This window comes from Colletes gigas, unplaced genomic scaffold (genome assembly GCF_013123115.1).
Source record: "Colletes gigas isolate AHSC1104 unplaced genomic scaffold, ASM1312311v1 Colletes_gigas_Sc00010, whole genome shotgun sequence".
Taxonomy (NCBI): Eukaryota; Metazoa; Arthropoda; class Insecta; order Hymenoptera; family Colletidae; genus Colletes; species Colletes gigas.
The window spans coordinates 3,667,008-4,657,955 of NW_025106639.1; the positions used below are offsets into that span (position 1 = coordinate 3,667,008).

A 990,948-nucleotide genomic window follows, 5' to 3' on the forward strand; every position below is an offset into this window, starting at 1 on the left:
AATGAACTGATTTTGCCTTGCTTGTCTAACTGACGTTGCTATAATATGAATATTTTCTTACTTTACAGCCGGCCTACTGGTAACTACCCTATGTACTGACAACAAGTAGTAAGTCCACTCCACTTATTAATATTTTATTATTTTTATTTGTTTGGTTGATCTGAATTCAACTTCATTTATCTATCTGATTTTATTTGGTTATTATGAATGTTCCTTTTCTCTGTTTCCACTTTTACATTGTTCTTCGAATTTATGTGATTGCTTCGATATGTATAATATTGCAGGATATCATGAATTTTTATTTTTAAGCTAGGTGATAGGTTGATAGGTAATTTTTAAGTGTTTAAAAACCTCCTTTTTAACCTCTTAGCTTAATGATGTTTCAGAGAAGCGATGAGTCTACCGGGCCAAACATGAACAAGACGTCTCAGAGAAGTGATAAGTCTACCGGGCCAAACCTTGGTGACGCTTTTGACACGCACAGTTGGAAATTAAATCGTAAGGCAAAGGGGTAAAACAACTGGTTGTATACGTACTTTCTTGGGCAAGTGTAGTTAGTATCTTTTGCTTAAAATTATAATCTTCTTGCACACCGCGATTTTTAAGATGACAAATGTCATAGTAGATTCATTTTTAATTTGACACTGATTTTAAAATGAATATATAATGAGTACATATACATATATGAATAGTTCACTTTCTCTCGTCCGCTTGTTCTCTGGTTCTCGCTTTCTGAGATTATGTCTTGACTGAAAGGTCCGGAGAGTTTTGCTCGATCACCTCTGTTTGATAGTATGAAACATGTGACACCTGTGTAGTAGGTGTGATAGCTCTTACCGCTTCAACCCTGGTGCAGCTTGGTTCAGCTTAAGTGGGGCCTCACCGAGCGCATATATTCTCCTCTTTATACGGAAAAGAGAATGACCTCCGGTGAGAGTTCTTGACCCATATCCGTTCTCGAGTACTAAGCGGGTCCTGTTGTGATCATGTGTCCTCCAGGGCCCGGCGGTTGTACGTAGAGAGGTCCGATCGACGTGGGTCAGGGGCGCGACTTGCTTTTCTGATAATCAAGGCCGGGGGGGATCAATCTGATACCCACACTCACTGCACGCTATGAGCACGTGTCGCGTCGCGTTTTATTTAAGCGTGCGATGTTTTTACACGCTGCAATTGTCAATATGACAAATATCGTAATATCGATCGAAAGTAGAGTCATGATTTTAATATCTTTTATAATACTTATAATTATATTAATTTTAGAATGAGTGTCAAATTAGTAGCTTCTGATTGTTCTTTACATTCTTCAATAATTAAATTCACTTTTATAATTGAGTTGACAACTTTGGGTATCTTCGATATCGAGGATACCCAAAGTCTTTCTTTACTTATTAAAATATATCATTAGATTGACGTGCAAGAAGATATTTTGTGACGAATACATTTTAGAGTCAAACTAACCTCGTATATTATGTACTATTTTTACTTTCTCACTGCACTTGCCTGTAGTTGTAGTATTTGTAGTTTTACTTGTTTTGTTTTGTTTGTTCTCTTACTAATCTATTAGACAAGTTTCTGTTACAGAGCAAATTCCTACGGAAGTGTCAGGTTTATAGAGGTAATAATTAAGAATTGTTACAATTTTCATTGATATTGCTTCATTTGTGTTTCAGGAAATCTTCGTGGGATAAATAGAAGAAAGAAGAAAGAAGAATGTATTTCATGTATTTTGTTTCAGATTGTTTAGTTTATGTTTTAATAATTTAGATTTATACTTAGGTAAAATGTTACAGTATGTTTCAAGAAATCTTCGTCGAAGGATCAACAAGTAAGAACATATTTTCTAGGTATTTTGTTAGATGATTAGATAGGTAGGATGTAAACGAATTTAGATTTATAGTTAGGCAGGAATTTGGTTCTCTATATTAATCATTATATCGGGCAGGCAATATTTTGGTCCATTTCTCTGTTTTGTCGATGAGAATTTAGAAACAAATTCTTTCTCAAAAACTCTTTCGTTGGTTGTTTCTCTTCGTTGGTTGCACTTTCGTTTATTGCTTCTATGAGCAACGATAAAAGATCTTTATTAATGGAGGGTGGTTGGGAATCGGTTAGGGCGGGTCTCCATTCGCAGCAACCTCCTCGTGGTGAGACCTGGGTAATGTTATTTAGCGTTCAATTAATAATCGTATCACTCTTAGCTGGGTAATGCAATTATTAATTAAAAACTGAATAATATTAGCAAATTGGCTGCGATCCGCTTTGCATAGGTCATCATAAATATAGAGCTTCTTCACTAGGTTAGTTTTGATTCAAATTAATTCATCAAAGATTCTAGAGTATTGTCACAGATGTGGTATAGAAGTAGATCCTTCATACAATGTATTTTTTCGGCCTATTTTTATGGGGTCTCGAAACCCCATTACCATTTTCGTGTCATTCGCAACGTTACCGACAGATTTAGAAATGAATTTTAATCTCTTCCATAGTCAACTCGCGTGTTTCTCAACTGACCGCCATCCATGTGAAGAGGACGCTAAAATCACCTCCGAATTTTCAGCAACATGCGTTGTGTGTTAAAAATTATGATTTGCTGAGATGCGATGAAGCTTATAATTTATAGAAGACATAGTGACGAGTCCCGGATATTGAATCGTAAGATTTATTTTAGTCTAATAGTTATTATTATGTCAAAGCATCGAAAAGATAAAGTTCGTATGTTTAGGCATAATGTATGCAACGAAAATAAGTATTTCAAATTTACGGGTGCAATTTTACGGACTCCTAGAAAAAACTATGCATTGGATAGACCCGATATCATGGAAATTAGCGTCACCACGGATAAGGTGCAGAGTATACATACAAAATGGTACGGAAATCGGAATTTGATGTCGTACGAACTGAAATACCGACCTGGTAGAAAACATGTGGTTTTAGAGCGACCTCCATATTTGAAAAACGGTGACCTGAGGAATTATACTCAACTGACCCATCGAAATCGGTAATTTTTTAAAAATCATTTCATTTATTTAAGGTAATACAGATCCATATGTCAATTAGTTTTCTAAATCACTACTTTTGTTAATCATGCACATATATATTTTCCATTAAGCGTTATCGACGATGTTCCATTCAGAGGCACAGTTTCCTCGCAATTCCATTGCGCGATTTTCTGTAGCTACAAGGACAATATTCGGGCAACAGAACTGAATTTATTTCGTGAACTACTCCAGCGCTATTCAAAATGTCGGACTTAACAAAAATTGATGAATTGCAAACTGCGTACGGTTCGATCGTTTGTATCAAAATATCAGGGGACGACTTACTAGCATTTTGTCATTTTTATAAGAAGAGAATAGGAAGAACCTATTTGGCACTTCCACGCAATACACATTTAATAAACGGATCATGTTTTCTACACGTGCTTCGTTGCAGAGGAAGCAAGTAACCAGTCTTCTCTATTAAGAGTAACGATGATCGTTTATGATTGTACCGGTACGATTTAAGAAACGTTGCGATGATTGAATCACGGTCACTTTTCAACAAATACTTTAATCTTTCCAGTAATTGTGCGTATAAAATAAACGCGAAGCATTGCAAAATTAATTTTTTTTTTGTTCGACGTTTCGATCAATCTCCTAGTCGCCGCGTCGTCTCTATTGATCAGCGGTTCCACTGGATGCTGGACAATAATTTGATTTCGAAATCGCGACCACGGAGACGCGTAAAAATAGTAACAAGATCGCGTGCACCTCCTGTGCATCCGGAATGCCCGGGGACTCTGTAATAACCCAGCAGCCGTATCTTACGAATCTGCAAAGCAAATGAAACCACCGAAGTATTCAAACGAGCACGGTACTTTCATGTAATTTGCTTTCAAGCAACGCGAAATTATGCTCACGTCTGTTTGCCGCAAATGTTTCGCGGATTCCACTGTCTGCTTTCCGCGTAGTAGGTGTAATTTATGTCGTCGTTCGGTCTTAAGCGAAGAACAGTCGTACATAATCATTAGATGGTCCCACTGATGGTGGATTTATGGAAAATGTCGGGCATTTTTGTCCCTTTGCTTTTTAGTTATCTCTAAAGTGGGATCTATCATTTGACAAACTGAAGCTTTCGAGTGTACAGTATTTTCTAGCTCCATCCACCCCTTCGATAGCGTCAATATTCTCCAATTTCGTCGAGCATGTTTATAAAAATTCGAACGCGTAAAAGATGGAAAATTCGAGCGAAACTCTGGTCCGATCCGCGACGATTCTTATTTTAAGGGCTGCGTGCTCTTCTACCCCATCTTGATCTCGCGCGTCTGTTGAAATGCATCGATGTTATCTGTTTAAAACCATAACGTGAAGTCTAGTTTCCTTTATCATTTTTCTCAAATCGCTTCCACTCAAATCGTTTCGCATTTATTGGAAATAGGCGGTGGACTAAAAAACATTCTTCTCGAAATTCCTTTCAACCAAGCTTTAATATTATTTGAAACGCTTGGGAAGCACGTCTGCACAGTTTGAAAGAAACATTCAGAATAAAAAGCTCAGTGACGAAAAAATCGGTCCTATTCTTTGTCTAAACAAGCCAAGCTTGTACCCTCACACAGCTGTACCCTCTTGACTTGTATCTCGAAACGCGAAACGCAACACACATGGTTTCTGTCAAGGAAAGAAAACTTTTTCTTTTGGAAGAGACAAACCAACAGCATCTGTGCAAAATTGCTCAGCTGCACCTTGCTTCGGGTTCTGTGAAAAAGTTTCGTGGCCTTCGAACGTGTCATATTTTACACGTCGACATTTCCCTGGAAAACATGCATTTGATCGAACATTAATACTTTTCAGCTACGCCTTTTGGTCGAATCGAAACATGAGCGACAGAATGGTCGCTAGTATTCTCGTATTGGCCAAGTGCGCGATCCACCGTGATCCCGATATTAGTCCGCGCGTAGTCATCGCTCATAGCCATCATTACTGGAGGAATTAGGTTGCCTCACAACGGATATACAAAGGGGCCCAACAGATTGGCCCGAATCCTACACGCTTTCAAAATAATCCGCCGCGGACGCATCGAATGCGATCTGCGTTCGTGACAAATGCGTCGGGAACGATGCCAATGAGATTACGATCGCTGTCGGTTACGGCGAGGGGATTTCGAGTCAGCCGCGCGAAGTGAATTGGACTAATTTAATAAGCAGATTTCGCGTGCACGGCGGTCTGTTCGCCATCGACGGACGCGACTTTCGTATGTTGGCCAAGGCTGGGGACGTTGGTTTCCCGTTAAAATCGTCGTTTAACAAGGGAGACCGACGGCGAGTCGCCCACCTTGTTCCGCGTAATCGTAACTCATCTTTCAAGCCAGTAATGGCGCGCAAATTACGATGTTGTCTTTTATTCGACCGAACGGACCTTCCAGCGTGGCACGTGCACGTATCACCTACGTACAGTTTACGCCCACAACCGGGCCTTTCTCTCGGGTGTACTTTAAGTTGGGAAGCTTAACTCGTTAGCACGTAACGATTTCTTTCCACCGACATCTGGAAACGCGGTTCGACCGTGTTTTACAAACGAGTTTATCGGTTTACGATTAGCGAAACGGCAGCCGTCCAAGAGGGCGGAGGTTATTGTTTCTGGTCCGTTCAATTGCTATTAATGGCCTTCTACGTGCCAATATTCGTCAGGGATTACAATTCCATATTACAAGAAACCCTGTCCACGATTGATCGTAGCATCACGAAATTGTAGCATTCTCAATTGGCAAAGCGTTAAATGTCGTTCAAGAAACGTTTCGAGCGGTGTCCCCCTCAAATCGACCGTGTCACAGTTCTCACGTACCGAAAGGGGGGAGCCGGTCGGGCGAAATAAATAAATAAAGAACGCCGCGGCGCTAATCGTTCCGAGGGAGTGCGCGCGCCAAGGGATGAACCGTTCCGAGTTCTCGATTCGGAGCAATTTAAACGCCGGGTCTATTTCTACGAAACGGACTCGCGTGGTGCAGATTTTTCTCCCTTCTGCTTATTCAGTGCCGTGCGACCCGTTGTGATGAGTGACCTCTTCCTGTGGCCGGTCGTCTCTCTCGCTCCACGTACGGTCTCCCTTTTCTCTTTCGGTGGTCGCCCGCCGGCCCCCCCTCTCGGCGTCTAATCAGCTTCCTGGATGGGGCACATTATCTACGTGATGGCAGATCGTAACTACGCGATACCCAGCCAGGTCCCGATCATACGGTAGTCGCTCGACAGTCCATCGCGCGTTAAAGACCAGCCAGGATCCGCGGTTACGAATGCAACTTGGTTTCTCACACGATTACACGGTTATCGGTGCAGCGGTCCTGGAACGACGCGTCTCCCATCGGGGACTCAGGTGTGACCTCTTTCTCGGGATTCCTCCTATCCCTAGCTCACAGGGGGAACGTCGCGAGTGCCTTGATTTCGTGATCGAATACGTTGGAACTGGTATCTTAACGAATTTTTATAACAACACTGTACGTCGGATCGAAACGAATGTTCATCGCTAGAAAACGCGTAATCAGCGGGATTTTTCCTTGCGTTAGACGCGAGCAGACAAAATGGCGCTCGCCTCGTTATCAAATTTAAGTGTTTTGTACGGCGTACGGTAGTTGTTAAAATTTTGTCGCCGATACCAGCGTAAAGAATAAATCTTTTCTCAACGGGATTATATCGAACGATATTTCAGTTTGCGTCCTTGCTCGTCGAACGTCCCTCGTTTAACGGGCCCTCGATCTGCTTGAAACTCAACGATCGTCCTTGGGTTTGCGAAACGCAGATGTCACGGCGGTGAGGACCGCGGGATGATAGAAAACGTGTTCGCCACGATCTTCCTCGTGCCCAGAGGGAGGCTATCCGAGAGCTCTTAAAGCGACGTGTTAGCGGGACCAGCCACGATGTCGCTGATGCAACGTATTTCCGGTGTCGTCGCGGTCCTCAGGGGCACCGCGGAGATTAAGGAAACTCACACGTGAGAAACGAACGAGTCGTAGGGGGCTCGACAGTGTTTTGGTTTGGCTTCGGTAACGGTGAACAATTGTGTAACCAGTGGGCAGACTTTGGCGATACTCCGTTCAACGAGAACCGGCAGGAAATATAAACTTTGCTTTGACTTAGGCTCTTTAGAAACAGTTTTTTAACGCTGCCTCTTCTCGTCGAACGAAACACGCTCGTTACATAATTCCTCGCGCGCGAGATTTACACGAGTTCGTTCCGGAGCTATCTTCTTCTTTTACCTGGAATAATTTTCAGATCATGTTCGGACGAGATCGAGAAGATTACGTCCGAGGACGAAGTCAAAGTGCACGACCACGTCACGCCGCTCGACAGATTGCAATCGGTTAGTAGGAATCGCATAATTTCCACAAAGATTCGATTCTATCTTGGAGCACGAACTCGATTTCAGGTGGTAGATTGGATCGGGGAAAATATGCTCCTGGTGTTCACGATCCTTGGCATTTTGGTGGGTCTCGTCCTCGGATTTCTTGGTCGATTAGCCAGCCCCTCGCCACAGTTCATTACTCTCGTCAGTTTTCCCGGGGAGCTCCTCATGCGGCTACTGAAAATGTTCATTCTACCGTTGATTGTCTCGTCGCTTATCACCGGTGATTATTCAACGTTTCGCGTCGCTATCGGTTTCTGAGCTATCCGTTTTCTAGGAATGGCGCAGCTGAACGCCAAAAGTTCAGGGAGAATGGGACTCAGAGCGCTAACGTATTACACAGTTACGACTATTCTGGCGGCTATAGTCGGTATATTAATGGTTTCGATTATCCACCCGGGCGATCCTAGGATTAAATCGACGATCAGCGCGCCTAGATCGGACGATACGAAGGTCACTACGCTGGACGCCTTTCTGGACATAATTAGGTACCGTTCTGGTCCTCGTGTTTGACGAACCACCAAGTAAAACTCACAAATTTCCACGCTTCTTCCATGCATATTCTCTCCTCGCTTTACTCAGTTACTCCCTTGGGTCCTACCTGAACGACTAAACTAATTTTAGAAACATGGTGCCGGAGAACTTGGTGCAGGCGTGCTTCCAGCAAGAGCAAACCACTTACGTAAAGAAGAAAGTGATAACGATAGGGAACACGAGTCAAAGTAATTACGTCCTAGAGCCGACGTTAATATATAAGGACGGGATGAACGTGATGGGAATGATTATGTTCTGCATCACGTTCGGTCTTATCGCGGGGCAGATAGGTACGCGCGGAAAATTGATGGTCGACTTCTTCGTGGAGCTGAACGAAATAACCATGAGACTCGTCACTATCGTTGTGATGTGGTGAGCGATCGTGTCACAACTTAATTTCACGCTTGGTAGTTCCCTCGCTACGTCCGTATACGTGATTTAGACGACGAAATGTGGGCTCGAGTCTTAATGTCACGCAGGTACTCTCCGTTCGGAATCATGTGTCTGATAGCTGGCAAGATAATGTCGATCAACAATTTGGCGGGGACCGCTCAGATGCTGGGTTTGTACATGGTGACGGTTATCGTCGGTCTATTGATTCACGCTGTGATCACTCTGCCGTTGATATTTTGGCTGATGACCCGGCAGAATCCAGCCGTGTTCTTCAAGGGTATGATGCAGGCTTGGATCACAGCCTTGGGAACGGCGTCGAGGTAGAAATCGATCCGCAAGTATCCCTGATCCTTACGTCGATAACCGAGTACCCCAAATAAGTTTCCGCGTTTCTTATAAATTGGTAGTATTCTGGTTATTGACACGAGGATTGAACCAGTAGAGACCGTAACGTGTACGTTCCTGATGGTTTTCAGTGCTGCAACTTTGCCCATAACGTTCCGTTGTCTCGAAGAAAATAATAAAATCGATTCGCGAGTGACTCGATTCGTAGTGGCGGTCGGGGCCACGGTGAACATGGACGGAACGGCTCTTTACGAGGCCGTGGCTGCCATTTTTATCGCGCAGATGAATGGAATTTTGTTGGGGATAGACGAAGTGATAACAGTCAGGTTTGTACGGTCGACCAGAGTCGGGTGAATTTTACTTAAGAATAAAATCCCCTTTGATCCACGTAGCTTGACGGCCACCTTGGCGAGCATAGGGGCGGCTAGCATTCCCAATGCTGCCTTGATCACGATGTTAATAGTACTCACGGCATTGGGTTTACCCACGAACGACATTACCTTGCTCTTCGCCGTGGACTGGCTATTGTAAGTTCTCGTCGCGATTCACCGTCTAACGGTCGTTAACGTTTTATTTCGCGTTTGAAGAGATCGACTGAGGACCTCGATAAACGTTCTGGGCGATGGATACGGGGCCGGGATAATTTATCACTTGTGCAAAGACGAACTGGATAAGATGGATCAGGAACGGAAATTAGAAGATCTCGAAACGGGGACGCCTCTCGAGGACATCCCGGAAAGTTGTCAGCGGGAGAGTGCACCTGTTCCCGAGCAAAGCTCCGAAACGAAGATCTGATTCGCAGGGATATCGACCGTTTTTCCAACATCTCGAACGGCGGCATAAAAGAAAACAAAATTGAATTACCGCGACTGTATCCGATAGAATCGATAATCGATACAAAGCGATATCGATGACCGCCAGTTCGCAATTTGAATAAAAATTGCATGGTTTTAAGTACCAGTAGGAAAATCAAATGTAAAATGTTCTATTTTTGGAATTTAAACGTTTCATTTGTTACAAGATGAATAAAGGTATCGTTCGTCGATTTGTCCAGTCAAACGAAGATAGGGCTAAAGCGTTTCATTACGATAGCAATTTAAGCATTTTTAAAACGTGTTCACTAATTCGTTGCACGTTAGATGATTTATCATTAGGGAGAATGTAGGATTTTGTAATATTTTGTTTACAATGTTTGTGTATTGCATATTATGTGAACATAGGAATAAATATAGATCCAAGTACAATGATCGTATTATAATTTTTCTGCTTACATTACGGGAAAGGTGAAATAACGAACGAGATTGAGCGGGTGGAACGGTGGAATAGATGTATTTTTGAAAGAGTATTCTATGTACATACATATATAATACATCACGCAGTGCTTCTTCAACAATATTATTACTCTGGCTAGTAACTTGCAATTGTTTGTGATATATTTAATTAATTAACGACATACCTATTTAATTAAAAAATATAAATTCTTAAGTCTAAATATCCTTTAGGTCAATAGACATGTACCATACCATACAAAAATCTGAATTCTAATTAAGGAAAATAGAGAAATATAAATATTATGTTGATTAATACAGGCGTCCCTTGAGTCACGCGATTAATTGGTTCCGCGTAAGTCGAAACTTAGAATTAGTCTCTGAAATATATACAAACTATTGTGAAATACCTATTATCTTTTCTTTTTAAATAAAATTGCTACAAAACCGCATAACTCAAGGGATACCTGTATAGCATGCATGTAATATACTATATTTGCAATTAAATGCAAATACTTTGTTTAGAAGGATACGTCCAAAACAACACGTATGTCTGTGGTTGTAGCAACGGTTTCTATTAAGGAAAATACTTTGACACCCATAAATATTTGATATTTGATAAAAGCATCTTTTCACAATGCTATAAAGGATACAAAAAGTCCTCCAAAAAATCCACTTGTTAAAAGATTTCGCCTGCTTATAAAATATTTCTTCCACTGGCCCCCAGCTTTTAATAATAACATTACCTGCAGAAAATATTAGTCAAGGATTTGCAAACATATAAAATGGTCGATTCTTCTTACCCATAATCCGAATACTGCAAAAATGTAGAAACCAAAACCGTATAAACCTGTCAGCCCCAATAAACCAGCTGTTCCACCGGATAAAGCTGCCATTGATATCCTACAATATTCAACTACAGCAGCATTATTTACAACAGCCGCCTCGCTGTATGCAATAACCTCTGAAAAACATTATATAAATTCAATTTAATTATTAACGAAATAATTAACAAATAAATAACAAATTATTTCTACTTCAAACTAATGAAGTAGAAATTCTACAAAGAACAAAGTATATTTATATATCGCTCTAGTATGAAAAGACAGGCAGTAATTACACAGCATACTATTAAACACATACATAACCTATAACGAGAACTATCGAAAGAATTCCGTGATACAAACTATCGAGCACAGCGGATGTACCAAATTGATTCATATTTTCCTACGTACCTCCTTTCTCTTGTTTTGTTTTAATCTTCCCCAACATTATTGTACTTTTAACGGTATCGATGCACAATTTGTATAATTTAACCTAGCAAAACATTCGTTAATGATTATTTATATACAATGACTGTGTTTTGAAATGGTTACGTGGACGTGAACGTATATTCTTTTTTATTGCGAAACATTCAGTGGTGTGTATTAAATTATAAATTATGTGCGTTTTATAAAATTGCAAAGTTCAATTTGAAGGTCGTTTCTGTTGGCAGTGGTTTTACAGTACGAACTACGTACCAGTTGTAATGGTCTCCGGAACATAAGGTAGGTCATAGATAGCAGACTTGAGTAGACTACGTTAGTCGAGTTACAACCGATTGCGTAAGTATTGTTGGATCAAATTTATTCAGAATCGGAGACCAATCTATCTTTTTGCATGACTGCAGCCGATCCATGTAAAAAATTTGCATGCAAATTGCAGCAATGTTTAAAGGGTTTGTGTTTCGTATAGTATTTTACACGACGCAGTGACATTCGCCTCATCTAACCTTGTTGGTGTATTTGAGGTTAAAACATTAATTCGATTTCAGATAACGTTTATCAACCGTCGCGTTGTGAATCTGTTATAGAGGAACTAAGGCAGTGTTGCATCTTACACAAGGCTAAGTCGACGGTTTGCGAGGGTATCGATATTTCTAAGCCGTACGAGCATAATACAGTGAATTATGTAAGTTTGCAACAGTGTCGTGTTGTGTCTTCAATTTGTTATCTACATTCTTTGTGAATACATTATTTGTTTGCTTTCTTCCAGAAAAACGCTCAAAACTAAATCATGACCGCGGATAAGATCGTGAGACTTAGGATACTTACGGGACTAGTGGCAGCCGATGTAATGTTTCAATTTTACCTTGCAAGAAGAGTTCCTCCTAAAAAATAGATGAAACTTAATGTTTTGTTATAGCAAGTAACATATTAATATATGATAAATATGTCTTAACATGTAATAAACATGTGTATTGGTATGTAGTAAATAACATCATAGATTTATATAGTTAAACATGGAAGCAGTGAAGAAGGCGAAGGAGCGAATTAGAAACTATCCAATTCTTATTGCACAGTGTCACGAATCTGGTGCCAAGTATGCCGCGTGTGTATTGACAAAACCTAATTTAAAAAAAGGCGATTGTGAAAGCGAGTTTAAAGAATTCAAAATGTGTTTAACGAAAGCTGCTGCAAAAAGTAATGTACGGTTATAGGGAATAGAATTAAGTAGGTTCTCTCTTGCTTTTTACTGCTTGTTTGGTATCTATTTTTTGCAAAAAATACGTTATACGATTTGAAAATGGATACATTGTCGTTTAAGGGGCACTGTTCATTGGCCTTCCTACTTAGAGTGGTTTTAGTGGTTTATTCAAATTATCACGATAAAACCTTTTATGTTCCATACACTGATGTGGATTATAAAGTATTTACCGATGCCGCGAGGTACATGGTGGAAGGAAAATCTCCGTTCGAACGCGATACATATCGCTATACACCACTGTTAGCCTTGCTTCTAACACCAAATATTTTGCTGCACCAAAATTTCGGAAAGATTTTATTTTCTTTCGTCGATGTTCTGGTAGCAATTTTGATAAAAAAGATTCTAACGTTGCAAAATTGCAGCGAGAAACTGAAATGTATTTGTGCCATGCTATGGTTGTATAACCCTTTCACGATTATAATTTCAACCAGAGGGAATGCAGATTCCATGGCAGTTCTTTTAGTTATGTTGACCTTGTTTTCATTTCTACGACATAAATTCATTCTAACAGGGTTATTGCATGCTATATCTGTTCATTTTAGATTATACCCTATCGTGTTCAGTTTGCCCATGTATATTTCTCTTAACAAGAGAAATTTGGTGCCAAACAAAAACCAGTTAAAATTGGTACTTAGTTGCGTATCTTTGGTAATTCTTTTGACCATCGTAAATTATTATTTTTACGGATTCGAGTATCTTTACAATAGCCTTATTTATCACGTGATACGTAAAGACACGAAACACAACTTTTCTGTTTACTTTTACATGCTATATTTATCCGTGAATTATCCACCAAGCATAATTGAAAAAATTTTCACGTTTCTACCACAGTTAATGCTGTTGCTGATGCTGTCGTACAAATACTCGAGTAAATCCGAATTGCCATTTGCAATGTTTACACAATCCATGGTAATGGTGACGTACAATCCCGTGTTAACATCCCAATATTTCTTCTGGTTTTTATCTCTTTTACCATTGTGCCTTCCACATTTTCGTTTAAGCGCTAAGAGATCAGTATCTTTATGTTTTGCGTGGATCGTGAGTCAAGGCCTCTGGCTACTGGCAGCTTATTTCTTAGAATTTCGAGGGTCAAACACTTTCATGTTCATTTGGATCTCTAGTTTACTATTCTTCGTTGTCAACGTGAAGATTTTTAACGATATCATTGCATATTACAAGCAGTAGATAAAAATTCGTTCAACGATTGATATGTAAGCGACTGATCCATACGCAATATTTTATTCAAAGAAATGTACGCGTTATTAGCATAGATTTCTACGTGTAATCATTTATAGTTTTAAAACACGAAATATATGATCGTTTCATTGTAATCATTACCAGGAAGAATCATTGAATAAAGCTTTGCGAAAACTACATAGGTATGCATTTGTATTAGGTCATCGAAAAAAAAATTCGACAACATCGATCATATTTAAAAATTGCCTCCAAGAGCTTTTTGGATGACCTAATAATGTACATAAAAGTGGTAGGAATATAAAACAATCGATAATGATTCTTAATTTTATTCTTGCAGGAATACAAAATACTTATTTACAGATGGTTTCGTAAAGTAATAGTGGTAGATTCTTAAAAGGAATGTAGATATAGTAATAATGATACAATAATAGTAAATCTTAATGTAGTAATCTAGATCAATTGTGAGCAAGAGCATCCTTTGGATCATCTTCAGAAATATTTCCCGTCGTTTACTTCTAAGCTGCTAATTGTTGATGATATTAATTATTATTGGGGACATTCCTCGTCAAATTATACGAGAATGCTTCTCACAATTTTTATTTTTTTTTTTACGACACCACTCGGAACGTATAGTAACTTGTTTTTTTAAAGAGTATAAAAAAATACCGCGTCGATATCTTTCGTTGAACGACTCGAATATTGATCGGACCGAGAGAAACCGTTTTCTCGATCAATTCTCAAACGATCCGCGCGTACGTGCGCGTCGAAACAATTCGAAAGAAACCAACACGACCGTGACACGAAATGGCCCAATCGATTAACACCGGGGACGAACGGAAAAAACGAAAAAAAAAAAAGTAACACAAGCACGGTTCGTATAACTATAGATCACCACGGCAGACGATGCAACATATAAAAATAGCATTATTTTCTTTCATTGCTTTTGTTACAGTTTATCCGACTGTGTGCTATGTGAAATAATCTATTTTATCTCCATCGAGGTGAATAGAGGCGGTCGATTTTTGCCCGGAAACCAGCTCCCCTCCGGTTAGGACCAAACTCACCGACGATAAGAAGTAACGGAAGAAGTGACGTTCTTAGGCCTTGCAACGGTATCGCGCGAAACGGGGTCCTAAAATAGAGCTAAACCTCGTTTCGGGGTGGCTGCAAGGTCCAGAATAGCTGCCTCGGATGAGTTTACGCGTATACTATATTAGAGAAACCGATCGTCGCCGCGCCAAGATCATCCGAGATTGATCGCGTCGCCTTGAACGGAAAGTAGTTGCATCTTCGAAAGAGGAAAATAAAAGGAAAAAAAAGAGGGAAATTAACGCCCAGCCTTTCCCCCGTTCGGGGCTCGTGCGACTAAAAATCTCTTTGTTCGGAATTACTCCCGGAGGATTTGCTCTAGCGCGAAAAGCGCGCGTCGTTGCTCGTTAGTTTTGTTTCGTATGGAAACATCACGGATAGACTCGAGTGCGTTCACCGGGTAGCAAGGAAACGACAACACGATTTACTTACGAGGCTTTGAAACGACGCCAAGTGACTCGATATTGCACGCGGCCACGTTTTCTGAAAACGATGCAAAACGTCTTTGCCGCGACCGAACCCGCTTGTTCTTCTTTTCATCGCGCGCGTCGAAAGGCGTTTCCTTCGATGCTGTGTCGTTCCGTTCCCTTTCATGTTTCGTAGGTCCTTCGCTTTAAAATGAAAACAAATCGCTGGTTGCAACGCAAAGCTCCTCGGGGGCGCAATTCAAACGGCGACTTTGTCGTCGCGCGACTGGGAAGCGGGAAGAAGCGACTGGGAATGTGTGTGGACGCAAAATGTTCCAGAACGAATGTCGAGATATTAATAAACGTATGTAAAATATTATGTGACATATTGCATAGGAATGGAGACCGTTTCGTGCAAGGATCGTTTATTGTTTTCAAAAAGGAAACTGTGAAACAATTTTTAGTACCGTGAACCTTAATATTAGCCCCTAAATAAAATGACAAATTGGCAGATTGGCAATGCGTTAAAGTATTTGTTATGGAACATTTTGTGGATAGTAAGCGCGATCGCTTGGCACGCATGAATGGAGATGAGAACGTGAGACCACGGGGGGGCTATTATATGGCAAAGATTTAATAAAATATGATAACAGCGGTGATACACATTACACTGTACGAGAAGTATAAAATAAACGGCACTGGCTGCTTAATAATTAGCACGTAAACCAATTAACTATAAATAATAATAGTAATAATCGTTAATATTATAAATGGATGCTTGATGGATGATTAATCGTGTAAACGAAATGTACAGCTTAAGTATAAAAGATTGCGCCGATCGTTCGCGATGATTACACAATAGAAACTTATATAAATGAAAAAAACGTATGTCGTATAGATATATGTTTATAATAATATAATAATAATAATAATAGATGACAAAAAAAAAAAAAAAAATTGAGAAGATAATTAAAGCACTCGTTGTAACGCACGGATAAATCGACTTACACGACATAAACTCAATTAATATACACAACATTAAAATAAACATCTCTTTGGTCTCGTCGTTTCGTTTCTTTCTTTTCCTTTTTTTTTCTGTCCGCGGTTCCCGTCGCAAAAAAAAAAAAATGACAGAAAGAAACGCGTGTCTCGTCTCGCGAAATTTCGTCCTTCCGGGCGCGGAGAGACAAAGCTCGATCGTCGAGAGAAAAAAAAAGAAGAAGTAGAAACGCAACGAAATTCGATGAGAGGGGCAGTAGAGGGTGGCGGGGGGAGAGGGTCGTATAAAAGCGAAAAATAAAAAAAAAAAAAACGAGAAAGCGGACTTTATCGCGCGTGCACGATACACGTAAACGTTGACAAGGACACGCGTTAATATCTATCGACTGCCGCGACGCGGGAAAGATTGAAAAATTGAAAGCGACGGGGCGTCGCGATATTTTATCATCTTTGTTCTTCTTTTGTACTTACATTCTCACGGTGGTAAAACCAAACAAACGCCCGACTATCCGTAGAACGAGTTTGTCCATCGAAACGCGGGGCTTGTTTAATTTTATCATCGAACGAGTTCTGGCGACAGAAATTTACTTGTTTATGCTTACGGGTAATATTTATTGCGCGCGTGTTGCAACGTGTTCGAAACCTCGAATGGCTCGGAGACGTCGAAGGGAATGAATAAACGCGATAGACGATAAAAGGGAAATTGTTGGCACACTATCGATATCGAAGGGTGGATTTTGCGTCGCGTTCGATTTTCGTGGAAATCTCGCGCACACTTTCTGGTATCTCTTTTGCTTCTCTTTCTCTAAACTTGACTCGCTAACGGAAGATCTTGCGCGAACGAGATACGTGGCCATTTAACCGATCTTTAACGCTACAGGTACATGCGAGGGATTTAGGATCGAGTCGCGATCGAGCCGATACGGACACCCACGAATCTCCCTCGATGCGCAAAACATTTAATTACATTTTTTTGAAACAAGGAGGACAAAGTGTTTGGAACAACGAACCGATTATTTTTATTCGGTTATCGTCGTTCGAGATAGAAACTGTATTTCCGACAAATTGACACGTTTCGCGTTAGATTGGAGAGAAGGGGTGTTCGCTGCGTGTTTCCTTTGTGCATCGTGGTTCTTCGTGCTCGAGTATCAAAACCAATTCGGAACGCGGGAGCGCTAAATTCTCCGCGGTGGAATCGTCGATTTCCGGTATCGCGTTCGTCGCGATTCGATTCTTGTCGGGGCAGCACGATAGAAAGGTTCGATCGTCAACGAAAAAATCCCACCCCCTCGAAAAAAAAAGGAAAAAAAAAACCCGGCGACACGTCTTACTTCCCCTTGCCTTTCCGTACGGAGATCTCGAATGTGTCTAGCTAAACGATTCGTAGGCTATGATACAAAGTAATGTACACTAAAAAGGATGATTCGCTGTTCGTAGTCAAATCTCTAGAGTGAAATATTTACACGGGCTCTGTTACTTCCCCCATCTTTAGCTACGCGAACTCTATAAAATCCGTGTGCTTCTGTCGCTTCGCCGAAGGACGCGATACGAAATTCCGACCGACAGTGGGAAAATATTTATCAAAATTCTTTTCCCTTTCATTTCGAATATTGCCAATTCGATACGTACGATCTTGTATATTTTATAGGAATACTTGTTACGCGTTTGATCGCTAAAAATACGGGTGGATTTCGGTACAGAGACGAGCGAAACTTTTATGTTGTTAATTCGTTGAAAAATGAAATTCCGAATCACAAAGTAAAAGTAAATTTCGCGTTGCGCGAACTCGAAAAGCTGATTCCAATATCTGGCCGTACGAGTGCAGAGAACCGTTGTATTTATACTTTTTATAATATTATACGAATAAAATTTCGCCCATCTCTGTCGACGTACGGTCGCGTTTTTCCGCGTTCAGCCATGTCGCGCGATAATTAACGCTCGCGTAATCGCGGCAATTACGCGGTCTCGAAACGAATTTCACCCCTTTCCAAAAAGTTTCGTCAGACTTCTCGTCGATTGGTCGGCCAGCGTCACGGGAAACCTTGCCGCGCCTCGTGCGTAAATTGAAGTTCCGTTGTGCGCTGTTTCATTATGTAGCGATTTTTTTACGTCGAAGAGCTCGGGGCCACGTACGCGTGAAAAATAAAAAATAACGAAACAGAGAATTTTTCTCCCGCCTCTTCGTACGCAAAATCAGTTGAGTGATCGCGATAGGACGCGCGTATAGAGAAACACCACGCTTCGTTTGCCTTTGGGAGATTTTGAATTTCTTTTTTTTGTGACAAATGTTGGGAATCGAGTGTATCTGTAATTTTTATCCAAACGAAATGTGCTGTATCGCTGAACGCGCCATTCTGTATCGTGCAATTCCAACAGTCGATTTTCACGCGGTTCCAGTCTTTTGTTCTATGATCTCGCGACGGTGGATCGGTCTACCGTACGGATCGATGCTCCAATCGCGGGAAGAGAGTTCGCGACGGTTGGCGAGAAATGTCTGTGTTCGTTAGTTGTTCCCAAGAGAATCGGATGAACTCGCGGCGCGAATTATCAGGATTTATTGGTCGAGATTACTACACACGGTGTACGTTGGAGAGTTTCAGTAAAAACGTAACAGCGTTACCGGATGCTAAATCATCGTCTCCGTTCAAACAACGGCCGCCAAAGCTTAAAATCGCGGTACCGATAGAAAAAACGTCTCGTCGAAATCTCGATCGGGGACGGTCATTGCGAAACGACCATCCGGTTCCACCCCGTCCCTCGCGAAACTCGTGCAATAAACGCGGCTCTCGGATCCTCCCCCGCTATACGCCGATAATTTTTTTTATTTTTTTTTTTTTTCGAAGAATTCGCTACGACTCGCTCGTATTTTTTTTTTTTTTTTTTGTTCGTCTCGCGGCCAGTTACACGCCGTACGCGTTCTGAGAAAAAAGCTTAACATCGAGAAAAATATGGGGGTATATATTATATGTATATATATCTCCTACATGTCGCTCAGTCGAGTTCGAAATAGTTTTTATACTCAGTATCGATGCGACCTGCTTCGACGCGGTCTCGCGACAGCTCGCGAGACGTCGTTCATTTCCTAAAAAGTCACTTTCCGTTTTATAATTTGGGGGATCTGGATAGGGGGTGGGGGGTGGGAATGGCGACTCGATCGTTTTTCAATACGCACACGTGTCGTCGGATTCGCGCGGTGTGATTTTTACGGTTCTTCTTCGGCGATCGGATAAGTTTTTACTGCTACTTTTTTGGTTTTTTTTTTTTATTTTCGTTTTCTTTCGTTGCCTCTTTTCTTTCGTACGCGTTTTACGATCGGACCCGAGCGGCGAAACGTTATTTACACGGCGGACAATATTATGGCACGTCCCATCGAATCGAAACTACAACCCTTCCCCTTGCTTTTCCACCCCTCGATCTGGGGGAATACCCCGATTAAATCGCGAGAAACGTGCCCGGTACGCGGGAGGGATAAAAAACGACCGAGTCGATAAACTTTGCGAAATAGTTAGTAATAGGCCATAATCCCTAGTCGTAAAGTATGAAATGTATCAACAAATTTGAAAAACTTCCCTCGCTCACCCGATTAGGCAATACTTTCTCTCTCGTCTTCTACTCTCGTTTCGCGTACAGTTACAGAACGCCTCATCGTTCGCTCGGAGGGCTCCCTTTGATCAGGGCTGGGACTATTCCAAGATTTTCTACGTACTCGAATACTACCATTCAAGCATCTTGCTATTCCGACTGTAAACTGTGGAAATTAAATATTTTTTAAATTTATATCAAGTTTCAGAATGTCTGTACACCTTGTATACTCTCGTATATTAAAATCAACACGTTTTTACACTGACGTGGCATTCATAAAGCAAGTCCACTCTCTTCTGTTAAGGATTATATCATAAATGAATGTGAAACAGGCGACGCAATTCGAACATTACGAAGCGTACGAATGTTCGAGTATTCGAATAGGGAAAAATTGCAGGATTAGTCCCAGCCTTTATCGTAGATTGCCTAAGAATTTCGCGTTTTACGACACAGCGCGACGGAGCCGGGCGCCGCGTGTTCTCGCCGAGGCGCGCGCGAGCACGTCGATCGCGAGCCGCGCGGATAAACTTTCAATGAAAACAACGATCTCGGGAATTGCACGAAAGGAAATGATTGCACTATAGAAAAATAAACTATTCGAAGATATACATTATATATATATACTTCTTCCCGGCGAGCTCCCTCGGGCAAGGCGAGGAGAGGCGTCGCGTGGAAGCGGAATCGCGCGACGCTCGACGCGCTCGAGGAGTGAACGACGCGCTGGCTCCCGTTCCTTTCCTTGACTAAAGGCGAAGAAATCGATATAATTTAATTAATAATTGACAGATAACCAATTAATACGTATAGGATGGCCCGAACGGCAAGAAGGCGTAAATTCCTAAGATTCAAACGACATAAACTTTTCTAATTTTAACATCGCCGCGGACCATCCAGTACATTGATTGTAATTACTTCCCGCAGAATACTTCGTTAACCTACGTTCTTTATAATAGAAATCATGTGTCTGTATGTAGAAGATCTCTGTCGGCGTGACATGGCGCCGTTCGTGAACGTTCGCGTACGCAAACCGTTTTCCTGCAACAATTCCAGGCGAACGGGACATTCCCATCGGTACGTGTACGCATATGTGTGTGTATGTACGTATGTGTATATATATATATATATATGTGTATATGTTCGTGTATGTTCCGTTTCTTGAATCTGTACAGTTCGGAATTCCACCAAGCAATTACACATTTACATGTTACGCGCGTGTGTCTGCGCGCGCATCAGAATTTTAGTTTTTTTTTGCGCGCCCTTCGAATGAAAATCTGGAAAATCTTTCTCACTCTCTCGCTTTTAAATAGTTAACATCAGCATGAACATTGTACAGAGTGATTTGATGTACAATAAGCTGGACTTCCGGCGGACGGTTAACCGGGTCGGTCACGGCGACCCCGTCGACGGGGCTGGTCGACGTCGCGACGACGAGAACTCTTACGAAGCTTTCGAACAGGATTACAGCGCGAACCAGGGCGAAGCTAATCGTTATTTTTTCTTTTCTAGGTATGCCAACGGTTGGAGTATTCCAGAATACGTGTTCGAAGATTTATTTCGAAGATCGAGAAAGTGATAAATTAACGCGTTATTGGTAAGTTCTGTTTATCAGACGGATAGAGTTGGCGAACGGTATACAACAGGGGTGACTTGCTCTTAGTGTTCTGTTCTGCTCATGCGCACAAGATCTTCCAACTCTATGGCTGCCACGCGGAGCTGGGACCAGGGAGGTCAGGTAGAGGTTCTCGGTATTTCTCATTTGGTTTCGGGCAGCTGTTCAGAACTGTGTTTTGCAGGAATATCGAGGATTTGGGAAAAGTATGATTTTCTACGTTGGACCTGGACTAATCGATGTTGTTTGAAAGTGGGACTCCTATGGCTATCGTCAAAGTTCGTCACCCCTGGCATACAACGTATGTGAGTACTTATGATTTCCTATTTTCCATCTTTACTCGTATTTTGTATCTGGATAAAGTGTATTCAACTCTCGTGAATGGTGTGCTCGAAAGTATTCTACTTCATCACTGTTTCGATTTTCGAAACAAACCTTCAGACATGTATTCTTGAATAGAAATTTTCTGATTACTCGACAAGAATTAGTCTGCCGTCTAATTTCCATTTCCTCGTCCGCCTCGACGCGACGTTGCGATCGCGAGCAAAGGAACTGATCGTTTCTAGACGATCGTACCGCGTATTTTTTTTGTGCGCGGGTGGATCGCGGAATGTGAGAACGAGTCCTCAATAGGAAGGAAGTATCGTTACGAATACTGTTTTTTCCGATCTCCGACGACGTTACCCGAATCACCCACGCGGGCAACCGTCCGCCTGGAAGCGCCTCGCGTAAAGTCGGATATGCACAATAATGTTTTTTGTTCTTTTCTTTTCTCTTCACAGTTATAAAACTAACTAAATCTTACGAGATACGGTGAGCAATAATTCCAGTTATTTACAGAAATTATGTTACAGACGTCATAATATAAAGATATCATCTGACAATACAAACGTAGATTCGTTCGTCTGGCGCCGGAACGCCGAACGCGCGACGCGCGACGTCGTCGTTCGATGCTCGAGCCCCGCCATTGACGCGTTCGCCTCGAGCTTTCCTCGTTTTTCTTCGTTTCCGTTCCGCCGTACACCGACGCGCCACGCGAGTATGGGGGTCAGTCCGTGCTGTGCAGCCTTCTTTTTTATCGGAATCGTTTTTTTTTAATAATTGATAGGCTACCCTGTTTCGTTATCGTAATCAATGGTATTTTATCCTCGCTGTACATTGTCGCGATGTATCTCTTCGTTTTCATTTCTCTTTGCCGCGTTACTTGGAACTCGAGGCCGTTCCCCGTAGATCATTGCCGAGGAAAACCTGCTACCCTCCCCCCCCCCCCGGATCCATGAACTACGAAGACGTTGCAAAACGAACGGAGAAACGAACCGATATATAAATACACTTCCAAGGTAAAACCAGAATAACTTAATTAACGAGCGTAATCAAGCGGAGACTTCCCGACTCTTCTTTCTTCTAATAACTTGCGCCCATTCGGTAGTTTTTTTCCCTTTGAAACGAGACGCGCGCGACGCCTTTCGTCCAAGAGACGCCGCCTCCCTTCCCTTCGACAGTTCAATTTCATTTTGTTTTATTTATTAATATCGTTACGTATTATTTACAGGAAGCCGTTCCACTCGCGAACGAGCTTATTTCAATAGAGTTTTGCTCTCGTAGCGCCACCAAACTATAGGCCCTATGTTCATATTGACAACAGGTGTATAATATATATACATATACATATACATATGCATATACACGTACGGGGCTTAGAGAGAATCGTGGCACGGCCGACGAGCAAATGATTTTTCGTTCGAAAATAGAAGCTCGAATAAAATTCTACTCCGCGCTCGTTAGACAACGATCCAGGCAGTTTATATTCAATACTTTTTTCTCGAAATACTACGAATTCCCGGTTTATCTTCGCAACGAGGAACCGTTTCCGGTCGTACCGCGATCTCCCCCTCGCTCTGCACATACATATACATATATATACATATACTTACATATATATACATATGTATGTATACCTAATCACTTTAGCTATCTATTTTACAAATCGTCGGCCTGCGTCGAACCGCGTCGATCGCGATCACCGAATTCTCAGGCCGGAAGGGGACGCTGGATCGCCCACGGATCTTGTCGTACAAGACCGCGCGATCGCCACAGAATGTCCCTCGATCTCGTGTCAGCGCGCTCACGCGCTACTTCTATTAACGTTTTTTTTTTCTTTATCTTTTCATTTCCTACAAATAAAAAAAGGCAGCGCGACACAGTGACGTCGTAGTGGCAGCCGAGACGCCGCCCCCGCCGGACGTCCGTCTGCATATCACATAATCGAAAAAGCGAATCGCCCCGCTAAGTCTTTTTTTCATCGTCGCCCGCGCGCCAGAGACGCTCGATCCCCAAAAACGTTACGGGACAATTCTATATCGTTCGTGTAAAAATAGCAAATCTTGCTTTCGAAAGTAAGCTTTCCGCTGGAACTGGAAATACAATACTGGAAATCGTGCTTAACTTAATTCTTTGATATCTGTTTGAGTGAAGCTCCAGGAAAGATACTTTTAAAAAGAATCAAAAACGAGGGATCCTTCGCTCGATGTTAGGATCGAGCGTTCCCGGGGCTCACGATCGGCCGGCGCCCAAAAAATCGTTCGTTCGGGCGCCGGGCCCGTGCTTTTCCCGCAAGTAGACTGCTACTACGACCACGGCGATCCGCGACGAGACTTCGATTCCCGTGTGTTCTCGTTACGTCGAACGAACGTTAAATGCTTATCGAGATCTAAATTATGCGAATAAAAAGATTGTCGATACCGAGTGGTCTGTTCTCGTTCCGAAGTTGCCCCTTCGATCTACGAGCCTAACCACCGTCCTTCGTTACCCCGCGAACCTTCGTAAACCCACCACTGTTCCGCTCCCCGCGTCCAACGGCGATCGTTTTTCGCGTCGAGTCGATTAATTCGTATTGCTTTGACTTTCATGATGGGGTACCCGTGCAGCCTCTCCCTGGTACCGGAGAAAAAAGGATTCACCGTTTCCCCGCTCACGTAGGGAACCGAGACAGTCTCTTCTTGCTCCCGGCTCGGTGTTCGTAAATGGAGTTACCCGACCCGGCGAAGACCGTTCCTCGAAGTCGATCCACGACGCGTATCTATTCTTCCCGGTCGCGTCAATTCCGTTTCGCCAGCAGCTTCGTCGCGACGTCGAAATCCGAGTGGCGTGCCAGCTCTCGCGGTTTCCCGTCCGTTGACATTCTCCGCAGCTTGTACGCCGCTCGAGGCTGCCAGGCGTCGTCGGCTCGTTCCTCGCGCGAGATCGCGAAGCTCCAGGACGACTCGGCGTCGACGCGATGACGTTGCTCCAGCAGCTGTCGATGGTCCCTGCTGGCCCTACGCAGCTGACGGAGCACCAGCTCGATGTACTTGAGCGTCTCGCCGTTCTCCGTCGTCCGCGGCGAGCGTCCCTTCGCGCGTACCTTCCTCCCGGCGATCTCGTCCGGCTGCGTCCTCGTTTCCCCGAGCAATCGTTCGACCTCCGGTGCGATCGCCCGCTGGGCGGCGTCGCGACGCTCCGTGACGACGTTGCCGCGGCTCCGATAGCGACAGCTCCTGCCCAGCGTGTCCGCGAAGCATGCGTCGCGCGGCCTCCACGTGTTCGAGCGCGAGCTCGCGCAGTGAGTCTCCTCGAGGGTCCTGCGATGTCCGAAGGCGGTGCTAATTAGGCCCGAACGTCGACGGTTCTAGTTCGGATAGACCCCCTGGCCTCATACGTGCGTCGCTAACGTCCCTACCGCCGACGTGCGCTTCACCGTCGCGACGCCGCCGTTCGGGCCGCCTGTGATGTAATGCGCTGACAGGGGAGCCTGGAAATCATAGAATTTCGCGTGAAATTAACAATCGTGGCGCGTCGAGGGCACGCCGCAGGCAAGTCTGGGGGACGTCGCGCGACCTAATCGAGCGTCGTGCAGATCATCGTAAAAGATATTGCAGAATACACGGATGGTAAATAACGAAAACATTCTTATTTTTACGATTGATCGATCAATCGGTCGAACGAGCTGCACGACGCTAGTTAGGGCGCCGCGTAAGGGAACCGGGGCCAATATGGGCATAGTTACATATACATTATTCTACAGAATAAGAAAAAGGAACTGAACTACCAACAATTTATGTACATATTTTACGGACAACTGTTGTTGCGTTTGAATTTCGCTCGCAGACGTAGCGAGAATAAATATACGGTCATCTACGATAATACGGATGTGGAATATTATGCTCGAACGTAGTGGGGGTGATACAGACACCTATGCGGGGGATATGAGCGGTTGTAAATTTAATTGCATTTCAAAATATCGTATAGAATTCAATGAATAATGCACCATCGGAAACTGTTGCTCCCCAAATGAATACAAAATTAAGTAATTAACGGCTACGGGGAGTATGATACAGGGTATATTACAGTTTACGCGTTCCTTGGGCTTTTCTCTAGATACGTCCCCTTTCCGATTATCGCATTCTCGTAATCTGCAAATCGTACTATACTGAATCACTAACTTAGACTTCCGAATCTGAACACTAATTCAAGCAGAAAAGTTAAATGGAAAAAGGGCATTTCTCGAGAAACGTGAGCTTAGTTATAAGTGAGTTACTTAACTGTAACATTTTTAAATAATGGGTGAAACTTTACTAGCATCGATTAGTATCTATCCTATTTGCAAGTAGAAACCGGATCATCAAATATGGTCGTCGATATATCAAATTGCATTCCTCGTATCTAGCCTAGTTTTCATACAAAAATGCTATATTGGAGAGCTGTACAGTCTTTAGAATTCAAATACAGGGATCTGGCTTACGGAAGATTACTTTGCTATCGATCAGGATTTTGTATGATACAAACTACCGACTAGTAACATTACTGGTGCGAAAACGCAATTTTACGGGCGAAAGAATGGATTTACCTTATACCATGAACATCACTCAGGGTCATTCTTTATAGCTTTTTACTACCGTTCAAAAGCTTGGAAGTAGTCGAGTATTAAATGATGATTTATCGCAACTGGTAAAAATATGGAGATTTCCAAACTTTTGGACGATAGAATGCTCGTTCCGGGTATCACAAAAAATCGTACACACAAAAATCACGTACGCTAGAAAAACGTGACACATGCCATGCTCGTCGGTTAAAATATTGAGCACCTTCATGCACGCTACAAAAATACCATACGAACCACCAAAATATACATGTGTCAAGCATACTCCACACACCATACGCTAAGTATATAAGTGAAAAAAGATAGAACATACACACTACCGTATACACATCGCACTAATGCTACCTGTATCACATACACACTGCCCCCCCACCCTACGTAAAATATTGTTTTATACGTCTTGGAAGACTATAGAACCGTGATTAGAAAGTTTCAAAAATGAACCCCATTGAAAACCATCAAATATTGATCAATATATAGAAAATTAGTTTTACTATGTGACTCGATTTATCAAGTTTACCACAATTCTAAATAATATCTGAACAAAACTAACTAGTGCTACCTTAGGAGCAAAGAAAGTAACGAATGCATACTTTAACCCTCGTCCAACGGACTTCCGGTTCGTTTGTACGTTAGTAAACAAAGAATTTAGAAACACGAGAGTGCAAAAATTTCGATTGGAAATATAAAGATCGCCATTCGAGGGTTAAATGTCCGGCATTCGAAAACGTAGGAACAAGAAAAGGGTTTGTTCGCCGTCAGAGTACTGTAAACAATATTCGAACAACAGTGCCCATATTACCCGAATTCCCTTATTATCGTAGCCTAGCCGTGTTTTGCTATATTCTTTTTATCGAAGGGTCGCTTCCATGGAAGCGACGAGCAAATAAATAAATAAAAGGATACGACTTACGCCTGGAAGCCCAAAGCAGTGTCAACGGTAAGATCCGCGTCCAATTTACGGAAAAACACCAATAGGAGGAAATCAATGTTAAGGGTGTACTTACGCTACGCAGCGAGAACACACTCCATCACAAGCGAGAACACATCAATCAGTCAACAGAACACATTTAACAAGGGGCACATCAAAGGGACTCTCGTCAACCATTAGACAGAACACTAGCCCAGTCAACCGTTCGCGGACACACGCTCTCACGCTTACGTAGGTTAGCGATGGAGGCAATCGTACCACGACTCGTGCAGTTAAACTTACCATCATTCGCAAAGCCCAGTCACGCAATATTATTTTTACCAAGTTGCAACGAAACGAAAATGACAATTTTATTATCAACAATATATTCGACTTGGAAAGTACAGTTGGTCGCGAACGATCCCCGCAGGATTACCATGACTATTAAGCCCGGCCTTAGATGGCCAATTTAGATTATATTATGTTTTGTCGGCGCTTCCGAGAACAGATTACTGAATTTACAGTCGTTATAAAAGCATTATCCTCTCGCATTATCCTCCATTCGCTATTCGTTATTCACGATCGGCACGATAAAGCGATATTAAAACGACTCGTATCGGACGAGCGATTCGACTCGGGGCACGATTAGATCGGCTCCTTGGTGCAACTATCTCCGACGAGAGATTTATCGTAACTAGTTCAGGTGAGCGTCGGAATGCGCGACGAGATGTCGCAACTATGTCTTGGAATTTGACACACATTCGTTGTCATTGTACTAACCTGCGGTCCAGCGCCGTTCAAGGTATTCAAGCTATTCATTCTCATTGCTTGCGTGTAGGGTGGTGGTGCTGGCGTCACTCCCGGCACAGCCGCGTGCGGCGCGTGTCTCAGCTGCTCCGCCGCTGACATTCTATTGTTCGAAAAGTAAAAGAAACGGTCAGGGTATCTCGCGGGGTCCAACGGGGATCTGTTTGCACGGCAAACGTTGCGCCACGGCCACCGGCGGCCCGCCAGATCTCCTCGATTAATATTAAAATCGGCCCGCGCCCGTTCCAAATCGCCGTTATAAATATTCAAGACAAACGATTCATAATTCACGCGGAATATGATTAATCCGCAGGAACGATTGCACGGGGCCGCGGCAAATCCGCTGACCAATATGTTACAAGCGTTCGAAACGTTAATGTACCGGCACAACCGCCGACAACGTGGAACAATGTTTTTCAAAGCGAAAAAAAACGTTTGATACTTCTATTTTTCTCCGTTCTGTTTACTATATTTTTACTTTTAGTATAGTTCTAATAGAAGACCTGGTATACGATCATAGAATAGGTGTACGAGTAGACCTTAGATATTATATTTTTGGAAAAGAATTTTTTTCTCGAATGTGCGTAGGATTTCGGGGGTATGTGTATTCACCAAAAATGATTGCAATTGATCCCTGAAATCGAAAATAATTTTTTTAGAACAATTTGAAATTTTCTTTTTCGGCGATAGGCACCTACCCCCTGTCGATTTTTCTTAGAAACTCGTTTTTCGCTCTACAGAAAAGTTGTTTACTACTTTTTTGTAGGTATCTATGAACTCTAGTTCCTCCCAAAATTTCAATTAAATATATTTCCTATTGTAGGAGTTATAGTCGTTTGAAAATTGGACCACTTTTATGGGGTTTTTCTTAGTTTACGGGGTCAGGGAACAACTTTTTCAATATTGTTAGAATTTCTACATATTCTGTGTCAAAATACGCGTCAATTGCATTTTTTAAAATTGAAATCGTCCAATCCGTTCAGAAGTTATGGCGTTTTAAAGATACGCACGAAATTTAAGGGAAAAATTCGATATATGGTCAGACATTTTCGGTAATTAATATTTTTCTCGAAAATGCGTAGGATTTCGGGGGTATGTCTATTCAGCAAAAATGATCGTAATTGACCCCCGCAACTGAGAATATTTTTTTTAGAATGATTTGAAATATTTTAATTTTGCCGAAAAATTCCTGTACCAACTGAATTTTTTTCTCGAAACTGCGTAGGATTTCGAGGGTATGTCTATTCACCAGAGATGATTGAAATTGGCCCACGCAACAAAAAATAATTTTTTTAGAATGATTTGAAATATTTTAATTTTGCCGAAAAATTCCTGTACATACTGAATTTTTTTCTCGAAAATGGTTAGGATTTTGGGGGTATGTCTATTCAGCAAAAATGATCGTAATTGACCCCCGCAACCGAGAATATTTTTTTTAGTACGATTTGAAATATTTATTTTCGTCGAAAAATTTAGGCGTCTCGGAGAAATATTTTATCACAGTAAGAAAATGGTCCAGGTGTCTCTATTTGAAATATATCTTGGGAATCGTAATAACGCGTTTAAATTTGGAAGAGGAATCCCTTCGAACGGATCAATAGCGAAGTACCGAAACCATCGACGATGCTTTTAGGACAACCAAAATAATCCCGGAGTTTAATATTTAATCGTCAGGGTAGGAAGCGTCGCTCACCGGGTCGTTAGCTATCAGAGGGTGCATTTACCCCGGGTTCGATACCGTACTTTCGTACGGTCCTAGTTTCGTCGTCGATTCACGGACCGCGTCTCTTTCCCGACTATAACTCGATCGTCTTTGCTGCAGTCCCCCTCCCTCCCTTCACCCCCGGTTCCTCTGTAGGATTACCGTCGTCGAAACACAATTACAATTGGTCAAAGCTTCCTCTATTATACCGTGTCGAACTAGATTGCGGGACTCGATGACACAGAGGCGCGGCAATCTCCATTGATATCCGAGGAAGTGGTGAAACTTTACCTGAGGTAGGGGTTTCCGTACGTCGCGGAGAAACGAGGATCGATCGCCGGTGTCGTTTGCGGGGTCGGAGTGCCCAAATTCGCGGAACTCAGACCGATCTTCTTCGAGGCGAGTATCCCGCCCGACGGTATCCTGCTTAAGGATTCCCGCGACGCTCCCACGCCTTGCGTCGTGGGCGGCATGTAGTCGCGGGTGTAGTCGACGTACGGCACGTAACCGTTATTGTTACTGCCGTCCTACAACAGAGAACAGAAAGGAAAATGTTAGCGACAAATGCCGGGGCGACCTCGACGGCCGCGAAAGCCGGTCGTTTTTATAAACAGCTCGTTCCCTGGCAAACGGCCCGGAAGAATTGAATACGCTTCACGGTGTCGTTTCGTTAAGATTCTTTCCTCCGGTCTTTTCATCGCTGAGCGTCGACCGTAACGCGGAAATTGAAATATGTAAACTGCACGGAAGGGAAATTAATCCTCGCGCGTCGGTGAGCTGCGCACGTTTGGCGTCGGTGCACCACAATGATCCGTGAATTTCCCTGCTCGGGTCCGAAATCATTATTCATCGAGATTTAAACGCCGACAGGGGCCTCCAAAGACACGCGAAATCAAACAAAAGTCACCGAAATTCCGCGAGTTCTATATTTGCTTTACCGGTTAGAATGTGGTTGATATTTATTCTCGTATCGAGGGACGCGATTAACCCGAATATATTTTTAACCGTATTATCGCGTCGCGTAAAAATCGATGGACATCGATTTAAAAGTGTTTTCGACGAGCCGTTCGTCATTTAACGCAATTTGTAAAGCTCGAAAAAGGTCAATGGGACCGAGATCCGGTGAATAGGATGAACGCGATAAAATTGGCTATTCAAGCTTTACAATTTCTTGCTGCGCGAGTACTGTCACACGTGGTTTTGCGTTCTTGCGCAACAGGGTTAGTAATCCGCGATTGACAAGCTCGATCGAGCAAACGTCGTGAATACTATATGGCCTCCGTCCGATCGACCAGCTAATTTCGAGCTTGTTTTCTACTTACGTTTGTTTTTGGCGGGAACGAAGGTTCCGTGTAGTCGGCGCTGTAACGATAACCCAGAGGATTCGGTACGGGACCAGCGAGCGCCAGCGCGTTGACGCCTCTCGTGCTTCCTTCGCCCTCGCTGTCAAGTGCTGTCACGCTTTCTGCGTTGCTGACACTCGATCCCGCTCGTATGTCCGCTTTGACATCCGAGAGGTTGCTGCTTCTGTCACTCTCTCGATATCGATCCGCGTTCGAATCTGTTTCTTCTGTCGGCCGACCAACGAGACAAAAACAGCGGTCAGGGCGCGCGATTTTGTTGCTCGAAATTCGAAAAAATTATATTTCCATCGTACTGTTGCTCTCTGGACGATCATCGTAGGTTCGTCTTGCTATAATCAGCCAGATACCGCGTCGCGTTCGCGAATCAAGCTCGATGCATCGGTCTCGTTTGCATTCGATAACCTTTTTTCCGCGTCGTTAGCGACACACGTCTAACGATAACTGTCTGCCACGCGGTTCGAGGAACGTTACACGAAGAAATTACGAAACGACGAGAGCCACGAGGGCAAAAACAATGGAATGCAACGTCGCGGCGACTAATAGCGATATAATTCATTCGAACATGATATTCCACTCACGCATATCAGTCTCCTGGGTCTGGGCAGTCCTCGGCCGCGGCTGTTTGATGCGGTCACGGCACTGCAGAATGAGTATAATGATCACGCCGATCAGGATCACACAGACGGCCAATCCGCCGATGATGAGGATCAGTTGCCAATCGACTGGAATCAACGCTAAGCGTCACGGTTGGTTAAAATCTCGGGTCTTTAGCTCAACGCGCGCGGCGTCGTTTTTTTGAAAACGATCGCCCGCCGCCGCGTAGGGGGGGAGCGAAAATAAAAAAAAATTAAAAAACGGTCGCGCGTGCGACCGACTGTTTAACGAGGCGGGCTAAATTTTGCAAAACGCGCACGCACGATGCGCTCGCGCGTCGCTTAATTGAAACCCGTCGAATTTACGACGCGACGCCGAGCATCGGTTGGTAAAACTTTATAAAATCGGTACTGGAATTATTTACAATAACGGTTCGATCCGTCGATGGTCCGCTAATGACTCGGAATGAAAATGGCTCTGATTTTTTAGAAGTGGACATTTTGCAATAGCTGAGAAAGGAGTGTTTTTGCAGAGTTGTACGTTTCGTATCCGACAATCCGATGTGCAATTTTAGCAGGCTTAAATATACGCGAACGAGGTATTTCCAGTTTTATAATCCAAGATGGGTAACAAAGACATCAAAATCCACGTAGCTTCATTAGCTCGAATGGCATGGAAACTCCACGTAACGAATAACACGCGCATTTTAATCCGTCGCGTTGTATTTTTAAAACCGGAGTCGAATAATTGTTTTCCTGTCTCAGTGTACGTAAACGAATAGCAAGATGGCGTAATCGTAAAGAATATTATTGATTGCAAAGAATTTCCTATCGCGTATGCAGCTTTAACCGATTCGAACAATTTATTCAGTAATAATAGTATACGAGTCGGTTAACACAATTGACGCTCCAATGATACCGATAATATGGATTCACGTTTAAACCGACAGTCGGTTCGAATATATGATTTAAGGGTCATATAACACGGTTCTAACGTTTGTCAAACGATGAAAATTGGTTTCCATTTAGGAAACGTTGGAAATTCTCTTGATATTTTAAAAATAATCGTAGTAATCGCTCCATTCATCTACACAAATTTCAGCTAGAATTAATATTTACGGGTCTGCGGGAAGCAATTACTATGACGAGATTATTCTATATTTTATTGGAAAAGCTGCGACTATATCGTTTCCCGTTCCATTTGTAAACACAGATCCTCGCTTTCGGTGCGATCCGTTTGATAAATAGCCGGGCTGACGGTGCAAAAATTGAAACAACGATCGTATTAGTATTTTTTTTATCAGGTTCCGAGAAACCGTGTATATCGTTATTACAATTTTTGAAACAATTCGCCGTGGAAAATAAAATTGAAAACATCGCCGTGTTTTCGAGAGTCGCGATCGGGTTTCCGTGGTTTGCGTTTTCGTTTCCACCGGCGTGGAAAAAAGATTCGTCGCGTAACGGGAGACGCCGAGAATCCGTTCGTTCCGCGCGACGACGGTCGCGAGTCGAAAAACGCCGGGCAATTTCGGAGCGTGACGCGGAATCGCGGCGTAGCGGAAAAAGGAGAGAAAGAAAGGAAAAAAAAGAAACAAAAATACACAGAGGCAGGAAGAGTGAGAGTCGGGGATAAAAAGGTCGGTCATAATGGATATGAACTTACTGTGTGCCGTCAGCTTGATTATGACGGAATCCGTGCCGAAGCTATTCGTGACCGTGCAGTTGTAATCCCCGAAGTACGCGGATATGGGATCGAGCAGCGTGACAGTGCTGACGACCCTCTCGCCGGTGTATTCCTCCTGCACGTAGAAAGGCGTATTGTTCGACGAGAAATTGAGCTCGCGACCGGCGAAGCTCCATACCACCGAGTCCGCTTTTGGCACAGATATCGCGGTACACTTCACCTGCGAAATCGAGGAGGAAACAGTCGAATGAAAAAGGCCTGTCGCGGTTCGTCGCTTGCCCCCTGTGCCCCGGGATCGACCGATACAGACGCGGCCGACGGCTTTTAAAAACCGTCCATCGACGGGGAAAACACGCCGAGGGTAAAAAAAAAGAAAAAAAATACGCCAAGTCCCTCGGTCGATCTGTTCGTCGGGTGTTCGCCGAAATGGACGCCGGGAATCCCGTCCGGAAAATATTCGTTCGCCCGGTTGGATTTCGGAGACGTCTCGCGGTCGTTTTCGCGGTATTTGCCATAAATGTCCTGTCGCGGATCCCGCGGTGGAAGTTACGGTGGCATAAATCGGGACCCGTGCTATTTTCGACGGATTTCACGGGAACGTAACGCGAATCCCCCGCAGATCGACGGACTACGGACTTTGGAAGCCCGCGAACGACGGGGGGAGGGAGGTGGAGGATCGTGGAAATCCGCGGGCTTCGGGGGCTTAAAAAGATGGAAACGCAGATGGACGAAAGCGTGTCGAGGATACCTTGACGACCCCCTCGTCGGGCACGTATTGAACCCTCTGCGACACGATGCTGGGCGCCGCCCGGATGTAGATGTTCGCGTAGCCGGTCAATTCTGGAAATCCTGGCACGTGACCTTTGCAGAAGTACCGTCCGGCTGTCTCGTGATTCACCACCACGCTTATGTTCGCCGTAGTGGCAACCTGTCGCTCCGAGTCCTCGTGGTACCAGCGCACTTCCGGCGTCGGGTTACCGTCGACGTCGCACTGCAAGATCTCCGTCGCGCCGTATTGCGTCTCCACGGAGACTGGCGGGTGACGAAACTGCGGCCCGTCTGCGGAATTCAATTTTCACCCTCGATCAAACATTCGGAAAGAAAACTGTTATAGGGTTGGTGGAGGCGTTGAAACGGAAATCAGTCGACTGTCGACAATTTCTTTATTTAGTCTACCCATTTGATTCACCTTGGATCTTAGAAAAAGGAACTTTCTCAACGTCACTTTCGCGTAATTAATTAGATACGAATCGATCGGATTCGTGAATCCACGTATCCGGGAATCCGTTCCGGGGCGCGCGGCTGGAAATTGTTTCAGCCATCCCCAATTTTCTAGGACGTTACGCGGGCTCACGTTCGCCGCTCTCGCCCCGAAAAGGCAACCATAAATCGACTGTCAGCCGCGGAAGATGCTCCGAAAATACGCCGACAAACGTTCCCCTAAGAGGTTCAATTTATCCTTCTCCCCTTGTGACAAGCGTGATCTCGAATTTCGCTGATGCACCGCGCGAAATTCGCGATCCTGGGATCCCCGCTAAGTAGCGCGACGAAATGATATCGGGAGCGTCCCCGCTGGTCGAGCACACCGGGATATAGAAAGAAAGCACGACTCAGCGTATAATAACGGGCGCATATTCGGGCCCGCGACTTCGTAAAATTGCTAAACTGCTTCCTGGAGATTCGCGATACTCGAATCGCCGAAAATTATTCCTGGCCATCCACCCTCGAGTTTAAAAATTTATTCTGCTCCATATCTGGGAATTAATGTTACTTAGAATATTCTTCTATTAATTAAAATTTTAGTTAACTCACACGTTATGTCCAGGGTCTCTGTTTCCTCGCTCTTCCCGACGTCGTTGTGGACCTCGCACTTTACGATCGCGTCGTGAAGATCGCGGGTCGCGTTATGGATGATCATCTCCGTGGTGTAGTCCCCGATGACCTTCTTCTCATTGATGAACCACCTAGAGAATAGGTTAGCGTGTAATTCACGGCGAACAAAGCTCCGGCATAATTATACATTTTCTCGAATTCTCTCTTTGCTTCTGTGTCTCCCCTGTTCTCCTTTCGTCGATCTCTCGCAAGGAAACGCTTAACTAGTTAGGACTTTGGAGGGTAGTTTCAACCCTTAAAACTTTCCATACGTTATTCTTTGGTTAAAAAAGAAGGGAACTTATGCTGTTAATTTTATAGGGACTCGTAAATAAATACAAGTGAGAATAATCGAATTAAAAAAATTCTTTAACGGGTGATTATAATCACAGGTTGATCTCAAGTTACTGCAGAAGAACTACAGATCTGCCATTTTTGACTGCTAAAAGGCCTTCATTGAAATCGAATTTCCTCGTTGGATCAGAGGCACGTGAAGGCGGAAGCGGTAACCTCCGGGTGAATTAGTTCCGGGAATCACGCGTCCTTCATTCAACGATCTTCCTCGGGATCGTGGTTCGTGTCTGTTCTCGGAACCCGCCGACGCGTAGTCGCGAGATTTATCTCGCTCGAGCCGTACAATCGATGAAAAGAGCGTCGAGGATCGTTTAGGATAGCAATAAAGGAGAGAGGCGCCTCTTTTCAACGGTCGAATCGCGCTCACATACGTTCTCAGAAAGGAAGAAGAGGGAAACTGAATGGAACGAGCACGAAAGTTGGCGAGCTCGTGTATCTTGGAAAGGATCCCGACGCCCTTTCCTAGCACCCGCACACGCTACCCCTCGTAATTATTTGCTAAAACTTCGCCTCTATTCATAAATATGTGCTCGTAGAAAAATGTTGCGACACCGCGATTCGCTATTCCATTCACGTGTGTTTCGAGTACGCTCAGCTTGCAAAGATCAAATTTATGCAATCGAGAGAAAAGAGTTCGTTTTTTTTATACGTCACGTTCAAGTTTCATCAAAGACGCGCCCTGCTATAATAGCCTCCGAATGACTATGCCCGATACCCTATTTTATTATGTCCGTCAGATTAGATGGCAGGGAAGTTTGGTCGTAAACGCGGGTTCGGGTCGCTCGGAGACGCGTGCTCCGGGCTTTTACGATTTCGATTCGAGACCTGTCGAAAGTTGTAACACTTAATCAAGCCGTATTTACAGGTTCCTCGTCTACGGTGGACCTTCGCCGGTTGTGTTTTGTACGCTCGAGCCAGCGACGCAAACTCAAAGGGCCATTCACGCGCGGCGGTCCTCTTTCGCTTTCGTTTTGCGATCCCTCTTTTATCGGACTCGCGAGAACAAACGGCACGGTGGTGTTACCACCCACCCACGCACACAGAGAGGCTCGCGAAGCTATCGAAGCGGGCAACAAGACAACCAGTAATGGAACGCATGACCGCCTAACATTGTCCTAAACTTTGCATTGTCCTCTCTTTGTAACGAGTATCAATTATTCGCTTGCTCCGTGGCGCAACCGATTGCTTGCTAATTCTCCTTTTGTCCCGTGTATGCCGGCGCACGGCTCCCGTTGTTCGACGAAACAACGCCTCTGTGTCCGTTAAAAACGTACGAAATAAGCACCCTCTGATCCCGGGTAAATCTGTGATCTCGTCCTTCTCTACGTGCTCTCCATTTTATCCGATAGCCGGTCTACTCCGCTGCGTGGTACGCGTCGGGCGGAAACACAAGAGGCTATGATTACTCTCTAAAAACCGTACTAATTGACAGATTAAAGGGTTTTGAGCAGCTACTCAATGGATTGCCTCGGTTGCCTTTGACGATGCAATAAAATAAAGAAGACTTCTCTCGCGTGCGTGGGGCAACGTTACCGATGTTAAATTTTCTCCGTGCAATTTAATTCTATTAATGGATCGTTCTATAGTTACTCTTGCGAAATTTGCGATTTAAAATCTCGAAACACTCACGCTAGTATCTAGATTACTGTTTCGATCGTAGAGAAAAAGAAAATTCTACTGTAATTGGTTGTGCAAGAGCATTCTTCGTTTCTCCCAGCGAAAACGTACACATAATCAATATCGTTTCTCTTTTCGTTATTAGACATCAATTAGAGCCATTATTACGCTTATCCGCCGTCGAAAGATCGCAATTAAGGGACACATTGTACCCGAGGAGGAAAATATTGGTCGCTCAAGGTCATCGATCGACCATCCCCCCACCCCAAAATCCTTTCAACGTTCCGTCGTTCCATTATTCGTCCCTTCGCTCCGCCCCGTTCTCGCGTTTTAAAGACAAACACGCGAGCCAGCCGAGCTCACGCTTCCCATCTCCCAGAGAAAAAGGCTGACACGGCGTAAAAAACGCGAACCGCGTCTAAGGGCGCAGTCGAGCTTCGAAATCTTCAAAAAATTTTTACATATTCAAGCGGCTAGGCTACCGCGTGCCTCGGGCACGCAAACTCTCTGTAAATTTTAAACGATTACGGGTTTCCCCCAAGTTGAGCCTTCAAATATTAAATTTGCTTTTATCGTAAAATGTGCCAAAATTACGGAACCTTCCCTTGCGTTGGTTCTTATTCCATAGTAGTCCTCCGACTACTTCGTGGAATTTTTTAACGAAATTTAATGCACTCCTGAAAGTATACGCTATGGATAGGATACAAGAGGGGAGGTGATGCGTATGGTATGGAATTACAGTGATTGGCGAATGTCTATGACATGTTTATAGATTCTAAGAAAAGGTCTGAGTCGTCAGATCCGATCTCGACACTTGCATCAATTTAAAAAAAAAAGGGGGGAATTGTGATGGTCTTCACGGAAACCATGAATTCGTGGGTATCGATAGTCACTGAGGCGATCAGAGCGTCAGGTGTTCGCGTTATTAGTTTGTTGTTGCTCACCTGTACTCGACGTTGCGCGGATTGGCCTCCGCGCGGCATTTGAACCGCAGTTCCGTACCCTCGACGATGCGTCCGTTCTTGACCTGTCCCGAGTGGATTATCAGAGACACTTTGGGCGCGTAGCGAACCTGAAAACCGAGATGCGAGCGTTCGATAAGACGGTTGCACACGTGATGCACGCGGGACGTCACGCGAGCCGATGCTCAAACTTTCATGACCATCGCCCCCGCCGCGATCGATCGCAGGGAACCCGTCGACTCGCGTGACTCCCCACACAGCACGCCCGGCGTACTTTATTTTCCGTCGGACGTAATTTCTCAGCAATTAATATCGCGCGGTGACAACTCGGTAAACGATGTCCCCGCGTACGAAGTACGATACTAAACTGTCGCTTCGGTCGCGCGTGCCCTCGGGGGGGGGTTACGACATCGCGATCCTGTACCATTAACCTTTGGAACACTGACGAGACACCCGTGAACCGTCGCGTTGGAGACCACGGGTGCTGGCAGCCATCGTTTTCTTCGAGCAATGGCAGTTTCTTGCGTTGCGGAGGAAACAAAAGCAACCGGTAGCTTTATTTACCATTATATTTACTCTGTTTCAGATACGATGGAGATGGAGCAAGAAACTGCTGCTTTCCACTTCGAAGGCTGTTGCAACGTTTAGCCAATCGTGATAGTAGATTCGTTACGAGAAAGTTCCACGCATAATTTCAACGCGACCTAATAGTAAGTGCAAGCAACAATTGCAGTAGGATTTACAGTCGCTGAAGAACCGTAGCTCTGAATAGCGGGCTAGAGAATCTTATTCTTAACGTGGACGTTTGAAAGGGAAAATTCACGAGCGGACAGCAAGCGCGAGAAAAGAAAGCAGAGGGGGGGAAACTAGCCCCCCTGACGATTACACGGACCAGTTTTCGGAACACGGCGTTAATTATTCTTCAACCTCGTTACCGCGTTTCTGGCCGGGTTCGCGTGGCCCGGTGTGTTAATCTCGTTTCGCGTTTGAAAAAAATGGGTTGGAGAGAAAAAAATGCGCAAAAGCCCAGAATCCCTTTTTAGCCGCGATGGCCCAGTTCCACCCGGGTCCTCTGTTCCGTCTCGTTCCGACTCACCTCGACGCGCAGCTTGGCGTTCTGCGGCGTGCGGTCGGCCGCGTTCTGACTTTGGCACGTGAACGTCGTGTTGTCGTGTTTCTTCTGCGGCTTCACCCTCAGGACGGATTTCACGGTGTACAGGGGCCCGCCGTCGAACAGCTCCTTTATCGTCTTGATACCCGTGTGCAGCACCTTGCCCAGCCCGTCGATCCACGTGATCTGCAACAAAGCAACGATTATTCGCACTAAATTCCACGGGGAACCTCCATTGATCGTTAATAGCAGGGGTGGCAAAGTGGCGTGCCCACAGCTAGCGTTTAACCCTTTTGCTTCTACTTATTCCGGCCCCCTTCTGTAATCGTTTGACTTCTAAAACCTCTCTGCAAGCATTAACTCACTACCTCACAGGAAAGTCGACACGTTGCTTACGAGAGGAAAACTTTGATCTTAGGCCATTGTAACCTCGCTAAAGTTCATCGATCCTATTGAAATTTATTTCCTTTAACAATTTAATTTGAAAAGTCTCATCAGCCATATTGGATCGGGTGGATCAAATGCTCAAATTTGCCGGAAAGTCTGTTAGATTTTGGAAAGAATTTTCCACGGTATTTCATTACAACGGACGGCGTCATATTTTATTAAATCATTCGGCCACGATCGATCACCGCGATCGGGTTTCGGGACGGCTTTGTAAAGTTGCGGGTCCCCGGGTCATCTCTGGTCGCGAGGAGCTCGTTCCCCGAACTTTCAAATTTTCTCGGGAATTAATTCGACCACTTCCCCTCCGCCCCCGCCTCACCCTGGGGTCTCTGATTGAAAATCTACCCTCGTTGCGAGTTCGGATCGGGTCGAGGCAGCGTGTCGCCTTTTCTGGTTCGGCTCGTTTCCGAAACAGCGACTGTTTAAACGATTCCGCGCTCAGTTTCGGTCGGATGCTCGCGCAAATCGATCTAATCGGCGCTAATTAGGAATTTCGCGACGCTAGCTCGACACGGTTCGCCATCGACACCGGTGCATTCCAGTTAGAAACGCTGCGGATCGCTCTTGCGTCGCGTTAATCCGGGATTTTGATGCGTGGCCGTTCGCAGACGCTTCCGAAATTATTGTACGCCTCGTCGTCGCCGGTGCACGCGCGCTTCCGGTTCAAATCCGTTCGTTCGACGCTTATTCGCGGCGAGCAACGACCGTAAAATTTAAAGTAAATTCTTTAAAACGTTAAAGCGTTCTGCTCGAGTTATTTAATTATATCGCGAGAAGCGGCGGATTTTCGAAAAGCTTTCGACTGCTTCGCTTTATTACGCGGACTATAAGCTGTCGGAATCGCCGGTTATTCTCCCGGTTGTCTAGCTCCCCCGACGGAATACAGGCAATAAAGTTTAATAATATGTGCCCTTTAAATATTAACGTTCGTTCTGGAATCCTACGAGGATCTCATCTCGAGATCCAACGATTCAATTTATTTATAAATGATGCTCCCTGACGTCTTATTATTATGTTTCCTCGATATTAAAATAAATTATACCGTGGGTATAATAATATTTTCTCGTAAACGTCGATGAAATTTACTTTTAGAATCGTTTCCACGACGATGGAGGACGTAGCGCGATATTTTTGTTTCGAGCGTTATTGGGGAGAATTGAAACGGTACGAATCGCGAAGAAAACTGATCGACATCGTTTCCAGATGAGGCCATGGGAAATCGAACGCGGTACGTGCTCCGCAATCGGGCACTTGTGTCCGGCTATCCGGATAATGAAAGTGTGCTCGTTCGGGGAACGGACCCGGCCGAAAAAAATCTCGCTGTAGGCTGTTCGACGAGCGTCGATATACACTTTTCCGCGGCTCCCTGTATTATTCGTCCAGGCGATCCGAACGAGCACACGTTTCACGGGGGGATGCGTGCCAGTATGCACGTGCACGGGAAAGAGACGGACAGACGGGCGAAGGTACATAGTGGACAGAGAGGGTCGGAGCGAGAGATTGGCTGCTCCGACGTAGCTGCACCGACGGGAATCGATCGTATCGTCTATAATTAGGCATGCTGCATCAGTGCTTCTGCACTCCCATATCACTGCATAGTCCCGACTCGGTTCGTTCGAGCACTATTTACGATGCTCGCCGCGTTAAGGCGCGTTGTAATTTTAATAAACGCGGCGCAATTACGAACGGGGAGAGGCAGCGCGACGACGACGCGGAAAACGGGGCCAAGAAAAGAAAGAGACGATCTTCGGGTCCGGATGGACGGTCTTTGGAATTTCTTTTCCCTTCCCCCCCTGGCTCCACCACGGTCGATGAATATTCGATGAGCGGGCGCGACCGCCTCCCCTTGGCACGAAACTTCCCTTGGCATCTTGACTCGGGGAAAACGTAGCTACTCCCTTCGCGCCCTTGCCCATCCGCGACTTCATTTTAGCTACGTCGGCGACTGCCGGGGCTTGGCAATCGCGCTGATGGATCTCTCCAGCTTCGTTTGGGCAACGCGAGAAATGATACAAACGCCCGTTCGAAACAATGTATTAACCAAATGCTTCCGAGAGAATGGGCTTTTGTGGCGCGATCTCTCGTTTTCTAACGAGCAGGGTGCAAGATATTTGAATCTGAAAAATATGTAACGTCACGGAGTCGCATGGAATATTTTTCGAGGGAAAGAAATCGGTGTAGGCTTCGTTTTCGAGAAAATTGGATCCAAATATCGTATGGATGTAGTTGATTAATAATCGATTATTACAGGCCGCTGTTGCGACCGTTTGTGCATACGATAGAACGTCAGGACTCATTGAAATGCGATTGAAGGATACATTAAACATAGGATAGTAAAATGCATAAATCATATCGTCATGCTCTTCGTTTGTGTATCGTACCCGTGTCGCTTGTTTGATAGACTATTAGCTCGAGCATGTGCGTTTCAATTCGATGTACCGGGAATAAACGTATTCTGTTGGACCGCGTGGATTTTGTAATGCATGTTTAGATATCGTGCACTCATGAAATTGTACTAATAACAGGTAGAAAAGTCCTCGGTACACATTGCGTGTATTTCTAAAACTGAAATTTGAAAATTTAAACAAACATCCTCGTCCTTTGCGCTACAGATAACGTTGCCAACCCGCCTTCCCTTTATTATTTTATCTCCCTCTTCCGCTGTGTATCATTCGATGCCATAGAGCCCTATTATTATTATTATTCATTCTCTGTCACGGCTCAACAATGTTCGGAATCGTGTATCATCGCTGGCCGGGTGAAAAAAAACTCTTTCCAATTGTGGTTCGCGACACAACGGGCTCCGCTTAGCGTCGCTTTCCTCGTCGACGCCGTATCCGCGGGAAATCGATCTCATCCGCTCTAATTACAAGTTCTGCGGATTTCCAACACAATACCGTTTGTCATTGCACCGAGCTTGGAACCAGACTCGAATTACCGCGCGCGTTTTGTCCGTCACGGCGACCGCGGGAAAGCCTCGCGACGTCGGAGCTCGTTCGAAAAATCTATGGTCGAAATGTTGATCAAAGTATTGGAATTTTTAAATTACAATACGTATCGCCGGTGGGACCATTTCCCGATCGAATAAAAGAAAACGTACAGGTTCGAACGTCAGGCTGCCTGGCTTTTCGTCTTGGCCTCCCGACGTAACGTCGATCGTCGTCGACGTCTCGAATATCTCGTCAGGAGCCGAGAGTGACACCCCCATTTCCCGAGGACGCATTCTGGGTCGCGTGGAAAATGCTCCCTCGCCGGAGGATCGTGTTTACGGAATCTTATTTTTTTACGAAGAACGAAAAGAATTACGAGAAACGAGTAATCCGTTCGAATTTATCGGTAAACGCGGTAATGGCGATTACGAGCACCGGCTGGTCGCCGGGATCGATCTGTTCCACCCTAAATAAATGCACCGTGAACGTTCGCCGCGCGGCGTTCACCGATTCTTCCGTCGAGCGGCTTTTTACGACCTAAATATCGTTGCGAACGTCAGCCGCGATCGTTCCACGCGTCGCGCAGAATCCCTTTTTGCGAAACGGTGTCTCCGTAACCTTGGCTCTGTCCATTTATTTCCAGCCGAGCTTCCCCCAACGCTCTTATATTTTTATAATTCCACGTAAGCGTAAGGTAATCTCGTTTAATGTTTCCGCGCCGGTTCGTTAACGGGTGCTTTATAGTCCTTTATGGAATTAATTAAGAACCGGGAAAGAGAAGCGACGCTGAACAGAGGTAGGAAGAGAGGAGCCGTGGTAAGATCGTCGCTTTTACCCCACGCATTTTTATACGACGTTCCCCGGTTATCTGCAACCAATTTCTCCCCGCTCACCGAGTCCTCCGGGTCAGAAACAGAAGATTCATATCCACGTTCGCTCTTCTTGGTTCGACCTTGGTTTCGAGATAAAAAACAGGTCGATTTCTATAGAAAGTGGCGGTCAAGCGCAATATCGCCAATTTCGCGACATCATCCAGATTCGGTCCACGCCTTCGTCGAAATTACCTAAGCTCGACTGTCGTGGGTCGGGCTTTATCGACATTAATTGGGAAACCAAAAGGGGGACGCGATTCCATTGGTGATTCAGGCTCCTCTTTATTCGGATTCCTTTCGTTCCGTGGCGGTTTCCACCCCCTCCGGGGTTGGTAATTAAACAAGCCCGACAAGTAAAAGGAGCATTCGCCAGGACGATTTTGTCTCTTCAATCGGGTACGGCTTCGCTCGTCGGGCACACGAGACGTTTGTTCCTGGGGGGGGGTTGCCCACGGGAAATTATTAGTCGCGGGTCCAATCGCCGGCCCCGGCTGCTACATAATTCGCGATACGATCCGCAGATACGTTTCGACGTACGTGAATTATTCGTGCGCCGCCGCTACCTATTAATAAATACGATCGACCAGGTTCGGTCGAATCGACGGTGTTTCAGCGTCGCGACGCAGGAGACGGGTGCAGGGACGATCTTTTCCCGCCCCCCGATCCCGACGGTTCTTGCGTTTAATTGCGCTCCGTCGGATAATTCGATCGAACAAATTGGCCCCGCGCCGATTCCCTAACGAGCAGGCATTCCACACGCTTCAGCAGTTCGTGACTGCTACGGATTTCGGAATGGCTTTTGGACGCGACGTCCCTCAGACGCCGAGCAAGACTGGCGGAAAGGGGGATGTTTAAAGAAACATCTTTCGATTCTTCGAAAAGTCTTTTGTCATTTTTGATACTGTGATACGGTGATTTTCTTGGCAAGAATATAATTGCAGAAGTAAAGATGTCAAAGATGGGGACTCAAAGTCTACCGAAGAACAAAGATTGAAAGCAGATCTCTGAAAGCCATAATAACGAGGGGCAAACGTAAAAGGGAAGTTGTCGATGCAGGAAGTCTTAGACTTAGATTAATAAAGGAAATTGAAGATACAAAGATGTTTGCTATTCGTGGCTTTTGTAAAGAATATATTTTCCTGAGAGAAACAAACGTTCTAAAGAGGAGTTTTGCAGAATAGAATCTCTTCCAGCGAGGTTCACTTTGACCCACCATTCTGTTTCGTCTGTCATTGTTATCGAATTCGATAATTAGATTAGTAGCATTTGAAAAAAATAAAACGTTCTCTGTATAAATACTTCGGTGCTATCTTATTCAAGATTGATACCAGCAGCATTGCCACTTTAATGATACGACCGACAGCGGTTGTCGTGAGAGGGAAAACTGAAATCGCGATTTCCCGCGGGGTGCGTCGCGACAGGTTCTTTTTTTTTGTTTCATCGGCGTCGAGTCCCCGCCCGGAGCCGTAATGCATTTTTACAATAATCCAAAGAAGTCTCGAGCCGGTGAGTGGTTCGCGGGACGAGCCGGAGGTTCGACGAGCTCTCTCTTGTAAGTCGAGCAGCGGTTTTACACACGGCGGGGTACGTACGCGCGCGAGAACCGCGAGGAAATCCGCGGCGGTGTCGCTCCGTCGAAAGAGTTCTTACGCGGCTTTTACGCGACACGGCGAAAGGACTTTCTGGATTTACCGTGGAAAACCTTTTGCTTCTTTTCATTCGCGCTCGCGGATGTCAAGTGCACGGCTACGATCTCGTTTCGCGGCTTGGGAACGCTTCCACGCGGCGCCCCCGCCTCCGCAACGAAAACCCGCGATGGTAATTATAACGGTATAACGCGTGTCGCTCGATAACGCGCGACCGCGGCGGATAATTAATTTCATTAACAGGGGGAACGGCCGTTTTTGCCGGACCGGCTGTTTCTCGCCTTTGTCGTCCGCTTCTTGATCCCTATCTAATGAAAGACTATGGGATTCGTTGTTACGCGAGTTCTGTTACATCCACGATGGAACAGGAACAATGAGATTGCCTCGAATCATTCGATAGCACGCCAAACGTGGACTTCGTATGGTAATCTTAATATCTTCAAGATCTAAAATTTTTTATCTGAACCGGAGTGATGCAATTTCAATTGAAAGCGGTAGATCGTGCAATAAATAAATAACAACGAAATAGACGGGATTAACAGAGCGTGGATTGTTCGTACCTTTTTTTAGCATCGGTTTTTACCTTTATGGCGGAATGGTTGGGAAAATAGAATTCAATTCACTACCCGGTGTTTATTCGCTATAACGAAATAATATGGGTACAATTTTTCTATCGAATCTACCTCGCGGGCATGGACGAAAGGAGGGGGGGAAATAACTATGTTCGACGAAAATTTTGTTTCCATCAATTCCGCGAGTCACTGTGCCTGGTGGCTTTTTCGATAACTGTTTACCGTTCCTAGCGGATTTTTTTCCTCGTTTATTCGCGTTTATGCGGACAGAGCGTGACTCTATCAAGCTAGAACTCTGTTCTAAACTATGCACAAAAGTCTCTAGTATCTCATTAAACAATTCTCATCCCAAACGAAATTTATTTTCCACCATGGGTATAATACCTAATATACCCATACCACCTAACCCAGACCTAAGGTCTGGTATCATCGCTAATCTCGACACGTTTTTTCACGAAAATATCGTTGGAACAGGAATCGTCGAAATGTTTCTGACCTGAACTATCGAAACTACCCCCTCGCGATGATTGGTTTCCATTAGGGTAATTTTCAAGTTAGCTCGTGGCCAGTTTTCGTCGTCATCTGGCGCCGAACTCGACCGCGGAAACATTCTAACGTCCGCGTTCGTTGGAAATTCAGCCAGATGGGCGTCGTAATAATTCGAGCACGATGTCCTGGCCGCAGAGCGTGACGCGTAATACGATCGTTGGAACAGTGACGGACAAACATCGCGTTAATTTCTGCAGCCGCGATTGGCCCGTATCCAGGGGTCGAATCGCGTTTAACCCGTATCGGTCTCGTTCGTCCCTAATTTTTATCGGGGGCCTCGCTAGCCGGGGGGATCCTTTTAATAAAACGTTCGCGACGTCGCCTCTTATGAATGCATGCAGCAGCTTCCCGGGCGAGGGAACGTCGGGGGCGGTGGGCTGTTTCTCATTCCTTAAATTCGTACTATTTGCATGGCCTGCTGCCGGAGGCCAACCCGGCAGAAAACGTTTCCTTTGATCCCCGGTAATAGAATTAAGAGCGCGACAGCGATATTAAAATTTTGTCTCGAGGAAAACTTGGCAATCCTTCGCGGCAACTTTCTGCAACAATATGAAAGAAACTTCCGGGAACTACGAAGTTACGAGAAAACGTCGGAGAGAGAGAGAGAGAAAAGGGGCTGGAGAGAAAGAAGAATGGTCGAGGGCGGGGATGGATCGAGGAGAAGGGTTGGAAAAGTCGTGCGAGGCGCGCAATAATTGAAACAGCCCCGGAAACCGCGATAAGTCGATTCACCGGCTAAAATACGACTCCTGAGGGCTGTTTAATATTAATTTTCGACTCGTACGGGGAGGCGGAGCTCGACCTTTCGAGAGAATCCTTTTTATTTATGCGCCTCGGGGCTAATGAATTATACAGCCGGCGTGACCATCTAAATACCGTGCAGGATCGAAAAGATCGAGCAATCGATGTTGAAAGTCTTGCAACTAATTACTTTATTCCCATATTTTAATTTGCCCGGAAATTAGTACGAAATAGAAAGCACGCGTAGGATAAAGCACGATTTTTTCGTCTCCTCCCCTAATGGGTAGGATGGGATAAATTTTCATCCCCGTCGCGTCGGAGTTCTCGACGAGTTCGACGTGGAAAAAAAATGTCAGGAGTCGCGTAACCCCCGGGCGAAATTCGCGGAACTTCTAACGATCGATTCCCGCCGTCACAGCCAACCTAATGAAACGTTTGTCGAAGAACTCGTGTCACTCGTTTAACCTGAAAAACACGGGGGACGGTCGCTAAGTTGCAACGTAAATTACGAACGAAGAATTCCGGTAGAATTTCTGGAAAACGTGTGATAAAATATTTCCTAATTTTACTAACGCGATTCCCCCTTTTAAAATATTGGTTCAGCGTTCGACGAGTTGGAGAATCGTAAATCTGAGCGTTGGAGTATTTTCGTTAGCCATTGTTGCCCTCGAGAACGCCTCACAGCTGCGTTTGGGGTAGTTTCTTAGTGCAGGGAATGGCTTCGTCAGGAACTAATATCGCGAGGGTTAGTTTCGACGTGGCGCGTTCCTCGTGGAAACGTTTACCAAGAGAGTAGTTCAACAAGATTCGTATATTTACAAATAACAGAGAATGCATATGCTGCGCTATGCTCCGACAATGAGTGCGTTTCGAATGCTCTCGACCGATTGTGTTTTCGGTAATGGCTGTGTTATGCTTGAGGCGTGTATTCTTGCCAACGGTTAACAATGTCTCCTTTAACGTTTCGTGTTTGGACGCTGGCATTCGAAACCCATTTAGCTTTTTTCTAGTTTCAATTCACGCTTTGGAGTCGAGTGGCAGAATGATTTGCCATTGAAATCAATTTGGAGCTTTCGGCATTTATTTACACTTACTAAGCACTCCATTCTCTACAGTTTAATATCCATTCAGCAATGTTCTTGGTACAATTGTACATATACTATAAATTTCTCCATTTCTCTTGTGGACATCTATTATATCTTGCTCTTTTCCTCGAGATCCCTTTTACAGCATCCCTTTCTCGCCCAAATTCCCCAAACCCTGTTGACCGAACGCATTTCTTAGCAAACGATTCCTTTTATCTTCGCTACTCGTCTTAATTAGATTGTTTTCTTTTTCCATCCGGCAGTGTTTCATTAAGATCCTATCTTCCATTCTTTTAGCACCTTTTCCACACTCAGTGCCCTTTTTTACTGCTTCTGATTCTTTTAATATCAAATATTCCGATCTACATATTTCTATAGCCCAATGTATCTCCGTCCCCACACAATAGAACTTCTCAGGTTAGTTAAACACAAATATACATTTTTCGAAACAGTCCCTAAGTTTACTTGCTCCATCGTTACATTTCTTCTATCTCTTATACGACTTATTCTCCATCTCTTTTAAAAACTATCGCCAGATAAGAAAACTCTTTCTCCCGCTTTTAATTTCTTTTACTTTCACCCCTAGTTTACTTTCTTTCCTCGCCCCTCCTGTAGCCATAAACTCCATTACCTTGGATCTATCTGTCTTTAACATCAACGCATTTTCGTTAAAAGGCTTCTCTAATCTTTTTATCATTTTTCTCCTTCTCCGTTTCTTGCTGATACAAGGTCCTTTGTTTAAGCTTTCCAAGACAAATTGGATACGTTCGTTCCAACGATAGCTAATAAGCGTATTCGGCGCGTCGAGGATTTTTATCGTCGATTCCAGCGGAATTTCCATTCTTGGAGCTCGTTTGGTTTTCCTTTTTTTCCCCCCTACGGACGATCGACGAAGTTTCGGGCGTTTAAAGCGTGTATCGCGGGACAACGGCGGAAGCGAGATACAGGGCGTAGAATACACGGGGCGAATAAAGCGGCGGCTCGATGAAAAGTCGAGGGGTTTCCGATCGGACCGCGAAAAAACTGCGGGAATTTTCGAGGGAAATCGCTCGCGGTGCATTGAAACGCGTGAATACGACGGTGCCCGACCGATGGAAACGGCGTCGCGTTTGCCCCGGGAATATATGTGCTCATTTAAATGAAACGCACAAATGCCCGTATAACGATCGTCCCTGTCGGTTCGACGCTTTGCCGGGCACGGAATGTTTAAAACAAGGAACGAGGAAACCGCGGCCTTTCGACCGTATTCTTCCAATTTTGTATCCCCGTTTAATAAATTATGCATTCTCGAAAACGCCGGTTTATTTTATTCGTCCGCGGCGCGACGTTTATAGAGCCGGTATTTTATTGTCCCGCGGTCGCGGGAAACGGCTTAATCGACCGTGAAACGGGCATTCTGATTTTCAAAATCAATTCGAGAAGGTAATGATCCAAAGCATCCGCGCGTCTGGACCGGTGTTTATTCGCCGCGCGATTCGTTACGCGCGGAATCGATCGGTTCGAGGAGCTTTTCGCCTGCGCGTATCGGCAAATTAATTTCATTTCTTTTCGCGAAATTCCACGTCGATCGCGATACGGCGACCACGGACGCCCCGTACGCAATAACTTTACGCCGGCGGTTTGAAACGACCGGTTCCGTGCGTGTCCCCGTCATTATGCACCGCCGGTTTTAATTACCGTAATGATCTTCGACGCAGGAAACTGGTCTTCTTCTGCCAATCTCCGTTTCCTCTGGCAGTTTGTCGTTCCTTCGCGGCTCCCTCTCTCAGGAATTCCTCCGCAATCTCGGGTTGGAACCCATCACGCCAACGTGCCAGAAGCATGAAATAATTCATGAGGTCTCCGGAGGCTCCCGGGGGCCGGCTGCGAAATTATTCGCCAGATACGTATCCGTTAACCGTGCGTGCTTCTGTAATCGATGCGAGAGCGTCGTTGATTGCGCGGCTGTTATTTGCAATCGCGATTGTCCGGCCACGAACAAACAAACCCCAGCCGTCTTCTTTCCTCCGACGGTTTCTCCACCCCGGTGGTCGTTCATTTTTTATCATTCGCACGGTTCGCGAGGCAGAGTGCTCGACGCGCTTCGCGAGCAGCACGATAATTGCCGTTCGCGGTTCAGCAGGTTTCGCCCGTTATTGATAACCGGGAGCCCCCCCGCGGCCTTGGCTTCGCGATTCCATTCCCAGCGGCTCCGTCGTAGGGGGTTTCGTGCCTCGTTACCCTTCGAACATTTTCTATCGGGGCTCCCGTGGCCCTTGCAGCACGTTACCACGCTCTATTCCTAGCGATGCTACCCTTGTCTCTAACGGATCGCCTTGAAATCACCGTCAAACATGGCGTCGACTCACGGGTTCGACGCAAGGTCCCATCCTTGGCCCGACGATACCGCTTAATTTATTCATCAACGACTCCTCGAAACCACGCGACACCAACGCGCCACTTTACGCAGATGACGCTGCAATTTATGCATCCTCGTGCAAGTTGCACACAGACTCCAATCTGGGTCCAATCGTTCATACGTAGGCATTAACACCTCTATCCAATGATCATATCAGCCACTACAATTTTTGCTATTTTCTATGTTTATCTTCACATTTACTTTGACGCTACATACCCCAAGTAGTCTCAGCACTTCTTATTGATCATACGACTGATATGGGATAAAACTAGACTATAAATTGTTTATAGTTATTACAGGGTATTTGCACAATTACTGTGCCATTTTTTCGTAAATAATCGCTTTCTCCGGAATTAACTACGGTATCGATTTGAAAGAAAATCTGTTTCCAAGAGCATTCTATCTTCTGTTCGATGAAAATTACTAATTCACTAATACTATTAAAGTACTAATGCATGTAAAAGAGATGGATATCTTATCTAGATCTCTCTAACGCACTCGAGAAGATCGAGAATCCCCCCGTTGGTCTCCAACGTTATTTTTAATTATTTATCACGCAGTAGCGAAAGAAGCAACGAACAGGGCGTTCGAGAGGCTGGAGACGGAAGCAGATTTTCGAAAAAAAAGATTGAAAGTAGGCACGCGCGCGTTATCGCGCGGATCAATCCAAGAGCGTTTGCGCTCCCACCGCGAAAGCTTTCAACGGACGAACAATGGCCGGAGTTTTGCGACGGTTTTTCGCGATTATTTCCCAGCCGTACGGCCGAGGACCGGGGAACGCGCGTAATCGACGAATTACAACGGATCGGGACGCTGCTCGCCCGGCGATTACGCTCTCCCCGTGTTCCTCTTTGTTCCGGGGCCGGAGGTATTTTTTTGTTATTTTTTTTCTTTTTTTTTTTTATGTTTTGTTTCGAGCGCAGAGACGGACAGGGAAAGGAGCCTTTTTTCGGTCCGACGTGAACCGGAGAGTAACTATATTTCGGGCGACGATATTTTTTTTTGTCGGCTCGCGGTTTTGGGGGATTTCGTGTAGGGCCGCGCGCGGTGAATAAGCTCGCTCGGTCACGGTTTGCGCGATGTCGCCCCGCGTTTCGCTGTAATGGACCGTGCGCGAAACGATCTACCTTCTGGCGTTGATTACCGCGGTTTTTGCTCCGTTTCTGGACGCAACGAAATAATTCCCGAGCCGCGAAACGTTTGCTGGAAACTCGGACAAAGAAACCCCGCCCGTGCCCTTTGCCGCTTTCATTCCCGCTACGATGGTCGGGGCACCTTTGACCCCGTGATCGAACTTTGGAACGGCGCAAAGTACCCGTTTTCACAGAGTCCTTTGGCTAACCCAGCATTAAAAATTGTTGGAAGCTGGCCCTCTGAATAAATTTACGACGTAATTAGTTAGAGTGTAAAATTTAAACCGGGGACATATTCCATTTCACCACTTGTTCTATATTGCCCCTTGTCTCGTATCCACTGCTGTTGCTTTAAGTGGATTATTTGAAAATTTATGTAATCCTCCATTAGTTCATTACTTTTTAAACGCTTTAAAGGAGAGTTGATTTCCATTTACCAATTTGGTAAAAATAATTCGGTCGAGATTGAGAGCCCCACTTGAGGGTTAAAAATAATTTTATAAAACGTGCGGTAACAGAATTTTCAGTTCTCCAGCCAGCTATTGCGTCAAGTAGCCCGTCGGTGGATTATTTACCCGTCTTGTTTAATTTATAAACCGGTTGGAAGTTAGCCCGGACCACGGGGTTGAAATTCCGACGGTCGTTCGTGCTCGAGGTGGTTTCGAGGTACGGTGGTACCGTGGTTCATCGCGTAGAAGCTCGTTCAAACCTGATACTCGTACGATCGTTTTCACGCTTTCGTCGTCGGACGGACGATAATGTTTATGAAACCGGAGAAGCGTCGATCGGATGGCCGAGCAAACGATAGCATAGTGGGCGGTGATAATTGAATCCCGCGCGGCAGACCGTTCGATCGCCGAATACGGTACGTATCGCGCACGACTCGCGAAAGAAACTCGCCCCCTCGATCGAACCGAGGATCGGTTCTCGTTCACCCCTTTGCTCGAGCGTGAAACGTTCGCCGCCGTTTCGAGCGTGGGTTTCCACCGTGCCCGAGCGACCAACGGTTCCCGGGTTGTAACGGTATTAATCAGCGGGATTCGCGCGTAATTTTAATTAAAAACCGCGCGCGACCGCGGCGCGTCGAACGGCCGCGAAACAAATTTAATTAATTTTTCGACGGGTTTCCCGCGTCGTCAACCATCCCCGCGACTCGTTATTTATCTAGGCCGAAAGGCACCCCCCTGCGCGCGCGACGCGATCGAAAACGGATTTCTGTATTAACGAATGCAATCGCGACCGCAACGCGATCCGAACGAATGGTGAATTAGCGGCCGGAGCCCGCTCGCCGCGAAATTGTTCGCGGTGTCGCGAATCGGCCCGCGCATTAACGACGCATCATCGATATCCCCGCGCACCGCTGTTTATTACGTCATCGATTCAATAAGCCCCCTCCTTTCCTCCCCGGGATGAAATTAGAATCCCGTCGGATTTCAGGGATCGCGTCGCCAAATGGAATTTCCAACGCACCGATAACGACGATGCTATCGTCCAAGATCTTTCTCCAAACTGTTTTCGTGCACACTGAACAGTCTCATCATCCACCTCTTTCTATTTAACCCTTAATCAACAGCTTTTTTTCGGTATAGGGAAAGTTTTTATTTTATATTACGAATTTATACATTAGATCCTGTTATACAGGGTATTGGGCCACCTCTGGGAAAAATAGGAGATTCTAGAGGCCAAAATAAGACGAAAATCAAGAATACCAATTTGATGGTTGAGGCTTCGTTAAAAAGTTATTATCGTCTAAAGTTCCATATCGATCGGAAAATTTTTCGTTGAAAAAAAAAATTTCAAATCATTGTAGAAAAATTATTTTCGATTGAGGGGTTCAATTTTAATCATATTTTGTGAATAGACATACCCCCGAAATCCTAACCATTTTTGAGAAAAAAATTCAGTTGGTACAGTAATTTTTCGGCATAATTAAAATATTTCAAATCATTCTAAAAAAATTATTTTTGATTGCAAGGGGCAATTTCAATCATTTTTGGTGAATAGACATAGCTTCGAAATCCTACGCACTTTCGAGATAAAAATTCGTGTAGGTATTGGAATTTTTCGACAAAATTAAAATATTTCAAATCATTCTAAAAAATTATTTTTGGTTGCGGGGGTCAATTTCAATCATTTCTGGTGAATAGACATAGCCTCGAAATCCTACGCACTTTCGAGATAAAAATTCGTGTAGGTATTGGAATTTTTCGACAAAATTAAAATATTTCAAATCATTCTAAAAAATTATTTTTGGTTGCGGGGGTCAATTTCAATCATTTCTGGTGAATAGACATAGCCTCGAAATCCTACGCACTTTCGAGATAAAAATTCGTGTAGGTATTGGAATTTTTCGACAAAATTAAAATATTTCAAATCGTTCTAAAAAAATTATTTTTGGTTGCGGGGGTCAATTTCAATCATTTTTGGTAAATAGACATACCCTCGAAATCCTACACAGTTTCGAGAAAAAAATTCAATAGGTACAGGAATTTTTCGACAAAATTAAAGTATTTCAAATCATTCTAAAAAAATTATTTTTGGTTCCAGGGGTCAATTTCAATCATTTTTGGTGAATAGACATACCCCCGAATTTCTACGCAGTTTCGAGAAAAAAATTAATTACCGAAAATGCCTGACCATATATCGAATTTTTCCCTTAAATTTCGTGCGTACCTTTAGAACGCCATAACTTCCGAACGGATTGGACGATTTCAATTTTTCAAAATGCAATTGACGCGTATTTTGACGCAGAATATGTAGAAATTCTAACAATATTGAAAATGTTGTTCCTTGACCCCGTAAACTAAGAAAAACCCCATAAAAGTGGTCCAACTTTCAAACGACTATAACTCCTATAATAGTGAATATATCTCATTGAAATTTTAGGAGGAACTAGAGTTCATAGATACCTACAAAAAAGTAGAAAACAACTTTTCTGTAGAGCGAAAAACGAGTTTCTAAGAAAAATCGACATGAGGTAGGTGCCTAAATTTGTCGCCGAAAAAAAAAATTTCAAATTGTTCTGAAAAAATTATTTTTGATTGCAGGGGTCAATTTCAATCATTTTTGGTGAATAGACATACCCTCGAATTCCTACACACTTTCGAGATAAAAATTCGCGTAGGTAGACAAATTGAACAAATTTAAAAAAGTTATTAATTTTTCAACGAAGCTTCAATCAACAAATTGGTATTCTTGATTTTCGTCTTATTTTGGCCTCTAGAATCTCTCATTCAAATGTTTCTCAAGGGTGAAGCTAGACTATTCTCTAGGAAGAAGCGAATAGTCGAATAGTCACACACGATTCCTTAGACTCGATTTTCCCGAAAACAAAAATCTTTTCTCCACATTAGAGTAGCATAAAATAATATTCTGAATTTCTAACAACGTAAGACAGTAGTTACGATAGCAAAGATCAAAATCTCAGTCGATCGATCTAGAAATCTTCACTCCCGGCTCATAGTTCGTACAATATTTTTACATTTGTGAATCCCATTTTATAGGGGCATTCTTTAGAGATAAAAATTAAAAACCGCATCTCAGCGTAGGGTTCTACGTGCCAAAATTCTGGAGCGCAGCGGTTAATCGAGCATCTTTCGGAAACGTCGCGTTCGATAATTCGATCGCCGGTACGCCGTCGCGATAACGCATCACCGGTCCATCAAGTACGCAGAGCACTTCGTTGCTAAGGGATTAACGATACCATTATTCAAATGGCATCGTGCCTGGACGGGATTGAAAGGGACTCGCAGCGTTCGCTGGCTGTCGTTTCATCGCGTCGTGTACGTGCGTGGAAAAACATCTCTGGTCGCAAAAGTAAATAGACAAAGACGGGCAGAATCGAAGCTCGACGTTGGTCGTTGCAACGGACTTTTTTCACCCCCCTCCAGCACGGTCCTTTTATCCGCGTTTTTTCCCCGCGATGCAACGCGGAGTCCGCGGCGATCCTCAAAGATCCGTGGTTTTTCCCTTTTTCCAGCGTCGCGGTCGTTCGGGGCCTCGAGGCGTATCCGAACTCGGTCAAGCTGCCATTTCGTCGACTACGCTTCTGCCTGGTTTTAAAAGCGTTTTTCGTCGTCACGTCGCCGCCCGGAGACGAATGCCAAAACATCGACCAAAAAGCATCGCCGTGGCTCTCGTCGCGTAGCGTACACCGCAGCCGGCGCTACGTCGTACGCGAGGCGTTTGAAGAATATTTCCCGGAGCCACCGCGAGGGAAACAAACGCGGCCCTTTGTCAACGCCGCGCGTAGAGGACAGAGCTTTCGCGCGGTAACTCTGTGTCCGACGTAATACGGTTTAACGCGTTATTGCGGCCCTCGGGCGCTACATCGTTTACGTTGCCAACCACGACCTTTCCGTTTTTAAATTAGTTCTCGTTTCATGGACGGACTATTCGGCCCTTAGCTCCCCGTTAATGACTCGTTGGCGTTCGCGGCTTTAAATTACGCTTGAATTTCTTTGTAACGTTCATGAACCAGATATTCGTTGGCAAACAGGTTCGCTCCGTCCATCCTTCCAACAGTTTTTTTTTTTTAGAAACCGTCGAGCCTCCTCGGTCGATATCCGTCAAAATATTCCCTCCCGTTGGATGGCAGATTTTTTCGAACGTTATTAAAGCATCAAATAATTCCAAAATCACCGGTCTCAACCTGTACTTTTCTCGCAAGTACAAACGTCAGATAAATATTCCTGCAAGATATTGCAGCCTGGAGACTGTTTGGACAGAGGGTATGCGCGACAATTTGTAAATGCATTTTCCCCGGGGGGGAGTTGTTTCCCTTATCCGGGTCGATGAATAAGATTTTCGTAGGTCGTAGCCATCGTAGATAAGGCATGGCCAAATCGACGCGGGCCAGCTGGAACGAAACACAAAATATCTCGAATCCGCGAAGGGATCTCGAAACCACTCGGATATTCAAAGCCCTCCCCTCCTCCTCGTAAGATGAATAGAGAATCTTACCTCCGCAGGCGGTTTGCCAGCGACGCTGACGCACTCGATCACCAGTTCCCGGTCCTCGGTGGTGATGGAGAAGTCGCCCTGAAGGATCTTCGGTTTCTGAGGCGGCACAAGGACGCTCAGCTTGGCGAATCTCGAGCGTAACGCTGGCTGGCCGTCGTTCGTGGGCGAGGCCTGGCACTGGTACGTGCCGTCGTCCTCCAGTTCCACCGGGTATATGTGCAACGAGAAGTCACCTGGAACAGTAGAAAAAAGTCGCAGGTGCTTTTCAATCGTATCGACCTACGTGACCGCTCACGCATCCCGTTCTCGTTCACCTTGATCGGAACAGAAGGCACGAGCGGCGGATTGCATTCCTCTAAACAGAGCTTGGAACCTAATCCTTTCATTCTCACCCGTTCCCTGCATGCTTAGAATTTCTCTCGAGAAACCGATATCACCGAGGTTTTACGGTAAACGTTGCTAAACTCTGACCCGTCGATCTTCGGGGAACCTTTTCCCTCGAAAATATATTCAATTTCGTGGGTGAAATAATACTTTATTCAAACATTATTACACAGCAACATACTGATCTCGAAGGAACATTTTTCGATATAAGAGCACGTTTAGACGGCCATGAAAATCTTCGTATTCCGGACCATTTTGAGGACTTCTGATCCAGAGTTTCGGGCGGTCTGAGTATTTTTCGACGTAGTCGCGCCGCGAGCGGAATTCCTAAGCTCCTGGAGGTCCGGGAAGGTTTTTCCCCACTTGATACGCGGCCCGTGTATCGGCAAGAGTACGAGAATTGGAGCAGGCAGGGGTTCGGATAGAAAACCGTTTACCCCGTTGATTGAAACTAACGGTTTACGAGCGTCTGCTCGATCGTATCGCGTCGGTCCGTACGCAGGAAATTCCTCCGACTGACGGTTTTATTTTGAAATCTCCGCGTATACGTGTAAGCTGTCAGGAACAACGCGGCGGCTGTGCAGCGCGAATCGACGCGAATTAGAACGGCCCGTTGCCGACGCGCGTCAGCAAACTCGTATTTTTCACGCCGTTTCCATCTCGACCTCTGCCTCCCTTCGTCCCGTTCTCGCTCGTCAAAATCACGAGGATACACCTCGAGCAAACGTTCGAGCTTCTCCAGCGAAGTATCACGAACGTCGATTATCGCCACCGGCAACGACCAATCGCGCGTTCAAGTAAATTCCTCTGCCGCGCGTGATTTATTTCCACCGACACCTCCGCCTCTCTCTTTCTCTCTCCGTACCGATCCATCCATCTATCTATCTGGACATCTATCATTCTGTCTGCCCCCCTCCCCCTCGACCGCCTCTCTTTCTCCGCGATATATCTACCCAATTCCCTCTTCCATTCCGTTTCTTTCATTCCATTCATGCAACTTTCACGAACCACCTGCACTGGGCGCGCGCGACCAGGCAATTGTGCCTTCGAACGTACCGGGCTGGACCGTCGGGAAACGTGGCAGGGGTTAGGCGTCGAAAGAAACGGGGGGCTGCAAATGGAAAAATGGAGTCGTATCGGTCGCGCGCGGACGCTGATTATTCCCCGCGACGGATCGACTCGCGACAGGGACTTTCGCTCTCGTTTTTCCGGACTCTTTGTTACGCCATTCTCCCTTCGAACGCGATCGATCGACGTCGAGCCTACCAATTTTTTTTTAACATTCACGTACGAACGCTTATTGTTTTTTCATACGGTTCAAACACCGCTGCTTTCTCGTATTTGGACAAGAATCTCTCGAGTCGTTCCCCGACCACCAAACTACTTTCGCGTTAAAGATAGAGCGGATGTAAACAGCGCTGTTTTAAACGCGGCAGCTGGTAGAAATTTTTATTCGGTGCTCGATACCAGCTTCGTGTCGAACGACGCTGCGCTCTTATTTTTGGACCAACTTTCATGTTGGGGGAGTACAGGAGCGCAGTGGGAACGACACGATTACGTAAAATCGCATCGTAATTGACCCGTAATCGCGCGGTAATTGCAAGACAATGAACCAGATATTACACGCTCCGAAGAACTACGATTACGATCGCACCGCGACGATAATTACCGTGCGATTACAATGTAATTACAACGCGATTACGCGTAACCGTATCGTGGAAAATTAGATCGCGTCTCGTCCGACTTCGATCGTAAGCAGCGCGTGGCCAAATCGGGTCACGCTTCACGCTGAAACGCGGATCTTTGATCTCTCGCCCGACCAATTTTATTCCGATTCATTCGCGAGATCCCAACGTTGTTTTCCGCGAAATTTTCCATCCACGTCCAAGTATCCGCGTACCGGGAACAATCGTGCCAAAAAGTTTCCGTAAACTGCTTTTACTTAGCGTTCCGGGCGCCCGTGGAGACCGTGGCTCGGTGGGAAAGTGTCCGCACGAAAAGTGCATCATCCGCGGGTACACTTCGCCCGGCGAAACGCAAATAGTCGCGGGGTTACACGGCTTACGAGAAGACCTCTTCACCATTTTTGCGTTTCGCCCGGCAACAATCTCCGAGGAGGCAATAAACGCCGGGGATCCCCGTTCCTTTTACGCGCGACGAGCTCCGCTGAAAGCCAGCGGGACCGGATACGTGTATTAGCGTATCGCGGGAACAAAAAGGATTTTCTCGAGTGCGGTCCCGCCCGTTTCGCCGCGCAATATCGCGGAAAATTGAGGACGAAACGTATCGCCGCGGCGATAAAGGCGCGCCTTATCCGCGACGCGGACGAAGACGTCGCCGCGAACCGAATGGAAACTGGAGCACGGTTTCTCATTTTCGTTCGTTTTCGTCGAACAGGAACTCGCTCTAACGACGTCCAACTTTCCATCACCCTTTAAAAAATATTTTTGTCCTCCCAAACTGTATTTCCACGAATCGAGACAAACGATTCTTTTCTTTAAATTCGAATCGCAAGAATCGCGATAATTTCCGCCCAGATCCGGGTGCCCTCGACCGCGAAGGGCTGGCGTAATCGAAAATGCGAGGTCTTTTCGTCGTCGCGGAACTTGGGCGTCTAGGAAAAGTACGGAATCCGGAGACGCGGAATATCGCCTAACGACGCCGCGATGTTACCGAACAAAGTTCAGGCATTCTCCGGCGCGGAATTCGCTTTTATTCGTCACCCTTTCAAAAATAATTCACAGTCGCGCGAAACTCGAAGGGATTTGGCCGCATTATGGGGAACAATAATTAGCGCTCCTCCCGGAGCCCATTCAGGGAACTTTTGCGAACTACCGCCGGCCAGGAAGCCGCTCGCGCCATCCACGACGCGCGTTTCTCCGTCGCTTCGGTAATTACTTCTGCGCCGTACACGCTTCCTCGCTCGCAATTCGTCGCGAACGACGACGCCGTGCAAGGCCAATGACACGGGGGAACTCGACTGAACTTGCACCGCGAGCGTAACTTTACCGTAAACAAAGCTGCTCGACCGCCCAACCAGTCTCGCCGCGAGACGTCTTGCATCGAGGAATTCCGACGACGGGGAACGGGTCCGTTTAATATTAATTTGTTTATTTAAAACTAGCCCCGTGAGCCATAAACACTTCCACGTACTTCCTATGCGTTCGTATATCGCTTCAAGCTTCCTTTTCGCGAAAATGTACTGTGCATGGATCTAAAGTTGTCGACGAGTCGAATTAGATGTGTTAACTCTATCCAAGAGGATTTTTATTATCGAGTGGTAGAGTGAATATCGAGGCAGTGTGATTGCAAGAACCCAAATCTGTGTCTACTTGCCAACTTATGATCTTTACACAGTACACTGGCTCTCCTCTTCTACGTATTTTTTATGCGTCTGTATATGGCATCAAGCTTCCTTTTCGCGAAGATGTATTGTGCACGGATCGAAAGTTGTCGACGAGTCGAATCAGATGTGTTAACTCTATCCAAGAGGATTTTTATTATCGAGTGGTAGAGTGAATATCGAGGCAGTGGGATTGCAAGAAGCCAAATTTGTGACCTCTTGGCAACTCACGATCTTTGCACAGTTCAACGTTGCAAGGGGTCAATATGCCCAAGTTTTGACAGGAAATGAAATAGAACAAATAGTAAAAATGTTGCCTAACTGGTAGTAAACAACGTTTGGCGCGCAGCGTTTCCCTGTGGCACCAAAAGTGGTAGCGCACGGTGAAGTTTGACGTTTGCGCGGTGCAGGGTTGGCGCGTAGGCGTGACGCAATCCCGGGCAAACTTCACGGGAGGAGAAATCCTGCTTCTCGAGATACAATTCCAGAAATTTCCGACCAAGTGTTCGGACAAAGGGTGGCGAGACGCCCAGGGAGACAGGAGCGACCGACCGTCTGAAAGGGACGCACAGAGAAACGGGCCAACCCTTTACGACGAAGGCACTAGAAGAGCTTTAACGACTAACTGGATGCAGCGAAACAATGCATCACGAACAATTAGTTAGTCGGAGCGCAGTCGGTGATATTACAAACGGCCATTATTAATTTTAATTACACGGAACAAGTAACGAACACTTTGCTACAGACAACTATGATTAATTGCGCATCGCCGGACCGAAAAGCATAGATCGCCGCTCGGAATCGTAGCTCGATGTGTTAAGCGTTTCGGCCGGAGTGGCATTCGATCCGTTCAGGGCACGCGAACACTAATTTTTTCAAACGTTTAGACTGTTGTCACCAACGAAATCAATCAAATTTAATTTTTATTCAAACTTTGAATTCAACTGTGAATCTTTGTATCGTGGGCTTAGTGAAGTTTTGCACTCGTACTATTTTCTCTTGCCTGGCACTTGTAACTCTGCGCTTTCGTACCCGAACTCGCGACCTTCGTGAACGAGTTTACGTCGAAATCCAGTTGCTGAATTGTTTAGTCTCGTTAAAGTCTGGAACTTGATGCCCTTAACGAGTTACTCGGTGTACGAGAATAGCAAGGTGATATCAATTACAGTCGGTACCGAGCCCGGCCAAAGCGGGGAACGAAGTTGGTTAAAAGAATCAAGAAAATCGCAGACACGGTTAGTCCGGATAGCAAACGGCAGAAGCTTCGAATTAAGAATGATAAATCGAGGGAATCGAATTTGTTGCCGGCCTTAAATAGAACCGATCAAACATTAATCCCTTCTGATCCGTTCGAGCTCTATCTCGACTTTCAGGAAATCGACGAAATCATCTTCTCGAGATTAAAGAAACGTTAACCTTATCTTGAAGTCACATTATATATTTTGTTACATTATCCTCGACTCCAGGTTTCACAAAATTTGCTAAACCAACATGGCGTACGGTACGGTTTCTCGCAAGATGGCGTCCACGTTTCATCCCGTGCTTCCAGTTCGCTTCTCGGAATAAGAATCTTCCCCGCAGCGTACGCGAATTCAAATCAAATTTCCGTTCGCGGAGAAAGGTCATCGGGTCCTTTATCCAGGGCGGGGAACGAGCGCAGCGTAGGCGGAACGGCGCGCAATATCCGGGGAATTTCGAATTCAAAATCGGGCCACTTTTCCGGCCAGATTTCGACGGTGTGGGGGGCGGAGCGGCGAGGGGCGTGTGTTGGCCGGGAGAATAATCGGAAAACGAAAAATTTGAATAAACGCCGAAAATGGCCGGGTAGCGTAGCGCGGGCGTTTTCTCCCGCGACCGCGAATATAGGTTAACCATTCGCGCGGACCGTTTTACACACGAGAATACTAATAATCCAGATTTACCGTGGCGGTGTGTCAATCAGCCGAGGCTATTACCGGCATTATTATTTCGGTTAATTGGATCGCAATTTCCCGTTACATTCGCGTACACCGGGAATTATACGGCATTATCATTTCGAATCTCGCTACGCACGGCTAAACCGCGGTGACGCGACGCGGCGTTATCTGCGCTCTTCGTTTTTTTTTCCCGCCCCCCGTAATACTGTTTTCGTCGTTGCAACAGCGGTTATAAAACTTCCCGGGGAAGGAAAAGCTCGAGATAAAACAGCGGACGAGGTAATTCTATTTCACTAATTTTTTTCCAATCTCTCGACGCTCGAAACTAAGAGCAAAACGTTTCGACCTTTCAACCCCCCTTTCAAGCCCCCATCGTAGAAAATTCAGAAATATTCTAGTCTCGAGGAGGTTAATGACGGACGAGGATCGAGTAGGCGAAAACGTGTGACGTGGGACGACAGGTTGAACGGAACGACGAGAATTTCTGCGGCTCCGTTTCGGTAAGGTCGCGTGTCCGTTTTCTTCCGGAGTTTCCCCCGAGCGATCGGCAATTAACGGGTTATGAAATGCTAATATTCTCGCGGCGCTATCGCGATATCGGGTTACGAGAAACGGGGGGGTCGAGATCGACGGAAACGATCCGTTAACCGGCGGCGACGTTTTACAACCCGACGTAATAATCGCTCGCGGGCGTTTTTTATCGGCGAAAATGGGTCGCGTCGTCTCGCGAGCGTCACACGGCCGTTTTCCGAACCGGTATCGGCGAATTACCGATATCACGGCGCGCAATCGGGAATCCCTTGGCGCGAGCCCACTAATCCTTTAATCAGGAGCGTAGTTCTGGCCGGTCCGGCTGAATCGTAGACCGTTCGGTGCCGCAACTGAGCAAACAACGTTCTATAGCAACGGCACCAGCGCCGGGCTACGCGTAGCCTTTATTGCTACGGTAAATCAAACGGATCTCGATAATGCAGAGTTGACCTTAGCTATAAGGGAAGGCCAGGTTTGCGCAGTAAATTTCGAAACTGGGTGCAACGGCGGTAATTTCTTAGCGACGAGCCATCCTACGATCGATAACACCCTCTATCGCCCTCGCGACCACATTACACATCGTAGACTTTTTCATTGATCCCGTTTTATGTTTTCAAACGTACAAATTAACCTACCAGGTTCAGAATATTGGACACTGCTTGACTTGTGGTCGACGCGGTTACGGGACGAGCAATTTTCAGCGTTTGACAAGTGGCAAGAGTACCAATTACCTTTCGTTTATAATTTTCGACTCGTCGATGGGAGTCCAGTTTCGCTTATCACCGGGGCGGGATAACAAACAAGGCACGGACAGTATTACTTTTAATAATCCCCCTATGAGAAATTGATTGCCGTCAATTTATCTAATAACCGATCGTGTCGCGATTTGGCCGATTAGAAGCCAGCCCTAACTGTTTCATTGGAAACGCCATCAAACCGCCATCGAATGTAACGGAGGTGCAGCCACCGATAATTACAACGCTCGTCGGTCGGCGCATCGTGGCTGACGTTTATGGCAAGAACAAATCAGCGAGCCGTGGATAATGCATCGCGAAAGATCCGCAAGGCAGTTGCGTGTTGATAGGCAACGTTACAGGCTGTTTCAGCAGCTGAGTTGAAATAAAATCAAAACTGCGGAAGATCGAGTGGCTATTACGATTTAAACCCCATATCTGAGTGACTGTGTATTTCGAGGATCGATGACGATTATTAGCCTGACGTTATTCAACTACTTGATGATCTAAGACAGTGTGAGGATTTTCGTTTATTTCATTTCGACAATTTCGAGCCCCCTCGTGGGGCGACTTCAATATTTTTATCGAATTTAATAACGCTCGAACCTGTTCATAACGAGCATAGACGTAACGAGGTACGCTTGTATCGATCAAAAGACCATCATGATTTTAATTGATACGTTTCTCCACACAACTGTTTGCTTTTATAACGAACTGATTTTTAGAAAGCTGTGTTTGAACGTCGATTTAAAAATTCAATATTATCTTGATTTTTAACGAGGCTGTAAAAATAAGTTCCAATTGCCTCAGATCTGTCAGTTGACGCGATAATGCAATCCTCAGCCATGCATCGTATCGGTTCTATAATATGATTTGCGCGTAAACAAACCCAGACTCAAAAGCTCCAAGTGTTTTTAATAGCTTTTGGGGTTTGAGAGACAGGGTTGTCGAGTTTCCAGCGCATCGATGGTCAGCGTTAGGTCAAAGATTCGCGACGGAGGCGATGTAGTGGCCTGCAGGGGTACGCAGGGCCACAGTAGCCATAACTCGACGGCGAAATTAGTAACGGTTAGGCCTACAAACGGCTGGTAGGCGAGCGAGCGACCGCCGGACGAGCTAGCCGTGACATTAATCGTGTCTGTAAATTTCAGGAAAGCACGGTCTGGGCATAGTTGTGTAGTTGGAGCGCGACGAGGTTCGCTGGTAGAAGGGTAGTTGGACGTCGACGCGACGACCCCTCTTGTCCCGTCGTAACGCCGCTGTCGATCCCCGATCATCGACGAGCATCGAACCCTGAAAATCGGGAATTGGAAACGGTGCAGCGGAGCCGGCGATTAGAGCTACCCCGGGCTCTCTGCCCCATTTCTTCCGGTAACATCACGGGGGGACGAACGTTAGATAAAGACGCTCGTCGTCCCAACCCGTTAAGCTATCCTCCCGTTACACCGATCCACGGCAATGGTTTTTTAATCCCGTCGAACGCCGTCGGGATAACTCACTCCCGGGGTAATGGATTCAAATTCAGATAGCGTTCGATTCGATCCCCCTGTAAAACACCGCTCGTTACCGTCGTATCGTTCGTTTCGCGGTTTCCCCCCAAGATACTCGCGACCATAAATCGAAACCCTCGTTAATTCCATCGTTGCTCCGAAAGAACTCCTCTTGGCAGTGCAAACGATTTCGATGTCAAAGAAAACTATTTAGAGTGTTCCACGCTCGAGCTCGAGCGAAATAAAAATATACGCTTTAATAATTTCGAGAAATCGGAGGATGCGTTTCGAGAAACTGCAGGAAACGAGATTATTTCCCTTTAAATAAAACTTGCTCCGGTATTCGCTCGTGTAAATCCGTTAAAGAAACAGCATCCAAGAATGTGGAGCACGCGGTGCTTATTAGATCCAGAAAAAAATATCGCTCGAGCGTAGATCGCGGGTTTAATTGTCAAACAAGATGGCTGTCGTTGGAGACTCATTAAAACCGTTTCTTGGGATATTTAGTCTTGATGAGCAGTAGTTTAGTAATTCTCAGGTTTCAATGCTTTGATAAATTTTCATATTTCAGTGTAACTCAAAAGAAGACATTCTTGCGATCATATTTACCACGAAAAGATAAGTGTACACGAGAGACAGAAAATATGTAGGCCATAAATCTGATATGAAATTCACAGCGACAGCTCCTCGCTAGCTAGTGGATTCTTTGTTCCAATACGACGTCTTCCGCTTCCGGAAGAGCCTCTTTATAGATTCCCCTCGATTATCCGTCGTCGACGGCGCGAAGATTTCCAAGCTGCGACTGCTCGATCGCGTTCGCTGTCGTTAGACCCGACAAAGAGATAGCGTTACAAGAGGAATACTTTCCCGGAAGCGATTCGATATTCCCCGGGTTTCCGTTCCGCGTAGGATTACGTAACCGGTAGCGAATCGACCCCGTTGACCCGGTCGTTCTCGGACAATTTGTCTTCGGCAGCCGTTGCATCCGCGCGACGCTCGTACTTATTCCCGCGTCACGGATCATCCCCCTGCCGATCCATGGCGTACGGTTCGATCGCGAACGTGACACGTGTCGGGCTGCCGGCAATTATACCATGTCCCTTGTACCCCGATATCTATCGGGTGTCCAAATATTGTTGCCACCAGCGGACACGTGCCATATTCGAGAACGCGATATTAATCAGATATCTGCACGGATGTGCGCCACGTCGCCGGAATATTGCCGACGCGGTGTATCTAATAACGGATGCCTTCTGAAGATCGTGGCTTCGTCGCTCCACGGACATTGTGCGCTGATTTATGGCCACCGCGATAACGGATAATTAGACCCGAACTCGCGGCACCGCGCGATACCGATCGACGACCGGTTATCGCTTCGAATTTATACGCGAATCCCTATATTTGTATTCTCTCGCGAGTCCTCATATAAATTCCTTCCAACATGGCCTTCGTTATTCTCGGAAAAACAAGGAAAAATCGCCCGTCGAAACGAGCCAGGCGATCGTACAAAGAAATCTTTCAATCCTCCACCAGTGTCACTGTATTAATCGAAGTTTCGATGTCCGTAGAAATGTACAATCCCGTGATACCACGTTGCTGAAATTGATTCGATTTGTTTGCAAAATAACGGTGTATGGGGGGGAAAAGAATACGATAAAAGCACCGGTACACGGTGGCGTTCGTCGCAAAAAGTACTCCGAATTGCACGTACCTTTCGGAACAAAATCAGCGAATACTCCTGCGGAACGAAACATCGGAGTTATACGACTGATTACAGAGGCATTAGAACCACTGCGATACCATTATAACCAGTTTAAGCGGAGGAAACAATTTCCAGCAATTACGTTTTTATCAAAGATTCCCGCAAAAGGATCTTCCACGGATTCCCCAGCTAGTTAATGAACGAGGCTCGTCCGAAGTGAATGATCCTTCCTACGATTAAAACGCAATAAATACCTTAAAGTGGTTCTCCATTAAAATAATATTAATTGTACTCTATATTCTAAGGATAAATTTGATCATTTACAGTATGTAATAGAAATAAAAAAAAGGTTCTGTCGCGAGATTTCGAATAACCGAAGGGAGCGTTGAAGTTTCCAGCGAAAACGATAGAAACGACGATAACCGTCCGACATCCGGCACTGTTATCGCGGCAAATCTGCGACAACGGGAGCCACGGACCCATTGTCGGGGGCCAATTGTTGCCACTCGCAATTCCTTGTTTTTCGGCTTATTCTTCGTCCACCCCCGTCCTCGTCTCGCGGAGAGATTTCACCATTAATCGCGCCGCGCCGTGTCTCCGGCGCGCAACGCGCGTAACTCCCCCCGCGTTTCCGCGTATCCCGTTGAAACCTCGAAAGCTGCCGAGCTTTTGTCTCATTCCCCGCTTTCTTCTTCACTTCGTTCGAGTGTCCCCGGCCTGGGTGCTCTTTGAAATTCATAAAATTACGCCGAAACGCTTAAGTGACACTTTCGTTCGGACAGAAAAGTGTCCACGATCGCGTCCAACGATCCACATCCACGAGAAGCGATCGTTATTAAATTTATTATATTGGATATTATGGGATTTATTCAAAGCGATATTGTTGTTAGGACGCTGTCTGTTGTTTCTAAACATATACGTATCTAGAATTCTTTTATACATCCACAGGTACAATAACGCCTATTTTACATCAGTAATTCCAGTTTTGTATTGTATTCATAGGATTTCCAATATATTATAACTGAGAAACGTAAATATATTTACATTTCCTCTTCTCCCGCTCGAAATCATAGAAATATATCGTCACGATTAGACTGCGGATGTTTACGCATTTATGGGAAATTTTAATTTTCAAGAAACTACAGAATTCAGTTAATATGCAAGAATATAAGAAATACTTAAAATAAGGTACAAATTATTATATCTAGAAAGCTCCAATTTCATTAATTTTATTAATAAAAATATGAATTTGCATGAAGATCCGCAGTCTAGTCACGATCAACAGTCGTATCCGCGTAATTTCAAAGAAATTATTAAATTGAATCGAAGTTATTAAATTTCTGTTGAGAAACGTGTGGTAAATATATTTAGATTTCCTTTCCACTGCTTTGAAATCATAAAAGTATGTCGTCACGATCAGACTGCGGATGTTTACGCATTTATGGGAAATTTTAATTTTCAAGAAACTACAGAATTCAGTTAATATGCAAGAATATAAGAAATACTTAAAATAAGGTACAAATTATTATATCTAGAAAGCTCCAATTTCATTAATTTTATTAATAAAAATATGAATTTGCATTAAGATCCGCAGTCTAGTCACGATCAACAGTCGTATCCGCGTAATTTCAAAGAAATTATTAAATTGAATCGAAGTTATTAAATTTCTGTTGAGAAACGTGTGGTAAATATATTTAGATTTCCTTTCCACTGCTTTGAAATCATAAAAGTATGTCGTCACGATCAGACTACGGATGTTTATGCATTTATGGGAAATTTTAATTTTCAAGAAACTACAGAATTCAGTTAATATGCAAGAATATAAGAAATACTTAAAATAAGGTACAAATTATTATATCTAGAAAGCTCCAATTTCATTAATTTTATTAATAAAAATATGAATTTGCATGAAGATCCGCAGTTTACTCTCGATGAACAGTCGTATTCGCGTAATTTCAAAGAAATTATTCAATTGAATCGCAGAAGTTATTAAATTTCCGTTGAGAAATGTGTGGTTAATATATTTAGATTTCCTTTTCTTCGTTTTGAAATCATAAAAATATGACGTCACGATCAGACTGCGGATGTTTACGCATTTATGGGAAATTTTAATATTCAAGAAACTACGGAATTCAGTTAATATGCAAGAATATAAGAAATACTTAAAATAAGGTACAAATTATTATATCTAGAAAGTTCCAATTTCATTAATTTTATTAATAAAAATATGAACTCACGATAAACAGTCGTATCCGCGTAATTTCAGAGAAATTATTAAATTGAATCGCAGAAGTTATTAAATTTCCGTTGAGAAATGTGTGGTTAATATATTTAGATTTCCTTTCCACCGCTTTGAAATCATAAAAATATGTCGTTTCGATCGTTAGTCTCTTGTGACCGTGTAATTTCATCGAAAATGGGAGCCAAGTGTAAGCGTTCAATCGTACCGAAAAGGACGTCGGGGCGACGGTGTCGGGAACGCCGGGATCGAGAAAAAGTTAAGAGGCGTATAAAAGTGTGTACTCGCTTCCGGCTGAACGAATTGTTGACCCTCGACGCGGGTCGCGTGAAACGCAAACTTAAGCGAGTTCGCTTAGCAGTTGCCTCCTCTCTTCGCAGTCAGCGAGTGAGAATTGGAAACTAGCAACGCGTCGGTCGTGTTTACTGTCAGATTCAATATTGAACGATATCGAGAGGAAGTAGAATGGCCAACGTTGCGTTTCGACCGCGCTCATTTTCGATATAATTTCGTCGTTATAACCGCGCAGATTCGTATCGTGGTAATTCCGCGCCATGGCCGCAGTCGTTCCCATTAAATTAAACCCCCAACCCACGGCAAATAACGAATTCGTTTAAGCCGCTGAACGCCCGCGGTCGCGCGGCCTCGAATTTTCCGATTAATCGCGGTCGATTCTTCTACTAGTCTTGGAATTTGTGCAAACACATCCTTATTAATTTAATTATTCATTCGACCTATCTTAAATGACATCATACATTTTGGAGTGTGTAAATACACAGAGTAACGATAAATAAAGAATTTGTGAATAGAGTAATGGACAAATTCAGTCGAGAACTTCGTACTGAAGTAATAAAACTTAGACAAAATGGACCCAGATTCCGCCGTTCAAGGGTCGAGAAATCAAAGAAGGAGATTGATTTTCTTTTCTTGAAAGAATTGGTAAAAATCGGTCGAAAAGCTAACTTTTCATTTATATGAAGACCATAAAAACGGAGAGTCGCGAGAGCTCGCCTAGATTTCGGATCCACATTTTTCTTTCCATTGTCCGAACCATGCTCGCCGAGTATTATGATAGACAGTATTTATATAAGAACCGGAACGCAGATATTTGAAAATGTTTCATTCGTAAATTAATATCTGTTCCCGCGAACCGACGCCCACGCTCGACCGGCTGCGCAAATTTAAACAAGACGGGGAGTCTATATGTATTCCCCAGACTTATTTGCACGTAATTTAATTTAACCACTTCTGTTGCAAACACGAGGCTGGCTTCAGGGTTAACGAGTCGATCTCGAAGAGTTGCAAAAACGCATAAACTCGATACGCGCGTTTGGTCCATAAACGCGAATCGAGAGGAAAATTATGCAGAAAGGGCAACAACAAGCCTGGCGTAACGATACTAAGTACACGTTCGAGGATCGAGGAACCCGTGGAACACGCCAGAGATTTTCAAACGGTGCACGAAACGCGAGGTGTTCGCGAGACGTCTGGACCGATGATTCAATAATTCGTGCTCGTGGTAGAGATCATGTACGGATGTTTCGTTCTTCCGGATGGGCCCGTTGGCTGGGTATCGTGATCGAATACGTTCGATTCTCCGCTGGACTTTGGTATTATTCAGAAAATAACAGGCTCCGCGTACGGGTCGATTCTCAGCGTGTGGGTGGATCGCGATTTACACGCTCGGGAACGCACCGGTTGCAGAGAGCCGCTGGCGAACGAGAAAGACGCGCGTTGAAAACCGGTAAGGCCGATTAATCGGGTAGGTTGCGGGCTGGAAACGGGCGTAGCCGGTTGCGCAGGTTGCTCGGAACCTGCCATCGCCTCTCCTACCGATGTTGCTGACGACGGTTGCTGCTGTTTCTGCACCCGTTGCTGCCGGTCCCGTCCGCTAAGCCCTCGCGACGCACGATAATTGATACTCCTGCGCGGACGATCGGGCCGTCCGGCTGGAAAAATCGCGGAATTACGGAACGACGTTATCGCCGCGGCAATTAATACGCGCCGCTCACGGAATTTACGAGCGAGCGACGTTTCGCGACGCAGCTCGCCCGTTTCGACCACAAATTTCGCTGTTAACCGACCGACTACGCAGCGGACTCGTGTTAATTAAACGTATTTACGCGACGATCGATAACGAGTCGAACGGATAAGGCGCAAACCAGGAGCAGGGGCGTCCACGGGTTTCTGGGACATTAAATAGCAATAAGAGGTTTATTTATAGGAAATTACTGTTTAGACGTGTTCTTGTTTTTCCCGTTGTTTCGGTGATCTCCTCTTCCCGTGCCGCGTCCAATAAATCGACGATCGCGACGTTAAGTGGAGGGAAAATTGCGCCTCCGCGTTCGCACGGACCGAGGGATCTTTGTTCGCCGGCGCGGTCGGTCATTTTTCTCGTCAATCCCCGCGGAAACCGACGAATCCGGTCGTGCAGGTTTCGCATCCTGTTGCGAGAGGCCGCGGCCAGATCCACTTTACGCGAAACGAGACGGCGAGCCGCGCCTTAGTGGGGTTTAGAACGATCGTGAAATCGCAGCTGAAACCCGACGGATCGTCCTGGATAATTAAGGCGCGAATAAGACGTCAAAGGGCCCCTGTTAATTTAATGGCGAGCACCACGCGATCAAAATCGCCGGGCTTGAGGACGGTCGCGTTCCGATGATTTTCTAATTAAAATACTTCGAAAATATCTATCCGGGCTGGCGATCTCTCTATAGTCGGCTACACGTACGACGTAAACATCGAGTGGTCGCGTTTTATACATTTATTTTCCTTTCTACTGCCTCCGATCGTTTATTTCGTTTGGATTTTTCTTCATCTGGAACAGTACATTGGTAGAATAATGGTTGCTCCTGGTATCCGGTTGTCAATATAACGGTTAATGCGCCATTCTGCAAATTTCGATCGTTATTATTAAAACTCCAAAGAGAGCCGGGAAGAGATTAAAAAAGTTTTCAACCGGGGAACTCGTCGGGCTATGTAGCAGACTCTGCCGCGGGCGACGAAACATTCGATGATCGCTCGTGGAATGTATATACATATACAAATCAATAGCTGATCAGGAACCTGCAAGGAGGGATCGGGTCATGGACCCTCTAGTGCCGCGTACGGAAGGTACCGTTATGCTCGTCTTCTCCTCTTTAATAAAATATCGCTGAGCATATAGCTTCGCCTCTCTATTTAACGATTTTGTTGCTCACTAAATTAGACTATAAAATCGAATAAAAGTATTTTATGGTCAACGAGATACAAATTGCAGGAAGAAAAAATTTGCCTTGTTTGCTAGTATTTCCACGTTTCTACATATTCACAAGAATTAAATTAAACAAAATCATACGCGAGAATTTTTTTTAAAATTTGGAATAAAAATTCCAAACCTACTATTTTCTTATTCTTCGCTTCTTTATCCACCAAACGAGTTCAGAAGATAGGAATTATTTCACGATCTAACCCAATGCTGTACAAATTTTTCTACTCATAATTTCGCGTATATGTATATGTACGTATATACACAGTGTTTACAAATTAGTAAGACGAGGATTGCCCAGCATCCTCATCCCTTAATGAACGAGACTCGTCCAAAGTGGATGATCCTTCCGACGATTAAAACGCAATAAATACCTTAAAGAGATCCTCAATTAAAATAATATTAATTGTACTCTATATTCTCAGGATCTAATATAAATTCGATAATTTAGTGTGTGTAATAAAAATATAGAAGGTTCTGCACAGGTGATCTAACCCAATACCGTAAAAATTTTTCTACCCATAATTTCGTATATGTATGTACGTGAATAGACAGTGTGTACAAATTAGTGGGACGAGGATCGTTGGAATGGTTTCTGAAATACAATTTGCCCAACCCCGGGCGTCGTCGATCGCGGTAATCCACGTCTCGATCGCCTCTCCCGGATAATCCCCGCACAGCTTAGAGACATCCGGTCGGTCGACCGGTTGCGGATCGACGCGGTATCCAGCCGATTAACGCGTCTTCCCCCGATCTCGTATAACGCGGTGATTTCTCTCGCGGTCGATCCTCGTCCATCGATCCGCGGCGTTAACCGACCAGGCGCGCGCCAAACGTTACGGAACTAATTTAAAGTTGTACGATGCGTCTCGCGACGTCGTTTTAAAGACTTCGCCGGGTCGATGTCGTCCAACGGATACGCGAGGATCCGTCGATTAAAATCGCGGACACGTACACGACACCGGCTGCGACCAGCCTTCGTCGATACATCGATATCCGCGACTCCGTCCACGGCTCGTTCAACTTCCGAGCAAGTTTCCACCCTCTTGGTCCCCTTGTCGGATAGTTCGCGCACCCAGGGGCTGTTTATGTTAAACAGTTTCCATTTCAGACACGAAAATTAGCCCTCTTACGCTTCCTCCTTAACCGGAAGACTAAGTTATCCGTGGTTAAACGAAGACGGAGTTGGATGCTGGTTCCTACCAGTCTTTAAACAGTCCTGGACGATGACAGATAGTTGGACAGGATGCTCAAGCAATAGTCGATGTAGGATATACGGTGGCCCAATTGCTCGTGCTCGTCTCTATCACTCGCTTATGCATACTAGGCCACTACCTAAGGGATCTTATTAATCTTGTTGGGCTATACCTAATGAGCCTTTGAGCATACAGGCGAGTCACGCAATTGGGACAGGCTGTATCTAGAATACGCTAGCAGATGGAAATGGTCGACATTCTTCGACAAAATGCAAAAGTGACTAACTCGAGACGAGATCAAACGTTAGAGTGGAAATTAAATTTCAGTGCAGGGTTTTTTTCGAAACGCAGGACAATATACCCATATTTCTATTAGATTTTCACTCCTTTCGTGTCTCATATGCTACGACAACATCCTCTGTATCATTTAAAATCGAAGGCACGTACGTAACACCGGCTGCTCCATCAGCCCTCTTTCGATATATCGATAACGCGACTCCGTCGACAGCTCGTTCGACTTTCGAGCAAGTTTCTGGCCCCGTTCCCTTGTCGGATATTTCACACGGGTAATGAGTGTTTACGTTGCACACTTTCTATTTAAGATCCCGAAATTACTCCTCCAATACTGCTTCCTTAAGTAGTTGACGGAAGACAAAGTACAGCTTATCAAGTTAAATAAGATCCCCTTACTCGATTCGACGATCTTGGCTTCCATTGTCGTGTCTCTGTCGAACGATATCGGATGGCTCTGGTTACCTAGATCACGTAGGCCCGAGCAATACTCCAATTGCTTAATCTCGCTCCTTCGAACCAGGCAATCATTCGGAGTAAATCGAAACGAGTTGTATCCATTTTAACGGCGGATCGAATCAGTGACAAAAGACTGTGACAGATCGATACAAACTAGTCCAATAGGCCACATACGAAAATTGTTTCTTTGCACGCTGTCTGCACGCTATCGTGCATTAACCACATGTAATACCCTCTAATGGAACGTTTAATCGGAAGATTGATCTCTTAATCCCCCATTAAGGAAAACAACGAGTTATCAAACATTACGTACGAACAGTTTAGTAAAGTCGATTATACTCGTGGAGGTTCTAACGTGCGTGATATAGACCCGTCTTTTCAAATTGCTCTAACTTCCCCGAAACACGACGGATTTCAATTTACCAGAGCTAGTTTCTGCAACCTTCCAGCTTAATAAATAGCACCAGAAAGGTGTAAAGGACAAATCATTTTTCCCATCCCCTGTTCCAGTCTCGAGCGTATTTAAAATGGAGGACACACCGACACCAGGCTGCGGGATACCGAACGAGGATCTCGACGTTCCCCGTCAGCCTCCTTTCGATACATCGATATCGCGAGTCTGTCGACAGCTCGTTCAACTTCCTCGGCAAGTTTCCGCCCTGGTCCCCCCTGTCGGATGGCTCGTACGAGCATGGGCTGTTTACCAATCTGTACGGTCGCGCGAATTGAGAGTAACTCGAGCGCGAGGACGCTTCGAACTCCATTGTTCGCGAAGTTGTCGCGACACGAACGACAGAGTTGCGACGGGAGGGCCGGCGACCGACGCGGAACTGCAGTTACCGCCGGTTCCAAGACGGTGTTTGCATCTTTAAGCGCGTCTCTGATTGCGATTGCTCGGTCTCGATATCGCCGCCGCGAACAGGTTGTATCGACAATCTTCGCTGGCCCCCCGTTCTTCGCGTCGCGGATTTCATCGCCAAACTGAAACGCTCCACTATTTTACATCGTTCGTTGTTTCGTTGAAACTTGACGCCTCTTCGTTGGATGGCCACTATGTCTTTGGTAAGGCTCTGAGTAAGAAGTTATTTTAATTATCATTGCATCAGAAGCAACCCCTTCTTAGAATAAATTTGAGAATGGCCACTGACCCCTATTGGCCATAAGACTATGTCTCTGATAAGGCTTTATGAGTAAGAAATTATTTTAATTATCATTGCATCAGAAGCAACTCCTTTCTAGAATAAATTTGAGAATGACCACTGATCCCTATTGGCCATAAGACTATGTCTCTGATAAGGCTTTGTGAGTAAGAAATTATTCTAATTATCATTGCATTAGAAGCAACCCCTTCCTAGAATAAATTTGAGAATGGCCACTGACCACTGTTTTCCATAAGACTATGTCTCTGATAAGACTTTGTGAGTAAGAAGTTATTTTAATTATCATTGCATCAGAAGCAACCCCTTCTAGAATAAATTTGAGAATGGCCACTGATCACTGTTGGCCATAAGACTATGTCTCTGATAAGGCTTTGTGAGTAAGAAATTATTTTAATTATCATTGCACCAAAAACAACCCCCCCTAGAATAAATTTAAGAAAAGTAAGTATTCAGAAAGTTGTGAGTGAAATAACTCGTATAAAATCAAAAAAATGTACCTGTTTTGTAACCCCAAAGATTCCAGTCCATCTCTTCCAGCCCGTTTGCTAGTAAATCGCGTTTCAGCCGCGCTAAAGCGAACCGACTTTTCGAGCGACAGTGACAAGCACGTATTATATATCACGCAGCCTTCAACGGAACTATTTTTCGCATAAATTTATCGGGTCGCGGGTGGAATCTATCACGGCGTCGCGGCAATCTTATTGTCCCGTAGAAACAAAATTGCATCGAGTCCGGGGCTGGGCGCTGGCTGCACCCACAATTTACGATCCGTTTGATTCCCGGCGGAACTCGGCGCCCGCCGAAACTCGACGATTCTTTCCTCGTCGCTACGGAAGAGTTTCGAAATTAATTAGTCCCGTCGGAATTAAAGCGAGACCGGGCTGCAGGAAAATTGGCGGAAGCGTGTTCCTCGTCGGCTACCGATCGAACCGCCGACGCCTTGGAGCTACCCTGGGCTGGAACGTTCGCGTGGGCGGTTCTCTCGTGTGTGTTTCGTTTATCGGCGAGCGACTCGCGAAATACGTAGACCTCCGCTGATGTTGCAATAATTTTATGGAAATCGAGCGTAGCGCCGTTTGCATCGTCGTAGACGAAGCCCGCCGCAGAGGGAACGAAACATCACAGGGTGTCGGGCATTTTTTAACAAATTTTAATTACTCGACGAGGGTTCAAAAATTTTATATTCCTTAACGACGGGTCTAAGAATTTCTTCAATATGATTTTCGAACGAACGTGGCTGGAATAATTGTCGAAAAGAAAATGGAACGCGGAGAAAAGTAGTTCAACGACAGACTTCGCGCAGCGAGCGTTTCCTCGGAGAAAAGTAAAGGAAATGGCGCCGGGTAGCGGAATTAGGCGGTACACCCTGTATATTAAGGAACCGTTGGCTGAAATTGCCTCTCGCTCGAATCTTATCGTTTCGAGCTGCCTTGATTGTCAGGAAAGCGCGCGGCGGTATGGCGTGCCGTGCACGTTGGCCCTCGGTGCATTTCTATGTACACGTAGCGAACTGCAGCCGCGTACACACGGCAACGTTCGGCAAATTTTAATCAAGGTAACGAGTGACGATTACTATTAAAGTGGATAATCGTCGATCCACCCGTGACTATTGACGATTAAACGAAACGTTAATTGCCTACGACGGTCGAAGATTAAATTAATCGTTAATCGGGTTCGACCATCGTCGATTAAATCAAACGTTTCTCCATGCTGCTGTGAAAATTTACTTCTCATGAAGTTTACTCAATACAAGTTGTATCAAGATTTCTGTCAGTATAATATTGTTCTCCAAAATTTTCCTTACGGTTCTTCCATGTTTTAATAAAATTATAACTCGATCCAGTTTTCAGGGACGATAACTTGTGCAACATCGTCCTAATCCATGACTATTGACGATAAAACGAAACGTTAATCGTTGCTCCCTACTGCTGTGAAAATTTACTTCCCATGAAGTTTACTCAATACAAGTTGTATCAAGATTTCTGTCAGCATAATATTGTTCTCCAAAATTTCCTTTAGGTTCTTCGATCTTCGAATAAAATCATAACTCGACCCAGTTTCCAGGCAGCCCGTGCACCATCGAGCGGACAATGTATCGCGGAATCGGGCTAATCCTTGTCGCGAGCAAACAGATGGAAAGGAAGGAGCGAGTCGATACGGCGCGTAGCGGCGATGTTTTATCGCTGGAGGTGGGTGGAACGCGGGAATTTTTCACCGGATGAACCCCGAAACGGCGGGAACCGTTTTTCGCGTGTTTCTTTTTCCCCCGGCCGAGCGTCGGTTTTTGCGGGATTAGACGCACGAGGGCGAAAAGAGTCCTCTGGACGGCAGGGGTGGCTCGTTAAATCGCGCGACGCGGCGAGCAACGGTACGCGTATTATGATATTACGTATCAGCGGCGATGGACGCGCGGTGGCACACATTCGCGGCCGCACGTCGGCCACGGAGAAATTGCTAAATCTGTTGGTCGGCACGAGGCACGCCGCGCAAAATAGCCTGCGGCCGCGAATCGATTAGATTGCCTGTTCCGCGTTGCCAAAGGAATTCTTTGCGGTGCGCGCGGCGGTTAATTGGCAAGTAATCGAATAAACGGCCAGTCTATCCTTTCCGGGCCGAGCGACGCGCTCTCGTCCCAGCTGCGACCGAAAAAGATCGTTCGATTTTACCGATTTTCCCCTTTTTTTTTCCGAAACAACGAAACGCTCGCTATTTTCGAGGAGACGTCTCGTTCCTTCTGCGGCTTCGCGACCATTTGCACCATCGAACGTCCTTTTACTCTGTTTGCACATTTCATTGGTCGTGTATCGATGGTGATAACTGATCTAGGAGAAGCTTGGCCCCTCGCGAATAGTTTGAACGATTACGTAATTCATGAGATTCTAATATTTAACGCAAAGATCGATCCTTATTACTGCCTGGAAGTTCTGTACGTTTTATAAAATTATTTTTGACCCTTAAATGGACTCTCAATGTCAACTGAATTATTCTACTTAATGATTCTTACCCAATTAGTAAATGGAAATCAACTTTCCTTTAAGGCATTTAAAAAATAATGAACTAACGGAGGATTACATTTATTTTACACAATAATCCATTTAAGGGTTAAGGAACAATTTATCCTGCGTTAAAAAATATTTCATATTAAAACGTACAGAGGGGAAAATCTATAGATATTATGCAAAGTTATCAAAGTGGTCTTCCTTCACATGAGTCCACCGTCCGCCTAAAGTCCCCCGCGCTGCTACTGAATACAGAACGCCTACTTTTCGAGAAACATCTGGATGTGCACGTGTATTATCAACCTTCCGCGGGGCGATTAGCATACGAGACCCGCCACTCGCTCGGAGAGTAGAAAGTATAGATAACCGTTTTGAATTGTTGCCATTCTAATCTGAATTATCGAGACACGCGCTATCTGGTCGGAATCCAAACGGTCAAGAGGAATGCGGACCGATTTGCGTGTCGGTAACGTATCCCTCTAACGATTCTTGCGACATGGAATTGCAACACTATCCAAGGGTCGACGGTAATCGACGCCGTACGCCGGTTACCAAATAATTAAGTACCGATTTCTCGGCGAGTTGAAAGCCAGATTCGAAACGGGAGTTACGCGCGAGCTGCGAATGAACTATTACCGGAGCTCGAGTGCAGTTTTCATATAGAGCGCGGTATACGTGTCGGAGGATTTAGTGGAGAGAGGATAAGGAACTCGGTTGCTGGTAGAGCAAGGCTGAATTCGTATGAATGCAGAATTTGAAATAGCAGACAGGAATGGAGATGAATAATGCTATGAGAATGCGTTAAGGCGAAGTTATCGGTCGGTTCCTTGGACCATTTTCTCTTTGACGGGAAATACTGTCGATTTCTCATAATTTTTGCGTTAAGAACTCGAATGCAATTCAGGATGGGTATATTAAACTTGGACGAGTCGCCACTGCGAGTCCTCTCAAGGCGAACTGGTAAAATCGAGTTTTAAGAGCTCGCCGAACACCTGTGATTGGTTGAACGGGACTGTGACATTCTACTTTATTATCGCAGGTGCATGGGAACCTATGCGTTTTCTACTTTTATATTCTCGTTCTCTCGTTTAATTTCTATCGTTTCCACGTTTCTATAGCTTTTATTTATCCTCATCTCCATTTTGCTCTTTGTATTCTTGGAATCATCCGGGGGCTTGTTGGCTGCTTTCGCGGAGCTATTTTCTGTTTCTCCTGGTGGAAAGAAGGCCGATGCTTGGAAGGAATTGCAAGTCGTATCGGGTAACACGAGGAATACTATATTACTCTCAAAATGGGTGGACCAAGTTCTTTAATAGATCGAAAACTTCAAACGTTCTTTGAAAATTAACTTAAAATCACCTAGTCAAGTGAGCGGATAATCCAAGCCTCAAAACCCGTGTTTTATCGTCGATTTTTTCACTTTTCTAAACACAGTGCGTTCACAGTCTTCTTCTTCCTTTCACCTAAGAATCGCAGGAACAGCGAGTCGAATATCCCAACGAAATAAACAGGGCACCGACGCGAGCCGCTCATCGAGACATTTTTCGGAACTCGTTAGAAAGGCAATTTAACTTTCCACACGAGCGTTTAATGCAACGACGTTATTGACTTTACGCGACTTTCTCCGCGCGCACTTCGAACGCAACGTTGGCCCAAACAATGGCCGCTCGATTTGAATTTTTCCACGCGTCCCCCGTTTCTCGATACACGGGAGTCGCGTCACGAGCACGCTCGCGGGGAATCGTGAATACCAAGACAGCTGGATCCTGGACCGGTATGAATTTCACATGGCCCTTCGAATCCCTTTTCGAACGTTTCCCGTTCGTGGGAAAGGTAACCGCGAGTGCGTCACGTCGCTGCGTAAAATATCACCGGAAGGTCGCGTCTCTTCTCTCCTTTTCCCCGTATCTCTCGATCTTTTTTTTTTCTGGCGTGCAAAAAAAAAAATCAATAGACAGCCGCAGGAAATTGAATTTGGCCCGCGCGGACCGTGGGGTCGTCCGCGTGTATCGTTGCGTCAGAGATGCTAGACGGTGCCCTGGATGCACCGGGGACACCTCATTCCACTTGCTCACACTATCGCCAGATCACTCATACGTGAGCTCGCTGAGTTTCGACAAAGGAAAACTGACACATGTCCTGAATTTTCCTAAAGGTCTCTGCTGACCATTGCTAAGACTTCTGACAATGTATAACGATTACTACTGACTGTTGACAGTCTCTGCTGGCCTCTTCTGATCATTGCTGACCACTGGTAATACCTCTGACAATGTATAAAGATATACTATTGACTGCTGTCAGCCTCAGCCAGCTTCTACTGGCCTACTGACCACTTCTGATATATCTGGCAACATATAACGATTACTACTGGCTACTGTTTGTCTCTGTTGGCCTTTGTTGGCCACTAATGGCCACTGATGACCACTGATGACCACTCCTGATACTTCTGACAACGTATAACAATTACTACTGGCTAGTACCAGCCTCTCCCAGCCTCTGCTGACCTCTGCTGACCACTGCTGACCACTTCTGATATATCTGACATTATATAACGATTAGTACTGGCTACTGTTTGTCTCTGCTGGCCTTTGCTGGCCACTGATGACCACTGATGACCATTTCTGATACTTCTGACAACGTATAACAATTACTACAGGCTAGTATCAGCCTCTCCCAGCCTCTGCTGACCACTGTTGGTCTCTAGATGCCTCTACTGGTGGCTAACTCGAGTTAGCAGGTAGTCATAAAACTGTTTTACCCAGTTACACCCCTTTTTACCTGAAGCAGAAGACAGCAGAGACAAACAGTAACAAGTAGTAATCTTTATACCAGAAGTATTAGCAGTGGTCAGCAGAGGCCTGTAGGAAAATTCAGGTCGTTTGCCTTTGTCGACTGTCCGAAACTCTGCGAGCTCACGTATGAGTGATCTGGCACAGTGTGAGAACGTGGAATGAGGTGTCCCCGGTGCACCCGTGGCTCCGTCTGGCATCTCTGCGTTGCGTGCCAGCCGACGAGGAAAAAAGGTGAACCCGGCGCGAAGGAAATAGCGCTGTCGGTCGGACACGAACCGAGCCGCCTCCATCGAGATTCATTCGATTTCTAGCCCGTGTGAAAAATATGCTCAACCCTTTGCACTCGTTCGTCTGTTCCCAGTCATCCAGCTGGATATCCATTCCACTCGCACGTCCGTTCACCGTCGCTGGAAACTCGATGTGTATTGCGATCCTTTGTGCCGCGTGTACACCTGCTGACACCGAATGTGATGGATGGAGAACGGTAATCGTTCTAACTTCTGCGCGTCTGAATGTTTTTATCGTCATCGATTGCCGATAGTTCCGCCCAACGTACAGGGCTCCAGGGAATTTAGGCTCTAATCTTCTTCGAAATTATCGCTAACAGACGGTTCGATTTTTATTAGATCTCTCGTTCTATTCTGGAGCGCGGTTATCGAAATATTTTAAATGTTTTGGCGAGAGTGGCTGGTCGGGATCGAGTTGGTGCGAATTATTATCGACTTTATTAATTGTTATCGAGTTGAGAGGGAAGTTGGAAAATACTGATTGATCACGCGAAAAAAGGTCACGTGAAAAATTGATACACCTTTTGCAGACAACGTGGCACGTTGCTAGGCGTCGCGATATCAGCGTTCCGTTTCCATTACTTCGTTTGTTCGCTTTTAATAAATTAAAGGGGGAATTTATCGAATTTCTCTTTTACAACTGTAATCAAGGGACTCGGGGAAGTAAAGTAATTGGCAAATGTCCCCAATCATCGTCACGGAAATTAATCAATTATCGACGCCCATTTTCCAGCGACAATAAGAGCAAGAAACCGTTTGAAAAAGTTGCATGTCGATTGCTGGTCTCTCGCTTCCAAGTGTTTTAGACCGTCGACTCTCGATCTGAACTTTCGTTTTAGCAACCACGATCTCTGCAACACGGTACCTTTGATTCGCTTATATGTGCGACGACAGAAATGCCGGTAAATCTTTCCCAGAGTTCGAAAGCGCGTCGCCAATCTGCGATCTGAATAGATCGTCTGACGAAAGGCTAACGGGACAAATTGCATAAGAAAGAATTTCCCAGAACGAATGGTATCTTTTGTTCCTTTTGCAACGTGTGACCGTACGTTTGTCTCGCTACGAGATGACTCGTCCCGTTCCCCGGCCAGCAAACTGTTTTTTCCCTACAACTTCGGGCGCTAATACGACGAGATTATATCGTCTGCTTTAACGAGTTACCGCGAAGGTACCTCGAAGTAACAAGTTGTGGGAAAAATAATTCAAACCAGACGTAAGACGTAAGGGTACCGAATTAATCTCTCCTAATGGAACACTTATGTATGTACGTACGTACGTAATTTACGATTTTCGTCGTTCACTTCGTCGATTTACAATTCCTAATAGTCGGCAGCGTTGTTATTCGCGTTCCCTGCAATATCGCGAGCGACTCGACGGAACCCTGGAGGAAAGTTTCGTAGGAGCGTGTGCGAAAACAATTCCAGCGCCGTCTACGAATGCACCTTAAGGATACGGTGTAATCTAAACGCGCTGGGAAAGCCTCGCGACGGAATATTGAAAAACAGGAATGGCGTGGCCCCTCTTTGGCCCGCGTCGTGCAGCAGACAACTCGCGAAAATGAATTCCGGAGTCGACTGAGGCTCCGGGATAGATTGAAAGGCGTCGCGGGGAAAGGAGGTCGTTCTTAAAAACGGAGCAACCTTTCGTTCGATTTCGTAGATAAAACATTAACGGAGTTGACCAAGCTTTTTATGGATAAACGAGTTTGAAAAGATTTTTTATGGTAACTCACCTTCCTCGTCGCTGCCGATCATGGCGTAACGCTCGTATCCAGTGAGATTCCTGACGGCGCCCAGCCCGAAGTCGTCCTTCGTCCACTGAATGGGTCCCTTCTGATCGAGTACGCGGCAAGGAAGCGTCACACGGCTACCGATCACCGCGGTCTGATCCATCGGCTCGATCGCGAATCGCTGATAAACTCCTTCCGTGGTCGTGATCGGCGTCATCGTGGAAGCCAAGGGTGACACGTTCGTCATGTTCGTGGCGGACGTCGTCCTCGTTCCCAGTGTCAGCAGCAACGAGAGCCAGATTATGGACGACGTCGATCTCGACGCGATCCTCGTTCTCCTGCTGGAAACGATAGAGACGGAATTGTTAGCGAGAACGATCGCTATAGAGGCGAGTTTACGTGAACGTGTACGTCGTTTGACTCGCGTGCGCTATATCGAAATGGCGAAATTAAGTGGTTACGATTAATTATTACGGATATAACATAAAAAAATTTTCAATTCGTCCTGAAAAAATTATTTTCAGTTGTGGGGGTCGATTGCAATCACTTTTGGTCAATAGACATGCCCTCGAAATCCTAAGCACTTTCCAGAAAAAAATTCATTTCCGAAAATTGCATGTCTGACCATATCTCTGGTCGTTTCCCTTAAATTTCATGCGTATCTTTAAAACGCCATAACTTTTGAACGAATTGGACGATTTTAATGTTTCAAAACGCAAACTACGCGTATTTTGGTGCAGAATATGTAGACATTCCAAGAATATTCGAAAAGTTGTTCCTTAACCCCTGTAAACTGAGAAAATCCCCCACAAAAGTGCTCCAATTTTCAAACAACCATAACTTCTACAGTAGTGAATATATTTTCATGAAACTTTTTTCTGAAGTAGAGCTCATGGGTGCCTACAAAAAAGTATTAAACAACGTTTCTGTAGAGCGTCAAACAAAATCACTAAAAATTTCTAAGAAAAATCGACAGGGGTAGGGGCCTAAATTTTTCGGTGAAAAAAAAAAATTTCAAATCATTTTGAAAAAATTGTTTTCGGTTGCGGGGGTCAATTACAATCGTTTTTGGTCAATAGACATACCCTCGAAATCCTACTCACTTTCGAGAAAAAAATTCAGAAAGGTGGACAAATTTTTCGGTGAAATTAAAATTTTCAAATCATTCTAGAAAAATTATTTTTGGTTGCAGGGGTTAATTGCAATAATTTTTGGTGAATACACATACCCTCGAATTCTTAACCATTTTCCAGGAAAAAATTCGAGTAGGCGGACAAATTTTTCGGTGAAAAAGAAATTTCAAATCATTCTAGAAAAATTATTTTTGGTTGCAGGGGTCAATTACAATCATTTTTGGTGAATACACATACCCTCGAAATCCTACGCACTTTCGAGAAAAAAATTCAGGAAGGTGGACAAATTTTTCGGCGAAATTAAAAATTTTCAAATCATTCTAGAAAAATTATTTTTGGTTGCAGGGGTTAATTACAATCATTTTTGGTGATTAGACATACCCCCGTAATCCTACGTACTTTCGAGAAAAAAATTCTTTACCGGAAATATACTTTGTGGTCAGAAATGTTGCCTTTCTACAGGCGAAACTTTAATAACTTTTTAACGAATTCTTGATTCTCGTCTAATTTTGGTCTCTAGAATCTCCCATTAAAATTTTTCCCAAGGGTGGTCGAATACCCTGTATCTTAAGGCAACGAGTGATGCGTGGGATTAAATCCACGAGAAAATAATTCTCCCAATTATTTAACGAACGAGTTTGCAATATTGGGCGGGAATCTTTCGTAGGAAAACGTGAAATTATTGAAAACGATCGCGTGTCCGGTGCAGCGAGCATTCATCTTGGATCGTCATAACTTCCGCGTAGCCGTGGATCCCAGGCGCGCGCGTAACAATTTTCTCGTGCTTCGCGCTGTAGATTTATCCCTTGAAGCATGGACGCACAATTAAGGATCACCATGAATCCTGAAAGTGTACAAATCTCTGGGTAACGACGCGGTGTTTATGGGCGTGTGCGCGGGCGCGCGACCCAACGCCGTGAATTATTGCGGCGAAGCGTGTCGATCGAAACCGAAGGCGAGGCGCGAGGTCGACGATCGAATTATAGAATTTAAACGCGAAATAAAGGCGACGCTAACGTCCCGGGAGGTCGTAACGCATTTAACGACGGGCGTAATAATATTTCTGAAGTGGTCGCTATTAAGGGTGTCGGGTTCGTTACTCGAGGGACCACGTACGAGCACGCAAAAACCGGGTCATTATTTCGACATTTTTTCCAGAGAATACTGTATCGTTCACACAGAGCAAATCACGATATTTCATATGCTATCTAGCAATGCACAAACTGTATCACTCGAAGATCAGTAAAATTGAAATGGCCATCGTTATCCTGTCGAAAGAGCCACCGAGGTTTCACATAATTCCTTATCTCGTTATATTTATCGAAACATCAGGGAACGATCTAATTTTTGGTTGTATTTTCTACTAAATACTACTAATTCACAAACTGTATCACTGAAAGATCAGTAAACTTAAAATGGCCATCGTTATCCTGTCGAAAGAGCCACCGAGGTTTCACATAATTCCTTATCTCGTTATATTTATCGAAACATCAGGGAACGATCTAATTTTTGGTTGTATTTTCTACTAAATACTACTAATTCACAAACTGTATCACTGAAAGATCAGTAAACTTAAAATGGCCATCGTTATCCTGTCGAAAGAGCCACCGAGGTTTCACTTAATTCCTTCTCTCGTTATATTTATCGAAACATCGGGGAACGATCTAATTTTTGGTTATATTTTCTACTAAATACTACTAATTCATAAACTGTATCACTGAAAGATCAGTAAACTTAAAATGGCCATCGTTATCCTGTCGAAAGAGCCACCGAGGTTTCACATAATTCTTTATCTCGTTATTCTCATCGAACCATCAAGGAACGATCTAATTTTTCGTTATATTATCCCCATGGTGGTCGGTCCAGAGTCCGTTTTAACGATCTTGCGGACAGTGACGTGGCGTCTCCGCGTTCGTTTTACCTTCGAGGCGTCCTTATTTATCTTTACGGTCCCATCGGATTCGGAACCGAGCACGGCCAAGAAGTCGTCGCCGTAAATGGGGCAATAAAACTATGGCCGGCGTGGCGGCAATTTGTTATTGCGCTGCAGAAGCGTACAGCCAGTAGCGTTTCGGAAAGTCGACAAAGGCAAACTGACGCATGCCCTCTTTCTCGAAGGCTCACATTTGCCTTCTCGATCTTGGACAATTGAAATTCGACCTCACGTCAATGGCATACGATTCCAAGTCTCGACTTCCCAGGTATTTCTTACTTTCCGACCTATGTATGTAGACGAACATAAGCAAGGTACTATAACGAAAAAAAATTTTGTGAAATTTTTCTTACGGAAATACACGTTTTAAGACCCCCTGATCATAGTTGAATTATCGAACAAAAATAAATTCTTTTTTATTATTCCTATGTATGAGCGTACATATGTATATCATTTCAGGTATCACTTCTGATACATCTGGCAACGTATAACCATTACTGCTAGCTACTGCCAGCCTCTCACAGCCTTTGCTGACCACCGATTATATTTCTGACAGCTTATATATTTTTTTTCAATAATTCAATTATGATCAGGGGATCTTAAAACGTGTATTTCCGTAAGAAAAATTTCACAAAATTTTTTTTCATTATAGTACCTTGCTTATGTTCGTCTACATACATAGGTGGGAAAGTAAAAAATACCTGGGCAGTCGAGACTTGGAATCGTATGCCGTTGACGCGAGGTCGAATTTCAGTTGTCCAAGATCGAGAAGACAAATGTGAGCCTTCCTCTCTCGACTCCCACGAGGCGGTCCGAAATTACTTCGGGCATCTTCGGAGGATCGAGAAAGAGGGCACGCGTTGGTTTGTCTTTGTCGACTTTCCGTAACTTCACGAGCTCACGTACGCGTGATCTGGCATGTGTGACTGGGGCACCGTCGGTGCTTTTCTGGCACCTCTGACCATATCACGAGCGAACCGAGAAGACCGGTTTTTCTTTTTACGATGCAGTTTCGTCGTCGCAGCGAAAAATACACTCGTCGCCGGGCAATTATTACGTCGGGACGCTTCAACCGGGAACAAAGGGAGGGACGCGTCGTCGGGAAGCACCGAACCGATCGAGAAATACTTTAATAAAACTCGATCGTTCCCCCGTCGTCGAACGGGGGCCGATAATTACATTCGTGGCCGGGGGCGGCGTGATCGATACAAGAATATTATTCGTCGCGTCTCCGTTGGCTTCCTGCGCGCGTAATCGAAGAAACCGACTCGCGAAGTTTGCACTCCGATTCAATACCCATCCATCAGTGTCTTCGTTTCAATCAACATCGATTCACCGGGTCGTGTTTGCGCAACAATTTCTCGTACCCGCAGCGAAACGCGTCTCGCGATCGTCGAACAAGATGCCAAACAGTCGAACGGGGGCCCCACCATCTTAATCGTTCCATCGACCTCTCAATTAACTTTCATTCGCTCGACCCTCCGCAATCGGCCCACGAACGCGCCTCGCCTTCGTCCACCCATCAAATGTTCCAATTGTTTCATTTATTAGACAATTTTTATTATCGTTCGAATTTAAATCGTTTAAAATCTTTTAGAGATCCCGAGAAATCACCAAATCTATGATCACGCGCGTTGTATAAATTCCAAGTTCAGTATCGAGCTTTTCATCATGTAACTAATTTACGTATCAGCAAACGATGGAAATCAGCGAATGATCGATAAATTCTGGCGTTACGAAACAGACAAACGATTCGCATTCGTGAATCAAGCTTATTGCACCGCCATTGTTGTCTAACGTCACGTTTATTGAATACAGTTAGGGATAAAAAGAACCATCGATCAATGTTACTGGAATTAACGTTTCCTTTTCGTTTCTGTAGCGCAATGTACACGCTTCTCTCGATCGAGACGTTGGTATAAATTGTCGTGGTCCGACTCGGCGGCGTCGAATCGGTGGCTTTCTTGTCGCGGCGTGTCAGGCGTTTTCTTGTCGCGGTCGTGTTCCGTTGCACGACAAAGGGAGGATGTCGTAAGACGCCTCGTACCACATCGCGGCCGGCCGCTTCTTACGAGCTCAATAGGATAATAACCCCGGGGGCCGGTCGCGCTACCGACCGAACGAACCGTTTCAATGGTGTACACGGGTAATGGCCGTAATAATAATTGCGCCTGTGCCCGGTTCCATACGATCGTTTCCTACGTCCAATGCGTCTCGGAAGCCTCGAAACGCGTCCGGGTCGACGCGTCGTGCAACGTCCTATGTGGGCCACGTTTCCTGTCGTCGTTGACAAATGCCTGGATCGGCTGCGGCTTTGCGGCTCGAATCGATAGCTGCACTTTAACGCGCTCGTCTGGGCTTCGCGCTTTAGGAGCCCGTTTCGCCCAGTCGATACAGGAAACGCGGAGCAACGCGGCCCGTTTCTATACGCCCGCCAACAATACGCGCAGGAGCGATCGAAACACAGGTAAACCGACCGGCGATATTTTTCGGGGCCCCCCTGAGCGTTCTTCCGCGAGTTAAGTAATGCTTGGGCTTTTCGAGAGCGGTCTCGAGGAGTTCTTCAGACTTCCAGCCGGTGGTTTTCAAACTTGTCGAGGAGACGGCGTTCCCACCCGGTTTGGCAAAAAATAAAAGTTTCCGGGATCGAGATAAACGGTAGATTCTAAACGATAGAAGAAATATGTAGTATTCGCATTTTCTATGTCGGGGAAAACGTTCCTTTCGAGCCCCGTGGATCGCAAGACGAACTCTTTCGCCGAGGATTTACGATACTTGCTTTGGGGGAACGCTTCGGTAGTTCAACAACGATGGGTGGAATGACGGTGTTTGTTTCTTGCGACTTATCGTTCGGAAAGTTGTAGTAGAAAATCACCGTTCGATTTCCTATCGTATTTTGCGCCCGATCTGCCCCCGTAAAGCCGATTAGCTCTCGTTGACTGTATATTCAAATTTCGACAGCTCATTTAACCGGCTTAATTGAAATCGTGTTAGTCTTGTTAAATAGAGGCCAACGGGCTATCAAAGCAAACGAAATTCCGTGAAATAAACATAGCCGATAGTGTCAGAAACATTTAATATTGTTATTACGATCGAAATTGTTCGTAATATTTTAATAAACAGCCCTGTGACGCGTGTAGAAAATGCTAAAACTTTACGCGTGGGCAGCTCCGAAGATACTCGAACTTTATCCATTACTATACCTCTATTGGAAGTGGCAAGGCCTCCCCTTTAAAATGGCTTTTGGTTTTTGTCGATCCGACTTCCCGTTCCGAAGATATCGTAATTTATGTAAAAGCTAATTTTTAAAATTCCGCTCTCCGCCTTAGAAGAAGCTATTAACGCGCATTAAAAATACTAAAACTTTAGACGCGTGCAGTTCCGAAACTACTAGTGTTTTACTAATAATTAGACCACTGTTGGCAGCGGTGAAGCTTCCTCTTTAAAATGGCGTTTGGTTTTTGTCGATCCGATTACCCGTTTCGGAGATATCGTAATTTATGTAAAAGGTAATTTTTTCAATTCGACTATCTCTGTCTTCGTCTGACGCGTCGGAGCTCCTTGTCGCACGTTGACCCACTAACCGAGTGACCGAGTGACGTCACGTTTACTATTTACTACGAGCACGTGCGGTCAACGACCTTGCAAGGCCGTAGTAAGAAAGTTCATTGATCTCGCGACGTAAACAAGCGCTTCGGTCTCATCCGATCGACTTGAAATTAAAATCCTCATATCTCCGGAACTAATAAAGCTATCGACTCGCACAAACGCTCATTTTAAAGGGCATTTTATCCTCTATCCAATGAACATAATAACTATTATTAATTATGCTGTTTTCTACCTTTATTTTCACATTTACTTTGACACTATATACCCAAAGATGTTTTATTAATTCCAGTTGATAGTAAGTCTATCATTAAATAGTATTAAGAGTGTGTATTTCTAGATAGTAGCCGCAGGGCGTTTCTCCCGTTATCAGCAAATAATAGTGATTATTTGGCAAAAAAGTAATGCTAGCAAACGTTTTCCTAACCCATACGCGAACAAAGGAAACTCCTCTTCTGCTTTGTAACAGCGAAAAACAACATGAAACGACGAATTAAAGCTATCGAGGAATGATTCATTAAAAACCATCCGCGCTATAAATGAACAAAATGGCCGGCTCGCGATGCGTTAATATCGTAAATGGCGGACCTATTCACGTGGTTCTCGTTGTACCGGGCTGTGATTTCGAATGAATTTAATTTTCGCTCCACGGAATAGCTGCGACAGAGAGAAAATCGAGTAACCGAGCATCGATCAGATTCCTGACCCAAATGACTATCCAGACCGTAGATAAATTCTTCCTCCCTTATGTCCGATGTCCGAAATAGATTGCAGTCTCGCGAGTCACGTCCCGGCGAGTATTCTGTCGCAGTCGTGTAATAATTTCCCCGTTCCTGTTTCTGTTTTTTCGCTCGAAAATAAGCTCGCCGCGTACCGCCTGCCGGAATCAGTCCGCAGGCGAAGTGTGAAACAGTCCGTTAACGGAGAACGATGAAATTCAGAGTTTCGTTGTTATTGAAATCGATGAAAACCGAATCGAACGGACTCGACGCGAGCGTTTTCCGATATTAAATTTAGAAGACCATTAGTCCCCGCCGAGTCTTTCTTCCCCTACCAGCGTAGCCGTCGAAGTTTCGAATATTCTAAATCAAACACACCAAACGCGCTTTCCAGTTTCGTTCCCGTCCACGGTTGATACGCTTAATCAACTCACGTCCCCGAGGCTCCCAAGAACGTTCGCCGTTCAACCGGGTTCGAACATTATAATTCAGGGATCACGTCGTATCCCGGCCGTGCGGTAAATATTCGCCGGCGTAACGGGCCGGGGTCAAAAATTTGGAAAATTTATCGCCCGACCGGCAGTATTTTTCATCGTCGCGCGTGTACCATCGATGTCCCAATCTGCGGAACGACGGCTCGCAAATCAACGATTTTTAACCATTACGGCCCCCGGCCGCCGGCGATCCCGCGTCTCGATACGATTCCCGTTCGCTCGTTACAGTTCCCGAATTCCCCGGGCATAATCGCGACGATGTTACAAGCGAACAGTCGTTAAAAAAAAATAACAAAATAGAAAACGTTCGTTACGCCCTTGCGTAACGCGGCAATTAAAAGTTGGGAACCGCGACGCCGTAACGAAGATAATTCGACGGGGCCCGGTGACAAAAAGTCCGTGAATTTCCGCGTCGAAACGCGCGTCGTCGTATCGTTGACGGGCTCGCCAGACGATCTCCAGTATCAATTGATTCGATCACACGCCCTCTTGCTTTTTATCGCCGACCAGCGTCGAAATTTCGCGCGGTTTCGCGGCGCGCGCTTCCGTTGTCACGTTCCCCCCCCCTGTTCTGGCACGTCCCAGCCGTTGTAACCGTGCGCCCGTAGATCATGCTCCACCGATAAAACGACGCGGCTCGACGGAGGCTCGCGATAATTAATTGCCGGCCGCTCGTACGAACAATTACACCCGAATGCCGCGGCAATTATCAGCGCGCGCCGCAGAGACTACGCTCGCTTTCGAACAAACGCACTCGTTTGTCGCGTGGCTGCTTACGCGCGTCATCGAAATTCTCGCGAGGAACGCGAAAAACATCGAACGGACAAATCTGCGACTCGCAGACGGACTCCTGGGAACCCCTGAACTTCGATATCGAATATTTTCGAATTGCTCGATTAAAACGAGACCGAAGTTCACTATTATTTCGATAATGAAGTTGGGAAACTTGCGTTGCACCTTTAATAAGGTATTCTAGAGATATAATGCTCTCCCCTGTTGGCTCTGGAAAGTTCACTGCTGGGCTGGTACAATAGTTCTCGTTCGGTTATTCGAGTTCCTTTTCCAAGACTTTGCTATCGATCCTCAGCGACGTTTGGAGCATTAGTATCAATAATTAGAATTTAAACACCCACCAAACAAGCTCTCGTTATTGTATTCATAATATCCGCGTTGGTAACGCTCGATATGAATACATTTTCATACGCGGGACGAATAGTTTCTACGACGAGAATATTAAAAGCTGTTTCGCGGCAGTATTCCGCAAATGCGCCACTTGCCTCGGCTTTCCCCCACTCACGACTGCTGAAAGCTTCTGGAGAATCATTCTCGTACCTCCTTTCGATCGAACGTTCATGCGAATACGTTTCTGATGTTCGACTAAAAGATATACGAACCAAACTTCTCGAAGCTGTAAATAAGTAACAGTAACAGTAACATTATATAATTACTGCTCAAGTAGTGAGTAGTGGGTAACAGTAGCAGTGAGTGAGTGAGTGAGTAATAGTCGTTTGTTTCGATTGTTTTGGTCCATAGAGATCGAAGTGAAATTCGGTTTGGACAGTCTCGTAGCACCGTTTAAAATGAATTTGCCTCAAAATGTACCGCGTCGATCCACGGAGAAAGATTTAGTTCGACCCCTTAACCCTCTTTCTCGCCGGTTTCTCGACGGAAATTATGTAATGTGTTTTTCCAGGCGGGATAGTGCACCGTTAGGACACGACTGTATCTGACAGGGGTGAAAATCGAACGCGCGATGCCCGGCGAGGTCGTCGGGCGTACAAGTCCCCTATCGTCGAAGAGTCGCGTCGAGACACAGCGTCTCTGATCAATTTGTCATCGCGTGACCCAGTATCGAAGATACGAGTCCCCTGGGTGGTGGCTTCAGGAAACGTCCAGCTTACGTGGACGAGCGCGACTAGGCGAATGCTGCTCGATACTGTCAATTAGCGTAGAGTTAATAGGGACCGTCGACAGCATGGAAAACGACGAAAAGCTGGGCTTTAGGAACTTTGGGTCACGGATGACCCGCAAATTACTCTATCCCTTTTTTTATCGTTCTCGTACGTCATTTCAGTCACTCACATTCTTCTCTATAATTCGTTTTTCTCCCGCCAAGTTGTTTTAGCGTCCAAGAAGGTCGAACACCGCGAACTCATGGGTTGACCTAATAAAAGATATCTTTACGCGACACTTAGAGTTCTGTACATCGAAAAGGGTTCGGTTAATAAAATATTGTTCCGCGAACGCTCCCTAAATCGACAAACACACCTGTTCGCGCGGTAAGATTTTCTGCCTCTAATTATTGCGCTCTAAAAACGTCCACCGAAGTACCGCGGATCCTGCAGGAGCAAGGGAAACGCATTACATAAAAATACACTCAAGACGTCGAGCGTACTTGGAAACGTTCGCTACAGTCGTGCACAAGTGGAAATAAAATACATTCGATTCCATCGGTCATAAATGGCCCGATGGTCTGCAGCGAGGTCGCGGCAAGAACTGCTCTTACGGGATCCAAACTGGATATCCTCCTGTTTTTAGACAAACGTCTTCGTTCATTTATCCCTGACATTTACGATTTAAATCCGTAACGCGAAAATTCTGGTCGATTTATCGAAAGTAAATACATCAGGGAATGGTTCGTTCGTGCTTTTTCGACTATCGCCATTTTGAAGTTTGCACACGACGGAAGCGGGCAGCTGACGCGCGAAAAACCGGCCAAGTAGGTTGAACCACTTCGAATATATCATTTTTATCGAGCCGTCGACTCCTCCTCCGGCCAATAATCCATAATCGACTCGACGGATTTCGATTAAATATCTATTAACCCACGGCGGAGTTTTTCAAGGGTGCACGGGAATAAGCTGGACGGAAACTGGGTCGACCGGGGCTGTTTTGCTTCCTGCACCGTTCCGAATCCCGCAGACCCTCGACAAATTTCGCGACGTCTTGAGTTTCTTCATCTATTTATCCGCTTAAGCGCGGAAATCGGTACCCTTCCTCGGTAAGAAGAAAAAAACACGAGAAAGAAAGGGAACATAAATCCGTGTAAATCTCGCGTATCAGATTCTAATTCCTCGAGCAACCGATCGATCTTCGCAGATTGTTTAAAAAGCACAGGGTTTGGGATTGGATGTTAATCGGCATGTTGATACGATCCTTTTACAATTTAACGAGAAGTCCTCCGGTGACACGTTAATTGCGCCACGTTAATATGCAACGCCATTGGTCGCATGCACCCAAAATATCTCGCTCAGACAGTCTGCGAAAATAATTAAATACCGCGGAAGGCTATTACATTTAGACGGGAATAAAGCTCGTCTTCTTTGGCGCGTTGATTTATTTTTCACGCCGGCCGAAAATAACAAAGGGACGTCAAGGCAAAGGCGTTGCTCGAGTTAGAGCGACACGCGGCTGTAATTAGGGAAGAAAGAAACAATGACAGGCGACGATAATAACCTGTGAGAGGACTAAAACGTCGACGCTTCGAAAAGTCGACGAGGAGGAGATTTAAGATGCTGGCAAACGAGGCGTTGATGCGCTGTAGAATCACAGACGAGGTGTTTTTTCGTGTCAACAAATTTAGAAATGAATTTCAATTACAGTCTGTCCATCGATACTAATTCAGTGAATAGTCACGAGAAAGTGAAACAAGAAAGAAGAGGAAGCTAAAATCACCTTGGAATTTTCAGATATGGGAGTCAAATTGGGCCACGAAAGCCCATAAGGTGCAAGGTTTACTCTCGTGTACCTCGTATGTGGCAGAATCACGCTTCGAGGCTAGAAACGAGTCGTTGATTTAAATATTCGATTCTTACCGGTGAGAGGTGGACTCGTTTTGTTTTTGATCAGAGCGCCGCGGCGTGGCCCGGAAAATTGATTTATTATCGCGTAACAGTTTTCCCGGAGCGTGTTTGTCCGTATCAGTATTCATGGCGCGACGAAAACTGTCAGGCCTGTCTACTCCGGCCTGACTGGATGCGGCGGTTGGCTGTTGCAACGCGGACGCATTGTGTGCTCACACAACAATCAACATTGGCGTGTGTGGTCCTCCTGGCCGTTGCGTACGGGCCCCACAATGACAAACTGACGTGTGCGTTGCGTCAGACACACCGATGCCACCGGGCTTAGCGCGCGCGAGAGGGCTCGAGATGTCTCGAGCCAGGATCAGGGCTTCGAAACATCGTTCCAAGTGTGGCGTGATTAAAAGGTCTGTTAGAGAACTCGTTTATTAGCTAAATATTTTAGCTGAAATGGAGCCTCTGCTACCAATCATAGGGGTCATTGTTTATTTCAAAGAGGGAAGATGAAAGTAGCAAGAAACATTTATAACACACATTTTTTAAGGGAATTTCAAGGGGAGACAATTTGACAAATTTTTTACAGGAGAAGAATTTGATGAAATTTTTAGTAACGTTCTTCAACATTTCAAGATACAAATAGTTCTTTTTCGTTAGGTTGGATGAAGTAATAAATGCTATTCATAGCATGCTTTTCCTTTGATCTATATCCTTGACATCGACTAACATCCTTCGTAATAATGATTATTTAAACTATGTTTATCGTATAATTAAATTAGAAATTTAGTGCAAGAATCATTTTTTTTGTGGTCAGTGGTCGCGTCTTCGACCATATGTAACTCCTTGCAAAGATTCACAATAACGAGATTAATCTGTTTTGTGAGACAATTATTTTTGAAAGACAATTATCTACGACCCATCATTCACGAATCTTCGAGTTCCTCCATCTTCTCCAAATATGTCTAACAATGGAGTTTCGAAAAGGACGCGTCGTTTCCTCTGTTTCGTTTCGTCGGTAGCCCCGTTTTAATTACCATCGCGGCCTGTGGTCCATCGTCCTCGCGTTGCAACTGCACCGGAAGCGTCGCGATACTTACGCCGGGGCGGTCGGTTCCGCCCGTTCCCCGGCGAAACGCTTGTTTATTTAAGTGGCGACTGTTGTCGAAACGTCCGTGAGACCCGACACCGGTTTCCACCGGCCGCGAACTATTTTTATGGAATCTATAAACAAGCCGAACGAAGGAGCAACCGAACCGTCGGATCGCCCACGGACTCGCGCTTTGTTTCCGGTGCAGTTGATACGCTCCCGTTTACACGCGTTCGGGCACAAAGCGGCGGACCGGGATGTTTGTTCGATCTCCCCGGGCGAAATTGTTCCTCCAGCGATGAATCGATATCAGAAAAAGAACGAGACGCGACGTTCCGCGATCGAGGTTAAAGCGCACGGGCGCGTTATGAAATATTCAGACGCGGCTGTGCTTCGCGCGTGTTTGAACGCGTTTTTGTCCAATGCGGATGCATTTTCTGTTTGACTTCCACGACAGGGACGTACTCGGGTAGCTCTAGCGCCAAGGGCGATCCTGGATCGCGAACTTTTCCCACCGAAAATCACTTGCGATCGCGTCGATCGTTGAGCTAATTTTTATGATATTAGCAATTCCCCTTTCTCTTTCTTTATTTTATATCTTTTCCATCGAAATGGAATTCTAGATTCTACACACGAAAACATTAAAAAGAGTTTATGTAAACATACGTTCTATTCGATCTTGATTTCGAGCTTTGGCGAGTTTCTTCTTTGAATGAGCTCTTTGCATCTGAACCCAGACCTGGAGACGTTTTATCATCGACTGTCTTACCCCTTTCTATTTGTCCAGGAATTATTCGAATTTCACAATTCTTTCGCGTAGCATTCCCACGTTATTAACCCCTTGACGTACGATTTAATGTCATTTTTCAAGGGTATACTATTTACTTTTGTTTAAATTTGTTCGTGCAAGGAATGACCACGAAAAAGAATACATTTGTTTTACGAACACATGGAGAAAGCCTCATGATTGTGAAACTTGACATCAAGAATTTCTAACGACTCAGACTCGTTATTCTACAGCAAGGGGTTAATAAGAACTTTGCACAGAATGGATTGCAAATATAAGACTCTTTATAGCTCGAAAACAAGATCGAATAGAACCTATGTGTATATGAACTCTTTTTATTGCTTTCGTGTGTGGAATCTAGTCCTGAAATGAGTCTCACAGGACACTCTAGCAAATGGATTACGTTCGAGGAGTTAAGGTGGATACCAAGGTAGAAATTACTTTGCGTACATCCACGATTCGTTCGATCGACGAGGAAGGAACGTGGAAGGGATTAAATCCGGACGCAGGACCGCGACTCGTATTTTATTCAGATGGTCGGTCTAAGACCCTTTTTCGCGGGAGACGGGGTTACCGGTTGAATTCTGCGGTTCGTTCTTTGCGATGGCGCGGGGGCTTAAGCGCGTTACGTGTCCCTTTCGAGGGGGAAACATATCCTGCTTACCAACCGCGTCCTATATTCTTTCCTTTCGTCGTGTCCGGGCACGAAATCGGGCCAAACCACCCCGCCGGACACGGCCGACATCGAAGTTATGCGCCGTGACAGTATGTTAGCTGTCCACCGACGACAAGAACCCATGCATCCAACCGCGTGATTTAACTCTGATCCATTTTACTTTGGGCCACGTACCTACCAGACTTTCCTGTCGCGCCCGTAACCATCGAGGCTTAAGAAAAAAAATAATATTCGAAACTCGTCCGCTACTCGCGCTGGTCACTCGAAGCTTATCGCGGATCACTTGCAATTTCTAGTTTACCGTGGGTCACTCGAAACTTACGAACTAATAGTAGGTCGCTCGAAACTTGTCGCGGGCTACTCGAAACTTGCACGAAACTTATTCGACAGATTACGAATGTAATTAAGTATCCGCTGGATCCCAGCCAGAGCGAGAATGGCGAATGTTTCTCTGCAGACACGAGCATCGAGCGAGAAAGTCATTTTTCGACCCTTTCTCGGGGGTTCGCAAAGCGCAGAGGATAAAAGGAAACGGGAGGGGAAACGGGCGAAAGAAAGCAGTAGAGTTATTCAAGATTTTCCGTTCTGATAATTGGGGCGGGTGCATAGAGACGGCTAGGAACTACTGCCTCCGATACTCTTTGTCGTCTTCCACGCGATAAGGAGAGGAGCCAGGTCGATCGACGCTTAATTTCCTGAGCAGGGATTCGAATCTCGATCTTTCGTTTGCCAGACGATTGCTCTAACCAATCGAGTTACCCCCGCGCTGCCAGAGGATACCCCCTCGCCCCCGCCCCTCTAACTCTCTTACGTGTTATTGCAAGAGATATTTACGAATACGAGACGCGCGGAAGATGAAATATTTTCGACGGTGTGGCTCAAAAGGAGACGAAACATTCGTATTCGAGTCGCGGAGCGTCAATCTCGACCGTGTTTCTATTTCTGGCGCGTATAAAGTTTTCGAAATACGAAATACTACCTCGCCGCTGGGGGGATCTTTTAATTTGGTGTCGTGAACGGCATGTTAAACATTTCTTACGATAAAACTGTCGCGATTGGTCAAGATTTAAAGCAGAAACATTCTTCGATAATAAAAAATTCTAAATCCGTGATTTTATTGGTGTTGTTAGATAGTAAAAAATAGTTTGGAAATCCTTGGAGAGAGAAGGGTGGCGGTTTAAAAATACTAAAACTTTAGACGCGTGCAGTTGCGAAACTACTAGTGTTGTTACGAAATTGTTCGTAATACTTTAATAAACAGCCCCGTGACGCGTGGAGAAAATGCTAAAACTTTACGCGTTGACAGCTCCGAAGATACTCGAACTTTATCCATTACTATACCTCTATTGGAAGTGGCAAGGCCTCCCCTTTAAAATGGCTTTTGGTTTTTGTCGATCCGACTTCCCGTTCCGAAGATATCGTAATTTATGTAAAAGCTAATTTTTAAAATTCCGCTCTCCGCCTTAGAAGAGGCTATTAACGCGCATTAAAAATACTAAAACTTTAGACGCGTGCAGTTCTGAAACTACTAGTGTTTTATTAATAATTGGACCACTGTTAGCGACGGTGAAGCTTCCTCTTTAAAATGGCGTTTGGTTTTTGTCGATCCGATTACCCGTTTCGGAGATATCGTAATTTATGTAAAAGGTAATTTTTTCAATTCGACTATCTCTGTCTTCGTCTGACGCGTCGGACCTCCTTGTCGCACGTTGACCCACTAACCGAGTGACCGAGTGACGTCACGTTTACTATTTACTACGAGCACGTGCGGTCAACGACCTTGCAAGGCCGTAGTAAGAAAGTTCATTGATCTCGCGACGTAAACAAGCGCTTCGGTCTCATCCGATCGACTTGAAATTAAAATCCTCATATCTCCGGAACTAATAAAGCTATCGACTCGCACAAACGCTCATTTTAAAGGGCATTTTATCCTCTATCCAATGAACATAATAACTATTATTAATTATGCTGTTTTCTACCTTTATTTTCACATTTACTTTGACACTATATACCCAAAGATGTTTTATTAATTCCAGTTGATAGTAAGTCTATTATTAAATAGTATTAAGAGTGTGTATTTCTAGATAGTAGCCGCAGGGCGTTTCTTCCGTTATCAGCAATTAATATTGATTATTTGACAAAAAAGTAATACGAGTAAACTTTTTCCTAACCCATACGCGAACGAAGGAAACTCCTCTTCTGCTTTGTAACAGCGAAAAACAACATGAAATGACGAATTAAAGCTATCGAGGAATATCACTAAATCCGTGATTTTATTGGTGTTGTTAGGTAGTAAAAAATAGTTTGGAAATCCTTGGAGAGAGAAGGGTGGCGGTTCGTTTGCGGAGTTTTCCAGCCAGGCATTTAGCGTGACTTTTTAAACAAGACAGGAGGCTGGTAAAGGTCCGCGTTTCAATTTGACAAAAGTCCCGGGCATCGAGCGTGAAACCTGATCGATTTGGCGCGGAATGACCCCGCGGTTCCGATTAGATCCGTTCGATGGTGCAATTCTGGCGTGCATATAACAGCTAGGGCCGCTCGAGGAGCGGTTGTCGTTGGCTCGTCGAGGGCGCTTTGCAACGGAATTAAATCGTACAACGGCGGTGAATTCGTTCCGCGAATCAGATTTCATTGGACACAAGTTGATACAACGGGACCGCGGTCTCGTCGCGAGGAGGCAATAAACGCTCGACGGTGTTCGCTAACATCGCCAGCCCGCGTACGTCTTTACATACGAATGGCGTGCGCCTACATACGCGTTTACATATGTACATCGCGCCGTTCACATCCCTCCCTCCCCCCTCCCCCTTACACACCCCCTTGGAGCACATACATCTGCAATGCAGAAACGAGACGACCATGTAAATTCAATATTTGAGCCGCGATGGAATGATCGTTCCGAGGAGAGGACGCTGGTCGGCCACTTAAAGGCGTGTGTGCGGAGACGGTCCACATTCGGCCACGATCGACCGTTTCCACCGCTGTTTGATTGTCCTCCACGCGTCGATGACTCGCGTATGTCCCTGAAATTCCGCCCCGTAAATAACACGCGAATTGTTGAAATCTCCGCGCACCAGAAAGTATTGCCAATTTCAAAGCTTCGAATGTGTTCGTTACCACATAAAAAAATCTCGGTTATTGCAGACGATCGAGGCTGATAGTTATTGCAATTTAACGAAAAGCAGCCTCAAACAGTCCCTAATTTATAGCATAGCACGAGTTCACCGACATCATGTAAATCATGCAAAGATTTTCATGCAATAATCGAGGTTCTATTCTAACTTTGAGCACACAATACTATTTACTATTTATTTCCTTATACTTTTAAACTTGACACTCTGTGAAACTTACTGGGTACCAGAAAATATTGAAAAATTTAAAGCTTCAAATGTGTTCGTTACTATAAAAAAAAAACCTCAATTATTGCTGACGATTGAGGCTGATAATTATTGCAATTTATCACCATACGATGAATTAGATTTTTCATGCAATAATCGAGTTTCTATTCTAACTTCGAGCACACCATTTGCAATGTATCTACTTGTTCTTTTAAATGTTTCATAATTTCAACATTTTGTGCAACTTCCTGCATACCACTCTCTTCTTGCAATCAAATTAGGATCGCCAGATTTCACGGCGGTGAGATTTGGGCGAGAGTTTTACCCCGCAACTCGCTGCTACGATTCCCCTGCAGACATTAGAAATCTGACTTTGCATGCTGCATATCCCTCTTCCCTACCTCTAATTACTATATACAACATTTATGAAACTGCCTATTACCGTGCTGCTGTTCTCGTACTATCGCCGCTACTTTCATTCCAGTTTAGTTTAATTTCGTTCGGTTTAATCTCGTATTTAATTTCAGTTGTTTCATACTGTCCGGAGTTAGATTTAACCCCTTGCCGTACAATGACGCGTCTGGCTCGTCACAAGTTTCACAATTATGAGGTCACTCGCTCAACGTCGAATCTTCTATATTAAAATCAACACATTTTTATATCGACGATCTATCTTTTTCGTTCCCCATTCCTTGTACGAGCAAATTTAAACAAAATCAAATAGTATATGTTTGAAAAATCACTTGAAATTAATCCCTTAACGCTCATATTTTTCGGGTTAAGAATGATCAGTTTTCTTTATTGGATTTGTTTCTAAAAATGCGGTTTTTGTTAATTACAATGTTGTATCCAACGTATAATTTGGCAGAAAACAAATATTATCATCCCTTAAACCATTAGATCAAACAAATATCGTTTTTCAAAGCAGTCAGACTCGGGCATGGACGTTAAGGGGTTAAATCGTAAATCAAGTCAAAAATATGTAAATATTATTACTAGACTGCGGATCTTCATGCAAATTCATATTTTTATTAATAAAATTAATGAGATTGAAGCTTTGTAGAGGGTTGTCTCAACCCCTAGATATAATTATTTGTACCTTTAAGTATTTCTTATATTCTTGCATATTAACTGAATTCTGTAGTTTTTTGAAGATTAAAATTTCCCATACATGCATAAACATCCGCAGTCTAATTATTACTAATTAAATATCCATCGAGACTGTAGATAAGCGACATTAAAAAGTCAAAGCTCGTACATGAATTTCACAAGCACGTCAGTTTGAAATTCTGAAAAATTGGACGAGTATAATGGGTCGAGGATGACCCATACCGGTGGTCGAAACGTTGGACATATCGAGGCGCGAACGCGAATTTTTCGCGAATTTCTTTCCGCGGAACAGGTTCGCGGGAGCGGTGCAATCGATCGGTTAATTTATATTTAAACGTCGGCGACGTCTGGCGCGAAACGCGCGGGGAAAAAGCGTCGAAGAGTGGCAAGCTCGACGCCCTCCGGAGCGGAATACTCGAGCTTTCGCGTTAATCACTGAGCCTGTCTCATTACGAGAATCAAAATATCCGTGACAGACGGCGACACCCTCGCGCCACACCACATCTACGTGTGTATCCGTGTGTGTGTGTGTGTGTGTGTGTGTGCGCGCGTGTGGATGAGTGCGTGCGCGCCCGCGGAGGGTTTGTCAGCCGACAACCCCTTCTAGAGGGTTGACCTTTCGCCGCGCGGATCGATATCGTGAACTCGCGGGGTATAAATTTCCTCGCCGAAAAGAGTCGGACACGTTCCGCCTAGCCACCCCCCCTCTGGCTCGAAAAAAAAGGGAGAAAAAAAATCCGGGAATTGTCTATTAGCGACGGCGCGACGCGTCGTTCGCAGGGGGGGAAATGATTCCTGGCGCATTACCGCGCCCCCTGAACGCCTGTACAGGGTGCAACGCAATCTGTGGGAACGAGGATCACATCCCCTAATCTTACAACGACACACTGAACTTTTGCACGATCGAGGAACGTAGTAATTGTTCACGAGATACTGTTTAAATTATTGGTTTTTGTACGAGACACTTTTCAAATATATAATCTTTGTAATCATTCTCAGTCCAAGCATAGTATAAGCGAATATCGTATCAAAGGTTCACCGTTCTTAGAAGCAACTAAAGAAGCGAAACTTTATAATTGTACGCGGGAGTAGAGCACGCGAATACGAACCAGATTTTTGTAAAGCAACGGCCATCCTATCGCTACTAGAGAGGACATAAGTGCAAAACGATGGAAGTTTAGTCGGGAGTACGACTGTGCACACATGGTTCCGTGTATGTGTGCACGTCTGACCCAATCTACGCTGGTCGGTCGAGCCATACTGCAGAACTTGTGCAAAAGCTCATCAAAAAGTTGGCGTCACCACTTCGAGACAGTGGGTCGATCGGAATTTGTTTGAAGAAATAACAGTATCGAGAAAGTTTTACGTTTTTACGGATTCGGATCTTCGAATTACTCGAAATCTGGATGTACAGTCGGGAAAATCGTGGGTTGTCGTTACGTTATGTAATTGTAAATTTCCAGCATTGCGCTGTTCTTATCGAGAGAACAAACTGAAATGATTCATAGAACGCTGCGAGGTATATATTTAGAGAACGGTCAACAAGGCCGTACACGAGATATCGAGCGTACGTTCCGTGAACGCCCACAAAAATGCATTATCGGGCCCCCGAAGCTCTCCCACTCCGAATTCGAATAGCCCTGAAATATTATTCGAATGCACGGATAGAAAGTCTTTGATTCAAGGGATCGGTTTATAGGATCGAAACAATGATGAAAGTTATAACTCCCTCGCGTATATGAGATCGCTTTCAAGTGTTGTAAAACTCGTTGAAATTGATACAAATCCCGGCACGTGTACTTTTAACGACGTAGCATCTCATTACTGTAAATTATGACGTCTATGGGCATTAAAACCGGGCGTAGAAAGTTATAAATACTGCGGGAACCGAGTTTCCCCACCGCGTGCATGTCGGATGTGAGTGCACATCCAGCAATTCGATAGACAAAATGCATAAATCTTGTTTTGATTCCACACACGCGATAGACGACTATGGGCGAGTCGCAGAATCACGCGTATTTTCGAACATATCCGCAGCTAACGTTTCTTTCAAAATCGCGAATTATTCATGGAAAAACGTTCATATTTTTCCAAGCTTGCGGAACAATTACGTACTCGTGCAATTTGTCCCGTATGAAATATTAAACTTCTAATTTGGGAAACATGTTCGTACAAACAACGCCTGTTACCAACAATCTCTTTACCAAATTTGCATAATTGAACAAAAACTGAAATTTTCGGGTCGTTGAACTTTGCGTGTAAGTCTTGCGTGAAAGTTTAAAATACGAAAATTTAATCGATATAGGTATGTCGCGTCGTGACAGCGAATCTGCAATGGTTTTTTTGTTCAAGCTTTGCTCGTTAGACGGAAACGTTCTCGCGTGGCACTGCTTATTTTGGGCGACGCTTATAATTGTCAGAACGGCTTGAAATTTGGAAGACACGGACAGAACTCACGGGCCCCTGGAGACGTCTCATCAAACGTAAACTAGATAAGAGAGCGTGCATGCAACTATTCATAGCGCAGACAGTGAATAGAGACGAGACTAGACGCGTAAAACAGTCTTTTTAACGATCCAGGGAGCCTCTAAAGCAGCGATATACGAATCTTTTTAAAGACATACTTTTTTGACGAAGAATGTTTTTTAAAAAAGACTCTAGTCAAATTAAAAGATCACGAGAGAGTTGACACGTTCACTGCCAGGGGAAAATTGTGTAATTTTCTGCAAGACTACTACTAATTTTGATTTCAAATCATCGTAAACTGCATAGCATAAAAGTTGACTCGGTACTTATTTTTGTAAGTTTGCTGAAATTCATAGATTCTATTCAAATTTGTTTCCCTCCACATCCGAACTTGAGAATGAATTTTTAGACGAAGAATGTTTGTCACGCTCGAACCATATAGAATTTTTTGACCGATTGGGATATCGAAGACTGTTTTAAAAAAGACTCTAGTTAAATTAAAAGATCGCGAGGTGAAAATTGTGTAATTTTCTGAAAGACTACTACTAATTTTGATTTCAAATCATCGTAAACTGCATAGCATAAAATTTGACTCGGTACTTATTCTTGTAAATTTGCTAAAATTCATCCGAACTTGAGACTGAATTTTTCTAGTTTCACAGTGGAAAATCCTGTCGCCCGAATATGGGTGATGCCGGTAGTCAAAGTGTTAAATGGTCCACGCGAAGATCCCGACGAACTGTAATTCGAACGCGAACAATACGAATAGAAAACTGGCGAGTGGCTCGATTAATAATTCGAATTATGCCGTTTCACATTTCCGGGACAGAAAGGATGACAAGCTTTGTCTTCTTCGTAGCCTCCGTAGCAGTCGTAATCCCCTTAAGTACTGGAATCTATCCCTGGAGCGGTTTCCGCGTATCACACCCTCCACGTACGTGTCCAGAAACACAGGGAAACGGGGAAGAGCCGTAGACGTATCCCACGGGCCCGTTTTTGCTCAGCCCGGAGGAAGCTGTCTCGAGATAATTACACCGTCTTTCCGTGATTTTAATAAACGCGCGGTGGCTGAATAGAAACAAAGCAACGTCTCGTCGACGAGTAATTCTTTTAGCGGGATGAAAATTTAACGCGCCGCCCCTGCGAAACAAGATAGAGGACCGTGTTGTAGCCCGTTGGATACGCTCTCTTCCTTATCCTCGCTCTCTCTCATCCCCCTCTCCCCCTCTTTATCCCGCGAGAGGAAATATGAAATACTTCTGCGCGAAATAAAATTATCGCTCGTCCCGGGGTTATTTCGCCACGCGTGCGCCCCCGCTCGTTACAACGACCCCCGCTCTGGCCATTTGTATTAACGCGTGCACACGTACGCTCCATTACCATACCGTGAGCATCGTTATTCCATTACGATCCAGACCGCCCATTTATGCTCGCGAAAGTAGTCGAACGCGTTACGGATTTTCGAAATACTTTCGTTACAACGAAAACCGTTCTTATTTGTGGACGTTGCGAAGCGCTTTAAAATTATTTTATGTGATCGTTTTTCCGATTTGTCCACTCTAGAGTGCAAATGGGGCTGATGAGATTCGAAAGCGTATTTTTTAACCCCTTGACTCGTCACAAGTTTCACAATTATGAGGCCAAATTTAAACAAAATTAAATAGTATACTTTTGAAAGATCATTTGGAGTTAAATCGTAAGTCAAAGGGTTGAAGGATCGAGACTTCGAGAACGAATTGTAACCGTTGCTCCGGAGGGGGTAAGTCCGCGTCGTCGTCGAGGCGTCGTAAGCGACGCGTATCGATATACAAAGCGGACCGATTAACAGCGATCTGGGCAGCTCGATGTCCTTTCTGCAATTGACGTTTCGATCGCGTGACCGAGCCAAGCCACCGACGCCGCAGGCAATACGCGGTAATTCGATTAATCTTCGATTAATTACACGTCCAGGGTTGAAGGGAAAGCCATAGGACGTCCCGTATCCTGCGTTTCGACCCGCAACGTCGCTACAATCTCCTCGCTACAACAACGCGACGTCTGCCCACAATGCAACCCCCTTCCTCTGCCACCCGCGCTCGCGTAAGCTTCTTACGTCGAATCATAATAATCGGAAGTTGATGGAAACTGGCGGAACGATGCCACTCGAACGCGGAGATTCTTCTTTGTCTCGAGTGCCGTCGAGTGGATCTGAGTTTGAAAGTTCGCTGTCTGAGCCTACGTTTAATCTTCGCCCTTTATGGTCCGAGTGTTGCTACGATCGATCACAGGGGGGAAGGGGGGCCCACGAATTATTTACGTTTTTGTAATAAACGGTCCTAAAAGGAAACCATTTAACTTGCAATCACTCTCTCTTGAAACTCCTGTTTCTCTATCCGGACATCTTCGTTGGAGACATCAATTTTTAACAACCACTTTGTTGCGTTTCGAATCCTTCCCGGTTTTAGACGGGGACAAAAGTTCCAGCAATTTGTTCACGTTTACGTTTATTCGTACAATCAATAGGAGGTTTCGAGTTTCGAAGCCGTGTCGTTATTCCCGATGAAAATGAATTTAGCACGCGGGGTCGCGTGGGTGTAATCCAATTTGGAAAGAAGTTAATACAGAGATACATAATTAAAATTTACGTTGGACGTCGGTGGCGCGAGGCTGATTCGACGGAACAATGAAAACGCGAATAAATGTTATGTGTTTTTCGTAATCAGCGCAAACAGGGCACTGAAAACAGAATGTTTTACTTGCTTTTGATAAACGGGATCCCATAAATATCAAGAAGCGGGGGTAATTAAATGCCCCGAACGAAACAAAAATTATTAAATAGAATAACGTGCACACGTGTTCGAACAATTTTGTATCTTCGCGCGAGCTCCGCGAGAACTATGCGTAATTACAACGCGATAATGAGCATCGTAGTCCTGTTAAGCGCTATGTAACGAGACCTTGGAAACTTCTAAACGTTACAGCGTGTAACGTACGAGGCCTTCGAGTATCCGATTCGTTTCTGTATTCCCCGTTACAAATACCGTGTTTTTTATCCGCCATCGTCGGCTGTAAAGTTTATACAGGGACGTAAAAAAATCTTCCACTTCTTGAAATCTGTACTTTTCATTACTTTCATTTCCCCGCGAGTACGCGTCCGCTGTATGCATAATATATTATTACAGAGAGCGTAATACGAGTTTTTACGATGTGCATTTCACGACCACGCTTCTCCGACGTTATTCAACGGCCATGGAAGAATGGGTCACCAGTCGATGTTATCGCGTTTTACAAAACGCGTTTGTTACAGATTTTACATCCAATCGCGATCTTTCGAATCTCAGAAACACACTGTCTGTACAAATGCAGCTATTCGTAAAACTTGGACCCTCGAAGGGTGGAAGATAGGAAGGAATTTGTTCAAACTTGAACGATTCCACGCGAAAAACAAACAAATCCTACATACTTGTTTCGCGTGATTTTCCCAGCGTCGCGAACACTCGCGATACAATCGATCGCGGGCGGTTTAGAGGTTTTCGAGATTATTTAACGAGCTCGATAACGAACCGCGCTGTGGACGAAGTAGGTGAAGGACGAAGGATCACGAACGCTGCCCGCGAACGACCGATTTCAGGGTGGCGTCGTCGCTGTTCAAACAACGATTGATCAAACAATAACATCGTTAAATCGGTAAGTGGAATAATCGGAGTATCGATAATCAGGTTCGCACGGACGAGTGGACCGTGAAAACACGGTTTGTTGGCTCGACGGAGACTCTCGAACAGCCGACGAACGGAGGCGGTTGCTCGTCGAGGACGGCGTCTCCACGGGAACACGGTTTATCCGTGACAGGAGTTGAGCATTGCTCGAATAACTTGGAATAAATCTTTATCTAGGTATTTTCTCGGGATAAAACTGCTTTCCACGGGTGAATTATTCGGATAATCCCTGTTCGTTACTCCCACGGTACCTCGAATCAAAGTTCAGGCGAAACTGCTTCTTGGGCGACACGCGCGATATCTGAACAGAAGTTTTAATTCAGGTTCAACTTGAGTCACATTTCGCTTTGTTGTACTTTTTAGCTATAATAAAGTTTTAGGTAGTACACTTCGCCACCCCATATATGAACGACAGGATTCTGCACAATGTGAACTAGAGAAATTAATTCCCAAGTTGAGGGAAGTAAATACGGATGGAAACAAATGAAAGAAATGTGAGGTTACGTAGTCTAGAACTGTCTAAAAATGGAGCGTAAAAATATAAAAAAAATGGGGGGGTGATTGTTTCGTGTACAAAGTCGGGGGAAAAAATCAGCGCGTGACGCTGGATGGGGTCTCGTTGGGGTGGATGAAAGAATCGACGTCTCGACGGGTTTACAAGGCGAGCGACGGGTCGTAGTTCGATCTTAATTTGCGGTTTCCGGACGGGGCACGGCTCGATTGTTTTTCCCGGCGATTGAAAAAGACAGGATAACATGAAGCGAATGGATGGCGCGTCTAATCCTGCCGCGGCGTAATAGATTAACACGTCCCCTCGAGCCGTAGCGGCTGGCAAAAAGGGCGGAAGAACAAAAACTGGTGGGCACCGGTGAAAGGACCGGCCCTATGACAAGAAGTTCGAGTAGACGCGAGATAAAGAGCTTCCATTATCGAAGATGGCTAGGCACTTCTATTGTACGCTATTTATTTATGCGAAACAAGCCCGGCCACTTCTATTATATCCATACGGTATTTATTTATGAGAACAATGGCGTCGTTCGCGAGCACTCAACGGCATTGTCGCGACTTTGTTTTTTTCCGGCGGAGGCCTGCGGCCGGATATTATGACGCCCGTGGTCCCGTAAAACGACGAGGCGCGACGGAAACCGCCAAAGAAAACTGATCGAAAGGTGCAACGCGAATCCAACTTTCGAACGACCACTCATCGCCGTGTTTCAATTTCACGATTATTTTATTCCCCCCCCGGAGGAGGCTAAATAGGTCGAGGACGTTCTTGGTCGGACCACTCCTCTTTAAAGAAGCTAATACCGCGAGCAATTTTGCTTACCAGTTACTATTAATTTCTTGTTCCGTTCAGAGGGGGTTGAACGCCTTCATAGGAACGCTGACGCTCGTAACGCGTCAACGAATGCGACAGCGCTTAATCCGATACGGATTCCGGCGTTCATTATTTCGCCAACTTTCGTTAGCATTGCTAATTGGACTACTCGGCGACTGCGAGAAATCCAAGTTTTCGCGAGGCTCCCGTCCGGCACGGATGGTAATAAGAACGGTCATTATTATACTGTTTACAATCTCCGAGAGGGGGCTGGGACATTTTCATGTAGATTTATCAAACATCCCCCCCGGGTATCATCGACAGGTATTCGTTTGCGAAGTTTGCTCCATTCGGCAGAGATTGGACTCCCGACAACGTCAATTGTAACAATTTCGCTCGGGGTTATTTCATTTTTATTCAATCAGAACCTTTGTGCATCTTGTAGAAAGAGAAACATGAGTATAAGTACCGATTTATGTGAAATAATATCGTACAAAGCTTGGGAGACAATTCTTGTATAATAGTCCCTCGTTATATGACGAAAAATCGAGTCTGAGTACTTAATTACGACCTTTGTGCACCTTATAGACAGAGAAACACGAGTATGAGGGCTGATGTATATGAAATAATTTTGTACAGAGCTTGGGGGACAATTCTTGTACAGTAGTCCCTCGTTATATGACGAAAAATCGGGTCCGAGTTCAGTTTTTACTCAATTACGACCTTTCTACACCTTATAAAGAGACAAACTCAAGTATGAGAACTGATGTATATGAAATAATTTTATGCAGAGCTTGGGAGACAATTCTTGTACACTAGTCCCTCGTTATATGACGAAAAATTGGGTCCAAGTTCAGTTTTCCGTCGAAACGAGAGTGTCTCTTGCTTCTACACGTTGTTATACATTTTGCATCGAGTTCTAAAGACGGCAAGTTATAGCAATAGGTATACTAATATGTTGCTTGCATTACAAGCTTTCGACGGTAGTGCTTCTACCAGAAGTAAATATTACAGTGAACGATTTCCTAAACGTCTCCACCCCGATAGAAGGTACGTACAAGTTGTACTTGACAAGCTTCCATAATCGATTTCCTCCATAAACGAAGTCCCCTACGAGAAGAATTTATTCTATATTCCCGATTAAACTTCAGTGGCGAAGAGAGCAAAATAAAAATTGATAAATCTCCATCATATTTACTAATTTTCATTCGATACATAACACGTAAATAATAAACCATGATAGGTAAGGTAGATCGCGTATCGAACGGAATAATACAACGAAGAGGCGCGGGTCAAAGGGCGCTCTCAATCCTAATCCAGGCGATATTACTCGCGTCTGAATCGTTTCAACGTAGCGTATCATGGCGTCGGGGTCGTTGCGCAATTTCAAACAGAAGTAATAGACGGTAATCAGCGGCGGAATGTAAAATAATTTACCGGAGAGCGTCGCGCCGGGAAAGAAAGCACAACGTTTTCAAGAGGTGGATTTGCTCGAGTCGCAGCCGTAGCGCGAAACACGCATTTTTCTTCAACTTTTCATAATTCACGGAATAAAGTCCCAGGCATTGCGCGCCCGTGCAACATTTTTTCCCCCCTCTCCCCCTTTTGTGCTCCAGATTTCCGCTTTGAAGTGCCCCGTCGCGCAATTCCGAACCGTCGTTCGCGCCGAAAAAAAGACGAAAAGCAACGGAGGAGGACTGGCCATGAAATAATGCTTGTTTTCGCGAGCACGTTGAGAGGAGGAATGCCCGGGAAACGCGAATAAAAATTAAAGCAGATACGCTCGACAGTATCTCCCGACGTAATCGGACGGGAGACTGCGGGAATTAAAATACGTAACTCGCGAACTTTCGGAAGATTACGTCACGGCGTCTCTCACGTCCGTTTTTCTCACCCCCTGTTCCGGCAGATGCCTTTCTCGTCGTCCCCTCGTTGCGCATTTCTTCGCGTCGTCGCGAGGGGTAATTAAAAAATAGGCCTGGTCGCCGCGGGGCAACGATTTCGCGAGAAAAAGAAGCTTTAAAGCCGCTCTACGCTGCGGCTACCGGCGACTGGGTTACCCGGTGTGTCTCGGGTTTTAAGAGGAAACCACAATAAGTTGTTCCACGGTATCCGGTCGCGCCGCAGCTACGTCAATTGCACGTTTCTGGGTCGCGAGACTCGAGTACGATGTCGTTGAATATTTAATTGATCCTCGTAGACGTCTCTCTCGTCCCACGAATCCCCACCCTTCTCGTGCTTTGAGGCGACTTTGATGTTCCCCGGGGAAACAGAGGCAGGGATAATTTGCGTTTATGAATGGCTGCGTAACAAACGCGAACCGGATGCTCCGTGCCCCGCCACGGAGAAAGAGAGAGAAAGAGGAAAAAAAAGGAAACCTCCCAACCCCCCCGACAACCGTTACGACGAATATTTGCAAATATTTAACGTATCGCGTAACCTCCCGAGATGTTCGGGAGCGTTTATGAATAAATCATGAGGGCGAGACGTCGAAACGCTGCGCGGAGCGTCGAATCCCGGAAAAAAGTTCCCCTAACGAACGGGAACAGGGGACGGAGGGGAAGAAAGGCGGGCGAAACAAAACTCCGGAGAAGCGATGTAAAATACAGGGCAAATAAAAAAACCTAGTAATCTAGTCCGCGCGCCTGTTGTATATTTTCGTGGATAGGAAATCCATAAATGTTTCCGTTTTTTTTTTAGCGCTGGTGCAAAGGGCGATCTCGAATCTCTCGTGTATTCTTGCTTTAAGGGCACCAGGCATAATTAAGCCTTTTTCCAAGGGTTTGTTAAAAAGATACACGTTCTACACGACGTTTTGGTAGCTCAAAATACAAATTTTTTACTGCAACATCTTGTCAAACAACGAGTGAATGTAGCGAGCACTTAAACAAATATAAATTATTTTTATCTCTATTTTTTACTCTTCTCTGTCATTTCATTTCTGAATAGTATTATTTTCGAAAAAATCGACTTTTTGGCTGCCTGGTCCCCTTGAGAATTAGGAGGATGACGAACAAGTATATATTTCGAATTAAAAATGTAACATGGCTCGAATAATATCGGTGTATGAAAATGCATCATTTCGGAGACAGATGTAAATTTCTTTGCAGCGTTGCTACCAGCGATTCTGGAAACTGGGACAAGGTACGAAAAATTCATAGAGGGAAATGTAGAATCCTGCACGCGGGGTCGTTTTCTGGCGACGCGATATTTTGGCGAAACAGTGTAGAATATGAATATAATACACGAGTATGATGGGGGGAAAAATGGCAAACATGCTTGGAATACCATCTTTTCGATAAATTCGTAATAACTTTAATCTTAATCTTAAATAAACTTAGATAAACAGTTGGAGCACTCTGACACGCGTTCAGTGTAACCTCGAAGGCCGAAGAAAATCTTTTAGAAACCCGTGTGACAAAGAGAAAGAAAGAACAGTTTCAGATTAAGGTGAACGTGGCACTAGGCGGAGAGTAGAATGTGGACAGCGTCGAGTAATTTTGCTTTACAAAGGCTGACTATAACGCGTGACCCAGAACGACTCTAATGGGAGATCTCTTCTTCTCCGGCGGAATACACAACGCGACTATACGTAAAAAAAAAAGAAGCAGCGATGTTCCATCGATAGGGGAAAAATATCGCGGTCTCGAGGAACGAAAACGCTAATTAATTCGCGTTGTAATGGTTCCGTCGACTTCGACGGACACTCGTTTCGCGCAAAATGGCGGGGGAGAGGCAGAAACAGAGCGTGAAACTACTGTAGGCGTTTTAATGAATATTTATCACGCGATTCGAAGCCGGCGTTGTCGTTGGAGCGAATTATTAATCGCGGTGACCCTTTTCGAGCGACACGAAAATGTTTGTATTGCCTGACCTAGGATCTTAATTACGTCCGACAAAATTGGACAAAAGGGGGATAATCGTGGCATGGAATCGTAGATCCCGCGTGCACGTGAACGTGATCATCTTCGTCGGGCAACGTTACGAAACGTGATGCAAAGTAGGGTGCGTGAGCGTGCGTCTGACAGTTCCTCGACCGATTCCACTGCGTCCTTTTTCCACTTGGCGCTAATTCAACCGACGCGCGAGTGCCATTCGCTACAAATGGCCGTTTAACTCGGGGAAATCATTTTAATAACACCCTTTCGAGAAAATAAGCGCCGCTGAAGCTTTTGAAAACAACGACAAAAGCAGCGACGGCTTCAAGGAGCTTGTCCAGCCCAAACATGGGAAAAAGAGCAATTTCATTTTGGTTGTTTACGTTTTCTGGAGGGTTCAAGAAACAGCAAGACGGTGTAATTGGACGAATCTTGTCTGAAATATTTTTTGGAGGTTATTTATATCTCGGACTGTATTGCATGGATTTTTAACTATGAAACTAAAGCAATTAATTCTCAGGTTGAAATGTTAAAGAATCTAAATATGAATAGGATTCATGAATTTTAGCTATGTTACGAAAATGAGTGCTAAGACAAATTTTAATTTGTGTGGTTTAGGATTGTATAAAGTCAAAGTTTTGGTCACCCAAAAAATTGCATGGTTTTGGTGTGCCAGTCAACTAAAGATTTAATTGTCGGATTAGTTTGTACATTAAAGATACTCGTCAAAAAGTAAAAGATAAAATAAAACATATTCGCAGGAATTTCATTCTCTTCAAAAAATCTTTTTATTGATGAGAGATAAAAGGGGTTTTATCACATGAATGTAAAAAGGTCATGAGTTGTATTTCATGGAATAAAATATGCTGAAACGACTCGTTGCAAAAACTATAATTAGTAGAAATGAAAGTAAGACCCCACAACTGGGTCTCATCGGACCCACTTTTAAGGTTGTATCTTAGACTTTCAACAGTTTGACAAGAACCAAGGCTACTATGTCGTGGAATAGCTGCTAGAATCCCTTGAACTTTTTCTGACCCCCTAACCCTTGCCTTGTGGGTGTATCTTCGAAGGCCTCAGACCCAGTCGTGTGCTCGAGGGTTAGGATCTGACCTGACCCAGACCGCGAAATTCCGCTCCGTTTTCGAATTTGGAGCGGGCGTACGAGGGTCGCGTGCCGCCGTGTAACATTTTTACACCGTTCGATGATTAATGGCCTCGTTTCGTCCCTGGCGTTCGTCTATGATTTCTCCGGCGCGCGAACGAAATTGTTTAATGATTGATAATCAATCCCCCGGTACGAAATTAAGCGAGCCGTGAGTACGGGCACGCGCGTATCGACGCCTGGAAAGAAACCACGAGCGAGAGACCGGGAAGCAAGAGAAAAGAGAAACGAAATGAGATTTGCTGTGTCGACCATAAATCATACAAGCTGGACTTAACTACTTTATAACCGTCCGACGGTGCGGGCTATGTTATCGATGAAAGTTCCAACTCGCGGCGGCGGCTACTATTAAAATAAACCTAACCACCCCCCCTCACTACGGTCGGTTCTGCGCACCGTCGCCGTTACGTAACCGCGTGAGAAAGAAAAGTTTGCATGAAGATCGTATATTTAAGATTACCATTAAAACCGGGAGATCGGGGATCCAATATATTTCGAGGAACCCCGGAGCGCGGCTGCTCACGCTAACCCCATCGAACACGGACCTTGTCTGCCCGTTTATTGAAATCGTACGGTCCGCTCCGCTAATTGCTCGCCGTCTTTCCAACGGATACCGTTCCATTCATCCGCTGGAAGATCGCCCCCGTTCCACCCGTTATACGACAAACGCCAATTACCACGGTCCGGGGTGGGATTTCCGTTACGATAAATCGAAAGACAAGTTTCACGATCGCCCATAAATTCTCTGGATATTAATAAGTTATACACCCGTGGTATTTATTCGACGCGTACGGGGGAGGGTGGAAAAATTCATTTCTCGGTCGGTCGAACGATTAACGGCGACACGGCCGACCCTGGATCATTTACGACCTGGATAATGCCACCGTATACTTCAAAAGTAATTTCTCCACCTAAATTCTATGTTATTATACCGCGATGACAAATTGCTAACGAACGTGACACTGAAGCAGGCGCCTCGGAACGGGGAAAGAAGCTTAATCATTATTTGCATAATTGATCCAGAAAATAATCTGTCACAGAGTGAAGTTTTTGCATGAAAGTACAAATGTGTATCATAAGTGTAATCGCTATCTGTGCAGAGTCGTACGAAAAATGGATCAAAAGTGACCCGGAGTCAGTATCACGGATACATCGAAATTAAAATAGTTATTCTTTCTGCGTTGGGTGTAAGGTATTAGAAATAAGGTAGCCCCGAGAGAACGAACTTTCTCTTTGATCGGACCATAAATCAGCAGAGCATATCATAATTTTTTCTTTATTGGGTATTAAAAATTATTACTCGCGTACTGTCTTGTTATTTGTAATTAAGAACGCAGGTCGACGATAGGGCGCGGGAGTAACTAAAATAATTGTATCATTCGAGAGCAAACCATAAAAAAAAATATAAACCAGAATATATATGCATTGCATATTATTAACGAGCCTCGCGCTATTGTAAGAGTAACGTTTTAATCAGCGTTACGACTTTCCAGAAAAGAAGAAGAATTTTATTTTCACATACTCGATCATCAATCTTTCCCGCATATTTTAAAAGTTCCCTGTCTTATAACTTTAATATACATTAATTATGAACTTCCACTTTTAAACTTTTCTTATACTAAGGAACCTGGATACATCCATTACTTATACTTTCATATTTATATTAACTGGTTCTCCTCGCTCCACTCTATTCCCTTGTTACGGGGTTTTAAACCGTTAAACCGTCCCGAGAGGCCACTGAATTTAAACGTTTAAATCACTGTTTAAAGCAGCAGTGTTTCTATCGACCATCTCCTATCGACTGGCCACTGCGCCAGGGAACTTTCCCGCGAATAATTGACCAGATAACAGAGAAGAAACGGTTCTTTTATAATTAATCTCCAGCTATTTACCGAGACCCCGTAAAAACAGGCACATCCTATAGTTGGAATCGAATTTAATCCTTAAGCGGATTTTTTGAAGAACAAAGACTCATCGCAACAAGTTCTTGATGAGGCTACTCGTCATCGAGTCTTGTACATTAAAATCAACATATTTTTAAAACGAATCTATTCTTTTTCGTGGCCATTGCTTCCACGAGCAAGTTCGATCAATATTAAATGGTATAAATTTAATAAATGATATGTCAAGGGGTTAAGGGTAAAATTTGTATCTATTTATTGCAAGATACTCAATTTCATAACTGAGAGATGTTTCGCTATCTAAACTTTGCCCACCTGTGAGACCTGTGCGTTGAATTGTTTCCTAAAATATCAGTCGAACGGTAGTTTCCAGGCATGGTGGACAATAATTTAAAGTCCTGACCGTCCCCGTTGCTCTTGCACGCGAGGAACGTCGGGTCGACGGTAGGACGGAGCGCGGGGCGTATTGTCTCTCGTGGAGTTTCGAAAAGTCGGGGCCAAAGAATTTGTAAATATTTCAAGGCGCACCGCGAGGGCAGTCTTTGAGGTATCCGGGATACGAGATACAGCGAAGAATACCGCGTCCGGCCAGTGCACGGAGGTATTTTGGTCCAACGGCGCAACGTGCTTTCCCGGAGTCACGGCACGTACTTCGCGAGACTTTGGCGCGAAATAATTGTTTCCGGCCGGGGCGTGCCGGTATTTTCTAATTTCGGATACCTATTGGCCGGTCGGAATCAGTCTGCCTCCGTACATACACGTGCACCACGCTTCTGAGGGGGCGAGGGAAAGGGTGGGTGGGAGGGTAGACGATCTTCTGGCGCAGGAAATAGTTCCCGAAGGAAGGAAGACTGTACAAACAGGACAAGAGTCTTTGTGTACAGTGCTATAGAAACCGACGGAACGTAAGCTCATCGTGGCTTTCGCGAATAAAGCCGGCGTATGGATTCTCTCGAGAAGTCCTCCCCCCGCGCGTCCTCCTTTTCAGGTTTTGTCTTTTAACGTGCCTCCGAGCTAGACGGGGCACGGTAACGTATTTTTATCTTCGTCCGCGACATCTGTGCCCCGACGTGGATTCCCTGGATTACGAACACGACTTCGGTTTTCGAACCCGAAATCCTTCGACCCCAACAATTTCTGTCCGACGAGATTCCCGACGTCCCGAGGTGCGAAAGTATCTAAATTTAGCCCCAACGGGCAGTGGAACGATCGATGTTTCGATTCAATCTCTCGCTGTCGGTTTAAAAAAATTAATAGATCGATGGACGCGAGCATTACGGGATTACTTCAGAGAACAGATAAATTCTGGTGCTCGTTGGTTAAATCGTACTGAAACAACAGTCGTTTATCTCCTTAGTTATCGAATGACCCACGTAATAATCCGATAAGATCCGGAGTGGATCGTTCTTCCCCGACCGTAACAATTTTTTCCAGCGTTCTGGCCTCGACGGGGAAAAGAGCCTGTCTGCTGTTAAATAAATACGTTATTTTTTTCGACGCTGATTCGTTTCTGTTTCTGACAATATATCACCGTATTAATCGATTCGTGGGGATTGCAATTTCCTCCGTATCTCTTCGAACGGACAGCCAAATCTGATCGTTCATTTGCAAAAATTAGAACCTTTTTCTATAATAATTTTAGGTGAAATCCCATCTCGGACAAAATGAAATCCAGAGCCCCAATTTTCGATCGCCCTGACGAATTACACCGCTCGAAAATTTCAATTGCTCCGGAATTACAACCCGGGGATCGTTCGAAGCTTATCGAGACGAAAAATTCCGGACGATCCATTAAACCTGGCCGCGCGATCGAATAATGTATCCTCCCTGCGAAGGGTTTCGCGGCCTCGAGGATCCCGGATTAATTCGCCGAAAGTCGAACTCCCCTCGAAAATATCGTTTTCCCCCCCAAAGTTACGACGAATCCGCTCGCGAACACGCCGCCGCGGCTCCATGGTCCAAAGTATTCCGCACCGCTGGAGGCACCGTGATTTCCACGATCCTTCACCGACCTCGGAGACCACGGTGACCTCTGTGCATTCGATATCTTCCATCGATTCCCAGATTTTTCGGCCCCGGACCACCGCGTTTTTCGACTTATCCACGGGCTTCGTAATTCCTCGGGAAGAATTGCGGTCCGCCTCGACGAAACTTCATCCTCCCCGTGCTCGAGATACTATTATTAACCGTCGTCCAACCGGAAGGCAAACGGGACCAGGAAATTCGTTCATGGTCGCTCAGGAAAATTTGTTAACACGTTACTTTGCTCCCAGCAAAATTATTTTCAGTACATCATAGATCGAGGTACGAATTAATTAGAAGCTTTTTAAAACTGTAATCTTCATTATGTAAGAAAAATAATTTAAATTTAAATCACAGTAACTCTCAAGACTCACTCATAATTCGCTAAAGCTTCTCTCGACTCGCTCAACTTGCAGCTTATATTCTTTTTTCTCATTCATTTTCTTTCACCTTAACACTAGATTTAAGGAGGCCATCAATTTGACGGATGTTTGATTCCATATTTAAAATTGCAGAAATCGTAAATACTATTTTTTAACAACTTACGTTGAATTTTGCATGAATACATATTCTAATTAAAAGAAAAATCGTATTTTAAGGTAATCGTCAACATGAAAGGTATCAATAAATATACGTGCGATCAATGCCCGTAAATCTAGTGTTAAACACTAATCTTTCCAAAACACGCTGCTTTTCAAATGATTAAAAATATTCCTAAGAAGTCGGTTAGAAGACAGTTCTAATAAATTCTAGAATGAATAAAAAATTTGTATTTGTCGAATAAAAGCTTGACTCCGCGTTAGATCTAGGATCTCTCGGCGGTTTTAATAAACACGCGAACGAATTTTAATTAACGCAGGAATCGGCGACGCGGAGCTAATTTACGAATCTGAAATATGTATCGAGCGTATGCGGGGCGTCGTGTCGGCGTGTATCGACGGGGATCTTCCGAACACGGAAATTATGCAGCCCGCGCGCACGCATGCACGTCGTTTACGTGTGCATGCAAATCGGGGCGGGGATCTGCGACTTAATTACGAGACGGCGTAACTCGCGTTCCCTTACGAATCGGTTACCAATCACCGATCTCGTCGCGAGCGGGTTTCTTTGACGAGAATCAGGGCCCGCGTCTGGCTAGCTCAGACGAACCGATGATGATCCATACCTTTGCGGGGCTCCGTGTAACCGGCTGCGACGGATGAATACGAAATTGGGGCTGTAATTTAAACTTGTAATTTGCGGCGAAACGCGTCTGACGAGTTTGAATCGCGACATTGGACAATTCTTCTATGAAAATTCTTATATCGTTTAAAAAAAACATTGTTTCATATTTTCATAGCGTTCGACGAAGCGAAATTTACTTTGGTACAGTGGAAAAACTCCATTTCGAAAGCAAAAACATCGGTTTGTATTTTTACAACAGTCGACCATGGCGAACTTTCCTATTGTCGAACAACTCGATTTCAAAAGCAAATCGTACGGATAACTTCTAGACAACTAATAGAAGTTGTTCGGTATTTTGAAACGAATGAACATCGATCAAACTAATTCGCCCCGTTCCAACGCGTGTGGTAACCTCTCTTCCGCAGAACGCAATTCCAAGCTGCTTCAGTAATTTATAAACGTTCGTTTTTATCCCGGGTTTTGTATTCATAAAATACCCGTGCAATTGCGTAATAATTGCAGGTTTTTCATTTTAGAGACCGCACAGCCCGGAAGGGAGTGCACGAGCCCCGTAAACACGTAATGGAATAAAAAGTGTTGCGCCGGGTAAAAAAGTTTCGGGAACGGTGCTTCCTACGACGTTGAATAATATTTTCGAGAATGTTTTAATCGCTTAAACGAAACTCTGGTTACGCGCCCGAAGCGAAATTCAAATACAAATCCTTGTAATAGAAGACACCGTTTCGAGGTTGCAACATGCAAATTATTATATTAGGGGGTTGATACGACTCTCTGCAAAGTCTAGTTTTTCCAATTTCATTGCTTCTATCGATAAAGATATAAATTTGCACAAAGATCTAGTCACGCATTGTTAGTCAGAAAATGTAAAGAACTACAAAGCTTCTTCAATCGAAGTCAACTTCTCTAGTCACTTTTCAACTTCTAGTCAGGCTATTCTCCACAAAAGGCCTTTCTTGCTCGTAACAGTCAGCAAAATTACACTGTCCACATTCTACTTACAGATAATACCGCGTTCCCCTTAATCCAAGGAGGGGGATTCTTTTTTTCTGTCGTCAATACATCGGGGGCAGGTACGATTGCCCAGGATAGTATCGATTTCCGAATACGTGGCGCGGGGAGAAAATCGTGCGAACGGTGTCCGATTGGTAGTACATCGTCGCGTTAGCGAGGGGACAGCCCATTTTGTCGAACGAAATGGAAACAATGCGTCCAGGTATAGGTTCCGCGCGTAGGATTACCCTCCTGGCTGACGATAGCCCCTATCGCGCACGGGATTTCGAGAAACAAGAGGGTCGGTCGGTTCTGGAAAGGAACATCGACCCTCCGCGACCGCTTTTTGCTAATTAAATATATATCTCCCGGTAAGCCACGCCGCGCGGTTTTATCCCGGCGATATTTTCCACGGCCTAACGATAATACCCGCCGCGCTACCATTTATCACCGCCGTGGGAAACGATTAACTCGCTATCAGTCGACGATTAATTTATCGTAACTTTCTGGTTGAGCATTCGAACGCGTCCCTTTTCTTCGATTCATAAATTGGGAGACCCAGGGTCCCCGTTGTCTTGGCTCGGTGGACTTCGTTTATCGTTTCGCGGATGCAAAATGCTTTTCGAATCGATGTAAAAAGGGTTCTTGTCGGTGTGTTTATACGTAGAAAATTTCTGGGGAAACGCGGGGAAAAGCACTCGCCCGGGGTCCAGACGTATGCAACAACGTGTCACGAACACGCGCGGGGCTAAAATCGCGTCGAAACGTGTGCAGTGCTTGCCGAAAACCGCACTCGAGACTCTTCGAAAAGGGCAGTCGTTTGAGGTTCGTCGATACCGCTATGGCGGGACGCGACGGGCGCTCTCGAAAGCATCAGGAAATAATTTCGTCCGAAAATCAATCGGTGCTCGCGTCCGTGTCTGCAGTTTTCGATCGGCGTGCTATTTAAAAAAATATATCTCTCTACTCTGGCGGGAGAGAGGATCGTTCTCGCGATAGCGACTTCCAAGGCAGAAACTCTCGAGTAGACACCAGACGCGAGGTCAACCAGCACTGTCCATTGTGCGGTTATTTCCAAACGACGAGCTAACTCGTCCGATTAACGCTCGCCGATGTACTTTTCGCGAACCGCTAAATAGCTCAGCTTAAACTTTTACAACTCCAGTAACACGGGGATTAAAAACATGGAACTTTTATATAATACTAGCCGTGTCTCCGCGGAACCATTCAAAGGCAAAGTTTCGAGAAATTTTCACCCCGTAATTAGTTCCCGATGGGTACGAAAAATATTCAGCAACGACAACGGTTCGAGGACGTTTTTAACACTAAACCTACCACGACTGGTCAAATGACGAAAGACGAAAGACGAAAGGAGAGAATCTTCAGCTTTCACTGTCTTACAACAGTCTAATAAATCGTATTAAAAATACTAAAACTTTAGACGCGTGCAGTTCCGAAACTACTAGTGTTTTATTAATAACTAGACAACTGTTGGCAGCGGTGAAGCTTCCCCTTTAAAATGGTTTTTGGTTTTTGTCGATCCGACTTACCGTTTCGGAGATATCGTAATTTATGTAAAAGGTAATTTTTTCAATTCGACTATCTCTGTCTTCGTCTGACGCGTCGGAGCTCCTTGTCGCACGTTGACCCACTAACCGAGTGACCGAGTGACGTCACGTTTACTATTTACTACGAGCACGTGCGGTCAACGACCTTGCAAGGCCGTAGTAAGAAAGTTCATTGATCCCGCGACGTAAACAAGGGCTTCGGTCTCATCCGATCGACTTGAAATTAAAATCCCCATATCTCCGGAACTAATAAAGCTATCGACTCGCACAAACGCTCATTTTAAAGGGCATTTTATCCCCTATCCGACGAACGTATGAACTACTAATAATTATGCTATCTTCTATGTTTATTTTGACATTTACTTTGACGCTACATACCCAAAGAAGTTTCAGCACTTCCTATGGATCATACTACTGATGTGGGATAAAACTGGACTACAAATTGTTTATTTAATTGAACACGAATTTAAATTTATATACAGGGTGTTTGCATAATTACTATGCCATTCGTTCGTAAATAATTGTTTCCTCTGGTATTAACTACGGTATCGACTTCAAAGAAAATTTGTTTTCAAAAGCGTTTTATCTGCTATCCGATGTTTAGAGTAAAAGTATCGAATATTTTTGTACTGGTTCTTAGAATTCAATGCTTCAAGAAAATACATATGCGACATAATAGGGGATATTGAACAAAAATTAGAAGTACGTTGCCTCGTAAAAGAAAGACTGCTCGCGATGGATCATCTTTCCCCCTCGACCCCTCCGTGGCGCAGAAAAATATCGATCTTGGAGCGTCGAGGGACCGACTGATCCGAGCCGGGGGCCGCTGTCCTCGCAATTAAAAGATTGAATCCGCGAAAGGATACGATGAGTCGGTTAATTGGCAGCTGCCGGTTTCGGCTGTCGATTCCCCAGTCAGCCGCGATTTATTTTCATTTCCTTCGGCCAGAGATAGAAACGCCGGGCCAGAAACAACCACTCGACGTCTCGCGTTTCTCCCCGCGCTTACCAACGGCGATAATTCTTTTCCTTTCGCCCGCGCGCTTCGTCGTTCGCTCGGCGGCGGTTCTACGTCCGCGCGCTTTTTCATCGCGCTCATTCGCATTCAAATTTATTCGAACACATAACGCACACGCGCGCGGTATGCTTGACAGGAATGCATTCGCGTGCAACGAACAAAAAGGGCTGGCAGCTCGCGGAGCGTGACATTCGCTCTTCTTCCCCTTTCTCCTCTCGTTCCTCCTCATCGGTGCATTATTCGACGCATTGCGGCTGCCTACGCTTTTTACGGGATGAAACGCGACCGTCGTTCCCCGTTCGACGTTCCCACCCACCGTTCGATCCCCCTCCCCCCTCGACCCCGAAATTTTTCCACCGATTTTCGACGGTCAATTAGCGCGAGACCTCGATGGGGTCAAAGGCCTTTGTTCCACGAGAGGGAATTTATGGAAAGGACGGCAAAACACGGGGAGGTGGAACGAACCAACAATAAGGAAGAAGGATTTAGAGGGATTTAGCCTTGGTATCGCACTGGGGTTCGCCCGGGGCTCGCTCTATTTCCTCGAGTTTATGTTTTTCGCGAAGAATGACGCTCGGGGGCTCTCACCACCGCCCGGGGAAAAATATTTATGACGTCGTTATGGTTCCTGCCGTATCAGAGTCCCAATATGCTTCGGGAATTGAAACAGTGATCGCGCTAAGTCTCTGTTTTCGCCGCTGGATCCCCGTGTGTGGGGTCAATGGCGATTCCGTGGATCATAAGAACACCTGAAATCTCTAACCCCATCTTGGGTCCAGATATTCTGGATAATACAAACATTTTGAGACTTAATTTAAAAAATACCATCAAAGAACGTAACTGCCTTAGATTTCCATTTAGTGGTAACAATTATCTAACTCAAATTTTGCGTTTGCAAGTGAATAATCACCTCCAGTCATTTTGCAACCATTTAGAAGAAACTCTCGAGTGCAGAGACTAATTTAAAGAATGCCATCAAGAACGTAACTGCTTCAGATTTCCATTTAGTGGTAACAATCGGTTAAAAATGAGGGCCTGAAGCGTGAAACGTGGAGGCACGACAGCTATTACGCGTACGCGGCGCAGTAGGGGAGCCACGAAATCCTTGGCACCGACGTCACACGTCCAAGGAGATTCCGAAACTGCGAATAGTTGACTGAAGTGCAGACGGGCGCAGCCACGTCGGGATCCCGGCCCCAAACCCCCGTGCAAACTATGACGATTACGTCGACACAGTCTCAGCCCTGTCAACAATGATCCGGAGGAGCCGATTCGAATGCGCGGCAGCCAGCGCCGGCTTCGAAACTTGCTTGATTGCTTCCACGAAATCGAAGGAGCCGGCCCGTAGCTCGCATCCGCTCCGGGGCGCGCGGATGGAATAAAACAGAAATTGTCAGCGCCGTATCGGGGGGCGAATCTCGCGACAGTCGGGCCACGGATTGCTGGCTGAGATCGTTTAACGATCCGAGTTTACGTCGAGACACCGGAATTTAGCGCCCCCCCACGCGCGATCGAAGCCGCAATTTCGAAAGAAGATTTCTGATTTTGTGGCTAAACGCGATACGTTTCGTTCGAAGTAAAGATTCGCGAAGTAATTTGATCGAGGTTTCTAGGGGAAAGGATCCTGAAAGGAGTCGCGACTCGTATCGGATCAGACGTTTCAGTCCTTTATGAGACCCGCGACCGTGCAAAGGCACTCAACCCTGTCGACGTTATGCTTACTCATGCTCACCGTATTCAGCTTAACTCGCGACTGATCCTTTTTTTCTCGCCGCGAGAAGGATCGCTGCATCGCGAGATTGGAAAGAGAAATACGAGCTAGGCGAACACCCCACGCCTCAGACCTTATTATTTTATCCTTGGTGGTTCGTGATATAGAATCGTGAGCCAGAAGATTAGAAATAGAATATGACAAATTTTAACTCACGACCCACGAAAATATCGTAGCGACTTTGAGCCAAAAGTGGTCTTCATTTTGCCATGAATCGTGAATTTTCGGTGTAAAGTGTTCCTCAAACAACGGAGGCGCTTTGCGTCGAAAATATTATGACTTTAAACGGTTAATAATTGCCTTTTTGAAAAAATCTCGTCTGTGTTAATAATTCTCGTTAAAAATTCCTTGCGCTAAATGCTTCTTTGATAACGTGCGTAGCTGGCTTCAAAGGAACCGCGATGATAATAGGTGAAAATACACGATAACGATGGAAATGCCGAGCTCCAAAAGAAATTACGACCGCAGGATTAAAATTCACAACGCTCGCGATAGAAATCGTCAAGGGGCTGGCTTTTCATAAAAAAATACAAATTACGGGTTTCAATGGTGGACTTTTACGTCTAAATTATATGAAAATCACCTCAAAATATTGTCAGGGTTTACAGAAATGAGTAGAAATAGCTGGTAATAGACATCAAGTAGAAATAACGGATATTTGTCGGACGAGCAAGTAGAAATAACTGAAACATAGTCAGACGTATTGGTTAAATCGTGCTTAATTGCTCGTGAATCGAATGAATTTTCAAAATTCCTTTGTAAAACGATACCTTGGACAAAAATACGACACAAAAATAATTGGAAATATTGGAATTGCAATTAACATAGCGTGTATCGAATGTAATTCGACTTGGAGAAAGTTACTATAATTTACAGATAGCCTAAGAGTATTCCTTAAGACCTGACACTAATTTTCAAGATTCTCCTATCGATTCGAGACTTTCTGCGAAGATAACCAAAGACCGTGCACGAGATATTGAAACTCTTAGAGCAAATATTCATCATGCACTCAACAATACACCCCGAGAACACACATATATTGCTCCGTTCAATGCATACGCCGGGGACACGAAAAATGGAGTACGAACGGAGGTTATTCGCGCGATGTCATCTTCGAAACATAAATGACAAATTGCGTTCCCCGGTGCACGAATACCACGCGATATATATTTTTATTAAAACCGTCCGAAATTTGTATAAATCGAAAACGATCGAACAACATCGGAGCTTCCGCTGTATTAACAAAATTACGACGTCATGACGATAAAATAAAACGATATTCATGCACTCAAGGTTCATTTGCGCGGCGCGCTGATCAACGTCGATCTCCGATCAGCCCATTGAATAAATTTCACAAACGACGACCCCGCACGGTTCGTTGTTCCAGTGATTAATGAGCATCGAATAGTTAATAACTGTCAATTTATAATCGCCCGTATCTTTCATTGGGTATATTGGCAGCTTTCTTTTAAATTAACCCCTTCCCGTGGCATTTAGCTCGACGAAATTCGAGTTAAATTCTAAATTTAAAAGAAAAGGTGGTCAAAATCGTTGGCCAGGATGGCTCTGTCCGATCGAAAGATTTTTGTAAGATTATAGATCGAATCGGGGATGGAAAGATAAAATATCTGATGGGGCGAAGGAGCGTTTGGGGGTTGAGTTTTCGAGCTGCCCAGAAATCCAGGCTGTCGCGTTTGACTCTCGATATGTCGCACGTTCGCGGATCTATACCGCATTGCGACGCAACCGTAGCCTTTCTCGGGGGGTTGCGATTCCCGGTGACATCGAATATTTCGTTCGCGACGCACCCGGCTACCAAAAATCCCGCGGACTATGGCTGCTCCAGCGGCGATCCAAAGTTGCGCGGAGGTAATCCCTCGGACGTCGAGACGCGCGTCGAAACCTCTCCTTTTTCGCGATCCATCGCGAGGAAGCTAACCGGGGCTCGGTATACGCCGGGAACTCCCGCAGGGGTTGACGCCGGGCAAAGGGTGGAAAAGGGAATTCCGGATTGCCGCGCTCGTGCATCGTCTCGAACCCCCATTACCGTCGATTCGAGAACGATACGGACGGGCTGTGTAACGCGAACAAACACTGCACCCTCCGCGTCGGGACGCCTCTCCGACGCGGAGTTCAGCCCCGGCAAATTCGCGAACCCCGTCCGGCATCTTCGATCATCTACGATGATTACTATGCCGCGACACGATCCGTTTCATCGAGCCTGAATTAGAAGCTCGTTAACAATCGTGTTTGTTACTCGTAGAGTTCCCCATACTCGAAGAACACAGTATTTTCAGGGGTTGAAGAAAAGTACAAGATATTAAATGCATTTAATTTTGATCGACAAAAATGTAGTATATACAGATTACAGGTTTATGCAAGAAAAAAATATTCATTCAGAATATAATAGGAATGAATGAAGTAAAAAAACCAGTGTAATACCCAACGTATTTTAGTAAAAAAAACCTCTAGCAATAAATACAGTTACTCATCTATGAAATATCTTTTTAACAAGAATAAATATTTCTCTAGATAGTTTGTGGTACAAATACAAACAGAGCTTTTCTCTTTGCTATGATATGATTGATATTGAATCGAGAGGCTCCTGATAATATATCTTTTAAAAATCATAAACCTCTGTAGTTCGTGACATGAATATAAACAAGGCCCCTTCCCTTTAGCCATCTTCTTCAGAAGTTATCACATAACGTAGACCTTGTCTATTAATTAGTCCACGCCAGTGGTTCGAGGAAGATCGCGACGGAAAGTGGTAGGTTGTTTTTTCGTAATGGAAATCCCCCGTTAAAAAATGGAGGAGGAGAACGCGATACCTCGGCTGGCTGATTCCCGAAGAAGTCGATCGATCGGAACGATAGGAAGCCGTGGGAGGAACTCGGAGTCGAATTTGCATTCCATCCGAGGCGGGTTACGACGATCGTCGCTCTCTGGAGTGACCGACCGACGTTTCAACCGCGCTCTCGCCACTCAGTCGCAGTCTGAAAGCTCGGGCCGACTGAATTCGTTCCCCGGGACCTCTCTCTCTCTCTCTCCCGCCCCCTCAACAAGCTCTTTCTTTCTTTCTCGTCTGGCCCCTCGTCTCGCCTCTCTTTTCGCGCCATTTCCCACTCGACGATGAATCTTTCAGCGACGCGCACTTTCGAATCGACCCTCGTCGTCGTCGTCGTCGTCGACGGGTCTCCAGGACCGGTGAAAACGGTGACGGGATGGTTAACGACCCCGGGGCGAGAAATTGTTCCGTTGCCAATACGCTTCAGCCCCGCGGAACTCGTCATTCAGGGGAAGTACGCCGCCAAAAGATAATTCGCGCGAATAACGAGTGTCTATTCTGTCGCGGTTGCGACGCGGTCCCATTCCGCTTTGCTCCCCGACCGCTCGCAATTACCCGTTTTAACGTTAAACGCCAGCCAAATGCCGCCAATAAATTCATCCGACCGCGCGTTTTCTGTCTCCCTTCGTCTTCCAACGACCGAACCATCCGTCCTCGGTTTCCCGCGCCGCGGAACTTGTTCCTTTCCAACCCCTCAAGACACCGACTTTTATCACCGAACCTACCTCTCCTCTGCTTTATATCGCTTGGAAAAATGCCACGTCTCGTTCGTCACGCTAAGAAAATTTCCCTCGTCCTCCCCTAACGCGGTTAACTCCTTCCGTATCGAATTTAAAAAATAATATACAGGGTGTTCGGCCACCCCTGGGAAAGATCTAAATGGAAGATTCCAGGGGCCAAAATAAGACGAAAATCAAGGATACTGATTCGTTGATTGAGGCTTCGTTAAAAAGTTATAGAAATATTTTTGGTAAAGAATTTTTTTCTCGAAAGTGGGTAGGATTTCGGGGATACGTCTATTGACCAAAAATGATTGAAATTGACCCCTGTAACCAAAAATAATTTTTTTAGAACGATTTGAAATTTTTAATTTTGTCGAAAAATTTGTCCCCCTTCCTGAATTTTTTTCTCGAAAGTGCGTAGGATTTTGAGAATATGTCTATTGACCAAAAATGATTGCAATTGGCCTCTGTAACCAGAAATAATTTTTCCAGAACGATTTGAAATTTTTTAATTTTGTCGAATTTGTCCACCTTCCTGAATTTTTTTCTCAAAAATGCGAAGAAATTTGGGGGTATGCCTATTGACCAAAAATGAATGTAATTGACCCTTGTAACCAAAAATAATTTTTTTAGAACGATTTGAAACTTTTCAATTTTGGCAGATTTCAGGGGGATCATCATTCATGATTAGACATCGTATTTTCGGTATGGAATTTTTTTCTCGAAATTGCGAAGGATTTCGAGGGTATGTTTATTCACCAAAAATGATTGTAATTGACCCCCGCAATCCAAAATAATTTTTCCAGAATGATTAGAAATTTTTTAATAACTTTTTAACGAAGCCTCAATCAACAGATTGATATTATTTTGATCTGTAGAATCTCCTATTTTAATTTTTTCCATTCGTGGACGAACATCCTGTATATTAGAGGCGTTTCGTGCTCTATCGAAGTGGCGTTGTACGATGTCAAATAAAATCCCAAGCGTCCTCGATAATTTTAAGATCTTGACGGACGGGATGAACCGTGATCGATTCAGGGCCGTGCCTAGGCATTTGACGTTGGGGCCAACAATGATATACGGCGCCCTTTGCCCGCTCGCTACGAGCTACACAGGGCGTTCGATCCTAACCGACCATAAATCAGAAAGCACACTGACGACCGTAAACTCCCGTCTCTATCAGTTTCTTCGTCGTTTTCTTCGACCTTACGACTTTCACTCTCTTCCCAGCACTTTCCCCTCTCGAGGACTCGTGCAATTTCTCCAAACCTTATCCCTACTTTTAAGCCCTAACTGAATTTTACACTCAAACTATTATCACAGAAAGGAATAGGCTCCAAAAACAATTACAAAAAGTCATAGTTTCTAGCTTCGTTATCAATTCGAAGCGTATCCTTTGTTTAGAATTGTTGCTCAGAGCGGGGACGTCTTTATCCTTGTTTTTTAGCTCGAAATCACGTTTCCTGTGTTTCGTCACTGTTGTATGGACTGCGAGGTACAAAAGTGTCGTAACGCCATTGGACGTTATTCAAGATTCGTCTCTTTGCTTTTCATACTGTTCCCGTAAATTGAATCGCATTACTCTTGTGTTCCAAAGTTCTGGCTGGCTGAGTATGCGACAGAGATGGATTTTTCGTCTCTGTTTGCCTTGTTTACATAGTTCCTGGCTCAAAGACTACCCCACTCGTTTGTTTCATTTACTCCTGTACAATTTGTTTTCGCATACCGTGAACGCCCCAATCCAAGTCTCTGTTCTCTCCGGCGCGCTAATTCTCAAGCCTCCTTTCCTTATAAAATCCGTTTACTATTTCGACTCTATACTCGACTATCCACTCGTTTAAACGGGTAGGAAGCCAACAAAAGTTTCCACAAACAAAACACAGACGAGTTACACCGGCTGGATAAATACCTGGGATGAGACATTTCTTTGACAATTAGCTCTGCGTTCGAGTGCGCTGCATTTTCGTCACTCACCTGGAACAAAATGGAACAACGAGTTAGCGACACGAAACAACACATTTCACTTTAAATCTATTCCTGTTAACATGAATTCTCCAAAAGTCCAAGTTGTTCTATTCGACCCAATCACTATATCTGAATGCATTCTTAATTTAAATTTAAATTGACAAGATATATCATAAAGAAGGGGCTTTAAAGATAACGACACTGATGATTAGAACAGCTCCTCATTACGAAACGATCGAATAAAGACTAAAATCGTGCTCAGAAAAATATTTTACAAGGCTGGAACAACTATGTTTGTCTCTAGAAATCTCTCAAAAATAATTCCCGCGGACTTTGGACGTAGTTTTCGGGGGGCGAATGGTCTCCGATCGGGTCGCTTGGCTATGAAATTCGACGGTCGCGTCGTCTACTAATTCTTAATCCGTTTCAAGCGGTTTCCACAATTAACGCGTAACTACGTTATAGGGCTGAACGGACAAGCTGGCCACCTTTTGACGCCTCCACGCCGACGAAAACTCGTTTGCCAACCGCACGACACGCCGTTAATTGGGCCTCGAAACGCCTGCAGCCCCTGTACAACGAGACAGCCGCAGCCGCGCAGCACATTCTGCGGCCGTCTTTTGCATAAACAATGATCGCAGCCTGGGGAAATCTTCCATCGTGTTAATAAACGAACGCGATATAAATGTCCCGTTCTTTCGCCGTTCGTTAAAAATTCCGCGGAACAACGACCTCCGCAACCCCGTTCGATGATCGTTGTTATTAAAAGCTTCGCGTCTCGTCTGGCCGTTAAAAGCCTCGAGATACCAACTTTTCCACCTTCTTGATATTTGTTCTCCCTCCCTGCGTAGCGCGGAGTGGAAACTTGGAAAAATTAATCGCGAGAAAAATGTTGTTTCGAACACGTTACGGCGCAAAGTAGTTGCGGAATGAAAATTGGCGGGCGAACCAGCCGAACGGGAATTCGACGGGACTACGAAATTAATCATTTTGCAACATTTAATTTCCCCTTTACGGTTTTAATATCGAGGGAACATGTTTGCTTTCCTGTTTGCACAAGATGGATACAGGTTTTAAGATCGAAACGACAAAAGTTAATTGAATTTGTTTGCCCCGGCACTCGATAAACCTAATCCTTTGACGGAATCGAGTTCGAGTTGCCACGCACACGCGATAAAAAAAACTTACGATAGCGTACGCGACAGGCGAGCGGTCGTTTTTTTTGAATAATTGATCGCGCGGGGCTTCAAAGTCGTCGTTCCCTGAATTCATCGACTCCCGCGAAGTAATCAACGACTCGTATAATAGGCACTTTTGATCGAATATTCGCGAAACGCCGCCGTGGACGTTGGGCGATAAATTAGTCATCGCTTTCAAGCTTATACCAGTGATTGTCAATCGTTGTTCGGCGACATGCTGGCGTTTCGTGTCACGCCGGCCGTTCCGCGGGACAATGCGTGACAATCATTGTTCCCGGGTGAAAGCGGTGACCAATTTATCGCCAATATTCGCGACAATATCTCATAAAGAGCCGTCGAAGAATGTGCGCCATTTAGCTCGTCGAATTCGTCTTCGAACGAGGCCCTCGCGATAAAAATGTATTGTTGCGTTTTCGGGGGAGGAGATCTGGGTCGCCTTGTAATTCGAACAAATGGCAATCGCGTATTTGCTGGATCCGGGAGACTGGTACGACGCGATGAAAAATAAATCTGAAATTCTACTCGACCTTTAACGTTTACCTGAATGACCTCAAAAAACGAAGACGGCCGGATCTGGGTTAGGTTTAGATTGGATCTAAAATTCTGTTCAACCTTCAACGGTACCATTTAAGTGCCTTTCAAACGACCCTAAAAAATGGAAACGAGAGAATAGGAAACTTGACTCCGGGTTGCATCATAAATTCAATTCCCCGGCCTTCTACGGTACCATTAACGTGCCTTGTTTTAAATGGCCCCCGAGAAAATGGAGATATCGGGCCAACAGGTTTGCCATAATGGCTATTTACGTCTTATATTATCGAGTCGTCCTTCATATCGCGGGACAAGCGTAATGCCATTTTGAGAAAAAAAAATATTTTAGAATCGTAGAGTTATGATTCCCGCTAACGTTGAGAAATATAAATCAGCGCCGTGTCACTGGCGCTATATTCGGAATATTCCAGTTGTACCCTTTATTTCGTATCATTTGTACGTAATTATAATCATCCACTACGTTGAATAAAATCGCTACAAACGTAGCGTGGCCTGTGGTGGACGTTTTCCCGGTTGACCGGAGCCAGAGAACCTGTTAAATTCGATCTCGCCTTTCATGGCACCGGTGCCATTACAGCGCGCTCGAAACGGCCACGCAAGAAAAATGCAGACATCAGGCTAACAGGTTTGTATTGGATATCAAGCTCTACGACACCATTAAATAGTCTCTCAGACGTATCCCGGGGAACGAAGACGCGTGGAAAGCAGATTTAACTCGGACCTGGATCGAGCTCAACGTTCACCACGATCTACGAAACTGAAATCTTTCGAAAACAAACTGGTCTCGGTTGAATATTAAATTTTACTGGATCAGATTTCGAGTACAACATTCTGCTCCAATTTTTACCACCGACGAGGCGTCTTGTAAACGTCAACAAATTAATACAAATTTTATCTCGATGAAGAAGACGCGAAGTCAACAGGTTTGCGCTTGCAAAATGGAGCCTGAGACTACAGCTCGCATTCTGCTCGATAATAAAGAAACTCTAAAGACTCAATAATTTACTGAATCAGATTTAGAGTACAACATTCTGTTCAATTTTTACCACCGATGAAGCGTCTTGTAAACGTCAACAAATTAATACAAATTTTATCTCGATGAAGTCAACAGGTTTGCGTTTGCAAAATGGAGCCTGAGACTACAGCTCGCATTCTGCTCGATAATAAAGGAACTCTAAAGACTAAATAATTTACTGGATCAGATTTAGAGTACAACATTCTGTTCAATTTTTACCATCGATGAAGCGTCTTGTAAACGTCAACAAATTAACCCTTTGCACTCCAAATTATATTTCAATTTTGTTACCAGCAGCTCCCAACGCTTTTAAGTGTTTTATTTGAAATTTACGTTAACTAAAAAGTAAAGCAATTTAAACAAATAGAGGAACAAACAAATTCAATTAAATATCTGCTTAATTTACACTGATGTTGTATTTTGTAATTTTCAAGTGTATGATATCTCTTGAAACTTGTTTCGCGAAGAAAGATTGATTTCCTTTCTTCCTTCAGGTATTTCTCTGTTTGAGCAAACTGCACAAACTTTATGCTTTCTTTCGGAATGTACGAAAACGAAATTGAATTCTATTGATTCGAACTTGAAAAAATGTCAAGTGGGACTCGACAAAGGAGCTCAAAGGGTTGATACAAATTTTATCTAGATAAAGAAGACGCGAAGTCAATAGGTTTGCGCTTGCAAAATGGAGCCTGAGACTACATCTCACATTCTGTTCGATAATAAAGGAACTCTAAAGACTAAATAATTTACTGGATCAGATTTAAAGTACAACATTCTGTTCAAATTTTATCTCGATAAAGAAGATACGAGGTTAACAGGTTTGCGCTTGCAAAATGGAGCCTGAGACTAGATCTTGCATTCTGCTCGATAATAAAGAAACTCTAAAGGTTAAATAAATTCTGCTCGATCTGTAGTCCCCTCACAATGGAATAAGATAACAAATTTCTGTCCCTAGAAACGTGTAATTTTCGATTCTGCGGGTGAAAGTAAGTATGAAAAGTGGAGCGTTTTACAAAATTTGAGAGCCTGACTTAAATCGTCTTTCGAGCTAAAAAAAAAGAGACGGGGGATGTCGGACCAACAGGTCGCGATGCATTTCACGTTTCTACGGTGGCCGTTAAAACGCTCCCTAAGTGTCGCAGAAATATCGACTGCTGAGCCAACAAGTCTCCTCGGTCACGACGCTTCCGCTGACACGCGATCGTATTCGTGTCGCTGAAACCGCCGGGTGACTCGAAAACGGATCGTTCGTCGGGGATCGTAAACGAGCTAAGAAAGTCGTCGACCGCCGCCGGGGACCGTAAAACTACACCGCGGCGATCGTGATTTTTACGGGTCGTATATCGCCGCGGTTTCGCTTTTTAATTCGACGCGGTCCAGCCACGGAGACGCGCGGAAATCGCGAACGTTTCGCGGCGATCCGTAGAAAAACGCCGGTGCCGCGACCGTCCCGTTACGCGGATCGAACGACCGCCGTGATCGTGGCACGAATTCAATTAACGCGTTAGCTGTTTCGCGGCCTGATAAGTCGGGGATGTTAATTATTTGTCGGGATTCGCCGTCCAATCAAAACCGTACGCCGACGATACCCAGCTGCGCGAGCCTTTAGACACCAATTTATCGTCCGTGGTACCGTTTTTCAACGACGCGTCCCGGTTTTATGGTGAAAAATAACGCTCGAGAAATTATCGCGGCTTTATGGCTGGATGCGGAACGCTCCCGCGGCCAGAGGCTGTTTAGTTAACGAAGGAATAAGGGTACCCGTCGGCCGGGAAAATTATGAATTTTTTATCAAAGTAAAACGGTTGGCGAAAGATCGACCGACGGTCGGGAAGTTTGTTAAATGTTTGTGTCCTCCGTCTTAAGAACGGTCGCGACGCGGTACGAGCGATAGAAAAACGTTGATTATCGTCCATGTTCACCCCGGGCTAACGTGATTTTCACGCGCGAAACGATGCGTTTCTATTTGCCGTGCTGGAAACCGTCCCACGTCGAGCGTAAATATAATATTAAAACGAATATGCCGCCCGTCGAACGTGTAAGCGGCCTTCGTCGATGCGTTTGAATTTAACCTGTTAAATATACTTTAATATCCGATATTCAGTGATTGACTCTGCGCGATTGGGAATTATAATAATAATAATATGTTTCGATTACGCGCGGTAACAATCTATAGAGCGAAGAGGAAATAAGTAGAACCGTACAATATATTCTATCGAATCCATAATCCCGAATAACATTATGTCCTTTCCGCTGTCTGTGTAGGATAAAGTTATGAGCGTTTGAATTTGGTTAAAGAACGTCGACGTAATCGACTTTGAAATTCCCACCGCTTCGGGCTAAAAGGATGAACCTGCACGATATGTCCTTCGAGTATCGAGTGACTCTTACTTGAAACTTACTCGAACCATCTTTCTATCTCGAGTGATGTATCTTATCACCTTCGCTCGCAGCCTTTCGCGGGATTTATGTGCTCGCCCAATCCAGTTTAGCGTTAAAACCTCGTAAAAGTGTATATTACGCGCGACCCTCCGTAGATCAACGACTAAATTTCCAGAAGAAACATCGATCTTGATCGAAACAGGATTGAGAAAATTTTTACGTGATTTCCATTAGTTTGATTGGGATTTTCCATGTTCAGAGGATTATATTTACTTCGGTGTAAATTCTAGCTAAAATTATTATGACTGTCTTTTATTATGTTTTATTACCGTGTGAAGTAAGATTCGCTGCAGAGGACTGTTGGATTTGGCTCAAAGACGAGCGGAATCGGTCTCGTGAGATCGAATCGTGTCTCTCCGAGAATATATACGGGAGTCTCGAACCGATTGTGATACGACTGGGCGATTATGTAACAAGACAACCTTAGAAAACGCACAATTAACTGTCCCCGTCGACGGTACGGCGCGGCTGGCTTCAGAGGAAGACTCGAACTACGACGTACAACTTGCAGCACCGACTCCGGGGCAACGTGTTTCTCCTCCGGTTTGCAACTTTGATTAAACAGGCTGCGTAGCACGGAGGGAACATTCACGGAGATTCGGGTCCGCAGCACCCCGGGCATCGAGCTAGGCGGCGTCTAACAATGATGGAAAACAGTCGACTCCGAACGGGCGGGTAGAAACGTCGCCGAAGGTCTGAATATCGTTCGTTACGATACGGTAAATTGTTATTTATCTGGTAACCGGGCACGGCCGTCGTTCATACGCTTGTAACCCGTGTCATTAATTGGACATAAGACAAACCGATTTCCGTATCGTAACTGCCGCGCGTAAACGGAATTTACGAGCTAGCGAAATTCGTCTGAATTTACGATTTACGTGTCGCTGCCGAACAATTCCTCTCTCGAACGCCCGAACGTTCGCGACAGGAGCAAATCCCGGGGCAAGAATTATTCACGCGGGCGTTAATGAAGGTTCAATTAAGATCCCACCCCCCTCGGTACCAGTCGCGGGGAACGAAATATTACGGATGCCGAAAATACGAGGAATATATATTTAATAATCCTCCCGGGGAGAATTTACGAGGTTCGGCGCAGCCAGTGGAATGAAACGCGTTCGCCGTGGAATGTTACGTAGTTCGGATAAGCCGTGCCTGGATTGTCAAATAACATCGTCTATAGTTGCGTCAGGTTATCAGGATGGAAGCCCTTCTCTCGCTAAAATCGCGCAACTTCGGTGGAATCGGGAAATAATTCGTTGGATGGTATCGTTGGAAGAGTTTACCAATTCGACGTGTGAAAAATGAGTTCATAGTTCGATACACTGATCGCAAATATCATTGGATTAAGTGGAAGAATAGCTTGATGGTTTGGCGTGCTGCTGTCTGTCAAATGAAGCAATTTCTGCGTTATGGTTGCGTAATTTAAAATGTGGGAGACTGATGCTTCGATGCGTAGATGACGGTAATTTTCACGATCACGTTCTAGCCACAGTAGGACAACGGGTTAAATCACAGACGAGGTACACGAGACATTAGATCCAATGTATTTCTCACTTTACGGGGATAAGGAACAACTTTTCGAATATTCATAGAATTTCTACATATTCTGCACTAAAATACGCGTCGTTTGCCTGTTGAAACATCAAAATCCTTCAATCCGTTCAAAAGTTATGACATTTTAAACGTACGCATGAAATTCAAGGGAAACGGCCAGAGATATGGTCAGGCATGCAATTTTCTGAAACTAATTTTTTTTTCGAAAGTGCTTAGGATTTCGAGGGTATGTCTATTGATAAAAAATGATCGTAATTGACTCCCGCAACTGAAAATAATTTTTCCAGTTCGATTTGAAAATTTTTGTTCCGCCGAAAAATTTGTCCACCTACTCGAATTTTTTCCTGGAAAATGGTTAGCATTTCGGGGATATGTCTATTGACCAAAAGTGATTGTAATTGACCCTCGCAACTGAAAATAATTTTTCTAGAATGATTTGAAAATTTTTGTTTCGACGAAAAATTTGTCCACCTACTCGAATTTTTTCCTGGAAAATGGTTAGGAATTCGGGGATATGTTTATTGACCAAAAGTGACTGTAATTGACTCCCATAACTGACAATAATTTTTCTAGAATGATTTGAAATTCTCTTTTTCGCCGAAAAAATTGTCCACCTACTCGATTTTTTTCCTGGAAAATGGTTAGGATTTCGGGGGTATGTCTATTGACCAAAAGTGATTGTAATCGACCCTCGCAACTGAAAATAATTTTTCCAGATTAATTTGAACATTTTTTTTTCGCCGAAAAATTTGTCCACCTACTCGAATTTTTTCCTGGAAAATGGTTAGGAATGCGAGGGTATGTCTATTGACAAAAAATGATTGCAATCGACCCCTGCGGCTGACAATAATTTTTTCAGAATGATTTGAAACTTTTCAATTTCGCGATTGCCAGTAGAGGGCTATTCTCAATATGCCTTTCTCACAACCACTTGACTGTGCACTCATTTCTATATGTATACTTCTCAACTAACATCCACTAGCAGGCACAGGTCGAAACTTTCTTTCTTTCGTCTAACTTTCACCACAGACTCAATAGCATAATATACTAACAATCTTCTTCGATTCTAAGATCTTCGAACAAATTAATCTATCGATCGTACAGTTTAGGAGAGCAGCGCGTTAATCGTTGAACGCGTCACGGTCGTGTGTTCGGTTTATCCTACGGATTTTCCATTCTCGCCCGGAGACGCCCGGCGTCACGTCCGCGACGGGGACGTGTCGCAATTTTCCCTTTCGCGGAACGCCGTCGGCTCCGGGCGGACGTTGAAACGTCACGTTACGCGTCACCGGCCCCTAATGGCTAAAATATGCTCCCAGGTTATCAGGCTTGACACGGTCCCCAGCCACACTCCGCAGAAAAACCGTCCCCCCCGTAGCACACATTTCCGATTGGTCTCGCTGAGCGGGCCCTGGCGTGGCGGTTAATGGCTCGCGGGGACGTACGTGGTCGATGGACGAGTGGACCCGGGGAATTCCTGGCGTGTCGCGTGCAGGGGAACGACATCCGTCCGGCGTTATCGGGGAGACAGTCGATATCAGGAGAGAAGAAACGTTTAGTGTAACAGGCCCTCTCGGGACACACAACGTACCCGGAATAAAGAAACGACAGGGTTACGCAGCGAAGATCGTGCCTCGAAGTCGTAAAGAGAATTGTCTCGGGGCGCGCGGGGGCGTTGGACCCCGGGGTTTGGCGCGTCACGTTTTCGCCCCGGACACGTCGCAATTTTCCTCTTCGAAAAAGGACGCGCCACCCGGTGGCGGAAACGCCGGCAGAAGGGGAGAGAGAGTTGGCCACCCTGGCGATTGTTACAACGTCACGTTTCGCGGAACGACCCTCTAACGGCCGTATCCTTTGAGCCTGAAAGCGCAAGCCTCTCTCTAGCCCCGCTACGGAGGAGTAATGTTTTTTTTCTAATGACCGCCTTTAAGCAGGGTGTCCGGAGAAGTAAATGAAACCTAGCTACGGGATTCCTCGATCGATAATCTCCTTCCCCCTTCGAAAAGGCGACAACCCAGAGGAACGGTCATCCGGAGTACAAGACTTACAATTTTTCAGCGTAATTTACAACTATGTGATGTTTGGATTTTAAGCACGGTAGAATAATGTTATCCTTCCGTTCGGTTTGTGTTCTCGGAATAACGCTGTTGTGGAACGCAAACAATGTTGAAATTACAACGTTGGTTTCCTCTGGACGTCCGTGAATTCTGTAAGAAGCTCTCTATCGTGCAGCTTTTCTATTCTTCGAGCTGTACAATTTTGTAAAGTTTAAATTTAATCGCTGACTTTGCATCCCAGACTAAGTTTTCAAAGGGTCGTCGCGAATCGACGTAAAATGTTCCAGTTATCGAGTACAGACGTGGTTCGGGTAGGGCCTCGTTCCAAATTAGCGTTTCTGCAACCGTCGACGGCGGACGGATAGCAGGTTTTGGCCGGCGGTCAAAGGCACGCGCGGGTTCTCGATAATTCGGGGTAGGAAACAAGTCCGAACTACTTGGTCCGCGAATCCGATTCCGGTCGGGGCCAAAGCCGATTTCCAGCGATCGCGAGTGCCCAACGGACGGCGCGTTAGGGAAGTTAAGGTCCTCGATCCCTCGATTAACGAGCCCCTGCGCACGGTGAAACGAGATCGAGAGTGGAGGAAGCCCGCGGCAGACGGGTCAGGGGGAGGCGCGCTGGAATTTTGTTGCAAGATTCCAGACGCCCGGCGTCGCGAAAGCAGCGAAATGAATGGGCGACGAGGACTACTCGACGAGACACTCGCTTAGGGGATTAGAGGGGGGCGAAAGGGAACGACGCCGGTTCTCGTCGAGGGACGTATCTGGTTTCCCTATCGAAGAACCGCGGGTGCAGTTGGGGTGATTACGGCGATTGTTACAGCGTCACGTTCTTCGCGACGAGCCTGTAACCGTCAGGATACGTCCGACCGTGTAAAAACACACGTGCCAGCCCGGGGGATGCCTTAACACGACGCCCACGAACTACCCCAGGCGACTCGACACCCCCTGTGTAACAGGCCACTCGAGCCACCCCCGGCCCGAAACTACGATCGATAGAAATTTCCTTTCTCGCGCGAAAACACGTGACACCGATGCAAACGATCCTCCGGAAAGCTCTTTTATTGTTGACGACGTCGGTTCGAGGCAGTATACTCCGCGATATAAAATACTTTTATCGTTCGAAAACTAAAAGCAACGGTTTACGGCCCCGTTATAATTCGAATTTGTCGTAAACAGGACTACGACTCGGGAATTTTCATTCGATCGGTCTTAATTCTTCCCCCCAACGGTACTTTAAATTCAACTGTGAGAACGGGATGCAACGAATAATCGGTAGATAGAAAATTCGAGAACACCAGGCTATCACAAGGCCTCAGGAATATTTGATAAATCGTTAAAAAAATTAAACCTCTCGTTTACAATGGGAGACGAATAATGCTTTGGATTAACGAAAGCTTTCGGCTTAAAGAGGTTCAACCTGCGTAGATCCCGCTGTGTTTCAGCGCCTGGGCGAGTTTTACGAACGTAATAGAGTACTTATTTCCACGAGTGTTTATTAACTCTTTCGGCTATATGTTGGTACTCTGTGAATTAACCGCTTGTTTCGATGTTAACGTATGGATACCCGCGAATAAAGTCACGCGACGTCTCCGTTGTTCCGTTTAGTTCCGGTATTCCGTTAAGGCAGACGAAACTCTGGTAATGGATTTAATACTTCGACTGGAGCTCCATCTTTCTGTTCTCGATATCCTTCGTAATGTTTAAGACAAGTTAACTAATAAAGATTGACCGCTGACCTCGTATCGTTCTCGCAGAATTAAATAAAGCGTAACCACATAAAAGTATAGCCCATAGTTCGATCAGAACGTCTGGACGCCCTAATGAAACGACTGTGAAAGCGACATTGCATTTAATTAATTTCCCAGGCTCGATCTGAATTTGGCCCGATTATAGTTAAGCTTAGATTACGTTTGAGACCGTGTCAAGGATGACATTACACCTGGGACCGGTCCAAACTATGCTCGGTTAGGCTCAGATTAGATACGAGTTCGGTCCAGGTAAAATTTGAATTAGACTCAGCTTGGAATTTAATTACATCCGAGTTAGATCAAATCTGGGTCGAACGAAACCCGGATTATTCAGAGTTGCGTCCCTCGGGAGGGCCATTCTGCCCAAAACTTTTCAACCTGCATAGCGATTTTTTCCAATACCTTGAACACTATTTCGAATGCTTCAGAAACAGTGTGTTATTTCGAGCAATAACTTTCAAGGAACACTGTACGTCAATTTCGGTTATTATTTTTTCCGTTAGGATGTAAGATATCTTGTTAGAGAATGTCATGGTCCATTACCGTTCGCGAAGCGTTCATCCTGACGTTCATCGGATCGTTTCGCGTCGTCAAAGAGCGGCTCGCAATTGAAGCTCCACGGGGGCGGAACGATTCTAAATATGAACGAGATATTTACGAGCGGTGCTTTCACTTTGTCCACTTAGAACGTTTTCCACGTAGTCGGTGAACGCGAGGCGGAGATTACAGTTCTTCTTAATTTGTAATCCGTGGCAGTCGTTTGCGCCGACGATACGATCCCGCGAGCGGGTAAATCCCCGGGTGCTTTTCCACGCTACTCGCGTTTAAACGCCCCCTGGTCGTTCCTCGCTGCTCTTCGAGCGATTCCGGGGCGTCTTTGATATCGACGCCGAGGACATCGAATTTCTAGCACTCGGAAGTTCGCGAAGGTGCTTGGAGATTTGCTCGGCAATTTCCGCGGCGACGACGACGAGAGGATCCCCGGGACAAATTGTTTAGACGCGAGACGTTGGTCGTTACAAATTTCGCGCGACCTATTTCCACGTTTTGGTAAAACAAGGACGACGTAAACGGGACGCCCGACCTACCCGCCCGGCCTCCTTCCGACATTTTTACGCCGAAAATTGCCAGAATTCCGGGTCGATGGAGCGTTCGAAAAAGCCTGACTTTACTCGAGCAATAATTTTTCAACAGCGTGGAGATCGAAAGGGTATTATTTTTTTTAGCGGGGTAATTGCAATCGGGATGCGCTGTATTTATAAACTTTCGGTGGTTGGTTCGCGTACCCTCGATCAGCGTATCTTGACAACGCGATAGGTTTGCAGAGACTGATAAACCGATAGTATACAAGATAACAGAACTGATAGAAAGCAAATCATGACATTGGCCGTGTTTACAAGTACAAACAGTAACGGAAATAGTGGACTGTGGGCGAGATCCGTCGGGGTCGAGATTTATAACTATACCTACACGCGCGACCTATAAATTTTCGTGTTCCATTCGTATTGCTCAATATTGGGAAGTCATATCATTATAAATTTTCTTAGTATCTCGATAGTTTTTAGAGAAATAAAGTATTATATGCTTGACTCTGTTCGCTGAACAACCATCGCAGAAAATAAAAATTTAACGAATACCATAAACAAGACGCATACTGCGATTATGGAGCAGTTCGAATGCCCGTCGGAGCACAGTAATTTCATCGCATAAAGTGCATCTCGTATCGCGTTTTTAATGATCGTACCTTCCCATGAGCGGAATGAAACGACACGCGTAAAAATCAAGCTACGAAGAAGAAAATTATATATCGTCGGAAGATGGTTCCCCCCACTGGGCGATTCGACTCCTTTCCCCCATCAATTTTTTGCACCTAGCTCGTCCCAGTTTTTGCAGAATCGCCCTCTAACGAAGACGCGCAATAAGAATAATATTAATAGAAGAAACGGATCGGCTGCGACCGGAAGCGACCGTCGATTCGTCGCGCGAAATTGCCAGGTGACGCATGGCTCGAAAGAAAACCGCGTTGCTTCCTCTTGGCGGCCGGTGGACGGCGATAATGCGCGACGCGGGGGAGCGCCGTGACGGCGTGGAAGAAAGGAAGAGGTGCGGACTGAGCGTCGGGAGTCGCGAGGTCGGACAAAAGACGCGCGTCAGCGTCGAGTGAGTAATATCCCGCGGATCGCGCTATAAATCAAACGCACTCGCCGTCCGCACTCAATTTTATCCGCGACGCCTAAGTTGATCCATTTTCTTAACACCTGGCACGTCCGATGGATATTTATTGCGCCGTGGCGCTCGAGGCGCGACGCCTGAATTTCCAGCCGAGTAAGAAATTCCGCTCGACGAGCGTGTTTCAGGGAGACGAGGGGGGAGGAAGGGCCGCGCGAACAGTCCAGCGCGCACACGTCCATCGTATTTTTATATCGACTCCTCGCACACCCACGCACGCACACCGGGTGTTTGCCAAACCAATAGCGATGTATTTCTCGCGATAAAGTAAACCCGTCGAACGGCGAGAAGTATCGAGCTCGACGAGGCGCGGTTTAAGTATATTTTATCGAAGAGAAAAGGAGCCGAGCGGGGCAGAAACGCGCCTCGATCCCTCCTCGAACCGTGGAGATCCGCTCGCGACGGGTGTCTCTGCCCCCATAAACCGGAAACGATTTATTTCCTCTGTGTATATGGCGTATACACTGGATGAACCGCCTTAAATACCTCTTAAACCACCGATGGACGATCCTCGGGGAAGATACTCGCCGATATTTATGGATCGATCCGGTGAATTTTTCCATATATCGCCTGGCTTTGTACGTTAAATTGAGCAACCAGTGCTTGTATTTATGGGCAAACTATAAGAGATTTGAATCGTCGATGAAGCACCTTCGAAAATTTACGTAAATTTTACGAGATTTAATAATTTTCGAGGAAACGACTTTTATGGGGGTTTTTTCTCATTTTACGGGGTTAAGGAACAACTTTTGGAACATCGTTAGAATTTCTACATATTCTTCATCGAAATACGCGTTGTTTGCCTTTTTAAACATTAAAATCCTTCAATCCGTTCAAAAGTTATGATAGTTTAAACGTACGCATGAAATTTAAGGGAAATATGTCAATGTATGGTCAGACATGAAATTTTTGGTAATGAATTTTTTTTCTCGCAAACGCGTAGGATTTCGAGGGTACGTATATTGACCAAAAATGATTGAATTTGCCTCCTCCAACGGGGAATAATTTTTTTAAAACGATTTGAAATTTTTTAATTTTGTCGAAAATTTTAGCACATACTCGAATTTTTCCCTCGAAAATGCGTACGATTTCGGGAGTATGTCTATTGACCAAAATTGATTATAATTGACCCCTGCAATTGAAAATAATTGTTTTAGAACGATCTGAAATTGTTTTTTTTAACCGAAAAATTTAAGCACCTACTCGAATTTTTTCCTCGAAAATGCGTACGATTTCGGGGGTATGTCTATTGAACAAAATTGATTCTAATTGACCCCCGCAACTGAAAATAATTTTTCCAGAATGATTTGAAATTATTTTTGTTCGCCGAAAAATTCAGACCTGCCCCCTGTCGATTTTTCTTAAAAATTCCATGAGCTCTGCTACATTGCTTTTGAAACGATGGTAGAAACATCCCAGATCGCCATTTTTAAAATTTCCTAACGATTCCAGACTATCTCCATAGAATAATATTAAAAATCGTCCAATTTGTAATGAAATCTCGCTACGTGGACCCAGATGGAGGCGCACACGTTTTCGATTTCCGTTCGCCGGATTCGCCTATCGCGTTTCTGAGGGTGCACAGTGTCCCGGGCCGGCGGACTATAATTAACGACGCGGCGAAAACAAAAGGACCGACCCGAAAGGAGCATCGGCGGAGCCCGGTTCGGAATTTAACTCGTAAAAATTCCAGCTGGCGACGGGACAAAAGGAACATCGCGCCCCTTACACGGGTGTATTCTAAACAGAGGGGATGACCCCCGGGGTCTCTTTCCCTTTCCGTTCGACGGCGAACGGAACGTCGCGGCACGCGATTTCATTTACGGTCACAAAAGGAGGCAATTAAGGGCGGTGGATCGCGAGCGACGCGAAAAGCTACGGACGACGGAACGAGAAAACGAACGCGAGACGCGTCCTCGGCGACGTCCCGCGAAAAGAATGCATCGGGGGAATCGGCCGAGCGCGGCTGCCCCGAATTCCGTGGAATCTCGCGAAACGTAGAAAATCAACGGCGAATTCCTCGACTGCGTCGCGACGCCGCGTACCACCAAGTATAGCTTATTTCCTCGGGGAATCGTGCCTCCAGCGTCGCGAACAGACGGTTTTCGGGGATGCTGAATCGTCGTCGATCGAAATTTATCAGTAATCCGTTAACATAGAAATACTCCGTAGACTCTTCGTTAAGATTTCACGTGTACCAAGAGCTAACGTTCGTTAATTAATCAGATTAAAAATGGGTGGAAGGTGAACGGACACCGGGGAACACCGATAGTTCGAAGTGAGCCCAACTCGCGTAACGGGGACGAGACGGTTCGTAGCCCCTGGTGGCTCGGTTTTCGGGGGGCCAAGACAAAGCATCACGTAACGCAATTTCAGCCCCGTAGTTTTCATTACCTAGTAAAACGAATTAGAGAAACACAGTGGAGGGTTAATGAAGGAAGGGGCGGCCGGGAGGCCGGGGTAAACGGGATGGCAACGAATTCTGTTAATTTCACAGCGGCGGTTCGCGCAAGCCACGGAAACGCTTCGGTCGTCGCGTGGGCTTATCCCGCTGGATTCCTGGGAAGTGGATGTTCGGTAGGAGCCGTCTCTGAACGCTTAGACACGCGTACGCGTCGCTCTAACCCACATACGCGAGCGCGGGAGTTCGACGAGCTCATTACGAGCGAGTATCAACACGGATACGAGAGTCGACCCGGATCAGTCGCAGTTTTGCACTTTCCGTCCCGGTGCACTTTTCTCGTTTCGAGCCCCCTCTCCTCCCCCCGCGATATTAAACCGCGTAGGCAGCCTTTGCGCGGTAAACATTCCCCGAAACGCTATATTCCAACTCCTGAACGCCATCTTGCACGCTCCCTCTTCGTCCCTTTTAATCTTTTTCCCTCTGAAACTCCATCTCGTTTTCTCAAAAACGTCGAGCCTTTTTTCCTCCTTTCCGATCCACCGTCTCTCGCTTCTTTCGACCTCGCCGCCCCCTCCCCGCGGACCCTTTGTCTCGCCCCTCTCGCGGACACACCCTCCTCTTCGTCGAAAGAGGTGTACACAGCTTTTAACCCGGATTCAGGACTCGCGTGTACCGTGCGCACACAACCGCGCCTCGGCCCGGTGTTTTCAACACCGAAAAACGGCTGAAAGCCCCGGATCCGAAACGCGAAAATTCGGTCTCGAGGGTCGCGGCGCGGTTAATACACCGTTGTCGAGACCGGCGACCGTGCAAGAGGGTTCTAGAGACCGCGAGATCGCACGAATCTATTTCTGTAATAAAAAAAATTCACCGCCATGTCTGCACTCGCTGACGCGTTTCACGTCTCTTTTTCCTTTTAAGCGTGACACCATTAATCTTAAACCTGTATTCCGCCGGAAGAATTGCTTTCACAGCTGTATTAATTTCAACGAAATCCACTGTCGAATCTAACACGACGCGAATGCTGGGGGCTCGCGGCGCCATTTTGGTGCACCAGCGCGGCGTAAATGGAGTTTAAACTCGGTTAGCTCGGCGCTTAACGCGTTATCCACGCTTGAATGTAATTGGTTAGCCGGGGACGAGAAACCCCGTAGACTCGGTTGGATTTTGAATTTTTCAGAACCGTAGGACTTCATAACATTTGAAAAGCAACGGGAGGGGAGGCGGGAGGGTGTCGTTCCATTTTCCTTTGTGCCCGGTCTCGCAAAGGAGCAAGAGGAAGTATTGTTCACCGAGCGTCGAGGAACTAGCGCCCAGCCCCCTCCCCCCCCCCCGCCACGGTTGTCGCGGCATTTTTTCTCGCGGAATGTATAGCCGCGGGTAATCCGGACCGCGGTGGTCGATGAATTATGCAAATCGCGGCAATCTTCGCCGCTGCCCTCGGCGCCTCGATCAACGAATCCACCCGGCGACGCTGGCTAAGCGGCGTCTATTATCAAACCGCCCTCCCACGCAGGGAAACAGGATCCATTATACGCGTTTAAATGATCAAGGATCCTTTCTACACAGGGGAGTAATCCGTGTCGTGAGAATTTCAGTTACCATTCCTGTTTACGTCGTATCTCGTTTCGGATTTTGGTGTTCGTAATTAGAATGGATCTCTCAAGACATTGGGACTAGGTCAAGCGCAGAGCGGAAGAAAGGGCGACTTTCTGGGGAGGGGGGCGGGAAAAAAGATTCGAACAAAGAATATTCTCTCCATGGAAATCGTTCTTTCGAATGTTTCTAAGAAATCCTGAAGTTTTCGAACTGGGTCAGCAACGCGTTCGAGGAGGGGGAGGGAACGAAAATTAATTTTTCAGCAATTTATCAGGTTTCCGTGCTGTTGAGGATACGTAATAATATAGGGGATTAAGTCGTTCTCGTTTGAGTCGGTAAATTATTCAGAATCCAGGCCTTGATTTACGATGGTTAAGGTATTGGAAAGAATTCGATGGACAATGGTTTGAAAGATTCGTGTTGCGAAGTAAAATGTATGTAACACAGGTCTGGGAAATTTTGTCCATAAGCTGAAAGTAATTTGGCTTACACAGGATTAAATGAGTGCATAATTGTCTTTTGAGAAGATTAAAACATGTTCTTTTAATAGAAACAGGTGGTTTCCCAGAGAGTGAGTCTCGTTGTGGGCTAGTGGAGAGGCCATTTACCGAGTCTTGCCAATTAACTTTCGCCCTGTACAGGATGCCCTAACTCGTTTGACTGCCTTAAATGCCTCATTCGTTCCTGATGGTAAGTAAACATTGTTCGAAATGGTGAATCATACTAAAAGCACAATATCTAATGATATTTGATAACGCTGTCTTTATGCAAAAGAGATTCAATTCATGAAACAACCACCAAACTGGCCTCGATGTATTGTTAAAAATAGAAAAAAAAGAATTCTAACGTTATTCCTGATACCCTCTGAGAAATTGTCTCGTAACATTGTGTGTGGCCCTTAGTATTATACAAGTTAAGCTGACAAATTGTGCCGGGGTTGTTGATGGTTCGAGTTCGAGGTCTGTGTACTTTGAGATGTCAAAAAGAAAAATGGTATTTATCCTCTCACGACCTGCCAAAAGGTTTAAAGTTCGAGCGGGATTATTTAAACGTCACTCAAACGTCCGTGCACGGAGACTAGGGAGTGGTTATTTTGAAAAAGCTTTCAAATTTTCAGAGGAATTTTATGAAAAAGTTTCCTTTATCATTGAGTTTATCAAACATCGAACATTGCAGTATTTAAAATCGTATTCTTCAATGTATAGAACAGCGATGGTTTCATTGAAGTACGTAACAAATTAATTCGTACATATTGTTTTAACAATAACAGACGTTCCCCTGAATTCGAGTCATTCTCGTACAATCCTGTATTATGTTTGGTAGATATTAATTACAAGTTACGTAGATTGGAGGAAGACCCGAAACCAGCGGTTGAAACAATTATGCTATCATAGCAGGACTTAGGTTACTCGAAACGATTGGTAGCGACGAATTACATATTTCTTACAAGCTTACAAAGGCTCAGCATATGTGGTATCATCGTTCCCAGAAATATAATCGCCAAGAAAAATAAGTCTTTTCCCAATTTACTATTTTACGTGTCTCAGGAAAGATAAGTCGAAAATGTGGGATAACACGAAATTGTGGAATATGAGGCTGGCGCGCCTGACCATAACTGATTACTTCTACTCGCGCCCGACCCAGCGATGACTGCTTCTACTCGCGCTGGCTCCACCCGACGAATTTCCAAATGGATTTCCCCAAAGCACAGAGCACTATAATTAGACTTTCCACTCTGCATTATGGATTCAAAATAATAATAAATAACCGCCTCAGTTCGTAATCGTTTCCGTTTACTTTAGCTGGATCGTTCGAAGGCGATCGGTCGGAACGTCAATCCCGAGACGCTCGAACAAAACGACGCTCCGTTGTCGGGGCGATAAAACGTAGACGGGGAAAAATCGTCGTGAAACGGAAAAGCCCCGAACAGAAGCGTGGGCCCATCGACAAAAATTTCCCTCGCTCCCGTTTCGTGGATCGACGATATTTTTTCCGTCGTTCTGGTCGAGTTTCCCTGAAACTTTCATCGCGAAACTTATCGTCCCCCGCCACCCCCGCGCCGATCCCGGTGTTCTTTTTCCTTTTCGTCGCCGCGGGCGACCGAAAGTCCACCGAACTCGAACCGCGGCAATCAGCAAGGAGAATTTATGCCGGGGGCATGAGGAGCACGAAAATCGTTACGCTAATTAACCGGGCCAGCAGTCGCGCTGCTGTGCGTTTCAATCGACCAATCATCGCATTATCGAGCGAACAGCCTGCGACGATACATTGTCGCGACGCCACCCACGCCACCCCGGAACAGTTTCTTTTCTTCTTTAACCCCTTTTCAGACCTGTCTAGACTGTCTGGACATCGCTGTTTGTTCGCGAAGAAATTCTTAACAATGGTTTCAAAAGCTCCAGACGAATATTTCTCGCGATGTGAAGAATTTATGTAAGTTTATGGAGAAACCCTTATTTATTCAGTTGATTTTGAAACGTATAAAAATGTCGAACTCGAAACGATCGGAGATCGTATTAAACGTCGACGGTTGCTCGAGAAAATCAATTTTTATGTCCCGAAACGACCCCCGGGGGTTAGGCTGTTATTTACGCCTGCTTTTTACAGGGCCAAACTAGATCATCTAGATACGCTCGTGACCCACGCTTTAGAATCTCTGAATCTCTTCTCAGGCTCGGTATTTCAAAACATCAGGGTACGAAATATTTTGCACACTCCGACTATGAAAGCTCTTTTCTGTCTTGTTAGTTCAATATTCAATATTTCGCTATAACCACAGTTTTTTAACGCGACTCATCGCGGGGCTAATTAAGCACACTTTTATTTTTATTTTTATCCAGTCTCTGTCAGCCATAAATTAACAAACATTACGAAATTGTGAATTTATCGATAAATATAAAAATATGTACTCGATGAAATCATTGGAAATTGTAGAGATATTCGTGACTCCCGATTTGGGATTTATTTCAATCAGTTGTTTCAATGAATCGATGAATGGAGAATTTCTTTAATTAATTTCTCTGGAGATTTCAATGCCGCGTGTCGCCAGCGTTGAAAGTCGTGTAAAATCGGCGCGTAAAAACGTAACCAGAGTGAGCGAAGCTGGAGAAATCCAGCCCTTCGAGAGACTCGAGAATTCGACATTTCGTCCCCATTCCCCCCCCGAACGTGTCCTTTCTTTTCACGTTTCTTCTCGCGTCCTAACTAACGTCCGAGTGCCCGACGTTATTAAATCGAGCGGAATAGCTATCGGCTTGCCGTCGATCCGAGGAATTCCACGACTGAATCGGAAAATACGCTGCTACGTTCACGCTTATTGGCACGGATAGATTCCGTGAATCTTGTCGAGGATCCACGAAAGTACGAAACGAACGATAATTGATTAATTTATCAGCAATCAACCTCGAAACGCAGTTCGTTCCGGAAAACTGACTCGATACATGCAAAGAGAGTGAAAAATATTTCTCTCGGAGTAGTTTTGATACCAGATGAGCTTCCAAAGTTATCAACATTCCCGAGTAAAGAATTTCCAGATCCGATAACGCAAAGATTCGATCAGAAACGTTGTATCGAAACAGGAGACGATAAAATCTAGTTTCGAGTAAAAGATTCAAAGGTTAACAGAGAGAAAGGTATCTCGTGACCTTAAGATTCTATATATATATATTCGTAGTAAGAAATCTATTCCGGATATTAACCTTAAATCGGCGATCGTGTGATCGATACGTGATGGGGGAACGACGCACGGGGGAATCGACGCGGAAAAATCGTTAGTCGGTTCGCGGAGGATCAATTTTCTAGGGAATCGATTCGGAATAAAGTATTCCTGCTTCGAATTCCGCGAGCATCGCGCGATAGCGAAAGCCTCGATACCTGGAAACAACACCGCGGAACATTGAAAAATGGAAAGGAACGAGGCGACGTGTACGTACGATTCGTTCCCGTCGGCTCCCGACCGCCGACGTGAAATCACTAGCTCGCATTTCGTTTGAAAAACGATCGCGGTTTGTTACTGCTACGTTCGACACCGCGGCGAGAGAAAAAGAACCACGATGATCGTTGTATCGAGCCGTTCTATCTTTGTAGGCTGATAGGTTCGACGAATGGCATTGTAGACAGCTACCACTTGGAATACCATACTTAGAGAGAAGGAATCTGATGGCCTGGATAGCTCCATTGATTAGACCAGACGTTCGATAAACGAATACCTCGAATGGAATCTTGAATCAGTACACCGTCGGCACGACAATGGGGACTTTTACTCCGCCTCCGCCTCCGCTGGCCAAAACCAACCGTTCGATTCTCATTTTACCAAGAACAAACTCCGAAAACTGATTAAATTGTTCGGAACTATCGACCCGTGGTCCGCTAAAATTCGAAATACTCTTTATTTGTATAAAAAGAATAGACATTCCAAACCTATCTTTCGTATTAAAAAAAGAATGGTATAATATAGAACCAGACTGCGTAAAAAGTTTAGTGTTGTCAATGCCTAATAGATTACAAGAAGTAATTCGCCAGAAGGGCTACCCTACAAAATATTAATTTAAAAAATTAAATGTATGAATACTTTTGTCCCAGCGATTTCTGACCGTCGTGTGAATTTCAATCCATATTAAGTTACTAAATGATATTATTGCCTTTATTTTTTTACTCATATGTTGTTATAAGTGTTATGTATGATATACAGCAACATATGTTTGAATATAATTAATAATATAGAAAATATTGTTGCTTTTATTTCTATATTCCAAGTGTACGAATACTTTTGTCCCCCACTGTACGTATTATCACGGTGTGATGTTTTCGAAACTGGAACTCTCTGTTCATTAAATTTCCTTTCTTTTCATTACTTATACTTACGTAATTGCGATCCCCGTTAATTCCCGTAAGTGTCGATTCGTTGATTGCGTACGATACTTGGATTTAATAAATTGTATTAGTCTGCGGGAGCCGTAGTAATGGTCTAGAGAGAGCCACACGCAGCACGCGATTCGCAGTTTGACCACCATCGGTATACGGCCTATACCGTGGTTACATTGTGTGGGTATACACATGTGACCTGAATTATTCCGGGAGAGCAGCCTTCGACGATAAATTTATAATAACGCTTCGAAAATACCAGAAACACCAATTCCATAAAATTAATACGAAACTTCAGAGCTATAAATTATCAGATTTCCTCCTTAGAAACGCGAATAAAACGGAGGAACTCCGTCGTGGGACAATTACGTAGAAAAAATACGCGCGAGATTTCTCGGGAACGATTGTCGTCGCGCCGCATGGGAACTGGCTGGAGAAAATATTATCGAAAGCGGTAGCTATGACGCAAACAGCTTTACTCGCAAATACCTGGAACTCGTTTATAAAGAATGCGCATCAGTCGTAGCGCGGCGAACCCTTCCGCACGGCAATGTGGGACGTAGGCTCGCGAAAGAGACACCTAGAACGCGTTCTCCGCAGAGACATGTTTACATTACAGTTTCCTCTAGCGTAAAGTGTCTGCGGCCTTACTTTCGCGGGACTCTATTTAGTTTTATGGACATGTGTTACGCGCTCTCGCCGGAGGATGCTACCGAAGTATGCATCTAGATAACAGAGAAGCCGAGAAAATCGACCGGCGTTTCGTAAATATATCTCTGTCGGCTTATTTAAATATTTGCCAATATTTTACTGCCTCCATACGTTCCATCCGCCATCGCCGCGCGCCCTGTCTCGCCCACGCGAATGTTCACGCGTCAGCAACCCTTGTTTACGGTGACTGAAGCGTTCCACGACCCTCGTGTCTTTTCAAATTCCTCGAAAGGGGCGATAAGATGCACTCATACAGCGATGATTACGAAGGTTTCGTGATTTACGAATAATTCTAAAAATCTGTATTCCTTGTTCGCGAATAGAATTGACCGCAGCGAAGTTGGACGTAGCGTGTCGATTAATAACGTATCGAGAAATCGCTTCGGGGAATCTAACAAAGAATTCTGAGGGTATCAGAAATTTATCGGAAACCCGAGGCTTACCTACGTGCATAATTGACGAGTTAAACTAAGACGACGGGGCTCTAGAGCTGTACAGTATGTGTGAACTAAAAGTCAGACCGATTGAAAACAAGATTGAATTATTGAGGATCGGGTGAAAATCGATGAGCCTAGTTCACCGCTCTTATCTAGACTCGCCCTCACAGGATGCTTCAGAATATCCTGGAATATGACTAAGTTCTAAACTCTGTCTGACGATCAAAGTGTCCGTATCGAAACCTCGGGGACTCTTCCGTAGGCGTTTTTCGCGCGAAAAGTGGTTTCGCACGGGCTGACACGCAAAGTTGCGGAACGAGGCGACCGTCGACGCACTGTCCAACGTAATGGAACACGTCGCTCGTGGGTGCACGTGACGGTTTAGGCCGAAACGTCATACAAACGCCTCGATAAACGTCGCTAACAAGGCGCGCGTGTACGTGGGAAAACAGGTGACCCGTGATGCGCGTGACACCGCATTGATTTCGCGACGACTTCATATTTGTCGCGGCTTGCATATTTCGAAGCGTTCCCCGAACCGTGATCGATCGGCTAACCCGCCGCTGAATCCGTCGAGAACCGTGATTTACTCCGTGACGCGGTCGTTCCATCATCTTCTGCCCGAATGCTTCGCTAAAAAAAAAAAAACAAAAGAAAAAGGAAAAAGAGGGGAGGAAAAAAGTTGGGGAGCCACGGAGGAGAAAAAGAAAATTTCCGCGAAGCTTTCGAAAGGACGCGATGGATCGATCGCGAGTCGCTGGAGGAAAATGAAACCGGTAAACACTGTTTTCCAGAACTGTAAAGAGTAATTGTACTTAATTGGTGGCGCTTGGGGGCCGGGGGGAGGGGAATACTTTGCGAACTCGAACAAGTTGCGGTGCGCGTAGATTGTTGTTCGAGAACTTTTCGGGACACCTGCTGTCTTTGACAATGATAGCATTTTGGCTTGCGTGGAGGATTTTTCGAATGCATTCGTTGCTCGATGTGATCGAGAGGAGCTGTTTTAATCATTTTTGTCTATCATGAAAGTATTCCAACGCTTCCAATTTTCATCGTTGTATAAAATACACACGTTAGGTTTGAGTTTTTAAAATAAGATCGTAAGTAAAGTCACATTTTGAAACACACCAAGCACACAATCTTTTTACACAAGTTGATACCACCCTGTTGTCTTGCTGTCTCTGGAACAAAACACTTTCAACCCTTTTGAACACAAATTAACATTCAACAAAACTACTTAACATTCACAGTCAAATAACGTCTGCTCGAGTGAAAACAATAACGCTATCAAATACAGCGAGTTTTCCACTGGACGATCAATATTTTTAACGAAAGTTTCCCCTTTGGAAGACGAGGGAATATCGCGATGCAGAACCGCGCGTCGCTTTTGATGAAGACTGAGAGTTTCGAAGGAAGTCAACGAACGGAACGGGGGGGGGGGTGGTTTTAACGAGTAATAGATTCCCCAAGATTCTTCGGTGCACTCTGGCCGAGCGCAACGTCTCTCTTTGGAGGGTGGTTTTCTCGCCGCGGCTTCGACTCGACGTTATCTCCCTTTGAGATCTGCTGGCACGAGCGAGGCGCTATGAAAAAATTATTAATCGTTATCGAGCCCTTGTATGGCCACGGGGTGGCTCTCGTCGAGGCGCGCGAGCCGTGCCGTATAAAGTGGCTGGAAATATAACGAGCAAGAAAACAACGCTGCCCCGTCGTTTCACCCCTTTACCTTTGCCGGCAAAATGCTAGTCGCTTTTGTTTCCCACGCTTTGTCCCGACGAGTGGAGCACACCGACGAAAAAAATGAAAAAAAAAGAAAAAAAAACAACCCCCCCCTCCCCTTTCCCTGACCGTCCGGGTTGCGTGCAACGATTCTGTCGCGGCGCGGAAATAAATCGCGCGATACGCGACCGAACGACGTTGCTCGAATCTGTTCGCGGCCCGTTGCTCCAGTGATCCCGTATCGCAACGTTTCGCCGTCCCATCGATCAGAATCGCGGTGAAAAAACAAATGCATAGTTCCATCCAGCGGGCCTGTGCGGCTCGAGGAACGCTCGCGTTTCCGGAATTAAATCCGTCCGCGATGTTTATTTACGGCACGGACTCGTTTCAGGACTTTGGTAATCGTCGAAGAAAAAATAAAGAAAGAATTCCGCGCGATCGACGCTCGACTTTAATGGCGGCAAGGGAGGCTAACCGCTCCTCGACCCGATATTTTTTAATTGAACGTTTTATAAATATTCAAATATTAGCACGGCGTGGTTCTTTGTTAAGCAAACGTAGGGATATCAATTTTATTAGTCGTGAATATCGAAGCCAAACTATCTCTGAATCTAAGTCCAAACGTTGATTAACTCTCGACCCGAATAACACCGAGTCCTTCCGAGGGCGTTCGAAGCGGGGCTAACAAGACGTCACGCTCGAGTCCTGGTAAAAGTTTACGAGCGTAAAAAATTCCCAGCTACCCTGTCACGTGTTGACGAGGCTCGACGAATCGTGGATATTGTTTCGAAACTTAATTACGTGGAAACGGTTCGCGGTGGATTCACGCTGACTCTGAACTCTCGCGTGTTCCCGTAGAATCGCCCTGAAAAGCGCATCGAGCGCGTTCGGGGTGCTCGACGGGGGGGTTCATGCGATCGCCGTGGGTGAGGCTGCGGGCTGTTTGAACTCTGCGTCCGCTTCATTGCAGGCGTCATGGCCCGGCTTGGCTCATTTACGAATCGAATTAACCGGCAGCCGAGAATCGCCGTGTAATTTGTAAGGCACCCACCGTCGCTGCAACCCTCTCTGCCGCCCCCGGGGGCACGGAGGGTGAAAGAAAATCACAGGGCCGAGGAATCGCCGGGAACAAAGAAAACGGGGGAACGGTTTCGCGTCCGGGGAGACGAGGGTCCAGGGGACGGACGATGGTTTTCGAACCTTTTGACGCTACTATCAGAAATAACGGGACGGGGGCGAGTGACAGAACGTGAAAGGGAACGAAGGAGAGTGAAAGGCAAAGGGTGATCAAGGGCAGGGTTCGAGAGAGGCCAGAAAGGGTGGGTCGAACGTGTGCGCGAGGCAGCTGGCAAGAACGCGTGAAACACGGGGAAACGAGAGAGACCGAGTCGAAAACAAAGGGACGTTTGTTACGCAAATATCGCTACGCTAAATTCCAAGGAGGAAGGGACTTTACCGCGACGATTGTGCCCCGTTAAATGCATTCGTTAAAACGTTGTATTAGATACACCGAATTTATACCCACCAGGCGATTTACAGGTTAACCTTCGGACGGCGTCGCGGGGTCATAGCGATTACATCGATCCCGATACCCCCATTGCCATTGCGAACGCTACGTCTTGGCGCTCTATGCAATTTTCAAACAATGAGATGGTTAATTAGAACACGAACATATTGGACGATTCGAAGCAAACGCGATCGTGAAAGAAACTGTGTCTTTGGGGTCATTGATCTATTAAGGGTTGCGAAATTTAACCATCTTTATTAACTGTTTTAAAGTAAATGTTACATCCTGCGCTATAATTCATTTTTGCAAGTTACTTGACTATCCTTTGGGAATACTAAATAAATTTTTCAATCATTTTTATCGACCTCTCATCTCAGCTCACAAGGTTGACTGAATCCAAAAATTGTCGAGGTCTCACTCGTAAATGGTTCGAGAGGCTAAACATGGTTACTATCAGCCAATATAAAACTAAAGTGACAAATCAGCGGATAAATTCGCCGAGTTCGCGAAATTCGACGCCCTGTGTTTTTTAAACAACGTGGAACTGGACACAGAGACTGCTCGAACACCCCCTAACGTCGATCGTGCTACATGATATTTCAATTTCGCTGAAATCCCCGACACCGAGCGCGAAATGTGATCGATTCAAGGGGGATATTTCGGTATTCGCGTCGCGAAAATTCGGCTAATTTCTGCCCGTCGAGCGCGGAAGTCGAGGACGACGACGCGGGTGGATTTAAGAACCGGAAGGGAACGCGTGTCCGTGAAAAATACAAGCGTCGGCGGGGCGATCCTCGAGGAAGAAAAATCGAACACCTGACGCTGGTATAATTCACGTTCCGCAAATATAAATTCCCGATAAATTCTGCGACCCGCGGAGGGGGCGCGCGAAGGGCGGTCGGTCGAGGGGGGCGATGATTAATACGTTCGATTTCATAGCGTCGCCGGCCTTGTAAATATGTTTAATTTATACGAAAACGCGGCGCGCGGCGAAATTATTGATCGTCGTCGGATAAACAGCCGTCTCCAAACAAACGAGTCCGCGTAAATACCGGACGGTCCCGATAATTCGGTCCCGGTTAGACGCTTTCGTCCCTTCGAAACGTTTACCGCCGCCATTAAACGATTAACGACTTCGCACTGGTGCCCGAAAAGCTGGTGAAACATAGCATTTTTCTATCTGGAGACCCCAAGACTCTTTTCTTACGATTTAATTTTATAAATTTCGGTTTATCCGTATCTTCGATTGGATTCGATGCAAAATACGCGAGTAGATACGAGCTAAAGTTGTGTATGCACGTTTTGTAGGGTCGAATAAATTACGAGTGACGAGGCTAGCGTTTCAGGAGGCTTTTAGGGTCACTCAGAGGCTTGTAAACAGGTTTATTGCTCGACAGATCACTAGAAACTGACTTAACACGTTGACTGTCCGCTGACCCGCATGTGGGTGGACGCTCTTGACTGAGGAGTACGCTGAATACACATCAAATATCGCCTGTTCCGATGGTCCGGAAGATTATCCGAAGCTAGACTGAGCTATATCTGCGACGAATATTAATTTATTTATTTATTCAGTGGATTAAAACCCGTTAATACAGAAAGAGACACGAGTATAGAAAATTGAATGATACGACGTATGAGATTCACTGTGAATAATTACAAGATGTCAAGAAAGGAACATTTAAATAGTTAAAAACATCGATCGTGTGCAGTACTCGTGTGAATGAACAAATGATTACAAGGGTTACAGAATAATTCAGAATGACGTAATATTCTGGAAGGATCATTAAACTTAAATACTTGAACGACATTCCAACACGAGATCAGACCATTAAGTACCTTGTTAACAAAGAGTAAGTCAGCTATACTTTTCTGCGGTGCTCGAGCGTGGTGAAATTTAATTTGGACGTAATCGTAATTGTAAGAATACCTAGGCATGGGATCACCACTATGATAAGCAGTCAAGTGTGAAAATTTATGTTCTGAATATTGTTCCAATATTTTTGTACGAAAAGAACGTATGTATCCTTGCATGCGAAATTCTTTGGGAAGCATGCGAAGATCAGCGAAGAATTTGACGAGGGAATTTCGAAAATAGAAAAATGTTGAAATCCCCGGTCCTATTGTCACAGGGGCTGTAATATATTTCAATTTGTAGGAAATCCCTGACACCGGTGAAAAGAGTTCCTTTATGACTGGGATAACGATGAAAGGGCTAGTTATTCCGAGTCCAATACCCTCCGGGTGGCTGCGGGGGGTTAGATCGCGCTCGTGATCTTCGGATCAAGGAGGTTATATAGGCTCGATAGCCTAGATACTCCTGGGCGGGTAAGGCGTGGAACAGATACTCGGTGTCCCTTTCGAGCGTGGCTTAAAACCGGGGTACGCTATGTCAGCGAAATCCTAAACAGGCGTTCCCCGGTCGGTATAATTACAGCGTTGGAAAAGCGGAATAATAACAGCGTCGTTCTAACGTCGCGATTACGCTCGGAGCCAGTGATTACCGTTTGCTGAGTCGCGTCCCGACGAATCCTGTCACACAACAAAGGGGGGCCACGGGAAGACGGGCGACGGGACGCGTTGCGTCGGCTCGCGCGGCGATGGTCTTTTTCGGAATTATAGAGATCGATCCCGAAGGTAGACTGGAAAGGTCAGGTCGTAGAGATCGCGAGGGAATAAAGGACAGAGGCGGACGGAGGCGACGAGAGCCACACACAGAGAGAGGGTGAAGGTGAAAGAGAAAGAGAGAGAGAGAGAACGGGACGATCGAAGAACCGGAGGGTCGTACACGGAGACGCGAACGCTGGGCTGTGTGCAAGTTACCCGGAAGACGAGGCAGATCGGGCCTCTTCCGGGCGAGAATTGAGACGTAGTCGAGGGAAAGGTGTCTCGTTGTTTAAAGAGCGCAGTCGGTGGATCCCCTCGAGGGATTCCGAGGGGATGAGAACGAAGCGCGGGAAGGGAGGGGGGGTGGGGGGCGTTGGCGAGGGGGCGACGGTGGGTAGATTTCGGGGGTAGATACCGGGCAAAGGCTGTAGGCCGTTTACTATAGCGCCTCGTACGTACGAGGAAAGGCGAGAGCCGGGGAGAAAGAGAAACGAAAAGGTAAATATACACAGCGTGGCCGAGACGGGGATGGAGGAGAGGGTCGGCGAGACGGGGACAGAGAAACGTAGCGGTATAGCTTCAACTTTGGCTGTGCCGCAGTGGTATCGAGCGGCAAACCCCACCCTTCGCTCCGACCGTGCCCCTCCTGCACCCGCCGTGCTCGACCCACCCTGCCTACATCATCCACCCGCACCACGAACCTCCTCTGGGGAATGTTATAGCGCTCTGCTCGCTGCTACGTTCACTCGAACGAGTCCAACTTCTCTCTCGCTCTCGCTCACTTCCTTACTCTCTCTTGCTTTCTCCTTCCCCTTCAACGTCTACTTTCTCTGACCAGTTTCTCCTTCTAGCCCGTTCCGGACGGCGCGTCTCCACCGACCTCGTCTTCTCTCGTTTACCCTAGCCGTAGTCTTCGCTCTCCGACCCCGTCCTCTTCCTCTAGACCAGCAACCCGCACCACGTGCCAGTACTAGCGCTAACGCCACTCCATTTAGCCAGCTGTACGGCGCCAGGAATGCCGAGATCGTGTACACGACGACCGTTCCTGCGTCGGTGCTTTGAGTGCCGTTCGCGAAAACGCATCGGCCAGTCCCTTTGAACCCATTCGCTGCTCCATCCGTACTCCCTTGATGTATATGTATATATATGTGTGTGCAGTAAGACGATTATGCGGCTGGATCGCGGATACGTCGAGATCCGTGTACGCCAGGTCGACGGATAATGATGCTGAAAGACACACCGGATTAAGTGTGTCGACAACCTTCCGATCGTGTAAGCGCAAAGACGCCTGTGGTCGCCAAGTTTGCTCTTCCCATCTACGATCGACCATCCCCCATCCATCTCCATCGCAAATCCTCCCAATGGATCCCACCCGTCGACCGAGAACGACGTTCGCGAATGTTTTGGATAGAGAAACGATTATAGCGGGCGTGGAGTTTAGTAGAATTACAGTTTTATGCGATAACGTTCGTTTTCGGTGGTACGAATACCCTGCCAGATGAAATATGGGAACAGCTGTTCGAACGTTCCGCTGCCATGTTGGAATTGCCTCGACCGCGTCGATTCTCTCGCGAGTATCGAGAACCATAAATCGCTCGAATACCTTCTTTCGTAAAGCACGCGAGATATTTCACGAAATATAGATTTTTTTAAACGTTCGACTCCGGGACACGGAGACTAGGGGAAAAGAACACGCGATTCCATTAGAAGACAAAGTGCATTTTCTCCGGGGGGAAACAGGCGTTAACTGTATCTGCAAAGATGTTTATTTAAATCCTTCTTGTTGGAAGCTTATATCTTCTCGATCGTACCCATTGCGTGTGTGCGTAGGCCATTATGTTTTATACAGGCTGTATAACATAACTTTATAGCCCGAAATGCCCTTCTTTTTACGATAGCGAAAAACGTTTCGCGTAAAAGTCGAATGGTTTTCGGGGGGGACATAATTTGATTCGCCTCCCCGTAGGGCACGAGGTCACATTTTCTCCCCCCCAAAATAGAAAATTTCCTCCGAGCGTACTCGATAAAACGAACACTGTCCCGGGTTATCCTATCCTTCCACTCTTTAATTCAATACCGACCTACGGTTCGCTCTTTATTGGACAGTTTAAGGCACTAACGTGCATCGTTGCTTCAAACTCGCAGTCTGGGCGGTTGGAATGGGGCCAAACAATTATCGTTACGCGACGGCATCGAGTCCCCGCGTTTAATCATGGCCCCGCGACTTTCTATCCCGGGCGAGCCGCCCCGGGCCAATTTTTATATTCCATTATCCCCCGGTTTCCCCGGTCGAGGAACTTCCCGTTCTCGTGGAGAACCCGCGGCGGCCAGACCGCGACCCGTGCCGTTATTAATCGCGACAACGGGTACGTCGTGTTTGCACGTAACCGGCGACACCATCTACGCGGCGATACAAATCGGTTCCGCCGTGTTTGCTCGATCTTCGACGAGCAGGCGTAAAATAAATCGCGACGCCGCGGATAGACTCGGCAAACGTACGCTTCCGCCAATACCACCTCTCGTTTCCCTCGTTTCGGCTCCAATCACGCTCGCCGGACCACCCTGAATTTAAATCCAACGATATCGATTTCATTTATCGAAGAATCTTATTCAAATTTTTTTATATATAATTTCAGATACCAAGTGGTAGTTTGCATAGTTTCGAGATCGATCACAGTGTTTGGAACGCCCATGAATTAGAAATTTCGAATAAAATATAATCGTTCGAGTGAACATTTTATTTGAAAGCTTCGAAAGGGAATCTGCCTAAGCTCGGGGCCAGAAGTCGATGAAAATTGATTCATTGAATAAAAGAATCTTCTTCAAATTTTTTTAAATACAATTTCAGGTACCAAGTGGAATTTGAACATTTTTAGTACCCGCAATGACTGTATTGTTTCCTAGTTTGCATAGTTTCGAGATCGATCACAGTGTTTAGAACGCCCATGAATTAGAAATTTCGAATAAAATATAATCGTTCGAGTGAACATTTTATTTGGAAGCTTCGAAAGGGAATCTGCCTAAGCTTGGGGCCAAAAGTCGATGAAAATTGATTCATTGAATAAAAGAAGAATCTTTTTCAAATTTTTTTAAATACAATTTCAGATACCAAGTGGAATTTGAACATTTTTATTACCCGCAGTGACTGTATTGTTTCCTAGTTTGCATAGTTTCGAGATCGATAACAGTGTTTAGAACGCCCATGAATTAGAAATTTCGAATAAAATATAATCGTTCGAGTGAACATTTTATTTGGAAGCTTCGAAAGGGAATCTGCCTAAGCTTGGGGCCAAAAGTCGATGAAAATTGATTCATTGAATAAAAGAAGAATCTTTTTCAAATTTTTTTAAATACAATTTCAGGTACCAAGTGGAATGGAACATTTTTACTGCTCGCAATGACTGTATTGTTTCCTAGTTTGCATAGTTTCGAGATCGATCACAGTGTTTGGAACGTCTATGAATTAGAAATTTCGAATAAAATATAATCGTACGAGTGAACGTTTTATTTGGAAGCTTCGAAAGAGAATCGATTTATCGAATAAAGTAATTTTTGGCTGCATGTTATTTCCCCGAGTGTTTCGTCTTGTACTGTTCCGTATTGAAAATATTCTTTTGTGTTTCCTTGGACCGTAAGACGCCTCCCTGGGGTTTCTCCTTTCGGTTTGGAAAACATTGCTGAGGAACGAAACTCTCGAGCGAATACCAGCAATTAAGAGCGGGACAAGGTAAGCAATCGGGCGGAAGAGTACACAACGGGCGAAAGCACAAGGGGATAAAAGCCCCAAAACGTGGCCAAAATGTGTGTTGACACGCTGACTGCCACGTCACCCTGATATGGGCGACACGTAGAATCCACAGGGGGGTACGTCATCCGGATACGCTCACATTTTACCATGTCATGAATGATATTAGTCTCCATATCTGTCAGAGTGTTACGGGTCTAATAAGCTGATAATTATTACGAAAATAATAACGATTCTTCTAATTTCGTTCCGAATTTCACCTCCGCGTAAAGGCATTATCGACTCGACCATTCTGTGAAACCATAAATCCTGTTTTAATTAATAGAATCTGTATAACGTAACGTTGAAACGATTATCGAGTGTAAACATCACGGGAGTCGTCAGGTATTGAAATGTAAGAATTTTCTACAATATCCGGTTCGATAATGGAATAAAAAAATATTCATTTACAAAATCGAGTCTTGATATTGGAAGATTTATTAGAAATATATCACTCGATAAAAAAATCTAATGAAATTTTGGAGAAAATTAAATATTGAATTTCGTCTGTTTGAATATTCGACCCAGCTTTTTTCAAATTGCAGTTCACGAGCTTATCGTTTAGGCTACACGCGTTAAAAGAGACCGAGATTAGATTACCCAGGCATTGAGGACACGTGGGGTAGCATGATCGAATGCAGTCAATCGCGTCATTAACCCCTTGTAATCCGGCGCAACTTCGAAGCCGGAATATCCATATTTTTGGAAGATCGATCCAACTGTATCAGTTGTGGTATTAAAGCGTGGCAAACGATCAGTCTAAAGCAACTACTTTTCAATATCTCGCGCCAGGATCGAACTCTTGAACCCACTCGACCAATTTAACAACGCTACGTGCTGTAATCTCCTACGAGATTTATTTACGAATAATATCGCGTCACATTGGCTCCCGAATCTTCGGTGCACGATTGTGATTTATTTGATCCCGGTAGTCGAAACGAACGAGTCTCTTTCCCCGGCTGGAAAGTTGTCATTTCTTCAGTGAGATACATTATACATTGTTTCTGTTTGCGCAATAAATTATAACGGAATAACGAATGGGGGACAGACGCGTCTGCTCTTCGCAGAGATATCTCCCCGACTCCTTCAGCCCCTCGCATAAATTCAACCTTCAACCTAAATTCCGCCCGCTCGCGTTGGCTACGATTTTCGAACAACATGGAACAGTTATCACCACTTTTGATAATATTTTTACGGATACAATTTGGTCAGCAAATCCCAGTCCATTCTCCGCGATGGTAACCGTGTTGGGAATATCTCTAAACAGTTTAAATTTCGACCACGTTTCGCGATACGGGAGCAGAAACGAGGCCACGGATTAGGTCGCGTACCTCGAAATTTTTTACCCTCTCGCCGGTTTTGCTCCCCCGAGCGAGTTAATACCGCCCTTTATACCCGGGCGCAATTATAGAAATTAGTTCTGCCGTTGAAAAGCGTTTCAGCGGTTCGAGACACCGGTTGCCCGTGAATCCACGCGTCGTTCCTTTCGGATATATCGATCGGCGGTCCGCAGTGCGGGGGCAGGAACAAGGCGTCGCGACGGTTCCGGGCGCAGGAAATTATTCTTTCGAACGTTGAAGCGTAAACAACCGGGAAGAAACAACAGAAGCCCCCTAGCAAAATGCTCTTATCGTCGGAATAATATCTATCTCTTTCCTCGCGATCGTTCGCGGTCGATTTAATTCCCCGCTGGAAATATTTTTCACCGGGGGGTGGTAAACGAGCCGACGTAGGAGGGGCGTAAAAAGCCCCCCTCGGAACCAGGACAAGAAATTTCCGCCCCCGTTTCGGAGGTAATCGGATCGTCGTAATTCCGGCACGAAGCCCCCTGCGAGCTTTTGCGAACGGTACGGGATCTACTGTCGGCCCTCCCCTTTCGAACCGTGCCTTAATAACGATTTAATGTATTTGGGAACGCGCGCGAAAAACACACCTGCGACCATCGACGCTCCGGTCATCCGGGGACGGACCACTCTCGTCGGAATTTATTTCGGGCCGGGAGCGGACTACCGTCGAAAAACACGGTAATGCGCGTTCGCGTAGAATTTTAAGCAGCCGGCGGAATTTTTCGAACGGCCGCGCCCCCGGGGCTAATTTATTACGCGACGCGATAGAACCGACCAGCGACGGACCGACCCGTGTGCAATTCCTTTCGCTGTTCGAAATTTTGTTCACGCTCCTGTAATAAATTACCATTTTTAACCGTTTAGCCCCGGCCACCGTGGCCAGAATCGGGGGCAGGGGGTTGTTATTCCACTTCCTTTTCATCGACTTTTTCCCTCCGCGTAATTACAGTCCTACAGCGATCGCGACGACCGCCGCGCGCAGTTTCAATGGCTTTGCGAGCGGTTTTTCGAAAATTCCCGGAGATCGTCGCACGTTCGACGATGAACAGTCACGGTAATTGGGAAGAAAATGGGTTAGGTAACATCGTCGTTAACGTTTTATTGTGGAAACCGAATACAAGCACTCGCGGAGCATCCAGTTTCTTCTGGGAGCACGTGCAGGGTTGATGATACGGATCGAATGGTTGGATTATATTTTTTTTACGTTGTGTAACGTGTAAGAAGTGTATATATGTCTAAAACGTAGGAGCATTGACACTAGAGAGAAACGGTATCGTTGGCCTCGATGATGGAAGTGTTTAGGCTAAGATCAAATATCGGTGAGAGAAGTAACTTGGGATTTTTACCTTTATGTCTTTTATGTACTTTGTGCCAAATAATTTATCGTAATATTAAATAATATAGTTTATATTGTAAAGTTTAAAGTGTCCGGAATCGTTGAATCTGACCACACGTCTGTAACCATTCTTGATATCCTTACAACGAGATTAAGGAACAAGTTTTTCAATAGTCTTAGAATGCCTACATATTCTACACTAAAATACGCGTCGTTTGCCGTTTGAAACATTAAAATCCTCTAATCCGTTCAAGAGTTATGACATTTTAAACGTACGCATGAAATTTAAGGGAAACATGTCAATGTATGGTCAGACATGAAATTTTCGGTAATGATTTTTTTTTCTCGCAAATGCGTAGGATTTCGAGGATACGTCTATTGACCAAAAATGATTGAAATTGACCCCTCCATCTGCAAATAATTTTTTTAGAACGATTTGAAATTTTTTAATTTCGTCGAAAATTTTCGCACCTACTCGAATTTTTTCCTCGAAAGTGCGTAGGAATTCGGGGGTATGTCTATTCACCAAAAATGGTTGTACTCAACCCCAGGACCTAAAAATAATTTTTTCAATACGATTTGAAATTTTTTTTTTCGTCGAAAATTTTAGCACTTTCTCGAATTTTTTTCTCGAAAGTGCGTCGGAATTCGGGGGTATGTCTATTGACCAAAAATGATTGAAATTTACCCCTCCAACTGCAAATAATTTTTTCAGAACGATTTGAAATTTTTTAATTTCGCCGAAAATTTTCGCACCTACTCGAATTTTTTCCTGGAAAGTGCGTAGAAATTCGGGGGTATGTCTATTCACCAAAAATGGTTGTACTCAACCCCAGGACCTAAAAATAATTTTTTCAATACGATTTGAAATTTTTTTTTTTCGTCGAAAATTTTAGCACTTTCTCGAATTTTTTTCTCGAAAGTACGTAGAAATTCAGGGGTATGTTTATTCACCAAAAATGATTGTACCTAACCCCAGAACGTAAAAATAATTTTTTCAAAACGATTTGAAATTTTTTTTTTCGTCTAAAAGTTTGGTCCGAATCATTGAATCTGGTTACTCGCCTGCAGTCATCCCTGACATACTTACAAACGTAATGGGAATATTTCTGTGGGCTCTGTTGGAATTTGTTTCGAGAAAGAACGTATTCTGTGGAGATTGCTTCTGGAAGGAGATTCGAGTCGTACTGGGTCAGACATTTTATTAGCGAGCCTCCCGACAATGTCATCGTTCCACTTACCCGCGGTACCATCCAGACCAGCGGACGGTGAACTGCGACAATGATTTTTAAACGAATGGTACGGCAGAGTCATGAAATTGCTGTTTCAGTATTCATAGAGCTGCGCTAATGTGACGCGGCCGCGTCCATTCGTTTGCATATTATTACCAGCGTGCATACTTGAATTACTTTTAATATTCGACGTCACCCGTCGTGGAAAGACATTCTTTAAGACGACGTACGACAGCTAGTCTTCGAATATTCCCACTTGATATGAAACATTCTACAGAATCGAAGTATCTCCATCTTGATTTTCACCGTAACAAATCGTGTAAAATTGACTCGTTTGTTTCGTTAAAAGAAAAATTTCAAAAAACAAGGTCAGGACGTTCGAATATATGAACTGTGCCTGGCACATTAAACTTTTCATATTTAAAAATTTCAAGCGGCATTTGATGCTCTGATATGTATACAACAAATACCTCGTACAGGTAAGAATTTACTTGAAAGATTGTATTTCGGCAAAATGGGTCACTGTGCGCCGTTCGTTCGTCGCGTTATTGTCAACTTCCGGTCGCGGGACGCGTCGTTGGCGCGATATCGTATTATCGACGGACGGGGGCAAAGCAGCGTTCAGCCAACCGAGCGAAACAGAACGGGGGTGGGGGGTGGGAGGGTAAAAAAAAAGGAAAAGCACGATGAGGGATCCGTTATTAGAAAGAGCAAACTGCGTCTAAGTCGGGCGTTGCGGTAGCTCGAGTGCCCCGGGAGCTTTAATTTAACGCTTTTCCTCCGCTGATTTTAGCCGTCGCGGCTCGAGTTTCCTTAAAAGATTTTCTGCCACGGGGAACTCGGTTTTACGGCACGTTGCTTCTGCGCGAGGCACAATATTACAGTGGCGTACAAATTAAAAAAGGAAGGGGAAAAAAAAAAAAAGTACGGAGAAGGAAACCGACACGACGGGCGAGCGTGGAGAAAAAACATAAAGGGGAGGAACGAGAGCACCCGGAGTCGGAGGTAATCCCGTCGACCAGCTATTTCGCTTCGCGGGAGTCGACCGTCCCGCATTAAAATTGCTAATACAAGTTTAGTGAAACGGAGTGTTTCTTCGACCGGCGAAACTTATTTCACGGTCGTTTCTGTTTGCCTCCCGACGACGAACGGAAATTCAAATTGCCGCTCGGTGCACGCGTCGTCGTCTCTTCCATTGGTCGAGGACCGTGACAATTAAAATTCGACGAGACAACGCTGGAAATTAGCGTCGAGAATTTCGCGGAGGCGGACGCGGCCTCGGAGAAACAAACACGGGGGAGGGAACGAAACGAGCCTTCGAACGAATTTCCAGCCATGCAGGGAGCCCTGCTGCCACGTCGTCCGAAGGATTTACTGCGAGCCCGTCTCGCCGCGCGCTTCTTAAAACGACGTTAATAAATTCTTCCACGGCGGGCGTACGCGAGACACGCGACCACGGGTCTCCGCAGACCAGTGGTTTGGCAACCCTTCAGGCAAAAACTGCCCAAGTTTCACGTTAAGGAAAAGAAACAACGTTTAAGAGACCCCGTATACACGTGACGCGACGTATAGGTGCTTGGCTGTCGCGCGTTAACCGCGAGAAGTTTTCATAAAATCCTCTTGGGGTTCTTGGGGTTCTTGGGGTTCGCGAGACAGAAGATCGACGTGGATGTAAATTGGACGAACCAGTGTCAAATTAATATCGGACGTTTCGAGATAGATAGTAGAAAAGTGGTAAGAACGTTTAATCAACCCTTAAGTGGAACTCTCAATCTCAACAGAATTATTTTAATTAATGGGAGGTCAACTTTCCTTTACGGTATTTAAAAAACAATGAATTAATGGAGAATTACGTAAATTATTATTTTAAACTTGTGGGGGGCCCAATAATCCACTTGACCCTTTGCACTTCTGTGTCGAGCTGGACATCAGTGTTTATCTCCAGAGCTCCTTTGTCGAGTCCAAATCAAAGAGATATCATACACTTGAAAATTATAAAATACAGCAATAGTGTAAATAAAGCAGATATTTGATTGAATTTGTTTGTTTCTCTGTTTAAATTGCCCTATTTTTAAATAGAGAGAAACACTTAAAAGCGTTGGGAGCTGCTGGTGATAGAATTGAAATATAATTCGGAGTGCAAGGGATTAAGGGGTTAAGGATAGCGTCTGATCATTAATCGCTGTTTCTACTTGTGCTGGAGCCCAGTATTCTATTGCAGTTCCTTGAAAATAGATACTTATGCATGTGAAATCATCCCCTAGTTGTAGCAAGTTCTCTTTAGCGAATATGAATTTTAATTAATAGCTGTTGCAATATTATAAAGCTATCTGAAGAATTAGTGTGTTATTTTCATTTAAAACTGGGGAGTAGTGTCTAGTTTTCCCCTGAATATCAAATGCATTTCTCTGAATCATTGTGTTAACCCTTTGCACTCTGCTGTCCCTTCCAAAGGGACATCCAGCAAAGAATCGGGACCTTCTAAGGAAACTTATTATGTTTGCTTACAGTATTTACTATCTACTTCGCAAGAAAGTGTGCTCGAGCACAAAGGGTTAAAATTGAACTTTAGGTCTAAATATGACCCCCAGTCACCAGGTTTCTTGACCACTCACTTTATTCCAAGAATCTTATTAAAGTAGTCGATAACTCGTCCCTGAGAGTCCAAACAGTGGAAAGTCGGAGGAAATTTATTATTTCGAATCGGGATCGGATCGACTCGCCATCGGGAACAAAAGGGCTCTAGCGATCCGGACGCGATCCGTCCGCGCCGTTTCCGTAAAGAATCGATGCCCCCCCCCCCCGGAAGTCCTCGCCCCGAGACAATGGTCGAGCCCAGGGACGCGTTCGATCATTCCTACGTCCGTCCATTTTCGGCGCTCGACTATTCTCGTTCCCCTCGGTCCTACGAGTCGAAGAAACGCGAACGAGAGAACCACGCTGGACAAACTTCCCCGGAACTTTCATTAATCTTTCACGCGGTCGCTCGTTGGCCGGGACATTGACTTTCCCGGTCGTTTTCGTAGCCGAAATTCCGAGTGAAAGACCGACGAGGGTAAACGCAGCCCAAGGAACAATCTCGGTTAATTGCCTTTCAAACTGAATTCGAGTCGCCCTACGGCGGCCATTATGACCGCTCGGAAAGAACAACCGACGATCAACTATTTATCAGGGTCTGATTAGCGGCCGCCAAGTCGAGATCGACGGAAAGTGCTATCGCAGGAGTCTCTCGATTCTCGTGCTCCGGCGAGCGTGTCGTCAGGCGACGAGTCGTAAATTCGTCTAACACCGCGCGTGGCGTATCCTCAGAGTGACGCGGATGGACTGTCTCTGCAACGAATTAATGCGGTACGCGTTGACCACGAATTACACCGGTATGCAGAAAATGGCGACCATCTTTGTCGCGTTCATAAAACGCAACTAATATTAAATGCTATTGGAGAGCCATCTTGGGGTCGTTGGTACTTATTCTGAGTACCTAACGATATTTATATAGAGAGTGTCCTGTAGCATGCTTTTTTAACTCACCTTTGCAACAAATGTTCGAAGCTCCTTGCATCTTAACACAGGCTTGAAGACGTTTTATCATTGATAAATACTGAAATACTGAGCTCTATTTGTAAACAATGAGATAAGTATATTCATCAATATTTTTCGAAATAGTTATACCAATAGACAGCTCGAAAACAAGATGAAACATCAAGTTTTACAATCAGGAGGCTTGCCATGAAAAATCAAAACATTTTTAACAAATTTATTCTATTTCGTGATCATTCCTAGTACGAACCAATTTAAATAAAATTAAACAGTATACGCTTGAAAAATTACATTAAATCGTACGTCAGGGGGTTAATAATGTCGGAATAAATCGCAAGGAGCTCGTTTCGAATATTTGTTGCGAAGGTGAGTTAAAGAAGAAACTCGCCATAGCCCGAAAACAAGATGAATTGGGCCCCACGAGCTACGTGCCACACCTGTATTTACGAAAAATGTGAGATCAAAAAGTGAAATAGTTGAGAGAATTCGAAAGGCGTAAGCAAAGTTTGGCCAGTCGTCGGAGAGTTAAGCAGGCGATTCGAGAATGCGAGAACGTCCCTCCCCCTCCCGGAAGCTGGGGCCCGCGTTCCTCGAGCCCGCGATATATCTCCGTCGAAATTCCAAGCGTGATCCGTTGGTCCATGAACCGTCCAAGCGTTGGCCAAGAGTACACGACGCACACGCCGCCGGAGGGGAGTTGCAGTATATGAAATTTACGATCGGATCGCTCGTAAAAGAACCGTTCCGCGAGGAATCCGTAAAACGCGCAAACACCGGCTACCGCTTAACGCTGACGTATAACGCGTTCCATCCACGAGCAGCTAATTATATTATTCCGTGTTATAACGCGACCGACGAATCCTGTCGAATGTTTACCCGTGGACAGTGTCACGCGTATGATTACGACATTTTCCAGGCCGTGACGCGCCATAAATTTGTTATCGACGCGACGTTGCTATCGCGCGCCCCCGGAACCAAGCGGGGGCGGGTAATACGAATCGCGCTAATCAGGCTCACGGCTAACAAGTTCCACGCGATCCGCAGACCGCTGAATTTCCAGACCTTTTCTCCTCTTCTTCGTAACCTATCGGCTTACCTGTCCCCGTAACGCGGAATCAGGTTCGCGCCGATCTTCGTTAGCCTCGTTTCTCCGCCTCCCTCCGCGATCCCCATTTTCTCAACCCTTTTTTCCCCCCCGAGCTCTCGAATTCCCCGTGTAATCAGTTTACATCCAATAACTCCCGTTAATTCTCCCGCTATTATGTCGGGGCGTAAGTCGATTCCGCGTTGCGAGGGCCGCGACGTTTCAAACATAAACCGGAGCGACCGGAGGCGGGACAGAAGCGGACGGAGGAGCGTTTTGCAAGCGCAGCGAGTCGCCGGATGAAAAGTGCACGATTATTAGCTTTCTCTGCTCCAGCTAACCCGGACCTAACCCGGTCGCCACCCACCAGTAAACGGATTATGGACGAGCTTTGCCTCCAGGCCCGTTTCCTTCCAAGGGAACCGTCGTCGTCGTCGTCGCGATCGCGTCGCGGCAGAAAATAAACCAGTCGATCGCTACGCGCGACGCGCCCCCACCGAGCCAATTCGGGCCAATTTAATCCTGATTCGAGATCCGCTGTTCCCGGAACGGAAAATGAAACGCGAAGGTCGATCCAGCCCTCCGTCTTTCTATTCGATCACGAGAGACTCTCAAAAACCGGCTGAAAATGGGCTGACGTTGTTCCATAAACTGTGTTACGTATACGCGAAAATATCTTGCAAATTTAACGCGAATTGTCTTTCGTTTCTCGGTCGTGGGACATCGAAAAAGTCGCTGAGTATTTTAATATCGGGAAGTCTGTAGTATCGTGATCTGTCGTGACACTCCGCACGAAAACGGATCGAGTAAGATCGGGTGCCTTAATATGGAATACGTTCCTAATTTGGAACACTGCAATGTTAACCTTTTGCACTCCTACGTCGAGTGTGACTCGTAACATTATTCGGGAAGGTGAATAGAACCACGAGGCTGAATTTATCGCTTGGCTTCCGATTTATTTTGCGCGTGTCTCCGTTCGAGACAGAACGATCGTAGGATGGTCAGTTTTTATCTCAGGAGCTCCTTTGTCGAATTCAAAGCAAAGAGATAGGACTTGAAAATTACCAAATATGGTAGTAGTGTAAATAGAACAGATATTTAATCGAATATGTTTGCTTAAATTGCCCTATTTTTTAGTTAACGTTGATTGAAAAGATTCCAGATAAATTTTGATATTACAAAAACACATCTAAAAGCGTTAAAAAATATCTATCACAGTATGTGTATGAAAATGATTGAAGGATGTTTAAATTCTGGAGTGAATTTTTGGAAACATATTGGTTAGTGAAAATTTTAAAATTAATAAATTTTTAACGAATAATGACGTACAATGTAACGTATAATATAATATGTTTGTTAATTTGTATGTAAAAGTATTAATAATAAAGTAAAAGGTAATAAGGTGGATTTGCACCATTATGGTCCGAAATGCTTTGCTAACTTTGTTCAGTGACATACAAAAGTTTCGCCATTTCCCGGCAAAGTAGCAAGTGAATCTATTCCGATGATAAATAAAAAACAGCTAGAAGGTTTCAAATCCATCGTGAACTCAAATTTGAAGAATTTGAACCCACACCATTGTGGCTCCCCAACCCGCCAAATATGTCACATGAAAAAAAAACACCTCCGCGCCGCTGGATGGTTTTGTTTTCGAGAATGCTCGTTTTGTGTCGAAATTCTCTCGATTCAAAGGGTCGATTCGGAGCGTTGGAAAGTCAAAGAATTCGTCAGCGTCGATTGCTGGCAAACACCGGTCCGCCGGGGCTAAAAAGCTAAAGACTGGAATCCCCCACGGGGCAGATTTCGCCAATTATCGCGTACGCGAGCCCCGCCCCCTCGACCCTTGAACGTAATTTCGCCGAAGGGCCCTAGAAAATCTCGAATGTCGCCCCGTCCGGGCAGCAGCGGAGCCCGTAGACTCGTCTGCGGCTCGGGTCGAGAGATTACGCGCGATCTTCGCGTCTCGTAGGATCAACAACCCTGGACCGCGATATTTTTGGCCAGACGAGACGGCCAGAAATCGCGTTGCATAGGCGTAGGTACGGCTCGCGGCAGTATCGATTCACCGTAGGTCGGGTCTCGCTGGCGAAACGCGACGTGCACACGCTCGTCTCTCTGCCCCCTCGTGGCTGTGTTGTCCCGGTAGCGTGGAACGACGATAAAATAACTCGGAGTAAACCGCGAGAGAACAAGCCTGCCGCGCGCGCCCGCGGGGCCCCTCCATTGTTCGGAATTTTTTAATTACTCGGCGAATAAAAATCGCGCAAAGAATACGCGACGGGGGCTCCGGAGATGGTCGGCTCCTCTGTGGAAGAAAGGAGCAGGAAACGCGAAACGCGATGCTTTTCCACGGTCGCGAACCTTTTTAATCCGGCGGACAAAACCGTCGGCAGTTTCTAACGTTCGCGCGTCGCGAAACATTTTTCGAAAGATAACCGCCCCCTCTTCCCGTCCTTTTCACCGACAAGCAATTCCTGCCTTCCCGTTGTCTTTGTCAGGGATTTTTTTTTTTCGACCACGAGGCTCCGACGTTTCGGGTCGAAAAAGTGATCCTCCGTTCGCGTCGACGCCGATGCTCAAAGAGCTCCCAGCCCGTCCGCTCGGTCTAAATAGAAATCCTCGCGTCGTCCCTCTTTCTTCGTCGACACGCTCGTAGGGATTATTTCCTTTCAATTAAAACATTCCCGGGTGTTAATTGTTCGACTTCTCGCGCGAACACACGTCAAAGCGCGGGCTCCTATTCAGAAACCTCGCCCCTTTCGAATTCCGTTTATTTATTTATTTATTCGCGGGATTAATACGGAGAGAGACGCGTAGAAAATGGTTGCGTAACAAAGATAAACGGAAATAAAAAAACGAATAAAGTATGAGACTGACTGTAAAGAACATTTGAATGGTTAAAAGCATCGATACCATGTGCAATATTCGCGCGAATGAACAAACGATTACAAGGGTTGTAGAAGTCAACAAGTGTACGATGTTACTCTATGTGAAATAATTCAGAACAAAGTAGTATTTCAATATTAGAACGTAATCGTAATTATGAGAATGTCTAGATAAAATAAACGATTAAACGATTTTGTACGCGTTTGTAAGAATCCTCCGGAGTGCAAGGGGTTAATAAAATCTATATGAAACGCGAAAACTGCGATTCAATGCACGGTATGCACGGTGCAAAGTGTGCTGCTCGAGGCTCACGCTGAGCTGCGTCACCCTGGCTCGCCTTTCGCTCAATGTACGACTACCCCAGGAATGGCACGCGGTCTTTTGAACCGTTTGGCGCAGTCATTTCTCATATTTTCTCAATTATGTATCCTCTTTCCCTCGAAAACTGTGCATTCTTCACGAGCAGCTTAATTAATTCGAATTAAATTTATTTTTAAAGCACCGCGCCGCAGAACTTGTTTTTTTTCGATCAGTAAAAAGATAGATCAGGTCTTCGAATAAACTGTGACCTTACGAATTTGGAAAATTATATGTTTCACTCTAGTTTTATTTTTTGCAGCGACAGATAGGGCTTTCCTAGGGTCAGGTCGACGTTTTGGATGGAGAAGTTTGCGGGTGGAACGATAGCTCATTATTAAGTAAGAATCCATTACCCCCGTCACTGCCACGCCAATAACGAAGGCCGACAGCCGCCACGCTGAATTATTCTGCTAATATCGGCCAGAACAGACACGAAAATACTTTCTCTCTCTCTTTCTCTCAACTTTTGTCCTCATTATCCGCCGGATTAACCTGTCAAGTGCGCGAGATTATTCCGTTAGCTACGGGTTAGGCCGTTCGAACGCGGAAACGGCTCTTCGGACTCGAGCGCGACACTTACGGGTTTCCGGCACCTCCACTTACCGGAAAGTTATTCCAACGGGCCGGAAAATTTAACCCTGGGGGCAATCAACCTCTACCGTACAACGCGATACTCATTTCGAAAATAAAAGTATAATAACCGTTGCTCAGCTACTATGTGTGGAAAAATAAAATATCATCGAGTCGAGTGTAGTTCGGAGTATTTTTCAAAAATACACGCGTTACAATTACGGACAAATATCGACTCGTTAAATCGAAGAAAAACCCGCCCCGTCGAGGCGCAAATATTTTCGATTAGCAGCCAGACAATTTGGGGGAGAAACGTCGAACGTGGACCAATTTAGGCAACTTTGCCCTCGCGTCCTCGAGGCGTCCTACTTTCCCGGCAATTTTTCCCGATTGCTCGTGAAAATTACGTACCTGGCTGTCGCGAAGAAAAACGTCGCCCAGGATCTCGACGCGACCGAAAAATCTCCACGCTCGTTAAATCGGGGGCTCGAGAGGTCGCGGACCCCAGTATCGTCGAGCTCGACTCCCCGGATAGCGTTTTCCAGCGGGAACTTCGACGATCCCCGTGTTCCCTTCGCCGCGATTATTTGCATATATGCAATTCTTATCGCGGTACCTGTTATTCCGAATGCACTGTTCCAGCTTTCCGTGTATCGGCGGCGGCCTCGCCCGCGCGATCGGACGCGATGGAAACCAACAGGGTACGGCGCGGCCCGAATTAGATATTCACCGACAATGTTATCAGACGACGTACGTACGCGGCGCAAACACTGAATAAATCGGTGCCCGTGTATTATTAAAGGACGCGCGTGTATCGATCGCATCGAACCACCACCGGGCGTCGCTCTCTTTCGCGATCTACCAGAACGCTAGTTCCCAACCTCCACATCCAATGTCTATACAGAATTTTGAGGAGACTTTTACCAATTATTTGACACTCCAACAAGATTACAGGACACTGATCTTTGCTTCGACTATCCTTATATTGACAGAAATTAGATAGATTGCATTCTTCATTGAGGGAGAAAAATTTTGAGGGGGGGGCAATTTTTAAGAATTTTTTGGCCACAACTGTGAAACTTCTTTGGATAAATGTTTATTGTTCTCGATAGTATATTTCATAAGCTACTTCTTGTAAAAATTTTGTATAAAAATATTAATTATTATAGCCATGATAAGGGTCAGCGTGAGAGGCCTTCAAGAATTTGTTAGAAATGGATGGACGTGTCTTTGATGACAATTTTCTTAAACTATAAGACAGTTGGTTCAGTTGCATGTACCGAATTTGTAAAAATAATTATTTATTATAAAATGGTGGAATTTTGAAGGAAAAATCTTGAAAAACTGTGACAAAATTAATATTTCTTTTAACACCACGTCGAAACTAATTATTACGATTCTGATATTGACAAAGATGGTAGACTGCATTCTAGATTAAGTACACCTCGAATTCTGTTCAAAAGGTTTTATTTTAGAACGACTTCCTGCGTCGTACGAAGTCGTTCTCGCGGACACGGTTGGAAAGTAGAATGGTTCTCGCAAAAGAGTTCAAGGTCGAGGATGTATCAAGTATTGCAAGATGAACTTGCAAAATCGCTAGGGCAGATGGTCGACGGAACATATTTCATTGTCAGTCTTGGAAAACGGATGATTCTTGCATTATCGGTCGCGACAGGCGGACAAATCGCCAACAACCGAGTACGCGAACAGTACGCTTCCCGGAAGTCGAAATGTTCCTTCGTGAAAATAATATCAGAATGGGACGGGAGGGGCTGTCGATCAAACGGGAGAATCGATACTGTTTAATCCACTGTCTGTCGGGCCGATTTTACAAAAATTTCCCCGAGGAATACTACCCGGTTGTTCATAATTTACTCGCCGCCTATCGACCTGCATTATGGACGTGGGTTTCGGCGAGATTTCGCTGATTGGGAGTTCCTTTTCAATTTTCTGCAAAATACACTTTCGTAACTATGCATGTAGACACTTGTGAATACAAAATTGGTAATATATATTTCTGAGTATATAAAATCTGAAGTACCAGAATACAGGAAAGCTATTAGCAAAGAAGCTTGCTAGACTGGATAGGATTAATTTCAAAAAGTTTTCAGAAACGAACGTTAAGGAGGAACAACGCGAGCGCTCGCGGGAACGAAAATTTCGACGTTTGGAAATGAATGGTACACGGAATCAAGGAGGTAAAGACTACTTAGTTCTAAAGATCCTCGAGAAGTACTAAGTCTATGCAGTTTCCGAGAGCGTGCGATCCAAAGAGTATCTTGCGTTTCATTACGCTCTCTAGAAACCAACATCCCACCGTCCCTGCCTCTTCCAACGAGTCGAGGCTCCCGTCCTCAGACTCCCGTCGGTTCAGCGCGAACGACGACGGATTTTCAACCCGATGCAACGTCGTTTTACGCGCAGTCAGCGCGATTTGCCTCTCCCTTTGCGTTGTTTCGAACGCAGCGAGAGGTACCGCCAACACCTGTCGGCGGAAATAACGACTACGCGCGCGACAAAGAACCCAGACGCGCGAAAATCTCCCTGGAAATTCGATGGATCTTTCCGTGGAACATCTTTAGAATTCTGCACGAAATAATACCAATGACTCGAAGTCGCTTCGCGAGGTAAATTTGGACGAAAAACACGACCGTTCCGGGGGTTGTTGGAACTCGTATAGTTTGCAGCGCGGAAGTTGCTAAGCCGGCCAGTTGGCAACTTCGATAAATCGAACGCTAGCAAAGGGTCGGTGAGTCGTTCGCGTTTCGTCTTTTTTCGATGCGGTAAGGGCAGCCAATTACGGGTGGGCGGAGTAGGTGGGAATTTTCGCGAGATTCGTAGGAAGTAAGGCATCGTTCCTCGAACGACATCGGAAGTATCGATTTCCAAATACCGGCTCTTCCGTCCGCTGCCTGGCGCTCCTTTCCTCCGTCGATCGTATCTCATCGAGGAAACGATCTTGCTTTTATTTCGCCCTCGGGACCTGGATATTTCGTTACGCTGGACCGACTCCGATGGCTCCGTTCCGCTCACTACGCGTCCTCTCTATCCATCCTATATATCTCTCTTTCTCTCGCTGCGTTTCCACTCCATATTCGAGCTTTTCACGAGCGTGACGCGCAACGCGATGAATTATCATCATTACCGCGCCATTCATGACAACCGCCTGTCTTCGGCCATGTTCTCGATATTCGACACTCTCGTAAACGTGCCACAATAGCCGGAGCTAGTTCCAATGAATTACCGGTCGGATCGACATAATTGTAACCGCGTTACTGCCGCTAACACGGTTTCGCGAAACGCTCGCGCGTCCGTTTCCATTTTTACGCTTTTCTTTCGATCAGGATTGAACGAAGCTCGTCGTTCAGGGCTCGAACTTCCACCAAACGTCCCCGATCGACGAACTTCGCCTCTGCTTCGTCGAATTATTCATAAACTATCCGCGAACATATGCTCTTTGTTCCACTTATACGCGAATAAAATCACACGCCCGTAAATATCTTTGACATCCTTACAACGGGATTAAGGAATACCTTTACGAATATTCTTGCAAATTCTACATATTCCTCGCTAAAATACGCGTTGTTTGCCGTTTTAAACATTGAAATCCGTCAATCCGTTCAGAAGTTATGAGATTTTAAACGTACGCATGAAATTTAAGGGAAACATGTCGATGTATGGTCAGACATGAAATTTTTGGTAATGAATTTTTTTTCTCGCAAACGCGTAGGATTTCGAGGGTACATCTATTGACTAAAAATGATTGAAATTGACTCCTGCAAAGGGATATAATTTTTTTAGAACGATTTGAAATTTTTTAATTTCGCCGAAAATGTTAGCACCTCCACGAATTTTTTTCTCGAAAGCGCGTAGGAAATTGGTGGTATTTCTATTGACCAAAAATGATTAAAATTGACCCATCCAACGGGAAATAATTTTTTTAGAACGATTTGAAATTTTTTAATTTCACCGAAAATTCTAGCACCTACTCGAATTTTTTTCTAGAAACTGCGTAGGAATTCGGGGGTATGTCTATTGACCAAAAATGATTGAAATTGACTCCTGCAAAGGGATATAATTTTTTTAGAACGATTTGAAATTTTTTAATTTCGCCGAAAATGTTAGCACCTCCACGAATTTTTTTCTCGAAAGCGCGTAGGAAATTGGTGGTATTTCTATTGACCAAAAATGATTAAAATTGACCCCTCCAACGGGAAATAATTTTTTTAGAACGATTTGAAATTTTTTAATTTCGCCGAAAATGTTAGCACCTCCACGAATTTTTTTCTCGAAAGCGTGTAGGAAATTGGTGGTATTTCTATTGACCAAAAATGATTAAAATTGACCCCTCCAACGGGAAATAATTTTTTTAGAACGATTTGAAATTTTTTAATTTCACCGAAAATTCTAGCACCTACTCGAATTTTTTTCTCGAAAGTGCGTAGGAATTCGGGGGTATGTCTATTGACCAAAAATATTTGTAATTGACCCCTGCAACGGAACATAATTTTTTTAAAACGATTTGAAATTTTTTAATTTCGCCGAAAATTCTAGCACCTACTCGAATTTATTTCTCGAAAGTGCGTAGGAATTCGGGGGTATGTCTATTGACCAAAAATGATTGTAATTGACCCCAGGGCCTAAAAATAATTTTTTCAGGACGATTTGAAATTTTCGAAATTTCGGAAACACTGAGTCCCGACCTCACGCCTATAACCATCCCTGAGATCCTTACAAGTAGAAATCACGTTGTATATCTGATGTTTTAAGTTAGTTTAACAATGCCGCAGGGTACGATCCCTTTAAAAACGTAATGAATAAGTGAATGCGTCGAAAAGAAGCGAGGTTGATTCCCCGTCGACGGTTCAAAGGATGCCGACCTGTCGTTCCATTCCGCCCGAGCTCGTAAGTCGCTCTATAATTCAAACGCGAGTGTGTTCGATGAGTCGTTGGAAGCTTCTTCGTATGCATCGGTCTTCGACCGTTCGAAACCGCCGACGATATTTGTTCCCGCGCTCCCCGACGGGCCGTGTCGGCTATCACGCGACGAATCGATGCGTCCCACCGACCGCTGGCTAAGATCGACCGTGTCGAGTGCAATCGTCAGTTAAGGGGATTAAGACGACACAGGAGCCACCGAGAGATCCTGCAAAGACGCCATCCGCGCGCGTCAAGCCTCCGATCGAACGTTCTCGGTGGTCGATCGAGAACAAAGGCGGGCGAAATTTAATTCGAATAATGGACGACCGATAAAGCCAACGAACAGCAATTTACCCGCGTATTAATTCGATCGAATCATGAGATTTTTATATCGTATATATCGGTTCTGTCTTCGGAATGTTAACCCCTTTTGTGGATCTTCGTTAATCAATAATCATTGTAAAATCATTACGAGTGATTGTAACAGATAAAATACATTACGAAATTGTTCGAAGGGGTTAATTTCTATTCTATTTATCGAGTGGGGGATAAAATGCAATCGATGATCGATGTAACGATAATAGAATCGCGTTCGAAGGAAAATAATTCCCGACGGAACGCTTCGCTAAAACCTCTGCTTTCATGAGGGCACGTCGAAAAACAAATCGCATGGGTTCGGGATAATATTGACCGCGACCGGAACGTTTTCATGGGTGTCTTCTTTCCAGGCATTATTTCCTATATGGAAATATTGATATTCCCGCAAAAGAGCAGGAGATCCAGCGAATCATGCTTCCCGATAAAACTTCCATGTTCGGGATTGTTTCGATTCTCGCGACTCCATCGCCGTTTTAAGTGCACCGCGAGTGATAAAATTATGCGAAAGAGGTCTCGAGAGAGACGAGTACATCAAAATTACTGTACACTCTGCTGTAAGGAACCATAGAATAAAATAAATAACGATATAAACGGATCGTTCGCTGCGATATTGCTTTAAACCCACAATTAATACACACCGATAGTAGGTGTTCAAATCCGATTAAATCAGATTTTCCGAAATGTAAATAACGAGCACGCGACTTCGGAGTCGCGTTGGATTATAGGGGTTAATGCGACTTTTTGAACGATAATTACAGTCGATAATGTCGATTATCCCGGGCGCTGATTATTCGAACGATTTTCCGAACACAAAACGAAACATATGCGACGATGATACTGTTTGCAGTTTGATACCTGACCTCCTCGCGGGCAAATAATTTATCCGCGCTCGCGATAAATTGTTTCACCGTGCGCCGGGGAAACAATGACAGGTAACGAGTTCATTCGCGCACCTTTCTACAATAGTTGTATTATTTCAACGACCCTTGGGGGTTGGGAAAAAAGCCACGAAAAAAAATTGTGACATAAAGTTATCGATCGTCAAGGGTTGGAAATGGCTCCGTCATGCTCGCTGTTATAGTGCGTGGGGGGGTTGCACGATACGAACTATCGTTGCAACACGGCGGAATCGAACAAATCCATAACGTCTGCGGCCTCTATTAGGCGGTAATATAAAAACGATAGCCATTTGGGATATTAGGTTATGGATTAAAAGAGTCGATTGGATTGCCGCGGCAGGGGATGTTCCGAGCTTCCGTATAACGCGTAACGGTGTACCAATTGAGCTATTCGTGCCAGGAACGGGTCAGCGGAGAGGATGCGTTCGATTCTTTGATCACGTTGGATGAAATGCGGCTGCTCTGTGCAACAACGCGCGCTTACGGCCAAAATAAAATAACGTTGAATAACCATAGGCTTTCGGATGAACCGGGGGAATTACACGACGATTCCGTTCGAGTTACACGGTGTTCCGGTACACACGGTCGATTGAAAAATTAATGCCAGCACGGAATTGAATTTTCAGAGCCCGCCAGGCTTATCCACCGCCGATCAATCGTTCCTGCGATCGCCGAACGCACTAATTGGACGTCTGACCCGTCCATCTCGCGTACAGCGAAACGAAACGTTCGAAAACGCGAAGGAAACCAATGTCGATCGCTTTTCAAGCGAAAGGGTTAAACCGCCACGGCGGTGTCAACGATATCGAACCGCGTCGAATCGACTCGCGAGACCTTGCGCCAGTTACCCCATCGAGGGGAATTTTTTACACCCTCTTGCTGCTTTGGCTAACGATGAAAATAGTGTCAGGACGGAGAGTGTCTATATTAGGCTACTTTTTCTCGACGATAGATTCACGATTCTTTTCCAACAGGCAGGAGTGACTCTAGTTCTTCTAATATTTTACCTCGAATCACCCATCATTATCCGGAATTAAATTATGCATTGCCAAGTTTAACAAAATAAAATGCAATTTATTTCCAAGTAACTTCCTCTGCAAGTAAAGTTCGGTCACTTCTGGCACGAAGTTTCTTTTCAACGCGCTCCAAACTAATATCCCTCGGCGGGGGTTTCTTTTTCATTATACGGGGTGTATCGTAACGCGCGAAATTAATGAAGAAGGTACCATTTTTGAAAGTAATATTTTTCGCTGCTAAAAGGAGAAATGAAATTCGAAAAGGGAGCGTGCTCTGATTAGAAAAAAGGAGTGCAATTTCCAGCGATAAAAAGGGCGAGAATAAATAAATTACCGAGTTGTTTCGCTGGTCAGCGGCAACTCCGGTGCTAAATTACCGATGTAGGATTGGCATAATTCCGCGTTCATTAACCGCGTGCAACTCGATTTCATCGTCGACGGTGCGCGTCCGTGGCATTCACCGATGCGTCTGACGTATCTCCCGCTGCCGAACGAATTAAAACTGTTGCCGGTTTTATTTAGCAGCCGCGATGTCGGGCGAATTAACCGCCCGCCTTCACCGTAATCGCGTTACCCGGGCAGACGTGGGGGACACCGCCGTCCTCGACGACGATGTATTTCCCCATTGAAACGCGGAACACCGGGAGAAAGACCGTCCACGGGCCGGCGATGAAAGCACGCGTCGATTCGTAGGAAAAGAATCGTCGAACCGTGACGTTCATTTCTGTCAGATGAACGACAGCCAATATCCCGCAGGAAGCCAATGCCCCCAGAGAATACACGCGTTTACGGACCAATTAGAGAAAAGATAATGAACTTTGTCTAAATAAATCTCCTTTGTGCGCACGCTCGACCGCCAAACTTCGCTTTTCATCGAATTCTCGCAATTCCAAATTCGTACAAACGTAAATACGCGCTCTGTCAGGGGGCATTGATGGTTGTAAAATTAACCCATAAGTGGACACTCAATTCCAACTGAATTATTTTAGTTAATCCAAACAGGAGGTGTCAACACGTGGCAAACAGACCAGATTAATGCTTAACTATAAGAATCGTGATCGATAGGGACTAAAACTCAATGACGAACGTGATTTGCTATTCACGAGTTTGGCTCGTGATATTCATGTTTAAGTCAAAATCTTCATCACGTGTCAAACTCGTTAAAGCACCGAAAAGGGTTAATATTGACTTCCATTTACCAATTTGATCTATGAATCATCTTTCCTTTAAAGAATTTAATATACTTTTATGGCCCCAATAATTCACTCGAGGGTTAAAAATCGCTCAAAAGTTAAAACTACCAAAATTTAAGTATAAAATGCAAGAAATTCAAGGTCTTTGAACTTGAATGTGTTACTGGTCGAGCGACCGTCGCAAGCAATCAAGACGTTTAACCCATCAACGGGTCCCCCGCGTCCCAAGGTCCCGCACCCATGGCTGCTGCCCACATGCAGCGATCTAAATCGTTTCAAACGGACTTATTATATTATAAAAGAATTCCTCGCGTTCGACCCGTCAGCGCCCACACCGACTCGCCCCAGGGACGCTCACATTATTAGATCCAAGGTAGAAAAAGACGATCGAGACCCTCTGATAACGCTTTATTCATACGTTCCTGGACAAGTTTTCTTTGCATCGGAGACATTCTTCTCGGGTTATTTTTCCGGGGAATAAGCCCTTTGCGTTCCTTATGAATTTTATACGACGGGGCAGAATCGACTTCTTTGAACGGAACGAGAACGCGATACTATGCTCGAACGTGCAAGATAAATACAATGCAACGCGACTTCGTCTTTAATTTGATCAAACTCGCGAGAATATTTTCTTGGAGGCCTTGTCTGGTCACTGTAGAATGTTTCACGACAATCAAGCGTTCCCAAAGGTCGTAACATTTTCACAAGCGACCCTCGAATCGACGGATACGTTACTCTCGATGGATCCTTGTCGTTTAAACGCGCGTTCCCCTTTGACCCCCCCGGGGGCCTCTTCGTTCAGTTTCAGCCGCGGACGGTCGCGTAAAGGACAGACGCGGCGAAAAGACGAAACCAAAAGCGAGACGTTCGCCGGACAAACGGAATTCGCGATAAAAAGCTAAAAGGGAAGTTGCAGGAGTGGCCTTGGTCGAACGGGACGCTTTGAGGGACGAGCTTTTGAAAATTCGTCGGCCAAGAGAGACGAAACACGGAACCGGCGGAGCTTTTTCCCCCTCCCAGCCTCCCCCCGCGTTCGAGTACCGAGACAAGTTCCGCGACATACTCGGGGAATCGAAGAACCGCGTGGTCTCGCGAATCCTTCTCTTTGAATCCCGAGAACGCAGTATCCTCGCTTCGTTTGCTCCGATGAGACAGAGAATGGCCGAAACTCGCCATGCGTTCTGATTTCGATAACGGTGGATACTTCGTTATCGGCACGAAAGTGTGCACGAACGCTGGAAATCACGAGAATCGAGAAGTAAAAGTTTAAGATCGTTCCTCCGAGATCCGGCTGTTGCCTCGCGTTCGCGCAATTAACGCCTTGTGTAATCAGCCTCCCGTCGTGCTTGATCGACCAAGCCTGAACACGAAATTCCACGACTTCATTAATACCTGGGATAACGAAACACCGTTGGACAACTTTCGATTCGCTGGAAAACGGAAAATCCTCTCGCCTGATCGACAACTTGTTAGGCAACTGAGCTACCGGATTGCATTGGTCACATTGAGCAACGATAAAATCGTAGACTGTAATATTTTACTCTCCAGACCTACGTCTGAGATAATGTAAAGATTTAAGAAAAGAGTTCACCTTTAAACTGTTTGTTTAGCAAGCATACGAACGTTTATAATTTTTATTGTATTATGTGAAGTATTATAATGTATTGAAACGTTTGTACAGCAAAATAATCTCTTTCTTGAGATTCAAATTGCATTAATAATAAAAAAAATCGTAGACCGATCGAGTCTGTATTAAACTTGATATCAAGACGTTTCAATTATATTTCGAACCACCTGAATCGACAGAATTTGTGAAATATCGTCCTCTGACCAACGTTGCTTGGAAAAATGGTGTTTTGGAGGCAGATTCGTGCCTTTCGAATGCACGAACGATAGGGTATTATTCTCCGTGGATATCACCGAGTGCAGTTTCCGGTCCTTCTGGCCGTCTCCCTTCCGGCGTGCAGGAGAACGAGACAGAGTTACGGAGTAACGAGGCCGAGACGACTCGAGGCGGAATTTTCGCGTAACATACCCCGAAACAGGGACCGTATTTTTTAACATTCCGCCGCGCTATTAGAAGGGACAAAAATTTTCCAAGTACCGGATAAAGGCTGGGGACGGACGGGAGAGAGGTAAACGAACGGAGAGTACGGGTTTCTTTTCAGGGTTGGAACGAGGCCCGGGATAGTCGAGCTGAAATAAAAGTCGCCGACCGCGACATAAAACGTTTGACGCCGGTGATTCCGTGGATCTTGTCATCGACAACGACCGCGAGAGCACGGTAATAGCGGCGAGAACAACAACCGTCTGCCACGGGTGAGGGGGGGTGGTAGAAAGGGAATGAAGAACGAGGCAGACGACGCGAGAGGGCGGGACAAAGAGGGAGAAAACGGGGCGCAGTCGGTCTTTTTCCGACGCGAGTGCCCAGAGGGTCGTAGAAATAACGCAAGCTGGAGAAATTACATTCTCCTTTTGTCCCCGGCTCGGACAAAGGCACGGCAAGAAAAAAGGGACCATCGGAGCGAGAAAGAATACCTCGTTGAAAAGATGGACACGGAATAAAAAGCAGCAGAAAAATGAGGGTAGGACATTGCTAATTTCACCGCGAAACGATTCAATGAGAAAGAGAAGAATAGGACCCGAGGGGGGAGAAAACGGGTAGAGAAGTGTACACCTAGCGGCAAATATCGCGACGGACCCGTCGCCGATCCTACGCGACCTGTGAATGAAACCAGGCTGACTGGGACCTTCCGATTCTACTAGAGAACCTTTTTTTTTTTTTTGTATAGTACGGGGGAACAAAAGAACGGCTCCTGCAAGGAATTACCGGACGCACTGGGTCAGACGTTACGCTCGTTCGCCTGGCCGTCCAGCGAAAATTACTCGACCTGTTCTCCTTCCTGCTCGGACAGATACGTGGAATATTTATTTTTATCGACAGATACTCCGTGTGGAATTTTTTGTTAGATTCTTTGCAAAATTATTTGGAAAATTATTCGGTGTTTTACCTTTAAATGGACTCTCAATCTCGAGTGAATTATTTTACGTAATTGATATTGCAAATCAACTTTCTTAACTAATGAATTAAAATTTGACGGATGTCTGGTTCCATATTTAAAATTGCAGAACGTGTAAATATTATTTTTTAACAACTTATGTTGAATTCGATTGATGCAATGGCATGAATACATATTCTAATTAAAAGAAAAATCGTATTTTAAGGTAACCGTCAACATGAAAGGTATCAATAAATATACGTGCGATCAGTGCCCGTAAATCTAGTGTTAAGGGTTAAGCAACAGGTGAAACAAAATTAATAAAACTGAATATCTAACCTTACACAATTAGTGTAAAGAGAGAATACGATGTGCAGGATCGAGAAGAATATTTCGAACTTTCTGAAGACAGTTTAAACTAACGTCACGATTTTTTTATTTTTCTTGTCGAGAGGAAGTCGCGTTATCGAATGCTCGCGAGGCAGCTTCCCCATTTCTGATAGCGTCGCGTGACGTGATGTATATCGTACAAAATTTCGAGTCCGATGCACGTCGCGCGCTAGGCGTTGACTGACTGATCGATGCGTCACGTTGGACAGTTTGGTAATATTCTCCGATCGTGTGACCGATGATATTCTCGACTCAAACCGTAGGATTTTAGGCGATTACCGGTGCTAAGCGATTGGCTGATGCCCGAGATCCGGTCCACGCGACAAGGTAAGTGGCGTACGTATGGTGTCCGTGGATAAGGGAAGGTTTCCGATTGATATTGTCGCGGATGACATTGTTCTGGAACTCCTGACACGCGTTCGGAGCGGTCCACGACCCGGATAAATAAGGCGCCAGACGGTCTCGTGACAGGTCGACAACTTTATTCAGAAAAATTCCAAACAATGGAATTACGCCGGACGCGCGACGTCGTTCTTAATTTGCGTCGTAACGGCAGAATTCATCCGGAGGTCTGTCCGGCAACAAATTCCGTGCCTCGTCTCGATTTATCGAACACCGAAACCAGGTTGGCCGAGGCCAAAAGGAAAAGCCCGATATCTCGCCTTAATTAAAAGCTCCGCTCGCGAAAAGCGCCGCAAAAGCCTCGACAAAGCGTCCACTCCTCTTTGACCGTCGTCCAACGATGCAACACGTATACGGGGTGTCCCGCCGGTAACAGCCTACCTTAATCTCGTTATTTTAAATAAAAGGAAGAGCCACGCGTCCCATTGTTTCGCAGACAATACGCTGATACTTTCTACCCCCCCCCAAAAACTGTGAAAGATAATGTTCGAGAGTTACAGAAAATGTAAATTAAATTTCATACGTGAGCGAAAATATATTATAGGATGATCACGTTATGAAACAAGTAAAAATAAATTCATGTATCGCCGTTAGTGACATCCGTATTGAAAGTTGGCCATCGATCTTTGTAAAAGGAACACCGTTTACATATAAAATTTCTAAAATGCACAAAATTGAACAGCTACGATCACTCGTTGTACTTCTGGGCCATTCGTGACATGTTAATCGAGCTAGCCTTTTATTAACTCGAATAATAAAATTCAACACCTTTCAATCGATCCTTTGACACGAATTTCTCGATAAGTAAAAGACTTAGAAGCTTGTAACATTTTGATCAATAAAAATGAGTGAGACTGTTTTTGGCGAATGAATGGAACGTTTAGGCGGTGGAAAATAGAACTTGCGAATGGAATAATATTTTGGTAAGCGAGTGGAGGCGGTTCTGGTTCGTAAGGGACACCCTGTGGAGGAGCATCGCGGGGCCAATCGACCGAAATTCTTCGGCTACCTCAAGGTCAACGACATTGCGCCCCTTTTAATCAGGCACGCGTGCGCCTGGGCGAGTCAATGGCCCGCTTCGGTTGCGAGAGACCAGTCACGCGTACTTCGCACGACGACCGAATAGCCTCTTGAATTAAGCAGCCTGGATGCGCCCAGAACGAGTTTACCGGGGTCTCCTGCATACATTTCGCCCGACTGTTCTCTGATTTGCGAGCGACCCGTTGCTCCCTACTCGTTTCGCGGGAAACCGTGCGCCCCCCCTGAGCCGCTCGATCCGCCTTAGCTCGGTTTTCCCGCTGAACAAGCGAGATCGCGTCGCCGTGGCTACGAAACTGGCAATTTCGCAACACCCCCGCGACGGAATTTGAGCGACAAGGTGTCCGTGGAACGAACACCCGGCTCGAAACAACGCGACAACGTCCCGTTTCGAACGTCACGTAAGCCAGCAACCCTTAAGGGGACGTCCGACATCGAGGGTTGTTTAGGATTTCGTTCCACCCCAAGACGAATACCTCCCGGGCAGTTTGTTACATTTTCTTAAACGTAGAATTTGTACTACTTATTTTCGTGGATATAACATTTCTGAATTTTATACAAAAATTCTAGGTCGAAGCGTTAGTGGGTAACGGTGGATAATTTTTGTGGAATAGGACGTTGTTCACACGATCAGAGAGCGCAATGAAAGAGAAGTAATCTCAATTTAAACTACGTGATCTACAATTTGTCTTGGTGCCTATTTTTGTGGTCATAAAATTTCTGAATCCTATAAAAAATTTCCTTCGACACGTCAAAGCGTTAGTTCGAAACGGTGGATAATTTTTCAAGTTTTGTTGTTGTCGAAGGATGCAGGGGTTCGAATAGCGCAATGAAAGAGAAATAAATCTCAGCACCTAATAGAAACAACCCCTTCGGTATTAAACAACGTCAGGTGCCAAAACTCTGATATCGTTATCCAAACTTTCATTGTAGACTCGAATTAAGTAATCTAGAATTTGTCTTGCTACTTATTTTTGTGATCATAAAATTTCTGAATCCTATAAAAAATTACCATCGACGATAATTTTTCAAGTTTTGTTGTTGTCGAAGGATGCAGGGGTTCGAAGAGCGCAATGAAAGAGAAATAAATTTCAGCGAGGCTCCTAATGGAAACAGCCCCTTCTGTATTAAGCAGCGACAGGTGGCAAGTCTCTGGCGTCGGTCGAGTTTCTTTTTTTTTTTCAATTTTTTTTCCACAGTTCGCAGGATTCTCGCGGTCTGCTGTTCCCACCCGCCACGGTGAACGATCGGACCGCCGACAACGTGGCATCCAGCGGGCGTATAAATTCTTAACTGCCACTAACTTCGCGAAATTTATGGCTCGGCCGGCGGTGCAGCTTGCCTCGCCCCGACATTGTCTATTATCGTATTTACCGCGGTTGCCACGTATCGGTTCTAAGCCCTATCGTTCAACGCGCCCGTGAACAGACCATACGGCTTGCTCGACAAAATTAAATTTTACTCGTAGATGGATCTGAATATCCCCGAAGATGCTCCCACGCGTCTGGAGCACTCATCAACTGCGCGTTGATGGTTCCCATCCGTCTTTTTCACGATTCTCAGACCCCTCTTTTTCCCCATGTTCCATATGCTCCGCCATATTGACCAGAGTGTTCGAGACCCAACAGACTTTTTACAGTGCTCGAGCACATCAATCTGCCTTGTAATTCCTGTTATTAAATGACCAGGATATCTTTCGTTGTCATTAAATTCTGCACCGCCTTTTACTAATCGATCAAATTCGTTGGTATAATTCTGGACCGTGTTTGCAGCAACTTCGAAACGCAGGATCGATCCTCGTTCATTGATATCGCCGTTGCAATCTAACTTTCCGTTCAGTTTTTAAGGCTCTGTCCGGCAATTTGGAACTCCTGACCCAAAGATAGCGGGAGAGCCGGCTTCCGGCTGACTTTTAATTGCGTTGCGTGTCTATACGTTCTCGCAACTTCTCGAGCTTTCGCACTTTCCAAGTCGAGGGCGCGGTACAGATAATGATACGGCTCCTGATAATCTTCCTTAACGCTCAGTGGATTTCTACTTTAAGAGTACGTAACGCAATTCGCGCCGTAATTAAAATTAACCGCCGCGCCACGAGCCCCGAACATACGTTTGCTTGGATCTCTTTGATATTCTCTGCCAAAAAATTACACCAATCATATTTCTGCAGATACGAGATGCTCGTAACGGTCGATATTAAATAAATTCGACTCGTTTAAAATGGCGACGGGCGAAAAGAACCACAGGTTATTGATTTATCGTTCGAAAACGCGTTTCAGCCGCGGCTGTCCGTAGTGTTTGCGTACACCGTTTTCGAATTACCCTGTATTCAGGTAAATCCAAACGGAACGTAATTTCACGCGGACGTTGGCGCGCTGGCAGCGATGGGAATCGCGTCGCGGTAACTGCACTAAATTTTTATTATCGAAAGCAACGAGTCGATGTCGCGAGTCGCGCGGGACAGCGGACGAGAAAAATTGCCGCGGTTTTTTAGTTGTTAAATTTGACGGAGAGGGGAAAAAAAATAAATTCCACGGCGTGGGAACGGACACGCCGGACGTTGGATTTATCGATCCTGTTTTAAGTGCTTCCGCCACGCGTCGCGATTGCGACCGGTTTCGCGGATCCTCGTTACGCTCGATCGATTTCCAGCGACGGTTCTTTACTTTTGAGGAGATTTTCTACTGTTAAACACAATTTTTTATGATTCACGTATGTATTTATTAGTGTTTCAGTAATATTCACAAATTTTTACAACAGAAAACGGTCGAAAGTCGCGATAAATTCGCAAAAAGGTCGTTTCCTACAATTTGATATTTAAGGAGAGTCGATGGAAGGCTAAATGTAATATAAAATATAAAAAATTTCATTAGAGACGGGGTTTTGTTGGATAGAATTTGTGGATCTTTATAAAATCGGTGGAGAAGTATGTATTCTTTTGAGAGTCTCGTCTAAATTGCGTTTTCCGAGAGTGTATCGTTTCGTTTTTCGTGTTTACCGCATAGGTGGCTCCTAATCTTTCTTATTTTTCCCCCGACTCAGCAAAGCCGTTTGAAAATTGCGTCGATAATGCGACTGCACCGGACGCGAGGCGGAAACGAGCACGCGGTTAGATTCGCGGATTTTCCGAACGTATCCCCGGATAGCCTTGCACCTCCGTCGGCGCATTTCGCGTCGGGTCCGCCGTCAGCTTTTTTCCGATAAACACGTAATTGAATTTAGTATCTCCCGAAGCCGATACGGAGTTCGGACTTCAATGGGGTATGAGCTCCAACGGCCGTGCAATCGATATGCATGTATATGCAGGCAGCTGCAACCGCAACGAGCAGCCCCCGCGAAGGTTCTTATTCGCAGACCCGAATTGCCGAACCCCCCAAAACCTCGCTTCCACCCTTGTTTCGACCACGACGCGACTACGTTTCCGCAATAAGCACGCGTTCCAGTGCGTATTGCATACCAGCGTGGTCCAAGGCACCACCGACCATCGTCGAAATACTCCCGGAAAACGGGAACGCCAACATCGTTTCATAATTCAAGCTTTCGCGGAAAATAACGTCGGGAATCTAATTTCACGAAAACGTTTAGATTACTATCTATCATTACAAATTTTTTTCATCTCTTGGCGATATAAAAATTTCAATAAATTCGCGAACACTGTGAATGCAAGTTATATAAAAAATACAAAAAATCAAATATTATTATTTAAGATGAACCTAATGTCACGAAAACGTTTAGATTATCATCTATCATTACAAATTTTATGTCATCTCTTGCATTAGTAATGTAAAAATTTTATTAAATTCACGAGCATTGTAAATGGAAGGAATATAAAAAATGCGAAAGATCGAGTATTATTATTTAAGTTGAAATGCTAAATTCTTCGAGGATCGCACTGTATATGAGACGAGGTAGCTAATGGGATATTGTATCCAACGAATCGTGCATCCGCTTTATGAATTTAAGAACCGAGTGTTCTTAATGCTCCGAGCGAGAAAACTGAATTAGTTATCCGAAGTCTTAAAGTATTCTCTCTGATTAGAGCTCGTTGCTCTAAGATCCATTCCCCGGAAAGCCACTGTTTCCTTGACTCGACCCCGTTGCTCTTGTCGCGCTTGATGAAGTTCAACTCTCTCGCTCTGGTCACAGAGCCCCGGCGTCCCGACTAATTGTTGCAGACTTGCTCCGGACTAAATGAAGACCTAATGAAGACTTCGTGAATACTAACTAACTCTAAAAACCTTCGAGTCGAGCCCGCTTTTGCGAATTTCTCGAAACGTGGTTCGAAACAGGGAGATTTGGCGATCGATCGGACTAACAGAGTTCGAAATGTCAAGAGTAACTGAAAATCACGCCGTCTGGAGACAAATGCACTTGCCAAGTATGCATGATTATAAACATGAATAGAAAAGTGTGAGCCATTCTCCAAGTGATGAATTAGTTAGCCATTCAAAATAAAACACCTGATATGAAATTAACAAGAAATTCTCGCTCGTTCTGCAGCACGGGCCATTATACGTGCCTTAACTGGAATGTGACTCACGAATACTCGTGTTTCTGAGGTTTGACCCGGAACACGGACCCGCCGGGGGACTCGATATTCCAGAGGAAGAGGTTACATAAAGTGGCAAGAAAAAAAACGTCGAGGGCGTTCGCGTTATAAATCCGGTTGTTTCGCCGATTCCTAGCGGCCATTGTTTATGAAATTCCAATGGCTTTTGTTCGCGCCGGGGTCGCCAGCCGTGAACTACCCGCGAAACTATTTATTCGCGTACGCTGGCCCGACTGAATAAATCATAGCAGACGCGACCGCAGTACCCAGAAACCCAAGCGGCATCGTGGCGTTGCCAAGACGGGCCTCTTCCTCGGGGGAGGGCATTAAAAATTAGTTCCAACTTACGAGCCTCCCGGAACTCCTCCTCTCCCCTCTCCCTTCGTCCGTCTCGTCGTGATTTTTATTTCGTTCGACGGGAAACGGAAGCGCGCGCGCGGAAAAGGTTGTTCCGTTAAAAATAAATCGTTCAACTTTTTTGTTCGCTCGGTCGAAACGCGTCACGGCGCGGGAAAGAAAAATCCGATAACCGTCGGGGGGACGGGAAAGGATGGGCTTATAAGTTCGACTAATTACGCCGCGAAATATCCTACGGCGTCCATCGAAAATTAGACACGCTAACAAAATTCACTCGAAAACGAATTAGCCTCGAACACGGGGGACTCGTGCTCGACGAGCCCTCTTCAGACCTCGGCGATGGTTTCGAGTGCGTTCGCGGGGAAAGCAAAAAAGTGAACGCAGCTTTCCCGAGGACCACGGATCCGCTTCTCTCTCCGGGCGTTAATTTGAAGGGAACACGGAGCACCGTCGCTGGCGCGAGTTAATAACGTATCGTCGGCAAAATGAGGAATTAAAGGCTGATTCACACCCGCGCGAACCTGGATTCTTCGATGGATATTTGGTATTGAACCAAACACGATTCGAAGATTGTTTGACACTTTGACTTTCTTTTCTTGGATTTTCCACTGTGAAACTAGGAAAATTAATTCTCAAGTTGGAGACGTCGAGGGAAATTAATTTGGACAGGATTAGTGAATTTCAGCAAACTTACAAAAATAAGTAAAATCAATATCTTGCAGAAAATTGCATGGTTTTCGTCTGGCGGTGGACGTGTTTAGAAAGGTCGAGGACCGAGAAATATTCTGATCATCTGAGAGAAAATTTCTTTTAGCGTATCGAGTTCCAGCAGAAATAATGAATGCAGAGTAAAATATCAAAGTTGATAATATCTACGACAAGCGCATCCCGAGAAGACATTGGAGAATTCATCGAATAGAATAAAAGAAAACTGAAACTGATATTGCAATTTCCAATCCGTAGCAGCGGAGTGTAATCCGGTCGCAAATAGGACGACAGGTACGCAAACATTGTCGAAAGATAAATGCTGAGAATCACTCCCATGTTTCCTAACGAACTCTAACGAGGTCGAGAAGATTGTACGAGATAAACATTAATCCTCGTACAAGAGTTTCGTAGGAGCCTCGAACAAGACACGCACACCCTGCTGATTTATTTTTCTTCCCGTCGCGACGAACGAGGGGTAATTCGAGGGCGGTTTTCTTTCCCGCCGAGGGACGGGGGAATGTACAACCGTGGGAGACACTGATTTGGACATTGATTCCCGGCAGCTGGCTCAATCAAAACACTTCGAGGCAGCCCCTTTCGCGAGCCGAAATTCGTCGGGTTTAACAAGCTGAAAACGAGGATACGTTTAATCGAATGGAACTTGCCGGCTTTCAGTCTGGTGAATTAGGTCTCGCTCAGTTAATGCTCGCGACTGCTGTACTCATCGGCTCCTCTTTGTAATTTTAATTGGCCCTCAGCCGCCGCGCGCCACCGCCGACGCCGCCGCGGCGTATCTTGATTATGGAGGCGCGCGCCCGCGCGCCAGTTCTTGCACAGGCCGGTGAACTTTGACGCGATGCGATCGGAATACGATTAACTCGTGGAACCGTGGCTACAACTGCAATAAAGATATACATCCTCGACACCTAGCGTTTCCCCTGTCGGTGCCACCAGTTCGCCCCGAACGCTTCGAATCGCGACGATAACGAGCGGACCGCCCACGAACCGCGTTTAACTCGTTAAGCGTCAATCTTTCATCGGGCGTCTCTTAAAATCATCTATTTTTACTGCTTCTTCATGGATCCGAACTATTTTTTACAATAAACCCAGCGACACTTCGTGCGTAATGAAGTTAAGCTCGATTTTTAATTAAACAAATAATCTATGATCCAACGTTTATTGCGTACCGAATGTATAATCAAAAGAAATTGCAGAAACTTCTTTGGGTATGCAGCGTCAAAGTAAATGTCAAAATAAACATAGAAGACAGCATAATTAATAGTAGTTCATACGTTAATAGTTCTATACAAAGTTAAATTCATTGTCAATTAAATAAACAATTTATAATCCAGTCGTATAATCAGTAGGAGTTGCTGAAACTTTTTTGGATGCATCGAGTCAAAGTAAATTTGAAAATAAATATAGAAGAGAGCATAAATAATAATAGTTATTACGTTCATTTGATAGAGGATAAAATGCCCTTTAAAATGAGCGTTTATACGAGTCGATAGCTTTATTAGTTCCGGAGATATGAGGATTTTAATTTCAAGTCGATCGGATGAGACCGAAGCCCTTGTTTACGTCGCGAGATCAATGAACTTTCTTACTACGTCCTTGCAAGGTCGTTGACCGCACGTGCTCGTAGTAAATAGTAAACGTGACGTCACTCGGTCACTCGGTCAGTGGGTCAACGTGCGACAAGGAGCACCGACGCGTCAGACGAAGACAGAGACAGTCGAATTAAAAAAATTAACTTTTACATAAATTACGATATCTCCGAAACGGGAAGTCGGATCGTCAAAAACCAAAAACCATTTTAAAGGGGAAGCTTCACCGCTGCCAACAGTGGTCCGATTATTAATAAAACACTAGTAGTTTCGGAGCTGCACGCGTCTAAAGTTTTAGTATTTTTAATGCGCGTTAATAGCCTTTTCTAAGGCGAAGAACGGAATTTAAAAAATTAGCTTTTACATAAATTACGATATCTCCGAAACGGGAAGTCGGATCGACAAAAACCAAACGCCATTTTAAAGAGGAAGCTTCACCGCTGCCAACAGTGGTCCAATAATTAATAAAACACTAGTAATTTCGGAACTGCACGTATCTAAAGTTTTACTACTTTTAATAAGCATTGTTAGACTTCTAAACCAGTGAAAACTGAATGTGAACATTGTATGTTTTAACAATATCCTTGGTAAATGCTTACCTTAAATGTCTATACATCAGAAAATAATTTAGATAACGTCAGATGTCTATGGAAATTAGTTGTGGCTTCGTACATGTTGAGATTTTGTGACGTACCTGAAACAAAAATGGAAAATCGAGTTAGCGACATGCAAACGTCGGAATAACGAGTCATAAAGAGACGCGTGGGAGGTAAGAAAGGGTACTCGACAAATATTCAACGTTCGAGTTTCTGGAAGCTCCGAACCAGAAGAATCGTGGCGCGAATTCTTCTAGGACCTCATTATAGGATTCTTTTTGTTTAGTTTGTCGAGTGCTCTGTTAGAACAAACGGAAGACAAGATTCTGTCTTACCGTGCTAATTAAATATACCGATTGTTAACAACCGTCTCTGTCTGTAAAACTGAGATGTTTAAAAAAACATTGCGTATCTTTTTGAATTATACCAAAATTGCAATGTAGGTATAGTTGTAATTAGTTACTGCTAAGAGTGGCTAGTAATTACAGTGTATGCTAATAAAGACGGAATTGTAATTATCGTATTTGCCATTCAAGATAAGACATAAATAATCTCGAATTAATAGGTGTAATATAGCCAAGGTGTATTTTAATTGGAACCTGATACAAAGGACCATTATAGTGGATGATCCATCACAAACAGAATACCTAATTATCCCATTTGCCGCTAAATGGTGGTTTATGTGTAAAGGGGCTTCTATCTCGTCTTCATCTATTCATTGTATTTCTGCATCGACAAACTCTTGTACTTCTGCTTTAACAAAGTCCGTGTTCTGTATCGCAGGTTAATTCTCTCAGAGGATACCGTTCAACTATTTGTAATGAATGATCTTCCTATATACCCATCCACCCTATCTACCTACCTATCTACAGGCACGAAATTACGTTTTGGACGAAAGTTTCGTGGCAAAAGTAAATTTTACCCCGTTCTGCCTTTGTGCGAGCCCCCCTACGAACAAATACTCTAACTTTATAACCTGCCAGGTATTCCGAGTTACTGTACGAAAATTTTCTTCGACGCCAGCTATGCATTTGACTCGACATCGTTTCGATCTATCCACCTGGGCCGTTTCAAATTAAAAAAGATACGTTTCCAACGTCCAAAAAAAATAAAGCTTACGATCATTTTGTCCCGAAATAGGTTTCCAAACTACCAGAGCCGCGGAAACGAAGAAAAAGATCCGCAATTACAGGGGGAGCCACGATTAAGACGTCCGTCGAGGCAGAAGGCAAGTTGCAACTTTCGACCAGGCGTGCCACGAGAATTATCAGCTGCTGGAAATCAATTATTTCGTCTGGTACTCGAGGATGGGGGGGTGCTGATTCGATTATCGAGACGGGGTTTTCCCCCCGGTAACGTTTACTGAAAAATTTCCCCGGGTCGTTCGGAAGCTCGACGCGACGATAAGGAACGAGGTCGTAATTAAAAAGCGGGCCAGCCGGAATTGCGGCTCGCTCGAACGAGGCTTCCAGGTTCATCCGGCCGAACTGCCGCATCCAGACTGCAACGGAACGATCCAATTCCGTCGAAAGGAGCGTCGATATAGCCCCGTGGATCGCGTTTCCGGCGCCCGAAGGAGCCCGCCGGCTGTCCCCGTCGTGCCGCGTCACAATTCCTGCCTGATAATGCCAATAATATCGGACCCCTCTTTGCGCGGTAATAGCCAATCGCGGATCTTGATTAAGGTAAACCACTTCTCTAACTATTTGGCCGGGTTTCCGGTTCGATCGGATACCGGCTAAATTGCGTCGATTGTTCGCGCGGGGATCGATGACGACGGAACGAGTTTAACGCGAAAAATCTGACCCCCCCATTCATCGTTTCGTGGATCATCGAAAATGCCCACATTTCCATTTTGACGCTACAAGACGCCTGGCCACTGTTGAATATTTATTTGCTAGAGTTTCGACCTAAGCATGTATTTAATTAATGTAGTTTTCTGCCGGTTCTCAAGGGGTGCAATAAACGAGTGTCCCCCTCAGGTAGTACTGACCTTTGCAAGGAAGGGGACTACACCAATGGATACAAATTTTCATTAAAAATGAAGGAAAGAAGTTAAATGCCCAAGTCGAGTCCTTTCAAAGACATCAACGTTGCTTTAAAAGACATTTCGAATCAAAATTGTAGTTCTTTATCCACAAATGAGATTTGTTAAGTCGAAGGGTTTGGCGTTTAGAAAATCTAGCTCCTCCATCAGCCTCTCGGATCACCGAAAGCCCTCGAAGCAGGCTTGTCCACGAAATCCCCTTTATCCAGCGCGATCGCGAAGGGACAGATACGTCGGTAAATTTTTCTAGAAACAATCGTCGGGGATCATCTAGCTCTGACGTTTAGCTCTTCCACAGACGTCGATATTTTTGGACAGAACCGGGGGGGAAACGATTTAGAGCGAGCAGTGGATAGGCCTGGATTTCGTAATCTAGGTGTCAAGAATGGCTTCAGATTCTGCGCCACGGAGAAGTTGAGTCGTTCGACGGTTGCAGAGACACGAGATTTCAACGTTATTCTCGTACAAAACGCAGGAACACTGTTATTGTTGGAGCGATACCCGATGAGTGAATGTTTTGTGTGTGTGAGTGACGTAATTATCGATCTGCGACATTGCGTTGCACAGGTTTTTGTTTTTTCGTCCAGTTCGTCGAGTCAAAGTTTATATATTGCTGTATACGCGAGAACCCACTGTATATTTTAATATAAATAAAGAAAGTTCAACAGTTATGGGCACTGTACTATCTTGCACTATCCTTTTCCTAGCCTCGTTTGGAAGAAACAATTTATTATTAAATTAACCGCGAGAAGAAGTTTCGTTCGAAACGAGGCGATTTCGCGATCAGTTTCGTAGTGGACGAGCGTAGTTTGTCGCGAGATTACGTCGTTCGAAGTTTGCAAAAAAAAATGAAAAAGGTCGGAAGGGGAAACCGCGATGAAACTGGGACGGGTGCAACGTGTACGCGTGGGCGGCACGAAATAAGAGTAAAAATAGCCCCGAAGTGCAAGGTCCTGCGCGACTAATTATCGGATTAACTCGTAATTTCTGCAACAAGTGCCAACATCCGGCGTCACGGAAGGAAGCGGTCCGCCGGAACGGGAACACAGGAATGCCAGAGGAGAAACGAACGAAAAGACGTGGGAGTTTACCGCCCTCCATTCGCGAAACTTCTTCGAAGGAATTAGCTGCTAGTCGCTACGTGGCGGTCGTCCGTGGAGTTTAAGGGCTGCGTACGCTTTCAGATCACGTGCCACTGCGGAAACACAGCTTGCACCATTGTTGTACGCGTGAAAAGTCACGTTCGCGGCGCCAAGAAATAGCATCGAACGCGGCCCTTTCGTCGCCCAGCGCCCCGCGAGCGATTAGAAACGCAACCGATGGACTCTGACCCCGTCTTGACCCGCGAAGAATTTTGTTTCAGAGTCGTTTTTTCAAAGAATATTATCGTATTTTGTGCAGTGGTTGAAAATTCAATCAGAAACCTTACGCCGGGATCGCGAAATATCGAGATTTTCAGTCGGTTAAAAATGGCGAGGAATGCGCTGTTAGTCGGGAAAATCGTCCGGCTATTCCATTGATAGAAGTTCGGCCATTATGGGGAGGGCATAGAAAACTCGATGAAAAATCGAGGCGGTTAATCAATAAATTTTTTCGCGACACGTCCGATCAAAGCACCGACCTGATACCTTAATCGCTGAATGGTCGCGTTAGAGTTGACCCAGTCACCACATAAACGAACGAAACTAATTTTAATTCGATTGCTAGCTTACGTTCCTCATGAATAAATTAATAATAGAAGGACCAAGCGTGTGGAATCGTAAATTACACGAAGAGTAGGCGTTCGATCGAGCTATCGGATCACGAGTGCTGCCTCGTTTCGTGCATCGATCTGCGTTAGGGATACTTGCGAGGGAATTACGGCCCGGAAAAGAAACGCCGCCCCCTTTCGAACAAAGTTCCCGCGAACGGAGTTCAGAAAGGTATAGTCGTCCGTTAATCAGGAAAATCGTCCGGCCGTTTCACTGATAGGAGTCGGCCATCAAGGGAAGGACACGTAGAACGCGGTGAAAAATCGTGACGGTTAGTCAACGGAGGAAACCCGTCGTCCTCGAACGTCGAGTGGACTGCTTTCGTCTTGCCTCTGGCAATAATGTCCCCGCCTTCCAGTCGAGGACTCATAATGAAGAGCAAAAAAGCCACTTCCCCCCATGAATTCTACGGGGACCAACTTTCCGTAATACTCTCGCTCAGAAGGCGATTCGAACGCTTGCGACTCTTGGAATACCCTCGAGTATTATATCGAGACTATCGTAATATTAAATAATATAGTTATAATTAAGTGTCACGCCTGTAACCATCACTGATATCCTTACAAAGGGATTAAGGAACAAGTTTTCCAATAGTCTTAGAATGTCTACATATTCTACACTAAAATACGCGTCGTTTGCCGTTTGAAACATTAAAATCCTTCAATCCGTTCAAAAGTTATGATAGTTTAAACGTACGCATGAAATTTAAGGGAAACATGTCAATGTATGGTCAGACATGCAATTTTCGGTAATGAATTTTTTTCTCAAAAGTGCGCAGGAATTCAAGGGTATGTCTATTGACCAAAAATGATTGTATTTGACCCCTGCAACGGGCAATAATTTTTTTAGAACGATTTGAAATTTTTTAATTTCGACGAAAATTTCAGCACCTACTCGAATTTTTTTCTCGAAAGTGTGTAGAAATTCGGGGGTATGTCTATCCACCAAAAATGATTGTAATCAACCCCTGCAACGGAAAATAATTTTTTTAGAACGATTTGAAATTTTTTAATTTCGCCGAAAATTTCAGCATCTGCTTGAATTTTTTTCTCGAAAGTGTGTAGGAATTCGGGGGTATGTCTATCCACCAAAAATGATTGTAATCGACCCCTGTAACGGGAAATAATTTTTTTAGAGCGATATGAAATTTTTTAATTTCGCCGAAAATGTCAGCATCTACTCGAATTATTTTCTTGAAAGTGCGTAGGAATTCGGGGGTATGTCTATTGACCAAAAATGATTATAATTGACCCCTGCAGTCAAAAATATTTTTTCCAGAGCGATTAAAAAATGTTTATTTCGCCGTAAAATTTTCCAGTCGATATGGAACTTTGAACGTTAATAACTTTTTAACGAAGCCCCAATCAACAAATTGGCATTTTTGATTTTCGTCTTATTTTGGCCCCCAGAATCTCCCATTCAAATTTTTCCACAGAACATATAACCAGAGTACTCGAGTTGTTTGTTCAGTACAGATTTTAAATTGGACGGAAATACGGGCGGAAAAAGCAACGTTAATTAAAAGGGTTGGAAAATTAAATCGTTAACAGTAAAGAATGCAATGTCTCTGAATACTTTCAATATCGTAACGAGACAACGTAAGTTGCACACGATACTCGTGCACACGGTGAATTACACCGCGCGGAAAAAAAGAAAGATGAAAGGCTTTCTTTGAACGTATTTACATCGCTCCCGGTAGAAGGTTTCCAGTTTGTCGATGTACATAATCAGGGCACTCGAGTTGCTTGTTCTTTGCAAATTTAAATTGGACGGAAATACAGGCGGAAAAATAAACGAGCAATGTTTCAAGAATGTTACGTTGACGCGATCAATATTTTAACTTAAATCAAGTGTACGCGAAAAATCCGTATACATTATTAAACGTTGATTTTCCTGCAAATCCTACAATAATCTCCGATGAATCTTTGGTCCCACTCATTGAATTATTTACTCTTTATTAAGGTGTTTCTAAGCATGCAACGAACGATGCTGCAATTAATTTTCTTTACCAAATATAGAGATCTCTTCTCACGTCGGTTACTTCAGTTCGACGTTACTTCCGCGTACACGTAAAAATTAAATTGTTACTGGTTTGCAAGGCCTATTTAATAACGTTGATATCTCGAATCTCGATGGCCGTGCGTGCTCGGTCCGAACGTGGCTCGACGCGAGCTCGTATTTTTCGCGAAACGTGATCGCGAGTAATATATTTGAATCGGGAGCAAAGCTTCGCGATACAATAATGAGCCCGGGGAAGAGCAGTTTCGAGCGGAGCAGTTCGTTCGCGAGTAGTTTTCGCCGGATCTCGACGAACCGCGGCCAGAAAGCGGGAAGAAAACGCTCCCCCCCGATTGATTTCGCCCGTGCTGGCGTTCGCTTGTCTACCGCCGGTGAATTTTGTCGAATCGGGAACACGTACGAAATCGAAGGCTTTAATTACGCGGAATTGCGCTCGCTCGTTCGCCACGAAGAAAAGGTCGAGCGCCCGGATACGTTATGGAGCGTACGTGCAGGTGACTCGTTTATCTCGTGGTTTTAATTCCCTTGTAACGAGCCGCGATAACAGTGCCGTGCTACGCTGTAAACTTCGTTAACACGCCATCGTCTCGCTTCGCCTTTCGAATTGCGAAAATACTCGTGTGGCCCTGCTCCGCACCCTACAGGTTGTTCCTTCCGTCGCCCGGATAGAACCTCCCACGCTTACGGGGCCTCCCAAAACAAAATACTCCGGAACCTCCGTTATTAGAACCGTTTCGCGAAACGATCGAATTTCACCGAAACACTTTGCACGATAAATTCGTTTCTTAAAAGTCTGTCGCGTTCCACGAACCCTCCCTCTCGATTATTATTCGTGCTGACGCGAAAATGGCCGACGCACGGTAGAGTATTCGGCCCGAAAAGCGAGACGATTTCGTTAATATTCGTTGAAGAAAAAAAGCATTTTAAAGTTTGAGCTCTCAGAAGATAAAATCAGCCCTTCAAACTTTTCTTGATATTTATCGAGCACAGGTAAGTGTAAATATATTTTGCAATTTTTACGAATGCATACTGTCAAAAGATATAATCATTCGTTTTTAGTCCAAGCTTGTCGAAAAAAGCATGATTTTTTTAGCGTTTTTCTAATGTTTCAATCAACGAATCCTAATTCCAGTGAAGTTAATAACGTAGTAAAATTTGTTTATCTATGATATTTCTTGTTCCTAACATATATGAACTTACTATCACTAATCAATTTATTACTAATATATATATTGTTACATAAAAGAGAAATAACACTTAAGCTTAATAAAATGAAGGAAAAATTAAATTATATCGTATAAGAATGTAAAAAACGCTGTGACCATCCTAATTCCAGTGAAGTTAATAACGTAGTAAAATTTGTTTATCTATGATATTTCTTGTTCTTAATATATATGAACTTACTATCACTAATCAATTTATTACTAATATATATATTGTTATATAAAAGCGAAATAACACTTAAGCTTAATAAAATGAAGGAAAAATTAAATCATATCGTATAAGAATGTAAAAACGCTATGATCATCCTAATTCCAGTGAAGTTAATAACGTAGTAAAATTTGTTTATCTATGATATTTCTTGTTCTTAATATATATGAACTTACTATCACTAATCAATTTATTACTAATATATATTGTTATATAAAAGCGAAATAACATTTAAGCTGAATAAAATGAAGGAAAAATTAAATTATATCGTATAAGAATGTAAAAAACGCTATGACCATTGGGGTTCCAATTCAAAAAATTGCAGAGAAGTCGGTGTTCCTGTTGTTGGAGAATAAACCTGGTCCGCGGGCGAAATATCGCGTTCTCCTCGACGAATTAAACGGGTACGAGGAGTTAAACGCGATCCGTCGCGATCCCTGTATTCTTAGCGGATAAAAGCTCGACGTAGCACTGTTCCCCGAGAGTAATTACACGCTCAAAGGGTTAAACGTAGACGGAGACGCGGCTGTCTACGGGACGGGAAGAAAGGGGATGAAAAATTCGACAGGGCGACGACGAGGAGGACTGGTGAAACCGGGATTGTGTTGCAGTTGCAACGAGCTCGACGCATGAATGCACCAGGCCTGGCAGACCGAATGAAGAACGGGGGGGGCCCGGGGAGAAGTGACGGGGTGGAAAGGTGGTTACGGGAAACGCGCGGGCTCATAATTTTCGAGTACCCGTTCCCGTAGCCGTGTCCCGTCCACCCCCTCTTTGTCCATCTCAATGTCGGGAGCGTCGACTCGATTTTACAGGAATAATACAATTGTAATTATATTTACCTTTGGCCCGTTTGCTCGCGTCCCGCATAACTAGATCGGTCCGCCTATTAATTGCCGCGGCAGGTAATTGCGACCGGACGTTCCCGTCTCCGTGACGCCGCTCGATAATTGTTTTTAACCCATTGTTACGCCATGGCGTCTTCGCGAACGATATTTGCCTAATTGGCTCGGAACTCTCGGCGCAAGGACTCGTCGATCTTCGTTTGCGCGCCATTTTTCTTTTTGTTGCCCGGAAACTACGACCCCGATCGTTGCACTCGTTGAAAAGCAATCACTGAATCTTCTTTTAATTGTTTAAATAAAATTCGAGTATTCAACGTAAGATCAAATTTATGCCACGATAATTTCTCGAGACTCGAATATAATTGAAATTTTTTTGTGATTCTCGCGAATGAAAATCGCGTCAGCGTCCCGCGAGCGATCCTTCGAGAAGTCCACTTAAACGGTAAAACCTCCAGCATCTGAACCGTTGATACGAAACAAAGAAATCCGATTTATTCTGAAAGGGCACCAAATTTCCCAGGAGACGAACCTCCTGAAAGAGAATACAGAAAAGATATTTGTTGGTGCCGCGGGTAGCGCTCCAAACTTCGAATTCATATTTCTCTCCCATTAAAAAAATAGGAAAATTCGATCCAAACGAGAATTTTTCTATTTTAATAAATATTTCATCGGGAACAATCGATATCGGAACTTCGTAACGTTTCGACTCTTTTCGTTCGCGTTCGCGTCTATTTTGTTATATTTAAAATAAACATTGCAAAGCGCGCAAATACGGTTTTATTTGCTAAATAATGGCCACGACAGGCGGCCAGCGGGTTGTTTGTCCGAAAACAAATTTTAACGGTCTTCGGGGAGGGCTCGATAATGTAACCCGTCGGGAATACCGAATTATAGGAAACGGGATGCTCTGCTAATTTTAAGAATAGCCCTGTATGCTCCGGAACGAGTTAATCGGCTTATAGACCGCGGAAGTTTAATCAAGCTTTAATCAGCAGTTTTTAGAACTTTTCCTGTGTTCGAGTTCGAGAGACGGGGGCCCGTTTACAAGCACGAACGTAACGGATTCTGGAATTAACCGACTGGCTTCCTTTAATTAAGATCCTTTGCCATGACTTCGCACACGTAAACCAAGCGCCTCAGCGATATACTGCAAACAGGCCCGGAAAGCGTTCGAAAACGTTTAAAGCGTATCTATAGAATTATGCTGTCGCTGCTTACGGTCGCGAAACGAATACGATTAATTCGTCTTCAAAGTTGTCCGCGAGAATTTGTAATCCGTAATCGTTTTAATTGCTCGTATCAAGCGGAATATCAAAACGTTCTCGTTAAACGTCTCAAACTTTACGACGCCATTAATCTAATACTGTCAATCTATTTTCGCGCGCCGTGCTTGTTGTTCGACCTTTTCAGGCGAAATCGTTCCGATCGTAGTTAAACGGAACATCGAATTGACGTTAACCCGCGAGATCTGTCGATTTTCATTGGACAATTTATCTCTATATAAATTCTTAACGATTAAACGATAGCTTCCGTATCGCGTTCAATTAAAAAATCTTTCGACGGTTGAAATATTCCCGGCGAAGAGATTCAAATATTCATGCCCCCCGTCGTTGCGATAGCGTTCTAAACAGTGTTAGTGACTCGAGCTATTTGAATTGGTGATTCTCTAATTGTTCCAAACACTGCATTTGCGTCATAGCAACTTCGTTGGGTGGTACAGTAAACGTGGAAGACAAACGTCGGGAGCAGCTTTCACTTTCTCGCGCGTATCATTGTAATTATTAAACACGTGTTATTATATAATTAATAAATTGCATAATGGCCGTGGCGCGGCCTGAAGGTATTTATAAACACAGCCTGAGAGTGATCGTTCGAAATTTAGAGAGACGGATACGTCATAATGTTGACATATAATACACACACGCGTGAACGTTGCATTGTCAAATTTATGTTATTGTGTGGAGTTGATTTGTTACTTCCGACAGTCGGTTTATTCGATAATAGATCTTGTTATAATCAACATTTCTGTTAATTGACGTTTCGCTGATCGATGTCAAAGATTAACTATACAATAGCTCCTCGATTATGGCAGGAAATCGAAACTGAAAATTTCTGGAATAATTGGAGCAACCTACCTAATTAATTATACACTACGTACTACCACTAGTTTTAACCTTTCCCTGGTCTACTTGTCGACCCCGTACAACGAGAATCGAGGTTCCACTGTCTATAGAGTTTAACACGGGGCTGTAATGATTTATGGAAAATAATGACTCGACGAAATTTTCCAGGGCACACGTGCTAGAATAAATAATCGATGAATAAACGATGACTTGAAACATACTCGACGTTTCGTACCATATTTGGAAACCCTTTAAAAATTTCATATATCCCATTCCATCTATCGTAATTGTGTGCCAAGCGTAAATATTTCATTTTTCAAATATATTAAATATCTATATATATATAATTCCATCTGTCATTATCAAGCAACGCGTGGCGAGGGTAAATATTTTATTTCGAAATTTTAGACCGCCGAAGAGGTATCGGAATATCGGACGAAACGTCCAGTTTATTTAAAGTCATTTTTTATGCGCGTGACAATTTATACCGTCCACGTGTGCTCTGCAATGTCTCGCCCGATAACTCATTCCCTCCAGAATTAAATTGTTTCTATTGATTTCGATACGTTCTCATCGCGAGCTCATCGCACTCGCCAAAAATTAAACCCTTCCTTCGAACACCGAGACGCTCACGAATTTTCGACGAAGAATTCGATTAAAGCCCAGATTCGACGGATTAAACGACGAACGATCCGACGAAACGCGAAATTGTTTCCTCGATTTTATAATTAATTTACCATTACAAGCGCCGCTTCGTTCGATGCATAAACATAAAACTAATTATTTCCGTTAAATGCGTACCTTTTTACGGCACGCCTGTTTTAGTTTGTAATTAATATTCGATAACTGATCGATCCAACGTGCAACACAACCCGTTCGAATAATTCACCGGCCGTACGCACGCGGAAGACTACACGATAAATTCGAGAACCGCTGAACCGATTTAGATAAAACTTTCGCTGTTAAATAGCTTACTCTTCCAGTTTGAACACAAGCTATGCAGCATTGCTCCGCGATAACGAGGTCCGGGAGTATTAAACGGAAATGCAAATCAAGTCTGCTCCACTTCGGGGGCCAAATAATGGCTAAACTGTAAGAGCCGCGCCGTAATAATGGCGGGTAGTTTCGTTGTTTCCCGAAACGAAGGATCGAATAAAATTTCGGACCCTGGACCCTCGAAATTAAACTTGACTCGTGACCCGGAGTCGCGTCCGGACGGGATTAGTGTTAAACAGAGCGCGCCTCGTAATTTCACGCAATCGGGGACGCGTTCGCGGACGAATCAACCGCGACCCGATAACGAAGCATCGATCGATCGGCAACTCGATGGTCTCTTTGACCGATCCCGCGCGGTCCAGCAGCGTTTCGACAAGGCGAATAATACGGCGAAACGGACCGACGGAATTAGGCGAGACAGAAAGAGAAAGAGGATTGGACGGGGCTCGTTCGTAAATTTATGGCAGCCGGTCGCGTCTGGAATAAGGCGAACGATATCTCGCGTTGCATCCCCTGCCCCCGCGGTGCATCCGGCGCGGCGAATAGAATCGGATATAGGAGGAGGAAACGCGCGGATAGAGAGGAGAACGGTGCACGGAACGGGAACGATGTGAAAATTTCACGCGTTCGCTCGTACGCCGGGTGACTGCCTCGAATGCCCTGCTATGAATAATAAGAACGCGTTCGAACACGTTCGACAGCGTCCCGTGGCGCATTCGCATCGGTTGGGACCGCCCACGTAAACAGACCATCGGGCCCCGTCGAAAGGAAACGAATTCAAAAATATTTTCGTAAACAACATCGACGGAATATCGTCATCGACCAACAAAGCTCTGAGCTTCCTTATGAGACCAACAGATTTAAAAATTCTTCTTCTTCTTCTTCTACTTTTTTCCGGTGCGATACTGGCACTATCGGCTTCCTAGTAACACCATTTATCTTCTATTTTTAATTTTTAAATTCTCTATTTTCTTCTTCTACTCGTCTTCTACCTGTTTCCTGTTTTAAAAATTCTAAAACACTTCGCTGTCTCTTTCATTCACTGGTCTTACCTCGTTTAGAATATCCGTTATGTGGTTTCTCTACTCGATCAAGTATAAGCAACAATTAGAAAGGACTGATCATGATTATGGCCCGATGATGGAATTTAGAAGAAAAATCCACGATTTATGCTTCTTACATAAAGCCATTAATGGTTCAGAGTTTAATTCTGATGTCATGGCTTTAGTGAATTTGAACGTTCCCGCTAGAAATTCGAAATTTGTCTAATTACGATCTTACTGATCCGTTTAGCAGAATTTGTAATTTAGTCAACTTACATTTGTTATGTGTATCCTCTGATAGTTTTAAGGCTTAGGCAATAGGATTGATAGAGTCTTTGAATCTTTGACTATTTAGTTACAAGCACTATTGTAAGTTCGTAGGTAGTGATCCCCGTAAAATAAATAAATTATCCATTTACTCCGTAAACGTTAGAATATCCAGAAGCAGAATATGTGGAGCAATTTTCCCCGACGTAGGATCTTATTTTCTCCGGCAGAATGCACGCCGTGGCCTTACGAGAAGCCCTTGGAAGGACCATGTAGCCTTCCAATGCCAAAAGGTTCCCCGTTCCGGAGTCTCGGTCCAATCAATCCCACCCATGAAACGATACGCGCGAAATACACGGCGGGTTTCGTCGAAAACGTTCGAGTATTCGAAAAATTCTACCGCGCGCGATTAATATTGCTCGTCGCGTCGGTAATGAGGATGCACTCAACTAACACACGCGCTTGCATTCCCTCGTGTTCGCCAGGAGTGTGAGAGCGCGACGATTGGACGCGATAAAAATGCATGCGATGCATCCTCCGACGGCGGCTGCAGCGGAAACGCATCCCATTTTACGGCGAGTTACCGTAAAAGACTTCCGACCGGATCAAAGGAAACACCAACCCGATAGAGGATCTCGTTCGACGAGATTTTATCGGACAAGTCCCGACAAAGGGGCGAAAATGGATCGGCGACAGAGGAGGGCTTCCCGTCTAATTTCGGGATCCTGGTCGTGCACAGGACGCCAAACGCTCTCCACACTCCGTGCGTGTTCGACGGAACGAAAACGTTCGTTAACCCTTCCCACTCCCACGAGTCTTTATCAATATGAACAGCTATGCAATTTTCTAATTCGATTTTTAAGAATAAAGAAATAATCCTTCTTCCAGGAAAATATATAAATAAAATTCCTGTTATGATATATTGAAATTTGGAATTTTAAAATAGCTCGTCTTGGCGGTATTATCAAATAACTATTTTCAGATTGTCGACGGTAGAAAGTCGATCTCCGTGATAGAAATATTTCGTGAATTCGTAATTGGATTCTCAATATGAACATTTATACGATTTATACATCTTATAATACGTTTATATAAGATGTATAAAAATATAAGAATATATTTACATGTATCGATAACACATTTATACGAAGAGAATTTTCTGAGAAATCAATCTCCAGTTTTTTATTTTCGTTGCGTTGCCACTGGTTAATGAACTTGAAATACAAAAAACGAAAGATCGAGAATAATCACGTCGACGAGAGGCGTTGAAAGAGTATTAGGTGCATTCGTGTAAACATGTGAGATTGAAAGATCAGTCTCCAGTTAAGGGTAACGCGATAGTTTGATTAAAGGGAACGCGAACTGTTGCGGCACGGATCGCGAACACTCGAATAATTACTTTAGAAGCAGAGTACCAAGAATCCGAGAACAATACTTGTTTCTTGGAACAGTGAATCGGAAACTTTCACTCTCCTTAATTAATTGCATCTGCCTATGTATTAACTTCGTCGAGGCGGACTGAGGGATTTCGTTCCCAGAGTACGCCAAGGAACGACGTTCGTTTTCAAACTTTTTTACGGGTTCAAAAGTTTGCTACATTTCCTGGATATTCGCATCCAAATATGTATCTTCTTCTATTTGGATGCCAAAGCCACAGTCAAACGACGGAACTACAAACTGCAGAGAGAACGAATCCACAATGCTGCAGTCAATTTTAAACCTTTGCGTCTCGACGTTTCCGTGCGACAGACCGACTCCAACTTGTTTCCGCCCTAATTCTAATATACGAAAATACCTTTTACTTCTCACAAAACACAGGAAAGGAATATTTGTATGAATTCTAAGAACTCAGAGAACGCTGTGAATGGTTCGAATCGAAGATCAGTTTGTATATCCAGTCACTCCCATTCGTAAGGAGTGATTTTTTCGACAGGCAAGTTCTTCTCGCTGTCCATATCGCGAATACTCTGTTTCGAGTGCTCATTAACGACGGATAACGAGTGTTACAAGGAAATGCATCGTCGTCCCCGCCACGGACCAAACGTAGACGTCCCCGGGGAACCGTCGTGGCGTTTTTACGGTCGGTTTCGTCGCGATCGGTGCTCACCGACCACGCGAGTTTTCACTTTTCCCAACGAGGAACGAGACTCGCCTGGACTCCGTCTAGCGGACGCCTTCCCACGGGATCGTAGAAGAAAATCATGATTCGAGGGGTACGCGTAACGACTACGAGAATATCTTATCGATATCGAACAGCCACGGACTTTCTCATTAGGGATCGGAACCGATGGCGGCGCAGACCCGACCCTGGAAAAACTGGTTTCGCCTATCGGGGACGAGAAGAATGCGCGTGGCATAACTAAATATGGCTGGCAGATGGAACGCTGTTACTTTCGCCCTAATAAACGTCGTCGTTAGTTACACCGCTAATTACCTCGTTTCTTCTCCCGGGGGCTCTCGTTTTTCCCGTTTTCACGGACGACCGAGTCGCGTGGGATCCTCCCCTGGATCTTCGGACCCAAAACGCTCCTTTCTCCTTTCCCCCAACACTTTCTTCGCGAGGTCTACCCTCTCACGCTTCTTTGTGCACCCATTGACCATTGCACAATTACTCGAACAGTTATCAACCAGAATTTTTCAAATTTTACTGGGGGTTTTTAGCAAAATATATTCTTTGTGGATATTCGACAAGAAGTTTAGGTTGATGCACGGCGCGATTAATTCACTTTTATTGCGTTAGATGTACGAACTCCATCAGTCGTTACATAGTACTTCGTTTCTTAGGTGGTCGTTATGCGAATGGCCGACCTCTCCCGATCCTTGCTGGGAGGCCACCCAACAGGTGCCTTCGAGTCGCGTCATTGATACCAGCAAGTTTTGAATTATGCATGTAACAGCTACAAAACCAGGATCGTCTACATCCACATAATTTAGTACGATATAGTTATGCCCAATTAAAGTTTTAACTCCTTCCATTTCTTGCACCATATTATTCAACCCTAATTATTACGTTTCGTGGTCGCGAGGATCATAGGTACTCGTGATTGGGAAAGGAGGAAAAATAAATTTTCTTGTCTCTTAAACGCGTTGACTGCCAGTCTAAAACCGTAAAATTGTTCGTGAGATTGAAACTTTGATTTTAAACAATCGTGAACTAAACTTAAAACTCGTTAGTAAAATTTGAACTTGAGAATTAATTGTTTTAATTCCACTGTGACGTGACAGTCAAAGTGTTAACCTTTCATACTATACTAAAATATATAATAAAAATTTACGATGACCCCATGACCCCAAACGATGCACCAATTTTTTTCGAACGAAATTCCCTTCCTTCCATCGTTTTCCAGCTGTTGGGCACTATTATGGACTAGAGAGAACGCGTAGGAATAATAATTTTGTACCGATCGGTTCCACTTTTCTCGATTTCGAGCGACTGTACATTTCCTGGAAGATGTTCCGCGAGCATTGCCGCGGCGCGGACGTGCTCGCTATTTGTTCCGCGTCCCGTACCACCCCCACAATCGGACTATCGAGTATCCTCGGGGTATGTCCGATGGACCTGACGTTCGCTTAGTTTCTCTACGTCCTGCTCCATTTCTACGCGAGATGGATGATGCGCCGTGCTCGCCCCAACGCGCACCGGGCCGAATAGCGAAACGAGTTTGGGGAAACGCGGAACACGAACACGAACACGAACACGAACACGGACACGAGGAGCATCGCGTAAACGTACCACCCGCGTTCGACAACATTCCTATCGCGAACGAGCATGGAACGAGCTCCAACGGAATTTTCACGAGCGAACGACGCCGTTTTTAGCAACGAACGGGACAGAAAAATAAGATAGCATCCGTTACCGTCTTACCTTTACACGTACATAATCTATAATACATAATCGATCGCGTTGAATAAATTATGGGATCTTGGGAGAACAGTTTCGATACGAAAATGGAAAGAGGACGAGTATATTATAGATTCGAGTAATACTATTGCTATAGAATAGTAATTTCAGAATCAACCGATTGCTCTTCTAAGCAAGGAAATAAGAATTCAGGAGCAAACGATTAGAAGCCTGTCTCGTAGGTCTTTAGCTTAATACCGTTTTAGAGGAGAAACTGGTAATCGTAAGTTACTACATTCTGGCCTCCGTTCATCCACGTCGCGGAGATTGTTACGTGCTCGCCTCCCGGGCAGATCAAACAATCTAAAATATACAATATATCCTCGAGGCATCTCACGGTGGGCTGACGTGCAGCCAAGTTTCAACCGGTTGCCCCTTTCCGTCCGTGACACGTAATCTGCCGCGGCAAATAACGACTTCGCATCCTCCAAGACCGAGGCAGTCGCGTAGAATCGTACCACTTAGGATACTTTGTCTCGTATTTCGTGTTTCAAACTAATTTCTACCTGAATTAATATTGGAAATTACAGCCTCGTGCCCGAGACGCTGAAAACCATTTACCGCGAACAAATTAATTCCAATTATCCCGACGCGAACAGTCATAAATCCTCCCTAGCCAGGTGCAATTTATAAAATGTTGCTATTTACTCGCGACAATTATTTTTACTCGTAATTAATACACGATGCGTATCGAGCTCGTGGTTTCTACGCGATAAACTGTTGCTGCGACAAAGAAACGACTGGATCGAGGGGACTGGTGGTAATTTCGCCTTATAGGCCCAATGCAATTTAAAAAAAAAAATTTGCAAATTTCCCATTAGCATCTTCGAACGATAAAACTATTTGCGCGATATCCATCGAGCGTAATTAAATCTCATAAAACGTTTTCGAGCATCATCGACAACGAACCGCGGTAAAACAACACGGTGGCCCCGCACAAAAGCACTCCGTTCGTTTTATTCGGTCCGGTAACGAACGAAATTGCGCGACGGTCGATCTATACATTTTATTACACAGTCGTTTCGCGTATTAAACGGGTGCTCGTGCTCGGTAGTAACAGAAAAATTGAAGGCATCCTTCGGATCGTTCCCGCTGCACGCTCGAGCGACCGCGATCCAAGCGGTATCGCGGATATCTGAGCAATTAACGTCGCGCAATTAACAACTCCTCCGATTTTGATTCGTATTTTCCGGTATTAATTGGCCCCCCAGTACCTGCGAAAGCGTCACTTCTCGAAACGATCGAACGGGGTAAACCGGTTCCGCGCACTTGACGGCCAATTTGGGCTCCGGTTCCTCTTTTTTTTTGGTTTTTTCTCGCTCAACCGCGCGTTTCCCGTTGTTGCGAGGAGATCCGCGAAAATCGAACGGAGTCGAGGGTTGCCAGAATTGCCGCGACTGTCAAATACAGCCATGGCTACTTTTCTCTACGCTGCACCAGGATAAATTAACAATCGCAACGCGTTGTATTTAATAACCGTATTGGGAAGCAATTAAAAGTAGCGGGGAAGGGTTGTAAAGCAGGGTTAAATCTGCAAACGAATATTTACGTTTATCGAGTTTCGCGTTACTTTGCATCCACGTGTGCCTGATAGTTATGTTTCTCGATTTCAACCCTTAAGTGGACTCTAGATCTCGACTGAATTATTTTACACGATGTTAATTCTTATCAAACTGGAAATTGGAAATCAACTTTTCTTTCCCAACCTCTACTTGCAACCATGTCTATACAGAATTTTATTGAGACTTTTAACAATTACTGGAGACTTCAACAGAGCACTGATCTTTATTTCGACTATTCTGGTATTGACAAAAATGGTAGACTGCTTTCTTGATTAAGTACACCATTCTCTTCAGAAGATTTTATTTTAGAACGACTTGGAAAGTAGTAAAACTGTTCTTGCCATGGTTGGAAAGTAGTAAAATGGTTCTTGCAAAGGAGTTCAAGATCGAGGATGTATCGAGTATTGTAAGATTATTAAATAATGAACTAATGGAGTATCAAATAATTATTAAATTAACAATTATAAAAGAGATGACTCAAACAAGAGTTTGCACAAGAAGCGACGAGCAAAAGTATAAATTAAAACCGGTGTAATTTGCGAACGAGGAGTGAATCTTCGTTTAATCTGTCTGTGTTTTTACGCGAAGGTGCATCGTTTGGTTTCCGACCGGCGATGGTTCGATGGGCGTACAATGGTCCGAAGTTTGGGATCCGTGCGTTCTATCAGCGTTCTAGAGAAACTTTTAATTTTACCCCTCGAGAATAATCCCCAGATTTCTGGTCCAGGAAGAAGAAAGGCCAGTCGATCCGTACCGCCAGACCGGAATTGAAACCCGGTTCCTTCTCCTGCCAAACTACCGACGTCGAGTTCTTCCTTAAGCCTTATATCTAAAATGGCCGCTACCTACATTGGAATCGATCACGGTGCAACTAACCCGTGCTCGATTCCAGATAAACACGTCTACGCGAACGTTTGGTACTCGAGTAATTCCAGAATAAACCCCCGAGAAACTTACTAATTAGCCACAACTATCTATACACATGCTAGCTATCCAGGAGTGGCGGGAGCTCTGACAAATCATATTTCTCAATTATCAGGACACTGTCGAATGCTTCCATACAAAAATATGACGATTCCTTGTTTCGACAAGCACTCACGAAATTGAAATCGCGACACTCTCCCGCCTCGATTCACCAAACGTCGAATATCGAGCTTACAAAAACCGCTGGAAGTTTCGGGGAAAGCTTACGCAACCTCTTTCCACTAATTTTTCCCGCTCAGCTTCGAATTATCCGCGGGATTTTCACTCGACGAGCGTTCGATGGTCGCGCGACGCTGATTGCGGATTGGCCGTGGCTATAAAGCTGCGTTTCCCTCGCACTTAATTCGCGAACGGGTCGCGCTAGCTTAATCGTCGCGACTGCGTCGATTATCGTTCGTCTCGATGGTAGATAGCGATCGCGACGAGGAATTTTCAGCGAGATGTTAGCGACGCTCGAACGACCGTAGGCGTCTCTCTCCGTCCCCGTGTCCTCTCTATCGATTCCGTCCGAGGCAGAACCCACTTTCTGGCCAACTTGTTCTTTCTTTTGCAGATACGACGCATAGATACGTCGCGTAATGGCCCGGCCAGACTGTTAAAGCGGGCTAAGGAATCGATCGTACGACAGTTCTTGGCTATCGGCGCCTTGGTGTGCGCCTTGCGCCTACCGTACCCGGGGTTCTTCCTAGCCCGAGCTTAATTCGATTGCCGGGCCAATAAAATCCCGCCTCTCGCGGGCTTGTTAATTATACGTTGCCCGGACGATATGCATATTGGCCGAGCATGCAACGCCGCAATACTTTCCGCCGATCCGCGCTATAAAATACGGAACACGTCGGATGCAATCTGCCCGGATAACGGCCAGTTATATTTCCTCGAGGTCGGGGCGAAGAAGGAACGACAAAAAAACGGGGTTCGACCTGTTAACACTTGGACGACGGTCGTTAATATGCGCTCGTTTCGACTTACGGCGAACGAAATATGCTTCGGCGCGGACAACCAGGTCGAAGGTGGTTATAAACAGCTGGTATAGCCAATTATTTCGCAATTATACGCCGGAATATTAATTGGAGATATTCGCTTTTCCCACGAGGCGTCTATCGCGATGATAAAAAATTCTGTATTCCTCCGATGGGGTCGACGACCTCGCTCTCCATTCGGTTAAATTGCTAATTCGAGGTTTACCCTTTGATTATGGACGATTTTGATGCAAGCACACGTTGTGCTTTTGATAGTTGAAGAGTTGATTCGCAGAAATCATTGGCGACGAATTATTTAAGGGGGCCAGGCAGTCAGAAAATCGATTTCTTTTTTATTTTTTCTCGATTCTCTGTTCGTATTTGTTTAAGTGCTACAGGGTTGTTTGGCAACATTTTGCAATGCAAAAAGTTTGTATACATATACATTTTTAAGCTGCCAAAACATCGTGTAAAAGGGAAATTATTTACATCTAACCGTTCTTTTCTAAATAAGCCCTTACAAAAAGGCTTGATCTGACTGCCTGGTACCCTTAAATCTCCCCTTTAAATATATTTGGAGTAATAAAATTATGCAACGCCCTTTGCAATAGCGATAAGAACCTACGCTGTAACCCTGTAAGTCGTTAAACGATAATTATTAAATTTGATCAAATTAAATTTCTTGAGTCCCTCTGATGATTTATTAACCCGGACACGATTGAATTTTCGGTTTTCCCGGCCCCTCGTCGTAAAAGGATCAATGATTAGGCTATCCAGGAGCTCGAATTAATTGAATATAAATGAATTCTATCGATCGAGGAACGCGAGGAGCTTGTACGAAACAGGAATTTGTAGTACGACTTGGAGCGTGAATCGTTCGCGGATTACGGGCGGAAAAGGCGTCGCGAAGAATCGGATCAGGACGAAGGATTCGCGCCGCCGGGCGTTCATAGATCCTCGCACATGTTCCTCTTAGACGATCCTGATAAATCGACGCTCGCTACCTCCGGGGAGAAGGATCTTCGTTTCGCTTATCGGCGGACATTATCTAAGGAACGCTCGACTCGCCTTTCGTCGAACCCGAAGGACGTGACGACGATTATCGTTCGCGAACAGAGATCCGATTATCGTCGGGGGACGCCGCTGGCCCCTCGGGGGGCGTAAGAAAACGGGGACTCCGAAGTCGCACGAAAAGAATTTAATGATTAAAATGAACTTATGTTGGTAACAATCTTTGGTTCGTGGATCTTCAATAATCAATTAAAAATACAAGAAATGTTGGGCAAAAACTATTTACGTTGGTAATATCCGTAATTACAATTTAAATAACGAGTTGTTCCATTCGCGGTTATGCGCCTAACGCAGGCTTTTCAGTACTCGTTTTCTTTACGAGTACCAATTACAATAACGAGCAAATGAATATTTAATTGCAAGTAAATGTTATCTGTGGGCAAAAACAATTCAGATCGTTAATTTGGTCATCCTCGGATCTCCACTGCAGTATGAATTTTATTTATTTAGAAACAGCTAAAATAATTCTGCTCTATTAAAATTTCATAAAATGGAAGCTTTGTGATCTGGAAGCGCCATTGACGATACAGAGCCTCCATTGCAGAAGGACTCGTTGACCCGTAGAATCCAAAACCGCGATGGTTACTGTGTTTCCATGGTCCGTTCGTGGAAACTTTCGATCGAAATTTCCCGTAGCAACGTTTCGTGGAACGATCCACGGGACTCGATTACGCCTAAGTCCGGGACGGCGTCAAATCCCTTAAAATTTGCAACGCGGGGCGCGCGAGATTAGAGGGGATTAAAATTTCGTTTGGGAACCGAGGTGGTGAATTTACGAGTCTCCGGGGGCGATAAAAGCGAGGATAGAACAGAGACAACTTCGTACAGAGATTACGACGGAAAATTCGAGCATCGATAAGCCCGGTAGAGCGTTAATACGCTGACGTTTATGAAATAGAAATGTCCAAGCTACTCTGCGGTAATTTGATTCATCCGTCTCCCTCTCTCTCTCCCCGTGGGTTTCTCTCTTTCACCCTCGAGCAGGGAATGCTTCCCGGGAACATCCCCGTGAATTATCGTCCGCGCGTACCAATAATTATCGCCGCATGCGGCGATTGTAATAGCGTATTGATCTGTTGCGACCACTTCGTGGAACCTGTTTCCGTGTATTGACGGCCAATATCGAGGGGTGCACGACCGCTGAAGACGCGAAACGAAACACGAAATGGCCAAATGGACGTCGGAGAATCGCGGAAAAGGAACGAATTGCTTCCTGGTACGTCAGCAAATTATTACCGCGGCAATAACCGATTCGATCGGATCATTAACACCGGGAATATTGCAGATAATGAAGCTAAGTGGTTCTGCCTGTACAGGGTGTCCCGTTCGACACGACCACCCTCGACGTTTCTTCAAAATTCGTCCTAACTGAATAATTTCTGCGTTACGCTCGCGTCGCATGGTCGGAGAAAAAAACTTGACACGTTTCTAAGTGTTGCGGGGGACATCATGGCAAAATTGCTCGTTTCCTTATTCGGTCTTAAAGAGGACGCACGGGATTAGCGATTGGAATTGCTTTTAATCCAACGTTAACGACCTTGGCTCTTTTCAGGAAATTGCGAATTGTTAAAAAGCCACTGAGAGACGTAACAATTTTGCAATTACAAAATAAAGGTAATCGAATCTCGAACGAGGATCCCACCACTTTTGAAACAGTTGATTTTCACAGTATTCCGTATTTCAAATTCTCCGTCGACGTTTCCACGTCTACTTTGGAAGACATTGTTCTAAATGCTCATGTTTCAGCCCTTAAAAGCATCGTGTTGTCGTTTGGCAACATTCCAATACTTCCTAATGTAGTAGAAAGATAACACTTATCGCGCGGTGTGTTCATATCTACTCCTACTAAATGGGCTATGTAGAATGTTTATTCGTAACACGAAAACATCTGTTCCATAACCTGTCACTATAATAAAATATAAAAACCGTACAACCAATGATAACATGTAATTTACTATAATCACCTAGACTTTCATTCATTTTTATCCGACGTTCGATCGATATAATTTGTCCCTGATTCGAAGCACATCAGCTTCATAATCTGTCACTATAATAAAATATAAAAATTATGCGCAATTTATTATAATCTAGACTTTCATTTGTTTAGATCCATCATTCGATACAATTCTTCCCCGATTCGGAGCACACGAATCGTAAATTTAAAAATGTTTCATTAAATTTCGCGTAATAATGGGCTGGGCGCTTAATGAAACACCCAGTATACATCGTTGGCGAGCAGCGCTCGTTGCGATCGGATGTCGTTGCCGACAATAATGGCGTAGAATTGCCCGAAGCAATCGAATATCACGAAACGCATGAGAATATCAGGCCAGTCGTTGTTGCCGCGTCGCGTTCCCTTTGGACAGCGTTCGGCGAGCTTATTGTTAGTTACCAGGCCATCGCGGCCAAATGGTTTAATATCCCTGTTGTCGGGGATTCCGGGGGTTGAAAAATAATCGCGGCTCGTTCGCCACTTGGAAAACGTACGGTCGTCGTCGTTCGGCCCCGTCGGAATTACCGGGTGCCAGGCGCGTGGGTGGCAGTTGCCAGCTGATTAACGACCTTCCTACGATATTACAACGAAAGGGGCCAATTCACGGCAATTGATCGATTTACCCCGAACGTGTCTGAGCACGCGAGCGCGATAAGCCCGACTTTATAAGGCGTCGCTGGTTGATATATCGTCGCCGCGAACGGCGTAGAAAATTCCCTCGAAACGGAAAGTGAGAAAGCCGATGCAAAATGAAACGACGAAAGGGAAAGCGCACAACGTCTACCTATTTTTCTCACAGGGCGAAAATTTCACGCGCGATATCCCGATACGGACGATTTTTAGCGATCTTACGCGAGCTTAAGAAATATTTGCTCGATCAACCCCTGAACGAATACCTTTATCGATGTAATTCTATAAATGTTGTACAGTTTTGATTTGAACTACTACAAAAGCAACCTGTTGGAAGAAGCATCTGTCTGATCGACGCCTTATCTGTAATTAATATATTTTCTAAAATCTCAACCAGCTTAGTCGTTAATTGACAATCCAAAAGTGTCTATAGGTTCCCAGTCAGTTGACCATGTCAAGGGGTTAAATACGAGTCCTTTGATTCTCAGATATTAATTTTTTTGTATTCGTCTCGTTACCAGACAAATTATTTTATAGCGAAACTCTGGTAGCAGCGGTAGAAGCGAACGCGATTCGGTATCGCGGATTAAACGAGATCCTGACAGGATTTATCATCGAATGGGATGAGGCTGAGCGAGGAAGGAATGCAACCGATGGCGGAGTTTCGCGATCCTAAGCTTCCCAAGACGGAAACGCGAACCGATGGTAAGACGCTTGAACAGTATCATTTATCGTTGCAGCCGGAAGGAAATAAAAAAAAAACCCCCCGTACGCTTAAACGGTCGCCATTTATCGTCCCGCAAAAGGGGAACGGTTACTTTGCCCAGGCATACTTTAAACAATCCAGCCACGGCTCGCCAACCCCGCGCGCGGCCGCTTTTTCTGGCCGACTTTCTGGTAATTGCGGACCAGCCCTGAGCAACTTTCGCGCGACGTCGTTATTTTCCTCGAACGCCTCGGCACGGTTCATGGTCTTATCGATGATTACGATTGAGTCACGGGAGAGAAACGGTGCCGCCGCGCGACCAACTTCGAAACAATTTATACAAGGAAAACTTCTTCCAGAGGAGCACGGGCAAACGGCGGACACGCTTTCCTGAGAATTTAATCGCCCGGCCTTTTATGGCCAGTTACCTTGCACGCGTTGCGAATCGCCTTTATTTTTACTCTTGCGTCCCTTCGACTGAGCCGTATCTGGGCTCGACGTGGCCTGTCGCCTTATTCGGTGCCATTTTCTAAATAACGAGCCTTTACGAAAACCAAATTAAAAGGATCGTTTAATTCCGTACGAAGCTCTGTTAAAAAAATTCTCCGACAATTTTGATATTTTTTAAGTATAATATTTATCATACGGTACATCTTATTAAAAATAATGGCTAATGATGATTCTACAGAATTGTATTTTTCCTGCCTGACAAAAATAGGTTAATTACTTTGCTAATTACCAGCTAATAAGTGTAGACCACAGGACCGTCATTCAACTTCCACGCAGTTATATCATCGGTGGATACCATGTGTTACGCGTATTCGATTAGTTAATATTTTTGAGAGTGATTGATAATAACTATACAGAGGACGGGAATCTATTTTGTGCCGATTGACGTTTCACAAGTTATATGTACCATTAATTTATCATGTTAACTAGGAACAGAGTCAAAGTTTCATGGCAACGCGAAACAGTAACGAAATACACGTTGAAGGAAAGTAAACTGTTCAAAGGGCTGGAAGTGTCCCTTCATTAATACACGGAGAAACTTGTTCGATCGACTTTGGTAAAGGAATACGAAACGTATGTACATTGCCATGCAGCATCTCCATTTTAATGAAAAAGGAGTTTAAATTCTAATCGGAGCATCGAAGGTTAAGGTTATCGATCGATAAGAAATTAATATTCTTCATCTAAAGAAACAAAAGTATCGATTTATTTTTTTAAATTTTATACAGTTTAACTCGCTCCTCGTTTATTACATTTCTCTAAAAAGTTCACTGAAAAAGGCGATAATTGGTTCAATAAATTTAATGAATTCAACAAATAACGTTGATCAAAACACTCGTTTCGTTTCGCTTTTATTTGAAAAAAGGTAATTTAAATGGGCCATAGATTCGCAACGATATTTATTAGGAACATAAGAGGATATTTGCGTTTTATGTCCTCGATTTACTTCCCGGGACGCATCAAAATGGCCACGGGAATTTTATTTCCGCCGATAGTTTCGCGTTGGACGGTTCGGTAACGCCCTTTTTCGAGCATCGATGAATACTCGCGGCGGAATAATAAATTTCGATCGGGCCGACGGTCCCAACGATGTCGCGAATAGATGGACGCCAATTAGAGGGACGCCGTACGATTAAAACGAATCGATTTTTAAGCACCCGTCAAGGCCGCCATATTGATTCGATAAAGACGTCCGAGATATGCCGGAAATGCGTCGTATTAGCGGATTTCGATTACGTACACAATCTCCGTTTCAGCATGGACGGGGACCGAGCGTCCAGCGGACAGTGAACGGCAAGTCAATAATCTAATTCGCTGTTAATGGCTAATTGCGAATAGGTCAGTCCACGCGAGAGTCGCGTCGCGATTACGACATTCACTGCGTTCCGGTTTAACACGTTTACTGATACGATAAATTCACGCGTGAATCCCGCTGGGCCACGGATTCTCCGGACACCTGGGATTTTCTTTTCATCGAAATATTCAAATACGCCATTTTTACGGAGGATATCGCCCTAAATATTTCCTTGGAATCCCAACAGGAAACTCGTACCGTATCTTTGCGTTCGAAGCATGAAAGTCAGATGAGAGTCCACGTAATATCAAAGTCAGACAAAATGTAAGCTCGAAACAATTTTAAGCAGTCGTGGAGCACTGGTGATCGATGAAGATTGCGTCCCCGTCGCGATACGAATTGAAACAAAGCAAAAGTCCTGAATTCAGTACGTATGTAATTTCCATAAGTGGCTGGTGTCAGGGATGATTCATGTTGCACGTGTTTCTAATTGATTGAACCGCGCAACGACCGGCTGTCTTGCGTACGTAATGTTCCAGCGACTTAAAATTGTTGACCAGCGCATAAAATTAATCGGTTTCTTCCTTGATTCGTCCCTCCTCCTGGAATAGGGGTCCCGTTACGTTTTGTTTCCCTTTCGATCGGGTCAAGAAACCAAGACGCGGGGGCGTAAAAACCGTTTGTTCTTCGGTTTACGATTAATTCAGCCCCGGCGGCCCCGCCCACCGACGGATGGAAACTACTGCAAGAGGAAACTATATAGGGGCTACTTTACATTCCGTATTTCCAGGTTCGTTATTTATGCAAGCCGACGGAATATACGATGAGAAAATGTATGCTTATGCAAATAGCCCCATACAAACATTTATTTATGTTTCGAGGGTACCCTTAACCTTTAACCACCTTGTTATTCGCTCCTATCCGTGTCCCGACCTCGTTCTCGCTGACACCAAAGACGAATCACGGGAACGGGGTTAAACTCTTCTTCCACCGGGCAGCTCGTCCGTTGTTACGGATTAATTTTATGCATTCATTGCGCGTTACCGATTACGCGTCGCCCACCGTACCGAGTTGAAACGATTATCGGCGTTAAATACTAATGACGAGAAATACGAAACAACGCGGAAAATTGAACGTACCCCCCGTCCCTTCCAATGTATATTGACGCAAATGCACACAGTCGCAACGACACCGACGGTGAAAATCACTAGCCCGGGCACATTGTAATAACATTATTGTTATCGAACATTGTAATTATACGGGGTGATTCCGCGCGAAGTGATTCGATTTTACGCGTTTCAGAGTTACCATCGAAAAAGAACGAACGTTCGTACCGAGAACCGTGACCCTCGAAGACAGAAGCCAATTATTTCACGACGTCTTATAAATTTGTTTGAATTTTTGTTTTACGACTTTCGGTCACTAAATAAAACCATAAAGTGTACGGGAAAGAACCGTGTATTAAAGAGGGTGGAAGAGCGAGGTCAGCGACGAGGCTGGTTTACAACCTAACGGATGCTGCTGGGGTACAAATAGAAGACGAAAATGTTGCATTATGGGAAATGAGAAAGAACAAAACAACGAGCTGCATGCTTAAAGCTCGACGGAATTTATGAACGGTGCATTAAGGAAATCTTTAGATTAACTTCGTTTCTCGAAGTTGAAAATATTAAATTCGTTCCTGACGAACGATCATAAAAATTTCATAGGATAGAATTTCGGGCTTCTCGTTCGAATAATAATTAGCAAATAATGCACGGAATAATGCAATCGAAACAACATTGTATTTTAGCGAGCCGAACGATTCGTCTAAAACAACTAATTATTCATGTTGCAAATAATTAAAGACTAAATAATCCGCACTTTGTTAGTAATAAACCGTGATTATCGTAGTGCTGCTTATAACTTCGCTAATTAATAACTGTTTTCGATGTGCATAAATAAATATACCGACAGTTACTAATCATTCCACGACCATAATTCAACTTATGTAAGCCGCGTACAGGATTCAACGGATTTTCAAACAATTAAACCTCGTAATTGTTTTCCAATACGAGAGTAATTTGCAAAAAATATATAAAGTTCATCAGAGGTGAAAATAAAATTGCGTGGCACGTAGATTTAATATACGAAGAGAATTGCGAAAAATGCAATGCATCGAATATTGGATAAACGAAAGGAAAATGGAAGAAAAGAATATATGAGCCCAAAATCAATAAATTTAATCCATTTACGCAGCACACGGCACTGGAAAACCGCAACGCAGATTTCGAGCATGAATTTCATTTTGATTATGTCACAGAAGGTTGTCCTTTGAATAATCAAGGGTAACACGTTTAATGACGTGGCAAATTAAAGCAACGTAGGCATAATTTACCACCCTTCACTGATGGCTATTACACGATTTTTATTAAATTTAAAAGCGGTTAAACACGGGCTATAATCTAAAATTTTCTTCGATCGATGACAACCGTTCTCGAAACTATCGCTCAACTTATCCGAATCGTATAAAATAAAATTAACATTTGACTGTCTCTGAAACCTCCGCGTTTTTCCCCATTTTGCGTGCGAATGATTGTTGTATCGAAAATCGTTCGGGCCACTTCCCGTTGATCGCACTGTATCCGTGTACATTGAAATCGATAAACCTGCGGCATCGAATTCTGCGAAATACAATTAACCTGTTTCATTTTTCATCGTTCGGCGCAATAAAGTTGTCACTGGAGAGTAATTGATCGAGCGAGATTCAGCAATTTGTTTGCCCGCGATTTTCGCCCTTAAGTACGTTTTCGCGAACCACCGCGTCGCAATCGCAGCGGGCCGCAGCGGTTCCGCGTAGCTTTGCTCGCGCCAACGGGTTTCTCCAACGACAAAGTGAGTTTCTCGTGGATGGAGCATCCTCGTGTCTAACTCGCAATTAGCGTCTTCTAATGACGACGGCTCACGGAGAGGCCACTGCGCGCGTAACCGTTTCTCCCCGGCATTTACTGCTTCGTGAAAAAACGGAAAGGCCACCGTACACGTACGCCGGCCATTTCGTTTCATTTCATTTAATTATTACCGTACCCTTCTGCCGGGCGGACAAGAAACCCATAACGACAACCCCTGTTCGTTTCGAACTGGCATTCATTCTGTCAAAAAATGCGACGAAAGAAAGCGTTCGATCGGAACGAAAAATTGTAAAAAGGAAACACAGGATCGCGAAAAACCGACAGCTTATCCGTAAAACGATAAACGTTCGATCATTCCTTAAGTTTATTACTCGCGCTTTTTGTTTGGCGCTGTCTTAAACGCGCTTCCTCTCGTTATGCAATTTCAATTTAATTATTTCATTTTTACATATTACCGTGATTAGCTTTTTTCGGTGTGCACGACCCGAAGCTAAGAAGCGTTTGTTTTTCGAAACCGATAGAAGGGTGAATTAAAGCGACGCTTACGAGATAATTAATTTGTGGCCGGTGATGGATGAGAATACGGGCTTCAGTGGAAATGCAACGATAGGGGCCGACCGTGGATATTTCGCGTTTGTAAATTAATCGATTACAATTAATTGTTCGGACGCTGAAACGCGGTAGCGCGTGACCCGCGTGGAAAAAGCTTTTTCCATCCGGCGTCAAAAGAAATCCACGGTGTCCCGTCGACGAAGAATGAGATTCGTTCGACCGTGTAATAACTATAAAAACAACCGAATGCACACAGAATTAATGAACATCAACGCGGTGACATTAAAACGATATCAAACCGAGGGGGCGGGAATAGGGACGATATCGTCTAATTAAACCCACGCTAGTCTTAACTAGGAAATTAATTAATTCAATTTTATTCCCCATGAATCGTCTACAGCTAACCGAGTTTATTACAGTTGCTATTTTACCTCTCTCTGACTTCATAGAATCATCTTTCCTCGGAGAAAAATAAGATTATAGTCTAATGGAGACACTGCACTTGGACTGACCTGGTAAAGGTACGACTAAATTATTTGGAACCGTGAAAAATGATTCCACTGGATCCAGAGTCTGTACTTCGTATTCGTGCAAAAATAGTTTGGTATTATGGATAGTATTTGCGTTTGATGGGGCATGAAACGCACTGGGGTGTATCTGAGCTCACGCTGGGCTGCGTCACTCTGCCCTGGCTTCGATATGTGCTCAAGTTAACGCATTGGAATTGCAGTCGACGTGGGCTGTTAGCGGGTACCCGGGTGACCCGTTGCCCCGCGAATCCGTCGGTCGTCGATTGCATTTCGACTAAATCAAACCGTCCGCAGGAAAGTTTTCCTCTTCGGGACGAAATCGAGTTACCCTCAGGCACACGGGGCCAGCGTTCAATGATTTTCACCGGCGACGACGCCGGGACCTCGATTTATAAGTTCATGCCGGGATATTTGCATTTAGTTCCGAGGCGGAGAGCACGACCGGGCGCTGAATTTTCCTCAATTTATGCAAATCCTGCCCCGACCGGTTGCGTAAGGAGAAAAGGCGAAAACGCCACCCTCCGTCGCGACGCCTCCCCTTTGACCGACCCGATCGTCCGAAAGTTGCGGATGCCGGCCCCCCTTTTGAAACTCGCTCGCGAGGAATCGATTAAGTATGAACGAACTCGCGGGAGGGACGATCGCTCGAAGGAAATTAATTTTTCTACGTTTGAACCGATTATTCGCTTTTCTCGTGCCGCGACCCATAAGTTTAATTTCACTTATTGGTCGATAGTAATATAAAACGCAATTGAATACATATTATATTCTTCTTAATATTTATAAAATCTTTTGCAATTTTTTGACACTGGGTCCCGTTTTCGTGAAAATCGGCGTTAAAAATTCACGACACGGTCATTGGACCGAGAAGAAACACGAGCAAAGTGCACAACTCTATTGCGATGAAACTTAGCAAGTTTGTAGAGCAAAACTAAGCGATACGTATTGTTTTTTAGTGGCGGTAACTCCAGTTTAAGAGGTGAAACTGCCCTTCAAAGTTTTCCCCCATAATGCTATCTAGCAAACTATTAAAGATAAAAGCAACTTTTTAAAGCGGATTCTTTATGGCTACAAACGAAATACATGTCATACATGCAGGAGAAAATTAATGAAGTATTGGACAAGTCACATTTATCATCTTTATTCTTGGTGTTGAAAAGATATAATACCTACTCGACCTATAGATTATATTATTGTTCGTTCAAAATCGTGAATAGCTTTAAAAGAATTAAAATACTGTAATTACAGAGGGTAGTTCCACCCTCTCATATTTTTGTCACCTTAAATATGTAGTTTTTTACTGTTACTGCTCGACAAACATGCATAGTTTCGTTAAAATCGTAATGAAGATGATCTTTAGAAGTACACTTTGTCTATCGCGTCTGACCATTCCCCTAGACATTTCTGCTTATATATGTACTTCTTTAAATAGTTTATAAGCTGGCAGTTGTATGGTTTTGCCAAAGAGGATTCCATCAATCTTCTCAATCATACAAATGGGTATTAAAAGTAATAAAACTTTAGATGCGTGCAGTTCCGAAATTACTAGTGTTTTATTAATAATTGGAACACTGTTGGCAGCGGTGAAGCTTCCCCATTAAAATGGCTTTTGGTTTTTGACGATCCGACTTTCCGTTTTCGAGATATCGTAATTCATGTAAAAACTAATTTTTAAAATTTCGCTTTCCGCCTTAGAAGAGGCTATTAACGCGCATTAAAAATACTAAAACTTTAGACGCGTGCAGCTCCGAAACTACTAGTGTTTTACTAATAATCGGACCACTGTTGGCAGCGGTGAAGCTTCCTCTTTAAAATGGCGTTTGGTTTTTGTCGATCGGACTACCCGTTTTCGAGATATCGTAATTTATGTAAAAGGTAATTTTTTCAATTCGACTGTCTCTGTCTTCGTCTGACGCGTCGGACCTCCTTGTCGCACGTTGACCCACTGACCGAGTGACCGAGTGACGTCACGTTTACTATTTACTACGAGCACGTGCGGTCAACGACCTTGCAAGGCCGTAGTAAAAAAATTCATTGTTCTCGCGACGTAAACAAGGGCTTCGGTCTCATCCGATCGACTTGAAATTAAAATCCTCATATCTCCGGAACTAATAACGCTATTGACTCGTACAAACGCTCATTTTAAAGGGCATTTTATCCTCTATCAAGTGAACGCAATAACTATTATTATTTATGCTATCTTCTATGTTTATTTTCACATTTACTTTGACTCGATGCATCCAAAAAAGTTTCAACCATTCCTACTGATTATACGACTGAATTATAAATTGTTTATTTAATTGACAATGAATTTAACTTTGTATAGAAGATATTTACCTACTTTATGGGTGTTTTATCCTCTATTGGATGAAAATGAAATGAAAATGGAGAAAATCGGTAGGTTGACTGTTCAATAGTTGAAATGTTAAAATTTATAGAAGTCACGCGTGAAACAAAATGATTCCCGTCCGGCACGGCCCGTCTTATCGCACGAACGAGCATCGGCCACAGCTATCGATCTCAATATCCTTCTGAGCGACATTTTTTTCCACGTACAACCATCAATCTTTTATTGCAATTTATCCGTATTGTGGGAAACTAATTCCAGCAGCCTCCGGTATCGCCCACGAAACTGTCCCCAGTCCCCGAAAAGGAATCGACTGCCGTCGATGGGCGGCAATCCTGGCCCCTAATTCCATTAAAACCGACAGTGACGAACTGCTGTACCCCAGGCGACCCGCGACCAAACCAAAAATTAAACTTTATTTCATTCCGCGAGGAACCACCTGTTACGCGACCACGTCTGACGTGCCTGGGACTTCTAATGCAGGCGCAAAATAACTTGTTTCTGGTGGGTGAGCGAGAGCCGCGCGTTTAAACTCGCCTAAAATGTCTAAATTAACGTTCCTCGCCGCCGCGGCTACGTTTTCACCCCTCGCGAACTTCCGATTCAATTTCGCAGCCGCCGGGACGCGTCGAAGGCGCGATTAAATTGCGATCGGGGGGGCGTAAAAACGAACGAGTTGACGACCCTTCTGTTCCGTGGTCGAGCACGTCTCCCCGTCTCACCGACTTCTGATTTATTTGGACGGAATTAACTTTTATATTAATTACATTTTCCAAGGGAACTCAAGATGTTACGTTCTCGATTTCATTCTTCCTTTTATCCGTCTCTACTAATTTCTATATTGTTTGTTATATATTTTAATGAACCGCATGCTTCGCTATGATTGATATCGATTCCCCTAGATTAAAACAAATATTTACGTTTCCATAGAATATTTGATTATCCAATATTATATATCGTTTCCAAAATGGATTAAAATTAATCGATTAAAACGTGAATCGAAATGCTCGAAAAGACTTTCTACCTTTATAGTACCCGATTTCCAAAATACATATTCAAGAAGGGGGGTTATTTTATCGTGAAACGAGGGGGCCGCGTTAATGTAGCTGCAGTCACGACACCCACGACCCTTCCGCGACCACTTTTTATTCCCTCTTTCGCGCGAGATATAACCGTGCGCCGCAAAGGACTCCTATCGACGACTCTCGACTTTCCGTTCGCGGGTTGATTTATCGACGGAAATTCCGCGGTTTCCACGGCGCTGGTTGTCGTCGCGGAAGAATAACAGCTCGAAGAATTGGAAGAAACAACCGCTTCTGTTCTCGCTTGCCGCGCGAAATATATCTCGAACGGAGCAGGTTCTCTGTCATCCAACACGTCGACGGGATCCGAAAATCGAGCGCAGTCTCGATCGCGAAACACGAGAATATTAAAAGAGCCTTGCAAACCGAATGAGCCTGACGCGACGTTGACAAACAAAACGGCTGATAAAATCTATCCTAAAGTTTGTTCGACAAAACAGTGCAATTCTAAAGATAATAAAAAGATTATTGAGATATTTCAACCTTCTCCCAATACTCGATTCTTCGACTTGACTACCGGCTCTGCACACACAGCTACAAATCTTGATTGCCTCTCCGTAAGTCATACTGCTCCCGATCGATGTTTACACAGTCTCGAACTACCCTAAGTTTGTTAACTAGGAAGCACGCGTGTTCCTTCCGCCTTCAAAGAGTCGAACGGTGTCTTCGTGTCATAGACGAGGTGGTGAACGATAATAAACACAGTTCGGGAGCAGACATCTTTATTAACATCGAGGGCGAACGAAGCGATCGATTTCTGTGACCTTATGGGCGACTCTATATTTAACACGATGGCACTCGTGACATTTTCCACGAGACCACGGTTCTAAAATATTTCATATTCGTAATCTCTATTTTCTTTAACTATTCACGTCGAGAATTAATTTCCTCAGGCTTTAGTGGAAAGTCCTGTCGTAGGGTAGTTCCATAATTAAAAGATGCAATGCAATAACTCATAAATAAATTCTGTCAATGGTGCAAAAGTCTCGATGCTCGAGTCAACTATTACCAATTAAATTTCTCGTTGCAGAGGGACCTTAAGAATATAATTTTCCCTTTTTGACGGCAGAAACAGCCCGCTGTGCGACCCGAGGTGGAACACGGAGTCCATCTCGAGGTGGGGCCGCAAGGGTTAACTAATAACGTAACACGTGCGACTAATAATTTAGCCGGCCGCCGTACAGACGTTTGGCCGGTTCAGCGAGCCACGAAGCGAGACGTGGAATTATGTGGGCCGACTTTGCTCGATGACTTTTGGCTCTCCATCGACGCCTTGATTTATTGCATTACACCCAACACTGACACTTACACTGGCGCGGTCTGCTACCCGAGCCAGCCAGGGGCGAATTTTATTTACTTTTAGCGAATCGATCGACCTCGGGAGACGGAGAAGCGGCACGCCGGGCCAACGGTGGAAGGCAGAGGGTGGAAAGCAGGCAACCGGAGTTACGTGGCCTCCGCTGCCCGCCCCGAACCGGCCTTTCGTTTCTCTCCCGCGCTATATCATCGTCTACCTCCTTCAAGGTCGTGAATTTACGCCGACAAATCGGCCCGAAAGATCAGCGCGATTCCCTCTCGCTACGCGGCGTTTCACGGTTCGCCGCCCGTTCGGCTCTACGTCCGAATTACTATAACATAATGTTCGCTCGAACGCGCCCGTCTTTGTCAATGTTTTCGACGGTCGCGTCGATCCGCCCCCACAGCCTCCACCCTCGCCTTGTTTCAGCTCCTTTCCAGGACGGAAATACCCGACAACCGGGTCTCTTTTCACTCGTTATCTACATTATTTATATCCGACACTCGTGCTCGGTCTGACGTATCGACAGAAGACGGAGGCGGAGCTAAAAATACCCAATTTTAATTATTGTTGGAATATCTAGCGATACATCTGTTGGGATCTAGCGATACATGTTTTTACAATCTGCAAGATTACTCTGATATCTGTTGGTGAAATAATAATTGAGGAAATCACAATTGTATATTCACAAAGACTTCATATACAAAGACGTGTTCGCTTTAGTTGTCGATACAAGGCTGTGAAGAGAGGTACGCAGCAGTTTTATAAAGCCTAGATGGCACCAATACAATGTCTATTGTACTATAACATTTCTCGAAACCCTACAATTATGAAACAGTAGCTATTTTCTAAAATTTCATCGAACAGCGAAAGAGTAAACACGTACGCGATTGTAATTTGAAAAAAATCCCACCGTGGGAGGTCGACGTAATTTCCATTCGTCTCCGGTGGCGGGACGCGCGAAAATTAGGCGACGGGGGTCGCGGAAAAACTTTCGTTCCCGTTCCCGGCCTGTCGAGAACTGATTCGGGCCGCGCGCCGACCGAAAATAATTCAGAAGCATTTTCTTTCGCTCCATCGACTTCCTCGATGGAATTCGAGAGCGTTCCGGTGAGATTGTTTCCAGAGCGTATCGTTGGGAACAGTGCATAATTCGCGCGAGCCCCGGGGATGCGTTTCGGTTACATTTCGTTTATCCGATCGGACGCGAAGCTTCTCCGACTGGGCACACACGTAGTTTCCGCGATTCCATCGACACCGAGCGCGGAAACACGCAACGCGTAAAGGCGAATTAAAGCCGCGTTAATAACGCTCCACGGCGTAGCGCTTAGCTTCGAGTTTCGACTATCGACTATCACTCTCTCTCTCTCTCTCTCTCTTTCCGCATAGTCGAATAGGAAAACTTCCTACGTCGAATCGCGTACCTCTCTTTTTCTACTTTTTCACGGTTCGCCGCGCGCCAGGGGCGCAATAAAAACCAGGCCACGAAATACGAAGACAATGGGAACGTCGCGACGAGTCGGAACCAAAAATTGCCACGGCATCGTATTACCGTTAGCTTTACGACAACGTATGCCTCTTTACGATTTCATCTCCCCGGCCGACGGAACGCAACCCATACCCCCGCGTAGACGACGAGCGGTTTTCCTTCTTTCCGCGGGCTTTTACGGCGAAACGGAGCTCCGCTGCCAAATGGGAGGATAATTTCGCGGAACCGGGTCAAACTTCCAACGTTGTAAAACACCGCGAGGTGTTTTCCTTTTTTCCCCTCTCTCTCTCTCTCTCTCTCTCTCTCTCTACCTCTCTCGACCGCCTTCTATTAGCAGGTCGACTCAGACGTCGAAAAAGTTCAAATCAGAACGAATTCCCCGCTCAAATTTTATCCCGTTAAACCATCGATCCACTCCAATAGGACAACAGATGCATAATAAAACTTTGAAAAATGAGACTGGTTCACAAAGAGTGTGTTGGAGGGCAATGATACTCGAATGACCGAATATTTTGTCTGTGTGTGATTTTCCTTCATTTTTTCTTTTTTTCCAGTTCGTTCAAGTTAAATTTTATATATTGTTGTATACATGAGAACCCCACTGTATATTTTATTATAAAGAAAATTCAACAAAGTGTCTAATTGGTAAAGGAATTTTCAAGACTCGTGGATTCTTACGAATTAAAAATTCTGGCTTACAATTCGTTAAAGCGTGTATTCCACTTGCGTGAAATTTGTACCTTCGTTCGAGGAGCAACGAGGGAAGCAGTTGCGTACCATTTATTCGTTATTCGAAATTTGTACCCGGATAAGAATTTCGCCCGTTTCCGGGACGCGAGAGAGCCCCGGTTCGAAAAGCCTTCGTCGGATCCGCCGCGAAGGGGAAAATAAAAGGATTATTTTCGATTTGAAATTGGTACGGTGCCCGGGCTCGGTCTGGTATAGTAATTCAAGCCCCGCGGTATCGTTCCTCGCGATCGTATTCGGGGAGAACGCGGTCGGCACTTTCGCGAAACGAGAGGATATCCAAGTTCGAATTTTCCAACCCCGAGACGGGTCGTTGTTGGCCGTTAAAATGTCGCGGTAATATCCCCATTCCCCTCGCGTTTCCCGTGTATTCGTTCCAATTTTTTCCCCTACCGATTCCCCGGCTTTTTCTATTTTTCCTTCACTCTCTCCGTTTTTTTATTTTTGTAATTCCATTCGGAATAGAAAACAATTCGCTGCGGCGAGTCGTACAGACTCGTTTGTAAATGAAAATATTGACGCGGCGGCATCGCGGGACCGATTGGTATCGTTGCGATGTATCCATTGTCGCGTTAATTTTCGCGCAAAACACGACGCAATTCATTATTTTCGGATAAAAGCGAATAATAGACCGGTACGGCGCGCGCCGCTCGAAAGACTCGGCATCGAAAATACGATCAACGTTTTTTTTATCGTGTTTTTTTTTTTTTTCGAAACGTTAATGAGTGGACAATGCGCGCCTGATGCGCGCTGTTATTGTACGAAACTGAACGAAACTTCGTTAATTAACGCCAACACGGCCGTCGAAAACGAACTTACGTACGCGAATCGTACTCGCGTATTGGTATTTTCGTAGCTACGTGCTGTTACGTAATATCTTTAGAAAAATACTTGCTCTCATTGTCAGAATTTAAGAATAGCAAAATCAAACTCGTTAATCCCATTTAAGTTTTCATCACAATTCGTATACAATTTGAAAAGAAAGTTAATTCTAGAGTCTAACCATCGAGTTTCAACCTAATCTAACCACGTACTGTGCAGAGCTCTTAAGTTGACAGCTGTCGCTATTCTCTGAAACCTCCACATTTAGACCATCGACCAATAAAACGAACACGTATGAGGGCTCGTAGAATCAATCGCGTGTTTTTCCTCCCGGGTGTCAACTATCCAGCCTGGCGCAGTAGAACGCGAATTAATCTGGCCCGGCTGCGTGGCGAGCAAAACGACTTTCAACGACGCTCGCGAAACGACTAGAAAAGCCGGTGATCCGGGTGGAAGTTGGAAAAATGTGGTCCTTTTTCCCCGCTGTCGTCGGAACGGGAAAACAATACGCGCGGGCCAAGATAGAGCAGAGAAGCGCGACTAATGCGACGGGGCGAGCGGTAGTCGATAAAACCGGCGGTCGCGAAAATTGGGTTATCTTCGTTCAGTTCGTTCGTTTTCGCGTTCGGGTCGAGGATGAGGGAGGCTGGTATCGGTAGCGTCGAGAATCTTCTTCGCAACGGCGCGATTAAAACCGTGGGATTATGAAACGCGAACGCCGAGAGAGCTTCGACCGTGTTCGAGTGTGTAGACATGCATGCATGCACGTTCGTACGAAAGGTAAAAAGACAGAATAAAAAGGAAAAAAAGAAAAAAAAAAACGGGATACACACATTCACGGTGCTGGAAGGGAAACACGGGGGGAGAGAGAGAACTGGAGGTCGCGTAACGAAGGAGTTAAAACCGCGGTTACATCTTCTCTGACGTTATTTCACGTCGCGTCATGGAAAATGTAGCCGCGGCGAGCCAATTAAAATACACGCTCGGATTACGAGACACGAGGTCACGAGGATTTCGAGCATTAGGGAAATGCACCACGCAGAGGACGCATTGACATTCGTGGCCCCGCGTAAAAACGGCGTACCATGCCGACGAGACACCCGAGGAACACCGGCTGCCTCGTGTTGCTTTTGTTCCGAAATTATTCCAGGCTTCCAACGGCTTTTTCAACGCTTTTCTCTAATCCTGTATCTTTAAGGCGAGATTACAGAGAGCCCTCATTGAAGCGTCGTTTAATATTACGCGGAATTAAAATTTGACCCATCCCGGAGAACCCTGTATAGCCAACGTTCCTCAGCGTGGGCGGTGACGCCCCTCCGGAGGCAGCTACGGTTCTCCTGGAGGACATTAAGGACGGGTTAGCGTGTTCCAATTCGCCGGTGTGCTCTTGAAAATACTTCTCTACCCTCGAATACACGGTACACTTGGTGTGAAAAAAATTTGTTAAAAATTGCAAATTGATTCTCGAGCCGGAATAAATAGAGTCTGGTACGAAAGTAAACAGCTATACGTGCATTGCCGGGGCACGAAACTAATTATAACTCTGAAACAAGGCCAAATAGGGCACATGTTTGTCCGAACTTTTTTCATTGTTTTCGCGATCGCTGTCCATCACCGAAGTAGGTTACGCGTGTCACGAAACGCGCTGCTTCATGATGTCTCGAGGATACGGAGAGATACTTGCGGCTACGCGGTGCCGCGAAAAAAGACCGCAGTCCCGAAACGAAACTTCCAGAGTCTCGCAGGATTCGTTATCGAGGCAACGAAACGGTCCAGATACCAGCTTCCCTACGCCATTAGGTCGAATTAACTCTCCGTCGAGAATCGCTGGATTTCGATTGCCCCTAACTCGCGCGCGATCCCTGCCTCGGATATCGTAGACCACCCTCGAGATTTCGTTTCGGTGAAGTTGCCGGAGAATTATCAAGTTCCCCGCTGCTACGGTCTTCAAGACTCGTATTGTCACCCGAACACCTCGAGGAGGATGCAAATTTCTGGCGACGCGATATTGACATTTTAATCACAGGGACGTTTAAAGTTCCCCGTGACGCACAAAAGATGCAAAGAAAATTATATCAGCACGGGGAAATGCATAAATTACGAAGGGATGACAAAAACATGTGACAGCAAAGCTGTTGTCCGGGGGTAATGTGTGCTCTGCTCGCTGTAATAGTTACAGGGCACAAAAGATGCAAAGAAAATTAAATCAGCACGGTGAAATGCATAAATTACGAAGGGATGACAAAAACATCTGATAACGAAGCAGTTGTCCGGGGGTAAAGTGTGCCCTGCTTACTATAATAGTTACAGGGGATTAGTGAGACGTACACCATGTTTGAAGAGGACCAGAGGAGACGGTCGAAACGTCACATCGTGGTGTAAACGCTTTTGATGAAGACGCATCATCGTGAAGCGAGTCACCGAGCTAAGCTAAATTAATTGTAGCTTCTTCAAATTTTAAAAATAAATTGCAAATCGATTTCTGACTAAACGATAACTCGAAAGTGCAAGATCGCGATGAGAAACGATCGGGAAACATTGCATATTCCTCGGTAACTTCGAACCTCGGCTGCCTACGCCCAAAGTCCCACCAAACACTCGGTTAAGTATTCCAATGTATGCAAATACTTGAATAGTTATCGGATAGGACAAACGTTTACAGCGAATCTTCGCGCAAACGGCGAGTCGGGGATTCAACGATAACCCTTTGCACTTCGCTGGCGACGTTATTCAATTAGTACCCGAGAAGTTTTCCAGATTTGTAGAGGTACCGTGAAAACATACGCCATCGATTCGTACATTCCGTGCAAAATTCTAAAACGAGAGATTCCAGTATTTCTTCCAAAAACTGCTTGAATGGGTAACTTCATATAATTCCAGTATCTTCTAGGAGATAGTAAAAGCTAAGTATAACATTGGCTCGAATAAGCCAAGAGTTTCAGCGAATATCGTGTCACGGAGGATTTCAGGATTTAAATTTCAATGATTTCATTTCCTGACAATCACGATCACGACTTTCGCGTCTTCCACGTTACATACAATTTAGCGTATCACGGTGCATTATGTACTAGTAAAAAATAAATTTTACGACGTTCGACGTTTCTAAACATCTGGCGGAACGTCGTCGAATCGTTTTTGACAAATCTTTTTCCTCGTTAATTATATGGCGCGCATTAACGTGGCCATTAATCACCCAGCGACGATCTAAAGCACGTCTCGTCGTCGACGTATCTAACGCGGTGCTACGTTTTCATATCGACCGCGTAAATTTCTTCGCGTAGCTAATGGCATTAAATTCCCTTGCGCGCCATTTAATTCACGCCTATGCAGGCGCTGCCTATTCGAGAGATCGATACTTTAACGATGCGTGCCTTACATTCATCTCGGCCGCTGTCTCCGTACCGGAATCACCGAAAACCGAATCCCTCCGCGTTGTGTGCGTACTCTGGTCGAAGTCACGTATCGCGACGACCGTGGAATATCGATCCTAGTCGTGAATAATTTAAGACGCGCGCCACGGACACGCGTAACATCGCCGGGGCGAACGCGTTCGCGCGTATTTTCACCATCGAAACGACGATGGTTTTAAACGTCGCACCTAGACGGTCCAACTTTTTAGATTTTTTTTTTTCCCCCCCACCCAACGCTTCGCGTGCTGGTACGCTCTTTTCTCTGCCACGTCGAGCGTTAACACGTGCATGTAAACACGCGGACCGCCGGTGGTTTGTTGCTCCGGACTTTTCTACGCCCACATGCTCCCCGAGTCGCGGGAATCGTCCGCCGAGGTTGCTACACCCATCGAACAGAAACTTTTTTAGAAACTAAAACGTTCTCTGAGAGAGACTCGTTGGCTGCTCGTCTGCTCCCGCGTAAAACTATTCACCGGACGCCAGCATCGCTTTAAACGCTTTTTAAAAAGCTACCGACTAACCTGATCGTTTCGCGTAGGTTGAACTGGCTCCTCGCTGGAGGATCCGTGTTATCCCTGACGGACGAGCGCCGCGTAGAGACCGCGTCGAAAATAGAGAAATCCATGGTGTCCGCCACAAGGAATCCGTGCATCGTCACTTACAATCAACCGAACGCACTATATCAACATTGCACAGGTAGCCACGATCGGGCGGTAACAGGCACCAGGTTCACCAGGACACTGCGATATAATCCCGCGACAAGCCACCGTCTTCGTTGGCCCGATTACCCCGTCGCACGTGCGTAATATTCAGTCGCCACTATCCGTTATATCACTCACTCTCTGGCTAGACGCGAACGACGGTCGCGTGAACGTCGAGTGCCACTTCTCCAGGAGGTAATCCCGCGTTCCATCCGCCGGTACCCGAGGGCAGGTCTCCGTATCCACTATCACTGCGACGACATCGTCCCGAGATCACCACTATCTCATCGGCGAGGACGACGCACGAGGCTCACAACTGTCAGGAGGAAGCGATCGAGAGGATGGCGAGCAGCCTCGACGATCTTCGTCCGGCAGCGTGCAGCATCACGGCATTCGCGTATCGTAGCACACGGCTTACACGGCACTCGCGCGTGTTCCGGCGTCACGGGAACACGATCGGGCAACCACGATCGTACGATACGCGCGATATTTGGTTCGTTCGCGAGGAAATTGGCTCTCGCCTGATCCGGTGCCACCGAGATTCGATCGTTTTCAGAGCGGGTATGTCGACGAGCGAGCGAGCGAGCCTAACGCGGATCACCCAACATCCGACTCGCGCGAGAGTTGATACGAAACTAGTGGCGAGTTCTCTGTCGAGCGTACTTGCATCCCCACCACCGACCGCGCAGCCCGCCCCCACCATCTCTCTCGTAGGGCACACGCGCCCCTTACCCCCTCCTTCTAATAGGCACGCACCGAGCTACCCGGAGCGTGACACACGCTCACGCTCCTGGTGGGGGCTACGGTCGCGTGGCGGGCTGCACCTGGGGTGGGGGAAGAGACGGCAAGGGGTACGACGATACGAACCGAACGGGGAGCGCGATCCTAGGAGGGGAGGGAGAGCAAGTCTCTGTGCGTTGGCGCATGCGCCCTGTACTCCTGCAGAGAATGCATCCTCGTGAAACGTTCGGTAAGTACGTATAATACGAAAGGACGTAAGTGCGGGTTAACGAAGGCCGTGGGTGCAGAGACCTCTACGACGTGCGCCCTCCAAGACGCAGAAACGGCGACCCGCTGCTCGGATTAACGCTTCCGCGGGGGATGAACGGACCCGGAACGACGGTCTCGATGAATTTTCGAACGACCCGCGACGTATCGAGCACGAGTATCGAGTTCGATCGACAGGTGCCCTGTGGCGCGTCTTTCGACGACACGAAATGCGAGATGCTGAGATGCGATCTTTCTAGAAAATTGATGGGAATTATTACGAAAGAATTTAAGAACAATGGTAGTTTCAGACTACTTTTGTGCTTGAAATGAAAAACATCGATTCCAGAAACTACGCCAGATGACGCACAGATGTGTCACTGGAAAACAATTTCCACAACTTCGAAGCCATATTTATCAAGACTTTTCTGCTAATCTCGCATCTTTCGGAATTAATTCCTCCGTTTTTCGGGATTCGGGTAAGATGAGGATTAACGAGCCCCGAAGACGCCGAACTAAGAAGGCGAGCGTCTTCTCGGACGTCGGGGAATATCAAACAGACCCGGGCAGACGTTTGCTCGTATAATAGCGCTGCCTTAAGCGCGATATGTCTTCGGAGCTTAGGTTTTGCTCTGCCGAAGGGTAAACGTTTGCCATTAGCAAATATTTGGCCCGCGTTCGCGGCGGGGATGCTTGTCCTTTACCTTCGGTCCGGGACGCGTCCTGGCCGCGGCGGCGAGGCCTCGTCGTGAAATTTTGAACGCGTTCGGAACCGTTTCGGCGGGCGTGGAGCGCGCGAGGGACAACCCCGGAGCGCAAGCGCGGCTCGATGCTTGCGGCATGCGTCCTCGGAGGTGACACGCAGCCAACCTGGTTGCATGTGGAGGAACGTCGACGACGTCGCTGACGAGGGCCCCGCCGGTGGGAAACTCTCCAACGTTAGCGGCGACGACGATAACGAGAGTTACGCCGACGTTACACGCTGTCTGGAGGGAATACTGCCCCGTCACCGGGAACTAGACGACGCTGAATATTTTACATTCATACGCGACAGCGAGGACGGACCGTGGCAGGATGGAGGGAAAACGTTTCGCTAGGTACCGCTGCCTTCCGGGGAGGGAGATTCTTCCCTTCGTTTTATTTAACGATCTTATTCGATTTATTAACGCGCTCGCCGTACGTTCCTGGGAATCGCGAATGCGACTCGAGCGTCCTGGGACGACGACAAATTTTCAGGGCAACGAATATTCTACCATCGCCTTTAACACCTTGAGTCTGACTCGTTACAAGTTCTTAATGTCAGGTTTCACAGTTTTTACATTCACGAGTTATTCATAAAACAAATCTATTCTTTTTCGTAACCATTCCTTGTACGAACAAATTTAAAATTGAATAGTACACGTTTGAAAAATTGCATTAAATCGTACGACAAGGGGGGGGGGCGCAGCTGTACGTTTCAGTCTTTAAAAATAGAATTTATGTACAGTATGCGTTTACGTAAGCTAGAAAATGAAGGATGAATGTTACGATGCGTCGATATGGGGGCGCAGCTACACGTTTCCCCCCCTAAAAAGATAAGCTCTGGTGTATGAGAGTCTCTACCGACTCGGTTGCGAGGAAAGATAAACCCTCTTGCGTTCGTGATTGATTGGCCATAGAAGGGCTCTCGTCGGCTGTCAGTTATCAGTCATTTTTCAACTTTCGAAGTCGCGAACCTCAAGAACGTCGACCGGATTACTTGTTGCTTGGTTCGACAATTTTCGAGACGGGAAAGAGAGCAAGACGTCGCTCGTGAAGAAGACTTTGTCAAGCATCTCGAGGCAACTCGCTGGATTGATCGACGAATCAGAACGAGACCTCCGATCCATCGAGGACACATGATAGACATTGGCTTGGAAGTTGCTTTAAATTACAAGTTCAATTTGTGGCACGATCGAGTTGGTTGAGCGATGCAAAATATACTGTGTCGTTTTCTCCTGACTTGACTTTGAACAGAGTTATAGCTCGTCCCAATTACTAGATGCATCGTTTATACTTGACAGTTATTGCAAACACGTGGCGTGGCGCTTACGTAAGTATCAAAAGAGGTCCAAGGACAGATTGTTGGGAACGACGGGCGTAGTATACTATTACAGAAAGAGTGAAGACAACCTGCTGAGTGTGTCGAGCGAAATAGCATAGCAGAAAAGTTATACCGCTCGGTAAGGGGGCCAAAGTTGCGTAATGTAGCAATCAACAGATACGATTATACGTCTTCTATGTGTGTTTCTGGTCGAGTCGTTCTCCGTTTATGCGATTACGTCGTTCGATATAAGCTCCGGCCGCGTGATAACTCAATATTCAAATCTTTATCCTTCTACGAACACTTTCTACGTTACATTACTGCTGGAAGTTTGGAACGAGTGTTGATTCCTCGATTCTCGTTCTGATTTAATCGCTTCACGTTTCATTTATACTTTCATACTCGTACTTTAAATCCGTTAATGTTCCAGCCAGTATAGGAGACCCGTAGAGAATGAAAAAGTTGAAAATGCGAGGAGACGAGCGGAAAAAAGTAAAGCAGAATGAAAGCATGAGACCAGAAACATCTCCCCGTACGAGCATCCGGTGCGTTCAACGAAGTTTCTTTTTTAATTCAGATTTTCGCTCTGCCGTAGTTTTTAAACTTCCCAACCGACGAGATATTAAGTCCGGCAGCCGATCCCGGAAGTTCTGACAGAGTCTATCAAGGAAGTTGATCGAAGTATCCGAACTATTCGTTCGACGACAGAATATACGCGGCACCGATCGCTTCTTCGGTGGAAAATATCCACCGGGAACGTTTCGAAAAATTACGCGTCCATGTTGAAACCGACGCCCGCGGCTATGGTACCGAATAACGGGGGAGGCAATACGGATCGTTTCCGTTTAATTCGGGCTGAAAAGTGACCGAGATCGAACCGACGGAAACCGCACGGTGACATTTCGTTCGGCGTAACCAACGGTGATAACGAGGAACGGTAGCGCGAGGTTACGTGCTTCCTCGGCGGGGATATTAATCCGTAATGATGCACTCAGCCCGTTGGATCTTCCAAGTTTGAGCGCCGCGATGTAGACGGAGAGATATCGGGACCAAGGACTACGCAGAGCGACAGGGGAACTGAACTTGCGACGCTGCACCGATGGCCTCCGCGGTTCACGGCGCCAGCTAGCCTTAATTGAAATTAATCCTTATGAATATCGTCGATATTTTCGAACCGGCTCCCCCATCGATCCTGTGCGTCGTTTTCAATTAAAACGCTTCGGTCTTCTACGAAAAATTACACCGTAGGAAAGAAAATATTCCGCGACACGACGTGACGAAGACACGAGTTGCAAATTTTTGTAAAACGTGGCCTCGAGTATTTTTATATTCTTCGTTTTGGCCAGGGAAGACGGAATCGATGAATTTTTAAACATTAGACAAAATTTCATTTTGGAGGAGTAAGGAATTTTTTTCTCGAAACTGCGTAGGATTTCGGGGGTATGTCTATTGACCAAAATTGATTCTAATTGATCCCTGCAACTGAAAATAATTTTTTTAGAACGATCTGAAATTTTTTCTTTAACCGAAAAATTTAAGCACCTACTCGAATTTTTTCCTCGAAAATGCGTACGATTTCGGGATAAAGTCTATTGACCAAAATTGATTGTAATTGACCCCTGCAACTGAAAATAATTTTTTTAGAACGATCTGAAATTTTTTCTTTAACCGAAAAATTTAAGCACCTACTCGAATTTTTTCCTCGAAAATGCGTCGGATTTCGAGGGTATGTCTATTGACCAAAATTGATTCTAATTGACCCCTGCAACTGAAAATAATTTTTTTAGAACGATCTGAAATTTTTTCTTTAACCGAAAAATTTAAGCACCTACTCGAATTTTTTCCTCGAAAATGCGTCGGATTTCGAGGGTATGTCTATTGACCAAAATTGATTCTAATTGACCCCTGCAACTGAAAATAATTTTTTTAGAACGATCTGAAATTTTTTCTTTAACCGAAAAATTTAAGCACCTATTCGAATTTTTTCCTTGTAAGTGCGTAGGATTTCGGGGGTATGCCTATTCACCAAAAATGATTGCAACTGACCCTTGCAACTAAAAATAATTTTTCCAGAACGATTTGAAAATTTTTTTTTCACGTAAAAACTTGGGCGATTTTTCTTAAGAATACGTCTTTCATTTTTAATAAATTTCTTTGACGCCGTGCGGTAATGTTGTGTAATACTTTTTTATAGGTATCCATGAGCTTGTGTTTTTCATGTGTGAAATAATATTACAAAAAATGCAATTGTTAATGCCTATTTTCCCTGACGTAAGTAGCAAGGGGGGAAACGATTTGTTCTTTTTGGTAAGAGCGTAACGACGCCTGCGCGGCCGCTGGCAGATCGTAAAAATGTATAGGATAATGGAAGAAGGGAGGTTAAGTCCCCGGACCACCCATCGCGCTCCTGTTTTTCGCCCGAATGGGTGAGAACCGTCAGCTCTCGGCGACAAGAGCCTCTCCTACGTTGGAAGGTTACAGGGGAAATCCTCGGACACGAGATTAAGCGAGACTGCGGCATAATTGATTTTCTAATGTACCGTATTAATGGATCGATGCTTGACGGAGGCCTCCGAAGTTTGTTGCTGTCGCGCTCCCTGAATATCGAGCACGGTCCTCGGATGAAATCGTCCGGCTATCGGTTTCAACGGGCCCCGGAGTCGATGAACCGCGTCGAAACGTCGAGTAATTACCCGAAAGTAACGACCCCGGGTAACGACATCGCGCCACGATCACTGTTAGCTTAATAGAGACGCGCCTCTTTCTAATCTCGCTTAATGTCTTCGCCGCAAGAACCCACCCCCGCGCCCTTCGATGGAAAAACCGAGCACTCCGGAGCTAAAAACCGTGGATTCTATAAGGAAAACGTTATCCGAATCTTAAAGATAGTCTTTAAGGTAACGCGGGGAAAAGGAAAAATCGATCCTACCGTTGAAATTAACACGACTGGCCACTTAAGCCCGGGAGAAAATTCAAGTTAACGCTGCTTGTTAGGTAGCTGGCACGGGCTCCGAGGGGTCCTGACGACTTTCCGCCGCGAATATCGAGAGAAAAATACTTCCACGGCGACATTTCATCCCTCCGTACTTTCGAGTCCACGGCGGAGCCCGCCTCGCGACCGAGAATTTTCCCAGGGAACTTCTCTGCTTTCCTCGAGAAATCATGTTGTCTCTGGGAAAAATATCGCGGATTCAGCCGAGCCCGGCTTCCTCTTAAATATTACAGAAACTTCAAGCGACAACGTTTCCCCGGCTTAATGTTAGCTTCGCGACACTCGAAGGTTTCGTACAGTTTAAATTTTCAAACTGCTTATTGTCCACGACGACTTCCTCTTGTTCCCGATGTTTTCTTTGAAAACAGTTTCTCCGTCTCCTTTAACCCCTTCCCCGCTCCGCGTTGTTTTTACCCGTTTCCCAAAGTCGACGGCGCCGCGAAGAAATGGTCCCGGCGCGGTGCCATTAAAAACGATCGTTCCGGAAATGTTGCTAGATAAATCCACGAACGAACATTTACTCGAACGCGATAATAGAAACGTACGCTCGCGATGACACATAGTAAGTCGCCGTACTCGGAAAAACAGCTGACTAATCGTTTTCCAAAGATCGATCGTCCACTGATTCACTAGAACAGATTTTTCTGACCGAACGTTCTACTTCGAGATCGTATAATCCAGACTTTGTGGTATTTTGATACTTCGAGTATTAATTAATACGCGAACGAACAAATAACCGTGGAAATTTAAAGATAACGTTACTAAAAGTAGTTTACTTGGCCTTTTCGTCCAAGTAAACTAGAATTTTGCCACGAAAGTGTACAGCAATTTGCTTATCGTCGATGGTCGAACTCAAACGAGCCGACGCGAACAGGATGGCGAACGGGATTCGTAATCGAGAATAAACGAGATAAAGAGGTAGCCGAATACTTCAAAGCAATGCCGAGCGTGCATTAGGCTATCAACATAATATAAATTTAAATTTGTCACGGTTCTTATTGCGTTCGATTAGACACGGTTTTACCAGCGATAGTCCAAAGTCAATCTCGTTCTAATTTATATTATAATTTATACCGATCGTCTCCCGTCTATTTCAACCACAAAAGTTCCATCGACGTCTGTTTCGATTATGAGAATTTATTTCTAACGAGGTTCGCGGAAGCTCGAGGTCTACCCAGAAAATTGGCAAGAATCTAATATTAATGACCGTCCATTGGGTCGTGCTGGCGATATCATCGATGCATCGTTGGCTGTTGTATTCGACGTGGACGCGTTTAAGATCGATTCGCGATTATGGTCGACCGTCGTGCGTACAACGCCGCGAAAAAATAAAGGTTCCATCGACGTGCGCTACTCGCGCTCAATTTTCCCGTCGATAACGTATCCGAGAAGCATCGTGATTGATGAACGCCGCGCTCGTACGTGGCCACGCAACAGCGCGGGCACCGATCCATGGATCGTTTTTAACTGGATAACTTAATATACGCGCGAGAGCCTCCGCTCGACGGACCGACGCTTGCTCTTTTAATTAACGGCCTTGCTCGTGGACGATAACGATTTCTTTCCCGAGTCTGTCGAGAGTCGTTTCGGGGAGCCATTAATTCGTCCGATACACACCGTGGCTGCCGATGACACGAATACGCTATCTCCGCCACAAATTAACGCGATAAAGCCTCGTTTGTTCCCCGTTCACGCAACGGGAATTACTTGACAAATTTTTACTCCGCTCCTAACGACTAAGACTTCTGTTCCCGCTTCCGAGAAACTGATTATAGATCGCTCGAGCTGCGGTAAACGCGTGATCAAAGATTCGAACACGTTTCAGGATATTTTAAAGGAACAAGCTCTCGACCACAGAGCACGAGTAGGCAATTTAAGTTTTAAGTAAATGGTCTTGAAAAGTATTTTCACTGCTAACACGACTGTGCACTCGGACTTCTATTTTAAAACTTCCGGAAGCTCGATCTACGATAAATTGAACGACTCGTTCTGGGGTTGGAATTTGAAAACAGTGGGGTAGGAACTCTGGAATTTTTTCCCGCAGTTATTTAAATACCCCCGTCAGACGCCATTAGCCTTTTCTTCCGCGCCTCAAAACTGACTTCCGGTTCGCGTTCTCATGCTCGCTGATCTTTTATTCAGCTTCCTCAGCGGCAACGTGGCCCCCATAAATTAATCGTCGGACCGTTGTTTACAACGCGAAACATCGCGTGGCTGTTAAAACGGGGGAATTTATGACAACGCGTCGCGAGAGCCAGATTTAAAACTACTTATCAGGGGGATCTCTCTTTCCAAAGTCGGACAAATTCCAGGTCACGCCTCTGGATCGCTTTATTCGCAGACGGGCCGCGCGAGAGGGTCGAAAACGGCGAGGGTTGAACGTGGTCAGGGCGCCCTCGTCTCCACGGGAGTGGATTTTTGCAGCTCGCGTCCCCGAGATAAGCCTCGGCCGTATTTGCCTAGGACGGAAGGACTGACACTGGAGAGGACGAGGGGGCGGAAAAAAGGGCCGGACATATTGCCATTGTGGCAGCACGCCAGACGGAACTTCTGCGAGGCAACCGAACCGTAAATTGAATCGAGGAACGGGATAACTTCGAAGTATGTTTATGACTCGTCCGATGCCAAGTCCGTTGGCCTTTCTCTCGCATCTAATTTCGACGGCGCCTGGGTGTCGTTATGGGCGCATACCGGGTGATCCATACTCCTTCTCCACCCCCCTCGAGTTTCACCCTCGAGAAACTACTTTTTATTGCAAACAACATCGTTCACGGTGGGACTATCGCATAGAAATTTTTGGTAAATATACTTTCAGGATAAATGAATTTTTCAAGGGGCGTGAGGCCAAACTCTGGTAATTTATTTCGACGTGATTGGAATGTAATATAATTAGAAATATCAGTCACTGGTATAAATGGATAAATGAATTTTTCAAGGGACGCGAGGCCAAACTCTGCTAATTTATTTCGACGTGATTGAAATGTAATATAATTAAAAGTATCAGTCATCGGTATAAATGGATACATGAATTTTTCAAGGGTCGTGAGGCCATGCTCTGGTAATTTATTTCGTCGATCTGTGATCGAAGTGGAGAATAATTATAAAATTGTTGCGTCGATAGTTCTGTGGCTCGCTGTGCTCGGTTGTACGTATGTTTCGGCGTCCGAGAGGGCATCCCTCGGAGCAATACATTCTCGCGATAAGAGGCGCAAGGATTTCCGGGTAAGTCGGAGTGTTTTCCGATAATATTATAAATTCGAGCCTGATAATTCGAGATCTCCGTCGCGGGGGCTGCCCGTAACGTGGGGAAACGAATGTGACCGTTGAATTCGATTGCTCGTTCGATCGCGATATCGACCGGAATGCGCGCGTTGCCAGCGAAATAATAAAGTACCCGGAGGAACGATACCAGGAACAAGACGCGATCTCAGGCTTTTGCGTTAACTCGACGTATCGATTAATCGGAGGGTAACAGTGTTGATAAATTTCATAATAAAAAACCACGAAACAAGAACGTAGGGACTCTATCGAGAATTTTCGCGTTTCTGAGGCTCGACAGGACGATTGCCAATAACGTCGTTCCGCCAGGGGGAGGGAAACATATATTTTTCCGCGTAGTGTTATAGCCTCTTAATCGAGCTATTTTGTCGTCGCTGGGTATACTAGGCGCGCCAGTATTCTCCAACTATTAGTATTTCCACTTGCGTCGCGCTCGACTGCCTATTGCCAGTCCGAGATAAATTTCATGGGGCATTCTGACGTTCGAATAATTCTCGGGGATACGATTCCCCAGCAGCCTGTTCTGGACTGCCGATGATCGTTCAGCGCGACACGTTCCCTCGTCGTGTAATCGCGATAATCGTTCTCTGGCGTTTCGTTTCCGCTCCGATCCTCCTTTTCCACGGGATCGAGCGTTCGATTCCCCCCCGGAACGGGTTCTCCCCGTTAAACAAACCACTATTTTAGTATTTTTATCGAAACGTATATGTTTACGCAAAAAATTATATTTTTTACGACGTTCGACGGTGTTTTATTTCAGCATCGTTTCTTTTTCCCTTGCCCCCCCGAGAGACGTTCGATTCATCGAGAGCGGCCAGTGTGGCGTTCTTCGTTGCGTTTCGCGGTCGAGGTCTGTAATTAACCGACGACTTTCGCAATTTCACCGAGTCAATATTATTTCTCTGCGTTCAAACGTATCCAATGATTCCGCCTCCGACGTATATTTTGCGAACGAATATACCCGCACCCCGCGCCCGTCCTCGACCGCCATCGCGTATTGATATAAGCTTTATTAATGCCGATGTACTTACACGCCGCGTTACACCCACGGATTATTAACAAGTAGATATAGCTCTTTCACCGACCACGCGAAAATGTATTCGAGCAGAAATTAAGCCGCGCCGCAGACACGAAGAAACGTCCGTGCTCTCCTGCCCGTAGCCGGCGACCAAACATCGCCATCGATCCGTGGGAAATCAACTTCGACGTTCCAACTACGCGAAGAAGAACGGGAACGTCTACTTCCCGAAGAGGGACCGTTATTGTCTCGCCCCGAGAAACACGCCCCGGGAAAATCCTTTCCACGCCTTGACCCTATATTGCATAATGCGACCGATCGAGCACCCAATAAAAACAAACTTTACAAAGTTCCCTGAGAACAATTTACGACACTTGCACGCGATGCTTTTTTACGGAGATATACGATAGCTACGGGAGCCTCGATCGCGTGGAATTTGAAAATTTCTAATAAATAAATAGGTAAATAAAATTGCAATCGTAAGTCTAAATTGGTATCACGTGCTGTAAATGTTGACGCTGGGACACGCGTAGCTAGGAAGACCTAAGTCCGCGTAACTGTACAATATCTAAAGGGGCAGGGTCTAATTGAGGGCTGAGTGGTTCGATAACTCGCGCAGAAATTGTTCCGCGACATCTGAAATTTCCTAATCGTATAATATTCACTGAATATTACGCAGTACGTTCGAAGCGTTCGTGCGAATTACAGAGTAGCGCTGCCTGTGATTCTGGTTAAGTTAGTTGTTTCCAAACTATATTAGTCGAACTTAGAATTCGGTTTTAAAATTCGAACCATTGTTAAATACCTGAACTGATTTTTTAAAGCTATTACCAAGGGGCATATTCTATTTTTAAGAAAATGCTTCTCTTTAACAACGAAATGCATATCGAGCAGAAAACCGTCTGATCCCGTTAAATAAAAGATGTTCCAAGTGCAAATACATTCGAGAGAAACGTAATTGATTTTGCACATGATTATGGAATATTCATTAATGCACTTTTTCCAGCGCCACCATCGTCTCTCGAATTTAATTTAGGTTCGCGATGTAATCAAACTAATTCGCTGGCGAATATTTCCACGGTCGCATGATTCCTCCTCCCCGAATAATTTTCTATAAAACATTTTTTTCGTAGAACGCATAATTTAGGAGCCCCATTCGGGATGGCCAAGTTATGCGAAACGCCTTGTATAATGTACAGTTGCGATCCGGAGCCGTCGCGTGTCACTGTGCCCGGCTTTAATGCACTTTTTTCTAAAAACTACTTTTTCCTAGCTCCTCTAAAAAGTCCCGAGACTAATGAACCTCGCGCCGAACTTCATGGAATTTGGCACACGCATAAAGTAAACGTGTCTTTGTGCCCCGAGACTGCTACCAACATATCCACCCTTTTTCCCCCGTTTAAAAAAATGTTTCTCTTTGCCTGTAAATTCTCATTATATTTCGTCCAACGCGTGGTCGTTTCAACAATTTTTAATATCTCTTTTTATTCCCTGCACGCTACAGCTATACTTTCCGGTAGATAGACGCGACTAATTGATCACGACGCGATCGAACTTATTTTCCTAGATAAGAGATTAACGAGTGAGTCTTACGTCAATTTCTTGGGCAATCAATTGCATGAATTATTGGAAGAAATTCCATTAGGCGCTGTACGTCGCATGTGATTTATGCATGACGGTGCACCGTCCCATTTCAGTCGAGTAGCCCAGACAGTTCTTGAACTAACGATTTTCTAGCAAATGGATAGGTCGTGCAGGATCTTCTCCCAGCTTCGTCGTACCCCCATATTTAAATTCCTCAGACTTCTATTTTCGGGGGTGCTTGAAAACACCACGTTCGTTCGATGATTAAACCGATTTAAATCGTTTTCAAAAACTTCGAGATAAATTAAACGATCGTCCACTCTAACTTTTATTATTTTACATTGCCTTTCTTACGGTTTCCGTACCCTCGGTCTAAAATGGCCGCCGAAGGTTCGATCAGACCCTCGTATTTTTGTCTGCCAACCCGTTCCACCGATCGTACGCCGTAATAACGGTCAGGATTCTTATTGAAAACGGTATCACCGATGGTCGATAAACGATCCCGGAGAATGATTCGTCCCGTTTTCATTTTCACGATCCCGCGACGACGTTACGACGTGAAACTTCCCGGCTTCCCGTTTCTTTGCTTTTGCAAGAATGATGCGCTCTCAAAGGAACACCAATTTGTCGAATTATTGGGTACAAAAGGGCAGTCGTCGGGCCCTCGACGTTATTGTTGCATCTCGCGGACGCTTTACCGCTGCGATTAAGTCGTCGTCCATTCGAAATTAATATCGCGTCTCGGAAGCAGTCCCGATAACGCCGACATTAAAGTCGCTTGGGAAACATTCCGCCAGCTTTTACTGTCTCCTTGTATCACAGAATTTATCGTAGATTTTGGACCATTCTACAACACCTACTATTTAAACCAATCACTTGCTGACAATAACGAGAGACACTATATATATTATTTCATATGTTGTATAAATTCAAAATGAAACGCGCGCAGCGGCAAACGCAATAGACGTCGAATAAGATAATTTACGCAGCTGTCGACAGGCGTGATTAGTAAACGAGTGGATAACCAATTATTACACGGTCAATAATCGCGAATGAATCTGCTTCGTGACAGATCCACGATCGGATCTACGTGTCTGGTTGCGAGTAATTACCAACCGGAATCGCCTCGTAAGATTTTATTTCGTTTCTATCGTGCCGGATAAATCTCTTCCCGCCGCGATAAAACGCGGATATTCGGAAAAAGTCGGCTCGGATCGCGAATAATCAAAATCGCGAAACGTCGTTAAACCGCGGAATGACCCAATGTTCTTTGCCAGCGATTTAATCTGTCGCTCGTAGCGTGCATAATTGCCATTGTTCTCGAAGGAACGTACCGCGGCGCGACATATAAAATTGCAAAAAAACGGACGTTCTGATCGCATGAATTTTTAATGCACCGACGAAGGAGGATCCGGTTTCATGAATGCCCTCTCCGCGGTCATAATTTGTTCGACGATTGATTTTAAAGTCCGTCTGGCGGGCTTTCAATGAAACTATTGTACGAGGAGATTTATGGACGTGGATTTTATTTATGCGTGCGAATAATTCCGACGTAATAAGGCAACCGTGCCGATGCATCGATGAAATGAAAATTACGACAACGTTGGGCTCCCGTTCCCCCGCGGTGAACGTCACCGATTACCTTGCATTAATGTTACATACGTTCAGAATATGATCGACCATTCGATCGCTTCCCCGTCACTTTTTCCCCCTATAATTATCAATCTAGACTTTGAAAGCTCGAGTAGGAAATTAGCTTGGAAAATAAAATATTAAAGAGCCAATGGAGTCTGAACAAATGATAGATTAATTATCGTCGCTTTGGACGTCGAGAGGTGAAAGTTTCGTTGTATGTAGAAGTCACGTAGCCGTAAAATGTCCCCTGATATTGGAGCTTGTGAAATTTCGAGGGGCACGGGACAGTAATACAGGAGGTTCCGTGTTCGGTTAGGCGGTCGCAATAAATTCGCCCTGGAATCGGGAAGATGCTGGGCTGGGCAATTGGGTTAGGGTCTGACTAGTCTATATCACGAGTTAGTGGATGGCTCTTCCCGCGCGGAATTCCACGGGAACGATTCGATCAGAGGATTTTCTAGAGCGCGAGCGGAAGACGTCGCGAACGATGATTCGTGTCCCTTATATTCTTGATTCGACGGCGTTCGATATCGTTCGTCGAATATGGAAACTGTGATTGGGTGCCCGAGGACTCGTACGGACTCGACGGACCTACGTACCTTGGAAATTCTAAAAGTTTCGAGGGTATCGTTCCGGAGGAGAATAGGTCGATCTATGGTCGGACCCGTTCGGTGAACTAGCAGTCGCGATCGTTGGCTCCCGTTTTGTCCAGAAGCGTTTACGTCGATAGTGATATTGTTTTTTGGACGAGGAAAGACGAAAACGACGGTAACCGGTCCATCGAGCGATTGGTGGAGCAAACGAAAGTTGCTTATACCGTGTGACATGCTACATAACCGGTCGAAGCAATGCTTTTCGTTTTGGGAGAACGAATATTACGATCAAGGACAGCTTTCAAGGCCAATTTCATCGAGATCTCAAGGTCGTTGGCTGGGGATTGCTCGTAAGATCAAAATGATTCTCAAAATAAAAGAACTCTTTTTCAACCTCTTTTAACCTGTAGAGAATGTTAATAATATTATCACAGTGAAGCTGTTTTACAATGAGCTGTAGAAGGTCGTTAAAGTATGCTTGTTATAATCATTGTTCGCTGCATGAATGCCGAGTTAAATCGTTCTATTTTGTTAAATTGAAAGACTTGCATGAAAATGCAGATGTAAAGTAATATAATACGATCCTAGTAATATTCATTTTAATTAGTCTTTTTAATTGCGGGGTCTTGAACTCGGTATGCGTTATAACAATTTCGCTTTGATATTTCTTAAATTTCGCAAAATTAGTGGATCCGTTAGTGTAGCACGCTCGTTATGAAAATGACCAGTTATACGAGAGCACGTGTTAATAAACATCATTATACCTTTCTTCCTCGTTAGAGTAGAGATCTCGCATTGCCCGCGGCTCGTTATAACTAAATTCGACCGTATTAGGAAATATAAACGCGAATACCATAACGAGTATACGGAGAAGAGACGCCAAAATAGTACCACTTACGACGTTCTATGCTACATCATAATAATTACCATTACTATCTAACGTACTAAAGGTGAACATTTACACAGTCCATGGTCCTCGTATGCAAATTGATATTAGAAACTGTAACTCCATCTTTTAATTTAATTAATTTGAAATGTCCAGAATATTACTGGAAATGATCGAAAAATGTGCTTGCGTTAATTTTGTGTCGCTGTTCGGACGATGGATGATCGTACTTTCTCCTCCATAATTGTGATCGATAAACTCTGGCTGGAAATGTCACGCGTACGCGGCGTTTCGAAATTCCGATTAATCGCGAAACAAGCGACGAATACGGAATCACGAGCGGATAGAAACAAAAGAAAACGATTGTCCGACAGCGGTAGAATTGGCCTTATCGTTAAGGACTGCGATAGGGTAGCTGGAAAGACGGAGGGAAGCCCCTGGACTTGTTCTCATCGGGGCAGTTACGGTCGGGGAGGTTCGAGCGAGGCTCGGGGAGTGGATTTGATAAATGCCGTGACATCACGAGAGCAATTATCCCTGCTACACTCTATTTGCAGTTCCTTTGCTCTTTTGCCTCCCCTCCTGCTGGGACCCAGCCTCGCCCCCTCTCCATCAATGTCCACCGAATTGAACGTTTTCTTTCACGGTGGCTAAGATCGCTGCACAAAACCTCCGATTTACCTGAATCGCTGCTTTCCAAACTCTTTCTCCACCCCTTTGCAACCATTTGTTTCTCAATAACTATAGAAGTTTTCCTGAAACCTCCATCAATTTGAAAAATATTGCTTCGAGGGGAAAAAGATACTTTTGAATTTGAAACTTCATGGAGATATAATAAAATGTAAACACGATATATCAAGCTTGCATCAGCGTTCCTCAAGTTTTTATTCCGTGTCCCCTCTGTTGGGTTTTATTTACCCTCGTGAAACAGTAAAAATCGAGGAGGGTTGATCCGCGGAATTACCGAGATTCGTTACCGTACGAAAAAAAAACCTCGATAGGTTAATACGCCAGGGGCGGTAAAAACGAAATTTGGCAAAAATAATTTTGCAAACACCGACGTCCAACGTTTATTAAATTGCGCGTTTAAAGCCTCCTGTATTCGAGTTCTTTGATCGAGACCGGCGCGCCGGTTTCTCTCGATCCTTTTGCAGAGGCAACGTCCATATTTCCCTCTGTTCCGATATGTTCGCCGATTAATAAGCGTGCCGGATTCCCTTTTGCAACAGCGTCGAAAAATGAAAGACGACCGCGGAGGATCAAAGCCCCGAAGGGATCCCGGAATTCGACACCCGGTAATGCCGAAAAAAATTCCAACGGGAAATATCGAAAACTTCGCTTTTGTTAAGGATCACCGTTATTCCCCGCGAACGCGCAGAGAACGACCACGGTTCCCTAAAAATTCCAGCCACCCTCGTTGCGTGTGCAACGGGTCGCGTGACCGTCGGCCGTTATCGAAATTCCAAGGAACCGTTTCGACCCGAAAAACGAATCGAGCTCGCCCAAGTGCCGCCGATTTCACGTGACCGCGTGCGCCGGAAGTGCGTTCCGCGAAAAGTAATTCGCTTAAAACGTGTCCCGCGAACCACGTGAACTCGAAAATGGCTCAGGCAGGAAATTAACTAACGAAGAACGAAACGACGTGCGCGTTTCGAAAGTCTCGGAAACGCTAATTGACCGCTCGCGAGTCTCGCGCGGTTAACGATGAGTGGGGGACTCGTCGGTGATGTACTTCTATTTTTACAACGATAGGGTAGAATGGGACGAAATTTCACTGTAGGATTTAAACACACGATGCTATATATTCAAACAAAAATACGTAAAATAATTTAATACCTCGCGGTGACTCTTTCGTTCTGGGTACGTCTCTTCGAAGAACGAAAGAACAAACAATATTAGTGATACAGATATCACTGTTAAGTTGACTGGGTTTTGCGTACGAGCTTGCCCCGAACCTTGGAAAGAAAATATCTCTACGCGCGGAGAACGGTTGTTCAAAACGATGTCAAATTCGAGCCCCAGCCGCAGAAAATTGCTCAAAGTAGAGGAATTAGTCTGAAAACGTTTGGGAAAGCCGTCCGCGAACATTTCCCAGCGAACGACCCGTAAAATTGCGGCGGAATGATATATTCGGCGACCGACCGAAATCCCGTTTTGATGAACGTAATTGTTAAGTCGGAAATACGGCCACGAACGGAAAAATTATCGGGCCGGTTTTGATCCTCCCAGGTGTACACGCATCCTTAACAAATCCCTTGCACACCGGTGCACCGATGCGCGCGGATTATCGCTCGATTCGAATCCATAAACACCGCTCTTAACCGCTTTATCTCCCGCGCTGGTAAACGAATAAAGCCCCCTGGGCACGCGAATCGCCAGTGATCGTAAATGTCTACGTAAAAACTACGGTATTTCTCGTCCTCCTCTCCCCCCGGTGACCCCCGCCCTCTTCCTCTCGCGGGGCCGTAAGTACTCTGGTGGCATGTTTTTTTTTCTTCCTCGCCAACCCCCCCCCCGGTCCGCTTCGCCATCGACGATGGCGGCAACGAAGCGGTTCCGGTACGAGCCATTTCCACTCGTTCGAAATGGGAGGGCCGCCTTTCGAATATTATCATTCGAATATAGCCCCAACTCCATTATCTGCTGCGGTACAACTACTCGAAACTCAGCGCACCATTAAACTATGGGGTCAATTTGTCGGGAACGCGTACAGCCACGGAACTACGTCCACCTCCGGAGGGCCGGCGGGTGGTTGGGAGGGACCCGAAGAGACGCGGAGACCGCCGCCGTTGGTTTCATGCACGAGATTACGCTTGTTCCCCATTAATTTGATGCGAGATCGATAATGCGCTCCGCGCTGTTTCGTGTCCAGGCTGCCACGCGTGAAAGAAAGGACGAACGAAGAAGGAAAGACTGCTCGAGGAACGATCCGAATCCCTTTTACGGATCGAGCGTATGTAATGCACGCTTCTCGGAAGAAGAGATCCACAAGGAACGAGACGCTTGTTTATATTTTAAGTCGATACGAATTACTCCCGGAGTCGCTTTATCGTATCGGCAATATCGACTTCAAACAATCAAATTTCCTCCCTCGTTGAAACGGAAATATGTTTATTTCCGTTCATCAACTTTTTATTCCGTCGATCTAGATTTGCATATACATTGTGATTTTCGTTGAAAAACGAAACATTGTTAAACGTTTTTCAATTCTCCAGCGAAGCGTGATAGTCAAACCATCCTCGAGCGGTCACTAAATGGGTTAGTACGGGACATTCCGCGCGAAATCGATCAATTTTTTTCTCCGATATCAGAGATTTTTTTCAAATTGAAACATGTTGTAGTCCGTGACAGGGAAGCTTCGTGTCACTGTTTAATAAAATACAGATTTTTACTAATTCCTATCTACGCGATCGTTAAACGTACGAACTCCGGAGGGAGCGAAACCCCTTTTATCCCCGAACTAAAGGTATAATTATTTATTATCGAGAAACGACGGGAAGCTTAATTGGATACGGTAGATTTTTAAACGTGCCACGACACATAATCCAACAATAAAACTACGGTCGAACCGTCTGAATTTTTTGCTCCTCCATTTTTCTTTCCTATCTTTCCTGCTGTAATGGACAACGTAATTTCTACGCGGAACTTTTTTTCCTGTGGGCGGAATAAAGCCGGAGGAATGCCACTCAGTCAGTCTTAGATAACAACAACCTCAACATTCTTACAGAAAGAAACTAACATTATTCTACGTACACCGTTATCGATCAAGTATAATTCAAGTTCTCTTATGCAAACACGACGTACATTCATCATAAACTCGAAAAGAACAACGCCTGCAATAATCAATTTATCTGTTAAATGACGGTTAAAATAAGGCATCAGAAACTGCCATTAATCATCAAATTCATGCTTTGGAGCAGTGTCAACAAAAAATACGAGAGGAAAAAGGGAAGGGAACACAGATTTTAATTTTTGAGAGATGCGAAGAACAGGGTTGGAGTATAATTTGAGGCATTCTGGCGACCGACGTTCTTGATCTTCTCAGATCGTAAAAGGTTTAAGAGCTCCGATGCACGCAGAAATGTTGCAAGATTTCGCGGTTCCCGCGAAGTTAGATGTAATCCCGTGACCTCCGACGCTCGTCTAACTTCTGACGGTTTTACAGGTACGCTAGTTTTGCAGTTTCGCCGCGCTGTTTCTTTGGCCCTTTTTTTCGAGCTGTTAGTATGTAGCGCAGTAACGAACAAAGTTGCCTGACAAGTACAAATCGCGCGAATCCGAGACACGCCGGAGAGCTCTGCACGAATCTACCCATCAAATGTAAAGTAAAATAAATTCACGCGTTTGCAGTGGCCGTCCAGCTCGACGATGTAAAACCAGCGCAATCCGAGACACGTTTTACAATTACCCGTTTGAAATTTATACTCTGATATCGAATTAATCCATAAATAAAATTTCAAGACGCGACGAATACCAAAATGATAATTTTTCCTGGTGCTTTGAATTATCGCCATAATACATCGTTATCCCTGGCAATATTTGGCAATAAATACCAGCGACAACTTACTTCGATATCTGTTTGAGACACTGAATGTAATGCCGGGGAACTGAAACGCTATGAATGACTATCTATGCCATTGAATTGGTCGCATTACTACTCGTGTGTAATATAGCGACCCTTATCTGCGCTCAGTTTCCCATCTACACTGTGTAATCCGGGCTCTGCGTCACCCAGACTTGTAAACATCGAAATCATCGGAATCCTGCGAACCCAGCGTCGCCCAACCCTCCGCATCTTCCACCGAAACCATCCCTAAACTTCGCCATACGCTGCTACATCCGCTTCTATTTCAAAACCTTTAATATTCGTGCAATAGATTCTGTAGAAAATATGAATTCAACGTGATCCACGTCGTTGACTTCGTCTCTGGAGCGGTAAGATCTAAAAAATATATTTGTTGGTCTCTGGCACTTCGAACTTTGCTAAACACGTACGATAAATGAACTTTGATACTTGTAAATTTTTTTATAACTACCGAATATATTTCTATTTAACCTTTAAGTGAAAATTTATGCAATCCTCCGTTAGTTCATTATGTTTTAAATGCTTCGAAAAGGAAGTTGATTTCTATTTACCAATTTGGTAGAAATCAACGTTAAGTAAATTCAGTTGAGATTGAGAGTCCACTTAAGGGTGAAATGTTGAGAACGCGTTAAATTAATTACGAGTTGAAAGAGGGTGTAACACCGTGGTAAAAATCTAGGACACCAGTTGCTAAACGAAGGGTATCGAGCATCGATCACCGATCCCAGGCGAGGAGGGAACACGATGTCGCCGGATTCCTGGGACGCGACTATGACTTCCGTCTAATTATGGGGTCGGTTCGTCGGGCATTTTTCGCCGGTGGAGGACGGGGGGCAGTCGGGCAGGGGACCAAGGAATCGTATCAAGCACTCGTTAAGGGGAGCCCGTTGAAAACGTCGTCGGTAAAACGACGATCAATCACGATTTTACCCCGGTGCTCGTCAGTCGTCGCGTGCATGTACGTCACCGGTTCAGGGACGAACGAGGTCGTTGAACCGTTTCTTCGGGTCCGTCGTCCAAAAATACACGGGGAATCGGGGAGGAACGACAGAGTCGTAACGAGAAACGTAACGCAGACTCGTGAAGGGGTGGCGGGCGAGGGTTGGGCGGCCGGAGGAAGACGAAGACGGGGGAAAAAGCGAGCACAATGCTTAGGCTCGGAGAAGCTGCGGTGACAAACAGTGGACTGCAGTCGGTCGGAGAGACGGAGATGAACGTTTGGTGGGAGTGAGAAAGTTGGGGGTGATGGAGAGGGGAGGAAAAAGCGAGAGAGTCGAGGATGAATATACATCGCGATGCGACTCTTCTCAGAGCAGGAATTACTCTCCTCTCATCTATTCTTTCCACGCGGTTATTATGGTAGCCGAGCTATTCTTGGATAAAGAGAAAGATGGAGGAGAAGGGTGCACCGACTGATGCCCGGGGAGGGGAGGGTGGAAGTTTCAAACAAAAAGAACGCCGATCGAAAGCGAACGGAAGCTTTCACAGTCGGCCGGGTTCGCTCGACTTCTCTATTCGGAACGAATCGATTTGCCTCTTCTGGGACGATAACGTCGATGCTCGCGTCTACGGGATCAGCTGCAGCGTCTCGCGGCTACGAAATTTCCCGTTAATTTACGCCCGCTGTACCGCTGAACCGACGCCTGCGCGCCGCGAACCCACACGCGTTGCCAAACTATCGAAAAATTTTATTTTATATTTTACACGCTGTATTAAAATAGTAGGTTCCAAACAGTAGCTCGAAATCGATACAGTTGTTCCATGCGTGTATCGAAACGGAACATAATATTCGGTACGATACGAAAATTGAAATCTCGTTCCGCGGCGAAATTTTTAGCCCCCTAAACGCGAACGGCGTAGACGGTGTTAATTCTCTTCGTATTTAGTGGACGAGCGGGGGAGAAACGCGTCCCCCGGAGGGCAGAACTCTTTCGTCGCGATGCAGTTTCCGGAACTTATTGCCTCGGTCGCGTCGCTCGTTTTGCGAGCGTCGAATCTAGGAACAGCTCGCCGGCAACTTTTGATTTCTTCCATTTCAGACTTGTCGCGTTCTCGAACGGGTCTTCTACCTCACCCCCCACGGCCCTGTTTCCCCGCGAATTATTAAAATCCTCCCGGAGCTCCGAGCGGGACGCAACTTTTTCAATTCTCGCCGCTTCAAACTTCCGCAAACGAAGCCTGGACCGAGCGCCGCCGCGTAACCGGCGAATCTCCCGAAACATTCGAAAACGAAATTTCCCACTGCGTGGATTTCCCGTGAAAATCGCGCGAAATTATCTCGACCGGGGATCTGGCCCCGAAACGAAACACGCGAGCAACTTGCTAATTGTGTCGACGAAAAAGCGTGGCTGGAAGGTAAGTACATATATTCGCTGGGTAATTCGTTGTTCGAACGATGGAAAATTAGAAAAGTATCACAGGAAGGTATACGCGATAGTTGTATATGAAACAACATTGGTATATTAATTTACTTACAGAGACGGTGTATGGACCAAAGTCACATCCCAGAGGATTAAAGTTAAACGGTTATTCCTTGGAATTGCAGTCTCCTAAGTTAGCTACGACTGCGTTTGTATCTAATTGGTTAACATTTAGTAATGAAATTTTGTTACAATTTTCTATTATATGTACATTTGCTACGGTGTAGCTTGATCGTACGGGATTATGTTTTGATCTGTCTAAAATAATTTTTAGTAATTTGTTAAGTTTCATGGAAGTCTCGTATAAATATACAAATATTAATTAAGAAGAAACCTAATATGGCTGCTCGCGGAACTTCTGCAAACGCTCTGATGTTTCTGTAACAATTTTGATAATTCGCGTGGGGTTACTATAACTTCCAAGTTTAATGTCACCGTACCATACGAAGGAAGCTTTTGTCAAAACACGAAATGCAATTAAATTTTGAAGTACCTGTAACTACCTTCTGACAACGAATTAAGAATGTTATCTAGAACGGGCGAAAAAAGTTTTTGTCGATGATAAACTGTAATTATAAAATAAGGGTGGAAGCAAAGGCAGAGGACGGTGGAAAATTAAAAAAAAATAAAGGGTTTGCTACCGCTGCATCGCGAGTTAACGAGTTTCGCGGCACGTAGGTCCCAGTTCTAGTAATTTAAAAAAAAGTATGCTGGAAAGGTAGAGCAAGTTATTCGAGCTACGACGAGTCCTACGCCCATGCTAAATCCATGATTTACTCCCAACGAGCGAGTTCAAAGGGAAGAAGGGTCTCCTCGGAGCCAAGAGAAACTTTAGCCTCTACCTTGGAGACGTCTCGAGTGCATCTCGTCCCTGGCTTCCACCTCTGAATTTAACATCGAAACTGCACCGATACACTCCGTCGCTGTCTCCCTCGTGATAAAAGTTGATCGTTCGACCCTACAAGGGCGCGGATACCCGAAATCATGGATATTCCACGCGAGAAAAAAGACGTGTACCGGATTAACCGTGCCCTGAAAAAGCTGCAAGCGATTTTTGTTTCTGTTGTAATTTATTACTCGAGGATTTTTAATGAAAAAAAATCTCATTTGATACTTGAGCAAAAATGTATTTCACGGCTTTGGAACACGGATTTTCTCGCGACGCGAACATCAAAAAGTACACGAACCGAAAAAAACTGCTCGTTGCCATAACTTTGAATCAGCGTAGATATAAACCATTTCGTTAAACCAAATTCATGGACCAACGGAGATAGGATGTAGCTGATACATCTAACATGGAATTTAGTGTAAAAATATTATGTTCAAGTTGTTTTATTTTTAAAATGTTAGGAACCGTGTTATATTCGAGCCAATACGATTATTCCGTAGGACGATTCAGTTATCTCTAGCTCGTGGAAACGGTGACTAAACTTACAACCAGCGCTGCTGATAATATCTGCCGAATTTATGAATCTCGTTCGTTGCTTTTTATAACGTAAAATTATAGAGTCGTAATAACCATAGATAGTTCCGTGGAAAATGATGAAAGCTACGGGAAAATCCTTGCTGGGAATAATTTTTGGAAAGGCTTCGAGCGCCTCTCGCGGAAACAATCGGTCTCGAAGGGTCGTAGAAAAATGACCGTGTAACAAAACCGGGCCTTAAACTGCACTTAAAGTTCAGGGCTCGAAAGGTTTAACACGAAGATATTGTATACTTTGCGAGGTAATATAGGCTAGGTACTCGAAACAGACTCATCGAACGGCGTGTAAAGCGATACCCTCCGGGTGGGGTACAAACCACCAAATGTATTTTTCGCGGCTCTTAACCACGCAAATCCGTATCACCTACCCCTTGGCGCGCTTCGACCCTCCACCCTAGAAACACCAAAGGGGTTCGAGCCGGCTAGAAATTCCTCAAAGTGCATTATTCATCACGCGTGAAATATTTCCAAAAACTTAATCAACGCCCCAAAAATATCTCCGCGAAAACCCGACCACGTTTAAGCAATTTGTATCGGTGGTCGAGTCTTCCATCTACATTGCAGATTCTCATCTGGCGCGGTCTCCGATGCAAATAAATTTCATGTTTAATTTTAACTCCGCGAGTCAAAGGTCACGGTTATGTCGGAATACGCCGTTGCATATGCAAAAACAATATCGATGAGCTCGAAGAAACCCCTCGCAAAAATAAGCTCGACGCAACGCGTTTTGTAAAATATTTGGGAAGATTCTTTGACGTACGCTGCAGGCGAGCGTCTCGATTAGTAATTCCGTGGATCGTTGTATGTACTTGGGTACTCGTCGATGATCGACACACGATCGGGAGGGCTTGTGCGTTGTTGTCGCGAAATTAGCCCGCGATAAATTCAGCGGTTCCGCCAGGCTTGCTAAATCCAACGTCGGTTCGCTGCGGGTGCGGGTAGGGGTGGCACTGCCACGGCAAACTTCTTAACTGCGCCACTGGTAACTAACTTGCTACCGGTCTCGTCTCGCGAACTTAACCGATGAATAACTACAAAATAATCGGCTTGAATATTCATGGCTGATTCTCGCGTTCCCGCGCCCCGTTGTCGCTGGATTATTTGTCTCTTCTCCTTGTCCCCGACTCGGGCGGGCATTCATTAAGACGTAGACTTCCGTCCCCGGAGATCTCTGTCGGAGCATTATCCGCCGCGGAATACGCACGACGTTCCTTGTAATCCGAAAGAATACTAATGGGCCGACTAACCGCGTTGCTTCATGGCGCGATATCTCTCGAAATAATAAAATCTGCGCGGAGATCGTGCAACTTTTTGCTCAGATCGAACAGACAATAAAGGAAAATATTTGTTAAATCGGAATTTAATTGAGACGCGTGTGAAAATGTTCTGATTTGAATAGACATTGTACGAAGCATAGAAAAAAATATAGAGCATCCGAATGTTTGGAATTTTGCACAATATTTTTCGTCCGGTTTCCACCGGTTTTACAAGGTTTCTGATTTCGATGTACGCTTCGAAATAATAAAAAATAGAGTATCGTACCGTTTAAACAATGTTCCGCAACATCGTCGAATTTTAACCGTACCCGGTGCGCAATAAAGATGCAATTCCGGAATTCGGTCTCGCCAATTGCAAGATAATAATTTCTGTACCGGTACGAGTTTTATTGGTATAATGAAGCACTCATTACCATGAACGTATTTATTAACTCTACGTTTCGGTTCATATGCCGGACCCCCGGATCGATAGCGTAACTTATTCGATTCCAGAAACCCGAGTGCACAATTCGCAATTGGAATCGAAGTACAAGATGCATTACAGTTTTCGGATTGCGTTAGACGGAAATTACGAGTAATCGTATCGTAACTAGGTGTCTAGGATTACACCTGGTATAATACGGAATTAACTGGTGCGCTGATTTTATCTAGAAAATTGAAACTTGATAGAAATAACGAGATCCTTTTTCACTTTGCTTGAAGTAGAGTTATATCTCGTTCTGGGTTATCGAGTGTACGAAAATTGCATTCAGAAGCAAATATACACGCAACGCTATGTTATAAGGGGATAATAATTTCCATAAATCGAAATTATAGAACGTACGATTGTCTTTGATGATACAACGTTGCACATTCGGTGCGAAGGGACCAATATTCTCGTATCTCACGGTATACGGTTCTGGTTTGATAAGAGGGAATTTTCGTAATGTCCTCGAGGGTGCACTTAGATATAGTTGGCTCAAGAAAGGGCGAGCTATCTGACCGTTGAGAATTTGATACACACCGGGTCCTCAATTTACGCAGTTAACTCGTTCTAGGGCTTTCCACGTAAGTCGAATACCGCCTAAGCCAAATTACGTGAATGTATACAAATATATTCCACACCGAAACGATACTCAAGCCCTATTAATATAAAAAATGCAAAAATGTAAAATATCCTACGGTCGAACTGGAAGAACAAACAATCTGGGAATGGAAGTTTTACCCAAATTGATTCTAAACATAAACATATCGTATGATATCTGTTAGAATCGCAACAGATAAAAATCTACGCTGAAACGTTTGTATGATTCTTACCAAGACTTTGACGACCAAAAAACTGTCGACCTCACGATTCATATAATTCAACTTCTATAATGACGAATAACCTGACCGTGTAAAAAATGAAAGAAGGCACGATGAAGTATTCCGTGGCGATAGTAAACATTCAATCACCATCGTTGCAATGATCGTGCGAGGTCCGGACGAGCAAAAAATGTTCACCGTAACCGGGTACGTTTTTATTCCCCGGTCTAATTGGCCCCCCACCCCCCATCCGCGGGTCTAATTACGAATTTACCGGTGCTGGAAAGGGTAATTTGTAGACTGGATTAGCCGACGTCTTTTCTCACGCCTTGGAAGACTCTCGGTTAAAGGTCGCGGCCCGACGTGGAGAAACGTAATTCACCCGAACTCTCGTCGTACTTTACAAGGGTTAACGAAGGAGGCCCGGGGTAATTGCAAAAATCACGAAAAGATTTACCTCGACGGTTCAACCCCAGGCCTTAAATTATTTCGTTCATAGAGTCGGTTCGAACACTTTGCCACTGCGTACATATGTAATCGAAACGTTAAAAGATTGAGCGTGTTTTACAGCCTCGAAGTAAAGAAAAAAACATGGGTAGAAGAACTGTATCAAGCAGAGTGTAACATAAGGCGATTACAGCCTAACTCGACTTAATACTTGGCTCAAACGCCAACCGAAACGCAAGTCGAACGGAAGGATGTCGCGATGTCTGAGAATAAGAGTAAAATGCAGTATTATGCGAAAACGGGAAAGGATAAAATTACTGCGCGATTACATTATCTGATAAATAACCGGACCGACTGCAGGAAAAATGAAACGGGACAAGTGGAATGAACCGTCACGAAGATCTGATACGGTCGACATCACACCCATGTAATATTCATTAATTATTTTTTAACAAACCTCCATTTCTGTTTCTCGAAAAAACGTTTCTCGGTATCTGGAGAAGTCTAGAAACATTTGTGACATAATTCGAGCAATTAATTATACGCGTCCATAATTTCTACTTCGACGATGTTATTCTGTTCGAAAATATCTCTTCGTCGAGAATTTTCGAACAGATTTTCCTTGGAATCCGGAGTCGCGCGATTTTACGTCGAACGTGGACGAAGAAATTCGATATAAAATGATACTTAATTCGCGTTCGTTTGATAATCGATCGATACCGGGGGGGGGGGTAATTTCGGGGCAGCCCAGTTCAGCTGGAAAATATCTTTATTTGAACGGCCGCAGACTATTCAAGCGAGCACCGATTACATTTCCACAGCTCAAATATTTTAAGCAAATAGACCCTATTTGTGATTCAGCTGGCTGTACTTGTCGGAACCTCTGTGTAAATATCGCCGGGAGGGTGTGCAATAATAATACAAATGCGACCCACGAAACGCAGTATGGTCGATTACCGATAAAAACCGGATTAAAAGTGCCGAAGTACAGAGCCCTCATAAAGGGATGGACCGAACCAAAGATCTGGCTTCTAGGATTTTCAAGTTTTAGGGCTCGAGAAATTTTTAAATTTAATACCACTGTAATTCGAAATTCAGGAAATATTTTCTCACCGTTTATATTATTAATTTTTTGTAACGACCTTACTTTTTTAGCGCGCATGTACTGGTTTCAGATTCGACTTCTGCTCTGTTTGAACAGCCCACATCCGACAGAGATTGTACGAAATTTTTGTTTGCTCGATAAAATCAAACAGTACAAAATTCCCTTATCAAGTTTACCGTGCATGCTCTCCAAAGTGAAAGAAAGAAAGAAACTTGCGGTATATTTCACGCACGTGACTCGAAATGGAAAAGAATCTATTCTGAATTTTTTCGTTCGAGGCAAACTTTGTAAATCACAGAATCGATCCTAGAATCCGGAAGCAGAGATTCATTTTGTATACGTTTCGTGCAGTAATTATGTCTCGTTCGATCGTGTCCCCGAACGGAGGATTACTCATTTGCGAAAAATGTAAATAATATCGCTGCAAAATGATCTCGAAGCTCGCTGCAATTTGCATATTCAGTCGGATCGAGGTTGACGAGAAGAATCTTACCTGAGAGGGAAATGCTCGCATGTCGATGATTGGATCCAGGGATTTCTTACGATTTCCGAAAGCTCCTCGCGTATCTCCTCGTTCCTGGTGGTTTCATCTCTGTAACAAAGAACTCCGTCTAGAAATCCGATCGGAAAGCACGGCGATAAATAAGAAATAAAACGAAATATGAACCGTTTGAAAAGAATTGTGAAAAAACGCGAAACACGAAAGTTCGACATTGATTTTACATTTTGTGTCGGGATCTACGTTAAACTAATTAAAATAAATTATAAAGAAAATTAAAATAAATAAAGGAACGACGTTTGGTGGTGAACCTGTGCCTCCCTAAAAATTCTCACATGAATATAGTTTTTCGTAACGAGGAAGAAACTGAACGAGAGGGGTCGATGATTTCGTTAGCGTCGAAATGAAATATAAATAAGTTTGGAAGATAAAGGAAACTGGGCTCGCGGAATAGATCAACGGGAGGACCCGGTTTTCCTCTTTCCTTCTCCAGTGCTGCCAAACGACTATAAATATTGAACCGGTAACGTCGGCTATCTACCTTAATTAGCCGTCGCGGTATCGATCTTCCTCGCCCCCGGGGACGCAGTGTTTTACGATCGTTCGAACCCAAGTCAAACAGAGAGACCGTTTCACAGGCTTGCAAACGGTCTGTTCGTTATTCGCGAATCTCAGATTACCGTCAGTTCTCATCCCGAACCTCCAAGAGTTCCCTACAGCCAAATTCGTATCGCAACCAGGATCCGTTGCACTGGATCAGGCGTGTCGAACACACGAGCTCCTCGATCCATTATGCCTCGAAGCCTCTTTGAACTCTCTATTTTCTCAATTTTTATCCTCGTATCGATACAATTTTAAAGCTTGGAAATCTCTCAGATCGCGACAGACAACGTCAAACCGAGATACGAGGGTTTATAACGATTCTTATAATTTAGAGTCCACTTTTGAAACTTCCAGGCAATTTGTCGAACGATAAGGGAATATAAAGTGGAAAAGGACTGTTTAAAGCTACGACGTAACAGTCTATGGACACCCCACGCCCATTATATTTACCCTAACGACTTCGGAAACCATAAAAACAGTCACTTCGCGAAACTGGTGATTCACCCCTTACTCACCGCCAAATGACAAATCCCATTGCACGAACAGGGTGCGACGTTCGGAAAAAACGATGAAGCGATCATGGTATCGTAGACCAGCGCGTATTCAAGCTTCACACCGATTATTCTTCGTTCTAGTTTTTTATCGTGGAATGTTTTATTTATATTGTGTTCTCGGGGGGCGAGGGGAACTCGAGGAAGATTCAGATTCAAAATTAAAATACAGCTCGTACGTAAGGATATGGCCGTCACTATGGGTATGAATAAACAATACCAACGACACACAGACACTCCGCCCCGAACGCCTGTATATTTGATCCTAAGACCCGCAAGGGAACGTCGAGACTTGCCCTCCCCATTCCCTAAACTTAGAATTTCGTGAAACTGTACAGTGAAATATTTTTGGGCAAAGACATCAACTTCAGCGATACATATTACTCCCCTTGTTCCCATTTAAGATTCAAAGCAGGACGGTGCTTCGATGTGCCTTGGGACCCTTACTTTTTTACATTATTTTCTCTATGTAAAGCGTTTCTGAAACAGTATTTTAAAAACATTTTTAAATCGCTAAGTTTCGCGACAGCGTTATAATTTTTACTTTTCGATTGATTCCTAGATTTACTTCTATTCGTATGCACCCTCGAACATGGAAGAATCTGACACACTTTTTCTCCGCGACATTACACATTACCATATCAGTTGCTCCGATTTATTACACCTAATCGATTTCAATATCCGCTCCAGAACACCTCGTAGCGTGCCGCTTTTTCGGACTCGTAAATTTAATACGAATCTTCGGTTTATCGATCCCTATCTACGGAATATGCAATTTTGCGAACATCCTACGCGACTATATCGACCTGTTTTTGCACATTGGAGACCTTCGTCGAGGACGCAATTGTATTTCGATAACTGTAATGTTTTACATAAAATTATTTTCTTCTGTATTTGGCTACATTAACCACTAGTTTATATAATAATATCTTGTCTGCCAAGAATAGTTTCAGCCAGGTTGAATAATCACCCGACGAAAAGTATCAGAAACATTTACAGAAAATTACTTTGGAACAATGTTGAACGATGTTTGAAGAAACGTATACTTTAGAAACACTTTATGCAGGAGGAATAACGTAAAAACTAAAATTGGTCCCTGGAGTGGGTGTCTCCGCCTAAAAATAGCCCCGTATGCAAAGTTTGAAGCAATTTTGAGGGTCCGAGTCTCGACGTTCCCTTGCCAGTCATTCATTACGTTACACCCGCTTGTTATCATTACAACAACCATATGTCGAATGTAACTTTGCCTCGTTTGCCAGTTTGGTGAATGCTGGAGAATGTTAAATTGACGCATCGACTGCTAGAACAGTTTCCATTTTACTTTAAATAATTTTTCAGGGTAGATATATTAAAATTTGATAACCGAGGTATTTCTACAATTCCTAAATAGATCACGAGAGATCACGGAAAAATCACCGAATGCCCAATTACCGAAGACTGATTATTTTGGTCGAAACAAGGGTCGAAGGGCGCCCTTTCTGCGTCGGTGTGGCCACGGGCCTGGACACGGCAGTGCTCGGAAGGAACAGGTAAGGAAATGGAAACAGATCGTCGGCCATCATCGATTAATTCGCGCGGGGGCTGCGCCGGCGGGTCCGAAATGGCGAGTAGCCATTCCTTCGAGCTTGACCCAAATCACGGCAGAACGAGGCGCGGCGTCCCGTCGAGAGGAAAACAAACCCGGTCGCGAATAGAGAAGCGAACAGGTCGAGCGTATCGGTGGACAGGGCGCAGCGATTTATCGCGGATCATGACCGATTAGCGATCCTAATCCGTTTCGCCGTTTCGGATCGCGGAAGCGGCGCGGAGTGCAGTCGGATCGTTAATCAACCGGTCGTCCGGATCAGTGGCTCTCATCCCAGACCCAGGTTCGTCTTCCGCTCGTTCGCGGCGGCGGAAGGCTACCAGAGGAACCTCTCCGGCTGCAGGTTAACCGTTTATCAAGCGGTCGACCGACGATGCGCCGCCGGCGGAAGCATTTGCGGGACTTCTTAAGACGCTATCGACCATAAACTCCGACCTCCGCCCTCCGCGTACCGGAAACACGAATCGTGACCGACCTAAAAGGTACCCCGCGCGTATCACTTCGCGCTGATTAGCGACATTCGACGATGATTTACCTGGGACGTGCCCGTTTTTACTCGCGAGGGCAACCTGTTGAGGAGGATGTAACGCAGCGATGGAATTAAAAGGTCACCATAGGAGGCAATGATTAAAATTACGAAAGAGAGGCTATCGATCGGCTAACTTCGATCGAGATTAGTCACTTATGGTTTTTTACGCTCACGTTTCTATATTCTTTTAAGTTAAACAGTTATCGTAATATTAAATAATATTATGTTCGAGGTTTTCATGAATTTTTTTCTCGAAAGTGCGTAGGATTTCAAGGATACGTCTATTCACCAAAAATGATTGTAATCGACCCCTGCAACTGAAAATAATTTTTTCAGAATGGTTTGAAATTTTTTTTTTCCATCGAAAAATTTAGACATCCCCCGTCGATTTTTCTTAGAAATTCGTTTCTGATTTTTAATAAATTTGTTTAACGCTGTAAGGAAATGTACTTTGATGTATTTTGCGTTGAATAGTTTATATCGTCAAGCTTGAAGTGTCCAAATATTTGAATCTGATCACACGCCAGTTAACCATCCCCGACATCCTTACGCGAGCGAATTCGTAACGGGGGTGGGTATCCAAAACGTGTGTGCTTTGGCGAAATTCGTCTTGCACGGCGTCTCCGGGGCTCCCTTCGGAGTAATTGTTACGGAGAATTCGGATAACCGCGGGAATTCGTGTGTCTGATCTCTCCTTCGAAAACGCGGACGTCGAGGCGTCGGCCCCATCCCACCCTTCGTTTACCGGGGAACCACGTTCGGTTAGATACGCAGGAAGATCTTGGCAATGATAGAACGCAGGTAAGCGGAGAAGTTACGGCTGCGTCTGGGATCCTAATTATCGAGCAACTTGGCCGGGCGCTCGTCGATCACCGGCGGAATTACGTTTGCGGCCGCAGCTACGCGCGAGTGGCCGAAAACCCGGCATCAGGACCACTCGGGACCTTTATTTCTGGATATGTTCCAATTACGCCCCGGCGAACGGAACCCCGAAAAACCGTGGATCGCGTTTGGATCCGAATTCGAGGAACCGGATCGAATATAGGGATGAACTTTGCCCACGAGTACGAAAAAATTCACGATTTTATTTTTCCCGGACATTCTTACGCGCTAGAAGCTCGATTTAATGGACCACTTGAGAGGAGAAACAGTGTCCGGAAAATTCGAAGTAGAATTACGTCTATATCAGAGCACGTTGGGAAATTTTCAGATTATTTTTAGAGAGAATTTTAAAATTCCCGGACTGCTGTATTTGTCTTTTTTATTTATTCGTCACTACGTATTGATCTTTGCACCTATAATACCAAATTATGAAGTCATGAGTAAAAGTTTCTTAACCCTGTCTTATGTAAATTTGGTCCTTTTAATAGGGCCCAGAATGGATATCACGTCCTGAAGAATAGGGAAAGAAAAGTTCCCCGAACTGAGGAATGCCCCTATCTCTTTCTCCCGACAATTGAGCCATTCAGCCACTGGATTCTCCCTAAGCCAAGCATCCCATACATCTAGCACCTACAGGAACATGAAAGAGTCTGTATACGTCCTGTGATTCTAATAAATCGAATGGAGTCATAGTTGGTTGGCTCTGGATAAACGGCATTCCCCAACGTCGCGTCTCAGCGCATCTTTACGATCCCAGCGCGCATTAAGGGAGAATAATTGTCCTCGAGCTGACACACTGGTACCATAATGGACGAATAAATAGCTACTCCCTGCCTTGTTCTTCTCGTTATCAAATATGGTCAACGGAACGGAAAGAATTTTCCGAATAAAATAAAATGCAAATTACTTACGTTAATTTAAGATATTTTTCTCCGTACAAAGTTACGACGTGAACTTACGAACGTTCAATTTACGTTACAAGTTTGACAGAAGGAGACATACTATAGAGAGTACATAAGTGCACCCGAGACTCTTCTTTCGATTTAGCTGGTTCGAAACGAATTCCTTTGGACTCTGATTTCGCGACGCCTCGTTGATCCAAAGGCTCCCCCTTCGCGTTCCACGCGCGAAAAATGTCGTAGTTCTGAAAACACGTCGTCGCCTCTTCCCCCCGTTGAAAATTCCAAGGAGAGGACGATCGACGCAGGAATACTCGCGATCTCGTAAATACCAGACACTCCCTCGTTACGAGGCGCTCGTCGCCTTTTAGGGTGGTTCATCGCCGGCTGCTGGAATCTGTCTTTTGTCGCCGCGTCTTTCCCCTCGGTGAAACGAGAATAGAATCGAAACGCGTCTCGAGGAAACGCGCGAAACAAAAGCTAGACTCGATGACGCTTTTGGGGGATGAACACGTGCGCACGAGCCCCCACCAGCGACCAGTTGGACAAATAGTCGTCAACTACGGTACACTAAGCAGCTTAGTTTATAAAAATCACGAATTATGGACGAAGAATACAAATTTTACGAGAGGAGATTGAAGAGGAATAAATTAGGATTCATAAATTAGAATCCATTTATGGACTTTTAAAACCAACATCCAGAGCAGCGCACGAAAGCTAACTTACCAATGAATCTAAAATTTTGATTCGTTATTCTTGAATTAATTCTCCTAGGCTGGCAATTTTTCCAAGGATGAACGAAAGGTACAAATTTTAATTTATGCGAGCAGGTTCCATAATTATTTATAAGACGAAATTTCTATTCTCGATCGTCCTGACCGGTCTAGAAATTTGCATACTTTATATCGACGCGTTAAAATGCAGCTTTTAACGAGACGTTCCGCGGATTTCGCCAGGCTCTACGGTTTCCGCGACACAAAAGAGGTTAATAACTTCTGGTGCGGAGTATTAAGAATTAATGCGTCCCGAAAGTTTTAATAAATCTTGCGTGCTTAAGATTCTCGAAACGTTAAAATTTTACAACCGGCGGTGAAAGTTACGCAAACGTTTAGGACAGTAGTAAAGGTTACGCTGAGTCTTGTAGCTAATAATTTCAGTTTGCGTTCGCGATTCCACGGTTTTCTAAATTCCTAAGAAATATTTTAAAAGCAGATGGTTTTTGGTGTCTTTAGAGTCTTAACAACTCTAGGTTTATTGCGACCGGATGAGAATGGGAAGATTTACCCACATCAAAGGTCGCGACGTTCAAACGGCCAGTTTCATGCTGTAACGTTACAACGTGGACAAAGTTTGTTGAATACTTCATTCTGGTCTGCGGCGGATACGCCATGAAACTAATCAAGCTTCAGCTTCCAACTTCCCACGTAGACATTCTCTATTTTCTAATTTTTTAACACGGTATTCCGATACTAGTTTCGTTTATAATTGTTTATCGATTCGGTAGTTCACGTGCAAGTTCCTTGAACTTCTCGCGAAAAGAATTCCCCGACGATAGTCTAAATAATCGCATTCCTGGCGGGTTGTTTCCTCTTAAAGCTCCTCGAACCTTTTTCCTACGAATTGTTTCGAAAGCACGCAACGGTTAGAGCGAAATGGTCGCGTACGCGTGAGAGCACGCACGAGGGCTCGCACCGGATGCGAAGATCGGAAAAAAGAAACCCGAGGGGGAAACGCGGAAAGGAAGGGTGGTCTAAAATTATTTAGTCGTCGCCACAATTCACGCCGGGTCCCTCCAAATATCTCCGTTTCGCCACCAGTCACGTTCCACCGAACGATTCCTTTCTACTTTCCGAGAAACATTTTTAGTACTTCCTAATTTCGTTTCAAGTGCATAGAAAACAGTTGTAGACCCACCAGAAGAATTAAAACAGTTTATTGAGGGTTTTCAAACCTTTTACACTGATCTTAGAGAGAGAGTTGTCTGTTAAAATACTAAAATGTTATTCGATAAATGTTTGCACCGGGCCATCGCGTTTCGAATTTCCCCACACGAGCGCCCGTTAGATTCCCCCGTAATTCGAGCGTTTGGGCCGCGAATGCAAGGAGGGTTAAATTCGGCGCTCGATAGCGCGAGAATTCCACGCTGCTCGTCGACGAGTTACCCAGGAATTCCTTCGATCGACGAAATTCCCTGGCATCCGCCATCGAGCCTCGGTTTCCCGACACGTGCGGGGCGGCCGCTCGATCAAGAATATTCTACGCGAAGTCACGAGCACGTGGTGCGTGTAAACATCCGCTTTGACGGATCGGTCCTCCTTATTGGGCTTTCGTGCTCGCGTGAAATCTGGGTCTCGTTGGAAGTGTGCTCTCTTCTTTGTTCGAGACGCGGGCGTCGTGAATTTAAACGAAACCCGCGACGACGCTTCCCTCCCCCTAACACATCCAGCGTTTCCGCGTCGCCTCCAGTTCCTTCGAACCGACGAATTTGCATAGTTTGGCGCCGGTTCCTTTTTTTATTCCCGCACGTTCGTCGGGGTGACTGCCCTGGCAACGAGACGCCCAGCGAAAAATAAAATTGTTAAGCGTATAATGCGTTGAATAAAATCCTGCTTGTTCGAGACGAATTCGTATGTTTTTATTCAAAACTCTGTAACATACATTGTGATTGTCGATTTTTCAATTTTGGTGGAACTTTATTTTGAATGGAAAGGATCGACCTGGATCTGTGTACTTGGGTGTATTTTACAATTGGAATATTGCAAATATTATTCATGTTGTTTAGTTATACGATTGCAAAGTACGGTTCCTATCTGAACGAGTTGAAATCTCAAACATAGATCGTGCCTCAATTTTGCGAAGAATTAAAGACCAATGTCGTGATATTAAGAGTCTCTAGGAATTAAGATGCTGTGCAATAATACTGTGCAATAACCTTTTGGGGTACATTAATGTTGCAGCATACATCACCCAAAGATCTATCATTACGTCCTACGCAAGCAGTAATCACTCATTACAGCCGTAAGAAAGACAGTGTAAAAACGCCCATTCATTAGGTTCAGCCTTCTACGAATACCTGGCACAAACTGTTAATGGTATACGTATTGTAAATGGTGCTATAGTATAATTTTATTTCGTTACACCAGTTTTTAGGTTATTATTATAAATCATTGCGAAGCCTGTGATCAAGGTTTTATACTTCCCATTAGTCTGAAGCATATATTTTACCTGATATTATACTGGATGGTTAGGTAACACAGGAATCTGAATTTTACAGCTAGATTCAGATTAAGATATAAATCTTGAGAATTGTACGGATGCGACCCAATAACAGATTAAAGAAGCTTAATTTCAGGATACCGAGTTTATATTCATCCTGTAACGTGTAATCTCTCGTTTGTTGGGAAATTTATTTCGTAATTTCATGTACTGTTAGACTCTGACAATAACCCCGAGAGAGATTAGACTATTTTATTCTATTTTGTCCTCTCTTCCATTCTTGGTTAATAAATATTTTATATCTGTTCACATTCATATACCGTAAATTATGAATGTTGTGAACAGCAGTGTGCAATAAAAATGAATATCGAATACATAGGAATGTAAATTAATAAAGATATTGCAATAAACGGTACGGAAAAGCATTCTTTCCGCTTTGAAATTGGGCACTTTTATATTGGAATCTTTTAATGAAAAATATAGAATCTAATTTAACGAAAATGAAACGAGTGCCCATTGTCACAAACAAAAAGGTTGAACATTTTAGATGTATTATCGATCACTTTCTCCAGCCATTTCTTAACCACAATAATATATTTTACACCATTTATTACTATTCTACTCACACTGTAATTTCCATCAAAGTTAACAACTTCCCATCTCGACGAAAGAGGAAAAGGAATACTTCGTAAATCACTTTTCCCCGCGCCCAAAAGTAATTATATAATAGCCAGAACTTTCTAGCAGACTTAATAGCAGAATTTCAATTAATCGTAGCCTAGATTTCAGGCTACGTCCTGTTCCTCTTACCAAGGTAACTCGGCGTGAACGTCGAACTCGCCGATTATCCCCGATCCACGGTTACTATTTTTGCCAAACGCAACGAACGCGTATAATTAACGGGCCCCGGGGTAGAAAAAGCACGGTTGAGCCGGGCGGGTGTACCGGAAAACGTGCATCAAAGGGATCGCCCGAAGGGTCGCTTAAAATCGCGCGAAACCGCCGCGACAGCCGCCACACACAGAGGAAGAAAACGGAGAGCGGTGGCCCCCGCGGTAACGAATTCCTTCGCTCGGAGATATTTTCGTCGGCACGGAGTCGGTGTCGTTTGTCGGACGATAAACTTTCACCCTCCTCTGCGGCCCGACTCCATTCTTTTTCTTCCCGGAGACGCGACGGGCTTGGTATTCCACCCCCGCCCGCCACTCTCGCAAACGGATAGGCGTTTTAACGCGTCCCCGGAAAATTTCAGGACCCGGGAAGAAAGGCAATGAATCGCGATTAGAAGAGAGAAGATCGGGATAATCGTCCAACGGCGACACGCGGGCTCGCGGAGTCTCCGAAATCATCGCCGATAAATCCCTGGATCCGTCCAATTTTATGAAAATTCCACCCCACGCGCTTCATCCACGCGAATTTATTACGCTATTTTCCGTCGACTCGGTGTCGTTTCGAGATCGATACCTCGGATTTTCTGGAAATTGAAACGCGACGTCGCTGTTTGCATTTTCTTGGCTCGATCATCGACCGAGACGCTCTATAATGTTTCAAAATTTTCAAGCCGCAATGGAGGGAAGTATGTTTCGTCTCGAAGACCGTGCGTTTGGAGAATTTGACAATTCGCGCGACCGGATAGCGAGAACAAAGCCGAGCGTTAAATCGTTGCTAGGTAGATAAAGGAGTTCGATACTTTTCGAGACGTTGCTTTCCCAACAACTGACCAAGCGCCGTAAACTTCGAACTATACAATCATTTCGCGAGTTTTACGAGTTCGGGCAAGTTAGAGCAACGTGCTTTGGGAATTTGTCACGTACGGCCAATAAAACGTTTCGTTTCGCCTCGCGACGCGTTTCTCAAATTGTAATTGCGAGGGCGGCGTTCCGGCATGATACCGGAGCCCGGCGAAAATTTCTTGAGAATCTGTTCATTTACACAACAAGAAAATATTGCGTCGCCGAGAGAAACTTGCGTTCTACTCGACGAACGTCGTTACGACTGGCAGGACGAAACCCTTTTTACAGCCCCGGCAATTTTCGCGGAAAAGTCGCGGAAATTATTATCTCCGGCGTAACCATCGGCCGTGTTTAACCGCCGAAAGATAGAAAGATAACTGGCACAGTTTATCGTCCGGACGTAATTTTCTTCTGTTTTAAAATTTGTTTAATTTCAATGCTCGCGAGTCGTTAAGGCCATTGTAAATCTGTTGTATGCGTACCGTAAATGTCAGCATTAATATAAAAACGATAACAATTTGTTTTTTCCAAATACCGAGAATCGTTTGGCCCGATTTTTAGTATTTACACGATCTCTATATTGCTTGCGTAACATTTTTCGTAATAAGTGATATAATTGGAAAACGTACTGTTTGTTCGTTGAATTTATTTGAACAATTGTACGTAAATGTCGTTGCAATCGTTATTTCACCGCGCAACGTTTACGTCTATTACGAGCACAAATTTATTTTACGTTTTAATGTGCTCATTAAGGATAAATCGATCTCCTGCAATCGGGATTACTTTTCTTCCGTGAAAAGAGACAGCCAGAGTTAAGCGTTTATCCGTCAAGGTATTAATTCGGAAAATGTATCGAATTTAAATTTCATAGTTTGGTACAGTATCAGGTCAACGGGCGCTTCGAGTTGTCGAAACGAATATGAACGTCGATACGACTGACATTCCGAGCAAACAGGATTAACGTATCGGTTCGCGCGCTCGAGTTTTTGGTATCAATTTGTAATTAAACGTCCGTTTCTTGGCCCGTGCATTATAAAAAGATAAATTTAATCGCACAGAAAAGAAAGTTCTCGCGTGTTACTACGCTCCAATTACGCTCAACATCCGAATAAAGTACCGTCGCGGTCTCGTGGATTAGGGATTTCAACGAGTTCGAGTGTATAGCCGATAAATTCAATTTGTATAAAATCGAGCAGTCTGCGGTTACGATTTAATCGTCTCCCGTCGAGGATTTCGCGTCCCTAATTAATTAGGACTGGCCACTTTTCAGCCTCTCGAAGGCGAGCCACAACGAGGGATGAAAATTTGTAGACTAAACTGTAGAATAACGAATAAAAAACGATACTGCTATACAGAGTTACGTTTTGTGCATAAACGTTATATGAAAGATTTTAATTATGGAAGCAACGAATAGAGCGGTACATTCCGGTCTTGTAAATTATATATTATAGTTGAAGATTGCACGATCGCGTTACAAAGTCCGATCGTAAGTCGCTTGTTCGTGGAACGCGATGGATAAACGTCGAGGCACGCGTGTCATTTAATTACGAGTCGAGCGATCGGGACGAGAGCTGTCAGCGACAGAATTTCATGGAAGAGCGTTCTGGCTAGTGCCAGCGATCCAGATGAACGGAGATAAACAAATAGAGAGAAGAGTATCGCAAGAGGGCAATCGACAGAGAGGAAACCAGCTCGAACGGGAACGCCCACAGTTATTACAGTGGACGATACGTTATCGTGACAATTGCAAGCAGCGCCCGGGATCGACTGTCCTGTTTGTTGATTACGTTAAACGGCAATTGAGATTTCAAAAGGCTACGGTTAATGCCGGATCGAAGCTACGCGGCCCGATGTTCCATCGAATAAATCCCGTAGACTTATTATGCCGGCGCGTCGATTCGTTTATTCCTTGAATTTCGTTTCGTCCCAGCGGCGCTGATGTTTGTAATATTCATTGGACGACCGATCGAAACGTTCCCGGTGCTCGTCGACGATTCGTAATCCCACTTGTTCGTCGAGTTAAATGACGATCGACGCGCTCGAATGCACCGGTTATTACGAATTCGAACTACCCGGGACTACATGTTGACAAAGTCTCGTTAAACAAGCGACAAATACGTCCAATCGGTTCGATATCCAGCGACTATGCGCGCCGGATGGCATCATAATGACCTCCATCAATAGAGTAATGCGATAGAGAAGAGAAGATGGAAATATCGTAGAGTTCAGTCACTGACTCGCGATGAAAAATAGATCCATAACCATTTAGTATGGAGACAATCACACGGTGGATCGCAAGTGCTCGTGATCGTCGCTAAGGGTCGCTTAACACTCGCTGTTTGCTTAAATATTTCAAACGAGAGACGTGTCTCGAAACTGTCGCCCCGGAATTCCGTTTCCCCAGACTTCGGGACACTTAAACCGAGCGACAAAACTCAATTCTACGAAGCTCGCTCGATCTCATGATCCTCGTCGCTACTCCGAAACCCCCTTAAAAGCCCGAGGACACTCGGATGGGGTATTCAAATTTTCTTTTGTAGTATTCAAGACTCCCTGCCATATCTGATCGTCGAAAGTCGTACAGAAACGTCTGCTCTCTTGTAACTACCTGTTGACGTTGAATTCCTGCGGGACGTCCTCGTAATAGTCGAATTTCGGAGAATACGTCTGGATTAAGGGGATATGCGCCTTTCTCGCCGCGAAAAGAAAGAAGTTCATAGTACTCGACGACGTGATTTGATTTTCTCTCGGAAAGGGAACGCGTTCCAATTATTATACCGCTGTAAAGACATTATTTCCAAGCAACCTTTGACGACCAATTACAATGTTTAATCGCTCATCGAAGCTGGTCGATGAACCTGGAAGCTCCGAACCCATTTAGCCGCAAGGACGCTCACGTTGTCGCGGCGTATATGTTTCTTCTTCGACGTGGGTCGGACGAGTTTAACGAGCTCTGATTGCACAAATGCTTGTACGCGTAGGGAGAGAAAGAATCGATTGATCATGTTGCTGGACCGACGTTCGAACCCGTATCTTTCGTTAGCCGGATCGTTGCTGCAACCAGCCCAACGATCCATCTCGAGGATAATGTTATTCGAATAATAAATCACGATCTCTCGAAATTCGAAAGTTTCGATACAACGATGGACGTTGAATGGGGTCAGGAATCGCAGTTCTAACCAGACGAAAATTAATTCGCGAGCCAAATCTGGCCCAAGTATACCCGGTGGCGAGAGTTAACGAAAGCTCGAACGATAATAAATGCGGCCACGAGCGCGAGAGCAAAGCAAAACGCGCATACGGAGCGTGGCTTTTTCTAGTTGCGGCTCACGTAGACGACATCACGTACATCCCGTACCCTCGGTTTTATTTCCGTCGCGGGTTAGAAACGAACGCCCCGCTGTCCGGAAATCCGTGAGACATTCGGCTTGCGTCCGTCTTGCGCCAGCTCCCCCGCCCGCCCCTCGGCGTCCATCCGTTCGCGTTCTCGGTTTCCTCTCCGGTGCGGTCTTCGCGGCGAGAGCCCCAAAAATAACCAGGACAGACACCCCGACCCCTACGAGTTCAAATTGATCAGCTGCTTCCACGGAATCCCTCCGCTTAACCCCTCCCACGGTGCTTCGTAATTCCAGCGGACGCGTTAACCCTTTCCGCCAGACGTCGCGTTTACTACGAGGCAAAAACCGGGTGCAGGGGACCAATTGCATCCCCCCCCCAGCGCCACGAATATCCATTTCCTCGACGTTCAATTTCTGTATACGCTACGCGACCACATTACAAGACAATTGCTTCTTGATCCGGGGTCATGATTTTATCCGAGGGTCGACGAACTTGCACGTGGAAATTTTAAATAATTATTCCCCGGTGCATACATCGCGCCTAAAAATATCAGCCTCGGATTTTCGAAGCTCCGAGATAATCGAGTAATTAAATTTTCAAGTCGACGTCCTGAACTCGCCATTATACCTCGGCTATTAAACGATCTATAATTAATACCACGTACATTTTTCATCGCCTCTTGCAAAAATTCGTACGACGGATAGGTGGGTTCGTACGCGAACTGGAAATTTATTTGCGGGTTTTCGAATCTCGCCGGGGCCGGATGAAACGATGTCTGAAAATACATCCGCGAAAGAGTGCTCGGGATCGATGAAAGGTAACCTTGAGCATTCTTTTTATTTCCGAGCGAATTTATACGGACGTTGACGTGTTCAATGCGTGAACCGCGACGCGAGGTGCCCAACTTTGTAATCCGAAACGTACGATAAAACACCTAAAAGTGAAATTTTTTTCAACGGAAGGAGCGAACGTTATAATTGGAAAACTATTTTCGTTCCGAGGTCGATCCTTGGAATATTTCGCGCGACGCACAGTCGACATTCAAAAAGACGTGCACGACTATTCTCGTTTTTCAAATAGCCTTAAAAATTCATGAAATTATCTGATTATCAATATTATTTTTTAAATGAACAACATGAGACGGAAACATTCATCTGCAAAAATACGCTCCATCAATAGCCGCAACAAAATTGATAATATTTCGCTGCATAATCGTCGTACTTATTTTTAGAGAAAAGTTGAAAATGAAATATCCCTACACTATTCATACGCGCCCCCCTGTCTCCGTTAAAAAATCATGATCCGAAAATGTATTTTTGTCCAAAATAACTGTTCTTGGATACATCGAGGATTTTCGAACCCCACGATTAATTAATTCGCGCGACAGTTTGAAACGCGAATTAAAGAAATACAGAAATAAAACTTGATCCCATTGGTGAATCTTAACACAGCACATATTTTCGTATGTATTGCATTGAAAGCCTTAATCACCTTCTCGATAAATACGAACCGCCAATGGTATCCTTCATTCCTTCCATTAAAGAAATTTCTTCCCCCGAAAGCGTCGTAAATATGTTTACGAATAAACGTCGCCCGTTCGTTTCAAGCTCCATCCACCCACGTTCGCGTTCAACGGTTACAAATGGACCTCGTCGAGCTCCTTTATTTTCCCAAGAAGGATTCAAAAAGCGATCGGAACGAGCGACGTGGCCCAGAAGCGACCGAAAATGGTGTCGCCCTGGTTTCAGCGGAAATCCCACGAATTCCGGAGCGATTCGGCTCCCCAGTTGCCCGCAAGAAGTCGTCGACGATCGACGAAAAGTTTTGGAAGTTAAAGGGTTCCGCGATTCGAAAACTTCTCTCTGGCTGTAGGTAAAGGTACACCGGATGGCGAGCCCTGCAATTTGAGGGAAACCAAGGGCCCCCTCGGAATCGCTTTACTTCCCAGAGCAAATATTCCATTACGAAAAGTAAACATTCATTACGCGCAGTTGAGAGAAAACACGTCGACGTTAATTAATGCTATTACAATATTTTAATACTTTCCCGTGTACATAATATACACCGTTTCTTGAACAGGTATTTTTTATTAGTCGAGAATTACTAGAGAAAAATCTGTGGAAACCAAACCATATCGCACAAACGTTTTCCTCGTGTTTCCAGAAATTTCAGTTAAAACCTGTGCAACAGCTGAGAACATATGTGCATGTATATGGTTGCGCATTCAGAATGAAAAATGCTATCTCTGTTTGTTATGCAAACATTTTCTGAATCCAGTCGACGAGAGTGTTTGGTGAATTCCTCGATAGTAGAAGAATAAATTAAATATTTTCCATCTAAATTAAAACGCTCCTCGTCTGAGAATATAATTTTTCCGTTTGTTCCCGTAAAATAGAACCAAGCTTTTTGTGTTTGTCCAACAATTTACGTCTCTTTGAATATTGACATAATTTTTTTAGAACGATCTGAAACTTTTCAATTTCATCGAATTTCAGGGGAATCATCATTCATGGTCAGACATTGTATTTTCGGTGAAGAATTTTTTTCTCGAAAATGCGTAGGAATTTGGGGGTATGTCTACTCACAAAAAATGATTCTAATTGACCCCTGCAACTGAAAATAATTTTTTCAGAATGGTTTGAAATTTTTCAATTTTGTCGAAAAATTCCTGTACCTACTGAATTTTTTTCTCGAAAATGGTTAGGATTTCGGGCGTATGTCTGTTGATAAAAAATGATTGAAATTGACCCCTGCAACCAGAAATAATTTTTTTAGAATGGTTTGAAATTTTTTAATTTTGTCGAAAAATTCCTGTACCTACTGAATTTTTTTCTCGAAAATGATTAGGAATTCGGGCGTATGTCTGTTGATCAAAAATGATTGGAATTGACCCCTGCAACCAGAAATAATTTTTTTAGAATGATTTGAAATATTTTAATTTTGTCGAAAAATTCCTGTACCTACTGAATTTTTTTCTCGAAAATGGTTAGGAATTCGAGGGTATGTTTATTCACCAGAAATGATTAAAATTGACCCCCGCAGCCAAAAATAATTTTTTTAAAATGATTTGAAATATTTTAATTTTGTCGAAAAATTTGCCTACCGATTCGATTTTTTTTCTCGAAACTGCGTAGGATTTCGAGGGTATGTCTATTCACTAAAAATGATTGAAATTGACCCCCTCGATCGAAAATAATTTTTCTAAAACGATTTGAAATTTTCTTTTTCACCGAAAAATTTTTCGATCGGTATGGAACTTTAAACGTTAATAACTTTATAACGAAGTCTCAATCAACAAATTGGTATTCTTGATTTTTATCTTATTTTAGCCTCTGGAATCTTCCATTAAAATTTTTCCCAGGTATGGCTGAAGACCCTGTATATCAACAGCAACTTCTTTTGCAATTTGCATTGAAGATCGAATAGAAAGCCTTGAAATGCTCCCAGTCTTTCTCCTTACTTCGTAAACAATCACGACCAACCTCCGGTGTTTTCCACGCACGCTACTAGATCGTTTCGTCGACGATTATATAAAAAGAAAAGACGGGACAAAGGATCCGTGAATCCGGAAGCTCGCGTCGTAATATCTCCCCGCCGAGCAATTACTCGTCGAAACAGCGCGAGTTTCCGCGCTACCGACGGGCGTGTGTGTATTTTCGCCCCCGACGTCGGGCGTCGACCGCCCCTTAGGAAGAAAGTAAATTCTAATTAACCGCGGACACCGGTCGTAATTAGTGTTACGGCAGAGTGAGTAATATCGGGCTTAAACACGACCAGGATTTACCTCTTAAGCGGTCCCGGAAAACGTTTACGGACCTTGTAATCCGCTGAGCGTTAAACGCCGCGAGGGAACGGGTTTCTGGACGTTCGACGTCGTAAAAGCGTGAAACGGTCGCGGAGCAGGGGGGCGGGAAATTTCTGGACGAGCTGGGAGGAGGGGGTTTCAACGGGGCTGGTACGCGTCCTTTGTTTCGCGAGGATAAGAGAGGATTTACGCGACCGGGGCTGGACGAACGCTATAACGGAGGCTGCCTGCGTCGACGGTTAACGACCAAGGATTCGATTATTGGTCGTCGAGGTAAACGAAACTTCGTTATGGACTGTTAGAAAAAGCGACGGCTGGGGCAACGTTCCCCGGGATACCGGACGACTCGTAAACACGCGACGCGAATTTCCAGGGGACGAAGATCGGTAAAGCCCAAAGCGGTACGCGCGTGACTCGGAGGAAAAGACCTCAAATACTCAAAAACGAGTCTGATATGTGTATACGCGACGGTCCAGAGACGTAAACGGAAGCGTTATGCCGTTAATAAATTTATTCGGCGAGTCTCCGAGTACCTGGCACGCGTAAACGCGTTGTTATACAGCGCGTTAAAGGCCCTCCCCGCTGGGAACACGATTATTCAAGCGGGTATTAGAATTTATTTCCGCCAAGAGCGCGAGGCCAACTTTGTCGCGCTCGGTTTTTCCCGTGGAGGATTAATTTGTAATTCGCGGGGGGAAATAACATTCGACGTTTGAAAAATTCTGTAATGCGTTTTCAGACGGAGAAGGTTTCGAACGACGAATGGCGAATCTATGGAAATTTTAAACGATCGCGGTTATTAATTTCCAATAAACGTCAAGTCGAAGCAAGGGCGGGTATTTAACATTACGAGTCTCGACCGCGCCACTATAGTAATAGCATTATGGCGCGTTGCTTTCGATGGATTTAATTACCGCGATGCGCTTGCACCGCTCGTAGCAATATTTTACGCGATCACCGTTTTTGCGCAGGTTTTCGAGGAGAAATTTCTTTCTCGTCTGGCGTTGGACGCTCGCCAAGAAAACGAACGCAAACGATTCATCCCGGTGTACGAAAGTGTTTAAAAATAGCTGGAAAGATTATGCACGAGACACGAAGCTTTCGTCGTAAACAACCGAGAACAGTCGGATAATAGTTTCATTTATGGGCTTTGACTCGACCGCAAAATTATATCCACGGTATTACGGAACGTTTCGATATTATGTATCATTTAAACAATTACGCGATCGTTTGCTCGAATGGTTTAGCTACTCAGCGAGCCATCCGATATTTCGAAATACGATCGTAATGCGAAAGCTAAACGTTCGGCATCGTAACGTTAAACACGTAGTATATTCCCTTTTATCGTCGACGTCCATAAGGTGTGAAAAGTCTGCTCGTGTACCTCGTCTGTGGTCCGAGTATGGCTGCGAATATTGGAGGAGAACTTAACTCGGTTTCTTCTTTTCCAACTGTCGGACACAGCGGCAAAAGCCGCGAACAATTGACATTAGCCTACTAGCATCGGTGCGCTTCAAAGGGGATTACATCACCGAGTATTTCCATTTCCAAGGGCGTACTTGGCTCGTACTATTGGCCGAAAATCTCTTGGGGGACTTAGGCAACTCGATAGCATTGCACGATATTTGAGAGAATCGAGGAACGTATAGAACGGTGTCGGATGTTTCCTAGAGACTGCAGATTTTATTAAATAATATAGTTTTCGATAAAACTACTGACTTAGAATCTAGCGCTGGATAAAGTTGCTCCTACCGATACGGTATTCCCTCGCTCGTTGCAGGGATCTGGGTTCCTCGGAGCATTTGGTGTCCGCAATCCGTGTCGAAGGACTGTCCCGTTACCTCGATACGGATCGAAAAATATTTGCAGTGTCGCGAGTCGTCGGAAATTCACTTTGGTCGGACGTCAAATCGTAAATGGATCAATTAACAACGCCGACGGGGGGGACGCGAAATCGAATTCCAGGCCGCGCGAGGACAATCAACGTCTATCCGTCGGTTTTTCTGGCCGACGCGGGACCGTCGGGCGGGAAAAGTACGAGCCAAAAAAAAGAAAAACATAGAAGAAAATCCCCCGCGATCGGGAAATTTTCGCGCCCGAAGTAGGAGAGTAAGCAGACCGACCCATCCATCGCGAAACTCGAGCCACTACTGAAAAGGAAACTTTCCGGCGGAACCGTTCGATGCTAATGGCGGAACAATGGCCGCAAAAACAATCGGATAAGTTTAACGAGACGAACGTCGACGGGTGAACCCTCGATTTGTCTATTTGCGTACGCAACGGCGAGTTCTATCGAGGATATGATAAAAATAACTCCTTCGTTGATTAAACCGTCGCGATCACGCGTCGATATCGTATTTTATTCGACCTCAATATAGAATTTTATCACCATCTATATATCTATCTTCGCACAGTGACGGGACCATACGAAATTAATGCTCGAATGCGGATACTGCGAATAAACATTCATGACGTTTATTTATTTAGACGATTCTATTCGTTAATCGAAAAAGCAAGGAGTTTCCCGCGCATTTGGCAGCGCCATTAATATACATGATCACGTGTTCCGAATATTCGTAAATTATATCGAATTAAAAAATCTCTTTTTCTATGAATATTAAATCTGGCGATATTCTGCATCGTCGAAGCCGATTAAACAAACACGGTCGAAAACATTTTGAATAAATATTGGACTAAACGATTCTATCGGCTCGAAAAGTGTGTGCAAGTTTGTTTGCGTTTCCTTCGTCGTCTACGTACAACTAGACCGATCTTTCGCGCGTTTTTGCGATTAATTTACGCCAGAAATAGATTTCCACCCGAGAACCTATTCATGCCTGTCGCATCCTGCCAATAAATCAGTCGCTTCCGCGTCGATATCGTTTACCTGCCAAGAGAATAAAAACTTGCAACCCAATACGACCCGACAGCGAAACGTCAATCTTGACGGCAGTGAAACGTCACTGTAACCTATATTTTTGTTACCGATAACTTAGGCTATAACTTTGTATAAAACGACTCTATAAAACTGTTTTATTCAACAAACGATCGAAAATGTACAAGTTGTATTTACGAACTTCTGAATTATAGATTTGTTGAAAAGTTATTCGGAACGATTGCCTGCACAGCGTATTGAATCGGGTGAAGTGTTACGGATACCGAATAATAAATTTTTTTTTTGTAAGCGCAAGGTCGAAAGGAATGAAATTATTTTATTATTCGCTCGTCAGAAGGGAATGGCGTTTGTTGGAAATTGGCAGAGTTATTGCAGTATAATGAGACAGGTTTGGGAGTTCTTCGAGCGTAATTTGAACGTTTGGAGCAGATAACCGGCTTTGGACTAAATGACAGGTGTATACCCAACTCCTCGGTTTCCTGGGATCTTATCATTATCCGAAATTCTACTCTAACCATGTTACGCGTTACAATGGGCTATATGTTTCCTAGCACAATGCGATTATACAGTCTATTATAAGAAAAATAGGTTTCTATAAGTAGATCGTGGTGTATCCATTAACGGAAGTTGAGATTCGATGAAGGAGATGAATAGGACTGAATGTAACTGCTTATAATTGCTATTTCGTTCAATCATTGTTACAGAATGCTAGTTATATTTAGACTGCTGTAGGAGGCTAATGGGCCTCTTTAGCTTGGAGAGGACAGGGTACAGTGGTTTTCCCATGACGTAGGCCGCTTTGTTCCTTACGGGAAAAGGGATGGCAAGGCCAAGCAGGCCAGGTCATCGGACAGTTACAGCAAAGACTTTGACGAGGATTGTCATATACACTCGCGCGCGCCCGATTAATATACATATATCATTTATTTAAAATATATATCATCGTTATTAAGACTGGGAGGGTTTATTTCGGGCTCCTGACAACGTCCTGTTTCCCTCCATACCCTCCCACACTGCTAAAAATTTAATGGTCAATTTTCCTAAGTTTCGCTGCGTAACAGCGATCGTCGTGTTGTTCGACGGGCGTTTCGATTCCTCGAACGAGTGAACTATTATCGACGAGAGCGCGCGAGGAGCTTTCCGCTCGTTTGGCGAACGGGAAAGAAACGCGAGAGTAGAAAATATTGGTTCCCTGTCTGGAGCTGTCAATTCGCCGATCGCGGATGCACGCATGATTGGAGAATTTCCGAGTGTGCTCGCGAATTTCTCAATGTCCGCGAAATTGATCGCAACGCGGCGCCGGGTAAAAACCGAGCACGGTGTAATTTCAACAACCAGGACAGAATGTTGGTAATCAGTCAAACTTGCAAAATTACACAGTTCCTCGGTTGTTTCTTTATCATTTCTTTTAAAATGAATTAACATTTATTCGTGGAAATTTATAAATTTTTCAGCGTGAAACTTGCTTGGAAAGCTAATAAATATTTCATTGTCGTTCTGGTGAAGTTGCAGTAATTTCAATCGAAGTTTCGACTATACGGAGGGCGTAATTGGTGATTTAACATTTTTGGGGTTTTTTCTCAGATCGGGAGCAGCGTGTACGGCGTCGCCAGACCGCTCGTCACGACGCTGCAATTAGTTCACGTCGAATCGCGTCTGAGGGGGTGGGCCGCGACGGAATACTGCCAACGGCAGCTTAATAATGGAAACGACAGAACGTCGCGCTTTCAAATCTATTAGTAACTCCGTCGAAACGTCCGCAGGCGTGCCACCGATAAACTCGTCAAACGGCGCCGGGGACACGGCTCGAATCGGTGAAAAGTTATCGGCGAAACCGTGCCGCTTGTCAAGCGATCGGATTCAATTTTTCCCCGGTGCCTCGTTGACGCTCCAACGAGGGACTCGAGAGGAACGCGCGGACAGCTTCATTGTTTTCGTTAGCGGAATTTCTGTGAAGACTTTGATGCCCCCGCGAATTAATTTCGTACGAGCTAACGAGAATATCAGTGTCGATATCGAGAGTTGCTTCGTTCCCTGACAACGATGTACAACGGAATTTTTTTTATACCGAATTTGACAGAGGGCCATTAATTGTTCGACCCTCTCGAGATCGATCCTCAAGAACCTCCGGATTATTTGCCCGGTTCCAAACACAGTATCAGAGAAAATTTTAAATACTATGTTTAAATTAAAATTAAATACTAGAATATTTTCAAATTAAAGTTGAAAGGGAGCCCCGGTAAGGATTTCATTTAATTACAGAACGGCCATTATATAATACAGCGTGTCTTGAAAACTCCTCCGCAATTTTCCGATACTCGTCCAATAAAGCAACATATATACGGCAGGAATTAAAACGCCGTGTTTGAAAATATCCAATTTCAAACAAAAGCGATTTAAAAAATACGTCAGCCGAAGAATGGAGAAAAATTGGTAAAAATATAAAAAAATAATTGAAATCCATCGATGCGCCGGTGATTACAAATCGCCGCGGGCAACGTAGGATATTCTACGAAATATTAATTTGTACGTTACTTCGTTCGTTCGTCGAGGAAAGAAAATGTTAGCGCGAGTGCTACGTTAATTTTCCGGCGACGTCGTCCCGGCGATTTTTTACGCTCGCGTTCGAGGGCATCGACGAAAACTCCGTGGCCACGTATTCGGTATTCTTATCGTTGCTAATATCGTTGGTATTACGGTCGCGGAGACTGTGCGCGAATCTTGTTAGCGAACAATCATAAAACTATCATCATTCTTCCCGAATCATCTCACGGCGATATTAATTTCACGTAAGAGCACCGGGCGTCCAGAGGGAAGATTGAACGGCGGTCTACTCGAAAAGTTCGTGGCCGAAGAAACTTTTACGGTGACGCGGGAAGTACTGGGTCCGGGTACGTGGAGACCGACTGAGCGTCCCGCAGTCGCGCCGGAAACTACGCTACGTCCAATTTTTTCCGAATTTTATCGCGAACGACGCGGCCCGGAGACGTAAGAGCATAATCCTCCGGCGAGACACACTCGACTTTTCTTGGATTTCGCGGCGAGAGTCCCGGTTGCAGCTGGCGGCGCGAATGATTTGCACCTACGGCCGCGCGAAAGAAAGCCGGGAGAAAACGGGAAAAGGGGAATAAAAAGGTTCGCGGATATTTCCCGATGCACGGAGACACGCCGGAGCCGTAGCCAATGCCGCGCGTTTTCATTTTCCTGGAATATGCCGTGGAATGCGAGCACATACGCGGGAATACGTTGTTCCTACGGACGAAACGAAGAAGAGATTGAGGTCCTACCTTGGGATCGACAAATCCCCGCAAAAGCCGTGCAAAATTCTTTCCCACACTCCCCCCCGGTTCGCAATATCGACGCCAGAATTCGAAATATCGTCGAGCAGGTTATTATCGTGGTATGTGGTAACCTCGCGATCCGATTTTTTGAAACATCTTCGTTAATTCGTCGTTTTTTAACATTGTTGAGACTGAGCTGCAAATCACCTTAATTATTTGCTATTCACCTCAAGACCAACTCAGATCCACCCTCGTAACACAACCGACCAACCAGAAAATTCATACATTTCACCATTCAACAAAATAACCCCAATCAATCACAACCCTAACCGAATCAACAAGGGTGCAAACACACATCCTTCAAACAGAACTCACTCAATCAGCACACGAAGATCGCTTAACAGCATACAGTAAAAACCATCAGCGAATCCAACCTTTGTACAATCAGTTCATTGCTTCATTAAAGTTTAAATAGTGTTCAAGTGAAACTGTGTCAAAAACCACCCTTCACATCCTAAAACACAGTAACTCTTCGCGCATTAATTTGTACGCAGAATTAGCGAACGATCCATTGAACAACTGACAGATCGCAATAAACATCTCATAAAATTCTTTGCTCCTTCGAGGAAGTAGGATAAGTCTAGCGAAACGATCATCGAACTATCATGGCAGATATTTGAAACGAAAGACCCGCGGGCAAGATGCAACAACTCGAGCAGGAATAGAGCTAATTGCTTGAAAATTACAGGACGTCGCCTTGATGGGCGACTAAACGCGTAAGTTTGAAAACCGCGGGGTCTGTTATTGCACGGTTATTTGAAAAATGGACGCCCCCGGGTGGGAATTCGCCGTTAAGGGAAGAATTACCGTGGGCAGCGGTTCGTGTCGAGCGCTACCAGGGCGACTTATCGACGACGGCTGGGTTTCCAGAACGGGCGGTTAACCAATTTCCAAGATCGAGCGCGATTCGGTGCGCCACGTGGATGCTGATTTACGGCCCCGGCGGCTCCTCTTGAATATTGATTGAAACGCGCCGATTGACAGCCGTAACCGCCCGCCGGCCGGAAGAGAAAAAAATATATATATTCTGGACGAACGTGCGCGCAATTAAACGGCCACTGTTCACCCCTTTCTGTCTTGGTTTTCCGGTTTCGCGCTTCTCTTTTTTCGTTTTCATTACCCGCTGTACGCGCGTGTGTGTGTGTGTGTTTTTTTCGCCCGAAAAATAGATCACGAGGAAAGTAATTGCGAGCGCCGCAGGGACCATCATGCTACGAGATAATTCGACCAATTTGGATTTCATAACGTTTTCATACGAACGTAGAACTCGGTTTATTTAATAAACGCGCGACAAATTGATTCGATCAACGCTACGAAAACGAAACGGTCGCGTTCAGCGATGGAAACGAACAACTTGCTTCGTGGCACTAACTTTGGGCCGTCCTGTATATAGTTGGAGCACGATGGCAGATTTATGGATCTAATATAGTAAGATGAAATAAATAATAACGCGGCCTTGGACGGTTCCGTGGGACCGCTCTCCGATATCCAGCGATGTTCGAGGAGCTTTTACACGCCGATCGAGCCGCGATATCGTTGTAACTTGGCGTTCGCGGCTTTGATAAATCTACGGGGGACTGTGCTCCTGAGATCGCGAAACTGATCTCGAAAAACACGGTGACACGAGGATTACGGGATACAGAAGTTCTGCGGGCCATCGATCGCGGCGATTCGATCGGTAAAACGTCCTCTGACAAGCCAGCGAGCCAGACGGTTACGCACGCCTAACAGCGTTAACTCGAATATAACGATCGCTAAATATACTACGGTCTCTTCGTGCACACCGTTGCAGCAGACTAATAGTTCCGAAGTTTACCTGCCTCTGTGCGATATTAATATTTACACAGCATCTCCTGCCAGAGGTGCATCGATGCGGTTTGGGATTAACAGGCGCAAAGAATCCAGAGGGGATGAAAAAGCACCAGGATGCTTGACCGCGATGGAGCTTCTTTCCTCGTTACAGGGATCGATTTAAATTCGATTCCACGCTAACGAACCGTATTACCAGATCGTTACCTTCGAATATCTATTTTCAATCTTTCGTCCCGCGTTTCTCCATTTTTGTTACGTTACCATTCCCCTTTGGGTTTCCGCGCTGCTCATTACGCGAACTCTTCCGGTTGCCAAGAGAATTAACGTTTTTGAATCCCTCGAACGAGTTTGGTATCGCTTCCTGCCATCTACCGGAATCGAATTTTTAAAATACACTAATTTTTCAACCATCTTGTTTCCTAGTAAACGTTACTAGGCGTCACGCGTGTTACCCAATGGCTTTGATCGAAACCTTTGTAGAACTTCGATATTCGAATTACCGTACCCCCGTGACCGTACACGAGCGGCGAAGTAAATATGGACGTTATCGAATTGATAAATCCACGCCACGGTTCGATGCTCCCGCAACGATTCGAACCGGAACCACAAAACGCTCACGGGCCAACGAGCAGGGGAAAGACCGTCTGGTTCCCGCCACCCGCGCGCACACGTGCCATCTAATTACACCCCCTCCGACACCTCAGAGTCCTTTATCTTCTAGCTCTCTTCAGCCCGTTTCTTTCCAACCTGCCCTCTTCCTCGACCTTCGAAAACGTGTCGCGTGTCCGTTCCCGTGGAGCACCGCGAGGTTTCGCCTATGATAATCGCGCAACGCGTCACGTGCGTGACAACACGACCGGCTCTGACTCACCCCTCCACACCCCATTCTGTCTCGGTGCCACCACCCCTGCCAACGACGGAGGCGTAAGTGATTACACCAGGTCGCGTTCGTTCGACGAGACTCGACTCCTTCTGTCGGGACGCCAACGCAGCGTCTCTCAAACCGATTCACACACCCCCGCGACGCCTATCCGTAGGGGTAGGTTCGCGAAATGTTCGAGAAAAAAAATTTGTGTAGCTTTATTTTTGAATTATATAGAGCATACCTGCAAATTTCGTATCGTACTTTCGATCCTCGTGGCTATTAATTTCTGTACAACCCCTTCAAACAGCCGAGGAAAATGATCGATGATTATTTGCCAGCTTAGAAAATATGAGAGTGCTTATATCTCTCTAAAATTTCACCCTCCTTCAACGTGTAATTACTACGGTAATGGAATATTATAATACGGTATTTCAATATTATTATAGCTAATTGTATACCGGGAAGGGAATAATAATTTCGACCGAAAACATTGGACTAACAAACCATCGTCCCAACTATCGTATTAAATACGAGACTGAAACAATATCTGATACATGTACCGTCACGTTATGGCTCGTTGTTTACGTACGTTTTACCATAAAAGTTGGTAGAAGTAAAAATGGAATTTAATTCGTGGCAAAGTTTGAGAAACACTGGATCAATCGACGCGTACGGGCAGAAGTGATGAATCATAACAGGGATGCGTGCGATCCGGACGTCGTTGGTCACGAATACATACCAATATCGTCCTACGAGAATCACAGTAATGCGCCATTCGGAGCCACGAATAAATGGACCGCCACAGTTTCGAGGCCTATCGCATCCGAGGATTGCTAAGAGCTTCAAGCGGATTTGAAGGGATCGCTAACTGATTCAGGGAATAGTACCTTGATGTATTGGATTATGTTACGATTGCCTATGACGTGGTTGGGTCAAAGGACTCTGCGCCATGAATGCTTAATTCCAAGAAAGCAAACATGGCCGCGAAACAACTCACCCTTTTTGATACCTAACAACCCCCTCGCGTTCAGTTTAATGTATCTGAATAATTACTTTAATTTAGTATCAATCCCCATTACCGGATACCAGAGTCGAGGTCCACGAATGCAAATCGAGAAAGATTTATTTACATTACTGTAGTCGACTTACACACGATTCTGATAAACGACTAAAATGGAACTGTTAGGATCGTATGTTCCCGAGCAAGAAAGAAACGGGGGTTATCCGACTCGGGGATATGAACCGATGATCCTCGATTCCTGCCGCGGAAGAAAAAGAATCGGTCGATCGGATCTCCAGACCGGAATTCAAACCCGGATCTTTCGTTTCCCGGTGCTATGCCCCTCTAACTGCTCCAACCATTAAGCTTTCCAGGCCGTCGACGATCCCTTCCCTCCTTAAGCTTCATAACGTCCAATATGGTTGCTGTCTACGCTGCCGAGATTTCTCCAGGGCTGACGAGAGACTTAATTTAACTAACTTGTACACCGAGCGTTTTAAGGGCTCGACCAAGGACGAGGGAGTTAACGACCGTAGGTACAGAGCCTAAGAAATGTTTTCAACGCTCTACAAACGGTTTCTGAATAGAAAATCATTTCACAAAATTCCAGCCACCGAAATATCGACCACCTATCGAAGGTACTTGATGGTAAAACACGAACGGTGGATCGAACGTTTGGCAAAGTTCGCCATTAATTAACGAGCATGCAGGCAGGAGAAAAATCTGTGCCAAAGTTTGAAAAATAAGTTAACAAGGAACCGAGCACGCGGCGTAGGTTCGACGTACTTCCGTCGGTTTTATTCTTGTTCTCTCTTATCCGGTTTAAAGCAGCGAGAGTAACGCACTCGTTTCGCGGTCTTTTTATCGAAACTCGTCCGGCCTCTCTGACGGATTAACGGGCGTAACGGAATCATGACTCACGACGAGGGCTAAGCGTTTCACGTCGAACATCGTGTTTTCGTCTGTGTCGGTTATGGCGATATCCTATCCGTGGTTGACTCACAGGCCCGCCCGTCGATTTGGCATTTTATCGATAAAACGCTCCGCAGCGCTGCGAAGACGGGGGAAAAACACGCGTTTCGAAAGTGTGATTTTGATGCACGTTGCCGTAAAAGTGCAAGTTAGCGAATGTACAGGTCGCGTAAAAATTTATTTCTCAACAAAATTGTATAACGTAGTCTATGACTTTTCATATCTGAAAAATGGTCTGCAGAGTATTGTTTACCATTACAAAATAGCAAAGTGCACATTGACTCTCCGGTAAAAATGTGCTTGTCACACCTGTCTTAACCAGAGGCGAAAGTTTGTACGAGAACGGAGTCTCGAAAATTTTTAAAACGCACTGTAACACAAACACGGTATGCGTTTGGGAATTATAAACTTTAAAATAAGCGTACGAGTGCGGCAGAAAACGAAACAGATGGTGAACAGCGGACAAGAAGTAAACGCATGTGACGCGAGATATACCGTTTCTTTTAAAAGCATTTTTGTATCGTGGCCGGGGCACGATTACTCGAGTCGACCTTCGGTAGAACACCGATGGACTGCGGATGCAAATAAAAACTCGTTCGATCACGGGATTTAAAATAAATATAAAGAACAGTTTTCTCGCGATTAGGAGTTTCAATTTGGAGAAAAAGACGTCGTGACATGCGACCCAGCTGCGCGGCGAATAACCGACGTATAATTACGGTCCTGGACCGTGTTCCGCGGACGAACCGTGGCTCGCTGTTTGAATCGAACAAAGCTGGAATGGATAATGAGGGTAATTAAACGAATTTAACCGGTCCCTTCTGCTGTCGTCCCTTAGACGAACCGCGAGGATTCCCCGATGCTCCAGAAACCAGTGAATGGCGAACAGTCTGGACTTCTCGTTTTCCACGATCTTCCATCCTCCTCGGCCTTCGTGCTCTTCCCCGTGTTTCTTTGTTCCACCGAGCAGCCCTCCTCCTTTCGTCCGACTCGAATTCTTCGTCGTTTTTTTGTCAGCGCTTCTTCGTTCCCGGCGCTCGTCCCTCTTGCAATTCGGCCAGACTCATTACACAGCATCTTTGGTAATTAATCCGTCTTATTACTATAAACGCGGACCCGTTCCCACGTTTATACCAGACGAAGAGAAACCGTCGGCGAAAAAAGGGAAAAGTAAACGATTCGGACGGGGGTTAGGTACGAAGCAATTTAACTTCGTAATTGACGCGACTCGGGGGCGTTAAGTGCAAACGCATTGTATCAAAGTCGAAGCGCGGCCCACGAACGCGACTCGATTTCTTTTATTTCGCTTTATCGCGACGAGTTTGTCGGATTACGCGGCGCCCTTTAAACAGATTTTCCTTTCCACATCGCGACGAGAGGTCTATAAATCCCGTCCGATGGGTTTCACCCGGAGTTCGTTTACCTTCCCGTTGCAATACCAATTTTCTTCTTCCGCCTCGATCGGTACTTTTCACAACGACGTCGAAATTACGTGGCCGTGGCCTGGCTCGACGCGTCCCTGACCGTCGAATGTTAATAATTATCGGAGATTCGGAGGGTCAGGGGGCCCGTATTCGCAATTATTTCCTCCTCGCGTGGAAGGATGGGCATAAAGTATCGCCGATTTAATTGCACGGCGCCAGGAGCATCCATCGTTACGCGAAACGGTCAGTCAACAGCGTCACGGCGATATTTAATTTATGTTAAATCGCGAAGAAAAAGGTCGGATCTATAGTTAAAGGCTCGTTTGTCCTTTTCTAAAGAGCACGATCAGATAGAAAGCAGTTACGATCTAGCACGCAACGCCTGCTACTTGCGAATGCAACAATCTTGTTCGCCGAGCAAACTGGTCCTCATAATATTAATTTATTATATCACCCGCGGGGTATATCGCGAAAGAGGATCGAACAACATTCCATGATAATTCCACGTCTCGACAACGCGGCGCATTTATACGCCACTTAGCGGCTTAAAAGTTCATCGGGGTCGACGGCAATTACCCCGCCAGCGGCGTTAACCGACAATCGTTATTTTTCCTTTCGTCTCCTCTGGTTCCAGCGCTGGGTAGACGGTCGCGTGGAATCCGCGATTCGGTGCGAGGCGTTATTTATGGCAGTTAATTTTATTCCTCGCGGACGCCACCGCGTTAATTAGAGCAACGATGATTTATCGCCGCGCGGCCAATGGCGGCGCACAAAAGCGAGCACCACTCGGACGATCAGAAATAGGTTTCCGGTTCTACGGCGAGTTCTCGCGCCCGCGCGCGGCCATTGGCAATTCCACCGCCGTGATTCCATTGTTGATCAGCCCCGATGAATAATTCCGTTGCCTTGTCGCGTGCGAGCACGAACTTCCACGGATCAGAAAATTAACAATTATCCGGGACTCTGCGATATCCAAGGCCACGGAACGTTTCAAACGATTAGAAACGATCGAAAGGCTTGTTTCGAGCGACAAATCTATATGTTATCCAAAGGTTCAGAATGTTCAAGAACGTTTTTCCCGTTCCAATCGATACCGTTCACAGGGAGGGGAAAGAAGTGGTTGAGACAAATAGGTTTCCAGTTGTCAGCGAGTTCTCCTAGTCGGCCATTGGCTATTCCAGCGCCACGGTTCTATTGTTGATCAGCCTCGATTAATAATTCCTGGTCTGCTTCGACGCGCGGTGATCCGCTATACATGGATAGATACAAATTTCTGGGTATACCTAGGGTTCTCAAGTTTCCTCCTACCGTTGTTCACTTTCCATTAGCATTCCTTGGCGAAATGGAGCAAATAATGCTCGCGTTATTCGATAACGTCCTTCGAGTTGCTATTAAATCGAAACTAGGGTACTAATAGGTGCGGGAAGTTTGATCGCTGATTCTTTCGAGAAGTAAGAATTTGCGAAAGCACACTGGACAAAGTTAACGTTTGCTCTTAGTAATCTGACTATACCGTAATGGATTCCTGTGGAAATAATAGAGTAACTCCTAGCAGGTTCGATCGGAAGCTATCGCAACCTGAGAGTGAGAGATACGAAACGTAAGGGATTATTCAACTTCGACTACCGCTGTTGACATTGGGGACTACGGCGAGATAGGAGGCAGCGAGGGGCAGCTAAACACAATTATTCAGTGCCCCATTGGTAACCAGAGTCATCGTTCATCGAGACCAAACTCCTCGTCGAGTCAACTGACCAAATTAAGGACTTTGGGGGCCGTACCTCCGCGTCCTACGTTAGTTTCGTGTTTTTGCTGTACCGTTTTACCCTTTCTCGAAATGGAAGACAGACGCTCGTAACGGAATCCTCTAACAAGCGTCCACCGTGTTTTATAATCTCTTAGCTATCGCTGTAAGTAGATTCCCGGTTCGCGAGAACAGCCATTGGCGATTCCGGCGCCGTAGTTCTATTGCTGATCAGCCCCGATGAATAATTCCGACGCGGGGGTGTCGCGCGAACAGACGCGGTTTGCAGATCCAGCTGCATCCAGAGCCTTATCAGATGGCCGAGTTTGCTGGAACTGGACGCTCGGCCGCGACGTGCTCCCCGTGGAAACCGAGTTATCGTTAGGTCGTTACACCTGAGACGTAAGTTAGCTCGTTGCCGGTGCGCCGCGAGAATTAAGCCGATTATATTGCGACCGGGAGTGCCGGCTAGTTTCGAGTATGACCGATACAACTTCTCCGGAACCGAGGAAATCCGCCGCGGGATTTTCTGATCGATAATTGCAACCTTCGAAACGTCCCCGACCGCTCGGTACCCGTTGATTCCGAGCAAACGCTCGCGCGGCATTTCAGGAATCGGTGCACGGAACTTCCGGGGACGACGAAAAGAAGGCCGTGCAAACGTTCGCGGTACGACAGAACTCGATAATCGCGCGTAAACTGGACTGGAAATTCCTGCAAACATCGAGACTCGAGCAACGATCGGGGCGATCGATCGCGGTCGTTGCTTCGTAGCAGTTACTCGATTCAACGCTGTTTCTCATTCGTTACCACGGATAACAATATATTTGTACCGGATCGTAAAAGCCAGATGTTTTGTAAGTGATTTTTAGCGATTTATTTGTGCTTCGCGTTGCGAGTAGCACGCGCGCGTTAAAAGCCGCGAAGTGAAAAACGGCATGTACGTTTGTTTAGGTTTTCGCAAATTCCGAAAAACAGTCGCGCTCTACAATGTACCGCTGTAACAGTCGTGTATCAAAAATGATTTTTTTTTTATAGTCAAAGCGTGATTGGGCATTTCACAAGTTTCTGCGGCAGTAAAAATTCGTTTGAAACTTTTCTATGCCTGCGATATTTTCCATTCCGGGAAATTGTAATCGACGTGGCAGCAAATTCCGAACGTATATACGACTACGGGTTAAAAACCAGGTTTTGAAACGTCGAAACAACTTCCGTTTGAGGATGTTTGAGAATAATATGATGATATAGATACACAAATAAAAATTTTAAGTTACTATTTTTCATCAACGTCCATCGATAGATACTTAACGTTCAATTTCTCTGCAAAGGGAAGGGGTGAACCCGAATCAATAGTAATTAGGGTCACAAAATTCCCCTGTTAACACTAATTATTCTCTATGTTGGGATGATGATTACATTTCATGGTCTGTGCAGAACTGGAAAAATGATCCAGCCACCAAAATTCCACCCTTGGTAGCATGGTCTGATAAATACGTTTGCAATCGGTATAATCGTTTCGATCAATAATAAAACAAAGGGTTAAGAACGTTTGTTTGGAGAGGAATGGATCGGTCTACCGACAGGGATCCGTGATCGTAGACGTCGCGACGATAAAGCAGCGAAATCGCGAGACAGCAAATAGCGTTTAAACGCTTGCGTCGCGTTTCAGCAACCACGTAGCCCGGCCGTTTCGATTCGAATGCCCGACAACAATGGCGGGACGATGAACGTCGCGGAGCAGTCGAAGCAACGGGCTCGTTTCTCGAGCGGCGGATCTCTCGACTCTTTCGAGACACGGCCAGACCTGGCGTGCATTCGCCGTTTGTTCTACGGGATGTATTCACAGTGCCTGGCATCCGTCTTCCCTTTCTCCGCGGCCGATCCACAGACGTCTTTCGAGGCGTTGCAACGCGGAACGCAAGGACAATAAAACGCGGGGCTGCAGTCGGCGTCTGGGGAACGGAGAAGGGCGGATAAATATACAGAGTATAAAATAGGCCGCGCGGGTAATACCGCCTAGAATGGGAGGGGAGGGGAGGGAGGGCATTAAAATGGGGAAAAGGTTCGGAGGGAGAGAAGAAAAAAAAAAGAAGAAGAAGAAGGAAACGAACAGAGGGAAGGGTGGCTGGATTACAACCGACAGGGCCGAGACTCGCCCTGTTGGACCATTACCCCTTTTTATTATTTTCCGACTAAAACAAAGGGAGCCCTTTTGCCCGGCCCGGTTAGTTGACCGACTTGCACCAGAAAACTTCAGCCTCGAGATTAATTGCGCCCTCTCCCTTCTTCCTTCCATCGGGCCTTCATCCTTCGCGCGCCCCTGCTTCTTCCCCATTCTGTCAGTCCTTCGCCCCCTTTTATCATCCTATTTCCCTCGATCTCTCCTCCAGGAAGGTCCTTAAGAGAGTTCGTAAATGGCGAGCCAGGCCTGGGGGGATAAGGAAGGAAAAGGGAGTCCCCTCTGTCGTTCAACGGAGAAGAGAATAGCTTCGGTTTCATCAACGGGCTCCGCCGGGCGAATCTACCCCGCGGTTTATCGCACTCGGGCCTTCGGCCATTCAACGGACGTGTCACCGTTACCTATTTATGAAAGTGCCAGTGATCCTCGCGACCGGCTTAAAAAAAACCGTGGCTCAACAGCTGGGCGACACGCCCGGACGAGGATCCGGGGCAAATGTTTGCACTTCGCCGGATTTAATTGCGCGGTGTTTAAGATCGCCCAGCCCCGGGCGAATTGCCTGTTTGCGCAGACCGTTAAAGAAGACGCTGTAGCGGTGCAATCGATTCTTTGCTCTCCGCGAGCTGAAAGAGGTTCCATGAAAGGGAAAAGGGTGCCTTCCAGGGCCTGCTGGATAAGTGGCTCAACATTTCGGACGCGCCGGATCACTTTCACCCATGACCAGATCAACCATCAACGTTGAGGGTCTCGAAAGGGGTGGCTTCATACTTGTTGACTTTTCAATTTATCTATTACTCGGAATCGTAAATAACTTAATCATTTTTTTCTAACTATTTGAAGCTCGATATCCGTGAATTTATTATTATATTATAAACTTTTTCTATTGGGATATTTATTGAGAACACATCTGTGTTATAGAAGGATCGCAGTGACCAACATTCTCATGACCAGAACTACAGCTACACATCACGTGCAAATTATTTTAATAACCACAATAGTTAATTCCAAAGAAAATAATTATTTATGAAAAAATGGCATAGTAATTATGTGAACACCCTGTATACAAATTTAAATCCATTTTCAATTAAATGAACAATTTGTGATCCAGTTTTATCGCACACCAGTCGTATGATCAATAGGAAGTGCTGAAACCTCTTTCGGTATGTAGCGTCAAAGTAAATTTTAAAATAAACATAGAAGACAGCATAAATTATAATAGTTGATATGCTCATCGGATGGGGGATGAAATGCCCTTTAAAATGAGCGTTCGAACAAGCCGATAGCTTTATTAGTTCCGGAGATATAGCGATTTTAGTTTCAAGTCGATGCGGTGGCTAGTTACGGAGATACGAGGGACCGAAGCGTTCATTGAGATCAATGAACTCGCGCGCGCGACAATAGTAAACAACGCGTAGTAAATTCTTGGAAATACTACGCCCGAAACTAGGTCACGACAGTCACGTACGCGAAGTAGGTCAGCACCAGTCACGTGCGACAAGGAGGTCCGACTCCGCTAGACAAAGACAGAGATAATCGAATTAGAAAAATTACCTTTTACATAAATTACGATATCTCCGAAACGGAAAGTCGGATCGACAAAAACCAAAAGCCATTTTAAAGGGGAAGGTTTACCGCTTCCAACAATGGCACGATAATGCATAAAACACTGATAGTTTCGGAACTGCGCGTGTCTAAAGTTTCAGTATTTTTAATACGCGTTGTTAGACTGTTTTAAGACAGTGGAAACAGAAGATTCACTCCTTTCGTCTTTGCTATGCATATATTTTCTATTTACATCGCAAGCTAACCAGAATTTGGTATCAAATTTTGTCCAGTTTTTTACAAAGAAATGTAAATCATTAAACAAGAAAAGTCGTGAAGTGAAATGGAGCTAAAATAGCATTGTGCGTTAGAAATTCTAAACGAAATTTTAAAAACGGTCATTTCACCGGTCGCGGTAGGTTTAGTGTTAAGACGAAGGGTTCGTCGACGCGTCAGGGCGAGAATTTAGGGGAACAGGCGCCGACTAAACGCCCTCCGACGAGGAACGCGGGTGGCTTAACTGAAAATTCGTTTATTTTCGTTCGAAGAACGGAGGAATCGTTGACCGTGCGACGAAACGCGCACCGAAAAGTCTGGTTTTTATTTCGTTCGAGCAAACGACCCCCTCGCGCCAAGATCAATAGTCACGCCGAGTGCGGTGCAGCAATTTGTTTCACTTTGTATTCAAAATGTAATAAACAGCCGGCCGGCGAACGCTGAATAAAGTCGTTTCGAAATGCTTTATTTTCGACGGCGTTCCGCGTTCCCATTTCGCACTGAACCACCACGTTTGATACGTTCAAGTTGACGGCTCTATTATTGCGCTCGGAAGTTCCTTTTTTTCTTCTCTCTCTCTCTCTCTCTCCTCTCTCCATCGCGGCGAGGAATACCTTCTGCGCATCGTTTAATGGCAATAACGACAACAATACGGGAAAAGAATCCTTTCAGATCGCGCAACGGGCTGCTTTATCGATTCCCCGTCGGCGTTTTTATGCGCTTCTTCGATCGCGAATCGAGCCCTATTCGTGTTTCCAAAGGAAGACGCGTGCCTCGAATCTCGCTGCAATAATTTAGAATAGAAAAATACTCTTTTGCTCCAACGAAAAAGAAAAATTGCTGCACCGTACAGATACTGATATCTTTTTACCTAAAATGTATTTCAAGCATCTACTCTAACATTTTCCCTAATTTTTTATCGTTCTCAGAACGCAGAAATTATGGTACATCGGTGTAATGATGCCTAATTATTTGGCCATAAGAGCAAATGTGCCGAATCGAGTTATTTATTCAATTTCAATTAGTTTGCCGTAATTACACTCATGGTTAAATAATTACATATCATTACTCATATCTATGGAAGAGTAAAAAGAAGCTAGACACTAATTAATTCCTTGTCGATGATACCTGTTCTTTCTCTCTTTCTACGTGTAATAAAGTTTTCTTGGGAATATCAGATTTCATCCCCAAGAAAAGATTAAAACCATAATTTCCGTAAGCGGATATCATTGTCGTAAGGTTACTGTTATAAATGGCCCCGACAGTAGACTGCGCATAGATGAAATTTCAAACTCGATAAACAAATTAATAAGCCGACAGTTTGAAGTCCATAAAAGTCTGCTTTATTTTTGGCCGGTTCAAAAATTGTAAAAATTATAAAGGTTTAAAACATACAGGGCATAAAAGGAGTAACTATAACCAGCACGGTTCGAGTAAATATCAGACCTTTGAACGCGTTTTCGTCGAAATTACATTTTTTCGGAACGGTGGAGGGAATAACTCGGATATTAACAATCCTATTCGTTTCACTTTTGTAGGGATCCTTCCTTTATGGACCGTGTCTATTCCCGTAACTAAAATAATATAATACTTTTATCTTTTGTTCATTTTTGTGCTTCAGCGAAGAGCGAATTTTTCCCCTGAAACCAATTTAAAAAATTTGAAACATAGATGCGTAAAGGATTACTAAGAATCAATGCCCTGAAAATATTCCCTCGCGGCTGGGAAATTTTCTTAGAAAAGGGAATGGAGAAAATTCCACGATAGGCACGCAGAAGCTCATCCTGGCCGTAGAAAAGAGTTCCTGGAGAGTTTCTTCGCGAAACCGTCGCGCGGGAAGATTCATTTCCTGCGGTTGTCGTTCGATGGTTCCACGAAACCGTCTCGAATAGGTCCCCGCGACGTTATTTTTGTGCTCGAGGAACGTCGAGGGTACAGTGCAAAGGGGAGCCTCGCGGAATCGAAAGCAACGAGCTTCCTCGGCAAATTTTTACGTCGAATGTGTCGCAGGAAACGTCGACTCCGCGATTTCGGGGGCGAATTCTCCCTATTTTTTTTTATCCGGCGAGTTTCCTTCGATATTCGAGCAATTACTTCGCGTTAAAGCGATTCTCCCCTCTGTTTGCGCAACTCGATTCTGGTAACGAGTTTCAGTCTCGATGAAAAAGGAACACGACTGCTGGGAAGTGCGTCACGGATATGAGATTACTGCACCGGAAACTGGATCTTTTGTACATCCGTCGGCGGGGGGAGAGCTACTTTATTTTATTTGTGTTACGGTTATAAAGCGAAACCAAAATATACGAACGCTTCGAATCTGATAAAACATCTTTAAATCGTCGAACGAAACCTCCCCCAACACTCTTACCGGTGGCGTATAAAAATTTCCACAAATATTTATCCGTCGGGGGACAAAATCACCCCTCGTACGAGAACTCATCTATATCATCGATAGCCATTTTTGCAAATGGATATTTAAGTGCACGTATTTTATGAACGATAGCAGTTTCGTGTGTTAGTCTTCCTAGGTTTAAAGATTGCTAAATATAGTACGGTGATTCGAAGACTTGAATCGTGGCTTCAGTTCCTGACCCAATTCGGCGCCGATGAATCAAATCCGAACAACGAATAAAAAACTTCGGTATTCAGAATGATAAACTTTGCCGGGGTGCTCTGAATCGGAATAAAAAACGATGGAAATCTCGTCCACAATAGCGAAGTATGAACCGGGCGAAACAGAGCTGTACACAGACGTAATTCTAGTGTTGGTGGGATATTGAAGACGAGACGCATTATAAACTGTTAAAACCCCCGATAAACCATTTATTCCGAAAAGCATTGTCAACCGTTTAAACGAACTGTTTCGTGCAAATCCGGGATCAACGAATAGAAAGAAGCAGCTTTTCGTTAAGAACTCGCGTCGCGATGAATGCGCAAAATAAATTTGAAAAAAAAACGCGAGGGAATTCTGGGCCATATCGGATTATTATTCCTCTAAATATACCGGCTCGTAAATGTGTACTTAAAAGAAGACTTATCGGTAGAATAACCGCGTGGCCGGGCTTTCTGATTTATGAAATTATGGAAAACGAAGATACAAAAATTGTCCGTATCTAAAGGCAAGTTATCGTCGGTTTTTTCGACGCGAAAATGTTGCACGGAGTGTGTGGGAGAAGACCAGATAATGTTTTATCGGTAAAGTAATAATAAAAGTGACGATGAAGACGGTAACATGATATTGTGCCGTGGTGTAGCGAGCTTCGCGACAATTTGGTAACAACCTCGGTGTCTTAGTTGGTCGAAGGAAGCCTCGGATGGGACACGATGCACGTTGCAAAAAGCTATGAACTGGCACGAAACAGCGTGCTCTTCATGGTACAACACTCGGTGGCAGGGCCGCGCATCCATTCTCGTGTGGTCGGACGTCTACTTGGTGTTCTGTTAAAATGTCAAGCGGTTGCCGGCTGCAATATTGCGTCGTTATTTGATTTCGCGGGAGCGCAATGTTTCGTCGACATCTTTTTCCAGCGTCTTGGTAGGAAACGTTATCTCGTGCTTTTTATGAAGCCTACCCGGTGGTAACGTTGAATTACTACAGGGGTAGCCTTCACCCTGAGTTATAGTAACACGCGGAACCGCGGAAGAACGGACCACGGCATTTCGACGTACAATAAATAAGAAAGGATAAATCGTCGATATCGATATCGAGGTTGAAAACAATTTCGAGCGACATCGGTCGGGATGCCCGGTAAAATATCGGTTCTATGCATAATTGCTTTTCGAACATATCGAAAAGCCAATGAGAAGGTATTCTTAGGATCAAAAATATGGGACGAATTCATTACAATGAAATGTTTTCCATCGAATTGACGTAAAAATTTAACCGTTCGATGGAGTTGACGTCAGGAATAAATTGCTATTCGATGGTTTTATATTGTTCGAATAAAATTTTTCTTGTAAAAGGAGATATTATACAATTTATCAGAATGCCTCTGCCTGCTTTCGAGTCTCGAGAGGAACTCCTAGTCGACAACCAACAAGTGCCCGTTTCTATTTATTAACGTATAAAGCGGTGCATTCGTTTCCCATAGTAGCATATTCAATTATTAACATAATTCTACGTTATTCGGAAGAGTAAACGTACATAGAAACAAATCGGTAATGGAGCGAGAAATTATGGGAACGGAGGATCGTACGAGACCTGCGACGGCGAGTACGCGAGCTATCTCGACAATTAATTTCGCTTGGTCGTTGTAAATTATATCGAAACTGTTTTCCTTTGGTTACTCGTGTTATTCACGAGAGTAAATATTTATTTAAAGAAAACTTCAAACGTTCGCCGGTAGGGAAACTACCGGCTGCGCAACGGTTTCTTTTGCACGAGCGTCGAAGAAGGGGATCGAAAGCGTTAAAGTAAGTCCAACGTTAAATTACCTGGGGCATACAGGAAGCGCGTCACACAGGAAACAAACTAAGGCACTCGCCGAGGTACGTGTAAATGAAAAATCGGTATCAAAGGCACCCTCTGACCGACTCCTCTTTCCATCCGTTCGTCCGACCTTTATTTTTTTTTTTTTCCACCTCCCCCCGCCCCCAAACTCCATTCTGCTCGGCAGCTCAAACGAAATAAAACCGTGGAGCATCGGGGAAGAGGAGGATTGAAATTTAAACCGATGTTCGGGATCGCGGCGAGAGGCCGACGAATTCATTTGCACGGAACGAGACGTCTACTAGTTGCATCGTTGAATTATTAAACCGACCTAGCGTCGAAAGGGAAATAATATCGCGCTTGTGTTTCCGCGTCGCGTGTTTCGTTAATGTCCGTGCGTTCGTCATTTACGGGACGGACGGGAAATGGACGAACCCAAAAAACGGGGGGGAAAAAAACAAAAAAAAATAAAACCCACCCGTGAAAAACGTAAAACAAACACGGAACGGAAATAAACGAACAACGAAAAACGACAAAATTTATGTGCACGGCGAGCTTTAATGTAAATAAATCGAATGAAGCCCGAAAGTTCGAGGCCGGTCGCGTTCGCGGCGAATGGACGCCGCGTATTCATTTTCATGAAAGCAGATGTCTGCCGGCCCGTTAAAATTTCTGCCCGCGCGGGCTTCCTACGCCCCCGTTCTCGCGTTAACTTACTTTCAGAGGCACGAGAGTAACCGTGTCATCTAACTTTCGTGCTTTTTCATCTCGCCCGGCCATCCCCACCCTCGCCAGTCCACCCTTATTTATCGCGGTCGCTTGAAACTTCGCCCCCCCTGCCCCACCCCAATGAAATATTTGCTTCGGGAACAAAGAGTAATTGCTAGATAAAGTCACCGGCGGTAAAAAAAAAAATTCCTAATCAACAGGGGACGAATGCAACCGACAGCATTAAGCTTCCTCTCAATTTCCGTCGCTTTTCGACGGTTTCACGTACTAAATAAATTTAACGAACCGTTAGAGAGAAACGGTAAACGTAGACATTATATTTATAATATATTCGATACGCAAGCTTTCGTTGCCCGCCTCGTATAATATCGGCAATAATTGTATTCTGAAAAAGGAAACTAATAACCGCCGTACATTTGGACGACAACCAGGCATAGGCATTAACGAGATTTACGGGGCAAATATATTTTTAATTGGAAGTTAATCGTTGTTATTGGCCAAATATAACAAACTTTCGCCTAATGGGGCTTGCTAATTTCAAACGAAGTGTTGAGATTTAAATAATTCCGAGAATTCCGATCGCATACCGGCCGAGAATATTTCCGACGGGCCCGCGCGATAGCAGAACGTTTGTTACTATCCGATATATCAATTTTTCCGTGGCTTCTAAAAATCATAAACGCCCCGTGGAAGTTTAAAAAGAAATTAGTACGACGAGATCGGGTGAGTTCTGTCGCGATATATCCGCGAAAGTTTTCATTATCTTCGCCGTGGATCCTACGCGTAGGAGGTACGAAAAAAAACCACCCCTCCTGCGTAATAAATCTTTCAATGCGAATGCGGGTGGATTCAATGCGCATCCGCCGGTAATTAACCCGTCACGATTCCGAGGGAGAAAAAAGATGGACGGCGGGGGAGGAAGGAAGGGGTATGGGCGAAAAATTGCACGGGCAAACGCGCGTAAATATTAACGGAAAAACGACTGTGGGGTTGGAGAGGCAACAGCGAACAGGGGGTGTCGGTTGGTGGCTGAAAGAGAGAACCTGAATCCCCCATTGAGTCGGCATTATTGCAGGTGCAACGCGAGCGAGCCCGGGTCGTCGTCCACAAAAAGCATTAGCGGCCGCGAGGGCGCGAGTAAGGGCTCGCAGAAAGGAGTTCTTTCACCTTTATTGGCAGGTTCTTTCAATCTCGAGTGGCGACGTGTCTCTTTTGTGCGGCCCTGTACCGCGTTTGGGGCACGCTACGACGCCGTGTGACTTAGGCGAGGGCGTCATGTGGCCGTAAGTGGGTGGGGTGCGAGACAAGGGGAAGAGACCCCGAAAAAAAGAACCCAAGAACCGTGAATAGCGATGCACAGATGCGACGGATGTGACGATGCTCCCGAAGATGGACTCCGTGTCCGACTGTTGGGCGCACACGTGTGCGACGAGCGTGTTACTTCGACCGAGGGAGCCTTACAAGTCAAGATTCGTGGCTCCGAGAGCCCCGACGTCGATATACTTTGCGTAGAGATAGGTCTGGGGCGTAGACTCGACCCTGAACTTGAAGGCTGCCTCGTAATTTAACCGAGTGACGAGTGATTCAGTTACTCGCTATATACGGACGGTAAAATTCAGTCGAGTAATTTAGTATAACGATTTAATCGAGTAGTATTCCCCCACTATCTAGTTAACCACACCTACCCGGACGCATTTCTTTGGTCGAGTTCGTTGGTATTAAAGGCGCGGCGTACGATTCGAGTTTTAATTTTGTTCGACGATAGATCGAAAGAATTTGCTGACGTTCCAAACGCCTGGATACTAAGTACGATCTTCTTTAAAATTTGCAAAAAAATGGTATAATATAATATCACGGACGGCTTTTGGGATGCTTCGAAAATGGAGCAAAATTGCGAGAAGAAGGAACGAGTGTTCGAGGATATTAATTGGCACAGATCCACGCGAATCTGACAGGAAACTTGCAGGACATCTGGGCACAAGTGCCGTGACAATTCCTAGACGTTTGAACAAAATTGGCAAAGTTAAGATGCTCGAGGAGCTGATCCCACGTGAGCCGAACGAGGATCAGGGAATTTGTCGGGGTGAAATCGGCGTTACGGAAGTATGACGAATAAGGTGCGATGAAAATCGGATCGTTTGCGATAATCGACGACCTTCTCGGTGGCCGGATCGCTAACGAACCGCTTAAATCAAATCCAAAGTTAAATTTGCGTTCCGAATAGGCGATAGTGGCGATTTGATATCTCGTGGCGGGTTTTAGGTGCAATAATTTGTCCAAAATTGAGAAAAAAATAACGCTAGCAATTTAACAATTCAGCAAAACTAATAATTTTCCACAAAATATGGCCATTAAATGAAATCAATTTATACGATAGAATTAGGACTGCTTTCTTTCTGGATCGTGAAGCTGCGACAGCGACCGTGACATCAGAGTTAAAAAAATTGCGAAAGATATTCGACGATCGAGAAGATTGAATCGAAACGTTAACATCTGCACGCATTATGTGTGGAATGACCCGATTCTTCGCATAGGGATAGGTCTGGGCGTAGTCGATTCGACCGTGAACTTAGCCGACTGCTATTTCTGTCTACCAGCATGGAAGTCGGGAAATTATGGCCTCGGGCGCGCCATCGTCGAGGCCAGCGGTCAAATTCATCCTTTTCGACAGCGGCTCGACAGCCGTTCTGGTTTGTTAACGACACTATTCGCGTACCCGTTTGTTGATTCAATTTGGACCACCGTAGTTCCATGCACGAAAGACACGCAACTGGTAAATTGGAGTCGCGGGGTCATCGAAAGTAATATTAATCCGTATTGATAAAATTTGACTTCGACAGAACTTCAGTGATTATTTTCTTTATGTTTTCTAACAAAAAAAAATATTTAAGAAAATATTATCCCGTTCGGACGATTAATATTTTCGAAGAATTATTTATTCGCGCCATTTTACGGAGTCGTGAAGCTCGAAGGTGTCGATGATACGTTTCATTACGCGTGAAATAATAATTTTCCGCTCGTCAGGATCACGACAGGGTTCTCGTTCGAACGGAACCACGATGATCTGTCGGTCAATGTTTGATCGCACGATGTTTAATTGCGATGGTCCGTTAATGGCGTAATTAAACCGGTGTACGAACACGCGACGATGGACCGCGGGGGCAAGGAGCGCGACATTAATTAACGGAAACCCGTGTAGCCTGTGTAAAAACAAACGGGAACGGGGTGTGATCGTTCATTTTTGTAATGATACGAGCAGAGAGAAAGAGAGACAGACCCGGCGTAATTGGCCGGCGTTAATGGAAATTCGATGGAAGCCACGGCGAAGGGTGGCCCGAAGACGAAAGCACGAGGGACAAAGTCGCGACAAATCTGCACCGATAAGATAACCTTTTTTCCTGCTCGCCCCCTCGATTATCTCGGGTCAACGATAAACCTCCTAATTGGTTCGACCTTATCTCGTCGAACGATCAAAGTGAATTACGGTCGTCGGATAAAATCCACGAGCCGCGATGAAAATTCGACGATGAAATCTTTCGGGAATCGGGCCACGCGAGTGAATCGAACCTTTCGGACATTGTCAACCATTTACTACCTAATAAAACAGGATACCCCTCGTCCGTTTTACTCGACGGTGGCTCGTGGACACGGTGACCATAGATTTTTAGACAAAATAAATAAACATGGCAGCTATTGAAAAGATCGATGTTGACCAGAGACCCGAGTATGCTTTACTTTATCGAAAGAATCTTGATAGGAAGCACGTGTTTGCCGGAGGGGTTTAAGTGCATACTAATGTGCATTATTCATCGTGACAAAATTAAGACTTCAAATTAATGTAAATAAATGGCGATTCAACACGCGACGTCCAGGGTGAATAATGGTGTGTTCGAACTATCCTTCAACGATATTTAAAAAATCACAATAAAATATATGTACACATTACATTGCTCCGTACGATGCTATGAGAGTTTTTACGTATGCTACAAAATTTGTACGATACTAACTACCTCGATAACTATTGCACAAAGTAACGCGGCGACCATTACTCGATGACTGTTTCAAACCGAGCACTCGCGAAGACTCGAGCAAAGGGTTCTTATGCCTTTAGTAAATTAGCAAACGCTGACCTTTGGAAAGTGGTTACTAACAAGGGAAGGACTCAACCTACCCTTCCCCCGAGCTTAACCTACTTTTGCAGGATGGTAGATTACGGATCCCTATTACTACGTGTAAAATACCAGGAATAATAACTCGATGATCATAGAGATATAAATAATTTAGGTGCAATAACTCGATAATTACAGGAGTGTAAATACTGTAAGTACCGTATTTTGTTACATACACCATTAATATCAATCTGTGTCATCGAAATGGCCGCGGTGCAGATGCTATAAGCTGGCGATTCGTGTACTCGAGGTCGTGGATTCACAAAATATATTTCGTCCAATTAGGTTCCAATGGGTATAATTTCGAATCGTAATCGTGCACGTGTAAAAATGTGTATTCGTCCTGCGAAAGATCGTTACGATCAAAGGGTTACAGTCGAATACACCGCGATCCATTGATGAATATCAAAGATCGTTCTGCAGAGTTAGGTGTAATTAACCCAATTTCTATCGCGATCCATTCAAACGATCCCCCCCCACATTTCCAAAAATCGGTAAAACGCTTTGGCCTGGCCTCGTTAAGGTCGCGCGACGACTGTTGCCTTTTATTGCGCCACACCCACCGCTTCATTACGCCGTGTAATTAAACACGAACTAAAGTAGCTAACGCGTCGCTTCCTCAATCATGATAATAACCCGGTAACAAAAGGTTGCATTATTTCGCCATTAAACAGCCCGTGCGCAATATTCTGTCTCGACGGGCTAAACGTCCGCGAATTCTTTCCGCCTCGGCGATAATGTTTCTCGATAATTAATCCTGGCGCGCTACCAAATACTCTTTTGGGCGCCTCTAATTTTTCGAATAACTCCCGACTATCGCGACGCGACCTTCCTCTTTACGACGGCCATTCGCCTAGAAACGCGCGACGCGTGTAACGCGGGGCCAGTTTTCAGCTCGGTCGGATTCACGAACACCCTCGTCGTAACGTCACCGAACAGCTGCCGTAAAAGCTACCAGGCTCGTCCTCCTTGGCAGATCGAGCCCTCCCCCCTCCCACGCCCCCAGGGAATACTTCAATGTTTAGGAAACTTACCCCACTAAAACTCGGATTTCAACCCCCGCGTACTATTCGGGTCAAGTTGACCCCAAATCGAACTTTAACATTAAATAACTTTGCAACAGATCGCTAGATACGTAAGAAATTTAGTGATTTTCAGCGGGAATATTGGAAACAAGCATGGTAGAACGTCGCTATCTTCGTCTGCGACAAGGAATGCTTGAAATAACTTGCTAGGAAAAATGTGGCTCGAGGAGGAAATATTTTCTTGGAAAATCGGTCTCCGGTTCGCTATTTGCAGTCTTTCGAAGGATACGCGGGGGCAAAGATTCGGATAGTGTATTATCTGATACGTTTAAGGGGATCAAATTAAAAAATTAAACGTAGACATTGGGTCAGGGAATAAAAAACGAGCGTACGAGAACGTGGAAGGACGCTTGTATAATATTTTAAGAGCGTGACGCACGCTATTACGACCACGACGCGACATAATTAAACTGGGTTTATAAGGGAAGGTGCACGATAAATAATAACACATTTATCTCAATTGAAGTCTCGAGAGCAACTGTCAAAACGTATCGTTAGTCGTCTAGACGACAACCAACGTCTGGCCATCTCCATTTATTCGAACAAGGAGTGGCACGTTTCGAACATAATTACACGCATGCCAACATCGCGACATATTTCACCTGGATTTATAAGGGAAGTTGCTCGATAAATAATAACACGTTTATCTCAATCGAAGCCTCGAAAGCGACTTACAAAACGGACAGTCGATACTCTAAACCAACTCTGACCAACAAGTGCTCGTTTCCAATTTCTACATACAAATTGAGAGGTTCGATTCGAACATAATTATATACTATTCGATATACAATGGCATGTATATACGAATATTATGTAATTGTGATACACGATCGAGGAATATTTCAATAATAATAATCGTAAGCCGGATTCGGATCGCGTTACGATAACGAATTTCGATAGTAATTATAAAGAAAGACTCTAAAGCCATCGTATTAAGTTACACGAAGAAGGGATTATCCTATCATACTTATTCCACGTTCGATTACCGAAAAACAGACAACTCTACACGATTCCATTCCCAAAATAATGTTCGGATACGTGATTATATCGTGCCATCTGCTCTAAAACGGGTTTACGTTTGAATAATGAATGATGCGTACACGGAATTACTTCGCGAATTTTCGCTTGTCAATTAAGACCGTGGTTTTCCGCGACTCGAAACAGCAACAATTTCTCGCTACAATTATAATAAGGGTCCAACGAAGAGGAATTATAAATGTCCTCCGCGAATATGCTACCCCGACGTTAATTGGCAGATGAGATCCAATAAAAACGAACGGCATAATTCGCGGGAACACAGGAGGTCGCCGGTTCGCGGATAAATCGCCCGTCCTGAATAAATCAATTTTTCCCGGCCACGTCCGTGCGATTGGAAGCGGCGTTTGCATTGTTAAACAACGAGTCCCTCGATACGAGCGTAAACTGCGCGAGCTATGGCCGGTTCCTTCACGGGTTTGTGCTCGTTTCCAATATCGTGTGAAACCGCAGTTGCGTGAGAACCATTGGTTACCGCCGCGGAGCCAATATCCGGCCATAGTTTCGCCCTCCGTGGAAGCTGCCCAGAGATTAAAAGTAGTTAGCATTTAGATAAGAGCATTAAACGAGCCGACCGCGCGTGGAAAGGAACGGGTCTCTTTTTCTACGTGTCCCTTCGATATCGTTCGGCGACGAAGGGCCGTAAAACAGACAGGATAAGACCCTCGAAAGATTTTCGAGCAACTCGACACCGCGGCAGCTGTGTCCTGGCTGGGCCCTGCACGCACCTAGAAGCCCCTATGTGTTTATCCTGACACGCAGCGCTCGAAAATATATCGCTCGAAGCATCGATACGGAAATCGGACCGAACGACAACGAGGGGATGACTGAAGAAAAATTTAGAAATAAGTCAAAGCTTCGGGAGTAACATTCGTCGTGTTAAGATCGACTTTATGAGATCTTTTGTAATATTTATCATTCATCGTATACACTGCCCATGCAACCTAATCCCCTTTCGATTATTCGTAAAACTAGGACTGTTTCGCAACGATCGCCCTCGATCCTTAGAATTGCACGATCGAGAAAAGAGAAACTCGTGTCTGCGTGTATTTTATAAGGAATCTTGCTCGAATACGGAAGGCAAACCGAGTGACACGACGACGCCAGACGCATATCTAACGATTCGTTGAAATCGACAGTACGCTGAAACGAGAGCAAATTTCATTAAGAGACTCTTATGGTAGAAGAGGTCCTCCATTATTGCATGCCCCAACTTGTCCACGAGTCAATAGACGCTAGTTTTTCCCGAATATCCTAAATAATCGTTTTTTTGGAACGCGATATCGTATTTAAGTCGTCGTCCATTCGTTAAATAACATCGAGAAAGATCTGTGGAAGAATCGCGAAAGAAGCGGAGCGAAATCAAAGCGAGCATCGAGGCTTGACGCGTCTGCGAGAAACTTTTAACGAGTATCGGTAGTATCGATGAAAAATCGTCGGGACGCCAGGAAAGTTCGTCGGGCGTCGGGGCTGGCCGGCAAGAAAATTATGCAAACAGCGCGATCGACGCCCGGGACCAGTCGAAAATCCGGTTGAAAATCGTCGCGCGGCGTCGTGAATGTTCGACTGACGAGATCTTATGGCGACGAAATTAATGCAGCTCGCTATTACAGCGCGTTAACCGAACACCGTAGAGCGTAATCAAATTGCATCGGCACAAATTAATATTGACGTTGCTAACTGCGTTACATTGTCTGTGCGTGTTAACTACGACTCGATAATGCGCTGTATAGTGAGAAACGGAATGCGAAGCTGTCACGTGGATGGCATTACCTGTTAAGAGTCTCATCGTCGAATACGTAATGCACCGATGTTGAATTGGAAACAATCTTCCAGCGACGAATCACCCGTTTCGCGTCGCGAGGCTCCATTTTCTTATTTCACCGGTCTTCGATTCGTTCAAATATTCATCGAATCGCGAATAAATTGAAATCGATCCCTACAGACAGTAAATTATCGATGGTTTGTCCGCGTCTTGTAAGAAACATGTATTGTGGGAAGATCGAAAGTCACCACTGGGTCAAAAGTCGATGTAATTTCATAGGAAGTGTTATTTGCACTAAGGATCATCATGCTTCGATTATTCTACGAACTCTGGATCACCTTAGCTTTCATGCATTCCATCGAAACCTCTCTAATCGTTAATCCTGCGTTATTACCCCCATTTCTATTTAAGTTACAGCTCATTCAACCCTGTACCAATGTCTGCGTTGAAACTCTGTACAAATTCAAATTCAAACATTATCTACGTTGAACATCCAAGTTTAATTCCACAGTGGTAACGATGGGTTTGTCAGACCCAATGCTATTCCTACGTGTAAAATTGTAATATAGGAAGGAGTTACGCGAACTTCTATTACGGTAATTACCTCGTATAGAATAAAAATATCTGATAGATTTCAGGGTGAATTATCTGAGTAACGGGCTGGGTCTGGAAAATCTTAAGTTGCTCGTAAAATAGTGTCATCTTCTCGACAACGATAAGGTACACGCTTAAGATAAGATTTGAAGTTTTTACAAAAATGAAAATTATTATAAATCTAAATTGCTTTCAAATTGCTCGGTAAGCACAGATTTCAATCGCGTTGCCTAACAGGATCTTTCTATTAAATCTGATTAAATATTCTTGACGCCAAGAATGAGAAATACTGTTATGTTATCGCATTCTTTCGGAGCAAGTTTCAAGAACCAAGGGGAACGTAGCGTCTCGAATTATTCCAGAACTATCGTTTCAATCAGAACCTTCGTTTCACGCTGTGCGAGGGACCTTCGGTTCACGGTGTCTAGTATTTCGAAAGACCACGAGTCCGGCTCGAGGGTCGGGGAATGGGAAGATGGCGTTAAAAGAATTATCGGCTAGATTTATGACGAAACACGTGGTGTCCCCAAAACGGTTTCTAGAAAATGTCATTCGAGACGCTGTTACGCACGCCGTACGCGTAATAGGAGAAACCTGTGGATGCAAATCATCTATCCGGGCGCCAAGAAGCACTATAAAACTTGCAATAAAACGGGAACCTTTCTCGTTTGCGTCGGATCGTCGACGGGCCAACCACGAACCGGAATTGTGCAAATTTTATTCGCGAATACGGCTTTTCGCGTCTTCTATCGCCGCTGGTGATTCACAATAAACCCTGTTCTCTATTCTATTTGGAACCATAGAAATACCACGGCGTAGCTCTTACGCGAGGATACGTAATGTTTGGATTTAAATTCGGAAACACGCGGCGAGGCAGAACGAATCAAACGATATGCAATTAGGAATTGCAACAACGCGTAGAGCGTTATCATTGATACCGTATTATTGTCGAAAACCCGGGTCATTATCGTTATCAGGCAGGCTTTAGTGGCTGTAGGACAAGATGTAAGGGCATGCCGAATGTTGTTTCCGAAATTAACACTCGACGAAGGGGACACGTAGCCGCGGCCGTTTGCCATAGACACCGATTAGCGCTATTCACGTGCATTCTGCGCGGGGTACACGTGTCTGGCTCGAACGTCATTTCCATTCAATCGAGATTCCATTTCCCAGCGGGGGAGGCAGCCGTGTCAGTCGAGCTTTCGAAACAAATCTCCTCTCTCGAGCACGCACCGTTACGCCTATGCGTCGCGCGGAAACACACGCCCTTAACCCTTTCGGGACGAACGTGGGAAGGCTCTCACTAGCCGTGCGGTCAAGCACCGAAATTACATAAACCTGCCAACGCGAGCACTTTAACGCGTGTTGTGACTTCAAACGCTGACACAGAAGCGCTGTTCTTCGCAGAGTACGCTTAAAATAAATTGTACAATCATCGATCCAACTTTGCGCGAAATATTGTTTCGAAATACAACACAGAATATCACTAATTTATTCGTCTAAAAAAGAAACCGTTTGGTTTTAAGATAAATGGACTCGCGGACAGGAGAGTCCTTGTCTCGACAAAAAGTAACTTTTTTTTTTTTGCTTATAAAAAAATCATTGAATATTTTCTATTCTCCGCAGTGTACTCGCGCAGAGTGCTCTTCTATGTATGCTTATAAAATTTGAAGTCGATTGGTGCATTACTTTCAGAGATGTCTTGCTGTTCCGAGAAAAAACAGCTTTAAAGTTTCAAGTTAGGTTATCGGGTATATAAAAAGGATCTCCTGGTTGCAATTTTTCGAATTCTAACGTCGAGCTTTACGAACGCATTCTTGATGCTCGCGATTCCTGTAATTCGAGAAAATGTGGAACACAAACATCGACTTTTGGTACCCGACAAAGTGGAAAGTCCCCTAAAAATTTACAGAGAAATTCCAAGGTACATGTCTCGTGAAATATTTTCGCGAATTACACCTTAAAATAGTAGGAGTCTATTTTCTGACCGTAGTTTTGATTTACGATGAAACGAAAAATCGATTTCCCGTACCCGTTCTCGGAAATACTCTTATAACGAACATCGACCGTCCAGAAAACGTCGTGAATTATACCGGGAAGTTGCCAGAACGGGCGCGCAACAATGGCGAAAGCTCCGTTTCGCTCTTTTCGTACAGGTAACCGACCTCGATTCGTCCCGCGAAGCTCGAGGGTCGAAACTCGCCGCCTCCGGCTCGCGACGGATTAAACATGAGCACGATACGGCGAAATTTTGCGAACGCGATCCCTTCTCGCGAGAATTCCGTCGTTAAAGCGACAACAAACTTTCGAGTTTGAATCGAATTCACCTGGTCCCCTCCCCCGGTGGGAGCGTGGTCCTGAAACTTTCCCGAGCTTCTTTCAGTGGATAACTTCCGTGACTCGGGCCGCTCGTGTACCACCCTCTCCCTTCGAATTTATTGGATGACAGAGGGAAACGTGTTTAGACCGGTGACCTTTACAACCCGACCGGGGAAAATAGAAAATTGACTTTGATTAATTGACCACGTGATTAATCGAAGATAGAGAGGTCAGCAAGCTACTTTTTAATAATTAATTTCCTCGACACGTGAATCGTAATCAGACGAGTAAATGGAGTGCTCGATCTATCCGGGTGCTAATATCTCCTAAACATTCCTCTCCAGATTCAATTCGTGTCTCCAATTGTTTCCAAGACAGCGTCGGTGGGACGAAACTTCGTCGTGTAGTCTCGCCCTTAAACTCAACGAGCCATAGCTGGAATAGCTTAAATTTTGGGTCCTTCTAAATGGGACTCCAAATTGAATATGTTGGTAGTCGCCCATTGGCGACGCCTTTCAAACGTGTCTTACAATTTTCTACCAACTTAGTTCTTGACTTAAACTTCGCGAATATTACTTCTGTAACATTTAGAGAACCTACGACTGCTTGAGCATTTCATCTACCCTCCGACCGTTCCAAAACCCAAAAGTTATTACACCAAGGACCATCGAGGAAAGGTAATTGTTAAACGACCCGGTCCACTCCGTGGCGATGGGAAAATCTCGAGTAGCGGTACCAGAAGTCGTGGTTTTTGGTTGATCGAAAAATGGCGTGCGTGACGTGTCCGGCGGCATCAGGTATTCCCACAAATTTTCATCCCATTGCCGCGGCAGGATCAATAATAGAGGGGCAAGCGTCTAGACAGTGCCGCGGGGGATGGACTTCCGCGATGACTGTACACCCCCGTCGGCTGACACTGTAAGTCAAAGGTCTTTCGCAGCGGATTTATCGAGGGGACTCTTGCTCTCTTTCGCAGGAAAAGGGGCTGACCTCGGCGAGAGTTAGCCAACCTCTGTTTCTCTCGCCAGCCATCTCGGTTCTCGGAACGAGAGGGGTGAAAGCCGTCCACGGGTTCTCCGACGTCGTCCAGGACGTCGTTTACGTCCGACAAACAGCTGTTTCGAATTTTCTTCGTTGCTATATTTATCCGCATACGGTCCTCGTGATTCGCCCGTTTCGAAAATCGTAACGCGTTTCCTATATCCCCGTCACCCGCAAACCACCCCGATAAACGCTTGTTTTTAAACAAATCGATGCAATATAATTTTTTACTTGGAACGAACGTCAGATCGATGACCAGAATTTTATTTTGGCGATGAATTTCGTTTCCAACGTACTGGTTCTTGAAAATGATTAATTTTATCGCCGAGTAGACCTTAAATAGGTGGGCAAGGGAAGCCTTAATGTATAAATTTTTGTACCGCGGCGTTAAGCGAGAGAAATTGCATATTCCGGCTAATGGTATCTTTACCAGACAAGTTAGTGCTAGAATGCTTGGCGTAAAAGAGAACGGAACGAGGAGACAAGCGACAGATTATTAATTCTAACAAGCTCCGAAACGACAGAGCAAGTATTAAGACCGTTGACAGTTTTGCGAAGAAAAACGACGCCGGCAATACGTCTGCGATCTTTCAAAGGTAGGGTATTAAGTCTTTTCAGAACACCATCGTATTCAGGTGACGCTCCACCCATACGAGAGTTCATCCGATGAGAAACGACCCGCATGGATTTATGTCGGACGCTTTCGAACGACGTTTGATATTACGCTGGATTCAGAGATAATATGATTTCAGCGTACTTAAAATAAAGACGAATTAGCTACTAGTATGCAATTTTAATATCGCTACGATATGGCTAAAAGCATACGACTAATGAATATTCAGAAAATTCTTTAATGAATCTAATTATACCAGTATTATTTTAGGGATTCTTCTCTGTCACCGGAGGAAATTAATATTACTAGATGATTTTTTAATTTCGACGGATTTATTTCTGGAAAAGAAATCGATTGAAATCAATTTAATTTCGAACCGATCGAGAGGAACGTAACAAACATTTTTTGTACATAAATCTTGAACGAATGAATCCCCGATTTTAGGGGAAGATTTGGAAGCCGCTGGAATAGAGGGTTCTTCGCAGAAAAATAATTCACTCAGAGTCCGGACAGCTCAATTGCTCGAAACATTCATCGATTATTCCTTTTCCAAATGGACCTACGATCGTACTCCCAAATCACTTAAAGAGACATTCTCGTTTTCAAGAAAAAAAAATATTCTTGGAACTTTTTATTAAAAGCTACACGTAGATTGTATTTTTTACAGTTTGGCGAGTTTTAAATCCATGATTTTGAAGGCGAATCATTTATTCTGGAACCATGTAACGAAGCTTCAATATGGTCGCAAATATTTCTTACATTTTCCGCTTTTATTCGCCTCTTTTGTCGCTGGTAAAGTTCAACGTATGTTTGTATTCGGTCCCTTCTGTTTATTACCGGTAAATATTTGCAACTGCAGCTACCATCTTTTTCCATTATTTTCGCCGGCAGAATAAATCCATCATTAAACGCACAAGCAGTCAGAAATGCGCGATTTCAATGACTTTCATACTGCAAAAGGTATGTTTTCATGCGAATTATTATTATTCCCAATATACCTCCGAAAGGGTTTCTCACTGCTAAAAGGTCTATCAAAGGATGCACGCATATTTTGGTTCTTTTATACGACGAATATAACCAAAAACGACCGAGCAGCCATTCACCTTTTATGTTTTAACCGTGTATCGATTTATCGAGTGCGTCGTATCTTTGGCAAATACGCAAATTTTTCGCATATCCTTTCACGAACATATTTTCGATGCTTAAAACGTCAAATTACCAAAGTAATGCTAATAAAAAATTCAAAATTATTCCTACCACTTTGGCCGAATTCAAATGGAATGTTGTCTAGTTGATTTGCATGTTACCGCGGAAAGTATAAGCTATTCAGTTTGCGGAAATATTAGCTATAAAGCAGGCTATAAAGCTTTAAACGAGTGAAGTTATCTATCAAACGACACCTGTGCTTGTGCATACTACGCGCAATAAAGCTCTAATCTATACATATAATAAAACCCCTGAATTATCCGTCTGTTCGTGCTTTCATAGTTCCTTTTTTCTACTTCGCGATAAGCTAGACAGTTTAAATTTGCCTTCAACAATGGTGGAAACGATTCTAAAACTAAAACTTAACAGATGGACCAAATACGCGATCCGATCACGTCTATTGGATTGATTTGAAATTGTATATCTGGGAGTTTTCGACGCAAGTATCGTTTGACATCCGTCAATCTTCCCTAAAAAATCAAACCGACCTGTTTTTACGTCGTACCTTTCAATTCAGCCGCTTCGACTATGACAGAATATAGTAAATACCCGCTTAAAATAAAAAAAAAAGGTGCACAGCGGTTAATTCATGATTATCGTTCCCGAGACTTCTCTTTTAATTTTGAGTGCATCGATGCGCTCTCCGAGTCTATTGAAGTAGAAAACAATAAGTGGCCCGTATCGGACTAGTCAATAATATCTCTCGTACATCGAGTATCGGGGAAGAAAGCACGAAGAGTCGGTTGCACGTTTCCATGCATATCGAAAACGAGAATCGATTCACCCCTGCACCGTTCGTCGTGGTAAACAAAGGCTGATTTTATCGTGGCTGCTTATACATCCGCGTGTCTGTCGGTGACTTCGTTGCAATTTCTGTTCATGGCTGTTATTTCCTGGCAGACAAGCGGTCGCAGAAGGTGTCCCGCTCGAAGCAAATTGAATAACAGCGACTTAAAGAACGGACGCAACTGGTGCAACCGCCGCGAGAAAATGCACCCGACTTGCAACGTCAACGACCTTCGATCGCCTGTTCGTACCCATTGATTCACAATGCCCCGAAAACAGAACGGAAAACTATGCAATACCGATATTAAAATGATAGGATCGGGGCTCGCCTTTTGCCAGAAAATGTAGCGCTCGAATGGAAGCTAGGAAGTATCGAATAAAACACGAAGACAATAACGTGCTCGTCCGAGCAATAAACTACGAATCCGCTAGTATTGGCCGAACAAAACGACTTTCCCGAGGAAAAACGATATCATGTTTCCTCGCTCGATTGTTGCGAAACATTAGAGCGTCGTCGTCGAGGGGAAGTGGATCACCCGGATGTAGAATACGACAGAAAAAGTGATAGAGGCCAATCTTCGTTTACCCCGTCCGTGCAACTGTAGCGAACGCTACTTTGGAAGAAGTCAAACAACGATAAACGTCCACTTCCCCGGTTCCCACAACATTGAGTAATAGCAATTCCGAAGTGTTACTGTTCTGGATCCCCTCGAGAAAGACATCGGTCTTAAACGCAACTCGCTGTTCCCCGTAATGGCTTCGAATCAACGAAGACACAAAAATTACTTTTCATTCTAGCTACGACTTAATAAAGCAAAGGCTTCTGGAATATGGCGCGGGACACGATGGAACAACCGGGAGGATCGTTTCTGGGGATCAAAAAGTCGGAACAAACACGTGAAAGGGTATATTGTCGGGATCGCGAACAACTGGACGTTTTACGACCATTTCCATCCTGTTTACGAGCGGCGCCGTCATAAATACGGCTGAATATAGACACGCGAGAATACATCCATTCCGTGGGCGAAATCAGGATGATCTTTATCCGGCTTGGTAAGCGTGTAGGTCAACAAGATGCCAGAGAGTTTGTCGCAAGCGACGTCTTGGTTACGCCGGGTCGGTGTAGAGAAAATCTAGATCGATGGAAATTTATTTACACCGCGTTAACTCAGCGTCGATCGTTAAAATATAATTTGGGTTGCAGGGGGTTAATTACACCGCGTGTCTCGAAAGTGTCGCGAAACATGGCGTCGCGAGGAAAGGATTTGGACACCAGGAATGCTCACAATGAGATTAGCGAAATCCCGGAGTCAAACTGTACAACGATTTTCGGCTCTTACCGGGCGCCGGTAATCTACGGGAAGTCTGCAGAAGAGAGGAAGAGAGAAGGAGTCTTTGCACTCGGGGAAGTCCAACTAAGTTCCAAACTAAGTTAGTAACGTAGATCCTATTAACTAGTAGGGTAATACGGGCCAAGAGTCTTATCGCAGAAATTATCTTCGCTTTATACGATTCTTTTTTAAACTCCTCCTTGGAGCGTTTCTCTTCACCACCTCCTCGCCTTTTGCTTCTTCGAAAATGTAAGTTTCCCGGAGCCAACCCCGAGACACGTTTCTCCTTTGAGCTCGCTTTCGCGCGTAAATTGAATAGACGATTTATCGCGAGCGTGTACGACGCCTGGCAATTTCGAACAAAGGGACGCGACCGTAATTCTGTCGCTTCAAAAATGCGCGCGTAGGAGGATCGAAAGAGCGCTCGTTTTCTTCGAAAACGTCGTTCCCGAGATCTCCGCCTTAACTAACTTCGTTTCGAATCTTAAAAGCGCGCGATTGTTCGACAGTTAAGATTTAACAAGAAAATAAAATCGACCGTTCTTCGGAGCAGTCAGACCAGAATCGCACTTGTCGTAATTTAATTTCAATTCGACCTTATTCCCAGAATTATACCGCGTTCTTCTTTAAACGGTCCCCCTCGTCCGCGAGCTTCCGGATCCAGGAAGAACTTTATTCCCCCGGTTTCAGCCCCGAGAATAAGACCAGCATCAAATTCGCTTCTCGCGCTAGAATTGAATAAGCAATTTGTCGTAGACCGGGTCGCCCCTGGTCCCCGACACCTCCGACAGATTTTTACTTCGCATTTGAATGCACGCGAAATTAGAAAATCCAGCTCGTGGAAGTTCGCGAGCGTGGCGGCGGTCTCCGGTGTTCCCGTAACTTAACCAACGGCTGGCTCTCTCCGCCGGGCCGCGATTAATTAAAAGTAGACTTGGAGGGTTTCCCCCGGATAGAGTTTCATCGAATATTTCATCGATCGGTGTAATCCGGCCGAAAGGATCCAAGAAAAACACCCCTGTACCAGTTACGGTCCCGGAGATACGCCGATTTCCCAATCTTCGGCCAATTAAAGGCTCGATTGCGCCGCGGTTTAGCTTCGAATTTCACCCCTTTCTGGACGATTTCAACTCCTGAAAGACGTTTCCCGATCGAGCGCGATAATAGAATGCTGCCAGCGATGGTGCAGCATTTCTTATCCGGTTTAAGTGGATATTTTATCAATTCCGAGTGTTCTCGTTAGTTCCGCGCCGAGTGAATTTTTAATTTGTTCATTCCGGATCGTGGCACCGTGGCTAAAAATCGTCGCGACAAAGTTTCTAGATTAATTCGAGGTTCGAGGGATTCGCGAGGGTCTCGACGCTAAAGGCAAGTTTTTTAGGACCGCGGCGACCGATGATAAATTCCGGCCGTTCTTCGGCTCCGTACTTTTGTGCACGCTGGCTGCCGGGGTCAGGACGATTCCGGTTGTCAGGTAGGATTCATGGTGACGCAGGTGGCGGGCGAAAAAAGTGAATTTTCGGCGTGACATCGGTTATTCCGGCGGTGGCTGCGACGACATAAATCGTAAGCCACCGACTGCCGAGCAATCAATACCGTGTGTGCGTCCTCGTTTGTGTGTTCACGTGCATGCGCATCTGCGTGACGCGTACGTGTGTATACCGTTTGACAATGGGACCAGCGAATCATCCGTAGATACTGTCAAGTCCATCATCTTCCGACATCTCGCCATAGGTGTTCGATAACCGATCCAACGATCGCGAAGGGAAGTAGATTATCGTAAGGGAAGATAGAGTAAAAATACTATACTAACGTCTGTTTCGAAAGAGCAGATTCGTCAAACCTGTAAACATTTTGGCGATCGACTTCTCGAAACGTATCACCGAACAAAGTTCGTACGTGTAACGCTAGACAATGTAACCGCGAGTACACGACCGAAATTTCGAGCTGAGTCGAATAAACAGTTCGTGAGAAAAGTTGCGGACCAGTTTGGAAAACCTTGTTTCGAGAAAAGCGCGTTTAAAGTTTAAGGACACACTCCACCTGAAATATAATACGCGCGAGCTCGTTAATGTTTCGAGTCTCGTGGAACGTTTGATTGTCCGTGCTCTCAGTTTTTTACATTTCAAGTGGCCCGAATCCAAAAATCCAGAAAACAGGTTACAGAATTTTGCGTTCGATGGCCTCTGATTTGCTTTAAATCCCTGGAGTGGTTCATTAGAAAAACATGAAATTTCATATGGTAACTTTCTGCGCGTGGGTCATTGATGGCATTACAGTTTAGAAAAAAATTCCGCCGTTACGATTCGCTTTAAATCACGGGAGTGGTTTGTTAAAAAAATTATGAAATTTATTTACGCTAGATAAATCGAAACGCGCCGCTGTTTCTAAGGCACGAAAAGCTAGCGAATTTGGGCCACCTAAATGGTACTAAAAAATCTATCGAATTACCGATACAGGCTCGTTTCGTATGCAACGGGGCTCCTCGATCGAAATCGTGCCAACCCGACATGTGGGTCAGCGGACAGCGAACGCGATAACGATCTGGATCGATAACGGGGGTCGTGACAACGTAATCGGCCGGCTAATTACTCGGGACAGGCGTCTAGGGTCCGGTGGTCGTCCATAATCGAAACGTTCCTCTTTTCATTAATCTCCTCGAAACATTTCGAGGAAATCGTCAGAAGTTCACCCCGTCCCTTTGGCTTTTCTTTCGCTCGTTCCGTCGCGGATCCCGGCGTCTCCGTTTCCTCGACACTCGAGCAGAAACGCTGCCGCGGCACTCGTCGCCCCTGCTCGCCACTCTTTCGAGCCCTTCAGCACCCTCTGGCAGCCCTCGTAGGCCCTTCACATCCACCGTTGCACGCGCACCACCATCGCCGGCAGCATCAACGTCCGTTGCCACGGTCGACACCCTTCCTCCGTCCGCGTTCCAGGCACCACTAGTCGTTTCAGGGGCCAGCACTCGCCATCGAGCACGGTCGAGGCGCGTCTGAAACCTCGCCGACGTCTGCGTGGTTTTTTGCGATTGCATCGAAAAAGTAGAAACCCTACCCCGTCGTTTCGCGGCCGTTCAGCTCTCAGCCACCCTCTCTCGCGTGCTCCCAAGCACGCTGCTAAACGCGACGGTAAGCGTCTCGGGGGCAACCGGTTAGGGGACGAAGCACGCCCGAGACGGTTTTGTAATTGGAAGATTATTAAGCTGCACGCTCGTCGGACACAATGCGCTCGTCTCTCTTCGTCGAGGTCTCGCCACCGCCGTTTCGTTCAACGAACACGCGCCCAGGACGCTATCAATCGAGAGAATGGAAACCACGGTGCAAGAAAGTACGCTCGGCTTCTCTGTTCGTTAAGTCGAGATCGCGGACGTTTCCCGTTCCCCGTTTCCCGCCGTGGACTTTCCGCGGATCGTGGAATTTCGTTTCGCGGAATTGCATTCGACGCGTCGCACCGCCGCCGAAAAAACAGGGGAATGCTGTTTCTACGGCGTTGCTCGTCGCGGAACGCTCGGTAACTTTTATCAAACCGGTCGTGAAGCTCTGCCCGCCGGTCCGACCGTTCCCCCGTTCCCAGTTTATTCTCGCTAAAAGCACTTCCGGTTAATCCCGGCGCTCCTAAGCTTTCTCGTTTCGCGGCTGCTGCCCCTCGAACGAAAACCCCTCGACCTTTTAATGTCGCTTTACTTCGTAGCGGGGTTAAATCGTCGCCGAATCCGCTTGTCGTTCAAATCCCGTTTCCAGAGTGTTCTTCACGGGTTCAGTTCCGTTCGATGGCTCGTCGAGAATCGTACAGATTATCGGCGCAATTTTTGCTCGCGTCGACGATCGATCGGGGTCCGAGCGCGATCCCGCGCGCCCACCGTACAGTATTTTTTCAATCGACGCGGAAGAAGGGGAATCCGCCAGGGTGAAAAGGTTCCGGGAAGGAAGGAAACGCTGTCGGTTTTCGAGATCCTCTTGTCGACCTCTTCGCCGACCCTTTTGTACCCACTCATCTTCGGCGCAGTCTTTGCCAGTCGTTTGAGAGACGACCGACGCTCGAAACGGCTCGTGCGATCGCCTCTGCCATCCCTCGATGCACAGCGATACAAAAACCACGCGAGTGTGGCTTTTAGACTCAAAAATCCAAAAGATATCAAGCTTCGCGGAACGAACGTCAACTTTGATCGAACGTCGAAAAATTCACGGTGTGAAACTTTGCAAACTATCGCGATCAAATTTTCAGGTACTCAACAGCAACGAATAAACCGAATACACTAATCAGGTATTTCTACTAAGCTTGTAGACAAAAATTCCAAGATCAACACTATTTCTACCGAAAGACAGCTTTTAAAATTTTCACTGGAAATTATTCAGCTCTTATTTCCAGTGTTAAGAGTCAATTTCTCTCACTCAATGTGTTATCTGATTACTCTACTAAAGCCAATCGTACTTGCATTCTTTCTACCCCTGATCTTCCAACCCTGCACAATGCAAGAATCTTGAGGGACCTTTCGTTGCAGCACTGGAAGGCAGTGGCATCTAGCGAAGGGTCCTCGAACGTTCCAGGGCGCAACAGTTTCCATTTTGTATAAATTCTCATATTCTCTTCGTATCACAAATATATACAAAACAATCGATGCTCGCTGATAACCCGTTTAATTTTACAACGAAAAAGTTCGCGACCCCTGAACTCTTACCGATAACTTGACGCTGTCTCGTACGTCGGGACTCGAAGTTTAAATGGACACTTCTGGGCAGCTTTTTGAGGGATTTCCGGCGACTGTTCGTCGCGGCGGAAAAGTTGGCGCGATAGTTTCGTTGCTGCTCGGAGGATTTAATGGCGCGAACGTGCAACGCGCGGGGGGGGGGGAGGGTTACAGGGCTTCGTGGCGAACTCGTTCCAGTCGCGGAGCGTCAGTTTAAAAGGTCATTCGAAAGTTCGCGACGCGCGTAATCCTGCGGGCGTTCATTGAATGGCGTAATCGGGACTCGTTTGAATTTAAAACGCGTCCGCGGTGAACGCTTTTTCTCCGTTCAAAGCGCGTTAAAAGGGGACCCGTCGACCTATTTGCCGGGATCTCCAGGACGTGGAAACCTCGGGGTACTTCCTTGGTTCCGTTCCGAGCAACTCCAGCCCCCGGGTTCGCTATCTCTCCTCATCGCTATTAAAGTAACCACCGGTTACAGCGGCCGTGATTTGAATACTAGGATACATTCGAAAGTTTACGCTCGGAAAGTAGGCCCTTTGTCGAGGGATACGAGGGACGAGAAAGCACGGACAGCCAACGGAGAACGTGGAGGAAACAGTTACGGGAGTGAAACAACGTCGATCGGTTTCGAAGGTCCGCAGGACCGAGATCGAAGCCTCGATATGATTGCAATTTGCATCTAAATTGCGTCCCTTTTTTCTTTGCGCCGCTTTCGTGGAGCAAACCACAGACGAGTTTTCCACGCAACCGTTGCCTCGCTCGGGAAACTCCTGTCCGTTGGTTAATAGAAGACTGCGAGCACCGTTTTTACAGACACCTTCTGTTCGGCGTTAAATTGCGACGGGGGCGTCGCGGAGGAGGAATTCCGTCCACCGGAAGAGGAGCCAACGAAACGAGAGCAAAGCGAATGGCCCATTTATACGCGTGTCCCGATTTCTACTCGCTTCGTTCCTTTCTTGTTATTAGAAACGCGTGGTTTATACGATGTCAAAAATTTATTTACAATTGCTTCCACGAAATGTTAAATTTCTGTTGCCTGATCGTGAGATACTTTGATGCAATGCGTACTCGCGAAGGTCTCTTTCGACTTTGACCGTAAAATATGGACGATGACACGCCATCTCGAAAGACTTTCCGTCGAAGCACCGGCACGGATCGTCCCCATCGATCTCCGAAATCCCTTGCACGGTGTTTCGCTTCTACGACCGCCATATTCCACGCCTAATTCCCCCCAGCATCTTCTCCCGGGCGAAATTCTTCAAACAGACATTGTTTTATTACGAAACATTCCTCCCTCGTTCGGAGGTGCTTGCCTGGGAGCGTATAATTCCCCGCGGAATACGAGCTCCGGGCCAACAAGAAAACACATTTCCCGGGAAGGCACGTCGAACGGGATCGTTTCGTAAAGATTAAACTTTTTAAATTCCCATAAATTTTCGCGACGATAACGAGTTGTCGGACCGGGAGACGTAACGCGGGGAGAAGCGTTTTAAGCGGGTCGCGAGCTTTGATTCGTGTTTTACGGGTGTTGTGAAAGTACGACAATAAGTCTGCCCGGCCGTAGAAAGGGTAATATAACGGCGGTCGAAATCTCACGGTATTTTGTCGCCCGGCCGTGGAAACGGAAACAATGGAATCGCGAGCAAATTGCCCCGGTCATCGTGGGCGGACGAGGAAATTACCGCGTTGCGTTTAGAAGGATCCTCGTGACAAACGGGAATAACAACAGTCTGCACAGACCGTGTACGCGTCGTCTGTGAAATTCTCGGCGGTCGCACGATCACGCGACAAATCGTGTGTACATGGCGCGGCCACCTTTGTCCCGGTGTCGCGCGACATTCGCGCCAACCTTTCGCACTCCAAGACAGTCCCTCTTTCTCGTTACTTTGTGCCGTTGCATCCCGATGCGCTTCGTTACCCCGGCTGCACACGACAGAAACACCGCTCGCTTTTACGCCCGGCTTACCCTGACCCGAGATACACCTCTGCGCTTTCCCGCCCAACACTCAATTATTTTTAAGACAATTGGTCACCGAGTTTTGCACACCTAACGACGACGCCTCCAAAAGTTCCGTAACAAATAACGCAAGATTTTCACGTAAACGTATCCTCATAAGCCGATGGAAAGAGAATTAATTGATAAACCGAGCGCCCTGTAATCGACAGAGCGAGATATAATTGAGCTAAAGAAGCGCGGTACGTTTCGAAGCCCCGAAAGTCCACGGTGGACAGTCGAACGCGTTCGCGTGGGAGGATCAATCGGATGACAAAGCATCCGTCGAAGCGATTAGTCTGTCAGCGAAGCTTCGAGCGAAGAATCCTCAAAGTACACGGAATTATTGCTTTCGATTCCTCTCGAGAGTGGAATCGATAGCCGTCGCTAGACGTCCTTGAAACCCTCCCCTAAAGATTTGTTGCTCTCGAAGAGAATATAAAATCCCTCTAAGTCAATTTGATCGTTCCCCCCCTCCGTTTGCTCGTCGTAATGGTCTCGGTCGATGGCTTCTTCGTTCGTTTATTGTCAAACGCGCGGTTCGTCGATTGGATTATGCATCGAACGGGAAGCGATAACGGCGCGTAATTCGAATAAGCTCGACGTAACGTCGATCCGCTTAAGCGAATCGATGGCTACCGCGCAGTTATTACGCAAAGTTTCCGGCAAACTCGGGTAAAATAACGAACGCGCAAATTAATATGCATTCGGGGGATAGATTGACCGTGGAATCCGCCGATGAATTTATCGCCGCGTCGTCGATCGAAGATATGCAAATCGGGTGGTCGACAACTTTCCAAGGCGCGAAAGAAACTAGGACGGGTCGTTTAAATCGAGCCCCTCGAACAACCTCCAAACTGTTGATTGCCTCGAAAAGTCTTTCGGATGGAAGTTCTATGGTTTCTTTATTGTAATTAGACGTTTCAGTCTTTGTCTTCGAAATGTTACCAACTTTTCTTACGACAGAGACTATCCGGAATACCAAAATCAAACGTACCGTTGCTACACCGCCTTGATCTAGATATTATTCCCTGCGTCGTCGATCCTCGGGCCGATTGCGGTCCCGTTCGTTCTCCCGCTTTCGCTCGAGTGAGACGTCGATCGGACGATTTCTCGCTCGCAAATCCCCGAAACAACGGCACGGTCGATCGCGCGAAAATCGAACCAGCCGTAACGTTGATTGAAGCAGAAACGCCGAAACGAATTGAAACTCCAAAATAAACAGAATGGCGCGGCGTGTTTACGGTGATTGCGGCACGATTGGCGGTGTACTTTGGCAACAAGCTGCTCTGTTAATTCAATTAATTGCCACCAAGCCGCGTAACACGCCTCTTAATAACGCTTCTGTGATCCGGCGCCTCCTCGTTCCCATCGCGTTTTGATTCTTCCAATTCTACACCATCCTAAACCAAAACTGCCTGTCTCGAGTGCTTTTTTCCTCGAACATTATTTCTCTTTTCTCTTTCTTTGCGGAGTTACCAGATTTTACGAAAGGAAAGGTTCGAGTAATCAAGATTCGATCGATGTAACGATATCGTCGATGGTCAACTGCCGTTCGACAGAAATTATTGCGTTTGAAGCATAGCTGGAGCGCGAAACATAGATCAGACGGGTTTGGTCTATCGCAAAGGAAGCCGCGCGTGCAAACCGGAAGCCGTCTCCGTTCTCTTGCGAACTTCCGTTCGCGCGAACTTCCAGGTCAACGCTCCGTTCTGCCGTCGTTCGCGGAATAAATAAGTCACAGTTTGTAACTTGTTGGAATGAAAGCCGCGAAAACGTGTGTCTCTCGCGTTTTCAACAGAAAACTCGTCGTCGGCAAAAAGGACGCTGCGGCGTCTCTCGCGTCGTAAACGCCGACCGACGAGTTACCGCAAATGAGGTAATTGAAAACGCGAAAGACGGGGGTCCCTTTGACGTATCTAATTACGTTCAACGTGAAATATAATAAATTCTATACGTTCTTACTTTCGTACCCCGGCTATTTAATTTCAGTCCTCGAGCGACGGTAATAAGGAGTCTAAACGACACACGACGTTTTTTCAAAACATTGCGAGTAATTGGTCACAGCAATTTCCACCCCCGACCTTTGTACCGTGCACGTTTAACGTTTTGAATTTCGCTTCAGGTTCAATTACCAACAAACACGAGTTGAATTAACTGCAATCGTTAATTGCGAGCATTGTCGTGAGTTTGGTTGCACGATGTGTGTTCAAAGTTCTCTAAACAGCTATGATCCGCGAGGGTCAATTTTGAAACAATTTCTATATGAATTTGAGCGAACGTTACAATTTAGTTGCTTCTTAATCGTGTAAAAGTTTGGACGTACAATCGTTTCCGCGGAATTAATTTGGGGGGAATTTGACTGCCCGGGGAAGAACCGTTCGCTCCCTTATATTGTACATAAATACGTCTTAGTTGAATGACAACTTAATCGACGACAATCTCGCGGTGATCGTCGAGGCTATGTCTTCGACACCCTTCGACCACGAACGTTTCAATAAAGCTGATAGTACCCTCTTTGCACGCGGCAATTTTCGTAAGCGAACATTCCAATCAGCAGATAAATCGATACGAGCCCCGTTCGCATAAATCTATCTTAACTGCCGTCATTGCGTCCTCGGTAATGAATTCCTCGTCTGCCGGTTGCCGATGATCGACGAGTAACGTTTCTTCCCGGGCAACAAATTGGTTAACGAAGTGCACGGTTTTTACTCCTGGACGTCTGTCGGTTCTTTCAGCCTGTATTTGCATTTTTAAACTCGTTCGACCCTTATACGCGGTGCACGGAGCTGATCGTTTAAACTCCGAATAACTTCGAAGTTGTTTATTACGATTCAACAAAGATGAATTTTCTGTGTGCAACTTCTGCACAATCCCGGTTACGACTGCATTTGTCCTTGCGAAGTTTATTCGCGGAACAAAATCGAGCGGCTTTACGTCCGATAAATCAAAAGTTCGTGATCAAGCCTGCTTCGATCCTATGTCAATTTCTTGCGTGGAATCGTTTGCATAAGTTATTGGAAGAAGTTCCATTAGACGTTATAGGTCACATGTGTTTTATGCATGAGGGTGTCACGCTTCAGCCGAGTGGCCGGACAGTTGTTGAACGAACGACTTTCCAGCGGGTGGATGAATCAGGTCTAACCTGTCTGCTACCCACCCGGATTTAAATCCGTTGGATTTCTATTTTTGAGGATTACTTAAAAGCGTTTCTTTATTCATCGTCAATCGTCGGTGCTGAAATATTTCACCAAAGCGAACAGCAAAGCTATCACTGAACGCTACAAGTGCTTTTAATCACTTAAAGACTCTACGACAGTAAATTATACAATTGGTTTGCATTTATTTTTTTTCGTCTTCAAGTTTCACGAAAGTGAACCTTGAGAAAAAGTAGTCTATCGCCCCATAGAGATTTTTTTCTCCACACGACCATAAATAACGAAGACGTTTACGCGCTCTCATTTAAATCCTTTACTCTGTCCGCAATTTGCAGCCTCTGAAACGGGAAAACAGGCTCGCGAGGACTCGACCTGGCGTGATTCACGATCGGGTAAATATCCTTGAGCGTCCACTATTTTCTACTCCGGACGTAGACATGTTCTATCGCGGCAAAACGTATACGGCGTCTCGCGTGGCATCGAACCGCTTCGACCTGTTGGCAACCGGCTTTACAGCCCCGTCGCGACGCAACAGATGCCACGATCGAGTCAAAAGCGTCTGTCGCGGGTCAGGGTTGAAACGTTCTTAGTACATAAAATTCCGCCGAGCGTCGAGCGTTCGAGATGATCTATCCCGAAACGACGCGACGGTTCCTACGGTTCGACGTGCGTGCGTTTCGCCCTTAAAATACGAGGTGCCTCTGTCCCGTTGGCTCGCGCCCCATCGACGAACGGGTCGTGATTTCCTCCCCCGATACGAGCACACGAACGCACACGTACGTAGACAGAACCGAACGAAACGGCAAACACGTCACGAAGCAATTTTGCACGCGGACGCCTGACGGCTGATATCCAGCGCTTACGAGATCTGCCTATGTAAACACGTCCGCCCAATACTTTAGCGGTGTAACAACGCCCGCGCATTGTCACGCTGACAAACTGCCGTCAGGATCCGCAAGGCCAGTTTGTTCCCACTTGCGTCAGCCCGCGGGACTATTCCGAGGGAGAAAAAACCTGTGACGAAACAACGAAATCGATTCGCTTTTACCTGTGCTACGCTACTGCGGTCCCTTGCAACTATTTTGCGGATTAATTGCAGTCTATGATAGTTCTGACGGGATAAAATAGTCGAAGACCGAAACAGCTGTGCACTTGATGTAAAATTAGTGGATAGAAATGCTCCCTTTGAGATTATGCGGTTCACTGAGTACAGGTTGAATATTTTTTAGAAGTACAGGCTCGAAGGAGAGTTTAGCGTTGGAATAAGCTTCACGTCCATTCTACGAGCGCGGATGAAGATTTCTCAGAAGCTACTGTTGAGAAAATCCAATCGGAACCGTCGACGAATTAGCTCGGAAGGTGAACTTATCTCGCGATCCATCGTCGTTCGTTATATTCATCAAATACTGCCTCGTCAGATCGCTTTCTTTAGAGCTTAGGAAGTCGGTTCGACGGGGAAGAGATTAAAACGGCAGATGGTGTCAAAAGCATAATGGGGCAAGCCTTTTTATTGGAGAACGGGAAGCACTTTATAAAAAACCGATAGGAAATGTACTTATTAGAAGAGTCACGGAAGACACACAGGCGTTTTATACGGAGCAATAAGAATATAGTTAATTATTGACTCGTCGATTAACAGTTTTAAACGCAACAAAACCAAGAGAAAAGTATATCGAGCTGGATGAAAGGGTAAGGTTCTGCTGTAGAACCCGACTCGAGCATCGCGCGTACGCGTCAAATAGGAATTCAATTCTGAGATCCAGAAGCGTTAATGAATAATTGACGGAAAGAAGATGCATTGCTTCCAGGATGTCTCGAGATTTCACAGCGAGAGTCCGTGAGAATCAAACGAATGACACTTCCCGGAGTCTGACGATCGCCCGGAGGGATCGGTTCGATGAGAAGCGACCTAAGTAGGAATACAAGTTTTTCGTAGACGCAGCTTGTTAAAGCGGGAAATTTCTGCGCGAAGTTCGCGCCGCGGGAACCGAGAACAAGCGAATTTTCCAAAACGGGTGTACGAAGGAGCTCGCGAGCATTAAACATAGATTTCCTTGAATCAGGGATTTATTTCCTCTTTAAAACAGAAGATTTAGAAGTTCTAGGCTGTATTTTAATCAGCAAGAAAATGAAAAACAGAAAAGATGGATTGAAGCCCCTTTAAACGCATCGCTCGAGCCGATCGAAACATGTTTCCAGCGCCTGTAGGCCTCTTTAAAATTAATGTCGAAGATCCTTGAGACCGCAGTGTCGTGGGCGTTCGCGTTCTTCGTTAAGGAATTCGAGCCATTTGCGGATCAAACCACTTTTAAAAGGTAAGGATAAACGATACGTCGATTTCGCGCGTCATTAATGCTAAGGGGGACAACGAGTTCTAAGGGGACGAAAGAAAAAAATTCCAACCGGTCAATTAGAGTTGCCATTGAAGTCTGGTGTTTACTGTACGAGCAGTATTTACAGTTAATTAGAACTTTCCGTCGAAGGAATAAATATCGCTTGAAAGATCGTCGCCTGGATGCAACGCGTGTCGCATAGCGTAAATATTTTACGCCTCCGACCTGCCGTAACCCCTCGAATCGACGAGAAACACAAGGTGAGGTCTCGTAAGGAGTACGTGCTCGTTGCAATGTCGCTTTGGTGATTCCCCGCGCGTTTAGGAATCGCGAGATCCGCGAGCTTAGCCCTCGCCGAGCGGAAGAAGTGGCCTGAACAGTCACGAGTAGGCCGCCTCATCCAATTAACTCGACGTACATTATACCAGGAAAGGTGAGCACTAAGGCGTGGCGGAGAAAACGTTAAGAAAAAGAGAGGAACGGGAATTCTAGCCGGCGGTGCCTCGGGCCAGATTACCCTGACGCGAGATGAAAAACTGAGCAGCGGATGTGACGGTTGATCAGAGAAAGCGTGGCCTCGAACGCTGACGTCTACGTTCCGAAAAACCAGTAAATACGTACTATTTTTAGACGATCGCGATCGTACGACGGTTCTCAATTATTTACAAATCAATTGCAAAGAATTTCAGTTTTGTTACGAACCCTGTACAACTTACCAGGAGGAGTTGGAAAATATTAAAGTACAGTCAGAACTATCTGCGCCTAGAATTAAATGTCCTGGGATTCAGCGTTTCAGGGAACAAAAGCGTATTAAAAAAGTGAATCCGGGGGGGTGTGTCTCCTTGCGAGAAACGAACGAACGTCGCGAATAATGACGCGACCTCTCCCTCTTCCACTCTGACACCCTTAATCAGGGGTTGGGGACACGCTCGGGATTATCAAAGATTATCAAATATGAGGCGGAGCCCGCGCAAATATCTCGCGGGACGCATTCAGCTGGAAAACATTGTTCGAGGAACGGAAAGCGTCGCAACGCCCGGGAAAAGAAGAGGGCGGCGAGAAACGGAAATGTTGGGTGTCAGTGGCCGCAGGGGTTGGAAGGGTAGCAGACAGATTACAGAAACGAGATGAAATGGCGTTACTTCGTTGACTCGAAGACATCGACCAGGACACGATCCCTGTCAACGGTCCGATGAGATAATAATTTCGACGTTAACGCGATTCGTCGTCCCTCTCGAGCAGCTCGAAAAGAACCCCTATCGAAACTATTGGCTGAACGTTAATTTGTTGCAGGAACAACATCGAAAGGGAAATTGTTGCAGCATCCGTGATTCACAGCAGGAAATGCATTACGGAGTATCCTGTTTCGCAAAAAGAAAAGCGTTCTTGATAAAATTTCCTGCGAGGATACACGCAACCGCTTGACATTTTAATTTCAAGTTGAAACGTACTTTCGATATTTTTAATGTTCGAGAAAGCACGAATTCAGTTTTCAAGACTCGCTAAAATATGAGACGCGAAAAAAAGAACCATCGCCGGGCTGTCGGGACAGATATCTCGCCTCCGCGTACCAGGAAACAACAATTTCTAGCAAATTTCTGTTTAGTACGAGCACGGTGAGTGCTGCTACAGGAGTAAACATTGTCAAAATTACGTCCTTCAAGAGGCAAAAAATTTGTTAAAACGTATCGGTACACTTTCGTTAATGAAAAAAGAAACGCGTGCTTCAGAAGTCATTCTAATTTCCGAGTAATATCTTTGTGTCTTTTGAACGTATCCGTCCCGATAGCTCAAGAAATCTTCTGAAAAATTCCTCCTCTACTTTGCAAATAATTTTTAGCACTCACGGTAAATCAGCTATTCTCTGCTTCTCCGCAAAACTCGTCTTTCCCAGCTTCCTTGTGCTTTCTGGTCCTCCTTGCCTCTGTCTTCGCCTGCAAGGATTAACGCAAGGATTATTATAAAATATTTCAGCCTGTTCGTCGTTCGAACAATTTTCAGGGAAGGTACAACATTGCTCAAAGTAGCAATTCGTTAACAGATAATAAATAGTTAATTACGTGACCTAAGACTGTTGTTACTTACGTTGCCGGTGTACGAAGAAAACAAATTTTCGGTCGATTCGTGGCACTTATTAGGCAATTTTCCGACGCGAGTCGAGAAGCGTGAAAGTATGTTGTCTGGTGTATCCAGCCACCGTCCACAAAGGGTTAGTAATAGGAAGATGTGCTCGTTTCACTGACGTAACCGGAGGAAACGCGTGGAAATGTGCCAGAAGGAACATCGTCCTCGTTACGAGCGCTCTCACGGTGCACGACGATCGCGTAACAGGAAACATTTGAAAGAGGAAAGTCGTGTCGAAAGGGAAATAGAACGACTTCGCTGAACACGACGAGCAAGCGGCCGCGGAGGAACTGCCGGTCGTGTTTTGGTTTTTCGACCCGAGCGTCGACGAAGACGAGCGAATACCTGAGAGTTATCGAGCAGAGGGCAGCCTCGAAAGTCGAATAAACAAAATATTGTACCTCTGAGATTTCCCGAAGGGACCCAGCTATACCGAGAGAATTTCAATGATCGACACGAGTCGAGTTTTAAAAATCACGCAAGCATTTGTTGGACTAAAAATATTGTCGTATTTCGATGGTGATGCTTCTTATATTAAGAAAGAAACCTTTTATTGGTGCACTTCTAAGTCATAAAAGACATCTCCTGGCGTAACCTCTTAAGTGTTTCTGGTCGAATTTCACCGGATTTTGTGGGATTCTACGCGTGCATCGACTAAGTTTCAAGGATTTTTAAAGATTATACGAGAACGTATCTGTTAAAGTTAAACGTTAGAAATTGGAACATGTAGAAAGTGACACACATTTAGTATTCGCTGCGAGCGCTATGGTCGATAGACGAATAAAAAGTTGATCGAAAAAAGTACCGAAGTCACGAAAGGGTTAATACGCGTACGGTCTCGGGTATATTCAGCTCGACTTAAAACTGCTGTAAAAAGATCCTGCCATCAGTTTTACCGACTCAATTATGGTCAGGTAAGAAATACCGCGGACTAGTTAAATATCTCGTATACTGTTAACTGTCTGCTCGAAAAACCGGGTACCGTTAGTTTCGGTGCTTCAAGCTTCGTCATTGTCTACAAAAAATAAGTTCCAATAGCCTTCTGTTAGCTAAATTGGTATTGACGATGAATTGAGCAACCAATGAATCGTTGGCAAACTCCCCACCGATCTTCGAACATAGAATACGAAGACGAATAAGCGATCGACGAATGAAATTTCATTCGTTATTCGTTCGAACGATGGATAAACAGAATATGGACCATACGGGGATCCCAGATGAATAAGATATTCGAGAAGATTGCGTAACCCGACCGGGACACGTCACTGAATCACGGAACTGTTGCGGATGAATTACGGACGAAAAGAATATAATCCGGTCGCGCGGAAACGATTCAATGACGGAACGACCGTACTACGGGTTACCTAACGGTTTCAATAAATTGAGTTCTGCGGCTGTATGAATAGGTCGAGTATCGATTCCCTCTATTTATAGTCTTCCAGCCAGGAATAATGTCAATGACACGGAAATTGCGGGCGCACGCCGCGCGAGGTCTATGCACGCCGGCTGACTTCATCATGCAACTCTCGCGCGATCATCGGTTTGCGTTCCATTGAATAATGTGACCCGGGGGTGTGAAAGAGATCGAAAATCTTACACGAATTTCTAGTAGCGAAAGATAAACGCGTCGACGCGTTGGCTGCCACGATAATAGTTTGGCAAATTTTCGCGAACCAGCTTTTACAGATAATAAAATTTGTATTCGTTGTTCGCGAATGAAATTCGCTCGACTCTGCAGGTGTCTCGTTGCGTGACAAAGTTTAGCAACCGCGTTGCTTGCAATACATTTTTCAACACGGTGCACAAAGTCCCGCGCTACACTGTTCACAATATTTAGTTTCCTTTCTAATCCTTTTTGCGAACAAATTTTTTGGAGCCTCGCACCGCGCGCTGCAACGTTGGTTTATCTTTATTTGCTGGCGGAATAAAATCAATGGTATGTTTTTCAGATAGCTGTAACGGAGTCGCGGATGCAGAAGAACGACGCAATCGAGAAAGCATCGTCGCTGGCTACTAAATACTAATAACTTTTCTGTTTATTAAATGCGAATGTACTATTTATTTACTGGTGCACGGATATCCGGAAAGCTTTCGAAAGCCGTGGATGAAATACCCGTTCAATTAAATGTTTCAGTTTTCAATTCTATCTATCACTCTAGCGAATCGCGCCAATTTTTGTAAAACGTTGCGCACACAACATTGACGAATATTACAGACGTATTTTTTTTTTTTTATCCAATTCATGGACCCTTGAAGTCGCGAAGTACCTATTCAGTTACATTTTTCAAAAACTACGAATTCACCGAAAAAATATTTTGTTATTTTATTCGACAGCGAAAGGATCGATCTGAATGCCTCGGATACTCGATTGATAGTCACGATTGCATCAACTGTAAAAATAATTCTAACAAATTTCTGTACAAATCTGGTCCACTCTGGCCTCGAGCCCGGGGCAACTCGAAAATTTCGCTGTGGTTTAAACAAAAAGACAAAATAAAGAGACGCGAATGACTAGAGCAACGGATGTACGCAGCCGGCGTGGAAATAAAAAGGCCAGCCAGGTAACCCGCTAATAAAAATATTATTTTATATTATAAAGTTTCCCCGTTGTAAACTTGCCCGCGCACACGCGAGCAGTTGTTGCAGCGAGCACGAAAACTGGAAAATCCGAAACATTTGGTCCGGCCCCGGAACGGCTGGCTGAAATTTAAAGCCAGAAACTTTCGGGTTTCCGACAGGAAATCGTCCAACAAAACCCATCTCGGTATCCGGGGCTTTCCGGTTCCCGGCCACCTTCGCCACACGAAATGATAAATCCTGTTTCGTTGAATGGACGACCGATGTAAACGCGTCGCGTTAAACGACTGATTTCCATCGAATCTTGAAACGTTATTTTTTTTATACAGGGTGTTCGACACCCCTGAGAAAATTCTAGAGGCCAAAGTAAAACGAAAATCAAGGATACTAATTTGTTGATTGAAGCTTCGTTAAAAAGTTATAAAAACATTTCCGGCCGCACAGTATATTTTCGATGAAGAATTTTTTTTCTCTAAAAATTTTTTAATTTAATTTTTTAATAACTTTTAAACTGGCCACCGAAACAAACACGCCCAGCGATAAATATCGGTCCTCTAACAACGTAGATTTAAGGGGTAAGATGAGGAAGCCTTGGAACAGGGGATGCGATTCTCGAGTATTTCTGAAAGGCGACAAATGGCTCCTATTGTGACAAGGTTTGACCAGAGCTGTTCTCCATCCTCGATACACGGTTTCGTGCACGGTGTCTATACGGTGTGTTATCTAAGAACGTGAGAGGCCGCGTGTCTGAAGGATCCCGCGAGAAAATCATAGCTTAAAGTTTAAGGGAGCACTCGTTACCCCATAAAGTTCTGTTTTCCGTTCCATGCAAAAGCTCTCGCGGCGCATCTTTCTACGGTTCCCGGGGACGGGACCAACCTTCGAGAAACAAACAATGCACTTTACAGTAACGCGTTTCAGGCAGATATAGCTTTCATCGGGGCCGCGCCTCGTGATACGTTTTGTTCGAAAGTGCAATGTTTGTTCCTCGCAAGTCGTCTTTGTTCCGCGCTACCAACTGCTTCTTGAGAAATATCTTATAAATCTCGTCCCTGGAAAAGTCGGGCTAGACGCCTGGAAAATCAATGTCTCGAAAAACGACCGATCTGGCGCGTAACGATGATTTTATTTTTTATTTAAGATCGCGAATCGTCGTTGGAATGGACGATCAATGTAATCGTTAGTTATTCGCGTAATTAGACGGCCCCGATTGGTTAAGGGCCAAAGGCAACCTTCCGTAAATGAGAACCAGTCGAAGCATATAGGATTCACGGCACGCGGCACCTGATTCCATTACCTCTGTGCCATTCCTGGTCGTCCTATGACGGCGACCGCTCCACCCCCGCGTCGTACCCTTTGCAGGTCCTCCGCCCTCTCCGACTTTCGCAGCCCCCATCCGCCCTTCCGCCGTTATACGGTACACGTCCCACCGACCTACAGGTACTACCTTGTGTCTACAATCTTCCTGTATTATGTTAGCTGTATGCGCCTCGCAAATCCCATGCGAACCGAGACACTGATGTCGGTGTTGCACAAAGGGTTATATTCCATTTCCTCATCCCCCCGAAGACTCATTCACGGTGACCTGAAGATTCGGAGCTTTGTGACAGGGACTCTCTTCTGGCCGTCTCCGCCCGCCCCCCGCTTCTCCACCCACGTTCGTTTCATCCCCTTCCGGGGGGCGGCTCCGTCTCTATATTCTACTTTCCCTCGTCTCTGTTTCGTTTTTTCTCCCTTTTACCTACCCTTTCGTTCTCGTTAATCGCTCATCCGCGAGATACAGGAATTCAAATCCCGCCAGTTCCGCGAGCACACGCTTTGCTTTCTTGCCATTCTTTCGCGTCGCGTCCTTGAAAGCTTTGTGGCGCGATCCGGGGGCTCGTACACAGGGCCAATCTCGTTTCCGCTCGCGATCCTCGAAAAACTGACGAACGAGACAGGGTTTCTTCCTTTTTAATAACGAGTATCGCTGATCCGCGAATATATCGTGAACAGCTGCACGGAACTTGACAAAAATTTATGAGGTCTACGCGAGTGGCAAATTTCAACACGATTTGGACCGTACCTCTCTACATGACGTCTGACGAATACTATTTAATTACAAGAAGGGAGGTACTCCGCGATAAACGAACAAATCCAACGAACCGCCGATATATTTATCTGGTACGAGCTTCGCCGACGTTCCTGGGGATTTTTACTTTTGATATACGTCGAAATAACGTCTGATGAAAGTTTCCTAGCGTCCGTTTTCCCAGCGGGGAGCGATATTATCGGGCGTGAGCTCGACGCCAGCAACTTCATTACGCCTCGTTACTTGCCCATTAAATCCGAATTGGAAGAATTGTCAGTTTCCCGCGAGGTAAACGTTAAAAACGGCTCCTCCGGCGCCCGGGACGGCCATATAATATGCTGACGCGTTTATTCTCTTCGAAATTTATGGTGCCGGGGAACGGACCGGGTCCATGCTGTATCGACTGACAGACATCTCGGAACAAACGGACTAATCAACCGTGATTAACTGACGCGGCTTTTACGGTGGCCCTGGGACGCGTCCAATTCGAAACAATAAAAAAAAAACCGTTGCCTTTTCGTTCTACATTTTGACACATTGATCTGCAACGACGCGCGGGTCACGCGCAAAGAAACGACAGATCAACCGGAATAACGAATCCGATGCGATTCGAACGCGATAGAACTCGAAACAACGACTCGTCGACAAGTTCGCCCGATCGATCCTTTTTTAATTCGTTCCCTTTCCGTACATACGTCAACATTCAACTATTCTCTATGTATCATATCAACGATATTGTCGACTTAAGCCCGTTCGGTGCTCGCCATTATCTTCAACAACTTCGAAATTACCCGGATCTCTCAAACGTATTAAATTCATATATACTGTCGCAAAGTAATGCTTGTAAATCCTCCTCTAATTGCTTCTCAGCGTCATTCTACGAGCGCCTCCGCAAAATATGCACTGCTCTCGTTACGTTTACCCAATTTATTAACTGACAAAAAGACTCAGTAATTGTTTAAACATAAGACAATGTTGCAATTCAATTTTTCGTGAACTCGTGACGTTCACAAAAATGTGTACAAATTATTCGTACCAAGAGGGTCTGGTAATTTTTTCGGAATTACTCGCCGTACTTCGCCGTATCAAAAATAGAAAAAAAAATGGTAAAAAACGAGTGTCAACTGTTCCACACGCGACTAAACGCGTTACCGGAGAAAATTTTTGCCCAGACCAATATTTTCCGGCCTCGAATTACTTTGGAAAACGTTGGCGCGCGGCGAGAACTTAGCGCGATTCGAAACAAGGGCGCGCCGATTCGTTCATGCGAGCGCTGTTTGTTGGGAATCCGCGATGCGTTTGAAATAACCGGTTAAATTACGTGTCGTACATTCGAATTCACGATGTGTCCACCTGACAACGACGGGGCAAGCGAACCGGTAAAATTCTCCGCGTGCAAACGGCGGCCGGCGAGCACGATTTATCGAACCACGGAGCATTAGTTATCAAATTAAGCGACACGGAAAAATAAGCAAGCGAGCCGAGTTAAACGATGCTGGTAAATGTCGCGGCCGAAAGCGTACAGTCGGTCGCGATAATTTTATGGGGAACGCGTCTTCGCTGCCAACGAATGGAATTGCCGTCGCGTAATTACCTTCTGTTCGTTTCCGGTCCGCGAGCTGCCTTAATGAACGCCCGTCGCGATTAATAAACGACGAATCCTATAAACAACGCTTTATTTCTCGAACCTACCAGTCGTGCACAGATTGTTCGTTCCAGTATAAGTTTTATACAGTGCATAAAGGTATCATTTGTTCACCTTCACGGCCAATTAAAACGTAAGTTCATTCTTTATAAAACGATGTCGCGTACTTTTCTTTGTTACTGTGCAAAGGGAACGAACCGTTTAAAACTATAGCACCGAATCAATATTGACTGTCAATGTTCCGACCACTTGTCATTTCCCACTCGGTTTCTGATGTTTAGCGTGCAATATTTCGGCATCTAAAAACATATAAAATATTCAAAGAAACACAGAGAATGGCGACCATCTTGTTGTGTCGATTACAAATCTACCGTAACCAAAGTGTTTCTTCGGTTGTCCAGAGAGTCTTGAAAACAAATGGCCCCGAAGAAGAAGCGCGGTCAATCATGCTACGTGTCCCCAAAAAAAGAACGTCTCCATCCTCGCACGGTTGTTAAAAGCAACGGAGACGTCCCGGGTGGCGAAGATAAGTGGAAACAGCCTGTAGACCAGTGGTTCTTAACCTTCCCTTCCGTGGATCCCCCTTTGGCAGCCTGATAGAGTTCATAAACTCTTTTCTCGGGGCAACGAACTCGAATGTTACTTGGTATTAGTTAAATCAATGTTGAAAGTCGCGCCCAAACAGAATTAAAGTTTGCATAGATCGGTCCGCGAGGCGAGGGAGAATGTCCGGCAAAGAAATCTCCCGAGACTTCTTCGATCAAAATCCAATTTTCGCAAGTTTTTGGTCCCGAAATCGAGTTTACTCTTGGCTAAATTTGCATCTACGCGAGACTTTACGCCGGGCAGAAAAAAATCTTGTATCGTGGTCTCGGGATATCGACCAAAATTGTGTCCTCGTGTTCGAGATTGCAGAGACCCAGGAATCCGTGGAGGTTAAGAACCACTGTCGCGGACCGGGTCACGATTTATTCGCGGGGATACAAAGATCGGGGCGAAATTATCGAGAACGCGCTCGCGGAGGATATATCGAATAAGCGGGGATAAATTCTCGGATGGGAATACATTAGGGCCATTTTTAGAAAGAGCGTCACCATCAATTCGCGCGCGATAGCTGGCCACGGCACGGCCTGCTGCGAAGATGAAGGGGTTGAAAATCTCGCCGCCGCGGAGCGTGGCACGGATAGATCATACATCATTCCTTTGCGAACGAAGCCTCCATATCCTCTCTCGCCTAACCCTCTCCGCGCCTTTCATACTGCCCCTGGTCTCTTTGGCACCCCTGCTGCTTCTACTTCTACCGCTGCTTCGCTGAGCTCCCGACGCCGTCCATTTACCCTTTCGAGCATCCCCCAGCTCCCGGCTCTGTAACACGCCATTCTTCAACTTACCCCACCTCCGTTTCGGACGTGCGTGCTTTCTCGTTGGTCTGCGGCTCGCCCAAAAGCCTGCCGTTTACGAGATTCTCGCGAAAACTCTGTTAAGAAGCTTGCTTCCGGCTAGATCGCGTCAGCATCGAAACACGGACGAGACCGCGTTTCGTCGTCGCGTAAGTGGTCGGGGATTTTAGGGACGCGCTCCGCTGGATTGGATAAAAGGGACTACCGAACGGGATTCCGGGGTGAAATAAGGACGAGGGAAGCGACAATGATCGTAACGGCGGCGATAATCGGACGAAAAGTTTGCTCGCGATGCTCCGCGTGGTCGTTGCCACGTTGTTTCGCGAATTCCAGCGCGATAACGAAGCAAATTCGCGCGGAATCGAGTATCGAATTTGTTTCACTCACCAAGGCGGACAAACAGCCACCATTTGCGCGGAACTTCCGGCGGTATACGGGCGAGAGCGCTAGAGGGTGGAAACACCACAGACTGGGAGAGTACTCCTATTCCAATCAAATTTTATAGTCGATCTATATAGTCTTCGTGGAAAAAGCGATCGTTAATGTATATTATTAAATTTATTGTAACGCAATGGCGAGTCTGGAGCTGCATTTCTACATTAGACCGCAACGTTTTCACTACCACCCTCGTACATTTCGTCGACTCGATATTCTCACAATAGGAATTTCGCAATTGGTCCCCTCTGTTGGCTGCTTGTTCTGACCATCGACTCCGTAATGGCGCAGGGACGCGATTATTTCCGGCGCGATTCGAATGAAAATGTTTCCTGGTCTCGAAACGACGACCACGACCGAGCTCGCGCAACACGCAGTGCTCCGTCTTCGGACGAAATTATTCTCGAATATACGCGATGAAAATTTATATCTTAAAACGTCCGTTCGAGCCTCATTTACAATCGTAATAACAGGACTTTAGAATTCATGTTACTCTTGGACGTTTTTTTTAGTAATTATCTTGTCCTACGAAAAATATTCTGGCCCGATATTAACATTATCGAGAAGAAATAAATCAATTTTGCGGAATATTTTTATGGATACGAAATAATATACGAGTGTTCTGCGATTATGTAACGGATTACAGGCGCATGAATGGACGTTTCTATGGAGAAGGACTTCGTACGAGCGAAGCACGAGGGAAGGCGATGAACGAAGCTCGATTTCGCGCAAAGCTCGGACTCGTGCGTCGATTGCAATCAGCCAATCAACGAGCAACGGTGTTAGGTGATTAACGGTATTACGACTCGTAAAGGAAACGCCGAGGCGGCCTACGATCGTCCTTCGTAATTGTTAGCATTTCCCTGCGTACAGCTTGTTTCATAACACGATGCATCTACTTCGATGGAGAACAAACGTTAATAAAAATCGTACGGACTAGAAAATTGCTCTCAGTTAGATATTATTTGTCTAGTCTAGCGCTAAACGCTTGATCGATCACACAAATCGAATATAGTGTGCATTACTCCGACTCACCCTGTGGAAGCAGAGAAATATATCCTTGGAACAAGTTCAGATAGAGTGCACGTTGATGTGAATTATTTTTTATCTGTCCTGGCTACCAGAAAAGTGGTACCTGTTATGGAACAGCCTGTATCTGTACGTGTGTACACCAGACGTATATCCCAGTTCGCTCGAACAATGGAATTAATTATAAAGCCTGTTCGGATAACCGCAGAGAGCCAGCTACTTGCGGGAACTCCGACCTGTTCCCTCCCCCTCCCACACACTCATTCCCACTCACTACGTTGGTTTCCATCCTCGTTCAGCTTTATCGGCCGACCCGTTTCGATCATCGGAACTCGACTGTTTACAGCGGCGAAAAGAGAAACACCGGTGCAGGTGTAACCTGACGTGAGAAAGCCCCGGCTCCGGCGTTGAAATAATTAGCGTCCCCGTAACCGTGTTCCTCGTGGGAGGTATCTTTTTACTCCGCGTTCCTCAAGGAGCCAACACTCGATGCACCTGGCCCGCGAAAGTTGATTACCGCGCGGTACGATGTCGTTAAAATGCTCGGTGACAGTGTTACTATGCTGTCGGTGTTCCTTGCGTGTAAAACGCGATCGGTCAAATTAGAGTCGCACTCGTTAACCCTTTGGGCTATACATAATGGGATAATCGTGGAATTTTTTAACTCTAAACGCTATTATTTGTTTGGTGGATATAGTTCTTCAAACTGCCTCTCTGGCAAAGTTTAGTTGAGATCTAATAAATCGTACGAATTTTCCCTGGACTTCATACAAAATTGTTACTGTAATTATCTTTTCGTAACGAGAAACGAGGAACGGTTAAGGTTCGCGTTGTACAGGCGAGGTATTAATCCATCGACTAACCGGTGGCGACGAAGGTCAGTACATAATTAAACGCTGGTAAATAGTTTTAATTCGTTAACTATTCTATCATTTTCTCGTTGCGCGTTGTCGAGAAATTCGTTTTGCGGCGCACTTGGTGTTACCGAACTTCCGCGTCGCGCATTATGAAAATTAAATTACCACTTAATATGCACTGCAGCTTGTTATTTCGCATTCCCCGAGCCGAAATCGCAAAATTCATTACCGGTGAATTCGCCGGGATTTAAATGACCCAGGGGCTCGTAAAAATTAATCACGCGGTTGTTGAAAGATTTTCTTTTGCGCCGGCAACGGGGTTCGTCTTCAATTAACTCTGGGAGTCTTTAAAGGAATCGCATAATGGGGGATATAAAATTGGAACGTCGCGAAGTAAACGCGAATAGGAAGTCGACGGATTCGCCATCGACGTCGGTGTATCGGCTTGAATATGTTAAATGGGCACGGTAATTTTCTATAACGTTCAACGGTGGTGCAAAGATTACGCTTTTGAATTTCGATAAATGTTCGTAGAAGAAGATGCCCGTGAAAAAAAATAATCTGCTTTCTTTCACTCGATATCGTTACTTGCTACGATTGCAGCTTATTGCGGAGTAAATGGTATCCGTTCCGACATCGCCGAATTAGATGGTATCTCCGGTAAACCACGACTCAATGCCGTCAATGCCATCAGTTTACGGCATCAAATCCTTTTTACCGCCGTTGTATAGCTTTCAAAGAGCTCACTTTAGTAAATTAGTTGGCGGACATTTAATTTCAGATACCGGCGGACGGTATCAAAAATATCATTCGATACAGTCACCGTCGTCGACCTAATACTTTTCGTTCGTAATTAGTATCGAGCCGGATGCGAGGCTCTGCTCGCGATATCGACTTTCCGGCGTCTGAACTGTTAAATCAGTTAGACGTTTTTTATGATTTCTCCTCCGGGGAATAGTTTAGCCAGGTGGGGAATCGGTCGCTGCCTTCCTCTGCGCCAAGATACCGAATGTGTCATCCGAAGACCACGCTACAGGTCGTTGAACTCTCGACATTTGTAAAAATATGTGCGCGAGCTTCACCGAAGACCGAGCCGTTCTCGTTTAAAATATTTTTTCGTTAAATCGTCAGAGTGATTCTACGCGAAAAAACTGGTTGAATATAAAAAAGAAATTTTTTTCATTCGAGGCTGAGTTTTCGAGAAAAACGTGTCTGAATATTCAGAGTGCGCGTGCGATGGAATACGGCTTGAACGTCGACAGAAGTAGAAACAGTGATTAATGGTCAGACGCGCCAGGTAAATCGTATTCAATCGCGCGCGTACCCAACAATTTTTCAAATTCAATTATCTCGAAAACGAAGCATTACACGAACAAATTACACTCTGCATTTTCGATATATTTTTACCAATTTACACCTAACCCAGGCTTCTAGGTTGACGATCGACTTCCTATACCTTGTTCTAAACAAATACCAAGGAGCTTCGACTATTTCATCGACCAAATATGGATCCCTTATGGACCCTTGGGTTCCCAGCCCCTCGACTGAAATCTCGAGCGACAAAAAGTCGATAGCACGAGCTCGGCCCAAGTTTTTCGTAGCTTGTAAATGGAATTCCACGTGTCGAGAACACGCCTTTTTCACCGAATTCATTTTCCCGCGTATCCATCGCGCGAACGCTTTTCACAACGCTGTAGCCACGCGAGCGTACAGGTTTTCGCGCGTATATATATGTATTTTTTTTATTTTTCGCCACCGCCAGAAGAAATACGGGAAACGGAATAGAGTACGTAAATATTTACGGTTTGTTGGTTACAGTGGCGAGCGTTGCGGTAACTTGCGAACGAGAACGCAGTTTCCATTACACCCTCGACGCGTATCGGATACGAAATCTTGTAAACGCGTTGCAATTATCGACGCGCAAAGACTCGGGTGATAAATTCTTTTTCGTTCCATTCATAATCATACTCATCAACGTGTTTTTCATCCGGCTATTTTCCATACCTTTCTCTACCATCCTCTCTCGCGTTGAAATTCATGCCGCGTAACGTTCATTTGGCTGTAATGCAACGTAAACGATATTCTTTACAGTAACTGACTGTCTTTGTCCCCCTCGACGAACGGGGATGAAAAGTTAATGACGAACGAATGGTCCGGCGTTTCCAACGATCCTCCAACTCGACTAATTAGGGAACGTTACACGGTCGAAAAATATTAAAATTTATTACAGAAAGATGGTATTCGCTTTGACGATATCGAATAGTGGGATTTGCTTCCGTTTGTTTATTATATTCTGGATTTCCGACGGCGAAAAATGCAACGCGTACTTGTTTAAAATTTGTTAGATATTTCGACCGTTGGTAGCGAGAAAATTTAATACGCTCTAAACTAATATCGTGAAAATTCTGCAATAACGTTGCCGAGCGGATTTCGCTTTCGCTTTATTTCAAAAAACGTTGCAAATTCGGACCACGCTCATTTCATCGCGACCGATCGTTACGATAATATATCGGATTAGCGCGCATGAAATTGACATTTCCCAACGAATTCTATTTTACGGAATTATTAACATACTGCAAGGCTCTGCATTAGTTTTCGAAAATGATTTCCAGATTGTTATTGAACGTTCCGTATTTTAGATCATGAATATTCAGGATATTAATGCTGTCAGTACCGTTGTCAGACCGATAGAAAGGATAAATTTAAACGCACAGAGATTACATTAACGCGAGAAACATTTGGCGTTGATTTTCAAAATTCAGAGATATGTTATCGGAAACCGAACCTAGAAGTACGAGAACCGTTAGCTTCCCGATATTTTACTTTCGCGAACCTGGAATAACGAAACTATCGTTCCGCTAGAAATGGAAATGGTAAAATATAATGTATAGTACGATATAATGGTTAATAATACTTCGTTATATCGCATAATTAAATAATAACTCGAAATGACTCGGGTTACATATCAGGGGTTTAAATCGTCAATCGAATTAAAATGATATTCAATGAACGATACCGACTATATTTACGATATACTTGGACATCGGAAAACGACCGAAATAATGCACTTCCAGGACACATAATATTGTTCTATTCCCCATTTACCAAATACCAGATACAATGGCCACTGTAAACCTCTCATCGTTTATTTCCTTTGTTTGAAAATGATATCGAGGTATTAATTTATCCCGTGGGACGTTACATCGACCAACGAGATTCAACACCGGTCATGCTTATAATTAAATATTCATCAACGAATTCGTTTAATTAATTGAACCGCCGCGCGGGCATAAAAGGCGAAACGAATAAGATTATCGTTGAATTACGAAAGCCGTTCGCGATTATTTCATATCTAAAATTATGAAATACACGACAGGCATTTACGAATTTATATTGTACGCCAAAAGATTATTGGCTTTAATACATCATTCGATAGCTCTTATTAAGCCAAAGCTGCTGATGCTGCACGGAATATTTTTGCCGTCTACGAAGGTGGCCACCTTGCTGACAGAACCGTGCAGAAATGGTTTCCACGATTCCAGCGGGGCAATTTTGCCATAAACGATGAGTCACGTTCTGATCGATCATCTCGGTCGGACGAGGAACGTTTGGAAGCTCCTGCATTGTAATAATTCGTGACAATCAACTCGCGAGTTACTCGAGAAGATGCATCGGCCCCATCAAACAGTGCTTCTCCATTTAAAAACAATGGAAAACGCGCAAAAAACTTGGAATATGGATTCCGCCAGACCAACCGAACCGTGGAAACAAAAATCAGTGAACAGTGAAATCAAAGATTATAAATTAAATAAGGACGTGTTTGCTCTGGAGATTTTAATGAAAATTTCCGTCGACATTCATAAATGCAACGAAGTTGCTGAATTAGCGAAATATATTCGAACCGATCCAGAAATTATTGTTAATGGATTATTAAGTTATTACTGAAAAGTAATCCATCGAAACTCTTCGTCGAATCGATAGAATTAAACGTGAAGGAAGAGAGATGGGTGGAGAATGTGCATTACAATTATTCCTTTCGGGTTTGAAACATACATTCAAAGGTTACAAAAATAAGTGGCGTTTCGTCCAGTTTATGCTAGTGGATTCGTTAGCAAGGCTGACCCAGCAAACCTTGCCTCGCGAGGCTTTGCGCTTGACCAACTGTGGTACTAAAGCTCTTACAACCGTGTCCGAGGCAAGGTTAGTTAGGTCAGCCTTAGTGGTTATTTTACTAACCTTTTTCGAATTTACGCTCCGAACTCGGAGAACGAATAATTTTAAAGAATGTTTACACACGTCTCCATATATTTAATCATCGAATATACTTGTAATGCGATAAGTGGTGAATTGGCCAATATGCAACATTTTTTGGACGTCGACCGCGTAACTTTCAGGTCTAATTTTCTCGTCGGTGTACAATAGCGGCGACTCTCGTTCCTGAAGCCCCTGGCACGAACCGATTCTTTCATTCGTCGAACCATAACTCCTGTCCGCGGTCCTTTTGTCGCGACGTAATTCCCGTGGCGTGTATATTATTTATACCATTCGTTCCGGCGTGTAATATCGCGAAATAATCGCAAAGTATTTGTTATTAATGACGCCGGGCGGGCGTAAAATATTATTATTGCGCCATAAATATCGTCGTTCCGCGGGTCGCGAGCACCCGCGTACAAAAGCCCCATTTCCGATTTGCCCGACGAATCACCGACGGCCGTCAAAGTCGCGATAAAAAAAAAAAAGGGGGAAATATTCAAGACCCGCGCGGTGGTCCGATATGGAATCCTATTAGACGGTCCGTGGCCGCTGTTTCCATTCATAGAGTCGCCTTGAATGATATTTCTTTCGTTGCCGGGGTCGAGAATACACGGGTCCGCGGCGGTATTTTCTTCTATCGAATAAACGGATTCTCGGCGTTGGCCCAGTTTTTCTCCGGGAAAAAGCTCCCGCTGCCGTCACAAAGGCCGTGATTGCGAAAACGTTTGTTTTGCTTTCAGAAGGCTGCCGCCGGAGACGAGACACGGGTCTGACTCTCGCCCGCCGACGTCGTCGTTCGGCACAAAAGCGGCTCCCCCGCTGTGTTCCCCGGTGAAGAAATGCATATCGCGTATTTCGCGTTGAAAATAGAGAGAGAGAGAGAAAAAAAAGGAAGAAAAAACGAGTAAGAAGGAACGAGAGGAAAAAAGGTCCGCGAGCGCGACTTACGGGCACGGCCTCGAGCACACGTACGCGCTTGATTGTGCGACAGAAAAGAATCTTCCACGGGCGGTTCCCTGCGCGACGAGCTCTCGCGGCCGTGCACCCCCGCCGGAATTGAATTTGGACCAACGAAATTCCCGTCATCTCGCGAGAAGTGGTGGGGCAAACTACGAGGAGCGTAACGAAGGCGACCCAATTATTTCTACTAACTAAAATTGCCCTTGTCGCGGTCGAGACCGGGCATCCGTGCTCGCTTTGGAAATTATATTGTTTTACATACGAAGCTTAACGATCTCGCGAGGATCGATAATTAAAATCTACGGTCAAACGGATTTCGGAAGGGATCGTCGGAAACGTTTGCAGACAAATTTTAACGTTAACAGAGCGAATTCTTGCCAAGATTTGACCCGCTGTATTGTTAACGCCCTTTTCGTCTAAGCAGGGAAACCCAAAGCTAGCCTATCAAGGATGGAATTACCTCGGGTCTTAAACTGTCGCATAAAAGTTTCATTTGCAAGATAAGTTGTAGACACAGGTAAGAAACGCGTTCGGGAAGCTCGCGGCGTCGCGGGAAACGGTTCTTCTCGAAAGGAAGGAAAGGCACGCCGCGAATTATGTTTACCCTCAAAGCGAAAAAGACCGCAAGCCCTCGCAAACCGCGTTCGCGTCCTTCTGTATGCACAAGACGGGGGATCCCTCTCATTTGCGTTCCCGGGGCACAGACGTGGATCGCAAAAACCCTCCTCTCCGTGAATTTCTAGCCAATGAATTTAGACGCTACCCGCCGCGACGGCGAGCTTGAAAAACTACGGACGAACTCCATAATTAACGCGTTCACTGTTTCCATCTATATAAATAAAATTCTGACATCGCGATTGTACAATTTCTAGCCAAATTCGAGTCAGAGTCAAATAAACAATATTTCATCGAAATTGTACGAAGATAATAAGAGTTAGAGGGAAATCACAGACACACAGACAATGAATTATTCTGTTCGAGGAACACTGTGAACACTCGTGAAATAACAAGCGCGCCAATGAACCGTAGAGAAAATCGCTAAAAACGGAGCTAACGATAAGTTCCTGGGCGCATCGCGAACTCTACCGAGCGAGCTTTATTCAATTAAGGAGGCATAATAATAATTCAGAACCCTCGGTGTTGCTTGCGGAGCACGGCGATTCCTCGGCGCGTACAAGCGTGCAATTTTTATCCGTCGACGTCCCTTTGCGAATATTTGAACTGGCCACGCTATAAAATACTCAGCGAAATCCGCTCGCCTCACTTTCCTTTTGCCCCTTTCCCCATTTTAATCCACGTTTCCTGTCTGCCACGACAGATTAACGCGGCGACGAAGGAACCAGAATCCGGTTGATTGTGGCGACGTTTGAAATAGGAAGAACCTATAAATTTTCTAATCCGATTACCAACAGGACGTCCGAGCGATGCGGTCTTCCAGACTACCGAATGAAACCGAAAATGGCGTCGTGGCGGGGAGCCTTTGCGAAATAATGAAGAAATTTTTTATAATTCAGCGAAGAAAATTATGAAGTTTCATTTCCCTCGAATAATTCCAAGCGTTGCTCGGGACAAATAATTGAAGAAGAATTAATGGCTATTTTAATGGTACGAATAAACGATGAGTATAGATGACGTTTACCGCAGTATTGATTTTCGTCTGACGTAGAAAGTTAAATACAAAGGTTTACTTTTCGACAATAATGCTGAATTAATTGTTTAACGCATTAGCTGCAATGAGACCTGCCGTGTCAAGCCTGTTTACCCTAGAGATTCACGCCAGTGTGCCGATCACTTCTCGGCACGCGCTCCAAATAAATTAACAAAATTTGTAAATACGCCTGAGCGAGAGTTGCTGGAATGGGCAACGATCCCCTAAATTGTACCTCTTCAATTTCTTTATTGCTGGTAAATGTAAACTAAACTCCGTGTTGATAATAATTATAATTCTCGATCACAAATTTAGCTAGTGCAACTGGTTCTACGAAACTGTTTATACAGTTAACAGGATTAATTGCATAAACTATCAAAAGAGGTTTCATTAGATGCACATATATAAACGATTCAGTATCAGATAAGATCTGAAAGAACTCAGTCTCGTTCCGCGAAGTCAGCGTAAAATTTTCATATTTTCTGGATGTATCACAAAATATGATACCAAAAATTCATGGAACCCGGTGTATAGTAGCCAATTATCCCTCTTAATCCCTGGTTCGTGGTTGCTTCGGTATTATATATACACATTACCTTTTTTTGTGGAGTAATACTTCCGGCTGGAACGGCTGACATTCCTCAAAACCGTGGATAGTAATCCGCCTAAGTACATGAGCCGATTGAGCAGGGTGCAGGGTAGGAAGAAAATCAGGATCCAGTCTGTCACGGCTGAAACAGCAAGAAGATGTTTCGAAAATGGTCGATACGGGCTTCGGGGAAGTTTTAATGTCAGGTTGCGAACAAGACTGGGGCGTCGCGGCAAGAGGGAGCGAGCTCGGAGACCCTCCGGGATCGTTTACCCTAATCGCTGACGCCTTTAACCCTGATCCGACCACCACTCAAAGCCCACCTCCCAGCCGCCGCAGATTTCTTAGTTTGCGCAGCGCCTTAAGAAGGTCGCTGCGTTTGTGGATCTTCCAGTCAGTATCGTAAGAGGGAAGAAACTCGCCCAAGGCGAAAGTTCAAAAGGGGGAAGCGTTCGATCGATTTACGTAAGACTATTATGAAGCTGCTACGTGTATCGTCGCGCTGCTTTATTTATTCAATGGATCTTTTAATATGTCCAAAGCACTCTTGGAAGACGCTTGGTTTATTAACTGACCTTCAATCTCGATCCCTTAGATATTTCGAGCCTCCAGCGAACGTCGATAGAGGAAAGAGGGTCAAAATAATTTTTAAAAAATAATAATTTAGTCCATCTCTAGGAGAATTTAATAAGAATTAAAACACGAAAGACTTCGCAACCGAGGAAAAATTCAATTATTACTGCACCCTTTCGAAACAGCAAACATTTTCTGTTTTCAGACGTATCGAAATTTCCTACCGCCTCAAAGACAACTCGAAAATAGATGATTTTTCGATACACGGGAGAAAGGCTCGCAGAAATTCCGGCGGAAATCGAGGAAGGAAAGCGTAGAGAAGCGTTCAAAGCAACCCTTTAATTAATACCGCGCGAACCGAGGCTGTACGCGCGCGATCATGTTATTCGATCGTTTGCCCGGATCGTAAATACCGCGGCGTCCAGTTCGCGTTGGAAAATAAAATTTTCCAACTTGCAACGCGTCACTATGCCGCTGCCCGCAAGAACTTTACGACCTATGCCCTAATTACACCCTTTCGTTGCACTCTATCGAATCATTTTCTCGTACAGGTTAACGACTTCCTCGAAACTTCCATTTTTTCTCTATCGGCGGCTATTTAACGTTAATTGAACGAATAATAGTAACGTCGTTCGAGTTGTTACAAGCTGTATGTCGATTCGAGAGAGTACGAATCTGGAGATCCCTGAATTTACACTGTACACGAATTTGTACAAATTTTAATATTCCACTTTGGTACGTAGTATAGTAATAACCCAAGTTATCGCGGGACGTAACCAAGGACGAGCTCCATACGAGTAGTTGGACGAAATGGTAGGGATAACTTTGTAATAACCCGAGGAACGTTAGTTTGCCTCGAATCGACTTTAAATTGCCGGTGCACTATGTCGTCGAATCGAACATAATATTTCGATCTTCGAAGTAGTCTCGTTATCGGATGCGCCAACGCCCGTGCGATCTAGTTATTAAAAGTTTTCTTCCTTTTTCCTCCGCATCCGACTTTACTGCCAATAAAACGCAGACAGTTCCCTGCGTCTCGTATATCCTTATGAAGCTGTTAACGTTTAAGGTGTATGCACGTCAGCCAGAAACGCGTTTCACGGTTTATGCGTACTCTTATGGACCCGTTAACGACCGGAAAGTGCACGAAGACTCTCCTCGGTTACTTCGGTCTTTTCTTCACCGTGCTGGCAACAACTAAACTCGTTCCTAATGTTTCTTAACGCGGACGCGCCCGGCGGACAGATCTCCTCGCCTTCTATTGTTTCTTTAGCAATACAAATGATTCGCGCGAGCAAAGTTACCCAGAAGTTAAATTACAGTCGAACCTCGATCAGTCGAACTTGAAGGAAATGAAAAATGTTCCCAAGCCGCTGAAGTTTCGTCCGATCGAAGTCCCGAGATGCAGACTTTGGATAAAATTTCTATTTATGGGAACACTTAAGAGAAATTATTGCGGTCAGAACCGTAAGATTAATCTTTCTTTTTCTACTGTTACGTATATTTCTAAAAAAAAAAAGGGATGCTCGTTATAATACAAGTTTCGGTTGTTTGTAATGCATTAACGGCGACCCGTGGAGTATCCTGCTGCTAATATTACTTCTCAAGAAAACTATCCCGTTCGGTAGGAACGTCTAGTGTTTCCGAGCTTCCAAAGCCGGAAATCCGAGACGAATTCTGAACGCAGGGATGAACTTCGTGGCATGGTCGAACGTCTAAGAAAGAGGCGGCCGTTTAATGGACGTAAGATGTAAACTGTCCAACGGCGATCAAGATGTCCGTCCACCAAACTTCCCTACGCCGCTGAACAATGTTCGACCCGTAACTTTGTTCCAACAATTATTGCGGACAACATTTTCCATCGCCACCACGTTTGTAACGAACACAGAATATCCCATCCTGCGGCAGAACTCGGGTCAGTTACACCTACGGTCTCGAGATTTTGGAGCGAGCCTGCGAGGGCCGAATGTAAAAATGATTCGCCGCAGCTGGTGCACGGCTGTTGATTATCCCAGCTTACTGGCGATGGAGTGATTTCCAAGGGCACGAGGGTTCTTGAATGCTTAATTTCGGGCCGCAATGGCGTCGAACGGCGGTGGTCCGGCGAAAGAATGGACGGGTAAGTCCGAACGAAAGCAGGGGCGAGATTACGACGCGTAATTCGACCACATTGTGACACAAGGAAACGGAAGAAAGCCAGGGTTAAGTGAAAATTTAATGGTCCCGAGCGTCAAACCGTGTTACGTTATACCGCGTCTATTCCCAGCCGTAAATTTAAAGCGTTTAAGGCATTCCGAATCGTGAAAATAGCCCCGATTTGCATATATACAGCCTTGGAATTCATGAAAAATTCATGGGGCCGAGTGCCGGTATACTGGGAATTATGCCTCCTTTACTATCAATTTCTTATTATTGCCCGGACCTCCGTCGACGGCTTGGCGTCTCTAAGATGCTGACTACGACGACTGCGAATAGGTAAATACGAATCGCATTATACCAGGGCGAGAATGGCCCGCCAGCTGCAAGCAGCGTCTTCGTGTGCATAGCTTTTCGCTTAAAAGGTCTATCTGCACCCGTTTCTACGAGCTTGATAACAAATTGCATTGTTTCCTGGCAAACAATACCATCCTCGCATAGGAACAAATTAAATTATTGAGGGGGGAAAAAGTATCTCGTTGAATTTCAGACGCTTCTGTTAATAACGGCTCCAGGAGCGCTGTTTAGAATAGAGTTCGAGAGTAATTAAGGGAGAAACGAGTCAGTTATCGACATCGCTGAACTCTTTTATTACTAGACGTATTTACATGCCGTCAAATTATACGCGACTCGACTCTCGTCGCCTAAAAAACTGTTTACTCGTAGTTAAAACGTTGCGTTTGCAGCGTTCAAAGTTCCTCGGTGTGCATTGGTGCTTCGAATTGTACCCTCGTTAGTTTTTCACTCAAACTTATAATCGTCTTATGACCTCATAATATAATTTATTTCTCTTACATAACACTAAACCTACCACGACCAGTCTCCTGACCGGTTGAACGATTCATTTAATGCGTATTAAAAATACTAAAACTTTAGACGCGTGCAGTCCCGAAACTACTAGTGTTTTACTTATAATTGGACCACTGTTGGCAGCGGTGAAGCTTCCTCTTTAAAATGGCTTTCGGTTTTTGTCGATCCGACTTTTCGTTTTCGAGATATCATAATTTATGTAAAAGGTAATTTTTTTTTATCCGACTCCCTCACTGTCCGTCGCGTGTACAATAGCCTATTCACGCGTATTAAAAATACTAAAACTTCAGACGCGTGCAGTTCCGAAACTACTAGTGTTTTACTTATAATTGGAACACTGTTGGCAGCGGTGAAGCTTCCTCTTTAAAATGGCTGTTGGTTTTTGTCGATCCGACTTTCCGTTTCGGAGATATCGCAATTTATGTAGAAGGTAATTTTTCTAATTTGAACTATCTCTGTCTCCGTCTGGCGCGTCGCGTCGGGCCTCTCTCTCGCGCGTGAGTCGAGACAGTCACGTGACGCGGAAGCGTAGTATTTCCAAGAATTTACTACGCATTGTTTACTACTGACGCGCGCGCGAGTTCATTGTTCCCAATGAAACGTAAACAAACGCTCGGACCCTCGTATCTCCGAAACTAGCCACCGCATCGACTTGAAACTAAAATCCTCATATCTCCGGAACTAATAACGCTATCGACTCGTACAAACTCTCATTTTAAAGGGCATTTTATCCTCTATCCAATGACTATACCAGCTACAATAATTTTTGCTATCTTCTATGTTTATTTTGTAATTTACTTTGACTCTATGCACCCAAAGAACTGGTATGCGTTAAAAGTGAATTATAAATTGTTTATTTAATTAAAAATGAATTTAAATTTGTATATAGAACGTCTGTTAATAATAGTTTTCTCTGGAACGAACTACGGTATCTTTATATAATTAGTGTTAAATCCGTGAGAATGGATTTGAGTTTATTTCTTTCTCCCTGGCAGAAAATTAATTGCATTTAGGCATTCTTACATGGCAAGTACGGTCGAGTATTTCTGCGCCCGCAATTACGTTTCTGACAATAGTGAATAGTCTCTCATTAGCGAACTTCGCCAACACCTTAATTTTCATACTACTTTTTATAACTTCCTATCGCGATGCCTGGGGCGCATAATTATGAGTCTAAGAATCGCGACTGTGAATAATATGTTCTCCATTTGCGTACACTGCTTTTGCCATGCCTGTACAATTATCATTTTCGTTATTTTTCTTACGCGCCCAATCATATGTACCATTTCGATCATTAGGCTCTTTTACGTCCAAAACTATCGCCAGATATTATAGTTTGCTACACTTTAACAGGGTATACATTTTATAAGATCGTCAATTTTCCAAATTTTCCGCTAACATTTCCAGGATAAATTGTCGAAGCAATGCACTTTCCAGCGAAAGGAAAAAGTTGAATTCTTTTTTGCGTGAAATTTAGCAGACCGTCCTCTTGGTATGCGGTCGAGGGACGAGCACGAACCGAAGGATGGTCGTCGCGGCCGTGTTTGCGGTCCAGACCGCCATTGTGCGATTGTCCGGTACTTCTGACAGCAGGCCTTTCAAATTCATAACGCTTTTCCAATATTCGTCGAACGACGCGCCATCACGGGAACAGCTCCCCGTCGACGGTCCCCTTTCTCGTACGTCCGACCACCGGGCCGAACGCGAGCTGCTTTCCAAAGGGACGACAAATTAGACGGCAATTTGCACCTTCACGATTCTTGCTCGCGGTCGAACGCCGCAGTCCGAGGATTCCCAAATGGAGCCGGCATTGAACGCTCTGATTGTAGGATTCCGTCTTTCGATACCGGGACCCTCCTCGAACCGTTTCGCATCGCCAATCAGTTCAAACCATTATCGATACTTTTCGCACCACGTACCCACGCCGTTTACACGAATCGACGGAAATTTATATGGAAATACCGTGAATTTCTGCTTCACCCACGGCTCCTATCGATATTTAAATTTATTAATTCACAAACCACCCCCTCCCCCTACGTTCTCGTTTCTCCATAGAAAATTGTTGGGATTTATAAAGCTCGTTCGACGCAAGCTGCCCTCCGGGGGATCGAGGAATGTTATTCTGATAGGAGATTCCTCGTTTACGAGGGAAGTCCCTATTTGCGTGGGTCGAAGGTCGAAGCCCCATGAACGACGAACCTGCGGTGAAAAATGAGACTTCGCGTGCGTGGACGGTACCCATATACCGATGGCTCGCTGCTTGCACGCGTTTCTATTCTATTTCCCTCCATCGCGATCCTTTGGATACAGGCTGTCGTCGAGATTGACGCGGTCATCCACGAAATATGTATCCTTCCGGAGGGTGGAATATCTGACAAGTACATTTTACTAGCCCCCTCAAACCTGACGGCAACATACATAATTCTCCTATATATTTAAAGAATAATCCGAGACCCATATTAAAAATTGTTTGAACCCAGGCAAACGCAAATCGTGGGTGGCACGACACCAACGCGAGCAACGTAGATCGCCAACCTAATTGGTAGGCGTAAATTTCAACCGGTGTACAGCCACGCACGAGCCACCCTGTCCTTTGCATCGTTCCGCCAATTAAACTTTCCATCTTCCCGAGCGATCTCGATAGCGACCCGGGCACTCTCTGTATCGACGTTGCCCCGTCCGTTTTCTCGTTTTTGTCCCGCGGCTTCAATTTATCGAGACAATTAATTAACAACGACCGCGGGAACAACCGGTCCCGGCAAAGAAATAATATTCGATCGGGAAGTTCCGAAAGTTTAACCAGATGAAAACCCGGGTGCCTTCCCGCCGCGGCGGGAGTCTGAAAGTTCTCGCGGCGCGGCACGACGGCGACGAGAGCTGAGAATAAACGAGAAAATACGACGTCGGAACAGCGAGGGCCGGCGATCGTCGAGGAAAAAGTTGCCGGGGATTAATTTACGGGCCGAGATGGGTTTGCACCGATATCACCGACGATCAATTAACGGAATGAAGCTCCGGCTTGGCTCGCGAACCAAGACCGTATCCGTTTTTTCCTCGACTATTCTCCTCGGGCTTCTCCTCGCCAGCTGTTGCGAATAAAAGGGAGAAGGGTAAACTGGCCGCGTTACGCTCGACTTTTTTTTTCGCGGTATCGCGATCGATGACACGACGATAAGAAAAATAAGGCCAACCGGGGGAGACGACGACGATTCTTTCGCCGTGTAAAACAGAAGAGAAATCGGAGCGTGGAAGTAACCAAGTGAATCCAACCTACCGTGCGATATCCGATCGTACTGATTCAGTGTTTCCATCGGTCGGAGGCGGAAAAAGGTTATCGCGACGATAAAGTTCGCGGGGTCAGAGGGATCCCCGGCCCACTTGTCCTCCGATCGTCTTACGCCCGGAAAAGATGGTGCGCGTCGAAAAAATATTCCGCTCGGGGTGAGAGAGAGGATTCCGGAAAACGGCGCTCGCCGGCAAGTCCCTGATTTATACCCGGGTAGAACCTCTCGCCGTAGCGCGGCTGATGCATACGCTCGTCGTTTAAATTATGACCGGCCCCCGGGAACTTTCGAACCCTTAAAAAGGATCGAGTTGTAATTTCGAACGGTGCACGGCTCGCTTCGCGTCAAATCGAACAAGAAACGGCTACGTAGCGGGCATTTGTTTTCGATCGACTGTCGATAGCGCGTGGAGGCTAATTCGTCACGGTCCCGAGGTACGTAATCGACCGAAATGCATTTCGGAACCGAGAAAAATACGTGACAAATTCGAACTATCCCTAACGAGCTCGACGCTGGACGGATTATTCGACGCTCGTAAACGAGGAATTACATGCCGATTTTTGCGAAACTTTTTATATTAATATACGATTTTCCCGACACTGTATAGATTAAAATATTGGGTTTGAGTCAGGGTTAGGTTGCAGGTTAGTTCCAGCGTGGACGACCGCATTTTTATCTAACCTGATCGATACTAATCTAGGTTAAGTTAGGTGCTATATGCTATAACAATTTTATTTATCTCGCTATTCCTGTTCCTCTGCTCTTAAAACTTTCTGAAGGCTAATTAGGAGGGTGTTGACATAAAAATTGTGTACGATGCTAGTCTGAGAACAGCGTTCATTCACGTTTAAACAAGGAATGGCTCGTTGCTCGGCCATTTTCCGGGCATTGAAAAGATTGCGATAAAATAAGATTATCCGGGAGGTGAATGTATAGATAATCTCGATGGATGACAATCGTGCTGAACCCGGAGGAGAGTGACTATGCGTTCGCCCCGTACGTTCTGGTTAAACAGATTTTAATTAGAAAGCCCGGGCCAGGCGTTTTAGTGCGTTTTTGCCTTGCATTTTAAACCGGTCGGCTAGAAAATGCATTTCGCGTAATTAAACGCGCAGCTCCGCGCTGTCGCTTTCGTTTTTAGCGAAAACCGCACGGAATACAAGTAGAAAGCATTTCGTCCCCCGTATCTGGCCAGCGTGCTTTCTCATTTTTACATTATCGCTCGGGAGTTCGGCCTCTTCCCATTTCCTTTTTCTCGATCCTCCGCGTACGAAGAGGTTGGACCTAGTACAGCCTTTTGCAACGGGCAAGTCCCCAGGAGGGGAGGGAGTCGCGAAAAAAACATTTTAAACGTGGAAAGATGTAGACAAAAAAATGTTCTTTTGTCGCACAGCGAGTACTGTCACCCGTATATGGAATGGATAATTACGAAGATCTTCGTTAAAAGTGTTTGTAAGAAAAAAGTAAGTACGTCAAATCAATTACTCCTGATGATGAGACGTAGTGTTTTCTGTACGGTCCGGAAACAAAGCGAGGGAACCATGAAAGGAAGTCGTTGTAACGACATTCCGGACGTCCAAATGGGCATGACGAGTCTCCTTAAAGACAGTTTGCAAAAAAAGAACAGAATAGTCACTTAATGCATTAGTTCACCGTGCAGGATCGCCGAAGAGGAAATGTATTTTGAACCGAATAAAATTCTCTTTACCAAAGTTGCCCGCGTCCTGTCATTTTTACCGACCATTGAATTAAAATTGTTTCCTTCCCAATTGAATTCAGAAATAATAATGCGCTCGCTACGACTACGATACAGCGGTTGGCTCGGCGTGAAAGGCTTTTTGTCAACCTGTGGAGGTTTCCGTTGTCCCGACACATCAAATATGACCTCCCATTTATTATTTTTATTATCACCGTGGAAGGAACTCTGTTTCCACGACACATACGGTCTACGCCTCTACGTGTATCGCGTATTCGCTGGTTCTCGAGCCCTCGTCGTTCGATTTATGCTAGTGAATCAGCCGAGGATATAGGTTTTCCTTGACGCGCATCGGACGGTGCATCGTGTTGCCCGTTCCGCTGAAAGCTCGTAAAACGAAGGGGTTACATCAACCCGGGGAAACCACCTATACGCCTTCGACGTCACCGTAAACTCGTTTTCTGCCGCGGCAGCTAGTGCCAACATATCGGAATCAAGGTATTACGACGCGCAGCTGCGAGCTGTCCTTTTCACTAACCCCGAACTCTATGCTAGTTCATCCCCCCTCTCGCTCCACCCGAAAAGAGTTCGTAATAACTCGTTGGAACAGTTTCAAAAACTGGGTCAACCTTTACGACGAATCACGGCCGAAGAGTTTGCACAATAGGCGAACGTAAAACTTCCGAGCGAACGCTTCGACCGGGAGCCGTGCTTTCTCTTCGGATGAACAATTTAATTTCCTTCGACCAGGAGGGGAATCCGACTCGGAATATAATCTACGTTTACGCTCGAGATCGCGAGGCTGCGTTATGTACCGATCCCTTATACGTAAATATTTTTCTACCGACAGAACCTTTCCCCGCATCGTCCAAATTCCACGTCGTCCGTCCCTGTTCGTACACCAAAACACAATCTGCTGCCCTACGACTACAAGGTCCCGAGTTTCTATTTACCTACGAGATCAGGATCATTTTCCTCGTAGTCCACATTGCTTCTTAAAGATTTCGTTTGTTCATACATTCTGAGCATGTAAAGAATCGAAAGAAATAATATACTTGCATGAAACGTGTTACAATCGGGAAAACGATGATTCTACAGTGAAAAAGTGGAATAAAAATTCTTCGTAGAACGCTCGGTTTTCGAGATAATTGAATTTGAAAATTTATCGAACACGCGTGAGATTGAATACGATTTGCCTGGCGCGTCTGGCCATTACTCGCTATTTCTACTTGCGCTAATGTCCAAGTCGTATTCTACCGCACGCGTGTCTGATGCATCGCCAAAGTCGGTTTTCTCGAAAAGTATAGAACAGCTGATTCTTTTTCAAGTAATATCAAAAATACCGGTTCTTAATTGGCCGTGCTTTGAGAAAATTTGAGCAGTAGAGAGGATCCTACGTACATTAATATGGCGAAGAAAAGGTGCCTGGGACTGCGACGTTAGATATAATACGATTCGACCTTTACAATTTCGAAACCGTTCGTCGTCTCTACGATCGAAGAGCAATCGCTTTTTCAACCGGATATAACGAGACATTCAAGAACAATTTACGGTCGGTAATCTGAGCGGAAATTCGATTCGCGACTAATGGTGAACAACGGTCGGGCACTGAAATATTGTTACAACGGAGCCGCGCTATGGGTCTCGTGTATCAGCGTTGCTCAATGGAGGTGTATCGTGATACTTGAGGCTGTTTCGGCTCGTAAAATCATGTTCGTGTAATGCCGGGGACCGTGTTATGCTCGTTTGAGGTCAAGCTCTTAAGCTCGCGGCAGCTTAAATCGTTTGCGCGGGACTGCGTTAAGAAGAGATTGCGAGCGACAACGAGACCGCTGGGTCCCACTTGTTTCGCCTGCAATTTACAACAGTTCGCGTCGCCTGTGAACACCGTTATCCTAATTATGAAAACGTTCGGGATTAGGGCAGTAAGTGGTCCGTTTCAAAGGAAAAGAATAACAGAAAAGGCGGTCGGTCGAGCAAGCGAACGTGAAACGACAAATTATTTTCGCAGATCGATCGCTTGTCGTCCAATACGCAGATAAATACCTCTGGCTGAGATTTTCTAATAATATGCGAGCAGAAGGGTTAAATTGCGGAACCGACGAGATTTCCGGAGGCAGGAAAGTTACGAGGGCGAAAAACCAGTTAAAACAGACACTCCGTGGAAATGTTTGCGCTTCTCTTGACCCGTTCCTGCATCCGAGGCAGCTGCGATTCGCGCTGAATATCCGCGGTTGTTCTTAGGCCGAAGCTTTGTTTTTCAGAAACGCGCGAACGAAAGTGGGCCAGCTCGTGGTCGAGCAGACACCGAAACCGCGCCCAGTCTGTGTGAATATCATTGTTCCCACTTCCCGGATGATAGCTACGCCCAGGGAATTATTCGTTTTTCCCCTGTAGAACATTATTCCGTTATAAACAAATAACCGACCGCCGTGCTATTCGTTGGTCGTCGGTCGTAAGACAAAATCACGTAAGTCGCGACTCCGGAAACTTTCAGTTCGTGGATTAATTTTGAGCTCTGGAATATAGAATCTACGTTTCTGTTTTGGAAAGAAGAATGCGATCTGACCAAACGTCCAATGTCTAATCTTAATCCTAGACCAGTTGCAGATAGATGACAATTAGAGAGGCAAGTTCGTTTTTAATAATCACGGCTGGGAGTAATAAAGCGTTCGTTCTGGCACGTATCCATTACGGTGCACGTATCGAGGCTAACGAAAGAGGCGTCCCGCGTCTCTGGTCTGAAACGACGCTGCTCGTGGGATGGGCCCGACGCTTTGTAGTCCCTCATAATTGATTTCCAGTCACGTGCCTGAAAAACACGTTCGCGCGCAACACGACTCCCGACAACAGCGAGTCCGTATTCGCGTATTCTTGCAAAGGCGATTTCACCGTTCGTCCCCCCGTATTGCCTTCCACCCCCCACCCCTATATTTATTTCATTGTTCGCCAGCCTTTCCAGTACACAACGAATCCGACTGCTACCCTATTTCCGGTCGGCTTTGTACGGTGCTCCGCTGCAAATATCATTGACAAATCCCGTCGATGCAATGCCGTTTCATGAATCCAAATTCGCGGCCCCTCGTTCGCCGAGGAAAATTTTGCCTTTCTCTTTTTTCTTTTTTTTTTTTTTTATCGACTTTTTCACTTCGGGTGCCAATGTTGTCGCAACAACCGCCAATGTGGTTGCGCAGCAGCAGGTAAAGATCGTTTAAATTCACGCGCCGAGTCGCGTAAAGGATAGAATTAAATTTACCGTGCAACGTGCGAGGTGGTTTCGGATATAACAAAGCATGTTGTCATGGACTTCCAACGGAAATATAGAATTTAAATGCAGCCCCCATTGTCCGAAATAATGGGCAAACACGAACGTTCGGCTAAGGAAATTTTCGGCCGGCGGAATGCTAACTTTTCTGCTATTCAAATTTCATGAATTTAGTCTTTGCAAACGCGACGCGACGCTTTAACGAGGGAAGAGTACACGGACTTGTTAATTGAATTTAAAAGGAAAAATGTAATCCCATGGTCGGTGGTAATATTATAATATAAACTATTTGCAGAGTAAGATATTGTTGTTGGATTAAAATCTGCGATGTGCACCGTGTTACCAATAATTAACTCGTATGCTTTTGTTTCATTTCGAAGCCAATAAATATAAGTCTTGATGTCTTGTTCTGCCAACGAAGGGTTGAAAAAAATGACCAAAAATCGGTATCGAAGAGACGCGCTCTCTGGTCTTTATCGAGCGAACGATTAATTCGCGGCTTCGTACATCGCCGCTTAATCGTGAGTGGCCTTTTTACGCGCAGTATCGCGACCGGTGTCGCGAAGCAGTAATTGCTCGCGAACTATACGATAAAACGCGATACAGATAATTTACGAGGCAGTAAAACGCGCCCCCGCAACGAATCGCGACACGGGGTAAAAATGCCGGGAGAGATGTTACGGGCAACGCGCCGACAGATTAGAATATAAATATCTCCGCGCGCGCCGCGAAAGATTTAGGAACGTATTTGCGCGTTAATTAAGATCGCTGGCGAATTGTCGCGAAACACCGACGCGATGAACCAGACAAAGACCGATGTTGAACGCCGCGTCGGGCCAGCGAGTCATAAATTCGCTCGACGCTACGTATTGTGCCGTACGATGACACGAATACACTATCTCTGCCACAAATTAATGCGATACAGCCGTATTGAAATATGAATTACGCTCCCAGAGATGGTTTACACTTTGGACCACGGTGCATCGAGAACTATAGTGCCCAGTTTTAATGCAGAACCCGGTGCCGTGTTCCCTAACAGTCGATATACAATTTTTGACTGCTGCTATACCTGTCCTCTCGTAATATTATACTTCGATGCAATCTAATACGCACGTCATAGATTGGAATTGGAAATCAAAGCTCGATCGACAATACGGTAGAACCTAGATAATTGCATGATGTCAACGAGTGCAGGAAACGGTAAGCAACAAGTAAGATACGAGACATGATTGGCAAGGATACTTCGAGCTAGTCTAATATTCGTCCGATCGGTTGTTGATTATCGCTGGAATTTTCATCCTCGATTTCCCCGCAATGATCGAACTTCTGTCGTAACACAAAGCCCTAAAGCGTTTCCTAGTCGTCGGTTCTGCGTAGCGCGAACAGGTAATTGTACGTTTCCTCGTACGCGAAATGATCGCGATACGGTGGCGCGTAGATACTCATTATATTTCAAAGTCTCCATTTTCAGATTACGGTCCGGTGTACGCGTACTCGTGGACCCGTTGTTTCTCGATAATGCGAACCGAGACGATTCGCGAAGTCGAGCACTCAAGGAAATGAACTTGCTCGAACGATCGTGGAAGAGAAACGTTGAAACGAAGTTACGATTGTACCGTCGTCGAGGGCTCGTCGATTGGTCAATCGATCTTAATTGTACCGCTTGAATTTCCACCTGCTTTCGTTGTTTGATTCGAGCGCGTTCTCCCCATCGGACATCAATAATCAGAGACGCTGGCGCGAAGGGAAAAGTGCTCGACTCCCGCCGATTTCAAATCAAACGGACGTCAAGTGCTATCCAACGACCAACCTATCATTCGAATCGACCGTTCCAGAAAACCGACAAATTCCACTTTCTTACTGATTTGACAGGGAAACTGAACGTGAGCTGCATCAACTCGAACTGAACCACCGTATTTGCTGACAGAAAATCCCACTATAATAACTCTGGATTTTTTAATATCGAAAATTTCATAAGAGATTCACAGCATCGTTTCGAGTAGCAGTGTACCGTCGAAATTTTATTCACGAACGAATAAAAATATTAAATTCGTTCGCGAATTAACGTTTGCCCGCGGCCACGCACGCATGGATATCGGTTTAACAAGCCCATCGATGGATTCTAATTTACGAATGGGATACAAACGGAAGATAGTTTATCGAATTACATTTGCCCAACGAATTTACAAATGTTCCGTTTTAAGCGAATTCGCGAACTGATTATATCCGTAAAAATTCGCATCGCCGATCAAAGGGTAATATTTACAGCGTGACTTCTCCTCGCACGGAAAAGTAACTGCCAGCTTTATAATAGTTACGAGTCAGACTCGGCAACAGCGTTCTGATTCATCTCCGGCGAGAGTTTCTCTTTTTCTTCAAATTCATCCTCGTCATCCCCTTTGCCCGGTGTGATTGCGACGCAGCCTCGGCTACGACACTTCAATTAATCTGCATAGAGTCCTCGATGCAGAAAGACGATCGCGGCGCAATGAGTGCAGGTCTATTTGTCTCTCAGACAGGAATTAATCCGCCAAAGTGACGCGAAGCAACGCAAGAAACTCGAAAGTCTGCTTCTTCTGACTGCCACCCCTGAAAGATAGTTTCCTCCTACTTTTTCATTCTGTATTTTTCCCCAGGAACGACCCAGCGTTCATCGAGCTCTTTGCAGATCGGAGATTGTCCGTACTCCGTCGAACTGTTGTAATATTCCAACAATAACTGATTTTCTGCTCGAATTAAAATCTCGAAAAATCGTGGAGCCGCTTTGACATATTTAACGTTACGATATCACGTTCCCGTATCGTGCAATTCAATCGTCAAAGCTGTGTCGCTAATTTCACGAAAGGTATTTTTAATGCTGCTAATCATGGCTCTCACGACACTGTACATTCCGGTTAATCGTACAATGTGCTCACCGGTTCGCGATTTAACATTTTCGTGTCTCGCGTCTCCTCTTTGATGTCACTACTCTGTGCGAGGGATCGTAATTAGTTTTGAACGGAATAATAGAATGTTTTAATAAGGGATAACAAAAGCATTCGGAGAATAGAGTGGCTGAATAATAGAGACTCTACTGCATTGTAAAAGCACTGTTATCAACGGCTGAATTATCAACAACAACCCTATCAACGTTCATCGTAACGTAAATGCGGGCCAAAAATCGGGTATTTGGGATAAATCCCGGTTGCGTAAGTCGCTTGGCCTAAATACAATATTGACTTTCCTTTGGGTTGTCTCGTTACGATTGGGCGATGCCGGAGGATGCACGATTCAGGAACGAAGGGATGACAGGATTAACCGACCTCGCCGCGTATTCCCACGCGTCCGTGTTCCCATTAGTCCCTGCCCATCTGTAATACTCATCAGGAACGACCCTTGTTTTCGTTCCTTAAGTGGACTCCCGACAGAAAAAAATGTATTCCTTGCCCGTAGGCCCTGCGGACGGTACGGGTTCCTCGTAGACCTGACGCAAACAATGCTTCCAGAGGACAAGGAACATATATTCTCGGATCATTATCGTCCACAGAGAAAAACAGAGATGAAATCGCTCGGTCAAGTACGAACCTACCGATTTCTAGGCAACAAAAAGAGGAAAACTCTTGAAGATGTCCCATTTTAATATGCAGCGCTTGATTAAACTCTTTGGAGATTGTTCGTCAGAAGATTCTATTTATACGATCACTACAAACCAGTTTAATTCTGTTCGTTGATCCGAATGAATTAGTAAGCTTGAAATTTTAAAGGTTTGACTGCTCCTCTCCGCTCAAGTATATTGATTCCCAATTTCACCGCGATGGGATCACGGCTGTGATCATAGTAATGCAAATACCTATGCTGCACACTTTCCAGCAAACCGAATTGATTTTTATATTCTGGTGCTCGGACCGTAGACGCATACTCCGAATAGGATAAAACCGACTCCATATAAAAAGTCTTGAGTGTGTACTTGGGGATTCCTCGAGTCAACAGTTGCTCTCTGAATAAAACCTTGAGTTTTAAGGGCCTTCTGCAGAATGTGTTTTCCAGTCTCCTTGACGTTAAGCGTGGAATTGAAAATAACATCCAAATCTCGCGTTGTACGTACTATGAATGTACCATTTCGCGTACCTCGTTACATCGCATTTATTTTTACTAAATTCAAGCTCAGGTTCTCGATGCTAAATAACCATCAAAGAAATTTTTGTCCTGCTATAAAATAACATCACTAAACAATGGAAGGACATATCTGATATTCCAAAGAAACGATCGTTTACTTCTCACCGACCTAACAGAACACAGGCAACGGCGAGGTTTAACGTGTGCCGTGTGAATCGTATCAATTAAGCAATATCTCGAGGCGTCGCGACCTCGAAGTTTCGGCGTCGAGTGTTTCGAGGACCAGGGAAGTTCGTCTGAACTTGTAACGCCGAAAAGAAGAAACGGGAAAAGCGTAGGCGGCGCGAGGAGCCGAGTGACTTACGCGGCTGGTGCAGTCACCGGTTTCTGGGGTGGTAGGCGTCGTTGTTTACCCTTTATTTATGACGAAAGTTTGCCCAGATTTCGCGAATGCGCGGTCCCGGGGTCGGTTAAGCCGCGAAGGCTCGGTAGCAAAGGTTGAAGTGAGAACGATGCTGACTGGGCTGGTAGCTGCAGGTAGGAGAATGGTGGCAGAAGCTCTGGCTTGCAGTCGTTTGTTAACGTCATTCCTAGAGTCCCCCCCTGCGCCCTGAGACCCTCCCCTACGCCGTTGGCAAGCTAGGCGCAGTCCTAAGACCGATCTTAAACGTCTCGTACGCGATAATAAGCAGGCTAGTTAGTGCAGGCAGTGGGGTCGCGCCCTCGCCGGCCCTAACGATCCTTTTATTTCTTTCTTTTGCGCCACTCGTCTTGTAGGAAGCGCGTCCGCGTAATGTTCGAGGGCTACGTAAACCGAGGAAACGACCAGCCAATTCTAACGTCTTAACAGCAGTTCCCCATCCAGGCCACTGAAACTCGTGCTACCAGAAACCGTCGACCATGGCGAAATTCCCATGGGAACGCTATGTTAAATTCTATTTGACGCGACAGGTTTGGACGGCGCATTTATCAGTGGAACTGCGGAGAAGATAGTGACCCTCGGTCTCGAGAAAAATGATAACGTGACACGTTCGATAGTGTTTTAGTAGAATTCCAGGGCCATTTCGAAGACCATGCACACTTCTCAAGCAGAAAATTATTCGATTCTATTTCAAACAACCACCTCCACCGGAAAGTCATAACCGAGGACGACGTCTTGTCAGAATAGAGTATAGATTGTGAAAGCTAGTAGGAGACTTTCGCGCCTTGGAGACTTTGGGAAATTTAGCGAGATAGGAAGCGAACTTAGCGATACGTAGAACATAATTATTGATGAATTATTCAGCCTCACAAAGCCCACGGATATGAGGTTATTTTAGCTGCTTAAGAAGTTACGATACGGCTTTCTAAGACGATCTAATATCTAATCTTGTATCCAACTTGGACGGTAATAATGTTTCTCCCTGCACGATTATGTCTTGGGACATGAGAACGGTCCAATATTTGTAATTGGGATTTTCTGAAGGGATCTGCAGCCATGCGTGGACACGTATGGGCAGAGAATTCTGATCAAAGGACACCAATCGAATCAACATAGTTTATATCAGCTTTCCTCCGATCGAGATCCGTAGTCTAGCGTAAAACCCTCGAGTTACATTCTGTTATTCTTCGAAGAATATTCGAAATAGTTGCGACGATGGTTTTAATTAAGCTGAAACGCAATCGTGCGGTTGGTGCAGTTAGAATAATATCTTTAATAACGCAGCGTCTCGGTAAATTCAGACGTTAATAAAATACCGCGTTAATATCAAGTAATACCAATGAAATATTTCAGGTTACAACAAATTCACCTCCCCTCGAGACCAACGAATTTCTGCTCGAACTATATCTTTATATAGTGGATAATCTACGAGTGCCTTGAACGCGTGGATTAAAACTGCGTTCTTGCGGGTTTTACCGTGTCGCGACTGGAATCGCCGGAGAAGGCGTAGACTTTGGATGCAAGTATTCGCTGGTCGGCAGCTGGCGCGCGTTTCGAGGCCCAAGAACCTGCTGAATTATCCCGGTATATTACAAACGGCGCGAATAAAACTTAAAATTCATGCCCTCGCGTGAGATATTGTTACGTACGGCCGGCCATTACGTCGTATATTTAAATGGCGAAAGGTCTAGTTAGCGTGCTCGCGAAATTTATGAAACGCTGCCATCCCCGTGAACCCATCGATTGCTCGTTGCAACAGAACGGGGTCCCTTTCCGTGAGTGTTCCTCGGGGCTCCCACGGAGTTACAATTCTCCCTCGTAGCGAGAACCCGTTGTTGCTGGCGCGCACGCTGCATGGACACATCCTACGCGAGGGAAATTTATGAACTACAGGGAATGTCGGCGAAATAAAATTTAATATTAAAGCGCTCAGCATCTGGACCGATCCATTTAATCCTACGCGAGAATCTCTAACGGTCGTAAACAATCCGCGCAGCACGAACACCGGCGGGGAAACTTTCCAGAGAAAGTTGTTGCAGCCAGACGAAACCGTTCGAGAAGAAAAATCTGTTTTAATATTTGCACCGACGTCGACCAAACACGTACGAAGGACGATACGCGTATAATGTATCGTTAACCTGGTCTAACCCCTTACGGGGACAAAAGAAGTCGAGGACCCCGCGAAGAACAATTAAACCGGGCAGGGTTGGATTAGCAACCGAGATCGTCTTCCTTCGAAAATGCAATTACCGTTGATCAAACAGCGCGTAAGTGGTTCCGAGTGGATTTCGCCAAAGAGGGAATAACGAGAAATCGTGGAGCCAAGCTAGAGAAAAAAAAAATCTAAAAAATTTCGCGGATTTCGCGTCGCTGACAAAGGGAGGCGAAGGAGTCGGAAGCGGAGACATCCTTGGACCCGGGGGTCGCTGGAAGGAGTCCCATGAACGACGCGACCTAGACTAAAAAACCCATTCGGTGATCGGGGGGTTGGGGTTCGCGAGAGTTGATAATTGGACACGTGTTTCGTCGGTACCGCAGGTGAAGTACTTCTTGATCGGGCGCGTGCACTAATTGGGGGCGCAATTAAAAAGTACGCCGTGTGTCCCGAGGGAAGTCGACAATCCTCCGCGTCCTGGCGGTGTGACGTGATCAAAACAAAGTGCTGGGCTCGTACAAGTCGCGACAAGGGGGCGGCCATGGGGGGGGGGGGGCGGTGATAGTACGACCGGGTGCAAAACAAAACCCGACGGGGAATAAAATAGAAAGACGGAGCACGTTAATTGACTGGGCTGACACGGGACCAGAAAACAAAACGTGTCGACGCGCCCCCGAATGCGTCGATGCCGACACCCCGCGTGTCTCTCGCACTCGAGTACGCGTCGCTGTCGGAACACTGATTTTCATTTTTTTTTTTTTCCCTCCCCCGTTCGGTATGCATATGCGGCCAGTTTCGGGGGGAGAAAAAACCCGGGGACCGAAAAGGCAAAAAAAAAACAAAACGCAGAAAGGGAAAACAATGTGTTTTGCCGCGAGTGAAACACTCGAATCAGCGGTTGAAACTGGAATTAAAATAGTCGGTCGTTGGACACTTGGATACGTTTAACGAATTTCAATCGGAATCGCGAGCGAAGAATTTGTAAATTCTGATGAAATTTCCCATCCGACGCGTCGAATTGCATCAAACTACAGAACGGTGGATAGCGGTAGACCCGATGGGATTCGTATCGACGATATTCAAGCTATTCGATACCAAAATACTTACCCCAAGGCATCGATTTTTGATACTATTGCTTTTACAACGGATACGTATGAACGATGTGTATTTATTAATAGGATTCGTTTATCTTTCGCATCCTGTAACAATAAGGAAGTCTCCATGAGGTATCGAAATTGGTATCGAGTACTTGTGCTGTTGGAATTGATATCGAACGATATATTGTCGGGAAAGAGGACGTACTTAGTGTATTAATTAGAAACATGTTTTCTGTTCTAAAAAAGGCTCGAGAAAGATTGGTAACGTTTGTTAGAAAACAGTTACACAAAGCACCCGATAAATAAACACGCAGCTCGGTAGATCAAACTCGCTTCGCGACTTGGAAATTGAAAAATCGATTGTTTCAATTAATTAAGGTTGCCGTTGCATTATTTAACATCGCTTTATTAATTTAAACGTTAATTAACGGTTAAAGTATCGTCGACACAGAGCGGTGATAATAAATTCTTATTACTGACCTCGAAGACCGTGGAGAACGGCGTCGAATTAGCCGTCAATTATTTTCCGCGCGCGTACTGCTAAACGATTGCTCGTTACACGTTGAAAAGTGAATAAAGGGTCGTCGTAATTGTCGATAATTTATTTTCACCCGCGGCGCTTTCCGTTCGATGGAACTTGAGTGAATGGAAAATTTTGACAGTCCGTTAACTTTGCGTTTCAGTCAGTGAAATCTGTCGATACGTTAATGTTTGATGTATTATTTGCGAAACGATGGGAGGGTAGCAGATGAACGTGCGATGCAACAATTTGCTGAAAAAAAGCCATTAAGCATTCAACGTAAATCTAATATTTCTGCTCTATCGAGCGAATGAAAACGTTTATAAACCAAGTCGGATGAAAGGAAAACATTTGCACGGAAAGTAATTGGGGCCCGTGGATTCGCGATACTATTTCGAGTTTGCCGAAAAATCGATGGCCGTCAATGAGCGAGCAGTTTTATCTCGTTTTCCATACGTTCGCACGCAACGACGTCCACTTGTCATTTGATTCTCGATCGGGTCATCGCGGTATAATGCACTCACCCTTATCTGCGCGTAGTTTCTCATCTGCACTCTATCGTGCAGATTCCGCGTCAGCCATATTTCCAAACAGAGATGAGCAACGTTTCTGTCTGGATAACGATCTTGAATAATGAATAGACACGTTACTTTTTGTTCGCTACTAGTTGGGATCTTTGTTAGCAATTGTATCGAATAAACACCGTGTCATCCATATTTTACAAAGATGATTCTCGTCGATAAATAAACGTAGCTTAATGACACGACGATGGCGGAGCGAATAGAATGGCCAACCAGCAATTCAAAGACCGTGGCACCGAATCTCCGGTAGCCTTTTCCCCCCTCGATTCCTGCAGTATTGCAGTTGCAGCTAATTCAGATTTATACCAGGCTCTGTGCCAGCCGAAACTCTGTACAAATTCAAATTCAATACCAGCCACGTTGAACATCCAACGCGAGTTTCATAAACTTTGTTACCGAATTCGTAATTCATTAACTGTTTTGTGTGCATTAAAGCAGAGAGTTCCATGAGAACGCGTTTCCGCGCAAAAAAAAATGTTACCGTATATTTTTCACGGACAACCCCTAATAATCGTTTGTACTTGCTGCCTGTATATCTACGAATAAATCGCCACTTTGTTTTTGTTCCACGAGTTCGTCGACGGTGAATTACACGCGTTTCACCGTGGATATTAGAATAGCGATACATCGTTGTTTGTAATATTTGGTAAAAGTAAGATGATTAACGCGCGGAAACGTACAATTCATTCGAAAGCGACGCGTACAAATGAAAAGAGTTCGCGGCAGTGTTAAACTGACTGAATGAAATTATCGTCGGTAAATTGTAGCTATCGGGTGCTCTCGATGGAACTCGTTCCCGGTCGTTCAGAAACGCATTTATCCCGACAGAAGAACACCCGCGTATCCTCCGTCCTCGCGGTGCGTCGGTACCTCGGGGGAATCCCGGGTAGGCAATCGATCGTTCGATAATACAGATTTATACATAATAAACAATTTGTAAATGCGCAACCATCGAGCGTACCGCGTCGTCGGGCGATTATTCGCGCGTAATTGATTTCGCCCGCGACGCCGGCGAACGAATCGTTCCAACTCGGTTTATTCTCGGTTACAGACTTTAATGCGACACTGACAAAACCCGCTGTGTTTTACATAATTGCTGTGAAAATTACGCGCACAATCCTCCCCCCCCCCCTCCCCCTACTATTTCTGCCCTTTATTAATTCGCCGCCGCTAACTGAATCCGCTTCGGAGGCCGCCGCAGCCTGCGTACGCGGCATATTAATATTTAAACAGCTCAATAACGTCCAACGTTATCTGATGGACGGGAAACTAATATGATCGTGATTATGAGAATGCTGATTAGAGCATTAGAGTCGCATTCTTCGCGTAACCGCTGAACGTTCGTTGCGTTTTGCGTGGATGACACGGCTCGTAACAATCTTTGTACGTTGAGAATCGATTTACATGGTAATCTTATTTAAAACACAGTTCTAGGTGTACAACATTCGATGAAATTTCTTCCAATAACTCTCCAATAATTAAAATTCCGGGTAGATCCAACTTCGTCGATAGATGAAATAACGTATCGACAGTGTTAATCGGTAAAGGCATGTTTTATTCACGAATCGGTTTAAAAATTTCTTGAATGGATTCCAATTTACGAACAAGACGCGAACTTATATAGGTTACGAACGAATCTAAATTGGTATTGCAAAAATATTAGTACTATTCTTTACTGCTGGTATTATTTTCTTCGACGTAGTTCAGAATCCACTGTTTGAGATTGACGTTTCTGATATTGACTGGTCTATCGCCGTCTGACATTCAGGTTTTTAAACGAACCTGCATTTGAGAGGCGTTCGTGTAATATTCGAAATGTTTTCTTATTCGGCAGACGTCTATTGAGAAAACGATCTGTACATAGACGTCTTGCTTCGGCTGAATTATGTTCGGTGAATTCGTACACCGAACGCATGTCTGCCACTTCCAGGTTTGAATACTTATTCATTGTCGCTTCTGACACACAACAAGTTGCAGAAATATCAAGTGCTCGTATAGCGAGAACTAGACTGACTTTCCGTACAGACTAGTCGAGAATGTTGACACATACTACAGACTTATCGAGCATTGCATACAAACTATTCAACAGTTTTTAAAAAATTTCTAATTTGATGGGTGAAAATGCCCATGTACGTTTTATCGAGGTATCGCTTTAACGTGCATTTCTCCGATCTTTCCTCCGTCCTACTGCAGTAAACTTTAGTAAACAGTTCACCATCGATTTTCACTATTCCTCCGGCGAGTAATAATTGACCGTGGGTCTAATCGCGTACCGTTCGATCGTAATCAATTCGAAACGACGCTTATAATCGGCTGAAGGTATCGCCAGTAGATAATTGAATCCGTGACGAGGCTGAGACATTGACGGGAAGCTCTCCGTCTCTGAGGCTCGTGAATCGTTAACCAGTGAATCGTTAAAAACGAAACTCCGGCGACGGAAATGGTTCGAAGCAGTCGGCGAAATTGTGGAGCAGGAAGTATTCACGGGGAATCGGAGAACAAAGAACGGCATAACGTATGCTAGCAGTTAATGAAGTTGTCCGAAGGAGTTTAGGGAACCACTCGATAGTTAAGACCCCTAAGAGGAGCAACTATTATGTTGAAGTTTGCACATTAATTCGGCCGTTGACCTAAGCTCCCCGAAGTTGCTCTGCTCGGGAGATATCCCTCAAAGTAACCGTTCGAATTTCCTGGCCCGGGAACTTCGTAGTGTCACGCCACCATCTAAAAGGCTTTCATTACGCAAGCACTTTAACCGAAGTTCTGCCGGATCGGCGTCGGGACAACGGCGAAGAAAACGCTTGTACGGATTTCGGTGACCTGGCGGTTTTCGAAATAATCTTAAGCCACCGGCGACTGCTAGATCATTATGAAGAGAGACGCTACCGGCTGACGTTGAAGGATCGTCCCCGCTGATTGCTCGATTCGCGGATAACGCTTTTCCAGAATGAAACTTTCTGATTCTGACGCGTATTGATTAGAAGTATTACTTTTAGGACGCAACGCACGCTGCGGAGATCCTTTTCTGCGATGTACCGTTCCTATTGCGAGAAATTAATATTGCTGGGGGTTCACCCCGCTGATATCGCGATCATCAAAATTCCTTAACTCTCGAACGAACGGTAAATTGATAAAACTGGGACGTACGAATTATTTAACGCGTTACGAAAGACTGAGATCAAATCAACAACTACTAGTTGAAATGTTTTAAAATTATGATGAAAACAAGTATAAAAGTATCTGTTATGAAATTTGAGGACAGCAGCCTAAATTATTGGAACGAATTTCGTATCCTATTAGCGTGGATGGAGGAGTACTTAGCGAGGTATAGTTTGCTTGGAGAGATTAATAAATCGCAAGGTTATTGCTCTAATGGAAATGAGTTATCGGAAAAAGATATCAAGTAGTTAACCTAGATTCGAGCGGGGCGAGTCAAATTTTCCCAACCTTGTAACTGACTTGAGTCAGCTTAATTAGAATAACGATCAATTGGTTATATTTATTCGGTATTTTGATTTGCAACAAACTTATCAAACATAATTAATAATTCACCAAATGTTACCTAATCGACGATGCTTATATTATGTGTACAATCAGTATACTGAAATGACTAAAAACTGACTTCAAACAGAATAACAGACATCGTAGGAGGATTGCTTGAGTAACCAAGTATCGCGAACTTCTCTCGTGAGTCATGTGAGCCTGTAATATTTGGAAACGACTGGCATGTACAAACACGGCACAATAACGGCGCAATACTAGCGCAAATAACAACATAATTACTAACACACGTCTGTGTATCAAATCGACCGCGTTAAATTTTATGTAACATTTTGCTAGTACTCGCATTAGTCGCGCTAATGGCAACACGCATGACGCTGTTGCTCGTTAAGATCCATTATCACGTGACACGCAGTCATAAGTTTTAATACCGTGGCATAAATCATGACTTCCTAAAGACAACAAACAATTATTAAACCGGAGATACAACTTCTGCTACAACTGTTTTTCGATGCCTCTGAATCGTGACCAATCTAGACAATGACTATTTTTATTTTTACAACCCGATCAGAATGCGGTTCTAGCATGCGTAACTCGAATCAATAAAAACTTATGCGAAATAACAATCTGGTAGGAAATTTTATTCTCAAATATAGGAATGACATTGTATCACGAGTTAGAAATTACCTAGCCCTTTCTCGTGCCCGACTGTCAGACCTTTCGCCATTTCTGGAATAAAATAGCATCCCTCGTCTTTTTCCATCGTAACGTTTAATCCGGTTTCAATGGAGCACGTGCAGTTCGATTAAATTTCCGGGTAACAGTTAACCAGCCAACAAACCGGACAACGTTTCTTTCTCCTCTTTTTCCCCCTGAATGCCAGTGACACGGGTAATACTGTTCCTATTGTCATTACAATAATCGTTATCGCTAACAGTCGTTAAGTTGTCGCGCTATATCACGGTTACCGCCACGTCGAATGCTCGCTGGACTTTTATTCCATCGAACCGCCCCGTTCGACCGCCATTTTACCTATTTTCACGAATACTTCAAGCCGAATTGCCGTCGACGGTGTAACAGTAAAATCGTCGATGTTCTCGGCAGCCTTACAAGAAGCTTTTAGCTGTTTCCTATGGAATTAAACATTTTACACCCTTACTTAATCGCGTGACTGGTATAAAAGTTCAGTGTCGGGTCTCTATAAATCGATGGTAAAGGGAAACTTTGTAAGCTATCGACAGCCATAGTTGCTTTCAAATAAAAATAGACGAAAATGTGTTTCTGTTGTTCAGAAATAAATTTCCAAATACGCGGTTTGGCTACTGTGATTCCTGCAATAAATCCTGCAATAAGCGTGACCCCTTTTATAAAGAACATCGATCATCCCATTTTGGAACGCCAATGGTTAAATGGTACGAAATGCGGCAATCCCGGCAAGGATTTGCCAGGCAAAGCTAGCAAAAAGCCGAAACCAGGATCGGAGGATCCCCGATTGACGGCAAGGATCGCGAATCCCTGCAAAGACAAGAGAAGCCAGTCTTCAAGCTAGCTTACTAGCTTGTCCTTTGCCGATACTACGGTGAGATTTCATTTATACGGTGTTCACCGTTGTTCTCCCTTATCCAGCGGGACTCTCTGTGCTTTCGGTCGATTTGCTTTCATACCCACTCGTTCGCTATCGCGACAGGTGGTGACTTCTACGGGACCAGGATCCTCTGCGGTTCGAGCAGACCACGCGAAACCCTCTTCCCTCATTATTTCTCTGTCGTCTCCTCGATCGAGTTTCCTCCTCTCTTCCCGGGTGTTCCCGACGCCGCGATACGACCCGGGACCACGTTATATCGCAGCATCGCTCGAGACATCGGTTGATTCGCGTGTTATTTCCTGACTCGCGGAAAAACCCATTTTCCATCCAAGCGGACCACTCGATACTCGGAAATATTCCTTTTTCCCTGGCGTTTCGTATCCCTGTCTGTTGACACACCGCCGATCCGCTGATCGAGTCGATCAACGCGACACGATCTTCTTAATCGTTGTTTTTTTTTTTAATTCCTCAAACAGAGCAGGAATTTAATTGTCAGAGATGCGCATTCTTATCAAAGAGTAAAATTTTTGTTTGGATTTAAATGCACTGAGGAATGTAGTTATACAATTATATGCTCAACGAACATTAAAAATACCGTACGAAACTTGATAAAAATGATTGCAGCACTATTTTTACGTCGTGACCCATATTCGTGTCAAATTCGTTATCGCGGGCATAAAACGCGGCACGAATTAAAAGTTTTATACCGTAAACTATAAATTACCCAAACATCCCACTTATGCAACTCGGAAAAACATTGAGCAAAACATAATTGGAGCAATTTAAAAAAAAAAAATCGGATGATATGCTGTTGCTATAACGAAGAATATGAATTTTTATACGGTCGGAAAAATAAAAAAGTATATAAATCACGTACAACAACGATAAATCGTGGAAACAGTATATCACCTAAAAGCAGCGATTCTTTACTATTTTGTATATCACCTTTATGTATTTACGCCAAATTTAGTGGGCCAAAGGTTACGCTACAAAGCTGTCGACCTTCCTAACATTAATTGACACTCTGAGTCTCGTATTAATCATCTTCGCGTTGTATCGACAGTATTCGTCGATAATTCGACATCAGAAGCAAACGGTAATAATACTTAACTTCTTGGCTGCTTCCCGCGGCGCCTTTTTAATCATTAGACCAATCTCCGACAAACTTCATGTTTCCAACGATCTCCTCAATAAATGAACATTTTTAGCGAATCCCCCAGACCAGAATTAAATTCTTATATTTTTCAATATAATTGGAAGTTGATTTTTAAAAAGTTAAAAAAAAAAAATGTTTAAAAGTTTCATCGCGAACCAAGCCACCATAATACTTGACGCTTAATTCCGTTCTGAAACGATAAATATTCAGGAAACGAATAAAGCTGAACGACAAAAAGTAAGTGGTTGCAATATACCCCGATTTCACTACACAAGAAACCACTGTGCCAGGCAAAGTTGATCCTGACCAATAACCGAGCGAGTCGATTGCATTTGGCGAAAAACAAAAATAATTTAATCGTGCGAAACGTCACGGTCGTGCTGTTAAAAATGCCTGTCGGATAGTAAACATTTCCATCGCGACTGCGTAAGTGCATCGTCTTTGCTCGGCCAGTTTTAACGAGAAACTCATTGATTAAACGTCATGTTAAAAACGCAATAATGATTCATAAAGTCTTGTTTCTTAAGAAGACAGTTATTACATATGCAGCTACGTGGCTGACCACACTTAACGAGAATAGAGATGGTTTTTGTTTGTGATGCAGCAAATAGATTACCTCGTCCCGGTCGTCGGAACAAAATGAGTTCTGCGTATCACGGAATGTTAACACTAAAAAAAAATCCATGACTTTTCATCAGGAGATTGTAACTAAACTTCGTGTGATCATCAATCATGCATCTTGCTGCGCGGTGTTGCATATCTGCAACATTCTATTTAAACTGCTATAATTTTCCATTTCCTACATATGATGAGATACAACCCACTGTGTTTGCATCTTCAAGCACTACAGAAAATAAAAATAAATACGATAAATGTAACTAAATGTTTTGATTTATCTACCTAGGACCGGCTCGTATTGGATAGATAATTTGGTAAAAATAACAAGACTTCTGCATTAGAATGCTAATGAAAAATACGCACCAAGAGATCATCTAGAACAGGATCGTATATGTATATAAAATTGAGATATCTTTATAACGATCTCGATAATAATTTTGCCAAGGTTCCATTAGAACGGTACTTACGGGTATATGAACAGTCGTGTTCCATGAAAGCACGACATTAACTAAAACAGTACTTGCGCTACCTATCAAAAGTTTAGAGCACCCTTTATAAAACTCTGCTTTTAAGAGAAATAAAGATTTTTCTAAGAAGTAAGTAGAATACAATTATAATTTTTATCTTAAATCACACCCAAGTAATATTCTTTTAATATGCAAGAGCAAGATATTTAATAAAACGTTTGCGTACATAAAGAAAAGATTCCTTTATCCGAAGATCGAAGAATGCTCGAAAACTTTCGAGCAGTAGCGTGCCTCCGGAGTTGTACAAGTGGGGATTCAAACTTTTCGTTTCATCGTCTGAAATCGTCAGTACCGAGAAGTCCATGATTTTTCATAGACAGATGGCAATTAAGCCTGATGCAATTTATTAGACGCTTGCAAATTTCGTACGGTAATTATTCAGGTGTATTTCCAATAATGAGCAACGGCGATTACAGTAGTTCCCGTGGTTTCGTTCCTTCGTTCCCCCGTTGAGATTTCTCGATGACGAAAGAACGATAACCTTTGAACCCCGTGATTACGTTCATTAAGCAAATCTAGAGCTCGAGGATTCTGCACCCTCGGTGTGTATCGTGGCAGTAAAATTGGGAACTGTACGGGGAAGGCGAAATAAAATTATGCCTCGTAAACCCCAGTGTGACGCTATTGAATCGTTCGAATAGCAAATTGATTTCGAGCCGTGCCACCCTCTAATTTGTACCGTGTTTTTGATGCGGGGGTGGTCGACGACTTCCGCGATAAAACGTCGATTAAACCGGTTTTATAAGCAAGTCGGCCTTCCCGTGCGTGGCAGTCAAAGGCAACGTTATCGTTCGCGTTAATTTTCCCTCCGAATCCAGGAAACGAAACCTTAAATAGGTGGTTCTTAAACAAAGATCCTGGTGATCCGTGATCTTCGTTCAGTTTTTTAATTCCCCAGTTGCAAACTTTGAACGGAGACTCAAAGAATAAGTCGTACAATTTTGCCATCAGGCTATTGGACACGCACGAAGCACAACTATCATCGGTCGTTCCTCTATTTAAATAACGCAATTCTCGCGAGCACTGAGCACGACCAATGAATAATTTGTCATCGACGTGCAGGGTAATCGAGTTTTTCGAGAAAGAGAGCAACGACAGAAAATTGTGTATCAATCGAGATACCATTTCGAGGCGTACGTCGATAAACGCATTCGAATTCATAAGATCCGCCAATATCGTACGATAAAACAACGTCGAGGAGTGTTTGCGTTTATCGTAAATGTTCCCCTTGTTCGAGAGCATCCGATCGATTAAACATACCGCCGATGGGGTTTCGTTAAAGTTCAACGAGACGCATTGAATGCGTTTGAACGGACGAGGATCTTCATTCAGGCTATAATAGAAAAGCATAATTCGATGAAACGAGTGAATACCATTTGCTGCCAGAAAAGTTGTTTTAAACCGTTTGTAATAAATTGCTCGATTGAAACGATGTATTGCGATTGTAATTACTTTCGCTACCGACCGCAGCAATAATCGTCCGCGCCTCCCGTTTCGTTTAAGCAAAAAATTAGTTCCATGCACTCGATAATACGATGGTCGGAGATAAAAATATTGCGCTAATAAACGGCTTTTGTACCGTATTTTACTATAACAAATATTTTTAACGATTAAAAACTGTGGCGTTTCCGAGGCACTGTATCGCCAATTAATTTCATTTAATTTTGCAGCTCGCACTGAATTAGAAATCGTAAACACTTCTTTCTAATAAAATATTTGCTAACGACGATGATGATGGAATACACAATTTACGGTAAAATTGAAATGCCCCTTAAAACGTGCTTCGTTGTGAAAAATAATTAATTAGTCTGTCGAAATATTTTCCGTACGGATCAAAATAGATATTAAGTATTCTATTAGGAACGGTCTCGTATATATATTTGATAAAATTGGCGTATTGCGCTTAAGCGATGTCTCTTGCGAGGGAAATGGCTCACGGTTCGCGTCCATTATTCGCGCCAATTAACGCAGGCCCGTGACAAGCACGGTTATAACAGTAAATTCGTAATCAATCGCGTATGTGCATTATCGACGACAAGGTATTCGAAATCCGATAAACGTGGACGCGTGGATCATCGCAGAAACGCGGTACGTTGATACAGCTGCTAATTCGATCATTACCATCAATCGCGTTAACGGTAGCGCGATATGACGTTGATGAAAAGTTCCCGTCGACGAACTCCACCCCCCGCTCGTTTCTGATACAGAGCACGGACTCGAGAGCATCCGAGGGGTAACGGGAACCGTGAGAGGGTGGAAGAAACTTTTTCCCAAGTTCATCGGGGTTCCTCCGAACCGCCTTAAAAAGGCTCCATAAAATATTCAATCGAAGATGGATATGAAAGAGAGAATGCTTAATGACACGCTCGAAATGGAGCTCGTTCTAAGTAGGGTCCTCGGGGTTTGGTCGTTGGCCCTTGAATAGACGATTTCATCGATCGCGGCCGAATCGGCGAGCTAAACATAATTAATCTTGGCAATTATTGCCGCATAAAACTCGGCCCCCTGGCGCCGGTGGGGAACTAATTCCATCAAGCCCGCAGACTTAAGCGAGCCGAACTATCTTAAAGCGGGGCTCGTTAACAGCCGATAACGGGTCCGCTTTTCGGAACTAGGGGCGAAATTTTGCATTCGCGACGTCGACCGCGGAAGATCAATCTCGGTCTGTTCGCGATAGGGTGTACTAGATTTTCGGTTGGCCGCGGAGTTTCACAAAGGGCCGCGTCGGGGTCCATTCAAACCAGTCGATAAATCTTCATCCCGTCCGGATGGCAGGTTGGAGTCTTCCGGAGGCAAATGAAATTAGGAGGGTGACTTACGAGTTTAGCCGGGCTACTCTAGGATAGGTCCTTCTCTTCCCGTACGACGCCGTAAGCGGCACGGGTCTCGAACGCGCATAGTTGGGAACCAGGGAATCGTTTGTTTCACTTTACACGCGTTTCCGTCCGGGCAATAGGAGCCTGGGCCAAGATAATGGCGGAGCAAACTCGCCACGCGAACGAGCACAGAGCTTCTCCTCGTCCTGTAACGGCGAGGCGAGAGCGCGAGAAAAAGGAAGCATGACGCCGGGGAAAAGCGAGAAAACAGGGGAAAAAGAACGAGCGTAGAAAGGGTACGAAACAAGGGAGGCAGGCCATAAAGTGAAAAATCCTGAAGGTGCGCCGTGACTAGTACAAATTTCATTCTCGTAGCCGGAATACCGGAGCCGGCTGTCCCGGAAATCAATATCGCGACCCGTCGCTGAAAAATCTGATGGACCCTTTTTATTTTTTTACCTCCTTCGCTGTTCACCGGAACGCCACGGTCACGTACGCCACCCGGGTTCCTCGGTGAACCCAATTAAACATCCTGGAAGCCAACCGTTTCGCTTCGGGGTACTCATCTTGGACCGCCTATTCGTGATTCTTTTTCCTAACTTTTTCTCATCATGCTCGGACGCAACCAACGATAGAGTCTGTCGCGAAAATATTAGACCTCGATAGACGATCGGAAACAATAAAATAAAATTAAATAAACGCGAATGGAAACGTATCGCGAAGCGAGCCGTGCAATCATAAAGAATATTTTTGCTTTCGAATCCCCGCGGGTAAGCATTTATTGGTAAGAATACACAGCGATCGCTATAAGTTTGTTTAGTCGTGACCGGAGCGGAAAGAAATTTCAACGACAAGGAGATCCGTCAGAAGTCTCTGGGTATACGGGGAACGAGAGGAAAGAACGTAATCTTATTCGAGATTCAACCGAACAATTTTCTTGCCGGACAAAGAGCACCGAGCTACTTGAAAAGATAACGTAAGAAGCTTCATCCCCCGGACAACAAAAAGGATGAAAGAGCGAATAATTTGCTTTCGCTTTCTTCGCAGCCGGCGAATAAAGAGGAATTTTCAGGGGAATGTTCTCGCGAGCCTCGACCAGCCCGTGGTAATACATTTAAATATCCTTTCTAGAAAAGGATCTACGTGAAACGACTGCTACGGAATTTTTAGAAAGATTAAGTATTACCATTCCTCGTTCGAGGCGGAACAAATGACCGGCGTTAAACCGATAAAAATTCATTGCCCGCGCCTTAAAGTCCGTCTTCGGCAACGAAATTGGCACCGCGGACGCGTGAGATGTTTGCTAATCTGACAAAGTTGCCCTGGCACCGGAATGTTAAATGTCCCGGAACCGCGGTAAACGAGAGAATTGTAAAACGGGAAATAGACGCAACGATGACCCCGGGTTGGTTCTATAAACGTAGCTCCGAACAGTGTTCGAATTATCCTGAATAACACGAATCTCCATCGATCAGAAACACGCGCATGAGTGTAACGTAGAAATAGTTATTTCGCGACGGCAGTTCGAGTCGCAGTTCAGCGGTTGTTTTTTACATCGATTCTGTAATCATATCCGCTTGTACTACCGATGCAAAAGTCGAAGTAGATTACATCGTACGCGTTTAACGATCTTTCAATTTAAAAAAAATTGTGGCGTTTATTGGAAGAATTAGTAATCACGTTATGTTTACAAAAAAGCCTCGAGCAATCGCGAGTCTAATATAATATTTTTGTAATTTTGTCGTGAGTTTTCTTTTACGTATTAACGAGCATTTTTATGGCATCGTTTTCAAGCGGTGACTCTAAAGTATATTTGAAGCAAACTGTTCCCCGTAACAGCAGATTCTACCCATTACTTTCACATCAGCACGTATGCCGAAGCTTTTTCACCAGGAGCGTATTTCTTTTGGCCAGAGCTAAGCTTATCCCAGCCTCGCAGACGAGGTTTAATTTTCGTTTACCGTGTCGGCCTGATAGATTGTAAGGCGACAAACGTAACGGTGCAATTTCGACGAAATTTTTGGGACCCTCGATCCCGAAACATTCAATTATCTTTTAGGTGGAATCATTGCGTCATTTCTTTTGATCGCGACGCGGCACGAACGTCCGTTTCTCGTACTTCTGACGAAAACCAGCAAAACGGAACGCGTAATTTAAGCCAGATACGATCGACCTGTCAATCAAGAGGGAAATAAACGCCTTACGAAGCCGAATCAGAGTGTGCACGACGAGCCGTGTAAATTACAAGTTATTTTCGTCGGTACCATTTGTGATACCGAAAATATTTTTCTTTTTATCATTACGAGACTCTTTTATACGATATGTGGAATACGCAAGGAATTATATTGCGAATAGAATGTTATAATTTTGTCAGCATCCTTCGAAAATGGACACTTATCAACTGCTTATTAATATTATCTTTGCCTCTAGGTTGCATACGATTAGTATAAACACGCTTATTGTGTACGCAAAGAAGAATATCTCCCTGATTGGTTGTCAGTGTGTTAACATTGTTAATACTACCTATTCACACAGTATTGACTGAATGGTGTGTCAAAGGCCATGATATGAAACGATGTGGGAAACTGCACTATGCGCTTGTACGAGGCGGTTAGCGTGACATCGCGTAGATCCATGCTGGTATTATGATAGTGCGGGTATTTCCGGAGGTGACGTGAATCACGTGTAAGTATTATGGTACACGATAATGACAGACGTGACTTTTCATGTCACGCGTCTATTTACGCGAGACACTTATATCGTCGCAACGTTATTGCGTTTACGAAATCGTTGAAGTTTTCGAACAAGAATATCTTTCTTAGAGAGCGATACGAATGCGATTTTAAAGTTGGAAGAGAGAACATAGTAAATTGACTTTACACAGAGTCCATTATGTGTAGAGATAGAACGTTGGAAATCTAATAAATTTAAGAAGTATCGCTGTTGAACACCGAGAAAACAGCTTGTAACAATTTACGCGACTCGCCCTGCGCAGTGCTCGGAGAAAGAGAGAAAGAGAATAAGCAGACGACCTTCGTATCGCAGAAACAGCAATGGTGAATGCTTTCCATTGATTCGTACTTAATTACAAGGGGATCGCCTCTAGAATAAGGAGCGCTGAGATAAAATCATAAATCTTAATGCGAGGCTGCCGTGGAGTCATGCCAGCAACACGGCAAGAACAGGAGGAGAGGCAATTTGCAGAGAAGGTGTCTCCCCACGACCCGTCGGCCATCCTTATTCTCATTTTCTTAGAAGTTACTGCCCTTGCCGTGGAAATTAAGAAATATTTCCCCGGATCGTCTCGCGGAGTTCATTGTGCCACTCTGAATTAGCCCGGGCGCTCGTAATCCCGCGAAAATGCCGGTTTCACGAGTGCTCGGTAGAAACTGCACCGGGTTTTGAATTAAAAGGCGGTCGAATAACAAGTTTCGAAGCTACTTAGCCTTAGGATCTAAGAGAATAAGACGAGCCCCGGCAGGTGCGTCTGAATTGCGACGAGGATAAAACGCAAACTACGGCTCATCCTATCGCCGCCACTTTCGAAACCTTTAAACACCCACTACTAAATTCTTTTGTATCGTCCCTCGATTCTCGACAACAAATAAAACCGTCGAAGTTGAAATTGAAGATCAAAGGGAGGCATTCTGAAACTTCAGACAACCTTCAAAAGGATTTTATCGACGCTGCGAAGAGAGCCTCGCGGAAAACGACTTCCGATCCTCCCTCGAAGAATGAAAAACTCGCTCGTATGCACCGGTGTCTGAGGGACGTTACTTTGTAAGCGATCGTATCGTTCATAATTAATCGGATACACGACCTTAAAAGTATTTTATGTTATACTTGTTCGAAATATTACATTGCCGGGGCGCGCAAAACACTCGAAGGCTTTAATTAAATTCTGCTGTTTTCGGAGCGTAGATTTCGGATTCGCGGTCGTTCGAGACGATAATTTATTTCGCGGCGTTACAATGCCGTGCCGAAGATTCCGTGGAAAGTTACGTTTCGGTGGGAATGAATGGAGGCGATGCGCCGCGACGCCCGGAACTCCGAGACCAAGAAGACTCCGGGACTTCGACGGCGACGCGGAATTTCGCGCGAGGAAACTTTTCGCGGGTAAATAAGACGGGGTACGCACCGAAACAAAAGTTCGACGGATTCATGGAATCGCGGAAAATTATTTTGAACTCTGCTGGATCGATCGAGCTTGAAACGTCGCGTAGGAATGAGTTTCATCGATGAAAGCATCGATGATTTTATGATTACAAAAGGACCATCGGAAGCGATAAGAACCGTTTTACATTCCATAACATAACTTTGTACTATTAAAACATAGTCGTTCGTACCTTCTCAGATGCTTACTCTTCGTAGTTTACTTTAAATTAAAGTCAACTGTAAATACAGCGGACCAGTCTACTCTGCTGATAGCAGCTATTGTTTAACCCATTATAGCGTGCATCCGCAAGAAGATGGCCTAGCGGGACGGCAGTCAGTCTCCAACTAATAGCGACAGTATGCGTCATGGAAGTGGAGTTATTAGGATCTAAACCGGAGTAGGGACTCAGCCACCAATCAGACTTGATATTCCTTTGTCAAGTTCTCGCTGTCGTACGGTACCTACGGTTTCCCACCATTCGCGTACTCGTTCTCGTTGCGATTGTTTCCACGACTCGTCGCGTACACCGGTATATTTTAAAACGCGTAGAAGATCGAGGCTCCAGGCATGGAATAACGGAAAGGGAATCATCGAGCTTCCTTTGTATTATTAAACAAGACGTCTCGTAATAACTTCTCGTTACGCCCCCTTTGTCGAAACGACTCGCTTCTCGGGCGATTAAATCGGCCTGGAAATGATTAATCGAACGCAAAACGGCGAAGTGAATCGAGCGAAAAAATTTCATCCCCGATCTCGCCTAGCACGCATTTTTCGCATTCTGATAAAATCGCGGTTAATTGGCGCGCGATTTCAATCAGCCCCGATATTATGCTTCTAACGGGGTCAAGCAGCAAGAGGAGTTCAGTAAGCGTAATCAAAGGCGAAAAGGAAATCCAACGAAACATCGGAGAAACGTTAAACCGTACACGGTGGAAACTAGTTTGCGGAACTGCTGCTTTTCCTACGAATCGTGCAAAGTCGGCGATTACGACGTTCGATTAATTCTGCGAGTGTAGACGTTACAGAAATTACTAATCGCTACCCATCGAAAGACCATGATTTCGCTCGGATCTAGTGATTTATACCGCAAGCGGAGCCGTCTAATACCGCTTATTAGCTCATCTCGAAGCGATACGCACTGGATCAACCCGCTCCGATGATTGCCAAGTTCCGTGTCTTCCTTCAATTTTTTCGCTACCAATGCACGCGGCGTAGCACTCTACCGCACTAGCCAATTTATCGATATTTTTTGCTCGCGACATTGACTACGATCGGACGTGTCAACATTTACGCGAGAAAATTCTGGTAGAAACGAAAAATCTTCGTGTCGTGTACGGCGGTAATTGCAGCCAGGGGAGAACCGCCGCGTCATTTCCTATTAACGTTGAAAGAAACTATATAAGCCGAGGCAATTATGTTCCCAATACAGGCCGCTCCGTCAGACAACCAAAAAACCGACGATACATTGACCGAAAATAAATTGAAACGTAGAATCAAATTTTTTGTACGAGCTCTCCAACCATCTGTCGGCGAAATGTCAAATAACGAAGATGACTTTTCAATTTTCTTTGACCCGTTACATCGATCTTTAACGAAGGCAAAAGAATCTGCCCTGACTCGATAGTAAATCTATAAACCGTATAATTACTCTATGATTCTCGTGTAATTAAACTTCAATTACATGCTAGAAGTAATCGCGGCTAATGTATTCGCAGTGCATTTTGCCCGACAGTGATACGCGTTTTCGCTTCCTTTTTAAACGGGACCATGAATTTTGATTAAGCAAATCGACCTTCTCATCATACCGCATATAAAGGTATTAAGCTATACCCACTGAAAACGTAATACTTTTACTGTACGAGATATTCCACATTTTATGTCAGGGAATTATATTATTCAGCCGACGTTCAGACGTTCCGCCGTTTAAACATTTTATTACACGATTCTTTACATTTTCCATTCCATTGTTTAATTGTGTAGCATTCGTGTTTCCGGGCGTAGTTTCAATTTTAACCTTCGTATCATCGGTCGAGATAAAAGGGTGCGAATACGCTTTGTGTTTTTAAAAAATGCTTTGGAAAATCAATGCTCTACCCAAACGAACATTCTCTATAAATAGCAAAGGCGGACAGTAATACTTAACGAACGATGGATAAACGTGACTGAAAATGCAGAACCATTTTAAAACGATATGTACATAATCGATTTTCTAAAAAAAAAACCACGATCCCCCTTGCCCCGGGCAATCTCCTCGCTTTGGGTCCGCCGTACGAGCCCAAATTAAGCCCCTGGACTCGAAATTACCAATCTAAACTTTCGCCAAAGGAGGAACGTTCGTTTTAAGCGTAAATTGCCGCAGAAAATGGTCGCGTTCGAGGCTTCGAAGCAGCCATCATCGGGCATTCCGCGCGCCCACAATCTATACGACTACCTACCTACTGTTTTAATCTTCCATAAAAGCGCGCAGCTACAGTTTGTACTACACCGTGCTAATACCTTAGACAACATCACCGTGACGCATCGCCGGGGTTCCGAGCTCTCGACCCTGCCAGGTTGTATCCTGCGTAACCAGATCACGACAAAGGAAAGAGTGTACCTGGTCGATCGGAGAAGAGTCGACCTCACTGGATGAACAAGGACAGTGGTAAGGAGCAAGAATAGCTTAGACAAGAAGTACCGCGCCGCCTCGAGGTAAGCAGGTGCACAACATCCTATCGCCTCCTCTGGACCTCCGTTCTCCGAACTACTGTTCTCTCTCTGGCCTCTCCTCTCCTCTACCGGGGCTCTCTTTCCCCCCCATCTTTCCCGATCTCTGCGTAGAGCTCCACCGTTGCCCGTTCGGTTCTCTGCTCGTGTTTACGCAAGACGGCACGTAGACAGATAAATAACCGGTCTGAATTTTACCTATACTATTCCACCATCTTTCCAAGACTATTTATTTTCCATGGTCTACCGTTTCGGCTGGTAACTGCTCAAATTTCGACGGAGATGAACGCGTACGAATGTTATTGAACATATTGGTGACAGTGTTTTGATGGCACTCGAACATTGACGGCATTTTCTTTCAAATTTACATGTTTGCTACAAACAGCTCTTGGTTGTTTTCTTAGGCAACGTAAATACAGCTACGTATACTGTACAAGAAAAATCTTCTCGTATTATCTTGTATTATTTTCTAAAGCAGACTTCCAAACTATTTCCGGTTAAAAAATTTTGCGAATATTGGGACGTAATTATTACGTTGATCTCTTTTCCGCTTGAGAAAAATTGAGAATTGTTTAGGATACACTTCCAATATTACGAAAGAGTTTCAGATCGTTTGTACGAAGAAGAAACCTAATATGGGGGAATACGCAATATCATTGATGAACAAGTTAAACAGTCGGGGTCCAAAGCTAGATCCCTGAAGTGCACCAGACCGAACTGGGAAACTAGTGGAGTAGCAGTTTTCAAACTTGACAATTTGGCTTCTGTTAGAAATGAAACTGGAAACCCATGACAAAATGCACCCGTGAATACCAAAGGCATTTAATTTAGCTGATAGGGTAGAGTGACAGGATCGAAAGCTTTGCAAAAGTTAACGTAAATAGCATCACCCTGAAAGCATTCCGCGATAAAATTAGATGCAAAGTAGCGATAGCTCGATAATTTCGTACTGGTAAGTGTGCCGGTATTGGTATATCGATAATTCCGTCGGGAAAAGAAAGTTCGACCCAGCTGGCACTTTCACCGAGTTCGACTTACGAACAAAATTAAAAGTCGTGCATTTGTACGAAAGGAATAAGGATTGCCTTTATAATCTACACAGCAAAATAGTTTTCGTTGCAATTGGAGAAAACTTTAGTTACTCGATATCTTATTCTGGCTAGTACTGTTCTGGAAACAGCTAAATTGTTATGTACACTTCTGAAATGACCGACATGCATTTCACGTATGGCCGTGCCAACGGAAATGAGCAGGTTTGTACCAAGAACACTTCCCGCAACGTAGAATTCCGGGTCGTAAAATGTTTTCTTCCATTCATAAGCGGCTTCGAGGAAGTCTATCCAGGGCACACGCTCGCGCGACATTTTTCACTCGTTTTAGTATGTACGAATTACGAACATAAAATAAAAACGAAACCGCGAACCGATTTAATCGACTCATAGACGAGTGAAACTAGATTCGAAATAAAATTTGTTCCACTCTGAAGACCCGTTGGGTTACCGGTTAATCCTATTACCGGATTTAGGATGCCATAATTTGATTGCATTTTTGTTTGCTTGTACAAAGGCATGAAATATTTTTACCGACCCCAAAAAAGATTTATATCGATCGTTTCCATTTTTCACAGCGTCGGTTCTGTCGTCTGGCAGACACAGTGCATAACTGATCGCGATCGGTGGTCCCGGCACGGAGCAAGATAGAAAAGAGCGTAAATTACGGTCGTGCACGGGGAAAATAACCGGCCTTCTTAATACACACCCTAGGACTCCTCGTAATTTCGCACGCCAGGTAATTTCTGCTCGGTCGTCCTCGCGTTATTATGCGCACGGGCGTCGTGCTGCCGCCGTCGAAACGCTCGCGAACACGTGGTAAGCGTAGCGGCGGGGTCATCGGTAACGTTATCGCGATTATGCCGCGTAAACGTGGCGTTTCCTCGACCAGGCTATGCGATTCGATGTTTTTCTTTCCACCGATACGCGTTAAGGTCGCCCGTTACCCAGCGAAGTTTATTAAACGCGCGATATTTAGAATTTCTACGCGTTGCACGCCACGTAGTCCAATTACAAGGATATGCAGATATATAAATGTTAATGCACGTGCAATTACGCCTTCGCGAGTATAGCTATGAAATTGATTTACGAGGTAGCGCAGGTGTCTTGCAATTATTACCGTTTAATAGCTGGATATCGCGGTTAATTTAAACCGGATAAATTTAAAGCTAACAATCGCCGGTATTATGGAAATAAAACGCGAGCTTCGAGATATTGCGCTCCTCTGAAAAAGAGTCGCGAAACGACGTACGATTAGTGCTTTGGACCCTCCACTTAACGTTCGAAATTACTTCGAGCGTTAGTCGGACAGAAACGTTTTCATAAATTAAGATAATCTGGATAGCTTTCGTGATGGCATTCATAAATAAAAATACACCACTCTATAGATAGATCGTGGAGACTCAATCTGGGTGCTACCAAGATTTGCTACAGTAGGTTAAACAGTGAAAGAACCAGAAATAAATTTTACTTCGAGGCTAAATGTAGACTGACATGCGGACGTAAACTATTTCGATCCATCGTTATTTATTCTCACCCGGGGCTCTTCAAACTATTACAGATTGCAGTGTTCTTACTAAGTTGTAATCAAGGTTACAATTTAAACGAGAATATTTTTGAACGATTATCTCTTCCTTCGACGATTACTTTCCGAAGTAAAAACTTTGTTAAGTGAATCGTATAGGTGCTTATAATCGCCTGCCAGTACCACGAAAGCGGCATTCTTTCTCAAGGATACGCCTCCGAGGAACTTTAAACACAGCTCTCGATCCAACGATCCGTCTAGACGCGTCGCTGTCATTTTTAAGATCCCGTAACGGCCTTCGAAATCGAGTTTCTGCAAACTTTCAACGGGTTCTCGTAAAACAATCGTCGTAAAAGCGTGAGGGGCATTATAGTTGTTTCTAATAATCCAGAAAGAACCCGGCGGATGACGACGCGGGGAAGCGTAAAATCGGACAAATGACCGTCGCGGGTAGGTAAAAAATTATTGCAAAAAGAAGGAAACTAAATCGAATCACCGCGAGGGGCTGTAACTACGAGATTCGTAATAATTGGCCATTTGAGGTTCGCGAATTAAGAAAGATCAAAGGCACTATGCGATTCGCGAAGCAGGTATCGATTCGTGCTCGTTAACGATCCGTTAACGTGTGTGCACCGCGCAAATACGAGATCGAGAAACATCGCGTCGACACGTTCGCTTCCCCGACGGTTGAAAAGTTACGATAATGAGAGAACCGTGAAATTAAAGTAGCCGTAATGTCGCGACCGACCAATAGACGCATCTATCGAGAGATCGCAGAGAACAGAGTACGGTCGCGCGACGCGGGCTGTTATCTATTAAATTTACGTTCGGTCGTAAAGATATCGGAATTTATTATTCCTGAAATCACAAGCCCCTGTTGCCCGCGTCCAATATTCGTGCTATCCTAATTTATTTCTTCGTGATTTCGCCGGCTACATTAATTTTCCCGCTCCGTTTACTCTCTCGCGTCTCTCCTTATTCTATTTCCTTACGGCTTACTAAATCCCCCGGGCGAATTCCTTAATCAAAGCAGCGTTGTTCGTTGGCGCGTAATTTACAGTCGTGCAACTTCATCACGTGTAGTCCTTGGCACAGTGACAAAGAAGAAGAAAAAAAGAGACGAGGTACCACTCCGCAAACGAATCGAAATTAATCAATCACGGATCCCTGTTTAATTCCCTACCGCAGCTATCCTTCCAGGAAATAAAGCTTCGCGAAATTCGTGCGTCAATTATTCAAACTTTCGAATTCATTATCGATTCACAATTAGCAAATTGGGATTGAAACGAACCGCATTAGTAATTCAAAACGTTGTGTTGTATTAGTCGAATCTACCCTGTACTTGGTAGTTCGTCCACTCTATTTTCGATATGTCGCGAAACGTCAGACGAATTTCGTGACATCTGTTTCCATCAATTTTGCAGTTTACTATTTCAGAATACGTTAAATCTCTCTTTAACGCATATGTGATCGACAAGCATGGCAGTGATGAAAGTAAAAATAATTGGAAAACGATGTTAAGCTAAGGCCGTTTGTTGGAATCTTATATTTGGTTGGATAAAATTCACAAATCCGCTTCTATTCGAAGAAGCTTTGTTTTTAGAAATTGATAATAGTTATCTTGAAAGTTTTCGTTGATCCTATTTTCCTCTGATCACTTAGTACCCCAATCACTTAGTTGGAAGAAATAGAGTAGAACTTCATTCATTGAAACAAAATTCTACCGAGTGCCCTATTATCAGATCCTTCCTATGATCGAACCCACTTATCCGAATGGAAAATCAATAAATTATGAGAAAAATAGTTTGTAAACTGTTTGTTCCTTGATGGGTTCAGATAAATGGAGTTCTACCGTCAATATTAATGCTTAATGGACAAAGACATTACTCAATCGTACGCACATCTGATGAATGTCCAACGTCAATTATGTAGAAAACATAGACTCGTACGAAACAATTTTATCGTATTTTCGATTCATTTTCTCGTGCAAAATAATCATACTGCCACTTGCGTAATAGTTACCTGTATAATAGGAGAACTAATTAATTCTTTCGAGCGATAGTTCCTAGCCAATATCGTGTGCTTCGCCCTACTAAACAGCGGACTTAACGCAACCCTTTTCCTCGTACACGAGGCGAACGAAGAAAATTGACCGTCGAGACAATTTCGCTGGCAGATCGCGTTGTACAAGGAACTTTTCGTTCCGTGCACGCCCGCCATAAAAGATACGCGCCTACGCAAATATGTGTGCCAGCGAATCGTGCTCTCGTTTCCGTGTAAACGGAGGCCAGTAGCATGTATCGTTAAGTTTGCGCCCACCTTGTCGGCAACGAAACAGAGGGAAACGTACACCAATCTTTTATAACCATACCGTACTACAAAAACGTAATGAAAATTTCTCAACCAAAGCTGGGGGACAGAAATTGTAACGACGAATCTTTAGAGACACGGTCAATATAAAGATCATTTCGAGATCACAGTCGGCCAGGTTCCCCGTGCCAGTTGAAAAACGTACGGGAGTCGATAAGCGGGCGAACGAGTTCCTACAGTTTCCCCGAGTCTTCTTCTTTGCTGTCGTTATACTTGCGAAACATGCTTCGCGTAAGATCACTGGCACGGGAGGAAAACTTCGTCCGAAGAATTTTCTCCCTCGCCGCGGCGTCTCCTCCACCCCGGGTCGTCAGACAGCAATGTTTATCGTTCCCTGGGCTCGATACGTATACCCCGTTTCCGCGTATCTACACGCTCGACCTATCCGCAATTTGCATTCCAATGTCTCGCATCGACGTTTCCGATTGCCGTCTAACGTTTTTCGATTTTCTCCGCGTCCCGCGATCCCGCGACGCGCTGACATCCCTGTCGGATACGCGCAATTTGAGGCTGTTATACTTGCCTTGCCATCGGAGCAACGCGACTCTTCAGATTTCCGGAATTAACGATTTACAACGATGCGTCGCGAAACAGAAACTCCCTTCGTGTTATAGCAGTAGGGTTAAAGCGATCAATCGAGGGATACTCTTAAGCTTGACGAGATTCGAATATTTGGGCTTCAAACGCAGAAGTTTGAATAGTGTATGAACTGGAGGGAAGAAATTCAATTTATAGAATCGCTTTCATATCAAAATTGTCCCGAAAAATATATAGGGACGAAGGACAATTTATATCGTAATATCATGCCTTAAGTGTTTCAGGACTGAAGTCACAATTAAAGTAAACGCAGTTAGCATCGTTTTCCGATGTTTGAGCGATCGCTCTCGCGGATAGAGTATTATGGATTGGTAGGTTAACACAAATAAATTAAAGTGGGTCAGTATTGACAGCAATTAGAGAAATTAAACGTGGCGTTGCGTTTAAAAAGACCAACCTTATTAGGTAAAAACAATGGGATATTTCATGAAAATAATGCTAAAAGTTACACTGGCACGTGCACTCAGAGCAAATTGGAAACTTGTAAGTAAGATATTTTTGTTGTATATCGTTGACAGCGTAAACTAACAGCGCCATGAGCGAACGGGAATTATATAATTGATCGATCGAAGCGGGAACATTTTTAATAATTTCATCTGCCGTTGCCTCGATATATATATAAACGCCGGAGTCGCTATCTTCTGATGGACAGTATGTTTATAAAACGACGCGTCATCGTTCCACGAGCTCTCTGTAAACAAACTGATTGACAACAAATATGAACGTTTCGGTATATTTCGCGCGACGGGTTGACGTTCGCGGAAATTCTCGCAACGCGCGGCGTGATAAAATTCCCGAAACGTGATCGAAATATATAACTAAGGAATTTTAAAAATAAACACAATTATGACCGTCGAATGATGACGAAACTAGATATCGGGGCTCATATTTATACTCGTTTAAAATGCAGTGACCTGGAATAATTCCCGACGAAACGAAATTTGTATTTTGGGTAAATTCGCTAAATTGAGAATTTAATAAGATCTGATTAGATTTTGAGCAAAATCGGTCCACGGACAACGACGTGGTCCTTTTATTTTGGTCCGCAGAATCATCCCCTAAAGGAATTACCATTAGTAACTGAATTTTCCCCGAGCAATGCGTTACTTTTCTCGGCAATTATGTTCGTGTTCGGGGCATTGATAAATGCATCGTTCGAATTTTGCGTTCTGTTTTCGTAATATCCCGTAACTTCGCGTCCCGTCGGGATATAATTTCGCGCGCGGAAACAACGCGCCACGATGCTCTCTTGGAATTAGTTTCTGCTTGAACGGCGAACAAAGAAAGGCAGAAATCCAACGGGGGGAAAAAAAACGATTTTATCTGCTGCCTCGCCAAATTCGGCAGAATTATTACGTAATCCACAACGTGTTCGGTAACCGCGCGTATCGCAATTACTCCTCGGCCGATTGCATCGTTGCGGTGCTTCCACACACCGCGAAGCAAACCGATCGAGCATCGCGGAGATGTATCGTTTCTCGTTCGCCGAGTTAACAAGTGCGTGATTCGAAAGAACGAACAAGCACAGAAAACCATGAACGTATTATACAGGGTGTTCGGCCACCCCTGGGAAAAATTTTAATGGGAGATTCTATAGGCCAAAACAAGTTAGCTCCCATTTTGAAGGAGATTATCATATTTAAATTTAATACCGACGAAATTAAATTATACTTGCGTAGCTAGTTATCGAATTATATATTAATAATTCCATTCGCGCGTCCACTTGCGTGGACGAAAAGAGATTCGCTGATGAAACCGTGGACGTTGTCAAGCGTGTGTTGATACGTTCCGCGTTTCCGTTCTCCGTGACGAACCAAAGGCGAGGCGATCCGCAACACCGAGCACGGAATGTCTGATTGTTAATAAGATCACCGTAATGCAGTTTAGAACGCGCGACGTTGTTGCACCGAAAGACAAATTAGAGGCGAAAGAGCTCGACACGCCGCGGGAGCGTAGACGCGGAGGGTGATTCGTTGTCGCTGCTCGTCTCGCCCGTTGCCATCGGTAATTCTCATTCGAGCAAATACCATTACAGGGATATCGTGTTCCTCGTGCATATCGCACGGTCGTGCAAAATTTCGGAATATGGAATGCAGTTGTATCGAATGTTGGCTCGAAATATCGGTAGAACGTGGTCGTATGAATAATATCTACGCGAGGCATGTCAAACTCGTTTTTACCGAAGGGCCAATTTACATTTTGCTACTCTATTGCGGGCAGCGGATGTCCAATTATTTCATAATTGTCGAAAAAATGTTCTGAGAGCCGTTCATTTCGCGATACCGGTACCGGTTGTTACACCATCGCGTTAGAAGCGAACGTGTTCGAATAAGAAGAATCGAACGACTGTCTCTGTCTCTTTTTTTCTAATATTAGAGAAATGGAGTGAAGCAGGATTACAATGTAAAAATAGATAACTGCTACGAAGCTTCCTGTTTGATTCTACTGTATCGGATAACGGGGATAGCTTGCATCCATCATTCATACACTGTGAATTTCAGGTATCCAATTACTGGGGACACGTTGGTGCTTTTTTAGCTGAATATTAATCAATCGAATATGAAAATGAAATGTTGCGGAAATGACAGAGAAAAGATATTTTTGAACGCCCGTGTGTATAGCAGACGCATTAGAATGGCAGTGATTATATTTCACGATTTGAATTCTGTCGGTTATAAAAGTAGATAGCCACGCGAGGAGGATGCCATGAATCCCAAGGGCTTGAAGTTTAGATAAAAGAATGGGATGATTCACAGAGTAAAACGCTTTACGGAAATCAGTATAAACGACATTGACCTGAGAGCTTTTCTCTATACCGTTAGATATGAACTGATGGCAAACTAGCAGATTCGTCATAGCTATCCGTGGAAATACGAATTTATATCATTCGTGAATTATTATGTGACTTGTTGCCACGTTTAAATATCGAGTTTTAAATCAATTTTCATCGAAAATAATAAAAGTGGATATGCAAGGAAAAACCTAAAAGTGTTAAGCTCCCAAGGGCCTTTACGGCCGAATAATGAATCAAACAAGTGTAAAACAGAAATATAACCACGTGTTGATCCCGCATATAGGTTAAGTCATCTTGACTAATGATTTATATTAAGTAGAATGAAGATTAATACGTGGAGCTTATCAAGACTACCTAACCTATTTACCGGATCAACACGTGGTTATATTTCTGTTCTACAACGCTTCGTTCCATCGTTTGTCTGCACATTTGGATAAAATCAATTTCACTAACACCTTCTTCCGGAAAATCTCAAATAAACGATGGAATGTTAAAACGAACACGTCCGTTCTAGCGGAAGACGCGTAATGAAGAAATACTGCGACGAAGGCGATTTTCCGTGCGCCTCGACGCGATCGCATTATTGAATTATTGGCGCTATTTGTTTAAGAAAAGCGAATATGCGGTCGCTATTAATAATCGTCAGTAATGGTCCATCCGGCGAGTCATTATGGAGAAATGGAGCGACGTCGTTGAAAAGATAAGAGAAACAACGACGCGCCCTTACGCCTTGTGGCACCAAGAATATATTGCTATTCGCGGTACAAATTGCATTTACGGTGTTCTTCGACGTTCAACGCAGCGTTTCTCAATGATCGTAGACTAGTAGATTCTAGAGCCGCCTGATAGCGTTGCATAATTACATGTCTTCGCGTGCAGATCGACGAAATTGCTTATCGCCTTAATGAAAATTCCTCGATAAACGCTGAGCGTGCCACAGAGGATGAACTGTAATAAACCCGGTAGGAACGACGCCGAGTCGTAGTTCTGTTTAACGACAAATGTTGCAATGGGAAAGTTTAATACTTCCGTTGAACGTTACTCGACTATATTATCGCCGTACGGTTCTAAATGTTCCGCGAACTACGAAGGGGAGTCCTTGTTCCACTCGTAACAATCCGTGAATCATACTTACACGGTGGTCCGAGTTGGGTGACACTGGTTGCATGTTGAACCACAACAGACATCAACTTTCCCTTCACCTGTGTTTTCGTTAATGACACTGCCAAGGTCATTAATATACCGAGACTCGTAAGTGGAAACGGTAGAAAGAGCGTGGCGTAATAAGACGTCAGCGTGGCGGAGCTCTAATGATCGCGTGAACAACGAAACACAGCGAGGCTCGCATTAGTAGCTAGAGTGTTGTTAGTACAGGGTGTCCCGTAACTCGAGGTACAGTCAACAACAGCTAGATTCTTCTTTAAGGGTTACTCTGATATTTTTACCAACCTTTTATAATACAGAGGGTCAAATTTTGAAAACTTCGTACGGTGCTCAATAAAATAACACTTTGCCAAACTGGACCTTTTTTTTAATCTAGTAAGGACGACTGCAGCACGTTTCCTTGATATTTCAGCAAAAGTTCGAGTAAATCGGTTCAGTGGTTCATGAGAAATCAGTGTAGCCAGTTTCAGAAACATAGTTTGGAGAAAAACGGGTTTAAAGTTTTGCATGGAGTCGGCGACCATCGGGACGCTGCGTCCTTCGAGCCTGTATAACTCGAGCAACTCGACTTTCGCCTTTATATTTCATTCAAATATTCTTGAACCTCCAAACTTTCAGACCCGTAAAAAGGATCGATTTTTTCTACCTCGAAAAGCGGAAAAACCTCTTTAACCTTTTGAATCTTTAAAACAGATTCTTCTCTCGAAGTCCCGATGAAATTTTACTGACCATTTTTCCCCAACTTTGGCACAAGGTATAGGTATTTCTATTGATCAACGATATGCGGGACACCCAGTGTAGAAGCTTAGAAGAACGCGATCGCGTGAACGAGCAAGAGAAAAAGGTCGTCAGTCCAGTGGACAGCTTTGACGCGTTAACCCCCGACGTGTCTGGATAACAGCTATCGTATTCTAATTGCCGCATTAATGACCGTGTTAATCGACCCCATGGATAACGCACTACGGGCAAAGCAGAGATGATTTATACCAGAAGCGGATACGTCGATAGTAATCAGACTAACGCGCGTAATTTTACCGGAATCATTACTGTCCGCGAAAGAATAGTTCCCCACGTGCGAGACACGCCTTTGATGAGGAAAGCGACTCGAATTGGATTCATAGCGACGACGCGGCATAATTTACTTTGACGTTTACAATTTGCTGATTTATTGCCAGGGAAACGTCAAATTATAATCAGGATGCCGGGGGTTTTAATGAACAACGAGAGAAAACAAAAGTAGCACCGATAACAGGTGCAAGAACAATGAAAATAAGATTAACAGAACCAATATATTATGAAATTTTCCTCTTTCCTCCTCTCTGTACAAAGGAGGTCTGATTCCCGCAAATAAATAAATACAAAACGAGACTCGCGCAGCTTCGTTGGCTGTTCTAAGGCAGAAGAACGCGGCTTAACGGCCCCTGTGGCTCGAACGAGCAGAATAAAATTCAAGTTCTATAGAGCAGAGACGCGCTATCGATTTTCCCCGAACGATTTTATTCCACGGTAAGCAGGGAACTCAAGTGAATTTCCGGGAGTGTTCGAGAAGCTGTTAAAAATATTTAGAGTCCCGTCGTAAACGTGGAATAAGATCGTGAAACGAGAATTCGGGGCGGAGAGGTTCGCGGACTCGATCGCACGGAGGATATTCTCGCGAACATTCAACGATCGTCGTCTACTTCGCGCGGCGGCGAGTGTTTCGTCGTCGTTCCGTGTAATTCGAACGATCGTTATAATTAACGACGCGAACATCCGAACTAAATCGAGAACAAGAGGTCGTCGCGATTCCTGTTTTCCACCGAGGCGAGGACGACGTGACGCGCGGACGAGAATGCTCGTTACTCCGGTTAGAACTCTATCGTTTTACGGGTCCACCAGCGTCGAATCGAATTACCGTCTGCGCTCGATGTCAAGAATTTCATGGCGGAACGTTTAAGTCCTCGAGAATTGCCAACTTCGAGGGTTTGCATTTTTTACACAAATTTCCAAAGTGGAAAAGCGATCGTTGCCCGGAAGATTTCAGAGTCGACGTTGCCTGTAAATTACGCAACCGACGAAGGTCCTCCAGGATGCGAGTTGGAGGGAAACTTTGTGCCCTTCGGAAAAATACGATAAGTTGCCACGAGCGAGCGAAACTTTCACGGTAGAAGAATTTCTCCTCGTGTTGCAGACAAGCTTGCCGGCGAGTCTCGCGTAACAATGACGCGAAGTTTCTCGACGGGAATAACAAGGGCGTAAAAAAGAAAGGCGTCGAGCATCGATGAAAAAGCGTGTCCTATCGGAAGGAACAGCGTACGTACGTAAAAACGAAGTCGACGCTCGAATCCTGCCATATTTCCCGGCTGGGAATCGACGCGTTGCCTGCGGAAGACGCAACAAGTAAGAGACACACGGATTTTAAACGCGTCTCATACGTATCGCTGGTCACGTAACAGAAGAAACCCGGAGAAAACCGTCGTTAATTACGTTTGGTCCCAGCGAAAGGTAACATGGCGATACATCGGTCGATTGTTAAGCGGTTACACCGGTGTAGAAAGCTGAGGAATCTAAACAAAATCAAGAGCGAGTTTTATTTTTGCTTCTTGCTCAAAATACGATCGCGCGAGTTGTTAATAAAATCACACGATGGTCGTTTGAGCAGCAGAAAACGTGCTAAGCTGCCACGTGGATTTAACGAATAAACGAACTAACATTGTAAGCAAAAGGGCAGGAAACATTCCTGAGCACAGAGCACGAAACGCAATCGAAGGAAAGATTTATCGCCGTTAGAAGGGGTTGTTGGTATTTCGCACGATTCAGAATATGGGCTGGAAATAACTGATCAGCAGCGAGGTAAATAAATCACGAGGGTTTCCGAATATATCGATATTCGAAATTTTAATCCTGTTTTTCTCGAAAGCAGATTTTTCAAACTCGTTGACAGCGTAATTCGGTAAATAATTATTCCAGCCCTTTCAATTTTAGCCTGAATATTCCAGATAACATTGTTTATGGTTGGATGAGCCATACTTTTTTCATTTCTATACACTTTTTATCGCGAATGGAAAACAGTCAAATTTTACTATCGCGTCTATTATTAAATACGACAATGGGGGAATATCACTGTCGGTCAAAATTGTACAACTCGACCCACTTCCGCGATGTTTTTAAATGGTCTAGGAACAGAATTTCCGAAAGCTACCTTACTTGTCAGGCCGTCACACCGTCGCGCCCTTTAATTGAGAGCTCGTCCTAAGATGGTAACACGTTCGCATGACGAAGGAGAGAAAGAAGAAGCGCCCGAATAGGCTGACTTGAAGCAGAGACCCACCCGACATCATGGTCTCGAGACGAACGATTTATCACGAAGTCTCCTGGGAACGCTATAGCGGGATAAAAACAGATCCGTCAAAAGTTTGACGTGACGAGCGCCGGCAGGGCAGACAGTGTCTGAAGCGACTGGTATCGACAAAGGAGACGAGAGGTAAGAACGTGAGTCGCGGAGCTGACGAGAGAAGGTCGCATCGAAGGGACAAAAGCGCTGCCGGGTAAGAGAGAATAAAACCTGGAGTGATACGTCGAGATCGCGGTTGGTGGAAGCTAGATCGACAGCCGAAGACGCGAGGGGGGATAGTCTATCGCGGGATCTTCCCACCGTGCAAGTTTCCAGTTTCTCGTATTGAAAGTAAGCTGATTAAGCGCGCTTCCCCGGATCTTGGCTCGAAAATCGAGATCCCTTTTAGCAACAAATTGAATAGAGCCATTAATATCTCTCTGAATAATTTCTCGAAAAAGATGGAATTTTTTTAAGACTTCCTGCTGGACTCGACGAGCCCCGTCCCTCGATCCCCTTTTCAGTCTCTCCGGAGTGGAAGTTGAAAAGCAAAAAAAGCAGAAACGAAGGACGAGAATGCGAAATATCGCCAAGGACGTTGGAAGAGAAAGGGACGTTTCGAGGAAGGACTCGATTTCATGAAACTTTTATTACCCAGCCCGGTTGTAAACGGTGCTACGGTTTCCGGCGCGGCTCACTAACTGAAATTCTCCCCGACAACGGCGTCGCGACGATGCTCTCGCGAATTCCGCGTACGAGCGCCGTGGTAACCGCGATTACCAACCAAAGTCAGAGCCTCGCCAGGACCAATTAAGTCGCCAGAATACGAATCTCCGTTCCGCGGTGGACGTTATCGGGAATCGGGAGACGGCGGAAACGAGCCCAACCGACATTCTTCCGAAACTTCTTTCCCCTTCTGTAACGATTTCGCCGCGCGGCAAGCCGATCTCGCCGCGATTACGTAATTTTATTTCGCGCTCCAGGAGCATTCCTTTGTAGACGAGCAAGGGGAAACTTGGCGCGCAGGATCATTCGCGTAGCAGTGGAAGCGGGTGCCGAGCTAACGAATTCTTCGAATGTTTTTGAAGAACACAAAGGCCCGTTAAAACTTGCTCGAAGTCGTCGTTGCAGCGGAGTTTCCCTTCGCGGCTCGAATTTCAAACTCCGAAGAGTCTGGAAACTTCGACGCGACTTCCCGTGTAACGGACCGCTCGCTGCTGCGTAACTGTAACCATAGATCTCGCCATACAACCCAAACGACTCCTCGAAAACAAGATGTTAACATTTTTCTCTCGCTGTACCCCGACATTCCCGTTCGCGAGGCCATGGTACTCTTTATTTTAATAGGATCTCCACTAGTTTCTTAGATCGATTTCTTGCGTAACTTTACTTTGAGAATTTTCGAATAAGAGAAGGAATCTATCGTTATTAAACATAGAACCTATCCACGGATTGAGAAACGCGCCAAGCAGTTCGTATTTAATAGCACCGAAGTTTTATTCTACGCTTTTGACTAATTATTTCACGTAAAAGCACCTCGTTCCTGCGCGAAAATCGAACCACCGCGTTAACGTGTTGCTCGATTACTCGGAATTAGGAAGGATTAAAAGTAACCGAGCGGTCATCGTGGCACATCCGGTTGTTTCGCGTGGCCCGGACGTATCCGCGGGCAGGAAGACAGAAGGAATTCATTTTTCAAAGCAACCGCTTTCGGTTTGCGTCCCCTTTGCGCGCGAGGACCAAGCCTGCAACCCCGACAAGGTAAACAAAAGGATATCAAAGTAAATTCTTTAAACTCGGGAAATAGTTTCGTCCTCCGGCAACGAGGTTTTCACCGTAACAGAAACGGCTAGCAGCGAGGGGGGTTTCAGACGTTGGTTAATACGAAGAAAGCCAGTGTAAAACATGCATACAGTCAGCAAGGGGTACACGGTAAATATGAACCGTAATAAATAGTATTCCGCCATTTTTCACGGTATATGAATATTTAAATCTGTATCTCGAGTGCATTTCTGGCGGCAGCACGATATCTTCCGGCGGCCGAGTGGAATCGCGTGTACGTACCGAGGATACGAACAGAAGGATCGATATCTGGCTCTCCTTCGACTCGAAACTTCCCTCGACTTCTTTCTCGTCGATAAAAGAATAATACCGATACCCGGGGTACGAACTTCCCCGACCGGGATAAAGAATATCGGGGAAAACAACTGTCGCGAGACCCGCGCGGATGGTATAATTGTGCTAAACATTTCTCTGGCCCGTTCTCGCGGCTCATGAATATTCAAACCTATAACCCCGTGCCTTTCCGGTCGCGGCGCGATAACTTCTGGTCGCGGCGGTGGCGGGAACCGGAGTCGCGTGTACGCGGCAAAACAAGAGAATAAATTTCTCGAAACTTTCCATCGATTATCGTATGTGTAAAGACTATATAAAAGTGGACGGTTCTTGTTTGCATCGAATCTAAATTTCGAACATAATTTTAAAAAACGTATCCGCCGCTAGAATGCCGTGTGGAAAATTTCAACACCCCGGAACGTTTCGTTCTCTTTGAAACGCGATCCAAGACCGACGCGACTTACGGAAAAGCGTGGAATAAAAAAGTGTACAGGTCGACGCGCCGTGAACTTCGACAATATTTTTTCGCTCGACGCTCGTCGCCGGGACGACGAAGTTGGCGTCATCTTCGGCCGACCAGACGAACTTTCGGAACAGCGTCGCAATGTAAATTTACGCGAAGCCGGAGGGCACTCTGTGCGTGGAATTTCCTAAGTAACTACGAGAATAATTAAGTTCTCGTATAAATACAGTCGCAACAAGCGACCGGTATAAATGCTGGGTCGAGGCGAGCGGACGAAATCTAGTTTTCGCGACGCACGAACAAACTCTAAGTACGTTCTTCCGCGAGAGCGATATCATCCCCCTCGCGATTGCGGAGGAACGCCGACCGTGTGCATGGAAGCGTCGATGGTTTTCACTGTTTCGCGTTATGTTGACACCGAACAACTCGTAAGAATTCATTCAGATTTTAGACACGACAGTCTTTTTCTAGTTTCACGCATAAATTCGAGAAACAACACTTTGATAGTAATTGGAAACAACGAACGCGGGTCAAAGCAGAGTTTAATTATTGGTTCTGATTGTACTTAAGTAAATTAGTTTTCTCCATAAACATTGAACGGTACTTTACATTTACCGGCTACACAGAACCAGTTATGCAATAAGCAAGACCGTGCGCGATAATTACGGCAATATTATTACGTCGCGGACTAAATAAAACTCGTTCTCTTTCGTTTCTTCGAAATGCAACGCACAGTGTTTCGCAGTAGGCATCCATGACTCGACTCTCAGTCAGGAGTTTCTAAATCCCCACTAATCCGTACAGTATTAAAAATATCAAACTCTTAAGCTCAGAACTCCACTTCGGTAAACATCGGTGACAAATTTCAACGAATACTTTAGGCAAAAATTGGCTACGGTGTACCTCGGTACCCGGTAGTATGAAATTATCAAGTACTCACGTTAGACTCGTAGAATAACACCGGAGTAGAAGAAGAAAGGCGAACAGCGTGGCGGCCAAGAACCGGGAAGCTTGATATTAATTTACAGCCCCTAACGAAATAGAAAAAGTTTTCAAATTATAATTATGTGGGGAAAAACATTGAAATTTATTATGCTCGGCGGAGAGATGCACGCGCGCGCGGTCGCGGAGCTTTGTTAACGAGGATGGCCGGTGAATTTCATGAGGGCGAGGTAATTGGACCAGCGTGGACACGTTCCTTCCGCGCCAGCCCTTCGCCCTCCGTGCCACCCCCTCGACTTTCTTTTTCCGGAGTTCATTCGCGGGTACCTTCGCTCTAATGAAATGCAACGCCACGTGCATACGGATCTCCGGCAGATCAGTCCACTCTGCGGGTTCGTTTACCAGCGACAGGAGTCTTGGTAATCCGTGCGAATTCCGCGCAGCAAATGTGCCAGCCACAAAGAATTAATTCCGCTTCCTTCCACTTCTACCCATGCCCTATATACATCCACGTCCTCTCTCACTCTCACTCTTTCGCTGATTCGCGGTCCCCGGACTACGTGGAATATCGCCGAAATTGTCTAGCTCGAATTGAATCTGGGTAAATGTACGTACGCTGATTATGTAAATCTTAATGCAAATTTTCCTACGAATTTACTGTAGTTACGAAAGCAATCCACGTATCAGCGAACGAGAAATTTTGCGTTGCAATTCGCCCGTCGCGGATCCAGAATTTCTACGAATTTCCGGGCGGCCCCGATATTATGTCGTGGAACAGTTAAAACGCGGTTGAACGCCGGGGATGAATGTGACGGGGCGATTAGTAGTTTCTACGCTTGGTGAGACGGGTAGCTTTATTATAGAACAGAATATTCATTATTTTCAGCCCCTAGGCGATGAAATGGACTTGTTCTTTGCTCTGTTCTTTCTGTTTCATTGCAAATACAGCCCCCCTCCCCGCCCCTCCCGCGGTTAAATATTTTAGCGCACCATAATTACTCTCGGATAGAACACCCTTCCTTCCGCCCTTCCTCGACCCGATACCCGCTCTTTTCTTCCACGTTTCCACGTCTAACCCAACCCATGCATTTCTAACTATTATTCTTCCTCCGTTTCTCAAGATATTCCGACGTTACCAAAGTATTTTGATTTCGTGGATCAAAACGATCGTTCTTACTTCGTCTCAAAACCTTTCGAAAATATGATCTTAATAACGTCGATAGATGTAAGATGTAGTATATTCCTCTGCCAAAACACGAAAACTTCGCGACTGCTGAACCAACTTTGATTCGGTTAAACGCTAATGGATGACCGACAAAGGGAAATGGACCGCGAGTATCTAGATCGTTACGTTTAAGGAAATAGGAAAAGCCCATTTCCAAGGCGTAACGGTGCCTGTTCTGTCGTGAGCCAATGCGAACTCATATAACTGTACATGCGGGTCGCTCCAGTATAGCCGTTACGTTCACAGAAAACCGGAGCGTGGTGCGATTCGGTATGCGAGACGTCGTGGACGAGAAGTTACCTTTCCCAGCACGACGACTATCGGGGAATACGGATATCTTCCCAAGGCATCGCTCGATCTTGCTAGCCAGATGACAAGATTAAAAGAAAGTGGCAAACCTTCCATTACGGGCGATGTCCCAATCCGCGATCGATCCCACTCGCCTTTCCAGAGAGGAAAGCTCCGGAGTCGCATGCAAAGTCGTACATTAATCAGTTCCATTTCTAACTCTTCGCCTAGTCAAATGCATATTGCAATCGCGGGCTACATTTTGTAATGGTTAATCGTATTAAATTTAGCCCGGGCGTGGTCGACGGGTTCATTTGTTGAAAAGAACGCGTTACCCTAATTATTTCCGAGGAAGCGAGTCGTTCGAGGAAAATTACAGGTCTGCGCGAACTTGTCCAAGCGTTCTCGTAGAGATCTCTTCATTTTCAACGAAACGTCGTTAAATATTCCTGAAGGAAACCAAAAAGTACACGGCACCGAGTACGCATTTGCACGCGACTGGTTCGTTTGCCGCTCACGCCGATCTTTAGACTTTTGAATCGTGTTAAATTGAAGTAGCGGTGAACGAGAAGGTTCTTCAAATAACGAAGCTCATCGCGACAAGGCGTAAAATAAAACGCACGCGTGTCTCAGAAATTTTCTTCTTTTCTTTTTTTTTTTTTGTATACGTACTTCAGAAAATTTACGTTACGCCGCTTTCTAACCGTACGCGCAATCAAAGTCGTCGATTCGAGCATCGAACGCACCGAAAAGAAAAATGTTTCTATTTTCGAGGCGACAAAAGTGCCGCTTTGACGACGCGTCGCGAAAGGAATTCCACGATGCACCGTAAACGCGGAGCAAAAAACAGCTGATTGAGTGAATGGCGAAGGCAGCTAAGCGAATCACTGAATGAAGGCTGATTTTTATATTACGTCGCGAGGGGCAGATTTCCCGACGTTTCCCCGGCTTTCTTCGTGCGGAAAAGCTCGCGTATTCGGACTCTGTGCGACTCGTCGTGTTTATTTTCCTTCCGTTTCTCCCCTTCTTTCGCGAACGCTCACGAAAGTCGCAATGACGATGAGTCACTCTTGAAATGCTTTTAGGCCGATTAGTCTGAATACGTGCTGTTTCATGGCAGACGAGAAAACCGCGATGCGACTCTGAATGCTTGGTAACCGTCTATGCGTGGAGCGCGTTGCACGCAGTGCCGTACCGGCGGTTTTTGCCACCCTCGACGGTCTTTAAACATCCACCCCTCGAAAAACACATAAAACATTTCGAAACAAAAAATGAAACAACGTACAACTAAAGCGAAAATGTCAAAGTGCCACGTTTACGCGTGAAGTGAAAAAGAAAGGACCGAGATACTCGTAATGGATGCTAAATAATTCAGTTCAGAAAAAGTTCCCCTACAGTCAGCAACGGTTAAAAAATTGAAGTGGTAACTATCCTTTGAAAGCTGAATACAAAATCAAATTCGAACCCGGTAGACAGAATGTCGAGACATTAACCTTTCATAATCCAATTCTTTAACCACAAGCGAACTCGGGATCCAATTAGTAGCTGACATAAGTCTACCTGCCCGCCTCGTTCCTCTTTCCTCGAAGAAAGGGCATTCGAGTATGAGCGAGTACAATTTCTATTATCTCCGTATTATTTATCTTTCGTTTTCCATTAATAAAACAGCTGGAAATTTAACTTTGTCGAGGGTTGAAATGAATTAAAACCCACAGAATATTCATAGAGATATCTGAGACGATCCTTCAGATTAGCCAACGTATGCAATCTAGGTTCAGCGAGCGCGTTTTTCTTCCGTTTACTCAACATTATAATCCACAGACGAGATATAACGATGCATATTCTATGATACTCCGAATAATGCTCTTTATACTCGATTATGTTAGAATATTTCAACGCTTAATGGCATCTTAACAATAATCTGTTACGGACGTGAATATCTCTTCTCTCCGAACAGTATTTTTGAAGGTTTCCCTCGGTCGATGATGCGTCGCAGCGAATACGCGCATAATTTACGCAGCCGAGAGCAAATATATCATTCGTTCCCTCGATGTGTTTCGTTAATCAATTACAACTGATTTCGCGTCATAATTCCAATCAAAGGCCGGACATTAACGCTGAACGTACGCATCGAACGCGTGTGATTATTAAGCTGGCTCTCGCTCGCGTATCGTTTGTCTGATACCCGATACAATGTTTGCTGTTTAATCGTTCAGAGGTACGCGAAATGTCGAACGTTTTTGAAACAGAAATTGGGCGCGTATGCAAATGAAGATTGGCCTAATGATAGAGCGTTTAATTCTGGCACGATCATTAAGCCAACTAATGGAACACCCCTTACGGTACCGACAGTCGAAATTGAATTCGACGCAGTGCCGAAACAACGATCGGGGATATTTAAGGATGGTGGACACGACGGATCCTTAAATTTTTTTCGAATAATAGGTCCTACGGTGCGAGATGAAACGTTACAGAGGTGTAAACGTATAATTATTCAGATCAGCCCCATTTTCGTGGCTCTATGTTCTGTATCATAGCTCGAATTTCAACGCGGCAACCGGATTACCGCAAAAAGAGCAACATAATGAGACATAATACTGACGGCTAGCCAATTTCAACCTGCAAAACCGGCTAAGCCCTCAGCGGGAGCATAACAGCAGGTTACGGCTAAGAAACTCGTTCGTCCTTCGTTTAGAGGCTTGGTTTCAGCGAATCGACCATCGTTCGGCAACGTCGTGCGCCTCTATTTTAACGGGAGAATCAGAAGTTAGGGGAAACGAAATGATCTGATCTGATTTGCCATAATTGCCAGGCCATGTTTGTAAAAACTGGTAGCGAGAAATCAGCAAGAAACATTACTGACCAAATATTATTTGTTAAATATAGTACGTCTTTATTGTACCATGTTTATAGACAATACGAAATTATAATTAAAAGAAAAGAAATTACAGACACAAGTATACGTTACGTGCTTGCAAAGTAAAAGTACAGCTACGTCCTGTTATTGATCTAACTTCGATAAATTGCGTAATTGATCCATGACGAACCGAAGGCTTCAACCAATTAATCAACGACTGCAGCAGAGGATGCTACATCAGAATCAAATAACGCAACATTCGATATTAACAGACCAATCGATTCCAATCATCTGGTTTCAAAGTTAGTTACACTTTCAGATCCACGACAAAAATGAATACACCTAAATGTGCCTATTTTGACACGAGCCTAGACACGTTAAAACCATTCGATTTACTCTAATCAGAAATATTAATAAATAAATAATGTTCACGAATTTAATACAATATTATTACTGTATCCTAGAAAAATTGTGTTCAGCCACTTTTGTGAGTTAATGAGAGATTCTAGAAGCCAAAATAAATCGAAAATCAAGAATACCAATTTGTTGATTGAGGCTTCGTTAAAAAATTGTTAAGAAAATTATTATTAAGATTTGTCCACCTACACGAATTTTTTTCTCGAAAGTGCGTAGGATTTCAAAGGTATGTGTATTGACCAAAAATGATTGTAATTGACCCCCGCAACTAAAAATAATTTTTTTAGAACGGTTTGAAATTTTTTTTTTCGCCAAAAAATGTTCCGGTCGATATGGAACTGTAAGCGTTAATAACTTTTTAACGAAGCCTCAATCAACAAATTGGTATTCTTGATTTTCGTCTTATTTTGGCCTTAAGAATCTCCCATTAAAAATTTTCCCAGAGGTGGCCGAACACCCTGTATAACTTTTGCATATAACAATTCTTAATGCAACGTATAATTTACAAGGTATTCAAGGTGAGCACGGTGGATGTCTCGTCCCATAAATTGTCTGCTTTATTCCGCTTAATAACTATAACGATAATTTACGTGTACACGTAAATGCAGAAATAATTTAAAACATTCTTTACAAATAAATACACGCAGGGCAAAGAGGAAACCCATTTATAAGGGAATTTACAGAAAAACTTTCACTTGACCATCGAAGGAATAAAATCAAGTAACATTTAGTAATAAATGTTAATATAATATTTCCAGTCTAGACAGTCGCCACTGCGTATAGAAAAAACCAGGAACTTGCTTTATGCAAGGTAAATTTATAACCCACGTTAAAACACGATGGAGGATAGCCTATGGAGAGGGGCTGTGCGAGAGCAAAAGAGTGGGTAATTTGCACATTGTAGATGGGACAATAACTCAACATGCATATTTGAATATTGTAAAGAAAATTTAAACGTAAGTGCGCTAAAACTTGGTGTTCAGAATATCTTTGCCGTTCAACAAGATAATAGTTGCAAATATGAACCAAAATTTAATAAAAATAGATACTTTATATTATGGAAAAAGAAATTACTAACGTGTGTTTTACTTGCCAATATTTTAACTAAAACCGAATAAAACATGGCATTGTTCGTGAAATCAATCTATTCGACATATTTCCCGATAGTAATGCTTTCCTTCATTATAGGTCGTAAAGTAAAAATGGTCCTACGCTTAACTATAACAGTCTACATAAAATTTATTACGGAAAGAAACACTCGTTTCCGCAAATAAACGATCTAGCATCGGCAATGAAAGAATAACACGTCGATAAAAAATTGGAAATAAATGGTCGAAATGCCAGAAATGGCGGTATAAAAAGGCGTATAGATGTCGCGGTTATTCGTGCACGAGGCGTAAAAGCCTCTTTCTTTCTCTCGCGATACGCCATCGCCGTGGAATCTCGATAAACGGATTGTCGATCGTACTGTACGCTCGAGAAATGGATTCAGCCTTCTCCGCGAGGATACTGTAAATATCGATACAGCTTTGCCGTTTGTGACGTTCACGGGCCAAAAGAATCTAGCAACGCGTATAGGGGCAACAAAATTCGCGAGACAAATTCGTTTTCGCTTGGCAACAATATCAGCTGGAAATTTGAATTTAAATCGGACGATTGAATGGCACGCTGCTCGCTTGCCAGCGCGGAGTATTGAAAATTTACTTCGCTTACCCTTGCGGAAAGATAAGGTCCTTGAAACGCCCCATAGCTTCTCCATTTTCTACGTTCACCTTCCAACTTTCGGGTACACGATTCGAGAAACGATCGGGCGATGCATCTGCCGCCTATATGCGGGAGCATATCATTAGGAACGTGTTCTTAACCTTTACGTGAACATTTTTCAAGTTCGATCGAAAGGACGATTATTTTGTTATGTACCTTTGCGATTTTGTCGATCCGTGTTGGGAATCGTTGTCTCTGCTTCCTCCTAACATGTTTTCGAACCTGAAGAACGAATCGATGATCGTATTATTATATTATACGTCGGAGATGTCGTCGAAACAACGCAGTAATCGTAAAAGGCGGACGCAGCCTGTCGCGCGCTGGAGCAACAAGGTGGCAGCACAAGCTGGACAAAGATGGAGGCTAAGAGACAGAAAGCAATGAAATGATCGGACGAGTAGCAGGGACGGGGGATAGTACGCTAAGGAGGAAAGAGAGTGGGGAAGAATAAGAGTAAAACACACCGAGAAGGAGAAACAGTTGGGGAATGGGAGGGGGTTCGTAGGAGGGGTAGAGAAAAAGAGAGCGAAACCGCGGGTGCAGGAATAAAAGTAGACGAGCCTCTGAGGCAGACTCAAAGAACGCGGAGTTATGGCGGATAAAAGGGGTTGCCGAGATAAATATCTAAAACGTCATGCGTAAAGTTTTAATGAATTAAAGAGAAGCTCCCGTCCGTCGTCGCCGCGCTTATTCAGTTCAGAGCTCAGAGGCGCGTACGACCGACTGAATAGCACGGAGTTTCTTTCTCCTCCTTTTTGCTTTTCGTGCTTTCCTTTTTTATCGCGATCCAGTCGAAGAACTCGGAAGAGAGAAACAACGGATAGAAAAGCTCAAAAGGGGAAGACACTTTCTTTGACCAGAAACAGTACGGCTCGTACAAACGTAAACTTCTGTCGAAGAAACCGAGTAACGCGTCCGATAGCTCCATTCGTTTAATTAGTTTAAGGTTGACAGCAGCTTTACGCGAAAGCAGACGATGCACCGCATTGAGAAGTTTCTTATTAAGAGTGCTTCGAGCGAGGAAAGAAAACAGAAATACTTTTGTAATTACTAAAAGGTGTAAAATAATGTTTTTTTGAAGATGAACCTAGGCACGTGGATAACATTATTAAGTTATTAAAAATCGCACATGGAGTTATCCTCGGGGTTCCGTACAAATCATTAATTATAATGAAAATGACATATAATTAATCTAGACGTGTAACTGAAGGATATTATTATAAAGACAACAAACAACTTAAAATTAGTTGAAACCATTTATAGGAAACTAAAAAGAAGGGAAAACGAACGTGAATCCAACCTGTTGGACAAACCAGAATCGTACAAACTGATATGCATGCTGATGAATATTGATGAGTCGAGCGATTGGTAATTATGTAAATGTTTTAAAATACTATGATTAAGCTTGACAGTTATTTGTACAATAATATTATCGTACAACAAAATATTATTATGTATGTACTGCTTTTCTTACTGTTCAACGTCTTCATTAAAATTTTCGTAACATATTCTACCATTAATACTTTAGTTCAATACATTTGAAACCGCTGACCAGATTCTCCGTCGTCAAATGCATAGATTAGATGAAAAGGGAGCGCTTAATTGGAAATTGCGACGGGGCACTAGGAACTCTCTTTCCAAGGCTGGCTGTCAGACTAACCAGAGGAAGATGAATTGATACTTAGGTTCGCCTCTTGGACTATTGCCACGAAACATCGATCGAATACGGAATCGTTGCAAAGGGTAGCGGTTATTAAGGGGGATATTGCGTAGCGTGTCTCGCGCTCAAAACGCAAGCAAATCTTGCCGAAGAGCGCACGAAACTCCCACCTTCGACCTTACAACTTCTCCGAGACATAAATCCAAGGTTCTCCCCAAACCCCGACACATCGGCGCGCAAGTACCACGTTGTTCCCGTATCCGTGGACGTTGCGAAGCTGGCAGGTAGAACCGACTCGTAGTCGGTAAATTAGTCCCTGAGCAGCGGCAGGTTGAGAAAGGAGAGAGAGACAGAGCAGATGCGAGATTCTTGGCGGGGTCAAGCCTCCCGGCATCTTCGAGAACAGGTCTCCGTCCTTGTTGCTACCATCCCCGTCCTTATCCTGGGCCCTCGTTCTCCGGTTTCTCCCGGCAGCTCGCGTTAAAAAAGTAGCGGACACGTACACCCGTGAACGGGGAATCACACGCACGAGGGGCGACCAGGCCCGGTTGTTTTCCCCACCAGACCTACGTGGAAGATCTCGGACTGGTCCAGCCAGGTCGGCGATCGCGTGTTGTTCGCGTGGCCGAGCCCGTCCGACCGTACACGGGAACGCCCGAGCCTGGCTATTACACAAATTGCGCTATTAGACGTAATGGCGCTTAAAAAAAATAGCGGCTAGATAAAGCGCCAGGGAACAAATGTCAAGAGGGGGCCGCGAAAGAAAGGATCGTGGACAATCGGCCGGCGAAGGACGGTTGAATATCCTTGTAGGTCGCTTCGTGACGCCATGATTGCCAACGGAACCGCTCGAAGCAACTCGGGGGTTGAAGTTGCCGGAGTCTTATCTCTTGCGTGTTTGCTTTCGGAACCGGCTACCTCTGGATCGACTTATTATACGCACGAACGTTTTTCGTGGTGGTGGTTGTTCGACTCCGAGCCGACAATATCTGTATTATCGCGACGCGTAAATATTATGAACACTATCCATCGCAGCCCTGGTCCGCGCTTCCGCTCGAAAGTTTCGTACGCTCTTTGTTTGCGAAAGTACAGTTAAGAATACACAACGACGAAATTCTAAGTCTAAACGTAATTATAATAACGACGAATGTTTTCAGAAACGTATTCGCTCGAAACTTTTGCGCGCCAGTGTACATATTAAACGTACGTACATTCTCGACTGAGTTTCTCTTTCGCGACGATAAACAGGAAGAACGAGAATCGCGATGAATATTCACCGTAGTTCCCGTCTAACGATTAAGTCTTTAAATCGATTCTGTAGTTGCCAGAAATAACATTTATAATGAAAGTAAACAAGTCTCGTAAGGATTATTTAATTCCACAAGTTTCTTAATGCGCACAGATATGAAAGTTGACAAGACTCCGGCTCGGAGATATTAATGCTCGAATATATTCAACGCTCATTTGCATAGATTAGACAAGAAGTTCCCCGTAGTCTCTCGCAGAGGTATTCGCTAAAGATTCGCATTGATAATTCATTCATGATTACGGCGCTTTTTAAAATGACCGGGGAAAAAGAGGGAACTTTCCGAAGGATTGATCTTAGAACACTCGACGCGGAAAAGATTCCCTCCGAAAGACGGTTAACAGTCTTATGAGCCGTTACGTTGTATTAGGAACTTCGCAGCCAGGGGCGATCACGAGACTTACGCGTGAAATGAGGTTGACGGCTTCTGCGCGCGATATTTACAGGTCTAATGTTGTCGAGGCAGTAGTTGGTAATTAGTTCACTAAGCCAGCCGAGTAGCATTTTCTCAACTAATGTAATAGCAAGCGAAAGACACAACGATAATTCCCGTTCCAGGTCTGCTGGCCTCGGATTATCTGTACGTTTCCATGAACGGAGGGGCAGTTTTTCTGCTCGAAGCTGCTCGCAAGGAATCACAAAAACCTTGTACCTTTACAGAAACGGAACATGAAATACTTTCGTCACTGAGATGAGAACAAAAAGGACTACGCGTCTACAAAACTTTCGAAAATAATCGATTACCAAACATTTAGAGAAGAGACTAATTTATAGAATGGAGATGACGGAAACTCGGGTCAGACAAGTACCAGCGCAATGATATACGAGAAAAGTTTGCGTTAAATCAATTTCTTCCCCGCTGTCCAACCGTTGAAACTGACGTTCGAGATAACAACTGGGTGACAATTAATCGCGGAGCTTGAACGGTACGTAGATCGAAATAAATTAGTAGACGGTGAAAAATTATTTGGCCCCGAGGAAGCACAGGTGGAAAGCGGAATACGTGCGCTTAAAAGCAGCACGGGCACTCCACGCTTTTAATTACTAAGTGTCTTGAGGATGATCGATGAAACCGAGAACGTTTCCGTTCGCAATTGTTCCACGTGACTGTAATACTTCCTAAATCGTGCTCGCGTGTGTTGGTACGCCCCTTAATGCGTAACTACGAGCGATTAAGCTCGCCGGGAAATTAAGAGAACATTGTTGGATCCATAATGTCTGCAGTTCTCCATTATATTCGGTGTATATCAGGCGTAATATCGTTTAACTACATCCAGCGCGATTTCATTTACTCCAGGCACGTTTAAATCCCCCTGCCAGACCGTTTCGAGACCCGCGAATCGTGAGTCCATTTTCAAAGACATCCACCGTTAATAACGGAAGCAAGATTGCGAAAAGCGTGCTCGGCGTGCCTCGGTTAAATCTAACAAACACGCGTCCCGTCGTATTAAGCAATTAAAATTCAAACGCTGCCCTCCTCCCCCACCCATGTGAAATTTCATTGAAATTAGTTTGCTCGTGTAAACGGTGCATTGCCTCCATTGCACACCATCGCATCTACACCCGGGAACGGTTATGTTCTTTTTCTCCGTTACCCGACTAATAAGCACAGGAATGAACGAAAGTTAAACCGCGCTGGTCGTGTAACGATAATTACCGCGGGGAACAATGATATCGTGAGAATCAATCCAATGTAACGGACAGCTCATGAATACGGAGGGAAAATTTCTATAAAGAAATTCTGTCCGTGAATTTGTAAAACGAAAATTCACGATCATAAATCAAGAGACGAAGTCTCAGAAGTAAGGCTAATTGGTCCGGCGTCGGTGTCTACATTTTAACGGATAATATTTACCCTTAATCCTGAGCGCGCAAGATAAGTATTAACGCGCCGCAGAGTACATACCACTCTGTGCAAGACCGGAGGATTTCTCATCGTTGCAGGATTTAACTTTTCTAATTTAATATCATAAAGGGAACATTATTGGCCGGGAAACGAAATCATAGCATTATGAATAATGTGAATATCGGAAAAATGAGAGTATACTACAGGAAAACTGTTACGACCGTGGACGGGCAAATTGGTTTTTTAAGAAAGATATATTTAATCTTACCTCTCACAGTTCCAAGGTTTGCAATATTTCGTTGATCTCGTAATAATTCTCTGGTAAAATTGTCACACGCTTTCTGCTGACTCGGTTCTCCGCCAGGAAGATCTTTAACTGGAAAATAACTGCTGGTCCACCTTGGGATTTTGTATCGCCCATTGCACGATCTACAAAAGGATTCGTTACGAATAAATATATGGCCGATACAAACATTATTTCGAATACAAAATTACTATAATCCCTCAATTACGACACGAGTGGCGAAACAAAATTGCTCTCGGTTTCACTTTCGAGTTTGCGTTTCGTCGATTCTATCCGAGCCGGCAAACGTTTGTGTTCGCGGCTTTGATCAAATTTACATTCCTCCAGCACCCAAACGCGGTATTATCGATACCAATTTCACGGCGATGGTGTCAGTCGGAACACACCGAGCGCGCATTGTAACATTGTAAAACAGCAAACGTGAAAGCGTCATACCACGCCGTCAAGTGAAAGTAATGGAAGACACCAGGATTATGCGTGTACATTCGAAAATCCGAAATGTAAACAGCTTTGCGTGCGGGGATTAAACGCGACAGGACTTAGCTCTCACGCTTGGGTAATTGCCTCCTATCGCTCGCGACGAGTACATCAGGCGATATCGAGCGTGCAAGGTGTGATAATTACGCCAATAGTGAATTGTTCTTGAAAACACAAGCCATTATCATTGCTGACGGTGTTATCAAAACCACTACCTAGTTCAGGGAATGTAACAAAAGCAAAGGAAGGTAGTTGTTCCGGTCTCGAAGATGACCACCACCGGTGCTTTTACTTTGAACTCTAACGAATTTCAGCCGAACAATAGAGCGTTTCTGCAGGTGGCACGGCGTTTCTTTCGAAGCCCCTTAAGTACTGTCTACCCTCCCCCTTTAATCGCGTCAAGCGTGAGTAATTTTCGCTCGGAGAATTTTCCCGAATGAACAAACAAACGGCTACGTCATTTATACTGCCATTAACTCAATTACGGTGTACATTTATTTTCTGCCGCACGCGCACACGAGCGACGAAATTACGCACGAGTGATATAATAAAATATTGAACACGACGGATGAATTTAAAATTAGTTCCGTTCCGCGGTCGACTAAATTAATTAAAATCTGCTCGACGTTTGCGGTGAAAAAAGAAAAAACTATATAAACCGCTCGAATTATATTCCCCGCCGCGTTGTACACGGAAATTACAATTTAACGTATCAACTGGAAACGTCGTCCGAAACGCAACGATTCCAGTCGATCCGTTGCTCTTATTCCACCGTTCTCCCAGCGGATGTACGAAGGAAATCGGTCACGAAGATGGTCCAATTATTGCGTGTCGAAAAATAATTACACGTCTACGGGGAAAGAGACTTCAAAGAAGCAGCCCTCAATCTTCTGTCTCGTTATTTGTCGGCCAGTTTACCGCCACAATCAAATCTTTACACGAACCAACTACGGAGCCATTACAGTCGACCGACTTACATAGATTGGTCGGATTATATGTATATCCTGGAGTGGCAGAGAAATTTCCCGCGGAAAACTGTAAACGAGTTTCGTCGTAGTCTTCGGTGGAATCGACAAGTATTAAAAGGATCGTAATTGGATTTCAAAACATATTTTCCCGCGAAAGAGTGTTTCGTATTCGTTATTGTATAATATTTACAGCTATTCATACCATATTTTCGCCCGAGGCTATTCAAACGAATATCACCGGTTCATTATTATTCCGTATACGAAGGGGTTCCCGTCTGTTAATAAAACATTATTTTTATTATTATAAAAAACGTACACGACGACGAGAGTTGCAATTTCGAGACGGAAATGTTTTTGCGTTTTGTAATTGATAAAATCAGAAAAATTCGAGCGGGAACGGTAATGGCATTATCACGTGGCTGGAATTTAATTACGTAAACGAGATACCTGAAAACAGCTGGCCCGAATCACAGACGCGAATCACGAGGTATGAAACTTTCGAAATTTGCCGGCAGGAGTTTCCAACCCCCCTTCCAGATGTACACGCATTGTCTCTGTCACGTCTGTCTCTTGCCGCCGAACGAGCCGCAAGTGGGGCCGTCCCGAAACCGTCGGAAAAGTTAATGTTCCCCGTTGCTGGATGGAAAACGTTAATGTGTCGGTGCCTCGCGAAACATGCCTGCGGGCATCTCATTACTTCCACGACCCCCTGTTTATCTTGGAACTTACACGGCGAAATTGCGATAGTTACAGAAAAAGGAGCCAGCAATATGTGACGAACTTTCGTCATTTCGAGCCGATGGCCCGCTTTCTCGCAGCGGAGGCGAAAATTATTAATCTACCGGGACGGGATTTTCGTTTTCGTTTCGAACGAACGCCGAGCGTCATCGAAACGAGGCCGTCCAATCAGGCGCGCGATTCAACAAGAAAGGGGGAGGGGGGGAAAAATATCGGATGTTGGCGCAATGCGCGTAATGGAGTTCCTGTTGAAACTCCGAAAATTCTTTGTCGCCCTGTGTACTCGCGCGCGCAATGTTTGAAAGCAGCTGATGACACTCGATGGGATTTTCGAGAGGGGCTTTCGAAACTAATTTCATACGAACGAGCCTGGTTTCTCTTTTTGAAAGAGATTTGCGCGTTGATGAATTAACAGTTATTAATGCAGCCGAATGTTTTTTCAAAGCACGAAAATTAAATTCACCGTGAGACAATTTTCCAAATAATTATCCGTCCACTCGAAAACTGACTGACGCGGGGGAACAAACAGGCATTCGCCAGTGGCGCGCAAATTTCGGCCCGATCCGGACCTTTCGTGGAGTTCGTTCGGTAAAACGAAGTTAAAGGTAAATTCAAAAATTTATACGAGAGGGAGAACTGCGATAGCATTGTTGCATTTCATGACAATGCGACGGATAATGTAATATGATATAACGATATCTGGCTGCATTTATATTTATGAACAAAATTTTCTGTTAATATTCGTTCTGATTCTGGTTGGATCGCAGAAAATATTATTTTATTTCATTTGACCCGGTAACGAAAAAGGTTATGCGCCTCTGGTCTGGATCAGGAGTGGAGAACCTTTTAGCCTTTAAACAAATTCCTCGTAAAGCCGTGCGCTTAATGTACAGTGAATTTTGATGAAATTATACAAAATTAAGATTCAGAGTCCAAGCTTGATAATAAATACAGACCCAATCTAGATATTTTGCCATAGTCAGGGATAAAATGTTATTAAACTTCCAATTTGGCTGTATCTTTTGGGCATTAAACTTTCATACTCGCGGGAAAGCACTTTCTGCTTGGAGCCTGCATGCATGTAGCACATATGTACGGGTATACAATGGACCGGCGCACTCTATCAAGCATACATTCGCGTCGAGTGACACATAACGCGCCACGGAGAAGTTATATTTCGACCAATGTTACAAAGTTTCAAACTCCTGGAAGGGTATTGTCAGTCGTGGCGGTCGTTTTGTGAAAAAAGTTCAACGAGATGTTTTCTCCCCATTATTTGCAAACGTCGCGACGCCGCAATCGGACAAGTTGCAGCCCGGCCATGTACGTACAGCATGGCGCGAATTAATGCGATCGTGAACAAATTATATCGAATTAATTTCAAGCTGTATTTATCAGTGACAAAAGTTCTGATTTTATTAACGCGATTATTTGGTCGAGAAAAAATTACGAACATCGATCCATTTTTTTTATTTTCTCGATTGTACATGCTCCCTTTATAAGATATACAATCATAATCGACGAGTACTCTTGATGCGATTATCGACTCGTGCACGGAGTATAGTTTCAAATGCATTGAGTACGATGTACCCTGCAATTATGCTCGCGATAGTCGGCAATCTATACTTTGCGGTTTCGTTTTACGGGCGCTAAAAATGTATCGTTGCTACGCCTCCGTCCGTTTCTAAATCACACCTTGTAGCTTCGCATTAACGTCGATATCTCCGTGTATTTGTTACTCGTGTACCGTGTTCTTTGGCCGGCGGACACGTTCGCGATACAGAAATTAACGGTGTCACATTTCGTTTGGTTCTTGCTCGTCCCAGTTCACCGCGTCATCATACTCCCGAGATTTTCAAGACAGTTAGGAATGCGATCAACAAAACCGATCTACTTAAAAACAGATTATGGTATACCTAATAATACAGAGACTATCCCCGAGATTGATGTCACAACCCGAAAAGGAATAAATCTACACGAGAGAATAGGTCGTAAGTGTTTCATTGCTGTCTTGATTTAACGTAAAAGAATGCGTACCAAAAAAATCCCATTTAATTGAATAAAATCAATCTGCTCGGTAGAACAGCAATAAAATCTGTAAAAATATATATTGGATAGCAATTAGACATACCTCCTTCCACGTCCACTAACGAACCATTCCAAGTCCAGCCACATGTCGGAAACCACTCTTCGGTCGGGAAACCTTAGATCCTCTCGTCTCACCGTTTCTTTAAAAAAGAAATACGTTCGACTCCGAAGGAATGCTCTGCTATATGCGTTCCTGATCAACATCTTAAGCGTTGATCGCTGGAAAAAAAGAATCGTTGATAGCGAACTCGTTAATTGTACATCCTCTCATTTGCATGAAACTCGTTTAACCGTGCATTGGCTTCCACAGTGTCCGTAATATAATATAAACATACATCGCAAATGTTCGAAATTAGTTTTATCGTAGAATTGTGACCAGTGTATCGAAACCTAAACAGAAATATCGCGTGTCAGGCGATGCTACCGCGAACTCAGGCTTGTAAATCCAAACTCAGTGATTACGAAGACCCTCGTCAGCATTGAAACGTTAAATCGGTTACATTGTACAATTTATTAGCGCCTAATGCCGCTAAACTTTTTACGTCGATCGTTGCGGGAGCAAGGGTAGCTAAAAATACTGATGCTGCTCATTTAATAATTAAAATCATCGTTCGGTCGTGAGGACGCGGTGGATCGTGACGCGCGACAGCTGGCGGGTAATATCGGCCGACATGGGCGCAAGAAAAGAAAATCGTTGTCCGGGATGGAAGACCGATCGACATTCCAATCCCCGTGATCTTCTGAGAAACTTCGTTCCGACATCGAGCAGCTCGCGTCGCAGGCCGCAGCTGCGGCGCAAGTTTGCAATGAGAGTGACGCAACCAGTGATGCAACTTTAATGGTCTCGTTGTGGTTGCTGGACGCGTACGCTCAGTGACGAGCCAACGTGTAAACACTCGACGCTAATCTCGTAATGACGCGATAATACTGTTAATTCCTTGAACGTAATAATACATGATAGATGTTTAAAATTACAAGATGAACCTATTACTGAAAACGCGCTTCGGTTTCGTTTACGCGCGTGCAAACGGACGACGATTAAGAAGAAAGGAGGTGGCAACTCTGGACTTCACCCTGTAACAGGCCTCAGGAATGTTTATACGTCGATCAAAAAGTCAGGTTCCCCATTACGTTCGGACTAAATATGAAAAGTTAATTTTCCTCGTACTAGAAGCGCTTAAAGTTACGGGGCCCCTTTCCCCCCCTGTACAAAGGATGCAGCCGCGTACGTTTAAAGAGTCCTCCGTAGTTACAGGTCGCGATAGATGCAACAGTTGCAATCAGCGAGCGCGCGTGCATGTTGTGCGCACACCTCTCGAACGGGGAGTCGGCCGAGCGGATCGCGTGTACCGGGCCTATTAAAGTATTACTGTCGCTTGCTCGGAGCTAACTTTTCCGAAGGACAGCGCAGTCGCATCCTTTCGGTTCTGCATGGACAAATAGAGCAACTCGTTTCATCCCTCTTCTAAGAGAACACGAACGTCCTTTCAGCCGACCTTCCTTCTTCGGGACCGCGATACCCTGCCGCGTCGATGCTTTCTGGCACAGGTACAATCAAGGACGTCGCTTAACACCGTCCACCGTTCCCACGTGTCGGCTTTTTCTACGCGAAAACGACTTACCGGCTGTTTTTCCGCGTGTCAGGAAAGATCGTGCCGGGGTTTGAAGTTTTAATCCAGCCACCAAACGAACAGGTGTATCCTCTGCAATTATGTTCCTCCGATTTCTTCTCCCCGAGAATCTTCTTGGGGAAGTTCCGCAACCAGTAACTTCGGCCACAAAGACAGTTTAAACGAAAAAAGTTCACGGTGATTCCTTAATCGACGAACCTGGAATGTCCTCTCGCGTTTAATTAACGTTACGCCTGTATTCGGGAGCGAATGCATCTCGCCTTGAACGGAGAAGTTATACGATACAGCCGGAAGAAGTTGAAATTGAAGCATTAACGTGATTTCGACCGACATTACAGAAGAATAACGCGAGCAATTGGTCGATCCGAGCGTATCTTTACAAACGTTGCAGGCTCTAATCAGAAACGATGAGTAGGAGCAAACGATTCGGTGGCCTTCGGGCTATTTTAAGTTTCGCCAGCAATGGTACCGAGACGCGTTTTAGATGCTATCGATACGTTAACGTCAGAAACTGAATATCCCGTATCGATCCATTGAATGGAATGATTACAAGCGGTTTAAGACTAATCGAGGCACGCGACTGTCGTATCGATATGTATCGATTGCATCAAGCTTAGTACCTGTTCGCAACCTCTAACGGAAATAAAACGAACGATGGTGTTACGACCAACGCCAATTGAGAAAGAATAAAGATGTCTGCCCTTATCGATCCTCAACTGACTTCTCGCCACTCCAGAACAGTGGTTCTTATCTTTTACTCTTAAAATCAACGTTTTTCAAACTGACGCTTCGTTAAGTTTTATTGTGAATGATAAACGAACAACCACCTAAGCTAGAGCGTGGGAGTGATTTTTAAGATACTGGCTCGAATTGTAAGTACATTTACTGATATCAATGTCCATTAATTTCGATATCTATTTGATAGCTCGGCAAGATGCATGGGAATTGATCGAAATTAATGAGCGTGTCGTTGGATTGGTCCCATTACTGCGTTCCACGACCGAGGTCGTTATCATGTCGATTATTATGTTCGTCCACGCGCGAACCAAGATTATCATCTTCGGGGCTACAAGACGTCGGGTCCGTTAACTGCTATACGCGTTAAAAATCAGCCCCGCCGGCCATAGTGGATAAAATGCGTTAAATTATACGGTTGTCGTGGAAAAAAAAATTGTCGTTCCAAGTATCGTTCGCTTAGAAATATTATAATAGACACCGGCGTGACGAGACTGAACGTGGGCTGAAGTTGTCTAGGAGGAAACCGCAACGATTATTCGAACGGGAAACGTATCAGAAAAAAACTCGAGCACGAACGTCTAAGAATCTGCTTTTTTATCAGATCCCTGAACCGACGCCTGAACAAAATTTTAATAATTGTCTAATATACTATGTTTTTCATTTAAAACATGTTCCTTTTGCGTCGTCGCAGCGACAAAAGCGTTCGAGTAATAAACGAAACGATTTTTGAAGCTTTAATCTCGGAATCACGACGAATATTTTTGTCAAAGTGATTTTGATCGTTTCACCGCAGGGAAATTCAATCCACTTCTGTTTTTTCTTTTTTTTTAATTGTCTACATAACAATGGTAGACATTCTGGCTGGAAGTCGTGTTTACTAAATAATTTCACTATGTGTAGAGGCTAGTAATCTAGTAGCTTAGTGTGTGGACACTAAAATTTAATTTCTTAATTCGTTACATAAGACGAAACAACATTAATATTTTTTATTTGCCACCTTCTGTGTTGATATTGTGCAACTCCAAACACATTCAAATGAAATGTACAGTTTCTTAACTAACTGTACGCGAAGACTCGACAAAGTGTCGTGTTAAACGAGGTTATCAGGTTCTCTACCACGCAGAAAGGACTGTTCTCCAACAATTATCGAAGTTAAATTGTCCTGAACTCATTCAATAATGCTTATGTAACAGGCTGTTTAAGGCAATCGGTGTTTCGAAATCCATGTAAAACTGTAAATTCTCGCCTAATGGCCAATTGTAGTCAATGGTAGTTTACACCACGGAACGAACACCACTCTAAAGTGTTTGACAACTGAAGCTTCAAACTAGTATAGACAATTGCCCGGGTATCAGAAGGAATCGATTAATTTGAGTTAAACTAATTAAACTATTGGCTTCTTCGGTAATCTTGATATTAAATTTCAGAACAGAATTGTACTTGCATTAACCTTCTTTTAAAATCTCCTGATTTTAAATTTAGAGAATATTCCTGTTGAATGGAGTTGTTGAAAATTGAAATTGATCAAAGATTTCATTTCGAGAGTTGTTAACCTGAATTGTGTCGACCTACAAACGGAGATTATCGAAATTCGATGAAATTCTTTGTTAAAACAAAAATAGTCGAGATTCCAGACCTCTATAGGAACCTTCAATAAAAATTTGTCGCGATTGTTTTCGTTTGCAATTTACTTTATCTTTGTCAACGCTCGAAGGTGGCATTATATTGCTGACAACGCGGTCTAGTTGAAACTTTTAATCTTCTAATTTTTTTTGTTGAATCAATCAACGAACGTTCCCTTTTACATACAGATTTTCTTTATGGAAATTGAAACCAAACCATTTATCACTAGTTCGTGAAATTGTCTTTGAGAGACATTTTTCATTCCGTGTATTGTAATAAATATAACCATTTATCAATGCCGCTTCAATTACAAAGTGCCAGGAATTAATCCGGAAATAACTCAATCACTTTATATCAATCACTCAGTACGTCACATTTGATCAATTGTGCTTTATTCGATACATTCGAAATTTTCTGCGACCACAATTTACAAAATAAAATCAGATACTCGCAATGGACTGTTTAATTTAAAAAAGAACAAAGTCGATGTCTGTTTATTAATTTTGGGAAAATCGCTGCGTCTATGGCCCTATTGCACATGGAATTAAGCTAAAGATTAACGACCATGATCAAAGAAACACCAAAGACGTAGTTTCACATCGAACGACCTGGATCGTCAGCGACCTCGACCAAGTTCCGAGAGAAGAGGAAGAAATTCCTATTCGAGGTATCCTCGGCCGAGGAAACGTAACGTATGATCTCGCTGCGATAAGGTATCTCAGGCTTGTCAATATCAGATGTCTAAGCACTCGACCGCTTTCTGGATGGTACTAGCGAGGACGCGTCGTTCTCCCAGCCCTCCACGTAAGTATCTTTCTTCCCATCCTGCTGCCCTCAGCCAGCCTCCTCTCAGTTTTTCTTACCCCGTTTCCCCTAATCTTTCCACCCTGCTTCCGAACAGGTTTTCGAAGTGGCCGACGAAACTTTCGGACCTCGTCGATCGATTCGCGGCAAAGAAACGGGGAAGGTACGCCGAAGGTGGAATTGCTTTTGGAATTTTTCGACGTTCCGAGAAGAAGGATATCGGACGGACGATCGACAGTCGATCCCGACGCGAGTTCCACGAAACAATTACCGGAGGATAAAGTTCGTGGCGCGTTAACGGCCCATCGACGTTGGTCTTTAAACAATTATTACAACACGAACTCAAAGACCACCTTGTTATACTAAGAACACCAGAACATCAAAACAGCTACCGATATCCAGTCGTTTAACCGGCTATTGAACAACATGTAACAACCCTAATGTTCTATCAATATAATATATTCAGTTGAAACTAAAATTTTATAGATATCGTAGACTAATTATTACAATCTAAATGTCTCTCTGGCGATCACTACCGTTTGATAAGATTTGTCGTACAAGTCATTATGCATGTGGACAAAACCGGTTATCGTAAATGTGGATTTCACTGTTGTTTTTCACTTGGATTACGACCACCACCAATGCGATCGTTCGACAATCTCGCACACGTTACGGTTTTCGTCGAAACTGTTGTATCGATCTAATCGTAGCGTTTATGGAGTTTATCGATTCTAAATTAAAATAGATAGAATGGGTTCTCTGAAAACTCAGTCTCTTGAAAATCGATTCGATGAATTATTATTTTCGAGAAAATCGTCGTTGAAGACTCATAGTGAATGCGCGGAATAGAATACGAGTCGGACTTCCGCACAAGTAGAAATAGTGATTAATGGGCAGACGCGCCAGATGAATCGTATTCAATCGCACGCGTATCCGACAAACCTTCAACTTTAATTATCTCCAAAACGAAGACTCGAACGAAAAAAGATTGTTCCTCTTTTGAAACATAGAATCACCCCCCGCCCCTACCCTTTCGTGTACACCCCGTATAATGCTTCGAATTCTTGAGATTAGATCTTCGTGGCATTATAGAGGAAACTAATTAACGTCATTTTGCGTTCCATCCTTCGTTGATCGTCCTCCTCGGGTACGTCTACAGAATTCCAATAAAAAGGTCGATTTTCTAGAAAATTGATTCGTACGTCCCCGATACGGGGCCCGTCGCGCACGATCGAGAGCTTAGCGCTCCATCCTCGTCGAATTCCCAAAGTCGGCAACCACCCGACACGATAAACGCCTGGCCACGTCGCGAAGACACGACAAGGTAATTAACAGCGGAAGTCCGCGTAACGAGAGACAGACGCCGCGGCAGGAAAGGGATCTCGTAGAAAAACGGACGGAAAACGCTAAAACCGCCCGGCACTCGGCGCAATTTGAAACGAAAGAGCAGTCTACGGGAAGGGAACTACGGGGACATAATTCTCCGACCTGGCCAGCGGGAAACGTGTTGCCACGGTTGAGCGACACTGCCCCGGTCCGGATGACTGGCCGGTTAAGTTGAAATACCGGTCCCCATCCTAGCCAGGCTAAGTCGAGCTCCAACTATCGTGCCTCGATAGTCGTTCCTGCTTCCGTGAAGCTTCGGGCACGAGCAACTCCCCTACCTGCGAGCTGAGCAAGAATCGGCGCTTCGATAGAGGAGGTGGGTGGCTGGGGAAAAGGGTCGGTCGACGCGGCAAGGTGAGAGGATAGAAAGAGCAAAGGGATCGTGGGCGCGACAGAGAGGAGGTTAGAGGGGAGCTCGAGAGCCCTTAGCGGGCTGGCCAACCACTTTTCTGCGGGCATAGGCGCGCACTTGTCTATCCTGCTTCGGTCGACTTCGTGGTCGCTCGTGAACCTTCGGGCACGCGAGAACCACGCGCATCAAGGTCGCGGCCGTCTACCTTTCCCCGACAGCAAGTGCATGGCATTGTGCTTGGAACGTCGTCGCTTGGTACCACCTCCGAGGCGACTGCCCGTCTTCATTTCCAGGATCGGATCGACGCCCAACGATGGGATCGAGACTCGTTTTTGCACCATCCACAATGGCGGCTTACCCGCGTACGAGTCATATTTTCATTTAAAAATCGTGTACGTTACTCCGGGAAATTCAATTCTTCTATATTTTTTTGGATTTCGCTGTTGTATACATTTTTCCATATCTGTCTGCAACATCTCGATGGGATTAAGGTCGAGAGGCTGTGCCAGCCATTTTAGTATATTAATATTTTTTCCGATAAAAATGTTTTGTCGACGCGTACAGTATGGCCAGGCAGATCCAATCGTTCGACATACAGTACGCAGTGGGTCAAATAAAAGTATCAACGCGCCTATAGTTTTCAAATATCTTTACACGGTGGAACATAGATTGCACCATAAATTCCCACGCACGTACGTACAAGCCTTTTGTGGTGTTAGTTACCAGATCTTAACAAGCTGTGTTCACCGTAGACTCTGGCTGCTTTCACGTCCATCGATGGACTTTACGTCCCATTACGTTTGTGTGTTAAACCATTCCAAGAAATGTTTCTTCGGATGACTTTCGACTTATCGATACACACGACTATCATATCGATTACATCGAGTTTGGAACCTGTTTATTTACATTTATGATTCGTCGGAAGTAAAAGAAGCGGCACTGCCTCTTGACAAGCCGACCAAACGTTAACCGTAATTAATAAACCGTTTAATCTCGAAGTTTTTACGTATTTGGAAGGCTAACGCGAGAAATACAAGAATAGCATAGTTCCCATCGTTTCGAAACATAAATACATAACATAAAAAAAAGTCGAACAAAAAACGTCCAGTACCGTAGGATAGAAAATAAAATGTTTTAGTAACAGATATATTTTGTTGACTACTCTATCGTGATAATATACAGGGTAACAAAGAACGCGAACGGGAAAAATGGTGGAACTCCCATCGTGGGGGGTGGATCACGTTCTGGCATCACAGAACCGTATAAAAATATTTTATACACATATCGTTTTCAAACGAAGCCTTCAAAGTCTATATCCGTGTTTCAAAGCCGATTAAAATCTTAAAACCTTTTATCGACGACTACCGTGTTTCAAGAATGTTTTACTCTGTCGTCCGTCGACGATTTTCGTAACTGAAGTATTAAAATAATACAACATTGCCCCAAGTATTTGCTATACGACCATAAATGATGAAGGAGTTTAAGTATTCTCATTTAATCCTGATTTAATTGCAAGAGGAACTTCATCTGTATTACTGGGTACATTAGTGGATTATGTCTACCATACTTCAAAACATTTTCTCTCCATTCGAAGAGTGGTTTACTTAGCGCATGGAATGGCTATCCTTCGATGGAATATTAATAAAAAAAAATTGTATTTGCTCTGCTAGTATCGTGAGATGTATAGACTTTAACTAAATGTTGTGCACCCTTTGCTAGTCGTCTCACAAGTTTGAATTTTTTTCGTTGAGGATCACCGAACGAACAACAGACACTCGAATAGTCCAATTCGAATAAAAAGACGTCTCTACGATACGCGCCAAGAACGATAGGCATTAGCGTCGAAATTAGTGTGGCCATTAACGAACTTCTGGCAGCGTCTAGCAAGAAGCAGCGCGGAAAAATGGTCGGCTATAAAGATTTTTTATGACCGGCTACGTAAAATATTATTGCGCGAGATGTTTATGCAAGGCGTTGTACGTACCATGGCGAATAAATAGTTACGCGTTATCCGATGTACTTCAGAGTGTCGGTATCAATTCTCTTTCTATTCTGTCTATCGTTCACGGCAGTAAAACTTTCAGTATCCATTCCCGTCTGGAATAAAATTCGATGATGAACAATACCGTAGAAACCGGAACGGAATAACAAGAAACTTTGCAACTTCCATCCCGCCCTTCTTTGTTGCGAATAAAACGAAGCCCCGATACCGTTAAACTATCCAAGTATCCGAAAATTACTCTAGCCGATGGGTAAATTTTTATTTCACGCGTCGACCGCCGGACCGAATCCGTGGAATTCCGAACAACTTATCGTAGTACTTATTTTTGTTACGTCCTTTCCTTTCGAACATAAAAGATTAAAATACACGTGCATTGCAAGAGGAAAGAAAGAACAGTCGTACCGCAGTAGAATGTGGAGTGGTGTAAGCCTTTCGAAGGCAGACTATAGCGTCTGACCCAATACGACTCGCACGAAGGCCTTTTCTTCTCCGCAGAATACGCGTGCAGCCACGAAAATCATAAAGAATACGGTTAGGCGATTGTGTCCCCTATTCCAGGCGACACGAATGCATCGTGTGCTTTCCACGCGCGCCGCGTTGCGTGCATTACTTCGTTGAACTTCATTAAAACGTTTGACACGATTGATCACAACCTGTTGATTGCTAAATTACACAACTTCAGCCTTTTACCGAGCGCTATAGCTTCTCCCTAATCCTAGTTTTCTCGATTCGCTTACAAGGAACGTTCGCGTAATGCCCGCCGCAATTTTGATGAAACTTCGCCACTTTGCAAAGTGCCCAAAAATAAAGGATGCTTGCCACTTTTAATGGCAATAACTCAAGTTCCAAACCCGCTTATGCTACGCTCGAAACTGTTGAATGTACAAGGAAGTCTTCTGTGTATGACAAAAATTAATCAAAAGTACCAGTATACTTCTATCAGATTTCTGATCCCGATTGCGCTGAATATGCTATCGCACTGGTGTAACTTACATGGTTCTCATCTGAATCCTTCCAAATCCATGTTAGTTGTCAGCTTTGCCTCTTCGAAACGTACCTTCTCTTAGAATCTCGATTTATTCGACTCTCTTTGCCGTGTAACTTCGAAGATCTTGATGTTCTTCGTCGTGTTGCTGTGCGGTTCTGCTTTTTCTTGTTTACGACTTGTACGTAATTCGCTCGATGGTTCTCATTTGATTACTCGCAATACGTTTCGTCGTTTACCCCTTCTAGTTCAATCTATTCGAAATTCGTGGCGTCGTTCCTCGCTATTCTCGTAAATTCAATCAGATTCCATGCCAACGTGCTGACTAATCGAACATACGGCAGGGATTCTTCGTCTCTATAGCCGTGTTTACAATGTCCTTGTCTCCGCGTTCCCTATTTCGTATCCTCTTCAATCTCTGCTCGCATACTAGTAATCCCCTAATTACTGGGCTCTGTCTAAATCTGGCTATGCATTATCGCCGCATTATCAGATTTCGAATTTACAGATGGAGAACAATTCACGCGTTCACCATTAGATACCAATCGCATTTACATCTATGCGTTTCAAGACATCGAATATGTTCTGATGGATGAACGATGTGATTTGAAACGTAGCAACATGGGAAGAAGAACGAAGAATTAAAAAAGTTTTGACGAAACGCGTCGAAGTGGTCGTGAATATGGCGAAGCGTGGCTGTTGAGTCGTTTCGGTTGAAAGCGTGCGGCCCTGCACGAGGAGAAAGGAACTGCACCGGCAGCCTCCGCGCATCGAAGGAGCTCGGTCCAGAACTAATCGTCAAAATATACGCGGGCCCGTCGAGCCACCTGCTCGATTTGAAAGGATACCAGTTTCCCCTTAATGCATCAGCCCGGAGATGGTGCGGGCTCGTATCGCAGAAAATTACGAAGAAGTCGATGCTGCGCTGGCAGCGATGGTACGTACAACACCGAAGCTACGCCGCGTTGCCCGCATTATACTTAACTCGTCCGTCTGGTGTACACGGCTGGAATTTACCTTGCACACGCGGCTGGCGAACGTACATACATCCTCCGCGGTATCGGCGATGTATCAACATGGGAATAAATGCTCGCGTAGATGCCGGGAGACCTCGCGCCAGCTTCCAGCTAACGGTAACGTAGGAATTAGGTGCACGACTAAGCTGAATATAACGATGATTAATAATAATACTCGCGACTGCCTTAATTATCCGCGACCCGGGCTACGGGTTATAGTATTTGCGATGCGCGTCGTTCGTTGCTTTCGACCGCGGATTATCGAACTATTTGCCAACGTATCACGGGATACCGTCAGCTTTGCTTGCTTTCCTGTTTCCCGACAAAGTGCTCCGGGACTCTGCGGTTAATTAAATCGATTTATAGGTCCGCGGGACGAAAGGGCATCAGAAATATCAGCGAGATGCATCGTCGGGGCAAATGAGCGCCGGTAATCCCTTGAGAACATAATTAAAACAACGAAGATCCCCAGCTCGAGATTCGGGTGCGTTTTCTCTACTAATCGAGTATCGATTTACTCCGATCGAGAAATCGCTACTACGTGCTCGGTGGACCGTACGATTCGATCTCGAGTCCCCGGCGATCGCTAGCGTTGGGATCAAGCACCTTGCGAGTCGGTTCGAATCCTGACCGACTGCTTTCGAACCTTCTATAAATACAGCGATCCTTTGGCGAGCGACGTTCAACACTCGTCGCCGTTCGAAACGTTTTAACGAGGAGTGGTAGCGAATTTGTTCCTGGAATCGACCTTTGTTATCTCGAACCGAGGAGCGAGCATCGCGTGTACACGCACGGGGAGCACAGCGAACGAGAAAGAACGAACACGATGACCCGCGCGTGTTGCCACCGCCATTAATGCAAACTAGAAACTTTTATATTTGTTGTTGCGAGCGAGAGTACCATCGATGGTTTGGTATCCCGAAAGTAGATCGAGTTAAAAGTATCTTCTATTTCGAAGGCTTCGTATAAATCGCGTCCCTTTCAATTCGTTCGGGCAGAAAGTGCTCATTGAAACATAGAAGACCGATGGACCGAAGTTTGATCGTGCTCGTAGATGGTTGGTGTTACTCGAGAGCGCCGTTCTCACAGGAGAAGCTTGTCAGAGGCAGGCGTATAAACGATTTCCGGTAGCGTCTTTCCGGGCCGAGCGTAGGAATTCCAGGCGCACGAACGCGGAGACCACCTGATAGGTGCGCCACCCGGGGATTTTAAATGGATGCCGAAGGGAGCCATACGCCGGGAATTAAATGGCAACTAGACGGAGACAGGACGAGGACGACGCCACGAACGAAGAGGGGGACGAGGTGGCCAGGGGTTGGAGAGAAAACAGCAAGTTGCAACAGCTTGCCCATAGTTCAACCCCGGTACAGTTCCGTGCCCGCCGTGAATTTCAATGCGGTTTACACGCCAGGCCATATTCTTCGAGCTGTAAATTGCCCGTCCGGGCGAATCACATTTGTTTCCGACCTGTCTATCTCTTTCTATCCAGCGGCCGGTCGCCGTTGGCGCTACCCCGCCGTTTCGTCTGGTATTTTTTTGCGTTTCGGACCGAGGGCAGAAACACTGGAACCTGCGAAATCGAGATAACCGAATTTCCCGAACCGCTGGAAATATTTCTCGCTCGCCTCCAGCTCGTCTTTTAAAACCGCGAATTCTTTGAGCCGAGTTCATTGCCGCCACTGCAACCGTCGAGCCCTTCCCAGCGTGTAATTTAATTTACGTCTTGGTGGCCATAAGCTACGTTGTTCGAGAAGTCGTAAACTTCCCTCGCACGGTCGTTGTTTTCGTAGCTTTGTTTCTTCCCTATCGGGTCGCCCATTCGTCACTCGTCGCTGCATACGCTCTGGCAACGAGACGATCGTTTTAGACACGGAAAACTTAACACCTTGGATGCCTAAGCAAACCAAAAGTTTACGTTTTCTGGAAATATTTTAGTCGGCAGAACGAAGTAAGTATTAGATATTTTCCGGCCGCGAGCATAAACTGTGTGTTTTCAGAAAATTTCCCCGAGGACGGTAGCTCGCTTATACGTGTATGGCAAAATGTACTTAAATCGTGCTTGCATCCAAATTGTGCATCGGTTGTATTTCGAATCCGATAAGAATTGCAACGAACAAGAGGCGTGTCTACCGAAGATATTCAAAAGATTAATTTGAAATTTGTCTCGATTACGATTCCTTGTAGATCAACAAGTAAAAACGAACGTATAAAGGGAAGTGGTGGGCGCCTTTTACGTCTGAGCTCGAGGCTGAAGCTTCATTAGTTTCATGGTAAATCCGCCCCTGGAAGCAAAGCTTTGATCGATAGTTTTTGTAATTGCATTCAACAAATACTTTGCCCACAAAGACGAAGGTCCCTAAGGGGTAGGATCGAAGCGCAGGTGGTTTACTGTTAGGATGCTAATACGAGTGCGGTTAATCGGATGCTAAACGAACGTGCTGTCGCCGCGCAAACTGACATGTAAGTTGCGTGTGAGCCCCTAATTGGCATGTCGATATCAGTTAGCACAATTAATGCGGACGGTTACGCGGGATTCGTCTGCAAATTAATGAACATTCGAAGGTATTAGCTTCTCCCAAAGCGTTTAACGTGAACGGGAGCGCGTAATCGACGTGTTAACGTTAAATCATCGACCGAAACCGGAAATAGGATTAACTTTGCTCGGTCGAGGCGTCCATTGGTTACTAAACGGTATCTCTTTCGACGCGCGATAGTAATATCGTCGAACATATTGTTTTGTATCCGTTTCGATGCTCGTGCATATAAGAAACACACCCTCCTAGAGGGAAGTGAATCATGCATGTTGGCGTGAAATTGATAGGCCTCAAAGAAAGGTGGTTCTACCGCATGTTCGAATATTTAATCGAGTTCGCTCCAACGGGGGTAGAATATCGATCACATCGCGCACACTAGACGCGCAAGAGATATATCATCGGCAGTACGAGAGTATGTCGAAGAAATATAGTGTGCCGCGCGAACCCTTTTTTATGATCGCGGAACGAGTTTAACTGGCATTTTCCTTGGTTTTAAGGGAGAGACTTTAATTTAAAGTTAACTTGTATACTGCGTCGGAGTCGTAACTCGGACGATAAATACGAGGTAGAGGCTAGCAGAGGAGAAGGAACAACCGGACACGTAAGTCGTGAAAACGTAACGCGAGACCCTTCCTGGAGTCTACTCTGTGCTCGGTGAATATTTCAGGAACGTTCTCCCTTTGGTCTATGCAAAAATTTGTAACGCGGCGCGGGTAAACTTTACCGCACGGCTCTGCTCGGTAAAAACAAATGTAGCTCGAGGTGATTAATTAAAGCGCCCCGGTGGATTTATCTCGGATACCGTCCGCGGAATCAGAAAATAAAAATAAAAGGGGGTGGGATCGAATCGACGCGCGTTACCCTCGAATAAAACCGTGTGTTTATAGCGACGAGCAACCTCGAACACGTTGCACGAACGTTTCCCAATGTATCGACGAATGGGGAAACATAATCATCGTCGTATTTATCATCTACCACCTGTCTCGCACACTTTCTAATCCTGATGGAATCTCGACCATGTCGCAATGTTTCCTCACGTGCTCAAACTTGGAACTTTCACCTTCATATTACATATTTCTATCGATCGATAGTCCTTGTGTTTCGTTATAAAATTTAAGCAAGCTGTTTACGTATTCTTTGAAGAGTATCGATTTTCTCTGTATTCGCTACATATCTTTGGCCCTCTAATTACCTCGTCGCTATTTATTTGCGTAATGATTTTCCCGGCTGCATTGTTCGGTGCACTTGCTACATTGAAAACTTCTCCAGTTTGAATGAACCAACTTAACAAGCCTCCCTCTTGCGGAGTCAATTATTTCGTTCGACCCGCGAAAGATATTTGCATGTTCGAACAATATTTTGTTCTCATCTTTTGAACCAGAGATCGAATAACGAGAAGCATGCATTTGCATTTGATTCTGAAAATATATATCTTAATTACAATAACAATTACACGCAACGTGTACTTCACGTCCTGAATAAGTACAACGATGCTTTTCAACGATGAATAGTGGATCAACGTTCGCGTAACAGGTCTATAAACGATCGATGTTACGTTAGATCACGACGCCGAAACGAGAGCGATTGATTTGCGGGTCAGGAAGTCGTTGGAAACGTGAACAAACATTAACCAGACTCGACCGGGAGTAGATGAAGTCGACTTTTATATACCGTTTCGTAATTTGTAATACAATTTTATGATACTGAGACACGTGAGCGTGTTTGGGAATATTCTGTCTTGCTCGTAACTATGCGATGGTTACCGTATGGCTAGTATGCGCATATATTATAGCCTCGGATAACCGGCGAGACACGATAGTAACGAAGACAAGCGATCGTAAGGTCGGAACGAGACTACGGAATATTTCTAATACGTTTTCCCAGGATGTTCACGGCAAACAGCCGAAACGGGCCGTCACAAATTCTAAATTGCATCCTGCCTCTTAATGCCGTACATAATGCTTAAAGTTCGACTTAATATAGTAATAGTCGTCTACCTCGCGGCGGGGAACACCTACGAGAAACCACTCATTAACCGTGTACAAGATAAAATCCCAGATTGCCCGCCTTTCCTTCTACATCGCAACACCCCGTGGACATAACGGGACGAACGCGGAGGAAAAAAACTCCCACTTTCATTAATTCCCCAATGATCGTACGCGATCGATCAGTTACAGTAGCGCGCGTACACGGTTGCAGAAATAATCAAGCTTCTCGGAGATAACATAATACAGGAAATACAGGAAAATGTTTTATTTTATTCGAGATGTATTCCTTTTATGCCGTTGCAGCGATTTGCACAGTGGATCGATGGATCGAACGGATTTTTGTACAACCGGAATGTTGTTAAAACGATTTTCTTCTATACTTTTGCCTTGTTTGAATTACGACGAATGGTATCTTTTGATAATCAGAGCTCAATAACGACGACTTTGATCGAATTTCGATTGCTTCGGTATCAATAAAATCGTAACAAATTTCAATTCAGAGGGGTAGAATATTTCTATTTATATGCTGGCCACGGTACGTCCATTTGTACGTATATCCCTTTGTTTCTTTTGCGGAAGGAGAGAAGGTAAAAAACGACATTTAAACGTAACAAATTGATTGTACGAACAACGAGTAAAAAAAACTATCCCACGAGGTTCATAATATAAATAGTTTAGTATCCTGTCCAGAAGATTCTGACTCAGATCAGAGACGACTGGACGATCCAGTTCGATCCGTTTTTGCCGAGTGTAAAAAGCGCAAAAGGAAGCCGCGCGGCGGAGCGACGGAGCGACGAAGGCGCGAAAAGAACAGGAGCAATAGAAAGAAAAGCGAAAACGAGAAGAAACGGTTGATATGGTCGCCTAGCACGGCTCTGGCAGACATCCTAACCACGCCTAGACGACCCTTCGTAACTTTTGCTGCAATATTAATGCGCGACTCGATGCGAGGGCAACCTTATCCACACACACCGGGCTGCGGAGAGATGCTGGAAGCACCGCGGAGAGACGAAGGAGGACAGGACGATCGGGACTGGTCTCGAAAAGAAGAGGAGAGGAAAGGCGAGAGGGACGGGCGAACGAGGACTCGGGTCGACAGAGAGAGAAGAAGATAGAAAGAAGCGTGGCTTGATAGAGGCCCTTGCTACCGCAGGAAAAGAGAAACGTAGCCGCAGGCTGAGCAGGTTGCGGCGTTTGCTGCCTCCTTCTTCTTCTTCTTCTTCTTCTTCACCGGGATACACCGAATCGCGTCTTTGTCCTGCTCGTTAGTGTTCTCTCGCTCCTCTTGGGCGGCAGGTCGAGATGGTAAAAGGTGGAGGCTACAAGAAGGAGGCCGTCTAGCGGTAGGGAGACCAGCAGCACCGCGAGAGGAGGAGTGAAACGGGAGGGGAAAAAAGAATATTTCCGAGGTAGACCCTTTGTTCCCCATGTTTCGAAATTAATGGCTGGTGCCTCTGCCGAGACCCTCGAGCAGAAGACGATCATTTAATTGAGCCGAAGCCGTGCACAGCCGCTGTTTCCTCGCCCGCTTTACGTCCGGGACATTATACTACCACTTCTTCTTCTTCTTCTTTCTACGTCTCTCCCGCACCCCTTCAGCGCCGTGCGTTTGTTTTCTCCTGCTCCTAGTCTTCGCCGCCGTTACCGTTTCTCCCCTTGATTTCAACCTGCCCGACTGTTTCCTTCGATTTTCTCGCTCGGACGGCGAACAATGTCTCCTCGGTACATTCTTGCCGGGCCTCGGTACGCTCGAGAGGAATCGTCACTGGCCCGAGGGCCCCCTCCGGTCGACTCCCGGTGCAGCTGCTGTTAAGCAAATTTCCCGATTGCATTCCCACGCCCAGAGCCACCGATTCGACCAGGAACCGACGCGTTTACTTTCTCCGGTGCCACGGGTACGGAATTTCGATGGCCTTCGAAAGTGGCGAAATCGGTCACGGTGTCCGAGGAAATTCAGTTTCGAAACTCAGCGTTCGATTCTCGATCTCAATATATTTTTATAGGGGAATATATTTGTGATATAAGCGGGTCGACGTTACGGCGGACTATCTAGATTTTCAATCTTGTATATCCAGTGTTTACGCGCGGAGTTTGTTTATAATGGGTATTCGAGTTCGCGGCTTCGTAAACGCCATGGAACTTCTCCCATTGAACGGACAGGGGGCGACACCGATCGGATCGTCAAATGATGTCTCCCCGTATAAGTAGAATCGACTCTCGTATGATTCTATAACCCGAAGAGACTCTGTTCTCGTCATTAGCATCGTCTACAATATAGGATGATTGTAAGAATTAACCTTTTCAGTGGCAAATTAACCCCTTGGTCCATATTACTGGCGAAACACGAGTCGCATTTAAGATACTTGTCAATAATGGCGATGCTCCGATAGAGAAGAACATTTAAAAGAATCGACTTTTAATTAAATCAGATCTGACGGGTGTGTAAAATAATTTTAAATTCGATGTCATTACGATCGCATACGCGATAACCGGATTAAATTGGAAACACCTATTACTATATCGATCTTTAAAGCAAAACGCTATTTAATACACTTGTGGAAGCAAAGGATTGAAAGTCGTACGCCGACTGGTATCAAATTAATTTTCAATTGTACCAAATTGACATACATTGTACGTACATCCGTTTCTATCAATTATGCACCGCACCACGTACAGCGTGAATACAGGAACAGTGAAATTGCACTGTTATACGACGTAAAATCCCATTAGGTCGAGAGGCGTTCATTAAATAATACTCCAATTTTCCGAGTATATTAACTCGTTCAGCGTGAAATGGATACTTACGCCGATCATTCGTGGGATCGCGAAAGGGGCGCAGCACCGAAACGTTTAAGCGTTGCCTTTAAGGAGTAACAAACCCGATATAAAACTCTTACAAAGCCGTGCATAAAATTCGAACCATAAGATACGATCTATCATCGATAAAACCGGGACCGAAAGTTTTCCGTTTCAATCGCCGTGCCGTTAGACGCGACGAGTTTTAATTACGTCGCCCGCTGTTCCCTAAATAATAGATTCCAATTTCCCAAGGATATTAACCCCTTTAGAATACGAGCCGAGGTGAAACCGAGCTGACGATAAATAAATAATTTTGATGAAGCACGTGCTTTTCCATCCCCTGATTAGCCTGGTCGACTCGTCAACTGAATTATGCAGATCCAGCTTCTTGGATATATTTGGCTCATTACGGCGCGTCAATTGATACTATAAAAGTAACTCGAGAGCGGCGGCGATTAATTATTATCGTCTGGAACGAAAACAGCTGTGTCGAGCAAGTTCCAATGATTACTAGTGAAACGATTTCTCGACGAATATACCCTGGAACTATAAATACCAAACCGATTAAATTGCAGCAAATTATTCGTCGATGCTTTTGGAAATAAATGAGGCCTTCGATCTTACAATGTATACTTAAAACGTTTACGACGAATGAACCTTAATACTTGTAAATTTTTTAGTAGGAATACTACACAACCCCATTGAATTATTGAATCTGCCCGAGACAGGGAAAACAGTCAGTGTTAATTTATACAGGGTGTTCGGCCACCTGTGGGAAAAAATTTTAATGGGAGATTCTAGTGGCTAAAATAAGATGAAAATCAAGGATACTAATTTGTTGATTGAGGTTTCGTTAAACTTTTCCAGCCACACAATATATTTTCGGTAAAGAATTTTTTTCTCGAAAGTACGTAGGATTTTGGGGGTATGTGTATTCACCAGAAATGATTGTAATTGACCCCCGCAACCGAAAATAATTTTTCCAAAACGATTTGAAATTTTTGAATTGAATTGTTAACAACTTTTTAACGAAGCCTCTAACGAAAATTGATATTCTTGATTTTCGTCTTATTTTGGCCTCTAGAATCTATTAAAATTAAAATTAAAATTTTTCCCAGGGCTGGTCGAACACCCTGTGTATTCATGTAATAGAAACTTGGACTTCGGTAGAAGCGGAAACATTGCAAAACACCTCGTAATCAATCGCATGCAAATGATTAATATATCAAAAAGATAAATCTCCAGAAACAAATTTTACTCCACATTTTCGAATAAGTGTTACGCGTAGAATAAACGGTCGTTTCGTAACGATGCAATAAAGGCGTTAAATAAACGAAATAAACGAAAATAGATGACAAAAATGAATTTTTAACAAGTGCCTCGAAATATTTCGCGATTACGATCCAATAAGGACGTTGAATAAATAAAATAAATCAAAACGAACGATGAAAATGAATTTTTAACGAGTGCGCCGAAATATTTCCTGATCACGGTTCGATAAAGAAGTCAAACAAATAAAATAAATGAATGCGGAACGACGGAAATAAATTTTTAGGCAACGAGTGCTTGAAAATGTTTCGGGATTCGCGCGGATGAACGGTGGTCCGGACGAATTGAATTATTTTTAAATCGCGGAGGACTTCTCGTTTCCTAATTGGCCGTCGTTGGTCGTAATCGTAGGGAAGGCCACGATTGTTCTTGGAGAAACGCGGAGACAGTCACGGATACGTCGCGAGATTAGATGAAATCTGCGATCGCGTTTCCTTGGGTAAACACTTTCGCGCAGATTATATCGGCGGGACAGAGCATCTACCCGCGACGCGGTAAAGGCAGTCTACTCGACTCGAGAAAGGTGGAGATGATATCTTCTAAATAAACGTTTACCTAGCTGTGTATCCGTTGAATGACGCCGCCGAGGTCTCGCCGGTTAAGAGGCCTCGCCTTTGTAACTCGATCACACGACTCGACCATCATTGACTAAGTTTCTTGCTCGAACTTTCTTCCAGGAGCTTTCTCCGTTGCTCGATCCATCCCCGCGGATCAGTTTCCGCCGACGGAGAAAATGATACTTTTTGCCTCGTACACGAACCCTCCCCTGGCCGCAACTTTTCTTTTCGCTCCGGCCGAGAAGACACCACTCGACCCCTTTGCCCCCACCACACTAACAATCACTCTCTCAACTAATTGATTTGCTCTTAAAGATAAAAGATGGTGTCTCGGAGCTTCTTTGAGTCGATGAATCGAACCGACGAAAGAAATGGATCTTCGAGTCGATCGCGATCGAGGTACGCAAATTTCTGGTAAATTTGGGATTTTATTTTGCATTTTATTCGCTGCAACTGAATCTACTACTTCGTTGATCGTTATCTTCGTCTCGATAACGCTGGATTTGTTCCTGTACGTCGATATGGGTACTGATTTGTAGCTTGGCACGCTTATTGTAGCTTGGCACGCTTAAACTTGAAATACGATAGGTATCGAGCGAAGAATTTATTGGCGTAAAAATGCCGGGGGTCTTCTTGTGTTTTAGCAGGTAATAATTTTGTTGGGTTTAGTTCGCTGGCGTGGAAACGTGAGAGCAGAAGAAACGCGCATCGACGAACGACGGTATCCGCGTTACGTCTGAATGGTAGAACGGTTGGACTCGGTACAGAATTGACCGTAAGCTTCCGACTAATCCTTCGGCGTAACGTTTATGTTGGTCGAAACGCCGCGGTGTAGTCTAATTCATCAATAGCACCCGGATGGGAACAATTCTAACAGCTTCAGCTTGAAATGACTGAACCGACCGACAATGCAGGAGATTAAAGGATCCTGCCGAGATGGATGATTTGGGGAGGCGATAAAATCAAAAGCTGCTGGTGAACTTCAAAGCTGCCTGAAATCGAGTATCGGAGACAGACTGCGAGCTTTCACGGGCTTTGGCCCCTCGAAAATTATAGTACCGCGAACGTAACCTTGTTCCGAGCTGTTAGGTCAATCAGTGCCGTGTCGCTATTTAACGCGGCCATGCTTTTAACCGTGGAACATAATTAGAGGTGGTGCTAGTATGTTTAACTTTCCAATGGTATCGATCGCAACTTATAACCCCCAACCCCGATCGAAGAAGACCGCGCAATTATTCGTTAATAATTGCGCGCAATTAAGAACTCGATGCCTTCGTTAAGATTTTCATCGAAGCTCGGACACTAATATTTTTCGCCGTAAAGCGTTCGACGGCGGGCCGACTTTAAAACTTGTTTGATAATTAAACAAGTATTTCATTCCGCGGCGGCTGATAAATTAATGTCAATGAGATTCAGAAATTTCGAACCGTTAATTAAATGGATTGCATTAGGAAACGTTGGACAATAGATCAAAGTCGGAAAGTCAGAATCAACATATACTCTGCCTTTGATCTTTCGCTCGAGCATTTCGTAATTAATTCAAACGCGATTCCGAAACGACGTAAAATAAAACCACGGAATACACACACCGGGCTTCCTATCTTTCATCTTTATTGGGTGCTTATTATTATACGCTACCCTTCTCGAATTTGATATCGCTACAGGTTCCCCCGGCCATCTCCTTTATATGCAAGACAATTCGTGCGCGCGAGGAATAAACGAAAGTTGGATCGAACCAATTTCCAATTCGAAATTAGGCTGCCCTGCAGTTTACGATTCTGAACTGCATTCGGATATCTATTCATGAGTCGAGGGCCTTCGAATTTCACGAGCAATTCGCGCGATTCCAGTCTCGGAATCGCTTCGACGATCGTTCCATCTTGCACAATGTTCGTTTACGCGTCGTTTTAAGTCCGTTGATCGTCGAACGATTTGCAACGTAAATAATAAAATAAACAACGATACCAGGGCGTACGCGTTACAACATAATTGATATAAAATTATATAAATGCGTATCTAAAATGTTGCCCACCTGTGTCGTGAAGAAACAGGTTCTGCGATCGCGAACAGATCGAGGGTCCTTTTTGCACGTCGGTTTCTCGTCTCGAATCTCATTCGATCCACCTTTTGTTTTACCCAATTTCGAGAGGCGAAACGCACGCTCCTGGTGCGGTCTCCTCGTCAGCCGATTCGCAACATTCCCTTCACCTACATCCAGGGTGCGTCCCAAGGTAAACAGTTGCGTCTAACCAGAACTCTTGGGAGTCGAGTTACAGCAAGAACCACTGCCGTTGAACCAATAAGCAGAAAGCCACGACGCAGCAATTTAAACAGAAACAGGTTCCTCGATCGTCGATCGTTAGAAGGGTTCCTCCTCCTCCGGTTTGCTTCTACGTTTTTCGGAGCGCTCCTTCCCCCTCGATTGTCTCGCCTGATAATAATAATAACAACACGATGTTCAGCTTGTTTTGATTAGAATATATTAATATATTTATTAGCCATATCGGGCAACGATAAACGTTTCCAGCCTTTAAACTCAGGCCCGTGTTTAAATCTCGCAAAGGCTGTTTGAAACAATAATTTTTTAACAGAATATGTGGCAAAAAATGGTAATGGTTATTTACAGTTTACTTTGTTAAAATTGCAGACGCTAGGAAGAGACGTCTTGCGTAATCGCGTGTTTTTAATGCATAATCATAAATAAAATGTGTTGGCTCGCGTATCATTATCGCGGCAAAAAATAATAATTACGAGAGAAGCTCTGGGAAAAAGTAAAGCTCGTTTAGTCTTCAATTTCTCAACATTTTCTTCACCCTGCGTGAGAGTAACGATAAGTAGATGCTGGAAAATGAAACTATTTCGTTGAGCGAAACGGAGGATGCGAACTTAAAATAGTTAGTTTTGTATGCTTTGTGCATGATAAATGGGACAAAGTAGGTTCTGGGAAAAGATTTCATCGCGGTGGTAATCGTGATTAGCATGGGAAAGTTTACGTATGTAAACACGAAAGCTAGAAAAAACTGACGGTAGATCTATCACATCGCTTAAGTAGCGTTTGCGCGAGCAAACATTCATATGCGCGAACCAGATGGTCGACTTTTCAGCGAAGTTTAGATAAATTAATAACGATCGATTAATAACTGTCGATCAACTTTTGGGATCAAGCGTACCTTTCCTTTTTATTCCATTTTAACGTTTATCATTGAAAAGGATCGACAACGCGCTAACGTGGCAAGAAAAAGGAGAAGAAACAAATTACAATTTTTAATTTTTACGAGCTTGGCAAATAATTTTGTGACTCATCGTAATTGTACCGGTAACAAAACACTGTCAAATTAGTACTGTGGCGGCGATGAGAGCTCCGACGAAAGAAAATATAATGTATTATAGGTCGACGCACTCTCCTCGCCGCTCGCACTCGCAGTACCAACCTGACAGTCCCTAAGTGCTATGCACTTCTTACACAGTTGCACGCATCGCTGCCTACTTCTGAAAAAGTACATTTTCAAAGATAAAATACACACGTTACGTCGCATCACAGACCAGATTTATTTCATGGGCATTTGCAACCTGCTTTGATTATGGGAAACCCTAACTTTCAACTCTGATTATACCTAATTATACCGTACAAAAAAACACGGAATAAATGACAAAAGTCTAATTTGTATGCAAACGTAAGGAAAATAAACTTTTGCGCTTTACGTTGGGAAGATTGGTTAATTGACACCTTGTGCAACAGAATTTTTGTGGTCGTGTGTAAGCGTATACTATCCGGGCCCTGAAAAATATTTATTACTTGGCCCCGGCGTGTAAAAAGTTTGCCGACCCCTGGCTTGGCCCTATTACGATTTCACAGGTGAAAATATCACGGTCGGGGCTCACGATCCGTGAAGACTATAAATATAAAAGTCGGCGGTTGTTCGTACTGCGTACGCCGCTGGCACCTGTCGTGTGGCTTCAGGTAGAACCAGGGTGGGGAGAGCGGGTTCCGAGATGGGTGGAGGGACAGAAATCGACTGCCATAAGATGGTGGCTCGGCCGTGGTTGTTCCAAGACCGGTTCTGGAATCCGGGGCCACGCTTACGCGCCAGTGCTCGCCAACCTGTGCGTACCGGGTGCTGTTTCAGCCTGGGCGGTGCCGGTCTGCGTTAGAAAACACTGCGAGTCGACGTTCGCGATGACGAGAGGCCTTTACGAGTGACCACGGGCTCCGATCTTCGCCTCCCCTCTCGTTTTCCGCAACGAGAAGACGCGTAGTCAGCGGACGAGCAGGCAAGAAAAACATCCAAGGTTCTTATAGAGGAGCGAAGAAAGAGGAAGGGAGAGACGCGATCGGAGGGTTGCCGTGCTCGAGATTCGAGTCCCGATCGAGACGAATGTCTCTAGACACCGTTCAGCCGGGAGGACTTTGATAAGAACGTTCGGTCCAGGTGTCGGATGGAATGCACTTTCGACGCGACGACGCAACGTTTCCAAGAAGATATTCGACCGAATCCTTGATCGTTGCTCTCCTTTATTCCTGCATTTTCTTCTTAAAAGCCGCTTCCCCGAAGGGACGTCGCTTCCGCTACGAGACGCGGCAGCTTAAAGTATTTTTAATCTCGTTTTACATCCAGAAGCACTCCGACTCATCGATTTTTTACGGAGGCCAACGTTCCTGTCGCGAGGCAATATCCGAGAAGCCGCCGTTTCGTTCAGCGTCGCGTTTAACGCGAAATTCTCCCCTTGCAGCGGGCCTGGTCTCTCGATTGGGCTCGTTCGGTTGGAAAATTCCTGGCAAAAAGCGTCCCGACGTCGACGGCGCGGCGTCTCAATCGCGAGCAACCGAGCCGAACCGAACAAAACAGTTCTACGAGTTAACGAGGTATGCCGGGGCAAGTTTCAGGCTCGCTCCTTCGATCGGGCCGCTCGAGGATTCCACTGCGGGAGCCATCGGGCGACCATAATGCCGCGCGAGCGGTCTTCCTCGTTGCTCGTCTTTCCGTCGACGGATTCCCCAGCCTCGAGAGAAAAAACGATCATGCTCGTTGGCATCGCCGGTTTATGGTCCGTAAGAGATGCGAACGCGTTCCAGCCGATACCCGGCTCGTTCCCCGCAACAATGTCGCGGACCTCGTTACGGTCGATGATCCGTCGACCAGCATATTTCAATCCACCGAGAAATCTTTGCGCCTCGCGTTCCTCTGTCAATCTGACCACGCGTTCTTTTTTTACAAATCGAACAGGTACCTTCGCGATCGTCCACAACTTCCTACTCAAAGATACTTTCTCCAAAAAAATTAATATACCACCAAGGCTCCCATCTAGATCCTTCGTTACGTTTATCAACGATAAACCACCAGTTGCAAGTTTCCATTATTCCCCGATGATTTAAAAACGTAATCTCGTCCTTTGTGCATCGGTGTAATTCAACATCCTGAAGCATACGTAAATGGCATGCAACAAAGTAAGTAACTCGTATTCAAACCACCGCCAGCGGTATTACTCTTCCAGCTCTTTCAGTTTTCTGCCAGCGAGTTAATAATTGTGTTTGCGTTGAAAAATATATTTCCTTTTAGACTAAGGGAGCAGCCTGTTTCTAAAAACTTTTAAACGGTTAGCGAACCATTTTAATACATTTTTCCGGGCCGCAAATCGTCATGCCACGGATTAAAGGTTTTAGGCAAAAGAGGAGAATCAAAGTAATGCAAATTGAAATAAAAAGCGCGAATACAAGCATGTCATTTAGGATAAACGGACGTTCGCTAACGAACACTGCGGCTTTTTCTGTTTTCTTTTCGACCTGCTAGCGTTACAAGCTACTCGACATGGATTATCGATGGTCTGAAATGTTGGGTTGTACTATAATCATTTTGCTCTCATTAGTATGATAAAACTTTTAAATGCATGTTGTTATGCGTATTATACAGGATAAACCGTGTAACGTAATCGCCTTAGATTGTTTCGCCGTTACTGGCCCGATCGAAACTTTTTGGGCGGCTTAACATGTCTTAAAGAGGCCTTTAGGATAATCATAGTATGATTTATCTCTACTTTTTGCAAATTCTTTTCTTTTCGAAGCACTTTCAGCTTTCTTCTATAGTATACATATAGTGATACAGTTCAGTCGCGTTTGTTTTCGGCCCAAGCATGTTTAATGCTCGAGATGTATTTTGATTACAAATTCGTTCGAACCTGTTCATCCTTGAAAGTCTTCCGGGTACGCTGTCTTCGACGAAGGACACCGATCACCCAAATCGTTCGTGCACGTAGAAAGACGCCGACTATCCTCCGTTCTCTTTAGATAATCATAGGCATTAAGGGCTCAAGACGTTGTAATATCGTGTAATCGAAGAGAGTCGTCGGAACGGTATGTGCCGCGAGCGGTTTCCATGCATAGACAATTAATCGTGCCTCGCACGAAATGACGCGAATACGTGTACCAACTACTGAATATGTTCCATTCGATCTACGAGACGCTCACAGCTCTGTATCGTTTATATATCCGGGCGATCGTTTAAATAATCGAACAATCGCTTCGTAATAATTCGTCTCGATCCATCCGGGGTCTACCGGTTCTAAATTTCGTTCGTCGAATACCTCTGCCGATCGGTCGTTACAAGGAAACTTGAAACTATCCAGACTACGACACTACCTGAACCGCAATTAGTGACGCAACGTAAATTTTACGGGTCCTTAATAAGACCCTTAACGGAGCGTTAGCGGTCTTCGCAGAGGTAGCTTAAAATCATCGTCACATGACTAAAGGATTGAATGGACCGATCCTCAGACCAGGGGGACTTAATTAACTCTAGACTACTGCACCGGGTTCCTGAATTCTTCGCACATTTTTCTTTTAGCCTCTTCTAAAAGATGTCTAGCACTTTGTTATTTATGCTTCCGGCAGGGAAATACCCGTCTAGTGGGATGTCAGAACTTGTTTGACATGGTCGTGTCATACATTAACGACAGTGTTGGAGCACCACACAAGCATAGTGTTAACGAGATTACGTATAGGTGTAATATCGTAGGGTTAACACCACCTTCACGAATAGTGCTACTCAACGTCGGGGAGGAATGCCAGAAACAAGTAGCATTGCCTCCTAAGACGACCAGTTCGTTAAAATTAATTATTAAACGGTGCAGGAAGATGGTACAAATAATTAAAATCAGGATTCGACAAACCGAGACCCCTAAAGGAGACCAGAAGTCCGGGATAGCAAATTATCTTCGATTCCAATGACCATCGCCTTTTTCGTCAGAGCGGTACAACTTATTAAACTATGAAAATTATGCATCGAAGATCGAGCAGATTCGGAATAAAATCATGACGTCATTCCCTGGACAAAGCCCCTGGTATGCAATTAGCGACTCGCCTTTAACTTCGCTGGTACTTCGATATCGAGCCGAGCAAAAAATTAGTCCCCTATTTCTTCCATGCTCGGCGAACTTGTTTCAGACCGAACGATACGTTTAAATGCAAATTCAAACTTCTCCAATTAGCCTGTGCCGACAAATTAAGTCGCTGCGGATCCGAAGGAATCTTAAATTCGAATCGGAAGGGATGACAAATTAATGCGTAATTTTACGTAATTTTAGGACACTAGTAATTGAACAATCCGGATATACAGAGTGTTCGACCACCCCTGGGGAAAGTTTAAATAAGACGAAAATCAAGATCAATTTCTTGATCGAGGCTTCGTTAAAAAGTTATTAAAAAATGAAATTAAAAAATTTCAAATCATTCTAGAAAAATTATTTTCCGTTACGGGGGTCAATTACAATTATTTTTGGTCAATAGACATACCCTCGAAATCCTAACCATTTTCGAGAAAAAAATTCCTAACCGAAAATGTAATGTCTGACCATACATTGACATGTTTCCCTTAAATTTCGTGTGCATGTTTAAAACATAACTTCTGAACGGATTGAAGGATTCTAATGTTTCAAAATGCAATCGACGATTAGACCAAGTTGTCGAAATCGCAAAATTATTTCTCGACTCGGTCTTAGAACGTTTCTCTTGGTTGTTGCTTTTGATAAAAACGAATGGAAGTTTTTCATCGTCGCGGTAGGGCAGAAGCGTCGGGCGCAATTTCAACTACGGCGTTTACGAGACCGGCGACGTTTCTTTCGTTTCGTTGTTCCTTGATCGCGGATCCCTATTTACGGCGGCTAGTTTGAGCGAATGCGTCGAAAGGATTCGTTCCAGCCTCGTAGCCACGTAGAGGGGGCTAAATATTAAAGCGCCACAGATTACCGATTTAACGTCGGTTTGATCGGCGTCGCCGAGGACGCGGCGCAATCTCGTAAATTGTCGCCCCGACGCGGAACATTGTTCAACTTTATTACAAGGTCAAGCGTATCGCCCAACCTTCCGCCGTTCGAGCAACGCGGGCCGAAATTCAGCAAACTGCTACGCCCCGAGTCGACGAGCATATTACGTGCGACTTGGCCAGGAAATTACGGCTGGAAATTCCGGAAAGTTGCGTGGCCCGTGGCGTATCGCGTCACTCGTTCGCCAAGTGAAACGCGAAAATGTCACGAACCGCGGATACGAGCGTTACGACCTCATTACTAGCGGGTACCGAGAGATAAATCGTCGTCGCCGCGCGGACACGTTGGAAACAAAAACCCCGAAACGTGTCCAAAATGTACAATTACGAAACTCGTAACTCCATCGCTACCAAATTATCGGGAGGTAGCGAGAAAAAAAGAAATTTTAATCAAAATGTAATCGCTGACTACTAAATCGCGACTCCATAAATCGAGTCATCGATCAGCTATTACAAAACCGCGACGATCGAAGAGGCAGGCATTAGTCTTTTTTATTAAAATAAAAGAGAATCGGTGGCAACTAATCAAGATTAATTTATTATCCTGATCGCCGGTCGGTTATTAATCGCGACGATGCTCGAAGTACGCGCAAGTTGAATTGTGACCACGTTTCAGGAAAGCTGTCCCACTGCGTGACGTGTGCGTTTGTTGGGCACCGTTGGCAGGTTTGATCAGAAACGCGTATCGGTTCGCCGTGAGTTTTATTTCGAAATTCTCGGAACTGGAACTGGAACCGGTATACGGGAACGGTACGAGTCCTGGATAGGAATGTGGATTTACTTATCCACGCGTCTCGTACCTGCGCACTGGCAAAGTGGATGCAACGATCGTTGCAAAAGCGATGCGGATAGTTGCGATTATATGGCCGGTGAATAAATTGCTACACAGACTTGCCGCGGAATCGTGTAACACGAGCAACGGCGCGGCCCTGCGCGCAGAAAGAGGCGAGAGACGCATAACGTGTGCATCGACCCTAATTTAACATACCCGAGCACCGCGCACTTGTTCAGATGCGCGTTCGCAGGTGGACTGATTAGGAGTACAAAGTGAATCGTCGCGCGATATAGCGTTAGGTATGACTGATATTAATCCCCGCATTCCGCTATTTATCGCGCGATAATGTCTGGCATCTTGCAACGGGCCGGGTACAGCGCGTCGCGTGATTTGAACAGTAACATTATGCAAAGCTGACGGGAAAGCTGAAATATACAGAGTATTCCAGAACACGCGGTACTCGCTTCGTTCCTGGACAAAAGTCATACAAGCGGCGAGAAAAGTGTAAACACGTGCTCCGTTTAAAGAAAATGCAACCGCCTGAAAAGAATTGTTTATTCAGATCTGACAAACTCGACGACTCTGGAATTGCAGGCTCGCGTCAAGCCCGAAGCTAGCCATTTCAAACGCTTCCTAGAATCGTAAGCAGCTACGCATTAGAACAGAGTGCAAATGAGGCACACGCTTTAGACTTTTTTCGTCGTTTCGTATACCACTTAACCGCCACTAAATTACGTATCACGCGTTACAAAATTCCCTCTATTTCTTCTACTGCTTCCGCTACATCGAGTGTGTCGTACAAGAATCCGTTCGAACGAGAAAGAGAGAGCAATTTAAGTCGCTTTGTCGATAAATAACAGGCGCAATATTACGTGCAACACATTGACGATACTACAAACTCGGACAAGTACCGTACGCTCAAATATACATATGTCTTAACGAGGCAGCACGAACACCTGTTGTTTAGACAATTACTTCGTGCGACGGACATTCACGAGTCGTTGACACATTAACGCGAGAACAGAACGTAACTTATATTTTATCAGCCATGCCCAGAGCTGAATTCCATGGAGGAGACTGCACAAATGACAAAGAATAATACCGAAAAGACTGTAAGAAGATTTCCCTTCCATGGAATTGGATCGCTTCGTAAACGATGACAATGTTACCGAATCCCTTAGTGAATGCAAGGATAACTTCTTTCGTACTATGGCCGTAACATCCTTTTCCAGTGCTTCTGATGCAGAACAAGACATTTAAAGTAACGGTTCAGGTTTTTATCAGCGATAAACACCCAATTGATATCGACGTTTAACGAAGGAAGCTACTTGTTTTACCGAAGTATCATAAGAGTGCATGGACAATGAACCAATTATTGTCTCGTCTGCGTATAATAATGAATAAATATGGAAATAGCAGGAAGACGTCTCATTCAACTTTATTCCGTAATACGACCAATTTCCTTGATTGTAGTTTTTCTAACGATGGCCGTGGCAGAGAGAGAAATACTCCTCTCTTTTCACCACGGCCATCATTAAAAATACTACAGTCGAGAAGATTGCTCGTAGTACCAAACAAAGTTGGACGAAGAGTCGTCCTATTGTTCGCATATTTCAAATGTTTTCTTTGCGTGTTGGCATAATAGAAGTTTATGTACGTATAACGTAAATTACGCGAGCCAATTAATTCTTGTTCGAAAAACTATCAAACTACTTGGGCAGAAATTCAGCCTTTCCGTTTACGCGATGTTGGAAAAAGATTATCGACTCCCGTCCTAAATCGTCGTCACATAGTTCCGATTGGTGCAAAATGTGCACATAATTGGGACGTTCTCGTAATTACGCGCGTCAAGAATCCCAAGAACTTTCTCAAACGCCCATAAGAATCCCGCGACGCGTGTGAATCATCGTGAACACGAATCCTCGCGGCACGGGTAAATAACTTCGACTACGTTCTACCCAAGAATTTGCATATCAAAGCTGTTACGTTGTAACGAAACGTGTTACGATGCGCGTTCGATAATTCGGTACGGCCGGAATGCAGTAAAATTCCATCTGGATCGTTCTTCGAATCGCGTGACACTGGAGATCGCTTTCGCGTCTGGTCTTTTATTTTTCAACGGCCATCGTCCCGACGATGCTTCCAATACCGTACCGAACCATCCACCGTCGAGCAATTTGAAAGCGGAACGCTTCACAATTTCAAATAGGGGTTACTCGAATCGCGCAATAGAAACTCGACTGCCCTTGCTTCCTGTACGCCACAAAGAAGGGAAACTTGCATGGTGCCTTCTTAATTTACGCGGAAACGATCAAAGGAATGTTTACTGGCTCCGAGAACCCGTCTCTCGTAAACGCTCGCCAAAGCACACGCAAATTAGTCGCGGTATAGCGATTGCTGTATTCTACTCACAACCTTACGTTTTAACGAAACGTCAACCGCTTTTTGGAACGATCGATCATGATAATCGTGGCTACAGCCAGAAAGGTGGCTTGTTTCTACGGGAAAATATAAAATATGTTTCGGGATAGGTGTGCGATTAAGTACGATTCGTCTGACGCGTCTGTCCATTACTCGCTCTCTCTACTTGCGCCGATGTACCCTCGTATGACGAAATACACGATATTGTACTTGAATATTCAAATTTGCTTTTAATGCCAGCCATTGAACAGCGATGGAACAAAGTATTGAACGAAAGTTAATATTTGTTCCGAAGAATTGAAAAATTCTATGACTTTCCAACGAACCGCTATTGAAACGTAAAGGATAACACAGCGCGGAAAAATTTTGTTAAATGGGTTTTCGCATTTATAAAATTCGCCCATCCCTGGACCCAGGACATCCTACGATCGACGCGAGTTTTCCACGGTCAGATAGAAGCATCGTGTCTAAAATACAGCCACTTTTCATTCGCGTTGCCGCGATCTACGAAAGCGAAAGCATCTCGTTCGTGCAGCGAACAAATGCGAACACTTTCAATGAAACCGACTGTAAATTGAGGCGACGCGGCGGCAACGTTCCGCGCGGTTACTGCATTCTACGGCATAATACTTGAAGAAAGTTCTCCGCCGACAAAACCGCGACTCCCTCGCGGTCGTCCAGACCAAGAGGGATAGCAAGAACCGAAGAAATCTGGAGAGCAACCCCAAGACGCGTCCTGGCTGCTTTATTAGATTCGCTTGGATTTCATTTCGTGACGGTTAAGCGAACGAGATTTTCGCGGCCGGTGGCCAACTGCCAACGGATTGAATCTCTTAAAATTACCAGACCTCGTAAACCCAGTTAGTAACCGGCTCCCGAACGGCTCACCCCAGCCGGAGGATAGCTTTGTATTGCAAACTTACATAACCATTTCAGAAAGGTCGTGCCGCTAAAGACGTTACGAAATTCGTCGAATTAACTCGACAATGGTGTTCCGTTGAAGACCGTAACAGCCTAATTTGGTTAAGAAGAGACAATGAACTGATATATTTTTGAATGTTTCTTGAATCGAAGGAAAGTTTCCCGAATCGATAAGCATCCGACGAAAGCCATCGATTCGTCAAAGTAGCTCGTAGGATGACTTAATTACAGAATCGTTCGAAGTCGAACGGGCATAAATGAAGATAAAAATTATAATGAGAATTATCACTCGTGTTTTCACGTGCGACGGGTTTATCGTTCCAGCGATCGTACGCTCGTCGTTACGGCGATATAACTTTCGCCGCGTCAGCCTCAATTAAAACACGAAGCGGAATACGGTCGAATTAATGACTGCTAATTATTGTATCCACCTCGAAATATTTCATCGCTATGATTTAATAACCTCATTACAGCGGGGTTAATAAAGGAAAAAGGACAAAATGATGGGAAAAGTGCGGTTCGACTGCCAACGTTCTTCGAAGCTTGATGCTGTATCGCGTTCGTAGTTCTTTCTAAAGACATTTGCTGGGCAGTGTAACTGCGAGAATGTCATTGAACTGTTTTAACGTCGCGCTTGCTCGGATGTCCCTCGTTTGTGCTACAATCACCCGCCGCGCCGGCAAGAAAATCGAATTATCACCGAGCCACAGAAGAGAACCATCTCTCCATCGAGCGCCAGTTACAGCGATGCGCTCTAACTGCCTCGACGCGCCAAGATTTACGAACTTCGGTCGTCGTCGTTTGAACTGCTTAAATATAACTTTCCTCGAAGCAGTTCGTCGAAGAAACGCGACTGTACAGAATTGTATCGGAAGAAACTTCGTGTTGCCGGTTGGAGGTAACGAAGACGATCGCTTGCAAACGATAACGCAAAAAATTCCACGAAAGAACGAGCGAATATTCTATAATAGGTCTATAATTTAGGGCAGGGATATAAGGCACCCTTTCCGTTTACGAGTTAACGTTGGAGCTTAGAAAAAATTAGTCGCTTGTTTAGCAGACATTCTAGGTCACGATGGACCTGAACTGCAGAACTAGCGACGAAAAATAAATCTTGGAAAGGTTGTCATGTTTGAAAAACTCTACAGTACGATAGATAAGTCCGAAAGTAAACTGGACGAGAATCTGAAGGAGGATATTACTGTGAACTTTAAATCCCTTGAAAAGGAATTTCAGAGATACTTCCCTGAACTTACAGAAAAATAAGCTACACTGGTACGAAACTTATTCTCTGGTTCCCTGAATCTAATCAACATTCCCGATGAAGTACAAGATGTATTCATTTACTTAGTATCTTTTCGACTCTTCTTCGTATCAAACCAAAAGTAAGAAACTGAAATATATCTTAAGTTTCGAATATAACAAATAGAAATGCTCTTTCTCGGAATAATTATTATTAGAGAATTCTGAGCACAGTTCAAAATTTCACGTAATGGATTTAAAGGTGCGGTCTACTCGATTACGTTATTCGTGACGCATACACGCGCGAGTTATCGAAAATCGGCCAATTTATGATGCCGTTTCCGCGCCTCGCGTTGAACGAATTATAAAATTTGTAATTCGGGTCCGCGGATCGCACGTTCATTAATTGGAAACGTCAGCGTGCACGATAAAATTGAACACCGGCACAAGTAATCAGACCTTTCTACGTTGCTCGTGAAACTTGAATTTTTGAAAAGCCAATAAGCCCGCTGCGTAAACTACAAATAGCGCTCGGTAATTGACGTAACATTGTGCACTTTTGGGAAAAGAAGACCTGCATAATCGAAAAATCTCTGAAAGCGTCCTTGTATCTTTTATCTCCCGTCGACGATAAATTTCACCGAAAAACGGTAGCACGCTTCAGCCGGTAGTTCATTTGCAGAGAAAAAATACACCGGACGCGTGCAAATATTCGAATTTGCATTTAGATCAGTTTTTCGGCATTGAGAAATTGAATTAAGGATTGGAGATGCATATGTATGTGAAAATGTTTATGAAATCAGCAGCATGCAATTAACTAGTTTATATAAAAAAAGAGGGAAAACGGAAAAAAGAAATAAATAGAACGGAAACGTTTAGAAACACGCAGTAACCGTTTAATTTTTTACTGAATAGGACAACAATAAATTAGTAATCTACGATTAAACGATAATTAACTTTTTTGAGTGAATACTCAAACTGAAAATGACCAAGATAAATCAGTTCCTCCAAGCATCGTAATAATAAATAGCTCGACCATTTATATATTTAATTTGGACTATTCGTTTTATAATAAAATACAATCTGTAAATGTTATGATTTATTGTTCACCAGTAAAGTATACATTGAATTACATGTTCATAATATGTATAACTTAATATGTAGACATAAATATCATGAAAAATGAATGTATTCGTAAGTTTTCTTATTTTAATAATCTTTTGTTGGCTGAAAATTTGTGGAAAACATGTATTAATCGATTACAATATTCTTATTCTACAATGTGTATGCTGGAAATTTAGCTGAAAGTGGATTTAGCATGTCAATCAAAAAGTAAATGGTACCAGCAAGACCTAAAATAATACACATTTGTGTTATTAATTCAAAGGAAATATTTATGATAAATAAGGCATACAATACTCTATAATAGGCTACCTTCAAATAATGAAAATGGCCTATCAGGAGATCTAGTTTGATGTGTGCCATAATCTATGCACCAAGCAGCAAACTGACAAGCTCTGTACAAGTACTTCACATCCTGAAAAGGGGGTTCAATGTTCTATTAGTATTTACATCAATTTTATTGTGTACAAATGTAATTTAACCTTTGTTTGCTGAAAGAGGCATAAGAATGTATAAGCATTCCCAGCTACTCCATGACATATTCCATATCCCTTTTTAAGCAACCCTCTTGACCAAATAACTTCCCCACATTTTATAGCAGTCTCCAGATATTGAGGATCTTGATACACCTGTTCAGACATATAATTAATAGCACTCAAGGAACCAAGTGCTATTAACAACTGTACAAATAAAACAATGATAACCTCGTAAGCTAAACAGAATAGCATAGACATTCCAGGTGCTCCATGGCACCAATGTATTAATTTGTCTGAACGATTTCCAACAGAAGATGGAAAATTCCCAGAGTAATATTGAAGACTTTTAAGATATTGCAATGCTGGTTTGATATCCTCATTCAATTGAGCTTGTGTCAAGTATTGTCGTGCCTTAAAATTCGGGTGTTCAAGCATTTTTTTAAATTATTTTGCAATATCATTGCAAATATATGTTTTTCATGATCTAGTTGATAAATTTATCATACTTGCAATAATATATAAAGAATTCCAGCCAATCCGTGTGCACCACCAATATATTCTGTATTATGCCAAGCATACATTAAAGGTGATTTGCATTGTCTTGTTGCAGAATATATTTTGCCAGATTGAATTATAAAATGAATGACCTGACATAATATATTTTTAATGACCATGATTGATTCTACATTGAAACAGTTTTATCTTCATTTAATGTTTAATTTCAATTATTATATGATGTACCTCTTTAATGAGTTCATCTTCTATAGGTGGTGGAGATATATTTGAATTTAAAAACAGAAGGGCAAATAGATATCCAGCCAAGCCATAAAGCAATTCATCAGGCAGGTTTGAGTGGTTGACCAAAACACGACCACGCAATGACTTTAATCTAGAATACAATATATAAATCGTGTACATAAATATTATGTACTTGTATATAATTATTATCAAATGGTAATGAAATATATACAAATACATAGATATATAAGTACTTTGATATCATATTCTGTGATTCCTCTTTATTCCCTTGCGAATGAAGTACAACTGCACTTAGAGCTAATGGACCCACAATGCCAGTTAGGAATGTAATTTCTTTTTTACTTGTGAATTTTTGGACACAGATACTTAATAATTCTGTAGCTTTCTGTGCAAAAAGATTTATGCCTAATAAATAACTGTCTTTTTATTGATGCATGAGTATTTTAAGATACCTACATCAATATAAACAGGTTTATTAAGACATTTTCCATATTGGTAAAACATGTATGCAATTCCAGCCGAACCTGTATATACAGAGTAATCATCGTCGTATGTCCAATAATCTTTTTGTTTTTCCAACTGGTCTAACAATCTTTCTACATGTTTGTATATTGTTCCCTTGTATTTTTCAGTAATCTGACAAATACAAACCTCTTTAGTTTTACATATCAACAGACATAAAGATATGTATATTATACCTGCTTTGTATTAGCATCTACTAGGTAACTGGAAGTAGGATCAGAAGAACCTTCAAATGATTCATCATAATCTTTAAATGAATTCGTATAAAACCTAGTATCGTCCATTTTGGTACAAAATAAACGTTTAATTTGTTCAATACTGTTTATATATTCTGTAAGACAAAATTTCTCTTTGTTGATTTTACATCTGAAGTGTATCTAAAATTATACACATGTCACAGACGTAATACACATGTACACACATATATTCACACACATGCACACACACATAAAGATGATAAAATCACAGATCTGTGAACCAAAGATTATAGTAATCATGAAAAATTAAATCGCATTAAATTACCAGCTTAGCTAGCAAAAGGATCAATTAATATTTTTGCCTATTAGATGTTTATAGTTTTTGCAATAGATTTAAAATAAAATTCTTTGACAGAATAAAGTAAAAGACCCAATTACTGTCTTTTTAATCAAAAATCAAAATCATGTACTAATGAAGTTTGATAATACTTATATTATTTAAAAAAAATCATATTTTATTATAACTTGCCTACTGCAATAATAGTCTTTTCTTTAATATCTTCTTCTTCTTTTCACTAATAAGAAAGTTGTCGTTTTCACTCTTTTAATCAACTTGAAATTTTTTGTCACATTAATTGCACTTATAATTTTATGTTAGATTTGTTGTTAAGGTAACGGTAAATGGATCCTTTACCCTATACACTTTGCAATTATAATGAGATTATTCTTTTAGCAACTTAATATGTTGAAAAACTAATCCTTTCACATATCATTCTAAAAATGAATTCTGACTAACAACAAACCTGACTTTTGTACAATATTAAAGACGCACGTTTTAACATAAAATGAAGCATCGCAATTTTAACGTTGTAGTTTATCAAGAAGGTGGCGACCTCCAACAACTGATTTTGTTTTTTAGCTCTCTGGTAATTCTTTGTACTCCATCAAGGAGGTGGCGACCTCCTTGATGAATTACAAAGAACTAACAGAGGGCTAAAGAGCAAAATCAGTTGTTTCTCGCAAGTTACCTATCAATTAAATGAATTTTAAATTAAAGAAATGAAAACAATCCTTTACAGCATTAATCTTCAATTATAGCATTACTGTATATGCTAGAGATAATATATTATTGAACAAGTAAAGAATAAAAAACTGTTTATCTACTAGTTATTCGAACGAAACGAAATTGTTAAATATAAAAATGTAAGGTTCAATATTTCTGTTTCAATGCTTACGGTATTTGATCCATAATTTCGTCCGAAGCAAGCAAAATCAATTGACCGGGTTTTCAATTTCGTCAGTCACGTTATTCATTCTGTATACCCGACGCCACGGTGTAATTTCATCACTTCGATTCTCTCGTACGCATTGAGTACACGACTTTAGAGTAAATCGAGAACCCTCGAGAAGATTCAGAGACAGAGAAAACGAGAAGAGGAGAGAGGTTCGCACACCTGTCTGAATCTCGAGTAACGAGCCAAGAGAAACATAAGGCGACCCCACGAATTCGTGCTGCTCCTTTGAGCTCCCTTTTTTAACCCACCGCGATGCGCGCAGAGCCTGGATAACGCAGGAAACCGGTTCCGTAGTATTTATGCACCGTGTGTGTACGCGACTTGCACCTACGAATGCATCAGATGCACCCAGCCCTTTCGCCTGCTTTACCCACCGACACTTGCATGCGCGAGACTTCTTTCGTACGTCCAACAGTTTTTTTTTCTCCCCTTTTAACGTGCCAACACTCGCTATGCAGACGAGACACATTAAGCGCATTTTCCTGACGTTGCTTGCGAACGGAACGTCAAAAGTTTTCGCAACTCGTTCACAATGAAATCTTTCGTAAACGTTTACAAATAAAAAAATGTCACCTCATTAATCGATTCCCTGCTCCTATAAAATAAGTTTAACCTCCACGTTTCTGAATATTTTCTTTGAGTAAACAAAATATTCTTCGTGATATTTAAGTAATTTATACTTATATTTCGATGTTACTTTTGTTTGTCAACTGAGAAAAAAAACATTTATTCGAACAACAATGAACAAGTTCGAACTTGTTTCCGCGGACCAACGGTCGGTCCGTGGAACTCCACATTCTGAAACTCTTCTAGTTCGTTAAGCATGCAAACGAAGAGGAAAAACTTTTCAAACTTCCAAGCTCTAAAGCAAGGCGACGACTAATTATTCCGATGCATTTCGAATAGTCCCTCGGATAAGGATAATCCAATTACCAGGGTCGTCTGCGACTAAAGGTCCATCGTATTTTTATTGTAATTTCACTTATCTCGTTTAGACCTCTATATGAGATTATGTAAATAATAAAAGTTACACTTTCTTAAAACTTTTCAAAGAATCTTAAAAACTTTATTACAAAGTATACGGTCACAAACTGTCTCGTTCAATTAATATAGATCGATGTATTTAATGCAGAAAAATGTGGATAACTTAAATATCTTTTTCTATATTACTCACATAATATGTTTTCTGCAAAAGCTGCAACTTGGAATACCAGAACCACATGTCGAGTCATTGGGTACGGAATGTAATCATCCTTAACCCCTTCCAGTACTTTAACGAGTCTGACTCGTGATGAAGATCTTGGCCCAAACAAATCACGATCGTGATTGAGTTTTAGTTCCTATCAGTACGCTACAAGAGTTGGTCACGATTCTTATAATCTCTGTTACAAAGCAGTTTAGCATCAGTCTGGTCTGTTTACCGCGCGTTGACGCCTACCGTTTGGGCCCGGATTTCGTCGAACTTAATGCCACCGGAAGGGGTTAATACCTCACACGAGAAACTAGAAACTAATCACACACACCACGTACATGTAACAACGTTGATCATATTAATAGTATAAAAAAATAAATCACGTTATTTCAATAAAATTTCTTTTAATACTTCAGTTCTTTAATAGACAAAATTAAATTGTACAATTAGTACATTACTAACTGGCGCCACTGTCGTGTGACTTTTCCGTTTGTGACCGATAAAATACTGTACTAAAAAATTAATATTTATTTATCTGTAATTAAGTATTTTGTGTTACGGAAAATAATTTGGAAAAATAATAATATTTATAATAAGATAAAGAAAACAAAAGAAGAAAATTGAGACAAACAAGACTACCTACGATACGTAAGCGAATGATGTCTCCGATCGTTGGAGAGCAGCTACGAAAGATATATTTATACATCTTTGGCATATAATGGGTTAGTAGATTTTTCTAAGATAAATTGAACAGGCTTCTTTAAAGAATTACGCAATGTTTTTGTGTAATTATTTTATTAAAGACAATCTTCAAATATATTTGTTTTACAATTGAAGAAACTAATAAAGTAACTAAATATAGAAAAATAAATATTTTTACAATATATATTTGTTTCTGTAAAACTAGGGACACGGATTGAAAAATCTAAATGTTAAACATTATGCCTCTTGTTACAGAAAACACTCACCTTTTTGAACATTATGTGCATAACAAATTGAATTGTTATTCACTAATTTATTTAGGAATTATTTACATTCACAAATGCTTCTCTGGATATATATGAAGTTACTATAGTGATTCAATATGAGCAAATCGAGATTCTGCCTCAGATTCAACAAAATCTGGCAATGTAAATGTATCTTCTGAGGATGATGAATCAGATTGCTCTTTAAAAGATAAATCATTATAACATTAATTCTGTACAATCCTTTATTACTAAAACAAAAAAAGAAAGAAAAACAACTTACGATCAGTGTCAGTTTTATGTTCTTTCTCTTTCTCTTGATTGAAATCTTTTTTTTCTTCTTCTATTTCATCAGTCTTCTTTTCTTCATAATTGAAACCATCATCTCTATTTTCCTCGTATGTGGTAAAGTGGAGATAAGAAAAAATGCACACAAGGGCTATGAAAAACAAATTTGTACCAATACCGACAATGGCAGACAAAATCGGCCAGTGAAACATTAGATAACGTACACCCGATAAATGCGCATTTATCATAATATTTGCAGAGTAAAATTCAATGTGTCTTGATTGTATTTCAATATAAACGATTGTAACTGGATGACTTTGATCCTCTTCAAAATTACCAAATAGTTCTAAAACTACATTTTGCTTTTCTTCTGTGGTACCAAAAATCATCATAGGTGAAAATGTGAATGTTGTGAGTGCATGTAATAATCTACTGCGATAATGCAGCATGGCAGATCTACATGCATGTTTCACCAAGAAACCATCTCTACTGTGCAATTGTGCACAAACCATAAACATACCTATTTAAAGATTTTAGTAATTATATGTTTGTATTTTCTTTAAGAGAGATATAATGACAAATGTTACCAAGTTCTTTATTAGCTGGAGATTCGGGCATTTCTAAATGCAAGTTAACTTTATAAGGTTGCCCAACCATTAGAAGTTGTTGCTTATTTGTTAGCTGTACATAAGCCGATGGAAAGCTACAAATTCCTTTTCGTTCATTGCAGGACCTATAAGTTAAAAAGAAGCAATATAGCCAAGTTTTACACATGCTTCATGCATTAAGATATAACGTAAAAAAATAAAAAAATAATATGATATATGATGTGACAAATCATTCTATTTAATTAACGTACTAGTGAGAAGTGAAGCTCACTTGAATTGCAAATGCACTGGCCGTATATATGACATACTCGGCATGTAGACATAATAAAATACCGTATAGAGAAACACGGATAACCAAACAATGAAGACCCCGCTAATAATGATAAGTCCGCCACTTAAAATTACATCTTTGGCAGACTGTACACTTCTTGTTGTTTTTCTCTGAACATTGAACCATTTCTTATTGACTAATTCCAATAACCTCGAAGTTAACATTGCAAACAGAATTTAATTCACTCGTGGCAACAAGTTAATCCAAACCAAACACCTCGCAATTTTAATTGCGCTGTTAGAAATTGCTACATAAGATAAGATAAATTATTTATCGATGTATTAAGTCTCATTTTAAATTATTCGGCTCCAACAAAATATAGGTTAAGTTCATTTCAATTAGTAGTTAATGGGATAATAGCGGAAATGTTACACGAAGAGCGCATGTGAGATACGAGTACTTTTATTATCTTTGAAAAAAATCTATTTCAGTCTCCTTTTTATGGATCTATTTAAAAAATTAATGAAAACCATATTTATATGAACTAAAAATAATTATAAAAACCATTTATGCTTATATTAAGTGTATTCTTTTATTTGGAAGGTGGATATGAAATTAAAAACATTTTATCTATGCTAATGTATGTACACAAGATAGTTCTTACATACACAGCTGTTCAATATCACACATGTAAGAATAATACATGTAATAACATGTAAGATACATTCCATAGGAAGTAGTAACACATTTTATGGCATATTTTACGAGTGTAAAATATTACCACTACTGATAATATATTTTAAGATTTAGTCAATCTGTACATTATAAGATACTTATTAATACTAGAAATATACACATAATATATTCTAAATTATTTTCCCTTTCTGTGCTCTAATCTTGGTCTGCCCTTTTTGGTTGTTGGTTTGTCTTTTCCTTTATTCAATAATGGATGTGTTTCTGCAAACAAAAATATTAACAGTGAAAGAAATAAATTAATCAATCATACTTGCACATGTAGAAAATCTTACCATCTACCGGTGCACCTTGTAAATGAATGTCGTGAGAACGATGTTTTTTCATAGGCGGTTCATGCGGTGTTGTTTGGTTATCTTCTGAATCTTCTACATCTGGGGATATTGGTAAAAATTGAAGTGAACCAATATCTTCCATTTCTTCGTCAGAGCTACAAAAAGCAGCAACTCTATCAATAGATGCAACATCTACTTCTATCTCTTCATCCTGAGCTTCTTCACCTTGAACAACAGATTTATCCTCATCGCTTAAATCAAATTCACTCTCTCTTTCTTCATACTCAACATTTTCGTCCAATTCTTTAAAGTCTGGTGCAAATGCAGACCAATTTTCAACTTGATTTTGTGCCCAAATAGAAACTACACCTGATGATATAGAAGCAATGATCGGTCTCACAGGATGCCACTATATTTAAATAAATTTTCATAATTGTTTGAAAAATCATTTAATCTCAATAAAATATAAAAAAATAATCACTTACAACAACATCAAGTAACAACTCTCCTTTAGTTCCATGTAAAATTTTTACTAAATTGCCAATACTTTTCTCCCATACGTATAAAGCATGCTGTCTCGCAGATCCAGCACATACATATTCTCCATCTCCAGAAAAACAACATTTTTTCCACATAGTTTTATTTACAAGATCTTGTAACTTTTGTATTGGTTCAGGTTCACCATCCTTTCCACAAGCTAGGACTTCAGTACTATCATATACACGTATTACTCTATCCGATGTATTTACTAAAAAACACGAGCCACGTCTAGCAAATTCAATACTTTTTACAGCTGTATTACTAGCAGTGCCTTGTGATATTTTATACGATGCCTTCACATTCAAAGATTCTGCATCAAGAACTAAAATTCGACCACGAGCATTTCCAGTATATACATAATCTCCACGACGATCAAAAGATGCAACAATGTTCAAATCACTCTAAAATAAAAGAATTTTAAAGTGTGTGTTAAAATATTAATTTGCCAAAGGCAAATGTCAGAAGCAAAGTAATATTTTCATACATCATCATCAAGAGGAATAACTCTATGTGTACCCTCTGCATCTACCATTACTGCTGCATGTCTCATCGGACATACTAAAAATTTGTTAAGATTTCTTGGATGAAATTGTACTTTTAATATAGGAGAAGGAAATCTATACTTTTGATCACATTCTCCTGATAGAACATCCCATATGCAAACATTGTTGTCTGTAGAGGCACTTAATAATTTATGTCCATTTCTAGACCAGCTATTTAAGATTAATGATGATACTATATAAGTGAAGTATATTTAATAATACAGTAGTGTCATCATTGAATTTTAAACTATTTACCTTAATGAACATACAGGATGTACATGTGCACTAATAATTTTGGCAACACCTCTAGTCAAAAAATCCCAAATAACAATTCTACCATCATTGCATCCAACAGCAAGTAGAGTTCCTCTTTTGTTAAATGTACAAGTTACTGCTAATGATATGCAATCTAATGTGCCATCGAATTCCTGATAATTATAGACACTATAATAGTTAGAAAGGCAAGAAATTAAAAATAATTCATTTTAAGTTCGTATCTTACCTCTGGATAATTTTGACCAAACGATTCTGTAAGAAAATTGAGAAAATGACCAAGATCGTAGTCCTCTCGTTATATTTTAAAATAAGCATTTTTTAAGACTCACCTAATAATTCCAAATTCATTTTCGCTTTACTTGTTGTATATACGTGACAGTCCCACGTTACTAACCTACAATCTGTCTGTTACTATTAAATCCCTAATAAAGAACCCTGATGGATCCCTACTCTATTGTCATTAGTTGGAAGTTTTGGATTAAATGTGATTCTTAGAGTTACTGTTCCTAAACACAGTATGCTTAACCATAGACAAAGTATACGGTAGATATTTCATCATAGAAGAACTGTTGTCATTTAAACTAAAGTATTTGGCCGTTAAGTTTGTCCTATACCTCGCTTATGACATGAATATTGAGTCAAAAAAAGAAAGGTATACCCTTTTTAACAATCTTTCAATTCTATTGAAAGCTGTCGAAAATGAACGAACAACCGTAGACCTTCAAAATGAATCGTCAGTTTATGGAACTGTAGAACACACGGATGCGTAAGTGACTTCGAGTGTTTTTATTATTGTTACTGATCTAGTGTTGTTTAGCGTTTTGTTTTATTGTTTTAGTTATATGAATATTGTAATGAGAGATTGCATCTTTACCGATCCTAGAGGGGATTCATATAATTACGATATGTTATTCGTCCAGGCAAGGAATATTCGCTTCGTTCACATACCGCCCAAAGTGAGTAATTTTAAAATACATGTTTTCTACTATAATTGTGTGTATAATTTCATTTATCATCTATTGCTGACATTATTTTTTCGCTATATTATAATTGTCTGATAACATTGACCTTGAATGTCGAACGCGGTTACATACGTGACAAATATTTAAATAGAGTTATTTCGTATTTGTTACGGTAAGTATGTTATACATCAATATTATCGAAGGATCGTATTTTGATATAAAATAATTAATTGTTATATACGGAGTAGTGTATAAAAAGAATAACAAATTGTAAACATCGCACGTACGTTGCCTAGGTATTTTCGAATTTACATGTTGCTTGTGCATCGCCGACGGTATGATAAAAATTTGTCATTTGATAAATAAATCTCTAAAATGCTGTGTACAAATAAAAACTACTTTAAATTTAAAAACTAGTGAGAAATCAAGAGAAATTACACATTATTTATCATGTTCTATAAATTTTAAACGCTATTGTTCAACAGTGTCAGTTACTTCATCAATGGAAATGAACATGGGCACTTTTAAATTTCTTGATTATGATTGTATTGGATTTGACTTTGACAATACACTTTTACGTTATAATGTGACAAACATGGTACATTTGGTCTATGGAACATTAGCTAACTATTTAACAACAGAAAAAGGATATAATGCAAAATATTTATTGAGATCATTGAATGACAAGGATTTAGATTTTATGCAAAAGGGATTGTTCTTAGATTTTGAAAAAGGAAATATACTTAGAATAAGTGCTGATGGCATAATTCGAAGAGCTTGCCATGGGACCAATTTATTAAGCATAGAAAAAATTAAAGAAATATATCCTAATCAAAAATGGGAGGCAGATGACTTTTGCAATGACATGTTCTCAACATGGAATGTTCCTCTAACAAAAATGCGAAGTGTATTAGACTACTTTGATATTTCCTTATCTCTTATTTTTGCAAGATTAATAGACACTCTTGATGAAGAACAAGAACAACCATTGAATGCGTACAATGTTTGGCCTGACATGTTAGATGGATTAATTGAAATGTTTGCTAAGGATCATTTTAAACTAGACAGAGGATGCTTCTTTCCTAGTCTAAAAAAGGATCCTGATAAATATTTACATAAATGCAGTACAGAAATTATATCTTGGATTAAAAAGTTAAAGAAACAACGTATTACTTTTCTTATTACTGGATCAACTGATGATTTTGTTGATTTAACTGCCACCTATGCTCTTGGAGATGATTGGAAATCTCTGTTCGATATTATTATTTGTGATGCAAAAAAGCCTGGCTTTTTTTCACATGAACGTCCATTTCTTGAGATATCAGACTGTCTTGAGGGTGCTATAGTAGAAAGTAAAGATTTAAAACAGGGTGGGATATATAACCAAGGTAATTGGAAAGGACTCATTGAATTCCTTGGATATATATCAAAAAGGAATAACCCTCGTTGTATATACTTTGGTGATCATCTTATACAAGATATTTATATACCAAGTGCATGTACAGAATGCGATACAGTAGCTATAATCGAGGAACAAATGTCAGAAGGAATGCTTCATCAAAGATTATCACATCCAGATGAAAAAATATTAAATTCAACATTTTGGGGTTCTTATTTCTGTTTAAAAGATTCTAAAATTAATGTGGACTCATATTGGGGTTATGTTATAAAAAAGTATGCTAAACTTTGCATACCAGAAATAGATCTAATAGCTCGACAGCCATTAGAAGAATCTTATTTATGTTTTAGTAAAACTGGAAAGAAATATGTTGGATATTATCCAGCTATACCACTCAGTATATCAACGTTTTAAATTCTTAAATGTGTTATTTTTGTAGCATTCATTTATGAATAATTATTTTACTTTTTAATTATTATATTTTTATAATATGACACAATTATTATTAATTACGACTTAGTACTACAGTAGATATATTATAACATGTCTTTACATGTTTACATAATATATTCTTAATTCAAGATACGAATTATACCAGCTATTAAGGAACAGTTGCAACAATTATTAAGCCAAAAGAAACAAGTAACAGATAATATAAAAACGTTTAGAACAAAACGTATTGAGAAGACACAACAAGAAGGGCTTGCAATGGTAGAGAAAATTTTGGAAGACAGAAAGAGTACAGAACAAAATTTCAACAAAAAAGAAAATTGATTGAAAATGAAATAAGGAAAAATATTTATACTTTCATAATTCGTTTATTTACAAGTTGCCTATAATGTATAAAAATAATTTCTGTATAAACATACATTGCACAAAATACTGTACACATTTAATATAACGGTGATTGCTTTGTATAAATTGTAAGTACAATTGGCAAATATACTGTTTAAAATAAATATAAATAAAACATATTTATTTATTTATATTTGTGTTAGCACTTATTTATGGTAATATAAAGCAAACTAACTGCTATTATAAATACAATAGTGTCCACATAAGTGACCGCATTTTTGCCCACTTATACGACCGCGGTCGGTTCCGAGCGTGGTCATTTACGTGGGCACTACCGTATATGTTATCAATACACAACCATAGCTTTGTATATATTTCATAACAATAATTATTAGCTTTCATTACGATAATATAAAAATGTCTAATGATTTAACAAACTTTCAATAAAAAATTATTTTTACCATGTTAGTTAGAAAATCTAAAAAAAGTCATATGTGGTTGGTACACCACATACTGTTACGTCACAAAACGACTACGCGCAATTGCCAATAAAATTCAACTTTCATAGAATAAGTAGATTTATGTGGATGAAGTGTTTGTTATTTTCTTTGAACAGCAATTGCAATTCCCATTCCACCACCGACACATAAGGCTGCTACACCTTTCTTTCCACCAGTTCTTTCCAAGGAGTACAGTAAAGTTACTACAACTCTAGCACCTGGATATAAAACATTTAAATATACCAACAAAATTATATCGATCTATTAATAATGTTTTATTTACCGGATGCGCCGATCGGATGACCTAACGCAATAGCTCCTCCGTTTATATTAACTTTAGCAGGATTTATGCCAAGACCTTTCACACATGCTATTGATTGTACTGCAAAAGCTTCATTCAATTCATATAAATCTACTTCTTCTTTGGTCCATCCTGCTTTTTTTAACTGAAATATTTATTTAAATTTATTTTATCGCGTAGCTTTAAAATGATAAAATATTTATATACTTTAATAAGATGCAATGTATACTAACCACTAATTCCACTGCTGAGATGGGACCTACACCCATAATTCTTGGTTCCACTCCAACTTGTGACATTGCAACAATTTCAGCTAATGGAGAAAGTCCTTTCTCAGAAGCAGTTTTTGCTGACATGAGAACTACTGCTGCTGCTCCATCATTTATACCAGATGCATTACCAGGAGTCACAGTACCATTGGTCTATGCATTAAATAATATTTCAAGTAATCATTGTATGATCGAATATTTGAAATTGAAAACAAATATACATTATTTATACTTTCAAAAAAGTTGGTTTTAATATTTGAAGGCTTCCAACAGTTGTTCCAAACTTGGGATACTCATCTTTGTCCACGATAGTAGGCTCTTTTTTAGTAAATACTGTTATAGGAATAATTTCTTTTTCAAAATAGCCAGCAGTAATTGCAGCTTCTACTTTTTGCTGAGATTTGGCTGCATATTCATCTTGTTCTTCCCTACTTATATTAAAGTCTTTAGAAATATTTTCAGCTACGAAAATTACAATATATTAATAAATATGTCTATAAACTTGCATTTAATTGTAATGAAAAAGTTCATGTACAGAGAAAGGTATAATTCTTTTATACCTGTTACCCCCATATGAATTCCATGAAATGCATCTGTTAAGCCATCAAATATTAGAGTATCTACTAGACTACAATCTCCTAACTTTACACCATTTCTGAGGTGTGACACATGTGGTGAAAGACTCATATTTTCCTGACCACCCGCTACAACAATTTGGTTTTCCCCAGCTTTTATGGAGAAATAACCACTCATAATTGCTCTAAAAAAATTAATTCATCTCGTAACGAACATAGAAAAAAGGAAAAACTATATTGCTCTGTATTGATATATGTATATATATAGAAAAATGTTTATTTATAGAAAGTATAATATTAATGATAAGATTAAAAATTAAATGTTGTTGTTCACATATGTTATCTTGTTTTATGAATAAGGAATTTCATATTTACTTTAAACCAGAACCACATAACATATTAATTAAATGTGCAGGAATGGCAATAGGAATGCCTGCTTTTATAGCTGCTTGTCTTGCTGGGTTTTGTCCTTGACCTGCAGTTAATACCTGCAATAAAATGTACTATAAATATTTCATAAAGTTTAGATTATTTTTGCTCTGTGATTAACATAACATAGATTATACATGCAAAATATGTGTACACTTTGCACATATATTCTTAGAGCACTTTGGTAATCAAATTTTGTAGATTTCTACTATATATTTATACAAAAATTGGTCATGTTTTATTTATGTTTCTTCAATGTTAAATTATTTAAACGTGTTGTTCTATGTGCTACTAAATTATGATTTTAAATTACCTGTCCTAATATAACTTCAGAAACATCTTTGGGTTCAAGATGAGCTCTTGCTAGACTCTCTTTAATAACGATACTACCTAAATCTGATGCTTTTAAAGACGATAAAGATCCACAAAACGATCCTACAAGGAATGAAACATATCGTGGTATAACTAACATAAACTGTAAATGTTTAATTGTTATTAAACTTATATCAATTTAAATTTAATTTAATGTAACATTTAAATAATAAATATTACAGCAGTGTAAGGTACCTTGAATACAAATAAGATTTTCTTATTTTAAATAAAAACGAATTGGGTAAGTTAAAGTATGATGAATATTAAGTGTGTAATGTTTAAGACTATGTGTAATTATATATCTAAATTAACAAACTGTTAATTTGTTAAACTGTAATCAGAATAGCAGTCAAAACGTATTAATTGAATTTCTTTTTAATGCGTGACAGTGTCGTTGTATTAAATAGACGATTGATTGTAAATTGAAAATGTTACTGTTTACGTGATATTATTTAAACTGGATTGCTAGTATACTACAGAAGGAATATTAGTGTTTTCGGTTGTTAAAACATTTCTGTTTGTAAAATATAAATTCCCACCTATGGGTGTTCTCACTGCAGACACAATCACAACGTCACTGCTGCTCATGTTGAAAATTCTTTACAAGTTATGCCGAGCCTGCGGAAAACTGAACTAAGACTGCCGCCACGAGCCCATATAACGGAAATAAGTAGCAGTCGAAGCGCCGATGACGCGTGGCAGTAACGGCTTAATGAAAGTGTGTCAAAAGAAATATAAATAAAGTGGCATTCTTTGACCGCCATGTACCGTATGTATTTCTATCATTTATTGTCAAATACATTATATTCATCTTATGAATACAGTAAAAGTTTGTCTTTACAACATCGTACATATAAAATAACCGTTTACAACGTATCGATGCGCAATATTAATGATACATAGTTCGTTTGAGCAATAAGATTGCATTTGCTCGAAGGAGTAACAATTTAAAATATCATCGAAATTATAATTCCGATGTTGCTTTCATTTGTTTGTACGAATAAGTTAATTTCTACGGTCCCCGTCGGAGCCTTTATTGTTTAGATTTCGAACGTTCCTGACAAACGTCACCGGTTGGTTGACTTCTAATTCGGCGTACAGGTGGCGCTGAACCACCAATCGTGGCACCGTAGTGGTGCTCGTTTGTTTTTACCCAGCGTGCATTGTGAACAGTGACTGGTGCTAAGATGGCCGACAACAAGGAGGAGATTTCGGAGCTCGTCGAAAAGCGAGGTATTTATTGCAGTTCTTCGATTTACTACTCATGATTGCTGTACGATATCGAGGCACGATGCACGGCGAGAGCGTCGGTGTAGGCGGACGGCCGGTGTGATCCGTAATTGGCATAAAAATTACGCCATCTGCACGCACGGTGTCTAGGAGGAACGATCGCGAAAATCGTCGTGATTATACCAACGAATCGGGGCCGTTTTCCGTGTCTTTCGTAACGTTCACGGTGCTCGTGGCTGGTTAATCTGACTCCCGCTGACAGGGACACGCCTGTCAACGCGACGTCAGTCGCGACCAGTGCCAAACATGCCACCTTTTGACAGGGCTACGTGCACACGCTCGGCTGCACGACACCCTTCGCGCAGCGTGCGTGTAGTACGTGCGAGCAGCAGACAGAACACATCGTGCTCCTCGTTCTCCTCGTGTGTTCGCCTAAGCGCTATGCTCGTTACTCATTAAGGTCATACGCCGACGGCCTTGCAATTCGCACCGTCGCTCAAGTAATCCCTCGCTCGAGATTACCGTTATCTCTTACCACGAATTTACTGCCGGCTGATTCGTCTAACACCTACGCTCTGGTTGGCGGTCGTCGTGTCTGTGCAAGCGAGCGCGCGCGCGCGCGAGTGTGTTGCCCACGGATTCCCGATCGGCGGCATTCGAACGTCGTCGACCACGGGTATCGTGGCAATGTTGCACGGGAGAGGTGCAACGTGTCCGTTGGTACTCGACAGGCGATAAATGCACGCGTTGTGTCGCGATAGATCATCGCCGGTGAGAGAAATATTGACGATGATCGATTGCCAGTCCAATGTTCTTCTGCCATTGCAACGGCCTCGTGGAATTTGTTCGTCGAAATTACGCGTATCGTCCCGTCGTTCGGATACTGCGAACGTGTTTCAGTTCCTTGTTTCGCCGTTTCTAACTGGGTCTCCGATAAGACAACAATAATTACGTGCACGCACGGCGTTGTTGGTTTTGTTTTGGTGTCGCTCGGAAATTAACGTGTTTGGTAACACGTGGTTCTCTCCGTGTCTATACAGGGTGTCCCACGCAACTGGAACAGGCTATACCTCCTATACTATACCTCTACATAAAAGTACTAACATACTTATGCCCTAAACTTATTCGTTAGGAAGTTATCGAAGATAAAAGTTCTCCGAATTCATTACAATGTTTCTATTGCTTTGCAATGTTTGTGCTGCGACCTGCACAAACCAGTTGTTAAAAATGAAGGTACTGTTTTCATTTAAAGAAAAGGTGCAGTTGCATTTTCCTGATGCACCAATGCACAAAAGTGTATAAAATTAGTTGCATATTACGCATCGTTTGATACCATTTAACGTTGACCTATAACATATTTTTCTACTCCCAACCGTTTAGGAGGTATAGCCTGTTCCAGTTGCGTGGGACACCCTGTATAGGTACAGTAGTATCCGCACGAGCCGCACGTTCTGTTCGTGATGTTGGTTACCGCGGCCCTCGTACTACACGTTTCCGTGCCAGTGCGTCTTTAATATATTGTCGTTCATCGACTACGTATAGATCAACGGACGAGTCATTTGCTCGATACACGCGATTATCTTTCAGCGGCCATCTACTGGCTGCCACTATGTACTCGATCGTTTCTGTGATCGTCGAACGGCAATTCCATTTTTCGCGAGAAACAACGACATTTCGCCGGTAAATTATGTAGGCTGAGGACGATTATCCGGCGTGATCAACGTCGCGGAGCGATCAATCGGGATTTCTGATCGTCCCTGCCACCGTAATGCGATTAACTCTGTTACATGCATCGCGGGTATTATGCGACGCGTCCTGTACATCGCGTTGCGCGTCGAACCAGTTCCCCATACGTCTTTATTAGAATTTTCTCGTGGATGCCACCGGTGATTTTAATGCGATCGGTAAGAGCCGAGCGGCGCAATCCGGGCCATCGGGCAATTCATTTCGGCGCAAATCATAAGTCGAGGCGCGCCCTGACATCGCGTGACTGTCACTTCGTTGCTTCTCAACCTTTTTTTTCCGTTTATATATGCTTAATCCATTTGAGAACGACCAAGGAGTTCCCTGTTCCGGCGATATTCTAGAAGCATCGCGATGATAGCGATCTTATGCAGGCTGCTGGATCAATATTCCTCGGTTAGTATTTTATTCGTGCGCCGTGCGAATAAGCTCGCGTACTCCTCCGCGTGCAACGTGCGACACACGTGTGACACACGCCACTTTATTTAGAAGTTGCAACTTATTCCACTACTTTTTGCTCTACCACGTGGAATCACCCAACTTTTTATTTTGTTTACCTCGCACGATACACTCGCCTTGCATACTTTATAATAGATCCAATGCAATGTTATGCGTTCCAACGATGTCTTCGATCATTTTGTAATTATTAGAATTGTTGGATTATGGGATGTATGGTTTAAATTATACAAGAATATTTAATAATAGAATTTCACTTTTATTATATTCGTGTAGGTACATCTCAGAGATCTGTTTCTGAACTGTGCAGTTCATCCGCAGAAGAAAACCAAAAGTGAAGCGCAGTTCGCCCTAGCAACGAACTCTCATCTTTGTATAATAAATACCATGAGTTCGTAAAACCCATGGTCAAAACTAAATTCTTTCCTGTCTCCATACTCGCCAGCTGGCATTAGACACGCACGGACGAATTTTAACGGGAGGAAGTCGGCCATTTTTACTTGTTCGCGACTGCACGTGTCTTCAATTTTATCCGAATTCGTACGTCAGTTGTCGTGGAACTGTAAAAGCTTCTCTGAAACGTTCGCGGTTATTCTGCGCGCAAAGAGTCGTCGTCCACTTTACACTGTGTATTCGTGTAAGAGAGTCTGCATAATGCGTGGATAGCCTGCACCAACGTAGTCCGAAAATAAGGTCGGCGAGTTTATGATTCGACGTTGCTCTCAATTTTGCTAATAGCCTCGTCATTAATTGGGTCGTAAATTTGTTATTTCTAGCACGACGAAAGGTACCCGAACGTTTTCATGTTTAACCCTTTGCTCCAGGTCGATGCTTTTCTTTCTATGGAACAAATACGAAGTTATTGAACCATTGCATAAATTAATGTGTCTTTGGACCCGTTAGTGTCGCGCGTACGACTGTAATACAATGTAAACGTGACGTTTCTTTGCTACGCGGCATCAATAAACGAAGCCGCGATAGATATTCCTCGTCGATCTGCTCTATTTGTTGTTCCATCTATGCGCTGCGTACGCGCTCGTAATAACAAGAGCAACGCATCGGGCCGCCTTATATATTTTGCTTTAATATTTAAAGGCGAAACGCGGGTAAGACGCTGTACCGTTGGCTACGTGGATAGTGTATTAAAAATCACGCGTTTTCTCTTGCTCGGATAAACACGGTTCACCAGCCTCGAACGTAGCTGCAACAGATGACGAAGATACTTTAAGTAGGTTGCATTTATTTATTCGTGGTGGCGTAGAACCGCGTCCGTTAACGGTACATTATTGTTTTGGCGCGGTCAGAAGCTGTGCTCTCGTCTAGACGATGGCTGCCTACTTAGATCAATTTTCTATTAATTTTTCTCGTTCCTTTGTGCTCGTGTCTTTTTTTTTTTCAATCTGTACGTCGTCGCATCCTTGATCCTTCGGGTGTTTAGAAGCGGTCGATCGATCAGTTCTAGACCTATTCGCGTTCGACGATATGCACAATGGATACCGTTATGAGGTTTCCGCATAAGGGAATTCGGGGTAATATAAGCACTCCGAGGAATATAGGCATCGACGAATGTAAAGTTAGCCTTGAAGAAAAAGCACAATTATTGTACTTTATTAGAGATAATTCTACCTCTCGACCTTAGCTCTAGCCGATTTACTTTAAATTTAGCATAGACACGTTAAATGCAAGCGTGTACGTTGTAACGCTTTGATTCGAATACTTTTAATGTGAATATTTTTTAATATTTTCAAAACAACGTCCGCCATGCTGTAGCAACGTTAATCTAGATTCTCCGCAACCTTGCACACCGCCCATGCGTGTTCATTGAAACAAGGTCTCGCTTCTGACGTTGTGCAATCCGTCACACATTATGAATATTACATTTTTAAGTATTGACAAATATTCCTAAAAAATAAATTTTTTTTTTAACGGGAGAAATGTTTCAAGGCCTCCCGTTTAATAATTTGTTTTTAGATAGGCTATTAATAAGATAAAAGTATTCTTGTTCTGGCTATAGACACTGTAGCGGAAGGTTTCCTCCAACAATGAACTCTCTCGGACTATAGTGTTCGAATTATTCCTCCCACTATTCCAAGGAACATAGTTTCGACAAAAATCAAATGGCGTTGCACGAGAGTGATTACTCTTTATAATTCAGAAACGTTTGGCGGCAAAGTACAAAGGACGAGACGACGGTCGTGTTGATTTTGATATATTTGAGAGTGGAACAGGATGGGGCAAATGATAAGGAGGTCCCGGTGTTCTTTATTGGTTTCTCGTTCGCCGCGTTCGCGTCGGGGATGTCGCAAACAGGAAACTGTGCAGAACGTTTTAAATTGGCCGGCATTTGCTGCGACCCTGAATCGGCAAAGGGAAGGTTCTAGCTCTAACTCGTCGTTTAACGAATCGTCCAGTTCTATTGATAAGCGCCAGTCCGCGGAGACGTGGCGTAGTTCCACATGCATAGTTCAGTATACGTGAATCGATATCGTAATTTCCAACCGGTGTCCCTTCCCTTTACTTTGTAAATACAGTATAAAACTTTGCTATGCAAGTTCACTCTGCGCGACTCAATGATACAAGGTAAAAATAAATTTCGTTTGGTTACATTCTAGCGATACAACCGGTACGTTACGAGTTACGTTATTTGCATATTTCGGCATATTCGAGTGCGCAAATGTTCGCTGTCTAATTACAGACGTCGATCGGTGGAGTCAGGTTCAACGAAACGTTATTGTTGGTTGAGAGTATCCTCGATCGAAACCAGAGTCTCGTCCTAGCTTCTGTTTGCGAGGTGACCACTAATTATGGCCGCAACGCTGCACTATGTAATACGCACTAATTATTTTAACACCGTTACGTAATCATTGACCGACCATGTTTTCGATCATCGTCGCTTCCTGCCTTGCCAGGCGTTCGTGGAAGATCCCTCACCGTGGCGAGAGAAAAAAGCGAAACTCGAGGATCGCGGATGATCATTACGGCGAGAGCCATTTTAACAATGGCGGAACTGCAAGTCCCGCGCGTCTTTGCCGCGTCGTTTTGTCGTTTCCCCGTTTACCAGGCACTCGCGTTTACGTCGCGACGACCTTTTGCTCACAGATGCATCTCATTCCCGGCCCGTTATACATGCCGAGTTAATAATCTGTACTGCAACATTTGCATACTCTCTCGTGCAACTTGCTCGACTCTCTCTCAACTTCTTTCTTCGTTGCGTCGCGAGTTTCCAACTCTCTGGTACAATGTGTTCAATAGGCCCGTCTCTTCTTTGGATGCCTTTCAAACGAGCGCGTCTACCGCGAATACCGTCGATTCGATTCGAAACCTCGCTGGAATGCCGTCAAACTACTCGGGATTTAATATTTCGATATGTCGTCGTAGAAAAAGAAACCGACGTGTTTACGTTCCCCGGACGTAAACAGCTCTATTTTTGCAGACAGCGCGTAGCCAGCTGTCGAAAGGACCTTTTCAGTGGGAGACAAAGTTGCCGAAGTATTTTAAATTTCATCCTGCGCTCATCTTTGCGAAGTTTCATTTTAACCCGAGAACACTATACCGAGGTAGCGCATTCCGCAGTCGTATTTTACACCGAGGCATTTGCAATTTCGTTTTTACGAGGACTCTGATCGACAGTATAAGTGCTATTGTATTTAAATAATTCCCGATTCGGAGAAAGCTAGAAAGTGACCAACCTTGAAATAAATACTTTCGTCAGCGACACGAAGCTCCAAGTAAAGCCCGGTTGCGTTTATTAGTATACTTTACCATTTAGCAACTATGTACTTCACGTGACGCTTATCTCGAGACACTCTGTACAAACAGTCGTACAGGTAATATTGAAATACCCCGACGTTTAGAATGTTCGAATCTTCCAACGTGGAATACTTATTCGAGCAAATAGAACCTCTCGAGGATCTTTCGAGATTTTCGAGGCCTCGAATCGGATCCGGTGTAATTCGATGTTTCCAGCGTTTTACAGATTCGAAGCGTTCCAAATCCCATATCTCAGCGAACGCGTTAATCGCGCCGCGAATCATCTTCGCGTATCGGTGCCGCGAAAGTTCTCGAGTGTTCGTTCAATGTCCCGTTCCCGATGAATTGCAATCAGTCGTTCGAACTGTCTCGCCGGATAAGATACTCATCGGCGTTGGTAGCGCGATCGCGTCGTTTCCACGGAAACTTTAAAAGAACCGCTAGTCCCCGGATAGGAGCGAATCGAGGCTCGGTTGTCCGTTCGCGCGATTTATTAGGGTTTAAATTGGCGCACGCGTCACACACCGGGTACGTGACTAACCGGAACTTTCCTTCCACGGTAACGCACGTGGATCACGCGGTATGCACTGGATGCGATCTCTCGCGCTCTGTGCTCGCTAGAAATCGCCGTAGGAAAGTCCAGCCGACCGTCTATCTTTCTCGCTCGAAACTTACGGCCACGTTTTCACACGTCGCGGGTATTAAACGCGACTCACCGTGAGACTCGGACGATTTCTATACCAACGGGCCCCCCTCGTTCTGTCGTCCGTTTTGTTCCGAGGAACGAAACCTTTTTGCGCCGCAGGGCCCGTGAAAGTCGACTGGTCCCCCGCTCTGTCGTCTTCCCTATCTTCGAACGCGATATCGTACCTTCAGGATGCTTCGGAAACGCGCGAAGAAGCCGAATCTGCGCGCCAAAGTGATCGCGGAATTTTGTAATTTTGGTTGCGTTTGGTGGTCGCGGGACGTTACGGCGCCCATGACGCTAGACGCGTTACGCAAGATATATTTAGGGAAAGCTGAATAAGAGTCGGTGAATTGAACGAGCCGGTCTACGTATCCGAGACACGCGATAATTATAGTCGGCATGACGGGACCGCTAAAGTCGTTTGTATCGTACTTAAACTTATTTAGAATTAGTTTTCGACTCGTTCGGTCAGGATCGATCGTGTATTTCATTAGAACGAGCAAAGTAGTTTCCTAGTCACTTCGTTCATTTGGCGTCACGGAAACCGTCCAGGTGTCGCGTGTCTCAGAAATAGGAACGAGATTCGTCAACTTTTACGCAGTTCCTGCGCGCGTTCTTGACGCATTGCTTGACTCAGTCGTTGGCACGATGCCTGCACAGTGTCGTCACACCCGTCCCAGGCCGGGGCTGAAAAATAGAGGAGCCTCTTCCATCCGTGGACGGAACGCAACCTTCATTACCTTCTGGTGCACCCGTCCGGTCCCCGGCTGCAAGTTCGATGCTCGCCAGCCAGAATACGAATTCCTCGCGTTCCCCGTTTCTAAATTGCCTCCATCAATTTTTTTCAAGACCCATCGAACGCGTTCCGTGTCTTCGAAAAGTCGACGGTCATTCGATCCTTCCAGTTCCACCCAAAAATCGTCACGCTCGATCGTTCTGCCCGCCATGGTAAAAACCTCGATACGCAAGAGTGAAAAGTCGAACGACCGCGTCGGTAATTACGTGTCTATCGTCGTTTCGAAGCATTAAAAATTTCCCATGGATCTATCTACGGACCTCCGAGTGGAGATCAGGATAAGAATCACTATTACAGAAGATTAATGGAAACACTCGATGTGCTGCGCATTAACGTGCGATACGACACGCGTTAACATCGAGTCTCACGTTTACAGGAAAATATCAGGCATGGTTCGCATAATTTCGAATCGTCAAGGTCGTTAATATGCATCATTTATAATAGATTGCAAATGGATCGGTGTAAAGCACGGTAGAACGTGTTGCTCGAGCAATTTCTTCAATCATCTACGGAGCGATTCGCGCAGTATTATTATTATTATGTCTTTAGCGAGCAAATAAAGAAAGCGTACGAACCCTGAATACGGTAAAATTATATTTCGTAAATGAGGTACATCCGAAGGCTGCTTTCAAACGCATCTTGAAAGATATCGCGGTACCAGTAAATACATAAATCAAGTATAAAACGGAATTAAAGATGCGGTCAGATCTAGATCGAGTCACACGAACTGTCGATTTATTTATACAAATGATCTAGGCACACCAATTATAAACATTTAAAATTGCATTACGGTAGAATCTTCATTGAACCTTCGTATGAATCATATTTCGTTTATTTATACTGTGATAGAATACTGACGGATGAGCACAGCTGTTCATATTATTAATCGTAGCGGAATAACACGTGGAGAATACGAAAAGACAAAGTAGCGTTTTTTTTTCCGTTTTGCTTTACGCTCGGGAAATCAGCTTTGCGTCGAAACGCGACAATTAGGAAACAAATAGACAGGTGGCACGGGGTACACTGAATTACGTAAGACAATACACGGAAGATAAAGGAATCACGGAAGGACGAGAGACACGGTGCTGAAAAGAACAAGAAACCCGTGGATTTGAAACGCATACCAGCGATAAGGGGACAGGAAACGGAGATTTAATATTTAGCGTTGGCGCACGGTGACGAGAATTGATACGTTACACATACATGACGCACGTTGGCAAACCCGTTAACGCGTAGCATCAACCTCCAGTGTTGACACTGGCTCGTAAATCGCCCTCTATAGAAATCTCGATTGAAAGAGTAATTTCGCACACAAGATTCACGCGGAAACGTTATCCAAATCCGGGTTTCAAAAAAATGCGTTTCAAAGTTCGAGGAAGCCTCTGTATTTGGTGAGAAGGTCGTTTCGATCGAGCACGTAGGGTTCCTGTAAAAAAATTCAGAGTCGTCCAATGTGTGGTAACCGGCGAAGTCTGTGCAGCCCTTAGGGGCGCCTCGTTCGGACGACGAGCGTCGCGACGGTCGCGTTGGTCCGTTCGCGAGGGCGGAGAAAGGCTCGCGAAGGTAAAGGGAGAAAGGGAGGGAGGGGGGCTCGCGCACGGTGCATCGACTCGAGGAGAGAAGGGGGTTGATTCATCGCGTTGGCCGCACTCGGCTTCACGCAGTCGTAGAACGAATCTCGTTCATCGCGATCCTGGACGAGCGGGACGAGCCAGTTACGCGTCTTCCACGCGAAAGTCAAGGACGCGAGTCGACGGAATTCCGGCTCCCGCATTCTCGAGACACGCGAGACAACAACACGAGAAAGTCGTTTGGTACGGACGCGCGTTCGATACGGTCATTGCGTTTGGTCCTCGTCGTCGGAGGGAAGAGGAGACGCGTCGTGTCGGGGCGTCGATCCGCTCAAATTCGTCTAACCGTTCCTTAGCCCGCGATCGTGATCGAGGGATACGTAGTTCGCGTCCGGTTGGTTCGAGCCATCGTTCAGGAATCGAGAGAGGAGCCTGAATGGCAATGCGTGCCTACACGTTATTCTAAACGGATGATTCACCGTGCACATGGGAAGCGGCTAACTTTCATATTCGATATGTCCCGGTTACCTTTTTTGGCCAACGCTTCTCGCGGAACGGGCCCGAGAATTTCGTCTCCTCTTCGTTCCGTCGATCGTACGTCTCGATTGAATTTTAAACGATGTTGTTTGGTGTGAAACAGTTCGCCGAGGCTGGATCGTGAGTGCTCAGAATGGTCGTCGCGATGCTCGCCGACTACGGGCAACCCGATTTAGGTACGTCAGGCATTCTTCACATTCTCGACGCTTTAACCGATTACCGTTTGTTCCCGATTGTTTGATAACGAATCACGAAAATATTTATCGGTTTCCAACGAAATTTGGTAGAAACTGGTGCAACGTATACGCTGCGTGACGTGAACGTTTCGAGGAACAGGACGAAAATAGTGTGGTTGTTGCAACGAACGAAAGAAATTTAACGGTTCGCGTACTAGGAACGTTATTACCTGCGGAATACCTCGGTAATGGGCTATCGATCGTCCTCTAGTTTCTGCAATTTACGTTCGCTCGAGTTCTTTTTCATTCGTAAAAAATTATCGTGTCCCTGCATACCTGATTCACACGTGACCGCGACAAAACGACCAGTCGTTTCCTAGAATTCGATCCGATCGTGCAAAAACACTAGATTCACCCTTAGTCCGTAACAGGATTCATAGTTCTTCCACTGCAAATACTATTTACACTGTCTAAACCATCTCCTTGAAGATTGCAATTAGATCTCGATGTTAGAGGAAAGGTTGTTTCACAGTTGCATTTTTTGGGGGTTTGCGAATTCCACGATGCCTAATAAAACGGGACAGGCTGATTCACGGTCGCCGTTATGTATGCCAGACGAAAAGATGTCAGGCCGAAATTTGTCGCGGCGAATTTGCAATTCCTTGACGTTCAACCGGTCCGTGGACGGATTGTGCCGTTAAATTGCACAGAACGAGCAACGGTATATCCGTGACAGAGGACTCTTTCGCTCGACGGTGCACGGGCAAGAAAAATTCTGTTACACCTTCTCCTCTAAAAGTCAGCAATTTCTTTCGGCCGAGGCGTGTTTCGTGACTCCGTCGACATTGTTACGATCACGAATCGCTTCCAGGTACAGAGGTCCGCGTTTCACCGGCTAATCGATTTCACGACGAAATTCGCTATCTCGCATTAAGAAACTGGTTTCCCGTCGAACAAAGGCCGCGAACGGTTGTGTCTCCTTGATATTATCGGCGCTTTTTAAGGCGAGGCGAAGGCGATTTCCTTCGTAGCCGAGAAACGTGTGTGTATCGCTTCCGCAGCTTTCACGACAGGTTGCAAATGCACCGAGCGCATTTGACGCGAAATTCTGCGGAAGGAACGCAGAAACGGATGGAAATAGCCTCGCGAACCCGACGATACCGTCACGCCGTGCATCATCGTACGTTTAGGATAGCGTAACGCTCCGTATAATTCTAAAATTATCCGTCAGGATTAACGATCCTAGCTAGAATCCCATTTTAGAATACCCCTTAGAGTTTCTTAACTCGATCCCGCTGTTCGAGCAGAATTTTTCTAAATTTTTCTTCGGAAATCTGGCTGGCGCGATAAGTGAATCACCGGAGCTGGCTCGTTGCCCCGATTCGTGGCTGTCGCGACGCCTCCCACGAGCGACTCTTAATCCAGCCGGTTGATTGTTCGAAGGCGTCGCACGTGCCCCGGTCGATGTGTGACGCATGCGGCCGTATCGCTCGTAAACCATGGCCTAGGTCAATAACAGAAACCGTATTGCATGCATTAAAAAACTGGCACGACGAGGCTTTTCTTTTTCCACCCTTGGTCCGTACACGGGTTGTTTGCTAAGTGGGAGACATTAACGTCAAACGCACGGCGGTCTCTCGCCCGGGCATCGTTCTAGCAGCTTTTCAAACGCAGCTGGGCGTCTTCCTCTCCGTTCTGGACAAAGAGGAGGTAGGTTTCGGTATCGGGGGAAAGCCCGCTCTTAATTTAAAGCGTTTCGTTTGCGCTCGGAAGGTGTCCCAAAGACCCGTGTGTATTTATGGCGTGTCGTTCGAGGGACCCGGCCAAATATTTGCCATAGGGCTGTCAACGTTCGGCGCGCCTCTATCTCCGGGTAGGCAAAAGTTGATAAGTGCCGCGCGGAAACGCTCGAAAGTACACGTAACGCGGTTAACAAGGAAGGAGCCTCTGTTCTGTGTGCGCGCATTGTAGCGCGGCAATTCACGAGGCATTGTTCTCCGCGCTTTTCAGCCCGGGCCAGAAAAGTGCAGCTGCCTTTTCCTTTTGTAAGAACCGTCCGTGCCGGTCGTAGATTTCGCGAGATCGCAAATTGCAGTGTCGAAACACCTTGACACCCTTGAACGTCTGCTCTTCGAGCTTGTAATTCGTCTCTTTAATTTTACGCCCAAAAGATTCAAGCGTCAACTTCAATTCCTTCGGGGTAAATTGGTGGACACAAGCGATCTGCACTTTAACACTTTGACTGCCACGCCACCCATATATGGGTGGTAGGATTTATATGGTATTTGAAATATTTGGATAGGATTTGTGAATTTTATCAAGGGTTCAAAAATTTACATTGGTCTAATTATATTTTTGATCTGGTAGTGAACATGTCAAACTTATTACGCATAAATTTATAAATATCGATCGTCGAGAATGGAATATCGTCAGAGTTTGGGCCCCATTTGTCTTGCCATTTTAGTATGCACATGTGGGACCACAGGTGTGCACTGTGGTATACTAAAATCAACGAATCCAACGCATTCCGGTTGTGTTGTGGAGTTGCGTGGATGTGGCTTAATCTAAACTGTCTGAGCACGAAGCCCTGCTTCTGATGCTCAGTTTCAGCGAGTCGCGAGCAAATTATTGTCCCACATACGAGACGGGATTTTGGACGAAACACGTCGCGGCGAAACGGTTATTCGTCCAACAATTCCAAAACTCTGATGCATCCGTGCACCGTGGCTAACGTTTCTGGTGTTCTTACGTAACGGCACTCTCGTCGCAGCTGATTCTCGCGGACTTGCAGCTAACTCTCTCGACTAACTTTCTGACTCTCTAAACTCGACTCTCTCGGTTCTTTATTGCCCTGCATTTTTAAATCTCTCGCACGCGCGCGTTGCCAGGCGCTCCTCCATTCATGCGCGTTTTTTAACGCAGAAAATTTGCAATATCGTATGCGTTCGCTTCTCGATTCGGAGAAAACTATTTTTGTTGCAACAGAATTGCATAGAGAAGGTAGTATCGTTAAGATATATTACAAAATTTGACGTAAGGTCAAACGTGGTTCACTTTCACGACGAGGTGCTTTGACCCATAACTTTCGTTATTTGTGGGCTCGTTTCGTGGTCGCTCAGCCGGTACTGATCGTCGTAACAAACTAATAAAACTGTCACATAAATATTAGAGTATAATAATCGTGCACGTTTATAAGAATACATATCTTTTATTCGTTAACGAGGACTATTGACTGTCAGTCGAAGACGTAATTGAGTAAATATATGTACAAGTTTGTATCCAATGAATTTATCTGAATACCTGTCGAGAAACTTTTGGTCTTCATGACTCTTCCACGCATCTTTATCGAACGTTTCTTCGGTTGCAACAATTTGCCAGTCAGGAAGCCTATTCATGGGTTTTTTATTTCCAACGTTCACCGACTGAAATCTATTAACTTCTTGAATGCAAAAGAAAATCGTTGAAATCGGCAACGCGGCGCGGTGAAATTTCCCGTTTTCTACGATTCAAATAAATTATTGCACACGCTGGATCGCGAAGGTATAATTTATTTTCTATTCTGTTTGTATAGTTGCAGATATAATTATAAATAGCAAAATAGTCTTCGTTCGTTAGGCGAGATTCGCGTATAATTATTGAACGGAAGTAAGACCAGCGCCATATGGCGCGTTCAGCAGTTTCATGATCCTACGATTTCGCCATATGGTGCGCTCTACGGTACAGGAGTTACCCGTGGTTTTGGTTCTCGGTTTATAATACTAAATTTAAGGAAATAAACACGACGAGGCTGTTGACCTACGAGGGTTATTCAAATATAAACGAGACTTTCGTTTTATATATTCTTTGGACAAAGATAAAAAATTTCATGTCTGACCATACCATTGATATGTTTCACTGAAATTTCATACGAATCTTTAAAATATCATAACTTCTGAACGGATTGGGGAATTTTAATGTTTCAAAAGGCAAACAACGCGTATTTTAGCGAAGAATATGTAGAAATTCTAACAATATTGAAAAAGTTGTTCCTTGAGCCCGTAAAGTGTGAAAAACTCCATAAAAGTGGTCCAATTTTCAAACGACCAAAACTCCAATAATAATGAATATATTTCAATGAAACTTTTTTCTAAAGTAGAGCTCAACGAGTATTAGATAACATTTCCGTCAAAATTGATTAAAAATGAAAAACCAATTTTTGAGAAAAATCGACAGGGGGTAGGTGCCTAAATTTTTTAGCGAAAAAAAGAAATTTTAAATCGTTCTGGAAAAATTATTTTCGGTTGCAGGGGTCAATTACAATCACTTCTGGTGAATACACATACCCGCGAAATCCTTCGCACTTTCGAGAAAAAAATTCAGGAAGGTGGACAAATTTTTCGACAAAATTAAAAATTATTAAATCGTATTATCGATGATAGCAAAGTTAGAGAATTTGATGAATAATCGCGCCCAAACGAATCGACGGATAAAGCGTTAACAATCTCGTGTTATCGACAGCCAGGTGAAAGATCGATTTAAATGGCTGTCATTCTCTCGAAATTGCATCGTAGCCGCGGTTACGACACTATCGCTTTCTGTCTCGCCGAGTCGCCGCGCGTTAATTAACAAGGAATAGATAACCATTCCGCGGCGTTTTCCATCTAGCCTAGAATCGTTTAGAGCACCGCTTCTTAAAACTTTTCCACTCGCGACCTCTCCTCGTAAAACGAAACCGCTAATGATACATGCTGAGCGTAATGATAATTGTAAATGCATTGTTTTTACAATAACGTAGTCATTAATGGTTAAGAAATTCCTGAGTGGGAGGAGCGTTCGCATTATGATCGATAACCGATCATCGATCATCGATCGTCGGGTTCCGTCTGGATTGACGGTTAAAAGTGGCCGGGTTAATCGGACGTTTCTCGACTTAAGCTATGCGTTGGGGCGCGTCACTCGATCCAGGCGTTAATTAGATTTGCATAACTGGCAACAAGCCGAAACGCAGAAACGATTGTCGGCGGAACGCGACACAGGTCTCGCAGCGCTGATGCTTGGCAGGTCGATTATTATCCGGTACCTTGGAGCTCGCGAGCGTGTACTACGCGCGTTCCGAGGCGTAATCACCGGTCGCGGCGGCACATAATTGAATATTAGAAACGTGTATCCGTGGGTCGTGTGAGCCGCATTAAACGAGTTTTTACCATTGGAACGAGTCTGAGCGACCGGGAAAGGCTACCGGGTGCATTATGCAATTATTACCGCACTCTCGTGCCGCGGATTTCGCTGTTCTCGGAAGGACGACACCGGGAAAAGGGAATCTCCAACGTACAGGATGTTTCAACGCGTTCACTCGCGCTAGAATTGAATTTTGGTTAAGACGTTTCCATAGATACGGCTATCGTAGAGCTGCATGGTCAGTTAGATTTTCAATCGAACAACTTAATAAAACTTAATGAATACATACGTATCAATTTACTCTCTTGAGCTTGTTGAAACATCTGTAAAATTTTTTTTCGTTATTTTACGAGCCATTCTAAAAGCGATCTCGTTTTTCACGGCTGTGCATGCTCTTTACGAGACTTGGCGAGCACACGGTACACGCGAAGATTGTTAAGAGATGCTTAATTAATTTCGTAGAAAAAGGATTGTACCATTGTGGCCGGTAGATTAACAACGCGCGTTTTGCACCTTGCTTCTCGACAAGAACGCCCGTTTTGGAACGTTGCATATCGCGCGGCGATAAATGGCTGTTTTATGATAATGTTATTCGAAAACGACAGTGATTTGTAACTGGGGAAAATACTAGACTCCGTCTTGAAAATGTTTTTGTATTCCAAAGAAATGGTGATCTGTGTCTGGCGGGGCACGCGAGGAATTATTCATCGCGAACCTTTCCTAGCCAAACAAACTATCGCCGCTGATGTTTATTGGTAGCTACGGGATAGAGTAAATAAACGCCGCGAATATCTCCGTAGGAAAGGACTTCTCTTTCGTCAGGATACCTGAATTTTTTTTAAAACATGGGTATTCCGCGGAATAAATTTTCATCGCCTCCAGTTTCACGGAGAAGCATTTTCGATCCTCGGAGAAACACACCGGGTACATCAGCCGGAACGCGGCCCCGACGCAACGAAATTCCATCCGCGTTATTTATCCGCGAACGCCGTCCAAATGGTTCCCGTGGCTCGCGATTGGCGCGCGTTTGATCCACGCTTTAATTACAATTGCGCAACCGGCGTTTCTCCCGCGAACGGTTTGCCGATTCGAGCCACGGAGAAACGAACGCCATTTAGTCAGAAGGGAAATCTTGAGCGGTCGTGGTTCGGCCTTCGACGAGTTTTCGATAATAAATCATTTTTACGAAGCAATACCCTCGCCAGCCCGTTACGTGGCGGGTCGTCGATCGCGTTACACGGTTGACCTATTCGCACAACTATTTGCGTGGAACGCGCAACAAATTGCTGCGCCTCTCTCGTTAGGAGCTGGCTAATTCGCCGCGCCGCGCGTTTATTTTTCCCCGTTGCGTCATCGACCGTACGAAATACGCCTTCGCGCGATTCGCCACGCGAGACTACTCGAAAAAGGCTTTTCAAAGATCTGCCACGAGAGCAGGTGGTCGCGTTCTCGAGTCAATAAAATAAATACTTCGAAGAAAAGTCTAAAAAGTCGCAACCGACTCGATACCCGCATTTATACGTACACGGGTCGTTATAGATAATATAATCGCTATCGTTTACGTCCTAGAATTGATTCTTTCGTTTTACGTTATCGCGAGACCGTTCCGGATATTGGAATTCGCACTTTCCACGAGGTCTTAAATTTTGTACTTTATGCAGAAATGGTTTGAGGAAACGATATTCGCGGTATGGATATCGGACACGGAAGTCGAACGGCGAAACGACTCCCGCGGCTCGTACGTGTTTCTCTTTGGGTCTGCGATTCACCGTGAAACGTAGCGTGAAACTTAAACGCGAGGAATCTCGCTGAATTGGTACGTTCAGAGTCTTCGCGATAGCTGTACGCCGCTCAAAGATGCGATCGCTTATCAACGTTTGACGTACGCGATGAACGTTTGTATACCGATGCGATGGAGATACGCGTGCTTCTGTTTTTCTATAAGCGTGTTCAGCGCGGTTGAAACGGATGTGTTCGTCAGACAGACGCCTGCCCCACAAGCAACACAAACGCAGACGCGATCAACGCGTGATGTTGTTTTAGGTGGATTTCAAGAAGTTTGTCTCTGTCAGTTCTAAGAAAGTTTCGATGAAACTTTTGAGCTCTTGCAAATAATAATAATTTCAATGTTTCGTTAATGGCAGAGTATATCGTGCCTTTTTAATTCGTGGTTATGATTTCTCATACCAAACAAGTTTATTGCAACTGAGTTCCTGTGGTTCTCGAGGCGTGTATAATGTACTCGCTATAGCTGGTGATTTCTTCCTTCACTGTTGCCACTTTTCGATCATGGTGAATGGTATCGTTCGGAGCGTACCAAGAAGCATTAAAGATAAGTATAAGCGCTTTCGACTGAAACTTTTATATTACAATGTTCGAGGCGTTGGTCAAACTCCATAATTGGATTCCGTGAGCTCGCGTTCGTGTTAATGCAATTTTACAAACGAGCAGTTTATTTTTTAAAATGATCATCGGTACGCCAGTACATTTTATATCCAATTTTCCTGACCGTTCCTCTATCTAAATGTATTCCTAACTATTTCACGCTTTCGTTCCGTGCACCGGGATATCGAATAGTTAACCGGGTGTGCCTTGGATACGGAAACACGACTGGCGACGGTACTTGCTTTTCGAACATCTTGCATCGTTATTAGGTGTTATAAATTACTCGAAGAGGGCCAAGTATCGTGTACTGTGCGACCGATAACGGGCTCTTGAATTATGCGAGTACGGTGTCGCAGGAAACTTGGGCTTTCTTTTTAATATTTACATCTTTTAGCATCTTAAACCTTTTCGTTTGCAATACAAAACTACGTTAACCGAATGCGGCACACGTATATTGGAATACATTATCTGCGTCTGGACGTTCCATCTAAACGAATGCATCTCACGCGTACGCCCAGACGCACGCGTTTCACGCTAATAGGAAGTCTCGCCTTAAAGAGTGATACGAGACGCGTGACGATCATGGAGATCCGCTTACCGACCGCCATTCCTACGTATGCATGCAATTTATTTAACGAACTATAGCCTAAACGTCAAACTCCACGTAGAAACACCTATCTGTACTATACGAGTAAAGTTTGTATCTCCACAATGGCGATTCTTTGATTCTGATACCGCTTCTGAAAAATTTCGTAACTTTCCCATTTATCATATCGTGGTATCTGCATCGCGTTAGGCGATACCCGTGGATTCGAAAAGGATTTCGCGCGTGAATACGACGCCCAGCTCGTTACTCGAACTCTTTTTGCCGATCCTTCGAGTCAGGGTTATCGGTTAGCCTGCTATCAATAATACGTAACGCGATAGAAAGTTTCTTGACGCGGTGTTATTAAGTCGTAATTGTGTTTTCTCACGTCCCCCTTGGGCGGGTCGAGGCTTTCTAGGATTAACGATAGGCGTGATTAGTTGTTATCAGGTGTGATCATCTGGGATGATGTTACACGGGTACAGCTGCTCGAGTATGCCAACTTACTCGAAGCTGTAGCTCGTTCTATCGAACAAAGTTGGACGCTAGATGTTTCATGTATTTAGAAAAGAATGCTCGATCCCTCGACATCGTATTTACCAAGCTACGAAACAGGTTCTCTTATATTTAATCGCGACTTGTGACCATTTTAATAATCGACCGGTACTATCGTTAACGCGCTATCACGGCCGTTCGCTTATGAATGGCACTGATCTCTTCGTTAATGCGGCGTCATTCATACGCGTATTGCTACATACTTACCGGTCATGGCGTCTCAATATAATTAATACCGTGTAAAAATCCGATGAGCGAATACATGGTTCTGCATCCTCATCGGTGCGAGTTCTGAGAAATTGCGAATAGTATTGCAAACCGACCGGGAATATTAAATTGTGTTGCATATTTCGTTCGATGCAGTTTACAACTTCCTAAGATTTGTTCCTTCGATCGAAATATTTCACTGTTCGATTAAATAAACGTCGCGTACGTCTGATCGATTACCCATTGTTCCGCTGTTTATGGGAAAGACTTCCAAGTTTCGGAGCATTCTTTCAGAGCATGAAAACGTTGATTACGCACGTGGAAGCTGCGTGGTTCACAGGCGAACGCATAGGAAATCACTTAACGTGTTGCTTCCTAGTTTCAGTTTTCGCATAGCTCCGACCTTTACCGCATGTAATAACTCAATGTTTCTTGTCAATTTCAGGTAAGCAAGCAGTCTCGTGATTATGCGAGCGTGTGGTGAGGTTTAAGACTGGTGCCTCCGCGGGCGGTGAGTTTTATATTTCTCCTGTGCCCGTCTCGTCGAGCCGTGAGTTACGGTAATCTGTATCGGTTACTGCTTCCATTATATTCCGCAACGCGAGATACAGTTGACGGGTTTTGCTAATTAAACCTTCGTCCCGGCCGGTTGTTTTTACGTTTGTTTATACGAGGAGCCGTGCTGCGTGAAGAAAATTAATGTAATTATCGCGGTAGCCGAGCTAAGTGATCTTGACTCGAATCACGCGGGATTCTTGCTAGCAACGACCGCCGATTCGACGATAAATCGTGTTAATCATTCGCTAATCTGCCTCCGCTCTCGACGACCGAAACCGAGAACCAGTATAAGACTCGTTTCGAGCGCCGTTTTTGCCCGCCAGTATATACAGAACTCGATGAAAGACGGATCATTGGGATCCTTTACTTTTTGTATCTTTTTAAAGGATGCTCAAACTGGTCTCGAGTAGGTTGACTCATACTTTATCGAACTATCTTTCCCCGTTCGTGGGACACAGCGGTTCTTTAACTGCGAGCAATAACACGAACGATTTAGAGAGCGGCGATCGTAAATTTGGTTTCCTTGGCGAGCAGTTTCTCTCGAAGGATACGGTTCAACTTAAATCCGCGATGGAATGTGATCGATAAGAGTTGTTTGGATCTTTCCGTACGCAAAGGGACACTTTGTGGAGTTCGAGGGTTGAGGGGGCTCCGGTGTAACGACTCTGAGAACAGGTGGTTGCCGTGAATTTTTGTTAGAAAATTATTCATGATATCGACGCAGACTTTTTTAGAATATAAAGTGGCGCTCTCAACACGTTCGTCCCCTGTAAAGGTGTTTCTATATCTGATCTCGTCAATGTTTTAGCATACAATGTTTGACGAACGCGTCACAAAATTTAGCGGGGGTGTTATAATTGTGTCTCGAACTTTAACAAGTCCTACAAAGCGGTCTGTAACTTCGTCTCGATCTTTATTTGGACGTCATTTTCAAATCGGCATTAATAAGCGATACGAACGCGAGGGGTTAATGAACGCGATTTCCAAGCATCGCGTTGCGGTTTCTCGAGGTCGAAGGATACAGACGGGATCAATAGACGTGTGACAGTGCGTACGGATCGAAAGAGAAGGCTCGATTCTCGGGATAGTTTCTCACGATAGGTGGGTCAGCCGAAGGTGTGCGTTCGTATCGACGATCACAGAATCCGTGCCAGGTAAAACGGTACTGCGAAACCTGTTATCTCGGCCAATAATTCCACGCGATTATATTCGACCGGCTAATCGTATCGTGCGTCTATGCCATATGTCGATCGTCGGCGTTAAAAAGCCCGGCGAAATTGCGTTCCGTCTCTGTCGATCAAACGCCGGCCAGGAGTGAATTATGGAATACGAGAATTACCGAATTACCAATGCTCGCCAGCGAAACGGTATTCCAATCAATTTATCCGATTCGATGGCTACGAGCGTAATTTATTCGCAAATTAGAGCTATTACGCCAGGCGTTTCTCTAACTTCGTCTTCTCGCGGACTCCCCGAATAAACGAACTAATAATTAAAACGCTCGGTTCGACTCTTGCACATACCCGTTCGAAATTGTATCGAACGCGAATAATGATATAACGCGTCTAGTTTTATTTCTCGCGTTTGCATTCGGAATCGTTAAGCTCCGAAACGACTTTGGCACGGAACCGTAAGAATGCGTAATAATCGCACGGAAAACGATCTTGTTAAGGCTCGTTCGCGAAACTTGAGCGAGTTGCACGGTTTAAGGAGATGTATTAAACCGCGCAGCAAGCCGTTTCGTCCACTCATTAGCATTCGCGAATTAGACGCCTTTAATTAATTTCATCTGAGACGGTTTATAATTCACCGTGACGTTCTGGCGGGCAGAAGCGCGTGAACGCGAGGGAAACGGTTTTTTTTGCGGAGAGAAAAGAAAAGAAAAAAATGAAAACAAAAAGTGAGCTCGATCGTCGATGGAATCCTTCGATTTCGTGGTAAAACGGTATTAAACTTCCGCGGAAACGATGAGCTTCCTTGAGCGTGTCCGAATAATTTTTCGAATCGCACACCGGCTAACGATAAGCAGCTCGTTAAATTAGTTTTAATTGGTTGGCAGGCTCGCGCGAAGAAAGGCAGTCGTGGTGTGTTTTTTTTTCTCTGGGCCGCCAGGGTCGAAGGGCAATTTCATTTGCAACTTTGAAGCAAAACACGGCCGGTGTAGTTCAGCGGTGCACAAAATTCGACCTGAGGGCCAATTTGGCCCTTTCATCGAGCTTAGCCGACCCGTAAAATAAAGTTAACTCTCCATAATTTCGTGTTACTCTGACATCGCATACCCGTATATCCACATTTTTTCAAGCTAATTTCATCTTTTCGCTAACGTTCGCGATATGTTTGCCAAACTGTTAATAACAATTATTTCAACACGTTTCAAAGATATATATTGTGAAAACTGATTTAAGATCCTCTTCGAAAACATTTGGTTTACAGTTAGATGATTACATGTTGTGTAGCGTGTCTCAGTTTGTACGCTCAAGCAAATCTGAATAATGTTATGCAACGTACTACAACTTCGTTGAAGCCTTCTTGAATCTCAAGTCGCTAGAAAGCCGGGGTACTTCCGAGTAGTGGGCACTTAATTATATATCTTTTTAAATATATTTGAATATTATGTTGTACAGAGGTACGTTGCTTCGCTTCGATACGAACCTGAAAATTGACCCACATACCGTCCATTAGCGAAAAAGGTTGCGCACGACGACTAATATAGTTTAATGAGCGCGTCGCCGCGAATACTTCTTCGTTCGCGAGTCCATTTTCGTTAATGACAGGTTCTAATAATTGTGGGCAGACCAAGAGTTAATTAGCGCCTCGATGGTAACCGATAACGAGACGAACGACGCATTTGCTTTCGACGTTGCTAATCAAGATCGCCGATAAATGCGTCGGTTATAATTCCAATCAGCCTTCGATAAGCTCAAACGGTACATGTTCTCGTTCTTGACGGACACGTTTACGGTGTCGCGTTTCCTTTCGGTTAATTTGCACTGTTTACACGTGTTGGATTCGTGTTTGCGCATTTAGAAATTAATTCCTGTTCCGCGTACCATTTGCTGCCTCGTTTTCCGACCAGTCAGTTTTTATTATTTTCCAAAGCTGAAACTGGCTCGAAGAGTGTACAAGTGTGGGTCATAAGTGACCCATCCTGACGCAATTGCCTGTTTCATTATGAACGTTCACCGATGATACTGCAACGGATACAATGCATATTGTTTGGAAACAGCAACGTGGTTAGGATTGCGCGTACTTTGCTTTTCTATCGCGAACGCGATCGTCGGGCCCCTCGTCTACTTTCATCCTTTTTTGTTTGAAAGTGTCGACTACAAGTACACGGTCAACCACTAGCATTTTTACCCTGTCCGCGTTTTTGCCCGTGTACGGCAGTCAGTCGCTTGTCGGATCAGAGATAGGCGGCTCGTAATTTGCGACAGTTGGAATCTGGTCGCGCTTAACCCCGAATGATCGATAATATCGGACGTCGTTGTTTAGCCATGCTAAATCGCGGAACGAGCGGTAACGAATTCGCGACGGACCTGTCCGATAATCAAAAAGTGCCCACGGTTTAGCTCTCGTTCGAGACAATGGGGGGCGACCCATTTTCCAAACCACCCACGTGGACAGAGAGACTCGCCTTGGGGGCTTTCTCCTCGTTGGACCGTTGTGCAATCCTCGCTGCGGATCAAACGCTGACAAACGAGGAAACCTTTGAGAACGTTTCCCTGGAGATCGGCAGCGATTCCTCCGGGTCGTTCACCTTCGCGGGTGCTCTATTGTGCTCCGCGAAATTACTTATTCAGTAACGTTGCACGATCGAATGCGATTAAATTGCAATTTGGAACGCGATTGTGGGAGATCTGCACGAGTAGGTTGACCAACAGCGTCATTATAAAGGTCCTCAGCGTGGCAGATGCTATTAAAAAGAATTTAGAACTCGACATTCACGGTTTTCTAAAAGTGTTTCTTATTTGTTATGTCTACAATAATTTATTCCTAGATTAGGCCCAATAATGAACAGTCAACGTACACTATCGCTCAAAAGTTTGAAATTACTTGCAGTATGTAAATTGCAGTATTTCAAAATTAGCACAATCATTTTTAACGTAATAGCTTGAGTAGTTTGAAAGTGATTATTGCTCTTATAAATTCAACGAGCAATTCCTTTTCTATAACTCTGTTTTATTCGTATCGAATTACGATCTTAACGATAATCGGCATAAAACTATTAATCCCAAGCTCTTGCGTTCGATCTGTGGTGCAAAAAGCTGTGAGTACCGTGTCAAATTAATTATCCAACGGGAAAGTAAAGCATACGATGATTAGCATGCAATAAAGTAATTTGAAGTAGAAGACTCGTATAACCTGTAGAAGCAGTCGAGGTGTACCAGATAGAAAAAGTGAATGTTTTTGCTGGCAAATATAAACGATGGGAAAATCTCTTGATACATTTAATAGCAGCGTGGAACCATGGGCCTACGTATTATTTATTATTTCTCCGTTTTTCGCAAGCGATACTTAACTTTTGTACAGGAGTGTAGGTCCAAAGATCAATGCTTTCAAAGTCAACGATTTTCTATTTCAATAATGTGAGTTATCTATTCGGATCTGTTCAATGCTAACGAACAACGGTACATAGTACATTTTGTAACAGATTAAAATAATTAAATCGTTACGTTATTGAAATGGAAAATAGAAAAGTTTCGCTATTACAAAGCTTGTCTTTGCTCAAATTCATTTCCCCAATCGGTATCCCTAATAATTTTGGTTACGGAGGGTTAACGATGGCGTTTCTTAGGAGTTTCGTTTTCGTTTGGAGTACCGAAACGGTAGCTTGGTGCTTCCAGGAAGGCGCTCGATCATTCGACGTTCGCTCGAGCTTTTTCCACGCGACGAACAGGACGAATCCATCAGACGTTCATCGACGTCCACAATAGATCGTTTCAGAGGTCTTGGTTAGCTGAAAGACGCGAGGAAAGGCAGGATGGACGACCTCGCCCACGTTCCATTACCCGATTACATAAACTTGATAGACATAAACCTTCGTAGAACGCCCGGAACGAACAAGTTATCCAGTCGGCCAACGCGGCGACGCGTGGAGGCCAACAATGTTAAATGCAAAGGCCTACTTAACGTCACTTTAGTCAGCTGGGTGTGACTGCCTCCGCCGTTGGCACGATCCTTCAACCTATGTACCCCGATGTCAATGAGCTGCATGTTAATTTCCCCGGTGCACTGCCACGGGCGCGTTTTTTTTTTTTAATCCGACGATCATCGATCGGTCCGTTATCGTTCTCGTGAAATCGATACACGAGGTTCGTTTAATCGTCTTCCTTATCTGCTTCGCTGATACCAGTCGGTGGATCGTCGCTTCCGGTGACCACGACTGGATCTTCCTCGATTTATTACGTGCGGTTTCATTGCGTTCCAATTTCCCAACTATGCAACGCGTAATACTGAGAAAAGTCGACTCGGAACGTTGCCCAAGGACGCACGTGGCGTGGAAATTGTTACGATAAGAAAATTACGCTTCCCTCGTTTTCCCGACGACGATCGTCGCTGGAAAGGTCATAGAGAATTGTACAAGAAGATATCTTGTTGCTCTTACGGTACTCATCGAAAGGGGTAAAAAAATGATTAATCGTTTAATCTTAAAATCAATCTTGCCAATGTCGAGCACAGAAGTTTGCTTTCATACCTATAAGAGTTATTCGGTGTGGTTTTGTTCCCCTTTCAATAGAAGATTGACGTCCACGGATCATAGATTGACGTACATTTTCACGTGTTCCTTCCGTGTCTCGTATTCTAACACATGAAATTTTTATTTGTTGTTGCGAGCCCACTGCATTATTTATCGTCAACGTGGAGTCGAGTGTCACCGCCAACGAGAAAAGCAAAGAATTCAGAGTCAGGTGATGAGCTCGTGTTAGTTTTGCGTTCCAACGAAAAAATTTCCAAACCTTGAATTAACGAAGGGAGATTTTATATCGGAAGGATTGATTTTAGAAGCTACGTTGATTAATCATTTGTTAGTCTCGGCGAGTACTATGAGCCTCTAAATTGTTAGATCCTTTTTTTTTACACTCTGTATTTGTAGGTCTGATCGTCTAGCGTTTCCTATGAGTGGCTGTGATCGATGATGAAATCGGCTCGTTACCTTCTTGTTCATTATCTTACACTTTATACTCGGTTCTGACATGCTGTAGCAATTCATTAGTTTTTGCTTATGTAGATCCATTAATCACTCGGACACTTAGCGAGTCCGCGTTCGATATTAAGAAACTGATTGTTCGTGTACTATTTTATCTGGTACGAACCGCATTGATCTCATCCAGGACCATTTCTTTCATTATGTTTGTTAACTATGCTACTTTCTGCTACACGCGATCGATTTAAACGTTTTTTTACGAAGAAGAACTGCATTTTATTGAATATCCAATAATGTTTTGTTTATAGCTTCTCTTATATAATCGTGCTCAGTGAACAAAGCGAAACACGCGACCTGGATCATTTTTACGTCGTTTCTAATTTATGTGTCACACATTCAAAACGTAAGATGTGCTGCATCCAAGGACCTTGTAGTCATAACGCGACACTCCTCGGATTTCAATTGTCATAAAACTCTTAATATTATTTACTGTAACCTAATTCTGACCGACGCATTTGCGATCGTTACGATCGAGTTTTATGGATATATTTTGTCACGATTAGAATTCAATCTCGGCCTCCATAGACGTTCACGCTTTCGAAGATTGTATGTTATCGGGCACGATGCTTATTCATAACATTTTAAATGGTATTCAAGCATCCTTGAATTTAACTATTCAATATTCCTTCTAGACTTCTCATTATAATGATTTATTTGACTTAAATCATCGCTCAAAGCACCATCTACCCTATGTAAAACTATTTTATTTTAAATCGATCGGACGCGCAGATGTGACGAATCCCGTTAGCGAATCCGTTAACTTTTGTTCGATGCTCGTCATTTGAAAGATCCTTGCATTCATCGATGCATTCTAATAGCTTTGCAAATTAGTTGCACTTTAGATGCTCGCTCGTTAAGGAGAAATACCATCTTCAAAATGAAATCGCGTTGTTCGAGGACGTTTCTATTTTCTATATAGGTCGACAGTTTGACTGGCAAATAAATTTATATTAAACATTCCGGTACAGTCGGAAAAAATTCCCAAATATTGAGTTTTTCTCTGATTTCGAGGTAATAATGTGCACTCTCAATGTTCAAACCAAATGGCATAGAACCGTCAATAATAGATAATATTAATCAACGAACACATCAGGCGCTAATTACTCGCCCGACTAAAGTTTGCTTCCTACTCGTTCGTCTACTTTACGGGTGGTCTTTTCCAAGAAATACACTAATGGCTCGCGATGATAACTCGATTTTTTATCACTTAAACTGCAACGCCACACGTATACAGTTGACAGGACTTTACACTAAGTAACCAAACCTGTATTTCCTAATCTTCGAGATTTCTATCCAATTAAGTATTTGCCACGTTTCAAGGGATTACATTTTTCCGCGCTTCTTATCAGCGATTTGTAACGCAGGAGAGGAACAACGATCGATGACATAATCGTCGCATGCGGGAACGTAGTTTCTGTTATCGCGGAGCTGCAAACTTTGCTACGTACTTACGTAACCGACGATTATTAGGCACGAAACGATCTGTAGCTTCTGTGATTTCTGATCGTGACTCATCGGCTATCTCTGCCCGCGATTATTGCCAATATATACCGTCCATCGTAGAAGTTAGTCCCGTACGGTCGTTCGATAACTTATCAGCGAAGCGTGTACGGGTTTGCTTCCGACGTGTTTGCGCGGCGGTCTCGGGACGTTGAAAGTCGTGGAATCGTACGCCGCGGTTAGGCCAGACCGTCGAGATAATGAAATCACCGCGATGAAAAAGGCGTCGAGCTCCTCCGTACTCGGACATGACCGTTTTCGGTGAACGGTCAACGTCGAGAAGGTGAAGGTCGGGAACTCGAATCGAGTCGTCGGAACGAGTAAATGCTCCCGACGACCCTGAACATGGAATCCAGCCAGGCGAGTACGACTCCGGGAGCCAATACCACGGAACCTCCATTATCCGTATTACGCGGGGACTCTGATTTCGAACGCGAAAAAAATTACGAAATTTCCCGAGAATTTTTTCTTCGCCAAAACGAGCGAACCTATACCTATAAAACTTGATACGAAGGGTAGAAGAAACGATGAAAGATTTTTTACAAAGTAGAAACATTGAAGGGGCGTTCTGGTAAATTTGTATGCGTTCTTTGCAATCCCGGAACTCGGCGAATATTTCTTTGGTTTTAATCCTTATAGAAGAATCTTTGAATAGGAGGAGAGATATTCTGCAAGAACGTTAGGCTCGAACAGTGAAATGTTGGAGCAGCAGCGACAAATAATGGGATAAAGGTGGCTCTGTCGTGTTTATTTGACAGCGTGCGTTTTTCCAAATGCCGACGTGTCAAGCTAAATTCTTCCCTTAGTCGTGAAATAATATACGTCGATGCAAGAATGTTATTAGATGATTCTGCGTTCGCGATGGAATGTTTACAATGCCTTTATTGCGCTGTGTCGTGTTCTGGGTAATTGAAAATTACAGGAACTTATAACGACCCGGCCCGACGCCAAAATTACAAATGGTTCTCTACGGTCGTAATAATTCAATCAACGACGGACGATGTAGACGCGTAGTCGGTTAATTCCTGTAAGTTACCGTGTAATTGCCGGCAATTGCTTTTAAAGGGAGCACCGTTGTATGTATTGTGTTTAATTGGAAACTCTTATCGGCTGTTCATAATAGGACTTAGGATGTACCGATCTCTTGCGACGTATATTAAACACGAACGAAAACGAGTATACGCGGAGCGTTCACGGAAATTATTCATTCCGTGCTTAGAACATAAGATCAATTCAGAAGCAATAATTTTGATGAATGCTCCGGCATAGATCTCTTCCTTCGCGTGTCGTTTATCGACTCGACCGAGCGAACAGTTTGATGGATTACTATTTAGTAATAAATAGTAACCCATTAATAACGATCTTCGATTACTTTTTATTCACTTTCAACGTTCGTCGCTGCAACCATTAACCGCGTTACTCGCCTCTTGTAACAGGAAATATTTAGAGGTACTCTTCTTTAAATATTTATTATTTGTGCTATGCGCATCGAGTCATTTTCCTAGCGAATTCTAGTTAATTTTCTTCGTGAAAGTCGATTTCTTAAAAGTTCTATGTTAAAAGACCGCCATATTATCGTTCGCCGGAGGATTTCGCATCAAAGATTAAATATCCTTCGCAGGATAATGCTCGCGCGCGAGTTCACCGAGCATCGCGTGATCGAAAGCTCCTCGGTAATCGACTTAATAATTAACTCGGCGAGAACTCTCGTAACAGGAGTGTCGGAGTTATGCAAAAGCTGGGGCAAAGGAGAACGGCACCGAACAACAAAAGGACTAGACAATGATGGGACCACCGTTCGCGACGATGACGCGTACGCGATAAAATGCCCCGACTTACATAAGCGCGGAAATCGTGCATTATACTTACGTGGCGAGTCGAACAGACTCGTAGCAGGTAAAGGCCTCCGTCTGTCCGTCCGGTTCGCCTTTGCTAGGACGGTCGGTGCTCTTCAAGGTCGAGGTGAAGGCCTCTCGTAACCCGTCGACTCGCCACTCGGTCTAGGTCGTCGGACCGGATGGACGAATCATATGCTTTCGCCATATTGTTGTTTCCCTCGCTGCAAATTCTTTCAATTGTCTCTCACACTATAGGAGTATCGAGGAAGTTTCCCAAAAAATTTATTACCATAATTTCCATGCTTAGACGTTAATTTTTTAAAATTTTCATAAGCCTAAATTACTTTTATTCGTAATGTCCTGTCAACTGCACCATTAATCTTTACTTTACCACGGAGGACGAAAAGGATAATTAAAACAGAAGACGGTTCAAGAACACTGTGTTTATTCTTGTATGACGGTACATGCATACTGATTCGCGGCTTGACATCATCGGATGTTCTCGTGACGCTTCGTTTCATTCGGCTAGCTTGAACTCATGCGCGTGTACCTCCAATGATAATACGTGGTTAGTATTATCTTCTCTTGCTCTGTTCGTTATGATTTATATTTTCCTGTAATTATGCCGACGGTACCTTTAGGCGGTTAAAAAATACCTAGAAAAGTGTCTTAAGTAATTTCAAGTGGCTTAGAAATTAAAAAGAAAATCAGTGTTCTACGAGCAAAGTAATTCCACGATTAAAACTTGTTACCTTCTACCAGGAATTGGAAGTCTTCGGTGCGTGATCGAGTTTGTTCTACGCCGTTTGGTTTTTGTTCATCGATCCTGATCTCTTTGTTACGATTCTCGAGCCACTCGATCGGTGTCCCTCGTGTACCACCTGACGTGTCCGCCACGGTGGTGCCTTGTCCTTCCTTATGAGACCCGAGAGGTACTTGTAACAAAGCTCTCGAGTTTCCAGTAGTCATCGATGATGTATTCTTCGATGCAGGATCAAGTGACGTTCGAACAGTCCAACAAAATTCTACCGGTTCGTAGTAAAATAAGCTCTCGAAACTTCTACTTCGAGCGTCTGCGTTGTATCGAGTGTCGAGCAAAAGCAAATCGCAATTGTTTTCTCCGATAATCAAGAAATTACGTATTTAACGTTCGTACTGTTAAACGGGACAAGCTACTCGTTGCTGTTCTCATTACAACGGAATCTAGTAACATTAATCTTTCACCGGCGTTAATTTACGTTGCGTCAGCTGCCACCTTGTTCACGTGCCCCCCTTCGCCGTGATAGCGTTTTGCTTTGGTCTTTCCTTTTTTTTCTCTCTCGTTTTAATATTTCACGCCGCTCGTCGAACCAAGTTATCGCCATTGAATCGTCGTTTACGAGAAACCCCGTCGCAGAGTAATTCATTTGCGGTTGGACTCGCGGCCAAGTTAGATTCACGACGGTGGAAAGTGTGGAAATAAATATTGAATTATGTCGTGCCGCGTGTCGTAAAAAGGATATCTCGCCGTGCAATAACTCAGCCAGATACAGGTAGTATCCGCGCGCGAACTTGGGAAAATTTCAACGCCACGTTCAGCCCGCGGAGAATTCTTTCACGGGAGGCGGCTCAAAATAATCTTGCCCGCGGCAAGAAACCGTAACTCGCTTAGATAAACCGGCCTCCGTGAAGCTAGCGCGACTACCATAATGCTCTTTCCTACCAAGGACGTTCGTAGCGATTCAATTCCGTTTTTTACCCGCGTGTTCGAGCGATAGACAGTCGTTTCGAAGATCGATAGAACGTTTCAACGTTTCGAACTCGATGCGACGACTTTTTCTCACGTCGTTGAGACCTTCGGACGCATTTTTATTCTTACCTTCCGCCGAGAGCGGGCCCCCGTCGACTCGGAGGCTCTAGAAGGAGAGAAAATTCAATAATCGTCGCCGTTTGACATTCGTGAGTGGCGTGGAATCGGTATCAAACCCCGTGGAATTCGCGATTCGACAGGCAACAAGCTGCCGGCTGGCACGCGACCTTTTCAAACCGCATTTCCTCGAATAATAAATGATTATCGCCGCTATCGGGTAGCATTAAAGGATTATGAAACGCGGCATTAGGCCGTGCATCGATATATCAGCCGCGGAGAAAGCCGCGGCGGTTTTTCGCGCGGACAAGTCTCGAACCGTCACCTTTCGACGTTTAATTTATATAGAAAATAGAAACGAGCGATCTTCGAGTTCTGTTTCACGGACTGTCTGCTCGCGCGAATGCACGGATCCCGGGGCCATTCATGGAATTTATCGTCGACCGATGTTCCTTTTTATTTTTTTCCTATACCGGGGAACAATGTTTTCGCGTCTGCGATCAAAACCGGTTGCACGCGCCGGCCACTAGATCACTGTCGACCGTTAGAGCTATTCTTCGAGATTACCAACGATTTAGACGGCGTTGTTTGTCATTGTACTTTCACCCGGGCTCTGTACCGTTATCGTTCCGCGAAAAATCGGTCATCGAGTTGGAATTCGTAGAATCGGAACCATCCTTAACGGTGATCTCGTTGCTCTCGTTGCGACGCGTACTCTTTCGTCTACAGTTTTTTATGCACCAAATTCGAGGTACGATCCGTGCATCCCCCCTACCAGCAAACGCAACGAACGTGGTTCGCGTGCAAGTATCGAGGTTGCATCTGTCGACGTTCTACTGCGCCAGTTTTTCCTCCGCCAGCCACGTATGGGAATACTGAAGTATTTCGACTGATAAAAGAGGTCGATTAGTAGCATAGCAAACACTTGGGATACTTGGCAATTACAGAGTACGTACCGTGACGATTAAATATAGCTCTGGTTTCATAATGGTCGGAGCCGTGATACTTGAGGCATCGGTAGCGAGACGATGGAGAATCGTGCTAGAATGAACGCGATTCAGCGAATCGAGGACGCTTCTGATCGCAACAAATTGGAGACGTCGAACCGTAGGCTATGCGCGAGCGTTCCTTTCATCGATGCTTCAATGGCGGCGCTGGTTCGTCGTGTTTCGCACAAAGTAGATACAACCTTATCAGACGTATCCGTGATCAGCGATTATTCTTGAATCACCGGAGTTATCGAGTGTTATTCGCGCTTTAATCCGGCCGACTGATTTCACCGTACGCGTCACCGATGCGTTATCTCTTTCTGTTGCGCGAGCACGTATTTCCGTTTCCGTGGCTTACCTTGAACTTGCCCTCCTTAAAATGGAACCACGAGACCCCGGGGTTCCCATAGCGGGAGGCGAAGTTTCCTATTGGAAATTCACGGTGGAACGAAGACACCGGAGCGTACGAACGCCGAGCGAAATTAAGCTCCCTGCTCTATCGTTCATCAGCTTCCTGTGCTCCGTTTCTCTTTCATTGTTGCGAGAGACCATCGTGCTCGGAATAGCTCGGTTTATTTTATTGACGCAGTCAGCGGCTTTATTGGCGAAATCCAGTTTAGTTGGTCATTCCGATTCTCTAGTCATTCGTTCCTCGAATTACACACGTTTTTACAAGGCGCCAAAATTCATTCTAAAAATCGTGATATCTTATCGAGTGCAGTCGTAAACCTTTCTTCCGCGTAACTAGTATATCTGAGTAATATCTGATTAATTTGGAGTTATCCCTTAATTTTGGCGCAAAGCGAATAAAACGTTCCTCGTTCTCGTCAGCCTTGAATAATCGTAGGTCTGTGCCTCGTTGCGGAGTCATTGCCGTCGTACGTCTCGCAAGCAAGTTTTTGGGCAGCGAGGAGAGCGCTCGCTGAAAGGAATGTAGTCGTGGGGTCAGGTTCTGGAAAGCCCAAGAGCGAAAATAGCAAACAGCCGGGGCGAGTCTTGTTGCTTTTCATCGGGGCTGCCTCGACATTCGTTCGTCGGCTCGCTAGCGGCGTCTCGTGTGTAATTCCGTTGCGGAGTGTGTTACCCTGAAACGTGGCTTGGCGCTTTCAAGGTGCACACGCGCAAGAAACTCAGCTGTTTCTTCCAGCCGACGATTCGAAGTAATCGTCGGCTAACGCTAATAATATAATGAGCCTGTTTTAGAAACGACTCGCGTCTTGGATTACACAGCGGGCGACGCGCTATCGAATTAACCTTTTTCCCCCCTGTCCAAGTTTATGCTTGCGTTTTATTCGTTTTTCCGCCGGGTAACCCCTTACGATCTTTCGAACGATATGTAAATTGTGCGAACCGGCGCGCAAAAACGCCGCGCACGGGATTCGAAAATCAAGAATTTATTCGAGATAATAACAGTGTTTTCGACGGTGTTGTTTATTGATCGATTATCTCGATCGTCCAGCGCACGTCGCCGGTTCAAACTAGATCCCTGTCGGCGCGAAGTAAGACGAGATCCCGAGGCATAGAATAAATCACGATGGTAAATGACCGTGATCCAGGCAAGGCTTTATCGCGACACCGGCCGCCAGGATCGAGAAAAACGCACGGCCGGTAGCTGGCTTGTAACGTGCTGTAACAGTAATGACGATTTACGAACGATAACTACCTCGTCAAACGACTTCCACGGCGGAGCCCCGCGTTCTTTGCCGATCTGACCTACGATCGACACGCGGCTCTCATTGTCCGTCACGGTTCTCGTGAATAGCGTCAATCGTTTCGTTTCACGCCAATTTGTCCTTTCAAAAATTCCCATTTTCATCTTTCAAAAGGTAATTGGTTTCCGTCGGTGTGCTTTTGTTCCCCCGGACATAAATGTCAAATACCATCTAATTTTTCAAGTTCCAAACATACCCCTCGATCGATCGACGCGTCCGCCACGACCCTCGACCGTTAAGAATAATATCTGGACGACTGTAGTCGTCGTACGTATCTAAGGGTAAAACGAACGGACAGACCACGCGTGGGAGTGACTGGGGTGAAAACGAAAGGTGAAGAGTCGAGTGTCCAACGTCGGAGGGTTTGTCTCTCGATTTCTTCGACCAGTCGAAATGCTCGAGTAGCATTATTGCAAGATATTACCCCAACGCTATAGCCTGGCAAATATATCGCCCGGCGCGCGTGTGCCTCTCTTCGTCTCCGCGAGTTCCGCGTGTTTTCACGCTCGACGACCGTTTCAGCAGACGGGATGCCGCAGAAACAAGGACGCGGATACACAGAACTCGACTTTGTTGTAAATCGCGCCGGAGGAATGACGGAATTCCACGACGGAACTATGCAACGCCCGGTATATTTAGCCACACGGTGAACGATCCTCCCGGAATTCTGTCAGATAGCCGTCTTTCGTAACGGCGAATCCGCAGTGGACCGAGCCCGGATAAGATTACGTCAGAATCCGCGGATGGACCTCTTATCGGAGTCGCGAGGGCACCCAGGAATCTCGCGATTAGCTTCATCATCGATAACACCGGATGATGGCTTTTATTTGCGTTTCTTTGGTCCTATTATCGTCTAGCTTCTCACGATTTCAACGACCCCCGCGGAATGTCTGTCTTACCCGGCTGCTCTGGCCACCTTTTTCCAAGACACCGAGGAAATGGAAACGCCGAGCTACCCGCAATTGACGCGCCAGGCCTCTTAACTCAATTAGTCCTCTTCCATCAGCTTTTTCCCCCGACCCCGTTGCTCGAGTGTTCCTAGAATTCCTGCGTCGGTGCTCTCCGCGGAGCAGCGCATCCCTCGAGGCCACTGCGCGTTTCGTTTCTCGATTATCTTATCGACGCATCGTCGGAAACCATCTTCCCTACCCGTCTCCCACGATTATGCCCCACCTAGGGCCCAGACATCTGGATTAATTTAATATCTTTTACGAATTATAAAATATATCCACAGAACCTCCGGTAATCCGACAGGTATAGAATCGTGGAGGTTGTTGGAATAAAAATATTTCTTTGTGCACCAATACGTGCTTCCTATTGTAAATTAAATGGAATAGATCCGCTTTGAGGTTTATTGAATATGTATAGCTAAGCGGGTTGGAAACTTGCCCTCTTTCGGATAGACCTTTTTTGCTAAGTCGGTGGTCCTTCTATTAGTCTCGTCTCTCGTGCTAAGAACAAACCGCTGGCGCGACAGTCCTCGTCGTAAATTTTCCAACAGCCAATTCGTGGGTCTTCGGCCATTGACCACCCCCTCGAAATTACTCGGGATTGTCCGAGACATCGAAACGGATCTTCTATGGAGCTCCTAACTGGCGTTGAAATGAAATTTATTTACTCGATGCTCCACACTTTTTATTCGCTATTTTGTACCCATCGTCGAATCTTTACAGTTGTTTTTGCGCATACTGTGTGCGTCATAAGCCGTTGAAATGTTAATTGTATTTTCCAGTTCTAAAGTATACAAAGTCGGGAGTCGCAGCTTATCTGTTCTTCTGGGTTGTTAGAACCCGGTTCGAAATCGAATGACATTAGGGATTGCGAAGCAGCGAAGGGACCAGGAACGGTTTCTTGAAGATATCGGCGCGGTTCGGGGCAGAAGGGGACACGCGTTCGAGGATTTTGGCACGAAGATAATTACGCTCGGATCCAGCGGGTGCAATAAATTAGCCAGACCCTGGATCATGTCCGCGTACCCGTGGAATCCACCGGGATACCGATGCTTCTGCTTTCTTTATTTTCTCCGTGCGAGGTCTCCCGGTTCACTGCAAACCCGTAATTTGCTCGTTTAATCCAGCCGTGCCGCGATCCGACGTGCACACGGACGAACCTGCGCCAAGCAGCACCGATACGCTTATCGCGAAGCTGTTCAAATACTCCCAACAGCCTGAAATTCGAGTCCAGTAACGTAAATGTTACAATTATCCGCGAATCGGCCGACGATAATCACCTTGATCGATTATGGAATCTCTGGGTTATTACTTTCCCTGCATCTTTTATTTTTGATTCGCACAAACATTGGTTTATTTGCGCTTAAATTCTTCTTCCGTTTATTATTAAGGACGAGGACCGAAAGGCTGTTACCAAACTGTTAATCCCATTAACGAAGCGAATTTGAAGTGTCAATGACTGGGGGTTTGCGTTGCATTAGCTTTAACGTCGATTACGTATTTAAGTCGGCCGTCGCGTGGAACGTCGAGTTCCTTTGGATTTGAGACGCCCGAGTCGTTACAGACGCATTAAAAATGTATGCGTAATTAAATTGCCTTTGGCGGTCGAGCGGTCGGGCGTGTAAATGTTTCGCGAGTGTGTTTAAACTTGCTCTGTACTTGTTATGTACATTGTATCCGCCTCGAGTATATACCCGTCGCTGTTTATAGTCAACTGTTTATACTCGTTGAATAAAAAGATGAAATTATAATTTTCCATTACAGAGTGAAATATCTTACGACTTACTTTACTATTACGTATTTTAAAATATCCACTGGATGAAGACGTTAAATATTATGTAACGTAAAATTTAATTACTCGTAACTGCACTCGTCTTTTATCGGAGATCCGATCGATTGGATTTTCGTAATGTTGACGAATCGCGGGAACCTGTACATTTTAAGCGTATAGTGGATTGCATTTTTCTACGAGCAATCGAGTTAAAGACACGCGTTGCGAGACACGAATACAGTAAAAATAATACGCGTCGCCTTCGTAACCCAAGTAATCGATAACCGAGGGAATGGAGAGTAATGGTACACGGTGTAGAATAGAGTAGATCGGATATATAAAAGGACTCTGAAAGGACGCGGGTGCGTTCACCTCGTCTTATTCCTGTCCAGGGCAGTCAGTCTCGTGTCCACGTGCTTTTATGGCATTTCGCGTCTCGTTGCCCTTATGGTACGTCCCTCCTCGGCCTGGATCTAGTCCTGCTCGGTCCTAGCTTTTTGCTCGACGTTTGCTGTCTTCCGACATTCGCGTCCCTGTAGTGCCACGCTGTTTGCAATACGTTTGACGTTTATTCGCCTCGTCTTTATTATGCTGTACATTTTAAATGCCTCCTCCCAGTACGTTTATCCGTTTACGAGCCACCCTTGGAAAAATCTATGATGTAATTCGACCGGGAGACGCGATACCCATATATGGGCGACGAGACTTTTCATTAAGTGCTCGTCGACGGTATAGATGGACCTTAATTGTGCTCCCTTTTTTTTATCAGGCCACAATCTCTAATTGGACATTGTGTACGATCGTTTCAAGCTGTCTTTTATAAACACGGGGCCTCTCGGAAAGCGGAAGAGCCGAGGAAAGTTTACTCACACGGGCGTAAGGATTTCCCAACACAATCGCAACGCCCTATTTAATCGATGCCGAACGAACACGATTCGCGGAGAAAAGTTTCTGGCTTCGTAAAGTGCTTGCAGTTCTTGGGTTACCCAGCGTTCTTCCGCGTCCCTTTAAATTATAGACCCTACCGTTGGAAGCGATTAGATTTCGATAGACTGCAAGAACGCGTAAGAGCGTATCTCTCGAGCTACCGGCTTGTTTGCGTTATCGTTAACGTTGCCGTGAGAGTAACGTCTAAACGAAATTCACACAAATCGCCCGACGTGTTTCGTCATCGGCGCCGATTCGCGGAGGAGGATCCATCCCGAAGCCGCGAGGTCGGATCCATAAATCGATCGATCGACCGCGGTAGCTACGTGCACCAGAGGTCTCAGGGGCGTACTTGCTAGGGCTCCCGCGTTCGCGCAGATTAGCTTTAAAAGCAAGGTCCGCCGGCGAGGTTAACATCGACTTTGCCCACGCGATTGTTCGCTCCTCGGCGATTTAAACGCACACCTAGAATGCCTCGAACCGTTGAAAAGAGATCCGAGAATCTACGATCGGAGAACCTTCGAACCCGAGCGGAACGTTTGAAGCGTCCGCGTTATCGAATTCCGTGATAGGCGCATTTACACGTTCACGCTAGCATGATTTACGAGGATCGAATCTTCTGCTCGCATGATACGGCATAGACTGGGTCAGGCTTGTTATTTTTTTGACACGTACAGCGTAATATAATTTGATTTTTTCTTTTTGTTTCAGGTGAGTCGGACAAATTTAGTAGCATAGTCGAATTCGCAGACAATTGCCGCAGAAATTTCTCGTTCAGGTATTTATTAGAGTTACTCTTTAAACGACGCATTGTCGCGTATTTTTGGAATCAGAGAATAGTTATTTTCGGTGCATTAATATTTAACGCTCTCATCGATCTCGTCGTTCCATGATTGGCGCGTCGACCTATTTTCTATCAATTTCACGACATTCCAAGAACCGTGAAAATTATTTTGCAACGAATCGCGTTAAATTGGCAACGAGTGGTAACGATCGGAAGGTTTCCCGAAGGTAAGGAAGAAAATCGATCCCCTACGTCCCGACGAAGATCTCGTTGACGTCACAAAGATGGCGACAAGCGTGACGTTAGGGTGCATAACCGTGGCTAAAGACAGCGAGCACGAGTCCCAAGGTCCTCGTGGGTGTCGCAGAGTCGAGCAACCCTCGGCCAACACCATCTTCTGGTTCCCTTTGCGAACTCCCGATCCGTCGAAACGGAGACAACCACCCAGCGACCCGTCTATCGACCACAGACGCCATTTGCCGGCGCCGTGGCCCGTCGCGACGCCAAGTTCACTGCGCTCCCCCTTGCGACCGAGCTGTCGGACCGATTGTGTGTGTTTCACGCACGAGCCGCGACACGACCGCCTCCACGCCTTGGTTCATTCTCGAAAATTCAGCTCTCGTTCATTTTTCCTCCACCGACGTTTCACGTGGTCGCGATATGTGGTGTTGTAAGAAGCTCGATGCTTCCGATTGGCCTGTCACTACCATCGTTCGAGGTAAAACCGCTTCCTTTTTGCACGTCCATGCTTTCTCGGACGCTTCTATCGAACTCGGCAAGCCGCATTGTCCGAGGCGCTTGTTTCACCAGCGCTTTCCGGCTTCTCCACGCTGTTCAGCCGCTTTCTTCTCGTCGTCGTCGATCGTCGTCGTCGCGAACTCGGCCCAGAATCGCCACGCGTTCTCTCGGTGCTTTTCGTTACTCGATAGCGCTTCTTATAAGACTCGTGGAGCCTCTCGAGTCGACGGGGGTCTCGTTTTGCACGTTTCGTCGCCAGTTTGAACGCCTTTCGAGTAGCTTCGTCACGCTTTAGCCTGTCACGCCGGTACACTTGTCGTTACTGTTCTTCCGTTCGGTCAAAGTCGCGAACGTAGGATAAGATCGATGGCTCTACAGCCTTCTCGACCAGCTGCTCTAGGGGCCTAGATACCATCGACGAGACCAGGAGTTTGAAAAGGACAAGGAACTTTGAAAATGTGTCCCGTTAGAGCAAACCCGGTCGAAATTAGCGACGTTTTATCGATCCGCTGTAGAGCAACATGCACGCACGCAAGAGAGAGACAGAGTGGCAAGAACAGGTTGTTTGCGAGCTAAAAACTTAATGCGGTTCCGTTCGATCTTGCGGCAGACGAAGCCCTACAGGCTACGCCAGAAAACGTTTAGTTAATCGCATCGCTCGTCCTAATTGCTTATTCGATTCGATTCCACTTGTGATGCAACTGGACGCGAGCGTGTCTTCGAGGCGTCGCGTCATCGGCGCATTCACTCCTTTTTTCGCGTCGCCATTGTGTGCTCTTCTTATTGACGTTAGGTCGCGTCAACGGCGCACGTGGTCGTCCACGGCACCGAAATAATTCACGCCCGTACAAATGATAATTCGTCGCTGTTCGGTTATTCATGAAATTCGCGTTGGACAAAAGTCGCTTTCAGAACGAGTGCAACGAGGTTACGCGAAATTCTGAACGTTCCTTTCAGTCTATTCCGAGAACTTATCGATATTCAAATTCTTCGGAACATTTTTACCGTCCGCATCGATCGTTCAAGGCTCAGGCCGTCGTTTTCGTCGTTTTCAAGACTACGAGAGAACGAAGTAACAGCTACGAGTCACAAGCGTAGCACTCGGAAATCAATTGCACGACTTGGCCGTCGAACAGAATGCAATGCATAGCCAACAAATCCCTCGATGCAAAATTCGAACCAGTTACGCTTCACGTTTTCCCCTTTGATCGGTTCGAAGTCGTTGATATTCAGATATTCTTGTTGTCTCGTGATGGGCGTCCCTATGCTTGTCCGTCGCGGTTTACAACGCGTCGATCAGCTTTTCGTTATTCTTCTCGAGGAGCCTCCGGGAGCTCTAGATGCATCCGTCGAGCGGGTTAGTGATAAAATCGTTGGAGCACCGGACGTCGTAAAACCAGCGTCCCGATTTAAATCCGTGGAACATCTGGGACACTTTCGGTGTCGCGGTGCGACGCGTCAGAAAGAATAACAACGATCGTGCATGCATCGAACCGACGACGCCTGCATTCTGGTGCACAGTCAGTCTCTGAGTCAGCGTACAACGACTGACGCAAGAACAGTCGCGCATTGTTGCACTGGCACCTTCTCGATCGTAAATTCTCGGTGCACGATGCGTGCTTTTCCCTCGGTTATTAATCGAGGACCGACCCGGTCGTGGCGTTATCAATTCGTCATTCGTGGTTACCGCGAATCCGCAACCCGACCATCGGCGACAAAATGCGAAAGAAACGTCGGGGACTTATCGATTCGTCGTCCAGCAAATTCGAGGTGACTCACGCCGCTTGTTGTTCGTTCACAACAATGTGACGCGTGTCATCGAGACATTAAATTGACACACTTCTGGGTATCCTCCAGTGGTCAATTACATCGGACGTGGCCGGTTGCATCAGACGTAATTGGATGAAGACGTACCTTGGATCCGACGAGCCTCGAGACGTTCGCGTCCGTTGCTTGCCCGAGTTTTCTGCGCTCTTTCGGTGTCTCGTGTCCCTCGAAACGCCCATTGCTGAGTCAGGGGCAATTCTACGGTTTGAAAGTGTTCCGAACCCCTTTGCGCTGCTTGGATCTTCGTGGTAGCTTCTACGAGAATATCGACGGTTCCAAAGTCTGCTCCAAAATTGGTTACGCGTCGATTTTCGAAGTAAGAATGCCGGAAGTTCGCATTTTCCTTTTCTAAATACAAACGTACGTTCGCTCCAAAAAAGATTAATTGCTAGAAAACGATTAACCTATTTATACTGATCGTCTTGCGTTCCGGTTGGTTTGTTTTGCTTAGATACCAGTTCGATTAGGTCGATCAACGTGTAGGCGGTCAATGTCGACTACTGATAGATGTCGGTCAGTTTTAAAAATAATATAATACAATAAAATTGGCTGGAAATACGTAGAAAACAACAGGAACCATTCAGGTGTACAATCTACACCCACAGATATTACAATCTTTTTTCCCCGTGTAAGTTTTGCGACAGGACTCCAGGAGCATTCCGTAGAGTATTATTGAGGTCACAGGGTAGCAGTAATCTCGACACGTTCGAAGATTGGCGCCAAGACAAAATCGCGCGATGAAGAGTACCTAGGTTCTCCCTCGTGTTTCCGCGTCTTCTCCGTGTCGCTTTGTTTCAATTTTAATCACGTGAGTCGCGCAAAAAGCATGCACGTCGCGAGAAGTGAATATGTAGGTCGTTAACAGAGACGGTTCTCGAAGGTACCTGAAGGAACGCGGAGCAGAAGTCGGCGCAGGAACGAAGGCTTTCATTGATTCGCGCTGGCATGCTTCGAGGTAACGCTTGTGCCAGCGTGAATCCTCGCGCGGCGGAAAAAAACCTGCGGTAAAAATAACGACTTCCGTTACGAGCCCGGTGAAGTATTTGGCACGAGAGTGACGTCATGTCCGTCGTCTGAAGACGCTGCCGTTTTTCATGGTAGCCACGATGTGCTCGGTTATTTTTAACCGGACAAACGCGATGGCGCTGCTTCTCGAACGACGCATACCATTCTGATAAAAGGGCAACGAGCTCCAAAATCGCCATTTTTGGTACTCGATTTTTACAATATTCCAAGGAACGAAGTTAGGCCCTTGAACAAACGGAGAACGTATGCACGGAGATTCTATAGAAACGGTAGAGGGTCAAGATCGTATTAACGATCGTGGCGAGTACAGTTATGGATCGCCCACAGAGCACAGTCGTGGCGAGAGTTTTTCGAGACCTTCGGGACCGTCTAACCCAGAAGTTAAATTTATTTTAGCGCGTTTGGTCGTCCAACGGCAAACAACGATCTCCATATTCCAACAATCTGCTCGGTCGATTGGAACGAGTCGCGCTGCCCTGCTCCGAGCACAAAAGAGTTCCTCGAGGATTTCATTCACGAATCGTGACTCGCCGCGGCTACCGTTCCCCGTTCAGGCAGCCCGTGATCTATGGTGAAATCTTTATCACGTACCAGATATTCAGTTGCCCACGTGTCCCGGCCACGGCTCTTTGAGAACAGACTTTACAAGGTTTCTATGCAGATATAACAGCGTGTCCGCCCACAATGCACCGTTTCATTGTACGCACGGAGTTGCGTATTCGATGGATTTCTACATTCTGCGATTCCACGCTTCAATAGGGTCACTACCGGATAAGTTCAGCGTGTTTCAGCCTGTTCTGGGATTAAGTGCTCGCCAATCGTTCCTTCGGGGATCGTGTCGGATAGGTGCACGAGCACTCGATCGCGGTTCTCCGTGGAATCGTGTTCCTAAAGATTTTTATTTATTTTCGGCCATCGATTGGATCGTTAGCTACTCCTATAGTCGATAAAAAATTGTTCATTCATTTGGGTCCTTGAAGAAATATCGATTGAATCGCAAGGTTAATTTCACAAAAGGAAAGGAAGTGAAATTAATAGATGAATAATTAAAGAATCTAAATTTTGAACTGTTTAAGAAAGGTTACCAATTGCTACGAGCCGGATGCTTACAAAAATATATTCGGATGTTTTCGAGATTTCTTTGAGTTCCCCCCCCCCGTGATGTTTGTAGAAAGTTTCGTTCTAATCTCGGTGCTGGGTGTGTTTGCACGATTCTGTTGACTGAAAACAGCACGGAAAACGTGCTTATTTGTGTGTCACTCGTAAGTGTACCCGTATCCTGGATCGGTATAGTTTTTCTTTCTCACGGGCTGTTATTTTTACCATTCGTAAGAACTGGTTAGTGCCACTGTTTCCTCGGACGTTAAACATTATTTTGAAATCGGTCTTCGTACATTTCCCGTTTCCCGTTTCAAGTTCACGGTCTCTGGTACGCGTTCCGGCGACGATGCAGCCGGTCTTGGAACGGCCACGCCGATTCGTAATCGCTCGACGGAATGAAATTACGCAGTAAAGTATTTTTCCACGAGGATCGTCGCCTGCGACGGGCTCGCGAAACTGGAACGTTTCGAAACTAGACGTTGAAAATGGAACATGCCGCACTGCATAAGTTCACGACACATTATCTAGCACGAAGCAATGCCTGGCTAAATCGATCGTCGTGTTCACGAGAGTCGTGGTGTCTGCCGCGATGCCTCGTGCTCGTTCATGGACACGTAATAACAATTATATCGTGACAACGCGACGGAAGATCGAGGCCACCGATAGGAAAATCCTCCCAACGATCTCCCGACGATCGGTTGTTCGTAAAAATCGACGCCCTTTATCGCGATTGTCATTGATCTTCGACGCGTTACATTTGTCAAAATATGATTCCTTTTTCTCGAAGAAGGTTGTCTTCGTTGTGTTATGCTACGAATAATTAATAGAAAATCGTTGTTGGATCGACAGATTTATTTCGAAAGCTTATCTTTCGCAGACGAGAGCCTATGGTGTATCATCGAACCTTACGTACAATAGTTACCAGAGTCGGAACAATGTTATGGTTTCGTGAAGCGTGGAAACGAGATCGATGTCTCGCGCATCCGATTCCGCTTGTTCCCATGATGAATCTTGGAGGCAAAGTTACCCAGGCAGATGAAAGGTCCTATCGTCCGCGTAATTGCTCGGTTAACGGATAAGTCTCGACTGGTTTGCAATTAGAAAGCTAACGAGTAAGGTTGCCACCCTAGCTTTTTGATCGCTTCCTTCCTCTCGCGCAATCTCTCGTAATCTGTCCCTCGAGCCAGCTTCGTGTGACGCAACGCTCGACCGTCCCGTTCGAAAACTCGCAGAAAAGTCCACGATTTTTGACCGTTTCATTCTGGTATCACTTACTTTTCACTCGGTCTTTTCAGACACGGGAGCGTTAACGACAGCGTTAAAAGTTTCCGGTAATTTTGCGTTGGGTTTCGTAGCAAATTTTCGAACGAAGCGATCGATAGCACCTAGACGACAGACTCATGGGCGGATTCTGCAATTAAACTATGCAAATGCAGGAATCGCAAAGCAACCGTACGCTCTCAGCGTGCTGTCCGGTCCGCATAATCGACGGCAGAAACTTGCAACGAGATTATGGTTAATTAGCTGACCCTAGGACCGAGAGGTTATTACCGCTGTATGGAGTCACGTTTCTGGAAATAATCTTGAGCCAGAGGAGGGAGGAACTGTTAGAGGCGTAATCAGGACGAATGACCCTGTTGAAACTTCCATTTTTACATTCCATGTCGTATGTAATTTGTTCCTCGATTATGCGGCCGAGGTTGCTGCGTCCAGTCGGCGATAAAGTTCGGTATTAATCGGACCCTCCTCTGCCTGCTGGGATTTAAACGTAGCCTCACCGATTATCGGCGCAATATCGATAAGATTGTTTACAAAATTACGAACGGGCAACATTTTGTTCGAATAACGTGCATAGCATCCTCAGGGATCCGCGAACAGATTTCAGATTTTATGAAAGTAAAATTGATACACGGAACAAAATGATTTTTGATAGTTTTCTTTGGAAAGGAAGCTAGGAATAGCCTAGGAATACGATTCTATATTCCGCTAATATTCACAATTTTTTCTACGATGTCTCGTATTACTATTCAGTCACTTTGGAACCTGACGAATTGCTTATTTATTTAAAATAGCGTTAACGAGTTAATTATTTTTCCGTACTATGGACTACTCAAATGATTTTGCTCGCTGTATATCGCTAAGTTTTTGTACGATCTCTCGACAAGATCGCGCAACTCGTTTGCGTAATTCGTTAGCGTTTATCTATGTAATTAAAATAGCGATCGTACTCGATCCACGTGTCGCGGTGGTTCTCAAATATCAGCACGTGTCGGCGGTTAGTGTTTTTCGGTGATCATGTAAATCTTCGACAGGATCGCGACGCTGGAAGCGTGACAATGCCGTGACGTCCTCTTCTCGTCGCAGTTAATATTTTCGAAAGTGAAGCAAGAAAAAGGTCAGTTCGTGCTCGGCGGAGATCGTGTCGTTGGTCGCCAGCTCGTGCCTGTTTATTGAGAGCCGGCCTTTATAACCGTTAATTACCGCGGTTTGCACTCCTATTTCGTTCCCATTCTCCGTTCCCCGGTGCCCGTCTCTCTCTTCCTCGTTTATTACGTATATTTGCATGCATCGTGGGTCCCATAGTCCGGGACGCTGCTAATTAGTCCCCTAAATCGCGGACACATTAATGTTCGTCTCATTCCCGCGGGTCAACGACGCTGACGATTAGCGAAATTGAATTTGAAATTGCACTCGATCGAATACTCTTCATCGGTTCCTTGCGAAATATTTCATTCCATGAAATAGAAAGTTGGGTTGTTTAATTACTTCCTGCTTCGTTCGGGATATCGCATTTACTACCCGTATGAAAATTTCTATTTGACTCGTGGAAAACTAATACCTTGTACAGTCAATTGAATAAGAACATCAGGTTTTTAGTACTCACAGAGACATCTGTAGCAAAGAGGAATTATGTAGAAAGTGTCACATGGTTTGAGATTTCGAGCGTAGAAATAATTTTGATGTGAATTGACTTAAGTAGAAAGTACTTTTCCTAGCAATTATCGTTCGATAAGAGGAACAGTGTCTTTTATCTAAATAATTGTTTATCTTTTATTCGTTATTCGAGATTGTTATTTACGTAAGAATGTTGCTTTGTCACTCCGATTACGCGGCTGTCAAGTTTCTCGAACATTTTTGCGCGACGATGTTGGTGAAATTTTTATCAAAGTAACGATTTATGATTACGATTAAAATAATCACTGGCGACGAGCGCTTTAAACTTACGTGTCTTTTAAACTCTTACGATAAATGAAAGTTAAATTTTCGAATAACTGTGACATTTAACGCGTTACATAATTTTTTAAATTTGAGTATGTTGACACGCAGATGATTGATCATCTTCTAACAATCGTCGATTTTGAACGCTTTCGAATTGTCGTGGCTTATTGAATGAACGTATGCCTAACTGTACACGGTGGTTCATTGTTTAGAACTATCTAGTCGCGCGATTATATTTGGCAGTTTGAAATGACGTTATACATCAGACGCGTCCCTGGATGGTACCGAATTATGTTAGCGCCGCGCGTCGAACGTCTCCATGCGTTTGCCTCTGTTGGCTACTAGAGAACGTCGGATACTAAATCCACAACCGGGTCACTCTGCGGACGTAATACCAGAGTTAACAGATTTAATCATAGAACGGTAAATGGAGCATCGCGCTGTGTTAGGAATTCCATTCTCTTCACTCTCTCTTTAGCTTCGTTCAGACTTCGAGTGCCCGTGAAATATTACGGACCCTCGACGGATTTTCAAACTTTTCTGCATCTTGAAATCTTGTTTAACCCTGTCGCGATCAGATCAGTGTCTCAAATCTTGCACGACACAGCTTTTCAAGAAATAAGTCCCATACGGGACAAATGTGTGCCCCATACTGTACTTTCGTATCCGATGGTACTCGGCAAATAGGCCTGTTGGATCTTCGAGTTACGAAAACAAACCGTGAAAGAACAAATACATTTTTTCGACGGGTAAATTTCTTATCCAAATAAAAATTTCCAACAACGAATGAGAGGTAAACAGTGTTTGATCCGATTATTTGTTCAGTGAAGATTACGGTTTGACTTAAAAAAAGAACTCGAGCGTATGAAATCTTATCCCAACAACTAACTGTTCCCAGTGGTACAAACGTTGAGAATGAATCGTTGTCCGATGGTTTTATTTGTCATTTGTTATCAGAATGAAATTTCGCAGATCTCCGTGGCACGATAACGGAGTGCACGTGTTCTGTACCGCGTTGAACGTGTTAATCTTTCGCAGGAAGATTAATAGGTCTTCGGTTGTAGTTCAGGTCCCGAATGATCTCGATAAACGATCTCCCCGTTGGAAAAGATAAATGCCTCTGCTCGCTGTCGAGAGGTAAACAAAAGCACGGCGAGTCGAAGCTCTCCCGGAGCAGAGACCCTCAGAAATAGGATAAACGAGGGGAACGCGAATCTCGCGGGGCATGTGGGGGTTCTAATTTTATTCACGGGTGGGTTGACTCTCTCGGTTCCACCCGACAACACGGTCGCGTCTAAAACCGTCTTTCGCACAGAGGCGTGACTGCGCGCCACGGCGTTCAAATGCGTCCGGAAGTTGGCGCTTTTTCCGCTGGACATCCGTAGCGCGATAGTCGATTCGATTAGTCGAAGCTCGCCGCTGAACTAGCGACTCTCGAACCTCGAGAACGTTACCTCGACTATCGGTACATCAGGTTTCCTGGCTTATCGACCACCGTACCTCCGCGACCGTCGGCAAGCCAGCGATAGCGGCGTCGTTCGTTATCAAAGGGGTTATCGCCGCGACGCGGAACCTTTCATCTAGTTCCACGAAAGGGACCGCCGCGATAAGGCGCTCGATTAACATTTTAACTAAATTCACCGAATCTACGAAGCACCGTCGTAATTGCCCTCCATTTTCAGGTAAAACGGCGTCCTGGATCCACATAGTTTCGTATCCAATTCAATACACATGGGGGTCAACGCGTTAACTTTTCCAACACGGTCTTGCTACAGTTTTTTAAATTACAGTGTTTATCAACACCTTGTAAATATATAAAATTATTTAAAAATTGTCTGACTTTTTCATCGCAATTACTTGTACACATATTTACACAGTTGGTTGACTGTGCACTTGTGGAGTTTCCACGGATGATTCACTCACACGTACGGAACTTAAACTGAAGTACTGCAGCCTTTACGATACAACGATCTTCTCATAAATTTCTCCAGGCATTAAAATAGATACTTATCGGCTACCGGAAGAAGCTGAGCGACATAAACGGACTTTGGCCACGGTCAGGCCTATCTACTTACTATGTATTTACGATGTATGAAATCGATGTTTTGATGTCTAAAGAAATTTACGACCGTGCTGTATAGCGTAGGCAACGGTAAGAGTTCGAAGAGATGATGCGGCACGTGCTTCGACAATGCCGGTTGCATCACCGGAAGTCGAATGTAGGGCAGCGCAAACCGTCGCACGAGGCATCTGTCAGATTCCAATAATGTTACACCTTTATCTCTTACGAGTTTTCATTTTCGACGAGGGCTCGCGAAAAGAAGGTCGAAACGTTTCAAAATTGGACGCGATAATATCGAAACGATTCTCGGGTGACTTCGATGCGTGGAATTAAGAACGAACCGAAGATCCAGCCGCCATCGTATTATAATTAAGCGTGACTCTATTTAACGATCATTGGATCGTCTAAATTTCAACGAGACATTGTCACCGAATCATTTCGAACGGAGCAACGATAGAAATTATTCCAAAGGACAGGGACCATCCAACTAGTCCGTTAATTATTTCAACCAAGGAAAATGATTCTCGAGAACGAATGCTGCGGGTCTTAATTACACGCGATTCCAACGACTTCTCGACGATATCTGCGGAAGATCTTGGGGGGGGGTTATAAAGTGTTTCATTAATTTTGCCAGAATCGGGGCCCCGCGCGTTAATTACACGACCGTGACATATTCCCCGCGGGTGCAAAGCACGCACGCGAGTATTCGATGTGATGCTAATTGCAGGGAACGGCGGTCGGTCAGGACTTTTTTAAACGTAGCGGTTTTTCCAGCCGGTTTGCGATTGACACGCGTCCACGAACGATTCAATTAAATTTCCCCGTGGGAGGATGCAGTCGGTCGATTTGCCACCGTATTATCAACAAACACGGGATACGACGTGTTCCTCCTCTCGCGTCACGTTCTGCTGGCTCCGTTATGATCGGCAAACTCCGAAATGAAACGGGGCGTAGGACTGTTGTTTGTTCGACGGGAATCTTGTTTATAATCTTTGTGCAACATCTGTCGGGTTCAACTTTTGCCGCTGGTTCGTGACCGGCGAGCTCAGATTTTATCCAATCTCGCTCGCGCGGTGTTTTATAGATCGTAGATTCAAAATCGATGTAGCTGCAATGATTTATTATCGCGCTAAGTAGGTTTATGGCACGGAACTTTCATTGTCTGAATTAACTCGACGTGATTTTCAATTTCCGTTCTGTATCACCGACGGATATTGAAAATTCTATCGATGCAATCACGCTGTTGTTATAATGCTCGACTACGAGGATTTCGAATAATCGAAACAATGATTGTTTATAACCGTTCGTCAAAGATTAAATGTCGTCACCGAGTGGGCAAATGGTCCACGTTTCTTCTTTGTCCACTTGCGGTCGATACGGATGCTTCATGACTAATTGAGTCCTCATTACATGACTCTGCGATTATTTTATTGACCGCGCAATAAAAGTAATCGGTTGCTTCATCAGTCCCGCACAAAGAAGACTCGAATGTTTTTTTATAGCCTCCGCGAGACCAATAGAAGCGACTGCAAAAGATGTTTGTCTGTATCCCAGAATCGCACTCGACGCGATGCAAATTTATTTTTAACATAAAAACGAATGAGACACGCGTAAATTGAATCTTGCCTTTTCTCTGTTGAGTCACGGTTTTACGTAACTTTTACATCTCCGCGTAGCACGATCGATCACGCGATCGGTGTAACGCGGAAATGCTCGTCCAAAAATCAGATAATCGGCCATGATTTCTAATCGCACGATTCTGCTAGCATTTAAACGGGGAATTTTGTCGAAAGATGAAGACATCCCGATAGTGGCGGCGCGAAAAAAAAAAGGAGTAAAAGGGATTGGCATTTACGATCACGCTTTCACCAGGATTCTGGTATTTACAGACGCGGTACGAACGGTGAAAATAGCAGTTGTACCGTTTGACATTTATGCGTTTCGTCCTAATAAGCGTAACGCAATAAATATTCGCGAGCCATTGGAAATAAATTGCAAAACGTACGCGTCTCTGGCACCGATTCTCGAACGCGAAAGTCATTATGAAATCATTCGTAACCATGAAACAATTATCTATCGTGGGATCGCGATCGTGCCTTTAATTTTCCCGTCTCGTTTCCCGCGAATTCCGCATTTTGGCGGCGATTGTCGCGAACATTGCCTACTATTAGCGAGCAGAAATAGATTTGGCTCGAACCGCCTCGAAGAGCACTTGTTAGGCCCGCCACGTTCTTCCTATTCTGTCAGCGTTCAAAAATATATGGAAATCGGTACACGTACCATTTCGCGCGCTAGAACGAGGTTTATGCAGCAGCACGAACTTCGCGGCGAAAACATAATTTCTTTTAATGCTCTTTGGGACACATTGCACGCAGGATTTGTCGACTCTTAATTTCAGATACGTTCGTTGCTCGAAGAAAATTACGGACCGATTATGTAGAAACTACGGACACAGGAACTCTCAGTACTCTGTGTTCCGTCTATCCTAACAGCTCGAGGAAGTATTTAATTAATTGATACTTTCGTGTAGATTTATATTCCGGTAAACAGACAGTTGGAATATTAGAGTCACGAAAAGTCAATTTTTAATAGTTCGTATTGGCAATTCGGGATATCGAACGAGGTTAAATTATATTTTTGCGATTCTTTCGAGCTACAATTGGGTAATTTCTCGTTGATAACAAGGATGTATCAAACTTTGGCCTTTATTGCCAGGAAAGTTTTCTAACGAAGCCTCTCGTAGTATAATGGAGGAAGCTACCGAACGTATCGACTGGTCGGATCAGCCGAACAATGGGTTGTGTATTGTTCAGCGAACCTGGTCTACTATCGTAGTCCACCAAAGGCTTATGGCAGCGTTAGAAGTTCTGACGGATAGGATGAACAGCATTTTGTCACGAGTAATGCGAGCGCGGCCGCGATTGAAGACCGACAGCAAAAAGGGATCTTGGGAACATTCGTGGACGGATACTGTTAGGCACCCTCTTATGGTCGTAGAGCCATTCCCTCGAATCAGATTTCCGGAAACGAGGCAATAGAGATCGGAGCAGGGAGCGAGAGAGTCAGCGAAATAAGCTATTTTTAATGAGCGATCGTTTGGCGGTCTACATAGGATAGCATAACGCGAACCACTTAAAAGCAGCTTTACATCAGCCATGGCAAACTCATCTTGGCCCGAGGCATGATTCCCACTTTGCTACCACGTATTTAGAATTAGTCGATGACAGACAATAGTGGTTTAAAGGCAATTTTTCAGTCGCTATATTAATCAGAAAAATTCAAAAATACACCTTAACTTGGATTCATAATAGATACAAGGCAATTCTAAATACGTAGTCGTGGCTTCACTTAACAAATTTAAACGGATAATTGGATGAAATTAAATTTAGATCAAGCAGTTGAATATAACAAGGAGCTGAACTCGTGTGTATTGTAATATCAGAATAATTTGGGGTGGTTATTAGTGGCCACTGGCGGTCAAGGCTGTTCGAACGTTGGCCAATCGAGGATTGAATCAAGGTCTGAAACGCTCGATCGTCGAGGTGGTAGGCGGAGGCGGTAATTATCGTTCTGACGTGAAGTAATTAAGACGCAGGTATCATTCGAGTGTCAGTATTCCCTGGATTATCCATCTCGAAGTACAACGCTAGCGACGCTTTCTTTCGACTTGTTCGCGCGGTGCATGACAGCCGTCTTTAGAAAACGTGAAACATGTTTCGATGTTGCATGAATTTCATGCGTGCTGGAAAAAGCGACTTTCTCCCGGCGTAGCACGATCATTAAGAATAAAGATACTGGTCTGTTTTTCTATTCGTGTCATTAATAACGTATGCAATGGTTTCGGGGCTCGACGAAACTAGACGTTAATCGTCCTTTTTAATCACTGCGTTACTCGACGCAGCTCGATTACGTTGGAACGCCATCGTGACTCTTGCCTCCCTCGTCGTTCATCTTTGGCCTCACCCCGGTTCCGGTGATTCACGCAATCGCGAACGCTGGATCTTTCGATTACGAGAAAGCGAATTCTTTTTCCCAAATCGATGTCCTCGTTTCGAGTTTAATCATCCTTTCACCTCAAACGTTTATGTTCGGAGCTAACCCCGTTTGCCCTTTGATTCCATATGGCATTGCTAATTTTAAGTCCCATAATTTCCCGTGCAAACTTGCTAATGAACCCATTTACCATCGTTAACAACTTAAGTCGTTTCTGCTTACAACGAGTCATTAGTTGCTTCATTATATCATTTGCAAATAGGATCTCGGCAAAGTGGCTTATCTTAATCGCTTAGAAATATGCATTATAATTATCTGAGCAAAGAACGCAATTATTTTATACGATTTAAATAATTCGTACGAGTCACGGAATGGATTAAACGAACCCAATTTTGTTTTCGTACCGGTTGAAACGGATCTTGTCCCCTTTCAGTCAAGTTCCAGTATTTCGCCGCCATTAATCTGGCTGACACGTTTTGTGCTCGTTAAAAAAGATCCGGCAGCGTTTACCTCAAAGAAATCGCGGAGTTTTCGAGGTATTAAGGTGTCCCAGAAAATATCGCACGTTTCACAACTTCAATTTATTAAATTATAATTGCGATAAAAAATAGGCTCGAGCACGATGATGTATGATCAATCCGAAAGAATATTCCGTTCTTCGAGATCCAGACTATACGGCTGGGTGAATTATATTTCTGTTTTTAATGCTTGGTTTAAAAATAACAATAACTCTAGATTTTAAGATTATTTCTCGGTTTCAAAATTCGGTGTCATAATTTCGGGAGACTCGTAAAGTCGCTTCGTTTATGCGGAAAGAAAAATTTGAATTATTATTCGGTTCGTGGACAGTGCGCGAAGCACGAACGTGCCAAGGGTTCGAAATAATCTCCCCGCGATTCTGGCGATCGAACCAGTTATTGTTTACCCGGGGCAGAAGGAGTAGCTCGCGACGATCCATCGTCCCGAAGTTTTGCAATAAATTTCGTCCGGTCGGGAGCCTGTGCATCTTCCGCGATAAGTATGACAAAAGTTGGAGCTGTCGGACGCGAGCGCGCGTTGAATTTCTTCTCGCGGGGTTGCACGCCTCGCGGACTCGAGTCCGTAAATCACTTGCCCGGAGATCGTAATCGATCGATAGCGGGAGCCTTTAGATGGAACAAATTGACCCACTTAACGATCGACCCGTTTCAGCGATACCGATCGCTAGGAAACGCGGGGTTCCACGACTAGGCGAGGGAATAATCCGTTCTATTAAGACATCGCTCGTTTATATTGCGCTAGTTTGCCCGGGATTCAGTCGCCCCTGTGGACGAGCGCTCTTTGAAAAGATGCAGACTTTTTGGGAGAGTAAATGGAAAGTTCAAACGCGTATGAATTTGCAAACTGTCGAGATGGACGAAGAAAACTGTAGATCAAACTCTGGAACGATGCAGGCCTAGAAACGTACAGTTCAAGAGTTGTTAAACTTTGATTATTGTATTAGAAGAGAAGTTGTTGGTTTCTGTCGGAGTAGTTTCCGTGGAAATTCGACTCTTATCGCGAACTCGTCGGGGAAGTTCTCTCTGTTCCGGTCAGCAATTCGGACGGCACGTTTGACGGGCCGCGTTCTCATCGAGCCGAAACGACAGTAATAACGACAGTCTCTAAGTAAACCGTCATAACGAACCCTCCAGTGCCACGCGTGACGAGTGTCATGAGGCGGAATCGGGTCAGTCCTCCGGTGCAATCACGGAACGAATCGAACCAGAGAGGGAACGACAGCAAAAAGATCGATCCCCCTTTTTTTCGATCGTTTGCACAGTATTTTTGTTCGCGATTCGATCTATTTAAGAGACTCGAGGAATTTTAAGCCCGTGGCACGCGCAATCGATAACGGCTCGGTATTCTTACGCGTCCTCGTGTTCCGATCTGTTAATTGCACATGCGCCTTCGAGAGCCTTCGAGATGGGTCACGGTTCCCATACGTGCCTCGTAATTGTACGGTTCTTCCTTAGGCGCCTCGAATCGACCAACTAAATCAGGGTCGGTTACACTCAGAGGCCGCCCGTGATACGATTAACACACAAATTCCGAGCAGAAACTTTGAATTTCGTCGTTACGCGAGTGACTTCGACACTAATCACGTCCGGAAAGTTTGTTAACGTGCCGCCGGAGGGAAGGGCTCGAAGGAGGGCACGCGACACGTCGATCGATTCCGAGGAAACTTTACTCGATCTTGACACGTTCCATTATTTAGGATCTACGAAGCCTTCTCGTACGTTCTATCGCGGTTCGCGCAATTAATTTGACAAATTATAGAATATTTGGCGTTTAAACATCAGCCACGGGCGCGAACCGCGCCGTTTTCTCTGCGTTTCGAATACCGCGTACGCGTTCCAATTAAATTTTCATTCGTCCCGATCCAGCTACCAGCGTTGTAATCCGTTTTCGTTGCTCGATGGATTCACGTGTTTCATACGCGTGACGCACGCAGCTCCGATCCAGCGGTTTTTACGATCAGGGTCGGAACAAGTTGAAACCAAACGTATCGACACAGTCGTGCAGGTAAATAATGCAAATTGCATGCAAATTTTACAAATAGGCGATTCAGACGGAAATTATTTCCGTAGATATATTTGTATAATCGCGAACATCCTAGTCATTTTCACTGTTCAGAGCCCCCGCGTGATGCCTGGTAAATAAACTTGTTCAACGAAGTACGGAGATGTACGGTGGCGCTTCGGATGTTTTCTAGCAATTTTTCGCGATGCGTTCAGCTACTTGCAGTCGCGACTGTACATTTCACGGTCTGAACAGCGTACGCTTCTCTGGTTGTTTAACGGGCGAACAAAGATAGGCTATAAGTGTCCGTATCTCGGTTGGGCCGATAAAACGCTGTTACATTGCGGCAACTTTCGAAACCGTCTAATTAGTTACACTTTCAGCGAGCACCGTAACTAGGGCGGTGCAGCATGGACAACTGCACAGGGCACGGGACTCCGAAGGGGGTGTGCAGTTGGCACGTGCGGGTAACCAGAATCTTATTCCGCTTCGATCCGATTGCATCTCACGTATGAAAACAGCGCGATAGAGTCTACGTCCTATACGGGACGATTTTAGAAACTGGGACGAGGTCCGTTTTCAGCGGAAACACTGATAGAGGACGCAGTTTGAACGAGTTAGCGCGTTCTTCGACCCATCTAACGTAATTCTTCTTATCTATCTTTCGTGTGGGTGTTTCTCAAACTTTACTGACGATCTGGGTCACCCACTCCGGGGACAAAACAGTGTGTCAAACGTACAGTAATTGGAAAAGAACATTTTATCGCGATGGGTGGGTTTAGACGAGAATATAATGTATTGGATCGTTCGGAAAATTCCTGGCGAAATTTGGGCAACGTTCGAACGTATATTCTCAAGAGCTACGCTTTAGCGCCATTTGTCAGACACGCTACGAAAATTTTCGAACAACCCAATATTTCAATTCGCGGAATTCAGAGGAGAACGTAAAACAAAGTTTTCGATATCTCGGCAACGATGAAAATAATGAAATAATTGGATGAAAATAATGAAACCTCTGCGGAACTTCCCACGATCAATGGGACCGGAGATAACAACGTTTCAAAGTTTCGTTGGAAGAGTGGAAAAATCGCGTGAAAATGTTTTATATTTGTTCCTTCGTCGAATATGATTTTTACGCTTTTTAAAAAAATCATTTCACTTCTTTCTCTGAACTCGTTTCCACGGAACGAAGTACATAAAATCCATACATAAATACACTCGTTAACGCAATAAAATATTTACTTCCAATTATTGCACTGGTGCTTTAACGATAACCGACTTTAATAGAATGAAACTCAAAAAATAATACGAACAAGTTTTTATTCTACGAGTCATTTTTATTCGCAGAAGCCTTGATGAGTCAGGTACAAAGGAATGTAACGGTGTTTGCGCCTACGTGAGCATGCGCTTAGATGATTAGCTTATTTTATAATTTCAAATCGCGTTCAACGAATATTTTGTGTTTTCTATTATCAGAAAGAAATTGTACCTGGTTGACCCTATCAATCCTTTCAATCGTCGATTGCGTTTGGATCGATCCAGCGCATCGAAGTGGCGCGACGAACGTGACTAAAACCTCCCATCTATTTCTACTCCTGTAATCAAGTGAATCACGTCGAATAATAATACTCTTTATTCGACGCATCAATAGACTCGCGCAATCGATTTATTTCCGAGTCGATTCACCCGATGGTCCGACAACAATCGGCTCTACCTCCGATTCATCCTACGTCGGGATGATTCACGAAGATCGGAAATTGGGCTAACAGCGTCACAGTGGGACGCTATTCGTATCCACCTAGCACCGAATCCCGCTTTATCAGACTTACGAACGCGTGTGCTTGCAACGGCTGCCACGGACGGAGAATCTTTACGACACCCTTGGGCGCCATGTTCCTCCGGGTCGCGTCTTGCGAGAGAACATACGAGTCTTTACTGTTAACGACCAGTGTCGGCACCGTCGACCATTTTGTGCCTCTAGATGCTAGAAACTCCGGTGCCCATTTAACACTAAACCTACTGCGACCGGTCAAAAGACGAAAGGATAGAATCTTTAGCTTCCACTGTCTTAAAACAGTCTAATAACGCGTATTAAAAATACTAAAACTTTAGACGCGTGCAGTTTCAAAACTACTAGTATTTTATACATAATTGTGCTACTGTTAGAAGTGGCAAGGCTTCCCCTTTAAAATGGCTTTTGGTTTTTGTCGATCCAACTTTTAGTTTTTGAGATATCGTAATTTATGTAAAGAGATCATTTCTCTATCCGCCTTGGAAAGGCCTATTAACGCGTATTAAAAATACCAAAACTTTAGACCCGTGCAGTTCCGAAACTACTAGTGTTTTACTAATTATTGAGGCACTGTTAGCGGCGGCAAAGCTTCCTCTTTAAAATGCTTTTTGGATTTTGTCGATCCGACTTTCCGTTTCGGAGATATCGTAATTTATGTAAAAGGTAATTTTTTTAATTCGGACTATCTTTGTCTCCGTCTAATGCGTCGCGTCGTAGCTCCTTGTCGCACGTTGACCCACTAACCGAGTGACCGAGTGACGTCACGTTTACTAGTTACTACGAGCACGTGCGGTCAACGACCTTGACAAGGCCGTAGTATAAATGTAAACAAACGCTTCGGACCCTTATATCTCCGTAACTAGCCACCGCATCGACTTGAAACTAAAATCGCTATATCTCCGGAACTAATAAAGCTATCGACTCCCACGAACGCTCATTTTAAAGGGCATTTCATCCCCTATCCAATGACTATACCAGCTACTATAATTTTTGCTATCTTCTATGTTTATTTTGAAATTTACTTTGACGCTACATACCCAAGGAAGTTTCAACAATTCCTATTGATTATACGACTGATATGCGATATAAATGGATCATAAATTGTTTATTTAATTGAAAATGAGTAAAGTAAAAGTATTGAATACTTAGAATTCAATGCTTTAAGAAAAAATATGCGACATAAAGAGAAGGATATCTTACGAATAAACTTGAAAATACAACTTTCTATACATATAATGCAAAAAGACTGGTCATTTGACCGGTCATGGTAGGAATGGATATACACAAAGTGCCGGTTTAGTACTAACGTACCGCTACCCGCGGGGCTAACGAATGGCCCTTTCTCGTCTAATTGTTGAACCGCTGCGCCACGATGCTCGAGACTCTCTCGGAGATGACAAACGGTGGCAGCAACGCGTATACAAGTTGCGACATTACGGTCTCTCTTTACGAGCAAGGTCCCGACCCCCGGTGGTACCGTTCGCGCGGAACAAGTGAACGTTCATCACGGACCCGCAGGTTCGTTCGATCGTTCGATCGTTCGGCACGAGCGAGCATTGTTCTGCGACCTTGTGTTCTTTCGGTGCCGTTTTTCTGCGTAAACGAGATCGCAGGTGGATCCAGGATCCACGGGATACGGGGCTCGCTTTATCTGACCTTAAATCTTGGGGACCTCTTTCTTTTTCCGAGGCTTTTTATCTGATCGCTAGCATATTCTACTTCGTAGCAACGGTTCAAGGAGAAAGTCTCACCCGGTCGTTTGATCTACGTTAAAAATAAAACCGAGCTGAGGGATGTTTGCAGCGGACTTACATCCGCTCCATACCATTTCATGTATCTCGTTATAAAATTTTTGCCGTTTTCAAAATAGAAATCTGTCGAGCAAAAGGAGTTTGAACGACCATTGTAGTTAGGTCTGCTATAAACGGTTTAGCAACATCATCGTAGGAACTCGAGAGAGGAAATATAGAAATGGGCATCCGGTGTCGACGCAAGGGTCGAGCGAAGCGAATAATAGATCGGCCAAGTGGGTCCTTCGCGTTACGACACGTTCTGTATGTTTGTGCATGGTAAAATTGGCAGTTATTTTCTTTTCGCGGACAATAGAGTGCGCGTAGAAACCGTGGTATTGTAGTGCGCGACAATGGGAGACGCGCGCAGCTAGCGAACTCGCGAGATAGGGATCAACGTTGTCAATAAAGTCGAATAGATTATCTTTATGATTCCCCGTAGTCGTAACAATACCTCTGTTCCGCGTTGTTAAGCATATTTCGCGGGTTACTGGGACGTATTGCGGTCGTAAAACCAGTCGCGATCGGGGCTTCCGTCGCGATTAGCTGGATTTCGCCTTGAATTGTAAAAATTACTCGCGTTGCGGCTCGTTTGCGCAACAAATTCGTTTCACCCGGAGGTGCAGCAGTCTCTGTTCCGTCGAACGATGCCAGCCTCGTTTTGCACTCTCGCGGCCCGAGGTTACCATGAATTTATGGAAACGCGGCCAGCGTCTCGTGAAGTGGTCAAAGCGGGCAACCATCTGGTGGAGCTCTTACCAAATCAAATTGCCCGCATACTCAAATTTCCCCCCTTTTTCTCAAGGGTATCTCCCTCGAAGCTCGTCACGGTTCCTGAATATTCGGTCTTTGTTTACGAGCATGCAATTTTTCGACAGAGCCAGATTATTAGATACAGTGCAATTCTTTGTTACTAGTATTTTAAAAATAAATTTTATCGTATACACTTCCAACCAAAGAACATCATTTAATAATGTACAACTGGGTGTACAGAATGGCTCTGTGCATTAATCCGTTTACGTATTTCTTCATTGTGGTGTACCTTCAAAGGATGCATAAAAGCAACGTCGAGGAACTGCATCTTGCGAGAACAATGGAACGGAAGGTATAGAATTGTCTCATTAGATTCACGGGCGTGCAGTATCAAACTATATTCCGAGTGTCAGAATAATGCCCGTCTAGAATTAATAGAACTGGATCATCCTCGGAAGACTTAACGTGTTCTACAAAATGTTTAAACCAGTTAGCGAAAATGTGCATCTGCATCCAAACAGAAGGGCGCGGCACGCATATGGTTCCATAACGAGCGTCATTTTTCATGTTTTTTCGAGGAGCTATCTTTTGTATAAATTACCATAGTAAACTTCTTTTTCCGTTTTTCGTCATAATTAAATACGTTTTTATATTCTATTATTTACAAGGTTCAAAGTCATTTACAATTCTCTTTATGAATTCTTCCACCTTGTAGAAATAGAAAACAGGTCTCGAACAATACATCACGTGCTCCGACAAATTTATTCTTAATGTCATTCCCTCGTTCCGAGGACTCCAGTATATCAGGATATCTAAGTGTGTCCATGCTTGGAGGGTGAACGACCCCATTTCTTAATCAAGCAAAGTGATTCATACAAAGCGTCCCCTTCTCAGTCGACCTACCACGTCGACGATTGCTTGTTCCACGCTCAAAGCGTATGTTTCGCGTACATTTAGAAAGAAAATGCTGCTTCGATCTCTCCTACTTATCGTATCCATTTACGTTTCGAGAATAATCTCCTCCTCGTGAGCGTTCGTTGCAGTTTTCGCTGCATTGGAGGGTAAAAAATCCGTGGTAACGGAACGAAGACGAATTCGGGAAGCTCCCTGTTTCCCCCAAAGGCGCGTTTGTGCGTAAACAAAAATTTCCACGACAGTGTTCGAGGGTACGAGAAACGGATTGGTGACGTCGACGTCGTCGTATCGACCCTCCCGGTCGGGCACCGGCTGCCGTTACCCTGGCAACCCTCGCCCAATCCTTTTGCATAGCGTCGGTAAGAGGCAACGTTGTGTGCGACTAAGTGACGAGATTCTTCTTCGTTTTTTTCTTTCTGCAAGATACCCACCTTCTCTTCATTAGTGCTAGGACCGGTCGAGCACACTCGCGGTCGCGACTTCCGCCAGGTTTATCGCGACGCCGAGAACTGCGTGATGCACCTCGACCACTCCACGGTACGTTGGCTCTCGTGTCTTACCAACCGCTGGAAAACTTACACCGAACATCGTCGTTAGTTCCGTGGAAGGCTTTCGTCTCGAAACGAGCGATACCACTGTCCAGTCGCTTGGTTTCTGCCTAAGAATAGCTAGAGATTTTGTTTAGCTGATCGTGCTCCAGCGTTGGCTAATCCTGGAGCATGCATCGAGTATCTTATTACGATTAAAAATATCAGATGTTTATTTACGTTTATCAAACACGATACGATAGGATGGTACGCGCGTGTCTGTCCACTACTCGCTGTTTCTACTTACGTCGACAAAACGGTGTTCCAAAATGCCTTGCGTTGCTCTTAAACGCAATACAAATCAACGTTAATTTAACAGCGAATAATAGCAGAAGTTCGACGTTGTAAACTCCTGGTAACAAAGTGGTAGTTTAGATAAAGATAAAGTTCTGGGCGCGATATTGGAGGGTTGCAGCGCGTCGTGGGGATGCAAGGGGGCGTAATGAGGTCTTCTTGGACGGTTTCCTGAATTTTGCATGCGCCCGTGGCTAACGTGCTGCAGGGGACATGCAGGTGCGCGATGCAGAGACGATGCACGTGTCCGTAATTTGGGAAGCCGACGTTCCATCACCGAATTCTTTCAAAATTTGTCATTCAGCCGGGCTCGCGATACGTCGACCACCACCGAGAGACAGAAAGATCCCTTTCTTCGGAAACGTATAGCAAGTTTGCACCATCCCGGCAAGCAAACTATCCCCGACCGTTCTGTTTATACGAACTTTTCACGTGCTTGTATGTGCTTTCGAAGTTTATCCATTAAAACTTGTAAGTTCATTGCGTAGCCTCCGATCCAGAGACTGCGACGATGAAACTGAGTAAGCTGTTGCGAATAGCGTATCACGGTGAGTGTACACGTTCGCGTTGAACATTCATCGGTCCAGGTAACAGGAAAAGAATGTGTAATTCGAACCTGCTAATGAGTAATAACTCGACCGACTTCGCGAAGGACGAGCGATTATAAACACCGTTTCGCGATAGCGGAGACGTTAACTATATTACCGAGCCAACGATGTTCGCATTATAATTACACGCACGTTAGTTAATTATAATCGTAGCATCTCCGAATTGAAACTCTCGCGGTACCGTTTCAGCCTACATTTTCGAATTAGTCGAAGTGCGCCGAGCCGAGGCCTGCATTCAGATATTTTAAATACATCCGTTAGCCTACTCCGAGCCTCGAATGGAAACTTATTTCCGTTTCCTCCGCTTTTAGGCTCGGCGCAGGTCGGTTCGATCTACTCCAGCGATGGATAATAGGAAGTAGATCGGAGACTCGTTCAATTTTAACTTGTAGGCATCTTCCTGGTGGAATTGGACGAACAAAAGATAAACACGCGAACATCGTACGCTCGATTAAAATTACCTACACGCGCGAGCGATATTTTATCGGCGCTGTGCGAAGGAATTCAGCTCGTAACGGCGAGAATTTCGACTCGAGGCTCCTGCTTGAGATTCTACTCACGTTGGACGATAAAGGACGGATCGTGCAACCGGAATGGGAAGCAATTCCGAGTCGACGTCGCGGATACTAGCGATTTTGATGATCTCTCTCTAATTAAGATTCGATTTCTCGGGCTGCACGATCGGATGTATCGTTCTATTGGTTGTTTACGGGACCCTTGGTCTAACAGAAGGCATCGATCGTCGCATTAGCCGCGGGCGAGGCATATCCCGTGCGATAGTCGCGATACATTATTCACGATCTTGCGCCGTGATTTATGCGGAGCGTTAAAAGTTGACGGGAGCATATAAGTTTCTTGTTTATTGCCTCCGTCTTCGATCATGTTTATAAACGCCGTTGGAAATATTTCTCTGTCATCCTCGAGCTTCGGATGTCCGCGGACGACGACAGCAAAGGCGTTCGACGTTGAAAGTTTATTGGACTTTACTTTGGAACTTACACGTCTTTTGTCTATTTTCTTCTGGAAAAAGGAAAATGCACGACGAAAGTCAGTTACTCCGAGAGCGTGTACCCAATTTGAATTTCTATTTCTTTTAGATACTTTCAAAGGGAACCCAATTACATCTTTTCTACGTCTTTGCTTACTTTTTGCGCACGCAATTTACATACTTTTACGACGTGCTTATCGGCGATAGCTACTTCACGTTTATAGCAACATAATTGCGTTTTACGATCTTTTTCGTGGTTGCGTGTTCGATAGCACTTTTGTTCGTTATCCCTACTCCGTCAAACGTGACTGTTCGATAATCATATCGAAGTCTGTCGTCTGCGATCGAAGAGAATTTCTATACGACACGAAAGTCTACGTAGTATCTCGAAGATAAGTTTGAATACACGTATTCCAGCGTACTTATGATCGACGTAAGGAGCGTCGGGTGCTCTACCGGGGTCTCTCGCGGCACAAATCTTTGCTTCCTTTACGGTATGTACGGGTACGCTGCCTCGAAGGACAGTGCATCGGCACATGCACAATGAGTCACTTGAAAGGTATACAAAAGCTCGCGTACGAGGTGTTATATATTCACTACTTACGAAGCAATTTGTTGACTGGGGTCTGTCAGACCTCACCGGAGTGCTCTAGGATTAATGGAGTATTCAGAGTAATGACTTTGCAATCCGACGAGTTGTACGGTCCCAGTCTACGGGGATTTCTTTTCCAAGTACTGTTCGCGAGTTGCTGCCCACTCGCAGCACCACGCATTAAATTTTCATTCAAAGTACCGTTAATTCAATTTACGATTTGACAAAGAAGTTTATGTAGTCTCGAGATCCACGCACCGGATGAAAGCCTCTTTAGGCTCGTCTCCGAAGTCGCGTATCATTTATTTGTATTTTTTCGAGCCTGATTTTATCCTATCGCGAGCACCTATGTATCCATTGTGGTTTGGAAGCAATAGTGTAGCCAACGGTCCTATTATCAGGATAGAGGATGCTACCGGTGGTTAAGGGGTCTAAACAGGCGCGTTCGATTCAGTCCGTTCCACTTAAAACCAAATAAACGTCTCTGTCAAATTGCTGTTTGATTATACACCGGGGAAACCGATTTTCTCTCGACCTCGTATTAATTCAATTTACGTAACCACTATATTTCATTGCACACGTGCGTCTGGTAACGGATTATCCGGATAACAGGGATCTTAGACGCTCCAATATTTCCTGTGAGCGGGATACGTTTCTGTGCAAACAGGATATCAGGATATTCGGACCCGAACACGTAATACGCGAGTCTAGACATTCCATTACTCTTGGCTCGTTTTCTACACCGTGGGGTTTAAAAAAAAAGAAAAGAAGAAGGCAATTTTGCTCGGAAGCAGAATGTTTTCTTGGCTGCACGGTCGTTTATTGCCAATAATGATACAATGGTCGCACTAATTTTCACCGCGACGGATACACGGTCGATGTGGGTCGCCGTTTCCTCTTCTTTGGACGTTCGCGGTTCGACGCGATCGAGATGGTAATTTGAAGCGATACGCCTAATTGCTTCCGATTGGGCTGTCTCGGAGGCGCAAAAGCCCAACCCAAGTAGAAAGATGGGGAATTAACATACCGCGACGTCACGGTAGAAGAGGAGCACAGGTGCAGCAGGAAGTCGATAAGAAGATGGCTCCTCGAGACCGTGCGTTCGCATCGTTTCGAACCCGATAAACCGAGTTCGCACGGTCTCCGGGGTCGAGTCGATTATTTGTCACTTCGCATGATTACCGGGCCGATGCGTATTGTTAACCAACATCGATCGAGGCGAGTGTCACGCGAGATCCTCGTCAGAGATCCTCCGCGGGTTAATCTGAAAGTATGATGACGGTCCGGCGACTTGTTTATTTTGACAGTGATACGACGTCCCGTTCGATTTCGAGATAGATTTGGATTTGCATATTAATTTAGGCCACCTACAGTCGGGAACGTGTCGTTCGAGTTAGGCAGTTGCGAAACTTTTCGCAATTTTTTAAAAATCGAAATACGCGTTTTTAAGAATTACGTTTATATTTTAGAAATCTCGTGAAAATAGGATCGCCAGAGAGAGAGTCGTGCTTTTGGCGAATCGTAATGCTTCTGTTAATCTTTGCTTTTAATTTTCAATTAAATTTCTGCCCACAATGGCGCCCGCCAGCGAACGCGAGGACGCGAGGAGCTCCGAAAGGGGAGCGGCATTAAAAATTCCACGCGAGACCGGTGGCGCACGCACGAGGGGTGGCGAAGTTGAACCCTGGCAATAACCGACGTAGAATTACCATATATTTTCCACGTACTGCTGCCAATTTCCTGTTTCGTGCCTGTCGATATGTGGCTCGACTCGGAACGTAACGTGATCGTCGTACGCGTTTCCACGCATCCCGTGACGCGGGGGTGTCGCGTGTTCTCGCCACGTCCGCGACACCGATTAATCGCGTTCGCGTTGGACCGGGTCACTCGGTATCCCATCGGAATACATCACCGATTTTTATTCCTTTCAGCGTCGGACGAGTGAATTATCATTTTCGATATCCTGCGCGTGTCTGACCAGAGAGAAACGACTGTGTGGTTTCTTTAGCGATAGATAGTATTGATTTAACGGTCGAAAATGGCACGGTCGCCGAAGGGCGTGTCGTACGGTTTATGCAATTTCCAATGAACCGCGAGAATCAACGATTAATGTATTTTTAACGTCCTAAATAATTGGCGATGATCAGTTATCGATTCGATAGATTTCTCGTAACAGTTACATAAATAAAAGTAGTGAAATTTCTTTCTCGTCGTCGAGAGAAGCCGTGCCGTCGGATTTCGTGCTTGGGGATGCTGTTCGAGTTATCTTCGCCGAGTAAACGTACGTAAAATATTTATCGGACGACGGACTTTAGAAGCGGAAGCCTCTATGTACGTCGATGCATTATTTGGAGCGGCGCGCGCGCAAAGGGCCACTCGAAACGCGCTTCCCTCGCCTGAATGATGCACGCGAAACGCGCATCCTTTGGTCTGACAGTGACGCACGGTGTACTTCGACCCGGTGAAGTGGTTGATGGGAAGCCCCCCACGTGTAAGACATGAACTGGAATGCAGCTCGAGTAGCTGCGTACGCGTAGCCGCTTGTCAGCCTTAATCCGTCCACTGGTGTACAATTTCCTGTGTGTTTATAGGGATGAGGTATTTATCGAGTACCGAAGCTGCTGGAAAATTCACGGAAATTGCAAACGATATCGATTACTTTGTTAAACGGTCGTGTACTTAATCAAGTTCCCTCAATATTAATCGGATAGTAATTTCAAACCGTAGAAATTAGGAATTATATACGTTGGAATTCCGGAAGTCTATAAATCCTGGCATCGCCGATTCGTTTTGGCTCTTCCGCCAATTTATATCACAATTTAACCATTTCACTGCCAGAGGCGTACGTGTACAGTAAATTCTGTTGCTATAGCATTGGGGGTCAATTATTATTTCTACGGAATTAAATTTTTTTTTTAATCAGTACCAAGATCTGTCTCGTGCGAAGGGGAATGCGAACAATGTCGAGTAATTTTTGCTCAGTCGCAGGCTTCGTGAATACTGACTAAAATGTCTGGACCCAGAACTACTCGCGTTTCCTTACCGGTGCCAATCTTCCGTTCTATAGCGAAGCGAGGAGTTAAAAAGAAGAGCCCCGGATTAAGGGGATGCTCGAGGGGAATGTGGACAGTGCCTGTTCTTCTTTTTTTTTTGTCAATCTTAGGTCTTTTCAGATTTTGAAATATTTTGAGCTACACGGTAGTTGTTTGCAATTTAAGAAAATATAAAATACACCCCTAGCAGTCGAAGGCTGAGATCAACGAACTTGGATCAACGAAACGAAAGGAAGACGTTCTCGAAGAGGCATAGAATCAGAATCTTCCGCTTCTGGTCGGCATTCGGATCTCGTTAATCAAGGCGAGCATGTTTCCTCGAACGGGATGTAAATTGTTGCTAATTACGGGGGTAATGGGGGAGCAAGAATCGCTATGATCGAGAAAATTCCTCGAGTTCGTTGATTAATCGCGGCCTGTATCTCCGGGCGAGTTCATTAGCGCTGCTTTAAACGAGAAGGCGCCAGATCTTAGAGTAGCGGAAGGATAATAAAAGGGATGTACACGTGGGGAACGGCGAGTCTGACCTAGATGAAAGATCCGATCGATGGGAGGACGGCATCCTTTGGCTCTGCGTTTAACGCCTACGGATACCCGGGCGAACTGGTAGGGAAGAATAAGAAAAAAAAAGAAGAAAAGAAAACGCGGACCGTGGCCAACGCTTCGGCTTGTCCTGCGCCTCTTCGTCGAAAGATCGATGCGACTCCTGTGTGGAAGGATGCAGATTTCGCGCTCCATCGAGCGAACAACAGTTTTTCTCGATCGCGAATACTGCGACTCGCGGAAGAGCGTGTGGTCCCGAGCAAATGCTTGTAACTAATTAATCTATGGAGTATGCGATCGCAACTAATTACTCCGCTGACGGGAACAAGTAGTTATGGTCGAAAGTTAGTTCGAGAGGATTGGGAGCAAATATACAATGTCGTCTTCTTTCATCTGAACAGAATTTGGAATTGTTTACGCATTACATGCACATCTACAACTCCTGAAATTTTCCAATTCTAAGTTATTCGAATCTTAATTTTCACGATTCCATTTCTACTGGCTTCCACCCATTTTTGGGAGGTATATATGTATTACTGTATTTGTGGAGAGAATGGTCCTAGTCCTTAACAACTAGGCGGAAGTCGGAGTTCGCGCGAAGTCAAACTTGAAACTGGAAACCACACTGCTCCCGAGTACCGTGTTTTGCAGAATACGTGAAAGCACAGTGACTCGGGGCGGATAACTTTAACAAAGATATCTGTTTACAGCAGTAAGAAACGGAAGGTGATTCTGCAAATTTTCCATAATTAGCAAGTCCTTCCAAGTATTTATCTCGGTTTGAAACGCGGCGAGAAGAAATCGTCTCGGGTGTCAGAGCCCAGAGAGTGGTATCCAGTATGTGGTTAGACTTGGAATGGTTCGTTAATAGGTGTGGGAGGAGGTAAGCGCAGTCACTGCTCGATGTGTGGTTTTCCCGATCCCATTGAGGCGTTATTACAAATCTGTTATTGAAAAAGGTTCGAACCCATTATATTCGGAGCCGAAACAATTATTCTTGACTTAACTCGATTCTTTCTTTTTGTTTCAGGTGAGTTGGAAAAATTTAACATAGACCAATTTACCATCCAAGCACCGGAGAAACGTCTCGTCACAGGTATTTATCGTAACAGTAGGTAAACGTGTTAACAGAAATTTGTAAGTAAATGCACGAAACACGGCGAGAGCTGTCGTACGAAATGAAGGTCCGTCGGGTCGCGATCGTCGTGCAGAGTTCCTCGAAAAGGGACCAGAGAGGCCACGGACTCGATCTCGAGACGAGATGTCTCGAGTCGGCGAGGAAAGAAACTTCTCGCCGCGCTTTGCATTCGAGCGCGTGACGACGCGCGAATCCACTTTCCTCTGTTTTTGCGTGCGTCCCGGCTAGGGTTAAATTGCCTCAGCACGCTTAATTAGCACCACGTGAGTCTTCCGGTTTTGTCTCTTCCTTTTTTCCCCCTTCGATCCACCGCACGTATCGTTTCGAAACTTGCCCTTCGGCGAGAGTCACGTCACGGCCGTCTGCGAAACTTTCCGGTGGTTTTGCAGCTTCCGGGAGACTTTGGGGTTCAAAACTTTCGAGACTTCTGCAGTTGCACCGCAATAGATACAGGGGATGTCATAACTCGTGGGAAGGAGAACACCAAGGCAACGAAACGAGTATAAAGAACACGATGCTGCTTCGTTTTTTGCGTTAAACTGCGTCAGGAATGGTTGCAACTCTTTATGCTTCCGATTGATCAATGTTTCCGGTCTTTAGCTGTCCGGTCCTCAGGAATGTGCACTTTCCACGATATAAAAGATTAAAGAAATAGAAAGTAACGTAAACATTGGAACTTACATAAACAAGAAACGTAACCAAGTGATTCTTACCACTCTATTTAATTATATTAGAAAGCCGATTATTTTCGTAACGCGTCGACGATTAATTTGTTTTACCGTTCTTTGTATTTTATTGTAACGATTCAGTGGAACATTCCATACAAATTCCAGCAATATGTAGAAAAATACATTACTTTCAGTTTTCTCTAATAAACGTTCTAAGCAGCCTCTTAAACGCGATTCGTCGTAAATTCTCGCACAGGTCAGAAAGAAATCGTTATACCCCGCAATTACGAACAATATAAATTGAAGGATTAGATGAAGCATGATACCCAGAAGTAGGGATAAATATATACTCGCGGTGCAAAGGCCAAGCGAAGTTTAGCAGAGTATTCCGTTGAATCGTTGCGCGTCCGTTGCAAAGTGCGATTGTATCTAATTATACGCACCATGCATTGCCTCGTAAAAAAGTTAATTGATCCAAGACTTTTAGCGAGTATTCTAGTTCGGTGAAAGCCTAAAAAGGGGTAGCCATCGTCGGTCACGCCTACATCCTGCTCGGAATGTTTTGCGGTTACGATGTTTAGCGAATTATTTCATTCGTCTCTCACGTATCCGGGACGCTGGCCACGGAAATGGCGGCGATCGAAGATAAACTCTGAATCCTCGAAAGAAGATGAGAAAAAAAAATATCCGTGATCCAATCTTTTCGCCTCCCCGAAGATTTTGACGCGGTGAAATTGATCGATGTCTGATTGGGCGACGTGGACGCTCGATCCGTGTCCAGAAAGTCGCGAGGTCGACTTTTCCGGCTATAACGGTCGACCACGAGAGACGGGGCAATTTAATCAAGAAGATGGAACTAACGAGGACTCCACCTTGGCTCGATCCTTTGTACAGCATCTCGTGGAACGATGAGCGACTGGCAAGAATTAAAAAAGGATCTTCTTTCACAACGACGAGGTTAACACGGTTGAGCATCCGAGAGACCCTTGTCGGGATTAAAATAGATTACAGCCCAAGTAGCAGACTCGGTCGTTGCCACTTTACACTTCGTTGGTACGCTTCAGCTGTATAATTCAGTTCCTTTTGACTCAATAATTAACCGGAATCGGGGGAAGGCAAGTTGAACGTTCAGATTCAGGTTAAAGACTCCTCTGGAATTTTTTTAAACCAACTGTAATTTTTCTTCGGTAATTATCAGCGTAATTCATAGGGGAAGATATTCCTAAATCCTATCTATTCTTACCTTTTTTATTCAACCAGCGCAGTATCAGCTATCGTAACAATGAATAATATTCGTATATTTGAAGATTGCTCGGATCGAAACCCCGGTCTAATGAAGTGCACGATACATCCCCGAGAGAAAATGATCGTATATGAATAGATACGGAACGTGTGTGGTCATATATGAATAGATATGAACCAGATTCGCGTTAGACGCGAGTATACATGATCGAATACGGACCGTATATCAGTCATGTGTGGTCACATCTGATGCTATGTATTCAATGGTATTAATAATACATATATGAACGCCTATGGTCGAATTGTACAATATATAAAATCGAAGAAGGAACGTCTACCTTCCCTTAACAATTATAACTGCGTGAAGTTGTTTGTGCACCGTCTGCGAGTTGTAATTGTCCGGACTGTTAGCTCCTTCGGCGATAATCGCCCATGCTGATTCAAGTTTCGACGGGAGGTCGTCCGAGATACGCGACACGCTGTAGTTCGGATTAATTCCCCGAGATTAGGCATACAGGGACGATTGCACGGCGCGTTACCACTACACCCCGTTTGAATTTCTAAGAAGGAAACGCCCCGTCGTCGTACAGCGTTTTTATTGAAACGAGAAACTGTAACGGAACCATCGGCAAATCCGTACAGATTAGAGCGAGAAAAATGCAATTATCCGTGCGTGTAAAATATCGGTTACCTGCTCGATAAAATTATGCAGTCAGGACCGGTCACGCGAGACTCGCATGCTCCTAACCGAGTTTGCGAAACAAATCATCCAATTTTCGACGAGTGCAATAGTCGAATTATCGGAGCAAGGTACGGTGTTTACGTTAGTCGGAATATTTCATACGAGGAACGCCGAGGAGAAAAATTTAATAATTCCCGGGGTAACCGATTGGTATGTCGAATTTGGCATGGAGCACGCGGCCAACAATTCTGTTTGTAAACCGAGATCCTCGGAGTTACTTTGCCGTTGTTACACTTCCGTCCTTGGCTACGGAATCCTTTCGCGAGCTCATTTGCATTTCCTTGCTTTTATTCGGCGCACTAACCTTCGGGGAAGAATACGAGGGAGCGGGAGCGTCGATTCTGCTTCGTTTCGGATATCAAAAAGATTCCCGTCCGCAACTTTTCACCGCAGAGGGCCGGGCCAGGGGGGCGAAGAAAAGGTTCTCGCGGGATCGTGAGTGGAAATCAGAGAAGCGCGTTTCGTTTAACCCTCCGCAGCCACTTTACTGGCCGGAATTTCACTCGTTCGATTCTTCGCCAAGATAGGGAACAGCCGCCGAATTTCGATCGCTTTGCACGTTCTCTGTCGTACGTGAAAAATGAAAAATTAAATCTAGATCGCGGTTACTTCGGTTCTACAAATGCAAAGAATTCGTTTTAAAAAAACTCATGCAGTTTCTCCCATATTCTTAGCAATTTTCCCAGGTATCTGCCACCGGAGCAAAAAGCGTAAACTGCTGCAACTTTCAAGTTTTATAATATCCATAAAAATGCTCCGCGAGTATAATTTATAAAATCGTTCGATGGAAAGTTATATTTGGATTTCCAAGCCACGTTATTTCTCTCGACCTCCATTTTCCACATAGTTTTTTTGAGCCGCGTCTTTCGAAATTTCACATTACAATACCGGTGCACGTTCGACAACCCCTCTGTCCGGCAACATCCATTTCTTATCCGTTCTACGCGATCTTCCAGCGAGCTCCGCAGCCTCCGCGGAAGATCGTTTTTCCTTGGTCCTGGCTGCTCCACTTTCGCCGGCCAACGGTCGGTCGTTTAATTTGCAGCCCGGCAAGAAACCGCTTCGTGGAAGCTTTCGAGCTCTAAGCAGAGGAGAAGAAAAAAAAAATAATAATAATAAAGAAGCCGGCGGCGTGTCGCCTCCTAGAGAGTCCCTAGTCGAGATATTTATTACAGCGGAACGATCTTATTGCCAGCGCAGTTCGCGATTGGGAGACGATCGTCCAAACGGAATTACTCGAGTTCCTTTCCCGCCTTCCAGGAATCGACGGCTCGACCTAATTTCCAACGCGTAAACGCGTTTTGCCTAGGCGAGTCAGCCTGGCTCGGACCATCGAGAGTTCGAGAACCAGTCGCAGAACACTTTACGTTTGCTCTCGTTTCTTTCGGTTTTGTTTCATCGTAACGGTAAAGGACGTCGTCTAGTCGCGAAGACGGATTGACAAACTTTACTCAGTTGGATGGAGCAGTTATTAGAATCTGGCTGGTGGACGAGAAATGTAAAAGAAATTCTTCTCGTCGTTGACAATACTCTTTCGAGAATCGGTTGACTGAAACGGATGAGTTGTAACGGGATCGGATAACGCGACAGCGTTCGAGTTAATTCCCTCTAATCCCGATTAGTAGACTCTATGGTAAACGTTACTGGGTCATCGGATCGTGCCAATTCGGTTCGCGCGATAATCTGAAGATAAATGGGCCGGTATTATTGATCAAAGTAGGTCGACGACCATCGATTTTCCAATTCGTTCTCCTCGTTTTTGATTCGGGATCCCTTACTCGCGAATGCCGCGACGATTGACGCCGGAAAATTCATTGGTACCGTTATCGGTACTGCAGCTGGGCAATTAGGCTTCACCTCGTCGCGCGAAATGCAGTGCTCGAAAAAGTTCAAAGGAAATTCTTGCGGTTCGCTGCTGCGTGGAAGCTGAGATTATTATACATATATGGACGGGATCGATCACGATCCGATGACTGATTTACGATGCTTTCCTTCTTCCGGATCTGATCTTTCTATTCAGGGTTATTATTAATTATCGAGCTTATCGTATAGTACTTGTTTCTTTCTGTTTTCTCTTTGAATTGTCAATATTATTCAGTTTGACGTTCTTTCAACTTAAAGAACAAGGTACATTGCTCGCGACGAGGCGTGAATGAAAAATAGAATCGATTTTTAAGAGACCGTGGGAAAAGGCACACATATAGAATGGAAATTGAACCGTTGTGTCGCGAGCCATAATTCGCAGCGGAAATCATGATCACCGGAACACAGTACGGGCGATGAAGTATTCGATCGCTGCGTTCATCAGCGGAGATTTTCTTTCTCTCATGGCGAGCGCGCAATGGCGCGAAATTGACTCTCATTTATCACGGGCCACGCGAAGAGAAAGAAAAACGCTTGACGAATTATCTTTGCCTGGCTACGCAGATCGCGTCTCGACGGCGCTCGGTTTCCGTTGGAAAAACGTCCCGCTCGCTTTCACCGCGTGCCATCTGCTCGCAGCATGAAACACGAACGGTATCCTTTTTATTTTAATTGTTCCTTTCGCGTACGCGTAGCCAGCAGAAGTTAACGCATTGCGTACGGAGCCGTGACGTTCACCGATGTCCATAAATACACCGTTGGCCAATATTTGCCCGGGGAATCTATGACCAAACAAACAGAACGCGATGCAACGTCAAACTTTGCGGCTCTGGTTACTTTAATTGTTCGTGGTGGTTTGAAAAATGATCCATCATGGACGTCAGGGTATTAAAAAACTGGGAACAGTCGAACGTAAAAATCTGCAGTATCGCAGCGAAATGTGCTCGCAGAATGTTTCCTTCGGTTTATTGCTGGTATTTATTACAGTTTCTGTTGGTTTATTACTCCATGGACAATACGCGTTCCGGAAGTTTCCGAACTTGAATTAACGTTTTCTGGCGCGATAACAAGCGCTACATTTTATAGTCAGTGATTCTGTTATTTGTAATATACTAGTAAAATAATAATTGTTTTTGCGAAATGGCGTTTAAAAAAAGCGATCGAAGCCTTTTAGGAGGCTCGATATCTTGTCGGGGGTTTTTCCTTTTTGCAATTCGAGGAATAAAAAATAATCGCGGAGCGGAAAATCAGGCGAACACCACGAGCGGTCGAACGGACGCGACACCCTTTGAAGTCAAAAAGCAGCACTAATGGATTAGCTTTTACATCGTCCGTAATTTCTCGACGAGAAAAATGTATTCCACGGAGGAAAGGGGATTCTTCCGTGCAAATCATATTGGGTCAGACACTACAGTGAACCTTTCTACTTGCACATTTTACTTACTCGCAGCAAAGACTGTTCTTTTCTTCCTCTCTGAAACGCCATTATTTCTGACACTGCAGTTAATTACACCTGCTTCGTATCTAAATCAGAATAAGCACAACTTCGCCCCGTTTCAACGTACAATTTATAAAGAATATATTCGAGAACTACAAAATAATTCCGCAGCCAGATTTCCCGCGTCCAATTTGCACCTTTATTTCCGAATAACAAACCAGAAATTCTAGACCCGTTCGCGAGCTTCCGTTTACCTTTCATTCGTAAATTGAAATTCGTTTGCAGGTTTTTTAAACCAACGTTCAGGCTGCGAACAAAAGCGAACATTTCCATTCGAGGTCCTATCGCACCAAGCACCGTTGTCCTAACAACGTAGCTACATATTTTACTTTTAAAAAATCCTTCAGGCGGTGCAGGCAACGTCTGTATTCGGCGTGCTTCTCCGGTCAAGACGCGTCAATAGCTACAGTGCGGAACAGACGCTTGCTGTCGAAGTCCTTGCAAGGAGAAAGCGTATTGGACGTAATTTTCGTAGTTTGCATTTTTCACGAGCCAAAGTTTTTAACGAGCTACGTCCGGACAACGGTGGTTTTTTCGCCCGCGATAGAAACACATTTTTGCGACGACTGGTGGACGCTAGCAAAAAGGATGGATAACTAATGCGAACGGTACCCGGAGCTACTTTCGGGGCCGGCGTCTCTCGAGGATTGCCGTCACGTTTCGTCGTCCCTTTTCTGTCCGATCGCGTATCGAGCATTACAATGGCGTAATATCATGTGTCGACAACCAGGTAACGGATTCAGCGATGATTTAATCCCTGGCGGACCCCGGCGAACGCAAATCGGTGGTCTTCTTTCTAAGCAGCTATTCCGTCGAGCCATTGTCCGGAATATCCCGACGAACGTCATCTCGAAACGGGTATTTCTGTCCGTACGGGCAACGCGTTCGATAAAATTGGCAAATGGTCGTAAATATTTTTGCACATTGTCCTGTCCGGTCGTGCAAGCCCGAGCGTACGCCAATTCGAAACGAAAGCGATAAATATTTTAACGCCTCGGATGTTCGCGAACGTTTTGATCGATACGTGCACGAAAGATCTTTCGGTTGGAATGTGCACCAACGTTGCCATCGACAAACCGATATTACCTGTTTAGGTCGATCGATGGTTGAATAAACGTTGCGAAAATTTGATATCTGTACTACTTAAAAAATTCAAGAGTACTCCCAAGAAGCGTCGATTAGAAGTCTGGCGGAAGTCCGTGGAATCGAGTCGAAGTGACAAAGTACCTCGAGCAAAAAGCGCGAAAGATCTCTGTCAATCACCGTGTCTGCCCTTGGTTCTCGATCCGGGGGCTGGACAGCTGGTGTCTCGTTCGATCGTGCCATGTACGAAGCCGCTGGCATCGGGGACCGGTCGGGAACGTAGGACTTGGCATATTAGTCCCCATAAAGGGGCATCGAACGCCATTTCAGCGACTTCGTACACGAGGCACGCACGCGGAAGATCAAGCCGCAAGAAGCGCCCAGGCCACCTCCACGATACACGGGTAACAGTATACGACGATGGAACTTCTGTCTCGCGAAGTACGACGGTTCGAAATGTTTTTTTTTTTTCGTCGTCTGCGGGATCGTAGGACTCTCGGGGCTGACGATGGAACGGTACACCGCAACGGGGGTTTCGGGTTAACTCGAACCAGCGAGTCCTGGCGCAGGATTCCGGGGAATTCGGGGCAACGGTTAGGCGATAGAAGTTTGATAGCGACGAGACTCGATTAGACGTGCTCTCGACACCGAGTGTTCGGCGCTCTCGAGCACACAGCGTTGCTCGAAACTCGCGAGAGCACCGGCGGATAATTGCTTTAGCGCCGTAAGTGCTCTACGCCCGTAATCCAACGCGGAAGCCTGTTTCCTTCGTCGGAGCGTTTGGCTACTGGACGAAACAGTGACCCAGCAAATCATCGAGAAACTCGAGTAACGGATCAACCATTAGGTGGCACGATTATTCTTTATGGGGCTGAAAACGATCCGTCTCACGCAGGCCTTCTTTTGTATTCTTTTTCCCGGGCGACTCCCGGAACCGTAAGCCGCTTCTGGGAATCGTTCTAACGATCATCGCCTAGCGACGGTTTTGGCGCTGACTTTATGAAACATTCCGTAGCTATAAAAGCGAGCTTCGCGCAAATTGCTGACCGCAACCAGGTTGTTCCTTACGACCGGAATATTCTCGCGTTGCGGAGCTTCTCTCGCTTTGCCGCGATCGCCTCCCACGTTCACGCTCGACGGACCTTTGGTTTATTTTCGACCAAAAAACACCGTGTGGGTCGGTGCATAGGAAGGACTATGTTCCTGGGTTTCCATATGCACTATGACAGATATTGATCTACTCTAACGAATTAAATGTCATTTCGATATGCACTTTGATCGAACAAGAATAGTCGGAAACAGGACAAAATAGAAGTTGCAAACCAACACAATCGACTGTTGGATTTCGTTGATAAAATCGAGGCCGAAGATTTCATCGATTATCGAAGTAATCAAGCCAAGCAGAATTAATCTTAAGCATAGTACTTCAACTACTCGTGATCTATACGTAGCTTCTTCAGTCTCACTTGTTGCTTAGCTCTCATGCGATAATCAAAGTTCTACCATATATCACGATCGGTATATGGAAGCACAACCACGTACAAATTAATATAATTTAACTTCAATTTTTTTTTAGACGTCTCAGACGAGACGTCGGTTTATTTAAAGAGAAAGTCTTTTCAGAAGTGTAATTTTGGTAAGCGCGAAGATTTCAGTTAAAAATTTTAAGAAATAAATCGATCGCTTCAAATATAGTCGTTAATGCCGTTGAACGTCGCGTCACCCAAAAATGGGTGACCTGGATTTTCGAACGAAAAAGGATCCTGTAATTTAATTTCCTGCCCATATTTGACATTTTTAATTGCACGCTTACGTGCTCAGAAACGTTCGAATGATCGACCCGATGACATTAAGAAAGGATGTCTCTTATTTTGAACCTCGGTCTCTTGCAAGATATACGAACAATGGCGAATGAATTTTCTTTATAGTCTTGATTTTTTTTCTTCTACCGAGCCAGTGAGTGCATTCGGACGGGCGTCTACATTCTTAGAGCCCCGACCGTTGCAGGAACTATACATATTTATACACTTTATTCCATACGTGTATTTCGACGTACACTAATAGCCATACGTTTGATACTTCCTCGACTGTTGTATTTTGGAATACAGCGAAGAGTTGCAATTTTCATTTAATTATTATCCATCAACGTGTAGTAATTGCTTTTAATTTGCTTATAAAAAATGATTTCTTAACGATTCTATTATGGCAACTTCGAATTCCTCGGCCGTGTAATTTATCTAAATTATGCGGCTGTGCGAAGAAATGAAATTAAGTAACGAGACATTAAAAATGTGAAATTCAACAGATATATATATTGGAACACGTAATTAAGAAAATAATAAAGGAAATTAATAATTTAGTAAATACAATTAACATTAATCTCGAGAAGTGTAGACGTTGTATTAATTACCTCGAGTAAATGGGCCGAAGCGCTAACGAAGAAGGAATTTTTCGCGTTGTTGGGCTAAAATTAGAGCCTTTAAAATTTATAGGAATTTTGCATGATTTTCGCAAAACAATCTGTTTACGGTCTATTAAGAGATTGTTTCAGTCTTACTCATTTACTTTAAAGCACAATGTATACCATCCTAAAACGTACACTACGAGTGGGAAGTTTGAATCCCTCCATTTAGAGTTTACCAGACTTCGTTCCATGAAATAGTAATGCTTCCTGCGTTAAGAATAAGTATTGTAGTTTGTAAACCAACGATTAGAAATTTAAAACGAGATATATAAATTGTGCATACCTGCAACGTCGGGTACTTTCGTATCATTATAATTTTTAATATCAATTTTATTGAATTATTGATAATTAAATAGACCGCAGAACACAACGTATTTCATTTTCTAACGAATGAATTAAACAAAACGTCGACTGCCAAGCCACTGTTTTTTGTTTACGTGTGCATGACTTCGTAATGAAATAATCTTGGATCTAGTACGAAATGCGCTCTAAAAGTAATTAATTTATTGAACGAGCAACTGCTAAATACAGCTCTTCTACTTTTACTCTGCACGCAAGTCGCATTTATGCATGGGCAGACGTATTTTATTGACCTTTGCCAATTACGAAATTGTTCACGCATGAACCAACACGATCGCATACATACACGCGAATAAATATAATGATTGTCTAAAGTGCGAATGTTGCTACCTCGATCGGTATATCGTGAGACGAAGTACCCCTTAATTAAGAAAGTTTCGATGCCTCTGTCTGAGTAAATTAAGATTTACAAAAAAAGTTTCTTTGCCGTAGTTGATCGCGTTAGGGAAATGGTAGAAATTCCGTGCAAGAGCACACACGAAATGGATATCTATTCCATTTGGAAACATAAATCTAGCATGTATACAGAGACGGGACAGGCGGTACCAGCGATAAACGTTTCATTTTTCATAGTTAATCCTCCGACGCTGGAAAGATTTACATCGAGGGGGCTAGTTTTTCACCGAGGGTCTGGCGCAAGTAGATCCGTACAGTTAGGTTCAGACGAGGGTGCAAGCGTTCAGTAGTAATTGCATTCGGTGCATGGTCCGCCTCCGGATTAACCCTTTGCGGTCGGTGCCGCCACTGTGGCGGCATTTCAAAACTGTCGTAGAAGTCGGTGTCGCCGCTGTGGCGGCATGATCAAGAATCCAGAAAAACTGAGATTAACAGAATGCTAGCCATTTCGGACGTCTCACGCGTTATTTTAACATCGAGAAATATATGATAAGTAAATAGAAATCAATTTATAAATAAATAAAAATATAATAAATTATAAATTGAATTGTTCAGGATTTCCAAGTAGATTCATTGGCGATATTAATATATTTTTACTAAAAAAGATTGTGCAGTATGTTCCGACAGGAAAACCCCCGGCAAAAGGCGAGAAACACGAACATATTGTGATACATGTATTCGGAAGCCAGGGCTTCATATCGGCGATTGTTTTGAAATATATCACACGTTGTCAAATTACAAACCTAAATCTTTCCGTTTTTATGTAGTTTAAGCCCTATTAAACATTACAAATCAGCATCAACATAGTGTGTGCTTTTAAATGTAGATATATCCACCTTAAATTGCTTAGGGAACAATGACTCCGAAAAGCTAAATTCGCACCGACTTGCTGGTAGTCCCAGCCGAAAAATCTGCCGACCGCAAAGGGTTAAATCTCCTCCAAATAAGTGAAAAATCCGAGTGTCTGGCGTCCGATCTTGTCTCGTTGTTGTTCGGGGATTTCCGTCACCCCTCGGCGCGGCTCGCGAGCGCGCCGCATCGCGGCGTCATTCAGTCGAACGCTGACCGCCACGCGCGCAGGATCGCGTTACCACGAGTCGCCAGCTGTCATCGGCTCAGCTGTCCAATTGACAGCGAACCTCGTCTCGCGTTTCGAGTGTCGCGTCGATTTTCCGTGTCCCGGATCGATTCACGGCGAAGATTCGCTCGATCGTACGGCCACGTCGACGCTCGACACGATCGATTCGATGTTTGCGCGTCTCGTTCCTGCCTTTGTGGTGACACGTGCTCTCGCGTAGCGGACTCTGACAGCGGAGAGTGCGTTCAATTATTCCCCACGCCAGTGGAATCGACGGCTCGCGGCGAGGCGTGGACGCGGTCGTGGACGACGGTGTTTGTTAGCAAACACAGCTGACGCACGGAGAGAGAAAGAGTGTATGAGAGAGAGAGGGAGGGAGGGAGAGAGAGAGACGTCGGCTCTGGTTCGCGATCGAGGTCGCGATCGCATTCGACACGCGGTTCCCACCCTTCTCGGGGCTTCTTAACTAAGCTACCCGTCTTTAAACGATTTCAACGAGGCCACTCGTACGCCCGGTCAATTCCTGTCGGCTCCGCGTGTCCACGATACGCACGCTCGTCTCCGTTCGCGTTGCGGGAGTTGATTGACCGAGTGACTCACAAGATCGTCGAGCGTATTCGTACCGTCTCGTCGATCGAAGATACGTCGCGCGTACAACGCGCTCGATTCTATCGTGACGCGGCGCGATTCGTCGGCCGGAGGGAAAACAAGCGAGATAGGGAACAGGGCGAAGCCCAGCCGCAGGGAGTACGTACGCGACCAGCGGAATTTTCTCGCGGCTGTGCGCGCCGCTACGTCCCACGCGAGTCCAGCGAACCGTCCGCCGGGAAACGCGAGGCCAGACGATACGCAATTAGCGATCGACAAAACTACTGCCCGGTAATTAGAGGCGGATTAATTGGAACGCGAAGCCAGCTAGCGCGATGAAAGAGACGAACTCGCCGGGCGGGTCGGTCGAATAAACGCGCCGCGTGCCTTCCTCGCTTCGGGGATTCGCGTTGCCAGCGTAGCCCTGCGTCCACGTCGGGAATAAACATACGCGGATCGCTCTGCCAAGTGAATTATCCAAGTTTGTCGGAGTACGCGTTCTCCTACGTACCGGGTGCTCGAACCTAGCGCGAGTGTTGTCATCGTCGAGTCTCTCCGTTCGTCCAGAGTCTCGAGAAAGGACAAGAGAGGTCGGAGAAAAAGGGTGCCAGCCCTAGATCACCGATAAGAAGAGGGAACATCCGACGGTCAGCGTGTCGGGATTCGGGTCCGAGGATGCGCCGTTGGGCGACAACGCGTTCTTCGAGAATCGTAGCGGTAGGATGTTGACGGCCCGTTCTGGGCCTCTTGGGCTCGGCGTACCGCGAACCCTGGGGCCCGCGGAGGGGAGCGACCACCTCTTTCTGCTGCCGGAAAGGGCCCTGATCATGGACAGCACCCACTTGCGACAAGACCTCGCCGGTCTGGACTTCAACTTGCACTTCAACCTGCTCCACACAGCTCCGCGCGGCAACGTCTGGCTATGTGAGTCCTTCGCACACTGGGTCACTTATTGCTTACTGTCTTTATAGTCATTTTTATGCCCCATGTCGATACTTCAAATTATATGCCATTAAACCGATTGAATACTCCTGAATGGGTATCATAATTCACCACGAGTCTTGAAGTATCACATAAACTGGTGACTAATGGAACTATTATATAAGCATTAAGTATTCTTAAAAACTCCTTTCAAACATTTCTTCTCGGAAGAAGTCTCGTATACGAATCTGACGCGTACAATATACACAGCGCAAACATTTCGTCATCGGGTTGATAGTCTTCAAAATATTTACTACGTTAACCATATTTGCGCACTCGGCGTATTTGTCATTTATATTCGTTTCAAAGGTAAACACACTGTCGATTAAGTATCGCCGCTCGTCCAATACACCCATTGTAACATCGTAAAATGATTTGTAAACGCGATGTTTCGCTCGCTTTGATCGCGTTCGCGAAGATTATTTTTCGCGCGATCTATAATCCGGGGACAGCGATTATCAGTTACCGATATCGTCGTAATCACCTCGAGCGAAGAAACACAGACCATCGCGCGCTAGTTTTTTCCAGATCATCGTTGGCTCGTTCCAACAAATCGTGCTTCAACCTCGGAATTTAATTGGAGTGGACGACAAAAAGTTTTAATTGGAACAGCGAACGAACTTGCGTGGGGGCGTACATCGAAATGTCATTAAATCGCGTTCATCTCGATTCATAACTTTCGATCGATTCGACTCCGTCGTTAATAAGAAAATATTCTTCCAGTCAATGAACGTCGTAATGTGCCTTTGGCACTCGAGGGCGAGAAGAGACGCTTGATTCACAGCCTCTCCATATTTCTCGATGCTTCGTTATCTTGTTTAAAGTTTCGTTCGATACGAGACGTCGAAGGAAGATGTATCGCGAGTTGGGTCGCTTTCCTTTCGCCGCTGCGTCGCCAAAAAGTAAATACATACGTCTCGGTCGAAGCGTGACATTTTCGACGATCTTTAAGTGTCTTCTTGATCGAACACTTTAACAAGCCACACCGTATGCATGGTCAGGGTTTACGGGCGCAACGTGACGTCCATCGGTTTGCGATGCAACAGTTATAGTTTAGGGAGCCATGACCTTAAGTGACGTAGATCCGATACATCGCATATAGGTCATAATGGATCAATGTGTTTATCGAGGTATTGCACAAAATGTATTACCGCCTTATGCAACTAACGATGTTACGCGAGGAGTGGATATCCCAATAAGTTTAAACAAACTCGAACGATCATCTGTCGATGCATTCGATATTTTAATAATAAATCGTGTCGATCGATCGATTAGTTTTCGTTCAAAGTAACGCTTTTAAAATTTCGACGTTTTATCCCGAGCGCCGCGTGTTCTTTACAGTCGCGAGCACAAATAATTTTCCGAGCGTGGGCGGTGGAAAATTGCCGCGGGAAAAATTGCGAGCGGTAGCGGACTGTAAACTCGCCGCGACTTGGCTGCGAACTTTTCCACGAGGGCACGGGAAATTGTTATTGGCAATAAAGCGCTAGCGCGAGGTGAAAACGCGAAACCTTGTTGCGAGCTGACGAAACGTCGTCGCAATAAGCGATTCAGGGTTGCGCAACGTTGCTCGGTTTTTGGTTTTCGTACGGGCAAGACAGCGAGACGAAGCAACGCGTCGAGTCGGAAAAACCTTTCGTATTTGCGATACTGGAGTTTGGAAAGCAAAGGGCGCCAGTTCCACGTTGGTCCATAAAAGCAGGAAGTCGTACGCGGTCCACGAACGGTTTTACGATCCCTTAAACTACCGGCGTTCGATCGTTTTTCTTTTATAGATGTATCTGTGTACGAATTATTTGTGGACCAGAAAATTTATTTGCGCACGCTACGCTGGTGGACCGTCGAGAATTTTAGTGCTTTTCGTGTTAATTCGCCGATAGATCGTAGAGGAATTTAAACGGGGATGTTGGATCGACTCCGTGCCAAAAATGTGATACGTTATAGTCAATTTGATCTTGAAGCAACCCTCGAGAATGTGTGCTGGTGAGACGTCCAATTTTACATACAGTCTGTCCCATAAGTATTCGTATTTTTGCCATCCACGGTTCGTATCATCGTCATTGTTGAATTATCTCTCGCTAAAAAGTAGGGAACGGGTCATGGACGGAGCAAAACGTGAACTTTTAGTGTTAATTGGAGAGTTAAAGTTTTGGTTTCGATAACGACACAAAAGCAATGGAAATTCGATTGTTTCGAGGCTCCTAAAAACAACTGAAACGAAAAGAAATGGAAGATACATGTTATCGAAATAATGCATTAACACGCGTACATTACTTCGATACGCGGTTTAAAAATAACAGGAAGCAAAGATAGCTAAAGCGCGTAATATTTTTTGGGACTCCCAACGAATATAGCAACACGAACTTTAAACAGTTTCAAGAATCGCCGAAGCGTTTCTAAAACAGCACTGCACTTTCCAAGTGAACTTTTTCCACATTTTTTCGAGTTTTTTATTTTTATGGTCTTTGATTTTCTTTACGTATCCAGTAGAATTTCTAAAGAAATAATGAGGAAAGTGGCGAGAAAGCTGAATAATGAAAATGGCCGATTCATCGAGGCCACCTTCGTAGAAGAAAAACTGTTTTACGTTTGTAAAACGATTGTATTTCGGACATGGTGCTTTTAAAGACCTTTTGTTTCCCGCGTTTACGAGTTCCCGGTAGCCAATTAAGTTTCTTCATACAATTCCGTACCACCATTACCTAAATGCTCGTCGGTGTTTCTTTCGACGCCGTAGCCTGGCTCGAGCATTTGCAAATGTCCGTAGATATTGCTTCTTGCCCGGTCGCCGCTAGACCAATCATCGTTTGTATTCATCGGTAACCCCGGTCTACCAATTATGGCTTTCTGACATTCGTTCTCGTTGTTGCCATCCTCGCCTGGCGGGATTATAATTTATACCGCCATAAACACACGCTCCCTTTCTTCTTTCGTTATTATTATAATTCTGACACCTCGACTAACCGGAGGATTTACGGAACCGTTCAACGAGCATTTTCTACTCAGACCGTAAGCGTGTACAGTTAGCTCGCTTATCGTACCAGGACAATCTGTCCGTTTTTAATGGTTTCCATCACAACGTAGCCTGGGTTAATATTCCAGCAGTGGTCTAGAAACGTGCAATCTTGTTTAATGGAGAGCCCAACATGCAGCAGCCGTGTACTTCTACCCGTTCCTGTGTCCCCTTTGGAAAGGACAAATCTGGTCACGTTTTTAATCATGCACGTGTACACTGACGTTCGTCGCTCCGGCGACTATAGGGTTTTTCGAGCCAGAACCATGATATTTTTGCTAATTACCGGTACCGGCTAGATGTATCGACAGGTGTACAGACAAGAAAGCGCGAAACTTCCATCATCGGGCTCTCTGCTACGGCGTATACCATTTCACGCGTCACAGGAACACTGGCTTTTCAATCACGTTCCGTAGCTTTTTACGCGCTAAAGAAAACTCTATCGTACTTTTTTCGTTGCGATCGCTGCTCGAACGAAGAAAGATATCGATGGTTTCCTTGTCGTTATTGAATATTACAATATTTCTACCACGAATTTTCGCGTCGTGAACCCGAAACGCGAAAAAGTAAAATCCAGCGAGCGTCGAAAACAGGTTGGAATTCGCAAAGAACGCGGTTGCGAAAGCCCGGCAACAATTACTCGCGGTTTTACGCGATTCGAAACGTATTTGTTAGTCATACTGTCGGCGTTCGCGAATAAGAAAAGAACGAGCGTCTATCGCGGTTCGAGCGAAATTAATTGCGATATTTTGAAACTGTCGGTAGCAATCGATAGGCTCGATATATTAGCCTGGTAATGAGATTACAGATAATGCAGCTGCGGCAACATTCTTTTGTTACGTAACGCGAGAAAGGTGGAAACGTACGTTTCTTAAATTATTTTCGTTCGCTTGGCGTTGCGAGAGACCCGTTCAGGTGTGAAATGCCGCAATCAGCGAACGCGAAAACGTAACGGAATTTCTGTTAAGTTTTCGGTACCGTCTTAATTAGTTCGACGAGGGCTGTTAAGACAAAGCGTGATTATTTCGCTCGACAGTTTCCGTAATTGCTCGACTCGTCGACGGTCGGCACGACGTTTCGAAAGCGGCGAAGGATTCGTTTTACAGGTGTAAAGTTTAAGCACGATACACGGAATATTCTTAATTCGAGGCCAAAGTATGGCGAAACGGTTGCTCGTCTTTTGTTCGATGCTCGAAATTGTTAGTTAGGCAAAGAGTTTGTTCATCTCTGTGCCAATAACGATGTTTCGGTGACGCGGTGGTGCGATAATGGACAACAAAGCGTCGTTATTAGCTCGGTTTTAGTAACGCGAAACGAAGTTACCCGAGCGTGGTGCAACCTTTAACTATAAGCGCGGAGATACTGTTTTCCGTAGTCCGAACACGGTAACGGTGCCATAATCATATTTTTCAACGAGTCTCTGGCGTTCACTTCGCACTCTCGCGAGAGTTTCGTACGCCGGTTTCTCTTCGTTCTCGAGAAAGATCGCCGCTCGGAATCGACTCGAACTTTTTGCAATATCGCCGAATAAAATGTACTTTTTAAATTAAACGCGTCGGAGACAGGGAAAGGCCAGCTTCGCGATTCGTTTCTTCGACGATGTTTTGCAGCAGCGTTTCTCAAACGTTGCTCAAACGAAACTGTTCGTCGAAAGCAATCCGCGAGAGTTGCAAAGTTTGAGACACGAACAAGAAAGAAACGATTGCCTTTCTCTGTCTCTAATATATTTTTATATATTATATGTAATAATCGCAAACAAAAGGTCGTCGTTTAACGTTGACGTTAACGTTTCACAGCAATTTTACCCCGACAGTCCGCTTCGTTAACGTTTTACAACAGCTTTACGTTACTACAGTATCGTGTCGATTTCATGGATATTGTAGATCTTTATTAGGCGCATCGTTAGGAATCGTAGTATAATTGCCTCGTCCAGACAATTAATGATTACTAGTTTGCTCGAAGTGATTAACGATCGCCCACAATCTACGTTCTCGTTTCTTTTCCGTCCCTGATAGTTGGCTCAATCCTCGTAATCCATCTTGAAACAGTGAATTAAGATCGTCACAGATTGCCTCGATAATCGATCACAAAGGGCCATTGACGTTTTCCGTTAATGCTCGCTTATTTTATGGCAATCGAAGTAATATCTTGTTAGGAATAAAGAAGAATATATTTATCTCGAAGCAACGACGAATTATTATACTGCCTCGGGATTAGAAGATTATTTAATCCCCATCGGGAACGGATTATTTTATTTGGAATGGATAAAACACCCAACTGATATTGATTGATAACAGCTATCAACCTTACGACGATTTTACGGAGTTATATCATTTTGAAATTTAATAAGACTTTTAATATTTGAAACAATTCAAATGTTAAATGTTTTCACGCGCCAGTGTTCCTGAAAAGGTTAAATGGCATTGTTGGATGGGTTGTTCGGTATTTGAAATGCTCTTTTAGCTTGTGTTCCGAGGAGCACCATATTTCAGGACTAAAGGGGGCGAACTTCTAGAACTTTACGCAGGGAGGACTTTCCCTTATTTATTACGTGTTCGTAACGCCAGCCAGGAAGGGTTGAGTGCTTTCAACAAATCGACTTTCACGCCACTCATTTGTAAACGACATCCAAAGTTTCAATTTTCGTGGAGTCGCAAGTTTCAAAGTGTGAAAGTATCGATCTGAAATACCGTATCGTGGTCGAAATGAAGTAGGGCATTTTTTATGTAGTGGGTTTGGTAGCCAGTGATGTCCAACTTGTCTATATTCCGTCCTTCGTGCACGCAACTCGACACATCGATCTTTGCAAGGTAAAAGCAAACGTCTCTCAAGAATAACCCAGACGATTTTAACTAGGAATTCGATAAGAACATTCTTGCGTTTAGTATTTGCATGGTTTTCTCTGTTATCCCCAAATTCGATCCTCCAATTGTTTCGAGTATTCGCGTGGGTTATTCCGCGAGATTTGGTTCACAGAAGCATCAGTTTACGCTGGTGTAATTCTGTAACAATCGATGAAACTCGATGCAAACTATTGCCATATTTACTCCGCTCGATTGGTTAGGTTTTCCGGAGCTACGAACGTGTAACGATCAAATATATGCTAGTAATTATACAATAACACTCGTATAAAGTAGAGGTATCGTCGTGAAATTATAGTTACACTTTCCAGTTCATTTAAACAATCGTAATTTGTAGTAATCTAAATTCCTCGTCTTACTCGCGTGTAATCGATTTTATACACGCGTGTGTCTTTTAACAATTCGAAAAATGGAACAGAAACGATCTCTTGGTATTTCTCGCCGAATTTAAAACAATTTACGTTTGTTATAGCCGCTCCAAACGGCGAATAAATTTCCGCGGTTCTTTCAGCGAAAAATAATTAGCGGTCTCGGTCGTAAAATTTAGCCGCGGTTTCTGGCAAGGTAACAAAAGTTAAATTTTGTCGTCATTATCGTTTTTGCGGAAAGCGAGCGCCAGGGATTACCAGCGGTATCAGTTTCTCTTATCTTCGTGGTTTATTTTGAAATTGTCGGCATAACGTCGCGACCACAGAATTTCTCGTGTTCCTCTTACGATCCTCGATCGTCGGTCCGTTAATCGATCGATGGACGCGTGCTTCTGCATTCTGGTAAAAAATTATACGATTTGTAATTTGATAATTGTCGCGCTTCGAACGCTGCTGGAAACGATTACCGTGGGTTGAGAGTTCTCGAAAACGCAAATACAGGGATCTGATGTTCGTAAAGTCCGGCTAAGCCGGGATTTTACTACTTGCGAACGCGATCGTGGAACTTCTCCGTGCTTAATCTCGCTCAGTAATATGAATATTCGTGTTCGTTCGGTTGTCCTTATTGCGTCCATTAATTCCGGCGTCGAGCGTGTCCCCGAAGCCGATAAATCGTTGCAAAGTTTCGCGAAGCTCTTGAGTCGTCGCATTTATCAGAGTCCGTATCGTTATCGTAACCGTGCCTCGAAATTTTGCAAACACTGGTTAAAGGTGTTTTGATAGGACAGCGGCTCTTAACCTTTCTAAGCCCGCGACAAAGTTTGGGGAGAAAATCCTGTCGCAGTATCATGAATATTTATAATAATACATATGCTAAGAAAGGCGATGGTAGTTGGATCGTATTAAAAGTTTCCTTCTTAATATTTCGGGCTTCTGTTGTAACTTCGTCTAAGAGTTTAAAGAAATAGATATAACACAGAGGTGTCGGAAAATATCGCAGGTTTCGAAGACTTAATTCGTCGAGCGATAATTAGAACAGAACAGAATTTCAAGTACGATGATATATTATCTTCAGCCATCGTTCCGAAAGCAATTGCATTCCTCTGCAATAACACGCCAGTTCTTTGGATGCAAAAAACTTCACGCATCGATGGCTGATGTCGTCATCGTTGTTGAATCAGCTCTCGTTCAAATGTGAGCGCTATTGCTAACAGAAGGTGATTCAAAATCTATATCGTAACTTTAACGCGAGTGGAAATTTTATAGATTTTTAGGCCACTATGTGTGCTTCAAGTCAGTGGATAAATATTTAAATATTTATTATAATATTCTCTGTTTTTAAAAAAATTGCAATACGTTGTTTGTCGGTCCATCGCACCCCCGTGAACCCTTAAAAGTTTCCACGATCCTATCGCACGCGTCGAAATGGAAATAAAAACACCGCCGCCTAGATAGAATCGCATTAATTATTTTTAAGCCGCGCCCGACAAGCTGGGTTAATTAAAGACACGACCTTAACTCGGACCTTGGAAGCGCACACCTTGATTTACAAAGCTCGTCGCTCGGACGAGCCAGTATCTTTAGCGCGTAGTTTCCTCGTCCTTTGTCACGTATTCTGGTTGATTGATCGCGCGAACGGGACACCGGCCCGATCCGCGCTAATCCAATTGCGCGTAGGCTAATTAATCCTTTGGGTATGACTGCCGATTATAGTCGACAGACGTCAGACTCTCGTATATTACCGCAGGTGACTGTAATCGATGGCTGATAGATACAACCGGGAGTCGGCCATCGAGTCTATAAATTTTGTTCCGTTAGATTAGTGGGCCCCATTTACGTAGGGTCGTTTCATCCCCCGGGGGGATAACCTTCCGCGTGAAAAGAGCTTTCCATACCCTCGTATACAAATCCATCGCAATTCGAACGATCTAAATCCTTTGGCGATTGTATCAACTCAATATTAATCTCTAAAGTGTGTGTAGTCTAGAAACACTAGAAGATTGTTTTTCCATGAAAGTTGGAAAAATTAGGCTGTTCCAGCCTCCCTCCGAATTTGATATTTATTTCTTGGTAACTCGGTCGGCCCCACTGTCAAACTAGGTTGTAACGAAGTTTCTTCTTTCTGTTTCAGGTGAGTACCTCTTCTAACGACACAGAAACGCTTTGGCGAGTGCAACCGAGATCTGGCGTTGCACGTGAGTACCCGATCCGTTCGCCGTGCGTCACACGTCGATCCACCGGGAAGGGAAATAAAAAAAAAAATCCGACGACCGGCGTGGATTTTTAATTATCATTCGGAGTAACGAAGCGCCACTCGAACGGGCTCCGTACGCGTATTCAGCGAGCTGTTTTTCCGCTGCCGCGATTCGGGGCGCGTTAGCAGAAGGGTAGTCGGACCCGATTACAACGCGAATCGAATTCCGAGGGTAACGAAGTTAATGAACGTGGCGGGTGGTTTTGCCACGCCCCTGTTACGAATCGATGCCACACGGCCGATTTTGACGCCCGGAAACGCGCGTGGCCTAATGACCGGCCCCCCCTGCGTGATCGATGAATTCGTTCGACGTCCTCGGAATACCATACGTGGAAGTTATCTCGTTATACAATCTGGTTACGTGTACGAATCTTTGTTCACGGAGAACCGGGCGCGGTACGAAATGATCGATTGTTGGAATTCTATGGGGGGGGAAACAGGTCTCTAAACCGCTCGAAATTACAACCTGTAGCCAGCCGATTCGCGGTTGTTACGGATATCTGTTTCTTGGAAACGCCTCGGCTTTCTTTGCGAGATCGCGTCGAACGAGGCGAGCTGCAAACTTACCGTTGCCCATCGATGGCACGTGTTGCTTACGGACCCGGGGAATTAATCAATCTTGACCCTCTGATATCGACTACCTGTTATTTGATATTAATGAACCCGCGGAGTCGAACGAATTTTAGTCACGAACAGGCTCGTTAACTTTGGGTCGAACATCGACCGTTCGCGACTGTCGGAGTAGATTTTTATTTTTAAATCTACCACTTACCTTTACTGGATGCATGTAAGAACGTTGGTAACGATTATTTGGATGCATCGTGGCGATCTCGAGTTGGCAATTTTCTCCAAATGTATCTGGACTCGCGACGCCAACGGATTCTGATGCGTGGTACGATCTCGAGGCCAAATTCCGGAGTCGATGCTTCATCGCGGCGGAATTCCAATTAAGTTCATTATCATACAGCTGGTTAATGTTATTCGTGCACCGTCGAACAATACGTCGCTCGTTATGCGTAATATCAAACGCGCCGATCGTCTCTGCTATCTTCCGTCCGACGCCGCTTTAGGGACGAGATTAATCGAGTAATTTCATATTCAAAGTCTTTGAACGCTCGAATCACGTTATTTGGTTATTAGATTATTTCGTTATGCGTCTCTTGAACGAAATAATCTTCTATTTTATCTGTAGAACAATAATACTAGGTAGAATAACCAGGTGATTTAGAGCAACGAGCAGGTTACAAATAAATATATCGTGATGCTAGTTTTTATGTATATTCGGGTAAGAAATCTCAATGGCCGTTCGTTGAAATTTGACAAGAAGCAACGCATTACGAGCTACAGAATAATTCGACAAGATTCGAATCCTTGGAAAGGCGAATTGTAGGTGTCCTCGTGTGAATCGGATCCTTCCGGTCGACCTGCGTCGCTAATGAAATTCTCGAGGCCACGACCTCTTTGAGCCGTCGATCAACGCGCCAGTCAGATTTATCGGGTGCGATTGATAAATACCTTCGTTTCTAGGGTATTGTTCGGTCGACGCTATGCGCCTCTCCTGTCACTGAATAGAACCAGGAGTCTTTCTTCTGCTCGAGGATTCTTCGCGAGTCAAGTGTGTTCGGTTTCGCGCGACGTCCAACGAAATCGATGATGGAACTACGAAGACAGGTGGTGTCGGCGTTTCTGTTCCCGATAGACTCGATGACATTTCGCATTTTCCGTTAATGCCAGACTGACTGCTCGAGCCGTGATCGAGGGATCGATACGGGGAACCGTTCTGCCTTGATCGCCGAAAAGGATCACCAACGATCCACGATTCTCCTGTATTCGAGTATATCTATATTTTTTGTTCGATTCTACTCGAACTTGTAAATTAAAAGAACGATACAAAATCGACGTGAATCAACCTATGATCTTATTACGTAACCTGTATTTATGTAAATCTGCTCTGCTTTAAATGCCCCAACTGTTGCGCCGATAGATCACGCACGCACGATAGATCACGTTATGTCCGTTTTTTGTCGGAATATATACGCCAAAGAAAATCAGTTTTTGCTGCTCTACGCGAGTAGAACGTATCGGTACAGAATTGCACGAACCACTCGATGAAACGTTCATCGAAATTTTTCCCATTACTTTCGTGTCTAGTGTGCACTTCCGTAGTCGCGTTGAAATTAATTAGAAGATCTCGTATCCGGTGAATGAAGCAAATATCGGGAGTGACAGAAATTCCGTACGTTTAATATCGCGGAGTGTCTAGTTTGAAACGCTTTTAAAGTATTACCAACGCCGTTTCAGCAGACGATCCACAAATTGTTTCGAGGGGTGTATTTAAGTCTTCGTAGTTCCCCCGGAGGCTTTCAATGACGTTCAGAGCAAATAATCGCTCGTCAACGTCGTTTCTCTCGATTAAAAGGTTCCTTTAAAGTTGCGCGAAACAGAGATCAAACGAAGAAACTTCGTTTCGCGATCGACGCTAAGATCCGTGCTCGCAGCGTTTCCGAATCGAGCGAAATCTGATTTCCTGGCGCCAGAGAAAGCTTGCAAACTGCAAGAAAAATCTTAACTGCTCGTTCGAGCGAAATACAAAATATGTTTTTCTGGACTACGAAATTGCGCGCTCGAGCTCGTCGTTATTCGTTCCATTTACGAACGTGCTATTTCTCTCTTCCAAACAGAAATATCTTTGGCATCAACTCCCTCAAATGCAGTTATTAAATATCGCGCGAGTATGCATTATTTTTTATTTTTCATACGAATCTCTCTCCCAGATTTGATGAAGTTCACCGAAGCATAATTACATAAATACCAATATCTGGGTCGATGTTTCATGCAAACTCCGTTTCCGAAATAATTCAACAAACCCGATTGTGCTTCGAAACGTTTCGTTATTCCATATTTCCATTTATACGTCGCCTATTCCGTTAGAACCTTAGTTGCGGAATTAATTACGCGATATTGTGTAACCGTCAACCGACTTTCCCGGAAGAAGCGAAAAGTAAAAAGTGCTACTGCGGCAAACCAGGATTCGTTTCGCGTATATTTATATTTCCAATGTATTTATAACGATTTCTGCTCGGTTTCGTCGTGTACGTTGTCAATAATACAGCAAATTAAAGCACTCCGTAAATTCCTAGTTTCGTCATCTGTCATAATCGGGTATGTTTCGAGAATTCCATAATTCCGTATCGATCGCGTTTCAGTTCGGGGGATTTAGTCCTTGTGGATCGTCGGGAATTTTCGCGATGGAACGCTCACGCGATTAACCGCCGTACTCTGTCGCGATGCTCGAGAGAAGTTTATCGACAAACGAGACGCCAGAGAGGGGAATTAAACATTTCGTGTCCCTCGAGACTCGTCGGGGGTAAAAATCGACGTCCCTTCGAGGGTAGTTTTTCAAGCTTCTTCGAGTGGATCCTGAAATCCGACGAGTTGTCTGCCGCTTAACGGTTAATTTCGACTCGGTTTCGAGTGCTTGCCAAATTGCGCTCTCCATGCGTGCGCTATATACACGTAATCTGATTTATAGATCAGAAATTGGGCGAGGCGGGTCACCGGGGCTCGATCAATACCATCCTCGTCGCCCCCGTTTCGTTAAGATCCCTTCGAAGATCATAGGATTTCTGTCCTCGCTAACTCGAAACCTCTTCCCGATTTCGCGGAAAGGTATCGAATATTGGAAATCGTATCTTGCTCGAACGAAGTTTCGCATTATCTGCTTTCGATTCTAAAACGCGAGAATCGTACGTCGTTTAGATCGAGTCGTAAAGTCGAACGCATCACATTACATTTCAAAATAAGATTAATCAGAATTAATTAAAGTTTAAACTTTATTTTGAGGCCCAAACTTTGTGAAGAGCGCAGAATATTATTTTGAAAAGTTCGGTTATCATTTTCTCGCTCCGACTCTGCAGTTCTGTTTCGCTAAAGGCCACAATTATCGAATAGTTGGCTCTTTATTGTCCTATTCATCTGTGACGAACGTTCCGTTGACTCGTTTCAAAGGTCTTCCTGGATCGATGCACTCGACGAGGCTCCTCGAAGTGCTCGAGAACAATGTGCATCGACGCTAAATAGCGAGGAAGTCGAGATCGATCGTTTCGAGATTTCGGGTCGAGGGGCGCAAGGAGGGATGGCCGAGAAGTGGAAATGGCACGTTTAAAGACAGACGTCGACCGGTGCTTCGTTTGGCGCCGTTGTTGCATCTACGGATTAAACATTCGAGGGCAAAGCAGTCAGTAAAGTCGTTCCATTGTCGGCAGTCTCGTAAACTATGATTTTTAGACGTCCAGTCGCCGAGCACGATCTTAAAAGTCTCAAGGAAAATTACAAACCTTTTCAGTTGCATCGTTTTATACAACGTGCATAGAAACATAAACTCTGAAGCGATTTATTTTAAATCTCTAAATCGAGTAATATTTTTTACCATATTCTGCACCTATTGTTACACGCTATAGTTTATATTCATTAGCCCAAAGTGTCTTTTTTGATCGAAGCTAACCAAGATTTACAACCACACGAAATTTGTCGATAAAATTCGGATCGCGAGCAGCGTTTATGCGTCAAATCGTTTCACCGTTACTGTTTGCTTCGAGCAGTCTTTAAATAATAGCCGGTTGTCGATTCTAATAACGGACGTCTCCCTCGTAATTTGAATTTTCGATAAACCCGATATCCCGTTTGTTTGGGGCAGCTCGTATCTCGGTTTGCGCAATCAGGTTTCGGTTTGCTATCACAGAAGTCCATTAGGAGACCGTATTGTTAATTCACTGACCGCTTCTTGATTAAAAACGTGTCACGTGTGCACGCGTGTAAGCGCAGCCCCGACGGATATGCGCGCCTTTATCTTAATGGTTTGTTGATTTCCGCGAATCGTTCCTTAGCCTCTTTTCACACGGTTCTTCGTACCCATTTCCTCTGGCATACGTTTCTGACGAGACACCCGTTATCGGTGAGTGACGTTTCGTTACAAAGAAACGTTACCCAGTACTATCGTGCTGTTATCGTATTTGCTTTTTCTCTCTCGATTGCTATTTCGACGAAACAAAACGACTACCTGGTGGCCCTTAGTTACAGGGGTCAGAGTGTTTTGTCAATGTTTATTTTACACGATTTTTAGAATCGTGGCATTTGAGTGAATCGAATAACGGGGACCAATCCTTGTATTTGATCCTCCGTCCCTCTGTAAAAATTTTAATTTGATATTACAAAGTCAGAAGCAAATAGAGCGGTCTTTGTGCGACGAACAATAAAGTTGAACCGTCGACTCTGCGCGAACGCAAAGAAAACAATGACGCGTGGACCGACATGTCTGGTTATTGAATTCTTTTTTAAACATTGACGCTCGCGATCCGCTTTAAAAGTTTTCGTCGACGTCGCGCAGGGCCTACAGTGCCATCGATCCCTCGCTTCAGACGACAATCTGCCCAGGGGAGAAACACGATAAGTCCTATCTGCTCGTGGTAAATATCCCTCTTTTGCGTTGTGCCCGCCACCCATGCAATCAACTGCGAAGCAAGGGAAGGAAATAAGACGCGGTTGGAGGACATTTTGCTACGCCCTTCTACGTGCTGAGGAATAAGAGATTTGGATCAGTCGTTGCCAGATAAGGGTGAAATTCTCGCATATATAAAACTGTCAAATAAATACAAATTATTTCTTGCTCTTAGAGGAGTTCGTATATAATTTACACAGTATTGTTTTACAAAGAATTTTTAAAAAATAGTCTAAGTAGTGTCTCTTTGCAGACAAACGCTCGTTTCTCGTTCAGTAACCGCGATGAATGGGATTTCCAAGGTCGTCGAGAAGCGTTTTGTTTAGTACGTAGCAGGGTGGAATCCGCGAAGGGGCTGTCTAATGCCACAAAAGTTCACCACTTGAGATCCAGCCACCGTCAGTCTCGATTTAACCAAATCCTCGTTACCCTTTTGTTTCGCCCTTCGTTCGGTGGAACAATCGAGGGAATCAGCGGTCTATTCCGCGTTGGATGACTTTTGAGAACTTGTCGCTCGCGGATTGGCGCTTCTCTTCTCGTTCGCGAATAGTTTTTCGCCCCGAACGTCGGATAACAAAGCTCGGGGCCGATCCGTCGGATCCATGGATCCTCGCTGGTGGATGCACGGCGAGAAAGTTACCGGCGAAAACAATCTCTGCGCCTATTGTTCTTATTTTCAATGCGACCAGCAACCGAGGATCGGGACCGTTGAAGTGGACGCCCCGTAATTCGCAGTCCCTTTCAGCTACTATTTTTACGAGCTTCTCCGTGCTTCTTTCCCTCGATTTTTCCGACCGACCACTCGAAACCTGCCCCGCAACCTTTGACCGCCGAGCCTCCGCGGCGGAGCTTTCGTATCCAGTTTTCTCCAGACGTAAAACCCCGACCGTAAACCGGGAAACAGCGGACGATTCAGAACGCCCGGTAATAAATCTTTTATGACGTTTATTTAGGACAGTTGGATTCCGTATATAAATTGAGAATTGAGGAACAATGTCTTCCGTGCGCGGGAACTACGGAAATGAAAGAATTTTTAGGCTTAACTGCCGTTCTAAACGATACTGTTCATGGCACTGAAAATACATATAAACATTAAATAATTAGGAGTTATACAAAGATCGAAATTGCATTGTAAGAAAAATAGATTAGTCGTCCAACTCGTTCAGGAGTTATGATGCTTCAAACATACGCATGAAATTTAAGGGAATTTCACCTTCCTGGTCAGACACTGTATTTTCGGCAATGAATTTTTTTCTCGAAACTGCGTAGGATTTCGAGGGTATGTCTATTGACCAAAAATGATTGTAATTGACCCCTGCAGCTAACAATAATTTTTTCAGAACGATTTGAAATTTTTTAATTTCGCCGAAAAGTTTGTCCACCTTCCTGAATTTTTTTCTCGAAAGTGCGTAGGATTTCGGGGGTACATGTATTCACCAAAAATGGCTGTAATTGACCCCCGGAATCGAAAATAATTTTTTTTAAACGATTTGAAATTTTTTAATTTCGCCAAAAAGTTTGTCCACCTTTCTGAATTTTTCTCTCGAAAGTGCGTAGGATTTCGGGGGTATATGTATTCACCAAAAATGGCTGTAATTGACCTCCTGAATCGAAAATAATTTTTTTAAAACGATTTGAAATTTTTTAATTTCGCCGAAATGTTTGTCCACCTTCCTGAATTTTTTTCTCGAAAGTGCGTAGGATTTCGGGGGTACATGTATTCACCAAAAATGGTTGTAATGGACCTTCGGAATCGAAAATAATTTTTCCAGAACGATTTGAAATTTTTTTTTTCGCCCTAAAAATTAGGCATCTACCCCCCGGGAAGGTTCGACAAAGATACTCTGTTTATATCGTTAAGGTTTAAATATCCGAATCATTGAGTCCAACCACACGCCTGTAACCATCCCTGATATCCTTACAGCATCCTGAAACCTCGAATGGGAATATAAGATATAGCGATTCGATCTTCTAATAATACGTTAACGCGTCGATTCTCCGGAGAGATCAACGTCACATTAGCGCGACAGCGATGATTTTCCGTTTCAATCCCGTATAAACGAATAATGTATGAACTGCAGACCAATGTCACATTAGCGTGACAGCAACGATTTTCTATTTCAAGTCCGTATAAACGGATGATGTATGAACTTTGGACCAGCGTCGCATAAGCACGATGCGTTGTTCCTAGCATTCCATTTAATACATATTATTCCGAATCGAGAAACAATCCTCGCGTTTAATTTCTTTCTAAAGGTATTCGTCGGTGTTTTAATTTCACAAAGCGAGAAAGCAGTTGGTGCATTTTCTCGTCGAGAAAGACGTTCTCTCAGGCACCTTGCCAGGCAACCTTTCGCCCCCATCGATGTCAGAGAGTGCTTTAAAGCCCCGGATGCTAACCTTGATCTTCCGATTCCGACGTGCCCTTATCGATCATCCCGCTTCGCGTACTACGCTTCAGCGAATCTCCGCTCGTTTTCCAGGACGTTTCTCCGAAAGAATCTCGTAACCCGTTCGTCGCGGATTCTTTGCAACCTGGGCTCCCTTTCTGCTCGAGGCACCGTAAAGTTCGCGTTTCTTTGGGGGCTTCTGTTTGCCTAGAACGACCGAGGAACGAGTTTCACCTCGACCGCCTATTTATTCCGTTCTGGCGCGCCTCTGAATTCCTCTTCTTGCCCGCTAACGACTTACACGGAATTCGTGGTTCGACTCTACCACGGGGCTAACAGAACACCAGGAGTCTCTTTCTCGATCTCGTGGATCCGTCGAGGGAAGTTTCCCCGCGGCGCTCGTTTTTTGCCAGGCTTTGTTCTCCCGAGGTCCGACGACCAAACGGTCCCGGATTCTTCTACCGACCGTTTAATGGCCGTTTTCTCGAATCGTTTGCGCTCCTCGGAAATTCATTGATCGACAATCAAAAACGGGCAAATGTTTCGATTCGTTCTCGAAATAAATTTAGCGTCAGTTTGAAACATTACAAACGAAGTAGAAGTTAGTTTATAATCGTTCTCGTCTTTGATCCTCTGCTGAATTCCAGGAGCAGAACGCACGTAATTGTACTCGTCGTTTCGAATGCCATCAGGAACGACGACTGCCATTTTTCCCCTTCGAGACGTTCCCATCGAGTTTAATGAATTTTCCAGTTTATCGAGAGCGCGTGCTTCGAAACTCACCCTCGCGACGAAGGGGCATGCAAAGTCTAGGGGCTCGTGCGTGGAAACGTTAACAGTTGATCGTCGATCGATTGATCGTAAGTTGCCCGTTGAAGGCCCTACACGCGATGAGACTCGCTTCGAAAGCAAGCAATGGGTCCTCCGCTTTGTATAAAAAATATTTACCATAGATTTAGGACGATGAACATTTAGAGACACGCGTACTGACCCTAATAAAGAAATTACAACGTGCCAAAGTACCATACGAGCCCCCAAAAGTGGATGTAAACGATCTCGAAGCCATCGCTGGCTCCAAAGACGAATCTCGAGGCATCCTGGATGTAAAAAATGGCCGGGTAACGTTATCCTGCGAGATCGCTGGAATACGTCGCAGGAACGCGACCCATTAATCGGCACGCTCGTTCGTAGCGAGTTCCATCGACTCTAGTAATCTGAAACGCGAGGCTTTGTTCGCGGAGCATTACACAAAGTGATATCGATTCGAGAGACAAGCTTCGCGTTGGCGTGTGTATGCGCGCACAGGATATCTCCGGAGAGTCTCGATCCGGTCAATTAGAGCAATTTAGGCGAGTGGAAAAAGGAAGGCTACGCACCGGGACCCTCGCAATGTAATTTCCGACCGCGAAACCGTTGTTCCATGAGCCAAATTCGACAACGAGCTCTCCCACGTAACCCTTCGTCCCGTTCCCTTTTGTGAAAAATTCGGACCATCCCGAGGGCTGCGTGTGCCCGAACGAACAAGAGATACTTGCAAATTGACATACGAATTTACAGAAAAGTTCGTGGAGACGGATGGTGCATCGAGCCATCCCAACTTCTGTTTCCCCCCTTTTTTTTAATGCCTTTTTGCTTAGTTCCTTTTTGGGTAGTTTCGAGCTGTCAATGTTAAATATCCTCAGCCCAGGTACGATCCAAGACAATTTTTCTACTCCATATTCTAGAAATCGTGCACCACTCGATCAACGCAAAAGTAATTAGTTTCTTTGCCCGGTGCATTTATAAAAATACTGCACCACCGAATAATTCAGACCGGTGGTTACACCGTGCAAAATTTTCCCGTACATTTTTCACCTTCGTTCCGAGGAGAGCTATAGTCTGACCCAGTTACCACAATCACGCCGCTACATCAAATCAAATTATACATCGCTTTCATTCATCATGTATTATTCGAATAAAATTCTCTCCGTCCCTGTCTTGGGCTCTCTGTCGGTGCCACGAAATAGGTCGCATATATCCACCCCGGCTTATTCGATAAATAACATCCGAATTAACACCGGCCCAGGTTACACGAGTCTGCAATTTCAATTTACAAAACTATTTCTTCTCTGTCCGCGTGTAAAGCCCGCGCCAAAATCGAGCGTCCTCGTTTCGTTTCCTCTTGGACGTCCCGGGCGGTGGATATCCTCTGTTTTCGTTTCCTCTTCGGCTGTAAATTTGCACTTCCGATCCCCCTTTGCTATGCAAAAATCCGAATCCTTTTTCCGTTTGCGTGCAGCTTTGTTAAATAAACCGCGCCACGACCACCAGTGTGTTTACACGGCGCATAGAACCGATATGCAGCCCCTACGATCGAATCAACCATCGGGAAATGCAAAATTATATTCGTTATACGCGAGTACCTCGGTTCCAGACTGGCTGGCTCGGGAAGTTCGATCGTCGATTCTACTATGGGATTCGTAATTGCGCGTTGGTACTTCGAGGACAAACTCGGGAACAATAAACCACGGGAAAATGTTCTGACTTTCGAGTTATATTTCTGTCAGACGGGTTGGAACGAATTACTAATTACAGGATAAACAATTAAACTTAGTTCTTAAAGGAAGATCATTTATAGTTACTTTTTATAAATTTCTTATAAACCGTCGTAAACGCGAACATTTTTCGGGAACGATATCGAGGCGAATCGTTTCGACTGGCTTTCTAGGTCTAGCGTTAAAAGGATCGATAGTGTAAATATTTTCTTTTCGCGAAGGCTGAGCATTAACGAAACATTGTGTACGTACAAGAATTCGCGAAAGCAAACATCGGGTTGAGTCACCGGTGGTATCATGATCCACGGCACACAGGTTTTCTTCGGTTCGCCATAATTCAGAGAATAAATCGTGGATGGTTTACGTTCGTATAACATTTCCTCCTTCCTTTGTGCTTGAAATTTATTCTCCGAAGTATAGAAAATTGTCTATTGTTGGGTGCGACAGGAGCGTGGCTGGGAAAACGTAATTCTCGTGTAATCGAATAGAATATTGACGCTCCTCGTTTCGTAGAATTAATCGAGCGATTCTACGCGCAAAATTAATATATCCGTGAATATTGAATGTAACAATGTAATTGCAATTACTGCTGCAAATCTCTTATCGGAAACAAAACGGTCGAGTTATGCTAAACGCGTGTGACCCGTTTGATTCACAGTAATTAATTGCGAAACATTATCTTACGCGTGCTACCGTCGTTTTAATTTTAATTTTATTTACTCGGCAAACCATGTGCCGTGAAAATAATCAGTTCTTTTAACGATAACGTATCAAAACAGTGTACAAAAAAAATGTCTCGAAGAACTGATTTTATCGTTCGAAGTCGGCGGTGCATATTTATGTTAAAATGAATATTCAAGCGATAGGAGTTTGAGCGTTCGGAGGAACGGAGCTCCGACTGTACTCATATATTTATCTTGTTCGCGGAAATAGTACCAGAAGCTGCATGAATTTCTGTTCGTTGCAAAGTCCATGAATTTCTAACGAATGGTAAACGTATCGATAGTTTACTATGCGGACCGCGACGTCTGGATCCCGGCGTGACTTCTCGGAAGCCACGACTCGTTTCGGAATAAGCTGACCAGAGATTCGACTCGAGATGACCCCGATTCTCCCTCTAGAGACCGAGAGGATCCCTCTGTCGTTTGCGTCTCGTGATCGTCCTTGCACTGATTGGCCTCAGCTAGGAAGTGGAGCAACGTATAACGTAACGCAGCGTCCGAAAACGGTTGCACCGGCTCCGCGTGTCTGCGATTCGAATTCCACGCCCATTGTACCCCCGCAGATCGTGTTCAAATACGAGTTCGATTCCAAGATCTCTAGTCTACGACACGATCTAAATTAGGAAAACTCGTTCCGCGATTGTCTTCGTTGATTTCCGGAATCGATGGACCTGTTTGCTCGTAGGAATCGATATAGAGACCGAGGACGCGTTCCTTTGGGACAATAGAAACTCCGGTGAACTCGTAAACTCTGTAATGGAACTTTTTTTATATGTATTTTAAATGGTTTGAAAAGCAGATATTTATTGGGTCGAGTAATTCTCGGGTTCTCTCGGTGACTCTTCGTTTCCACTCTGTAGGAGATTCTTGCGGTTGTGTAATAAAATGGAATCGTTTGGTCGCTCGAAACGGGTGAAATCGCGACGCAAAATTACCGGAAAACGGGCGGAGACGGAGCTCTACCTTCGAACGTTAATTGGACCGTAACAACGAACCCTTTCAAGACGGCGGATAATTAAGCTCGCGTGTTAACCCGGCCCATTCGAACAACGGTGGCGATTGGATCACGAGTTCTCGCGAGAGCCGGATCTGTTAATAAATCTGGCTTTTCGGTGGCAGCTGCACGTTTCCGAAGCTTCGCGTGACCCTGTTGGAGGATGTCTCTTCCAAGTCCCGTACACCGCAGGGGAATTCGAACGCGTGGTCGAAACGGTGACATATTTTATTTAAAAACTACGCAAAATTCATGGCAGACCTTTTAAGACGTTGTTCGTTGAACTCCAGCTAATAGGATCGTTAAAAGCTAGGTTGGTTTTAGTAAGAAGGCAGCAGTTCGTTGTCCTGAACAGCTCAAGGCAGTGAACGTCGTTTCAGCGATGGCTATAACGTTCTGCGACATGTTTTAGCTCTTGGCGCACCGCTACTGGGGGATCTTAGACTCGGAATAACTAGCCCTCTTTTCGTTATCCGAGTCGTAAAGAGACGGGTACTAGAGACCCTACGGATTCCAGTTGGCGTAAAGATCTTTTCTCTTTGGCCTCTTTGCTGCCAGGTTCTAACGCGAGTCTCGGATAATACCTTAAGCAGCTCGGGGACAAACGATCTTGCCATTGAAGATTTCAAGTAAGAAGATCAGGACCCATATCTTGCCAAAAGTAGCATCGATTTCTATATTAGAAGCATCCAGACTGTAGCTTGTCTATCCTGGATGGGAGCGAAACTAACTCCCACATAGAGAACTCCGAGTATTCGAGGATTATTCGAGTCAAGAGTTGTTCTTTGAATAAAGGCCAGGGTTTCGAGGATCTTCTGAACCATATATTTGCGATGCTCTTTGAAAATAACTCGCGGATCCCTTTATGCGTGCCGTGGATAAAACCTTACCATTCATTCAATAAGGAGAAATATGTGATGCATTCATCCTCGTGCACCTCATTACATCACACTTATCTATATTGAATGCAAGCTCGTTCTCTCGACCCCGAGTGCTTAAAGTGTCAAGATCTGCTCGCGAGGTATGACTCTGCCCGTACAGCGTTCTTTCATGGCGATTTTTAGACACGGAGATAGGAAACAGTGCACGGAACACTAAGTAACGCTTTGAAAGACCTTAGGCAGTACCAGCAGATTGTTCGAACGATCGATACCGTGTCGTCCAAAGCAGAACCTGCTACGTAATCGTCACCGATAAGTCCTAATAGCACATTCGCGACGAATGTACAACAATTATTGGCTCTGTCACGCGGAGTTACGAACCAGTCTTGTCTAAATCGCGTGCCCCTGTAGGCGCGAGAGACTGAGAGACCTGTCTCGGCTTCACGCCGTGATAAGGACCAGTCCCTCGAGTCCATGTTCGTAGGACGAGTTTCGAGCACGAAAAACGCGCCTCGTTTTGCTAGCACCAGTTATATATTAGAGAGTAAGAACCCAGGCGTCTGCCTTACGTAAGTTCTAACAGAACAGCGTCACAGTGGACGGTCCGACGTAATTTCGCCTTTTTGCCCGCGCGAAAGCGTTCGCCGCAGTGACGATAATTCGTCAAGGATCGATCGTTAAACTCTCCTCGAGACGATAAAAAAGGACGGTTTGTCGAATGGTGAATCGAGAACCGGTTTGGCGAACGGGCCAGCACGTGCCGGATGACGAGGCGCGCTCGTCTCGAACGAGGAACGACGTTGCCCCTCTTCCCAATTCATTTCGTCGTCCCTTTCGCGGTCGAGGCAGACACCCTGCGTTGAATAACCCATGCACCGGGTCGCGTCTTTGTCGCAAATAAGCGTCCGCGGGGCCGTAGACCAACGTGGACCGCTCGTCGCGCAAGGTGAATCGCTTCGAAGATGAAGAAGCGGCGGTCACAGACTAAGGAGCGGACCGAAAAGGCTCCTTCGAGCGTGTGTTGGTTGGTGTGTCGAGCTGCGGGGGCGAGACAATCCGCCCACATCGTTGGCCGAGCCGTTCGTCTTCTCGGTCCGTATACTGCGCACCTTCGTCCCACCCTTATCGTACGTCTTCGCGTCGAGGCGGAGATTAAAAGCTTCGTGGAAATCGGGGAACTTAACTAAGAGTAACGCTCCTCCGCTCGCCGAGTCTCAAAGAGTAGACGTACTTTCTCGCTTGGAGGTCTTTTTTCACCCACCAAGCATCGTCTATTCTCTTTCGTGGAATATCGTTAGGATTTTTATTGTTTTATAACTGTACAGAGTGCAGTTGTTGTTGTTCAAGAGCTGTATTGATTGGCCAGGGTATGTTACTGACTCCGAGCATGGGCAGGCCATAGTTTCTTTTCAGTGCTACTATTGGTATCCCTGCTGCGAGTCGGTAACACGATAAAACAGTTCCCTGTAATATTCCACGACCTACAGTGGGTATGCGTTTGCCTCTAACTGGTAATGCAGGTTCCTTGCATCCAGCAGTTGGTAAAATGGAAATTGCAGTTGCATACCGACGATCAGGAACTCGTATTTTGGAAATAATTGTTATTGCCTGGAGCACGGGTAGTTTACGGCCGTATGTTACCCACTGCCAGACGAAACGAATCTTCGTTGCCCATTGCCGCCCACGCGCGAAGTTGCAAACAAAATTCGTTAGTCGCAGAAATTCGATTTCATTCATCGACGTGCCGAATGGGAATTTCATTTGTATCGGAGCGTCGAAATTCATAATGTTGACGCGGAGCAGAAACGCGAGGTATACCCAGCCACGTACTCGCGATCCCAGATCAGTTTCCGCGGGATTGCGCAATGGTGCCTCTTCTTCGTTACGCGTAATCCACGCAGACGAGCTAATTAACTGCAATTAGCGAGCGCTCGCGTTGCATCGCCCGGCCTCGAGTTTCTGGCTGGCCCCTCCTCCCCCGCATTCACCTTTATGACTGTCGCGGAAAATTCCATGCATGCCCCCCTAGTTTTCTCTCAATTTTTTCCCCCAGAAAATTGGGCTGAAGATCGTGTTCTGAATATTGAAAACAATTCGTAAGATTGCACACGAATTCTTGTATTTTAGTCTCAAGTAAATAAACCTCGAATTTCTGAGACATTTGTATTCGTAGAAGAATCGTTTTGTTCAAGATAATGATTTCTCTTGGTATGAAATAGTCGCAAAGAACGACGCGTCGTAACGTATTGCGGCGTGTTCGTCCGTGTTAATTTTAATTTATCGTGCCCTCCCGCGACTGCAGCCTCTCCCTTTACGCCCGACGGTATTTCAAGAAAATTAATGCGACCGTCCGACCACGGTCGCGTCGATCTCGTTAGTGGGTCGCTAAGGTGCCGTGGGGGATATTAATGGTATTAAAAATGTGCGAGTAACCGCGATTCGTTATTCGTTCGCGGCTACGCGAATCTGTCCGCGAGCTCGCATTGTCTCCCGACGTCTCGTTCTCCCATTATCCCAGAAAACCGGCGGCCATCCTCGAAGGCGTCGCGGAAGGAGTTCGAGAACGTATCGATCCCTCGCGAGGCACGATTCACGGACCGGGGATTTATCTCCGGGGCACCGTGTATGTTTACGAGCTCGATCTCGAATTAAAATCTCGCCGCGGATGTAAATCTGCTTCCACTCGATTTGCGGAGCTGTCAATTTTCCCTCATAGAAGGATATGGAAATAAAAATATCGTTGATTTTGGAGTCGAAAAAGACAAGGCTTCCATACCTTTGACTCTGGATCGAACGTTGTTTTTGCTGGGCGAGAAAATGGACGTTTTCGGAGAACAATTCGGGCTATGGAAGGTTACCTTTAGGGGCATTAACGTGAAGTTGCATCGCTCCGATGGAAGGATCGTTAACTTTCGCCGCGATAACGGTGCAACGCGGAAACTTTCAGCGCATTAGGTTTTATCGCGTAGCGAGAATAACGATGATTCCGGTCGAAAATCGCAGCACAGAGGGAAACGGTGTTTTCTAAAGCGATAAGTGCTCCGGGAGTCGGTATTCAGCGACGACGGGGTCGTATAGAGAAAAAATATTTGCAAGGGAGCACCGGCAAGGTTTTCTGATTCGCGGCTGGAGAGGTGCACGCACCGCGTCGAGGTTGACCCACATTTCGCCTAAAGCCTCGCTTCTCGAGCACCATCACCTGGTTCCTACGTCACGTGCTGCACCAGCCTGTGCCCGTACGTTTGTGCGCGGCGATACTGCAAGTGGATAAAGAAAAAACGAAACGCAGCCTGCGTCGAGAGCAATCGTCCCTCGCGTATACACGGTTTGCGAAAGGGGTTGCAAACCGACAGAAAAAAGTAGATTTTTCCCCGTTCTCTCGCGACTGGTACGCGTCTAGTTCGATAACTTTGCACCGATTTACGACACTGTCGACGAACGAAAGAGTATTCGCGTGTAATGCATCGATTCGAAAACAGATTTAGAATCCAGCGAGTGTTCGAGATTCTGTAGTCCAAACGGTGTTCCTATTTTGTAGGTTGGAGGTATGTACAGAGGAAGAAAAAGAAGGCAAATTTGTCGTTCGCAGTCTCTGTGTGTGCTTAGGTGCGTCAATGTTTAGCGTGTTAGCTTTAGGCGTGTTAACACTACTATTCAAATGCGTTGACTTTAAGTATTGCCTCGACTTTCGTACGCCCTATTTCAATTCCTACGAGTTTTAATACGTTTTGAATATTTTTTAGTAATTATCGATGACAGAATTATTTATGTACGTATAGTAGGACCTCGATTGTTGCTCGAGAGTTTCGTTCATTGCACGATGGATTCAAATAACAGTGGGGATAGGCTTCTACCTCGTTCATTGCATTCCCATCCCTTATTTTCGATAACTTCGATAAGTATTAAACGTTTGTTTGCGCTTGGAAATCGAACGTTCGTAAACCGAGATTTGCCCGACTCGAAAAAAGTTTTTTCTCCTGTTTAACGTCGCCGTTCTCAGAAGTTGGTAACACGATAGGAGGTTGTCGAAGTCGCAGGAACGATCGTTGGTAATTCAATGCGCGCCCGAAGACATTTAAACCGCAACGATTCCGTTCCGGTCGAACTTCTTTTCACGATGCTCATCGTTAATACATTGGCAATCATTTTTATAATTTTTTCCTTATTTTTTTTTTAATTGAAGTACAGTCGTTAATTACAGGTAGCTGCTCGATCCCTGGCCTTCCTTTGAAACCAATCGTGTATCGGTTACGGGCGCGTTAAGCGATCCGTTTCGATGGCCACCAACGTTATTCGACGCTTCCGCAAGAGTCTCTCGATACGTCGCGACGCGAATTGTTTCGAGCGCCCGTCGTGCTGGAAAGTTCTTTGTGCATCCTCGAACGGGTAAACTGGAAAGCGGAGAGATCGTCTCTCGATAGAAATTTCGATTTTCTGAGCTAACGATCCATTTGGCAGAAACGAAAATTTCAAATAATTCCGAGCACCCGTCCAGAGGTACTATTTTTGTAAATATTCTAAGAGACGTGATCGAATCGGTGAATAATTGGTGGAGCCAGAAGCCGCGAGGACGGATCGTTCTAAAATATAAATTTCATCCTGATTTCCCCGGCTATCCTTTTATCCTTTGCTCTTCTCGGCGAAAGAAAAGTCGATCGATTATGCATACAAGCGGAAAGGAAGATATTACGGAAGCCCCCGCGCGTGGATCGCGTCTTTCGTACGGTCCTGATGTCGCGGCGGCAGGCTTTTTATTTCTTCCGGGTTGTCGGGCCACCAGGAAGTCCCGCTGAATTGGTAATTTTCCGCGAAATTGATTTCCATCGCTGGAAAAATTGCCCCGCGAATTACGCAAATTGCGCGATATTTCGTTCGAGCACGCTTCTGTACATCATGTACCCCCTTTAAACAATTCGAATTTGTTTTTAAAAATATCCTTTATTTTCTTTATTACTCCTATGGGGCCTGATAAAGGACAGTCGTAAAAATGGCACTTTTGGTACTCCTATATCTAACTAAGAAACTAAGAAAATAAGAAACTAAGAAACTAACAAACTAACAAACTAACAAACTAACAAACTAACAAACTAACAAACTAACAAACTAACAAACTAACAAACTAACAAACTAACTATATTTAAGGTAAAAATATATAAAAAGATTCCAGCTTCGTAGGGTGAAGAAACGCTCTTCGAAGAACCGTAGTTTCCACCCAGAAGTCGAACGATAAATATCTACGTAGCATTTAGTAAAACACGCCCGGTAAATTTGTTTAGCAGCCGTTTACCGATGCAAAGACCAGAGTATATAGACACGGGGAGCGATTCGCGTAAATTCGAGCGTTCGTTCGACGGATTTTTACGCAAATAATCAGTAGGCAATCGAAGCCTGGTTCCCGTTGCCAATTAAAAAGTCAATTATCCCCGGGCGATCCCTGACGCGCATCAATATTTTCCCTGTCCACGTCCGCTTGTCCCAACCGGAAGCTCTTGGAAACCTCGCGTTCCCGTTAGAAAACACGCGTTTCCACTCTTCGCTCAGGGAAACGATTTTCGATTAAGTTTTTCCTTGGCGCGATCGCGATCGGTGCCCACCGGGACGAAGAAAAAAAGGAAACACGGCGTGGAAACGCGGGACGGCCATTTCCCCGATTCGCGGGGACCTCGCGGCTCGTTCTTTTCCGCCTTTTGCGCGGTTAACCGTTCAATTCTGTCGACCTACATTTCGCCTCGCAACACTCCGATACCCGGAACGGGTATTAAGCGTCGACTAACAAGGGAGAAAAGTTCTTTGGCTGCTCTCAAAGGATTCCTGGTCGCCTCGATATCCCCGGGTACAAACATTGCGGCTGGATATACTCGCGTTCGATCCTTTGTTCGATCCATCCTCGCCAGGTTGGATCAAATTAGCAGGAACCGGTGCTTTTCATCCCCGAAGATTAAGAAGATTACCGACTCTGTGCATCCGTTTAAATTTCGATGCCCCGAGCTTGTCGGGACAAAACGTGAACCCTTTGCGTTTGGAAACTTTCTTAGGAAACTGAGGGGCACGTGTAACGATGGGTGTTCGTCAGGAAAATAATTGCAGCTATTAACCAGTTTACGGATTCTCGTTGACTATTTTGCTTCCGAACGTCTGTGTACCGAAACAGCTAGTTTAGTCGGTCCACGCAAACCAAACGCTGCACGTTATAGTCTCCATGTCGGTTTATGTGTGCAGTCACTCGAAACGGTCTACGTACAGCACACACTGTACGTTATGGACAATACGAAAGTTTCGATAATCCTATGGGTATTAAATTGTATGCTTGTTTGCGCGCCTGAGTGCTTCCAACGTTCCATACTTCATGGCCGCTTTTCAGCCGGACTCTGCCGCAGCAAAAGGGTTAATAGGGTCCCCATAACCAAGCTTTATACCGTACGTCGTTAGGCTATCTATTCTCCATAACGATATTTCCGGTTTATATGTCGCTACTCGATATTTTAAACGACTAGTGGTGAACAAGAGACTCGAAGTGAAATTACATTTTTATTTATTTGATTCGTGTTTGCATCTCAAGCTCATTTTCCTGGGTTATTGTGTGAAAGAATCATTAACATTTAGTTCCTGTTTGGAGCAAGAAACGTAGACGGGGAAAGCCGTACCAATTTTCCGCCATAAATCACTAATTCTCGTTACAGCCTCGAGAAATCGAGCAGAAGCCACAGTTTCGCGCATCTCGTAGATCGAAGATCTGTCACCATAAATAACGTCACGGCACGTGGTCTCGAAGTACGAGCTAGGTAATCGAGAGAACAACTCCGTAAACCCGATTCGACCCATCGAAGTACACGGTTTTGTCTATCGACAGGTCGAACGTGCTCCGACGATGTCCTCGTCTGTTGTTGGCGATGCGACCGAACGTCACGCGAAACCAGCCATTTTTCGGACGTTTCTGCTTCCTGTGGCACACGAGAACATCTAAAATTACTATTTTCCAATACATGGAAAAATTTATTATTTCTCTCGTTCGCGGTACAATTCGAACGTCGAATAAATTCCTGGGAACGAAAACTGTCGCGGCGGCGAGCGTGATTAAGAACCGGCCATCGCGTTTAAACGACCACCGCTGATCGTCTTCGTCGATATTAATTTCTACCCGGAAACCAGGTGCCTTTATCGCTAGCTAATTATCAGATCTTGCTAGGAAGCTCTAAAATGGTAATTGGAGTTTCTCTAATTGCTGCTGGGGAAAATGACTTTAACGGAAACCACCGCAAGCTCGGGTGAATTATGGAACGCCAAAATTGTTGGGATCCTTGATATTTATTTTATACCCATTAATACGGAATGAGATACAAGTATAGAAAATAGGGGACCATATTAGCGAACCATATTCCAAAATTGGTCTAACCAGCGAGCAGTAAAGTAATCTTAGCGTGTTCGTCTCATTGGAAAGTCTACCAGTTCCATGAACAAGATATAAATTGTCGAAGCAAATTTATTTCTATACGGATCGCATCGAGGAACGTTTGTGGAAGCATCGCGCGCGTTATACGAGCAATTTAATTGAAACTATCAGTTCGTTTCCGATTGATGAGCCTCCGAAGTGGGACGCGAATCGGAACGAAGCGCGTCAGAGTTATAAATAAATACGGCGGAAGGAAGGAAAAAAATACGTGGAATATTAAATTCAGTCGAGTAGCCTCGATCGATAGCGTTCGTAAATTGTATCTGCCCGTGGCTTCCGTTACATATTCCTGGTCGCCGGACGCGGAAACGTAGGGACGCGAGAACACGCTTCCTCGAACGAATTCACGTGAAAGAACAAAAATCCCCATCCTGCGGCCGACGGCTTCAATGAAATCCCGGTCGGATGCGATAGCTGAACTTTCTGCCCGAAAAACGTACCGCGAAAAGCAGACCGGCGAGTTTTAATAGGCGGAGGGCTACTCGGCGCATTTCCGGAGTTCTCATTGTTCGAGGCCTTCTGGTCCCGGGGTAGCTCTGCAAACCAGTAATCTGTCAGACGTTCGTGCCATACGGGAACCGGGATTTCGATGTGTATATCCACCTCTCCTTTCTACCGACTTTTCGAACATTTCTCCAATATTTTCGTCCCGAGTCGGATATGCAAAAGCATAAAAAGACAGTTTACGTACCAGAAGGATCCACAAACGACGCCTCCCCGATGCACAGATGCATTTTTCGAAACTCGATTAATTATTCCGACCAACGGTAACATCCGATAACATTTTTAGAAGATAATGGACTCCCGTTATTTCCAACTTTCGGGTACACGAGTTCCTCATTAGCCAATTTAGCAAAGCAGATACAATAGTGTTGATCCTTCGAGCGTGACAATTATAAAACAAATGAAACAGATATTTAATTGAATCTGTTTGCTCTATTTATCCAAGCTACACTATTTTTTAATTAACATAAATTTCAAATAAAACGATTAAAAGCGTTTGGGAGCTGCTGGTAACAAAATTGAAATATAATTCGGTGTGCATGCGTTTACTGTCTGAAAATTGAACAGAAAGGACGAGGTATCGCGCCGTGACCAGAGAACCGTTTCGATATTAAACAAGCGCCCGGTACAACTTTCCCAATCTTCATTTTTCTCCGCGGGGAACCTGAAGTTTCCCGAGCGCGGGATGTGTCCTCGTTCGCTGGGAAACTTATTCTTACGCGCCTCGTTCAATTTCGATATTAAACTGGCCACGTTACGATCTCCTGTTTCTAAATACGAGAAAAGTGGTCACGATTTTTATCCGTTTAAAACGTTCCAGCAACTAGACTCGTCCTCTTGCGTAATCGACCGCCTCGATTTGCTTTCTTCTCAAACTGAACGCCTGCAATTTCAGTTGTTGCCAACTGGCCACATCTATCTTACCTAATGCAACGCTGAGATCACGCTGTATTCGATGCACCGATAACCACACAGTCGAGGCTCTCGTACGCTCTTGACCCTATAATTCTCGAGTTATTAAAAAGTCGGGGTGCATTGTGCGTCCAGTTTCTGAGAAATAAATTTTCCGAGACGACGGTTCGGAAAGTGCATTTGCTGGAACGTTTTTCCATTGAGAATTATGTTTTCCGACAGTCCTTTGTTCGCGGGCAGCGCACGTAACACGGCGTTAACAATGAATCCGTTGCAATTAGGATGCGACGCGGGTTTTCGGGCCAGCGAACCGACCGAGCAAGCCTCGGCCACGGTTCCCGAGCATCTCGCGCATCTAGGAAGGTCGAGGAGAATCGGAAGCCGTTGCGGCGACGCACGAGATCCGCCTAATCGCGTTAGGGTTCCTAACCAGAAGAACCATTTCTAAGTAGCTGCGGACGGTTCAAGGTTTTCCCGATAACGCGCCATCCACTTCGATCGCGACGCTTCCTTCGCCAGTCGTTCAGATACTCGGACCTTTTGGGAAACATTTTTCTAAAACAAGGTAAACTGGTTTCCTGAAAATTATAATAATTAGGACAATCGTGTTTATCGTGGAATTAACAGGGTGTGTTTTTAATAGTCTGATCTCGTGTCCAAATATCATTGAAATGCTACTTTGTTCTGAATTATTTCACATAGATCATCATCGAACATTTTATGGCTTCTACAACCCTTATAATCGTTTGTTCATTCGCGTGAATACTGCACATGGTTTTATCGATGTTTTTAACCATTATTCATATTATTCAATTTCTGTTCTTCTGTTTATCTTTTCTGTTTATTAATGGGTATTTAATAATCCCATGTATAAATAAATAAATTTCTCGCCTTTGCGCGTTTAACAGGAATTCCTTGGAAAAAATGAGCTGTCAAGATCGATCGAAGGAGCAGAGAATCGTCAAATGGGCGACAGCAATCGAGAAGGCAGCGAATCGCGAAACTGGCACCGGAAAGTTATTACTTAATGTATATTCGAGTGTGCAGCGTCGATCCTACATTAATCGCGATAGGCGGCGAGGCAAGTCGCGTTAAAATCTCGAAAGCTTGCTCACCGTGCGCTTTTAAATTGCTCCCTGTGTCGCTGCCGCGCTCGCGATTCAACCCCGTAACCGAAAATGCACCCTATAATGCTCACCTGAGATCCATCAGCGTTAACGAACCTTTTACGCGGTCGCTAGTAGCTGCTAGTGACGCCTCTCGTCGCGACGCTATCTCGTGGCAGGTACTCGGGCGAGATGCCCTCGAACGCAACGTCTATTTTAGCGAATTAACTCGTGAACTTTTCGATGTCCGATTATATCGAGATCAAAGAATATTTAGTAAGAGTTTCGCCGCGGTAGGAAACGCAGTCGTAGACACTTGGCAAACATCGTACCGACTAAATTAATATTGTAATCGAGTTATCCAATTTCCATGCGCTCTGAAAACCAGGGGACGCGACGAAGTTGGCGCGAGTAACTACCCCCGGCGACGAATTGGACGAAACGGGACATCCTCTGTAACAGAGCTTTCCGAAGTGGGATGGGGTGACCCCTGGAGGATCGTTTTACGAACCCAAGGTGGTACCAAGAACATTTTTAACCCCCTGTCTCCTATAACATCGAGCCAGACTCGTGGTTCGCGTTGCAGATATCGTGGAAAAGGCCCACTCGTGATGAAACTGTATTATGTGTTTTACTGTTTAACCCTAGAACTCTTTAGGAAGGGTGAAAGAGCTGGAGACGTTAATTTTCGCAAAGAAGAACTTTAGTTTCTGTTTCGTATAGGCTAACGACCTTTTATAATTATGAGGCTACTCATTCAAATGTATTCCCTGTATACAAATTTAAATTAATTTTCAATTAAACAAACAATTTATGATCCAGTTTTATCGCACACCAGTCGTATGATCAATAGGAAGTGCAGAAACCTCTTTGGGTATGAAGCGTCAAAATAAATTTCAAAATAAACATAGAAGACAGCATAAATTATAGTAGGTGATATGGTCATCAGATAGGGGATGAAATGCCCTTTAAAATGAGCGTTCGAACGAGTCGATAGCTTTATTAGTTCCGGAGATATGAGGATTTTAGTTTCCAGTCGATCGGATGAGACCGAAGCCCTTGTTTACATCGCGACATCAATGAACTTACTACGGCCTTGCAAGGTCGTTGACCGCACGTGCTCGTAGTAAATAGTAAACGTGACGTCACTCAGTCACTCGGTTACTGGGTCAACGTGCGACAAGGAGGTCCGACACGTTAGATGAAGACAGCGATAGTCGAATTAAGAAAAATTACCTTTTACATAAATTACGATATCTCCGAAACGGAAAGTCAGATCGACAAAAACCAAAAGCCATTTTAAAGAGGAAGGTTTGCCGCCGCTAACAATACCTTAATAATTAGTAAAACACTAGTAGTTTCGGAACTGCACGGGTCTAAAGTTTTAGTATTTTTAATACGCGTTAATAGGCCTTTCCAAGGCGGATAGAGAAATTACCTCTTTACATAAATTACGATATCTCGAAAACTAAAAGTCGTATCGACAAAAACCAAAAGCCATTTTAAAGGGGAAGCCTTGCCGCTTCTAACAGTAGCACAATTATGTGTAAAACACTAGTAGTTTCGGAACTGTACGCGTCTAAAGTTTACCTATTTTTAATACGCGTTGTTAGACTGTTCTAAGACACTGGAAACTGAAGATTCTCTCCTTTCGTCTTTGCTATACATATATCTCCTATTTACATCGGAAGCTAACCAGAATTTGGTACCAAATTTTGTCCAGTTTGTTACAAAGAAATATAAATCATTCAACCGGTCATTTGACCAATCGTGGTAGGTTTAGTGTTAAATTTATGGATCATCGGAACATCTTCTAATTTTGGGGGGGTGACAGATGGGTATCGTCTGTTGCGTAATGCGTCGAGTACGCTGTTATTACGATTTGGGTCCTAATTGTCCCGTTAGAGACATCTCGCGCATGCCTTCTTCGCGGAGAATGGCAGAATCGAGAGGGAAATTTGCATAGTTACTCAATTTCCTCCCTGCTATTACCTGAGATTGTCACTCAGCGTTAACTTAATCCGATTCTAGGTGTTCAGGCTTCCCGGGATTAGATCTGTCGCGAAAGATCTCCGGCTTTAAATAGACCTTCTTCCGATACAGAGATTGCTTCTGAATTAACATCCAACCGGCGCAAAGTCGTTCCCGGTCGTCTGCGAGCGACTGAAACCGGACGCGCGGCTTTTAATCGATGATCCCCCAAAGACGACCAGTTTTATCGCGCAAGGGTAAGCTCACCGCCGCCTCCTCGGATCTCTTTCGTTCGTTCAAAAGGCCTTCCAGAGTCAAAAGACGCCTATTTATTCCGACCGCGAGGCGCTCCTTTTCGAGCGAATCTTCGCTTTTCATCGGTTACTCCTCGCTACTCTCGACGCCAAATTAATTGGCCGCTCAGGGTCCTCTCCCTGGCTCTCACCGACGTCCCTATTCCCAACCAACCCTCTTCGAAACTCCAAAACGTCTCTGGTCATTTTACACTTTGATCGAGTAATTCTACTTTCATTTTGAAGTTCATTCGTATCACGATAATGGAAGGATTTACAAATAGACGTTTTGTGTATCTAATCTATATCTCATGATAGTTACGTAGAATTACTCGGAAGTTTAGATAAATCTTTTTTCTCCCATCAACGCGGAGGATTTATTCCACGTTGGCCTTGCGGGACCAATTTATTTGGCGCCGTGTATACGTGGCCTAGTTTTCTCAGACGCCACTGGAAACCTATCTAGCGTCCACCTCGTTGCGTGTTTCCCCGTAGGAAACAGTCGACCGTAGTATACGAACCGTGAAGAGACTCGCTCGGAGACGCGTTCCAGACGCATTCTTACGGCGGTGTAGAACTTCGTGTCGCCTACAGGACCGTCAAGCTATAGTCGTGAGAAACCGACAGCTCGTTGACACCTCTTACTTTCCTGCCACGAACCAGATATCCTTCAAATTCTCAGACCCTTTTTCATCAGCGGCGTCTTTTTCAACGATCAGCTGCGCCATTATGCAATCGTTTGCACCGCGGCATCCACACCAAAGAAACGCATCGTCCTTTTCAATTTTTCACGACCAGAGTAGGTAAAATTATTTTTTGCCGCAACGTACGTACGCCAGTGTTGCGGTATTCGTCCGCGAAAGGTTAAATCTGGGAAAGTTCGCAGAATTTTTCTCGCGTATTATTCAACCAGTCTCTTTCCTCTTCCTCGCGAAATGTACAGTGCTGTTGCATGTACGCGGTCAGCGTTGTTTTCACTTTCTTACGATACGAAACCGCGACGACATTCTTTATTTGGTATAGCGCGCCTCCGGGCCGACGAGTACGTTTTCCAGCGATTCCAGAAACTGGTTCCCCGACTTTTACTGCCACCGGCGGAATAAACATTCGACCGTGGAAAGAAGACGCCTCGAACGAAACTCGCGATTTTCGTTACGGTCGTCTCGATCCCGCGTGGGTGGCGATTGGTATTAACGTCACGATTAGAGAATCTGCGTATAGATTGGCATAGCTCAATTGGCAGCGCGATTGCTTGGCAACGAGATGCTCCGAGAAGCTTTACGATCCCGTTGATGTCACTGCTACGCCCGAGGTTGAATCTAGAAACTAGGACGTGACGTACCTCTTTTTTTTAGCGACGAATATTACCCCTTGCTTTTGGTACAAAAAAAAAATAAAATTGAATAGTACTTCTTTAAGACGCTTTGGAAATTACGTTGGAGGAGGAGCTGTTGAAATGCAACGCCGATACAATCGATAAAATCGATGTACCATGATTCCACAAAAGATTCCACGTTCTTAAAACGTGAAACGTTGTAGGGCGAGGTGGAAAACGGTGGAAAATCCGTGGGAAACGTCTCGTCCGTGGCGAACGACCGTAAAAGAGTTAAGAGGCGATGGGTAACAGTGACGGAGAGGCGCTTCGACTTTCAGTTATGTAAAACGTTTCGCCGCTTCAGCGCCTAAACACGATAATAGTCGGGTTCGCGATCGCGTTCGCTGCACCGTCGATGCATGACGCGCATCCTGCACGGATTCATCGGCTGCCAGCGTCCTCGAGTTATCTGAAATTGAATAATCGCGCTCCCCGCTAACCATCCCGATGCCGCTTCTTCCTTTTTTCCCTCCTCCTCCCCTTTCGGTTCGTCCTCGTTCAATCTTGCTTTCTCGGCCGGAGAACCGAGGATCGCTTTCAGACATTTACCGAAAGAGTGCTTTCGACCAAGATGGAGGCTACTGGAGTGCTGGTTAAATAATTCCCCCGAATTGGGTTACCGCGATCGAGCTTAAATTATTTAACCGCGATACCCGAACCCGAACTAATACGCGTAGAATTTTAAACTCGTAATCAGCGATCCAAAATGAAACTCCAAACAGCGGCGTTCGTGGAAATTTAAAAATCTGATTTCAGATTCCTAACCATTTATAAAAAAAAAATATTTTTTTGGCGACCTGAAAAATATTCGCGACGGACGGGTTTAACTCGTCTTCCTCTCGTGCGTCTTATTTCACACGTAACCGGGCGTTTCTCGTCGAGAGAGTGACCCAGTTAACGGGATCCAACCCTTCGCGGAGGGTTGCTGGGATCCGAAAGTCGTGTTCCGTCTTATCTAACGCCCACGCTTCGAAACGTCCGTCCAGAGAGGGCTGGAAAAATATTGTTTCGCCAGGATCAACGAAACACGAACGACGACAGAGTGAAAGAATAATTTCGTATGCTCTTGCGGTGAAACGGCAACGTTAAACACGTCGGTTGCTCGAACGTCAAAGAGAGCTATGTTAAATTTGTATTGGACCGAGTATTTGAATTGCACGCGGGTGTCGTTCGATTGTTTTCACCTGTTGACACGAATGCTCGTCGCTGCAAAGCACGGTGCTCGGTTTATTCTGTTTCATCGGTGGTGGTTTCGATTCGAAACGACCACGATTCTCCCTGATGTTCTTCAAAAACTGCTCTAAATAATTCTCGACGTCACAGCGATCGAAAGCAATGTCTACCATTTGCATGTAGATGGAGGAGGGATTACATTGCATGGAAGGTGACTGTAATCGTGCACATTGTTGCTGCTACGAATAAAATCGAAATTGTTCTCCAGGAACGTTATCGTCCCCGTGCGTGTAACTTCTGTCGCGTGTCTATCGCGACGACGCCACCTTAACGATTCCCGGTGCGATTTTAACAGGCTGTTGCGCAAGCACACTGACTCGCGAAAACAGAGGAGGATTACGCAAACGACAGGGGCATTTTCGTCCTTCGATGCGAGCGAACATTGCTTTGAAAGGTGAAATCCGATGCCTGGAAACGCTCGCCTGGCTATGCCTATGTAGTTGGCACGCGCGGCTCGCTACGTCGCGGAATAATTAACGACTTTCGCGCACGACGCGCCGATTAAAGCGGACAAACCGAGGCTGATTTTACTTTCACGCGAATTACGAAACGGCCTGGTACGCCTAGACGATCTTAACCCCGTCGATACGGAGTTTGGTCGCGAATACTTATTGGGACGCATCGGTTCGAAGTTACCGGGGCTCTTAATCGCGTCTGTTGCACCAAACTCCGGGCTCTGGAGGCCATAATCCACAGTTATCAGCCCTCTTCGCGTTCCCGAGAACGTACCAAGACCCGATTAGACCAATTACAAGCTCCCGTGGATTTACGTTACGTCGATTGCTATTGCGGGCGAGTTAGCAAGACGCTAGAACCGCACGTGTTCGCCAGAAATACGGAAGGTTATTTGCAATGAGCAACTTCTGAGCTGTTTCTTTCGTAGACATTTCTAAAAAATAATGTCAATGGTTGCCATTGGTATCGAAAGGGTTGATGGATCGAGAACCTCGAACGACGTCGTGCACCCCCGAAATCCGCTCGATTTCGCATTCTACGGTCGCGCGAGCCGCGCTTTGAAAGTCTGACGAAGCGTCTGGCAAACGCACGTGCGCGTCTCGCGACTCGCATACGAGTAGCGGCGTAATCGCGGAACACCTAACTCGTAGCTTTCCATTTGACATCGTCGAATCGATCCTCCGCGAGCTTCCGGTGGTGGTTTTACGACAAGTGTTCCGAGCAGACTTTATAAGGAAATATTCTTAATCTTGTCTGCTTCTGACTTCTCTGTAACTCTTATCGTTTCCATCCAATTTGCATGAAACTTCGCGTATCAGATCTAGGACCCAGTATAAAGTTCAAAGCTTTGATTCGACCGTGGCAAAAATATCCGTAATAATTCTTGGAAAATGCTTTAACGCTAGTCTTGCTCGTCCGTCACGCTCGACGAGGAAATAGTCATTACATCTGTTGGCGCTCGAGCAAGACACGGTGGCTGAAGAATCGCTGGTTAGAGCGAGTACGACGGCGTAGAATGCTCGTTTCCATATCAGTGAATTCCGAGGAAACGCGCGACCGTTTAAGGCGAACCGAGTACGGAGGAATGCGCGCGTACACAGTCGGGGAGTGTAACGAGCTTGCTTTAACGCAGAGACCAGCGAGAGAAATAAGAAACACGTGTTTTGACGCAGAATTCTACGCTTCATTAAATATACAAGGCAACGCGCTGGAAATTGTCATCTTGATTTACATCGAGAGAGAGAGAGAGAGAGAGAGAGAGAGAGAGAGATAGATCGGATAAAATTTCCAAAGGGGTGCGAGAGGAATCGAACGAGACCTTTCTAACGAGTCTCGAATTACGAAAATCGAGTCGCGGATGGCCTTCGAATCGAACGCACACAAAGTTGCATCGGCGATTTTCATCGAGTTTCCTTGCATCGATCGCTCCGTAAATTTAATTTCAGGATCCTTGTGCATCTCTGGTGTTCGAACGATCTCGCGAGAAACGTCGCCGATTTCCTAGCTTTCGTTTCTCGGGTACGCGACGATTCCCGGTCGGCGCGAAAAGAAAGCGCGTGTTATGAAACTTTTATGCAGGGCAAAGAGCAGTAACGTCGAAAGTAGCAACGTACCCCCTCCTACCGATAATATTGCCGGTAGTTTCTCGCCGGCGGATCGCAGAGAGAGTCTCGCGCGGGACGAAAACAGTTCTCCGATTAGAATTTTAAATGGCACCGGGTCCGTATCGACGATCCGTGAAAGCGGGGATTAAGATGCAACCGGGAACTTCCGGCATCCCCGCCGACGAAACTTCCTAATGGCTCTTTTACGAACTTGCCAGATGTCGATAGATCTCGCGAAGTTCACACTTAACCAGGGTCCATGGCGTTCCTATTTTTCGCCGGCTCCTCGGTAATTACCTTGATGGCCTTTTGTCACCGTTCCAGCGAGCTTTCTCGCGGCCCATTAGCATCTTCCGCGAGAACAATTCCTCCCTTGTATATGTATATCGTTCGACGGTGTCTTCGGGGGTGTAGTTGATCGTTTGCTAACGATCGGAAATGAAACATTACAGATTCGGGCTCGAGTCGAGGCGCTGATCGATCGAGCCATCGAGGACGGCTCGGTGTCTTGATAAATGTCTTCTTACTACTAAATGTCTCATGACGGATAAGACCGGGACAGTTATCGAGGGAATCTACTCTATTTCTCGAGTACTTGCTCGATTGCTATCAATTTTCCCAGCTAACCCTGCGATAAATGTCTGGAATCGTAGATCTTTTAACCCGTGCGATAGTGGAGTTTTATTAAACCCTTTAGTACAAAAGATGTAATATGTAAAGAACTACAAATGTGGATTTTTCATAGTCAAACATTATCAAAACAATTCGTTGCAAGGATAGTTTTAGACTTTTTGATGATCGTTCAATTGTATCAGTTTTAGCTTGTACAAAATTTGCACGACTAATCATTCCATTTGCACAATTCTGCGATCCAAACGTTGTGGGATAACTTTCAGAATAAAATAGAAACTAATTCCTCAAATATTTTGATTATACATACAAAGGAAACAATTGAATAATCGTTGCGTTTAACGAAATCAAATAAAAAAAAATCATGCGTTTAAAACCTCGACTAAACGTTAATTTCCAATCAAGAAAAATAAACGCGGACCCAATATAAAAGGCTACAAAAATAAATGGTAATCCGGGAGTAAATTTCCTGGATTTAGTCCGGCGATGAACCGCGATTACCCCTGTCGTTAGGCAAATAAATAAATGTTATTTTTCCGCGGGGTGCCTGAAAAGGCGTTAGGGGATGGTGGAGCAAATTAATGGGGGTTTGGAAAATGTTTTGTCGGCGGGACCGATAGCTGGCCGCAAAAGCCGCATGCCATCGGCGGTGGCCGTTTGCAGGTGGATGCAGTTCTAATGCCAGAGACGCTTTGCATCGCGCGCGGCATTGCAAGGCCAGCCAGCCGCAAGAAATCGCCGACGGGAATACCGGCCTCGCAACTTCTCCAGGCGTATAAATCGCGTCGCCGCGACACGAAATGATGTCGGCTCGGAACATATCTCTTGCGTAACCGTGCGCTATCGGCTCTCTCGCGAGAAACCCCGGCAACCAGTTTCCGTTAGGAGGACTTTTAAGGCGAGGACCGTTTCGAACCGTTGAAAACGTTTCTATCGCCCCACGGATCTAGAAAATCCGTCGACACCGACGGGGCGTTTCTCTGAACCGAAATTTTACGTTTCGCGATTCCAGTGACTGGAATTTACGTTAGACCAGATCGAATTTTATTTGATCGTAATTCGGTGTTCGAGGCAAAAATTCTACGCGAGTGAATTTATTGCTACTATCGACGGGTTGGCAACCATTGCTTTAATCGATCGTATTATCGTTGTCGCATTCTGAACGTGACACTGGACATGTGGCTTTGGTGATCTATAATGACAGGTTTAACGCGATAAAATTATACTACGATTAGAATGAAACTAAATGGAGCAGTTTGTTTACGTTGTCTAGTTTGCTGGATTGCCTACGATAAAACGATACCAAAGGAAAAGTTTTTCTCTTCGAGGAGTCTCTATAGACCCTATCGATAGTACGTCGCTTTGAATAAGTTCATCAATACGAGATTCCGGAGTTGGAGCTGAAGGCTCAATCACTCGTCCCATGTGTTGCGGATCAGCACTTGTTCGACGATTTTTGAACCGATCAACCCACTTGCGAAACTTTCCAGGATTCGTAGAACTTCCCTCGTATCGCTTAAGCACACAGAAATTCTGACGATCTCGCCCCTTCGAAGACCAGGAATCTTATCAGCGAACCCTCTTATTCTGCCTTTTGCTAACTCCGAATTGTGGCTTCATTTTTATCGGAGATTCTTACGTCTCACCTACACTTTTTTTCTTTCCACGGTAGTGTAGGATATTATTATATAATAAGTGTGTATCTGTACGCGAATTAATGGGAACTAATGATTTCTTAAATATGTTGAATATGGTGAAAGATTTTAGTCTAAGTTGAACAGGGGTTGTAGAAGGAGCTTTGTAAGAAGAGTGTTGGTTATTTATATCAAAAGTTGAAAGTTGTTTCCTGCAAATCCTCCGGTGTTCCTCAGTTTGCCTGGCCTCGAATGGAAAGTCTGACGCAGAAAGGTGTCTTATCGAGGTCGTCCAGTGCAAACGGTTCGTCAGATTGTAGATTTTCACGGGTAAATCGCCCGCAGGTCCGTCCATCCGTACGAAAAAAGGGGTCAGCCACTCCAAGTGGCTTTCAGCGTTCAAAGAGTTCCCAGGCGAGCTTCTTAAGTCCGCTTTTGTATGCGCGATTTCCACGAGTTCTTCCATTCCGGGCGACGCCAGTTTTTTTGCGTTCACCTGAGCGCACCGCCGCCTCGTTTCATGGTCATTATCATCGCAGAAGGCGAGGCCTGGCGTCGGCGTCTAAGCTCTCATGTAACGCGTCTCCGTAACACGTTTCGGATCTAACTCGCAGCTGGTACCCCGCCCTCGAGTTTCAACGAGTTGAACTGTTTCGAGCGAGGGTCTCGTCTCTTGGAAGATCCGAGACGAATAATAAGACACGAAACTAATCTCCTCGCAATCAAATTACACGCACACGAAACATCCGCAGTCTCTCAATCGATTCCTTTTCGCAAAAGCCAATTCGACTCGTAATTGAAAATACTGTGACTTTATTTCTCGACTCGTCCGCAATTATTTCGGAGCACCTTTTAACGACATCATTAAGAAATATATTCGTTGGCTTCCTTTATGGTTAGATTTCCTGTCCCCCCCTACCCCACCCTCCATCCGACTTTTTCTCGCATTGTTCGAGCGCCTGTGGTTTCTCTTCGTTTTATCGTGACGGTTGTGTACCTCGGACTGGATAGTTTTTTGCAACAACTGTTCTTGCATTTCGAAGGAGAAAGTAGCGGAGTTGTGTACGAGTTATAGATTCTGAATTGCGGGCTCGGAATTACATAGCGCGTTTTAATGGAACCGCTTAAACGACGCAGAAGAGGCGGAGAAAGAAATGGAACCGGAACCCGGTACGATCGTAAGAAAGTGTCGCGACGCTTCGCGTTGTTTCCACGGGGAAAAAGAAACAGAAGCAAGTTCACCTTTTCGGTGAAAGAAATTGGAGGGAATTAAATTTTACGTCAGAACAGTCTTCCGAGCGGTAATCCCATTAGCATAATTGTTAAGCTAGAAATCTTCTCGCGAGCGTTCAGCTTTTAATTCCCGCGATTAGTAGTCGATCCCGGCAACGCTCGCGTAATTATCCTCAATTATCGAGTCCGTTCGTTACGAAGTGTTTCTTTTGTCTTTGTTCGACGATGTACGTCGCAGGATGCCCCGGCCCCGGCCCCGGAGAACGTTAAACGATAAAGACGTCGTCGAGAACGTTCCCAGGATCATTATTTACAGTTGGGTCCGAGTTCACGGATGATTTCAGATTTCCACGCAGCGACGCTTTCGATCGACGATGACCCGACGTGGAAGCGCGGACGGTTCCGTTCCGCGGAGATTATCGCTGGGAGAACGACTAACCCGGAAATTGCTTGGTAATTTTCTCGGAATTAGAAGATATAGAATAATCGATCTCTCCCGTGGCCGTTGGTCGGGGGGGGGATCCAGGAGGTTCGTTCATCCGCTTAGAAATTGCGTTCTTACCTGAAACGCCGGGGAAAGGGGTGAGGTCATCCGACGCTGAAAAAAATCCCTTGCTTCCGTTCTTGTTTATGGGGTCAGTGTCGGGCCTGGTGATAGTTACTTACGGCCGATTCGCGCTTTACGGATGATTTACGACGTTCACGGACGAATGGGTTCCTGTGTGGAACGAGATTACAAAGAGATATCGGTCCGGCTACCACGACACCATGTTGGATCATCCGTCGACGAGGTGGGCTGTCCACCGGACTTATCAAAAATCGACTTTAATTGCCCCTTAATTGCGACCTTGTACTTGAATTTTTTTGCCAGTTACTCTGTTCCTGCGGCGAGGTTCTTGTTGGATCAATAAACAACAAAAGTATTGTCGTCGATACGTGGGATTTTGTATCGAAAGTAATTAACACGGTCGCTTTTCGATCCAACCTTGAAACGCGAAGAGGAGAAAAAAGGGGACGGTGAATAAACGTTGCAACGTTAAGAAAAAGCGGCGTGGAGTTGTGGAAAACAACGATTACGTACAGACCACAGAATTTTAATGGCGTTTACGGCGTTGCCATTTAAGGCCGTTTTCACCGTTCGGCACGCGCGACATTCAGCGACAAAAGGGAAACGTCAACGTTGTCGTTCACGGTCGACCGCGAATTAGCCAACGTCTCTGCATTTCTAAGAGGAAATTGCCGTTTCGCGCTGTTTCTGACGGCCGAACGCGTCGTTATCGTTATCTCCAAAGACCGGGACGAACGCCTCAATGTCGCGAGCCGCGTCACTGGCGATTTAAATATCGAGGCGAGGCTCGTCCGCGTCTTTACATCTGCTTAACGAAGACACCGATAGATAATGATCAGCTCGATCGAGGATTTACGGTGGACATTCGTCGACGCTGAGTTTCATCTATTTTTAAAACGAGAATGCAACGCGCGAGATGAATTTTAATATTATTTGCGACGTCGAACGTCAACCGAGCCAGTGTTTATCCTCCTGGTACGAATACATCACGTAATAAAGATTAAATCTTTTCCTGTTGAACCGACCATCTGGAATACGAGCCTCGAACGTGCAAATTCCTTTTACGACGTTATTTATAACGACTTCTATAAAAAGCTTTCGATACAGTTTTTCTTTGTTGCTAAATTATGTACTTCGAGGACGTCAATTTTGTGTAAAGAATTCTAACCCAAGTCCTTTATTTTACAATTTTTTTTATCGATCATATTGCGCTCGTATTTCAATATAGACGGTTTCTGTTATATATCGAGGATCTGAAAGCGATTCGTGCCATTAAACACCTTAATGGCACCTTATTACTCTAGGAGGACCTGTTGAAACCCGAGACTCGGTGTTTTATGAACAATCTATTCTTTAATGCCTCTAAATGTGTATCTATTAGTTTCCATCGCCGAAAACTTTGTTACGGAAACAGTGGCATAAATATCGTTTCGAAAGTTAACGTCCACGAGATAACATTAATAAAATAATTTAGAATAAAGAACTCTCGTGGGTATTCTGCTCGAACTGTGCCACGTTTCTTGCGTGTACGCGGCACGATTATTATCTCAATGATATGAAATTCACCTCAGACCTCTCTTTTTCCTGTCATGGCAATTATTCAGAGAGTGTCTAGACTTAGAACTTGAGACTTTAGCCTGGTCTCCTTTTCATACATGCCGTTGCAGATCCATTGAAAACGTCCTATACCGATTCTTGCGCGATAATTTTCAATCTGAATCACACGCTGCATTATCTGGCCAAGATTATGGTATCGTACGCCGCAATACGAGTTTATTTTCGCTGGAAAAACACCGAGCTCGTATCGCGTAAACCCAGACTTCTCCGGTCTGAAATCTCTTGCTTGTTCAAAATCAATAAAATTAGGTCGAATATCAAATATTTTTATTCTCGTGTTCGTGTATACGTTCGATTAAAATTGTACACTTCGAGGTAACTCGCTTCTGAAAAGATTATCTCGCTACTCTCGGCTCGTTCAAACGGCGAACCCGTTACTTTAGGAGAAACATCGTTAACTTTCAGATCGCGGTAAAGTAATCGAGGCTAAAAGATAGCGTACTTGGCCACGCAGCTTATTGGACCGGAACTCGAACCCGGAACACCTTTTACCGGACGATTGCTTCGACCGTTGATTTATAATCCACAACGCTGACCCCCTCCTACAAAGACTAAAATCGTGCGTGCGCTAACAAATCCGTAAGCCTGGCGCGCGCGGTGTTTAGATCGGGATCTATTTCAGGCGCGGCGGAAGATCGACTCCAGAAGTCGTGAGAAACACAGAACCGGTACGACCGCTCCCGGGTGGTTTGCTCCTGTGATTCATAATTCGCTCGTTAGCGTCCCGCGAGGCTCGAGAAGCGGGATTTAAATCGCGAAATTCCACCTACGTAGGAAACAAACAGTGACGCGTTCTCGCGATAGGAGACAAGGCGAGCACCTGTCCCCACTCCATGGTGTCTCGAATAGGTAGAAACGGGAGTGCGAGACGGCACGTTGCCGAAGGTGTACGTATCCACCGAGTGTCCGTCGAGAATCGCGGAGTGGGAGAAGCTCGAGGAAGGAGCAAGAAAGACTTGCCACGAGCGTGGAGGGACCTGTGGCTTCTCGAGCAAGTCACACGGTCTCGAGCATGTACCGTCGACTCGTTCGTTCGTCACCGCGATCGCGACTCCACCGTTCGACGATCGAGTTCCTAGAAAGTTCCTAGCGTCTCGAACGTTAGCCGCCCGCGAAATTTGAAATCGACAGGTGGCCGGATCGGGTATCGCGTGCCTCGCGTACGACAGTGCGCGATTATTCCGTCACGGTGCGTCGCGTGTTTCTCGCGGCCATCGATGTTTCCACGGGGGAAAATCGCGCCGACGGAATTTCTAAATTGCTCGAGGAGAAAGGTACTTTCTACGCCGGATCCGCGTCGACGATGGTGTCGATTTTCCGAGCGTCCGACAAGCGGATCGATATCGATGGATCCGCTCGCGTACGTCGTATCCACTCGCACGCGACCTTTGGCTGCACCTCGGGACCGAGCCATCAGCCGCTAAACAGCCGATTAAATTTACATGGTGACGCAACGGCAGCTCGTGACCGTCGACGACGGCCTACGAAGAAGCCAGTTACGAGCTCGCGCACGTCACGGTGAAAAGGGCCGTCACGGTGCTCTTCGCGAACCTTTCGATATCGTCCAGTGAATATTCGACGCGACTGGCTTCGCCCGATACAGGCTCTTTTTACGCGTACGGGGTTATTCCTGGCGGAGCCGGGATAAAATTAACACGTGACCGCGAAAGAAACAGTGCTATCGATTTGGGAGACTATTTTTGTATCGACTGGACGAGAAAACAGTGTTTAAAATTTTTTCTTTAACACCCCACGTGAACCTCTGTTGTCTCTTCATAGCCAGGAATACTCATACCCCAAATTAGGGGATAGGGAGACGACCATCGAACCTCTAAGACGTCTCCCACGAAACAGTGTTTAATTCCTATCCCAGTGCACCGTTCCACAGTTATACATAATCGGTAGCCAAGAATTAGATCAAGGATCCTCGTACTAAACGCTTGGTAGTGCAAAAAGTGTGTGACCCCCTTTGCAATCCCGATTTCACCAGGATACTCGCCAAAAAGTCCAGCGTCAGCGTTAAAAGTTTCGATAAGTTCCTCCCAGCCAAGGTTCTCTGTACCAAACAGTACCGTGCAAGGACAAGCGTGATATTTTTTCTGTGTTCCAAACCCCCATTGTTAGGGACAAGTGTTTCGTAAGAGGGAGTGTGATCCGCGAACAGTGTTTAATCCCTGTCCGGTAGCTCCGCGCGGACGATCGATACGCGTTATCCGGATTCGAGACCATCGATTGTGTTGCGGCAGAGATCGGGTCGCTTCGCGTTCGACGAAGCTCACCAAGAATCTTGGCAAAGGCACATTTTTCCCGGCGAATCATGCGAGAGGGTGGTGTCCGGAGCCTCGAATCGCTGGAGGTTGAACGGTTACCGCGATGTCTGTGCTGGTGACATTCTGCGTGACATGGGAGCCGACGATATGAACAGGGAGATACCGAGCAGCACCCTCGCGACCCTCAGGGGGATCCTGGTGAGCTCTCTGTCGAGGGAGAACCTGGGGCCGCACGATCTGTCGGCGCAGGAGAATGGGAGGCATCGACCTCTGAGGAAGGTGCACTTTCACGAAGGTACATTTAGAAGTTACATCCTGCGGTGATCATTTAAATATAAACGGAGGAAGTGGCGCGCCCGTCGCGACATTGTCGATGGCGGAGCAGTTCCTTGGGACGATTCGTTCGGTACAGAAGTATCAGAGTTCGGGTGGCAAAGGTTACGGCGAAGTTCGAGAGTGAAAACCGATACTATGGCCAAGAGGGTTTTTACGATGCTCGTTCGCTATGCTTGCAAGGGAATAGATTTTTTCAAAATAACTGTAGTATATATTTTCTTTTATTTCAACCAGAAAAGTTGCGAGTCCTCAGACGCTCGTTTGGAGATCACGGTCGATGCTACGAAATGTATGCACATTCCTTTTTATTGCATGTTTTACTCGTTTCTCGAAATTCGTATATGGTCGCTAGTGGAGTGCAAAGAGTTAGACCCGTATTTTTCTTACAATGAAAGGAACGATTCAGTCTTATTTAGTTAAACGTCTAAAGAATTGATTTCTTAATCTCGTAGACGTTTAACTATGTCAAGCACGACACGAAAATCGAATAAAATACGTGTCTAATATTTTCGAGTGCTCTGCCCGTGTATCTAGTTTCGTAATAATCGAAGATTGTCAATTGGGTCATGTTGCTTGTCAGTTCGCTGACGTCGTTTACGCAACCAAGGTGATCGTTCGAACCATCGCGTCGAAAAAAAAAATTGGAAGCATTAGGTCGTTTCGTTATTTTTTGCTCGCCGAACTATGCAATCTCGTGACGTAACGTAGACGTACATAATCGGTCTTACCACATCGAATCATAAGACGTCCATCGTTGCTTTTTTTTACATTCGTTCTCCTATCATCCGTTGAATCGAGTTTGAGTACCGTGGTTAATATTTCTCGGTTAAAAATGAACGAACGAAAAAATTCACGTTAAGCAACGCGCTATTTTGTTGCAAGCCACCTAAAGATCCGACAACTTTTTCAATCATAAAATCACCAACGAGTCACGTGCATTAAAATCAACATCGATGATTAATAGTTTTTGCTTGTTCGCGCATATTCTCCGCGAATACAATTTACTTAATCAAGAATACGAATTATGGAAAGGTTTGTGAAACGACTGAATAATATACGCGACCCCGGTGATCCCCTGTCTTCTGGCCATAAATCATCGAAGCGTGTGATCGATATCTGCTTGGATGATTATTTGGTAAACGGAAGATTCCGTTCGTTATCGCGTTCGCTTTCTATTTCAAAAGTCTACGTTCTTAAGGGCTGAGGTCATCCACACCCCATTACCCTTAGAAAGATCAAGGGTCGACCTCGTACGTACGAGACGGAGAGCTTACCGAGCTCACCTATATTTTCCGTCCAAAGGCGACGTTCGATGAGGCGTATTTTCAGAGTATATCGATAACTTTTAAACGAAATTCAACGTTGCAAACAAACAATGCTTCCGTAACTTTCGAGCATGGAATCTGAAACTTGTCGAATCGACTGGTATTAAAATGACGGGTTGGAGGCCCCCTCTCACCTGGTATTTCTAGGGGTTAAGCGTCGCCTGTGAACTTGTCCTGCCTCGTTCGTCGCGTCCGCCGTCTGGAATCGAACGATCCCCGTCACTCGTTATTTCGGTCACGATCGGTGTCCTGCTTATGAATCGATGATGACCATCGAACTTTCCACGCGACCTTAACGAACGTCTGGGTTTGTCAGGCGAATTCGATACCTGGACAAAGCAAACTGCGCACAAGCTTCTTCGTTAGTCGGTCGGATAAAGTATTCCTGTAATTCTGATTGTCGGGTTGCTGGATGTTCCCGATCGGAGACGTCGCTCGACCGCGCGTTTTCCTGGAAAGGAGACGAATATACGCCATTAAGCCGGGTTTAACTCGTTCCACGGGAGGCAGCCCGAGCCCTAAGCCCAGCTTAGGGCACGCCCACGATCGCTATTCCTTTCGGTATTCCCGGTGGAATCGAGGCTCCGGCATCGCGCCTTGAGAACCGAGTTTCTGGCCAATGGTGGCGATTTGTAAGGGTGGCGGTACTATTCCAGTTAACGGGCAGCGTAATTTAGGGTCGAAATGAATAAATAGCGTACACAACGTCTCGCGAGAGCTCGAGTGTAACAACTTTCGGCGTTTAAAGGCTGCGTGTTGCTACACGGACTCCACATAAGGCCAGCCACTTCTCGTATGGTCAATATTAACTAACGACCACGCTATTAATTCTCTAAGAGTATCTTTATAGCTCCGCGTACCAGCTTTCTTAATTTTTTTTTGGGTTTAGTAAGATTTCTTGTTCGCGAATCATTTTGAAAACTTAATTAAAAACCAGCCAGCCTCTGCCAGACAGCAGCGCATAATGTATTCCAGTGGGGGTCTACTAGACCTCCCGCGCGCCTACTTAAGCACGAGGCGGTTAAATCACTCTGCAATTCAATTGTACATTCTTGTAATATGACATCATATATTTTTTCATCCGTTATACTGGGTTGGACAAAGAGTCCTTGCGTTTTGTTCGAATAACGCTACACTTTTTATGAATAAACATTTATTCATTATTTAGCTATTTTTGCTTTCCAACCACTAATAATGTTCTTGGCTTCGAACGAACGTTTTATTTACTGCAATTGTCCAGTAGTACGAAAATTATTCGAGACTAAGAAGATTGCATGTAAAGCATCGTCTTTTCAGACGCTCTCTGCGGGGAAATTCACGGAATCACAAAGGTTTCACGGAACCTGGTCGCGCCTAACAAGTGTTGCAGGCGACACCGTTCCACTGGCCCTCATTTTCCCAGAACTTTTTCCACCTTGTTGTACGCTCCGAATCTACGGAATTAAAAACGATAGAAAGTCAGTTAGGTTTCGCGCGTAACGGGTCGAGGCAGCAGCTGAGCGACGCGGCTGGGTGAATTTTTCTCGTTAAACGTAATGAAAGGTTTCCTTGGAAAGTAACGTTAGCCCCAGCATTGTTTGCCCTTACGGAGAGACGTCGTTTCCTTTTCCAGATTCGACGTAATTACTGCATACGGCTCTGCGTAGAGCGAGAGAATTCATCGTCAGGCCCGTGACTAATAGATCTGCTGATGTCACGCACCAAAACGTTCGTCTCCGCTCTTGACGCCTCTGGTATCGCCTTTGATAAACGACTCGAGTCCCGACGTTTTCCAAGTTTTCGCGCGACGGTTTGATTGCTTTCCCGATCAACTGGGCGGGAAAAGAGCTACAGCTGTTCCTTCACGGGTAACCGAATCGATTCAGAGGGGACTGAAATTTTTACGAAAAGTTTAATGGAGTTTTCGGCCAGAATGGAGATCGCAACGGGGTCACTGATTACATCACGAGTCTTTGGGCAAATTCGGAAAATAAAGGAGAAACGGGGTCGCGCGTCCGATGATGTACCAAACCATTTTTGTAAATATCATGCTTTGGCACAAATGCTTGGCCGTAGTTCCGTTTCCCTCGGATTTATCGCGAAAAAACGCGACTGAAATCGATGGCCTCTTCGTCGGACCCTCGAGGATATCGCGTACGGTGTTTTATCCAAGTTTGAGCTTTCGTTTCGATTCCGTGCCTCTGTGGGATAATTTGAGAAAAATTCAGAGACTCTGCTATAGTTTTGTTCCATTACGTAGCCTCGTTCTTATTCCTCTCATTGTTTCGTTCGATGGGCGAGGAGGCGGCGGATCCATAGGGTCAGCGTTCCAGGCGGAATGGTAATCGGAAATGAAAAGTTCCAGCTGGTTCGCGTTCCGTAGCGACCTCCGGAAGGAGCGCAAAACGGATTAAAGGGCAGTCCAGGGGATGGTAGCGAACACCGGCCAATCAGCGTCACCGAAGGTGGCCCGACGGAATTGCGTGAATCAGAAACGATGGGATCATTAATTGGGGGCGTGGATTGATTTACCTCGTAATTAACAATTACCGTCCGACGATCCCACGTACCCGGGGCACGAATATTCCCTGTTCTTCGACGTCTTTTCTTCGTCGATCTCCGCCCCATGCAAATTCTCTGGCGAGGCTTCCCGTCTTTCGAGCAATAAAGTTCGCAACTTACAAACCGCGTAAAATATAGAAATTCCAATGTTTGGACAAGTTTGATGATATTGTAAAACTGTCTAGGAAAGAGAAAGGTACGATCTTCGAATGACCAGTCACGATTTGGCGAATGAATTAAACTCGCGTTCAAAGAATATGTAAATCCTTGGTACTTACGTAACGATGGTTACGCGAGAAGCAATAAGGAACTCTAAAAGAAAAATATACGCGCGTAAACTTCTTACTTTTTATTCAAGCTTTGACTCACTGTTTTGAAACTGCACCTCGAGACGCTAAACTCGAGGAAAACACTATAGGGACACGAGGAAACCTTCTTAAAGCAGATCTTTACCAAGTTTTCTATCTGTGCGCCTCTCTGTTCAAAGCGTCGTAACTCCGTCAATTTTACGACGTTAGCGATGCAATTTTGCAGATACATGTTATACTATTCTCTCGGAAAACGCGATTAAGAATAGAACGGGGGAATTTAAAAACCTTTTAACGACCGCCGGCTTTTCAAACGGAATTTACGATCGCGTCGCGTTATTCGCGGTTTATTCAGCGAAACGCGTAAAACGACGCTAGTACATGCCTTAATAACGTCGATGTGTTTTTTTTTCCTCTGTTTCAGGTGAGTACTCTGGCTTAAAGGGAAGCTACCAGCGCCCGGGTAATCACGACACGCGGCGAGAGAGACCGGAAAAGAGTATCGTCGGCTCGACGTACGGTAAAAAATAAGAAAACTCGATCAGGTCGATAAGCGAGCCGTGATAAATGAATTCATTATGCTTGCACCGCGTCATCGCGTTTAATATTAAACAGTCTCCTGGAACCGGGCAATTACGAAACTTTGCTGGATCGGATGGGTGTGCATCAGCCCGTTCGCGTGCGTCTCTTAGCTATTTCTGCGCCGGCGAAATAATGAATGCACCGCTGTCCTCGGGAAGAAAAGCTTCCGCTAACGAGACTGTGTCTTTCGTTTGTACGTACAATTTCTAGCCCGCGACTCGCGAATCCTGACTAACCATTTTCCCCGACCGACAAAAAAGTAATTACTCCGGAGCAATTTATTTTAAGAACGTTAAAACATTGTTTCGAGCGCTGCACGAATAATTGCTGCATCGATTGCAGCAGTTTCGAGTATTTTCGAACGAAAGATTTAAGCATTTTCATCATTCGGTACAAAATAAAATTGTTTTACGCGCTCAGACTTTAATGTAATCAGTTTTTCGAATTGCCACCGCCTTTTCCGAGATACTGCTCGTACGATTCGAATCTGTCGCGTGCAAGGATCGATTTTTTAATCCGAAACGAACGTCCCCTCGGGCAGTGTCGGACCTTGCACGAAAGCTCGGTTTGGCGTACGCGATTCCAGAGTCGGAGTCGCGCGCTCCGTGTCGCGTTCTTCGACCTTTTTTCGTCCTCCCCCGCCTCCTGCGAGGGCGTAATAACGTGTTCGTGCGAAATTGCGACGAGGATGCAGGCACATCCCACATTCTCGTTATATTTCATATGCACTTTGTCAAGCGCGAGGCTCGAGATGAGACGAGAGGATCTCGCGAGCGTGAAGAAGCCCTCCTCCTTGACACTTTATCCCGAGACCCACGCGGCAAAGGGGAACGGGGCGTGACGAGCAATTAATTTCGTGCTCGTCGAATATTTGACGGCAGTTCTGACGAAAGTTCGCTCTGTTGTACGTGCCCGTGATCGATAAGTTGCAGAATGAGCGACCGACAGAGCGGGGGTGGCGCCGCGGGGGTGTTGTTAATAAGCAGCCATCGAAGTTACAGAACAGACTTTTTTTTTTTTATCGCGTTCAAGAAGAGTGACGTAACGAAATCCAATCGTAAAATTTTGAAATTCGATCGTGCACGGACGAGCAAACGTCCACGGGTAGATTTTAAAGGCCTTCGAGTGGATTGTTGCGCGCCAGGGATTGCAAATCTACGGACTTTTTCAATTATCGGTAATTCGATTAAATTCTCAGTCGATGGGTTTACCGATAATTTTATTTTCCGCGCGCCAATGTCGGGAATGAAAAACAGTAAATATTATTAATATTCTGTCGACGCGGGATAAATAATATCGTACTCGAAATATTGATACGATATAAAATAAACGTAGGAATGCATTTATTTCGATGCGCGAACATTTTATTATTTCTCGCCACTTCGTAGAAATTGAGCGAGCAAAAAATATAATTCGTCGGGGACTATGATCCGTTAATTGCGACCTAATTTTTCTACAAATTAATCCAGCCGCGAGAAGTGGTCCCTCAGTTTTTACCGCGCCGAGCTAGAAAGACCGCTTACGAGCGATGTTGACGATGACGAAAAAAATCTACCTTTTCGTACGTAAATTGCATTTTTGTGATGGCGATGCTATTAGTAATCGCTTTGTGCGTTACGAGATTCTGGCCAGTCGTGAAATAATTTTTTTTCCCCCGGGTTTTTTTTCGATCGTAAAACAATTATCCATCGAAACGAACTTGTTTTCCAGCCATGGCGAACAAGAAACGCGGGCTGTTTAATGGAGCGCGTGTCCACTAATGAATTCTGATGGATTTCCAATAAGTGTGAGCCCGACAGGGGTTGATACCAAACTAATCATTATTATTTTCACACTCTTGACTGTATATCTCGCACACAGCCGTCACCGCGACAATAGCCGCCGGTTACACACGCGGTATCGGCCTTTGATACACTGTGTTACGATCAGCCTGGATCGAGGCTATTGCTTTTGGGGCTTCTGGCAAGAGAATCACCCTGTAATACACGCAATCCACGTTTAACTCTTTGAACGTGTCCAAGATTAACAACCAAATATTATTACGATTCGACGGGTACTTATTGGACCAGGAATATTTAGCGAACCATAGGGAGCAGCTTAATAAGCTCCTGGTTATGGTTCGATAAATACGCATCTGATAACACGTTGTCAATGACAACGAAAGGAGGGACCAATTGAATTTATCCTTTGGCAATTGTCGTGGTAAATTTTCAGGAGACTTTTGAATCTAGCACACGGACGATAAATAAGAATTTCTTGACGTTTATTGTCTGATAACGGTAGCTCGATAAAGCCAGTTCACCGACTCGTCAGCGTGCGTAATGCTCGAGTCATATTTTACTCGGTAAAATTTATGACAATGCCATCGCTACAAATAATCGCTCGAGATTACGATACCTTATCGGTCGAGGAAGGCCTTCCGCGCGATATTCTTTTTTCGAGCTCGACTCGAACTTGCATTACCGCCATTGCGCCTTTTCATTCACGCAATTCAACCTATTTCAAAAAATAGGTTTAAGTGTCCATCTTGATTTCTGAAAGTTTCTTAGATTTTTAAAATAAATAGTTCAAGCGAATTAAATTTTTTAAAGAAACGATACTCGAGTATCATTTTCGGATTCCTTCCGTACCGAAACTTTCTATGTATACTAGTATGTATCTGCGACTGGCATCGCATGAATTTTGTTATGCAATTGCCTCGAATAGCGCGGTTACTAGTTATGAACTAGCACCGAGTCGAAAGTGGCGTCGTAATCAGCGGCCATGATAGCTCCTTGAGCACTAAATGGAATTATTATTCCCCGCAAGTGTTTCGTTCGAACTAGAACAAATTGAAGAGATTCAGTCTCCTCTTGGTAACGTAATCTCACGAGTTTTCAACTAAATTTTTAAACACACACGTTGCAAAGTTAAAGGAGAATTCTGATCCTTCTTTTACCTAGAATATTACTCAAACCGTAGATAGGGGAAGAGCGTGATTTCGCAGGGATCATCGATTAACATCGCGATAAATGTCGACGTTCCCCGAAACCTTAGCAATCCCATGGAAATCGGCGATACACTGAAAAGTATTGTACGGCTGATTGACGTCGGCGGACGGTGTGATTGGCACGATGATTGACGCCTATCCGCGAGATGAGCCAATCCAGACAGTCGAAATACAGTCTCTCTTAACGATCTGCTACGGAAATTGCGGCCCTCGCGTTTCACGCGCGCTGATCTCGTTATCGCGTCTTCCCTCGATTCTTGTTACGCGCACGTGTCCCTCGTCAATTTTTGGCCCCCCATCGATCCCTCGGATCGCCCAAAGATCGACTATATACGCGCGTCTACCGCGAAAGTAATTTTCCCGGACGGAAATTTATCTCGAATCTAACGACGATGAATAATTCATCGTTTGGCTGTCGGTTGCGTCCGCGGAGACTCGTGAGACCGTTCTTACCGAGTGACACGATGGAGTTGCGGGATCTAGCGCCGGTTTCGCTCGCGTAATATCCGCTCTGTTGCCGTAAACTGTGGCAATTTCAACGTCCCTGCGTTATTAACGTTAACGCGCACGGCCGACGAGCTTCCGCCAATAACAAACTCTCGCTGGAATTCCGCTTTATCAGCTTTTCGACCGCTCCGACGATTCGCAAATCGTCCCACGAGCTCTACACTCTTCCCCTCAGACAATTGTAAACTACAATCTTCTTTTGTCCACGTACTAAAGATAATTTCAAAGCCTGAAACTATTGCATGCGTATATAGCGGCTTTTCCAGGCCTCTAAGGTTCATTTTCACTGAGAATAAATCGAGAAACTCCACAGTCTTCTCTTCAGACAATTGTAAACGACAAAAGTCCAGGTACAAAAGATAATTTCAAAGCCTTGAACTATTAGATGCGTATATAGAGGCTTTTCCAGGCCTCTAAGGTTCATTTTCATTGAGAATAAATCGAGAAACTCCACACTCTTCCCTTCAGACAATTGTAATCGACAAAAGTCCAGGTACAAAAGATAATTTCAAAGCCTTGAACTGTTAGATGCGTATGTAGAGGGGTTTCCAGGCCCCTGAGGGTTCATTTTTATCGAGAATAAATCGAGAGGAAGCGTTCGTTGTCGCGATGGTTGTTCCGGATCGTCGATCCGTGTTCTTAATTCGACTGAGCCGACGTCTGATTGCCCTTAACGAAGTCGATGACGCCTACGGGGATGAAAACGAAGGGTAATTCCGTCGTCGGGGATCCGCTCAGCCGGAATACGAGCATCGTTCTTATCGGTCGGTATTCCCGTTGCACGGAAACCGATATACTCGGCCCGTACACGGGGCGAGGGTGTAAGTTCGTCACGTTGAATGGGTTAGGCGGGGGAGGACGGTCCGATGCTTCGTTTATGCATCTTAATCCGGGCATTGTTGGCGCGGCCGGAATTCGTGAATCGCAAACGAGGACACAATATACTCGCGAGACCTTCCGCGCTGAATCGAAATCCACGGCATAAACGGATCTGGAAGATTATCCTGGATCGTCTGGCTGGGGGTCGGGCTTTTATCCGCGCGCCAGCCGAATTCACGGATACGAAGCTCGGACGATTTTAATTCGACGAAAAGAATTCTAAAAAAATATTATCGTACATTACGGGGACTCTCGACTGATGAATTAAATAGCATGAAACCGAAGAAATTATATACGTTGCAACGGTAAACGCCTCGAATCCCATTGTATGCAAATCGTGCGTCGCTTATAGATATTTTCTACGTCGCGAGACGAACAATAATAGGGCTGGACCAGACGCGGTTAAAGACAGAATCAATTAGAGTGGACTGAAAAAAAACTGGGAAAGAATGTATATCGGAACGAATCGATCGACAATAGTGACGTCTCAATTAGTCTCGTTTTGTACCGCGGCGCTTATATCACTGTCCCTCAAATTTAGGAGCGCATTTTGTATACAATTCATACGAATAAAATGAATCCAAATACAATTGCAATTATCATCCGAAATCGTATTCAAGCATCGCCCAATTAGTACGCGATATTATTCTGCACACAATAGCCTGCGATATAATCATTATCGAAACCACGAGCGCTTGTCACAATTATTTCCGTGCTTTTTTGTTCGTCGTACACTGGTTTGTACGAAATGCTTGCAAACGCTGGGAGGATATCGCTGACGAAACGAAACTGTTTCTTCTTCGAAGCAATTTCGATAGTAATTTCGATTGGAAATGGTGGTGATTGAAAAGTTGCTAGTTCGACGGTGTCGCGGTTCAACGCGCATCGATTGTTCGCAACCGTGTACCGTAGAGCATTCAAGTTTTGATTTGCCCCGCCTTTTGTTCGCGGAGAGTGTGGCGTTTGCATTCCTGCGAATGCTAATACCAAATTACGAAAACGTCTCGTGTCTTCGGAATTGCTTCCTGAGAAAGTGGTTGACCCTATAACAGCGTCGACGCTTATCGAGTGTTAATTTTTAGCCTTTTGATTATTACGACATAATAATGCAACGTATCTAAAAGAGTAATGGGGAATTTTGAATAAATCAATGTTATTACAAAATTTGTTAGGGTTGTACTCGATATAACATGGAAAATCTCAGATTTGTAATTGCTGGATCGAATTTAACGTATCGTTAAATTGCAGAACACGCAACATGGTAGTTAATTAATTTGTATAAAATTAATTCGACTACGATCAGTGTTTTCTAGAGTTATCGAGCGTGACTGCGCGAGATAGATAATTTACAGGTTACTTTGCAGTTTTTTTTTTTTTTTTTTTTTTTAATTATCGAAACGCGAACGTGATTGATAAAAATATTTCCCGATATTTTTCTCGATACTATCCCGTTCCCTAGTTTGGGATGTAAAAATTTTCTAAATTGAAATGGAACGACACTTCGCTCGCAGCGTTCGCAACAATTTCATCCGAAAATCGTCCAATTTATCCACTCCCTCGTGTACAGAGGGGGGACAAAAACAACAGAAAAAGGTAGATTATTGAAAAAAAATAGCGTGAAAACTGAACGCTGGTTCTTGCAGAATAATCGTACCGATGGTAACGATCAGTCGCCGTACGAAGAACTTGACGGCGATATCGAAACATTTTCACCCTTTTGCACGTGGTGGACTTTTAATTTCGATATTCGAGGTTCCTCGAAAACTCAGCCGTCGCGATTTCACGGAAGACGAGCCCGTCGACGAATTCCAATAGAAACCCACCGGTTGAGAAAACTTCGACGCGTTCGCGCCGATTCATCTTAGCGGATCGCGTGTTTGGCAAACTTCGCCACCCCGGGAACAAAGGGAGCTCGCCGAGAATAAGAAAAGTAATCACGCCAGCAACCAGCCTGCGAAACTTCTCTCGCGAACGTTAATGGAAGAATCGATAACCGACCGAATTTTTTCTCGGGAACAATGAGATTCCGTGTCTTTCGACGCCACAATGTTTTTTCTCCGCAACAAACCGTCTATGGTTTGCGTAATCTGCGTTAATTATCCGCTTCTTTGATACGAAATCGATTCGTCGGATCGTTCCCACGTTAAAGAACATTTTATGCGATCAATAGACGACCAATTAAGTAAACTTTGTATTTCTCGTTGTAAAATGCTTAATAAATATGCTTCTTTTTGGTAAAAAGACAAAGTCACAGTCAAAGAGTAACGCGCTGTTTGCAATAATTCAGTTACTTTTATACGTCGGAATTCAATTTTTTTCTATGGGAGCCTCCCTTTTCAAGGACATTGAGTTTAAAAATGCATAGATCGAGCACGAGCTTCGCTAACAAGGGTTTTCCACGAGCCCAATAATTTAAAAAATGTTAGAATACCGTGTTGCAGGTAGAATATTTTGTCCGTAACGTAAAAGCATTTTTGCTCCTTTCTACATTCGTGTATATTTCTTTCATATTATACCCGAAACAGTTCAAGATTAGTTTCTTTAAAATTCGTTCCATATTTGTTTGTTTTTCACCGTACCGTTTATCGAAGGAAACTTTATACAACGGTTTGGCTCTTTAGATTTTCGGCAAAATTCTTTTATTCCGTTTGTCCGCGGCAACACGCAGAAAGAACGAGTTCTAAACTTTCGACGTTGCCGCCGCTGGGTAAACCAGTTTCAAAGTTCTCCGGAAAGTTGCGAATTTTTCGCGCGTGAAATGTTCGCGTGTCGCCTTCGGGGCTGTTTCTCCTTTAAATTCGGCCGTTTTGGCGCGATTCAATTTTTTGAAACTCGCCCGTCGCGTAAGTAAAGAAGTCTCGTTTGAGGTCGGGCCAAATTTTCAGCTCGAAATGCTTCCTCGAGTATTTGTCGTGCGTTAAAGGATTCAAAAACTTCCAACGGTCGACTCTCTCCTTTCGCGTAAAGTCACAATAATTTCCTACTCCCACAATAGCAATTGTACTGGAGGAAATTCTTAACCCATTTGCATCCAAGCGCGGAATATTCCGCGAGCCGCGACTGTCTACTATCACCAAGCGCGGAATATTCCGCTGTTTACTATCGTCAGTTGAACGTCGCTGATGTTTCGATGCGGAAGCTTAAGTAGAGCGATGATGCAAATGGGTTAAAGTTGGGAGGAAAACGAATAAATATATTGTAACGTTGTTTCTGATGTGGCTTGGCGAAAGATAAATAAATGTACGTAGTTTGATATTGATACGTTCTTCGAAACGTGGCAGAATCTGGAGTGTCACCCAGTTTTTAGGGCTCTAAACTAGACAAACCCTTAATAACATCGTGAAAACAGAGCCACGAAACGAGCGAGGGTAATAAAATTTTTCCTTGGTTCTGGCCGCAGTTTCGTGGCCTTTTTTTCCATTCGCCGCATGCAGCCGCGGCACGCCATTGGTACGGTTCCAAGTGGTCGACGAAAAAGTCGTCGGACGGCTGGTAGATTTAGTAGTGTTCCGCTGTCGGTTCCTTTTTCCCCGACGCCGACGCTCTAAGCAAGACGTATCTCGTCGCCGACATGATTTCCACTCGTTAAAGCGTAGAAAACCGGAACTAATTCCCCTGTTAATTTCCGGAAGGATAACTTTTTCCTTCGGACTGCGCGACCGCGAGAGAAAACTCGCTCCGATATTCTGCGTGAGTTCTTCAGGAGTACGATCGTAATTAATTGTACGAACGTGTACAAAACAGATGTATTTTAAGTATCCCAAAAAAAAGGGATTTTATTTCTGTGACTGAGATTTATCAATCTTTATCGATAGTCGGGAACAAACTCAGAATCAATGGCTGCCAGATTATGCACGACGCTTGTTTGTCCCCGTTGATTCCTCCCCCGATAGCCGTTGATCAAGTTAAAAAGTATCGAGGCTGGAGACACGAGTCTTTTCTTTCTCTTTTAACTTCCGGTGGAAAGTGTTCTCGCGCAATCTCGATATAGAGCTTCTCCGGAGTGGCAGCTTGGTAGTATCGAAAAAGACAAAAATGTCTCGGCGGATTTTATTTAATCGACGGAAACCGGGAAGAAAGGAGGATGAGAGGCGATATACCAAGGAGGGAGTAGACACTTTGACGGTACAATTATCGTCTGGGGCGAGCGATACAGGTATATCGGGCCGTGACATCGGAGGGGCACGAGGTTCCTTGGCTTGGAAGCCCCATGGAGGAAGACTCCTGTGCTCGATAACTCTCGATAGCTGGCCGCGGGGTGGTCCGCAGAATCGGCCACAATGCGGGAACAAAGGAGCTGCGGCGTAGACGTTATCTCGATCGAATAAAAATGCCAAAGTCCTTCGATACACTTGACATAAATCTCGGGAACGATAAAGGGGGCTGCGGTAACGAGCGATACGTCCGATCGTTAATGCCAGGCTACGTGGAAACTCGAGTTCCACGGAACTCGGGCCGTTTCGCGGGACCATTTCCGATGGACTCCTGTTCCCAGGTTTCAATTTCGATCTCGGAACGATTCCTTTATGAATAAAACAGTGTTCTTTGCCATACTTTGCTTGGCTCTCCATACATGCATGGAAAAAAGCGTGTTCCTAACGCTAAACTTAATGACACTTTGTGTATACCCATCTCTACCACGACCAGTCTTTCTTTGTTCATTTAATTTTCATCGAATAAATGATAAAACACCATTGAAATTTTGTTTCAAGTCATACCATTAGTTAGTTTCAGAGGAAACAGTTATTTACGAAAAAATACTGGCTAGTAATTACGTAAGCATCTTGTGTACAAATTTAGATTTATTTTCAATTAAATAAACAATTTATGATCCAGTTTTATCGCACACCAGTCATATGATCAATAGGAAGTGCTGAAACCTCTTTGGGTATGTAGTGTCAAAGTAAATGAGAAAATAAACATAGAAGACAGTATAAATTATAATAGTTGTTATGCTCATCAGATAGGGGATGAAATGCCCTTTAAAATGAGCGTTCGAACGAGTCGATAGCTTTATTAGTTCCGGAGATATAGCGTTTTTAGTTTCAAGTGGATGCGGTGGCTAGTTTCGGAGATACGAGGGACCGAAGCGTTCATTGAGATCAATGAACTCGCGCGCGCGTCAATAGTAAACAGTGCGTAGTAAATTCTTGGAAATACTACGCGGAACTAGGTCACGACAGTCACATTCGTAGGGTAGGTCAGCACGACGCACGTGCGACAAGGAGGTCCGACGCGCTAGACAAAGACAGCGATAGTCGAATTAAGAAAAATTACCTTTTACATAAATTACGATATCTCCGAAACGGTAAGTCGGATCGACAAAAACCAAAAGTCATTTTAAAGAGGAAGGTTTGCCGCCGCTAACAATACCTCAATAATAAGTAAAACACTAGTAGTTTCGGAACTGCACGGGTCTAAAGATTTAGTATTTTTAATATGCGTTAATAGGCCTTTCCAAGGCGGATAGAGAAATTACCTCTTTACATAAATTACGATATCTCGAAAACTAAAAGTCGGATCGACAAAAACCAAAATCCACCTTAAAGGGGAAGCCTTGCCGCTTCTAACAGTAGCACAATTATGTATAAAACACTAGTAGTTTCGGAACTGTACCGGTCTAAAGTTTACCTATTTTCAATACGCGTTGTTAGACTATTCTAAGACAGTGGAAACTGAAAATTCTCTCCTTTCATCTTTGTTACATATTTCCTATTTATGAGAATAGTTGTCCAAGGGTTGAATGTATTCCAATTTTCAATCTGAACGAATCGAACTGCGTTCGTGCATTGTAAGAGTTTTCAATGGAACGAGGAATTTCGGATTCGCGTTGCTGTTTAGGGTCGTTCGATACGAAAATTGAGAACCGTCGAACGCTTTGGTTCTTCGTAAGTGCGTTCTTTTCAGGTATTGTGCTCGGATGCAAGGAGAATAGAGAGCGTGCAGTCGCGCAAATTGAGCATGCTGACGCAGGCTGTTTTCCAGGAATCCCAAGACAGCACACTCAGAAGGGGAAAATAGAAACCTTCCCTTTCTCTCAAACGCGAGGACACATTCAGACATTCACTGGAACACGCGAAATAGTCAGACGTAAGAAACAAGTCCAATGGGTGCTCATATTCTGTAACACAACACGCCCGTTCGTTTGCTGTCGCGCCATTACGTTCGGTTTGTTACGACTCTCGTGCACAATACATTGTTAGAACAGCGCATTCTATTTCAACAGGGTCGTACGATAGCAATTTATTGCGAAAACAAGCGTACTCGGCGATTAAGCATCCAATAGCGACTCTGTGTTTCGCGAGACTTTGCAATCTTTCATTCTTTGTCTTATTTCTGCATCGCAAGGAAATTCATAGAATACATTCTATATGATAGAATTTGATCCAGTCAAATTGTATCACTTTACAGTACTGCAGAGCGAGTTGATACTCTTTCGAACCATGTCAAGGATTTGCACAATTTCTCTTTTACTAGCTGTGACTTCAAATTTGTCGTTTTCTCGAATATTTATTAACTCATCATTACCGCTGGCACTTGACGTGATCAAGGAAACATATTAGGTACAATCTCGGAACAGTTCGAGCGCGTCCAAAGTTTTCCTCGACAATTTTTCGTGTTCCGTCGCAGTAAATCGTAACTCGCGAAAGTTTCGGAAAACTGCAGTCAGAAGCCAAGAGGGTTTCGAAATGAGTTACAAGGAGGGTCCCAGCCGGCGATGTTGGCTCGAAAGCGAGCCCTCTTCGGCGCGAATGAAACGTATCCCTCCCCTCCGTTCGGATCGTCGATCGATAATCGATGATCTCGCTCGTCTGCTCGAAGCACCGACGCCGGGAAAGATTGGACCGGTAATATCGCGGAATATAGGGTGGAGATCGATGGGACTAGACTGGCAGACCTTCGACTTCTAGAAAGATCTGATACCCCGATTGAACGGTGCTTTTACCTGAAATTCGTTTATCGAGTTCACGGGGTGCAACCGTGCGCGTTCTATGGACGAAATCCGGCCGCCGCCAATTTCATCAGTGCACTCTTGTGATTCGTTGCAGCGCTGCAGCATTTCGTTGCCGGGTATCAATCCCGCGTTCGCAAAATTTTTATTCCCGCGGAGACGCGAGGGGAAAGTGAACCCAGGCTCGCAAAGCGTTTCAGGGGCTGTTCGATATTTGTCGCGACGCGAAAACCATAGTTTTACAGCTTCGCGCCCGCGCATAAACGCGCCGAGGATTAAACGTTCGATGAGCAAATAGCGATTCTCGGCTGGGAACAATATTACGGGAGTTATTTCGAAAGATACGGTTTTCGTCGATGGGTCCTAAAGTGGGATTTTCCAACTTCAAAAAAAAAAAAAAAATAATAACTATAAAATGATACGACTTTGAATGCGACTTTGTTAGGCACTACACGAATGCCACGAACAAAAATAGTCACAAGAATAAAATACAATAAGCGCGAAAAAAAAAGGAAACGAAGCTGCAATTAGTGCAGCGTGCTGTAAAGAGCAAAGGTGACTCCAAGCATGTTATAAAACCCGCATCGGGTTATTTACGAGCAGGGCGTGTAAAAGTCGCAGTAACATTTTTAAATGTCGAAGCTAACGAATGATTAACCGCTAATTTAAACAACTGACTAAACGTCGAAGAAATAAAATGCACAGGACGGGAATAATTCGCGTGAGTCTTCCTCGTGGAGGATCGTGCCGGGCATTTTGTCGGGAGCAACGAATCCTCGCGTACTCGAGCCAGAGACAGTGCTCCGGGAGTCACGTACGAGGCAGTTTCAATTCCCTGTAGGACTTTTTGTACCCTGGTTCGTCTGGCGTGCGCCCGCGGACACGGCGTGCCACGAGGAACGTGGTTCATCTTGGAAATATCATTCTGGCCGTTGTCCAAGGACCGCGTTCGCTGCTGGAATGCATTTCTCCGGTCTAATCAAAGCACGACGAACGATAAATCGGGCCGAACGGGGGTAATGGGTCCTCGCGGAACCGAACGAAACGGTAACTCGTGCGTGCGAAACGGAGTGTCTTCGACACGTGGCCGCGGACAGGGCACTTTGTTCGATCTTATCGTTCGCTAGCTTCCTGCACTGCGATTCGATTACGATTTTTCGAAGCGATACGAACGGCGCGAATACGTGAAATCATTTTAAAAAATTTCTGCGTGACTATCAAGCTTGAAATATTCATCGTGCTGCTCTACGCGCGCCATCGTCGCTCTAATATTCCGTGTGTGTCTTTAGCGACTCCTGAATATTATGTCCTTCGCGTGGCTAGGGTCTTAGGCGGAGGTTGGGTACGTTCTGCGCCATAATTTACCGCGTCCTGCGTATCTTGTACGCGTAGGTAGGCAAGAGTTAGTATTACATTGGGCTAGCTATTAGAGGTACATTGTGGTAACGAGGCTACGATCGATGTTCTATAATTCTATGCGAGGGAAAGTTTCCCGGTTGTAGTTGTAGAATTTGGTGTAGGAAGGACTAGAAATTAGTATCCTCCAGGTAGCATATGCCTTCGTGCAATAATTCCCAACGTATTTTGCATCCGGAACCTGTCCAACCTCAGAAAGAATTAATAAGCGAAACACAGACCCTAACGTAAGCTTCGTATTCGAAAGGGCTAACGAGATCGCGTGCTAGTAATGCAAGGGCGTTTCTAACCTATTGAAAAAAATAAGGCACCGTAGGAAAGTCGAAGACGAACGAACGCGAGAAACTGGGGGAACGTAATCGAGCGAACGGCTGATTTCTGTCGTCGGAGAAGCATTTCCACGTTCGCGTCGACTCGGTTGGATGGTAGAAACAGGAAGCGCGCCGCGTCGTTCCCCGCAATGCTCGACGGTCTCCAGACGCCGACGTCGACAAACGAGACCTGAAAAGCGGATCAGGGGCTTCCATTGAGAACGGATACGGAAGACACTCGACTCACGGTGGGGTGCCATTGAAATGAAACGTGGGCGCCAATGCACGCGCGGCTAATAGTCGCAGACGAGCGGGTAAAAAAGAGTCGGGAAAGGCTGCGAAAGGCTGTCTCGACGAGAGCTGCGTAACAGCGACAAATATGGTGGCTCTGATCGCGCGGAAGTTCGATATTCCAGGAATTAACGACGAGGACGAACCCGAGGAGGCGGACCGAGTGAAAGAGTCTCGTCGGAGGGAAGAAACCCAGCGGCGTAGAGACCCGTGGTATCGATTGCCTTTTTTTTCTATAGGAAGAACCTCGGTTGTTTATCCGTTTCTTTGACCCGTGGGCGTGCGCGGATCGCGAGAACGTCGTGGACGGTGTCACGGAATTCGACCCGTAAATCAACCGAGTCTATAGAGAAAGCATCGATTAACGATGGAAGATAACGCGCTCGTTGCAGCGCGTAAGCCTTAATTAGAGGGATTAGGGAGTGACGACCGACTCGAAGGAAATGGGAAATCGATGGTTGCAAACCCGGGGCATCGTGGTGCATCAGGGTGCAGAGTATTGCGAGCTCGGATCTTTTGGAATATTACTATGTTCATTATTTACTGATATCTGCGAGACCTACGCCTGTTATATTGACGATCGTTAAAGCACTTGCTTGTAACCAGATAAAGTCAGTTTATTAATCGAGTACCATTAGCAGAATCAGCTGAACGCTTTTTAAGAATTTTTGCAGTACGTTTTTTCTTACTGTCGTGGAGGGCAATTAACGCGAACGGAAGTTCGTTTCTGAAATCTGAGCATTGTGGAAATTTATAACTCGTGTAAGAACTTCGATGAAAACGAAGCTCCGACATTGCACAATACTCGAAAATTACCGTAGAATTCGTCGTGGAAATTACGAAATCTACCGAATTATACGACATCCGGATTAATTGCATTCGAAACAGCATTGTTTCAGCGTACTGTGAAATGCAGAATTATATCAGCGTGTGGATATTATATTAAATTCATCGCATTTGTGCGATACGTGGACGTAGCCTTATAGTTGTCGTTCTTCAATAACGAATAGTTTGTGGAGAAATTCCTGGTTTTAAGTCGTCAGAAATATGACTGGAATCGGAAGGGTAGTTGCTACTGCAAAGGTATTCGAGGCTTTCACGGTCCAGGTTCTGACAGTTGATATTAGTTTAGGCTTTCGGTAAGTTTGTGTCCTTTGAGGAAAGCGTTCCGACGTTTCGCCAGCATTGCAGCTTCTTTAGGGGTTAAACGACGCACTGATATTGGTGTGTGTCGTGTGGTTCGAGTCTATTTAAGGTGCCTCTGTTCGCCTCATGGATCATTAGCTATCGATCATCGAGCTCGTGTCATGGGTCGCTGGTCTTTGATCGAACAATTATTGCTGGTACTTGCCCTTGAAAAGGGCGCTTTAGCGGATCTGGAAAGAAACACGGCGCTGTTGATCCTCCGACGAACCAAGAACGTTCTTTTCTTGGAACGTTGTCGAAAAACACGTTGCTCGGAGTTCGAACGGCGGTATTAAACGAGATTATTCGGAGATGAAACAGAATGCACGCGATGTAGCGGGGCGAATTTGATCGCGGGACGCGAACGGTTCGTGAAAGCTTCCGTTTTGAGAGACCACTCGAACCGAGACGAACGAAAACCGGAGAGAACGATGGAAAGGAAAACTGCATCGAGTGGCGATGCTCCTCGATCTTTCATCCGGCGCTCCTCCCACTTCCGATTGGTACACAACGAGAGCCTCCATCGAAATCGCCTCCCTGCCACACGAGCTACTGGATATCGTTCCTCGAAGTGAACCGAAATTAATACCCGATAATTAACCTCGTGCAGCGTCGAGGCTCGAGCAAGCTGCTTTATTCAAGCGTCTTCCACTCGACGGGATTTCTTCGCTGACTGTAGAAAGCTTTTTTCGCGACGGTGCTTTTTCATGGACGGAGAAGACCCGTTGGAAAAGTTCGACGCGAAACAAAGTATCTCTTTTTGTTCCTCGTTTGACGCCTCCGAGAGGAATCGTCGACGATCTCCGTGATCGTTCGAGATAAGAATAAAGAGACGCTTACAGGCGCTGCGATTATATATTTCCTTGTACTTTCGTCCATAAGAAACGGGTACTTTTTCAGCCTACGCCCACCGTACTTGTTGCTTAGCGACCATCCGCTTGTCGATACCATGGATTTACATTCCCTTCGGGAGAATAATCCGTCTCTTGTTTATAGATCCTTGGAAAGAAATTAATTTATATTCGCTCGCGTGCCTCCTCGTAATCCCGGGAAAATTAATCGCACGTACAGCTTGAGACTTCGTAAATATCCCCTGTATCGCTAACTAGATTTATTTCTTTTTGTTACAGGTAAGTCACAAAAGTTTGACAGTCGAAATTTCTCATCCCAGGTATTTATACTTGCCCGTTATCAAAGAAGAAACATTAACGTATTTTTTATTGAACTTGTTACACGATTTTATCCGTTTCCATCGAACTCGGCTACCACGAGAATTATCTTAAAGCCGAACAAATAATTCGCGAGGCTCGAGTGCCAATTGAAGCCGAATCTCCACCGAATCCATTTCGCGCGGCGAAAGAATCAACGCCGGAACGAAAATTGAAGAAGCACCGCGATGGGGAACTTTCGCGGGCAAATATTTAATCCGACGGAGATGAAACTAATTATATCCGGGTAAGGATGTTCGCGGGATTATGCTTCTTTCGATGCGACGTTTCCTCCGGCGAGTTCTCGAGGAGTTTGCGAAATCGCGGAAAGTAACTCGACCCCCCGAGAGATTCCTCGGGGGACGAAACAAGAAAAGCAGATGGTTAAATGGCTACGGTGGATATTCCATGGCACGGGAACGTCGGGTGCCGTTGGACTCCGATTACTCCCGGGTTTCTCGAAATGGACGGAGCCGAGGAGACTCTCCTGGTAGACACGCCCGGAATTCCGGGGACCCGTATGTGGATTCCAGTCATGTCACTCGCGAGAGCAATGTAGATGAGTCCAAGAGACGCGCCGTGGTATCGACTGACGTTCACGTCGCTCGGGATGCGATTTCGCGACGATTCGACGTGCACAAAGGGGCGGAAAATTCGCTTCGTTACGCATTCCTTCGACTCTATCGCTCTAACCTGGATCATCGATTCCATCACCCCCTATTTCCCGAGCAATCGCTCAATCTTCGGAAATATTCTATGAAATCTCCGCGACTCGACGGCGCTGAAGGTTCACGAAACCACGTTGCAACGTTCCAAGGTAATTTCGGAAACGTTGCGTTGGGAATTGGAACTTTTCGCCCGCCGAAAGGAATATTTATCCGTGTCGCTACGTTATCGGCGTTTATTATTGGAATCCAAGCTCTCGTTTTATTATTCTCGCGAGTGTATCCTCCTACGAGCATTATTTTTCACCCATCATGCGTGAATTCGGTCGAACGATCGTATTCTAGAGAGAGCGAAAGATCGGCTCTGAAAGGAGACGCGAGTCGTACTGGGTCAGACGTTTTTAGTCGGTCTTTATAATTTTCAATGGAACCTGGATTTCGTTCCACTCACCGACCATTTTTTAGATTTTTACTCCGAGCAAACAATTTGTGTCCCGTTGAGTCAGAATTTGTTTTTACGTTACGAGTATTTACCCATCCTTGGCCTGTGACCGAGCAAACGTTTCACAGTCCACGTTTTACTCGCTGTACCATATTCCCCTTATCCCAGAAGCGATTTTTCCTTTCCCGTGGAAGACTATAGGCAATGTGTGTATAGCACGAGACGAAAGTAATCCCCTGACAAGGTACAAACGTCTTCTTAGCGAGCAGTAAGCGTTCAACGTCAGTCTTCCGTCGTATCGTTAGCAATTATAGTAACGAGGTTCTTCGGAAAAGCTTGATATCTCTTTACCTTTGAATCCACACCGTTACGATCCGTAATCTGTCAAGAGTGTCGAGCGTGTGCTACGTCGTCTTCAAGGTTATCGATCCTCGAGAACTTCGTAGAAACGGTCGCGGGGAAAGAGATCGAGCGAGTGGGAGGCGAGAAGAGGGACCGCGTTGCGTGAAACACACCGTTCCTCCCGCGACTCTCCTTTTCAACAGGGTGAAAAGGTTCCCCCTACCCACCCCCAAATTCCTCGTGAGCTCGCATCCCTCCATCTCTGTCAAGGTCACCCTACGCCTCTCACCGTCTCGAGGGTTGCTTTTACAATCTGCGAGAACTCCGGGAGCGTACGCCACGTTCGATCCACGATCTTGTCCCGATCGAGTCAAGTATAGTGACTTTCTCTAGGCCCCTTTAGGGGTCTATCACGCGATCCTCTTGTTCGGTACACGCCAACATAGGGGTATCTCCATTGTCAAGCTGTCTCTCGACCATGGGGGTGCGCTTAGAAAATTTTGATAGGTGGGCAAGCAAACTAGTTTATCCCTAAAACTAAACCGTCCTTTCCCTAAACAGCAATTGCGTTTAAACTGAATTTAGTAATAATTTTTATACTCCGGATACGAGTATCGAATAAAGGATTGTTTTCAAGTGGTTCGAATAATAAAAATTCAGCGGTTATAAATCTGTAAAACAGCGCAGGCTGGCGCAACGGGTCCTGCAGAACCTATCTATCCGCTGGAAAATCGTTGGTTCAAGTGCTGTCTGGCTACTCGGCTGAAATGGGCCGATGCACCGTCATGCATAAGCCACCTGCGACGAACGCTGCCAGCTATAAGTATTAGGACACTTTGCGTGGAATAATTGCGAAAAGACGCAGCGAATATATTTTTCACGAGGCACGATCGTTGCTTTTTAAGAACTCTCGGTTGCATCGGTACCGATGCAACCGGATGTTTGCTCGTACAGTTTCTATCGATTAAACGGTAAAAGACGCAATTAAAAGAGGCGATTTATGGTAAACGTTTCTAGAAAATGGCGTACGTGGATACGACGATGACGGGGAAAGCGACGAAATTTCGTCTCGATTCCGATCGAGTAACAACCCGAAGGACGGTTCGTCGAACCGTGGCAACGCGATCCTCTGCTCGACGGCTCAAGGTCAGCAGCGCGAGGACCACCCCCGCGACGCGAAAACATCCGAGCAACGTCGGCGTGACCGCGATATGCGACACGCGTCGAGAGGGAAAGAGAAACCGAACAAACAGAGCGCGAAACGTAGAACGTAATAAATCAGCGTTACGACGATGACGGGGTGAGTCGGTGAAGGCGGCGGGGGTGGAGGTGGGGGACGGGTCAGCTGGACGACGAGAAGATCAACGACGGAATTAGGCGGTGCGCGCGGCTGAGCGTAGGTGGAGGCGAGAGTACAGGCTGCGTTGCACGCGCGCTCGAAGGGCAGAGGGGGTGGACGGAGGACGGAGGGTTGACCGTTTCGGGAGTGTCGGAGGTGGCGGCGCACGGCTGATCGATGCAACAGCAGCGCCGCTACGAGGAGAGGCTCGGAGGCGTCGGTGCGCCCGAGGCAAAGGGCAAAGGGGGTGGCGTCCGCCGACAGCAGAGCCTCCCTTCCGCCCTCGGGCTTCGCCGCATCCCTCCGATTCCCTCCCTTTGGCTCTCCGCGCGCCTACTAACCGAGCAGCGCGCGTTGGTCCCTCGCTCTTCGACTCCCTCCACCGCCCCTGCGTTCAACCCCCTCTAGCCACCCCTCCACCGCAGCGAGGTTTCAGATAGGGGTTGCTTCGACTCGACGCGATGCGCCGCGAGTTTCTCTTTCTCTCTCTGTCGCTCCCACCCTCGCGGGCTCAGTTCTCGGCTGAAGACCGTGCGGTGTACAGGTGATCCGGCTCGTGCGTGTTCACCCTCACTCTATGCTCGAGTTTGTCCGCCCGCTGGCCGGGATGACGTGCCGCGTCGCCACGCGGAGGACGCGCGCTCTATCCTGCCGCGCCGTCCACCAGGTGCGCGCCTCCACCTCAAACCCCTCCACCAAAATTTTATTTTATCGTTTGTACGCGGTTTCCGCCGCGTGTCCTGCCTCGAGCGACCAGCGACAGTTCCCTTGACTTCGACGCGATTCGAGGCTCCGTCCCTTGACCGTGGGTGTCGGTGCTGGATTCGTCGAAGGAGGATATCGTGCGTTTGGGGTTCCTCCGGTTCCCGAAACGCGGAGGAACGTTACGTGCGCGGAGTCGTCGGTCACGTGGCTCGGTGCTCGTCGGAAGTCGATCGAGGATCGTTGCGTTAATCTTGGAGGATGTTGGAGGACGTCTCGTTACCCGAATGATCGATCGTCCTTTTTACGTGGGCTCTTTCGAGAAGGGTAAAAGTAATGTTCTCTCATCGTTCACGCTCCCCTGAATCTTTCATGCTCGGTCACAATTCTCTGGCCGACCACTTCGCGACTGAAATATATGCGTGGTTTTCCGATCACGTGGTCGCCGATCGACCCTTCCGGTTATATTTTTACCGCGTGACGGACGAGGCGGCAATTTATCTTCCACCGGTTCGAAAGCTGGAATCATCGACGCTGCTTGCCAATTAAACGCACGACGCGGCGAAGTTTCCGCGCCACGGTGGTCGTCGTCTCGTTGGAAGCGTTTTCCTCGAAGAAAGGAAAAATGGCAATTAGCGTAATTAATACCGGGGACGAAATTACACATTTGCGTATCTCCGGACAGGTTGATTTATCCTTGGCGTGTGTAAGCACCGGTATTAAGCAGGGAACGAGCGGCGATTCTCACGGTGCTCGCCAAATAATAGGAGGGTGGGGGGCATTAAATTAACTTGGGCTTGTGGGATCTGGCTGCGGTGACGTCCACGGTCTATGAACGTTTCGCTTTTTTAGTCGTCCGCTTTCCACGTGCGCCTAAATTGCTTTAACCGCGAAATTTGCTGTCCATGTATTTCCCAACATTACCAACGAATAACGTTTCTTCGATTAGAGAGCGAATTGCTTCTCTAGCCGGATAATGGTCGCGTATTCTTCGACGTGGAAATTCAGAGAGCCTGGAATTCGAGCGCAAGACGTTGCAAGCTCGTTTTTTCTCGACCTCCGAATCAGAGTGATAATATTTTCACGGACCGTTTGAAACACCTTGCATGATAATCGATGAATTACACGCTTCGCGTGAGCACCGAGTACGAGAACGCTGCTATAAGCGTCAGACGTCAGAAGAACCATTGTGCTCCGTTTCTAAGGCTGACGGAAGCTCGATGATTCGTTTGCGGGCTTGCAAGGCTGGCTCGCCGTCGATGAGCCTGTTTCTAGCCGAACGCGTGAAGTCTCAACCTTCGATGTACCGCATGATCGACGCGTCTGTACGCTCGTTTCTTCCACTCTTACTTCGTACAGACTCTGATTCGTAAAAAGAAACATTCTTCGGAATCGAACGCTTCCAACGTCGATCCACGTGCCAAGATTTATCTGGTCTCCTCAGTTTCACGAGTAACTCGATTATTTATTCTATTACGCCATCGAAGAAAGCGTTTCGAGACAAAAGTGCACCGTCGACAATTTTCTACCTGGCTCTATGAATCAAAAAACATGACGATTCTACGAGCAGTTTCAGGGCCTCTTGGAGATCGGGAGAGGCCCAAGCTACTTCTTACTCTTTAGAGGCTTCCACAACCGTTACAGAATTCTCCACTATATTATGAAAACCTCGTTCGTGCGATAAGTAATATTTTCCAACGTAGCTGCGTTTCGTTACTTACTATTTTTGTTCTCCAGTTAAGAGCTCTCGTACATTTTGCGTAGACTATGACATGCCCCTTTAGTGAGAAACCGTGTACGGAGGAGGCAATTTTCTCGTTAGCTGGACAAAGCGCGAAACGTTGACATTTGCGGTGGAACGGTTCTCTTTCCAACGGACGCGGGCGGTTGGCAACAGTACTCGTGTCATCGACGTCAGCGACACGGCGCAGTCCAGCGGAATCGGGGATTTCCATTAGGTCGCGAAGGTCACCGGACCAACCTCAACCTGGACATCCTCTCGCGAGCGTGACACGAGCGTGCCAAGCCCGAGGCAGTCGTGGACCCGTCGTTATCCTAGTTAAGCGCATCCGCATCAAAACGCGATAATCCGATGGTCGTTTCACGCGCGATCGAGCCCCTGACCAAAGCCGGCCGCGACGTTTTTACGCGGCCGCGAGCGTGTCGAGCGTGAAACGACGCTCGTTGCGGCTCGTGCCGCAGGAATTCGAACCCGATTCCGATCGCGTGGCGTGAAATTTCGCGTCGAACGATCCCTGGTTCGAAACGGTACCGCGGGATCGAACGGTATATCGCAGCTGGAACGGTTCAAGCCGCCAATTGTCTCGAGAATTTCCGGGCAAATGGCACCCCCGACACAGACGGCCGCCAGTCTTCCGCGCGCGGACGATTATCGGACGGCGGATTGCGCATCGATTACCGTCACGCGTCCCAGCTGCATTCCAGCCATCCTGGTCCCGTCTCCCTACCCATCGACGAATCATTTCCACGGTTCGCGAATCGGTCTCCGAGCCGTCTTCCGTAGTTAGGATCGGACAGAGTCTGCCAGAGTCTCGTATCCGGGTCATCGGGCCAGTTCCAGGTGCAGTTAAAGGCATAATATTTGCTATCATTTATTTCCCACTCCCGAGCGTTTCGTAGTCGACCAACAGCCGTTTCCATCGCGGAACGACAGACAACGTCCATTTATCATCGGACGACCCCGCGTTTCCGCCACGGTGGCTCGATGCAGTTTGTCTCTGTTAATGCGATTAGAGCATGAACTCCGTGCACGGTTCCCAGATTCGAAACACGTTTGCACTTTCCTGGGACCTAGACCTTGGGTATTTAGAAAGAATCTAACGCGGCTGAGACCTCCATGTTTTCATCTATTTGTTTCACTCGTACGGGAGATGAAAAGCGTGTCGTTAAATTATTTATCGAGTACTTGATAGAGCAGTTCGACTTGCTTTCTATCGTCTCGTATCATTGACAGGAAGACGATAACATTATCGACAAATTTTCGGACGTCGTCGACCATTCCGGAAGTGCATATATGCCAAGACGCGGTGCACCGATCTGGTCGAGCGATAATCTAACGGCGTTGATGTCTAGTGAATAAGGCGGATGCGGTAAAGGACCCCAGTTTGACAGTTTGATCGTTTCCTCGGTCGATGTAGACACACAGGAACGTTATCGGGGAGTAGAACGATGGGTAGGCGTCCCTACGGTCACGATATGATCTTTCTTCCTGAATAGCATCGTTCTAGCGTTGCAATTGTCGGAAGCTCGTTTTACAATTCTGCGTTGAGCCCTTCGACGAGATACCACGACGATACGTCCAGCCACAAAAATCCCAGATCGATCTATCGGTTTCAGAGACGATTCAACGCAATCGATCAACCTCGAATCGAGAAACGAGCTTTTTCCCGAATCTTAGTGCCCCGAAAAGGAAATAAATTCAGCGAATTTCCATCGTGGCTTCGAGTTAATAGCGCGACGTGTGAAATTACGTACGTTGTAATGCAAACGAGCAGCCTGGGGAACGGGAGTTCCGCGTACGATGTGTTCGCGTTGTCCGGGCTGTCGTAGTTCGAAGGGACGAGGGCGTAGGACGGTCTGGTTGTAAATTTTCAAACGGCTGGCGACCGGCCAAACGGTTTTTACCACAGTCCACGAAACGTTTCCTAGTCCCTCCATCGGTAACTAACGCCGTATCGGTTCCAACGTGTTCGTATCACGAGCTCCTCCGAGTCCGTGGTTTATGGAAACGGACCGAAGTCGGTCTTCCCGATCGACTGCCGCTTTACCCGGGATTCGCGTAAACGTGTTTACGTGCCACGGGTACACGGCTGGGGAATTTGTAGCCGTGGCCCGGAGGAAGTAAATCAGACCGAACGTCCCGCCTGTAAAGTTTTTATCGAGCACCATCCTCGGCGCAGGCTCTTCGGCGCTGGGGTGCTCCCGTCTCGGTCGGACCGGGGTTTTTCTGCTCGATTCTGTTTAACGCTAGTTCTTACGACACGCCGTCCTATTCTTTGTTTTTCGCGCGTACCCCTTTCTCCGTTCGAGAATCGAGGTCGACGGGGGCCTCGATAGGTCGCTCGGGGTTCCCCCCCGTTTCTCCCGAAACGTCCATTGCGTATCGTTCGATTAATCCTGGATACCTCAGGTCTAGACGCGACGCGCAACGATGTAGTGTCGAACGACTTCCGGCGACGGTGTGGGACCGCGACGAAAAGCCGAGGATGACCGACCCGCGTGGGAGTGACTTGTGATCGCGAAGAGGACGAGCTTGAGAGAGGTTCGAGTGTGCGATCGGGGTCAGTGGGCGAGGAAACAAAGAGAAAGAGGAACGGGGGTGGTCCGCAAGGGCCACGGCCATGGGGGAAGCAGCATGTTCTCCGAGCTGTGCAGGGAGACTTTGCGGAAGGCAGCCGTGTGCTACAGTTCTGGTCGTGCAGGAAGTCCATCACCATCGCCACCAACGTCTCCTCCGCCATCTCCCGCCAAAGAAGCAAAGACTACTGCCAACGTTGACTTGGCAAATGTCCGTGACACCTGTCACGAGGTCAGAGACTCGGGGACCACCGGAAGACGATCGCCCCAGCCATCGTCGTCAGGAACGTCGACGGAGTTCCGTGACTTCACCGGAAGAAGATCGCCCACCTCTCCGGGCATTCGCTGGACTGCCAGGGCGTACGTTTACGATCGGTGCGAACCGTTTGCCACTCGCGCGACCAATTCCTTCTTGCTTTTCGTCTCGACAACTCGCCATCTTGTCCCTCGAGCAGCGTTGGGTCGTTCGAATAATGCATTTATGCACCAGTGTTTATAAAAAATAATTTTTGCCCAACGCTGCTCTCGGATCTGCGGATTTGTCTCCACGCGACGGTGTATCAAATCTGTCGGTTAGCGATTTTCGATCGAGGATATTAACGTCACAGAGAAAGATGGAGGTGGTCGAATCGTAGATATTTTGCATCGCGATAGAACCACGGGTGGTCGTTCCCACGTACGCGATGTCCCACTTAAAATGTTACGAGCTGTTTACTACGAAACTGGTAGAGTTAGCGACGAGAATTTGTTATGGTATTTATGGTTATGTTCTTACGACAGGGTGCGCACCCCCCACGAAATGGTTCAAGAATTACAACAAAATTTCCTTGTTAATTGCTATAGTTTCCAAGAAACCAGCTCATAGAATTTTTGGTGGGGCAACGCGCAAGGTAATTCTAGAAACTGCGAAAAACTGTAGTTCTTGACAAGTCTCGATACAAATTTTTCGCGTCTTCCCTGAGAAAGGAGCTTCAGTTTCTAGAACCACCCTTGTGATACGCGAAGATTAATCGAATCTCGAGCCACGGTAAACAGCACGCGTGTCGCCGAACCAAACACGATTCTTATCCACTTTCCTCGTGTATTCAAGTTGTTCCCGCGAATATCGCGATAACGTCGAATCCGACGGTCGTTGCGAATCGCGTCAGTTTAGGGAGACGACTTCGCGACAAGACGCGTCGAGACGAAACGATAAGGAATCATCGCGCGAGATATTCGATCGTTCGTTTATCGGCTACTCGGGGCTACGATTTACTCGAATCGAACCCGTTAACGATCGAATTGGCTCTGTAACGTTTGGTCGATCCGACGCGTAAACGTATTCTCGTCACGGAATCCTCAGGAAGCGTTCAGCGATGCTCATCGACTTCGTCGAAAGACCGACCTGCCACGAGGAAAGAGACGCGAAGCGTGGCTCGTTTCCGGCCGACTCGAGGGACGGGCGATCCCTGTCCCCCGACAGGGGACACAAGTTCGAAGACAACAGGGGATCGGGGACAACCGGTGGATTCGAGTATGGCCGGCCAGACTCGAGACACGGAAGACAGTCTCCCGGGTCTCCAGGGTCGTCGCCCGAACCAGAGGACAACTCCTCAACTTCTGGCGACGAAGGTACAATTCCTCAGCCTTCTTTTCAGTAGTAAGTACGCGCTAGATGCCACCAAGACCCGAAAGGGCGGGAAAACAAATGTTTCGTGCAAGCAAAATGTGGATGTTCCAAATTTTTAGTTTCATGGTTGTCGAACAAGATTATTTATAGAAAATATCGAGATGTATTAGGTTGGGTTTAATTCCAGACTATACTGACAGGCAGGTTTTAATATCCATAGCTGCATGTAATTTGTTCGTGATATGTAAATTGTGCAGGAAGCGTGGAAGAAAAGAATAGATAATGGGTTTGAAGAGGATACGATGAAATATAGTCTGTAGGAGCTAAGTTACGGCATACTAAAGTATTTCAACATTTACTTAACGCAGTTTTATACGACGGGGCCCAATAACGCGCGGCGCATGCAGTTTATTTATTCACAGAATGCGCGAAACCCGTTTGAATATTTCATACAATACGGTCGACGCGTGATTATGAAACGAAGTCAAAGCTACGCGACAAGAGCAAAGGAAATGGATGGAACCTGAAAAGAGCATGGAAAAATCGAAGGAAAATATGACCGGGGGAATAATTTAGCTACCGTAGCGATCGTTGTATAAATAGGACAGGCGATTAACAAAGTCGAAGTGGCCCAGGCCGAGCGTGTATCGCAAAATACTACGACGGAAATAATGGCACTCTTTTGACCGAGGGAAATTCATTTCCTAGAGTAACTGAGAACAATTAACTCGACCGTTGACATCGTTAAGCGTCCTTTGTGTTTGCAGTCAATGCCATAATTAATGAGGAAAATTGAGTTTCCCACGGAACAGCGGTTGGTAATAGTTCGATCGTGGGAAATTACGGTACACGGTCGCGTGAGCGAATTTTGGAAGTTAGCGGCAAAACCAGCGTCTATTTTTATAGAACTCCGTACAGTGGGACGGATGAGAAACGGTAAAAAATTCAATTCGTGTAATTTTATAAACAGGAACATGCACTTGCACTTGGTTTCTAAACGCAATCGTGCTGTTCCATCGATATAAATCAATTCTTCTGGTCATTTTGCGTATATAAGAGCAGGCGAGCAAGTTCGAAGTGCCACGTATTCGCGAAGTTTGCCTACGTTGCCGGAGTTTTCCTTGGTTTCGAAATAGTACGCTGCCGAACATCCACAGGCTTTTACTCCATTAACGCAGTTTTCGATGGACCAAGCTGGGGAACGAACTCTCGACAAGACGAAAGCTTTCACGATACCGCACTGACACCGATCCTTACGTTTAGAGAATACACCTTTGAGTTTGCCGTAGTACACGGCCCAAACTTATCGTTCAAAAAATCTTGATGTAGCGAAGTGTCCCTGGACATGGTGCAAATGAAGGATAAATTCATCATAAGAAGCGTTGGCGATGATAGAAGAAACCTTTCGCCCAGGTCGTTCGTTTCCAAATTGTATTGCAAATAAATTCGTTGGTGCGAGCTCTTTTGAGGAAGCAGCTATCGACGAGTGGAGTTAAGTGAAAAAGGTGGATCACGGGCAGTTAACCTTTTATCAACTCGGAGAGATGCCCTTTGGTGTCTCTTTGGGTAGATTCGTTTGCGAAAGAAGAGGGCGATTTACCGCGACAGCGAACGATCCGAAAGTTCCTTCTCCCGTCGCCTTCTTTGTTGGACTTCCAACGACTTTCCTCCCTTTTATCGAGCTTTCGAAGAGGAGGAACTGTTAGCGGCTCTCGGGCCGAGAATTTGCCCCGTTCGTAGAAGCAAAGACGAAGAATTTCGTTCCACCAAAGTGCCAGTAAAACCGAGGACTGTTCAAAGCACACGCAGACGCGAGTGAATCCATTATCGGCCTCCTCGAACCGCCTAACAGTTTTCGCGCGTATACCTATGCACATCATTTTTTACACGCGATAAATCTTTTTCTAAATCACATTACAGTGGACGATCACGATTAAAGCACCATTTATTCGAAGTTTGAACACGTTTGAGATCGAAAGCACGCGGGAAAGAGTTGAATTAATTCTTCGCGAAGCTAAACATTGTTTTAGAGTATGAAATGTTTGGACTTATATTCCCATCCGCCGAACTTCCAGCGAACATTGTTTACCCAGATGCTCGCCTAACTGATGAAACACGCGGTATGGCATTACACGCTTGGAATGCGGTTACGTACGATACGCTGCAAACTATGTGTCATTCGTTTGTTTGCCGAATCAATTGTTGCACGAGCACGTCGTCGCGAACGCACGTATGTAAATTCCAAGGTTGCGTTTCTCGTCGATCCATCATTTTTTATGGAATTTTCCTCGATCGTACAATGCGGCACGATCTCGGAATTGTGGACACAGCGAACGGTGATAGAGAAACGAATCGAAACGTCCCTTGCACTCTATCAAACGTCTACGACCGATAAAATTTGAAGAAACATAGTCAACGCGTTAAGTTCTTCGCTGTGTATCGTCCACTGTTTCGTTCGAAAATTTCGCGCGCTACGTTTCGACGAAACAAATCATTTTCGGTATGACGTTTCGTTCGATCAGGCCAGATAGAAGCGGAATTGGGCCGCGAGATTCGGCCTCCGAGATTCGACTGGTGCGCCGCGAAATGTTGCCCACGCCATTGCTACTTGTTTGGCCCAATTTTACGGAGATGCTCGGCAAGCTTCACGGCTGCTACAAAGTAACAAACGAAACGCCAAGTTTCCGCCTTTTCTTCCGTTCGAGCTGACGCAACATTTTCCGCCTTCTTAGCCGCGCGACCAAAAAATTTCTAATACACACGGCATGCACGAGTAGAACTTTTAGACGTTCGACGCGCGTCCATTTTCCACGGATCACATTTTATCTCGTCCTATTAGTGGCACTCAGTTCTTTACTTTCCTGTTGCGAAAACCAGTTTATATTTAAATGCGTAATGTAACGTGTTCCAAAGATAGGCTGAAGATGCAGTGAAAGACGACGCAGAATCTGTTAATGGTTCTGGTACAAGCTGATAAAATTTTATTCGAGCAACGTGTAGATAGGAATTTCGATATTTTTATCTAAATAAGAATTGCGGCTATCGTGGATAAAGGGTCTATTTACAGGAGAAAATACGGATTTCTCTCGCATCGTGAACGTTCTCGAGGGTATTCTTTGAAGTTCCCAATAGCAGCTCGTCGGATCGAATAGGTTACAATCTTCGTTGCAGGGAAGCCTTTGGATCTCTCGTACGTTTGTCGCCGCGTATGAAAATGGCCGAATTTACGTCGGCCAGGGAAACTCTGAGGCAAATCGATGTTCGAAGTATCCGTACGAAAGAGGAACTCCCGGGACGACAAACAATTTTTTATCAACGCCTGGCATTCGCGCAGCATATCGGTTTTGGCTCGTAATCTGGACGAGGATTATGCGGAAGTGAGCGATACGCGCGTGGCGAGGGTGGATCAATAGCAATGTGGACCATGAGGCGCTAAAGGCGCGATGAAATCGGTCTGTGATTGCTCGGGTGTGAAACGGGATCATAGAAGTCGCATTCACCGTAATATTTACACTCTACGGGCGCACGATTGCGAGCTCTGTTATCGGGAATGCATTGTTTCGTTTTCGTCGTACGCTTCCTCTGCTGCGAAACGTCGTTTGGAAACATTTAGATTCCGAGAAATACTCGAGGTGTTACTCCGCTTTGAACGTGGACAAACTAAAATACGAAATAATCGTCAAATATTTCTAATACGAATGGAAGATTTAAACGACACAGCGGACGTAGAAGCCCGAGATCAAAGTGGAGTTGAGGGATGAAATAACGTTTCGAAGTTTTAACAACCCGCACGGTAATCCCTGAAAGCACCGAAAGATTCATATTCCTTTCCAGAAACCAACAGATATATTCCGAGATAAGAAATCCTCCTCTGGAGCATCGTTTAACCCTGGCGTATATATTAAATTAAAATGTCAGCGTCTTGTTATCCGAGACACGTACGGAAAGACCTTCCAATGTTTTTCCAGCAAATCCTACGATCCGTGTCCCGACTTTGATACATAATCTCGGTGGGATTACACGGGAAACAACGGGGATAAGATGGTCGCCGGAGGAATCAGCTTCCGCACGAAACCGCGACAAAGCAGGTTCCGACGACCGATGCTTGTCGTTGATCAGCGTAATTGTTTCGAAAGCGTAGTTGCCAGCCAACGCCGGGGAGAATGCAGGCCAAGGAGGGTGTGTGCTTCGGTTGCACGTCGTTGCACCCCTGGAATATCGTGCACCGGCGCCAAAGTCTCGGTTTACACTTTAATCGTTTTTGATACATGGCCCACGCTAATGCTCGCTAAGCATTTAATTTGACTACGTTCACAGTCCTCGATGAAACGATAAGACACCCCTATATTATCCAACAACCCCCATTTACGTCTAAGCTCGTGTATCTGCTGACACAGTCGCGTCCAAACCAGCGAGCAGATTCGAACGAAAGTTTGATATTTTCATCTCGAGAGCCGATTACGCATTCTGTTTGATTTTCCACGAAGAATTGCATTCCTCCGTACCGCGATTATCGAGACGCCTCGGTACGACCCCCGGCACGGAATTAGAATTTCGCTGGAACTTCGCACAAAGGATCGTGTTTTACTCGGAACGAATTTCCCCGGGTCGCGAGCAATTTTTCCTCTCGCGTACGGTCCAGGCGGTATTAATTCCCGTTCGAGAAACTTTGTCGACGCGACGCGAGATTCCTTCAAAGACGAGCCCTCGACGGCATCCACCATTTTCCGTGCCACGGGAACCGTCGACTGCCAAAAAAACGTTCGGGCAACGCGGAGGGGGCGGGGAAAAAAGAAGGCGAGCTCGTCGAAATATTCGATAAATATTCAGTGGATGCATTATGCGCATTTGCATTCCAAAGACAAAGCGATCGGTACTCCGACGGTCCTTGTTTCCTCGGCCGTACAAACAAGATACTCGCGACTTGGACGGGCTTTCAGTGGCCGTTGCCAGGCAGAGGGTAGCATTAGCGTTTTAACACACTTCCGCGTCGACGGATTATGATGAATCCGCGATCGATACCACGCCGGAAGCGGGTTCGTTAAACGACGCGAATCGTAGGAAGCGGACGCTATACCGCATTGCGAGACCGCATTACCTAGCAGCCGGCCAACACCGGGAACGCCCATAATTCACGCGAGCTTCCATAACCTCTAGGTTTCACATTTCGCTTACCTTCAAACCGATCGACTCTCTCAAACATCTGATCCGATTAGGGACGGATAAACTTACCAAAACTGATCCAATGTGATTCGTACGAGATGCCCCAGATCCTAATGCTCGAACTTTGTCGACACACTTTACAGCTCCCAGATAATGAGAACATATATAAAGGTACAGGTTCTTGCAAGCAGTTTAGTAAGAAACTCAATTTTGGAGAACACTGATTTGCGATATATTCTATTCCCTTACTCTTCCTTCTCGATGTTCGATCGCAGGTTGCAAGCCACCGAGTAGATAGGAAATTAATATTCGTCGTGGGCGTTCGCGAAGGGGGAGGAGGACCGTGATTGAAATTACTGTCTCGTGTCTTCGGGAACGAGGCGATTCCGTCTACGTACGGTCGACATCGCCTTTCGTCGTCCCTTGGCAAACAATTCCCGTCACCCGACGATCTTTGATTCCTGGTTTACCGTAGTCGAAGTTCGTGGGCCGACGGAATCCAGGATATCTGTGGAAACCGCGGGGGAGCAGAGATATCGAGTCCGCGCTTTCAGGGTCTCGCTGGAAATTCTATCGAAGTTTCGTCGTCCTCCGGCAGCGGAGGAGGGATTATGATCGATCGGCTGCACGCGACACGCGGATGCTTCTTGGAGAAATTTTCCCCGGCGGGATTCGCGGAAGTGTGTTTGCACTGGGTGTCCTTCGGAGCGTGTTTGCGCAAGGTGGATTCCCGCCGGCGGGTCCGTTTCGACGCAACCTGCGCGAACAAAAAAAAACAAAACGGGAATCCTAGGGAAATCCTGGCCCTGTCTGCGCGTCCTTCGTGTTTTTTGCTACGAAATCACTAGCGCGAAACTTCTGGGCGAACGGGCGAGCCACGTCAGGATCGATATATCCATCGCCCGCGTTTCCTGACGCTCGGTTTTGCGTTACATCCTGGCCGCGTAATTCTGTATTAATTACTCTAATCGCGTGCAGGGGCAAGACGATACGGAAAATTCGAGTCACGGCGATCTCGGAATTTAGCGACGTTGAGAGGCGTTTTTCGAGATTTCGCTGGGAAATGAAGACGGAGCGGGTCTCGGATAATGTGTTTCGACAAAGTAAATTTGCTTCGTAATTACCCCGCTACGGATGATAAATGAGTTCGTAGCGACTAGCGTCGGTGTAATTCTTCCTCCAAGAAAATTTTAAAGTATTTTTAATCGGAGAGGAGGATGCTTTAGAGCGAATATTAGAAGCAAAACTTCTAAGAATAGGGACTACGTGCTGAAATTTTTCGGCGAAAATAAAAAAATTTCAAATCGTTCTGAAAAAATTATTTTCGGTTGCGAGAGTCAATTACAATCATTTTTGTTGAATAGACATATCCCCGAATTCCCACGCATTTCCGAGAAAAAAATTCCTTACCGTAATGTCTGACCATATCTCTGGCCGTTCTACTTAAATTCCATGCGTGCGTTTAAAACGTCATAACTTCTGAACGGATTGAAGGATTCTAATTTTTCAAACGGCAAATGACGCGTATTTTAACGCAGAATATGCAGGAATTTTAAGAATTTTCGAAAAGTTGTTTCTTAACCGTGTAAAGTTAGGTAACCCCATAAAAGTGATCCGATTCCTCGTTTGCATCACTTCGTATTGTATGTATGCAATTTGTAGCATAATAAGGTTCTATATTTTTGTGGTAAGGTGTCTGGCGGCAAAAGCGTTAACCCGCAAAGCTCGTGCCAAGGATTTATCATCGGGCAGCGTGTTCGTATCGAGGGTGGGAATCCGTGTTAACGACCGGTGAAACGTGACGACTGAAAATAAAGCCTCGAGGGTTCTCGGCGATGTCATTTTCATCGTGGGCGATTCCGAGGAACGCTAGGATTGGAACAGATGTCGGAACGGTCTCTCGAGGAGTAGCGGCGGAGCTCGGGGGTCATTCCGAAGGCGGCTTAACCGATAGAAAGCAATAAGTCGGTAGTCTGCGGCGAGGATAGGAATCGCTGACTTCGGTCTGGCTTCTTCGAGGCGGACGAGGTCTCCCTACGGTGAAGAGGGAAGCCTTTTCCTTTCTTCCGGTGCCGCGGCACTCCAGTCGCGAAAGTGCCAAAGCTGCCTCGCGGCTTGCCAACTCGAAACACTCGAGACCCTCTTCGCGGCTCTGCTTTCGTATACACCGGTGCTTTCCAAACTTTTCGAAAAACAACCCCCGCCCGCGAAACGAAACACCAACTTCCACGCCTCGCCGTTCCAACGCGGAATATTCTGAAAATATTTTATTCAGATTTTACGTGGAATAATTCTTAAAAGTTTCTTTCCACGGTACCACCCCCCGTTGATGCACGTGATTCGTTTCTTTCCTCTTTTCTCCGTATCTTGGACCGGGTAGGATTTTAGGAAAGCCGCGCCTGTCAGGCCGTCGAGACGAAAACACGACCAAGTTCCGCTGGAAACGCGCGGTCGTGACTTATCTGTCTCGCAATAAATTTCCCCGACAGTTAAAAATGATTGCTCGTGCGTAATTCTTGTATGGAGCCACGCGGAAATGGAACTCCGTGCCAGATTCGTTTATCGGAAAGTAGATTGACTGTCTCGCAGGCGAGACGCGGGACGATTTTCTTGGGGCTCCGAACGGGGTGACGTTAATGCGATTACGGAAGGAAAATCTCTTTTTAAAATAGTTTACCGTGTCGTGTGAAATTAAATAATTTTCATCCTTGCGTTTGTTATATTCAGTCGCGTTCGCCTGTCTGCTCTAGCGCATCGTGCGCCACACTTTCGTTATTTTACTACCAAATAGGTCAGTTGTGCATGGGTCGCAAACTTTGGGGAATTTTTAATCGCAATGGCGGCCCGCCTCGTATACTTCCCCGAAACTTTGCGCATCCATCTGGCCAATCAAATTTGATTAACAAAATACGGAAGTAGAACGCTCCGCGTTTGCACTTTCCCGAAGAGAAGTTGGTCTTCCGGAATTCTTGGAGCAACCGTTCGAACGTGCACGCGGATCAAATTGTCGTAAACACTCTTTTCAAGTGTGGATTCGGTGTAATACAACTCGTGCCAAATCCTGAGATATAATACTTTTTACTGTAGAGGAAAGAAGAGATACTTTTATAGGATATTTCAAAATTGTGGGCAATATCCTCCCCCTAGTTTTACTGGAGTTAATTCATCCTAACAGCGGTCGTTTAACGTTTCTCGTTTCTTTTTTTGTTACAGGTGAGTAGCATCCCCATCGGGAAGGGTTAGCAAGTTTCAGGTATCTGATCCTAAGGGAGCGGAAAGCTGAGAGATATGAAAGGAGACGAACGAGGTAGGGAAGAGGGTGGTAGAAAGTACGTGCAATATAGGGAATTCTGTGCGGCCAACTAATCACGAGCAACGTACCTAACGTTCTCCGGGTTGGACTGTTTCCGCGTTTTTCGCTTCCCCGTCGCTTGCCATTGTGCCAAATTAAAAGGCTTCGCCACTCGTGCCGAGCGTCCAATCTTGGAAGTTCTTGAGACTCTTTCGAAAACGTTGGCGGAGAGTTTGGGCATGGACTATCTTCGCTTTACCCGCGTTTTAACAAAATGGCGTCTATTGTTCGCGGCCTCGAATTGTCCACGCTCTTCGTAGACGAATGGCATCGTTCTCGGTAATTGGAACAAGCCGCGAGTACCAATTAAACTTATATCGCGCGATGTCTTTATTGTCGACCGTGAATGCGGTCGCGTGGCTGCGTTCCATGGTTAAACGAGCCCCCCTCCTCGTTCGTCGATTCGGTAACGACGGGCGTACTAGAAACGACGTCGCCTTGGAGTAATATTTCCACGCCAAGGAATAATTGATATCGTTAATTTTATAAAATTATTTTAGCGATTTACGTATTACCGGAGAGATCCAATCTTCTGTTATTCTTCGTTCGTGGTTTAAAATTAAAAATGCGAGAGAGACCGTTCGCGTTTCGTAAGAATTCTTCCTGTTACGTGTCATCTCTTGCGTAACTTCTATCTCGATCCACCTACAGCGATAAATACACCCGTGTTTAATCATCGGATCGCAAACATTAGCGAGCTTCTTGTCCCGTTTCGGAATAACAGAATCTCCCGTCGCGTTCTTGATGGTAATTAACTGTAGCAAACGCTAATTAACGATTCGCGCTATAAACCGAGTTACGGATGCATCTTTAACGACGCCTCGAAATATGTCGCGCCAAGTTCTTGCAGTTGATCCCGAACGCTCGAGTTATATCTTCGGAGAATTTCATCTCGACGAACAGTTCGCTTCGTTTAAGCTCTCGTGGAACTTTCATCGGTCCTACATGGTATTAAATTGAGGTACGAGTCGAAGGAGGGACTCTGCGAATCGATCGTTGGAAAGTTATACGACTTGTTCTATCGACGGACGAAAGGAACTCCGAACTTGTCCGGGTGAAAAATTATTTTACAATCCACTATAAGCTTTCCGATTTAATTTCTGGGTTACCGTATTCGTGAAATTCTTTATTTATTGTTATCGTTAATTTCAGGAGCTTTGGTCGAGGGTTAACTTTGGAAAGTATATTGGTGTTTCGAACCAGGATTAGATGTTTATCTTTAGAAATGGGAGGCCAAACGCTGCTTTCGGATCTGAATATAAGGTCACTTTTAAGAGCTATCAGCCCAATTTCTAAAGATGGACCATCTTCTTGAAAGTGTTGCTCGATGCAGCTGTTACTGTTAAAGCCCGTGAAAGGGAACAAAATAAGCAATACACTCCACTTTTCTGTCTGCCACTTAATCGTGATGTTCTCATTGATCCAATGGCCGAGTACGATAGAAGATAAATTTTTTTATAGAAACGATTCTTTTGACGCTTCGATTTAGAATCCGTTGAAATTTTACCACGCAACAGAGATAATCCAATGACTTCGGTTCGTTTCGTAATTAATTTCCCGTCTCCCGAACCCTATCCGGAGATTGTATCTATTTCTCACTTCCAAAGGAATCTTCCGTCCTCAATTATGGTAATTGCTAATTGCAGATGGATGCGCGGATTTCACGGGAACAGGAACAGATGGTACGTAGCGAATCGTGAAGCTTCTTCTCCGCTTAGTTGCCAATCGATCGTCGATGGAGGATGCATTTCGTTAATAGTTTCCTTCCCTTGGTTAGTAGCATTTATGTATCGGGGATGACCCAGAAATCTCCCGGCCAGCGGTGGTTTTCCGATTTCGAAGGAATCGCGCCGAGCCTTTAGACCCGAAATGGCGATTTTTTTTATTCCGTGCACGTTTGGCGAGGTTTGTTGAAAATTACAGCACGGGAAAAGCTTTTACGACAATGACTATTTCATTGTTCGTCAATGCGTATTGTTAACCTTTCCGTGACTACGCCGAGTGACTATTTAGCGAGCTATATTCTTTATTATTCTTTCCGTTACGTTTCCCATTGTTTAATTTTCTACAGCTTCGTCGTATCGGAGCAAGAATCTTCCAATTTAGTCGTGAATGATTTAAGACACTCGAAGAAGAATCGAGTAACGTTTAACAAGCTCAAAGCTGTTGCATCGACGTGCAAATTGAATTTCTCGGACCATCCAAGGGAACGTGGCTTCGAAAATTTCTACGTGCACACCTTTTTATTCTACTTCTTCTTTTCCTTGGCTGCTGACCGTGCCCGCAATCATGGATTTCACGCTGATCACAGTTTCTTGTACTCCCAAGTGTCTGTATCTATGTATCTGCTCTTACAATGGACAATCGCGAAATGTCAGATGTTGATTTTGACGGAACTTTACAGAAATCTCCATTGTTCCACATTCGTACTTGCTGCTACTTTTCACTTTCAAAGAAAAATTCAACACGGTCGTAAAATTTTAGTCGTGCTTATGTAAGCGTTAAATTACAAAAGATATTAAAAAACGTTTCGAATAGTCGTACCGGAGGTGCCTAAATTATTAGAAGAGAACGTTCGCCAAAAAATTTTAATTAAAAACGCCGGAGCCGCGTATTTTATTCGTGCCCTTTAAATTACTTAGAGTATCGAACAATGCTTCGAATAAGAGGATTAAAATGTTAAAAACCTTTGGGAAGAGGATTCATATCTTTAGCACAAGGACTCGGATGGATCATAGGTTTCCTCGGAACAAAGCAAAGAAAAATTCAGTGTCCGTGCCGCGAGTGCGCTTGCGGGTCTATCGTCTCGAGGTCTAGGACGTTCTTTCTCCATAAATTCACGGCGTTTGGATGTACGGTGGTCAAGGGCAGAAGCAGAAAAAGGATTGCACGAGGTCCAATTCCTTGGAAGAATCTCGGTCTTTCCGAGTCCTCGCAGTTTCAACAATGCTACCATGTCGCTCGAGTACAGCTAATAAATTCGGGATGGATGCCAAAGGCTGCGCTACTGCGATTCGAGATTATTGAATATTCACGGCTCGCCGGCTGTACACAAACTGAGAATTAGCCTGTCTGTTCCTCCCCGTGCCCCGGCGTTGGTCTGAGAAATTCTGTTCTGTCTCTTCGAAGTTGGTCGTATAGATCTTGTATCGTTCGAAGTATCACGCTTGCTTTTGAAAGTCGAGCGGTCTCCACGGTGAAGTGTGCTGCTTTGAAAAACGCATCGAACCGTGCAACTTTTATCACGATCATTTTTCAGTGTCCTCGAAGACAAGAATGTTCTGTGTATTCGATTCGGTTCGAGCCACGTTAAGATGCTCGTTACACGGGCTGATTGGTGTAATTTTATACAAGCTGCGAGTAAACGCGTAGGTCGCTGGGGGCCTAATCTTCGCAGAGGGGGTCGAGGGCGCGTGAGAAACGCGGCCCTTTTCGTTCCACGTGGCTCCTAATATTTCCCGACAGTCCTCCGGAGACTGGGGGCCCTCCAGAAAGATTGCTCGCACTTGTTACTTCCAAGACGTTGATCAACCGCGGAACAGTCTACTCGGGAACGAGCTGAGAGGTTCGCCCTTAACGGGAGAGCAGCTCCTCCCTGGTGTTTTAATTAAATCCGACTCGCGAAGCGCGGGTTGCGTGTTCCGTGTTTCCCGATATTCACGACGTGCCCAACGTTCCTTGTCGTTCGCGATACTCGCGTTTCTCCCCCCGTGAGAGAGGCACGACGTTGATGAGAGTGCTCGTCGGCCTGACGTGGCGAAACGCAGTCAAAAGCGACGTTCGCAGACTTCAAAGACGCGAAGACACTCGTCGACAGCTGTCGGGTGACCGACAGACTGCGGAACAAGTAGAATCAAGACACTTAGCGCCCATTGGTTCTGCCAGTGACCTCGTCAAAGCGACCAAAGAACCTCCGCGTCCCGGTGTATTAGTCACTTTGGAAATAAATACCGGATTTCGAGGCTAATTTTAACCCTTGAAAGGTCGATGGAATATTCGATGTTTAGGTTTTACGGGTTCATAATTAATGCAAGCATTTGGCCCCAGTGGATCTAGTGGCTCGAACGCACTGTTTCGTTCATGAATTATTTGTCAGAATTTTCCTGTACCGAGTTATCGAATAAAACAGCAATTACCTATTGCTCGACCAATGGGTCACCGATTATATTGTAAGATTAAATATTAGAACGAAAAGCTAAATATCGTCGGACAGCTGCTTATAGATAATCGATACCTAATAGGTTTTATTAACGGCTGCGTTCTGATGGGAACATTTAAATCTTCATTAAGCTTTTGCACAGGTGGGATCGGTTTTCATCATGTTTTTTCAGAACGCCATTATCATTGGAGTCAGGTCGATCTCGACCTTCGTCCTCTTCGAGAGTTTCCATTAACCTGAAAAACCAACATCGAGTGGTTCGTTCAGCGACTGAATCCTGAATCCTGGCCAAATGCACTGTTAATTTTCCTCGCAGCTTCATAAAGGAAATTCGTTCGGATATCATGTTTCTCTTACGAATACTGCAGTGTGGTGTATACGGAGGATGGTCCTGTTTACATCTTGGAAATTGTAAGCGATACTAAGCGGTGTTTCGAACAAAAGTTAAATTGCAGGGTGCAAATAATCTAACGATTCAAAAGATCGACGTTTATTACCGGAAAATTCCGAGAAACAGGGAGGCTAAAGGAAAGATCTATGGGCTCTCGTTTGACACGAAAGAACGCTCGAATAAATCTTTTCATCGGAGTTCCGTAAGTTTTTCATGGGTGTTCATGGCGTGAAGAACGAGCCAACTTCGAGAGACTCTGTTTTCGCAAGTATTTTAAATAATTGTACAAATAGGGAATAAATTTGAATCGTCCTGATAGAACGGTTGCTAAATAATGGTTCCACTCAAGGGGTGTCTTTAATTAGAGAGTCTGTTTCGTTTTGCTATACTCCGAGGTATTAAAGACGTATTTGCAAAAGGAAACGTTGAAATTGGAACATTTGTCGAGAATACAGCCATTTCAATGTATCAATGCGCAGATAAGAGATAGCACAGTTTGAACTTTAAACGCAATTTTCTCGAAACAAAGTTTCTCCGAGTCGGTCGAAGCGATATCTCCGAAAGTAATTAAGATACCAACTCGAAGTTTTACCAGCTTATGAAACACATATTACCCCGGGTATGAAACCAGAATGGACATTCGGTTTATATATTCAATGTGAAATTCTCTTTCTTTTTCTATCAGACGTTTTAACGAGTTCTGTTGTTTCAAGTATGGAAACTGACGTCGTTGATCGTATTAATAGCTGGGAGAACTCGGTTCGTGAGCGTCACGGAGGCAACTTCGTCCCGCGATTTCCGGGATTTGTCGTGGCACGTTTCGTTCGCTTCTGCGTTCGATTGGACGGACAGGTGAACACACGGGATTGCGTGATGGTCTCGGGGCAACGTTAATAAATTCCTGGCGATATTAACCGGCGATTAAAATGCATAAAACGTCTGGCGTGGCCGACGAGGAACGGGTCGCTGACGATTAAAGTACCTTTCCCCAGATTTAGCTGATCCCCTTAATGGTCGAACGAGGGCTCGGTTTATGCGGAATTGCCGCGGTCGCGTAAACGGAAGCCGGGAAAAAGGCGCGCGAGCCGTAAACTTGATGAATAGACCCGTTCGGCCGACGCAACGAAATAATTGTGACGGCAAATTAAGGCAAAACGTGTTACACGCAAATTCCCACGAATCCTCCCCAAGCGATGGCTATCTATCACTCGAGCCAGCGTTATTTCGCGTTCCCTATAACAATTACCGAGCGTTGTTTATTTTTTTTTTTTTTTTGTTCTCTCTCCTTCTTCTTCGAGCTATCAATCATTCATGCAATGCGTAGGGCCCGCTAACGAACGCGTCGCACTGTTAATAATAAAAGATCGCGTGACCGACCCTGGCACACAGAGACAAATCGCCTCCACCACCTACGGTCGCGCGTATAATTTCGAACGGAGCGTTCGTAAAAGTAGCCGATTCCCGGGCTAGCAATTTATAACTGTGTTCTATCCACTCACCGTTCCTACTTTGTTCCTCTCGTTAATAACAGGTCGTTAGATCTGCCCGCTCCATTCCTCTAACGAGTGTTCCTCGCGCATTTTCGACGCGTCTAATTTGCCGCGAACTTGCACGCCCACCTGAAAACAAATAGTCGTCGAACGAAATAAGAACCAGATCCTATAGTTCCTCGAGAGGCGTCTCACGAGTCATTTCTTCTATTTAAAAAATTATTTTTTGATGTTGGAAAAAATGACAAAGGATGTAACTGGCGGAAAGACGAGAATGGTTATTCTTGGAAGACGTTCATCGTTCGATCTCGTTTGGTCGTCGGGTTCCCGGGCTTTTAATCTCGCGGACCACCGTGGCCGGTGTCCACCGCGTGGACGGTTGTTAACTCGGACAAACGAGGCCATGGTCTACGAAGAGACTTTGCGTCTGCTCGCCTTAATTTCGTCCTCCTTTTCTTCCGGCGACACGGCGCGTTGGTTTTGCCAAAGAACCTCTTCTCGAGGTCCACAAAAGATTCCCTGAAAAAGGTGGCCTTATCAACTGCTCCGGTCGCAATTACTCCGCGGAGGACGCGAGGCGATACGACAACGTCTGTCGAGCCTCTATTTCCTGCCTATTTCCCTCGAAACAGCCCGCGAACAATGCAGTTTTCCGCGCCGCTGTTCCACGGAGAGACACACCGGTGTTGTGCAATTATTCCAGCCAGGCTAGGAGCACGGACCTCTGTTCGAATCTTTCCTCGGCGAAATTAATAACTGGATATTGTTCGTCCGAGTGGCAAACTGGCTGGAAACGGGGCCACATTGTGTTTCCAACCGCCGGAAGAACGACCAACAATCAATTCTTTCGTTGATCCCGAAATTTATTCCTTTATGTCATTAACGCGTCGAGTTTTTGAAGCTCACGGCGGCAAACGCCCCAAGTTTATAGAGGATAGTCTCTGTTCTTGCCTCACGACACCTCTAGAATGACCCACGATAAATTGGGTCATTTTTTTACACGAGTTACACACGCAACTGGGTCTGGAGTCTAGAGAACGTTGTATTTGGAATACAAGACAAGTATCTCGTAGTTTCTTTTGCTCCAGAATTCACAACTAACGACGTATCAAGAGTTTGCGCAGACGGTCGATATTGTTAGTGTACGTTCGAGGGAAGAAAACGCGGCAAACCAGGCGAGACTCCTCGTTCCTGTTCTCGGCGAAGACGCGGAAAAAATTCTACATAATTAATGTCCCCGTTAACGAGAACGTGGGAACGTTTTCCCCGGTCTTCCTGGCTGTTCGCGATTTTGTTTGCCGTTTCCCGACTTCCCGGTCGCTCGGACGGAACGAGTTTCCATCGGGGCCGATTCGAACCGAATTTTCAGCGTACCCGAATTATTGGCCCAGCTTCCGCGGGTTAGTTATCGCTCCGGAAACTTCTCATACGTTTCCTCGCTGAATCGTCTCCACGGTCCTGTTTATCGATTGCCTGTTGGCGGCAATCTGGGCCAAACGCTTTTTTTCATCGTCGCGAGAAAAATATTATTACCTGCTCGATGAAGATACTTTCCATCGCACAATGGTCTTGGAGAACGGTATTTCCAATCTTCAAGGAGATACCACCCCTTATACCAGTGCCATCCATTCTCTTTCGTGTCCATGTAACAAAAGATATTGAAATATGACTCGAATAAATGCGGTATTATTTCTGGTGCTCTGCACATCTGCCAGTAAAAAATATATGGTAGCCTTTTAGAGTCGTAAATTAGTTCTTAAGGTGGATCGATGAACGTTCGTAGGAACTTTCTTGGGGTAAAAAGTTCATAACCTGTGTAGATTTCTTAGCCCGAAAGATCAGTATTTTGACTTATTGAATCGAGCACTTAAATGTAAGCGCTCAGAGAAATTACACCGTGAGCCATTGCTACAGCAGGACAATGCTCGGTCGCGTACAATACGCCTCTCTATGGACGCTATTAACAAATTAAACTGGGAATTACTGCACCATCCACCGTGCTTGTCGGATCTCGACCCGAAGCGACTTCCATTTTTTCCCCCCGTAAAAAGTTCTTCTAATTCGTTCGGTGAGGTCGAACAAGTTGTAAAGAACCGAAGTAACATTTTCTCGATTAAAATCATAAACACCAGGCCAATATAACAATAATCGTAAAATTATATTCCGATCGGTTTCGACGGTTCAAAGATCATTATCCCCTTTCACGAAGAGTGCATTTTCCAATACCTCGTTGCTGTCGCTTTCACGGCCGCTTTCAACAAGTTTTTCTGTCGGGCACGAAGCATGACTTATCGATAAGTCGTCTGTGGCTAATATTGGAGCAGAGTCGTACTCTCGGATCGCATGTCCATCGAGGGCGGCACGTATATAGACGACCTTGGAGTTCGATCGGTGGTACGTTTACGATATTTTGGGTATTCGAGCCCAGAGATGTAATAACAGGCGGGCTGGAATCGTTTGAAGCTTTCGTCGACTGGAACTTCGTGCCTTCTGGTATTACTCCCAGAGGCAGCCGTGGCCTACGTGGAACTTGTAATGAAATTCTATTGCGTAGTAACTCAGACTGCAGCTCTGATATCCTCTTCTTCCGCTCGACACGCGTGAACACTTGCACACGCAACGTTTACTCAGCAGTCACGAGCAGAAGCGTACAAAATCTTTACAAATTTCAAACAAGGAGCAACATGGATTATTTTGGCTTCGGGTTATTTTATCCGTCGATGGATGCGTACGAATTACACGCGTTGAATCCCGTTTCGTGCTCGTTATAAAATTTCCCAGCCAATTTTCATAACGGGCTCCGGAGACTCTTGAATTCCGTCTGTCAGAATGTGTTCCCGTCTGTTCAACGTAGCTGGCGATCCCCCCTTGTCCATTAGCACTGCTCTGGGCTGTCCGTTTCTTGCTGGACTTTTCTACTGGGCGTCGGATATCCGTGGCGTCTGCATCTTTTCCACTGGTCTGACACGTTAAGGCCGCTTCTACTGATACGGGATACAAAAAAACATCGCTGCACTCGTGTTTATTCACATTCTTGTTATTCTATTTTTACATAAATTTACCGAGGAGATCTTAGGGGCATTGTTCAAGCATTACTTTACGAATAAAAAATAAGATTAAAAAGAAGCAGCCTCGATGGTTGCGGGGATAAAAATTCTTTGATGGTTCATCGAAGCTTGTTTCTTAACCCAAGAATCCTTCGTCCTATTTTTTGGGGTGGCAATTCCACCCTGTCGTGGATTCGTAGCGTCGAGTGGCGACACGCGCGTTTTTCCATCGGCGACGATCGATCTAGTCTAGAAAGCGATCCTCCTCGATCGCGTCGACGGAAGCAATCGGTCCTGGCGCAACGATCGTCGATCCGAGAGCGGTATTATTAGTATCGACGCTTCCTCCCTCGTAAGCGATTGGGTTGGATGGTTCTGCGAGGGCAAAGGGAGCATTGTGCTGGTGGGATATTGCGATCCAATCGTACGTAAAATTAGCCACGATACTACTCGTCCGATACTCTTCCGATTCGATGGTATTTCTCGCTGTGGCTAACCTTCCCTTTTCGTATCGAGGACGCCCAGAGGGATATTCGATGGCCGTGCTGTGAATCCTGTAAAAGTTCGCGGCGCTGCAGGGTCTTTCTCAGATTTTTATCGGGACAAGCGACGCCGGTGCTCCCGGTGATTGGCTGCGTAATTTACATGTAGATTGTGTGTACGACCACCAGGGGCATCCTCGCTTGACGAATTTCCGTGGATACAACCTGCATATTTACAACCCGGTATTTCTTTTTTCGACCCTCCCTTTTTTTTTCATTTTTTCTCTTCGTTACGGAGAACGCGCAAATTTTTCCGGAATAACGCAACCTTCTCCCCGCGTTAGGCATTCGAGATGTCCCAGAAATTCGTTCGCGTGCTCGTTGGGGTAAAACGGAACCAATAGATAGGGTAGGAAAAAAAACCTTGATCCGTAACGGAAGCGGAAATTCAACGAGTCGGAATAATTTAAGGACACCGGATTTGTTCAGCCACTTTTCCGCCGAGTTATTTTCAGTAATTCCAAAGAATGCAAATTTGTACTTCGTTAACATCGTAACGAGCCATTTATTGTCCCGGTTAAACGTTTTCGACCACCTGTTCGATGTTATTAAAATCGAAGCACGACGGTAAATAAAAGAAATATGGAAATCACATTCCTCGTGCATACAATAATCGTTTTGTACGGAGATCGAGGAAACTTTACGATTCTGATATGAACGTTTAAATTATACTCGTATTCGGAGTACCGATGAATCGTTTCTCTGTACTTTGACCCACGTTTCAGTGAATTTGTCGTTCGAATATCGTCGACGATTATCCTCGTCGATCGATCGCGTCGTGTCGGAATTTTTCAATGTTTTCGAAGACGTTTCCCATCGAAACGTATGAGCGATCGCCCGTCCCTCGCTCGCAGCAACACGACGCCAAGCTGCGAGCCGCTGATATCATTAATCAGTCGTCGCGGACAGCAGGTGGAATAGCAGATGGACTTTGCCGGCGCCCAGACCATCGGACGCCTTCTCGCCCGATGCTAATGACCCGACAAATTTTCCAATTGCTCCCTATCCTGCAGGAGATCTCGTCCCCCGCGAAGCTTGACAAACGACCTTGATCGACCAGGGATCGAAGCTTCCAAAAGAAAAGGAACGACTCCGGTTTGATTTTTCAACGAGCCGTGTCGCGACTCTACGAAAGCTTCGAATTTATAGGTCGAAGGAGGGCTTATCCGCCAACGATTCATTTCATTGTCCTGTAGTTACTAAACGCCTTTTTCCCCCTGTCGCGACCAGTCGTTTTTATCGGCCACGTTGCACCATTCATCCCCGACGATAGAGGGGGAGTCTCTTTTTTCGAATCCACGCGATATCCGAGCCCCGAGGCTTTGTCTCCTTTTCAGAGAAAGTCTCGCTCGTCTTTACTGTTGGGTCTATTAGAAGCTTTAGACACAAGTTATCGAGAGAATGGACCGTTATCGGGGTTGCAGAGACAGATGCTCGAGTTGTAGCGGGACAAAAGCCATAAATAATAGAATAGAATGGCCCTCGTGCGCTTAATTAACTCCACTTCTATCGGAAGTGGAAAGAAAAGCTTAAAAAAAGTTTGATCGTTTCTTTCTCGATTGACTTCCCGACGTTATAAAAATAACGAAACGTTTGCTCTTCTACCGGGTTTTTACTGTGTGGTGAATTCTTCAATTTTTCGACCTATGAGCGATGGAGATATTTAGTCATCCCCATTTAAACGGTCGTGTTTGTTCACGCAACGAGAGTAAATATTACCGAATGGTGCTGTACACACAGAGCCTCGGTACGGTTTTAGTATTGACATTTAATTTTTTCCCGCTCGTGTACATATAATTGGCTCCTATGAAAGTAGGTTTTATTGTTTATGTGTAGTTCGTCTCTGAAATCGTGTCCATCTCCCGACTTGTCGCTCTCATTCGAGTACATAAATATTTAACGCCTTATTTTTCTAATTGCCAAACATGTGGAGGCATCTAATTTTTATTTTTTTTTTTATTGCTACGCCTTTGATATGTCGCGCAGCTCTTCGCCGCTTTCACGGAACTTTTCTCCGCGCACAGACGACGGAATCGTGGAAGTAGCCTTTGTGGACGTTCACGCACAGCACCGAGACCTGATTTCTGTCAAGCGTTCGAGGTCAAACGCACGTCTGCGGAGCAAGTACAAGGGCCGAGGCACAATTGGCCGTGCAATTATGCAGCACAAAAGGACTTCGTAGCAGGAGCACGCGACGACGAACAATGCGTTTTCGAGCGTCTGACGCGAATTCGCGAGGAGCCTCCCGAACCGCGCACGTCCGCGTCACGCGAAATTGATTTACCGCGACGCCGGGGAATATACTAACTAAATTGGGTTAAATAAGTTGTATAAACAATAACAAGGAACGTCGAAAAAAGAATTCGTACGAGAACTTTTAATTGACTCCGCTGTGACACGTGCTGGGAAACAGAAATAGGTAGAAAGAATAATTGGACAGCTTTTATAAACCGCGCGAGCCTTTTTATATATTTAATTTCTGTTTTTAATTCGGTCTACCTACGCGTCCCTTTTTTACTGGTGTGAACGCTTCAAAGATTCTCGATAAAGATGTCTTTAACCCTTTTCCTGCACCGTTTAATGATAAAGTGTTAAAACTGATGATAATAAAATTATTACGAAAGCTGTATTTGCGGGTGAAAAGACGGATTTCCCTCGCATCGTGAGCATCGCTCGGAGACAATGATTGGAGCTCCGCTTAGCGCAGACGTCGATTTGTCGGAAGATTTGCGAAATGTGGGTCGCGGCATCGAAACAACGCGAACGATTTCCATATGTAAACCCGTCGATTGAACTTTATACCGTCTCGTATGAATAGTCACGCCGCTCGTTTTTCCTCTACCTTCTCTTTCGCTCCTTTTTTAATCAACTGACCTAATTCCCGGCCGACAGTTCGACCCGTTTTGTCTCCGCGATGCGGCCGTAAGAAAAAAGGAGCCTCTTACGGTAGCGTCTTGCCAATTGAAATCCGCGACAAAAGGGGACAGAATGAGACCGATGGGGCGAAGAAGCGGGACGCGGGGCGTCTCCTTTGTGGGACAGGACCCCGAGTAATGGACGGTCTCGTCGAGAATCGCCTCTTTTTCCCCTCCCCCTTGGAGAACTCCCTTTGAGAAGGAAACGAGGAGCTGACCTCCTGAAAAGCCACCCTACGAAAATCGAAAGTAATAATCGAACTCTCGTCCAGGCTTTCGGGAAGAATTTCAACAAATTTCAAATTGAACGTTTTTTAATGTTCCGTGCTTGTTTCTTGGGATATTATAATATTTAGCGATTTTTAAATACGATCGATAGAAGTAACACGGATGCACGGTAAAAGAATATTAAGATAAGCGCTATTATAATGTTACGGCCCGCGGGAATTGTCAAATATACGGACGCGATTTCCGCGTGCCAGCGCTTGGGGGTGCTAAACTACGTTAGATAAGGTACTTATCCGCTAATGTGCATTCCGACCCATATATTCCTCATTACCGAAAATAAAAAAATTATAAAGTACGGTATTTTTCTCCGAGAGCACCAGACGTTCCTTTAATAGAAACTGTAAAATAACGTTCCCGCGAATCCGTGAGAAGTTTTGATTTTGCTTTGGCTGCCTCGGAGCGTTCGTCGCCACTCGACGACGCTGTCCGTGTTAGCTTTTTGACGCGGCGAAGCGGGCGACGGGAACAGACGCGTTCCCATCCACCGAAAGCTCTGTTTCTTTGTTGGTTTTTTCGCACTCTCGAGTGCTTTCAACCCGTTTAAAGTAAATCCGTGAATATTGCCGTACGCGCGACTCTTTCGGGGACAGAAAGAGGGAAAGAGAGAGAGGAGGAGGCTCGCCTTTTCACGGGTGGAATTTCGAACGTATACCCACCGTACGCTCGCGTCGTCTTTCTTTCTCCGGCTCGACTGAATGGCTGTTTGTGTTCGCGATTTGTCGAGAGCGCGAAATAGGAGGATCTGATACGTTCCTGGATCCAAATTCGTCGGCCGGGAGTAAGCCCGCCATTGTTTCGAAATACGCGACCGTATGCGCCCGAGCAGCTTCCACGCGCGTTGTTATTTCTCTTTCGCGCGATCACGGTTTCATTTCGTTACGTATAACTCGCCCTCGCGACGGAATGGCAATCGCTGCCATTTTTCCCCGTCGCTGCCCTATCGGTTTTTCGAAAACCTATTCGCCATCACTTTTGTCCCCGACGATTAAATCGTGACTTTTCCCTTTCATAAACTTTCGACCATTGTCGTCGAAGTAATTGCTCCGAGGATCGTTGAAATTTAAAAAAAATTTTCCTTACATGGTTGAATTTTGCGTTTAAAATCGGGCCAGGCCCCGGGTAACAGGATAGCACAGCGTGGGCGCGCGAGTCGAGGATCGAACCGGTCGCGAGAACTCGAATCTCGAATGACGACCGCGGGAATCTCGATGCAAATAAGCCCGGGGATCAAATGTCCACGAGGCTGGTTGCCAAATGAAATTACTTCGCCGCTCCTCGAAGGACAATGCGTTTAGTCGCGTGACACAGGTGGTCAGAAGATTAAACCGAATCAGAGCGCGAAACTGACGTGCATTCAATTAAGCTGTAATTGCGTATCGCGCTCGCGCGTCTGATAGTTCGCGCGTTCGCTAAATAATTTCAGCCAGATTCTCGGGGCCGTCGGCTTAATTGAATAAATTAGTAACAACCTGAAAACGTTTTACGCCGGCACGACTCAGCGTGTGCGCGCAACGACGACGAACCGAGACAGCTTTCGCCGGGTACCGCCGCGAAAGCGTCGCCGACGTTTACGCAGTTAAATATTTACCGTCGCGCGAACTTTTTACGAGCTTCGCCGTACAACGCAATAGCTTGTGGCGAAATAACGAAACACGAGCAGATCCGAAAGGTACGTCGCTTTCAACGGGCATTAACGTGCTCGCAATCTCGAAGACGACGTCTCGTGGAAGTGGTTGTCTCGCTTTGGAACAACGCGGTTGATAATTTGTTAATTGTTTTCGCGAGCAGTTCCGTTCAAGTTTGCCCCTGAACTTTTTTACTCCCGACGTCCTGTATTAACGAAGCACTTAAAACTTTAATGGTTTGTCCCGCGTCCCGTTGCTTCGACGTAATTTAAAATTCTCGTTTCGCGATGCGGCGGAACAAGAGAAATTACTTGGACCAACGTCAACGACAAGTCCCCGCTCAAAAAGTTGCAGCTGGGAGTGGACATCTTATCGTACTCGAGATACGCGGGGCTGTTCGTCCTATCGTTTATCACTTGGATCCCTGCACCTGACGCGACGCGCTCCTTGCATAGATAAACGTCACGATGCAGTCTCGCTGCCTTTTTATGGTCCTCTTTGTTCCTGTCTAGGGGACAACGAACGCAACACTCCGGGCAATTAATCCTTACGTGTACACGAGCTGTTTCCCTACAGGTGGGCGATCTTTCAGAGTCTAAGTGGCAAAATAAGGTGAAAATTAAGGGTGGTTCTTTAAAACTATCGACTGTATATAGTTATGTGTATAGGAAAAGGTTATCAACCCCCAACTTACTCGTGCCTGGGGAAACAGGCAAGTTTTAATCAAGGAAATCGAAGTTAATCTCCGATGCAAAATTGGACACGGTTTTATTGTCGTCGTGAAAGCTTGGATTGAAGGATCGAAGAGGATCCAGCTCTGTTTACGGAGTACTCGAGCCGCCAATTACGACGATTCTAAAATTAAAATCGTCTATAATTGTATCGTTGGTTTTATTACGTTCGAGACTCGTGCTGAACAACTCGAATATACAGGGTACAGAAACAAAATACCTAAATATCTTAAGTAATTTGAACATTGTTACATAAATATTAAAAGAACGCAATGTTAAACAAACACACATATTTTCTCCGTATCGTATGAAATCCACAAGTCAAGTTTCTGTCTCGTTTCTGACAGTACACCCCGTATAATGGGTTTACGTGACCGTAATAGGAAGGGTCTTAATCAGTCGGACTTGTCATTTGAACAAGACGAGCGCGGAGGGTCTTCCAGTTGCCAAGCAAGCTTCTTCTTCGTTGATTAAAATTTCCTTTGCGCGCGCTGCTTCCGTGGAACCCGATAAGCAACTTCTTCGTCGTTGTTCTCCCCTTTTTTTTTTTCGATGGACAGCCGAAGAGCCGCTGGATTAATGCAACAGGACAGAAAGACTGTTGCTGCGTGGTCCTTATTTTTTTGCGACAATTACGTCAGCTGGAGCTGCGGTTATTCTCTCGCCACTTTTCGCGACGCTCGGCGGTCGGAGTCATCCGATTCCTTGCCCTTCGAAAAATTTCACGATCGCCGAGGATCGATAGATACCAAGGAGGATCCTCGGATTAATTACCCGACGAGCAAGCTCATCGATCAACTGCGACGCTTCTCGCTGTCTCGCGTGTGCATTGATACACAGGACGCGTTGTGGTTATTCTTTCCGTCGTTAACCTTTGAAGGGTTTTCGCAACGAAAACCTGCGTGCAGTGACATAAATCTTTCGCCCGAGTCGGGCAATATTTTATTCGAATAACGAAACAAGCGTACGAGCAATTTATTTGTGATATTTACTCGATCGAGCAGTTTGATTTGTTTGTTTGCGAAATGCCATAAATTAGGGAACATTATCGGTACGGGATAACGTTAGCGTGCAGCAGGTTTAATAAATTCTGATTTGCTGCGTTTATATTGCAACAGTGGGAATTAAATTTCAAATTATTCGCGTTTCCATGTTGAAAAAAATTCTATAAAGGACAGCCGTTTTTCGCTTGCAACCGTGTCTGTGTGCGGAGGCTCCACGTTGTCGGTAATTAACCAGGATGCCAGGGGCTTAAGAGGGTGCAGGGCACCTGTAATTTCTTCTCCAGCGTCGGTGCTGAAAAGTAATTAACTGCTCCAGCGTTCGATAAACCGACCAATACACGCTTCCATCGTCGATCCAAGTTTGCTTCGCGTCTCGAAGCGGTTGCACGAGCAACGTCGTTACGTGGACACCTCGACTAGTCTCCCAGAATCGAGCGAATTTCATTCAAGAAGGAATTAGATTTTTAGATCCGCTCGTAAACCAATTCTTTATACGTTCATTCGTATCCAGGCGATCGAAACCGTAGATAGAAGTTTAATTACGAATAAATTTAAAATTTGTATTCCCTCAGTCACTCCACGTAAAAAAATGAATCGAAAACGTGGAATAAAATTTTTAGCTAGACGGCTCTGTTTACGAGAAAATTGATTTCGAGAATTTGGCATCCGTGCAATTCTGTACTACTTGGCTGACGTGTCTGATCGTTATTCGGTGTTTCTACTTGCGTTGGCATTTTTGGTCGCTTGGTATTACGTTGCCTGTTTTCCGTGAATTTTATCGTCGTCTGACCAGATAGATTAGGAAGACTTAATATGCAAGTAGAAGCAACGAGTATTGGTCAGACGCGTTAGAGAAGGATCGTCCAAGTATTATTTATTGGTTCCGTAATCGTAGAAAAATGATGACGAATTCATTTCTGTAATGAAATTAATATTTCCTTTTCTGGTCGGATGATTACCATCGAACGTTTATTTTGCAATCAGGGAGGGCCATTATCCGTTGTCTGGCGTTTCAATGAATGCCGCGAATCTTGGCGCGATGAAAATAACACGCGGAACGCGAAACGTCGGCCAGACGATGAATTGCAAATGCTCGCGTGTCGAGAAAATTGCCGCGTAACGCTTTGTACCAGTGTTTTCGGAGTGAAAAAAAAATGCATTTCTGACTTGGCCGTAGAGCGGATCGATTAATTTTTGCTGACTATCGCTCGTTAGGGGTACCTCGTCCCTAGAGCGGTTGTCGGTGCTTTTTCGTTCCGTGAAATATGGGGCACGTTTAATTGAAATCAATCCCGCTCACGGTAAAATCGAACGTTTTAACACAAAGAGGTGAAATCTTGTTACCGTGACCAATCGAATTACCGTTTGGGGTACTTTACGCGCAATTGGCGCAGTAATGACCTGTTTCCCTGATAAATGAATACGCGGATATTCGAATGGAAAGGAAATGGAGCAATGAAAAATTGCTTCCGTTCCACGGTGTAATATTTTCACCCGGAAATAATACCGCGCCGTTGGTAATGTACAATTTCCATGCAGGTAGAAATCCTTATTATGGCTGCTGCTGCTGCGTGAAATGTTGCCGAGCGTACCGTGGAAGATTGAATATCAAATTTCAGGTTCGAACTCTTTCGTAACGATGCATCATTTTTGGAAATGTCTCGTTGTCGAATTAGTTGCGATTTATATCGTCTAACAAACTTCTGAGCCGACCGTAAACTTACCGAGGGATCCAATGTTCTTGATTACGGTCCGCGGTATCGCTCTCGAAGGGATCGCCATTAGTCCTGGGGATACTTGTACTTTCGAATCGAGGATGTTTCCCAATCGTCGCGGTATTGTTCGAGGGCAGGAGTCGGGGGATCTGCGAAACACGTGAGCAAAGATGATATAATTGCATTTGAAACAATTACTAGCGACAACAGAGGGCAAATCCCTTTCGCCGCGCGCACGTTTATCCGCACACGCTCGATCCACGAACTCGTCCCCGAATTAATCATCGATCACGTGTCCCTTCGGGGCGTCGTGTGTGTACTTTGGCGTTCCGGATAGCTGCAACGGAGCGTTCGCAGGGACCGCAAGTTTGGCTAACGCCCTGCTAAACGCGTTACCCGGTGTTTGCCAACTAGTTAAAACGGTTGATATTTGCTCCTCCGGTCCTTGAAACGTATTTCGAGCGTGTGCCGCGAACACGCCGAGGTAATCACGAGTCTCCGTAACGACGTGTAAATGAACTCGCCCCCTCGTTCCGGAAATGAAACGAAGAATTAACTGGTTGTTGCGATGCGTCCCGATCAGCGCTTTCCATCTATATTATACGACTTCGTCCTCGATCGTTCTGCATTGTTCCTTCATTAAGACGCCGAGATCGATCTTTATTCGACGTGTTACAACATAATAATTGTAATTAAAAGTCTAAGTTGGAATTCTCTTGTGACATTTCTGCTTTATGAATAACAGGTAACTCCATGACCTACATTTTGTTAATTCAAAACATTGGCAAGCAACTACTTTTGTATCCGAAAAATGAATTTGGCTCCTTTTTCATAAAAAAATTAGCAGAATGACTGGAATCGTACTCTGCTTTACTACAAATACAAAGCAGTCTACGGTGTCCGTTTTAAAAAGTAACAAAAATGTCCAGACGAAATACTCTTAAGGAGGAAAATGAAATTTAGACGTCCATCACCGCGCGATCCTTTCCCGTTGTTCCGTTCCGTTAGAATTATATCCTGAAGTATCGACAAGCAATTAAGGATCAAGCTGTACACGCAGCGCGAATCGTTTCTCCCGGGACAAATAATTACGATCGTCTGGCGAACGCACGCGAACAGAGTCGGATGTTCTTACGAGACACTAGAGAACACGAGTCCCGTTGCATTCGTTGGCCCCGATAAATTTCTGGCGGCGTGATAGCGTGCATGCGACCCTCGCATTAACGGGACAACCACTGCGGAACGTTGCGACATTCGATAGTTTCGGCCCGTGTTCCCTTGGCTCCGTAAATTCGAATCGCGCGAATGCAGATCCGACGATCCTGGATCGGCCGGAACGAGCCGCGGGCGTAAGAGATCCTTTTGTCGGCGACAAGAATTTATGGAGCGCGAGGTGTTGTCGTTCCAACGAGAATTACGAGCCCGATAGTTGACTAGGATCACGGGGATCTTGCTTGACGAGCGTTCGCTAGGAACGAGAACCACCAGGACCGGCGTCTTTCCTCGCGATGCATCGATCGCGAGGATATTACGATCTTGGTCATGAAATAGCTCCGTCTTTGGAATATTTGTGGTTTCGGAAATTTCCTATACTCGTACGAAAAGAATTTAAATTGATTTAATAAAAAACGCTGTCACGGTGACGTCTTTCCAAACGGACCTTTATCGTTTGGAATCGCTAAGGTCGCAAGTAGCAACGTCCATGCACGAAGTTACAGCGAACCAGTTCGTTATACGAGCACTTCCGTGTCTCGTGTTTATTCCTCGTGTTGTTTCCCTTGCTGTCCGTCGACGACATTGTTCCCTTTGTTCCGCGACGGGCGAAAACGATTTCAGTTTGCTCGACGCCCGCACGAATTTGATTGAGTTCCACTTGGAAGACATTTTGCTATCGCGTCCCCCCACCCGGGAAGTGGGCAGGATTCTGGACAAAAGTTTCGCGCCCCTCGCCATAGAGCATCGTTAAACGTAGAACAACAATCACGATCGGTTATCTTTCGAGTAAACGCAATTCAAATTTACGCGCTTCGACGTGTTCGACGGACAATCGTTTGTACGGATCATTTTGTTCAATATTGTTCCGTCGTTAATTACATTCTCGCGCTGGTCCTCGAGCGAAAATCGATGCCGAAATTGCGGCGGCGGAATTTCGACATCGACGACCCTTTAAAAACACACGAAATTCAACGGTGCTTATCCGTTTTGTGCGTTCGATTCGTTCCACGGAGCCCTTTTGTTCGCCGTTTTATTATTCGTTGCCACGGCGAATTTCGGGCGCGAACGGGCACGACGTCGTTTCGAGGAACGTCTTTGGAAGGAAAGAATAAAACCGAAAAGGAAAGACGGCTTTTGTTCGGAGTCAGACGACAGAAGGGTGGTCGAAAAGCAGCGATACTTCGCTGAGAAATTGCTCGCGCTTGTTTTTTTCTCAGAAATAAACACGCAACCGTGCATCCTCGGGAACGAAAGTAATGGCACTTCAGTCGTTGGCGAATAACAATCTCCGTCGTCCATCGTTACTCCATTGAAATTACGGCTGTGTCTCCATCGGAATTACGGCCTCTCGGTTTTCATTATCGCGGCACGACGATCCTCGATAGCGACGTTTTAATAGCTTGGATCTCGGGCTTAGTCGAAGGGACAGCGGCTCCGGGAGAACTCGATCTCCCGAAGGATACGCGACCAGCACTCGCGGGAACTTATCCGACGAGGGGATAAGTTCGACGGGACGATTTTTCCCCTAATGCAGTTTCCACGAACTCCCGGCGATCTTTTCCCCCGTGCCGCGGAAACTCGCGAATCAGGAAACGAACTTTGGATCCCGATCGCTCGAAAGAGACGGCCACGGATTCGAACTCGATCCAGGATTTTGGGTCGCCCAGGAAACTCGAGTAACCGTGAATTTATTTTGTAACTTAATAATGGGTATTACGAATTTACTGGCGGATCAAACAGTTACTTAACACCTAAATGCATCGCGTTCCCGTTTGGCAACATTCCAATCGTTCCTAATGCAGCGGAAGAACGACACTAATTGCACTGTGTGTTCGAACGTATCGATACTATCGCGGGTACATTTATCGAAGCCAATTTAGACAAAAACATTCTATCAGACACGATAAATGAATGCACGTTGCGGATAATCGACTATCTTGACGGATTCTATAAAATATACGTCAGACTAAATTTCGGTCGCTTCTGTCTCTACAGCACGATCGGGGGAATTCGATTTTTCAGGCGTTTCGGAGTATTTAGTTGGACCACTTTGCGCAGCTACCGCCACTGAGAAGTTTCTTGCGCCGCATTACGTTAATATTTAACGCGTTCGTTGCTGTATCGTTATCGCACCCTCGACGCGCCCCGAGTTTCCGAGGTCCAATTTGCTCTGCGCGGAATCATTTACGCCCTCGTAATAACCGGCGTTAATTCCTCCGCCTTCATCTTATACCGGAAAGAGTTTCCGGTTTTCATAGGGAATTCACCGCCGTTGCTCATAGTTCGAAACTTGGGCGCCGTGAAATGCGTCAACCCTTTGAGTCGAGTATTTCTTCTATTTTTTTTTATCGGTTAACCGTCCTTTGCGAGCGAAACGAACAGCGTTGTATTAAACTTCGCGTGATGAAGTTCTAATTACAAGATTTTTTTATTCTCCTGCCTGTGTTGCCGTGCACAAATAAACGAAATTCAAACTCGACTGATACGTTAATTTCAACAGTGTATATAAATATAACGGTGACCCAGCTGGGAATCGATGCACCGCCAAAGCGTTCCGAGTTGTTGCTAGTCTTGTTGCCGTTTGCACGTTCAATTAAACGCTTAAATCGTGCCCACAGTAGGTTGTGCTTTTTCCTGATGTAATCAAGAATTCTTGAGGGAGGGTACGGCAAGTTAATAACAGTACGCGGGGAGTTGTTACAGGCGAGTAGGAATTGGCATCGTCAAAGGGATTTCCATCGTGGTGATTCCCCAAACGTTGGTACACGTGTGCTCTAGGAGAAACGGTGGTTCCTCTGTACCTTGCGAGTAACTACCCAGTTGATTACCAGAACGCTTCAAATATAACAATAACATCGAAATAGTGACAACGCGTGGGTATTCGAATTTTATACGGAGGGTTGCAATATCTGTGAACCGTTCGAACAGCGAACTATTTCAATAATCGTAGTCTACTCGATTGACCTAACGATCGTCCCTGACGAATCTGTGTTATCAATTTCCTTCACGCTCGGCGGCTCATGCGCAATCGACTTGGCGAACGGAGGGGTGGTTCTCTGTAATGGCAGAGGAGAAGGTGGCCCCTGGAAATGTCGAAGTTCGACCATTGTTGCTGCCCGCAGCATCGCGTTCACGTGTGCATGCACACCTGCGCCAAGACGTCGCGAGAGCAATGCAGTTTGAGCGTGCCTCCGTTATTGACATTTACCAGGGATTTGCTATTGAAACTTACGCCCCGTGAGCCACAGGCTTCCATCATGGAACGGGAGTTTTACGGAACGCTGGTTTCGATGGCCGCAGATGCGGCCACGACCGAAACCGGAAATTAATTAACGCTCGCTGTTGATAACAATAACTTCTCCGCGCTCCGCTATATGATCGAGCAACGTAATTAATTTCTCGCGACGGAATTCTTGGTCCCAATTGCGAACAACGCGTGCACGCATTGACGAAACGGTTTCGTACCCAGCTCGCGATCGATTCGATTACTCTCGAAACCCAAAGGGTCCATTGTTGCCTGACAAATTGAACGTTACACGGTTCACGTTGCGCTAAGATCGCATCTTGAGATCGTTAGCGTATTCTGTGTTTGTATATTTTTAAATAATACTCGTAGTTGGTCTTTTGAAATAACAACGTTCGAGAATCAGATTTGATTCGAACGTGAACCGCTTTATGTTTCATGAAGGAAGAGTTTCAGAGTCATACTGGGTCAAACGTTATAGCGAGCCATCGTAAAGCAAATATGTGCACATTCTACTTACTCGTAGTGCCACGTTCCCCTTAATGCGAGACTGTATTTTCTTCCTCTCTGCAATATTGTACTTTAAATTTTCAACCTCTGTTTCCGAATTAAATAAAATTACTGCGTTTGTAAAGACAACTTATTATTAGCTGTATAATCGAGTAACGAACTCCGTGGATGTTAACAGCTGTGACGTTTCTAGGGGAAAATATACGAAGCGTTTTCGCGGCATTATACAAGGAGCGCGAACGAGTTGAGAACTTTGGATCGATTACTGGCGAAATGACCTGTCGAGTACAAGCTAGCCGCCGAAATCGCGTTATTATACGTCAGAGGTCGCAAAAGCAGGCTCTCTTATTTTACTTAACGTTTCTTTCGAAACGGACCATTGCGCGGAATTTTTATCAGACGATTTTACTTCATTTTGGCTTTTCCAGTTTTCTATCGTAATAAACGGCAGTCAGATCTTCTAATTTATTGCCTGGGAGCAGCGTGGCTTAACGACGTGAAATAATAACAATATCTATGTAGCGGTAATGCAAGGTACAATTAAGCTTAGGACTTAGGAAGTAGAATTTCTGGGTAGATAGATAGTTGGATCATTTATTGCGTTCTCTGGAATTGGGGCTCCTAAGAGCATTAAGTTAAAATGTAGAATATCTAACTGAACGCGAAGCTCTCCTATCGTAGAAATTTCGACAATATGCTAATATAAACCGAGCACATGCTCAGTAAAAATTTAAACGATGACGATATACATTCTGAAATGATTTTCCAACGTTTCCTAAATTAAGACGCTTCGGTGGACGCGTTAAATCCACGTACGGGAGTTCCTTTATCCTATTCAATTTCACTGATGCAGAGTCGATGAATGTCGAGCACGAAGGTTGACATACTCGGTGGTCTTTCGTGACCAACTTCGATGAATAGTCGCGAGTGGTCAACGCGGAGCACTAGGTGCTCCAAAGTATTTAGAGACACGCGACCTGGCGCGATGAAAAGGAAACGCGAGTGTCTGCGGAGAACCGTAAATGAGAAACTAGTTTCCGAGAAACTTTCCGACCCGTTCTCGCGATAAACTAGCGAATGGGCCCCGGCTCTTTATCCTGACAGGCGAAAATCCTGCATCGATGCTAGTCTTAATCGTTCGCGTTGACAGAAACGTGACAGATCGATTTATTTCCCAATTAAAATCATTTGCAATTGTACTTTGTCGGATGTTTAAAATTCTCGTGCGCGCTGATCTACTTCAAACGAAAGCTTAAACGTGATCCAGACGCTCAAGCCTCGTCTTCGTCGTTTATCCTGGCTCTTGAAACCAACATAAACAGCGATCATCTCGGTTTATTTTACGCAGTATTAACGACATATACGTTACAGGGTTCCTCGGACGGCTTCGTGCTAGCGATATAATTCTTTACTTCTCACAGTTTATCTCGTTTAACGACGCTCTCGCGTACTCCTTGCCGGCTAGCCAGAACCTGTGTGTAGCTGTTTGAGCGAGCTTGTGCGAATCTGTGTAATCTCGGGGTAAACTCGTCCGGGAAGCGTGTAGTCGTCGACTGAGTTTCGTGGTCGGATCCTCGCGCAAAGCGTAAGGGAGAGACAATTTTCTAGAAAAGTAAGCGAACGAACAACTAAAGTGAATAAAGTAAGACAAAAGAACGGAAGCTTTCCCATTCTTTGCAAGAACTTCAAATATTATAAAAATTCAGTCCAAGTTTTAATGACCCTTGCTGGGCACGTAAGTTCTCTGTACGCCTTTGTCAACGACAGCCCCTAAAGAAACATTGAATTCTTAGCTGACAAAGACGTTTGTTTGTTGCAGCTGGAGCCGCTTCTGAGGAAACTAACCAAAGGTCCAGTTCTGCACACAATCGCCACTCTCTCACGAAGGGTAAGCAGATCGAGCACGACGAGCTACACACGTAATTCTAGAGAAAATTATGGCACAGCCTCTCGTTCGACGTTCCTTTCAGGCACGCGTAGCGTTGCAATGTCGCTTTCCTTTCCCCGATCGAATCGATTGCACGCGTTGTAGATCATCGTATAACCGATGGGCGCACTTTATATGCATGCTCGTAAATAGGTTAGTAGCCGAGCGAATGTTTTAGGTTCTCGTATGGCATGCCATTGGTTAGGTGTATCGTTTCGTTTCCCTTTTGTCGCGAAAGCTGTCCGCAAAATGTTTTCCGTTGACGCTGTCGCCGCGCCAGGGGAATCCTTTCTCGCTGATCAGTGGCTGTAAATTCGCTGAACAAAGGCAGCCATTCGTTGACGAATATAAAAGACACTGGCGTAAAGTTTTACCATCGTTATTTCCTATTCGAGAGACAAAGCACGGAGAATATTTCGCCGAGATATATACGGTTCAGCGGTCACCGCGAAACCGTGATTCTTTTCGCGAACGAACGTTGGAAAAACGAACAAGAAATCGCGCAGAGAGTCCGAGACCTTGCCCTGCAAATTATTCGACGATTTTTGGCAATTTTTGCCCGGCGATTTCCGTCGCAGTCTGGATGAGAAGGATCAACGATCGATCGTATCGCCGAATCGCGTCGGAACGGCCGTGAATTCTGAATGGAGCTTCCGACGGATATCGTTTGATTGGAAATAATATTTGTTGATCGAAATACGATCCAATGGAGTCGATATGGAGTTATTATATCTAGTCTGGTATTAAAGAGACGTCATGGCGACAGAAATGTATAGTCCCGTTTGGGAAATTGGACCTTGATAATCGTAAAAATATAATACGTGAAAGATTGATTTTCTCAGATACAGTGTCTTTTGAACGAAGCATTTTTTAATTACATTGAGAGAAAATACAATAGTTTAAATAGCAAGGACTTGTACGAAAGAACACTTATATTAAAATCGTGATTCCGGCTGTATTAGTGCTTCGTATACACTTTTTAGACACGAAGCCTTGAAAAATTACACGCGTTTGTGTATTCGTGAATCTAATGCATCGATCAGGCGTATCCAAAATGAAAATACATCTGGCCCGCGACAGATAACGAGCACAATTCCATCGCGCGGCGTAAAACGACGAGTGGATTTAATAACGTTTTAATTCCATCGTTCGCGCTTGGCTTGTCGGATCCCTCTTGCTGGAAAAGCTGGCGATTCGATCAACCGTGAAAAGCGTCGGTGAAATTGATAATAACGGGTGCATTTGTCCGGAAGGTTAACGAAAGATCGGTGATCGGTGAGCTCTGAAATATCCGTTTCGCGACGAGCCTCGTGAGATCCTACAATGTTATCCGTACGCGTTACTCGGTTCCGGTTTAACGACAAATCGTGGGGAAAAATCCTTTTGATTCGACGTGTACGTTTGTTCGTGCTATCGCCAAATCGATTTAAACGTCGAGCATACAACGCTGTGTAATTTTTGAATATAATTTCAATGAAGTTGTACAAAAGAACGAAGGCCAATGTTTCGGTGTCGATGAAAGCGTAAACGAACCAAAATGGGGAGATCCTCGATAACGCAATTAGAAGCGTGTTCAAAAAGTATCAGCGGCGCGTTAAGCGCAAGGACAATTATCGAGCCCCGAGGCCGGAACCGGAAACAAAGTCGCGCAGGATCGTTGCACACGCGAGCCTCGTTAAATATTAGTGGAACACTGGCGGCTTTGGGATGCAAAATCCAGGACAATTTCGATCGTCGCTGGCAGATTCGAACGTGCCTACATTAAAATGTACATCGTGTCGCGTAAGATAATTCGATGAACCCGGATTCTACGGATCGTCTAAATTTGCCAAAGACCCTTCCACCGGTTTAACTTTGCCCAGATTGCAAGGAATAAAAAAAGTAGTCACGAGGCGACGTTGAGCGCTTACGATCGACGTGATCTCGAAATTCGATCGGAACAATACGCAACGATGTCGCTTCACGCGGAAATATTGAAACGTAATTACGAGTCGCGACAGCGGATCGATCGTGTCCCGATAACGAGTGATCGATCGTGTTCGTGGAAATCGGCTGGCCACTCGTGGGGCATGCATTATTCGAGAAGCAGCGGGAATACCGACGACGGTGGAAGAGGAGCTCAAGGAGCTGGGGGATGGAAGAAGAAGAAGAAGAAGAAGGGTGGCTGAAGTGGAGAGCAGTCGACTCGACAAGCGTCGCGAGGATGGAAAAACAGTAAGAACGGTGCGCGGCAAGGTAGATGGCAAGAACAGATTCCTATTGTTTTCCGACCCACTTCCTAACGCTGGAAGATTAACAGTGTCCCTCGGTTGTATCTACTGACAGACTTTTCAACGTGCAACCTAGGAGAGACGGTGCCGCGACCTCGACATCGTGGAAATAGAAACACGCTGGCCTAAAGAGAGGACGCCTAGGCGTCGTGATTCGAGTCGCTGTACGACGCATTCCGGTTTCGGATATTTCCCCGGGAATTTCACGCCGACTTGCCGCCACAACGACGTATATTCGCCTTATTTCGGACGTTATTCGCCCCCGAGTATTTTTCCCTTTTTCGCGTAAGAACGCCCATTTGAGTCTCTGTTGCGGCTGAAAACAATTTCGGTGAAAGTATTCTGCCCCGAGTGATATTGCGCCCGGAGAAAGACTGGAAAGGTCTTTTGTGTGCACGCATGGATTTTCCACCTTCCGAAGATCCAAGATACGCCCCGGCCACGTTGTTTCATACAATGTTACGTTCCGCATTGTAACGCAACCATCCAGCCAGGCGCGTTCCTATTGGCAACAACAATAGGCTCGCGTACGGACGCTCAACCGGGAACGCGTTCTTTGTCGTTTCTTATCCGCGAAAGGAAAACTTCTTTCTGACGCTCGGTTGAAGATCGCGCGTTCGATACCTTTGTCCTTTTAACACGTTTTCCGCACCTTTTCCCCCGCTCGTGCCCGATTCTTTCACATTTTATTCATAACAATTCTAGAAATTCATACTGCACGCGAATATTTCTGCAATATGCACGATCGATGCATGAAATAATGAATTTTCTTTCCTCGGAGGAGATGCTCTCTCGCTCACGATAGCACGACGTCGATAAGAGAATTTAATTTCGTCGCGGGATGAAGATCCAGCATTCAGGGACGGCCGAAGGGAAGTTTGGGCCAAGTTGGGGAATCGTCTCGACGAAGTAACGAAGCGAGGCGTCCCCTTCGAAGAGAAAGCTGGCTCGATCGAGTAATAAGTGCGCAATTGGAGATCGGAGGCCCTCGTCTATTAAACGGCGGAAGCCTTCGCGCGAAGCTCTAAATCTGCAGGCGAGAAACGTTCGCCGTGAGATAAGGGTTCAGAAATAACTGGAACCGTCGCGATATCCCAGCGGCCACGGTCGACAATTGGGTTTCTTCGCGGCGAAATTTCAATTCCAACGCGGCCTACGGAACCAGATGAAAAGGCTGGATCTCCATTGTTTCGCGCCTCGCTTCCAGGGCGACGGAAGATTAACAGAGCCGACGTGTGTATATCCACCGCCGAGGGCCTCTCGACGTTTTTCGACCGTTTTCGTTGGGAAGCGGGACCCATTGTGGCTCGAGACCGCTGTAATTTAAATCATCGTCCAAAGATTTTTTTGCCGGGAAATTCTTCTTTTTTTTTTCTCTCTCCCTCTTTCTTTATGCACCCTTTTCCAGCATTTTTTCCCCCTCTCTCGTAATCATCTTGAAGGGGGTCGCGGTCTCATTCGCTCGTCCTTCGAATTCGTGGCTCTAAATTAGGTTGGAAAACGTATCGATTCCGTCGCCCAATCGGCTCGTCTGTTTTTCTACCCCCGAAAGTGGAGCGTCCGCATTAATTACGTGGCACGCTTAACGCGCGTGCATCCAATACCATTTCTTTTTTTCCACCCCCTCGCCCCCCTTCTTTCTAATTTGCAGACGTGGCTGCAACGTTCGTTTCGTTGACAACTCTCCTTCCAATGCGTCCGACAGAACTTTATATCCGTTAACGTCGAAACGCTTTCACCCTGTTTCCCTTCCTCGTCCCTCGCCCAACCCCGTTGCTTAGCGTCTCCCTCCCTCGTTCGATTCCACATCCGCATTGCTAATGAAACGTCCAATTACCATCAACGGTTGCCACGAGGCGGTCCGCGGGTCTCTCCCCTTTTGCTCTCACACTTTTTCCTCTCTTCTGACATTTGCAATCAGCAGCCGGAAACAACATCGGCAGGTAGCAGTCTTCCCTTCCCTTTCGCGCGATGGAAACGAACCCAACTGGCTCGCGCTACCCGTTTTCTATGCTTTTTTTTTCCTTTTTTAAAGCGCGTCGAGGTCGCGAAAGTAAGTCGCGCGAATTCCAATTAATCGGGGCATAAAGGGGTCTCAACGCGATCGATGATCGGATGAAAATTTCATTTCGCGTTGTACCGAGTCCAAATTCATATTCATACATTCCATTTTGAATCGATTTCACCCTTCTACACGCTCCCGGTTAATAAGTATCGTTAATTATATCGCGACTGGTGCACGTGACACTTGTCCTGACTATGAATAGATCGTCTTATAAAACATTTTTATCCAAGACCGTGTAATTGATTTTTATATTTTTAATGGACGCCGAAGTCGATGATAGAAACGAATGAAAAGCAGGCCGATATCCCTGTTAACCGAAGAGCGAAATGCACGAGACTTAAATCACTTCGTATGGAATAACTGACTGCCGCGATAACGCAAGCTTTTCAGTCTCCATTTGCGTTTCCATGGACGATTATCGGCCCGCGATCGCGTTCTTGGCGAATCCACTCCGTGCCTGCTATTCGCGTAATTATATAGCACGATTGTTGCCTTCGTCGTTCATTCGTTTTCCAATTACCAATTATCGTCGATGCATCGCGTTGATGTTTGCAGCCATCATGTAGAAAGAATTTTAAAGTTCCCGTTGCCAGTGTACAGTTTCAGATTTCACATGGCTCGTGTAAGTAGTTTAAATGAAAAATTCTGCAATTTCAATAAATTTTTTGGAATCGTACAGAAGCCTACCACGTGCACTCGGCCTAATTTCCAGCTGCTTCTCGAAAATAGTAAACTCAAGTTTGAAAAGTCCCGAATAAAGCGTTGCTCCGCTCGTCGAGAGCGAATCAACGTCGAATTCCGCGTGACGGAAATGTCGAAAATAAGCGAGCCGGTTCGCAATTAACGACAGTCGTTTGCGAATCGCATGGCTGTATCGTTAACGTAACCGCGCCTGGGCTTTGCATCGATCGCTCGTTTTTGCAGCTCGTCCGCGTTTCGGTCGCTTTCACGATGAAAATCCCCTCGCTTATCTGCGCTATCGCCATTATTCTTTGCGCGCGTTCGTAGAAGAGCCGCCGGAAAAGCGTATGGGACTTCCTTTAAATTCCAGTCTATTTTTCCTGGCCTGTTCCTCGCCATTCTTCTAGTCTGTATCCTGAACCGCCGCCCCTCGAAAACGAGATTAAAGCTGCCACGTAGATACGTGTAATTCATATTTCCCCGGAACTGTGCGCCTCGAGCGTTCGGAAGATGGAAATCTGTAGCGAAAAGTTTGGTCCCGCGGGAACGCCAAGTACGTACGTCGTAATTGAAAGGCTCGTTCTGGCGAATTTCTAACTGTTAACGGTGTTAAGCGCCGAGTACTAACGAGAGAAGGACCCAACTTTGGGTTTTAATGTGCTTGCGTAAGACGTTAGAGTTCTGGTTCCTCTTGCAATAATTTTAGGAATGTTAACTGATTCGATACACGGCACAAATATCGTTATGTTTCACGCGAATGGGATAAACGCACGATCGATACATTGGAAGTCTCAGTTTCGAGTACTATTCACCGAGTTTCGTTTAATTGGTCTCGTTTGCAACTGCAACAAAGCTAGTGTTATAGTAATCAAACGGCAGTTATACGTGCAAACATTTGTTGCCAGTGGAGGACTCGTTGATACGTGGCTCAAAAGTACCATACTCGCGATACAAAACCTTTACAGTCAATTCAAATAACGTTATTGAATGTGCAGGGTGAGCCACAACGAACGGTGGATTTTGTATGCGAAAATAAATCAAAGATGTGGAATAAAATTTGCTGGTATAATGCTTCGAAGAAAGGTATTTTATAATGGTATTCAGTATGTCGGAAGGAAGGACATATCCGCATGCATCTGAAATTTGTTTTCGAGAAAATCGAGCTTGAGAATCGATTCGGTACGCGTGCGACTGAATACGATTTGGCGGCCGCGTCTGTCCATTACTTACAGTTTCTACTTGCGTCGATGTTATGGAAGATGGCTTCTATATCCATATATGAAATGCTAAAAAAATTGTGGTAGAGTTATACAAAGCCAAGCGACAGGGTCGATGAATACTAAGTTAATCTTTAATCCACACATGGCTGCGTCTTTTCACACCTAAACGTTCGTGGTTCGACTTCACTGTTCGGTTAACATTTATGTTACACCGATAAAATAGACGAACGTGCTTCGAAGAATGGTATTTTCTAACGATACTCGACGCGTTGGAAGGAAGGAATTAATTTAAAATTTGCCCAATTGGAATAATGTTATTTTATAGTTCAATTTGTTGGAGTTTCGGTAGGGAAGTACTTCCTATTAGAGAAACTTAAGAAAAGCTTTTAGTTTGAATAAAATTAATCAAAAATAGAACTTAATGTTCCTCCTGATCTCTGGTTTGCATCTTCACTTTCAGTTAGAAAGTGAGCACATTGTTTAGAAAATAACTGGCAGAGCGAAAATATCAATTAAGCAAACTTAGCCATTCGTGACGATGAGAAGGCTGGTCATCGATCATTTAAAAAACTTATAATTACTTTGAATCTTCCTCGAAGCCATTTCCGCGTTCGAGAGTAGAGAAATTATTTGGAGGAATAAAATTACGTAAGAAATGACGTTGGTCCACGCGTTTAAATGTTTTTGATTGCGCGTAAATAGTCGAAAATGGCCAAAGTTCTCTCTGAAATTTAATAAACACGGTAATATCGAGGGCCCGGGCGTTCGTCGTTCAACAAAATCGACGCAGACGGCGGAGTGCTCTGTTTGAACAAAGAATTCTGTAGGAACGAACTTCAAATTTGTCTTCCGCAGAGCAAACGATGCACTGGTTCGCCCAAATCGGAGGTGACGAGGCTTCTCCCGATTCGTCAGGTAATAATCAACGTGGTAAATAACAGGCGGTGTGCTTTGTCAAACTCGTCACGATGTTTGCACGGAATTTAATTCCCCGCGTAACGAGTGCGTATTAATAGTAATCCCCTGTCGAAATTGGAAATGACCGCATTCAGTTGCTCCCGTTCGTCGTTGCTTTTGTGTGCGTTACGTGTTTGTGGTTGGTGTGTGCTCGTGTGTGTTGCACGCGCCTATGTGTGTGTAGAAATATCGTTTTCTGTCCGACTCTAGGGCTATCTTGAAATCACCGTTTATCTACAAGCGGAGATTGTAGGTTAATAAAGCATTAGTATTGCAAAATAGGAAGTCATTCGCAATCTCGTTTCATACATATTTATATTGTTTCTTTTTTTTTTTTATAGACCTTATGCATAATTATTCCTGAAGAGGGCCATCAAGAAAATCATTCAATTTTTTATGCTGCATCGAGGAACGTCCTAAAGATTAAATATTGAATTTTCTTTCGAGAACGAAATTCGAGACACCGATACTCCGAGGTCCTCGATATTCTATCCAGTCGCTGTGACGCAATCGAGTCTTCGGGTTACAAATCGAATACTTTCCTTTTTCGCGTAGTTGCACGCGTCTTTCGCCCTATTTCTAATAATCGCATTAACCCTCGAGGGAAAGAAGCATTCCAGATACCGCGAAAAACGATGGCCTTCTTCTCCACGGCGGCTGAAAGCAGAGCGTCGGGAAACGGAAGGCGGAATTTATTTCTCGGGTGCTTCTCGCCAGCTGATAAAACGAAACCGGTCAAGAAAAAGATTCCCGTCGACGCTGAAAAATTGATTATACTCGCCGGGTAATCGAATCGTCGCTATGAAAAACATTCTCCCGGTAGCGTCGACTTTAAAACTTCCCTTCGTTCGCTGCGTAATACAATAATATTGCATTGATTTGATTCCGCGAACGGTGTCCGCTCGGCGCTCGAACCAGGCCTCAGACAATTCTAAACGTTATAAAATAAAATTCATACACCAGTTTTAGAATATTCAAGTAAAATGTATCGAGTTAAATGAATTTGAATTCGAAAATTCGTGGGGCACGCAGTGATTTTGGGTCTGGCGAGTGTGTCTGACCATACCGCGGCATTTCTACTTGAAATATCGTTTCTGTGTGGTCTTACAGTTAGTTCAAATTAATTTAAATAATTGTATCGACATCGACGCTTTCAAACGCCCAACGTAAGTAGAAATAACCAGTGATTGCAACTATTCGACTATGATTTGAATTTGAATCGTGGCTTTCGGAATAATTCGGAAAGAAGCGTCAGGTCTGGTTCGAACGGAATTTCGCGACACAGTTTTTCCGCGGGCGTGCCCCGCCTGCCTAGCGACAACCGCATGACGCATGTCTACCCGAAGAGTGGCATCAGCTTTCGAGATGCATCGTGAACGTGTGGTGTGCCCGCAGCTGCATGCTCGCAGTGTATCGATTACGCGAGATGCGCCCTCGTAATAACCGAATCTCACGTGCGTACGCACATGTTCTCGCTTTCTTCTCGACAGATGTGAAGCGACGCCGAAGTCTCTACGACGAGGACTCTCTCGACGGCGATCTTCCTAACGAGAACGAAGGTATCACCTTTTCAAGGGCAATGCCGAGACTAATTCACGCTCGTTTCCCCTCGAGAGTACACGGTTCACAAGCGTATCAAATAGAAAATCGACAATTTATTCGTGTAGAAAATTCGCTTGTCGACGAATTCGCGGACGTTAACGACTCTATCGCGTTTAAAGCATCGGTACTCGTTCGATCATTTAAATTGGAGCTGCGCATCGTCCGTCGGAATCGGGCAAATTTTGTTCGCGAACAACGAATACAAATTCCGGATACGTTCGTAAACTAGCTTTTCTCCCCGAGGCTTCGTCCGAGGATCGAATTTACGAACGAATCCGACATTTTTATTCGTTGCTCGGGGACTAAAATTGCCCGACTCCATCGTCAGTGCCTGGATGGGAGACCGTCTGGGAACTTGTACGTCCCCAGCTAACGATCAGTACTGATCTTCTATTGGCAGACGAGAAGAATGACTCCGAAGGGTACGATGCGTCTGGAGCATCTGCGGTACAATGGGCAGAATCATTAGAAAGAGTGTACTCATTGTCATTCTTCTCATCCGCCAATGGGCACGTCGATTAAGAACAAAAGCCGATAAATAAGTTAGCTTTACAGTTTAAAGTCGAGAAGTTCTCGGATTGGCCGATTTATTAGGGTGGTCCCAGAGAGCGTTGCGCATTTTGGCCCTTTCATTCGCTGTTATTTTTACATCAACACATTTTTTGAAAGTATTTTGACTACCCCCTTCGTTCACTTTTAAAATGAATTGCAAAAGTTTTGTTACCTTTACGCCATTGCTAGAAATGGAGTTATAATTTTGTAATTAAAACTGTAATTTATCCAGTGTATAATCCAGATTTTTAATCACCTTTCCCCGTGTAATGGAGCACTTTCTGTATGAAAAATTATTCAATAGCAACAACAGCATTAATCGTGAATGTAAAAAGTGTTTGGCATCCAAAGAACCAGCATGATATTCCAGAGGAATGCAATTGCTTAGAGGATAATGGCAGAAGATTATTGTCATGCTTGAAATTCTGTTTTTTTTCACAGTTATCGCTTAATAAATTACGATCTCTTAATGCGCAATACCTTCTGGGACAAGTATTTTTAAATATTTATTAAATAACATGCAACGTTTTCCACTCCGTTGCGGATCTTCAATATATTATTCTACGAACAAAATTTTGCTCATGGTCCACTATTAACGTCGAATAAATGTACCTATTATCGAGATTCAGTGGCAATATTACCATAAATTATCCTGATTGAATAATTCAACATGGCTTCAAGATGTTTTTTATATTAATATTTCATGTCATTAACATTATGGAATAATTTACTGAAGATCCACGATGGGGTAGCAAACATTATACAGGGTGATTACAGTGACAGGGGTCATACTGTAGCTCTAAACGGAGATCGCGAAGGAAAATTTTGTGCGATTAAGTGACTTTTCCCAAGTAAAATATTGAGCTTTCTTCGACCTCACCTTATACCTTTCGTGATGTAAAATGAATTCAGACAGTTTCATTTTAAAAAGAAAACCTTTACTGCGCTTTGTAAATGCATCGGTGCACTCTGGAAAAAGGAAAAGGACGCGTTAGCTCTACTATTTTTTACTATCTCCTCTTCAAACAGAACTATAGTCGAACAATTAAATATTGTGTAATCACTCTGTATATTATTTAGTAAATACTAACAATTGGAATGGGGCACCCTGATAATATAAATAATAAATTTAGGGGTTCACGGTTTCCGAGGACTCGCGAATTTGTTGAGAGATAAAACGCGTGCCGGTGAACCATCCGAGGGAACGATTAACGGTTTGCAGTGTTACAAGCAAAACAGTATGGGATTGTGCGGCGAATGAAGCTAATCGATTTCCTTGGTTGTTCCCAGGACGGGAGTCGTCGGGAAGCGCGAAAGACGTGGACAGGGCGAAGCTCGTCCGTGAGAGACAGAACGAGGAGCGGCAACGGAAGTTGGAAGAGCTGAGACAGCAAGCCCTAGCCGCGCAACGTTTCCGGGAGCAGCGGGAAGAGGAACGCCGAAGGCGCATCGACGAGCTCAGATCGCGTGACAACGACAGGTTTGTGCATTTTATTTGGAATCGACGAGTGAAAATTACGTCGTGGCTTTAACACTAAACCTACCCTCACTTCATGTATACCCATTCCTAACATGACCGGTCTTCTTCACTTTTTCACTAAACGTGCATTAGTAATTTTCATCGGATAGAAGATAAAACGCTTTTGAAAGCAAATTTTCTTTCAAGTCGATACCGAAATTAATTCCAGAAAAAAACAATTATTTACGAAAAAATAGCATACTAATTATGCAAGCACCCTGTATACAAATTTAAGTTCATTTTCAATTAAATAGACAATTTATAATCCAATTTATCAGCATTGGAATTGCTGAAACTTCTTTGGTTGTATAACGTCAAAGTGAATGTGAAAATAAACATAGAAGACAGCATAAATTATAGTAGGTGATACGATCATTAGATAGAGGATGAAATGCCCTTTAAAACGCGTGGTCGAACAAGCCGATGGCGTAATTAGTTCCGAAGATATAGCGATTTTAGTTTCAAGTCGATGCGGTGGCTTGTTACAGAGATACGAGGGACCGAAGCGTTCATTGATATCAATGAACTCGCGCGCGCGTCAATAGTAAACAGTGCGTAGTAAATTCTTGGAAATACTACGCGGAACTAGGTCACGACAGTCACGTTCGTAGGGTAGGTCAGCACGACGCACGTGCGACAAGGAGGTCCGACGCGCTAGACAAAGACAGCGATAGTCGAATTAAGAAAAATTACCTTTTACATAAATTACGATATCTCCGAAACGGAAAGTCGGATCGACGAAAACCAAAAGCCATTTTAAAGAGGAAGGTTTGCCGTCGCTAAGAGTGCCTCAATAATAAGTAAAACACTAGTAGTTTCGGAACTGCACGGGTCTAAAGTTTAAGTATTTTTAATATGCGTTAATAGGCCTTTTGAAGGCAGATAGAGAAATTATCTCTTTACATAAATTACGATATCTCGAAAACTAAAAGTCGGATCGACAAAAACCAAAAGCCATTTTAAAGGGGAAGCCTTGCCGCTTCTAACAGTGCCTTAGTAATTAGTAAAACACTAGTAGTTTCGGAACAGCACGCGTTAGATGACCGATCGTGGTAGGTTTAGTGTGAACTCGAAACCCACCATTTATCTCGCGCGTGAATTCTTCACCGCGTCTTAAATGATCTCGCCCCTATACAAAAAAATATGACAGTGAGATTCTCGAATCTCTTTAACCCCTTTCCGTGCTTTAACACTTTAACTGCCACGTCACCCATATGTTGACGCCTATAGTTTGGGCCCGGATTTCGTCGTGGTAAATGGCACGGGAAGGGGTTAATCTTTAAAATAGTCTGCAACGTTCTTTGGTTCGAATCGGGGTGAAATGTGTCGGGGCACGAGAGGTTAACGATAAGTCACCTCGAGAGCGACTCTCTCCGACCTATGACACGCGAGTTTAGAGCGACACGGAACAACATTGATGTGTTTTAAACGCTCCTTACGAGATTACGTTCTCCGCGAGGTTATAAGTTGACCTGGTTAATATGGTGCCGTGTTAAACTGTTCTGCCGTCGCAGAGAAGCCAGGGAAATTGCCGGCGCACCTGCACACGGTTCTTCCGCGATGAAAAAATAGAAGAAGAATAGCGTATCGGGCATGGAAATGTATTTCGAGTTTATTAACATCCTCGTTTCGCAATCAAAGTTCAGTCGGCAATTTTTACGGCCAACGGCTTTCAAGGAAATACCGTACGCGGAATCGTCTTGGTAACGACGCGGGTTGCATATTTAATGTCTTTTTGTACTTACGTAATTGCATGTTCGGATGGGATTATGACTTTCCTGGCTGCAGGGAGGGGAGGGAGGGGTACCACGTAAGGAGAACACTCGTCGATTCTGCAACAGAGAAATTCTTGTTTGAAAAGTTTAAGGAAACAAATTCTCCATCGTTTATCGTGGTGGTCCGTCGTCGTAAAATAATAAAAGAATTCTCGAAAATAAAGTTTTCCGTGGAGAAATTGTATTCCATATTTTTGGGAGAATCGTTGGGGATCGATACCGATCGAGAGTTATTGCTTCCTGGTCCCTAGAATCGCGTGACTGACAATTGCTCTCATTATCGTTTCAGAAGAAATCAAGTCGAAGAGAGAAAGCGGTTAATATGCGAGGCGGAGAGGGAAAGACGGGAGGCGATCCTCCGGAAGAACCAGGAGAGAGAGGCGCGCATAGAGGCGAAGAAGAAGAACGAGAGGTCGCACATTGTGTTCGCTTTCGGAAGTTCTACGCCAAGGATGCTGGAACCTGCAGACACCGGTGGCTCCACTTTCTGGGGAACTCGTAGAGCCACCTCTACCACCAACGTGATGATGTTCTCTGCTGCTCAGCCGTTGACCAGGAGATCCTCCGAAAGGGAGCTCGACGGTAGCAAGAAACGAGCCACTTCCGCCGGAGGACTCGACAGGAAACCTGGCGAAGGTCAGTGACTACTTTTCTAACACCCGTGGTCGTCGGATTCGGGTAAATTTTCGACGGTTCTGCGAACGAAGGCAACTTGACTTCTACAAGCATGTTCGATATCGATCGAGTAATTTTCGCTACTACGGAACAAAGACATTAACGAAAATAATATAAAATTTCTAAAGGGGCGAGGTAATTAGTTACATTCTCAAAAAGAAAAATGAAATACGTCATACAAGTCTTTGTCTGTACCTTAGTTTCCATTTTTTAAATAAAATCAATTGGTTCGCTGGTTTGGTAATTTCATATAAGTTTTCTTTAGTTCCGTATTACCGAAGATGACTCAAAGTCTAAAATACTTTGGTATCGAGTATTATTTTGCTCGTGAAAAATTGTTGATCAAATTGTCTTTGTGTTTCTACCATGCCTCTTGCATTGGATACTACAGCGAACGCTCGGGTTTACTTTGACGCGGCGAAAATCACCGCGGAAACAATAATTCACGACTAGTCGCGACAGACGTCAAATGAGCGAGATTCGTCGACATCGTGCGTGCGTTTGTTTAATGGTCCCCCGAATGCTTTGAATGAATCGCGAAGCTGACAGAAATATGATTCGCGGTCGTGTAACGTGTTTCCCGGCCGGAATTAACGAGACAAAGAATTTCCTGCCTACCGGTGTAGCTTTTTATAAATACGATACAGAATCCTGTTGAACATATTTTCGTTTATACCGTATATTTAAACGAGACTGTCGGCCAGGGATATTCTTTCAAATTACTTCTAAAATTAAAATATCGTATCGATCGGGCCAAAATTAGATGATTCAAACGTTACATCTCACAAAGGTATTGCCTAGAATCCCTGGAACGACGAAGTACCATTAATTTCGTTTTGGCTGGAGAAATCTGTTGACGTCTGTCGCGCGTTCTGTCAGTCAGCAGTCGTCGGCGTGGAAATAAAGAGTCAGAGTTCGTGTAAGAATCGTTAGTGAATCGTGTCGTTGGTGTGAGGATATATAATTGTTCCACGTTGGCACCCGAGGATCTCGAAATCTTGCCGATGATCGAACCCGCGCAGCAACGAAGGCCGCTTCTTTTCTCACTGCGTTCTCTACACACAGCGCTTCTAGTACATTTATAGTTACGCAATCGGTGCCGCAGTGCGTAACGCATGGATGCACATCGTTCCAGAAAACTACGCAGACAGCGAACGGGGATTGATATTTGCGCACGTTGCTTGCGCTGTTTTCAGTTATGATTTCAGATCGTTCGCGTGTTCTTCGGTTACCAGAGACGAACGGAAACGAGAGACTCTGTTACGATCGTAAGAGTTTCGACGTCGAAAAAAGTCGCGGCGCTTCATTTTCAAAATATTCGTTTCATGTTCTGTTCTTTTTTTTTATATATATATTTACTAAAATGTCAACTGTATTTAACTATCGTACATCACACATCGATCACCAACACATGATACTTTACACGATATCCACGATTGTTCATCGAGAGAACGTTGCTGTCGTAAAGCATGCGATGATCGATTCCTCTAGCGTTATCGTTTCTCGCGCTATGGTACTCGTAATGTGTCTTTTACTTTTAGGGGAGTCGAATTGAACGAAAAACACACTTCGTTTCGGAATAAATCTCCGAAGAATTAATTTTTTATATCGGATGTGAATTAAAAGTACAGAAATATTCAAAGTCTTGCATTCTTTCCGGGGATTTTTACCGAGACGAAAATTTAATTCGACTCCGCTGTTTCTGTTTCTTTAAAATTCATGATACAGTTTGTCGTACACTTTTCAGTAGCCGCGTCCACCGACTTTTCTTTTTGCCGCGTTTAACCACCAAACAGATATCAAAGATTCGACGATAAACGAGAGACTTTCTTTTTGCTGCGTACTGTTCTTTTGCTAGCATAGTTTTCCCTCATGTAAACACGAGAGATGCACCTCATCTTCGCTCGTCGTACTACTCAGTATATACGAACACGTGATACGAGAAATGTGCCTGAGTAAACGTAATTTACTAGAGAATATTACCCCCGGCCGGAGATAGATTTCCCTCGGTAATTAAGATCCTTTGCATCCGCTGTTATCTCTACTTACTGGTGGTGGCTCTGTCAGGTAAAATGTATCTTAAAAGTACCTTGTAAATCGCACTATTTCTAACTCATGCTAATATCCCCTACCCCTTATTTTCTATCGAACCAACCCGCCCACCTAAAAGTCACAAAAAAAAAAGAGTAAAGAAAGAAGAAAAGAAAAAGAATAAAAAGAAACAGAAAAGTACCTAATGTTGCAGCATTGAATGGTTTGTTTGCAGATATGAGAATGTCCTCGTCCATGTACGAGGTGTTCAATTGGAATTCTAGCCCTGATCCTCCCTTAACCCCTGCCAAACATAAGAGAGCCAGCCTCTCTCTGCCTCCTACAACTGACATCTTTGCCATCGATGATAAGTCTGATAGCGACACTAGGCGTCCGATGATTCAGCGGGCTGCCAGTGGTGAGTCCTGATGTCGAAAAAGAGAGAAAAAAAAAAAGTCTGCAACGGGAAGATTTTGTTCTGTCGTCCCAGAATGAGCTGTCGATACATATCCTTGTCTCTCGTTCATTAGCACACACGGGATATATATACATATATATCTCTTGCAAGCATGTCACTATCATTTAACGCTCATGGAAAACGTGTCTGTGTACACTGTTTCGAATACGTTCGACGCGCGTCTCACGAAGTTGTGCAACACCGATGATCGCTAACTTTCAACTCCTGCGGCTAGGTTTCCAGCTCGTGTTTTCGCGTTGCCCCGTCTACGCCTCGAACGTTTCAATTTCGCCAGAAATTTTCGAACAAACATCGGTGTCGCACAACCCGTACCATTAGTTAGTCGTATGCATCCAACGCTGTTCAAAAATTGTATACTAACAATACTAACACACGTTCACGTACGTTTTAACAGGCTGTACTTACTAACAACTTTTATGTAAGCGCTGTTACATTAGAAAATTTACTCGATTCATTGTCCGTCCTCGTAATCGTAGCAATTTAGTTAGAACAAATAGACACTGAGAAGCTGAGGTGCCTCAAACGATGGAATACAATTTTCAAAACGAGAACATAGACGATAGGTTAATTTTTAATTATACACGCGCTTCCACGACCATTTTGCAATTTCGTTTCAAAGGACAATGCATACACTCATATCATTCACAAAACTTATTACATCGCTACTTTTTCATATTTAAATATCAATTGAATCGCGTCGCTTGTTATTCAAAGGTTCCAGTAGAAACGTTATCGAGCATCGTTCGACGGTATTAACGATCGATTCGAGTATAACGAAACGTTTTAAAACGCTTACTTTCGTAGCAATAGCTTGTTTCGGTTCGAACGATGTATCAGGTCGTCTCGCAACTTGTCTTAAGTATTTTGATATTTTTATGAAATGAAGGAATCAACTAAAGTCGAATTGCACGAACTTATGAGACGACCTAATATACAGAGTATTCGGCCACCTTTGGGAAAAATTTTAATGGGAGATTCTAAAGGCCATAATAAGACGAAAACGAAGAATATCAATTTCTTGATTGAAGTTTTGTTAAGAAACCAATCAACAAATTGGTATTCTTGATTTTCGTCTTATTTTGGCCTCCAGAATCTCCCATTAAAATTTTTTCCAAGGGTGGCCGAAAACCCTGTATATGTATATCGATATATATTAATTTAGATGCTAATATACGGAGATAGTTTGCATGATCGGGATTTTTCGCGTTATCGTTTGCACGTATCCTTTCGGTTACACTGCTTTCATAGCGTCGTTCGCATATGTTCACGATCCCCGCATTCTATTCCCGAATATCCACAATGTCCATTGGCATGCGTCTCGACGACATTCTTGTTCGATTCCGCTTCTGGTAGTATTGTCGAATGACGTCGCGAGCTACACGCACAATATATTATCCGTATTGCTTCGATGCACAACTGCATGGACAAGACCGTAAAATTTGGCGATTTGTAGTTTAAAACTTTATGCGAATGCCGTGTACGCACACGATTATCGAGCGGAACATCTTTTTGTGTTGCGATGGCGAAGAATTTACGTGCGCGCCTTGCGCATTTGCAGCGGTCGATCAAATTATTAGAGGCACTGAGGGTTCAATTTTAACTACGTTATTGCTTGTAAAGAGTCCTCGTTTCCAGTCAGAATTAAATTCATCGAACACTACGTTTCGGTCGCTTTATAATTTTTTCCAGGACTAACACTGTAAGTAGAGAAATCTACATCCAGGCACTTCCGTTTTCTTTCGTTCCGTTTCGAGGTCGTAATGTAAACGAGCATCAGCTTTTAGCTTTTCTTGGGCATCAAGACGGAACGGAACCACGTTGGGCAATTCTTGGATGTACGGTTTTGTACATACATTTAATATTTTTACTTGTATCGCATAGCTATTCTGTAAATTTAATTTTCTCGTCGCACTGCGTAATATAATTTCATTTTCATTTTCTTTGGTCTCTTTACGTATGCTTTTAGTGCGATTTCCGATTCATTTACATACGGTTCCGAGTTGTACATAAAATCAGCAATAATATTGAGAATCGATAATATAATATAAGTGTAAGAGGGGTTATTTTGAGGGCCGATTAGGACCGTTTCATTCTCAAAACAAGAAATATTCCCGTTTCGAGAATTCCTGAAACTACGTTCCCGCCAGGATGCAAATCTTCACGAATCGTTGCGCTATTCTTCGTTATTTAGCAAGTGTACGGTTACAAGTTTCATTCGCCTGTTGTAGAGCTATGTTTATCCTGTAAGCTGAGAAAACCCGTCGTCTCCTGAGTGCCTCTAGTAATTCGAGCAACGACTGTACTCCATTAGACTTTCACGTAGGGCGCGCAAGATTTAGTCGTCGCTTTCCGCTTGGCTTGTAAAGGGGAACTCTTTGCAGGTGAAGAGAGCGATGGAACACCAGGAACACCTAGTTCGGTTTATCTGCGAGTGAACAGGAGACGTACCGACTTGATGCCGACGATACCGTCGCCGCGTGATGGACCGCCGTCGACGGGACGCAGCTCCAGCGCCAAGGCCTTCACACGTTCGCCAGGTAGGACTTACTCGATGTCCAGGCTGGACCAGCTGGCGCAGCCTAGGAAACGTCCGACAGAACTTAGCACACTGACGGAACAGCAGAGCCAGCCTCTGAGCGCTTCTAGCATGAGTCGCAGCATGTCACATTTAGCTGCGTCCGGGGCAAAGAGCCTCAAACGCTCAGATAACTCTCGTAGCATGGGTACGTTGCCAGGCGCGGTCCCGATCCCGAGACCAACGAGGGCCGAGAGACTCCGTCGCAAAGCACGCGAGCATCAGAATCACCAGCAGCAAGGTAAGATCGTTCCTGTGCACTCAACTCAGAGATCTTTGTCCCTCATACGTCGCAGAGTTCGCACATGTAAATATATTCTGCGGCAAATCGGCCATTGGGGGTGTTTCTACACGCTGGAGCTCTCGACGCACCTTGTTCTTCCTTGTATATCCAAAACAACAAAACATGAATTTTTTTAATACGTTACGGAGAACTGCACTCGATGCTTTTCAGTCGAGAAACCAAATTAAAAAAGCAGACCGCTGTGATGCATTAAAGTTAGTGTATTCCCTCGTCAAACTTGACTGCTTAGATTTGGAAATCTTTGCATTTCTGTTCGTTTATGTTAAAATGTTCCTTATAAAGTCTACGCTGAGACTATATCGCTTTCTATAATCTTATTATTAACTGCTTCAAAGTTCGCTAAAATGTTACACGATGTAAATGAAAAATAATTGCACGAGTACTCGAGTACTCGACGAACCGGGCGTCAAGAGCTCCGTTTCATACTTTCCGTCGTCAGTTTCGTCTTTAACGTAGCCTGACGACGTACTCGCAGAATCCGCTTCATACTAATTTGCGTTAACTCATCGCTCGGACTGATAGAGGACTTTCAACGATATCGTGCTCGTTCTGACGTGAGTTGGGTGCACATACGCATGCACGACGGACGCAGAGAGTAGCCATTGTGAATCAATAAGACAGACAATCTCGTACGATACGTTTTTTCGTACGAGTCGAACGCACGCTTGAACATCGAACGAAGACTAACAAAACGAACTTTACAGAGCGTATCACGCTTTTTCGTCTTCCCTTAACAATCGATATTTAACAACGATTATACATACGCGGGACTGCATGAAGTTCTTGTCGATTGTCACATTAACGCGTACGAATTGATTAACAAAACTCTCCTGCTAAGAAGCGACAGATCACGCCGGCTTTTCGGTACCAGAGGTGAAGGTCTAACGTTTTCGGTAAGCTACACATATATATTTTTTTTTAAGTACCTTATCACCTATACACATGTGTGTTTAGCGCACAAAACCCTTTGGAACTGTACAGACGAATCATAATCGTATTTAGTGTGCAATACATTCTTCGCTCTATTTTTGTTCTTCGACTATTCCTTTCTGTCGCTGTGTTACAGTGGTTTTATGATTTTTCTGTACCTTTATTTTTCAGCCTGTGTTTTTTTTTTCTCATTTATCCTCGATGTATATACACAAACGGCACAGATAAAAATAATTTTGGTGGCGGTGCTTGTTCTATTTTTTAATTTCGCCTTTCGTTCTCATTTCTGTCTTAATATCAATGAAAACAGATGCAACAGTGAGAGAGAAAAGAGACCGGTTTGTCGAAACATGTTAACCATTGTGCACCAACGATCCGACATGATAACACAGTCTTTCGTGTGTCGCGATCGTACCATTGCCGTGATACAAGATATTCTTGATACTTTCGCAGCACAGGTTTCCGCAGTTAAATCTGTTCGGAGGCTTTTACGCACGAGACGTGTCCTATTAAACATCATTTGGAGCATCTGATCTAACTTCACCAGATACTTCCCTCCCATTGTGGAAATCGATCGATATTATTTAATTCCGTTAAACAACCTTGAACACTGAACTGGTCATTCTTCTACGTGTTTTATATAGAATTTTCATCACTAAGTTCTCCAAAAATGTAAGATCGACCAGATTTAAAACGACTCCATATTTAAAATTCTACAGCTAGACTACCCCCTTGAAAACAAAGTGCCTGAGCTTCCCTGCGCGGTGTCTGGTCCCGATTTGGTTGCAAACGCGTGCAGTTGAATTCAAAGGTGTGCAGTTACGCGCTGAATCATTCCTAGAAAGGACACGGCTCTTAGCCGCGAAGCCTCTGACAGCTCTTTAACCGCGAGTCGCCATGAAGTGTCGCGACATACGCGAAGGTGCCGCGGTTTCGCGGCAATCTGTTTCTTTTGCACTTAACGCGCGAACATATGCACGAAACACGTAAATGAAGAGATGTTCACCTTGGGTGGGTACGCGTAGGCATCCGCAGCGGGGAGGTGACACCGAACAGCCCATCACGACCGCACAGCTCCATGAGCCAGCAAAGCGCCAGCAGTGTGGGCAGCAGTAACGTCAATCTGCGTCCCCGTACGACTGCCCCGCGTCGGCCGCGACCTGCTTCTATTGCCGGTACCGGTGTTTCAGTCACAGAACGACACAGTGAGCATGCCCTTTAAATTCTCTTCTTATTTAATCGCGTGACCGGTACACCGTTTCCCAACGATCGCGTGCATCAAACGCCCGGGAAGATACAGACGTGGCCCATTCCACGCCAAATCGATCCTATCTTGGCCGCCATCGCGGGGATTTCGGTGAACCTCGAATACGATGTGGTCCATACCGAACTAGAGGGACTTTGAGTCATCGTTTCGCTGGTTACGAATTTGTTCGAGCAATACGAAACGTTAATAGCCTAATATCCTCTCGTGCAGGGAAAAACATAAAACATACGACCGGGCCATTAACGTGGATTACATCGTATTTCAATTTCGCCAAAATCCCTGACATCGATTTGACGCGGAACGTCTCGTTTATTTTCCCGATGAAAATGTAGGCGGACTTTGTTTATCATCGCCCGTCCGTTCTTTCGTTTCGATTTCAATAAATTGTGTGTCCATCGACTACGTTGATTCGCTATCGACGTTCTCTTAATTACTTAAAAATTGGTTCGATTTTTATTAGTTATTGTCTCTTTCTTTGATTTTTATTATTTTTTATTATTTTTTTTTTTCTTTTTTGATTGCACATTAAAATACCGTTTGTATGGAAACGCAAGTTAGTGCGTGTCGCGAATCACGAATTCTCGCCGCAGATCTGTTGGCCGAGACGAAGCTGACGAAGGATTCGAAGCCCCCACTGCCAAAGGTCCATAGCACTCCAAAGAAACCTTCCACGCCGAAATCGGCGGACACGAAGAAACCCACGGAGAAACTGATAAAGAACGCCAAGGCGTCCCCGCGAATAACCTCGAAAGCAACGCCACTGCAAAGCCCGAGCGTCGAGAATGAACCGTTCATTCGCGAGACCACCGCTGAGATAATAAAACACGAAATCAAGGAAGAGATCAAGTCGGAGGACAAGCACGAAGAGAAGAAAGACCAGGGCACAGAAAAGACACAAGTAATTCATTCTTCTTCTCTGTAACGAGTAACGATGTGACGATCTTAGTTAGAGATTGGCAAAAATTTCGAACAGAATTCTGTCCGTCTCTGCTTCTGGTTAATAGTTCTGTGTTGCGTCACTTGTCCTTATTTCGTTGCAGCAAGAAATAACTGCGGCGGAACAGAGCACGGAACAGGTTAAAGAGCCAGCTATTATCGAACAATCCAATACCGTATCGGTGTCCAAACAGACGAAAGACGAGACCAATTCGAATCAAGAGGTCCAGTCCGTCGTGCCGCCTCAAGAAACGCCCAAAGTCGCGAGAAAGGATGACAACAAACAGGAGAAGAAGCCGGTCGAAACCGAGGCGAAATCCGAGAACAATTTGGAGGAGCAGGTAGACATGTCAGGTGAGTCGGCGATAAAGTTATCGGCGTTGAATCGGAAACTGACGATCGATTCGTTTTTCAGCCTCGATGATAGCGAAGATCAGGATTACCACCGAGGAGGAGGCTAAGGCAGCCATAGCAGAGCGAAGAAGATTGGCCAGAGAGCAGGCGGAACGGGAGGCCGAACTGGAACGCCAACGACAGGTGCGTTGTTAGAGATTCGTTTCATGAAAACGCGTATTGTTCGCGGGGACAAGAGGCTTTACAAGAAAATCTTTTAATAGGAGGAAGAAGCGCGCCTGGAAAGCGAGAGATTGCGCGCCGAAGAAGAGGAGCAACGCCGTTTCGAGGAGGAAACGCTTCGTTTGGCAAACGAGGCTAGAGAGGCTGAAGAACATAGACTGCGATTGGCTATCGAAGAGGCGACGCGTCGCGAGGAAGAAGACAGGCGAAGAAGAGAAGAAGAAGCCCGTCAGAAGCAGGAGAAAGAAGAGAGCGAGCGGAAAGCGAGAGAAGAGGCGGAAAGGTCAGAGAAAATTCTATTGGCATGATTGATTTTCACTTTTTTTAACGGTAAAATACCAAGTACGTTATTGCAATATGTTGCAGACAACGGATCGAAATGGCTGAGCGTCTGAAAAAGGAAGAAGAGGAAAGACTCGCTAGACGTAAACGCGTCGAGGCGATTATGCTTAGAACTCGCGGGAAAAATCAGAGCAACACGCCCACTAAGGTACGTTTTTTGAATTCATTCTCTGTTCTGTTAGTAAACCCACGTTCACGGTTGTGTTTTTGTAATGTTTAGGGAGAAGGTGGTGATAGCGATAAATTGAAAGAAGACAACAGTCCTAACGATGAAAATAAGCCAGCACCAGGTAGCAAAAACGAAGATGTTATGACAGCCAGTCTCATATCCGAAGCAACTCAACAATTCATTAGCGGAGAGCAACGAGCTCATCATACGGAAAACAATACTACAACGGACATTGTGCATAACGGCACACATAGTAATGGCATTAACGAAAGTAAAATTGTATTGGATAATAATCAGGGTAATGTGGAAGGAGAACTGAATGGTCATCATACGAATCACGGAAATGGTATCAACAGTCAATCAATTACATTGGATAATGCCACCGTGTAAGTATACAAATATAAAAATTACAGATTTGTGAAAACATTTACATTAACCGTAAGAGTTACATATTAACATCTACCGAACGCCATACAAAAAGTCCACGATATAACTGGATTTCCCATCGATAATGAAAATACAAAAGCAAACAAAAAAAAATAAAATAAAAAATACTAAAAGATTACATCGAAGAGCATCTCAAAGAATTGTAAGTTCATTTGTTTTAGATCGTTCGACAATAATATACTATATTAATGCCCCTGCAAGGCTTTATATCAAACTAGCGTTCTCGACACTGCTGCATTCCTCACACATGCGTACTTCTCTGCACTAGGAATTTCCATTGAATTTTTAACATATTCGTTTTGATTTTCGAGGCGCTACAAAGTAAGAAATATTTTTCCATGAACGAAACCGTTCTGATTCAAAAGTCGTACGAATTCCTAATAGATCGTTATTTCTGTCGAATGCATGGTGTATATATACATATATATATACGCGATGCTACGTCTTATATCTATTAAATGCAATTATAATTTCTTTCGAAAAAATATGGCTAATAATGTAACTAAAATAATATAAATAATTGCACAATACTAGCCATTACGTACGTAAAAATGTCGACTGACTTTTAGGACTGTTGGGATAAATATGTAGGAACATATTTCTCACGTAAAATTAACGCAAAATGTATATTCCAAGTATATGAAAAAAAATCAGTTTAAATCATGATACACATTACATGTAAAAACTAGTGTCACGAACGTATATACTAAAACACAAAATGACATGAAAGTTGCAATGTTGATGTTTAATGATTCAAACCGGACGTATTTATAAACATATAATGATTTAACGGATAAAAAATAACACTCTGTACTTTGAATGATTCAGGGTAATACTCTAGTCATTTATAAAATAAAAACTATTTATAGAATCACGATGAATTGATATACACGCACACACAGTGTGAGCTATAAATAACCGTCTGTGAAGTTTGTAGTAATTACTAGTCTATTTTTAAAAAAAACTGTCTATGGTATCGCTTTTCTTCTACATTTATTCTACAGCATCAGTACAGTTTCAGTATCATTATGTTTTATACCATACTTTCCACGGCTTCAAGTGGAAAGCAAACCATGAATGAAATGGCTAGTGTGTGAGCATTGTTTTTCTAATTAATATAAAATAGGATTAGAAAAAGTGCCACATTAATTATTTACATGTATGAATTGTAATGTATGTTTTTTATGCTTAGAATTGGGAAAAAAAAGAGAACACTTTATTAAGAATTCATATTAATTCCTAAACAAAACAATTTAAACGTAAAAAGTAAAATGCGAAACACGATAATCCCGTATTTGTATTCTAAAACACGATAATCCCATATTTTTATTCTAAAACACGAAAACGCGTGGTATGCTGAGAATTTATCGTTAATGTGTATATATAATGAATTTTGTTGTTTGAGATGTTTTTTGTGGTACTCGTAAAGCAACAAAAAATTAAGTTTGAAAAAATGTATGTACTATACATAGTTATTTAAAGAACAAAGTTTATTGTGCTTTCCCATGGATTACATTGGAAAGAACTGCCTATAAAATTTATATTAGCTCGGTAGAAATTGCTTTATATTAATATTATTATGCAAACAATTATACGTGTATTGTACATTGCAAAAGTAGTCAGAGCAATGGTTGACAAATATGAAAAGAATATACTGATAATTATTTACCGCTATTAAAAAATTCACCTAATCGCACGGATATTCTAATAACTAACTAATAAATTATACGAAACTTTATGATATCAACGGTAACATATGAGAGGTGTGAAGAATGTATATTGTATTGTCTATTATACTTATATATATATATTTTATAATTTATATTTAATCATGTACTAGTTAAAAATATACTATTTTTAGGTAGACCTCTAAAGGAATATTAAAAGATTAAACTTATATGTACGTCGACTCTTTTTAGTAATATATTAATGGCATAAAACATGTAATATTATACGAAGCATGAAAATGTTAAACAACTAACAGAGTTATAGCGTGAAATACCGATTAATCGATAATAAATTCAGTGTACATAATGTAAAGAAAGATAAATAGCATAAATTTAATGACTCATCTAAACATTTTGTTTTGTAATTTTATCATACAAGCTCATCAAAGATTGATTAATTTACCCCAACTGTTATTACTTTTACACGTACTTTTACCGCAACGTGTAATGTATCGTCTTTGGTGAGCTATTACTTTATCTTACCTCCAATTAGTTATTATACAAGCTCGTTATGTATGCCTTAAGTACAGTGTTCATATTGTTATTGCCGATTTTATTATCACCAATGCATGTTGTCAATTGATCCTATCAATATGGTGTGGCTTGTACTTTTCTTTGCTCTACTTTATACATGTTCTTTATGTTTGTGTTGTACATCATCCAGCAGTACGTGTCAACTTACTGTCTACTTTTGCTATGTACTATTTGACCTTCACATATTTTAACGTTACACTTTCGTTGTATAATACAAAGATGTTTCACACAGTCCATTCCACAATTCCTATAGGAAACAACCCATGTCAAAATGAGGCATGAATACTTTACAACGTATTTTATACACGAATGAGAGAAATCCGATATACATAACTAAGCGGATAGACATAATTGCTGTAACCAGATCTCTGTGAACCTGCTGTATGGTAGTATCTTGTACATAAGTTACTTATACGTTACATCTCTAATTTTATCGAGAGAGAAAATTCCTTTGTGTGTCAATTGTGTTTCATATACTGTTTCCTTTATGCCATAGACTTTTACATAAGTTCATGAGCACATACGAACGCTTTTTTATAGCTGCTTTACGGCATTAAAGTAGCTGCCTTACAAAATATTAGTCAGCAACATAGCGCTGATGCAAGAACGAATTACTACGAAGAAAATTTATTGTACGATAAATTTTCACAGCAAGCGTTTGATTTCGAAAATATTTTGCTATTATAATTTCGTACAAGACAAATGACACGAAGAAAGTGAGCGAAAAAAGTATATAGTTGTTAATCGTTTATTTCCTTCGTCATTCGTGAAAAATTTTAGATAACATTAGATATTCGAAAATTAGCTTCTATATTAAGAAATTAACAAATCTAGATAGTAACAAATTCTATTATGATATGTATATATTAATTTTAGTAAAATAGTGTTCAAGGTATGACTCGTATATAATTTGGCTTAGTCGATTAGTAATTGTAATTTCTTATCACGAAATTACAATACGCTGAAGCCGTAGTTTCTAGTGTTATTCGCCTATTATTTAGTATTTGTATGTTTCCTTTTTGGCTGATTTTATAGCAAACAAAACAACGTGACCAACAACCTGTTAGACCTAACGGAATTCGACTCTCTCAGTAATAGCAGTAGTGGCCCAATACTCGAACTGACATCTAATTTGGCCAACGAAGACACCCTCAACTCGAACCTAAATCCAGCAGCTATACCTTTCACTCCAATGGCCAACCCATACATGCCTACTGCTACTAACGTCAATGTAAATCCGTTCCAGGATTCTTTTATAAACAACAAACCACAAGATAATAGTCAAGTACCAGGTACGTGTATTAATTACTATCGCGACACCCTGCATTTATGTGTTAAATGTAAATGTAACGCACAATATTCTTGGTCTGCAGATCTTTTATCATAATGCGCGTATTAAACATTCTGGTGAAAAGGAAGAAGAACAATTGGATCGAAATGCCCTGTTACTTACAGCAAGCAATATAGGTATATAATTGAAATGACGTCATTTATGAGATAATGTAAATAAGCGCTATCGATGTGTAGAAATGGAGATCTAAGTAGAGAATGGGGGCACTACGTCAAAAAATGAAAAAAAAAAATGAAAAGACTACCTTGTCCTTAAACGTTGTCACGAGAATTGTAAAATAATATATAATGTTAATTAATAATATTATGCAAACAGCAAATAGGCACTCAGTCCGTTATAGTATGCTATTAGGATATAAATCTAATGTTTTAGAGGACCTTTAAAGGGAATGAGGCCTGTTTATAACGTAATATGATTTCAAACACGCGTATATACTTTTACTGTAACAAATTTCATTAAATTAATTTCACGCATTTTTCGTCCGTACCGTAATGATGTTTTATGTTTTGTGAGTCTTTTATCGAAAATGTAACGAAACGAGATTTTACGATTTTTGAATAGGGAAATCAGTGCATTCGTGATTTGTATACGTGAACGAATGTGTAAAACGGCTTGACAAACATAGCACAAGATTGTGAATTGGTTCGAAAAAAAAAACGATGTATCATGCGAAACTGTATCTGCCAAAATGACGTAGGAGGTAAGCTCCAATGATTGTTCTTACATAAGAGATAGTATAATATTACCTTATAGAATTTGAATATAGAAAAGGAATCTATGTATAATCATATCTAGTAAGATCCTTTGCAGATATGATGTAAAAAAAGAAAAAAACCATTTCTTCCATACTACATTTTTGGGGCGTGCGCTCACTAGTCAAGCAATTTTACTGTTTTTATCGTATTTTTTTTTTTTGTTTTATTTTTTTTTTTATAGAAAACACACCTAATATTGGTACTCTAGGTATCCAACTAGATTTTCATTACTGTTATGTTTTCGCGAATCTAACATAAATTTTCTAGCTGTGATGATGACGACGATGAATGAAGACGGCGATTGCTTTGTGAAATAGCCACTGCATACGTTCGCGGAATAAACGAAACGATAGCTATGTTACTTTCTTTGTAAATGATGTTCTGCTAGACTACGATAGTCGGTGAAATGCGAAATCGCCAGTTTACACGTTTCAATACTAAAACAACAGGTTAACGTAATCATGCAAATTCTAGTGAAGAGCTCAGCCTCGCCAGTTATTTCATGGAAATCGAGTACACGAAATTACACGGTCACACATTGCGTTATCCAGTGGTGGCTATTCATTATAGTGGTATCATACTAGTATACAGATAGAAAACGATAATTTGAGAAGCCTGATGTTATTGAGCAATTATTGTAATTGGTGTATAAGTACATGAATTATTTGTTACTATTGTGGCATACTATTATAAAATGGGTATCATTTCTTGACACAGATACAAATCGTGTTGTAACATTTTCTTAACCGCAGGCGCGTGATAATGCCCGACCTGTGTATGGCTATTTGCATCGAGGGTAATAAAGTAATCCGATATTATTTTTATTTTCGAATAACAGAAATAAACGAGAGTCATCGACACGTCTGAAAGGATATCACTGATTTACGAACTCTGTACACCGTTTTTGCTTTTCTTCTTTTTTCTTGTGTTCGTGCTACATGTGAGATATTACGAGTTTCCCTGTTATCTTTCTACGTATATTTAATATCGCGAACGATCTGATGAAATTCGCCGCTGCATACGTGCTGCCGGTTCTTTTCTTCGAAAACTGTTTAATTTAAGGTCGTCGAGCATACATGTATGTAACACCGCAGTGTTTCATGTCGCAAATTGTTTCTGTCGCACGAAACCTGTGAACTAACGTTTGAACGAGTACGAATGCGCGTTTCTTTTTTATTTTTCATTGAAAATTGTAGCACACTGCTGTACAGATGCATACGATCCTAAGGCATTCTGATCGCCTAAGGCTTTTTCGAGCGCGTAGTCACGGTACCGACAAGGGAATTCGAATCCGTCTTACGTAATTTTGACGATATACTCCGTGAATGATTATTTTTCACTATAAAAGTACGACGTTGCTTTTCACGACAAAAGTATGCAATGACTATGTATCGTGTTTATTTATTCAAACTGCTCTATTCGGTCTAACTAAAACTATTCTATAAGGACACGTAATTAATAATAACTATAAGAATAATAACAATAATAATAATCTCAATACATACGAAAGAATGTTTCTAAACAATACAAATACTGAGAACGCTAAATATCATCAGTCACGTCTAAAGATACTTCGTATTGTATAAATGCTTGTATGTAATAAATACTTAATATTAAAAATAAAAGAGATATCATTTAATAAACCTCCTAACGTGCTATTTCACTTTTCGGTGTATCCGGTCACACTTTGGATATTTTCTTTTCCAAAGAAGACACAAACTACAATAATGCTTTCACGCATATTACGTATTCTTATATTCGTCGCTGCGAGAACACGTATAACATCTATTTTCATTTGAAACTATATGAGATAGTTGCACTACTTGTGCAACGGGTGTCGAAAGCAACAGGGTATAAAATATGAAGCACCTAAGAGCGCGTTTCACGGATACGGTTGGTCTCTTAGGTGCCACACTCGTAAAAAGTAATGCTCACGTCTGCGAAAATTTTCCGTCAACCCTGTTCCAGACGTCCGACCGAGACTCTTTCCGCGTTTGCTACGATTGTGTCCGTAGGAAAACGTATTCATCTCCTACGAAATTTACTGGCACCTCTTTCCTTTTTCTATTATTCACGTACGTCTCCGAGACTCTTGTCCGTCAACGTCTCTTGGGCGTTTTGCTACCCCTTTGGTCTTTCTTACTTTCCGTTTATACGCTGAAACGCGAAACACTCTTTCTAGTCAAAGCGTACGGTTCGCCTCAATTTTAAAACCTACTTCGTGCTTGCACGCCTCGTGCAAGAGTTGGAAAGTATTCAGTGTTGAATCGCAGGGGAATTTATACTCCAATTAAAAATATTACACTCCGCCACGAGAAAATTTAAGAGAACGTGAGCTCCGTGTATGGAGTGGTTCAAGGAAAGAGCAGAATTATTAAGTATCAAAAGAATCCAGTTCGATACCCTGTTGTAAACTAATCGCCTGAATAACTTGCTGTCAAGATTGTTCAATTGATTAAGAAAATGTAACTTTAAATTATTACTATTATTACTGCAGGTAAAAAGAACTAAATAAATACACCTTGCTTGGATCGTCTACATTTTATATTTAATTTTTTATTTTTTTAGTTGGACGGTTAATAGGTACAAAAATACAGAAAAGAGTACGGGAATTATAAAAGGATATGAATGAAAAATGATGCGAATAAGACTTATATAAGCACATAACGTAGTATTAGTTCAGAGTTGTTTTCCTTATGTTACGTCATTCGTTTGTTTCTTTGTCTCAGTAAATTGAGATTGAGTTTAAAGTACATATTACTATTTTTGCAGACCTTGGTTGTTAAATTTTTGAAATCTTCACCCACAAGCCACCGACTGGGGAAGATAGAAAATGAGCTGACGATAACCGTAAAGGAAGCTGCGTTTTCGGCGACAGCTCGAGTTTGTAGCCACGCAGCAAAGTTGCCACGCAAGCCTTCATCTGCAAAACTGCCATTCTCATGCCAACGCACATCCTTGGACCCTCCCCGAAAGGTAAAAAGGTCATTTTCTCGATGCTCTGCTTCCTGACGCTGTCAAATCGTTCTGGATCGAATACTTCCGGGTCGGTCCAGTACTTGGGATCTAGGTGCAGTGCATGAATAGGTACAATGACCTCTGTTCCAGGCTTTACTCGGCAACGCAGACCATCCGATCCTTCGAACTCGAATTCTTGGGTACACAGCTTGGTAAGGAAGCCCACAGCTGGATACGTTCTCTGCGACTCGCTCATCACTTGATCCATGTAAGTCATTTCTTTTAGGCTGTCGTAGGTCAAGGTACCGCCGTGTTTGGCAATCGTGGACGTAACTTCGTCCCTCAGCTTCTCTTGGATGTCCTGATGAACCGCCAATTGATAACCGACGAAACTGAGCGTGATGCTGGACGTTTCGTATCCGTCGACAAAGAATGAAAGCGCGTCAGCCGTGAGAATTTCTTGGTTCATTTTTTTCCCTTCGTCCTTCTCGAGTTCGATCATCGTTTGAAGGAAATCGTTCCTCGGTGTCTGCGATTCTCGTCTAATCTTCATATTCTCCGCGATAACGTGTCTTATAAATCTGTCCAACTTTCTCGGCACAAAGGGAACCCTAAGAATTTTACCGAGCACAGGCATGAAGAAGAAAATCATAACCACAAATCCGGTCGCTAAATTCGGCTGGACCATAAGTTTGCCCATCTCGTCGAAGGATCCCGGATGCGGTTTATCCTCGAAACAGTGACCCTCGATGCCTAAGCCAGCATTCGCGACAACTTCGCCCGTGTATCTCGAAAACAAAGACTTCAGCTCGACTTCGAACGTCTTCTCCGACTTCAGATGTTTGTCCAGAAAGTCCTCGAGTTTCTTGCACACTCCGGCCACAGCCCCGAAAAGGATTTTCAATCTCATACCGGAGAACGCGTACGTCAATCGTTTTCTCGCGGCCATCCACACCTCGCCGTAATTGAAGAATGGATTCTTGGATGCTAGAGGATCTAGGTCAGGATCGATTTTCAACCCATTCTCGTGGAAACTTGGAAGATTAGTCTGCAACATGGTCTTCACTAATTGTGGTTCACGAACTATTAATACTGGAGTTGTAACTTTGTAGTATCCAACCATACTGCTATTATTAGCTTCATTGTAGATTCTGCGAATCACATCCGATATACTAGTCTTTAAACTCACTACTGGCCATACGTGACCAAACGTCGGTACCAATCCCTTCGCAGTCGGTACTCCGTGTCTCTTCCAAAAACTGTATTTGTTTATCAAGTGGACCACCAATATGGCTAACGCCCCCACAACGAGCGTCAGAGTGGCAGACGCCATTCTTTTGCTCTTTTATGAAGCGATTTGCACGGACGATACTGTTACGTACTGCTGCCGGCGATTACCCATTAACGAATGATTGCGATAAATGAATAGAACATGTACGTACAGTGTTGTACAGATAAATGCGCGATCCAATGACGTCAACGTCATCGTTTCGCCTGCCTCCGTGCAACGCATACTAAGAATATACTGTGTAGCATTATTCCTACGGTTATCTGTGTTGTGTTATTGTCGGACACTGGACATTTCCACAAGAATAAAACAAAACCAACGAGTGAGAAAAACAGAGAGATACATAAAAATAGCAGATAGTTCGAAATATCAATGAATTAAAATAGAATGGGGTCAGTTAAAAGGTTACAAACGTTGCTAAAAAAGAATTAATTACTGCTCTTAAATGCCAAAGTGGTTCTGTAAAGTATGGAGTGAATATTCATCAAGTGTCCTTCATTTTTCTCACGGAGTGTACAAAATAGAAGAGACTTCCGTAATAGAATCAGCAACTACACATCATTACGCGCATGCAGATCAAATTGACCTTGCGATCATTTATAGAGTTCTCTATTTCTATATTTTGTACGTGGTAAGCGAAACTGGTTTCCATCGTGATGTTGCGCTTCGTTTCCTGTTACGACCTGCAGTTACTGCAAACATTACATGAATTTCCTTAATGATTACTACTGAGATAACGTTTGTTAATTATTCTGGTTGTACAATGGTTTATTAAAAAAGAATAACCGAAGCATATTACAAAAGAAGATGCAGAAATTGTTGTACGAACTGCAGTATGGAACGATACTAATACAAATTGTTGAAAAATTGCTATAGTGAATATTTCCACGATACAGTACGAGGAAAGAATCATTTTGAGTTAGGTTTTAATAAATTTTATATCTTTAATATACCTATATATGTTTAATAAACAAAATTATTCAAATAATGGCTAACACTGATGAAGTCACTTTTAAATTTTAGAAATATGCACCCACAAACCACCGACTGGCGGAGGCAAGAAGTGTGACGCGGATCATTTTAAAGGTAATTGGGTCTTTGATGATAGCTCGAGTTTGTAGCCTCGCATCAAAGTTGCCAAACAAGCCTTCATTTACAAAATTGCCATTCTCATGCCAACACACATCCTCGGACCTTCCCCGAAAGGAAGGAACGTCATTTTCTCAATGCTCTGCTTTCTGTCTTCGCTAAATCGATCCGGATCGAAAACTTCTGGATCTGACCAGTCATACTATAATTTTTTTCGTCTCTGTACATATTTTGCAACAGTTGCGACGCATTTACTCTCAGAGCTAATACTGGCAAAAAGTGTCCCAGCCACGGTATTTGTTTATCAAATGGACAACCAATAGAACTGAAGCCCCCAGAACAAGCGTTAAACAGGTAGAAGTCATTGTACTTTTACTGTACGAAGCAGCCCGTACGTGCAATGCTATCACAGACCTTCTCGCTCTTACCATGAGCAATTGATACAGTATATCTGTATATTCACACTAATACTGATAACTGTATCAGTAAAGTTGATCTCAAGGGCGTACGTCATAAAGGATGAATTCCACATGTTATCGTTCATACAACTGGTCATGAGCTTGATCGTTGCGTATCAGAAGGTAATACTTCGCAATAACATTAGTATTAATTTCATTACCATTTCATTATTTCGTCAAAATTTCTAAGAAATGTATTTTAATTTCCTTTAATTTTTCTAAATAGATTCTGTCAATTATGCGTTAGGAACCAAAAATAAGTCAAATTCAATCATTTATCATCTGCCCCTTCCGCGTGCCATAATATACCTTTATTAAGAATTATATAAAAATACTCTCGCCACCGATGCAACCACTAATTCAGTTTCAACGTGACACTACGGAAATACAAACAATGTACATGCAAATATTAATTTATTAGACAACTGCTGGATTGATTACATTTAAACATACATTGATATTCTGAATATATTGCACGAATGTTGTTTGATATAATGCACATCGTAAAATGAATGTTATTGCAACAGAAGTTTTATTTCCACAGATACCTAAGCAGACACCTCTTAAATCTTTGAAATATTCGCCCACAAGCCACCGACTGCAGCAGCCAAGAAATGAGAAGCAGATAATTTTAAAGGTAATTGCATCTTTGGCGATAGTTCGAGTTTGTAGCCTCGCATCAAAGTTACCAAACAAGCTTTCATTTGTAGAAGTGCTATTTTCATGCCGACGCACATTCTTGGACCTTCCCCGAAAGGAAAGAATGTCATTTTCTCGATGTTCTGCTTCCTGTCGTTGTCGAATCGGTCTGGATCGAAAACTTCTGGATCTGGCCAGTATTTGGGATCTACTTGCAAGGCAGCGAGAGGTAAGTGGATCTCTGTTCCAGGTTCTACTCGACAACACAGTCCATCCGAACCTTGGAGTTCAAATTCTTCCGTGCATTTCTTGGTCAAAACACCAGCGGCTGGATAAATTCTTTGCGACTCGTTGATCACTTGATCCATGTAAGTCATCTCCTTCAGAGCGTCGTACGTCAACGTACCATCGTGTTTGGCAATTATAGATAGAACTTCTTCCCTTAATCTCTGCTGAACGTCCTGATGAGCCGCCAGTTGATATACAACGAAGCTGAGCGTGATGCTGGACGTTTCGAAACCATCCAGGAAGAAAGAAAGGGAATCGCTCGCGAGAACTTCTTCGTCCAATGCTTCTCCTTCAGCCTTTTCGAGGTTGATCATCACTTGGAGGAAATCGTTCCTCGGTGTTGCTGATTTTAGTCTGAGTTCCAAATTTTCTGAGACGACTCGCCTTATCCATTTGTCCACCCTCTTCGGCAGAAAGGATATCCTCAATATTTTACTGAGCGAAGGTACGAAGAAAATAATAGTATTTGCAATTGCGTTTAGTAAAGTCGGCTCCAATATCGATGTACCGATTCGATCGAACGATTCGGGGTGCGGTTTGTCCTCGAAGCAGAAACCCTCCATGCCGAAACCAGCGTTCGCCACAACTTCGCCCGTGAATCTTGAAAACAAAGACTTCAGTTCGACTTCGTAGGTGTTGTTCGACTTTAAACGTCTCTCCAGAAAATCCTCCAGTTTCTTGCACACTCCGTGTACAGCCACGAAAAGCATTTTCAATCTACCGCTGGAAAATGCGTAGGTTAATCGTTTTCTTCCCTTCGCCCACGCTTCGCCGGAGTTGAAAAACGGATTTCTGGCTGCCAGAGGATCCAAATCGGGATGAATTTTCGTCGTGTTCTCGTGGAAACTCGAAAAATTATTCTGCATAATGGTCTTCACTAACTGTGGCTCGCGGACCAGTAGTGCCGGAGTTGTCATTATGTAGAAGCCAATCATACTATAATTTTTTGCATCTGTGTACACATTTTGCAACAATTGCATCGCATTTAGTCTCAGAGTTAATACTGGCAAAAAGTGTCCCAGCCACGGTATCCATCCTTTCGCGGTCGGAACTCCGCGTCTCTTCCAATAACTGTATTTGTTTATCAAATAGACCACCAATATGGCTAACGCCCCCAAAACAAACGTTAACCAGGTAGAAGCCATTGTTCTTTTACTGAACGGAGCAACCCGTACGTGCGATGCTCTCACAGACCTTCGTCGACGATTACTGCATCTGTAGTCTCGCTTTTACCGAGACCAATTGATACAGTATATCTGTATATTCGTACCACTACTGATGACTCTATCAGTAAAGTGGAATCCGAGGGAGCACGTGATAAAGTTTAAATTGCGTATGTTATTGTTCGTACAACTAGTCATTAGGTTGCCCGTTGCTTATCAGAAATGTTTCTCACTGATATTGGTATTAGCTTCATTACCGTTGTATTATTTTTTGAAATTCATATAAAGTTAAATAATCTTACATTGGCGTTTGCCGCATAGTGAATTAGGGCGCGACAGGTAATTTGCTCTCAGTTACCGAACGAACGCCGAAAGGAACTATACATTTACAGTATAATGACTGTGTACGCCAGATCTGTGCCCGGAAATTAAGTAACTCTTAAACATCCATTTATTGTGTCTTTTTTTGAAAATAAGTTCCTATACAGTCGAATTGTGAAGTGTTACGTATAAAATTTGGCATAATGAGAGTTAGAAATTAGTGATAAAAGGGGTTTGTTATCTGACCTTTTTACATAGCATAAATTCTTTTATTCAATTTCAACGTGACATTATGAAAATACACACGATGTTTACGCAAATATTAATTTATTAGATGGACAACCAACTGTTGGTCTGATTATATTTAAACATACATTTATCATGCTCACATATCATTTATCACATTGCTTTATCAATCGTGGCGAAATAACAGCAGCTCGTAATCTTAATAAAACGCCAAGGTGGTATTGCATCAATTTGTATCATTCTTACATAATATCAAAAAAGTAAACAAGACTTGTATTTCTAACAGTTTAGTAGGAACGAAAACTCAAAATAGCGTATACAAATATTGTTATGAAAAGTTTGCTCGGTAATAGTTTGTATGAATATTCTATTTCTATAGATATGCCTAAAGAGACACCTTTTAAATTTTAGAAATATGCACCCACAAGCCACCGACGGGCGAAGACAAGAAGTGTGACGCGGATAATTTTAAAGGTAATCGCGTCTTTGGCGATAACTCGAGTTTGTAGCCTAGCAACAAAGTTGCCAAACAAACTTTTATTTGTAAAAGTGCCATTCTCATCCCGACGCACATTCTTGGACCATCTCCGAAAGGAAGGAACGTCATTTTCTCGATGCTCTGCTTCCTGTCGTTGTCGAATCGATCTGGATCGAAAACTTCTGGATCTGGCCAGTACTTAGGATCCAGATGCATCCCGTGGTTAGGTATAACGACTTCTGTTCCAGGTTTCACTCGACAACGTAGTCCGTCCGATCCTTCGAGTTCGAATTCCTCCGTGCAGACTTTGGACAGGAAGCCTAAGGCGGGATAACACCTCTGCGACTCGCTGATGACTTGGTCCATGTACGTCATTTCTTTCACGCCATCGAAAGTCAACGCATCGTTATGTCTGGCAACGCTGGACCTAACTTCTTCCCTCAATTTTTCTTGAACGTCCTGATGAACCGCCAACTGGTACCCAACGAAGCAGATGGTTATGCTGGACGTTTCGTATCCATCGACGAAGAAAGAACACGCGTGAGACGCGAGCGCATCTTCGTTCAGCTTCCTATTTTCTGCCTTGTCGAGATCGATCATCAGTTGAAGAAAATCGTTCATTGGCGTCGTAGACTTTTGTCTCATAACCACGTTTTCCGCGATGACCTGCCTTATGAATGTATCCACTTTCTTCGATACAAATGGAACCTTTAATATTTTGTTTATGGAGGGCGCGAAGAATGTAATAGAATTCATAATCCCGGTCATCATGCTCGGTTTGAATACCTGTTGTTCCATCTCATACATGGATCCTGGACGCGTTTTGTCCTCGAAACAATAACCCTCGATGCCCAGACCGAAGTTCGCGACAACTTCTCCGGTGAATCTCGAAAATAAACTCTTCAATTCAACTTCGTATTTGTTGCTCGTTTTCAGACGTTTTTCCAAGAAATTTTCAAATTTCTTGCACACTCCTTTCAGAGCCTCGAAAAGGACTTTCAATCTCATGCTGGAGAACGCGTACGTTATACGTTTTCTTCCAAACGACCACATGTCACCATAACAGAAAAACGGGTTCTTGCTTAGCAGAGGATCCAACTCGGGGTCGATCGCCCACCCGTTCTGATGGAAGCTCCCGAAATTGGTCTGCAGAATAGTTTTGGTTAATTGCGGCTCACGAACCATTAGCACCGGTTTTGTTAGTTTGTAGAATCCAACCATGCTGCAATTTTTAGAGTCATTGTACATCTTGCGAATCCACTCCGACATACTACACTTGAGCGTTATTACCGGCAACAAATGACCCAGTAACGGTATGAATCCTTTCGCGACCGGAATTCCATGCTTCTTCCAATAACTGTATTTATTTATCAGGTAGAAAATCAGCAAACTTAACGCCCCCGCGACGAGAGTAAAACTCGTGCAATCCATTCTGTCCGTTCTTTACTGAACAGACTGCAGGCGTTGTCGCTACGATGTAGCTGAACGCTGGTCTCGATGACTACTGAGCGCCTAAACCAGTTATTCGAGCTATATTACCAATGATCAGTATCGTGAACGAAATACAAAAAGTTCCAAACATTGCATCGCGCAGTCTTAGAAAATGATTATACATGCACGTCAATTCTCAACGATCATTTTTAGCCTTGATTCACTCTCATCCATAAATAACAATTGAGATAACCAGCCATAACATGTGTTTCTACGCATGCGATTCTACATTGACGCCTCCATCTAGGTGACTGTTATTATTTCGTCAAACGGTATTATGTAATCTGTTGAAATTATAATTCATTCGGTAGAATAATCGTCTCGACGAGGTGACCTTCTACCGAAGATACGTTAGTATCATCTAGCGGAGTATCGGAGTACAAATTTTATTAAAAAATATTACTGTCACGCGCATCGTAAAACTAATATTAATAAAAATTCTCAGACTCTCGAAACGTGGGCCCATAAACCACCGACTGGCGCGGACAGGAAATGAACCGGCGTTAATTTTAAGGGGAGCTGCGTTTTCGACGACAGCTCGAGTTTGTAGCTACGCAGCAAAGTTGCCAAGCAAGCCTTCATCTGCAAAACTGCCATTCTCATACCAACACACATCCTGGGACCTTCTCCGAAAGGTAAAAAGGCCATTTTCTCGATGCTTTGCTTCCTATCTTCGCTAAATCGATCCGGATCGAAATGTTCCGGATCGATCCAGTACTTGGGATCCAAATGCAACGCGTGGCTAGGTATAACAACTTCTGTTCCAGGTTTCACTCGACAGCACAGTCCATCCGATCCTTTGAGCTCGAATTCCTCCTTGCAGATTTTCTTCATGATGCCCAAAGCAGGATAACATCTCTGCGATTCGTTCATCACTTGATCCATGTACTTCATCTCCTTCAAACTATCGTACGTCAATTTACCGTCGTACTTGGCGATGGTGGACCTGATTTCCTCCCTCAATTTCTCTTGAACGTCCGGATAAACCGCCAATTGATACCCGATGAAACTGAGCGTGATACTGGACGTTTCGTAGCCGTCGAAGAAGAAAGAAAACGCGTGAGCCGCGAGCGTATCTTCGTCCAATTTTTTCCCTTCTGTCTTCTCGAGATCGATCATCACTTGGAGGAAATCGTTCCTGGGTGTCGTTTCGTTTCTTCTTGCCTGCAGGTTTTCAGAGATGACGTGCCTGAAGAACCCGTCCACTTCTTTCGGTACAAAGCCAACCTTCAACACGTCGTTGATCGTGTTTACGAAGAATATAATAGCATTTGCGATTCCGTTCTTTAAGCTCGGATTGAAGAGGGATTTGCCAATCTCGTCGAAGGACCCAGAGTGCGGCTCATCCTCAAAACAAAAACCTTCTACGCCTAAACCAGCGTTCGCTACAACTTCGCCCGTGAATCTTGAAAACAAAGACTTCAGCTCGACTTCGTACTTGTTGTTCGACTCCACTCGCCTCTCGAGATACCTCTCGAGTTTCTTGCACACACCGCTAACAGCCTCGTAGAGGATTTTCAATCTCATGCTCGAAAAAGCGTAGGTTAACCGTTTTCGTCCCGTCGACCAGGCGTCACCGTAACAGAAAAACGGGTTCTTCGCTAGCAAAGGGTCTATGTCCGGTTGAATTTTCCATCCGTTCTCGTGGAAGCTCGAGAAGTTGCTCTGCAAGACTGTTTTCACTAACTGCGGATCGCGAATCAGGAGTACCGGAGACGTTATCTTGTACAATCCAATCATGCTACAGTTTTTGGCGTTTTCGTATATCTTACGATTGAGCTCCGAGGCGCTTGACTTGATAGTCACCAGCGGTAAATAATGACCCAGTAATGGTATTAACCCTTTGGCAGTTGGAATTCCTTGTCTCTTCCAATAAGTGTATTTGTTTATCAAATAGAGAACAAACAGCGCGAGTGCGCCTACAAAGAGCGTCAAACACACGGAAGCCATTCTTACTTCCTTTGAAGAAGTTCTTAGAAACTGTCGCGTTTTAATTTGCACCGCGTTATAAACTACTTATAGTAAACATCGAAGAAGCGATAAGGATATCAATGTTCAGTAAATCAAATTATCATTCTGCGAGTGTGTTCTCTTGCGCAATAAATAATACCTCGCAATTACTTATCATCTCGCGGTTTGACATGTTGTTTACCGACAACAGTTCTAATAATATAGCATTGAAGTTCATCGGATAAGTACGTAATATACTGAATTAACATTTCTGTGATTCGGCGACTCCCTTATCTCGATACCGTGGCTCGCATTAAGCAAAATTGCATACTCCGTTGCAAGTATATTCCGTTTAATGCAACGGCCCCTCGAAACAGTAAACTTTATGAAATCTTCGATAAGCACTGAACTCGGATTCGTAATTTATCCTCCTTCCACGCTGATACATACCGGAGCTGCTACCAAACTAATGGCTTAGGCTCCACTAACTCTGTTCGTTTTCACACTGGAGGAACTATCGGAAAACTGTTTTGTTTCCTTGAGAACTCTTACTACGCCGTTTCGCGATACACCGGGCGTTGCATGCGGTGTATAAGTAACGAAGCGTATCCGCGGGAATGCTCGAACTTGCCGAGCAATTTGCTTCCGGGCAATATTTTATTCCCAATTTTACAGCAATCGGAACTCGTCGGAATTGGTATATTAGGCGCGAACGGACAATGTTTGGAACACTATGACAGAGGATAGAGTAGCCGTATTTGCGGATCGATTGCAAACAAAGTGAATATAGGTTATTGGGCGTTTGTTTGATAAGCGACGAGAACGTATACGTGTGACAAGTGTGAAGCAAGTTGGTTGGTTGTTGCACACCGATAAAAATCAGCTGCTCGTTGAAGGCTACCGAGAGGTTATCTCCATCGTACCGTATGACAATCCCACCGTTCTATTTTTCGTCTCTCCGTGCAAATCTGAAGGTGGCTTTTAAAAGCGAGTATCTTGGGCATGATAAATTTCAAAGGTCAGAGGACTTTCTCTATTCCTATCTATGAAAGTATTCTCAGGCGCGAATTACGAATTGTTTACAAATAAACCGATGCTCCGCGTGGTCGTTCGTCCGTTTCCCTGACCACTTTTCCCCCTGTACGAGTCAACGTGTTCCGACGTGCTAGGGTGGCAAATGTAGACATCACTTTTTTATGGCTTTTCAATACACCCCGTTCGAGAAGAAATAGAATCGTTCGGGGGCTTCGTAATCCAGTGTTGCCCCGGTGTAAATTAATTAACGGGGAGACGTAATACCGCACAGCTCTTTGCGCCGCGTTATTACAGCTGAAAAAGAGAAAAGGATCGCCACGGGATGAAACGAGGATTCTAGATACGCGTTTACGCCAGCGGCCACGTAATTCCGGAAAATAAAGCCGTGACGCCAGATTACGCCGAAAACGTTCTGACTCCTTCGAAAAGGTAATTTCTGAACCGACGTCTTCCCTCCTGCTAATTGAACTTATTGGGAAGTTGTACAAAATCTTTTCGATATAAAACGGTGCGGATTAAGTAAAAGAGCTTTTTCCACGAGTCGTGCAACAAAACAACCATCGAATCCCTATAGCGTTTTCCAATACTACAAATCGTCGCGGACCTTTTAAACTGCTCAGAACGGAAGTTGTCGCTTTATCTTTTTTCAATGCGTACAGAGTTAATCTTCCGTATAAAACACACGCTATCGTCGTTACGCGAATAACGGTTAATTGGAAGATAAACAGACGTTATCCGTAGGCGAAGAAGGAAACATTCGGCAAAAATTGATTCCCGCGCGATCGTTCTTTTCCCAACGTTGGGAGTATGGATCACGTAAAACGCGTTTGCCGGGGGTCTAATTAACGACAGAAACGATTCATCGTTTATCGATCGGCGCTCGATCTATTCTCGTTATCGGCGCCAACTTAGAAATACCAGACGCCGTCGTTATCCTCGCGATTAAAGGAGAGCCGCAGCGCGTGGTAATTCATCGTTTACGAAATCCACGGCGTTAATTCTGCAGCGAATTTCCTGCAACTTTCGGGGGAGGCTGGAGGGTGGGGGCACGCGCAGCAGGTGAACGAGAGGGGATGGCCCCGCGAATATTGTAATTTATGAACGGAAGGCTCGAGCCCGCGACATCGTTTTACACGAGGGATTACGCATTTATATAGACTTGCGAACAAAAGTTAAGAAACTTTAGATTTGCACGGCTAGTCGGCATCGGAATGGAAACGAAAATATTGGGATACGTTCCATCGAGATTTATATACAAATAAAATGATTCGATGTCTTTACAGCGACTTCGATCGGTGGATCGTTTACCGGAGCGTAATGGAGTCGGTAATAAATAAGAGCAAAAGAGGCATAAGCGGCGGAACGGGAGGTATTTTCGCGCGTCACGGGGTCTCAATAATTGTCTGTCTAACGACAGTTAATATTCTTCGCCCCAAATTTATCTCGGAAACCCGGATCGTTCCGTTTTCGCGGAGGGCAGAGAGAGGTATTCCGGCGGAAGGTCTCGCAGTCAGGGGTGTAATCCGGCAGTCTTGGGCTCGCACATTCACGTGGCAGCGAGGCCACGACGGAGGGGTTGAGGGGGGTGTAATTTGCGGCTTGTAATACCGTGCCCGTCGTTTGTAACCTGTTCGGGATACGCAAGTACAGTTAAAGGGGGGTGGGGGGAGATGGAAGAGAGATGCGAAAAGGGAGGCAGAAGTAGGAAACCGACGTAACCGCATCGTCTCATCGAGGGGATGTTTTCCGCATTCGAAACGGGCGAAACTACCGCGCTCGTCTCTCAGCCGTCGGAAAATACATCGTTGCGTTCCGTCACGGTTCCATTTCGTTTTTTTGGCGCGGCGTCTTCGCCGTGTCGAAAATACGGTTTAATTTGCCCCGTGGCTGCCGCCTTCGGTTGCAGCGTCGGCAAAGCCATCTCGCCGCAACGAATTTCCGTCGAGTTCGATAGTTTCTTTCGGGAGAGAAACGACCGTCGCGCGAAGAAAATTGTTGTCCCCGTTTCGGTGGCGCAATTTCTATGTAAATATTTTTATCGAGCCGTTGCTCCCCGTTTCCGGCAAAGATAAAGAATAAATAAGAAAGAGGGCGAGACCGGAACGACGAAGGATTCGAATGAAATTCCGCGTTTCGTTTCACGGACACGCTCGATTTACCGGTTTGCTCGATAGAGGGGATGAAAAGGATGCAACCTGCATCCATTTTGCACGGTTCATAAGACATTCTAGCGATACAAGAGTGGGCCCCAGGACTCTTCTGCCGAGGTTACCGCACTTCGGGGACGAGTTATCCTCCTCATCGACCACCAGGTATTCTCGCCGAACATTTCCCGGTGAATTCCCGAGGAAACCCGTACTTCCTGAAAGGCTTCGTCCACGCGACCAGCCGTTGCCCCGACGATTTATGTTGCAAACGTCGATGCAAATTTGCTGCACGCAACGATCCTTTAGGGCAGCTCGTTGCGTGCACCTAATATCCCTAGCCATAAATAATTTCATCAATTTCTCATTCCTATTCGACGTTTCGATATAACGAGCCTTCGAGGAGCTTCGTTTGCGAAACATTCGGGAAGCAAGATGCATCGATGGTTAAAGCGGGTTAAATCAGGCGGAAAAATTCCACGGTTCGCGAAAAAGCGAAAATAAAGGACGGAAGATAATAATAATGTAGCACGGGCACGTGTACTCGTTAGCCCGGGGAACAGTGGAATCGAGAAACGTTGCGTTCGCGGTGAAATTCCTTTTCTCTCCGCGTTGATTCTGTCGGGGGATGAAAAAGAACCGCGTAAATAAAATAATTGGTGGGTTATTTCCTGCTAATACGTCTTGCTGTTCATTGGATCGGTAAAAGCAGTACTTTTCTTTCGACGGCGGTATAAAATGAAAAATCCTCGTTATACTTCGACCCGGCCGCGATGCGAGAGAAAGAAATCTTTCAGCTGGTCGGAACGTTTAACGGACCGCATCGGTTTCCTCGCTTTACGAGCGCGTCTGATCGTTTCAAGTTCTCTTTGAGAACTTTTGCTCGGCGAAAGAATCTTTTCATTTCCATGGAAGCAATAACAAGTCGGTGGCGTCGTTTCTCGGTCAGAGTTCTGTAAAGCGGAATTATTAGAAAGCGGGAATCCCGGGGGCGCGTCCGGGCGTAAACATCCGCGCCTATCGATCGACGTTTAATCAGCGACAAAACAAGCGAATGTACAAATTCAATACGCTCGTCGACTATATATTTTAATCCTCGAATTTTCCGGGTAAATTAATCTCCGCCGTTCCCGGGTCACGAATCACGCCCCATTTGGACCGTTCTCGCGTCTCCGGCAGTCAGGTCCATAGGTTCCATCGATTGTCTCGATCTGACGGATTTCCGGACAATCCGGATAACAGGATCGTGCCCGCGCAGAATCCGGGGAGGAGGGGGAGGGAACTTAGTTGTATTGGATCGAAGCCAATCCGGGCTACCGGCGATTGACAATTGGCGGTGTGGGAATGATTTCCGATGAGCAGACCGAGAGAGAAGGACGGCTCGATCGAAGGCGAGCCGCGAGGACGGAAGGGAACAATGACGCGGAACGGCGAGAGATATTAAAGGGGAAATATGAAAAGCGTTCGGGACTCGGCCTCTGTAAACTAGCCGGTTTTTACGTTCGCCATTTTATCCCCGGGAAGAAAGTTTTCGAGTAAAACAGCTTGTAGGATACCCCCGACCCCGTCTCTCTTCCCTCGAGCAGCGAACACGTAAACGGTTACCGCCCGGAAAGTCTCGAAAAACGTTTGCATGCCACTGTTCCGTTCCAAATAAAACTCAACCAGAGACGCGATATTAAAATTTGAAACCACCTATGCAACGCGCGATCGACCGGCGATCTACGCGTTCGGAACGAAAATTTTAGATAGACCATGCGGTGAGGCGTGTACATAGAATCCACGTTCAGGAATTGGTTTTGAATTTTTTAAAAATAAATAAGACTTTCCGGAATTTGTAATGGCGATATGCTTGTATCAGGGATCCTAACGTTGAACCTAACCGGGTTCGATTCTTGGTATCGCGCTGTAACCCGCGTATCCGGGTAACACAAGGCACCAACACGTGGGTAACCCGATTAACCCGCTCTTAAGGCAAGTTACAATAGTAACTGTTTAACCGGGTTACACGCAGCTCGATGCTTTGAATTATCCAGTTGTACAGGTTTATTAAATATATTAGGATGGATATAAAGGTTTGCAAGTCCCATCTATGTTATCCTATATCTAATAAACTGGATATATTTCATTTGATTCCATTAGCTGTGGATTAGAATGTTTCATGAAATGTCCAGTCTATCCTGTAAGCAATACTTCGTTGCAGATTATATAACCTTGTTCTAGCAGATCCCAATTAATTTTCACGAAATTCAAGCAGAGAAGGGTACTTCACAGATGTTCCTTGTTAGTAACACAACAAATGAACTGCAACATCAAATTGTCAACGCGGCGATGCTGTTTGCTGTACATTACCATATTGGCGCCAGTACAATACCAATGAAGTAGCAAGCGCTTACGCTATGTATAATTTGATGACAACCGGAGTATTCTGTTTCATTGAAGCTTTGCAAACTGTGTGTACCAAAATGCTACTAGAAGCGGACACGATCATCGTGTGGTATTTCCAGAAGAATATATTAAATTAATTCGTAAAATTATTGCAGGAAACCAGGGCTGAACATTCCTGGAGCAATCGAGATAACCAAACTAACGAACAGTGGGTTCACTATATCCAACTAATTACTAACAAGAAACGCCTACAACTTGAGAACAAAGTCAAATTTTTTTGCAATAGGTGACCTATGTCGTGAAACGTCCTGTATGTTGTCGCAGTGATTCGATTAGTTTCTCGTTATTCTCTCGTTAGCCGCCTCGCGATCAACACGGCATCGTCATTCGATCGTTAAATCGTTCTTCCTAAGATTTGCACCGTTGTGGGATCGTCGATGGTGTAATGTATGCACGTATCCATATTTAAATAAGTGTATAGAAAAACGCGTACGCGTGGATGGCGGGTCAATGCTGTCCATTTGTCGCGCTGTTAAGTACGCGACGGCCTTTAAAGCTCTTTAACGATCTGCGTTTCGAACAACAGAGGTAACGGCGTTTGCGCCTGAGCCAATCCGCCGTACCACCAGCTGACAATTGGCGGCGTGGCAATGATTTCCGATGAGCAGACCGAGAGAAAGAGGAGAGGGAAAGGCGGGGGGTGGCGAGGAAATTCGAGAGGGAGGAGGCAACGGGCGGGAGAAAGATGGAAAGACGCGCGAACGAAGGTGGAACAGAGAACGAGAAAGGGACGAATATATTCGTTCGGCATTTGCGGTTAGCCGCGCACGGATTGCACCCGATTTCCCTCTTTCTACCCAATAATTTTGCGAACGGCCGTTCAACCCTCGTTTGTCTCGCTCTCCGTATTTTCCAGCCCTCTCCGTTTCACCTCTGTTCGAGCGTGATGTTTCTGCGCTCACTCGCGGATCAACCGCCGACGCGAGGAAAATTCTGCAAAGATCGCGGATAGGTTTTTTTTTCTCGCGGCGCGATACGATCGCCGTGCAGCTAAAATCAAAGATAAAAGCGTTTTCGTACAGCCCCGCGCAACGACCAGCGAACCCCACGTGCCGGAATTAATCATTCCGTGGTTGGCGGATCGTGGGACTCTTTGAAACCGACGATACACGGTTCAATTAATTCCGCATTAACCCATTTAATTTACAGCTGTTTCCCGAAATTCGTCGATGGGCTGGATCAAAATATCTCGAGTACTTTTAACAAATTTAAATAACCGCGAATTTTTAAGATATATTTTATAACTAAAACGCGGATGTAATTTATCACCAGACTGTTAGGTGATTTAACGAACCGAACGCATTGAAATATATACAGTTATGGTGTACAAAGGTAAAGAAATACTTGTATCGATGCACCGGTATGTTACATCGCCATTAAATTAATTGAATTTGAAACTTCAAAAGCAAAGATAAACTACTGCACGAGGCTTTTTTGGAGATTGGAGGGTTTTAAATAAAAATGAAAATATTTAAAAAGCGAGGCGGTAAGGAGGAAACTGTTTACAAGTTTTGACTCGATTTTACGGATGTCGACGATCCTATTATTACGGAACGGGCAACTTTCGTGATTTTTATTGTACTTCTGCTCGAACTCTCGCGGATACTTGTCCGAGATTCGCCCGCGTAATTACGCGTCTAAATCTTTCTCCCGGGTAGATGTTAATAGCCTTTGTAACACGACGATAAAGCTCCGTCGGCGGCCTGGCTCGGGTATTAAAAGCGAGCCGGAACCACGCTCGTCTTTAAATTACATTTTCTGCATTTTTATCGTGACCGACATAGGGACTTGAAACGGAACCGGCAGAAATGGTAAATTCATATTCCATCTGGCGCGCTATTTACATCCTTGATAAAGGGAACGGGCAATTAAGTCCGCGGACACAATGAACGCAATTGAAAAGTTACCGCAAACCGTCGTTGCTGCTCGATTGCGATGCCTCGCCGGATCGACGAGGGAAACAGAACGAATATACTTGGATTTCATACGCAAAGGTTTGCTCGAATTGAAAACGATCTTTCAAAGGTAGCTCGACAAACTATTACCCAACAATAATATTTTGCTCAAATGGGTTTTAAATTACGCAACTGTAAAGCGTTCGAGGTAAAGAAACGTAAACATCGCAAGTATTCCTAACGCGGAACGTTGCAAGAAACGAGGCAGCGCTGTGCTCGAATCGTGAATTCGAGATCGAAGCTAGAGGAGCGTATAGAATAGGTGCATACAAGAGTATTGGAGCCACTCCAGATTTAAACTCGAACAAAACGAAGAGACGCGAAGGGGAAGTGGTTAAGAACCAAACGACGGTCGAAAGTTCCTCGAAGCGAAAGTTAGTTTTTCACGATTACGGTCTCGCCCCCCCTACCTCGGTGCTGGTAGCGCTAGTTTCGCTTCCGGTAGCTCTAAACCGCCCCGAGGATCCAGATAGCGAAGCTCGGTCTGGCCGAATGAAATTTTAATTTTTGATAAGGCACTCCCTCCCGAACCTATCCCTCCGTGCTTTTTCTTTCTCGTTCCACGTCTTCCCATCTATAGCCGTCTCCTCTCTCGCGGGCCAACCTCAGGTTCGGAGTTATTAAATATCACTGAAAGCGGCATATAAAGAGGGGGCAGGGGCGAAGAGATATTTGGCGGACCGGAGACGCACAGACAACCCTTCTGAATGTTTAAAGGCAACCCCCGGTGGTCCAAGATGCGCATCGGCTTCGCCATTTATATGGAAAGAAACGCGCATCCCCCGAACACGACGAACACGCGAGGAACTTACAGAGCACGAATGTGGCGCGAAGTTATTCAAAGTTTGCGCGGGAATTAATTGCCAAAGCTGCCCGAAGATAAAGTGCGTTTAATTAAAGGAATGATCAACAATCCGTCCGGCGACTAGTGCCTTTAATGAACAAAGTTCCATGGCGTGTACCTTCGAACGACTACAACTTCCAAGATTTGCATAACATTTTTCATCGTTAATGAAGTTTTCCGTTACTATGGCCTGTTCCCCGTACCTGTGTTTGTATCTCGGGAACTTTTTTCGCGCGGGAATTGCATTTTACTACACGACGTACAGATTGGGCTTGATTGCGTCAAACCCTGTGTTCCTCGATATTTGTCGTAAATTAAATTTGGCCATGGTTTATCGATACCGAGAAAACTACTGTTAGTCTATTAAAAATGTTATAGTTTAGCAATCGTCCGTCGACTATTTTAAATTACCTGGATATCGATCGTTCCAGCTAATTTCGAATAGTCGATAGCAAAACAGATAATTGTTGGTATTCCCTATAGTACAGACAGTGATTTAAAATGTGATTATTAGATTAACGTGCCAGTGAAGCTCATGCAGAAAGGTCCGATATTAAAACTACCAACGTATTGTGGATATTACAAAACACCAAACAGAAGGGTGTTCGTAACAAATGACGATAATGCGATTAATGTATTGACTGCAGCTACTGTAAATCCAGAGACCAGCATTCGACAAATAGCAAGAGATAACGGAATCAGTCGCAGTTCAGTTCATCGAACGTTACAAGTGCACCGATATCGTTCATACCACATATCGCTGCATCAGCAGCTACTAGAAAACGATTTTCGAAATCGTATACGTTTTTGCACTCGGTCGAGGCAGCGAATTAATCACGGCGATTTCTTTTTTCCGGGGATTTTATTTCCCGATGAAGCACCGTTTACCAGCAATGGCCATTTTAACACTGTTTGCATTATCGATTCATACTTTTCCAACCATTAACGGGAGTACAAATTTGCTAACATAAAGTCGATATACAGAGTCGTTCGCACCCAAGACCGACGAGACGATCCCCGACATATTAGCGGCGTCTTTTCAACCGGAAATTTTAATCAGTACGGAAACGAGTTCTAATCCGAGACACCGTGAGGAACAAGAAAGCACGGGAAGACGACGTCTGCGCAGGCGAATGGAAAGCCAGGTCGACAATGAACGACCGACGACGACGGCGTATCCTTCAATTATCCCTCAAAGTATTACTTCATCCACTTACGCGTAATGAGCTGCTCTTAATAAAGCAACCTGCCACCCGTGGCTCGGCGCGTGTCTAACGGCAAAACAGAATTCGTAATGTCGGCCCGCGACGCTGAACGACGATGAATCCTCGCCGTGTATGCCTAACTCCTCTCGTCGACGACACCCTTCTTCGGTTATATCCGACGGCTATCAGTGTCGTGCTCTCAACCGAAAATTCTACTCAGCGCGGGACCATCAGTTTTGGTTGTCACTACGGACACGGTCGCGGTTCCAGAGAGAGGAGAAAGATCGCGCCAAGCGCCGTCTCCTGGGCGGGCAAAGCGAGGAACAAGGAGTTACGGTGAGACAAAGTGATAAGGGGGGGTGTGGGCGCGAGAGGGTGGATACGGAGAAACACAGAAGACCGGGGTTTCCTTCCGTCGTGTGTGTAGACACGCGTATGCTGAACGTACGAAAGCAAAATACAGCGGAGAGACGAAGCGACGCTGAGGGGTGGTGACGGCAGAATAGAGGGTAGGGGGATGCGTTACGTCATGTGTGAAATTACAATCACCCACCCCTAATGCGCTCGCCTTGACTCGCCCCATTCTGCCCCTCCGTGACGCCGTGTACGCGCACACGTACACGGTCGTCCCGTTACGACTATTTCTGTAAGTACGTGTTATTATTACACATATATTACAGCAAGCGCACACAGGCGGCGTTGTTCGGTATTCCGGGTATAGCCCTTTATACCTGCGCGCGCGATAATGAACACAGTGTCCACGGTAGAAGTGTACACCGTGGCAACGGGAAGGTCCGGTGCATCGGCCCTGAAGAACCTTTGGTAAACTTTGACGTGCAAACTGCCCGAGCCGACCCTGATCAACGTACCTGCTTATACGGGGCTGCTCGAAAATATAATCGTTTAATGTCCGTGCTCGCTTTCACGCTATGAACCGCGCGGATGAACCTAATAAATTGATATACCGGACAATGGCTGTTAATTTCCTGTCAGGCGCAGTGGCACGTTAATTAATTTTATACAGCTTTAATGTATCAGAGTTCGGTGTTTATGTAACAGCTTGTTATCGACACTCGCCTAGTTGCGATTTCCACACCCACGATCTTGCAAGAATACATTTATCGAAACATTCAGACGTACGCGGAGTTTTTAATGTTCTTAATATACAAGGTATCCAGTCACTCATGGGAAAAATTTTAATGATAGATTCTAGAGGCCAAAGTAAGACGAAAATCAAGAATACCAATTTGTTGATCGAGGCTTCGTTAAAAAGTTATTAACGTTTAAAGTTGCGCTTGTAGAATGGCAATTTGCGAGCAGAGAACCACTATCACGCATACGTACATGCGGAACTTTAAACGTTAATAACTTTTTAGCGTAGCCTCGATCAACAAATTGGTATTCTTGATTTTCATCTTATTTTGGTTTCTGGAATCTACCATTAAAATTTTTCCCAAGGGTGGCCGAATACCCTGTATCTAGAAACCGCTTTTAGAATAAGACTGATTGTGAGTATAATTTGTAGTAATCAAAATGGACTTTTCAAATGTATCATTCTTGTTAGATCATCGAAGGGTGTCGCGATCATCGATCAAGATGTGTTTAATATTGCAACGGTTTGTTTCAGACGAACGAATGCCCAACGCGGAGTATGTGTTCGTGCCAAGAGCGGTCAGCTCGAATGAGATTAATAAATATTAGAGAGACACGGATACTCGAGGGATGCGCGTGATTTAAAGAGGTCCATACCACTGAGTGTTTTAATAAATAAACGGTCGCCGTTGCCCGCAGTACGCAAAATTACTTGGGAAATGGTACTTTTTTGCAGACACAGACGGGTAATAGCTCCTGTCTGACCTAGGGGTTCGAATAATTAACAAGTCTGGGATCGCCGAATGTTTGCAAATGCCTCGCGCAGGGCGTGATGTGTATTCCAAATTAGCAAAGACGTCGGTGTGCATGAAAATATCGATCTTGTTACAATTTTAGTATACATCGAACAATATTAACCCAAATGTCTCCATCCCAGACAAAATATATTTCGTTCAAAACATTTTCCTCTAAAATCAATACACGAAAAGTTATTTCTGACGAGTTTCCAGAGATTTACTTTGTATATAAAACCTAACCTAACACTGTACCAAATATGCCGATCAAAAACCTTTAAATGTTAAATATCTGTTATTCTGAATTCCTCAATGACACAACCACGATATTCTAATAAAAGTCTATAATTCAACTCGATATTTCATGAAAACTATGACCTGTTATTCGTACGATATTCGCATTGTGCCATTTAATCCGCGGTTAAAGATTTAGAAACCTATTTGCTCAGCGGCTCGTACGATCCGCGATATTGCCGCCAGTTCACGGCCCGATGCGTTTTAACAAAAACAGCAACGTAATAGATTTGTTTAAAAACCATAGATAAACCGTAAATTGTGAATTCTCGTAGCTGTACGTATTGATTTTTGTACGGTTGTCGTAGGAGTGTGTGCCACGAGCCCGCGATTCACTTTTGCAGCCCTCCCTTCTGGCAAGTACACAATTACACATACCATTCGTGCCACGCTTCCTGAACCTATTGTCTATTATAATCATTAACGTGATTTCGATTAGCCGGGAGAACGCCTCGCTACTGCACACATAACCTTTTCAATTTTCTGACTGTCACAGATTTGATCGTATTATTCCGCTTTCTTGTCGACGATACACGTTGTGTTTAACGGTTCGTTTCAATTGTAGCTAGGTAATGGCGACATCTATGATTCGCTTTGACTACTTATGCTCGCGAGATGAGATCAAACTGCAGCAATCGATGTAAAATAATATATGATCACTCACCCATCGATGCTACCAATTATTACAGCTGATGTCAGAAGCTAACGGATGTTGTCTTCTTTGAGAAGCTCCAAATATTTCCAAATCTCCAATGAATATTTCAATCGTCGATGCATTTAACTTCTTCTTTGCACGTAGCTTCGTAGAATGTCTCGACGCCGCGTTTCAACTTCGTTCGACGATGATATACTTCGCGTCGAAGATCGTTTCTGTTGTTGAACACGAGATTCGTAGGCCACTAAGTTGTTCCATGAATTTCTGACATGTTTACACAAATAACACGTTTGTACGAGAAATAAGTAAAAATGAATTGAAAAGATTACGAGCTACTTCCTACCGCGCAATCGCCATTGTTTGCAACTGTCACCGAAGTCATTGACAGACTATATACATTCTGCACATATAAAATATCAGAAAAGAGATATTAATCTGGGATACGCAAACAAGCTAAAAATTAAATTAACAATTTTTGAGAACATTATTCCCTCTAATGTAATCTATTTATAAAATTCTAACTAATTAAAGATACTGCGTATGACTCACGAACCGTGCAGTTCGAACGTGCATTCGATCGTTGCCAACTTCACACAGAATATGGGCATTCTCACTGAACGTTTGATATGTGTACGGTGTATATGTTTTATTCGCAATAGACAAATTACAAACTAAAGAAATTAGACATAGTGTAAATAATAACGTGTAAGCTTCATTAGACTGTGTTCAGCGTGAGGTTAACTAAACGTAAGTAAATTTTATGTCTAATGAACGAAACAAACATTCTCGTAATTGCACTTCCTAATTCTTATGAACTTTCATAAGCCAAAAGACACACTAACATATTTCAAACAAGTATAAACCGTACTCTTGTTTGGTGCGAACATAGTCAAGTTAACTGTTAGGGCGCATTAGTTTACAATTCGCGTATTAAGAATGTGCTCGGTGTAAACTAAGCCCATTAGTGCATCGACAAATAACGAGCGGTGATTGGCGGAATTGGTGGCAGAAATTTTGGAAGACCGTTTCGATAATTAATACAAGGGTCATCGTGAAAATTAGCGGACAGCACGTTGGTCGAAAAACCAACATACCTAGACTTGGTGCGTGGTGGGGAAATGATCGGAGGGGCGGCCAATAGCGTTTGCGCGGGAGAAAGGCACGAAACGGGGGACACTTTCGTGGGGGTATCGTAGGAACACGGTCGCATCGTCGCCCGACAGCGCCGCGACGCCCTCGAGGCGAACTAGACGTTACGGTCCGTGCTCATCGCCGAGGCATTTCGGCGTTTCTAACCTTGTCCTGGCGCTGCGTGTCGCTCCCTTCGTTTGTACAGTGTAACGTAGTGTCGCGCATCTTCTTTTCGCTCCTTTTTCTCGCGCTCGTTTTCATTGTTATCTGTGCCCGTTCAAGGTGAATGGACAAACGGTGGACATAGAAGGAACAGCTGACGCGGGGCCTAATTCTTTCGAATATTCAACGGAGAAGACACTCCGGATCCACATATAGGGTAAGCGAATATTCTTTTTCTTACGTTCGATTTGTTTGAAGTGTAATTTGTATTGTTCGTGGTCGCTTCGAATCGTTGTCAATCCTGTCGTGTTCCCGGGTCGTTCGAACGGTGTTCTCTTTAAACTGACTCATTCTATAGGTCCGTTCGCGTGCCGTGCGGTAGTTTCGCGCGAAATTTTTAAAGCCAAATGTTATAACTATCGAATCGTAACGAACGTCATTTTGTCGAGTGACTGTTGCGTCATTCGCGTACATCCCGCGCAAAATGTCATTTTGTTTCGTCGTCATTCCGATACGTGGTTACCATTGATTTTCAGTGTTGCGTGAATTCTTTTCGCCGGGACTCGGTTCGAAAAATTGCTACGCACTTCAATATTTTGCTCGCGTTGCTTACGAAATCATGAAAAGGCGAGGAGCGTTGTAAAGAAGGCTCGACTTTAACGTGCCCTAAGGCCGTCTGCTATTTTTGTATCGTGTACGTTGCAAGGATAAGAACCTAGTTTGGCTTTAAAAGAATAAAAAGTTTTATGTAGGTTAAATAACAAAGGACGCCGTAAAATTTACAAGTTAATTTAAATTAAGAAGCTTCTAAAATAATTTATTTGTGTCTAAAACGCAAACGTAGCAGATGATCGAAACGACCTCCATTGTTAGTCAATACGCGCGTCAATACACTGTCTCATTGACGATTTCACGCGATTTGTGATCGAGTACCGAACGTTTACTATACTTTCTGCAATTTCTGACGATTCGTGTACCGTTCGTGTTAATTGAAAAATTTCGTTTTGTACAATTTACGTAATTTAGAAAGCCCATCGATCGAAGAATAAATCAAACGGGTTGCGGACTTAATTTTAGACGTGGTTCGTAAATTTTGCGACACCCCCTTTGGACTTACACCCTACAGGGGGTAACAGAGTAATTTACGTTTTTGTCCTTGACACCGTTAATTCGCCACGGTAGTCGATAAGATAAGATGTCTGCGATTCTAAGGACACGCTCGGCTCGAGAGACTCGGGGTCTGGGTCTCGACGTACAGACTAGGATTTTATATATTTTCGTTGCGGCAGGTCGATTCTCGGAAGTGTCTGCAGTTGCTCTCTACGGTCGAGACCTACTTCAAACGCGGTAAATAAATTTCAGAACGCGATGATCAAGTAACGATCGACCCCCAGGAACGACTTCCAAGGATCGCGCAAAGGGATCGCGTTAAAGGTCGACCCGCGTCAATGTCGAGTTTTCTTACCTGCTTACGTCTTGAAATTTTCATACGTGGTTGCACGTACCGCTGCGTGGAACTTGAAATTTTCGCGCAACACACGATCCTTGCTCGTTCTCCTTTTCACTCGATCGGTTATTAACACTCGTAAGTCGTAGCGTTGCGGCTCCTTGAACGTTCCGTGTTTTCGCCCGTAGATTAAATAAATCGTTTAGAAAGAAATGACTGTAACGACGATCGCGGCGCCGACAAAAGGGGCAGGTGGATGACAAAGGGAACGCAACCAGAGTTTCGCATCTCGGCTCAGTGGACCTCTTTCGCTCTTTCATACTCTCGTTTCCATTCTCCCGAAGCGTCGAACGTGTCTCCCGCACAAACGGCAGAACCGCTCTCCGTGCATTATTTTTTTTTCGCTTCCACCCTTCGTTCTCCATTCTTTTTTTCTTTTTTTTCTTTACGCCGCACCGCGGGGTGAAAGAGACTGGCCACGGATGTTTTTTCTTCCCTCGATCTCCCCTTGTTCCTGTCCCTCTTTCCCGCTCGCACGCGTTCCACGGTCCTCGCGTCCTGTCTTCTTTCCTCCAGGCTTTTCCTTTGTCTCCCTGGAAACCTTGCGGTAGTTATGCGACGTTCGGCCCAGCCGCTTGGCTGGTGGGGTTGGAAAAAGGGGAAGGGGGTGACTCGAAGTTGTCGGTGGGAGCACCGGGCTCCAGGGTTGGGGGTGGAGAGGATACGGTCCTGAACGTGACTTGGATGCAATATTTAAAAGCGGGCGCAACGTCAATACTACGTTCTCTCTCTCGCTCTCTCCGATTCTCCTTCTTCGAGTTTCCGTCTCCCTTGGTTTCCTTCGACGACATTTTCCGCGATCCCCTTACGATCGGTTACAGACCAAGACGATCCCGACTCGGCCGGCTCGGTCTGACCTTAACCCAGCCTCGCCCCCTAGCTGGACGGACCTTTCGCTTCGTCACGAAGGGAGCCTAATGTTTCTTGAAATTCGTTACTTCGTCCCTCGAGCTCCACTGGACGTCTACGAAATTTCCCCGTTTAACTTTCGTAGCCTCTGCCTTCTTCGAGAATTTCAGTCCTTTCAACCAAAATCAAACGGGGGTGCGTCGAATTTCTAAACGAGCGACAGTTAGATTGGAATAATTTTGATATACGAAAGATTTAAATATTAGTAATTTTACAAGTGTACTTATTCTTACGACTAGAAAGGAGCCAAGGTCTCAGACCGATCGTAAGGAACGGTATATTCAACGAACTTTAGGATCCCCCTAATAGAATAAGGACGATGGCGATTCATCGAACGCGATAATTCATCCGTCCCGGTGGTTAAATGTTCGTTCGCGGGGCGAGAATTATTGCCGCGAACGTCTTTGCTAATATTGCTTCTTCGGGAATACTTTATCAGTTTTTGACGCGTCTCGGTAATTTATTTCTAATGTCTTCCTCCGGTGGCGGCGGTGCCGGAAGAAAAGGAGGATCGTTTCTGTCGTATTCGGTGAACGCGTATAGTCGGAGGATTGGTGAAGAGAAAAACGAACGATCGACGATATAGAAGGGTGAGGAAATGCAGGAAGTTATGACAATTATGATGGGAAGAGGAAGAAACGTCGGGATGTGCGACGGCTCGTGAAATGAAATCGGGACGCGCGGCCCGATCGTTTATAAGTTCGACGGACGAAATTCCTACTTTCGTTCGGTGCTTTTTCCCTTGTGTTTTCTCTGTCCCAAGGCACGCACAACCGGTAAATGGACTTCCTATAATCCAATTAAGACATTACCCGGGAGAGAATGGACCGAAATAGGTCCGCATCTCGACAGTCGATTTTTCGGAGCGCTATTAACGGAAACAAAAATCTTGGGGCTAATTCGATTACACACACGATTCGTTTTTCTTGGTTTCTCTGGTACCCCCTCCCCCTGCCTTTGTCGTTTGATGACGCGTGATCCCACGTTCTTCGTCGCCGAGTCCACGGGGAAATTTTCAAATGCCGTATGCGGGTCACGAAGGAGAAGGTCCTTGCGCTGTACATCTGGATACTGTGCTCTAATTAAGAGGAAACTATAAAGTTCAGTGTTTCATGCTTACGCTCCTTTCCAGACTTCCTTCTTCATTCTCCTTCGAATTCGAGTAATTTCGGCGTAACAACGGCGAAGCATTTAAAGCACGATATTTCGATTCATTTACCGTGGCAGTTGCAGTCGTTGCTCGGGATTTTTAACCCGTTCAATGCCGGTCCAGTAATTTCTTCTTACTGTTTAACTTGACTCCGTTATGTATAGAATATAACCCTTTGTGGAAAGTTTCTCGTGTTCTCTATTGAAAATACGCGACCGTTGCGGCTATGTTAATTGGGTTTTCGACATCGTAATTGCTGAAGTTTCTGTCGAGCTCGACTCATATAGTACATTCCCCAGACCCGACGAGTCGTGGACAAGCAAAGTTTAGTTTCAGATTTGCATCGAGAATTTTCTTTCGAAAACTTTCCCTGTTCTTCCCGATCCGACGAAACGAATCTGATCGTTCGTCGTCGACGATTTCGTTGGTTATAGTAGTAACAAGCCATTTATGTATTTATACTCTACAGTACCGCAACTTTACTACATTTAATTTGATTTATGATAAATCTTGAATACCTGAACTTAAATAGAACGTTCTTACATCGATACATTTACATCCTGATGCTGTTCGTTAAATAGCACCAATTCATATACACATATCTGTATAATTTATTCGCCTTTTCACTCGCTGATAGCTAACTAGTGCTCTAAAGCTGATTATGTAACGTGTAGCACCGGCAGGGCTAAAAGCTGGAGGCATGAATTTATGGTGACCGTTACGAGACTCAGCTTCTCGGAATTCGTAAAATTTAGGGGCTTATTTCTTTAGCGAAGCGCCGTAGGAAGCCCTTTCCCTTGCAGAAAGGGGTGAAGCAGCAGGTAAAACGCTAACACCCCATGTTCGACCTTACTTTACACCCTCTTGCGCGCAGCTCAGCATTGTCAGTCACTCTCGAATATCGCTTGATCCGAAATTTAATCCGAGATTAAGTCTCTTTATTTCCGTCGAGGAATACGGGAAACTAGGAAATATTTTCACGAGATCCCCCGTATTCGTTTCGTAAACCAACTCGAAGAACGTCCAGAGAATAATTGATCACGGAAAGGAACGAGAAACGCAATAGCTGCAACGAAAGAGATATTCATGCATCTTCCTTATTTCGACGTATAGAAAAATGTGTTCCAGTTAGAGCCCCCTCCTATATACTCTCATTTTATTTCGTTTCACGCCCACGCCCTTGCCCTTGACTTTCTCACCCTACTTTCCTTCGGATACCACCTTATCCCGAGCTTAATCCGCGAAAGGAACGGTCGATGAAGGGCGTGTCTGGATGTTCAAGAAGATCAGTTAGGAGGGAAGAAAAATTTTAGGGTTGCTTAGAAAATATCTCCTCCCTTTTTGCGTTCTTTTAATCAAACGCAAACGTCGCGCATCACCGTGGAAATAATATTTTACCGTGTTTTGTACGCCCCCGGTATTTTTCCTCCGATTCTTCGTGTTCCCGACTTTGATAATTGACTCCGTGTCTCTGCCACTGTTCCTCGCGACACTTTGCAACTTTCAACGCGCTCAAGGATACGAAGAAAAGTTTCAATGAAATTGCGTACCTGTTTAGGAAGGACGTCAAAGTTGTTTTAAAAGTAACTGTCGCGCATTTGAGCGTTTTAAATATTCGTGGGGCTTTTCTAGTTTCGTTATTACTGATCTCGAGTTGATGTCGACAATGCATATTAAAGCTTATTCGCGACGGTTTCGCCAAGGACTATCCGTAATCAATATTTGCGTGCCAGTCTCACGTGCACCGCTAACTGCTATTGACCAGAACGCCGCTCTCTCTGAGCGTCGTTTCCTTCGATAACGACCCCATAAGGATTCCGAAAGGGATCCTCGAATCTATAGGTTTACACTTAATTCTGATAGTACGGCTACTTTGGAGACTATCGCTTAGATAGTAACTGGCCTGTGACGCTGGATTTATGAACTTGACGCGTGCCCCTATCAAATTCAATAATGGATCGATGATTTACGAAAGTCGATGAAGTATAACAACGTGGATCGCGGACTCCGACAGAGATCGGTTTAAATATTCAACGGGAATGGGAAGAAGAAAATGCTTCGGCTCCCGAAAGCTTCATTTATCTTTCACTCGTAGCGGGGGGAGCGGAGGAAATAAATCCGGTGCATTGGACCGGGCGTGTATCGCGGAGGGCCAAGACGTAACTGGTGAAATATTTATTTTAACACGCCTGTAATTACTTATTGCGCCCTGGTACCGTGTAATTTACTCGTTGAATGTGCCTGCGTCACGACAAGAGTTTGCAAAGCGGCGGCACCGAGGCTCTCGCGCAAGAAAATTGCAGTGAAAAGACGGTTTAAAGTAACGGCGCTGAATACTCAAGCCAGCAAATTCGCCCGAATAATATTTGCAAGGCTGCGGACTTGCTAGAGGAAACTCGTTAAACAATAACGTCTATATAGTTCTATAAATTGTGTTAGAGTCAATATTCTAAACCAACCATGTACAATACGTTGCTCGAATCACTCGATTTCTCGGTCCACTTGATGTTTATATTTATTTTATTCCATATACCCGGTTGTTATTGAATGTAACAGAGGGGAAGTATTGCTATTGGTAAAAAGTTTGATCTTCTACCTCTGGCTTTTTTTTACGTTTCTCGATATTTTGAAGTGTCCTCGATCCAAAAACTGCAATAAAACCAGTTACAAAATTCCCTGTCCATGGATGTTAGTATGGGTGTACAGTCGCTCACGAAAGCTTTCGTACGCCATATAAAAAGGCAATTTTGATTGTATTTTACGTTTCTGTCGTTGAAGATTTTAACCAGGGTAATGTCTCTTATACTTAAATATGAAAATCTGAGATATCAGACCCGGAAAGACAGGAAGAAAAATTAACCGACGCGTCGGTGGTTCCGCGCGAACCGTAATCGTAACGAACTCGTCTGGCTGGAGCAAACTGGTCTTCCTTAACGCTGATAATACTAATTTCGACGTGGAACTCGGCCTGGACTTTGTCTTCGCAGCGATGGTTTACAGAAACCTCTTCGCGTTGTGTTACAGCGGGCCAAGTAACAGAGGGAGTCTCCCGAGAACTTTCGACCTGGAAATTCAATTTCCATTCGCGAGCTTCGCAGCGACGTCTCGCGACCTTTTTTCTCGCTTTCTCTCCACTGCCTCTTCGCCTTCTTTTTTCGCGGATCTTATCTCACTCGGGAGACGCGTAGCATCTAGACAGACGATTTTTACCACTCTTTTTTTCTACTCACGCGTCAAGTGCGAGAGGGACAAAAGAACAAGAGAAAACGGCAGGGAGAACAGAGCTACGACAAAAGGGACTCAAACGTTCGCACCTGAGTTGCTTCTGATTATTGTACCAAACTTGCAAACACCAAGAAATTTTTATTTTTATATCTGGAAACGTAGTTTGACTGGTTATAAGATGCACAAGTTCCTTTACGATCCGCAGTCCAGAACAGGCTACGCGCCATAACGAAATATAGAACTCAATTTGAAAAACATACGACCCGCCATTAAACACGGCGAAAGAAGTGTTCTTGTCTTGTTAGGTATAAAAAATTTTAGTGGTTAAAAAATGGATATTTATAGCAGGAGGGTCGGAGTGCCATTACTCCCTTGCACGCTCCATGGTTGCACCGCCGACAGTAGCGTTTCGCGCGCCGAACGAGTCGGCTGTTTAAAAAATTCGAAAGCATCGCGTCTCGTGGATTTTATTTTACGATTCCCTCCCGAGCAAACGTAATAGAGAGATCGATCTATAGCGTAACTTTATGGCCGCGCGTAATACCGACCGGATGATGGGTACGTTACCATCGACAGCTGTCAGACGTATAAAATACCTCGGTCCGTCGCGATGTTAAAGTTTTAAGGTCAAGAAATGCCTCGCCGCGTCTACGCGTGGGCTTTAAAGCACCATTTTTTTAAGGGGGATACAACCTTGACGATTTATAAAAATGGATCTCCTTTCCTTTTTATTGCGTCTCGAAGCTCTGGAGAATACGTTCCTAAAATATCAACTCTCGAGAGGACGCATGGACGACGAAACCTTCGCACGTTTGCTTTGTCGACCGATTATACGGCAGTTTTGAGGTACCTCTGATATTCGAGAGTGACCGGAAAGGAGGATCGCGTCTCGCAGATGGGTGTACAACTGTACACCTGTTACGCCGTCGAATGGACGGTTCCTCCCGTACGCGGGCCATGCATATGCATACGCGAACGGAGGAACTTTGCTGTAGGACAGAAACAATTCCCCGGGTGCCCCGTTATTCGCAGACTAGTATCCGTTCGTGTACAAAAGACGCACGGAACTTTGGGCCCCGAAAGCTGTTCTATAGATTCAACAATTTCGACACCTCCATTCAGGAAAGGTACCATTGTAACAGGATCAGCTTATCCTCCTTTCTTCCGACAATATTGTGGTTTGTAGCGTCCACCGGTTCAAGGGTGATGCTTAAAGGCTGATGTCCTATCGCTATCCCGGTATCTCGGTGAGACTAACTGGTAGAAAGGGTCGTGTCACCATACGTGTGGCGCTGATGCGTGTGTCGGGCTCGTAGGTGTGTACGGTGTCACGCGAGTGCGTGTGCGTGCACCATCTTTGCCGGAGAACCAGCTACAGAGGGATAACACCACTTTATGTCCCTGGGAGGTCGTAAAGATACCGGGAGACGTGCCTCCTCCGCCTTTTCCTTCCTCTTTCTACGTCGGAGCTAACTCCGTGTACGTCCGCCGGCGCACGCGGCGAACACAAAATCAGACGCAACGAAATTGCCCCTCGACTTGTCCCCTTTCGCACGTACGACGACCGATCGATCGATTCATTTATTAGTCGAGTCGGAGACACGGTAAATAAGACAAGGAAGATAAACATTGCGTGTGTATTCGCCTTCGGGCGAAGCTCAGCTTCGAGGCGACGGGAAACCTGCGACCCTCCGTGGCTCTACATCCTATTTTTCCGCATATTTTCTTGATTAACCGATTTCACGACTGGCTGGCGTAAGCACTCTTAACGAGCATCTTATTGGATAGTAGTGCACGTATTTAAACCAGCTCGTTGAAGCTACTTCGGTGATCGATTATAATGTCTAAACTTCGTGTATCGTTTCTTAATATACGAGTGAAACCTATTTCAGGGATTGCCTCGGAGGGAAAATATACCGCGAGTCGTTGAATGGTCTCGAATTGAATTTAAAAGCACGCGTTGAGCCGGCGCGATTTAGCGGAATTATTTAGGGTAGATGATAATCGCTGGGCGTAGCAATTTAGTTCTCCGCGGGCGCGTGGACGAAGCACTCTGTTCTCGGGGTCTTTCTCAATACCGGTCGACCGGCGGACGTTGGCGCTTTATCGGCTAGGAAATACCAGCGAGTCGTGCATTGTGACCGGCCGAGATTAAAGCCATTGTTTTCGCGTTTGCTCGAATCGAATGACCTAAGGGAAAACGAGAAATAGGAACTCGTCCCGAAAGTGAGCTTCTATTCGCTGGCTACACGTACAGTGGCCGTACGTGCATGGCGTTCGTTAATTTCCGTTAATAGAATCTTGCGTCTTATATCAACGAGCTAGTTTCGTCGGCGGTTATCGATACCGGATTTTATTGGCGTTCTAACCGTGTCTATTTTGGTTCGTTACTGCGCGGAAGATTCGTTTTACTTGCGCTTCGACAGTCGGTCGAGTGATCGATACTTTATTAACTGACAGTATTTGTCGGTTCTGTTGCGAACGGTTTCATCGCGCGGTCATTGTTTCGTCGTACAAACCGTACGAAACGAACGAGACCGACTCGCGTTCCATTGAATGGTACTTGGCTGAAACGGGAGAACACAGTTTTCCTAGCGAACCGTACCTACGGGCTGGTCGCAATTTTTCAACGTTCGGATCAGACAGGGAAAATTCCGTGAAACGAAGAGCCGAGCAATTTGCGAGGGAATCGTCGCGCCGCGGATGTCGGGTGTCGCTAATTCACGGATTGACAAGAACGGAAATGACTTATTCTCTATAATCTGCCACCGTGGGCCCCCGGTGCTCTCTCGCGAAAGTTTCGCCAGCTAAATGAACCTCTAAATCACTCAGAGACGATTTATTATCGTTATTACGCGTCGTCGCGTGGTGGGAGGCTGCCAGAACCAGAAAAGCGAATAAAAAACGAGAAACAGATAGGCGGACGGTGCGAGAGAGACAGAGAGGAAGAGAGTGGGAAAAACAGGATTGGCGTTAGTGTTTACCCTCCCGTTCCCGCGGGAATCATCCGTTGGTAGCACTGAATGGCACTATCTGCTTCACCCCCTTCGCCCGTTGCGCGGCCAGCAATGTTTCAAACCTTTCTGTGTGCGTATATGTGTGTGTGTGTGTTTTTTTTTTGCACATTCCACTCTCCTGCCCATTCTCGTTCGCTACGTTACCGTTTTACTCGCGGCAGTACGATCTCAAAAATTTCCGTTATAAATCGTGTTACGCGTAAAAAAGAAAATTTTTTGGAATCAACCTCAAAGTTCTCGGTCTTCCCTAAAGTAGCGTGTATTTCCGCAGGTTAACTTGAACTTTCAACAGTGTATTATTCGATGCACGTGGAAACATGAAACTTTTAAAAACGCAGTTAGTTACGCGGGGTTGTAGGGAGTTAACTCGTGAAATTTAAACGTCGAGAACGCGCGTGTATTTATAACAACTCCGTTATCGAGTTAACGCGATACGTATTTAATATCCGCCGGTCCGTTGCATCGGGAATCACGGTTTTTCGATATCAGCGGGGAATGATCGTCCAATTGTCGAGCCGATATTTTCTGTAGTCGTTATCGGCGGCGTGTGCGTCGGGAGGCGCCGACGTGGATTATAGGAAAACGCGCGAGGGAGGAAATCTGTGTACGTATATAATCGAACGAAGGTTAGAAAGAGAAATAACGAAGAAAACCGGCGAACGGCGACAGAGTCGAAAGGGGTGGAAAGAGAAAGAGGATCCTAGCAGGAACACTGAAAGAGAGGGATCCTTTCCAGGGCGATGCCTAGCTCCTAATTGCATGCCAGAGAGTGACTGCATCTCCTCCCTTTTCCCTGCTATTTTCACCCTCTCTATTGCACTCTCATTCTTCCTCGTGCACGCGGTGAGTATTTGCAAGCTACCACCTCCCCCGCGCGCTCCCAACAGCACGCCACTCCGGAAACGTGGCATAAGAAACGTTATTGCGCCACTCCGTGAAATTTCCTGGAACGACCCTGCCGCTATCTCCTTTCTCCATTCCGTTACCGCCACCCCCGCGACCCTCGGCGACGTGCATTCGGAAAAGGCTCCGAGCAAGTATATTACGCTCCGGGTTGACGTTCTTCCGGGGTATCCTTTCAACTGTGACGCTAATATCGTCGAACAGGGCCAAAGAAAGAAATACAACCCCGGTAACGAGAACGAAAGCAGGTGAGAGTAGTCGTTTCAGGGTCGTTGAGGAATTTATCGTACCTATGGAGCGTTTAAAAAATTGACGCTGCGCTTAGGGGTTGCATAACTCTTCCGAGGAAATGTACACATTTTGTACCCAGTGGTAATTCTTTCAGGGGATGTTTCTACGAAATAAAATACGACAAATTGTACGCTTTGCTCGTTTTTATTAGCAACGAAACTATGGCAGATACCGCGATAAATCTAGTTCGTACGGGCAGTCATGTTTTCTACAAGCTATTAAACTTTCGAGTCGAAAGCTTCGCTAGTTTTTGAGATATCGCTTCCGTAAGCTTGAAAAATGTGGTTCCGAGAGAAATGGTTTTAATGCTTCCGATCATCACTCTTTGCAGCAACACAACGTCTGCTTTAAACTCCGGTAACTTTGTCAATTATTCAAATTTCTGGCCACAATTTTGCCGGAACATCCCTAAGATAATAAACCGTGGGAGAACACGACGGAGGCTCAACTTTTACGTAGCGGTAAATAAGAAGGCACCGTTAACGAACAGAGTAAATAGACAAAGCGTGCTCGGAGCCTTGGACGAAGTATTAATTTTTTTCCCCCGTTTTCTAGTTACTCTTCATTAGCCCGCGGCTTCCATCGTACCGATTCGCAATCAATTTAAGCTATTGGACCTATTGGTGATCCGTTAATACAGAACGAAAACAAATCGGTGAGCAGGGGCGGGCGGGGGTCGACGAGGTCGGAGAAGTGGACGTGCCTGATGGGATTTAAACGTCAATACCAGCAAGTTTCGAACGTCCATTAAAGAGGATTAATTTATTGCCGTAGCTTTAGTCAAAAACAATCGAATTCGTCGCGTTCTCTCGGTGCCGTCCTCCTAGTAATATTCCATTTAAGAGGATTTGTACACTCCGTAATTTTCAATTTACTGCATCGTCGTTACTAGTGCCCCTTTTAATTAAATCAAGCTTCAACCTTCCTCGTCCCTCGGCTCTCCGTCCCCGCCGTGTCATTTCATTTCTTCGACTAATATTTTCACGCAATTTTCGTTACCTTCGCGGCGCAATTTCCTCCGTGGCGATAAAATTTACGCGCCCAATATCGCGCACGGTATTTTTGCACCGGGATATAGCGGTCCCCGTGTCTTGACTCGGGATAACGGCAGTCCTGTACCTGTTGATCTCTTGCGGGGGATCCTCGATCCGTTTCGTCCGTCCTTCTATACGCAGCCGAGGGGTAAATAACTGCCGGCAGAGACGCCGGGGGGTGAAATTATGCTAGGTTCTTGAAAAGCAATAAAATAAATCATGCTTCGCGAGGACACACGTTGCGGCTGTATCCACCTTCTCTTCGTCCGTCCTTCCTTCTCTTTCGCTCCTCGACACGAAGGAGAAAGTTGCCCAGGCGACTTCTCCCGCGGGAAATCAGAGAAAGATGCACTACGTCGCAAACGCCCCTTTTCTCCGCCACCCCCTCGACTACCTTTCGCGTCCTGTGCTCTCTAGCTGGTCTTCTTCTTTCCATAGAACGACGCCACAAATTTTCGCTTTCCGCGAACACGTGTGCGATCCCTTTCGTGTTTTTCGACGCCCGTGGAACCGATCGGTCGTGGAGACGGATTGGACGGAAAGCAAAGAGACGCGTCCGAAAATAAAGCAGTAAAAGAAAACGATAGTGTTCCCCGTGAGGTACGGTGAAGTCACAGAACAAAGTCTGTTTGCAGAAACAACCAAATATCTTTACAATTCCCCACCACATGCTTCTCGTGCTTGTTTTCGTTAACACTGATGTCTCTGCCTATATGAATGAGTCGTTGTACGAGGTCTGCGGTAGTCGTTTGTTTACTTGGGATTTAATACACTCGTTATCGAATAGAAGCACCTGCATAATCGAGTTGTATGCGCCTCGTTGACTCCGCGAAGTTCATTGTATCAAAACAAGACGTTTCAAAGGAATTTTTGTCCATCTTGCTCGAACCACGTATTAAGCCACGAGTTCTATTTACGTGAAAGCGAGCTGGTTGGAGTCGACCACGGTCTCCGGAGAGCGGTGTTTCAACTGAAAGATTTTAGAGAGTGTTTCTATGAGCCTTTGAACCAATCCTGGCCGCAAGAGGGTGAAGAGTCGGAGGTCGAAGATACGCGTTGGGGTGAAAAGCAAATACGAGCTGCGGTGGACACGGCGAGACGAATAATCCGGAGTTGCGATTCGACCAGGCTTTAACAATTGAATCGAGGCTCGGTATCAGCCGGAAACACTGTCGAGTCTCCAGTATCCGTACTAATAGAGAGACGGGGCCGATTTTCAACCCGAATATTTAATTAACAGCGCGCGCGTGTGAGTTTTTATCGAATCTGTTCGCGAGCACTTGGTTCTTCCGCGAGTAAATCGCGTCTCCGCGTACTCGACGCGTCAGACGATGAGATATACATATAAAATGTGGAATGTGTGGGACCACACACGTACATTTAGCGCAGTTATGTGTACACGCCGATGGTGAACACGAGAAACCACTCAGAGAACCTGTTCGAGTCGCTATGTTCCGAGACGCGGGAGACAGACTTGCGCTCGATGCACACGCGCGTAAATAGCCTCTGTGTTTGTCGGATTTTTTTTCATTTATCTGTTTTCTTCTCTTGCGTAACAAAGATAGAAAACTGAAATAGAAGGCCTTCGACTCGAGCGTAGATGTCACGAGGCGTCCAATACAGTTTTCCTGGTTTTTTTTTATAGCAGACGGAACGCAACAAATAAAATCACAGACTGATTTTTCCATTTTTTCTAAGCATAAATATGATAAATATTTCTATACAGATAAAACACGCGTTGTCATGATGACATATATCTTTACTTGTTTACTCGGTTATCTTCGTTTCAAAAAGCATAAGCAAATATCAATACGTTGTAGATATAAACGCGAACAAGCGTGAAAAGTCACCGGGAAGCGTAAATAATTAAAAGCACCGATAAATCTTCCGCCATTCAGGCATGAGCGATTACTCTGTTCCAAGTTAAAGGCATTCAAAGATACGTCGATCTTCCGGGCTGCGCAGGCGGAATATCGCTTGTTACACGATTATCGGGAAACATTTCTCCGCATGAATAATTACCAACGATTAATTAAATCCACGGTATTCGCGCCCTATTGTCGCGAAAAGTACGTCGCATTTACAGTTATTCGAGCGAACCACCGTCACGATCAAAAATAGAGGAAACTCAGTCATTCTATGAGTTTGCGGAATGACGTTTCCGCAGGAAATAATTTTCCATTTTAAGAACAATAGTAAAATATAAACCGATCGCTCGAGATGGAATAGAAATTCTGTTCGCTTGAAATATTTTATAAGGAAGCACTGTAATCTCTTGATAAGTTTCATTTGTTTATATTCAAAATAAATAGGTGATGTGTCATTCTGACGTATATTGCGTTTTCTGTTGCAGGTATAACCCGTTTAATGCCGTGGCCTACTGAAAACGGTGAACTTTATGAGAACTTCGGTAAGCACCAAACGCAGATTCGTAATTTATTCGTAATTTCCTTCAGCTGCGACACATACCCAGGATCCGTTGGTCCCAGACTAATATCGAGGCTCTAATTCTGTTCGTTTTCACACTAGCGAAACTATCGGGAAACTGTTTTGTTTGCCGAGGAACTCTTACTGCTCCGTTTCCGAGATGCATCGCCCGTTGCATGCTGCAGATAAGTAAAGAAAGTGCGCCTTTGAGAGTGCTCGAACTTTACGCGTAATGCAATTTATGGCAATATTGCGCTCCTTTAATTTGCGACAGATAAACTCCGTAGCTAACGCAAACAGTCGCATACTAGATTTTCTCTTCGCCAACGACAGAAATCTCTGCACTTACTTTTAGCCAAATTGAGATTAAACAAAATATAAAAATCAAGTAGACCGTGTATTTAGCGTGTCTTCACTGGAAGATAGTAGAGAATTAAAAAGTTACCGAGTAAAGAGACTATTTGGAGCGGTGGAAAGTTAAAGAGTTGTAGAACGAAGACTGACGAGTTAAAGTAAGAGCTAAAAGCTTCGAGAGAGCATAATAGCGTGTTTCAGTGTAATTTAATCAGTCGGTAAATCCATTCGTATTATTGGTTAACGAGCCTGTTTCGATCAGTTTGTTCGTTCGTTTGGATGGTAGTTAGGAAACTCAAGTTCCGTTAACGCGCAAATTAATTTACCATCGAGGAGCATCGATTTGTCAGTGAATTTTGCATTCTTGGGAGTCGGTTAAATGGAGCTTAGGTGTAGGCAGCTTCCGATAAGGCATCCTCTGTTCTCTCTTTGCCTCTCTGGTCTCTGCCAAAGGCAGCCTCTAGGTAATTAAGTCGAGCCCACAGCAGCGTCGCTTCCATTGTGCGGGGCAAATGGGCTGTTTAGCCCGGATACATGACTCCATCCCCCTGTTATTGTGCATGTACCGACGCAATCGATCACCAACCCAACCCATTCTCGCCCTCCGCCTCTCTCTGACCATCTCTCTTCCATCTGTGCCGTGTTAACCTTCTTCTCCCAACCTGTTCATTTATCCAATCCCGATCTCGTGAAAATTCTCACCGTCGTTCAGAAATTCAATCGACGTCCGATAGAAATTTGAACCCTTCTTACCGTATAATCCAACCTAAAAATTCCATAAAAAAAAGAAAAACAAGTATCTAAATTACTGGAACAAAAGGATCCGCGTCAATCTACGCCTCGAAACCTTAGAAACATCCGGCAGAGGGTTCGCGAGGGAACGAGTTTCCAGTTCCAGTCGAATCTGGCCGAATGAAATTCGATTCGACGGTAATAATACACGGTGTACGTTTCTCTTTCGAAGTGTATTCCGCCAAACAGTTCGAGCACAGATCGCGCGAGAGGGAAACGAAAATATTGTTTCACGAAGATACATTTCGTTCGTGCCGGCTTGCGTGACACTCACATTTCCCGTGTGTGTGTGTATGTGCTTATGCTGAAGTGTACCTGACTGGTGGATAGGAAATCCAGTTGAAACGAATTCAGGAAAATCCTCTCTGGGGAGTGGACGACGATTCGTGCTGCTTCCTCGGAAGAGTCTCAGCGAACTCTTTGACACGGGACACTTTAAAAACGTGCGAGGAATATCTGAAGTATGCCACTTTAGCGGTAACGACTCCCTCGGATAAGGGGGAGCTCCTTTTCGCTTCTGTCGACGCAAAATTACTTCCCGCCGAAGGTTACTTTTCGGATCTTAATTTAAATCGTGATCCCTTTTCATAAATATTTCGCCCCTCTCGTTGTCGCCGCAACCCACCGCTATGCCTTCGTTTTTTATTAAAGGATCTCAGGAGATATTTTCAATCGCGTTAGAGTTAGGAATTTTAGTTAGAAATTAAGTATATAAGTGTTGTTCGAATCGCGTTCGTTGGTCGATGATTCGATCGAGGTCGCGAGTGGGTGTCGCAATTACGGAGTTTGTTGTCGCGTCCGTAGTTCCAAGCTGTTGTATTCCCAAGGAATATATAAGAAAGGGAAGCGTCGTCGTAACTCTCGAGCATCGAACGAACGTAGTTTCGCGGAAAAGTTTCGCGGCGCGGTGAACTTTTCGGCGACATGTCGCGAATATTTCACGTACGTGGAAAGAATTCGCGAGCCGCGCGCTAGGTTGGTTATTCGCGCGAGAAAACGGGAACGGATTTCGAACAGAGATGACGAACGGCGTCAATTACCATGGACCACGTGTGTTCCCGGGCTCGTGTAAGACGGATATTGGACGGCCATCAATGGCGCCCCTGTCATTAAGCCTCGTTTCTATCGATCAGGTGCGGTTTGGGAACCACCTGACGCTTCGAGAATCCGCCTCGTTCCTGAGGAATTACACGATGTTCACCGCAGATGTACCGATTCGTCGGTGAATAATGGCTTCCCGAACTCGGGAACCTTGTCACGGATTCTTCGGCCGATAAATCAGACGACGAAACAACGTTGAAACGTTGAAAATTTGCCAGACCCGGCCGGATTAATTGTGAATTTTTTACATCGCGCGGAAGTAACGATGACAAAGTACCATCTACGCTCGGAATCGTCGTTTCAATAAATCAGCGTATGACGTTGCTGAGATTGAACGCGTCATAGATTGTTAATCGTTTACGCGTCCATGGTCGAAGAATAATTCTGATAGATAGTCGTGGATGGATGATATTCGCGCCTCGAATTTGTAAGTTTCCAAGTAAAAAACTTGGTTGGCAGAAATTATCGTTCCTAAATAAATTTTATAATATTGTTCTTTTTATTACGCTGACTTAAAGTGTCGTAGTTAAACTGGAATTCTGTTTGACTGTACTCGATCTCATACATAACATCCGTGAATGCTTGGTTTTCGAATCGACGATATTGCTTGCAACGAAGAACTGGAGCATTTGACTGCGCGGAATTTCAATGATTTATGGCAGTATTATTTCCGTCGAACAAGCTCGTCGATAAAATAATATCGAAACTTCAGGAGCGGTATTATTGAGACGAATTGTTTTCGTTATTGTCTCGACGTATTCGTATACCCATTCGATTTTTCACTGCACGAGAACGAGGACCGGAGATAGGAGAAGAGAGCACTTATCCGAAGCATTGCTGAGTAATTCCAATTTGAATGATCGATGTAAAAATATAGGAAGTTTGGTATGAAGTTGTCTGTCAACGCGTCAATCACCATCGACTCTATTTTTCGCGATGTAACGATACTTCGCCGCCGCTTCTGTACGGATTATGGTTCGATGAGCGAAACTCACGTCATTTTGACATCGTAGTGGAGCTTTATCTTCTCCTTCCAACCGTTTTCGATCGTCCAAAGCGAAGTAACATAAAAGTATGTTCAACGAGTGGAATTTAATTCGGATATAGTATGTATAATACGTTCGAGGCGAGCAAGGTTGGTCGCGAGAGAGTTTTCGACCAGCTGGGGATAATCTACATATTACTATCAGGGCCGGGTGCATTTGCATTCCTCATTCGAATGCCCGCAGAGCCGGCATCTTCCGATATGCACGGACGACGTGCTTGCGATTCCGCGACGATTCCGACGACGAACGCGCGGAAGTTAACGCGAATCATCGCCGGGCATTGCACACCGAGTCGATATTCAATCAATCAAGCACTGCATGAGCAAGTTAAGAACGTAGTTACGAAGTTTCAACCGGGAATTCTGTATCTTTTTCATTAACTGAACCAACACACGGCAGAGAAGTATTTTTAAGTCAATTTTCCGAAGTCGAGGAGACGTTCGAGCGAAATTGAAGTTGCGAGATACGACTTATATTCCGTGTCTCCGTAATCGTGATACACGATTGGATGGAATTTCATACTTTTTGAATTTTCCTCTGCATTAAGCAATTGTGTCGCGTGAAACCGTTTCGAGAGATTACAATGAAATTTAGAACGCGTCCATAAAATAGATCAGCTATATAACATCGTAAAATTTCAGTCGATGGGAGATCGTCGGGGACGCCAACTATAAAATGCACATTTCAAATTAGTTTCGTTTTTAATCTAGTCTTTGAAGCATATATTAGTTTACAAAAATAACGAAAGAAGTTAACCAGTAGTCTAATAAATTAGGTCGCTTTAGGAGCTGGTGAGGAATGTCCAAAGCAGACGTTCGAGAAATAAAGCTCATTCGGTCGCGTCTGTAGCGAAGGCACGCTTCGCGGGCGCAGCCTTTGGGAGTTATTTCGACACGAAATCTGCCGGAGTTCCGCGAAAATTTCGGGTCGGCCTCTTAGCCACGCGGGGATGTACGGTACCTGAGTTTTCTCTACGTTCGTTCCGAGAATCGTAAAGTAGAACAAGCTGCCATGCCCTCTCTGTCTTCCCTCGAGTGTGACGAAGTGGTCTAGAGTTCACTCTCCTCTCTTTATATTCAAAGTCTCTCTTCCTGTCCACCCTCTTCGCTTCCACTCTCTGTCTCTCTTGCCTGCCTCGGCGTCGTTCATCGTTCACGGTTTTTAAAATTACAACCGAGGCTGGGCTTCCTCGAAGAGACTCGTCCCCGCAACAAGTTTCGTCCCCTTGGAAATCGATCGCGGTTAATTCGATACTCGAGGCTAGTGATGGGACCGAGACGACGGTTACTATCGATACATTGACGACACAAATTGATTCCCTCCTATCAATCCACCGAACGACGCGATACAAACGGTTTGAGACGCGTGGATAACGTATCAATTACAACAAGTTTGATGCACGTTTACAATCCTCGCCAGAAATAAAACGATATGACGTTGCGGCTAACGGCAGCTGACCTACAAGACAGATCTCTGTTCTCGTTGCTCAGACTTTGTCAATATACAGGGTGTTCGGCCACCCCTGGGAAAAATTGATATTCTTGATTTTCGTCCTATTTTGGCCTCTAGAATCTCCCATTAAAATTTTTCCAGGAGAACACATTAGTAGCTAAAATTATTTTAGATGATACGTGTCGCTTACGCAACCAAAGATTAAAGGGATGTTATTAATTTTTAAGTAGGATCTCTTACAGAGATCGTCCAAGGATTAATAAGTACAATGTCCTTGGATCGATTCCGTCGCTACTTAAGATGGACGTGAGCGTATGGCAAAGGGTAAAAATCGATCGATTATCGGGGCAATTTTCGAAAAGTAGCTGTTTGGCAGCGGAAGTTAACCTCAGGAATATTAACGGTGACGGGCGACGTTATATCGCGCACAAAAGAGTGCCGCGCAGGGTGGTCCCGGTGCATTTTATCGGGTGCATTTTCACGGAGCGGCAACACGAGCTCGCGGCCGACGGCATGAATGTTTGATGGAGCGAGCCAGATCGCTCGGAAGTGGTGGAGTCGCCTCTCTCTCCAATATTACCAGCGATAACGTCAGTCGTCGATCAAATAAAAGGTCCGTCGGCGCGGGGGTGAGTCGATGGTGAACGAGACCGAATGAATAAGTGACTGACAGAAACGTGGATGGAGACGGCAAGGCCTGTGATTTGTACCTTCCGTCCTTTTAGTCGTCGAAAACTCGCGGTTTTCTTATCGCGTGATTTTCTTATTCGTCGACGTCGAATCGGGAACGAAATTAAATTAAACGAGACGAGAGCATCGATACGATTCCGATCGAAAAATTATTTAAACCTGTTATCCGGAGACAATTTAAGGGGTGATTTTAGATGTCAACGGTTAGAGGAAAATCAGGAATAACGAAATTATAAGGCTTTAGAAGCTCCTAAATTTTCTCCCGACAGCAGCTGAATACTGTATAATTTATGATTTATTTGTATGCAAACGTATTCATTCGGAATACTTAATTTAATCGCAGCTTTGCGCGCTTAATTGTTACGAATAAAAGTAACATGTTTCAGTTTTAATTAAATTCCCCGAGCAAATGTGATGTTCGAGTACTTTAATATTTTGATGAATTCGCGCGCACACTCGTCTTCGCTCAAGGGGTTAATGAGATTTAAGTACACAACGAACGAGATATCGTTTGTTATTTTCGTTGGAATTGGCTGGTCTCGTTTAAAAACATAAACGTTTATTGTTCCGGGTACTGTCGACAAAATGGTTTACCATATCGGATAGCGCTTCGATGGGGGAGGATTAGATAGGATAATTTATTCGCAGAGTTCAAGGACTCTCGTAAAGCTCCCGACAGATCAATTTGTATTTCTTTTATAGATCGTTCGCGGAAAGTATGAGTCAGAAAATTTACTCGTGAATGTCGTGCGAATAGGAGACCGAGGACAGATCGTTCCGCGTCGAAGTACCTGCGTGGCGCCAGGTTGAGAGACTCTGTGCTGGCGCCAGGTTGGCTGGAACCTGACACGCGATCAATCAACCCGCTGCCCTGTCCACTAACCGGGTTTACCTGCTGGTTTACCTCATCGCTTGAGTTTGAATTCGCGCTCTAAATACGCTGCACAATTCCCGGCCCACCAAAGAAGGGGGAAGGGGGGGGCCGAACGAAAAGTTTTTAATTAAAATAGCGAACAGTTTGCTCGTCCAGAAGGCGCGGAGAATTTAATGAACGTAATTATATAGCTATGACGCGTGGCATATTCCCTCTTCCGCCTGGCAGAAAACACCTTGATCCATGGACAGAGGAATGTCTGACGAGGGAACGCAGCATACAAAATTGTCCTTCGGTTTTACTTATTCATTTATCGCCAGCAATCCAAGTATTTTGTTTATTCTTACTTTGGGGTTGGTTTCCACCCTCTCGACACATATAACAGAATATGTTTGGTACAATTCGGGAAAGTTTCGTCGAAATCAGACAGTATTGGGATAGTTCTGGTGGGTCCTTTAAGCTTCCGCAACTTGGTTTCGATCGAGTAACAACTTGCAGGACGTTACTGCATTTTGCTATGGAGGATCGTCGCGACGCGACGACACGCGGGAAATTTCCCTGTACAACGGGTTGCCGAATGATGCGTCAAATATATTTGAATTTACATTGGGGGCCCCGGTAGGTGCTCCCACCTCTCTCTATTCACCCGGTTCTAGCAAACTGCGTAAATCCTCATGTAAATTCTCCTTCCAAAGGGATAACCTCGACTCACTCGCAAATCCTATTGCCAAGCTATCGCGGTATCAAAACCCATTCCCGTGTAATCTGGCGTTGTTAGTCGCCGATCGAAACGCGATAACCTTTCGCGCGTACGTCCGCCGCCGTTATTGTTTATATTAATTTCGTCGGATATTGTTTTTCGCGAGCATCGTTCGCGACGGGAAATGGACCCAGGTCACGTGACACGTAGTGTCGGGAAAATAGGTTTGAAGGTTCGCGAAACGAATAGGAGAGCCTAAGAGAAATTATAGTATTTTTCTTTTTCAATATATTCTCCTTCAACTATATTTGCTCGAATACCCGCAGTCTACTAATTACACAAGCACGAACTAAATTGGTATTCATAGTCGTAGCGAGTTACAAAGCGGAACTACCAACGCTGGCAAACTCCGCTCCCTTTCATCCCCTCCTTTCGGTGAACCTTTTAACCTATTCTCGTATTTTGAGCGTCGCGGCGAACCCGTAAACCCGTCGCTGGTTCGTATTCCCTTGCTCTCTGTGGCTCCCTTCGACGTTCTCCGTCGTCTTCTTTCTCGTTAAGAGAAATTCGGTCGGGTTAGGGGACGTAACGTTAGATTACGGAAACGGCGTTTCGACGTAACGAGTGAAGGAGCGAACGGTAAGGGAAACGGAAGGAAAAACCAGGGCGAGAACGAGCGCCGTTAGGTCGCGTAAACCGTTTCATTTTCATCGTTGGGTGTTGTTAGCGCGTGTCGCAGGGCAACGCGTACCTGCCGCCAAGTAAAATCTCATTTGACCGAAGGACGAAGGGCGCGTGTGTATATAGGCGCGCCTAGACGGGATAAAATTACGTCGAGTTTGTCGTCTTTACGAGCCACGCCGCGGCGACAGGGCGTCGTGCGGTCGGCGTAACAAGCAGAAACCAGTAAATTATATGTCTTGCCTTACCTGGCCGTGCCAACCGCGGTTAAATCCATTTCAGCTTTCCTGCGTGTCCCTTGACCCCCGAGGATTTTTCAAATTCGAAAAGATTACGTCGACGAACGTCAAACGATAGCGCCACTCGGGATCTTTACTAAACCCTTGCACACGGATTTATTCGATGCATCTTTTAACAAGGTGTGCACAAGTTCTAGAGCTAATCCTATCACAGACGTATCTTCATTTTGTTTTTAGCGGTCAAACAAAATTAAAGGAATGAACTCGATTCCAAGCACGTTCTGCTATTATATTTACCTGACGTTTCGTGCAATTTCTGACCGTCTTAGGATGAAACTTAGATGGGTGATTGGGGGTAATACAATAATTTCTAATGAAATTTAGGGTACGATGAAACGTCGAGTAAATATTCGCATTCACGTACTTGGAATTCGTTTGATAATTTTTTGAACGTTAGGAACAAGTTCATAAAACTCCTGCAACGTGATGAAGTCTCTTAAACTACCGTGTACCTTGGTCTGTATTTTGATTTAACGCCCCTCGGGTTAGAGCACGTAATAAATGACGTATCTATCTGAAAGAAATACGTTTTCGCGCGAAACAAAAATTGCCCGCGAAACGGAACTGTCCCGGTAATTGCCCCGCGAGAAACTGATTACAAAAGTTCGGCGCGAAACGACTTTACGCCGAACGTTCGCGTCGTTCGGAGTTCTCCGGCTCGCTTCAGAAAATAAGGTCTATTTCCATTTACGGTGCGAAATATCCCGAAGGGGCGGACGGAACGGAGATACGGGGAACTAGCAGCCTATTTGCATTCAAATCAAAAATCTTAATGACGAGATTCTTATTCGGGGGAACTCGTCTTCGATTTAGAAGATTTCGTTTCGCCTTCGAGTTAGGGGGAGCAAATGACGTTCGCCTCTTATCGAGTCGACTAGGTGTGCTGTTTGGCGCGTTGCGCGTCGAGATAGAAAAGATTCGTTCAGCTTTCTCATCAACGGAACCTCTGTGTCCTCCCTCGGCATATTACGCGAAAATTTTACACCTTCGATCTGCTAACTTCGATTCTACCCGTTCGAGAAACGATTATACTCGACGATCGACGTTAAATTTTTTAAAGCTTCGAAATCTTTTAGAAGGGAGACTGAGACTCTATCTTTGGAACTTGACTCGCGTTTGTGGTAGGAATATTCGAAGGTGGGCTCGTGTTCCTTTTCGCTCCGATTGATATTCCGTGGAATGTGTCTCGAGGCCTATCTCGAAGCGGGTCATCAAACGGAGTCTATCCAGGGTCGAAGGGTAGACGCTGAAGGCTAGAGCGGAGTTTCGCGAACGAGAGACGTCGCGATATCGGGGGCTCGAGTTTACCATGTATGTATAAGCTCGACGTTTCGACGACGTCACGATTTTCCGGCAGGTGATATCGAGTCCCGTCGGATTTTCGCGGGCACAGCCGAGATTGGAGCTGGTAACGACGCGTCGACGATGTTTACCCAGACACGAGGGGTGAAACGATCCTCTATGATTCGTGTGTACGTGCTCGCGAGAGTGCTCACGGAGTCCTGCACCGAGAAACTTACGACTCGTTTATATATCTATCGACCTGCGCGAACTTCAGCTACTTTGTGAATGCACCAAGAGTTCAACGGCCCTCGGGAATCGAACGGAGGTGGGACAGGAGAAACTCGCGGCTGCGAACGACGTCGGTGAGTTTGAAAATTTGTAATCCTTCCTCGCCGGTGGGCTGCGCGAAAATCGAAACGGCGGATAATTCGTCCCCGGTCTCGGCTAGCTTTGTTTCGACGATTTCGTCGCCCGTATGATAATTGGAATTTAATCATAGGGAAATGAATAATGCGCAATACTGTAATATGTGACGCGCGTTTGCGTCAACTCGATTTTACACCGGTTACTTCGCGTCGCACATAATCAAAATTAATATTCGAAGCCGAGTAATCCGTGCCCCGCGAGGCATTATAATTTGTAATCAGTCCGCGGGCAAACGTTGTTAAACCGAAACGTTGAATTGAACTCTTGGTTCGTTTATTGCGGATTATTGCTAAAATTTTTCCTTGCGAGAGATAATTGTATAGGCAACCATATTCGAATTCGTACATTTGTATCGTGGTTCTGATTCTAAGAACGAGGTTTCTACGTAAACGTTTCGCTGGGGTAAGTTTGAGAAACGCTGGTCTAGTCAATAGCCAGGGCGTACCAACGCGTTGGTCAATTTAATCCGCAGACCCTTTCTTTTCAGCACGAGCTAAACGAACCATGAAGTCTTCGGTGGAAGGCGCAGATACCGTCGTAAATCACCCCGTATTTAGCGGTTAAAAGCAGCGTTAAATGTTGTTTTATGAATGGCCGCGAAGGTGGAAGGAATATCTGGTGGCCGGTACTCGTACGTTTCGTGCTCGCGGCCCGAGCAAGGGGTTGTTCCAGTTTTGGATAAGCCGCTGAATAAAAGGAGGATGGTGTGGGGTCGGGGTGGGGTGGTCACGGCGCCCGTTCGTCTGCCGCTCCTGGTCGATGGCTTCCTTCAACCCCTCCTGTTCCCCGGTGTTATCTGCAAACTTCTCAGTACCGGTATCGCAGTATTCGTAGTCGGTCATGATTCATTCGTACCGGTAACGGGTGTAATTCGACGATCATGAACGTTGCCCGAATCGCGTGCAATCAGGGAAAAAGGAATTCGAGTCTGAACACCGTAATTTCGACTGCGTAAGTTTTAACCCTGCTATCGATTCAACTTAACCCGTTGCGCGCTTATCAATTTTGCACCGCTCGATCGCGCCCCCGCGATTGCTTCGCACCCCGACGCCGACTCGACGCGTTCCAACGGATTTCATGACGCCGAAACTTCGGCAAAAGTTCGTTTTCATCGTGTTCTCGCGTTACATCGTTGTTCCTTTCTTTTTTCTCAAAGGAAACGAAACCGTTTAATTCATTCTCAGCCCCGCGATATCGCAACGTTCTGCTTTTCAGGTCGCGGAAACGATGTGCCGTATCGACGGATACGTATTATTAATATTTGCACCGATCAATTCGAAACTTGTTAACCGACTGAAACTGCAATATTATTTAATATTAATAACGCCCACGGCTTTTCCTGGATCAAATATTATGCACAGGAATGTTTGTTTCACGAGATATTGGGTACATTCGTTACTTCCTATATAAAACTTGAATTTACGTTTGGTAAACAAGTAATCCTTCGTTAGAGTTAGAGACAAATAATGATCTTATCGAATTTTATAATATGATGGCCCAAGTACGCCTAACGATTCATTAATTTTCAGCGACGGTTCAATTACCGCGTGCCATGGTATCATTTAACAAATTTATCGCGCGAAATGTATCGTTCGGCGATAAATTTGCGATTCCGTAGCGATTGTTCGAAACGAATTCTGCGGACCTGGGTCGCGACGGTATCCAAGATTTCGCAACGCCGTCTCGATAGAATATTCCATTCGCTCGCACACTGTGCACAGTATGCTTTTTCGCGAGAATAGTACACAATAAAACGTCGTCCCTCCAGCTGGAACTCGACGTCTTGCAACGGCGTAGCCACTGCCGTGTAGCCCGAAAATTAAATCACTTTGTTAATACACACTATCTCCCATCCACGCCCTTTGCAATGAACTGTGTATTCCGGTCGTGTACCGCGCAAATTGCATTACACGTTTATTCTATTCCCTGTAATGTTCGGTGTAAAATCGATGGCCATGGAACCCTTCGGATATTTATAAACAGGCAAATGGTGCCTTTCGATGAAAATGAATCCCCCCCCTCTCGTAGTCAACGAGGTAAAATCGAATTTTACGATAAGGAAACGAGATTGAATTTTCCGATGTTGAATGGAATCGAAATTGATTGCAAACTGACAGGCGTTTGTAGGTACGTTATTTCTCGAAAAGGCGCGTTGAGAATGACAATCAGTGTCGGTACACCGTCGCGGTGTTACGCCAATGCGCGCTGCACGCGCTCGAAATTCCGATCAGGAATTTCTGGAACTCGAGCTCCGCAGCGATTTCTCGCGGTGTAATCCGAATACCCATGAAATATGTATGTCGCAGATAGCCCGTGCATAGACGATCGAATTAACGAGAGATCATTTCCCTGGGCATTTCTCGCGTCTGATCTGTTACGCCTCGCTCCCACCAATCGGCGAAAGAAATGCGTGCGCGATCCCAGGGACGCATAAATTTTACATATCTTGCATTACAGGCTGATTGATCAGTCATTGCGCGCCAATAGGATAACTGTTTTCGTTCTCTGCGGTCTTGATAAAATAACATTCGTGATATTGATTATTTACTGACACAAAAAATATAAACTACGCTTACGTAGACATTTCTGAAAGCACTTTCGTGTTTCCCTGCGTCTCTTAGCAAGATCAGCCTGACATGTACGACACGATCGACTTTCGTTCAGACGTATTTCTTTAACGTTACTATAAGGGATGTATATATTAGGGTTCTGTCATCGTATTTTGTTCTCTTATCGTACAACACACAATAGAACTCCTGTTATCCACTTAGCGGAGCCAGTGATCTTTATGATGCATAAATTAAGGCTACGTCGGCTCTCGACACACAAAATACGCGATTAAATGATCATGTGCTTCCAAGATTTGAATCGTAGCGTCTAAAGGTTTTTGCAAACCCTCGGTCCTTATTATTTGATTCTCTACCCACGTGTCTCGACTCGTGGCGACGATTTATGGGACACTTTACATTTCAATCTTGACCGGCATACAATTCAGAAGTCAGTCCCCGCAATTTCACGTTTTCCACGTCGGAGAGATTTACATTCGGAACGATTCTATTTACGATCGAAGGTCCGGATCGATCACGCGACCGCTCCGGAGTAGGTTGCAGCAAATTCTTGGTGCAACTCGGCGAACGTGAGATCATCCGGCGCGTACACACCCACGCAAATGACTAGTGACGTCAGCCAGGCTACACGACAGCGAATGGCCGGCTACAGGAGAATGTAACCGCGGCCATTGGGTCGCTTCTGGTTTTCTCTTCGTCGCGCTCCATTTACTCGCGTCCACTGTCGCGCCGACCGGCACCGCGATCGAGCATCTCTCGATCCGTTCGCGCGAGTGTATCCGTGAAATTTTCCCGCGAAAGTGACACGGAGGTATCCAGCTTGGCGTCGAACCGGAAAGATGGCGGGTGGGTTCGATTTCGCGTGCTTCCTCGGCGAAACTTTACGATCGGTACACGTGTCGCGAAGTGTCAAATATCCTCGCGAGGACCAGCGAATTTTCCTCGGAAAATCGACGACGCGGACGCGTGTCCGTTGGGTCATCTGGTTCGCGATCGATTTTTACGAGCGAATCGACGAGCGGACCGTGTGTTTTCGGCGTCGCGACGGCCAGCACCGCCTACCGAATTATGTCATTCGAAGCTGATACGTACATACGCGTCTCGTCGCGTCGTTCGCGCGTGGCGTTAACGTTGCGCGCGTTTCGCGATAATTGTGCAGAAACGTGCGAGCCTGCGAAACGTATTGTTCCGGCTCCTCCGTGTCCAGCGTTATGCCAACTCTTTTGTCATGCAGATGGTCTCGAAGTTTTGTTCTCAACGGCGCATGGCGCCTTTCGTTACACCGTATTATTCGGTTTCGCCGCTCCGGATTCCGAAAGAGTAACGACCTTACGTTACGCATACACTCTTGGACAAAATGATACCAACGGTCGGATTATTCTTATTTTAAACCCGTTTAATAATTCCTCGAGTCGTTCTAAATTTGAAACCGTTGGACCAGATTTCGTATGGGACAAGATTCGTAAAGCTCTACGCAGGTAACTGGAGATTTGAGACAACAGGTTGCATTTATTATTAATTCCATAATTTCGTGTAGCCATGTTTCGTTTGGTATACTTGGTTTTCAGGAAACGCGTGATATGTAATCCGTTTAAAATGGAGGGATTGTTTCGTTACATTTAGGAAATCCAGCAAAAACGTTAAGTGTGCTATCATTTTGTCCAGGAGTGTACTACGGGCAAGGCAATTCAACGCCGTGCACGTACCGAATATTTCTCTTTGTAAACGGTATATCGTCCCTGCGAGCTCTTTGTCTGGCTGTGATTTAGGGGTTCTCCGAAAACCATGTCTACCGTAGCAGACGTAGCATCGGAAACTTTATAAACGGTTGGTCCTAGACGTAAGCCTAGAAAATCGTGCGCTATCCTATAGAAGTTAACTCTCTATCTGTTTAAAAGTTTACATTTATAGATTTGTCCATACACCCTCCGCAACAATAACGTTTTCTATTCTTCGTAGTGGGTTCTCTTCTATACCTAGATCATGGAATTAAAATATAAACTAGGTTGTACTAGTTTATATATCCCGGTGCTTCTTCTTTCAGTGTTAGTACAAAGAAACCTATAGTTGCTCATACGTTAAATCTGAGAGGCTGGATTTTATTCCTTTAGTTTCGAAAAGTCGACTGTGGGAATGTGTTTGCAAAACCGCCTGAGACAGCAAGTGCATAGAGAAAAGTACATGTTTAGTTCGCCGTAGATAAACTGTGAGAAAGAGTCATGTGATTTGTGTTACATACATTTTATCTTTTATTGTTTCACCAGAACAGCTTACTAATCTCGTCGATGCTAAAATATCGTACAAACATATGTCCACGTATGCTATTTTTCCGGGTTATAGCTTTAGAAAGTCGTACGCGAGAGGAAGTTGGTTACGACAATAGTCAAACCAGCATTATCTTTCTTGCTTCAACTATTATTATTCATTTCCTGCAAGAGTTAAGGTTGAAGGAAATATAGTCTACGAAAGGGCAAGGTGCAATTGAAGAACTCTTTCCGAATGTAATTTAAAAATACATATAAAGAAAATTGTAGCGGTAGAGATTTCATTATTTGCCTTAGGTTATCATAGCTGAGCAATATCAAATACTATCTTGGTGCTTGACTTTCTACTCGAGTAGTGGAGTTTGTCCGGCGATGTCCAGGGTGTACACAAATATTTGTGGCGGCTTTGAGACATCTACAGATTCGGCAAACACACCCGCAGCAAAATTTATTTTGATCTCGAAATTTAATTCTGGAGGCGTAGACTCGTCCTCGAAACTCGTTACAAATTTTCTTTCTCGGTTACTGAATCGCTGCGCCATTTCTCATTCGTATGATTAAGACTTCAGGAATTTCTTGCATGCCATTTCATCTTGAGATTCTTTCTTGTTGCAGTCTGCATCATCCTGCTCGATTCCCATGAAATTAATTTCCCTAATTAGATGCAATGAAACTGCATACCTTCGTGCCAGCGTATAGTCCGATGTCCTTGGTTTTTCTAGCCTTACATCTGAATGTGAATTCTTGTTCAATGAGTGCTCAACTATCTATGTCGCTAAAATAGTCTCGAACTATTCTGGAATTCCATTAAATTTGGCAGTCGATAATCAACACTATTTGACATTATTGATTCAGTATTTTGGTGCTGCTAAAGTTGAAATTTTCAATCGTATCGAGTTTCTAAACGTGTACTATGATGCTGGCAGCGATGAATTTATTTTAACACGATTTATTTTTTGTTCGGATTCTTAGTTCTTTCGTTCCGGAACAATAAACATTGTAAAATCTGAAGAGTGCCACAAAACAGACCGTTTGATAATTGTTACTTGAATACCTCTTTAAAAGCAATGAATTTAAATTGCTTATAATACCAACCTATAGAATTGATCCAGAAAGAGTAAACAAATTTATTCTTTTTAATTTAAATTTTTCTCTTTGTACACACTTCATATTTTCCAGCACGTTGCTTTGTTCTTTTCCGTTTCCCCTCCTCTTGACCGTATTTCTTTTCGCAGCGAAGAGTTCGGTCCCCTATGAATGGATCATACTTTGTCGAGGAAAATAAAACTTAATGTTCCGTACTCTAATTTCATATAAGCACCACTTTATTTTATACGTAAATACGAGGCTAATTATTTCCGTTTCAATTTCAGTGCTTAATACAATTACCAAACGGAATCGTTCAAAAAATAGTTGATTCATTTTCGCGGAAACGGGCATGTATCTATTGCAAGCTCTAATACAAAATATAGATATTTTGATTTTCTACACATTATAAAAAATAACTGCTTCCGTACTTTATTCGCATTTGCTGCTTTATGATGCGTTAATTCCATAAGATCGTATGCTTTTATGGTGTTTCCATCATTTTACTATGCTATGTAAACGCCCACCTTGGAGGATACGGAACGTTAACAGGGCAAGTCAAACTCGATTCCATTTACGATCGTAAAACCTAAACTGACCTCAATTATCCTCCAAAATATCCGTATTTTTATGAAGAGCTATACGAAGAAAAAAAAATGGGGAGGATAATCGTGTTTTATCAAGGTTGGAAAAAGGCGTTTTATCGAGGCGTTAGCGTATATCTTATAGCGGGATCTCGCGAAAAGGAGAGCCGAAACGAGGAAACTCTCGTCGTCGGTACGGCGATTTAAAACGATTATCGTCTTCTCCTAATTCGATTCAAGCGAGGCGCGTAATCCAGCGGCTTCGATTAATCCCACGTCCCTTGGATCTGTTGACGCAGGTAGCCGACACCGAGGCGTTGCCAAGGTCACGAGGGAGGAGCTGAGGTCATCGCAGCACCTATGTTGTGCGGCGAACTCCTGAACGGTGGGTTCGTCAGTACCGGATCGGTACCGGTGGTTCCCTACAGCCTCTTAGGATTCTGGTTGCCCGGCTGTCTACGCGCTACCAGCCCCAGTTCTTTCAACTCGTCTTATCTGACCCTGTTGGCCGAACTCCTGGCCACGGGCCACCCGGATCTTCGAAGCGAGCTGATGGACCTCGCGAAGAGGAGCCATCAGGCTCCCACCAACGGCGCGGTCGACCTTGACCTCGACCTGCAAGCCGACGACAGCGACGAGAGCGTCTTTCTCGGTGAGTACTACTTCCTCCACGTATCCGCGATGACACAGGACTCTATCTGCTGAACAGAGATGGGCAAACTTCGCACGCATAAATTTCAATTATAGAAAGGAACATTTCGCTGTAGCGTACGTCACGAATAAATTGCTACGCGTTGGCCTCATCGATTATTTAATGTTTTGGTAAAGTTTCGCCCATCCGTGCTACAGAACTCGCTTAAGGGCTTACGGCCATCTTGGCGGCGTCGAAACTAAGCATATTCATAAATTTATTATGATAATACTGTACTGCACTTTCGATTGAAACGAATTTCGATTATATATAGATCGAGCCATGGCGTTGAAACAGTACGATAATGATTTCTACTGTTGTACTCGGAAAAAAGTGGAGCATTTTTCTATCATCTTCGATCGAGGTGATATATCCTGTATAAAAAGGAGCATTTAGATCGTTTCTTTGCTACGAAGATACCGTAACCCCTTAACGCGAACGAGTCTTCAGCGAGTAATTAACGCTGTCGAGTCCTTGAAAAATGTTTTCCATTACTGAAAGAGCATTTGCTGGTAAATGCATCTATTTTAGTAGCGCGCTTCTTCGAATATCGATGCAACGGGCACTTCCGAGTCGTTGTAACGAATCGACTCGAAGCAGAGTGCTCGTTCTCTTTGCGATACTTTTAACGAGCACGACTCGTACCCGTCTATGAATAGTATATATCGGATTTCTGCTGGACGACCGACCGCGTTTATCCGACCCGCTCTACATACGGCGAACAAACGGTCCGCGGTGCTGGAGCATGATCGTTTAATGGTTTTATTTTCGAAACTGACCGTTGTCCCGATGCAACCGAGTCACCGTATTTCGCGTCAACGGTCGATAACCGTCGTCGTGGCGACACAGTGGTCGAATATTCAAAAACAACGGGCTAAAGTGCTAATTCTGCTACTCGAGGAGCAGAAATATACTACCTTCGCGTAAAAATGTTGCACGGTTGCACGAGTTTGAATGATTCATTGCTGCATATTCAACGTTTCGACCCCGGGGGCTGGGTTATTCTTGAAGACGTGAATTGTTCATTTTATCGAGACAAAAATAAGCATTTATTGTTCCCTAGTCGAAGTTTGAAGTAACAAAGCAGCACTTTTGGATATCCGACAATTGCGCGACATCGCGTTGGCAGAGAAGAGGGCGGCTCGGGGATCGCGATTACGTCCACGGGTAAATATGTCCGCTCGAAGGCTGGAAATCCGTAATATTCGTCGTTTTTCATAGAGTCGCTTGGCACGAATCGCAGACGGGCAAACAAGGACCGTTCGGCTCGACGAGTTTCGCAGTCGAAGTCGCGTATTTAGTCTCGCCAGGAAGAACAAGATTTTCAGGGCGGAAACGTCGTGGAAAAATGTAGACAACGCGTGCTCGCGTCGTCCATTCGATTTGATAAACTGAAGCTGGAGGCTCCGTTCTCGCGAGAGAGCCTCCGAGACATTCGTTTCCATCGTCCTTGCGACAAAACGTTCGCGATGCTCTTAACGTGGACCCTAAACGATCCCCTTTCTGACGATCGACTATGGAGTCCCTCGAGTCGGTTCTGGCCGACATCCAAACTCTTTCTTTCTTTCGGCGTCTACCTTCTAATTCTTTCCTTTCCTCCGGTCTTTCCGGACTCGCGAGAACTCGGCCTCTCCACTAAATAATGGGAGAACGTTAACAATCTTTGCAGCTGTTTATCAAGATTTAGACCCCAACGGGTCGTTACGCGAACGTGCCGTGCCCCGCGTTCTCTCTTTCCGTCCGACGACGAGAATTTAAGGGTGTCCTATATTAACAGGAAGCTTCCACGCCAGACAGACCGTGATTCTTGCCAGGGCTTCCGCTTCATTACGTCTGTCGTCGGCGCGTGACTTTTAATTCCCCCGATCTATCTTCTAGATCCCCGTTTGTTAGCTCTTATGTACTTCGTCGAGCCCATTATTTAGCAATTAAACAATCGTCGCGACCACGACTGCATCGAAGATTTTAGGTAAACGTAGAGACAGCAAAATGGACATAGAATATATTCGCGTCGAAGCGTTTTATTATTCATAATCGACAATACCGAGTACACCCTTTACCGAGACTAATATAGAGAGGGTCATTAAAATTGTTCTGTAGTTATAAATGGCATCATTAAAACGATTACGATGGCTGCGATTTCAATTTTGAACCTCATTGGAATAATATAACGCGTGAGCGATACGGTTCGCTGACCGTAGTAGCTTTGGTGCATAGGTCAGTTACCTGAAACAGGTCATACTCGCGACCTGTGACAGTTCATTGAGATGTAATTGCGAATTAAACGCTCTGGGGATTATTTAGTTCGCAGAGAAATTTTGGAAAAGGTCACGTTTCCTTTAGAACTCATCAAAAAAATTTGTGCTGTCAACTTTAATGTCTCGTATTTTTTAAACGAGTTCCTGTCCAGCAAAATCATGACTGAAACCTCCCCTAATTTCGCGAGGACTATAATATATTTCGATTGGATACAGAACGAGTAATATACAAAGCCTGATTAAAGTACAGTAATTTCATGCTGTAATTTGATACTCTCTAAATGCTATTTCGCGCTGCACTTTATGACCCTTCTGAAACGCCTCTGTGACCTCGATTCTCTCGATTCTCGATCGCGATGGATTTTTAAGCTCTCGTACGCGCGACAAACGGCCGTCCCACGAGTTACCGTACGCTCAAACATCGACGTGCATTTTTAAAATCCATTCACACTTCATCACTCTTTTCACGCAACCGATACCCCGGTACAAACGCTCGATCTCGTCCGCTCTGTTTCAAACACTTGTCATTCGCACTCACAGCCAAACAGTTTGCAAGCACAGATATCGCTCGCGCTTGCAAGCTGGCTTTTCTCACCGAAGCAACAAGTATAAACCACATTTTTTGCATCTTTGTCGCTGAATCGATACGACGCCTTCGTAAAACAATTTATCATATCGTTTCCCACGAATAATAATGAATCATCGTCACTTAATAGATGACTTAATGGAGATTCTTCGATGTGTAGTTTAAGGATTGTTTTAATTACACGTTGTACCTGCCGGTCTACCGTTCTTGCAATCATGTTCGTACGTCTGCCTTCAAGCTGATACCGTTCTAGCTGGACTCTGCAGGATCATTAAGCTTTTCCAAGACAGGTCGCTTCCTTTCTGTTATCCTTCTTGCTGGCGCTAGTTCGGACCAATCCCACCGGCCACATCCAACGTCTTTCGTTCTCCTTCTGTTTCGAACTTCCCGGGATCGTAATAAATCGTTTGATGACTCGATCCTATTTCGCGGTGGACACCGAGAAAAATGGAGTATCGCCCTGGATCCTTCGAGATCCCTTAGAAATTGTCGGACACCGGTCTTCGCCGCGCAGGACACTTTTAATCCGAGGATAATTTACCCTTATCGTCGCGCCATCGGTGTGTAATGGCCAGCGATTACGGCAATTTTTCCCACGGTGGCAAAAGAAAAGACAATTTAAGGGGAAACAATTTCATCCTGCCGTCCGACAAAGTTGACGCTGGTTCTTTTCGTGGCTTCCGGCGAGGATCAAGTAATTGTCAGAGTATTCGATAAATATTACCGTAATTATTAAAACTCAGGTTCATATTGCAATTCACTGTGAAACGCTTTCGACTATTAAAATTAGGAAAGTTCTCCAGCAATGTTGTTAGCTGTTTTGTTTGACAATTTCCTCGCTTATACTTGACTGAATCTCGCACGGTGAGTTAATTTTCCGACGCACGCCATAATTCACGCTTCTCACACGCCGCGTAATCGACCAACACGCAAGATGCAAACCTTCGCTTAATTGCCCGAGAATATCGCAGGAAATTTTGAAGTTTCTGCGCAAGTTACGTGCCACGGCGTTACATAATTCAAGGGAACTATACAGGGGCTACCATTTTAATCTCTTCGCCAAAATATCTTAGAAACGTTTCGGTCGAAATATGCATCCGTTTCGTGATTTAAAAAGAAAAATAATTCCATATTATTAATAACGTTTGGACGTTGAACTTTCTTTAATTTAAAATCGATTTTCTTAAAAATCTTCTATTTTCGACCGATTTTCGTGTTCGAAATCCTTTGCTTTTGATCGTGCTATGATGTCACGCGGCTGTCGTGTCTCGTAGATCGCGGCTCGAGCTACGAAGGGCTTTCGTCCGTCGCTCGGCCCTAATTGGAATATTATTCCCGTCCGTCTTGTTCGAGGAAACAACGCAATGGCCAGCAGCGGAGGCTCAAAGCGGGAAAGTGGATTTTCGCGGGCCTCGTAGCCACTTGTTCGCTGCAAAGTGGATGCGAGTTTGATGACAGCACTTGGCGCGCCGCGACTGAAAGTTCACGAAATTGAATCGAACTCCGGGAGCAGGCGCGCTACTTTTATCGGTCATTGCTTGGCCTTCCCTTAAGCCGTTCTCTCGCGCGAAGGGTGGCGAGAACCCGTGGCTAAAAGTAATTCTCATTCCGAGCCCTTTCGCGATATTACGTTCGCCCGGGACGAAATTGCCGAACGGGAAGACGGAACAAGGGGAGCACAAAAGGAACGAACGGGTTCCACTCGTCGTCGCGCCGTGCTCGAACAGAGATCGCCGAGACTCGACTCTCGCTAACGAGTCGGAAGCGGAACATCGAAGGACGACTGTTTATCGCCCGACAGGAAACAAAAGGGCCATGAAGATTTTAATGACGTTGTCCCGTTGTTCGGTAATGGAAAGGTCCATACTTTTCTTGGGGAAATTAAACGAAGCTAATGAAATTCACTTTGATTATGGAACCGGTAATGTTATGATAATTGAAAATAAATAGATAGGAGTATGCGTTCTATGACACGCTCGAATGTCGTATTCTTGGAGCTGGCAACGTTTCAAGCCACTCTTGCTACCAGTTTAGAATGCATTGAATTTTTTCGATTCGAGTGGACAGATTTTGAACAAAAGAATTCAATTTCCCTGAACCTTCGTTGAGTTATAAACTCTCGTAGATTTTGGTCTCGGAATGGAAATAAAATGACTTTTCGCCCCGTTCCTTGGGACTCGCGGACGGCGTAAGTGGAAAGTGCAACCGATAACGTCAAAGATAATCGGGGATAGCGAAAATGTCGTTAAGAGGGTGGGATCGGTTACGTCGAATTTTTCAATTAACCGATCCGATCCCGCGATTTCCACGAAACGGCCGGGAGATTGAATCGACCTCGCGGGTTTGTTACCCTTATCGGTCACCGGTTTCGACCCTGTAGCTTGAATACGGTCTCGCGCAGCGACGCAAGGGACTGGATACGCCGATAAAAATACACCGGACTCTGGCGACGCGAGCATGTTTCTCGATTATCTTGGGACGCGGGATCGAATGGTAAACGCGCGTCGAACGGTCGTGTAAAAGGAAAGAAGCAATAACGAGATTGAATCGATGTTTTCGATACGCCGTTGAAAATTACCCGGTAAATTAATTCGTTTGACAGAGAGGGAGGAAGTGTACACACTTCGGGGTTGCGTATGAGCGACAGATTGTTCTCTTCCTATCGATCGAATAACCGTTTCAATCTATCCTCTCTGTTTTGTGTTCCCCGTTCAGCCACGGTTGGGGAAACGACCGTGTGCACGCGCGGGAAAGTCGGACTGGGGGAAAGGAAAATAATGGGAGAAAAAGAACGGGAAAAGGGCCGGGGACAATCGATTTATAAACATATCCTTGAATCGCTTAAACAATCGCGACATGGCGCGGCGCTACTCGACGCTTCGCAATGGTAGAGGATGAAATTGTAAAACAACGCGGAATCGCAGTCTTTGACGCGAATTGAAAGTGAACTCGTGAAGGGGGTTACACGTATTACCACGCGAGACCGATCAAAGCGAGAACGAAATGCACGCCGGAGAAATGGAAGACGCGACGGGAGTTAATAAAACTGATTTACTGCTCTTAACGCCGTCGACCGGGGAGGATGAAAGAACCCCTAAAATCGGTTAGGGTCCCTTTGTTCGGTCGCTCATTTATTTATTTATTTTTGTAAGAACCTGGATAGACGGACAGATACGTTGCACACCTTGAAGTCTATTATATATATGAAAAAAGTTGTACAAAGATAATAGCAGAGAACAGAAAATGCTCGTGGGTTTATCCGAGTAGTGGTTTCCGTTGGCTTGGACGCGCAAAGCGCATGCAATGAACGGGCAGGCGAAAAAATTGATTCATCGGGGCGTGAAAGTGTCCGAGACACGGTTCCCTTTCCGACTCGAATAAATGCTCCAATCTGTCGCGGATTCCGCTCCTCCGTTGCTCTTCGGAGCCGGCTGAAATATGGGAATACGTGTGCCATTCGTTGGGTGAGGGTGGAACAGTGGGAGGAAGAAGGGGCGCTGAGCGTGAGACTGACGAGAGAATGCAGAAGAGAAACGAAGAAGGTGGAGGGGAAAATGATGAGAGAGGTAAAGGGACCTAGCGAAACTCGACAATGGAGGAGGGTTCCTGAAGGAGAGTCCCGATGTTAGCGGAGAGTGGATGAAGCAAGACAGAAAAGCGAAACGGGAACAATGGCCGCGGTATTATTTTCTGTTTGCTGCGTCAGACCAACCACCCCAACCCCTTGGTTAGTCGGCGTTCGTCTATCCCAGTGTTCCATTCCCTGTTTCTTGCTTCTTCTCTCCTTTTTCCGTCTGTCGACTCGCTTTCGCTGCGACGGCACGTTATATCGGCCCTGGATCCAAGATTACGGGCTCGATATTTGCCAAATGAACGAATAAGCTCCTCCCGTCCGGCGCTGTTTCATTTGACCGACCGAATAAATCATCCGCTGCTTAATTTCCTTCGTTGCCCGAACCGGCGCAAAAAGAGAGTCCTTCGTTATCGAATTTCCTCGATCGTGTCGCGAGCGTACTCGCTTAATTAAAGGGAATATTTGTCCCGTTAACTCGCTGGAACTTTTAACTTCTATTTCTTCGCCGGTGGCGAGTCGACCAGCTCTCTTTCTTGAGGAAAATTCACTTCAACCTTGGAGTACTCCTATGAGGTACGAAGGACTAGACAAATATTGTTTCGCGACTGTAGATGGTCAGGGAAAATGAAACTTGGCGCGTCTTCTTTTAACTTGTTAAAAAGTTTATTGTGTCATCGCTTTATCTTATACACAGAATATAATATTTTATGTTTTTTTTTGCATTTGAACCGGCCGTTTGCGTCCGACCAATTGCGAGAACAAAGTTTCGCGAAACATTTTCACGCGAAATGTAGCAATCTCGATTTAATTTTAATTCTACTGGCTGGATTCTTAACTCGTTGCATAAATTCCATTTAACTCTTCAAAACAGAGTTCCCGCTCAAACTAAACAACGTGTGGCTGAACCTGCAAAATGATTAGGTGTCTCCATAAAAAAAACATGGATTATAAATTCTCAATTTCCGTCAGATTTCATTCACCGTCGACCGTCAGCCGCGTTTCCAAGCTTTTTCCAGAAACTCTGACAATATCATTTTGCGTCGATTTCAATAACGCGCGCCTAACGGTTAATTAAACTCGACAAACGTTGTCAATATTTCCGAACACGCAAACATCGTATGAATTCGCGTTCCCCCCACACACAGTGTCCAGCTCGTTCCGTGGCTTGGACGCTCGCAGGTCTAGCCACCGATCGAACTGGATCAATGTGTTTTTGTAAGGTACATCGATCCAAGCTAGATCATAGATAACGAACGCGATATTTGCCAAATAAACGAACGATAAATTCCCTGGTATCTTCGCCGTTTAATCCACCGAAACGAGACGACGCGTAAACGATTCTGTTTAAACGACAAAGTTTGCCAAAGCGGCGTGCACCACTAATTTTGTTTCTTTACGATATCACTGTCTAAAATAATAATTGCAATAAATTTAAAGCACATAGTTCGTTAAAATACAAAAAACAAAATGCTTCTGCCGAGCTGCTGATAATCGTATTACCGAAATAAATCGAGCGTGTCGATAACTGGATTATTGTCTCAATTACGTGCACTTAACGTGCTGTATATTACCGATACGATTATTTTCCGGTATCAATGACTATCGAATAAAGGTTCCTGACCACTGCTCCGATTCGTCCACGGAAACGACGACTCCGTTCTGTCATCGTCGACAGCACGACGGTAACGAGAATTAAAATAACGGACGCAGAGTAATGAAAATGTTTCCCACGACCGTGGTTGAAATCCGCCGATAGTTTCGAAGCCGCGGAGTAATTGCACGGTTCCGTTCATTTTGTTCACGTTCGAGATTTATTTCTTCTTTCTCGTTTCGCTCGCAGAGATCCAACGGAGGAGGCGCCCTTTTGTCGTTAATCATTTCCGTGCTCCTCGTCAGACCGTCTGGTCCCTCCTGGAAACGAAACTGTTCTCGCAATTAAGCGCATTCAAAGGAAAGACCCCGTTTCCTGCGGAGGTCTCCGGTACACGTGCTTCCGGCATTGCTCGTTTCGCGGCTAATTCTTGCCCTTTCCCTGCGACCCGTCAATGGGGCTCCCAGCAGAACGTCGTCGTCTTCTTCGACGCGTAATTTCACATCTATATCTCTGGGTCGAATGTTTCGACGAACTCTTGCGTTGGCTCTTCACCGTGTCGCGAAAGAATTCTCGATAGGAGAAAACAATACTTTTAAGAGATACAAAACGATTCAAATAAATAATATCCAATACGTGCCAGGTTTCTTTTGAAAATCGATGGGTGTTGAAAGTTTGCATCTTTTCAAAAATTCTACCGATAGGAAGGATCGAAACGCGCGTATGTGGGCAAAATAGAGCGTGTCGCGCGATTGGTTGCCGGTCGTCTATATTCTATGAGCTCCGGGAAAATCGTTTCGAATGGAACCGCGGTCGAAGATGGCTGGACGGATTCGGGTCGAGTTTTCGTAGCCGGGTATAGAAACTATGACGCCGGAAATCACCGGTAGGCTTTAAAACGAGGACGAGCATGCAAATTGCACCTCGTAGATAGGTATGTAGCGTACATAGGAGTATGTACACGGGCGAAGAGACTCGTTCCGTGCCAGTTTCGCCGCGGGGCTTTGGGAACGCGGCGCAAAAGTCCTGTCGGGGGATCGAAGTGGCGTATAAGGTTTCCCTCAAAACTCACGGTACGTGAATATCAAACGACCCTGACGAGAGATCCGGAAAGAGCCAAGCTGCCGGAGTCCCTCGAAGCCAGATTTTCAAAGTGTGAAGAGGCCCGCGGAGCCATTCATCGGTTTCGTCTGCCTCTCTGTTGTCGCGCGTCGCGTCGCTTCGTCCCGCGCTCCCGGCGCCGTTCTAATTTCATTTCGGTATCGGTCTTTTTTCCGATGAAAATCCGCCTTAATTAACGTTTTTCGCCTCGCGATCTCCCGGAGGTTCGTTAGAAACCAGACGACGAAGACGTTAACCTCGCCCGCGCTCCTCCGTTCAGCTATTTCCTGGAATACTCCGGAATTTCGTCTTATAAACTCGCGAATATCGTATTTAAGGCTCGAACCATCGTTTATTGCTTCGTTAAACTTTCGTTTGTACCAACTCTGTGTTTATCAAACTATTCACGAGAGAATTGAATAGAATCCCGATTATAAGGCAACGCGATGATTTCTATGGGGAATATTTAAAAGAGGACTGTCGATGCCAGGTATCTTTAAATTTCGCCAACTATCGATCGCCAGGAGAACCGCGTGACTCGACGAGCTTGAATTGCGGCGCCAGTCGCAAATTGATGGCACTGGAAAACAGAAGCTAATTAATGCCCCCGAAAGAAATTACCTCCGATGTAATTCGGACCTGTGTACTAACTGTTAGCCGGGGCTGGTAGAAACCTCGAAGAATCGAAATGGCCACGCGGATAATGGGAGGAACGGGAGATTGAAAGCCACCGTCTCTCTTCACCCTTTTTTCGCCAACCCCTTCCATCCCCCTTTGCAGCCTCTTCCACGGCTCTCGTCATTTACGTCCGCACCGCAAACGAACTATCCTTCTACCGTAATTAAATATTTGTCGGTCTTGGAATCGATAGGTATTTACGTTCTTGGCTTTCGCGTTAGTTTGCCGAATCCACTGGGTCGGCCAAATAGAAACGGGGCCGATTTGCTTACGAAATCTGCCCTCCTTAATAAATTAGCAACGATAATATTTGAATAACGAAATAAAAAATACTTGGACAGTGTAGGGGTTCGAACGAGCGAGAGATATAAAAAGCACCGAAGTCTCTGACCAAAAACAGTCTGATATTATCAATGAAATAGACCCAACCAAAACAATAAAGACGAAAATTGACTGCGTCTGCGGTAGATACGAGCCGTGAAGACGTCCAAGTTGCGCACCGCTGACCTAGAAGTACTTTCAAGAGCGCGCCACGTAGACTGCGAGTCGGGGATATTTCTCGGACGAAAAACAGGGATATCCGCGTTCCTGGAGTTCTTTCGCGACGGAGCAGAGATCACGTACGTTAGTTAAGTCTTCGACAGGTTGTCGGGTCCCGAGGGGACGGCGTCGGTTAAGAAGCAATTCCTGCTGGATGAATTTATGGGTGCTCGGGATTAACACGCTCGGCTGCAATAAAAGTCACGAGCACTGGTCAGCCTTTCTTCGTCCCTCTTTTCGTTTTTCCCTTCGTCTTGCTCTCGTTCTTCCTTTTTCCCCCTCCTCCGTGGTGTTCCATTCTCCGCGGAAGAGTACGTCATCCGCCGGCCCGTTATCTCTTTTACCAGTTCACAGAAGTTTCGGTGTCCAAAATGGGCTCTTCGCCTTTATTTCTCTGTTTCTTTGTCTTCCTCCGATCCCCTCGATCTCGAGGCGAGCAAATGGAGAACGCGAAGGAGGAACGAGAAACGCTACTTCAACTCTCGTACAGCCCCCGCGACGGGGGATGGACGTCGCTGTCGGCATTAAACCACCGGAATGTTCCTGTTTTCGAGACACTCTGCCTCCACTCGGTGGAATCTCTTTCCTTTCGATTCTCCCCCGCGTCGCGCGCCACTTTCTTCTTTAACGCATCGAGTAAAAAGCCTCGACGCTCCGCGATACAATGGCGTCCGTCGTATGCAAATTGGTTTCGTACGGCCGTGAATACGAGCGCGTTTGCCAGCGACAGCCGTCGGAAAAACGAGACGAGAGGGATGATTAACGCGAAACGTTAGAGGGTGGAACGAATGTATCGCCATTTACGATCGCGTTACCCGTAAATAAGGACGGTTAAAGGCCGTAGCGATTCCGTAGATGCCGAAGAAGATATTACGACGATAATTATTACAGTGAAATATGAACCAAGTATGATCTTTGATGACGGCGGGAGTAACGCATTTACGGTCAGACCAGAAACGTTTCGGAATACGAGGTCGTTCGGCCTTCCAACTATAACCCCTTTACGAGAAGCGTGGATAATACTGACCTTAATATCGTAAAAAGTTCATGGATCCGCCATACCACTCCCATCGATCATATTCGATTCAATCCTAATAATTTCTAATAATTTAGAGACTGGAGTGTTCTTCCATCGTTAATACTTCCTGGCCTCGTTCTTTCATCTGTTCTTGTCGCAGAAATTGATGACGATAACAGTGAAACTCGAACTTGTAAAAGTAGAAGATAACGATAAATAATTTACGAATGTCGATAACGTTAACGTCAGAGGAACTCGACCGAGCAGGCTACTGTACGTTTCATTCCGTTTTCTCATAAATTTTCGTCGTTCAGTTCGTTTCCTAAGCGACGCGGTTCCGCCGTTAAAGCCGTTCACGTAGACGGAAGTGTACGTCGACGACATTCGGATCAGCGATTTCCAAGCAGCGAGCTTGCATTCTGGTTACCTCATTCTCCGCCGGCACAAATCTACCCCTTAACGTTTTATCGGGCGACTTCGAGGGCCGGAAATACCGATGCACGCCGGGATATCGAGTCCGCATTCCTCCGTATCGGTTCGTCGCTCCGCAGGAACACGAAATGGACTCCCGTGGAGCTCTTTCAGCTAGATACGCGATCGTGCAACAGACGTGTCCGTATACAGGGTGTTGAATAACTCGGTTTGGAAAATTTTACGATTCCGAAACGACGTCTAGAGTAGCAGTTTTTCCCAATAAATCCGAGATTCGCCTCTATATGGGAGCAAATTAAATGTCAGAAACGGGGAAGAAGCGAGCTTTACTCTCGTAAACATGCGGGATTGCATGGTAATAAAATTATCATGGATGAATTCAAAGATATTTATTTAAGCAAAACTGTGTTCCCTTAAGTATATTAAAACATTTTTAGTCACAAGAGTTGGTCACGATTCTTATAATCTCTGTTACGAAGCAGATTAGCATCAGTCTGGTCTGTTAACGCGTCTACCCATTGCTCGATATTTCTACTTGCGTTAGGAGTTCGCGACATTGTGGCTGCTATATTGACACGGTATTATTGTTTCATCTAATTCTAACTAATCAAGAACCAATGATAAAGCAAGATAAGATCGATAAAAAATTAATGATACCATACTACAACCCTCAAGAATGTCAGTAAGTAGAAATATCGAGGTATGGTCAGACGCGGTACTTAAAAGACCGTATTGCCGTTTCTACGTAATAATTTAAGAAATATACGAGCTGTAGAGAACGACCAAGATGAAAAGTACCAGGTTAGGTAACAAGGAGAGTCAAAATACCGTGATGGAGGGTTAAGCATGCGTATTATCGGTGCATAGTCATGATCTAAATGGGACGTACTATCGTGTAATTTATACGATGCAAATCTTGGAAATTTATGTTGGACTGCCTCCAACATTACTTCATACTTAGAATATACAAGATATTGATTGCCATCTTGCAAGGTGCTTTATCGACGTCTCTGGCGTCGCGTGGTGCCGTAACGAGATATCGCAGACCGTGTAGGTTTATTGGCAAGAAAACGCTCGTCCGCGAGTTCTCGAACATTGGGCGTTGGGTTTTTTTAACACCCTGTACGGGGTGGCACGTAGAAGGATAGGGGGTTGCGGCAGTCTAACGGATTTAATTCGATTTTAGAAAAGCGCGGTACACGGTGGCGAAACGAGAGGGAGATAAAAGGAGTCTCTCGACACAGCCGCACACGACAGGATTAGCGATTCGACGTTTCGTTGGTTTTTCTTGTTTCTTTCCCTTTACGGGCGAATTGGATCCGCCGGGAAGACCTTCGTAGCCGCTGCGCTTCTCCTCCCTTGATTCCGCCATGGCCGGTCCGTTCCTTCGTCCATTTCGACGAGTACTGCCTTCAAATCGCATTTGCGAGAGGACAACAGGAAACGGAAAATAAAAGAACGACATAGACAGAACGGGGGGTGGGAAAAGTGAGAGGCAGAGGGGTAACCGGAACGTGTCGCTAACGTAATAACATTTCAATTCGAGGACGGAAATTGCCAGAGGGCACGACGGCACGTCCCTCGCAGTTAGGGGTGACCATCCCTCCTCGCGTTCTTCACCCTCGCGTCCAGTCTCATCTTCTTCGCTTTTGACGGAATCCTCGCGACGCTGCCAGCGTATGCACGCGAGACACGAAGGAGCCCGGCGATCGTTCCAGCTCCGTAGCGAGGATGGTCGATTGACCGGGTTAAAACCGAATCCAAAACGCGATTACGTTGACTTTCTCTCGATTTTCGAACGACCGTACTTGGATTCATTTTTCTTCTTCGTGGGTCGATGGTTCGCTACCGGGATTCCAGGGGAGAGCTACCTAAATCGTATCGCCGGAAATTTTCTTTGTTATTACTAGACTGCGGATGTTCGTGGAAATATTTTTGCAGAGAAGGGATGAAACTGTGGATTCATCGAATAAAATAAATAGAGTACATAGAGGAAAAAGTGGAATGAAGGAACGAGGTTTCAGCGAATATGGTTGTTTTACAACCTGACCCAATTTGCATATTTTAGTGAAATTACGTACCTATGCACGAACGTATTGCATATTTAAGGATTTTTAGCCTAAGAAGGAAAAGTAAATTAATTAGGACTGCGTAATTCGATAAATCGAGTGGTTGTGTCCCGGTAACTTTTTTTTAACGAATAGTTAATTCAATTTAATTTCTTTAGAAATATACGAACATGTACATTGTATTTTCAGGATGAGATTTTTGCCATCCACGACTAAAATTAATTTTAGTTCAATATCCAGTTGTATGTTCGCTAATGATATTCCGGTGGAAGTTGAGTGATCTATTTAAGCTCTTCATTAACTCTTTTTTTATTCGTGACCCCTTTTCAGGAAAACGAAAGCATTAACGATCCTATTTTAACCACCGTATGAGACTCATCAACAATTTTAGGTTTATAGTAAAAAATTAAATTTCCCTCTAAAATTCGAAGCTGGAATATTATGTTATTTTTGGTTAATTCTATTTCCTTCTTTTCTACTTTTAAAGCTGGTGTGTCTGAGTGGTGTCTAAATAAATTTATACTCTTATTATTAAATTATAAAATCCATTTATTATCGAGTTACAAAATATTGTACATGAAACGTCATTAGCATACAAACGTACTTAGATAATCCTACTAAGTTACTTTAAGTCGGAATGCGAGCCGACGTCACATCCCGGCAAGATAGGGGGTTAAATGGTACGATTTTGGCAAGTCACCCCTACGCGGGTTCCGCCCAACCGCGGAACGGAATTTTACGTTCCGTCGACTCGAACATTAATTACGAGCCGGACGGGACCGGCGGAATAATTATACAACCAAAGAACCGTGTCACGATTTTCCCGAAGTTGCGGCACGCCAACCGAGAAATGGGAAAGAGTCGCGCGATGGGGGCGAAGGAAATGGGTGGAAAAAAAAGGGCGAAAAGTAAGCGAAAAACAGGTTGCTCGGTGAAAACGCGAGGCCCCGAATGAACCCAGAGCGTCGCGCGGCCCCGTAATTGCGTTCACCGTCGGCGTCGCTTTTAATTAATGCGACATACTTTTTTTCATCGCTAAAAAGTGCCACATCCTCGTAATCCACACCTGCCCCGCGCTTCCCCTCGTCGCCGGTGCTCCGTTGCCTGCAGGGAGTACGACCGGTGGGTGATCGTTAAATGGATGAAAAAAAATATGCAAACCCTCGAGGCACCCTTCTTTTTCTCCGTTTCTCTCCCTTTCCTTTCACCCTCTCTCGCTCTAGACCTCTTCTGCTTCTTTTCTCTTTTGTCGTTTCGCGATTTCCCCGTGCCACCGTTTCTCCCTCAGCCCCTGGAAAACAAACGATAGACGTCGGTCAGTGCATGATCTGTATCGGCATCAGTTTTTTATTTTAGTTTTTTTCTAAATATCAATCGGACTTCTATGAAAAATACCACCTTGATTCTCGGTCCCGAAGAACATTTAGTCGAACGATAATTTCACGAAATAAGTTTCGATTCTAATAAAATTTTATCGAGAACGAGAGCCTGTTCATTGTTCGTGAATGACATCCAGTTTAGCCCTTATCTTCGAAAGGTTATCGGAATAAAATTTCATTCCAATAAATCCTTATTGGAACGCTATTCCACGAATGTTATTCCAATAAAAATTTGTTCGAGTGACGCCCCCGACTCCGACGGGGAGCAGGTAACCTGCGTCCATTATGCTCACGGCTCGACGTGGTTTTTACGACGGGAATAAATTCAATCGAATCGACGTCGTCCCCCTTTTTTTGTCTTTCGAGTTTTCGTTCCCTATTTTTCCTCACCCTACCTTCGCGCCTTTTTCTTTTCGTCTTTTCCCGGCGCAACCCCATCGTTGCCGCGTTTCCTCTCGAGAGTATTAATCCGCGTAACCTACATGCAACCGGGGGCTGAACGAACGATGAAAAGGACGACGATAAAACCCGGCTGTGTAGCCGTGTATGCAAGACTCAGCCGTCGACGACGACGTGCCGCGCGTGTCGTAAAAATATGATGGCCGACTTCTCCGTGATTCCGCCATTGTGCACGCCCGGAAGAAGATCCGAGTCTCGCGTCTTCCGCGACCCTGATCGTTTAATACCGGGAGCACAGTCTTCCGGGACAATTTGCACCCAACTGATATTCCTCCTTGTTTGCATTTCATTCGTCGTCCGCCTCGCTCGATCTTCCTTCTGCTTTATTTCGAACGGGACGTCTGTTCGAAACAGGCATGTAAAACTCATTCTGCCTCGAGGGCCATTTTGTAGGCGACAGGCGACGCGAAGGGGACGTTTCACTTTGGGTCTCGATTCTGAGAAAACCACAAGTAATATCCAACTTTTGTTCTTGTACGGTAGATTCTGGAGATAGCTTACGAAATGGTTATTACAAAAATTACAAGTTATTCTCTCGAATGACAAGTTTCATATATTTAATTTTTGAAATTCCTAGCCCCGGAATTCATTATTAAAACCGTGTACGTAATTGTGCTCCCAAAATGAACTCTGACGCCACCGTTAGAATGCACGGGTGGATGCTGTGCGGAAGTGTTCCTTTTTCCCCGGAAGCGTACCAAAAATGTTCGTTTATGAACATCGTTCTCTATTAGTTTTTTGAACTTTACACGGCACAACGAGGTGAATGCACTTTCGAATTTGCGCACGTCCAAGTGGCGGGCAGCGTTCCTTAATTGCCTCGTGAGACCCGTTCTCGGTTATTACACCGGTGACAGGTGCACGAGGCGAGTTTTTCGCGATCCTGTCACCTGCAGACAGTCGCGCGTTCAGCGACTACGCGATAGGGTTCCCAGGGTGATTTGTGTAGGCCATCCGGGCAGCTGTTTTGGTTGCTACGGGGCAAACAACACGGTAGACCCGGCCGAGCTCTGATTTGCTTGCAGTTATGTCGATCGTCCCCCTGGCAAAATATTTGTCGCGTCAGCGACACGTTTGGCCCAATTTCCTCCGGATGAAAATATCCATCTTTTCCCCTGCGCTGGACTAATTTGTTACGAAATTGTAAATCGTCCAGCAAAAAATAAACAAAGCACGCAGTAGGATTTGAATCGGAGTATTTTTTCGTCGTTTAAATTCACTGTTGCGCCCCTTTGGCGAAACGTTCCGTAGTCTTAGCCAAACGGCTGCCATAACCAATCAGACAGGTCGCTTTGACAGAAGAGGACTTTCAGCCCTCTGCGGCTGCAAATTGAGGGTTAACCGCCAAGTGGAGAGTAGGACGTATCGTCGGGCATAACGAGGAGACGCGTTGCGCGGCCATTAAAACCGTTTCCTTCGTTTTAACGAACCCCCATAACATCATATTTCTCTTCTAAACTGTTCGAAGGGGAAAGTTTCGCTGCTCCCGTTACGACTCGTTCTTGTTACCAAATATCGGGTTTATTACCGATGAAACACGATTACGTTCCTTTCATTTTTTTTTTTTTTTTTTTTTTTTTATCGTGCAGCTCCGACCACTCTGCGGGGATCGTAAATTTATAACTGGTCCCCGTCGACCGCGCAACCGCCGTAGAAAATTGCGATCCCGGTCGTGTATCGCGTGTCGGGGGCGGCATTGATACTTGGAAATAAAAATAGAGAGCAACGGAGCATGAAAACGCGAGCTTTCCGTGCCGCTGATTTTCACGAAACGGAAGGAACATTAAGGTAAATGCACCGATAGTTGATCATGCAGTTGACACTTTGCGTTGAAAATCTGGGAAATATCGCTCCTACAGGTGATGCTGTCAATTTGTTCTACGGTGATCATTAGCCCGTAGCGTCTCGTGAAAATAATTTCTAAAATAAAATAAGAGCGATATCGATGCCTGAAAGAGTTAAAAGTAAACGTTGATTTGTGTCTGAAGTTTGTAAATGTATCCGTCTGTGGGAAGGTTGGTCTCGGCCGCGAAGCCATAACGGAAATTAACGGGACTCTTCGGATAGAAAAATTAATCTCGTAACTCGCGCGTCCTTTTTTGTACCTCTCCACGCGCTGAATATCACAGAGGGTTGATCCGACCGGACGGACGAAAAACCGATACGTTTCCATCGTTCGAGCGTGCGCCGAATGGCTGGCGCGAACAGCGCCGGTAAAATGGATTTGAAATTAAATTGCGGCTCACGATTATTAAGTGCCGGAACGCGCTTTTAATTGCACGTCTTTCCCGGTCGCTGCTCGCTTTTACCTTATCCGCGAGAATCAAAGGAGTCGTTGCGGTCGGCCCTGTACCTACGCTGTCGCCCTCGTTTCCGGCTTTTTCCCCTTTTTTTTTTTTCGAGAAACGCCACCCAGTGACCGAGTGCTACGCAAATGAAATTTTAAGGGGACCTTTCGGGGGTTAGAACGCTAAAAGAGTCGCTTTTTTCCATTAACTATTTTCGTCCGTGCACACTACGGGATACCATGAATCTTTTTTCGTCGACGAAACTTTATTTTATTACTAAGATTGGAATCCCACAGTCCCTGATCAGCCCTCCAAATATATTTGATTTAAACGACGTTTGCTCCTAACAGATTGTACAGTTCCTCAAAGATTGAGCACCAGGAAGGGTCAAAGGTGGTCCAGGTTGATAGGTTGTCGGTGTTTCGTTTACCGTTTCGACGCGTTGCGACAACCATCGCCCTCAGTTTCCGCAAACGTTGATTACGCGCTCGGCGGGCGGAATTTAATTCGGTTTATGGATTCGATGAATCAATTTCATTAATGCGAAAATTACTGGGTGCAACGGCGTGTCGTGCTCGGTTGATAACCAATAATTACATTTCTGCTTACGAGCGTCGAGTTAACCGCAATTCGGGTACGCACGTCCCTGCAATTCGTTGCAAAATCTGACGGGGATTCCTCGCGACGGTCGTGTTTTTTGAGAATCCGGATACACGGCGTCTGCTTCGTTCCTGTTCCGGCCGCTATTCCCAAACCGTTTCTATCTCGACCCATAAATCGAACTGGTATCCAGTGAACGTCAATATATTGTCAGATTATATGGTTTTTTTTTGCGATCCTATCGCGTCTAATGCCCTTAAAATAATCCCGGTGATCTCTACTCACGCGATATCCCCTGTTAATAGAGTCATCGATCGTTGGATGACATTTCCGAGGGTGGTGGGCGGAAGCGAGGATGAGATAACCGATCGGCTGTTTCTTTTTTCCGACACTTTGCCTCGATACTTTCCGGAAGGATTACCCTGGTCCGGGATCCCACGGAGCCTCCGCGGTGCATCTAAAATTTATCGAATTCCTATACTTGACAAGATTATATTAGACTGGGGTGAAAAGTACAAAACTTCGTAAATACAAGTACTTGAAACGATCGTCGCAAGCTCGAGGCTTCGATTGTCACCGCGTTGATATCGATGCACGTGAAACAATATTAATATAGGAAATAAATCCATTTGGGCGAAAGTTAGGAACCCCTTTTTTCAATGGTTGGAAAATGGTTATTTGCAGCAGGGGGGAACGACGATAGGCCCCGCGGGTACGCTGGTGGACACGGAGGGAATTTCACGATCGACAGTTTTCACGGCGAGCGAGCAAACAATTTCACGGGCGCGGGAGGAAACGCTCGCGTCGGCGGTTCGCGGCCGCGTGTACCTCGTTTATTCATGAACTGTTTACGGCGCGGATTAACTCGCATTATTTCGTACAGGGTACGGAGCGTGGCCGGGGAGCGAGAGAGGATGAGTTACGGGCGTGTTTCTAGGCGAGTAGCGGGAAGAAACGCAAATAAAAAGGAGAATGGAAAATCTTTACGACGCGCGAGATTTACGGGGAACTTTTTGGGCGAATAAAAGTTTCCCAGTAAATCCACATCTGGCAGCGGTACCGATCGCACTGACGGTTGAATCGCGGCCCGTTCCGCAGTTAAGGCGATTTTCCGCGGAAATTTTTCGGAAGAAAACACCTACAGCGTTGATTTACCACCGGATTTCTGCGAGCGCGCAAACCCGGCCGACTCTTGCGCGGCACTCTCATCCCTACGCTTCTCGCGCCCGTGCACCGTGGAATTTCATTTCGACGGCGACGACCTCGTAACGCGACGCTGGAAAAACCTTCCCCGAATGTGGAATACAAACAGGAAAGTTTTCGGCGCTAACCCATTTCCCCGGCCCGAGAGAAATGGGGCTCTCGCGCTTCGCGACCTCTCGCCATCGAATCGTTTAGCCCTCCAATTTGGATGTTTGTTTCCTTAAGGGACCTCCATTCTCTCAAAATGGTCATAGAATTACTTTTCCGTTAATGTTATGCAAGAAACAATGATTCTTAAGCTCTGGTCCACGACGTCCAAAGGGGATGATGTTTTTGTAGACTTTTATTTAGCGAAGCTCTGGTTTCGAAAACATTGATTCAATTGTGAAAATGAAACGTGATTGTAACTAAATTGGATGGATGAAAGACGATAATGGTAGTAAACCTTCTGGATATTGTTTGAACTTTCGTAACGTCTGAAATTATTGCAGCGAATGGTCCATTTTATTGATCTAGGGAAGTGATGCCAAAATCGTGCCAACGAAGATAGTTACGTGGGTAGTATGACGAGCTAGATGCATGTCGCATAATGTAGGTGATAACTTGTTAAACACGAGTTCGTAAATCGTTGGTGGCACGCTTTAAAAAACTCCCGGAGAAATATGGATTTAATCTTTATAATAATCGTAGTACGTGCATAAAATAAGTAATATTCGTGTTCTCTGTTATACTTGGCTGAGACAACAGCGGAATGCCAAAATTATTCAACGTTGAAGCACCATTTTTAAATCAGTTTTTTCTGAAAAAACCAGCTGTGCTGTGATCCATCCATATTAATACAGATTGAAAATCAAAGGGCATCAATATTTATATATCGCGAGTTTGCTCGAACAGAGCGAATAATTGTTAATCAGGAATATTGAAATGAAAAGCCCTGTTGGTCGCGGAAGGAATATTGCGAAACATCAAAGCGTAAAAGGCTCATCTGTACGGCGACAAAGTACGTCGGTTCTTTAATCCTTCCCGGAGGATCCCGAGGATCGACGGTCCTGCCGTTGCGTCACACATCGTTCCAAGATCGAACAGACCACATGACCGTCCATCCCCTTCCACGAGCGTCCCCCGAAGTCCGCAAATGCACCTTTACGCCCGCTCTTCTGTTCTCAAACCATGAGAGCCCCTGTGGATGACGTCACCCGGCGCATGATTGGCCGAGCTAACGATCACGTGACCACTCGCTTGGCCAGTGTCTGGGGGGTTGTAGAGCGACTAAGGGAGAGGGTGGCAGCGCGAGCGAGACCGAGGGACGAACAGAGAGAACGAAAGTGGGGGAGAAAGAGAGGGTATATCGAGTCTGGTGGAAAAAAAAAGAAGTCAGTTGCCGCGAACGAGCGAGAGAGAGACGGAACGATCGAGTCGAGGGGGGTAGGAAAGAAGAGCGCGCAAAGAGGACGAAGAAAACGGACGTGGTTCGGAAGAAAAAGAGGGGGATGAATAAGTCGCTGGTGGGGGATGATATTCCGCGCGAGAAAAAGACCGAGAGGAGCGTATATATGTATATGTATAGACGCATGGATATAGAGGTTGTGGAGCGAGAATAGTGGGGGAAACGCGGGATGCAAGAGGGTGAAAGAGAATGGTTGGAAGGGGGTTGGTGATGGAGGGGGTAGCCGCGAGTCTCGCCAGTCACTGCGACGACCGCGACGCCCCAACGTCTCGGGGTACCATTTGTCCGCTACTGACCTTAAAAATCGTCGTAATCTTCGTCGACATCTACTTTTGCCAATCTCGGTCCGATATAAAAAGCTAAGAGAAAACGAAGAGCTCCATTCTACGGGCTTCGGGCTGTTTTCACGAACGCGAATAAAATGCGACGGACGGACTCGTGGTAGGCGCGAATCCGGTTAACTGTGCCGAGAAAGAACTCGAAACTCGCTCGTTATCGCCGGTTTTATCGTCCCACGGATATACACGGTGATGTGCTAGAATACTCGTCCTCGACTTCGCCTCTTTTTTTCCCATTTCCGTTTCGTCGCGGCGAGGAATTCCCCGGTAACGTCTTTATCTTCTCGCGGAGAGTCTATCACCTCGCGCGAAAAATGAGCTAACCTCGCGAGAGGGTGGAAAGCACCGAATTCGTCGCGCACGAGTCTCGCTTCGGGAACCAGTGGGGCTATCGGAGGACATTTTTATAGTTGTGTAAAACGACCACGATGGTTCTCCACGGAGTGAATCGTAAGTTATGTGTCCCCTATCGTCCTCGACTTAAGCATATTCCGTGAGTTTTTCACCACCGTGTCGCCGAGCACGCATCATCGCCGCGTATATACCAAAGCTGGCTGCATATTTTACGGACACAGAGTCTCGCGGCATCCGGATGGTTTAAAGGTCACCGAATATGCTTATTGTTCCTTCCTTCCGCGTTCATGTATTCGCGTACGATTAGCGGCGCCATAGACTCCCTTAACGATTAGATAGAGCACCCTAATTGATCGACAAATCTCTACGTGTTTGCATCGTGTGAATGTACCCTAGCTAATGAACCTCTGTCAACTAGTCACGGTGGTTCTCGTTTAACATTCTGACTGTATCTGGAACCGTAAATATGAAACGTCCGGAAAGCTGAGATTTGTTAACGATATTTTTTACTGTCTTTTTTATGCATCGTCGCCCTCGCGATGTATAATATATTTCTAATTTTAACGATTGTTTCGAATCAACGTGTTAAGCACGAACGCGAGCACTAGACGGAATTTTTGGCGCGGATAACGACGATTTTCCTGATTTTTCCGAGACTCGTCGATTCGGTGATTGCGCGAAATCGAACTAATAGGTCTCGTTTGTACGCACACGCGCGCTATTTTCCGTCGAGGGTTCTTTCCCCCGAGCATGGCCCTCGAGGTCTTCGTCACGTATTTCCGCATGTGTGTCGACCCTGACCAGGCGCACGTACGAAAAATGGACGCGTTTCGTCGCGTGACCGGGGGGCACGCCTCGTTACTCGTTGCACGCGTTCGATCACGCGAGATCGGAACGACGTGACGGAACCCGACGGGCCAGATTCGCCTAACGAATGACGAAACCGACGAAATCGCGACCCGTTCGATCCGTACGTGCCACCCGACGCAGCCTCGTTAAAAATGCATGGCCGAGGGACAACCATCGGATCATCGACTCCGCTATCTTCGCGACGAGAATATTTTTCACGCCTGATCGTGGCAATTCCTCCTCTCGCGTTCAGCTCCGGCTCGTTGGATTTCAAAGACACCGTTAAAAATACTCGACGCGTTTCCTGTCCCCGCGATCGATCAAGGGGGTAGTTTGGTCTAGAACTTTGAGCATATCGATTTCTGTTTTTTTTTACATTTTCTTGAAATACTAGGGAACAGTTTTAAAATAGGGGTAGGAAGTTAACCGGTGCCAGCCGGGGATTGTTTGTAATAACATTTTCGACGTGGGGGTTGGATATTCCAGATAATAATCAAAATTTAAAGAAAAATGGGTTTGACGTTTTGCGTGACCCATATCGTTTCCTAATGAACAACTCGACATATTACTAACGAAACACACAGGATTTTTCTTTCACTTTGTAGTACCCCGGAATTTCTAATGGTAAACGCAGTAACGAGTTTATTCCATGTACCTCTGTAACTGTTATTCATTGCATACCTGGAAAGAAAGCGTATATTCGTCGATTTCACAACCATTTAATTAATAAATGAACTTGTACAAGTATCATGCAAGAGATAACATTTTCACGGAACATTGGCGAAAGATCGATCTCTTAAAACCAATGGAGGGAACTCGATTTCTTTTTAACTTCCTAGATTTATATTCTCCCTTAACAAGTAACTTTCTTTCCAAGAATACGCGAACAACGGTACGGTTTGACCAGCACGCGATTCTACGATCGACTACATCACTTTTTCACGACTATCGATCTCGACTCTGTGGCCAGAGAACACTTTTTATCCGTTACTCGCTCGATCATTACTTTGATCAAACTTTGTACCCGAGGTATACATCTTCTCAGACCTAGAGAATTCCATAAAGTTAGCTGAAAATACAAGCTACGTAACGTCCCAAAATTCTTGTAGGAGGGGCGACGCCGCGGGCGAAATGTGGTACGTAAATAAATCGTTGCACGTTGGTATTTCTCGTTATCTGTTACTCGAATAAAATTCTGCCCGCCTCCGCCGCGAAGGAAACTGAAAAATGATGGACCGGGGGAACGTAAACCTTGGCGACGATTCTTTTTTCCTCGAGCGGGAGAAGCTCGTGGCGTCGAGAAGCGCGAAAGTGGCGAACGATGGCACTTTATGGTGGGCAATTATCGACGGGGACGGGCCGAGGATGTCTGGAAAACGAATTTCCCCGGCTCGTAAAACTCGGCGCACGCCGAACCGGTGCCCCGGCGTACCGAGGCGCCACGGTGCATTAGCTAATTGTTGCATCGATATCGAATCGATTCGCGCAATTCGTTCGTCACTTCCGACCCTTCGTCATCGAGCCCCGACCTCCCCTCCGGTTTCCGCCACCTAGCGCCTGGGGGGATAAATTTTTCACCGGAATAATTCAACGTAACGAACGTCGATATCGCAGTTGGCTAGTTGCTATCTTTGTGCAATTGTTCCAGCATTAATGGGCAATGCTCGGAAATGGCCATTTTTGGTACTCGTCGGGTATGAAAATTTATTGCCTAAAATGCACGTGTACGCGCCACCGGAATTAGAAACCAATAGGCCATTTAATCACCGCGCGGTGGGAGATAAATAGTAAAAATTGCTCGGAAGTAAATTATGAGGATAAACGTGACTGAAAACGGCTGGGTGTTGATATTCCTTTTAAAAGTAATTATTATCGCATATGCGGATATATTTTCGATTTACAGTGAATGAAAATGTACGTATACGGTAGTCGAATTGATTACAAATATGGTAAAATATACGTTTTCGAGCGTCAACAACGAAAATCGTGAAACTCGTTAAAAGCTTTGGCGAATTGTACGATTTCGACTGGTATTGAAGACTTGATTTCTAACAAAAATTGCTGTTTCCTGTGCATTGATCGAGGACCCTGTACATCGGCTAATTACCACCGACGTGACTAATCTGTTCGTCATTTCCGTTCGCCGTACCATTCACTCCGAGCCGTTCTCTGACCGGAAATTGGCGCAAGTAAATTTGCCTCGGTAGATAGCGATCGAGCAATTGACGCATCCGTATCGATCCTGGACACTTAGAAACCTTGTTACGACCATAGAAACATCCGAGATGCGATTACAGGAACAATAATACGTTCCGTTCGCGGCGGGGATCGTTAAAGAAAAAGGAGACAATAATGCGTTCCAGTCGCTGTCACTTGCAGTATGCTAGTACCGTTTCGGTCGCACCCAGGCTTCAGATTATTACCGTGACGTCTATTATTACACATATTAGAGCAATACGGTCGATGGCTACTCTTAAACCTAACTTTTTATCGAAATTAACGCTCGACTAAATTTTTTTATCAAACGATCGTCTCCGATATCTTCTTTTCTTGTAGAAAAATTGGGTCATATTCTGGGCGAACGAATAAATAACAAATATTCTAGTATAGTGGAAGCATTCCCGGGAGAAGCATCGTTTGCGCTTCGCGTGCATGCCAAATTGAGTTTCATCTGGAACACAGTCGTGTAACGTGACTGGGTAGATTATCTCGATTCCAAGCTGCAATATGCGTTACGAAATAATGCAGTCTATAGGATAAAGGGCTTCGCGATCTACGCTCGAACGAAAATGTCCCCGCGTGCCTTACGTTCTATTCCAACTCTTGCAACATTTTCTCCCGTAGAATGTCAATTTGTATACAAAAAAGGAGGTCGTTAACCCAAGCTGCGACTGCACTGCTTGATAATTATGATAATAGGGAGACACGGGTATATCGGTTTTATCTAGAGAAAGCTGAATGGAAATGATAGGCCGTTAGGGAATTGCAGGCAAAAGGAGGTTCGGTGACTTTTTCGACCGAGTGTACATATTATAACGAGGTTTCTCGTCGTTTGAGGTCTGAACTCTATGAAATATTGATAGGACAGCGGCATTCGACGCATCGAGCTCCTGAGCGACAGGATGTTCGACGGTTTAAAGGACGCCCGTTTAAAATTGCACGAGCGCGCCGGGTATTTGTCGTAAATTTCATCCGACGGTCGAGTCACGTACATACGATGGTTCTCTTTGTTAAAAAGCTCCCCGCCCGAACGAGCCGGGGCCAACGTCTCGGAAAGCTATCCCGGTGGCTCCTTATAAAACACAATTACGAGTCTTAACCAAGTTTCGACGCACTTAATTACTCGAAAGTTAGGACGGGTACCTTGTTTCTGCTTGCCTTGTCCCCTTCCATTCTCTCCATCCGCCATGACATCGCCGTTCCAACGGTGGTTTGGGGCTCTTCACGGGCGACACAGAGTATAATAATGAGGATGAGAGGCGCCTCTGACGTACTCCGCACCATCAACTATGCCTATCAAGGCGAAGACGTCGCTCCACCCCCGCCACCGCCGCCATCCCGACTAAGAGGCCACGGTATTAATAATATTTGCGAAAGTTTAGACGTCTAGAACGTATCGTTAATTAGCTTCTGCCGTCCCCAAGAAAAAACTTATTAACCACGGCTGATTTCAGAAAAGGAAAGTAATTTGCCTTCGTTGGGTGTTTAAGACTCTGTTCTGATGTGTGTCTCAAAATAATTTAAAAAGCTAATCTCCTGTTTCAAACTTTTCGCTTTTCATAATTTTCAATTTAGGCCAGTAGATTACCTAAGCGTGTCCTACTTACAATTATAGTTTTGGTCACTAGTAGAACCGGGACGAAACGCTATCATCGTTGAAACTTACGCCACGGAAAGACCAATAATTGTGCAAAGTCTTCTAAAATTAACCGCATCGATCCTAACAGAGCGAATGAAATATGCTTCGTTAATATTGATAATTTAATCACCGAGAGTTGGTATCAAAGTTCTGCCGGGCGGCTAGCATTTTTCGTTATTAATCTCGTTCCGTCTATAATTATAACAAATGGGAATAATTTATATCGCGAATGTCCGATCATCTCGAAACTTCCTCCGGCGTACAAATTTTAATAGGTCAACTTTTACATAATTATTCATGAAAGTGCACAGGTACTAGTGAACGAGGCAGGTTTATCTGCCCTATATTCGTTAGTCGAGCGCCGTCTGAATATTCTCGACGGGTGTTCCTTATAAACAACGCGCCAAATCCTTCGTTACATAATTTGCCCCATCGAGAGCATCCTGCAAATAATCCCCGGGAAGTTTACCCAAGAAATTTTCCGGGATTTACGTACGATGTTTTTTACGAAGACAGCAACTCTGTAGATTCAGCAACTTATTAGTTGGCTCAGACATTAATTAACGCATGAATATTCAGTGGATTGCCCTTATCCGACCCCGTTGTAAGCGCGTTAACTTGCTCGGTATTCGACAACTAACCCGAGACTCGGATTTTCGGTAAAAAAAAAAGATGAACGAACAGTATAAGTTTAAAAAACTTCGAAATATATTCGATCACTTCGATTCGATCGAGCGTGCGGAAGCTTTCGAGACGCGTACGCGGTCCGTCCGTTGTTTTTGCGCAAATATCATTAATCCTGCGAGCGTCGGGATCTAAATCTGCCGGCTGAGCCAACACCGCCCCCGAAACCGAGACTTGGCGGTTTGCTGGGGGGCGCGCGAGCCACGAGAACTCGTGGAGAACAACCGTCGACCGCGAACCGAAATTTCTCTATCTCGTCGCGGGGGTGAGAACGGATATGAACGCGAGAGAGCCGGCCCCGAGGGCTCGGTGTTTCCGTCTCGTCAGGAACGTCTTCGGGCCTCGACCCTAAATTTCCGCGTTCTCGTAAATCGTCCGAACCGGCTCGAAGCATCGCGCCGCGACGCGTCTGCGATACCTCCGTTGAAATACGACCGTGGATGCATGCATGCATCAGACACGTTGCGACGCCTCGGAGGTTTGTTACGAAGCCTCGTTCGGTCGCACGCAACGCGCATTCCGTTATGGAAGGCGAACGGAATCCTCGCGATGCATTCGCGATTACCCGCGTGCGATCCGTCTCTCGCCCTTTATCGGAGAACACCGTAAACGTTGCTGGTTTTTGCTCGTTTTGCTTTTAATTAGCTTCTTCATCACCGCCGCTGGACGATGAATATCGCGTGGTTCGATCGAAATCGGCGCGGCGAAACCTTGTACTTTGTCGAATAAAATTTGCTCGACCCCGTACGACGGAAAGTCAATAGCAGAAGCCGTGAGCCCCGAGACTCGTTCGTTTTGTTCTCGTCGTAAGTAGACACTCTCCCGGACAATGGATCCGCGTTTTTAGGCGTCTTAAGACTCACTCAGACAATCGGCTTTTCGTGGCAACGAAGGCAGACGTCTAAGCATTATGGTCCAAGAGTCGTCGATGAGGTACGCGCGTTTCCATACAGGGCCCTTTCCGATGGAAGGTTGGTCCTCGACCAAACTCTCGTCCAAGGGAAATCGATAGTCTGAGTGAGCCCTTAGCCTTTAGGTTTACGACCCGACGGTCCTCGTAAGGCGCGAGGGATCAGCATTTCGACACCCTGTTGTCCTCTCCTTCGAGATGCGTCTGGTTTAGGATGGATTGACCCAGAAAATCACTACGCCTCAAAGATCATAACGGGATGCATCATAATTTTCCACTTGCCCCTCCTGATATTGATAATTGTTCTCCGACACCCTCGTTTCGTTTCGTTTTAAAGGGGTCGAGGCACCCCGTCGACTACGTTTCGCGTAAATGTTCGCGTAACTCGGAGATGTTTCCGCGGCGTGTTTACGGTAGCTAACGATATTTACCTCGATGGGAATGCGCCGGATGGATTAATCCGCGTTAAATTCGACTAAAGCACGGGGATTACGTGGCGCGAATGCGGGCAACCGTCGCGCATGATTGAACGGTTCCGCGGCGTTATTGCGCACGTCTCGCGGATGTATACGTATGCAGGTTGCATCGCGTAACGCGAAATGAACGAGTTCCTTGAGGCGCATCCGCGATGAGCAGTTCCATCCTTGCTCCTCTGTTCCGTGTTCCCGGGATTAATATACTTTCGCCGCGCTATTCCGCAAGATAAGGGGCTCCACTGTATATTCTCCCGTCTTCGCGAACCTCCTATATCCTATACGCGGCGTACACCCCCGTAATACATAGTATCGAGATTAACGCGGGTCTGAAATTACGTTTCGAAATTACCTTCCGAAATCTTCTTCGCGGAGCCGTTCCTCGAGGTCACCGGAAACAGAAAGAGAAACATCGAGGACCGTAGAAATCGAGAGGCGCGGGTAGTTCATTAACCCCTTGGCGTACAATATCTAGTCAGACTCCGGGACATACGTATATTCTACTCTTTAACCCCTTCCCGTTCTTTGACGAGTCTGACTCGTGATGAAGATTTTGGCTCAAAAGTCGAACTAAATGCCACTGGAAGGGGCTAAAAGAATGGCGAACATTTGCTCGACAAGACAGTGAAGTATTGGTCATTTTGATCGCTTGAAACGACTCCTAAGCGCGGGAGGATCGAGGCGCGAAGGGGTTGGTTCGAAAGAACGACGCCTGGCGCGTCGCGATATCCGCGGAACGATGGCTCGACGAACGGCCAGGCGTTTTCCATTTGCAATATCCGCCGGGACAAACAAAAATCTAATACATATTTGTTCGACGTGGCTGCGGCCCGCATAACTGGCTACGAGGGGGTAGAAATGGAAAGACAGAGGGGCGCGCGACGGCCCCACTCGAAGAGAGGTCGGGGGTGGCAGCTTCTGGAGCCACCAGTCGAACACGCAGCCGTACGAGCCAGCGCGACGACATTATCGGTTTCGCATCAACCCTAGTTTACTCCGGTTGCATGTGTCGGTCCTTTGCTCTTCACCCTCTCTGCGGCCCCACCCTCCTGCGCCTGCTTACACGTGTATCAGCCTGGGTAGTGCGCGCGTACACGCCAATAAAGGCGGCTTTCGATCGTCGGCGTCTTCGGCGTCGTTGCTAAAATCACCGCGTCGTAATGCTGGTTCCTCGCGCGTGCAACGCAACATCCGTCGTTCTATCCCTTTGCGATCAAAAATTAAATTATCCAGAAAAGCTCGTCTTTACGGGATATATTCGCTGAAGGGCTTCTTTTCGAGAACTCGAAGGAAAATTCTGAAAGTATATTCACGCCTTAAACATTATTACTTTTCACGGAAGCAAAATGATGAGTAACGAGACACCTTAAATCTGCCATAAAACAAAGGTCGACGTCACAGATAATTCAAGGCATGCTTCGAATGGATTTCGAGGACAACTTGATGCGTTTTGCTTGTAGACGCAAACGAGTTAACGGGTAAGACGAGCAGTTTCGTTGCATTGCCAATTGGCGAATAAACGTCCGCGTCGGGTATCGTTTCGACAGAAATTGGGTATTTGCAGTTTGTTACGCGTGTCATTGCTCCATTTCCGACACTATTCGCGACACGGTGACGGTACGTAGGAACGTGTAAAGCCGCTATAACGTCACAAACGGCCATTCGACCGCCGAAAGGAGATTTTGCGCAAACAGAGGAACCAGCCGCGAGACAGGGTTGTTGCGTTTGACGCGCGATCCCCGCGGGCCGGGGGAAAACGTTGTCGTTCGCGCGAGTTACGCCTTTACGATTCCCCGTTTCGCCCCTTGATACGACCCGCCCTCGAAAGCCGAAGGGCTACTTATTCAATATTGTATACGGTCGAGCGTGTTTGCGCGCGCGAATTATATCCCGCTTTTCATGGCGCGATAAAACACGGCGCGAGCTGCTCGAGAATCGCTGGCTCGCACAGGGTGAAAGGGATGTCTTTATCCGATACGTCGGCTTATCTTGGTCCCCTGTGATTCTGCGTGGGCGAGCAAGGTGAGGGTTACGGGGTTCCGACCTTCGCTGACGTCGGACGTAAATAAAGCCGACCATCTTTGCAGCCGTCTCGCGGGGTCAAAGGATTATTATTAGGAGGGATGCTCGGGGTCCCCGCGATCTGGACAGACATATTTTTAGACGTTTCGGAAGAGTCGAGTCTTTTACGGATGACCTCTGCATCGGATGCGGTCGACGAGATAAATTTACGTATGCTCGTTTAACCCTTAACCCTCTGGAGGTCGCGATGTATCGGACATGTACGGTCCGATATCTTTTTATAAATATTTTTGACGGGTCGTGGGTGTCGATACACGCGATGAATATATCTAATGACGTTTGTCTTTGTTTCTACGTGCAACGAAACGTGCTAGCGAATTGAGCCAACTCGATACGAACGATGGAGCTCCATTCTGACTGTTCATAGATCGTTGCACCGTCATGTTTGTCACTGTTGCGCGACGTAAATGGAAAGATAAACCCAGTTAGTTCACCGCTTAATGCGTTAAATAGAAACATCGTAGAGTTTGTTGACAAAGAGTAGCCGTTATATTATACGGTAAATTTCTCTGTGTTCGTCGCTGAAATACGCGCGACCATGCAATTGGGAAAAGTTATATCTCGAATTTGGTGTCGGCTAAAATGCAATTCCAGAGGACTTTGAATGGTATGGTAATGCCTATTTTTTACGACTTTCGTCTAATAAAAATATCGACTTCTTCCTTCGCGAGTTCGAACAATGTTGTGAAATTTGTATGTAAAATAATGCAAAAACAGCAGAGGGAGTTCTGTAAAGTAGGTCCAGGTGCATTCGAGCGCGTGGAGCAATGTCATTACACGCTGTCGAGGCTCGAACAAATGTACGCCCGTAATTTGGAAAATCACCACCAAAACTTTAAATAGCGGCGCGACAGTTATTCAAATTGCCGTTTATATTGCAACCTGCATATTTAACAAGGTCTCAACGTTATTACCCAGCGAGAGGATTTACGCGTGTTTGTACAGCGACGTCATCTCTCTCGTACTTCAACGTGGGTAATTTTATCCTATACTTTCTCATCGTTAATTTACAATCGCACCGACCATGAATTGCCGACTAACCGCTCGATCGGATCGAACAGCGCACTTCCGAGTTCCAAGCGCTTTTTCCCCGTTTTCAACTTTCCCGGACGAAAACCTCGAACGCGTCCGAGAGGTTCTACAGGTTCAGTGCCTGTAAATCCAACAGGCTCTCGAAACATTTCCGACAAGCCGCGAGAGTGTCGTAATATTTGACATAAAAGTGGCATAATTCCATCGTTGGCTGGCGAAACAGTCGGAGGATCTCCAGACTCGGGTGAAATTTGGACCACGCGAGAAGACGAGCGCGGGGAGAGAGAAAAAAAAAATAAACGGCGAAACTCTCGAGTCGAGTATCTCCGGCGAGTAACTCGACGGTTATTTACGACCGTGTCGGGAGGATAATTTCCATCGATGGAAAACGAACAATCTCTGGAGAGGAATCGGTACGAAAACACCGTTCACGGTCGGTCGAGTCGATTTCCCGATGAGAAGTTCTTCGATTAACGAGACAAATTGGCTAAATGAAAGGGGCTTTGTCCCGTAACGAGCGACGGCACAATTTGCGACGGTTTATTCGGTTTTCCCAGGAATTCCAGCCACGGAAGCAAAGGAATTGTAAGGATTCCGGCGTTGAATCGGAATCTAGCGTTAACTCGGCTACGTTACATCGTCGGTGGCATCGGAGTTTGGACGGAGACACCATTTTTCGAATTAATGGACTCGCCTAAAGAGAAGAACGAAAGCCGGTTGGAGAGGAGGACGAGGCGAAGTAGACCGGGCCTCGGCTGTTCATGCATAATACATGCCACGCGCAGCAATATGTCGCCCTCGCTGGCTCCCTTGTTTTATGAATCCTTTTCGTCCCTTCAGACTCCGGCTATCTTGACTGCCTTCAAGCCTCGCCGCAGTTTTTCAGTGCCTCGGGCTAGGGGCGAGATACGTCCTTGTTTTCTTTTCAGAAGCACGATACTCGAGGTCCACTAACCTGAAACTCGTCCTCCTTCAAAATTATTTTCAATAGCTCCGTGAATTGTTGTCCCCGTAGCTCGAAAGGAACCGTAGGAACAATTTCGCTACCCTTCGCGTACGAAGCTTCCGGAAGAATGAGTCCTCCAGAAGAGACGCGGAGGACTCGACGCGGGCGGGGAACCTCTTCAAAATCATATTTAATAACCCGTGCCTCGTTATCTCTCCAATTTAATGGGTGAAACTGAGGCGAAGGTTTCGAGCAGAACATATTAACGCTCGTATTAATGTTTAAAAAGGTCGCTGCTCGCCATCGAGACTTCACCATCGAGTAATTATAAGAGAGAAAATTCGAGGAACCGAGAAAGCGTAGAGAACAGCTAAGACGCTGAAGCGACGGTGGATTCCTTCCAGAATTCTTGATTCGTTTCTACTCTCTGACCCGTTTCCCCGGCCGTTCGCCTTCTGGGAAAATTTATGGCAAATTGTTTTAACCGTCGGCGCGGTAGCACCTGGTGCACGAAATATTCCCGGACACGCCGGGGCGGAAGCAGGCGTGGTCTTGCTGGAGATTTTGCGAGAGCACAGGAACCGGGTCTCCGTTTTTGCGTCTCGACGACGAGCGCAGGAGGCGCCTTGGCCGACAAGGGGCGGTCTTCCTTTATTAGGCGACACACACCTGGTATTTTCTATCTATTAAGTCCCGGGACGGTAATGGTCGATACGGCGAAAGCTGCCGGATAATTAGAAAGGGAGAGTGTAATCCTATTAACCGGTCCGCAGAATTATTATCGTCGTAAAGTCGACGGTACGGTCCCGCGAGGCCGAGAGTCCATCGAGAACGAAAATCCCGGGGAGAAATGAGGGAAAACCTCTTTGCGCGGGGACAAATATTTTCTGTCTTGTCGGAGAAGAAAGGACCGTACGTTTCGCCACTTTATTACGAGGCTTGCGCGGAGTTTTCTACCTATTCACTTCCGTGGTCAGAGAGGTGGGTCACGGAGGACGAAGAGACGAAAGAGAGTCTGCATCCGGCTTCAAGTTTCCTCCAGCGCCGTGTCTCGAGGCTGGAAGAAAAAGAATCGGACGGTGGTGGGGGAAAATGACTGCAGCACGGGCGTTATTTCGTAATTTTGCTTGTAACAACGCCGAGAGAGTAATTATGATTCGCGTAACGTTCGCCGGAACGAGCGCTCGAATGTTTAAAATTCTGCTTCGGGCGTCAAACACGGGACGAAATTTAATTTGTCGGTTAATTTTTACAAGCATCGTCGAACGAACGTTTTCGACCTTAATAATTCGGCCCTTTTTCGCGTCGCGCGGATCGTTCGAAAAGCTTACAGGCAATTTATGAAAAATTCATTATAATCTCCGTTTGATATTTGCACGAACTAAGCAAAAACGAGCAAAAATAGATTAAAAACAGCGAGGTTAACGTTTCACCAAGTTGAGTTTACGGGCTCCGGGGCTCCGTGCGTCGGCGTCGAGTGCACCGACGGCGTTTTTAATTACATCGAAAGTGCATCGAAACGCGACGCGGAGTTCATATAACGGCCAATTGTTTCCGGAATCGAGGCGAAACTTCATTGTTGTGGAGATGCTGCTGGGACGGTCTTAGCATCGCGCGGGCATCGCGGCGGCGAAAGCATCGCCGTTTCAATTATTAAGACAAAAAGGCTGGATTCCTCGGGAGTCTGTGGAATGTAAAGCTCTGCGACCAGGCACGCCGAACGAAGAAAATTGAAACGCTCGGAGGTCCTCGAATGACAAAGATTCTCGAAGAAATTGGAGCAGAATGTGACGCCGGGGGATTAAGCCGGAGGACAAAGCGTTGTTTGGCCTGGAACGGTCGTAGACGGTCGAGAAAAAGACAGAGGGAGAAACGTTACCCTCTCTGCGCGCCGTTGCTCAGCGCAAAGTATAAAACGGCTCGGTCGTTAACGCGGGGGCGATACGCTCGGAATATTCCCAAGAATTCGCGCAACACCGAACGATACGCGGGAATTTATTCGGCCAACTAAACCGACATTAAAGGTTGATTTATAACACTTAAGAGGATAAGAAAACACGACGAAGCAGGGGAAGATTGGAGGGAGGAGGGGGTGAGGGCAGCGCTAACAAGAATGAAAAATGGTTCGAAGAGGGGTGGAGAACGGACGACGAGAATGGGGTGGGTCCATTAGCCGTGCGGCGTTTCGTGAACGGAACGCGTGTTTTCGGGGAACCACGTTCTGCGAACTGTGCAATGAAAGCACGGAATCGGGACCCTCGCGACCCCCCGTGGTCCTGTCGACGACAGGATTATGCAGGGAATGCAAGCTGGATGACGATTACGCGGTTGGGTCATGGACGAGAGGGTGATCCGCCTCTGGAAAGACATCCGAGTGGCGTATTTCGAAATACTCGAGCGCGAACATCTATACCGGTGTATGTTGCACGTATTGTTGCGCATACACGGTACCTACACACGCATTAACCCGAGAATTTCGTGGATTAGTGGGAGGGAATGGAAGCCCCTGCGCGAGTGTGTCGAGACTCGAAACGTACCCTTCGAGGGCTACGCCGACCGCAGAATATTAATACGCCCATGGCCTGCGCGTCCTCCTCCAAATCGAGCTTTTTCCCAGCCCTTCTCCGCGCGAGTTTAGCCTGGAATTTGCGAGGCGCCTAAGTTTTCTGCCACGCTTTTAACACTTTGCGGGTAGCAGAATTTGCGTACTTTTAAAACCTTCCCTCCGGGCGGGCGAAAAAATGCACTCTCGTTCTTACAGGAATTTATCGAGGCGATTGGACTTATTCATAATTTTGGCAAGCTCTCCAAAGTAGAAATCTTCATAAATTCGAATAAAATTCTCGGAGTACTTGGTTACCAAATTAGAAGTTTCAATTCAAATTATATTAGCGCAAGGTTTCGTTCGAAGATTCGACTAAACAAGCGTTTCGTAGTCGCTATACGTAGCATCCAGTTCGAAAGAAATTCTCCTGTCACGGCAGCGGCGTATTCCATTGTCTCTAACGAAACGATGGTTCGACTGTAAGGAACCGGAAGTTTGCGCACGCCGTACGGATGTCTAACTCGCACGTTTATTATCATCTTGGCTCGCCCCGTGCTCGGAGCTCCTCCTCGACGCAGCGTTAAACGCGAGGAAAGAAACGAGAACTCGGAATATGCAATAAAGTCTGCAAGGCGGTGGTACGGAAAACGCCCTCGTGACGGGAATGACATTCCGATAGGATTCCTCATCGAACCGACGTTCCCGCTTCTTTTCCTCCCTCGGGTTCCCCGGGCTTCTTTTCAACCCCTCCTCCGCGTCGGTTTCGTTGTTCTCGCGCCCTCGTTCCTGCCTCGCGACTCGTTCGTCGTGTTTCTCTTCCTCTCGGTCGCTTTGCTTCCCTCCATTGTCTCTCCCATCCTCCCGACGTCGGGCTCACCCTCGCGGAGCTGGCATAGCCACCATGCAAATGAAATTACCGCCCCACTTTTCCGTGCTGCACGGAGATCATCGGCCTGGTTGCCTGGCTAGATATCGTCTCGTTCGTTTTGGGCCAACACGCTTCGTCACGCACTCACGTATCTCCTAGTTACGATAGGTTAGGTTTCTGGGACGAGAATCGTCGCAAGTTTTTTATTCAAAAGTCTGTAACTAAAATTTTTACTTCGTTCAACAACCACTGTCAAAATATCGAGCAAAAGCACAGAAAATGTTCCAAATTTTTTTCCACCCAAATTGAAGCGTTTTTTGAACGCAGATCGATATTTACGATAATTATTGGCCGCTCAGAACGAGGGGCATAATAGAAGAGTGTCGTAAACGCGGAATAGTCGCAAAGCGGTGCACGCCGCTGGTGGGTAGACCACATTTGCGTGTTCGCGCTCACACAGAGACGGGAACGGAACGCAAGAGAAATTCGCCAGAGATAGTCGACGAGCAGGGACCGGGCGAACTCACACAAAGAGGTAAAAGCTTAACACATCAAATGGAAACACGTGTTTGCTCTTCTCCTGTCGCGTGCAAACAGCCGCGCGTGAACGTGCCTGTAATACGCTCACGAGCGATTTGCCGTGATCTCTCTGGCCGTGTCTCTCCATCGGTCCTCGATTTCGCCTCTCCGCGAGAATTCCTCGCCGGTCCCGCTCTCGTACGATTCCCCGCGTCGTCCGTCCGCCGATCCTCCCCCGACCTGATCTGATTAACCCTTAATGAAGGGCGACCTGGCGAAACGCTCGTCCACGAAATCCAGGAATTAGTTCGACCCGAGATAAGACGACTGTCGCGCGTCGTCTTTGATCCCAGGTCGGATGTTTGCCTTGATTTCCTGGAAACGGTCCACCCCACTCCCGCTGTTCTGCTTTGGATGCTCTAACTATGACCGAGTAGCTCCTCGAATCGCTGTGACGAGTCTGCTTGCGCTAGGCTACAAAGGACATCTTGATTTCGATACATTTTGCTTGACACAGATCCATGGTATACGTATATCTCGTAGAAATAGACGTTGAGGGAGGTCTAGAACAAACAAAGATTTCTTCTGCAGTTCTACTTTTTATCTCTTTGTACATCTACAAAAAGTTTAGCTCGTCTAGAGTTACAGAAAGCATTAAGCGTCTCTGCGTAGACGAAGCGTGACAAAGAAGTGTTCCGTGGGCTTGAACCTTGGCCGTGCAATAATAAAGCTTCGACCGTAGTCGCCAGGCTATTGAGTTTCTTGAAAGACGAGTCGAAGGTACTTAACTCCTCAGAGGGAGAACGCGATCTTTATTGTCAAATATCCAGCATATTGGCTGTCTACACAAAGGGATACGGGCAAAACATTCTTCGATTTCCATTCCTCTTTGCATTCGTTCAGTCACCATTATTGTTATCCTTCGCTCAGGTTGCTAAATTAATATATTTCACGGCCCTCCGCGTTCTATTTTCTCCAAATCTCTACCCAACAGACTTTCCCAAAATCAACGTTCGAACCGCGCCGTTTGTCTCCGTTATCCAAACCGGAGCGTCGCGCGGTTGTCTCGAAAAACTCTGGTCGGGCACCTTGCGCCATTGTTATTCCGTAATTACCATTCCGTTGTCAAAGGGGCCAACCCGGCCGGCAAGAGTGGCTTTTCCCAGTTAACGGAGGCGACGGTACCCCGCAGGCTCCCTTGGGTCTCGGCAAAGCATCGCGTCGCGTTTTAGCGTTAATTCGAGACAGTCGGAATCGGGGCCATTGTTTGCTCTATCGTAGGTCGGGGAAGAAACGAGGACGAAGGGGACCATCTGCGTCGCGTTTAACGTCCGTTCGGTCCAGCCGGAATGGCCCAAGTTGCCTCAAGGGTCGCAGTCTCTATTAAAGCGGGATAGTCCTACGAACCTTGTCAGCAGATCAAAACACGTAGATCGAGCCTCGAATAGAGCCAACAACGTCCTCCTTCGTTCACGATTACGTTATAACGCGAAATTGCGCGAGCTCCTCCTCGTATTTTATTTTAAATTTGTTCCTCGGAAACGTTGGCTTCGATTCGTAAAAAAATTTCTCCAAACGTAGCCCTAAAGGCCTCTCTGCTATAGAATTTTAAAGAAGATTGTTTGCTGGGTTAGGAGTGGCTCCTGTAACGGTTCAGAAACGCTTCTCGATGTATACAGTTATCTCGAGCCTCGCGGGCGACCGGGAGACAATTGGCTAAATGAAAGGAAACGAGGACGCCCGGATCCATTCGTAAGAGGCAGCATCAACCTCGTTCGGAATCAAAGAATCGAAATAGGACGCCGTCACGATGATCCTTTAATGGACAGGACTCCGAACTCGCGATTAAAGCGCTGCATAATACAGCCACGCGTATTCCAGTTGCCTCCTCGGGGGTGCTTTAATCCCGGCGCTCCTATTTGCATCCCCTAATCGACGACGATGGAACAGAGACGCGTTTCTCTCTCGCGGTTCGAAACTTTAATAACATTCTTATCGATAACCGTTCCGCCGCTCGGGGTTAACAAGCTGTCCGCCCGATCGATCTTCCGTTAACCCAGAAATCAGTTTTTTCATCCTCGAAATATCGGCTACTTTGCGAACAAATTAAACGATCGATCGGGTCCGTGCGCCTTGTCTGCCTGAATTTCGTCGGGATAACCGATACGAGAAACCGTTGCTATCGCTGGGCAAATAACCATGAATTTTCTTTCCGCGGGCCACTGTGCAGTGATTGCGTTATTTGGTCGCGTCTGTGCAGGGACCTTCGAGGATTCCCGCGTTAGAGATAGTCCCAGGGTTGGTTCGGTGAACGATTAGGTGCTCGTTCGTAGACAAGCTCCTATGGATTAAGAGGGTAGGTATCGTCGGTAACAAGATTATCCCGGAGAAGAAGCACGAGCGAGCTGAAGGGGCGAGGAGAATGTCGGGGTCGCGAGCACAGTGGACTGCCACGGATGGATGTTGCCTGGAGGGTGAAACCCGCGTGCTCTAGTTGAAGCCCTATCCGTATAGGTGTCTGCTGTAGAAACGAACGCTGATCTCGTTACCGTCGAAAAAACACACGGGAAAATCCCGGTGTCTTGAACGAGAAAGGGACAGCGCGACGCCCGAACTGCTTCGTCCCGGTGCACAGGATCGATCCTCTGGAATTTATCCCGCGGGTGTCTGGCATGCTATAGACGTCCTCGTCCATTCCGTAAACTGAAAATTCTCCTGGTCAGGTTGTTAGCGATCCGACGCAACGATAAAGCGTAGCTGCAGGGGATTCGGTTTAGGGGACATAAAAATGCAGTTCAGGAGGGTGCGGGAATTATTTCGCGGGACTCACTGGCGGCCGGATTCAATGAACTCGAAAAGAATTATGGCGGCGAAGTTCAAACGATCGAGTTTTTGCTCGCGATAATTCCTCCGTTGGATGTGAATTTTTTTTAAATCTTGGAATTGAAAAAATAGGAGTAATCAGCTTTTATCGGTAAGCTCGCTTAATCTACGATAGATCGGAAGAGCTTTATTAGCGATCGTACGCGAAGGTATTAAAAGCAGTCTTTCGAGGGGAAATAGAAAAAGCCGATATTTAATTTAATTAAGTTTTGTCTTTTTTAATCGACGTCTGTGTAGCAACCGTGTCTGTTAAATTCTCGGTTAGGTTCGGGGCGAGGTATTCTTGAATGGACCGACCGAAGTAGCTTTGAAATCATCTCGTTTCTTTCAAACGTAATTAGAGTTCGTTTAACTTTCGATATTCAGCCGTTGTTGCCGTTTTATTCTCCTTTCGTGTCGCAGCCGTCTGTCAGCCATTCACGGGAACGATCCGCGTCATTAAGAACACCCCCTCGCGAACTTTCCATCGATACGTACTCGGAAACATCCGTCCGCCTGACAAGAAACTTCCATCCCAAACGAGAATACAAACTTTTCCCCGTGTCTGAGAAAGTTCATATCGGAAGGGTCTCCCGTTGACCCTGAATCGTTCTCCATCGAAACTTACGATCGACTCCTCCCCCGTCGACCAAGAATTTGCATGCAACCCGCGACTGTTTCTCCACGGAATTAAACGGTGTTCTCCTTCGTAAACGCGCCTTTCGTGGCCTCGAGAAATATATTTAATCCGCTAAATTCGATTACACCGTCCCCTCGAAAGCTTCCGGATCCACCGCTGACTGATGAAAATAGAAAACGATACGGTGGCCACGAACGACTTAACACGCTTAACCTTGTTTCCCTGATATCCCGAGTTTCTCCTTCTAATAATTTTCTCTTCCCCGCAATCTACATCCGTTTGCAACCGCCTCCGCCAAAAGTAGAAAAGAAGAAGCGAGCCAGGAAAAAGTTACCGCTATCGCGGTGTGTCCTTTTACATGGTTATTTACGACAAACAAGCACGGAGCAGGCGGGCACAAAGATGTCTGAAAATATTCCTTCGGGCTTCTCTTATCGCTGGCTCGAACCGCGGATAAGAACGTCCCCGATCCACGAAAGCGACAGCTGGAATTAAGCCCGGGGACATTTTTGTACGTTTTCTCGTCGGTTACGGTATTCGGCCGGCGTTCTTCGCCGTCGGTTTTTACCGTTTCGCGTTTCGTCGGATTATGATTTTTATCCGAGAGCACGGTAGCGTCCTGGCTGCGACGCTTAAGACGCAACATTGACGCTCGGTTCGTTTTATTCGGCAACGTTTACGGAAAGCCCGTATTACGAGCCGCAACAAGCGCGGAGAATTGAATAAGCTCGTCTCCGTTGCAACTGCGTTTCCCCGTTGAAAGGAAACCGTGCTCTTTCCATGAGAATCCGTCGCAATTTGCGAACATCCACGGCCCGGAAGGCAGTATTTTCCAATGAGAAATTTTCTGGCGCCGAGGAGAGTATTTTTACGCCACCTTTGTGTCGAAAGGTTTGGATAGAGGCATTGAAAGGTTTCGGCGATTTTTAAATATGCAGGCTGTCTCTGAAACGTTTGGTTTGGAAGTTTGTTCCGCTTTACAGGGACGATGTAAAAAGGTCGCGTGTCTATAAACGCTTCCTCTTAATGTTACAAACATTCGTGGACTGTCGAGTCTTGCAACAATGCCTGGAAAGTTCGTAGACGCTTGATATTAAAACGGATATTGCTCTTCCGTTGGCTTCGAACAGGATCGTGATCACGATACGTGCTACTATTCTATTAACACAACGAAAATGATAGCGGTAGCGGTATCCATAGCCTCGCCAGGCATTCAACCGTATGTCTGACCTGTATTCGTTCTACTGTTAAGTAGAATCAGTTCGAGACGATAAAGAATATTTTCATGTAGCTCGTTTATTTCTTTTTTCTATTTACGTCATTGCTATAACGTCGTTTCAAGGTCAGTGTTATAATCGACGGAGGGTGATGCTTGGTACAAAAATACATCGAAAACGTGGAACGAAACATTTTCGTAGCAGGCTCTGTTCCCGAGAAAATCAATATCGAAGTGGCGAAAGTGTCTGACCATACGTTGATTGCATCTACTTCACTTGGTATTTACAAACATTCACTATGGAGTGTTTGACTTAATTATTTGCAAACAGGTACAAAATAGTAAAATCTACGGTAAATAATAAAAACGGATTGCATTGAACCGCTGTTAATGTTCGCAAACACAAATCCAAGTAGAAATATCGAGCTATGGTCAGACGCGTTGGTCAAGTCGTACCTGGCGCAGTTTCGACGTTGATTTCATCGAAAACGGGTTTCTAATTTTATTCTACAATTGAAATGACTTCATTCTACGCTCACCTTTCGTTGTTATTGTTACAACAATTATTTAATAACAATATTCGTACAAATATGAAGTGTCAGACTTTTATGAAACTTTGCACATGTATTTGTGTGTGCAATCTGAGAACTATACTGTATGTGTTAAATGTATTTTTGCACGAAGGATCACTGTTTGCTGTATCGTAACCAGAAACTTCATTAAATGATATTCGAGCGTGAATCGAGTCCACCGCTGTCATTGATCTTGTTAATACTCGTTCCCCGAGCGTCGAAGCCAGGCGTATACTCGAAAGAACTCTCTCGTAGGCGAGGTGCATCGCGGAAAATTTTCACGCTGCACCTGTAATTTGTTTAGCATCGAAAAAAGAGGAGAGTTGAACCACGAGCCCTCTGTGAAAGGATATTTACAACGGCTGCAATTACAACGGGCGACGGCGTCGCTCCAGGGACGCCCACTGTTGCCCTTTTCATTTATTTCGACGCAACAAACGATACGACGGGCAGCAGATGATACATTCATCGGCGCGTTCGTGCCGTGAAATCGGACCCGCAGCGTTCGCGCGTTTCATTTCGTACCAGATATGCAACAATCGGGCACGGAATTAATTAACGATGGAATAGCTAATTTCCTCGGATTTCAATTGCACGGATTACGGAATACGAGACGCGTCGCGTTTTCCCCCGTATTTCGGTAAACATTGTTCCGTGACGTCGCGTGGGCCACGGTTAACAGCGCGTTACCGCTCGAGGCCGTGTGGGACGAATATCACGCGAGCCCACACGCGCGTCACAGTGTGTATCCTGGAACTGTAAATACGAAAGGCGTACCAGCCTCCGGCCATTTATAGGCGCGATCGGGAACGTTCCTTCGCGTCTGCTTCTTTCCTTTATGCCCACGTAACCCCCTTGTAATTACGATACTGGCTTCGACGGCCGTAAAGATGGCGGAAGTAAGGAAGTCTCGAGGGTCGTTCGTATCCGCGCGGTGACAAATATTGACGATAAAACGCGTTACCTGGAACGATACGATAATGATAGCTGTTAAACGAGCGATTCTTCAAAAAATTCACATTCGAGCTTCAATACGTTTCCTTTTCCATCACTAGACTTCGTATGATTTTTTGGACTTCCCGCAGAACAATTAAATAAGATTTCAGAGGTTTCGCGTGTCATTAAAATCTGTGGCGAATGGATTAAGGACCCAAGTGTCCCACGGCAAACATTGTGGACGGGAAGTACGTGCGATCCTATACTCGACAAACCGCTATTACGCAGGGAAAAATCTACTTAGCGGTTTGTACCCAACAGGGGTGTCGCTTAACAGACCACTTGAAACTTATTTAAATAGACCGCTATATTTGCTCCGCTACCCTCGAGGACTGTGTCCAGCCAATACTCTTCGATACTATTTCGCGTTCTCACTGTTTATGTTTCTGCAATTTAAAAATCGCTGGTCCTGTGTTATAATTCATAAATAATTTACCCGAGTTTCCAAGCTAGAAATCGACGCATTTCCTTGGGAACGACCTCGTCGAGGGGAAATCGTTTCCGTGGATTTTCTTTGTAGCAGGTGGGAGGGGGAATCTCGCGAAACGTTCTCGCGAGCAAATTACGGCTGGCCACCGCGCGGTGCATAATCGTCGGCCGCGAGACGTCAGCAATATATCATAAACTGCGTGAATTATTAGCGGAGAAACTCGACGGTAAATTAACACGCAACGTGGTTATCGTTTTATTGAATTATTCATGCCGCGGTACGATACCGACGAGGCCGAAGTACTTTACTCCCGGCGTTGGAACGCGACGTTTAATACGTCGGTATCTTTAACAAATTTATCCGAGCGCGTAACCTCCATTAGCGCGGCCGTTCGTTCGCGCGACGTCTGACGCGCGTGTCGGAAATCATCCCCCCTGAGACCTATTCACCCCCCATGGAAATAACAGATCAAAATTGGTAACAGTTTCGCTGGTTTATTATTTGCTACAACAATTCTCGACCATTAAATTTTCTTTAGATTTAGTGTTTCGCAAATTATATTAATCTAGAGCCTAACTCACACCCTTTTTAAAATTTCAGATAAGTATGCATGCTAGAAATTAATATGCAACACGGTAGCCGATAGAATATTTAATTGCACGATAGAAAAAAAATAGAATTTATCATCGTGGTAGAGATAATTTTACGAAATTATCGTTTTCACGCGAGAGAGGGTTTTGATGGATATACTCGGAGGCTATCTCAGAGTTGGAGGCATCGGTCGAATCCCAAGCTGGATGATTAGACGATCGACCCGAAGGCAAGGAAACGGGTACAGATGGGGAAGGGCTGAAATAAAAGAGCACTTTTCCTTAATGATTGGAAGGCCCGTCCATTAAAATCCTGCTTACTCGCCGAGCGCTCCGCCATTGTCCTAATTAGTCACGAATTCCTCGAGTGGCTCTCGTCCTTTACCTGTTTTCTTTTTCGTCTTTTTTTAATCTTCTCCGCCGTCTTAGCTGGCCGGGGTATCCTGGCAATTATTTCTTTCCTCTTCATCTAATAGCTCGGGGACCGAATTGCTACGAATTAAAGGTATGATAATCCGGCTGAACTTGAATAACTTTGGACGGACCACTTGGATCCTCCGGTTTAAGTGGCTTGGGAGATAACTTTCCCCGTTCGCGGATCGAAACACGACCACAGCCGGATTGCAAATCGATCCGTTGTTCCGAGTTTTTGTTTACTTTTGGGATAAATTTATTTCGCAAAGGCATTGTCAGTGACGGCTGAAAGCAACGAAAAACCGTCGAGATCCTCGAATGGCAGATAATCGGTTAACGCTTCTGTCCCTCGGCAGGTTGGACACCGTGATTTTCCGTCGGTCGTTTCTCCGCGCGACGCTTTTACTCGTCGAAATAACGTAATATAGGTTCTCTTCTTAAATCCCATCCGGAACGGCTTTCACGAGCCACGGTGCATTTTCCTCGCACGAATGTCTCTATCATCTCGGTATCACTTTACGTCTTTATACTTTTATCCCCCGGGCGTTACTTTTCCTTCGTGCGGCACGATATTCCGCGACGTCGTTAAACCCTCCTTGTAACTGAAACTTACGAGATCCGACGGCTTATGATAGTTGTTACACATAAAACGGACTAACCATCCGCCTACCAAGTATCTTTTAACAATTTTCGTAAATGGATTTACGCGAGGAGGGACGCGTTATTGTCGGTCGATATCGGAAGTGATCGTTCCCTCTCTTTTTATACGTCCACTTTTATGACACGTCGAAACGTTCCATAGAACAGCCACGACGATATATCCACGTTATCGTTCGCTAATTTTTATTCAACGAAACTTTCGCGATTCTTCTTTCTCGACTCGCGGATCGTTTCGACCATTTTTGCAGTAGTAATATTTTCTAAAAAAACCCTTAAATCGTTGGAGCAACGAACGAGGAAGTCTTGACCCGGTGGGAAAATGGAAAACGCAAATGCGGCAAAACCGGCTCGAGAATGAAAAGAGAGAAACGCGCGGAAATAACGCCAAGACACGATGTAATAGCCGAGGGAATAAAAATACGTGGTATTGAGAATTAATGCGGTCGCGCTAACGACGCCTCGCGGAAAGAAAAGCGAGAAACAGGCATCGCGACGCGCGAAAATTTGCGAAGTTGTGCGCGTCTGGCGACGCCTCGGAACAAAGCGGCGGCTGTCACGTGACAGCTCGCTGATATTAAATTGCAGAGGAAGGAAACGCGAAAAAATGAAGGAAGGGGTCGCGGACGCGAGACTTCCGTCATATTTCAAGGGGCACGTTTCACGCATCAGAACTTCTCGACGCGAGACGTAAATAACCAGCGCCGCCGTGTACACGGGTAAAGTTTGCGTTGGCCCGTCATTTTTGCGCTTTATTGAGATTACCGAAGACGTATGCTATCTGATTCTGCGCGTAAAAATGAATTCGAAACAGTATGGGTTCGTGACAACATTAGAACATGGCGGGGTATTCTAATTTAGTCGAAAATGTAACACAGTAATCATTATTTCGTTGTATCCACAAATTTTTAGGTTGACTTGATATAAAGATCGACGACAGTTCTATAAATTGTCACGATGAAAATTTAACTATTGTTCCCGTTAAATTGTTTGCATTTGACCTGAATTCGTCGAGATGTTCTCGATGCGAAACGCAATGAATATTTAAGGACGTTCATCCATTTCGAAACATCGTCCGTTAAACTTGAATCTCAGCTGTTTTCGCGATATCGAGATTCGATTTGTCTGGGATTCCCCGCGCGTCTTTCGCTACTATGCGTTCGCTTTTTCAAATTGTCAGTCGACCGTGTCGAGCAAATTTTGACTCGCACGAGACGCACGTTCGCCATTAGACGATCGACGTCGATCACGGGGTTTCCTTAACGCTTGGAAATTGCCCGATAAATTCACCCGAGAAATCTCGGGACACCGAGACACCTGCGACTCCATAGGGGTGGAGCAATAAGTTATTCCAAAAAAAGGGGGAAGATTTTACTGCCGTAGCACGATCCCATTTCCAATCTCTCTGTCTTGTAATCCGACCGGTGGGTGGGACGAAGGTTATTTCGAATTAGCCAAGAATCCGCCTGGAAAACGTTTCGACCGACTCGCCCAACCCTTCGCGCGTTCGCTTCGCCCCTTCTCGTCGTGCTGTTCCTCTTCCCCGTTGTCTGTTTTCCTCCTGACCTTTGTGTTTCTTTCGAGAGCTTCTCTTCTTTCAACCCCCAGGCCAGGTTCTTTAAGTATTTACCGCCGCTCTTCAATTCGTTTTGTTCCGCGCTCGTCCACGATAGGTGGACGGTTACACAGGGCGGTACATCATAAAAAAAAAAATATATAGTCCCACGAACGTAATACTTTTCGAGTCACGGGTCTTCCATATTTTTCTTGCGCCAAAGGGTTCGAATAAATGTACGGCGCGAACACGGACGCTTTGTACCGCAGAAAAATATTTGCAGTCACTTTGACGCGGCGTCGAGTCGCGGGTGTCGTTACCCATAGCGCGAATCGGCCTTTAAAGAGCGGTTCGCGTGCCATGGCCTATTTTGAACCCGCTGAAAAGCGACGACGTCGAGGAGGGTTAATCGAGGAGAAAAAACGTTTCCACGACGGCCGCGGTTTGAAATATTAAAATATCACGGTCGCGGACCGCTCGGAACGTTGAACTACATTAATTCGAGCTAATTAATTACCGGCTGGCAGCGGCGCAGTTCTCCGGCTCTTACTGCGCGCCCGCTGTACTTATCGGTGGTAATTAATTGCTTCGCCCCGGTAATATCAAGCCGCGATGTAACTATTCGCAGGCACGGCTCGTGCCGGGCCATCGTATAAAATTTTCAATAATTAATTACCAGCGCATTAATGTAACTGATTGTTATTTGCCCGGCGTAATATGCCGTCCGGCCGACGGGACACCGGACCGACCACCGTTCGTTCAATTTCGAAAATTCGTTTTTAATTGGCCGCACCGACCCGGCGCGATGGACGCCAATGGCGGGCCGGCTACCGTCGCGATAAATTCGTCAGCCCGCCCGTTTCGGCCACGATTGCATTTTGAACGATTTTCATTATTGATCGGAGAGCAAAGAATTATTCAACGGTAATGCCACTTCGACCACTTTGCTCTTAAATTCCTCTTGGTTGTATTTTTCAACAAATTCAGTTTCGTTCTTGGGAGAGGAATCGATGGTAATTATAGCCAGGTCAAATTCAGAGTATTGTTTAAAGATGACAAAACTTAAGTACTTTCATCTGTATTCGAAACATTTGTTTAAGGGGGGAAACTGCACGCGCGAGCACTTGGATATCAACGCAAGTAGAAATAGCTAGCAATGGTCAGACGCGGCGGGCAAAGTCCGATGAATTTTCGAATTCGTTTATCTTGAAAACGAGGCACTATGTGGGCAAATACTAAGTAACATTTTCATTTCTTTTCACGTAGAACCACCCTCTTAAATTCATACTTTCTCCAAATGGTAGCCATAATTAGTAGAACACTCAATTTAAACGTCAAGTATTCTATCGCAGAAAATTAGAAAATTCTTTTAGCATGCGTCGTTCCAGGCCCCAAAATAAATTGCACGAAAGGTTCGATACCAAAATACTTAGAGGGGCGTTAGAGTTTAATAATCGATCACGTTTTTAATTACACTTGGCTACGGTGGCAAACGTGTTACCGTCGCGTTATAAGGAAATATGAGGCGTAAGTATTCCCGGTGTCACGACCGGCTGGCAGTAAATTATAAAAAAAAGAGGAGGGGGCGGAGGCGACCAGGTGGATGGCGGGAACGGGGAGGGTAAAAAAGGAAAGATCTCGAGATAAATTTACGAGGAACGCCGCGAGCTCGTAGACAAGTGGCGCGTCCACCTCGTAAAATCTATGTCTCTCTTTCTCTTCCTTCTCCAGGGTGTCCCGTCTCTCTCACCCTTGGTGCTTCGGAGTTCTCTCTATTTTCGACGAGCATAAAGTCCACGGGTGGACTAGCGGGGCGCATTTACAACCCTTGGACTCGAAAGCCAAAGCCAGTGTGCTGCGCACGTTGATTAACCCCCTTGTAATTCCACCCTCGTAGTTACGTTAACGCCCCGCGAACCGATCCCCTCCAACGTTCGTGTGCTTTTTCACCCTTCAACCCCTGCACGCGTGCAGTTACCGGCCAGCTTTTTCTCTCCCTTTCCTACCCGATCGCGTTAACCGCGCCGATTCTTTTTTTTTCACCGACCTCTTTGTATCCTTAACGCTCGTTCTTTTCCCGATTCACGCGGAACAATTTATCACCCCCTCGACGTGTCGCGCGAATACGATCGTTTCGTATCGTCGTATCGTATCCTTCAAAATTTGAACGTTTCGATCGTTTCCCGCGATTAACCCCAAGGCAAGGACACGCGAAATGCCCTAACGCGTTTCAGGATCTTCTCGCCCGACGTCGTTCCTCGCAGCTCGTTACCCCCTTTCGATCGCGGAGTCGCAAAATTAACGGGCGCGATTATCGTTTAATTGCGTCGCAATTTCTCGTTTCGTTCGGGCGAAACGCGTCGAGCGATTAATGGCGCGAGTCTCGGGACACGACTGCCAAGGGGTTGACTGTCGTTGGGTAGGTAGGGGTGGGTAACCGTGGAAGTTTCGCGTAGACGCGTAGCACGAGGAGCGAGCCCCAGTCGCAAATTTCAGGCCAGTCTATTAATTAACGAGCACGCGGCGTCGCATTTGCATATCGCTCATATTTTATTTATGACCGCGCGGCGCCCGATACACCGTAATTCCAGGCGCGCGCATAATTCTCCATAATGTGAGAAGTTCGTTTTTCTCCGGGGTTGAACAGCGTTAAGAGAGACTTACGCGCGCCGGCGGTCGTGGAACACGTAGACCGCGGTCTGGGATACGCGTGCACGCTGATTACCGCCCAAGTATTTATGTATTCCGGCGTGATTAGCATCGCGATGGAATTTATAAACGCCGCGGCGGCTGAAACGGTGCCGCGGAGAAGTGTTGCCCGAGACCGGGGGATAATTTGCGAAACGATACCCGTGTCGTTCGCATTTTTCTCGCGTTTTACGAGCCGGCTCCTCCGAACGTTTCCACGGAACGTTTCCCGAGCTTACCTCGCCTCTGGAGTCGCGGATTTCTCGATCCTTTCACCGTGAACGACTTTGAACCCAAGCACGCGTCGAGCATGCGTTTCTGTTCCGTTTCGCTATTTCTTAAACGCAATTTCATCTTGATTTTTGCGAGGGTAGGAACGTGTCTAGTAATCGCGACAGCTGTTGCGATTTAATATGGAACAGTTGTTGTATGCCAATCGTACCGAGGGATCTATATTGCATGTTTCGAGAGACGCAGAGCGCACGAAGGTAAAGCGTCGCTGCTAGTGTCTCGCAAGAACAGTATCGAGCAACGTTTTAAAGGAGAATTAAGGTATTCTCTACTGGTTTTCTTTAGCGAAGCTGGACCTTCTTTAGCGAGCCGCGGTCGCATTTTATGCGCGAAACGTTTTCTGAAACGGCGTTTATCGTCGCCTGCAGGGCCGCATGAACCTTCAACGCCGCATAACTATCGATCGATCGGAACGAAAAGCCGTTTCGTGACTGGCCGCGGGAAACACCGTGCTTTCGTTGCCCTTTATTGGACGGCTGGCGGACAGCCAGCGAACATTCTCTGCAATTTCTTCCCGGAGCCCTGACCAAAGACACAAAAGTCCGTAAGTCAATTACAAGGTGGGAAAAGGGGGCTCTCGCAATAACACGACGGCGATGTGAAAGGGCCCGCAACTTCGTGACGTTTCTATCGAAGGCTCTTTGGCTTCTGAAAGCAACGGAGCCATTGTCTTCGACTTCTTTGAAAAATTTCTACGACACAATATTCGTCGAATCTTTCTATGTTGTCTTGCTGGGAAAAATATCTCGTGTTCAATTGCATGTTCGCTATATAAAAATTGAACGAGTATTAATAAAGATCTATCAACCCTAGAACGGTTTCGGACTATATAGAATTTCTGGGAAAATCTGGTTAGTGCAAAAGATAGTTTCCAGTGTTAGTCCGGTGGCTGAACATACAAGGTAGCTCGGTTTAAATCTGAGGAGTTAGATCGATACTCGTGCTAAGTGGATTCAGGATTACGAACTAATCCTGAAGTTTACATGATCCTGAATAGTGTATGACCCGAGAACAAACCTGTCAATTTGGTATTCTCCGTCGTATTATTCGCGTCGGTGATGTTAAACACGAAAATATGATCAATTATTCCTACGTAAATCAACCCCTTTTTGCCCCCGTCCGTATGGAGCGGACATTATTTTCGCGTCTGTTTTATCACTCTGCCGGAAACCCGTGTCGAATAAACAAATAATCCGTTTAAAAACAGCACTCAGCGAATATTGTAGTCGCGACAAAAATTGCTCCAAGCTGTCATATTTGGAGAAATATGATTCACAATAGCTTGTTTCGCCCAAGGATAGAAATGCCTTTCTTGGCAATGCTTCGAGTTTATGTGCCCTTTATATTTCCCCCGTAACAAAAACGCGTAACAATCGAACAGATAGAACAATCGAGGAAATACAAGGAACACGTTCGACCCTGACTCCATTGATTTCGCCCCGATAAAAGCGTTCACGGAAATATCAGAGGGCTGCTCGTGGCCCGTGGCGAGTAATGCTCGAACGGCGTGCATTTCAGCCCCAACTGGCGATTCGCCAGCGATACGTTTCGACGCTTTCCAAGATCGTTCGGAAACCCTGGGCGCCGTTAAAGTTAAAGGGTAACGCGAACAGCCACGGATCAATTAAAAGTCGCGAAAGAGGATTTCACGGGGAAACGAAGGGAATTGGAGAGAAATGGGGTGCCGTGAAAAAGCTCGGGGGAAAGGGTTGCTGGCTGGAAGAACTAAACGACTAGCAGCTAATATCGCGAGAAATACTGTTATTGCAGCTAATATTTCGCGAAAACTTCCAGCATCGAAACCTGCCCGCCTCGGGAAATCTCCTTACACAACCCCTGGTGCCCTCGCCACACCCCCACAGTGAATGGATTGCGAGCGATACCGGCCACATCGCACCTCGTTTCACCTCTAATGCGTACTTCTCTCACAACGAGGGCAGACAATTCTCCACAGATTAAACAGCGCGGGAACAAAGCGAATTTCTATTCCACGGTCTGGTTTAATTTTTCTCGGACAGACCCGGGAGGCGAAATCTTCCGCGCACAAATGGACTTTCCATTTAATCTCCAGACGATATCGTACAAAAATTCAACCCTCGACTTTGCGTTATGCTCTCCTTTTCAAGCCTCTGCAATATTTACGCGAACCACGATTCCAGTTCTGCGTATTTCGCAATTACAGCGAAATACAGATTCGAAGAGGAAGCTTCACACGCGAGTCGGATCGCACGAACGCGGCGTTCTTTCTACGAATCCGTGTAACCGGAAGACTGCAATTCCTCGAACGGTCGTGTCAGCCATGGTTGCACAATTTATCGACGCGACGAATCGCTTCTATTAGCCGAGCGATACTCGATTGGACGCGCGCCAGACGGGAATCTCCGAATGAAATTTTCTCGAAAATGTAGGCTCCCGCGGAAAATTATTATTCCGCAGTTTCAATTTATTTTTGCATCAAGAATCGGCCCCACCTCGCCCACGGTGCGTTATATCGCTTTATCGCCGCGCTGTATTCTCGGTCAGCAACTAATATCGCGGGAAATGGCGTTATTGCTGATAATATTTCGCGAGAAGTTCCGAGCAACGGAGTCTGCCCGCCTCGGGAAATCTCCTTCTAACTGGTTCTGGGCGGTGGAAGGGTTGCTGGCGATACGGTTCTCGTTCCCATCCGTTTCCCGCGTAATTCACGTCGACTCTTGTTCCGCGGCCGGGAAATTCACGATGGAAGATCCCGGGAATATTTTTTCGGTGAATTATTGTTGTCTAGCGGCCAGGAATTTTATACGATCGGTCTGTGTCGTTAAAACGCGAATATCACTGGCCGGAATTAATTCTAAAAATGTTCAGAAATTGTTTCAATTTCATTTTTATTGCGTTCCAAAGATGAAACTAAGTCTTGTGGTATTAAGAACGCGATTCTGGCCGACCGCTTTTATCGTCAGAATTTTAAGCCGCTGGTCTCGAGTTCGCCGTAAAATACATTTGGCCTCGGAAGAAGCTTAACAAGGTGTCGCGTTTCAATTTTCGTCGTTAGCCCTCCGCTATTCCCGCTTCTCCCGTAATCGAGAAGTTTTCCCCGCGTACAGAGACTTCCGGGGCCAAGTTTTTCCCGAGGCGAGCTCGAGTCGCGATAAACCGTACGTGTTTACGTGAAACGCATGCTTCGTGCGAGGCGCTTAAAAACGCGTAAAGCGTACATTTTACGCTGCCTGCGCGAAGTTAGAACCCATCGTGCAGGCAGAATACGATCCGACGTTTCACCGAAAATGGCGCGCGTTCGTCGGCCATTGTGCCTGGTACACGCTATCAGGCTTCCGTCGATTAAATTGTTTAGGTCGAATCGAGCACCGTTTACGACGTTTCCTTACCGAACAATTTGCTCCAATAGTAATCCAGCTTATGTCCCGTACTAACTATTCAATTTACTTTACAATCTGACAAACTTGTTTTGGATGATCATTCTTTTAAAATTAAATGACAAACTTCTGACCACGACTACGGCCATCTATCACCCTTTGTATCAGCATAGTCACGTGTGAGATCACGAACGATCCACCGAAGCTCTTTCGTCGATTCTTGGTACAGTCGACGACCCTGTAGACATCGATCGAACCGCGATGCGACAGAAATCAGCTTCCGATACTCGATTCGAGGGGGTTAAAGCGTGTACGAGATAATCAAAGCCTCGTTCCCGCGGTGCAATCCGGGTGGGGGTAGTTTCTTACTCCGGATACCGCACGATTTCGCAATAATCCTGTAATCCAGCCGCTCCGGAGTCTATTACACTCTCTTTACATAATCTATACGATCGGGGATTAGTGTGTGCGCGTCGGTGTCGCGGGGAACTCGTTGTTAGAAAGGTTTACGAGTCGTTTCGAGGGGGGCCGCGACGGAAATTATTTCGCGAAATTGATCGCGGCGCGTCTGGCGGGTAAAATTCTCGGGGGATCGAACGGATACGCGTCCGAAGGCGTAAAACCAGGGGTCGTCGTAAACGTAACTCCGCGGGAAACGTCGGTGCCCCGTAGTTAAAAGGATTAGTCGGGGGGTTAGCCGTTGCCGTTGGCCGCAACGAGAAGCCGAGACGACGGTTCCTGGTAAAAATTTTACCAGGAACCGGTGCAATATCGGTTTTACGGGGGCACGGTAAAACCGAAAGATGCTTCTAAGCTCCTCGTACGGGGTGTACGTGCCGCTCGACGGGCGTTAAGGGGTTAAGGCACGTGAGAAACCGGAGGAGATCAGCTTCCGGGGGATGCGGCGGGGTCGAAGACACCTTCCGACGCGAGACATCGACGGGAGGTGGGTTTCATTTTGTGCGTCGCTGGATGACAAGGGACGAGTTAGGGACCATGGACTCTGCGGGAAACTTTTGTGCTTAGGGGATGGAAGATTTAAGCTCTGCCTTGCTCGTGGAGCGCGTGGATAAATAATGATTGGGACTGCCAGTTATTTTTCGTATTAAATTATAATTTAGTTGAAATTCTAAGGATGTCAGGGATGGTTACAGGCGTGTACATACCCTTTTGAGAAAAAAATTCGAGTAGGTGCCAAAATTTTTCAGCGAAATTAAAAAATTTCAAATCGTTCTAAAAAAATTATTTTCAGCTAGGGGGGTCAATTACATTCATTTTTTGTGAATAGACATACCCCCGAAATCCTACGCATTTTCGAGAAAAAAATTCCTTACCGAAAATACAATGTCTGACCATACGTTGACCCGTTTCCCTGAAATTTCATGCGAATCTTTAAAGTGTCATAACTTCTGAACGGATTGGAGGAATTTAATGTTTCAAAAAGCAAACAATGCGTATTTTTGTGTAGAATATGTAGCATTTACAAAAATATTCGAAAAGTTGTTCCTTGACCCCGTAAAATGACAAAAACCCCATAGAAATGGTCCAATATTCAAACGAGCATAACTTTTACAGTAGTGAATATATTTCAATGTAATTTATTTCTCTAATAGAGCTCATGGGTAGCTACAAAATAGTATATTTGAACGTGAAATAGTTTAGGTGTATGCGTGTCCGACCATCGACATCGGGATCATCGATATTTTATGTCTCGAATGTTTGGAGAAGCAAAATAAAATTCCCCGGGCTAAGTATGGGCGTTGTTTGCTCGAATTATGACGCATAAAAGCCGCGGAGCGTAAGAAGCGTACACACAGTTTAACGCTCGACAACGGCAAAGTACTGTGGGGGATTTCGGTACATGAAAAGTTAAAGGCAAGTTGATTCACGGCGCGGCAAGGGCTTCGGGTGAAAAACTGCGATCGAAAGTACGGGCAGAAACATCCTGGCTGGCTTTGCCATTGGTACGAAACCGCTTGATACCCCCGCGACGCTTAAGTACACGTGCCAACACGGTACGCTGCAAACCGAGCACAATCCGAAAATGGAGAGCCGCGACCACGGAGCACGATAAAGCCCCCAGATCGGGTTTCAGGCACGCAGCATCCCGCCTCGAGTCCAAAATCGAACAGGGAATTAAAATTGCCGCCGCATCGCGTTCAGATCTATCGGCTTCCGTACCGTCGGAAGCTTTTCCAGTCGATTTTTCGAAGCTTCGTTTTTCGGATCGTCTGCAATTTGAATAACAAAGCCAATGAAGCATTTTGTTTCTACGCGATACACGACGAATCTATTTAAATGCAAATGCCAGATATCGAACGATCGATGACCAGAGAAAATGCTAAACAATCGCTAAACAAAAATCACATTTAATACGATCTTTTCGTCGAGACGCAGACACCCCCACCAGGCGAAAATCGAACCGGGAATTAAAATTGCAGCCGCATCGAGTCCAGATTTATCGGTTTCCGTATCATCGAGGATTTTCGACTCGTCCAGTTTTCATTCGTCATTCGCAACCGTCTATACGCTGGATACGAATCTTCCGCATTCCCTGAAATCCTCCGGATTCTCTCCGTCGATGTTGCTGCTCCCCGGAGGAAATCTTCGACATACTTTCTGAACGAATTCGGATATAGTCGGCGAGTCTGGTCGAAAGAGAATTCTTAACGAAAAGAAAAGAGAACCTTTCCATTTCGCCTTATCGAGGAACATTCAAGTTTTTAGGGGTTGAAACGTTTATATTATATTATTCTTTGTAATATCGAACCTCTACCCAATTGCATATATAAAATGCAAGAAAACTGCTTTCTTTTACCCGAGAAAAGGGAATACCACCACCGCCCCGAGCCAAATCTGATTTGGGTTGCAGCCACGATTCCCGACGCGTGCATATCAACGCGCACACTCGGATATTTCGCTATTGCACAACCTTTTTGTCCAAGAGCAGTCGAGTCTCCGTGTTCCGCCGACCCGTAGATTTTTTTTCCAAGCCCAAAAATCGAACGGGGAATTAAAGTTGCAGCGTCCCGATTTATCTTCCGTATCACCGAAGCTTTTCGATTCGACGAGCTTCCACTCGTGTTCGCCAGTGCGTTTGGATACGAGTCTTTCGCGTACCCTGAAATCCTCTGCGTCGACGCCGCCGCTCCCCGGGGAAAATCTTCGACATACTTTCCGAACGAATTCCAAAAAGTTGGCGTGCCACGTTGGCTGAAAGCGGGCCGCGCGAAATTACTGAGAGCCTGTCGACAGAGATCGCGACATCCACAATGGCGGTGAAAAAAATGGAATCCCTTTTTGATGTCAAGTTTCACAATCAGGAGGCTACACCCGTCATCAAATCATTCACGATGTATTCCGTAAAACTAATCTATTCCTTTTCGTGGTCATTCCTTGTACGAACAAATTTTAAACAAAATTAAATAGTATACGTTTGGAAAATTATTTGGAATTGAATCGTACCTCAAGGGGTTAAAGATACTGCATTTACAATTAATAAATTTGTGTCAGCGTTGGATTTTGATTCGACCAGTTTTCTCGTCCTTTACGAGGCTTCCAGGATCCTTGGAATCCTCTGGATCCTCTTCGTGGTGGCTGGTGCTCCCTGGAGGGAGTCTTCGACATACTTTCTGAACGAATTCCGGGAAAGTTGGCGAGCCTCGTTGGCCGAAATCGGGCCGAGCGGAATTGCGGGGCGCGTAGCCGCGACGGCGGCGAGGAAAAAATGATGACCAAACTTGGGTTATTACCGTGGCGGCGAGTTTAATCTAAATGCGAATCTAACGAGGACGAACTCCCCCTCCGCGTTGCGCGAAGTCGTCGCCCTGGAATTTCGCCTGGAGTGCGCGCGCGTGCATACCTTCTAAACTTTACCGCGAATCGTGCACCGGCGACGACGAGGTCGTCTATCTCGTCGTTAACGCGTGTAATCATTTCTGATAATTACGCGACCTGTCGAAGTTCGCCGACCGTCCTGTAATTGGATGAATTTTCCAAACTTTCGCGCCGTTTGGTCGGCCGATTTGAATCTCGTCTACCGCCGAACGAGATAGTTTAATCGCGTTGCCTACCGCCTCCCCCCCGGAAAATTAAAATTAATGACCCTCGTGACTCGGAAATTATTTAGTGGCGTCCGTTAATGGCGGCCCCGTTCGCGTTCGTACAAATAAAACTCGCGTACCGCGTTAATGAATATTCGTATCGTGGCGAAGATGGTTTTTTAAATTTAATTTCCAACGAATCGCGAAAAAATGTTCGCGACGCTTGGATCGGAAGATCACTGGTTCCCGGACCCGTGATTTTCGTCTTTGATCGCTCGCATTACGCGAAAGGGGTTAATTTATCGCGAGGGTAGCGGGGTTGGTTCAACGTCTAAATTGAGGAGCGTTTATTCTCCTTGCCAGACGTCTAGCTACTAATTGTAATTCACTTTTTACCGTTTGAAGAATCCCGAATTACCGGTCTCCGGTGTATAGCCTCCGGTAAAACGGGCGTAGCATAAATTATTCGCCGCGGACTATAAAGTCTCGGCAAAGAAAAACCCGAGATACGAAACGTCTGCGTAATTTTCCCCATTTACCCTCCCGCGTCCTCTCGAGCCATTTCCTCCCCGTGGCACAATCTTCGATCCGTCAGCGCTCGCTATAGTCAGGCCGTCGTTAATTATTTTGCGTACGGCGGACCGTCCTTGAAATATCGATTCGCATCCAGGGGCACTTTGAACGGTTTCAAGATGGCGGTGACGGACGAAGCAGGCCAAGAAGACGCGGCCAAATTAGATTATCTCCCGTCCCGGATTCGTGAATACCGTTTTCTCTCGTTTTTCTCCATCAACCCGCCGTACCAAAGGGTGGGGGCGTCGAGATTTTTGCGTTACCTTGAACGCAGCCCACCCACGGTCTACCCCTGTCGTCTACCTTCACCCGTTCGAATAAATTTGCATAATTCCTCGTAATAGCGTTTGGATGTTCCAGCGCTATTTCCCTAAAAAGAAGAAAAGCGTGAGCGAGCGCGGACCGAAATCGTGAAACGTTAGAAAAATCAAAGATCGAGCTCGAAAACTCGGACAAGTCTTTGCACGGATCTCGTCTCTAAATCCGACTTTTCCATTAATCGTTGTGTAAATTTGTCTCGCGGTAATAATATTCTTCGTGCATAGGGTGCGTCGTATAACGTGGAGGGGCGTCGTAATTGTAGGGCGGCGACGGTTATTTTCGCAGCTCGTAAAAGACGTCACAAACGCGTCCATCGACTGTGCGAGTATTCTTCCTTGACCCGTCTCGGAGTCGAGAGGTCGTTGTCTGTCATTCAGCGCCATCGAGCGATCTTAATTCGTCGCTGCTGAGATATTTCGATAGATAAGCAATTTTCATAACTGTGATATCACTCGATATATAGAGAAAACATTTTAATGGGCGATTCCGGAGATGTGAAATCGAACGACCTCGTTTTCTATTAGTGATTTTCATCTTTCGCAAGATCACTCGAATCGGAGCTTCCTCCGTGCAAATAACGCAAAGAGCCGTCAGGTCGACTCGAGGATCGGAATTATCCGGACACGCGAAATTCGCGCGAAACACGGCTCGGAAAGCGAGCGGAGATCGATAGCTCGGTCCGACGAATGGCTTTCTGCCAGACTCGGTCACTTCTGTTTTGTTGCAGGTTTTTAGCGCTGCCTTCCGCGTCCAACCTGTCCCGCGGCCCTTTTTTTTTCCACCCTCCTACAGCGTCCTTTGAGCGATGTGTGCGCGCGGTCGCCCCTATTTTTACCGACTGCCCCTGAATCGAACGGTTGACGAAGCACCTGTCGCCGTCGCGGGGAGACCCGTTTTGTCAGAGGCCACGCGAGAGACCTTCCATTGAATACCCGCCGCCGAAATTCCTTCCCCGAGGACCCTCCCCCACGGCCCCGTCCCACGGCTACGTTCTCGAAACACGCCACTCTCTGGTTCGATGGGCAGGAAGATATTGTCGGTGTCTCGTTCGTTGACCGATGGCCTTCGAGCATTCCTCTGGCGTCCCTCGACGGCCCCCATCCCACCCCTAAACGAAATAGAAAACTAGCGATAACGTCGAGCAACCTCTTTTCGTATTTGCCCAACGGCACGCTCGACAACACGATTCCATAGCGCAGGTCAAGAACTAAATACGTGTCTTAATAATACGTAGTAGCACTTAACTATTTTTATTTCTTATACTTGAGAAAATAGGAAAACTTGATCTCGAGTATTTCGAATCCTCGAAACGTGATCGATTTAAGAAGATTCAGGGGTTCCATTCGCGACTTTTATCGTCCACTTAAGTCTCGTTCGTTGTTTTCTCGAAATCGCCCCCCACCCTCCGCGAGTGAGAAGGTTTGTTTACGCGTCTCGGCGAGCCCGGAATAAATCGGCCGTTAAAACGACTTTCGCGAGAGTGTCCTTCGGCCGAGACAGCCTTTTACTCTTCGTTAAATCGCGCGTTAACGCATCAGCAAATAGCAATCGGGGAAAGTAGCCGGGCGAGCCCTGCGAGAGGAGTCTGGAAACTGGATGGAAAGGGTCGAAGGAAGGGTACGCGACGATACCTGACGCTACGTCGCAGACAGGAGTCGCGGAATCGCGCCTTATTCATATTCATTGGACGTTCCACTTTACACGAACCATAAACCACCAACAGCGCTTTTAACTGTCGCACCGTGCTCTCGTGCCGCTCGTACGTTTAAGTGAAAACGGTCGACGCTTGGTCAGACGCGTTCCCTGCGTCCTCCTCCCGATCGTTGGCAGCTCGACCGAACTTTATCGCGATGTCGTTAACTGGCTGAATCCTGTTAGCTTTCGCGTACTTTCGTGCTTGCGCGAGTTCGACTTCCGCCCCGTTGAACTTGAACAAGACGTTCCCAAATTCGATGGACTCTGTCCTTTCGTTTCGACGTTAACTTACGATCTGTTTCTTCTCAAACTATTCATTGTTTAGCTAAATATATAACTTATTTCGAGACGATTTCGATATTATTTTAACACCTTGACTGTCAGACCAGAATTGTAAAATTTTAAAAAATTTCCTTTGACACTTCAGCTTGAGGATTAATTGTTCCGGTTCAGAGTGCTAAAGAACGAAGACAGGTAATCAGACGATCATTATTAACGAAAGAAACGGTAAATACGTGGAGACAAACGATAGGTAAGCGACAGAACTCGTCGAGAGAGGAGATAAGGAATAATGAAAGGGTCGAGCAGGCCGCAAAACTAATGGATCGGGGGCCACATGCTGCCCGCGAGCCGTGTTTGACGCGTTCGTTCTATACGGTATCAAAAAAAAAAAAAAAGAGATAAATCACCAAACGGGGTGGGTGTCGTCGGACGTAAATCATCGAACAGCTGCGCGCGACAATGGCCGTGCCATCGTCGGACTATCGATCGCAATTATCCGGTAATAATACCCCTGCGAGGGTTGCAATTTTCTTTCGCGATTTCACCTGTCGAACGGAGAACGCTGTCCGATAAAGTCCGACGATAAGGGTTGTTGCACGTACGGCGGGTTTCTAATCAGTGGGAGGACGCTTTATTGGTCCACCCGCGGTGACTGTTCGACGGTATCGAGAAAGTCAGATAACACGGCGCGGAAGTGGTCGATGTCGGGTCGAGCCACGGGGGTGGAGACGGCACGGCGCGGCTAATAGTGTTTAGGGGTTGCGTGCGGCGCCGTAGGTGAATGGCGCCGGGACGTCTAAGCGCCAACGGGACGAACGTTCCCAAAGTGTGCGTCATTCGATCGTCGGTGCTCGACTATGGCGGCTAAGCGCGCACGGTGAGGTGGCAGGGGGTTAGGGAAAAATAGGTACAAGCATCCTTCTGTGAAGCCAATCTACCTAACCATCGGGCTGCGCGTCCCGGGGAAAAACGCTATTGCTAGCGTCGAGCGAAAAAGAGCAGAGAGGCCAATTGCCCCCGAACGAGATTGTTCGTAGGTTGTTCGACGAAAATGAACGGGGAGAAAAGTGGATGGAAAAAAGCCGAAGCTCTTGTTCTACGATCTTTTCACGTGCCCCCTGTTATCGTTTCCCCCCGATCTACGACCGTCGTTGTCAATCAGCACGAATCGGATCGTCGTTGAACGACGAAAGGGCGACGAAAGTGCGGTCGAGATTCCGGTATTATCGGGGGCCGCTTCCCAGCACGAAAATTTGAATTCAATTTTCGCGCTCGGTGTCTCTGTCGCGGATTTTATCAGTCTCCTTGCGACAGTTCCTCGATAACCGGATTTTTCTCACTGGAAATTTTTATTTAACGATCGAGGACGATTTTAAAAAATTTACTTTGAATCGTCAAAGAAACTAACGTCGATATCACGCGTATCGGTGCAATATTTTCGCTCGTTTATTCATCCATTTTGAACCACTTATAACCTCCTTATTTATTCCCCGGCTATAAATTCTTCGCGCGTTGATCGATAGAACGCATTCTTGCGCGGCGCTGAACATCAAACGACGATACTATCCAATTTTATCGCGACGAGGACAATTTCACTGTTTCTTCGACCGTTCGGGATCCCATCGCGTCAAAATTAATTTTTAAGAGTAACGGCGGTTCCGTTCGGCCCGGTTCGTTGAAAAAACATCGCGATCCTGACGGGGGAATGAAAATTCACGAGGAAACGACGACGACGGCGACGCGGGGGGTGGGTAAAACAGCGTCAGACACCATTACCCGAGAAAAATCTTGACCTTTTCGCAAGAGCCGGCAGCATTTTCGGAGGGCCGTAAAGCTTAACGACCGCTTTTAAAATTGCCCCGGCCTTTTTTCGCTGTAACGAGACACGGTACTTGATTCTTCGCACCCCATTCTCTATGGTTCGCCGTGCGAGAGACATTTAAGACCGTAACTCCATTGTTATGGGAGTCGAAGGGTGGTCGGGGCGTCGGTGCGGGCATCGACACACGCCCCGAGCATAATCGCGGCACCGAGCTCGAATAAACGTTGAATTCCGCGGAGAAGGCGACCGCGGGGTCGAGAATCACTTTAATTCTTGGCCCGTGAAAAGCACCTTATCGCGGTGAACCGTGAACGGAAACAATGAAACGCGACTCGAAAGATTCCAGTAGCATTATCTCGGATTATGTAGCGTGAAATATAACGCCCTGGCGGGGTCCACTCTTTCCTCATTGCCTTCGTGGAGACCGAGGCCAGTGTAATATCCTTCGGGGTCGTTAGAAATTTTGTTCCCTCGAGCGCGTCACCACCTTCGTCGCTTCTTGGAAACGGTGACAAAATGCCAAAAATGGACCACTGCTTTGCAATCACCGTACGAGCAAAAAATAGTTTTTATTTCAACCTTCTCCGTCGAAGCGTTCAGAAAAATCACCGAGCAACGAAGTTCCATCGTTCCTGAAATTGCGTTGGGCCTCCCCCGTCGTTTGGACGTTTAAATTATCGCCGATCGTTGACCCGCGCGACGCGAAATCGGTTTGCATCGCGTCGCGGCGTTAAAAAATGACTGTTCCCCACCCTTGGACTCCTGGAGGACCCGAGAATACTCGACGGAGTCAGCCAATCGCGTTCGGTACTTATGAGATACGTGACCGTCGCAATTCCGAGCGACGAAGGAACGTGGCGTAGGAGGTTGCTCCGCGCCCATGAAAGTTAATATTCCGTGGAAAGGACTTACGTAAGGATGTCGACGGAGGGAGAGGGGGGGGAAAAAAAAGAAGCGAGAGGTGCTCGCCGATGGTAAAAGGCCCCTTCACCCCCTAGACTTCACCTAGACTCGGTCGAGGAATCGATAGGGTGACTCATCGAGGGGCGGTGACGGAGTTCTCTCCCTCCCTTATTCCCTGTCCTCCTTGTTCTGTCTTCCCACGCCCTCCTCCTTCTCTCTTCGGTCCCCGTGCTCTTCCGGTTCTAACGCCGAAAGCGTGTCCAAACTTTAAAACTCCTCTGTTCGGCCGCCGTTCCGGTTCTTCTCGAAGACTTCCTCGAGAAATAACGAAATGCACTCGCGGAGACTCCGCGATGTCTACGCCACGGAATTTGCTGACTCTGGTCTATGCCCGTTGCAGCGGTGAAACTGCATTTCCGGGTAGACTCTGTTCGTTTCTACCTCCGTCGTTTCTGCCGCAGTGTATGTTTTCGATCGACTGTTCCGCGCGCGGGCTTTTTCGTGTAGAAAATTGCCCCACCGCGAGGATTTATCGAAGTAGGCTTCATTATCATAAATATTGACCCTCTTTCGCAGTATTTCTTGTAGCCTTCATCACTTTTTTTCACAATTTTTAATGCGTTTCAGAGTAAAATTAAAATCTCCTACAACAGGTGTATATTTTTTAACGTGCACTTTGTACACGATGTTTATTCAAATATTTATTAATTTCTGAACTCCCTGGGGTGAAATTATCTCGCTGCAAGTAAGAATTACTTTCCACCGAGGCAGAACAAAGAAGAAAAAATACGTCGATAAATTAGTTATATTTTCGTAATCGGTAGGAAAAGATCTTTCCAACGAGCCGTTAAACGCGCGGCGACAATTAGTATCGCTGATACGTACGAACTGGCAAGGGAAAAAGAAACGAACAGTTTATTCCCGGCTCGCATTTACATAAATTGTTTTATCGCGTTTAAAGTATATTATAATCTCTCTCGGTGGTTCTCAGCAACGAATGAAATGGAATTTGAAAGCCCCGGCCGAATCAGTGGCACGAGTTTAGCAACGTTTGAATAACGCTCCGCGTTTTATGCCCTTTTATCTTTCTCCTTATCCACTGGAACTAACACGAGAGGCGCGCTAAAAGTGTAAAGCTCTCCGTTTAGTTTCCTCTTCCCACTCTACGGCGGTGCTCCTTCCACGCGAAATAACGAGATTCGTTCGAACAGCCCGCAGCAGCTGCAACTACGGCTGCAACTGCACTCCAGTCGGTCATACCTATAACGAGCATGCGGCAAGACGACGGTCGCCAGCCAATTTGTCGCACACAGACGATCCACCCTCGCGCTGAGTCATCCCTCCAACCCTTTCCTCGAATTAACCGAATCTTCGAGAGTTTTTATCGCTGAAACGCCCTCGGTGGTAACAGAGAAGCCAAACATCCGCCAGACATAAAATGCACCCCACGAATATTATCGAATCTCTTGACTCTTGACACTGTGCAATCTATTACACACAATTTACTAATAATCGAAATCATCAAACAAAATGTTTTACGTCCAATCAGTCGCAAAAGCGCATCGAGCTTTCATGGCACGCGTCTCCGACACGGTCGATGCATTCGAATACATCGTTCGCGATCGATCGTGAAACTCAAACAGTGGCGCGAGATCTCTTCCCGGATACTTGACATTCGAATCGAACTCTCGAGAAGTTCGCTCGCTCCCGCGATTCTCCGACCGGTTCCGCTAACTTCTGTTTGAATAATTAGACGAATAAGACCAGTTACAGGCACACTGGTAGAACGCGAAATTAATGGAACGTTAACGAGCGTTTCACAGTCGCGAGCGATTCGTCGAATACCCCGTCTCCGTTCCGCGCAACTTTTCCTCGCCCTTTTCTTGCCAACGATAGCCGCGTAAACTCTATCGTAAAGTTTTCCGATTGTTCCTCCGCGTCGAAACTTTCGAGCTCCCTGTCCCTTCTTCTCCTTCGTGCTTCTTTCGAACCGAGTAACGAGATACATCCTGCGAGGGCGCAACTACAGCCAAAACAGCCTGAAAACTTTTTCGACTCTCGAATGCATGCACGGTCCGATAAATAACTGACGCCGCGCGGGGAAATTCTTCGAGAACGACGGTCAATGTATCCTCGACTTCTCACGACCCCCGCAGGAATTTTACGAAAATATTTTCAAAGAAGTTCACGGAACGTCTGTGCCGGCTCTTCAATCTGTCGGTCGTATAAGTCCTCTTGGTCGTTTTCGAAGACGTTCGTGGCACTCAAATGTTTGTGTAAGGAACATTCAATTATCTCCATAAAGTTTCCTCAACATTCCAAGCGTTTATGTGGCCGTTTCCACGAGTTTACCCCGGTCACTACGGTCGAACTGATCGCGCGGTTCTATTACTGTCGAGACGCAGTGGATATTTGCACCACGAATTTATGGCACATCGGCACTAGGTATCATGCTACAAAAATTTGCAATTTATCATCTGCTGCTTTATTAAGTTTTACAAACTTGAGTCTTTAATTTCAAATCGATCGAAGTCAATTACAAATTATTAATTCTATCCATAGGGCAGAGAAGAAATTTACTTTCATTTTAAATTTTAAACGCACGGTAAACTTGAATTAGAACGAAATTTCCCCGCCCTGCTTCGAGCCACCCTTTCGCTGATTCATCCGAACTTCCGTCGAATTCCTGGACAATTATGTGCCCGGGTAGGAAAAATTAACGAGGTCTTTTCGTTCTTGTATCCCGCTGGAAACGACCATCGACAAGAATTCCGATCGCGAAAATTCTGGCCGGTCGACGAGCTCGCAAAAAGACGATCGGGGAAGATTCTTGATCGTTCAAGCAGCAGACATGGCGAGGCAGAAAACTGATTAACCTTTTGTTCGTAACGACTGGGAGTACGCGGGGTCGCGACAAACGTCGAATTAACCGAAAGAAAAACCGTCAAAGGGACGCGGAAACGAGTCTCGTCCGGGCATTTCGATCGGCTAATTAACTCTGCTGTCGATGACGCCATTGTTTCCCCGAGGCTCGCGCAAAAAATGCGTTGGACAAAGATTCTCGAATGAATTTACCATCGATACTTGCTTTTAAAGATTGCTAGAAAACTTCTCCAACCCCCTTACGCTTTAACGGGAGGGCGCAGTTTTTCTAGGGCTATTCGCGGTTAATCCCGAGACTAAGTTTTTAATCGCATCGCGTAATCGATTAATTAGTCAATCAATGCTCAACTCCGACTCGGCGATTTTCCTGTGCAAACTTAGCCGATTAACGCAATTACTCCAACCCGTTCTTCCTCGTCGTAACATCCTCCCAACGACTTTTGTTTCGCGTTGAACGCCGCTGTTAACTGGATTTATTTTATCGAAAAAAAATATTCAGAGCTTGGAATAAATTCGCAAAAAATGGTCACTGTTCGAGTCAAATGACAGCTACCCCCTCAACCCTCTGACTCGTTACGAAATTTAAACAAAATTGAACAGCGTACGTTTAAAAAAATTTTGGCCCAAACATGAGTATCACGAGCCAGACTCGCGAACAGAGTTTCAGTTCCTATCAGTACGCCACGAGAGTTGGTCACGATTCTTATAATCTCTGTGACAAAGCAGTTTAGCATCAGTCTGGTCTGTTTACCGCGCGTTGACGCCTAAGGGGTTAAATCGTGCATCGATGAGTTGATACTAGTCTCGAATCGAAGTCGAGTACGGTGTTAGATTGGTCCCTATCGCAGAACGTTAGAGTGGGCGGCAGCGAGTTATGGGAATAATTTAGAACCTAGGTGACGTTGGATTTAGGCAAGCACGAGGTCGTTCGACGATTACGGAGTCGCGTTGCGCGTCTTTCGAGCGGAGCGCGGTCTGTGTCCCTTTGACCGAAAGAAGCTCGAGTTCTCGAAGCACAGGGCTTAAAGTTCGCGGTTGAATCAATACCGGGTGCAGGAGCGAGATAGGTAGACGCAGAAGAGATAGGAGTGTCAAGGATAGAAGAAAAGGAAGGAAGGAAGGAAGGAAGGGACAAAGGAGGCCAAGGAGATTCGACTTAGGCACCCTAGCACACACACACACGTTCCTCGGGACTCTTCTCTATGTAGACGACCCGTGTATCCGTCGCGTGTATATACCGATAGCATGTCGATAAGTACACGGTGAGCTTCTTGGCATCGTTTCACGATTATCGGGACAGAGTTCTTAACAATATGACCGTCGTCGCGTCGGCATGGATGCGTTCTGTCGGTTTCTGTACAACGTTCTTCTAGCCACTGTCGTCTTGTTCAGGATCATCAGTGAGTAGAGCACATAAAAATAATCTGGGTGTACTCTGTCACGCGCTTGAACTTCATTCTACCGCTTTTCAACTTTCAACCTCTTACGATCGATCGTTCAACGTTTTAATCCACTTTGCTCCGAAACGAAGAAGAGAAAGAGAGAGCCTGTCCCGAGGATCTTTCCGTCGTCTCGTTTCGTATTTACCGCCCAGACCTTTTATTTTCGTTGATTTATTTTCGCAGTACTGTGCCGGGGAAATAAACAGGCTGGCAAGAAAAAGGGTCCGAGACAGGGTCGGGGAGACCTTATTTCCCCGTGACTCTCGACACCGGGGCCTTTTGACTTGCTAATATTAAAAGTCACGTTGATCGAGTTACGGTCTTTGAAACATTTTTTCCAAGTCTTGGATCCTTTTTTTTCTATTAATCTGTACGTACATACGAGCGCACACTTTTTCAAGAACGACACCGGGCAAGAGGTATCGATCGGCCATGGTTATTTCGCGCAGCCTCCTGTCACTTTTTTCCACCCCTCCGTACAACGCGAACCTTTCTACGGCTGCTCGTAAAAACGGCTAAATGGCCACAGGTACTGCCGTTTCACGCTTCCATCGACGTCGTTGACTACACCTATCCCGGGCCGTTACGACCGGCGAACCTTGACCTCTGCTTCTTGCGTTCTACCGATCTTCTTGTACCTGACGTCTTCCAGCACGCGCGGTTACCGCATGATACACAAATAGCAGTAGCGAAGAACCTTTCCATCGAACGAACCGACGTGCCCCGACGATGTACCTTCGGCCAAACTGGTCCAAGAATAAAAACTTGGAAGGGAAGAGAACGCGAAGTAACGGGACAAATTAATTTCAGTGCAACCGCCTGGTAATAAAAACCGTGCAACAGGGTGGAAATTGCACGGGCTTCAGGAATAAAACACCCTGCGGGCGTTTTCTGCGGTGTTTTGCTTGCTCTTACATATTCATGAGGGCAACGAGCCCTATTTGATACAATTTTCACTAAATATTTCTGAAACGAGTAAGCGAAAAAACGGTTGGAACTGACGTATAATATTTTACATGTATCTTCACCCTGGAGCACTGGAAATTTTTGAATTATTGTGTATTTAAAATAGTATTTGGGTTTTGCACTCGTAATTCCAGAAACTGGAACATAGTTCTTTTCTAAGGGAAGATACAAACACAGACTATTTTACGATTTGTTTTTTTTTTTAAACGTTGAATTCATTTAATATTTTATATTTTACATTGAGAAATTAATTTATTCCCAGTGGGGGAATTACCTCGCTTCGTCCAGGAATTACACCATGAACGTTTGAACGTTTTATTATACGCTGTTTTGCATTTTTGCAAGTCACGTGCCGGGTACATGCAATTAATTTTCGTTTTAACTTGCGTGACACTGATTAAACCATATGGCTGAAATATATTCTGTGTTTTTAAAATCGAGTGGATTAAATACGACAGTGAGATCCATTTTATATGCATTCTTGCATAGATAATATCTATACGAATCAATGTCTCTAGAGAATTTCGTGAATTCAAAAAATCAATATCGCAAAATCTTCTCCTGGAAAAGAGCCGTATCCCCAGTTTCCAGAACCACCCTGTAGAATCTCGCTAAGGTTACGTCGATTCGTTCAGCGGAATACTTGCTCTCGACGGTTGTATCCAAGTAGAAACGTCCTTTGAAGGGCGTTACGTACGTTTGTACGCAATTGCATCCTCGCTCTGATTACCAGCGAATGCTCTGTCGCGTGATCCGGGAATGTACGACTACGAATGTACTTTCGCGATGCATCGCCGGTTCGCAGACGCTCTGAATCGTGTGTTTCGTGGAATTTTCCAGAGAACGGTCTGCTCTCGTTCGAGAATCCCAATTACCACTTAGATCCTGCTCGACTGGACGACGCGTTGAACAGCAACGGGAATGGCAGTTCCCTCTACGACGAGCTGTACCAGGAATTGGTCGGCAGCGGCGACAGGAGCGGCGAAGTGACCGGCGGTGGTGGCGGTGGAGGCGGCGGAGGAGGCACGAGGGTGCAGGCACGCAGAACGTACGCCACGTTGGATCTGGGCAGCATGGGGGTTGACGTCACTCAAGGTCCCCTCACCCAGGACTCCGTCACAGAGGACGCGCCGGACAATACGGACAACCATAACCTAGGGTGAGTACCGTTCGTTTCCACGCAGGGCGTTAAACCGATCACGTTCTTGGCCTCTGGCTGAGCCGCAATGGACGACGTGACTGTGGGCTTCGATTCTTAGACCCGTGAGCTGGCAATCTTTCCTTCGACTATTGAGTTTCTCCGATGCATTCGGTGACCGTCTCCGACGACCCGGGATCGAGCCTGGAATTTAATAGGATCGGGAAAATTGCGCGTCCGCGTGAAATAAAAACGTCTAAACAGTCCGAAAGAAACTCGATCAGAACCGGGCCACGCTGGATCTAATATCCAGCGGGCGCGAACCGATATATTCGCGATCTATATTCGCCATTTTCCACGGGATATTTGTATGCGTTCGGTTTTAAACATGAGCCGGTCTTCGCGATGATCTTCCGTACCGAGTTTCCTTTATCCCGAGGTATACCGTGGCGGTAGCAGGACTCGCGTGGAAGCAGAATAAACGAGAAATCGGCTACGTGGAGCGAAATCGAAGAGCTCCTCCCCGGTAATATAAGGTCCGGCCACCCAGAGCCCGTTGATAAAACTTCCAAGTTGGACCTCATCGGGATACCGCATAAAATTTCAATAAATCCGGACCCGCGAAAGAGGGCTCGGACGGAAGGAACGAATGGCCGATGCTACAAGCCAGTTCCAACTTATTTCCGGCTGTTACACGGCCCCCGGTTCGGTATTTGTTCGACCGGTCCGAAATCCTCCTCTTCTGGTACCTACACTCTCATCGTGCGCCCTTTGTCTTTCGAACCTGTTATCGAGCTCCGTCGACAGCTACCAGCCGCCTTAACGCGGCCATTTATAAGTTTCCAGCACTCGCCGCGCAATGGTCGACCATATTATCCTCGCACTTTCCTTTCAGTTTACTCAAGTTTCGTTTAATTAACTCCGTGTCTTGGAACTTTTTCGTTAAATAGCTGCAATTCATTCTCGAATCGAAAATCAAGATTCAATGTAACCGAATCCACACACGATTGTTCAAACTTTCAAAAGTACAACCACTGGCTGAAAGTTTCTAATGATACTCGTCAATACAAATTTTACGAAAAATTGCCTTAAATGTGAGAGAGTTTTGTACGAAGTAATTAACTACAAAATAACACAAACTAACATTTATTTTCAGTCAAGGTAGAAGGAATACAAAACGTCGTATGGGGTAAAGACCTCGCGGTAACAAACAAGGGTCGAAATATCACCGACAGTCGGTTCTCCTCGATCTTGGAAACCGGATTTACGGAAGGTTGTGGCGATCGATGGTGGGATCCGCGTTAATATCGAAATTAGATTCCGGACACTCGGCCAGTAAATTCGTTTGCAGAGCCTTGTAGCCGCGTTCTCCGGTTAGCCAGCCGTTAATGAACGGTCGAAACTGTTTCGCCCCCTCCCCCTTCCCCTCCCGGAACTTAACGAAACAAACAACCGCTCGGACAATTATCGCTGTTCGTTTTTCCCCTCCGGTCGATCGACCGTCCAGCCAGGTTTCGCGCGTCCGTTCGTTCCCGATGGATAATTATCCGGGACGGGGTGGATTTAACGAGACGGAAGAAAATCGTTGCTGCCACGGAGCCCCCGTCGATCGCCAGTCTCGTTCGCCTCGGACCACGTTGAATCGAGATACGTTAATGGACACTCTGGGAACCTCTTCCACCAGGATAATAAACTCTCTTTTCCCGGCGTCCTGTTTCATTCAACCCCTTTGCTTTTTACCCCGCCGTTCGTCGTCCCGTCTCTGTCTTTTTCCCCCGTGCCGGAAATCCGGGCGAGCATAAAAATGCAATTAAGGAAACGCCTGGCGTCTGGCAGAGGCTGCATACTTTCGCCCCGGTCCTGAAAGGCGACTTCTTCTTCTTCTTCTTCTTCCTCGTTCATCAACCCCCGTCCTCTAGCCTCTCATTACCCTCCTTTCACTTCTATTTCCTGGACTCCCCTTTGGACTTGTCTAAATTCAGTCCACCGTTCCGGCTGGTTAAACGTCCGCAGACTCGACAGGTAGAACGAGTAAAATGCTTCCGCGGTACCGGAGTTTCCCAAGCTATTCCTCGAGGAATCGAGGAGATTCTTGGCGAAAGGGTTCCACCGACGACCGATTTGCTCGTCGACGGTGTTTCGAGGACACCGTGTTCTTTGAACGGAACGGCTGCCGCGGTAATTACGGAGCAAAGACGTCTGAAACAGTGGTACCGATCGCGTTCCATCAGTGGATGTGTGTTTGCTTCGATTGACACACTTCGCCGGACAGTTTATCGACCCATCACACAGTGTTCCTCAACCTTTATCGGTCCGTGGTTTCAATATTGGCATTATTTACCTCTGCAGCTCTTCAAGCAATTGGCAAATTAATTACGGTGACGTGTCATTCGTTTCAATATTTCGACCGTGTGAATATCTCTTTTAGTAATATGATAATCGAAACAAAATTTCTCTCTTCCAATCTGCCCAAGTTTAAATTACTTCGCAACGTCGTCTTGACACTACTTAAAACTTTGTACCGATCCTCATATTTGTTCATAAGCTCCAAGTTTGGGAGAATACAAACTTTAATTACCGTGTCACCGAAGAAGACTGCTCCTCGCGATCGAAACGTTGAATTTCCTATTATCGCGGTAAATTTTCGAGCAAAAAGATAACGACCGCGACCCAGTGACGTTTGCCCGCGTCCAGGTGGCTTTCGGGTGCAGGGTCGTTGTCAGTGCGGTAAAGTAAGGTAATGAAGCCATCAGCGAACGACAATCCGTCGCGACTGATCGAATTTTCCCGTTCGAAGCGACGCGGAAAAGCGAATTTCCCTTGCCTGCAGGCCCGGGCGCTTTCATCGCGGTGCAACGTTAACTTCGTTTGCGCTGATGCGCCTGAAATGTACGCAGCGTTACGTTGTTAGGCACTTGACGTGCCCGAGTAATTCCATGCTTCCGAGGTAGCTGCGTCGACGTCTCGCCCGCGGAAAATCGATGATCTAATAACGCTCCTGATTATTCGACAACCGGGCCCCGGCAACTCTCGTTTCAACTCCGTGAAATCCTTTCTGGGAACCTTGTTAGATAACTTCGTTCGTTGACGTGTACCGTCGACGTCGAAACACCGGCTCCGGGACGCCCAATCTGTGCCATCAACCATTTACATAAGTTGATTCGGTTAGGGCTGTTACGACGATGGAAAATCCCTGCGTGCACAATTCCTACTTCTTAATCGCTTGCATCGGATTGGAAAATATTCCTCTCGATTCTATTTTAATATTTATTCTAAGAACAGTGAGTTAAATTTTCGTAGACTGTTCACTGAAGTCGGAAGAGGAAACTAGTGATACGCAGTATGTAAGGTGTTATAACCAGACAGAGATGATTCTACGTGCAAAAGTGAGTAGAAAAGGAGGAATAACATTTTTTTGTTCGAGGCTTTATTTTCGAGAAAATCGACGTAGCAAATGGGGTACTCGCATGCAAGTAGAAAAGTAGACGAATGGTCAGACGCGCTAGGCGAAAACGAAGGCTCGAACGAGAAAATGTTATTCCTACTTTCCTACATGTAGAATCGCCCTATTCTCGATGTATGGTATACTGGAAATCACTATACACAGAATGTTTCATTATTAAATGAAACTGTATTGTTACGCACAAGTAGAAAAGCAAACGTATGGTCAGACGCGCCAACAAGGTATCTCGAAAACGATGGCTCGAACGAGAAAATGTTGTTCCTACTTTTCTACTCGTCTCTACATGTAGAATCACCCTACTCCCATTTTATAGTATATTGGAAATCACTATAATCACAGTGTTCCATTATTAAATGAAACTGCATTGTTACACGTATTGTGACGATTCGAAAGTCGATTAAACGCTCTCTGATCTCAATTTCTCTGATAAGAACCTTTCTGGATTCGCTGTAAATTCATCTGTGACAAGGACAGCGTTTGAAATACAAAAGTTTGACAGAAAGATCGTGCAGTCTAGATAGCAAATAAACTAATCGTTCGATTCCTCCTTCCCCCGATTCGTTCACGGTACATTTACGCTGGTCTTTCGCGACAAATATGAAACATACGAACATGGCTGCAACTCGTAAAAGGAAAATGGCGATGTCGCGATTGCCGAACTTCCCTGTCGGAAAGTTTGTCACCGCGTCCGATTTCTCGACGGAATCCGGGGGCAGAAATGTGTTCGGGGGCAGTCCGCGCAATTTCGAGGGTCGACCACTTTGTCAACGGCGAGAAAAGAAGGGTACGTTGACCGAACGGACGGGAGAAAGAAAGGAGAGGACGCGCCGATGCGTCTGGGCACGGAATGCCCTGATATTTCGTCCCACCTACAACCCTGGTTGGATATTAGACGATAAGCCGCGGAAGCGGGGTGGGCCAGAAAGGGTGGCTCGGACGGGAAGCGGTGGAGCAACGATCGCACGGCTCCGAAGATTGAACTCAATCTAAACTTGCGACAAACTTCGCTCGTACTTGCCCCTATCTCTCATACTTCTGTCGAATCTTCTCCCTACAACCCTTAACCTTGTTCCGCTTTGACGGAGCCAGCAGCCCCCGAGGTGGCGACGAGCAGAAAACGGTTACGCAGTTGGCTGGCGACAGGATCGAAACGTGTCTCGATATTATCGATACGCTCGCGTCAGAGATTGATTTTCTTTTGTGCAGGACCGTTTCTGAATTATCGAGACGCGGGACTGTCGCGTATTGTGGGGGATGGAAATCAGCTTGAACGATAAAAATTTTCGGTGTTCGGTAATATTAGGAATTTTAATATTACTATTATCGATGGACGTTTCATCACTTAATAAAAGCAAGTTGAACTGTTTATGAAGTATATTTTATTTTTTTACTAAGGGAGTAAGATTCCTCGTTGAGTAACTTAGCTATTATTCGCGACTTTGAGAAGTTAGAACAGTTAGTTGAACAATAAAACGGACACCAGATGTTACTTATTGCTATAGCTGTGAGATATCTCGACACCATGCTTGGGAGTTGATACATATCGATAGTAATTAGTCTGTACGTAATTGAATCGGTCCCGCAGCTACTGCGGAGGATCGATGCAGCGATCGAGACGTTCCGTCGTCGCCTCTTGACGCAAAGTAAACGTCGACGTACAAAAGATGCAAAAAGAGTCCGCAAGAAACAAACGGGGTTGAAAGTCCCTTCCTTGTTTCGATGGAGGAGAAAAAAAACGAGAGCTTCTCGTTTCGTTGGTAACAAGAGGAAGCAGCCTCGATCAAAGAACGAATGGAAGATGCAGCTTGAAAGGCACAGTGGTGTCAATTAACAGTCGCCTTTGGCATCGTCTCTTTAACGACCTCTCTTTTGCATCCGAAGAGAGACGAACTGCACCGATTACCACCTTTCCCTGTCATCTAATTATCCTTTGGAAAGAACAAAGCATCCCCCAATCTGGTCCAACAAGATTCAAACGAATATTAAACCAGTTCTTTGCACCGTATTGCTTCGATCGTGGATCGTCGTTCCAAATATTGAGTATATGGGTAAAAATTGCGGTGAAAAGTTTCCATTTGGTGGCAGAAACTCGTATTTACTGTGAGCTAAGGGAACGGACGTTTCATAGGTTGGAAGCCAATACGTACGTGCGCGCGGTGCTCGAGTAAATCGAGTCCCGGTCGCTGACGAGCCGTGGAAAGGCGGAAATTTCCAACCGAACGGAAGGAAGGGCCGATAACAGGCCGGGGAACGGGGTTACCGGAGTGGACGGCGGCACGTCCGTGGATTATAAATTTTCGGAAAGCTCTGGACGCGGGGCGAGGGGCGCGGGACCAGTCGGATAGTCGGGGCTTAATATATCCGCATTATTCTTCGTCCGGTGAAAACCGGCTTGGGCGTACCGGGCGCGATGGTAGTGGTAAGGACAGGCCAGACAGAGGTAGATTAATGCAATCCGCATCAATCTCCATCGGGGTTGAAGTCCCGTCTTCCCTCCGGGTAACCGTCAGCCTGGCCGTTCCTATTCACTTACGCCCATTCGCGTCGTTATTATGCGTCATTTTGCTCTCGTTTTTGGCCAATCATCTCGTCGCAATTTCGCCGTCGGCTAGTGCAAATGGACCGATCGCTCGCCACCGTCGATATGAAACATCCCTTGAAACGATCCTGCTACCCGCTCGGGGGTTGCCAGCTAACAATCGCGCCCCTCTGTGTTTCGATCGTTACAATTTTTCTTTACCGAACGACTCCAAAAATACTTCATTCTTTCGAGCTCTCTGTATTTCTATTTGCTATTAAAGGTGGTCGAATTAATCCTTATGCATGAAAATCTTTTGCAAGTAAATTACATTTTATGGTATTGTGGATACGGATCCTCTCGATAATGTCTAGCCCAAACTGCAGGGAAGCTCGTATATATGGAAAAGAAAGGTACTTCGGGGTGGCCTCTCGAGCGTCTGCTATTCCTCATAGATTTCAATAAAATTTGTACACTTGTTTAGAAAAGAGCAAACTTTCTCGCACGAGGGTTCTCTCCCTCGAAGCCGTGATCCTTCGAACATTCTGTCCGTATCATAAATTAATTTCTCGCGGCAATTTTCCGCGCTAATTCGTCGACTATCGGGCGTAATAGCCGTGACCTATCAAACCGGAAGAGACGTTCTCCGTTGTCGCGTTTATCCAGCCCCGTTCCTTTCGCGCCATTCGCGAGATAACTGCCGCCTCGCGCGCTAGGATCCTTGGCGACGCCAGACCGGCTTTTCATTTTTATTATCGCGGCGTTATTGTGCAACGGCGTGTACGTTCCGCGATACCGAGGCTTTTTCGCGACGAATACGCGCATAATCGAGCGCCGCGGCATAAAGCGCCCCTGAGTCCTGATAAAGCCACCCTCCGTTCGCGCGCGCAGCCCCGGCCCATTCAGGAACCCTGAACCCATAAGGAACGACGACGTCCGCCATTCGTGGCTGGGTGCGAATTGCGGGTCATCCTGTATAATATCGGAACAGAGAAAACCTCCCTTATAAGTCGCCTCTCTCGGTGTCCTTCACGCCACCCCCTCATCGTCCCCTGTTCCGTTCCATGACAATGAGTCCCTGGGATATTAACCCCTCGTCCTATGAAACGTTGAAGAAGATCTACAAAGTGCTTGTTTCGTTCTCTTCGTAAATTAATTTGGCGTTTGATCGGTAGTTCAGTACTCAACACTTTCACAAATTAATTATTACACGACCAATTTTCTATCTAGTAAAATTCGTCTCGATCGCTAAAGCGTGTCAACGCGTGTCGGATAAGAAGTTTTTTAACGTTTCCACAGTGGCTCGGAGCGTCATCGGGCGAGTTTAAGAGCCCCAGGCGATCCGATATTATCTTTGTTATATTTTATATCGCGTTCGAAAGAGCTCCGGAAGTATCCTCTCCTACGAATAAAAAAATAAAAAGAGGGCGAGAGGAGTATCTCGCGATTCGCGTTGTAAGTCACCCCCGACAGCACCCTCCGGAGCACTCGAAGCCGTAAGCCACGCATCCGTAAGGAGGAACGAACCGTTTTCGAGGGTTTCGCCGAGAAAAAGAAAGGGTCGGATGGGCGGGGGTGGGAGCGGATAGGGGTTGACGGAACTCGCACCTCGCTAGGATAGGTATCTTAACGATCGTGTCTGAGGCGGGATACATTGGGCGTGAAATAAGGCGCCTTTGTTAGGGCAGCTTTTCTTTAGAGGCACAACCGCATACACCCCCCGCCCCGTTTCCTGCAACTCATTCCCTCCGAACCACGGGAACGTTCGCCTTTAGTTTCCTCCGTCGCCACCCTCGGAAACCGCAACCTCCGTCAGGATCACCGAAGAGGGTCCAACCGTGCTCGTTTTCGTGAACAAGATGGAATAGGACCCTGCAACCCCCCGTCGTTTACCTCGTGTCCACTACCCGGGTCACGAGACCAAAAACTTTCCTCCTCTTCGTCGTGCAGTTCAACATTCAGAAACAGGACTCGTCTTCTGGACTCTGTAGAGAATTTTATTAGAGAAAATTGAGAGAAATTGACAGAGGCGAATGATCGAGGATGATAATTATTCTTTATTGGAAAGGATAGAGGATTCGTTTAACTCTTTCGAGCGAGAGGTCGTTGAGTTTCCGGGGTTCTGACCTTGGGATAAAATCCAATCGACGCACTACGCGGGCGTTCCGCAGCCCCGTTGCTGTATCTTCAAGCCTGTCACGTTCCGTTCTCCCCGTTATGCGACGCGGAAATTTATGATAGGTTGCCAAGCGTCCTCGTCGCTTCTGTAATCTTTTTACGCCGTTACCTGCAGCTCCTCTCCCCGTTCTCTATTTCTCTCTCCCGTTCGGTCCATGAAAATTTCGTCCCGCGACATTATCGTCGATCACGCGTCGACGGCGACCCCGGCTGAATAAAGAACGCGGCGCGAACAGAAACCGTCGGGCCAAAATAAACTCGAACGCCCCTCGTTCGAAGATTCCCAATTGATATCAGCGAATAATCCCATTTCCATCATCGTATTCATCGAGTTACCTTCCGACCGAGGTCACGCGCGTATTATTCCCACCGTGCTTCCATTCCGGTTTCCGTTTGCCTTTCTTCGCTTCTGTTAGTCTTTAGAGAGCAGCGGTCGCCTACCTGTCGCTCGCGCTACCGGTTGCTCTCACCGATTAATTTAATCGCTCGCGTTACGTACTCCAGTCGAAATATAAGCAGTGTTCGGTCTTCTGGATTGTGATAAGATTTGTGCAAGCATTGTGAATTTTTATTATTAATCGGAACTTGCAGCGTTGAAATAATCAACGCTCTTCGAAGATTAGAAGACCCCCTGAAATTTTTCACTCTCTTAAAATTGTATTTTATGTGTGTATCCACTGATACGGCCTTAGTGAATTTTAATTTGCTTAATTTATCCTCTGATAATTTTAAGGCGCTGTAACTTCGTAGTCTCCCTTGCGTATTTAGGTAGGTAGAGATTTTTCCATAAAGAGTATTTGACAAATAAATGAATGAATATTGTCATTTCCCAAAGATGAATTCGAATTAGAAAGCACAAACGTGTAACGGGCTCCCAGAGCGGTCAGTAGTATGGGTCAACGCATAGTCAGACGCGGACCTATAATTCACGCCTGGCGAACAACGCGTACAAAATTTCGTTTCTACACACATGCTCGTGTGCTCCACCATACAACAAATATAATTCAACTCTAAAAAAAATACATTTCCTAAAACGATAAACATTTCTCTACTCGGTGCTCTTAAGTTTGCATTTGTCCCCGGTCTGCGAATTCGAATTAAATAATTCGAGGATAAGCACCGGAGTGGTATCGGTGGGTAAACGCGTAGGAAAGTTCGTTAACGCAAACGTGCTCGCGTGCTAGGCGATAACCGGGAAACGCTAGCAGCGTGTAAACGGTGCTTGTTGGCCAAGAGGCGAGTTCAACGTAAACGCAACGCTCGAAGAGTGGTCGAAGGTAAACGACACATTGTTCGCGAGCGGAGCGTACTCGTGGACGCTCGCGAATGGGCCGAGGCGGCTGTAATGTCGAACGTTTAAATAATGCAACGAATGCAATCCATAGACCGCCGAGCCGCATTTGCACGGCGGTTTTACCGTCGACCGCGTTCCTCGCCGATCAAACTTTCACGAGCATCCCGCGGATCGAACTTTTATTGCGGGCTATCGATTATCTGCCATTGACGTAATTGGATGATTCCTCTGCTCGGGACGTTGATGCCCGCCTAACTGCGACGAAATTGAACTCGGCCGACTCGGGCTTTCCTCTCGTTTCGTCGCGAAATCAATCCGATCGGAGACCGTTTTTGATGCTCTTAAATCAAATCGGGCAACGCTTTTCTCGAATCGACGCGTATTCGACGAAGACCGCGGAGAATTTACGAGAGACGGTTCGAGACCTATTTCTGTCATTCGCGTGCATCCACGGTCGTAAAAATCGCCTCTCGTACATTTTACGAATCACGATTAAATCGTCAGTGTTGTGTGGCGGTAGATTCGGTCTTTTACATTTTGGTTAGGTCCTGGGGACGTTCGAAGATCCGTCGGTAGGTGCCACGACCTCCCAGGAAGGTCCTCCAAGATCCTCGCAAGAATTCGATCGATGATTAGCAAACATATTATTAGGTCTCTAAATCAATTGGCAGTCTTGAGTAGCTTTAATGTATATTTACGGAGATATGCATTTATATATTTCTATCTATGCTACAATAGTTTTGAAATAAAAAAGGAATTTCGTGACGTTTATTTTCGACAGTTTGTAAGATCGCGATATCGATGTAATTCGCACCGCAGACGCCCAGTCGGCCATAAATTTTCTCCCATGGCTTTTGTCGCGCGCGTTGCGTCTAGGCGTCTCGTTGCCACGAAGTATAAATGTATATTGATTCCACGCCCACGGAGATAAATACGATGTCACGGTACACTGAATGCATACGGTTCTCTCAAAGCAGGCGCGACGTCTCTGCGTCCTGCCGGCGCGATGTTTTCCCAATCAGATTTAATCTCCGTGTCGCATTCACCGGCCCAACAAAGCGAACAAAGGTACGCGAGCACGAGGTATCGCGTGTAAAAATCGCCGGAGATACTCGTTTCGAGAAAAATTAGTCGCTAACAAGTGGAATCCACGTCCCTTTGGCTTTGTGCTAACTCGCATTATTCAAATGTGAAGTCAATGTTTCCTCCAAAAGAATGTTATCTCTGGATTCGGTGTTCCTTTTGTAATCGATCTTCGAGTCTTCGATGAGAAGAAATCATCAAAACGCGGGAATCGTTTCGACTTTCGAATTTCCAACGCGAACACGGTCGTTACCAAAAGAAGCAACCAGTTTCGCGACGCGTACGGAATTTCGAATCGCCGGCACGTCGAGAGAGCCCTCGAAAAAAATAAATAAGCACGCGAGAAGTGTTTTGCTCGCGGACATTTGTCGAATATCAGACGAGGGCAGATAATGAGACCGAAGGAAACGCGGGAACACGGTTCGTGGGGAGTCGGCGCGTCGAATTCGCCAAACTCTCCGAGACAGCAGGTGCGAATCCGATATTCTTGGTTGTACGTGGCCAAGAATACGCGTCGCGTATATCGATCCCGTCTCGACGGTAACGCGGCTCCTCTCTAGCCGTCCTCGTCGCGCCTCTCGGCGTGTCTGTTCACGCACGAGGAGACGCGCTCGCTGCTGAAAATTTCAATCCGCGATTTCCATTCTAACGAGAGGCCGCCGCCTCCGATCGCAGCGCGCCACCAAGAGGCTTTCAATTTCATGCAAATCGGCCGGGCATCGCTGCGAGAGCCGCGCAAACACTGCGACGTTGCCCTCGTCGGTGGACCCGGAGGGTCGCGGAGGGCTACGAGGGCAGAGAGAGACCCGCTTGTTATTAAAATGCTTACACACCCGGCCGTGGCCCGCCAGGGATATATACCGGATATTGCGGATTTTTCGAGACCCGGAAAACGGTCGCCATTCACGAAAATTTCTGTCTCTGAACCCGGAGGGAAGGGGGGGCCAGCTCTTTTCGGTTTTATGAAACCACTCCGCCTACGCTCGACTGGGGGGGGGGAAAGAGCGTTCAACGTGCACTATTCGCGGCGCTATTGTTACCCGGACTCGTGCGATGGACTCTGCACGAATTTCGAAGGTTTATATATTTTGTTATCGCGTAAAATACGATTTCGTAGCGAAGAAATATCAGTTTAATCGTTCAGATGGAAAAGACAAGATTCGATGATCGAGTACTAGCGAGAGAGAAAGGTTGAGCGTAGCCCTCTGCTGGCGAGTAAGGAAGCTGTCGTCGCGAGCTTGTATATTTTTCGTTTCTGTAAAAATTTCAACGAGTGTTGGGTCGAGGGAGTGTTAGCAGACCCGGTGGAGTTTCTTGGCAATAACTACCGAACTATCTTATGCAAATTACCGATTACGCGCTTCCAACACCCGTTATTAAAGCGCTTACAGCGTGGGTTCGCCGAAAAGAAGCATCCCTGGTGGCGAACGGGGAGCAGCATGGAAAGGGGTGGAATCATAACAGCCAGAAATAAGGGGGGGAAGGTAGGAATTTTAAACGGAGCGCCGTGAACGTTTCTCCATTTACATTCCATACATTTATAATCGCGCGGTAAATTGTTGTACAAAATATAGAGGAACGCCGGAGACGTTCCGAGTCGCAAAATCGGGCGTTAAATATTTCAAGGAAATTTCGAATGTTCGTTTCTATCCGAGAGCGTCGAAACTGCGTAACGAGGAAATATAAATACCGAGGAGCCCAAAGGAAACCACGAAAATATTCTTTCGCGTCTTCCTCGAAGCCATTGGAACGTCTCGGCGTAACGAGAAGACACGAATATCGAAATATTTGAGAACGCAGGGGAAATATTCCTTTGCGTCCGCCTCGAAAGGATTGAAAGGCCTTCCTTAATGAGAAAATGTAATTTGAAACGCGGCTGTAACGAGTGTCTGCGAACTCCCTTCCATTTTATTACGTATATATTATTTATCGAGACTTCGAAGAACAGAAAAAGCTCTCGAGTTCGTAACTAATTTATTCCGGTATCCTCGTTTTACACCGAAATTTATTTAAACAGACTTAGAGGAAGCCTTCGTGAGCAGGTAAAACTCTCAGCAGAGTCTCCTTTCTTCCATCATTGATTTCCTTGTGGAGGTTATTGGTCAGTCATTAGATCATTTGGTTTAGTTCTTTTAAGTCTTTTTGTATTATCATAATCGTTAAGTAGTTCGTTGAAGTGAGATTACAGTTTATTTTTTTAAAACATGGAGATAGAAAGAAAGTCTACGTTATTCCCTGGGATTACAAACTTTTGAAACGAAGATTCTGCAGAACTTCTAAGAATACTGTTTGTCGGTGAGAGTGAAGAAGATATGACGATGGTAAAATAGTGCGTAACAATGGCGATTGGTTTAACAGCCTCGTGAATCGAGGCGGACGCGCTTCTGCCAGCATGGCGGATCGAGCATCTCTGACGCTGCCCGTTTTCTCCTTTCGTATTCATCGGCAATTTTCGCTGCAGTGCGCAAAACGCCGATAAATCGCATTACCCAGAAACGGCCCGCGTCCTGCAACCGACGGCTTATTCGGCCGCGTTTAAATTCCCGTTAGAACCGCTTTTTCCCCGGGAGAAGGAGCACCGTGATCCGCCCGGGTACCATTATCCCGGAAACGATACGTAGCTGCGCGTTTCGAGCCGTTTATTAAATTTTAACGACGCGTCGATATAAGTTTGCGCTTGGACAGCCCAGGGAAACTATCGACAAATTAAACGGGACTCAAAAATTTGCTTAACAAACAGATATCTGTGTTACGAATCAAACAATCTACTATTAAACTAATTACAAAATAACTTCTATTCCCGCCTTACGGTTGCGAATTCACGAGCAAAGGATTCCAGGCTCAGTTTTCAGGACGATGCAAGGAACGTTTGGCACGAATCGGTTTCTATCGATGCGCCTTAATTGCGATTGCACTCGCGGAACTCTCGACAGACGGATTGCGAGCTGCACCGCGCCAAAGCGTTCCACGTCCGCGACCGACGCATCGAACGAGAGCATCCTGGGATCCTTTCGAGCCTCTCGCCGGATTCCATTTTCATTTTTTCCTTTTCACGAATCGCCCGGTTGCTCTTCGTCTCGTTCGAGTGCTCGTCTTCGTGCCCGATCGGGGGGATTCGCGAAGGAAAAGTTACAGAGGGTGGGAGGATGGGGGGGGGGGACGAGAACGAGGGAGGATGCACTTGGCACGAATCGGTTTTCCTCCGGCGCCCTTAATTGCAGCTGCACTCGGCTCTCCGAGGCTATCGTCGAATTTGCCCGTTAATGCCGATAATGGCCACGCCGACGCTACCCCGAAACTTGCTGCAACCGAACGCGAGGGCGCGTCTTATCGCCGCCCCTGGCACCGGTGTAAACGCCGCGAGATAACGGCCGATCCGAATAATTATTTTCCGGGGCTGGCGTTTAATGTCCGGCCGCGGGAAGTTTCTATCCCTGGCCTCTGTCTCCGTGCTTCCTTCCAGCTTCCTGGGTAAAACTTTTAATTACCGCGGAGTTCATTGTTTAGTCCGAACACGACGGTGTTTAGGCCACTTTGACCCCGTTCCCGTTCCTTGCTCCCCGCGATCGAACGACTGCTAAAATTTTCATTGAAATTTAGCTCATGGATACCTACGAACATTTCCGTACAGCGTCGAACAAAATAGGAAATCAGTGCCTAAATTTTTCGGCGAAAAAAAAAATTTCAAATCGTTCTGAAAAAAATATTTTTGGCTGCGGGGGTCAAGTACAATCATTTTTGGTTAATAGACATACCCCCGAAATCCTACGCATTTTCGAGAAAAAAATTCCTTACCGAAAATGTCTGACCATACCGTTGATATGTTTCACTGAAATTTCAGGCGTATCTTTAAAACGTCATAACTTCTGAACGGATTGGACGATTTTAATGTTTCAAACGGCAAACAACGCGTATTTTAATGTAGAATATGTAGAAATTCCAAGAATGTTTGAAAAGGTGTTCCTTAAACCCGTAAAATGAGAAAAATCCCCATAGAAATGGGTTATCGAAACCCAGATTTCAGTTTGAGTTCTTGCAAATATACATTAAAAAATTACCCCACTCTACGATGTTCTATAATTCACATGCTTGCATTTGGGCGTGCACGATGTATACGCCTAGTCGAGACAACCTTTTCCTAGTTGACGAAAGGGACCCATCGTTGGTTGTCAAATTAGCGACGATGTTGGGTTCTATTTCGACGCTGGGAATATCTGAGAGCATTCTTTTTCCGTTCGTTGCATTCTGCGGAGGACAGAGACTTAGGTATCGATTTGCCGTCGCTGAATGATAGTCAGCTTGCGGCTCGTCGAGGAATCCGAGGTCGGGCGTGCGGGTTCATCGAAAATGTCGCGGATTCGGGGGCGAAAGAACGACCAGGGGCCGGGCCAATCGGCTTTGGTCACACGTTGGCATCGTTTTTCGCGTACAATGACCGGCGACGCGACGATCCTTCCAACACGGCGGCGTTTCCACGGACACGTTATTTCGTCGACAAAACCGTTGGCTCGTTGACATTCTGCCAACGACGCCGGATTGTACCATTGCTCGTGCTACTTCCTCCCGCCGTTCCGTATCGACCGTCGCATTGTACCGACTCAATTAACGACGCCATAAATGATTCATACCGATATATTACACGGAACGGAAATTACGAGACCAGAATTGCCGCGTACTCGTCGCGCGTCTGCCGTGTCGGGGCAAATAAATTTACAAGAAACCTCGGAACTAACGACGGTCCTGTCCCCGTGTAATCGAACGTGCACGTAAGCATAATCGCCGCGGACGCGTGTACGTGCGCTATTAACCCTCTGCAACCAGAATTTGGCTTCCGAGCCGTCGATAAATATGAATAATTGGATACGAATCGTGAGAATTTGTCATAAATTTTCCACGCGTCGAGAGACTTTTCGTTTACATTCGTTTCGAATAGAAAGTTCGCTGAGTAGTTTCGCCCCTTACGTTTGTTACGTTGTCTACAAATCTGCAAAGTTTCATCAAGAACAAGGTGCACTTTGCGGATGATTCTCGTCAGCGCGAGAGTAGACGCGAATCTCCGCGCGGAACCGAGTCAAAACTGTAGAATACTTCATACTTGGGGGCTCCTTTCCGGGAGGAAATCGACTTTGAAACTTCCCTCGGCCATCTTCGAAGTCGTTCCCCTCGAGAACGAAGTCAACCGAGGAAAAAGTTTCGGTTCTACGTTTTCGACTTGCTCGAGTCGCGGTTTGGGGCTAATAAGGCACCGAGTGATCGGGAGAATTTGACTCGCGGGGTCAAAAGCCCGCCCGTTCGCGATGGCTGCGCCGAACAAAGAGTCTCGTTCGCAAGATGCAACCATTCGGAGTCCGAATGCGTCTCGGCGGAACGTTTCGTGCGGCGCGTGTACTTGGACACACGTGCACCCGTCGTCGAAAGCCTCCGTCCATTGGCATTCACCGGGTCGCGGCGAATTTCATTTATATGCTAACTCGAAGCCACGCGCGCGTCCCTGTTTCCACCTTAAGATTCAGTCGAAACGTGTCCGCTGCGCCCTGATGCGTTTTCCAAAGAACCGCTTACCGGTGTCCGTACCCAGCCCCTGTTAATAATTGATCCCCCGACTCTCCGTTGTTCCCCAGCGAAATGATCAACGCGAACAAGCGGACGAGATTAGACCGTGGGCGGTGAGAAACGAGCAGAAAGCCAAAACTCAATTTTTGGAAGCGTCAAGCACGGTTTGGACCAGTTAGAATTTCAGTGAAAACTGTTAAAGCAACGGAGAACGTGATGCAAAAGGAAAATAATTAAAAAATACGATGCAAAGAACGTACTGGTAATGGTCGTCATCTCCTGTAATTATTAATAACGCGTAGAATTTTTGTTGCAAAAGTGAATTGATATCAAAGAGGCCCAGTGCGAACGGTTTTATGAAAAGAAAATCTTGTTTTATGCGTGAAAAATGCATACATAAGTGGATCTACGAATTCGTGTAACTTGTGGACTCGTTGTATAGATATATTATTCTTTGTATGGTTTAATACAGGCGTTATTGTTATTATTACGGTGTCTGTTCTTGCTGTGGCAAAGATGGCGAACACGTCGTTGAGTCGAGTCACGTTTTCCTCTCTTGACGTGGAAATCTTGTACGCGACTTTCAATATTATCTTTCCCCGTATATTTGCAAATATATTTCTGCTCTCTTTTATACCGAACTGTCAACTCAGTCGCCTAATCATTATACGATATATTATTCTTACTACGGTATCGAAATTAATTCAGTTCGCATCGTTAAATAATATACCAATCCATCAATTGATAACATATTCCGCATGACACATAACTAATCACGACTCAGTATATAGGTCAGTATACGCTAATTCCGATGTATTCGAACGTCATACCAAACGCTAATCGAATTAGAAGCTGCATAATCCAAACTAAACCGAGGCTGCTTTCGAACAGTAAATTATAATCCGTAGTGGAAGCAGCCTCCTTTTTTGTATATATGGAAAGATTATTATTAATAATTGATGGGGGTCTGGAAAACCAGACCGGACGGAGCCGCGTAATTATTTTAATTAACGCCGATGGTCCCCCGTCTCTTCTTCGCTAATTCGACGAGCTTTCACGCGCGTTGCGTCCGCGGACCCGTAAACAAAGACCGCGAAAAACTGAAATTTAACTCTCAATTAACGGCGCCGGCCCGTTAACGAGCCGTGCACGCCGACGCCCCGTCTCCGCGACGCTCGCTAAGGACGACGATTGCGTCAGGACGAATTATCGCGCTCAAGGGGCGCCGCGGAGAACGGACCGCGACACGACGCTCGCGTCTCGCCCCTATAACGACGTCCTCCCACGGCTGCGGCCGCTTGATTATCGCGCGGCGTTAATTACGCCGCGATTAAGCCGGCCAGCGGGTCGACCACAGCCGCAGGAGGCCGCGAGGGAATTCGAATTTCCCGCGCGCGGACCACCATTCACATCGCTGCGCATTCCTCCGCGGGGAATCCCCGTGCTACGACCACGTTTGTTCTCGACCACTCTTATCCCCGTATCGATGCATCGAATACCGGGGAATCGCGACATATTTCGAGTCTGGCCCTTGGAACAATATACACTCGGATCAAATTAAAACAGGTCATTTGTTTAAGGCGTTACAGTAATTAGCGACGATTGTTTTTAATTGAACCAAAAATCAATTTAATTTGTTTGCTTCGCTCACGAGAGACGTTTGCATCTGGTTATGATATTAAACGGTCAACAACGTGTATCTCAGCGGGAGCTGCGTGTTCAGTCTATCGCGCTTTGCACGTCGAACTCCAACGACGCTCAGCGACTGTATCGATTATAACAAGCACGAATATAACGTTCCTATCGTATCGTAGCTTCGATCTCCCGTGGCACGACATTAATTTACCGTGGATAAAGTGCGACCCCGCGGTCCTTTGAGCCGCCGTTGCGCGATAAACTGCAGGTTGAAAGATCGAGAAGAAATAAAAGAGTCGAAATAAGCAATGGGAAAAAATGAAGGGAAAACGGGAAACGAGGCGGAGATGAAAGCGACTGGAGTCCCGCAAAGGACTGGAAATTCTGCAGAATCTTTTTCGTGCGATTGTGCCGCGTTTCCACGCGACGCCGAGCGAGAGGAAGAATCGACAGAGCTTAAAAAACTTGGCAATTTCCGGAGACAAAAGTCACTCGTGCGCGAGGAACGTCGTAAAGTCACCGTGATCCGCATGCCGCGCGCTTACGGACGGTACAAAGGACGGTTTCGTGCATTTTCATGTGCAAAAATACCCGCGCCCTTTTGATTTTATAAAGTTTCCCCAGCACGCGAAATATCGTTATTAACACGTTGTCACACACGCCGGATTTCCGCGTCTAACGTTACATCCGACTGTTTTTTCAAACTATTGCGGGTGCTGGATTACGGCGAACGCTTTGAAATAGTTCCTTTAATTTGATCTTATTTAAATTTAATTTACTGCAAACGTTCTAAAGAATCGTTATAAAATGGCAACGCGTTTAGGGGTGCTGTGGGTCGACAGTAAACGCGACACTCTCGACAGAATGGAACGGGGGAGGATCGTTCGAACGGGCGAAATAAAAATGTGCAAAAGAGACTCCGAGATGCAAACTGGACTCGTATAAAGCTAGAGAATAGAGGGGAACTATAAACTTTAGGAGGGAATTTTGCAATTTTGCAACGACGGGCCTCGAAATCGTGGTTTCGCGATTCGTGGCTTCGACTGTAAAAAATTTCAAGAGCAACGCGCTCTTTCGAAATCCGCGGGCGAATCGTATACGTACAAAGGGTGGGTTCCGAGAATGGAACGAGACTCGCGTCGGAGGGAGGCATCCGCGAATGCAGGATCGCGTGGTGCTCGGAAAAGAAAATGAAAAACCGTCCGACAATCTGAAGAAGTAAGCAAATTTTTCGTTCGACGGCGCCAAGGGCTCGAATATGTACCTGGATGAATCGCAAAGTGGGATTCCGGGGCGGCTTTATATCCGGGGGACTTTAGAATTCTGTAAATGAATACAATTTTTCTCTGTCTATACATATACGATAAATATTAAATTATGTTGGACTTCTATTCTGGTAACTAGGCCGAGATATAGCTCTAATTTAAGGTAGTAAATGTCTCCTGTTACAATTTAAATAACGTTCAATGTGTACGTAGAATTGTATTAAGTAACAGAAGTAGGTAGAAACTTAGAACTTGTGCCAGTATTTTCTAAAACAGCAACAGGTGCCCCGAGACTTTTGAGTTGCGAAATTATACCGGTCCACGGGTTACGTACAGTTAACTTCGCCTGTGTCTTCGCTGTTGCTAGCATAAACGTGGAATAATTGACTTTGGATATCCTACCGCCGAAATGAGCCACAGTACAAAATTTTGTTAGAGAAAGCAGAGAAAACTTCTATTTATCATTCAGACGACACGAAATGCAGAATCACAATGGAAGAAGTATCCTCGTCTAAACTCAATTCTCATCTCGAAACATGTAAAAAAATTTGAAGGGTGCAATTGGGGTGCGCCAGTGATTGAAATTGTAACGCGTGGACAAGGTCTCGACGACAAACGCGTCGAACCGCCATGACTTCCGGCAGGGACGTAATCGTCGATCGTCTGGGCGGAAGGGGGCCGGAGAATAAAGTGGCGGCTGAAAGTGAAGGCGCTCGAGGTGGAGGGGGATGGGTTTCGACCGCAAGTAAATGCATACGGACAGAACAGGTTGATAGCGGGCGACCTGCGCGCGGGGGGTTGCAGGGGGTTGATCGAGGGCCAACGAACCCTTCTTACCCTTTGACCCTTTCGTACATCCCCTGTTCCCCTCCCCTTGGGGAGTCACGACGAGGAGGATCCTCTCGACCGGAAGTGCTTTGCAATGCAAGTCGGCCGCCACGAGTGCGCCGAGGTCTTTGTGACAAGGCGCGCCCGCGATGCTTGCAACGAAGTGCATCGGTGAATCGATCGTCGGGGGGCGAAAATCGAGAGCCCGGCGTGTGCAGCTGCGACGCAACAACAACCACGCGAAAACGCTTTTCATCCACCGCGACGCTTTAAACGAAGTTCGGGTCGGTCGCAGCCCGTTGTCGACGGTTTGAAAGATCTACGAAGTTCCATAGGTTGGAAACTTGCCACGTATAGAGCGCAAGATGTCGCGCCCCTGTATCGCGAACAGGGGTGGAATAGTTTGGGCGATTTTTAGTCAACTTTCAGCAGACTGCGCGTGTCGCGTTGCCTCAAATTAGGCCTCGAAAGCTTGTACACCGTACTGTCGCTTCGAGATTCGAGAAGTAATTGGTAATTAAATCGTACGTCGATATTAGCTTGGCAACTAAGTAATTGAGGATCCTTTTAATAAAATGAAAGACAATTTTTTCGTGGAACGAAATAACTTTATTTAGTAATGCATCGTCCATTTCTAACAACAACCTTTTGCCATCTTTACATCCTTGCAATTTGACGTTTCGAATACATAGAAATACCTAACAATTTCGCAATAAAATGCAAACCAATAACTTAAGTATTTATATATGAAAACTCGATAATTGAATACCGTAGCGGTGATGATTAATAAATTTCGTACGGAGGAGCGAAGCGGAAACCGCGTTCCAATAATACGCGGCCTAAAAATCGAAGCAACGATGTCTGGGGTTTTACCGCGAAACTTTTCAATTTCGCAGGTTCTTTATCTCTCTCTCTCTCTCTCTCTCTCTCTTCCCGCGATAGAAATATACTCCGTCGAGAGGAGCCTCTGGGAAAGTTCATTGAACGATTCCGTTCCCTCCCTCTCTCTGGTTCTCTCTTTCGCGAGAAATTATTTTTAATGCAGTCGCGGGTTCCGGGTTAATAAATCGCGACACGAGCCGCGGTTCTAGCGTAACCTCTCGTTGTGTGCGCAAATTATTCGTGTCGACGTTGCACACAGCTCGTCCGAAAACGCTTCCCGCGAGCCCCGCTGTTCGAAATGAAGTGCTCCGCCCCGGCTGGTCGGACAATCCACGAAAGTCTGAGTGGTAGGAATCGAGTGGACGCGGACCGCCGCTGGAAAACTATGAATAAATATTCAGCCCTCGTCCACTTTTATTTTTCCCCGTCTCCTTCGCGGCGGTGGAGACCGCCGTTCGAGTGGACCCTCGACGGAAGGAACGTTTCTTTTTCTTGCTTACGAAGTCGTTCCAGTCATCCCGCGAGAATCGTAACGCCGCCACGACGCTCTATTCACCGTCCATTTTCGGTCTCTTTCGCGACCGCCTTCTCGATCTCGCGAAACGAAACAGAACGCGCGAGAGGGAATTACCGGGCGACGGGAAGCGTAGGAGTGCTTTCGGAAATCGCGTTATTTCCATAGAAAAAGGTTGTACCGTAACGTCCACGCAAATATTTTCCACGATATTCACAGCCGAGACGGTGCGAACAAATTCGACCCTGCCTCTCGCGTTCCGTCGATCTATTAAATCGCGAGAAATAACGTCGAGCACGATTATCGTTCCGAAAGATACGTTCTACGTCGTTGAAACTGGGACAGGCTGCAGATCTTTTCTGAGCGAGCGTACGAGCAATCGATTATAAAATTGTTCGTATCGGGGTAACGCGGTATATCGGAAAGAGTGAAAATTTTGACGAGTGACGGATTCACGTGCGCGGTTCGTGTTAGCGCGTATTCTCGTCGCGGAACGGGGTAATGTCAGCGCACGGAACGAGTTCGATCTCGCGCTCGAGAAATATTAATCAAACGATCGATTTGCCCCGACGGGAATGTAGGTCGACGACGGACGTGGATATTTTTACTCTTCGAGCGGCTAACGAACCTAGGGAAGCGCGAGAACCAAGCGATTCGGAAGCATTCCACTTTTCGACTCGCGAGAGACAGACGTTAAACGATTTGCGTGTCATCCCGTTTTCCCCCCTCCCTTCCACCCACCGGTTTTGTATCTCTGTTTCCGCCGTCGCTCTGTCCCTCCAACCGGTCTGATAACGAAATTTCAGGAGACCCGCTGGACCACGCCGCTTTTGAGCCGCGATAACTTCCGGTTCGGCAATTTCATTGCTCGTGCGAGTCCGCGCTCGGCTCCCCCGGATTTAATTTATCGTCTTCGTTGGAGCAGCGCTCGGGATCATGTTCCGTTCGCTCCCCCTTCGTCCCGTAATTTCTATCCAGCATTATGGACGCGCAGCATATTCGTCGCCCGCGCTTCGAACAGTTATATCCGTTCGACGTGCTCTCGATGTACGAATTCGCCTCTTCCTTTTCGATCGAGAAATAAATTTATAGGAGGGACGTCGCGCGATATCTGACTTGAAAAATATTAAACGCGTATTTTGTTGGTCGACAGAACTACCCTCGGAGTCGAGGGTGGAATGCTTGTTTAAAATTGTTTTGAATTCGACGATTGAAGTTATTTTGATCGAATGATTTTTTATATTTTTATTTTTTTGTTTGAAAAAATGTATGAAATATACACGATGAAATTTGCTCGCGAGAGGTTTTGTTTTCTGGAAAATCGATGCTGAACGTTCGACGCGTACGCCGTGTGATTGAGAACGGTCCGGCTAACATGTCTGTCCATCACTCGTTCTTTCTACTTGCGTTGGTATCTGTAAACATTGATCGAGACGCGGGTGTGTCTGTTCCTCGATCGTTTCGACGATTTTGTAATTAACCAGACCAGTTTAAAACGGGTAATACCGCATCATCGTCGACCTTTACCAAGTAGAAATATCAAGCAATGGGGAAACAAATTAATAAAGTTGCGCCTCGTACTCGTTCCAGCTTATAATTTCAAAACAGGCATTCAGATTGCAATTTAGACCCGCGGTACGAGAAGATTGCGCTGCAAATAAATTAAAATGGAATTTCGAAGCGACCTTGGCATTTCCCTATCGAGGTGCATTATCGGTGTAGCCATTACAAAAGAGGTAGAAAAAGAAGCGGTAATAATAGTACCGAGATTGTACGTAAAACGGAACAAAGTATCGTGCGAAGAAAAGCAATGGAAAGATAATAATGTATCAAAGGAGAGATAAGTGTACGTAACGGTACAAATTGGAGGTACTCGAGGTTATATTGCGATGTGGAGTTAATTTTCAAGACCTTGAGAGGCCTTCAAAAAATTCCAATATCAAGTTTTTGATAATGTTCCAAGTTTAAATAACAATTTGCGCTTGCAACGATGGGACAGGATAATTAAAACGATCCTGGAACGTCCTTGACATCTCCGTACCTTGGTGCACCGTTTCAACCGGGGCTTCCTTCTCGAGGAACGGTTTTCACCGAAGCGATATTTCACTCGACGACCGCAAGGGGTAGAGAAATTTCTGCGGCAAAAGACGAGCCAGTTTCAAAGGCGTCGATAACCCTGGCGTGTGATCAGAAATTCTGTTGCAAAAGACACGGGTGACATTGAGCATCCTCGTAGAGTTTGTCGCAAGTTCGTAGCCTGGTGTAAACTAATTAACAAGCAGTCAACGAACAGAGAGATCCGATTAGGACGATCCGTGAGGTTAAAATTAATTTTCGTAACGCGTAAAAATAATGTTGACCGAGGAATACTTGGTTTGGAACGCGGAAACCCAGTTTCAGCGGGAAACGGTCGCGCGATACAAACGAACGAATTAAAGAGAATGGCTATCGATTACGGGGCTCGGCGGAAATCAAGGTGAATATCACGGCGAAACGCTATTACGTAGGAGGCGGGAGAGGGTGGTGACGAATGAACTCCATAAAACTACCCCGCCGCGGCGCGATAGTATCTGCAATTATGCTTACGAAACGTTCCCCGACTATTTTACGTTATTTCGTGGGGTGAATGGTGGCCCGTATTCTTCTGGCTTCTTTCTTCGGGCGGTTTTACGCGCCAAGAAAAATATATCGTACGATAAAAACGCGACGCGTACGATCCAAACTGTTTCCTATGCAATAACCTCCTTCCTCCCCCTATTGTCGTTTTGTTCGCTAGCTATATAATCGAGCACGGTTGACGAAGTAGCTCCCGTCCGGGGTCAATAATTGCGAGTCGACGAAGGAACCCGCGAGTCGATGTTATTAAAAAGGAAAAGGAAACGGTATCGATATCGCCCCCGGACGTATTGTTTCGACAACGATGTTGTTATCGCGACGGGCTGGAGGGGACGATTCGGTAGATTGCTCGTCGAGTAGCGTCGGCGATGCTTTATCGGTGGTAATTTTTACAACGGTCGCCAATAGCAATACGCTCCCCGACGGAATATCGGGAAAGAACGGAAGAAACGATTTCGTGGCGGGGTTGCTGGCTCTCCAGCGCCACGAGGGTCGGAGGGATGAGCTCCGGGTGCCGTGTCCGCGTTATTATCAGTTCGTCATCTTTGTCTCGATCGTTGGCAACGACCGTCCGCCGCGCTGGCCTCCGTGCGCCCCGTCTTTTCAGCCATTCTGTCCGCTGAATGAGGGTGGAACAACCCCTCCGCATTGACGACGCGGCACTTCGGTCACGTGGACGAGAATGCAGCTCGCTCGGAGAAGCGGGAATATATCTGCCATTGGGAGAATGCACTCGATAAGACCGGGGGAGGGCCACTGTACTCTATTGATTGGGCTGCGGCATTCTCTGTGTTGAATTCCATCCAGTAATCTCCGTCCTCCGCACACGTGCGTCCCCGTTATTTACCAAACACGTGTCTGTTTAACGCTCTCGAGTCTGCTCTCCACACTCTCCTCCTTTTACCATTTTTCGCGTTCCAATTACTTATCGCGCCCGTTACCATGTATTGTTTTTAAAATCAACAGCAAAGTTCGCCAGAAAAGTTTAAGAAAAATTCTATTTTACAATATTGTGTTACGATAGGGAATTCAAAGAATTTACTTATATTTTATAAGGATCATCGAACAGCAGAAACAATATTTTGTCTACAACGCCTTCTTTAAATAGTTTTTTTCGACGCCAAGCGCGAAATCCTGGGATCCCCCGCGCTTTATCGCCCCGGGAATTTTGATCGTTTTTCATCGGGAAATATTTAATCTCCCAGTTAGTTAATGAATTCGATGGGACAACGCGTCGAATAAATGACTCGTTCGCGATACTTTTATTATTTCGCAGTTTCGTTTGCGCCCTGTCCGGTGCTCGTTCACCGGGGAAAATATTCATTTGCGACGATGAGATGGAACGCGTCAAATTAAGTCGAAATTTCTGCCGTTTCGTGTTTTACTTTTAATTGCAACGCGTTTACCGTTTATTATATGTGTTGCAACGCGAATCGTAGTTGCAATAAATGGCACCTAAATTCCGGAACAGTTTCTGCCTTCATAAATTCTATCAAATTCTACCGAAAGGTTTTGGAGAATCGTCGAACAAATATTTCAACTCCATCGGAGAAGCTTACCCCGGAACCCATAAAAGAGTTCCTCGAAAATCATAAAAAACTTCCATACGATTTGTGGAAACCTGTTCCAACGCTTTGTGAACATTCCTTTTAACTGCTTTCAAATCCTTTTAGCATATTTTTTTAGAACTCTTTTTAGAACTCTTTTTCTGGGGATGCATTTACGATACAAAATTCGTAGAAAAGTCTGTGCAATAATTTGTCATTGGATACGAATACCATACGTTGCTCCATCCACGGCGACTTCGCCTCGTTCGAAAGCAAATGCAGTTATTTCTTCCTTCTTTCGTCCCCCGTGGTTCCTCTGATCGCAGGGGTGGCTGTGTCAGCCGGGAGTCTCGTTTCTTGCGTAAACAAGTCGTTCCCGCTGTCGACAACTTCCACCTTATCTACTCAATTAGACAAACTACTTCTACGTCGGCGAACATCGTCGGGGGAGCGACGGTTTCCTTCGTCTTTTCGCGCTTTTGTTCGGCCCGTTCCAACCCCGGATCCGGGTCCGCTTCCCCGTGTGTACGCGGGTGCGGAGGAAACTTTTGAATTTACTCTGTCGACCTCCCAGCGAACTCGGCCCGCCTCTTCTTCGCATTTATTAAGAGGAGGGTGAAAAGTTTCGCCCGCGAAATCGCTGCTTCCACTCTCGCGATAGTGCGTTCCGCGACCCCCGAATGCTCGCGCGTCGGCCGGAAGTCTCGATCATCTTTCGATTTTGTTCCTCCACCATTCCGTCTCGGGGTCTTTATGACTCTTTTGCAACTTACTCGCTGCGCTTCGATCGCTTCCTCTTCGCTCCAGCGTCCCCGCGGGAATCGCGATTAAAAGATTAGAGGAGCCTTCCGCTCGTAAAGCGAGCGATATTCGAGATTTTTCCTGGGAAACCTACCCTACGAATCGAGTTCAAATTTTTATTACCTATTCGTATACTTAATTTTAAAAGAGAGTTAATATTTTAATGGTATACTTTTGGAACCTTAGACATTAAGGGGACGTCGTAATCGATCTTGCAACGAACGTTCGAAGCGATTTGATCGTTGGATGATCCGCGGGCCCGGATTGCGCTATCGCGTTCGGCCTGATTTAAAATTCGCGTGATCGTGACCGGTGTCACCAACCGACTGCACGCAGGTACCGGGGTTTCTTGGGAGTCACGAGAAGAAAGACACTGTAAAGAAGGAAACGAGTATTGCATATTTTATCGTCAGTCTGGTTGCTCTGCGTTCTGCGCTCCTGTTTGGAATACATTAACCGGTACTGTTGCGTGGACTTGTTACATGTTTTCCGTGAAGAGAACCGCGAGCAATTCCCCCTACTTCCCGTCACGATATTTCTACGGAAAATCTAATAGTTCCAGAGACGGAACAGCTTGCATTAACCCAAAGCTACGCCGTACAATTTCGTTAACCCTCGGATGCATCGTGCTGCTGTCTGGCAGCGTTCCAATATTTTCGAAAGTAGAAAAATAAATTGCACGATGTTTTCGACCGGATTCGTACCATTAACCCACGAAGCATCGACGTATGCAAACTATGTACGTTTGCAAATCTTTTAGTCACGCTGGAACCAGCTCAGAAAACCTTTAATCATTTAGTCAGTTTTCTCGTTACCGGAGAACAGTTCTTGTCGGTGAAGGGATGCAAAAGAAACCGGGTGTAACGTCGTCGGAACGCTGTCAGGTAAAAAATACATCGCGATCCACCTGCGGCGTCCGCGAGGCGCCAGTAGTATGGGCACGCGATGGTACGGCACGATGACGTCACGGCCCGCGCCGAATGCGTCCGAGGGTCCCCGAAGTCCTCCGAAATGTACCGCCTCGTTCTCGAGCGGCACTCAGTCTGTCGTCGACCGTCGCGGGGTGGTCACGTTCGTCGCGCTCTCGATCGCCCACCCCCCTCGTTCTTGTTTTTAACCCCCTTTCCCCGCGGCACGCGTATCAATCACCACTGCCTCGATGATTCGTTCGCGTGAAACTCGAACGGTCGCCTATCGATTCGCTGGTCGGGCGATTCCGCGACGGTGAAACGGTGCAACGGGTCACGTTCGCGCCACCGACGAGCAGTCGCGTCGGTCACGAAATCCCGAAACGCATCATCCAGCCAGCAGCTGCGACGCCGGCGGCGGTCTCCCTGGCCGAATTAGAAGGAGTAGAGTATTGATTGCACGCTTCTAAATGAATAACAATCCCGGCGCGGTGGAGGTCGAGCTCGTGCCGCGACTACCGTTGCACGCTGATCTTCGTGGCAGCTGACTGTAAGTGGTTTGGACATGCCCGTTTTAAAGTTCGTTGCCCCCTGTTGTTCGTTGCGACGAACCCCCCTACCCGTCGTCCCCCCGTAAGCCGCCACCAGAACACCCCCCTGATCCGCGAACCGCCGCAAGTAGACGACGTCTAGGCGTCTGGAAACGAGCGGCGAGTCGGTAATCGAAGTTTAAAGCAGCCGGAAGAAATATTGATTCGCTCCACTGTCGCATACCGACGTTGCTGGATCCACTAGCCGACTTGCACGGCCGCGAATGAAATTATCGTCCACCGATTCCCTTGGATATTCCAAGGAATTGCTGGTCGTACGATCAGAGTTACTCGACGTTCTTTCGCTTGATCGTGCGTTGTCCTTAAACTTGGAACCACTGAATGAAAACTTTTGTTAATGTATTTTAAAACTGTTTTCTTAAGAACTTAAATGATTTCGTATTCTTTGATCGAGACGTTTGATACATTGTTTACTAAAGCAGCCTTCTTGGGATTTCCTTGTTATTTCAAAAACATTAAAAATGAATGTATCCCTTGATTTCGAAGTCTATCGAATACCCATTTCGATTATTTGTCGACTCGTATAGAATCGCGGGATTCGATCGTTCGAGACGGACGACGAATCGATCGGTGGATCGACCGGAGCGCGGTAACGATCCGGTGCAATCGTGGAGGAACAATATGTGTTCTCCAACGCAGACGCTTCGCTTATTGTAAATTCGCCGTAAATTCTCGTCGGAGACCCGCATTTTGCTCAACATCGCGTGAAATGGATCGGATGGCGGAAAATAGTTATCGAACACGACGCTGACCCGCGACAGTTTTCACGCAGAAGCGTTTTATTTATTTTTTTTTTATTTTTTTTTTACGTTTCGTCGAGCAAATTGTACCAACGCGAGTGGACGAACTTCAGCGATTCCGTGTAGTTGATTCGCGAAACGGATCATCGATCGATAACGTAAAACGTCGGTACTGCAGCCCCCATCGCAGCTTCCAAACGTCTTGGGAGATACTTTTGCTAAGAAGAAAAATTTGTATTTGATGTAGTCCTCGCGAAAACGAGATTTCCAAGCACAGATGCGCGATTACGATTCAACGCGGACGAGTGTCAGTTGCAAAAATGCGCAGGTTATTTTGGGATACGGCCGATATGGAGCAGACAACGAGATAGAACATGACAGAGCAGGGGGATGAAAAGACTGTCGGTGAATTTAGGGGCGAAGCGCGGCGATAAATTCACCGAGAGCCAGTGCAATTTTCGTTCAATTTCCGAGGATCGTCTTGGCGGCATTTAATAAGAGGGCGGCGGTAGCGACGGGGATAATTTATAGCAATATTACATTCTTTGATGCAACGAAAGTAAATAACGCCAGAATATTTCGCAAATCTAATTTCACCGTGTATTTTAATATTAAACGTCACAATTAAATTGGCGTACGTTTTCTATGCCATTCGTGGCTCGAGTAAAATGTTTTGCGCGGCAAGAAGTCGAAGTCGTCGGTTGGATTTTCTTTCAATTCGCGATCGTTCTCAGGGGCGTGAAATGGCGGGGGTGCGCAGGCGGCTGTAAGTAGGAAAATGCTCTGCGGGGGGTGTGCTGGGGGGATGCGTGGCAGGTTTCACGCGGAAGCGGCCGTCGATAAAATTTAAGCGGTGGCCTGCTCGCCGCTCGAGCGATCTTTCGTGCGAGTTAAGCAACGAGACTCCGTGCTCGTGTTCCACTACTTAACGTTAGGGGCGGTCGTCAAAGTTGCGCCGAGTTTACCGCTTCCCCGGAAGCCTGGGCGGCTGAAAAGAGTCTGGTGGGAGGATTCTACGGGTGGATAGAAAGGGCGAGGGTGGAGGGTGGCGGCTAGGAGTAGACGAAGGGGTGGTCGATAAAAGCTACCCTCGCGTGGCTGCGTTATTACGTATAAAACGGGGATTGCGCGCTCGATGACTGCACTCTGTTTTTCGCGTGCACGCCGACCACGACGCACGCCTTTCGTTGCCCGCTCGATAACGACGATCGAACGATTAAAGCTGCCCCGTTATCTGGACGCTGCATCGCGTCGGGCGAATTTCGCGCTGCGTCGTTGTTATGCGAATATCGATCCGCGGGTCACCAGGAACCGCGATCCGCTGCTTTGCTGCTGCTGCAGTCTTCGACCAGCTGCTCCACGATTGAACGTAAGGATCGAGATACGTAAACCTTGGGAAGTGCTTAAACCATAAATAGCAGAAAATACTGTGAGAAAGGAAGCTTAGGTTTTGAAGGGAATTCGGGTCGTACTGGGTCAGACGTTCCAGTCTTCGCGAGACCTTCGATCGAGCAAGAATTACTCGTCACTGTCTACATTACCCTTAATCCAGAACCGATCTCTCAATCCCCTATCTTTACCTCCATCGTCGTTGGCTTCTTTAAAGACTTAATATATTTGACGCTGAGATCTACACCATCAGCAACATATTATCCGAACGTCCATTCTTGAACAGTGAAACCCGTTTAAGTAACCAAGAGCAAACGTACAAACGAGATAAAATTCGTGTTAGCGGAGATTCGCAAACGTTGGGCTCGCATTTCGACTATTAAAAGCGAGAGAATTTGATACATCGCGTACAAATATTGGAAGAGTTCCGCAACCACGTTGCCCAGCTGTTTTCCGGGCGTGAATCGATACGGACACGTCCGTCGTGTTCGGCTTACGTGTAAAATTACCGAAACACGGACCGATCCGTCGATACTCGACGGTAACGAAAGTAATTACGTTCTACGGAGCACCGTGACCGTTAATTACATTTTTACCGTGAAAAGCGTTCCCCGTAAACGGTATCGACGAACCCCGGGTCTCGGTTCGCTCGATTGGCCGCGGCTACTCGACGGGGAATCGATTCGAACATAATTCGAAAGAGCGGAACAATCAGTTCGCGAGGCTGAAAACGTCACCCAACGCGGAACAAATGTTTCATTAATCCGTTTTCGAGGCGCGCGCGTGCAAAGGGCGTAACGAAGGACACGGGATCTTTTTTTCTCGTCCCCCAAAAACGGGGGAAAGCTCCATCGCGTTTCGGGCCACTTGGCCATTCCGCTTTCGCGACAATCGTTAATTAAAGCCGAACGTCCTCCAGGGTGCTTGCACTTGCACTTGGGATCGTAGCCGCCCGATCTGCTCTCTGCAACGCCCACCCCCTACCACCCCTCGCGACCCCACCAGCCGCAGGAACGTTCAATGCCTCGTTAATCGCGGCTCGCCGCCGGTGAAATGGATTTTATAGCGCGATTCGACGTATAATCGCTTTGAAGGGGGATCCACGGCCGGACACGTGCCGTTCTGCGCGCGTGCAAATAAATTTCGCGCCGGCAGCCTATCATACGTGACGTTTCGATGCCCGCGGAACGATTTTTATCCACGCGAACGTCGCGTTGTTTGCCACTGGATTAATTAATCGTCGAGCTCTATTGACCACCGTGCACCCATCGAGCCATCCACTGTCGGTGCCTCACCGATCCTGGGTTTGCCATACGCGAGGTTCACCCTTTAAACACCCGTTGCAATTCTCTGTCAAAACGTTCGACGAGAGCTTTTTTTATTAAACTCTGTTCTTGAAATCTTACGTGGTGCGCCCACAAAGTCTCAGGGATCGGTTTGCAACAAATTAAACCGTCGAGAAAGTAACTTTGTTCCTATTTAGGATATGAGGATTTTAAAACAAATTTGAATCTCACATTTGACGCATCATTTAATCACGACAGCCTACAAGTATACTGTCAGTTATTGTCATATTGATTGCAGCAGCGAGGTCGCGTCAAGGCAAAGGCGTCCGGCTTTGCCATTGGTCTCAAACGTGTCAAGTGTTCCTACATTTATATTCTGCGCCTAACACAATCGAGAATTACAATTACGAGTCTGAGTATTTTTCACGGACAAATTGTACACGAATGTAAAATCTTTTGACAACACAGTAGTACTCTTTTCGCCCAAAGAAAAAATTTCAAAGTATAAATTACGAAAGAACTGGAATCCGAGAAAGTATTACAGAGATCAGATTGAAGAGTGCTTTCTTCCTGTATTATCTTCATTATTCCTCTTCTCCTCGTCCGTATTCTAGGTTAGGCTAATAACAACGTACAACTGTACCCAGTCGTTACTATATGCTTATCTCTACTTCTGGGGTTACTTTATGTAACCCTTCAATTCATTCTGTATACAACTCTGTAACAACCAGGACGTATTATTATTATCATAGAGAGTCTCAAGTGTGTTCCGCGCTGCGCCGTTGCACATGCAGGAACTATACTGTGCACTGTGGCTTAATGTGGAACCCTTCGACCCAGTTTCCCCAGCAATCTTTTGCATAGCATGTCTGCAGATGGTATGCAGCAAGATGGCTCGACGAGAGGCGCAGTAGACCCGTTCGACGACCAACATTTTTGTCGATATTCGCGCCATCGTTCCTTGATTGCTATTTAATGCTAGCACGCTTCTCCCTCGAGCATATGGCAGACGGCCAAGGTTCGACAAACTATGTACTCGTATTAGAACCGAAAATTCCATCGATCTTCAAAACATTTTAAACAGTACAATTTCTAGAGAATTTCTTGACCTCCAAAAACATTTGAAAAAAAAGAATCGCGCATTCATCGAGCGAGGCGCGAGTGTAGAAAGCGAAACGCGAAAAGTTGGTAGGCAACGGGCGTACGGGGAACGCGGAAAACACGCCGACGAGTGGAGTTTTTGTCGTCTTTCGGCCCGTATTGCATCGGTTAAACAACCATCGAGCGGAGTTTCGACGCGATCGCTCCGAAGAGGCGGACTCGAGGAAGATTTCGCTGTTGTTGTTTGCGGAGTACTCGTGACAGCGGCGTGTGCACGCTGTAATCGCGTTTCATTGCCAAGCTGCTCTTCAACGCGCTTTCATATCAACCGCGTCTGTGATCGTCGAGAGAGACAGGCTCGATACACACGGAGTCTCTCTAAAATTAGAATCCACTTCGCTCGTCTGATCCTTCACGGTCTTCTTCCCTTTCGTAGCCTTTCCAGCGGACTCCCCCTCGCTTCCTAATCGTCTCCCTCGCGTCCCCTTTGATCGTCGACCGTCTCTCTTTTGCTACCACGACGCCCGTCTATCCTCCGGAGCCTCGAGAATCTAGTCACTGTGGAAAATTCGCAAGCGAACGCGATCTCTGTGTGTGCGTGTGTGTGTGTGACGCTCAAAGAACTGGACGAGCCACGCGAAATTGTTTCCTTCGTGCCTCGCCCGTTGGGATTCTCTGGCATCAATTTTTTGATAATAGCGACCGTAGTTCGCGTCCCCGAAATTCCGCAATTGCGTATACTCTCGCTAGAAACCTTACCTTTTATTACCATAAATAGTTTATTTTGTTACGAGACACGTTTGGAACGATCCAGTACGTTTAATTTTTTGTAAAATTGGGTTCATCGTGGAACAGGGATAAGAAACTACGGGTACTTTAGGCTCGAGAACAACAAAGTTGGCCAATGTTTGGGTGGTGTTTCCGGAGAAACGAGTTCTCGAGGGCCTCTGGCCACTCTTCAAGTGTTTGGAAAACAGACAACGGAGAAAGCACGAGCCCCCTCGGGTTCTGTACCGACGATACGTTGTTAGACTACAAAATAAATAACCCCAGTTAAATATTTTTCGGCTTTTTAATATACCCATACGATATGCTTAAAAATCTGAAAAAACATTTTTGAAGTCTGTCGCTGGGAACGTAGAAAGAAGAGAAAAAACGCACTTGGACGAATCGATCGGCGGAAGTGGAGGCCCAACGATGCAGCGGGGAAACCTCGTTAAACGGAGACAAACCGATGAAGTTGTTTCGTTAATTGGACAGCTGGTCGAAATACTGTCGCGTTAATCCGTCGAATCAATTATAACGCGTTATTATACACAGTAGTCGCGACCAACTCCAGGCGATCTCGTTAGCGTACTCGTCGACGCGACGATACCGTTACGCCTCGCTCGGCCAGGAATCGAATTCATTATTTTACACGTCGCGGCGGACCCGGTGTACCGATCGTGGAAACCGAGATCGCTTAAGGCCCTCGACTTTACGGTCTGCGTAATGGCCGTGGCGACGATTTTCCACGGGCCACTTGGCCCGCCTCGAACGCGTCCGCTTTCCATTAACATCCGGAAAGCGCTGGGTGTTCTAACGGTAATAGAGGCTCTCCCGTCCCGCAGATAACGGCAGGTGTAGCTGCCCTTGGTTAAGGTGTCTCTTCGCAGGACATTCCTAGGAATTGCCCTCCACCCCCGGGCGACGATTCTCGGACTCCTCGCGATCCAGAAACGTCGCCAGAAGGCGGGCGTCGTTAGGACGACGATTTGTAAGATCGTCGCGGAGGGACGCGTACACACGCGACATTAAGCACACATTTATCGTGACAAACTTACGCGTGTTCGTCCTTTCTCCCAGGCAATAAAAAGTAACGAATATCGAGAGACACTCGAGCGAAACAGAAAATGGAAACGTACGAAATTAATTAATTTTTTGAAACGTAGATACGATTTTAATCGAGGTAACGGATTATTTAACCCTTATGTGGACTTTCAATCTCGACTGAAATTACTTAATGTTGATTTTTATCAAAAAAAATAATGAACTAATGGAGGAATGCATAGATAAATATGATTGCAATAGAAAGTGCTATCCAAAAAGACGACTCGGTTTATCGAATCCCTGGAGTCACGAGGTCGATACGTGTCTGGTGTCACGAAGCATAGTTATGTTCCTAATCGGTCCGGATGAAACATGACATTTGGCTAATTCTAATAAGGGAGGGTACATAACATGCCCATTGATCGTGTAACACGGGTCTACAAGGTCTGCCGTAACTCAACGATCCTGCATCTAAATTATGAGTCTCCAGTAGTGCATAATTATGATCAAGAACAGATATAAGACCGAACAAATCACACGTACGACAAGTGGAATCTTGCAATTAACTTAGTGATTCGTAACCTTTTGCAACATTCTTAATCTCAAAAACGAGTCCCCTACACGGAATACCGATAGTTAATGAATCGATAAGGGTCGCATTCGACCCGTAGTTTTGATCGTCGCGCGCGAAAAATGGCACTCGTCGGTTTCTTCGTAAGTAGAATAGGTCAACCAGTGTCGAACGATCGATGAACCTTGCGGTTCGGTCCTCGGTGTCGAGCTTTACTTTTTCTGCCGCGTTTCGCGGGAAAAAAGCAAGTTCGTTACTCCATCGAAACGTTTCCAGGCGTCTGGCTCGCTAAAAATATATCCTCTTAAGACGCGTAATAGACGGCCCCTTGGGTACCGAGCACAACCAAGTATTTTCGTCTGTCTGCAGCAGACGAGCTTTTACCGGTTCGCTGGAGGCCTTCGTGGATTGCGAACTCGCGCGAAATATCCGCGAGGACCGCGTCGTTTCGTTGGATCTAAGAATTCCGGGTGTAACGGGTCCCCGAATCGTCGATTGTCAACGTTCGAGTTCGGTCCCTGGAGGTATCGAACTCCAGCGCGAGAATGATCCGCAGGAAAAGTTCCTTGCGTCGACCAAACTTTACTGGATCTCTTTGTCCTGCGTCTCTGGAACTCGTATAGAATATTTTCGTAAGCTTCTAAGCTTCTACCAATCTCTATTTACAAAAGAAGTGTTTCCAAATCATATAGCTGCATCTTTTAAAAAGTATATCACGATAGATATAGGACCAGAAGTCCGTGGACGAACCTAATCGCGTTTCTAGAATTACCCTTTTCGTTTCGCTGCACGAACGATCGCATAACCCCGGAACACCGTTTTATGGCGCGTTTCCCATGCCCGCGGACAACCCAGTCAAGGCCTCGGTCGGGGATCGTAAACGGATCGGTGAACAGAGAATTTTGTTTATCGTCGATGAAAATATTTCGGGACACGGGAAACGTTCCGGGGTAAACGCGCGTCCGACGCGGTAATATCGCGCATTTATACGAAGCCATGGCAACGGTGCATCGACAAACCGCGCTGGCCATTTGCACGCGGATGGGCGAAATTTTATTAGAATAATAAAACAGATGACAAATAGAAACACCGCGCGACGATTCGCCGCGTTTGTCCTTCGTTCGTTCAACTTGAAATATAATTTCATTCTCCAAATAGCGATCTATCACTGGTGTACGTTATGAAGTATGAATCCTCGTCGTTATTAACCCTTAAGTGTAAATGTAATTATTTGAGTTGATTTCCATTTAATAAAATAACTCAGTCGAGGTCGAGAGTTCAATCGAGGGTTAAAAAGAATTCCCAGGGAAGGTGAACGAGCGGTTCGAGGGTCAACGATGCTCTCGCGTGTCTATCGACGTCGCGACGCCCCCGTCTTGGGAACGAATCCGAGCCATGTACGGGGTGCTCCGACGCTTATTCGTCGGTAACGTTGAGAAATTCGCCAGACGCTCGGACGCGGATGCATGCATAGAGTCACGTGAGCCCCGTAAATCCTCGAAATGGAATCCCCTGTCGTACTGGCGCTCCTCTCCGCGAGATCCTTTTTCTTCGAGGACGCTCCTTTTTCTCCGAGTAATACCTGTACGACGTAATCGGTGATCCAGAGAAGTCGGTGCTCGTGATAAGTTCCCCCGTGTCGCGGGCTTTGAAAAAGCTCTCTCGATTCTGGAGGGGGGAGGGGGGCCGTAAAGGACAGCTCGGCCCGTGGAACGCCACGGAGAGAGGATGAAGAGAAATGTTCCGAAAGGTCCTGCCGGAATACCCAGCCGGGACGAGATTATCGGGCTAAACTGAAATCCGGAAAGGGGACGCGGGAGAACCAGCCATCCTGCTCGAGGTGTCCTCGTTTACTCTTCCGGTTCTCGCGCTGTTTGTCGACCGAGCTTATCTCTCGAGCGAATCCTCGCGAGACTGGCCCTGTTTTCGTTCAGTTCTCCTCCAGAGCCTCTGCAGCCTTTGTTGCATCGAACCCCTTTACGGTCCAACCTCGGATTCATCGAGATTTCGTTAAACGATTGCGTATAGATCCTTAATGCTACGCGTGAAATATCAAAGCTACTTCGTTCTCGTCTTGCATCCCTTATCGTGCATCCCGTACTTGGGGTACAAAGTACGTTTAAATTTTCAATCTTCGCGTATTTTCCTACAAAGATTCGAAACTTTGATCTTCCGAGGTCGATGCAAAGCTTCGCCTCTTCCGCGAACACAAGGAATTCGTAAATATTTTCCATCGAGTTGCAGCTTCCAAATATTTACGCCCGTAATAATACTTATTTGCATCGTTAAAGGAAAACTATAAAAGATGAAGAAGAGTGAGTTTACAACGTCGCCAGGTGGAATCGTTTCGTAGACATAGGAAAATTGCAAACTTCCAAGGATCTTGGAATATCTACTTGTAGCTACGGAACGCAGTAGACGGCATTAATGGTTGGATTTATATTATTAAATCTTCCTAAAGGAACGAACATCAGAACTGCCCAATGGCGATTAAACGTTTCAGAGAAAAATTGCTTTGGAATTGTTTCTAATAAAGATAATTTAGTCGCCAGACGTCGTGTCGGTGAAGAACTACTTTGGAGTGCTGTGTCAATGTTTGCGATCGAAGATTACGGGCCCATCTGTTTATTCAAACATTGTCAGAGATTTATTATTGTCATTTCTAGATACGTACATGCCAAGATAACGATCATGAGCATACCACACGCGACGAGACATTTTTAAGGGAACGTAATATTAATGAAATGAGGCGGGTGGCGCGATCTCTCGACCTTAACCTTATTGAAACGTTATGGATCGATGTGGAGAATGTAAAGCAGCGAAAACCGGGAAATATGGAGCAATTATACAGCCTGGCAAAGGAAGCATGACGAGTCAATGCCTATGGGCAAGCGTACAATCAATTATCCTTGGATTTTGATAAAAATTGTTTCAAATTCTCTTTGGAATATTCGTGAAAGTATTAAATTTTATTAAATGGTCGTCCATCAAAGCGACGAATAACAACCTGCTCCCTGGCTTTCACCATAAATAGAATTCTTCGGTTGGTTTCCTCTCTCCCCCGATACTCGAAAATGGCCTACATTACCGGTTCTCCGCTAAAATCGTCGGTCCCCCAAGATATTTCCTCCCTTTCTTCGACCCTGTTCGGTTCGATCGCGAACCCCTCGTCGTGTTTACCATCAATAAAGAAAACTGTACACGACAAACGGATCGGGAAAGCTCTAAACGTTCCGCGGGGAAAGAGCATCCGAAATTTCCATCGCGGACTGGAATTCTGGCCGCGGTGGAGGCAACGTCGACGTAAAAAAAAAAAGAAAAAAGAGTGTGTGGCTGTCGATAAAATCGACGAGATCCATCCTCTGGCGCGTAGCCGAGTTCTGGCGGCGGCAGCGCGTGCGGTTGATTCGTTTTTGAGCGAAACTTTTGGCGGGAGTTGGATTAAAATCTCGTAGAGAAGGGGGCGAAGGTGTTAGGGTCAGGTAGACGAGGGGGGTTGCAGCGGGGAGTTTCCGAGTCTCGTAAAAAAGAGCTCGTAAACCAGTACACCGGGGAAAAGCACTCCTCTGGGCTCTGGGGGGTTTCAGACCCAAAAGTTTATTAACCGCTCGCCGCGACGGCGAAAAAAAAATTCTCGATTTGGTACCACCGGCAGAGAGCCCCCCTTTCAAAACTCGCGACGATAAAAAGTTTACAGTCCGCGACTTGCACGGTGAAGAAAAAAGAATCTCGAAGTTGGTCCGACTGCTAAATTCTGCTCGACTTTGTAAGATTTCTTGGCAAGATCTCAAAGACGCGTCACGCGAACCCTCGTTTCTCACCGTTGGGCTCGAAGGACGCTGTGGGCGTCGGAAATTGACCGTAAGTTTGGGAAACTGTCTCGCGCTGTACGTTCCTTGGGTGGAGAAGGTTACGACGATAGTTTCCAACGCGATGGAATGAAATTATAGACGATACGACGAAAGGGACTCCGTTTTACATCGTAGATGGAGTAATCGTTGCAACCTGGGCGATCTAATTTCCTTTCTTTAAACGTTGACGTTACCATACGTTACTATTCGACTTTTTCCCCACCCATAGTTTTTTGTCCAGCTCTTACCAAACTTCGCGTGACTCAGTACGTTTCGAGAGTCATGACGCGATTAGCTGTCAAAGGAGAACGATAGATCGAGACACGAGGTTACACGGTTCGCGTTGACGGTGCCCGGACACGCTTACTCGTTCTCACGGATATGAGTCACCTCTCTGCGCGAACTTATCGAGACAGAATCGTTTATTGGGGCCTTCCGATTACGAGGCTCACGTGGACGAGCGTTCCTTCGACCTCGAGCTAGACCTTTCTTGGACAAGAGGCTTGGGAAAGACCGCTTCGTTGATATTTCGCAAACCGCCCGCGCGTATCGATCTCGATGGCAGAATCAATCCTCGCTCTGGAACCGAATTCTATCACGAGCTTTAAAAAAAAAACCCCCCAACCCGCCAGTCGGTATTTCTGTTTTTTCAGCTCGCCAGTTACGGAATTAAAAACCCACTGACCGAGCTTCAAAGCGATTCCGCTCGCGTATCCGTGGCCTGTCAGCCACACGAAACTTGCATCGCCTTTTTCATAAAATAATAACTTTTATCAAACATCGAAGTTAACAACATGAGAACAATTATTTTCGGGCCCTATCGTCGGTCATCGAGCGAGGGAATACTGCAACAACCCCCAACCAACAAGTATCCGTAGCGAAATATTGTTTGTCGGTGTCGATATTGCCTAGATTCGTAGTTCCAAAGCAATTAGAAGTCCCCGGAACAGTCGCTTCCGTTAAGTTAATTAATTCCTCCATACAAAGTCGAAGAATCGTTTTCTGTCTGCGAATTTCGCCCGAATCTGAATTCAAATCGACCCCTCCTGACGCGCCGTGATATTTATAGAATTTAATCTGAAAGCAGACGGTATCTTCGGAGAAACCGAGAGCGTGTTCCCGAACTCCGGAGAGTGCCTTCCATCGCCCTAAACTTAATTACCCCAGCTGACTATATACGGTCCTGGAACCCTCTCGAAGGGCGTAAATGCCGCAGGGAATACGCCGTCGGTTCTACAAGACCTAACTAGCCACCCCTCTTGTACCGGCTAGCCTACCCGACGATAATACTTAGAGCACCCCGTCTTACCCTGCGCCATTAGCAATTCCTTTGGAAACTATACGTTAACTAACAAAATTCGAGTCACGAATTCCAAAATACCCCAAACGCGTCTACTTCAAAATCATCCCTCTCAGTCGATTACGCTAAAATTGTTATCGAAAAGCATTCGTCCGGTACTATACAGTAGATCGAGTGTGCAACAACTCCCAAACAGCCATCTTGGTGTCTCGTAAATATCAGCGAAACCGACATTTTTATTTATCCGTTCTCATCAGAACTTATAATGCGGGGAACTTTTATTATCAAACTCCCGTTTTTAACTGTCTCGACGGGAACCTATTGAAAAAGTTCCATAACTGTTTCGACCCTCGCAGGAGAAGTGCAAATTGGCCCTGGAGCCAAAGCTTGACACGTCCGGTCCAAAGCAAACGCGATCGCGCGATTCATGACAGAATCCCCGACCTCGTGAGCGAAACGGGCCGGAACAAAGGTAAAAAAGGAAGGACGCGACCGGGGGCTAATCGGTTTTTCCTTTTTCCGGAAACCGCGAGAACCGACCGGTCGCGCGATAAGACGCGCGGCGTCCGGACGCCGTGGCTAAACGACAGCGGTCTCGACCATCTAAACCGTGGTAGTAGGGGTCGTTCGAAATGGAACGGGGAGGAGGGGGACAGGGTGTCAGGGGTGAAATGGACGAGGGACGCCGTGGGACGAAGAGGGGTTGCTGGTAGTGTGTATTGATCGAGCTAGGAGAAGAGCACCCCCGACTCTACTGTACTTCGTACGAACGCCCACGTACGCGGTGTTTCGCTCGTATACGACTCTTTCTTCTTATATCGCGTTTTTCCATTTCGCCCCTCGGCTTCCCCGCTCCACCGCGACGCCCCCGCCGGCCTCGACTGATTCTTTCCCACCTGCTAATGTCACCCAGAGGCGTAACGAATTACTCGCTCCGTATAATTCCGTTCGTCGCTCGGTAACGGGAATCCCTAAGGTTCGAAACGATCGAGGGATCGATCGACGAACCGGGGTAATCGAGTCGCGGAGTTCGACGCGAAACTTCCAAGGTCAGCCGCGGGGCAGACCGTCAGTTTCCCCGGAAAGTACCTTTTAACAGTTTCCACGAAACCGTGGCACGAGAGGCTAATGACGATTATTTCGGGAGGGGGGAAACCGTCGATTCGTTCGACCCAGATTCCAACCTTTTGTCAAACTACTTTAAACAACCGAGACTCCCGGATTACCCGGGAGATTCTTTCCGAGCCTAATGGCCCAAATGGCCTATCCCATTGTCGGTCGAATATCCCCCTTTCTCGGATCCGATCCTCCGGGTATTCGGTCCATCGACGGATCTCACCTTCTTACGTACCGATATTCCAAGTGGTTGTTCAGACTGTCGATTCCCTCTGTCTAATATTGAAAATGGCCGTCCAGATTTATGGCGGACTCGTTCGTTCGGCGCACAGTGGAGGCGATAGAATATTACGGCGGACTCCTCCTTTCTAAGCGTCGTTCTTCGAGTGGCCATTCAGATTTGTCAATAAAGTTCTCCGCGAGCTCGACGCTCCAAATAACCAGTCGTACGTAAATTCTCCTTGGGGCATAATGCACCATACAGCTATTCAAATTTACAGTTCTACGGAAGTTTCGCTCCTCCATCGATTCTACGACTATCTAAACCGGGTAATAAAATTCTCCCAGATTCCGATACCTATTCAAGTTGACGGTTAAATACTTCTCGAGTTATTAATACTTCGTTCAAATCGACAGTATAACTCTTTCGAACTAGTTAGAAAGTATCGTTGATAAAGTTCTCCGCGAGCACCGATACTTGAAATAGTTGTTCTTCGAACTCCCGTCGTTCTAGTATCGGTTAGCTATAGTTCAAAATTCGTCAACGTCCCGTCGACTCGCGGTAAAAATTACGGCACGGATAAGGTAGTTCCTGTTCGCATGATCGGCCAACGGGCGAACGAAATACTTAATTCCCATCGATATCCGGCCAGAAATTGCAAGATTGCGTATACCGTAATCATGGTTGCGGCAGACAGAGAACTTGCGGTGTAATTTACGGTTCAGCCAGGTGCGTCAGAAGTTGCTCACCTTACGACCTAATTGGGTTTAATTACACCTCGCTGAAAGTTACGGCGTCGGCGTGCGTCTCTATATCGGGTGGGTTACAATTACGGAGCCGCCGACAGCTGATTTCAGGTACCATGATCGGGCTTATCACGCAGCCGTCTGTGATCTCGGTTCCGGCTCGGGCTTTGCCCCCCGTGATCGCGACCGTAATGATCCGTATGAAAATTTTTCCACCACCCCCACCCCCCATCCACCTCCTCACCGATCCCCAAGACTCGTCGATGCTGAAACATTCACACGCCCGTACGCGATCGGTCGTTTGACGCGAGTATCTCGAGCTGATCGCAAACAGGGCGAACGTGGGCTTGCTTAATCGATCAGCGGGAGCAGTCCCTTAATGCGATTGAATTCTCGCTTTGATCGGCTCGAATCTTGATTTTGAAACGTAATGGCACTCGAGCCAAGTGGAATGCGAAACCTTCGTCACGGAATCAACATCCGCCCACATTGCGTCCGATTATCGAACGTGATTACATGTGGCTGTCCTTGTTACCTGCGATCCTCGAAGAAATCTGCACCAGTGTTCTCCTCAAAGTCGATCATTTTGACCAAGAATTGCTCGACTATGCATTCTCCTTGATTCAGGGCCCATCTTTCGATCGCTTTTCCCATGGTGAAATTTTTCCCAAACAAAATTTTTGTGGTAGCAATGGCTAATCCGTTTCGAGAATTTTTTTAGCGAGTGGTTTCGAGGCAAACGTTCCCCGCGGTGGAAAAGAAACTAAATATTGACGCTCGCGGGCCAGTGCAGTGTTTCCCAGTGGCCCTTGAACCCTCCGAGCCGTATTTCCGTGACTTACATTCCGGCAGGCACGCCTCGAGAACATAATAAGAGACTCGGGAACAGAATCTAAACGCGCGGCGGCGAGTCGGGGGGCCAAGTTTGCGGAGGGAGGCGAAGCGTCGTCGGTGCAATTCGAGTCGTCGGGAAAGTTGTCGCCGACGACGATAATAATAATGCTGATAACAGTAATAAAGAAAGTACGCAGCGTCGGTATTACGGTACCGAACGCGGACAATATCCAGACAACAATAACGGAAAAGCATGGAAAGCGACCCGAACTCGCGGAAAAAAATAAAATGACAATGGGGAACAGAAAAGGTAGTCAGCGTGCTTATAATAGTCTACGCGACAGGAGTCGTCTTGGAAGAACTGCACAAAAGAATCGGGCAACTTCAAGCGAGTGGGAAAATGCACTCGGAACTATGAGAAGCTGTCATTCCAAATGCATGGGGAATAATCAGAGTCAATAATACAGAGAGGCCTGTGAAAATTAAAAATTAAAAATTATTTCGGTTTCTATTTCGGTGTCACCCTATGAGCGCAGTCCAATTTCGTTCAAATAAGGCGGGCTCCCCTATCCATAAGCAACGAAGATATTTAGGTAGCCCCCCTCTATTTTACAAGGATGTATTAAAGATAATAGAACAGTGAACGTAATCTCGACACGCTCGTGATAATAGAACGTTCATGTAATATAGCATTCAGGGGTTTAGGTAACGGAGAACTCGAGGTGAATCCAAGCGAAATATCGTTATTTCTAGGTACGCTTCGGAATGATAAAACGATCACAAACCGCCTATAGTAGTAACAGACGTTGTATTAATTTCAAGTATACGTCAACGCGTGTTTGAACGACAGGTCGAACATAAATAACGGGGATATTTAGATCTCAGTGAAGAGAACGCTCATATAATACAGCATTCAGTTTAGGTAACGGAGAACTCGAGGAGAATCCAAGCATTTCAGAATGATAAAACGATCACCAACCGCTTATAGTAACAGCAGACATACTAATTTCAAGTATACGTTAATACGATATTTAGATCTCGGAGAACGTTGAATAATAGAACGTTCATATAATGGAGCATTCGATGGTTCAGGCAACGGAGTGCCCGTGAAACGTCGTCGGCGTCGATCGAGGCGGAACGGCCGTTGTTTCTAGCAACGTTTACCGATGGCGAAATAGTCCCTTGGACCGAGCGAAGTACCCGGGAAGCACAATCGCGGAATGGAACAATCGATGGGGAGAAATTCCCGCGAAGGTATTCTGATTAATCGATCCGCCATCCGCGGTCCAACCGCGTTTATGCACGGTGCCTTCCGTACCGGGACTTCTGGCGAGTTTCCAAGCTTCAGCTCGTGCCGTTGCTAACCCACATACTTGCTGAAAACGGTGTTATTAAGCACCCGGGCACCGGACCGCGCGAAACATCGCGCCTCCTCGCGTTCCTCCAGCCTCTTTCCCTCTGTTTCCGCCAAGAACCGTGCCGCGCTACTCTCCCGCCGCTCTTACTTTGCTCTTCTACTTCCGGCGCTTCCAACTGCTCTCAAAAGGAGTCTTTCTTGCGAAATGAAAACACGAGATTACGCCCAAAGAGTACCGTTCCGGGGCGGTGAACGTTCCAGTCAAAGGGACGTACGCGTAATCGCGACGAGCTAACATTTTTCTAACCAGAAACAGACGCTCGTTTCACGGAACACGGGGCACCTTGCTTCTGGTAGCTGCTCAGCCTCCCGATAAGGCGATACACCGAGAGCTAAATCGAATTCTATACTGGGTGAACCGTCGTGAACCTCTACGAACTGATTTCCGCGGACCATCGACGCCGACAGAATATTTTCTCTTTAACGAAAGCGAATTAAAGTTGAACAGAGATCCACTCTGTACTCTTTCGCGAAAAGAAAACTTCACGAATCGATAGATACGCGCGTGCAGAATATGTATGAGGCCATAAGTGAGGTTACAAGCGCGTGTAACTGAAGGATTCAAAAGTATTGGGTAAAACTTTGAAGTATACACGTTATAGGTATAATCACTCTTGTGGTCCATACAATGTTAATGAAGCTCGGAAGAAATTTAAGTTGTACGAATCACCATTTATCCTTAATAATGTTATTTTTCTCGAAGAAGACTAAAAATTGGTTCGTTGAGAATGTATGAGAGACGAACATTTTGTTTGTTTTTTGTTTTGATAACGCGTCCCAGGAATTCCTCCTCGTTCAGAGGTGGACCGTTCTGTGGCCCAATTAGCGACGCGAGCGAGAAATTATCGTGTTCGTTGCGAGAGGTAATTAACAGTTTCGTTTAGTGTTACAGGGTTATGTGTTCCATTCTGTAGCTATTCCGTACAGGGACGAAATTAACAACGGCAACGTACAAATATATCATTGTAGCCCCTGAACGTACGCGCGGAAAACAGAAGAACATTTTATGAAACGTATTTACATTATGATTAATGCGAAATTAGTCGATATCTCGTGAATGTTACACTAACGATTGAGTTTCAAATATAATAGTGTCTGTCCCGTTTGCTGTGGAAAAGGAAATAGGAATTCTTTTAATTACCAACTCGTGTGATAAGAAAAATGATTTATTCTGTACATCGTAACAAATGTAAATTTATCGTTCGTTCCAACAAGTGTTTGTCCAAGGGTGAAGCATCGCTCTGTACACAGTCGCGAATAGTTTCATCGCTCGACGGACATTGTGATGTATCATGGTGATGAGAAATTTAATATCGACGGGACGTAGACCCTGACAGTACTCTGTTCGTCTTAAAATATGGTTCAACCAGAGGGGTGGGAGGAATTCGCGTCGAAGGGCTCGGATAAAGGATCGAATTTCCGGCTGTCAGAAGCGATCGGGAATCCCTTCCGAATAATCTATCTTTTCCTTTCCTGTTATCCGCGATACACGGTGAATTAATAATCCATCGACTTCTGATAACAACCCTCTTCAACAACGTCGGATTCGCTAATTGAATCGTCTCGTTAGGATGACAAATATATCAGAGGATACAAAAAAAAATATCTTGCTATGTATTTGCGGGATGAACAGGTGGAAAATCGTCGAGTTGGATAAAAATCTGAAGAATCTTAATAGCGTACAGGAGAACCAGTGTCTATATGGCTGCTCTAGGATCGATGGTCCACATTTCTTATCCCAGAAGGCTCTATAAAAGCAATTCCGTGTTATCACAGTAGCAGAGAAACATTGGAAACACGATCGTTTATTTCTGTTATTTCCAGCGAGATGTTCGACGCTTGAATCTATATATTCTTGACACACATCAATAGACATTGCCGATTTCTTCTTTTTCTCTTCACGAGTTCAATCTTTGTTGTATAAAGGGCGATATCCTTGGTTCACAAGTGCCTGTGCCTGATTTTTGAAGATCGAGATACACTTGTCCCAGGAATCTTCCTCGTAATCTGTCACGGTCTTGCTAGAATCAGTCGAGTATCTGCGAAAGGATAAATGACCAGATTGGTTCTACTTTTTCCCCGAGCCACGAGCTTCGGCAAAGAGAACAGTACCTTAGGATTTCCTGGACAATGAACAGCGATAAATCACACGAGGACAACGATCCCCCGTCACGGTCCACTCGTCGTTGGCCAATTTTTTGGTTGGTTTCCAAGGATGATGGAGAATCGAAAGTTCCTTGCTCGGCCTTTTGAAGGAACCGTTCGAAGGCGATGCTCAGGAGAGGCGAGCAGGCGTTAGTCAGCAAACCGCTCGGCTAATCCCTTAATTACTTCGACATGGTTAGCGACCCTGTACTAACCACGTCGGTGCCTGGCTCCGTTCCCCGGTCGTTAATTAAAATGGCACTTCCTTGCAGCCGCGTAATTTCTGCGGCGCAACGTGCACCAACCGTGACGGTCAGTTAAGTTCGTCTTTAAACGTCCTACTCGGTCCGCGTAAAAGTTACAAACACGACACCGTTTACACTGTTAATTGCGTCTCCCTTTCGAAACGGGAATCCCAAGACTTTCAGACGAATTAGTCATTTCAATCGCAACTCGCGAAATCCTGAAACCTCCCTCCTATACAAAGCGCGAAGATGACGATTCGCCAAATTTAAAGGGAAACACTGTTACAAATTTCATAGCAATCTAAAATAAAGCATAGAGTGTGAAACGAATAAAAATTATTCCCAATGAGACGACGGTTGCTCGTTTAATTTGGTCGAAGGTTGTCCCGAGATGATCGATCGAAAGTGACGTGTTTTCTTTGGCAGAAGTTGCGCGACCGGAACTAGAAATGGAACTGTCAGATGCAATCGTGCTTTTCTAACGGACGTTTCCGAGATTGTGACGTTGTTACCGTGATTCGAAGATTTCGGGGTCTCGCGCGAGAAGTTTCGACGAATCTCCAAGTTCGTATCACGGGTCCATTACGGTAATGGAGATGACACGAATATTCGCGAATACCTGGCCCCCGGTGACGCGATTTCCGTGAGGGAACCGTGCAATTTTGAGAAATATCAGGGCTCGCGTTAGGATTTATTCGAGTTTCCCCCGAATTTTCGAGACTGGGATCTCTCGAAAATTTTTGCGATCCAAGGGAAAATTTGCGGGACGAATTTTCGAATTACGCGAACAGAAGTGCGCGCGGGGCTCGACATAGCCAATTCCAAGAAAATGACGTCGATTTCCAGAGATTCCTTCCAGCGGAACTTTCGTCGTCTTTTCGAGGACGTTCCGAGGAAATTGAATTTTTGTATCGTCAATGTATCGCGCCATTTTTCAATTCGCGGACGCGATTCCTGTTAAATATTCGGGGAATTTTCTAAATAACATCTCTGTTATTTATGGTTACTGTAAATTGAGAGAATTCGAAGTAATTAAATTAGGAATAACGTAGACTTTAACTTTCCACGAAACTTGGGGTGTACGAATGTCTGGCGTACAGCGAACGCGCATAAATCGCGATTTAATTATGCAAAACACGGTCAACGGACAGTTATCCATTCGGATCATAATTACTCTAGTTTCATGACTTTGTAATTGTCGCATCAATATGATAATGTAAATACTGCGATGGCGAACGACGAGCCACACTCGATACAGCATAAATATTCATAGCAATGCAACATCTGTCCGTATCTACGCGCAATCCAGAAGAAACCAATGTCGTAATGGAAATCTACTCCTCGTCACAGTTTAAGGATCGACTGCCTCGTCACGAATTGCGCCAAAAACGCGGTAGAACCTCCATCAACTGTGTGAAAACCATGGTCGAACGATAAAACGTTCGCCCTTGATAATTTTATATTTCAGATTGCTTAACGAGTTTCCATTTTGCATCGATATTATTAACTGTTCGCTTAATGTAATTGTAGAATAATTTTATATTTCAGAAGTATTAATTTTTCAATTGCATTTTATACGAGGACGTATCTGGAAGGACCTATAAAGTTGAAAATAAGTCAAATATAATTCATGTAATCGAACTTTAAGTATTCATAGGACGTCTATTAGTGGCTGATATTTTCAAATGCTTCCAATCTAAATGTGGAAGGTATCGCGGTATGACGAAAGCAAGTAATAATATGAAAATAATTATACACCGGAAAGAGAAGTCTATTTCGAAACGCGTTAAATTAACGCCGCGTCGCCATTAATGGCAGCGCGGTGGATTTGCACAGAGGCAATACAGAGAAACATTAATTTCCAATATGAGACGTCGAAGAAAATAAATATAAATTTAAAATTATATAGTCACCAATTATGTCGAAAGTTTAGTTTGAAAGTTAACGCGATACTAGTGTTAAAATCAAAGGTTCCAACAAGAGCTTCAATTCTGTACACCCCTGTGGTGACGCTGAAGAACAACGTGACGTTTTTCTGCGTAAAAAATTTGCTTCGACGGTGGCTTGGATCGCGGCGAGGCTCTTTGTCAAACGCAGTAGGGTATTGAAAGGTTCAGGTAATGGAGATTCTACCGTGTGCTCGACGATGGTGGCTCGAGCAGACGCACGACGTGCCTAATCGAGTGTCCATCGTTGCGGGGCGAAGTCACCGACGGTCATCACCGATCGATTCTCTTTGTAATGCGTTGGGCAACGTGCTGATTCAGGTACGGCAGCGAGGGTGTTGCGGAATCCGCTCTGGTCGACGACACCCTCAACGGAAATCCTCGATCGTCGTCGCCGTCGTCTTCCTCCTCGATTCTGCCTCCCCTTCAGTCAGAAACCGCGGACTCGATCGACGCTGCGGATCTGTCCGGGTCGAGAAAGTACGTACGGCCATCTCGTTCGCGACCTCCTCTTAGACCGCTGCACCGTTTTGTCCAACAGTTGTTGCTTCACCGTTTAATGTTGTTGTTTGTTGCTATTTTTTTGCTATTACCGTTGTAACTCCAATCGCTAGCGCGTTATCGTTAACCGGCTAATTCGACGCCCCCACCCACCCCACCCACCCTCCGTCTACTCTAATCGCGAGCTTTTGTAGGCGATCGTTGCTCCTCGCGAAGCTGCTCCGTAGGAAACTCGAGTTGTTGTTGCTTATCTTTGTACCAACACACACCCCGTCCCAGTACTGCAGTATTGTAAAGTTGTGGCTGCGGACGCGTCGAGGATTGCATGCAGTTACGACGGTTTCGTACGCCTCTCGCGAACCGGGAGACCGTTGTTTGCACAAACGTTCGCGATACCGGTGTTTGCCTCCTAATTGAATGGAAACACCAACGAAAGATGGAGGACGAAAGTGGATTAGGAAAAACGCAGTGTCGTGAAAACGAACGAGACCCCGAGCATCTTTCTTTGAACTTTTAAAAGAGCTTCGATTCTTTCGAACTCAGCATTTTTAAATAATTTTCGAGAAATATAAAACATCGCGCGAACAAAACAGAAAATAAAAATTCTCCACCGCGTCAGAAAGTAAAACTAACTTTTCCCGGGTGCTCGTCGGTCTTTCAGCCGCGCCTTTGACGTTAGAAAGCACACCGAGAGAATACATTTTATTCCGCGGCCGAGGGAAGTCGACACCTTCGAAAGTAGAGTTTCATTGTCGGTGCACTGCTTTTTTTTACCATTTTCGAGTAGAACTGTTCGCGTAGACATACACCGACGCTCGTAACTTTCGACCTCCTTTCGATCTCCAAAAGAAACCTCGTTTTGTGCGTCCACAAACGTTTTACAGAAAATAAACTTGGCTCGAAACTATTAAATCGATCTTCCGCAATTTTTAAATAGCATTCACTTTTCGAGGGAGCATTTATGCATGAAAGAGCTTCGTTTCGAAGATCGAGGGGAGGTCCAAAGCGTCGAGGATCGTGCATTTTGCCTCCAGTGGCCGCCATCGCCGCCGAGTAATCGACTTGCTGGAAAACTAGCTGGACACCGCGAACCGTTAGTCGATTAGCTATTTCCATGCAAACTGAATTCCATCGGTAGCGATTTCTGCTATGTTTTTCACTCTCGCTTGGCACGTTGCTCGCGAATGTTACGCCAGTAAGTACTATGGAGGACGATACGTCTCTGTCGATGCCCTCCCACGCGCGCTCGATAAAACTTTACGAGCCATCCGATGGGCCAAGTACACGCTCGTGAACCGATTTGTCATACTGGACGCATCGTTAACGACGATAAGTAAATGTTAACGACGAATCCATCCGCGACGAGAACGCCAACCGACGTACAACGATGTCGCGATGAATCGTTGCTTGCATGACGCGTTCGTTCCTCGTGTTCTACTTCGAAGCGGAGTCAGCCATTGTTCGAATCGATGCTCGAAACCGTGTTGCTGCTCGGATGACCCGTTGCTTTTAAATTTAACTCTATTAACGCTTCGCCTACGTGGCCCGTTCAAGTTCCGTGACTCGCGAATAAAATTCAGGGACTAAAAAATTATTGTAACTCGATAACTTCGACGGTGGAGTGGTGGAATAGGATCGCGGTAGGTAAAGCGTTAAGTACTGGCATCGATCGTTGTTGTAAGGATTGTAACGCGAGTCTGGGGAACGCGGGGCGATAATTTCGTGCCCTCGATATTACAGTTATTGCGAGAAACCGGATAACGAGACGACTGAGATGGGCGGCCTTCCGCGCGTCGAGGGTGGACTGAACAGCGAGTTGTACGCGGTCCCCGTGAAACGAAGGCAGCCCAAGGATCAAAAGAACAATGCCACTCAGCAGAACAATGCCCAGGAGAAGCCGTCGGAGGTGGATACCACCGACTCCGAGGACAAAGACGAGAATCTGCCGCCTGGATGGCAAAAACACGAGGGTGGGTATCGACGAATCGAGACGGCAATATACAGGGTGGATCGCTTGGCCTCGCGACCTTAAATTACTCCGCCATTTTGATCCCTCGCGGGGCTTATTAAAACCTGAACTCGTAAAATGAATTTTTTATTTCAAACATTTCATCCGACGTATAAGTAATTTGAGGTCACTCGCTACTCGCCTTGTATAGAAAATCGCTGAATCGAGGATCCAGGAGCCCACGAGGGGGTGAAACACGTGAAATTTGGATCCTCCCTTAACTTCTGTGAACCTGTACATAGTAAAATTTTCGGTCGATCAGAGAGTACCGAGTCTCGGGAAGTCGATGAACGATCGAATTCTCTTTCAGACGAAAATGGTCCCTATTATTGGCACGTAAAGAGCGGCAACATACAAAGGGAACCTCCGGAAGCACCGCCGCACTCCAAGAGGGAGTCTCGCAGAAGCCTCATTAAAGACAACGACAGCGTGAGTTTAACGAAAGATTCTTGAACCTTGGGCAATCCTTGAACCAACGAGTAGATGATTCAATCGAGAAACGATGCACTTTCCAAGAAGCTAATTTTCCAAATTAATTTCACTCTGTACTTCCGTGTGGTATTTGATATCCTTTAAACGAATTTCAATTGTCTGATACCTGGTGTGCAACAAAGACGATACCATTCTTGCAGATAAATAATTTCCACACTCTGAGCGGCATGGTGAACACCGTGACCCGCAGCAACACGAGTTCTGCTCTGGACCAGGAGCTGGAGAACAAGAGAAAAGTGGAGCTGGCTCTCAAGTAAGACACCGTCGATTTCCACGGATCACCGATTCGATGGGATCGTCTGACCCGTTGTTTGGCTTTCAGACGAAGAAGCTACCCGGCAAGAGCAGACTCCGAGGGCAGAGACAAGCCCATCAGATTCGCGGTGCGTTCGCTGGGCTGGACAGAGATCGCCGAGGAGGATCTGACGCCCGAGAGAAGCAGCAAGGCTGTCAACAAATGCATCGTGGACCTGTCGCTCGGCAGAAACGATCTCCTGGACGTGGTCGGACGATGGGGTGACGTTAGTATCAAACCAGACGCTTCGTAAAACGAAAATCGTACGCGGAATACGTGGAATTTTGATCCTCTTAGGGCAAAGACCTGTTCATGGACCTGGACGAGGGGGCTCTGAAGCTGATAGACCCGGAGAACCTCACCGTGCTCAACACACAGCCGATTCACACGGTCAGGGTGTGGGGTGTTGGCAGAGACCACTGCCGGTAAGCGATTTTGAATCATTAATAGGCTTCCTCAAAGGATTGAATGCCATTAATAACGTATCTATCATTCTTTACACGACCACCCCCTTTTCGGACGGCCTCCTCAGCGAAAGGTAATTTCATTCGTCAAACATCGCGTACGATAACGTTTGTTTAACTTGCCCCGCGTCGTACTATCCATGAAACTTCTTTTTCAGAGACTTTGCTTACGTGGCGAGAGACCGATCGACCCGAAAACACATGTGCCACGTGTTCCGTTGCGACATACCGGCGCGCACGATCGCGAACACGCTCCGGGACATTTGCAAGAAGATCATGATCGAGCGATCGCAACACCAAAATCTCGCGAAACCGGTGGACGTCAACGGGCGAACGAGCCTCGCCACCAGACCCACCAACTTGCCCACGGAGCATCGACGTTTCCTTAGAAACGGACAAGCACTAGTCAGTAAGTAGTCCAGAGTTAAGTTAACCTTTCGACAGTTTTAATTTTAACTGCTTCAACACAGGTGCCTATTATTTCCAAAATAGTATCGAAGTTCATTTAGCAATAAACTGTGCTTGTTCTGCATATATTGTTGCTAATCGAACCGTTGTTATCTGCCTAGCGCAATCGTTTCCCACGCCGATGGAGGAGCCGAAAAAGGTGCTACGAGCGCAATATCTGGGATCCATGCAGGTTTCACAGGCGACCGGGATGGAGGTCCTGAACGACGCGATAGATCATATCGTAACTAACACACCTATCAATCAATGGCGAAACGTGAACGTGGCTGTCGCGCCCAGCATGATATCCATCCTGACGCCGAACGTAAGTGTAAACCGCGGGACGTTTCTGCCCTCGGTTGTAAATCTCTTTCTAATTGACGTGCGTTACAAGGAGGACAAGCTGATCACCGAGTGTCGAGTACGTTACTTGTCGTTCCTGGGCATCGGTCAGAACGTGAAACAGTGCGCTTTCATAATGCACACCGCGCAAGATCTCTTCATCGCACACGTCTTCAACTGCGAGCCCAGCAGCGGGGCTCTTTGCAAAACCATCGAAGCCGCCTGCAAGGTAATTAACTACGGTCTTCGACCTTTTGACTCGACTAGTCGGGAGTTCTTCAAACGACCACGATTCAATTTCGTTATTTTCTGCGCGCAGCTGAGGTACCAGAAATGCTTAGACGCACACCCGCAGGGCTTCAGAAACGCCAGTAGCCTGAACACTCCGAGCGGACGAGGCCTCGGCGCTACCCTGAAGTCCCTGGTTGGCTCTCTGACTGGACGTAGAAATAAGCAGGGTGAGTCCTGAGACGAGGCTCTCTCGCTGCAGGTAAATGATCACGTTCAGTTAGTATACAACGAAAATTCGGCAGCACGATGAGAACCAATCAGTATAGTTCTCGCGGTCCATGTGTTGCGGGTAGAAGAGACACAGTGAACTCGAAACACGGTTCGATCGGTCCACAATTTTCTAGTCAAGCTCTGAATAGTTAAATTAACTGATCGCTCAAGGTCCGTGTATAGTCAAATATTGGTTGATAGGGGATTGGATCTATAACAAAATTTAAAGTTAACTTTATACCACTAAATTGTTTGACCGGTTATTGCTCGTAAGCCCAGCGTCTTCTCTTATTTTAAGTTTAATAAGAGCACTAAAGTAGCGACTTTATTACGGATAAGCGAGGAACACAGATGGGAACAGGCGATTAAAATATCGATAAGGTCTAACTACGAGCATTATCTGATGCTCGTAGAAGAAGTAAGACTATGGAAAGATCTTATCCAACTTGTTGAGCTACAAAGTATCCAGTCAGCGTTCCTGTATCATGATTGATACAGTAACGGTAACTTCATAGTCTAAAAGTGCCTTGTTGAACCTTAACACTAAACCTACCGGCACTTCATGTTATACCTATTCCTACCATGACCAATCAAATGACCAGTCGTGGTAGGTTTAATGTCCCCCAATATGGTTGGAGTCTTTGAAAGGTTGAGGACCACCGTAGGTCGTTGGTTTCGATCCAATTGCAGCGTTCGAAAAGAACCGTAAGACTCGTCCTTGACTCCTGGCGTTGCAATATAGAACGGACCACGCGTCGAGTTGCATTTCCGAGTTCACGATGACCTCTTCGACCCGCAATACCGTCGCCAATCGTGGCGAGCCAACCGTGTTCTAGTCGATGTGTTCGCCGGTTGCGCAGGAACTGTGGCCGCTGCCTGCTGAGCGAGAGGTAATCAGATACAGACATCTGCAGTCGCCCTTGACCTTGAAATACTTCAGCGGATCGCCTCCAAGCGCGTCCCTGAGGTCGCTCCTTTCGCCCTCTCTGGACAACAGGCGTATTCAGCTAGCACGTTGGGAGAGCAATCCCTAAAGCGGGACGGGACGTACAGCCACCCGAAACACGGGCAAAGAACGGAGAAACTAAGAGAGATCAATTCTTACCGGTTAACGACTGAATCGTGAATTCTGCAGAGTGCTATACTAATTACCACAGCTATAGTGGACTACGCTTACGTGTGTCGATATGATGTTATGTATGTTAAACGCAGTGTCCGACAAAAATGAAAAGATAAAAAATATAATGTCGAGGGGAATGGCGACGCGCTCGTGGACCAGACGCCACGAGATCGGTAGGCAGGATTTATCCCCGTGATCGAAGCGTCCCCCGGGCGAACCCGTACGCTCGTTCCCAGCCTCGTTCCACCCACGGTACCCTCCGAAAGAGGAGATCCTGTAACCGTCGGTCGTGGAACGCGCCGATCCATCCGCGGAACGACGGATGATCGACGAGCCGAAGTGTATCCCGCGTGATCGGGACGAGTTAGGAAAGAGCGAATTTGTATATACGGGATGGTAATTATCGCGCTAAATGTAGTAAATTCGCTGGACTCAAAGGGGAGATCCAGAATGGAATGAAAGGGGAACGGTGTGCCAGTGTTCGGAATGATTGACGTAGCGTTCTAGCGTATCCACGAGGCATTCGAAAGATTAAGCAAAATAAATAATAATAAAAAAAAAATTAACAAAAGCTATAGGGAGCTTAAATGTATAACTTACGTGTGTATTTCTCGGGTGTACAGATTAGAGAAGCGAGACGAGGATGACCAGGCCACACGAACCTAACACGCGAACACGTATTTGTAGAGGACACGCATAGAGAGATATCCACGCGACGGAATACATTTACACGCGTATAAACACCACATACACACACACCCACACACAAACAGACAAACGGACACACAGACAGGCAGGTAATAGGGAGTTTATTTTTTATGGCGAACTATAGAAGAGCTTGCACCTTGCGAAACGAAGGCGATACGACGAAACGTTAGCGCGACCGTCCTTCGAATCCACGGGGAAGATGGGACCGAGCGACGAACGAACATGCTATCGATCTTGACACGCAATAATACAATATTATCGTACGCACAATCGCTGTGCAATAAACGCTAACGCCTACGCAAACGACTATTACCTTGATCGTTGGTCACGGTGAAACGTATCGTTGCCATCGGGACGCGCGTCGCTGAAATAGATCATCGTCGCTGACCGCTGTCACCTGGATGCTGCAACGTTCGACGATAACGAAGTTGCACGAAACCAACATCGAGTTTGTCTGTAGGGCTTATTCAACCGCGGCATTGTTCTCCGGGTCAACGGTACCATCGTCGACGCTTCTTCTACGCGTGTATCCTCCAGCAGGCTCGTAATTAGCGCGTGCACGCAACGTCGAGCGCGCTTTGCACACCAGCAACGTCTAAACCAGCGTTCCTCAAACTAGAGTCTCGCTAAAAGGGGCATACTATATCGTGGAATAAGCAAAACGCTTCGTGCAACATTTTACTCTTATCAAAGAAGGTCTAACCTGAAGCTATAAAAATCGACGGTTCTTTACGAATTCTTTTGTTGACGATTCGTGTTTGCGCTCGAAGGAATTTTCGTATTCTCATCTTTTCTTCGTTAGAAAAGTATCGAGACGTAAAACATATTATTGTACTGCATCGGTAGGAGGATCTATTAGAACGGTTACGTACTTATTTGTATACTCCTCGAGAATACGTTTCAATTAATTTTTGTTCGAAACATCGTCCATCCGATTAAAATTAAGTTCATGGAATTCATGGTTTTATCAACGTTTTGTACTTGCATTCATCACTTTTCATTCTGCTTCTGTGAACAGTAATAAAAGATAGTAAAATTTTATGGAACTTCTTGTTTGTAATGGGGCAGTGTTACTTGAGATAAGTATTTAAATTGCTCTGCTTCCACGGGGGGAAGGTGAAGTTTGAGAAACACTGGTCTAAACAATACAACGGAGTCAGAGACTCGGCCATTCTTCGGATCGGTCGACGGAAATTGCGACACGTTTCCGCGCGTCACACTCGCGCGAGTATCATGTGCGACACGACATCGACGACGCGAAGGGAACCGATTTTACGATCGTCGACGAGTGCTCGTCAACATGCCTAATGTCAATCAGTAGCTTAGTTATCGATCCGCGAACCACCATCGTGCGTCACTTTCCCTTCCGTTGATTTTCTACCGATAGCTGTTTAGGCACTTTGCACGCTGAACTCCCGCAGCGATCGACGCGAATTTTATAGACGAGACGAGGACGATTTGTCCGATACCCGATTATTTTCGTACGATAGTAGCGAACCGACGTCGCGCCCGCGTTGAAAAGGGTTGGAACGACTGCTGACGCAAATGGGTATCGACATCTTCGAAGATCCCCGGTCGATATCCGGTTCTTTCGTTCGTTGGATCGCGAATACGCCTTTCGGGCAGAGGCGAACGACTTTGGCCGCTCGAGGCCACCGAACCATCCCCAGTTTGTAACTCGGTGGTCATTGAAACTTAAAACTTTCGGCCTGATCATCAAATACACGATATTAAAACTCATATTCTATCTAGAGAAAAAACAATATTTAATCGTTAATACTTGTCACTATAATGGCGACCAGGTGTATACAAACGTTTCTCTAATATTCTCTCGCCTCGAGCAGCCAAAATGTTTCGCCTCGACCGAACCACGAAGAAAGCACTCTCTGGCTGACCGTCTATAAGCTTCCATATGCTATTGGCAATCAGTGATTTGGATGTGCAATCATAGCTCCCGCGCTACCAACAGTAATCGACGCCAGTTAGAACAACGATCGCAGCGATCGAAAAAGGAGTGGAAAAAGAAAAACAGAACGAAACAAAGAGCAACGAAACGGACGGGAAGCTACCAAACGTCGAGGTTTCTCCGTGGGGGAGGGGGGGTTTTTCTTTAGAAGCGGAACCTCGTCCGATCGAGGACGGTCACGTCGTGGGAGCCATCGTAATTGCGAATGATACAAAGTTGCGCGGGACCCAGAACGAAGAGATATTTCTATGTAGTGTTTAAATAAGAAAGGGTGGCGAAAGGTAGACGGACTTGAATGGATAGTGCGCGTGAGAGGGTAAAAGGAACTGTGTGCGTGGGGTTTAGGTGCTTGAAGAGGGAATCCCCTTGCGAGATTGTGTCTAGATGAGGATGTAGCCGGGAGATAGAGCGGCGAAGATGGATCATTATTTGTACATATATAGGCGTTACGAGGATCAGCCGCCTTTTACGCCTCGTCCCTTTGGCTGACAAGGTACGAACCCGATCTGTCCTTCTCCGATCTTCGATGTCCGACAGATCGAGTCCTTGCTTGGTGAGTGTTGCCTCGAAAGGGAACGTCCTCGGGGATACGGCGGGGAAGTTTCCTTTCGTTCAGCCGCTTTCGGATTTCCTTTCACCGGTGTCATTTTTTTCTCTCTTTTTTTTGCGTTCCTTCCGTTTGAATCTGGTCAGTCTCAATCTCTACGCGGGTAGGCTTGAGAACCGTGTCACGAACAATAAGATTAAACGAAAGGTCGCGCGACGAGGCCTCCCGTGCGACCCGCGCTCGCGCACCGAACCGACGTTCTCCTCGCCGACGCGATATATTGCTTTGATAATACACGCGTAATTGAATTTGTATCGACGTCTGGTCGAACGGTGGCGAACGGGGGTGGCGCGCTACAGCCTCGAGACAGCGTTGGTGTGGATGTAAATATTATATACACGTGCGTAGAAACGTAAGAAGACTAACAAAGTGGAGGAGTACGGGAGTCGAGACACATTACGCTGAAAACACGTACACGCGCGGAAAGAGAGAACATACACACACGAAGATACGGACACGGACACGGACACGTACACGTACACGTACATACATTCACGAATTTGCGCGTAGCTTAACTGTCTCCTTAATATAGGTGTTTGACGCGTCGCCGGAAAGGGGACACGAGACCATCGATAGAACGAAGAAGCTACCAACGGGGGTTGAAAGAGGTAAAGGAGGGTAAAGGAGAAGGGAAGCCACTTGTAACTGACATAGAATAGAGCAAACCTAACTATATTTACTGTGACATGTAATATCCTTAATGATGCGATCTACTGATAGAAGAGTTGTTCTGCACAAACACGATGCTTCATTGATAATTATAGTGTCTCTCTCTTTCTCTCTCTCTCTCTATCTCTCTCTCTTTCTATCACTCTATCTTCAAGAAAAAAAAAGAAAAAAAAAAATATGGAGTAACGTACCTCTCTATACCTTATGGCAATTAAATAATACTCGACTCGATCGAAAGAAACGAGAAAACATTTTTTGCGCGTTTACCTCGTCGCGAATTGATTGTCATTCGGATCATCATCGATTCTCACGCATCATCATTGTTAATTCTATTGTTGCCGCGATCCGGTACCGGTCGCGCCGATGAGACGGAGAACGAAGGATCATGGCAGAGGACGCGAAACAGGTGGATTATCGCCCGTCGTCGTCTTGTCGCGTATTAATATAAAATATTCTAAATAAATATTGTTACCGTCGATCACAACCGACTACAGAGGATAAGTATGGAGAAGGAGAGTAAAACAATGCTCGCGTGACGATCGCCTTCAATGCGTCGCGCGATCGATGACTATAAAAAAAAACGTGTGAGAAAACGATCGATTTGATGTAAAGTCGACGTAACGAGTATCGCGCGAGGAACGTCGTTGCCGGGAGGAGGCCAACGGGATTCTATTCGGAAACCAGAAACACTTTCGTTCGAAATCGGGATAGAATCTTGCTGCGCGTACCGCGATGCGAAGAACATAAAATTCTAACGAGCGAGGAGCAGAATCCGAGCGACGCGTTTCCGTAACGACGTCGCGAACGCGTCGTTTTTAGAGCGTACGAAAGGACAAAAACCACTTTGTATGCACCCGCCCCCTCCCCCATTGTTCATGCCCATTTATATTGCGTAGTTGGACCGATCGATAATTATAACGGACGTGAGATACTATTATATATATACCTATATATACATATTAAAAAAATTTATATATAAATATATATATAAAAGCGACAGAATGAAACTACTGTAACTACACCTGCCTCTTGTGAATAAATGCCTATTTGTTTCTTTTCAACCTCGTTGTTAATCACGTCGCTGCTTTCATTCTAAAAACTATGTAATATCAAACCAAATCCTTTGGAAGATCCCCTTCTACGAAACAGTAAACATTATTTCTCCACTGAACCGACGTAAAACCGTACAATTTTGAAAAGAAATTCTCCCAAGGCATCACGCATCCGTAAAACAGACTTTTATTAAATAAATATGTTGTCACAATTGCTCAGATCAAGAATCATACAGCTATCGTACAATCTCGACGAGCCTCGCGCCCCGTCGTTCTACTAATTTACAAATGACCAGAATCGTGCGAATTTTACTCACAAATAAAGAATAAAAATTTCATCGATTCAATTCACGAACGAATCTAAAAACTTTTGCTCGTTACTCGTGATTGAAATTTGACGGACTCTGCGTACTTTCTATGGTACTTGAAACCGATCGTCCGCGTAAAATTTTCTCTAGCGTTATTGCACTAGTCGTTGTGTAAAAGGGCGTAGGGCACGCGGCTGGATCGATCGAGTTTCACCGACCAACCGTCGTTTTCTTTTTTACAGCTCCCGAGGCATAACAATTTCCTGGTCCGCTCGAACGGATGGACGGACGTTACTAATTAAGTTTAAAAGATAGGATCGCCCCGCCAGCGATCGATCAGTTTGTCGAAATTTAAAATAAAAACTGACTCGATTGGTAGTCCAGTCGAAAAGTCTTTTGAATAAATTTGTCATTTTAATATCGTTTTTATTTTGACTACTGGCGGGGTGATCCTGCACGGATCGATTTTAAAAATACAAAAGACGCGGTAACAGAAGCTAACATTCCCTCGTGTATACTTACTCTCCATTTCATCGATTCTTTCTGTCCATAGGTATCGGCAATAGTGCCGCAACGCCTTCGATCGCTAACACGTAGACTGAGATGGTGGTCGTTCTAAATTTATGTTTCTTTAAGACTTGTGTACGCGAATGAGCTCTAATTACTTGTAAACTCTCAAACAAACTTGAGAGTAACAGTACAGAGGATAGGAAAACCATAAAGTGCAAAATAGACAGAATATCAAGAACGTGGCACCAAGTCCACAGCTTGCTCTCGATATTATATTTCATAGTTCGACTCCGCTCGAAACGTTTAAAATAAATATTTAGCGATGCAAGCATACCAACCATCTGTTCAGTAATTTAAAAATAATATCGAGAACATCCACGGGCGTGGAAAACAGCCATGACAGTCGACGCGTCCGATTCACCGTAACAGCGATAAAATATTCATATCACAACCAACGATAACGTCCTCTCTCGCAAACCTAACGTAAGACACGAACGTCTATCACAAACGGCGTTTGATTTACAGCCACGAGGGAAACGCACTTCCTTCAGGCCGCGTCGAATCTCGCCGGAATAACAGAAAAAAAAACAACTAGGAAGTCCGCCAGTTTCTCTCGAACGCATCTCGCTAGCAATAATAACAAGTTTGAACCCGCGAACCAGAGGAGATCTTTACGAAGCACACGCTACCAGAGATCGTTCTTACGTCGGTAACGAGCCGTACCGCCATTACCGGAATGACCAGACGCTCTCGAAACGTTCGCGCGAAGGGAAAAGAAGCGTTTACGCTTCACCGTAGACAATCGCTTTGCCCGCTCGAGCTGGCCGACTTACTGTCGCTTTCCTTCCCAGATGATGCATTTGTCTCGCATTAAAGAAGAAATCTCCTTCCTCGCTTCAGACTCCAGCACGTTCGAGCACACGACACGCTCCGCCAACTCTTTTCGCGACCACGGGAAAGATCTACGGCTCGAGAATCCTATCGGGGTGGCCCAGAAAACGTTCGAATTTCGCGCAATTCTTAACACATGTATCCTCTGATACTCTCTACCAATATTAATGTATTGTAAAATACAATTTCATACGTTTTCTCGAACGCCCTGATAAGATCGACAAAAATCTACGACGAATCTTAATTCCACAGCTCCACACTGAACACTCGGACACGGTCCGCCATCTTGCCACGATCTCTCGACGGACACCGTCCGTGTCGTTTCCGTCGTGTACGCGAGAGCACATAAAAAGTGGAACGAAAATGCTTATGACCTCTTTCTCTCTCTTTGTTCTAGAAATGTTCGTAGAAAGTAACGCACCCCGCGCGTTTCGCAGCCGGGTGTTCGCCGTTTAAATTCGAATCGGCAGTCTGTCTCTCAACTCGACCGCGAGACTAGCGGTCGAAATGGTCCCTGATTACGCCGTCGTCGCGACGTAGACGCCTGGGAAAGTGTCGCGTACCTTCCATCGCCAGTCTTCGTCTCTCACCGCGCACCGGTGTCCATTGCTTTTCGTTTCCCGTCGCGAGGACATTCATTTTCGTCAAAAAAAACCGAACATCTTCTTCGACGTGCTGGAGCTCCGCTTCTTTCTCGCCGGGGCAACGATGTCGCCGTTCTCGGGGTTCGAGGAGGTTATAGTGTTCGTTAGGGGCATCAATTTGCTCCTCACGTGCTCGTCCAAGAGAGATTGAACGTCCATCTGCCACTGCTCGAGCTGCTGGCTGAGCTCCACCTTCTGCTGGATAGCCTCCATCAGTTGGCTATTAGCCTGCAGAACGTCTATCCTCGTTTTGGCTAGCTCCACCTCGGCCCTGTTCTTCCTAGCCACGGCTTGGTCCCTGACCTTGTAAGCCTGCGCCAGGACCTCGTCCTTGGTCAGCTGAGAATGCTCCATGTCCCCGCGAGCTCTGTCGCGCTCCTCTCTGACACCACGCAACTCGGCCTCGCAGACGCTGAACTTGCTCGTCGTGTCGAGCAGAGCCTCCCCTCGCCTTTTCAGCTCGTCCTGGGTCTGTTTCAGCTGCTCCTTCGTGTGCTCCAGCTCCTCCCGCACCCTGTGAAGCTCCACCGCCAGACCAAGCTCCCCGGGAGCCCCCCTTCCGGACAGGGCCAGGTTGTACACCTCCTCCACCAGGTCCAGCAAGGCACCGGGACAATTTGCCTGTGAAATGAAATATTTCAGTCGTCAAACATAGCCTTGCATAGCCCCCTGACCGTAGGATGATCGACGACTTCTGTATCCCAAGTATGGTTTCGAACGACAAACCGGAAACGTTCAACGATTACGCGATACGATCTCGTGATTCTATGAATACTCCCGCAAATGCACGACCGCGACAAAGCGTGTACGATCGCCTAAAATGCACCAGTCACGCTCGATCCGCTATCTACGATCTGCTGGCTGGGGATCGGCGGGCCGAGCACGTTCCTCCGGTTCTCGTGGGCGCTCGAGAGGCCCGGTGCCCGCCCGGCCGTCGGAAACCGGAAATCGTCGAACAAAAGCGGCGAGTTACGCGAGCCCCTTACCGAGCTGGGGACGGTATCCTGCCCGTTGGTGTTCACCTCCTCCGCATCCGCGGTGTTGTTCACGATCACGAGCATGGACTCGTCGCAGTCGCTCTGCAGCCCCGAGTCGTCCTCCCCCCGTCTCAGATGAACGCACAGCTCCTTCAAACGCTTCGTTGCCCTCGCCACCTCTGCTCTCAGATCCTCCTGCTCCCCCAGCGAGCTTCCGCTCTCCTCGCACTCCATTTCAGCCTGCAGGGACCTCGGTGGTTTCTGTATCGAGCCCGATGTGCTCCTCCTCCGCTCCTCGATGGTCGCCAACGTCGCCGTCAGCTCGTCTCTGCGGATCGAACAACCATTAACGACAATTCTCGTCGATGTTACCTGATAGGAGTTGTAACGAGTTATGGAAAAATACTAGAGACGCGTGGGTGGCTCGGATCTTGTTTTCAACTCACTTTTAGACTGGGAATCGCTTTTTTCTGCTGGTAACACGATTATAGAATACAGTAATTCCCTGGACTTGGGTGAACAACGCGATCTCGAGAGAAGTCGATAGCTGTTGAATGCCACTCGACTGGAAACCCTATTCCGTTTCCCTTGCGCCAGATCGACTTTCCGCGCGTGGGCACGCCGATCGACAAGTCCCGGAGAGAGAATATCGCGTGGAAAAGAGCCGATTCTCGCCCGATCGCCGAGGCAAACTGCGTTCGACGCGATCTTGCGAAGAGAACGCGCGATAAGGTCGAGAACAGCGAGCTGTGGTACGTATTGTGCAGTTAACGCTGCGCCATTTTTTATCAGAAGCGATTGTTAATCCCTTAACGCGCGTGTGTCTGTCTCGTACAAGGCCGATCCACGTGTGTGGGCTCGTATCTTTCGCGAATCTTGATACGCTTTGCTCTAGCTGTCGATCTAAACAATGTAAAGTAGCTGACTCGTAGCCCGTAGAATTTATTTGTGCTGTTAGAAATCTTGTTGGTGTTGTACGGGAGAAATTATTAATATTTGTAACTCGTAACTTAGGAAATTTTATGTACGAAGTTTCGTGCATCGTGCAGAATGACTGTGAGATTCAAATAAATTTAGATATTCGGGTTGGGGAAAAGTTATCTTCGTCGTTTCTTGAAACTGCTGGCTCGAAGAGGCCCGATGATATCTCAGGTTACTAATGAGTTACCGAGGCAGAAAAGTAAAAGTTCTATACTTTACAGTGTATAATTATAAAACTACTTTAATGGGATCCATAAAGTTCTTACCATGAAAATTGTACCAAATACATACAAACGTATTTTAATGATTTCGCGTTAGACGGGGAATGTTTAAGAACGCCCATAATATGTAATAATAACAGCAGAAACGCAGATAGATCGGTGTTAGAATTACTGGTGAATGTTCGAAGGCTAGAAACATGAATTTGTTTTCGCACGAGCATTCTGCGATCGAATATGTTTGTTTAGTACGCTGGTATAGCTGGTGCAGAATACGAATGGCATAGATGAGAAACTGCACGCATTGTAAGGAGAAAGAAAAAACAGTCTCGGGCATAAGGGGAATGTGGTACTACGAGCAAGTAGTATGTGAACAGCGTCGAGTAATTTTGCCTTAGTATGGCTGACAATAACGTCTGACCCAATACAACTCGGAACGGAAGGCCTTTTTCACTTCACAGAATAAATAAGGGGGCATCGCGCCAGTACAATACGACGCTAGAAATGAAAAAGTTCCTATTGCAACACCTAGGAAACAATTTTAATCAAAGAACAATTGATATATTAATCCTCTCGTTCCCACAATAACAACATACATGGTCTCGCCACGCGAGGACTTCAGTAAATAAAAATTGCATGGTATCAAGAGGGGCACAAAGTACTGCAATTAATTTTGTATTTACTTTGTAAAATCACCTTCAGCTTCTTTGATGGAGAAACAATGCACGGAGTATCATCCGTTACAATCGATGCAATTGTTCAATCTTACTATCGGAGAGCAAGAAACTTTTCCAAGCGTTTCTACAGTTATTGCCGTACACGCATTAACGCCACGTACTCGCGAATCGTCGTTGGTGGCTCGTTCTATGATGCTCCACAAAGTTAGTAATCAAGCAGCGTTAAATTTAGCGATCCAACCGTTTGGAAACGCGCAACTTCTACTTGAAACGTTTGGCTCGTGGATTCACATTTATTCTAATTACTCGAAGTTAAGGGTTGAAAAGCTAAGGTCTAAGAAAACGTCCATGAACAATTAGAAACGGGACGAGAACTTTGGGTGCGTCGATATGGGAAATCGTTTAAATTGTTCCAAAGAAACGAACCCTCGTCGTTAGTGGAAAAGCTCTCGCGTTTCGTGGGCGGCTCGATCGACTGCCCGCGTTCTCCGCGATGAAGAAACAACCGAGATCCGTGTTATCGGGGATCGACGGTGCATTATCTGGGAATATTAAGTGGGCAGCATCGAATCGCGAGAACTCACCTCTCTCGTTCGGCCAGCTTCGCCCGGAGTTCCGCCTCGTGACCGAGCCGCTCCAAGGCCGCTGCTCTCTCCTCGGCTTCTTCGAGGGCCGCCATCGCCCTCGTCCTCTCCTCCCGCAGCTCCAAGGACCTCCTCTCTAATTCTGTTCGTTGAGCAGACACCAGCTGCACCTGGAACGCCGTGAATACCGACTTAACGCGCTTGCGTTTCGTTCGATTCGATTTTGTTTGGCCTCTATCAATCAGCTTACGAACCGTCGACAACTCTCATTGGATCACCACCGAGAATTCACGCTTCCCAACATGTTTCGTTAACCTTCCAACCGCCATCGAATCCCTTTTTAAGCTCATTTGTTTCCAATTATATCCGAAAACTTGTTTCTAATTTAATTTATTTCAATTTCAATTATTAAAGTAGCCTGTAAAATTTGTGGGGTGCAGCTACCCCTGATCAACCTGACTTCACTGACAATTTGGTAATCGGGAATGCACGTAGAAAGTTCACTTTCGAAACAGTTTATTTTAATAACGATTGTCATATCGTCATCCTAAGAAATTGCTAAAAATGGCGTTCATCTCGCTAGCTAGATAATCATGATTTCTGTAATAATCTTCGACGGAATTAAATTGGCATTAGTAATTTCGTAGATATAGCGAGGAAGGTGACAAAAAATTAAACATATTATAATACTTTTCATGGAAAAGTGAACCTGGAAATCTGGAGAAAATGCCCTTGATTGGGATTGAGATCTAGAGATCAAAGTTTCTGAAAAATGCTGTTTTACTACCGGTCATGGTTTCGTATCGCACCAGCTAATGATAAATAGCATTACTATCATGACAATGCACTCCATGGGCGAGAAGATGGATTTCTCTCACAATGTGAACATCACTCTGAGGCAATCTGTACGGATCCGTGCAATACAGTGGAAAGCTGAAGAGAAAATGCTAATGATCGCAATACAGATTTCGCGATAAAAATATTTAAAAAAATCCCAGTTCGTTTATAACAGAGTGCAAATTAATTATTTCCAAACACGGTAGAAACTGATTATAAATATTTGTATAAATAGAAGCAACACGGAAACGAATCGCGTAGAAATGCCTAGCTTCCGTCTGTTCGGTTACCTTCTTGCACTACTGCGACCTAGTCCTTAAAAGTTTAACCATTAACCTTTTGCTCCCGCAGGATACGCTTTAAAGTTACGTTTCCAGCGTTTGTATAATCAATAACATCGACGTAACGCGCGGACAGCGTAACGTATATTGCACACACTTAATTCATGCGTGAAGAGCATTTCCTGAAACTCGATAGCCGGTCGCCTCTTGTAAGGAGAGAACAAAGGGCGCAAGAAACGAAGGACGGCGAGTCGAAGTCGATCGCCGAGGGTCACGATTGTGTTTGCTCTCCACGCTCCGGCTGAACTTCTCACGGTCAGGTTTCTTCTCGACTTCGTTAAAGGCAGAATCATTGATACGCCCCCCGGACCATAAATATTCAATTCTTCCCAGCGCTGTTCGCGACGCAACGGTAAACGCGATTCTCAGAATAATTAGACGGGCAATCTGCAATCAGAGCGATCGAAACGATCGCCCGTTCCCGTAAACTCCTCCGAATGGTCGCGCACGATTTCGTAATAATCATCGCGAGTCACGGTCAACAACCAAAGATAAAAATTATTCGTCGTAAATACACGATAACGAGTAGCTGTCGGAGTCACGCGGGGTCACAGACGGGGTTAAGTTATTCACAATTTTCCCGCACTAAAAAATTTTCTTGCGCCCCCCTCCTGGGACTGTGAGACGCCCCCCACATTGGAAACCACTGTTGTAGTCGGAAACTATTAATTTACCTCGTCCCTGAGAATCTCCAAGCTGCTGACGTGATCCTGGAGCGTGGTACTTCTGAGGGCACACTTTTCCCTGAGCACCTTGACCTCGATGAGCAGCTGTTCTTCCTGTTTGGCCGCTTCTCTCAGCTGATCGGCGAACCTCGTGTTTTGAGCGGTGAGCTCGGTAACGAGAGTCGCTTGATCCCGTTCCGCACGTCTGGCGCACTCATTCTGCTCCTCCAGCTGACGCCTGAGCGTCTCCACGTCGCCCTGGAGCTCCAAAGTTCTCGCCTCGTTCTCGCCCTTGACTTCCTCGAGCCTTCTTCGGAGCAGGTGCCTCTCTTGTTCTAGTCTCTGTCGGGGACAAACGTAGAAAAACGTTAAGACCATTAGAAAATCGATCAAAGCCAATTTGCGGTAGCCAACGTGCGTGCGTTTCGGTGCCTTTAACCTTTACACCGGTGGCACGCGATTCCACGACGCGGGAAATATCGTAATTCGAGAGCCGAAAAGTGCTATCCGGGTCACCTTACTCGTTCGAAACCATTCGTCGATACGAACAACACTTTTCTGAATCAGAACCAAAAATCTAGATACAAATTTTGAATATAGAAAGAAAAATAGGGTGATTCTACGTAAAACAAACAAGTCGAAAGTAAAGAATGAAATTTGAGATAATTAAATTTGAAAATTGAATGTACGAGTCTGGCGTGTCTGTCCATTAACAACTGTTTCTACTTACGCTGACGCCAAAGGCGTGCTCCACTGCACTCACACGCAACGAACGAGAGTCGATTTGTACCAGTGCACACGATCGAAACGCAAAAACGTTAATCCACGAACAAACAGATTACCGCAAGTGGTAAACCTCGAAAGGCCGTTCCTAAAATCGCGAGAATCGTTCGAATTAGCTTCGACCTCGAAACAACGCGACCTACGATCGCCACCGCAAACGTCCCTGAGCGGAATATCGAAAGCAAAAAACTGGATTCCCCGCGTAGCGTTCCCTTTCTCGAAATTCCCAACTGGTTTCGCCGCGAAACGTCGTTGGACGAATTTTAAAAAGACCCGGTGACTCACGAGCGACGCTCTCCTACTTCGAGAATTTACTACTGACGCTGTCGAGGCCCACGAGAGAATCAGGTGAAAGGACAGTGTTTGGACGTTTCGTAACGGTGCCGGATCGAGACAAAAGCTCGGGACAACTTTCGTCATCGCGTTCCCTGGAAAGGTTACATGCAGGTAATCCGGATCCTTGGCTATGAGAATGGAAAACGAGAAATTTACCTTTCTTTCGACTCGAATACCGATATGCTTTATTATACGAAATCGTAGGCTTATTACGACTGCATCGCTGACACATTGATCGTTACTTCACGATCGTAAAGTATAATCTTAGTTATCGTTCACAGAAGCGTTAATAGCGTTTAAAATCGATAAGGATTAGATACGTGTTCGCGATCATCTATTAGTATCGAGGGAGTGGATCAAAATGATCGATCGTTCCATCGGTCTGATCCAGAGATAGAGAGAATTCTGTTCGAATAACAAATACATATATGAATAGAAATGTGTTGTTAAATACAGAAAATATTATAAATAGAAAAATACGAATGATAAGTACGATTGTAAAATATTATCGTCGATATCGGGAAAAGTGGTACGATCCAATGGCGTTCGCGTAATCTCGGACACGGTTCTGCGGCGGCAATCTCGATGCATGCGCAAATGAAAAGAGAACTGTAATGCGGGCGTGCACACAAACAAACAATCGCGTTGTTTGATGTCGGTGAAGTTTATCGAGCTAGAAGGTACGGCCTTGGTCTCCCGTGGTTACTCATCGACCGATCGCTGGCGAAGGCAAAGGCTTATAGTTCGCCGATCCCCCAAAGTTCGCTAGAGGCCAATGAATTCCGTCACGAACGTCGTAGAAAAATTCCACAAACATTTAAAATACATGTACAGATCGAGAATCGAATTGGCCCACCAAAACCACCCCAAAATAAAAATTCTCAGCCACTGGAAAAATATTGCACTATTTTTATATCGAACAGAACGTTTCCAAGAGCTTAACAGTCGATTATCTGTGCAGTATCATTCGAGCAAACGATCGTTCTCTTTGCACATGGTGGCTCGGACTGTCTCAAGGGGTAGGAACAAAAAGACTGGAACGTGCAAGGAAATAATAAAGGGCGCAGTAAAACGGGGTACACGTTTAAGTGTACGCAAACGAGCAGGGTACACGTAGGACTGTAGGGAGCAGAGAAACAGGGACATATACAACGCGTACGAGGAACGAGGAACGAGGAACGCGATTTTCCATAAGGTAACACGGCCCCAGGCGACCAGCAGAGATCTATGAGTCACGGATCTCCATCCCGTTCTCGACTGTTGCCCCGATCGCGATGATCGCGCCAGGAAACGATGACCATTCCCTTTACAGACCGCGAATCTTGTCAAAACACGGACACGTGGGCGTCACACTCGACGAAGTCGAAACGTAAATGCGAATTAGGAAAGTTTTACCGAAGCGAAACAAGAATCCAATAACAATTAGATGATTTATATTTCCCTCGAGATTTCAACAATCGTGAGTGCGTTTCATAACGGTGATTATCCACGGTAACTTCGATATCATCGAGGATTATTCTCGAAACTAGAAAAAGCTGTTCTTCATAAATATAGATAGGGGAATGACTCAATGGGCATTATCATTCTATAAAATCTTCATTCTCGAGAACTATGTTGTAAATACGATCAGAAATATGCAGTTTCGTTTCCGTTAGTAAAACTGTGCCTTCGTAATCTTCTTCGTAATTTCTGCGCGGGAAAGTGCAAGATAATGTTATCGAACGGGCCGCGAGATACCTCGTATTTTCTAGTTTTATTCGAAACGAAAGCATAATTGCACAGCACAGTCGCTACGTCACGCTCGAAAAATGTATCATATTGTAAAAAATACAACGATTAAGTCATTTAACTTTTTACTCGGCCAATTTTCTTTACGCGCGTCTGAAAACGCGTTATACTGATATCACGATGATTACACGGTTTATTATATTTTGCAGCTCGTTAATATTTATTCCACCGTACGGCACACACGCGTACTTTCGTTTTCCTTACAAATGTAATAAAAGAACTGTCCCGTTAACCTACGGTTATTACGTAAAAGCAAAGAAAAACCGCATCTCGTTACTTTTCTCTTCCAGCTGGCATAAAGAAATTATGACTCCGAGCCATAATTACAATTACGCAAGTATCTCAGAAACTGAGACAGTCTACGAGAAAAAAAAAATATATAACACTGAATAATTCCTTCGTCTTCTAGTGTTCAATTATCCTTCGAACTTAGTTAAGCTCTTGTAATATCATGTTATTATGAATTTGGATGCTGTCGCAGTATCTCCGGTTCAACGGTGCCATACTCCTTGCACAGAGTCGTGTGAACCCCTTTGTCTCGACGAACCAGCCTAATTCGTACGCAATGTGGCCTTAATACCAAGTAAATTAATTACAGCAACGTTGCTATTACGCTATATTAGGGTTATTGTCAGCTCATAAGCTGATAAACTCTTTAAAGTTAAATGAATGAAGAAATTAAAAATCAGGTCGAATTATTAGTATCGAGCTAACGTTTATGCACTAGATTCTCTTCTTTGTCGCGAAAAGCAATATACGATCGTCGCAAATATCAACGAGAATCGATAACGACGCCGTCTGCGCCTAATCCTGTATCCTTATCTGTCTTTATTAATATTGGCAACGATGAATCATTGATACGCGGCCGTAGCAGGCACGCATCCTCTTGGCAAACTTGAGCATCTGTTACCTCCAGTTAATCCGTTCGTTCAATTACAGTCTACGTACCTATCGACGAGCCAATCGATGCGGATAATTGCAGGCAAGTATCCGTGGACGCAAAAGTGTGTTGCGCTACAAGGTCCCGAGTATTCGTGACTCACGAATCCCGTTCGATATTCGATCCTCGATCGTTCTCGACTGATCTTTCAACATCGATTCTAATGCCGTCGTTAATGTTACACGATGACGAAACATTCCTATTACAAGGTAAAAACAAATTTATTACGAAGACTCATCCACCGACTCGAAAACGGAAGACTTGACGATTAGATTAGACTCGAAATTGTTATTAGCCCTCTCAAGACTTTGTATCGTCGAGGAGAGGTACTCGAACGACTCCATTTTGGCTCGAAGTGCAATTGCCTGCAAGAGAACAAGTGACAGTTTATGGGCTCCAGCATGCAGATTGTAAATAATAACGCTTCAAAAAGGAAACCATCCTCGACAGAAAGATTATTCTAATTACACGCCAGGCTAGCAATCCATCTTCCGGCACACTTTATCGGACTTCTAATTTAATGGCTGAGCTCCTGTCGCTTTCTGCTCGAAGAAACAGACATCCGGCCGATAGAAAGGGAAATAACCGAAACAAGGAAGCAGAGTGAACAGCGACTGGTACGAATGGGCGCGGATCTTCGATTTATCATACCTTGACGCGACCACGTGGCCACTACTCTACCCTGAAATCGTTCTTTCATCCTTCGCCGACGATCGACCAGCGGACCGAGCTAGGCAAATTTCAATTTAGAACAGATATTTCAATCGTAAACTAGCTCGTCCGGGCATCTGGAAAATTTCGGGGAAACATCTCTGGTCCCACGTTAGATTTTCAGTAATGAATTTTTTTCTCGAAAGTGCGAAGGAATTCGAGGGTGTGTATATTCACAAAAAATGATCGTAATAGCCCCCTGCAGCCAAAAATAATTTTTTTAAAACGATTTGAAATTTTTTTTTTCGTCGAAAATTTGAGCACCTACTCGAATTTTTTTCTCGAAAATGCGTAGGATTTCGAAGGTATGTCTATTGACCAAAAATAATTGTAATGGACCCCTACAACCAAAAATAATTTTTTTTAAACGATTTGAAATTTTTTTTTTCGTCGAAAATTTGAGCACCTACTCGAATTTTTTTCTCGAAAATGCGTAGGATTTCGAAGGTATGTCTATTGACCAAAAATAATTGTAATGGACCCCTACAACCAAAAATAATTTTTTTAAAATGATTTGAAATTTTTTTTTTCGTCGGAAATTTAAGCACCTACTCGAATTTTTTTCTCGAAAATGCGTAGGATTTCGTGGGTATGTCTATTGGCCAAAAATGATAGCAATGGACCCTTGCAGCTAAAAATATTTTTTCCAGAACGATTTGAAATTTTTTTTTTTGTCGAAAAATTTCAGCACCTACACCCTGTCGATTTTTCTTTGGTTTTTCAGTTTCAGAAAGTCCATAAGGTGTAAGGTTTACTCGTATACCTGTCTGTGATGTTAGGCATTGCATCTATTTTGGTTAGTTTTGTTTGCCTTATCAGTAGCTGAACGATATTATCAATATTAATAGCTATCAATGAATTATGTCGACAACTTATCGATAATCCTTGTCAGCATCTCCAACTGCATCGTTAACAGATCCTTCGCTAAGTATTTGGATGAGAGGTCTGTTCCTTTTGCTCAGCTTGTCAAAAGAAAGTTGGAATAAATTTTCTTTCGCTACCAATTACCTGATCAAATATTGCTTTAATTTATTTTATATTGTAATTAAAATGCCAAGGAAATCTTTTCTTCGTCATGTAGGTCAGCTTTATGTTTCGAGAGCAATAAGTAGGCTAAGCATAGCTGTGCACAATTTACGTTTCACATTACGAAACTAAGTCTTTTATTTGTGGCACTTGCTACTAAAAATTTTCAGTTATTCCACTTTGCAATAATAAAATAAAAATTCCTGTTTTTCCCCTCGTAAGATTGCTTCCCCAACGGAAGACATAAAACTCAAGTCAAATGGACTCTTGCTAATAAATTCTAAATCATATTTTTCTTGCTTTCCCCGTTAAGTTTCTGGTTCCATAAAATCGCGGATTTTACGAACTTCCGGCAGTTACCATTGCAAATATGAAACGATCAAACGCGTTCTTAGCTCGAGGCAACACGCACGCGCGTTTCCTTTTGTTGCAAACTGCAACAGTTTTCATACCGCGTCTAATCTAATTACACGGCAGAAGTAAAACCTTCCTGCAAATCTGTCTCCTCTAGGATCCACTTTCTGTTTCATGAGACTGGTGCACCGTTAAGAAAATAGGAAACGTACGAGCGTGTAAATGGAGAAACTGTGCCACACGAAAAAGATAATATCCTCGAAGGAAGGAACTGCAGTATCCTGTTTGCCTTTCGTGTTTCTCGATTTTCACGACGGACTCGAAGATCGATCAGTGCCGAACAATTTCTTCATTCACGTGATTCTTACAAAACACATCCGCCACGGGTGCTCGTCCCAGCAGTTTCTAACGAAAGCTTCGACTTATAGCTCGCTAAAACAAATTACTAATTGAAGGTACTAATCGAAACGATTCGTTATTCATCGCCCTGGGGAGCACGACTGTGCCACGCGAATGGTTTTAGAATTATACGTAAATTAACATAGTTCGTTGAAAGGAACAATGGAATATTCATAAACACGCGACCATGAATTAACCGTTTTAGATATGCAAATATACACACCGTACCGTGCGTATACCTATAGTTGTCTAATATCTCGTGAAATTAGGATATCGGTAACTATTACACGATATCAAAATAGATACGTCGCAATCCAACAATGTTACGTGTGCTCTTAATAATGTGCAAATGTATTATACTAAAGCTCGTTTCCAAATGAATAATCGTTCGAGCACCTTTCGTAAATAAAAGCTGACATCACTGGCTACTTCATCTTTAGTCCATGAATAATTCATTGTATATTATCTCGAAGTAATATTCACGGATTTGGTAGTTCAGACAATTTCGTTGAATAATTTTCGGTATGTGGTCATATAGTTGCAGTAGAAATGAAAGGATCGGCTGGTTATTTCCAACACGATTAAAAGGCATACCGACGATGTGACTCACGTTCTGTCAAAAACCGTTCACGTGTAGCGCGCTGCGAGGAACGATCGGGAAGCAAAAAAATTCGCGATAATTGCTATTTAATTAGCATTGCACTTCGCAGTGACGCAGCACCGACGTCGGTGCACGGCCGTTGCGTCGTTCACTTTCCCTCCGAAGAAAACGATAATGCTAGCTAGGTGAACCTTCGTCGAGGAAGGAGCGAACGAAGGAAAGAGAAGGAGGCTCGTAATCGAGCGGCAATGGCCCGTGACGAGCCAACAACGATCGCCATTGGCATCGCAACTCGAACACGAACCATCCGTGTCGGAGATAGACGGAATTCTTATCGAGTAGAAACGTCAAACAACGAGTAAAAGATACCGTTTATCCGTTACTCGTTAAATAATAATTAAAATTCTCATCGCGGAATAAAATATTTCACTTTGAATTACTTCTGGTATATTTCTGATACAAAGAATCTAATTTGAACACGAAAAGAGGTCGAATTCTGAATTCAATTAACCAGCCTTTCTTAGTTAATAGAAGCATCATTTCTCGCCACGTGGTGTTCGGTTGAACATAACTGTTCGCGCTAACTGCCAATTATTTATTATAAATGCAGATAGGTTAATGTGCTCACGTGGCCAGGAACGACGGTGCTTTTTAAATATGAATTTATTTAATTGTGTCATGCACCATTATCTAATAAAGATTGGTTAAGCGAGTTTTCAATTTATCTTCTTCTTCAGGAAGCAGGAAAATAATAATTATGTGCCTGGGTTTCCAGACAATTATTAATTGCACATTAAGCACTATTTTACATAATATTATTACGGATTTTGTGTATATAACACACCTGTACGTAACCATCGATGAACGTCAGCGAATTAATTTTAAATTCCACGAAAGCGGGATGAGTACTTCATAAATGGCCGAATAATCGTCACGAATAAATTTCTACGCGACTCATTGGTTATTTATTGTTTCGTGTAAATCTTTCCTCCGATCCGTGTGTTGCACCATCGACTCGAAGCATCGACGAAACAAAAAAGAATAATTGCATCGATTCCGATGATGAATGCTTCAGAGAAAATGTCTTTTCTCTTCATCAGCGACGTTGTTGGGAACTGTACCCTTTCGAAACCGAATACAACATTCGAATCCAAACTAAAATTATTCACGGGTGTAGAGAACCCATTTGTCGGGAACGTGTAAACTACCTATGCCATTTGCACGCTTGCGTAACTGGTTATACTCGATTATCGAAACGCGAATACGATTATTTTTCAGCGTTTTCGAACGATCTCTTCCGTTCACGGTTCGATGTAACTTGGCCGATGAGATCAGAATTGATTTACGACTCAAATACCCGATAATTATTTCTGATGTTTTCTCGCAAAGTTTTCTCTGTTCTTAATAACATTAAAGCATTTCATTGCAACCGGAATAAAATAAAGTAAGAGTAAGTTTAAGTTAGAAAATTGTTGAAGTAATCGGAGCCATTGCCGTGTAATTATATTATTTGTGAGTTTCCTAAATCGAGCGCGGAACATTCCACGTCGGAAAGCGCACGAGTTTCGACAGAACCGTTCGGCGTTGAGATCTTTATTGCCGGCGCGTTACAATGGCGAATGGGTAGCGGCAAAGCCGGATACGTCCGTGGGCATTAGCGCAAACGAGAGCCAAAGGAAACCCGTGGCAATCGGTGTTAAGTGTTGTGTAATTTCTGCGGACCTCTTGCGCTCGAAACATCGCTTCATCGGGGAAAGAGCAGCTAATTGGATCGAAGTGCGCGTCTCGTTCGATCGCATCGCGGCTCTCGTAAGAGCGGTTGCAGAGCTCTCGAGGTTCTTTCAAGCCGCAAAGTAAACCACACTCGAACAAAGAATACGCGATACGCGCGAGGAATCGCTATTTTTCGTTACGCGTCACGAGATCCCGTGGAACATTCGATCGGCCGCAGCTTGTCCAACAAATGTCGCGATATTATTAGACGCTTACGAGCGATCCAATTCTCCCGTAGAATGTGGAAAAGTAATTCGATTTCGAAATACTTTCCCGCCATTATTGGTGGCTGGAAATTATTACCTACTGTTAGACTAAAATTTCAGTGTTCAGCGTGCTTGCCCGGTGGCCAATAACGGAGTTACGAACTTCGATATCGCGTTATCGTTTTACGTAAGCGACGGTCTAATTCGATTGCTCCGACTGGCTCGAAAGGTACCGCGAACGGGAGTCATTTACTCGATCGAATATTCAATCTGCTGTGACGGGGCCATAGCAAAATCCGGCACTCTCGTCCAGTTGCGTAATTTCGTTTAGGTGGAAACGGGTACGGGTCTTGCCTGAAAGGTGAACCTGCTCGCGATAATTTCATGCCAATAAATTTGCGGTTGGAAAGTATTAGGCGCACACTATTTTGCACTAGATTCGTTGTTCGGTATTTATACGTGCAAATTCCCCTCATTCTTTTATCACAATTTCAGAAATTGGTATTTCTTCACTTCCATTTTTGATATTCGAATTAAATCTAGTGGTTCGTTTGCACACTTGATAGAAACGAAATGAAAATATCGAGAAATACATACAATTACTCCAAGAAGCGAGAATCACCGTTTTTCAAAAAGAAAGCGGACCACGAATACCAACAGTGTATTTAACGAGGATCTTCAACCGAATAATTCCAATGACTGCAATCTCTGCTCGAAATCGCGTACGTTATTATTAGGCGATCAGGTGATTGCGGCCGCCAGGTTTCGCGTAGACTGCGCAAAACGCTGATAAAAAGCGAGCACGTGTCCAATATACGCTGTACATAAGGTGAGTTATAAATCAGCAGCTGCGATATTTCAGCCGGTTCTGTTCGACGAACAATAGAACGTTTCAAACAAAATTTCATTTGTGTCAAACGAAAGAATTTATTGGGTACAAAAAAACCTTCAAAAGTGTCGTTTCTCTAACAAGAAATAATCATGTATTTCTAAAGAGCGCCATACATTATTCCAGGTCGTATCTTTAAATTGTATGAAAGATCAATTCAGCGATATATCATTTTAATTGTCCGATTGTAACATAATTTAATTTACATTCTGCACGTCCACTTTCTCACTGTTAGGAAAACAATTCATTCAATTCAATTGTCAAGGAATCATTTGTTACGTTTCTGTTTGAGTGCCTCGTAACCTAAATTACTCTGTTATCGCATAATTGAAGCGATACATTATACTGTGTTACCGAATCTCTTTATATAGTTCAAGAACACATTTTCTTTTTCTTTCTTAGCAATTTAAAAATTTACAACTGACTTTCTAGTGGTATAGTGGGTAAATAAAAAGCTTTACAAGATAAATCATTGGACTCGACTCGAGTATCAGCCTGTACGTGCGCCATTGCAGCGCAACCTGATAATCGAATCTCGCTCGAGGAACACAGAATCGCGCCGGTGCAATGGCGTTGGAATTGGAAAACGGGGCTGCAAGATCGTCCGCGGAATCCGCGAAAGTAGCCAAGTACGCGATTAATGAAAGATTAAGACGCCGTGTCGCAACACCTCTTCAGCGACAGTCTGCGGCTGCGAAACGGCTGCTATTATTGTTTACAAAACTTATGTGACTCACCGAGCAATTAAAACGTTATTGCATAACCAGTTTGCGGTTCTTGCACCTTTCGAAATGTATCAAGGCTGCCGCGAAACAGCTGTACAAGTATTCGCGGTTGCTGTTTATCTTATCGATACATCGGCCCGCGGGATGACGGACGATTCCAGACGCTAAACTTTCCACAACTTTCGCGGAGAAATACAATTTGGAGAACGTTGATTAATAAATTGCACGCAGTGGGCGATAGGTCGCGATACGATTACCCGCGGCTGTCACCTGGCACTGTCAAGTCAAACCGTGGGAAATAAGGAAATGGCCGCGATAGACAGGAGCGACAAAGTCGACGAGAAAAATCCCATCTTATTTTACAATGTCTCCCTTAAGCGGTAAACCGCGCCTCGAGAAACGAGCGTACCAATCTCCCGTTTCAGATTGTCATTCGACACCGACAGGTGAGAGTGCACGCACTTTGGTACACGCACCGCAGCCGTGCAAGTATTATGAGGCACGATGGAAAAACATGCGACGCGAATACGCAATTCACGGAATTTTCCCGCTCGTAAGATACCCGGCACAATTGAATTAACGTGTCGTAGATGGAAAACGCTATCCCAGACAGACGCGATAATTAAGCGTGACGTGCACGCGAGCCACTTCCGGGCCAGTTACGAGACAATTTTTTATCTTTACGCGCGACAGAAAATGGATCGATCTCTGGACCCGGAGATTTCTTTTTCATAATTTTGGCAACTGTCATCCATGTGATCTTTAATTCTCCGGATTTCTTCTACGAAAGTTGAATATTTTAAGCGACTGGCGCTCGTGGTTCGCTCGACTGGACAAATATGGCCGCTCCCGACCACGCACAATAGCCAGAATACGAAATACCGCGAAAACAAAACGTGAAAGCGCGAACACTCCGGATGTTTGCTCGCTGCATCAGACTCTGGTCTACATTCAGTCCTACCCACGAATGGAACTCCGCGGTAAGTAGTTCTTCTAGATCTGTATCTGTATATAACGCGTAAATTAAAAACTACGTCTCCGCGACGTCAAAGAATTTATTAACGCGTCCCTGGTTTGAAAAGCGTCGATCCGGACCATAAAGGATCCCTCGTTCCAACGAACAAACGACGAAAGGTGCCGGAAAATCGCGCGTTCGAGTAGCTACGCGGCAGTTTATGAAATGGAAGGCCTCGTTAAAACGTCACGGTACGTTTGGAAGTCGCTAACGCGTTCGTCGTCGAATCAATTTCGTTGCATCCCGGCTCGTTCGGAGGGAAATTGCTCGTACACGCGGCCGTTCGTTCTTACGAGGACGCGGTACGCGAACGAGGATCCCAGAACAATGGGCAAAGGTAACGAACGAGGTGTAACAAGATTGAAAACATTGTTTCCGTCTAACGGTACTGGGCTGCCTAACTAGCGCGTTTCGTGACAAACTGCGATGAACCTGTTCCGTCTGTGTCCTTCTTTACGCTGCCAGGGTTCTGGTTTCGATGAAAAATTTTCTAAAACTTTGTTCGAAGGTTTATAGACAACGAAGCTTAACAATTTCCTTGTTGAATTTAGTACAGACTCCCCTGTAGAAATAATCTAGAGCGTGAAAAGTATACAATTCTCAATTTGCATTTAACATTCGAAACCCGATCGGACCGATGGCGGATTAATTCCGTCTAATCAGAGGGTGTTTCCACGAACGGTTTCGCTTCTTGTGCGCCGACGATCGCGTTCGATACGCACCCTCGCCCATCCTCGGTGCACTGTAATGATTCGGTTTTATGATCCGTCCCGTACAAACACGCTCGATCGTGACCGATTATACCGGCGACCAGAAAGAACAGAGCAAAAACCGACGACTGTCGAAGGCCCTAACGGTGTCGAACGTCTCGACAGATATTAATCGCGCGAGATCGCGTGAGATACCCTCCTCCTCGGCGAGCATCGCTTCCGGCTCGCGGGATTTTTAATATCGTAACGACCGGCCTCGTTCAGACAACGGTCGCGATCGTTTTTCAGCGAAATTCCTGCCGGTTGCTCGTTTCTTCGATCGGTTATCACAAACCCGGCCTGTTCATAACGCGATCTTGAAAACTCGAGTGCCTCCTCTGGCTCGAGTTTCCCCGACGTTGTTCAAGATTTTCGCCAGCCACTCTTAAGGGTGGATTCTGGCGTAACGACTCGTAAAACAGACGAAAAATAAACTCGGTGCACAGCCTCGCTGTCGTTACTTTTGAAACTCATTTTTTGGAAAAAAAATCGATTGTCTGAGCCTGGTTACGCTAGAACTCTTTCTTAACAACAAAGGAACTCGTTTCGTTGAAAACGCGTCCCGGTCGCGGGACCGGCGCAGTACTAATTGTCTAACTTCCTGCGATAGAATTTACGGGTTAGTGTGATAAAGATAATTGCATTCGTAGGTTGTTTGCACCGGTGAATCGTGGTCTCGAGATTCAGGCGATCTCGCGAACGCCCGGCGCTCTTTTTAATGCTCTTCTAAGTAAACAAGCCGAGGAAAGAGGGTAGAACGTTCCTCGGAGATCTCGTAACGGTACGGTTTTTCGAGGACTTCCGGCCCGCTTCGCGACCGTCTAGACTTCGAATCGCTGCATCGAATTACTCTGTTCATTTCCCTCTTCGTGAAAATTCTGTTTGCTCCGCGAAACGGGGTTCTCCAATTAGTTTAACCCCTTCTCGTACTTTAACGAGTCTGTCTCGAAGATTTTGGCCCAAACGTAAACATCACCAGGCTCGCGGATAGCAAATCACGATCGTGATTGAGTTTTAGCTGGTCGCGATTCTTATAATCTCTGTTACAAAGCAGTTTAGCCTCAATCTGGTCTGTTTAAATGGCACGAGAAGGGGTTCATAGTGCCATCGAGCATCGTGTTTGCTTTTGGACGAAAGTGCAACAACGACTGTTCAAAAAATCGTCCATCTGTGGAAATTCTACGGCAGATTATGTTTCCAACGAGTTCCAGCGTGCTTTGGCGACACGGTGCTGCTTCGTGATGGAAACAAAGGTCCGTCTTCCGGAGTCACGGCAAAAGAATACGAAATACTCGGCCGTAAAAACGCCCTCGCGCGTTTCGTATTTGGTTAAGAGAAGGGTCGCTTTGTTAACGGGGATTTCCTGCGTGTCGTTTCGACCAGGAAAGGCACCGGGAATCCAAACAGCAGCAGGCAACCAGCCGTGTTAATCTACCTGAGAATGCGATTGTGAAAAGCACCGACTTGTTTCGCGTCTGGCGCGCCCGACAATGGAAAACCCAGTCAAGCTCTCGTAGGAAATGCGATAAATATTTAAAGGGAAAGGCGTAGAGCACTGAATCTTAATCTGATCGCTTAACCGCGATCTCAGACACTTTCCTGCGAGCGTTACAAACATAATAACGACTCCACGAAAGCTTCGGGAGTAGGCGCAGATCCTTCTAGCCTAATACTTTTCAACACTTTCTCACGGCATAGATGACTGCATAAACGCACCTCCGCGAGACTCATTATATTCAATAAAAGCAAACTAAATAACATCATTACGTTTCAGACGTTCCACAAGACATTAATTACGTCCTTCCGTATGAAATTAATCTTCTATGATTGCTCTTTACAAATCGACGTTACAAAGTCTACTTTCGTAGGAAGTATTTTCTTCTCTGTTGACGTTTCACAGAGAGGTAGAGGATAGCAAAATTCTGGTAAAAGAACCAATTCGTCTGCGAATTGACGACGAGATATCTAATCTTCAGCTATCTAAAATCGGTAATGCAATGGCTCGGAGAAGAATTACTTCGCAAGAACGTTTTATAACAGGGAATGTTCGTAAGAAAAATTATGTATTAGAAATACTTATGTAACGATACGAGAATTACTTATTTAATTAGCACAAAGTTGTTGCAGCAGATCTTGTGCGCAAGAGTCGATACAGGTCACGGGAGTGAAATGATTCGTCGGCTTTTAAAACACTTTGATGCAATACTTTGTACGCCAACGAGCACTGAATAACTTTAAAAGTCGACTCTCGCTTAATTATCGCGCATTATCGGTTAATGGGCGATCAGAGTCTGTGAGCGACGGAACAGAAGCGGAGAGACGAATCGCGTAATTCGCGCGCTCGAGATTCCCAGGTCGCCGGCTACGGCGAGTCCGTGGAATCTTGGCTTTCTAGATCTCGGCTATGCCGTGTCAGTGTTGCTTTTTATTGCCGACACGGTATAGCGATTATTCCGCGGCAGCTTTCAGGCAACCAATTATACAATAACGAGAAGCAAACTTAGCGGCTCGATTTCATTGCTACTCTGACCCACTTATTTTCCCTCGCCCTTTGACGTCGAGCCCGGCGAAACGTTGACAAAATCTGACCAAGAAACCTAAATGCACAGAAACGTACGACGAGTACTAATTTTAGATTCGTTTGCAAACGAATCGAGTTAACAATGGAACCGATACCGAAAGCTTTCGGTGTTCTAAATTTTAATTTTTCCTCTTCGAGTGAAAGCGTTTCGTTCGTATTTGAATTCCTTATTATTTATCGCCTAAGCGATTAACGTTTGTTTACGAAACAATTACTCGTAATTAACACGCGCTCAGTAGTTGGAAACGCAGGGTGCAATTTTGGACGAGCAAGAAATCGACCGTCGAAGGAAACGACCGATCTTTGCCACGAAATGCTTTCTATCGTCTTTACGTAAGCGGTTTTAACGATATACAGCACGTGCGATAACGCTCGATACGCAAACACGTAAAAGTAACGTGTACGGGGTTTAATTAAAACATCCGGAAACACAGCAGCCTGCCTGTACGTGGAGAAAAACCACGCCGTGTCTAGAACGACGCTCGGGAGTGTTTGCACACCCGGTATTTTTAGCAAGTTTTTAAGCAAGAAAGCTTCTTGCTCGAGGGCTGCCGATTTCTTGTGCAATTTTTATGCACGGTTGCATTTTTCAACGCTAATGAAAGAAAAATATCTTGCAGAAACAGTTCCATTTGGAGCAAAAATATTCAGACTGTGGAGAATATTTAGCAACGCCCAGGAAGGAAATAAAAATTAAAAACTATGAATTGGCCTCCTTGATCCGTGGACCTCGACCTGGTAGATCGTGGAACGAACTCGATCGAAAAGTGAAGCAAAGTAACTATGAATCGTGTATCTGGACGAGAGTTTTGTTCGTCTGCGATAGCATATTCTACACACGTCGTGCCTACGCGTGTTCACACGCGTCGATGCATAATCGTGCATCGATTATGAACGAGAGAGGCCCATTGTGAAAGTGAAATTTGCTATCGTATCGGAGAGTGAATGAAAAATAATGCACAAATCAAAAAGCTATTCTTCTATTTGAGCTACACTCGTCGTACAAGGAAAAGTGACTTTGTACCCAAATGATAAAAAGTATTTTATTTTAATAGTCAAGATCAGGGGTTAGCGATCAAGTCTAGGTCTCGAAACGTGTTTTACAGTAAAAAACTGGTTCGAAGTTGTCCACTCCGCTGCTTTCCTTTCTCATAGGTCGGAAAGTAAAAAAGAAGAACGAAGGGGGAATTAGCGCGCGAATATTTTCTCATCGATCCCGAACGAAAGTACGGTCAGCCGTCATTAATCCGTGGAATGATCGTTGGCGCGGATCGCACGTGCGCGTAACGAAGGAAACAGTAGCACCAACGCGTACGCTTATCGAACAATCGTTCGTGCAACAATAACGACACTCCTCCCAACGCGGCACCCCGGTTCGCGTAACGGAAGTTCGAAAAATGGCGGGTCGAACAGTCCTCTTCGATTTAGCGTGCATCCTCGTTCGAAGAATCTATGTATCTTCGAGGAACTTCCCGACGCAGGAAATAATTATGTCCGGAAACGAAGCGGCAGACACGTAGGTCCGCTCGAAAGAAAGCACACGCTCGTTTCCGGAATGCAATGCGTTGAAAAAAGAACCGCCGCGATGACCGAAGGATCGTGACGACCGCTGCGTGCTTTTCTTCCTTTCGTGCCACAGTGACTGTTCCATCGTACCGTCTAATTACCACCAAGAAATAATAACAGACATCTCGCTACCTCCGTCGTCGAATTTTATGAAGACGACCTGGCGACGCTTGGAACGATCTTCCTAGAAACCCGTGATCCACAACTTTTCATTTATTTTCAAATACCGTCCGAGCGACGCGAAACGTTCGTGTCATCGTGATGTTCGCGTTCTCCGGTCAGTTTTCTAAAGGATGTGCCTCGATTTCGACGGATACTTTCCGCAACAGAAGCTCACGCGAGAGTGCAAGCTGCGTGGAACGAAAGCGTGGAAGCAAAAGTCAATCTACGGCGTCGATCTTCCCGGTCACGCGTGCTCCAGAGGGGTTGCTGGTTTCTTCTTTTCCCTTCCGGGGAGCAGCGCGCAACGGATTCGAGAATCCACGACGACGGACAGAAAGCCACGAAAGCGTGGAAACAAGTCACTTAGGCAACGTAACGTCAAAGACAATGCCCGGCACCACGCTCTGCCTGCCCGCGTGCCCGCTTCTTCTCCATCTTTCCGCGTTTTGACTGTCACCTTATTTCTGACCCTTGACCAAAGAGACGGTCGCGTACGCGCCACTGTTCCATCCTTTGTCCTGGTTTCGCGTCGCCAGGATGATCGATACATAGAACGCTTCTTTCTTCTTTGAAAAGTTCGACTAACGATCAGAAAAGCTACGAGGGCTCGTACCACCCCACATTGACCAAATAATCTTAATATTTCTTCGTTCGCTGATAAATATGAACGAAACGCAAAGTCGTGATTTGATTCGTAAAAATTGCATTGGAAATTTAGAGGCTTCCACCGTGGCCCGATTCAGGCGAAATCCGAGGAGAAATGTTTTCTGCGCGTGCGTGCCTCTCCGGCGTCGACTTTCATCGTTTTCGGGGGCATCGCGAAAACTCCAACAGGAAGATGCACAAACGCACACGACTCGTTCCTTCCTAAAGATAATGAATACGTCTGGCGCGAGCAACCCTAACCTTTTCTAAAAAGCAACAAGAACGTGTATGAAGACTCTCACGACATTGAAATTCTTGACTTCTCTTAAATGGGAAGGACATTCAAACTTTTTGAAAAGAAGCAGCTCGACACTTTTCCAACATATCTGGATATATTTATTTAGTAGAAATAGCATCAATATTAAGACTCGACTTTGGGCCATCCACTTTGTTGAAAAGAATGAATTTTGTTGATGAATTTTTCGACGATCCACGCGTTGGGCGATCGCGTGGACGCCATTGACGGATCAGTCAAAAGACTTCAATGCTATTAATACGGCAAACGCGTGACCTCTTGATGCACGCTTTCAGTGTAATGAAACAGTACGTAAGTACCGTTCCGCGTGGGAACTGTATACGCAAACCACGCCTCTACGATTAATCTAATAAAACCTTCCTTTACGCAATGCGAATCGCGATCGTTACTCTACCATGGATTATTACTGCACGTCGCTTTCGTATACTACTGATATCGTTGAAAGATACAGGGAAAAGTGAGGAAAAATGGCCAGTTGCATTTTATTCCGCTAATGCGTGCTGTATGCTAATACGGCCGGGTAATTAGCGTTGAATATGTTCAGGGAATCGAAACGCTACAAACTGAGACGAACGTACAGTCCGCGGTAAGGAAAGTTTCGTTCTTCGATCTTCCACTAAAACATCAGCAAAACGAGATATTTACGAGATATTGACAAAACAATTTACTACGATGGATATGCCTCCTCGTTCGATTCGAACATTTTAAACCGAGTGTACACCGGTTACCACGGAGCAAAAACGATGTTTTTATCGTGCTATATCAATCAACGCCCCCTCTTCTCCTACTGCATTAAACAGACTACCTTGGTCGTATCTGTGTTATCAGATTCTCTGTTTATCTGCGAAGATACAACGCAGAACGATGGATTAAAATTAGCGCGCTGAAAAATAATCACTTTGTATTTGCAAAGCCACAAGGAAAAGCTAGTTTGCGAACGAGTTGAACATTATATTTGTTGTTTGGGAACGAAATGTGCTCGACTCCGGGCGCTAGTGATAACTCGAGTAGTAAAATACTATAACGTTCGAGATATCGATTCGTGAGTGCCCTAATCAACGTTCCTTATCTCTCTTTCCTCAATGAAAGGCTAATTTTTATTGTTCTACAGTGACTACCGTTGTGATTCACTCTAACAATGTTTTATTAATTTATTACATAACAGTAAGAAATCAATTGAAATTCAGACATGTTTCCAACGTTGGGAATTACGAGAAAAATACGTGCATTTCACGGTTACTCTGGTACCTAATGGGTCCTAATGTCCGTAACACGCGGGCAAAGACAACTTGATGCGCGGTGTTGCGCGAGCCAGAAATATTTCAATTCAAAATCATCGCAGGGAGGAGAAAGATTATTCAATTTACTTTTAATATCGAAAACGCTGACCTCTAGTTTCGACGAGTACTCTTCGCGGAGGTCCTCGCTCTGCTTGGTCAACTCTTGGTTCCTCTCGAGGAGGGCTTTGCCTAGTTCTGCGGCCAACACCAAATCCCTGTCGCGTTTTTTCAAGAGTTCGACCGGGTCCTCGAGGTCCTCGTGGTCCAGGGAGTGCCTTCGCGCTTGAAGATCCGAGATCATGTCCTCGAGAGCGTAGGGCTCCGGTTGCCCTTCCTTTTTCGGCAGCATCGTGGCTGTACGCGTTCTGTTTCGCGTACGGTTCACAGTCGAACGTCGGGTGTCAGGCCAAACCGTGACCTTTACTGTCATTCGCGATAACGACAAACGCGGGACCAGGCGGCCGACCGGTCGTGCGTCAAAACCATTTGTAACACACGTAACGCGAACAATAACGCTAACTACTTCCCCGCTGGCGATTCGCTGCCACGGCGTTCATATCGCGATTGATCGTCGTTGAAAAATTCATGCATAGCCGGAAGGGTACGTTCGAGGAGCACCGCGACGGTCAGGCGTTTCCCGCGCGTTTTGAAATTGGCACCGGTTCGAGGCGAAATCGAGAATCGATGCGTGTACGGGAACGGTATCGATCACGCGACAGAGATGTGCAGGCTCGTGTGCACGCGACGCTTAACTCGTTCTCGGTTTTGCTCGGGGGAACGCCGTGTCGCGATAACGTCGCTTATCAGCCACGGATCGAAGATAGTTTCGTCAACGTCGTCCGCCTTTGGCTTTGTTCGAGCGCGACGAGCCGTTTCGTAAATTTAATGGAATAACGTAAACGAGATCGACGATCTTGTGAGTCACGATCGCGGTCACCTTCGAACGATGTTGACAAATTGCGTTTCGTAGCGATTTAGAGTAAATACAAAACGAAAGTTCACTTTTTCCCTGACGGCCACCTCGTCGCCGCGCAATACCATCGGAATTCAAACAGGTTCTCCGGACGATCGTTAAAGTCTCTACCGGAAACGATCAGCTGTGATTATACTCGACGTAATCCATTAATTCGCGTTGCTTTCCACGCGTTATCGTGAATCTTGACACTGTCGATGCACACCGAAAACGCCGATCGAAATGGAAAAATTCGCGAACCGGCGATCGATCGATTGTCAATGCATGGGTTCGCGCGCGGAAAAAAAAACGGGGTAAACTGTTACGGGACTAATTCCGTTGTTCTGCTCCGTTTCCTCGTCACTACACGCGAACCTCGAGGCAGCTATTCCTGCTTCTCCGATAGAAAGTCAACAATGTAACCGCGCTTCGAAACACGGGTATCGATATACCGTACGAACGTAACCGCTCTGCTTCTCCTCGAGGCTCGTTTCCAGGCGCGGCACACGCACGAAATAAAAACTCCACCGTTCGACGAAACGCGTGAACAATGAGTGCACGGGTTAACTTTATCGAAACTGTCAGCGAGAAACTGTTCTGCACGGCGGTGGAATCGGGCACGTCCAACGTCGAGCGGACACGCCAACGAACGGGTGACGTTCGTTCGTTGTTTGCGTTCCGTTTCTACGGATATCGATGTAACCTTCGCGACATAGCAGGTGCTAGAATCGTTTCGAGCTATCGTTAAAAAACGATAAACGCGACGTCGACCGCCACCGGCATCGTACTCGAGATTTCGATTTATATATTTCTTATAACATCCGACGATACGCGTATGCGGGTCCTTTCTTCGTTCGGAGTCGCGGACTGGCTCGAAAACGTCACCGTGAACACACTGTTTGCAACAAACACGCGCAGAGGAACACGGACACGCGACGCGACCAGCTCGCCGTACCGTGGCCGGCCAGGTAGTGACTCACTGGCCGCCAGTGGAAAATAAATATTACGGAATCGTGTGGCTCGGTACTCCTCTACCTCCAGGTAGAAATCCTCCCACCTCCGAGGCCTACGGCTGAAAGTAATTCGCTCTACACGGGACCGTCTCGCTACGAAAACGTTCACTCGTACCGCTAAATTCGCTCGAGAGCCATCCGAATTTTTCGATCGTTCCGCGTCGCGAGGTGTCTCGCGAGGCTCGTTGCATAAAACATTATTTTTTTTACGACGCCGCGGTACGCGCGACACTGCTCTTTCGTTTTCGAGTCATAATCGTAAACGGACGCGCGGGAAATGCGAGGAAACTTAACGTGGAATGCTCGTTTGTATCCGGGTACGAAACAATCGACCTGCCGACCTTCCCCTCTGGAGGCATACTAACCTCTCCCTTGTCGCCCGTACCCGCCACCGAGCGTTCCCCCCACCATTTGACCCACCTGGTCGAACCGCCACCTGACTCGATCTCACGAAATCTATGGATCGTGTTTAATGCATGATCCACCTACGCTTGCCTGTTACCGATTACGAGCGTCGCTTTGGAATAAAGTTTTAACACAGACGACCTCGTCTGTGGTAGAATTTAGGGTTTGGCATATTAGAAGAATTGGAGCTAACATTTTCTTTATTGCTAGGATACGTTTAACGGAAATTGTTTAAACATCGAATCTGAATAATAAAAGCTTCTCTAGACACAGGTTGAGTTCTCCCGTATTTTCTAAGATCCGCGCTTATAAGCATAATGACTAAAAGGTAGAAAAATGGCTGCCATCTAGCGTCGTAGACAGCGAATTATTTCACGACAAACTTGGACGTTTTCCCGCCAGGTTTTTTTACATTGTATTTTCGGGAAAAGAATTTTTTTCTCGAAAACGCGTAGGATTTCGAGGGTATGTGTATTCACCAAAAATTATTGCAATCGACCCCCGCAACTGAATATAATTTTTTCAGAATGATTTGAAATTTTTTAATTTCGTCGGTAAAGTCCACCTCCTCGAATTCTTTTTTCGAAAGTTTGGTAGTCCAAGTGGCAGGGGTGGTAACCCCCCCAGGTGGCGGATAGGGGCAACCGCTGATATAGAATGAGGAGATGGAGTCATTAGTCTGAGAAGGCTGGGAGAGGCTGGCAGTAGCTAATAGTAATGCGTATATCTGACATAATATGCATACAATGTACGCTCATACATAGGAATAATAAAAAAAATTTCTTTTTTTTCAATAATTAAAATATGATCAGGGAGTCTTAAGACGTGTATTTCCGTAATAAAAATTTTGCAAAATTTTGTTTTTCATTATGGTACTTTGCATACGTGAGCCTACATGGGTCGTAAAATAAAAATGCCTGGTCAGTCGAGATTCCAAATCGAATGCCGTTGACATGAGGTCGGATTTCAGTTGTTCAAGAGCGAGAAGGCAAATGTGAGCCTTCGTCTCGCTATACACACCTGAGAGGGTGCTTGGCAACCGGAAGCACCAACAAGAACAACGCTGCCACGCATACAGCTGGCGAAGCTATACAGGGTGGCAGATGTCTTTCTCAAATGTCGCCGATGAACGTCATCGAGCATCACGTCTGGAGAGTGTTTTCCTCCCCACCGTGGGTCCTCGAGATCATCGACGTGGAAGGCGTGGAAGATACAAACGAAGACTACGTTGAATTCCACAAAACTTATTGATCCTGCGGGCACAGCTTCCAGCGAATGTTTTAATAAATAGTGAGTCGCGATAACCTATTAGTTTACAAGTAGTACGCAAATAAAGTTTCTGCAAATAAAATTGCATATTGTTCTATTGGGGTATTTCAGAAAATATTGCACGTTTCAAAATGATATGGTTTATTGCAATCGGATAAATGTATTTGTCTCGAGGAGAATAGAATATTTTCCTGATAATAACTGTTTACCTTTTATAAAATATTTCAGAAAAGAAAAGTTCCGTTCAAAGTTACGATGAGAATTAGTTTTAGACTTCCATGTGCCAGGATCCACTACTGAAGGTGACTAAAATGCGCAATATTTTCTGGAACACCCTAATACGCCATCCGTAAGGTCATTTCGTTTTCTGTTTGTCATTGTTTAAAGTAAGAATTCAACGCGTATAATGGGGCTGGTGTACCGTTAAAATTTGTCAAGGTAACAGGTGTCAAAAGTAGAGCTTGAAAATGGCGCAGAAGCCACATCACACACCGGACGAGCAGGAGCTCGAGACGATGGCGCAGGCCGAACTTTCGAGGCTGAAGAGACAGTACAGAATAATGGAGAATGATCGAGCAGCTTGCGTGGGGGATGCGAGATTGCAGCTTCGGAATCAATTGAACATGGTCGATCGTTTGGAGATCGAGAAGGCAGAGCTTGTGCTTCGCATTAAGACCGCGAACTCGAAAACGTTCGCTCGCGAGGACGAAGAATTGGAGGAGAAGTTGAAGTGTCTTTTAACGCTGCAATCGAAGTACGAAGACACGATTAAAGCGGAGAAAGAGGAAATAGCGGAGCTAGACGTTCACATAAACGAGGTTCGTAAATCGCTAGCTGTTACGGCTGCAGCGTGCAACTGTTCAAATAAACAGCCAATCTTCTTTAGTTGTCGAAGGAAGTTACGAGCTTGAAAATGAAAGTCCGATCGGACGCGCAACTCAACGAGATTTCTTTGCAACGCGATAAAACGATGACGGTGTTGGAGAATCGCCTTGAAGTGGCGACGAAAAGGTTCAACCTCGTGATCGCTCAAAACGAGAAACTACGGAACGAGATCGACGAGTTGCTCAAGGAGAGGGCGCAATTTACGACGATTTGGAACAAATTGATCGGCCAATTAAACAGTGGGAAGCAAATTATCAACGATCTGATAGAGCAGGCTACCATCGCGTTCAATCAAAGGGACGAGGAATTGAACAAGATTCAAGCCCTTCGCGAGAGGTACGAGATCGTAACAACTTTTGCCCAATTAGCTGGCAGGAGCTACGAAATATCGGATCGTTGGCCTCGTAATTCTGAGAATTGCATTAACAACCTGAAAGTTATTCGCATTTCGCCCGGTATGAATTATGTATCGGTCGCTGAATTAGAAACTCGGAACCGAGAGCAACGATCGGGATTCATTGGCGCGTGGTAATATCCGGTGATCTCGCTTCTCGATCGTTTATTCGATATTTTATTCGTCGAAACTTTGGAACCGGTTGCGCTCTCTTTACTTCCGGTAATGATATATAATCGTGTAACAGAAACTTCGTTTCTTTGAAGGGGAATGAGAGATCTGAAAGCCCACGTATCGGAAATGTGCGAGCTGCAGAGAACGATGGATAACGAGATGAAGCTTCAAGAGTTCCTCGCTGTAAAGGGACAGCATCGCGAAATGGCCGATCTGAACGCGAAACGTGCAGCCGAGAAGAAAGCAAAGATGGAAGAGAAACAAAATATGATTGCTAATTACAAGCAAATTCTACAGATGATCAAAGAATTCACTGGTACTCAACATTCTCCTCTGATCGACACCAGGGTTTAAAGACAATCAATTTTTTGTTGCATTCTTTAGGTCAGCAAGATATTGACAAGCTCACGGCGCATTTCATTAAGCAAGAAGAAGAGAACTTTGCTTTGTTCAGTTACGTAAACGAATTGAACGACGAGCTGGAGAGTCTGCAGACTAGGATGATACAGCTGACAGCGGCCATAGACGAGGCGAATATCGAAACTGAACGTCGTGGTGCACAGCAAACCGAGACATTGGAGAAGCTTCAGACAGAACTTGAAGAGCAGACAGCTCTCGCCGACACGGCTGAAGAAAGTCTGACAGAGGTGATGCTTCAGTAATCCTATCGGATATCGAAAGCCTATAATTTCGAATTCCGTGATCAAATAGATAATACGCTTAAACAAGTATTTGTTCTACTTTAAACGAATCCGCACGCGATATCTGTTTCAGTGCAACGACGTGGTGGAGAAGCTGCTGAAAGGAATAGATTCTCTGTTCAAAGCGATACGCTGCGACAATGCGCCGATTTTAGAGTTGCTGGGCGACAACGAGCAGATAACAACGAGCAACGTTATGTTGTATCTGGGTATCATTGAAAAACGTATCACGGAAATGTTCCACAAAGTGTATTGGATGGACAAGGCTACCAAATCGCAGCATCTGCGACTCGACGAAGACAAACGACCCAGATTGAAAGTTCCCCCTATAAAATACATCGCTCGTACCCAACCTTGTGCCCTGTAAGTCCTTAATCCCGTATACAGCCTCCTCGCCTTCCTCCGTTCTCCTTTAACAATCACAACATCCTAACTAATCCTAATTAACTGTTGCGAAACCAATTAAATTGCACAGATGCGTCGAAAAGGAAGAATTACAAATGGTACACGAAGGTCTGGAGCAGCCGCTGACACGCGACGAAGCCACTAAAAAGTTAAAAGAAAGGCTCGAACAAGACTATTCCGATCTACTGCATAACATATCCGGCTGTCACTTACCGGCGGCTAGAAAAATCATACAAAAGAGATATCAATAAAATAATGGAAGAAAATTCTTTAATCGGGCAGAGACTTGTTACCACTCACAAAATACGAGACACGCGATTGGTTTCATCGTTGGCGTAATGACGCGAACTATGGTGCAACCAATAAAACTAGTTTCTTATGAATTTTCATGGACGAAAGCAGAATTTTAATACCCGCCTTATACCATCCACTCGACGGATATATTTTATTTACAACAAAAGAAAGATACTACCATCTTATATTAGATATTAATTGTAATTTGACTTTAATTTATCTTTAAACAGTAATAGTGTATTTATTAGTATATACCTTCCTTCTTTCCGATAAAATATATTTATTTATAAACAGTTAAAAGCCAGTCAACGATTATGATTCCACTTCCTTCATCGCACGTTTCTTCGCGACTTTGATGATCCGCTTCAATTCGAGAATAGTTCGTTTAATGTGATCCAGCTGTTGCTCGACATCCTCCTTGCCCACGCTAACAGGTATACCCTTTCTCTTGCAGATCTGCTGGTACAAATTCCAGCAACACGTTTTTACCTGAGTGTGCCTCAAATTTTTCTCCGCGGCGCTCGCTTTTATTTTCGACACGATCGTTTCCCATTTCAGAGCTTTCGCTTCCGCTCTGTCCTGCCTACCCTGCAGTTTCGCCAATTTAGTGTTCAGTCCCATAAACTTTTGACTCTTTATGTCAGTCATTTGATACTGCAACAAAATGGAGGTTCGTTCTTTTCGCAACTGTAATTACAAACGCGACGGTAATGTAGTTCATACTGAAAGAAAGCGTTTACTATTTCCGTTCCCGTCTCCTCCAACGCTTGAAGGTTCTTGTCTTGATGCTCGGACAATATCAATCTTGCCTCGATTAAAGTCTCGTAACGATTAAAGATCTCGTTGATCGATTGGAACTCCCCTGTCTCGAGGATCACTCTCTCTAAATAATTTTGATACTTTTTATGTTTCTCTACGTATTCCTTCATTTTTTCTCGAACGTTTATCAAGTGACTCAGCTTTTTGGTCAAGTCCTCGATCTGAAAACCATGCCCTTCGTTAAGTAAACAGTTCTCTTTCGAAGCGATTTTTATTTAACTCTATTTTAATATTTTACTTCTTCCTGTCGTCCCCGTTGACGCTCGCGTTCTTCTTTAATTCTAACTTCCGCCCGATCCCGTTTCTCCTGATTCTCCCTGACAAATCTATTGAACTTTATAAACGACTCTCGAAAAATTAATTCCCGCTGCCTCATCCCTTCCCACTGTTCGTCCATGTATTCCCGCTTTTCCTCTTGTTCGGCCCATTTCGCGCGCAATACCTCTTTGATCTTTTCCAATTCAGAATGTGCCCTCACCACTTTCGACGCCGGAAAACTTCTTGGTTTATCCCATTCGGGATACTTTCTAACGCATCAAAGAGCATACGATTCTCCTTATTCGAAAGAAACATACTTCTACTTGTTACCAAATGCAAAATAAAAGAATACAGAAAGTAGATATAACGTATCATGCATCAACCGTAAAAAATAATTTGCATTGATGTGGAACGTTACTTAATATTCCGGTCTTCTTGCTTAGACAAAAAGAACTCCGTGACAGCTTTCTGTGGGTCTGTCACGATAACAGCTCGCCGTACGAAATTCTTTACTCCTTCCTGTTTCGACGCCATTTTTAATTTTAGTGAACTCGATGCCGAAGGATTTGAATATTTCTATATAGTACGGAGTGAATTTTTAATAGAGCACAAAACGACGCTAGTTAATTGTGCACTCATTGATCAAACAATTTGAAATACAGGTTTGTTTTCTTACCGTTAAAAAGTCCCCAGAATTAACGACGCGATAGAATGTTCTAACAAATTCAAACACGAAAATTATAGAGGGCGGGTAAATATACCTAGAAAAATTGTATCTAAAATAATTAATCGCATTTTATTTATTTTACATTTTTACAAGAAGGCATTAACAACAATAGGAAAAATTAGCGTACGCCATAAGAAATGAGACGATAAATATACATTTTTGTCGAATGTCAATTGTATAATTTGCAAGAATTACGAGTGAACTTCTTGCCCAAGTAACGAGAGCTGCTTGAGCAGTTGTTTTGCGTTAATAAACGTTGTTGAACCATACGTGATTCGTTTATAAACCCCTGCCCCACTTTTCTGTTTCACATAATCCATTAGATTTTGGTATTCTATGTAATTTCCGCCGCCAACGATAAAAACAATTACATCTTGGAATGTCGGTCGATTCTTTGGCATTACTTCCGTTTGCTTCCGCTGTTTCGGATCTAGGTAACAATAATCATCCGTTTGCGATGATTGTCGAGATTCCATTAATTCGTCGACTATTTTTGTAACAGGTAAATTATGTTTCTTAACAACTAAATTCTTAACTCCCTCCATTACAAACGATGATCCCTGATTCATAAGCTTTGAAAACATACTAACTGTTTTAGTTCCACCACCTTCGTAACTATTTTGGATTTCTGCTATTCTGGTGTAACTTTTCAATCTTTTTGTATATATTAAGGGATTTAAGTCACATCCAGCAGTGGTCAATGCTGCTTCAAGCTGATTATAGTCAGCATCTGACATGTTTGTACAAATATAATATATAATAGCAAGACGTAATTTATCTTCGGGAGTACCGCAATCTGGATCACTTATTGTTTCAAGTACACTTCTATCCAATGTTTGCTTACTCATGATTTTCTCTTCCAATTCAAAGAATGTATCCAGTCTTCGAGATTTTATAAAATTTAAAATACCTGTTGCAATTGATGTATGCATGTCGATTAAGCGTTTCATTTCCATGAGTTGTGGTAGAGAATTTACAGCACTGGTCAAACGTGCTGTATTACTAGACACCATTGATATTGCTACCTCATTCTCATTGTCTATACCCATTGTAGATTTAAGTTTCTTAACATCCTCTTCAAAAGTACGGTATTGTTCTAATTCTTCCTGTATGGCTTCTGCTACTCTAGGAAATGGGCTACCTTTATGTTGGTACCAAAATCTGTCTCTATTATCTAGTTCATAGGCTCTAGTTTTTGAACGTGTTCCACCTGCAGGAGATCTTCCTACATTTTCCTCGACAACTAATCTGTTTAATGCCATTTCCAATACATCGTGTGCCAGTGCTTGATAGGTCCATGTATGATGTAAGGGTGTAGCCATGTCTACATTACGATCTAATATGATGAGAAGTGGTCTTTGAAAACTATAGTGACCAGTCGTTTTACTTTCAAATAAATTATTCCTTGGGTCCCAAACATTTTCTTTTAACTTTTTATGGACCATTTTAGCAACCATTTCTGCAGCATTGCCTCTTGGACACCTTATAATTGGAACAGTTCCCAATGTAACAAACACAGAGAATAAACAATCAACTATAATTTCCATTACCGATTCCATTTCAGTGTCTTTTATTTCACCACGATTAATAGCATGATATGATATGACATCGCTATTTTGATGTCTGAGAATGAATAGATCATCCTCTAGTGATATAAAATTTAAATATTGATCGAATACTTTATGGATACTTGACACTACACCTCCAAGTAATGCTGCAGCTGCTAAATCTTCCATTTTTTGTCTAGATATCGGTGATATAAAGTTTAAATGATATATATCATATAAACCATTTTGTAAATCTTGACCGATCCTACCAAGATTTTCATCCGTTGGGGCACAAAAGTAAATAGCTGGTACCTCAGGAATAGAATCTCTGTCGGAATGTAATTGCATATGGAGTGTAATACCAAGCTCCCTGAGTTCCTTCACAGATATTAAAGGTGAAATAATGTCTTGACCAAGTCTATCATAAATTAAAAGCTTCCATGTCGGTATTGCTTCCTCTAATTTTTGTTCAGCTTGATTTAAGTTTAACATCTGTTTTAAAGCACTTATTTGCCTGTCACGAAGGCTCATCATGGTTAACTCGTTTGTAACAAACACCTTTCAAAAAATAGTTTCTTACTGTTACAGCTATTTTGATACTCGTGGGTACAAGCTTTTAGAAAGTCAATGTATAATTTCAAGAATACGTAAAGAAACAAAACGTCGAAAACACCATATTCCAAATAAATATGTCAACATTCGACTATTAACCAGTGATGCCAGATCGAGCACCGGGTGCACTACTCACACAATGCCAGATCACGCGAACGTGAGTTCGTAGAGTGTCGGAAAGTCGACAAAGGCAAAATGATACATGCTCTCTCTCTCGATTCTCCGAAACTGCCCGAAGTAATTTCGGACCGCCTCGTGAGAGTCGAGAGAGAAAGGCTCACATTTGGCTCCTCACACTTGAACAACTAACATTCGACCTCACGTCGACGGCATACGATTCCAAGTCTCGACTGCCCAGCCTCTGTTGGCCTCTCCTAACCTCCGCTTATATTTCTGACAACGTATAACCATTACTAACGACTTCTGCCTGCTTCCGCTGGCCCCTGCTGACCACTGCTGACCACTCCTGTTACTTCTGACAACGTATAACGATTACAACTTCCTATTACTTGCCCCTGCTGATCTCTGCTTGCCACTGTTTGCCACTGCTGGCTTCTACTGGCCTCCGCTGGCCTCTGCTGGCCTCTGCTGGCCTCTGCTGACCACTGCTGACCACCCCTGATACTTCCGACAATGTATAATGATTCCTGCTTGCCCCAGCCGGTCTCCGCTTGTCTCTGCATGCCTCTGCATGCCTCTGCAGGCCTCTACTATCCCCTGCTATCCCCTGCTGACCACTGCTGACCACTGCTGACCCTTGTTAACAACTTCTGCCATGATATATATGTATTAAAACATTGTATAATGTAAATCTATGACAATAAATGATATAATTACAAAGAATTCTATGAGTTCTCATCATTTTTTACCTTTCTTTTCCTCTCCAAATCATTACCTTAGTTATAAGACTCCCTGAAACGCCTTGGTTTCCCTGAACCCCTTTGGAAGTCCCAAACCAGCTGGAAGGTCCTGAAACAACTGGAAAGTCCTGAAACAGCTGGAAAGTCCTGAAACAACTGGAAAGTCCTGAAACTCAGAACTTTGCTAAAAATTCAGGGTTTCCAAGAAATTCCAGGACTTTCCAGCTGTTTCAGGGCTTTCCAGCTGTTTTAAGACTTTCCAATTGTTTCAGGACTTTCCAACTGGTTCGGGATTCCCAAAATTAAAAGTCGTTTCAGGACTTTCCAGCTGTTTCAGGACTTTCCAATTGTTTCAGGACTTTCCAACTGGTTCGGGATTTCCAAAATTAAAAGTCGTTTCAGGACTTTTCAGCTGTTTCAGGACTTTCCAGCTGTTTCAGGACTTTCCAGTTGTTTCAGGACTTTTTGGGAAATCGGCGAAATTTTCGAGCAAAAATTTTTTGACGAAAAAAATGAATTCTCGATTTTGCCAACAGGTACGAGAGTGACGGTTACAAAGAAAAAAAGAGAGCTGGACACTTTGGGAATTCAATATTAACCGGTAAAACGGTCTCTTAAAACTAAGGCAATGATTTGGAGAGGAAAAGAAGGGTAAAAATGATGAGAACACATAGAATTCTGTTAAATTATATCATTTATTGCCATAGATTTACATTATACAAGGCTTGAATACTTATACATCATGTCAGAAGTTGATAACAAAGGTCAGTAGTGGTCAGCAGTGGTCAGCAGTGGTCAGCTGTGGTCAGCAGGGGTCAGCAGGGGACAGCAGGGGCAAGCAGAGACCAGCAGTGTCAAGCAGTAACAAGTAGTAATCGTTATACGTTGTCAGAAGTATCAGGAGTGGTCAGTAGTGGTCAGCAGAGGCCAGCAGAAGCCAGCAGAGACTGGAAGAGGCAGGCAGTAGCCAGTAGTAATGGTTACACGTTGCCAGATATATCAGAAGTGATATCTGAAATAATATACATATAAAAATTAATGTGAGCCTTTCTCTCTCGACTCTCACGAGGCGATCCGAAATTACTTCGGGTAGCTTCGGAGAATCGAGAAAGAGAGCATGTGTCAGTTTGCCTTTGTCGACTTTCCGAAACTCTACGAGGTCACGTATGCGTGAACTGACATAGTGTGAGTATTGCACCCGGTGCTCGATCTGGCATCACTGCTAGAAACTAGAACGTAATATTTGCAATATAGGGCACATCAATAGTCGTTCAATGTGACGCAAAGTCTCTAGATTATTACTATTAATTTTTGATAACGTAATTGAAAACGTTACATTTATAGTAACTTCAGAATGAATAGAATTTTATATTACGATGCTATGTAAAATTAAAATATATGTAGGAATATGTACAATTTAATACCATTCGAAACAGTTTTTATAGTACTTATTGGTAGCATTGGCCGGCAGCAAAATGGCGTCTTCGTTTTGCTGGGAAAGTAAAATTAAAGAGAAGTTTGATGTTAACTTTAGGCTATCGCGCGTGACATGTAAATAATAAACGAGATTTCGTTTATGTAATATTAAAGGAACTATTCTGACCTTTATAAAACAACATATTTCGAATATTCGATGAGTTTTCGGTGATACGTTTCTGACAGCGTGTCCGCAATGGCCGATGACTCTACTTCTCTGCCTAAAAGGCGTCAATTGGTAAACAAACCAAACATAACTTTACGATTTAACATTAACCTCAATCGTTTTATATAATGTTTTCGTGAATTTTATACAAATATCGTATATTTGTTGAAAATTTGATTATAGCGGGAAAGAACTAGAAAGTTGTATACAGATGACTGGACCATAGGCGATGAGGAAATCGAGGGTCGCAGAACTTTTCAACTCGATGAAAAGATTGAATGTGAAAGATACAATCTTAATAATTTCACCGGATTATTCCGTGAAATGATTGGTTCCGAACTAAACCTAGCTTACCTGCAAAAGCATGGTCTCAGTATACCATTACTTTTTAGAGATAAATCTGGACTAGGATTACGGGTTCCTAGTTCAAATTTCTCTGTCAATGATGTGAGGACATGTGTTGGTATGTTTAAAGTGTAATTCATAATAATAGTTTGAATCCGGATCTATAATTTATTATATTATATCTAGAATAACATTTATTATCTGTTCACCAGGTTCTAAAAGAGTATTAGATGTAATGGATGTTAACACACAAAAGAATGAAGATATGACAATGAAAGAATGGCAAAAGTATTATGAAGATCCTAATAAGGAACGGTTATTAAATGTAATATCTTTAGAATTTAGCCATACCAAATTAGAAAATTATGTACAATCACCTGCATTGGTAAGACAAATTGACTGGGTTGATGTTGTGTGGCCAAGGCATTTGAAGGAAGCACAAGTGGAATCTACAAATCTTTTAGAAGACATGATGTATCCAAAAGTGCAAAAGTACTGTTTGATGTCTGTAAAAGGTTGTTACACGGACTTTCATGTTGACTTTGGAGGAACTAGTGTTTGGTATCATATATTAAGAGGTGGAAAAATATTTTGGCTTATTCCACCTACTGATAAAAACTTAGCTCTTTACCAAGAATGGGTATTGAGTGGCAAACAGTCAGATGTGTTCTTTGGAGACATGGTAAACAGATGTGGCAGGATAAGTCTAACAGCTGGTATGACATTGTTTATCCCAACTGGTTGGATTCATGCTGTTTATACGCCTCAAGATTCTTTAGTTTTTGGTGGAAATTTTTTACACAGTTTTGGTATTGAAAAGCAGCTAAAAGTTGCACAAGTAGAAGAACACACTAAAGTTCCACAAAAATTCAGATATCCATTTTTCACTGAAATGTTATGGTATGATTATAAAATTACTCGAGCAAACAAATTTTTTCCCGAAATTGAACATGTATAAATTTTTGTGTGTTTATTGTAGGTATGTTTTGGAGAGGTATGTACATGTTCTCTTAGACAGAAGTCATCTGGACATTACCGAATCACAACGTCAACATTTAGTTTCACAACACAATCAACATTTGCACTTAACACCATTTGAATTACACGGTTTGAAAGCAATAGTTATGTATTTACATTTGCTACCTTCTACTAAGAAGAATGTGCCTGAACTGATCCGCGATCCTGTTGCCTTAATTCACGATGTTCGATGTCTAGTTGAACAACATAGACATGATAATCCAGAAGCAGCTGTAACAGGAAATCCTGTTTTGCCACCTCCGCCTGCATTGACAATTGCAGAAAGGGTAAGCAATGCTTACATGTTTATTGAAAAAGTCTATTGCTTCTTCAATTTTCACATGTATCTTGTTGCATTACGTAACAGGAGCGCTTGAGAGTAACTAAGAAAAGTTTTGCAAAGATACAGAGGCATCACTCACAGGAAAAGTCCGAAAGAGCTTTCCCGCGGCGAAGACGTACTAGGTGTAAAAAGTGTGAAGCGTGTACACGAACTGATTGCGGGGAATGTATGTATTGCCAAGATATGGTGAAATTTGGTGGAAGTGGTCGCGCCAAACAAACATGCTTAATGAGACAATGTCTGAGGCCTATGCTCCCAGTCACAGCAGCTTGTAAAGTTTGTCGATTGGATGGCTGGGGACAGCCACCTGCGCCTTTGATGGGTATTTACACTATCAGCGTATCATTAATCTGTTATTAAAATAATAAATAAAAGCACTTCAATTTTCAATGTTTAATACAGGCAAACCAACACCGACAGCTCCGTCAAGTTTAGTAGAATGTTCGATATGCTTTGACATTGTTCATCCTGAGTGCATAGGATTGAGCCATCAAAGTATAACCGTTAGCGATGATTTACCAAACAGTTGGGAGTGCCCTGAATGTTGCGAAAGTGGTCGAAATCTAGACTGCAGACCACGTCAACCTAAGGCTCGTGCTCGGAAACTTTCTGTATCTAGTGCAGCTTCGTCAGCACCGACAACAGATTCCGAACGAGCCACTACACCAAGTAAACGTTCAAGATCCGATCCCAGCGATGTAAGTCCCCAAATGGAATCTGAAACGGTCTAAGAATACGAAATATTCATGGTTTCTATACAAAAAAATTCCAGGCATGGAATGACAGAGAACCGGCTGAGGGTGAACAGCGAACAGCTTTACGTACGCAATTAGCTGTACAATTAACTGGTTCAAGTAGTAAATCATTGAAGAGGCCCCACGTGGTAGTTAGGCCTGTTCCACTTCCGCCTGTTCAAAGACCAGGGCCCGATTTTAATGGACAATCTTTAGCGTATGACAAAACAGCATTACTTGCTATTTTTAGATTTTTAAATGCAAAGGACCTGGCGAATTGTGCCTTGGTTTGCCGTACATGGGCCAGATATAGCATAGATCCTAGTTTGTGGAGAAAATTGAACATGTCTCATTCTCACCTGACAGCTTTACATTTAACTGGTATTATACGCCGGCAACCGGAACATCTGTCCCTCGATTGGACAAATGTCACTAAAAGACAATTAGCCTGGCTGTTATGTAGATTGCCGCAACTAAGAACGTTATCTGTGCAAGGTTGTACGTGGGCTGGAGTCTGTGCTTTAAGAACTTGTACTTGCCCGCCACTTATTACCTTAGATCTTAGTCATGTGTCTGGACTGAATGATTCAAATTTAAGGGAAGTCCTCAGTCCGCCTACAGATTCGAGACCAGGTTTAATCGATAAAACTTCGAGATTAAAACATCTTAAGAACTTGTCTTTGGCTGGATGCGATATCACTGACATAGCTTTGAGATACATAGTTCAACATTTACCCTATCTCGAAACATTGGATCTCTCGTCTTGCGGCAGGGTTACAGACGCTGGTGTCGCTCAATTAGCAACTCCATCGGCGCAAACAGTAACGAACCTGACGTCACTGAATTTGTCGAATTGTAGACTACTCACGGAGACAACGTTAGATCATTTGGTGAGATGTAAAGTGCTTAAACGTTTGGACTTAAGACACACCACTCAAGTTTCAACGCAGTCTGTAATTAAGTTTGCTGCGAAAAGTATTCATAATTTGCATGTAACGGACGTTAAGCTGGTGGAAGAAAAAAAGTTCAAAGCAGAAGTTAAAGTTACATGAAATAATATATCTGGCCACCATGAACATTTTCTCAAGTACAATTCGGTCACGTTATAGAAGCACGAAAAAACGATAAACGATTAGACAACGCCGAATATCGATTAGCAATTATTTATTATCGTAAAAATGCATCAGCACCGTATTGCGTCGTCATAATGTAAGGAAATGGACCTGACTAGTGTAGGATTTCTATTTCATAATGTTCAGTTTTACCGATATCACTGTGCAATCTGGGCAGTAACTACATGTAAATGATTCGAAATGACCAAGGAATGTTTTATTTTCTTTGCTTGAATTTTCATAGATGCTGTCTTCCTTTGTGCCTGGATAGCTCTGTGCATATTCCTGAGATATTTTAACGAATACAGGATATTAAATAAGTAATGAAAATTTTAAATGATACTTATGTTTGATTAATATGTCGTAGCATAGCGATTTTTAACCTGTCTAGTACACATTGAGGTTATGTACAGGCTTACAAAAAGAAATGTTAAGTTCATCTACGTTACACTGATCGTGTAACTAAAGTCATTACTCGCTTAATATTCAGTATTCTACTAGATCGAAGACACATAGGTGCATCGGTATAGAAGTTTTTGCTGTCACGTTGCCAAAAAAGCGAACGTACAGTGTTTGTTTTATAATTCTATACGGGTGCAAAAAACACGAATGCGGGTAAAGAGAATAAACGTTAACGTCCGTAGTCTTCTAGACAAGACTCCGCGGATTAGCATATCGACGTTATTAATCGCCGATATATTACTAGAAAAAGAAAGAGAGAAGTATATTTATTTGTATGTGTGTTTGAATAAATTTCGAACGCGAGGATCACTAACTAACGCGAAAGTCACAAAACTAAAGCAGCCTGTTGACCATCTAAACTCATATTCTAATTATAGAAATGAAAGCGCGCAATGAAGTATATTCAACTATACCATTTCATAATATTAGATAGGTAATCAATATTACACCGATCAACATGTACATTACATAAATGTTTTAATTTTCGACCTAGAAGCTATGTTAAACTTAAAGTCATATGTTTTTATGTAAACGAATGTACATACGATTATTTTATAAATACCTTTTAGTTTTAATTTGTTGTTGTGCATATTATGTACGTAATTTCAGAGTGATAATAATAATAGAGAGCAATAAAAAAAAAAGTTTAATTACCTGCACTTTGAAGCCACTGTTTTCTCACAAATTCGTTGAGTAATCAAAGTGTCGTGCGTCGATTATCGAATAATCTCTCTGGAAATGTGTCAGCCTAGAAGGCACATTGATTGTTTGCACTAAAACTGAGCATATTTTTTTCAACTTAGCTCGCAGTGCAATAATTTTATTATACTCGTTGTCGTCGAACTGTTTACCGCGAGTACATTTTTATAATTCAAGCATGTCTTAGAAACACTTAAGATACGAATAATGTTCTAAACTATGACACCACTGTATAGAATATGTAACCCACAAGAGAACAATAGTGATATTCTGATTTTCAAATATAATTTTAAATTTTAAAAACACCATCATCATCTCTACCCGTTCGTTTTCGTAATGTAACTAGTTTGCGATTTATTGTTTCTTCTAATCTTTTCTCTTCTTTTTTGTATTATTGTATAATAATTATTATATATTTGTATAATAGTACAAAAAAAATTGTTTAATAGCCATGTAATTATAAAGAAGTAGTTTGTACATCTAATGATACAGATTCATACAGAGTGAATGTAGAATGCAAGTTTCCTTTACCCCTCACCTTCGCGGTATGCTTTCATTTCCCGCGCGAATGAAATGCTGAATACGTAACGTTAAGCTACAAGGTTATCAATGCAATGAACAAATTATTGTTAAATGCGTATCGTTTCCTTTTAATATGTGTGTATGTGTCATTTCAATAAAATATGTAAAGTATTAATTATACGTAGTGAAATTAACTCCCAAAACGATGTGATACGTATTTCGTAAAGATTTCTTCATTGAATTGACAATCTAATATCGAATAAAAATGTAAAATTTGGATTAACGATTTAATTAAAACTAAAAAATTAAATATTTGTTCGGTCCATTCACCGCTAGATGGCTAGACCATTTCACCATGGATTTTTTTCTTAATAATTTATTAAATGTTTCTTTCGTTCTTAGAATAAGATCTAATATATGTAATTGCTATTCTGCATAGTTTATTTAAATGGTCTTGATACTGAAATAATCTATTCTTTGCACTGATAGCCTATTATAAAGATGTTACCTAATATTTTAATCGTGGCAACTGAAAACGAATTGTTAAGGTCAAGGAAAAGAGGATGGAGAAATTCAAGCAAAAAATTTTCCCTTCGCGTGGCATGAATCCATGATGCCAAGTATACGAAATATATATGTAGTTGCGACGCCAATGCATTGAGAACCAGTACTAGGGATTTTCTTGAGCGTCGTGTGTGCAGATAATTCTTTTAAAACCACGCTAATGGTGGGTAATAGTATTTTTTTTAAGTCTTATTCCTTTATATTTTCGTGTATCCTGAATGAAAAAGAGAATCATCATTGAGAAATAAAGTTTGTACATACTGGAAAAACCTGCTCGTCGACTGTGTTTCAATAATAAGCATGTGAGTGTTGTGCCGATTTCTCATTCGTAATAACCTATCAGAAAACTTTGTCGTCGTCTAGTGATTGTCTTTATTAAAAAATATTTTACAACGTAATAGCAAAAAAGCAATATCAATAGTCTTATACAAATACTTGTCACATCTGCAAAACACGTCGAATATGTAACGCTGGTATAGAAAATTTACACGTCCTCGTTTGCTTTTGTTTTTTCATCGATAGGCACGTTTTGATGTTTCCGCCGGCTTGTTACGTACGCCGAATATTTACCATAGATACTAGAGAAAACAAACTATTGCGTATACGAATCGATACTAAACGGTAGTAGATTTATAGGTACTCTGCAGATGAATTGATCAAAAAATTCTGTTTTGAGTGTAAGATTCCCTACGAAAAGCATTTAGGTGAGTGTGCGTGTTATTAGTCTGTGGTGTCTGCTTTTTCAGACATAAAGTTTTCTATATTTTTTATATGTAATACTTTATGTGCATGTATACAATTGTCCATAGTAATATTTTACTGATCCTTACATTGACTTAACCTAATTCTGCTAAGACAGAGTCAAGATCTTCTTGAAGAGAGAGACTTTCTTCACGTTGCTTTCCTAAATCATCTTTCAGTCTATCAACTTGTGCTTTGAGTAAATAGTTACCCTTCTTTAAAGCAGCTAAACGTCCTTCGTGCTTTTTGGCTTGTTTCTGTGAAAATAAATTTCAAATAAAAGGTTCTTACACATATACTTTATCGAACCCTTACCTGTAAAGAGTTTCTTTGACCCTCCAACGAGTTGTCTTCGTCTTCTGTCTCCGATTCTTCGTCTTCCTCAGATTCCTCGGACTCAGAATCTTCAGATTCTGTTTCTTCTTCGTCCTCTTCTTCTTCATCTTTCTCATCATCGTCATTTTCTGACATTAACTTTGCCATTTTGTCAACTTCTTTCTGTAGGTGCTTAAATTTCTTTTTCTCCTCTTTCAATAATTTCTGTTGCTGTTTAATTTGATCTTTCAACGCGTGTCTCTCTTTTCTAGCATTTCCTGCTTTATCTCTGTTTAATCAAAACACGAAGTTTCATTACGCTCGTACCTAACCAGATTGAAAATCTGCATTAACTAATACTCACTTGCAATTTCTGATTTTGGTCGTCAAAAGTTTCACTTCTCTCTGCAATCGTTTTTCTGTTGCAGCCTTTGGATCTTTCTCTTCGTCGTCCTCTTCCTCCTCCGTGGTTTCGTCCTCTTCGTCGTCGTCTTCGCTTTCGCTGGGCTCTCTCTTATCTATGCTTTTCTGCGAAGCTATTTTCGCTACATCCTTCGCACTTGGACAACCGGCTAGTGCCATTCCTGAAACATTGTACCAAGTCGCCTCGTCGCTATCGTCTGCTAGCTCTATTACCGGTTCAGCCTCAAGCTCTTGCTCTGATCCGAAAAGCGGAGAATAAAGCGACATTAGCACAAGCACAAGCAACTTGACATCATTAACGAATTAAGTGCAGTGTTAAAAGATTAATAGCCGCTATGCAAATAATAATCGCCAGCTTAAAGTTTCTTTGTTATTTACTTGTGTAAAGTACGAATGATCGTTAGATAGCGGCAATCTAAAATGCCCCTTACCGGCTTTCATGCGCCTCTCTAAAGCGGTGTACATTCTCTTCATCTCCTCCAGTTCATTCTTCATTTTGTCCCTTTCCTCCGCCACGTTGATGTATTCTTTCTCGAGCCTCTCGGCGTCTTTCCTGGCTTGCAGAGCCGTTTGTTTCAACGATTCCGTGAGCTTCTCGTCGTGTTTACTGTGCCCCACGGCGTTCTTCTTCGACTTCTCCCGATCGACCTCCGCCTCGAGATTTAAAATCCTTTGCTGCGAAAGATGTTCCAAAAGAAATCATTACATCCGGTCGGATCTACATCAACCGAACTTAGAAACGATCGAAAAGAATGGTTTACTTGTAATCTCTTGTTTTCCCTTTCCAAAGCTTCCTTATTTCTAAGTTCCAGTGCAAGCATTTGCTTGGTACTTTGCAAGTCGTCCCTTACTGCATCAATGTCGTCCATGTCGTCCGAAATCGAGTCGTCGGTGGGTTCGTCAGCCTTCTGCATTTGCTCCTCTATCGTCAACTGCCTCCGGAACTTCCTCAAACCGTCTAACATGGGTTTCGACCTGTCGTTGGTCTGCACCCTTTTCAGCGCTACACCCTGCTGGATCTGCTTCAGCAATTGGTTATGCATGTTCGACTTTTCGGATTCGAACACAAACTGTGTCTTCCCTAATCATAAAAGATCCAATCAGTACAACCGATAGAACCGATCGTCCTTAATCTCACCGAAGCTTCCAATTCGCCTTAGATCGATTCGCGCGTCGTAACATATTCGCGATACGTTCGAAAATTTATTTACGCTTTCGGGATGACTGGGAACTGGGGTGTAGGAGGATTGAGGGGGAGGGGGGTTGTCGATAAAACCCACTGAACACGAAGATAATAGTTAATTCAACGATAATAATATTATTTAGTAACAAGACGAACGGGGGAGAGGGGGGGTGGGGTGCAGAACAATAACAACGACTACGTGTACTACAAACAGATCATATCACAGTCCGGGAACAAAAGCTGATTGAATCGAGAGACTCGTTAACAATTTAATTGATTACACTTGTCGATATATGCGGCCCTTTAGATCGACATTCGCAGGCGTTTGGGGTAGGGGGTTACACACAAGGGTTGGGGGGTTGAGCGGGAAACAACAGCACAAAGGGTCTAGCGGTGACTAATCGACCAACACGGTGAAACCCGGTTCCTCCTAAGAGAATCGCCCGAGGGGGATCTGAGCAGAATCGAAGTTCGATCGACGATCACCTGCTGGATCAGCTGTGACCACCTTGTTCACCCTCTCGATCAGGGGCGCGCTCCTGTCGTTGCATTGGACGTGCCTCAAGGTCCTTCCGCTCTCCACCTCCTTCATCATGCACGCCCAGTCGGGACGTTTACGCGGCCTCGACTTCAGCATCTCCAGTTTCTGGTGTTGCGTCTGGCTCAGGGGCGGAAGGTCCTTCAGGATCGTTCTGCCCGGGGGCGGAGGCGGTGGTCGCGGCGGCGGCGGTGGCGGGATCGCTGCCCTCGACGAGCTCTTCGACAACGTCGGTGCGCCTATTTATAAAAGAATCTTATTTTTACCGTGGGCGAAGCGAGCCGTGGATTTTTCTCGTGTCGCGTGTTTTGGTAGGAAAAACGTTTACCGTAGGGGGTAAGTACGTTGCCTCGAGCGCGTAGCATTTAACGATCGTTCGAACGAAGTGATCGAACGCGACGACACAGACCGTATTCGTTTACGCACGTGTTTCTGAGACGGATTTTTGCTTTTTAGGATGACCCCGGAGCACGCGAGGAACATTGAAACGAATTGAAAAGGACAGGATCTTGCTAGAGAAGCGGTGTTCAAGCTGTTACCTGTGGTGCTCTCGCTCTTGGAGAGAGGTATAGTGTCACCCCGTGATCGAGACCTCTCGATTCGAACTTGTCGTTCGAGCTGTGGCCTCGAATTTGGCTCTTGTCGTCCATTCTCGCGGATCTTCGTCGGCGCCGGTTTACTGCTCGTATTTTTCTCGCTTTTCGGCTGCGCCGGCTGAACGCTCGTATTTTTCTCGCTTTTCAGCTGCGCCGGCTGACCGTCCGTATTTTTCTCGCTTTTCGGCTGCGACGGGATTATTGTGATTTTACTCTGTTTCCGCGGCTGCACGTCCGCCGCGGGCTGCTTCAGTTCCGGTTTCGCTACACTCTATAAATTGAGAAACGTTGCGATTAGAACAAACACGCAAAGTTTTCTTATCCGTTACGTTTTTTCCACGCACTATTTTTAACCCAATTCAGCACACTTTTTACGGCACTCTACTGTTATTACAAAATCGTGCCTCAAGCGGTACTTTGTTCTAAAGCAAATTGTTTCGAAAAATTCTACTTTATTCGTCGATATCGAAGAACTTAGAGATTTTGTTCGTTGTACCAGCAACATTTGCGCTTCAATCGTCATTTATCAGCGTGTTCAATTCGTCTCGCACAACCACCTCATTGTTCGCGATTGAAAATTTACTTCTGCAACGCAGTGTCTCGGATCTGCCCGTTACGACTGGTTGCGAGACACGTTGATTTGCAACAAAAGAATAGCGGCTCGCGGTGTAACGTGAAAGGTGGTTGCGTTAAAAAATAGAAAAGGAAAAAGAACGTGCTCCCCCCACCCACGGTTCTTCCTAAAGAAAGAAAGTCTCGAGAATTCTCTTGGCAAGTATCGAAGTTCGTTCGGTTGTCTTTAAATAATCCGAATCGCCACTTCCCTCTCGATCGTTTCGGCGCTAGAAATTTCGATCTCTCTCTCGATCGAACGGATCTCTTCGATCGTGCATCGACGTGTCGCGGCGAGCTATCCCGCGAACGGAAGTCGCGATGCATCTGGGTGCGTGACCGGCGGTCAATGGGGCGCAAAAATAGATAGATTCTACGCGTGAAACTTGTAAAATCGTCGCAACTTAACGGTACGTTCGCGCGAAAGCGTGATATAAACTCGTTAAGAAACTGGCGGAAGACGTAGCTGGCAAGACATTTGAAATAGAAACGCGTGTTCTTTAAATAATCGTGACCCAGAGGCTTATATGCGAGGACCCGCGAGAGGCTAGCCTTCTCGCTGATCTCTCATATCGAGAAAGGCAAATTGATCCGACTCTTTTCCGCAACGTATATGCGCGTATAACAAATATCTATCTAGATCAATAATGTTTAAACACTTTCTCAAGTCCAATTCATTGACTTTTAATCTCATCAGTCCTGTGGTAGTTAAATTTTTAAACTTGAGGCTAGTTAAACACTTGTACTATAATTCAACAAGCTTGTGGCGTCGCCCCCCACGCCACAAGCTCAACAACTGTTAACCATATAAAAGAATGACTTTCATGTTTCTTAGAAGACGTTTCTCGACGTAAACGAATAACCCGATATTTTTGGAACTTTCTCGAATCTTTTGTTGGAAAACTTTCAACCATAAATTCGACGCTAGTACTCTGATGCGTAAATCTCGATCAGGCTTGTCGATGATCTAACGGCGCGCGCGACAATTGTAAACAATATCGTGACGTTGAACGATACACGTCGTGGCCACGTGCCTTTGAAATATCGTGCATCACGTTTTTCTACAAAACGGAGATATCCGTTCGCCTGGCACCGCGCCAGAATATCGGAAGTATGCGTTTCGAGATCGGTATGCGTGGTAAAATATACAAATAAACAGGGGGCACCAGAATCCTAACGAGTCGTGCGAACGGTCGAACTAATTCTAAAAAAAAACAAATCGAGATCACGAACTGTGGATAGAGCCGTAAATCAATGTAACCGGCCCTCGTTAATTCGGTAAATGCGGTTAATTCGTTCGAAAGCTCTCCGCTCTAAGTTGAATCGTACGAGAACGGATGTGTTACAAGGGAGAATGGAAACGAGACGTGGACAGAGTTGATTAATTAAGGCTTAGTCGCGAGCATTACCAAGACTGACTAAAATATCTGACCCAGTACTGTCTTCCTGTAATACCTTCGGTACGTAATCTTAGTCTCAAAGTTTCATATCGAGAGAAAAAGGAAATTTAACGCGCAGATGCACGCGAGATTTGTACATGGACTTAAGTATGGGCACAGTCATCGCGCTAATTCGCGTAACTCGAGAACCTACGTGTTTTTCGGTAAAAACGTTTCGGATGCAACGCCCTTGTAAATCGTCGAAACGTTTGTAACGCAAACTTGCTACTTGACACCCACCCGGGGCTATTAATACCGAAGTCCGGTGACTTTGAAACCCAATATCTGAATGGTAAAAGACTGCAGAAGGCGGCGATCGCTCTTCGATTGTTCTCGTTTCCAATAGAACGATCGCAGAATTGATGTACCATTAAGCTAGAATAATTTTTTAACAGTACTGCTAGCCAAGCTCTACGTTTCTACGAAGAGTCTGAACTTTATAAATATTGTGAATTATATAATAGTTAGAAATGTGGTAAACAACGTTGAAATGCACGGTGTTAAGACGTCGATGGCGATTGAATTCGAACTCACTTTTAGAGTGACTTGTGTGAACGCCGGTGGTTCGTCAGCTTTCGTTTTGGAGTCCCTCCTGGAATTGAGGGTCCAGGGTGCAGCAGGCATAGGCAGAGGATTGGGACCATCCTTGACCCATGGTGGCCTGAAGGTGGTCCTCTGCGGTGGTTGGCCACCGGCACCGGGCATTCTTCTTTAATCCTGTCACAGGGTTCTTCCTCTCGCGTTCGACTTTCGGTTCCGATCGATCCACTCTGACGACACTCCGGGGTACTGAGTTTAGGGGACCACGGACGTGTACCCTCTGTGTTCGATCCGCCACTGGCTGGACTCCTGGACGACGTGAACGAAAAGGTGGGGGATTGGTTTTAACGTGGGTGAGCCGCGACCCACTTCCCTCGAGACGTTCCGCACACGGGCAAATCTTCCGTATACTATTCCTCCTCGCGGTTCACTGATCCCGTTGGACCCGGGATAGAGTCGCGGTCGAACGGGCTGAGACCTATGGCTGGTCCACGAACGACTCCCGACGGTCTGCAGGAAGCGTCCAAGTGCCTAGTGGTTGAGAATTTTTGGGAGTCTGGGAAAGATCGAGACCTGGACCACACATCAGGGCCACGACTGCACCTCCCTAACCGCGCGGTATTTTCGTCCACGTGACGTCACAGAGAGACGCAAGCTCGAAATAGAAGACGGTCCTCTTCTTCTAGGATGCTCTCGGTGACTCTCTCGGTTGAAACGCCTCCTCTTCTTGATCCTACCACGTATACCGCGTCTGTTTACGATGCACCAAGTGCCGATCGATGCGAAGGTCGATCGATCTTCAGGGTCGTTCCAACCGTCGGTCCTCCAAATTTTTTCGCCGCCTAGTGCCACTCGAGCACGAGTACTTTTCGAAAGCAAAAGTGCTCGTTACAATTTATAGAAGCGTGAGAGCATGTGTACAGTAGGAAATAGAATTTCTTTTAAACCAATTGTTATTGCGTTGATCGAATTATGTAACAAAGAATAACTCGACCATGGTTCTTTGTCGTTCACGAGAACAAAGAGCCATCGTCGTTCTTCGTTAATAAATTCTTCGTTAATCTTCGAATCCGTTGGATGTATCTTTTAATCATTTTATCCTGTTCGTTTCCCCCGTTAGAACACAACTGTTTCTAAGAGATCATCAGCGAGACTTGTCCTGTTAAAGGGTAAGCAGATTTCGTGAGAAGCAATACCAATTGGCCGCGCAGAAACAAAACGAGGCGTTCCGGAAGTACGACTACTACCAGCAGACCGCAAAGTACTTCGAGCGGGCGTGCAGAGTCGCCAAGCAATACGATTCCTGGAACTACAAGAGCCTCGATCCGAAGGGCGAGTTCGAGAAGGCCAAGAAGACCGAGAAGCTACTCACGAGACGAAACAAATTGCGTAACCTGCTGAGGGAAGAGGAAGAAACTTACAGAAGGGAATTGGAGGAGCGAAAGAGGTTGACCAGGCCGCAGGAGACTTCGTTGGAGCAGCTGAAGGAGAAACTCAAGCAGAAGAGGGCGGAACAGAGTCTGTACTACCCGAAAACCTGCCGGCGATTTCAATCCTACTTCGTTTGTCCCACGGATTCCAGCAGCCCGCGTTGGAGCACCCTCAGGGGCACCAATCTTCAATACTCGACGAGTTCTAATCGCAGAAGCTACAAGATGAGCGAGCACGAGCACGATAACAAGGAGCTGGGCGAACAGGAGGCTCACCAGGAGGCCTCGCAATCGCCGACGTCTCAGTACATCGACGATTTCGCGTTACCGAATCCAAAGTTCTCCGCGCGGTACGCTCGCAAGAGCTTGGAGAACACGAACGTGAGGACCGACGATTTCGACGACTACGTGCCGGACAACAGGCCGCCGAGCAGAAGTTCCACCGGCTCGCCCGGTATAAGATACGGTTCCCTGAACCACGAGGTTCCCGTTTACGAGAATAGCAAAGAGAACGGGAAAGGGGATCCGCATTTGAACAGCCACCAGGAAGTCAGGGCGGCCGGATTGGAATCCGGCGGCTCGAAGCACATCGTTATTCCGCGGAGGGACAGCATAGGCCAAAGAAACGGAAGGGACGAGTATTTAGAGAAGTCGGCGCCCGAATGGTCGCAGGAGAACGCCGAGGTTCCACAGACGGAACAGTCGGAGGCTGAGTGCGTCCAACAGGAGAAGGACGAGGTGGACAGGCAGACCGCCATGGTGGAGTGCCAGAACGCGAAGGACACGAAGAAGAAGGACAACCGGCAGTTCGAGGTCGAGAAAAGCATGCCCTGGCTCCGGATGGACCCCGGCGACAAGAACCTCTCCAAGCAGATGTTTATGTACTTGACTCACAGCGAGCTCAAGGCCAAGATCGAGGACCTCGCGAAGAGGGAACAGCACGCGTGCAACAAACACTGCTGGGACGAGGCCCTGCGTCTCAGGGACATGAGGAACAGAGTGGAGCTGATACGCGAGAAGCAGCTCTACAATATTGAGAATCTCGACCTCGACGAGGAGGTGAAGAAGCTGGGATTGCATAATATCGGTAAGAGGGAGGCGGAGCTTGCCGAACGCGAGAGCATCTGCACAGACACCACCATGTACAGGTAAGCTTTCCACTCATTAAAATGGCTGCTTATTTTTCTGTGCCTCGAATCGATGCAACTTTCTTGAAACGTGTTCACTGTCCGGACTCTCAACGGCGTATCCAAAAGCATGGTGTCATGACCCATATACGGGTCATGGGCAGTGAACATAATATGACCATTTGGTTAAAAGAAACGTATGTATGTATATTTTTGTGGCTTACCATCGACGGAAGGTATTTCCTCTCGAGACACCTTCGACCGCGTCCTACCGTGTCGACGTCGAGGTCCAATGTACAAAAATACTCCCGATGCCCGATACTTCAGTTATGTTTTATAATTTTAACACGATACGTTACGTGTGATCGAATCGATTCGTCGTGATCTCGGCACGTGACCGTGATCAATGTTAAGGGTCTAGGACGACGAATGGCACCTCCTGCATCTCAAATTAGTCAAACTCCGTTCGATGTTGCAACCAAAAACCGTGAGTCATTCACGTCTCAACGGCGGAGGTTGCTCGCTACGCGCATCGTGCATTTCGTAAATGCGTGCCAACACGTTCGTCATCCTATACGTCCCCCACACTCGTTCCTCGATAGATCGTAAACAGGATGACAATCTGCAATTGGATCCCCCTGACGCGTTCGGAAAAATTAATATTTGGCGACAGACACCTCTGGATCGCTATTAACCCGAACGATCTAGAAAATTTCTATTTATGATTCCCGCGTTCAGCGGACCGTGCTTCGACGCGTTGGCTGTCGCAGTGGTCGCTGATGACCGATACTTTGAACTTACGTGTTGCAACATTGTTTACCGCGGAAGAACCGTGATACTTACGAAGTGTAACCCTATTTTGAACAGAAGCCATCGAATATATAACCCGAACAAATGTCGAGGACGTCTCTTTAGTCATGGAAAACTGGCAATCGATATGTTAAATAAATAAAAACAGAGGTAAACAGTTAGATCAGCGATTGCTATTGTTGGCTCGGAAAGAATAGACATACATTCTCGAAGGAGATTCTTAATATTAGATTGGCAAGAATAATTCTGGTTATTTAAATAACAGCTATTTATAAAAACGCAATATCATTTTTTAATATATTCACCGTTGTTGTCGATAACTTTCGCCCACCTAGCTGGCAACATTTCAATGCCTTTCCTGTAAAATCCTCTTTTCTTGGAGTCGAAGAAACCGGACAACACGTTACTGACATTTTCCTTGGAATTGAATATTTTTCCTTTGAGAAATTGTTGAAGCGATTGAAATAGATGATAATCGGAAGGAGCCAAGTCCGGACTGTACGGCGGGTGTGGGAGAACTTCCCAAGCAAACTCTTTCAGTGCTTCCTTAGTGGCTCCTGCAACGTGCGGGGTAGCATTGTCCTGATGCAGGATGACATCTCCTCTGCTCACCAATGCAGATCGTTTAACAGCTAGGGCTTCGCGTAAACGGTGCAATTGTTGACAGTAAATGTTAGCTGTAACTGCTTGATTCGTATCCAAAAGTTCGAAGTGAATGATTCCGACCATGTCCCACCAAACGCACAATAACACTTTTTTCGGGTGCATATCTGCCTTGAGAGCGGGTAACAGAGTTTCTCGCGGACCGAACCATTGTTTCTTCCTGTCGACGTTTTCGTACAAGACCCATTTCTCGTCCCCGGTTACGATTCGATGAAGAAACGGTTCAGCGTGATGACGCGTGAGCAACAAATTGCAGATGTTTGTTCGTCGAAGTAGATTTTCCGCGGATAGCTTCTTGGACACCCAGATACTGTACTTAGAGATTTGCCCCGATGGGTGGAAACGGTTTAACATAACAGTATGGGGGTTGTTTCTAGACTATTTACAAATTTCTCTAGTCGATAGTCGCGGATCTGCTTCGACTGACCCTCTCAGGTGTTCATCATTGAATTCAGATGGCCTACCTGTTCTTGGACGTTCTTCAAGGTTAAAATCGCTAGATATAAATTATATAGACCATTCTTGAGATTCGCGAATGTTAATTACGTCATCCGTAAACTGCACAAATGTTCCGCGTTGCTCGAGCAGCGATTACGAACCAAGCTTGATTTATATATATATAATTTTTATTTTAGACATGTATGGTTGGAATAGAGAGTCTGTAGCAGTTATTAGGGATGTTGCAATCGTTTGTTTATAACGTTTTCAGTCAGGATGCAAAGGACATGTGGCAGAAATGGGTGCACGAGGACGATAGATCCGCCATCAAGGACGCGCGAGAGCAAAGAGAGACTTTTATGGACAGTTTGGAGAAAGAATGGCAGGATCTTGCCATTCGCGACAAAGATAGGATCACTCGAACGTATCAAAACGTGATACAGGATTCCAATCTGCAAGAGGAGCATAAGCTAACCGCTGCCCTAAACGCGGCTAAAATAAAATCCTTCCCAAGTTCCTTGAAATAAGTCCTAGACTCACATCGACAAATTTATTGAGCTTGATCACATGGTGCCAAGTATAATAGCAATTTGTGATCCATCATTTGTACTTCATTACTTTTTTTTGGCCATCAGTATCGTACTACCATAGAGCGTTGCATTTCAAGTAAATTTATCGAGACTTAACGGGAGTATAGTAAGGCATAGAAGAAGAACAAATAATGGTAAAACGAGTAGTAACTCTTTAAATATTCGTAAGGACTGAATTCCGTTCCAATGCAATCGGTACCCCGGTCTTTAACTATTAATAATATGTGATACCGAAGCCGTTCCAGATTAATCATACAACGATTATTGTATTCGATGTGTTAAATGAGTGCTTATGTATGCTTGAATCCTACACGGACCGTTTGTGTTGTGAAAGTTATAGTCGACCATGGAAATTTATTTGTAATTTCTCGTTTCTCGTTTCATTATTCTAGTCGTTTTTATACCGGCAGTATTGCGATATTGTTGTTACCTATAATTAGCTTTCTCATTCACTTTTGTATTTGCAACACTTATTTAAATATGATACAAATATTTTGTAACGATATTTTGCTAATGACTACTCTACGTTGTATTATTGAACTGAAAATAAAGTATTCGCGTTTAACATAAAGTTTGGATTGAATTTCTTCGATTTTTCGTTTCTTAAATTTTTTTGAATGCAAGAATATACGAACGATAAATCTGTGGCTATTATGGCGAATCGGTATAAATCAGCTTGTGCATGAATTCAGTTCGTAAGTATAGAATCTAAGTGTTTATAAAAACGATCTTTTTCTAATCTGACGGATGTCCAATATTTAATTTGCACGTGTTACGTGAACTAACGAGCATCCAGAAAATTTTTATTTTAAACATTTGTGCGAATACATTAGTACATAAGCTTTGTTTTATACTTTTATCCTAACAAGAATAATATATATCTTGCACAGCGTATTTTATATAACGTGAAACCTACAAGATTATATTTCATATTTTATTGTAATGATACATCAAACATGCATATGTACCATGTATTTCATAAAATATAAGAAAGTGCATAAAAAAGGAATGTTTGAAAAATAAGTATTTTTTCCCCCTCTTTCCCTTAATTCCATTTTGAATGTTTCGTCAATGTTCGTCAAATAACATCATAAAAAAATGAACTATCTATATTACATAATTATATTTAACTTATATTTTGCCTTATAACAGGAATGTGTATGTTTGAATTTGCCGCGTGTAATATTTTATGCCGATAAAGAACAGGAATGTTTTCTCTAAAGTTCGCGAGATGGCGCTACTAGGCTGACACGCAAAATGAAGCACAGGACCCGCGTGATCGTCGCACAATCGTGTTAGTTAATTTTTATTGTTAAAACGTAACAAAGTGAACAGTTTTATAAAACAGCATTGGCGATTCAAGAAAAGAGGACAGATCAAGAGGAAACGGCAATTCCAGATGAGTTTCGTCAACTTTTAAGGACTTCTCGACCGGTGAGTTTTTGAATCAAATCATTCCGTCTTATTCTGCAAGGAAACGTAAGTACCAATCTCAAATAATATACAAATAAGTTTATTATTGTAACTATCATCGTGAATGAAACCTAATATCCTGACACGTATAGTAATACTGGATATACAAAATGAATATCAACTGTAATAGGGTATCGAAAACGTGGTATACAATTTTGTGGTCTTTTTGTTTCCAACCTAATTAATTTGAAAGATGCATGGATCACGGTCGTATTTGACTAAAACCCATTTACATGAATTTCACTACAAAGAGAATAAGTAATTTAGAGTTAAAAATATTGACTTCGCCGAGAGATACGTGCAGTTCAAAGTTAATTAAGTGGCTCCCATCCACAAATTTTCAAAGTCGATTTACTCGAAAACTGGAGCTCGCGCGGGAAACTTTTATTCCACATTTTTTATTCATCTTCGTAAAAAGAATCGCCTAATGGGCTGTACGGTAAATTTAGAGATACTTCGTATCAACTCCCGGCGTAAATTGGCGCCATTGACAATCATCGACGAATATTCGAATTGTAACCTAAAAAGTAGCAAGCAATTTGTGTCGTATCCGCGACAGGAAACGTCTGCCCTTCCGGTAGGGCACTAAACGCTATAGAATTTCGCGAATAACGTAGTTAAAGCGTAGTGGTTAGAAAGTAGATACGAATAGACACGCTTCTCGCTAGCACGTGCTCTCATGGTCACGAGTCGAAGCGAACAAATCGAGGGTAGCGTTGCCACTATTATTGTTCCTATTCGGAATTCTTAATTAAGGACCCTCCGTTTGTTCGTCTCGACTCGCAAAAGTATTTCCAAGGAATTCGTGGCAGAGTAGGCTAGGTGGTCGCCATTAATCCTCGAGCATACCGGGTGACAACGACCAAATTAGTCGGGCGATCCGTCAAAAAGAGCATTTCCGTGGTAGGCGTGCATTATATCCGCCGCGGACAGAGGGCCACATCAGCCACATGGCACTCGACGAGCAAACGCGCATGCGCAGTCACCTTCGAAATACACCACGGAAAATGCGTCTATATATACGGCCGGATTTAAGCGTTAATCTTCTCTCTGTTTAATAAAATTATAACGTATGGTTCTCGAAGGGATATACTTTTTTCTTAATTAATTATAAGATAGGAAGGTATCGTAATCAAGATAAATTTCGAAAGCATTTTAACATCCTCATCAATTGAAGTTGGATTGTATCGTGTAGTGCTTTTTATTCAAAAATTCAATTCTACATAGAATCAAATTAGAATTTTTAGACACTAGACGATATTTTCGAGCAGTATGCCCATCGATCGAGCAAAATAAATTCTCCGTTAGACTCAATATTTTCTATCAATTTTTTGATACGATAGTATCTTGTATTTCCGGCCTGAGACTTCGTTTTAAAAATAAATATTGATTTTAAACATTTGGTGTCGACACTATTCCGAGATACTGCCCCAATAAAATGCAAATAACGCACAGACGCGGTAGGTTAAAGTGTTTTAAAGGGACAAAGCTTCCGTCGATCGTCGATCGGATATAGGAAGTGCAACAAACTGGCCCTGTGGCTTTTTGCAGCCCTAACGACCGCCACGAGAGGCACCGTGCGTCGTATTTTTTAGCGGGCCATCGATCTCGAAATTTCGTGTTAACATTTAAATCACACCCACACGCTGTACATCCGGATCGGGAGCGAGGGGGAGAAAGAAACGTAGTCCGTGGTGCGTGTATCGTGCGTGCAATGGCCCGTGAAAGCTGACTGGCTGCTCGACACCCAAGAGAAGAGGGATGCAGCCACGCCAGCTATGTTAATTAAACGCGTTTCTAGCCCCCGCATAGGAAATCAGAGAAAAAAGGAGACGAGACGAGCGATGCTCGAGGAGGAACGGGGCAACGTGAAAGAGGGTGCCGGCTAATAACACGTCCCGTACGACGAACGCACGCCACACGCCCGTCTTCTTCTTCTTCTTCTTCTTCTTACTCCTCCTTATCCTCCTCTTCGACCTCCCCCTTCCCCTTTCCCTCTACTCCCTCCACTGATCTTTTCGTCCTCGGCCCTCGCTCGTCTCCTCGATGCTGGATGAATCTCGCGAGCGTTCCACCGACTGTCTTCTGAATTTCTGGATAACTTTTCCGTCCTTTTTCTCTACCCCACCTTTCGCTACTCGAGACAATTCTCTTAAGAATGCCTGGAAATTTGGAAATTTGCCCCCGAAACTATCGAGGGAAGCTAGTGGTTGGACAACCATTCTGTTCACGTTGCAAACAATACAAGTTTTCGAAATCGCTACTCTAGACCATTCTCGTAAGAATGCCTGGAAATTTGGAAATTTGCCCCCGAAACTATCGAGGGAAGCTAGTGGTTGGACAACCATTCTGTTTATCATTGCAAACAATAGAAGTTTTCGAAATCGCTACTCTAGACAATTCTCTTAAGAATGCCTGGAAATTTGGAAATTTGCCCCCGAAACTATCGAGGGAAGCTAGTGGTTGGACAACCATTCTGTTCACGTTGCAAACAATACAAGTTTTCGAAATCACTACTCTAGACCATTCTCGTAAGAATGCCTGGAAATTTGGAAATTTACCCCCGAAACTACCGAGGGAAGCTAGTGGTTGGTCAACCATTCTGTTTATCATTGCAAACAATAGAAGATTTCGAAATCACTACTCTAGTCAATTCTCGTAAGAATGCCTGGAAATTTGGAAATTTGCCCTCCAAACTATCGAGGAAAGCTAGTGGTTGGACAACCATTCTGTTCACGTTGCAAACAATACAAGTTTTCGAAATCTTCTCGATCAGAACGTATGTTTTATCACCCTCGCCGCGTTTTGGGAGATATCGAGGCGATCCGACCATTCTACGCAACGATGACGCTCCGCAGTAATATGTGAACACGTTCGTCGGACAGTCCGCTGTTTGCAAATAACAGGCGTGATGTTTAAAATGAGTTTCACCGGTTACGAACGCGTCAAAAGTTTACCGTGCTACGACACTTTTAACTGCGAAATTGATACGGCAAATAAATTGTATAAACATTTACAAAAATTTGTACAAAGCGATTGAAAAGTAACATCGCGACCAAAAGTCCTCGAATTCAATCGGTTGTCCAATTTCAAGCTTTCGAATACACTCGTGCCGGGGGTTTTTTTTTTTCGAACGTTGCGCATTTATTTACTTATGGGGAGGACATTTTTGTATCTAAACGCTAACACCGAGACACGCAAATTGATTTTAATTGATCGATACGAACTCGAGGGAAGTGTTTTGTCCACGAATTTGCGGCGCAAGAATTTCTCACTTTCATCGCGGTGGCCGCCTTTGAAAAAGTTCGGGAACTACTGTTCCAAATTAATACCGGGAAAGTTCTGCGACGATGTTGTTAGCTTTTTATTTGTGTGGTTCTTTCGATCAAAGTTTCCAACCATGGAACCAATCAATTAGCGTATCGAAGGCAGGGTTGTTCTCCCGGAATTCTTGTCCGTGAGTTCCGTGGTCGCAATTGTACCCCCGACATGAATGCTTCCATTTTTATTACTTTCTTAACTTGTATGTTACACTTTAACACCGGTCATTACGCTCCAATCTAGTGTTTCGATCTATCGCGTGACCTGGTATTAAATGCAATAGAAAAAATGACGTATTAACGCGTGACCGGATGCTCAAGCGTTACCATAAAACGTATTATCAACTAATCAAAAATTAAAAGCAACTTTACTCGCTTGTATTCGTTTGGAAAATAAATTACGAGCGATCTATTTACTTTGGTGTATCGTCAAATATGCATCGTCACGAGGATCTCTGTTCCAGCCGTGATTATGGGGTCCAACGCGGAAATTACTCGTGTTTCGGCGTGACGCGTGTATAAAAACGTAGCTTGAAAAAAAAAAACCGTGGTTTAAAGGGCAGACCAAAGTTACACTACCGACAAATTAGCCGACCGTGGCGGGTGCTCGTCGCATCCGAGGGGTTGGTCCGTTTCACGGAAACGCGCTCCAACCGCGTGGCTCCCCATAATGGGAACCAATGAAGACAGCATATGTCTGACAAGCGCTTAATCATCGAGGAAAATTTTCTGTCGTCAACAGATTAGCCGCGTTCGAATCTTCCGACTCCGTGTGCCTTACACCCTCGTTTTCACACTCTGGTGAACGATACCGCGTACCACGCAACTCTCGAGTCCGAGTTTCCTTCTGTTCCCGCAAAAGTTTCGCTCTAACTTCGCCTCTAATCCCAACAGCTCCAGAATTTCTATCCATCGTCGTGAACTATCGTGTTTTGTTCGTAGATTAAATTCCGCGAAGCTTAGATTTTTCATTCTGTTCTACAACCGTCGACCGTTATCCTTTTTAAAATTAATTCAACGTCCGGAGTAACTTTCCCTGTTAGAGCTTTTCAGGGGATAAAATTCGAAGCCAATCTCTGTTATAATATAACGAGTGGCAAAAAATTAATTGCATTCGGGGGAAGAACGTTTCGATACCTTCGTGAGAACAGGTACAAAGCGGTCAGCAACTGTTTACCCTTGCAAGCTGACGAGATTAGGGTTAACGGTTTCAGAGAAACGTCGACAATTAAGCAAGGAATTCGGCTAGAAAGAAAAAAAAAGAAAAGAATTGGTATGCAAATCACGGGTGTAACGTCCGCGCGTCGGACAATGTTTAAGCAAAATTTCAGCCGTAATTTCGACCGTTTTAAATCCAATTTGCGCGTACGCGTCGAACGCTGGAAAAGTGTTACGAAACGCGATTTAAAAATGTCGCGCGACGTCCGGCCGTCAAATGATACGTTGTAGCGTTTTTCTTTGTGTTTTTGTTGGGCGAACGGCGCCGGTGAAAATTGATTCAATTATTCTCGATGAAACGGAGTAAATACCGTGCATTATGTAAATTTTTGTTCATTCCGCGTCTCTGGCCGTCGAGAGAGTTCATTATACGCTCTATGAAGCTCCGCCGAAATGGGAACGGTGAATCGCGATTATTGGCGCGGCATTAAATAAGCGTTAAACAAAATAATATATTATAATTAGTATTTACGGCGTCATGGCGGCAGCAAATTTTAATCGCGTTATCGATTTGATAATTGAATGCGCCGAATGAATACGACGAAATTAATAGAAAACAAAGCCGAAGCGCGCGCCCGTTATCGCTGCGCGGATTCGTCGATCCTCCAAGAAACGCGATCTATATATTTTCTTTCGTGTCTGTCGTTAACGAAGAAACGCTATCAAAATCTATCCCCCTTGATTTTACGCATTTCCATACGTTCAGTGTTGAAAGCAGGGAAGTTATAGTTTTCAAACTAAAAGCTTCATATTATCGTTGAAACAAGACCAGATTCGGTTCTGGCATTTTTGAGAATAAATTTCATACATTTGGATGTAATAAAATTTGAAAACGAGCGACTACAAAGACGCGTGTTACAAATTTTCGTCCGACGGTGAGGCACGATGGTGTGAAGGTGCTACAGAGCCACTGACGCTGAGAATCTCGTGGTTATTAACCAGAATTGTAAATAAACAAAAGTATTTTCAAGGGAAACTTGAAACAAAATGCAGAGACTTGCGATTGCCAGAATTATTTATCGAAAATCGAAGCTTCGAGGCCCCGAAAGAAACGGTTTCCATTAAACGCTGGAAAATTTTTTGTACCCCAAAGTAATAGCTAGAACGTTTCGGCGCAACGTTGTGAATTTTTTTTTATTTTTACGGGACGGAAATAACGAGTTAGTTTCGCGGGGAAGTTCGCGCGAATCGTTGCCGACACCGAAGCAAGACGATAAATCTTCGAAGGGAAACTTCGTGCGGACGAAGTTTCACCGAAAATTTATTCCCTTCGTTATCGCGAAGTTTCCCAACGGCCTTGAACGTTGATCACGCATCCCCTTGCAGGCGATACACAAAGCAAAATCATCCGTGACGTATGGTATCGAGTCGTTTTGTAAATTTGTCTCCCTCGAACGCGAAAACTTCCGTTTGCATAAAATTATTGAATTCGCTCAATCTCGGGACAAACACCTTCCTGTATCAAAGTTCGTTATTATATTGTAAAGATAGTATCAACAAATAATATCGAATCCTTGAAAATTCTCGTTGGCCACCGATTTCGCGATCTCACGGTCGTAAAATCAACGATTGGCCAGCGTGAAATCGTCCGGCGTTAAAATCTTTGCACTTTGCCGGGCAGAAAAGGTGCGTCTCGCAGTTTAGAAAGAACAAAACGGATTAGCCTCTCGGTTTTTCGATTTCCGTTTCGTCGTTTGCGCTGGCAGGGACAAAGAGTTGCAAAGAGAAACATCGTCGTACCTGCCCCGTTGCCTCGAAATGATTTTCTCACGGTGTTTATGCTGGGATAATTAAAGCGTGTCTTTGAGGACGGAACGGAATGGAAATGCACGGAAAGGAGGCGATTTTCGCGAAACAGTTTGCGGTCGGACGGTCGGTGCACTCTTTTAAACTCAAATAAACCAAGGAATCGTTCCTTTTTGTTCGTTGTTGCTTAAAAAAGTTTCCTTTAAGTATCTACCCGGAGCACGAATCGTGATTATTATTTCCCTCTTCTCGTATAGGAGTCAACGATCATTTTTTGGATCCTCTTCATCGAACCATTTTAATTGATCACTCAGAGCGGGCATGGTGTTGCGGATGAATGCAATTACTTTCAGAACGATGACTGTAAACCGTTGATCATCGTGATTGAAATTATATCTTGTTACGATTATCACTTAATAAATTAAAATAGAACAGGACTTCTCCCTTAGAAGAGATGCCCCGTTTTTCTGTAGGCGTGATAAAATTATATTTAATTAACGTTCAGTCCTCATACACAGGTAGATATCTTTCCGAGAAAACAGCTTGAGACGCTTCGTTGGAGTCGCACGGTATACCAAGGAAATAAATAAGAAACTAAAGTCGACGATGGCCAGGCTGTTCGACGCGAAACATGATTATTTTCCGGTCAACGGGTTCGTTGGAATTATTTCACGACACGTTCAACATGGTGGTCGCGACTCCCACGCGACGATCGGTGCCATTATTTTTTTTTTTTGTCCACTTTTCTCTCGGAAAGTCACGGCTAATGGCACAAAGAAAAGCCTGCTTTTTCGTGCTATCGCGCGGAGATTGTAATTACACCTTTCGAGCACAGGGGACATTAATTGCAGGCCACGGATTATGATTAATTACCGCGTCGATAATGATTCATTGTCGCATCTAACGATACCTCACCGGTAACATCTTCCTCGACGGAGAGCTGTAATTACGGCCGAAGGACGGTGACCCCGCGATTTCGAGGCTCTTTTTCAATTTTCAGATAAAGGCCTGTCGTACGGCTGAATTATGTCGCCGGACGAAAAGGCGCGGTCGATTAAACCGCGCGTGCCGGTTACATAATTTTCTAATAACATAAATCGAGATGCAGCCGTATCTGGAACGAGCGATCGTAAAATCGAACGAAATCCCCGGAGAGGGACACCTGAAGCCCGCGAGTCGCCGCGGATATTAATTACGCGAAGAAGGGAGAAAAATAAATAAGTGGCACCGGGTATCGTTCCTTCGACGCTGTTTAACCCTTCGCGACCCCTGTGCCTCCATTTACCCCTCGACGATTCTAAACAAACACGAAAATTAATGACTCGCGGTAAACGCTGAACGAGAACGAGTCGCACACTGTGGAACTGCCAACTGTTATTCACTTTTTACGCGTTTGAGAAAATAAAATCGAAGATTAATCGCTGGCTGTTCCGTATATGCAACGATAAGGGACGAAGCGGATCCTACGTTTATATTCACGGCGGACGAATGAAGACGGATCTCTTCTCGTCGAACAAAGTATAGCGACGTGGTATGGATGTAGGTGTCTGGCAGTGGAAGCCGCGACGGCGAAGTGACATGTTGCGTGGCTTGTAAATCGGGAAGTTCAGCGATCGAATCCCGGTTAAATATCGCTAAACTTCCGATTTACAAGCCACGCAACATGTCACCCGCATTCAAAGTACATCGCCAAGATATTCACTTCGATTAATCGTATCTTTGAAACTATCGAGCTGGCTAACGTTTCGCGCGTGTACAGTGTCGTTTTATCCGAGAATCCTGGAGTCATGGCGCCAGGTGAACTAAAACCTTGCATGAATGTGGTAAACCTCGAACTAAGATAAATAAAAAATACTGTGACGATGGAATAGTGCATGAGTTCAGAGGACGATGTTCGGAGTTGCATACGTTCCGAATACGCGTAGGGAAAGCTCTTTCGTCGAAAAAGGTCGCAGCCTCTGGTACCGGCTCAAAGAAAATATATTTATAAAATTCATGGCAGACGTCTGCCTCGGTTAATCGGTTTCCCGAGGACGTTGATCAATTTCGCCTAGAGAGAGGAGAGGATGCGCCCTCCGAAGCCTCCCTTTCCCACCTTCACCCTCTTCATCACCGCCCCCTGTCCACCTCCCTGGCCCCACGGCCCTCTTCTCCCTCGGTTTCCTCCTGTCTGCCGTCCCTTTCTCCGCTCGGCCCTCCTTTTTCGAGTCGGCCAAAAAAATGCCCCTTCGGGCAGGACTCTCTCTCGTAGCTTCCGTCGTTCCGAGATGCTCTCGTCGCATTCCCGCCTACGCTTCCCAGCCCCGAGCTCCACGTCAATGCCGTCACCGCCACCTTTTCTCTCCGTCCCTCTGCCCTTTTTATTAAGAAGCCGTTCCTGGCTGAAACTTTCGAACAATTGAACTCCTTTTTTTGCATTCAACCCTCGAAAAATCCACTCTCAAAAGTTTAGAATAATATCTTGTAGTTCGCGGGCACAATCAAAACGTTACTGATGTTCCGTGGAAAAATTCGAGAGTGTCAATATGGCCGACCAGTTGCAGTAGGCGCAAATGCTCAGGAAAATGAAGACATTATAAAACTTGCTACAGGGGGGAACGTAAATTGCTATCTTCTGTTCACCAAGAACGCATCCACGCGCCATTATGGAGAACCACGTGAGATACTCTTCGTCTATCAGAATTTTTGGACAAGATCCCATCGTTGGTCAAAATTTTGTATCATATAATACTATCGTAAAGAGAGCATTTTATGAGCGGGCGTACGGATTTCTCTTACATCGTAAACATCACTCGGGGGGCCATTTTTATAGTTTCGCGTAGCACGTCGGTGATGGGAACGGTAAGACTCGTCAAGCTTTGTTGAAAGTAATATCGCGCGGTGTCGTATGGAGCGATAGGGTCGTGTGAAATTTAAAAAACCTCAAAAATGAAATCGTATTATTTTTCTTTGGTAATCGTTCGTTTTAACCGTGCCGGTGGCCACCCAGGATCGAAAAACAGCTGAAATTCTTTGCCGGCGAGGAGTTAAAGGCACCGAAACGCGTCCGATCGCGGGCAAAAACGCGCGTTGCGCTCCTCTCTCTGCTCCTCGAAGAGCAATATCAGCTCGCGTCCGTGCACGTATGCAACGCGCCAGAGAGAGACGACTAGCCGTGGTAAGTTTCTCCCTGTCTCTCTCCGCTCGGCCCGAGACACACTGTACCGTAAATACGGATGCAACGGACAGACACACGTACCGCGTTTTCTTCTCCCTGCTCTCGAGCCTGTTACGTAGAAAAATAAGTACACGAAGCCACCTAGGCACCCAGCGCGAAGAACAGAGGGGCGCAAAACGGAGAAAAAGGCGTACGCGAAAGAACGAGACGCGAACGGAGGAGTCCTGCACTCTCGGCCCGTTCACCACCTCTCTGTCTCTGTGTGTCCTCCTCCGTGGACGCGTACGTGTGCGTTCGCGTGCACCTATACGTGTTTCACGTTAGTGGCCCCGTACGCTCGTCTTCGTCGCCCGGCTCGCGCCTCTGTCTGTGTGCACGTACATTAGGTACCTGCACGTATATATAGGTACCTATCTATAGGTACCAAATGGTAAATGAGAGGGTAGACGCGAGGTCCGGACGCCCGCAGCTAGCGGCGACCCAAAGCTTCGTCTACCGCGGGGCTGTATGTGCCACCACACGTACCGGGTGATCTCGAAACCCGGACCCTTCTTAACGAACCACCGGGCACCGAACGTTTGTCCGCCTCGATACGCGCGCCACCCCCAAAAACCACCTTGCAAAGTTGTTTCTCTTCGTATTTTTTCTTTTTTTTTTGAAGAAGAAAAACGAGCGAATTTGTAGCGAAACCGGGAGAGCCGCGTTTTTGCGAAACGAATTTCCCATCCAACGGGAGGCGCGTTAACGAGTAATTTCTTGCGGAACAACAACGCTCGTCGCCGTTGGAGAACTCGAATCGCGGCATTAACGACTCCCGGGGAAAAATATTTCCCCGGCGCGGGATTTACAAAGCCGTTCAAATTGACAGTTTATCGCTGGACGTGAAACGTTTTCCAGGGTAACAAACGTGCAGGAGCGAGGAAGAGAGAGATCGGGTCCGGGGGAATGTTGTAACGTCGTTTTCGGCGTGCATCGCGGTCACAGATGAAAAATTTTCTATATCGCGGACTATTATCGTTGCTTTAACTGTATTCACTCGACGCGCTTTTTCAATCGTGCCGCCGGCTGTTGAGTGCATTTTGTTCGCAAATCGGAATTGCGCGACGGGAATGGGAACGGGGCGGGGGAGGCCGGCGGATGGAAAAATTGCTACGGTTGCACGAAATTTCATATTTTCCCGCCCCGGACGACGGGGCACGATAATTCAGAGGCAGACCGAATCTCGATAACGCGTACGCGATAACTCGAGGAAAAATTGAGTGGAGAGTGCATTTTAAAATAGTACGTCCATCCAATCATCGAAATACACCGGTATGTTTCGCGGATGAAAAATCGGTGGAAAACTTCCGTGTATGAAATAACGATTACCGACGAACCAGCGCGCCGGTTTGCTAAAAACAATGGGTACGATTTTCCAATCGAACTGTGCGATAATCGTGTCGATTGTCAGCGATATTAGACGAACGTTTCCAGTTCCTCGAGCAACTTTACTGCGGTTGTTTGGACGTCGCGTAAATCTTTCGCCAGCAGCGATATTTGCGAAGTCGTACATTTCGAACGAAGCCCCGGGAAATCTCCCGCAGAATCACCGTTGTCACCGTTCTTCACGCACGTGCGAGTCACGTAGGGTTTTCCCGTGCCGCGAACCAAGCTGAAGTCGAAGTTGCAGGACGTAATCTGTCGGACCGATCTTCGTGCTGCAGGATCGCCCCAGTGATTCCAATTGATTTAGTTTCCCTACTGTCTTTCGTCTCGTGGGTAAACGTCGGTCCTAACTTACGCCGACAAAATGATTTTTTATATCTCGATCTCCTCTGTCGATAAAATAAAAATATGATGCTCGATCAGAATTGTTCCTAGAAACGAAAATCCTTCGGTCGTTTAAACTTCCTTAGAGACATCTCCAAGCTGGCATCCTCTTTGGCAAACAATTAAATCCTTGAACAACGATCGTACACCCGTTGGATCACTTTCCTTTTATCGTGAGTCAGACGCGTGCTTATGGTAGCAACGATATTCCGAGCAACGCGATGACTCGGGACGACAGGATCTTGCTTAGAGCAGTGTTTTGCAAACTTTTTTCGTTTCGACGCTCTTCAGGAAACTTTCCCCATTGCGATATATTCGCGAGCCACGTTCTAACGCGAAAGAATAAAAGAAATATGGACGAAAGTTGGTTTGGAAATAAATTAATAAAATTCCCCGGAACTCCGGCGCTGATGCTCCCCGGCCATTAGCGCGTCGTTGATTTCGCTGTTCGACATTCTAGAAACCGAAACAATTATCGGGGCCGATGAACAACGTCTGACTCCGACAAAAGGGGGAAAAAAAACGAGACCGATTGTTCGTTTATACGCGCGCGGTGTTTCTCGTGGTTTCAATCGCGAACGGACGCGCGAAACTGCGTTATCAAAAGCACCATTATTATTCGTTCCTATTGTTGGCAATAGCCAGCTCGATCAAAAAATTCGACTTTCTATCGATCTTCGATCGTCGTTGTGGCGTCCTAAGTAAAAACGGAGTACTTTGCCCGCGCGTACGCGCTCAGGATGGCCGTGTGTTCGACCGTACGGGGTTGGAAAATTCGTGAAAAATTGACAACAATCCCACGGTCCGCGTGGTCTGTCACCCCTAGATTATTACGATACGTGATTTATGGGGAATCTAATATTCCGTGGTTAGCTGCTCGCTTTTCCGCCGTAGGCCACCGGCTAAACACCTGTTATCAGTGGCTTGGCACTATTCAACATTACACGGGCCGTGTTATCGAGCTCTGCTCGTAACCAGAGGCACCGGGAACGATATTTTAAATCGAAAATGGAAATACGGGACGTAATTGGAGTCTCGAGCGGTGACGAGCGCGGGACACAAAGACATCGCGGCGCAATGTTGTTTTTAACAGTAACCGTGGAAAGTCGTTTTACCGTTCTTTAATCGGGGCATTATCGTTTCGACGGGGAGGGAAGCAAAACAAAATTCGCGGCGGATCGCGTTCAAAAAAACGAGCCTCGGAGGTTCCGCAAACACACAGTCGTCGATTTCGCACGTAACGCACGGCTCACCGCAATCCTGTAAATAAAAATTCCCATCGTGCATTATAAAACGTCGCAAACAATCGTCTAGCCGATCGCGCCTATCCACGAAGAAACCAATTAATTGGCTCTGTCTAGTTTAAAAAAATTAAACAAATCGATCTCCAGTTTTCTGATATTTCTTGGAAGATAACGGGAAGAATATATTTCTTGTTCCGGTAAGTATTATTCTTATATTCTCCCACTTACTTCATCTGCATTTAGCATTACTACTGACGAAGATACTGATAATTTAAATCCGTGTCTGATCAAGTCAGGATTATTTCACTGTATCCTCCTCATCGTGAGATGCAAGGAAATAGAAGGAAAACATGATAACAGTAATAATAATACAGGATCACGTGAAAAGAGGACTAATCTGGTATAATGAACGATAAAACATATTTTTGAAAGTTATCGATGCATACGAAGTATATTTCCATTGGTATGATAAGGGTATGGTCACGAACCGCAGGGTATAAGTGGAAATAGCCGAAAAATATCCCCACGAAGGATTAACGATCGATCGCCAATTTTGGAGGTTCGTTTCTGGTCCAAGTTCGAGCGGATTCGCGACGGTCGCGGCTCGCGGGCCGCGAAAAAATCGAGAAATCGTCCGCCGTGGCTTATTAATCAGCTTTTCACTGATCGGTGACGTAGCCGCGTGATTCGGCTGCGGTTCCCGATGGAGCACCCGGTACAGAACGACCCGTGTTCCCGTCCACGAACACAGCCGCGCCAGGCCGCGGACTATATCGGTGTAAGAACGGTCGGTCGATGGGATGAGAGAGAGAGAATCGTCGTCCGGACCTCGCGTCTACCCACCGAGTTGATAGGTTGTTCGAGCGAGAGAGCAAGAACGAACGAACGAACGAGGGAGAGGAACGATGTAGAGGGTGGGACTGAGAAGGGTGACCGCGGTTCCCGTGCGAGCGAGAGAGAGACGGACGCCCATGGACGAACGAGGCTGAGAGGAGGAGAGAGACGGTCGAAGCGACGAGATAGAATTAGAAGAAGACCGAATCGCGCCTTTGCCGCGACGCTGTTTCCAGAGGGTTGAAGGGAGAGAAAGTGAGGGAGGGAAAAAGGGTGGCTGGTCGAGGGTGAGAGAGAGAGAGGACCGCGAAGGAGCGTTCGAGTACTGGCTCGAGAGGGAGAGAGCGAAACACGGAGTGTGCGAGCGTGTGTATGCAAGAGAGGCAGGAGGTGGAGCGAATAAGAGAGGACCGTGTTTCGTTTCGTTCGGCTCCGGCTTTACCTCGGCTTTCGTTCGGCACGAAACCCAACGAAGGGTGGAGAGAGGATGAGGTGGTGTACAGAGGTGGAGGAAAGAGAAGAAAACGAACGGAGGGATGGGCCACGTAGAAATCGTCCTACCGTACCCTGCTACTACCTGCGATCCTGCGGTGAATCCGCCTTCCAGGATCCCTTCCTTCCTTCCTTCCTTCCTGACGCGCTTCTTCCTTCTTTGCGCCGCGTCTTTTGCCGCTTCTCGCGGCTCCTCCGTCTTGTTTCGCCGCGTTTCCCTCGGCGATACGACGCTGCTTTGCATCTCTATTTCGCCGTAGTCGCCGGACGTACTACGCCCCCTCCCCACCTCCCCGCTACCTTGTCGAAACTTTTAAATTCTCCGAGCAGAATTCGAATATCCGTACCCCGAAAATTGAATTCCGGCCCCCACGACTCGCGACCACCGCCCCCTGCCCCCCTTCGCTGCATTTCGTCCCGATAAAGGATGAATGGGAACAACGGTTGGGTTAGCGCGTGGTCACCCGGTCGTAATTTCATTTCTAGTTTTTGCTAAATTTTTTTTTAATCATTCCGTAAAAACGAAGAGTTCTCGGAGCGTGCTTTACTCTTGTTCGAGGACGAAGGAGAACAAAATGGTAGAGATGGAAATACCTTAGCCCTAGGGCCATGCTTGCTTGGAATGTGTTTTCTGCCTGAACGTGGCAGTTGTAGAATATTGCGGAGTTTTGACTATTAGATCGTTGCGTTCGCGGTTATAACGCGAGAGGGTCGAAGTAAAAGGCAAAAGCAAAAGTGTAATAAACAAGAAGAAGTCGGAGGAGAGGAAGGTCGAAGCTGGTAGATACTAACACGAAGGAATTAAGGAAACAACTAATGTAGGAACTTCTAAGTTACTCGGATAACTTTCTGCTCGTTTAACCCCGGAACGACTTCCGTCGAGTTTGATTTTTAGGGCTTTTCGAGACCTTTGTGGAACTCAAGTTGTATCGTTCGTACAAAATGAAATCATTGGAAACGCTGGTCAATTAATATTTTACGATTAAAGTCAGCGCCAAAAAAACTAAGCGATTTATGGGATTATGTAAATTCCTCGTTCGAGATTTTTATCCAGATTTTGCTCGTATCTGCCACCCCCCCTCCGGCCCCTCCTGGCCTTTCTCGCGCTTCCGTCTCGCTCCGGGGCCGCGATCCGAGCTTCAAAGCTTTTAAGTTTCGCTCGTGGAACCGGGATATCCGTCCTTTCGAGATTGAATTCGCGTTCCCCGGGCTTCTCCGCCGCGGCGTTCTCTTCTTGTTTTCGCGGTGCGTTGCGCCGCTTTTTCGTCGAACCCTTTGAAACCTCATTCAGCGCGAAACCCTTTGCGCTGCGCGGAAATTTCAGCTGGAAATAACGCTCGCGAAAAATCACGCTAAAGCGTTACGAGAACCGTCGACCGGCCAACGACCAGGCGATTTCCGCCCGAGCGTATTTTCTTTCCCTCTTCGTCCAGGGGAGGTGGCTTCGTTCGTACGCCTATCCCGTGCCAAGCGTCGTTTTTATCGATACTCTAATCTCCTCCGTTACGACGTCGTGGACATTCCGTGAGCTCGCTATCCAAACGCGCAAACTTTATCGCCGACTCCTTTTTTTTTTTTTTTTGGCTCCCAGCTACGGCCGTTTCTACTCGCACCTGTCTCCGAACTTTGCCCGTCGACGGACATTCCGATTCCACTGAAACTCGTCGAGACGCTCCGCGGAACATCTTTTCGCGTTTCTTGCCCCGCGGTCTTCACCCCCCGAATAAATACTTTTGATTCGTTCGCGAAACTAGCTTCTATGGTCAGCACTGTGGTTAAACTTTCTTTCTTTCTGTCTCTATTAATGTTATAATAAATACAGTCGAAACGAGCACGGTAAAATATAGCGTTCATCCATCGTGTCTTCGGCGAACAGAGGAAAGAACGTTTCGCAAAATTAATCACCCCTTTTGCCTTACGATTTAATTTGCGATTGCGTGTGTCGTGGTGAAACACTCGAGTTTCTTACGCGTCGGGCCTAATCTATCTTTACCGATCGATTAGCGAGCAATGGAACCGCAACTGGAAGGTTTCGAAAAGAGCTACGTTCGAAATTGTTGTTCAATGAATAATGCACCATCGGGCACCGTTATTTGCCCCATCTCTATATAAATAAAAAATTAAGAGAATAATAGCTTATGGGAGCATTTATTTTGGGAATATACCTGCGCCTTCGAGACTCATTAAGAATTCCGGGAGCACAACCGTGCCTCCAATACATTGATTGATTAGTTCCATGAATGCAGGTTCGGCTACACACTGTTTAGGTCGAGCATTAGGTAATTCCTACACGTATAAATAACGTAAGATAAAACGACCGCGTCAGGATAGAAAGAATATATTTTTGCGTTTACGCCCAACGATAAAGAATAAATATCAAGGTCTCCTTTCGATTCGGAGTCCCTGATTCGCATCACCCTCCTTCGCGATTCTCGAATTCTTGCGCGATTCAATGTCCGTAAAGAATTTCCGTTTCATTTCGCGCTGTTGTTCCGTAATCTTCGCGAACTTCCAAGTTGTCACGGTTGCTTCGCGAAATTCTTTTTCCGATCGTACGCACACCACGCGGGGGAGTTCGTCCCTTGTTCCCGCTTCGAAGTACTCGCAAAGTGCGCGTCCCTTCGCCGTTTCCCGAACGATCCCGTCTTCGCTCGTTCGGACAGCACAATTTAAGTTTCGAATTAGATACAAGCGACCTGTTAACATCAGGGGATCGATCTTCTCGTAAATACATCTCGAATTCAATCCGAGATCCTTTCGTCCGTGGAACAGAGAGACGCTACGTTTACCCATAAAATTAAATACTATCCAAGTGTACGAATCTGGATCGTTTAAATATCGGACACGGTTCGCGTTAATTGTCTTTCTTTTCGTCAGCGCGACGCACGAGACGGGTCGAAAAAAGCAAGGAGGGGGCGTATCGGTTCGGAGTAGTTTGTACGTGGCATCCGATCGAAGGGAATCGCGTGAAATCGAATTCGTACGCACGTACGACACGCAGGAACGCGAGGAAGGGACCGATCGGCCGGGGAAAGAAGAAATAAAAAAAAGGAAACGAGTCTGGGGAACACCGTACGAACGATCAAAACGCCCTTCGATCCTTGAACGTCGTCTGGATCCCGCGCCTCGAGAGATCGCCAGTCGCCGGCGATGACGTTGCCGTCGAGGAAAGCAAATAACGTCGGTCTTATCGAAGTCCTTATAAGCCTCCGCCTCTCGCGATGATTTGTAAGAAAAGTTCGTCGCCCAAATAAAATATCTGTTTTGTCATTCGCCTCGAGTGATTAATTTGGATCTGCAAAGCCTCGTTGAGACTTTAGGCGATTTTCGAGAAGTAAGAGATCGATCGGTTGCAATTTTCGCGATTCCCGATGAAATCGAAACGGGGGATGGACGGTAGGGACAACGCGGTTCGCGGTGGCAAAGGTCGACGATGAAAATCACCGGGGGCTCCTTGTCGTAAAACATCCTTCGTCTTTGTGGTCTCCCAGCCCCTCTTTTTCTTGCTCGTCCCGCTCCTCCGGCGACGGTTTCAAGCATTGCGTAAGACGGTCGTTCGGAAAGTTAAAGGCGGCGAGGCGATAATGATAATCGTTAGTAGCAGGTCGGACCACCGAGTTCGAGAGGTAAAAGCTACGCGGCACCGAAGACGTTGCCTCGCCGCGGATCGAATGGAATTTGAAATTGTCCGTTCAGTTTTATTCGGTATTTCGTTAATTGTCGAAAAATCGCCGGACGTCGTCGATACCGGTGATACCGGGGAACGAAGAATTCCGCGGTTGATTTGATTAGAATTAGGAACACTACAAGCATCCTCGACTATTCGACTCCTTTTAATTGGCGCCTCGGCGATATTTCGCGACGATGTTTAATCGAAGCGACCGGGCTCGAAATTGCTACCGGACGCCGTAAAAGATTGAGACGTAGGCGTACAGGGTGATCCGAAAAAGAAGCGGAAGAAGTTGCCCGCAACAAGAAATCGATTATACAATTCTAGGATTATGTGATTCCAATCTTCGAATCCAGGCATACGTTAAACTCTCCAATCGAGTATGATCGATTTCAATTAGTCTTTGAATTAGTGTTTGAAAATAAATTAATTGCGTATGTCGACTGGACCTGTTCCCCTAAATTCTTCGAGCCCTTTTGTACACGGCACCCTTTGTCACGGACGGTTCAGGTTGTTTCTTGGAGCATCGATTCGTTCGCGGAAGAATAAAAGTTCACTAGGGCATGATATTTATGCAACAGTAATCTCCACTTCCTCTTCGCGGAGGGTCGATTTCCGGTATTGCATAAAGTTTGAGACTGTTGTTCGAGGCTCAAAGGCGTGGCACGATAATAATGTTAAACATTATCCCCCGGGTCAGACCACCGTGTCGATTCATAACGCTGCCACCGAAGTGGTATATCGCTCGCTAAAAGTCGGACCGGTTGCATTTGTGAAATTTACCTTTGATTGAAATGCGAGTTGTTCGATTAAAAATATCGCGAAATTATAATAAGAGACGGACGGCGTTCGCGATTAATTTTTTTTCCATGGCGCCGATGTTGATTTTCCCAGACCGCTGGAAATCGTTTTCCCGCTTTTTCATCCGAGTAAAGCGGGTACCGTTGATTTTTTAACGTTGCCAGGAAATATTTTCGCCGCGAGATTACACGCGGAATGTATCTCCCCCGGATTTTCTGCGCGCGGAATCGGAGAAAATTAGAAAGTCGTCTCGACGGACGACGAACACGGAAAAATCTGCGTTTGTAAAAGTGTCTGTAATTTCAAATCGTTTTCTAACGTAAATACCTTATACTTGCTTCTGCTCCCACGGGTATTCTAATGTTATTTTAAAACTCGAACACATCCGATCAGCTTCCGATGCTCCTCGCGCCACGGTTGATCCCGTCGCTGGTAATTACGAAATTCTTGTTCACGATCACTGTCACTCGGCTTCTGCTGTATTACCGTTCAATTAAATTAATTAACGACCGGAACCCCGCCGTAACTGGTCGTTGTTACTCTGAATTTAAAATGTAGCACACTATGTCTACTCACCTACCGGGCACCTGAATTCTTAATAAGCCTCGTGCATGGCAGGGGACTTTACTACCGTTAATTTCCCTGGAACGTGTCGGCCAATTAAATCGATTTCGACGCCCAAGAACAAGACTAGAGAGAAAGAGTCTTGGCGCGGAGAACACGATTCCGTCAAGGTAGAACGCATCGCGTTCGTGTCTTTCGTGGCATAAATTCGCACGCGTGTGAAACTTTATCGCCCTCCGCAGTGTGCGTACGTAACATGGCGGAACATGGTTGCTATTCGCATTCGTTCTACAGCGAACTTCCGAATAAAATTGACAAAACCACCAATAAGAACAAGGTAATCTTCGGTAGACACGGAACTCAATAGCCCACCTTGGGGTGAGAAATTATAATACAGTAATGGCGGGTTTCTGGGTCACACTATCGCCTTAAAACCATGCTCGGTACAACGTTGATGGTAGGATTAAATCAGACAAATGTTCAGGGACAAATGCTGAATCTCAGAGCGTTAAATGGGAGGGTCTTTGGTTCCCCACCATACACTCCCCACTGTGCATACGTGTATTGCGACTGCCCACTTTTCGCGCTATACTACTGACTAATGTACCGTTCGTTCGCAAAAATTCGACTGTACGAAGGAATGCGTGTCTGACCGGAATCTCCCTATTCTACTTCAGAATCTAATCCCCCGAGTCGTCCCGCTGACCATCGTCTCGCGAACACGCACTACAGGAAGCAATACGCTCGGGAAATTGTATCTTATTTTACCTAATCGTATTATGTTCGTTTATCTTTAAACTTACAAGCAAGAATAGCCCGAAATCTCGCGTGGAAGCGTCGCGGAACAGCTTCGCCGCCGAGACCGATATTATCTACGGTCGCGTTTAAGCATTAACGAGCTTTCTAATTGTTTTACTACCGCGGCACAAATATATTTCGCCCGTTAGCAGTTGCAAAGGCGTTCTGCGCTCGCATACTTTCGCGATCCACTGTACGCACGGTACGCGTGCGTGGCGGCGAGCAAGCGCAAGGGCTTCGCTTTCTCAGTGATCGAGAAGGGCGATAATGATCGTGGCCAATTTGTTTTCCGCATGAAACGCCTCCAGATACAACGTTGCCGTAATTATGATAATGACCGTCCGCGTGGAGGAAGAAGAAAAAAAAATAAAAAAAAAAAAAAAAAAAAAGAGAAAACGGGGGAAAAAAAACCTCACGACCGACACGATGATTTTTCGCGAGATACGAGCCGCGAGAGAGAGCTTAGTTTTCCGGACGTCGGCGCGACTTTGTGCCCGTAGGGTTGCTTTTAATTGAAACATCAGGGCACACGGCGTTAATTGCCCGCTTCTGCGGGAGGAGCGTTCATTACCAGCTATAAATGAAATATTTATACGTGCCGTAGCTACATCGACGCGAGATTTCGTCGATCAATCAGAAAGGAGGATAATGTATGTCCACGGCGGTGGACGCGTCGCGCACTTGTCAACATCGATGATCAATAGCGACGGCTTTTTCCCGGTTAAAATGATCGTTCCGCGTAACTGGCGGCGTAGTCCGCGTTACGCGCGTGCCGATTGATCGTTAGTAACATTAATTTATTCAATAATTAGAATCTCGTTGGTGGCGTCAATCGAAAACTGCCAACGGGACGCGCGGGCTCGCTAGCGAATTCGGGGATCCGTTTGAATCGCGTGCAGCTTTTTATTTCGCTGTGGAAACGAGCCGCGGCTGGCATATCGTTTTAATTATTTCAACGATATTACAGCGAGCGCATTAAACGTTATTTAATACATTCGAAACGGGCGTATGTAACCGCGTAAAACGCGGCGGCTTTGTGCCTGCCAAAAGCTTCGCTATCGAGCACGCCATTGGTCGCCGGGACGGGGACAGGGGGTTGGTCATTAATAATCCTCAACGATTTATGAAACGATCGCTTTGCGTACGATCGTGCTTACAGTTTTCAATAGTTTCCCCAAGTATCGGTCGGGTAATCTGTTTGGCGCGGATAAACCGCGACGCGCGGGAAATATTCAGCCTTTTGGTCCCCTCGATTATTAAAAATTATTTGTCTATATTCTTATGCAGAATTCAGGTTGGAGATGTTGACTTTGTCGGAACTTTCCTTTCTGTTAATTTTTCAAAATTTTTTTTTGTTTCGATGGATTGTTATATTTCTGTTTTGGCGATACGAAAACACGTGAAAGTGCATGTTCGACCACATCTTGTGTGGAGACCTTGACACGATTCGCGAGCCTCAGGTGGAGCAGAAGCCGCTGAAGCTGTCGACAATCAAAATTTTTATTGCCCCGATATCATATTTACACGATACGCGCGAAATTTGTTTCTTCGGATCGTAAACAGTACGGTGATCCGCTATGAAACGAATGATTGATCGCGCGTGTAATCGTTTCTTTTGTTACACCTGCGCCTGCAACGACTATTCGCCTTGTGTTTTCTCGAGCCGTGGGTGCAGTTTGATAAACGATGCTTTTTGCGAATTCCCGGAAAAGATAGTCTAACGGTGTTAAGTTCGATGACCTCGCGTCCCTTGTGTCCGAATCGTTTGGAAATCTTAAACGAACCCTCCGTGGAAGAAAGAAGCGCTTGTATAATTTCAATAACCGCCGAACCACGTGTTGAAATGAAATAACGAAGTTGAAGTTCTCGTTGTTGTTTCGAGTATACTTTCCGAGACATCTAAGCAGTAAATCATCGGATGACAAGCTTTTATATATTGGACAAATTACTCGCACCTTATCGGATAATAGTGAATCATGAGAGAATTTTCCCCCTTAGCGATAGCCATCAAGTTCTCGCGTTGTCTCATTCGAACTCGCGCTACATCGTTCATTTTTCAACATTCGAATAAAATATTTTACACGCGTATCCCGCAGATTGCAATTAATCAAAAATGTGGAATGGACTCGAAGACACTGAATCAGAACTGGAGATACGTCTTAATTCGAATCTATTTTATTTGAAAATTCATACAATGAATTTGTTTCACCTCCCCTAGTCTGAGTAATCATTCCCCAACGTGAGTTCTAATTTTTATTCGACAAAGAACGAATAAACTGTCGTTTATCTTTTATTCATTATTCGAGTCTCGTATCTGGCTAAGAATCTTGTCCGTTTGGCGGAAGCACAGTGTAAAGGAAATTCAATTTTTTTATACGGAATCGATGTTAATCGCGGCTCGTTAACGCATTAAAATAGGGATATCCTCGTTTTCGAGACGTGACACGGTCTCGTTTCCGACGTTCGCCGATATATTTTCCGCCCGGGAAACGCGCCTAACCGTTTTAATTATTTCAACGACATCGCAACAAGTGCATTAAACGTTATTTAATCTGTCTCAAAACGCGCCGTACGCACGGCCACGTTGAAATATCGCTTTGCGACCGCCATAGGTACGGGGCACTCGAAACGAGGAGGGCGTTAATGATCGCGACCAATTTGTTTTCTGCATGAAACGCTTTCCCGCGGCGGCTCCGCCGGTGCCGGCGAAAATTTTTGTTCCTCCCGTTACGACGCATTGTTCTACGTTCCGAATCCCTCTTGCGTTCCGTGCTAACATCGCGCAAACGCAAATATCGAACACACGCGACTAATTTATTGCTAACTGTTCCGTGTATTTCCTCGCGAATTCTACGTTCGTCGTAATAATCGATTTAAAACCACCCTTGGAAGTCGGGTATAACATTGTTCGGGAAGGTGAAAAGAACCACGAGGCTGAATTTATCGTTCAAGACAGAATGATCAACGTAAAGAAATGAAATTGGTTTTGCTCTCTTTAAGAAGAAGGTGGCCTTGATTACCGGAGAAGAGGCCACGTAGCTGGATTTGGAGCTGCCTGTGCCGAAAAATCCTTTCCCACCACCAAAGGCGTATTACTAAGCAGTGGTTCGTCGATTTTTATTTTTTATCTTCAATAACGCTTGATTAGGATTCTCGTTTTCCGGAGTTTATGATTCAAGTACGCTCCCAGGCGCAAACGTGACGACGTAAGGGAGAAAGTCGTTTCAATATGTGTTTCATTATTGGAGGAAGTACTTAGCGCGAGTTCCTCCGTGCAGGCATGTTTCATTAGACCCTTACTAATTACCTAGTAATCGCAGGAATACCCGATGCCCTTCTTCGGGTAATCATCTGCACTTCCCCACGTTAACATATTTGCCTCTTTCTACAAACTATCGCCTCACCGGGGAATAGAATATTTCTATACAACTTTCCGAAACGTGAAACACAAAGTTGCACATTCGGTATTTGTCGGATGCCTTGCATATAAAGGATCGTTGCTCCAAAAAATTTGTGTACCACGTTTAAGTACACCGAATATCTTTCGATTCTCGATCGACTCGCTTTACAATCGCCACACGTACCGTGTGGTCCGTTTCGCGAGCGCGGGAGTGCGTTTCTCTCGTTATGAGTGCGTGTAATGCGCGGTAAATAGCGCCAACCGTTCGAGAATAAATCTCGATACTTCTTCGCAAGGTTCGCGCGCCCTCGTTTGCTCGTCGCCTGCCGGTTTCTGTGTCGCGATCGTTACGAGGTCGCTTCGAGCAAAGTCTCGCTCCGAAATACGTTCTCGGTGATTTACGGTCTGTTTATGGTATCGCGATAAGTACATTTGACACGTGTACCGATGCCTGATGCAACTCTCCAGGCTCGCGAACCGCGGGAATGCAACACAGATTCCGTAATCCGAATAGGGTTGATGCAAAGAACAAACAAGAAGCGGGGTTTAATTTTGATTATTCGGAAGAGAGTTACCTGCACGCAACGGTGGACCCATAAACAAGGGTACGCGTGTAAATAAGATCGACGATAGCGCGGCGATCCCGGGGGACGTCGAACGATCTTTTTGTCCCGACCTCGACACACGTGGACAGGAGCTGCCACGAATTCCGGATGCGTTACAGAACGAGCCGGGCGACACACCTAACAGTCGTTTCGATCCTAATCTCCAGACCATCTGAACGGGCTCGTCTTATTCGAGCACTTTAAATGTATCCTGGTTCGGTGATCACGTGGGCAGGATTTATGCGTGTTACCTGGGGCACGGGTTTCACCGTGTGGTAAATTATGACGCGCTGCCCTAGTATCGCATTACCATCGTTACGATTCGGAGCGAGCCAAGACATAAGCAACGAAAATTTTCTTGCAGTCATTTTGTTACTGTTTTCTTATAATATTTTAAAAAAATATTAATTCGATCCCCGATCTCTGCCCCTATGCCTACCGGCCACCCAGTATAATTTTCTGACGACGAATCGCCTCCGCGCATTCCGTTCGGACGGGGCAAAGCGGTACCCATTGATGCGCGCGACGGCCGTTTCGCCGGACGAGGTAAAATATTTCGTTATCTTAATGAATCCGTGTGAAACGGAACGGTCGTCCGGCGAACGTTGACGGTAGCGTCGCGGCAATCTTCAGGAACTCTCCGTGTACGCGGACGCGTCGCCGCCGATAAGATTACCGTTCTTTATTGGCGCCATCGGTGGATTCGATTTAATTAATTTAACATTAAGGGACGACGTACGGCAGATAAACCTCGCGGGCGGCTGATACCTCGCCCCGTAGCTGCTTTCAAAGGATCATCCGGGGTTCCCCGGGTCGTTGTAAATAATTTCTCATTACGCTCGTAGTCGCCGCCCGTATAGATAACCCGTGATAAACGCGCAGCACGTTCGTTTCTTATCGAACGGGGCTCGAGGAAGTAACACTTGTAAAATATATTACAAACGCGGCGCGTATATTGAAAGATACGCAGCCGGATAACGCGAGTGCGTTCGAGGGGCGGTTTTTCGCGCCGGGCGTTCTCTGCAAAAAAATCCTAACACCGGATACCGGATTCCGGATTCCGGATTCCGGATCCGGGAGGCGCGCGTAATCGACTCGCGACAGAAACGTTTCAGTTCGTCGACGTCTGCGGGGTTCCCCGTTGTCGGTTTTTTCCACGGCCGATCGGCGCAACACGTTGTTGCAAGTCGCGTAGTCTATCTGATAACGCGAATCGTATTTATGCAGCGCTCGTAACAGCACAATCCGACCGCTCGTGTTGCCTAATGGAATTCCGCGAAACCTCTTCGAGCCGCTAGGCCGGACAGAATGCTTTCCGAACTTTTTATCCCGTCCGAGGCTATTAGAGACCGGCTGCGAACCGTGCCCTTTGGGGAAAATCACATCCGCGTTTAGCAAGCATTCCAACCGTACTCTGTCTCTGACCGCGGGTTTTTAATTGGTCGTACGATCGTTTGGAAAATTAGGATGAAGGTGCTTCGGGCGACGGCTGAGCGACGGTGTCCTTGCGGATGTCGACGCCATCTTTCCTCGCTGCGGCTACTGGATACGTTCATACTCGAAATTCTAGTCTTCCTATATTAGCCTTTGCAGCCTACATTCCGTCTCGTGATAGATACCGGACGTATCACCCTCGTATTCAAGGCCGTGCCTAAGCATTTTGGCGCCTCGGGCGATAATTCCATACCGTGTCCTTTGGCCATTCACTTTGCGTTAGTTGCAGCCTTCGATCGTTCGTTGTTCACGCGTTTGATACGAGAACGAGAGTTTATTAATTTCAAGGAGTCGGTACTATTTTTAAATGGTATGTGTGATATCACGATAGGAGGCTGTTTGTAATAAGAGTATGCGTTCTATTCGTTATTTGAAAACGACTCTGTCGGCGCCCTCGTAACATGGCGCCTAGAGGCACGTGCCCCCCTTTTGTCCCTGCCTTGTCACGGTCCCACTGGCGGTGCAAGGGGGCGGGCTACAAAGGTTTGAGCCCCCCCACCATTAGTCGGAAAAATTGTCTACATTTTCTAGGGGTGCAATTCTCTAATCATCGAAACACGAATTCAAGACAATTAATTCTAACCTAACATCGACTTTTTATGAGCAAGAATTAACCGTTGCGCTCCAAGGAATACCGTGTAAGAAACGCCATCTAAGAAAAGAAATATTTCTCATGGATAATTTGTTCCATACCGTTGAAAATCCGTGTAAAAAGGAAAAGAAGAGGGATATTTATGAAGGAAACGATTTCTGCGCGTCGCGCAAAAAAGGTGTTTATGAACAGTTAAATGTATAAAAGTGTTTTGACATACATACGTACACGATTCTACGAGATAACATAAAAGTCACGCCTGAAAGCAGTCCTGCACCGAATCGCGTGGCCGATTTGATACACAGCCTTCAAAGGAAACATACAACGTCGATAAATCAAAAGATACCAAGTATCGACAACCTCAAGATTCAATTATCGGATTCGCGAGTGTCCCAAATAAAAATTTCGAGCACGAGTCTATGCAAACTAAACGTTTTCAAAAAAACTGATTTTTGAAACTCCTATGGGTTGTTCAATTTGCAAAAATATTAGGAACGAAGGCTTCGAGCGTTTTCATATTAAATGACAACTACGCGGTACTATCGCACCTTATAGGCTATAAAGCTCTAATCTAATACACTAGAACCTCGATTATCGGGGCATTTCTACAATAATCAAAGTAATCGATTTCTCGTACGAGAAATCGTAACGTGCATGACCCGTGTTAGATATTATTTCGAACGACACTTAAGCGCAGTACACTATAAACTTCGATCATAAAGTGGACTCCGTGATTCCGCGTCTATAATGCATTGAGTTACTACATCTTCCGGCACTTACGATAATTTTTGATAACTCTGCCATTTTTAATGACAGTAGACCTTCAGTTTCATAAATAACATAACGTATTCTTGAACAATAATTCCACGATGCGCTTAAAATGACGTTGATTCGTGCGGGTAGAAACGCGATACAAATAAAATAAAAGTTCACCCACGAAACGCGAAGTTCGCGGACGAGTCTGGAATTTGTGTCTGTCGTACGCGAATAAAAATCCGCCCGGCACGGATTACGTTATCAAACTCCAGAAGGCAGTAGACACGATCGCGAAAGACCACCGAGGACCAAAAGGAGCAAAGCAGCCCCGTTGGCGTTGTTATGTCCGCGGGTCACCGGGCGACGTGCCACGATAAAAAGTCGGAGTTTTCGTTCCTTTCTCCCTCCCGACGATTTGCCTCGAGTCAAAAGTTACGAACAGACTGACGGACAGGTGACGCAGACGGATGCCGCTCATTTGTCTCGCTTCGAGATGAGCGACGAGAAGAACGAGAGGAAAGGTGCGCTACGGGAGCGAGAGGGATGAAGATAGAAGGCGCTCGGAGCGAAGAATCGGGACGAAGAAGGACGGACGATTTTTTGGGCAAAGAGGACTCCCCGTCGCGTTCGGCTTCCCGCTGGCAGCGGTCAATTTGCTGCTCCTTTTTTCTCCCTCTTTTTCTTTCATTACGCCAAACTCTCGACTGCGAGACTCTCTTTCTTCCCCTCCCTCCTGCCCTTTTTTCCCTCGACTATCTCTCTCGATCGTCCCTTCCTCGGACGTCGTTGCGTATGCTCTTCCCTCCCCCCCCTCGCCGCCACCGTTGTCTTTTCATTTTTGCTGGTCTTTTCGTCGCGGGAACACACTGCGCGACTCCGCCACGTGTAACTTCATAATGCAACCCGGGCCACGGCGGGACAAAACCCCCCCGAAAACCTCGCCAAAATGTCCGACGAAGAGCAATGCGGCATTTTCGAATTTTTGGATTTTTAGTTAGAATAAACAAAGGACTGGGAGAATCCAGAGGAATTTTACGATGCCTCGACAAAGGTAATGTCGACGCAAGGGTTAATCGCGTTTTTGAGAGCCCCCCCGTGCCGCGTACCGTCTAGAAACGGACCCTGTTTTTTTCATCGCGCCACTCCTACGGTCGCTCCAGATTCCACGGTCGATGATTGAGTTTCTTCGAGGATCGAGCACCTCCGGATCGCTGCCCGCCTTTCTCGAGCTTTCCGCGGGAAGCTTCGTGCCTTTCGCGAGTTTCTTGGAAATGAAATCTCCGGGGCTCCGGGGACCGAATGCGAAAGCCATTCGAAGCTCGTTCTGGTGCGCGAAAAAATGAAGAGAAAAAATGCCGCGAGCCGGTTCGTATTCCACGGATGAAAAAGAATCGCAGCGACGCGCGGAACGAGATTCTAACGGGCCGATAAGCTATGGAACTTCTCCTCTCTTTAAAAAGCCCGTGGACCATAATGTCCTTAATCCGGGCAGGAGGAGACGCTTCTCCGCAGTCTCGTCTTTGCCTCCTCCTACGTTTCGTGAATTTCTTTTCTCCGGCGCGGAACGACACGGTCGAACTTCGTCCTCATTATTGCAGCACGCCGGAAGGAACGGCTCTTTTTATTATCACCACCTTTTCAAAGGATTCCCTAATGGCGTCTCGTCTCGCCGATAACACCCCGGCAGCGTTCTCTCCTCGCCGGAAGTTTCCTTCCCACCGACGGAGTGGAACGGAAATCTCGCGGAATTCCAAGATGGAGAGAAATCGTTTCTACTTCGACGATGAAAGCCACTCCGGGTTTCTGCGAACGTGACCCTTTGTGACTGGAAATCCGCGAACGTTGTTGACAAATTCTCGCCCGGTACAGACGCAGAACGATCATCGCGAAACGATTGAGCGTCTCGGAAAAATCGCGATCGAGTCTGTTTTGGAACGAGTTTGAAATCGTGAATTTCCCGTTTGGAAAATTCATAAATGAAATACCTGTTTACTTGGACATTGTCGCGCTCGAGCACAAAGAGCACAGCCTGTCGATCGCACGGCCTTTGTCTCTGAATTCCGTGCGTAAAAATTGTCAAAATATACTTTTCCTAATTTTCCAATAAAGTTATTTACCGAGCTAGACGCGGCTGTTCTGGCCCCACCCCTTTCGCGTTAGAAAACAAAATAATAAACTGACTAATTTTTCAAACTGAAATTATCTCGAAGGATCGGGGTTGGGATCGCGGGGCGGTTCGATATCTCATTGTCGTACAAATCGTACAAATTCACGGCGAATTATATGCCGTTTATAGTTGGCACGTCGGTCTCGGTCGCGTTTACCTCGCGGATATCGGCGAAACGAAACACCGGGTCCACCGGCCGTAACCCTGGCGTTTCTGCTATTACGTTTGGCCACGTTTCGTTATCTTTTTTCGCGCGATCAACGCGACTACTCGCACGTGAAATCGCTCGCGCACCGTCCGGCGTCGATACCTCCGCGTCCGCGGGCGCAATAAAAAGGATCAAGAGCTCGCGTTCCTCGAGGGAGAGGCGCATCGCGGACGTTATTTCTGCTATTATGTTTACTCACACTCATTCTCCGGTGCCTCGGTCTGTTCACGTGGGTTACACCGCGAAAGGAGGCGTTACGAGCAATCCCGTTTTCTCGAATACACAACCGCCGCGCCGCGACCAGGAAACTCGTCTCGATCGTCTACCAAACGGGTTCTCGATTCTCCTCGGTTCGTAAAGATCCTTCCCATCCAATATATATCTAATGCCGCGCGCCGCGGACGCAAGTCGTATCGATTCCTTCGATTTCAACCTCCTCGCGTCGGCGGTCTTCTATTTGCGTAACTTAGATAAATGGATTCCCTATCGATCCACCGTTTTATTATCCCACTCGATCACGCGTAATTACACGATAAAATCGATCGACAGCTGATGGTTCTCGTTAACGACGCAACCGTAAATTTCGAATTTCGCGAATCCCGAAAACGAACGTCCATACGCTTCGCTTATAGAAGATTCGTGGGTGATGTTAACAGAGACGCCTTACGATGCAATATCTCTAAGCCTTCCATCTTCCACTGGTTGTTGGAAATTTCGATGCGGCTGATTCAGGGCATCACCGGCGCCCAGGCTGGCCCGATCGAATCGGTGATCGTCGGAGCAGCGGGTTCTATTCAAATGTCGGTCAGTTCGGTCGGCGACCGGTGGGCACCGGTTTCGAGAGAAATTGACAAATCCACGATACGCGGCTCGCACCACCTACCCCGTCTGCCCTTTCTCGTCTTTCTGCCTTTTTCTCGTGTTTCACGTCCTTCGGGACCGGCAGCGGTCCGAGGTCCACGAGAAGAACACCGTGGCGGCGGTCTCGTCTTTCTCCGCTCTGTCTCTCTCTCTCCGGCTCCCACCCTCCCACCGTTCCCGTTCTCTGTCTCTGTTTCTTGCAGGCCAAAGACTTATGGATATCCATAGCAACGAAGTCAAAGCCATTAATAACTCCGGTGGGAACGCCCATCCTCATCTCGTGCCTTTTCTTTTAAAGTCGAGCGTGTGCAACAAACGCTCGTCTCACGTGAACGCGCTCGCTGGCTCGCTCGCTTGCTGGCTCGCTCGCTCGCGCGAACGATCGCCCGGGCGGGACGAGGACGACGAAACTCGGTTGTACAGGGGTGTGTGCGTGCGTGGGACAGAGAGGAACCGACCGGGGGCACGGGAGACGGCGCGAGCTCAAAGAAAAGAAGAAGAAAACCAGAGAGAGAGGAGGCGCGGAACAGGTAGATACGCACCGCGGAATATATTGGAATACCTGAGAAATTTAGTGGTGGGGCACTAAATTTCACTGCCGTGACTTTGCAGGAGGCGATGCTCGCTGCAGGGCGAGAGCCACCGGGCGAAAAATCCTCCTCCCACCCCACGTCCCGCCCTCCCCCCTCGGGCCCCGGTTGCCCGACGCTCTTGACCGCGAGAGGGGAGGCGAAGGATAGAACGATCTACGCGAGACTTGCACATTTTTTCGCTAATTAGATACTTTACGGTCCACGGGCTGGTAAATGAAAGGCAACCCGATGACATAAATCATTGCCAGTTTATGCGATTTTTGTAGTTTACACGCGCTCTGTCCCTTTCCCTCGCTGACCCGCGACTGGGAACTCCTCTTAACGCCGACTCGAACGAACTCTCTGAGAGATACTCGTTCGACTCATTGAACGGTGCTCGTGAAACTTCCAGGCCTGCCCTAACTGATATTGAACGTGAAAAACATGCAATGGGAACGCAACTTCGATGTAGAAGTATTCGTCTTTGTTTAATGTCCTGAGCTCTTTCTGATCCACTTGGGCATAAAATAAAGTTGCAGCTTTGTCTCTATAGCTCCCAAAATAAAATTCGCGTAAGATGGGGGAATATTTCGCCCTCTTCTCTATCGGGTTGAGTTAACGCGGAAACGTCCGTCTACTTTTTGACTGTGTATATCCCGCGTTCTCCGTGAGCCCGTTCGATTTACGGGGGAAACTCGAAATATCGAGGATTAAAATTCCATCTCGGCCCGCTGTCAATGCGAAGCGACATTTTTTCCCGACGTACTCTCGTCGCGGTACGGTTCCTCGGGGCGGTCGGCGGCTGAAGGAAAATAGGAAAACGGGGTGGGAAGAAGGAACGAAGTAATCAGCGCCGGAGAGTGAAAGGACAGCGTCGCGAGCACGGAAACGACGACCCGACGGCGTCGAGGGAAGCGAATTTTCATGGAAGCGTTTTCGCTCGGAATGAAAGTGCCGAGAAAGCCGGAGGTGGAGGAACGCGGCCGCGCTTGCACTCGATTACGCGTTCGATAGACGTTGATTATCGACAAAACACGTCGATTCGACAGCGCCTGACGATGACGAGCGTCCCTGTACGTGTGTTTACGTATTTACGTGGCCCGGCGATGCGTGGCGCGACTTCGCGATAAATGAAGTCGACCATCCGCCTGCTCCGGCTATTTTCATCGAAGATGAAATGTTCGAACAGAAATCCTTCGGACGCCTGGTAGATGATCCCCCTGTTCGCGTTATTTCAAACGTTTCGTTTTGCCCGTAACTTTATGCCAAAATCACGTGTACGGTAGACAAGGATGATACTCCAAACTTGATTTATGGACAAATTATCAATTTTCGATGAAAATTTGCAGTTACGTTTGTTTTTAAAACGAAGATACTGTTATAACTCTTCATGATCAACACTATAAATTTAATAATACACAGGTATAATAAAAGTATAGAAAAATGATAGGAGCAGTTAAAATATTTCTCAACTAAAGTTAATATAATATCAAGTTTGTATGACTTGGACGGCAATAAATATTATACGACGCTTTCAATTTGTTGCTCGACGAGAATTGTCGTGCTTCCTCGTGTCCGTTCTTACAGAAGCAGTGCTATATAACCGTGCCCCGATCATGGGAAGTCGTGTCGGGAGTCGTCTTCCTCGGTCGACGCAAGAAAGCCGCGAGAGGAATCTCATAAAATTATTATTACGCGGTCGGCCGACATTAATCACCAATAAAACGCGTCGATCCGAAGGCACTGACGATGACAAACGCGAACGTGGGTGCCGATGCGTCGTAGGGGGTCGATGGACGGTGACGCGTATCGTTCTTTTTATGGGGTGTCAGGACGTCTTGTCGTTGCGATCGTTGGCTGGCATGGGACTGGTGCAGGTGCACGTGGTCCCCCACGGCCTCGCTCGTTTCTTCTGGGTTTGTTTTATTCCTCTCGTTCTCGTTCATTCTTAAATATCGCGCATAAGCTCGTCCGGTGACGTTCGCGACTCTGACCGTAGGAATCTCTCCAAACTCTTCGGGAGCGTCTCGCTGAACCGCGGGGCGAACGAAAACATTTAACCCCCTGCGTTTCCATCGTATCATCCGTGCACAGTAGTTTCAGGAATTTTATATTTTTAGAGTTAATTTCCAACGAATGATGGATATGGTTGATATTTGAAGTTGATCTACGTTAGGGACACCCTTCGATTGAGGTACTATCGATGGTATCGGAAGCCTCGAAATCTCGAGCACGTCCCACGCAAACAAACAAATCCCGGTAAACGAGATCGAGGACGCGAAAGTCGGCGGCGAACGAGCCGCTCGTTCGCGGGACCATTATCGTCCGGCGAAGTGTAAAGGAAACCGCGTGGACCACTGAGAAAATCCCGAGACCCGATTCCCAGAAATCTCTCGCGGAACGATCTCGTTTTATCGGTTAATACGAATCCCCGGTTTGTCGCTGCGGGCCACGCGGCCCCGAGACCGCTCTCCGCCGACGCTGTTCGCCACGGTGTGTCGGTGAACAGAGGAGACGACGATGCGGTTCTCTCTCGTTCTGTCCCGGAACGCGGCGCTTTCGAGCAGCAATTCCGATTTCATTAAAAAATGGAGATGGAGCTTCCAGGTGGAGAAACAGACGGAAACAAAAGAGAGAAAGAGAAAAGGTGGTCCGTGGGCAATGGACGGAGGAGAGCGAAACGGGTGGGAGGGTGAGAGTCCTAGGAGGCAGCCGTGTGTCGTGTGGCGTGGCCTATCGTGTGTAAAGGTAGCCGGTCGTCGTCGAAAGAGCCCGCAGAAGAAGAAGAAGAGGGCTCAGAGGCCAACTGATCATCGCATGCATTTAAATTGGTTCATTAAAGCCCCACGGTCCACCCCTCTCAGCCCCTCTTCTGGCCGACTAACCCCCTCCTCGTGGCCCCTCTCGTTCCCGCGTGACGGCCGGCCTCCAACCCGCCACCGGACGACCCCATGGAAACCCACAACACACGCTTCTATTCGCGTACAGGCCGCGGCGCTCTGCATCCACCGGCTGCAACCACCGAACTGCGGCATCCTACTTATCACGCCGACACCGGCCGAAATGTTCCGTCGTACGTGTTAAATTGTCGATGCAATTACAGAGACTGCGCCCTCCTTTTACCCGCCGCGTACAATTTCCAAACTCACGGACACGAGACGTCGCGACACACTGACACACGATAGGTGGCCATTTTTCTCTCGCGCGGAAATGGATACTTTGCTGAAATAATAAACAAAAACTGATGCACTCTTACTCATCATTATGAAAGTAAAACGTGTGGTTAAGGTCGCCGTTTTTGGCAACTTTATCCTTCACTAGGTCTTAGGTTTGGACTTATTGGCAAGACTTTTTCCCTATTTTCTTTGACGTCTCGACTCGAGAACTTATCTTTTTACAGTAAAATTACGATTATCCGGCATACTCGGGACTAGGGCAATACCACACATTATATTTTCGGTAAAGAATTTTTTTTCTCGAAAGTGCATAGGAAATCGAGGGTATGTGTATTGACCAAAAATGATTGCAATTGATCCCTGTAGCCGACAAGAATTTTTTTTTAACGATTTGAAAATTTTTTTTTCGTCGAAAATTTGAGCACCTACTCGAATTTTTTTCTCGAAAGTGAGTAGGATTTCGGGGGTATGTGTATTGACCAAAAATGATTGCAATTAATCCCTGTAACTAAAAATAATTTTTTCTAAACGATTTGAAAATTTTTTTTTTCGTCGAAAATTTAGGCACCTACTCGAATTTTTTTCTCGAAACTGCGTAGGATTTCGGGGATATGTCTATTCACCAAAAATTATTGTAATTGACCCCTGCAACTGAAAATATTTTTTCCAGAACGATTTGGAATTTTTTTTTTCGGCGAAAAATTTAGGCACCTATAATCGGAATTCTACTGCAGTTCCATAGTGAAAAGTCTTGCATATAAGTGGCAGTCGAAAGGTGTATGTCAATTACTTGTTTCCCACATCCGCGTACTTGCTGTTGTTGGTCGAGTTTAGGTATATTGTAAACGGAGAAAACGGTATTACTTAGAAACGATTAAACGAATAATCAATACCCCTGTCGATCACATTTACACATTTAGGCTTGGCAGGTACGCGTTTAGGCTTGCGCGACCCAGCGATCAGGAACCCTAATAACATTAATTCGAACGAGTTTGGATCGAGAATAAAATCAATGACTTCATACATTATTTATTTCACTTTCACCCTAACACTAGCAAGACCCGTACAGTTTCTTAACTAAATTTAATTATTCCAAGATCGTTAAAACTGTAATGTTTTTTAGCTCTTATACATCCGCCGAGGTATTCAAAGGTTTGCTTTTACAAAGACTTTTACTTTGTAGTTACTTTATGGACTCTCGTTGCATATTCTTAGACTTCCTTCGGCGCTTGTTTCTCCTTTTACGCGGTTTCGGTGTTTGAGGATCGCTCTAAAGGATGTTCGATGGCCTGGCTGATACGTCGGCATCAGAAAAGATGTTCCGTGGTGCGCGCGGTAAATCGTCGGCGCAATTACGACCTCCGCGATCGTCCCTCGAATACCTAATGCCAGGATGTTTCGGGTAAGATGTACAAGACCGTCGTGTTCTTCTATTTCGGTAGACATTTTTCTCGCGTATATAAAGATGTTCGCGTGTATAATGGTTCGAAGGGATACGAGGGTCCCGAGGGAGACCGCGATCACGAGTCGACGAGCTTTTAGGGGTCGATCGGTTTCGACAAATAATAGAAACTGAGGTGGATAATCCTTATTGGTTCGCGGAGTTTCAGGGGCTTTACTTGGACAGATATACATAATATTGTACCAGGTATAACATTAAAGTCGTTAAATTAAGTTATTGTCTAACATCGGTTGGTTAGACAGCTAGTTTGAATTTTACATTTTGGTAGAACACGTCACTATTTCTAAACCGTATCGTGGCAAGAATTTATAAATCATACCCGCGCGATCATAAACCATCATCATTTCTCTAAATATAGAAGACTGGTTTTCCTTCTTCTGGAATGATGCACATGCGTATAGAAAGCACGATCCAGCGCAAAGTTGCGAAGATGTATGAAAAAATACTTCAAATCTATTATTATACCAACTGAAAATAAAACAAATTATACTAATAAAATCTGTTCTATCTCTCAGTGGGCCCGATAGAAAGCAAGTCTTCTTTGTCGCGATATTTCCCCCTTTCTAAGCAAATATTCTTCTCCATAGACATTTTTCTCGTAACTATTTTAAGCTTAATGGTTAGACGTTGCACCCTGCACGACTCGGTCTAACCCCCCAGCATTGTGTTCTTATCGAGACACATCTTTTTAACCACCTAGAATCGTCAGTATTGATACGCTGCCCCGACCATGTAAAAACTACTGTGCGGGCAGATTTATTTTCGCGTGTTTGCAATCTAGGCAATCTGCGATCGAAAGGTTAACGCACCCCTCCCAGCCGCACGTCTGATTACCTACTGGAAATGTGCGTGCGTGCATCACGCCCAGCACGTGCGTTTTCCACGCGTGTGCACAGACGCGCACACGTGCGCGCCCGCTGGTAAATTTTTTAGTGGCCCATCGGTCGAGCTCGATTCACAAGGTGCAAACCGATACGCCTCGATTACGCGATTTTTCGAATCGACTACGTCCCATTTTATTCCCCGAACGAAACGCCTCCGCGATCAAAGTCTTGTAAAATAAGGGAGGACTTATAAATCGCAAGAAAACTGACACGAACAAAAGAGATCTCGTTTTCAAGATCCCAATCGAACAGGGTTCACGACTGTTTGCAAAAGGCGTGACGGAATGGCGCGAATGTAATTTTTCTCGAGTCAAAGATTCGAAACTTTCGACCGATAGCGTGGCACACCTGTTTCCACGTTTTGGAGGCGAGCGGAGTCTGTTGTAAAACGTTAATCAGCAAACGTAACGTCGTCGGAGCAACGGCGATAAGAATTTTGTTGCGCAAGCGGACGGTGAATGTATTTATTACCCCGGGCGTTGTTTACGCGCTAGAAACACGTAACGAATATTTCATGTCGCGAAGCGACTGCACACGACGATGTTCGCAAATACGTCGGCGCGCACCGGCGCACGTGCAAAAACAGTACCAAGACTTTAGACACATCCTCTTGTCGGTCAACGATTGCCCGGGTGCAATTTGTTAAAGGTGGTTAAGGATGAGCGTTCTTGTACGTCCCTGCCTCCAGCTCCGTTCTCTGCTTCCCCATTAAGATTCCACGGGGATCGCCGGGACTTCGGGCTTCGACTTTTTATACACGAACCGGCGTATACATGCATACACCAGGAAGGTCTAGGTGCTCCTTCAAAAGCGATTACACCCGAATTGAGCCTTCGATCTGGCCAAGGTCGGACATAATTCGAGTAAATTAGCATCGACCCCTTCGGGTGGCTCCCCGAAAACAGGATCGACGTTTCCCCTCGTGGCGTCGGTGTTGACATCTCGCAACGCGAAATCGTTTCAAATCGATACCGTTTCGATAGAAATCCGGTCTAGCAGATATTACGTTCTGTAATAAGTTCGTCAGCGTCGACGCTTTAATACTTTGTTATAAATTTTTACCGGATAACAGGACGATTAATAGCGAAAGATACTGTTCGCGACTGGATAAATTAAAAGCAACCGTACGGAAGAAATGGCCATCACTCATATTTAGAAAAGGAGTTGTTTTGCATCGCGATAACGCGCGACCCCATATACGCTACCGACCATAAGTTACCGGACATTTTGCTCGTCCGTCTTAGAAAATGCAAATTAAGGGGCAGAAACAATTATCTAAAACGACCTTATTACCTCGCTTTGTTACATTCGCTCGTTTTTAAGTCAGTGTAATTTTATAATGTATAAAATCGTAATAATACTGCAAAGGAAAGGAAAGGCCGGAATCGTACGTGGTCAGACATTTCAGTCAGCCTTCGGAAGGCCTGCGTCTGAGCAAAAGCAAAACGCTATCCACATTCTCCTTATCGACTGCCACGTCAGCCATATAAGGGCGACGAGACTTTTCTCTAAAGGGTTAAAAAGCTAATTCCCAAGACTCATGAATTTCGATGAGGCTACAGAGACCTAAACAGATCTAAGAAAGTGGTAGAAAAGGAAATTTTATCTAATGTAAGGTTCTCGAAAGCATAGATTGCAACGATGGGGATCGAAACTACGGTGGAAGAGATTGATCGAACGCAGGAAATTCGTTAGGAAAATGAAGTTCGCCGTAAAGGAACGCTGAGAGTAATTTACGACAGTATATTGCATATTGCGGTTGAAGATTGATAGGGATAAATATCGGTCTTCGACTTCCCTTCTCGTCTACCGAACGGAAACAAGAAGAATACGCTTCGCTACTCGTCCGAAGCTAATTCCGTTGGAATAGCCCTTCCGATCTAGTCAAGGTCGCGCGTAATTCGCGCACATTAGTCCCGAATTCGCCGATCGATGACCGGGAACGGGTGGTTGCAATGCGCGTCGACGTCGACATCGTCAGATTTCCGATGAATCGAACGCAAATAGCTTGAAACGTATGCACGGGGTACAATTTACGACCGGGGGAATCGAATCGAGCGTGAATACGCTTTCGAAACAATTAGGACCTTCCTCGAACTTTGATCGAAGAAAATTGTCTAGTTTATAAACGTCTAGTGGTCTAAGAAATTGCTGGTCAGACATCCGCGAAGTTGATGGGTATTGTAGCCCTTTAGAACAGTTCTCACGATGGTAGCGGACCGAAATGGTTAAAATACGATGCTCCTTGTAACTCAAGAACAAGGTCAAATTGAATATACGTTTGTTTCGTCATTTTTTACCGTCGAATCCATCCTCGAAGCGTTTCGTACACATTAAATTGCACGTTGGCTACGACGATCGTATTTATGCGCGTTTCGCAGAAGAACGAAGAGATAAAGTTTCCGACATCGCTCACATTATCCCCTATAAATCACGGAACGAGAAGCCAGGTGTGCGGGTATGCCCACGGAAAAAGGATCAATACGCTTATGTTAATACTTGGACAAAATTATGTTACCGGGCCCCGAAGCGGCCGGTCCTTGATTAACGTGATTAATCGTGTCATTCGTCATCCTTGTGCACGAACAGCGATAACATTATCGTATTACGGGAAAATTCAATTTATCGCATTGTGAGGTAGTCCCGGGAGAAGGTGTTAGAAGTGCACGGCCGACGGTGCAGACGATGACGACGATAATCGTGATGATGATGATGATGAAATCTTCGCGGGGGGTAAATCTATTATCTATCATTCGGTCGGAATCGCGCGAGAATCATGCATCACGTCCCACGGCGATCGTTATTGTTCCACGTGAAATATCCGTTTCGTAAAACGAAACGATGGGATCGGTCGGACGGTGTAACGTCGATGCAGTCGCGATAATTGATAATTGACAGTTTATTCATCGACGCCGGGCCGACGTTAACGCGTTCGTTTCGTGTTCGCCTTCCAGCTGCCCGTCACTCTGAAAAAGCTTCATTCATAACGAAGTCGATCGTTGCGAGTGCCAATTTCTCGCCGATGCGGAGGAATCACCGATCGAAACCCTTGCTTCGCTACTGGGATCTCCACGTTCGGTATCATTAATTCTACCGTCGACTTCTCCATTTTGCGTAATTCGACGATCGGTAGTTGCTCGGTCGCGTATGCTACACCTGGGCCTAATTTTGTCTCGGATGGTGTCATCGAGGATCGATGGTAGATTAGAGTTTCTCGACGCTGTTCGAATTGGAAATTGGAGGTGTTTGGACGGAACGACTTGTATAAATCCGCGTCGTTAACTGCGTCGGCGATTCCGAGCGGCCGCGGGCCGTGTTTCCATCGGGCGTAAAGAACCGAGAACGCGCTAATGCTCGGCGAGCATGTAAATTCGAGCCGGCCACGGGCACGGTCCGCCCCAACGACACGCAAACAAATAGCATCGAGCGTGTAAGGTGTCACGTCACAAAACGATCGCACGACAGTAGGTGGTTATCCCGTAGAGCTGGAAGAAGATGGAACGGGAAGGAAAGTTTTCGAAAAGAGACGGGGGCGCGTGACCGTGGTGTGCAGCCGTGTGCCGTCGGGGGCTGTCCGTCACGGCAAGCCCCAGTAGTTACCGTCACGCGGTCGTCCCTGCAATCATCCACGGATCCACCACCCCCGTCGCTATCGCCCTCTTCTCCCCATTGTAGCCAACCCCCTGACTAATCCCATTCCCTTTTCAGAGTGACGGTTGCACGTATAGGTGAGCACGCGATGCACGACGTTTGCACCGAGCAGCACGTGGGAAACACGAAGTGTGCGGCTCGTCCAAACCCCCCCTTTCGTTCCTTCTACGCCTCCCTTCCTCCTCGTCGATGTCCCTTTCGCCCCCGCTGTTACCTCGTGTCTACCATCTTTCTCGCTCCTCGCATGCGTTCTTCCATACTTCGTGTTCTTCTCCTTCCGCGTTCACGAGGGCAAAACATCAACGATCAAGCTAACCACCCTAAGCGAACACGGGGCCACCCCTCGGCACGAGGAACGAGCAGAAGCGTGTAACTGCTCTGCGAGCCGGCCAAGTGTCGGATCGGGGGTGGATCGGTGGTGGATGCGTGCACGGGACAGGACGCATTCCTGGTCTGCTGTGGGGTTGCTCCCGGGGCCGCAGGAATGGTCTTACGGTGTTTGCCGATGGCCCTTCGCCAACTTCCACCCTCCGTGATCGCGACGTGAAGTGCGTTTTCGGGACGTGGCGTCCGACGATCCGGACGCTGGACGGGAAAGAACTCAGATCGAGTAGATTCATTCTCGATGGGATCCTAATTAAGTCGCTCGCGTGCACGATCACGATGAAAAACTATGCTCGCGGCGTGCTCGAACCTACTCCCGCCCCTAATCGAGTTACGATTTTATACCACGTACCGATCTATAGAGAATTCATAAAACTTCAGGGGTAGTTTCTTTCGTTCGTAAATATCAGAAGATACTTCACATGCAGCTGCATGTTTCTGACTGCTATTTACAATGGTCTAACTGCGCTTAGCGCATTGGTCGGTTCCGAAGTTTGCACAAATAATTACAGTTTCGGAACCGAACTATCGAACAACGTGGCTTCCCATACAGACCTATCCTGCTCCTAATAATGGGTAAAATTGTACCAGACCGTGAATTTTGTTTCCGTAGCACCTGGCAAACTCATAAAATTGCAAACTAAATAATAACAACATCGAAACGGAAGACGTACTATTATGCAGAGTTCCTCGACAAAACTAAGCAAAGGCAAAGCGAATTTTCTAATACTCCCCAACGGATTAACTCGAGAAGTAGGGTATACAGGAGATTTGTTTATAGCTTCTTGAGTATTTAAGAGCATTGACGGTGCGAATGTCTTCTCGAAGCGCGAAGTTCGTCCACCTTTTGTCCGTAATGGGCGCGAACTACCCTCGAGTCGGCCGGGTGTTTTGATCGTTAATAAAGTAGTCTGCGCCAACAAGTGGGCGCGCACTCGATCCGAAAGTAGAGTTCCACGGGTCGACGATCAATCGACAGGGTCTTTCGACTCCCTCCGTATCAGCGAGAGCAACGTGCTCTCAATTATCGCGACGGCCTCTTGCCGGGGCTGCACTTGCCGCTACGCGGCAACGAAAATATTAGTAAACGGGCAAAGATCGCGGCCGACCGGCGGGAAAGAGATGAAGAACATTTTGTGGGTCGATCGACGAGCAAGAAGGGAGTAGAAGGTGGTCAGAGGGGGGGCCCTCGCGCTGGGACCCCTGCCGCGCAGTTTTGTACCAGAAGAGGCCCTGCGCCCGAAAGGGGAACCCCCGTAGTGATAATTAGGGGGCCAAGCGAGTGTTTCTGGCCTTCGTGAAGGTCCTTGAAGTTTCGCCGCCCTGATCTCGAAAAAACGGATCGCCAGTCATCGTGTTTCACCATCACCTACGTTCCTCTTTTCCTCCACGGCCGGTCTGCCCTCTGCCGCCCGTCCACCCCTTCCTCGTCCCTCCGTCTCTCTCGCTCGAGGGGTGGAACCGACGCGGGAACATCAATTTTTCAGTGCCTCGTCCGACGTACGGCCTCTCCTCTCTCTCTCTCTCACTCTCACCGTCCTCATTTTCGTGGGATTTCCTAGGTCATGGCTCTGTCATCTGGTGGCCGACGGCTCCGTTCTTTCTTCTGGTTTGCCCGGAGACCCTTCTCGGTGGTTTCTACGATCCAAGGCGGCACACGCCGAATAGCCCTTGCCGGGACACCCTCGGCACAACCCTCCCGCTCCACCATCTGTCTTCATTCGCGAGTATCGACAGTCTGCGGTAATTTTCCCGCTTCCTGGTTGTAAAGGACTCCGGCGCTCGGCTAACAGAGAGATCTCGTACTAGGAAGGGAGACCCACGACGCAGATGACGTTCCGTGTCGGAGATCCTCGAAAAACTGAGCTTTGGTTGCTGACATTTGGTTGCACCAGCGAGGAACCACGGTCTATTCTTCCTTAATACGACGTTTCGATCGTTAGCATGTGGTCTTCTTCGGGAACGAAGGATGGAATCTTTGTGCATGAAAGAATAGTCTTGTCCAGCGAGGGTGGATTTCCAGCAGCTTCTGAACAATGGTTCAACGATTAATACTGCAAAAGAATACGGAAAAAGTTTTTGTCCGTATCGGCTTCCCGAAGAAATTTGAAATGGAAGGGGAGGTTTAGAAATTCATGGTCCCTTTATGGTTCCTGTTCAACCACCGATCTCCCTTTTCGTAAAGCAGACCTTGCACGAAGTCAGAGCCTAATCGTTTACAAATCATTTAATTCGACGGGGTTGCGGTTGAATATCGAAGTGATCGAGTGTACAATTTGGAAGGTAAACACTTTACTTCGTACCAACAGGGTGCGGATTCAGGGCAGGCTTCGTCCCTTCCCGCAGCAGTGGGTCCTAATCTTTTCAAGCACACGATTTGGAAGAAATATAATCGACGTTGCTAATATTTTTTAACAAACTCCATTCCTTGCAGTTAATTTTTATCGTGAAACTGTTCAACCACATTCTACCGGTAGAAGCGTGAAAGAAATATTGTATGGAAATCTGCCGTAAACGCTTTGTTTACAAAGATACAAGCAAACATTGAACGCAACAGAATTTGAATGGTCGATTGTGTGTGTTTTATCTGTGTTTTCGCACGATTTTGGATGTCTTGACTGGCAGTTAATATAATTAATAAGGATGATCGTAATGAACGATTATTCACAATTTCTCATTTATTACACGACTTTCTTGACAATTTTATCACGAAAAAGTTAAGATTTCTCAAAGGGGGAGGGTCGATTAAATTTTTCGCCCATATTTATGGGTCACTTATATCTTTCGTATCTTCTATCGCGTATAAGCACTTAAATAGAAAGGGCGCCCCCCCCGGATAAGACTGTAATTTCTCAAAGTAAAAACGTAGCACGAACCAATTACGGCTAAATTCTTAGGTAGGTTTAACGCCCGTGCGAAGTTTCATCAAAATCGGTTATCGTTGCTCTCCATGTAAGGTTTTTACCATTAAGAACGGCCTCGAACTATAATTTTTGTAAAGCCTCCATTCATAATTGGCACTTTACCGTATTTGGGAGAATCGTCGGTATAATTGCAGCCAGTTTTACAACCGGGTCCCGACGAAATAAGAAAACACGGGGAACCCGGGTGACCACCTGCCCGACTATCGGGCGTAGGTGATGTCCGTCGCTCACGAAGCCCCGTACTGGTGTCTTCTGCGCCCTTTGCCGTGCCCGGCAGACAGTTCCACTTGATTAACCTGATTCATGCGTGCAACGGGGCCGACGTAGACCGGCGTGCCTTCTACGCCCTATAATGCACCGATCGGAACCACTGTTGCGCGCAAATGATGTACACTTACACGGGTACGCGACGAGGCGGTGCCGCCAAAATACGCCACGCACCGCGCCGCATTGTCCCGCGCGAGTTTTACGCTCGTTTGCCGGTGAACGACCACCGATACGCACCGGGTGTTACGAAAACAAAAGGGATCCTCGCCGAACGTGATCCGACGCTCTTTGTAACCGAGACCAACACTCCACCAAACTTCTTCCAATCTGTTTTCCCCGCTGGTTGACTCCTTACACGGGGTGGAAGCAACTATTTTATCGCGTAACCGCGAAGAGGAGTCTTTTCAGACCCATTCATCAACGATAGAACAATTGTCTTTTACTTTCGCAAGTTACACTGATACTATTTGAGCGTAACATTTCAGCTAAGAAACCTAACATAGTTATTGTTTAATAGCCAACGGTCGTATCGTAGAACCTATGGCGATATTTTAGATTTATATTTGAGTAGTCCCTCGAGAGGATTCGATTCTTAGGGGAGATTTCTGGTATTATAGTTACTGTAACTATAGGGGTAGGAACCCTTTGGTAATACATACTTCATAAGGAGCAGAAAATCTGTATCGAGGTTACAGAACTTTCTGCGCTAGCGTTCATAGTTATTATTGGGACTATTTTGTTGGAAACGCGAGAATAATTAAGTGTATTTTCCTCCGTCGAAGAATCGATAGGAACGCTCAAAGTCTCGCGAGCGCGACGAGTATCATAGTTCGTTTCACTGATCTGCATCACTAACTCCGAGACCGTTGTTGCATCTCAACGAGAAATTACCTCGGGAGTAATATTACCGCCGGAAGTGCGTTTCCTGTAACGGAATTTGCTATTTGTATCATTAGTCCCACCTCCCAGAAAACTGATTACATTCCTGCAATCGTTGCCTCTAAACAATTCTCGTCCACGATAATTAATCCAGCAGCCTTCCCCATTTGCATTTCTCGATGATCCTCGCTGCCTCCGAAGCAGTTTACGTTCGGGAACGGGGGAAGGAAGGGGGTTCTCTAAATCACCGCCGCTACTCCTCCCACTGAAAAGTAAAACATCCGAGTCACGGGAACGTCATCGAGACGTGATTTAGCGCGACCAGCTTCCAAACACCACGGATTCCACGCCAAGCCTCGCGCACCGTACACGGCGTAACTTGATTACGTTTTTCATTTTAAGAAGTATTCGTTAACTACAAATCACATCTGTGATATACGCCCCTTTCTCAATTATTCAGAAATTAACGAGTTATACAAGAAACAAAAATTCGTAAAACGCTCGCAATCGTCGCTGGAAATGCAATTTTGGACCGTAGATCTGGGAGTCGAAGGTTCCCCCGTTTCTGGGTTATATGCCATTAGGTGCAGCGAGCAGCGGTGGCCTCGCGGAAAACGCGGCCGCGGAGGCGCGGAGACGTCTTGCACAAAACTCCCTGTCCCTTTCCCGACCCGTGGAGGCCCGGTCGAAGTTTGGAAATTCGTGGGGGCGATCAGTCACCAGTCGGCGAGATAAATCTGACTCATAAGTTACCGGGGAGCTCCCGTAGGCCAGGGGTGGCCCTATCTACGGGGATACCGAGCAAGAGCGGAAAAGAGAGACGAAGAGCAAGAGGGCCTCGATGTAGCCCGTATCAAGATCTCTTTGCATCTCTGCTAGGCGGACGACTGGGGCTAGGGGGTGGGGGCTCGAGCAGGCTACGGGGGTGCTTATCTCCGCGTTATTCCCGAAGGGCGAACCCCGTCAGCCTGGGACCCGGCAGATAACGTTCCCCCGGTTCCGTGCTACACCCCTGCCCTATACTGGGTGTCGAAGTCGTCGAACTGCGCGAAAAACGGAGAAAGAACCGGCTCGCGTGGATCCCGGCAAGAAATATCGAAACGAGAAGATTCGAGGCCATGGCGAAAGGAACCGTGAAAACCCACGTACCAAACGACGGGATTATTGTTACTTTAAGAGACATTGATTGCAGTTATTGCAAGTAGTTTTCTAGCCCCGAAAGTGCAGGACTTGCAACGACTTTCTTATCTTTTCCTCCCGAACGCCAAACACTTTCGATCGTACGTTTTCTTTCTGAGCAAAGTCTGTGTTGTTTGCACGACTCTCCCAGGGATACAATCCCGTTTCGTGGGAGGCAGTCGCCGTACACATAGTTGCGAAATTCGATACGGAAGGCAGGAGGAATCGCAGCGATTCCGCGATCGCGAACGGGGAAGTTGTCAACGTCGTCGCGGCAATCCTCTTGATATCGTTAACTTCCACCGGGTGCAGTACACCCAGTATAGGATGATCGAGTTTCGCTTCTGTAGCGGGTCTTCGATGCTGGCGGGTCCAAGATAAGCCGCCTTCTCCGTCTCTTTTTCTCGCGCGAGGGGGTAGCTGGCGGGGCGGGAGGGCAGAGAAAGTGTGTGCAGAGACACAGAGTCGAGTAGGGTGGCCGGTCGTTCGTGAAATAAGCTCCGCAGGGTTTTGGTGGTCGCGCTTTGGGGCGGCTTAGGGGCGCCTACACACTCGCCTGGAACGACTGACTGCCGTTACTCCCTTCCATCCCCCTTTCTAACTTCGCCAAAAATACACCCCGAAAGGGCCCCCGCGATCCCAGCTGCCGATGATGTTTCCACATGGGTACCCGCGAGGCTCGCGTGTTTTCGACGTTACCTCGATGATTTTGATCCCACCCTTCCTTTCATCCCTCTCCTACCCCTCGCGACCGCGTTCTTTCTTCTTTTGCTTCCTTTTTCCATGCCTGCTCTGCCACGACGCGTCTTGGACTCGACAAATTTCTGATCGTCAATTCCTGAGAAGTTTGCGAACTCGTTGATATTGTTTGACAATTTCGAGAGCCAGTAATTCGAAGATCCTACTAGCAAGGCATTTTACATATTCGTCCTCGATTTTTCTCGTATTGCAGCGCGGAGAAAGCGCAGAAAGGCTCGCAGGTACCCGGAAGTTCGGAACCCGGTTATTAAACAGCGAAGGAGAAGTTGATTATTGACATAACCCGGCAAGAACGGTCATTTTCCGCGGAGTGCCGCGCGAGTGTCGTCGAAGGCAGTCTCGAAGACAAATTTCGCCCGATTTGTCGTACGTCGCCGTGACGGGGGAACGCGAGACATGCCTTCTGGGAAGAGTAGCACGGGAAAAAGTTGTTTCTCGCGAAAGCATCGATCCGTCGCGAGAACTGTGTCAATCCTTGGACGCCGGGAGGACCGTTTGTATACGGCGGACGATCGATTATATCCCGTCGTAGATTCCTGGCCGATATACACGTGCACGGTAGCACCACCTCGGGCACCGGGAGGATCACCATAAGTGGTCCTCAACGAGACATTCAGGGGCCCGCTGCACCGCGGGGGTCCAGGACACGAGATATGCATCGACACCCACTCCTTCGACACCAAGTCGAATTTCCAACGGGCACCAAGAACTTGTCCTCTCGGTGGCGACAAGGTGTGGTTCCAGGGACGCAACCTGCCCGCATAAACGGCCTCCGCGGCCCGACCTAAGTGGTTTCCGGCTTTTTTTCGATTTATAATCGGCGAACGATTACCCAAGGTAGCGTTCTAGGGCTGGACCCGGCCGCCTACTGTTGAGCCTTTCGGCCCGAGGGGATGTTCGATTATTACCCGTTGCTCTTTCCCGTGCACGGCCCCGCCAACGATGATCTTTATGGATCAGACATCGTCTGCTAAATTAGCACCTCTTATGAGTCAAGGACAGACGAAACAAAAATAGACGATAACCACCGTATCCAGGAAGTCCGTTTCACCGATTCGACGGACTTTCTGCCACGGATGGTTATCGATAGCTACCAGGGCATAGCTTGGATTAAATAAAAAATCTAGACGAGGAGTATCTAAACGAAGATAAGTTTGACAAGCTACGCTGAAGGAACGTTAATATTGTTGCGCCTAAATTTGCTATTGACACGTATAGTTGCAGCGCCACTCTTCGCCGAGCGAGACAATCCCTTCGACGTTCGCAAGGTGTGGTTTCACCGACATAACTGCCATATAAACGCCACACGGTTTCGGACGTAAGTGGTTTCCGGCTTTTTCGGTTTATAATCGACCAGCGATTACCGAAGTAGCGTCCTGGGGTCGGTCCCTGGGTGCCTACTGTTGGACTTCTCCCTCCTCTGTCCCCCGACCGGCCGAGGCCCAACGGGGGTGTACGATTAGAGGTGTAGCTTTCCTATACAGGGCCCTTCAACGATGATCAGATACGAGCGTACCTGGACACCCACCTGATTCTTTATCTCCATTCTGGTACGAAGAACACTTCCGACAGATCGGCCCTGACAAATCGAGGGCGATCAAAGAGAAATATTACGAAGGCGCGCCCCGATATTCGCCATTATTTATCTGGACTGTGTCAATCTCTAGCGTACGGCGAAGATTACGTCTCGAGGCACCTGGAGGCTTTGCACGGACTACCTTCTTGTTGCAGGAGCAACAACGTACGCGTTCAACGTGGTAATTGAACTATAACTTTAAAAACAAACGAACCTCGTCGAATTAAATTCCGTCCTCCGGTGCATCGCATAAATTCAGTCCTCCGGGGGCGTTCGCGGGTCCGGCGGACAGCGGGCAACAAATTGCCAACAACACCGACGGCATGTCCGACGACAGTGTTCCCCGACGCGGATAAAAGAATCGTCGAGCCCTTTGAAAGGCCCTGTACACGGCTTCTAGCAGCGTCCACCGTCGGTTAGCCGTGTAGGTGTACGCTCGGATAGAAAGAGGTGGGGGGTAAAGGTCGGGGGAGGGTGGTTTAATCACGGGGGCTATCACAATCCCTAAGTGGGCTTCCTGCCCGCTTCGGAATTATAGATAATGTCAGATAATAATAACACACCCTGTAGGGGCAGGCCCCGGAGCCCACCAGAGGCAATAAGTATAAGGTAACCCGAAGGTGAGGAGGGAAGGGGGGGTAACCCGGCGGTGGTGGTGGTGATGGTGGTGGTGGTATTAGTAGGAGGATAAGTATAGGCTGTGAGAAGCCAAGTGGGCTGAGGTGGACGAAGGAGAAACGAGAAGAAAGAGGGACCCCGAGACTTCGCTTCTTCAGGGTTAGCCTTCTGGTAGGAGCTGGGAGTCAGGAGTCGGGCCCAGCAGTCTGGGGGCCCCATACGTGCCGGGCCACGGGGTCATCCGGGACCCCCGTTTCCCAGCCCCACCCCTCCCTCCACCCCTCTTCCTTCCAGCTGACTTTTTCTTCCTCTCGCTCCGTACACCTTTCGCGACCCCACCTTTCCCGACTGCAACGCGGGATATCGCATAACATACTCCCTTCGAAGACTCCGTCCCTTTCTCTCGTCCTTTTGTTTTCCCTCCCGCCCCCCAACCCCCGTCGACGACTCCGGTCTTCTTCCTCTCGCTCGCTATCGTGGATACGAGTTTCCAGTCCCGAGCGTTTGGCGAGCCCGCGAGCCGCGATCCCGTGACTCTCGCGAGTAAATCCCCTCGAAAGAGACATATCAATAATCTGTTCGCGGCTCTGGATATCCGGGCGAGCCACCAGGCCTTTAAAGTTCGTTGGATCGCACCACGCGATCTGCGAGTCGTCGCTCGTAAAGATACAACGAGCAGAGAATTTAATTTATCGGAAATAAATGAAGATCGAGATGGATATTGCGTAGAAACGATCGTGTACACTTTGATTTCGACGATACAAATAAAAACGATTGCAAAAGCCTATCTCGAGTTTGGGGAAGGTTCCCCGTCTACGGAAACGTCGAACCTAAATTAGTTTATCTACCTATCCACGTGGATTGCGTCGCTCGGGTAACAAAATTTCGTTACTCTGCCTATGGCTACCGGGTGCTGCGTCTACGTCGAGTTTTCGTACCATCGCCAGTTCTCTTCCTATTAATTACCACGGAGAAACGCGATTAGTCCGCGGCGCCAGGACGAGACCCTCGCGGTGCGTTTCAACCCCCCCTCTTCCGTACGACGAACGCGACGCCTGGCGTAACGCGTTGAAAAGTGGCGATACGATATTCACCCTCCACGGAACACCCACTTTCCTCGTGACACCTGTTTCGTTTCTTTGTGTTTATCGCGAGACAACGCGCGCCAACAAACATACGCGCGGTCCGTCGCGTTAAACGAGTTAGAAATCTGAAAGAAACGAGCACCCGCGACGACACCCCCCACGGTGACCCCGTTCACCCCCTTTGATCGCGTGCCTTCGACCGTCGGAGAGGGCTGGTAGGGAGGGTGTTATATTCGACGGAGGGATGAACCAGCGTAGGGTGGACAGATGGGGGGCGTATCTCCATAGACGCCTCTCCGTCCATGTATCCGTGCAACGCTTTTCCACCAACCCCCTTCGGTTCGCCCGCGTCGTAAGTGCCTCTATGACCGCCGGTGTCTTCCTTATGCGACGATTCGTTTTGCGTCCCGCGTACACCGCCCCCTTGTCGAGGGTGAGCCGCTAAAGGGAAAAATTATAGTAATAACCGGTGCATCGTGTCGCGACGGGTAATTGTCACCGAGTCGATGTTGCGTTTACTGGGAGGGTGGTGATGTATTGGCTGTTATTGTAACGCGACGAGAGCTGCGGCCGTAAAAATTGGTTTATTGTGCGCTCCGGCCACCGCTTCAACATTCTCTCCGCGAACGATCGACACTGGCAACGCGACGATCGAATGGAAAATGGAAATACTGCGCAACGCCCACCGTTCAGAATGTATAAATACAGCGCCTAACTAACTTTTGTTAAAAACTATTGGAAATGGATATCGAAGGGTAGTTTTTTGGTTCTATTTTGGAGGATTCACTTTCTTAAGCAAACTATGGTTCCTCCGGATACGGGTAAAAATCAAAATAGATCCCAGCATCGCGGATGGACAGTCGGAAAAGAGGGTAGGGGGGTAAAATCGAATTCTCCGGTGCTCTTTGAAATCCCGTCGTTCGCTGATGGAATATTTTTCCCTGGTAGCTACCGTAAAACTGCATACCAAACTCCCGCAAACTATGTTAATCCCCCTGTAAGACCCGCTAACACAATTAGGACAGCACGAAACACAATTATCCCAGCCGGAGTCACCCCGTGGCGCAGCGTCCTGGAATTACGAATCGACGGAACATGGGGGGGAACAAGGGAAAGCGAAAATGAGAAAGTAAGTGGCGAGAAGGGAGAGAATACATTCCATCCAGCAATCTAAGACGATGTTGCGCAGTCTATGAAAACTTCATCAATTTCACGGCCATCAGTCCGATTGAAATATCGCATTCCTCCGGCGATTCTTTCCACTCCGCCACGAATATCAAAGCGTAAGATTTTCCCACGTTTCTGGCAACTAATAGACGACTGCCTGACGCCTCGAACCCGCGAGGAAAGTGTAACGAAACACTCGGATATTATCCACGATGTGCTGGAATTTGTATCGCCACTTTTTAACTATCGGATACCACTTAATTTTAAATTTGTCACGGAACAGAAGTAACGACGTAACTTTAAAAATTCCCTGGTCAAGCAGATGGTTTTGCTGGTTCTTTTTAAAAAGCGTGTAATTTCGGAGTGAAAACGGTAGGAACACAAATCGAGTGAATTGGAAATCTCCTTCCCGGCGACGGTGATTTTCGGCTGTCTATCGAGAGCCCTAAGGGCGTCGGGCCGTTCGCGGGAACGCGTCGTCATCGTCGATGGACCGTAATAGTACCTGTTGTTAATAAAAACACGAGGTCAAACGTGCCGTAACATCATCGGCGAGGGTGGCGGAGGGGCTGGCCGGGGGATGGGGGCTCGGGGCAGAGTGCGATTTCACTGGAGTGTACTCTGTCATGCGCCAGGTGCCGGAGGATTCTCGTGTCCATGGGGTGGAACGCCGAGGGCGGTGCTGATTGCGACGGTGGAACTTCTAACGGGTGTTGCCGAGGTTCACGGTGGATCGCGAGGAGTCAAGTGGGGCTTTCGTCGGGAGCCGCGCCACTTGTAGCTACATAGACATCGAGGTGTGCCGAGCCGGTTATTTTCGAGGCCCCGTTTCCCAACCCCTCGTCCCCCGCGTCCCCCCTCCCGTGCAGGCATCAAAGCTTCCAGTCTCACCCCGTTTACGACCGCGACCCCTTTTGGCCCGACGGATTCGACTGGTGGCCCGCGACGCCCCGGATCGAGACCGGGAGCCTGCCAGAAAGGACTTAAGAAGAAATATGAATGGAGATATGTTTTATGAACGCGTCCGGACGATAAAGAAAAGAACGGGGAAACCCCCCTCTTGCACGTTTTAGCGGCGACGCGAGAATGTAATATTAATGGGAACGATATGTAAACAGGAACGCGTACAGGCGCCTCGAATAAATAATTCCGGACGCGGCATGCGGGGGCTAGGCGATCCAGAAGCTGCCGGAACAGTTTCGTTAATCCTTAATTAGACGTGGAAAATTTTGTTACGTGTCCCCTGCTCGGACGCGTACGGTCAAAATTTTATTTAAAAATGTAGAAATAAATAAATTTTTCCTTTGGACTTCTCCTCCTGGGCTTGGAAGATACAGACATTTGTCTTAAAGTCTATACTTAATAAGAACCAGTATTTGACCTGGTGCTCATGCTACGCACACTACGATCGGGAACGCGCAAGGACGTTATATAGCAGGCCTGTCAAACTCATTTTGGCCCGAGGGTCAGTTTGCACTTTGCTACTGCACCGCGGCCAGATATATAATTATTTTATTACAGTCAATAATATTTTAAGGGCAATTTCTCAGTCGCATTAACGCCAGCCGTTACAGCGTCGTAACGTAAAGAAACACGTGTATCGTTGAAAGGAATATAATAGCCTCCACGGAGATCATAAACAAATCTTTTTTCACATGCTCAACGAAAACCCAACGCACGCTCGTGATCGCACAATCTGGGTCGATCTTGTAGTTATAGTTTCGCGTAATAAATAAAGAACAACCCAAAATGGTCGTTCGATACGCCTGTTATATAGAGCAGAACGGGTCCGGGGGCTAACGAAGTCAGCGACGTGGCAGTTTATAAGCCCCAAAAATCCTTCTTTCCGCGTACGTGCACCCTTTTCCGCGGCTCCCCTAATCCACGGCATTCCTGCGCGTCTACCGCCGACCGTGCGTCGTTTTTTCCAGGAAAATCTGGACAGGAAAGAGCTCGGAACGCCGCGATCCTTTGCCACCTGTTCGCTTTCGTTCCGATCCGTCCGCCAGGAACCTGCACCGGCTGGTTTAATATTCAAGTTTTCGCGTGAAAGGTGAGGGGACGGGGGACAAGGGGGGGGCGGTTTACACGCGGGGGCGAAAGTCTAACCGGAGAAGAAGCATGGGGAGAGGGTGACTGGTCGAGATTGCGTGCGTTTACAAAGCAAATGGCTTGAAAATAACCGAGCGGCGTGCCCCGTGGGCTCCGCGGGGAGAAGGCTTTCGATGGGCATATACGAGGGTGGTGGAGGGAGAGAGACGACTCGTGAGAGAGGGACAGAGGCACATTGTACGACAGAGGAGGAGGGGAGGGAGGGGGTTGAAACCACCCACCGGTGGCGGAGAATCGAGAAGAGGCCCGTAAGGAGAGAGAGAAACGAACAGGGAAACGAGATGGGAACACAGTTGGGGGGTCAGGAAGGGGTGGTATAATCGATGCGGACATGTGCAGTTCCCTCGGGGGTAGCAACCCCTAACTCGCCAAACCTATTTATACAACAATACCCGGTACAACCCCCCATAAACCACCCTCACGGTGGACCGCCGTGGCTGCTGTTGCTGTTGCTGCACACTCCACCACCCTCTGCCGGCATCCTCCTCCCCGTCCGGTGCCTTCGGTTTATAATCAACCCCTCTTTTCGACCGTTCTCTTTCTCTTTCACGGCTCCGCAACCCCTCGACGATGCACGAACAGTTTATCTTGGGGCCCGCGCGACGAGGACTGGTATTTTAAATAGCAAATACTTATCTCGCTGCCGGGGGAAGTACCGATAAGCGGGTCGAGAGGGTAGATACGTACACACACGCGACACCAACGGGAAATATAAGACGAAGATCGCGTGAGATGTTCCTTGAACCGTGACGCGAGCAAAGACTATACTGCCCGAAATCAGAGACAACATTTTATTCTAATAATTGGCGACCAACGAACACCATTTTGTTTAAACAGAGTTCAGTCCACCACGAGTCTAGAACATGAATTTTGATTATCCTTGTTGCACCGGTAAGGGCCCTACGATGCTTGCGTATAGAAACACGTATGTAAATAAAGGCTGCTCCGTCCGGTACAAATAAAAAATAAAAATAATGATAGAGTTACGTTTGTTAAGTAGATCCAGTGTTATCGTCGACGAAGGATTTCGCTCTCCGCGTGTCAGAGGATTCCTCGCTTAAAATTCACGCGAGAACCCCTTATCCCCGAAGACGTGTACATAAAATAAAGTGCGTATAATTTACACGCGGAATAAAGCGATCTACGAGCGACACGCTTATTTACATACGTCGCCGTGTGTCGCGGTAATAAGAACGCCATAAGTACTTCCGTTCCGTAGGAACACGTTCGCGTAGCGAGGCTTACGCGTGTGCGTATATTCACGTACGTGCACGTGATTCAGCAGATCTACGGATCACCGCGGACAATCCGGGGGCAATTAGCATAAGTATATTTATGCAGATCGGTTCTCCGCAGGAATAAGTTCGGAAACGTCGGGATCGCGGCGATTTTTTCCGACCCGTACGAAATTCGTAACGCGGCGCGATCGAGCCCCACGCATCATAATGCCAGCGGATGGAAGAAAAAAGAAGGAACGCTGCTCGTAAGACTGGACCAGCCGAGGCACGAGTAATCCGGATTTCGGATTAGCCTAAGCCAGCCTGAACACCAGGAGGTCGTTCTGGACACTTCTGCCGTCTGTCTGTCCGGTTCGAAGCGAGACGAAAATAAGTCGGTCTGCGCGCCACGAAAAGGCACGTTTCATCCGCCTCGTTCACGATCGGTGACAACGGCCACTCGACGTTTCCATTGTGTCTCTCGTCGTCCCGATCTTGCACGACGGATTCATACGCTTCCAGGAACACCAGCTTCGGGGAAGAATCTCTCGAGACGCGCAGA

The 990,948-nt window shown here is 45.0% G+C and overlaps 23 protein-coding genes and 1 long non-coding RNA gene across 67 annotated transcripts; 11 read left to right on the forward strand and 13 right to left on the reverse strand.

The window, feature by feature from the left end:
* Positions 1 to 5,929: 5,929 nt before the first annotated feature.
* LOC122397653 (excitatory amino acid transporter-like) lies at positions 5,930 to 9,794 on the forward strand. Of its 3 annotated transcripts, none has more exons than XM_043396943.1 (10): positions 5,930 to 6,344; positions 6,678 to 6,959; positions 7,241 to 7,328; positions 7,395 to 7,593; positions 7,648 to 7,858; positions 7,995 to 8,276; positions 8,384 to 8,617; positions 8,774 to 8,968; positions 9,035 to 9,169; positions 9,230 to 9,794. In XM_043396943.1, exons 2-10 carry the CDS (start codon positions 6,886 to 6,888, stop codon positions 9,435 to 9,437), a joined length of 1,626 nt encoding a protein of 541 aa, XP_043252878.1. In that variant the 5' UTR covers positions 5,930 to 6,344; positions 6,678 to 6,885; the 3' UTR covers positions 9,438 to 9,794. The 3 variants fall into 3 exon arrangements, with proteins under 3 accessions (XP_043252878.1, XP_043252880.1, XP_043252879.1); XM_043396945.1 differs by having other exon boundaries at positions 6,768 to 6,959; XM_043396944.1 differs by lacking the exon at positions 5,930 to 6,344 and adding an exon at positions 6,345 to 6,436.
* Positions 9,795 to 9,953: 159 nt separating this feature from the next.
* LOC122398015 (ER membrane protein complex subunit 6) lies at positions 9,954 to 11,561 on the reverse strand. Its single transcript, XM_043397591.1, has 6 exons — positions 11,431 to 11,561; positions 11,146 to 11,227; positions 10,714 to 10,874; positions 10,564 to 10,656; positions 10,444 to 10,463; positions 9,954 to 10,176 (listed from the first exon to the last, which is right to left on the reverse strand). Exons 1-6 carry the CDS (start codon positions 11,464 to 11,466, stop codon positions 10,146 to 10,148), a joined length of 423 nt encoding a protein of 140 aa, XP_043253526.1. The 5' UTR covers positions 11,467 to 11,561; the 3' UTR covers positions 9,954 to 10,145.
* On the forward strand, positions 11,476 to 11,860 carry LOC122398017. Its single transcript, XR_006259168.1, has 2 exons — positions 11,476 to 11,514; positions 11,724 to 11,860. It is a non-coding gene; the product is annotated as an uncharacterized LOC122398017 (long non-coding RNA).
* A 115-nt stretch (positions 11,861 to 11,975) lies between these two features.
* On the forward strand, positions 11,976 to 12,389 carry LOC122398016. The gene has a single exon (XM_043397592.1). The coding sequence runs from the start codon at positions 12,192 to 12,194 to the stop codon at positions 12,387 to 12,389; it is 198 nt and encodes a 65-aa protein (XP_043253527.1). The 5' UTR covers positions 11,976 to 12,191.
* Positions 12,390 to 12,475: 86 nt separating this feature from the next.
* Positions 12,476 to 21,686, forward strand: LOC122398014 (GPI mannosyltransferase 1). Of its 3 annotated transcripts, none has more exons than XM_043397589.1 (4): positions 12,476 to 15,444; positions 20,685 to 20,781; positions 21,217 to 21,301; positions 21,368 to 21,686. In XM_043397589.1, the coding sequence occupies exon 1, from the start codon at positions 12,476 to 12,478 to the stop codon at positions 13,619 to 13,621; it is 1,146 nt and encodes a 381-aa protein (XP_043253524.1). In that variant the 3' UTR covers positions 13,622 to 15,444; positions 20,685 to 20,781; positions 21,217 to 21,301; positions 21,368 to 21,686. The 3 variants fall into 3 exon arrangements, with proteins under 3 accessions (XP_043253524.1, XP_043253525.1, XP_043253523.1); XM_043397590.1 differs by having other exon boundaries at positions 12,476 to 14,504; positions 14,586 to 15,444; positions 21,217 to 21,686; XM_043397588.1 differs by having other exon boundaries at positions 21,217 to 21,686.
* Positions 21,687 to 24,981: 3,295 nt separating this feature from the next.
* LOC122398018 (irregular chiasm C-roughest protein-like) lies at positions 24,982 to 238,673 on the reverse strand. The gene is made up of 13 exons (XM_043397594.1): positions 237,890 to 238,673; positions 83,051 to 83,388; positions 56,549 to 56,781; positions 39,199 to 39,399; positions 38,085 to 38,212; positions 35,110 to 35,261; positions 34,046 to 34,356; positions 33,277 to 33,517; positions 31,599 to 31,754; positions 30,979 to 31,226; positions 29,948 to 30,183; positions 27,928 to 28,057; positions 24,982 to 25,109 (listed from the first exon to the last, which is right to left on the reverse strand). The coding sequence occupies exons 1-13, from the start codon at positions 238,018 to 238,020 to the stop codon at positions 25,011 to 25,013; spliced, it is 2,604 nt and encodes an 867-aa protein (XP_043253529.1). The 5' UTR covers positions 238,021 to 238,673; the 3' UTR covers positions 24,982 to 25,010.
* Positions 238,674 to 458,902: 220,229 nt separating this feature from the next.
* On the reverse strand, positions 458,903 to 461,693 carry LOC122397671 (lanC-like protein 2). 2 transcript variants are annotated; one of them, XM_043396982.1, is made up of 10 exons: positions 461,618 to 461,693; positions 460,765 to 460,919; positions 460,523 to 460,702; positions 460,300 to 460,451; positions 460,049 to 460,196; positions 459,814 to 459,954; positions 459,536 to 459,718; positions 459,314 to 459,460; positions 459,144 to 459,246; positions 458,903 to 459,061 (listed from the first exon to the last, which is right to left on the reverse strand). In XM_043396982.1, the coding sequence occupies exons 1-10, from the start codon at positions 461,637 to 461,639 to the stop codon at positions 458,985 to 458,987; spliced, it is 1,308 nt and encodes a 435-aa protein (XP_043252917.1). In that variant the 5' UTR covers positions 461,640 to 461,693; the 3' UTR covers positions 458,903 to 458,984. The 2 variants fall into 2 exon arrangements, with proteins under 2 accessions (XP_043252917.1, XP_043252918.1); XM_043396983.1 differs by having other exon boundaries at positions 461,589 to 461,663.
* A 2,528-nt stretch (positions 461,694 to 464,221) lies between these two features.
* LOC122397672 (seipin) lies at positions 464,222 to 465,807 on the reverse strand. Its single transcript, XM_043396984.1, has 4 exons — positions 465,405 to 465,807; positions 465,113 to 465,258; positions 464,521 to 465,045; positions 464,222 to 464,439 (listed from the first exon to the last, which is right to left on the reverse strand). The coding sequence occupies exons 1-4, from the start codon at positions 465,626 to 465,628 to the stop codon at positions 464,342 to 464,344; spliced, it is 993 nt and encodes a 330-aa protein (XP_043252919.1). The 5' UTR covers positions 465,629 to 465,807; the 3' UTR covers positions 464,222 to 464,341.
* Positions 465,808 to 466,079: 272 nt separating this feature from the next.
* On the reverse strand, positions 466,080 to 468,265 carry LOC122397950 (retinoblastoma-binding protein 5 homolog). 2 transcript variants are annotated; one of them, XR_006259160.1, is made up of 8 exons: positions 468,120 to 468,265; positions 468,017 to 468,042; positions 467,770 to 467,942; positions 467,457 to 467,685; positions 466,918 to 467,373; positions 466,658 to 466,841; positions 466,433 to 466,587; positions 466,227 to 466,361 (listed from the first exon to the last, which is right to left on the reverse strand). XR_006259160.1 is itself a non-coding variant. In XM_043397475.1 (7 exons), the coding sequence occupies exons 1-7, from the start codon at positions 468,136 to 468,138 to the stop codon at positions 466,276 to 466,278; spliced, it is 1,398 nt and encodes a 465-aa protein (XP_043253410.1). In that variant the 5' UTR covers positions 468,139 to 468,265; the 3' UTR covers positions 466,080 to 466,275. The 2 variants fall into 2 exon arrangements, 1 of the variants encoding a protein (XP_043253410.1); XM_043397475.1 differs by having other exon boundaries at positions 466,080 to 466,361; positions 466,433 to 466,841.
* A 146-nt stretch (positions 468,266 to 468,411) lies between these two features.
* LOC122397952 (U7 snRNA-associated Sm-like protein LSm10) lies at positions 468,412 to 470,965 on the forward strand. The gene is made up of 3 exons (XM_043397478.1): positions 468,412 to 468,556; positions 468,629 to 468,746; positions 470,734 to 470,965. The coding sequence occupies exons 1-3, from the start codon at positions 468,417 to 468,419 to the stop codon at positions 470,923 to 470,925; spliced, it is 450 nt and encodes a 149-aa protein (XP_043253413.1). The 5' UTR covers positions 468,412 to 468,416; the 3' UTR covers positions 470,926 to 470,965.
* On the forward strand, positions 468,758 to 470,875 carry LOC122397949 (5'-nucleotidase domain-containing protein 1). Its single transcript, XM_043397474.1, has one exon. The coding sequence runs from the start codon at positions 469,090 to 469,092 to the stop codon at positions 470,563 to 470,565; it is 1,476 nt and encodes a 491-aa protein (XP_043253409.1). The 5' UTR covers positions 468,758 to 469,089; the 3' UTR covers positions 470,566 to 470,875.
* A 560-nt stretch (positions 470,966 to 471,525) lies between the features above and the next one.
* Positions 471,526 to 476,473, reverse strand: LOC122397951 (acetyl-CoA acetyltransferase, cytosolic). Of its 2 annotated transcripts, XM_043397477.1 has the most exons (9): positions 476,463 to 476,473; positions 473,932 to 473,969; positions 473,334 to 473,455; positions 472,967 to 473,079; positions 472,577 to 472,776; positions 472,249 to 472,478; positions 471,981 to 472,169; positions 471,730 to 471,892; positions 471,526 to 471,664 (listed from the first exon to the last, which is right to left on the reverse strand). In XM_043397477.1, exons 1-9 carry the CDS (start codon positions 476,471 to 476,473, stop codon positions 471,546 to 471,548), a joined length of 1,185 nt encoding a protein of 394 aa, XP_043253412.1. In that variant the 3' UTR covers positions 471,526 to 471,545. The 2 variants fall into 2 exon arrangements, with proteins under 2 accessions (XP_043253412.1, XP_043253411.1); XM_043397476.1 differs by lacking the exon at positions 476,463 to 476,473 and having other exon boundaries at positions 473,932 to 474,037.
* LOC122397947 (MAP7 domain-containing protein 1-like) lies at positions 474,539 to 694,157 on the forward strand. Of its 23 annotated transcripts, none has more exons than XM_043397459.1 (18): positions 474,575 to 474,625; positions 606,137 to 606,232; positions 664,659 to 664,727; positions 671,858 to 671,917; positions 673,450 to 673,518; positions 675,404 to 675,593; positions 677,697 to 678,043; positions 680,349 to 680,531; positions 682,973 to 683,407; positions 685,426 to 685,605; positions 686,258 to 686,565; positions 686,708 to 686,957; positions 687,019 to 687,140; positions 687,221 to 687,462; positions 687,546 to 687,669; positions 687,742 to 688,076; positions 691,434 to 691,690; positions 691,772 to 694,144. In XM_043397459.1, the coding sequence occupies exons 1-18, from the start codon at positions 474,580 to 474,582 to the stop codon at positions 691,783 to 691,785; spliced, it is 3,327 nt and encodes a 1,108-aa protein (XP_043253394.1). In that variant the 5' UTR covers positions 474,575 to 474,579; the 3' UTR covers positions 691,786 to 694,144. The 23 variants fall into 23 exon arrangements, with proteins under 23 accessions (XP_043253399.1, XP_043253407.1, XP_043253402.1 ...); XM_043397471.1 differs by lacking the exon at positions 606,137 to 606,232 and adding an exon at positions 641,610 to 641,645 and having other exon boundaries at positions 474,581 to 474,625; positions 691,772 to 694,143; XM_043397465.1 differs by lacking the exons at positions 474,575 to 474,625; positions 606,137 to 606,232 and adding exons at positions 483,732 to 483,869; positions 484,267 to 484,339 and having other exon boundaries at positions 691,772 to 694,142.
* Positions 694,158 to 694,972: 815 nt separating this feature from the next.
* LOC122397955 (cytochrome P450 9e2-like) lies at positions 694,973 to 696,894 on the reverse strand. The gene is made up of 2 exons (XM_043397481.1): positions 695,156 to 696,894; positions 694,973 to 694,986 (listed from the first exon to the last, which is right to left on the reverse strand). The coding sequence occupies exon 1, from the start codon at positions 696,793 to 696,795 to the stop codon at positions 695,287 to 695,289; it is 1,509 nt and encodes a 502-aa protein (XP_043253416.1). The 5' UTR covers positions 696,796 to 696,894; the 3' UTR covers positions 694,973 to 694,986; positions 695,156 to 695,286.
* A 1,800-nt stretch (positions 696,895 to 698,694) lies between these two features.
* LOC122397954 (cytochrome P450 6j1-like) lies at positions 698,695 to 702,873 on the reverse strand. Of its 2 annotated transcripts, none has more exons than XM_043397479.1 (2): positions 702,409 to 702,873; positions 698,695 to 699,914 (listed from the first exon to the last, which is right to left on the reverse strand). In XM_043397479.1, exons 1-2 carry the CDS (start codon positions 702,861 to 702,863, stop codon positions 698,861 to 698,863), a joined length of 1,509 nt encoding a protein of 502 aa, XP_043253414.1. In that variant the 5' UTR covers positions 702,864 to 702,873; the 3' UTR covers positions 698,695 to 698,860. The 2 variants fall into 2 exon arrangements, with proteins under 2 accessions (XP_043253414.1, XP_043253415.1); XM_043397480.1 differs by having other exon boundaries at positions 698,695 to 699,076; positions 701,571 to 702,873.
* Positions 702,874 to 703,355: 482 nt separating this feature from the next.
* On the reverse strand, positions 703,356 to 704,939 carry LOC122397956 (cytochrome P450 9e2-like). Its single transcript, XM_043397482.1, has one exon. The coding sequence runs from the start codon at positions 704,871 to 704,873 to the stop codon at positions 703,365 to 703,367; it is 1,509 nt and encodes a 502-aa protein (XP_043253417.1). The 5' UTR covers positions 704,874 to 704,939; the 3' UTR covers positions 703,356 to 703,364.
* A 13,637-nt stretch (positions 704,940 to 718,576) lies between these two features.
* LOC122397993 (protein Fe65 homolog) lies at positions 718,577 to 877,570 on the forward strand. 7 transcript variants are annotated; one of them, XM_043397547.1, is made up of 16 exons: positions 718,577 to 718,849; positions 733,022 to 733,078; positions 749,595 to 749,947; positions 818,706 to 819,024; positions 867,737 to 867,895; positions 869,657 to 869,886; positions 870,187 to 870,353; positions 870,557 to 870,669; positions 870,739 to 870,937; positions 871,009 to 871,136; positions 871,244 to 871,249; positions 871,334 to 871,584; positions 871,745 to 871,947; positions 872,017 to 872,193; positions 872,284 to 872,454; positions 873,326 to 877,570. In XM_043397547.1, the coding sequence occupies exons 3-15, from the start codon at positions 749,656 to 749,658 to the stop codon at positions 872,431 to 872,433; spliced, it is 2,394 nt and encodes a 797-aa protein (XP_043253482.1). In that variant the 5' UTR covers positions 718,577 to 718,849; positions 733,022 to 733,078; positions 749,595 to 749,655; the 3' UTR covers positions 872,434 to 872,454; positions 873,326 to 877,570. The 7 variants fall into 7 exon arrangements, with proteins under 7 accessions (XP_043253482.1, XP_043253480.1, XP_043253484.1 ...); XM_043397545.1 differs by having other exon boundaries at positions 872,284 to 872,422; XM_043397549.1 differs by having other exon boundaries at positions 870,235 to 870,353.
* A 65-nt stretch (positions 877,571 to 877,635) lies between these two features.
* LOC122397995 (bicaudal D-related protein homolog) lies at positions 877,636 to 907,369 on the reverse strand. 2 transcript variants are annotated; one of them, XR_006259164.1, is made up of 6 exons: positions 905,175 to 907,369; positions 886,230 to 886,562; positions 884,378 to 884,547; positions 881,927 to 882,245; positions 880,671 to 881,561; positions 877,636 to 877,651 (listed from the first exon to the last, which is right to left on the reverse strand). XR_006259164.1 is itself a non-coding variant. In XM_043397553.1 (5 exons), the coding sequence occupies exons 1-5, from the start codon at positions 905,493 to 905,495 to the stop codon at positions 880,941 to 880,943; spliced, it is 1,764 nt and encodes a 587-aa protein (XP_043253488.1). In that variant the 5' UTR covers positions 905,496 to 907,369; the 3' UTR covers positions 878,771 to 880,940. The 2 variants fall into 2 exon arrangements, 1 of the variants encoding a protein (XP_043253488.1); XM_043397553.1 differs by lacking the exon at positions 877,636 to 877,651 and having other exon boundaries at positions 878,771 to 881,561.
* A 1,802-nt stretch (positions 907,370 to 909,171) lies between these two features.
* LOC122397910 (coiled-coil domain-containing protein 63) lies at positions 909,172 to 911,514 on the forward strand. The gene is made up of 6 exons (XM_043397407.1): positions 909,172 to 909,522; positions 909,591 to 909,925; positions 910,250 to 910,473; positions 910,542 to 910,804; positions 910,932 to 911,221; positions 911,334 to 911,514. Exons 1-6 carry the CDS (start codon positions 909,172 to 909,174, stop codon positions 911,512 to 911,514), a joined length of 1,644 nt encoding a protein of 547 aa, XP_043253342.1.
* A 355-nt stretch (positions 911,515 to 911,869) lies between these two features.
* LOC122397911 (cilia- and flagella-associated protein 73) lies at positions 911,870 to 913,168 on the reverse strand. The gene is made up of 4 exons (XM_043397408.1): positions 913,053 to 913,168; positions 912,615 to 912,903; positions 912,298 to 912,537; positions 911,870 to 912,211 (listed from the first exon to the last, which is right to left on the reverse strand). The coding sequence occupies exons 1-4, from the start codon at positions 913,166 to 913,168 to the stop codon at positions 911,870 to 911,872; spliced, it is 987 nt and encodes a 328-aa protein (XP_043253343.1).
* A 262-nt stretch (positions 913,169 to 913,430) lies between these two features.
* LOC122397668 (protein sly1 homolog) lies at positions 913,431 to 915,616 on the reverse strand. The gene has a single exon (XM_043396971.1). The coding sequence runs from the start codon at positions 915,440 to 915,442 to the stop codon at positions 913,553 to 913,555; it is 1,890 nt and encodes a 629-aa protein (XP_043252906.1). The 5' UTR covers positions 915,443 to 915,616; the 3' UTR covers positions 913,431 to 913,552.
* Positions 915,617 to 917,848: 2,232 nt separating this feature from the next.
* On the forward strand, positions 917,849 to 922,486 carry LOC122397658 (jmjC domain-containing histone demethylation protein 1-like). Of its 2 annotated transcripts, none has more exons than XM_043396954.1 (7): positions 917,849 to 918,094; positions 918,206 to 918,485; positions 918,580 to 919,267; positions 919,347 to 919,671; positions 919,752 to 920,049; positions 920,130 to 920,425; positions 920,500 to 922,486. In XM_043396954.1, the coding sequence occupies exons 1-7, from the start codon at positions 918,053 to 918,055 to the stop codon at positions 921,511 to 921,513; spliced, it is 2,943 nt and encodes a 980-aa protein (XP_043252889.1). In that variant the 5' UTR covers positions 917,849 to 918,052; the 3' UTR covers positions 921,514 to 922,486. The 2 variants fall into 2 exon arrangements, with proteins under 2 accessions (XP_043252889.1, XP_043252890.1); XM_043396955.1 differs by having other exon boundaries at positions 919,788 to 920,049.
* A 1,497-nt stretch (positions 922,487 to 923,983) lies between these two features.
* Positions 923,984 to 936,149, forward strand: LOC122398051. The gene is made up of 3 exons (XM_043397664.1): positions 923,984 to 924,122; positions 931,376 to 932,785; positions 934,947 to 936,149. Coding segments are annotated over exons 1-3 (1,668 nt in total). The 5' UTR covers positions 923,984 to 924,120; the 3' UTR covers positions 935,203 to 936,149.
* On the reverse strand, positions 924,018 to 930,769 carry LOC122398050 (glutamic acid-rich protein-like). Of its 6 annotated transcripts, none has more exons than XM_043397660.1 (9): positions 930,202 to 930,767; positions 927,560 to 927,887; positions 926,969 to 927,259; positions 926,061 to 926,380; positions 925,731 to 925,974; positions 925,241 to 925,535; positions 924,877 to 925,165; positions 924,651 to 924,818; positions 924,018 to 924,034 (listed from the first exon to the last, which is right to left on the reverse strand). In XM_043397660.1, exons 1-8 carry the CDS (start codon positions 930,370 to 930,372, stop codon positions 924,657 to 924,659), a joined length of 2,100 nt encoding a protein of 699 aa, XP_043253595.1. In that variant the 5' UTR covers positions 930,373 to 930,767; the 3' UTR covers positions 924,018 to 924,034; positions 924,651 to 924,656. The 6 variants fall into 6 exon arrangements, with proteins under 6 accessions (XP_043253595.1, XP_043253593.1, XP_043253597.1 ...); XM_043397658.1 differs by lacking the exon at positions 924,018 to 924,034 and adding an exon at positions 924,348 to 924,507; XM_043397662.1 differs by lacking the exon at positions 924,018 to 924,034 and having other exon boundaries at positions 924,348 to 924,818; positions 926,151 to 926,380; positions 930,202 to 930,769.
* Positions 936,150 to 990,948: the final 54,799 nt, after the last annotated feature.

Coding starts and splice junctions, on each gene's coding strand:
- LOC122397955 (XM_043397481.1), bottom strand. CDS start 696,795: ATGGCGTCTGCCACTCTGACGCTCGTTGTGGGGGCGTTAGCCATATTG.
- LOC122397993 (XM_043397545.1), top strand. CDS start 749,656: ATGTTGTGCGGCGAACTCCTGAACGGTGGGTTCGTCAGTACCGGATCG. Junction 867,896..869,656: donor GATCTGTCCGGGTCGAGAAA/GTACGTACGGCC, acceptor TCGATATTACAG/TTATTGCGAGAAACCGGATA. Junction 870,670..870,738: donor AAAGTGGAGCTGGCTCTCAA/GTAAGACACCGT, acceptor TTTGGCTTTCAG/ACGAAGAAGCTACCCGGCAA.
- LOC122397910 (XM_043397407.1), top strand. CDS start 909,172: ATGGCGCAGAAGCCACATCACACACCGGACGAGCAGGAGCTCGAGACG. Junction 909,523..909,590: donor TAGACGTTCACATAAACGAG/GTTCGTAAATCG, acceptor AATCTTCTTTAG/TTGTCGAAGGAAGTTACGAG. Junction 910,474..910,541: donor GATGATCAAAGAATTCACTG/GTACTCAACATT, acceptor TGCATTCTTTAG/GTCAGCAAGATATTGACAAG.
- LOC122398050 (XM_043397660.1), bottom strand. CDS start 930,372: ATGCCCGGTGCCGGTGGCCAACCACCGCAGAGGACCACCTTCAGGCCA. Junction 927,260..927,559: donor CAAGAGCGAGAGCACCACAG/GTAACAGCTTGA, acceptor TTTTATAAATAG/GCGCACCGACGTTGTCGAAG. Junction 925,975..926,060: donor GGGAAAACAAGAGATTACAA/GTAAACCATTCT, acceptor CATCTTTCGCAG/CAAAGGATTTTAAATCTCGA.
- LOC122398018 (XM_043397594.1), bottom strand. CDS start 238,020: ATGCACGGATTCCTTGTGGCGGACACCATGGATTTCTCTATTTTCGAC. Junction 39,400..56,548: donor CTGGCAAACCGCCTGCGGAG/GTAAGATTCTCT, acceptor GCTTTGTTGCAG/ATCACGTGGATCGACGGGCT. Junction 38,213..39,198: donor ACGCCAAGCTGCGCGTCGAG/GTGAGTCGGAAC, acceptor CTCGGTTTTCAG/GTTCGCTACGCGCCCAAAGT.
- LOC122398051 (XM_043397664.1), top strand. Junction 932,786..934,946: donor ACAGACACCACCATGTACAG/GTAAGCTTTCCA, acceptor TAACGTTTTCAG/TCAGGATGCAAAGGACATGT.
- LOC122397671 (XM_043396982.1), bottom strand. CDS start 461,639: ATGCTTCATTTTATGTTAAAAC. Junction 459,461..459,535: donor TATTCTGTTTAGCTTACGAG/GTTATCATTGTT, acceptor ATGTCTGAACAG/GTGTATCAAGATCCTCAATA. Junction 459,247..459,313: donor GCCTCTTTCAGCAAACAAAG/GTTAAATTACAT, acceptor CCCCCTTTTCAG/GATGTGAAGTACTTGTACAG.
- LOC122397949 (XM_043397474.1), top strand. CDS start 469,090: ATGATAAAAATTTGTCATTTGATAAATAAATCTCTAAAATGCTGTGTA.
- LOC122398016 (XM_043397592.1), top strand. CDS start 12,192: ATGGAAGCAGTGAAGAAGGCGAAGGAGCGAATTAGAAACTATCCAATT.
- LOC122397947 (XM_043397449.1), top strand. CDS start 629,898: ATGTTCTCCGAGCTGTGCAGGGAGACTTTGCGGAAGGCAGCCGTGTGC. Junction 664,728..671,857: donor TCGCCACTCTCTCACGAAGG/GTAAGCAGATCG, acceptor TGTCTTCCGCAG/AGCAAACGATGCACTGGTTC. Junction 687,670..687,741: donor AGAGCAACACGCCCACTAAG/GTACGTTTTTTG, acceptor TGTAATGTTTAG/GGAGAAGGTGGTGATAGCGA.
- LOC122397995 (XM_043397553.1), bottom strand. CDS start 905,495: ATGACAGTAAAGGTCACGGTTTGGCCTGACACCCGACGTTCGACTGTG. Junction 886,563..905,174: donor AGTACTCGTCGAAACTAGAG/GTCAGCGTTTTC, acceptor TGTCCCCGACAG/AGACTAGAACAAGAGAGGCA. Junction 881,562..881,926: donor AGGATACCGTCCCCAGCTCG/GTAAGGGGCTCG, acceptor TTCATTTCACAG/GCAAATTGTCCCGGTGCCTT.
- LOC122397653 (XM_043396943.1), top strand. CDS start 6,886: ATGTCGCTGATGCAACGTATTTCCGGTGTCGTCGCGGTCCTCAGGGGC. Junction 8,969..9,034: donor GACGAAGTGATAACAGTCAG/GTTTGTACGGTC, acceptor TGATCCACGTAG/CTTGACGGCCACCTTGGCGA. Junction 9,170..9,229: donor TTCGCCGTGGACTGGCTATT/GTAAGTTCTCGT, acceptor TCGCGTTTGAAG/AGATCGACTGAGGACCTCGA.
- LOC122397956 (XM_043397482.1), bottom strand. CDS start 704,873: ATGGCTTCCGTGTGTTTGACGCTCTTTGTAGGCGCACTCGCGCTGTTT.
- LOC122397658 (XM_043396954.1), top strand. CDS start 918,053: ATGGCCGATGACTCTACTTCTCTGCCTAAAAGGCGTCAATTG. Junction 918,486..918,579: donor TGATGTGAGGACATGTGTTG/GTATGTTTAAAG, acceptor TCTGTTCACCAG/GTTCTAAAAGAGTATTAGAT. Junction 920,050..920,129: donor GCCACCTGCGCCTTTGATGG/GTATTTACACTA, acceptor TGTTTAATACAG/GCAAACCAACACCGACAGCT.
- LOC122397952 (XM_043397478.1), top strand. CDS start 468,417: ATGAATATTGAGTCAAAAAAAGAAAGGTATACCCTTTTTAACAATCTT. Junction 468,557..468,628: donor ACTGTAGAACACACGGATGC/GTAAGTGACTTC, acceptor TTATTGTTTTAG/TTATATGAATATTGTAATGA. Junction 468,747..470,733: donor TCGTTCACATACCGCCCAAA/GTGAGTAATTTT, acceptor TCTTAATTCAAG/ATACGAATTATACCAGCTAT.
- LOC122398014 (XM_043397588.1), top strand. CDS start 12,476: ATGGATACATTGTCGTTTAAGGGGCACTGTTCATTGGCCTTCCTACTT.
- LOC122397950 (XM_043397475.1), bottom strand. Junction 467,943..468,016: donor TTGGTCAAAATTATCCAGAG/GTAAGATACGAA, acceptor TATAATTATCAG/GAATTCGATGGCACATTAGA. Junction 467,686..467,769: donor CATCCTGTATGTTCATTAAG/GTAAATAGTTTA, acceptor AATCTTAAATAG/CTGGTCTAGAAATGGACATA.
- LOC122397672 (XM_043396984.1), bottom strand. CDS start 465,628: ATGTTAACTTCGAGGTTATTGGAATTAGTCAATAAGAAATGGTTCAAT. Junction 465,259..465,404: donor CCAGTGCATTTGCAATTCAA/GTGAGCTTCACT, acceptor TTTAACTTATAG/GTCCTGCAATGAACGAAAAG. Junction 465,046..465,112: donor TCCAGCTAATAAAGAACTTG/GTAACATTTGTC, acceptor ATCTTTAAATAG/GTATGTTTATGGTTTGTGCA.
- LOC122397668 (XM_043396971.1), bottom strand. CDS start 915,442: ATGATGAGCCTTCGTGACAGGCAAATAAGTGCTTTAAAACAGATGTTA.
- LOC122397911 (XM_043397408.1), bottom strand. CDS start 913,168: ATGGCGTCGAAACAGGAAGGAGTAAAGAATTTCGTACGGCGAGCTGTT. Junction 912,904..913,052: donor CAAGAAGACCGGAATATTAA/GTAACGTTCCAC, acceptor TTGATGCGTTAG/AAAGTATCCCGAATGGGATA. Junction 912,538..912,614: donor AACGGGGACGACAGGAAGAA/GTAAAATATTAA, acceptor CATGGTTTTCAG/ATCGAGGACTTGACCAAAAA.
- LOC122397954 (XM_043397479.1), bottom strand. CDS start 702,863: ATGGATTGCACGAGTTTTACTCTCGTCGCGGGGGCGTTAAGTTTGCTG. Junction 699,915..702,408: donor GTCCTTTTCGAGGCTCTGAA/AGGAGTGTGCAA, acceptor CGTGGCTGTACA/CGGAGTGTGCAAGAAACTGG.
- LOC122398015 (XM_043397591.1), bottom strand. CDS start 11,466: ATGACCTACCTTATGTTCCGGAGACCATTACAACTG. Junction 11,228..11,430: donor TCCGGAGACCATTACAACTG/GTACGTAGTTCG, acceptor ATGTTTTGCTAG/GTTAAATTATACAAATTGTG. Junction 10,464..10,563: donor GATTTTTTGGAGGACTTTTT/GTATCCTTTATA, acceptor CTACAACCACAG/ACATACGTGTTGTTTTGGAC.
- LOC122397951 (XM_043397477.1), bottom strand. Junction 473,456..473,931: donor TGCAGTGAGAACACCCATAG/GTGGGAATTTAT, acceptor CATTCCTTGTAG/GATCGTTTTGTGGATCTTTA. Junction 472,479..472,576: donor AATTCATATGGGGGTAACAG/GTATAAAAGAAT, acceptor TAATTTTCGTAG/CTGAAAATATTTCTAAAGAC.